The sequence below is a fragment of the Manacus candei genome, unplaced genomic scaffold (genome assembly GCF_025592945.1).
Source record: "Manacus candei isolate 608988 ecotype Guabito, Panama unplaced genomic scaffold, ASM2559294v1 h1tg000069l, whole genome shotgun sequence".
NCBI lineage: Eukaryota > Metazoa > Chordata > Aves > Passeriformes > Pipridae > Manacus > Manacus candei.
In genome coordinates this window covers 3,424,835-4,527,533 of record NW_026138117.1, presented here as the reverse complement: position 1 = coordinate 4,527,533, position 1,102,699 = coordinate 3,424,835, and the positions used below count along the sequence as shown (strand labels likewise).

Sequence of the window (1,102,699 nt, the reverse complement as noted above, 5' to 3'; positions counted from 1 at the left end):
AGACAAATGACAAATAAATCTAGTGGCTCATGTTAGTTGCAGGAGTCACACCAGCTGTGTCTGCTGGCTGGGGCAGGTGGGCATGGGAGCATGAGGACAGATGTGAGGATATCCTTCTTTGAGTAACACACTTCTGTAACCAATTTTGTCAGAAATTTCTGCAGAGAGGAATGGTCCTCTGGGGATCAGCATTATTTTTCATTTTGTGGCTTGCAGTTTCCTGAGGGAGGGAGGGGTAATGCATACTTATCAACCAGCAGCACAGCCTCCAAATCAGGGAAAGGCAGAGAGATGCCGCAATGAAATGGAGTTCAGATGCATCCTACTGGTGCTGCTCCAAGCACTGGAGTAGAATGGCTTAGGGTCTTCAGGATCTCTTCACCTAGAAAACCAGACTCCTTGTTTTTCTGCATGTGTATTACAAGAGAAAAGCCAATTTGCTGATTTGAACTTGCTCTAGTCTTGTCTGGTTTGAAGAAAAAAAAATTCCATTGCCAGGGTTTTCATGGAAGCACTTAGCCAGGCATACAACATACCTGAGGGCTTGACTTTCCCAGCTTATTCAAAAAAGTGTTTGTTGGTTTCCTGTAAGCGGTTAATGCACAGAGTGGGGAGGAAGAAGGCATGAGTTGAAAAATTAGTTACCAAACATTGAATAGACTTAATGTCTGGAAGGGCTGGAATTGCTGCTGGGTGCCCAGAAAGCCCTAAAGCTTGCTGCCTTGCAATCTTGTGGCTGAGGATTTACAGCTTTTCTGAGAAATAAAACTTCTGCAGCATGAGCTGTACGTATGCACTCAATTGCCACGGAGCGTGCTGTACGTGTGCATGTCAGTCTGGCCAGCTAAAGCTCAAGGTTGTGGAAATAATTCCTTCTCATATGGGAAAGAGATGATCCACTTATCCTCTGGCTGACAGTGGTCTTTGTGCCAGTGCGCCGCTTGACTCACACAAGACCTTTCGTTCACTTGCAGCAGGATGGGAATACATCTCATGGCAAAATCCAGTTTCGGTGGGACTGTGCTGGTTAATAGAAGTAAGGAACTATGGCGTGTCTGTACCTGGTAAAAAGGCTCTGGTCTGAAATCAGGCTGATGGAGCTTGTTCAGATTTGAGAGCTGTTCAAGAAAATGAAGCTCAAACTCAAACCCAGGAGCAAGGGATCTGCTATTTTTTCTCTAGAAGTCCCAGTGAAACGGAAGATAATAAGGCGTTGTAGTGCCACAACTGAATTATGAACAGCTGGGAGAAGTCTGAATGCAGAGGCAGCATCTTTGTCTCTACCTTTACTGAGAAAAAAGGCTATTATTAATTCTTATTACATTTTATGTTTTATGTTACTATTGCACTGTAGTACTATAGTACTTTTTTGGCATATATCCCTATGGAACATATCCCTATGGATCTGTACAAATATTTTAAGTCCTGGCAGGTTTTACAGAGACCTTCTACCTCTTCCAGAAGCTCTTGATGAGCAGCAGGAAAGGTGTAGTGAACCATTGCCTCTCTCCTTAGAAGAGACAGCCTGACCCCCTCTCCACTGACTTCAGCAGGAGATGGGTTAGGCCTGGAGTTCATCATCACTCTCAGGATTCCATCATTTTCAAAATTCTTTGCTAATTGCTCTCCCTTCTTGCTCACATCTTTGCAGTTACACTACTCACCACCAAACACTTGGTCTTTCAAATTCTTCTCAGCTTGCTTTGATTCTGTGCAACATTCTGCTCTTGCACCTGCCTTAAGCTTATGATGCCATTATTACTCATAACACTTGCTAGTAGAAATACGGAGAATTTAAATGTGGAAGTTAAGTAAATAACAAAAGAAATATAAAAAAAAATGTTCAAACTCAGGGGTATGTGGATCTATCCACACATATTCAGCTCTACCACATATGATTTCCAAAGCAGTAAGCAACTATCAATATCAAGACAATGTGGAAGTCTGAATTTATTTGCTGTTATGAGATTCATCTCTTCATTGTGTCTTTCAACCTTTTTTATACTGCAGCAGTCCGTAGGCACTAGATGTCAATGATGCCCTAGGAATGTTCTGCCATATGCTCATCCCTGTGCAAACAGATACGAAATTCCTGGTAACAATAAAAAACCCACTACTAAGTTAAATCATGCATTTAAAAAAAAAAAATTACCTTGCTGTTTTAAGCTCTTAGTTTGAGCACAGTCATACAGTTAAAAAAAAAGTTCGGAAAACTTTTTTACTTTGAGCTAGATTATTTCCTTGCTGTCTTGTCAATGAAAATGGGCTACTTCATGGACTGCTCTCCTCTTTTGTGGCTGTCAACTCTTCACCCTGATATTGATGCAAATATGGTTCTGATTTCTTTGTTACTGCCCTGGGAGACCATCAAATAAAAACAAAACCCTTGAAAACAATTTCACTAATGCTAAATCAGATGAGGTTTTCTGTTGCTTTTGCAAAGTCAGAGCTTTGGCTGTAAGAACTTGGAAGGTGCATTTGACTTCTGTCACTAGGACAGGCTGTACACAGATGCAGCTGCTAGCAGACGCTGTGATATTCTACTTACACAGAGCATTGCAGGAGGGAAGGAAGCAGAGGAAGAGAAAGGGTTAAAAAGGTAAATATTGGCTCAAAGAAAGGAGAGATAAAGGAGAAAGTAGAAGAACTGTAAATGAGCCAAAGAGGATGGAGAAGAATTCTTCAGCAACTGTAATTAGGTTAGATTTGAGAAGTAATTGCAGTGTTCCAGCATCAGCAGATACTGTAGGCAATATTTGCCCTCAGCTCTGTTTGCACAGAAGGAGAGTTGTTTCACCCTGCAGGGCCTGATCTTGATGTGGGGGCACTGACTGCACACAGACATGAGCCCATTGAGGCAGCTGATGTCCTCCCTTTACATGCCACTGGAATCGGCCAGAAGGTTTGCAGGGAATGGAAGTGGTGGGTGTGCAGACAAATACACCGTAGCGTGCGTGGATGCAAACACACAACTTAAATGCAAGAATATGTATTTAATGGAGCTGATGGTGCAAATTGTGTTAGCAATTTAAGACTGAGTAAAAGGTGTTTAATCACCAGGGTCAGCTGATGCTGCCACATCTGCAGCCACAGGTTGGAGCAGTAACAGGGATGCAGGAACTGCATTGCCCTCTGGTTCCTTTAAGGTGTACTTCTCCTGCGTAAAACCAGATTATATAGGCTTTCTGCAGTGAAAATAGATTTCACCTTTAAGCCTTCTGCAGACGTTTTACATTAGCAGTTCATGCACCATCAGAAAATCAATTACCACTGGTATTACATGCAGATGAACAGTGCAGAGTAATGGAGAATTCATTTTACACAATGCTTTTAATAAAATGCTAAATAGAGCAAAATATTTCCCAAAGAGCTATTCATAGGCTCTGTATGGGAAGTATGTCTCCAAGGGGAAGTTTGCACCTTTGTGATTTGGGTGAAGAGTGAGTCTCAGCCTTCTTAATGCTAACAATGGTCAGGCATATATTTCTACCAGGCTGGATTGAAGATGACAGCAGTCCATCATCTATAGTGCAATGGCTGTCACTTCACATGGAAAAACACTTTTTCTTTTAAAAGAGAGTTTCACAGGCTGTGTTGTTGTAGTGCCAGTTGTGCAAGACCCTAAAATAACTGAATTACTCCTTCATTCTTGACACTCTTATCATCTTTTCCTGTTCTTGTTGCCAACACAGTTTGCTGATTAGATTTGCATGTATTTCAGTAAATCATTTACTTCAGTACCTCTTTACAAACAGACATATCTGCAATGACAGTTCCATTGCTACCTGAGTTTGGGGATGTATCTGGGGCAAAGGAAGGGACTCAGGTGGTTTTATTAGGAAGCAGTTAAGAGTTTAAGAACAGAAATGCAGGGCCAGACCAAAGTATGCTGCCTCTAACTGTGGCCAGAAGGAGAAGTCTGAGGAAGTGAATAGCACAGGCATGCACCTCCCTGGAGTGCTTTCTCAGCTGTCAATAGCTTATGCTCAGCAGCTCCCTGTATGGCCATGTAACCACCATAGGCAACATCTTCCTGCGGGGAACCCCACAGCTTAACTATACACTTTATGAAGAGCCATCTGGTTTTGCTCATTTTGAATCTGCAGGCATTACTTGGTACCTTTTCATTTTTGAATCGGAAGAGAAGGAGAACGATCAGTTTTTCTCTGCCCTCTTTGTGCTATTTGTGATTTTATAGATATGTGCCATATTCCCTCTCAGTCATCACTTTTCCAAGTTGAAGAAATCTAGTACGGAAACTGCTCCATGGTTTTGATCATCCCTGTGGCTCTTCTCTGAATGTTTTCCACTATATTTCCTTTAAGATGAGGACCAGGACTGCATGCAATATTTAACAGGCAATTCAAGTGCACACACACTAAATCTGTATAGGTGCATGATGGTGTTCTCGATTTCTTTCCCTAATAATAGATAATATGTACAGTGGCTCTTGTGTCTTTAAGACCTTCTGAGATGCATAGTACAGTTCAGTTACATGAGCTCAAGAACAGTTCTTTCCATTTACCTTTTTTGTTTTAATAATCCTGCTGAATCCAACCCCTAATAATAGAAATTTTTCTTAATTTATCTACAGAGTTATCTCTATTGAAAGAAAAGAATGGATAGAAAATTATTGCTAAAAAGAAAATGTATTCTTATTCACTGTAACTTCCAAGATCTCTGGAGGGGCTATATTTAAGTTACGTACACAAAACCCAGCCATGCTTGGGGGCAGGAGGTTGATCAACCAGAGAAAACTTGAACTGCAAAAGGTTATGTTTCAAAATGTTCTAAACTTGTGAAAATAAAAGTATAACAGGATAGAATTGAATAATACAAAGAAACCTTCTTGACAGTTTCCCTACAATAGAATGTACTCCCTTCTTTTAAATAGTTTTGTTAGAGGTAAAACCAATGAAACCATGAAAACAACTGAAATAGATGAATCCTTCTACCACTTGCTATTGCAATCTATTACTTGCAGGAAGGAAGCCTGTTTATTTAAAAATATCCTTCTTGCCCTTAAAGATGTAGTCAGATGTTTACCTTACTTGAAAGCTGTTGTAAATATCATAATTACCCAGTTCCTTTTTCATTTCACAATTCTTGCTAGGTATATTACTATAAGTCTTAAAATTTAATCTACTCTGTGCTGGTACTACTAAGTCAAGCACTATAGAAAACCAACAGTGATGACCCAAGTTTCAGTCCAATGTTTTCTCCTTCCAGGGTAACCGGTACCTATTTTCCTCTTGGTTCCACCAAGCAAACCCCCAAAACCACCAAAGCCCCCAGCTGATGCCCACCCTCAGGTTCTCCACTTTCTCCTGCAGCACTGCCCTGTACCTCCTGCTGTATCTCCTGGGATTAGTCTGACAACCTCAAGCCAAGTGCCAGTGGGTACAAATATTGAACCCATGAATTAAAATTCCTTTTCAAAGTTGTGCCTAAGTATCTCCAGCTCTTTATAAGAGTGAGTGAAATGGTCTGAGAGCTTCATTTCAATTAAAATAAGCTCTGCTCTAGGTCTTCTTGCAACAATCAACAGTAGCATTCAGCTTTCAAAAGCTGATGTTAATGCAGTATTGGCAGGAGTGTGCTGGCCTGTTCCCTACTTCTGAGAAGAGCAAACAGCTCTGGTCTGCATCACACAAACAGAGCTTCATATTTTCAAAACCTTTGATCTGCAAATTTCCTACCCTTACCACTCTAGCTTGGTTTATATACTTGGAAGTCTTCCATAGAGATTCAGACATTTCTTTGGGGCATGATGAGCTTTTGACTTTCGCCTTTCTTTGATTATTTTTTTTTAGAAAGATAGAGAGCAAAGATCTTTTCTGTGAGCACGCCTGCCCCAGGCAGCCACTATTCACAGTGGAAGCTGAGTAACAGTTTGCTATTCAAACAGAAATCTGAGTGTGTTGTACAATTCCAGCAATATGAGACTGACATGGAAAGATGGCATGGAGCCATTTATTTCTGCCGGGCAAAGAAGACTTTTGGAAAGGCAGGTAGAGAGAAGGGTATTGACAGTATATTGGCGAGGTGTGAAGTGAGGGTGAAGAGGACATTGGCAAATGTGAGGGCATTGAGAAAAGAAGAGGACAAGAAGCTGGGATGAGTTGCACAGAGGTCTGGTGGGAGGTATGGACTAAGACTTGCAGGTGTGACCTGGTGATGCGAGCACTTTGCTGAGACCGTAGAGACTTTAGTGTAAGTCTGAAGTTGAGTGAGCTGCCCTATTGCCTCTGGAAAGTCACTTCACCTTCCCACATCTCAGATTCTCCCCCCATCTCTTCCTGATCATTAGATCAGCATCAACAAAAAATTGTCAAGAGAAGGGGAACAGAAATATAAATTGTGCTGTAACTTAAACAGTTGTGGTTTAGGGGAAAGGAATGAGGCAACATTAGCTCCCTTCAGAAGATCGATATTGTTATGTTCTCAGCTCTAAATGCAGAGATATGATGCTGGGGGTGAGGTACAGAACATGCAGCATACAGCCAGCACGACAAAGTCGTTGCCAGGTAGAGATAAACGTAGCACAGCCAAATTACGTAAGGCCTATCTCTCTTGGTCTTTGACTGCTAAAGAAGGATGTGGCGTTCAGAAACCCCTCCTGTGTGATAGGGCAGAGCACAATGAGCTAAACTGATCCTTTAATAGTACTCAAGGAGAAACATGTGCTAGTGCTGCTTTATTTTTTGTTTTAATAATCAAAATCAGCTAGGCTATGTCCTCGTGGATGTACTCAAGTTTGTTTTCAGTTCTCATGTATGTGATGATACGCCTTATCATGCGCTGGTGGATTAGTTTGTTTACACAAGCTTGACTGCAGAGGCTGAGTGTTGTACGAACAGTTGAATAGCACAGTGAGGAAGCACTGATGTCTGAGCCTTGAATCCTGACTGCATTCTCCATTCAAATGGTACCGCTAGCACTCCAGTCCTGGCTGATGCACCCGTGCCCCCTCAGAGACAGATGTCAATGCCAGGACTCAAGTTTTAATCAGCATTAGAGACTTTCAGACAATGACTCCAAAACATCTGGAAATTGCAAGCTGTTTGTGTAGACAAAGCCATAGTGTATGAGAAAGAGAGTCAGTATCCAGGATTTAAAAAATCTTAAGCGAGAAAAAAAGACTTATGTGCAATCTCAGGAGCTCACTTGGTTGTCAGCTACTAGTCAGGCTTCCTAATGCCAAGGTACGGTCCCTCTCTGTACCAAGAAGGGCTAGTTTAACCTGAGCTCCTAGCTGATGTTACAAAGGAAATACAATGAACTGTATACATCTTAAAGCACCGAGCTCTCCTGAAGCAATCAGCAGTCATTCCTTCCACAGAAGGAAGAGCCGTGGACTGGTGTGGGGGGACCTGAGACTCCTAAAAATACCAAATCCATCCAGCATAGACTAATTATTATAAGTCTATGGGTTTTAATTGAAATTATGAATGAGAGCATCTCCCCATTCAATTAATCGAAATTTAGATGTCTACATGTCAGTTGGGTGTCTAAACTTCTGCTCTAGGCACTGGAGATCTGAAGACTGTAGCCAGTGGAGCCATGGGTAGTTCAGTTAAGCAAATGATGGAGTTTAACTTCTCCAGGGGTAGTTCAGTTAAGTAAATGATGGAGTTTAACTTCTAACAACATGAATTCCTTATTGACTTAACTTCCATTGACTCTAATGGAACCTTAGACATTTAGCTCACATAGAGATATCTGTATTGCATTCAACTAAATTTAGGCATCACTATCAAGCAGCTAAATCCTTCTCTGTAAGGCTTATTAGGTTAGACTCATCTGGGCAGCTGAGTGGCCTTCAGTTCTACATGCATTACTTCAGTGCAGAACTTCTTGTATTTATCAAGACTGAACATGTCACCTGAAGTGACAGGTCTGAAAACAGAATAAATTGTTTCAGAATATGTTTTATATAGATGAAATGTATTTGAACTTTCATATTCCTGAGAATTAAAATTAAATGTCTGAAAAAACACCTGAATGCACCATTCAAAACCAACTATCTTTAAATAGGAGGGCTGATTGCCACTAACACCTACCATAGAGGCTGAACTAGACCAGAGTAAAGATTCATCCAACTTCACACACAGTTTTCAATGCAGACAATCAGAAGACAGTCCAAAAAAGAGCGATCCCCTCCCTTCTCTGCCATCACAACTTCAGCAATCAGCAACCACTTAGACACTTTATACAGTGGAGAATGCATCCAGACAACTTTTTGTAGTGTCCCTGTTGGCTCTCTCCTCCACAAAGTCATTCAAACCCTTTTGAAATCTGCTCCTGTCTTGGAACTCCTCAACATGCACTTCTTCAGAACAAAAATTCAGGACCTACTGTCGTGGCAGTAAGCTCCACAATTTAAATATGCTTTGTGTGAAATTGGCATTCCATTGGTTTTCTTCGGGTATGTTTCTCAGATATGTTTCTTCAGATATGTTTCTCAGTGCCCTGTTGTTCTTACATCAGGTGAAATAACGAATTGCCTTTCCCCACTCACCTTTTCCATCACTTTTCAGATTTTACAGATGTCTATTGTGATCAGCCTCTGCCAGAACAAATGTTGTTTATAATAGCTGCAAATGTTTGAAGAGACACCAGTTTGTATGATAATCAGTTCTAGGAACCTAAACAAGAGCTTACTGTAGAAAGACACCCCTAATGAATATAAAATATCTAGGGAAACAAAAAATCACCTTCAGAGATCTAATACTGGATTTTTCCCCAACAAAGTCCTTTGATTTGATCAGACATTTTTAGTACATGAGTTGTTGGTTCCTGTGAAACAAGACAGAAGTTGACTGGAGTCTGTTTCTCCATTTGTTTTAGTTCTCACAAGAGATCCAAGCTGAATACATTAACTGGTGGTATCTTTAGTTTTCATTTCTAAGGACAAAGAAATGATAAATATTTGTAAATGCCTATTGCAAACCACTAGTTTAGGTAAAGCTCTTATGTAATTTACATTAACTTAAAGCCCTAACAAGTTTCGGTCACCACAGCATATCATGCTGTAACACCAAATTTTAATACAGCAATAATAAAATGCAGAATCCTAATTGCCATTAACTTGCAATTCTAGAGGTTGTACATGTTCAGGTGCTGAGGAAGGTCTACTTATTTAGGTCATTTTGGTAAGTAAATGTGCTATTCATTGATAAAATAAGGATAAGATAGACTATTTCCATTGTTTTATTATTCACACATTACTTAAACTGGGGAAATAAACCAGACAAATTTCAGGTGAATTTTACAGTAAATACTTTTAATGCATTTAATAGATCTACTGAGCAGTACTTACAAGAGATAATTTCAATAGTTAACAGGAATATAGACTGAAAAATTGAGTGCATATTACTGAGAGGAAGATTGGAAAACTGATAGATGAGCATGAGAAATTAGTACCAATAAACACAGCTGAAATTACAGACAACTCAATCTCCTGTAGAACACAGATTCTTCATCATCTCTGAATTAAAGCTCTGGATCTCACATTCTGGGTGCTGGCATAAAAGATCTGTTTATCCCACATGGCTTCTGGCTCTGTGAATATGTGGTATGTTATATGATAAATTTTGAGTGGGATGGGGAAATGAACCATTTTAAAGAAATTAGGTTACTGAAGCACCTGCCTTTCTTACAGTTTTTCAAAGCATAGCCTGGTCTGGAAAAAACTCCTGGTTCAACATTTCACATATACAGTCAAATTAAAATGCTTAATTGTGCAGAGTATTAGTCAGTACTGATCTCCTGAGGAAATAGGAACTTTATGAATGATGTCTGCCTCCCACTGTAAGGAGTAAAATTATACTGTTTAAAGAATATATATGTTAAGCACCTAAGGCTGTTTAGAGAAGTCTGAGATCCCATAGTAAGTTATTATGGTATTGTGAAAAAGAGTTTTATGAAGCAAGTTATTTAGTTTAGAAGATAAGAAGAAGAAATTGTGAAATAAAATTGGGCAAAATAATTTTTTATTTGGTGATAAGCAATTTGCTAATTAAGAAGAGAAAAGTGATTGTGTTGAGCTATGCTGGTGAAAAAAACCCTGGGAATAAGAGTATAACTGTCTTTTGGAGGGAAAAAAATTAAAGCACATTTTCAGGGGTACCATGTGCATCTCAAAAGCATGCTGATGAATGTCAGCCCATGAACAACACCAAACCATGTGAAGTGGGCTGCCAAGGAAGATACTGTGAACAAACCCATGGTCTGCAAACACAGAAATACAGGTTTTGATTAACATGTGAGGACTTTGGGCTCAAGCAGATAATCTAAGCATGCTCCTGTACACTGCTTTGTGGGCAGAGAGACTCTGCCTGCTCTCGGGACTGCAGCCAACAGGCATCTCTAGTCAGAAAGGCAGGGAGCTACTCTTGTAGAACCCTGAGACAAGGTGTGGGTGCCCCCCTCCTTTCCCCAGTGGTGGGGGCTCTGGTGTTCCTAGTGTCAGAGGGACAGAGGAGCACGAGTACTTTATCCAGACCTGGCTTGTCACAGCTCCGGCTCCTCCTGGGTGACAGTCTAGTGCACAGGTACCTGCTCAGCAAATAACCTGCTTTTGAGCTACAACAGGACCAAGAGAGAAAGCAGTAAATGCAGGTTTCAGAATCATGCTAGTCTTTAGTTTTGGTCTATCTTTTGTTCATAGACCTGCTAGCCTGCAGTCCTGATAGTGCTTATTGAACACTGCAGGTCTGATTTCTTTCCTGGGCCCATCCTTGAGCAGAACACCACTGATGGCAGCACTGTTGATATTTTCAGAGACAGAGATGCATGTGCCTGTTCTAAAACCTTGGGACAATCCAAACTTGGCCATTTGGAAATGTTGGGGATTTTTTTATCAGGAGAAAGAGAGAAAGAGGTTTTCACTGGTTTGGTTTGAATGTCCAAGTGACACTACTGGAGACAAGATGGCATCTCAAGAGAAAAGAAATCATAAAATCCACATTTATAATCCCACTTCAAGCCTACTCTAAGCATTGTCCAGGTAATGTCTGTATCAATAGGGGTCAAGCAAGACAATTGTGCAAACACACCTGTGCCCTCTATCACTTCCTGCTTTCACCTGTAAGTCTGGAAAAGTGAAAAAACACCAATTAAAAAAACCCTACTTGTGTAAACATCGTGTGTAAATATTTTATCAGTTTGTTTTGTTTTACTTGTGGAGCATGATTAGAAGAAGCAAGGGCAGTTGAAGAAGGAGGGAGGGAGAGGGGGAATGTACCTGCAGTTTTCAAAAGAAGTATCAAGAACTTTTCCATAAGGCAGTCTTGAGCAATAAGTACCTTGGCAAATCTGTAATGTGATTTTCCAAGTGGTGTGCAAAATGTCATCCAAGTTTAAATCTGCAATATTGCTTTAATCTTCAAAAATGAAATAATAATGTTTGTCTTTACTATGTTGGATTCAATCTCACACTCCTTTCCAGACTAAGTTCCTACTGATTTTAGCAATCTGGGTCCAGTAATGCACATTAGACTTATCAATTTATTTACAGCTCAGATCTGTCATTGCCATTAGGTATCTAGGATACACATTTCATGCACATACAGCACATAGAGAACATGCACTTGTAGACATACTTTCATTGGATATGATAATGTAAGGATCATTATCCTACCTAAAGAAATGCATTTGAATTGCATACGTCTAAAGCTACCCTCTAAACACCAGATAAATACCTTCCAAAAATAGCATCGCTCATTTTTCACAGCAGGTGTCATTCATCAGGTATGAGGCTGCATCTAAACGTGTTAGTAATAACAATTCAGTTTGGTATGTGACTCCAGCTCATTACCAGCAGCCTCAGGCACTGAAGGCTAGTGAAGTCACTAAAGCACCACAGAAATACTTAATCCTATAGCAAATATTTAATCCTATGACATGAATATTACACAAATATTGATCCTGTAATTTAAAAAGACTCAGAAGAACCTGGCTTTTCTCCTTCATTGCTCTGACCTGTCTCGCAGTTTGCTTGCCTCCATGGTACTGTTTGCAGAGCTGGACCAGCTGCCCACCATACCTAATCTGAAAGGGGGCAGTGTGCACAGCAAAGCGGGAGCCGAGGGAGCAGATCCTGCCCCTCCATAGGCAGAACCGATGGCTCTAGAAGCTGTGACTGCAGCTCTGCCTGTGAAGAAAGAATATTGCAGGTGTAGGACAGCCCAGTCCCTCACACCACTCCTGTCCCTCCTGTGGGATCTGCTCCCAGGTGGCAGCACCAAAGTGATTTTTTTGAGAGTGGGGACGATGGTCTATCACTGCCCGTCATGCTGCATTGCCATGAAGCCCACGGTGGTGTTGTGGTTGCTGGCACCCCTAGAGCATGGTGCTTGGTGTCCCCCAATTGCCATGCGACCATACTGGCAGAGGATCCCTGCCAAAAGCCTTTTTTTGGCATCCCCTCCCCCTACACAGGCACTGCCATCACAACTAGCAGAACTGCCAGTGAGAAATGCCACTGTGTGAAGGCTAATTAGGAGTCTGCAGGGAATCTTGTTGCATGTTTCTGCTTAATTTGTGATATTCACACTAGGCCTGACAGAAAGCCACTGAGGGGACAGGAGCATTTCCAGTGACTTTAAATGGGCTGCTTGCCCTGGGACACCGATAATGGCAGCCCGGTTTGCACAGGCAGTGAAAAGGCTCTCCTCAGGCCCCACCAGACACCAGAGCCTGTTGACCTTAATTAAATTTCATGGCACACTTGGCTCAGTCCTGCAGTAATTGCTCAGCCTTTACTTATATGCCTTGGCTAAATGGGAATGCCCTCCCAAGCAGCAGTTCACAGGGAGAGCAAAGTACGATGAGACCCTTCTGCAGTATCCTGTGCCTTTTTTCAGTGCGATGTGTTTATTACTACTCACTATTGTTACAGAAATGTTTCCAAACCCTGGTCACATCCCGAGTGTTTGTGGTGCTGCACAACACAAACAGCAGGAGCCGGTATCCCAGGACCTTGCCACCCAGACACTTTCTGGTTTTAGTTTGGAACCTCAGCTACAGAAACACAAAGCAAACTGAGGTCTCCTCAGGTGACAAACCTGGGACATCAACAGTCACCTGGAGGTGGCACATGAGGAAAGGGTCCAACCCTGTCCTAGTCTTTGCCTCCCCCGGGATGAAGGACAGCTTTGCTGCTTGCCCATGCCGAGGGGATGGGAGGGTGTCCTTTGCACAAAAAGTCACAAAACAAATGGTGGAATTACTGTCCCTAATGTGTCCTATCACCTGACCTCTCCAGTGGGAGGTGTGCAGGAGAGGGCCAGGGCTGGATCCCTGTCTGGCAGGCGGAAAGGGACACTTGCTGAGACTATGCAGTGATCCCAAAGAAGCCTATGGCCACACTCATCCTTACAGACCACAAACCTAGAGAAGAAACTTCCTCAGTAACTCATTCCTCCCCTAGGGTCCTGGAAATAAAAGTAAGATCACACCAGCTCTCCTGACATTCCTTTTTTTGATTCTTCTGGAAACAGAGATAAATTCCCCAACTACCCTTGGGGAGACAGAAAAGGAGTGCTCAGGCTTTAATCATCTCCTTGAGGGGGAAAAAGGTAGAGAATGGGCAAAAAAGTGTGTGCAATGCTGAAGACACAAGGAGGATGAGAAGAGGGAGAGACTATGGTGAGGAAAGAACAAGGAGAGGTGAAGAGTGGAAGGGATGGAAAGCAGAGAACAAAAGGGAGAAGCCCTGAGCATTTGAAAAAGCAGGTAAATGAGGGAGCTGAGATGGGAAAGTGAAGAGGAGCACTAACTTAAGAGAGACATATAACAAAGGGAAGAAAAAGAAAATCTTAGCAATGTATTAAATAGGAAAGAAATAGGGAACAAGGTGCTAAAGAAAGCCACAATCAGAAAGAGAAGACTTCCTTGCTGAGAAGGAGAGGTGAGAGTAGGCTGATTCTAAGGGGGGAAAGTACTAAAGTCTGAAGAAATATATTACAGGCTTGACACACAAAAGCAGAGACATAAACTGTAATAGAGAGCAAAAGAAAATAAAGGGGAAAAAGAAAGCAGGTGGAACAAAAGGCAACAGGGCATGTAACATAGTTTTAAAATATTACTAAATGTAGAAGTTGGATTTAAAAAAAATTATTGCTGAGCTCATTTCTCTCATTAGAACTGTAGAGTATGAAATGAAACACATGTACAGTCTGGTATTGCTGTTCAAATCTGCTTTTAATGGGTACAGATAATAAAGCTGGTGACCATTTGAGAGCAAATGCCATTACAAATGATGACCTGTAATCCACTGTAAACTCTTACTCTCTGCTTACACAAACAGACCTGGGTGCTTGAAATAATAAGAGACTTTTATTTTCTTTCTTTTCATGTGGAGGCCATTAGTCTTCTGGCCAAATTTCACTTCTCAAATGACAAGTGGTTAAAATGCTGGGCTGCAGGGTCTGTCTAAAAAGAAAATAGTTTTATTTCATATCTCCACTATTAGGAGATATAGTAATCTATTCTGTTTACTACAACTGTATAGAATGTGGGGGATTACTGAACAATTTGGCAGAGGGTAGTTTCTTTTTCAAGTGATAAGGTGGCGTGGAAGAGCTGCTTTTTCCCAGCACAGCTTCCAGACAGCTTCCTGGAAGGCTCCTTGCTCATCCATTTCATACACAGCACCGTGCTGTGCAGGGGAGTGAACAAGCCAAGCACTTCAGGCTACCCAATGTTGTCTTATCTGGCATGATCTGAGCACCATGCGTGCAGAAGGTGTGACTCACACACATGCGCGCAAACACGCATGTACACACATTTACAAGACATGGGCAAGGGCACGTGATGGCGAAAGTCCTGGTGAGCAGAGATTGCAGAATCTTTGTTCCTGTGGGGGAGAGAGTTCCCAACCCCAAAAGGAGAAGACAAAGCCCTGGTCTAAGCAGTGTCCTGCTCTGCCCTGCAGAAAATGTCCTCGAAAAACTGGGATGTCCTTGCTGAGCGCTGGGCTGGGCTGTGGGGCTGGAGGTCAGCTGCACAACTCAGCTCTTTAAACTTGTGCTAATGCAAAGAAAATGTAGTGAAAAATGTAGAATGCCTTTATGCAGGTTGTGTGGGTTTTAATCACTCCTCCCAAGCTCACCAAACTGCTGCAGCTCCTTATGCAGTAACCAAATGTATGATCACATTGCTTGGCAACATTGTCCTTCCAGAATCAACACTTTCACAGTTGCCTCAGCCTCTTTCCTACCCTCCTTCTCCCATTCAAAAACATCACCTACAATCTGCTTCCCTCTCATCAGAACAAAAGGCATACAACCTCTGTGGCCTTTGCCACGTGACCTGCAGAGCAGGTCCCAATTAAAAGTCTAATTTTAATGTTGTTTTAATCATCAATGCACTTGTGAGATGATGACAGGAGACAAGGATGGACAAAAGACATAGAAATCCACAAGGAAAACTAATGATGAATCATCGTTTGAAGGGTGAGTCATGCCTGAGTGCATGCATATGTCAAGCATGAGACTGGCGTAGCTTCATTTGATTAACCCAAATCTGCTTTGTTTAAGTCTTCTCTTGCAGCTCTGCTTTTAAGGAAACAGTAACACAAAGCAGTTGTTTGTACAGTGATCTTATTGCCTACCTATGGGAACATTCTGGCGAATCCCAGTATGGAAGTCAGGTCTGGAAGAGACTTCTAGTCTCACTTCTAATCCCAAAACAAGGCCAGTTCCCCTCTAATCCCTTTTTAATAGAGGTTTGTATAGTCTGCTCTTTAAATTCGCTGGAGGTGGAGATTCAGACCATCCCCATCTACCATTGTAGACTCAGACCTCCCACAGCCATCGTTGGATTTTACCATGAGAGTAGCAGCTATCATTCAACAGGGGCAATTTCAGGACCACACACAAAGGTGTGAAAGCAACCATTATGCTTTCACTGGCCGCAAGCTCTCCGTGGTGCCTCTCACCACCGACGGGCTGCACAACAAGCAGGGTGTGCTTCTGCACGCAGGACCGTGCCAGCTGCCTGACCACTGGTGCTGATGTGAGGGATGGGGCAGCATCTCAGGCTTAGGTGAGTGTGGAGGGGTGGAGAAGCTGAGCTCCAGGCTATCATCTGCCGTGTAGCATCTCCGGCTGCAGTTTGACAAACACATTCACCTCACACGGGTCGCAAGTGATGCTCAGCGAGGCAACGGTGGGGCTGCAGCTGCTGCTGGCCCGGCTGCCCAGCGTCCCCAGAGACTGGCTGTCCCCTGCAGGCACGGTTCTGCTCCACGCCGCTTGGTGAGGCTGATCTGCTGTTAGCAGGGACACCTCGTTGTGGACATCAGAGGTGAGCTGAGCACTCTGCTGTGCCCCTGCTTTTGTGTGACACCACAGCAGCACAGTTGCATTTACTCTTGCACTGCTGCCCCATTCAACTGGCTGCTGGACTGCTGGCATTGCCAAAGCTATGCCAGCATTTTTCTCCAGTGCTACCAAAAAAAATCACTCAAACCCTATTATACTTGTATCTATGTGTTTCCTGGGGAGTAGGAGAGAAGATCTGCTTCATGACAGCAGAAACTGTGTAGCAGCCTTCCATGGTAGGCATGCAGAGTTTTCTACCAAATAGAATATACTCATTTATTATATAGAAAAGCATATGTATATTAACAGTTAAGGAACCTGGGTCTTTTTCTGCACTGATGCAAAAGGATTTGGGGTTTGTAACTCATTTAGAAAGGAATCCAATACTGATAAATACACCACATTTTGCTTGGCAGTCAGGTGGTCTGGAGAATTCCTGATTTCTAGTCCAGTGCTGAGCTGTACAAACATAGAGATAATACCATGTAACTCTTGCAAGCATTTAGCCATTGGCAAACAGCTGCCTAGCAATCTCTTTATGAGATTTATTTCTCTCTCATGGTTTTGTCAAGGAAACAGTAGTTGTTGATAACATTCAGAAACACAGAGGTGCTCTTTAATACTCAGGACAGTGAACAAGCAAAAATCCGCTGTAGAAAATAAGCTCGTGTGAATATTTGACTTTTTTCCTCATTTTACAGATTATATGTACCCAGTATTTATAATTCAGGGGATATTTATTTGCAAATAAGATCAGCTTCAGTATCCCTAGAGGTATAGGCTTTGTGCTTCTCTGATCCCTAACCCTAACCCTCGTGGCAGCTTGGGGCTGTGTCTGAAGTCCCCAGCACCATGAATGGCCCAGATTAGAAATTATGTGGACATAGCAATGTTTGGCATAGTGCTGTGCTCCCTTTGGCATGCCTTTTCCAGCCCCAGTGCCCTAGAGCTGTAGGCCGTGTGGTCCTCTAAACCCTAACGCTAACCCTAACCCTCGTGGCAGCTTGGGTTCTGAGTCTGAGGTGCTCAGCCCAATGAGTGGCCCAGATAAGAATGGTTTGGAGGCAGCAGTGGTGGTGCAGTGCCACATTTTCTTCGGGAGGATTTTTCCAACCCCCATGGAAAACCTTTTGCTTTATTTCATGCAAACATCTCTATTTTAACAGGCATTTCACATAGCATTCATACTGTGGGTTGCAGCAACATCACTCATCTTCCTGCAGGCAAAACTCTGGTTTGTTTTGACAGTCATTCCTGATACTTTTTCCCTGTTGCAAAAAAAAGGCAACTTACCCAAGATGGGACTTGGGACAGCCATGGGAAGGTAAGAAAACTGAAACACACATAGCAGGCCCAATATTGGTGAAGCATTTGTGCTTTTCCTCTTTCCAAGCAGAGCTGGATCATCACTCCACAAAGGGTGGAGCTGGGCAGCCAGTGCCAATGTCTCCCTAAAACTGAAACACATCAGTTTTTCCTCAAAATGAAAGTGTTGCCTACAGTTCTGAGCCTGTGGGAAAACCACTCCTGGCAGTTGCAGTATGCTGCAGCTCTGGTGCTTGCTGATTCCTTTTGGAAGGGAAAAAGGGCAGACTGGGAAAATAACACTTGAAAATTTATTCCAACACATTGGAGAAAGCTCCATCTCGCCTCACCTGCACAATTCCAGCAGATTCACCCTGCAAGAGGCAGCTGGAGGGCAGGTACCAGGCAAGATCTATGCTGCAGTATAATATTTTGCCTTAATTTTGGCTCACTGCAACAAAAGCACCCCTATGAAACCATCCCTACAGGCTCTGCAGGCAGCACACGGCTTAACGCCATATTAAATTGCCTCTTTCATTCTGTGCAGCACAGCAGTGTCGGCAGAAAGAAGAAAACATAAAAGCACATCACACGAGTCAAGGCAGATTCTGTACTGCAAACTTGCCCTCTCCATTAGGTTAGTTGTATAAGAGCTGATTGGTTCCTCTAGGGGGAAAGATGGGATTTGGCACTACAGTGCTCAAGGGCTTTCTCAATAAGGGAAAAAACTATTATGGCCAACTCTTGTATCAGGGCTAGTACTGAGCTTGCCTTAAAATTAGGAAACTGCATTTTGGGGTTTTGCTTCTTTGCTGCTTATATTTCCCTCTGTAGGGATGCTGCTGCATTTGGGAATTTTCACATACTTATGTTTGTGGTGTGAACCAACCGGTCAAATCCAATTTCTGCTCAAATTTATAGCAAGCTTTTCGCTCCATCAAAAATAACCCAGATTTAATACCAAGAACATTATAGTCCCTCAAATGCATACTTTTTCCTCTGAGTCACAAGCAAAGAGCAGTCTTTAGGCACATCCTAAGGACACTACTGTAGATCATCAAACAGCCCCAAACCTGACAGAATGGTGTCAGTTCAGCTGAGGGAACAGCCTGCTCTTACTAAGCTCACAGCAGGGAAAGGAAGGGATTGTGGCAGGTCACTGTTTTTGCACCTAGGCAAGGACTTCTGGAGCGCTTTGAAGTTTGGTTGAATTCCCTCCATACTTCTGATTCCTGAGTTAATTTACCCAAACAGGCACCGCTGAACAGAGCTGGAATCGTGCGGGATTGCAGACCTGCCCCTGCTCTGTGCACTGCCAGCCAGAGCAAACAAGGAGAGGAGGAAGGAGGAATTACCCTGGTGATCCCTTCTGTGATTCCCCAGCAGCTGCAGTCCTCAGCTGACCCCGGCGGGGAGAGACTGTGAGAGTTACACTGGATTACAGATCCCAGCTGCTCTTAACCCAGGGGCAGCCACAACTGATTTGACCAACGGTGCAGCAGGAACTGCCTGCATGCATGGCTTCATTGCACCCACGCAGTTATTTATACAGTCTTCATGAGTTCCCTTTGCCTTTCTTTTATCGCTGCAAATCCTCACTATGTTGTTGTGTGGCAGTAATATCCTTGCCACTTATTTTGAGACAGTTTGATTCTAACGCTTTTAAATTCAAGGGGGTGGCCAGTCCTGGGACACTCCACTGCTCATCAGAGCAAGGAATTTGGATCCTAATGGGCGTTGATGGTTCTTTCCTCTTTTCCTTCTTTAGAAGGTCCTTCCACATCTTTTGGTACTCACTGGTACAAAATGAGAGGATGCAATCCACATATCTGGTCACCAAGTAGTTCCCAGTGGGGGAGAAACTGTCTCAAGGAGCAGAACTGCACTGAAGTAAATTACCTGATGGTATGTGGGACTTCATACTATTTTCTTTTTGGATCTGCCTGAGAATTTCACACCTCTTGGGCACAATGCATCTTAACTTCATCCGGGGGAAAATTGATGCACTTCTCCTTGCCCATTTTCAAATATTTATCTTTTATATTTTGTCTTCAAGGAAAAAATATTTATACCACCTACATCACTTCTGTCCTGATAGCTTGTTGTTCTGTATATAATTGTTTTATTATATAGGAGCACACATAGCTGACTGGATCACCTACCTCTGTAATTTTTACCCCTCACAGCCCCCATCACTGCTGCCAAGCATGCCCAGAGCTGTCCTATGTGAGCATAGTAGCACTGGGAAGATCCAAAATCAAGACATCCCCTCTGCCTCCTCCCCTATGCCTATCCTAAAGTAGCCCTGGTTGTGTATTCTATGCAGTGGGAAAAGTTCATAGACTGTATCTGACACTCACATTCATTTTTATTTTTGCAGCATAAGGATGTTCAGTGATCAAGACAGCAGAATTCCTAACCTACATTGGTTTTTCTGCCTCAACAGAAGGTCTTGGGCTGCCTCTGGTGGAAGACTCAAACCCAAACTCCACAGGCTGGGGGGAACAAGAGAAGAGATTGTTGTTTGACACTATTGCTTTATTCCAGAGATTTACATAATATGTAAAAAATTAACAAGTGAAGTGTTTTGTATTTCTTCAAGGGCTGCTATTATCATCCTACTTGTCTTCTTTGGGTGTTGCCTCTGTCTCACACTCATCACCACACCACAGGGTTGCTGGAAGGAACAGGAGAGGTCAAGTTTTCAATGAGTTTTCCTTTTTTCCTTTTTTTTACCCCTTTTTTCTCCTTTCTCCTTTCTCCTCTCTTCCCCTCCCCTCCCCTTCCCTCCCCTCCTCTCCATTTGAAAGGCCTAAACCATACAATGTCCAGCTGTTCAGGGCAGCATTTAAGCACATGCTTGTTTTTAGGCCTCAGTTGTGAACAGACATGAGCAAAGTTATGGGGTTTTGCTGAGTCACAGCCTAAATTATCCAGCATACACTTTTCTCCTTCGCTCATATAAGTCATTCTAACACTTATTGACAGATCAAACTCTGCATATGATAAGTGAGTTTATGTTGCTAAAAATGCAACCTTAGAAGTCACTGAGACTGTCTTTAATCCACCAGACTATGGGCCAGGTCCATGCTCTGGCTGTGGGAAGCAAGGAGTGCTGAGGGAGGAACACTGCAAATCTATCATGACCTGCCAGCAAGCAGAGGACAGGCTGGCTCTGTGCAAAGCACTCTTTCCAAGTGTCATAAAGTCACGGTGCTTATTAGGTCAGAAACCTCAAGCTGGTGGAAACAATTTCTGCCAGTGAACACTAGAGCAATCTGACGTGCAAACATCCCTGTGTTATCTGCAGTGGGTAGGAAAAAACAAGCCATTTTCTCTCCAAAGGCAGTAAAGGTCCTGCGGTCCTAGCTCCTTACACAACCCTAAGAACAGACCACAGTTTCACAAATTTGTGAATTAAGTTACCTGATGTCAGGAACAGGAACTCCTACATAATACCCTCATTAATACCCACAGGACAGCAATGAGTCTGCTATTCCAATACTCTCTGTTAAATAAAGTCAGTCCCTGCTTTGGTTAATACACTGGATATTTGAAACTTATTATTCTTAGTCTATGTTTGTGTGTTAGAGGAGTAGTAGCCAACTCCAGATGATGGGACAGATGGAATTTTACAGTGCATAAAAAAATTGGGTTCTCGATAATAAGTCATATGTTACACTTGCACATTCTTCTACACAATTAAGATATTTCCTTTAACAATTAGCAAAAATGGAAGAGAATTGGCACCACAGCATTTTGACATAGCTGTAATAAAACTGCAGAGCTGAAGCTACAGAACTTGCATATTCTTCCCACAGGACTCTACCCAGAAAAACAGATTTAAGGAAGCATGGTATGCTCATCGGGATATGCTGCAGCAGAAATTGCTCATCTTTCTGGGTCAGAAAGGACTCCTTCAATAGAGCAGGCCACTCTAACTCTCCAGTGCTCATGACTGCTCTTGCTCTGTGCAATGGGCTCTGAGACCACTGAGATGACTCAACTTCAAAATGCAAGTCTCTTCAAAGATGTACAATGGGAAAAGGAGAGCAAAAGTTTTCAGTGACAGTAACTCCCTCCATCTTCACCACCTTTTAGCAGCCACCATTGGACATCAACTTCGCCTCATAGCCTTCTAGTCACTCCCTCTCCCAAATCGTTAGGCAGAGAGTGCGGGGTAGGAGAGATGAGGCTGTCAGTTCCCAGGGAGCAGGACTCACCGCCTCCAGCACCCAGGACTGTGATGTGTGACTTTGTTGAATTTCTAGATAATAACTACAACTCCTAACGAAGACTACCTAAAGATTCCAGAAAAGACATTGAAGGTGGGTTTTCAGCATCATCCAATGTAGGTCTGGCAGCCACTGCGCTAGCCCTTAAGCCGAACCACACTTGCTCTGTAAATCTGCAGCTTCTCTTTTCAAGGAAGTTGTTTCCTTGGTGATCACCATGACCCTGAGATTCCACTTGTGTTTGCAACAGGAAAACGAAAAAAGAAATAAGCTAATACAGAGATTAAGGTTTGCTAACATGGTTTTCATCTCCTTACTAACAGCAGTGGTTATCCAGAAAGGAAAGCTTTTGTCTGCCTCTCTTCTGATCAAAGATCAGTTCCCTCTGATGGCACTAGGTTAGGTCATTTCCTCCCTATTATATTTGCATAAACTGACAGATAGCAAGTGTTGTCAGGCACATCCCAGAATCAGTGGGTAGGGAATCATCCCCACCGCTACATCCACTGGTCTGAGCTGTAAAGGGGACAGTTAATGAAGTAGATGGCTGGGAAGGAAAACCAGGGGACCATGGAGAGAAAACAGTTTCTTGAGTACCCACAGTTCCTTTCCTGAGACACCCCATGCAATGGCTCCATCCTGTACCAGCCTTTTTTATGTATTTATTTCTTTTCCTTAAGAACCTTGTGGTTCATCAGCCCTAAGTAAGTGCAATGCTCTTGTGTTTGAAAATAGTATTTGCTAATAAACCATGCTAAGGCAAGGAATGTGGCAGCTCTTACAATGTACTCTTCCATAGGGCTGAATACTGAGTTTCAGGTAACAAGATGCTTGGTCTCACACAGTCTCAACAGACTGCAGTGGGAAAGCATGAAATATTTTGGAAAAAAATATCTGCAATTTCTCTTGCATTTTTTCCCTTCAGAATTGGCTGAAAAGGATCCTCTCTCAGGAGTCTCTTCGTTTTAGAAACATTTTTTTTACTACAAACAAGTATTTTAATTGTGATAATTGAGAGGTGAGGATAGAGCTCTTGTTCACCTGCTATGGGTTACCAGGGGTGGGTTATTTGGTTTTTTTCACCTTATCAAGCAGTTTTGTGAGTAATTCTAGTGAATAGCTGGTTTCCCGTGGCTTTGATTGACTGCCTTATCTAACTGAATCATACTCAGACTTACTGTCATCTCTGAATATGTCTGTTTTGGTGATAAAATGCAAGTGACTATATTTATTTGTAGAAAAAGTAGGTCAGGGTAAAAATTTTTAGGTGGACACTAGAAGCTGAGACACTGGGAAAACTTGTTTGTTTCTTTTTTAAACATTATCGATCTTTTTTAACACTTCTAAATATTCTGTTCAACTGTAAGCATTTTTAATTTACATTTGCACTATCATTATGAGCTTACTATTTATTTTCACCTATGTCTTGCAGAACCATGAACACCTGAGGAAGAATGAGAACTAAAAATGGGTCCTGAACTTAATGACTACTTCTGTTGGGAGTGTATGAAATCTCTACCGTATTGCTAGTTCATATGTAAAAATGACAGGGGGTCAGGCTGATGGTAAACTGAACCTGAGAAATACAAACATCCCCATAATAGACCACTATGGAATACCCACCATAGCAAAACTCTCTTTAACTCCACAGCATGGGTGTTTATCTTAGATGGTAAACTTCAAGGGTTTCTGTTCCTTGTATAGGAACACTTCCCATTTCACTGCAGACATTCCCATTATCTATATGTGCTTTAAATCCCTTTTGAAATATACTTGTCTATATTTGCTGCCCTTTTTGAATCATGCTAGATTCCCAGTGCCTGCAGCAATCTGTGGTACTGGGCTTGTTGAGTTAATGATGAATTAAGCAGGGTGTCTCCCCTTTTACAGGTGGACCCTCCCTGAATTCTTCTGGCCCGACAGCCCTATCTCCCTGGCAGCACCTCTCTAAGTTTATGACAAAGTCATGGGGCAGTTGAACTTTAACAGCATCCTCTGCCTTGCAAACAAGTTGTTAAGAAGTCATAAACCAGCAGGTAGATAACCCTTCTAGGAGAGCAAATGAAACATAAATTACAGTTTGGTCCCAAGTCCCTTCTTCTGTACCAAACCAAAGAGTATGAAACAAGAAAAAAATCAACTCTTGAAACTGTTTACATCACAGGTCTTTGCAGCTTTCAGCAAGTTCTGAAGGAAAACAGCATGTCCTTACACCAGAACCATCCCTCCCAGAGAAATGCCAGGGATGCCTCCTCTGCCATCTGACCTCAGTTGTCATTTGACCATGCTACAAAGGCAAACTGACACTGGTAGACTCCAGAGAGCAGATTGTCTGATCTCTTTGATCTGATTTCTTCACAAGGAACAAGTTGTCCCAAAAAGTGTGACTTTAAAGAAGCCCAGCAATCTCTGTTCTGTTGGCAGCCTGGTGACTGATTTCCTCCAGGTTTATTGCTGCTGCTATAGATGTTCTCCTGGAAAATTAAAAAAGTTTTATAGAATAATAGAATCATCACAGAATCATTTAGGTTGGAAAAGACCTCTGAGATAGCCAAGTCCAACTTTTGACTGATCACCAGCTTGTCAACTAGACCATGGCACTAAGTCCTACGTCCTGTCATTTCTTGAACATTTCCAGGGATGGTGACTCCACCATCTCCCTAGGCAGCCCATTCAAATGTTTAACAACTCATTCTGTGAAGAACTTCCTCCTGATCTCCAGCCTGAACTTCCCCTGGCACAGCTTGGGTTTAGGTCCTCTTGTTCTGTTGCTGGTTGCCTGGGAGAAGGGGCCAACCTCCATCTGGCGACAACCTCCTTTCAGGTGGTTGTAGAGAGGAATAAGGTCTACCCTGAGCCTCCTTTTCTCCAGATTAAACAACCCCAGGTCCCTCAGCTGCTCCTCATAAGACATGTTTTCTAGACTCCTCACCAGCCCCATTGCCCTTCTCTGGACATGCTCCAGCACCTTGATGTCCTTCTTGCAGTGAGGGGCGCAAAACTGGACACAGTACTTGAGATCTGGCCTCACCAGTACCAAATACAAGGGGACAGTCACTGCCCTAGTCCTGCTGACACACTATTCCTGATACAGGCCAGAATGCCATTGGCCTTCTTGGCCACCTGGGCACACTGCTGGCTCGTGTTCAGCTGCTGTCGACCAGCACCTCCAAGTCCTTTTCCATTGAGCAGCTTTCCAGCCACTCTCCTCCAGTCTCTAGCACTGCATGAGGTTATTGTGACCCAAGTGCAGGACCTGCCACTTGGCCTTGTTGAACCTCATGCTATTGGTCTTAGCCCATTTATGTAGCCTGTCCCGATCCCTCTGCAGAGCCTTCCTGCCCTCCAAAAGATGATCATAGATTGGTTTCGGCTGGAAAGGATCTTAATGACCATAATTTCCCCCCTGCTTCCCCCTGCCATGGGCAGGGATGCCACCCACTAGACCAGTTTCTGGGCAGTTTTCCTGCCTTCTGTAGGCTGATTGCTGAAGAAGTGAGATTTGATTGTTTTGGTGTTTGGAGACCAAAAAGACAGTGATCTCATGAGAATAGCTGACACCAGGTGTTATATTTCTCTGTATTAGTTGTTATAATTCTGTTCTCCCCACTTAGTGAGAAACAAGTCACCTGCATCCAGTAGATCTTTTTAGTTAATTCGTGTTGAATGCCTGAGTTCTTCAACTAGCCAATGCTAGTTTGGAAGTTGGTACTTGGAGACGGATATATAACATCTTGTCAAACGCATCACGTCTCTTAGTTTGCAGCATCTGCAGCATTTTGTATTGTAGTAAATGGGCCACCCCATAAATAAAGTTGTAGTGGATGGAAAAGGAATAAAGATGCATGAGTTTTGCTGTAGTATTGGGGGATTATCAACAGAGCAGTAAAGAGGGAAAATATTAATTTATCTTGTACTTCCCTGACACTGACTCACACATGCATATGCACACAGGAAAATCATCTCTGTGACCCCTGCTTGACAATGATAATATGGTAGTAATTGACTTTTCACTATTTTGTGGTTATGAGAACAAAAATGGACGTACTTCAAGACGCAAGGTTATCATCAATTATAGATCCATCAGAAATTCTTTCAGGTATTTTCTCCCTTAATCCAGCTCTGGAACCTAATTCTCTTCGTAACTAACAATTGGGGTCCATATTGAAAAAAAAGCTCATAGAGTAGGCAAATTGATGTGAAATGATTGTGTATCATTCACACCAAGTTCCTTGGAACCTACTATTTCCGTTTTTCATAAAATAGACTTCAAACAAAATTACTTCTTGGCAACAGTGATCCAAGAGGTCTGCAAGTCTGCATAGCAAGCAATCTTGACAGCTTGATTATTTGTTATAAGAACAGCTCTGAAACATTTAATCTATAGACCGTGTTGTGATTTCAGCAGAGAAATTTCATCTTCAATATTCCTGAGGACTGAGAGGCGGGCAACTGCAAGTCACTTGTTAACATCCACACTTGGGTTTAATCCTTGTTAGCGGAGTATAATAAATGCAGAAAGGTTCATTTTTCCCCTCACATGGGAAATGCCATTCAAGGGTGTATTTTTTAGTCTGCTTAGAAGCATGCAAAAATAATGTTCATTAACGATAAGGGAGATACAGATGCTGTGTGAGAAAAGGATATAGCGATGATCATTGATTCTGGCAGAAGACTTCAGGAGCTCTCTTTGAAGTCTGACAACAGGAATCTGTGCCCAGATTTGCCAGGCTTTAATCTGTGACAATTAAATTAGGGGATAATGAAAAAGATGGTACTGTCTTCATTCTTGGTTGAATTAATGATTTCTAAGTTGTGGGGAATGCTACCTCTCTGGCTGGTTGTTGTAGAACTTCTGTTTCATCAAACTCTGATTGTAAGCCTGGATTTAAAGCCCTGGGAGAACTTAAAATTCTTTCCTGTAACTCCACTGTTATTTCTGCAGATCACCTAGTACATACTTTGTAAATGCTACAGGGATGTATATTAATGTAACTAATCCAAGGATGGATGGAAGAGATGCAAGCACCAGTCATACTTGAACAGGGAAGAGGACTTTTCAGTTCAGGAGATGAAGCCAGACATGGAGTGGGCAGCTTTCAGTGGTGGGAGGATGTTGGTGGCATTATGTCACCTCTCTTCATCCCTGCACTGCCTTTCTCCTTCCTCTATCACATTGCCACATGCTGAGCATTGCTCTGCCTAAAGCTACCATGGTCAGCGCCTGCACATCTACTGCACTACATTTACTTACACATCTACTGCCTGCACTTCTCCTGTGGCTGAACCAGGCTCATGTGACCTGTTACAAAACCGTGTTATTTTCTGGCTTAAAAATGACATAGTTTAAAAATTCCCCAGAACAGGTCAAAATTTTCCTGCTGGAGAGCTCTTCAAATAAAATTTACAACACTCATATTTAAGAATCATGCAGTTTAATAAAAAGAAATTTATATTTTCTTCAGCCACAGCTGGATAGCATATTGCCAGAGGTACACAAATAATAGCAATTTGGATTTTATTAATATTTGTCCTCAATTTTTACTTAGAACATTTCATCATATCCCAAGGCCTCACCTATGCCCCTCAAGCAATATTTATTTATCATTAAAGTCAGCATTTAGAATGTATGGTGTGACAGTTAATATTTTTGTCAATGGTACAGTAAAGAATATATTGCATTATTTCTTAAGTTGACCAAGCAATTTCTGTCTAAAACAAAATGTGATCCTTGAAATTTCTGGAGAGAAGGTGGATTTTCCAGCGGTCAGGAATTTTGTTTCCAAAAAGTCCATTGTACTTCATCTACAAGAAAAAATCTGCTTATTTTTCATATTTTTTTTCCTTGTATGAAAGAAACCAAACATGTTCTTTCCTGAATATGGAATGACAAGGTATGTAAACATGGAAAAGAAAGACTTGCATTACCTCAAGATGAATTGCTACCGGGGCAGGGAGACACATATCATTGCAGCTTTTTAATCTCCACATTTGGAAATGCATTAAACTTTATTAAGCTTCTGACATATTTTATATATTTCACTCCAATTGTACCCTGTCTAGGCAGGATACATCTGTTGTAACTCAGGCATCTGAAACTCAAACATCTAAGTTTGTCTTAAGTCACCCAAACTCCCTTTACAGTCAAAGGACAGAGGCAAGCAGCTGCAGAGGGCACTTCATCTCCTCCTCTCATTGGGGTCTAATGTGAGGTCACACAAACTGCCCCAGTGGAGTGACAGTGTCTCAGCAATGATTATAAAAATAAGCTCTGCGTGACTAGCTCCATCTTAGATCTTTCAGACATCCCAAGTTGAGTGTGATGACTGTGATGTCCCCTCAATACCGCTGATGGCAGAATACTCACACCCATTTACAAAGCAGAAGGTTTCAGGCTGGATCCTGTAAAAAAGATGAAATATATGACATGTACCAGATGTGTAAGAGTGACTTCTCTTGCCAAATTTATTGTATGATATTTGCCTGGATCTCTGTAAGACTTCAAAAGGACTAATGGATGCCAAACTTTTTGAGGATCGATTAGTTTCAGAAATGCAGAGGGGGTGCTGCAGATTGAGAAGAAAGCAAAGCAAAATTGCTCTGTTCACTGTGTTAATTAGTTAAGGCTATCTGGCAAGGTAGACTGCCTGCCTTTATATTTCCGTTCCAGTTTGAACAAGAAGCCAGGACAAAAATGAGGCAGGGATTTAGCCTGAAAAAGCAGTTGTCATGGTGTAGGTAGGCATTTCAGCTACACACATTTGTGTAGCATAACAGTTCTGAATTTGTTGGATTTTGCATTGTAGCTGAAGTTGTACATGGTATGTTATAGTATTTTCACTGATATGTGCTTTGTGCCCTAAAAGAAAATGAGAACTACTGTCCTTGGCAACATGAAAGATAAATGTTTGCAACATTTTCCCCACCCAATTTAATAGAACTATTCAATTATTTAACAAGTTATTCTATTTTCAGTCCTATTGTATTTTCCTGGTTTAGACCTGCCTGCCAGCCTTTGTATTTCTGGTTGTTTCTTGTCTGCTTGATAGCATGAGACAGCCACCTGAATTCCACCTCGAGAAAAGCCTTTGCTGTTCTCTTCTCAGTTGAGAGACTTTGTGTATTCTTGTCACCCTTCCACAGCACTGTCACTCCCTAGTGAGAGAATCAAACCCCACATCACACCATACTCATCACAGCCTAACACGGAGAAACCTGTCAGTGCCCCAACAAGATTAACTACTGTTTGTGTCTGATCTCAGGCAAGAGCCTGGAGTGAGCTGTATGCAGCTACCTGATCTGGAGGCTTGTGTCATGTGCTCCTGTACAGTGCTACAGGCTATAAGGGTCAGAGAAATGCCAAGTGGCCAACTGGGGAGGGGAGTCTGCTGAAGCAAAGTTGTTCGCTGACTAGATAAATGGAGGAGGTGATTCTCATCCAACACAGAGGCATTTACATATCTAAGGGGAAAAGGCTTGTTATTTTACTTTAGAGACTGGCCAAAATGTCTTCTGGTAAAGGAAGAAATAGTGTGAGCTGCATGATGACAGATGGAACCAGTCTGGACCCCTTGAAGAGCTCAAAGTGAAGCCTGAACACAAGTTAATATGATTATGGAAGAGAGGTGAGCTGATTGTGAAGGAGAGGTGTTTTGAGGGGAGAACAGGGAAGATAGGCACTTGGAGCTGCTCTCTGGTGGGGTTCCCCTAGAGAAGCTGTGCACCCCTAGTGAGATCCCTTGGGGGCTTCCCAGAAGATACATCTGACAGTGCCGAGCACAATGCCTGGAGCCCTGACTGAAATTGCCAGGTTTGGTAACTCAAGGATGTCTGCCCAATACAGCCTCAGAATTTCCTATTTAATTTCATCCTTTGCCTATTCTATATACATTTGTAACTGTGTTGCCTGTTTTGGATGCTATGAATAAATGACTGTATTTGCCTTTTATTTTAACCTGGTTTGGATTAAGTGTGATTTCAGGTAATAGGATAACAACAAGTCATTCTTTCCTCAAAGATATAGTGAATCTGCAAATGAGGGCCTGGTTTGGATGACAGGTCACTCCTGCTATCTTTTTCTCTACCATCTCAAATGATGAGTGTCCGTGTGGGGTATCGGTTCATACTGCGGCGACGAACCATGTTGTAATCAATATGATGTCCCAGGATGGAATTTCAGTCTTCTTCTTTTGACTCTTTTATAAACTTAGGAAATTAAAAGCACACAACTAGTCATGCTGTGCAGAAAGAATATTAGTAAGGTTCTGCATCGAGGAACCAAAAGATAGTATCAAAGACATAGTCAGCTCTGTACATACACATAACACTGATCAAAGATAAGATCCTTCCAAATCTCTCCCTTGCCTCAAGATGTCTCCAGTATATGTTATTGGTTTATCACTGTTAGAGGCCTTTCAGGACCTCTTCATACCACTTAATAAGTCATGCAAAACACAACCCCATTTTATCGTTGATTCTGAGACAGTTACCTACAAACACCAAACCCTCAGTGGATGTAAAACCTCATACTCACCATGGAGGTCAACGGAGCAGAAACAGTGTGTAAACTTATCACAGGAATAGTAGGACAATTCAGGTTGGAAGGGACTTCAGGAGGTCTCCAGCCTCCAGTCCAACCTCCTGCTCAAAGCAGGGTCAACTCTGAGGTTAGACCAGGCTGGTTGTGGATTTTTTTCAAAAAACTTCAAACAGGGAGAAAGCAGAGCCTTTTGGAGCAACCAGGTCCACTGCTTGGCTGTCAAAAACAGCCTTATGAGCAAAAACTTCTGTTTATATCCAATACAAACTCTTTTTTGAACTTATGCCTGTTGCTGGTCCACTTGGCCTTCATTTGAATTACAACAATGCTATGCAGTGCTACAGGCTTGGGGCAGAGTGGCTGGAAAGCTGCTCAGTGGAAAAGATCTTGGGGGTGCTGGTCAAGAGCCAGCAGAACATGAGTCAGCAGTGTGCCCAGGCAGCCAAGAAGGCCAATGGCATCCTGGCTTGTATCATGAATAGTGTGGCAAACAGGACCAGGGCAGTGATAATCCCCCTGTACTCTGCACTGGTGAGGCCTCACCTGAAATCCTGCGTTCAATTTTGAGCCCCTCACTTCAAGAAGGACATTGAGGTTCTGGAATGTGTCCAGAGAGGGCAACAAAGCTTGTGAAGGGTCTGGAGCATAAGTCATATGAGGGGCAGCTGAGAGAGCTGGGTTTGTTTAGCCATAGAAAAGGAGGCTCAGGGGGGACTGTATTGCTCTCTACAACTACCTGAAAGGAGGCTGTAGTGAGGTGGGGATTGGTCTCTTCTCCCAAGTAACAAGCATCAGGATAAGAGGAAATGGCCTGGGGAAGTTTAGATTGGATATGAGAAAAAAATTCTTCATTGCAAAGGGTTGTCAAGCACTGGAACAGACTGCCCAGGGAAGTGGTTGAGTCACCATGCCTGGAGGTATTTAAAAGATGTTTGCAGGCACAGTTTAGTAGTGGACTTGTCAGTGGTGTGTTAATTGTTGGACTTGATGATTTTAAGGGTCTTTTCCAACCTAAACAATTCTATGGTTCTGTGATTGTTTCTCATCCTCCTGCCTTGTGACACTGTGAAGTGCTCAGTTCTGTCTTTTTGGTGGCCCCTCCTAGATGCTGGCAGGCTGTTAGGTTCCTTTGAGGCTGTCTCTCCTGAAGATTGAGCAAGTCCGAATCTCTCCTGCTCCTCCTGCTCCACATACTGATGCTCCACATACTGATTGCATCTCCCTCTGCTTTGTCCCCAAAAGGTGAGCAGAACCACCTCGTCCTTCCCTGGATGTGTAGAGCTCAGCCCACCACACATCCCACTAGTGTCAGGAGTTTTTGAGAGGTGGATCTTGTATCCACTGAGTGAATCTGGTTCCTACATTTAAACTTATAATTCTGTACAGGTCTTAGAAGCTCTGGGTTTTTTTATGATAACACTGCCTTCATTTGTGAGTGAGATAGGCTGGACTGTGCTCTCTGTCATTCTCAGCTAAGTGCACTGTGCTGTGGTGTCATTTTTCAAACAAAGCCAAAAGCCTTACTCTATCTGGGTGATTTTGATTTCTTACTTCACTCACTCCTATCTCCCTCCTCCCTGCAACAAGATGAAAACATCAATATCTGTTTTGGGCTCCCAAAGTATGACATAATGTCAATGGAATTTGTTTTTAATCTGGTTGACTAACAGTTATCTGACAATTCAAGTAGTATTTCTCCGCATCCATCTGTCAAACTCCAGCAAATTTACAGGTGGAGACAGTGTCAGATTTAGCAGCCAGGCAACTCCATTAACACCCTGGGATTGCAACTTAGGCTCCCTGCGATACGATTTTCCCCGTGCCTGTCCTGTGCTGCCCTTTTCATTTTTTATTTATGTAAAATTATAACTCTTCTGTTTGAAAGTCATCTTTTTTATTTCTGAGGCTGTTTCCTACAGTGACTCAGGTCATGCGAACTATTATTAGGACCATGTTTATTTATAATGGGTGGTTTAGCATTAAGCAACGAGTTGTGACAGGCTGTGCATTTCTGGAGGACAATGGCAGGCTCAGGGTGCCTGCGCAGGCACGATGCTGAAGGCGCAGGGCTCCTGCCGCCCCAGCCGGCCTCCAGACACACTCAGCCGCCAGCGGCTCCCTGCCATTACGAAATGAAACATTAAGAGCGAAACGAGGACACGCTGGAGCCAGCGCCACTGCTGGGGGACTTGGGCAGTGGGCAATCGATGGCCCCCTCAGCTGTGCTGTCACTGCCCTGCTGAGTGCCCTGGTGAAGGGCAGCTCACAGGTGGGACTCATGAGACTCAGAACAATGTACAGACTCAGGAGTCCACTGCCCAAGTGTTTTCCAGGTATCCCTCTTTTCACACCCTGTGTGCCTTCCCTGACACCACTGATTTATTGCTCTCTCTTCACAGAGTGCAAAGCAAAAGGTAAGCAGATGATAATTCACCACTCAACTGCCACATGATGGGGCAGCCTATGCAACCCACCTCGGCTCCCCTTGGAAGAAGATGCTGCGTCTTTTTTGCCCTCTTTCCTGTGGTCCTGTGCTGGACCAGTTGAGTAACTCCATGCAGAAATGTATCAGGTTCAGGCACATCATTTCCCCATCTCCCCATCCACAAACCTGAACGGCCACTTGCAGCTGGCATGGAAAGGTAGCTGGTTTAGCACAATGAACCCCGCTCCTGGAGGCCCAAGCAGACACACACTGTTGAATGTCTCCTTAGGAAAGACTGGACCCCCATAGCGCTGGTGGGGGTAGGATGCAGGTGTCAGGGCCTTGCCCGACAGCTGGTTCCTTGCCAAAGGCAGGCCCACATGGCATGCATGCAGCTGTGGAGGTTTCCAGCTTTCCTCTTAGCTGACTCCAGTATGTCCTTTATTTCCCCATGAATGTGAGCAGTGGCAAGGAGTGTGGTACTGGGGACTGGTGAGGGGATAATCTCCATTTTCTTTCCTTCCTCTAGTGAATCTCCACCTGCAGTTTTCTTTTTACCTATCAGTTTGTGTTTGTTTGACTTCAGTTCCCATTTTTTTGAGGAGATGGTAAACCTACTTGAATCATCTGGCAAACCCAAGATGACATCTATGCTTCTGCATCTATCCCTCTAAGTGAGAAGCTGTGACCATGGCTGTCAGGAGACCCATGTCCAAATCAGCTACCATGGAGCTAAATCCATCAGCTCTTATTCAGTTCTTAGCTTGGCAAAACCCCAATGAAGATAAGGAGAATTTTAACTGATTGAGGATGTCAGGTTCCAATAATGAGCATGGTTGTGGCTCCTGAAATGCGTTTTCATGAATTTGCTCAAGAGTATGTTGCAGAGGTGTTTCTGACATTTGGCAACATTAATATTTAAGCCTTCCTGTGTTATTTTTGCTAAAGGAATTAAAAATTAGCATGTCATGATCATAATAGAGCAGCTGAAAATAAAGAACCAGATTGTGCCCTCAATCCACATGCCCAATTCCCATGGATGCCACTGGAAATTGTGTGCACAAGCCTCTGAGGGCAGAATTTGGCCTAGCTCACCTCTTCCTGCAATGCGCATGCTGTGTTTGCTGCTGCTAACAGTATTTCTGTGCAACAGGAGAGGAGTGTGTGCCTAAATTGTTTAGCACCCGGATAACCTGCGGTATTTTTCCTTCCTTTTTTATTATAATTGAAACTAGAATTCTTCCAATGGCTAGAGCAGATGTCTTTGCAGACAAGTCCTGCACACCTCTGTTAGCAGGAGGGGAGTGAATTGCTTACAAGGCATGTTTCTGGGAAACCAGCATATTGGAGTCTGTACCAACAGGCTCGATCTGGCAGGATTGACAGAGGAGTCACTGGGACTGTCTTGGAGCAAGGAGATGGGCTTGATGACCGCTTGTAACTCATTGCAAGTGGGTGTGTAATAAATCATTTCATCTTTTCTGCCCTTGATCTGGGACCTGGTGGAGTTGGCATGTGTTAATGTCCTAATGAAGGATGCTTTCCTCAGCCAAGGTTTTTAGCTGTAATGTTTGGGGTTTTTTTCATAGTCTACAAGAATTCAGAAGAATGGCTAGTTACACCATATTTATAATGACTATTTTTAAATAAAAAAGTCTCTGATAGAAGAATTACTCAAAAATAGGGATGAGGATGGTTCATTGAAAAATAGTTGACATTTTACTTTCCTCCTCCAAAATATTCAGAAGTAAGCCAGTCCTAAAAACAGTTGAATTCATCAGCAACAGAGTGCTCTCATGCAGCACACTCTAAAAAAGGTGTCAACAGTTACAAGACTATATATACTATACATAGGCTTTAAAAGTGAGCAGACATTTCGAGACACTATACTGTGATATAGCAAACTGCATAAATACAAGTTCTCATTGTTCAAGTATGGGATCTAACTCAAACCTTAATGAGGTCTGAATGACTGCTTTCCCATTGACTTGGTTCATGTCTGTCCTGCTCCAGATGCTTGGAAGCGCAGATCACTGCTGTGAACTGCACAGAGTTGTGCTGGTCCACGATCTTACTCCCTTGGTTGCCTTCAGTAAGAGAAACCAAATACTTTCCTAATAACATTTACCCATGAAAGTAGAGGCTTTATTGTAGTTGCCAAAGGGATCCTATGCTATTACAACTAGAAGGAGGGTCCTTATGAGACGAAATGGTCTGTCACAAATCTTGCTTTGAATGTGGTCCACCGGCTGAAAATGTTTGGAAGGAGTCTTCCATGTGCTGGATATTCATAACTGATTAGTTTTCCCTATACTTCCACTTGGAGACAGTGGATTTTCAGAAGACTGGACGTGCAGAATATAGCTCTTCCCAAATGAAGAACATGCAAACTTCAGTCCCTATCCCAATAAGACTACAGCCCATCACTAGGCACTTCTGAAAGTTTAGGATTTCAGGCACACAAAAACACTTCGGAAAAAAAAATTCCAAATTTCTTGCACCACAGTTAAGTCATGCAATCAGTGAAAGATAAGAAAACACTGACAGCAGATTTACACATCTGCTGGCATAACAAGAAAGAAGAATTAATATTGGAAGTAGTGAAAAGAAAACCATTACACAGGATTCTGTACACTATATTTTAGGAATCAGAGTTGGAATCTGAGTTGGTAAGAGGCTTTCAGAGCTCTGGGACAGCATTTCTGGCATTATTGTTAAACATTCTGTATGAAATAGTTATGGCAGACTGGGGAAGAGTGGGTCAGGGGTTGCAAATCTTGCTGTCAGTACTAAGGCCTTGCTCCTGTTCCCAGTGAAGGGAAGGGGACATCTCCTGAGGCACACTGGAGAAAATACGAGTTGACACTTTAAAAATTAAGCCTCCTGAAACTGCTGTGTCGATTATTATCCCAGAGACAGCTTAAGTTATTTGCCTACAGTCACACAGTGAATTGGGGTTGAGCCAGGAATAGAAGATAGGACTCCCAGCTTCTGTTCTTGTTCTTTTACCAACTAGGCACATCCCTGGATGTACAGTGTAATCCATATGGGGACGAAAATCCAAAATCAAAAATTTATCTCCCCTCCTAACACAGCTGTAGACAGCTCTGCAGCACAGACACAGAGGCAAATCTTAACTCCCTGGTTAAGCAGTGTAACCCACTGATTACAAAGGAATTGGTCACCTGATGCATTTTGTCTTCACAATACCAAATAGCTCAAATCCCTACAACATCAATGCCCATTGGGAGAAGAGGAGACTGCTTGGTAGCCAGAATTAAGCATCTGAGATTACTGCTTTGAGCAATTTTAGCTAAACCTATTATATAAAATTCAAGTTGTATGTTACTAATGCTTCACTCATTAATGTGCAAAGGCAAATAACTTTGCTGGAGCTCTCAGTATCACCTGGCTATGGAGGGAGGAGAGATTAAATACAGAACAGACCATACTTGTAAGAAGATTAATACATACAACAGGGATAGTAGCAGGCTTCTGCTGGGTCTAATCTGGCATCTGACCGGGACAGAGAGAGAGAAGGAAACTCTAAGCCAGTTAAAGTACTGGATTATTGATGACAGAGCTGATAGGGGAGCTGGAAAGAGCAGGTAGTAGGGATGAAATGCAGGGCAGAGCACATAGCACATAGCAAAAAGGAGGTAGAAAATACTGTATTTTACAGTGACAGTTTAACAAATACAAAAGAATATTTAGTGAGTAAGATAAAAGAGATATGAGTTTTCCAAGACTACGGAATTGGGGTGAACAAGGAGAGAAGAAACCAAATATATCCTAGTTTCCTCTCTAAATTTGCATCTTAAACACCACGGAAAAAAAATCACACCAAACTACTGTCTAGGGATCTGAACATGGGTAAATAAATGATTTGAGAAGACTCACAGGGTAAAAAGGCTTCCAAGACCTCCTTGACTTGCTTTACACAGGTAAACACCGGATGGAGAATAACATTACAAATCACTTATAACTACAGAAAGTCTGTCTAGGACTTCCACGTAGGTAATGTCAGCTTGGGTAACAGGCAGCTGAAGTGGGCTAGGGTGGCACAGGCCCTCTGCAGCACAGCTGGCTAATCAGAATAACACTGGACAGGTACCTTTTAATGACTGATAATTTGAAAGAAAATGACTTTGTAAAGTTCTGGACCAATGTTTAAGCTGGGAGTAGCTTACCTTTTTTTGTTTGCTTGACTGTTTCTGAAGGAGGGTACTTCAAGCACCTAGCAGGGTATGGAGAAGATTATTCTAGGAAGTATTGAAAAACACCTGAAAGACAACACTGTCATTGGTCACAGCCAGCACAGCTTCATGGGAGGATAGTCCTGCTTATCAAACCTGATTTCCTTCTATGATCAAGGGAAGCCAGTAATGTAATCTTTTTGGATATCAGTAAAGCTGTCAATACTGTCTCTCACAGGATCCTTCTGGACAAAATGTCCATCACACAGCTGGATAAACACATCATGTGGTGGATGAGCAATTGGCTCACAGGTCGAGCACAGGGGATAATAGTGAATGGGGTGACATCAGACTGGTGACCTGTCACTAGTGGGGTTCCACAGGGCTCCATCTTGGGCCCTGTGCTCTTTGACATCTTCATAAATGGTTTGAATGCAGGACTGGAAGGGATACTAAGTAAGTTTGCAGATGACAAAAAACTGGGAGGCCCTGCAGAGAGACCTCGACAAATTAGAGGACTGGGCAATCACCAATCATGTGAAGTTTAACAAAGATAAACTCTGGATTCTGCACCGGGATGGGGCAACCCCAGATGTTTGTACAGACTGGGGAATGAGAGGCTGGAGAGCAGTGCTGTGGAAAGAGACCTGGGGGTCCTGGTGGACAGCAAGTTGAATATGAGTCAGCAGTGCCCTGGCAGCCAGGAGGGCCGACCATGTCCTGGGGGGCATCAAGCAAAACATCGCCAGCTGGCCAAGGGAGGTGTGGCCTCACCTCGAGTACTGTGAGGAGTCTTGGGCATCACGATATAAGAAAGATATAAAAATGTCAGAGAGTGTCCAGAGGAGGACTATGAAAATGGTGAAGGGTCTAGAGGAAAAGACTTATGAGGAGCAGCTCAGATCACTTGGTCTGTTCAGCCAGGAGAAGAGGAGACTGGGGGGAGACCTCATTGCAGTCTACAACTTCATCTTGAGAGGAAGAAGAGGGGCAGACCTGTGACAGGACCCACTAGTCTCTGTGGTGACCAGTGACAGGACCCAACAGAATGGCTGAAGTTGTGTCAGGGGAGGTTTAGGTTGGATATTAGAAAAAGGTTCTTCACCCAGAGGGTAGTTGGACACTGGAACAGGCTCCCCAGAGAAGTAGTCACAGCACCAAGCCTGACAGAGTTCAAAAAGCATTTGGACAATTCTCTTAGGCACATGGTGTGACTCTTGGGAATGATCCTGTGCAGGGCTGAGACTTGATGATCCTTGTGGGTCCCTTCCAACTCAGCATATTCTGTGATTCTGAGCAGGTGACAGCTTTGAGGGGAGAAGAGGGATCCAGTTGCCTCCAGCAGCAAGGAATTTGGGAGAGCAGAATGGTAAATTCACAGTTTGGAAGCATTTATTAGGGCTTTCCTATTACACATGACAGACTGGGAAGAGTTATTAAGAAACTCTTCTAATGTGCTTATAGGAATTAAAATCTGACTGTTTCTGTCCTGGGATAGAGTTTGTTGAAGTCGGCACTACCACTGCTTCTTAGCTTCTTGTCCATCTCCTAGATCCTGGCCAGTTCTGCCTCAGCTGGCGTATCTGCTCCAGGTTGCTGCTATTTTAGTTAGGTTTTTCTCATCTTTTGGGGTATGAATAGGGCAACTTGCCTGTAGTAATGTGTTAAGAAATCATGCTATAGTCTGGGTCATGATGATGTTACAGTAAAATTACAGACTGTCTAGAAGAAAATGAGCAATCTCAGCTGTGAATATTGCAGAATGCATTATCTCACAGAATTATTTATTTTAATATTACATGTTTAAAATTCTGTGGGACTTCCTGAGCTGTATATAGGTGCTAATTTAAATCAGAAAGGAAAAATATATATAGAGAGTTATATTTGGGCACAGAATTTTCAAAATGAGATAAGATTTTGATATGTTTAGTTTTGTTGAAACAGTAGATACTACTAATAGTTGTTACATCAAACTAATTTAAAGAAACTAAAATCTAAATGTCTTGGAAACCTAATTTCCATTTCTGTGATGGCTTTGTCAATGTACAACCTGTTACTGATTTTCTTACAGAAATGTATTGGTTATGTAGGTACTACAGTTTCAAAGCAACTCAATTTCTTTTATCTTAAATCAATTTCTAATCAACTTAACCAAGCAGGCTGAAGTGTTTAAGTGTTTATCGAACATCCACATTTCTACTCATTTGGCTGCACTGATTCAAATTGACACCTTTAGTTAAAAAAAAGGTATGTGTGGGTAAGTGCCCGCAGTGAGTGCAGGGAGGTGGGTCTGGGGTAGTGTGTGCCAATAGCTAAGGGAGCCAGGGACTGAGTGGAACTCTGGATCCTCAGTCACAGGCACTGCTTGATTGCTCGCTTGTTCCGTGGCCTGATGCTGAGCTGTCACAACTTGGTCAATGCTGAGTTTGGATGGCATTTTGTATGTACCAGGGAGGTCAGTTTACACCTCAGACTGTAACTGTGCCCACACGTCCTTGGGGAACTTTGAAATAGCAAAGATAATGTCATCCCAGTTACCATATGCTTTCAGTCTGCCCAGGCAATGATTGTATAATAATCCCTAACAGAAAACTGAAGACGAGATTTCAAGTGGCTGCCAGAAAACAGTTTTTCACTTGGAATGGCAACTCTGAATAAGGAAGCATCTGGCACATTTGCTCAGACAAAGAAAATTAGGTCACTCAGAAAAATATTTGATGCTCTTCCTGAGGAACATAATACAAAAAAATGCATCTGTCTAGAATAGCTGCGTTCTCCTCTTCAGCTCTGTTTCTCATATTTTGATGTGTTGTATTGTTTTGAGTAACTGCACTATATTTAGTATCTATTAAATAGTAGAATAAAGATTATATAACCAATCGTTTTCCCTCTACTAGTAATAGGAGTTTAAGACCAAAGAGGGTTTTGTTGGCCATGGGTTTTAAAAAAAATTCAAGACATGGACAAGTGCTTTTATGCAATTGACTGCTGGATGTTTTCTATGAGTTTTGTTTTTTTTTTTAAATCACATTGAATGAAAAAGTAAATGATCTTTTGTTTAATATTTTTCTTCTCTAGGTTTTAAGCAGAACCCATTTTTTATCATTCCTCGACAGTCAGTGGAGTGAGACCACCAAAAAGGTCTCAAAGATGGAGGAGTACACTGCTAAATGACCACTGTCAGGGGGAGAGGGGAGAAGAGGATTGCAGGGAGGGTCACAGCAGGAGCTGAGCTTTGCAGGAGGAACAGAGTTAAGGGTATGACCCTTTGTAAGGTGAGGACTTATATTTCTACTGACTATTCTTTCCTAGCAGTCACATGCCCTCTCTATCCCAGAGAGGGACATTTTAATCCTAGAAATGCCTTCTTTGAGGTGTTCAAAATGATTGGGGAAATAAATAAAAAACCACACCAATATTAAGAATGTTGAGGTGCTTTGATTACTTCACAGAAGGAAAAAGCCAGAAGCTGAAAAGTCCAAGCAATCGCATTCATAACATGAAAGTATCAGTGGGAGAAGGGCTTGGCCTATTGCTTCATCCTGGGGCCTGGGTTATCTCTTGCACCAGCTGGCAGTTCAGGAGAATGGCCCAAGCATTTCAGACAGCTGGCTACAAGTGAGGTGGTGCTGAATCTAACACTATTAGTCAGCAGCTGGGTGGCATTGCTTGTCACCAATATGAGCTGGTTTCTGCTCTGGGAGATGAGGGGAAAGCAGGAGTCCACAAGACAAGCCCTGGCTAGCTTGAAAATCAGCCTCTTGTGTGGCTTGCAGTCTAATTGCTCATGGAATAAACACGTGTCTCCAGCAATCTTGCTCCATTTAGTTAATTTCCAAGAATCTATCCCCAAAGGAACTTTAATAGGGAAAAGTCTGGTTAATTAATCTAGATTTTTCCAGCTTCCTAAAACCAGGAATAGAAGCAGTGGTAACAGAGTTTTCAGACCCTACAAACTCAGATTTAAACTCTGATTTAATACATATTGACATCTCTGTTCCTGCATTAATCCTTCCAGATGGTAAATGAATCAGCTTGTGGTATTTTCATTTGATTGTAAAGATGTCAGGTAACCAAAAAGAACTTCCAAGCTGCCATCTTGGCCTAATTCATGGTAGTGTGGTACTGTGACTGATTTAGTCATAAAAATTTATGATTCTTCAAATACTGTCTAAAGAACTGACGTATTTATATGATATGCATAAAATGTGGTCTTGATTTTCAAAATATTTTATACATAGACTTGAATGTGTCCTCACTCTCTGGCATACTTAGTCTTACAAATTTTGTCAGCAGATGAAAGAAAGTTTAATAAGGTAAAAAGCTTGCCCTAGGTCAAGTGGCACACTACTTCAAACATGGAATTAGGCTTCAGGAGCTTTCTGCCACTTAATCATAAACTTAGTTCATTGGTCCTGCCTCTCTCCAGATTCTCTCATTCATCCTTTAGTTATTACAAGGGCTTAACTGCCCTCATGAATCATAAATGCAAAAGTTTTGAGAGGCTTATTTGCTTCAACAGCCTCAGAATGGAGTTTTAGCCTGAAAAGATGCTTTTGAGGGTATACAAAAGCAAAGCCTCTAGTGTAAAAGGTGGCTGAATAAATGGGATGGTCTCAGCTTCCCAGCACCCATCCCGTCTTCCCAGCCAGGAGGAGTTGCTTCACCACATACTTCTTTTTTTCCTTACTTCAGGCTAACCACTGCCTTTCAAATTCAGATAAGTTATTTCACTTTCTCCTTCTCATTGTAAAATCATATAAGTGGGTCAACACTTACTTGCTTTAGTCTGTTCTGAGGTCAGGTTCAGTCCACGTCGGAAAGGGTTTGCCAGGGTGGGTTTTTTAAAGTACAGACATTTGGTACAAACTGTTGAGAAAAACACATTTTTACCCCTGGGAGCTGTAGATTGAGCAGGAGTTGGCTCAACTGGCTCATGAGTTGAACTAGTGACCATGATATACTCATGGAGTATATCAGGCTGGTTACTGGTCACTAGTGGGATTCTGCAGGGCTCCATCCTTGGCCTATTCTCTTCAACATCTTCACAAACGACTTGGATGCAAAACTCAAAGGGATACTAAGTAAGTTTGCCTATGATACTAAATTGGGAGGACCTGTTGACACCCTTGAAGGCAGAGAGGTCCTGCAGAGAGACCTTGACAAATTAGAGGACTGGGCAATCACCAAACATGTGAAGTTTAACAAAGACAAATGCTGGATTCTGCACCAGGATGAGGCAACCCCAGATGTTTGTACAGACTGGGGAATGAGAGGCTGGAGAGCAGTGCTGTGGAAAGAGACCTGGGGGTCCTGGTGGACAGCAAGTTGAATATGAGTCAGCAGTGCCCTGGCAGCCAGGAGGGCCAACCGTGTCCTGGGGGGCATCAGGCAAAGCATCACCAGCCGGTTGAGGGAGGGAGTTTTCCCTCTCTGCTCTGCACTGGTGTGGCCTCACCTTGAATATTGTGGCAGTTTTGGGCACCACAATATAGGAAAGATATAAAAATGTTAGAGAGTGTCCAGAGGAGGGCTATGAAAATGGTGAAGGGTCTAGAGGAGAAGCCTTATGAAGAGCAGCTCAGATCACTTTGTTCAACCTCTGAGGGGAGACCTCATTGCAGTCTACAACTTCATCGTGAGGGGAAGTGGAGGGGCAGGCACTGATCTCTTTTCTGTGATGACCAGTGGCAGAACCAGAGGGAACATCATGAAGCTGTGTCGGGAGATTTAGGCTGGATATTAGGAGAAGGTTCTTCACCCAGAGGGGAGTTGGACACTGGAACAGGCTCCCCAGAGAAGTAGTCACAGCACCAAGCCTGACAGAGTTCAAGAACTGTTTGGATAACACTCTTGGGCACATGGTGTGATATTTGGGGTTGTCCTGCAGGACCAGAAGCTGGACTTGATGATCCTTGTGGGTCCCTTTCAACTCAGGATTTTCTATGATTCTATGATTTTTATTGATATTTATATTTTATTTATCTTCATATTTTATCACAAGGATGTCCCTAAACAGGAATTTATACTCACAGCCATTACTGTTGCAAGCTTTGGACAGAATCCTCTCATTTTGCAGCAACTCCAAGAGAATACATCACCAAAAGAAAATGCATTTTATTCCTTATTCAGTGTTGCATAGAAATGTTTAACTTCTTTCCTCTATTGACCAGAAACCGGCCAAAAAAACAAGTTCAGGGAGCAGATGTCAGCTAATCCTGAAGTCTGTGCTAAGAACACAATGGCAACTCAGAGAGTTCAACAGAATCTAAATGTCTTGCTTCCTTGGTACAAGATTATGCTCTGAGCAGATAAGCCCCAGCATTTTAACTTGGGAGCAAAAAAGGGTTAAATAACATTTCTGCAGCCAGCCAGCCAGCAAACGGAGTTCCTTAGCACAGTGTAATCTTGCTCTGGGGGTTTTCTCAGGCATGTGTTTCCCATCAGGTGTTGTTACACTGCTGTGTACATAGGGCTTATCTCCAAGCAAAGGTGGTAATGCTCAGCCATTGACACCCCACGACTTATTGAAGTTGTAAAATGGATGAGGAAGGATTAGTTGAGCCATTTGATTCATAGCAGATACTTATTAAATAAGTTTAAGGATATGACATCACTATTTGTCATGAGTGTTCTTGTTGTGGTAGGGTGTGTACCTGGCAGGAGGGGAGAGGAGCTGTCATCATGTAGATAAGCCAGAGAACTCTAAATCATTAGCAATGAATAACTCGCTGCGCAGAAAAAAATAACAGACAATGTCAGGCAGCGTAATAGTGCTAGCTCAGTTACATCTTTTTTTGTGTCTCTGATGAAAAGGTTTTAACCCTGATTATACCCTACCTTAACCATGAGATTTCCTTTCTGTAGGGATATTCAGCTCCAGGCAAGATAGAAGGATGTTCCCAAATCCAGTAACTGGGTCAAATCTAATTATCATAGATAATTTGCACATTTCATTTATGGTAAAGGGAAATGTGTCTCAAGGTAGGTGGATCCAGTTCCGTTTGTCAAAGGCAGACTAAAATAGTTTCTAAACAGAAAGAAGACCCAATTACTGAAATGGGAAGATAGTATTAAAATCTTCATTCCAAACCAATTTCAGCAATAAAATTAATCAAAGCTGTAGCAGATAGTAAGCCTCCCTGAATTTCCAGTGTCCAAAACCTGGAGTTCCCCTCTTCTCTGAAATACTGAAAAGTCTACATGCCTCATAAATGAAGAAAAAATGGGAATTTCCTCATTTTTTGTGCAGGACAATAATACAGGATGTTCTCTTACAAATTTATCCATCTATCCCACTTAGATGTAGCTTTCAGTTAGGACAAGATTAAAACATTGACAATGAGTAATTTTTACACATAATCTGGTATATTACAAATAATCAAAGCATTTCAATATGTTCTGTTTTGACTTAAAAGTCTAAATAGTACTGAAATTGAACTTCCTGTATCATTGCCAAGCATTGAGGGAAAAATAAATCAGTTATCATCTCTAAACAGATTTGAAAAACTATTGCAACCCTAGAGAACATTATTGGTTTTGTGAAATCAGCATTTCCGTTTGGAATATCGTTGTGCTATATTTTAGAAGTTCTTTGTATGACCTGAAGTTGGAGGTGGGATGACTATTCATCAATGACTCTTCAGCAGCTTTCTCTACATTGCCTTAAGTGCAGCCCAGCCAGATGTGAAAATACTATAGAAACTTTCAGTGAAGAAAATCGACTAAAAGAGTGGGTTTGTTACAGTAGGAAGTTTATTTTGTTACAGAATCAGTTTCTTTATGTAGTTTTCCTATAGTACGTGTTTGTTCCCGCTCTGTCTCATTTTTTCTGTCTGCTCAGGTAAATAATAAATTGAAAACCTGTCATAAAAATGTACACAGCTGTAATGACTGGAAAATTTATAACATTTTTAGCACTCAATATGATCAAATAGCTTTACAGAAGATATCCTGTGCTCTTGAATAAGCAAATTCCAACATATATTCATAAATATTCCAGAATTTACTATGTTGTATATTCTGTATTTCTGAAAAACAACGTGGATCTGGCATATTAGATGCAGAATTTGTTTAGGCACAAAGTGTGTAAGTATTTGGGCGCAGGTGCTTGGTGAGAGCTGGCTCGATCAATATGTCTATAGGTTTTCCTCTGGGTCATTTTTTCACTGTAAGGTATTTGTTACCTAATATACAGCTGTGATGGATGTGTTCAAAAGGCAAGTGCAGTAATTCATAATAGAGGCTTTTTGAAAAGAAATGAAAAAGGAAAAAGAGGGATGGAGAGAGAAAGGAAGGTGAGGCAAGGCAAAGCGAGGCAATGCAGGAGAGATAAACATTACATATTGTTCTATAAGTGATGTATAGAACTGCTGAAAAATCAAAGAAATTGAAGTAAAAACTCCTTATAGTTTTTGGTTTTGCTTTGTTGTTGTTTTTACAAAGAAGGGTAGCTCTGGAAGTGTATTTCTTCTCTTTTACCTAAAAGCCCAAGGATGTTCAGATGTTCTACTTCAGCTTCAGTACAATTTTAATACCTCAGGCTAATTTCTACCTCCTGACTTTTTTCTTATTCAGAAACACGGGGAAAGGCATCTGGGCATGCTGTCATGCCAGAAGTCTCAGAAGGTATCAGCTCTTTCATTAATTACTTCTTTGCTCTCCCTCTGCTTTATGTTAAAAACAGTCTAGTTGAGCATGTAGAAGTCGCATTGGCTTCAGTGAAAATGCACGTATGGGACCCTTTAAACTGTCAGGTTACATCACATAAACTGAGGGGATCATATTCAAACAATTGTAAAACTATTTTCTTGCCCGAAAGAGCACACCATGATGCCATTTAGCTGGAACCTGAAGCTATGGGTATCCTGCTGTGGTATCATGTGCAGCGAGCACATGTGATTGTTCTCCTGAGGCATTTGTTACATGCATCTTGTTAACCCCAGTTCAATCAAAATAACTGCCTTCACTGCTGCTTGACCTATTTTAGCATACTTTAGCCCCAAATGCGGGACATTTCAGTTGCAGTAAGTTATTCTGCTGGCATTAATATCATGGGAACTTAAAATGGAATCATATGAGTTTGAAAATATCATTCTTACTAACTCAACAGTTTGGTTTCAGTAATTTATGCATCTTTCAGAACTGACCTAATACTTAAATGTACATGAAAGAGCAAGCAGTAATCAATCCCAGACTTAAAAAATTCTTCTCCTTGTGACAAATGAGGCTTTTTCCAGGCTTCAGAAAATGGAGTATATTTAAGAGTTTTCTAAGCCTTGTTAATAGTTGGACTTGTAAAAGTGCTAAAAATGCAATAAGGATTTACTGCCATTTCTGCAACAGCAGAAACAGAGCTAGATTTATTTAAGAGTTGAGCGCTAATGGCGAGATCCAAGCCACTTCCTTGCCATCTGTGTTGGGACTGAGGCACTATTACAGCACCTGCTCAGAAAGCCCCCAGATCCTAGCGGCCATCTCCTGGCTGGCCCGGGACCTCTGTGGATACTTTGTGCCCACTACTGTGACCTGGCTCTGTTGCTATAGATAGGATACTAGCTGGCACCCAAGGGGTCCCACTAGTACCTGAGCCCACTGCACATGCACAGAGTCCAGCATGAAGAGCTGTAGCAGGGACACCATCTGCATAAACATCCAGAGATAGTACCAGGTAAAAAGTCTTCCCCAGGAAAAAGGCTTGAATCCACTAAACTCCAGCTACACAAGCTTACCAGGCTGAAGAGGAAACAGAGCAAACAAGCAGGAAAATGCTCTGCTGGGTGACTCTTGCATAAGGGTTGCTGTATTAAAAGGAGGGTAGAAAGAAGGTCCCAGACTCACTTCCAAGATTATTTCTGATTTTTCCTGGTAACTGTTGCATGACAAAAGCATGAAGGGTGGAAAGAACAAGCACCTCCCAGCTGAGAGCCATAAGCAATTGCACTTCCCCAGCTCCTAGAAGATGCATAATGATGGAGAGCAGCTGTGCCTGCAAAGCCCAGCCCTGGATACCTGTTTAACTCACCCCACCAGCTTCTCAGGCAGGAAAAGGCATAAAGTCCCAGGTTTCTCATGAGCACAAGCTCACCACTGTACTGCTCAGAGGCACATGACAATACCAGGGCTTGTCAGTGCCTTTCAGGTAGAAGAACTTTCAAGAACTATGTGGTCCGGGTTCTGCAAGGCCACAGGGGCTGGTTATCAGTCAAGAATCAGGCCCACAGGCTATAGAGTAGGGGTCTTTGAATCATCACTAGTGTCTCAGCAACCCTGCCCTTAACAAAGAAAATTTCCAGAGAGCCCTTCCTCCCCATTCACTCTCCCCACTGACAGAATCAAGTGCCTCATTACCAAACTGGGCAATTTGGTATCTGTCAAATGGTAACCGGGCCTCTCCTGGGGCCAGACAGCTTTTGCTGAGACATCACAAAATATCAACCAGACAGTTAAAGTAAAGCATCTACATCATGCACTAAAATCTGGTTGAGGAAAGCGCTATTTAACTAGTAAAAGTGCTGTGTGTTTAAAGTTAGACACATGCTTATAGATGTTGCTGAAATGGGGTCAGAGAATACAGCTCTCAGTCCTTGCTTCAGGAATTGTTGTACAGTAAGCTATCGTGACCTAAATATTGTGGCCTCTGCTGATGCTTCATGTGAGAAGGCAAGATCCATTTTAGAAATTTTAAGGGTGACATATTCAGTGGTGGGGAGAGACAGGAGATGGAGTTAGCCAATACTGAGACTACTGCTTCCTTCCCTTGGGCTTAAATTAGCATGACATAATTTAAATTTCAGGCTTGCAGCCTTTTTGCAAGGGGTGTCAATTCCAGATTTTCACCTGCAGTCTCCTGTGTGAGCTGTTTGACTGACAGAAATGCCTATAACTCAGATTTTCAGGTGCAGCAGAGGACTCATGGCCCCAAATGTGCACCCTCGGAAGTGAAGGTCCAGCCCAGCCCAGGTTCAGAGGAGGTAGAAGGAGTCAGAGCAGTGCCCAGCAAACCCCACACAGTAGAAGGGCTCTGCAGGAACTCTGTATGAAGTAGAACTTGACTTCACTTGTCAGCCTGCTCTGTGTGACTCATTGAAGGTGCTGAACAGACTAACGAGTAGGAGGAGGAAACGGGGTTTGGGGGGGAGGGAGAGGAAGAAAGGGAGACAGGCAGTCAAATGAAACTAGGAATATGGATTTATGACAAAAAAAAAATAAAGGAGGCTGTTTTTTAAGAAAGTTGCACTATGCCTTGCACTCGTCCTTTTCCAGCTCTAATGTGAGTGGCATAGAATCCAACATCTCTGAGATTTAAGAAAAAAAAGATATGAACAGCTTAAGCGAGATGATAACACTTTTAACTTGATACTTATGATGAAACTCCAGGGATTCGATTTATTCAGCTGTCCCTTATTGCTCATCCCAAGCATAACAGAAGACATGTTAGAATTGCAACCTTTATTTAGGGTTCGTTGGCATGATTTCATTTTTTACTGGCCTTCTGGGAGTTACTTTTCATATTCAGGCAGTGACCACCGCTAAGAGGAAAAGGGAAAACATTTTTTTTTTGTTAGCTCCTAATACAGGGTGGTTATTAAGAAGATGGGAATTTGAGCTTGCTGGGATGTGTGCTGGAGTGACCCCTGACCTTGGATGGGAGATACAACAGTGCTGGTGACTGTTAGAGCACTGTTAGAACTGTGGGGCAGAAGTGAATCCTTTGGATACTTCTTCTTTGAAGATACTGCAAAAGAGCAAGTAATATTTAACACCAAAACAGATTTTTTACTGGCACTGAAGAGAGGCTATTTCCCTCAGGGAACTGTGATTAGCACAGGGACACATGGTGTCTCTAGAGGCCAAAAGTCATGTTTATTTCTTTTCCTGGAGAGACAGACTCCCTGTATCCTGCCCTGGCTATGTTCCCCTCATCCTTTTTCCACTCCATCCTACTTTCAGTCTCGCCTGAATCTCCTGGGAGCTGCTTCTCATCAGAGCTGCTGAGTTTGCCAAACTCTGCATTGGTGGTATGATGTACATAAAGAAAGATTTCTTTGAGATAATTGCCTTCACTTGAGGACTAATTTGAGATTTATATCCTGGTTTCCATAAATAAAGGGCCACAGAATCTATGGTCTGAACACTGTACCCCTGGCCACCCAAAGCCCCCAGACGAACTTGGGGGGTGGAGGACTGCTGTCTCCAGTGAGACTCCCGCAAGGCAGTCAGTAAGTATTGCGAAGTGGCTTTTCTATCCAAAGAAGGGCTGACATGAAGGTACATCAAAGAAAACAATGAATGCCTCCTGCTCTGACCTACATATTTCATTCTGAGAGACTCAACTACATCTGCTAGAACACTTGGAACAACTGTTATCTTTTAGAAATGAAAAATCATTTCTTCGGGGAATAGCATGGTGTGGGGCGGAGGGGACCCTGTACTGGCTTGTTAGGGCGCAGTGCATTTAAACTCTGCTGTATTGATTGTAGTTTATGATTGAATGTAATCATTACTGTGTCTATATTTTTCTGTTTCAATGAAACCATCAGGCAGTGAGTCATGCTGTGCATGTAACCCGGAGGAAAGTGCAAAGAGGCTGCTGAGGAGTAGCAGTACAAAAATACCATTGGCATCTTTTCCCTTTGAGAGCAGGGCTCTGGACAATTTCCACAGTCTATTGCTGTTTTTCTTTTACATGCATTCTCTGCTAAAATGTGTAATAGAATTGAGGACACAGTTGTGAGTAAAGAGTCTTCTCGCACATGCTGTTCCATAATTAAAGAACAGCTATAATAGAAATTCTACTTTTTTTTTTTTTTGCATTAACGAGCTCAAATTCTTATAGGCATTAAAAGGGCATATGCTTCTCTTCTAATTTAGAGATTAAAAAATCTCACAGCAGATCAAGAGAAAGGCTGCAGTTTGAACTCTTTAGTGAAAGAAGATGTACTGTCGTTAGCAACGAAACAATTTTAATTAGCCCAGTCCTGGATTTGTGGCAACACATGCCAAATGGATAGTAGTTTGAAAGAATGGGAGATACTATCCTCTTGGTTTCTCAAGAGGGTTCAACTCCATAAGAAATTAACACCCTTCAAAATATTTTAATTTGCAGATTTTAATTACCTGGATTTTATATAATCTTCTCATTGTCGATTTTGTTCTGGTTTGGGTTTTTTCCACTTAGGATACTAAAATTCAGTTTGGAAAATCTCTCCTCCTCCCTTGAACTGAACTTCTTTCAGTGCCATTTGTGGATGAAGCATATTTTTATTAAGCTAAAGAGAAGAAAGTCATCCTAATTAGCAATGCCTCATTGCATTAGAAATCAAGGTCTAGGGCTATCAACCTGTGGAGACACAGTGGGAAGACATGATTGCAGTTTGATTCAGCTGTACAAGGCACTGAGTAAAGATTATGCACTCAGATGTGCCCCCTGTCTCAGAGTGCAAATGAATAACACCAGCCTAAATGCACTGAGGAGGGTCATAGCAGTGTGTGAGCCATGGCAGCAGAGCCTTTGTTTTGTGGTTTGAAATGTCAGCTCTGTTGTGTTAAAAAACACAAGGATTTCTAAGGGAGTGTCCCACAAACCTCATCTCTGGGACACGACACATGCCAAAACCACCCCAGCATCTGCATGCTGCAGCACAGTGGCTTGCCCTCTGCCCCAGCAGAGCCTGGAAGGATTTTAAAGAGAAATGCTAATTGCAACACAGGGTAGCTGAATGCTGGAGCTGGCTAACATTTAAGTCCCAATTTCTCATCCCCCTGCTTGCCAACTTATATCTGACATGGTTAGTGGCAAGCAGCTCTAGAGCTACTGTAATGGTGCCCAGCAGTGCTGTTTCTGGGTCTCCTACCCCACAGCTTCCCAGCTGACCGCGTGTGTTAAAATCATAGAAACACAGAATGGTTTGGTTTGGAAGGAAACTTATAGACATCTAGTTACAAATCCCCTGCCATGGGCAGGGACACCTTCCACTAGACCAAGTTGCTCTAAGCCCCATCCAACCTGACCTTCAACACTTCCAGGGATGGGGAGTCCACAGCTTCTCTGGGTAATCTGTTACAGTGTCTCACCACCTTCACAGTAAAGAATTTTCTCCTGCTATCCAATCTAAACCTGCCCTCTTTCAGTTTAAAGGTGTTCCCCCTCGTCCTGTCACTATGTGCCCTTGTAAAAAGTCCCTCTCCAGCTTTCTTGCAGGCCCCTTTACATACTGGAAGGCCCGATAAGGTTTCCCCAGAGCCTTCTTTTCTGCAGGCTGAACAACCCCAACTCTCACAGCCTTTTCTTCATAGGAGAGGTGCTCCAGCCTTCTGATCATATTTGTGACCCTTCTCTGGGCTCACTTCAACAGATACATCTCCTTCATATGTTGGGGACCCCAGAGCTGTGAAACAGAGGATGAAATTAGTGCATGCATTCACATGCACACACACTTCTCACACTTCCCCTCCACAATGCCCTGCTAAATCCCACTCTTGATGGCAGGAGAGGAGGCACCACTAGTGAGTACCTGTCTGCTGAGATGGCTGGCATGCAGGGCCCTGTGAGCCAGCATGTCTGCTGTGTAGCTCTGCGTGCTGGCCCTGGCCACTGCCACCCCTCCTGTGCCTCCAGCCCACCCCACCACGCTGCCTGGCACCCAGCACAGTGCTGCAAGGGGGGGCTGCGCAACAGGCTGTAGGGAATGCTTGAGGGGTGGGAGTCAATGCTCAGGCATCCCATGCTTTGACTTTGTGGTGAAGTCAGGTTTAATTTCTTCTGTTTCAAAGAAAAGAGAAAAGAAGCTCTAGTCCTAGAGGCATCCTCAGGAGCAGCAGGCACTCAGGAGCCCACACAGGTTGACACAGCTTCTTTCAATATTTAATTTTTCTTGAGGTGTGATGAGTTTTTCTGTCTCTTGGGAGACTATTTTTTGTGTCCTTTTTTTTTTTCCCTGAGGGGCACTTTAGTCTTCTGGCTGCAAAGTCCATTTTTAGTATCCTGTCACATATTAGTGTGTACTCTGAGGTGGTCTTGTCAGTTGGAGACTAAATGGACTCGGTGAGTCTAGCAGTGGTTGCACTGCCGGTGTTTTGCATGCTTTGCTTTGATGGAGGTCTTCATGTTATTGAGAAGGATATACTCAGACAACCTCAGCAGGGTAGGTTTGAGTTTTCACCCTCTTTCTTTTAGCAGGGCAGTGTAAGGTGACATTTTGGCACATGGTGTGTGGTTAAATCAGGTCATGTGAATTGGAAATAGAGGTAAATATGAAGAAGATTTTTTTTAAAATCACTAAATGAGAAAAAGATCCTTCGAAAGAAGGATATCTTTCTTAATGTCTGAGAAAAAACACAGCCAGTCACTGATAGCTGAGCAAAAGATGTTGATCCCATGGCTTTGCAGAAAAATTGGTTGTTTTTTCGATAGCAACAACTTGCCAGGTTGTTGAATCCTATGTTGCATGGAAACAGCATAGAACAGAAATACAAAGGCAGAAATCCGAGAAGTTGCCAGAAAATGAGTGGAGAATTCTTTTTTTTCTTGCTTTATGCTGGGGCAAAAGTACATTTTACATCAGCCAAATGTGCCACTGATCCCAGGGGTGACCGAGGCATCCTCCCACTGCCACCAGCTTCCTCCCTGTCCACGCTGGCAGTTAGAAACCTTGTTCTTTTGCCAGTAAACAGAGCGCATTTGAGTTACTTGTCATTGTGATGGCAGAAACCCCAGAATGTCAGCATAAAAATAATATTTTTTCTCTGTAGAGTTGTATTTTACAGAGATTTTTGAAACTTACTGGGAAAATACTTCCACCTTTAAGGAACGAATGGTAATGGTAGTCTGCATACTTACACAGACAGCTGTTATCTATTTCATTAGTCAGTGCTTGGATCTCAATATCAAAATCTGAAATTCATCAACATTGGCAACACCCTACAGCATCTTCACAAGAAATAAATACTTCTGACCATAAGCATTCTGAAGCAACTTTGATATTGGCATTAAATTCCTGCTCAGAATTACTTCTTTGGAGCAGATTTCACTAAACTCTTTCCTTTGTTAAATGGCAATGTATCATATCTAAACAGAGGGATTTGATTCTAGGTAACAATAACAAGATTTTTCTTCATGAAAAAAAACCAGAAAACCACTTTGGCCCACTCTGTGCTTCCTGCAGATGGGTTAGATGTTAGGAAATAATTTCTAGCATCTTCTCTTTGATTTTTTATTTTGTGTACCCTTTCCTGGAAAAGGCAGCATACTATGGTAGTCTTAAAGCCTTTTCAAAATACAGGAAAATGCTCCTTTTATCCCCCCTGAAGTTACATGCTAAATTGTAATGAGGAGCTATTTCATTTTCCAGTCATCTGTCTCAGGGAAATAAACGTTAAAAAATCAGAAGTAATTCATAATCTCCAGACAACATTTTTATTTTTAATGTGAGGCAAAATATTTTCCTTCTATGATATTGCCACACAGCCCTCCCAAAGAGCACTTGGTGAGTAACTCTGGTATTATACTAAAGCCTAACACTCAGGAAATCTGAACTGAAAAGGAAAATATTCTGGAAAGTATTCATGGGCCCCAGAATGATAACTTTTCTATTAGAATATCAAAATACATCCAAAGCTGGGATTTTCCAGCTATGCACCATCCATGTGTGTCTGCATTTGTGTGCACACACATATGTAGCCTTTTGGTCCCCCTTTAATCAGCTGAATTTCTTGATGGGTAAGTGGATAATGACTGCTCCTATCAACAGGTGCTTTGATAAATATGCTACAGAGATATTTCAGTAGAGTAACTTACCTGCAGAGGCTAATTTTCAAACACCTCACCCAAACTGTGTATTTTTGCAAGTCTACTCAGCATCCTCAGCTATAAGAGTGGTTGAAAACTGTCCCAGCTGCATGAGCAAATCACTAATGAAGCTGGGAGCACGTCCTTCTAAAAATACTTTCCTAAGTCAAAACAGAGTAAATGGATCTTGCACTATTGTGTACCAGCACATTAAGAATCACAGTAGTGATCTGCTGAGCTCCCCCTTCCCACTGTTGGAAGTTCTCTGTGCAGAGAGGAGTCAATGGCCCCTCTTTCAGCTCTTCTCTGTGACTGCAGCCCAGTGTCAGATATTGCTACCCTACAGCTGGCCACCACTTCCAGCCCCTCTTGTGTGTCCCTGGGATATCAACTCTCTGAGTAGATGCCTTTTTTCCTTATATCAGTGACATAACACTTTCTGCATGACTTTCATTTTAAATGTTCCTCAGTGTTCCTCTAAAATGCATATTCATTTTTCTTACCTCTTGAAAGGAAGGCTTGGCCCCTCTTCTTTATCACTTAGAAAGATTAAATTAGCTTCTCCACTGATAGTAGACAAGATATACTTCATATTCCAGAGGCAATCTGACTACAGGACCTGAGCTGAACAAGAGTAATTCAATCGACTTCACTGAAGCTGCACTAATTTACACCAACTATAAATTAATCTTTTCTTGTGAAATATGTCTAGGAGTGACCTTGCAGTATCCAACTCACTGAAGTAATTCTGGGCAGTATCTTGCCCTCAAAATAATGCAGGAATTGAGGAACTCTTTTTTAGGAAATTGGTCAAAACTTTGCATTTTCACCTTCACAGAATAAGTCAAAGGGCAGCACTGTAATGAAGATGAGGGCAGAATTAGCCCAAATATCTTATATAATCCACATACTAACTACACTTACTTATGATGCTCCTAAGATACAGATGAAGAAAACACAGTATTTTTCAAAGTATTTTTCTTTCTTCTCCTTGCTTGTTCCCGTCTTTTCAAAGTAATTTTTTTATTCTCTTCAGATTTGGTTTGTTTCTGCACAAAAGGCTGCACTGTACACTTTATTAATATGAAGTACCACAGGTGGCTACATGAAGACTGTGAGGCTGTAAGAGAGATCTTTGCAACTTTTTCTTAAGCCGTTCATGTTTTACTTATTTGTGAGGGTCACAGCTCTTCAGAGGAGAGCCAGTGTGACTGCAGGGAGACCATCACGCCCTAGGACCAGCATGCTGTCCTAGCTGGGCAAGGGAAGGCAAAAATGAGCACAGGCAGTTTGCTGTAGGGGACACTCGATTTCACCCAAGGAGCTGGGCCTCAGGCCAACCAACCCTGGCCATGCCACGTGTCCTGCAACCTGACTCAATATGATCTGGGAGGTCTTTCCCAGTCTTCTATGGTTCCATTCTATGATTCTATGACTTACTATCCCTTCTCTGATGAAAAGTTAAACCAACATTCCATCTGCCCCTTCTACCTGGCAAATGCAATCAGAGCTCTTTACTTAAATAACTGAATACATTTGCCTTAAACTATCCCTAGCACCTTTTTAATCAGGAAAAGAAAGCACTTACAGCAATTAAAACAAAAGTCAGTGTATAAAAATCTGCTTATAAATTAGCTTCTCTGTGCTGTCAATTATTTTAAAAACATTTCTGACTGCCTAAATTAATTTCAATTTGAATTCAAGACACACTTTGCCACCGAGTGAAATTCAGGGTATCATTTTATTCTCACTACTACTGAGCTTTACAGTCATAGCTTCTCTCCTTATTTTTTTCTGCTTCTCTTGAGTCATCACTAATGAAAGTTCTAAATATAGGTATGACTAACAAAGCAAACTTTAGAAACTGTATGTAAACTACTGCAAGAAAAACAGATTAGAGAGTTATGCTCACCAGAAATTCAAACAACTGTTGCCAACCACTACATGCAAGTAATGATTACTGCATTTTTCTCATTAGAAAGGCAGCTGTCATATAGCTTACGGTTTGGACAGAAAGAAATAAGTTAGCATATTGCTTAAGAGATGTCTGCTAAATCCTTACTCTATTTTGCCAAAAACACGCTAGAATATAAAATCCTTCATTCTGCAAAATAATAAATGTCATGTTTCCATTTCCCAGTGTCTTGTCAGATTGTTTAAAATAATCAGGATCAAATAAGACTGGCACGATGAGCTCAGGACCTCAAACTTCGGAGCAGTGGTTTTGACACTGCCAAAGACAACTGACAAACTGAGCAAAGACTGAAGGCTTGGTACCATTGCTGAACCCATCACAAGGATACAGTTTTTATCTTTTAATCAAAATTTTTAACAAGAAGCTACCAACCTGAGAACTCCACCATCAGACAGCAACACTGAAAGACTGTGGCAGACATAGGGTCAAGACCCAAAGTAATTAGCTTGAAAATCCAAGTAGAGGCATCTGAATCAGATAGGCAACCAAGCATCCCTTTAGATACTCTGTGCTAGAGGACAGAGATAAACCATCAATTGATCAACCACCAGTTGATGTTAAATAACAACAACGACAACAGCAACAATAATAATGGTGATAATAATGCAAAAGGAAGTTCACCACTGAGCTCCTTTTCCCCAGTCATTCTTTGCCACTAATTCCCCCATGTTCAGTTCCATTTTTCCCAGTATCTGACAGCACAGTTTAACCGAGTGTTTGCAAAAACTGGTACATTTAAATATGAGTTACCTATGGTGAAGGCCATTCCTGCACAATTGCAATACATTGCTGGACAGAAAGAATCAAGGCTGATTATTTCTAGCATGTAGGGTAATTAAGTATTCCGTGTTATTAGATGCAATTTATTACCACCAAATTGTTTGAAGAAGTAAAAACTAATGCGAGGATAACTTGACCAACATCTAACCAGTGCTAATGCTGGATTTAGTGAATTCAGTGATGCTGAATTTAAGAGAGTTCTACCATCTTGTGTGGACTTCCACCGGAGACTTCTCCTCTGTCCTATCTTATTCTCACCATATTCAGCACTGAATTATCTGAGCCCATAAGGTTAGCTTTGAAGAAATCTGTCAGTTTGAGATGAGATACTCATTGGGATTTTCAAAAGAGCTTATGTGTTTTTTTTACCTTGGTGTTTATAAAACTGCCACGTTGATGAGAATGATTCCCCAAGTTTTGCTTTACCATATGGTCCATGTGCTGTTAGGAGGCCATCTACTGTGTTTCCTTGTTAGTCATTCAACTACATATTGCGTCCATCTGCAACTCTCATATGTAGTTTCACTGTAATTGCCCTTTTCATAGTGCATTTCATTCTGCTTTGTGCTGGCTTGTGATAATGTTCTTTCCAAAACATGCTTCAGCATAGATTTTTTTAAAAGGTGCAATAGTGCCATGCTGAATAGCACAGTTGATGAAGATGGAGAATGCACCTCTAATGTAAGGGAAAAGGGTATGGGTGTTCATTTTGGAGAAGAGAGACATTATTTTCCTTGCTCTCCTCATCCCAAATCCAAATTCAGCAAAGCATTTCAGCTATTCCAGAGATGCAAAGGGTCTCCCAGCTGGGTTTGCACTACTTTTTCTTTCCTGCCACTTTGCCACACTTCAGAAGGTCTTATCCCAACTCAGTGCCTCCTGATGAATCTTTAAGAAAATATTCCTCAGCTTCTACTTTATGATGTCTTTAAGACCTCTGGAAGCAGCCATAAGAGTGACATTCATGAGAGGATGGAGCTGTGAACAGATCCTGTAGCCAGATAACTCTGTGCTGTGATCACACCACAGGCTCCAACCTGGGCAGGAGCCGCCAGTGTGGAGGTCATACACTGCACTCTGGTGTCAGCAGAGTGAGCAGGAGGCACCTTCCCCTCTGCCAGTGTTCGACAAATCCTCCAGCGCAGCACTGGCTTTCGTGATAATTTGATGCTGACACAATTTGTATTCCCTTAAAGACCTCATTACACATATTGCTCATTTAACCTTTAAAAAAGATGGAAGAAAGTGTGCCAATGGATTCAGGATGATAAATATCTAAATTAAGTAAATTTAATTAAAAACTGTTGTAAATGTCATCTAATCTGTGGATGCTGTGACAATTATGGTTGCAGCTTTGAACCAGTTTCAAAATGTGTGAGGATCTCCTTACACAATTTTCTACAGAATGATTTTTTTCTTCTTGGTTTCAGGAGATCAGTCAAATTGACTTATAGTTATTGCTCAGTAAAAATATTGAACTCAAAACTTGGAGAACTTTCTTGCATCTTGTTGCTGCCAGGTGATGCTGGCTGGAACAGTGCTTTCTTTCTAAAGCTATTAAGTGCTATTTTGCCAGATAAAAGATGGGGGAGGAAAGAAAGATATGTGCTAAGTTTCATCCAGGGAATCCTACTTTTCAGTACAAATGAAATAAAAAGATCAATGCATTTTTTTTCAGCTTCTATTTTGGCCGCATTGTGCTGTTTGGGTGAAAACACCATCAGCCCCTCTGTTACTTCAGTGTACACCAGTGATAGCTACTCAGTGGGGAGCACAGTTTGATGAATTTAGCAAAATCTTGTTGGCCGACCTTTCCATGCTGGAGACATGATTTCATTTCTGTTGTCTGAAAATGAACACCAACAAGACAAGTTATTTCCATGTCCCAGCTGGAATATCATAGTGCTAATGTGTTTCCAAGTATTTCTTTATCTGTGCAATGCTATAACTTTCAGGTCTATCTAAGAACAATAACTTTTCTTTCCTTTCTGCTTCATGTACCAGCAAAAAGTCAGTTTATTTTGCTCATTTTTTTTCCCCCAGTCACTTAGTATGCTGCAAATATCAAACAAAAAAAAAAGCGCTTCTTGGAACAGCAAGGTAGTAAAGCTCCCAGAGATGTATTTACAAACCAGTGCTAAGGCACATGCAGAAACTGGTTCAAGAACTAGTTCAGAAGTAGTATCCACAATGTGTAGGGTCCCAGACAGACAAACTGAGTGAAGCACTAGCAATCCAAGTTCAGTCATTATTTTACTCCAGTCCCTGTCCAATATTGCTGCCAAATTAATTCTCCTGGTTTAATCATTCCTCTGATGTCATTAACCCTCAGGTTTAAAAGCCTGGGAGTTTTTAAGGTTTTGTTGTTCATAGAGGTAAAAGAGATCATTCAACGGATCACTCATCCAGATCACTCATGCACCTGGCAAAACCACATCAGCTGAGCTGAACTGGTGTACCTCAGGGGTGACCAGCAGCCGGGAAAGGAGCAACGAGCAACTACAGCAGGGCAGAACAGGTAACCCACACCAACAATAGGAACAGCTTGCTGGACTGTGCTTTTAAACTCAGTGTCTTCTGTAGAGGTGTCAAACCCAACCACCACTGGTCTGTTTCCCTATATCTACATAGATGTAAGGCAGGCATCTCTTAGAATATCCCAAGAAGCAATAAGTGTCTGGGTGCCCTTGGTGCTTTTGCTAATATTCCCCTGCAATTGCACCCTTCAGCACAGTGGCTTATGAATCCCAAAGAAATTCAAAAAAGATGTAAAATGTTCAGATAATTCAAAATATTCAAATCACTGTTCACCAGGTCAGAGGTCAATCTCTACCACAGCTGGAAAAGTACTTTCATCTCATTTAATAATTCATCTTTTGAAGAGTTTTGAAACCTTTCTTTGATGCCAGAGAACAGATTTATCTCTATGGAACATTTATGGTTTTATTCCTTATTTTTCAGATAGTACAAGGCAAGGTACCAATTCTTCCCAGTGAATTCAGTGACACATGTACAACTGAAGCTACGGAACAAATTCTATATAAGGTGAAATACACCTAATATGTGAATGGATGTGTAAGAATATGTGTTTTGGGTTAATTGTGTTTTGGGAAAAAGAGAGGGAGCAAGGACAACGTTTCCCTTTTGAAGTCCAGCTCCCAAGTCTTTATGAGTATGCTTATTTTACAGAGAATTCCTTTCTGCCTTTTTTTCCTGGTACCTCCTATGCAGGGATGAGCAATTTTTTTTCCAGAGTAAGTTAAGGGTTACTATAGCAGGTACAATATATAAAAAGATAGACAAGGTAGATTGATTTCTATTTGCAACATATTTTTCAACTTCGCATACAGCTTACTCTTGAGACCTTAAATCTTTATTTCATACCCTACTACCTTTCACATCCCCCAACTAAAAATAGCCTTTGCTTAGAAAAAAATCCTGCTAGCACTTCCAGATCTAGCTGGTATACACATCCCAGCCAACTTCAGGTCCTCTGCCAACACAGCCCTCCTCTGTCTGGTGCTGCATGGGGGCAAGAGGGGAGAGAACGAGGAGACATCAGCCAGGAAGCAAAATCTGCCCCATGCCTGCTGGCATCTCCGCATGCTCCCGGTTAGGCATGGAGGAAACCCCAGCGCTGTGAGTACAACTCAGTTCCTTCTTCAAAATCTGATTCCATGGAAGAGTCCCATAGAAACTTATGGGCCAGTTTATGAAAATAAGCTCTAGCCATGTTAGTAACAGCTTTTAACACCAAACTGTAAGGAGGTCAACTCAAATTTGAATGTGTATAGCCCCAGCTCTTACTGTCTGAATTTCCATAGAGACTATCTTGCATTCAACAGAGCAGAACATTCAGAAAAATCACCATTCTTTAACATTAATTTGCACACATTTACTTGCAATGTCTTCTCCCTCTTTGGAAAAAAAAAAAAGAAGGAAACAAAGACAACTATTTTTCCCTCTCCACACTCACACAGTGTCACTGAGCTGATTCCTTTGCATGCACAGCCAGCAACAGAAATGGCAGGTGATCTGCACAGTCTCCTGCTTGCAAGATGCATATCATATTGCAACCTTATAGCCCATGTGCTTTTCCACTGAGCTGGACACCCAACGTTGTCACTCCTAAAATATTTGTGAATGCTACAGGATTTTCTAGGGAAAGATTTCTTGAGGCAAGATTTAGTCAAATTTAATCCAAGTCACTCGGTGCAGCTCCATTTGTTAAGAACAGCTCCTGTGGTTGTGAAGAGCCCGTCACTGTGTTTTGCCTCACAATGTTGCAGAACACAATAACAACAACATTAAACTCAATACCCTTAAGGGGCAGTTGCAGTCAAGGGTCACATTTCCTTCATTCCAATTAACCTACTTGTCATATTGGATGGTAGATGCACTCTGCAAACTGCCCTCAAGTGTTTCTCATGCTCTTTTGGTAATAGAAAGTGGGGAGAAATAAAATAGTTCATGCTTTACTGTTTGACTTGTCCTTGGTATTTTATCTTATCAGGAAACTCACAAGAAATGAATACTATTGTAAAGATTTTCAAGGGTCTGAAAGCACAAACAGGCTTCTGACTTGTGCCAGTATGGCCGGAACAGCGGTGCTGACGACACCAGTTCTGGAGACAAGAGGGACCAGAGCCTTTGATTCCGCTCCAGATTTTGTTCAACCCATCTGCTCCCATGCCAAATAAGAGAGCTGTGGTGGGTTGATCGTGGCTAGATGCCAGGTACTCATCAAGGCCATTCTATATCTCCCCCTCCTCAGCTGGATGCAGGAGAGAAAATATAATGAGAGGCTTGGGAGTCAATAAGGACAGGGATTAATTACTGTCATGGGCAAAGCTTGGGGAAAAATTAATTATATTTATTACTAAGTAAATAAGAATAGGATAATGAGAAATAAAACCAAACCTTAAAAACACCTTCTCCCCACCCTCCCATCTTTCCAGGCTTAACTTTTGTCTGAAATTGTCTGCCTCCATCCTGTCAGTGGTGCAGTGGAACAGAGGATGATGGTTACAGTTAGTTCATCACACATTGTCTCTGATGCTCCTTTCTCCTCAGGGGGTGGAGTCCTCACACTCTTCCCCTGCTCCAACATGGGGTGTCTCCCACAGGAGACAGTCCTCCATGAACTTCTGCAAAAAAAGTCCTTCACACAGGATGCAGTTCTTCACAAACTGCTTCAGTGTGGGTCCTTTCCACAGGGTGCAGTCCTTCAGGAACAGCCTGTTCCAGGTGGGTCACAAGTCACATAATCATCAAGATTGCAAGAAGACTTCAAGATCATCTAGTTCAACTGTCAATCTAGCAACATCCTAATCACCCCTAAACCATATCCCCCAGTGCCACATACAGACACCTCTTGAACACTTCCAGAAACAGTGATTTCACCACCTCCCCAGATAATTTATTCCAATGCCTAACACTCTTTCTGTGAGAAGTTTTTTCCTAATTTCTAACCTGAACCTCCCTTGGCTCATCTTAGGGCCATTTCCTCTTGTCCTTTCACCTGAGACATGGGAGAAGAAGCCAATCCCCACCTGGCTACAACCTCCTCTCATGTAGTTGTAGAGAGAAATAAGGTGGCCCCAGAGCCTCCTTTTCTCCAGATTAAACAATCCCAGATCCCTCAGCTACTCCTCATAAGACATGTTTTCTAGACTCCTCACCAGCCCCATTGCTCTTCTCTGGACATACTCCAGCACCTTGATGTCCTTCTTGCAGTGAGGGGTGCAAAACTGGACACAGTACTTGAGATCTGGCCTCACCAGATCCGAGTACAGGGGGACAGTCACTGCCCTAGTCCTGCTGACACACTATTCCTGATACAGGCCAGAATGCCATTGGCCTTCTTGGCCACCTGAGCACACTACTGCCTCCTTTCAGCCAGTTGTCAACCAACACCCTGGACCGGGGCAAAGTGTTCCTTCGAGGTTCTCCAGGATTGTTTCTAAATGGGCAGGAGAGGCAATATACAAATTTTTATGGAGCACATCTGGAAGTATGGGGAACACTGTTCTAGAGTGCATTTGCAGCTACCCTGTTTCTTCCAGGTTTGCATTCAATTTCCAAATCCTACATTTGTGCTGGAAAAAAATATTATCTACATTCTGGACCTGGTTTTGGTTGGTAACTGGTAAAGACCGGTACCTGTTTTCAGCTAATGTGTCTCATAAATACAGGCAGACGTTGTTTTCTACCCCTATTCCTGCTTCCTAAATTGAATGTATTGCTTTTGGGGAAGAGTTCTAATCACTTGTCAGAGGCACCTCATTTACCACTTTATTTTACATGCATTGTGAAGCACCCCTGAACTATGCAAGAGCCCTGTCAAGTCAGCAGAGAGTTAGGTGTTTGTGGAGACAGCTTTGCTCTCACTGATACCTCAGAGCACCTGAAAAAAGTTTTCCCCCTGGAGTTAAAAAAAATGGTAACTCCTGAAGGGGTGGTGTCCCTTGGGGTTCAGCCAATGAGCACTCCTGCAAAATATAAACATATCACACCAGACCGGAAAAGAAAGGTGTTGTAGTTGTTGTTGGAGGAGAGTGGTCATGTTGTAGAACCACGAGGAGAAGGGGCAGGAGCCCCTCTGGGGGGCCATGGCCCCCCAGCCCCTGGCTGGGGTTACAGAAACTCAGAAACAGTGTTAAACTGGACTGAGAAGCTGGGAGTTTTTCTCCACTGAGAGTGGGTAGCAGGAGATACTGAAAAGTGGCGGCAGAGCAGCAGTGGACAGAGAACAGTGGCAGAGAGCCAGAAGGAGATAAGGAGCAGCAGAAACAAGCACGCAACTAAGCAGAGAGACAGAGATCTCTAATGGAGAGAGAGAGAGAGAGAACTAAGCTCTACAGAGACAGAATTTTGGGGTAAGAACTGAAACAAACCCCCCAAACCCCTCTGAGACCTCCTAGAGAGGAGGAGGAGATGGACTCCTATTTGAGAAGAGTCTTGGAGTACAGCAGCACCGGAGAGAGAGGAGCTAAGAAGCTCAAGATGTCCTGGAGCTGGACTGGGACGGCCAGACGGAATGTGGAGGGGGTGACCTTGGGACCCCCCACTGCTGCTGCCAAGCCTGGCAGCAGCTGAGACAGAGAACAGGAGCTCTGATAGAACAGTTGAGGCAAAGACTTTTCAACTGAAAGCTGCCCGAGACGTTCTGACTTAAGGGAGCTTGAATCCCCTGAGGAAGGGACCTTCATGGGGGTCTTACACCCCATGATATGATGTGGTGAAGCGAGTTCTGTACCTGCTACGCAGCCCACAGAAGAGAGAGAGACCTTTGATTGGAGTCGAAGAGCCGAGAGGGGTAGAGGAGACCGCCCGTGTGTTTATTGGAAAGAGATCCAGATACAACAGTCCAGCTACAGCTGCTGCATGGAAGAAGAGAGGCTGCTGCCCTGAGAGTGGAAAGGATCTTTCCTTTTCCCTTTTGGACTTTTATTGTAGGGAGAAGAGATTGATCCATTGTAAATACTGATTTATCATAGGAGAGATAGTTAAGATTATGTATATGATGTATTGTAATATTTATTTGTACAGTGACTGTAATTTAATTCCCTTTCCCCCCATACTGAATCTTGTGTTGTGTCTGGAAAACCCATTCCACACTGAGTTGAGATGTGGGAGGGGGACGTGGACTTGGGAATTGGATTTTAGGGGTCTCAAACTACCACAGCACCCAGTGCTGCCATTGGCACCTTTGGTATCTTGAGTCATTTTTAACAGCATGCTCTAGGTTCATTTGACATCTTTATGAAGATTACTGATTTAAGCGAGTAAATTACAAATAAATTTCAGTTCTCCAGTTTACGGTTTCAAGGTATGTTTGTGTTTCATCCTCATCTGGTTACAACAAGCATTGCAACAGGAACAGCAAGTGTATGTGAGTTCCCCATATGTCTTGCTGTGTTGATTTCTCTCCTGCTCATTTTTATGTGGGGATTGGCACTTTTAACATTTCCATACTACAGTTTTATTGTTAACTTTCCCTGCTTGAGTTAATTGAAAGCAATAAAGCACCTGAAATGCCTCTGAGACTTCCACTGTCAATAGTGAGAGGAATTTTTCTCACATCTTCGTTTTCCTTGGAACACTTGGTTTGCAGATACAGAAAAAAATTCAGCTGGAACTTCACTTGTTTTTTTCCCCTCTATTTCCAGATGGTTTTGAGCTCAGGTGAAGATTTTACCTTCTCCAGTAATCCATAAAAAGCAAAAATATCTCAACAAAATGTGAGATGCTGGGATGCCTCTCTGAAATTGATCTCTGTGCTGCAGCAAGGAGATGCACTGATATTTCCAGACAGAAGGGACATAGTTTTTCAGAGCTGTGAAACATACTCTTCTCCTTGCTGGTGGTGTAAGTAGTGGGAGCTCTTCAGGCCTGGATGACAGGAGCCTGCCATGCTTTTTCTTTTTGCTTTTGCCCAAGCTGCAGTTGGACTCCCTTCCTTGCTCTCTGCCAGCATTCCTCTTTCACCACATCCTTGACCATCATCTGTTGTTCTATGCTCTGGGTATGCTTGATCTTAAATCATAAGGTCCAGAAAATTGTGGTTTGTCTTGGCTGTAGTCCAAGCCCAGGAGGACCCCTGGTGGTCTAGTGGTTAGGATGCGGCGCTCTCACCGCCGCGGCCCAGGTTCGATTCCCAGTCAGGGAACTCCCCCGGGCAGATGGAGCTCGTCAGCCCTGTAAGGCCATCCCTCTAAGAGAAGGTCACTCTAAACAAACCTACGTCCTGAGGACCTCGCTGCCACCGTCCAAGCTCGCTCGGCCCCGGCAGATGAACCTCAGGATTAAAGGGTGGGCTCAGTTCAGCGCACACTGTGTCTCACCTAAAAAATCCACTGCGCAGGCTCGAAGGGTAATGACCTTTCCTAATCTTCGTTCGCAAAGACTGGCCATGAGATGAGTTCTGAGAGTGAGTCCAAGCCTGAAATATCTTTTTACAGAGTAAATTAGCAGCTAATAAGCAAAAGGATAAGGGGAACCTCCCCATCTTCAACCTAAAGATGGCTGATGAGACCTGCTAAGCAGTGCAGAGCACTAGGCAGCCATGAGGATAGGAGCCTGCTGGGACACCCATCTGCGTGCTTCGCCTTCCTGGCTGGCTTGCAGATGACTCGGTGTTGTACTGGGGCAACAGCAGCAGTCTGCTCTCTGCAGCCACCTTCTTCCATCCCTTGGTGGGATGTGGGCAGAATGACTGCTCTACACTGTCTTCCCCCTCCTCATGATGTGAGGCAGAGGGCTGCCACCCGGAGCCATCCTCTAATGAATGGTCAGCTGGCTGAAAAGACTGCGCACCTTTTCCTTGGAACAAAAAAGATGTTCAGCAATCCTGCAAGGTCACCAGGGAAAGCAAGGAGCTCTGTTTTGTCATAGAATCATAGAATCACAGAATGGTTTGTGTTGCAAGGGAACTTAAAGACCACCTAGTTACAACCTCCTTGCCACAGGCAGGGACACCTTCAACCAGAACAGGTTGCTCAAGGCCTCATCCAGTATGGCCTTGTCACCAACTCCTTTTCCTTCTGGGGCTTCACCTGGAGCTCTGGGGCTCAGCTTGCCTTGAGTGTGAGAGCCACACAAAGGTACCATTATTTAGCAAAGCACTTATGCACAAAGAGCTGTACACATGCTGGATTTTCCAAATACTGCACTGAAGTGTGGTCTAATAACCATTGAGCCTGACAGGGCTCCTTAGGTAGGTAATTTCCAAAAAAGGGTCAGAGCAAAGATCTGAGCTGGAAACACTTTACCCTCAAAGAACTGGAATTTCAAAAGACTGAATTACTGTACAATAATAGCAAACATCTTCCTCTTAGGCAGAAATCTGGGAGCAATCGGGATGGATCTGCCATGCCAGTTGTTTCTGCTAAGCACAGTGGTGTTGCTGTCTGCTTGTAAGCAGGATGAGGGAAAAGGCAGAACAAAGGTTCACACTAAGTGAGGATCCTACCAGTCGGATGTCAGCTTGCTGTTCAGCCACAGCCCACCACCACAGGGAAGATCCTCACAGTGGGGGCCCCAGCCAGGGATGAGTAGTTTCCTTATCTGGCTTGTTTCTTGAACCCGTAAAGTTTATCCTGACCCTTGATACTTGGCTCTGCTTCCTAAGGAAGTGTTAAGTTGCCTGGGTTTGTATGAGCACAGAATCCCAACAACTCTTTCATTACAGGGATCTAATCAAGAAGGCAAAGTGACACCCATACCGATAATTGATTTTTATCATCACTTCCCCAATTTTTTATCCCTGGCAAAACTGTTTTGAGCATCTAGTTATTCTCTGACAGAGAGAGTGATAATAGGAGGGGTTTTTTTTAAGTGCAGTGCTATTCAAGATCAGAAGACTTCACATCATAAAATATCATTAAGTGTGAATTCAAGGTTGGGAAAGATGAGGCCTTTACAAGACTAATGCAATTAATTCTGCTCATTAACTACAGCCTCAAAATACGTACATACAGGCTGATCTCACTTCTGCTGTGGAAAGTTAGGTCTGAAAAATGATTCTTTTCCAATGGATTTCTCAGTGATAAGGTAGCATGGAAATCTCCCTCCCTGTATTACATACCAATGAACACAGAGTCATTGCAGGAGGAACTCTATATGCTCTAAATCTTTCAGTGTTCAGTAACTTCTTGTCAAAGTAAGAAGCTTAAAGAAATTAAGGTCCAATACTAAATAATTTCAGTAATTGAAATGTGTTAGATTGAAAGTGGGTTTCTAGGCTGTTTTTGCTTTTTTTTTAATGTAATCCTTCTCAGTCTGCAATCCGTCTCAGTACTTGAATTCTGGAAAGCCTTAGTCCTTTACAGTTTACCAGAACTAATTCCAAATTCAGTTCTTCTTGCTTTCTTTTCACAGAGGAATTCGCACAGTGGGACATTTTCAATATAACAGAACTTTGATGCAAAAAACCAATTTATTTTTCCAGCAGCTCTCAGTATTCCCTTTGCTATAGCTGAAGGTATAGCAATAGCATCCTCATAATCAGCCTCTTCTTTCTATTTGGTCCTACAAGAAAGCCTATGCTTGTGTTTGCCTGCAATCATTAAATGAACATGTTTGTGTGCATGTGAGAGAAAGAAGAGGAGAGAGAAGAAATAAGCATCTGTCCTACCTGCCCTACCCTATCTGCTGGGCCCTGGGGAGCTTTCCTCTTCTCCTTTCCGCTTTGGGTACATTCACATGGCTTTCCCTCTCCCATGATTACTTGAATTGTATTTCCACACTCTGGGAGGAAAGTGGACACTTGGGGCAGGGACTTTGTCCTATAACCCAAAAAGCATAATGTCACCACCGTAAACTAGCCATTCTGCAAGAAGTCAAAGCAATGAAGCCTGATCTCCTATGAACATGAGGGGAAGGGTGAGAGGGAAGGGAGGGAAGAACAGATCAAGATCTTAGTTCTGCCCTGCAAGGGAAAGGAAGAAACGGGTGGGTTTAGAAAAACGGACTCACAGAAAGATTTCAGAGCAAACTTAGATTACTAGCTAAAGCTAACGATCACCAGAAACTTAATTCAGTGCAGTATATTTGGTTCTGTCCCTTGCTTGCACCAAAAATGTTGCCCTCAGTTTAATTTTTTTCATTGTGTGAATGCATCTCTTCAATGCTTATTTCATAGATTTTATTTCCATCTTATGGCCTTAATGTCTATTAGAAATATAGCCTTGAGGCAAACTTTCTCACAGTAGTGCCTTACTTTGTTGTATGCTGCGGTACACGTAGTTGGCTCTGACAGCATTAGTTCTGCACTGGTACACTGTCAAACTGCCTGCAAGAAGTATTGTGAAAAAAACAAACCATCTGCTAAGAGAAAATAACATCCTGATTTGGGTTTTTATGTGACAATTCAACTCCATTTTAATGTCCTCTTTTCCCACATCTGAGTTTTGAAATCAAAATCCTACTGCAGCAGTTGCATTTGAGCTGACTTTGCCAATCTGAGTCCAACTGATAACTGCTAACCATGCCTTTCAGGCTCCCTGTCTCTCAACCCTTCTCTGAACTGCTCAAAACTCAAGCATCTGACCGGTTTCTTGGGTCATTCTTTAGTCAAAACTCCCTGAGATAATACATTTTGGTTGGACTCAATAATCTTAGAGGTCTTTTCCAACCTAAATCGTTCTATGATTTCATCCTGAGGATAAAAACTCAGACAAATGTGGAAGTTTGTCGAGATCCAAAGGCTCTTTTAATAAACCTAAACCAAATACTCATATTTAGTAATGACACTAAGAATCAAGGAATTTTACAATGAAAGGTACACACTGCTTATACTCTATGGATAACTTAAACAACTTTAACAGTCTCAAATTCGTGTCTGATTTAGCCTTTACCCAAAGTATTGGAGGCTCAATGGATCAGGCATAGAAGTATTTCAGCCTGGGACACTGGGAGTGTATCTCTGAAGGCAGACAGGATACTCCTTTTCTATGACGTGGAAAACACCAAGTGGTCTGCAGAGATTTTTTAAGTGCAAAAATAAATGCAGAAGTTTTACCTGCTAGGGAAAATAGCATAAAGAGGTGATACCCTGCTTGTACTCCATGGCTCTCAGGTGTTTGGGGCTGGTTTATAGGTCCTCCAAAGGTAAGGAGTGCTCACGGGACGCTACCATCTCCAAAGAGACAGACCACTCAAACACTCACGTTTGCATGAGACCTAAGTATTCTTATTATCTTCAGTCCCTCTTTTCAATTTAACAAGCAGTGAAGAGACATGATGTTACCATGACCATTCCAGAGTGGCTTACAAGCAGCAGGCAGCTGTATATATGAACAAGTCTCAGCATCTTGGCTGTGGGGTCAGGATTGGTGTGAGCAAAGGAATATCCTTGCTACCTTTTCTCTCTTCTTCCTGGAAAGTGCATATTTATACAGCAGGGGTAATGGGAAATACTTTGAATTTCTCATGTATTCTTTTCTCTGGTCGCTGTAATGTTGCTCATTATTTCTTCTCACTTGACTGGAATTCTGCAGTTGGCAGAAATGTAATGAGAAATTTACTCTTGTGAGGGCATTAGGTAAGAAAAAAGATAGTTTTCAAAAGGATCTCATAGATGAGATCCTGAAACCATGTTTGCATAGCTTTTAATGTTTTGCCACATTGTTTATCCTTAGTGAAGTGTAAAACTGAAGCACATCAGTGTTGCCTAGGAATCAGTATGAGGCAGCTAAGACAATTTGTTAGTATTCACTTCTTCCCTTACAGCGCTTGTGCGTATTTGTCTATGGAAAACTACAGTGAACTTTTCAAAACAGTACATTTATTTAACTGTACTGACACCATGTTTTTCTTTGGAAAGAAGGAAATGTGTTTCAGACTCAAATAAAGACTGTCATCCATGTCCCTGCTTTTACTATAGTTCATTGTTCATGCTGTGGTACTAAAAAATCCTTATATTTTTAAAGTTAATATGAAACACAAGAAAAATCATGTGTCTCTGTAATGCTCTCTCTCTTCTCTTTACCTTAACAAAATACTATTTAACATGCCTCATATCTGAAGTATTTTTAGAGACATAACCAAGACTGTCAGCTGAAAACTGCTGTTATGGTTTGTGGTTGGTTCATTTTCTTGGCTAAACTCAGGTATGGCTTTGGTGTTGCAGCTAGAATTACAACTGAACACAGAAAAACCCTATTAAGTTCTTTTAAGAATAAAATAAATCTGAAATAAATAAATATTGCAATATTGTTTGAATTTGATGTTCCTCTTATTGAGTCTCTGTTGGCATAAATGCATCTCTACTTTGGTCTGGTTTCAGTCTAGTGGTTTACTTGGGTCAAATACTGATGAAAAGCTCTGGGCTAAAAATCCCAGACTCACAAGGATCAGATTCTGGCCCCACTAACAGCAGTGGGAATTTTGTAATTTAGCCTCACAGAATCCAACTTTTGTGCAGCTTTGCAAAACAGCATCCAGTAAATAACTATGCTTTCTTTCCACATGGTATCTTGCTTCCTTTCCATCTTCCTCTCTATTAATTAATCTGAAAATCTTGAACCCTCTTCAGAAACCCTTCCTGACAAAGGCCCTTGGTTACTCCCTCTCAGCAAGAGCTCTGCACCCAGATGAATCACAGAAACATGCTTGCTATGATCAGGAGACTAACCCACAAGTTTTTGCACTGACTCAATAAATTAATTTTCATCAAACTGTAAAGTTTAAATAGTGACCAAGGTGGGAAAGTGTTTGTGGCTCATCATGCACCTTTTGAACTTTTTGCCAGAGTTTACAGGCAATCTCAGCTTGCTGGGACTTGTCCCTGCAACAGCATGTCCTTCTGAGAGCATCCTGGCAGGCATCACGGATGGTGCTGGCTTTTGGAACAGCTGCAGCTGGAAGGTGCACTGAGGGATGTTTACACCAGGTACCTTTGGGTGTTAAACTCAGCTGCTTGAGACAGGTGCTCCCTAGGCTCTCTGCATGCCAAGACACAGAAATTGCACCTATGGTAAAAAGTATTGTGGAGCCACAGAGTAAAGCAGTCAGTGCTGAGGCCCACTTCTCCAAATTTAACATATTTTATTTCAAACTCGGCCTGGTCAGTCCTACATGCCAAGCATGTGTACTCCTGTGGCTGTAGCACTTTGAGTGCCTTCCTGGAGTGCCTCCCCCAGTTTGGTTTCCTTCGGAAGCCAAGAGTTGCTCGGCCATGAAAACTAGTGTTGTAAGTGGGGACAATTGGGATAGTTCCTCCTAAAGTGCACTCCTAATCTGAACTGAAATACCACTGTAGCTCATCAAGAGGCTCTGCCAAAAGATGACTCACAACATCTGCTCTGAGCTGCTCTCTGGAAGTACACTGGCTAAAGAGGAACGTAAGGGAAACTATGCCTAAATGTCACCGGCCCGAGCTGACATGAGCTGTCCTTCCTTTCTTCCTTTCCTTCCCTACCCTGCCATCCCCCACATCACTTAGATCATTCTTCCATTTCAGCTTTTTGTAAATGAAGAAACAGTTTTAGTTATTGGTTTGAAAGGCTTCTCCTGTTATCCATTGTCTATATTTTGTGGTGTGTATATCTGGTATCCAGCTTTTCCCAGTTACAGCAATACACTGTAATTAGGATGTACAGTAAAAGTTTGGGAATTAAGTTAAATAAAGCTCACTTTTAGCTCTTGATTTTTCTGGCAAAGTTACGATGGAAAATCAAAGTTTCCATTTCCTAATTTAGAAAAAAGGACGATCAAGTAAATGTTCAGAAAAAGTGTGTCTGAATTATTTTTGTTTTTTTCTTATGGAAAAATTAGAGAAGGAGTTGGGTATTTGGGACACAAATACTGATTCATTGTGTACTGTCCTCATTTTCCCCATGAAAAGTGCAGTTGTAAAGAAAAGCTCTAGTGGGCTCACATGCTAATTTTTCTCATTGCCTCTTTAACTTACACAGATTTTTCAAATATTGACTAGGCTTTGAACTTGACCTACTTAAGGCGCTGGATATGGTTTTCACTTAAACAAACGCCCCTTCAGATCATGTCAGTATTATAAAGGGGCCTTGCAGCTACTGTGAACGTTGAGAATATCAGCATCTTAATACTCCCTTATACTACTAGACATATTGTGAGGGAAGTCAGCTGTTCTTCTCTTGTTCTTCTCTCTGAAAGCCATGGCTTTCAGTTTTCTTCAGGACTGGTTTATACTAACTGGTATGAAATTGAATTTGTTCCCAAGTCTGACCTGCTGATCACCTGTATGTTGAATCCCCCAGAACAACCTTCATCTTGAGCTGTGCCTGAAGCAAGAAACTTTTTCTCGAGGCAGTGTTGGAGGCTGAGGAGGTCACAACTCCCCTCTGTGTCCTCTCCTCGCCTGCAGCAGCAAACTTGCAACTCATCTTCCTTCTGCAGCTCCTCTCTCCTCTCAGCTGCCTGTCATTTGGCCTGCTCTATTTACTCTTCATTGTTCAGGGAGGCATTTTGTGCTTTTCATGCAATATCCTCAGGTTTCTGATTATGCTCCATGGGCAAAGAAGCAAAATACAATTCAAAGTTTGCCTGGTTTGAAAGCTCAAAGATGTCTGCTGACAGAAAGAAAGAAAAATGATACATTGTTGTGGCTTGAGTGGATTTTTGAAATGGAGACTTGCATGCATTTTTGATATATAAAGTCCTTTTCCTTCTATACAGTTTCACAAGGAATACCCCTGCTGTCAAGAGTATTCTCAGCTCACCTGAGAAGAACAAAATAAATTATCTTTGCAATAACAAAGGTTCAGTCACCCAAGAAGAAAAAACCATATCTTTTCCACTTCTGCAAAATCAGAGTACTCCAGACTAAAAAGAAAAGGAGAATTTTAATATCAATAACTATAAAAAAGAAATATTTTACCTTCTTTATCTAACCAAGACTACTGCAATGAAACTAAACATCATCTAGGATGTTGGAGTACAAATAGAACAGGGAGAGTGAGAAGGGGCAGAGCTTTATCCTTCATAAGTGGGAGGGGTGGCTTATGGGCTGGGGGTTTGCAAAGGAAGGTAAACCCAGGGACCCAAAGAGGGCTGAAGAAGCAGGACCTGTGCATTGGCCCCATGGCAAAGGAAAGAGGGAGGTGGCTGTCACATAGCTCTGGCTCTCAGTTGGAGAGTGGTGACCGGTAAAGGAGGGCTACAGAAGAGAAGATGGGCAAATTTAGATGGGGAGTGGGCCATGCCAATGAGTGACTGGCCAGTAAAAGACAGAACAGCTTTGCAAGTGAGGATGGAGCTTTGTGCCCTTATCTGTTGTGTCTCCCTAATCCATCCCGCACCTGCTCAATCCCAGTCCTCGCTCCCTCCAGGTCTCTCTCCAACCCGAAAGGCTGCAGGATGCAGAGTCTCACGGGTGCCCTGCTGCCCCCGAGACAGCCAAGCGGGGACCGGTTCCTGCGCTGCTGTGCCAGAGGGTGCCACGATGCTCACAGGGATGCCTGTGTGCTGCACGGCCCCCTGGGGCACTGACAGCACCACTGCCGCGCTGTCACAGCACGACCACCGGCCCCACGCCGCGACAGCTGCCTGGTGCAGAGAGCCTTCACCCATCAGCTGAGTGTTGCTTAAGTCTTAAACTTATGTGTGCTGTAACCAGATTCTTTTATTCAGCCTGACGAAAAATATTCTGTTTGATGTTTTCACAGACAGCATCTTAAGGCGTTACTTCAGCGCTGCCCTTTCCGAAGTCATTATTACTCATTAGGTATATTGTGCAGAAAGCAAAGTAGGTCACGGATGAAAAGCCCCATCTTAGCGAGAGGCATCGGTATTGCACAAAGCTATTTTCAACTTTCATGAGATAAAAAATGTTTTCTGTAGGATGAAAGCTGTCACTGCCAACTTACAAATGAATGCCAAGTATGTAAAAACTTTCATTTTGGATTCCCAGGCTTTCATATGTTAAATGCATTGTTTTAGAAATTCATTTCAAAGATAATTCCTGCTGTATAACACACATTTGCTGGCTCACCAGTAGGGTGTGTGCTGAGGACAGGTACTCAGCTGATGTAACACTGTAACTCCATCAAGACAGGACCATTCCACCCCATGGGGATCTGTCCTCAAGAGTTCCTAAATGGGGAGCAATAGGGGAGGGGGTCCAGGTGGATACCTGAAGGAAGGATGACAACCTGGAGCTTGGGTACTGGAAAAATCCCTCATAGCCCTACATATTTTTGCATGGCACTGAAAGAGTGAATTGGCATCTGCAGTCTGAGATGACCTCTAAAATCAAGATGACAACTTCAATAGCAGGACCTCATTGCACGTCATTCTTTCATCATCATTGTTTTGCTTCGTAACCCATTAGTTAAAACAAAGATTTAATTTTTTTTGACTACTCCTCTGCCTTTTATTTTCATAACACTTGGAGATTTCAAATAAATACTTACACTTTCTGCAATGATCCTTAATCTCTTTAAATTGTTTGGCATCCCTCTTCTGGCCCTCAGTTTAACAAAACACCCAGCGAATTCTTTTTTTTAATCCAGTTTCCACAAGGACTTACACATGGGATTTGAGTAGAAATTAAACTGCACTTTTAGTGTGTTTCTTCATCAATAGAACATGTCTGAAGCACCTGCAAATCTTAGAGAGATAATTAATAAAATTATACTTTCAAGATATTACTGTATAAAATAAGTTGACATATATGGTGAGAGAAATGTTGCTAAATTTGTTTTTTTGGTGTAATCACCTTGCTGTACTGATGAAAGTCTATTACTCTTTTTATTAAAAATGTGGATATTATAGTTGAAATTAAATCCAATTTTTCTCTTTAAAGCAATAATTGCTTAAAAATAAAATGTAAAATATGACAACATAAGGGAAAGTCTAAGTTCATTATCATATGTTAGAATAATATAAATTACAGTAAAAGTAACAAACTATATGATTGCAGTCATGGTTTTGAAGAAAGACATCCTACAACTAGGGGAAGACATTTGGTAAAGTCTTGGAAGTGGGGTCTGGTACTGTGACAAATATTTTTTAAATCAGAGATAATTTCTACTGTAAGTACAAATGGAACATTTTCTGATTTACATTTTTTTTCAAGTAGCTCTGGTCAAGAACTAGATCATTTAAATTGAAAGCCACGTACTCACTTAAAACCCCAAAAAACCCCCTAGTGAGTAAAAACTAATGTGAAAGGATGAAAGTACTAGTTCTAAGATAAGCAAAAGGTAGGTGAACATAAATAATCAATTTAATTAGACAAAGAGAAATGTTACCTCCTCTGTTTATTAAAACTCTTTAGTTGATCAAAGTGCTACAGCACATTCACTTTGTCCCACACATAAAGAACAGCTAAGTTAGCTTTACTGAGAGGATTCAAACAATAACAAAGCATTGATTTCATGTATTTTAATTAATTCCATTTTCATTTAAATTGAAGTAAGAAGGAGGCATCATCTAATAAATGAGAGAAGCTTTGTCTGGCATTTCAAAATTAAGTACCTCACAAATAAAGGGTCTGAATAAATATTTGTAAACCACAGCTACACAGATAATTTGATGTGGATTTTGTTTACTTTCTAGTTGTGCAAAAAGAAATATAAATGCACATCAATTATTTAGTACAGGCCTACGTGTGGGGAAATATTCTAGAAATATAAATTTAAAACAAGCAGCAAACAAGGATTAGCCATTTTCTGTTAATGAGTGAAATCATAATTAGAAACAATTGTTTAAATGATTTGGATTCAAATCAGTATCTACAACCTGTAGGTATCTATGAGTCTATTATGCACTATTCCAGACACATAAAAGCAATTACCTGCTAATCAATTGAGCAGCGAGGACCAAGCATGGAACCAGGAGGCTTGGCCTCCATTCCTCCTCCTACTGTAGACCTACTGTCTGCGCCAGGTGAATTATTTGACCCTCCAAAGGACCACAAGTTGTCCTGGCCAGAACAAGATATTCAGGTCCATGATCTTAGTAGGCACCCAGATCCACCTTGGTATTAAGTAGGGATGTGCTACAGTGCTTTAATGTACACGGTGACCTCTGTTGCTGCACGCACCATTTGGTTGATTATCTTGTCATTTCAGAAAAGTTTAATCTAAATCAGGCAGGACAATATATAGGATGTGCCTGGCTTGTAGTTCTTTTTTTTTTTTAAGATGCCATATCTGCATTCAGGTTCTTGAGTTGCCCAGAAAAGATATAATGCCAGTCAAAAGGAAAGTTGAAGAAGTGCAAGGAAATTATTGTATGGATGATAAATAATAAATCTTAGCTCCAAATTTCTATGCTTGCTTACATGTATTTTTTTAATGCCTCTAATCACCAAAGGCCTTTTGTTTGTCAGATGTTTCTGAGAACTAATGTATCATGAAGGATTTCCAAGGATTTTCAAGGTGCAGCAGATTTCTTAACCATTGACTCTAAATTTCCTCAAATGGACTTTTCAAGGTGAGAGGAAACACAAAACTCTGATGCAAAAAACAGTAATAAAAAAAAAGGTAAGAGAGATGAAAAAACTAGGTGCCATACTAAAACAGTACAAAACAAGAAATTCAAGAAATTCTAATAAAGCTAATAATGTGAAAAAAACCCACGAACCAAAACCAGCCATGCTTAATTCTTTGATCAGAAGAGAAAAATGTGTAAAAAAACCCAGATTTGTTTGACAGCAAAAAACCCACAGCTCTATACCAAGTAAGGTAAACTAAGCAAGAGGAAACAGATTCAGAAAGCCTGAAAGCAAAGGCTTCCACTGGTGGGTCTCCATTGGGGTGGCCTGGAAAAGGCAGATGGTAGAAAAGGAACCAGACAAGCAGCAGACAGGGATGCAGGGTGTGCAGAGGGGTTGTCTGCAGGGTACTGAGGAGCTCGGGATGGCATCCTCCCTCCACGCCCAAGGGAACAGGGCTTGTTTTCCCTCCCCACCACATGTTCCCCACCATGTATAAGAGGAAAGCTGCAAAGCAGTCAAAGATGCAAGGCTACAGGTGGAAATTGCCAGTGTTTCATCTATAAAGTCTTCTTGGAAAATGAAATGTCAAAAATACTCCAGGCTTTTAGGGGGATATAGGAAGATGAAAACCATTTTAAGGGTTAAGTGACTTGGTCAGTAATAGAAATAAGACTGCGAGGAGTTCTGAAAATTATTTGCAGTGTACTCAGGCACACAGAAATTGTAATATATGTTGCTCTTTGAGTGTGAAAACCCCACCATCTTTGTAATGTGATTTGTGAGGTCTGCACACAATATGAGGGGATGAATGTATTTCAGTCTGAGATGTCCTCAGATCTGCATTTTAGCTTGCAGTGCTTGAACTGCAATGCCTGTTTAGAGAAAATGATATGCAGGGAGTGTATCGAATGGACGACTGTGCTAAACCTCTTCCTTTTCAGCAGGTTGGGGTTTATTTCCTGTCAGGTTTGCATTAATGACCCACTGACCTACTTTTCTGATCCACCTGGCAGAACTCTGCATCCCTGAAACCTGAGACTTTGTCTGCTTCGCAGATTTGTTTTGGTTAGGTTCTTTGACAGAAACCATTAGGAGAGTGACACTGCAGATAAAAATGAAATGTGCTCTGCTCTTTAGTATTGCAAGTGTATTTTTATTTAATTGTGTAAGTGTTATCCATCATGATAGAATTGTCTGTTCCTTTTTTTTTTTATGGCTCTGTGTTTTATAAGGTTTTCTTCTCCCTCCCTCATATTACAAAGAAAAATGAGCTGTGTATGTTTATCCGATGATTTCTAGCCATTGCTGCTTCTTCACCTGCTGTAGAGCAGGAGTAAAGGGAAAAGGCAGGCATAATGGATCAGTGAGGAAAAGACATCTTCTGCCTGTCTTAAATCATCTACTTTATAGAGAAGCTTAAATTGCTAAAATAAAAAAAGCTCCTTGGCAGCTCAACAACTGCATATAAAACAAATCATATTTTTCCATGAATCGTAAATGTCACCATCTCAGATAACATTTATGCTTTCATAGAAATAGGAACTTAATTTTCCCCAGTCATATTATTAACTTACTTTGGTGAATCAGATCACCTACATTAAAACAGAAGCAGCCGGTGACTCAGAACAATGATACGTTTAAAGATCAAGCACAGCATTTGCAAGTATGAAGCTGCACGCAGATGGAACTGCTTCTTTGAACCACCAGATAAAGACTGATCTGTTAAAATCTTTCTAAAAATGGGCACCAAATGCTTGTTGTCAGACGTGACTGACAGTGCTTGTCCGAAGCCGAAATGAAGCTGGGTTTGCCTATTCATTCAGTGGGTGCACAGTGACAGCACAGAAGAGAAGGAGAGCTGCAATGGGCTGTGATGTGACAAGTTGATTGCCGTTGCTTTACTGTCCTTTTATAAATTCTTCTAGTTAGAAAAAATCCCAAACAAATACCACTGTTATTGCAATACATCATTTAACATGGCAGCCTTTCTGGTTTGCTCCCTCTCCCTCTGGCCTGGTGCTTGTATGGCCCGTCAAGACCCTACCTACGCAAACCTGTCATGACCATATAGAAAGCCAACCTTGCCCTTGTAAACGCCAGCATCTTTATTGCAGTTTGTCAGAAGGAGAGTTAAGATGGGGGGAAAAGGAAAGACTAGCCCAAGGCTGCACAGAAAAATGTGCAGATTCAGTGCAGTGCCATGACCACAACCCTCTCATGCCCTCTTCTCCATGCGTGTGCACTTCATTTGTTTAAGAGCTGGGAGATATTGACTAGAATATGTCCGCGGTGTTTGTAGGCAGAAGCAGTCTTGCTTTCCCTGTGCTCTAGAGTAGCCACATGTTTGGTGCAGCTCCAAGGATGCTCAGAGCCCTCTCAGGACTTGCTTGCCCTCTCCTGTAGACATATCCCTAGCAGGAATATACCTCATGGGGCAAAGACTGGCCTTACAATACTCAGTGAACTCATTTCCCATATCACGAGCTCAAACAATTAATGGTACTTATCTCAGTCCTGGCAAGTAAGGGGCTGATAGTTGCATGTAAGATAGATACTACTTGATTATAATTTAATTTCTGCTTGACTCATCTCCACTTTAGAGTAAAGAAATGATGATGGTGACATTGTGAATCTTTTTCATGCAATTATATATTTACTTTAAAGCAAAAGAGCTCAGAGAGTGACACAGATACTTTGAAAATATGAGCTGCAAGCCTAACTCACATAAAAATATATGTGTGAATGATGATAGCAAATTCTGCATGCCAGCAAAAGACTGGGTGATGGTAGTATTTCATAATTATACCTAAATAAAAGGTTCTCTGTTAGTTTAGGGGTTGTGGCATCTAATCTGCACTTTCATGAATTAGTGGTTTTCATCACATGACGGAAACATTTTGATACATTAATGAAAGCAATGGAAAACATATCTCACTGTCAGATCCCAAGCTGAAAAAAAAAGTGATTATATTTTCTCACCATGTATATTCTAACCATTCCAACTACATGCATATTCCATTTCATCCTAGCATCCCTTACTCATGAAAGCAAAATGAATCACAGGGTAGACTGTACAGCTATTTGATTCAGTCCCTGCAGATTGCACTGATTTTTGCAAAACAATAAACATTATTTCACCAGTATGTTTTGCTCGAAAGATGTTTATATTGCACTTATTAGACTTTGGAGCTGTTGAGTTAGGAGTTATCTTTTAAGTCAAGTCTGTAGTGGTTTGTTTTTTTGTTTCTACTTTTAGAGGCTGTCTTGACATGTGACTGATTAACTCTTTTTTTAGGATGCTAACTTTGAATAAAACAATATTACAGACATCCCTGAATTCAGCCATGGCTCTTCCAGAAACCCCAAAGACCCTAGAGTGCCCAAAACTGACCTCAGAAACTTGGAGACACAAATGATGGCCTGATGGTCCTATTTATTTATTTAACTGTGCAGCATTAGAACACTGTGACCCAAGAAGCAGTCATCAAAGAAAGACATGGAATTGTTGAGTGCTTGTGAGTTGACCCCGTTTGAGTCTTTATCTCTATTCAAGTGCTCTATGGTTTAAAAAAAATAAATTCAGTCTAATACAAATTTCAGTCATCTGAGATTCTTTTCAGCAATTTCTACTAGTTCCGTCCACCTCAGTCTTCATTGTTTGCCTTGGGGTCAGTAATGGGTTATTTTTCAGCCTAAGTCTGTGTTGAGTGCCCTAGAGAGACTGTTGCTCTGAGAGTGGAGAGGATCTCTTCCTTCTTCCCTCCTGGACTTTTATTTGGAGGGAGAAGAGATTCGATCCATTGGAAATATTGCTTTATCATAGAAAAGACGGTTATGATTGTATATGATGTATTGTAATATTTATTTGTACAGTCATTGAAATATATTTCCCTTTCCCCCATATTGAGTCTCATGTGTTGTCTGGAAAACCCATCTCACACTGGGTCAAGATGTGGGAGGGGGGCTTGGACTCGAGAATTGGATTTTTGGGGCTCTCAAACCATTACAGTTGAGCTAAATCCTCAAATACACACTGGCATACACACATTCATGATGTTCCTTCATAAAAAATAGAAAAGTACTTGAAAAGTAACAAATTTAATGTTCTTTGAGCAACAGAAAATGATATTTGGAAAGAAATGAATATTTAGTTTCTCCATCCTGCACTCCTCTGAGGGGCTTAGTGCCCTCCTTTCACACTCCTCAAGTGGAAATGGGAGGATTCATGGAATATCCTGACTTGGAAGGGACCCACAAGGATCATCAAAGTCCAGCTCCTTGTCCTGCACAGGACAAACCCAAGCATCACACCATGTACATGAGAGTGTTGTCCAAATGCTTCTTGAACTCTGTCAGGCTTGGTGCGGTGACCACTTCTCTGGGGAGCCTGTTCCAGGGCCCAACCATCCTCTGGGTGAAGAACCTTTTTCTAATATCCAACCAAAACCTCCCCTGACACAACTTCAGCCATTCCCTCAGGTTCTGTCACTGGTCACCACACAGAAGAGTGCCTGCCCCTCTTCTTTCCCTCATGAAGAAGTTGTAGACTGCAATGAGGTCTCCCCCCAGTCTCCTCTTCTCCAGGCTGAACAGACCAAGTGACCTGAGCTGCTCCTCCTAAGGCTTTCCCTCCAGACCCTTCACCATCTTCATAGCCCTCCTTTGGATTCTCTCTAATAGCTTCATATCTTTCTTATATTGTGGCATCCAAAACTGCACACAATATTCAAGGTGAGGCTGCCCCAGTGCAGAGCAGAGCAGGGCAATCACCTCCCTCGACCAGCTGGTGATGCTTTGCCTGATGGCCCCCAGGACATGGTTGGCTCTCCTGGCTGCCAGGGCACTGCTGACTCCTATTCAACTTGCCACTGACCAGGACTCTCAGGTCCTTTCCACCGCACTGCTTTCCAGCAGCTCATTTCCCACTCTGTACGAACATCCAGGAATACCCTGTCCCAGGTACAGAATCTGGCACTTGTCTTTGTTAAACTTCACATGATTGGTGATTGTCCAGCCCTCTAATTTATCAAGGTCTCTCTGCAGGACCTTCTGCCTTCGAGGGTGTCAACAGCTCCTCCCAATTTAGTATCATAGGTAAACTTACTTGGTATGCCTTTAATTCCTGAGTCCAAATCGTTTATGGAGATGTTGAAGAGCACAGGACCCAAGATGGAGCCCTGTGGAACCCCACTAGTGACCAGTCACCAGCCTGATGTTACCCCATTTACTATAACCCTTTGTGCTGTCACGTCGCAGCCTGGCTTGGCATTTTGCAAAAGCAAGCCCCTGGGCCTCTCTCCTCCATGCCTTTTCTTTCACATCTTCACCCAAAGGGCTATTTATAATTTTTGTCACTTTCATTTCCAGTATGTCACTATAGATTATGAAATGTAAGCCACCGTCCGCCCATTTAATGGAGCACATCACTGTGGATAATCGCCCTGGAATGTAAATCAGTTTACTGTTACCTGGTTACTGCTGGTACATGCACAAAATGGAGAGGATATGGCTCTAGTAGGTTGCAGATTTAATGTGTGGTGGTGAGTATCTATCAAACTCTCCTCATTTTAATAGCTGTGCTCAGAACAACACAAAGGTGTGATGCATTCATCTTCATGCAAGGGAATATGTCCATCTGTATTTAGAACATCATGATGACGAGATGCATTCCCACAAGTAGGCTTTAAATGGAAGTTGTCTATCACATACATTTTTCTTCCAGAGAAGCAGATCGTGGTCTTTCCTGGAGACCGCAGAGCAGAAGGCCTGCAGAGCAGGAGAGTGCATCACGCCAGCTCGGAGGAAGCTCGGCCTGGGTCACACACCTCCTTTCCTAGCATGGGGGTCCAGATCCACCATTCTGAAGGAGCTTGTGGCAAACACCTCAGGAAGCATGGTGTAGACCCTCTTATCCCTGCATATCACGTCTAAATTGGAGGAGAACACTGCAGAAAGGAGCGAGATCCAAACCGAGCCCCAGCAGCAGCTATGAGGTGAGGGGCAGCTATGACGTGAGCCCCAGCAGCAGCTATGAGGTGAGGGGCTGAGGAGAGCATGAGGATGCAGCCTGGAGCAAGGGTGCTACATGCTCTGGTCAGAGCAAACCCAGGTGCTCTCATGGGACAACTGCTGTATAGGGGTGCTAAACCAAGCTGTTCAGGGAATCCCACTGGCAATTGGCCATGTGGCACATGGAACACATGGAGCTAAATCCATCTGTGCTCAGGAAGCAATGCAAGATCAGCATTGTGTTTGGTGCTGCTCACTGTCTAACAATGCTGGTGCCACTGTAGGTTTAAGCTGGTTGTCACTGATGGATCCAACATCCTTTAAATCAGGATCCTTTTTCTCTTACAGGCAGAGTTTCTCCCATACAGTTTGAGAAAAGCTCTGCCCTTGTATTGGAGGCATTACAACAATGATGCAGGTGTGCCTTGCTTCTGATCACACAAAGTGCTTAACGAAGACACAGAGATACAAGCATTCAGTTTCCGCAGTAAAGGCTTGTGAAAAGGCACACATATGCACACGCATATATGCACACACAAGGTCACAGAGACACTGGCACAAAAAGATACTGAACCTGTTAATGGACATGTCAAAAACATAACCCTTTGTATTCAAAAAAGCTGGTGGTGTTTTAATGGCACTATTCAATACACTTACACTGCTATCCATGTAGAGACGTGTTTGCTGACAGAAACAAGGGCATTTCCAAGCAATAAATGGACTACATGTTGTTTGTTGCATGATTTAGCACAGAACTGTACAAGTCTTACATGAGTGACCAGCACCACCTGATGTGACCAACTTGTGTCTGAGTGCACAGTGAAAACATGAGGCTGACCCCTAACTGAGTGACCAAAACTCTTTCTGATTCTTACAAGGTGTCACTTCTTCACCAGGTTGTTTATTCAACATGCCAAAGCTGTAAGACTGTCACTTCATATTGTGTTGCATTCCCAGATATGGTCCTCAGAGCCTGCCTGGGGGAGAAATCCCCATTGCTAAGGAAGTCCCAGGGAGAGGGTGAGGAGAAGAGACAGAACAAGGTTGTGAATGTAAATAGTTTTCCTTCATTTTTTGGGGGAGAATTCAAAGGCTGTCTCACAATGAAACTCAATCTGTCCTGATCTCTGCATAGCAGTGTCCTGGACTGCTGATTTAATTAATGGGCATTAGACAGATTGAGGGATGGGTGGTCTAACCAGTACCTAATCAGATCTTCGATTATTTGCCAACATTTAAAAAATATGAAGTCCTATGTTCATAATGTATAATTACTTTTTATTATGAGCCTTTCTTTCATGTCATTGATCAATGATTGATTAGTGGAACTTTACCTTCAAGTGGGAAAATATTTTGCTTTACCCCACTCCCCTAAGTTTTCAAATTTCCCCTTTCTCTGCCAACAAAACCACTCTGCAATAGTTCTGATATCACTGCCAACATGAAAGAATTCAGATACACTTTTCTGAATTATACTTAACAACTCGTTCGAGTAGCCTCTTGAGCCCACATAGGTATCTTTTACCTTATCTATTGGCACAGACATTTTTCCTACAATTGTACATAAAGTTTGTGCATATTCCAATCAGGTTGCCTTCCTCGAAATGCATAAAGTTAAAAGAAGAAACATTCTTGACAGCTTATTGTGTAAATCCTTCTGACACAGTTTCTACATTTGTGTAGGAGATGAGAACTGATCAGTGTGAAGTAGGTCAAGAACTCCCAAGAGACACAGTGACTGCCTTTGATTTTTCTACCTTGAAGTTCAAAGAGCATGAGTAAGTTCACTGAAAGAGGAAGAAATGAGTTATTTAAAGAATTAAGAATTCCACTTTACATGTAGTGTCTGGAGAACTTAAGAAAGAGCAGGTCATGAACAAGGTGGTGCATGCATGCACATGCACATGCCTGGATGTACTTTCCAAATATTGTTTTGAGACAACACTACCATTAATTGATGGTAAATTCTTCCTAGCATTGAAAACTGCTCTTTTAATAATGAGTTCAATGAGAATTTTTTGCTATATGGTACACCTATACACTATGTTTCATTATCAACCTGAGTAGAGCAACTTCTTCAAACAATTTACTTGAGCTGAGAATCACATGGACTAAAATTCAGAAAAGACAGCAGCTACCCTCTCTTTGTGTGAACTGAAGGTAAGTAGACTTTCAGCATGGAAACTATATGTTTATATAGAAGCTGTATCCAATAAGCCACTTGGCTTTAGGATAAGGCATTGGTATCCAGTCCTCTTGTTTGCAGTACCAACATTGCCTACATGGTTATGGTGTAGAGCAATAGAAATGTTAAAGAGAGTGGTGATACAGACTGGTAAGGATTTACAGGACTGGGACTTAGATCATCTGTGAGAGGACTATATCCATCAAGAAGAGTGACATTTTTCACTCTTCTTCTCTTCAAGGGACAGACTAATTGGGAGACTCACAGGGCATCGGTCTCAACTGCCACATAAGCGTTGCCTCATGTACATGTGCCAAATCAGGTAATGAGGAAAGAGCTGCACTACTTCAAGGCCCTCCTGACCATGTTGTGGCTGTCTGTGATCCTGGTGAACTGGCATTTAGAAGAGACAAATCAGAGGAAGGTTAATGTGACAGATGGAGACAAATGTTGAGAAACGATGGAGATCTTATCCCAGAAACACTAGTGTGGTCAATTTAAAAGCTGTTACTTGGATAAATTCCCCTTTCAAGCAGTGAAAGATGTTCTGATTAAAGCTGTGTAGGTGGCTAAATTCTGTTCTGTATGGCTGTATCACTATTAGAGATATTCTCTTTGTTCCATACCACAGAGAGATAGCAAAAAAACCCTGTCTGCTGAACCAGAGGTAACGTGAGTAAAAATTGAGAGTAAATAGTTCCAATTTACCTTGGCTTCACTTTATATAATTTTGTTAAACACTGTGTATTACTGCCATATGAAAAGTGAGTTTTTCATACTCCACGCCACTGGAAAGGTGTGCTACAACATTACAATATGCTCCTTCTCATGCATGTTTTCACTGGCCCACTCAGAAAATAGTTATAGGAGATGGTCTGTCCTTTCCTGTAGCTCAAAGTGGTGGTGTCTGTCTTTCAGTGAGTCCTGGCCCTGCCTCAGGGAATCTCTCTTGTCCTCCCACTCTGTGTTGTGAGCATACATCCCCCATCAGGCGTCCTTGCTGTGTGTTGGGGTTGCTTTGCTTCCAGAAAACCTCACCTTTGAGCCATATTGGGACCTACTGGAGTACCCAGCTCTCCCTGAGCCAGCACAGGGCAGGTGGGTTTTCCCTGGTGACCTGAGAGCACAAACCTGTCTCATGGCACCAGTGGCCCTAGCATTAACAGGCACCACTGTCAAACATACATAGACAAAGCTGTTTACAAACATAAAAGCAGAGAACATCGGGAGGGTATTTGAAGAGGGATTTAAGCCATGCAATTGTTGAACAGTGATAGGAATCAAGAGCAATGTTGCAGTAACTGTGATTATCAGAGATAGTCGTAAGTAATCATTAATAGTGAAGTGATATTTCTTTCTTGACTGGCTGATGCAGTTGAGAAAAAAAAAAAAAAAGCCCAGATGAGCCCCTGGGAGCAGGAGCCCTTCTGGTTGCCAGGTTCTATTTCAGACCTTGATCACAGCCCAACAGCTAGTCTACTGTTTTCTAACTGGATCAGTGGATGTAAGAAAAGATATTACTTCTGCTAACAACCCTCATCCGGCTAAAGTGGAGAAATCAAATTTGCAGTTCTGGGATAGGCTGTTTGTGAATAGCTCTGATTTTTTTTCCTGCTGGGAAGTGACCTCATCCAACATGAAGTACATTGCTGTAGCTTGCTAACCTGTAAGTCTAATTGGTATTCTGTAAAAGTCCTCACAATGCCATTTAGTTAAAGCAAATGTCAGAAAACATGAACTCCTGTCTTCTTTGTGAAAATTCCTCCAAAGGAAATTGCAAGAACCGAAACTGCACAAATGCTACCTCTCAGCATAGGCTGCACATCCAAGCACTTAATCTGGACTTTTGAAAACAGGGCTGTGCAATACAAGCTTCAAGATGTTTACTTTCCTAAGTTTCTTTCTGGCCAAGAAGAATGACTTAATTCACAGGGTGGTCCAAGCTTTGTTTTGTGTTCCTAGAGCCCAGATGCCCATTTGGAGACTAATCTCATGAGCCATGTGGACACAGCACCTCCCCAAGCTGAGGGTTTGGCTGCACTTAAGCACGGTAGAAAGCATTAGGAACTGCTGGACTTCATCCAGGGTGCTAACAGCTGCTCCCCATCACCTTCCATCCCACCACACAGTCACAGTAGAAGCACAGCTAAACCAGATGGAATCAGCCCACGGGCTGGATTTGGCCTCCGGTTGGAACTGTCTGACTTCATAGCTTGGAGCTAATTAAGCTAATGATTGATTATTAGGTGGCACTTCTTTTCTAGAATGATGTTAATATCATCTGTGAAAATTGTGGCAGTTTTACTCCGATGGCTGCTGGGTACCTTACCTAACTTTGGATTCCTGTAAGTTAGGCATTGAAGCCTGAAGTGGTCACTCAAAGCTCCCTATATAGATGACACAGGGAAATGGGTATCTCCGGAAGGTGAGTAGTCTGACCTCCCTTCACTAGGTCTTCTGTTTTTCCCAACAATTACAAAGGGAGTAAAAGTCTGGCTGGCTCAGACTTGAACACTTTTACCTTTAGATACCTAACTCAAGGCAGATGAATCTCCCACTCAGGAAGGCAGATTAACAAATCAATTATAAACTTTCACTAGCCCCTTTCTCCAAAAACTAGCCCCTAAGAAAGCTAATAAATAAGTAGGATCCTCATTCAAAAAAAAAATCCCTCTGCCCTATATGTGCAAAAATAAAGATTGCAGTCTCTGGAGTACGGTGATTTTCTGGCCCGTTTCTGGGGCAGCCTATTTTCCTGTACTCAAGAGCCTTCCGTTTATAAGAAAGGGTAGCAAGCCTCCACTGGATTTTCCTTTTCCATCCCCTTTAAATAAGGAAAGCAGCACCTTCAGTGAGCATAGGGATCCCTATGGCCCACATCTCCCTCGGTTGTCCATCGCTTGCCGAGCATTTCTGCTGTGCACCCCAGCTGAGAAGCCTGCTCCTCCCAAGGCTTGTCATAGGGCCTCCAAAATCCAGCCCTGCCTCCCTCACCTGGGAGCTTCTTTCCAGAAATTTCAATGGAAAAACTGGAGAGAAACCTCACTCACCTCAGTACTTCTATTTCTCCCTCCTTGACAAGAGAGCTTTCAGATGGTGGACAGGTATTGAATTTCTGTATGCCTGAGCCATACGTGGTGCGAAGCAAGGTTAATAGATTTTTACGGCCAGAGGGAGTATTCTGATCACCTCATCCGACCTCCAGCATCACACAGGCCAGAGGCAGGAGCTGTAATTACAGCAAGTTTCCAGCAGAAATGAAAGAACACAGTCCGGACCTAATTGTCCTGCCAATCACATGATCCCGCGAGTCCCCACATTCTTTGACCCTCAGTAATTTCGCTGAGGAGAGTTTATAATCACAACGTGTCTCAACATGCAGCTCGTGTCTTGTGCAAGACTGATGTCTGTGGCTTCAGAAGAAGAAGAGAAGAAATCCACATGTAGCTTCCTGTGAGCGGAGTTTTTCGTTTGCTTTTTATTTTTTCTGCACAGAAGGCTAAAAAAGCAAAAGGTAGGTGTAGCTTTCTGCTTCCCTGACAGCTCCTTGCAGCTGTGCTACGCTCTCTCCGCTGGAGCGAGGCTGAAAGGTAGCGTCTCAACTCCTGTCTATCTGCAGGGCAATTAACAGTGGCTGTTGGCCCCTTGACCTCTTGTCTGATGATACATCTTCAAAAGCATTTCTATGCAGTTCCAGGCCACAAATACCCTCTAAGACAAATTCATAAGACCTACTTTTAAAAGTATCTAGAGGGTGAGGAAACAGTTACCAGGCAGACTTATTGCTGGGTATTTTTCTTTTCAGATACATGAATAAAATGGCAGTCTGGTTTAAGGAAACTTGGACCAGAGAGTGTTTAGACACGACTGCAATTATTCCATGGAGCTGGCCTCATGTAAGCTTCTGCATTAATGAGGGATCATCTCTATTTGCATCAGTTTGCCAGCAGCACGATCAGCAAGCAATTAAATTCTAACAAGCACAAGGCTTGCAAGAAGACTCTCCCTGCACACAAACAAAGGTTGCTTGGGCTTGAAACTAACGAAACAGGGGGATGTAACTCTCCTTTTCTAACCCAGCCAGCCTCTAATAGATATGGATTTTTTCCAGTTAATACAGTGGCGTGTCCTTATCAATTGCTATGTCATCAAGTCCTATGGAATGTGTAAATTCTCCCTCTGCTGGAGTGTAATCCTATTTGGCAGAGCATTACGAGGGCTGTACCAAGGGTGATTGAGAGGTCGCAGCAGAGAAGCAAGAGGGAACACTTGCCAGCATGTTTTCAGCTGCAGGGGCCAACTTGGCAATCTTTTTAACATCTCTTCCCATTTCCATCCTCTTACATTCCAGTTCAGTGTTCAGCCACCATCTAGAGCAGGTGTAACTCTCCTTTTTGGATTGCCCTGATAATACTCTCAGAACCACCTTTGGCAGTGCCAGGCTCCCTGAAGAAGGCAGTGGGCAAATCTGCCTTCCTCACTTGGAAGATCTGGAAAGAGGTGAGCTTTCCAGAGAGCAATACTGTTCCAAGTGCCTCTGGGTAAGTCAGTGGCTCAGAGCTGCCAAGTGAAGTCCAGTACTGAAACCTACAAACATCTCCTCTTTACATTCTGTTGTTTTTGTACTACTTTCTAATGTCCTAATACTGATATGCTTTGTAGATCTTAGGAGACTATGATATTTAAAGTTTATAAGATGTAGAAAAGCATTAATAAAAACTTTATTACTTTCTTTTTCAACTTGCCATTTTACCAGTAGCTGAATTTCCAGGTGATTAGTTTCCTCTAAAATGTCATAATAATGCCTTTAACTCCCAAGGTCATCTGTTCCTTTCCTTTGCCCAAGAGGAACAGATGCTTAATTCCGTTTCGAAGACTCCCGATGGGGTCTGTACCATGTCTCTTCAGATGATCCTGTCCAGTACTTCATTTTCCATCCTTTTAGAAAGCTTTTTCATAATGCCTAACTTAAGTTATTCTTGCTGCAATATGAACCCATTATTTCTTTTGCTTTTCACAAGGGAGAAGAAATTTTTCCTCTTCTCTCAGCAGCAGTCTTTTGCATATTTGAGGAATATTGTCATTCTCCCTTCCCTCATTCTTAATCTTCTTTCCTTTAAGAAAAGCAATCCAAATGGTGTAATTCTTTCTGGTAGGTCGTGATTTCAAGCTCTCTGATCCTTCCTGCAGCTCACTTCTGGATTCACTCCAGCTGGTCTGTATCTCTCTGGGATGTAGTGCCCAATGCTACACGAAGTACTCCAGCTGAGACATTATCTCTGCTGAATAAAACAGACAAGATGGTGTATGAGTTTTCCGTGCTACATTTAGTAATTTCCAGAGAATCTACTTTTCTACAAAGAGCAATAGACTATCCCTTTGATCCTGATCCAAGTAGACTTTCTTACTAAAGAAACTGGGAGAGAGAGAAATTAATGGAAATCAAAACTTACTTTGAATGTGTCTAAGAAAAGAATACATTCTTAATCCTGTGCATGGTGCACCAGATACTCTTCCATAAACAGATATTCACTGAAATGTACTGGCAGAACAAGTTCAGGAAGTTAAAATAAGAAGGTTTAGCTGCTAGTGGGGAATGAGATCTTGTCTTTGCCCAGTAATCTTGTGTAGACAGCAATCCTTAGTCTCAGTTTTCATGGCTCCCAAAGTTACCACTGTTTTAGAGAACCCTGGAATATAGCACACAGTATCAAACGAAGCAGTGCAACCAAGGTAGCTGTTACTTTTTTTTGAAAATACTAGCTTAGGATCTAGTTTTTCTTCACCTAAGCTTGTGTGCTTTTAATGATTCTCATCAACAGTAAGAGTCAGTACATCCAAAGCTCAAACAGTGCTACTTAAATATGGATGAGGTTTTACCAGAGACCCTTGGATAGCAGCATGGGAAGGTGTTTCATCTGGGGGGTAGTAAAGATGACGTTCACACCACTTGCCAAGTGCCTCAGGGTCCTCACATAAAGCCTACATACCACCATCCTCCTTCCCTGCAGAGGCAAAACTGCCATGGCATCACTGTTGCTCAGCCCTGCTCATACAGGCAGAGCTGCTGAGCCTCCAGGTGGTGAGCGGCCGAAACCCGCATCTGCCCCGCCATCCCCTTCCCTGCAGCCTGGGGGGCTGGTACCCAAAGCCAGATGCAGCTTTTCTGCCAGCAGCCTCCAGACGTGGTCAGCCTGGAGACCCATGTGTCCCTCTGCAGTGTGTGAATGTCACATTTTAGCAGAGATTATTAGTAGGCTTTGTCTGACTGACAAGCACTTGTGTTTTGCCTTGAATCTTCGAAGGCAGCAGGCAAGGGGGCAAAGAGCACTAATAGAATTCTTCAGTGTCATTTTAATAGGATCACTGCTTTGTGCTAGCTATTTTTTCTTCTCTTTATCTTTTTCTGTCCTCTGCTAGCCTCTGTGTTAATGCCCTCTGGTGATACTGAATTCTTTCCAAGTTTCTAAAAAAAAAAATCCCACCAGCATTAATTATTGTTCCGGGAGGATATCTTCCCTTAAAGATGGAAGGTTTTTCTGAAGCCACGTGTCTAGATTGTCTTCCCTTGGGACAGAAAGAACAGTTAGCAACTCAGTATTTCCTAAAGGAAACTCACAGATCGTGTAGATAATACAAATGACCCAGTTGCCCTGGGAAGGGAAGAACTGTCTTGTGTGTGGCATGTTCCATATGCTATCCATCCACCTTCCTCAGTTAATGAGGCTCAGACTTCTTCATGCTGGTCAAGATAAATATAAAACTCCCTAACCCTGAAATCACCATAGTGAGGTTGCCATGGTAAAAAAAAGGTTCAGTCCATCACAGATTATGCTAAAACCTGATACAAAGAGAGACACTGGCATTGCATTGAAAAACATGCCTGTGATCTTCTCCAAATTACCATGATCTAGGTACAGTTTAGATTTTTTAAAAAATTCTGTTCTGTTCATTTTTCTAACAAGATACATTGGGATTCCGCCTTATGGGAAGATGTTCTGGGAACAGGGCTGGGATATTGGAGCTTCCTAAACATCTACTTCAAGTATTGATGCTGAGCCATGACAGAAGCAGAAATCCTTCTCCATATCTCTTGTATTAATGTTTTGTGACACGATCTGCAAAAAAAAAGGATATCTCATCCAAAATCAAGATCCCAACTCCACATTACAGTTCTACTGTTGATAACCAGGCAGCTTAATTACCTTCCAGAGTGATTATGCAGCTGGGTTATTTAAGGTTTGAAAAGCTCTATGGAGGTTCTAATAACAGAATGTCAGTCATGTACAGGAATAGAGATGTATTGGGTGCTCTGTCCATGGGCACAGGCAGTAGGTTTATATGGGCACTGCATGTATATGAACCCAGAAATTTCTTGGCCCACTGTGCACACACATGCCTTTCATGTGTCCTTGGAGACTCCTTCCGCTCCATGTGAACAGCATATTTTGTGGATTGTGCCTGCAGATTAGAAAACTAATCTTAGAAACCTAAACTGCAGAATCCCACCTGGGCAGGGCTCTGAAAGAGAGGGCAAACTGGCCAGTCCATCTCAAGGAACTTCACTTATTGCTCGGTAATTCTTTTTTGTTCTCTTCTGAATGACTATCCCCATTCCAAGCAATAAAAAAACAACCAAGACACAGAATCCTGAAATCTCACAGAACAACACTACAGCTTTGCAAGGCGCACCATTAGATGCTAAAATTTGAAAGACCACATATCCTCCTTGACTATAAGGAGAGATATCCATTCCTGTCACTCTCATTACTAATGGATACTATGGTTACTATTGGATGCTCTGTGCTCCAGCAGTTCAAGGTTGGTTCTCTTTGGCCACTTCTTAGTGTGTCCATCCAGAATCCAGTTATGACTTGCAAACTGTCCAGGTTTTATTACTTCCCTCATCATCATACTTGATGAGGGGTTAGTGGCCAGGAAAAATGGGGGTCAGCCTGGGAATTTTCTTCTTTTGCAAACAAAGTTTCAAAGCAATACTGTTATGCACAAACATGTCTTCGGGAAGAACAGAGGAAGGTGAACCCATGAAGATAAGCTGGATCACCACCTGTAGCAGAGTTGGGACAAGAGCCCTATAAGAAGGATCACATTAGGATTAAAATCCCTCCCAGTCTGCTCATGAGTGATAGACACTGAAAAGGTCCTCAAATGATTATGCGCTACTGTTCGTGCAGGTGAGGGATGCTTGACTCTCAGTTACTGAGTGACACACAGAACGGTGCCTTGATGTGCCCTCACCAAATCTAGAAACTAGTTTTTGCTAATGGAGATGGCAGGTTTTGCTGCTCTCCTGAAAAGGCCTCTCCAGTGCCTCTGCACAGTTTCTCAAGGGAGCAGAGCTGCAGCAGGATACGCAGTGGTGGCAGCTGTGTGGCAACATCCTTGCATATGGCTCAGCTACAAGGAGACTGAGTGAGTGCTGCTGCTCTGCAGTGCCTACCTAGGGGACAGATGTCTGCAAGGACTGGGAAGAGGTTCTCATGCCTCTTTCCAAGCTGTCTTTCCACCAGGGTGGCAGCCACACACCCAGAGTGGTACCTGCAATGCAATGTAATGCCAAGGTAGAGACTTGATCAGCTCAAGGCTGATCAGAAAACTGAAGATCTGTGAAGCAATTCTCACATATTTGCATAATCAATTTGGATTGCAATTTATCAGTATTGTTTCAAACCAAAACAGTATCCAATACAAACTTTGTTGTTGTTGTTGTTGTTTTTAAGTTTCTGGGTCTTTTTTAACACCTCTGACAGATATTAGCCCTCGGATTCTTCAGTCAAGACAGTTTTCTCAGTCTAGAGGTGTCCACTCCTGGTCCATGGTGCTCTCTACTCTCTAAGTCAGGTAGGTCCTAATGTGTAACCCATGAAGCTCACCCAGTGAAAGTCATTTATTTATGCCGACGTTTCTCCAGAGAGATGTAGACAATCCTAGAGAAAGACATGGAAATGATTTTGCTTCAGACAGGAACAGAACATGAAACTGGCACACTTCAGTCCTGCGAAGACTTTCACGTATCTCATGCACTAAGATGGGACTGCCTTGCTACGGACAGGCTAAGCCTATTCCTCAGTCTTTTGGATTTGGATCCAAGTTGTCTCTGGAGACTGATGTAGATGTAATGTTTTCATGGACAAGATGTCTGGAGCTGTGGTGATGGGTGAATCAGATATGTGTACAGTCCACTATTGTGACTAACATGGTGCAGATTTATTCTTCACAAAGAACAGTCTTGCAAAGTTAATACTAGAGACACCATGTTTATGTGCAATAATAGTCAGATGAGAATGCAGAAAAAACAAGCTGTTGTCTGGTGCATTCAATGAAGCTGTTAGAAACCTGTTGGACAGGTTTACACGTACGTGCAGTAAGACTCATTTGAACATAGAGATGGCGTGCACATCTCACTCTGTGTATTCACAGAGACTTCAATCCCACACACAGAAGAATTGAACATCTCAAGTGCTGCCATTGATATTTCACTGAGGCCAGCACTATGTCTAAAAGTACACAGACTGTAGCAAGCAAGGAAGGAAAGGCCCTTTTCATGGAGAACATTGCCATCTTGTGCTCAATTGCATTTACTTTCTGCCCGGCTTGTGAGAGATGAGAGATAATACTACAGAAGTTGTCTCTCTTGAGAACTCCGTGATGCCTGAAGCAGAATTCAAGCCCTTGAATGAAGAAGTCTCCCCAAATAGCATCAGCTTGTTCCAGTCCTCAAGCAATGATAACAAAATCTGAACTGCTTTCTGAGTAGCATTTTCCCTTTTTGTCTTGCAAAGCACTTAATTAACTCTATTTAATGAAGAAAGCCAGCTGTATCACAATGAAATCAATAAAATAGTGGAAAATCAGAGCTGAAAAAGTATTACAAAAGGGTTTTTACTTAAGTGGAATAGCAGCATTTACTCACAGACTATCTGCAAGTGCTGGCAGCCATGCAGACTCACGGTAAGTATAGCAACAGTAGCGACCTACTGTGCAGGAAAATCTGATATAGATGGACAAATAGACAAACCTATGACTACTGTAGTGTAGCATTTACCCTCACATAGTGCTTCATAGCTCACTGCAGATGTAAATTACAAAAAATCTTGAAACACCAATATATGGTCAGTAAACACAAACATGAATTCTTCTGGTGAGGAATATGAGACCCAGAGAAGTCATGTTGTTTATGTTAGGAAGAGCTGCCACAGCTGTAAAGGGAGAAGCTGATCCCATTTCCATTCCTCATCCATGACCATGTCCTTTCTAAAACACAGAGCAATGTATATCACAGTAGCCTGGAGTCCTCCTGCAGGGGAGGCACCCCATCCCCCAGGACATACAGACCATTCTCAAGATTTCCACACTATGCTGCCTCCATCCATACTGTTTTGGTCATCACCTGCATGTGGGGAGCTCTGTTCCAGGTTAACTTTTTGTCTTGCTGCCAGCAAAGCTGGAGGGTGAGACACTGATTCCAAGCACTTCCTGGATCCTGATGGGCCTGAGCACCCATCCTGTGTAACCCCATCAGCTGCTCGCTCTCAGTCAGGATCCCATCCTCATTTTGTTTTGCATATGCTTCCCCTTTGATGGGGTAATGCAGTGAAATCTACCAGCACTTACAGGGAAAAGGCATCTCCTGTGTCACCGCACAAAGGTTCCCCATTCCAAGGGGTCCTTTGCACCAGGGGAAAACTGCTTGGCCTTTTGAGGGGAATTCTATGGAGGGAAGCTGAGACTACAGAAAAGTCTCACTTTCCCTCTGCCCACTTTTCAAGCAATGTAATGCCTGTATCCAGCTGAGTGCCTCAATCTCCAGGGCATCTGCATTTCAGAACTTGGTGCATGAGGCACAACCCAGGGGATACAGCAGGACCTGGTTTGTTGGATAACTCCTTAAGGAAATCCCATGTGCTCCACATGACTTGGAGCAACAGTTATAGTTGGTGCAGATTTGATGGAAGCATGCCAATATTTTAGCTGGGAAGATATCCACATGCTTCCTGGTTATCCTACCACCAGGACAGGAGAACAGGTGTTTGTGTGTTTTACAGAGGTGCAACCATTTTCCCACCAGGAGTAGATTGAGGTTGTAAAAGCCTGAAGTGTCAGCAATTAGTCAGCAAAAAGAAAAAGAGATATTTTATCTCTCTTTCTGCCTTTTCTATATCTGCATTCAACATGGGACTGCTACTGATAAGCCAGTGATGGAATTGTTATTGAGCTATTTTTAAAATTGCCCTGATAACTCTTTTATAATACAACACAAATGCACAGGGCAGTAGCTAACTTTGAAAATGACAGCAAATAGTACTGTTAAATTGAAAGTGCCGTTTGATACATTAATGTAAAGACAAAGCTCATCCTATCCCCTGGGCTGGATCTGTAACATATGCCAGATGACACAATGCCACTAGCGTTTAATGTGTCTTATAAAACTGGATATAAACAGCTCCTTTCACCTGAAAGATTCATAGCTTTTTCTGAGCTAACGCTAAAGACAGCTTATTAGTATGCAAATAATACAGCAGTATCTTTTCCTGACTTGAATTGCACATGATATTTTTTTTTACCAATCAACTTTACTTATTGAAAACCTGCCTGATTACTGCTCTTAGCGGAGCTTACTCGCAGTCTACCCCCCAACATTTCTCTATGGATCAGAGCATCCATGTTTACCTGACGTTTTTCTTCCAATACACAGAAGTCAGGGATGAAGTTTTCATGGGTCTGCATCAAAATTCTCCTCTTGGTCTGTGATTTAATGCTGTCATCCACTCAGTGCACAGTCTCCAGCTAAACACAAGAAGTCCATTCTTTGAAAAGAACAGTCCTTCTCACAGTGCATCCCAACACCAAATATCCCTGAATCTTCATCTTAATGCAAGCTCTCAAATTTTACTTTTTACTTTTACTTCCTCACCTTTACCCTTCTTCTCTAGCAATGGTCAGGCTTCTCTTTTAAGCCTCTCATCTGAGCTCCTTTTATCCTGCCTGTGCCTCTTGCCCTTCATCTCTTCCACTGTCTCAAGGGCTCTCCCTCTCCCTTTCTTCTCAGAGGGAGTAAGAAGACAAGAAACTTCTTTAAGCACTTCTTCCAGGATCACCCCTTTGATTTGGACTTAGTTCACCCCACAGGGTCTGGTTCACATCTCACTTCTCAGCACTATTAAGCTTGCTAGATAGACATAATCAGAGGGAATGCACCTCAACGGAAGAAGTTTGGGGATGTTAACCAGACAGGAAACCCAACTCCACATTTTGCATATTGCTACATCCCACCAAACTTTTCACCCTTTTACCACCAGCACTTTCTTATTAAAGAATATAGTCAATGCCTTAATGCTGTGGCAGAGATCAATCTTTGCAAGTGTCTGTTTTTAGGCTTCTCTGCCATGGAGGCAGCCCTCACAATTTTTCTTCTAATCACCTGGAGCCAGGAACAACTAAACCACAGGAAGTGATAGTTTGGAAGATCCAGGACATCCTTACTTTCAGCTTTACATAACAGAAATAATCTGCATATGAACAGATAATTAATGAAGTTTCCCAACACATTAGTACAGCCTGTACTAATTCAGAAGGATAAACTACAACCAGGCAAAAAGAGTTCAATAGCTGGCTCTGCTGCCCTCCTTGTAAATGAAATATCCCATCGATATTGAGGGGAGTGGGATCAGGATGACGTGCAATAACAGAGGTCATTGCCATTGTGGGGGTAGGCAAAGGCTGTCTGAAGAACCAAGACTTGCTTTTGCTAGTACATGACGTAACTTTTGCCTTTACAAGAAGCATCTTTTGTAGGAGGCGTGTTTTAGGGATGCTGGGTGAGGCACCCTGGGAGATGTAGTCCCAAATGTACTCCAATAGACAGGGGCAGTGAGATACCCTCGGTGATTGGTTAAGGGAGTCACGCGTTGCTTTGAAGTGCACATAAAAGGTGGTGTTTGCTTTCAATAAACGGATTTAGTGGTTGGAACATCAACCAGCTGGGTGTATGTGGGTTTATTATTTATTATATTAATAAAGCCATAATCTTTGAGTTTGAATTGTTCAGTATACTGGAATACAACTTCTTATAGTAGACATATTGAACCAGATGCTTACAAATATGCATCATTACATTCATCTCATTAACTGTCCATTAATACCTGTTACATTTTTATCATACCTCAGTTTCATCAGTCAGCTCAGTAAATTAAAATTAATTTCATGAAGTCATGAAAAATTTGGCATAGTGTCAAGAGACGAAATTTTTAACACAGTATATGAAAACAAGTCAGATCGTTCATCAGTCTCCCACACAAGCCTGGAGAGTCGTTGGCTGCTTGGATTTTCATTTTTTAATGGTTCTGCCTTCCACAGGAGGGAACCAAGCCTTTCCCTGCATCACAAGAACCATCTACAATTAGACAGACCTAAGAAGTTCAATACTTCTTTTTAGTTCTGTGAAGAGCTAAGTACATCAAGAAAATACTTTATACCTTCTATGATCCTTTGACAACTGAATTAGCTAAATGGGATTGAAATGAGGAGAGATTTATAATGGGCTGTAATGAAAAATGGGTTCAACTGCCTTCCAAACAATTGACAGGGAATATATTAGTTTTAGCAATGAAGGGGTTTAAAAGAACAGAGAAGGGAAAGCATTCCCCTTTGATCTCAGTGAGAGCAAAATTTCTTTAGACATAATATGCTGAAAAAGGTTCATATAATGATGGGAGAAATCGGAGGCAGCAATCCTGTAAACAGTGCTGAGGATTGTACGAGTTACTGTCCTGTGTACTGCTGTGAGAGCATCCTGACTTGTCCCACACTGCAGCGGTGCTAGCAGATGGTCAGAGGGGGAAAAGTAGCCTTTGCAAAACAAGAGCAAAGCCTTTGCAAAAGCCCTTTGCAAAACAAGAGCTCGTCCAAACTAAGTTACTGAGGTTTCTATTAGAAGTCTCATTTCTCATTGCTACACAGCCTGTGAAGAAGGCAACTTCCCTAGATTTCCAGAGGATGACAAATGATTGTGAACTTGAGTTTATAATACAAGAATAAAAAGTACACCTTAACTTTCATGAGAATTGCTGTAAGTCAAAGCTACTTTCTTCATGAACTCTATAAAGACAAATATTGATGTTCAGATGTCATGCTGTTATGGCTTAGCATCGTGTGCCTATCCTGTACACTGATCCAGCAGAGTTGGAAGCACACACCCAGCTTTCTCATCTAAGTTAAATTATTCCTGGCACTGAGGCCAGCCAAATACTTACCTGAGCACATTTGGGAAGGGAGGTGATAGGACAGCTTCAAAGAGGAGGCAGGAGAGGCTGAACTGGGTCCTGGGAAAGAAGGACCAGGCCAAAACAGGTACAGGATAGCACAGGTATTCAAAGAACAGTCCCTCATTTCACCTCATGCAGTCACAGTCCTGTGGACACTTCTGCCTACCTAGAGGTCCCTGACTGTGACTGGATTAAGTACCTGGAGAAATGTCAGCTTAACCATGGCCTTACCCTGCTTGCACAACACCTGGCTCTCCGTCTGCATGTGTAATTGATGCGAAACACTAGCCTCCATGTTTGACAGGGTTCTGTGAGTGCATATTGTGACTGCAAGCAGATTGGGAGTGGGAAAAAATCAGAGTGGTGACTTATCCAGATCTGGGCAACCTGCCATGAACTAATGACTCCTCACATAATTTGGGTAAGCAGTAGACTTCAGACCCTGAAGAAAATTCTTTTTATTACTAATTGTGCACTTACATTTCACACAAAACTCTCCAGAGTGACTGTCCACTAATGGCAAATCATCTGCCCCCGTCTGTAGCCCAGGGCTACTTTTCCCCCTCCGACCATCTGCTAGCACCGCTGCAGTGTGGGACAAGTCAGGATGCTCTCACAGCAGTACACAGGACAGTAACTCGTACAATCCTCAGCACTGTTTACAGGATTTCTGCCTCTGATTTCTCCCATGATAGCTAACAGAAAGGCCCTTCTCACATGGATAAGAAGTGAGCATTGATCTGACCACAAACTGTTGACAAGCTGCAAAAATATTGATAGTGTATTTAGCAACAGTGCCCCAAGCCTTGGCAAATGAGAGTTCACGCTCTCCAGTTATTTTCACTCATTATATTGTCCCATTCTGCAATGTATATTAATTGGTTGTTTTGGTTTGCTATTTAGCAGACAGCTTCCTTTCAAGCTAAAGCTCATTCCCCTTAACTATGTGTTTCCATAGCTTCTGCTCTGCCAAAAGGTTAAACAGACCTCATTATCCATTTCCTGCAGAGACCTAATTTCTACAAAAGGCCTTGAGCAGGGCAATATGATTGGCAGGAAAAAGAATAAGGTTACATGAAACTGTTTTCACACTTAGCCAAATACTAAGAAGCATAGACACCATTTGAAATTATGCTCCATATGGGTCTCGTCAGCTGGGCAGGACATTCAGCTCCTCTGGTTTGTGATGATTCTTGCATTTGCCCCTTCCAGCATGGCATCCTCCAACATGTCAACAGATTAAGCAGTTTAGGATAAAAGACAGTATCAAGTCAAACTGTATCCATTTCTCCTGAATTGCTGTACCATGTACAGACTATTAAATGGCAAGGCAGCCCCTGCTGTAGCCCTGACAGCAAGGAGCAGGCTAGAAGAGAAAGCCATCTCCCCCTCTCTTACCTAATCTCCCAGGCAGGCCTGGTCCACTTCTTGTGGAGGAAACACATAACCACTGCCTGGGGGCAAAACAGCAAGCAGGAAGCTTTTGAAGACAACTTGCAGAGTTTCTGGAGTAGAGGGCTTAAGCAACCTAGAATGGGTTTGAGTTACATACTCCAAACTGGGAGCCACAGACTGCAAGCTGGTAGGGCCTGGTCACAAAATGCACTCTATCCTTTGGCTTTCTCTATTGCTTAGCTCTAGCAGATCTATGGTTAGTATCCTAAGGATAGATGCCTGTCTCCAAAATACCAGTTCTCCTGATTGAGCAAGCTTTGGATCAAGCTCTGGCCAACAGACTTCTCTGTCTGCAGTTATTCTAGCTCAAGGTCCTGCTGCCTGTGCAAGATGCAAAGAACAGAAAACTGCCCTGGAACCAATCAAGCATTAGGACAATTCAAGGAGTCTTCATGCCTAGATATTTCCAAAATGCCCCAGGACAGAGCCTTCATCAGCCCCATCCAAATGCAGCAGTCACCCTACTTTGAGCTTCTTTCCTACTGAGGTCCATGAAGCATCAGTGATTTAGGAGACAGTGAAAGGGCAGCTGTAATATTATTCCTACCTCCACAGAAGTTCTGAAATGGAAGATAATAAAAGAGGGAATAATAGAAGTAGGAAAAAAGTATCCAAAGCATTGCCTACTTTTTAATTAGATTTCAAATTGAAGTTGCCACAGCAATGATACAAGATGAATTGCAGATTCCATCTCCCCTTCTGAGAAGGTTGGACAAACTTTAAACTGAGTTAACAAGAGTAGGGCAGCTGTGCCTGCATCACCAACCCAGATGGCTCAACTGCAAAAGATCTGGAGGGAGAGACTGAGGATGTAACATCCTCTCTACACACACCAGAAGGTCTTATTTCAGTTTAGCTTTAGGCTAGCTCTTTGGACCAACTTTCCCTTCAGGGGCTGCTCCTCAAGTTTCCTTCAAAAGGAACACAATCCATGTGCTCAGAGGTCACTCCAAAGCACAGTTAAATGAGAACAAGCTAAAGATAAGCAAAATATGCAGTGTAGGCTTCTATGGGGAGGAAGAGTTGTCACCTTCCTACATTGTACAAAGTTGTAGGTGAGTACAGTAAAGCATCAAGTCTGACAGCATTTGGGATAGCCCACTGTCATGAGAAGTGTGTTGCTATGTAATAATATTCAGGAGTTAGCAGCTTGTATTCTGCTGCATTTGGCTCACTTGCACAATGTTACTATTTCAGCTATTTCGAAAAAAAAAAAAAAATACGAAAAAGGAAAGAGGTAAGTGACATCACCATTCAGATCTCAGAGAGGAAGCTCTTTCCATTAGGATTTTACAACTTCACCTTAAGTTTAAGGAACTTCAATTTGTTACTTGGACTACACACTGATTTGTCTCAGGAGACAGGGTTCAGGAAGTGTGCTTCAAACTCCCTATGAACTAATACAAAACTAAAACGATAGATAAATATCTCTGCTTATTGAGTGTTGCATTCTGTACTATCCACCCACAGAATCCATCAGCAATATAACAAGATGACCTTGGGGCAGGCTTGTTAGCAAAAGCTCTTGGAGCTTGTTAGCCCAAGTGTAGGCAAATTGAAAGTGTAGGTGGACATTAAATCCAACTCAAAATAATCAAGCAGCTCCAAATATCAGCAGATCTATAATTAAGGTGGTATTTCAGTTTATTCTCCTCTAAGGTCTCAATTATTATTACTGTACCTAGAAGATGGAAGGGTTTCATAAAGAAAGACACGAGTTCTTCAATCATAATCTTCCCTCCCATCTGGCAATGACACCTCTGTAGTAACACATGGTAGTTCTGAGGTTGCGGAAGAAGTCAGCCAACAGATGACTCGTCCACACTTGAGCACCACCATCTCGAATTTTCTTTTGCAGTTATCAGGTAAAATGCTGCAGGAAGTTCAGTCCTTGTGAAAGGTAAAATACTACTGCTAAATGAAAGGGGACTCAGCACACCCCAGGAGATGCTGGCCATCACCAAGACGCTGGCCTCTCTTAAGATGTCTGGAGTCCCAGCTCATAGCTTTGTGTTGTCCCTCCTGCCAGCACCTCTGCAAAGGACCACACACCACTTTCAGTAGCACCCACATCACGGGTCACCTCCCCTACCTTTCCATGAAGTCCAGGTTATCAGAGGTCTATGCACCACAAGCTAAGAGACAGTCCATCAAAGTGCTATAACCAGTTACTTAAGATCAGCTACTTAGATTTCACTTCCACAATTTAAGCTTGTCAAAAACAGTGTACTTAAGGCCACTTCATATTTCAGATTTTTAAATAAGTCAGACATCTACTAAGAAAATAATAACAAGAGACTTCTGTTTCAACTCATGTCTGTATTTCAAAACTTGAGTAATATTTACTCAGGCTTCATAATACAAAATGTCTTTCAGCATCTTAAGTGAAGCTGCAATAAATTTTTTTTAGAAAACAAAAGCTTTTTTAGTTTCTAAAAGTTTCTAGATAAATGACTGTCTTGAAATACTGCCCTTCTTGGGCTCAGCAAGGCCTTGATGATCGTCTCCAGTGCTCGAGGTGGGAACACTGCCTGCAAGTGTACTGCATCAATCATGATACAGTCACAGGATTTAGTCATCCTCTGAGTCACTCTCTCCCCTGGCTGGGACACATGCCCTGATTGAAGACATGAGCTGGTCTTGGATCTGCTTCCTGGGGTTCTCCTCGAGGTCTGTCTTGATGGCACCCGACTCTGAAATCTTCCACTCCAATTCTGTGCAGTGCAAAACAAGACAGTAATGAATGCAGGGGAGCTAACTGGAAAAAGCCCACTCTTCATTCCCCAGCTGACTTATCACCCTACCATCACCACCACCAAACCAGGGCCCTGCTCTATTCCTCCCCTTCTTCCCAGCTCCTGCCACCCACACCTGCTCCAGCCGAGCCCTCCTTCCACAGTCCCTAGTGCTGGCACAGGTCTGAGGGTACTACTCTGGAGCCCACCAGTGGCATCCCCAGTGCCACTCTGCTCCCTTTAACCAGCAGTGCAAAAGAGGTGATAGATACACAGCAGCAGCTTTAGAGGCAACTATCCCAGCAAAAGTGAATTCTACCTTCTAATCACAAAAGACATGTTTGCACATCTACTGCCAGTGAAGGAATACTGCTCATACATTACAGCTTTTTCCATCCTATACTGAGTTCATCACAATCAGAAGAGGCTGGGAATAAATTTAGTGAGGGGCAAAAAAAATGTGGAAATTCAATTACACGTGTGAATTATAGGTATTTTTCAGGGATGTATCCTGCAAACAGAATTCACCCCTTTGCCTCTACATCACACACTGATTATTAGTTCCTTAATAAGATAGTAAAGAGAGACTTCACCATCAGAAGTAGGCCCAAACTGGACTGGATTGCTTCCCAGAAGTGGCAGAAAGTCAATATAACACATTCAGTCAAAACCTTTCTCCTACTCCTGCTAACAACCCTATCATCAAATCTTATTTCCTTCAGATATTGCAGAATAATGAATACAACCTCACACTTTCCTTAATCTCCAGTGGAAGTTACCTGGGCTCAGGGGAGAAGGAAGAAAGAAATAAAATAAAGTGCAGAATTTCAGTGTGTAGCTTTCTGTGATGACTGAATTAAGCTGGCTCAATCAGGAACAACATGCCATTGTCTTAAAAATGAAACAAGAAGCCCTACAATGCAATAGGCAAGCACCAGTTAGCAAGTGCAGATTATCATGTCACTGCAGGCAAGGCCAGTTCATGTACAACAGCCCCAAAGAACATCTGTGGGTACTGTTTACCCTTTAATATATTCAGCAAAATTTATTTCACCCAACACAGGGCATGAATACTTGCACACATGCAAGATAAATATCTATATGCTGGCTTATCAGCAACTCATTAGTTTTATAAGATAGCCTTAATCACATGTGGTTGAGCCATAAGGGTGAAAACCAAAATCTAATATGATTTTTAGTACCTCCCTTCTCCTCCTAAGCCTCACTTCTCTCATTCCCAGCAAAGCAGTTTTGCTTTTCCTTTGGAAGACTGGAGATGCAGACACTCACCATCCCTTGTCAGGTTCATGCCACCAAACACTAAGGGCCCAATGAACTGAGCTTTTATGTCTCCCTCCAGGTAGACAAATATTGTAGGCAGGTTCTTATCGGGGTAATTGGGAATGCAGGTGGTAGAGATAGCCTTGATGAATTTCACATCTCTGAACTTTTTTGCAAGCCCGCTCATATGTTGATTTATTAAGGCACAGAGTGGAATTCTGTAAAGAACAGCAACAAACACACATAAGGAAAAAATAAAAAGACAAATTAAACAGTAAACTGCTCCAGAAGAAAGGTCAGAAATATCAGCATGATGAGTAGCATTCCTGGAAAGATAAATATACCAGAAGCAACTTCTGAATACTTTTGTTGTCTGGTATTCCAGCATTCAAAGGAGGTCAGCATCACTGTAGATTTTGGTGGGTTGTGGTTTTTTGTTTTACTATATTAGTACTGCAACTCTCCCGTCTATCATACAGAGAAAATTGTTTATGATTTAAGCTATTTAGAAATCACATGAGCAAGGGTAAAATAAAAAGAAAAGGAGCTCCTGGAAGAAATTAATCAAGTGACCTGTGAATCAGTTAGAGACAATGAACAACAGCAAGTATTTATAATCCTTTCCAGGAAGCTCTAGCAACTTAACAGGCCTTTTTTACAAGTTTTTTCATCATGATAGCAGGACTAAAAACCTTGTTCACTCCATTTTTATGCCACTAGAAACCAGGCTAAATACACATAGTGATCCTTCTCATTCACAGCCCCTTGCACTTCATCTAAAATAATTTCCAAAGCTTGGGGATTTCAGTGGCAGTAGCTACCTCTATAGCAGCTGGTTGGTCCACATCATGCTGTCTTATATAGATGTATAAAAAAGCTCTATAATGATGTTACCATGAAGTGGATAAGTTAAGCAGCCTTGAGTCAACAGTACTGAAATTACTGATTTTTTTTTTATTATTCCTTAGAACATCAGAATCAGTTCCTTAATTCCACAGTAACTATACATGTGTCTTAAAGTATATTCAGCTACTGACAGTAAAAGTTTTAATGGTTAAAAACAAATTCTTACCCTTGTTTGTAGAGGTGCAGGACTACCCATATATCTTTTCCAGCTTTTGTAACCTCTTGAACATAATCTTTTCCTGAAATCTCCAAAACTTCCCCAAATTTATTCTTCATTTGAGCTGCTTTCATTTCTGCTAACCTTTGCTGCCTGAACAGCAAGGAATGGAAAAGACATCTTGTGAATAGATGGATTTTTTGATAGAACAACACTTGAAGGAGCTGGTTTGAAACCTAGACTTCAGAGGCACATTACCAACTTCTTCAAATCCCAGAGCAACAAAAGCAAAATGACATAGTAGACCTTCTTGTATTTGCACCGTAACTTAAAACCACCAACATAAAAGAAGTACAACTAAGTTTCATGAAACACTTTTTTCCCCTCATTTCTGGCCTCACCAGAATTTCTTCTGCAGATAATACACTACCCAAATAAATGGCAAAAACCATGACAGAGTTTAAGAGATAGAAGGAAACCAACACTGTAATTCAAATCTGCAGTACCTTAATCTCATTCACACAAAAATTAGGAAATCTTGGAAGTGATTTTCAAAGCTTTCAGAATCCCCAGCCATGCACTCAGCAGGTGCACATTATCTCTGCAAAACTAGGTTGTAGATAAAGGACAGTGAATTCAAATGCTGTTATCCTATTAAAGACACTTAGAAGCTCTACAAGAGACCAGAAACTCAGCCCCCTTTTTCCATCATCAGGCCTAAAAACATCCTTTATCTCTTCAACAATATCTCAAAGCATATAAAAGAAAGACCCTCCAATTATCATTAAAGCCAAATTCTGCTTGCTGCTCTGACCTGTACATTTCAATAGCTTTCTCATCTTCCTCATTAAATTCATCTTCATTCTCTTCTAGCTCTTCCAGAGTCATGTCCTCATAAGTTTTCACTAGAATAGAAGAAATATCAAATCACCAAAACCTCATTCCAGGATTAATACTCATCAATCAGCTCTTATCAGTCCAACAGAATTTATTTACTTTATTTATTTTAAGGATAGATTAATTGGAAATATGAGGTATCATAGAACGGTTTGGATTGGAAGGGACTTAAAGATCATCTAGTTCCAACACCTCCGCCATGGGCAGGGACACCTTTCACTAGACCAGGTTGCTCAAACCCTCATCCAAGCTGGCCTTGAACACTTCCAGGGATGGGGCATCCACAGCTTCTCTGGGCAACCTGTTCTGGTGTCTCACCACTCTCATAGTAAAGAATTTCTTCTTAATATCTATTCTAAACCTACTCTCCTTCATCTTACGGTCATTCCCCCTTGTCCTATCACTGTATGCCCTTGTACAATAGGAGCTACCCTTGGGAGCTAGAGTTCAATGATCCACGTGGGTCTCTTCTAACATAGGATATTCTATGGTTCTATTCTGCAATTCTAAAAAGTCCCTCTCCAGCTCTCTTGTCAGTCGCCTTTGGGCACTAGAAGGTGTCATAAGTTCTCCCTGAAGCCTTCTCTTCTCCAGTCTGAACAGCCCCAACTCTCTCAGCCTGTTGTCGTTATTGCTACTGGATTTTTAGAAAATGTTACACACTTTAGACATACGGATGGAAAGACAATGATGTAAAGGCCTCTGAGCTGAAGCCTACCTAGACTAGCACACAAGTACCTGCATGAGCTTTCAAGTTTGGCAGCTGCAGCAAAGATGTACCACCCCCCCCATCTGTTGTTCACTGGCCTGAACAATGGAGGAAGCATAGAACAGGAAACATCATGAGATAGTTTTACTTGCACATTCACCTGGCAGACTACCTGTGCACTGTTCTTATTTCAGCTTTCAAACATTGACTTTTATAAAAACACAGAGTCGACATCAAGTACAAAGCTTTCCTGTGCTAGAAGAACCCATGTTTTCAGGAATGTATTTGTTTGATACCATTAACAGATGATCACCCCAGATGAATGAAGCTGTAGTAACCCTACAGACTTGGAGAATGACACATAGCTAACAGCCATTTCTTTGTACAAGCTTCCCCCACGAGCCATTCCAAGGCTTGTCCTACTGCTGCTGGTGCCTGAGTTGGCTGGTCACTCACCTAGAGACTTCTGAAGGATGGCAAACTGCTCTTCTTCCTTTGCACGCTCCTGTTCCTCCACATTTTCCTTTGGAGGAAGGATACCTTTCTTGCGCAGGATGTCATTCCACTCTGTGTCTTTATTTGGGTCCTAGAACAGAACAACAAATGAATGCCATCTGTTCAAGGAGAACTTCGTCACTTTCAGAACTTAACACAGGCAGGCTCTTCGAGAGACACAACACGTTGCAAAACTGATAACTGAATGGATGGTACCAGAAAGTTACAGTGCACATCCTCCTGATGCTGAGGCTTTTTTGCAGCCCCAGACCAGTCACCTGAAGAGTGACTTTATTTTATTCCATTCTGCTCACAGCACATAGAGGAGGTCCTGGAAGGGTAGCAAAGCTTGAAGCATTGTAACCATTGTTCCATCTCTCACAAACTGAAATGAAAGGGGAGGAAATCAGCTGAGTGACAGAGAAGTACGCTGGCCAGAAGGTTCACTTAGCCTCAGCAGAGTAGGGCACCAAATCAACGGTCATTGCACTGGGAAGCACTAGTGACAAGATACACAGGGACCAGACCTAATTCTCAGTATATGGGAAGTCTCCTTGGTATATTCAAGTCAGTGTGACTACCTAAGTGCTTCGAGAGAAGCAAGCACAGTCTCTGCCGGCCAAGTCCATTGCTAGGGAATCAGATCTAAATCTATGGCCATGCTACTCCTGAAAATTAAAGAAAGACTCCACTGTGAAATAGCTGAAATAATCCTGCAAAACAAGGCCAATATGCACCTGAGTATTGTTGAGCTGCTCAACAGAAGATTCTCCAAGGTAGCCAGCAATTTAATTTTTTTTTAAATATATGAAATCTCAGTGATAAGCATCCACAGGCTGATTGTGGTTCCTTACTGTCTTGGCCTAACCACTTTGAAAACTGAACACACCTACTGCTTTGCTGTGACTTGTATGGGTATAGTTTACAATAGATCTGTTCGCAACTATATAGCCACATCTCTGCTCAGACCAAACCCCAGTACTTATGGACTACAGGCCGTGGGGAAGAGGAGAGGGGTAAGGGGGGAAAAAAAATAAAAGGAAGAAAACAAAGTAGCGCAAAAAAACCCAAAACACCAGACTTTTTTTTTTTTCTCCTGTCTCTGACCGTGATCAGTTTTCCCTCACCACGGCATTTCACTGCATCTACTATCGTTCACCAACATACCGATGCACTGTCTGAAACGCGCCCCCGCTCACTACAGTAGCGAATTAGATACCGCACTAGCAAAAAACAACAAATCACCACGAAACCAGGCATGGAGCTTCCGAGCAAGACCGCCCCATGACCGCCGCCTCCGCCCCTAGAAAGGGGACGAAACCGAGGTGCCCCACCCCGAGACACTCGGTCGGAGAGGGCGGCCCGTGGCTGCTGGCGAGGCCCGAGGCCATTGCGCGGCCCCAGCCCTTCGCCGGGCCGGGCTCCCCCCGCAGCACCGGCCGCACCCGGGCCTGCGGGGGCACCCCGGCTGCTCACCTGCATCCTGCCGGCGGGGCCGGGCCCGGTGAGGGGCAGCGGGGCCAAGGCCGGGCAGGGCCGGTCCCGGCGTGCGCGGCGCTGCCGGAGGAGGCGGCGCTCCCCGGCGGGGCGGGCTCAGGGCTGCTGCCGCTTCCCGGACCGCCTAATAAGGCTGGTCCCGGCGGTGTGGGGCTGGGTGGGGTCATTGGGGATTTAAAAGCATCGCAGAGTGGTTTGGGTTGGAAGGGATCTTAAAGATCATAAATTCCCCTGCCCTGGGCAGGGACACTTTCCACTAGAACAGGTTGCTCGTAGCCCCATCCAACCTGGCCTTGAACACTTTCAGGGATGGGGCATCCCCAACTTCTTTGAGCAACCTGTTCCAGCGTCTCACCACCCTCACAGCAAAGAATTTCTTCCTGACATCTAAACTAAAGCTCTCCTAGTTTAAAACAGTTCCCTGCCGTTGTATCACTATCAGCCCGTGTAAACATCTCTCTCCCTCTTTTTTATAAGTTCCCTTTGAGCACAGAAAAGTCCAGGTCCTGATCCTATTTGGGATCACACCTCATTTCCCGTGAGTGGAGCCCTGGCATGCTCACTGTGAAGAGCAGCTGTATTTAAAAACTCCCCCGGCTGCCCCCCCTCCCCCTGTGCAGGACCTCGATGCTCCCTGTCCCTCTGCAGGCACAAAGGAGTGGGTGCCTCATGAGGCATCCCGCGGCTGTTGGGTTCCAGTCCCTCTGGCAGCCATGGTGGGAACCCCCTTGTTCCCGGACTTGTGAGCAGCCATCCCCACGTGCCACTCCACAGAGTGCTGTGCTGCCATTCAGAAGGACCTTGACAGGCTGGAGGGATGGGCAGAGAGGAGCCTTCTGAAATACAGCAAAAGCAAGTGCTGGGTCCTGCACCTGGGGAGGAATAAGCCCATGCACAGACTGGAAGCCGACCTGCTGTAAAGCAGCTCTGTGGAAAAGGACCTGGGGATCCTTGGGGACAAAAGCTGTCCATGAGCCAGCAGTGTGCGCTTGGGGCCAAGAAGGCCAGTGGGATCCTGGGGTGCATTAGGAAGAGCATTGCCAGCAGGTTGAGGGGGGTGATTCTGCCTCTCTACGCAGCCCTGTGAGGCCACATCTGGAGTGCCGTGTCCAGTTCTGGGCTCCTCAGGACAAGAGAGACATGGAGCTCCTGGAGCAGGCCCAGGAGGGCTACAAAGATGATGAGGGAACTGGAGCATTTCTCATAAGAGGAAAGACTGAGCTGGGCTTGTTCAGCCTTGAGAAGAGATGACTGAGAGGGGACCTCATCAATGTCTCTTAGTATCTGAAGGGAGGGTGTCAAGAGGATGCAGCCAGGCTCTTCTCAGTGGTGCCAAGCAATAGGATGAGAGGCAACGAGCAGAAACTGGAACATGGAAGTTCCACCTGAACATGAGAGAGAACTTTACTGTGCAGGTGACTGTGCACTGTAACAAGTTGTCCAGAGAGGTTCTGGAGTCTCCTTCACTGGAGATATTCCAGAACTGTCTGGATGCAATCCTGTGCAATGTGCTCTAGGACAACCCTGCTTGAGCAGGGAGGTTGGACCAGCTGATCCACTGTGGTCCCTTCCAACCTTACCCATTCTGTGATTCTTCTCTTTCCACTTCATTGAGCCTCTTTTTATCTGTTTGCTTTTCTTACCTGGTTTATTTTTCCATTGACTTTTCTCTTATTTTTCTTTCCCTGGTCTGTTAAAAAATAAAATAAAATAAAATAAAACAAAATAAAATAAAATATGCAATCAAGCCTATATTATCTATTCTTAAAAGGCATAATTAGAAGTACTTCAAATATTGTTAGGATTGGGTCATAGCTTATTAGCATTACAAGGAATTTGTCTCTAGATAGTTACTTTTATTTTGAGTCCATATAAAGTATCACTCAGAAAACACTGAGGAGTGCACTGAGTGTGGTGACCCCAATCCACTTGGAATCAACACCCCATTCCACACAAATGGACACTTCTGCCCTTTCAAAGAATTGAGCAGACCTTTTGAGCTTCTCAAAAACATGCAGAAGAGGAGAGGAGGGAAGAGACCTGCTCCCACCTCCCTCCCCCTCCTTTTATGCTCTAGCCCAATGGACAGCATGCTCACCCAGAAAGGGAGAGCCCAGCTCTGAGTTCTTGGAAAAGAACTTCACATAATCTGCCAGCAGACACACTCTAAGAGTGTGTTTGCTCTGGACATGTGGAGAAACGAGTCTGACAAAGGCCTGAAATGAAAATTCAGAAGCCCCACTGCAGCACTCTATAACATCACAGGCATCCCATTAACATCCAGATATCCTGAAGTCTGCTGGTGCATTTACCCATGCTAAGTCTGGGTTACTGAAGGGAAGGCACAGCCAACTTTTATGTCTCTGAATTAGAAGAAATAATTGTGGTTTGAGAGGATATCAGTCCTTATAGTGAGTATTTGGATGCTCAGAGGGTGCCCCTTACTGCTTGTTTAGTGCCCTGAGGTGGTGGGAAACTCAACCTCACTCAACTTGGACTAAATGCTCATCCTTGTGGGAAAAGTACATGAGTGCAGCACATGCAGCCACAAATACAGATGCTGTGAAGTTCTTGCCCACAGTTAGTACCTGGCACGCAGAACTGAAGTTTTGCTTCTGAAATGCCAGTTTTGCTGGCCAAATGTTTTGCCAGAGCTGGGCTTTCAGGAGTACCTGCTGGTTTAAATAGTTATCTTCTGTGACTAAAACACTGTTCACACCCATGGCTCTTGTTTTTTGCTGGTTGTAACCTATTTTGAATGCCAGAAAACAAACACCAAAAGAGCACGAGCAAAAAGTGAGCACTCATTTTTTAAAAGGTGCAAATATTCCTTTGCATTAGGTGAGATTTTTGCCCAGGTGAAATGAGAGGAACTAGCCAAGCACCCTTGGCACCAGGACTTCCCTGTTCCCACAGTAAACCCTGAGCCCCATTTGGGACAGTGAGTTACTGGGAGAGGGGGCAGAAGCCTAAATCTTAGGAGCAGCCACATCCAATCACTTGGTGGGGCTCAGACACAATGCGAACCAAGCATAACTATGGCCAGGACACACATAAAGCAATACATGGTTTCCTTCTTCCACCCAACTAAAAATACATTGTATTTATAAAGCACATTTTCCCTATGTACTCTCTTTATCAAGCTTCAGCAGGAAGGAGAGGACTGTTTTTACACATGGTGTACAGACAGAAATACTCCAGCCAGAATGGGTGAGAGCTGGAAGTGTCACAGTGAGACTGAAACACAGCTGTGGCTTGGCCCTTGGAAAAAACCTGCCGCCTTCCTCCTCACTCCAGAGAATTTGCTTCTGAGCAGCTGTAATGTATTTCTTCCTTTTCTCCCAAATCAGGGAGTAGGCGAAGAAAGATGAAGCACATGTGCAAATGATTCAATCATTATCCAGGTGACCCACTGATGAGGAGAAAAAGTTGTTCATATAAAAGGTTTTGTTCTGGGGGCAGAGGGAGTGATCTTATGTGACGTGTTTGTGGTTGAGTGCAGGCCGCAGCAAGGCACAGACTAGGCCAGAATAAGAATTTTTGAAGGTAATAGGGTATGCTTTTCATTCATAATGCACTGTGAAATATTGGGGGTTCTTGTGGACTTCCTGCTACTTTGTAAGTTAGTTGCTTTTATAGCACACTATGTCTGTACCGTGAGTAATCCAAGTAGGAAAATTGTCTGGTAATAGGCCTAAGGAGTTGTGGCTTGGTTTGCCAGAGCTGCTTAGGGGTTGGCTTTTGGTTTGTGTTTTTTCCCTTCCACTCAAAGTTTCTTCTGATTTTTCTGAAATATTTAAACTTTGCTATAAAAACTACCCAAAAAAAAATCCCACATAATAATCTATGATGTTCTTGTGTATTGCAAACAGCTGTGGTGGAAGCTAACTGCCCTATTTACTCAGACTAGACATGTTATTTAAATGAGTATTTTTGCCCCTCCTGTTGTAAGAGTTTCATTCATGGGCTGAATTTCACTTGTCTTGAGGATGCAGCTGGTAATTTCTATTCTTCAGTCTGCATTGTGCTGCCCAAGTCAACTTGTCCTCTTCCTGGTTCAGAACACCTCCAGCAGTACTCTCATAGATGTCGGAGAATACCACTTGAGGACTTAATTTAGTACTCTGTATGAAAATATCTTTGAGTGTTTGGGGTATAAGATGCTGAGGGCTGCAGGAATTTTTCAATTGTTAGATTTAAAATGAAAGGAAGATGTAACTTGATAGTAGCAGAAGTTAGCATACAGATTACTTTTGGAAGAAGAGGCAGACTTGGCCTGAAGTTAGTTTTGAGGTAACTGTTTAAAAAAAATCTTACTGAAGAAGACACTTTGTGCCTCAATTGCAAATACATTCTAAGTAGCAGGGTAAAGCCTCTCTTCTTTTGAGCTCTTCATATCTACTTCAATAAGCCTTTCTTGACAGGTTTGGCAATGAGGTCTTTCCTGTAAAAGGGTAGTAGTAATTATAATTTTAGCTCTGCCATTGATGAACTGTTGTGTGCTCTTTCCTCAAGAAAAGAATGAGCTTTCTTCTTGATGTGGAAGAAGAGAAAGGTAACTGACCTTCTGTTGTCTCCTCTTGCTATCCATTAGCTGTAGCCCAGGAACCCGAGTATTTTGAAGACCTCTTCACTCATCAGCATGTCTGGACGGGGAAAGAAAAAAGCAGTGGCTGACAAACCTGGAACTGCATCAAGGAGAAGCAAATCAGTGAAGGCAGGTCTGCTGTTTCCTGTGGGTCGTGTCCATAGACTCCTCCGAGTAGGGAATTACACTAAAAGGATTAGTTCTGGCGCTGCCATCTACCTGACTGCAGTAATTGAGTACTTGACAGCAGAGGTCCTGGAGGCTGCAGGGGTTGCTGCACGTGACAACAAGAAAACAAGGATCATGCCCAGGCACATTATGGTGGCTGTGAGAACTGATAATGAGCTGGACAAGCTCTGTGCCCAGGTGACCATTGCTCAAGGCGGGGTCCTGTCAAACATCCTTCCCCAGCTCCTTTCCAAGAAAACTGGCAGAAATGCTGCTCCTTCTCAGGAATGAGATGGTAGCCAGTGACACTTGCTTTTCTTGGTCTCGTTTGTGCACTTATGGATGTTGGGACTCAGTAGCACTAATTTGTATGCTTTTGCTTCTTCATCAAGTATTTTTCCTGCTAATATGAAGACATTTTTAAAGCTTGTGATAAAGTTTCTAGAATGCAACACTGGTCTTCTTTTCTCTTTTCTCAGGGATGGAGGAACAGAAAAGATTAAAAAAAAAAAAGCCTAGCATAGCACCCAAATAACTTTTTAACTTTTTTTTCACAAAGTAAAATACATGCTTAATTTTGAAAATGTTACAGGTAACAGTTGTGAAGCAAGCAGGGGAGTCAAGACACACACTGCTGTTTGTGTGAACTTTTCTTCCATCACAGATTCATAGTGGAATTAGTTCAGTGCCTCAGAGGTTGTTTAACTCTGGTTTAGAAGTTAGTAACCCTCTGTTTTAAAGCCTTATTGCTCATAAAACTATAGTGAACATCTGACTCTTTTTAGACTGCTCCATCATGACACTAAGTCTCTATTATGGCAAAGGATACAGAAACTGGTGAAGCCATGTCTTCTCTCAACACAGATTACAAATTCAGTTTTTGTCCATAGTACAAATGAGTATGAAAGTTATCAAGAACTTAAGAAGGGGTGTACTTCCCTTTACCCCTCCTCCCCCCCAAATCCATCTTTTTTCCTCTATAAATCCATATACTTTTTTAAATTTCACAGTATATTCTGAGTTGGAAGGGACCACAAGGATCATCAAGTCCAACTCTTAAGTGAATGGTCCATATAGGAATAGTCGTTTTTGCAGCTTTTTAGAAAAGTAAAATGACTTTTCCCTATCTAGGAGCATTTAACTTACTTTGAGAGTATTAATAGCTACAGTTCCTCTCAAAGGAAATTTACTCTAGTGTCTGCTTCATGGCATGTTCCTCCTCAGAGCATATGCATTGCCTCTTTCCTCTGTACCAGGATGCTCTGTGCTAGGGCAACCAGAGGAGGAAAGGGTAAAGTAGAAGCTGTTGTTGGGAGAAATAGTTCTCAAGGGGTGTGAAACTGAAACATGACAGTGGAGATGAAAATACTGTAAAAATAGAATGAGAGATATAGACCATGAAGGCAAGATCAGCATAATTATCAGCAAGAAGTGAATATAAAATTTATGGTGTGAGGTATCATTTCACAATAGAATAAAGCAAAGAGTTATTCCCTTTGTGGCAGGAATTACTGAGTGATATTCTTTCATTTATGCTATAAAGTTTGTCAAGCAAGAGGAATGTCAGGATACTTTCTGGCCATTCTTACTGTGCATTTATACCTGATGTCACACTGACACAACAGAATCACTGATATTTTCTAGACATGTTCTTCCTTCCACAGCACTTTTTAAAAGTGAATGCAACTCACTTGGCATCAAATGTTTTGCTGCTGAAGAGGAAACGGAGTTAGGGCACTTGACTGCTGCCTTATAACACATCAGCAGAGAAAGTATAGATACCAAGATACGTGGGGATTGAACAATGAGAAAAGTTTGGGGGGTTATTTTTTACTTTTTTTTTTTTTTGGTGTTGCCAGTCTGAAAGGGAAAAATGCAGAACTCGATTTTGAACCAGTTTTACAAAACGTACACTGAGGAGTACTTAAACATTTACTGGAGTAGGACTGATTGCACTGATAAATAATGATGCATTAAGGTAAGCAGAAAACAAGTATTATTTGACCATAAATTCTCTTAGTTGATTATAAGATAAACCCTGTGAACAAATATTACTAATCTATTATGGTAATTAATGTCATTATTTATTCTAAACATAGGGATTGGGAACAAAATCAGACAAATATCGAGATCATCAGCATTTGACTTCCTTGGAAAGTTGGGGCTGTATCCAGGTTGACTAATAGGTACTCTGGGTGATTTTGAAGTATTTGTGAACAGAAATGCACAGCAAAACTTTGAGACTAAGTAACCATACCCTTTTTTCACAAAGGAGGAAGGTAGAAGGGTGCCATCTTAGTAGGGTATATGCTTAGCTTCATACCCACATGTAAGCCCCTGTTCAATAAAGCACTTGATAAGTATGGAAATCATACCCTTAGGTGACTCACTGAAATGTAAGGGTACTGTTACATATGAAGAGAGCCATAACTTGAGCTCAGAAATCCTATTTCCCATTTTACACATTCCCTACTCAGCTGCCTTACTCCCTTTAGTTTTTGGCCTTTCTCCTAAGAAAACAGTATTTATATCAAGACACCATTTTCTTGCTTATCCACCTGTCCTCATCTATTAACTTCATATCTGCAGTTCTAGGCAGATGTGAAGGAGAGCTGAAACCACAAGTTGATTCCTACCAGTAACATGGAAATAGGTAGCTCTGTAAAAGAAAGAGCTCTAACATATGCCCTGACTGAAATAAATGCAAAGCATGAAATTATACTAATGAAACTGCAACAAAAACTGTCTTTCATTTAATACAAAATACTCCTTAAAGTACAATCTAACAGAAATAATTTTTCTTGTCCTGTTGACCACCAAAGTGCTCATTTACTTTTAAAACAAGATATTAATTGCATGGTACTTCTGCACATGACTAGTTCTCTTATATCTCATGCTACAGGTTTCAACTTAGTCACCTGTAGCTGAGGCTGGCATGTAACTTAGTGCAAATTAAAGCAAAAAAAATTTCAAAACATAGGTCCTCTGGCACCTCTCTTGTTACTGATACTGCAAAACACGTTTATCTTGAGGTAGCATTACTTTCCTGACTCAGTTATGGCATGGCATAACTGTCTGTCAAGGAAAATAGATGTTTTCAATAACACCCATTAGAAAATGCGCGTACATGCTGCTCCACAATTCAATGAAGCTGTGGGCAGATGGAAGCATGGAGGTGGAATGATGCCTGGAAGAGCTCTTGTTCTTTTACCTGTCTAGAGGACTGGGCGCTGTTGACAGATGTCTCAGTTGGGCAGAGTGCTTGTAGTTCACTTTGAGCTGAAATCTGTGTGTTTATAAGCTTGTTATCTTCTGTCACCTTCACTTTCTTTGTAAGGAGAGAAAACATCCCAAGTTATGGCCTCAGAGAGTCTTGTCATAGTGAGTGCAAGGGATGCTGAACTCATCCATCACCCGAGCTGGGAGCGGGTCAAGCCCAGTGCACAGTGCAGTGGGGTAGGACTGGGAGTGCCTCTGCTTTGACCATCCCAAATTTGATCTTGGTGTTTCCCTCTGCTGACTGGTCCCAGTATTGCAATTCCTAAACACCCTTGTTCTCTTGGAAGTGCGTGCTCTATTGCAAGTCACAAAGTAGTGAATTTGAGTTATATTTGAGATTATACACAGGCTGTGGAACTATGCAGACTATACAGAGCTGTGAAAATGAGGGAAAAGATGTGGTATGAGACTACCAAGTTATAATCAAAGGCTGGTTTTGGTGTTTGTTCATGTAGCAGAGTCTCTGGTGTAGTCCCTGGAGAGGTCATGCTGCCCTGCAGGGTGGGTGGCTGCAGCATGTCAATTCACTCCGGGATCCTGAGAGGAAATATGACTTTCGTGCTACACTGAATGAGGCTGCTGGATTTTGCTTCTTTTACAGTGGGTCACACATGATTGCCTGTCTGTGCTCTGAGGTCCGCTCATGTGCATTCTGTATTTTTGCCTTTTCTGTTGGAAGTTTTAGTCCATGTTTAGGTATTTTTATGGTTGATATTTGGAGACCTATATCCAGAAACCTGTATTTATGTGTATGCATCTCCCCCATGCAGTAATCCAGCAGGTACTATCTGAACTGCTGTGTAGAAACCCCTGGGTGCCGAAGCTTTGTGGTAAAGATATGCAAATTATTTTTCTTTCAAGTTTGCTCTACGTTCACATTCAGACTTCCTGTATTGATCTTGCAGCAGGTTGCAGGCTAATAGATAGATGGTATTTGGTGTACAAGGTTCTTTGCCCCAAAGAAATTTCAAAATTTAGGTGGTGAATCATAACCAGCTGTAAGATCAGTCATATTTTTGTTTATACACTGTGGGAAAAGTAGATTCAGAAATGACTGGAGAAGGAGACTTAGCAGCTCCTTCTAGTTGTTCAGTGCAGAAATCTGTCAGAGTGATAGTTGTATAGATTAAGACAGTTTATGCAGTCCAGCCCAGTCAAAGATATGTTTTTACTCTGTTTAATGAGGTAGAAGGGTGGTAATTGCAATGTGTGAGTTGTCTGGAACAGGTAAGTAAGATAAGTCTTTGGAGGGATCTCCACACAAGCATTCAGTAGATATTTTGGGATCATGGCTCGACTCTAAGATTCCAGCAAATAAACAAACATTTCATTCCTATGTTTAGAATAATTAGCATATCCATCTTGTAGCTGGACTTCATTTGACAGCCTAACATGCATTAGAGAAACTCAAATGGGATGCTGGCAGCTTTTGGCCAACCTGTCAGGCAGTTACATATCTTCTGCACAACTGGCTATGGTTTTTAATCTCCAGTGGGTTTTTCAATTTCTGCAGCTACTTCTGTCACATTACCTGCTGAGAGTTGTGGAGACAAGCAGTCAGCTGATGTGGTTTTAGTTCCTAGACAGAGTTGCCTGTCATGCATACATGGCAGTTACCTCACTGGCCGTTGGTCAGCCCTCATTGCCAATTATTTGAATCCTCTCAATGTGTTTTTAAAGGACTTCAGTTTGTGTGCAGCCTGAGTTCACAGATCACAAATGATCTTTTCCATTGATTCTGTAATCCATGTACTTCCTTTTCCATGCTGGGATTTTTTCTCTTGTTTTACACAAGCATTTCAGAAGCAAAGACACTAAGCTTCCCAGGACAGCTTCTAGGTCACTTCTCACAGCTGTTAGTGTGACAGGTGTTATCATAAATTGAAAGTATGTAAAGTGTAAGGGCTGGGGTCTTCAAGGTTGAAACTTCCACTTCTCCAGAAGCAGCTAGAGCAATTTCTATCTGAAGTATGCTAGACATTAGGAAAAAATTTCTTCATCAAAAGGGTTGTCACGTATGGGAGCAGGCTGCCCAAGCGAGTGGTTGAGTCACCATCCCAGGAGGTATTTATAAGACATGTAGATGTGGCACTTTGGGATGTGATTTAGTGGTGAACATGGTGGTGCTAGATTAACAGTTGGACTTGATGATCTTCAAGACCTTTTCCAACCCAAATGATTCGATTATTCTGTGCTCAACAATACAATGGTACTAATCTTTCATCAAATGAAACACAGGAATAAACACTGCACCATGATATAACACTGAAGAGAGAAAATGCTGCTTGCAGCTATTTCAGAGCTGGGACTTTTGTAACTTAGAGTTCAAGTGAGGTGTCAGTTCCCCAGGAAAATTTTTATGACCAAGAAAAGATAACTCTGCCTATCAGTCAGCACTTCATTCTCCCAATTGTCAGATTTAATATGAACCTGTTTTCATTTTAAGCTCACCTCTCCCAGCAGTATCCATCCATGGGCATGGATGGCTGTTGCTGGGAGTGGTGAGCTTAAAATGAAGCATTTTATCATTCCCCTCCTCACACTTTCCTTCTTGCAAAGCAACCTCCCTTTATTCAGTGCCAGCTTTCCTTGACCTCTGCCTTTCCTCTCTGCTGTTGGTTTCTCTCTTTCTTCTCCTGTATTGCACTGTACATGAAGTCTTACCTATAGTCAGCAGTGCAGCACCTCCCATGTGATAGTTCCTACAGCTTCTTATTCATTCCACTTTGTATTTCTGTGCTCTCCTCAATATTATGATATTTGACTGTCTACAGTTACCCATCCCCTTTGCTGCAAAGCTGCAACTGGTTTTTCTTCAGTATGTGTAATAACTTCCTTTCAAACTCAGTGAGCTGTACGTATTTTTTTCCATATCAGTCTTTCCCAACACCATTCTGAATGCTGACTTTGTCCTCCAGCGCTTGCCATCCCTCCCAGCTTGCCATCACCTGAAGATTTAGTAAGTGAGTCTTCCCTGTGGGAGCTGAGAAGGGAGTGAGGCTGTCCAAGGCAGAAGGTCATGAAAGGACCAGACAAAGTGACATAAAACACCAAGAAGGCTTTCCTCTTGTTCTTCGTGCTCTGGCTCTTTGGTGAGTGGCATGTCGTGAGGCCGGGCAGCACTCGCTCCCCCACAGGTGACTGCATTTCCAGGTCCCTTGCTGTGCACTCTGCTGAGCAATGCCTTGCTGAGCCCAGATCCACCAGGCCAGGCTTTTAAGGTCCTGGGCCAGCATGAAGTGATTTTCAAGTCAAGTTAGGCAGCATGAAGGTGTGCACTCCTGAACATGCCTGCCTTCCTAGGAGCCGACAGAGCTGTAAACACATGCTCCAAGCTGCAGCAACTGGTTTCAAGAGTTGATTGTTAGAAAAAAAAATTCCCCTGTGCAACTGGAATGTGTTGCCTCTCAGTGTAATTGAGTGTCTCTCCTTGGTGCTTTTTATTACCAGAGAATGGATAAGCACCCAATTTACTCTTCTAAACTCACTCATTACTTTGTATACCTTGTCATGTCACTCTTGATTTGTCTCTTCTCTGGCTGACAATGGGAACTGAGCTTTCACCTCTTTTTTTTTTGCAGAAATATTTCTGTGCTTCTAATGGTGTCACCTGTGTCTGCACTCCTCAATTTCTGCTGTGGGTTTTGCAGTGGGATGCCCATAAAGAGTTTCAGGCCAGGGATGACCTTTACATTTCAATATTTTTAATCTCTCCCGTTTCACACGTGACATTTGTATTGCTCCAGGGAGCAAAGATTTGCACAGAGCATTGAACAAAAGCTCTTCTGTGCTTTTTACAGAGGAGTCACAGTTACTACAGGAATATGACTGAGGAACATAAGATAGGTTCTCACCCACAAATTGCCACCCATTATTATCAGTCTTATTAACCAGTTTTAAAGCCCCAGTAGATGTTATTCCTGAAACCTCTTGTGGGTGGAGAAAGCTACTGCTGATTGTGAGAGCACAGCATGAGTTGCCTATGGTACAGTACTGCTGTCATTTAACTTCAGTTGTCTTGATCACTTCCCCCAGCGGGATAGGGGAGAGAATTCAAAGGGTAAAAATGAGAAAAGTCATGGGCTGAGATAAAGACAGTTCAATAGGTAAAGCAAAGCAGAACATGGAATTCATTCATTTCTTCACATCAGCAGTGATGGCCATCTCCAGGAAAGCTGGGCTCCATCACTCCTAACTGTGACTTGGGAAGACAAACACCATCTGAACATGTGTGTGTGTGTGTGTGTGTCCCTTTCTCCTTCCCCCAACGTCTATTGCAGAGCACAACACCACATGGTCTGGGATATCCCTTTGGCAGTTGGGATCGGCTTTCCCAGCTGTGTCGCCTCCCAAGTCCTTGTGCATCCCCAGCCTCATGGCTGGTGGGGTGGGAAACAGGTCTTGAGGTTGTGCAAGCACTGCTAGGCAATAGCTAAAACATCCCTCTGTTATCAACAGTGCTTTGGTCACAGATCCAAAACATAGCACCATAAAAACTGCTATGAAGAAAACTCTATCCCAGACAAAACCAATACAAATATTTATGCAGAACTGTGCAAAATTTTATACTCTTCAGCTTTGGCCTCTGAGATGAAATAAGCTAGGAATGCCATTGCTGTGCTTTTGTATCATTATCTCATATGTATTTGCATTACCACAGTGCACCTCCACCACTTATATTTGGCTTAGTTGTTTCTTCCAGAGGGATACCCTAGCTGGCTCCAAATACCTGAGAAGCCAGAGGAGCAAGCATCCCTTTGCTAGTCTTTCCAAGGGCTAATAATTTCCAACAGGAATTGACAACACACTGAACAACAGCAATAGGGTGCTATGAAAGCACAAATAGGCCTTAACTGACGAGCCTCTCTGGGAACCCCACCCCACCAGCACCCTCTGCCCAGGTGGAGGCACAGGAGGTATAACACAGCCAGGTCTTGACCCTGTTAGAGGCATAAAATTGTACTCATGTCACAGAATAACTGAAGCTGGCAGGGACCTCAGGAGGTCTCTAGTCTGATCCCAAGCAGAAATTCAGACCAGGTTTCGTCTACTCTGGTCTTGAAAATCTTCAAGGACTGGAGACTGCACAACCTTTCTGGACAACTGTTTGCACTGCCTGGACACTTCGACCTCTCTTGCTTCAACTTATGCTCGTTGCTACTTGTCCTCCCGCTCCACTCTGTGAGCAGCCCAGCTGTCTCCTTGATGACCCTCATAGGCATTGGAAAGTCTATTAGACACCCCTGAAGGCATCCCTCCTGCAGGCTGAACCTCACCCCTCCTCAGGGGAAAGGGATACAGTCCTCATCACCTTGGAGGCCCTCCATGAGCTCCCTCCAGTTTGTCCATGCCCTTCCTGTATTGTGGGGCCCAAAACTGAACAATCCACCCTAGATGTGGCCTAACAATTGCCAAGTAACTCATCACTTCCCTCTACCTACCAGCCAAACTTGTGTTAATACAGCCCAAATTGGGAACCCATCCAGTTAAAAACCCCCCAAAATCCCCCACAAAACAACAAAATACAGGTTTCTCAGGGTTTGTTTTTAAAGACAAAGGTGTCTCCCAATCCAGTTCACGTGTGGCTGTGCCAGTGTAATTGAGAGGGTATTATGCCATGGTACTATGACTGAGTAGCCAAAGAGGAGATATAAGGATAACAAAGGGCTTGAGGAAGCCAATGCTGTGTTCAGGAATTGCAGCCTTGTTCGTATCCCCAGATTCTGGCTTTTACTATGCTCTTTTCTTCCTAAGGAAGTAACTGCTTAGTACTTGAAGTTTTGTGCCCATAAATGTCTCCACCTACCAAAACACTCTATGCAGTGCAAGCACAATTGGCTACACCACAGGTTTAAATGTATGATTTCAGAGAAAAAGGGCAGATGTTCAGAATATCTCTCCAAAGTGCCTCATTTGTGCTTTATGACAGGCAATAAGGCAAGGCTGAAAAAAAATACATCATTTGATCAAATAATGTCTGTGTGTAGCAGCAGTACTTATTCCCCTTCTTTTAAAGTGCATTGGATTCATCAATCATCACACTCAAGTCCTTAGTTATTCAAAATAAGAAATAAATCATTAAAATGTCCATTATGATTTTAATACCGTGTTGTTCAGGATGCATACTCTGAAATTCTGGGGAAATACATTATCTAGTCAAAAGGACAAGCTTATAGTATATGACCCTATTAAAGAAGATGTTATAAAATGCACTGTTGGTTTTGAAAATTGTCAATATTGAGATGACTGCTTTCCTTTGATTACAGCTGGCACCAGGCAATGCTACACTATAGCCCAATGAAGTCTAGGACAGGCTTCAGTAAGAAAGGGACAACAAGAATTAATGATTGCAAATTTATTACATGGAACAGCAAATTCAACTGAGTCACATAATAGACAACCAGTGCAATGGGAAGTCTCCTTTCTTTACGTAAACCAAGTCATCAAGCTGGTAAATCAACTCATGAACTTCATATTCCATGGTATTCTGAAACAAATTAAAACAATGTCATGTTTTATGTTGAGATGAATATGACTTAGTTTCACTTCTGTACATCTAGTTAAGTGCCCAAATCTGTTATTTGTACTCAAACATTAATCCTCCCTCCTCACACAGTTGTTCTCTTTTCCATGTCCTAACTCTGCTGACCTTTTAGAGTATGGAAGCATGGAATGCATCTTGCAACCAGGTTGGCTCAGGGGGCTGAGCTATGGATAAAATTTACTGCTGTATGTTAGGCTAGGGCATGAGTATAGAGTAGTGGCTTCTACACCAACATGCTACTGAGCTATGAAACATTTCCCACACACATATGGACCTAACAACAAGAACAGCTGCACCAGCTCAAACCAGAGATCCATGGAGTTCCTCATGTTCCTTTCATCTATGAGAAGCAACAGATTGCCCAGGGCAGTGCCTAAGACCAGAGCAAGCAAGTAGCAATGTTGCTCTACAACACTCTCTTAAATCTTTGGTTCCTTTCTTTCCAAAATAGTTTCATCCTGAATATACAGCAAGGGTATTCTTTAATTGTGGGGGGTTTTTCAAGGTTTTATCATAAAAAACCAAACAAACACATCCCCCCAAAAAACAACAACAACAAACTCCCCCCCAAAAAAAAAAGAAAACCCAACCAAACCCCTTTCAGTCAACAGCTGGAAATAATTCTTAGATTGCAAACAAAAATGGCGATCTTTTATTGTGAGATAAAGTATTGGAAGAAAAGAGACTGAAGAAGGGACCATGGGTATATTGACTATATTGTCCATTTCCCAGTAAAGCTCACTTAGACCTTAAGTAGATGCTTTCAAAGATGGATATGTAAGTGCTAGGTGATATTATTAGATCTCATTTTCTTCCTCCCTTACATCCCCACCCCTGCTCTTCATAGAGAATGTTTACCCTCAAAAAGGTCCTAATTATGATGTGAGGACTACCACCTGCATGTACAGATTCAGTGTTAGGGAGATCTCATGTAGGATTAGGTGACTGAAGGTGGCTTTGAACAAAAAAAGTCTAGCTTTTGTGTTACAAAAGTCTAGCTTTTGTGTTACACCCTCTGTCTTTAAACTTTACAGTTTCTGTACCATTTCTATCATTTTGCAGAGTATGAAAATTCCTTCTTACTCAACCTTAAAGAGACAAGAAAACAATCCCTTTGTCAAGAGCGTACACTCTAAGGCCCTGAGCCTTAAAAATCACATTTCTGTCAAGACATCTCCTAGTGACCATATGAAACATTCACATGTGTATCTAGGTTTGTACTAGGTTTGTAATGCTTCTCAGTAACTCCTTCTGTCATGAGGATCATCATTATTGAAAAAATCAGAACAAATTCTTGTCACTTTTGAATGTCCACTTACCACTGCCTTTGATAGTTCTTCCATTTCGAGGCTGAAAAATATATTAATTAGATGACTGTGCAGAAGTACTTGATACCAGATTTATAAGCACACCAAAATAAATCACCATCATGCAGACAGCGTACTGTATAAGAAGACTGCAGTAAGATTTCCTATATCAAATATCAGGGGATCCGTGCAGGGTGGGTTGTATGTTTGAATTTGAGAAATATTCATTCAGCCTCTGTCCAAACAGCTAAAATTCTGGCTTTAATTATTCTCATTCAGGGTTTTGGTCTCAATCCCTTGGGGAATTGCACATGCCTAAGAAAGAATATACAAATACCAGCACAGAGAGAACCTGGCTGGACACACTTGAAGTAAGCTAAAATGCAAATGACAGTTAATTGGGACTCTGGTTACCTGATATGACCTACCTGATAATACTTTTAATTTTTTAAAATATGTTGAAAATATTCCTAGAAGTTAGTTTTTTGTTAATCAGAGTGTGTCCAAACCAGCTCATTTGGCATTAGACCATGTCATAGCTCAGCAAGCCAATGGGTGAAAGGCATGAGAGAAATTATGATAATTTTGCTTTGGCTTTTCACTCTGTTATGCAGTGTGACATCACTTACTGGCTGGACCTTTCAGGCCAAGTGGGCAGTCAGCTCAGGCACATTTTATCTAACGCATTTACCATCAGTGCACCTTGACAGTCTTGGAGATACAAGCCACATGGGTGATTTGGCTCAAGATAAAACACTTGCAGCAGCATATCTTCAAACAAAAAAATGTGTGTAATCCATTACTACTCAAGTTCTCATTATCTTGGTTTTTTTTAGTCAAATCAGAGCTTTTTAAGCAAATGGCTCCCTCAGCTTTCAAGCAAGGGATATTTGGCCTCTACTCAAAACAACTGCAGCAAGAATTGGTGAAGGGAAACAGCTTTCCTGTTATATGGACATATATCGTCTGTGATTCAGAATCTTTAGAAGGTAAGAGATTCAGATACCCTGAAAAGGAAAAAAGGCCGTCCCAGAGTCCCATGACTGTCCTGTAAAATAAAACATAATAACAAAGTACTTTAAACTCAGTTCAATAGATCTGTTGACAAATTTTGGTACCATTCTATCAGAATATTGATAATTCATGCCTTTTTCAGCAGTATGCAAACAAGATGTTGATAGTCCCCAATGCCCATTCATCTGGAATGCTGATTAAAAATTAATGCCCAAAGGGCATTGTCAAGAACTTATCCATTCTGTCTAGTGTAAATATACTAAATTACCAAAATTAAAGATTCACAGGGTTTAGAAAAGGTATAAAAGAAATCTTTACACATAGGGTAGGTATAAGCAGGGTCTGCACAGATCACTTCCCAACCACTGAAAAAAACCCCCAAGCTGACTTTAAAAAAGCAGCAAAAGAAACAAGGAAAAGGACGTACTTCCCTGCCCACTGCTACTTGCTTGTCTTCACATTTACATACCTTCTTTGTAAACTTTGCAGAAGCAATCTGTGATTCCTGCAAGCAGATAGTGTAAGTTAATCAACATGCCAGCTTTTCTTTGGTTTGGTACAGACCCTCTATTACTGATGAGGCTGGTGCACTCCACATGAGAAGAGAGATAACTTTACACTTATCACAGATATTGGAACAGCAGCAAATGGATCTTTCTAAAGATTGATTTCAAGCCTTGCCTTAATCAATGTTACTGCATTCATTACCATCACTCAATATGCTTCCCTCGCTGTACAGCAAAGCGCAGCCATGCTCTGGTAGGGGAAGCAGAGCTCACCCTGGAGCAAATGCAGCAGCTCTACTCCTCAGGCTTGAATTGTACTGATAGCTCTTACCTTGTTAAAATGTGGCTGCTCCTCACCTTTCAGACTGCCCTTGGTTTTAACCCAAGAATGATTGCTGGTTTTAAGCCTTCCTCTAAAATCTTTATTCTTCAGAAAATTGCTCATTTTTCTACTCAGCCTTACATCAAGGAATAGAAACTTTGCCCATGACTTTATGTGAGCAGACTAAGCTCCTCATCTAACACAGCCCTGAACTTGCAGCCTTGTTTGGGAGCCATCCTGCCCATGACATGGCTGCCAGGCTGCATGCTCACAGCCAGCCAGGAATGGGATGGCTTTGTGTGCCATAGGAACAGTTGGGTTTAGTTACTTGGGGTGGGCTTGAAAAACAAGCACATAAAATGAGCAAGGACATGAAGTCAGGGGGTGAAAACAGGAAAACATGCAGATGGGAAACTGGAGAGGAAGAATTTTAAAAGACAAAATATACGAGCAAGAAGGAGGGAATCACATTTCACAGAATCACAGAATATGCTGAGTTGGAAGGGACCCACAAGGATCATTGAGTCACGGTATGAGAAGAGGATTTCTTTGGTTCAAGCCTCAAGACAATTTATAGAGCAACTGACATCAACTTACAGAGCTATAAAACACTACGGAAGAAAAAAGTGTTTGCTCAATCAAGGTGCTTTAAGGATGCAAAGAAGAGAGTACATCAAAGAGACAGTGTGAATGCTACCGTTGTTCTGATATGATTATTACATACCAAGCAAAGATAGACACTGACTCATGACTTAGCCTGCAGTGTCAACTATCCTAGCTAATTTATAACAGTGAGAGGTTACTATGTGGAAGAAACATGGTAAAAACTGAGCTTCTAAACAGTGTCTTGGTTTGACTTTAGGCAAATGTTCAGTGAGGTGATTGTGATGTAGCTAGGTTTAGATAGCTCTTTTTGCTTTCTTTGTAAGTGTCATTAGACATTGATGTTAAATAGTCTTAGTTCTCACAAAATGTTTTAAGTTCCCCAGGTGGAGTTCAAGTCCCAAATTGCCATTGACTTTGCCTTTCATAGTGCTTAGGCCTCATTCCTTCTCTTGAAACACCACCTACATTCTGTACATAATCTATAACTCTGACTAATTTTTTTTAAATTCCCATAAATACAGTATGATGGTGAAAGTTGAAGTTCAGCTGAAATCAGTAGGATTTCATAACTGTTTCATTGGGTGCACTACATATAGACTCATGTTTGAGTCTTACATAGACACAAGATTCCTTGTGGGCTAAGAAAGTACAACTTCATGTAATAGATTTGATCAGCTGGGTAAAACTTTACATAGTTCTTTTTCCATATTTCACATTTATATTCAATCTTCCACTTTAATTAGACCACACCTAAAAATCATATTGCAGATATATAGCTGATATTAGTCATATTTTTGAAAGGATATTTTATAAGATTCAGCTCCCAATCTTGAGGGCACATAACAGAGGGTGAATTTTTTGAAAGGTAAAAAGGACTCTGTTCAAAGTTACTAGATGATTCTGTATGTTCCCTCATTAGCTAAGCTGTGGAAGCATAGGAGTCAATATCAAACTCAAAAACATTTATTAGACATTTATGACTGAAATATTAGAATTTTTTATACAATCAAGTTCAATATGATAGAGTTTTATGGTTGCTTTAGGAAAGTATGCTTGGAATTATAATAAGCTAAAGACACTGGCAAGAAGAGATACTGAAACGTATGTCAAAATACTTTCTATTTTTGTCTTGAACAATCTACTCCCATTTTGAGACAACAGAGAACTCAAACTCCACAAGTAAATTGGCCTTTTTAACATACCCAGGGGCTGAGTGAATTTTATGGAAAAAGTTCTTAATAGAGTGGTGATAATAAAAAAGTGATATAAAGCAGAGAGGACATTGAGCTGGGACCTAATATGACTGCACCAGCAAAAAAGCTATACTCAATAACTCCTCAATTTAATCTTTTTAATCTGAGTCAGAAACACAAAAAACCCCTCAAGCTCAAATAGACTATTAAAATTGGTAAAGCAAATCATATACCTCCATGTTCAGCATGATTTAAGTTATGCAATTGATCAAATTTTATGTACATTTGTAGCATAGTTAACCCTGTATTATTAAAAAGTGAGAGTCAGGTTTAAATACTGACTGGCTGTAAGAGAATGTTTTGGTTCTTGAGCTCTGAATTGGTGAAACCCAGCAATTTCATATATAGTTTAATGTAGTTCAGAATTACATACAAACTACTAACAAGAAGAAATAATCTTTTATATACTCTCCTACATCTCTTAAAACATTTATTTGGAGAGAAAAGTCAAAAAGTCAGGTTTGGAGGGCTTGCTTTTTAATTTTAAGGAGCGGGTGCTTTGAAACAAAAGTAATTACAGCCTACCTCATTTTTATGCATGCTGTTGAATATGGAATAACAGAGATCCAAAACAGAGCTGGAGATCTGAAAAAAACCCAAACAGTACTTTAATACATTTACTGGAAGGATGTGGTGTACAAGTTTTCACAGAATCACAGAATCTGCCAAGTTGGAAGGGACCCACAAGGATCATCAAGTCCAACTCCTGGCCCTGCACAGGACACCTCAAGAATCACATCACGTGCCTGAGAGAATTGCCCAAATGCTTCTTGAACTCTGTCAGGCTTGGTGCTGTGACCACTTCTCTGGGAAGCCTGTTTCAGTACCCAACTACCCTCTGGGTGAAGAACCTTTTTCTAATAACCAACCTAAACCTCCCCTGACACAACTTCAGGCTATTCCCTCAGGCTCTGTCACTGGCCACCACAGAGAAGAGATCACTGTCTACCCTCCTTCTTCCCCTCACGAGGAAACTGTAGACTGCAACGAGGTCTCCCCTCACTCTCCTCTTCTCCAGGCTTGATTCTAATCCCAGCACAATTTAGATTCACTAAAACCATTCAGAGCAGGGAAAGATCTACTGATGCTATTATGACCTGAAAAACTATTTTGTATGAGGAGAATACACACAATACTACTATTGTCAATACAGTTTTGTGCTATAAAGAGACCTAAATCAACCTCTTACATTTAAAATACATTTTTCTATGCTAATTCTTCTAGGAATAGCTTTGGGGTTTGGCATTTTTAATCTATGCTTATTTTCATCTACAAGCATTTCAGCAGATCAATTCTATAATCTTTAACTGTATACTGAAATACACTGTCCCATACTCATTGCTACAGGACAGTGGTTTGCTTATGTATGCAATCACATTAGATGAGAAATAACTACAGCTCCAAAGGAAGTGAAGACACCTGAACAATGGACTCTGGGAACTGTTTTCCTCAGGTTTTGGTTTAAAAAACTGAAATATTTCAGAAAGAAAAAAACAGCACAAAATGTTTAAAATTTCCAGATACTTCCTGATCCTGCAAATATTTTTCTCTCCTCTTTGAAAATGACCCTTGGGCTCGATATCAAATGCAGTGGGGCTGAGCTTTCAGATACTGATTTTTTTTTTCAAAGTGTTTGCAGAGACTAGAGACACTAGAGCAGAAATGAGCTGTGAAAATTTCTTCTCACTCCCCTCTCCTCTGAGAACCCCAGAGAAAACCCATCAACCCACCAAGCACCCAGGGGACCAGACAGGACCTATAACTCCTGCAGCACTGTCTGGCGCTTCTTGCTTCAGTGTTAGGTACTACTGGGATGGCAAGAAAAAAACTTTTTTTTTTCTTTCTCTAGGTCTGTATTAGCTCCACAGGGAGGAGAGCACATACACCAGCAAACTCGCCCTGCTCTCCAGAGCCACTGGCTCTCTGGCAGAGGCTCTGCCACCAGCAGACATCAGTGCTCTGCGTTATAGAGGACAATTACTATGTCTGGAAGAGAGATCAAACACATTACCAGAGTCAATTTACCTGGGGTTCATTGGACATTTCCATCCACTGACTGAAACACAGTGCCAGTTGCTTTAAAAAGTAAAGATTAGACATTAGCAGTGTGTCTATCATACCTTATGATCTGTGTTTTCACTGGGGGAGTCGGGACTGGCTGGTTATTAGCTTTCCCGGCTTTTGGTTACCCAGGTATCCTATTCTGCACCCTGATGCACATCACACCCCTGCCCACACCTGTCCCACCTACCTCTGCGGGCAGCAAAGGGCGCCAGCCTCCCTCCTCCCTCAGGGATTTCATAAGGTATTCCCAGTCCGTTTCCCATTTCCTTCCTCATTTCCCTGCCACGGGCGAGTCTCGTTTCCCACCTCTCCCGGTCAGCCCGTCCCGGGTTGGACCGTCTCTGTCCCACCTGTCCACCGCGCATCGCTGTCAGACGGCAGCGACAGACGTACCTGTTTTTGGGGCAGCTCCACACCGTCCCAGTAGCGCGAGAAAGGCTGCGGGAACCCTGCAGGGACACGGCAGCGTTAGGATGCCGCGGAGCCCAGCCCCGACGGCGCCCCTAAAGGGGAGACGACCCTTTCAATGTTTCGGGGTTCTGCCGTGTTCCCCTCTCCGCCCCCGCCTCCCGGTGCCGGGACGTACCTGAGCCCCGCGGGAGGGCGCAGAGGCAGCAGGCAGCCAGGAGCAAGGGCAGGGCGGGCGGTGGCGAGGGCATGGCCGGGCGGGGACAGACGGACGGACGGGCGGACGGGCTGCCTTTATGGAGCCGCGCCGAGCCCCATACGGAGCCGCCGAGCCAATGGGCGCCGGGGCGGTCCCAAGCACCGCTGCCACTGTCGCTCCCTCTGCCGGACACGGCGCTGTCACCCCCTGCCGCCCCTCTGGACCGGCCCGCCCGCGAAAGGTCCAGCATTAGACAACCCCTCCTCTGCCCTCTGGAACTCCCCGTCAGAGCTGCTTTTCTGGAAGAGGTGACACAGAGGAAGGAGGGAGGGAAGAAAAGAAGACGCTATGCGTGGTCAAGCGACGGAGCTGCTGGGATTTTCATTTTAAGCAAAAAATTCGGTTTTGTAGTAGGGCTTGCTGAGTGTTTAAAAAGTATTTCTCCTCGTGACAGTTTGGAAAATAACGTTTTCATTCTAATTAGAAGGGATGTGAACTTTCATATTGAACAAGTCCTGGCCAATCTTACTACGTTTACCTTCGCGTGAAATAAGGAAAGCCATCCACCTCTTAATTAATTTCATAGTGGATGTGGTTGTAGACAAGACATAGATCTGCTCACAACAGAAAGTGATTCTCTGTTCTTCCCGATTTAATCCTTGGGTTCGACTATGGAAAACTTCCTGGTTTTCTCTGGGAGAGTTCTCAGGGTAACGCTTTCTAAACAGGTCACAGTCTGAGAAGGCGGAGTCCTCCCAGACACTATTTTCATAGACTTTGGATGTGCTAAAACAAATACATAGTCAGTTTTCCAGCTTCTAACATACTGAAATTTGATGATCTTTAAGGTCCTTTCCAAGACCCTAATCATTCTATGATTCTCTGTGCTAGAGATGCTTGGGAGGCAATGGCTCCAATGTAGGATGTAAGACATAAAAAGCTGCAGAAGGTATTATTGTCACAGCAGCCCACCTCATCTCATAATGTCCCTCAATGGCTGTGCTGCACACTAAAAGGATGACGGCAGGACTGTTCCGGGTGGGAACATTTCAGAGCAGTCAGAGAGGAGATGCACCTGCTTTCTCACAAAGAAAAGGGGAGCCAGACTTCATGTGACTTCGTCAGCTGCACAGCTGTGTGTCCTGAGCACATAAAGAGGTGTAGGAGGAGCTGAGTGACCCCAGCATCATTAGTTCACCCTTTGTTCCTTCTCGTGGGAGAGACAGAGGTCTTCGCCTCATCACAGCCCTCTGGGGGCAATAATCTGAGCGAGAAGCTCTCAGGAGAGATCAGATATTCCTATAGCAGACACTCAGCTGTCAGCTTTTCACTGTTTTAACTGGAAATGGGAGTTTCAAGACAGGATAGTATTAGAAAAGACTATTCCCTCTGACTGTATAATTTTTATCCTCTGTGGGAGCTAAGCAGATTGCAGCGAGTTTTGTGATGATGGTTTCTCACAGCAAATCTTCCCAGGCTTTCAGTAACAAGGAGATGCAGGGTTCCAAGAAGCCCATAGCTCTATTCTGCAATGACCCTGCTTTCTGTCCGAGCCCATGAAATCCTAGAGTGAAAGGAGGATGGCAATTTACTTTTCACGGCAGCAAGAAGCAGGTTCGTGTTTGGTGTAATTTCAATTTGTAATTGCAATTTGGTGTAGTCACCGAAATGTGAAAGCAGAGCTGAGTGTGAGCTGAATGCATCAGAGGTAGACAGTGAGAGAATATACTCTGAAGGACTGTACATTTTCATATTAACTGTCTTCTTTCTGTCTTTTGACACTTTAACCAAACTGGAAATTATTGTTCACCAACAGTGTTTCTCTTGCCATGCTTATCACAGATTTTGCATCCAATTCACTCCCATGTGGCAGAAATGCAGTATCTTAGAGTCATTATAGATTCACTGTTTACTACTATTTTTTTAGTATTAGCATATGAGATACCAATACTTTTAAATTCTAAATATTTCCTACCTTTTTCTAGAGAATACTATGAAATTATTATCAGATTAAGATTGCCACTGATTATTCACTGTAGTGGGATGTGATTCTCTGGTTTCCCTGTCTGGTAAGAAAGGCACAGTCTGTTGCTTTCTTTCTCAGACAACTCATTACCTGCTTAAATTCCCACTTCTTTCCCACACAGCCAGTTATATAGTAGCCCCTTTCAAAGTATTTAAACATATCTGAGTTCAGTAGTGGGATTTTTTTTGTAATAGCATAGGGAAAGAGGTGTGTGATCATGTCGGGTGGGTAAAATCTACCTCTCCCTGACATAAAATACTGGATGCTACCTGAACCTTTCCTTCTTCATTCTCATGCACAATAAACAATCTGCTGCTTTAATTCACCCTTTCCCAGGGAGTACCCTATGTGTACTCTGTGTCTTCCTTCAGCAAATTTTGCCTATATGTTGGTGCAGTGAAGCCTGTGGATTTGCATCACATGAGGCTTATGCTAAGATGAGATAAAAATTAACTCAGTCAAGTTCCATTAAAAAAACCCAGTACAACCTATCACCAAACTGAAAATAGTATTTTATCACAGTCTGTGTGGTATGAGAGAAGAATGGGAAAAGTGTTTAAAAACAAAATTTCAAATAGATGAGCATGTCGTATTATGAACACATTCAGCTTCCTTAAATCAGAACTTTCTCTGCTGCTGTACATTTCATTTCAAAGGTGTTAGCTAAGGTGCAGCTCTCCCAATGGATATATCAACACCAAGCCACATTAATGAGCCATACTTTTACTGCACAGATAAAATTTCTGCTTTAAGGTCCTGGGCTCCCCACGTAAAGAGAGAGAAATAGGGTGAGTTTCAGTGCCCACAGTGATTCACAAATGACTTAAAAATTAAGCTTTAGTGGGGGGTCAATGAGGGTTTTTTATGGTAAGGAGGCTTGGCATATATTTAGCAGCAGCAATATTATGACACCCATAATTTTAGTATAAAACATGCTGTGATTGATAAATTAATAACAAGAAAATTTGGCATCAGTGGACAAAAAGGGTGAAGGGCTCTCTTCCTTTTTGTAAATGATCTCTGCAATGAAATCAGCAGTTATCACAGACAGCAAGGACAGAGCCTGTAAAATGGCATCCCAGCTAGCTCCTTCTGCTTTCTCGTGCATCTCCCCCTCTGCAGCTCAGCAGTGCTTGGTACAAAGCCTTATTCTGCTCTGAGGGCTTTTTATACCTCATCCATGACCTGTTTCGAAAGATGAGGAAAGCTGAAGAAACCAGAGGGTGTTTATTAGGCAAACCTGCCACAAAGCCTGCAGAGATCTCCCACTACTCATCTTCTATTAAACATGACAGTGCCTACTTATGCTGAATACAAGGTCGAGTTTAGTGTGTTGTACTTTAAAGATATAAAGCCACAGTCTTAAAGTTGAGTACGCCAACAAATAGATATTTGAAGGGGATCAGTAAAAGCGTGTCTCATAGAGTAGGAGTTCAAAGACAAGAAGTTAACCAAGGGCATCAAAATGGAGAATGGATGCTAATGGGGAAGTTAGGAAACTACAGCAGGAATCTCAACATTTGTACTCTTTTGGATAGTTTCTTGGCTAATTTCTTGGAGAAACATGATTTTATGTCTGCAACATTGAGACAGAGAAGTGTAAAATCCTTTGAAATGAAGCAATTTGCACCTACCAGGTTGTGCTGTATGGAATTAGTACTGTGGCAATGGGCTGTATTGGGCTACACTGAGCTGAAAGTTCAGTATAATTAGTACGTGTCAAGGCATTTGAAAAGATCTTCAACCTAGAACTCTGACATGGCTTAATTTTATTCAGTGTTGCTCCAGCTGGACAAGGAAGCAGTATGTTCTTCTGCTTAGGCAACTCATGAGATAACTCAATCAATACCTGCGGCTGAGTGTTCATCAAGGATTTGTCTAGAATGATGTCACAACAAAGTACATGCTAACTGCTCTGGTGTTGGGTTTGTTTGTTTTTTTTCCAAACAAGGGAAAGCCCACTAGTTAAATGATGTAAAATACAAAAGGACAGAATGTCTAGAGGGAGATGGTAAGTGGGTGGATGGATGGCAGCCTCCTTCTTTTCTGGTGATACAACTTAAAATAGACAGTGTTGCTGTGGAAACATGCCTAAATGGTGCAATGCTTCCAAATGCAGGGTTGGGGTGTCCCTTTTGCTAAAAAAAGAAATAGTGATTCTCAGAGACTCTTGTGAGCTGAGCCTGAAGATGAACAGAGGACCTAGTGCCCTGTAACAAGAACTGACAGCCTAAGAAAAGGAAAGGTTTGGCTCTGAATGGTCAAAAAAGATTGTATGGAATAAGAATTTATGATGTTAGATGGCAAGGGGAGGAATGCTTAATACAGTTGATCTGGAATACCCACAATATTTATAAAGGAACTGAGAAAAGAGTCCTGTCAGTAGGATCTCTGCTACAAGATGGTATCCTGAACCACCAAAAAAATCTGCTTTTTGAGATAATATTTAGTTCACGTTTGAAAAACACATTTTGCCTTGGCTTGCTCATTTTTTATTTCATTTCATCATTTTGAGCTCAGTTGTAGATTTTGCAATTTAGAGCAACATCACCTGAAAAAACACATCATGATACTTTCTTGAACGCTACAGTGATGGATACAGAGCATTAAACATTAAACAACAATTACTTTGTTTGAAGTATAAAGCTGGCACCTTCAGTACTGCCATTTATCAAATACCTATTGCAATAGCAACAGTGACATTCATTTAACTGTGTACTTTGTAACTGAGTATATTATAATACTCTTCAGAGATTGTCTATGAACACAGATTTCATCTTGTTAATCTTCTTTCATTTAAGTTGAATACATAGCAAGAAGATGTCATACTCCCTCTTTTTAGATGAAGAAACTCCTGGAGATAAGCCATAATGCTTCTCATGGTTGAGCTATCATGGGCAGGGCTGACATAAGGTCTGATGAATGGCTGATGGTCACACAGTTCCAAAACATCAAGTGCTCTTCCAGTGAGCTGAATAAATGGAGAAGCTGGTTGCTAACCATCAGTTATACTTTGGGGGATGTCAAAGCTTCACATTACATGTTGAAATAATATTATACTCTCAAGCCTTTTCCTTGTAGTAAGGCTGAAAGCTGTGTCAATAAAACTTTCTATTTACCCAGCCCCTCATATTTTCAGGGCTCTTCTTGGTGGTGGTTGCCAAAGCTGGTTAAAATACACTAATTTTAGAAATAGGAATTTTCAAATAGACAATCTCCCATGTGTTCTCATCTTAGTGAGAACAAGATTTTATTGTTGCAGCCTCAGACTGACTGTGGACTAATATCTTGGGAAACATTAAGCTGAAGGAAATAAAATTTACCAGAGATAATCAAGGCAAAGCTAGGTCTTGTGGGCCTGATGCCTTTTTTCAAGGGCAAGAAACTTCAACATAAGTTTCAGTGACTGAAGAATTCTGTTGACCTCAGTATTGCAACTCCAAAGGCCATGTTCTTCTAAACAATCCAACTTCTCTCTCTTAATTCTTCCTCCTATCCCTATTTTTGTCTACATGTTGACTGGGGAACTTCCTTCTCCCTTTTTGTTTTTTTTAGTATTGTGTCATGCAAACATGTATGGTGAATTACAAGACATATGGTAACATCATTAACTCTCATTCAGAAAGGCAGCAAAATAACCCCCTAAAAACACAAGGCATTTTCACTTTGTGTTTCTCTTTTTATTTTTAAATAAAGAATCAAGGAAACTATGGACTAAGCTCCAGATTCTGTAAAATGATAGACCCTTAATTTCCACTGAAAACAGTCAGACATAAATAGCTCCAAAATTATTCTTGGTTGAGGAGCATGCTCCCAGAGGACCATAGTCTGGAGCATGGCACAGAGGCTGCACCGTGGAGGAGGACATGTGCCCTCTCTGGGGAGTGACTCCCTGATGCCAGAGCACAGTCTGCCTTTGCACTGCCTTGGCCAGGAGGACATGCCAAGAGCTATGAAGTCCCAGCCCTCTCTGACTTACCTTCCTCAGTTTGGATTGTAGAGCAATGCCTGTCATTTTAGGATAACCCTTCTAGACTTGCATCTCCTAGTAGCTGTAGCACAAACATTTTTTTCTTGCCTTCACGAGAGTGGTACTGTTCCTAGTTAATTACGGAGCTACTGGTATATGGGAAACAAATGTTCAAATTTCTCCTGATAGATACCACAACTGCCATCTCCTAAGAGCCAGCTCCAACCAGCAAGTTATAAATTATTTTAAGCACTCAATATCCCTATGAAAGCTGTTCCACTTAATGTGAAATACTCTGATGCTACATGCATTCATTAGCAAATGGGACGCAGGTTCTGTACCTGCCTCCACCTCTTTTTTTTTATCCTTACACTCCCATGACCCAAGTCACCCCTCAGCTTTCTTCAGGTGTTTCTGCTTACCCCAAAACTGGTCAGTTTTCTAAGGCGGTGATAATCAAACAGAAGACAACAGCTCTCCCAACTCTTGATAATGTAGCACCACTGGTATCAGGTCAGTCAGGAGTTGCGTCTTACCATGTTGTCCTCATGTGTTTTTTCAACATTTGAGAATGTGATCTCAAACACTGGCAAAGAAAAGTATTGGCTTAGAGTAGCACTGCTGTCTCCACCCAATACTCTATTTTGAGAAACAATGACAAAAAAAACCCCCTTAAAAACCTGGTTTGCTTCTTTATCTGTGCCCAGAGCAGTTCTGGTACTCTCTGTCTGTGCAATGCCAATCTTGCAACTCCTGTTGAGGCACAGAACAGTGCATGAGTACATGCAGCTTGCCCTCATTGGAGTCTAAGTCACAGATGCAACAGTGAGCACTGTACCTGCAGTATCACAGCAACTTTGTCACCTGGAAATTGTACCTTGGTGAATGCAGCAGGTGAACTTAAGACTCAGCTGCTTGCCAGTTTGACTCTGCCAGCTATAGAGAGAAATGAAAATTGGTAAATCCAGCTGTCTGATTCAGGCCATGGGGAAAGGAGAGGGTTAAAAGAGGGTAGCAGGTTACTTTGAAGTATAGTAACTTGTTTTGAACACTAATTGCCTAAGTCAATTTTCTTAATTTCTCTACTTTGGAAAACACCCATAACTGGGACTTAAAACTCTATTGTTATTTCTGATTTTTATTTAAAGAATTGACTTACCTCGATACATTGACATGATAATTTGCTTTTTGGCTGCACTCATTTTGTGACCTATATAATTAATTTTGAATCATTGAGTTCAATTTTAATTGACATTGATTTGATAATTAAATGTAGTTCTTAGCTCCTCTAGCCCAGTCCTAGCAGCACGTTTGGTTCATTGCTATTAACAAACCCTGCAAAGCTGTTTTTGCTTTTCAAACTATCAGCTCAGAGATAGTGTCTGAAGAATGCAAGACAAATTAGATGGTTCAGCCAATGACCTACTTAACCTCAGTCTATACTTTTTGTGTCCTTCTCAAAGGGCAACAAATGGTGTAATCATATGAAAAGATTTAACAATTCCAAGGCACTTATCATGGGGTAAAATTTGTTTCTACCCTGAAATAAGAAGTGAACTTAGTCTTCAACTGAACACATCTAATTTTCTGCTTATGGATCTAATCTTGCCCCTACTGCAGCCAGTATGATTTTACTACAGATATCAGCCCTAAGGCCCCCCACTCTCTCCACACACCTCAGTCATTTCTATGCACCAGCTCTGTTTGACGTGCACTTTATAGGTCATTGCTAGTTGAAATTGCTTTATATAAAAAATAATCCAGGAAATACATACTACTTTATGTATTATATTTAGGCCATACTAGAAAATCCTACATCTGTATGAGGCTGTATATTCTTGCATTCCTTGGCCTGATTTTTTTTTATTTCTGATGTGTTTCTTAGTGACTATAGAGGCCACAAGGTATTCTATATGTTCTAATTTGTATCAACCAGAGCCACATTTAAATAAGCTCCCTTATGTTCCAGAAAAATAATCTGCTGGTGACTATCACATCTTAATAAATGTATTACATACCAAAGGTGCCATGTCTGACCAGCTGCAAGCAAGACACTTGTACACAAGAGATCTCCTTTAGTGGTCAGTTATGCCTCAGAAATACAGTCATGAAGCAGATTGATGAATTCACTAATAATGGCACTGCACTAGGAAAAGCATGTCTTCCTGCTGATTTAAATAAGATTTGTTCTTCCTGAGTACTTGATGCAGAACCAAGTGACTTGTCTTAAGGTCAGCTCTTAAGGAAACAAAGCATGACTAAAAGGGCTACCGAGACTAATCCTAGTAATTGGCATGGGATTAAAACCTGAAATAACACCAAAGGGTGAAAAATAAACATAGTGTAAGTTGAACAGTATTGGCAAGCCTAGGCTTCTGCTGAATAGGATAAGCTTGGAAGGTCAAGGAAAATGAGGATTCTTTCAGTGTGATTAGGCTGGAGTGTTCAAATGTAAACTGCAGTATGATTACTTATCTTGTCCACGACAGGGGCTCATTTAAACATTTTTGCTATGCTTAAATGCTATTTGGAATTAACTCATATCAAGAGCAGTCAAGACAGCCTGCCACTGACAGATAACTTCTTATAATGCTTGAATGTGTTCCTGCAGCTCAGATGTCCACTACCACCTCAGTCCTCCCTGACTGGCCAAGTTGCAAATGTTAATCTCTTGCAAGTAAGACTCTTCCAGGAGAAACGTCAAACCTGGAATGAAGATATACAAGACATATTTTATTAGGACATACAAATCTTTTTCTAATGGCATAAACACTGAATATGTTATTAAGAAGAATTTTTTAGGTTTAGGCCCATGTTCTTAAAGAAAAAATGGATGCATCACTTCCATTGGCTACAGAGGCATATCTCTCAAGAAGTCACTCTAGAATGTCCCAGAGAGGGGAAGGGTGACTTTTCACCAACTCAACTATCCTTTGCATTGCTCTGACAATGTAAAAGTTCTCTAGTATTAAAAAGAACTCACACTCAACTGTTGATTTTGCTGCCTATTTAAAGTACTAAACCTAACAGTTTAACATTATTAGTAGCAAGAATCCTGTTGGCCTGAACTAGCAACTGCATAATCCAACAGTACAGTTGCCTATGCAACACATTCTTCAACTTCATCAGATACTTTCAGGCCCAATTACTGACAACAAAGCTTATTAACTGTGCTTAGTTTGGAAAATTGGTTTCTTTTGTACTGGATTAATTATTACACATGTCAGTAACAACATACTTGAAAGGTTAAAATTCTTGAGCTGAGCCTGATAATCTGGCAGGAATTAGTTCCACAGCTGGAGACAGCTTATTAATAAATCTGCATGACTGTGGTTGTAGTCATCGCTTTGAAGCCTGAAGAAAGGAGCAACTTTCTAGCCTGTTCAAGACTCAAACTGGTGACAGCCACAGATCTCCAATATGCTTTGCCAACAAAGTAACTGTCACTTATCACAATTTCTACTTCACAGGTAGAGGAAGGGAGGCACAAGAATGTGGTGTCCCAAGATGCTGTTACAAACAAACATAGAGTCAGGTAGAGAATTGGTTTTCTGATTACTGGCTTTTGGCCATTGGTTCCCAGTGAAAGCTGTGCTTTTGCTGCCTCACTGAGGGCTAGCAGCCGTCAACATAGCTCTGAACACATGGCCGCTAAGACATCTGCATTAGCCTGTTCTGCTCCATAGGTTGGCCGTGGCATCCATACCAACGACATCATCCTTGGACTTGGTTGGGCTTTAGCACAGTGCAGCATGGTAGTCAGGTCTGAAAATGCATGGATCAGAGGCTCTAAATCCTCCTCTAAAAGGGAAGAGTGTGCACTGTAAGACTGCAAAATGTGCCCAAGAGGACTTGTTTAAATAGTTGTTAAAAAGAGACTCATCACCAGCACTTGGTTTTGATGGGATTTGTGGGTATCAGAGTCCTGCAGGTGAGCATCTCTCCGGTCCAGTGATCAGAGTGCTGTGTGCAACAACTCTGTGTGCACTACTACATCGTGTCTTTGGGGGGAAAGGAGCACAGGCAGGGCTTTGGGCTGTACAGCAGGGCTCAGACACCTGCCTTCATACTACTGCTGTTCTTCCCACGTTTTACGGCACCTTTCCTCTCCTCCTGGAGCCTAAACACGCCTTGCGTCTGCCATACCAGGATGAGGGGTATTAAAGGTCTTTTCCAATAAAGATGATTCTGTGATTCTGTCATTTTCAGTTTTGTTGTTGTTGTTGTTGTTGTGGGGGGGGTTGTGTGGTTTTTGTTTTTGTTTTTAAACACGAGCGTTAGGGACCTATTAAAGGTTTTTTGAACAGTAAATAAAAAACCAAACCAAACCAAGCACACGTATACACGTGTATTTACGCGAGTCAGGCTCGCACGCCCCGCTCCCGCCAGGCCGGGACGAGGCGGGGACGGGAGGGCAAGGGAGGGAAGGGCAGAGCCGCCCAGCCCGTCCTCCATCCCTCCCCCTCCCGCCTCTGGGCGGCCGGGTGCGGCGCTGCGTCTTCTCGCAGCCGAGCCGAGCCGCGCCGTTCCTGTGGCGGCCTTCATCTTCCTCCCCTGCCCGGCGGCAGGGCTGGGGCCTGCCCGCGGCCTCGGGAGGAAATGAAGGCGGTGGTGGCAGGGCCGGGCGGCGGCAGCAGGGGCTGAGCGGACCCGGGGAGGCGCCGCCGCCGCCCGCAGCCGGGCGGGGGGGATGTGTCGGCAGCCGGGGCCGCCCGAGCGGGCCGGCCGTGCCGCCGAGTGAGGCGGGACCCCGGCGCTGCGGGGAGCGGCGCTGGAGGGCCGGTAAGCCGGGGAGGCAGGGGCCCGGGCGGGGGAGGCCTGGCGGCCGGCAGTCCCTGGGAGATGCTCCTCCGGCACCCCGGATCGGGCGAGGAAGGCGGCGGGCGCTGCGGGCATGGCTTATCCATCCCTACGGGGGGTGAGAAGAAGCCCGCCTTGCTTCCTCCTCCGGAACGGGAAAAGTTCACGCCTCTTCAGCCCAGGTCCTTGCGCCCGGAGCCGGGGCTGGGGGTGGGCATTGCCTCGTTTCGTCCCCTGCCTGTAAGATCACGGCCGTGTCCCGGCTTCCTGGCGGGGACCCCCTTGTGTTTACGGAATGAGTGGAGCCCCCAGGAAGCCCCGACGCTGGGGAAAGAGGAGCTGCTGCCGTTCCCGGCTGTGAAGAGCGTGGGGTGCCCGCTGAAGTGGGAGGTGGTGTCTGTCAGACAGGGCACGGCGTGCTGGGGTGGAGGAGGGTCCCGTTCCCGAGCCTGCCCCGGGCCGAGGTGGGTCGGGCAGCGGTGCAGGCGCTGCTGCTCCCGTAGTTGGTTCCCATCCCGCTGACAGGTGGCCTGTGCGTGCGCAGGGAGAGCTCCCCTCCAGCAGGAGCTGGAAGAGCAGAGCCACGGGCCTGTTCGTGCCGTCGGGAGGAGAAAAACCTTAGGAAATTACCAGTTTCCAGAAAGGCCTGGTATAATGTAACATTGTTTAGTTGCACCACACAACTTGCCAAAGGAGCCTGTGTGACAGATTTTGATCCAAGATTTTTTTAAAGTGTAATAAATTGACCAGATCTCTCACCTCTAAGATAACACATAGGAGACATTGATGAAAATGGATTAGTTATCCCAGCCAGCTGTTGTTTGGCCTTTATTTGAAATGACATCATTAATCACGTGCAGATGGGCAAAGAGTTGGGAGTTTGGGACTACTGGCATGCTGCTGCCAGTCATGATTCCCCCAGGCACTGTCCTGCCAAGGAGCCCCAGTCCAAGCAGCACAAGCTGCAGAGCAGAGACCGTGCACCGAGTTTTAATGTTAATTGTTCTACACTTTATCCCATCATTCCCATGAAGACAGCAGTCTTTGGCAAAGTACGAGTGTTTATTTGAGGTAGCAGGTTACTCGTGAGCCGTGGGTCAAGCCTGCAACTCTGTGCCTTGATCTTTGGTTCTTGTTTGTGTTTGCGGTCCCATTTTTTTCTCTTGCAAAACTGGCATCTGGCTAACCTGAGGGTTATGTGACAGTTTGTGCTAAGTAGCCCTGAGAGGGAAGGACAGAGGAATGGATGGAGAGAGGAGTTTTGGGGATCTTGTGCTCCTAAAAAGTGTAGAATTGTAATAAGCGGGAGAAGGAGTAACTGGAAAACTCACTGTGTATTTCATTGTGAGCAAATGGACTACACCTTCAAGATATTTTTTGCTTCTTCTACTTGTAAAGAAAAAAATGTTTTAGACAACAAGAAGTAACAGACACTTTTGGAAGCAGAAGGAAACTATTATAGAGAAAAAACAGTAGCTTGTACATGTATTCACTAGAAAATAAGTAACAGGAGAGGTGACAGAAATACAGTAATATCAGAATAAAGCAGGAAGTGCAATTACCGTATGTGAAAACAATAAAAATATTAAAGAAGGTAGAGAAAGGGAGACGTAAACACATTATTTAAAAAAAAAATACTGATCATTGCATTTAAGTGAGTGTAATGGTTGAGGTACTCCTATATATAATTTTGAATAGTCCTGCTTCTTGAGATCGGTGATAAGCTGCTGATACAGATGTAGTGTAGGATGCTGGAAGTGAGTAACAGTGCCAGCCATTGTAGTTACATTATGAGAGATCCTCTGACAAGACTATTACTTTGATAAGTATGGTTGCAGAGTTGCTGTGTGCATAAAAAAAAAGCAGACAAAGCTGCTTTACATTTTCCTCTAAGCATGAACATATTGAAGGGTAATAGTGGTGGTGGTTATGGATGTGATGCAATTCTACTCCCTTTCTGCTCTCTGAGTCCGGAGATGCTTCTGGGTGATTTTGGCTGAAATGTTCTATCCCTACAGCACAGGACCTGGCAGCACAGTCCTGTGTATGCTAATTGCTTTTCCCATGTCATTTAACGCAATTTCTTAGAAATCCAATACATAAATTACATAAGGGGATATAGATCAATAGGCCTTACTGAATGGTATGCATCCATCACCATTATAAAAGTGGGCAGACTAGCAGGGATGCTATGAATGTTGGAGGCTGTTTCTACCCTTCTTAATGCAGAACAAATATACTGAGTTGGATAGAAAGGGCTGGCCCAGACCTTTCATTATATGTCTGAAAAGCCCATAGCTGATGGTTAGAAAGAAATTTCCTCCTGCAGAGTGTCCTCTTAAAGCTTCTGTCAGTCTGCTGCCTTGAACTGAGGTTCCGTTGTTTTTTGAGCGTTGAATGGTTCTCATGGCTTAGCAGAGCTACCTAAAAAGCAAAAATGTCATTACTACATTTTTGTGTCTTGATATCTGATCTAAATTTCCCTCATCTGTGAGAGTTAGAAAATTTTTCAAATGATCATTACGTCTGAAAGATAAATATCAGTGCTTAAAGTGGGAGATGGTGGATGTCATGGCAGACTGAAAAATGAGGACCTTTGAGACCTAGTGGTTGTCAGCATGAATCTTAGGGCAAGTTTTGTACAAGTGCAATGGTAGATAGAGAATAACTTTTGAACTACTTAGCTGGAAACAGGTCAGTCCTCTGGAATTCATGCACGCTCAACTGGCAGTTGGGGAATTGCATCAGAAAACAGGCGATGACAAACGTTGTCTTCATGGAAGTCACAGCACCTGTAATTGTCCAAAAGACAGTTGATGCATCTTTTTAAGACAGTTGATGCATCTTTTTACCTAAGTGTGGTGCTTATAGGAGAATGAAACCATAAAAGAGGAGGAAAAAAAGGATCTTTCAAAAACCAAGCTGAGAAAATAAAATTAGGCCTGAACACTGCCATCCTTGCTAAAAATTATGATTTTTTTAATTTGTGATATTCTGTTCTTTTCCTCTTCTTACCCATTTTGCATACATCCTTCTGGTCCTAAATCTGTTTTGATCTGCTTGTCTGCCTGCACAGGCTTTCAGCATACCCTGAAGACATTTCACTTCTGTCTGCTACAGTGAGAACCCTTCCTGGAAACATTTGCATTGCTGGAAGGCAAAAGCTAGTTGGAAAAGTGATTGGCACCTGTAGCAGTAGTACTGATGTTGCAGATGGACATGCTGAAACAACGTCAAAACCAGGCTTACTTCTGTTATTGAAGCTTTGTGGGAACAAAGAAGGTGGAATACTGGTATATGACTGAAAAACTCAATATAAATTTCCTTAGAAGTATTAATCAGCACATTTTTAGCATCTTAAATGGGAATGAGGGCATATGGCTTATTCCCTGGTAATTCACTCAAATGGCTGTATAGAAATTGTGATCACAAACCATGCAGATGTGACTCTCTTTGAAATTGCATGTGGCTACTTTAGGAGTGAGTTTGATCCTATTGATAGTTGCATGCGTGATTTTTGATTTTTGTTCTTCCTGAGGCTACAAACACAAATCTCACAGGATTGTTGTGAGGATGTCATTGTATGAGATTTTTTGTATTAGATCCCCTTTGGTTAAGTGTTTTGATGTTGTGTTGCATGTGTCCTCAAAAAGAAGCATTCACTTACATTTTAACTTTCCAGCACCTGAGTTCAGGCCCTCAGGTGTCTGTCTCTCCAGCAACAATAGAGACAATGGTGCTGTATTTTTGCAGGATAAATATTCAAACCTGAGAAGTCTCAGATTTTGGTATGTAAGTGATGATGTTTGTTGTTAGGTTTTTGTTGTGGGTTGTTGGAGTTTTTTTGCAGTGGAGCTTTCACAGATACTCGGTGGCAGCCCCTGTGTGTATTGCCCATCAGAAGCTGGAAATTCAGTGAAAGATGTAGCTTAAAATTATACATTTCTCTTAATGGCTGGGGACTTTTTTTGTCATGGGTTTCCTTATATTTAATCTTAACTTCTAATAATAAAAAAATAATTTATTAGGGTTACAGTTTGAAAAATCAGGATAGAAGTGCTTGGAGCAGTACAGCAGACTTTAAAGCTGCGAGGCAGGGTAGACGCTGCATTCATAATAGTGTGCAGTATCCTCATCTTCACTCTGCTTGGATTCTGTCAGTTCCTGTGGGTGGTTTCTTTGCACATTAAATCTGCAGTCTCAATTGTTTGAGTAACTCTTCCTGCTGTCCTGGGGAAGTCCTGTCTGTGAGGCTTACCTTCAGGGATGCAGCTACAGGTAGGAGGCACTGCTGCAAGGAAACCCTTTTTATTATTTGCGTGGATGGTGCTTAGTGTTATATGTCTGAGGTGACTTGGGATAACCAAGTATGGTGTTAATGTTACATCTAGCACTGAGAGCGCAGCTTTCTTCATTCTCCCTGCCTTTCCTACAATGACCTGTCTTGCTTACTTAAATTGAAAAATAAACTATGCTGTAAAAAAATCAGGGGTTTTGCTGATCTGTCTCCCCAGAGAGATTGACAGTGCTATTGCCAGCACAGGGAGGGAGCTGGGAATGTGTATGTAGGGGTGAAGGAGGAGCGAAGCCTCCCTTTGATAGCAGCTGGTGGTCACATTGCCTCAGCCTTAACACTAGTTGAAAACCCAGCTGAATAGGCAAAAAGTAAAAAGTGAAATCTACTGCTATGTTTTATGACACACATGCACATTAGAGTTTTTGCATTTTGGTTATGGAAAGTATTTTTCTAAACTGGGACAAAATAATTAATGTGTCAATCTTTCCTCTTTCAAACAGGAAGCATCAACTTTATATGGCTCATGCCTGACAACATGCACCACCAGTGGCTGCTGCTAGCTGCATGCTTTTGGGTGATATTCATGTTCATGGTTGCTAGCAAGTTTATCACGTTGACTTTTAAAGACCCAGATGGTAAGTTCAACTTTGATGTGAAACAGAAAATTGAGTAGTGTTTCACACAAATACTCTTTTCTGTGAAAAGTAGCTCTTAGCATGTTTACCACTTTTCAGTAGGACTGAGAACAGAACATCTAAGTTTCTAGAAGTGACACAGCTGATATTCAATTCCTGCTTTTCTTGGTATAATTCTGGAAAACTACCATCATGTCTTTTCTTTGGTGTTTAAGAACAGAAGGGATCATGTTTGCAAGTACTGTCTTTTAGGTCAGCTTTTTCAAGTACATTTAGTTTCAGTAGCACGATCTACTGGGGTAGATGTTGTGCAAAACAAGAGAGCACAATCACCTGCTTAAACTCAAAGGAGACTCACAAGGTATTGAAGAGTTCATTTCACGTGATATTAGTTTCTGTCCTTTGGTGGCTGCTTGTCTTGTGACTGAGGTATTATGTAAAACTTGTGGAAAGTTTTATTTCCTTTGCAGTGCAGTCTGTGTAGCCACCTCTGCCCTGCTTCTTGCATTCAGTGTTATCCTCTGCTGTTTGACTTGCAAACAGCTTATGGGCTTTTGCTTAGCTTAAGTAGCCCAGATGTTATTAAGCTGATGAGGAATTTAAGCCATTTGATGACACCACACAGCATAGTTTTCAGTCTGCTAAGCAGCTGCTGTTACAAAGTCATCCTACAGAGAGTTTTGGGTGAAGGTGATGATATGACAGCCTTAAGAGATTTGTGTTTCTGCATCTTCCTAAGATATGTGAAAAAATGTGTAATTTTTGAAGCGCTGACCTCACTGGTGCCATGTTTCAGTAACTTGATAACATATTATGTAACTGGATAAATATATCAGGTGTACCTTTATAAACAGCATGCCTCTATTTGGAGATGTGTTCAGAAAGTCTTACAGAGGAGAACTGTAGGCTAACTTAGCTTTCCTTGGACCCAGCTGTTTTTGAGCCCTAGCACATCTGCAAATCAGCTGGCCTTATGTTATGTAGTTGTATCTTCCAGTATTTCATTCTATACCAAGTCTTGTTTCACAGTTCACTTATTCGTTGAGTGGTCCTTTCCTCCAGAATTTGTCAAGAAGATTAAAATGTATTTTTTAAAAAATAAATTATTAGATTATACCCTCTGCATTTACTTGCTTTTTATTACCTTGGCTTGCCCATTTTTCTTTTTTTTTCTCTATACTGAATCTTCCTCTCTTTTTGAATAGTTCTCTAGCAGAAAATGTATAAACTCTCAAGCTTGCCCTGCAAAGGCACGAGTGTGGTTAAGTGTATGTATGTATTGGAGATACCAGTGCTTGTACAGGGATGTACTCTGAATATACCAACAGAATTTTGGAGGAAGTCCAAACAGGATGGCAAATCCTGGAGAAACTCTTCCAGGCTTAATAAACTATGGCTTGTCAGAAATTTTCCTTATTTGGATGTATTTTTTTAGCAGATAGAATAAAACTGGCAGATGATCAAGGAATCAGTGTTCTTTTGCTTAAGCCTTTTACCGATGTCTTGGGTAGCATGAGCAATAGGAACTTCTTAATGAGAAAGAGGAATGTTCTGTCTGTCGCTAGTAGCATCTGCAGGCATGCTTTTACACAGTGATAATGAAAAATACCTGACCTGCTCTTCCACTGAATCAAATTATTTTACAAAAGAATACCATGAAGTAAGTCTGCACACAACAGTAATTACAGTATCTGATTGGCTGCATGCTTACATTGCTTTCAATTCTAACTTGTTTCTCCATTTGTGCCCTTTGTTAAAATCCAGTGTAGGCAGAGTAGAGTACTCCCTTAAGTAGAGAACACAGGGAGTACACGTATTTTCTCAACCATAAAACAGTAAGCCCCCGTGGATGCAGACGAAGAAACATTATTCATTGAAGAAGATGTATGAAGGGAAAAGTAGTCCAATGTGGATGTACATAAATTTTCAGGGAGAAATAATTTATTGCTTTGTAATAAGAGAAATCTGCTTGAAATTATTTTTGATCTTTCTGCACTGTGTAGACTAAAGCTACGGCCTTGTGTTATTTTTCAGTTTTTCTGTACCATACCGTATGCAAAAGATGAAAAGGGTTCTTGCCTTACATGCTTTAATTTGGTCTCAAAATATTAGCTACCCTAAAATCACTAAAAGAGAACAAGAGTATCAGCTAAGTTTGTTATTAAGGGTACTGTCTAAGGAAGGCCATCATTCCAGTAATAAGGGAAGAGGGAATCTTTATTGCTAGTTAGAGTTATTTACTTAGAGCACCACAGAAATAAAAGGTGGTCCTTAATGACACTTTTCTTCTGATAAGTTTAGGAGTTTACAGCAGAAGAAACCTATCTACTAATAATAAGGGAGAGAGAAACCTTATAGATTAAGTTTTTTATTTGGACATGCTCTGGGAAGTTTATTGAAAAATAGAAAGCTACACACAAGTCCATATAATTGTACCAAATTGTCTGTCAACTGCGACATTTGAATTCAAGATTTCCATGTCTCTGCACAATTTGTTTAAAAAAAAAACAAACAAGAAAAAGATCCCAAGTAAAAGATAATGGGCATGTTTGGTAAAACTCAGCTGAAATTGCATCCAAAATTCCTGCAGTGTGCATCCTTTAAAATATTCATAGTCTGTCTTGTGTGTTGTCCAATACCTTTCCATGTAGAAACAAATCCTAATGTTTTGTAAGCTTAATACAGAAAGTAATGTTCATTTGTGTTAGTGGTAAAGCAGAAGTAGTTGCCTTCCCCTCACCTTCTGTAATGCTCTTATCTGTCTTCCTTCTTTAGGCTACGGTGTCAGGCAAGAGTCATTGATACTGACAGCTGTGACAAAAGTGGAGGAGGTACATGTGCCAGAGGAAAAACATTGGCCTGAAGAATTCCAGGTGCATACTGTTGAGATAAGGGTTACATGTATTAAAGAGAAGGTGAAAATAAGAGATTAAGTAAGGACTTCCTGTTGTTAAAATGAATTGCTAGACATGAATTATTTTCAGACTGTTCTATTTAGATAGAGCCGACACAATTCATTTTAACTTCACAAAGCTAGTTTGTTTCGGTAACCTGCTGGTTTGTTTCATCTGAATGATTCAACTTACCGTCTTTCCATTTCTAGGAGAAAATTGTTACAGTACTCCTTTATCAAGTCAGGAGAGTAATTTTTGTTAATTTTTTGTCATTTTTTTTTAATATAATGGCCCAGTTTTGGATTACTTGTATTCTGCCTTGCCATAACCATTAGGTTTGTGGTTGTTGAGGACAAGCCTTTATCTTGTCTATTCTCTTAGTCCTCTGCCAAAACTCTCTGTTTTCTTTTTGTCAGTCTCTATTTCTTTTTCATGTTTTATGCTCTTCGTGCTTTCCATTTCAGCATTTTTCCAAAGTAGATTGTGAACACAATAGTAATCAATACAAGTTGATCCTTTAGATGCATAGTTCTGTGCCTTCAGCAATAAAGTAGTACTTGCTAATTGACAAGGAAACTCTGAAAATCCCTTATGCAAATGTAAATTTGAGACCAGTTGCACAGTGGGCAAAATCCAACTTTTTTTGCATTAGTACCTTAATGACATAAGTCATCCTATGTTTAAAGTATTTTTGTGATGCAGCATAGGAGGTAGGTTAGCTATATAAATGTGGCACTTTTTGTTTTCATATGTAAAACCCATGAAATTTAGGTTTGGAAAAAACACTTTGTTCAGTGGAAGGCTGGCAGATCTGTGTAGTCAATTTTAATATCTTCCTTTACTTGTATGGAAGAAGATAATAAGGTTCCTGGATCTAAAACTATTCCCTCTTGAATTCCTGGCAGCATGAAATGTAGAAAAACAGCATTAATTCTAGTTGCATGCAAAAGGAATTGTTTTGAAAGATAAACAGTCTGACAAACTGTTCAGATTACAATCTTGGAGAAGAGTGACAAACAAAAAAAGTAGAATGAGATTATTTTTTCCTTAAGGAGTATTGGGACAAAAAGCAAAATCATTTCTTTTCCATCTATAGCTTGGACACTGCCTAAAATTATAGAATCACAGAATGGTTTGGGTTGGAAGGGACCTTTGAAGACCATATAGTCCCAACACCCCTGCCATGGGCAGGGACACCTTTCACTAGACCAGGCTGCTCAAAGCCCCATCCAGCCTGGCCTTGAACACTTCCACGGATGAGGCATCCACAGGTTCTCTGAGCAACCTGTTCCAATGCTTCCCCCTTGTAGGAAAAAATTTCTAAATGTCTAATCTAAACCTATCTTCTTTTAGTTGTAAACCATTATCCCTTGTCCTGTCACTAAAGGTCTGGAAAAAAGTATCTCTTTATCTTTCTTATAAACCCTTTGTAAGCATTGAAAGGCTGCAGTGAGGTTTCCCTGGAGCCGCCTTTTCTCCAGGCTGAACAACCCCAGTTCTCACAGCCTGTCTTCACAGGAGAGGTGCTCTGTCCCTCTGACCATCTTCATGGCCTTCCTCTGGGCCTTTTCTAACAGGTGTATGTCTTTCCTGTGTTCCGGCCCCAGGGCTGGATGCAGTACTCCAGGTGGCAGTAGAGTAGAGCAGAGGGAGAGAATCATCTCCTTTGACCTGATGGCCACACTGCTTTTTTATGTGGTTTGGGATGCGTTTGGCTTTCCAGGTTGCAAGTATGCAGTGCCAGCACGTATCCAATTTTTCGTTCATCAGTATCCCCAAGTCCTTCTCAACAAGGATGCCCTCAATCAGTTCATCCTCTAGTCTGTATTGATATTGGGGATTGCCAACTATGTAAATCAGTTAGTGGAAGGGTGAAAATTTGTCAGTAGAAATTTAAAATTTCCCATCACCTCTTAATCAGAGAATCTTCTTTTTCCTCTCTCCCCATTAATTGTGCAGCAAGAGGTGGTTGTGGTTCCTGTCTTAGTCTCAGAAAAATGAGACATATGAAACAGTTCATCTTTGGGGAGAGATATCCTGCCTACTTATTTTATTTGCCACAGTAAGCACTGATGCTCATTGTCCACTTAATTTTATTTCAACTTGGATAAATGGAAACACTGAATGCCTACAGGTGCTAGAAAACAACACAGAACTTTTATCCTAAATTCTTTTCCAGACACATGGGTCACAGAATCACAGAATATTCTGAGTTGGAAGGGACCCACAAGGTTCACCAAGTCCAACTCTTAGCCCTGCACAGGACATCCCCAAGAATCACACCATGGGTCAGCCCCAACTCCTCAGAGTTTAAAGCATAATTTATGTTGAAATTCCTGTCCCCAACTCCTCAGAAGCTTTCCTTGGGGCTGTTGAAGCTTTGTTGGAGTTCCAGTATTTGGTCAAGGCATGTTTTATGCACACAGATAAGACCCTCCTGCTCTGCAGCAGACTTAAATTATTGTATGGAAAAGCTCTTACTACTGTATCCTACTACCTAATGAGTTAAGATATGAACCAACAAGTACAGAACCAACAGCAGGAGAGGAAGAACTGTGGGCTCCTTTAGTTAATACATAGCACTGTTTTAATTGTGAATCTGGGGGTCATTAGGGTGCGCTACTTGGGGCTTTTTAGAATTTGATCTGAAAACTAAATTCTTTCGCTTTTGTTTTTTCTTTCCCTTCTGCATTTCATAAAGCCAACTGGAAAAGCTTTTTCTGGAAATCTGATCCGCCAGCCCCTGGTTCATATGGAAAGACTTGAGCTTCTCAGGAACATCTGCAGAGACACTGCATTGAGAGATCTTTCTCACACTGCAGTTTCCAAATTCGTCTTGGACCGAATATTTGTGTGTGACAAGCACAAGATCCTGTTTTGTCAGACGCCAAAAGTGGGCAACACTCAGTGGAAAAAAGTCTTGATTGTTTTAAATGGTATCTACTCTGCTGTGGGTGTGTGGGTTTCTTTGAGGAGGAGGAAGAGAGAACAGAATTGGTCTAATTGGAGCAACATAAAAATGGATTCTTTCTGCATTTCTGTACGCTGATACTCAATTTCAGCCTTTCATTCATCACAGTTGCTTCTAGTCCTTTCAAAACATCCCTTTAAAATAAGATAGACCTGTTCTTTCTGTGAAAATAAATATTGCTATTACTTGGCTCAAAAGGGATTTGAGTCATGATGGAGTACCCACATGCATGTGGTAGGCAGGTTTCTTATCTTTGAAGGGGTGGCACTAATTTATAAAATTTGAAAGTATTACAAGGTGTCATAATTCCTAATTAACAATAATAAGAAATTTCTACTAAAGGCCACTGGCTTTAATTAGAGTTTTTTAGCCATGAGGAAAGCTACTTAAAACTTGGCAGCTGCCGTTAGTCTGTACGGCTGAAATCTTGTGTATGTTCTATCAGTGAACCATTGTAAGAATTATGAAGATTCTGAGGTGCTTAAGGCAACAGTTTGGTCAACAAAGGTATGTTATAAAAGACTGTAAAAAAAGGAGTAAAGGGACTAGTGTGTTTGAAAAATTATCTACAAGGTGAACACTGCCTGTCTACATGTAGCCTACCATCCTCTTCTAGTAGCCTGGTATGCCAATAAAAATAACACATTTCCTCAGGGTTTTGTGCTGTACCACTATCTGTATATGTAAACTTAACATGATCATATTTAACACACCCTTGTTTGACATGAGACCATCTTGCCTGTCTGTGGACCAGGGCAGTGAATTTACTACAGATATTTGCGTCAGTTGATGTCCTCCTGTTGTTTTGCAGGTGGCATAATTTTCCAAGATCTAGGCAAAACCTGAACATTGTAAACCCAGCTTTCTTGTTAGAAGCGCCCTGCAAACAGCCAGCTCTGCACTTGAGTTTTTGTTTTCTGTACCTTATGTGAACTAGTTTGTGCACCCAGAGAGAAGGAAACAGTCACAAATTGGCAAATGAACTGTGTCCCTCAGCAAGACCTTTGTAGCAAGGAGTATGTGTTTAAAAACTTCAATATTAGTTTCATCTTTGATATAGGGATGGGAGGTAAAACTTGAGCAGAAATATGCCTATATCTATGTGCATGCATATGTCATAATACCTATGAAAGCCACACACAAAGAAAGTACTAAATATGGAATTATGTGGGTGCATTAGAAGTACCTACTCTTACCAGCATGTCGGAGATAACATGCGAAGAATGCCTCAGGAGGGGCAGGGATGTATTGGCTACACCGAGTGGAGGATAACTCATGTCTTAACAGCAGGGAACTTTTCACCTTGGGTTTCCTAGTTCAGTCACGTCAGATAATGATAGAAAATTGTTTCTATATAAACACTTGTCTCTTCTGCCTTAAGCTGCCAGTGTACCAGTATCTGCTGATGAAGGCTACTGGTGCAGTTGACCCAACTTTCTCCTCTTTGGGTGGTTTCAGCAGGCAGGACTGATACTTGAGGGGGAGTAATTTACATCCAAATACATAAGTAGTTATTTGGAGGTTCAGGATGGGGAAATGCAGATGTGGTCTTGGATCTTGATGTCACATACCCTAAAGAATTTTAACAGGTTCTAGCTTTGCAGTCAGAATCTCTCATAATTTAACAACTTTACACATAATAACTGTAAATGGTAAGAATACAGAAAAGAGAAAGACATAAATGTATCAACCAAAGGCACACACGCTTGCTTTTACTCACTGTTTCTTCCCTTGAAAGAATAACTTGCTCTCTGATTTGGTTTGTCTAGGGGCATTTTCTTCCATAGAAGAGATCCCAGAAAATATTGTACATGATCATGAGAAGAACGGCCTTCCACGTTTGTCCTCTTTCAGTGACTCTGAAATTAAAAAACGGTAAGTGGTGGCTTCCAATGGGTGTGGGCAGAGTTTGGAGTCAGTGGTGGTACGAGCAGTCAGGGGTACAACTGAAGTCTCCATCTGGAATTGAGGACAGCAGGATTTCTGCTCCACCAGTTGTATTATAGCAGTATTCCATTATCCTCACAGATGTTGCTGTGTCTACTTTTCTCCTGGCTTTCAAAGAGAACACCAGTGTAATTTGTGATACAGATAGGTGAGCCAACCAACTCCCTCTGCATATAGGGTTTCCATAGTTCAAAGCATTCGTAATTGTTAGATAGTTGGCTTTCAGAAGGGAAGGTTTAGTTGGAAGGTCCATCCTGATGCCTTGGATGATAAGGATGGATGATGCCTTGGATGATTACTGCTTACAGGCAAGATTGTCACTGCAGGCAGACTTACCGGGATTGAACTAATTAGATTTGAAACGTTAGTACTTCTTAGCCTGAGAGTATTGTCTGTTCAGCTGAACCACTTTGTCTTCCTGTTTGGATGCTTCTAGTTAATTTCAGAGCCGAAAAAATACTCTGCAGTAGAACCTTCTACATTACTTTGGCTAGATTTTTAACTCTCTCTGCTCTCATCTCTACTAGAGCCTATGCCATATATAATCCCTGTGAGGGGTGGCAACATGGAGAGAACAGGACATAAGATGGCAGTGAACACTTGTAAATATGTGCTTACAGGGGGTTTGTGTGTATTAAGCCATTTTGAAGAGTCAGCCAGTAGAGCTCAGTGCAAGGTTTGTTGCATGCAGTGGCACAAATGCATTTATCACAGCAGTACCTGTGGAATTGGAGTCACTTGTGTTGATACTGTGCAAGAGAAGATATTGACACTAAGTTCTTGAGAACGTGGATGTGTTCTCCCTCCCTGTGAATAGCCCTGTTCATCTGCAGGATGAGCCATAGTTAGGATATTTAAAGTTGAATGCCATTATGATTTGGGTTGTTGCATTCAGCTTATGACAGAAGCTGTGCTGGAGATGCATAACATGGGATTGGTTGGGAATTCTGAATTTATCAGAGAATTTAAGTGTACAGAGAGGAGATGGTGTGGATTTGTTGATCTAGTTTGCTAACCTCTAGCCCTGCCTGGCTAGGAGTAAGTCAGGAGAACCTGAAGACTGATTTAAGTGCTTGTAGAGGCTGAAAAGAGTCCATCCACTTATTTCAGTGAGGGCTGGGCTCTCAATCTCCTTTTTTGGCTATTTACTGAGATAAACTTTGTTTTCAATTTATTTTAATCTCTGACTACAGAATATTACATATTACAGTATCACAATAATAATGTGAAATTCTGTTGAAAACTGTAGTCTCATGTTTCAGTGATGTTGTCAGCCATTACTGAAAGCATGACAAAACAGTAAATAAAATGGTAGATTTTTTTTTTTACTTAAGCAGCAATTTCTCTTATTGCCTGCCAGTGAAAAATGCAGCCCTCTGTATGCATTTAGCTGCACCAAGGGACTTTTCCCCTTGTCTTTATGTATTTTGCTTTTTGAGCTTAATCACATGGCATTAAAAATACCTTTGATTTGTAGCTTTCAGCATCTTTTATCTCCTGTTTATGTTCTGAGATAAGCTAATCTCCTCCAGTTGAATAAAATGTGAAAACTAGGATAAACTATTTCCTCTTTGTACCGTATACAAAAACTGCTAGTAAGAAGACACAAATTGTATTTCTAGTCCTATTAATTATAATATTGCTAGACTATCCCAGTAGTGTAGGATTCACATTGCCATATGTGTGGTCAGTTTATGTATGTTTTGTAAGTATATGCTAAAAAGAATTTAAACACTTAGCTAAACACGTTCCTTAACTATTTAATTTCTTTTTTTTCTTCCTCTGTTTAGACTGAATTTATACTTCAAGTTTTTTATTGTTAGAGATCCATTTGAAAGACTTATTTCTGCATTTAAAGACAAGTTTGTGCACAATCCTCGGTTTGAACCTTGGTACCGGCATGAAATTGCTCCCGGCATCATTCGTAAGTACAGAAAGAACCGCACAGAGACCAAAGGGCTGCAGTTTGAGGATTTTGTGCGCTACCTCGGTGATCCCAATCACCGATGGTTGGATGTTCAGTTTGGTGACCACATCATTCATTGGGTAACATATGTGGAACTTTGCGCTCCCTGTGAAATCACATACAGCGTGATTGGACACCATGAAACCCTGGAGGACGATGCTCCGTATATCTTGAAAGCAGCCGGCATAGACCACCTGGTATCATACCCCACCATTCCACCAGGCATAACAGTGTACAACAGAACAAAAGTAGAGCGGTATTTTTCAGGAATTAGCAAGAGAGACATAAGACGCCTCTATGCACGATTTGAAGGTGATTTTAAACTCTTTGGTTATCGGGAGCCAGATTTCTTGCTGAACTGACACCTGGGATAAGCTTTGAAGAAGTGTCTGGTGGATTCATCTAAACCTGCGTGAATACCAGCTGCAATGTTGACAGAGAATGACCATTTGTTTTCTAGCTTTTTGATGTTGCTCCATTTTTCAGTGAAATATTTGTCATATGAACAAGTGGGGGCTTACAGTTGTTGTTTACCGACCATGTTTTCAGTATATGACATTGCAATATGTTAGGAATGGTGTCTCTGTTATCTGAAATACAGAATTTCACTTGGCCCTTCTCCCCTCCAGGAAAAAAAGAGGGAGAATAAATGGGCTGTGATCTTGCTCTCCTTCTCCCAGACAGAATGCCATTTTTGAAATGTTGTGAAGTATTTATAAAGATGGCAGTTTCGCTGTAGGTTAACTCTGACATGTGGGTAAACGTGATGATTCATACTCATGAGGAAGTAGTGTAGTCTCCCATGAGCTTTGTAAATGAGAGGCCAGTATAGGACTAAAAATTGACAAAATTGTCTAGGTTCTGTCATGTGGCTGCTATAACTGTAATGCTGATCTAATCCCACTCTTGTTTGTCAAAAAATGAACCTAATTAGACAGACGCTTTAGCGGTGTTAAAAATGGGACTGGTTCCAGACCCCAGTTGTCTCCGTATTTTTGTCAAGTGTTTACTGTACTTACTACTGATCTATTGAGCCTCATAATTCTGCTTTTGATTTTTGAGATATTATTTAATTCCTGGCTGTGTAAGTTATCTGAGAACACCAGATGCAAATGGAACATAGAGGAAATATGAAACTGCAAGGGAAACTTCAAGGAAAAATAAAGTATCCACTGTATTTGTGGGAGCACATATAGTAATCACGAGATGCTCTCACACAATATAACTTGTTTTTATTTCTAACAGTTAAGATTAATAAAGAAGTCACAAAAGCAAGATGTCATATTAAAGAGCTGCTAGAGTTACTTGGATTAACCATCTACCTTTTTCTTATATCCAAACTTGCTCAATGTTCAGTACCTCAGACAATAGAAAGTTTATCCCTCTCTGAAAATCCATCTCCCTACTGCTAAGGGAGAAAAGAAGACAGGATGAATCATTGATTTTTTTTCAGTGATTCACTGCCATGATGTCCCAACTCAAAAATGCCCAACATCTCTGTTACCAGTGGAGTGGGTTGGGTACTTGCCAGGAGTTTGAATGTCACTTAAATTTGTGTACCCATTTTATGTGTTAAAAAAAAAACCAGAACTGAGTGGATGCAGCAATCATATTTGCCTGTGCTTGCATTGTGTCTCATAAAGAGCAGATTCTTGTTTGAATTCACCAGCAAGAAAAATTGGTGTGCTGCCCCCTCATCCTGCAGGCCATGAGAGAGAGAGAGACCACGTATCTGAAATACAGGAATTGCTCTGTCACAGTGAGCATGTGAACTGTATTTTTGAAATCATAGTCCCAATAGAGTTATTTGCAGATCAGCATAATGTTGGTGGCTAGAAATGCTAATGATGGCCAGTGCTATGGAATCTGCTTTTATATCCAGCCACAGTATGTCTTTGATAGCTTCCTGTATTAACACAAGGAAACATCTTGCACTTGTGTAAAAGGAAAGCTGTGCCAAGCTGACATGTGCTGCTACCCACAAAAAGGAAGCCCTTTTGGAGCTGGAAATGATTTAAGAAAGATCTCAAAAGACAAATTGAAATAAGGGAGAATCATTAACTGGGCATCATCAGCATGAGAATAGTCCAGGGTGGCAAAGCTGGCAAGTAGGATATTTTTCAGGAGGATTTAAAAAAAAAAAAAAAGGCAACAATTACAGTGCCCTAACTTGTTAGTTCTTAACCAATGATAAAAAAGATGTTAACATCTCCAGGTTTTTCTGTGGTTTTCTTAATATGGGAACTTAGCAAAATGCACTGTTAAACGCATTTTGGAGCTAATGACCTGACTGATTACCTCGCTGCCAATTTAAAATGTAACAGTAAATAATGTATAGTAAATTCAGGCCTTAAAGTTTAATTCTAATAAAGATAAAATAGACTTGTTTTCCTTTGAAAGCGTAAGCTACTGATCACACAGAATGCCAGTGTATGTTTTTATTTTTCTTGGTAAATTACTTAATGTATTGATTGCTTAAAAATTGCCAGGTGGAAAGTGCTACGTAAATATTAAGTAATAATATTTTTTACTAATAGCTTTCTCTGCATTGAGTTCTCTTGGACATCTATGAAGAGAGCTATGGACTGACCTAGGCAGAGGTGTGTACTGCTCTCCCTTCTCTGTGTTCCCACACTTTTCAGGCTGTAATGCTTGTTATCGTTTCTTCAGTTCAAATGCAGAGTTTCTCCTTTCAATGATACCTTCCTGAGCTATGTTTTCTTTCTAGAAGTGTGGAGCTTTTTTCCTTACATGGCTGAAGTAACAACGGCACAATTTTGGTGTGACTCTTAAGGAAACTTGGATACCACGAAGGTCCTTGCCAAGGTATGGTAGAGTTCTCCTTAAGTCGTTCCAGTGCAGGTAGGGTGGTCAGAGCACACTGTGCTGGGGAAGAGGCTCTTGCCATGATAGTTATGATGAATTAGGTCCTTGTGGTTTGTTTTAGCTTGACTATACTCTACACAAGGCTTTTACAAATGTAGTCTCAGTGGCATGCATGAATGTCTTTTGCCTGTTCAGATGCCATTCGCATACCGCTTTCAGATGATATTTATGTCATACTGTTTGAACTGCTGTCCCAGATCGTTCCTTCTCTTTTTTTATTGTTACTGCTTCAGAAAACAAATTCATATCCTGACTTTGTGCATCTCTGTCTCTTTGTTGTCTCTCCTGAGCAGCTTTTGAATCCTTTGGCCCATTTTAACCACATTTTACACAGGAAAGTGGAAGGATAGTGAGTTGCAGCAATATTCTTGAAAATTCTTTGTACATTACAGAATCCATGCTATATGTTAGCTCTAGGTAAAATATAGACAGGAAAGAGTTTTACTGTGTCTGCTCGTATGGAGCTCCTTGTTTCTAATGGACTCCCTTCGCTAGTGCTCAGTTTGGCCTCTTATATCAGCTAACAAAGACAAACATTAAATTAAAATGTATTCCATAGGTCTGTTATCTTGACATTCCTAATAAAATTGAACTGATTGGGGTTTTTTTTGGTATCTTGGTGGTGGGGGTTTGTCTTCCTTGTGAAAATGGATCCAGAGTTCACTTGCTTGTGAAACAACTTTATGGCAATGCCTGTCCCCTTTTCTTTTAACTTCAGCACACAGTGCATTACCACTGGTGTGCTTTCTGGTTGCATGCCATGAAGATGTTTTTCTGTAGTTAAAAATATATATGCATTTTTTAAGTTTGGCAACTGTTCTGCCGAACAAGTAGTAATTCAAAAATGTCCTGAAAATACATATTTCTCACCAAAAAAATGTTATTTTCTGATTCATGCGCAGCTGCTGCCCTCTTTGTACTGGGGTAGTGGCTACCTGCTGCTCCATGTGTCTCCATTCTAAGATCAAGGAAGCCATCAGACAGCTCTGGATTTTCTGCAACATTACTTTTTCCTTGAGGTCTTCATAACTTTGTTGGTTGGGAAAGCCGCCTTTGATCTTATCTGTGCTCCAGAAAGTTTGCTGAGAAAAAGAGTGATTGTATAGGGATTGCTTAAGCTTATTTTCTCAGATGAAAAGGGATGTCTTGTCAGTACATCTGCCTGTATCTGATATCTCTTAATTGACAGAGAGAGTGTGAATGATCTTTCTGCTTAATGGCCCTGTAGTGATTTACGCTAAGCCCCCATCCTATTATTACGGAAACGTGAAGGGATCTGGAAGGAGGTGTAAATTCAATGTGTGCTTATTTTAAACATGAAGGTGTAAAGGAAACTTGACATGGGAGTTGGTTCCTGAATATTTAGCGCGTCCAATTACTTGTTATGTGTCATCTGCAGAGGCTGATGTGGATTCTTTGTGGCCTGTGCTTGAGAAGATTTATGGAAGGTAGAAACAGGCTTGTGGGTGGTGGAAAATTCCCTTTCAGCCCAAGTTAGCTGTGCATGTTCCTGGGCTGCTGCCTTGGGGAAGGTTTTAGAAGGAAATGATCCTATTAGCAGCAAAGCCTGCAGTGCTTGGGCTGGTGAGTGGAGTGCCTCCCTCCTGGAGGAGGAGTGAGTTGGGCTCCCGCTAATGTGTGCAGCAGCCAGCTTTGGTGCGGCCTTGTATAAATCTCTATTTTTGTGCTTGTAATGCAATTGTGTGCAGCTGAGCTGTCAGCTTGGTTTCCTGTGTGTAGCAGTAGCCTGAGGTGCCTCGTCTCATCACCACCAGAGCAGCTTTGATAGGCCTGCAGCCTGTTTTGCTGTGCAGCAGGAGACGTTTCCCTTATGAAGTGAGCAGCATTAAGCCTGCAGCCATGCAGCTGGTGGCAGCTGGCTGGTGAAAGCACAAAATGGTGCTGTTTGGGGCTTCCTGCTGTAAAATCATCATTTTCCCTTTTAATCCAGGCAGGAGTGAAAGGGAAAGAAAGATGTGTGTTTGCTTTGAGTCATAAAAAAGAGCCATGCTGATAGAAATTCCAGACTGGAAAACCCAGGCAAGGCCATGATGTCTGGGAGAGCAATGCTGACAAAAGCCATGGGCAATTGTTTCAAAGCCCCCAGAAATGCTGGACTCCATGCTGAAGGAAGGTTGCTGAAGCTTTATGGGAGGTGTCAGAGGAGAAAGTGTGCTCCCCCATATGATATGTGTGCATGCCAGAGGAGCAGATGCTGATGGAACAGCATGCACATGGCAGGCTGAAAGCATGAAGCATCTGCTATGGGTGTCTGTTTGAAATCACAGAAAGGATTAAAAAAAGAGGGTGGGAAGGAAGTAAGGAAAAAATATTCCTGAAGGTTGCACCCATGGAAATACAGTACCCACTACTAACTGCCAGAAACACCCTGCCCTGAATGTGTACAAATAATTTCTGAGCAGTTTGAGGGACAAATGCAAATCTGCAAATGGGAGAGTAAACATGGATCACAGGGCACATGCTCTGGAAAGTGATTTAATACTGAGAACCTGGCCAAGACTCCCAATTGTGCCTAAGTAAATGGATCTCATCTAGGAAAAATGTATAGCTATGCTGGAAGCATACAAAGAGAGAAGAAAAAGCTCTTGTGGGACAACTGGCTCTCTCAACAACTAAGTGTTATGCACCTGCTGTGATTTAAGACATAGGAACATTTTGTCTTGTACATCTTTTTTTTTTTTCCTCTTGTCTACAGCCTTTCTGTTTTATTCAGTTTTGTTTCCCAGAGAGGTCTTTGGATGATAGCACAGTATGACATGTCATTTTTCTCTTGTCAGAAGGGCGGAAGAGGCTGTAGGAAATACAAAATGTCCTCCATAATTTTGAGGAACACAAAGAGAAAATTGAGGGAGTTATCAATCATGAATGACCTGTGGTGACTGTGGAACATCAAGATTGTATGACCTACTTCTTAGATGTTTCATGAGTTGGGAAGGAGTTCACTTATGGAAAAATTATCACTGTTCTGTTCTGTATTTGGAATCTTTGTTCTTATGTTTTGAATAGGTCCCATTAAGGTTTTACAGCAAGTAAAATTTGAAGTCTGCCATCACAAATCTTTGCTTTGGATCCACTTATTTTGGTCTCATTCTACTTTAAGCATTTTGTAGAGTAAGAGTTGACTCTGCACTTACTCTTGATTTCTTACTGTCCTTTGCAATGCTGTAGCATTTGTACTTGTGAAAAGAAAGAAGGCTCAGCAAATACTCTGGAGAGAACAGGATTCCAAAGTGGACTTTTATTTGTATGCTGCTTTCGTCTGCCAGCATCTGCTTTCCTTTCATTATCTTTTCAGTTTAGCTCTTTGCTGTAAAACCCATTGGGGTATATATCTGTGGTTAAGATTACAGATTTAGAAATGCATGAGAGGAAAGGGATTAGGAACAGAGTTGCAGCAAGAAAGAAGTAGCATGAGTAAGGGGCTTCCACACTCCCTTTCACAGGTTGTTTTTTTTCACATACCTTTTGCTCCATCTTGTTTGACTGCTTTTAGGACCTGGGTTCTTGGCCTTATGGTCAAGTGTAGTGGATAGCGTAGGTGGGTTTCCCATTGGTGTCTTAGTGGCACACATGCACAGACTTGCTTTTCTCTGGTAGAAGCCGGATAGGTTCTCACAGGTGACACCTTTGTCCCATCAAATGTTACAGCACTGCATAGCAAAGATGGAGCAAAGGTGTTGTTTCCTCACTTTCTGAGCAGTACTAGTGTGTTGTTTTACTTCTCTTGACTACTAGACAGCATAAACATAATTTTGCTTTTTTGGAAGATGACCAGTGATAACAGCAGTATTTTAATCAGGTTTTAATTTCAGCACACTGTTTAAATACATCTATCTCTATGTGACAGCAAGGTACTGCAGTAAATTGCAATTGGTTTTTGTGGGTTTAGAGTTGACTTAGTAGATCACTGGAAATGCCATTCTGATGGAAAACAACTTCATTGCATTGCTACTATCTCCATGTAAGGGTCTGTCATATGATTGCTTGCCAGTCACAAAAAAATTACTTCATTAGATAGTGATATTTTTTTATTGTAATCCTCTTACTTGTGGATTTGAGTTTTTAAGATAGAGCCTGGTAGATTTGTCTTGTGCAGTCTTCTCCTGTTCTAAAGTAATGTTGGCAGAGATTTCATACCTCTGTTATTTTGGGGCCTCTTTCTTCAGCTTCTAGTTGGAGCTGTTTCAGGTTTAAACACTTTGCATTGGAAAGTATGTAACTGGACTATAGGTACACCAGAAGGGCAGTGTGAAGGCTTTCATGAAGAACTACAAGCCACATGTTACACTACAGTGTAACATGGCTGTGAGAAAGCTACAACTCAATTCTGCATGCATCCAGATAAATAATTCCAGTAGTGGCCAGTAAATATGAATAAGGTGACTAAGGCTGTGGGATGGCCTTGCCTTGACCTCATTTCCAGTTCTCATCAGGTGTGACCAGGGGGAATTAGCAGAGATGCAGAGCTGCTGGCATTTGAGCAGAACAACCAGAAACTATTCAGCCTAAGAAAGGAGAGGGGGTATAATTCCTGTCTAAATCTGTACTGGGACAAATGAAGCAGTGGGAGAAGCTCACATCCAGAGAAGGAGGGGAGCCAGAAGACAATGCAGTCACAGACAAACCAGTCTGAGTTGGCCAGGAGCCAGCTGAAGCTGGAAAATGGGAGGAGATTTCCTATCCTGAGGCTCTGTGTTGTCATTTTGGTGTATACAAAGGAAGCAAAATAATAACAGGCTGCTGCGCCACTGTGTTCAAGCAGCAGAGGCCTTGACTTCATAGAATCATAGGATCATTTAGGTTGGAAAAGACCTCTAAGGTCATGTCCAGCCATTAACCTAACACTGCCAGGTCATTACTAAACCATGCCCATGAGTGCCACATCTACATGGCTTTTAAATACCTGCAGGGATGGTAACTCCAGTACTCCCCTGGGCAGTCTGTTCCCATGCTTGACAACCCTTTCAGTGAAGAATTTTTTTCCTAGTATTCATTTTAAACGTCCCCTGGCACAAATTGAGGCCACTTCCTCTTGTCCTGTCACTTGTTACTTGGGAGAAGAGACCAATACCTCACTACAGCCTCCTTTCATGTAGTTGCAGAGTGAGGCCCAGTGATCTGTGGCTGTGAGAGGACAGCAAAGCAGGGTTGGTGTGTGTGCTGGGTGATCCAGCTGAGAGGAAGAGGATCAGCAGAGGCAAGTAGGGCCAATCTTACACAGCCATGTACATTCAGTTCAGTCTTGTATGCCAAGGGATGGGTTATATATCTGGAGATATATATATATGAAGAGATGTTGCCATCTCCTGCCTCATCATCTTTAGCTCTTGTCCATCACATTTGGAAATGATGAAAGAAATGTCAAATTTTGAAAGGACCCAGGAGCACAGAGTCAATTCCCTGACTTTGTTTTTAGTGAAAAGTTTATGGTTTTTGTGGAAAGCTTCCCCCTGTCCGTGTCTGAGCTGATGTCTGACACAAACCGAAGTGACTTGGTAGGAAACAAGACAGAAGGTAAAGAGTCTCATGGAGTAACTTCTTCATTTTTGGGATCCCTGGTCTCTCTCCCTTCCTAATCCAAGGGAGAGGCTGGACAGTGTGCTAAAACTAGACTTCTGCTCCAAGTCCAGATATGCTATCTCTAACTGGCCAGACTGACTTGAACATAGCACAGTACAGGCAGATGTCATGGCTTGGAAGGACCTCTACAAGGCATCACTGCTGTAGGCTTTTCTGATCCCACTCAAACAGGTATCCCCTCCAGAAAATGAATCATGAAGCTTCAATCCACCTCCTCTTTCCCGTCCCTGAAGGGGAGAATAAGGAGCACTTTCTGCAGAGTGGAACTGCCATCATCAGACATGAAGAAGCTGTCGCTGGAGGGACAGCATATTAAATAAGTTTTATTGATGACTGAATCCTGTAAACAAAACTTGTGCTATAAGGGTAAGAGTACTGAAGGTATTTGTAACATGTTTAGAAAAGGTGAAAAGTTCCTGTAGGAGACAGAGCAGGACTACAATATTTATGGCTTTATTATCAGCAGATACCCTTAAAAGAGAATTGTAACCTCTGGGTTCAGTCATGCAGAGTGAACTTAGCATGTAGGCTGCCAGTGCTTAGAGCTAACACAGGGTACACCAAATATTGTCAGGAGCTTAATTTGATGCATTGTTTTAGTTTTTCCCTGACACACAAACCATCAGAGGTGTATGTGTTTGCCATCGGTGCAGCAACCTAATGCTCCAGACCGCAAATGGTACTTTCATTTGCCATCTGAAACTTCTGAGATGTAGTTGAGGGCTTTCTTTGTAAAGTTTTATTCTGAAACATACTGAGTCTGCTAGGCACTTTACTTGAGCTAAAGGAACAGAAAGATTTAGTGTAGTCTGCTCTACCTGAGAGAGAGTCAGGGAACCTGGACTTCTGTGCAGTTACTTGAGTTTTGCTTTGTTTAACACCTGTTACTTAAGGTAAAACAAATCAGGCCTGAAATTCCACAGAGTGGGAGGTGGACGAGAAGTAAGGGATTGACTGTGCAGGAAGACTTGCACTAAGAACCTGTGAATGACGCTGAAGCTGATTGGATTTGCTTTGCTTTTTCTGTTGTGGATTTTTTTGGGGGGGGGAGGTTGTTTTATTTTTTATTTGTCTGCTTGTTTATTTGGTGGTGGTGGTTTATGTGGTTTGTTTGTTTGTTTGTTTGTTTGGCCTATGTCTAGAAATTTACATTCAGGAAGTGATGAGTTTATTTATTATTTTCCACAGAATTCATGTCTCATTCATTGTACTGGAGAAATGGAGCTCTTGGCTTGAGCAGGTCTTGAAGGCAATTAAAATGCCTGTGGTTCTGCTTTGTTACCTCTCTCAGAAAATAGAAGGTGGATACTAAGAGAGGGGAGAACTGCATGAAGAAAAATTATGATCTTACAATCTGCCAGCAGTTGCTGCAAAAGTTTTGCATGATGCTTATTATGTCACCAAACCCTGACTCTCACTAATCATGTCACTGGTTACAGGTTCCTTATTCGTTAACTGCAAACCTTCAGATATGACATGTATGAGCCCTGTTTGTTTGCAGCTGCAACTGAAGTCAGACAAGGATGGAGTCTGAATAAGATACTTAGGTTTAGGTACGTCAGCTGACACTCCAAAATGGGTGGTTTTTCTTTCTTAGGGCCTTCTGTGCAGTAGATAACAGGCATTTTGGAAAAATAATTACTGGCTGGAAAAAGAAAAGATGGGGAGTTTCTCAGTCCTGCTCTGGGCAGTGTCATATAAACATGCCCTGAAAGGACAAAACTAAGCAGAGGAAAGCTGCTCAGCCATGAAGGAGGAGAAACAAGCATAATGCATAGCTGTAAGGTGAAAGGGAGCCAGGACTAGCAGGCACATTTCCCTGGAGCCCAGAGTTGCTGGTATTAATGTTGGCTATGAAATCACAGACTATCCAGAGCTATCTATCCACAGACTATCTATCACTTTGTGATAGAAGTTACAGTGTGGGTCAGGAGCATTCCTGTGAAATAAAGCTCTGACTGGCCATTCCTTTGATGCTGTGGTTCAAATGTCTTGTTCCTGGGGCACAAGAAGTGGGCTCCTCAGATGCATGTAAGCATCTAACATACCATGCTGAACAGAAACCCCTTGAGTATGGATGTAGTAACCTCAGCACCCTTGGCTCTGCAGATCAGCTCCTAGGATCTCTCTTAGTAAATTCACACCTGTTCAGGCCACTCTAACTTCAGTGCTACTGATCTTTTGACCTTAGCTTTGCACCCTTCATACTCAGGTTTTGGGGAAAAGGGGGTTGGTATGAATAAGGATGTATACCAGTGGGCATGGGCTCAGGGTACTTCTTAAGGGCCAGTCACACTAGTTTGCTCTGGTGGTGAATATGTGAAAGGCATGCACCAGAACCACAGTACAGAATCTGGGATATAGCATAGATAAGGAGACTGACCACTTCAGGAAAGCTTGGGAGAGAAAAATAACAGGACTGAAATCCAACAGGGTGGGAGATGGAGGAGAAGCAAGGGACTGACTGTGCAAGAAGACTGGCATTAAGAACCTATGAAGGATGCCAGGGCTGCCATTCATCTCAATCTGAATTCCAGGAGGAATTTGCTCTGTGAGTCTCTTATGGTACGTGCATTAATGCACTCCACAAGTCTTCATACACTGCATGAGTTTTCCTCACAAATACTTGGGGCTAGAGGGTGGTGTGAGTATAAGACTGCTGCTGATCATCAGTGGAAAATCATGGAGATCTCTGATGATGGGGAAAAAGACTAATACTAGTGAATTAGGATCTAGGGAGCAGCAGGGTGAGCAGCCTCTCTCCGTCCGTTGGGTGGCAAGAATCACACAGCACATGCCCTGGGAATCCATTTTCAGACTCATGAAGTACCGGGTGGCCAGTCAGGACCAGTCAGCATGGCTTCACCACATGCATGTCACTCCTGGTCAGCCTGGATGTGCAGGAACAGCTGGCTCTGGAAACATGGGGACAGCAGTGGGTATCATTTATCTTGTCTCTAAAATGTCTTTTGATGTGGTGTCCCACAGGACTCTCCTAATGAAATACAGGGTGGGTGAGGGAGCGGGAAGATGGATTAGAAGTTGTCCAGATTGCCAGACTCAAAGGTAATAATCAATGACTCAATGTCCAGGTGGCAAAGCATAGTAAAAAGAGTGTCCTAAGGTCAATGCAAAGGGTCAGTATTATTTCATATGTTCATCATTGATCTCGGATGACGAGCCAGAGCATACCTTCAGCCGTTTTTGAGGATGGCATTAAATTGTGTGCTGGGCAGGAGAAGGCTATGCTGGATGGTAGAGCAGCAGTGGAAAACCTGAGGGCTGGGCTGGTGGAAACCTCTTGAAACTCACTAAGAAGTGCAGAGTTCAGCACCTGGGTTAGAACAATCCAGGCATCAGTACAGGCTGGAGACCAACCTGCCGGGGAGCACACTGTATATAAACTTACCCCGCCATCCCTTTTATACACTGTATCTTCCTCAGCTGTGCAGACTGTGTTCTTAAACTACCAAACAGGTAGCAATGGTGGGTCAGTGCTGGAGCATGTGCCCAGGACAGCTGAGAAATTGCCATCCTTGGAGGTGAAACTCAGTTGTACACAGCAACCTTCTCCAGTGAGTGCCTTCATCTAACTCTGTGTTTTTCCCTGTGTTGAACAGGGTTTGTAGCAGATGATCTCCAGAGATCCTTCACAATCCACATTGTTCTGTTACTGTGGTCTAGGGAGGCAGCAAGCATAGTTCTCCTCAACTTACTGCTTACCTTTACCTTTCTGTCCTTTTTCTCTTGAAAACAGAAGTTATATGGAGGATGAGCCCATGGAACATGTAGTTCCATGAAGTGACCTGTGCAGAAGGTGAAATGCTTGCCAAGTGCCGGTCACTGTAAGTGGGCTAGAAAGGAACATTTAGTGATCCTATCTGCTGCTAGCTTTTTTTCTCCATCTGATTACTCTCTCCAACCTCTCGGCATGCAAGCAAGGCTCTTTGTAGAATTCCTTGCATTCAAAACCCCCTTTTTGAGACACAAAGAAAGCAACATTTGCTTGGCTGTACTCTTGACCTTCTTACCTTGTTTTCCACCACCACCTTCGTACCCAGGCAATGTGATCTCCTGCTCACACGTTCTTTTCCAAGTAACATAGACTGGGTGTGGTATGCTGAGCAGAACACAAACAGCAATTTCACTTGTCAGGGAGTTCCTTTGGCCTGACAGCTCATGCTGTTGACTCACTGGGAGGTTTTTAACCTGGAGTGCTACTGCTATGGGACGCAGTTTTACTGGAGGACAGTGCCTCTGGAACACCTGAATGGCACTGTGCGTGTGCTGTGCTGTGCCTTTCAAAGAAACACAGTAAGTGCTTGATGGCTGCTACTCATTGCCTTGATTGACACCCACATAGAAACTGGAATGTTCAGTGTATGGTAGGAAGGGAAGCCACTGTTAGTAATCCTTTTACAGTTGCAGAAGCCATAAGGTATTTGTGTGAAGGTAATGAAATGTGCATGGAGAAAATCCTTGTAAATCGGTAATGATTAGCTTACATCACTATTGCTTATTTGGCCTATCGTGGGGGTTTTTGGTCATTTTATGGGTTGGGATGAGGGCCAGGGTCAGACTTTGGAAACAAAGAGAGTATTTTTAGTTAATTAAGAAAAATTATGCTTGAGTTCTAAATTAAATCAGAATACCCTTAAGCTGCCCTGCTGCGAATGCTTTTACACAGATCTCCTGGCAGCGAGTCAAGCATTGTCACCACTCCTCCACTCCTGTGCCTAGTATTTGTTATTTAGGCATGTACTTCGGGATTTCTGGTGAAGACAGGGCATTATTAATGCTGCTGTGCAAGCTCTGAGTGAAACTTCACCCAAACATGGGCAAACAACTCCAAGAGAGACTTGTGAACCAGAATGACCACAGAGAAGCTAGGGAAAAGTTGTGTTAGGGATCTCTGTCCTGGACTGATTCACAGGTTGTACAGAGACTCTGTAGTCATCTTTTCTGACTTTCTACATCACACAGCCATTAAACTGTACTCCTGAATTGACTCTGTTTTGACCACAGGTGCACATTTAGGAAAGGGGAGGAGAAAGGAACCTGACCTGAATTTACAAAGGTTCATTACCAGAGAAGTCATCACAGCTCTTGGTAAAAGGTCTTAGTTTTAATTACCTTGACAGGTACTTACCTTCCATTATCATCACAGTTAAATATTTATTATTCATTTGCACTCTAAACTTTCTTCAAGCTTCATCTGATCAAATGTGGGATGCTTCAGTTCACTACAGCCAGGAGATTAGATGTGATGTCTGTTCTGGCATAGATGCTGGTGGAGGATCCTGCACCTTACCACAACAATCATCAGAGGTGGGAAGAACTGGGACTGACTTGTAGCAGTGGGGTTTATGTCCTAGTACTCTCATGTACATCACCACTCTAGTAATCCTCATGGAATAAGGCTCTGTTCTTGGCATGCACTGAAGAAACATTCAGCTTTTCAACTTCTTTGACCTTGTATGTCAGTCCCATGATATGTGGGCTGAAGAGAAATGGAAAGGGATAAATTAAAAGAAAAAAAATCGCATTGTTTTGTTTCTCAATCCCTGTTTCCAGAAATTTGTTTTAAAAATCAAATCAAGCTGACCTAGCAGGGAATTCAAGAGAGAAGCATTAGGATGTCTTTTATTCCTTCGTGGTGTAAATCTAAACCCCTGGCATGATATCCAGAAGACATTTAATTTTGCAGCTATGTAACAGCAGTCTGTATCTTTCTGCAAATCACTTGCATCTATTCACACTTAATGACACTGTTGTTTGCTCTCTTTGACCTGACAAACCAGAGACATGAGGATTAAGTTTCCAGACACCGTGAGTCTTTTTTCCTAGTGACCAATTTGAATTTCAGGTGGAAGTGAGCTAGTTGACCGCCTAGTTAGATATGGCACACCTTTCTAGCCTTGAATATAGTTGTAAGTCATCAGTGACACCTGCCTGTATTACTTTACCTGGTTAGCTGACACTGACTCTGTGGTCCATGAAATCTGCTGCCTTTATTAAAGGATTGGGTTTGCTGCCCCACCTAGAAAAATAAAGACATTGAAAGACACCATCTAAATAATGTTTACAGAGGATTTGAGCCAAGCAGTCTGGGGAGAAGAGACTGCTATAACAAATCAGAGTAGTGTGTAGTCTGCTGATTACTAGTTTAATAAAACCAGAAAGTAGGTGTGTGTATGTATGCAGGGAGGATTAAGACTACATATTGTGCATGGTTTGCTTGAGAGTAGGCTGGAAAAGGATTTATTCATGTGATAATCAGTAAATGAATGGTCAGCTTTAGCAGTCAGCTATGGATATTCCATAATAGGACTTTATAAGAATGACCATTTAAAATGCACCTCCCTATAGCCCTTAGAAGTAAGTACCATGTATTTCCATGACTGAGAGACTACAAATTTTTTACTTATGTTGTTGCATGAATAGAAGAATGAGCTTTATGTATGAGCTTCACACACATTTGAAAGCCGTATCTGGTTCTGCATGACCCTGCTAGCTGTTCAGACTACATTTCACTGGAAACCTTAACAGCTTTAAGAGATCTCATTCTAAATATCTTAATGGAAGACACTCTTGTGTTTTTACTTATTTTAGTCACTGCTGCATTCATTAAAAAGTATATTTGAATCAAAATGGCTACAAACGTCCTACACTTATTTTTGTACTTTCCATGTAAAAAAGGTTTTTGCCTGTATGCTAGCTAACACACTGCAAATGCAATTAATCACAGAAGTATTTTTCCCTTCTTGTCTTAACTTCTTTCCAAATAATTAGTTTTAACTGGGGCAATGGTGATTATTACACAGGCATTCACTTCCCAGTGTTCTTCTTTTGTTCCCGAACAGGGTGATTCACAAAATAGCCACTTGTTCATGGTGGAGTCAATACCTACATTTTGCTTTTTCAGTTCTTTTGATAGGGTTGCATTCAGATATTTCATTAAAGGGGCTGATCTAATCCTTTGAAGTTTTACTATTGGCTTCCTTAAATCTGGATTAGTTTTAAAACTAATAATTCTTAGCTGGATAACACCCAATGAATCTGGATGGTGAATAAAGCAGCATAAAGGATTATCTTTGTTGTGACTGTGCCAATCTACATGCACATAACCTTATTTTTGGCTGTGAACTCCCTTATGTGATCTTGTTTTTCTTCAGTAATTAATGCATGAGTCCAGTGGACATAGGTTAAAAAAATAATCAATCAAACAAAGCAAGGATTTTATCTTTTCTTTTTCTACTTCTGTTCTTCCGTCTTTCTGGTCCTGTGGCTGAATCCAGTGTTTTTTGCTTAAAAGGCTCTCCAACTTGGAATCTTGCTAATTTCTTCAAAGCTAAAAGACATTTGAGAAGACATCCCAGGTGCCTGAAGGAGCCTGTTGTGTTTCATCTCCCCATGGCACTGCTGCTATAGAAGCTTAAAAGTGCTTGCCATCTTCAGCCTCTCCTTCCCCAGAGACTGCAGCCTCTCACCTCTTGCCTTCTTTTACCCTTTACCTTGTTCTTCCTCTCAGCTTCTTACCAGCCTATGTGGTAAACATCACTTTTTGCAGCTGTAAACGTCACACAACGCTGCCCTTCCTGCCTACCTGCCCCTTCACCTCCAAATGCTATCAATGTGCTACTCTAATTCTACTATAGGTCATCCCAGTCTGGTTTTTTTTGTCCTACCCAATGTGTTTTGCAGTTACATCCTGTCCTCCATGGATGTCCTCCAGTGTTCTGGCTGTTGTCTCCTGATTCCCTTTCTTTCATGTCCTAAGGCAGAAGGATGCTGTCCCTTGGAGCTTTTCTCTTCAATGCCCCTCTGAGTGATGTCAGCCCAAACACAGCTTCGGCTATTAGCTTCTTTCTCCCCACAGCTAAAATAAGTCATGATGCATGCTCATTACAGCCCTTGGTGGGTACCTAGCCTTGGCTAACCTGTTTGATCAGAACCATCTGTATCATTGTATTTCTTGTTACTCAGACCTGCAATCTTGGTTTCCTACAGTTTGGCCCTAATGTTCTGGTTTTGTCTAAATATTTTTATTCCTGTCTGCACTGTGTTTTCCAAACAAGATATCCTGTCTCTTCACACTCTTGTACCATTTTCCTGGTCTCAGTCATACTGTTCCCACAACTGAGTTGGCCTATTTTCTGATGGTAGCCATTTACTAATCAGTTGTTCAAACCTTCTTCCCTCCCTGTTCGTTACTCTCTTATTCCTTCTTCAGGTCATCTTATTGTCTCACTGCTGTGTGAGCAGAAATCCCCTCAGACTCTTCTGTAGCTTTGTTCAGCCCTGCTTGCCTGGCTTTTTGGCTTCTGAGGTAATGGCCGCTCCCTTGCTGAAGGATAACGTGGCTGCGGTGCTGCTGCCCTCCCCAATGCCTGGCAAAGGAGGCAGGTGGTCCTGCCTGTGTCCTGATGGCTGAGTTTGGGGACATGTGTGCAACCAAACCTACTGGCTTGGTGACACCATCCTAAAGCTGTCATCCGTGCTGATCCCCGCCATGTAACCTCACTCTTCTTCATGGCTCAGCATCCTCCTCGTACTGCAGGAGAGTCTCAGCACATGGGTTTTCATTTCTTGGAGTAGCAAACATCCAGTTTGCCTTCTTGGCCTAGGTGCTTGGAGCCAGCTCCTTCTCTAAGTCACCCAGTGACCATCCAGTGATCTTCTCTGAGCCCATGTTTCCACAGCCCAGCCCACTCAGTAGAAATGTTGGAGGTTCTGACTTGGAAATAGCGATGCCCTGATTTGGGCAGCTGATGAAATTCACCCCCTCAGCTGCACCCTGTAGAACAGGATGGCTGACCTTTCCACTGTAGCAGCCTGCTCTGCTGTGGTGACCCAAAATCAGTGTTTAATCAAAATATGAAAAAACACTATACTCTTCTTTCAATAATTGGCTCTGTCAAAAAAAAAAAAAAAAAGACACTTTTGTTTAGAAGGTGGAAACTTGCCTTGTCCTGTTTGGGCTTGGCTGGAAAAGATCAGCAGACGTATTTTTATTTTGCTGTGTTCTCTCCAGATTTTATTGTCCAACCTGCCTATGCATTTTGTAGGCTGCTCGACTTCTAGGGCCAGGGATGTCATCAGGAGGTTTCTGGTGCTTGAGCTGATGATAGCAATGAGGCTCAAGGTGATGGGTGGTCTGTAAGGGACCCACGCTAAACACCTTACCAGGAATCACTGATAGCTGCAGCAGAGACTCCCAGAGTGTATTCCTTGAGCAGGGTCATGAAGACAGCAATCAGCAGTTTACAGGGGGGACAAGACATGGCAGTGCTCTCTACCTGTAAGAATGTGATCTCTCTTCTGCCCTAACACTGTCAGCTCTTTGCAATGTTTTTCCCATTTGACCCACATTTAATTTTGTTAGCATAATGTCTGGGAGTTTTTTTGAAAATGTGTCATAGGCTGACTCACAGTAAAGAATTGATTGAAACAGGACAAGAAAATTTCAGGCAAAACAGTATTTCATGTGTGCATCTAACTGATGTTATTTGCCTTTCTCATGCTAGATTGCCACCAACCAAGAGTTTTAAATTTGGGAAAGAAGTTCATGCCTGAGGTCCAGCTTTCCCTTTGGTGAATCCCAGGCAGCACTCCTGAAATGAAAGCCCTCACACCTCTATCAATAAGGGTAGTACCTGGGCCACAGCCCATAAGGCATGAGAAGCTGTGACCAAAGATAAGATGCTCGAACACAACACCAGGATGTCCTTCTCCAGGCTTCTAGAAAATTTGTTCCCAAACACATTCTCAGGGAAGACTTGCTGGTGGTGTCACACCAACACTGCAAAACTATAGGGGAACCCCTTATGAATTGGATCAAGGTGCTGCATTTCAATGGATCCTTTTTCCACTGGTAACACTAGCCAGAAAACAGGATGAAAAAAATGCCATGTAAAAAGAGAGATGTAAGATTAATGATGTTTCAAAAGTCAAGCATAACATGAAGGAGATAAAACATCTGAGAAGAAAATGGTGGCCTAGCAGGACTGGGAGAGATCATACCTTGAGAAAAGCTCCCCATCCATATTTCCAAGGCAGGCCATCTCCCTGAAAAATATTTGTGCACGGCTCCAGAAATGGGAGAGGTCCTCAGATGCCAACAGATGTCTGCTGTACCCATGGAGATGCCACCTGCTATGCCACCATCCAGCTGGATGACCACCCATGTGGGTGGCTGGCACCAGAAGGGATTTGTGATGTCATGAACTGCAGCATGCTATCCTGCTTTTTAAAATGAGCTCATTACCAGATGCCAGGAGAGTCCCTTGCCAGAGTGTGTGCCATCTCACTGAACTCCAGGACACCCTGGTGTGACATGAGCATGGGCAACAGCGCTTTCCACCCATGCAGGGTAAATGCTTGGGCTGTTAGCTTTCAGCCTGGGCCAGGTGCTGCTGCACTTAAGCATGTACAGGAGTCCAGAGTAGTGCAAGTGCTGCTTTCCTAAGCCACAGTTTAAACAGGGATTGCATAGAGGTGTAACTTCCCCCAGTTTCACCATGGATTTGCTTGCAGAACCCCCTCCCACTCAGTGGGCAAACTGACCCTGTATAACCAGAGGTGGATGGAGATCAGCACTCAACCTGAGGGCATCCTCCTTCAGCTCTGTGCCCGACAACAGCCCTGGTGGCACCAGCAACAGAAAGAAACACAAGTCTTGATATTTATTCATGGAAAATATTTGTGTATTATTCCAAAAAACCCAGGCTGATGTTTACTGAATGAGACTGAAAAATTCCCTGATTCTATGCTAGGAAGTAGCACAGCCACTGGGACTGGGCTGTCCTTTAGTTTGTTTTACTTAAGAATGAACAATACCACCTCATTACATTACAGTGTATAATGTGAACTAATACATAAATTACAAAAGCTAATACATTGTCATTCTATAAAGACTGATTGTTATCATAGTTAGGGAAGGGGATTTTCTCTGCAGTGCTTATCTCAGAAGCTATTGGAAAGGAATATGGTAGTACACTTTAATTGGCTCCTTTTGCATCATAGGATGTGTTAATGATTTGTTGGACAATTATTAAGCTGTTTAATCTTCCTGTCAGCCCATGAAGGGTGTAGTTATGAATAACACCTTTTGTACACAATATACATACCCATCTCCCTCTTTGGAATGTTGCAAAAAACCATGAGAATCTCCAGAAATAATCCTAGCTCCTGCAATTCACAGCAGCTGGATTAACATATTATATTTCTTCGGGGCCGGGGGGGGGGGGGGGGAATATCTTTGTTATGTTTAACATTGGTAGATTTTAAGTAGCACCTTTGCAACTTTTTCATCATTGGCACTATCCTGCAACTTTCTTATAAAATACTTCTGAAAAAAAAGGCTTTCTTGAAAAAAAAATACATTTTTGCATTTTCAGTTGGGGCAAATTCATTAAACTGGCAAAGACTTTAGTAGTAAAAACTGGAAAGTAAAAGCTTCTTTTAAAAGCTGGAAAGCTTGTAATAAATGAGTCAGTGATTAAGGAAAGAGAAAAGGTTGAGTGCTGGCTGGAAGGACTGCATTTGGCACTCTGCTGTGAGTTTCCTCTCTGCTGAAGTGTGAGGCATTTAGATCATGCATTGGGTGGTGGTGGTGGTGTCTGTATTTTGCATAGCTCTTGTTTGCAGAGTGCTCTAGCTGAGGCCCAAACTCAGGCTGAAGTCTCAGCACCTCCGTCCAGTTGCTGCTCAGCTGAAGGAAGAGGTACTTCTGAAATAATCTGCGCATCTGAAGAATCATATTCTGAAATTTCATCCCCTAAATCCAGTGCCCCAAGTTAGTGGCCACTCCGGACTTACCTCAACTTCCCAGCTGCTGAAGGGCAAACTATTATTCCTTTTGACTCATGCTCTTGCTGCAAATATAAATATGTGCATATTTGGGAATATTCCAGTGCTGTACCCTGAATTTTATAGGAAAGCACACAAGGAAATCTGTAATTGTGCTACCACAGCAAAGTATGACTAATACAAATCAAAAGGTGCAAGGGGACTGCACAGTGACCGGAGAGAACATTACAATTTGGATGCCCGTTAATTATCTTCTTTCCTGTGGTTAAACCACAACAGACATGCATCCTGCAGAGAAAATAGTATGTCATTAATTAAAATCGTATCAGGTTAATGCATGAAGGCTATATTAAATAAGCATATACAGCCTTAATTATTATGTACCCTAATTTTTGTGTCTTTGACTTTACAATTTCTGTAACATTTTAGCACGGTACCTGTATGTGACCCTGTAGACTGATTATATCCTAATTAACTCATCTTGAAACAATAAAAGACAGATTTCCTCAAAAAAAATCATCAAAACAAAATGGAGTTTAATACTTCAAACTACCTTGGATTAGAAAAGTGTTAGAGAAATTAAAAATGCCCTCCAAATATGTAAATGCTGTCATTTCAAAGTTGCTTCATCTTCTCCTTTCCCCTTCAAGCTTCAAGTAAATTCTACCCTGGGGAAAACCCTGTGGAAGCTGGGCCTCAGGAAGAAGTTGAAAATTAGGCTATGAACTTAAAGGAAACCTCATGGCAACTTTGAACTGTGTAACAGTGACTCAGTGGAGTAAGTACCTATAATTCTCCCTTTGGAAAGCAGACGGACTTCTACACGTTGCTTGAGAGAGCGTGATGAGGCCACTCCTAAGGGGAAGTGTACTATTAACAGGAAAATAGTACTGATAACGGGGAGCACCTCTTAACAGCCTTCTACACAGGAGCTAATTTTGGGTAACAGGTTTGCGTGGGGTTTTTTTAAGTTGATGAAGCCAGCAGAAGTTTTGCCATGGTTTTGGTGAGAACCAAGAGAAGGTCCTTTATCTCCTGTGGTAGACAACATTTCAGTCCTATGCAGTAGCTACAGCTTTTCTTCTAATAAAAGTTATAAACCAACTTTGGTGTTTCTTTTGGTGTCAGCTTTCAGGTCCTTTATGGCCAATTCATTCTGTTTTGTGGCTGTTGCAATTTTTTGCTTGTAGTTTATCCAGCAAGAAGCCATAAACCACATGACCATGTCATGGAGTACCCGTTCCACTGGAATTTCTTAGCAGGAGTCTCCGATGTCACATTCAGTGGGGTAGTCATAATACTGATAATTTCAGTGAGAAGCATGAGCTTCTTATTAATAGATTTTTAGATTATTAATAATTTTACTTTAGTTTCTTTAACCCTGGTTCTTGCTGTTTCTTAATCCTTCCATCTTTCCTGAAAATTATTAATACTTTGGGGTGGCTCAAGTGGTGAGTCCACGTTTTCATCATCCCTCCAAGATCTGCAGCTCAGTGAATTCTTATCGATTTTGCAAAAGGCAATTGTATTAAAGTGGCTTTGTCGCTCAGATAGGGAAACAACAAAGTGCAGACAGATGTACAAATGAACCATGCTCTGGAGCAAGAAAACTTGTGAAAGAACACGGGCCCCAAAATAGACATTGAGGAGAAGAGTGACGCAGGTGCGTTCAGACGCAGGTGGCAAGCAATTCTGCACATGGGAAGCAGGGAAAAGATGGCACACTGAGTCGGTTTGAACAGCAGTGAGGTAATTTTGTTCCTTGCAAATAGATGTCTTGGGAAAAAATAGATGCTGTGTGCCAAGAGGCTATTGATCACGTTGCTAAATAAAGTAGTAGCCTCGCTTCACAGTAGGTTCTTCTAGAAGCACCTGCTAAGCACTGATGAGGAAAGGACTTCAGCCATTCCAGCATGCCAGCACAGCATGAGCTGACACAAGCACAGCAGCAAATGGAGGGGCTGACAGGCAGTGTTCAATACCACCATCTGAGCCGTTGCCTCCCGAGTCACCCATCAGAAGGGACAGCTAGAGCTGAAGGACCATCATGCAGCAATCCCAAGACACATGGGGAAAAGCAGCACACCAGGACGGACTTCCTTGCTGTCTCGTGCAGGAAAGCAAGGAGGGCTGCTGGGGAGTTCCCAGCCAAAGAGCCTAATGGCCAGGTGAGTGGCATGGGAGCAATCAGCAAAAATGCCATTGCTCCTTGACAGGGTTATAGGAACCAGAAAATAACGCTGTAGGGTGGCTTAAGCAGTGAGTCCACATTTTCATCATCTGTCCAAGATGCCATGACTTGTCCTTGATACCTCAGAGTAGAACTGGCTGCACCGTTTCTGTCCTCTAACCTATGAATCATGTCCCCAGGTGACTTTGGTGAAATGGCAATGGGATTCCATCCTAATTCCAAGTGAACATGTCAAGAAAGAGAATGATGAAATAGTGACAGGCTGCTGAGGTCACCTTCTGGATAGAAACCGTGAGCCAAAGAGGACAGTACAAGTGTTAGAGCAGTGAGCATTGCTCAAAGAATCAACTGCTAGAAACACAAACAGTGAAAAATGGCTAAGTCACGCAGCAACTTACCACAAACATATCACCATTCCGGAAAACAATACTTCTACAGACATCATCCACCTGCTTCTTTATTGATCTGAACATCCCTGGAATCAGTCTTGCTAGAGTTTATAATCTATTATGCCAGATAAGGGGAGGGTTTCACAGAGGTATCGGAGGGGTTAGGATGGCTGGCGTGACTTTGGTAGTCCGGGGGTATCCTTTAGCCATCATGGATGGCTTTGAGGATCTGAGAAACAAAGGTCCTGCTCCTTGCCGTGAGCTGGGTCCTTTGGTCATGCTTATTTCACCGTGAATACTGATGCTTAGTTATGCCTGACTGTGCAGTATATAACATAAACTACATATATCTAAAGAAAGATAATGTCATACTATTTAGAAAATCAGTACACTTTCATAGAATATGTATATTAACTATTTGGTACAATAGTTAATGAGTGAGATTTTCCTGATGTGGGCTAAGAGGCCAACATTTGGGGGCTGGAGGCCTAGCAGGAGAGAGGCTAAGCCGAAAATACCCTCCACTGTCTAGCTGCAGTCTAAAAAGCAGCTGGATGTGGGTACCTTCCAGTTGGACTGACAGGCTCTCCGCTTCTTCAAGCGGTTTGTTTACAGCTGTGTCTAAAATAAACGTTGCCTTTTTTTTTTTTTTTTTTTTTTTACTCCTGTTATTCCTGCGGAGCGAGTTGGATTCCTTTCTGACTCACGCATGATTAACTAACTTCCAGCTGCATTATCTTTATTGTTGTTGCCGATGCACAAGCCAGCGCTCAGCATGACTCGCGGATCCCAAGCTGCGCTGGCGAGGCTGCCACTTACAGAAAAGGATTTTTCCTGAGAGTTGTGGGGTTTGGGAATTTGTTTTTTCTCATTTATTTATTTATTTGACAGCACCTGCTTGCTTTCTCGGGGACTGGGGAAATAAAAACAAACAGCAGCCGGTAGACGTGTCCCGACCCACCCCGTGAGGTGCTGCTGGCCGAGAGGCCGCGCCCGGCGGGCGGGCAGCGCCGAGGGGGTCCCGGCACACGGTGGGAGGGCAGGGTCCGGCAGTGCCTGCGAGGAAGCAGTTAATGCCGGGCACCAGGAAAGGGGAAGGAAGAGGCTGAGCTCAGCAGGGGCCGCACAGCGGAAGCCCCCCCGGCCCCGCTCCCTCAGGGCCGCAGCTGCCGCCGGACCGGGCGCACGTGCGGGCGCGGCGGCGCGCGGGCACGTGCGGGGCGGGCACGTGCGGCAGCAGCAGCCGCCGGAGGGAGCGGAGAAGGGAGGGAAGCGGCGCTCCCGCCGCCCCGGGGCAGGGCGCCCGGGCTGCCGGATGGGGGCGGTTTTACCCGGCCCTTCGCCCCTTACATAAGTCGGGAGCGAGTCCGCCCCCCATCCCTTCTGCTGTTCCCCCTTCCCCCTCCCGGAGCCGCCCCCCTGCTGCAGCGATGTGACACGCCCCCTCCCCATCCCTTCCTCCCTCCCTCCCTTCCGTCGCCGTCCCCTCCCAGGAAGGAGCCGGAGTCGGCAGCGCCGCGGGCCCAGCATGGAGTAGGGCGGCCCGGGGCTGGCGGCGCCGCGCGGGCATGGAACTGGGCCCGGGGCCCTGCGCGCTGCCCCCCGCCGCCGGGGCCAGGGCGGCGGCGGGGGGACCCTGCGCCGAGATGCTGCAGGTGGCGGAGGAGGCCTTCCGCGGCGGCAACTTCGAGCTGGCGGCCGAGATCTACGGCTCGGAGCTGGCGGGGCTGCCGCAGCCCGAGCGGGGCCTGTGCCTCCGCCGCGCCGATGCTCTGGCCAGGGCCGGCCGCATGGCCGAGGCGCTGGACGCCTACGGCGCGGCGGCGCGGCTGGCGCGGTTGCGGCCCGAGGAGCTGCGGGAGCTGGCGGAGAGCGTCGCCCTCAGCATCCGCGACAAGGAGCTGCGCCTGCCGCCCTGGGGGAGCGACGCGGCCGGCGGCGGGGCAGAGAGCGAGGGTCTGGGCGACCCGGCGTGCTGCCGCCCGCCTGAGCTGTTCGCCTGCCCGCTGTGCCGGCAGCTGCTGTGCGAGCCGGTGACCCTGCACTGCGGGCACACCCACTGCCGCCGCTGCGCCGAGCCCGGTGACTGCGGCCGCTGCCACCGCCCGCGCCGCTCCGCCGAGCCGACCCCCGCCGCCGCCGCGCCGCCGCCGCCGTCTGCCGCCGCCCGCCCGCGGGTCAACGTGGTGCTGGGCAACCTGCTGCACAAGTGGTTCGGCGCCGAGAGCCGGGCGCGGCGCCTCCGCGCCGAGGGCGACGCGCTGCGGGAGCGCCAGGAGCTGCCGGCCGCCCTGGAGAAGTACAACCAGGCCCTGGACATGGGTGAGTGGCTCCGGCGGGGAGGAGGAGGGGGCGAGGCAGGGGCAGCGCTGACCTCGGCCCCCGCAGCCGCGCGGGGAGGGGGTTTGCGGTGAATGGTGGGAGAAGGCACCCGGGGGGGGGCGTGGAGGTTACGAGCAGGAATCCTGCCAGCGGGTCTCCTCTCGCCCGCCCCCTCCCAGTGAATGGCTATTTTTGTTCCACTGGTATTTTTGTCCTTGCTCTCAAGGTGCCTGGTGTTTAGCTGCTCGTAGCTGATGACTCATTATGCAGTATTTCTAGAAAACCCGCTTTTCTATTTATGGGGAAGCCATCATTAAGTGCAGGATACGCAGTAGTGGTCATGTTGAGCCCTACCGCGGCTTCATGGAAGAAATGAGTGTGTGGATCGGATTCATTCACCTACGTGCAGCTGCAGCTTCAGCAAGATATAGTCTTTGAAAACACCTAATGAGGTATCAGTAGGCGTAAAGGCTCAGAAAATTTCCTTTATCTTACACTGCGCAAAATACTTAAGATAAACCTGCGTTTTGCCTCGAGGAGATAGTCCGCCCATGTTTTGAGCGTAGCCTCTTTGTTGGCACGAAGGATTTCTGCGTGCAGTGTTCTCTGAGGAGCTTGGCTTCAAATAAAAATGGCACTGTCTGCCTTCCTCCTCTGCCAAACCGATGGCAGCCTTAGTTTATGAAAAGTAGGTTGTTTTCAGGCTCTGCGCCGAGTAGTAGGTGGATCTGTTCGCTCGGTTGTAGCCGTGTAGTAGTGGCTGTGTGCGTGCGCGCGCCCGGCTTGTTTGCCCTGCGAGCGCAGGGGGTGGTACAACACCGGGAATGTCTGGAGCGCCTGGAGAGGGGCGTGGAGCTGGGGAGAGCCGGTATCTCGACAAATTCCCGGGATCCGCCACTCCTCTGGTCTGAGCGTGATGGATGTCCGATTTAATCGAGGAGGAAGGGAGCAGAAAGCCTCCATCATGTTAACAGAGACGAAATCCTGCGGGTAAATATCTTCGAAAGAGATGTGTAAAAAAAAAATGTGCTTCCCCTGTGAATGAGCTCCTTCCCTGCATTGAGTAAAATTGCTTTCCTTGTTCCTAGTTGTTACATAAATGGCTCTGGTTTGTTTTTTTTTTCTTAATTTATTTTGTCGTGTAGAGAAACACGCTGTTTTGTTAGTCGTTGACTCTTTTTTTTTTTTGCGACGGTTGCATGATAGGCATTGAAGAAATGAGTTTGAGATTGGATAATATGGCATACTATCACTCACAGCTGATTCTGGCTGCAGAAACCATTACTTCTGCTGTTTCTTCCACTGCTGCAACTAGATGTGCAAGTTTTCAGTCCTAGCCGAGTGTCCCTGTAAAACTGTTACGCGGTTTAGCTGAAGTAATAATCTATTAAAGTAGGGCAGGACGGAGAGTCCAAGAAGGAAGGTGAAGCAGAGGGAGGGGAGAGGCTTTATGTAGGTCACTGGTGGTTACAGTGAGTTTTCAGTAGTGGAGCCTCCTAATATTTTGGGTTCAGGGTCCTACTGCAGGGGAAAGTAGCATCTCATCAATTAAATTAGTGTTTGAGGTGGTTTTTAAAGAACTAGTTCTCACTGTTGCCTGTGCTTTTTGCTGTGTCTGCATGGGGGTGAAAGGAGAGGGAAGACTGTAGTGTGCTGCTGGTGCTCTCACACAGCGTGTCCTTCCCCTTCCTGTCCCATAGCACAGTCTCCAGCTATGGCTGCTATGCATCAGGGTCTCAAGATAACTCCTTTGCAGTGTCCTTATTTCTGTCTTCTGTGATTTCACACCATGCTAGGAATCTGTTCAGAAAGTCCTCACTCTGTCAGTGGCACTAAAATTGCTTAATAAGACTTTTTAAAAATAAAATAATAGTAGGTATCTTGCTAGCTTTTGAAATCCAAAACTCACAGGCTTACATGTTGTAATTCCCGGTAGTGGATCCAAATTCCTGCTGCTGAAGGGCAGCCCGCCTGCCAGCCCTTCACCTTTTTTGATGTTTTGTGTGTGCCTATGCCATTTCTCACAGGCTAAACTGCTGTATGAGCCTCATGTTCTGAAATTCTTCCCACATATTCATCAGGTACTGATTTTTGGCGTGCTGGAGTTGCCTTCTTGTTTTCTAGTCAAATATCAGGGTAAATAAGAAGGAAAAAAAAAGAAACACATGCCTTTTTGGTAGTTGTGTTAGCATATGGGCGACTTAAAATGCACACAACAACCCGAAGAAACACACCATTCCTGAGAGCATTGTCCCAACGCTTCTTTAACTCTGTTAGGCTTGGGGCCGTGACCGCTTCCTTGGGGAGCCTGTTCTAGTGCCTGACCACCCTTTGGGTGAAGAACCTTTTCCTAATATCCAGCCTAAACCTCTGACACAAATTCAGGCCATTCTTTGGATCCTGTCACTGGTCACTGCAGAGATCAGTGCCTGCCCCGCTGCTTCCCCCATGAGGAAACTGTAGACCATGATGAGGTTTCCCCTGTCAGAGACTGAAATGCTTGATGACTTATGCATTCTAGGAGACTTTTGCAGGCTTTTGACTTGCATTTTGGATGGACAGTTGGGCCCATCCCTCCAAGTTTTCAGGCTTTTGACTTGCATTATACCTCTGATTTGCAATCCGGCCCCTCCCTCCCTCCAGTGTTGAAGGTGTGAAGCCCTGAAAAGGCGAGAGCCGAGCTTGCAGGCTTTTGGCTGTTGCATTGTACCTCTGATGGCCCATAGGAGCCCATCCCTCCCCTCTGCCAGTCAGGAAAAGGGTGGAAAGCAGGCCAGACACAGTAACTCTTGCACAGGGCCCAGGGAGAGGTTGGAGGTTCGAGGCATGGCCCGTGACACTGACCATGGATATAATAACTGATAACTTCTTGGAGTGTGGGGGCTTCCCTCCTTCAGCCCCAGCAGATCAAGGCCACCACTTCAACTGACGGACATGGAAGCTGCAACTACTAAGTTTCATCTCTGGACCCCGTGGGTGGTGACTATATACATCTGTCCACTCTCAGCTTTTCTTTCCCTTACTCTTATCCTGCCTTTCTCTCCCCTATGCATTTTCTCTCCCCCCCCCAAAGGTTATCTCTATGTCACATTGTTATATGACAGCACCTAAAATTCTAGCATACCTGTTGATGCAAAGTTGTCCCCTGTTGTTATATGACAACACAGAAATGCTAGCATGCCTGTTGATACAGAATTGTTAAAATAAACCTTACCAGTGTATGTTTTCAGACACCGATTATTCAGTGTCGTTTCACTCTAATCCACCCCAAGGGAATTATTGATAAAAACCTGGGTTATCCCCCTCCCTTTTTCTGGGGCGGGTGGTAACATCCCTTCAGTCTCATCTTCTCCAGACTGAACAGACTTCTAATGTGTGAGAAAATAACTACTTTTTAAAACCTCCAAATGTTCATGTACTACTATTGAGTGTCAAGGGCCTGGGTGTCCTTAAAATTTCATTTTAGAGACTGAAGGCACATGAACACATTGATTATACAATTGTGGTATAAAGTTAGGTAAAACTCCAGGTTTCTTGGCAGGACACACAGTTCAATTTTTTACTGGTGTTTTTTTGTGGAGTACTTTCTTGCTCCATCTGCAACAACTGGCTTTGCGTGATGCAATATTAAAGCAAGTTTTCCAGTTACCTATGACTTCTTTCATTCTGATTGTGATCTTCTCTCTTCTGGTTTGCATTTTAGTTCTTGCTATGACTGTGACCTCCTGTCTTCCAATTTACATTTTAGTTCTCAGGGTGCTTCAGTTCTAAATACAAAAGACTCCTGTTATGTACGCTTATTTCTGGTGTGATCTGGAATATCTGCTAGTTTCAGGTCTGGGAAGAGGTCTTTGTCCTTCAAGTTGTCAACTTCTTCTGATTCAGCTAGTTACTGTTACAAAAGCATACTCTTAACAAGTATGTTCCTCTTTTGTCCTTTACTACTGGACCTCCACCATCACTGTTGCTCCCGTGTTCTCTTGATAGTCTGCTATGGTTTCAGGTGTGGTTGTGTGTGGTTTTTTGTTCTTAAGAAAATCAGCTTTGCTATTTGATCCTTTTAGTCCTGGTGAATTGCCCACAGCTTGGTGATCTATGCTTTATATGTTTTATACAAAGTTGCTGGCTTTTCTTTTGCTGCTATAGATGTTGGAATAGATCGCTCATTATTGAAAGGCATCTAATTACGACAGCTTCAAAGCAAACACATGTCAGGTTGCTTGAAAAGAAACATTTGTTTCCAGCTGGATCACTTTTTGTGCCAAGCTTTATGCTGTTCAGCCATCATAATATCAAATATTGTCCAAATGTTGTTCTCCTGGCTGTTACCCCAGCTTTCTGAATTTCATTTGTGTGGGGATCAGAGGTGGGCTTCCTCTCTGAGATCCCTTCTCTTTTAACTTGTCTTTTGATTATATGAACTATTAAGTCAGTTAAACTGAAATATATTACATATGTGTGCAGGATTAGTTTATTTGGGTTTGGTGTTTTGGATTTTGCATTTGTTTTTGTTTTGTTTGGATTTGGAACCTTTTTGTGCAGTAAGTGCTTTCTGCACGCTCTTTTCTCTCACCTGCTGCTCTCTGATGGAGATGCTCTCTGAAGGGCATGTGCCTGCGAGGAGTACAGTTGTTTCTGTGTATCCAGGCGTACAGATCCTTTAAGCTGTGTGCCTGAAACTAAACAAAGTTAGATTTAAGATAAGTTAATGTATTTTGAGGATGTCCTTTTGGTAATGTGTTTTAGTTCTGTTTTTGTTTCTACAAAGCAGTTCCCAGTTACAGAGGTGGTAGCAGGTGGCTATTGCTTCATAGGGAGTTTGAGAATAGAGTTTTTCCCAAGTACAGAGCTCTAAAGGAGACCAAGCTCTCCTCAGGATGAGGGTGCACTTGTAAGCCAACACAAATGCAGAGTGTCAGAGGGTTGGGATGGTAGTGGCTCATGTCTTCAGCCAGCATTTCTCTGTGCCCTTCTTTGCACTGAGAAAGCCTGTTAGCATCCTGCGCCTTTCCTGTAAATAAGCCTGAGGATGTTTGCTCAGAGATACAAAGCCCAGTGGTGTAGTCCTGTGGCTCCTGTTGCTGCTGCTGTTTTGTAGCAGTGCTGGTTCCTGGGTTGTGTCTGCAGTTGCCAGTCTTGGGTGGTCTCTCAAGCCTGAATTAGAGCTGCAGCTCTGCTGGAAAGGGCTGTGTCCCTGCTGTGCCCACTTGACCCTAATCCCAAACAAGCTTCTTTTGGTGGAAGGGATGACAGTGCCCTGGTGCCTGTGGTGTGATGAAGTAGCTGCTTGTTTGCCTGCTCTGTGCTGTGCAGTTGTGGTGGCTCCCAACAGGGTGGCACACATTGTATCTGGACAGTGGTGTTTCAGGACACCTCGTTTCTGCATGAGACATGTTGGGTCCAGTATGTAATTACCTGCTGCTGCAAAGTTTATCAAGCCTGAGAAGTTCGATGTTTCCAGAGAGCTGTGAGAGCTCAGCAAACCCTCAAAGTGATTGTGTTTACTTTCTGATGTGATGGGCTCTTTCTGAGCAGAAATAGATTTGTCCCGGGAGGGGGGATAGCCAATGCATGCAGCTGCTCAAATTGCTCAGCATTTTAATTCCACCCCCGGCCAAGGGTTTCAGAATGAGCATGTAGGAAATAAAGCTCAGCTGTATCAGAGTTTTAAAACACAGCAAAGAATAGATATATATGTGGAGGTCTTTTCTTCTTAAGTCCTTTACATGGATCTCTGTTTCCAGATGATAAAGAATGGTGCAGGAAAGGCCAAGGAGAGAAGGCAAGTTTGTACCAGACCCATAGTGTCAGAGGTAGCACACTGCAGGGCAAGCAAGGGAGATGCTTCTGCCTGGGCACTGGAGGTGCTCCATCTCTAGTCTCCTGGGATGGAGAGCTGCACACTGAGCTCTAGCCCACGAGGTGGTGGTTAGGGCATTTCTAGAAACAAAATATAGGAGCTTTCCTGAGCTTTGGTGGAAAGAGGAGAATCTGCCTTTCTTGGCCAGACCTTGGAGAAACCTCTCCCTTTTAATCCCAGTGCATGTTCACCATAAATTGATCTGATCCAAAAGAATGCTTAATGTGGCAAGACAGCACTAATTTATTTTGTGATCAAGCAATAATGGAAATTTATCTGATGCCTTCCAAATTCTCCCTGTGTAAGAATTGAATGAAGGGGGCGGGGCAGGCCAAGAGACAGTAGAAAATAGATATAAAGGGAGCTACAGACCTCCAGTGATTCAGGTGCAACGACTGTAGATTGTCCTGCTATGTAAATGCCAGGTTGTGGGGTTGCACTGCTTCCTGAAGAGCGTGGATAGGAAAACTTCCAGCCATGCATTGTTAGAGTTGCACTGAGTGCTTACAGCCATGAGTAAAATAGGTATGGGCGAGCATTTTGCCATGCCTCAAAAATTACTTGCTCAGGCGTTTTTCTTCCAAACCTGCTTCTGAGTTGTTTCAGGTAACGGGTGAAAGGATGATAAGAATTTCTTGGTGGGCTGGTGGAACAGCCTCCTGGTGACTTCCTACTGCAACCCTGAGTGGTGATAGATTTCTGTGTTAGTCATGGGTCAAGATCAGAAGAAGCAAAGAAGAGTCTGTAAAGGGAAGCTGCTGAACTCTAATCTTTAGAGAGTTGTGCTTAAATTTTTACGGAGGTGACTGATGCCATTTTATTAATTCTGCTGTTTTCAAAGGTCTTGCACTCGTTAATGGTGCACTTGCACACCAAAGTTGCGTTGTTCAAAGAAAACTGCTAGAGAGCTTCCACATGCACCTATATTTGAATTATGTGTGTTTAGTGCACTTTAGAGGTCTGTTATTTTGTATACCATTTCTAGAAGGTTGCTAATAAAAGATAAGGTCATCTTCTTATGTGGCAGAAAAGAGGTTGATCAAATTTTCCTTTCTCACAGGGTCTTGGGTATACTTTCCAGTTTGCAGTAGTAAAGAAGTAAGTCTTTGATACTGTACCAGCCATTTAACAAAAACCACAAAAAAGCCATGGTAGACAGCTGTCATGACTCCTGCAACAGCAAATGGTTCAATCATTTTAATAATTTATCAGAAGAATATTTAATTTTGTAGCTCCTAAAGGAAGGTGACTTTAGGAGAAGAATGAGAGGTAGTGTTTCTGAAATTACCTGCTACAAAAAACAGTAGATGCTTGCTGCTTAGAGGATTTGTGCTAAAAAAGGAACTTTCCTATCCCTCTGTAAAATCATGTCTTGGAATCCACTTAAAGTGTATCTCCAAAACTCCTTAGTTCTGTTTTACATGGACAGAAAAATGTGTAAAAGTAGGAGTTTGACTGTTGCAGTAATCCTAGTGGTACTATTTTTATACTTAAAATATTTTGCAGAGTTCTGTCCCGTAGTTGCCCCTCCTCTTTTACTGAAATAGTGCTTGAAAAATAGTAGTAAATACTTCATATATGACACAACTGGAAATGTGTCAAGTCCTTTGGAGCAGAAGCTCATGTTACTCTTGGTTTGTATAGAGCTTGTGGTTGACTGCTCAGATCCTGTAGTTGTATCTCTGGAAGGTTTCGGCTGCTTCCAGGGGATCTGCTGAAGACAGGCACTACAGGGCTGCAAGACCACATCCAAGGTGGTCAGGAGGCTTATACATCACTGGCAAAGGGAAGGAGGCATCATGCTGTATTATAGACAGTCTTTGTGTTGTTTTATTTTTGTTTTTTTTTTTTTTTTTAAAGTGATTACATTGCTCATGTAACTCACTGTATCTTAAGCGGTATATAACTGTATTTTCCCTTCTCCCTTCATATATGTAACCCAGATGTAACTTCCTATTAATAATTGAACTATTTCAGCAATCGTAGAGAGTGAACTATACATACATATCAGAAAGTCTGAGGAATTTTTGAAGTCTCTTCAAACAGCATACTCTTTTTTTTTTTCTCTTTGATGAAGCATAACAGAATGTCTTTTGTTTTTGATAGAAGACATTTATAGAACTGATTTGTGCTTCCTTCTCTCAAAATTAGTAGGGTATTGCGGTACTCTCTCTTTTCCACAAGTGTATTACATGATCAGCTCTATATGAGGACAGAAGCAGTAAGGTAGTCACTGAGAAACAAGAAGGCCCTTTTTGCAAAAGTCAGAAATTCTGAAACAAGCTTTAACTGGAAAAAGCAAAGGTTATAAAGACCTGAAAAGTAACTAGTAGATATGGTTGCTTATGTACTAATTGTGTCAAAGAAAGCAAGTAGGTTGTCACTGTTAAAATAATTTTTTCATAGAATATCTGCCTGTAAATTGATCTTGTTAAACTGTGATCATGGGAGACATACTTGGCTGGTCCTGCCTGTCTCGAAGCACAGTGTGTCTTTGGAGTCTCCTTGCAATCACAGGTTCACGTGCATCTAGCATAGTTCCCTGTTTCTGTGGGAGGGTCAGGAATTTTCTTTGGGTGCTTTGGAGATCCGGCAAGGGGGTTGACCTCATGAGGTGTTTTGTTTTGGTTTTGAATCTTGCTCGTTATATCATACTTCAGTCCGTAGGAATCTTGATTGGGACAGTTTCTGTACCTGCTGTTTGAGATAATAGTTCCATTCTGACTGAGGCTTTGGTTGGAAACCTTTCCCAGCCTTGAACTAAATGCTGAGTGAACTAGTAAGCATCGAAAATGAGTCACATTTGTGTCATCATCATCCTGGCTAGGCTTCACGAACGAAGATTTAGAAGGCTCTCTCCATGTTTGTTACAAGCACGGTGGTGGCTTATGAGGCCAATACGAGATAGACATGTCCGATTGCAAAAGGCACAGCAGAAAGACTCCTTAGGTGGTATATTCAGCAAGACACGATTCTTTCTGCGTTGTCTTTTCTCCTTGAGAGTGATCCTGCATGTGTTCTCAAAAGCATCAGCAGCGTTGTAGGTGGTGTGTCTCCAGGCCTCTCAATTTGAGGCCAGAGTAGACCAGTTATGGTGATCAATATGGCCAAGGCTGAGATGTTGTTTCAGGGAGTCCTTGTATCTTTTCTTCGGGGCTCCTCTCTTGCGGCAACTGGTGGCAAGTTCACCATAAAGCAAGACACATTTGTGTACTTACTGTTTTTATTATGCCAGTGCCAAGTGGCCACAGATGGACTTGGGGTACATCATGCGAAGCTGTGCCCAAATGTCCAAAGGGTTGAGTGGGAACTGGAAATACAAGGAGGGGGTGTTGTTTCATGCTGTCTTATCTGAAAAGAGTAGCATGCATCTAGCAGAGTGTTGAAACATTAGAACTTGGATAGGAGGGGCAATGATCTAATGCATTACATTTAGCTGTATGCTGAGACATTCTTGAATTCAGGACTTCTACTGCTGCTACTGCAATTCATCTTTTAATTGCTCTGGGAAGAAGGTTATCATTGGCTTTGCAGAAATGCAGACTAAACTGTAGGTTAATGTAGGTCTGGCATGCTACTGCCTCATGAGGCTAGAGGTACAGCACAAAATCAAGGCCACAAAGCTAGTTGCATTGTCTCTGTAGCAGCTCTTCTTCTAGGTAGCATATAATTTCCATTACGGTGTTTCTGCCAAGTAATGATGGGAATAGTTGATTAGCTGTGCTTAGTGGTAATGACCAGTCCAGCTTTCAATAATGTAGCTGAGGACTTACTGAGCCTGAAATAAAACTGCTGGGAATCTACAGCATTTTGTTCAGCACACAGAAAGATCTGTGTTCTTCAGCCTGGGCTTTTGAACAGCAAAATACAGAGGTCAGGAGAGAAGTTAGTTCAATCTTAAAATTATATCTTCCTAAAAATAATCTAGCTCATCTATTGCCAGTGCCTTTTTTTTGAGTCAGAGTAATAATACAAGGGAGTTACTTTGTCTCCTGTGCCCCAGACCACCGAGCACATGGATAAGTGTACTGCAGGGCAAAGCAGCAAGTGGGTTGATGTCCTCTATCTTTGGGTGGGAGGGCAAGAGGAGAGCATTGCAATTTCAGTTCTGCTAATTAAGTGGTGACTGCAGTTTGTCCACTCCAGTTGAAAAAGGTCTTCTCTCCTCTTTCATTTTGGAGTGCTCTGTGCTTAGGTTGGGTGCAGAGGTGAAATCCCAGTCAGGCATAGACCAGCTCTGTAGCTGCATAGTGCAGATGAGTTATACTGGGGCTTTCTAGTGATGTCTGAATCAGCTTTCCCATGGAGGTAACAGGAGAGAAAACTTTGGCTCAAGGAGGCTTTTTTAAATTCATAATGGGCACTTCTGAAGGAAGAAAGACATGAAGAATTCTTCATATCTGCATGAAGGTAAAAGAAGTTAAAATATTTTGAAGTAGAGCTTGATGGGATATACATTGCCTCCTCTGATAGAGTCTGTTTTATTACACTGGTTGTGGGCAGTGTGAGTGTGGATGAGGAGGGAGGCCTTTGCATGCACAAACCAGCTGCTGCCTAGTGTCAGAGTCTCCAAGAAGAGAATGGTGGGGCTCTGTGCTCCGTGTCCTCATCACAGCCTATTTCAGGAGCTCCTAAGGTCATACACTGCTGTCTGCCAGTGTTGGTCACCCGGCGGAAATGGGTTTTATATTTGCTTGCAGAGTACTGTCTGCAAGTGCCTGCTTCATAATTGCAGTGGAAAGATGCTTGGTTGCAGAAGTGGACTCAGAGAGGAAAAGGTGTCTTTTATTGCATCCTCTGTGGACTAAAAGCTCTTGCACATTTCCTCTGTGATCTTTGGTTACTTCACTTCCTGAAGACTGACAGTGATGTAAATGCAAGGAGGAAAAGCCATGATATTCAGAAAATACATAGGTTTTTTTAAATGCAGTTGCTAATTCAATTAAGGTAGATTGATTATTGAGAAAACAGGCCTGCTGATTGCAAGTATGTGGTCATCTTCATTGTCCCCCTTAATCAGGTTTGGGAAGCTGATCCTGGTTTTCGTCTTCGCTGTGAAATAAAGTTTTATTTGATTGTCTTTACTGCTTCTGTTAATTCTATCAAATGTGGCCCTTTCTCTGTGCCACCCTCACCCTCTACCAAACAACCATGTGCATCCAGTTTTTGTGCATGGACTTGTCATGCTTCCATAAAGTTTTGGGGAGAAAAACTAGTTTCTGTTCAGTTAATTACTAAACCTTGCTAATTTCTCATTGAAATGAAAATATATGTTTCCTATTATTTTCCGAGCTTATGAAAAGGCTTTCAATACTGAATTGTTCAGAACTGAATGCATAACATAACAGAGCAAACCAGATTTCTTTATCTCTCTAGGGCAGAAGTTTCTTCAAAATGTGGGAAAAATTTCCCCTGAAGTACCGTGCAGATTTACTCTTATAAGCAAGACTGAAAGGTGTTTGTGATGACACTGTTTCAGTTCTGCTCATGCCTTCAGGAAATACGCTTAGGATTGAAATAGGTTTGAACAAGATGTGATTTTCTAAGAAGAAATGTCAGATAAGGAGGATTAGGGAGTTCTAGTAACTGTAAGCTTGTTCTTTCTCTGCTGAGTTCGTGGAAGAAATCTCAGTGGTAGTTTATTACAATAAAACTTCTATTATCATCTCTGATCAGTTGGGCAAAATTCTCTTAATTACTCTAATTCCCTTCCTGGCCCAAGGAGATTTTGGAGAACCATGTTCTCCTGCCAGCCTCTCGAACTCAACAGCATAATTTTTTTAAAAACTTGAATGCTTGGGCATATCTGTAAAAGTAATTTTGAGTGTTAGCTTCTGCATAAGTAAAAGCACCATGTAACAAATGTCTGCAGATGAGCACAAAGGTGGTGTGAGTGGAAAGTTAACCATTTTGGAGAAATCCAAGCTGACAACCACACTTTGGGCAGGCAATATTTGGCAGTCCAAAGGAAATTTCAAGAGGCAAAGACCCACTCAGCTCCCTCGGCTCTGGGCCCTACATGGGCCAGTTTTGTGTGGTGCAGTGGGATTATGCTGAGAGGCTGAGAGGGAGGGAGGGAGAAGCGTGGGAAGGCTCCCAGGACCTGTGGCTGGGAGGAAGTCTCTGTGTCCCAGCTGCCCGGAGCCACAGATCCTGGGAGCCTCAGCAGTGCATCCCTGATTCTGACAAGGACATAAATTTTGCTCTGCAGCTGCAGACTCCCAGAAGGAGTTTGATTCAGGAAATGCCATCTGTTGGTATTTTGGAAACAGTAACATTTTCTACGCTTTTCTTTTTTAATTTGGCCTGAAATAATAAATTGTTTCATTAAAAAAAAAAAATCTTATTCCTCCCTCCTTTACCTCCAGAAGAAAGAGTGGGTACATTATTTTAAAACAAACTTGGCTATTGTGCAATTTTTTTATTTGTGTTTATTTATTGTGTGGTTTTTTTGTTTGTTTGTTTTAACCAAATAAACTTGACAGTTGTTATAGTGTAGAATCATAGAATGTTATGGGTTGGAAGGGACCTTAAAGATCATTCAGTCCCAATGCCCCCCTGCCATGGGCTGGGATACCTCCCATTAGACCAGGTTGCTCAAGGCATTTTCCAACCTGGCCTTGAATACTGGCATAGTTGTATACTGGCATCTAGCAGTGTTCACAAACTCTGTATGTCCTCAAGCCCTCTCCGTCCACCTTCTGTGACTAATTATAATCACCTCAATCCTTGCTGTGGTGTACACTTCCACATGTACCCTAAGTTGGAGTCAGCCAGCTGATGCCACACTTCCACTGACAAAGAACATGAGGTTTCAGTCCATCTAGCATTGCCCTGACCAGTTGTGGACCTCCCAGAGATCTTCCCAGGACAGTCTTGCTGACAGCAGGAGGCTGGGAATGAGGGATGCCTGGACTGGGTGCAGAGCTGGCAAGATTTCAGGCTGCACTGCCCGCTCTGGGAGTGGGGGAGCCTGAATGGAGGTGGCTGGGCAGCGCTCCAGCTGTGGCATCTTGTCTAGATGCTTCATTTTAGAAGACCTATTGTGCTATAGTCTCATAAATACTGCTCTCTTTAGCGATGCTGTTTGGTTTGTTGGGGTTTTTTATCCTTTCTCTCAGTTAACTAAACATTCCTTGCCAGTTACCGATTACTCATTAAGATAGGCCACACCTTACACTTTCTGAATGAGTCTTCAGTGAACAAGAGGCACAAGCTCTGAATACACACATAGCTTTTCTGGTTTGCCTCGGTGTGGTTCTCTTTTTTCTTTTTCAGTAGCTTGTTTCCTTTCATACTGTGAGACCCTTTGAACTTTGCTTCTGGAGGACCTGCAGCCTTTGCTACACTGTTGTGCTGTGTGCTGGCATTTTTTTGCTTAGAAGTCTTGCAGCAGAGACAAGATCCTGAAAAAGAGCTGATGAAGCTGTTCTCTCTCTGGGTCTGCTGAATGTATGAACTGTGTTGAATAGTGTGCAGGGAAGCATCAGCGTGCTCAAAACGTGTGGTAGTAAACAGAAGCAGGAAGCTGATTTGCCTTGCCCCTTAATCTCACACTATTTCCTTTCCCTATGGTGCCAGAAAATGCCCCACCCAGGGCCCTGTCTGCCTGCTGAGGTGCCTACCTCTGCTTACTGCCCCTATCCCCCTCAACATACTCTTCACACGTACCATACAGCAGATGCAGCGATGGAAATACAGACTATGCATTCTTACTTTATGCTGTTCAAATGTAGCTAAGTTAAAGAATTTCCTATTTGAGCATCTGCTAAAAGAAACAAAAAACTTGCTTCTGAAGATCTTTGGTTAATTACTTTCAATTGCATTCAACTTGTAGTCTTTAAGAATTGTGATCTAGAAATGTGGATCACTGCAGTGAAATAGAAAATGAAATAAAATATTAGATATTTAGCTATGAAGGTGTGACTTTGCAAAATGTAAAATTGCTTAAAAGTCTCTGACCAAACTGTGGGCAATTGAGATAAAAAGCATGGAGAATAGGGAAGGCTTTTTAGCACGTAGAGAGGGGTGTATAACCTGAAACTGTTTGAAGTGATAAAACTTTATGTAACTACTCTATAATGGTAAGAATAGGAGGTAAAACTAAGTGTCTATTTAGATAAGACAAACTGCAAAGGAGTGTATGTGTATAACCTGTAACTGTTTGAAGTGATAAAACTTTATGTAACTACTCCATAATGGTAAGAATAGGCGGTAAAACTAGATGTCTATTTAGATAAGACAGACTGCAAAAAGAGTGTGTGTAAAGATAATTTTGAACTTGCTACTTTCAAACTGTATAAAAGGCTATGTTATTTCTTGGCTCACCGGAGTGCACTGGGGAGAACACCTGCCCCTTTGCATTCCCCGGCCGTAATAAAAGTGCTTTTCAGATTGGCAGAGGTTTCTTTGAATCAGCAGAAGCTTGCAAGTGTAATAGTTGAAAAAACCCTAGCAAACCAAGACAAAACCAATCAGACAAAAAAACCACACAGAACTCCAGTTTAAGCTAGCTTTTGCAGACCTCCTTATTTTAAGTGTTTTCTCTAGCTGTCACCATCTGAGACCAGTGGAGCAGCATCACCCCTGATATGTCATTCTGCCGTTAGTATATCTGGTGTCAGTCCATGCTACAGGCAAAAAAGGCAGCAGCACTCCTTGCTGTTACTTTCCTTCTCGTCCCTTGTCCCGGCACTCATATTTGTGTGGCTGTGCAGTGAACTAGCTGAGGGGAAACTGATCCTCTTAAACCTTTTTATTTATTTGTTTTTATTGAATTAGCATTCGGTCAATTGATTCTTTGCTCTGGTTCTCAGCGCAACCATGCAAGCCTGGTTTGCTGCACCAGCACAAGGGAGGGGAGGAGGTGGGAGAGGGATGTGATATTGGGCCATCCATCCTGGTAGGTGCTTGAACTTAGTGAGTGGTGACACCTGCAGCAGTTGCGCTTACTCTCTGTCCATGCACACGTGTGCATGTGCCCAGGCTTTGTATTGGCAATGTGGTCTTATTGAGCACGTGTTTAGGATGCTCTGGCTGAAGTGAGATGCAAATGGTGAAGCAAAGCAGGCTGGAGAGAACAGGAAAGGTACGGAGACAGAAACCCTGCGTGAGGATGTGCAAAAGGTGACATTTGATGGAAAAATCTTGAGAGCTAGCTTGGAGGTGAAGTTTAAAATTTGTAAAAATGCGATACCATCTCTCAGCACCTTGGAGCCTTTGTAAAGTTTATTACTAGTTCTGACAGTTTTAACCAGCTCACATTTTGGTAAGAGTTACTGTACTTAGCTGCCAGCAGCCAGCTTCCAGCCCTCTGGAGGCCTTTCCCAGCACATGAAGGTCAAGAGTGACCAGGAATAAATTTGATTTTCTAAGATGAGGTAACTGTTTTAGTGGACAAAAGCAGAGCGTTGTTTGGGACTTAGCGTGTGTTTTGCAAGGCTGCTACTGCAGCCTCCTGCAATGTCCTTCTTGCCAAGCTGGGGAGGTAGTGGCAGGGAGGTGGAGGATCGACTGGACCATCAGAGGCATGAGGTGCTGTCTCGTGTCTTCAGAGCTGCTGGACGACCAGTGGCATTGCTCAGGTGTTGGTAATGGGGTTGACGAAGCTCAGCACCTTATTAACAACCTCCATCAGCAGCCAAGAGTGCGTTGTCAGCTAGTTTGTCCATGACACCAAGCTGAGGGAGGTTGATGTGCTGGAGGGCAGGGCTGCCATTCAGACCAACAACCTTGGGCATGGGCTGATCAGCCTTGCCTATTGCAAATGCAGGTGAACGTGGGACAGAATAACCCTGTGCAACAGGATGGGCTGGGCTAGACAGCAGATCTGCAGAAAAGAGCTGGAGGTCCTGGTGGACCAACTGAATGCGGATTAACAAGTTTTTTTCTGTGATTCTATGAAATTTTATGCTGGAGGAAGATTTCCAGCTTAAAATGTGTTCTGGAGGCCTGAGAAAAGAACAAAATAATAATGCTTGAGAAGTTCATAATCCATGCAAGCTGAATGATTCATGAATTTGTGGATACAGAAGCAAGGTGTGTGATCATGAAAGGTTTGCCTGCCCCGAGGAAGGCAAGTGGATATGAAGTGTGAAGGCTGCATGCATTTTTCTTAATGAATGGCTTCCAGGAACATTTTAGCTGAAGTCTTGCATTTGTGATTTCTTTCAAGTCCTTCGCTGATGATTTCTCACTGAGGGGAGAAACACTTGAAGAGTGTTTGGGAGAAACACTTTTTGCTTTCTGAAATGTCCTGTAAGCAAGGTGAGGGAAAGAGCAGGTGGCATCCTGTATGTGAATATGAAAGCTGTATTGCTAGATAAAACACAGAGGTTGCTTCCAGGCTGAGAGGAATATATTTTGAGAAGGAAAGAATGAAGGAATTGACCTTTCTTTCCTTTACAGGAGAGTATAAATGTAATGGTGGTGCAGTAATGCTTTTTAAGTTACTGTGGCTGGATATAAGGTTACTGTATTTAGCATGTCCTAGTGCTTCTTTTAATGAAGTTCCGTGCAATCATTTTTGTTTTCCAGCTCCTTGCAAGTGTTCACTAATAGCACAGCGGGCAGAACTCTGTACGTTGATGAAAAACTACCAGCAAGCTCTTCACGACGCAGATGTCCTCTGCCGAAACAAACCCCACTGGCCTGCGGTACGGTGTTTGCATGCTGTAAAGAACGAAATGAAAACTCCTTTTTCTTGGGCTTTTCTCTCTGCTGGGGACAGCGTGGCTGCTGAGGGTGTTGTCGGAAAAACACTGTGGCATTAAGAGGGCTGAAAATGTCTACCAAGAGCCAGTTCTTCATAGGACAAGTCTGGAAGGTCCTTAGCATCTCTGCAGCTGGTGGTATTTTGGTAGTGGGCAGGCAGCAATGTGGTTTTGTTTGCGCTGGCGCCTGTTATCTGTTACAGATAGTGCTGCAACTTGGAAGCAGAATTGGGTCTATAAGGCACCAGCAGCCCAGGATGGCCCTGCAGGTCCCTCTGGGATGATGTTCCAAGGCAGTGGATGGTCTTGACAGGCTGTTGGCCAATGTGTCTTTCCGAGGAGTACCTCAGACTGTATTTCAGGATTGTTTTTTCCCCCTTCTTTAATCCTAAGATTTCATATCTGTGATTTCCACCTCTGTCATGGTGACTCATAGAGGGGTTGGGATTTTTTTCATAATGAAAGGAAGCGCTACAAAGAGCACTGGTTTGTGGGCAGTCTGAAGCAAGCATCAGAAATGCCCATCATTACCATTGGTTGCCTGAGGCTAGACTAGATGTCCAGCAACTCACCCCACTTAGGATTACACCTTCAGTCAGTCCCTCTCCCTTCAGCAGCAAAACTGCAGCACAAGTTAGACCAAATAAAGCCTCTGGGTGCTCTCTGGAAAGAGTGTGACATGGGGGATTGGGGAGGGCAGACCTTGGCTTCCTGTGGAGACTAAGGAGGAGTTGCATAAACGCCTTGGCTGCCTGCCTCAGCAAAGGGGGCTGCAGCTAGTGCTCATTTCCAGCCAAGGATGACGCGGGGCAAGCAGAGAGGTGCTTTCAGAAGCACTGAGTCTCTGAAGGCTGTGTGTCTTGTCACCCATTAAAATCTTTAATGTTGGAAGGCAGTTCATAATCTTACCCCACATCCAGTTTGCCTTTCTGTCTAGGATAATTTCTCATGAAGTCAGGAATCCCATCTTGGGTGGCGTTGGCTGTGCTTCTGTGCTGGGGCAGAAAGATGAATTACACATGTTCAAATGTTTTCTTGAAGTGTCTTCTCTGTTTGCCTGAATCTGTGGAAATGTGATGTGTGTCAGTCGTAGGCAGATAAAGGTTGTATTAATCCCATCTCTGAAGAATGTTAATTAAAAATGAAATTTGTCATCACGGCATAACTAGCGGTGTCTCACACGTACTTCACTTATGCTTTTGTGTTTGTGAGGACATCCATGTAAGTTGTGCTGATCCAGAATCTGTGTTCTCCAGGAGTCCTGGGCATCTGCTTTGTTTTGTATCTTGCAAAATCTCATCCAGTGACAGAGATTAGCTCAGACATTTGCTGTGTAGTTACAAAAACCCCAAAAAACAACAAACCAAAACCAAACAATAAAAGTAATTCTAGGAGTAGCTCCTGGGATGCAAGCATTCACCTACCAGTACCTTTGGCTTATTGACAGTTGAAATTTAAAGACTTGCCAAGTTACTGTGAAGCTCTTTGGTATGCTGTAGTCACTGCAGCATAGATAAGTTGGTTTCTTTTCAGTTGCTATGAAAACCAGGTCCATAGACTCTCTGAGGCAGGGAGGAGTTTTCAGTTGCAGGACTGTGTGAAAATAAGAAAGGGAAGGTGGCAGCAGTAGTCTCTGAAGTATAAGGGACCTCTGGTCCCTGGGCCTAACTCCCAGTGTTGGATCTTTAGGTACTTTGTGTGTAGACAGCCCAGGTCAGTCCTCCCTTGCAGGTTGAATAAGGACAGTGCTCTTACGGCTCCAAAGGATGAGACCAAAAAAGCTTGTTGGCTCCCCAGTGCAGGAAAGTAATGCTGACAGAGATGGCAGGCGTGTTAAGACCTCTCTTAAGGTTTTACAGGGGCTGTGCAAGCATCAAGGTAAGAAGGTCAGGGTCAGGTCTCACAGTACCTCTCTTACTGCATTGAGGAAAAGAAAAATTCTGTCACCTGGAGAGGCTGGTGTGTACTGAGGCTTCTTGTTCAGGTCAACAAATGATATTGTGCTAATTAATCTGGCCTAGGAAGTGCCTGTTACTTCCTTTTGGTACGAGCCTCTTACCCAACAGTGTAAAGGTAAAGATCTTAACAGGTCTCCGCTTGGAGGGCAGTATTGAAAGAATGAGGGAGTTAACCACTCAGGAAGATTATGCGGTACTGGATCTTTTGGCATTAGAATGAAGGACAGAAAAGTGTATCTGCTTATCTAGCCAGTCCCTTAGATGAGTAAAGCTGTACTTTCAGTAGATGTTCATGTGGGTCAGAGGTGGACTTCCAGAGCACACTTCTATCTAATAAGTGAGAGGCAAATGTTTAAATGCACACTTTGTTTTCATTGTGAAGGAAGTAATTTCCGTAGTCAGATTTGAACTGCAGTTTGATGCCCACAGGGAAATTCAGAGGTGAGACATTCTTCTCTTGTTATTAGTAGTGAGTAAAGTGGGACTTGTTCCCAAGCTGGCTACCATGCCTGTTGGCGTGTCCTCTCCCAGGACATGGGAGAGGTAGGATGGGCTAAAAAGTTTAGATTAAGCATTAGTAAATTGCCCTAAATTCATAATGTTGTGGTCTTCTGTAGCCAAATAAAATATGTGAAAAATCACCTCTGTCCTGGTAAGACACCCAGGAGGAGTGAGTGTCCTGAACTCCCTCAGCTGCCACCTCCAGCCTTCCTCATATCACTGCCTTTTCCATGCAGCTGAATTACTGTTAAGTTTGCCTTGTATGTGAAACTGTTCTCTGGTGTATCCAAGCCCAGTGGGATGTGTAGTAGGCTTTGTCTTTGGGGAGACAAATATACTTTCTCATTTTCAGGTCTCCTCTGAGGAAAAGAGCAATGCCTTTGGCAGGGGATGATGCAGCAGTGGGTTCCTGGGGAATCTTTTTTCAGCAGAAGGGACTGAATTTCCTTCAATCATGTGCGTTTTTGTTACCCAAAAAGCATCTTGTTCTTACCTGCAGAATGATGTGAACTTTCAAGTTTGTTTCTGGTGTCTTGCTGCTAGTTCAGAAATGATCTCTAGATTTGTACATTTCCTTTGTGTGAACAGGGCCATTATGTGAAAGCAAAAGCTCTTTCTGGATTGGAAAGGACTGAGGAAGCATTGAAGGAGTTTCTTTATTGTGTTGCCTTAAATCCTGAATGGAGCTCAATGAAGAAAGAAGCCCAAAAGGTATAAAAAATATTTACTGGCTACTTGGCCATCATGCTTCTTTTACTCCTACAGCCAAGTAAAATTCATGTTATTTCAAGTGACAGTAAACAGCCAAATGATAATTTGATTCAGTAGATTCCCTAGTGAATCTTTCTAGCATTATGCTATGTGAAACACCCCTCCGGTTTAGTTTGATTCTTCAGCTAGAGGAATTGTATGTTTGTGAATTACACCACAAATCTGTAGGTTTGGCTGCTGTAATTTGTAAATTATGCTTGTAGTGTGTCAGCCAAATTTGAGTAGGTTGGTACGCAAGCACCTGGATTGCACAGGCTTTTGAGGCTCCTACTTTTAGTACCATCAGAAAATCACTTTTATGTGGGGAGTGGCAGAGAGTTGAGAAGGGGAAGCTTTGTGCTACCCTTCCTGGAAAAATCCTGTGGTATTTGTAGCAGTTTGTCCCTTATGAGAAGTTAGACACACTTAGTGCTAACCAACCACCATCAGGTATTCTGTGAAAGTCGATACAGGCAGCTTTTTGTAAAAATGCAGTGAGGATTTGGTAAACTTGGTGGGGACTGGTGAGAGGGGTAACTGGCTCTACACAGCTTTTAGCTAGGGGTTAAATCTGCTTGAGGATAGAGAACATGGATGCAGGGCATGAGGAACGTTTAAACACATCTTTGTTAACCAGCTGGGAGAACATGGTCTGAATACTTCTGAAGGCAGGGTCTGAGGGTCAGAATAGACATAGGTAGGGTCAGAAGAAGGATGCAACAGCCTGTTTGCTGCCCCGGATGCTCCTGGAGAGCAGAAGCCTTTGGAGAATGAGGTGGGCACCTGAAGGGCACCTTGGAATGTGACTGTGGTTGTGGTGGGGACTGCCATTCAGGTTTCCCATGGGCATTGGGGAATGCAGGGTGTCCTGGTTGTTGCAAGCTTCTTGGCATCTAGAAACTGTGAAGTTTTTGCATCTGTGTTCATACAAACATAAATATCTATGTTGTAATTATTACTTTTTCTTTTTTTTTCTCTTAATTGACTAGATAATGTGTGAGATGTTTTTCCCAGCCTTTGAAAATGTGCATGATAGTCTAACAGCACCTTTCTCTAGTCGAACATCCCATACAAGATTGAAACCTGCATTTCTGAGTAGCATAAATACACAGTCAGCTGTGGAAGATAACTCTGTTGCTGGGTCCTCAAAGGTAAAACAAAAAGTTTTCAACATAAAAATACCAAAAGTAACTCAAGGATCTGTCTGATCTGTGTGACGTTGTCTTTGTCTGCACTCATGTAGGCATTTACTTTCATGGTAAGCCTGTTTTCTCCATTGCTGTTGTATCTCTTATTGGGATGTTCTTTCTCAGAAGAATAAGAGAATGAAACTTTTTCTTCAGAAAGCAATGTGATACCTTCATGTGGGGGTCAGTTGTATTTTTGGGCAAGTTTTTTCCACTAAGGATTTTAGTATAACAGGAACATAATTTCTAGAGACAAGAGCTGTAGGGAGAGAAATGGCCCTATTTCATGCAACTGGAGAGTGATCTATTGTTGATAAAACTAAAAGAAAAAAGCAAAGCAAAATTGTCTCATGCTGTATATAACTGTTCTTAATTGTTTTAGGATACTGTGTTCAGGTTAACAAAAACCCCGTCCCAAGAATCTGATGTATTCAGAAGCACTGATTCTCCTGTTTCCCATCATGTTCTGGATCTCTATTTTGAAGACAACAAGAAGTCTTTGGGAGCTATTCTCTCCAGTTTACCTGGGGTTGGCTTAAAAAGAAAGCTGTCCAGTGATATGAGGGATTTACAGAGTTTGGATGTCCCCAATAAGATTCCTAAAAAAGGTTTGTGTTGTGGCTTAGAAAGGCAATTTCTCTTGCACATACTGAAAAACTATAAACTTTTTTACTCCTCCCTTTATATAGGTGTCAATGAAATATTCCCTATTGGAATTGGAATGATATTTTGTTCTCTGTGTCTGTGTAACAGCCTATTTACCTTATTTCAGAGCAGTTTCAGTTCATTGAATGAAAATTGTATTTTTCTTTCTCAAATGGGCCATTTCCAACGTGTAGCCCACTCACAGTTTAGTCTTTGTGTTGCTAGTGCCGTTTCCATTTTCTAGGTCTCAGCTATAGCTGAACTTCATTGTCTGTCTTTATGATTGAAAGATGCAGTAAGCCTGGAAACTGATCTTTAACTGGCATCAGAAACGGTCACATGCAACTTTACATGAAATTTTCCAAGCAAACAAAGAAGCCTTTTAAAGGATAATAAGCCCACCCAGTTTTCTGTTACTTGATAACTGTGCTTACAATTGATATGCTACTCAAGCTTCTAACAAAGACCTCCAGAGTGGTTTTAGTACTCAGGGCTAAAAATACTGAAGGCAGTATTTCACAGTAGTGGAATGATTGGTTAAAAGAAACTTTAAAAATGCTTCTGTACTAGTTTGCATTTTTTCCCTTAAAGAAAAGAAAAACAACCCGCACCTTGATTAGTTTGACTTCTGTCTTGAAATATTAAGTCTTTGAGTGCTGCTGTCTGTCCGCCACCACTACAAATGATCAGTATATAGCCATTTTCTGATCATGGTGCTGTGAAGGGAAAACCGTGTACTTGCTTGTGAACTGCAGACTCAGTAAATAGATTGTGAAACCTGACCCACCTGTATCTTCCCAGCAAAGGCCAGAGATTGCCTTTTACCCATAACCACTAATTTCTTGTCTGTGCTAGGTCCCAGTGCCATGTTACTTTTTGCAGAATTAATACAGTTAGTTCTTGCTATTACTAAATGCTAACAGGTGAGATGTAGGTTAAAGATAGTGCTGTTTTTCTTTGTAGGCCACACACCATCTACCCTGTCTGTGCTTGAGGTAAATCAGATGCTGAGCATAAGCTATCATTTAACAAAATCTCCTAGTGGTTTAACTTAACATAAAAAGCTGAGCTTTTTGGGTTTTTTTTAATGGTCAAAAATTTGTTTAACAGAACAGAGAGTGAAGGCACCATTCATGGTTCTGTTGCAACTGTCACTGAGCAACAAAGATATGAATTGTAAAAGAAGTTGCAGAAATTGCCTATGTAAATGTCATCCAAAGCTGGAGCTGAGAGCTTCAGAACTTAAATAATGCTGATGTAAAGTTTAAAGCTCATACCCTAACACCACAGGGCTATAAAGCACCCCCAAAACATCAATCTGGGCAGAATTTTTTAAGTGAAGTGTTTGCCTCTGTGTGTGCAGATTGCTGAGCTAGTAGAATCAGTATTAGCTAATGCAACTCGAGTAGTCCTTTAAGCTGTCTGAAATGTGGGATTTGCACAGCAGCCCAGTCTAGAAGTATGTAATCTTTTTATACTTGTAAGAAAAAATAACCCTGCTGAGAAATCTGTGATAAACACTGATGAAATATGTTGACTGGATGTATTCAAATTAAATTCTGGACTTAATGTACTTTAAAACATCTGCCCTGGCTGATGTGTAGGTGGTGATAGTAGTAGGAAAGCAATAGCAGAGTATTTTAAAAACTAGACTAAAAAAACCACACAACACAATCATTTTTAGAGAAGCACATAATGGGTGTTCAGCTCTAAATAATGGGTGTTCTATTCTCTGACTGTAGATGTCATCCTCTGTTCTCCAAAAGATCTTCTGTCAAAAAAACTAAATCTCAGATGGGAAATATGTTTGTTTGGAATAAAACTTAAAAAGTAAAAGACATAAATCAGATTTTTTTCTTTATGAAAAAACAGCCTAAGCCTCATCTGAAAATGTAACAATACTTAAATATTTACTCTAATAATTTTCTAAACTACTTAGATGCAGATGTTTTACCTGAAAACACCACCGACACTTCAAGTGAGATACCAACAACTCTGGTGGATGCATCAGACTTTGAGTGTTCCCTCTGCATGAGGTATGACTGTGCTGACCTGGAATTAATATTAGAAAGCCTTTCTAGCTTCTGAAAAAAGTTTTCATGGTGTCAGAAGAGAAACCTGTGAGAGAATATCTAACTCATTACTCTGTTCCTTTTTGCTGAAACTTACATCTGGTGAATCTTTACAGATTCAGTTTTCTCCATTATGCATGGTGTTCTCCATTGTTTACCACTTCTAAAAATGGAAATCTTTTATATCCTTAGATAAAATTGTCACCCATACTTTATACAAAAGCAGGAAAGAAAGAGAGGGCTAGGAGTAATCACTCCTTTCACTCTTTGGGAATCTGCATTGTTTTTGTTGGCAGCTTAGCTTCTCTGTTCCATGTTTTCATGTTAAGGTTGTTCTACGAACCTGTTACCACACCCTGTGGACACACCTTTTGCCTCAAATGCCTTGAGCGTTGCCTTGACCATAATCCACTTTGCCCACTCTGCAAAGAAAAGCTGTCAGAAGTAAGTATGTCCTTGACCCAATTAACAAAACTGCACAAAGTTGTGTTCGTAACAAATGTGGATAGAGCCTTCCTAAATCTTCGTTCGCGAAGCCTAGCCATGACAAAGTTGAGTTCTTCTGAAAACATCTGTGTGGGGATCTTTTGTGCTCTACTTGTGAGCCTCAGCAGCAGGTCAAGGGAGATGATTCTACCCCTCTACTCCACTCTGGTGACACCCCAGCTGGAAGTACTGTGTCAAGATCTGGGGTCCTCAGCACAGGAAGGACATGGAGCTGTTGGGGTAGGGCTGGAGGAGGGCCATGAACATGATCTGAAGGTGGAGCATGAGGACAGGCTGAGCATTGAGGTTGTTCAGCCTGGTGAAGAGGAGGCTCCAGGGAGACCTGACTGCAGCCTTTCAGTACTTCAAGGGGGCTTATAAGAAATATGGGGACAGGCTTTTTAGTGGGGCCTGTTGCCGGTCGTAGTTTTAAACTAAAGGAGGGTCAATTTAGACTAGATATGAGGCAGAAATTTTTTACCTTGAAGGGTGGTAAAACAATGAAATAGATTGCTTGGAGAGGTGGCAGATACTCCATCCCTGGAAACATTCAAGGTCAGGCTGGATGGGGCTCCAAGCAACCTGATCTAGTTGAAGTTGTCCCTGCTCACTGCAGGGGGGGTTTGAACTACTGACCTTTAAAGATCTCTTCCAAGCCAAACTATTCTATGATTCTGTGAAACCAGAACAAAACAGTATTACCAACAGCATCAAGCTGTGCACAGACCTCATTTTCTCCAAGATATATTTGGTATTTCTTGGAAGACAAGGGGTTTTGCTGGTTCTTAAAGAAATAGAGGCTTCCAGTATCATGTCAGGCTCATGCCTGGGGAGTGCTAACCATAGTCCTGTTCATACCACATCTCCAGACTGTATATCTGCCTGTGGTGAATGAGGAATGGTCACTCCTTGGTGAACACTTCTGCTCCTGCAGACATATTTCTTAGAGTATTTCTTGCCAGTAACTTGACATCTCTAGGTGAAAAAAATATATGTATCTTCTGCAAAAGTGAGGAAGGACTGCCTTTTTTTCCTGGTAGTACAACTTCTGCCAAAAAAAGGGTATGGGGGGGTTACAGGTAAAAGGACAGTGGAGTGAACCACATATCCTGAAGTGGAAGTTTCAGTGCCTAAGGCTGAAAAGGATGAGAAATCAGTATGGTCCTAACTAATGTGTTCTTTGGCCTTAGGAAAGGATGGCTTGGGAGGAAGAGATGTTACCTGTCTTCTTGTTATCAGACTTAAGAGTTGACTCTTCCTTGCAGTTTCTGGCAAGCAGAACTTACAAGAAGACCGTCCTTACAGAAGAACTGATAGTCCGTTACCTGCCGGAGGAGTTATCTGAAAGAAAGAAAGTTTATGAGGAAGAAATGAAGGAATTGTCAAAGTAGGCTCTCTTTATACTACTGACAGCTGTTATAAAACTGTATTTTTCAATCTAAATTACTGAAGAAGCTTAATTTGCTTATGAAAATTCGTAAAAGGAATGAATTCGTAAACAAACCTGCCAGATGTTTTGTATTTTTGACATATTTATTGCAGATAAACAAGTAACATATCCATGGATGTTGGAGAGGCGCAACAATATTCTTAAAATAAAGATAATTGCCTTTTCCTCTGAAACAATATAATAGCTTTAAAAATTATAATAGGGTTTTTCTGGGAGTAGAATTCAAATTATGAATGGATAAGGTCAGGAAAAGTTCAAGGATCTAGTTTTTGTCAGTGACTTGTGAATCTTATGCCATGTATAAACTGAAAGAGTCTGAAATATATTTGTCTTGTAAAAATGACAAACCTTTAACAGACATACATTTATTTATGAAGAATGAGTTTAAGGAAACCACTGGAATCAGTCTTGTATTGAGGGTTCATGCTGAATATAGCAGTAGCCAGAAAACAAAGTGAATTTTTTTAAACAATTATCTTGCAGTTTGAATAAAGATGTTCCCATCTTCGTATGTACCATGGCCTTTCCTACCATCCCTTGTCCGCTACATGTCTTTGAACCTCGTTATCGCCTAATGATAAGAAGATGCATGGAAACTGGTACCAAGCAGTTTGGCATGTGCTTAGCTGATGAATTAAAAGGGTAAGGAGATGAGCTAAGAATGTCCTGTTGTTGCAGAGGCTGTTGTGATGATAAGGAAATACTACAGCACAGTATACTTGTCTCCCCAAACCACTGTGGTTCCTTCCAGTCTTATGTGAACCAGTACTAAAGTTGCTTACTTCTTAGTTCTGTACTTTAAACATTCCTTTTGACACAAAGATGTAATTTTACTGCTCCCCTGTTGGATGGATAGCAAGAATGCAACTCATCCTGCTACTGCAGGCTCCAAAAATAGCACTTAATTGGCTGTGTGGTTGCAAAGCTTGCTGGCCTGTTTGTTCCAGTGAAAGCTGTCTGTCTGTATAAGGTTCCTCCTCTGTCTGCTCAGTTTAAAAAAACAAAACAAAACAAAAATAAGGTAAAAAATCCAGACCTCCCATAGGTTTCCTGCATGAGTGGTATCATTTTAATGAGACAAAGTATACCTTTGGCTGAGAAGTCTGTTTTGCTGCTGAATGTTGAATTTTGACGTTTGTCTTTACCTCTGTGTTGCAATGTCTAAGCTATCTGCAGTGAGCGAGTGAGTTACATTGTCTTTCTATATGATTTTACCTTTAATTCACTTTTGTGAATTCTGACATTGATGTGTTTCCAGCTTCCAATGCAGAGACTGACTAGATGACAGTTAAAGGTCCCTTACAACACAAAACTATTCTATGATCCTATGAAAACCTTCAAGTTTTACGTACTTTACAGATAATAGGCTTTTGGGTGAAGGTGATAAGACTATGCTCATTGCAGAAATACAAGGTGGTCTTGAGAGGTCTGCCTTATGAGATGTGATAGTTACTGACTTCAGAAGATACGTTGGCATGATGCAGGCTGTAGAATGGATGACAGGCATGGGAATTCTTAAGAACACGTTAAACAGGCATCCTCAGGAGCAGCATTTTTATAGTGATCATCATTGGAGGTGAGAGGAGGGCAGTCATACTGAGGCTTGGCAGCCTTGCTTTGTCCACTTCATGTTTTCTTGGGGAGGATTTTTTATTTTTCTCCCCGACTGGACAGTAAGGTGGCTGTAGGAATACAGGAGATGCTACAGCTTCCAGTCAGCTGTGGCTGTGCTGCAATGCCATTTGGCATGTTGTCAGTGCTGCACTCTGGAGTTAAGGTTCCAACAGCAGCTGATGCTCCACAGTTCCTTTCAGGTCTGTTACCAATTTCGTGGAAGCAAATACTTGTAAGAGTGAGGGCAGAATGACCCTAGGACATTAGTGAAACTCTCCTTATATCCATGAAGGCTTCTGGAAGAGCCAAACTTACTTGGAGTCAGGTATAATACAGAGGGCCAAGGGCTTACAATCCCCAAAACACAATAATTGGTTTGTTAGAAAACATTATGAAGGATATTTTAAAATGCAATCAGTGTGATTAGGTTTCTGTGTGTGGTCTGTTTTAAGTTACTAAAATAATTAAACTTTTTGAGCATGATAATTTAAATCAAACACTGAAGCAAAGAAAGCCTGTAGCTGTAGACACCTAGCAGGCTGTTGCAGCTTCTTACACAAGTCAAGAAGTTCTTTTGTTTATTCAAAATTGCGAAATCAACTTGGGAATACAAGTGGGGAAACTTGTTTTGCCTCATCTACTAAGACATGGATACGTAATTCCCTTGAAAAACACAGTGACAAAACACGTTCAGTTCATTACCTTCCTCTGTTTTATTTCTCCATTTTAAGTTAAAGCTGGGAGAAGAATATAAACTTTTAATGTGTCAGTACATTTTATACCCGTCTCCAGGTGCTTTCTTGACCTCTTTGTTTAAGGTCACTTTCCAACCAAAAGTAACTTCTCAAAGAACAACAAAAAAAGAAAAAAATCATCACTTCTGTATTATTTTCTAAATCCAGTATGAATGTCACTAAAATCCTTAATTAAAAACAATTGTCATGTAGCTGTTTAAATAGTGTTTAGTGTAATGCTACTGTAATAAACTAATAAACTCACTTTTTTTTAAAATCAATCCTACTGGTAAAGCACCAAGGCTTAGCTGTTTGCAGCTGTACTCTTCTTGCTTGTCCTGATTTTTTTCCTGTGGAGTGGCTGGAAGAGAACAGTTGTCCGCAGTGGTGAGCTTCCCCTCTGCCCCTCACAAACCCACAATTTCTGGTAAAGCAGAAACAGAAGTAATTTCTTCATCACTCCATTGTAAGAAATGACCAAGCCCTGGTAAAACAAGTGTTTCCCTGATAAAGAATTTATCACACCCTGCAGGGATTTGGTATCTTGAGATGAGACTAGATACATGCAGTACTTTCTCCTGCCTAGCAGTAGGCTGAGGTGTAGAGCTGCAAATGTATTGTGGTGAAGAGTCATTGTACAATCACCCTCTCTAGTGAAATCACTACAGCACAAAGGTAGAGTAGGTAATCTTGATAAAGTAAAAATTTTTTGCATGCTTGTTTCCAGGGTGTGATTAAAACCTGTGCCCACTTTAAATATAATGGATACAAATGTGCTTTTGTAAAGAGTATTTTGGGTTTGTTCTGATTTTTTTTTTTTTTTTTAAGGAAACAGATGCAACAAAAATCTTGCTATATAGAAGCCTTTTTCTTCTAAAGCCTGCAATCCTCTGCTTACACGTTGGAGTAGGGGGATAGCCCTCACATTTTTCCTCAGTTTCTGGGCTTCCTTGTGGTATCTTTACCCATCTTGTTTTCTTTGCAAACCAGGTGAATTTGCCACCAGCAGCTGGCAACTCCCAGAATGAAATATGCTTTATTTAGTATCCTGTCCCTTTCCAACCATCCCATGCCACAAACATGCCCTGAAAATACTGCTGTCCAGGTCCTCTGAGGGAAGGCAGAAAGGGTGGGGGTTGTGTGGCTTATGGGAATAAGCAGAAATGTATTGTCACCAAAGCAGGATCCTCTTTCAAATAAGAAGTGCTCAATTAGGCCCAGTATTTGTCCTGATGTCTGTAAACACGTGTTGATGACTTCCACTTTTATGCCCTTCTGTCATTTCAGATTTGCAGATCATGGCTGTATATTAGAGATCAGGGACGTAAAGTTTTTTCCTGATGGACGCTCAGTTGTTGATACAGTTGGTGTCCGTCGTTTTAGGGTCTTAAGCCATGGCCAACGAGATGGATATAACACAGCAAACATCGAGTATCTTGAAGATAAAAAGGTGATCTATGGTGCAAAGTTATTCATACCCATGTATTGCTGGATTCACTTAAATAGCCTTTCCTTGTTGCATTTCAAGCTAGCTGTGCATTATTTTTAAACCAGTATCATTACAAATACACTAAAGCTCTATTTTAAAAACCGTGGAACAAACTTTGTCTCTTCTTTCCCTTTCTTCCTTTCTGCCCTTATAATTATCTCTGCTTAAAGTGTTACACTCCCTTCATGGATCTCAGAGTAGCTTCTGAGATGCTAAGGTCTGTCATGAATGTGTAGGTGAGGTCGGAGTAACATTTTAAAACTGGTACAGAATTTAAAGTCTTCTAAAAACACATGCTCCTGTTGGTAGAGAACTGACTGTTCTCTTGCACTGAACAGACAATTGGCACACTTCCTATGTCTTCCAGACTCTCATTTACAGAACTGGTCCTCAAGTAAATGTGAGGGTCCGCTCTTAGAATGAGTTCTGAGTGACATGTAGTTAACTGTGCCATGTACAAACCTCTGTCAGAGCTGACTGAGAGCAGAGAAACCCAGAGAGGGGAGTAGCTTTTAAAAACAGGTCCTCTTAGAAAACCTGCATCAAGTGAGATGCTTATGATGGATGTTGGCCAAAGGGTGAATTTTTGGCCATGCTTAATAGCTTCCTGGATCATCTTCAGACCATGTTTGTAAAACCCTGGTAGCTCTTAACATCGAGTTTAGTAGTAATCTCATGCCAATTGATGGAGTTGGTTGGGTCATACAGCTCTTTAGCTCACTCTCATAGTTGAAGTGAAAGTCTGTAAAGTCTTAGTAGGGCTTTTCTAACCTGTGCAGAATGATGCAGTTGTTTGTCAGGGCATGAAGGGTAGATCTCATGGAGGTGTCTCTGCCTGTGAAAGGCTGGAGTAGGTGGTCTTCTCAGAGTGAGGGCTCTGCTGTGTTTAAATCCCCAGTGAAGAGTGGTGGAACACAGGTATCAAGGCAGTGTTTGTAGATGGCGCCAGAGACCCACCTCTTCCTAATCAGTGAGATTTACCTTGTCTCGAGTGAGAGACTGGTGTCTGTGTTCAGCACCTTACATTCATGTTATATCAGATGGTGAGAAATCTCAGTCCAAAGATGCCTGTTGTATCTGCTCTTAGGTACCTACCTTAAGATGAGATTAATTGCCCTCTAGAGCTGTTTCTCCTGAACTGTGAAAGGCATCCACAGCAGCTACATCAGATGTGCATCTGAGTAGCATAGCTGAAATCACACCATTGATATGTACATGTTAAAGGGGAAAGAAACCCAAACAACCCCCCCAAAAAAACCAAACCAAACCAAACAAAAAACAAACCACAAAAATCAAAACTCAAAAAGCCCCCACAAATCACCATTTGGTAGTGGGTTTTGCCTATGCTTTTTTTCCCCCCTTAATAGCTAATAGTTAGGCTGTGCAACTAAAACACTCTTTGCTTCAATGAGGGTGTGTTTCTTCATGGCTGTTTCTGGTATTGGGAAAGCATCCACTTTCCCTGTTTCCTGCCTGCTCCAGTGTCTGTCCTCCTCCTTCTCCTTGGCTGTCCTACCATGGCCTTAACACTTCTATGGAATACTGCTGGTCTCTTAAGGGCCATAGATCTCCCCATCTCTGTGCTCGGTGGCAGTAGTGCTTGTTTTGTCTTGCCAGACAATATACCACTGTTAAGGGTTGTTCTGTGACAGGGACTTGAGGCTGTGGGTTTGAGATGATTAATATGATGTCCTAGGATTAGAGAGCAGAATCTTCTGTTGTGCCAGTATTTAGGAATGGATATTAGCAGGGCAGTTACTGCTCCAAGAAATGTCACTTCAGAACACCTAGGGGAGGGTAAAAAACCTCCAGCATCACAGGTTTGAAATCTGAGACTTAGGCACAGTTGGTTTAGATAAGGGCATTTGAACAGCTGTAGTCACTGCATTATTTTGCTTCGTTTGCTTCTGGAGAAGCATATGGGCTCCACGGTATCAAACCTGTTTTTGTTCCATCTCCCTTCTTTTAACAATAAGGTTGAAGGACCAGAATATGAAGAACTTGTCCGTCTTCATGATTCAGTTTATGATCAAGCTGTTGCCTGGTTTACTTCTCTTAAAGACAATATGAAAGTGCAAATTCTCAATCATTTTGGGTCCATGCCAGGAAAAGAACCAGAGCCACAGGTAATAGAACCTTCCTACTTAAACAGCCTTATTCTATACCAAATTTTTACAGTAAACTGTTTTCTGACAGATTTTTGCTGTGGTTTTGTACATTCTAAATCTTATTGGCATGAAGCATGGAAAACAGTGTATCTATGTAACTTGATAGCTGAAGGAATAAGTTCTTAGTGGTATATGTAGACAAAGAGAACATCTGCAATTAAGTGTTTAATTGTTGCTTGAACTGTTTGTGTTAACTTTTTTAGCAAATACAAGGTGAGAAGGAAGGCGATGTTCTTAATACATAATTGGTGAATACATCTTTCTGTTCTTTTGCAGAGCAACCCCAGTGGTCCTGCCTGGTACTGGTGGCTCTTGGCAGTGCTGCCTCTGGAAAACAGAGCTCAGCTGGCTATATTGGCTATGACCTCCCTTAAAGATCGTCTTATTGCCATCAGACGCGTATTGATATTTGTGACTCGCAAAAGACCCAGATAACATGGACTTCAGTTGAGTGGGCACTGAAAAAGCATCTCATGATAGGTCGTTCTAGGGGAGGGCAAAGGGGAGGGGTTGTTTTTGTATTTTTCAAAGATTCCTTCAAAAAAAAGCAGCCCTTTCTGACTATGTCCTGCATCCATCGATTGCATCAGTTTGTTATCTTGGGTATTCACCAAACCTTGCACACTCTCCTGTTATCCTGATGAAAACTGAGCCTCTACAAAGCTGTGCTACATTTAGAGTGTAGCTGATGGATGTGGATAATTGCTTCAAAGTACTGCGATAGAGTTGATGTTTCTAGCCTGCAAGAGAGTTAAGTACTAGAGTTGCACCATTGGCCTGCATGTGATTTGGATTTTCACTTGGTAGGAAAAGGAAACTGAACAATGGATTGAAGAGGTGTTTCCTAGACTTGTAGTGAGCAGAAGAGGAGTTGTTGCTACCCAGCAGAAGTATGCATGAAGACTATAACTGACACTACTGTCTGTCAGTGAATCGGAAGGCACTCTGTCATAAACCCACATCTCGCTTTCTCTCTCTCTCTCTCTCTCTTTCTCTCTTCAGCAAATAGTAGTCTGAGGAAAAAAACAAGTTAAGCATTTGTGGTCAAGGCATCTGAGGATGTTTGGATGAAAGAATAATAGCTACTGAATAAGTACACTATTAAGTAGCCTTAGGTAATCCCTCCTTTGTGATTTATGTGTTGTAGCAGAATGAGTATGTACAAAATGTTTGGAAAGGTGTACTTTGGTTTCTTTGAAAAGAAAAACCAAAGTAATCCTAGCTGGTCTTACCGCTAAATTCAAATCAAGCCGCTCCCTAAAGTATGATAAACACTGCTGTGAAATAATGATTTCACCCCAAGTAGGAGGGAGGCATGCTGCAGTTTACTCTGAGCACCTGCTCTGCGAGTGGGACCAGCGAGGATGAAAGATGGGGAGGTTTCCATCTCCCTCCTTCCTGCAGTGTCGTGCCAACCTCCCGTTACATTGAGGTGATCTCTACTGAACGCGTTTCAAACCGAAAGTATTGTAGTTTAGTACCAGTTGCTGTATGTGATGGGAATCAGTCCACAGTAACACCGTGAAAGGAGTCACAAACCGAACCTATAAAGGCAAGTCTCAATGCAAGCTTAAGTCAGGTGTTAACCTTCATTTGTCTCTTTGATTATTTTTTATGTATTATTTTGTTATTATCTAATTTTGATAGCTATTAAATTGATCGCTTGTCAGTCAAATGATCAATATTAGCTCAACTGCCAATGAAATAACTCAGTGTTACCAATTCAGTTGGCACAGTTTCCTATATAACTAGAACTGATACTACCAACAGGGAAAAAAAATTGACTTGAATCTCCATGTGCTGCAAGCATAGCAAGACCAATGTAAAGACTTGTTCATGTGCAGAAGTCTGGTAAGAAGAAATGGCTGCTTACCTACATGGTCAAAGTGCCTGGTTTCTTTTTTAGTTCTTTTGTCCTTATTTGTCAATGAAGAGGTATTTAAACTTTTTTTTTTTCCACTTTGCACATGAATTCTGGACTGCATTAAAATGCCGTGATTGAGATATATTACCTGCTCTCTTTGGGTATTGTAGTTATAACCTGTGTGGTCTGGGAAACAAAAATTGAGAGTTTTTTTCCTTTCAGCAAATGGCTACCACAAATGGTTTCTGTAACATACCCTGAATGTACTGTAACTGCCTCTACCTTGAACACGCCTTTTCTATTTAAGTAGTTTGTAAGTATATTCTCTGAATTGTGAAGTGCATAATGTACAACCAATGATGTCATAACCTCTACAGTAGCCTTCTGCAAGTTCTGCTACCACCACCAAAATACTCAAAATTCAAGTTAAATGCATTTCCTCCAGAATCTGAAGATGAGGAAGAGGAATTCACTGAAGTGTAAAGGACTGGTTACATACATGGGGGAGGAAATGTCAGAAGTCAGTAGGTCTTCAGCCCACTGTCAGCTGAGCTACTGAAAGGTGATTTCACAAACTAATTCTCGGACCAGAAGATGGACTGTATTTGATCTTGCAATCCTTTCTGTTCAGCTTCCTGTTCTTCCCATTCCTTTCCATGCTGTGTATTTCTTCGAGACTCACTCATCTTGCTTGTTTGTGTGTCTGCCTAGTTTTGAGTATTACTAGCTTAGCTGAAAGAGGACGCCAATTGTATTTGTATATTGCTGGTCCCGATCTTATATGTGCTTAATTTTACAGATAGGAGTGCATTTAAGAAAAAAAAATATCAAGGTGCTAGTTAGTGTCTTCTTGGCTTTGCCTCAGTAAACGTTAATGTTAATATTCTTCTTTGCAAAAGTGATTTGTTCAAGATACCTACTTTTGAGGTACTTCTGAGAGAAAACCCTATGGAAAAAGAGAGGTTGTTTACTGATGTTCTGTAATGTGTAAAGACATTCTACATAGGAAGTGACATTACTGTGTTCATGAAGGCCTGCATAGTTAATGGAGTGATTGATATTGAAAAGAAAGCAGAACTTTCTTTTCCCTGTAGAGGGATTTTTTTTTAGTCAAGGTTTAAAGCGGTTTGTGAATATTTCAGTGACTGATGTTTTGGATAAATGATAATAACAAGGGAATTGTCTGTGTATGGATGCAAATAATCATATTAGCAGCCCAAAGCTGACTTTTCCTCCAAAACATTGAATGCTGATCAAATAGCAAAGCTTTAATAAATAAAAGAAATCACCACTGCCCTGTGGTACTTGCTTTCTAAGGGAAAGTACCAGTTTCATTTTTACCAAATCACCTCTGCCATATAATATCTACAGCATCCAGTAGTACCTCACAGGAAAAGCTAGCTATCTTATTGCTCTCTAGAGGAGATGTCCATGTTACAGCCAGTCTATGCTTAGGTGTAACTTGTCGCCAAGGTACATGTGAAGGCATTGGAGCTGAGCTCCTGGAAGAGATAGACAGGATTCGTTGCCTTTCTAGCTCATTACACTTTTCTTGCTTGCTATCCAAGCAAGGATGCTGGGATATATGATGAGTCTTTTCACTGTGGTGAATGTGGCCCTTCTTTATACATCGTAAAGAGGCCAAAAAGAAAAAAAAAATCCCTCTACCTCTACACCTGTTGTTCACCTGTAAAATTTCAAGCTACAAAATGATATATATATTTTAACCTTTTTTGTCTTTCAGAAGCATACTAATTGTTTGCCACTGAGGCCTTTTATCTACTGTATTTTAATATGTTCATTTGATAGTCATCAAGATCTCTTTGTACTTCTAACCTGTAGAACTTGTCATGTTTCTTACTGCTCTTTTTTCCCTGTTCTCCAGTCCACTTTTAAATTGATAAATAGAAAGCTGTACACTCTCTATTCCTGTTACATTTTACACAGTGGAACTGGTATTTTGGTAGCGCCTTAATTTTGCAGTTGTGAAATGATTGTATCAACTCTTATCTGGGGCTTCTGACCAGATGTAAACGAGTATGTTTAATGTAGATAAACTTGAAACCATTTTTTACTGTTTTAAAGCTAGAAATTAAATGGAGTGTGTACATATGTATAAATATAAATTATTAATCTGCACCTTTTTGTATCTAGTAAATACAGGAGAAGTTCATGTTCTAACCACATTTGGCACTTTTTGTTGCATAAACAAAGCCAAAACTTTTTTTAAAGATTGCAATGTTCATTTCATGTATATTTGCAATATTCATGGGAAATGTATTTAATTTATGTGATATTTGGAATAAACCAGGTTGAATTTATAAGTGTGTGAGTTCGTGGAGAAAGCTTTATCACTGGAGAATTAAGAGCTAGAGCTGTCGTAAATATGGTCTGAGCAGAAACAAGCCACTGATGTGCTGCTGTCAGAAGGGGGATGATAGTTTGATTTCCCTTGTGGGAGCCCAAGGGCTGAGCATTGGCCTCATGAGGTTTTAAGAAGCAAATGGCATCTGAGAAGCAGTGGTTGGATGTTGGGGCTCATAAGTTGCATGGCAATGGTTTTAGCCCCCACGAGAAAAGTGGGGGAGGCTGTAGAGATGGTGGCACAACGGGGTTTGCTGGGGACCCGGGGCAGCCTGTGGCACTGGGTGTGAATGTTAGGGGTGGATTTGAAGGGGAGGTGGAGGTCCCCAAAATACAGGGTGAGGGGGAAGAGGAAGAGGCCCTTGGAGTAGGTAGGATGGAGGAGACGAACCTTTAGCTTCCTCAGAAGTGAGTTGTGACAAAGATGGGGTAGGATCATGAAGTGGGCTTTTCCTTTTGTAGCTTCTTGGTTATTTTTTAGCCCTAAGCATGACCTGACTGGCCCCATAGAATAAATGCAAAAAAAATATGTGGTTACAATGAAGAACAAAATGCTTTTTTGTCTAAGCCCAGTGAATTAAAATGCCTTCAGGGTGTTGCAGGGTAGAGGCAATGTTTCAGACTGAGACACTGGCCATGGCTGGCACCACTGTAGGGGGTGGTGGGACACTGGTCACACTGCAGCAGCAGCAAAGCTTTGATGATCCTTGTGGGTTCCTTCCAACTCAGGCTGTTCTATTCTAAAATGGAGTTGTGTGAGGGCAAAGTTGAGCCAGATTGTGCAGGGAATATCCCATCTCTCAGTTACGTCTTGCTACCAGCAAGCTGCTGAGCAAAACCATTGTGAAGGTATTTTTTGTAAATACTAGCCTTTTTTTTTCTTTCGGAGTTGGATTGATTTTGGCCTTTGTGCCTGTATTCACTGAATGTCTGAGCAAACAAACATCAGTTACAGGACTGCTCTTTTGCTTTGAAGTGTGTGTAAATGCTGCTTGAGCTGCTTTGGTACACTGGACAACAGCATTTTTGAAACATCGTTCACCAAAGGAAGGAGGTGGGGAAAGATGACTGATCAAGGTTTCCTTTTTATAACCCAGATCCTTGTGCACCCTGAGACTTGAGAACAAAAGTAAATAAAGTAACTGCATGAAGTTAATAAATAGTTTTTTTCCTCAACCTGCATGTCCTGTGTTAGTAGATGTTGAGCTGTGGAAAGACAGCATCTCAGTGCCTACTTCCCTGAGTAATGCTGTTCTTAGAGTGTGGAGACCCTCGTGGTCTGTTGTGCTATATGTATCGCTCTGCTTCATCAAACCAGGAACCAAAATAATGCTGCTTAATTCTGTCCAGCAGCACTTGCTGGAAGCTGTTGGCTATTGAATCATAGAATAAGAAAGATGAGTAATCTGGAGCAAAAAATCTGATACTATCAAGTGAGGTGCAAAAAAGTGAATCCATGCCAGCACTTTCCTTAGTTCCTGTAATAAATGTGCATACTGCACTTGCAGCTAAAGGACAAGCATGTTTTCAGTCGCATTTACGTTACTTGGTAGGAACAAGTTGTTTTTAAATTGAGATGAATATCACTTGCTGACAACTTTTATAGCTCTGTTCTGCCATATGTGGGGTTCTGCCTTGTCTGCTAAATTTGGGACTTCCTGCATACATGGAAGAAATGTCTTTACTTGTAAATGTTGCTTACGTTTTTTCTCATAAACATCTGCTGCTCTTTTTGTGCAACAGCCACATTGGAGCCCTGCTCCTGGGAGGACCTGGGTTTTCTGCACAGAAACTGGTGCTGGGGTCAGGCCGGTTAACCTCACCACAGATGAAGTTAGAGAAACAACTCTGGTCCCTTTTCTCCTACACAGGATGCTCCAGAGGCAGAGCTGAAACTTCTCAAGTTACAGTCTTGTGTCTGTGCAAACCTGAGAATGGCATCTTTAGGATGGTATATGGAAAGTGGCCGCAGCCCCTTCAGCCCATCAACCTATTCATGTTCACCACAGCATTAAATCCTTCCACCCTCACTTCAGCTCATGAAGCCCACAGGAGACACACTGCTCATCATCCTAGGTATTTCTTCTGATTCCCAGCCCCTTCTCATCACAAGATCTTGTTCTTCCCTTACTGATCCACTGGTTTTCTTTTCAAGTGAGAAAAGAGAGAAAAGGTAAATAAACCGAACACCCAGGAAGGTTTTGCTGACTGGTGGCTGCAGTTGCCAGTTCTTTGGCCAAAGCTGCAGTAAGAGAGCAGGTTCAGGCAGCAGGACTCATGTCAGAGCAGATCTAACAGGGAAAGAAAGATACTTTTAAAGTAAAAGAGGGAGGAATATGTAATATGGTGTCCTTCATCATAAGAGGAGAGATATCCAACTTTGAGCTCAGCTCTGCCCTGGAGCAAGTACCTTCCGTTTTCTGCTGGTGGCTGAGGCACCTCACAGTGCTGGCTCGTTGCCCTTGTTGGCTAACAGAAAATGGACTTGCTGTTGCTAAGGAGTCAGTGTCAGAAAAATGCCTAAATGCTCCATGCCAGCTTTATTTTCTCTTAGCTGAAATTACTTGGCTTGGGCAGAAGGAGAAAGATCATCTGTTGCTGGAATGGAAGTCTACTTAGCAAGGACCCCAGGACCACAATGAGATTTCCCCTTTCTCTCTGTTTTGTAGTGTTCAGATGAGATCTATTGCCATGAGGTTGTATGGAGATCTGAACCTGGCACCAACACGTCTTTCAGCAGTTCCAGTTAAACCAGCAGTCTTGAGTCTCTTTTTACAGAGAACAGGTTCTATATCAAGAAGTATAACAAGGCTATTAAAGTAAATTTGGTTTCTGCCTCTCAAGTACGTGTCACCAGAGCCTAAGCTGCATCACGGGCTTTGCTGAAGGTTGACTTCATTCCTGACACCCTCAGGTAGCTGCCTGGAGCCCCGCCCATACTTTCAGAAAACATGCTGTAGCATCTGGAAAGGATACTGTTCTCTACAGGCACATCAACAGGTGCTTCTTCACATGGAGTACTCTCAGAGCAACTTTGTTTTAAGTAAACCTGTGAGGTCTTACGTGGATGTAAGACCCAAAGGATGTACACCCTAAAATTTCATTGCCAGTGGAAACTGTGGTTCAAATAGAGGTATTCAAAGAGAACAGAAGATACTTACCCTGAACCAGAAATCAATGAGTATGTGTGCCGTGTGCGTTTCCATCCCAGCCTCCTTCCCTTCCTCTTGATTTTTTCATTCCTTGATCTCTGCTGGAACTGGAGTGCAGGGGAGCATGTGTGGGGAACACCCAAAGCTCAAGCGCTGTGCTCTGTGGTGGGACCAGAGCAATTCCAGATGAATGGCTAATATTGAAGTATCCAGTCTCATTTGCTTAAGGTGCACCATTCCCAAAAACCTTTGGAAGATAGAGTAAGTTTTTATTCTTTTGTTAACTGTTGTTATGAATCAGTTCTCTGTCGCCTTTGCCCCCACACCAGATGTACTTACAAATGTTAATTTGAGTCTTCTATATGTCCTGGAAAGCTTTTTCTTTTCCAAATTTGTATACAGAATTTGAGGGAGGCTCTGACTTTGAGCAAGTAATGTGATATAATCATGGCATCTTTTTCCTTCTTTAATCCTGCAATATTGTGACCTCAGTAGCACAGTGTACCAACACATTCCTCAAATTAATTGTACACAAAGATCTTACAATTTCCCCTCATTTTTGTTTTTGTATTGTTTTATCCAATCTCAGAACTACTATTATTTCTGGTATGCTTTCTGCTGCTGGAGAGGCCCAAATTGATCGCACTTTTCTAAATAAAGGAATTGTAAAAAAAGTGTGCCTCCCACTCTTCACGCTCTTGAATGTTTTGTTTGCTGCATAGACAGTTACAGGGTTGTGTTCAGAACAGTGTGTCTGAATTGCAGGCTTCTTGTTTCACAGAGGTGCCTCTTTACCAGATGGTCCTTTCAAGCAAGTAATTTTCATGTTTACTTAGCAGCAATTGACTCTGCATAAGTGTCAGCTTTGGCCAGATCCTTTCAAATATTGTCAATATGTGCTAATTATACAGTGCAAAGGCTTCTTCATTTTATCTTTATGAGTAATAACAGGTAATTCCTCTTGGAGAATGTGTACTAAAACATTGGTAAGAGTTCATGTTCTTCCAGTTGTAAGACAGCCTGGGTGTACATCTTTTTTTTTAGCAGTGATATCTGTTCCCCTTTAGACAGACAGCTGCTGATTGCAGTCTACCTTTTGCTCAGCACTCTGTTCCTTTTGTGTGTAGTGCTGGAAAATCTCTTGGCATGGAGGAGTTAAATATTTCTGTGCTCTTGTTTGAGTCATATGTCCCCCAATGGGGAGTGGGTTTGCTTGCAGACACGTATTGGTTTGGAGCTGGTCCTGGAACAGGAGTGCACGGCTCACGTCCGACATGCACCCGCCTGGGCAGAAACCAGGCAACAGCCACTGCAAATCAAAACACATCGGGGGGATGGGGGGGGGGCAAAGCACAAGACTCAGGAAAGGATTAGCCAGTGATGTTATTCTTTGCCTGCATTCATTCAAGGTGGAAGAAGGAACACAGGGAAACCAGACGTTTTTGGCTCTGCCTCTGTTCATAAGCTGTGTGTGAGACTGTTCTCTGACACAGGCGCTCTTGGCACAGAGCAGCTGTGTGTGTCCACAGTGTTAAATCCTCTTTCCCATCCAAAATGTGCAACTTCACACAAACAACCTGTTGGGAATGGGTCCTGCATTGTGCAAATTTAAGGAGGTGAGGAGAAAGGGGGTGTAACATTATCTGGCAGGAGCCTAAAGCTTTCCTCAGCTCTTCTTAATTTGCTTGTATAGGCATAGCCTTGAGGATTGTTTTTCTAGGTAATGAGAAGTTTCGCAATGAGGGGCCCTGGTTGTGTGGGGGGTGAGCACAGCTGGGGGTGGGACTGCGAGAGGAGCAGTTTGGCTCCAGCTGGCTTTGGATAGGACACTGGTGGCTATCATAGGGAACCCTAGCAGGCATCTCCTAGAGAAGCACATATGCAGGGCTTTACAGTGTTTTGGCTTGATCTCCCTAAGTGGAATATAAGGTCTTGGTCTGCTAGATGTGTGTGAAGGGGAAGGAGTAGAGGACTGGAGAAGTGGTGATAAATTTTGGAAGAAATCACAGAAAAGTGTCCTAAGGGGATTGCCTCTGTCATGTTTCCCACTGAATGAGGACAGCATACAATCCCAGGCTCTTGCATACAGGGCTGATGACGACCAAAGGGCCTGGAGTACACTGCACCATAAAGGAGCATAAGGCCACCAGTCTGGACTGGAATAAAAGCCTGTCTGACACAGTGCTCTGTTTTCAGCAGTAGCCAAAACCCAGAGGAGTACAGGGTAATACTAATACTTCATCTCTCAGCCTCCAGAATGAAGAGACTTCCTAAGCCAGATACGATGTCTGTGTTTCAGAGCCCTCAGTAGATCTCAGTTCTGTATTTTTATGAACACCTTTTTGAACCCACACCTTTGTTTGGTGCGGATGTCCATGGGGTGTCTGGAGGGTGTGTAAAGGACTGCTTTTCATTTTGGACTAGGATCTTACCAGCTTCTCCCTTGCTCTTGTATTGGAAGATACAACAGGCACCAACAGGAGGCACCAGGAGCTGAACAAGAAAAGGGATTCTTCCTCTAAGCCACAATCTCTCTTTGTGTTTTCCAGTTTTGTTGCACTTCTAGGGCTGGCATAGACCTTTGTCAGACCAGAGAGTCCAGGGTTGGCCTCTCACTCAGACCCTTTCTGTAATTCCTCATGATCAGCCTTCACCTGTATAACCTTAAATGACTGAGCATTATCGAGAGAAAAGAGGCGTCTCCACACAAGGTCTGTGGTGGGTTCATGGAGGCCCAAGTGAGCAAGCAGCCAGGCAACCCCAAAGGCAGCTGGATCGATGGTCTTTGCCAGAATGAGTTAGAGATGTTTGTACTGGCAGCAGAGTTTGCATGATGTGATAGAAAAATATTTTTAGCCTTTTTTTGGTTTTTTGTTTTTTTTTTTTTTTTTCTATTCAACAGGTAATTTTGCCATTTCCTCTGCCCACAGCTTTAGAAAGCCAAACAGCAATGCAGAACACATGGTAGATAGAAATCAGCCTGCAGCATTCACAGGAAGTAGATGTTTCTGCTGTCTGTGAGGGAAGTGGCCACAAAATACAGATGCTAATCAGACTAAAACCATGCATCTCAAATGCTTCAATTCGCCATTGAAAGGTCACCTCTGAGCTTTATAAGCATCAGCTCACAGCAGACCATGCTAGAGTTATGAGTTAGGCACTGTGGGAATACTTGGCTGTTACCTCATACTTGGGAGAGTCAGAGATGCTCTCAGCATCTGCATTCTGCACAGGCCAGCTTTGTTCTGGTCCAGAGCTGGGCCCGTCCTGCCTGCTGGCTTCTTCTTCAGCCCTTCCTTCCTCTGGATCCCACATTTCTGTCACCAGTTGCAGCTTGATGTGTTTCTTCCCCTCTCTCCCAGCCTATCCAAAGCATGTCAACGAGAGAGCTATTCACAAGACAAGGAAAAGAGAACTGATTCTGGAGACTTTCTGGTGTGGCTTGACTGCTGTAAGTAGTGCTGATTCTGCTATGAGCTGGATGCGGTACCAGCTGGGGACGAGGGCTGGCAGGAGAGACCTGTGTGATCACACTGTGCCAGAGGGACCGTGAGTCTTGCAGCTGAGGCTGCTTCCCATTTTCTTCCTCAAGTACAGCCATGCCTTTGAGAATAAGAGGGAAACCTCAGCAGAACAAGGTCTAGTCAAAGTATTCTTCATTAGTTTTACTAACTTGATCTCCTTCTATGACAAAGTGATCCTCTTAGTGGTGATGCAAAGGCTGTGGACTCTTGTAAAGCCTTTGACACTGTTTCCCAGAGCATTCTCCTGGACTAATTAGCTGCTCGTGGCTTGGATGGGCATACTCCACTGGGTAAAAACTGGCTGGATGGCTGAGGCCAGGGAATGGTGTTACATCCAGTTAGTTGCCAGTCACTAGTGGGGTTCCCCATGGCTCAGTTTTGGGGCCAGTCCTGTCTAATATCTTTATCAATGATCTGGACAGGAGGATTGAGTGCATCCTCAGTCAGTTCAAAGACAACACCAAGTTGTGTGGGAGTGTTGACCTACTGGAGGGCAGAAAGGCTCTTCTGCGCAGAAGGATCTGGACAGGCTGGATCAATGGGCCAAGACCAATTGTATGAGGTTTAACAAGTCCAAGTGCCGGCTCCTGTACTTGGGTCACAATAACCCCATGCAGAGCTGCAGGCTGGGGGCAAAGTGGCTGCAAAGCTGCCCAGTGGAAAAGGACCTGGGGGGTGCTGGTTGACAGCAGTTGAACACAAACCAGCGGTGTGCCCAGGTGGCCAAGAACAACAATGGCATCCTGGCTTGGATCAGAAATAGTGTGGCCAGTAGGACCAGGGCAGTGATCATCCTCTTGTACTCGGTACTGGTGAGGCTGCACCTCAAATCCTGTGTTCAGTTTTGGGCCCCTCACTACAAGAAAGACATGAAGGTGCTGGAGCATGTCCAGAGAAGGGCAGTGGAGCTGGAACAAAGTCTTATGAGGAGCAGCTGAGGGAACTGGGGTTGTTAAGCCTGGAGAAAAGGAGGCTCAGGAGGAGACCTTCTCGTGCTCCACAACCACCTGAAAGAAGACTGTGGCAAGGTGGTGGTTCGTCTCTTCTCACAAGTAATAAGCAAGAGGACAAGAAAAAACAGCCTCAGTTTACACCAAGGGAGATTTATACGGGGTATTAGGAAAAATTTTTTCACCAAAAGGATTGTCAGGCATTGGAATAGGCTGCCCAGGGAAGTGATAGAGATATTTAAAAGACGTGCAGATGTGGCAGTTAAGGACCTGTTTTAGTGGTGGACTTGACAGTGCTGGGATAATGGTTGGATGTGTTGACCTAAAGGGTCTTTTCAGCCTAAATGATGCTATTAGTCTATGATTTATAAAAATGTTTTCCTTCTGAAATCTTCCAAATCTAGCAAACCCTTGACAAGTTTCCCTGCTCTTCTTTCCCTACGCCTTTTCTGTCTCTCTTTCTCTTTCCTGTACTGTGATACAAAGGAACTTGAGGGTAAGGAGAGGAGCAGGAGGAGTCTGAAAAAAAGCCAGAACTTGGGTGGTTTTGCTAAGCCATCTCATTGCTATCCCAGCCTGAGTCACTGCACTCCTCACTCACTCCAGCCCCTCCTGAACAACACAGGCAGTCGCAGAGCTGTGTGTAGCTGTTGTTATGGTGTGCTGGTTTTGGCTTGGGTAGAGTTAATTTTCTTCATAGTAGCTAGTGTGGGGCTGTATTTTGGATTTGTGCAGGAAACAGTGTTGATAACACTGGGATGCTTTAGCAACTGCTGAGCAGTTGTCAGGCAAAATCAAGGCCTGTTCTGCCCCTCACCCCACGAGACCCACAGGCAGGCTGGGAGTGCACAAGGACTAGGGAGAGGACGCAGCCAGGACAGCTGACCCCAATTGACCACAGGGATATCCCAATACCATATGGTATCATGCTCAGCATATAAAGCTGGAGGAAGAAGGAGAATGAGGGGACATTCAGAGTGATGGCTTTGTCTTCCCAAGTCAGCATTACACATGCTGGAACCTGGCTTTTCTAGAAGTGACTGAACACCTGCCTGTTCATGGGAAGGGGTGAAAAAAATTCCTTCTTTTGCTTTGCTGGCATGCATGGCTTTGGCTTTACCTATTAAACTATCTTTATCTGAACCCACAAGTTTTCTCACTTTTACCCCTGCAATTCTCACCTCCATCCCACTGGGGAGAGGGCAGTGAGAGGCTGTGTGGTGCTTAGTTGTCAGCTGGGATTGAACCATGACATACAGCCAGCACATGAAGCCTTTACGTTGGTTACCACTGGTTACCCAGTTCCCCTCATTGCATAACAACTAACAGGAACACCAGGTGACTTGTCACCCTCTCTTCTCTCACCTCTGCTTAGCTCTTGCCTTTTGCAAAAAGGCACAGGCAAAAAGGCAGCTACCTGTTCTGCACCAAGACAGTCCAAGGGCTTCACCCTGACCCTACCCTGCCACCCTCCCAGATGCCTGGGAGAAGGGCCCCACAGTGATCCTCCACACTGTGCTGTGTCCCACTGACTTCTGTTCCTGTCCGTAACTTTATGCCTTTGAGGGCTGTACATATGCAAGTATTTTTCCTAGGCACATTTGTGCAGACAGTTATTGCCTGTATGTTCTGCGTTCCTCTGGGAGTTTTAGTATAATATTTGTACTTTGGGAAAATTCATCCCTTCTCCTTGGAGCCATGAGTCCCCTGTGGATTCCCAAAAGAAGCTTAGAAAGAGCCCTGTGAACCTGACTGCATCAACACGTCCTGCTTAGCAGCCAACAGAGAAACTCAGATCCCTATTGCTTCTGGAAAGAGACACTGAGGCTCCTTTTAATGCTTCATTTCTCTTGCTAGAATTTTAGATAGGAAACCCTGCCTGGGAGTAAGGCTGTGCTTCTGCTTTCAGCCACCCAATGCCAGATGACTGAAACCAGCTTCTCCCTACAGCTCCTGAGAGGTAAATACATTATTCTGCTCCTGCAAACTGCTGGGACTGAACCATAACAACCACTGACAGAGACAGTGTTATGTTGCAATCACTAGTTATTATTGTGGTTAAAATATACCCAGAGCATGTAAAACATGAAATAGTCCTTCCCATCTTTCTAGAGGGCTCCAAATGTTCCTGCCAGCAGTGACAACAGTGGGACTTCATAAGGCCTCACAGCTGGAGGGACAGCTCTTCCCACCACAAAATTTTAAGTTGCTTGGTGATTTCAGCAAGATTTCTCAGTGACAGAGAAGTCTCAGTTCTTGTAACTTTGATGAAAATTGTTGACCAAGCAGAGGAGAGAGACATTAATTCCAATTACTGTTCCTGCTAAGGAAAAATCTGTATTTTTAGAGGCTATTGATCAAGAAGGAGAAATAAATATTGAGAAAATGAGGCTGGGATGGTTCTGATAGCCCTGGAAACTACTTGTTTTAGTATTAAATCTTCTGTGTTGTCTTTTGCCCTCAGAGCATGATTAATCCCTACAGTACACTGCAAGGGTCTGGATGTTGCTCTGACCCACTGTGACCACCACAGTATTCATCACTGCTTCTATCTTTGTAGGCTCCCAGGCAGGAACCTGGAGATCCTGCCATTGTATCCCTCCTGCCCCCTCACCTGGACTATCACAATTTCCCCCTTACCCTTTTGCTGAACTGTGGGACACAGTGATGCTCCTCTGATAAATGAGTGTTGGTTGCCTGGGGGCGCAGTACCCTGATGCTGGTCCTACACTGGTGGAGCAGTTTAGCCCAGGAATCACAGGGATGCTCTGCCCCAGTCTCTTCTCTCAAGGAGAACTTCATGTCTCAGACATTGGCCAGGAGAACAATTACATTATTGTAAATGACCATGCATCACTTGGAAGAAAGGTAATTAAACATCTGAAGGCCAGAGACTTGGTTTAATGACAAGAAGACTCAACCAAAAGCTGGGGAGGCAGTGATACTGCCTACATGAAATGGTGATCACCTGGCTGCTGCTGTTTCTGAAACTTGAGAGAGAGGTTTTGAGACCTGTGGAAATTTTGAAATCATATTGAGTGATGAATGTTAAGAAGTAATTACAGAAAAAGAAAAACAAACAAAATGAACAGTGTATTTTTTCCCTTCCTCCCCCATGTGAAATGGTAATGGAATATGGTTTCCTATTGTAATGTAATGCTTTAAGTACTTTGTGTCCCAGTTTCACAATGCTCAGTACGATGTGTACAAAAAATAATATGAGTATGTTGTGGTTAGGCTGTTTATCAGCTATCTGCTTTACTGAATATATATTTATATATATATGGTATTTTCACTGTGAATTAACTGTATAAGTAAAGAAAAAGAAAAATTCATTACCAGTCAGTTAAACTTCACAGGATCCTGAAAAAAGCTACAGAGGACAGTCAATGTCAGGAAGATAAATTTATGCTTTTTTTTCCCTTTTCTTTTTAGAGTATGACTTTTTTTTTTTGCCAGGGTGTGGGGGGGAAATTGTTATTTGTGTTAATTAGTGGTGCCTGGATAAAGGAAGCAACTACAGTGGCACTTTGTAAAACTTGCTATGTATTTTCTGCTGTAAGTCCTCTGAATATGAGATGATTGTGTACAATTGGCATCATTCACTGCTAATAACTGCGATTGACAGCATGTGCCAAAAGTCCACTAGCAAATCCTGGTTCACATTTCAAATGACTGCTTGTTTCAGCCAAGTGCATGCTCCTTTTAGTTGCTGTTCATGAAACAGATTGCTTTTTTACATCAATATAAATTTTTGCTTATGTCTATCCAATGATATATATGGAAGGTGTGTCCATTCTTCCGTTTGCTACGTATCATTCTGTTTGTGGTCCCTTCAGGCTACTCACACGATGGTGGGACTTTGATCCTTCCCCTACTGCAAACACTGACTGGTCAAAGCAAAGGCTGCAAAAGCCTGTAGACTCAGTGGTTGTTGTATGATCTGCATATTTTCCCTTCCATGCCCTCCAGCCCAACTGGAACTGTGCAGAGTAACCATAACTTTCATCAGCCCTCCTTTTGCTGGCAGGAATAGGATAGCTTCCTCCTCTTCCCTGATGGTCAGAGTAACCCATCCCTGCTTTAGATCCTCTTTTGAATTCCTTTGACTTCAGGTAACCTGATGCCTAGAAATGCACACTATATTATATTCCAATATTTCCCCACCTGGATAGGACATACCTCCCTCAAGACTGAATCTTCTTAATGGATTCCAGTGCCACTGATGGATCATCATAAGCTCACTCTTTCTTTCTCTCCTTTCATCATTTCCAAGTTTGTGTTCCTATCTTCCAAATAACTTTTCAATCTTCCAAATAACTTTTCATTGCTACTTCCAAAAGATATTTTGCATGACTGAATTTCATTTCCATTCAGTTCAGTCCCGTGGGTCTTCATACACATTATTCTTGTCCTCTCTGTGCTGATGTCTTTCAGCTTTTTAAAACACTTCTATAGTTATGTAAACCTCAGGAGTTATTAAACAGGAGGGGCTTCTCCCAAGACTGGTCCTTAGGAAAAAACACTAGGTATTTTTTCCCATCTCCAGCCACATAATTACTTTTCAACCTGATAGATGGAACACCTCTCCTATGAGGAAAGGCTGAGAGAATTGGGTTTGTTCAGCCTAAAAAAGAGAAGGCTTTGGGGTGACCTAATTGCAGCCTTCCAGTACCTGAAGGGAGCCTACAAGAAAGATGGAGAAGGACTTTTTACAAGAGTGGCAAAGAGAGTGCATTTAGGTTAGACACTAACCTAGAAGAAATTCTTTACTGTGAGGGTGGTGAGACACTGGAACAAGTTGCCCAGTGAAGCTGTGGATCCCCATCGCTGGAAGTGTTCAAGGCCAGGCTGGATGGGGCTTTGAGCAACCTGGTCTAGTGGAAGGTGTCCCTGCCCATAGCGGGGGTGTTGGAATTAGATGATCTTTAAGCTGTCTTTCAACACAAACCATTTTGTAATTCAATGAAAGAGATGTTGATATCCTGTGTTTATTCATCCCGTTTTTCTGCAAAAACCTGTGAGTCACTTAAGTAAAGTGTAAATGAGACTCAGCTGCTTTGGTATAAACCTCAGGCTCTTGAGTTAAAACATTGATGAATGCTAATTGCAGACCAAGTGTCTGTCTATGACTTTGAGAAGCCATAGCATGGCTAAACCCATGTCTAAAGTGGAAACCAAAAAGAGACGTATGGTACAGAATACCCTGTGACAGTAGTCTGAATATATCTTTTGTGTCCAAAGTCACAAGACAAATTTTTTAGCCCAGGTGCAGTTATTACTGACTCATTAGAAGCCAATTTAATGGTCAGTGGCATTTTTAATTAAGGAAAAACAAGCAAGCAATCTGTTTGTTTTGCTCAAACAGATGCAACAGCTTTAATTGGAAATACCGAAATCTGTTTGTGACTTCTGGATGCAGTATCATGCTTAATTAATAAACCTGAAGACCATCCATTTCTTTTTTAAAACAACTCTCTTTTTCTTCAATATATGTACTATTTTCCTCTGTAATTTAAAGATTTGGTACACTGAAATTAGTGTAGTCTAGTCATAAACTTGGACAAGGGAGAAATTGTTTATTCTTTTATTGACAGTAACAAATTTATTAGAAATGCCCCAAAAAAACAGGTCCAAAACTACCACCAGGTTAAAATAACTTGAATTAGAAAAGGTTTTAGAAATATCCACAAGAGGTCACTGTTATCATTAACAATAGCTAAACAGAACTTGGGAGCTGAGCATCCTTTGTCCCGTAGAGAAAACATAAGGTCGTTCAGAATAAATGTTCCCTACATAATATCTCTCTCATCTATCTTACAAAAGAAAACCCCTGAGATAACAGTTTTTCATTCCTAAATTAGTTATAAGAATCCTAGATTTTAAAGATGCTAAGACTATTCAACATTTTCCCTGTCAAAGAATGACCTTTGCAAATCAAGATGTTTTAATTAGAAGGTTTTCTGGGGATGTGTGCATGGTTTGGTTCATGGTTTCCCAGGGTACTACAGCAAAAAATATAAATAAATAAGCCTCAAAATTTTGTCTTTCTTAGGTTGGTAGAGGATTGCAAACTCCCTGTGTTATAGGTTCCTTTCCTAGCTGGGGCCTTTTCTTATCTTAAAAGACACAGAGACTGGGGAAAATGACAGTAGAAGTAAAAGCATCCATTACAATATCAGATCCATACATTTCCTTACGGAGAGGTTATATGAAATGGTAACTTGATATCCTGACAGTAAAATTTGATGGTTAAGAAAAGGGAAAATTTTGAACTGGGACCTTTGGAATACCAAATTTTCAACACCGTAGAAATAAAGGGGCTGCCTGTAAATTCTACCATGACAAGCACAAGGGGAGAGTAGGATCCATGTTATTTGAACATTCTTTTTTCAACAAAATTGCTTTCTGTTACCTTGAAATAATCATTGAAAAGCACCATATTTGAATGATTAAGATGCACACAAGGGTGCCTTTCCTTTCTACATCCTCATATGAAATGGAAAAGGAAAGTAGGGAGGTCACCATAATGTGCTGTAGACAGTAATTCATAGCAGCAGCGTGCCTGCTCAGTGTGATTGCTCCAAAATATTCTGCTGTCAAATGGAGGCAGTCATTCCTCACAGAAACAGCAGTCCGCTTCCTCACAGGGAAACAGAATGGAAAGGGCAGAGGGATATTACTTTAGGACAGATGCAGATCAAATGAAGCAGTGCTTTGACTAGGGCCTTCTGCCCAAATGACAGTGTAACTGCTGTGTTAATGGAAACCCTGGAGGTGGAATGAATATGGGCCCTTCTCCGAGCAGGCATCGCTGGACCAGAGTAATTCTATACTGTGACTGAGGTGCAGACAACAAGAGACAAAAATAGACTTTGATTTTTTTCAGCATCAATTTTGTGCCAGCGGCAAGTGCTTAGGTAAAATCTTCCACTCTGCTCCTTATTGCTCCTTAACCTCTGGGTAAGTTGGTCAAAGAGCATTTCTAGTCAACACCTCTCCTGACCTTCTCCACTTGAGCAAATTTCCTATAATAACTACCACAGAATACATCATCTCCCAGTAGTTGCTTGGGAGTAGTTCTAACTAGGGCATGCTAGTTGAAGAAAAGCCACTGTATTTCCAGAGGTCAGTGATTATTCATGAGAAATAATCTTTTTCAGGAAAGCAAAGCCACCTGATGAGCTATTCTGGAACAGCAATTGGAGCATGTTTGTTTTGGAACAGTTATTCTGGTCTAAAAAGGCTGGAGGATTACCAGATAACCTAATGTACAGACACACACACACACACACATCCACCCCACCTGGCTGGGAGTCTACAGTTGTGCACCTATCTAGGCAATTATGTGGAAAAATTACATGCCCAGACACTGAGAAGTTTTAGTGGTGTGTGGCCCTTCTCGATCACAGAAGATGTCCTCTGTATGCAGGGGAGGTGTTGGCCAAGTGTCGTAGTTGTTTGTGTCATAGAATCATAGAATTGTTAAGGTTGGAAAATGTCTTTAAGATCATCAAGTCAAACCATTACCCTTACACTGCCTTATTCACTACTAAACCATGTCCCTGAGTGCCACATCCACATGTTTTTTGAACTCTTCCGGGGAGGGTGATTCCACCACTTCCCTAGACAGCCTGTTCCAATGCCTGGAAACCCTTTTTGTTAAGAAATTTTTCCTACTATCCAATATAAACCTTGTCTGGTGCAACTTGAGGCCATTTCCTCTTGTCCTGTCACTTGTTACTTGGGAGAGAGGCCGACCCCCACCTTGCCACAATATACTTTCAGGTAGTTGTAGAGATCAATAAGGTTCCCCTGAGCCTCCTTTTCTCCAGACTAAAGAACCCCAACTCCCTCAGCTGTTCCTCATAAGACTTCTGCTCCAGACCCTTCACCAGATCCACTGCCCTTCTCTGGACATGCCTCCAGCACCTCCATGTCATTCTTGTAGTAAGGGACACAAAACTGGACACAGGACTCGAAGTGTGGCCTCACCAGTGCTGAGTACAGAGGGACGATCACTGCCCTGATCCCGCTGGCCGCACTATTGCTGATACAAGCCAGGATGCCATTGGCCTTCTTGGGCCCCTGGGCACACTGCCGGCTCATGTTCAACTGCTGTCTGCCAGCACTCACAGGTTCTTCACTGCTGGGCATTTTCCAACCACTCTGTCCCCAGCCTGTAGCACTTGCATGGAGTTGTTTTAATCCAAGTGCAGGACCTGGCAATATAAGGTTTGGACCACCTCATGGCTAGAACTGGATCCTCCCAACCTGGGATACAACGCAGTCATGAAAGAGGGAAACGAGGGAATAGGTCGTTAACAGGCAATGCATTAAATAGACCAAAATAATTCTCAGACAAGCCCTTTTCACATAACTGTGTCAAATTGTTCAGGGAAAATTATTTGCATTAATGTCATATCTCAATGCATGATGCTTTGGCCCTTGGCTGTAAAATGTAAGGTTGCCTTTGAGATTGAAATGGACAACTTCAATTTCTCCTTAAGTATCTTAAAATCTTTAAATCTCCCTTTTGACAAAGAGCATTAATATATCTGAATTTTTCATTTCATTAAGACACTTTTACAAACTGTGTCTACCACTATAATTACTTAACAGTGGCTTGAAGTACGGCTTGTTTGTGAGCTTGCTCGTGAACAATTTTTGATGGAAAGCACAGCAGCATCTGAGCCCAGGCATCAGAAGGGTAAATCCTGTGAGTGAGAGCAAAGCAGGGATGGCAGCATAGCACAGAGCTGGAAATCCTTTTGTGGTGGTTTTCCTGTGGGAAGTGAAGAAATGTTCTCTTGACACACAATTAAGTGAAAGGCAAATGCTAAAACCGGTGCTTTGAAAAATGAATATAAACCTTTCTAGGCCATCTGTTTCCTAAATCTGGGAAGCAATCCAGTCTGGAAGCGTGTTCCCAAACACCTTTCATAATCAGCAAGGGGTTTCTCCCACCTGAAGCTGAAATTTTTCCCAGGACTAGATGCCCAGTAGTGTTCCTGAGCTAATCATATTACCTTAGATAATAACTAAAGGACAGGAACTTGAGTGATTTTTTTTTTTCCTGATTCAGTTATAGTTATTACAAGGAAGGGAAAGCTGTGGGATGCACTCAGATATAGCTTGTCATTGAAATCCACATCTGCGACACAGTTTGATTCACAGTCGCTGAATATTAGAAAGGCAACATTCATGATAGTGATCAATATATGTGCTGCATTTAATGATGGCAGTTCAGGTAATTAGGAAGGACGCCTAGAATGAAGCTGGGATCTGAAACCTGCAGGTTTCCCTTCAGAGAAAGGCATAAAGGAATAAAGCAGGGGGAAATAGCACATTTGGCTTTCAAGCCCTGTGGAAAGATCCTCTTTGCCAGTGGCAGAGGCTCTATTAATCGGAAGAGGAAAAGGATGCTGCCTTTGAACCTCTTTGCTTTCTTACCCCGTAGAGCTTTGGATCATATCAAATGAGGGACATTGATGAGGATGCATGTGCACACACAACAACAGCAGGTAAGGGCATTGTAGCCACCAGAAAGAAAGGTTTCTTCAATTCAGCTCTTGTAATCCTGGGCAGGGCTTTATTTAGATGTTTCTAATTACCACAGTATGTTTAAATAGATACCCAGAGAAATCAGCAGGGAGCAACAGTTTTCCTCACCGCCTGGCAGGGCTGATGATGACAAGGGTCATGTAATGGCTTAATATGATGCCACTTAATATCCTACTTAAGCAATGTAATTATGGGGTTTATTTGATAGAGCAAGAAGGTTTATCTCCTGCAAAAGGCATGAATAAGACTGCCAGATGCAGGTGCTGCTGTGTTACAAGACTCATTTTTTATATTATATAGTTTTTACAGCCTTGTCCACTTGGGTGATTTTCATTTTCTAAATCCAATGCAGTCTGTCTCTTCAGTCTGTCTCAGTGGTGCCCCTGCATAAATAAGCCACTTTCCTGTAGTAGTTGGCAGCTCTCATTACAAATATTTTCTGCCAGCTGCTCTTGGAAGATTTCTTTATTTTAGCTCTTCACCACAAAATGGAGATCTCAGACACTCATCCCATGTTTTAACATAGTATGCCTCAAAGGAAGTGACTCAGTCTTTGTATACAGTCTTGGTTGACAGCAAAGTTTTCATGTAGAAACATAAAAAAGAGATTTATGTAACTAATATAACACTGAAAACAAACAAGCCCTCCAACCAAGTTCAAAGCAGCAGGTTAACACGTACTTTCTAAATAAATATGGTGCTTTCAAGCTCGCCCAGACCTCACGATCTAAATCTTAAGATGCTCAAAAGAACTAGGGAAGAGAGGAGGGAGACTGCGCTAAAATTTTAGAGCCATTGGGGATTTTCTGTAAGAATTTGCAAATACTGAGCTCTTGCCACATCTTCTGAAGGACTGTAAAAGGAGGGAAGGGTTCCTGTCATTGAAGGCAAGGGCAGCAGCCTCTGGGGAAGTGTACCTCCATCAGTGTAACACCGGTTCCTTCAAAAAATACTGAAACAAATAATCTGACACCTGGAAGGGAGCAGGGAAGGAGTAGCTGCCAACGTGGACTTGTCAAGCTAGTCTTATTTCTTTATGTGACAGGGTGACAGATCTCGCTGACAGAAGCAAACGCATGTCTGGTCACGACATCTCCCGCAGAGCGCTCACAGGCAAGTGGAGCAAGTGTGTGGTCTAGACAGATCTGCTGCGTAGTGGGCACAAAACAGTCTGGAAAAATACTACTCAGAGAGTAATGGTGATTAACTCATTATCAAAATGGAAGTTTTGATCAAGAAGGCTCTGCGGGAGGCTGCTGTGGCCCTGTGATTGCTCAGTGTCTTCAGCAGTGCAGCCAACGGTGACGATGATGGACTCGAGAATGAGCCTGTTGCATTTACAGACAGCAGCAAGGAGTGAGCACCCTCTGTGGTGCTGGGAGCAGGCTTCAAAAGGCTTGATGTGTGTAAGACATGGCCACCTAAAAAATGAAAAAGAAAAAAAAAATGCAATTTAACAGGGAAATGTTTAAAGTACTAATGGCAAATGCCAGAGAGGGATCAGCTCTGCAAATAAATAAATCTGAGATACTGAACAGGAGTCTACTGTGTCATGCTGTAATGAGAAAAATAAACTTCATATTACTACACATATGTAAGAACATGTAAAGCAACACTTTAGTTCTGTTCATCCCCGATGTGGTCTCAGCTGGAAGGTTATGGGGTACTGCACTTGAAGAAAGGTGAAACCTATCTGGAGACAACTCAGAAGAGACCACTGGAAAAGGCAGAGCCAAGAAAGCAGGATCCATTAGCCAAGTCTGAAAGACATCAGTGCAGTTTAGCCTTAGGAGAGACAGCTAATCTGCCCTTCATGCCTATTAGTGAGGAGACAACTAGGAGTGGACCAATGTTTCAGCAAAAATGGTGAGGTTAGATATAACACAAGCCCTCCCTTGCTGAGTCAGGGGCTATTGGGAGAGATTGTCAGGCCTCATTACTGGTGGCTGAAGGAAATCTTAGGCATGTAGCAGCCCCACACAGCAGACCCAAAGTAGGTGACCCTGCAAGGAGGGCAGCCAGTTCTGCTGGTGGGCAGCCACCCACCAGCTGCCAGCACCCATGCACAGGTTTAAAGACATCCGCATTTTCACTGAGACTGGCGGTCAGGACAGCCACCCTTCTTCAAGCTCTTAAACACCACTTGCTTCCCCTGCTAAGTGATGAGGAAAATAATGGAAAATGCTATCGAAAGGGATAAAGTTGTACTTGGCACTTAGGAAGTATATGCAAGCAGTGACCTTGCTGTGCTGCCTGTCTTGCATGTGTCTGCACATGCATGCTTCTACCTTGAGGTCTGTATGACAATAATCTGTGTTTGGGTCAGCACCTCTCTTCAAGTTTCTGTAAGATTTATCTGTATGTTGCTCTAATAGCACAGTTACAAGGTTGTTTTTCACAAGAAAGTGCCATTTAAAGTATTGAGTCTTTGGGAGAAACCAAGTAGTGGGCTGTGTGGAGTCCCACAGTTTGAAACTCTCAAAGATACGCAGGTATCATGAGCTGAGGTGCAGGGCACTAACATCTAACCTTTCTTAAAATAGGTAGTCTCCTGCTTTGCTCCCTTTCCTCCATCTAGTCAGAGGGCATGGCACATTCACCAGACATCTTATGCTTTAAAAGAAAATGAAAAGAAATGGAAATGAAAACGAAAATGGAAAGCAATGAAAAGAGCCTGCTACCGGTCTCACCTCAAGAAGAAACAGCTTTCTGTCCCTGGGGAGCACACAGGTTTCTGATGACAAACTCAGGGGAAGGACATCCCACACTGCCTGCCAGCTTTTGAAAGCCATATCATGCCCTCCCAGCTGGCACGACCAAGGAACTGGCTCTCTTCATGTCCGCAGGGAATTAAGGCTGGCTGAAGGAACACTGAAAATCTGAAGTGATTCAGACAAGCATGACTCAGCCACCCTGTCACAGTAAGTTTATAATGCTGAGGAAGAAATTTACTCTCGAACATATTTTAATTGACACACCAGATAATATACACTGAAAGAATATCTTTCAAAATAAAAGATGACAGACTTTCAACATCTGGTCTAATTCCCTGCAACTATACTAGCAGATGTAAACTGTTATGCATTCTATTAGCAAATATCCTTCCTTTATTTCCTTTTTCTAAGTATATGAATGTACTTGTATATATTTTTTATTACAGCTATAATAATCTATCTTAATTTTATGTATTCATGCTTGAATTCTGGATTTAAGCAAAAACTGCTCATGGTGCTCAAAATTCTGCTCATCAAAATGGATAGGAGTTTTGCTAATTACTTATGTGGGGCTAGGATTTTGCTCAATGAGATTACGCATGTCTCAGGAGTTTCCAGAAGCTATATAAACTGTGAGACTGAAGCCCAAGTTGTGTTTATAGGCACCATAACTGCACCAGAAAAATTCCAGGGTTTTTTGCTGTTGTTGTTGTTCAGCTTATTTGCATTTTTTTTCTGGAGCTGATTGAATGAGGACTGCTTGTGAGCCCTTATTTTGGCTGTCTCATGGTGATCAGAGAATGACAGAGTGGAAGAGCTGTGCCAGCTTCTCTCACTGCACCCTGTCCCATGAGCCTTCAGACAGGTTTTGATCCAACAGGGGCTCCAAAGGTGGGGGCTCTCAGGCCAGGGAAGTAAAACCTGCCAAGCTGCTGGTTCAGCTGATTTTTGTTTGTTTTTATTTTTATTTTTTCCTGCCTGCAGCAGTTCTGCACAAAAAATTTCCCAGGTTTGGCTGCCCTTGGACCTGCCAGCTCTCTGCTGCTGTGAACAACCCCTAACCCCTGTCCACCTCAAAGGATGACTTAGCAGAGACCTACCATTTCTGGCTCATTTTCACATGGGGTAGCTCACCTGGTAAATGCAGGGGGTAGTAATTTCAGCAAAGCAGTAATGACAAGTTCTTGGGGCTGGTGACCTTTGGCACTGGAGCAGAAGCAGCCAGGATAGGATGTGCCTCATCCTGTGCCCCACTGCCCACTACAGCCAGTGTTAAAATCCCTGCTTTTACTGACCGCACAGGATTGGTTTGGTAGGGCATTGCTCAAAGCATCTAGCACAGCACCTTCATAGACAAAGTGTGTTAATGGAATGGGAGGGGGAAGCCAGCCTCCAAAACAGCACAGGCTGTCAACAGATGCATCGCAGTCCTCATTCATCCAACATCAGCCTCTCCAAATATCTGAGTTAAAAAGTAAGCTTTGAAGCCAGCCTGGGAGGTAAAAATTGAAGGAGATGAGAAATTTGCATCTTTTTGTGCATTCAGTCAAAACTGCTCCTGCAAAACCACATAAAAGCCCCTAACCATTATGGATTTGTATATGCAGATTTGGTTCTTCAGCTGTTTTATGGTAAGACACAGAAACCTGTCAACTGAAGCGCTGTCGCTATGTTCCATTACCATGTATTTATTTATATGACTATCAGAAACCAAACACTTAAATAAATCATTGTTAGGGAAGTGGACTACCTAAATAATGTGTGGCCCATTCACCCATAAAACACTAATTATCACAGCAGCACCTCTCCAATGAATCACTGGTAATGAGATACTGTTATGGAAAGTATCAATTTTCAGTGCAACTCATTCTCACTGTACATGGTCAAGTAATTGTACTGAAGTGCCTAGCGAATAAAACTTTTCCATGAAAATGCATGTCCTCTGAGTAAAATAATTTTCCAAGAGGGCTCAGTGTTTGTTTGTTTGTTTTTTTTTTACATTTATATTATGAGCAAATAACACCTGGACCTCTGTGTTGCTTGTTGCTGTTTGGAAACCTGGATAGGTCTTTACTTACAATACGAGGAACTCTGTCAAAACCTGTCATCTTCAGGTATGAGGTCACATTTGTACATCTGTGCTTCCTGCCAGAAGGAAAGAAGATTCACAAGGCCTTTAAAAGCAAATCACAGAATCACAGAATTACAGAATGGGTCAGGTTGGAAGGTGCCACAATGGGTCAGCTGGTCCAACCTCCCTGCTCGAACAGGGTCATCCTAGAGCACATTGCACAGAATTGCACAGAATTTCATCCAGACGGTTCTTGAATATCCCTGGTGAGGGAGACTCCACAACCTCTCTGGGCAACCTGTTCCAGTGCACAGTCACCTGCACAGTAAAGCAGTTCTTCCTCCATGGTGTGGATATGCAAATGAAAATATCCTTAATTTGATTTTCTGTCCTCTTCTTGGTAGCATCCAGAGGCAATGTATCTTTGTCATGAAGCAGATTCATAGGATTTCCATGAGGACCATATTTCCTTATGCTGAGGGGAGGAAGAGGTAGTTTTATACTGGTGCAAAATGGGTCAGGTTCGTGGTGATTCATGGAAAAAAAGTCACTGAAGATACCTATCTTGGATATTCCACATGAGTCAAGAGTCCCTCTTCTGAAGCAGCTGCTGTCTACATCTCTGCCCTGACAGCCCACAACGTTACAGAGAATCAGGTCATTGCCACAGCTCATTGCAGCCTTCAGATTTGTTTTAATGAGAGACAGTGCCTCTTGCTGCAAAATGTCTAGAACAGCTAGAAAGAAATCTTCACAGCAACGTGCCTCCCTATCCTCCTTTGGAAGGAAAGCAAACAAAAGGGGAAGTCACGTCTGTACAGGGCTCAGGAGGTGGCAGCCCCAGGCATTGACAAGTTCTTAAAGCAGGAGCATTGGCAATATATCAGGTAACCTCCACTGAGGCTGGCAGAGCTTTCCAGGCCATGGAAGCAGGCAAAGGGAAAAGGCAGTGCTCGTGTTAAGATAGGGAGTTTTTTACACTATGTGAAGCCCTGGCGTCAGGATGCACAGAGCTGGGCAAAGATACTGTTCTGCCAACCAGTTCCAGAAATTGGCTTTCTCCTATGTACATTAATGAGACAAAGCAGGTCTAGGGTGATATTCATGGTTAGTACTTACCATGGGGGCTCTGTAAAAGAGAAGATACTACAGTTTTTCTCATTCTTGTTGTATGTGCAGACTGAAGGCCTGTTGTAAAAACTATTAAACAATGAGCATGTGGCATCAGTCAATAGAGACAATGAAATATTTTCCCCTGTCTGCTGCAGTTGCAGTACTTGGTTTCATTTTGAATGTATTCTTGCAGGGATATGGATATGGGCTTCTCCTGCATCCTATAAGGACCACGGCTGTATGTTCACATTTCAGTTCTGCATGTCTCATGTATATGGACAGATTTCTCTGAAAAATCAATTTTCAGGGTTGATCACTGTGGGCTCTGTCACTAGATGACAATTTTGGTCACTTTTTGCATTTCCATGCCCATAGGAGGCCTGTACATAGCCATGGACTACTTTAATCTGTCAATATCTACATGAAGTAGGTTATTCTGGAGGTTTGCTCTTGTGATGGAGCCCCATCTACCTGTGATGTGGTTCAGAACAAGATAGCAGGGCATTTACATTCTTCTTCTCTTTCCTTAAGCTGCTGTCTCTTCCTGATTCTCTTGTGTGAACACTAGTTTTCCTGGCTTAATCAAATATCCTAGCTCAGGTCTTCACTGCTAAACATCTTTTTCCTTTCTTCTCCGACACATGACTGTGCCAAGGTGTATCATAAGAGGATAGGTATTTAGTAGGTTTCCTGGTGGAATGGACACTTAGTGGGCATGCTGCCTGCTTCATGCTCAAACAGTATAGGCTTGTGAGTAGGATTTTATGGGGTTTGATTTACTAGAGATTCATTTATCATGAGTTTAAGCAGATGGCATGAGGCTGGAGTGGTGGGTGCTTGTCCTCCACACAGGGCTCCTTGGCCGAAGGCAAGGCAGACTCACAGCTCTCACCCATGCCCTTCATGGGTGCTGCCCTTATTGGCTGCTTAATTGCTCCTCCCACAATCCAATGTGTAATTCAAAACCAGCAGCTCTGCTTTTGGCAGGACAGCAGCCTCCTCTGATCCATGAAATACTTCTGGCTGTTGATGTCGCACATCAGGTTTCTCCCTGCAGAAAGCTCAAGGCAGCAGTGGATGTGTGCTTTGTGGGTTGCCTTTTTTTTAACCTTCATTTCTCATGTAACAGCCCCTTGTCAAGCTTGGATTTGGTCCAGGGAACGAGACTTACCCCTACATTCTTAAAAAACATCGTATATCTTTTTTTTGACTTATACACCCAAGTGAGCCATAAACAGAGAGTAACTGCCATAAGCAAGAACAAAGGGGTTTGCTAAGCAGTGATAAATAATAAATTGCCCAGGAAAAATGCATCCCCTACCTTGGGTTTTATTTTGCTTTGGCTTAGCACAATTTCCACAAAATTTTGGCAATCACGCTGCCATTATCTTTTCATGACGGAGGCCCTAGGAACTTGTCCAGCCCACAGCGAGAGCCCTTTATGTACCTACTAATGTGCTGGTTCACAGACAGACAGAGGGAGGATGCTGATCTGAATAGCAATCAGATGCCAGCATACACCGCTTCTCTATGAGAGCCATGGACATTAATAATGTCTCTGGGGAGTGGCTGCAGCTGTAATAAAGAAAAGATATCTGCAGTGTTTGCACAGCTCTCTTCATTCATCCTGATATGTAGTGAAGTGTGATAATAAGGACTTTACAAAATCTGTCAGTCTTGGGGGGATATTCATCATGGGGAGAAAAAGATGGAAGAAACATTTGCTTCTGCTAAACATAGTTGAAACACAGAGATATTCTTAAAAGTGACCCTCTGTTTTTTTATGCTTTTTGTGGGATTTTTTTGGGGTTGGTTGTTTTTTGTACATGAAAAAAGGGTTACAACATGGTCATTTCTGAATATAAGCTAAGGGGTTTTGATTTAGAGCTCTGACTCTGAAAAACTGTCACATCACAAGACTGCATGCACACTTTAATTCTCCATCCACAATAACACTTGTGATTAAAGCAAGTTCATAAAAAATAATTGCTTTTCCTCTGAAAGCCCAGATACAACAAAGGATAAGTTACACGATAAAAAACCAAAACTGGCTATCTGATAGTTTGACAATACTATAGACCAGCTTCTGCAAGTGCAGTGTGTCCCAGATCAGGCCCTTTGTGCTTCCTGCAAGACATCAGGAGCTAAGCATCAGCCAGCATACACAGGTGAAGCATGGTGGACTTGCACTGGTGCATAACCTCCTAGGGCTTCAGGAGCTGCTCACCTTCACAGAGCAAAGCAATGCCTCAGGTGCCTTCCTGAGAGCCACAGGGGATGAACTGGGATATGGTCACCAGTGTTTCCCGCCCTGGAAAGCACAGGCAGATGCCCACAGGTCAGGTCACAGCCAGGCTTCATGTCTCAGCGTTAAATCACACCCCATCAGGGCTAAGCAAACGGAAGGAGAGACTCAAGGCACAGCGAGGCTGACTTTGCTTTATGTTTACAATCTAGCATTTTTCTTTGGTGGCTTTTGGGCACCTAACTTTTCATTTTTAATGTTGCAGCAGCATACACTCATCACCTTGCTCCAAAGTGAGGGAGACATACCAAGACAGAAGCAATGTGCCAGCTCAGTGACTCACATTTTTGACTTGCACAGCAGGTCTGTCTGAGCCTTAGCAAAGAGGAGATACATCTCTTCAGTGGCAACCAAAGGAGGCAGAGATGACAGGGTACCTCAGGGTGCTTGGAGCACTGGAGGGTCTCTTTACAGCACAGTTTAAGGTACCGAAACATTGGTTTTGGTGCAAAATCACCAGTTTCCACCACCAGCATCACTGACCACCACTAAGACCCTGGGGCATTTCCATGGTCTTTAGCCCAGGAGAGGTTTTGGTGACAGTAAATGTAAGATGGGAAAGCACTTGTGGATGACAGAAGTGCCATTGTAATTAAATGCTAGAAAACTTATATGAATACAAATGTAAACAAGCACAGTGTCAAAAATTTGGAAATTTAATGTCTCATAGCAGTGTTGCCAGGTCTTTTTACTAGTTTCTGGCTAATTGAGACTTTAAAAAAAAATCTCAGTTGCTGGAGTCTTTTGATTGTGGAAGAATCTCATCTTTCACTTCAAATACCAGTTGGACTGCCAGTCCTTTTGGCTGAGTATAAATATCCTGAAATTATGGCTTAGGGATTCAGAAACTAAAAGACAAATAAAAGAAGTTCTGTATTTATTAATTTTAAAATTCTTTTGACTCTTAATTCAAATGATACTTTCAAGGCCTGCATTGCAGTTTCATGAAAACTTCAATTTTAGCTCATCTGAGCATCTTCCGCATGCTCAGTGTAAGATTTTTCTCCACATAGCAAGTGTATGACAGGCATAAAGGTAGGAGTAATCCCATATGCGCATATTAATACCTCCCTACATTTTCTGAAGATACCAGGAATGTGGATGTCAAAAAAGAAAGTCCCTAAGTATAAAAATGTCAGTGGCTTCTTGTACAGGTTGGTTGTTCGGTGGTGGATTTTTTTTTACTTCATGACAAGCTAAGATGTAGGGCTGGGCACGTCCTCATCGTTAGTCCCCAAGATGCCTTTGTGTAGCCTTAGGGATAGTCTGGGGCAAGGAGAGCCACACAAAACCAGTTTGGAACGAAAACTGATGCTCTCACAAAACTGTGAGTGGCTCTGCTGGCCAACGCTTCCGTCCGGATGGCAGCAGCACTCCACCACAAGTGCTTTTCTTCACTGTCAACGAGCAATTCAGAGAACAACATGATCCCTCATCTGCTGGCTCATGTTTTGAGTTGGTTCCAACTCCCAATTATCCAGGCTTGGCTTAATTCAGAAAGTATGTCTGAACTGCTTCACCAACAGCAGTAACAGCAGCTGGGCAGCCATGCTGGAAGAGTGCTGTCAGTCAATAGCATGGCTGTGTGGTGAGGCCCTTCTCCCACATCCCTGTCATACACATCACCTTCCTCTCCACCACAAGGAGGGATTTCAGAATATGCACAGCAAGGTTTGAGAGGGCACAGGGGAAAGGACATCTAAGCCATGGCAAAGGGAGCTCTCAATGGGGCATCACAGGCAGCGATCATTAATGAAAAGTGGGATGCAAACCCATCCATTGTTGTTTCACATTTCCCAGCCTTGGAGACAGTAACTGCTCTAATTGCAAGAAAGGGTTTGCAGAAGAAAGGGTTTGCAGGATGTGTGGCAGAATGGTTGGTGTTTGCTTACACTTATTTTTCTCAGCAGGTGAAGGGGGACATGCAAAGTTTCGGAGTCCCTGTGGTTCTACTTAAATCCAAACAGATCACAGTGTCTTACTCCGACTAAACATACCTGTGCAGGCCAGGCAGTCACCTTTGTGCTTTCCCAGCAGAGCAGGCATCTGTCAATCCTCCAATATGTGCTTCAGACCTGGCTTATATACGTCTAAGAGATTAATTAATCTCTGAGCAGCAACTGGAAAATGTAAAGTGCTACATAAAAGATAAGTATTACTATTACTAAATCTGTATTCTATGAGTGCAACTTGACATAAGGTGGCAGGTTTTATCTTACTCATTGCTACTATCTGAAAGACGCCCATTGACAGCAAATTTCTGGAGCATAATTTATTCCATAGGCATAGTGGGGTAAGTAGTGAATGTGAGAAACTTACGTGGCATGCACCACGGGAAACGCTTTGCCGACAGAATATGCGATGGGTTTTTTTTCACACATTGCTCCACTACCTGTGACTCAGAGGCCCAAATGAGGGGCATCAGATGGGTACGCCATGCTCCCTTGGGAAATTTGGACTAATAAATCAATTGTGGCATATGGTAGCAGAGTCTCCAGCAAGACGTGGAGGGTGGGGGTTTGCGGGAGTGTGGCAGACTGTAATGGCAGAGGTGTGACTGGAAAACAGTGACATTATTAAGGCTGTCACCGAGGGGGTGTGGGAGAGGATGAGAGGAGATGGGTGAGCAACAGTGCTGACAGCGTGGATGGAGGGTTGCAGTGCTTAGCCTTCTCCAGTTGGGCATTTCTTGCAGTGTTCATCGGCTGTGTGGAAGTAACAAGAGGGGTCAGGAAGACATGCTGGAAAGTAACACAACTGGTAAATACATATATGAACTAATATTTACATCTTGCACACTTGTGGAAAGCCTAGTGCTATATGGAGCTGATTCTGACTATTCCCTTTGGCCCGTATGGTAACATAAATATTTAATATTAATGATAGTAATAGTAAAGAGCTTTGAAAATGGAGAACTCTGTAGGCAGTTATTTTTATTAATAGGAGTATGGACTATTTGTGACTTACTGACTGCCAAATACTTTCAATTGATTTGAGTTTATGAAGCCAACCTGAACACATGATGAAGGCTCACAGCTTAGTGTCTCAATTTATTTGCATTTGGTCTTCTTTAAAGAAAAATACATGTTAGTGTTGCTGGCTTCTCTTTTGCTTTTTTCAACATTTTGTGCCTCTTGACATCTTTTTGCAAAATAATGAAGGAACCAGTCCAAGCGCTCGGGCACAGAGAAACTGCTCACATGAGGATGATCTCTGACTTTGGCCTGACTTTTTCAGTCCCTGTGGCTACAGCCTAACAGCGTGCACATTTGACTAAAGTAATGTGTGCTGGAGGATGTAAATCTACCTGGTTAGTGGTTTAAACCTCACTTTCTCAGTAAGTCAGGTGATACAAGGCTCTGCTTAGGACCAAGATCCCTCTCATAACAGATGCAGTCTTCTGTTTCAGCCTTCAGCCTAGCATTCCTGCTTGTCACCCCCGTTCCTCATCTTCCAGGGTTTCCCAAAGCTGTAGAGAAAGTACCTCACTTTTAAAGGGTTTAAGTTAATAAATGACAAATATAGCCACTTGCAGGTAATGTGTCATAGCTTAAGGAAAAGAGAAAGATCATGAACAAACCTCAGATAAAAAATATGTGGTTTCCTTGAAAAACCTCAAATGCATTGGGAGAAATTTTTCTTCTTGTGCCAAGTAAGGGTTCTGGACAAGTTCCCAAGCATGACTTTCTTGTGGATCTCCTGCAAAGTCCCCAAACCGGCCCTTAAAAAATTTAGCTAGCCTCTGAATTTGCAAGAGAAAGAAAATTAAAGTAACTGTAAGGGGAAGGGTAAAGAAAAAGCCTCTGAGATTTGTTTTTTAATTTCTTGTTCAAAACTACCAAGGATGTGAGGAAATCTTTACACAAAAGCAATGAGAGGGGACAGAGATAGTACCAAATGGAGGCAAATGCAGGAGAAGCGTGAGGAAGAAGCAAATCTGTGCTGCCAGCATCAAAGTGGCATGCTACTTCTCACCACATTCCACATTTTTTCCCCTCATATTAACTTATTTGGATATCATCCTAGTTTTCAGCAGCAATCCCACACAGAATTTGCTTGGCAGACAAAGCTGGTTATACCAGGGAAAACTGGAAAGAAATTTTCTGCAATTCTAAGTTAACTGATGCACCAAAAAGCATGGTGAAAATGGTGACCTGGAGCCACTCTGGGGCCTTCAGTGAAGAGCACAGAAAAGATGCTAGTTTAACCTCGTGAAGGTCAAAAGCAAGATAGGACCTTAAGAAGATCCTAATCAATTACCTCATTATGCAAGATTTTGGACACGATCATGAAGTTCATGCCAGGGTTTAATACAAAGCTCACTGACTGCATTCAGTTTTATGTGAAATTTGTTCTATAAATCTCTCATTCCCTTAGGAGGTGTGGCTCCAAGCTTCTCAGGCACTGAGGTGGACTCTTATCCTCAGGTGGAGCTACACTTGGCCAGGACACTTCTTTAACAGAAGGAGATGGGGTAACACAAGCTGGAAAGCAAGGGTGAAAGCCTGAATGAGGGCTTGTTAGTCTTGTTCTTGCCAGTGAGATGGCATGGAGAAATTGGGCAACTTCTTTTGTTGGATGCCTGTTTTCAACTCTATTGGCAAAATTCCAGTTTTGGCCCCTTTTCCCTCCAATCCACAATGTGTCTCCTTGTCCAGCACTTGGAGCAGGAGAGGTGGTGGGCTGTGGGAGCTCACAGCAGGTTTCCTGTCCTCGGCAGCTTCCTACCCTGTGCCCATACCTGCAGCTGCCAATTGCAAGTTCCCATGATGTGGCAGGAGGGAAATGCAAGCAGCTGCCTGCAATAAGCCTGCAAGCAGCTTACATGTTTCACAGCCCTGCATATTGCATCTCTTCAGATGCTGCTCAGGCGTGCACACAAAGGAGAGATTTTTTAGCTGTCCCAGCATCCCAGAAGATCTTTGGATTGTGGGGATTTTTTATTATTATTTTGGAAAGTTGTTTTTCCACTCCTTATTTCATTGTTTTATAGCCAGGCTCTGTGAGTACATCACTAGCTCTCCATTTGCAATGGACTGTTGGTGCTGCAGAGTTATTCGACTGGGTATCAAACTGTGCAATATAAAATTATTGAGTAGTCTTGTTATTGAAATAACTCTTGGGTGTCTGTTACATTCCAATATTGGACCTCTTCCATTTATTTCCGTATAGTCCTGCATTTGGAAGCAATTTGTGTCTTGGAACAGCAACCTGAAATTATTGGCTAACCTTGTGTATAACGTAATGAGTGCTAGAACATTTATAAGCTTAGCTAGTTTGTCAGGAGAATATCAGCTTCCGCTCCTCACCCTATTACCAAAGGTGTTCTGGCTGACCCTACAGTTGCCCCAGAGTTTTAGTCATCTAAAGGTTTTGGCTTCAAAATCAATACAAGTTTCAATGATGTTTGTATATCTTCAGCCACAGTAGAAAGCAGTGGTCTCTGCATCCATCTGATCCTGGAGGCAATGTTGTCTAATAGCTGAGAGAGCAGACGGGAGTTGGGCTGGCTTGGGCACGCTCTGCTGAAATGGATTTTGAGACCTGGAACAAAGCATTTAGGTTTTGGGCTTTTTTTGTGGTCTATAAAATGGTCAAAGTGGATGTTAAGAGGATGGAGGAAGGAAGCAGTGAGAAAAATTTCTTCTTGAAAAGCTTCATTAGTTTGCAGAAAACTATATAAGGCATAGTTGCACACACGGCAAATAGATGCTGCTATAATAGACTCTTGAAAGAGGATCTGCCTAGGGGCAGAGTTTTGCACCATAGTTGGAGACCTTCCTGATGGCAGATGAGAGAGGCAGGATCAGTTGTAATCCATGCAGTACAGACGTGTACAAATTCTTATTAGAAAGTTAGGTAAACCACACCATGGGCTCAAATACCCATTGAGGACCATGTAGCTAAAGGATTCAAGCATGAAATCTTGCTTTAGTTGAGCTGCTTCCAGTGATTTAGTGTGTATATGTTATTTGGACACCACTTATGAAAAAAACCCAAGCAACCAAACCCCCCAAAAAAACCCATGAAAAATATGATAATTGGTTCACTTCTCTACAATGGTCTACTCAAACTAAACAGATGTGCCTGATTTTCCAGAGAAATCTCCATTCCTTGTTTTCGCAGGTACTTTGAACATACAGCCAAACCACTTGATGCAGAAAAGGAAATGCTATTAGAGAAACAGATTGGACATTGTTTCATTACAATTCTCTAAACATATAGTAGACATTGACCTACAAATACAATAGCTATTGCCTCAATAACATTTTTCAGTAGCGTAGATAAACACTGCAGGTGAATAGTTGGCTTCCACGTTGGGTTCTGTTTCGTTTCCTGGACAGATGATGGCATTGCAGCCCTGCTGTATTCTGCAAACCCAGTCAAGGTACTCCCAGAGTGAGATCTTGATTTGATTGTGCTGTGCACGCTTTAGCAGCTTAAGATTTTGCCTTTTGCTTTTCGTGTCTTCAGTGAAACAGATGAGTGCTATAATAGCAGTACTTTCTAAAAGGAAGACATGAAATTCTTACATTTATGATAAAAAAGTGTTACCAACCTCATTGTAATTCAGACTTGAACTGTTCACCCTGTGCACGTCCAGAAACTCATTCTCTAATACTAGATGCAATGATCTCTGGAGGGAAGTTTTCCATCTGTTTCCTTATGATGTTAAGCTGTTAGTGCTGTTCATTATTTATTACATCTACTGGAATATGTTAAGCTATGATTTTCTTCTTGTCTAGTATTAAGAATTTGACTTGGTTAGTGTAAAAAAACCCCTAGGATTTGCATATTGCACATTGATATTTAGCGTATTTGGGGTGGGGGGAGACAGAGGGCTGTAATTGCTCCCAAGCTGCTTTTGTGCTAGCAGATAATTTATATTTAATTCAGCAATACAGAGCAAAATTAACCACTTAAAATGGAGATAAATATAGATGTGCTATATATAGGTGGAATCTGCCACCCATACTCAGATTAAAGAGCATTATCTCTGCTTGACTTCAGTAGGACTACTGCAGGGTAAGATGCCTCCCATTATGAGCAAGGTAGGCAGAATCGGGCCCATCATAAATACATATGAGTATATATTTCACCTATATGAATGAATGTGAGAGAGTGGGATATATAAAATATGAGTATGCAGTTACCAATGTGCATATTAAGCAAAAGCAGGAATATGGTCTATTCTCTGTATTTTCACATCTAGTATAGGAAAGTGTGGTGAACTTTGGTTATTACGTTGTTCTATGCAGAATGAATGACTAATTCTCTCTTTGGGGTGAGGAATGGTTCACCTTGATTTGTTGTTTCTTCACAGAAATTATTACCTTTTTCTGCAGATAGAATTCTTGTTGAGTTTATCCTATTTTGTCACTGGTTCCATTTAATACTAACAACAGTTTAGATGCCCCAACATAGCTGGGAGGGATAGTGTTTGTGTTATTATTTGTATCAGAAACAGCTCTTTATATCCAGCATCTACCTCACAGAAATATCTTTGAAGATGTACAGAAATAAGATCAGTATCTTATTACACTGTAATTAAAGTATCAGTTCAGGCTGTGAAACATTATCTAGATCAACCACCGAGGTTACTCTTAACAATACTGATTCCTTTGGAATAAATATATGTGTTTCCAAACTGCATAATGGGAAGTTTCTGCATATCATTCTCACATATAGTGTCTTTTGATGTGATGGAGAATTGTAGATGAACTGAAATGTTCACTTTCCTGTCATGTAGCTGGTTCTTTATCATAATATAGACATTATTAAGATAAAATCTGTCTTTCCATATTGTAGTATTATAAAACTCAGAATTAGAAATGCTTTATCATTTCTGAAGAACAAAGACTATGACTACTTTAAGCAATATCAAAGTCAGACTACCTTTATCGAGGGGAACATGAAGGAAAGCACCAATATTTGCCAAAGCATAAGCTAATTCTTGTCAGACTTAACACGGGATGTTTGCAATTACTAGGCAAAATAATCACCAAATGATAAAACAAATAAGCTTTCCTAGTGCTTTTTTAGCACTTTTACTGGGTGGTAGCAGAAAACACCTACCTGGGAACAAGATTGCTTGACTGTACCTCTGCTCTTTCGACTCCCAAGTCAGATGCTTATGTGGAGTAAATCAACACTGCTTTGGCAAGCCAGTGGAGCTACGTTGACCAACACCTTCTAAGGTATATGTATAAGATACTGGGTTGATAAATATAAAGGTACTATTAAGGTGCTCTGAGCACCAGAAAAATTCTTGGTTTTGCACCCACTGAAGATCACCTCTATAATACTGAACCCATTGGAGCCACTTTGGAGAGAAAGTTTAAAGCAGTCATTGACAGATTGCAATTCTCACAGCAACATGATCCAGTGGTATTTTGAAAAGGACATGAAAAAGTGTGATTAATCACCATACAGGCACAAGACTCTCCTGTAGTCCTCAAAACCTATTGTCTGTGCCGAGGATCTGGAGATCATCTTTGTAACGTCTCTGTACAAAGACCAACTCCTCTCCCTGCTCTTCAGATGGTTTTAAATGGAGGTTGTGGTACTAAATGAACATTACTGGTATTCCTCCTTGTATATGTTATGACTTACTTCACTGCATTCTGCAAGAAGCACATTTAGTCTACCAACTCAGTTAGATTGTAGAGGTGAAGTCGTCTTCTTCAGGCATCCTTCCACCACAGTTATTTTTTCTCTAAGCTGGACATGTTTTTTAGTCCAGTCTAGGTATTACCAAACCCTTTCAGAGTTGTCAGACCACTGATAGGTGCTCTGGGGCTGTGTTTCTCCATGTTCCCATATGACTATATCAATGGATAGTCATATATGATTATCTGGCTAGTGTTCAGGGGTGGTTCAGACATCTCCAGGTCAGGCATTCCTAGTATCCAGGCACTCGGGCAGCAGCAGTGTCCCTATCATTTCAATCATGGCCAGTTTGTGTATCCCTTAAAATTAACCCTTTGTATCAAAGTGAATTAGGTTCTAGTTTAAATGTCTTCAGGGGTTGTTTTCTTTTTCACTATATTTTGATAACGAGTTAAACAGACAAATTAAAGTGTCCAAAATTATTAGAATAACACAGATTATGCAGTATGGTTTGTAAGGTGTTCTTGCATCACAGTACATCTGTTGAATCTCACTGAGTTTACCTGAAAACCTTTTAGAACATTTGATGTCAGGAAATGACATATAAAAGTATGAAGGCTGCTTCCCTGTTGCTAATAAGGATTTACAGCATAACCTATGGCAATTGCTGCATGTTGCCCTGTATTAAACTGGACATGAAGCAATGTGAACTAATTAAATTAAATGATTTTGATATGGATTTGGAAGGATTCTTAACTATCAATATAGATTTTTATTCTTTTTTTTACAGTCAGCTCTTCAGCATTTTAAGTTCATCCAAAACATTAGTTCCAAGAATCATGGACTCTTGTAAAATCCCACATGACAGTCAAAGAAAAAGAGAGAAAGAGAGAGAACAGGAGAAAGAATTCTAGCACTTACTGTTTCAGGAGTAAGTTGAATATATAATTAAGATAGTTCCAAACCAAGTAGGTAGAGTCCTTAATGGAATCAAATAAAAATATAAGATTTTTAACCCTTACTGTTTGCAATGCTGCATGATATACCATTAAGGTATTATATCATTAGGGGACATACCACTGGGGATCAGGTCCAGCACACATGGGTTTAGGAAAGGAAGGTCCTGCTTGACCAATCTGATCTTCTTTCTTATGACAAGGTGACCTGCCTAGCAGATAAGTGAAAGGCTGTGGATGCTGTCTGCCTGGACTTCAGTAAAGCCTTTGATACTGTTCTCCTGGAGAAGCTGGCAGCCCATGGCTTGGACAAGTGCACTCTTCACTATGTTAAAAACTATCTCCATGGCCAGGCCTGGAGAGTGGTGGTGAGTGGAGCTACATCCAGTTGGCATCTGGTCACTACTGGGCTCAGTACTGGGGACAGTCCTGTTTAATATCTTGATAATTTGGATGGGGGAATCAAGTGCACCCTCAGTAAGGTCACAGATGACAGTAAACTGGGTGGGATTGTTGATCTGCTGGAGAGTAGGAAGGCTCTGCAGAGGGATCTGGACAGATTGGATCGATGTGCTGAGGCCAGTTTTATGAGGTTCAAAAAGGCAAAGTGCCAGGTCCTGCACTTGGGTCACAACAACCCCAATGCAGCGCTACAGGCTGGGGGCAGAGAGGCTGAAAAGCTGCCCAGTGGAAAAGGACTTGGAGGTGCTGGTTGATAGCAGCTGAACATGAGCCAGCAGTGTGCCCAGGTGGCCAAGAAGGCCAATGGCATCATGACCTGTATCAGCAATAGTGTGGCCAGCAGGGCCAGGGCAGTGATTGTCCCTCTGTACTCTGTAGTGGTGAAGACACATCTCGAAACCTGTGTCTAGTTCTGGGCTCCTCAATTCAAGATGGACATTGAGGTGCTTGAGCAAGTCCAAAGAGGGGCTATGGAGCTGGTGAGGTGTCTGAAGAGTAAGTCCTGTGAGGAGCAGCTGAGGGAGCTGAGGTTGTTGAGCACAGAGAAAAGGAAGCTCAGGGGGTACCTTATTGCTCTTTATAACCTCCTTTCAGAAGGTTGTAGCCAGCTGGGGGTCAGCCTCTTCTCCCAGGCAAGCAGCAACAGGACAAGAGGAACCTCCCTAAAGCTGTGCCAGGGGAGGTTCAGGTTGGACATCCAGAAGAAATTTTTCACTGAAAGGGTAGTTAAGCATTGGAATGGGCTGCCCACTGAGGTGGTGGAGTCACCATCCCTGGAAGTGTTCAAGAAACAACTGGACATGGCACTTAGTGCTATGGTTTAGTTGGCATAGTGCTGTTTGGTCAAATGTTGGACTCAATGATCTTGGAGGTCTCGTCCAACCTTAATGATTCTGTGATTACTTCAGAGAACCAAGCACTTACTGGCAGCAGCTTAGATGATCTAAAAGCAAAGATGATCAGCTCCCTGCAAAGGTACAGCTACCATCTGCTGTTAATTAAAGATTCAGCCATGGCCCCCCCTTGTAGACACTGAGAGTGCCCTGCCTTTCTCATCCTGAATATGTGATGAGTTCTGACCATGTTACAAAGGGGTGGGGGAGGAGGATGGGCTAGCAGAGAGGGGATAGCCAAGAGTGTGGCAGTAAGAGCAGCTACGTGAGATTGAGTGCTTCACCCATATACAGGCCAGGGAGGCTGAAGGAATTAGACAGAAGTTACCCTATTGAATGCTCACTTCCCATTTCTTTAAAAAGACATCTGGGAAGACACAGAAATGAAAAGCCTGAAAATTGAAATCCCCAAATCACCCTTTTCTCCTGTTGTCTTCTTAGGCAGAAAACATGGCAGAGCAGAAACCCCAGCTCTGCTCATGCAAAAAGTTTTGATAACTCACATAATTATGTGAGAAACCTGAATGAGAGACTATTTCAGAGCTTCTCAGGAAGGTACACTGTAAGGACTAATAGTGCTGGAATTGTCAACTATATACTTGTGCATATATAAAAAGGTTTATTTATTTATCTTGTTAAATATGCTTTTAGCAGGGGGATTGCTAACAGTAACACTCTGAAACCACAACTAACATGGCACTTACACTCTAAACCCTTATTTTTGGTTACTTATAACTTTCTCAGAAAAGTAGCTTTTGCATTGATTTATCATGCTCCACTTGGGACCAAACACCATCATTTTGCCAATGAAAGGGAAATTTTATTAACATCCATCCAATTACTTAGCCAGTTTGGAGTTGTCTGACTGAGAAAAAGCCTTTTTCACTTTTAAAACCAGCACATAAATTCTGAGGGCTGAGATAACTCCAGACTTGTTTGGTTTAAAAGAAAAAATCCAACAAACTGAAACCAATTTCACCTGACTTGAATGGAGTCTTCATCTGTCCCCTTTCTGAAAAAGAAATTACAAACTTAAAAATAACAAAATAGCAACATGTGTGTTTGTGCTCATGCATGTGTGTGTGCATATGTGAGTGAATGTATGGACCAATTTAAAAAACAAACTGGTACAGGTAACATCTTCAACACGAGTCCCAGGTATCGAAAGGGTCAAAACACATGCCAGTCTTTAATCTTATCCTCCAAATTGCCCACTGACAGAAAGTGCTTAAGTCTGTGCTAAACTGGAGACTGGATTCCCAGTAACTTGAAAGAAAGGAGATATTAATTATGGAGGTTGACAAATCTCCTTAGCTTTTTGACTGTTACCTGCACAGCAGTTGATAAAATGTTCAAGCTAATGGTATAAAGAAGTTAAATAATGATATTGCAGACTTACAGGTTTATCCTGGGATTAATAAATTGCAGGAGTCCACAGTTGTGTTTGAAGGGATAGCAACTGGATCCTTGAAAACAGATGGCCTTCCTTATCTAAGTAGTCTTGATCTTGTCTAATCATGTAAAAGCTAAGCGAGTTTGGGTCTGAAAGATCCACTAGAGAATATCTGGTGCTCTAGGCTGTTACTTTCCTATAGCAGGAATTGCTGCTCATAATGTGATATGAAATTTTATGATAATTTTGTGAAAATAAATAAATAAATGCAAAAATTATAGCTTGATTTTATGTGGGTGGTTTTTTTTTTTTTTTGTATAATTCCTGGTAGCATATTGCTAGAAATTTGCTGTGTTCTATGGATGATAGGAATTTAATACAAGCTTCCTTTGCCTTAGTACATGATGCTTTGTTCAAATGGGAAAACATTACCAGCCTGTTGCTGTGACCTGCAGCATGAATTTTGAGAAAGATTGTTTGTGAACTGGAGAAAATAAAAAAATTCTTGAAAATCCCAGATCCCCAGTATTTACAGTAGTTGTTTCATAAGTGGCATTTTTGTCTGCCCCTTTTTGTTTGTTTGTTTGGTTGGTTGGTTGGTTTTTAATTGTATTGGATGTGATTTTCTTGTAGATTTTCTTAAAAACTTGAGCTGTTAACACACTACATGACCTCAGCACACTACAGCATGACCATTCAATCCCAATCATTTAACATCTATGCATACAATTGATATGATGTAGTATGGTATGGCCCCAGGAGGATGGAAGGTTCTGCACAGCCCATTTCGTTCATGCCAAGTGAGTCATGAGGACGTCAGGTTCCCACTCGGGTTCCCAAACCACTCTGTGGAAGGCAGGCTGCTGCCAGACAAAATCACATGCACTCGTCATTAGGAACTCAGTAATTCAGATTTTGAGGAGCAAATTCCCATCTGATATTTTTTTTTGTGGGAAAGCAGCAGGTACTGAGGCAATGCTACTTGATTTTCTAAAAGCTGGGATCACTAAAGATTTTGCCTTTGGCTTTGGTGAGAGCAGCATGAAGCCCTGGGGCAACTGGGGAGTATTTATAGGTGACCACTGAAGCTGGAGGCTGCTGAATGCTGCCTCACTCACACGGCAAACACTGGTATTCAAGACTAATCAGATTAATTAGTCTGTCAGAATGGAAGGATCTGGTTTATAGCCACTTGACTATTTGTTATGGGACTTTTTCTCTGAGCACTGTTAACCAAATACAAATGCTTTAAAACTGCACTATTCATGAATCAAGTGAATATGGAAAGAGTAATTGTTACTTCCTTAAATGCAACAATTCAAAATGCCTTATATAAGCATTTAGGATTAGAAAAATGCTGTTCTTTTCTGGTAATTTATTTTATATTGTACTGTATGGCAGTCAGTATGGTAAAGCCCTATATCAATTATAGCATTTCATCACACAGTAGCACAAAACATAACGTTGTATAATAGTCTGCTTGCTCAAGAATAGGCAACTCTACCTCAGACAGTAAAACCCCCCTTAGAAATCCACAGTTAAATTACATCAACATCTCATACTATTGCAATCAAAAAAAGCATTTTTTAAAAAATCCAATTGAGCAAAATTAATTACTTCTACATAATCCAGGTTTCAAAAACAGAAATTTTCTCAATCAAGGTAAAATTTCATAAATTATTATTTTATGCATGTCATAGAATTTCTGATGACAAAACGAAACCATTATAGTAGTTTCATCCTAATCTCTTTAAAAAGACAGGCTTACAAGCAAGGATAATATACAAGTATTTATATAAATGCAGTTCCAGATCTCCTAAATACACAAGTGTTTATAGGTGCTCATGCACAACACACAACTATGTGTGTGTGTAATTGCTTCTCCACTGACTGCAGAGTCGCTTGTAACACATTTGCTCCACAATGTCAGTTCAGAAGTTTTCTAAGAATTGTGACTCTCTGCTGATGGTGATAGCATTATTCTAGCTAGTAATCACTTACAAAACCTCATACTTGACTTGCATGTACCTTTATTTTTGTAAATATTTTTCTTGCTATAACCAAAGTAGTTTTTGCAAAACATAAATATTCTTAAAAATCATTAGATCCTGTTGTTGCCTGATGTAATGTGGATCAATTTTGTAATTTTGATATGATGAGATAAAGGGGCAAATAATAAACCAGTAAAAACCCTGAAATACTCTCCACTAAAGAATGTCTTGAAACTATAGCTCACTTAGGTTTCTGTTACAGAAATACTTCCACAAATTTTACACTACTAGATAAGAAAAGTGAATAATGAAAGCTACACATTTAATAGAGTGGAAAATTCATGAGTGGAATATCAAAAATATATCTCAAAAATAAAACCTTTAGTGATTTCCTGAATTTTTGTCTTTATGGCAATAATCAGTAATATGGACCACATAAAGTTATGACTAGGTACTAAATTTTCATCTGCTTACACAGCCAATTTATAAATGTTCATGTCTGTTCTATGTATAAAATATGACAACAGTCTTTGCAGGAGCCACAGAGAAAAAGCAAATCACAGAGTATGCCAAGTTGGAAGGGACTCACAAGGATCATCGAGTTCAGCTCCTGGCCCTGCATAAATCGTAGCTGTGTGTTTTGCCTCAAAGCAGAAAGGCAGGTGACCCTGTTGCTTCTGCGAAGAGCTGTGACTGTGACACTTTGCATTTCTACAGTGCTTTCCACATCACAATTTCAAGGGAAAAAAAAAGTGCTGCTTAATATATCCTCCCCTTGGGTGCTAAGTCTTGTTGTCCCTATCTATTTAGTGGAAATTTTTGAGGGCTCATTGGAAAGTTTAAACTTTGTTTTCTGGGAACCCAGCTGAAGCTGGACAAGCCCCTGTGTTCTGAGGCATAGTCTTGCAACTCCATCCCTTTCCACCCATGGGAAATGGCAAGTTCAGCACTTCTAAAATTCAGTTTTAGAAGACAGAACTAAGAAGAATTCCAACTCTAGTCAATTACTAGAAACAATAAGTAGTGAAAACAAATACAGTGAACCCTCTTTTTTTAATATTAATTTTTGAGGCCTTCTATCCAGTGCAATGTTAGTTCACTTTGGAGATTGGTGGAAAAGGATTTCAGAAAGTATCCCATTTACTGATCTATAAACCTTTCTGTGAGACTAGAATGAGTCCAGCTCACTAAGCCAGGAGTGTCAAGTCTTGCCAGGAAGATGAAGATGATGAGGAGGATGAAGAAGAGAGAGAAATGAGTAGCCTGAGGGAGCAGGTAAGTTTATTAGCCTGAGCCCATCTACCCAGAGGCTGCTACAAGCACTGTGTGGTACAGCATCAACAACTGTATTTGCTGCTTCCCCAAAGGCAGACCTTGATGTACTCGTTTGTGTATTGGTGAAGTAAGCAAATATTAAAATTGACACACTGTAAGAGGGTTTTCTCAACTGTACTGAATAAAAGGAAAAAAGAAACCCTGACGGTTTGTCAGATTAAATAAACCACTAGGATAAAGGGAGCAAAGTGATAAAGACTTAGATCCAAGCTACAGAAGCAAACATGAAAGCATTTTTTTTTTAAAGTGAATGGGGTGTTGGGTCAGCCAGTCAGTGTGTCTGAACTATGATTTTGAATGAATGTGAGATCTTACAAAAACAGCTTCCCTGATGGAAAAATGGAGGGAAAAGCAGTTGCACTTTCGAGGGCAGAACAACTTTGAATGGCAATACCAATATTGATAATATTCATTTGATCATAGTTCAATAGGGGGGCTTTTATTTTTAAAAAATCATTGATGCAAAAGAGTATAATAAATGTTTTGCAAATCAGATCTGTAGCTAAATAAGACTATTCCAAACCATAGGTAGCATTGGAAAAACATGCCTGAATTTGAATAATCAGCCTACCAAACAGAATCATGCTATTGTTTACTTACTTTAGAAGGGGAATCATATCTACATCTATCAGTCTGTCCATTCATCTAATTTTTAAATATATATATGTATGCACCATTTTTAAATAAAAATATATATTATCTTCCTCAGTTGATGGCTTTCAATTTCAACTGGAAACACTTAAAACATTTCCTGTATCTTTGGAAGTTATTTACCAAAGAGTAGGAAAGTGTAGCACAGAACAGTTATGTTTTCATAGTCTCTTTTTGTGCCTTGCTACCACATAGATGAATTATTTTCCAACACTTTCACAAGAATTGTAACTGTCAAGATTATACTTCCAGGAAAGTCTGTGAAAAAATTGATTTAATGGGAGGAAGTAAGCCCAATTTAAAAAAAAACAAAACCAAACAACCAGACCAAAACAACAAACCCAAACTACCAAATCCTGATTATTTCAGAACCTTGCAAAACTTGTAAGATTTTTTGTTTGTTTGTTTGAGATGTAAATTTGACCTGATGACTCCCTTCTCTGGCTAATTATCACTGGCATTACCATTCTGCTTTAAGATTATAATTGGTTCAACTTGCACAATGAACCCTTTTTTTTAAATTTTTGACTTCATAAGAAACCCTCAGTATTTAGCATTGTTTTTCTTTGCTAAAGAGAAAAATACATTTGGGAATGTGTTCTAGTGAACCATTTAAGTGGGTTCACACCTTAAAATACTTGAAGAGCCCCATGGGCTTCTCCTGTCTAGGTTATATTCATCACTGTGCTATTTAAATGCTAAACAAATTTATTCCATAACCTTGCTTTCCCTTTCCATCTTTCCTACTCACCTTCTCCTTCCCCTCACATATAGAATCATGTAGGTTGGAAAAGATACTTAAGATCATTGAGTACAACTGTTTATACTACTGTGTATGTTCACAGACTGCAAAACAATCTAAAAGCCAATGCAACATTCAACATGCTCATAGAAGGTTTTTCTGGAGCCACAGCTTGGTTTGCTAGGCCTTCCTGTGCTTTACTGGAGGCAAGCTCAACCCAGTAAAGCATTTTGTTTGGAAAGCAGCTGAATTCGTATGGTAACCTTAGTGGTGACACTGCAGGTGTAGGGTTGATGGCATATCATGCAAGGAAACCTCATAGGGAGAGTTGCTACCTTTAAGTGCACCTCTCAATATGGTTGGGAAAAGTGGTCAAGTTTCCAGTCTCTCTCAGGATCTCCGAGAACTTTGTCCACCTTTTCCAGTGAGAGCCCATGTTCAACAGAGGGAATCCCCTTTCTCTGTGAGCCTTGCATTTGTTAGGTTTTGGATTGTTCTGGTACCCCTGAGTCAATTGTGCCAATCTGGACCAGCCATTGAGATCTAGGCCTGCGAGTGTCCCCCATGCTGTGCTCATGCAACAAGGCAATACAGTGAGCTGAGGTTAAGGTGGGCTGATGCTGAGACATGAGAGCCCACTCCATGCACAGTTCTGCTCATGTAACTCAAGGAAGCAACAATAATGAAGGAGATCTGACCTGTAATGTATCTTTAAAGGTGTCGAGGCACCTTTATATGATGTTGTTTTCACAGTGTTCCCTGGAGTTATTATTGGTTCCACCTACACTAATTCATTCTCACGGAGCCTGACTCAGAAAAGAACTAGTCCATGTTTCATCTGATGCTATCCTAAAAATTAACAAAAACGAGTGAAAAATAGCTGAAGAGGTTATTTTCTAATGTCTACTTTAAATTTGAAAAGGATATGTCTCTGCTTTTTTCTTTTAACTCTCTCTGGTATTTTGTCAGGTAAGTCTTAAGACTGTCCATTAAAAAAAAAAGTATAATACTGCAGTATCTGGGCACAAAATTTGCGGAGTGGAACAACCACATCCAGCGGTCTTTACTTGGTCTTGATACAAAGGTCCTTGTTAAAGTGTCAGTAGTATGATTTTAAAAGAACCAACTGAGGGACTGGGTCAAGTTAAGGTATTTTGGCATCCACAAAATAGAACATTACTCTAAAAGCTCAAAAAAGGCTGTTGAAGCCTGACAACCAGCAAGATTTTGTGTAGGTGTGTTTGTGAAAGAGAGAAGCATGCAAGAAAGTGCCCAAGGAAGACTTGCTTGCCTGGAACTGGAAGCAGATTTAAAACTGTTTGACAGACTCGGCAGGATCTCAGTAGTCTTAATAAGCTCGGAAAAATACTTGCCTTACTTACCAAGCCAAATTGACCTCTATTAATTTCTGGTTCCTTCTTGGGTCTGCATATAAGATCTGAGTCTTTCCCCCTCACTTCCCTGTTAGGATGAACACATGCTTTGCTACACTGAAACTTCTCAGCAGTGACTATAGCACAGTTCTTCTATCTGGCTGCATAGAGCGGTCACAACCTTGTTGCCTATCCACAATGACTAAAGATAGATTATGTCTGCTGCAGGAAAACCAAATCAGGATCAAAGCAGTTTATAGATTTGTTAACAGCACCTAATTAACCAGCAATTAGTGAACAATACTTTTGGGATCTATACCAGCACAGATAAACCACAGCACTAGTCACTCACACATATGACATAGCATTTACATGACTTCAAGCACACCAGCAGCACCTTTGAAACCAAATCTATTGCTGCATCAAGGACACAAAGAACTGCTTTTCCACATTATTTGCTTTTAGCTCATATAGATGAATTAATTTCTCGAAGAGTTTTGACTATGTGGTAACTCTATCCAGTATTATGAAGGTATACGGAAATGCTTAGAAGAGGAACCCTTTGAGTTGAATCCAGACACGGTAACAAACTTTTTATTTCCATGATCAGCTCTCCCTCAGAGAGGAGTAGAGTCCTGGCCCATAATTCCTCTGCCCAGTTTCAGCCCATTCAAAATGTAGAGTGAGAAGCCAGCATGAGCAAGGGTTGCTCTATCAGAGAAGTTGGTACAGAAACTTCTTTTACTGTTTTTACTTTTCATTGCAAGAGCAGCCTTTCAAAGGTACTGACCTGTATAACTCCAAGTCCAAACCACTGGCAGATGCTGAGGTTTTTTTGGGAGGGTGATTGGGAAGGGCATTTTTGTAGCATTGGAGGTAAGATTGCTCTAGAAGTGAATGACTTCTGCAAAGCAAAGGGTCAAGGGGTGCAAGTAATAAGGGGAAATTTTGATTGCATTTTCTTTCAACTTTTTCCTGACAATCCCACAGGGAATTGAATGACACATTTTCATTTCTTTCTGTATTGGTGTAAAACCTCTTTACTCTTCCTTTTCACAGTCACTTTCTTCTAGTGATGATGAATATTGTACAAACAGTGCAAGCATAATAAATTGGTTCTTAATTTCCTTCTAGCTGATCCTGGATTCAGCTGGTGGCTATAAGTGAAGTAAATGTGCTAGAAAAATAAATGGTAGGTTTTGAAAATACAGATCTGATTGTCATAGCCATATAGTCATTATGAGTGTTAATCACCAGAAGTGAATTCCAGTGTATACTTAACTGCACACCTGTCTGACATCTGGAAAATTGAACTAATCCATTTCCTGAAAGGAACTCCAACTTGGAAATCACATTTGCGTTTGGCACTGTTATGCCTACTATTGTTACAAATAGCCCTAAAGAAGATTAGAATGGAAGGAAATAGAGGCAATCTCCGTTGTTTTGCAGGCTGTGTATTTTGTGGGGTTGACAGCACTGGGAGGGAGTTATTTGCCTTGTTTTATCAGCACATAGCTCACACACAGCACCAAGAGGGCTCCTGCACCACTTGCCCAAGGCTCTGTAAGTGAAGAGTTACACAGCACAGCTTTTGGAAAGGCAAAGCCAGAGGAGGATGGTCATCAGGGGTGGGCAGAGGGAGCAACTTGGGATGGAAGAGTGAACCCCACCATTTGGTGTGTTTTTCCATCCCTTTAAGCTGCCCTGGTGAAAGCAGAGCGAACAGGGGAAGACTTCATGCTGTGCCTTTCAAAAGTGTTGAAAACTCCTTTGGAAGATATTCCAGATTAAAATAGCCAGTTTGTTAGTGGTACACTTTCAAAATCTTCAAAACTGTCAGGTGAGTTTGTCTCTTGAGCAAAAACGAGAGAGCTACATCTCATGCATCACCTACAGCTTCTCAGGACTCCTTAAGCCCACCAGCAGCCACATACAGGTTTTGCTGGCAAAGTGTAAAGGCAGTGCCCAAGACTCAACATGCTAGACATTAAACAAGCACATTTATATTAATGTAAGTTTGTCTTACATCAGCTACTTTTTAGTTTTTATAACTGCTAATTCTTCTACCTGTAAATCAAATAGTATACCTTCTATCGCTGGGAGTAACAGTTATTATACTGCAATGTTGTATTTTCTTTCTTAGAAAAATCTAGGGTGTCTTACGGGTCAATGTATTTCTTCCATAGGTCTTGGTTGTTTTGTCATAATAGCAGTACCTAAAAAAAATTACGTTACAGAAACTAAATCAGACAACTGATTTTAATTTTGGATTATTTAGTCCTCTCATAATGTGTGATTGAAAGTTTATGAGATGCTCAGTGTGGTTTATAAAACCCTGTCAAGCGCTTGTAACTTTGGCAAAGAAAGACTTCTTAATACACAGTTTTTAATGTGAAATTACCATATTTTCTGTTAGCGGGAGAGGTCTTTTTCAGCAGCTAAAATTAACTGTTGAAAAACGTTGGAAATGTGCATGGTAATGAGTTCATTCCTGTCAAAATGAAATCATTAATATTAATTTTTACCCTCCTCTGAGTGACTCCTACACCATTTTTCAAGTTAGGAGAGAAGTTAGCAAATTTGCAAGACTATTTCCTGCAATAAAGGGGTAGTAGGTCTCCCCCCACCATCAAAAGACTATTTTAATGTCTTGGCTTCTCCTTTGAAAACTTCTTACCGCAGTGTTTAACTTTTCCTCTGCTTATATACAGACGAAACCATTTAAATGACTGTAAGCCTGTTGACTTCTAAAACACATAGATGTACAGACCTTGAGATTGCCATAAGATGGTCTTCCAAAAGGTCTGGGTTTGGGGTTTTTTTAGCAGCTAAGTAGAGCATTGCATCTCAGTTCAGACTGTTCCCAAAGGACCTGTTCTCACTGAAGTAAATGGAAAAATTCCCATTGATTTCAGCATGGCTGGATCAAGTCCAAAGTTCAGACATTTACAAGAGGTCTCTGAGTGCAGTAAAAAATTGGAGGATTCAGAGGCTCTTGGTTCACTGGAAGATTTCAGTAGGTATTTAATCTATGCTGATTTTATTAAACTTAAGCATAAAACTAAATACAAGCATGAATTTAAATGTCTTTGTTTAAAAGTTCTATTTATTTTTTTAAAATCACACCCCATACTGAAGCCGTGCTTACCAAGCAAGCAGGTGACATGGAGTCTCAGTGACAATAGCTTATAACAATAAATAGGTTTCATTTCTGTGTTAAAATTACAATTTTAACTCCACAGCGCATCATAAAACTTTTAAAAGATAGCATTAACAGCAATACTTTTCAATTTAAAAATGTCCTCATATTTTTAAGTGGATGCACCTTGTTGGCTTTTATTTTAATTTTGGGGGAAGGGAAAATGATCAACTTTTATCCTCGTTTAATGCCAACTAAATATTCCTTAGCTACTGAAGTGACTTAATGACATGAGTATGTGGTCTTATCAAAGTCCCATTATTGTTCTGACAGTATCTCATTTGTATGCAAATCCACTTGCCTGCAACTTATTCTTTGGCAAACGGTGCTAGCAAGCCAGCGAGCATCGTTTTAATTATGTGCATGTCTGTGCGTAGTATATTTGTTACTGCACAGGAACATTATGCTGCTGTAACAACTACGGTACCTTCTATCATGCTTACGAATGGTGCTGCAGACCATCCTGCAATTTTTATTGTGACTGATAGACATGCTCTGTCAGTCTCTGTCACCCAAGGGTAATTGCAATACATAAGGCATCCATTTAAATAAAATATTCATGGGACACTTTTTTGGTGATTTCCCATCTTTTTCATAATGATGCCCATTGGATATCTGTTCAATTGGTGCCTTACTTCACAGATTCTTGACCATTAAGAAAAATTAATCCTGTTAGACACAAACCAACACAGAGACGCCTGTGCACCTGCATGGTAGAGGACAGCTTCCACTTAGTACATGTAGGCATCTGTCAGAGGACAACTACTATCAGTAGATGTACAGTGGGGGAGCGGATTGGGGTGTATATGTGTACCTGATAGGGGGTATCTACCCAAAAATAAGGGGAAGACAGGGCTGGAAGAGCTGTCTAGGTCATTAGCTGCAGTGCTCTGCAATTGCATAAATCCCTGTATATGTTTATGTACATCCCTGTGCACGAGAATCATAAAATCTGCACACCTGCAAAGTAACCTGCATTTAGAGAAACACTTTCTGTCTGCTAGGAAAGAGAGGCTCTAGTCTAACCAGACGAAAAAAACTTCTGCATTTACTAATAAACCTGACAAACTGATTTATGGATGTTTTTCTTGCTGTGATTTGTTGACAGATTGTTCTTTATGCAAAAATTACCAAGGTTTAAATCTGTATCATATGGCCTCTAATTCAACTGACAATATGTTACCAATTAAATTCCGCTTAAGCTATCATCAACTAGCAAACCATAGACTGTATTAAAGTGAATGACAGTCAGATAGTCAGTAAAATTATTTGTGCCATGATTCTGAAGGCTGACCTATAAAGGAGGGACATTAAATAACTGTGAAAGATAGAAAGAGATTTTTTTTCTGTTTAGTGAAAATGAAACTGCTGATGGTTTTGCATTTAATGCATCTTCTTTTGGAGAAAAAGAGATGGGTTTCCTGCCCTTGGTATTCCATACTGTTGTCTCATGAAGAAGGAGAGGCACAGCAGGGTCGGTGGTTAGTGGGAGGAGTATTAATGAAATTTTACCACTTGCCCTTTCATTTGATCTTAAATTACTCTTTGGTTCAATTCTGGCCCTTACTCTTCAGTATTTTTGTTTTCACTTGTAGGGAGAGGATGCATTTTCTGTCAGGAAAAGAGTGGATCCCATGGTGGATCCCTTTAGAAACAAAGGTGTTTCTAAATGAGTTTCATTTCCTCGAGTACATTTCTTTTTCACTAAGGTGAAAAAAGGGCTCAGCACACAGAATGACACTGAATGTCATAAAGAAGAATACAGGTCCTCCCTCCCAATACTGATCTTGGCAGCACATGGAGTTGTGTAGGGCATTGATACCTTCCTTTGCAAATTCACATAGGCAACCTTACCTGGAAAAGACACATTTTGAATGTTGCTGTGAGATAAAAACTGCTACACATCAAGGTCTTTTAAGAGCTAAAGAAAAAAAGTGCTTTTCTGAGCAGCCATTAGCTGGGTTTGTTCCAGGAGAGGTGATAACTTCCTCAGAGTCAGAGCTCTGCTGTGTGAAGTGGGCCGAGGTTGGCTTAGGAGGTGGAGGTGGCTGATTTGCTTTCTTGGCTTAAACACAGTAGTGCCAAAGCCCAGGGTTTAAACACTGTGGTGGAAGCTTGTCTGTAAACGCTACATTGGACAGAGCTTCCTGCTGTCAGTATTATCTGCCTCTTCATCTCAGCTTTAATGTTGCATTTGTGTATTAAGTGTATGTGTGCTCCAGAGAATGGGTAGTAATCTTTGTTTAGAAAACAGAGCCTACCACTATTAACCCTAGTGAATTGAAAATTTACTCCTTTTCCCACTATATCATCATCGCAGTCATTATTTACTTAAGAGCTTTTTAATGTTTTGCTGTCTGTACTGATGACTGCAGTGTCCTAGGCAGGGACTAGGTTTTGGGATTTCATCGTGAGGTGTCTCTAATGAATGCCAGAGCTTCCCTTCCTTTCTGTATGTTGCAATACAATAACAGGAGACAAAAAAATCCACTGAGAAGCAACTAAAATCATAACACTTTCAAAAATACAAACATCCCTCTTACCGAAGATTACAATGTAAATCAGGTATCTATTATTTCTGTGTCAGTATAATAATTTTAAAAGAATTTGCACATGATAAGAGGCATTCTCTAAGGAAGACAAATTAGGCATAATAAAACAGTTAGAAGAGAACATAAATAAGGAGGCATTTGGGGCAAATCCTCTTCTTTCTCTGCAGTCATGCAAATAAACGATTTAGAGAATATATGTCCCTGCTTACAACATGATAGCCAGTCCCAGAGGCTGTTAGACATCCCATCAAGTCCCTTGTCCCAGCTGTCCTCCGCAGAACAGAGGGAGGGGAGCAGCAAAGTCTTTTGTCCTTGCCTTACCTCATGACATCGTGGCCACAAATGTAAGGATTCACACTGCCATCTCACACCTCTCTGTCACGGGACAGCACGCAGTCCTTGCTCTACAGGTAGCTGGGACAGAAAGACCCAGGGCAAAACAGGCTGCCCCTGTAGTCAGAACACTAATATAAAGGTTATGCATAAAACTAGATCTACGTAACTGTAATGTCTATATGCATTTCTGTGAGGTCTTCATCAGCTCCTGTCTGTACAAGAAATGCAGGAATATTCTGGTGTAGCTTAGTTGAACTACTTAGCGTGCTCCTGCATGAACTAAGAGTCCCTGTGCTACTCAATATTAACTCCTTCATTTTATCAGTATTGTCAGGATGTAATGTTTTTCCTGGTTTTTTAATCTTAGCTGGGAATCTCCATGTCATGCTGGAGAAAAAGGCAATCCTGCAACAGCAGGTGAAGCTCTTGCCGACAGCTCTGCTATGGTACATTTGTCAGTGTTTTCTGCTGCTCTGCTGTCTCGTTCGGATTTATTCCAGCTTATTTTATAGCTTGCCCTGCAGACCATGTGGGAATGCAGATCACTTCTGCTGAAAAAGGTAGTCATGAGGGATGTCACACCAGGAACAAGGATAGCTTTCTCTTCTCCATTTGCTCTTTGAGAAGCTGACACTGTAGATGCCTCGTGAGCCTTAGGCCTCTGAAGCCTTACTCTATAGGGTCTGGCAGACTGTGTGTTGCCTCTAGTTTTCTGTATCTGAACTGCTGGATGTGCAGGAGTAAGATCCAGAATCCTACTGCTCATATTCCCTCCTGCCCTCTGATTTCCCCTCCCACAGACAAGCTCTGCCTCAGAGCATGATGTTCATTTACAGGCGAGGGAAGAGGAACAGTTACCTCACCTCCGTGCAGACAGTGTTTTATTGTAAGTAAGAGAGCAAGATGGAGAAGTCATAGATCACTTCTTCCAAAGACCTGAGTGGTCACTCGGGCATCATGTACAGATGACATAAGTCATGGTAGTCTTTGTTGTAAATCAGCAGACTCTGGCCTCAGGATTAGCCATAATGGTTCCTCTGCTGACCTCTGTCTCAGCAGAGCATGGGCCAGGTATAGCCCTCCACTCTGGCTCTGGAGAGGAACGGAGAGTGTCTTTTGGACTGCTGCTGCAGTGGGATATATAAAGATCCCAATGGGAACCCCTCTCCTTGTCTGTTGCATTCCATGCAAGGGCTCTGCTTGTTGTTGCAGAGATTGTCGTGGTTCTCCCTACTGCAGGTCACCAAGTAGATGGAAGAGCATGGTTTTTGATAAGCCAGGTTGATAGGGGTCAGTATTACAATTTAATTTGAATACTTGGGGATATAAGTCTGCCACCACTCACTGTGATTATACAGTAGTGATATAAACAAGCAAAACTTCATTAATATCTCACTGTCTTCCATAGCAACTTTTTTTCCCTCCTTGCTTGATTTTTCAGATGAAAATACATTTGTTCAGAGGCTCACTGATAGTGAATGCACATATTAGACATTATGAACTGCATGCTGCATAGTACTTTGTAAGATTTCCCTTCCAACTCTACCAGCAAACAACAGAGATAACAGCTGCCTCCCAAATTTCCATACTCTGATTCCTTCTGGGCCTGGTCCAACTTGTACTCAAGCTAGTTCAGAAATTCTCACTCATTTTCATGGACTTTAGACTAGTCCCTTTTCAGAGAAAAAAGGTAATTTATACCAGAAATGGATAATTACTTAATGGTATCTAAGCTGCATGTGCACACAGGAAGGATACAGGGAAAATAGAATCTGCACTGTCTAAACTGGTGGCACCATCTAGTCCCCAGTCAGTGTGTTTGATACATTTCCTAATTTATACAGTGATTTAACATTACAGCAAGTCCAGCTCATTGAAGCAAATTTATATGCAGGAGCACTATTTTAATCTTAGACTTAAAATAATTTTAATTAATGATAGCTTCCTTTTCCAGTCTGTCAACATACCTCCACCTCTTGGCTTTTTAAGAAATAAAATAAATATAGAAATAAAAATATTAAAATATTACTAGGCAACCAGAACAAAGAAAACATCAGAATCCTCAACTCTAGAGATGTGAAAAATAGCCTAGACTTTTCAACTCTGCTGTACCTTCTCAACACAACCATACCTGGTTCCATCTTATTTAAGACTTGCTAATTTGACTAAATTAGGAAAGGAAATAATGAAAATACTATAACAGACCATCTCATCCTTTATTCTTTCAGTCTCTAAGGTGTGAGATTTCTTTCTCAGCCTGCAACTCCTAACAAATATCACCTCATGACTTTGCCTGCGGTGTTTATCCTGCTGCTACTATAATTTTGCTTCCTCTTTGCAGGAGACAGCTGCTCTACATGAGTAGCTCTTCTGCAGCATGGTAAGACATTATCAAAAAGCTTCTTGCTGATGCTAATGGAGCTGGTCTAGCTGCTGACACAGAACATATGGCGTTACTGGATTTCAGTTCCAAAATGCTGACCCTCTCTTTCAGGAGGAAGGAGCATGGTTATCTGGAGGATGTGGCTCAGCCACCTCCTCACTGTAGGAGAGTGAGAGATGTATGGGCTATTTCACCCTCCTTGACTTGGAAGGGAAAGTTAGCATGCCTAAACTTCCCTCATCCAATTTAAAGAAAGCAAACCAAAAAAGTTGTGTTCAGAAACCACCATGCTGATTCCAACAGGGTTAAAGTTTCTCCAGCAGTGTGCCTTTTGGAGGTTTGGATTTTTTTACTATTACTTGGATAAAAAATGAATAAAGATAAGACATGCATTTTTCTTTTTCTATCAGTGTACTTCTTTAATGGTTAAACACAAAAAGGGGCTACTAGAAGCATCCTGAATTACAGCTTAAATGAGTTTAAAATTCCAGTTGCTTATAGTTTAAAAAAAAAAGCCTTAAACCAAATGGTCTCAGTGGGGTGATGCATGGGCAAAATGTAAAATGACACATAATGAAATAAAGTAATTTTATTTGCAAACCTATTTGAAAGGCTGGTACAGAACGTAATGATCAAGCAGAAGCAGTCTGGCATTTCTCTTGGTGTACTTTTGCAGAATTATGTGACCCAAGAAAGAAAACATTAAGATGTTCTGATTTTACCCTATAGGACAGAGAAATACACTTTGGTTAATGCTTACCATAATTCTATCTACTTGGCTCAGACAGTTATATTTTTATGAATCTTACGTTACTTTCTGTCACCCTCTAGGCAACAATATAGAGTTATTACAGTATAAAGGAAAATGCTTCCTGTTGAGCTTATACTTGAACAAGTCTTAACCAAGTGGAAGCTCTTAATAAAAGGGTAAATATACTAAGGAATAAACAGGTAGAGTGAATAAAAAAGGAATATGGGCTTTATGGAGGCTCAGGTTGATGGCATAGAAACACAGAAACACAGAAAACTCCAAGGTAAAGCTGACATGTAAGCTACATCAGAAATCTGAGGGGGTTAGGATTTTGTTAAGTGAATTTAGTGCTCATTAAGGGATTTGTGGTGTCAGCATTATAAAGCAAAGTCCTCTCTCGCCCTCAGAATTGGAACAGCACAGTGCAGCAATATTAATTCCACGGCCGTTCCCTTCTTGGCCTCGCCAATAAAATTATTACCCAGGGACCCAATTGTTCGGCACTGCTCAGTGAGTGCCTCCTCATGAGGAATTGAGCTGAAATCACCGGCTCTTTTAATGTGGCACACAGATTGTAACACACTGTGCCATGCCAGGCTTGAAACACAGACGGCTTTCACCTTTAGTTTAAAGGAAAATATTGTGAATTACTCTTGTTACTTGCTATAGGTGTCTCCCTGAAATATCCACAGAAACTGTTTCCTTCTGCTTTACATCTCTCATCATTTTCCCCTTTGTTCTCAGTCTAGTTATTTTGACTAGAAGTTTATTTTGCAGAAATAGAGATCTCCAAGTACTAACCAGATTTAGGAAAAAATATCAGTGTGTAAGTTTTCAAATCAGTTATGTGGAGCACAGAAAACAGTGTGGTGTGGAAAACACTGATGAGATTGAAAAAGCTATGCTTGGTCTCTCTGTTTGTGCATCTTTCTCTCTTAGCTGAAAGTCAGCTCAATATAGTTTTCATTCTACTGAAAACTCTTTATAATGAGCATACACATTTATTGCAACCCCTTTTTCGCTATGGCCCCACATGGCATTTTAAGCCCAAATATAAAGCTTTCCTCAGCATTACCTTATCCTTTCATTCAGACATCATTCAAAGCTACAGTTGACTTTCTAAATTACATCATATGTAAGTAGATTTATTTTTCCTTTTCTGCAGATACAGTTTAATTTCCTTTTCCAATTTGCATGGGTGCACACTCATAAATTTTAAATATATTTAACCTCTTCTTGAAAAATCCTTTGAATTTCTCTAAGGTCCATGACCTTTAACTTTGATATACAACCTTTTCTACATTAAAACCCACTAAGACATCCAGAAATAATGCTTTAAACACCTTACTGCCTTTTGAAAAGGTCCTCTTTTTCCCTCATGAAACAAAACATTCTCCTGCATGGTGGTCCTGGTAGCCTAGAAATGAGGGCTTCAGCTGAGAGACATTTTCTGGGGCTTTGCTGATCACACAGTTCATCAAGTTTCAAATTAGTGAGGGAAGGTTGGACGGGCCATCCTGGATCCAAACAGCAATCCTGCAAGCCCAGGAACTGACCAGCGCCTGCAGCTGTTAGAGGAAGGCAGAGAACACATTTCAACAAGACAATGATAGGTTAACTTGCACCCATGGCAAGTCCTTTGTCAGCTTCTGAGATGTTTCCAGTGATGAAAGGATCCCACCCTAAACTGTGGAGTTTTCTTTTAAGTGCCTGCTATTTCTGTACAGTCCTCTTGTCACCCAGGCAGATCGTTACCACTCTCATCTCCTGTTCCTCACCATCAGATGCCCCTTTCTAGGAGTAACTCCCCTGAGAAGTCCACATCCACACCTGCCAGATGACCATGCTGAACTATTTCCTTGAATCTAATAAACCTTTGCCATGAAAGGCAAGAAGCAGGAAGCAAAGGACCTGTATCCTGAGCTGAGCACCTTTGCTTAGGTTTGGAGAAGAGTAGGTAGCAACCTCCAAGCCCAGTTTGAATGATTTGTCTGGGACAGCAAGCGGGGACAGCCCGTTTCAGATCCTGGAGAAGATGACCGGGGGACCACAGCTGGCCAGAATGGGATTGGCATGCTGGCTCTAATTCCATTCCCACCTCATGCCCCACAGCAGGTCCTGGCTGCTGGTAACTAATCCCAGCTCACAGCAGCACTCGAGACCCCCAGAAAGCACACAGGTGATTGTTCAGCAAGGATCACCTACCTCCTACTTGTTTTGGTCTGTAAATGTAATTATCCCAAATTATCTATCTATCTATCTATCTATCTATCTATCTATCTATCTATCTATCTAACTATCTTAATGTAATCTTTCCTCAGTGCTAATTTCTCAGCGCTGGCATTACTCAGGGTTTGTCTGTGAGCTGCAGGCAGTAGCTTGAGATGGGGAACACGCACAATGTCTGGCACGATGTGGAGGCAGGCAGGGATTGTGCTGTGCACCACTGCCTTTGTCTCCAGCTTGCCTCTGCCTGTTCAACGAAGGCTGCCAGGCAGCAACCTTGGTCACGCGGAGGTTTTCTTCAGGGACCTACTGCTCCAAGACATGCTCTGAAACGATGCAATCTTAAACTGGTGCAGTCACTGAGAATTGTAATTATGGCATTTATTAAAGCTGTTTACAAGGTGGGAATGTCAGACAAAAGGAAGTACGTAGTTATCGCTTAACAGAATCTGACATCTCTCACAAATTCAGAAATTTTTGGAGGAAAGATGAGGGACATGTTAATAACCTTTCTCTTTCAGGTCCAAGGGGCATTGTGTGCTGCTGGCAGTGGTGACCAGCTTGAGCCTCCATCCACTGATCCTTTGGCCACTTTGTGTGATGGCCCCTGACATCTGTTGGGGGGTGACTGGCAGGCATGTGTAATAGGGAGCTGTCACTGGGGACTCCCTCTTCGCTGCCCCACATGCCTGACCCCAACCTGAAGACCCCTCAATGGGCTCTGCTTTGGAGGATGGTGTGTACCTGTCGTGCTCATTGCCAGCAGGTCGTGCCCTCCCCATCGCCGAGAAAGCCACCATCCAGCAAAAGGGCTTTGTTCAACCCAGACCCCAGGGAAAACCCACTCATAGCATTGGGTTCAGTCCTTTTGTTTCCAGGTTAAAAACTTGACCTTCCCCTCCCCTGAGTCTGAAACAGCCTTCACAGCACTTCCCTTCAGCAATTACATTTTCTTTTTAAATCTTTCTTTGGGGCTCAGGTGACAAAAAGACTTGCATAATATAAATAGGTCTCAAAACCTTTTGTGTGGGTAAAAAACTAGAGGAAAGAGAAAAACAACAGAAAAAAAAAATCTCTGTCTTTCTAATTGGCATAATTCCTTCAGCCCTGGCTTATAATTCAAGATGGATCAATTCTGCAGCTGACAAGATAGATGATGTCATCAGTACTCGGAAGCAGCAATTTATATTTCTTTGTTTGGGGACACAGCCATCCACCTACCTCCACAGGGGTCCTATGTGTGAATCAAGAGCAATATGTGGCCAGTAGACTAAGACTTGACTTAGACTTCCAGCCATGCAACTTATTAAAATAATAAATATTTCCATTATCCAGAGAATCCGTTATAGTTCTCTGGTTTAGCTATTGTTAACTAATAATTTGGATTAATTACCAAGTTAAATTATTAAAAATTAAATCCATATATTTTGCTTCTTTAAAAGAGCGATAGCTTGCAACCATTTGTGTATTATGCATGTTAAGTGGGAGAGTGATGAAATATGTTGCGTTAACTTAACTTTGACAGCATCTGTATCCATGCCATATTACACTCTGATCTTATCAAATCTCAGAAGCTACAGTGTATAAATAGAATGTGATGATATTTGCAGGAGAGAAATCACTCACAATATTTTTGGCATCTTCTGTAGTGACTAGAGAAGAGCCACCTAACGAATACAGCATATAATAATCCAATAAAGGGCTGTATAAGAGCGTAGAATCAAGGAGTACTTACACCTGCTGAGTCAGAGTTAAGGTTAGGCATACGTTAGCAATCAGACATAAACACAACTTTCATCCTAAGGAATTTCAAAGCAGATTGCAAGCTTAAATAAATAGGGAAACTGAATTCAGAGCTCATTTCACTCTCTGCTGAAGCAAAACCAGCCACAGTGCTGGAACTTAGCACTGACTTATTGAAATATTATCAGCTTAAAGACATACAGATACAGGAGGAAAGTAAAGCTATTTGGAGAGTAAAAAATTGTTCACAAAAGTACATCTTATAATGTTAAGAGTACTAAACTGTGGACTGTGCAACTGCTCAAACTGCAAGTTACTGAGCTCAGTATGAGAAAAACAGTGAAACTGGATAGGCTGTGATATACAGGTGGCTACAGTAAATAATCCAGTGGGTTTGCCTTGTTGTAAACTACTACGTTATGAAAAACTACTACATTTAAGACTCTTTACAATTAAGCCTATAAGTATATAATTATAGTGGAACGCTCTATTTGAATTTAAATAGCAAACCTATTATAAACTATAGTCATTAGACTACTTTAGAGATTCCCGGACAAACAAAACACATTCTAAAGCACTGAGACACTGACTCTGCAAAACCAGCACTAGTTTAGGATTCTTTGCCCCTGTGGAGCAGGTGCCCATCTGAAGTAGGTACTACTCAGAATGGTAAAGAAATGCTGAAGCAGCAAGACTAAATAATGCTTCTTGGCTTCTTCATCCCTTGGAAGAGATTTGTGTCAAGGCATTGTGTAAACACGGACTGAGGAACCACATATGTCCTGTGCCAGCCTATACAAGAGCTCAGAGCAGTTAATGGAGCTGCCATGGGAGGACTGCCTTGCAATGAGAGCTAGAAGTGCATTGCACACCAAGAAATGTGTGACTAGGCTTAGTAGCCCTCTCCTCGAGCAATGCAGCAGTCTGGCCTCTGAAGGAATTGCTGATGGATTAGAATGTTCAGACAAGAGCAGGCATGGATTTACTGGAGAGACATGGTGAGAGGTAACAGCCCTCGCTTTGTCCCTGAAACTGCAAGATGCACTGTCTAATCCTGGACCACACTCTGTGTGCATGGCTGTGAGGCTGCCCCAGCAACTGCTGAAATTCATAGGCAAAAAAAAAAGGTAATGCCTATGTCCCACCATGAATGCATTGGTGTGTCACAAGTGGGGTAAGATGTAGAAAATCACATTTTTGAGATTCACTGTACTGATGCTAAAGTATTTCCTACACTGGTCACCTCTAGAACTCCTCTCCTCTTCTTTGAAAGCATTCAGTTAAGGTCTTACGAATTCTCTGGCAATTAATTTCTTGGGTACACGTTTTAAAGGTAGGTCATACCAAAGAGATACTATGGTGATATTTTGCATAGAGGATGTTGACAAAGAATATAGTATTTCTCACCTCCCCCTTATTTTATGTTGCATTAAAATTATCTTAACTCTTCCTCAGGCTATGTTGCTATGCCACACTTACGACAGAGAGTCTGAGAAGTGGAAGATACCAACTTTTAAGACAATGTTCAGCTTTACTGATACATGCAATCTTTATGTAAGGTATTTGAATTACACATTGTTCCTAGGCCTTCAGCTCTTCTTACAAAGTCTGCTTGACTGGGCACAGTTGCTTGCTTATTCTTAATGAAAAGTTGTTAACAGAGGAAAGAGCACAATGAGGGGGCAAGTAATGTCTACATGAATCATTAAAAATATATGTACAACAAGCAGGATTAGATAGCACACGGAATACTTTTCTTTATATATAACCCCATGCTTTCATAAAGAGGCAGGATTCACTCCCTACAGGAGCTGAAAATATGTTGACAAGTCACACAGCAAGGGATGACAGGGGAGAGCTGGTAACTGTAGGGAAGCTGTGGGTTGCAACAGGCAGTGTGGAAGGAGTTCCTTCAGGCACAATCCTGAAGTCCTTTTAAACAGTCTGCATTATTTTATTGTATATTAGTGTTCTGATCATGGAATGCATTGGAGATAGACGGGACATTTTTAAGTAAGACAGTAGCAGGTGAGGTTACTGTTCTGTGGCTGGCAAGCGGAAAGCATTTGAGTGAACGAGACCATGGAGTACAGAGAATGCTTCAGCCACAGGAACCAACCACAGTGTTATGCTGAGGAGTCAGCAGAGGAGCACAGCAAAGTCCCGAGCCTGCCCAGTCAGGAAGCAAAATTAGAGGGAGAAGGTTAAAGGTCGCGCATACATGGAATTTCCAAAATGCCACCAGGGCCAGAGGAAAAAAGGGGAAACATCCAGCACCTGGCAGCTAACCAAAGCAGTCGAGATTTTCAATTGATATTAATTTCAATGCAATTAGTCTTGATGTTCTCTGCTCCGCATGAGAAGAGAATCATGGCCATGATGGGGAAGAAAAGAAAACCACAATAATAATATACATGCAAGAAATGTAAAAGAAAAATAATAATTTTTTGTGTTAAAACATATTAAAAACATAAAACATACTGCCTATGTCGCTATCATTATGTATTTCTGTTTGAAATTTAATTCACTCAGTGCTATTCATGCTGTTTGTTTACTTTTTCTATTGATCTCAGTTTGGATGATGAATTTAGACTACAGAATTTTGCTTCCAAGTTTCCACGTGTTTGTGAGCTACCACTTGTGAGCATTGCAGTCCACCTTGTGCTTTACAGAATGACCTTTGATCTGCTCCAGTGCTGATGTAAAGGGAGTCTACCTCTAGCAATTTAGTCCATAAAGACAGCCTAAGCCTGCCCCGCAATACGTACTATTTCAGGGGTGATTTAAGCACTTCTGCAAATCATTGTGCAAGCTGAGTCCCAGGGAAAGAATCTGTGCCATGCTACAATATGGGTTGCACAACTTCCCTTAAAATAAGAACAGTGAGGCAGCACAGGCTGTGTCTTGAAAAGGTCAGAATAAATATGCTACCCTTCGCTCCTTCACACATAACTAATATATTTATTGAGAATGTTATCTGCTTTGCAAGCTCATCCTTTCAGCCATGGTAAGCTTTACTTCAGCAGACAGAAAAATCTGTTTTCAGATGGGTTTACATGTCCATTTAGTATTGGACCAAGCCTGGCATCTGAATTGGCCTGAGTTTTTCTCATTTTCATCTTCATTTGCTCTGGTTAGACGGGGAGTGCCTCAAGCCTTCTCAAATGGAACATGTCCTTCTGCCTCCCCCGGATAAGGTGAGGAGACAAACCTGGCAGGAGCCGGCTCCTGTGTGTCAATCCAGGGCAAAGATGTGCCACATCCAGAGGGGTCGGGGGACTTCTGGCAGTAGGAGGCAGCACCACCTTGGCTGTGCAAGGGAACGGAAGCAGCTCTGGAGTGGCTCGGGACTTTCAGATGATTTGCCGAAAGCTGCGTGCAAACTGTAGGGGTTTTCAAACCTTTCCCTTGCAGCGTGCCTACGCTGCAGCCAAAGCTGGGCTGCAGCCCATGCAGGATTACCAACCCTAAATTAAATCGAACTAACTCAGAAACAAATGACATAGTCACAAAATCAGACGAGAAGCCTGCGTAAATACTTGAGCCTGAACAAGTATTTTCTTGTTCTGGGCTGCCAGGGTGCCACGCACATCGGGGTGTCCCTAGCCAGCTGCCAGCTGGATTGGGTTGGTCTCCAGGAGCAGGGATCTCCCAGTGTGGGATTGCTCTGCAGATATTCGCGTTGGCGCTGTTGCATGAATAGCCCCCTCTTTTCATCACAGATTTTGCACATTTCTTCTCCCCGTCTGCGATGACATGGCACTTCTCTGGCAGCTACTCACTGCTCAGCTGAAAAGCTCAACATTCTGGAAAGTATTTAATGTGCGTTAACCTCTCCTAATGTGATTCAGCAACTACAAATAAGGAGCGCCTGCCTCCCTTGGCCAGCCAGATATCACAGCCAGTGCCTCACGCAGGCTGGATGGACAGCGTGAGGCGTCTGACTCGCTTTGGGTGGCAAACGCTGATGATTGGTACTTGTATTTTTAACTAGAGATCACTCATTTTTAAAGGTTTCATGCAATCCAGGGACCTTTAATGAGCTACGCAGCTCTAGGTGGACCTGCGTGGAGATGGAGACTTGCACAGATGCAGTTTATTACACATCTAATGAGGAATTGTTGTATAAAGGCCTTGAGCCACCGCAACTGTGGAGAGTGCTGGGGGGTTGGGGGCACCGTGGGGGGCCGGTTCCAGCGCAGGGGGGCCACGGCCGCATCCCACAATAAATATCACAGTTTCTTCCTAGTGTTTCTCTGCCGAACGTCCTGGTGCACACCACGCATGAGGTGCTCGTCAGTCGGGGTGCTGTGGCCCACCCGAGGGCAACCGGCTAGAAGGAGGACGAGGAAGACGGGGAAAACCCCTAAAACCCCTACCCCAAACGCAACTCCGGCGAGCCAAACCCTACACTGGGGGTGCAAGTTCTCGCAAACTCCCGGTGCCCGGCGGGCTGTGCCGCCCCCCTCCCCACCCCCGCGCCGAGCGGGCGCTGCGCGGGTGCTGCGCGGGCGCAGCGTGCGCGGGGCGGGCGCCGCCTCGGCCGCGCTCCCGGCGCGCGGGTGGGAGGGAGGAGGCGCGGGGGAGCGGGGCGGGAGCGCAGCGCGGCGGCGGCGGCCGAGCCGAGCCCAGCCGAGTCGAGCCCAGCCGCGCCGCTCGCACAAGAGCTGTGGCACCGTGTGCTCGCTTTTGGGGGGAGCGTGTTTGCTTTCCTTTTAGGGGGAAGCGGCCGTGGGGGTCCGTCCCTGCCCGCGCGTGTGCGGAGAGGGGCCGCCGGCAGCGCCGGGGGTGCTCCGCGCCCTCGCCCTGCCCGCGGTGCAGTTACGATGCGCCCCGGACGCCGTGTGGTTGCAGCGCGCCGGCGCTAACATCGCTCACCATGGACAGCTTCGACTTAGCTCTCCTTCAGGAGTGGGACCTGGACTCTCTATGGTGAGTGGTGCCCCTGCTTTCCCCAGGCGCGGGGACAGAGGGGCTGCGGGAGATGTGCGGTTTCTAAAGGGTTGTGATAACTGGGGGATGTGCAATAATTTGGAATGGGTGTCCACTTTCTTAGAGAGGTGGAATAAATGTGGGGTGCGGTAATAGTGGGTGTGTGATAAGGGGAGTACACTGGCTCGAGGGTGCAATAACTGGGGCAGCGGGTGCATTAGCAGAGGGTGCAGTACCCCGGGAGGTGTCTCTCCTGCCACTTGCTCTCCCAGCATTGCTGGCCCGGCAGGAGCAGAGGGAAGGGTACCCCGATCCCCTGGCTGCCAGAGTGGATCCAGGAGGTGAGTGCGGTGTTTGGCTGAGGGCGGAGGTCTCCTGCACTCCGGCCCCTCTGCCGCCTCCCCCCCCCCCAATAGTACCTTGTGCTCACCCGCCTCTGGTACCCCGGTTTGCACTCCCGTAGCTCATCACCCATTCTTCCTGCACACCCCTTTAAAACCATCCCCTCCTCGCCCCCTACTCCCTGCAACTCCCTCCCGGACTGTCTTTATTGCGCCCCCCCCATTGCATGCCCTTGACCTCCCCCTGCTCACCCCCGTCCCAGCGGCGGGTGCGGGGCTGCCAGGGAGGAGGGGAAACAATTTCTAGAAATGTCATTAGCGGCTGGAGGTGGGAAGCGCTGCCCTCCCCCCCGCACCACCTCCCCAAGCTGCTGCCTCTGCCAAGTCCTGGAGTTTGCTGCGGGAAGCACGCTGCCCCCGGGCGGCCGCCGCTCCACGCCGCCGGCTTGGCCCTGGGGCGGCGGGCTCCCGTCGGATCCGTGTGGGGTCCGCGGGGTGGGGCGGACGCGCTCCGCTCACCGCCGGAGCCACCCGGTGTGCGGGGAGGAGCCCCCGGGCCGCGCCGGGACCCCCGGGGCGATGCCGCGATGGGAGCCCGCGGTGATACGCGATGCCGGCGAAGCCCCCGGTGGGACGCAGGTGGGATGCAGCGCGGCCCCGCCGCTCCCCCCGCGCCGTGGGCAGGCGGTGTGTGCCTGGCGCGGCCGGGAGGGGTGCGCTCCGCCGGGGCAGCGCCCGCAGTGCGCGCTCGGCCGGCCGAGTCGGGAGTGCGGGGTGGTGAGGTTACTTTTGCCTGACATGTTACCGGTGTGCGTTTTATTTTAAGCCTTGATACATAATCTATAGGTTCTGTCAGTAGGGTGCGCGTTCGACAGCGCCGGCTTACGTCCCCGGTGGCAGGTGTAGCGAAATAAGCCGGACCAGCGTGTCCCGTTAGTTGAGCCGCTTCTTACAAAAGGACCTCAGGATGACGAGAACAGCTTGCGCTGCATAATATGGGTGCTTATAAATGCATACATTGATAATATCGAGCCTAATAAAACTTTTATATTGCTGTGGGAACTTTAAAGAGTACATATAATACAAAATTAGTTACTACCCCATACAAGTTTTTAGTTATAGTATTTCTACCGATGACACAAGATTATATCCTCGTTTCAATTATAAATACTAATATGCAGTTTATATCCAAACAATAACATTTATCTCTGGCCTGATTTTAAGTTTACAGTCTGTAGGCATGGTTTTATGATTAAATTACACGGTTTTTTCTACTAAACGAGAACGGGAGAAATAATACTTTTACACATTTGAATGCTTTTTCTTTTCTTCTTGAATGAAGACAAACTTTGGGGAAATTTCCTTTTTCCAGAAAAAGTGAGCTGTCCATTAGGCTATTCCACAAGCTGGCTATTTGAGTTAATAATGAATTTGAAAAACTAATGATGTAACTCTGGGACATTAGGGCTTTAGGCTGGCAAATGCTCCTTCTCATAACATTTTTAGCATGCTTTTTGACTGTTGTGGAGCCACATTCAAATGACTTTGGTTGCCATGAAGCTCCCGTACAGGTCCAAAAGGCATGAACTGTTTTCAAGCTAAATTATCTGCTTAAAAATACCTGTATTTGACTTACAGGTGATCTTGTGGTTTCATAGCTCTTATTGTTTTTCCTTCTATAGTTTTTGCACTTTAGAAGTTGAGTTCATCAGAAGGGCTTCAGAAAGTACGTGAAAAGCCATTATGTAGTGGCAGGCCTACGTTCATTGCTAAACTTTCACCCTTTTGTAGGGGTTGAACCCCACAATTGCCCAGAACAGTGCCTAGTGAGGGGGGAGCAGGGGGTTTGCAGGTATTTGCTGTTTTGTGTCTGAGTCCTTTTGGGGCACTAGGTTATGCTGAGTGGCTTTAGCTTGGAGTATTTGAGATCATGGGCTGGAAGTTCATTGTGAAGCAGCTGTTTTGGCAAATGGTTCAAAACAGTCAGTTTTGAAAAGTTGTACAAGCAGTAATAAATAAAAACTTACTTTTGCTTAGTGAGGCCTTCCAAAGTCTGTTGTGAAGGCCATCAGTGCCTCGGGGCCCTCGGTCAGTCTCCCATTGCAGGTGAGGTGCCTGTTGCACGCTGCCCTCCTGCTGTCCTGCCCGCTCACCACTGGGCAGGTTATGGATGTTCTCCAGAAACCTGGTTTGAATTCGGTACTACACTAAGGAAAACAATGCTGTTATGATAATGTTAAGCTCTGAAGGCTTGTGAGGATGCCTTCAAAGTTGTGCAGTTGTTGCCAATAAGGGAAATAAAATATACTACATAGATAGAAAGTACTTCATGGCAAAGAGCAACACTTAGAGACTTAATTTTCTCTGCAGCAAGAATGAATGTTGTCCTCTTTTCTTTTGAATGTAGCCATAATGGCAATTTGCGCACTTAATTTATGACTGAAAATCCACTTTTTGCAGTACTTGGTGAACATTTTGCTGAAAAGTACGGTAATTAAATATTAATGTGCTGTTCCAAAGTGCTTTCTTTGATTTGAGATATTCTTGGAAAATCAGAAGGGGTTTCCAAATGAACAGCAGCATGCTAATCAATTCTCATTGATTGTTACTATTATACTATTAATGATTTTTTTCTCTAATTAATACATGCTATGTCTTTTATTTTGCTATAACATAGAAAATGTAATATGTCACGTAATGGCTATAAGACAGCATTTAACTAGTAAACTGCAATGAGAGAATATTATAATCTGTTTTTTACTAAACAGTAGTTTTTCAAGGTTGTGTTGATGCCAATAACACTTCTGCTTCCCAGAAAACAACCATAATTCGAATAGTGAAAGCTGAGCACAAACTCAAATAGAAGTTTTAAGAAAACATGCCAATATGTGGCATAAACAAAAATTGTGCCCATTGGCAAGCTTTTTCTGGAACACTTTGGGGTGATCAGCCCAACTTAATTCAAGGTGTTGTTACTCCTGACTAACACAGTTATCCTGAACACAGGGCACTAATGACTTCAAACCACAGCCCCATCTCCTGTTTTTCTTTCTCCATGCATTTGTTTGTGCGCTGCATGGGTAGTTTTACTTGTCCAGACTCAAGGATGTGGATTCTCCAGTGCCTTACAGCTTTGCATTTGTTTACACTGGACAAAAAGAGATGGAAAATCTCAGACATGTTTTATATGCCTCTTTTGCAGTAGAAGACATACTATACATGAGTGCCAGGACTAGTTCTGCATTACAGGCATTTGTGTTATTTGCCTTATGTAACAGATCTAGACCAAAATTCAGCCAGTTCCTTAACTCTGTGCTCAGGCACAGCGATAGCCCCGGTGAAGACCTGTTAGTAAAGGCCCTCCTCGCATGCTGATGAAATAACACATGTAGGCGGAGTTGTTCCCCATTCATTAAAAGCAATTAGCAGATATATTAAAGCACTTACTGTGTTGTACCAAACAAGAAAATAATCTTGAATGTAAGATATTTGTTAGCCACAAATGAAACCGTGTCTGTTTAAGTAAAAGAAGCCAAGTATGTAATTGGTTTATTTGATACTTATCTGATACTTCTGTGAGTTTTGAGTTAGCATCAGTTTTGTAGGGGTTGGATAGTCATGTAAAAAATGTGTAGCTGTATAGCTTCCAAGCTGAGATCAATATCAAATGCCACAGTATAAGATGGCCCAGTGTGTTTTACAGACCACATATTGAATTATTAGTTCATTTGCTATCTTTGGGTCTGTTCCTGCTCCATTTGAAGTCAATGAGAGTTTTGTTTGGAAGTTGCTATTAACAAAAACTGGTCAGACATCCAGCAGTCTTATAAATGAACCTTTTGTAACTTCTTGATCCCAGGTTGTCTAGCTTTTAGTCACTACACTTTGTGTAAGGCAAGATTTTTTTTTCCGTATGTTGCACAGTGTTTACTAGAGACAGTTTTAGAAAACTACTTCCACATATGCTTCTTCAGTCAAAGTAGAAGATCAAGATGTTTATTTTCAGATAGCTCCTTACTGTTACTTTGGGGGAAAACAGTCACTCCAGCCATTCTCTCAGTATGGGACAGGCTGGACCAGCTTAACGTTTTTACAGACAATACTCAGCAATAAGACCTCCCTCTCACAAAAAAAAAAAAAGCATTAAGTTAGTGTTTTCTTTTATCTCCCATCTCCTTTACACATCTACTTCAGCCTGTGTCTTGGACTTTGCCTCTTATTTCTTTCTCTTTAGCTCTTGGACTCTTTCAAACAATAATGCTTGAAATAATCTTTGTCCCCTTCTTATTTCTCTCTATGGTGTTTCCCTTTTTGCCTTCCTCCCAGTCTCACCTCACAGTTACCACCTTCCCTTCATTGAGATCCTATCTAAAAATTTGTTCTTTCTGTGATGATTATAAGTTGTGAACAAACAATAACACAAATGATAACTATAGATTGTTCCCTTCTCCTGCTTTCACAGCATGTTCTCTCTTCCTGATGCCTGTTTTTTAGGCTGGAAGCCTTTTGGGTCAGGAACTGCTTTTATCGTTTAAGTTTCTTTTTCTTACAGCACTGAACATATTGTATGTGCTAAAACATTATAAATAATAAGAGGAGCAAGCTTTTCATGGTCATAATACTTTATAAACATCAGCTGAATAATAATATTTTAAAAACACATCTGCTGTGATGTGTGAATGCCCATTTGCTGTGTGTAATGTACCATGTCCTCCTCTCTTGCTTTAAGTCTCTACTGAATCCAGAGGCTTTGTCACTGTATATCAGATGGGAATCTGACCCATCATCCCCGATTCACAGTACTCAGTTACCTTTTTTTTTTAAAGAATAATTAGTTTTCTAAACTTCTGCTTCGTTTTTGTTTAATAAGTAAAATTCTGATATGCCAATAGGACAGTGGATGTGTTTTCATCTCTTTCCCTGAGGACTGTTTGAGCACCCATGCCCAATTGTGTGATGTTAGAGATGAACAGTCCTTTGGGCTTTCATTTTGACACTCAGACCTGTAGATTTGTGCTCCTCTGGGGATGCATTCATCAGAAGTTGAGGCAAAAACCTTACTGGGTTATTGGGGAAGGATTCAGAAGAGGGCATGAGATGCATACAGCATTTCCCATTTTATGTGAATATTTTGAGGAAAATACCAGGTTTCTTAAAACTAGTGGAAGTTTTAAGCCAAAAAATACTAGCTGTGGGAACATCTTGTCATCTGTATATTAGTAATGACATCATACTCAACTCCACAACACTCTCATTGAAGACAGCAACTGTTTAATTGCAAGGTTTTTAACCTTATATAACAGATTAATCCATTTGCGTCATATTTATGACTAGGAAACAACAAAGCATGGATAAAAAGAGAGATACTTTACAGTCTGGTCATAACATTTTTAACAATAGGAGTAATAAATTAAAATCTGTAGAAATGAAGAAAAACTGATACCACATACAGCTGGAAATCAGGGAGGTTAAATTCTCTCTGAGATGATGTCACATCTGACGGACTGATCAGGTTGTAACTGTGAAGTGGCCTTGTCACGAAAAGATGTTTCAAAAGGCTATTTTCTAGGAAACTCATGGGGTGGTTAGCATTAAGGCTAATTCCAGGGAAAACCCCCAAGTTCTTTGTGAAAAACTGAAAGTAGAAAAAGGGAAAGCTTTTTTGGTTTTGAACAGAACTAGCTCTTCGTAAACCCTGCCCTGCTGGGGAGTGGGAATTACTGTTTCAGTGCTGCTGCTGCAAGCTGGATTTGCTTGCTGACTGCTCCCAGGGAGCCCGCTGGTCCCCATGCCAGCCAAATCCACTCTGTTCACATCATTACCAATAGGGCTACTCACTAGTCTTCTATCTCTTAAAATCAGTATTAAGACATTGGTTGTACTTGCTGGTGCTGCCTAAGGCCCCAGGAGAGCAAAAATAGACATTTGTAGTTGAATACTCAGGTATCTATATAGTTTCTGAATAATTTGTGGGTAACTACAGATCTATACTTAAAGAGCGAATGAACTGTAGTGACAGTTAAATGAACGTGATGACAATTATTAATATTCTGTACTAAACATCTTCTGTATAATTTCAAAAATAAAGATGCATAACCTGTGTTCCTCTCTTACAGCTTGATATCTCAACTTTCCTAGTACCTTAAGCAAGCAAAAAGTAGTGTTAGTGACTTAAGATGACTGTGTTCTATCCTCTTAGGAAGATTTAAACCTGCATGCATGTACCAAGGACTTGGATATGGATGTACCTTGGGAAATATGACAGTAGGAATGCAATTTAAACTTATCCTTGGAGATCCTTTGTGTATTTTTGAAAAAATAAATTAGTTCCAATGCAGCAGTGGTGGTCTCAGCAGTCAGGAAACACTTAAAATTATGCAGAAGGGACTAGAAATCTTTGCTAAGAAACTTTTTGTTACTGTGTTTTGTTTCTCAATAAAGATGATCCACAACTGTAAGTACTTAAAACTAAAAATAAGAGGGTTATATCTGACAAAACTGCACAACTTCTTAATGTAACCCAGTCTTTCTGTGTGGTTGTTTTCACATGTTTTAGACCAAAGAAAGAGTGGTTTGTGGCTTAGCCTGGTTTGACTACATGGCAGGAGTGGGCAAATAGAGGATAAAGGTGGCATCTTCTTATGCTGAGTATGTTTTGATTGCTTTGAGCTGTGATCGCTTCTTGTTGCATGTTGAAATCTGTTAAGAAGAAACTCATGTCCTCCCTAGCTCATGCATTGCCATGATGATGCAGTCTAGGTGACAGGTATTACGATGACCTATGGCGGTAAGAAAAATGCAAATATGACAGTGAGATGGATCAGGAGGAAAAAACATTGGTGAAGTATGCATTTGCATGGTTCAGATTCAAAAGTCATCCCAGCAGTGGTCTCTCCAACTACCTATCTGCCTGTTTCTGTCCTTGCCTTCTTTGTTTTGGTCACTGTGAAGGTTTTGGGGAGCCTGTTCTGATGTACAGGTGCTGGCAGATGTCCTTAAACCTCCTTTGGGGGACGGTTAGCTTTTTTTCTGATGATGCTAAATCGTGTCTACCTCCTAGTGATGCACCAAGACTAAATTGATTCTTTCTATCATTGACTGTTTGTGATTGACCAGGAGGGTTTGTCTTTCAGGTCTGTCAATTTTAGGAGGGAATAATGTAATTTTAATGTTTTTGTGCTCCTTTGTCTTACAACAGCAAGTGCAGTAGGTGGTTGAACCTCAGTCCAGCAAAAATGAACAGTTTGTTGACAGAGATACTCTGGAGAAGATAATTATATTGATATGCATCCAAAAGAAGACACTATTTTACGTTTTTTGTTTCTGACATAGGCAGGCAGGGGACCTGTCATGTCATCAACTGTTTTAAAGGACAAAGTAACAATAAAAGCTATGCGTGCATTTCTTCATCTGTGTTTGGTAAGGAGAGGATAACATTTTCTCAGGATGATGACCTTGGGTTAACAAAATGTAACCAGTTTAAAGAGTAAATCAGTATCACAATGTTTTTTGTTTGCAGTTAGGCCTGAAGACTGTCAGGAATTTCTTAATACAAAAGGTGTTTGTGTGCTAGTCCATTTATGCAGGCTCCCTGCAAGAAAACCACTACGATCCCAACTGATCTGAAACAGTATAACCTCTTTGCCTTCTATGTCTGGTTTTGCCAGCGAGTTTGCAGCTAGCTTGTGGAGTTTTGCCCCTTTCACCCTGTATTGTAGAATCATAGAATGGTTTGGGTTGGAAGGGACCTTAAAGATCATCTAGTTCTAGTTCCTCTGCCATGGGCAGGGACACCTTCCACTAGACCAGGCTGCTCAAAGCCTCATCCAACAGGCCTTGCAGGGAAGGGGCATCCACAGCTTCTCAGGGCAACCTGTTCCAGTGCCTCACCACTCTCACAGTAAAGAATTTCTTCCTAATACCTAATCTAAACCCATCCTCTTTCAGTTTAAAGCCACTACCCCTTGTCCTGTCACTCCATACTCTTGTAAGAAGTCCCTCTCCAACTTGCTTGTTGCCCCCTTTTAGGTACTAGAAGGTGCTAATATGTCCCCCTGGAACCTTCTCACAAATTCTTATGTTTCCTTTTCCTAAGAAGGAGTGAATCCCTTCAAAACCCACTCATGCTCTAACATAAAAGGGGCAAGGGTTTGGGGTTTGTTTGTTTGTTTGTTTTTTGGTCACTGCCACTGGCTGTGAAAATCTATTCCAAACCCATAGCATTGATAGGAAAAATGTACATGTTACCAATATATGTGGCTTAATTGCAACTGGACTTGTCTATCTCGTATTGGCCTTTTTAGCCACCAGGGTGCTTGTAGCACATGTGGGTAGAGCTCTTCCCAAATCTTTGTTCGTGAAGCCTAGCCATGATTATGTGGCTTAATGTATCCCTGGCTATTTAGTACAGATGACTTTGCAACATCTGAGGTGAAATGGCATTGAGATAACCCCAACAAAGGAAAGCACAGCTAAATGCTTTTGCTGCTAGAGCTGCACTGGCTTTTGTAGATCCAAGCAAACTACCTCCTTATGACACTCTTCAAGGCTTTGCACTGTATAAGAACTTGCCAACTTGGGTGTGTGGCTGCACGAGCATGATTACATACCAAGTGGTATAAATGCAACACTTTTTTTTATTGTTGTTCTTAGAAGGGTATAAGTAGGAGTATCTTGAACTAATTACAGCTGATGTAAAGCACATTTAAGGAAACCCATTAGGAGAGAATTAGAACTAGAGCAGATTAGCTATTCTTTAATGGCCTTGACTGTAGATCTTTTGATGCCTTGGTAGCTTTTCTAACACTCATTGCTCATCTGTCTTGACTAAATGACTGAGAAGCTTCTTTCAAGTCACAATCTGGTTGTAATGTGAAAAAGATCACTGTTTTCAGCTGAAAAAATGATTATCTGGAAAGGTAAACTCTACAGAGTTCTGTACTGTATTTGTTGTTGAGATTTAAAGCATTTTGCTGCTCAGTGTGTCAGTATAATAGAATGAGCAATCCCTAATATGCTTCCTTGGAGTTATTAATTATTTACTTTCTTGAAATACAGATCATAGACTATTTTACATGACCTCCCTTCTTATAGACTTTCTTGTCTCTCTCTTTATTTTTGTGTGCTTTGCAAATGCCTGTAAATTCATTTTCACTGAAAGGGGAAATAAGTAATTTAGATGATTGCAGCTGTTTCATAATTAATTAATTTCAATTTAAAACAATCAAATAGTGCCCATCCATTGTTCTGTGTGCTTTTCTGAGGCATTAAGATTCACAATATCAAAATAAGTTCCAGATGGAAGTGCATACTTTATAATCAGAGAAAAAATTTGTGGTTTTGTCAGAAACCTGAAGAGTCCTGCCCTGACTAAAATAGAAAGTATTATGCTTAAGCCCATTTTTCAAGTTTTGAGTCATTGCTTTAGGAGTTACTTAAAAGTACCGATTTGAAACATTTATAGGGTACTAACTTATAAACAGAACTATAGAGTGAGAGAAACAGTGATGTAGGACTATTTATTAATTTGTTTCCTCAAATACTCCTGGCATCTGTTAAAATGTAACAAGGCTTAGCGCACTTTCCCATTTTTGGCACTATTCTGTGATATAAAGAAATATTTGCAATAATAAATCATCTCTTTGCTAATAATCAATAAATAATGCATTTGCCTGATAAAAAGTGTTGGTAAAATGAAATAAAAATATTGAGCAGAAGGAAAAATGGTTGAAATGGTGCACTGAGAAAGTCCATATGTTCCTATACTTTAATAAATACTAGGGTTAGCAGAAGAACTTTTAATGTGGCAGTTTGCAATAAGAATAAAAAGTCTTTTTTGAACGTGAAAGATTCTTATGTAAGAGTTTTACATTATGTAAATGTTAGTGTTATTGGCAATAGCCCATTATAAAGGAACACTTTATATTCAAAAAAGCATTTGCAAATAATGGGATAGATGTGGCAGTCTCCAGTCCTGACTTGGACAACTTTCTCTTTGAAGTCAATGGAAGTTTTGCCTGAATAAAAGTGGAAGGAATTAGCCCATTCATTATTATCTGAATTACATCAAGAGCTGACTGCTAAACAATAAAATCATGATTCATAACGTAACGGCTTCACTTAATTCTTTTGTAGTCTTAATATATCTCATTATATGGTACTTCTTTCCTCTCTGTGCAGTATTCAAATTAATAACAACCACCTTTACATAACTGATGGTTCGACATGTTTTGCTGTCTTAGCAAGATCAAAGGATTTTATATACCCTTTTTGGATAGATATCAAGAATGGGGTGATCAATCTCTTCTGTAACCATTAAGCACAGTGTAAATATCTCAGGGTACCCAATTAGACACAAGTGGTTTGCCAGATGCTGAGAGCATCACCAGTTGTCAGGAGGTTCCCAAATATGTGGGACAGTCCAGAATTTATTAGGGATTAGTGTTGGTTCGAGTTGTCACTCCACTGATTTGTGGTCATTCAGCTGTGCCCTGCCATAAGCAGCCTGCATGATATGTGGAGATAAGGTTTAAGTGACAGATTCTTTGTCTTCCCCTCCCCATCCCTGCTGGCACGTTTGGGTGGGAAGGAGGTAGGGATGGATGGACACTTGTGCTCCAGTTCCTTGCCTGTGACAAGAGAGGAATGTGGGACATAGTGAGTGAGATAGCAAAATTAGAAGAGCATAAGAGAAGCAGACTGAAGAGAACAGCCCAAGAAAAGGGACCCCCAAAAGGCTTTATTATGAAGCTGGAGTTAACCCCTCACCGAGAAGCCATCTGCAGCCTTCAGGCTTTAAGAATTCTTTTTATCTAGAGATGTAATTGAAACAAGATGTGTAACAGCTGCAAGATGTCAGGTTTGTCAAAGTAACTAGAAAAATGAGTTCTAGGACACACACACACACAGAGCAAAGTAACATATAGCTGAAAAAAAAGAAAAGTAATAAATTGTTATATGGGTTAAAAGGAGGAAGAAAAATAGTCAATTAATGAAAGTTGCAGTTAATTCTGGAGCATTGATGCTTTGAAAATAAATTACAATGAAGATTTCCCAGAAGAGTCAACATCCTAACTCTTTACCCCAATAGAAATAATAATGAAACTCCTCATGTTCCCATCATAACTGTATTTCATTGATGGGTTGGAATGGCTAGTGCTCTGCACTGACTCCGTAATAGAGTGGCAGCTGTGTTATTTTACCCTACTGCCTGTTGCTGTTGTTATTCAGGTGCATTACCATTGCACTTTGCATCTACATAAGGACCCAGATTTGCTGTACTAAGAGATGTGGAGACTTGGGACACACAGCCAGTCGCGGGACCAAAAACTTTGCAGACAGTGACAGGCAAAGGAGAATTATGGATAAAGGCAAAACTGGTCAGCAAAAAAAGACTGGAGTATTTTAATAATCCAAATAGACAGTGGTTACAGCAAGCCACGAGCCTGACACTGCTTCCAAGTGCATGAGTGTAAGCATAATGGGAAAGCCAAGAACTTTCTTTTTAAGAACCTCAGAAGGATCAATGAAGTGATTTTGAGCGTGTTTATGAGGACTCCTCCCAAGTATGAGTGACAGCACAGGCATACCCTGAAGGGGTTAGCTGGAAACTTGGAGAGTGAATTGCCTTAATGGGTCAAGAGAAGACTGGCGTCAGCCTTTTTGTAATAATTTCTGGTACTGATGTTTCATAATGATGAGGATAGGCCACAAATGTCCTTCATGCTGAGGAAAGTGGGAACCAGTGAAGAACTGTGAAGAAAAGGGCCTCATTGTCAAAGCACCCTGCCTGGGATATGCTGCTTGCTGCGGCACCTCAGCTGGAGCTGGCTCTCATCTGTGAAATCCAGTTGTGCAAACGGAAGCATGTATAGCAGCAGAAAAATACCCTTAGCCAAAGAATTCAGTAGATAGGTAAGGTAAGTCTCAGTAACACATGCTGATAACTATTTGGTATTCTTTAAGGCTCTCAGCACCTCATCAGACTACATGTGGCACCAACGGGAACTAATTAAATATACCTATTACAGTACTACTATGGAATACTACTCCAGTTCTGCTGCTTTGGATCAGAGTGAGTCTTGGAGCCCACACCTGAATGCCAGTCAAATATACCTAATTCCCACTTTCAGAAATTACTTGGAAATGTACCTCTTATTGAAAGTCTTAAAGAAAATGGAATTCTGATTTTTTTAACAAATACGTAACTCAGGTATTTTCCTTTGCTCAATGCACATTCACATGCAAAAACAGCTAATAAAATTACAGTTTTGCTTATACTGTACTTTGGTTGGCGGCAGAAAAGTCATCTATTAAAGCTGAAGTCATCATAACATTAGGCACTAATGTATCTGCTGGTTGGTAGAGAAGCAGGCTGGCTCTGTTGAAATGCTGCTAGTTCGCCCTCATCCGCTCACAGTTGTCTCTGGAGGATTGGAAAGTATAAACAAGTTTTCTAACAATACATGCTAAGAGTATGCTAAAGTAGCTGCATTTACTTTATCCCAGAAGTCTGTCTCTGTCTGCAGACAAGTACAGAACCAAAGTGAATCCAGAAGTTTGAATATGGTTCCCATATTTCCTCCAAGGAAGTCTCAGGAGAAAAGGTGATTGTGTGCGCTCACAGATGTCCTGTGTATGTGCAGTAAATCCAGCATTTTCTGAATATGCTGCTGGCCTTGCTGCACCTGGTAATAAACCCTGGCAATAAATCAGGTGATCTGCACATGCATAATAATTCTGATGCACCTGAATGCCGGCATACAGGATGGACATGCTGTGCACAAACTGGCAGTTTTCCAGGTCTTCTGGATGTCAGGCTTCCACCGTGACTGGCTTGCCTGGGAGTCCTGGCAAAACTGCTGACATTCTCTTTTCATATCAGCATTTCTAGGGCATATCCAGGGGGAGCGGGACACATAGGGTACTAAAGCTTAAGCATCATTTTTTAGTGTGCCTGTACTCATTCAAGCAGTGATACTACCCTGAAAGTATAAACAACCCAACACCCATAAAGGTGCTCTTTCTGTTAACTTAGGCATTTTTTGCAAATTATACCTCTATTTCCTCACAAGTTCAAATCTGTTCTCCAGTTTCGTTACATGAAGATTTTGTGTGTGTCAGGTGAATGCTCTTACCACTTCAGGGCATCAGCATACTGAGTACCCTGTCAAGTGTCCATCAAAACATTTGATTTTGAAGGAGAGCTTTAGCTTAAGAGCTGTCAATGTGTGAGAACCTTCCTGAGGGCTGTGGAGGTCAGAATATCTCAAGCAGGGAGAGATTGGAGCCTGGTAGTCCCATGGTGCGATTGCATTTTGTTCTGCCGCCTCTGAGGATGGTCAGAAATAGTGAACTCCAGGCTACAGCAGAGGTACTAAAATGGGCCAGGGGTTACTCCCTGCCCTGTAGGCCCACTGACTTGGCACCAAATATCTTTCCGTGCTGGAAAATCATAGAATTATAGAATCATAGAAAGGTTTGGATTGGAATTGACCGTAAAGATCATTTTGTTCCAACACACCTACCAGGGCAGGGATATTATTCACTAGGTCAGGTTGCTCAGGGCCCCATCCAATGTGGCCTTGAACACTTGTAGGGATGGGGCATCCACAGCTTCTCTGGGCATCCTGTTCCAGTGCTTCACAACCCTTTGATTAAAGAATTTCTTCATAACATCTAATCCAAACCTACCTTCTTTCAGTTTAAAACCATTGCCCCTTGTTCTGTCACTGTCTGCCCATATGAAAAGTCCTTCTCCCTCCTTTTTATAAGCTCCTTGAAGGTACTGGAAGGCCTCAGTGAGGTCTCCCTGGAGCCTTCTCTTCTCCAACAACCCCAGCTCTCTCAGCCTGTTTTCATAGGAGAGGTGCTCCATCCCTCTGATTATCTTCATGGCCTTCCTCTGGGCCCTCTCTAAGAGGTCCACATCTTTTGTGTGTTGAGAATTCCAGAGTGGATGCAGTGCTCCAGGTGGGGTCTCATGAGGGCAGAGTAGAGGCAGAGTATCACTTCCCTTGACCTGCTGGCCACTCCTCTTTTGATGCAGCGTGGGATGTGTTTGGGCCTTCTGGGCTGAGGGCACACACTATTGACTCATGTCTGACTTTTCATCCAGCAGAACCCCCAAGTCCTTGCCCGCAGGGCTGCTCTCAATGACTTCTTCTCCTAGTCTGTACTCATATCTGGGATTGCCCTGACCCAGATGCAGCACCTTGCATTTGGACTTATTGAACTTCATGAGGTTCTCTTGGGCCCACTTCTCAAGCTTTTCCAGGCCCCTCTTCATGGCATCCCGTCTTTCTGTTGTGTCAGCTGCACTGCTCAGCTTGTGTCATGTGCAAATTTGCTGACAGCGCACTCGATCTTACTTGACAGTGTCTTTGATGAAGATACTGAAGAGCATGGGTCCCAAGGCCGAGCCCTGAGGGACACCACTCACCCACCTCCACCTACCTCCACCTGCACATGGAGCCGTTGACCATAAGTCTCTGGCTATGTACATCCAACCAATTCCTTATCCACTGAATAGTCCATCCATGAAATCCATGTCTCTCCAATTTGGAGATAAGGATGTTATGTGGGACCATATCAAAGGCTTTACAGAAGTCTAGATAGATGACATCTCTCGGTCTTTCCATGTCGACCATTGCTGTAACTCCCTCATAGAAGGCTACCAGATTGGTCAGGTGTGGTTTGCCCTTAATAAACAATGTCAACTAAGTTTTACATTAGTAAGGTAAAACAAGGTAGCCATATGCAACTTGTGTATTATAAATGCTTCCTTGCCACTTGGTTATTGGAAACGCCAAGCATGTACACAAGGGTTTGATTTTATTTTGGTCCAAGTGGAAGCAGGAACAAACCTCATTGAGAAATGGAGGAAGAGAATCACAACAGAGACCGGAGTGGTGCTTCTTTATCGCCACCTCTGTATTCATTTGAGGGGGAAAGGACCTCAGTGCTGTAAGAGTAGGTGACTGATTTTGTAAAAACGAAATATCTCCTCCTTTACTTTCTCTTGAACCGCCTTTGCCATCATGATATGGGCTGCACAGAAATGAAGCAGGGGACTTTACTGGACTGTAAATCAACTGCACTTGTGTTTAAATAAGGACTATATTCAGAGCAAAGATGCTAGCTTGACTTAAATAAACCAGAAAGAACGTCAAATGATACTAGATACTATTGAGTTACAGTCTTGTGTCTCCTTAGGACTTTCTTACAGTGGTTTTCTGTGCCAATTAAGGACACTGCCTTTAAGCTAATTAGCAATTCTGAGAAAGTTGGAGGGAATTCATGTTTTTCTTCATCTGGGCGACATGCTTATCAAGTCAGCTACCTACAGTCTGATACAGCAGGCTGCCAAAAGACTTGTCACAATTTATGAAAAGGGTTTGTGGTGGAGAGAGAAAGTATAATGAAAACCACATCCACCAATTAAACACCTACATTTCCTTTTAGAGTCCAAACAATGGGCATCTTTCCTTTTGCAAAAGAGGTTTCTCAAATCAAAGCAACTCATAGAAGAAATATAAATTAGGAAGGAAGTTGTGAGTAGATCTTTAATGAGTCTCTGGCACAATGACATAGTAAGGCGTGACACATTCATGAATATGATATAGCAAAGATTTAGGTTTCAGCAATCAAGCAAAAGTAATGCAACCAAATATGGGATGTGTTCAGGTCAAGGTTTTGGTACCTGTAGTATCAGTCTTTTCCTGATAGGAAAAGAGTACACGTCATGCTTTTCTTAGTGTGTGATACATAGTTTTAACACTCAAAAAGTAGTATCAGTTATATTTTTACTCAAGTGAACAGAAACTGACCTTCTCATAATGATAAAAAGAGGATCTTTGAAAATAACTGTGGACTTTTTAAGCAGAGGATGAAGTAGAGCCTGGATATGACATGTTCAGTGGCATTGCAGGTAGAGACATAACAAAAGGAACTTGGAGAGCTATTTTCTCTGAAGAAAATCTCTGTTATAAAAAAAACATTACAAGGACACAGAAGAGCAGAGCAGAGAAAGGGTGTCAAAATTAATTTGCATAATTTTACTGACAAGACATCATACAGTTCATATGGACTGGATGCATTGAAAGGCATTACAAAAATACAGTGGGTAATGATAAAAACAAATTATATTATTATTTTTATCAGTGGGTTTGTATTTACCTCAAGTAATGGTCTGTGATACTTGGCACCAGTTGCTCTGAACATTGTGTCAGTGGGTCTGTAAGCAGTTCAGCTGTGTTCACAGAGAAAAACATCTGAGTTGATCAGCTTTGTCCATAGTTGTGTTTTTTCAGATGGAAAGAGTAACTATTTTGGGCTCAGCGTCATGTGAGTACAGCTATGCTGCTTCTAAACCAGAGCCTATAGGGCTGCATGGTGCTATATGTGAAAGTCCTGCTCTGGTTTCTGTTAACTTGGGGATCTCTGCCTGCCTGGGCTGTGTACCTATGCCCAAAGTTTCCCAGAGGATGTAAGCCACCCCTTTTTTGTGGGCATGGGCCACAAAAGGAGAGAGGTGAGCCAGGCTTATTTGTGAGACTGTGTTTCCTAAAGAGGATACAAAGTCAGTAGATTGCACATTGTACAGTACTTCATAGAGTGATGCATCTTAACCTGAAGTCTGTAATTTAAGGTGTGTGATTACTGGGAAATGCAGTCAGTTTAAGCAAGAGACATTGCTTGTGGGGAGTACAAACCAAGGGAGCACAGAAGAATCTTAGGTCTTCAGTAAAAAGAAAAAGCAAGCAGTTCTGGAAGATCAAAGTACATCAAGAAATCCACAAAGTATGCTTGTTAGCAGGCTGGAGACATACCTAGGTGGGAAGCTGAATGCAGTGCTAGCATACTATGGCCTGTCTCTCCAAACCACTAAAAATCACTTTCATTATATGTGTCATTTAATATGCTTAACAACTGACACATCAGCCAGAAATTCCTCTGTTATTTGGAGACTGGATTTTGATTTTGTTCATTGAACCAAGCAGTGTAAGTTTATGCCAGGAGATTAATTTAGCTAGTGGTGTGCCACCAAAGCAGATCCTTACTTCAGTTTTACCTCTTTACGGAAGGTTCAACATAGTGGTTTATGTGCATATGTAGGGAAAATTAACATAGCAAACCACATGATCGAGAAACCCCACATGACCCAAACAGGCACCCAAGATGATGATGTTTTCTGGCAGAAACACATTTAGACTTAGATCCAGCTTTGCTACTACATGTGTCTAGAAGCAATTTGGGGATTAGCAGACTTACTAGCCTAATACATAAGAGTCTGGAAAAGTCCAAGATATGCTATGGCCACACACTGTCTGTGCTGCTTGCATGTCACACATTGGATAGCTTTGGGATGATACTACCCAGGGAAGTCAGGACTCCCCTTTTCCAGCTGAATGTTTCGACCGCTTTAGTCTTGGTCCCATGATCTCTCCATTCCCAGATCCATACTGGGTGGGTCAAGCTTCAGGGAGGGTGGTGAAGGAGGCTACAGAAGTAGCCTTTGACCTAAAGTCGAGCATGTTCCTTCAGACTGAATCTGTGGATGCGAACCCCATGCTGGGGAGATACTTGGATCTGGGCTTCCCATTTTTTATACTGGTGTTTTAACCGTTGGAATGTTGGCAAAACAGTGTGCTTGGCTGCGTCCTTTGGTTTTCTTCTCAAAGAGAGGTGTGCCCCTCTTGCCTGACCTAAAAACCCAAGAGGCCACTCATGCTGTGAGTCCTGCTTTCACAGTGAAGTCTAATCACAGCAAAAACAGTAAGTTCTCTCTGACATTTTCCTTTGACCAGTGTAGGGTTTAGCTCCCAATGTAGCCTCTGGATGTTGAGAAGCTGTCTGTTTTGGTGCCAGCTTCTCCTCAGTTTCCCTATGGGAAGCTTTGGCACCCCGTGCGGCACGGTGACATTCTCTTTGGGAGCTGGGTACCTAACTCTGCACCCAGCTGTGCAGCTCATCCCTGTACCCAAGTCTTTTAGAAGAAGGTTTAGATCTTAATGTCATTGCATTTATTAAGTTTATTGTTACCCCACCAGATTAACTGAAGCCAGCTGCTTCTCTCTAGCAAGGGCTGGTAAATGTTATTTCAGAGGAGACAGGAACATTTGTCCTATCTCTTAGTTTTTCAGTGAAAGCATGTTTGCCTGGAAAATATACCCAGTTTTTTTTGTTAATGCCAAGATGGTCTAAAAAGACTGAAGATAACTCTCATCTAATCTAATCTATTTAGAGTATTTCTGGAGAGCCCATTACTGGTGTCTGAGTGACAAATGAAGGTCTGGATTGCACCTGCCAGGTATGTGCCTGGAGAACAGGCATGTGCAGTACATAAGGGTAAAGGCATGCGTGTCCTCATGCTCTCATGCAGGAGCTATCCGCTATCCAGCATTTTCTGGTGAGACCTATAATAATTCCCAATAGACAGCAGGTCAGATTTCTGAAAGAATATCAGTAACTATGGGCTTGCCTATATGTGACCAAGTAAAATACTAGAGTATGTAAACTGAGTAGCCTGCTGTAGAGTCTGCAGGGTGCTGGCATTGATATGTGGAAAATTACACACATATGCGCAGTTATTTAACTGAATTTGCTTGTACAGATTTAAAATACAGCTAATGTAATACTGGGCATTTATTCTAAGAGTGAGAAGTACCACTGTAGGGTAGAGCAGTCAAAATTAACAGCTTCTATCCAAATTTTGAAGATAGCCTATATCCGTAATTGGCAACTTCTCTGATACTCCTCAACCTGGTGCAGGCACAAGCATGGTGCACAGATTTTGGCATTAGCAGATAATTTCTTTCCAGAAGGAAGATGGGACAAATAAGCATCCTGTTCTGTTCCTGTCAGCAGGAACATTTCTATCTGTTCCTCCTGCAGATGCTCATTCCTTAGGGCCACTCACACCAAACAACACCAAGCAAACAGTACAGGATTTCACACCTAAGGCTTCATCTGTGCCTTTGCAACCACTTCTAGGCTGTCCCAGTGAAGTCTCTGTCTGATCCAGCATGCTACTTCCTCTCTCTGTCTTTTACATGAGCTACATTGACCATGAAGAACTAGGACCAAGTCTAGGACTAGGTTGTGCTGGTGAGGTGCAGCCATAGGGGAAAGGGGGATACGGTGTACAGGAATGTGACAGTGGGAAATGAGGCCTGGCCACCTCATAACTGGCTCTGAGAGGCTGGCAACCTGCCCTCCTTAAGGGAGATGCTGACAACTCCTCAGAGCAATTGAGCTCAGCTCCTCTCCTGCTACCCCTGACCATGCAGGAATGGCATGGTTACAGAAAGGGGTTTATTCAGGGGAATGAGAAAATAAAAAAGGCTCCCCACACCCTTCAGTTTACTGTCAAGCATCACTCGTCTGACAACCAGAGAAAATGGGGGAGTGAAGGGGACTTCAGATTTCACACCTCATCTCTGTTCTGCTCGGGCTCAAGAGGGGGAAGAGAGGATGGCTGCCTGCAGAAGGTTAGTTGCCCCTCATGTCCCTCAGCTATTTGTTTCCAGCAAACACAAGAATTTCATGAGGATGACAGGAACTCAGTGGAGAATCTTGCCCATTGATGCTGTGCTGCAGTGGGCCCCTTGCCTCCCACCCACAATATTCAGTATTTTCTCATCAGTGAGAAGTAGGTAGGGAGCTGGGCAGCAGCAGAGCTTTGTGCTGTCAGAGGGCTTCTTAGTGCAGCAATCTTTTTTTGCTGGTTGTGTCTCGTCTCTCTGAGTGCGAAGAAAAATAGGGAATCTGCCTGTTAGCATGTGTCCTACCTAGACCCCAGCCTGCATTCAGGGACGTGGGTTATTTCTGGAACCGGGTACACTGCAACATGTATACATTAGCAAAATCAAGTCCTTATGCTGTTCAGGAAAATTTGGCTCTGAACTGAATAGCTAAAAAAGCTATCTGTCTGAGCTGCTTAGAATACTGTACAGCTTTTACCAGCTGAATAAAACCAATAGCATTTTTATGAACAGAAAGCTTTTGACAACAGTCTTTGAATTATGCGTGGCAAGAACTGTTCTCTTCATTTTTAACTTCTAACCCATGATGTATAGCGTAGTCCTCATTTGAGGATAAGAGGTTAGTATCTTATTGACTTGGCTTTAAATTGCATTTCACTGTATTAAAGAGCATCTGTTTTGGTTTGGTTTGGTTTGGGTTTTTTTTTGTACAGAGCAAGGTATACTGTAATGCAGGAAGTATTTGAGTTTCATGTAGCTGTAAGGCTAGACTTTGGAAAACAGTCAGCCTCAAAGCTAAGATGGTATTTAGTAAAAACATCCCAGAAAATTATGACTTTACAATTACCTTATTGGTAGTTTGATTTTAATGTAGTTTTGCTGATAGCTACCTTTGTGCTTAAGGATTGTAAATTAATTAGACATACTGCTTCATCTACTCAGGAGGCAGGAGAAGAGCTGAGCTAATAGCTATGGGAGTGCTGTACCAATTTGAGATTGAGGCTAAAATGATATGATGGAGGGAGAGGTTAGTCCTCTCCCAAGGTTGTCACTCCTGGTCACATTTTAATGTGAATTTATTGGACTGAAAGAGGTTAAAGAGGTAATTCTGCACAAGAAGAGAGAAATTTCTAACATAAAATGGAACTCATCAATAGTCCTGGTGTCTGTGGGGAGTTGTCAGATTCCATAATATTAACCATGTAATTAACAGGATATATAAAGTGATGTGCTTTAAAATAATTTGTATTTCAGATGCCTTTCAATGTGCTAATAATACCTCTCTTTTTTCCTCCAGTTTCTTGGAATCACTGTATTCCTTTTTTTTTCCTTTCCTCTGTATAAAAACCCTTTGCATCTATCAGAGAGTTCTAACTAGTGCTCATTCCCAAGGGTGACTTAATGGACAAAGTATGGATAAATCCACATGACACATCCACTTTACAATATGGCACAGCTGGCATTCTCTGCTCAAGTTCAGCTCACAAATAAACCTGTAGGGAAACTGCATCGATGCAGAGTGCAGGGCAGTGCATATTGCCTCACTCTGTCCTGGAAATGACCTCTCATACAGGTGGTGGTGATGCACCTTTTGCATCACCCTTTTAGACGAGTCGGGGTGCTGGGGATCATTTGTGGAGTACTTTGCAAGAGGATGAATGCTCATTGGTGGTGTTTTTGTTGCTCTTCAAAACCTCATTTTTCTGTCTTTAATGATTGAGCTTTGAATACTTGTAGGGTCTGACTGACAGTTGCTAGAACTCAGTTATTATTATTATTATTATTCATCTAGATAGGAAAAAAAAGCAGCTTCCCTGAACAGTGGAATTGCCAAAACTACACCATACTTGTAACCCAGGAGCCCCACTGCATAAACTGTTTAACAGAGATGGCATCTTCCCTCATGCTCCTCTTCGGTGACCCAGATCTGGGATAGTTTCAGAGCTGTGCTTGAACTCAACAGGGCTTGTGTGCTGATGGACAGCTGACTGCCATCAGCTGGCACGGATAAGGACCAAGTTATTAGCACTGCGTAAACAGCTGCTCATTTTCAGTAGGACTTTTTTGAAACTTCTGTCAGATTTGGTTGAAACCGATTAGCAGGTTCAAAGTAACAGCCATGAAGAGAGAGTAGATGGCAAGGAGACACCACAGTCTGAAACTTTGCTTCCAAAGGAAGCCCTGCTGACCATGCAGTATATATCAATCTGTGAAACAAACATGGGTTAACAAGAAATTGAAAAAAAGAGATATGTATTTCTTGTTTCAAAACTGTATTTAATTGATAGACGGGAAAAAAGTAAGATTGAATATCTGGTGTAGAGCCCCAAACACATGCTTGCAAGAGATTTCCTGCTGGAGTAAATGAGTCTTTCAGAAGAGGTGAGGGGAGTGGCAGCTGGAGGAGTCCGTGAAGGGCAGTTGCTGTGCCTGTGCTGGACCTGGTGCAGCATCTTGCACCAGAAGAATCCTGATACCTCGTATTTACAGCTAAAATGATAAAAAACTACAAAAAGTTGAAGGGAAAAGGAAGGTGGAGCTTGGACCTCAGTCTGAGGCAGGCCACCTTTCCCAACACATATTCAGCAGCATGATGAGAACCAAGCCAAAGTCTATATCCACAAACCCTGCATGTGTAAATGTAACATCCTGGGTTTACAGGCTGACTTGGTTGCTGAAGAGTCTAATGATTACCTTTTGCTGTGACTGAAGATGAAAATGCTTGGTCTAGTTGCAGGACATGGGCCTAAACCTATACCCAAGTATGAACATATGTGTCTGCACAGGATAGCTGAATGGTGTCAAGCAGGTTTTCTCTGCTGTAATAAGTAGCATATGGGAAAAAATTCCATTTCCATTATCATACTAGAAACATTTTTCTCTTATATCTGTAATACTTATAACTGATCAACATAATGTAATGTCATTCTAGGCATATTCTAGTTACTGCATGTATTTCTATCAAATATTGTCAAAGAGCAATATTTTGTAGTAATATTTACAGCTTATCAGAAATTGAAGCATTTTCTTCTCCTATGCCCTTACCATGCTATTGTGAAAATTCACTTATACAACCACTTCCAGCAACTGAACAATAAAATATTTCCAGTCACCCTACAAGTTCATTTTATAGTAATTTAAAACTGCCCGTTACAACCAATAACTTTGGTGCTGAAAACCACTACAGCAGTTATAAAGTCCTGGCGTATAACTTCTTATGGAAAGCAGTGGTTTTATCACAGCCATGAACACGCAAGTGACCTGAGGCATAAAATTACTGCTCAAAAAAAAAAGATCTTATCTCTGGAAAATGCTCAGATATCTACTTGCGACAATTACAACAATGATAATTTCGCATCTGTTAGGCAGACAGTTTTAATCTGTAAAAGGTTAAGTATTTGACAGTTACTTGTTCTTACATACAGATTAGCTGCTTGAAGGTTTAACCTTTAGATGTACTTAAACAACTACTGTTTAAAATTTATTGTGTAAAACCACCCAAATAAAAATGGTCTCATCACTTGGAACTCAGGAATATGGAAGATTCAGGAGGTTTTCCCCTCCCTTCTTACCAAATTGCTCAGCTGGCTTTGCTTCTTGCTTTGTGCCTGAAAATATTTACAAGCAATGCTGCTTTATTCAGCAGACACTGGTTCATAATTAGAGGATAAAAGGAGGATTCTGTGATTAAAAGTGTGGAATCGGTTATTTTGACTCAGTAAAGGAATCTGGTGAAGAACATGATTATTCCTGCACATTGAATTGTCCTGAAAAACTGGGTAGGGGAAGAAGGAAAGAGAGGATGAATCTTCACTTGGCCTTTGCACTTCCCTGGGAGTAGAGTCAGGGGAATTATTTATTTAGTAGCAGACAGATCTCCAGATTTCTGTAGGCTTTTATTAATATTTCCTAAGTATCGTAAAACCTGGGTTATTTTAAACCTCTCACATGGAGATGAATTAAATTTAAAGATAAATTTAAAATTATCATATGGAACTCAGATTTTGTTTTCATTTACACAGCTACAGTGTGTCAGTGGGAAGGGCTTTCTCATTTACAGAACCAAAGCTACCCAGTCCTCACTTTTTCCTTGAATAGTTATATCAGACTATCTCTGTCTTCCTTTCATGCTTCTCACAGTCATAAACTTCTTATTTTCATCAGAATTTGGGTCCCTATGTGGGACATTGCAGTGACAGTTTTTATGGAAAAGAACTACCTTGCCAAACAAGGTTTGCAACATTGGGCATAAATATATAATCGTATCAGTCACATAAGTGCTCTCTATCTGTGATTTTGGGGGGATATGGAAGAAGGAGACTAGGCCTTCTTGTGGAGAGTGCATCACTTTCCTCTTTTTTCCCCACATGATGTGGTGGTGTCTCGGAGTGCAGGGAAGGTGGATTACCTCTGCGGTTGGTGTGTGCAAAGGCTCACACTTCCTGCAGGGAGGGCAGTTCCTGTATGTGTTGGGTAAGTGTCTCATATAGGAAGCCGTTATGGTGGATACGCAGCTCATGGAGTGGAAGGAAGCCCCAGCACACACACTGGGCAGCAGCTGTGTTGCTCTACAGACCTGCTCCTCTCCTCTCGTCCTACTTACGCTCTCCTGTAGACCTTATTTTGGTTATCAGTACTTGTGGAGACTGGTCCTTGCCTGTGGAAAACCGCCAAAGGAACTGAGGAAGCTTTTTTTTTTTTTGCAGTGGCATTAACTATTGTGTTTTTATGCCCCACTTACCTTGCATCATTGTAAATGTGACTGCAGTAGGTCTGCCAGCCCCATAATACTGTGGACCATTTCAAACCCATTAAAGTCTAATGGATATCTAGTGACTTCAAGTGTGCTGTGTGCCAATTAGAGTATTTAAACTGTGCAATAAAAAGGAGTTAATAAAATCACCTTAGAACTTGAAAATATGATTGAAGGTAATGTACTGTTTTTTCTTCAGATGTTTGAACAATAAGATTGTTTTTAAAACAAAAGTGATCTGTCATTTTTTAAAGGCCAAGGAACATACAGAAATATGTCTTCTTTCCCTATTTTCTTAATATATTTTGCTGTATATTTAACAGCCTAGAGTTTTTTTTCCCTCACATTATAATGAACTCTTTCAAAACTGATAGCTGGTGGATTCATGTGCTTAAGCATAGGTTTTATTCCATATATAGAGCAAGAACTTCACTGAAGATACAGAATGCCACTGGCATGAATATTTGATAGTTGCACTTTTAAAGTTTTTCATCCTTCTTTCTCTCTCTGGGATTACCAAACCCATCTGTTTGGCCTCTAAATCTGTATACAGGTATCTAAATTAAAAAAAAACCCACAGCCACCTCTTAGGTGCAATTTCAGAATTTTATGATGAAAATGGAGAATGCTCACCTTATTTGTGAACTGCAAAGTAAGTAGAACAGTTGATTTTTTTTTTCTTTTGGGTCTCTGGTGACATGCAGTATATTATATTTCAGTTCAATGTAAGAGTTGCACTTTGTGGGGAGCTACAGGCCAGACACAGTGGTGTAAATTCGTAGAGCTCCATTGACTTCCAAGGAATTAGACCAGTTGGCTGATGGTTAGTTATGACTGTGGCCTACATCTTCATCAGAAATTATGAAATTCATACATTAGCTGTAGTTGTCAGGTGTGGAAGCTATTATTTAGGTTAATCGAATTAATTAAAATAAATATTTATGTTTAAAGCAAAACAGTTTATGTTCTAATAAGATAACAGACACATTTTACACATCCTTTTCTTTGCTGGATTTTCTTCCCTGCAGATAATGATCTTTCAATCTCTGTTCCATAAATATGCATGTCATGTTCAGGTTTCTATTTAATGCATGTGTGAGTAAGTACTGCTGAATTTGATTAACTTCATTAATGATAAATAATGAAGAACGCTATTTTAACTATTTTAGGACAAACACCTGGATAATGTTACTTGCTTGAGTAACCTTCTTCATCCTAATGGGATTGCACACAAGGGTAAAGTTACTCAGATATGTATGTATAGGTTCAATCTTTTATTATGTAGCAACCTTTAGAGCTTTTACTATCTGGCAAGCAATCATTTATATCCTTTTTAAAAAATATTTATGGCTTCCTTGACTAATTGCTTCTTACATGACTTAGAGCCTTTTGCATTGGTATCATTTGTTAAAATATATCCAGAAGCAGGCAGAGCAGAATCATTTTTCAACTTTTTAGTGTCATTTTTATAGACAAATAACACTTGTAAATGATGGATAATAGCCAGCAGAATGCTGTGTTGTATAAAATGAACATGAATTATATTTACTGGGAGATAGAAGGTTAACTTGGCTTTGAACTAATTGAGGAACCTCATGGTAAATGCAAAGTGGTGTGTGCACATTATAAACAAGACTTGAACTGGCTAAAAGGAGGATTTAGGTTAATTCAGTATTTAATTTATTTTTTTGCACACTACCTGGTGTTTTCTTTAGAAAATAAATCTCAAAAGCCCTATTGAATCCTAATGAGCTTGTGGAAGGTCCAGAAGGAGAGACAGAGGCAGCATGTTTAGTAAGATGGGATATTAATGTGTCAGAGTCTTGGGGATGGATCTTGTGCTCCTTCAAGTCCAGTGCAGGCTTGGTCACTTCCATTTGCAGTTTTGACTGGAACATTTGTTTCTTGTCTCGTAAAATACTGCTTACTTGGCCAGTATTTGAAAAAGTCATTACATTTTTTTGTGTTCTGCAGTTCATAGTTTACACTTGTGCTGTATTTTATGGCAGAAATCAAAATAACTGCCTTTTCTTTACCCAGGAAATATATGCAGTTGCATATTACAAATGTATGCAACTGAATAATTTTTAAAGGAGAGTACTTGACAGATGCCAGTTAGCATCAAGGGATACAAATGCTCAGTGCCAAGCGATGGCAGGATATACAAATCAATCTGGTACCAATTTTTTTTCTGCATAAACAGCACAAGACTGTGACCTAAATGGACCCTATGCACAGGAGGAATTCCAGTGATTTAAATGGAATTTTTCAGGTATTTTAAATGTGTGTGCTTATGTCCTCACAAAATGGGGGCTACGTGATGTAAAATCAGTTTGAGATTTCAGGTTCTGTAGAGAGCTGTGTAAATGTTCTTTCACTCACTGTAAAATTCCAGATAATAGGATCACTTACAGAGGCTGGATCCAATTTGTCAGTGCTGCCTTACACTTTTGGGGGACATTGCTGCAGAACAGATGTAGTCAACCTTTGGTCTGTCCACTGATTAGATACTCTTCATCTCCTTGGGGGTTTTTGCACCTTGCAACTTGCAGGCTGTTTGCTTACCTCATTTCATTGGCTTCTTTGGGTATGAGAATTGAGAAAGCTGTAGACCATCTAAACAGTTATGGTGGTCTACAGCTGGTGTCTGTCTCAGGGGTAGGCAGCATCTCCTCCCTGATACGATCAAACCTGCCTCCAGCATAGCCTAAACAAAAGCATTGTTCTTGCTTGTCAGCCGTGTGCCAGCTCCTATAATGGGCTGAGCTTTCTTGCACTGGGACACAGGTAGGGCCCACAATGGCACAGGTTCAGCCCATCGTGTGATCGGGGTCAGCCGTGTGCCTACTCTGCGTGGTGGGAGAGAAGCCACGCAGAGTCCTCCTGTGCCCACCCTGGCTGCAGGGCAGGCACCACTTCTGTAAACTCAGTCATCACAAGCCTTTCCTTAAGGGCTCCAAGTGCTCTCTGAAGCTCAGCTCACAGTGGGAGTTTGGGATGACCTTTTTAATGCATGTTCCCAGAGATTTTTCCAGTACTTTAGTAGGGCTAGTTTGCCCTTGTGGGTCATTGTAAATACTTAACATTGTATTTACTCATCCTGTCTTTAATTTTTGCAATGGTTTCAATTTAACTTTTAAATAAATATTTAGGGTGGGGATAGAAATTAAAGAGTTGAGCTCTTGCCAGCATCCCTTTTTTTGTCCTTTTTCAAAGGCACTCATGAGACTCAGATGTAAAACTCTGGATAATATCCTTCCAGTTATGGCATCTGGCTTCTTGGCAGCCTTTTTGAGAAGTTGGCAGGCTTGGTGTTGCCTTTAAATCCAAAACTAGCTCTCGTAATTTTTTTAAGATGCTTTTTCCTTCTACTCATCATTTTTTGCTTGCTTCACCTTTTGATTCAGATGAATTCTTGCTTTATTAATCATTTGAGTCTACCGTGCTTGCCCAGTTTTCCATAGTAGCCAGAATCTTATGGTAAAAGGAGATTTGTTAATGGTTTTAAGATGCGTACATATATCTGTTTTAAAGTGACCTCCATCTGTGTGCAAGAATCTGGTTTTGTTTTGTTTTTTTCTTCTGAATAAATCAGGAATAAAAGTAATCTTAACTCCAGTGGACTGAGTAGCCTGAATGTTACGTTTCAGTAGCTTCTTTATCACTATGGGTCTATGTTTTTAAAGTGTTAGCTCTTTGGAAGGTAATGTAATAGCTTTAGCAAAAAAAAAGTTTGGGTAGGGAGTATTTGAATACAGCTACTTTTCAGATATTCCACTCCCCCCATTTTTCTTTTCCTTGCGATTTCTTTTGGTATTCCGGATCCTTGTGGACCCCGAGTATATCTTTCAGTCTATTGTAATTTCCAGTTTTCTGTATTTTTTCCCCCATGTTGTACATAATGTGCAGCTGTGTATGTGTGAATAGGTGTCTGTGTGTGAGCATGTGTATGAAGCAGCATTGCCTCAAGGTAGCTAGCAAGCCTGCAGAGGGGAGTGTGCTTGTGCACACACACACTGCAGTGTAGTTCCTGTGCATTGCAAATAGTCAGGAAATTGGTTTCTTTGTTTTATTTTGTATTACCTTGCTGCTTCATGATTCTCCAAGCGGTTCTGGGGGAGGTGAATCCTCCATAGTGCAGTTTCACTGCGGTACTGGGGAGAGAAGGGCATTAAGTCTGTGATACTTCCTTTCCTGCCTAGGGAGAAATATTCCCATGCTGAGGTCAGTACTAATTGAAGCCTTTTGCACGACAGCTGCAGGAGTGGGCACCAGGAAGGCTGCCCGGGCAGCAGCCTTGCCTTTTAGATAGTGTCAGATCACAGGTATGGCTTAATGGAATTATTGCTTATCCATCAAAATAGTGTTATTTTCTACTAGGAGTAATAAGGAACATATGACTTGTGTCATGTATTGTCTTTCTGTTTGCACTGGTGGGTTTCCACTGGATGCAATATCTTTGGATCATCCCCTTATTCTTTTGGAAAAGACAGTCATGTCTCAATCTTTGTTTTAGGAGTAAGAGGAGGAGGACAAGAAGAGTATAAATGCAGTGGTCCATCCCCAGCTGGTTCCCAGCTGCACCAGCAAGGCAGAGTGCCCCCCTGGCTGGCTGGGCAGAGCTGAGGCTAGTGTGCTGCTTCATACTCAGTGAGCTTATTACCTGGTGGATGTGGGCTAAAAGTAATCAAAAAGCTCTGATCTTGGCCAACATTGCGAGCATTGAAGAAAATATTAGGCTTTTCTATGGTTTTTTTTTTGTGTCAAAACATGCTGTGGTGGAGCAAAAAGAATTAGACCAAGGTCAATATTTGGTCGGAAAAGCAGTATCAATGCTTTCAGTCAATTTTTGCAGATAAGAAAACCCCTTTTGGAGGTTGGGGAAATCATATTGAACAAACCCCAAAAGAGCCAGCCCATGGTTACAAGAAAGTAAAATATTAGAGGGTATCAGCGGGAAAATATTAGAGTGAATCAATGTATTTGGGCACTGGAACAGGCTCCCCAGAGAAGTGGTCACAGCATCAAGCCTGACAGAGTGCAAGAAGTGTTTGGACAATACTCTTGGGCACATAGTGTGACTCTTGGGGATGGTCCTGCACAGGCCCAGGAGTTGGACTTGATGATCTTTGTGGGTCCCTTCCAGCTCAGCATATTCTGTGCTTCTCCTATAAACTCAAATTTTTCTGAAGTCTGGTTAATTTAGCAACTACAGACCCCTTTTTAAAGGGCACGTACTTGCTTTGCATGTATATATTCTACCACTTTAGAACTCAGATACATTACAACTTACCATACAACTAGGTGTATTTCTGACTTCAACAAAATAACATAATCAGCATAATTTCAGTTTTAATTACTCATGCCTCTTCCCTGCTGTGTCAGAGGGAGTAGCCTATCTGTAGAAGCAGCAATAACATACCGTGGTCAGCTTTTCCTGACCGTGTCCCAGCAAGGGTAACTAGGTCCATTTCATCAGTTTCTTCTTTGGAAAAAAACCCAGCATTTATAGTAATCCAAATTTTCTGGAAGTGGAGGTAATTAAAACCATGACACTTGAGAAAAGGCCAGAAATTGCTTGTGTATGGGCTTGATTATGTTACAAAACACTGATTTCTTCATTTTAATTATTGACTTTATAATAAAGGTACCATTCAGAAATTTTGACTAATTGCATTTGTTTTAAATTCCCATTTCTTTTAATTAGTTATGACTCAGACTAGATTTGTTTTCTTACACTTCATTATTAAAGATAGTTAGCTATTAGAAATTGTCAGTGCACTTCAGATAGCCTCCCCTTCCCTGTGCCCCATATGTAAATAAAAGAGAAAATGCTATTAGTGTAAGGTCAGAGATGGGGTCCATTAAGTCAGCCTTTGCTACCAGTGACCACCTGGGGTAGATAAAGGTGACACCAGAACGTAGAAGGCACTAAATACTTGAAGTCAGCCTGTGTACATTAAAGTGTGTTAAACCTCTACGTGAACACTCTTGGTCTGTCCTCAAAGTGATCTTACATCAGTGCAGTTGATCCCTTTTCCTTTTGGAGGAAGGATAAGCTGCCATAATATATGTTCATCTGACTGGGAACTGGCTTCACTCCCTCAATTAGTTTGCGTTGACTTTCCTGAGAACCCCTGTGAAGATGAATCTTCAATTGCGGCACTATTTCTCTCCTCTTAACCTACAAAATAATTGCCTCAGCTGAGATATATCTCTGTTAGTTTTTTAAAATGCTGACTTTTTAATAGCAGCTTTTTCTGCGTTACATGAGGCTTTCTATTTATACACTGTTTTCTCTGTTTCAGTGGATTAGGAGAAGATGGGTCTGTGATCTTTGGCTACAGAAGATACAGGCTTAATTCTTATTAGATGTTTAGATTTCATCATTCTTGTTATGCATCATATGTTAAAGAGAAATTTAACTAGGAACAAATTCTCTTTGTGATGGAAGGTATAAAATGAAGCCCAAACAGTCCAAAGCATGATGATCTAAATTCATGTATTTGATCATTATAGGCAGCATTTGATATTCACAGCTGTTGCACATCATTCCACAGGCAACCATTGCCCCTATTTGGGAAGCTATAGCCCTGTCATAGCCACTTTGACAGCATCAGCTCATCAACTGCACCCGTTTGAGTGCCGTACAGATGCTCTGCCCATGTTGTGACAGTGAGATAGTGTAAATGTGTTAACCTTGATGGCTGAATGAAGCAGAGCACCTTGTGACATAGAACTCATTGAGGGTTCCCCCCGACTTGTACAATTTTATTTTCAGTTTTAGTTTTCAGAGCACTGAATTTTGTTTTAAATACTGAAATAATGTTATTTGAAAGCAACAGTATGTCATACTAGGAGCAGCAACTATCAGTTAGAAACATAACTCTTTTTTTAATCCTCACTTCAGATTTAAAACATAATGCTAGGAATGAGCTTCAAGGAAGTAATTCGTAAAGAATTTTTATGACTCTCCTCCTTTTTAATCTGTGCAAGTGGATAGATAATGCAACTTTCACTGGAAAAGCTCAGAGTCCTATTTGTAAGGGATAAAGACATAAACTTTTTATTCCCAAGAAGTTTAAATTGCACTTGATTTGCAAATTTATTGAGCACTGTGTAATACATAAGACTAACGCTAGATATCAGCGGATGAGTATCAGTAGTAGTTTCACACTGTGCGGATAACTGAATGAGCTGAGTACTTATCTTCTGGTGATTCCAAGCTTACGAATGCTAAAGACAGTTCTCCATGTCACTGGTTTAAGACCTTTGATTAAAACAGTTGTGCTTGTTGTTTAAATAAAATGTCATTCTGGTAATCTGCAATTATTGAATACACATTAGCAAAAATGGGAGAAAGCAGTGAGGTCACTAGAAAGTGATACCCAGTCACCATATGTATTTATTAGTGTCACATATGAAATTTATGAGGCAAAGTAGTGCCGAATGAATTTGCTGTCTTTCTAAGCAGTACTCATTTGAGGAATTGCCTAAGATAAATGGGTTTGGCTAATTGAATCATATGCTTTCATAGTGTGCTACATATAAAACTAGACTAGGAAATAAATATAATTAAAGTAAACATGCCCTTCTAATTAGTAATTGTTTCTGCTATTTTAAGCAAATTTCAGTGGCACAAAGTAGCTGTTCCAGTGTAAACCTAATAATGGAGGCTGTAATAACAGGTGTAAATTAATACAATGGAGAACATCTACAGTGTAACATTCTGAATTAAAAATGACATTAACAAGTCTGATTTTTAAAAAGCTCTATAGTTAACATTTATTCAACTCCTGACAAATTAGTTCAATACAAATACTAGATGATTTTATTTATAGTTTGTGACATTTTTTCATGCTTTATTTTTGTTAAGCAGTAAATGGAGCAAGTGTGGTTCATTTTTTCTAAGAACATGTCATATAAGGGCACTGTCAAAGGAAAGGCAAAGAAAAAGAGAGAGCAAAGATATTTACCCAAAGGCATTTTTTTGTAAGTGATGTGCAGGAATTGTTTGAATACTTAACGACATCACCCCAGTAAGTGTTCAGAAATAAAACATTTCAAATGGTCCAAGTTTGGAGAAATCCAACTACAAACAGAAAAATATCTATTGAGCAATAAAATACTTTAATTCCCCCAAGTGCATCTTCAAAAAAAATGTAACATACTGCTAAGTGCTTAGCATTCGTTTGTCTCTACAACTAAATATGGCCAACAGGATTTTCTTTTTATGATGGACATAATAGAATGCCATGTAGGTAAGAAAAAAGTATCCGGATAAGTTAAAAAAAAAAGGCTTTACCATAATTTGTGACAGAAGATGCCATAATTTTCACATTACAGAAAATACTTAATCAGATCCCAAAATCGAGTATAATATATCTGCACCATACAGACTATTTGTTTTCTTCTTTTTTTGATTTTTTTTCCAAAGCTCATAAGAGTAAAAAACATGTTCTGGTGAGGGTAAGGGGGAGTTATAATTTTTTTCAGCTTGCCTATCAACAAGGGATGCTAACAGTTGTGACATTTGGTCACTAAGTGATCTTGCTCACCCCTTGCCTTTCCTGTTGTTATAAAAGAGGATTCAGATCCCTTGTGCCCCACAAGAGTTTGAAGGATCAAAAGTAAACTTCTGATAGCAAACATAAGCTGCCACGAGTAGGACCTTCTGGAATTTTTAGTGTCAGAGATCGTTTTAAGTTCTTGGCCACCAGTGCAAGATATTTTAGAAAATCATGGGTTTTGCCTGTCTCCTTTTGTCTGCCTTGCATGTCTCTAGCAGCTAAGCATGGTTGATTTGGAGGTGCTGGAAAAGATGTTCCTGCTCTCACATCTTGCAGATCAGTTTCTGAATTCAGTGACTGAAGAAAGGAAAATATCTCTGTCCTTTAACCCCTATATTAAAAAAAAATATATCGTAAATTATTCCAAATAAAAATTATTCCAGTACTGGGCTGCATAGAACCTTCCTTCCACCCCTCAGCTCTAAGTCAGGAGAAGAGCACCTAGGCCAGCCTAACAGGTGAGAATATAACCTTTATGGCACACATGGGTCCCTTAAGGTTGTGGAGCAGCTGCACTGTTCCTCCCAGTGAAGTGTCTTGATTGTTGCAAAGAACAAGTCCTGCTTTGATTAAGTGCTAACAGGCAGGTATGTATGAAGGAGGATATATATAATAATGTGAGGAGGCACTGTTGCTCATCAGGAAGGAAGATTTTCCATTCTTGTTTATTTTGTGTATTGAACCTGTCTGAGAAGGAACAAACTTAGCAGTAACTGTCTGCTGCTGGGGATAGGGTTGGGGGAGGACTGATCAACCTGTTCTGAGATAAAGAAGCCATGATGGAGGCTGTGGAGTCGATAGCCAGCTTCTTGCAGCCCTCCTTTTTAAGTTAGATAGCATTTCTGAAATCATATCTAAATCACCTCTTCTGCAAATTAAGTCGCATGACCTAGCAGACAGAGAACACAATTCATCACTGTCTGCTCTGCAACAAGTTTTTATAGGTGGGAAGATCATTATCATGTGTCTCCCAGTCTTCTCTTTTCTAAACCAGACAAACTCAATTTGTCCCTTTTCGTACCTCACTCTTTTATCCATCTGTTTCCTCTTTTCTGGGGTACACCTCCTCTTTCCTACAGCAGAGGTCCCCAGGCCAGTGTGTGTGCATTTTCTTGGTCCCCAGCTGCGGGTCATTTGGGGATGAATCATAGAATCACAGGATGGGTCAGATTGGTCATTTGGTCCAACCTCCCTGCTCAGAGTTATCCTAGAGCACATGGCACAGGAAGTTTGTTTTCTTAGCTTTAAATAATATTATCTTCGGCTTGATACTTATGTCTGCCCAACTAATAATTTCCTTTTAATTTAGTGGAACACATCAGGAACAGCACAATGTTGTCTAGAATTACTGAAAAATTTCAGAACTCTTTGACAAACTTTTGTCATTGAGTTACTGAGATAATGTTTTGGTTCAAAGCAAAATAGAACATGGGTATTACAATTATTTCACAGCTTTCCAAGAAACAGTCCCAAATTTAAAACTGAACAAATTCACTGAGCTTATTTTCTTTCAGTTGTATTAAAAAAATAAAAAAGGGTATTATTATTGAAGTTTTTTGCTTTCCATAATCAAGAAGGAAGTAATTCTCTGCCATTCCCTTTGTCACTGAGAAGCTGTATCAACATTGCTGCTTAGGAAATTCTAAGGAAGGCTAAATGTAGTAGCAGTTTTCTGCTTAACATGGCATGCTAGCAACTAAATATTCTCTTGCTAATAACAGCTTCTATTAATTTTTTGCACTGGGATATTGCAGTTACCAAGTGTGAATTTTACCATGCTTTGTTTGGGTTCAAGTAAAAACCAAGTTCACCGGTGATGTCTAGTTTTATGCTCTCTCACCCTCATTTTTTCTCACAGTGGGCCCATCCAGCAGGGTTAGGAGGGGACAGCAAGCAGCTCTTTCACCTTTCTGTTCAGTGCTACACCAGGTTCCTGCAAGAAAGTAACACTGGTGGAGTAATGCCACTGTTCACTTGTGTTACAACCCACTGCAGGAACATCACCTCTCTGACATGCAGAGATGTGCTGGCTTTTGGTGGGGAAAAAAATGTGTTATTGTACATCTCCCAAACCCATGCTTTTAGAATAATACATAGAATTTAGATACTGTCTCATGCTTTTACAACAATATATAGAATTTAGATACCTCTTAACACTTTCGAAATGAAACACTGAATAATTTTACACCTTACACTATAAAGGTAAATAATATCCTTATAATTTATTGTGATACAAATATACATTTATGAACTCAGGCTCCAAATAAGTTTACAGTAAAAGTTAAAATTTCTCTCTTTCTTGCTTTTGTTGTTTTCACTAAAGCTAGCATTTGCTAAGAAAAAGTAGTCAGGATGAGGCAGCTGTTAGAGAGAAGAGGGAATGATGTATCCAACTTCATCAGGTCACTCACTTCCCTGCTTTGGACTGGAACCAGGCTGATCCCCCCCCAAGAGACAGCATCTGCCTCTCTGGCACCATCCCTGCATGGACATGGAGCGGTTTCTGTATCTACTGCAACTATTCAAGCTTCTGAGAGGCTTTTTTTGTCATTTTTATGTCATTTCCTTCAGATTTGGAAGTATTTAAAGGCATTTTAACCTACTTGAAAGTGAGGCACTTGAACAGTTGCCCTGTATCTGCAAGTTAAAACACAGAAGTTTATTTTGCACTTACGTTACCTTTAGAGTTTTGTATTCCTGACATGTTACATTTTGGTTTGGGTTTGTGGTCTGGCCATGTCACCATCACTCTTCTTGAGCAGAAACACAGTGTCAAGGGAGGCACAAACTGAAAACTGTGTTTGAAATGTTGTGGAGTTTTTTTCTATAATGAAGATAAAATACCTCACTTCCCATTGTGTGTCACTTAAGGGGGGAAGCGCATGGATGCTTCTCTGTGGAGCTCTGAAGGTGCACATGAGTTATGATACAGTTGTCTTTGTGGGCAAATGAATTGGGACTAGCATGTGTTAGAAGCTTATGTGCATTACACCAGTCACAGGGTATGAAAGTTTTAACTTTTTCATTATCTTAACATGTACACATTTTTATTCATATATGGACATAAATTCCCGGCCCCGGCAGCGATACCCGCTATAGCAGAAGGAATTCTACCTGAAAGCCAATGTGGTTTCAGAGCCAACAGGAGTACCACAGACATGGTGTTTGTTCTCAGACAATTTCAAGAGAAGTGTAGGGAACAGGACAAAGATCTCTATGTAACCTTTGTTGACCTCACCAAGGTTTTCGATACTGTGAGCAGAAAAGGTCTATGGCAGATTTTTGTCCCCCCAAGTTCCTTAAAATGATCATCTCACTCCATGAGGATCAACACGGCCAAGTCAGATATGGCAATGCACTTTCTGAGCCCTTTCTAATAACTAATGGTGTGAAACAAGGCCGCGTTCTCGCACCAACCCTATTCACAATCTTTTTCAGCATGATGCTCCAAAGGGCCACGGCAGACCTCGATGATCAGGACGGTATCTACATTCGATACCGTACTGATGGAAGCCTATTCAACCTAAGACGACTGAAGGCCCACACCAAGACCTTAAACCCTCTTGTCTGGGAGCTGCTTTATGCTGATGACGCCGCCCTTGTTGCCCACACAGAAGCAGCTCTGCAGTGTTTAACATCCTGCTTTGCAAACGCTGCTGAGCTCTTTGGGCTGGAAGTCAGATTAAAGAAGACAGAAGTTCTCTATCAACCGGCACCTCAGGAAGTTTTCCATCATCCCCATATCACCATTGGCCAATCAGAGCTCAAATCAGTCCAGCAGTTTAATTACCTAGGTAGCCTCATCTCCTCGGATGGTAAGATTGATGGAGAGATAGACAACAGGTTAGCGAAGGCATATAGTGCTTTCAGAAAGCTTCATAAAAGAGTTTGGCGAAACAAACACCTGAAGAAAAGTACAAAGATCAGTGTTTACAGAGCCATAGTGCTGTCTACTCTCATATGGATCTGAATCATGGGTCATCTACCACCACCACCTGCGACTCCTAAAACGCTTCCATCAATGCTGTCTCCGTACAATCCTAAACATCCACTGGTCAGATTATGTGACCAATACACTTGTTCTAGAACAAGCAGCAGTCACAAGTATTGAGGCCATGTTAATGCAAACACAGCTGCGCTGGGCAGGGCACGTCTCCAGGATGAAGGACCACCGCATCCCTAAGATCCTGCTTTATGGTGAACTTGCCACCGGCTGCCGCATGAGAGGAGCCCCGAAGAGAAGATTCAAGGACTCCCTGAAACAACATCTCAGCCTTGGCCATATTGATCTTCATCACTGGTCTACTGTGGCCTCCAATCAGGAGGTCTGGAGACACACCATCTATAACACTGCTGATGTTTTTGAGAAAGCACGCAGGATCACTCTTGAGGAGAAAAGACAACGCAGAAAGAACCGTGCCCTGCAGAATATACCATCTAAGGAGTCTTTCTGCTGTGCCTTTGGCAACCGGACGTGCCTGTCTCGTATTGGCCTCTTTAGCCACCAGCGTGCTTGTGACAAACATGGGTAGAGCCCTCCCCAAATCTTCGTTTGCGAAGCCTAGCCATGATGGACGTAAATTATTCTCTTATGCATGGTATACTGGTTTTGACTAACTTCCTAATCTTGGTTGCTTATCCCTTGGGGCTAAATGTCAAGATATGACAGAGCTGCAACACAGCAAGCAGGATATAATGAATGAGATACTAAAACTCATATGGTTTGTGTGCTGTACACTCTTCTTGTGCAGGTTCCGAGGATATGTAGTGGTACTGTTGTCTGGTCAAGCGTAGACCTCAGTTTACATTCTTCATTTTCACAATAAAGAACTGGGAAGGAATTTGCATTTTGCCTAGTTTAAATGTATACAGTGACTTTTAGAGAAGTTAATTAGCTTTATGGTACAGTGCAATATGTTTGGCTACTACAAGTTTCTTGTGAAAGGAGAGTGAAACATCCTGTATATAAGCAGTTTTTTCATTGTTTGTACCTTACAGTTATAAAAAGCCACAACTGTCTTAGATTCTTGAACCCAGATTTCATACATTGATCCTTTTAGTTCTGTGAAAGCAAGCTGCCTACATAGGTACTAGACAGATAGATTTAGAATTAAGTTTTTTATATTTATATTTATATGTAAATTTGTAAATATATATCTCTCATTCCATTTTCTATTGAAATGTTTTCAACTGAGCCAAATGAAGATGGAATTTCATAATTCCCCATAATTAGATTTTATGCTTACAGATTGATACAAGCAAGTTATTGCTAAAAACAGTCACAGTTTCTTCTCATAGTGAGCTGCATTTGTGTGTTCATGTGAACAAAAGTACAGATTTTAGCAAATTTATTATTTGGGCATTTACAGAGGTTGATTTTTTTTTTATCTCTATGATTGACATAGGGTTTAACTTCTTTGGTTGCTTTATCTGCATGTGCAATTATTGACGTCATCCAAATTTATTTTTATCATGTGGACATGCTAACATAGATCTGTTTAAAACTCGGTTCAACCTTATGGGTATGTAGTGATGGTTTCTCTGCCATATATAAAATGGTATAATAAGGTCTCCATCTATCTATAAAATCTGAAGGAAAGATAAATTAAAACAAGGCATCTCAAAACATATCAATTCTATTTTTACAGAAAGCAAACTCAGTGACTGTCTGCTGAAGATCCCAAGAAGTGATTTTCTGTGAATACATAAAATCTGATGACTTATGCACTGACTTGTTAATAACTTTTTTTCACAATGGGGCTGTTGCGTAGTTTCCATAATGCTGTAAATCATGATTAAACACATAAAAAAGATTGTTGCTGAAGATCCATTTTAAGCCAAGTGAAACATAATGCAATATAAAATTTACATCATTTTCTTGATTAACCTTGATGAACCTTCAGTCATTATCCATTATGGTAAGAGTAAATTGGAAATGTTGCTTTGTTAATAAAACATGTATAGACATTTTCATGAGTCATAGATTTGATGGTTATTAACAGCTGACACATTCATAATGAAATACTGTGCTTTGGCTTTCCATGAAAGTACAATACTATGTAAGGCTGCACTTCTGTGTCCTGTACTTCAGGACTGTATTTTGGTACTCTTTGGACATCAGATAATTTTGAATATTGATTTAAAATCAGAACATAATACAATCAAGAGTTTTCACAGCTTGAACATTTCGGTGCTGAATCTCTGTGTATCTTTCACTTGTGTGTTTCATAGGGATTCTTAGCAGCACCAAAATAATTTAACAACTTAAAACTACTCATCTTTGTCATCCATGGAAGCCTGTGAAGTTTTGTTCCTTTTGCCTCTATGCCAGGAATGTTTTCTAATACACACTGCTGTTGCCTGTGTAGTGGCCAAGTGCTCTTAGAGCTGGCCTTAATGATTTAAACTAGGTTTGAAGGGAGAAGGGCATAAAACCAGGCTCAGTAGAGGTGAGCCTAAGGGTGGCATGCCAGTGTTGGGGGTGAAATCAATAGCCCAGCTGAAGCGCATCTATACCAATGCATGAAGTGTAAGTAGCAAACAGGAGGAGCGGGAAGCCATTGTGCAGCAGGGAAACTATGATGTAGTTGCCAGTGTGGAAATGATATGGGATGACTCGCATGACTGGAGTGCTGCCATGGATGGTTCTAGGCTCTTCAGGGGGGATAGGCAAGGAAGGAGAGGTGGTGGGGTGGCTTCGTACAGTAAGGAGTGTTTTGACTCTACAGAGCTCAAGAATAGCGATGATAAGGTTGAATGCCTATGGATGAGAGTCAGGGAGAAGGTTAACAAGGCAGACATCCTGATAAGAGTCTGTTACAGACCACCAATGAGGATGAAGAGACAGATGAAAGCTTCTATAAAAGGCTGGCTAATGTTTCACGATTGCTAGCTCTTGTTTTTGTGAGAGACTTTAATGTGCTGGATGTCTGCTGGAAACTGAACATAGTGGAGAGGAGGCAGTCTAGGAGGTTCCTGGAGTGTGTGGAAGGTAAATTCCCAACACAGTTGATAAGTTAGTCTACCAGGGGTGGTGCCCCTCTGTTTATGAACTGCTGACTTGCTGTTCATGAACAGAGAAGGGCTGCTGGGAGGTGCGCTGGTCAGAAGCCATCTTGGGCATAGTGGCCATAAAATTATAGAGTTTTCAGTTCTTGGTGAAGTAAGGAAGGGAGTCAGCAGAGACTGGTGGTGAATAGAACTACATCCAGTTGGCAGCTGATCATTTATGGTGTTCCCTCAGGCTCAGTTCTGAGGCCAGTTCTGTTTAATATCTTCTTCAATGATCTGGAAGAGGGGATTGAGTGCACTCTCAGTTCACAGATGACACTAAGCTGCATGGGAGTGCTGATCTGTTAAAGAGCAGGAATGCTCTGCAGAGGCATCTGGACAGGCTGGCCAAGTCCAGTTGCATGGGATTCAGTAAGGTGAAGTGGTGGGTCCTGAACTTAGGTCACAACAACCCTACACAGTGCTACAGGCTGGGGACAGAGTGGCTGGAATACGGCCCAGCAGTAAAGGACCTGGTGGTGCTGGTTGACAGCCCCTGAACATGAGCCAGCAGTGTGCCCAGGTGGCCAAGAAGGCCAATGGCATCGTGACCTGTATCAGCAATAGCATGGCCAGGAGGATTAGGGAAGTGATTGTTCCTCAGTACTCTGCACTGGTGAGGCCACACCTCGAATGCCCCTCCCTACAAGAAAGACATGGAGGTGCTGTAGCATGTTCAGAAAAGGGCAACAGAGCTAATAAAGGGTCTGGACTACAAGTCCTTTGAAGCAGTGAGCTGGGGTTATTTAATGTGGAGAAGGGGAGGCTGGAGGGTGACCTTATCACTTACCTCTACAATTTCCCGAAGGGAGGTTGTAGCTAGGTTGAGGTCAGCCTCTTCTCCCAGGCAACCAGCGACAGGACAAGAGGAACCTCCCTCAAGCTGTGCCAGGGGAGGTTCAGGTTAGACATCAGATTGCACCAGAGTGAATTGCATGGTAACATTTTTCTACCAGTTGCAAGCTTTCAATTTGTGTGTGCCATGTGACGTATACCTCGGTGTATTTACCAGTCCTGCAATTAGCTGTGGGTGGATGGACCACTGTACAGAGCCCCCTGGAAAGAATAGGCTACTTATTGCTTGAAAAAAAAATGGGTACAAGGAGGCATTTCTTTTCTGAAAAAGGCCTTTTTTTAAAGAAAAATATCATAAAGGCAAAACATATTTTTTCACAATTTTTAGGAGACTTTTTAATTCATTTAGATTTTGCTAGGTTTCAGGAAACTTTTTAAATTTTTATTAGGTGTTGTTAGGTTAAATTTTTTTAAAGTTTTAATTTTTTTATTAGTGAAACTAGCACTGAAAATCTTTATTGACTGAAAACTAGTTTTCAGCAAACACATCAATAGGAAGCTCAACAAACATTTTAAATAAAGTATTAAACACTTACTGCAAAATGTCAAATAGATTTTTAAAAGGCCAGAATTTTTTCATTACACTTTAAAAGTTCAGAACATCCCTAGAAATCACACAGTGATAGGAGTAAATTCAGTTTATTGCACCACTCAGTCTGACCAAGACTGTATGAATAATTTGCATATGTGTGCACATCCTCTACCGAGATGGGGCAATAAAAAAAATGCTATAATTTTTTACTAATTATGACTGTAAAGAGCCTAAAAAAGTATTATCAAGGAAGAAAACCACACAGGCTTGTCAGATGGTAACTGGAACGGTTTCCCATGCATAAAGATGCAGTGAAAAGCAAAAGTCATTCTGGAGGTACACAGACAAGTGGGGAGTTGTGTCTGACATCTCATGCAGGGAAGGAATGTAAGAAGAAACTGCATCAGATATAGACATCACCAAGTTAGGTAAAGCCTTGTGTAGTAGCCCAGGGAATTCAGCATTGTTAGGTTAGACAGAAAAAAAAGGTTTCTCATTGATTCCCTCAACTGAGAGAAGCCCTGAGGAGAAGGACTTGGGGGTGTTGGTTGATGAGAAGCTCAGCATGGCCTGACAATGTGCACTTGCAGCCCAGAAAGCCAGCTGTGTCCTGGGCTGCATCAAAAGCAGTGTGACCACCAGGTCAAGGGAGGTGATTCTGCCCCTCTCTATTCCACTCTGGTGAGATCCCATCTGAAGTACCGCATCCAGTTCTGGGGTCCTCAGGACAGGAAGGATGTGGACCTGTTGGATTGAGTCCAGAGGAGGGCCATGAAGATGATCATAGGGCTGGAACCCTATGAAGACAGGATGAGAGTGTTACATCCTCTCCTATGAAGACAGGATGAGAGTGTTACATTTGTTCAGCCTGGAAAAGAGGACACTCCAGGGACACCTTACAGCACCTTCCAGTACCTAAAGGGGACTGACGAGGGCTGGGGAGAGACTTTGTACAAGGGCATGTAGTGACAGGACAAGGGGGAATGGCTTCAGACTGAAAAGAGAGTGGGTTTAGATTAGATATAAGGAAGAAATTCTTTGTTATGAGGGTGACAAGAGAGTGGAACAGGTTACTCAGGGAAGCTTGAATGCCCCATCTCTGGAATTGTGCGAGGCCAGATTGGATGAGGCTTGGAGCAACCTGGTCTAGTGGAAGGTCTCCCTGCCCATGGTAGGGGAGCTGGAACTAGATGATCTTTAAGGTCCCTTCCAGTCCAAACCATTCTGTGATTCTGTTGTATTTTTTAGTTACGACATAAAAGTAACATTAACAAAAATAAAAGGGCTTCATTGTGGTCTGTCAGGTTTGTGCTCTTCAGTCTTGATTTCGTTTTTATCTCCACCTGGAAAATAGAGATGAGGATACAAAAGGAAAACTTTGTCATATCTCCAGTATCTGTTTCTTGGCAGCCAAAATCTCCACATAATTTCTAGAGATTTTAAATATAATTTTGGATTCTGAAGAAAAAGAAGCAGTCATTCCAGGTGTAAGATGATTAACAGCGGTGAATTTTACACTTGTGAATATACTTTCGAAGAGTGTATTGTTAGAGCAGTACAACATTAAAAGTAATAGTAATGTTTTGTTTCTAGTAACAGTGTTGTTACTAGATCTTCATCCATCTTAGGCATTTTTGCTAGCAGTTTTGGTGTTAGACAATAGTAAGGTGTTGAATATAGGATTACATATTAATACTGAATGGCATATGTTTGGATATCTGTGTATCCTGTAGGTATGGACTGGTAGATTTTTATCATGTGATAAAGTTATTTTTCCTGAAAGTAAAAATAAATTAGGATTATGTCTCAATTTCTCTCATTGGGCAAAACTTCACAGAGGGAAGAAAATGTGCATGTTTTATCTGTAGCAGGGCTGAAAGAGGTGCTCTTAATAGTGTTGAACTAGACTGGATCTTTTTTTTAAATGTTCCTCTGTTATGATGCTCTGGGTCAACAACGTAGATCCCAGTCTCAATTGCAGCCCCGGGTTTTCTCAGTATTTCAATATATATTTAAAATTCAGTCAGGTTGCATGCAAAGCACTCATACATTTTTTGAATGTCCAGTGTGAGTGCCTATAAGTTAATAACTGCACCCACAATCAGCCTTTCCTTGGTTCCTTCCAGTTGCCCAGTGTTAGCCCTCAGAAGACCTGACTCAAACGCTACAGTGCTGATTTTGCAGATATGATATGTATATATTCATTCATTTGGTGGATGTAATATATCTGCCCCTGAAAATATAGCTCCCCGTTTTGGACATGGAATTTCTAGGCAGATAATTAAAGCAATCTCACACCTTCCAGCCTGCACCTGCCACCGTGCAAGCAGCCGCCCCAGCTCAGCTCCCCCTGATCGTATTCATGTTTGGTCGGTAGTGTTTCATGGCTAATACAAATCATAAACAGGCTGTAAAAGCTGAAGCATCAATGAATCCTAGCTTTAAAATTGCTGGAAGGTAAAGTTTTAAAACTGATACTGCAAAGTGAAAAATGAAATTTAACCAGGCATTTTGGTGAAGGAAAAATAATTTATTGGATGTAAGATGAAAAGCTGTGAGAGTAAACATCAATCTCATCTTAGACACATGTCATTGATTGATGTTTGCTCTGTGCTGCTGCCTGGAGGTAAACTCTTTGAAATAGCAAAATAGGTACTTTATCTGTCTGTGGATTGGAGCACAGTTTGTTAAGTTACTGCTTTTTTGAGACCCTGCTACATCTTTATGTTCAATCAAAGTGAAAACAGTAAATCAGAGTAATTGCTTTATCCCATGGCATTCCTGTTTGTAAATGGGAAAAAATACTGTAAAAATCATCAAATTAACTTCTGCTGTTTAAGCTAGATAAAAAGTCTGAAAAGTCTAGTTGAAACTTAGGAAGGTATTTCATTGATTATGCCACTTGACAAAGGCAGCCCCTTTGTCATAATTTAAATAATAGTTCAAATATGATTAGGAAAAACATTTAATGCTCAAAAATGTAAAGTTGCCATCTCTCAAAGCTCCCCTACCCCATTATCAATGAATTTCCAAACAGGTATCAGTTATACTTAGCTGGAAATGGAACCGGTACCAAGAAATTGGCCAGCAAAAACCCTGGACATGAACAGTGAAAGAGAAAACAGGCATTAAATGTTTTAACACTTTCATGTTAAGCACAGCAATTCAGCCAACAATATAACCCTGTTGTAATTAAATCATCAGAGTTAAGACTATTTTCTAAAAATGCTGGGGACTGTTGCCTTTACAGGGTGTCAGGCTGGTTAGTTGTTTCGAGTTTTAAAATATGGCAGAGATACAGGAATGATAGTATATTTAAATTCAGAATCCACTTTCCATTCTGAATTGAGTTTTGAAATCACTGTCCTGAATCAGGGCTGGACTGCTTTTTTATTGTATTGTGTAAGGTTTTCCTTTGACTTTCTCTATTTAGCTACTTTGGCATAAATGTAGTAATTCAGAGGAGAATTAGACTATTAAATATTTAAGAAAATGTCCTCACTTCAGCCTGAAATTTAGTATATTGACTTGTGTGCCAGATTAAAATTTGTGGAAAAATGTTCAGAATAATAGTGGACCATTTTAAAATTTATTTTCTTGATATATTGCCTGTTTTCCATGGCTTTGAAGCAGTTCCAACTTTGTTCATAATTCAAAAATGACTGTGTGCTAAAGTTTAATTTCAAAGATGTATGTGTCCTTGCAGAAAACTTGTTCACAGGTCTGGTTTGTTCTTGAAGTGCACATATCTTTTAGTCACTTATGGTATGAGTTGTGTTTCTGGGATGGATTTTTGTTTATTTGTTTGGAACAAGATCAGCACTGTACGCTCCCAGGGGATATTCAGGGACTGCACCTGGCAGGTTGGGGATGATGTTGTTCCCATGACACTGGGAGTGAGTGTTGTAGTCTCGTGGCATTTTGATGGAGCCTTTAAATGTGATTACAGAAGAAGAAGGGTCAGTTTAGGAACAAATGAGGAGGTTGATAAAATCCGGTAGAGAGGCTCAGCCCTGGGAACCATGTCTTTGCTAGCAAAGACCTGCCAGGAGCCCGCAGGAACTGTGGGTTTGCCAGTTTAAGAAATAGTTGAATGGTGAAGCATCAACTCTGCTTTTGTAATTAGAATAAAACTTTCAGAACCTGAAGTCTAGACATACTAAGTGCCATGGGTAGCTGCTGGGGTGAAGGACATCAGTCTCCTGGGTAAACATTAACTGCAAATAAACAAGCTACACCAGCTAAATTTGTATCACAATATTTGGGGGGGGGGGTGGGGTTGAAGGAAGGTGAGTGTGTATGTGGGTATAGCAAAACCCTCACAATTCAGAAATAATGAACTAAATCTTTGGACTGGAAAATTATATTGGAAGGTCTGGAAAGGCAAAGGCGAGATTTCATGTTGCTGTAAATGATAAGTTCAGAAACTGCAGCCAGGTCTGCATATACATGTGGTAACACCATCCTCTGTCATGCTGGTAGGGCTGCCTGGGTCACAGCCCCCCACAGCCAGAAAATAAACTGATGCCAGGCAAGGGGAGTACCAGCAATCTCAGTTTCAATTTACCTACCCATGTCTTTAACAGCCTCAAAGATGCCAGCTGTTATAAGGATAGTGATCTTGTAACAAAATAACACTACCCTTCCTGAATCTCTCCTTAGTGATGCAGCAATTTTGTGGTTTCTGAAAAGGTCAGGCAGCATCGTTAATACACACCATACGCCTGCAAAGGCGTGTAATTCCTCAGTGAAGGTGCAGTGCTTTCATTTGTGGGAAAGGACGTCTCCCTCTGAATGCAAATTTGGGCATTCCCTAAAACAGGACAGTAGGATACATTGGTGCACTGTCTCCACCCAGTTCATTATGGAGATTAGACCTTTTTATTTGAGCTGCTCCAAGAAGTGATGTCTGAGGGAGGTAAATAGAGTCAGAAATAGTGTGCTTTAAAAAAAAAATAGAAAGGAAAGAAAGAAAGAAAAGGAGATTTTTCAACATTTAAAACTTTAGACTTTTTATATGATTACTTTCAGCCTAGCCTGAGGCAACATAACTCTTTGGACTTTGTAGGAGATTAAATCCAGCTGCAGGTTTTTCAGGTAAAATTATTGCTCTGCTCCTAGGCTTGTCCCCTGAGCCATCTCTATTTCTAATTAAGGACTAAAGGAAATGGTTCCTTCTGATGTCAGGAGTAGCGTGAAGAAGGCTGTGAGTGTTTCTGTGGGGCGACTTATGTCACTACCACTCTCCCATCAGGCACCAGCATGCCTAGGCTCTTCTCTTCAGGCTGCTCACCTTGCACACAGCCAAAGAGTGGGTAGTCATCAAGGTGATCTTCCAAAAGGCATCACAACAGATCAAAACTTATTGGACATACGTACTCTGAGAAGTTTGGAAATCCATGGAATTCTGATTTATCAAATATCTGAGAGTGAAATTACTCAAAGTATCCTGGAAAAATCAGAGAAGGTACGACAACTGTGACCATGTGGTGGTGATGGTGTGCTGAAAGTGCTTTGAGACTGAGACATTGGTATTTAGACCAAATTAATTGGTAAATCCAGTGTGTGCCTTGGCAGATCTTAGGGTTGAGATAAATCAAAAAAAGCAGTGTGCCAAGTCTGAGATAGTTTAATTTCTATCATACAACCTTTATTCATATATAACTTTTGCAAGTATTTGACTTGTTTCCTGTGCTTTGGTTTGTGTCCTCTAAGCATGAATTTGAAACAGATGCAGCATTTTAAAACTAATGGTATACCATATAAAAACTATTTAAATTCACCCTTTTGGAATTTGACCTGTATGAAACAAATATAAATGACAGTGACTTCTGAGAGATGAGTATTTGCATGTTCTTTAGTTTCCAAGTCTTACAAAACTGCTTCAACATTTTGACCCATACTAGAAAAAATTCTTCATCAGTAAGCTGATGTATAAGCATGGATATTACACATATATATGTAGATATCACTCACATATGTGCATATCCCCCCATGAAGAAAAAATCATGAGATTTTCACAAGCTTGTTCTTCATGTCTGAGCTGTGGAAATGACATGCTGTAAACGATTAACAAGTAGATGTACCTTTGGGATTGTTTTAAATTGCAAATTAAAAAAAATAGAGACGAAAACTATTAAAAAGAACTGTTTTCCATTAACTGAAGTGTTTGCAATAAAGACAATTATAGCAGTTGGCAGTATTCTCCTTGAACCAAAACAAATAAATACATTTGGTGACATACGTTCAAGGAAATGTGATTTCTACAATGTTCATGCAAATAAGGAACAGCCTCACAAATGCTAGACATTTTGCCATCTGGTATTACCAAAGGAACACAACTCTCAACTTGTAGCTCTTCCTAACTTACTGCTTATAGATGGCATGTTAGGCATTGTCACACAGTTCTGCCATTTGCATAATCATTCTGAATTATTGCAGGTTGTGCATTGCATTGCCAGCAGTGAGCTCATTTGAGAAGGGGGTTCAGAGACCTGGTGACTTGTACGTCTTCATCAAGTATGTCTCCATCCAATAAAGGGATAAAAATGTCCTTCCATTTCAGGAGTATCACACCAGTGCATTTTTAAATTTGTATGAGACCTAGTGAAGAATGCTGCACTTGCTTACTTCTTAGAAACTGGGTAGAGACCAGTATTATATTTAATCTCAGGGAAACTGCCGATTCTCTATTTAATTGCAAGCTAAAGTCCAAATGCAAAGCATCTCAAAGAGCGAAGAGATTCCAGATGGGGTCATGTAGCTGAGGATGAAGTTATAACCCGATCACTGCAACTCCAGAAAAACCCAACCTAACAACAGCTATTCATTGTGGCAGAAAGTCTGCTTTAGACACAGAGGCGGTTGCTAACTGACTTAGCTGATGGGAGTATACTCAGTGGCATGATGTAGTAACTGAAGATCTTTGCTCCCATAGCAGTCAATGACAACTACTCTGCCTCTGGCCTTGGCAGCATGTGTAGCAGATGATCTCGTGCACAGGGGCCCAATGGGGAGGCCTTCACTATCCCCTTCTTCCTGGAGGAAGGCATTTTCCAAAATTCCACCCCTGCAATTACTGCCTCATACACTGCTTTCCAAGGAGAATGTGTTGGCCCGAATAACATGTATTGCTCATGAAAAATATGGTATAAAGCCCAAAAAAACCTCAACCACCTGTAAGTGGAATAAACAGATATGTATTTGGATGCTGTCTCCAACCTGCTATCCTGAAACCCTGTGCTTTACAATAAGCCCCTGTGTCTGAGAGCCCTGCTCGGAGCCTGGCATCTGCCCCCAGACCCATCAGAAGGGTACTGTGCAGTCCAGTTCGAGTTAGCAGCATTAACAAGCAAACACAAGATTTTGTGTTCCTTTGGTGACTGCTAAGGCATTGTTTTTAAATGCTAATAGTGCCTAACATATCCTATGTATTTTCAGCTCCCTCAAGTCTTGAATTAGAATCAGATCACTGTTGGCCTTTTGGCTGCCTTGCCTTAGGCATACTAGGTAGCATCATGTGGGTAGCCAATGCAACATATGTTTTACTAACTGGGAAGTTGGTTAGTAAGACGATGTTTTTCTTATTAACACGTTGTGCACTTACATGACATTAATACATATTCCTACTTTACAGATTTACAGTGCCAGAAGAAAAGCATTAGCTGAGCTAAGCAAAACAGGCAATCAGCATACTTGGCACATTGTCCTGAAATAACACATAAACTTTCTTAGACACGTTGGTTTTCTCTGTGAAGAGAATAAAACATAACAGACTGAAATGTGTAAACCTGTGTGGCTTCTCTGGTTTATGTTGTCATGCATTAAACTAGAAATCGGGGGGGGGGGGAGGTGAAAGAAAAAAATTATTCTGGATGTCTGTATTGGAGCCAAAGTAGTTAATTTCTAAAAATTAATTCTTTTGTGTAATGCAGTGATTTTATTCTCTCTCCAGCTACACTCTACCAGCCATACATGCACTGTCATGCCAGTATTCATTTATTCATGTTCTGAAGTTGTGGTAGTGTCAAATCCATCAGAGAGAGGAATTGTTTTAGTAGTAGTTTCACGACTTGGCTGATTAACAGAGATCAGAAGAAGCAACCTAACTGTGGAAACCACTACAGCATATAGTTTTAACAGCTCTTTAGGGAGCTAGTTAATGAAAGAATCACTACAGAAACACATCCATGTGAAAAAAGGAGCATGCAACACTCAGAGGATATGTCATAAGTGGAAATATGTTCATAATTTTTATTTACTCATAGCTGTAATTACCCTCTGCCTTAAGAGTACTTTCAGTCTTTGTCAAAGTTGCTTAGATATTTCCTTTATCACATTTCAAGCAGAGAAGTTCTGTATAGACTAGATCCTGCCCTGTGATTTCTTTTTTATATTTCTGTAAGAATTTAATTATCTATTCTCTGCAAAGAAAGCACTAGCATTCCCAGAGACCTGAGCCTCCCCAGCCTACTTGAACTGGCATTCATCCGATTCATGTTGGTGCTTATTTTTGCCATCTGTCTGCAAAAGTTTTTAACTTTTAAGTGCACACTGGTTTATATGTTGCCGTCTAATTTTTAACTCTTAAAAAACTATTTCTCCTTTTTTTTGTTGCAGTGTCTATGAGCCAGATAGAAATGTGCTGCGAAGGAAAGAATGGGAAAGGAGAAATCAGGAGGCCCAGCAGGAGGATGGCACATTTAACACAAGCTATTCCCTCTTCAGTGAACCATACAAGGTAGATGCTTCCCAGCTGTGTGACTCTTTTTTAATTTATTTATTCCACAGTTTAAAAATGCAGTCTGCAGAAGGCATTGTCCAGGTGTCAGTACCCTCCCCACCAAATTCCCAGAGAATATGCATGATTCATTGAGAATCGGATTTTATGTGTGTGTGTGTGTATATATATATATATATATATATATATATATATGCATATGTATAGAACTTCTTATAGTATTCAGCAACAAGAGTAAAATAAACTAGAATTACCCTAACAATATTTGAGATGGAATTAAAGCTAGGAGGTGAAGGTGACGGTGCCCTGTTTCTGCAACACTCAGAAGAAAACAATTGTGTAAGAATAGTGGGTGAAGGTCAAGCAGTACAGTAAGCATTATGCCGTGGCCAGGGTTAATGTAGTGAAATATGTTGCTGTTCGCTTCTTTTTTTTTCTATAAGCATTACCAAGAAAATTTATCTACTATATGTGTTTTGCCCTCACCAAAGGCAGAAGTAGCTTAGGAGTCTCAGCTCCCTGTTTTGCTTCTCGTGGTAACATTAGTTTGATGAGGCACAACTGTCTTTTCTCACTCTGTGTTAGAAGGGTCAAGCAGGATCTTCTGCACTTTTCAGAAGGCTGAAAACAGAGCCCTTGTGAACAGGACCAGAGAGCAGTATCCCACAGAGGCTGCTTCTCTTCCCCAGTCAAACCAATGACTTTGACAGCATGCATCAAAGCATCATCATGTATTGTCTGGTGTGCCTTTCCAGTAGTGTCCAAGTTACTGTTACAACCACCACATTGTGAAGTCTTTCCCTCCATGCAGCATCACTTGTCCTTGATGCTTTGGGTGCTTTAGTTCCTCTTTCCACGAGACCTATTTGGGACCTGGCACTTGGCTTCTGCACTTGACTTCCATGCTTCTATTTTTCTGCTCGTGCTTCAGGGTCAGCTTTTAGCTTGCTCTTCTTCCAGATTGTTTTTTGTATTTAGTCCCTAATAAAAAAGAAAAATCTGCCACTTTCAAACCATGTCCCTTGATGGAACACAGCTCTGTCTGCCTTGAAGCTGACACCCAGCTGCCCAAATTTCAGATTCATTACAAAGACATTTAGAAACCATGGCAAATGTCTTGAACTCCTCAAGGATCTACTTGAAAAAGTCTACTGTTAGACCAGTCAAGGGCTAATCCATGGAAGAGAGCCTGAAAAGCATAAGTCAGCTGTGACTAGGTATTTCTTGAGGGCTCTGTTTCAGTGAAGACCTAATGATTTTCCACTTGGTAGGTCCAGTTGAATAGACCACTCACAAAAAGGACTGGGCCTTTTGCTGGGTCCTCGCTACTGTTTTGTCTGTGGTGCCTCAGGTTGGTAATACTGAAGCTCAAATTACTTATAAAAGTGGTACATTTGGAATATTTTGTGCACTTTGATTATTACCTCTGGGCTAGTGTACTGACTATCACGACACAGGCGTGATATGTCAGGGACACACCAAGAGTTTCTGAGTTACGATGTCTGAAGGCACCTCTATGCAACCACAGTTTAATTCTGTCAACTCTAATAGGAATGATTGAAAAATCATTACCAACTCTAGAAGCAGAGAGGATACTGAGTGGATATCCTACAGGGTGATCAGAATAATGGCTCCATCCTTGCTTCTTATCTTTAAACACTATGTCCCTCTTTTGGACAATCATGTAAAGAAGGTGCTGCAGAAATACATCCTACAGCTAACTTTGTCCAGGAAACATGACGAAAGGCAAAGCCCAGGACAGCAGTATAACTCACAGCTCTGTTGGTGTGACAGCCACAGTTGCTTGGGGCGACCAGTCATTCTGGTAATATTAGACATCAAAACTTCATCAGTGACGTTCTCCGAATGCAATGTATACACTGGCAGTGGACAATTGGGCTGTCTGAACTCATCCAAGCATTTGTGAACTTTCAGTGTGGGGGACAGAGCTGTGCCTTGGGCATTTTGATCTTATTGTGGAGAGAGGCTAACTGCAAAAGAGGAAACCTTTCTGCAAAAGCAAAACTGAAACCCATTCTTAGTGCATTTAAAGATGTTCAGCTTTTGGGTGTTTCCAAAGGAGAATGAAATTATAGCAGACATTCACTGCAAGCTCTGATCAAATTCAGTATTCCTCTGCACAGCTTGAAAAACATGAGTTAAAGCCAAAGGATATGCCATTCAGAAGGCCATATCTGAAAATCAAAGGCAGACTGGAAATCTCTTAAATCTTATGTCCTCTCTCACCTTGACATGTATCACTACTACTGTAACATCGAATTTTCTCAAAAATCCTGACTCTTTGGGTTGCCCCTTATCCTGTTCAAAGTATCCATAGCAACCCTTTATGAAGGATTACAGGAAATCCAGTATCATTTACTTAAAATCTCTTTTAGAGGGGGATGTGAAAAATAGAAAATTAGTTCTGGATATTTTCTGGACAGAATATCTTGCCCCATTAACCATGTAAGTATTTTTAATGAGGAAAAAAATTCTGATGGCCTTCTGGGCAGCCATCAAGTTTATTTTTAGAAGTGCTGGATGTTGCCATCTTCAAATGCATGGATTCATCTTGCATTGCAGAAGAATATCAGAGCACTCTAAGTTAGACATGTTTGGACAAAATGCTTTTCCTAGTTACTCATTTTGTGACCATCTTTTCCTTATGTGAATGCTTAAATAAGGCCATCAACGTTTCAGAGCAAATAGTAGGACAAACTAAAGCTCGTAGCAGGTTACCTCAGATCCCATCATGTTCCCAAGAGGATTTAGGTGAATTCTTCTTTGTGAGATCAGCTCCAAACAAAATCTCACCTCACATTATTCCCAGTGTGTCCTGAAGGAATAAACAGCACAGACCAGTTGTCAACACATGCTGTGATACCAGTTTGCTGCAATTATTCTTGTGGTTATCTGAGATCTCTCAATACAAGATGTCTATGTGTGACCTTCACATCACATCCATATAAAAGGCAACCTGATGACTTTTCTGAGCTAGTGATAGTCTACAGATAATCTGCAATGAGGCTTTTATTTCCTTCCCATCCAAATAGCAGCCATTAGAAAAAAAAACCCCTTCTTTTAGGGAAATTGGATTTTTCAGGGGCAAAACTTGCACACAAATTCTTTTATGCTCATGGAGCTAGCAGCATCGGGCTGGAGAACTGCCCTCATGAGCTACGCATGCTGTAGGAGACTTGTGGGTGCCAGGGGCCCCATCCCATTTGGTGGTCCTTGTTGCCATGCTCTGGCAGGGAAACAAACCTCATACACACACTGACTGAATCAGACTGAGTGCAGGCCCAAGGACAGATCTCCCTCCATAGAGGGAAGCTGGAAAAATGTTTCTCTACAAGGAATCTGCACAGTGTGGAGAATCCACAGGAAACATAGAAGAGACCCCCTGGGAAAAAGGAAAATTCCCTGTGTCTTCTGGAAAACAATTCTGCTGGCCAAGGAGATGCCCAAATGTAGAAGTTATTTTATTGACTCCAGGAGACATTATCTCCAACCTTCTTTCTTTTCAGATGTATGTGATGCTTCCTACTTTTGAAGCCCCATTAATAGTTTCCTCTTCTTTAGGATATTGATGTGATTCCTGTGAAGTAAGGAACACCCTTTTTTAAATCACTTGCTGTCTGTGAATTAATGCTTCATAGTTCTCTCCATAGTAGGTTGTTGTCTTTATGATAGTAACAGCTGTATGTGCAGAGGGAAGATCAGGCTGTAGTGGTTGAGCCATCTTATTCCAAGTTTGAAAAGCAAAGTTTTGGATGCAACACTTTTGAGTTTTTCCCTTCCCACTCTCCTTCAATATATATTTTTGATACATATTCAGGTCTATTAGCACAGTAACAAATATATATCAGAAAGCTAGCTGGGATATATTTTACATAGTTACAAGGTAGTGTCCTTGAACTTTGAGGGCAAAAGTTTCAAGCAAAACAGGACTGCTTCTACTGTTTGACTTAAGAATACTTCCACTGTAGTCCTCTGAAAATTTGCATTTGGCAATCACAACACTCATTTACGGGGTGTTTTTGCTTGGGTTTATCTTTCCTACTAGGAGACCTTAAAAAAGCATTGTTCCAAACTGGGTGTTAGCCTTACATACCTTCCCTTACATATTCCAGTTTTCTAGAGTAACTGATGTGGTCGCTACATCTTTCGTATTTTTTAACATAACTTTAGGGGGATCTTCTCCAGTCCCTTTTTCTCCCTTCTTTCTCCTTCTTTTTGTTTTCCTCTAAAACAGAGAGTCTCAAGATGAAAGCTTGGCCTTCTGAAACCACTAGGAGTTTTCCCATTCAGACTCTATGTCTAGAAGAGAGAAAGGAGAATTGCACTACCTCATTACTGTCTTCCTCTGAAAATGTAAAGTAAAGGACATCACACGCCTGAATCTTGGCAGGGTTCAGAAAAATCCCTACTGCATAAATGCTAATGATACACTCTTTTCCTTACAGTGGCTTTTTAAAGCAGGAGTCTTCAATCTTTTCCAGTATGTTTTATTTACTTGTTTTATTTCTTTGTGAAGCTTCTGCCTTTTCAGTCAGGAAGTAAATGGGTTATTTTTAAGACAATAATTAATCTTAAAGGGTAGGAAGAGTGTCTGTGTTCCCTTTGCTACTCACAGCAAACACTGAGCAATGTGAAAAACTTGGTGGGCGTTCTGTTTACTTCTTCTTTAAAAGAAGAGAGTGCCCTGGAATGAGCATCCTGTCAGAGCATTTTCAAAGAAGGGACATAATCATCTGTACTTTTCTCATTTCCCACAAACTGTTTTCAAGTCACCTTATAGCAGTTGGCTGGCTTAGATTGATGAATTTGTTCAGTGCTTGCATGGGACATTGTGTGGCTTCCCAGATGGTTATGAAAACTTAGGCAGGCAGAGAAGGAAATTGGGAATGCAGTGTTTTCATTCATGGCTGAAGGAGAGCTTGCGTTGAGCTATAGGAAAAGTTTTATCATGGTCAGATTTAATCCAAACCATTCTGTGTAGTTGCAATAATAAATTTTCCAGTTTCCAGGTAATATACTTTAAGTACGGCATGATATCAGTGATAGATTTCTTTTTTTATATACTCTAAGGCCCTTTATAGCTTTTCCAGTTCAGGGTAGATTTAAGATGTTGACAAGTGTCTTCAGAGACAATAAGGATTTTCGATTTCATCCCTCAACGCTACTGCTGAATAAGGCAGTGCTACTTCAGTAAGGATTTCAGCAGAATCATGCAGGGAACTTTGTTTTCTTACATTGACTGTTGCAGAACACTCAATTTTTGTTTTGCAGACTAACAAGGGGGATGAGCTTTCCAATCGCATCCAGAATACGTTGGGCAACTATGATGAAATGAAAGACTTGTTAACTGACCGATCAAACCAGAGCCATCTCGTTGGGGTTCCAAAACCTGGGGTTCCTCAGACGTCTCTCCCCAAGCCTGATGACCATTTTATTGCAGACTCAAGACTGCCACCTCCTCCTCCCATTTCGAGCACTACTTCTTCCAAACCATCATCCCTAGCTGCCCAGCAGAGCAAAAGTACCACGATGGGCTGGCAGAAGACTGGGCGTAATGCCGCTTCAGATGGCCAGCAGAGAGTGAGCAAACATGGACACCGGTCGCTGGAGTCACACAAGGGTGACTTCAAGTTGGCGAACCAAAAATCCAATCTGGAGAAACTAAAACGCTATGCATCGAGTCCCACCTCCTCTTCCTCCACTTCCTCCTCCTCCTCCTCCTCCTCCTCCTCCTCTTCCTCCTCCTCCAATACTGCCCAGCAAAGCTCACTGAGGGCCACGTTAGGAGATAACATCAGTAGAGTGCAGCAGCCAGCAAAGCTCAGTTGTAGCTCAGAAGGAGGAACTCAAGCACAAGAGAGGCCAGCAAAGCATGGTGGTGGGCACTGCGTCCAAAACTTCCCACCCTCTCTTGCTTCAAAGCCCAGTCTCGGTCAGCAGAAACCAACAGCTTATGTAAGGCCAATGGATGGTCAAGACCAGGCTCCTGATGAGTCTCCAAAGCTGAAGTTACCAGCAGAGACGACCAAATCATATAGGGGAGTGCCTTCCAACAAACCTGATTCGGCCAGGCCCAAGTCAAAGATAGCCAAGTTCAACATTCCTAAGCAAGAAGAAGTAAGTGTTTTTATACTTCTTATGACATACCCCTGTAGATGGATGGATGATGCCTTATTGCACCTGTTTCTTTTACACATTTTTAACATATTAGTTTGCATGTTGAAATTTTTTGGTAAAATTGACATAGTAAATTGCAAGTAGAAGTCTCACAGTAATTTAAATATATCTCAACAGTGTCATCAGGATCTTGCTGTCATCAGGACCATAACACTTCTACAAAGGCACATTTTCTAGTAGTATATGTTATTTCACTGATTTTTTTCTGAGTGTCCACATATGAAATCTGGATTTTCTTTTTCTAGACAGGTATATTGCTTCTTACTGTTCATTGACTTATTTCTCTGTGGCAAAGATGAAATGAAGTGCATGTGATTAGGAGTAGTTCTGCTACCCTTGATGTCAAAGTAGTTTCACAATCTAAAAAAATTACTTATATAATATGAAATTTGTGAAAAACATTATGAAATTTGTGGAGTAGATGAGAATACAGCAAGGAAACTCTCCTTTTAGTTCATAGTTTATGTTTCATTCCAATCTGTGAGAAGACTGAGGTTTGCTTCTTAAGGAATTGCCATCTGTAGAAACCCGGTGTAGTGGGTTGACCCATGCTACAAGTATGAGAAAGTGTCTGAAGAAGCTTCTAGACAACATTTCTGTTACCAGCAGTAAATATGAAAGATTTCTGCTTTACATTCATTTATTTTACATTCATTTTATGCCAGTAGGACATTTTGCTTTATCACTTTGACTGTGATTTTCTGTTTGGTCTTTTTGGATGGGGAGGAAATGATCGATTTTGGCAGAATAAAGGGTGATTTTTTTTTTTCCAGGGGTGTATTCAGAGGCCTGTATGCCATTTCAAAGATGGTCTCATCATCCTCTTATGCAAATTGGTAGCACTCCCATGACTTTAAAAATTCATAGTATTTATAGGACTAAAAGACTATTTGACTGAATCTCTGTGACTTTCTCAGAGAAGACACAGTGATTGTTTACTCTTACTTGACAGCTATGGTGTGTCTTGATATGTTTTTAGTCTTGAAATTTTGTTTCTGGCATTGTTAAATGAGAGGGAAATCTAATTTTTGAAAGAGTTCTCTGGCCTCTTAATGCCCATTTTTCAGAAATGGAGTTGACTATTGTATTCCCCCTTCGGTTTGGTTTGGGAGAGAAATCTCTCTGGAAGCAATTACTTCTGTGGTTTTTCTATAAGTGAAAATTCCATCAGTTCCAAACAGCACATAGGTGATATGTTGTTCCGGAAAAAGGGGTTGTTTAGCCTCTTAAGCCAGATTTCATACACAAATTTACATTCACAAACTGCTGTAATTGTGCAGATAGATCAGGTAATTGCAGATACTAATATCCATTTAGCTATTATTGCATCTTTCAGGCTTGTGTTTCTATGTGCAAGTGGGAAATATTGTTAGAATTAAGGATGCCTGTGGCAAATATCTGGCTCTTTTGCATTTTCCCCCTTTACATGTATGCAATGCTCTAAGGACTAGTTTGGAAAGTAGTTTTGATAGGCAATCATTTTTTTGTCTGAAATTCAGGATTTACCATTTGCATTCAAATTCACCTACCTCAGGAAAGAAAGATTTCATTTGTTGTATGTAATCCATGCTGATGCATAACAGTAAGTTTATACTGCAGTTTCTAGACATGTAGACATATTTGAGATAGCTTTAAACTTGTTTAGATACTGATGGCAATGTAGATTATGGTAGGAGAGAGTGGACTGCAGAGTAACCACTAAAGTATCGCCAACTTCTCACAGATTTTATATGATGCAGTATTAATAAAACAGTATTTGATAACATAAAATAAACATTTAACAGAATTTGAAGGAGGTGGACAAAAGCCATTGTATAGTAGGTTAAAAATAAATATTATGAAAAATTATGGACAAATTACTAAGAAGACAAATAGTAGGTACTATAGGTGTTGGGGTTTGAAACTGGAGCTAATGAAAGACAATATTTAGATCTGCAAGATCAATGCAAGACAATGTCAAGAGAGCTGAGAGTCCTGGTGATAAAACTGGCCAGCTTTTTTCCTTTACCCTGATGTTTACTTTGTTCTACCTTTTTCAATCCCAAGTGGCATAAGTTGAAATTGGTAACCCACTGGTATTGCTACAGGGAGAAATGTTCACAGAATATCACAGAATATGCCGGGTTGGAGGGGACCCAAAAGGATCATCGAGTCCAACTCTTAGCCCTGCACAGAACCATCCCCAAGAATCACACCATGTGCCCGAGAGTATCATCCAAACACTTCTTGAACTCTAGTGCTGTGACCACTTCCCTGGGGAGCCTGTTCCAGCAGACACCCTCTTTCTAATATCCAACCAAAACCTTCCCTGACACAACTTCAGGCCATTCCCCTTGGGTCCTGTCACCGGCCACCACAGAGAAGAGATCAGTGTCTGCCCCCTCTCTTCCCCTCACAAGAAAGTTGTAGACTGCAATGAGGTCTCCCCTCAGTCTCCTCTTCTCCAGGATGAACAGACCAAGTGACTTCAGCTGCTCCTCATACGGCTTCCCCTCAAGACCCTTCACCATCTTCACTGCCCTCCTTCGGACACTCTCTAATAGATTAATGTCTTTCTTATATTGTGGCACCTAAAACTGCCACAATATTCAAGATGAGGCTGCACCAGTGCAGAGCAGAGCAGGGCAATCACTTCCCTCAACCAGCTTTGCCTGATGCTCCCCAGGACATGACTGACCCTCCTGGCTGCTGGGGCACTGCTGACTCATACATTGACCAAAACTGAAAGTTTTTTCAGTTGGTGTTGCTTTATCCATCATCCTCTTAAATTTCTGCTTTTAAACTCATAAATTTTCTTCAAATGTTCACCATCCTCTATTAGGGAGAGAAGTTTTAAGCTGCTTTCAGCACAAAAGCTGTCATGATCCTGTGAATATTTGCAGGCAAGATGAGGCTTCTGTTTTTCAGGGTGAGGCTAAGGGTGTTGACCAGGAAAGACCTTGTATCCGTAGTGGCTGTGGAAAGAGTAGCAATGCCATATAGGATGATCATGAGGGAAAGCAGGCTGACAAGTAGGCTGCAGCAGCGCCTGGAAGCTACATGGAGACAGAAATGAGAGTGGCAGAAAGCTGCCTAAGATCAGCCAGGAGAATATAGGAAGAAGGACAGGGGCAGGGAGCTTGGGGGTAGGGTATCTGGAATGCCGATGGTGAAATGAAGCTTTTTGTCTGCTAAAATAAAGAGTGAGTGGCTGCAATGGGCTAGGTAGGGCAGTTAGTGTGCTCTAGGGGTTAGTGTAGGCAGCACTGTGAGGTGTTTCTGGCTCCTGGTCACCTTGTTGTCCACCAGAACCCCCAGGTCCTTTGCTGAAGAGTTCATGTCCAGCCAGTCAGCCCCTGGCCTGTACTGGTGCTGGGGTTATTCCTCCCCTATTCAGGAACTTATGTTTTCCCTTGTTGAACTTCTTGAAGTTGATGTCAACCCATTTCTTCAGCCTGCCAGTGTCCCTCTGGAAGGCAGCACAACCTTCACCAGAAGGTCCTGTCAGTCACTCTTCCCAGTTTTGTACCATCTCCAGGCATGCTGAGGGTACACTCTGCTCCATCATACATGCCATTACTGAAGGCGTTAAACGGTATCGGCCCTGGTATTGGCTGTGGGGATTGGGCTCCAGGGGTTTGCACTACTGATCACCACCCTCTGGGCCACTTTTATAATAAAGCCTTTGCTTTCTGTCTGCGTGTCTAATTTTGTCATTACACAGTTTTTTTTTACTTTCAGCTCTTAAAATGTGTTCATAGTGATACCATGGTCCAAAGCCTATGGTTTTCAACTTAGCCTAGAAAAGTTCTGCAGCTGCCTAACTGAACTGAAAACTAAGCTGCAGAAGGCTGTAAGAAGAAAAGTTGCAAAGAGGGGAAGCAGATTAAAAAGAGGAAAAATTGGAGGGGGCAAGGGGCAGGGGAGAAGCTATTGAGCCTGATCAAGTAGAGAAGTGAATGGAAAGAAATGACCATTTCCCCAACTCTTGCAGAGTAGGGGCACATGAAGTGATGAGCACTTCTGTGTGATGTTTCAGTTTTAATTTGAACATCGTGTGACTTTGGGCAATTTCAAGATCCACAGAGAAAATGAGGGAATAAGAATATATTGTTGCAAATCTTCTGGTTTACAAATCCACTTACTAATGCATCCAAGTTGAGTCCTCTGTTTCCGTGCACGTATGTTTAGCTTATAGTACTTTCCAGAATCTGTCAGTATATCTAATACTCCCTCTATACTCTGCTTTTGTAAGAACCCACCTGGGGTACTTTTGTAAGTACCCCAGTCCAGCTCTGGGGCCCCCAACATAAGGATGTGAACCTGTTGGAGCAAGTCCAGAGAAGCGACACAGACATGATCACAGGGCTGGAACACCTCTCATATGAAGATGGGCTGAGAGAGTTGAGACTGTTCAACCTGGAGAAGAGAAGGATCTGGGGACTCCTTTTAGCATCTTCCAGTGCCTAAAGGGGTAACCCACAAGACAACTGGAGAGACTTTGTACAAGGGCATGTAGTGATAGGACAAGGGGTAATGACTTTAAGATGAAAGAGGGTGGGATTAGATTAGATATAAGAAAGTAATTCTTCACTGTGAGAGTGGCGAGGCACTTGAACAGGTCGCCCAGAGAAACTGTGGATGCCCCATCCCTGGAATTGTTCAAAGTCAGGTTGGATGGGGCTTTGAGCAGCCTGGTCTAGTGGAAGGAGTCCCTACCCATGGCAAGGGGCATGATTCTAGATGATCTTTAAGGTCCCTTCCAAACCAAACCATTCTATGATTCTGTGATACCTGTGCACTTTCATTTGTGTTTACCAGTTTGAAGGAACCTTCAATGGAAAAATAAATACATAATGAAACCAAGTTAAGCCTCCCTGTAAGAACTGGAGAATAAGAAGTATCATACAAAGTGTGTGTGTCTTCAGCAGGATACAAACTCCTCTTCTGTATATCCCATGAGGTTTTCAGAGAAACAGGGCACAGAGTTGGCTGCAGTACAGTTATTATTCACTGGCAATAAAATCAGTTGAATACAAATTATAGACCATTACTTTTCAATACATGAAAAAGGTTGATTTTTAATGCAGTTCGATACCTCATATAATATTCTTAATCAGTTTTGGAAAGCCTTCAATACCTTGACACAGGCTGAAGCTTATAAATTTTTTTAATTGTTGTAATGAGAATAATTTGGATAGACGTGTGTAGAAAGGTAGCAGTTACTCATTTGGGAATTTAATCTTTAGGACCAAGGTACATCAGTGTTAATTAGAATCCATACCCAACCTCCTGGTCCTTCCAAAATTATGATACTGCTCGGTAGAAATGATAGCTCATCATCTCAAGTACTGCTATTTCACATTTTAAACTACTTATAAATTGCATTGCTTAGGTACCCACTGTATTGGATAAAAGGGAAGAGAAATTTGATACGAGGGTATAGAGGAAAAAAGGCAGAGAAATCAAGTGCCTCTTTTTTCTAAAATGTTCTTGAGTGAAACAGTAAGAAAAACCTAGAATGGTAAATCATGTTCTTTATATTTGAGTTCTGTTTTCAAATTTCATTTTAGAGGCTGCATGCTGCTTTTTTATTACATTGAAGAAGCCTTACCTATTGTCCTTTACTTACTTCTCTTAAGGGTTATAGAACAAGGAAATAGAGGTTGTATTCAGGAATGACTATCAGTCTAATGGTAAAAAAGAAAGATTTGGTTTTGTTAAATTTGGGAGCACATTTATGTGAAATGTAGATAAGGTCATCGTGAGGACGTGTTCTTATTTCACTTCACGGAGTACTTACACAACTTCTTCTGCAGCAGAAATGCACAATAGATTAAATGTTGAGTTTGTTTTTTTCTTTTCATTTTTACCCTGATCTTACTCAGGCAAATTCCTATTTGCCTGGATAAGATACTCTCTGCAGTCATTCTCCTTCAAGGGGCTATATATAGCTATCAGTATCTGGCACACGCGCTAGCAAGTGTCCTTTAAATCTGCAATCTTTTTTTTTCCTCTCAGCTCTGTCCCCACATATTAATGGAAAGCAAAGACACCCTACAACTTTTTCCTCCATCTGAAAAAGGTCTTCAACATTTGGCCTTAATGTTGGTAATTTTTTCAAAATCAGTCTCTTTTAAGAAGAGCTTTGGTGCATAGCACATATAATAAGCAGTTCCATTCCAGTTTAAAATTTAAAGTGGAAGTTCATGTGTGAAAAAAACAAGTGCTGCTATATCTTACTTGCTAACAGAAGGTCCAGAGTAAACTAAAGAGGGAAGATACTCATTATCAGTGCATGCTTCCTCTGGAATTACCACATACCTGGATCTATGGGTCAGTAGAGGTGCAACAGTGTCTCAGGAGGAAGGAAAAGGGTTTAGAGGAGAACTAAGTGCTTTTCCTCAGAGGCCCAATGCCACATCCCTCTGGCTCCAACAGGTCCTGTTGAACTGTTGCAGGAATAAGAGCTGAATCCAGGTTTTTCTTTTCTACTTCCCAGGCTGTTCATTTCGGTCCCAGAAAGGCAGAAATGAAAATAAAAGTAATTGAAGATGCTTTTAGACCAAAAGGGAGGGAGAGATTGAATGCATTAGCAAAACGGTCCAGACTTCTTCCGGCAGCGTTTCAGGATGTGCCCAAAGAGGCTGGAGACATAAGCTCAGAATTAAGTGTGTTGATACTCCTCTACCATTTATCGACTTCGTTGAAGAACTTGCAGTGCTTGAGAAGCCAGTTAGCAATCACAGCACTCGAGTACTTGTAAGTATGAGCCAGTTGTAGATGTTTTCTTTCCCAGATGTTCATGGGAACGAGTTAGCAAGCTGCGTTTACAAGAAGACACAGATCAATTCATCCCTGTAATGGTAGCACTGACCTTCCCCACAAATAAAGGATGTTTTTCCATGTTAAACAGGAAGAACTGCATAACAAGAGCAGTGTGGTGCAAAGATCCCTGCTAGTTGTGAGTTATTCAGGACCTTCGAGTGTGTCTGTGGGAGGGCTGTGCATTACTGCCTGTTTTTATGTAGGAGAATTCAACAGAGTAGAACTGCAAAGAAAGAGTGTATTAAATAGAGTAGTGTTGGAAACGCTCTTAACGAACACAGTGGAGACCACAATGTGAAGGAATGTTTTTTTGGTATAGTTTTCAAGTTGTGACTCAAGCCTTTGCCTTTCTCGCATTCTGCAGTCACTGAGGCACACAACAACTCTGTGTGCAGGCAGCTCCAGTGAACACAGTGGGCCTAATCTCTCTGGTTATTCTTCCATGGCAGCTCTTGTAGAGGGAAAATCCTGTTTAGATGCCTTTACTTTTAGAGCTCCATACTGTTTCTACCCTCAGTGAAACAAGTTTCTCTTTTGAATTAATTGTCAGTATATTTTTTTCTTGGAAAACACTAGCTAAACTTATCCATAGGTTTTTCAAAATAAAGAATTTAATAGAATCATAGCCTCTAAACTTTTCTGTATGGACTGATTATGGTGAATCTCTTGTTCCTATTTGTTTTTCATTGGTAGGATGACTATGATCAAAGAAAAATATCTTGAAATAGAATGTAAACTTACGATTGTCAAGAGAATTCCTTAATCTTTGCACCTGCTGTTTTGCAAGTTTTCTCTGAGGTTGCTGCTTTCTAATTACGGAAAAAAATATTTCAATTCAGTTCATTGGGATCTTTCATAAGTCGGATACTCCCTTTGATAAAACTGACCTTTCCATCTTTTCAAAAGTTGAAAAGCAACCACTTTTGGGGCAAGGATAGCTTGATTGATGTATGAATATGATTCATTGTGAGAAATGTTTATTCATCATGCCTTTTTGTTTTAACCCCCCAGAGTGGATAGTTTGGTTTATGAATCAGCTCTGGAGCTGATACAAGAGTGAATGCATAAAAATGTCCACAACCATGTATAATTGCTTTTTTAGTTCCTTGTAGTAAGCACTAAAGTTATTGATGAAGGAAATAAGATTTCTGGAATTAAAAAAACCAGATTTTAATGGTACATTTTGTCTGATTTTTTTTTAATCCGTTGTAGTCCTTATGATGATAACTGCATGTAATAAAAATCCTCCCAACCAGAAGCAAAGCAGTCTAACAGACATCGTTTGTGAAATGTGCCTGAGAAGATACTGTTATCACTTTTCCACCTTTGCCCTCATTAGCATGGATTGCTCCCAGGCCTGTAAGGGTATTCAGCAGTTGGAGAAAGCAGTCCTTTCTGGACACGGCTGCAGGAGCTGCATGCTGCGGCATGGTACTGCAGCCAACACGAGAAGCTGTCCTCAGTGGAAGGTTGCAGCTGAGCATCTTCTCCCCATCTGCTTCATGGCTCCTTGAACAGAAGAGCACTTAGAAAGGGTTAGGGTACAGAGAGAGAGACAGGGTGGCCTTGCTGTGGACTTCAGATTACTGGAGAAATACTTAGATGCACTCTGTTTCCCAGACCTCACACTGCACAGCACTGGAGCATTGTATCAGTGCGCAGTCAGGTGTGGAGTCCAAGCCCTTGTTGCTCCTGCAGGGCAGTTATATTAATGCCAACTCACATTCTCCTTTCCACTAATTATAGCAAGGTAGGGCATTTCTGTCTACTCTTTGTCTTCACAGAAATCTGCGAGGTAGTTTAGAATATTTTTAAAAAAAAGCAACAATGAAAATTATTTAACTGCTTTGTTCTGTAGTTTCCCAGTCTTCATGAATCAGAATGACATGAAAGTGTCACCACTGAACATACTCACTCGGGTCAGGTGTGACTGATGAGCAAGAGAACCAAAGGAAAATAAAGCGAGCTTCACAGATCACTGTTAAATTCCAGCTAAATAAATAATGTATATGTGCCACTTGATGTATAAGGTCAAAGAGGTCAGATCTCCAGTAATTGTTGTAAATGCATCCAGCCAGGCCAGAAGCAGTTAAAATCTTTATTTTTGGTCACATATTCACTTAACAGTAAATGAAGACAAATATACCCTTAAATATCTGCATGTAACATACTTTATTCACACTATGTGTCGTAAAGTTGTCATTTCTGTAGCACTTCTGAATCTATCTGAAGATCTATCCCTGTGGTATCACAAAATAGCTTCCTAGAAAAGTAATTAACAGAAGGCTTTTTTTTTTTTTTAAGTTCAGAAAAGATAAATAACGTAGGCGTCTGATTTCCTGTCACTCTTGGTTAACTTTATATGAAAATGGATAGCTTCCAAATTAAAGCAGGCACCGGACTGTCTGGAGAAAAATGCATCTGTAAAGAAATGTGTACATTACATATTCATTTAGTTCCAAATCTCTTTAATTGTATTTTATATATAACAGTCGCATGTTCTGAAATATGGTACCTTTTTTACTTCATGTGTCAAAACCAGCATGCCAGAAAGGCTGAGGTTGTTTCTTACACAATTTAGGTTAAGCATTTCCTTTCCCAAATTCACTCATACATGTCCACTTTCCTCCTTCCCCACCAGCATGTTTCTCTGAGCGGTGGAGGCTCAGTATGAAGTGGCTTTACACCATGTTTTATTAAGAAGATAAATACACAAAAATCATTCAAGCCAGTGAGCAGCACGGTCAGGAGTACTGAGAACCAGCATTTTCCCCCCAAACCAAAAATTGCTATTTGTATTCCTCTGCATTTACTGCAAGTGGCTGTAGGCTAAGCTTGTATAGCTAGAAAGAAAGGAAAATCAAGAGTATTTCTTTTTAACTCTTATGGCTAACAGATGTTTAAGGAGAGATGGGATGGAAGACACTCTCTTTGCAACTATTTTGAAATGAGATGTTGTGGGTGATTTTTTTTCTTGCACATGCTAGACATTATTAGTATTCAAATACCAGCAGCATAATGCTAATCTAATTTTGCATTTATTTAAAGCTAGTTGCACAACTGCGGTCAGATACAGAGGCAGGTACAACTTTATGTGACTGCTGCAGCTTTGAGACCTGAAGTAGAAAAGGGGAAGACAGCTGTGAGATTATTGATTAAAAATGCAATCAAAGCCAGTATTAATATAACATATATAAAATGGCCATGATTTGGCAGTTCTGCAATATTTTCCAAGAGGCCTTTTCCAATTTTAATTACAATCCTAGGGACATCTGATAAAAGAAAACATATTATCAGAGACATCCGATACAGTAAAACATATTAGCTGGGTAATTTCTGATTTCATGGAAGTAGTAGTCCAGAACAGAAGTATGCTGTCTAGAAAAAAGGCATGGGATGGGGGACCAAGTGCAATGTGACAGTTGGAAAAAATACCATTAGCAGAAAATGAATAGTCTTCCTTGGACCAAATTGTCAATGTTTAGCCTGCAGGAAAAGTTAAAAATACATAGATAGAGAGGACATAACAATGAACTGAGCTCCATAACTGTGGAGGAGTCTGAGAACAAAACTATGTGGGAGTCAGAAGAGGAAAGAATGAAATTATTCATTTGGGAAACCCACCAAAAAGGAGTTAGTCACGGTCTAAATGTTTGTCCTCATAGGACGACCAAGTGCAATGTGAGACAGTTTGAAAAATACCATGAGTAGCAGTCGTAATTTATGGTAAAGTCTGCATGAAAGATCTTTCAGTAGCTTAGAGATGGCTAAGCAGGAACCAAAACTTTATTGTTTTTCTGTAGTGTGTTTGTTCCCATGAGGAAGCCTTAGGAAACACCCATCCTTCCCATGCTGTTCCTGCTCCCAAGTAGGAATGGCCCTACATGCAGAGTACATCCCTGAAAAAAGAATCAAACTGCATGACAGTGGTTGTTTCTAAAGAAGCTTATCCTCTCCCATAAGAAGAAAAATTTAGACAGTGGGCATCACCACCTTCACATATGTGAATCACTGTCTCAGGAGGAAAGCGCATTACCCTTCTTTTCCCCCATAAGCAGTATCACAATAGGCACAAATCTGGGCTTGTGTGTAGATGTAGCTTCAGTGGGAGGTGGAAGGGGTGAAACGTCACACTCACACAGGGTGTGCTAAAAGTCTGTGAACAGCCTCTACACAGAACTGACATTTTCTGAAACACAGCAAGTCCTTCCTCTCTCCCCCCCTACCTCCCCAAAGGGATTAGTGCTCCTGATAACACCCAGTTGCATTCTCATCAATAAATAAAAATTATTTTTATTTTCTACTACTGTAATTTATTGCATTCAGGAATTTCAAAGCTCTTCATAAGCATTAATGACATCTGTGAAAAGAATATTTTAAATCTGGTTACAGAGGGATTAGCTGGAGTGAAGGTGGATGGGGTCACTTTCTATGATGGTGCTGCTGGCAGAACAGGCCAACTTCTTTTGGCCCCATTTGCTGATATAGGTTGAGGGATCAGATGGAAAATAATGTGGTAGGCTGGGGTAGAGGACGGAATGACACACCCGGATTGTACGCCTTATTCCATCCCCAGACCAAGGCTGGACAAACCTGTGGCTGGCCACAGGCCCAGAGCAAGAACAACCGGGGTGAATTGATGTCAAAGCAGAGTGCAAAACTGCAGAGACCGAACCCCCAGTTCTTTGTTTTGATGTTTGTGCTACAACTTGCCACATTGCAGAGTGGCTCATGAAACTCTGCCATAGCTTTGTGCTGGAAATGGAAGTTAACACAGAAGCATAAGTAAAGGCTTCTTACTAAATTCTGAATTAATGTTTCTCGTTGTATTTCTTCCTATCATTTAGGTCGCTTTCAGACAGGGACAGTTTCTGAGTGGTTATGTCACTTACGTTTTACCACTTGCATCTGAGTTATTCACTGCACATCCTCCACTAGAAATTAATAGGGGTTTTGCCATTGCATTAAGTGGTAGCAAGACCAGGGTTTGACAGGGAGGAATATTGTTTTTCTACATTGTACGAACTTCCTTTGGTCAAGACGATATTGCTTGAGGGAAGATGGTCTTTTTTCTTCAGTCTTCCTTTGTTTTGTTCCAGAAGTGCAGCTGTCATGCTTGTGGTTGTTTTTTGTAATCATTATTACTTTGAAGAAAGTTAACAATAGTAATACAGAAAAACAATTGGTGCCAGCAGTTGGCATTTGAATTCAGAAACACTATGCTGCATTAATCTATTAAATTCAGGACATATCTTTAGAGCATCAGAGGAGCTTCTTGACCAGTCTGAGGTGTTTGAGTAATTTTTTTCTCTCTTGTAATTAAAGTTTCTAGCTCCCTGTTCAGAATCAGTTTCTTCACCAACTGTTCAGTGAATAAATCTATGTGAGTGATTTCCTGACAGTCGTACATTAGGAATTATGGCATATCTCTGCTCATAACTTACAGAACTATCTCAATACAGAGAAGAGACCATAAAACATGCCAAATGGGGATTTCTCAGATATGCTAATTGCTGCTATATAAAGAGCACGGGATGAAGAGCTGACACAGAGGAAGTTCAACTAGAAAGTACCTGCCACAAATCTTTGAAGGTCCACAGAGAAGCAAATCCTTCTGCTGCCACTTCCTGGCAGAGCTCTGCTGAGCGAAGCCTTTGTAGCTGAGTGAGCTTGGGCAGGGAGGGCTGGTGGCTCCCTGCAGGTTCTATGGCCAGACAAGATCTGGGACAGACGTCTTGACTCTGGGAGCTGCTGCCATCATCTAGGGGCCTGTGGAGTTGGCAAAGTACCAGTATAATAAGCAGTCCCCACCTTCTCTTGCCTTCTCAGGTGTGGTGCCCAGGCAGGGTTCTCATCTGTTCTTAAATAGACCCAAATGCAGGCCTCATTAATTTCTCTCGAAATGGACTGGATTGCATTTGGCACTCCCATTTTCTTGTCTATGAGCTTGGCTCTCAAAATAAAGCTGCTGTTTTCTTTAGACTGAATGTTTGTGTATTCAGAGCAAGGCTGACTAATGGACATCCACCGCCTCTTCCGTGAAGGTTAGATTTGCCATTCAGTGACAGAAAGATGGTGTCCATGTAAATCATCCTCTCCTTTTTTGCAAAATTTGTACTAAATTGACATTCATGCCAAACTTAGCAAATTAACTCCATATCTCTAGAGTACCATGAAAGAATTTACAGAGCAGAGTGGGAGATACAGTTTAGCAAATTTGCTGTAAGCAGGTGTGAGTTACACTCTTGTAGCTTTTTTAAATGATACGTTTTATGCACTGACTACAGATAGGTATTTTTGCACTCAGTGGAGTGAGGCTGGATCACTGAACTCATTTTAAGTAGGCCATTAAGCATCTCTGTTTAATACTGATTTTTAGCCATTGCACTTGAACTCTTTGCCCGCAGGCTGACCTGGCAGACAGAAATCAAAATAGCTGTGCCCCAGCAGCTAACAGCAGCTCTGCTACATCTGCTGATACACCTGTACACTTTTTTTTTTTGCAAACAAGTTTTTTGTACTATTTATGAAATACACATCTTACTAAAGGTAATAATTAATGTGGAAAGATGAAACCAAATAATTATTATTCCATAATTTCAATATAGAACACTTTTTAAAAATAAGTCAGCTAGACGAATCAAACAGCATAGAAATGGAATGTCCCTTTTCAGGCCCTGTGGGAAATTCAGCTAATGAACTGAACAATATCAGTTTCTAGACAGGCAAGAAAGTCTGCTTAATTTAAAGAAATAAATTCAACTATTTGCCTCCTTATTTAAAATCATAGTTTTGGGAATGATCACATAATATGAAAAAAGTAACTTCAGTATGGTCTGTGTGTTTTTAACCACCAAGCAAAATACAATTAACTTTAAAATGGTAAATTGTAATGCTTACAAAAAAAATTTTCTCCCTTCTGGGTGTGACTATCATTTGAATGTGGTGATGTCACCCTGTGAGCCATTAAAGCATTATCAATGAGCAGGCTGTGCTTTTTCTAATGATTACTGTGGGGTTGAAAAAGACTCTGCAATGTTCCTGCAGTTTGTTCATCATTTTTGTTTGATAATTGTCCTAAAAATCAATGACAGCTACTGAGTACAGAAATTTGATTTAACCAAGTATAAATATAGGCAGCAATTTAGACTGTTCTTACTCAATAGGAAAATGTCTTTGGATAATAAGTGGATTCCTATCTAAATTCATGAGTTCTTTTATGACATTTTGGGTTAAGCCTGAAATAGATTAATCTTTTTCTGATAAAGTTGCATAAGCTGTGATTTCTCTGGTGACCACATTTAATTGGATATTAAATAAAGTGCTTATCTCTACACCAACAGGTTTTACAGGCTGGATTTCACAGATTAAATAACAAGTAGTAGGCACACACAAAATTTTTTTGATTAAACCGTGATATGCTCAGATTAAAAATTAGACTGTCTTGATTAAGGTAGGCTTTTGAGGTGCATTATTGCAACTGAGGGTTAAATGCACAGAATAGAGGGAAACTGCAGGATGGTGCAAAGAGGCATGAGGACAGGTCAGGTCTGTGTATTCTTCCTTTCCTGCTTATTCTTCAGCAAATGTACAGTGGTGTGATTTTTTTTGTTGGGTTTAACAAGAAGCTTGAATTCCTGATAATGTTTTTGAAAAGCTTGAGGTCGGGATTCATTATGCAAGGTGCTGTACAAGCGCACAGCGAGAGGTATCCTGTGATAGAGCCTATCAGCCCTGGAAAGGCAGAGGAAAGGTTAACAGAAGCCTGGAAAGTAAATTAACCTATCGCACCTGAAGAAAGGAGATAGGGACAATGCTGAGAGAAGTACCCAGATGGAAAAACATAGATGGTGTCTGGGAGGAGGAAGTCTTAATAGGGTGAGCAAAGACCACACTAGGGAGGAAGAGTGAGGTAAGAAGGAGGGGATGGAGAAGGTGAAGCTGAAAGCACAGCCTGGCTGTTACAGGAGGCATTTGTCTGGTACTCTACTTGCTGGAGAAGGCAGACTGGCAAAAGGGCTCCAAAGGGGCGAGAGGTAGTTAGGACTCGCTGCATTTCCTTTAATGATAATGGAGGACACTCTTTGGAGCTGAAAGGACACTTCTGTCTGAGAAAAGGACAGGACATTGAAGGAATTTGTCTGAATGGCTCTGGTACATTGGTGAGATCCGTTGAAAGGAATAGAGCAGCTGTGCAGAGTAAGACAGGAGGGGCACCACCAGTGTGAGCCGGAGGCCTTACAGGAGGAGAAAATAAATGAAGACATTTGGGTTGAGTAAGCTGTGCTAAACCAAATGATGTGGAGCTCACACTAATTACCATTTTCTCCCCACTGCTATGACATACTGTGAATGTGAGAACAAACTGATGCCTTCCTATGTAATCAAGCCTGCTTTTGACTTTCTGTGCATGGAGCTGGCAGCCCTCTGATAGCATTTAGTTGGTTTTGTCCTCATATATGGGATGAGAGAATTGCAGTAGCACTATGCAGCCAGCTCAGGAGCTTGGACAACCCTTTCCTGGTGGATTTTTTTTTACTTTGGAAAGATCAACCAGGAAGAGCTTTGGTGTGAGTTTATCTTTTTTTTCCCCCTAAATAAAATTGACCCATTGCACAGAGCATGCAGTTGTTCCCAAGCTAATGTCAGACTTGGAAATTGTAGTTGCTTGCTGAACACAGCTTACAGCAAGTCGGCAAAGGCTGGCAATGCTACAGGTGCCGTGCATTGTTGGCCAGGCTCTGGTGACTCCCGGCTGCTGGCATCATTTGGCTGAGATTCAAGGCACAAGGCGTTAAACAATCCCAAGTGTGTTACTGAAAGACAAAAATGGAAAGTAGTTCCACCGAGTAATGGGGACATGCATAATGGCCTCATGCTATATTCCAGTCTGGGGTCACTGGGCCTGTCTTTTTACCTGGTAGAAATAGCTGGTGTCCCGATGATAAAGATGTTGACAATTATCTTCTCTATCCTCCAAAGACCACACAAAGCTAAGCCTTTTCTTTTTACTTTTGCCTAATTTTCTTTTATTTGTCTTGTCATGATTTTGACATTGGCATGAGACTATTTTCCAGAGGAATTTTTTTTGTCTTCTTAGCATTTGGTAATGCAAAACATTTTGTTAAGATTTTTTTCTCTGAAGCCACATTTTTTGTTAAGACTTTTTAGGATGGTGTTCTCTTTCCTACCTCTCACAGAAGTCAGCTAGTACATTAGCAGCCATTATTTCTCCCTAGGCTTCAGAAAAATGGTAAATTACTTAAATTTTTCTCTGGCTTTTTTTATTTCCAGTAAAAAAATAAAACAACATTTCCAAAAAAATGAAACACCAGGAAAGGGATGGCAAGCTTCAGAGCTTGTGTTGCTTTTGGAAACCAAGAGTTGGGTCAGAGGCTACATCAGTCCACAGCCACATAAACGGGTTTCTGTGGAAAGGAGGGCTGTACAGGGCTGTCCGGTGGCAGCCACAACCTGCCCTTGGAGATGAGTCAGGCTGCTTCTCAGTGTCCAGCTGGGAATTCCCAGGGATGTCTGCAACCTCTGCTGTTAACAAGCAGGTGGCACGTTCCCTGTGCAGTCAAGGCTGTGGTAAACTGTTACGTGATAGCTTGGAGACTTTTCTTAGCAGAGCTGTATCTGTTTTTAAACCTTGTGCAAACCCATGAATACGTGAGTTAGCGCATAGCGTACCCTTAGACGTGTGGTTTGCAGGGGGGCTGCTTGTCTGTAGGCCTCCTTTCTTCCCTAATAGACCTGGGGAATTGTTCAAGGGGAAGCAGATTTCTTTAAACGTCTCTGCTCTGTTAGGGTGTCAGTGCTAAGATTGAAAAGATGGTATCTAGATCACCTCAAAGTGTAGGTATGTTTCATTTCTAGGTAACGGGGACCACGGCCTCTGTAGGTATAAATTGATCTCATGCCACCAACACTGGGCATTTACCTCTTTACTTGCTGGTCTCTTACCAGACACAAGTAAGTTCCCAGGGTCCACACACCCTAACAGTAGTTTAATCTCTACTTTAACAGAGGGTCTTTGTAAAATTCACGTATGCAAATAGAGTGTTTCTAAATTGCCAACACAACAGCAGAAGCTTAAGTGCAATTTTTATTCCAATAAAGACATGATGAAATTATGCCTAATGGTCTGCAGACTGCACTTTTATATGCACTTGCAATGCTCCCATTGACTTCAACTGCTGTTGTCAAGGTATTTCAGTACTACTGAGCTAAGGATCATTACCCTGTGCTATTACAATACATTAAACTAATGCTATCATTTTTCTATTATAACAACAATACCTGGCGACTAAAGGCTACCTCCGACCCAATAACTGGCAATCAAATATTTGTTTCGGATTTCAAAATGCATATAAATTATGAGACCTGACAAAAATGTCCAGATTAGACTAACCCATACCTCCACCTCGGTCTTTAATTATTTGCATGTCAACAAAACAAACTTGGCACTGATAAACAGTTTAGACATACTAACATTTTTAAGAACTTGAGGATTTTAGTTTATAAGTAAGTTGTGAACTAAGCTTTCATTGACTTCCATGCAAACAGCGTTGGAATAATAGATCTATACTGTACATATCCCAAATCCCTGAGTTTGTGTCCTTCAAAAACAAAGTAATTCCCTGACTACTGTTGATGAAGCATGCATCAGGGAATAGTTATACGAGTGTCTTGGAGCTGTGCTCAGTTGTCTGACTTCTGCTATTAAAACCAATCCACTATTTTGGGTGAATCCTGTTTGCTCTAATGTAACGAAAAACACTGTACTTAAGTGCTGCAAGGAGAAAGCTTTGCAGAGATTACTGGTTCCTAAGAAATTAATAATTTTAAATCCATAAAGGAAAGGAAATTCACTGATTATATAGCCTTTGCTACACTTTCTGATTGCTTGCTACTTCTTCTATCTTTTTTACTACCTAAAAAAGAAAAGGAGCTGGAAAAGGGTTGAACATTTGACTGATATTACCTTTATGATAAAGTGAACCACAGACTAGGAGGGGGAAAAAAAAGAAACCAAGACCCTGAGTTCCCTTGGAAACCTCTGCAAACTCATCTTAAAAATGTACACACAACATCTGCCAGACAAACAGGAATGAGGACGCGATAACCAAAACAGAATCCAGATGTGCACAAAAACGGGCTTCTTGCTGTTATTCCTGTGTCGCTTCACTGCAAATTTACAGCTAAGAGATACGCAAAAACATAGTTGATTCACATAGTAGGTCTTTTTGATATTGTTTTCTCCCCAAAATCCAGGAGTTACTTGTTTATTGTTACATGTTGTTCGCTGTTAAGTTGGGAAAAACCCTTAATTTTTCCTTTTTAAGAACCAGTTTTCAAGAGCTACTCTTCAAGATGAAAACATTGTTATGAAAGAACAAATACTAAAGTTATGTACAGATCTGGAAAATTGTGTTTTTAAGACATCAGGCCAACAAGTTTCATTGCAAAGGTATTTCATGGTTCAGACTCAGGACTTATTCTAATATGCCTAAGAATTTTGCTTACGGAACACATTCAGCCTTGATTGCAGAAGTCCTAATTTGGCCTCCTTTTTCTGTGCACACAAAGTTGCAGATGCAGAATCAGCTGTTTGTGCACGTGGGCATCAAGTTTGATGCCCACTTACTTTAAGGGTACATAAGATTATCAGCATGTAAGATTCAGTGTTGGCATCATAGATGCTTCCAAGTGGCGCCTCTCATGTCCCTTGCTAATGGACAGGTAAATCAAGAAAGAAAAGGATTGGTTCCTCCTGCAAGAGGAAAGAGTTGCAGTACTGGTTAGGTTCAGGAGACCTGGGTTCGGTTTCTGGTAGTGTTACCTCCTCCTCAGGGGTATCTCCCACACTCTGTGAAGAGCATGGGAAGAGCTCTCTGTACGGAAAGAACAGCAATAGAAAGCACTCCTGTGCTATCTGGGGGGTGCACAAATTGCCTCATCAGTGTTGCCACACTGGGTGAGTGTGGTAACACAGCTGGAAGATTAAAGGGAATTTCTTGTATTGTCTGGAGGCCCTTCCTGCAAAACACAAACAAGATGTACATGGTAAAAAAGCGTACATATCAGCACCACTCTGCTCTCCTGGCTGTGTAGCCCCTTCGTTATTAATGGAGATTTCATTTGAATTCTTTGCTTGCTGTTTTGCTGTTAAAATCTTGACATTTACCATTTGCAGCTAGTTATATACTTCTGTGAAATAGCACTGATGATGCAGTGGCATTAATTATTTGCCTTATAAAGGTGTCCATTCTCCAGAAACTGGTTCTCAAGCAATAACCTCCTTTTGTAAGCATGTGAAGATGCCCACGCAGATATCTGCAGGAACTCTTTACAAGTCCCAACCCCTCCATGTAAAGGTGTGTATCTCTAAAACGTGCAGATTTTAAATCCCAGTGCCTGTAATACAGAGCAAATCAGCTTCTGAAATGAGTACCAGAGGAAGAGGACTGAGGACACGGAGGTTTGAGTACCTACAGTAAGAGCTGTATTCAGGCTTCTTTGATCAGTCTGTCTGAAAAATAACTGTGCTCCAACTTAATCATCTAATTCTGCACAGTACTTAAAATAAACAAATTAATTCTACAGAGGGATTTAAATTGAACAAATGTATTCACTAAGGAAAGCATAGTTGCATGACTGAATGGCTTAAAATACTTCTAAGGCGAAACTGTTCTTCGAGTTACCAGCAGATCTGCAGATTTGCTCTTTAAACAGTCTATGGACCTTGATAATCACATTCTTTCCTTAATTATCACAGATTTACAGACAGGAAACAATTTAAAAAAAATGTTATGACAGTTTGCGTAAAACCAGCTAGGTTATTTAGCTATGAAATAGCCATAGCTAAGAAAGATCTATTTTTGGAGTGAGGACAAGAGAAGCTAGAGTGTCATTCTGTTGTTAAGAGGCTCTCGAGATACTGCATGAAACTTCTAATGGACATGCTGAAGTTGTGGGGGTTCGGTCACTGTTGCATTAATAATAACACTCTGCTTTCACAGGGCATGATGCTATACCCTTTTTAGTTTGAAAGGGTTGCATTTCTTCTCTACTAGATGATGCTAGGTGACCTTTGAAAATATGTGGATAAATGAAAGGGCAATAAATTTTGTGCATGTCATGATTAAGAGAAGTAATTCTCATATTTCCCCTTTTTATCTTCCTTTTAAGGCATGCCACTTGCAAATAGAAGTGCCTGAGGATGGTTCAGAAAGCAATTCAAGATTGTATCTTCTTGGACATGATAGGAAGTTTTGGTATTGGATTGCATGACTGAAATGTGGACTTAATAGGTATTATGTTGCATTATATTTCATATACCGATTGAATGGGTTTGATGAGCAAAGACAGAGGATTAGCATGCAAACCACCCCCATTGTTTCATATTAAAAAGTGAATATTTAAGAGCTGAAAAAGCAAATTTGTTTCAGCTACATGGCACACATTTTTTGGTATGCAAATGTGCCACATCTGTGTATTTGTTTTGCTGCAGATACAACCAGCAAGAGTTTAGTGATGAAATCTGTTCTTAATTATGATAGCAGCTGTTGGAGCAGTAGCCATTTTTTTCCTCCTGATGTGAACTTGCCTGATTTACTCATTTTTGTCTGCATTTGTCAGGGCTGCCAGTGCAGAGAGAGAACTCTTTGTGAGGGGTTGCAATTTGTTTTCTGTGTGAGAGCCAGTGAAAATTGACTAAATCTGCACAGCAGGGTAGTTTTATCTTTTCTTTTCCTGCATTGCAAGCTGTTGTACCTCTGCTCCAGCACAAGAGTCCTATAAAAGTACCAAATAAATGAGGGAGCTGTTAAGTGTTCCAGCAAGTATCTTAAGCAGCAGTTTGTGTAAACGAACTATGCCTTAATGAAGAAGGAAAAAGAAGTCTGACATCATAGCTGTGGGACAGATGGCATTAATATAATGAATTGATAAACACTTTGGAAGCTTATTTTTCCTTTCTCAATTATTTCATTTCCATATATGAGCCCAGTACATAACTGAAGTTTGTAAATTCCAGACAGTTTAATACTCTATTTCCTCAATATTTTGGTAGTAGCAAGGAAGAGAAAGAGTGTGAAGATTATAAAAGGATGATAAAAAGCCTCCTTTTTGAGTACACAGTCTCTTACAGTAATTTGTTAACGAGGCAATGCTGTTGCAAATCAACAGAGAAAACGACCAAGAATGCTTCATAGCATAATGAAAAATTGGCTAAAAATTGCAGTTGAAATGAAAACAGAATAAAGAGAAGACATAAGTTATTGATACTAAAACTTCTGTGCTAAAAGCCTGCTGAATGCAACATTTATTGTCTCCCTACAATCACAGACTAATAGTCTGTTTCACACTGGATTGTTTCCACACCAATATTTTATGCCTTGTTTTTCTTCTGATCTAGGCAACACTAAATTTAAACAGATTTCAGCCCTGCTCCTCTTTTGGTTAACTTTTTGATGCCTTATCTGGCATGACTGAAACCAGTGAAAATAGCCCCAGAATACAGTGAGAGCTGGAATAGGTCTTGAAAGAATGTGCAAAATTTGCCATTCTTTATTGAGAGAAGCAATTTTTTTCTGTTTCCACAAACAGAAAGAGTTCAACGGATTGTACAGCTCTTCTCTTAAGATAAGGATTCTCCGTTTATTTTCTACAATTCAACTTTTCCTCTTTCACTTTTAACCTTGGAGTCTTGCATATAGCTAAAAGAAACACAAGATCATGAGAAAATGAGACAATGCAGGTAAACTATACCTTACTTACAAACAAAGGTTATCTCAAAGTTAAGCTCTCTGAAGTAGTACATCTGTAAGTATAGATTGTTTCTCAGTAGAAGAATATGCTTCTATGTCATGGAGATGGTCATAATAAGAATTGATGGTCAGAATAAGAACATGGGCATGGATACCACGGGAGAATCATCAGAAATCTTGTCCACAAGTAGTTGTTTACTTAAAAAAAAAAAAAAAAAAGGCAGAAAGAGGATTATGCAGTCGATTCCAGCAAGGAACTGGAATGGTATGCATGTGTAGTAGGTAGGCAGGAAGACACAGTGCTTTATATAGTGATGGGCAAAGCATACCGTAGGGCTCACCAGCGGTACCACTGCCTGTCTGCTGCCAGTGCAGCCACCTTCATGGTGGATGACAGCAGCGCATCCTCACTGGAATAAATATCTTCTCTTAGAATTTACAGACTCCTAGTTTACTATTTTTCTGAGCTTTCCAAGATGCCTGGTCATGGCCAGTTTTATCCTTTTGAGCCGTATATATTGTTCCCATTAGCCTGTATGTTAGAATGCAACTATGAATCTCTGTGGTTTCCCATATTTTTCTTTGAGCATGACTTTCTTTAGAAAGGTATTTCGTCTCCTGTCAGGAAACCCAGGTGCTGTTGTTGATGGAATATAAAAAGGAGGTTTGGGACTTTTGTCTATATCACATGCATGTTTTCATGAGAAGTATAGTTGGGAGGAAAGCAAGAGTCATAATGAAGTTACTGGAGAAGTGAGGAAGGTCTCAATTTTCCACTAAAGTGGAAATTTAAAATTTGTCTTCTCTGACTTTTTGTTTTAACCATTTCATGTCTTCTGTGTGGTTCTGCCATTAGATGTCTGTAATACAGATGTGGTCATGTGAACTAGTGACTCACGGCTCCAGTTGCACTCAGTTGCAATAAATAGACTGCTTTTAGATGCAATTAGTCTGACCTTCCCAAATGTCCATTTAGAATAAGAGAAATCCTTGAAAGCATGTAAACCTCTCCATCAACCAACAAGGGAATGTAGAGCAGTTAGCTTACATGTACATGTCTGGTAAGTCAAATAAATGCCTCGTTTTCTCTGTCTGTTTTCTACTGCTGCTGTGCCAAGCATATTGCATACCTAAATAACTACTGTAGTTTTGAACAGTAGTCACTGAGCCTGTAGCTGTGAATTGCATATTATTCACTTAGTGGATTTTTTTCCTCTCAAAAAAGTACCATTTACAAGAGGTTATAGGTTTTAGCAAGGTGTCTTCGCACTTTACTATCATGGTTACAGTAATAAATATACAGAAATGTTGCTCTGTAGCATTATGTCACTGAAATTTGCTGACACAGTAAATGCAAAATTGAGTACAGTGAATTATGGCTTATGACTTCAGCATATGTTACAGAGGGTACTTTAGTAGAAGAGGTGCATATGATACTAATTACACTGTGAAATCACACTATAATAATACTTCAAGTAATCACACTTCAGAGTGACAAAATTTTCTTAAAAGGCATCTTGTTGGGGATGCTGTCTGTTCCGATTCTTATGCCTTTTCCTTATTACATAAAAAACATTTACTTTTGTGTTGGCAAATATTTTCAAATATATTCTATATAAAAACAGAAGTCTGATACTGCATTTGGATCAATGCATAGCGTCTCAAAGCACTTGAGGCTGCAAAATCTTCAAACCTTTTCTCTGCCTCAATGAGAAGACCACATCTCCTCTATTTTCACATCATGTCATCTAGAAGGAGCAAAGATGTATTATAAATGTCACTTCCTGCTGTCTCGTAACTTACAGTCTGTTAGCCAGTATAAGAGAAGAAGATGCCCTATACTCAACACCTCAAAGTCTGCATGGTTGAGAAGTGTGTTCTGCGAGGAATTTGGAGAAGAAACCATACCCAGTCCTTGCTGATCTGAGTAGCAGCTTGGCAGCAGTTACCCCGGGCTGGGAATGAAAAAGTGGGATGTTTGATGCACTTCCACTTCTCCACCCTAACTCCTCATGTTCCCACAATTAAGACGCATTTGAGGATAAAGTATACAACCCTGCCTCCCTGATGGAGATGCACACAGAAACACCCTAGTACTCACCTCCAACATCCTGCTCCATCGTCTTACGATGTCGGTTATCTTCTAGTCATCGTTGCCACTGCAGGATGTTTGTAGGGATTTATTTTTCCTTGCATAACATGAATTGTTTCCTCCCAGATGATTTGCACAACTACATGACTTCTGGAGCTAAAGTTCAAAAAATAACAGATCATAGAAAAGTGCGTAATGCATAAAATCTATATCAGTGTAGGTTAAAAATTCAAAATACCAGGTTTGTTCTCAGTACTACTAGGTTTGCTCTCAGTCCTTTCTAGAAAAAGCACAATATCTTTATTGTGTAGGTAAAGACAAAAGGAGAAGTCCTGACTCCATTGTCCTGGCTCTCATAAATTTCTCATGAGCTTCGAGGTTTTTAAAAGAAATGTTTGGTATATTATTATATGCCAGCTAGGTTAATTTTCTGTTTGTGAATAGTAGATTCTTCAAGGCAGTTGGTGCAGAGATGAACAGAACTAACTGCTTTAACTGGGGAAAATAAAAAAAAATAGAAATGTTAAAAGAGTTAATTCCAAAATTTCAAACTATCATTTCAAATGATATCAAAACATTTGGTTTCAAATAAAATAAATTGTTTTGAGGAAGGTAGTACTATTAATTTAGTATTCCTTGTTTCCTTTTTGAAGAAAAAAAACCAAACCCAAAAATATTCAGCTCAAATGAGAACAGTTTTTCTTACAATTTTCACTTCAGCTACCAACCCAGAAAATCCATTATTTTCACATTTTTAATTCATGGTAAAGTCTTAGGAGCTATTTTGCCCTGTCACTTGATGGGCATATTGCAGGAAATACCTTAAATATTTATGAATGTATCAAACTCTATGACACAAGTAGATTGACTATCAGATTTGTTTTCTGAAGTAAACTTTACAGATGTATGATCTCTGTATGATGAAGAAAGTCTTGCTTAAACTGATGCCAGAAACATTTCATTATAAAACACATGGTTTAAAATAGAAGTGGGGGGAACCCAGAAGGTATTTTTTGTCCTTCTGTCTTGGGTCGCTGCAGACTGAGCTATACTAAATGTTTAATTCATAGCCAAGAAATATGTGATTTTTAGTAGGTTTTCCTGCTGGAGTACAGCTCTCTGTGACTTAATTGGAAATTTAATTTAATTTAAATTGAAAAGTTTTTTCATTTGTGAAGTATTCCCATCAGAAATCTAGGATATCTTGCAGAATTAAACTGTATCATTGTTAAACCCTAATTGACTATTTCCCATCTATGTGCTTTCATAGTCATAAGTCTCTGTTTGAATTTTGCATTGTGTGTATTTGATGACACGTTCCTTTCTTTAATGCATCCATTTTTCCTAAAGAAAAAGTGACAATGAAAATAAATAATTAACATTGAAGTTGGAAAGTGATTAATTTATTGAACATTTGCTGAGAAAGCATTGAGGTAAACCCACAATATATTTTTGGATGTGTTTTGGATCAAGGTCAAGCTAAAACAAAAGGCCTCAACTTTGCCGTGAGGGAACTCACTGGTACCTTTCCAGGAGCATCAGTATTTGCCATACATGGAGTGAACAGTAATTGCCATTTTCTTTAATACAGAGGGAAGGGCTGCAGAAGTCATTGTGTTTGGAGTCCTCCATCTAAATCAGAGTGACTTCCTTCTCCTTCCAAGGTGGAGTGTTGCTTCTTGCAGCCAGTAGTCCCAAATGCCACATCAGGCAGAGGAAACCTAATGCTATAGTTGTGGAAGACAAGACAGGTACAGGCTACTCGAGGGAAGTGTATGCCTTTGGTCCCACTTCAGTAAATCCTATGCTAAGCTTTAGGGGTAAACCAATGTTTAATTGTCATTTTAAAAACTTGTATTTCAGTCAGCAGAGGCCTTTGGAATATTTTTTAGTAAATCAAGTCACAGCATTTTGGCTGCACAAATTGCATCCATCAATTCACTTTGCGTGTTGTTAAGAGGGTGATGGAAGGGAAGAACAGTACAAACTAGCAGGGAAGATTAAAACAAACCAAAAAAAAGCTAACTGCTACATTACTGACTGGCCACAGTCCGACTCAGATGGTTATTTCTGTCCTCACTGGTGGCTGGGCTGCAGACACAGGGAATGCACTACTGACTGTGTCAGTGTCCTGGTGTTAGTTCTGAACCAACTCCTGTAGCAGCGCTGGAAAAGCTGGAGAGAGCTGGCTTCCCTCATGGGGGTTTGTATTTCCTTTTCCATGAGGTTGGAGAAAAGAGTGTGTAGAGTGGTGGACCCACATCAATACTGGCAGCACTTGCTGCTGCACAATATTAACATTTGAAGGCTGGGGCCATTTTTTCAAAAAGTGGAAAACTAAATAATCATCTGTAGGCATTGACCTGATGTTCTTCTGTCGATTCATCATGCACCCAGTGGCCACCGCTGATGTGAAATGAAACTTTCTGAGGTTTTTGCAAGGAGCAGGGTTGCTGCTTTTTGTGTTGATTTGGCAGCTCTCGCTGTTGTTTTAGTTACTCTTAAGGTGAAGACAGTTTCTGTGGGCACAGACTGAGACTTTCTTTTCTGCGCTGTAGAAGCATGGCCCAAGGAGTGCCACAGCTGAAGTGGGGAGGAGCTCAGGAGGATGATGGGTGGCCAACCTGGAAACCAAAAACCATCAGACCCTGCATACTTGAAGGTTTAATTTTGAAATTCCTGACTCAGACATTATTTTCCTAAGCATGATGTGCTGAAAAAAAACCCAAAAGGTGAGAAGTAGGAGGATCAATATGAACTATGTATGGCCTTATTTTTATTTATTATAAAGTCCCTTTATCTGCTTTTTATCTCCATTATAAAGGAGCCCTAAAATTAGTGTAGAAATTGCAATTTAAAATCCACTGCATTCATTGTAAAGAGATTCCCTGTCAGGATGAAGAAAGAGAGACATGGTTTAGTGATAATGAGAATCAGGCCCATTATTCCCAAGAAATTAATTTTTCTTGAGTGAGAGAAGGGGAACTTCTAGGTCATTTCAGTAGTTGTTTTATTCTGTAAATAATAAACAAAGGAGACTCTGTACCACTGGCAAATTTGATCTATAATGCCTCATGCACAAATCAGATTGCTCAAATGAACCTTGATGACTGTAGAGAAGTGTAAGAGAGACTGACAGGCAGTATTAAGTTTGCAGAAAATAAGTCTTTGCTCTGCAATTGATTGACTTGTTCATCAAAGAAACTGTAGAACTGAGAGCTGAGAAATGTATTTTACTGGTGGGTTTGCAGATACATACCCCATACTTCAGGAAGTTTCTTTTACTGTGTGTATTAGACAATATTTTTATGTGGATATGCATACACTTTGGGAAATACTGTACTTTGTTCTTCAGTGTGATCTCTAAACCGCTTTCCCTGTAGTTTCCTCGAGTCAGGAGCGTGTAACTGTCACCAATAAAAGTGCTCACCATGTTTACCAGTGTTTCAAGGGCTTTCTCCCCATTCAGAAAACAGCAGTAAACTATATTTGCTCAATTTTCTTCATGGCTTGAAATTGGCTTAAGGGATTTAACTGAAACAAGTTATCAGAAAATACCGAATGTTAAGCATACTAGCCCAAATGGTAAATATTTTGAAACGCTGTGAGCTGACAAAAGAAAGAAATTAATATAGAGACAATTTTGAATTAGATGCAAGTAGATAACCCTTATGGAATCTGGTGATAAAAATTCCTTACATACTGAGGTAAATGAATTTTTACTTTACCTATTGTATGTATGCTAGCACCTGTTATAAAATATAAACTTCCTATACAGTAACCTAATCCAATGCTATTTATAACACTAATCTAACATATTTCCGTTATCATGCTCGTCTTGCTTTGGAAATAATGGCATGTAGATCCAAAAAACCCGGGTTCACCTTTCTGAGTTGTCTAATCTTTGCTTGCTTTTAATTCCATAAGGAGTGTTAATACAATTGACTAGTGAACATAGAAAGGAGAACTTGTGTTAATGGTTTGTAGATCAGTCTCTTGATCTCCCAGGAGGATTTTATCTTCTAGCTACAGTAATATCATGAGGTATATGACTGGGTTTTGTTTTAATTAATGTTTTAGACTTCTCATCCCAGAGAGTTTGGATGGAGATGGTGTGATCATATTGCACCACTGTGTCAGGAGTGTTGAATAACACACTTATTTCTCAGCTTGGAAAGACTTCATAATGAGTTCACAGGTGTTAAATTAGAATTATTTTAATCTATTATATAAAGTCAGGCACCGATTAATTTCTCAGTACTGGTTAGGGCAAACTGAAGAATAATCAGTTAACAATTTTAAGCTCCTGTACTAAATTGCTTCTTTATCCCAATGCACTGCAGCCCTATATCTAACAGGTTTTGGATTTTTGTTTCCAAAGAAGATTGGACTTATAGAAAGGAAAACAATTGGTATATGAAACAATAACTTTGACTAACTGTATCTCTATCTTTAATACATAAACATCCTTTTATCCCAAATCACTGCTAAGGTTAAATTCCTTTTGGAATAATATTTAAATGTAATACAGAAATGGTGACTTCTGGAATTAATGAATGTTTCTGGTGGTTTAGATGTCTCTTGTGTTCTGATTACAGGACTTAATGCAAGGCTCTTATTAAGAAAATGTCTCATTAATACACTACTTCTAGAAGGGAAGAATTCTCAGCAGACATTCACTCCCATTCAGCAGATCACAACACAAGGTCCTTGCCACAGATATTTAAAAATGAAATGGAACCAAGCAATCTAATTAAAATAATATCTGTAGAAGCTCTACGTGCCACCAAAGACCCATACATGGAGTAATAATTTTCTGTAAATGGTTTCATAAATAGAAAACAAAAGAAACATCTAGTTTCAAAGAAAAGCAAAAAAGAAAATGTCCAAAGGAGGAAACAAAATGTTTATTTGTAATTAATAACACATAAATTCAGCCCCATCAAAACTTCCTTTAAATTAAACCAGAGAGAAGAAGATTGAGGGAGTGTCTGTTTTTGCAATATATATTGCCTTGGGTAATGTTTTCCAAAAATGTTGAATGCTACAAAATTATCAAAGGCTATCTAGCAACCTTGACAAGATCAAAACCCATGAATACACATATAAACAAGGACTAAAAAAAGAGAAGTGGATAAAATCCACCCTTCCCTTAACAGAGTTGTGAGAAGGTTTTTTAAACATCATTTTAGACCTGTTTAATCCCTCTGCAAGAGTATGTGAAACTTGTGCTGGATTCAGGCAAGGGTAAAATCATCTCGTCTGAATTAGCAGTATTAGCAGCACTTCAGCAGAGATGGAGGACATGATCCTTTCAGAGTTTGTTTTAAGAAAGCTTACACTCAGTGAATAAGTAGCTTCTGTTATTAGGGCATCTATAAAAATCCCTTCTTTATCTATGTTTGCATTCAGTTAATACTAATGTAGAGATAAGCAGCAAAACAGTGGAAAGGGCTTACTTTTGAGAGTTGCTCTTGTAGCTGATGACAAGAGATGATAGAAGTTCTGTCAGGGATGAGCGTGGGTGCAGGATGCTGAGAAGAGCAAGTTTAACTTCAGTGAGCAATCACTATATGGAATCTGAAGGTCAAAGGAACTTGAGAACATTCAAAAAATATATAAGGTATGTCAAAAAACTTGAGGGGGTTGCTAACGGTTCATCTTTCAGTCATTTTTTAGGCAGACATAGAATTGATGTGATTTTTTTTCACAGCGTGTGTAAGAGTGTATTTTGGTAATGGTATTAAGACCAGGTATGACACTCATAACCACTTGTGAATAATGGTGAAGGTGTACTGATATGTTGCAACAAAGTGGTTGCAGGTGGTTTATTGACTCTTTATGTGGCAGCACTTGTTCTGTTCATTGCATTTGATGTGATCAGCTTGGCCTTTTAAGGGGTGGTATCTAAAAGTCCACTAAGTAGAAAAAGATATGGAAATCTCAAATCATTCCTCAAGAGCACAACAGAAATCCCCATCTCAAATCAGACTCTGTGTACCTTATTAAAGTACCAAAAGGGTATCTGGTTGAAGAGAGGACTAGGTGAAACCAGAAGTTTCTAGTTAGCAGTAAGTTTTGACATTTTAAAAATTTGTTGTGCTTTTATTCAGAATCCTTGACAATGTAGATATTGCATTGGCATATCCTGGCTTCTCCAACTAAGAAACAGGCAGCTCCCAAAGTCCCTGGCTCATCTGGAGGCCCAGTAGTGATTGCTCCCAGCTCATCTGCCCAGTAGCATCATTCCACATCCTGGAGAGCTTTTGGGGAACCATGTGATCTAGTAAGAAACCAGACCAGCTTCAAGCGGGCCCAGGGACCCCCACTTGGGAGATGTGTGTCTAAGGTTCACAGTGTTTTTCAAGAGCAATGTACCACTGTGAGACAGACTGCAGCACTCTGAAAACAGGAGTTTCTCTCTTCAGATAGCCCCTGAGCTGTAGCTGAAGCTTGAAATGTACATTATTAATTCAAGTTGCCTTGTTCCAGCTGGTATGTATAAAACTGGCTCCATAGTTATTATCAAATATGGATGTTCTTCTAACAGCTTCCTCTTAAGTGAACTAATGTAATCTGAAACATACTTATGTCTGTGTCAGATACCTGTGGTTGAAAGAGATAATTTCACTGAAAGTCCTAATGCATGTAATTTCAAGTAGTGTTTTACAAAAATGTTGCATTTTATAGATGAGCCAAAGATTCATCAATACCATTCAGACCATCTGTTTCATTTCCTGATCACCTTTTCCACAGTATAGTGTGGTTTCTGTCCTGTTCCTTTCCTTCACTTCCTTTCTTCATGAAATGGAGACAATCCCTATGTATCAGACATTTTCTCAGCTTACAAAGGCAAGTGTTTTGAAGGATCATTATCTGTAAAATTCAGTGCCAGAAAAGGCAAAAGTGTGTTTTGCATATATCCAGCATATGTTATACACATTTATTATTTAAAGTAAACCTGTAAAAGAATAATGTAAATACATGGTAAGAATTTTAAAAGGTTCAGCACTGGCCTCAATTCCCACTGAATCAAATGTGAGCAAAGGGAGATTGAATTCAGCAAGAGTGCTCTTGAAAATCTCACCCATGGTTGTTTGTTGTTTTTTTTTTAGAAAAAGGCTGGATTGGAAATGGGAAAACAGCAAGCATGTTCTGGTCTCTGTCAAATGATGTTTGTTGTCACTGAGAGCAGAGAAAGTAGCAGAAATGGAGTATATTTAGAGGATGCCAACACTATACCTTCCTCCCCATCAGGACTTTGATAAATAGCATGTGTTCTGCTGTGTTTCTCTCACAGGGCATCCAGAAGCAGTAGAATGACATACACACGCTGATTTTGTTTACGTGACAAGTCTTCTGGTTGGAAAAACTTATGAATGAAATGCCACATGTACAGCAGTGCAGGAGATCTCATTTCTCTTCGGGCTGGAAAATGTGTTTTGTGCTGAAGTCACGTAACTGTGTGTGTGTGTGTGTGCATGCACGCACATGCAAACAGCCAACTTCTGCTTGGGATGGCTGTGCCCACCTGGGAGCTGTGCTGAGACAGTGCAGCTCAGGCCTTTGCCAGGGCTGCCTGCTAACACCTCTTGCAACAAGGCAGTGGGGACTCGCATCCCTGGCCTTCCACCCCGTTTCTGCAGGGGGGGTGATCTCACTTTGCTGCTGCCCTCCCCCAGCAGCACCCATTCCCTGCCAGAGCAAACTCTTTGGCCTTGCCAGATACCACCTGCTCTAGATAGTATAAGGGAGTTGGTACAGTCTCTCTGTGCTTACACAGGTGAAAGGATATACCCACTTTTGGTTTTGGATTCCTGTTCCTTTGTGTCATGCTACAGTTAGTTGATTGTGACCCCTGAGCTGCCTGCAGCTCCAGAGCAGTTTGCATTGTGGCTCCCAGGTGGGAGTACATCCTGTGACAGCCCAAGGCAGTGCAGGCAAGGGAGGAGTAGGGGTAACCCAAAAGGAGTTACCTTCACAGCCAGGTATAGGGCAGAGGGCTTATTCACACCGGTCCTATCTGCCTGGGGGCTAGGCTTTCCCAACAGCTTAGTGGAGTGGGTGGTATGTGCCTAGTGGGTCAGTGGAGTGTTTTGTAGGTGTCCCAGAGAGGCAGGGAGGTTGATAGCACCGTCACAGCTTAATAAGCATAGCTCCTACATTTCATTTAGCAAGGCTCCAGCTCCAGCTTTGGCACATGGTATCTTAAAAGCACTACCTGAATGTTCTGTCATGTCATCTCACCACATTGCAGACCAAATCTTTCTGGCTAAAGGATGTGGTTTCTTTTGCAAATGCTTGTCCTTCATTGGCAAGCATGCCTAGCAGTTCACACTTCCTCCTGATTACTGTGCCAGGGACTCTTTTTCACACAGATCCTGTCCATGATTATCTCATTTCTCATGCCATCTCCTCAACTACCCACAAACAGTTCATTTCAGAGGCTCAGTCCTTGCCTGGCAGCTTTCTCAAAGGTCCACATCTCTGTTGCATAGAGCAGGATGGAGAGCATGCATACAGAACCGTTTGATTTTTACATCTCAGGAGAGACCCTTGTCTCTTCACATAGGCTTTATGTTTCTCTGGGGCAATGGTCCCAGCACTGTCCTTCTCACAGTCCCCTTGGAGCAGTGTCCTTGTCCTCCCTGATGATGCTTCTGAATTAGACAAAGCTATCTGCATTTTCTGTTTTGCAGCCTTCTGTTTTAGTGTCTTCACTATCTGGTATTTTTCTGTTGAAAAGGTCTGTGCCATGTTGTATGCATCTGAATGTGGTAAAATTCTCCAGGCTTAGCCCTGTTATCTTTTGATACCTGTGCAATCATTAGCAGGCACATGTGCAGATGTACATTTTTCTTTGTTTTATTTCTATTTAATAGAAATTGCATCAGGTGCAATGGTAGATGTGTGAATTTTTGTACTGGGAATGATCACAAAGTGTTGACTACAGAAGTTTTGGAGGCTGACCCTGTAAACCATATCAGTAATAATTGAGAGGATGTGCACGTGCTATCTGCCTCACAGAAGCTTAAATTCATGCAATCAAATTATTTACTTGTGGCAAAGGTGGAGGGAGAAAAGTAGAAACTCTAGGCATTTTCTTCCTATAGTGTATGTTCTCTAGGAGGTAGAGAAGATGAGAAAGGCAGCAGTTTTTGTGTTTCAGGAGCTTCAGCTGTCCCTCAACATTGGCTTCATGTTGTCCAGGATCAGCAGTACCAGCTCATTTTCTGATCAATCCATATCTAAGAGGCCCCTCCTGGGCAGCAAGCTTGAGGCACCAATTGGTGGATGCACAGTACCACCATATATCCCACCTGTGCTCTTCTCTCCACACTACTGGAAAGAGTTTATGCCCATGGTAAAAAGATGAGTGTTTTTGTTACTTTCTCCTTGGAAATGCTTCAGTCCCTAACTTCCCCTTCAGGCCCTAACTTGCAGCTCTGTGTGCTTGGCCTCACTGCAGCCATTCAGATTAGATCCAGGTAGCTCCACCCCCCTCCTCCTTTGCTACACAAGTTGTCTCCATTACCCACACCAAGCATTTCTCTTCTATCCAGCCTTGACATCCCGCCCCACGTGGCCCTGCCCATCTGTGGAGGCCAAATGCAAATGTAGAAATGACCTGCAGTAACTGTGATCTCCAGAGCCCACCATGAAATACTTGGGATAGGGAACGGAGATCACCTCTTGTAGCAAAGGAGGAGGAGCTGAGCTATTGAGCTTTAAACTGGCCAACAGTAATGAAAGAAGCACACTTAGACTTGTTTGTTGTAATGGCATCATCTGATGTGAGGAGAGGAGATGGCTGGCTGTGGCTCTGTACCGTGACTGAAATTATTTTTTGGGGAGTTTTTTCAAGTGCGTGCTTATACTACAGGGAGATTGGATAGATGAATTCCAGTGATCCCTTTGAGCTGTAAGCATTCTGTGGTTTTGTATTACCTGGTACCTCACCTCTTGTTGTCTTCCTGACTTCAGTGTTTAGGAGTCTTAAATCCAGACAGCATCTACTTTTGTTTGGAAAATGCCTGGTATATTGGAAATGCTCTTGAATTTAACAAATGAAGGCAATGGTGATGGCAGTGTAATGTAGACAACTTGGGAAGCAAAATTAGTGATTCCCCCAAAGTACATCTGGGTCAAATTTGGCTCTTCTTACTTCCATACAAGACAAGGGAGTGAAATCTGCTTGGATTAGTGGGAAGTCAGAAATCTGATTTTTCTGGGCTCAGATGTAGATTGGAAGGGAAAGCAAGAGAACTCTGCTCCTGATTATGCTGCAAATCAAATTAACTTTACATGTTTGCTGCGTCTTTCAAGTTTAGTGTTCTCTGAATTACTGCCTTCATATTTACACTGTTAAAAGCCTAATGCATTAGTAAGCAGCAATCACCACAGCTTTGCTCCGCATTAGGGAAAAAAAAACATACTCTCTTTACCAAGGAGGACTGTCAGGGATTACTGCATGTGCGCATTGTGACAAACCAAACAGCCTTCAGGGTGCTTATCTCTGCTGCTGCTCACTCCATGTTTTATCCGTTAAATGAGCCTGATGATGGTATTTTTTCTTGACATCACTTTTAGCACACTGGCAAAATTTAACATGCAGTATCTTTGCTCAGTATAAGCAGTAATGTAATATAAATTAGTTTTGAAGAAATAATTTTTTTGTTAATCATGGATTTAAAAAGCTTCCTTGGTTCATGTTGTGTGTTTTGAAGAGAAATACTTCAAAATACGTCGTATGCTGTTTTCAGGGCCTCATAGAATCCTCAGTGATCTCCCGAATCTGCGCATAATTGAGTTTTTTCAGCTAGACTGATCCACCACTTGTTCTGGATGTCACGGAGTTTCTGTTGGAGCTTGCTGCATGCAAGACGAAAGGCTGTTTTTCTTGTGTGACAGGATGGCAGTGCAAGGTGTGCTTGGTGGGTGCTTCTCTTCTTCCTCAACAATTCCTGGATCTCTTGATTGTTTTCATCAAACCAGTCCTTCTTCTTCTTGAAGGAGAACCCTAAGGATTCTTCAGAGGATTGCAGGACGCTGTTTTTAATATGGTGCCAAATTGTTTCAGGAGAGGAATCTGCAGAATCTGTGGAATGGTTTTCGAGCCTAGTTTGAAGGTTTGCCTGGAATTTGTCTCTCACTGTGGCTGATTGGAGATTGTTAACTTGGAGTCTTCTCCTTGGGATACTGCCCCTTTTAGGTTTGAATTTAAGATTGAAGTTGAGTTTGCAGTGCACAAGCGCTTGTAACAAATGTGGATAGAGCCTTCCTAAATCTTCGTTCGCGAAGCCTAGCCATGATGATGATGACTTCAAAATACTTCAATACTTGGGTTAGGCAGGTTTAAATTTGGTAAGATTAAGACAGATATGCAGGACTTTCCCCACATTATAGGGTTTTTATTATTGCCCTGTTCTTGTGGGAAGTGTATACATTTTAAACGTATTTCAGTAATACAGTTAGGTTAATCACATAGAGAAAACCGTTAATATAACACTACCGTGATATATAGGTATTTTTAAAGGGTCATTCCAAAAGAAGAGGAATTGTTTGAGGAAATGGGTTTATTGTAAATGTATTGGGATTACACTCAATAATGGAGTTGATTCCCTGGGAAAAAGCTTTTCCCTTCTTCTCTGTTGTATGTCAGTCCTTATTTGCATTTTTAAAACATTTTCATTGCACTCTGTGGAGTTTCCTCACTTCTTCTTTTAAGAATTTAACATAGCTGAAAGTGATATTTGTCTCCAGTTGCTCTGGGAAAAGAATAACAACTGCTACTGAGAAGACAGAGAATTTCTGATTGTTGGGTTTTTCCACACCACTAATTACAAAATTGCGTATTGCCTGGCATGATAGTCTTTGAGCTGTGGCTTCAATTGGTTGTGGCAGGATGAGGAGGGCATACACGCCCGGCCTGCCAGATGGGATTTGTATTAGCAGGAAAATTCTGGTTTTGACAGGGCTATCATAGTGTCCCGCTGCTCATCTTCTTTGGTATTGTACGGACTGCTCTATTCTTCAAAGACTAGTTCATTTCTTGTGCTTCTGATGTAGAATACACATCAGACACAGTGAGAATTTCCTAGATCCTGAGGTGGATTTCCCCTGAAAATGATTTAGCTTGCTGCCTTTATCTTCAATAAATCTTGGCAGCCAGACAGCACAATCCATTGCCACTCACATCTTGCTTTGTGTGAAAGTTACCCTTAACCTAATGGGAGCCATTTGATCCTTTTAAAACTGCAGGCTGTGTTTGGTGAGGTCCTGCTTTTCAAATACTGTGCTGCAGCTTCAAACAATTGTTTTGCCCTTGTCACCATCCATTGTTCTTTTCTTCCTCAGCATACTTAATCTCCTATATCTAAATCCAGGCTTACATGTAAATAAAACCAGGAAAATTCTCTTCACTCTGTTGTGTATGATAATGTTTAATAAAAACAAAAGTTATGTGGTAGATAAACACTTAGGAATGATACAGGTGCACATTTAATCTGAGAATCATTTGTTGTATGAAAAAAAGCTGCAATACCTTCCTGACCACAGCATTCTATGAAAAACAGACCTTTATTAAAAAATTATCTGCATCCTAGAGGAGAAACAAAACAAATGTTGAAAAAAAAAATTGTTCTATTTTGTGGTGGTTTTATGCATGTGGATGTTATTAATGACGAGGTGGTGCTCATAAGTAGGGCTGGTTTTGTTGGTGCACTTTTGTAGGCTAGGGGGAGTGCTCTCATGACTCCTGCTAGTGTCCATCCCTCAGAGATATTAACCACCCTTAAATTTTTGATGTAATAAAAATACCTTAGAGTCAGAGCCCTGTACTCTGGGGACCAGAGTGGGCCTGTTGTATCACCCAGAGCTTATCTCTCCTCTCCATCCACAGGTCCATCAGTTCACATCCACTGAGGGCAAAATGGGCTCCCATGTAGGTATCCCTGAAGTCATTTGAAGTGTAAGACAGCCAGGTCTCCTCAAGGGGTGTTCAAATATGACACAGGCATGATCTATGGTACCCAGGCTGGTCTGGAACAAAAGTCACAAGTTCCCCACTAGACACCAGTAGTGGTCAACCAGATCCAGCACTAATTCCTGATCCAGGAATTGCAGCTACCACCACATCATTTTTAAGGTAGAAGCGTAATATATTCAGGAGGAGTGTTCTGCTTTGAAACTAGGTGAACCATGTGAACTCAAGTAATCTAACATTAATTTTTTCATTCTGGGTTTCAGATTTTTCAGAATCATTTTGCTTTACCACTCTGTCTTCTCTCCATCAACAAAGAAAGCACTTCAGTTCCTGCAACTTCATAATTCACAACCTTGATTTGTTTTTAATATAGGATTTGGGGATACAGATGTTAAAAATTGTTTTCAAAATTAAGAATTAAAGACTCTGTTTGAATTAAACTCTATCATTCCAGGTTGAAGTAATTGAGAATTGGCTCCATAGGCCAGTTTGTAATTGTTCTTGTCTTTGATTAGTTGGCAGAAGATGTTTAAAAAACCAAGTCCATATCCAGTAGGAATGAAAGCTAGCAAAAAAATTACTTTAAAAACATTTTTTAGTGAAAAATCACAGAGTTTTGCATAACATTATATTTTTTCTTCAGAATTCTTTGATTCATTCTTTCTTTTTGGGCTGAAACAGCCAAAGCCTGAAAAACACTTTAGGTGTTATATATGAATAGCCTGAATCTTTTAGCAGAAGCTATGCAAGCAGTTTGAGTAGCAACACTGAGACAATAAAGCTTGCTTGGAATTTTGTATCATTAATCAGGGTTCTTTATATAGAAATGTTGCTTGAATTGGCACAGTCCCACACGTTGATGGGAAAGAACTGCAGAATGAAGAAGTTCTTTTATTTAAAAGCAAAAAATAACCGTGCAGAAGCATGACTAGCAATATTATACTAAAAATAGTTGCTTTCTTTGACTTTTTAGCTGATTAATTGGTTATGTAAGAGGAATATTTGTAGCATAGGAGCAGCCCAACCTGCTGCATACCCAGAAAGCATAGCATGACATGCAAAATTTGGGGAAAATAGCTGAAATAAAAAAGACTTGTCTTTACCTTCTTGTCATTCTAATGATATTATATTATAATATATAGGGTATACTATTTCATTTGATAATTTGATGTGATCTATCACTGAGGCCAAGAGACACAACTGAAACCAAGATCCTTTTAGCCCCTTCAGTTGGTTTTTGGGGTGGCAGATTTTCTTTGAATGAATGAATGAATGAATGAATGAATTTTTTAAAAGAAGAACTGGTTGGTAGATTTAAGTTTGATTGGTGGATTGTAGTAAATTGAACATAGCAATGTTAGTGTCTCACAGTAATGACAATTTCTCAAATGGCAGTGTCATTCCTTCACAATTTCAAGTGACCTTACCTTGCTACTTTTACTATTTTTCTTGTAGAACAGGTGAAGGTGCCATATGCCAAATATGCTTCATGCCATGGCATCTCCACCAACTCACAGTGATACATTACATCTGCCTTAAAAACTTGACTCCATTTTGTAGTTTATGTAAGAATGCCAAGGTTTTCTCAAAACAACTGAAGTCACTAATTTACCAATCTGTTGCCAACACACTAGGAGCAGAGAAGGAGTGGAGCCTAAGAAATATGTGAAATGTATGTTTTCCTCTTTCTAAGATTTTCAGCACTTCCAATTTCCTTGATTAAGGATGGGCTCAAGAAAGTGAACTTTTGTGCTCTGAATTTTGTCTGTTTCTGTTCCAACTCTTTTGTTGTATGTATACTAGAAGAAAACTTTCCAAGTTAATAGAATATATGAGATTAAATGAGAGAGGTGAGATTAACAGCCAAATAACAAGTTTTGGCTGCAGCCAAAGTAAAGGAGGAAAGAAGGCAACACAGTGAATAAGGACAGATGCACAGAAGTGCTGTCTGCAGTGTGTTGTTGTCACTTATTTTTTCAAAAACAGACAAATGCAATCTTCATCATTGTCATTGCCCCTTCTGTTATGCCCTGCCATTGGCAGTGCCACTAACTCAAGAAGAGCGAGTTCCATGTAAATACTCAATTTATATTTTCTTGAAAGCAACCTAAGAAAACAAGCTGTTCACAATGGAATGAAAAACCTATCCTGGCCCTTAAAAGTTAAAATAAAACAGCATAAAGCTGTTTTTCAGGTGCGTCTGCATTAGTGCCCTATTTTGCATCAGGAGTTGCATCTGAGGTCAATCTCTTGGTCATCCTTACTTAGCAGATTCTGGTTCATCTTGTAGAGCAGTGTCAGAGTGTGCAAACTAGGTTCACTTCAAATGAAAGCAGCCCAAAAATTTTTTTTAGAAGCACATCTAATGCACTCCAGACACTAATGGGCACTCTAAGGAGTAGACTAAATGCTAGTCTAAAGTCAGACACACAGGAATTCAAGTAGGGGGGCCCTCGACCCAAACTGGTTTGGTCTACTGCTCCACTTCGTCCCCACTTGTCGATGAAATATTCTTCTTTACAGAGGTTCTCATTCACTTACTGTGACCTTTGTTCAAGCAGTCTGTGTCTCTCCCCCAGTTCTACCTGCTCTGAGGCTAGTTCTTTCCTTCACTGTTAAAAATCAGCAAAGCATAAGGAAGTGAGTGAAGTGATACAGCCTCATGCCAGCTGAAGATCTCAATACTCCTGCTTTCACCTGCCAGTTCTGTCTCTCTCATGCTCAAAAGATTGTTAGAAAGAAAAGCTGATGGAAGGAGGATGTCTTTGTTGGGACACACAGAAGCATTTTTGTGATAGATCCATCCAGTTTTACTTCAAATCTAGCTCAAGCAGCAGTGCACCTTTGGTTTTATTTTTAAATGGTAATGTTTGCTCCTTATTAATAACAAGACTGCCTTATAGTAGACAATTTTGGACCAAATATGTCCGGTGCTCACATATTTAAACAGTCACAAAAGAATTTTAACAGTTGCCTATAAATTTAATTGCTTCATAGCAATTATTATACAGAATAGTATATGTTTTTTATTACCCTTAGGTCCCTTTTTAATAGGAGTGCTGTGCTTTGTACAAGTCAATTATTTTTGATAGTTACAGTAATTAATGTTTAATTATATTTTATTAGTCTCATTTTGTTCAACTATCTTGGAACCACTCCAAGCATTTCTAAATGCTATACTTTGTGTGTGCACGTGTGCACACATCTGCATACTCTTCTTATGTTGATATGTGCAACCTTTGAGAGCATTATTCTCACAGAGGGGGAAATATGAGACTCATCTCAAAAGACTATAGAAACACATGTGCTGTCCTCTTTCCCATGGCTATCAATGATATCCCTCATGTTCATCTCACAACTGCAAGACAATTTCCCAATTTTCCCCTACACAGATATATTTCTGATATCTCCTGGTAGATGTTTCTCATGACTTTAGAACTGTATTTTCAATGGCTTTCAGTTTGCACATGTATGAGTGACTTTTTTCCTCTTTAATTATTTATTTTCACCTTTTTCTCTTTGTTAGCTTTCTGCCTTCTTCCTCTTTTGTTTCTGTTTTCCCTAGGAATTACTTTTGTTACTCTTTATTTCTGATCCCTCTTCCTTTCTTTTTCTTTCTTTTTCTGTAATGCTTCTCCCTTTTCTGTCTTTCTTCCCCACTCCAAAGGGACTAGAAAACTTCTGTCTTCCTCTGAAATCTCTCTCCTAACTCTCACATTCCACTTGGTGTATACCCTGTCTCAGAAGTTTAACAGCTCTAGCATTTTATATTTTGGTTCACTTTTTCTGTTTGGGGTGGTGATTCTCTCCTCCTCTCTCTCTTTCTCCTCAGTTTTGTCTCTGTGTCATCTCTCCCCTCTTTCCTGAATACACAAGTTGTGTTTACTTTGTTCTTTCAAAATGCATACTCTTTATTTTCTGGATTTTCATTGAATCTTTATGCACTTCATATGTTTGTCATTTCCTGTGGAATGAGGATAGCACCGCAAAACTGATAATAATTTACTGGATTTTTTTTTTAATTCTCGAAAGAGGATACCACTACTTGAATTGCAGTAATTGACCAAGCATGATTTCCCAGCCAGTTCAGGAGCTTGTGACCTTATGGATGAATCTCAAGTCCTGGAGAAGGCTCCATGTTAGGGAAAATCTGTTGGCTACACACACATTGCTATCTTCTGTCTTTCTTGTTTGATTTTTTCTAGTTTCTAATTTGACCTTTTTCCATCAATGAAGCAGCTGTGACCAATTTTGTTCTGAGTACCATTTATGTTATGGGAGTATCCAAAGGCCTTAGCAGTCTTGGAGCTTCATAACCTGGGTGTCATACATTACTAGAAAAAACGTTCCTTCATCTGGAGGATCTGCTGCTTAAATGGCTGCAATGAGAGTTTTGCTGTGTGCTGTTTTCAAAGCTAACCTTTCTAGCATATTTGCACATACCACACTGCAGTAAAAGGCAGCTGTGCACAACTTCTGGAGGCTGTGATTCCATTGCCAGGTGTTTTCTGTTCCCTTCAGTGATGATGGAGTTCAACATAGTGAATTTTGCCCATAAATCAGGGATCAGAGTCACCAGTGAAGTGTGGGAAGGAACCTGAGTCATCTCACTCATTAATTCCTTTTCATTCATATAACCATGGTAAACTAGTGTTGACATGTCAAATTTTGGGGATAGCTATTTTGCATGTTGAAGGACAGCCAGTGTTTCCTAGCTGTCCTGGCCTGCTGCCTGTTCCTGTGTCCTTTCACTTTGCTGTGAACACTTCAGTGCAGTGTGTAAACTTGGACAGAAACTCAACACACCAGTAATGGAAGATGCTGCTGAGTAGTTAGCTATTGAATATAATCTTCTATAATGTCATGGGGCATCAGTTATGAAGAACATACTGCGTGTAATAGGAATAATGGTATATTGACCACATATTAAAGAACATGTTAGAACTGCTGAAGGAAAAGCTACTTTACACGGTGTATTAGATAGAGCAATGGAAACTGAAGAAAATTATCTCTTCTGAGAGATTAGGAAAAGAAAAAACAAAAAATATTTCCAGCACTATAAAAAGCATTGACAAATGCCACAAAAAAGCAGGGTTCTGAAAAACAGATCGCATCTCAGAAAGACATCCAGGAGATGTCTTGTATGGACTACATGACTCATTGAAGTGCTTCTAGAAGTGGACAGAGTGGTCCTGGTGTCCTACAGATACTAAGGCAGGATGATGGTACAGGTTTACTTCGAGACTTCTTAAAGATTTCTGTGATGGAGAGATCCTTGCCTCCCTCCAGGCAGAATGCTTTTGCTAATACACATTATCAGATCAGACCAGATATTTGCCCAATATATAAAAGTTCAGTTTCTGCCCAAATAAATCAGAGTGGGGCCTTTGGTGAGTACTTAACTATTTGTCTATGGCAGAGCCTTAACGTTTACCACTGTGCCCTAAGGAACCTGTCCAAAACCATTTAATCGAATGCAATACATTCCTATTAAAGCCTTGAACAAATCAGCATTTTCCATTGCTTATCATCAGAAGTTTACCAGCCAGCTCTAATTGTCAAATCTAATTGCCGAATGCCAATAAGCATTTGTAGGGGGACCCTTAATCCTTTACCTGAACAAGACTGTGGAAGGCACTAACAGCTTTGGCAAAGGCACTGCCGGTCCTTTCTACAAAACCAGCCCTGTTGACAGCCTGTTCAGAGATGTTCACCACCACATAAGGATGTGCAATGAAGTACTCAAGGGGGTTCTTCAGTCACATAACACTGTCCAGGAATTTTTCAGCCAACTGAAGTGGCCCCTTTCCTCACTTCACTGCGGTAATGCTCATGGGCGTGACATTAAACAAACTCTTACCAGGCATCTGATTAAATGGGGTCTGAGCACTGTATCCCTCAGTGTTCTAATGCAGAATGTGGATTCTTCCGTGGCTAACTCATATCAAGCCAGCAATGGCTGTTTTGTAATGAGAATACGAGACCCAATAATAGCTCCCCAGTTATTATCTCTATGCCAAGATGTGTAACTGTGAAAGGTATTATAAATAGAAGACTGGAGAGTGCACTCCAAAACCCTCTAACTCGTAGATGGGAAGCAGCTTTACAGCTTGAGCAGATTTACTACTTTCCCTAAAGAAATCCCTGTCTTCCAGAACTGAGAAAGACAAATCGCTGGAGAATGCCCAGATGTGATTGTGTGCAGCCGCTTTTGCTCCTGTCAGCTCCAGTCCCATGCATCTGCTTCCAGGCTTGGACTCAAGCAGCATCAATCAGATGAGTTGAAACGGCACACAAAGAAACACCCATTCTAAAAAAAAAATGTGGGAATTTTGTAACTGGTGTTTCTCAGCAGAAGACTTTAAAAAAAGACTGAAAACATTGATGTTTCTGGTGTGGTTGGTACTAATCTAAGTAGGCAAAGGCAAATTCAAAGAGATTAGAAGAGACAGCACTTAAAAACAGGGAAATGCCAAGCACTGTGCAAACTATTTCTTAATCTTAGTAATAAATGTAGACCGTAAAATATTAACAAAGATAATGACTAGCAGATTAGAATTTATTATGCAAGACTTCATTCACCATAACCAAGGGGGATTCATTAGAAATAGATTACAATGTACAGCAATAATAACAGACAATTATTGAACATAATAAATCTATGTAAAGAGAGGGATGAGTTAATGTCTGTCTTTTCCATTAGAGGAAGAAAAAATTCATCTGATCATGTAAACTCAAGTTACTCTCTTCTTGCTGTCCTCAGAATTTTCTAGCAAGAACAGGCCCATGTGACAGAAGAGAGCCATGAATAAGCAGAAGTGGATTCAAGGAGATGTTGCAGAAAGAGGCATAAGCTCAAAATGCCCCACTCCTTTTTACTTTTCAATTTTTTTTTTCCATAGTAAAGTGTAACCTTACATAACAACCAAAAATTGGGCAAGGATTGGGCAAGGATTGGGCAAGGATAAAATAAATGACTGGTAAATAGTACATTAATATTGCTATCACAACCAACATATGCTATTTGTTAGTATTCTGTATTTTTCTTTCTTACTCAGTTCAGTTAGATGGTAAGAAAGAGGATGTGTGGGGTTTTTAAAACAACCTTAATTAATATTCACAGTACATCATGGCATTATATTTCTAATATTCAACTTTTGATGTTATTCTAAGTGTTTTATTAAAAAATTTATTCCAGTGGGAACTTATTTTATAGTGCTTCTAATTCAACATTGTCAAATGTTGTTATCTGTGGCAAGCTTTCTATGATTCCACCTGCGGGAAACATTTGCCTTGCAAATTTTCCAGATAGTAAACAGTTTTTTTCTAGGTTCTGTCATCTTTTTTTCTGATTTTCCTCCTACCTTTTGGTCCTATACCATTCAGCACAAGAGCTAGTCTTGGAATGATCCAGTGATCATGTTAGGCCATTTTTCTTAACCCTAACAGACAGCTTTTTGTGGATGTTTGCCAGCTGACTGTGTTGGGATCAAACATGCTGGACTTATTCGAGAAGCTTCATGGATCTTAGAATGAGTCGTACTTTACATCCAACTTATGGGTTACAAACAAGTGGACACTGTCTGTGCCTTCTGCTGTTAAGGGAAGACCTTGTTTCACTGGCTGGTGACATTGTTCTTGTTATTTCTGTTGTTACTGACAATAATTTGATAATAAATATCTTGTCAATAGTTACTTATTTAGACAAATATCCTTCGTTCTCCCTTTTCACTAAATAGGTATGTTCTCAAAGATAATTTTTTTTTTAGAAGTTAAATGCTTTCATTTTAATGAAGCAGTCCAGAGCATCTGGCAGATACTCACTGTTCCTCAGAATGACAGACCTTAAGTTGGATGGAGCATTTGTAAATTTAAGATTAAAAAAATCATGACTTTGAAAACAGGGCTCTTGATGCTATCCTGTGAATTTTAGCCCTAAATCTAAATTTCTGATCTCTGTTGAAAAATACGAGTAAAAACTGAGAAAGCTAATAAATCATTCTCTGATGTGAACTGAGCTCCATTATAAATAGAAATTTGTTGCTTATAATGTACAGCTCTTGGCTCTCATTAAACCCTTGTAAAAGTGATGCACTGTACTTGAAAACCATAGACTGGAAAATAAATACATTCAAGCTGCATTGCTGGGCCAGTGCTCTGTATCCCAGCGGTAAACTTAGCCTATTAATGGCTAATGCTTTAAAGAAACACAAAAGCCCTAAGGCTACACTTGTATTGCATTGTAGCTGCATAGTAGCTGCAAATACTAAAGCCTTTGAACTTGTGAAGTAGCGCTGTCCTTGATCATCTGTATCTGAATCTAGACCAACTTTTGACACGGTTTGGCTAATTGCTTCTGCCTGAAAATGTCTGGTATCTTTTATAAAGCAGCTTTATTCTCTATTTAATTGCCCAAATAAAAGAGTTGTTTAACAGGACAAGCAGCAGTGTTAGGCATTGGATGCTGGGGACCTGATTTTGCATAGATGTCCATGCTCATCTGCTTCATTGAAGTGACTTCAGGAACCCCCACAGAAGTCCCTGCACTCTCCTTCCCCATCTTTGCCATGAGCAAAGACCCTCAGCACTGGACATGTCTTTCTGTCTTTCTCTCTCCTTCCCTTGCCTTCTTCCACCCTTCCAATGCAGTCTTTGTCCAGGGTCCCTTGTGACAGGGGACAAGATCTCTCACTGAGATGAGAAAAGAGTATTTGCAGCTATGGAGATCACAAGAGTGTCCTTCTCTTTCTTCCCAGCCTTGTCCCTCCCCTGATAACAGAGCACTGGGCTCTGGGGGCTTTACCAGGGTACTGAGTGTCCCCAGCAGCCCCATGCAAGGAAAGAAGACAAAATCCTCTCCTGGCCTCTCTCTTTTTGCTGAGTCCAATGGACACAGAGACACTAGAGGAGCTTTTACTTCCATCCTGATGAAGCACACAGTGTCAGTGGATACCATACTGCTTCTTGACTGGCTCTGTGGGCCCAAGAGCATCCATCAGTACTCCTGGCTCAGGTCTGGGCTGGAGGGATCAAGTGTTTCAGTCTTCCAGCTAGCTGACACATATTATGCAGCATTCAGAGGACCAACACACAGAACACAGTGCAGGTGGGTTCCAACATTTTATCCATAACTGCATTGAAATCCTAACAAACAGGAGTGTATGGAATGTGGCAGTCCCTCACTTCCAAAGCTTCCTCACAGGGGCTACACTTGCCACCTTGCATGTCATGAGTGGCAGTAAGGCTCCTGTGAATTAGAACTACATCAACATGGAAACTTGAGTTGCGTCACTGTGAAAAGAAATCGATTTAGTGAAGTGAGTCACCCTGGAGTGGCTGGCAGCTGATTGAAGGCCACAGAATGCTTCTTGGGAAAGTAATTGCTCAAGCACTTGCTTTTCCCAATCTCTTTTGTGAGGAAGGAGGGAAAAAACAGTGTTCTGTTCATTTTTTAGACTCCAGGAAGGTTGTCAGTCAATCTGACCTTTATCAATTTTGAAGACAAGAAAGCAGTCAGCAAGAGTTGCTCTCCCACCATGTTTGGGCAGACAGCAGGCATAGGGTTCTGGAAAACCCCAGACTTCTTGTTCTGAGTGTGGAAGCTGTTGGGCTTGGCCTGGGTTTTTCACTGCCTGGTTTTGGTCTTGTCATTGACTGCTCTATTTACATCTGGTTTGTGGGACGAAATTAGTGGTGCTATTGCACTGTGCATGCAAACCACTGTAATGCCTTTATTTAATTTTGGTACTCTATTTATCTCAGGATTTACAAATCTGCAGTGTAATTTGTTCACGGCTAAGGTTACACTTACTCAAAGTGAGAGCTGAGAAGCAGGAGTTGCAGATTGCTGTCAGAAGACATAGACCAGTATTTTCAATATTCTTTGTACAAAGCCCTTTTTTTTACTCATCCAGTGCTACATGGGAGAGTGATCATAAGGGATATGAGGGAATACAGTGGAAATTCAACTTGAAAAAGTTACCTATCACTAACTAAGGAGACGCAGTTACATCATTTCACCACTTTGTTCTAGGTTCTTTTCCAAGATTTAGTTATTTAGATTATGTCATTTTATTCAGACATGTACAGCAGCAGCGTGTGGAAGATTCCTTTGGCCATGATGTCTGCAGTCTCAAGATGAAGAATTGGACAGTAAAAGTAATCCACAAATTTAAGTTAATTTAAATCTATTGATTAGTTTTAAGATTAAATAATAAATATTTATAATTATTAAAAAAGTATAAGTAGAATCCCCAGAGGACTGAGCTTATATCCTGTATGAGTGACATGCAGATTTGCCTTTAAAGCAGGGAGTGTGGGGGGACATGTAGCTATTTTTTAATTATAAATTAATAAGAAGAAGCAAGGTAAGCCGGAAAATATAGATAACACCACATGGTTCTTCTTTTTTCCAGATTTGTTTGAACTGATTAGGGAGGAGAGTGAAACCTATTTTGCAACTCAGAAAATGTGAACAAATTGCTTTTGAGATCTATAAAATTAAATTTCAGTGATTCCCTCTTACATTCAAACACTAGCATCAGGCTTGAGAATGAACATAATTATAAGAATTAATAAAATTAGTTAGGAGACACACCATCATACTGAAGATTATCACTGAGCATAAATATCCTCAGCTGATATAAATTGGTATGGCTCCATTGACGTCAAAGGCTCTGCAGCAATCTGCACAGGCTGGGGAAGCAGTCTTCTGTGGCTAAGAGTGTTTTCACCCAGTCCAGATCTGCTGCTTTAAGAATTTTAGAAAGAACAGAAAAATGCCTCATAGTCTTGTGACAATTGCTTGTTGCTGTTGGAGAAAATATTGTACTCTATGTGCCTCAGCACAGGCTGCTGGAACAGAAAGACACCTTCATTTGTGAGAATTATATCTGAGTACTGTGGACATTATTCAGTTTTACTGGGCTGTATTTACTTTAACTGGGTTTATTTATTTTCTTTCTGTACAAGAATTTACTGCATACACATAACACTTTCTCTCTTCTCTATGATTGGATTTGCTTTATCAACTTATCTCACTCCAATTTGTTTTGGTTATAACCGAGCTGTTACTTTTTACGTATAAACACTGAAATGTAGGAATTGCCATTCTGGGCAAGACCAGCTGTCCCTCCAGTCCAGCATCCTGCCTCTGGACTCAAGGCAAGGCACTGAAGTTCAAAATAACCTCAAAATAAGCCAGGGGGGAGCACTGCCTCCCCAGTCTTGAGGTTTCTAGTTGCTTTATTCACTGAAATGTGAGGCTTTACACTTCTCATTAAGAAAACTCTGTTTGCCAACTAAGGTAACAGAACGTGTTCTCGTTACCTATATAAAGATCCTGTCTATCTTTAATCCTGCTATGCTCCAGGCTTTTCTCATTAGTTTGTGACAGTGAATGCCACAGTTTCATTATGTTTCACCTAGAAAAAGTTAAATCTGTCTTCAGTGTCATCAACTGTTCCCTTATGTTGGTATTGTAGGAAAAGTCAAATGGCAGTATCCGATTGACTTTTGCTGCAATAATCTGTGACCCATTCTTCTCTCAGCTAAGCCATTCAAGTCTTTTCCATCTGTCTTCATCTGGAAGTCCACACATGCCTTTTATTATTTTTACCAGTTATTTCAACTCTTCACTCTGTTCTCGTTTGGTCCCTGTCCTAACTGTAGGGCAGTTGTGCTCCTCAAGGCACTGCCAGTCCTGATTTGCCACTTATCAGAGGGATTTCTGGAGCATATTGTGGCCTCCCTACTCCCTACGTACCTAGTTTTCCACTAGAAATCAAAACACTAGTGGTGCTTAAAAATGTAAGCAAAGGATGTTACACAACTGGGCATTAGCAGGTCTTCTTCAGTCAAGACACAACTGTTGGGACCTCAGAGTTGGCAAGTTCTCACACAACCCAGAGTTGGACAGCATGAACTAAACACCGCATTTCAAGGAAGGGTGAGTCACTAGTTTCAAGCAAGGCAGCCTCATCTCTTCTGGTTGGGGGGATTGAAGGTATGAGAGATGAAGGATCTCACAAGATGTGACCTTTTACCTGTACCTTGTGAGATGTGTCCTCCTACCTGAAACTGAGGAAAACTGGTTGTAGATTTGTGCTCTAATTTTGTTGTCTTCCCAGCATGGTGACTTTGTCTTAGGTATATTTAGCAGAGTACAGTACTCGTCTTCAGCAGTACAGAGAAGAGAGTGAATAAGCTAATGATACGACACATTTCATATGACACATATGACCTAGATGTAAAAAAAAAAAAATTACCGTTATGATGAGATCAGTTTTAAAGCAGAACAGAAGATGAAAAGTTCAAAACTGTAAGATTGCCTAGGCAACATAAAACCATAAAATGACTTGCAGCAACTGGGGGGAAGAAAACCCCAACAAATCACCATGCAAAATAAAAGATAAGTTCACAGCACTGTTATAACCCTTTAGCCCATGCAGTATTTATGCATATTGATTTTACTTGTAACCATGCAAAAGAGAATAAATTTAAGTATTTCCTTCTTTTTGATAAAAATAAGAAAAATAATGTTTTCATATTGCCTTAAATTTATAAACCACTTCTCATCATGAAGGAACCCTGACTGACAGGGGAATTGAAATGTGATATCATCCTTCAGAATGCTGTACTTCATACTTCCGGTAGCATTTGTCATTTATTTGAGACAAAAGCATCTTAAAGCTCTGTCTTTTCTACATTCAGTATAGGTTTAATGCTTTTGGAGCTCAACAGACAAAAATACCCGGTTGAAGCAGATTACTCTTCTAGTCTCGGGTAACTAAACTGAAGCCTAGAGATAACCTCTTTGCCTGAGCTAATGGCATCTATTGGTGTGTCTTGGTGGAAAGGCCTCTCTCTTTTTCAGAGGACAACACAGGTTACACAACAGAGGTTACACAACAGAGGTTTTGCTGTATTCCTAGCAGAGCTGTTTGAAATTACAGTTCACTTATGCACCTTGTCTAAGAGTGTCCTCTGCCATCTCTGACAGGTAGCCATCTTCCCCTGAAGATAATGCTGACCACAGTATTGAAAAGGAGAATGTTCTTGAGTGCCAGTTAGGGTGCCAGAGGAGGGCCTGCACACCCACACCTGCAGCATAGTCATCACTGGTGAAGTAATTTATGAGAGTATGGCTAATGTCACTTGACAGGTGCAAAGGACCCTTCCTTTAGCAGTGGCAATGGCTGCTGAATCATTAGGTCTTTGTTAGGGATGTAGGTCTTCTTGCACAAGAAATGGTCCCATGCTGTATTTTGAACAAGTGTAGTTTTTCAGAAGTTCATTTTCTGACTGCCATAGGCCCTGAAATCTAGTGATATTTAGCAGTGTTTCAGCAAAAAGGATGCTTTTGAGAGCATCTCTTTTTTATTCTGTTTTCACTTCATTTTTCAATACTGTTAGCTCACTCCTCTAAGTTACCAACCTGTGCTCTATGAGCATCTCAAGTTTTGTTTTAAGCAGTATTAATACAGACAGGCTGTCAGCAGCCTCATTGTGTAAATACTCCATTGGTTCCCTGAGGGGGCTGTCCTGCTTTGAGCTACTTAGCACTTGGTCTACTGTTTGGTGGCTGTAAGGAGGCTGGTGTCCCTGAGGAATAAGGTTAAACAAAACCCCATAGCTTGTCTTGTCTTCGTTTTCCCCCTCCTGCCCTAATGAATGCAGAGTACTTTTGTTGATGGCTTGGAAATGGATCCCTTTCATAAAAAAGCAGCAAATTTCTATCACTGACAGCCATAAGGCTGAGTTTGACTGGGAGAAGAGGGCTGCAGAGAGAGTTATTGTGGATAGTGGACCTTAGTTTGCATGTCAGAAGTATACAGCGTCAGCAGGCTTCAACCGTATCGTGCCTTCTCAGCATCTCCCTCAGCCTAATGGTGAAGCAGAAGCAGCTGTCAAGATTGCCAAGAGAATATATTGAAAAGGCAAACTGAAGAGATAAACACATGCAGACCGTGCTGCTGGACTGGAGCAGCACACCACAGTAGGTACGAGCAGCCTAGTGCTACATTTCATGTCACACTGTTGTGCAAGCTCTCTGTTGCCTGCAGCAAATAAAATCTCAAAGCCATAATAGTGGAGAAAGTGACAGGATGAATTAAACAACTGCAACAGCAAGGCAGTAATGCTCATTGGGTACCAGAAGGGACATCCAGTAAGGCTACAGCTAGCATCTGATGACAAAAAAAGATGGTTAGGACCTCTCTGCAGCATTATAGTCATAAAGTAGCATCCATGTGGTGTTATATGGGAAGCCCTAGTGAGCCATCATTCTCCTGGGATAGTTCAGATGAATCTTTCCATATGAGTGCTGTAAAAAAGAAATCAAGTATTGACTCTGAGATCATGACATGCCTATATGTGGTCCTCGGGAACTACATCAGTGACCACCAGTATGTTCCTTACACGCATTAGAAAGAACAGAGATGAGTAAAACTCTGATTTCCACTCCTAGGTAGTAAAATTTGTCAGAGAGTTCTATGTCCACATCTAATTAAAAATAGATTCATTCTATGTCACTTCAAAAATCATGTAACTGGATGCATAAACATATGTATATATACATGAATGTAAATGCATGTTTCTCATATGTGCATGACTAGACACATAGAGTGGTTTGGATTGGAAGGGACCTTAAAGATCATCAAGTCTAACCTCCCCTTGTCGTGGACAGGGACACCTTCTGCTAGACTAGGTTGCTCAAAGCCCCATCCAGCCTGGCCTTGAACTCTTCCAGGGATGAGGCATCCACAGCTTCTCTGGGCAACCTGTTACAGTGTCTCGCCACCTCATAGTGTCTCACTCTCACAGGAAAAAATATCTCCCTTATATCCAATAAAACCTACTGTCTTTCAGTTGAAAACCATTACCCCATGTTCTGTCACTACAGGACCTGGTAAAAAGTCCTTCTCCATCTTTCCTAAGGTCTCCCTTAGGAAAGATCTGCACAAGGTCTCCCTGAGCCTCCTCTTTTCCAGGCTGAACAACCCCAACTCTCTCAGCCTGTCTTCATAGGAGAGATGCTCCAGCCCTCTGATCATTTTTGCGTCCTTCCTCTGGACTCAATCCAGCAGGTCCATGTCCTTCTTGTACTGGGAACCCCAGAGCTGGACACGGTTCTCCAGGTGGAGTCTCACCAGGGCAGAGCAGCAGGGGAGAATCACCTCCCTCAGCCTGCTGGCTGTGTGCTTTTGGTGAAGCTCAGGATACAGTTGGCTTTCGGGACCCTAAGTGCACATTGCCAACCCCTATCTAAATTTTCATCTTTCCATATTCCAAAGTCCTTTTCCTTAGGGCTGCTCTCAATGCATATGTGCTTGTATATACATAGGATACCTCAGGAAAAGTAAGAAAAGGTTTTGGAGTCTCTCTCTTCTTTTGATCCTCTCCTATAATCTGTTCATTAATTGTTTGTTGCAAGGGAAATCAGAAATTGGAATTCTTCTCATCCAGACGACTGCCATGACCATCAAGCCATATGATTATTTTCTTGTCATTAAATACTAGCTTTGTCATACTGTATGTCTTGCTATAAGAAGTTTGCTGAGTAAGCACCTACCTTTACACTGGGACACTGTGTGATGACAAAAAGTTTTCATCACCTAAGAAAGTGGATATAACATTTTTGAGGACATAGTTAATATTAGTATCTCTGTTTCAGTCTGTTCAGTCTATCTCTTGAAGTTTTGTTCAGTCCCAAACTCAAATGTTCCCCTTCTACCATACCCATATCAATTCACAGAGCTGAATTTGGGATTTGACAACAGTCAGGTAGATGATCTTTCTGAAATTCCTAAAACAAAGAGAAAGAAAAAGCAGAAGCAAACAAAAGTCCTGCATTCAGGGAACTACACTGGAAGTGTTTCACTACCAGACACTTTCTCTGGGAGAGGTCAAGCATCACTGACAGTGCTGGGATCTAGTCAGAAGTGAGCACAGAAATATCAAATCCAGGGAGGTTTATGTTGAGATGGCATCAACCTCCAGGAAGGCATGCTTTTCCTGGAGACAAGAGTGTCCTGCACATGTGGGTGCCTACAAGCATGGTCTCAGGCATTTTTGAATATGTATAGCAACTTAAAATTATTTTTTGATTGTCAGAGGAACCAGTGTTAACTCCTGCTGGTGATAAGCAGACCTCTCTGCAGTGTCTCAGTTTCTTCCCTCCTCCAACTCCTGTACAATTTGTAGTGCTCCTGGGCTACTTTTAGACAGTTGTTGTAGTGAATTGGAGGGAATCAGTTCAGGAAATAACCATTAACTTATCTGTTTTGCTTAAAATTCAGAAGGTTCAGATCCACTATCATCACGATCAGCAGCAGTAGGAAAGAAAGAAAGGGGGCACAGGGCCTTGAGTAAGTTATATGTGCTTTGCTTTAGTTCTTTAGACAAATAAAAATATATTAAAAACTGTTTAAACATTAGCTGAAATTGAAAATACGGGTTTTTTCATCAGAATGAAAAACTAGGGGAATTGTGTCTACTGGAACAAAGCATCCTATTCCAACCCAAAGGTAAAATGCTGCTGTAGAACACGCTTGTGCTGAGAAAGCAAAGGCACTGACAAATTATTTTGTTGATAAAATGAGGTGAGGAAGAGATAGCACAGGTACTTTTACCTAAAAGCATTTGAAAGGCTGTGTGACTGCAAAACTGTAGGATACTTCAGAGAGGACTGAAAAGGGTTTTCCACCCTTCCTTTTGGTACTGTTCTACTTTCTCATTGCAGACTGATCTCTGGAGAATGGGCATCCTGTGCCCCAAATGAACTCCCCGTAAAGCAAGGGAGTTACTTACTTGTTCCCTCTCTTTTTGAGTATTGAGTGTTCAGTGGAAAAAATGGAACAGCTTTACTGGGAGGAAATTGCATATGTCCCATCTTCACACTGCGGCATGGGAATTTGGGCTTGCTGCTGTTTGGACCAGGATGGATCTAAATGCAGCTCTCCAGTCTTCCCGGTGAGCATCTAGTCAGCACGCAACATGCACAGCAGGACCAGGCTCACTCAGTTCTGTGAGAGATACTCAATTTTTGCACCCTACTTAAACATGCAGTGAACCAGAGAGAGAAAAAGTATGATGACCCAGGCTCAAACCCCTGCTTGCAATCAGTCAAGTTAGTGAGTGTATTTGAGCCTGGTTCTCATACATAATGTGTGCTAAAAGTGGGGCTGATGGTAAACAGATTGCTAGCAATGTAAATGTATACCTGATTTTCTTTTCACCTTAAACAATTTAATAAGTTTATCAGCAGTTCTGTGAAGGCCAGGGTTGAATTTTTAGTTAAGTCAAACATTTCTACCCTAAAATTTTCAATCCCTTGTCTCGAGAATGTGACCCAGGCCTCCTAGGACTTCACAGATAAATTACTGAATTTCCATGCAGAAACAGCATGAAGTAAGGCCTTGGGCAGTATGATCCATGCATGATGTTCCTGTCAGTAAGCTGCAGAAAGCAAGTCCAGGTTTTTATTCTTAGAGAGCAAAATTGTACTTTTTCAGGTGATGAAATATATTAAACCTTCATTTCTATGGCTCTTTGCCAACCTCCAGATTAAAACAAAGCAATAGTTCGAAGGTTCTGTCCAGCGCTGTGACTTGGACCTGTGGTCTCATAGGCAGGCCATAAAACTGATCAGGAATTTCAGCCACTGCAGTAAGGATTTTGCAATGTCATGGGGAAATAATTATCTAAATCTAGTATTGTATTCATTCCAGTACTAGGAGTAGGATTTTGCTATATTCAGTCTGGAGCTGGAGTGATGACACTATTTTAGGGTGGCCACATAATGTTATTTTTTAATTCCCAGTAGTCATTAAATTGTATTTTAGAGAGAGTTATCTTTCATTCCTGTCTTTAAATATTTTATGTAGTTATTTCAGAGTTTTAAGGGTCAACAGTTGAGTGTCAGCCCTCAAAATTATTCACAGGTCAGTGTGTATTCATCAGAGTTTTAGCTGAAAAATACATCAATGAGCATACTGCAAATGTACCTAGAGACCACTTACCATGACCAGGAGAGTCACCAGTGATCACCGGAGCAGAAATTAGAAAGGAATCACACCAACAGCAAGGCCAACATAGCAAACATTTTTAGAAGAGAGTTTAATGCATCTTTTGCCCATTTCAAAGTGATGCACTACTGTAGATCCCTCTTACAGTCAAGTAACCATGCTATTTTAAAACACTGTGACATCTAAGATTTGAATGCAATTCAGAATCTCTGTGTGATGCCAAAGACAGTAAATGAGTGACTTCAGTGTTGTCATTAAAAGATTTTGAGGAAAGGCTACCCAGGCCATGCAGTTGTTCTCAGGAGTTAGATTCACTGCTACCTATCTGTTTGGGCAGGAGGTGAAACTGAAAAATTTGAATTGGAAATCTGATCCTCTAAATACTGTTCATTCTACTAGTAAATACTGGCTTCTCCCACACCAGTAAACTGATTTGAAAAATATAATTTAAAACTAAGAATTAAATTGTGAGTTTCTCAGCTGAAGACTCCACTAATACAGGCAAGTGTTGTGTTGTTTCATACATTCATTTTCATTCTGATCTTTTTAAGATTATTCCTCAAATACTTTAAATATGCAAACATTTGGGAAGACAAAGGGTTTTTCTTAATGATAAATTAAGGTCTGTCTCAAATTGAAACACTGTATTTTTTCTTAGAAATACTGAGTTCTTAATCTGTGAAAATAGGAAAAAATCTTCTCGATGGAAGCATTAACTAAATGCTTGGAGCATAATCTCCTCTGCTAAAAATGGAGGTACTTGAGCATTTATGATTGTTCCTCTCCAAGAAATCTTAGTATCTGCTGTCCCACACTGTGCAGCCCTCTTGTAGACATGGTCACCTCTAGTGTTGGCAAGGTGCTCCAGCATTTCTCTGCAGAGTATTCTGATAACTCTGTCAATTGTGGGGTAGTGTCTAGCCAACTGTGAACCAGTTTGACATCACCAACTTTTATTTAGTTATATTAAGAATCACAGAATTACAGAATCACAGAATGGTTTGGGTTGGAAGGGTCTTTAAAGGCAATCTAGTTCAAACCCCCTGGCATGAGCTGGGACACCTTCCCCTAGACCAGGTTGCTCAAAGCCCCATCCAGCTTTGCTTCATTGTATATTAAAAATATATGCCTGTGTCTATAAGCTATGTATGGTTTTCATTTGAAAATGTGGAAATTGTGAAAATTTACATCAAAATAAATCCAGGCAGTCCACTACTGGTTTCATAAATACCTGAACTCTTGTCAAGCCATCAGTGTCCTGTTGGTGAGCTCACTTGACCAAGGGTGAGCACATACCTCTATGTGCTCAAAAAGTTAACAGATTTTAAATGGTCAAATTGTAAACAAAGAATGCTCTATGTGGTAAATGCAAAGTAGAAGAAATTTTTTAAAATAATAGGAGAGAAGTACCAGATAGAACAAACAGTAAATTATTTATTCCCTTTGGACAACTAAACTACTCTGAAAGAGAAAAGCTTTTATAAGAATTGATTGTGTACTAGCACATTATGACTGGAGCAATACCACACCATACTAGTTCTTCAGAGTTTTTATTTCTGTAATATTTTTATGTAATAGCCAAAACAATAAATAAACCCCAGAAATTTCTTTGTACTCTTTGTGTAGTGGGATAATGCAGCACCCTTGTCAGGCAAGAAACTACAGTCTGTCATTTATTCTTATTATTGGCTAATATAGTATCTGATGTGGGGATGTTAGTTCATGAGAAACCTAGACAGGAAATAACATGAAAGGCTGTTAATCCCTATTAAGAAGGATAACAGTGTCAGGAGAAATACGAGGATGCTGTTCCATTACAGGTGTTAGATGATGGGGAATGCACCATACCAAGAAGCTTGACTAACGTCCTTTCTATCTGTGGGTTTCCATGAGAGTGCATTTATGACCCTTTGCACAACATTTGTCTTCATGAACATAACCTTTTGAAGGTTTTCCTACTTAGCTCCTCTCTCTCCCCCTTTCTAACACCTGGCCTGGGTCACAATGCATCTGGTCCTTGCCACCATAGGCAGATGGAGGACATGAGAGATCTGTGTTTGCACACATCCAGTGCAAACACCGTGAGGATTACAGCCTCCAGCTGTAGGGAGAGGACAAAGACTGCATGGAAAAGCAGGTTGTGACCTTCTGCTTGGTTTTGTCACGGTCTCTGATTGCTCAGAAAGAGCACCTGCGTTTGGGACCGGTAGTTTAAATATCACGGTTTGCTCATTAATTGCTGTGCGAGCACTAACCCTAAATCAAAATCTATAAAATGACAGCCATAAACTTTGGGATACAGATTTTACTGCTGACCTCTTGGTGATATCGTGGCCAATTAAAATTGTTAAGGTGTGCTCACTGTGCTCCATGGAGTCTGAAGTTCAGATCTGTCTCCAACACATAACTTGCAAATGCTACTACCTTGAATACTATATATGTGTAGAAGACTGAAAATGTCTAACATCAGTATAATTAAGGAAAATAGTTAAAATAGGGGTCTTGAATGCATAGCAATATATCACTATGAGCACTTTTTTCAGAGAGTACTGTTAGAGATCAATCAAATTGATATTTTCAGTCTGTCCCATTTTAGATTCGTTCTGGTATCGTATATATCTAAAAAGCTGACCTCCTAATGGATTTTGATTGTTGTATATTTCTGTAGACAGCTTAGTTTCTAACAGTTTAAAACTTCAGTCTGTTTTAAACTTGCCTCGCTGGACAGTGCTTGAAAAAATTACAGACTCTAAATTGTCAGAACAAAAAAGTTATTTATTGTATTTTTCACAGGATCATTTAGATAACTGTAAATCTGAAAACCCGCTGAGGCAACTAGTAATGTATTTTGGTGTGGCAAGACAGGGTGTGACTCTTTGCTAATAATTTGTACGATTCCAAATTATAAACTGACATTTATGAACTGTATTTGGCATAAAACATTAAATTTTAGCTAAAGGTAGAACTACTTATCTTTATGTCTGCTGGCAAATAGTTTTCCACAGGTCATAGTGGTTCCCACCCTGAAAATTTAATAATGCCATGTTGTTAGGTTAAGTATTAACTTTATGGCAAGTTAAATTTTATAGACCGATCACTTCCACTAATTAAAATTTACTTGTCTATAATAAGGAGAACACAACATTTTTTATACATTACACTTTACATTTCTAATAACTGTTACTTTATAGTGTGTTTTGTCAATGTAGTAGCAATACATTACATTTAGATGGCACAATGCATGGAGAGGCCTGTGTCTGGGAGTAGGGTCCAGAAGCCTTACCAAAGCTGGCCATATGGAAATCTTACAAAGAGGGCTGTATTTTTGGGTTGTTCTTCTCCTCAAGGCTTGTGCCTCTAACTCTGAGCTGCAGATAGATGCACCTGGTTACTCCAAATTCACTTGCTTGATCCACTACCGACCCTGGTGAGGTCCTCCAAAGAAAAGCTGCCAAAGATGATCCCTTTTACCATCTTTCCCCTTCACTCACTCCCTCTTCAGTAACAGGTCAGAAGTGAGAGCACTCACTTGGAAAAGAGAAAGCCCATTTTCCAGTCTCTCCTTAGTCTGTCGGGTTTTCAAGTCCATGTTGTCTGTCTGTTAGATGCTCTTAGCCTCTGCCAGCTTCGCTCCTTCCCTAAGGGCAGATGGCTCTGTTTCTGTCCCCACTGGGTGTTTTTAATCTGCAATAGTAGCTCTTCAGACTGCTGGCACCATGTTCCCTAACCTTAGCAAGGCATCCTTGCTGTGGAGGCACTGGTTAAAAGGAAGCACCATTCTCCTGAAGGTCATGTGTTTTGTGGTACCAGCCCTACAATTTGTTACATGGTGAGACCAGCAGATAGGTGAGAGCAGGCTTGGAAGCCCATTACAGGACTTTGCTTTGGGGTATGGTGTGTGCCTGAGACACTTCAGTGCAATCCTGGTACCCACAGTAGGTGATGTCAAAATCCTGTTACAGACCAAGTCAGCATTTTCTGAGCTGGGGAACATCCCTTTTCCTCAAGGCAAGGAGGATGGAAATACTTACGAAGGTGGTGGGAGGAAGGGCAGAGCACAGCAGCCCAATTTTGATCATCTTGGCACATCCAGTGGTGAAAAGGGTGCAGTGTGTGTAGGGACTGGGAACTTCAAAGTGCAAAAAGTTACCTCTGAAGATCCCAGGCTCCCATGTAGTAGAGAGTCTGAGGTGCCTGGGTTTAAGTGCTAGACTTTGTGGGTTGTTGATTGTTTGGATTCTCTCTGGTTTTGGTATGGGGGCCTTTTTGGATCGTTTAGTTGCATCAGCTGCATTTGTATATTCTAATTTGTCTAGTTACTGTGCTTTGTTTTGGTCTATTACACTTTGTTAAGTTATGCATTTTTATGGTTTTTTTTTGGTACTGCTATTAGGCTTAATGATATGCTCAAAAAATCCTCATAATGGGACTTAAACTTAAAAATATTTTTTTTCTGGTTTGTGTACTTCACAGTAATGAGTCTGTTTGTATCTAATATAGTCCAGTAAAGGTAAGAAAGAAAATAAAATCACAGCAGTTGGTATGTGTTACTTTACAGAGGAAAAAATCCAAACCGACCTAAACTGTTGCAAATTTATTTACCTGAGTAAAATAAAGGCACAATTAGTGCCCAAAACATCTGACATAAGGGCTATAAAATTGGCTTTATCAAGGGCACATGAAGGAGGATGAAATTTTGCATTTAATCTGAGCCTCCACAGATCCTTCAGAAGTGGCTGGTTTTTAATAGAAAATTAATTAGCCATGATACAGGGAGAAACAAGAAGGACTGGAAACAGCTGCAAAGAATTAGGATTGTGCCATGTAGCCCGCAATGTAATTATTCACGCATTTCAGTCAGGTGGGAGGGAGCATATTCAGGGAGATGTAGGCAGGGCAGAGGTTACAAAGTGCAGAGTAGGCAGGGGAAAAGTGCTTGTACCAGAGATGTTGTGGCCATGCGTGGAGCTGATGGCAGGAGGGATTGTGCAGCTGGCAGGCAAGGACCCAGTTCTCTTGGTAAAGAGCTTGCTGTCCACCCCACTAGCTACTGATTCACTTCTGGGTCTCATTGCACATTATATGATGGACTGCAGGAAGACCAGATGTCCAAGTTGTGGATTGTACTGACACGGAATGAATGTATGAATATGCATACCTGTGATAAGGGAGGCCTACATCAAGTCCTTGCATTCCAGTTGCCAAATCACAAATACTATTAAAATCCATATCTGTTCCATTTGCTTGGATCACTGTTGACCATCTGAGCCTGTGTGTCTCCTATACAAGTGTCCATTTCAAGGCCCCTCGGAAATAATGTGCCTCAGGCTGCCAGACCCTATTTACTGAAGCCTAGGTGATATAAGAAGGAAAGATGGCAAATGGCATCTGTGTCGAATAAGGCCCATGTTGAAGTTCCAGGGCATTTCCTCCAGTCTCTCAACCCTCCTTGGTCTGGGTGGGGTATGCACCAATGGGCAATATACCACCCAGGACCACTTGTCCCATACGGTTCAGAAGGACAGTTATACTTTTGAAGGGGAGGCATAGGAGGTTAATGGGTGTGGTGGGTTCACCTTGGCTGAATGCCAGGTGCTCACCCAGCCGCTCTATCCCTCCCCTTCCCAGCCGGACGGGAGAGAGTAAGGTGGGAAAAGAAAACAACACAAATCGTGGGTTGCGATAAGGCAGTTTATATTTATGCAAAAAAAGAAAGCAAAAGCAGCATGCACACGCACCAAGCAGAAGTCAGCAGTTAATCTCTACTTCCCATAAGCAGCGATGGGCAGCCACTTCTCTGAGAAGCAGAGCTCCAGCACACGTACGGTTGTCAGCAGGTACCATCACAGACAATGAGTGCCTCCAGTCCTGCTCCTTACCTCAGCTTTTATATCTGGGTTGACGTCATATGGTATGGAATATCCCCTTGGTCAGTGTGGGTCAGCTGGCCTACTTGTGTCCCCTCCCAGGATCTCGCCCTCGATTGTGCTACGCTCAGCAGTAGCCAAAGCGTGGGTATGTTATCAACACTCCTCTAGGTACCACTGCAGAGCTACTATGGGGAAATAAATTCCAGCTCAGCCAGACCCACCACAATGGACCTGGACATATTTGTGCTATTTCATTTGTTTGGCAAAAGTTGATACAGATAATCTGTCTGAAGTGCACATCTCACGATGGAATAGAGTCTTTTATGTCCATAATGCATGACTATTATATTACAATAACAGGACAGGGAAATAACAGGGAAATAACAAATGGGAAGAAGATAAGAGATTAGTATAGTCTTTAAAAAATGTCTATTATTATTCAAAACTTTATAACTGTCATTGCTGAAGACAAACTGTATTATAAAAACACAGTGTAATACAACCTGAATTATGGAATCATAGCTTCTAGAGGCATAAATACCATCGTTTTGGCATTTCTGCTATGGTGTCAGTACATAGATCTGCTTGTTCCATAGAATGTGGAAAAGCTACATCAAAATTTCCTGACAACTTCTGATTCAGCAATTTTTATAATAAGTAAAGATTAGACTTATGCCTGAAAGACTGTTTTGGGGGCTTTGAAATACAAAAAACCGAAGGTGAAAACAGAGCACAGAAGAGAAAAGAAGAGGAGAAGGCAGTAAAAGAGAACAGAGACCTTACAAAGATGAAGGAGCACCTACTGGATGCTACATCTGGTTGGTATCCAGTCACTAGTGGGGTTCCCCGTGGCTCAGTTTTGGAGCCAGTTGTTTAATCTCATTATTAATGATCTGGATGAGGGGATAGAGTGCACTCTCAGAAAGTTCATGCACAACACTAAGTTGTGTGGGAGTGTTGATCTGCTGGAGGGCAGGAAGGCTCTGCAGAGGGATCTGAACAGGCTGGATTGGTGGGCTGAGGCCAGTTCTATGGGATTCAACAAGGTCGAGTGCCAGGTCCTACACTTCAGTCACAACAACTCCAGTTCAGCACTACAGGCCTGGGAAGAGTGGCTGGAAAGCTGCCCAGTGGAAAAGGACCTGGGGGTGCTGGTTGACAGCCGGGTGAACACGAGCCAGCAGAGTTCCCAGGTGGCCAAGAAGGCCAGTGGCATCCTGGCTCGTATCCAAAATAGTATGGCCAGGAGGACCAGGGCAATGACTGTACTCGACACTGCTAAGGCCACACCATGAATTCTGTGTCCAGTTCTGGGCCCCTCACTTCAAGAAAGACATTGAGGTGCTGGAACATGTCCAGAGAAGGGTAATGGAACTGGTAAAGAGTCTAGAGAGTAAGTCTTTTGAAGACCAGCTAAGGGAGCTGGGGTTGTTTAGCCTGGAGAAAAGAAGCCTGGGAGGGGACCTTATTGCTTTCTACAACTGCCTGGAAGGTTAGGTGGGGATTGGCCTCATCTCTCACGTAACAAATGACAGAATTAGGGGAAATGGCCTCAAGTTCCACCAAGGGAGGTCTAGATTGGGTGTTAAGGAAAAAATTTGGAAGGGTTGTCAAGCATTGGAACAGGCTACCCAGGGAAGTGGTTGAGTCACCATCCCTGGTGGTATTTAAAAGACATGCAGATATGACACTTGGGGACATGCTTTAGAGATGGACTTGGCAGTGCTAGGTTAACAGTTGGACTCGATGATCTTAGAGGTCTTTAGGTCCAGCCTAAATGATTCTATTATTCTGTGAATACTAGAGTGAATAAAACCTGAGGCCAGCAAACACGGTGAAGGTATGATTATTATCCCATTAACTCCAACTGACTTGCACATACTTGGAAAAGGTGTTCAGCCAACCTGGTAATGAATAGTTCATGAGCTGCCAGTCTTCCTCTTCATGGAGAGGAGAACTGGGTGTGCTTTGATCAGCTTAAATACCTGAGCAAAATACTATCACTTCAGTGGCATCTACTCAACTGATGTAAATTATTTGGATTATTTAAATTAATCAGTAAAGTTCATTTCCTATCTCCTCTGCCCATCTTCTAAACAGATCAGAACACATAGAGGAGAGGCAGGGTTCCTCAGGTCCACAGCAGCATAGGGTATTGAATGCTGGCACCTGCAAATATGCATCTAGAAAGCTGTGGATTTACAAGTGGGACCTGAAGACCCAATGCCAGGTCAGGAATTTGCATGGCTGGTGAGAGGGAAAGCTTGCAGCTTGCAAAGAGTTTGGATGTACATGCTCCAGAAAAGACAGATAAACAGACTGTGATATTCAGATCTTTTGAGCCTTGTTTTACATAGATATGATTTGCACTTCTTGGCCAAAGTGAACTTCTGCTTAGGCTTCTGTAGCCTCTTCCCTCTGCGTTCAAAGCTAAGGATCCCAGTAAGCTCCCATTTTCCACCAAGGTCTTAAGAAATACACTTAAAACTGGTATTTTAATACTGTTTTGTGTACTTGCAGCCATTTTTTTAACTACAGGAATTCATAATATTTATTTAACATGTGATGCCTTGCGATGTCATACTGATTTGGTGGGGTTTGGATTAACAGTGGCCAGTAAATAGGTAAGCCAGCTTGTCCTACATGGTGCTGGGGATTGATTTTTTAACTTTTTGAAGTTACTTCCTAAATCTTTCCACACAAAGAACCATCTCATTCCTCCTTTTCCACTGTGGTTTGTAAAGATGGGATTCAACTGATCAGATTTCACTGAGCTAATTGTCTAGACTCTCCTCGCTGTCACAGGAGAGATACAGGGTCTCATCGGTCTCAGTTCGCTTAAAGCAGACAACTATAACAAACCAGATGAGTGACATGTTCTCAATGCACGTTTCCCTCTGGTGATTCATGTGAATCAAGATGATGTGAGTGTGGATGTTTCAATGTAAGTGAGTCTTTACCACCTGCAAGTGACATTCTGCCGGAATAAGATAATTCCCCTTTAGCAAGGATTGCTGGTATAGGGGACTGCAGCCCTTACTCAACAAAGCAGGCTTTAGATGATTCATTTCCTGCTGTATTTCTTATATACGCTTTGTCTCCAGAAGAAGTATGCATTTCAGAATAATTTTTACATGATGGACTTCTTTTGGACTGGTTTGGGTTTTGAGGAGGGAAGTGTTTTGCTTGTCCTCTTATTCTTCTCTTGAAATATTTAACTGTGGTTTGTTCAACCAGAGTTTGTTGTATGTCTGTTGTCTCGTGTGGAAAGCACTGTAATCCTTGAAGTCACGGCACTGAATTTCATTGCTTTTTAAAGACGCTTTAGGAGATTCCTAGAATCAACTTGGGACCAGGAGGAAATAGTGCTCTGAATATTTACGTTTTAACACAAGATGTCATTCAGTGGAGTAACATCTGCCACTTAATGTGCTGGTTTTTCCAGGAAACTGAATCAGTAACAGTTAAGTTTTATCTTGAATTTGTGCTGATACTGTGATTCCTTGGATGGGAAGGGGAGAGTTTATCTGAATAGCCAGGAGGAATGAAGAGCTCTTCAGGTTCTGGAGGTACTACAAAGAAGTTAAGCAACCTTTACATTGCTGCAAGCTAAAAGAAAACCGGTCCCAGCCATATCAAAGAAAGAAAGAGCCAAAATAAGTCCTACCTCTGGGTGGCCAGTTGAGTGGATCTGAGAACAGACTTCATCCTTGCTAAATAACTTGGACACTTGCCATGACTTTTGCAATCTGTGTATACAAGAGCAAAATTCTGCCTTGTACTGTTCTGCTGGTAACTAAGGCCAGATCCTTGATGTCCTACTTTTTATTATTTGGTCAAACAATATGTATTATTCAGCAGGCTTCCCAATTAATTGATTTTCTGCTATTTGGGATATAAGAATTCAAACCCATAACATAAATGGTGTTCGTAGTGGTAACACAGACCAATGATGCTTGTAGGGAAGATTGGGGGATTTTTGTTTTTTAAGTGATACAGCTGTGTTCATCTGTTCCTTAGAAGTGCATTTAAATTGGGTTAACCATATGTTCATCTAGGTTTTCTAATACATAATGGCAGGAGTGAAACCTCCCGAAGAACAATTCCCTTGTGCTTCCAAACATGATGTTAACCAGGTCTGCTTTAATATTCTTTCACTGCATAAAGCAAATGTATAAAATAAACTCATTTATCAAATGAAAAGAATACAAACACTGAAATACAATTACTTCTCTGATGGCAGTTGAACAGGTGCTATATTGTAACATAAGACAGAATACCAAACATATTCATTATGATTATTGCTCACCATTACAATAAAGGTAACTTTTTTTAGGATCTGATCCTTCAAGCATTTGTACACCTGCCTGACTTTGCGGATGACTTCAAATAAAGTGGTCCCAGGGGCATGTTTTTAGGATTGAGAATTTAATGCCTGGACTCTTAAATAATACATCACTTAAAGTGTAAGAAAGTGGATTAGTTAATTATTTAGTTTGTTTATTACTGTCTAAAACAGTTGCCAGCAAATAGAACAGATACATAAGAAGAGTCATGACCTGTAGAGATTTTTAAATATAGAGCAAACCAGAAAACGTTATGTTGCCATTTGCATAGATTCCTAGAAATAACAGAGAAACTCAGATTGCAAATCGGAAACTGTGAATGAATTCAGCAGATTTGTCAAACAACATGATTTAAAAATAACTGATGGGTATAGCATATGTCAAAACAACCTAGGCAAGGCAGCTTCACTGTCCTTGCTCCTTCTTCCGTGGGAGTCACCAGAGATATGCTGTCTGCCTTGCTGAGGAGGGAGGTTGACCTCCCATTGCTGGGAGAGGTCAGTATCCCTGGAGCCTGCCTGTGCCCTTACCTCACTCTACCATCCTTCAGCCACCATTCCAGGGCACATCTGCAGAGCTGTGACCAGCAGCGGCTCTTTTCTCCCCCTGCAAATAGAATTTCTATCCTCTTTTGAGTCAGTTGCCTTCCCTGTCCTGTGTGTTTTGGCTCAAACATGCTGCTGCTTCAAAGCTTTGCAACAACAAGGTTTTGACAATCTGTTGGTGTTAAGCCAGGTTTATATCAAAGCACAGCAGTGAAGTAATATCGCATATAGTGCCTGTGGGACTGATTTTTCCTTTCAGAGGTGTGGTTGATCTACCACCTTCCTCAAACATACGTATGATCTTCACAGAACAATGTTACAGAAGGGGAAGAGTTTTATTGTTGTCCAGTTCGTGAGCCAAAACAGCATCCAAGCCAGAGGAAACATACGCTGTGTCATGTATTAACCAGTGGGCAGTAAAAAAAAAGGGGAAAGAAAGTCATACTGAAATATATTTATACTAAATATATACTTTAATATCTGAAAAATATTTGTATATCATACATGAATATTGTTGCTGGAACATGGGAAATGTTATATTTCCACTGTTTTTTTCTGGTTACTGTTGGAAAATAAATGGTTCACTGGAGCAAATAAATCACCACTTCGCAGCTGTTACTGGCAGGACAGACAGTAAAACACACATATGCCGTGCACAATATTTCTGTCTCCTTTTGTATGAGTGTAAATGAAATAAAATACTAGTAGGCGCTTCTGACCAGCATTGAGCTGCTCTTTGTTAGTCTCCAAACAAGGTGAATACATAAAGATTGGTTGTAGTTGGTTTTCTTTAGCACCCAGCCCTGGTTGATACAGCAGGTTGAAGTTATATACATGAGAATGGTTTTCTTGAAGCATGTTTCACCAAGAAGGATCTTGATGAGTGGACCCTAAAGCCAGTTGGTCTTCATTACTGACAAGTAGAGCATCATCTTCCCATTCTGAATTCTCAGTCTGAATTCATGTGTCATGTGGTAGTCATCTCTGCTCTGCAAGGGAAGGTTGCCTGTACACCACTGAAGTTTGCCACGTGGTAGCCAAAAGCAGTAGCTGCTTTCATTGGCTTTCATTAAGGTTCTGTCAGTGTTAAAGCCTACAAAATGTTAGGATTTTTAGCCTCACTTATAAAAGATGGAAGTAAAACCTAGAGTTGCCTGGTGAACAACACCAAGGATCTTCTCCTTTGGCTCTTAGGTGGTCATGGAAAGAGCTGTGTGGGTGTGTGGAGCCCTGATGTCATCAGAAGAAACTTGAAGGTCAGCTCTCATTGCCCTCACCTGTCCATGGCATGCATACATAAGATTGTAGGATACATAAGGGCTACCTTACTTTGGCCAGTACTTCCAGACAGCAAGCTGGAAGGGCCCAGGAGGGCCACAGGGGCTATCTTGCAAGACTGAGGTACAGTGGTACTTATCGGATCCCAGTTGAAATGCCAAATCAGATTTTGTTTCATGGAGATCAAAAAGCACAGCTCTGAACTGTGCCAGTGTATTTCTTTCAATAGAAGTTTACATGCTAAACCAAAAGGAAACCTGCTTGTTTATTAAGTTGTCAGCTTTTGTTAGCTCTCCTTTTCTTCATGCCCTTCAGTTTCTTTCCATTAACCACTTAACACAATATTTTTAACCTTTTATTTAGCTAGCTGTGCTTTTGTAGTCCTTCAGACTTTAAAAAGCCTCTGTGTCTAACCTCTTTCTTTCATAAGAAAGCACCTCTACCACTTGCAGTAGACTTGTTTGGCCATACATAGTAAAGTTTTCCTGAAGTTGCCTTTCATTGTTTCTTCCTCTCCCCATCTCCACTCTAAATGCGGTACCTTAGATATGGAGCCCTTCTCAGAATACTTGCTCTTCTGGGAGAGTGGGGCACTGCCTTGCAAGTTTTAGTATGCTAAAACTGAGGTGAAATCACAGAATCAGTTAGGTTGGAAAAGACTTCTGAGATTATCGAGTCCAACCTATGACTGAACACCACCATTCTCAACTAGACCATGGCACTGAGTGCCATGTCCCATCTTTCCTTAAACACCGCCAGGGATGGTGACTCCACGACCTCCCTGGGCAGTCCATTCCAACAGCTAATTACCCTGTGAAGAAATTCTTCCTAATGTTCAACCTAAACTTCACCTAGCTCAGTTTAAGAAACGTTGATTGTTCTGAGTGACCTTGTGCTTTTCCACTGGCAAAAGGGTGATAGTCTCTTCAAGTACTCTTCCCTGGGTTTCTTAGGAGGCTGCTGAGAAGTCATTAACCTAGTTTTTAAGAAAAAAAGACTCAGAGAGATTTGTTCCAGTCTTGTCAATGATGTTTTCATTGAACCCCATGCAACCATTTAAAACTGCTGAAAGTTTAAAACCATATGTGTGTCCCTGTTTTTTTGTTTGGGTGGTTTGGGGTTTTTTTTTTGTTTGGTTGGTTTTTTGGTTTGGTTTGTGTTGGTTTTGGTTTGGTTGGTTGGTTGGTTGGTTTGGGGTTTTTTTAATTTTTATTTTATTTTATTTTGATGACCATGGGAAAGGCAACTTCACTTGTTGAACAACTACCTACTGGTCTCTCATTCTGGTGAATTTGGGATGTCTTTCTTATCACTGATACGTTGTGTAGGGTTCATTTCTCTTCACTTGGAATTTTTAAAATTTGCATGTCCTAGACTAGCTTAGACTCTTTATATAGTCAAAAGACCAAAGCAGGTGCCCACAAAGGCTGATTCATCTGGTCTTTCTTATACAGAGACCTTGGAAGAGGAACTGCTTGTAGAAAGTATTTGATTCTTCACAGGGACTGTGAGCAGAGCAAAGCTATGAGCTGAGGTGTCTAGTTTCTAAATACTTCAATTCAGATGTATAACACCCACCTATTGCCTAGGTATCATATAAAAAAGGGTTATACACCTTCTCTGTCATTTTATCTTGATGCCATTGCATTTTTTCTGTTTATTTACATATATAGGCTTACAAAAGTAGACTCAGTCTCTCCCAGTGACAGCAGTTTCTTATGTCTTACACAAATCTCATTTTTGTCTTAATATTCTCTCAGTACCTTAAATGCACATCATAATAACATCATAGCAGGCTCTGCATGACTTTTGCACTGAAATCTTTATAATATCGTTGTGACTTTTTGAAGTAGCTATTATCCTGCTTGCAATTACAACTGCATAAACTCACTTCAGAACATTCTCATTTTTGTGGGTGTATGTGGTTTTTCTCCCCCTGGAGTTGATGATGGATGGTTCTAGGGCAGACTTCCTGGTGCTGACCAGGAAGAGAGCCAATAGAAGTTTTAGTAACACCTCTGTGATAACATATTTAAGAAAAAGTTTTGTTGTGCAGAAGAAAATTCCAGCGAGGGGAGAGCTGACCGTAGCTCCTGGGCGGCCCTGCACCTCTCCCGCCGCCAGCCTGAGCCCCTAGCCCAGAGCAGGCAGCTGCAGCCCCTGCGAAGGGGCCGGGGCTGAAGCACGGAGTGCAGCCCCACAGCACCGCCTGGGCCCGCCCTGGCCACGGGCTAGGCCAAGGTGGCAGAGCGGCCCTGCCGGCAGGCATTCCCCCCCTCCCATCCAGACTGAGCCAGGACAGGCCAGGGCGGCCCTACTGCGGTGCAGCCACGCCCATCCTGGAGTGGGTGGATGCATGAAGAAGGCTGCCCTCCATGGAATGCCCAGGGTGGAGCGGAGTCCTTCAGGAGACTTACGGCCTGTGGAAAGTCCACGCCGGAGCAGGTTATTCCCGGGGAGAGACTCATGGCCCTGTGGGGAACTCACATTGGTACAGCTCACCCTTCGTGAAGGACTGCATCCTATGAAAACCTATCAGGGTGTAAAGACGCCCTGCACCCCATGGAGGAATGACCTCTGGGACGGTACATATGGAAGACCTGCAGCCCGGAGGGGTGGAGCCACGCTGGAGAGGTTCATCAAGGACTGTTTCCCATGGGAGGGACTCCACGGAACAGGGGAAGGACTCACAGCTTTAGCACCCCCGTAGCCTGTGGTGAAGGCTGTGGTGGAGCAGGCTGTCCCCCTGCAGCCCATGGAAGGGTGACCCATAGGACAGCAGACTTGGAAGACCCGTTGCCCTCTGGGTGGACTCCTCTCCCTGCACTGATGCAGGGGGAGGAGGGAGAACATGGAAGGAAGGAGGGGTGGTTGGAAAGTGTGTTTAAGACTGTTTTATTTCTCACTCTTTAGCTCTTATCCTGTTAGTAATAAATGTTAGTATTATCCCCATGTTGAGTCTGTCTTGCCTGTGTAACCCCTCCCATCCCTTAGCGATTTTCGTAGGTGCCTAAATTCCGGCCAGGGTCAAACCACGACACTCATTACTTGCCAACATGAATATGTGAGCTGTTACCAATTTTTAAATTTTTTTTTAAATAGCAGAATGCATCAGTACAAGTGTGGTTCAGATTCATTGCAAATACAAAAATAAAGGCTCTTCTCCCTTTCCTTTTCTTATCATGTGAGAATTTCCTATCTTGTGGAGTATTCTACTCTACATACAGTAATACTCATCCTAATTCACCAAACCACATTAAGAATCATAAACTAGGCAGTGTGCATCAACAGTGAAATGTCATATTTTGTCCTCATTGTTAGTACTCAAAGTAGCATAAATATAATCCTGATTTTTCAGCTCAGTGCTGGCAGAGTAGATATTTTCCCATTGTTCTCAAAATCTTTGTATGGATAGTATTTCTTCACAATAACATTTATTTATCAAAGTTTATGCCACTTTGACTTTCTATAAAATAACAGCAAAGATAAATGAATCGATTGACCCCAAGAGCAGTTTATTTATCCCTTTAGTCACACTTCAGTGGCAAAATCAATACTCTTCTGAAATATCTGATATTACAGTGGTTCCAGTAAATACTGACATTCCTGAGCTATGTGAAAGGGGAACAAAAATTTATTATCAACTTAGATTTTTAGTACCTTTATTGATTTTTCTGGGGATGCTTGAATTTTTATTTATCTGTCGCTAAGTAAGTGACCTTTGTTTCAAAAAAACCCTCAAAAGCAAAACCAAAAGGCCTTAAGTTTAAACCTTAAGAAAAGTAGAAAGAGAAAAACCACACATCTAACACTGTCAGTGACAAGGATCTTGGCAGAGAAGTGTGTCTGGTTTTAAATGATGCATAGCACATCACTGTGTGTTCTTTTTCATACCATCTCTGCATTTGAAAGAGCATAACATGTAATTTCTTTTATACTGATATTGTTGACATCCACTTCGTGCAACAGCTAAGATGTTTCCGAAGCATGCAATGCTACCAATTATTTTGATACAAGGGTGGAAGAGATGAGTGACCTGAAAGAAAATAAAATAGTGCACAACAGGTTATATATTTAATCCAACAAACAGATCTAATTCCTGCAGTCTTAACAAATATTATGCACACATACGGGAGAAAATTTTCTCTCTCTTATCTCTGAAAGCTTTGAACATATAAAAACTGTCTGAGAAAGGTAAGATTCGAGGGAGTTACTGAGGGCAATGTGGAGTTTCCAGTTTGGGGGATCTCACTGAAACAATGCTTGGACAGAGTACAGCAGAGAACAGCTCATTTTTTTCAGTTGTGCTAAACTGACAGGAGCTCACTGTATCAAAATTTGGAAGACAGGTATTACTAAACCAATCTAATGTTTGGGACAGAGATGGTCAGGAAAGCCTAAATTCCGCAGTTGCCGAGTAGTGCAGGTTTGCCCTAGGTCTATACCAGCCTTGCCATACTATGTGCTCTGAGTTGTGGCATAGTTGTCCCAGGATTTGTCAAAGATGGTCTTACAGACATTATGTATCTTAGAATATTTCATGAGACTCTGCTATCCCTTCTGAGCAGAGAAGGAGGCTAAGTGGTCAACTCAAGGTATAAATCAGCTTTCCTACTGTTTCGTGTCCTGGCCATGTGCTGAACATCACCTATGTTACTTGGCTGTGCAGAAAAAAATTCGAAATGCATATAGAGGCGGTGCTTGCATCTGCAAGTTTATATTCCTTATCTTGGAAGAAGAATGACCTTTCCAGTAGCAGAATATTTGAGACCTGAATAAAATTTTAGAAACTGGCAAAAAACAAACCATAGTTTGAATTTTGAAAAGTTACTATCTTGCCAGTTCCTTTTCTTCCTGGGATAAATGTGCTCATTTTTGAACAACCTTAATGTTATTGATGCCACATTTAGATTTCAATCTTGAACACTCTTCACCAAACTTCACCAAAATAATATTTGATCGTGAGTGCTTTAACTTGGTCGTCACTCCTTCAGCTGTCACTTTGTTCAATCCTTATCTCAAACAAGTCTGTTCTAATTTCCGTTGGCATCGTTCACACAGAAACACAATCTGCCACCAGCAAGAACTAATGATATATGTCTGTGGTTCCTTGATGGAAGTGTACTTCTCTCCAACACTCCTGTTAAGAGCAAAAAAAGAAAAGGTTCAGTGGCCCTGTACCTCTTTAGGAGGTAGACCAAAAGGTGTGAAAACCCATCACAAGCTCTGGCCATCAGTTGGTAGATACCACAGTGAGTCTCAGTAAAGCATAGGTCTAACCCTAATATTAAAAAAACCCAACATTTTCTATGGTTTTTTTCATTCTTTTCTAGTTACATCCCTTGATAATCATCAAATCATCCAGAGAGAATTATCTCTTTGTACATTTCCTCCTCTATAAGACCTGCGAAAAGATTTACTTTCCCCCGAGAAAAAGAATTCCATAGCTTCATTACATCTGTGTAAACCAGAAAATCACTTTTCTTCAAAAGACAGTATAATTAAAATACATTTTCAGAATTTTTATGAAAACCAGAAAGTTTTAAGTAAAATTTCTGACCCAGATGAGAACTAAAATACCAGTATGGTTTTAAAGTTAGTCATTGCATAAACTTCATGTAGACTGCAGGTTAATCACGACCATAATTTTTTTGCATAACAGGAATATATAATATTGGAAGCAAAAAAACCCCAAAACACAAACCAATTTCAAGCTGTATAGCTAGAATAGAACTGCCTTATGGAAGAAAGATCTGGGAGCAGATAACTTTCCAGAAGTTTCAGAAACATTGGGAAAGTCATTGTAATGTCCTGGAGCTATAAGCAGGAGAGTACATGAGGCTAACCTTCAAGTATTGTTATGTTGAGTCTAATATTGAGACAAAACTTGCCAGAGGACAAAAGAAGGAAAATAGACTAAAAAATGTTCAAAATGGCTGTTACGTGATGGAGCTTTACTCTCCAAATGTTGCAATACTCTTTCCCAGAGACCTTTCCTGGTGTTCTGCTCCTCCAAAGCACTGATAAGTTCTGACCTATTTTTCTGTCTTATATCCCTAATGTCATAGTTATAAATCTGCTGAAAATCAAGTATATTTTGAAATTTTTAAATTAAGTATCACCAGAAGGTATTGCATATCTAGAATAAATTTTCTGACAGGAACATTTCTCACATTTTTTCTTAAGTCTTGTTTCTGAGAGTTCATGCCTTTAGACTATTGATCACTTAATACCCCAAAATGATAGAAAAACCTGTTTACCAATAGATCCAAAATTGGCTGAAATTTTAAAACATGAGACTATTTATAAATGAATGGATTTCTCCACTTGCATTTAAAATCAGGATGTCTGACCAAGAAGAATCGCATCATAATTAGTAAGACTATTCAGTTTTACTTCAAAATAGCCCTGGACACAAAATTATTTTGGTGCTGGCTGCATGAAGAATGTTCCCCCTGCGGTTTAGCATGTCAGGTGTTGAAAGGTTGTATTGGACCAAATGGTTTTGTACATGTTCTCTGGTAAGTATAGGAAATAAAAGGATGTTAACAGGCGTGGGGCAGGAGACTTAGAAGTCTCGGCATGCTTTTCATTTCTACTCTGTTCCCTCTGTGGCAAGTGCCAGCATATGTGTTTGAAGCACCAGCAAAGGTTCTTGCCATATGCTGGACCATTTCAGTGGTTTTGCCTGTATGTGTTTGCATGTGCATTAATATGCATATATGCATACATGTGCGAATGACATAAGGTCGGTGTGCGGTGCCAGATACTGAAAGCAGTCAGTGTGGAGGAGGGGGAGAATCATAACTTTGACTGCTTTGAACTCAAATTAAATGTGAAAATGAGTAGTTACTTGAAATGGATTTGTCAAAATAGCCAAAGGGAGTTTGGACGTTGTCACTCATACTTGAATGGCTTATGGACAACTGGGCTCCTTGAAAATCCCAAATCTAAAGGATATATTTTAGAGCTAGCAACAAGACTCAGTGCCACTGACATAATTCTGAGAAACTGGCATCGTGAACCTTCAATCTGATTAGTTACACAGGTACTTGTGAAATTGCTTTACACCAAAGCCTTAAAAAAATGTACAGGATGTATTCCAATGCTCAGAGAAATTATCACTGTAAGAAATACACGTTGCCAACAGGAAAAAACAAGTCAATATGCCCCTGCCTTTGTATCTAGCCAATCTGCCTATCCAAGTATTTTCTGTAAATTTAAAATAAATTTAAAAAGGTTTAAGGGAATGCAGTTGTATCATCATTTTTAAGGCAGCCAAATTAATTCTTTCGTGCAGTGCTTGAACCTAATGGAGATTGACTGTCCTGTTTTCCTATTGTAATGATGTGTACCGAGTTGAAAATGAAGATGTTGGAGGATAAAAAATAGTGCTGTGACTGCTATTGATTAGCTGTCTTGTTTGCTTCATTGTTCAGGCTCCATTGGCCTCTTGGGCAGAAGGACACCCAAGAATAACATCCCTGACATTTTCCTGAAAAGATGCATGCCTTAAAAGTGACAGATTTACTTTAAAAATGCAGTTTTGATGTATAAATGTGGTAGTTTTACCTGAAAGGATTCTGATGAATTAAAGCAGACAAAGAGAAAGATTTCTGAAACATACCTCAGGTCAGCCTTGTATTGAGAATAGATTTAATAGCAAGTGTCTTACATGATGATGACATTCCTAGTGTTTCTGCATTTCTGTATATGTGGGAATGAGCAAGAAAAGCTGAGTTTATCTTCAAAGACAGAGCGATTAGGTTAGTCTGACTAATGTGCTCAACTTTCATTAAAGGCTTTGAGTGGTCATGAATTCCAGAAGACTTGACTGTGTGCACTGAAGAAGAAAAGAGGCCCTTGAACTAGCACATAATTTTATCAAAAATACTGCCTGTATTTTTAAAAGCCCTGGTATAGATTGTTTTTCACAGCCTTCGGGCAATAGGAATTTAATACCATTTTGTTTATTTCCTTGCCTGTTTTCCATGCAAAATATTTAGTACAAGAGTCATATAATTAAATTTGTAAAAACAATTACTCTTAATTGCATACATACAAATTGAATACACATGAATGTGTATACTCAAATATGGCTCTTGCTTATATAGAAAACAATAATTTACCTACCTCTCTGTCAAGGTATTTAAAGGAGTCAAGTACACCAAGTGATTTCATGCATCACCTTTTAATGAAATACATGAACGTATGAGCATTATTGTAGGACTTGGTCACAGCCGTAGTTAGAAATGCCTCTGCTTTTATTGGTGTTACATTAAAAAGGGACAGATTCTGCCACATGTACTGTCATGTCTAGAAGAAAATAAATTTGCTCAAAAACTGACCTGCTGCTCAACAGAGGTGGAGATATCAGAGACTCAGTTTGCTAATGGTTCTGTGGCAAAACTATACTTTTTAGTAGTTAGCAAAAACCTGCCCAATCTGTCAGGCAGTAAGTGGAAATCAGCCAGAAAAAACAAAGAGGTTTCTGATGTGCTTCAGCAGGAGATGTTGCAGCACAGATCTGACTCTTCCCTGCCTCTCATCCTGTACCCCTGAGAGGAAGCCCAGGCACTGCTTCTCTGTGATCCATGCTTTGTAATGATCCTTCCTTCACAGAGCATGTCCAGCTTGGCCAGTTTCTTGGCTTGGTGTTTCTCTTCTCCTGGCTCATGACAAGGTCTCATTCTGCTCTTGCAAACCCCCCTCACAAAGACCACCTTCCACTTGTCTACCAGATTAAATTTACTTTTCTCCTTTTCCCCCTCAAAGCCACTGAGAAGCCCGTTCTTGTACTCTTCTTCAGCCTTGTCCCCAATGAGCTGAATGTTCTGCTCCAGCAGGGACACTGTGTCTCCTGCACGTCTCTCCGGCACCATGGACAATGGAGCATCTCTGCTGAAACAACCCACAAGATCACCCCTCTTTCCCTATTCAGGATCTCTAGGGAATTCATCTACCCTGCAGCATCCACTGGAGATATTTATTTATTAAAAGTAAACTATAGAAGATTGACAAATCCAGGCCAATCCCCAGTCCATTCAGTTCACTGGTATGTTTTATTCCTCTCCATGCATGATGTTCCCTGTGTCTATTTTAATGGCAAAGTGTTTTGGGGACAGAACCTACTTCTTGCCTTCTGCTTACTTACTTCTCTGGTTTGAACAAAGTTACTTGAACATGAAGCTCTCAGAATTAAAGTAGTAGCTCAGTTTTGGCAATGGTAATCTTAATAACAATCTTAATTTCCTTCCCATGCATTGTGATTTGATGTTTCTTTATATGGTCATGAACTATTTCTCAAATAATGCAGCATATATTTTTGGCTGAACTAAGATCTATTAAATACGTATTTGCAATATCTTACAAGCATGACCATGCACATATGTGTTCATACAATCACTTGACTTACAGAAAGTCTTCGATAAAGTGTAGATACACTGAAAATGGCATGTATAGACAGAAAGCATACTAAAATTATTTCAAGGAATATCAGACATTATCACTGAATTAACTACATGCATCTTATTTGAAGCAGAATCCCTGTTTTTAATTCTGTGAGCACTCATTTCAAAAAATGCAAGCATAGGGTGGAAAAATGAGGAGAGTGCAGTGTCAAATCTAGTACGGAAAAACAGGTCTGATATATTCAATGTCCATTTACATCCTTCAGCACTCTCAAAATCTCTTTCTTCTTCAGCATTCACATTTTACCCATTCTTGACGGGTTTTGCTTCTAACTCCTTTGTGCTCTACAAAGATATTAGGAGGTGGTTTGTTACTTCCGGTATAGCAAAAGCTGCCAAACTGCACTATATAAAGGATTTTTTTCTTTTCACTCCTTCTCTTTTCTGCCCAATGCCCTCTGTAGTAGTCATTTTTGGAGTCTGTGCAATCTAGAAAACTGTCAAGTGAATGGAGGAGTCGTAGCTAATACTGCCAGCATCAGACTTACAAATAGGTCCCATGTAGCCAGCAGCAGCAAATGAAACTGGCCAAGGAACAGGATGCATGTGCTCAGGGGAGACGAGAACATTTTCCCCAGATGAGCTTAATTCTTGTACTTCCTTCGTGTTTTGATGTATTTCATTTCCATCATTGTTGTCAACATTGTTGTCATTGTCAGCAAAATGAATCCTGCATAACAGGACCATACCTGGGTCCCAAATGACGGCATCTGTTTTGGGGTTTTAAATTGCTGCAGGTGCCAAGGAAGAGCAGAGGTTGTAAATTCTGTACAGCACTGATGGCTAACCTTCAGGTAGCCTCTCCATCCACTACAGGAAGCACTTAGGCTTCAGTGATGCTGAAGAAAGCCAGGATCTCTGGGAGAAGGCTCAGTGGTAGATCAGTTCCATTAACTTTTCCTTTGTTGCTATTTCTGTTAGATTTTAAAAATCAAATGAACACTGATTAAAAAACAACCAACCAACCACCACCAACAACAAAAAACCCAAACAAAATAACCCACTCAAAATCCAAAAAGAAACAAACAATATCTGCAACACCCAGTTCCTTTCTAATTATGCCATTAAAATTGTGGTATTGTGGATGATCTTTAAAATAGTGAATCTGCAGTATTCTTTTAATACCATAATGAAATGCACTGTTTTCTGGTTGTCAGAGAGTCAGAATAAAGAGTTTTCATTTTTATTTTCTCTTTTCTGGCTTCTTGGGTGTCCTGATGTCTAACAGGAAGATTTTTATGGAATCTCTGTTCCTTTTTGCTTTAGTTTTGGACAGCTGACTGGAAAGACTCTGACTGGAAATTTGCAGCAGTATATAGGATCCAAGGATCTGTATTTTGACTGTAGTGTAAAAAACTTAGGTAATAAGAGGTACTAAACACATCAGTGTTCATTAAAAGGATGGTTAGTAAAAATACAGGTAGATGTGTTGTATGTGCACAAGGATGTGAAAGTCAGGCTTTTCATCTAGTAGCTTGTCTGGGTTTGAAGATTAGTTGAGCAAAGTATAAACTCAGATAGCTTCTGCATCATGCAACTCTTTCCTACAAGCTGAGTATATTTGAAGTATCTTCATATATATTTTCAGCTTCAGTAACTTATTCTGCGTGCATAGTCTTTACTTAATTTGTAAATTACTGTCTTCATTTATAAACTACTATACTGTATGCATTTATTTTAATCAATCACTGTAGTTGTGCCAGTCTGATTTCTGAATCAGCACTCAAAGACAGATGATAGATGGTCTATTAGGTTCTCTCAGCTAGGGTTCATGATGCTTAATTTTCTTAAGTGACAATATTTCATACCGTAATCCTGATGGTTTTTTATTCTTCTTTCTGCTTAGTGGAGTTTAACCTAATTACATGTATGGTCTTTTTAACAGTTGCAGTATGGAGCCTTCACTGAACTTTCATAAATCACCATTTTAAGTTTTTTAGAAGACCCCCTTCAAAAGGTCACCTGTCATCAAAGATATTGTAGCTAAAAGTTGTAACACTTAACCCTGTCTCTAAGCTCTCTTAACTCAATTACACCAATGCATCACTCATCTCTCCCTGGGTTTGCAATAAAAGGAGTATTGGTCTAGCACCACTTTTTGGATCCCTGGCAGCAAGACACCATACGTGTACTTACCTCTTTCACAGCTGGATGGTTTTATTGTAACCCCTGGTGTCTCGCTCCAACGTTTCGACCTCATAAAAGCATAATGTCACTGAATGCTGAGATTTTACGTAATTTATTCTGAAGATTGTGGCTTTTAAATCTTCCATATGCAGTTTAATACCGTATTCTTGTCATCAGGCAACCTTTGCTCTCTCTACTAATATTTTTATCTTCATTTTGTACACACAGAAACATATATACACCCAAAATAAGTTGAAGATGATTTACAGAAGCATTAGGAAGGGAAAGAGAAGGAAACAAGACAACTGAAGAGTAATCATACCAAAACCAGACATGCTTTTGCTATGTTTTTTTTCATTCCTGTTATATTTTTGTTTGGATTGGCTCCAGAGAAGCGCTGTTCCTCATTGCTCTTGTTGTTGAGTGTGTGCTCATGCATAAATTCAGGTCAAGTATGAAACCTCTTTTCTGCATTCCAGGTGAGAATGTGTAATGTCCTTATCAACAGATAACAAGAAATCTGAACTAATTCAGCTCATGACCCTGGATCCTTTTATTTTTTCTGCCATTACCAAAAATACGGTGTTTGCTTAATCATTAATGTATTCAGTCCTGTAAATTAGAGCTGCTTGAAATTTCTACTAATCCTTTTCCACTGAGGGTTTCCCTGTACTAAGTGACGCTGAATAAAACAAAAACCACATGCATGCACAGGTTTCTGAGATTTTCCAGATCAAATATAATTTAAGGGGCACAACATTTTTAAATGAAGTGTTGTGGTTTTGTTTTCTTTTTTTTTTTTTTAATTACTGTACCAAAAGTAGCAATGAATAAACAGTGTTTACTGAAAATATGCTTTGCTTGAACTTGGCCATTATAGTATACAAGGGCTGAGGGGTTATTTTGCAATGAAAGAATGAACCAATATGTAAGGACAAAAGTAGAGAAAAGGTTTAACACACAGCACAAAGATGTTTTTGAATGAATCAGTCCTTGCTATTTAATTTACATTTTGAGGGCTCATTAGGATGATGAATGACAGTGCTTGAGAATAAAACATACTTCCTGAACAAAAGAAAATCTCTGTAGCCTAATAACATTTTATGCCAGCACTTACATTTGTCAGAAGTGGATGCTATTTATCCCTATGATTATTTAAAAATCATTTTTATTGTCCTTTGTGCTGTGTCCTCTTCAGGGAATTTTAATTCAGAGTTTGACACCTACTTATTAACTTCCATGAAGTATGGAGTACAAAGGCTTATACTATATAAAGGATTCTAACCAGCCATGTTTATATTGCCTGCAGCTGTATACAAATTAGCTGAGTTTGGATTCATTTCTCTTAGAAGTGGAAAAAAATTTGAGTTGTGTAACCTTTACCACCTCTGTAAAGTAACTGTGGGTTGAGTATGGCTGACCTGGGCATACTGGGAGACAGCAGTAAGTCAAAAGAGCAAAGAGGGGAAATGTATGGGATTAATGCCATGAGTTAGGAATCTGTATGAGTTGAGAACATTCTATTTCATGTCTTCTCCTTTCTCCTCTGGAAGGATGAGAGTGAAATAGGAATACTAATGTTTCAGACTTCAAGCCCATCCTCTCCTTAATCAGTAAATAATTACTTGCTGTCTTGCCTTCTTCAGTGCTTATACGTGTCTATACTCTAGAGTCAGAGGTATGCAAATTCCAGAAAACAGACTATCTGAAAAAATGTCAAAATATTTTGGTAAATTACACACTATTATAATAATTGTATTTTTATGGTTTGTCTCAGGAGACAAACATTAGATTTTAGAACCTTATCGAGCAGAAACCATCATTTCACTTACCTTCTCTCTTCCACCCTTCCTGTTGTAGATATGCTCAGCAGCAGTGCTATCCAACCTTAAGGGTGAAACAAATCAAAGATTTTATTTGCCTTGCTGGGGGGAGTTTACTAGTTGCTCAGTTAACTTTTTGCGAGAACATGTAAAAGATGACGTACAGATTTGTTTGTTCATTATGATAGGAGATGGGAATGTTTGATCTTATTTTCTTTCTGCTTTCCAAAACCATCCTTCATACCCTGCAAGAAGTCCAACTGACAGTAAAGCATTTCCTTACATCTAATTCTGCAGTTTCATACTGATTCTTCCATGTGCGAGGTGGAAGATGAGATCCCAATTTTAGCTATATTTTTGATTTCTGAAGAAATTGCTTGTCAGCCACCAATATATTTAGCAGATTTTTGCTATTTCATGTTATATGGGCAAATAAATTACAGGAACATTTCATAACACCGTGACCTGACTATGTCCTCGCAATGGATGGGCAGACAGAAACTTTTGGCTACTTCTTGTCCCAAGGTGTGGTAGAGGTATTTCTGGGCATCAGCTGTTTGGAGAGCTCCTAAGGAGTTCTTATAAACCTCCTCTCTGTAGCACCATGTGGTTGGGTCCAGCTGCTGTGAGTGAAAGCCCTGGGAATACAGCTACAGGGTGGACCATGCCCTGACTCCTGTCTTGTGAAGGACTGAGCCTGAGAAATCAGCTTGATGTCTGCAAGCTTGGTTTGGAAAAGCTGGGATCTTGTGGACAGGCCTGTTTGGTTTCAGAATACCCATTGTATGTTTTTAAGGCAGGGGTTTGTTAGAACTTCCCTTTTTTAGTTGGTACTGTAATTTTCAGGGGGAATTACATTCTACCTACCTAAAAAGATTCCAGCCCTTTAGGCTGCACAATGTACTCTTTGTTATCTTTCCTAAAAACATATAGTGTTGCCCATATAGAACTGTAGCCATATTCTGTATCTCAAGTTAGAAATACCACTGTATATCTAGATTGTGAAGTGCTATGCAAGCCTTCATGGTAATGTGCATGCATGAAAAATGCAGATTATTTCAGACTATTTTCAGTCAAGACATCTAATTAACATCTTTGTTGGTGACATGGACAGTGGGATTGAGTGTACCCTCATCAAGTTTGCTGACAACACCAAGCTGTGTGCTGACATGCTGGAGGGATGGGATGCCGTCCAAAAGGACCTTGACAGGTCTGAAAGATAGGCCTGTGCAAACCTCATGAAGTTCAACAAGGTCAAGTGCAAGGTCCTGCACCTGAGTCAGGGCAATCCCAAGCACAAATACAGACTGAGAGATGAATGGATTGAAAGCAGCCCTGAGGAGAAGGACTCGAGGGTGTTGGTTGACGAGAAGTTCGACATGACCTGGCAATGTGTGCTCACAGCCCACAAAGCCAACTGTGTCCTGGGCCGCATCAAAAGCAGTGTGACCAGCAGGTTGAGGGAGGTGATTCTCCCTTTCTACTCTGATTTCATGAGATGCCACCTGGAGTACTGGATCCAGCTCTGGGGTCCTCAGCAGAAAAGGACATGGACCTGTTAGAGCAAGTCCAGAGGAGGACCACGAAGATCATCAGAGGGCTGCCTGTGATTCTGTGATTTAATATTTTCCATCTGATCAAATAGCAGGATATGCCACTTTCAAAAGTCACGTCTTTTATGTTGGTGGCTTTGATCGAGCTCTGGACCCTCATACACAATGTTTGACTTTGGGTATATTCACATGGCAATCTCTGCTGTGGTTATTGCTTGTACAGCCTGAGAGGTCTGTTGCACAGGTGGGCACAGATGAAGAGCTTCTGCTTCTGCTGTATAGATCCATCAGCTGTTTATGCAAATTGCCAAAATCAGAGCTAGTTTATTTTAATATGCCAGACAGTAAACTATAGCAATTCAGCAGCTGCTATGCAAGCAGGAACTTCCGAGAGAGTATCAGTACAGAGAGATAAGAATGGAAATGTAAGCTTGGCTTCTGTCTCATTTTTGCTGGGTTTTTTCTTCTTTAGCTTAGAGGTATGGATATTCTGGGTGGCAAATGAACCAATATCACACTTTTTAAAAGGCAGTGGTTTGATTTTGCGATTATTTCCAGGAATGAGTAATCCCATTTTATCTTGAGTTTATATATAGGTGCTGTCAACAAAGTATCTTGGGCACTGAGTGAGAGGTGACTGTTACCCTGCCAAGCCTGAGACCTGCCTAGATGAACTGTGCAAATGGACTGCTGTGTCTATACAGTCCCCATGGATAAAGTGTTACAGGCATTCAGCCCATACGTGTTGACTGATTTGCCGACTGCAGGTATTTAAAATCCTGTTGTGTTTGTAGTATAAGCATATATAAAATTTAAATTAGGTAGGGACTGCTCTTTAGTGGGGATTTTTCCACCAGCCTTCTGGCAGAGGCAACAGTGACCAGCCAGTTTCTGAGTGCCAGGGCTGTGCATTCCTTGCCACAGAAACAGTTAAGAGTCTTTGCGTGCAACCCATGTTAGAGTATCTTGTTTCATAGTTGTATTTCTCTGTCAAAAAAAGAATCATGAAAAAGTGAGTGTTTTGCCAAGAACATTTCATTCTTTTCCTCACAAAATACCTGTTGCTGCAAATAGTGCAGAGCAATCCATGTTCTGGAATACTTCCTTATCCTCTACCTGCCCTAAAATTTTAACTGGACCACTAGTGACTTGAAGTGGCATCTGCACATAAAATATGCATGAAATGCTACTGGAAGTATGGCTGGGGAAAGGGAGCCAGAAAGCTAAAGGAAGCCTGTAGAATATGCATAGCCTTTTGGATCTTCGTTTTTTTCTGGTGTTATTGCCTGGTGTCTCTACATGGCAATATGGGCACACAATTAAAAATCAGAGCCCAAGAATAGCTTTGCATCTCTCTCCTCTCCAGGAACAACCAGGACTTGAAACTCCAAACCCTTCATCAAATAGTTAATTCTCAGGAGAATGAGCCACTCATCATTCTCTTCATAAACAAACAAATAAATAAAAGATACAAGGATCTGATCTGTTTAAAACGCACTCTCTGAAAAAAGAGTGCAAACTAAACATAGTAATCTGATGATTACAAATTATTCAGTCCTATAAACAAAGCATGACAATTGATGACAATGTGGTATCATATATCATAAATGCAGAGCATCTTCTCTCATCCAAAACAAATAATTTGGAGTATTTCAAACCCATAACAAATATATTTAATGCAATTCACTGTAAAATAATGTGTGTTTCTCTGTTTCTAATGCTGTATACAAAAGCCAGCCAAAAGCTTTTTGTGTTTTATGCATTATATTCATTTATGCTGCCAATTCTACTTACTATTCTAGTATTCTCATTTGAAAAATCAAAATTTAATGTATTTCAAGGAATGCTTGATGCATGCTTGCCTTCAAATTATAGGAGATGGTTTATAAAGTAAATTATGAGACCTTAATATAATTCCCGAGTTTCAGATAGATTTTTATCTCGCTAATTAAAGTATTGATCTCAACACTTATATTCTATTGGTAGGTTGTTATGTGAGACAAATCAGCTGCCATTGTTACCAATGCTGAAAATCTCCCTGAGTAACCCATGATAGGTTTATTACATAGGATGCTTTGATCCTCAGGACTCAACTAAGATATTCAAAGTTCTTATAAAAGTGTCTTAGAGTCTGCAATACAAATTCAGATGTCTGCTGTCAAACGACTCCTATTCAGCAAACCCCTGTGAGCCACCTTTGAAAGTAAAACAGCAAGATGACACCGTTCATAACTTGGCTTTTGGAGAGGTCTTTGTGCTCCCCTGCCTTTTGGTACCTGACAACTTGTTCCAGGTCCTATCAGAGTTGCATAACAGAATTTCTAAAAAGCCACACAGAAGGGTTTAATGTGTTGAGAACAAATAACTTTTTTGATATCCACTGCCAGATCAAAGAGACTGAGAGTAGTGGGCCCAGGACTGCATTACCTTCGGTTACACAAGGGAACAAAAGAATAAAATAAAACAGGGAAAGGCAGCAGAGAACAATAAAAAGGGAAAATACTAACAAGTTTAAAGGATTCAACACCCTGAAACATGAATAAAAGCCACAGAAATAAATTCATCAAGATCACATAACAAAAGGGAAGCATGTGGCTTCTCAGCTCAAAGGCTTTCCAACTGCAATCTTGTTTCCTATATATGTTGTTATAATTCAGGGTGCCACAAGACCTGCCATTTTCAACAGGGACAAAGAACTGGCTCTGCTGCTTAAAAATGCAGATTTGTTGTACTTGACCTAGATGGAAATGTCTGTGAGCAGTATTAGGGATTTTCTCTCCATGTAGCTTCCATTTAAAATGAAATGGGGGTACATTGAACATTTCTTCCTCCAGAGATAAAATAACCTGGGTTTAAGTGAAGGATCACCTCACAGGTTCAAAAAAATAAATATGGAAGTCCAAGAGGCTTTTTGAAGCTTTCCAGTGAATATTTTGGAAATAACCCAAACCAAAGCAAAGGGCAACATAACCTTTCTGAGAAAACTCACAAACCCCTCTCATACATTGTAGTACTAGTTTTAGTCTGTAACCTAGAAAAAATTAAACTCCAGTATCACTGTCCATTTCTTCCTTTTATTTTTCCTGACTGTATTGTATGTTGCATGTGCACAACTCCTGGTACATACAGGATTTAAAATAACTTTTTGGCACTAAGGCTGTTGGGAGAGCAGTTCTGTGTAGGCACCAACCAAAGCTTTGCAGTCCATAAACCAGTTATGCCCCTATGGCAGTGCACTGTTATAGAATGACTTGTGGCTCATTTTCTGCATTAAAAAAAAAATTGTTAATGTAACAGTAGAAAGTGGTTACAGCCCCCCAGTATCATGGCCAGTAGTTGTTCTCTGTACAGTTTTGTATTTCTGGGTTTTATAAGTGATGCTCCATTAACCATTACCTGTGTGGGAGAGCTCAATGCCAAGAGATGGGAAATGTGTACTCTACTGGAAGGACAAGTAAAGTCTTTCAAAGACACAAAATCTGGAAAAGCTGAAGCCAGTTTTTCTTTATATTTTCTTTCTGTATTTCACTGTTACTTGTAACAGTGAACAGGCAAAAAGAAAATCAGAAAACTTTGCGATGTTCAGATGCAATATCCTCTTTAAAAGGGGATAATTTGAGAATATATGGAAAGAAAAGTGAAATCCAAAAAAGAAAGAACTAAGACCATTTTAAGCCAACCTTTTGTCCTCCAAGCCAAAGAACGAATGTGGCTTCCATCAAAAAATGTTAACTAGTAGCGTACAACTACTTGGGAGCTACCTACAACCCTTCCCCAAACCTGGGACATCCTTTATTATCCTGCTCCTGGTCTTTGTGATTGCCCAAAGAGTAGAGTTCTGTCATGGAGCCCAGAGGAAAGCAGGGACAAGTGATGGGAAGCTGAAACTCCTTGGGGCAGATGGTTTTATGGTGTCAAAGTATCCTCACCTCTGGAGGTAAGGCAGCATAGCAGTCTGCTATGGTGCCTGGCTTCTGCTTAACTCCCAACAGAGAGGACTGATATGGACCTGAAGTGAATCAATGGTAAAAAAAAAATCGATGAGATGTGGAGGAAAGACAGGACAGGAAAAATAAAGAAGGTATTTCTCTATTCTGCAACTTTATAGATTTGCTGAATTTATTGATTCCCACATTAAGGCTACTGTTGATAAGATTTGACACTTGTTTGGTTAGTTTGGGCATTTTCAGGAAACAAAAGTTTTTTTGTATGATGTATATGTACATGCATGCATACATATGCATACCTTGGTGTATATGTATGTATACTGTGATGTATACACAGTGTCATGTACATTCTTAACTGGAAAGAACTTACATGCCTGAGCTCTAAGACATTCAGCACTGACATTTGAAATTTTTTGTGTCCCATTAACTGCAATACCTTCAGAGAGTACTGTTTTCAGTAGCTTTGCAGTGAGTGTGTTTCCATCAGTCTGTCAGTGACTACAGTATAGCTGGATTTTTCTTTTGACTTTCAGGAATGCTGAAAGCACAATAAAACTTTGCAGAGATTTTCAGTGCAGCTTGTAGAATTGTGCTATTTATCATCTTCCATGTGGATTTTAAGAGAATCTACCTGAGCTGGCCAGAGGCATCAATGGATTGATTTAAAGATGAAGATGCATACAATTGTTTATCTTCATTGATAATGCTTTGGGTTTTCAATAGCAAATTATATTCCTCTTGGACAAATAGTTGTCCAAGCCGTGATTGCCATTCTTAGCAATGAGACTGAGCTATCATTGTCAAAGCCATATGATGCTCTCTTCCTTACACATAAGAGACTCTTTTTTTCTAACTCCTAATTCTGGTCCATATGTTCAATGAAGCAATTAAATTCTGTGCAAATCAGGGAAAGCAGTGCAGTGTAAGTGTCTTAGGCCAAAATTAATTCACTTTTAAGTCATGATCCAGAAAAGAAAGGAAATATGCATGACCTATGCCTAGGCAAGGTAGAAAAAAGGTTGAGCTCTGAATTTGCAAATAGGTTATTTAATTCCACTGGCTTTATCACCAGATACTCTCTGCTCTGCCTGTACTTCAGACCTGCTCTGTCAAGGGTTCTTGATGCTTGTTGCCCTTATGAAAGCAGTTATAGTGAAAGACTGAGGTTTATTTTGCTGGGGAGGAGACACTGTCAAAGCCAAAACTGTCAGATGCTGGTGACATCCTTAGACTAGCAAAAGGCTTTAGCAGAAAGCCAAATGTTGCTCTGGTCTCCAGATCATGGGGTTTTTTACCATGTAAGTTTAGATCATGTGTCAGTCTCTAAAATTCAGAAGGTCACTTTCAGCAATAGGGATTAATGAGAGTTTGTTTCTCCCCAGGAAGTTATTTCGTCTCTGTGTAGCAGCCTGTTATGAGAAATAATCCAGTGTTAACTTCTGGAGACACAGGCTGCTGCTCAGTGTTTTGGGCTCTTGGCTGCCACTTGAAGTTCCTGTAATCCTCTTTTAGCCCTCTGTGAAAGCTTTTGGCCCTCATCTTTGAGGGAGGTATGGGGTAGAGTAGTGTCTTTGTTACCAATCATGACAGAAAGCACCCCTGTGTCCTTTGTCCTGTCCTCAGCTTTGTTAACAGGATCATCACCCAGATTTTTAGTAGCATTTCAGTGTTAATATCTTTCCTTTAGACTGTATAGAGATGGTTTTTTGTGTGATTATGTTTCATTAATATTGAATTCCTTGTGCCAGGTTCCATTTCTTTTTCCCTCCACCACTGCCCAAAGGGTAGATTTTTTTTTCCCCCATGAGCTGTTTCTAAATCCATGTAAATACGCTTTAAGGAACACCTGGTAGATGTTACTCTTTCCATCAAAACTCATGTACAGGAGCTTTCTTCCATTGGGGGCCTTTCATGGGAGAGATTTCTGCAGAGTTGTGTACTATAAAACATTCTGTCTGTAAGAGGTTTAACCCTTTCTGCACAATGGTTTGTAATCACATACCCTTTAACTCAGTGGGAATGAATACCAATTATCATTTATAAACAGTTCCTCTCATTATGTGCCTATTTATGGCATCTTTTATAGCTTGCTAATTACAAGCACACAAAACAGAAATGTTTGTAGTTAAATAATGTAAACAGGGATGTAATTGATTTTCATGCTGAATAGTTTTTATTGATTTATTGTTAATTAACACTTTTAAAGGATCTCTTGGCAAAATAATCCATTTAATTTATTGAGTATTATACTAGCTGATGCTAAATTCACATTAACATTCACAAAAATATTAACAGTTCCATAATACTTGTTTTTCCAACTGTTGCTGCTATGTTATATATCCTCCCCAAACAAACACAGACAATAATTAAATGCAATCGATTGCTCTCAGTCCAGGTCCTAGCGAACAAATGTCCACATCACTAAAAACACAGCATTCCAGTTGACACTAATTGGCCATCTGTGCAGCAAGGAGGACGGGCATCTAATGGGGAGAAAAGTTGATATCTCTTGGTCCTAGGGCAGGGTCCTTGGGTGGGCTGTTGGAGGACTGCATGGGTGAGGGGAACCTGTATCTCCACTAAAGGGCTTTTCTTGCTGCAAAACCAGAAGACTCTGGTGTCTATAATGGAAAGTTTCCAACAAACAGACCACTGTGTCAAGCAGCGGTTACTCAATACAGTTACAGAGCATGCATACGGTGCTGGCTTTTTCTAATTTTGGGGTGGGAAGAAGGGGTTGTGGAGTCCATTCAGGGGGTCGTTGACAGCATTTTCAGGTCTGTCAGTTACCTTCAGCTCTCGTTGACTTTACTGGAAGCACAGGTCACTTACTTAGCACATCCCAGGATGAAGTATGTGGCAAGAAGTAAAAGTGCAAGTTGCAATCTTCATTATTACCAACCCATTATATTTTTCACATGGGTAGTAAGAGAGTGTAATCACATCAGACCCTGTTTTTTAATTAGCGAAGAAAAACATTAATGTGCTGTGACATGGTATTGATTTGATAAAATCAATCTTTCCCAATAACAATAAAACCTTTATATTTTATTAATAGAACAATGCAGTTCTTCTCCATTACCCCTCCCTTTTATTGTTCTGGGTCACAGTGTAATTCTGGCATGTTTGGAATTTTATTTTTATTAATATAATGTAAAAGCCTGTAAAATCACTCCACTCTTGTGCCAGTAGGTTTCATTTGAGGCTCCCAATCATTTGTTACTAGATGAAATGTTACAGGTACAGCTCCAGTCGTTGATTGTTCAGTGGCCCTTAGCGGTGGAGAGGGTGGAGAGGGTTAAGAAGGGTTCTTGGCCTTTAATTATCTTGATTTTTTTGTTGTGTGGGCACTGAGACTTGGACTCAGACCATCTCATCAGAGATGACCTCTCAACACATGACTTGACCCAGCTCTTCTTAATCCCCTCCAAACTGGGCTGTAGGTGTCTAAGCTCTAGTGAAGCTCCCAGCAGCCATCCAGACAGCGGCCCTTCAGTATCACTTCACGTTGTGGCCCTGGGTTTCCTACACTTAGTTCAGGTCAGGTGCTACATGGCCAGGAGGTACCTCAAGGTCTGGGACAGGCCATGGATATGCATTGGTGGAGTTACACTCTTAACATAATTTCCCTACTATTTTAAAAAAACTACAATATGGTGAATGCCTTTACTTTCACATCCACGGTAAATCCATCTTCAATTAGACACCAACCTGAACATCAGGTCTACATAAAGGGCCAACACAGCCTAAGGCTTGTGGTACTCTGGATTATGGCTTTATGATCTCCTCTCCTTTATGAACTTCCTTCTGGAGGGTCTTGCTCTCCAAAAGCTGCTGTCCTGCTGTGGCTGTGGGGGAGACAAACGTGCTCTTGTCTAATTAGCTTCTCTTTTCTAGTGTGCGTGGCAAATCTCTTGGATCATTTGGCATTTCTCTCTATCTACAGATAATTTTGGATTCATTGTCTTTGATTAGTCAGAACATCTTCTTGTTCCTAGTACAGGACGGGCATCATGGTATTCCAGTTACAGTGAGGCTCCCAGTTAATACAACCAGATACTTTCATTAAAACAAAGCTAGATGACATTCATAACTTGCTCTTTATTAATTTTTTTCCTGAAATAAAATCTTTGTTAAACTTACTCCTCTTCCCTTTTGAACCAAGAACAGTGTTGGCAAGATCCCTTGGTAGAAAAAATAATCCCCATAATAAATATGAAGGCTTCATTTTGAAAGAGATGGGTTTATTAAAGGTAACAGTTTATTAACATTCACTGCAAATTAGATGGATTTAATAACTTTAATTAGTGCAACACTTTCTGACACAGACCTTGAGGAGAATTCAGCTGTTCTTTCTCATCTCCCTCCTGCACTTCTCTGTGTCTCAAGTGTCAGTAGTTCCTCATAGTAAAAGTGAAACAGGTCCTACTTGCAGCAATGCAAAGTGCAGAAGAAAACTACTATATCAACAGACCATGGCCACTGGCCCTACAATTAGTAGTAAGACAAAGCACAAGTGCAAAGTAAAGCTTTCAAATATCAGGAACAACAGAAAATCAAGCTTCCTGAGCTCTCGCTTCATGTCTCTTTCCTTGGTGTAACCCTGCAAAATGGAGCCCTGCTTACCTGCATCCTCAGGGAGAGATGAGGAGTCTTCTGCATTTAAGGCACAAGCATTGCAAATGCCAGCTGGTGAAATGAGGATGACTACAGTATGCTATGGCTCACTGAAGTCCAGCCCTCTTAAAGTAGATGGAAACATTGCTGGTAGTTCTTACATCACCCATCAAGATGGAAATGCCATTCTTGTTAGGGGGGGTGGTGGGAAAGGATAAATGCCATTTTTAATTCTGTTCTGGTCAGAGGTTTTTCCTGTTCCATCGTTTTCCTATGAGATGTTCCAGGTTATCAAAATTGAAAATGTCTGCATCTATGTTGATTTTAACCAAACCCATTTTCATTCTATTTTTAAGAAAATCTTTTCTTAAAGTGAAAAATCACCAAATTTGGAAAGAAACATTTTTATATTTTGGTTTAATATCTTCTTGATTTAGGCCATATCTTATTCTGTGACTTCAAATTATATTTGTATTTCTTAAAATTTACCATTGAAGTATTTTGATCTGATCAAACTTTGATTTCTCAACTGAATTGAAGAATACTTCTTAAAATTTTGTTTTTAAGGGAATGATGTGACATAATGGCATTTTGAATAGGGACACAGCCAATGGAATAAAATTTACATGGAGGTGCCTGCCCCTCCACCCCCCAATTCAGAATGAAAACACATTGCAAAAAGTGTGCATTTTGTGAGGGACAGAAAGGTAAGATTTTAACCCGGTTGAGATCTGTTCTTTTAACCAGCTTCAATTTAAGCCTTAACCTTTCCTGGGGTTCAAAGCCCTGCCTTTTCAGGACTTTGTGCTGAACCTGTGCGAGTTCAGCGCTACCACTTCATAAAGAACATTTTGGAGGATGTAGCACATGTAAGGAAATCAACAAGTTAAGCTCTGAATGTCTTAAAAACTCTTCCTGGACATCTGCAAATGACGCCTCCCAAAAAATTCCTTTATACAGCCTGGTTGTATTTCTACAGAATCTCCTCAAGTCACATCTCTGATCTCACGCATGAAACCTAAATTCTAACATTTTATTCCACAACTTGAAGGTGTTACGGTCTCTTTAGAGAAATAATCAAAGGGAAACTTTGGTGAGCGTAATGGTTTTCCACAACCCAACAGGCAGAAGCTGCACATATGAATAAGTAGAAAGATAAGGAGTTTATTTATCTTCCTCCTACTGGAAATTCCTTTCTAACCAAATGCATTGTATAGAAAGTGTTATATATACATATGTGCATGTGTTTGTGTGTCTTGCCTGGCAAAGAAGCATTTCTAATATGCTTTCAGATCCAGGTCCATCAGTATGGGCTTTTTTCCCCCTTTTTTTCCCTATTTAGTATCACCATGGATTTAGGTTATTGGCTGCCAGCGTTCACTGCATGAAACTTCCCTTTAGGCTCTGGGGGAAATTCTGCAGCCCTGCAGGAGCAATGCTGTGCCATGCCTGTGCAGCAGGGCCAAGAGCTGCCCTTGGGGCAGAGGTGGCCCCCAAGGTGCCACGTGTGCTGGCCGCTGTCATGCCGATGGTTGCCGATGATGTTCAAGCACCGACACAACCAGCCTGGCTCCCACTGTGAGTGGAAGAGGATGAGTATGTACCTCAGGCTTCTGGAGATTATAATCATGCCTAATTGATACTGGAGACAAAAATCCAATAACTTCTGGATACTTTGTAAAAACACCTAGTACAGTCCAAATAATGAAAGCACCAAAAGCTTGCATCATAAAAATCTCTTAGGCTAAAATGGAAATAGATACTTGCAGAAGATTTTTCTTTCTTTCCCTAACACAAAGATTTGAAAGGAGGGAAAAGTATCACAAGATAGGCAATTCCTTTCAGAGAGGTTTCTTTATATATCTCCATGTGAAAGCTCTTGGTAAGGGAAGAAAAAGTAGTACTCTGAAATAAAATTTGTACAGAGGTAGCTTTTTTTGAAATGACATCCTGTTTCCCAAGAATTTGATGTAGCCTTTAGTCAGCCTTGTTTCTTACAGTTCTCTGTGCTTTGCATGGTAATTAGCTGCTCAGTTATCAGCAGTGCGATGCTCCTGGCTATTTCTTCAGCAACCACTGCTGTCATCCTCAGCAGCAGCTCCTCACATCTAGCCTGCACGCCAGCCACCTATGTGTGCAGATGTTTGGTGTCTCAGGCCATACTGACTGAGGGACAGAGGTAATGGGCACAGCATCATCAGAGGGGGAAGAGACTGGAGCCCACTTCCCCTGACAGCTCCCCAAGACTTGCCACTATTTCGCTGATGGTCCACTGGAGGTTCAGTGAGGCAAGTTTGTTATGACAGATTGCAAAACACAAAGGGAAACAAATGAGACAGGTTCATCAGTGTCAGAATAAATACAGGGGAGCAGCTGCTTAGCTTAGTTGGCAACAGCAGCCTCAAAATCTTTATCTTGTTTTGATTTTACATTTCTTTAAAGTAACTAAAACATTTATTGTACAAGTGTGCTGTGGCTGTTGAGGGGGTGGATGGGACTGCCTTGCACAGCCTGCCAGCACTGCCAACATAAGCCTCACGTCACACAGCCAGCACTGACGCAATAGACTTCGGATCAGGCAAGCTCACTGAAGCAAATAGCACGTCAAGTGCTCTGTGGTGCTTGTTCCCTGCAGTTATTACAATCTCTTCTTTTAATTCAGATTTCAAGAAACATTTTCCAGCTTTTGTTTAATTTTCTTAATTAAACTATGACCACAAAGTTTAATTCAGGTTGCCAGATTCCCGGGCAGTGTGTATTCCTCTGTAATGTGAGTAGAGATGTAGTGGGGAAGAGCTTTTAAAGTGAGAATGGGGAGTTTTTTCCATGCCAACATCTACAGACCCTTTTCAGACATACCTTAGGTCCCACAATAATATTCTGCATTGTGCTATATGATATCATGACAAAAAAACCTCAACAATGGCCCCAGGCCATGTCAAATTGAAGTTGCTTGATGTGTGTAGAGCATGGTCTCTTAACTGCCTTGACCTTTTTCTAGAAAGTTTGATATCAACAGTAAATTTAGGATCCTAACAAGTGTTCAAAGCAAAAATAAATTTAAAAATTTATATTTGGCACTCAAAAGATGAAGAACTAAGAGGAAAATGTAGAAGTTTAGGGGTTTTTTTCAGTCGTGCGTATCTTGTCTTTGATTTTGTGTTTCCAGCTCATTGTTCATCTTTTGAAAGGCTGTGTGATGATATTGAGGGAGAGATGTGAAAAGTTTTTTACTTCCTGCCCAGAGAGATGATAGGCTAGGAAGACTAGCTAAAGTTTTAGTTCTGTGGTGATAGAAAGCAAAATTTCTTGCTGATGAGTATTCGAAGACTTATTTAATTACACTTCTAGGAGAGTTACTTAATTTTGTAACAGAAGCTTGTTTCTTAACTTAGTCTGAAATAGCGTGTTGCCAAATTTACCTTCAGTAGTTTTATCCTCACACAGAAATAGAGGTCATTATTTTATTGTATGTTCAATGCATTGTGTACAGCATAAGATGGTAAGTCATCTAATCCTTCCTTCTGTAAGATGGCAATGGACTTGAATAGAGAACTTAACGTTGTTGTTAGTGGAATAACAAATTAATAGAAGGGGATTTGGGGACAGAAAGAGAAAAAAGAGAAGAGAGAAATAGCAATTATCTAGTATGAATGTTTAAATTATTAAATATCCAAAGATCTTTGTGTTTCTGTCCATCTTGTTAGGTTCACTGGCAACATGAACACTGTTCACCTGCTCCAGTAGCAGGAAGGTTGCACGCGGTGCTATGCAGCTCCTCGGGGACAGGACTGAGGTCTGAACTGGGCTATCTGCTCAGGCTGCAGCTTCTCTTCTGCATTTGACTTTTTGCATGCTTAGTTCCTTTGCCTTTGAAATCAGCAATGTAATTCGTGGTGAACTGTAAAGCTGATGGACTTGTGTTGCACAAAAAAGAGTTAATGCGATTCATTTGTTTAACAGTCAAGGGCCATATTCAGCAAAGATTTAGCAGGAGTGAAAAGACAACAAAGTACTTAGGACTTTCTATGAATCAGTGTGAAATAAAAGCCACAAAAAATTTAAAACCAGAAACTGTTTCCATGCATATGCATGGCTGCCGTTCTCCTGCCCTTGGTTACAGCTGGTGGGCTGCAAGTGGCTGCTGATCCAGACCTCCTCAGTCGCTCAGCTTGGGCTGGGGAGTGGTGGTGAAGGTGTCTAGGAGCAGGATTTGCACAAACTGACTAGTGGGATCATTTGGCGTCAGTAGGCACAGAGGTATTCATTTTTGAAAGTCCCTGATGATTTTTTTGAGTGCATAAATACACATGTCATAGAGAAGTCTGATTTCCAGATGAGAAGAGTTCGGCAGTTTGGAAAATCAGATTGCATTGATATATCTCCAGGTGGACACCTGAAAATTAAGAACATGTTTTTTGAAAATGAGAGAAGACCAAGCTCACCTCTCTGCTCGTTTTTTGGGGACAGTAATTAATCAGGTTGGGTTTTTTTTCTGTCCCCTCCTCCCACATGGGAAGACCTCGAGCCCCAGTCCCCTGCCTCCTGAGTTAGTTCTGTTCTGCAAAAGGAAGAAAACCTTTCTTTGGGGAATTGTCAGGGAGTTAAGGTGGTGAAGTAAATCCCCAGAAAACTTGCTGGATGCAGCAGCCACATGTGTCTTCTGGAGAGCTGCAGGAGACAGGCATCCCCTCAGCATAAGTATCACATCCAAGGTATGCCCTCTCTTCCCAGTTGTGTTGGGTAGCGCAAGCAAACTGGGCAGAGGGCAGGCAGGAGAGCGGGGAGGGCATAATTATTGGAGGCTGGTATCTCACACTTCCTTGTCCTTGCTGGCAAAAGTTTGGGTCCTAACAAACAACTAAGCTGAGCATGTAGGTGAGGCGCTGGTTGGCTGTTTCCTGTGGGAGGATAGCTGCTCTGCCAAATCTCTCAGTTCCTTTCTCCAGAGTGGCTCTGGAGTGAGACAAATTTGGGAGAGCTGAATTCGTCTGCACCCTCAGACCCACAATGTACAGGTGGGTTTAAGGTTGGCATTTTGAGAAATGGTAGTTCCTCAGGACAACTGTGCTCAAGCTCAGTGTTGCTGCCTGTGCTGTAATCTCTGCAGGTGTCCCCTCAACAACATAGGTGCATACATGGTCAGATTTCACATAGGCAGTGTCACTGCAGAGTCTTTCCTTCACAAAGGATGTGGAGAGATGTTATTTATTTGATATAAATAAATGCTCATATATATAATACTCATGCAATAGAGCCAAAACAACAGGAATCGCACCCAAAAATGGTGTAAACAAAATCCTATGAATTTATAAAATATGTTGCAATCATATGTAGACTGCAAATATTGCATCTTCCTGTTGTGCTGATGGGGAATAATTTGAGAATTTTAAACAGTGCAACTTCTCAGATGCTGGAAGGACTTGCCCTCATTTTGAAACTCCAGTAGAGGGTGAAATATATTTCATGTGACAACCATGTCCTCAGACCTATTTGTTATTTCTTTTAAAAATATAAACAAACTGTTTTCTCATTTTGTTTACAGGACAGTGGAACAGGAGATAACAGCTGCATTGAAGAAATATTACGGGTAGGAATCCTTAAAAACCACATTTTTCTAGTTCCATTTTGTTTACTCTGAAAAACCAAGAGAATAACAAGAATATTGCAGTTACTGCTGTTAAAATATTGCTCTTTTAGATTGTAATCTTTCTAAGAAAAAAGTAGGCAAAATTATTTTCTCATGAAAAATCTGTGAGAACAACATTTCAAAGCCTGTAGATTTCACTGCTACTTTATGCCAGTACAACTGACCTTCACACATGGAGAAGCAGATAATGGGATAAATTATAAACTGAAATGTACAATGATGTTTCAGGTTTACAAACCATGCAAAGTGCATGTTTCCATTAATCATGACTGTCAAAAATCTTAATTTTGAAGGGAGGTCTAGGAAGGTCATTTTCCACCTGGATTTAATTATGTAATGTCATTATGTTCATTATGTCCATTATATAATGACAGTGTGCAAAATCCATACTTATTTCCATATTTCATTATTATTTCTTTTATCTTAGTAATTTCTAGTTTATTTTCATGGAGTAAATTAACATACATGCAGACATGTCTTGGCTTGAATCAACTTTGATAGTGATTATTTTCTGTGGCAGACAAATTTCCAGACAGTGAAACTTTTCCATATATTTTAACTCATGGGGTTTTCGGTTCTTTTTCAAAAATGATAATTCAGTAATTCATAATGCTTATAAATCTGATCTAATAGTGATTGAAACACAAGGGAAGGTAGATGGAATGATAAAACCTCCCTATTACTGTCTGCGCTTCTACCTCTTGGATATCAACTACCCAATATTTCTGACAATTTATAAACTACAGGGCTATAAATATTTGGTTTAGAGATTAGTAGTGGATTACGCCCGTTGTTTCTAAAGGCATTTCTCCATTCTCCCTCAGTATCTTAAATGCAGCTTTTAATTCTTAAGCTGGACAAAGAGTTTATTGACAGTTGATGATGATATATTGCTTATGGCTCCACTGGCAGAGTTTTTGCTTAGCTAACATTTACAAAATAGGCTTTTGTAAGACTGAAACGTATATTCCACAAGCCTTAGCCACAGTCCTGCTTGTTTGTCACAAATTAGTAGCATGAATTCATGATTTGATGAGGCTCAGGCACCCCTTTTTTATGCAAGGCTTTTAAAATTAAAAGTCAGAGAAGCTGACTTTAGGTTCTGCAATTTGTGTCATGCAATTAGGAAAAACGTAGAAGAGACACAATTGCTTCCACACAGAGAAAGATGGATATGTAAGAGACCCCAGCTGAGAAGAAAAATGCACTGTATGACTAGAGATGGTAAGGTGTATCTCCAAACCTGTGAACACAGCTGCTACTCTCTCTTTTTTTCCCTTTGGCATGTTCCTCAAGAAATATTTTTATCAAGCTTGATGATGGGCAGCCTCTCCAATCTGCTCATCCTCCGGGTCTGCAACCTGGATATCGCTTACTATTCTGAAATTCCTTCATGTCTCTATGTCTAAGATTAAACATAAATCTTGTAGGCTGTTACTCTCTATATAGCATTTCTACCAGAATCTCTATATTCATAAGGGTGTAAGTCTCAGGTCCAAAATTCTCATTACACACTTTGATTGCTGCAGCATCCTTCCCTTGTTTTTGACAAATGCAATGTTACCCACCTCGACTCGTGCTGCTGCGCAGATCATTTTCCTAGCTTGACATCTTGCCCAAAAACATTTGTCTTTACATCTCACCAATGTCATCTCCTTCTCTATCACATCAAGTACAGCTATTTGTCTCTGGTTTTGAGGACTCAAGTCTACCAGTCCATGCTAACATGTTAGATCCCACTTTCGCTTACCCAGTGATACGAGCCCCTGTCAAAATGTTGCTAAGTTTTACATCAGTGAGTTTCTCCCATGCTTCCCCTGAGATCTGGGAAGAGCCTTGAAGACTTTCCCAATAAGTTCCATACCTATCTTCCAGTCCTTTCTTAAGGGCCTCCTTTTTCCCAAGCATGGTGGAAAACCAGTGGTGAGGTCAGGGCAGTACCACTGTTTCTCATGCCTGCACATTTCTGCTCCACTTGTACTTTCCCTTGTAGTACTCTGTCAGATCGGATGTATCTATCTGCTCTCTTTTGTACTGAAAAGTGGATTTTCTGTGTCAGGAAACTGCTGTGTAGTACAAAAGCACTGCCTAGGTAGTCTCACAACACACATCCAGATCAGCAGTGGTGGTTGTCACTGCTAATTGGTGAAAACAGCAACAGTAATAACAAGTCTTTGCTATTCACTTTGTAAATTACTGGCATCCAGATTTTTCCAGCCCTCCCCATGCCCTCTTTTTGTCCCAAACAGATCCATGAAGTTGTAACACAGATTTTCTGCTTTTCTGAAACAGACTGTTTATAAGGAATGCCATTTCTATGTTTTTTGTTGGAGATGCTATTACATAGTAAAGGCAAAGTTTAGCTTCTTTTCAGACAGAATATAGGAAGAATACATACAGGTGCCCAAAGGCAGACAGGCAAAAGCCACAGGAGCTTCAATACCTGTGTTCCCCTAATAAAAGATAGCTGGTGTGCTGAAATGTATTTATTATAGGAAGAACCAGTCCTACTGTATGGAGCATCAGCAAAAGGAAGAAGATGCTTAAAATTCATCTTTTTAAGGAACATTGCACCCTGTTTTAGCTGCCTCTTGCACAACACAAAGCAGAAAACATCCTCTCTTTCTAGGTAGTGTGTTCCTTGGACAAGTCAGGATGTGGCTTTTCCAAGGAACAGATACTTCCATGGCATGTCCATGTTTCCTCAGTCAAGACCAAGGGCAGTAGAAAGTGTACTCCAGATCTGCTCCGTCTGCTTCTCTGCATTCCCTTCTGCCCAGCAGGTGGGGAAAGGCAAGTGCTGGTTTGTGCACAGATCTTGTCACCCTCTGTTTTCGGAACATCACCATGGCCGGAGCTAACATCTGAACCTGGGCTGCAAAATCAGTTTAGTCAGGGTTTAAAATCACCAAATCTTATTTTGCACTAACTGAAACAAGAATTTATAGTCTTTTTGCTGTCTGGTGCAACGCAGGGTGCCACAACTTAAGTCTAGCCTTTTTTTGATGTTGTTTTACCAAATGTATCAAAGCTCTGTAGACTTTGTAAACTGACAGATCCTTCTGCACAAAACTGCAACTTCCAGAGAAAGCCCCCAAGAACTGAGATGCAGAACTGCTTCCAGTCCTTAAGGAGGTTCACACAGTCACACTGTCAAGATTGGAGCTGTTGTGAAGTCTCCTGCTGAGTTTATAATCACTGCAGGAATCCTGAACCTCATCTAACCCCATGCACTAATTTATATCAACTTCTTCAAAGTGCAGTGACTTCTCTGTATAACTGCAGGCACACACATTGAGGATAGAGAAACTTCCAAGAGAGCCTTCAGCGTAAATAACTCTACTAAGACCAAGTTACAGATGTTATGTCAAAACATGAGATAGAAGCCTCATTATTTGCTAGTAGATGGAAAAGGCAATTCCTTGTAAGCTTTTGCATTGTTTGAAGAAGACATGATAGAAAACTTTGAAGTGGAAAATAAAAGTTAAGACTACACAAATATCCTTGATGCTACTGTGCGTGGAGCAGTTCCTGTGTGAGTTCCTGAGACATGGTCAAAGCCAACCTATTCACTTCCTTGCTAAAACACAGACTTGCTAAGCAAGATTAGTTCAGTTCTGGGGTCCCCAGCAGAGAAAGGACATCTGCCTGTTGGAGAAGGTCCAGAGGCGTGCCACCAAGATGATTAGAGGAATGGAGCACCTCTCCTATGAGGAAGGGCTGAAAGAATTGGGGTTGTTCAGTCTGGAAAAAAGACAGCTTAGGGATGGTCTAATTGCAGCCTTCCAGTGCCTGAAGGGAGCTTATAAGAAAGATGGAGAGGGATTTTTTACAAGAGCATGTAGTGACAGGACAAAGGGGAATGGATTCAAACTGAAAATGGATTTAGATTAGGTTTAGATTAGATATTAGAAAAAAATTCTTTACTCTGAGGGCGATGAGGCCTGGAACAGGTTGCCCAGAGAAGCTGTGGATGCCCCATTTCTGAAAGTGTTTGAGGCCAGGCTGGATGGAGTTCTGAGCAACCCAGTCAAGTGGAAGGTGTCCCTGCCCATGGCAGGGGGGGTTGGAACTAGAAGGTCTTTTGAGGTTGCTTCCAACCCAAACCATTCTGTGATTCTATGATAGCAATTTTAACTTATTTCTATTTGAATATATTAGTGTGTGGAACCATGTATTTTGTTACAATTGGTGGAGTTTGGAGTAAACATTTGTTTTGCTGTAGTACCTTCAAAAAACGGGAGCAACAAGAGTCCTGGCTCTCTACTAAGTTAACTGTTGCAACCAATATTGGATGCATTCTGAGTATATTTTGCTATGGATTTAAGGAGTAAGGGAGTGTGTCGAGTGCAGGCAGCTCTTGATTTGTAAGGTAAGTGGTTAGAGATTGATCTGGCTATTCTTACAGTCTTAACTGTGATTTTCTACAGTTGCAGTAGCTTTGTTGAAAGGAAACCCACAGGTGAGCTGGGCTTTTAATTATTGAAGATGTTCTTTGTGAGTTCCCTGGATTTTTTGTGTTGACATGACAGGTGTCATTGAACTGGTGAGAGACCAACATACTTTGAGTGTTTAGCCTGCAAACAGTGTTCATCTGCAGGATGAGGAGGCAGTAGGAAGCTGATGGAGCAACAGGAATGCAGAGAAAGGACTGGAGAGAAACCAAGCTCAGCAGTTAACACAGAAGAAGCCACCTCCTTTGAAATGGCATGGAGCAGTAGGCAGACAGGATGGGGTGTGGGGTGGAGAACAGATAAGTTTCTTTCAAGGAAGATGGAAAAAGCAGTTGGGGAGGCAGTGAAAGGACAGGAACTCTAACTGTGAACATCTGTCCCAGTGAAGGACAACTCTCTGTGGTGCCATGAACCTCCTGTCCAAGGATGAACACCCTTTTGCAAATTACCTTGCAAATGTCACTCCTCATGGCCACAGGACATCCACTTAATGAAAACATGACACTTTAGGTGTGATGGATCTGATGAATGATTTGCTTGAATCTCTCTACCCTGTGAGTCTAATCAGAGTATGTAAAGTACTGTACTTCTTATTTGAGCAACATAAAAAAAAAAATGAATAAAACCAGAATCTCATTCTGTATTTTTTCCCTTCCCCACTTGGAATCCCTTGGCTCATTACCAGTCTTGCTAATTCTTTAGCAGAAGGCATTAAGGATCAACCTATCAAATATTCAGGGCCTTTTTTCAAAGATGAACAGCCGTATGTGCTGTTAGATCAGCTGCACTCCATCAGCTGACTGAATTAAAACAAGAGCAGAGGTAAATTATAAACTGTCTGCACAAGACATGTCCCATGAAAACATGAAATCCTACGAAACACACTGTCACTGTGAATAAGCATCACAGTCAGTGGAGCACGTGTCAATACTTAGAGGAGAGAAAAATCAGTTTCTTAGAGGTAAGTTGTTAGTTCAACAACTGTGAACTGCTGCCTTGTAAACATTAATGACTGTAAGATCCCACTGGCTATAGTTAAGCTCCTGGTGGAGTTGGACATGTGAAGAATTACAGAACACAAATACGGTAATCAGCAGTATATTTCTAAACACTACTCTTGCTTTCCAAAGCAAAGGGAAAACCCTACACATGGAATGAGACCCACTTTGCTGCTCAGTGCTGGTTCAATAACTACCTCTGCACTAGCAAAGCATTTCATTGCAGTCTCACTGCTGGAAAGAAATTGCTGGGCTACTCTGGAAAGGAGAGGAGGAGGCAGCACCTTCATGGAGAATTTCAGATTGGCTGTTGTGATGGAACTGGGTGGGAAACTCCTGGAAAAGTTGCAGGAGGAACACACCAACTTCAGGCAAAATAGAGATGGGGGGTGAGACAGAAGGTGTGGAAACTTAGAAGCAGCCCCAGTTTGCTGACACTTGATTAGTCTCATTGAATACAGAAGTACTCCAAAGTGTCAGAATCGTATTAAAAATGTATCAGATGCATAAAATATAACTTTTTTTTTTCATTGCAGTCTTTCAGAACTTTCACAGCACAGCTTTGCTTTTAGTATCCTAAATTTCAAGCAATTAAAGCATTATTTTGGCTCATGTATACTGTTAATTGCATTTCTTCAATATTATTCTTCTTGTCTTTCTTACTCAAATAAATGAAAAATCATACATACCCAAAAGTGTTTGAAAAATCTTATTATTTTACCCAAAGCATTAAATCCCAGAAACATTAAGACATAGTTTGAGCCATTTAATACCTCCAGTATTCAGCTATTAATATTGCCCTTCTTACCACACCATACATCCAGCTCATTTGTACAGTATCTTTTCTATTGCAGTCACTATACCTATGTCAGCTTTCCTCCAGCCAGCCTGGGTACAGCTAGTGGTGTGGATGGCAGCACCACAAAGCTTCAGCAAGCTCTGTCTGGAGCTTCTCCAGCTTCTCAGTGAGAATTAGCATTCCATGCAGTACCTTATGCTGCTAGAGCAAAATTAGCAGCAGTACCAGAGCTAAAGATATTTTGTCTTTGTCCATGTAAGCTGCAGTGACTAGAGGGGACCCATACCTTTGTACACCACCACCCCCTTGACTCCTCCCACCATGACAGCTTTCAGGATATGCCAACTGTATGTGGTGCCTTGGACTATCTCTGTGTGTCTGCTGCAGCCAGGGTCTCTCTGTTACCTCTTTCTCCATCCAAAAGTCTGGGGGGAGGTTGCTTACTTTTCACAGATTTTGACCCTTTTGGGGCTTTCTCAAATCATCATAGTCCCTCTTTTAATGATCTGTTACTTACTATCAGCTCATCTGAACAGTAACTGGTCCTGGCTTGGGCACCATTAATGGCACATCTTTTTTATTTCCCACATTGTGATTTTCAACTGTCAATAAACCTTCAGAGCCAACATGTTAAGCCCAGACATGTAAACATAGCTTCCCTGGCCCTTAACATATAGAGTCTGAAGTACAGAACACCATGTAAAATGGCACTAAAATACTCTACTAACAGTGGTGATGTCAACCAACCATAAATCAGTTGTACATCAGCTGCCCCCTAAATTGTCATAGTTGGATTTTTGCTGCTGTCACTGTTTTTGTTGAAAATATTGTCTCAAAGGAGTCTGAGATTTGAAATATGCTGTATATTTAAAAGTTGAACATAACAAATCTTGGTATCAATGAAAAAATACCACCTTGAAAAGGCAAAAACTATAAATAGTTTAGTGGAAATAGGAAATCAGGCTAGAAAATCTTACATGGGACTAAGACTTACAACTAATGGCACTCAAAAGTAATGTCTTTCAGTCTTCCAAGTTCTAATGCAGGACATGGAGGCACATTCTGTGGCATTAGCTACCAGTATGCTGGCACTGACATTTTCAAATACAGCAAAATCTGATGTGTTTTGAATTGAATAGGGTGGTACAGAGGAAAGAGACCCGTATTCTTTTTAGAACTCAAGTAGCTGATGTGCAAAGGCTTTGTGTTAGGGAAAGGCAGGTCAGTATAAAAGACCCGATGAAACACTGTAGTGCTAATGGGGTGGAATTAATTTTCAAAATTGCTGTTTTGTAGTGAATGTATACACTCTGTTATTTGACAAAGCAAGAGAGAATCCGGAATGAATTACCCAGCCTCTCTGTTATGCAAAAAAAAAAATACAGTAAAATACTTAATAATTTTTCCCTCCATTTAGAGTGTTTTACAAAGCTGTAAAAAAGGCACAATCACCGTCTTGTTCCAATACAGAGAAGTGATTCCTTGTTATTAATGGCAAAGGGCCAAAGACATCCTCATTTTGTATATCCCTGCTACTGATCTTCTGAGGCCCACAGAATTAATACCATAATAATACCAGAAAGGATCTGTGATACCAGTCCTGATGAAAGAGGAATAAAATTTGGGCAATAGCAAGTATCTGCACTACTGTGAGCCTGAAATTTGATGCCTTCAGTTGCCACCTTCAGAGAACAATCTACATTCTGCCCCCTTGATAAAATTCACTCAAAAAGAATTGAAGTTACAAAGGAAGCGTAACTTGAGATGACAGCAGCATCCTCCAGTATACCCTATGGTGACAGTGCTTTCCTCCTTCATTAAATAGGCACTAAGGAACCAAACCGATCAGAGAATAGAAGTAGATGCTGCTACATGATGCATTTTCCACCCAAGTTAATGTTCCCATTTTCTTTGCCATGTTTCCAGGGATAGGTGTAGAGGAGGGACAGACCTGCTGCCATCCCCACTGTAAATCGTGTCTCTGAAAACCTGCATTAGATGAAGATGTGTGTTTCAGTGGCCGACATTACAGATGTACTTCATCCATGCACCTTTTCCTGTCTCCTACACAAATATTTTCAATAGACATTCTCTTATATCTAGGAAATTCCTCTCTGGTGCCCGACTTTCCACAACTGGAGATGATCAGTGGGGACTCTTCCACCACTGTCACATTTTCATCTGACCCAGGATGTATGAGCTCCCAGTTTATGTCTGAGAGAGGCAGCTTTCCTCATCTGGGGGCTGAGACAAATACTCTTTTGTTAATCTTATTTAATCATCTGTAGGAGCAACACATGAGTTAGCTTTGCTTGGCAGAAAGACTTTAAGGAAATTGTGGGAGAAAAGAAGAGTCTAATAAAAGGAAATTAAACTGCTTTCAAGAATAATCCACTGCAATGTCTGTACTAATAAGTAAAATGGACTAATAACTGTTCTCTTAGCCTGAGGCCAATTGATGTTGCATGGCTCATGCCCAAAGAGCTAAACTCTCTTACAGCCACTCATGATGCAGGGTAGCTTCACCCATGCTGCCTGTTGGGAGAGACCTTGAGCATGCAGAGATTTTCTCTGGAAGAGCTGACCCCAGTCAAAACCATGCTAGTGTCAGTGATTTAATGGTACACACAGTTGTGGGCCATCACTGTTAGGAGAGATGCAGTCTAATTTTCTAAACAGCATACTAGGCTTCCTCTGGCTCTGTGAGAAAACTCAAAGACTTTGGAGAATACAGTACAAGCCACACTGCAAAAAAAGGTGATTGAAAATCTCTAACATTTTTAATTCTGACATCTTTTTGCTATTGTAGTTCACTGCTCTTGGGAGATATTGGGTTGAGTTTTTTCTTTGAAAATGTGAAAGGTAAAATTTGTTTTTGAAGGAAATTCAAGAACGTACACAGCCATTTTTCTGCAGTGCTGTTAATAGGATACTTTAGAGAGACTGGCTGAATACTGATCAAGTTTTCACCAACCAAAATGCCATAGTATCTGTCCTTCGTGGTTAGTGCTAAATGCCATTTACCGTGTATGGTACATTGTGTCATTCTTAGAGTTATTTTGGATTTAGTAGTTTAGGAAGTAAAATGCTATCAGGTGTGATGCAAAAGTGAGGTACTTGGAAAAGATGGAGTTATTTTATGCACAAATTATTAATGTTGCCTTAAATTATGGAATTCTGAGTCAACCATCCAAACAGTACACTGTACAGATTATGATGAAGATGGTGATAAACCAGCACATTTCTGACAATTTCTGAAAATCTAATTTTTGCCAACAGAATTAATTTAATTAAATATATATATATAATTCCAAGAATATTGACTGTCCTTAAAGCCACACTATGTATAAGGGCTTACACGCAAACTTCAGTTAAAAACCATGCAATTTTATATAGGAATTGCAAGCCTGTCACTTTACCCTCGGAGGGGGAATAAGTTATTCAGAGTAATGACAACAGCTTAGTGGGAGAGAAGGTGGGCTTCATGCAGTAAAAAAGTTTCTCTCCCGCTGCGTGGGTTTTCCACGGGATTCTTTTCATTAATATTATCAAGTTATTTGTTATTTACTCATGAATGCTGAATAAATACCAAGTAAATTCAAGACATTATTAATTTTTCTGGTATTGCATGTACGCATATGTAATGGATCATTATAGCGCTGCATTTTCAACATACTCTAGTGTAAATGAGAAAAGCCCAATTAAAAAAACTGTAGACCCTGATCCAACCTTTGTTGACTTCAGATCCTGGTGTTGAATTGAGCACCAAAAGAGAAAATTATGCCTATTGAATTGAGTAAACATTTTCTTCATTTGTCTGGGTGGCTCTTTTCTGTCACTGAAAACTATTTTTTGCTAAAAATGCCAACTCTTAAAAACTTAATGAAAAGCTGGAACAATTTAGCATGGACAAAAGGAGGGTAATTTTCCTTAGACGTTTCGTTTAATATGAACTGAATCCTAAAAGGCCTATTCTCCTTGTGGTTTGTCAGAATAATTCTCATTATAGTCAATAGGTACCAGGTATATATGCATCAACAGCAGAACAGACTGCTAAATAATATAGTTGCTGTCACAGCAGCTGGTTCTCTCTCGTGTTCATCAGATGGGGAAGCTTGAAGCTGCAATAACCTCATAGTATAAGAAGGTGATGCTTGAAGAAATTTTTTTTCTGGGAACAGGGGCATGAGCTCAGTTTTTCATTTCAGGCACTTCAGACTTTTTCCAAGCAGATGGACAGTCTTCATCCTGTTATCCGTGGGCCCACACAGGGATGAGGGGAGTGCAGGCTTTCCTTCGTCTAAGCAGGTGACCCAGATTTCCTGTATGCATCACATTGTCCAGGCTCTGTGACCACTGCAGGTTCTTCAGTCTTTCTAGAAAAATAGGTGGCTGGGCTTTTCTCTGTTAGCTGTAGAAGCAGCGTGTATCTCTAGACAAAGCAATAAAAGAGCCGCACGCTTTTCCTCATCTAAATTTCCCCATCGTTTTTGCTGTCACTCTGCAGCTCCCTTGCATTTGAAGATGACATTTCCACCCTGTCTTCCAGGCTCAGCCTGGCTTACTCTCTCCCTCCCCTCCCTGGCAGCAGCGTCTTTCATCCTCCCTGGTGTCTCCCTTCGCAGAGAGCTGCCCCCAGGCTCTCTTCTCCTAAACAAGCTGCCTTTGTCTCTGGGCCCTGGGAGTCTCACAGGAATCACTTAGGCTCTGTGATTTTTTTTAAGACCCAGGATTAGTATCTGCTGTCTTTTTTCTCTTGTGTGGGATTTTCCACTATCCAAAACCTAGACCCCTCTGGAGAGGCGGGGAAAAAACCATGGCTCCTTAACCTTTGGTTTTCCTTGGGTAAGATCTATTCAGGTGCTGATAATCTTTAGCTATCAACCTTTTCATGGGCAGACATCAACTTTTTTTCCTTGCCTTCTTAGCGCATGGAGTGTAAAGCATTACACAGTAAAAAACAGCCATAAGGAATTCATAAATTATACATAGGCAGATTCCCCAAATCATCAAACATTCCCTTCTGTTAAAGATGTTCCTTATCAGTTATTTTTTCTGTGGTGTATGTACCTTTCCGTATCTTGTCATCTATGCTTTCATGAATTTTTTCTTTCTTGTGTTTGGTTTGATTTGGTTTGGTATTTTGTTATTTCAGTGAGTTCTGATTTAAAACAAACCAAACCAACAGGAGTCTGTTTTTTTACCCCAGACTCTGTCCTTCTTTGCCAGCAGAAACCACACAGCTTGGATGGACAGGTGGAGGGATTTTTCAGCACACAGACCTAGGGTCTTTGGTTTCTGTGTCCTTTCTCACACACTTTACTTGGTAAAAGATAATTCAAAAGTCATGCCAGCTAAATACTGTGAGTACCAGCAAGCTCAACACATGCAGAAATGGGCTGATCCATGATTACATCTTGTTCTGTCTGTTCAAATGTCTGTATTTTGGCTAAGAGCCATTGTATTGGTAGGCAGACTACACCCTGAGAATCATGCAGGATTTGTGGCCAGCAAGATATACCTAGTTATGGTGTTACCATAATTGTATGATCCATTGCAATGTTTCCTAAATTTTTTTTCACGAAAGATACCACTCTTACTAAATTTTTAAGGCCACGTCTCACTCTACACGTGAGTTTTCCTGAAGCAATGATAAATCAAGTATTACAAGTGAAAACTTAGGTGCCTTTAAAATACAAAACAAGGATTTTGAAGCATTGTTGGTTTGGCAACTGCATTTTTACAAAGCTCATATCCCAAAATAAAAGCACTTTAAGAATCCTGTAACTTAAAGTGTGTTAAAGTATATGGAAATGGAGCGTTCTGTGAGACAAAGATAAGGCGAATCAAGTGCTGAAGCCAGCAGAAGTAAGAGGGAAAATGTAGCTGATCATACACCAACCATCCCAGCCATTCTTCTCCAGCTCACGTCCACTCATTTCTCCACTGCTCTGTTGCCGTTTCTGAATCCGGTCTCAGTCCAGCCAAACCCTGCACTATTTTTCTGATGTGCAACAAGTCAGCCTCCTACTGTGAATCACCTTTGTACTGCTGCCTACTTCGTTTGCTGACTCCTGTGAGGGCCTTGAAGGAGCAGGCACCCAGCCCCAAGTTCAGTGTCAGAGACGCTCAATTTGAGCACCCCTTGCAAAACAGACACAGCACTGACAGCTAAATGCTTTGCATTAGTTCTGAGCAGGAGGAATGCAAGAACCTCTAGGCAGATCTAAAATGTGAAACATGTTGTATAGATCTGCAAAATGAGATAGTTTGTGTAAGAATGCACTGTTGGTCCATCTGACTCCATCTAAACTGGTGGTGGCCAAGAGGTACTTTTGATCTCACATCTGGTTGTGTCCTATCTGCACAGGAAGACAACAGACCTACATAAATCAGCCCACACAGCTTTTCTGCACCCTAGTTTCAGCCCCAAATTCCCTGGGTGCATGGGTTGAAGGGAGTCCCAGTGTAGCTCAGCTGGTTCATGGATCTGGGTAGTGAGAGAATAAGGAGCATTGGGAGCAATGTACAGCTCTGCAGGTGAATTCAGGCTAAACCAGAACGAAATCATTACATTCATGAACTATCCAATGTTTATGTCATTTATCTGTCATTAAGATGTGAGAAAGCCTATAAAATGCACAACTGCACTTCTCTGAAAAATTACAGTGTTTCTTCTGTTTGGAATAATGACTGTAAATTCCTTGCTATTATGGAGACTATTTAAGGTCACACCTACCAAAATGTATTTAAAGAAAGTTCAGACCTTTTGTGTCTGACATATTCTGATTATCTGTCTGGAGGCAAGGCTCCTCATTTTGATATGTAATGAATAAAATGCACAAGTGGAAGGAATCAAGATAATGAATTTGCAGGATAATTTTACTAATTATCTTGTTGCTGATCATAGAACCAAGGCTCTGCAAGTCAGTCCTACCACAGCTATTAATATGCAGTGCCTAAAGCTGTTCTTACAACATTTATTATGCATCTCTCTGGTTCTACACAAGCTGATAGTTTACTAATAGATTTGTGAAAGCGAGATTGCTAACATGTTCATTGTTCTAAGCATGACATGTAAAATTATACATATTTACCAAAGTCTAGAGTAAATGAGAGCATTAAAAATAAGGTATTTTTTACTGCGTGAATGTCACTCGGTGAGTTGAGATGGAATTTATCTCACCTTTATTTCACCTATCTGAAGATAGGTATCTAATTTACATCAGTAATTCAATCTGTCTAGCCACAGGAGAGAGGATGGGACAAATTATTTTTTGAAGATACCTCTCTCCTCACTGACTACAGAGGGATCCCAGTCTCTTTGCCAAAATCAACAGTTAATTTTTTTGTTACCAAAGCTAAGAGGGGTAAAGGTTTGGGAAATGATGAATAGGAAACTTTTCAACAAGGAAAAAAGCCGGAAACAAGTAATAGTATCGTGAGGTTATAAGTGACCCACCAACTGTTTGGTTGGCAATGCTTAAAAGATAGTTGGAGGACATAAACATAGAATCCACAATGATCATCTGCCTTTGGTAACAGATCAGGAATATGAAAAAGTATCTGTCAAAGTGAGCCATGGAAATCCAAATCACAGCAATGAGGGAGACAAGCTCAGGAGCCATAATGTGATGCACAGTGTGACTTAAGGAATAGGAACAGGTGAATGAGGGTGAAAAATTGTTAAGTTAAAAATATATGTAAGACAAAAGCAAGCACAATATTGGAGAAGTGACCAGCTGGAGGAAGCAGGTGGATCCTGTCATTTACCTATCTCTTCTGCATCCCAGAGGACCAGGATCTCAGTTTTCTCACTCCCCAGAGCAGTGAAGAGTTGTCTCCCTACCTGTGTTATCAACCACAAATCTCTTAAACTGGTCATGTGACCTTCACTGCTTTGCCCTCCCTTATGCAAAAGTTTAGATATTGCCCTTTATTTCTCCCATGTAAAAAAGTCTGGTGTTTATTACATTACGGTGCAAAAGGGAATCAAAAGAGAAAATCTGTAGGCATTAGAAATGCAGAATTCCATAGAGTGACCCCATGGAAAGGGAGTGCTCTGGGGAAGTGGCTCAGCAGATCCTGACCCTGTAACCTCAATTCTGCGTCATCGTGGCTGTGCACCTTGTCTCTGACTTGCTCAATGTTTGTTTAAGCAGACTTAGATCTCCAGCCCATGGTCCTTGGTCCTGCCCATGTGATGGATAGCATTGTGATGGGTATACAATTTTTGCTTAGAAAAAAATACAAATCCTCCCAAAAAACCTATTGAGACTACTCCTGCAGCAAGCTAAGATCCCATAAAGTTTTTGATAACTAAATCCATTTGCTGTTTTATCTCTTGCCTCAAATCATTTCCCTCTGATATTAGACAAAACTACAGCACAATAAAAAACAATAATGGTCTGGCACTTGGCTTAATAGAAGAGTCTTTTGAACTGCTATAACAACACAGAAAAGAGGTCACCCATTTCAGCATGGATCTTAAAGTTAGCTGGAAATATTTGTAATATTAACAGACGAATCAAAACTGCTTCTCTGCCAGCCATGCCACAAATAAGGATTCTGCAAGTAAGGACTTCATAAGCTCCAGAGGACTCTGCTTTAATAAGTAAGTCATCTAAAAGCACTGTTGCAGAACAACAATAGGGTATAGAATAATCCAGACCAGAAATGATCTGGCTGCAGAGAGACATTGGAAGGCAACAGGTTCTCTCTAGACAACTGGATAAAAACCAAGACAAGTCTGAAAAATGAGTATCAACTGCCTTTGTAGTTTCTGTTTCATGGTTACTTGGGTTTTTCTCTCCCATAAAAGTTGATCAGAAACATTAAAAGTAGAAATTGAGTGCTATTTGCAGGTTTTGGTTTTGTTGTTGTATGAAATGGAGAGCGTACTGTGCTATAAATAAAAACTTGTAAGCAAATTAAAACCTGCCTAACTGGAGATTAAGATGATCTGAAGTCACTGACTCAGATCATAAACAGTACCGCCAGTAGCTGAAACTATTAATCACTGTGGGACGAAATAAAAGAGGAAATTTGTTAAAAAATAAGCAGGGGCAGGATGCTAACTCCAGGAGCACGCTGTTTGGCTCGTTAATAATGTATAACAAAGTGTGTGCCAGATCAAGAGCAAATCACATGCAGCTGGCAGAAAATGAAATGGTATTAGGCAAAGTATTTGTCTAGCTATGAGGCTATTTAAGAAACTGCTATCTATTAATGTGATGTTGATTAAAGCTTTTCAAATTAAGCTTTTCAAATTAATTTTTGCTCATGGAAACCCCATCAATAAAACATGGTATATGCCATTTATATATATTCATGCACACATATGGGGATATCCATATGTATGCATTATATATTATAAATACTGCAAATATTTAGTCACAACTTTGAAAAATTACCAGGCATTATCAGCAGCTAATTTAATCATCTTTGCATTCTTATTGTAATTGTCACTGTGTGTATGTACTGAATAATTGTTATTTGACTGTGTTATGATGCTATTTCTGATGCGACAGAATTTGACGAAAATCTATGGCAGAGGGAAAAGATGAGTGCTGATGTCACATTCCTGTTCCTCACATGTTACATTGTTGGCTTTTAAAATCTAGAAGGGACACACCTGTCTGCTGAGCTTCTTCAGCTTTGAATGGGTAGGCTCAGCAGCCAGGAAGCTGAGGAGCACTGCTTACACAGGCAGGTGCTTTTCCATCAGCATTCAGTTTTTAAGACAGTGATATACCCATCAGTGGCTGAGGCTAGGCTTGTGCAGAAGTCCAGAAACATGTGCTTCTGCATCTGGGTTCAGCATGGACCTGTTTTTAATCCAGCGAAAGTATAAGGCCTGGCCTGAAACACTGAGGCTATCCCTCTCCAGCCCCGTGGTCTAACACTTAGGCTGGAAATGAGACCCTTCACTGTGCCTCTTGGGCTGCTGCCTAGGGCTTTGCTGCTTCACCAGAGGTCCAGCTTCAACAGGAGGGAGTGGGCAGTGTTTACCCCCAAAACTCAGTGTGGCCTAAAAGTCTCCTGAGAAGCAGGAGCCACCTGAGGCCAGTGATAGCTTGCAGAGTCCCCACTCTTGAGGTTGATCCGAGTAGCAGAGTGTCAACCAGCCCCTCTGGCACTAAATATTTGAAAGGCAGCGTTGGTCTGTGCTGTTACACAGTGAGCGACGCCACATCGCCTCAGACCGCCCCGTTCTTGTCACTGTGCAGCAGAAACCGTCGGCTGACGTGAGCGGCACGTGTGGGGAAAAACAGAGCTCCCGCAGTCTGGCAGCCCTGCGCCCTTCAGCAATTACCATCAACACTTCGATTCTATCACCGCTTACTAAAAACATGGCACAGTTACCGAAATAAGTGAGCACTTAAGGGAAACCCAGACCTTTTATGTCTGCCACTTATTTCCTGATTATCTTCCTGGAGGTCAGACCCTTCGTTTTGACACTTAATGAATAAAATGCCCACGTTGCAGGAAATGGGATAATGAATTGTGAAAAGACATAATCAGCAATGACTAAATAATTAAGGGAATTGAAATGTAGAGTCATGTGGGAATGTATTAATAATAACATGATTTTTCCATATGCTAAAAAATTCTGCCTGTTTTAGAAAAGCAGTCATCACACATGCTCTGTGGCAAAAAAAAAAAAATTAACGTAGATTAATAGGAACTGTAATTAGACGTTCTGCTTTTAAACAGCTGAATAAAAGATGAAATCATATAGAAAGTATATTTAGGTACAAGCCAGAAAGTAAACTGATTATTATTCATAGTGCTGTTAATAGGAGCTGTAATTTATGCATCTAGTGGGAATCATGTTAGGCAATTAGGAAAGGGAGTCACACTTGACTTCCCTTTATGCATTTACATATTTATATATTTTTCTATATCTTGCCAATGTCTCCATCTTTCCAGTTACCTTTAATCTGCATAACTGCCTAGAATAAGACCTTTTACAGTGAAATTCTCTGTTGCAGCTCAAAAGTTGGCCTTCACTTAGATTAAAGGAAACCACACAAGCTTCTCTTTGATCACGTTTGTCTCCTGACACTGGACTTTTGCAGGTCCCCAGTACTAGATGAAGAATGGGACTTTATAATTTTTCTCAACACTTCACCTTCAAAGGCTTGCAGCAGAAATTATCCTGGCAGCGGGTCAGAATTGTGCCTGCTTGTGCTCTCCTCTCTCTGTGTTACTCTCTCCCTGCTTACCCAGAACCTGGGCTCAATTGTTTGGTCTCTGTTATTTGCACCTAACAAATCCTGGGATCCTATAGTTCACCACACTCCCAGCACTGAAATCCCTACGATTTGGATTTTGGTTCTGGTTGGCATTGATGAGTTTGTGGAATATATGATCCATTACATATATCTAATACTTTCAAAAGTTCAATGAAAGAATGATTTATGGGGGTTTTGTGCAATAACGTGGTTATTGTTTTCATTTGAAAATGTCCTAGTGTCTAATCACATGTTAATGCAGACTCGCAGCCCTCCCAGAAAATGTGGGTCAGCTGGAGAGGATCACATCGCCAGATATGTTTGAACAGATGGGTGGGCTGAGGTATAGAGAGCTGTTGCAGTTTGCTCAAGGTAAAAAAGCAAGTCAGTGGCAGAGCAAAGATTAAAATTCAAGGCATTAGATCATCAAAGGATTAAGTGCTGTATTCATCTGCTTCATTTCCAGACATATGTAACATGTATCCCAGCTAATCTGTAGGTTTGGAAATATTCCAGGGTTTGGAAATATTCAGCACATAACTTTCAAAAAAGGAGAGGCAGGGAGACTCAACAAGGACTGGGAAGGGATGTCAAGGGAGGAGTGGAGCAGTGGACCTTTTTCCCCAGGAGCTATGCTGCTACTGGGTTGCAGGGCTGTTTCACAGCTAGCCTGTCCCCATGAATACTCAGGAACAACGCAAGGTGATAACCTGAGACAAGTGCCCGCTCACAGCAGATAAACAAAGTCTCTCTTTTCCTCTCTGTGTAATGCTGAACTGGGCAAAACTGCCCCATAAGCCAGATGCCAGCTACTCCCAGACATGTCTGAGATGACTTCTCAACAAGCCTTGTAACACATTACCAGACCTAAACTTTGAGTTATTTATCTGATTTTGCTTGCCATGTTTTGCTAAGGCTGTTCTTCTTACCGCTTTGTTGAGTGTCATGCCTCAGAGGGAAAGTGAGAATGTCCCCAAGACACAGGGTACATCCCCTCTCCCTCTGTCCCTCCACAAGCCCTCCTAGAGATGAGGACCCAATGTCTTGGCACGGTCCTCTGGCTGCAGGGCTTGCGTTTTGGCTGTGGACCATTTTTAGTAATTGGGCTGGCGAGTGCTGCCTCTGCTTCTGCTTGGGGCTGGAGCTGCCGGTGCCAGCTGCTCTCCCTGCATCCCGAGCTGCAGATGGCCCCACCAGCACCTAGCACCTCACCCTCTGACAGTCCCCTCATTCCCCCTTTCCTGTCGAATCATCTTCACAGTACTACTTTTAGCGTCCATTATTGAGTAATGACCTGCTCTTCGGCACACCCTGCCACCCTCCTCGCCTCTCCCATTCCAGAGCTTGGAAGCAGGAGGTACTCTGTGAACAATATTGTGTCAAGCTACAAGTCATAGGAAAAAAAAAAAGCAATAAGTGCGTTCCCATGCATTCCAATAATGCTATTTTTTTTATCAGGCAGCAGGTGATTTTAATTCACCCCCCATAAGTGCATCTCCCTCTCCCGGACCTTGCATGAGTCTGGCTCACTGCATTTGTTCTCTGTCAGAGTGTGATATCTTGGGATGGATTCTACAGGCTTAAAATAGAAATGTTCCTACTTGCTGCTGATGATGTATCATTGGGTAATGATTAAATAAATTCAGTGTTTTACTGCATTAACAAAAACACATGATTGTTTAACAGAGTGTATTACAGAAGATGGAGGCTTTAATGGTCTCTATGGATTTTTAGTTTGTAAGAGTACATTATGAAGCTGTCTTGGTAGGGTGCTGTTTTCATATGTGAAAGAAGTTACTGGCATTATACATCATTTTTATATCTTGTTGCTAGGCAACATATCATAGTGCAGTTATTGCAAAGGTGTCTGCTTCCTCGTTAAAAATCTTCATGTTGCTCCTTAATTCTGCAAAATTAGCTCTGTTATTGATCCTATTCTGCTTCCTTAGATCTCTCTTGATTGAGGTTTCATCTGTTAAGTTTTGGAGAAATATAATAGATCTTTTATTAACTGAATTTGGGGCTGAAGCATGTTCATTAGTGCTAATCTTTAGTTTCCCCCTTCATCGCAATTTGTTTTTATGCAGGGAGCCATGTGTTTCCATTCACTTGAGATTCAAAATCAGAGAAGTAATTTGAGTGGTGGTGTATTTAAGATATGGCCTATGACAGCTAGGCTTAAAAAACCAGCAACAACAAAATGCAGGGGCTACCTAGGATGCTCTGGGAAACTTACAAAATTCACTTTCAAACTCATTTCTTCCTCTCTTCAACATAATCTGCAGTTCCTGCTTCAGTGTGGTGCTGTTGCAAACTCTACTATATTAGCGTTTCCAAATCTGGGGACAGTTCTGCCTCAGCTTGGGTCAGGCTGTGCAAAATTTGACGCTTTACGGGACCGAGCTGACTTCATCACCTCACTTCATTCTCAGCTGGAAAAGGCAAATCTATTTCAGAAAAATGCAGTTGGTAATAACAGGCAGTATCACTCGCAAATATCTTCTGCACAACAAAATAACATTTTTTTTCCTGAGTGCCAGCATTTATTCCCTTCATTACCACTCCTCCCAAGCTTCTTTGATTTGGAGAGCTGTCTGCCAGGGCCGTTATGTGCTCCCCAGGCAGAGAGGTGGCTCTGGCACGTGTATCCCCAGATGCCTTCGCAGGCTCACATGAATCCACAGCACGTGGAGGGGCTGCCAACACCAGGCAAGGGGGAACCAGGGGCTCCCACAGACCTCTGCATGCGGCAAATGGCTCTTTATTGTCCTTATCCCTCATACCTTTGTTACTAGTGTATTATAATTCCTTTCATTAACTGGATTTAATGCACTGGCAGTCAGTATTGCTACTGTTCATTTTGGGGCAAATAGTACTATTATAGTATCAGGTTTTAATTAAGCTGTTTTGGATAAAAGCTGGCATGCTAAAAGCCTTTATAAATGCTGTTCCTTGGTACACACCCACATAACAACAACCAGTAAGTCAATGGGATTTTGTCTAACATCTCCCTTGGAAGATATAATTTGGCATGTGGTATCAGGGCAGTTATTTCTAAAGGCATGTGCTCCAGAGGGAAGGAATGAAAGAAACTTGAAAGAAGTTAATTCTCTTTTTTTTTTTTAGCTGTAGAATAGTTAGAAACAGACATAAGAATTTGTTGTGCTCTAAAGCCCCTTTTCTAAGGAAAATGTGCAAATAATTAATTTCACAATTCTGTGAAATTTTAATAGATGAAATTGCAAATGGAAGAAAAGAAATTGCCAAGGCCAAAATGTCTAACTCCCAATCAGTCAATGTACTTTCCTAAAAAATATCTGCAAATGATTTTGACAACATTTTAAAGCTGATAGTTGCCTGTTCACTCTGGAACAACTGCCTACCCATGGATTTCGCCCCAGGAACACACTGGGCTATTCCTGAACAATCACATGGCTCCATTTGCACTCTTTCTGCTTCCCTGTAATTTGCAAGAGAAGGTGTAGGGTGGCCTCACACTACTCTTCCATTGCTTCTAACAACACAATTTGCGTTAATATTTGGGACCCTGAATCATACAACATCTTTAGCTCTGTTCCTCCAACACAATTAGTGAAAACAGCATTGTTTTCCCAGTAACAATTCCACTGCTCTGCACCACTGGCTGACCCTAATAAAAGTGAGCGATAAATATCCAACCTTACTAGCTTGGTCTAATTCCTTTCCTCCCCCATCTCTGATCAATTTGAAGAGATTGTTAAAATGGATGCAACTCACTGTAGTTGCAGAGGTGTTGCCAGTGTCCAGAGGAACCTTCCATCCATTTCAGAGAAGAAAGGAGTTTGGGGAATCAGCGTCATTTTTATTATCTGTTTATACACAAAGTCATATTTTTTTTGAACAGTTTTACCAATTGGTCTCTTGTTAGCTCCTTTGGTTCATATGGAAACAACTGCAAAGGTGATTGCATCCCCTCATGGCCTGCAAACTCAGTTATCAGTTAGAATCAGGTTAACTGGATGATTGTTTCATTCATGGGAAATTTCTGACATAGGTAGCTGAGTTGGTTCAGTTAATGACCTCGTTTTTCTCTGTGCAGAAGAATGAGAATTCTCTCTTAACCCACAGTCAGATTAAAGAATTAACCAAGACAGTGCCACAGGAAAACACAAGCACACCTGTGAGCACTGAAAAAGCTGTTACTTCTCACCTGACAACTCCAGAACAAAATGGAAGGCACTCCAGAACAAAAGAAAAGGTGAGGCTCCAACTCACACACCACATTATGCCCCATACCTATGTTGTTTATTATTTCACTGGTTTATAAAAAATTCATCTGTGGTTTCCAACAGCAGTGTAGACCCATTGCTTCCCATTTCTCTAGAAAGGCTATCCTTGCTGATCAGCAGGCCAGACGTGCAGCAGGATTGACTCATCTTCCAGCTACCACAGTATCTCCCCTCATGCTCATGTGCAAGTGATCAGCTCAAGAGGTGAAGTGACAGCCTCCCTCTGGAACTCACTGGCAGGTATGAAACTGCACGCTGCCTGTTCAGGTGATGACAGGCAACCTAGTCCTGAGCTGTTACAGCCATGAGACACTTTATCTGGGTCCTGGGGAGCAAGCAGACACACATCTTTCAAGACGATGCATATTTCTAGCTGCCACCAGCTGGCATGATCTATAAAATGCCCTACCCAATCAACTCAGCTTTTCAGGGCTCTGCGGGGATTTGTGGATTAAAAAATAGCTATGACTTGTAAGAGATATGTTACCAACATCAGCACCCTATAGCATTCGTTCTTCTGAAAGCTTTCAATAAAGACCAGATACAATAAGTGCAACACTGGAAATGTTGTGTTTAGATCATGTCACAGCCTGTAGATAGTTTTAGAGACTTCTGTAGATCTCACATCCATCTCCAGCTCCATCAGTTTAGGCTTCTACTTGTTTTCTTCCCCAGAATCTCAGTTCACTCATAGCATAGGATGAGAAGGGGATGAGAAGTCATTTAACTCATAGATGGGGATGAGAAGTCATTTAACATGTGTGGGATTGACACATTTAGGTGATCCTCTAAAACTGCTCAGGTGTCCAGTCTGAAAGCATTAGAAGCAAATTTATTCCTATGCAGACCTGTCCATGTAAATTTTTTACTGTATGACTAGTTCCCATGAATATCCTCCAGAACGAGACCACTCCTCTCTGTTTGCTGAGGTACTCATACCTGCTTCCTAATGCTTTGTTTGCTTCAAGTCCCAAGTTCCAGGTGGCAAATCAGAGTGCTGATCAAGTTGTCTCCCTGTTGTTCTTTGCGTAAGATTTCTCCTCCCACATCTGTATTTAAAACACAGCTTGTTTGTTACCAAGGAGGGGTCTTTGTTGGCAGGCACTTGGAGGAGAGAAGCAGCTTCCTTGACGCTATCTGTGGTTTTTCACAAAGAGTTTTCTACACAGACTCAATGACCCATGTTCCCTCAATGCTGACTTGGAGCCCAGTGCTCTGACATACCTCGCTGGTGAGGTACCAAGTGGCAAATGCCCTCCCCATCACAACCTTACTGCTGGTGCTCCTGAAAAGGTCTGGATGGAGCTGGTGCACCTGGGGCCACTTCAGGTCTAGACACTGTAGAGGAAGCTGGTGTCTCCTGCACCAGAAGCTTGCCCCTGCAGCAAAATCTGTGGAAGCCCCTCCTCAAGAACCACAGTTAATGTCAGGTAAGTTACCTTTTTTCCCCCTCAATCTGTAATTAGACATCCCAATTATGCAGTTTAATCTAATTAAAGTAATGATGCAATTATACAATAATTGATACATAATCGGCATGCAAAAACCTGTGTAAGTATTATTTAACCAACAGAGCAAATTCTAGATAAACCTTTTCAGTCTCTTAATAGTATATCATTTTAGCAGCCAGCTTGAGGAAGGGATTTTGCTTACTCAAGCATTTTTAAAGCCTTACTGCCACTAGTGAAATGACTTTTTCTTACTATTTATGGGCATTCAGCTTCCATTGACTTCAACGCGAGTTGTCTGTGATCACCCACAGACAGAAGTAAAGCTTAGAGCCTCTGAAAGACCCACCACAAGTATCTCATCCAAAGATGGCAAAGTGCTACAAAGTCATTTCAGGAATGCTTAATACTGGAATACATGCTGGTAGAGATGATAAAAAAATGAAATAAATCTCATTTTCGATTGCAAGAGAAAACAGCTCTGTGGTACCTGTACTATCACTTTCTCAGCAAACCTTACCACTTAGGATATTTTTTTTAAATTTGCTCCCTCGTTATCCAAAGTAAACGTGCAAAATATGCATATTACTATGCACCACACACAAATGTATAAACTAAGCCTTAGCTGTGTATCCACCCAAGGTCTCATGCACCAAAATGAGAGTATGAATGTGGATTCAGGAGTCCTGGCTCTAATGGCACAAATATTGGTTCATTTTTCTTAAATAAATAAACTGAGAAGCATATGTTTCATTGTATGAGTATGTTAGCTCTATCTGTAATTGCCAAAGACTCATGTTCTGAAATGACATCAGAGACCTGGGGGCTTATCTGATAAGAAATGGGATTTCTTCTCATCCTTGGATATTTCCTTTAGCCTACTCCCCGTCCCCTTTCTGTTGTGCAGTGAACTGTGTACCCTGTATGGCTTTTCCTCATCAGTGATATGGCTGAATGTCTGCAATATTTTACCCTTGTTTTGGAAAGCACTGTGGAATCAAATACATCCACATGTATTTAACACTCTGTATGTAACCCAGCACTTCTGGATGTGTGAGGAAATGAGAATGACCTGTCCCTTTCTTGGTTGCATAACTCATACTTTAAACTAGATGCATTATTTTGAGAGATGTTATATAGTGAGTTTGTTCAAAATGTCCCAGTATCTGCGTCAGTAGAACTATTCACAAATAGGGAAATTTCAGAAGAAAATGTGAATGTTTCCTCATAAGCAGTCACTTGGAATTTTTTTGATGTTGTTTTTGCACGATTTGCTGCTAAGGATCTTGTCTTAAGTGTTATTACTCATGTGTGTGGAAGTACAATTTTGATTTGAACCATATTGTCTTTAATGCCAAAATTGCTTTAAAAACTTGTAAAATTTGGTTTCAATTCAAATTTGATGGTTTTACTGTCATCTTTTAATTGTCAGTATTCATATTGCTAGTATAAGTGTACGATACTTTTCATGACAGACACTGAAAATATGTTAAAAAGCGCCTTTGACTGAACAGTTGTTCATTCATGGTGATATAAATTGGGTTCTACATATGGAACCACTGATAACCTGCACATATGTTTCCAAGCTTGAGAAGAACTCACAGGTGCTTAGTGACCCTCTGGTCACTGGTAATGGTAATAGAGAGAGCATTTTTTTCTTCCAGCATTTTTCTTCCTCCCACTTGGTGGTTTCAGACTGAATGTAAGGGCACAGATTTGGCTGGGCAGTCTATAAAGGAAGTTTCTGGTTCATATTGAGCCCTAGTTCTTTGACCTGAAGGATTAATTTGTTTCAAAGACAGAAAAAAAAAAGCTATTCCCATGCCTTTGTTGAAAGAAATTCTCTTGTTAATGGACTAGAGAACATCAGTAGGTCCATTAGAAAAAACTTCCCAGGGAAGTGCTTGAGTCACCATTCCTGGAGTTATTTAAAAGACATGTAGATATGGCACTTAGGGACATGGCTTAGTGGTGGACTTGGCAGTGCTGGATTAACAGTTGGACTGGATGATGATCTCAGAGGTCTTTTCCAACCTAAACAATTCTATGATTCAGTAACAGACACCTGGAGATGGGAAAAAAGCAAGGTGAATGAAGCTAAAAGCTATGAAAAAAACCAGCAGGCATGCTACTGCACAAATCCCCCCCAAACTCTAACCTATTTATATTCCATGGATAAAAATCTAATATCCACTTATTTCACAGCTCTGCTTACATTCATTGCTAACAGAAGTCTCTGTAGTGTAGATCACAGGTAGAATCATGGTGCTAATTTTTCACCAGTCTTTGTTGTTTTAGCAGGAATTCACACATATTTGTCGTAGGAACTTGAGCTGAATTTGCCAACAGTTTGGTGATTCTGATGGGCCAGGAGCTTCTGTCTTTGGTCAAGATACAATAACAGCCAAAATACAGCTGATCTCGTATTGCTGAGCATGATTTAAAGGCAAATCTTTGAAAGAAGTATAACTACCCGAATTACTACTCTTTTATATGTTTTTAAATGAGAATGTAAAGGCCAAGGGCATTTTTTCCTATTTAATACTATTAAATTCATCATTAAATCTCTTGCTGAACACTGGATTTAATGGTGCCCTCAAGTGCTGATGCTGATGCTTGACTGTGTTAATATTGTTGTATATACAGATACAATAAATAATACTTAGCTAAGGTAGTGTTAGCAACCTTATTAGGTATATCAGTACAAATAGCTGCACTAATGAGATTAAGCATCACAAACTAACGGCAGTGCAAATCTAGGCACTGAGGCTAAAATATGGACGGAGATTCAACACACTGACCTATCAATAAAACCAAACAGACTCTACTAAAAGCTTTACTGCTAGTTGGCATTAAAGGATTAATTTGAAAGTACAGTTTTTATCTTTTCTCATCACACTTTATAATATGCTCTGTCTTAAAACTTCTGTCTGTCTGGTACACAGGTATTATGAGTGTTTCTATTTGCAGAAGAGTTGGCAAACGCCCGAGCAGGCCAGTCTGCTTTGTCTTGGTGTAATGCGAGTTCCCTTTGGTTGATGTAATTCATCAGTGGGAGTGGACCGGTTTTGTGCTGGTTTTTTGTATCAGTTTTTATGTCTGGTATTCTAAACACAGAGTTTCATTAGTTGAGTTACGTCTAGATCACTGTTTCTTCTCTCCACATATACCCTTTGGATGCAGAGTTGCCTTTCCCATGCAGATTATTTTAATCCACCTTAATTCCAGGATCCCCAAATGTTCCTGATTACAGTAGTCTTTTACCAGTGTAGTAATCTCCAACAGTCTCCATTTAATTCTGAGGGCCTTACCTATTTATGTTTTTATTGCCGGTAGGGAAAAAAGCTTCATGTTGTAGTCTTTCTTCTGATGGGCTTCTTTGTGTGCTAAAGCTTTGAAAGATATATCCACTGCTTTGTTTTACTAAGAAACTCTTTCAAAGTGAAAAAAACCTGACCTAAAGGACTAACTCTAATAAACAGTGGTGAAAACCTTGCTTGGGTCATCATCATGGCTAGGCTTCGCGAAGGAAGATTTGGGAAAGGCTCTATCCACATTTGTTACAAGCACGCTGGTGGATAATAAGGCCAATACGAGATAGACATGTCTGGTTGCAAAAGGCGCAGCAGAAAGACTCCTCAGGTGGTATATTCTGCAAGGCATGGTTCTTTCTGTGCTGTCTTTTCTCCTCAAGAGTGATCCTGCAGGCGTTCTCAAAGGAAGCAGCAGTGTTATAGATGGTGTGTCTCCAGACCTCCTGATTTGAGGCCAGAGTAGACCAGTTATGTTGATCAATATGACCGGACACCCAGGGGCCGCCCCAGGGCTGGGTGCCCGCGGTGCACACCGAGGGGGGCCACGTGCCATGGTGCACACCGGGCTTGCTTGGGTAGAAAAGTCACTGAAGGCTTAAGTGGGTGTTAATTGCTACATAGACGCTATCTGAACCTTCTCATTTCAATGCATTGCAATTTGATGTTTCTCATGAAGAGAAATCAAAATAAATTAGTGTTTGCTGCCACAAAACAACCTTTTGTGACTTTTAATATTTTAAATTTCCAATGCTAAGACAGTTACTTTTGATTCCCTGCACTCTAAAAATAGGTAACATAATTAAACAGTAATAATGGTATGTCTTCTTCCCTTTTTCTTAATGTATTACTGTAATTTTTCCACATTATTTCTATGAGGTTAAAAAAAAAAGAAAACACATACATCCTCATTTTTTAAACATTAGCAGAAACATGTTAATTTTATTGTAAAGTGGATAAGTAAATCGTGTAGTTAAGAGCAAAAAATAAACAAGCGTTTGTAACCATCTTACTTTCTTGCATACCTCTGTCACGATGCAGCCTATAATTTTATAATCACCTACTGTTTGCTGGCAAACGTATGGAGGAATTTTTAGAGAGTTGTAAAAACTTTCGTTAGTATCTTTTTTCATATCATTCTAGCTGTAAAACCAAACTGTCTTTTTACGGAGAGTCTGGTGTAACATTGACAGAGGATACCTAGAAATGGTGAGGCAGCAAGATATGTTATTCCATGTATGCTTTCTGTGCATACTGGGGCTTCAGCAGTTCAGGTTTAGTTGTTTCATAACCAGTGTACTTACAAAGTGTTTAAAAGATCTATTTATTTTACTTTCCATTTACTTAATTTGATTTTAAGCAATTTAGATAAATCTAAATATATTTGGGTTTAGTTAAAGTGGTTTAAAATCATTGGGTTTTTTTTAAATAGATGCAAATTTCTTATGCAGACAATGCCAACAATAATGAATAAGATACTAGTGTTACTCTGCTTTTTAATGAAATAAATTGTATAATGGATGAAACTAGAACATGCTTTCAGAGTAGAGTTAAGGCTTTAGTGTATATTTTCATACCCTGTTCTGTTTTTCCCAAGTGGAGTCACAGATTGGCATTGTGCCATTTGTGCCAAAACAGGGATTTTCTGACTCAAGATTCTTTCAACCTTAGTTCCAGTTTTATGTGTTTCAACTCATAATATTATTATGGTACTTACAGAGATTACAAGGGTACCTGGGATGCCTAATTCAGGTTTGCAGGCTACCTTGCAATTGAAATGAGTATAATAAGCACTAAATACTATTTCAGGGCTTAAAGCAGACAGAGCTTGAGACAATGATGGCTTTGAAGAACCGACTTAATATAATCACTAGTCAAGTGTGAATTGAACAGCTACAGTATGGTCTCCTTCACTGCTCCATGACTGTTTTTGCAGCTAGAGAGAAGCACAACTTGAAATGAGTTTTAACGAGAAATGCCAGATTGCCTAGGGACATCTGAGGCAAACAAATGGGCTCTGCCTGCCTCCGACAGCATTGCAAAGGCCACCCCTTGTGTTGCAGGGAGAAATAAGTGCAGTTTCGTGCTCCTGGCACAGGCTTCTGAGAACATGATGGTGAACAGAGGCATAAAGCCCTCGCAAGGACTCCCAGAGACACCATGCTGCTCGCTTTCTACACAGCAACAAGGGACTGGCCTCCAGCCCTCTCCCCACTCTTCCAGAGGATGCTCCAGATCTTAGGTCCAGTGATGTGCCCCATGCTAAAGCTTGTCTTTCTGCTGACCATAGCAAGAGTGTTGGGCAGATACCTCCATTGTGTTGACCCCTTTGTTAAATCCCCAAGGTTAATTGCGGTGCATCTGGAGCCTGTACAATCAAAAGTAGCAGGGGACAACTACAGGCCATAGATTACTCATAAGGAAAGAAGAAACTTTTGTTTCTGTGTTTTCTAGGTGTGAATCTGAATGGTGTATTTTATCATCCAGACTGACTAGCATTCTGAACTGTGTGACAAGCCAGATAACTGCAGCCCCTCTCCCCTGTCTTGAGCCCATTATCTTGTATTTGGCTGAAGCATATCATTCAGAAAATCATCCTTTCACTATCTTACAACTTGAAGAGATGAAGACAGGCATTTCCATAGCACTGCGTCCTAGGAGTAAGCCACCAGCTCATGAGAAGTTTTTCTTTATTCCTAACTTCACTTTGCCTTTTTGTTCTTCTCTCCACTGGCTCATGATACTAGAAGTAAGTATGTTGTATCACTAATGAAGTTAGTGATTTTCATCTTTTTCTATTATTGTGAACTGACAACAGTTTCCACTGAGACCTATTTGGAAATTTTGTATACATTAACTCTATTAAGCATGAACAACCTTGATTTTTTCAGTCATCTCTTGAGAATCCTGAAAGCATCCTCTTGAGTTGAGTAGAGGTTCTGCCTTTATCCTGGGAGACTTGACAGTTAGCTACAAATCAGTTTTCTAGAAGTCTTGTTAGAGAAAGTTTTCCCCCCATGAAGACACTTATGCAAATCAAGCATAGTAGCTCTTAGTCTAACAGAGATGATCTCTGTAAACATCTGTGATCTCTTTTTGTTCCTTTTCTTCACCTTCTCAGAATTTCCAGCATTTTTGAAGAAATGTTTTCAAAGAAAGAGGCTATTCCAGCATTGGCTTCACCAGTTTTACTGTGCTACTTACTTATCCATTTTCAAATGCACCCTGATGGATTGAGCTCCTTGGACAAGAGTATGAGATGTTGGGAGATCGTTTTCAGTTTCTTGTCCTCTGACAGTCCCTAACACCTTTCTGGATCCAGTGTCCCAGTCTAACAGGTATATATCGTATTCTTCCTTTCCAGACATGAATGTGTTCAATTCTGTACACTTCTGTACTATTAGCTTGAACTGCTGTCTGTTGGCTTCAACCATCACTTTGTGCCACTGTGCTGCTTCTAGAATACAAGCCATCAAGATTTAACATCTTCCTGTCAATTCAGATCTAGGAGGCACACGCAACCTTGAGAACAGATGGTTGAATTCACGTACAGTGAAGCACACAGTGCTAAACTGATTTCTTAATCTCATTCAGAATAAATGACTTGCATATGAATAGATTCCCCACGTTGTCAGAGCATCATAAACAAAATTGTTTGCTAATTGCAGTCAGCCACATCCATGCAAGGTTGTCCAGGAAGGATTTACAGACTGCTTTGCCTTGCAGAACCTCTCTGGTTTATGACAGGGAAAAGGGAAGAGTCCCTGCCTTGATGCTCAGCTCTGCAGCCTGAGGTCCAAGCCTGGTGTAATTTTCACCTGTAAATTGAGTACATTTAATCTAATTGCATTAAGAAGCCACAAGTGCAAAACCTCTTGGAGCTGTACTTTATAGAGCCACATTTGACAGCATTTTAACCTGTAATACTTTAATTCTGACTTTTTTTTCCTATGGTCTTTTCTTACCCTCTCTACCATCTTTTCACACTGACCAAGTTTGTTGTAGTAGTAGAGAACAGAAGCTTCCTTGCTTCTTGTTACAGTTGGCAGCCTTCACAGGTATGTTAGCCAAAAGACATTCTGGTAGCATCTTAAATTTTAACCCCAAGCACAAGGTATTTACTTCACGTAATGTCTGCCCATAACTTATGTACAGAGCACACAGGCATCACTCTGTTACCTCTAAGTTCATGAAGCTTAACATAATCAGTTGGCTGAGCAAGCTGAGCTAAAAATACCAATTCATACCCACTGGTGAACCTCCACTGTGGATGCACAAAAGAGCTCTTTGTATGAGCCGTCAGGTTCCCAGAAACCAAGAAAGTCTTTATGGCACCCCCAGTCCTCTTAAAAGCGCTTCAGGAGTATGAAAGACTGGAACTAAGAAAGAAATCACAGAATCACAGAATATGCTGAGTTGAAAGGGAGCCATCAGGATCATCAAGTCCAACTCCTGGCCCTGCACAGGACCATCCCCAACAGTCACACCATGTGCCCAAGAGTATTGTCCAAATGCTTCTTGAAGTCCTGTCAGGCTTGGTGCTGTGACCAAACCAAAGACCTGCTATTTCAGCTTCTATCCAGGGTGTGATCCAGGACTACTGATGTACCTAGCAGAAAGCTTCCAGCCTCCCACAAAATAAGAAACTTAAAAAATTTGTCTGGTTTCAAAAAATAATAGATTTTTTTCGCCCACAAAACTTGCTTCAATGACCTCCATGCATTTAGCGGTGTATTTTTGCCTGGATTAAAGGGATGTTTATATTAGAACATTGCATGCATTTGTGGAAAAGATATTTCAGTATTGATAAATATTTACCGTGATGGTATTCTTGTCTTCTCCAAACCACGGATGTTTTCCTTAGTAAATGTGTCTGTTCTTCAGCTTTGGGCACTTTTTTCTGTGCTCTTTTGTCCATATTAATACAATCATCCATCAAAACCAGAATAAGACTATTACCAATGTCCTGGTCTTTTTTTTTTCAACAGTCTTTGTTTTAACTTCTGAAATGTTTTCAGAGAAACCCTGAGGCCACTACCATTGCTTTGTTAGCAGAATTAAATGCTTGTTACAGTCCCTGAAAATGTCGGCTGTGTGTACTTTTTCATTATTATCTGAAATCATGCAGAGATCTGGACCTTGAAGTATCCTAGGTCTTTTCCTTTCCTCTTTCTTCTCCCCGCACTCCCAAGAGGCAGCTATTCATCTTCATTAGCCACTTCTGTTAGCTTGCTGCCAACTGAGACTAGAAAACTAGCTGCATCAGTCTTGCATGGCAATTCAGGAATTAGAATCCATAGTCCTTGGGTGCAGGAGGTTAATGCACTAATAAAGATTGTACCTTGATTAACCACATCATCTCAGCTTGCCTGGGCAAGGCTGGTTTTCAGGCAGTTTGTTGTATCATATGGTTCAATGCATTCATCTAAAAACATAGCTTCTTAGCAAAGAACAGATATTCGTTGTTGTGACTAAAGGAGAAATTTTGTCTTTTTTTTTTTTTTTTTGCATTTAAGTGAAGACTAAAAGATTTTAAGGAAGTCCTCTAGATGTTGTTATATGGTTTACCTGTAAAGGGACACCTTCTTCCTTTCCTAGTAAGAGATAATTTTTTTGTCCTTAGCTCTGATATGAGACAGAAAGGTATAGGTTATACACTAATTAACACTTGCTCTTAAAATCAAACCACATTTCTTTTGGGTATCTATAGCTTTTTCTAGACTCGCAGGCTCATTTAGTCCCCCCAAAAATGAATAAAAATTTGCAAAACTCTGTGGTAGAGAATTTTAAGTGTACAATGAAGGACCTAAATAAGTCAGTTTGATAAGTAAGCAGTTGTAGCCTTCTTTTACATTTGTCTGTCCTAGATTGCTGAACCTTGACTAAGTGTTGCAGGTTATTTGCAGGATGGTTCCACTAAAGCAGAGATAACATATTCCAAACAGAAACTTACTCCACTGACATTTCTGATTTCTTAGTGAATTGATCCACAGCTCACATTGCAAATGTTCATGATTTGGAATCCTTTAGTTCTGTAGATACAAAATACCTGGAGATTTAATGCTGAATACATTCTTTAATGCTGCAGTCTGCAAAATCTCTTACCTTCTCCCTTTCCATGGGCCTCATTTCTCTTTTTTCTTTCTTTCTTCCCAGCTCACAGGCATGTGAGTGCACGCACACACATGCACACACACTCACACACAGAATCCTGTTTCTATCAAGCAGTTTCTGCTGATGACCATCTGTGCAGGTCTAAAGAACCAAGCACAGCACAAGTGACACAATCACAAGCTGTACAATTACCTTTATTTCTTTGTTTAGAACAAAAAACAAAGCATTGACAAGCACTGTCCCCTGGATTGTCATATATTTTTGGATGTTATACCAATGAAGCCTGTTGAAAGGAATTCATATTACAGAAAGCAACAGGGCGTTGGAAGAGTCTTGGGATGGTGCCAAAGAGGAAATGTGGTAGAATGTGTTTGCAGTAGATTGCTATGAAAAGAGTGACTCCTTGAAATCATTTTAGCAGGAGTAGGGCAAACCAATGAACTGCCGACTGAGGTTCAGTGCTGAACTGGTACCCAGCTCAGTGTCCTTGCTGCGATTTCAGCACTTTGACAGGGATCTCATGATCATTCCCTTATTTCCTCCTTCAGTTAGCGAGTGGGTAAAACCACATATGTCTCTTATCTCAAGTTTAGAAAGCATTTTGCATCATACATGACATAAATATTAACTATAAATTAAAACCTGCCCAAATAAATGGACAGAAAGGAAGTAAAACAAGAAACAATGGAAGCTGGAAAATGGCAAGTTGTTTTGTTGGGTGGTGGTGGTTCTCAATAACATGCTTTCAAAAAGATAATGACAAAAAAAAAGTTGCTCAAATGGAAAGTGGAAAATTGTTAATTGCTCAAGAGAAACTACAGGGCTTATGAGGAAGAAGAAGAGTTCTGAGTATAGATAAGTGACATAGAGAAATGAGGAAACGGCTTTATCTTTCCATTTTATAGGTGTATATTTGAGGTTTGGGTTAGAAAAGTTACAGCAAAAGCAGATACTACAGAAACCAATTTTTAAAAAAGAAAATTGGCTTTTCACATGATAGGAACCTTACCGTAGTGAAATGCTGTCAACTTCAACACAGTTTCCAAGTTTCAATGCCAGACTCTTTGCTTTGGGTGTTTGACACTAAAATTATAGCCATGTTGTCAGCTAGTGGCAATGTAGCTTCACTGAACCAAAAGGGATATTTGCCAACTGACAGCAGTTAAAAAGTCTCCTGTGTTAAAAAAAAAAAAAAAGGGAAAGACAAGAGAGTAACTGGATTAGAGGTTCTCAAACTGTGTCCTGTGATCACTTGCTAAAGGGTCTTGGAAAGCTCTGCATTAGCTTTGCGTTGCCTTGACTTCCAACTGAATAAACATATCTAATGCTTCCCCTAAAATCTGCGTTTCAGTGTAGGTAACTACAAAGACAGATCCTCTCCAGTCACCCTGAGCTAACCAGCAGAATATTTGCAAAGGAAAATTGTGTCTCATGAATCTCCTATAATTCTGTGACATGTCAGTAAAGCAGTGGATGAAGTTGAGTCAGCTTAAATAATTTTCAAAAGGTATTTGACAGGGTCCTTTATAAGATGCTACAAATATTTCTTAAATCATCATGTGTGGAGATACAAAATATTGTTAATCAAAAATTGGCTAGGTGAGCACAAGCAGAGAGGAGGATTAAACAGTCAATTTTTGTAATGACCCGGTGATCATTTCTGGTTTTGGCAGTGAATGAACACCAAGTTTATACATATGGCTAGACTTTAAATCTAGATGATACCCATCTCCCTACTTGTTATTAATCAAAATTTTTTTTAATCAGTTCAACCATTCCTGATATCATGTGCCACACAGCAAGATTGATGGCACTAGATAAATAGCATTGCCTTAAGTCTAGAGTGAATACTATTATTTACCTCTGCATGGTACTTTTCCTGAAAAATTACTTACAAGCTAGGGTTAAAAGCCCCAAACAAAACACTGCCAAGCAGTCATTAATCCACAAGAAATGTCTGGTTACTTAATTGTTACTGCGGAAACTGAATTTGGAGCAAGGATACACAATACTATAGATTGCTTTATTTGAAGGTTTTCCCTGCAGTAAGAAGAAAAGCCAAGTTGGCACATTGAGTAAGATTAACTAGGCTTGGACCTTTATAGCTTGTAAAAGTGGACATTTATGTATGACTGCTGAAAACTGATTTACTGCAAGCAGAGACGAGTAGAGTTGCAGAATTGTAGAGTTACAGCGTGAGTGTGAATGAGATGTGCCATCACCACCACTACCAAGATGTCTGTGCAAAACAACATCACTGCAACCCTCACAAGGAGAAATGTGTGTTAAAAAACAAAGAGGGTGCCTCAGAGCTGCCCCTCGGACTTGTGCATCTGGCTGCAGGAGGAGGGCAGTCACTGTTGTCTCAAACAAGCTGTCCTGCAGTTGGGCACACATGCTCGTTCACATGTATTTTTAAGCAGTCTAGTCAGGGCATCCTTCTTTGATCCAAAAGTCTTTGTTTTTCCCACTTCTGGACCCCAAATGTCAGTACCTTCTTTAGTTAACATTGTTCAGGACTTTAAGCTTAATATAATCAATTTTAAAGAAGGATCTAAATTGGTTTTAAATTAGACCATTATCTTGTAGTGGCTAGAACATTTTCTGATGCCAGGTGTTTCTGACTTATTTTTTTGTTTAATTTGCTTTTTTTATCTTTCTAATTTCAAAAATCTTTTGTGTCAATCAATGTTCTAACACCAAGTTGAAGCTTCTGAGGATCTTAAGTACATTTAAATTTTCGTCAGTCAATTCAAAACAGTTTTCAGTCCAGTGGGTGCTTTATGCCAGTACTGCCAAACCCAAACTCCAAAGACAGGCAAGTTACCTAAGCAGAGAAGAGAAACTGTGCATGAAAGTTAATTTTAACATTAAAAGTTGAGTCCTTTCTGTTTAGTTAATTAAATAGTTGCCATTTGGGCTTGCATTTTCAAACATTTAACACAGTGTACTGAAAAAATTGATCTTGATTTCATCATATGTCACCACTAGTGTTTTTAATCTGTCTCAAATATCTTCAGATTGAACCTAAGATCCCAAGATTTGGCACACAGCAACATATTCTGGGGTTGTTTCTGTTTGACCTTGCAAGGTGTTGACACTTGCTGGATACTTAAATCCTTTCTCCTGATTTTTGAGATTCTGTTCTTGGCAGCCAGAAGAAGACTGTGCACATAGTTTAATGTTTCTCTTTTTAAAAAATATTTTACTTCATTTAAATCTTACCACTCCTCAGTGGTGACAACCTATAGTTTGGGATATTTTTCATGGTAGTTTTCTGATTATTTTTTCCTAATTCAATTTAATTTTCTAGTTGTCTGAATTTTAAAGTGTAGTGATAAATATACCATATGATCACAATTCAATATATTATTCTAGTAAATTTCCATCCAGCTATTCATGATAATGGCAATTACTAACCCTGACAGATATCAGTGGTCTTACTAAATCTTTGTGTCAGAAAGGGTTACATCAAATTTAAATTATGTAGAAAGCATTATTATATACCACAACTCAAACTAAAAAAGGAGAAGAGAAGCTAGCTAGAAAAAAAAAAAAGAAGACGACCATTAAGGCTATTTTTCATTGAAGTGTGGATGAGAAATAATCTTGGGGAAAAGAAGAAATGAAAGATTTTGACATGTCAAAAAAAGGTCACCCTTATTTTTAATCAGCCCTCTGGTCCTTTCCCTGGATGAAGGCATCATTGTCAGACTCAGGCAGGCAAGGTGGGAGGAAGGAACTCTGCTGCCGTAACAGATTGGTTTCTGCGTGGCATATAGCAGACTTCTCAGAAGATGTTTCCCTGAAGGTGACAGTGGGGGTCACCAGTCATATAACCTGGAAGAACTGCTTCTTGAGCAAATGGAAATCATAAGTACTGAGTAGAATATTTCACAAGTAGGATAACTTTAGGTCAAAGCTACCAGATGTTCCCAGTCTGTCTGCTCCCATTCTTCAATTGACAGAGATCACGTGAAGCATTGCCCTTCAGAAGAAAGGGACACATAGTCATTCCTATGCATTCTATTGGGCTCAGCACCTGAACTTGTAGGGAAAAACCCTTCTTTTTTGGGAACAGGATTTACCGGTGGAAACACCTTTAGTCTATATACGCAACATTACATTTTCTACAAAGTAAGCAAATGGTCCCGTAAAGAAAAAGCAGAGAAAAGCAGGTGTGAAAATTATGCTTTTTTTAGTCACAGATTTAGGGTTAAATATCCACATTGCAAATCTCCTTTTTGTCAATTTATTGTCATAAACCTTTACCATTGGAAAAATTCTTGATATGTAATTCCTTAATATTTTGCAAACAATAGCACGTGTGCCAGGTATTTGTAGCAAGCAACAATCTGATTGCCTATGATTTTTGTTGCCTGAGTTTTAAGAAGTTACTGTATATTAAAAATTACTATATCCTGTTATTGCTGGCACTTATCAGATAAGGAAGTCATAAGATGAATGATCTGCCTCAAAGAACTGAAAAGCAAAGCAATTCTGATACAGAAACTGCAAACCAGATGATGCTCTGATTAGAGGCACGCACATAGATTGCAGACGTATAATAAATCATGTAACTTTTTAGCCTCAAATAAAATAAAAGAATGCAGTTTTTATTAGGAAATAAACTGTTTATCAAGAATGCTTTAAAGGTGACATTTATTACTAATAAACCATGTTGAAAGGCCTGATCCTTTTATTGGCAGAACAGTCAGAGACTTTCCACTATGTAAAAAATGCCACAGCTCAGTCCATGCTGGGTCAGGAAGCAGTTCCATCAGCGCTAATGAAGGATGGGCAAGAGACTCACATGCACTTTTTTCCACACAAGAACATTTTCTCTTTAAAAAAGAATGAGTCACAGAAATATAACTCCAGTATTATTTTGGGACTGATTGTGGATCTCTGCATGACTCCTTGGAATATCACTGAGAAACAATTCCACAGTCAGCTAAGGGTAGCATAACCCAGTAAAGCATCTGCCAAGCAAACTCTTGATAGTGTCAGCAAGCCCCCTGCTTAGGCAGGATGTTATTTGCTCTTGAGCTCTTCAAATGTATGGGCCAGATCTTCAGGGTTGTCACGCTTGGCACTACTTCTCATATTCTATTAAGTTACTGTGTACCAAATATTATGGCTGTTAGTGCTGAACATGTCAAAAAAACACGTCCATCCCTTAACATCCTGCACTAGAGAGGAATATGAAACCTCTCTCTTAACGAACTTCTTGTCTGAAGTGTTTAATTTACCCCTCCCCAAAAGCGGCCTTGCTTTGGAGACCAACTCATTCATGCTTGAATGATAACCGTATTGAACATGTGTCTACCTGCTGCCTGAAGCTATGTCAAGGATGATCGCATACAAGTCAGGTCAAGCTGACCTATCTCTTAGGTGTTAAAAAATGTCCCTCAAGACAACACAGGGAGGAGACGAAGATGGAGTCCAGCACACCTAGTTTAGGGCTTGCCACATATCTGTCCTGAAATACAGGATGTCCACAAATACATTGTAGTTAGGAACTTATTCAACTCCTTCACAATGATAAAGGCAATTTTAGGAATTGAGTTTTGAGCAAGTGCTAAGCATTTATTATTCTGACCTTGTCTATGAAATCTATTTTGTGGTGAGCACATAGTGTGTACCCCATTACTTGGTCATGAACTGAAATTTCTATTCCCATGCTTCATGTTAGTCTTACTAGCCAGAATACATTGTGTGATTAAAATGTGTTTGCAGATTGTCCGAAAAATCAAACTTCTTGCACTTGAGATGCATTATCTATTTGGGAAAATGAAACGGTGCTTAATCACTACTCTCAAGAGTGTGTAAAAATCATTGTAGCTCATGTAGTGTCTAGATTATGTGAAAACTGGGCATTTCGTAGAAGCTGCAACGACTTAAATATTGCACTACCCAGGCACTCTTGCTACTGATATGCTATCATTGTCTCCTGTTCCACTGACTTTCTAAACACAGTTTGCTGAATTATACTGTTTTTCAGGAGATGACCCATTCATGGCCTCCACCACTGTCAGCTATTCACACACCAGGAAAGGCAGAGCAAAGCAAGTTTCCCTTCTCAAATAAGGTAAGATGTACCACATCATGTAGAACCATTCCTCCTGCACCTCACAATATGTCCTACACAAGCCCTGACTGAGTGTGTGAGGTCTCTAGGCTGAGGTTGATGCTGTGCTGATGATCTTCTCCGTATGTGTGTGCCACTATTCCCTGCATTTTCTCTGCTTACAGCCTCAGGAAGGCTATACAGTCTTGTTTGCATCTCTCTTGGCAGCAGAACTGATGCTGACGTGTGGGTCACAGATTCCTCACCGCAAGCAAAACCACAGGTGTCTCGGATGGGATGTCCAGATGTGGTGCTTTCTGTGGGCACCTGCTGAAACTCCTGCCTCAGGGCACATACAGCTGTGGAGAGTCAGGAAGCTCCCCCTTGCACCCATTGCTCCTGCATCATTTGGCTTCACTAGCTGAAATTTTTGTTGAAGCCTTTGAGGTCTGAGGTGACCTTTACACTGGCCTCTGTAGTTGGGGACTGAGGATTGGGCATACATCTCCTGCCACCAACCCGACTTCAATGGGCAGCTTTACTAGAGAGGCAGGCAGCCCAGTGCCATGATGCCCAGAGGGGCCATGGAAGCATTTACCAGGGAAGTATTTGATTCCCTCAAGGGACCAAAGCCACTGGTCCTGCTGATGGTCCCCTAAAACTAGCTCCACTATTGTTATGTATCCCAGGGAAGATACAGTGTGGCATGATAAAGCTCATCAGCATGAGCTTGGGGAAACCACATTATTTATACATGGTAAGTCAGGAAGGAATGAAATCGGCTATCCCGTGCAAGAGCCAATAAATTTCACGTTGTATCACCATATACTGTTTAGATGTCACAAGCATATTTCATGAAGTGTTCAAGCTTGAAAGATGATATTGATGCTGTTTATAGTCTTTCTCCTGTTAATGCAAGCTCCTTTGGCAACTTTTAAGTCCATTCTGCAAAATTTAGTCCAGGAATAATTGTAACCAGAAAGCCAAGAAAACTTCATTTGCCTACAGTAAAACAGCTTTTCTGTGGATGAGTGTGTCACAATTTTGAAGTATCAGGGGTGTAACCCAAAATATGTCTGCCATTTTATGGAAGAAAAAGAAGGAAATAACTCACAATTTTCTCATTGAAGGCAGACAGATGACTAAAGATGGTAGGCGGGCTAGAGGCTTGTTAGGTTAGGGCAAGTCCAGTAGGAGATAGATGGATTAGCAGCTTACAAGCAGGTGAAGTGCCAGATAGGGGTGACAAAGTGAAGCAGTGCTTGCAGCTCTGCAGTTTCTGACACAATTACCACCACACTATGTGCTTGCATGGCATGTATACAGATGTGCATAGGCAAGGTGCATACACGTACCTGTATGTGTGTGGCCATCGTGAATGCACTTCCTCACAACTAAATGTATTGTGATAAATATAGGAATAGGAGAACCACAGATGAGAGAGCAAACGTATGTGAATAATGCTTGATAATTGACTTTCTCATATTCTGTCTGCCAGTTCATCCATTTCTCTGGGAAATTTTCTATATTGTCGAGCCATTTCAGAGATCTACCATTCATTTTTAAAGATCATTTTTAAGGTGTTTTCTCTTATCAAAGTAGAATTTCTTTTTTTTTTTTTTTAAGCTTAGGATGGACAAGATTTCATTTAGCAGTATATAAACATACTTTTGTACATATAATAACATCAGAACTGTATTGTGGTCTGAGTGGTCTGCATGGTCAGAAATTAGTGTGCTTTGTGTGAGATGGGGAAGAAGTACCTTAAAAAACTCATCACAGTCCTGGAACAATCTTGTATTACTGACCATAGATTATGTTAATTTTAGACACCATTTCTATTTTAAAATAATTAAAAGTTAGTCTGTGGCTTAGTCTGAATCTGCAGTCATGGATTTTAGAAGGCATCTACTTTTCAGGCTCCAAAATGCAAAGAATGGTTTCCTAATTTTTCAAACGTGTTTTTTAAACCTTCATAAGCTAGCTGTTGCTTTTCACAAAGTGTGGTGTAAAATCATTATTGGACTTTGTAGGAGATGTCTCCGTAGCTCTTAAGAAGCTCTCCTGTAAGTAAACTACATAGCTGTCCCAGCTTTTTAAAGCTTGAGGACTACACCAAACTGTTGTGGATCGCACATTATTCAGATGAATGGGCCTGTCAGTTAAGTAGTGACCAAGGCCAACAAAGAGACTGCAAGGCTAAATTTGGGGCACATGCTTTATCTCTTAGTTCCAAGCCATGCATGGTAACATGAATTCCTTTTCAGTCTTAATGTCAGTATTGAGAGATCAATTCATTTGCAATGACTCTTCCAGCAAGAGAAGCAAGTAGACTGCAATCCCTTTTAACAGAAGACAGTTTCCAAGCATAAAGATACTCATCATTTTGGGAATGGGAAGAAAAGAAGCTTGTAGGACTCATACCCTGTTGGAAGGGTGCAAATCATAATTACTTTTCTGTCCATAAGAACTGAGTGTCAGCATCATTAGTTCGCATACCTGCCACACTGCTTTTAACCTGCAACTCAAGTAATTAGCGATCTGACAGCTTGACACTTTAAATTTATTAATTAGGCTATTAAAGTTGCAAAGGCCACAGCAACTGTAGCTAGACTGGTTTTGAAATCAGTCTAGTAATAAAAGCTAAATAACCGAGATTTATATATCACAAATATAACAGAATTGCACATTTGAAACTGCACGTGTGGATGTATCCATCATTATAACTATATGCTGATTTGATGGAGGGTATGTATGTGCATATGCTGCACTTCTATATGAAATCAGACCTCATTAACGAGGTGCGATCTGGGCGATCTGCATTGATTCACATTCTGGAAGGAGAGTCTGGGTCAGGTTTGACACATGTGGCAGCGCCCAATAGTCTTCCAAGTACAGCGCTGCTGGAAGAATACCATTAGGGAACTGCCCTTTATGTAATGGAGGGCATAAAGTTACTTCTCATCCTTAATTTTGAATTTTCTTTCTTTCTGGAATTAATTTGTACTCTTGAATTTACTAGGAATGGGCAATGACAGTCTCTTTATTTCTTGTTTTCCAAAGCTTATGGAAAATTGAATCAGTGTGTGATGTGATGGGCTGTGTGTGCTTTCCTTTCTCCTATCTCTGCCACACTTTGTTATGCACAAATGATCAGGCATTTCATGATTGTAATTTTATTAAAAGCATCTTAATAAATAAACTTTAAATGAATAATTAAATTTGTAAATAAGAGCTCACTTGATGCTTGTGCAAATGAGCTTTCATCTTCAGGTATTAGTTCTCTTGTGCAGGAAAAAGTGCTTTTAATTCTGCTACCTGCTTTGCTCTCTTTCTTTATTTTTACTGTGATTTCATGTCTTGAAAGTTTGATCAGGTGTTTGATTTCTGGTTGTGTATATGTGATATTATGGGATCATCATTTTGTTATTTGAGAATTAATTTACCCACTCCAGGTGAACTGGTGTCTTGTCACAAAGCTATTGGGTGATTATTCTTAGCAGAAGCTAAGTTATCATAGTGATGTTGTTCTTTACATGCTCAATTAATTTACTTTTTCCTTTCTTGTTGATTTAAACAAACTGGAGGAAATACACTGGACAATAATCTTCAGAAATGAAGACTTCAGCTTTTTTTTAGTTACATAAAGCCATACTTTTTTTGTACCTCAGTGGGAGCATTCTGTATTTGTCTATGAGATATTTGTATTAGCCTTTATCATTAAGACTAATTTGTTGAGAATCAACAAATTTTAAAGAATTGGTTAAAAGGAAATGTGAAAATGTGTACAGTTTACATGTTTGGCTGATATTAAATTTTAGACTATGCATAGCCAATGGCAGAGTTAAGATACTGTACTAGGCAATTAAACAGGAGGTTAATGAAAACATAAAAGAGTAAGCAAGATCCTTGTTTAGAAGTTGCAAACACTTTTACAAATATGAGGGTGAACATGCTCTAATAGTCTATGTTTATTGGGAGTGTGACAGGCTACAAGAATAGCATTTAAATTCAAGTGTACATACCATTATATCACCGCTGCAAACTAATCTTGACTTTTTAAGATTACATTCAGAAAAAAACAGCTTTAATTTCTCTTCATCAGAAACATTCACAAAAAACTGACTCAATTTGTCAAAAGTGCACAGTTTCACATTACTGAGAAATTATTCTCGGCATGTGAAACATGGTACAGATTTTCTCATATTGCAGTAGAAGGTAGAAATTCTTAGGGCTTGCCCAGAAATTTGACGTCTCGCATTACAGGTATGTAAGATGGAAGTGAGTTGCTGATGTGTATTGTAGTATTAAAATTACAGATCAAAGTCATGCAGTCTGGAGAGCCTTGACTCCAGAGCAAATCGTGCAGATCGAGGGGTTTTGATCAGCTGAGCCTTCAAGACCTCAGATCCTGCAGTCCACCCAATGTCTGTTTAGAGAGGCCAAGAAGCTCTTGGGACCCGAGCCCCTGAGGTGTGCTCCTGAGGGACTCAGCAGCATAATCTCAGCTGGGCCAAGTCAGAGCATCCTTGAGCTTTCTGGAGACTTGCAGTTCCTTTCTTGATGATCTGTGTGTTTGGCTCATCACTCGGCCTCTGAGGACCAGGGATCTGGTCTAGAGCCCATTTCCTCAGCAAAAATGACCACGTGTTGCTGTGGGTGCCTGGCTTCTCTGAGTAGTCTTAGCTGCAGTTGTAACTGCAGCATGTATAGAAGGTGTCATTCCTCTGTGTGTCTGGGTTATTCAGAAGCAGAGTTATATACAGGATACCTTCCCTGCTGTCATCCATAGCATTCTTCTTTCCCTTAATTTAAATATCTTTTTGTTATAGTTTATATTTGTATTCCCTTCTATTTATAGGCTTCTTTTATGTTTTTGTGAATGCAAACAAATTCTGTGAGTAAAACGCAGTGAGTGAACATTTCATGAGGAAACAATGGTCTGATTTATTGCACCATATTCACAGATATTGCTGTTGTCATACAAGGTTGACCTTGTAATCTCAGGGACACAGAACTAGTCTGTATTTCCATTGTCTGATGCTGTCAATGTCAACATGAGAAAAAGAAAGACCAGCTGTGCTACCACCTCAGGAATCCAATGGTCCATGAAACAATATTGGTCTTCCCTTTGTCTTCTCATCTAAACTTGTAGAAGATAATAGACAAGTTTTGGCTGATCAATAAATGAATAGTGAGCAGGAGGGTCGTAATTGCTATACAAGGAATTGCACCATTAAAAGGTTGTTGTGAAATAAGTTTACAAGCCTTAGAATTAATGGATTTTCCAAGAAATATCTGATTTATTCTTGTAATTGAAAACTACTTTGAAACCAAATGAACAATCATCAATGCTGTTTGTGTTGTTAAGGTAATGTCCAAGCAAGTATTGCAGCTAAAAATTGCTGTAAAATAACACACCTTACCTTTTTTCTGTTATTATTGTAGGAGTCACAACAGGGATCTACAGGACACAGCAATACAAGTAAGTACCAACTCATTTTCTAGCTAAATTGCGGGGGGTGACAATGACTATGAAAAAGAAGCAACTGATGAGCAAGAGACTAGTAGCAGACTGGGACAGTGCAGAGCCTCAGCAGGCAGTACTCAGCTATGTGGCAGAATGTGGAGAACCAAACTGAAGAGTGACCATCAAAATGTCAGATCTTTTGGTGGCCTGGGAAGAATAAAAAGTATTAATTTTGTTATGGCCGTTTCATTACCTAAATGAGAAAGACTGGAAGGGCAAAAGAGTGTCTTTTTTTGGAAAGCCAGAAAAGAGCTGACCTAATTGCAGGTCCGGATCCAGACTGCAAGAAAATTCTGCGAGAAGACTTGTTATCATTTATCTTTCATAGGCAATGGTGTATTTTGTGGCCACTGCACAGTAATAAGCTACATAAATCCTTGCAAACTAACACTAGATAATGTTTTGAAGACCGTATGGCCATGGGTCTTTTTGGCTGGCACTGTGGGTAGGGAAGCAATATTTGCTTGTTTAGCTTCTGGTCAGGGCTTTCCGGTGGACTCCAGTTTACAAATCATGGTGCAGATCAGCAGCATTTTAATTACATTTAGTTACGGTAACAAACTTAGCAGCTGTATTGAAAGGGAAGATTGAATTGTTCTGCAAAACAAAATATTAATCCTCTCCCCTGACACCTCTGACAGTTGTTGATGTTGTCTTGCATATTAAAAATACATGATCCTATCCTGCTCTCCACATAAAATGACTGCAACCAGAGGAATTATTTTGCTAGCTTCCTGACCTGTCAGCCAACACAGAGCCCTGTTTGCAAATTGCAGGGCTGTGACTGAAGACGAAAAGTGCCCTGAGCTGGTAGCTAGGGCCCTGAGCTGGTAGCTAGGGCTTTGAAAGGGTCTAGTCACTCACTGTGTGAGGGAAAAGACATCCAGAGAGACAAGGCTGGGAGATGTAGGCTTTTATAACAGTGTGGCTCTTCACTGGGGAAAGGTCAGCATGTGGAAGGCAATGTTGTGAAGAAACATGCAGTGGTGTCACTTAATTGCTGGCGTTGGTTTGATATCAGTTCAAGTACCAGCACTAAGGAAGTAATAAAAGGCAAAGGGGATGAGGTTCTGTCAGAAAATAATGAATACAGTAATGAGAGAAGGAAGCACAAAAGAGCCATAACAGAGAGGGCTACGCAAACACAGGCAGAGGCACAAGCATGACAAACACACCAGCTGAGCTGAGGGCTTTGCAATAACATCAGAGGCCACAATACTTGGCCAGCTTTGGTCATAGTTGAATATTTCCTTCTTTCAGCAATTGAATAAAATAGGTTTTTCTGCAGATTTAATGAAACTCACTTTCCTGTAGATTATGCAATTGATCCCACATCCTTAAAAGTTTCCTCTACTCTTTACTCCAGCAGTCTCTGACTCCACTTCACTTCCAATTCCCCCATCTGCCTTCCCACACCATAGTACCTCCAGTTGCTTATCTCCTCATTCATCCTGTTTAGCAAAATCAGCATATATTTGCAGCTGTGCAGAAGCCAGACTTGGTACTGACTGGCTGATGGCAACTAAACCAAAGAACAGCTGAACCAATGCAGAAGTGTTTTATTCATTGGTACCAAAAGTTTAGGTCACTGTTGGACACCCAGACACTTTTCGTAGCATCACAAAGAGAGTTTGACTACTCTGAGACTGTATTCATAAGAATTCCTGTTGAGGTGCTGGAATAAGACATCAAATAAACACATTAGAATGAGATATAGATTTTACCAGTCCTGTGTGTCAAACCCAAAGGAAATTTGGGGAAAAAATTATTCAGATACATGGTAGGTTTACCCGGACCAGGTGTCCACCAAAGCTGCTCTATCATTCTCCTCCTCACTTGGACACAGGAGAGAAAGGACAACAAAAGGCTCATGGGTAGAGGTAAGGGCAGGGACAGATCTCTCACCAATTACCATCATGGGCAAAACGGACTCAACTCAAGGAAATTAATTTAACTGATTACCAGTGAAATCAGAGTAAGACAAATGAGAAATAAATCTTAAAAGCACCTTCTTCCTGGGCTCAACTTCACTCCCAGATTCTCTGCCTCCTCCCCACCACCAGTGTAAAGGGAACGGAGAATGGGGGCTGCAATCAGTTCATCATACCTTGTCTCTGACACTCCTTGCTCCTCACCCTCTTCCCCTGCTCCAGCATGAGGTCTCTCCCATGGGAGATGATCCTTCACAAACTCCTCCAACACAAGTCCTTCCCACAGGCTTCAGTTCTTCATGAACTGCTCCAGTGTGGGTCCCTTTCACAAGGTGCAGTCTCTCAGGAACAGACTGCTCCACTGTGGGCCCCCTGTGGGGGCACAGGTCCTGCCAGTAAACCTGCTCCAGCATGGGCTCCTCTCTCCATGGGTCCACAGGTCCTTCTAGAGGCCTACACTGCTCTCTCCATGGGTCCACAGGTCCTTCCAGGAGCCTACTCCTGTCCCATGCTGTCACAGCCTCCTTTGGACACCCACCTGCTTCAGCATGGAGTCCCCTGTTGGTTGCAGGTGGATCTCTGCTCTACCATGAACCTCCGTGGACTGCAGGGGCACAGACTGCCTCACCATGGTCTTCACCACGGGCTGTAGGGGAACCTGTGCTGCAGCACCTGGAGCACCTCCTCCCCCTCTTTCTTCACTGACCTCAGTGTCTGCAGAGCTGTTTCTTCCCATAATCTTACTTCTGTCTCTGGCTGCAGTTGCTTTTGTGCAGCATCTTTCCACCTGCTTACATCTGTTATCCCAGAGGTGCTACCACCATCGCTGATGGGCTTGGCCTTGGCCAGCAGCAGGTCTGTGTTGGAGCTGATTGGCACTGTCTCCATCAGACACAGGGGAAGCTTCTGGCAGCTTCTTACAGTAGCCTCCCCTGTATCCAGCCCCCCCATTACCAAAACCTTGCCACACAAACCCAGTACAGGATGTGAGGAAATACTAGCAAATTACTCTGTGGAAAAGAAATCTAATGATCTATGTACTGAATTATCCAAATGCACATCTTCAGAGTCCGAATTAGCTGTTATTTCCCATTGCACCGTGTCTTCTTTGGAGTGGCTCTTGAGCCTGTCATTTGCAATGGTTTTACTGCAGCTGCCAACATTGTCTTTCTCATGGATAACATTAGCATTTCTGTTACCCTTCCCCCACAAGGAAATCAAAGCATTAAAAATCCGATAATGACTGAAGTTATACAACTCCATCACAATAAATATTATTTATCCCTGTTACCCAGAAAGGGAAACGTGTCCTGGTTAGGTTGAGTGATTCACAAAATTCCAACTCAGAGGAGAAAGGCCACCTACTTTTCTGGCCACCTACTATTCAGCAGGGAAATCCTACAGAAGTTCATTTGAAATTTATTTTGAAATTCGAGAAATCTGGACACATATCTTCTGCTTGTATCTAAAAATGTTAGGAAAGAAGTTGTGTGAGATGAGGTAGAAACTAGCAAAGAACTCCCAGCTCTGTGGGTAAGGATCTGTGGACTGATGATTTCCACTGTGTGTTTTCTGGAGGCACGTGTGCACATACACCCACCAACACACAGACACGCCTGTTTCAGGAGACCTACACAGCACTTAGCACCTGAAATAAGGTGTGCTAACAGTAGTCCCATAGCCAGGTGGGGAGCATGTTCTTTGTTAATTCCAAAAAGACTAAGAAAAACAAAGGATGACACTAATTGGCCCAAAAGAAGAAGCCAGAAGAATCTAGAGAAGATTCAGCAATTTGGCAAATGCCAGTCTCCCACAATGGTACCTGCATGCATTTGGCAGGTTACATAAAAATGAAGAGTAAATCTTAGTCTGGCCAAGACTATAAAAAACCGAAGTTGTTGTGACAGGTAATTCTCTTTTACATATGCTTGTCCAAAACCAAAAACTGTACCATGCCTGTGACATTCAACTATACTTAAGCTATATACATTTTTAAAATTTCTAAGATTCAATCAAGTGAGAATAAAATAAAGCATTAATGGCCAGATTTTCTACTCTGATAGGCTGGACTGATGAGTTTTTACCATCTGTACAGGCTTCATCCTTGCCCTCCACACAGAAGTATGTTGAGTGACAATTAGCATAAAAACAGCTACAAATGCTTAGTGTAGGTAATTCGTTAATATCCAGTTTGGCTAAATCACAGAGATTCCATTTCCTCTTTCCTCACAGTACATATACTGTTTTCCTTGTTGCTGCATTAACATATATTGCTGAAAGTAGAACTAATGTGAACTCTGCTGGCAGAGCACTCAGGAATCCATATTCCCTCTCACACTCAAACAAACCAGGGTTCATGGTAATAATTCATGACTTAGAAAAAGCCCAAGTTACAAATAGAAAATCTTTGAATATATGCCAACTGTTACTGTTGGTTTCTTGTTCCAAATTACCATAATGCAGATGAGCTCCAGTGCTCCAGGCACCCTAAGGCTGACAAACACATACTGTAGCAACAGCCTTCTAGCCAACGAGTTTATCATTTGGATATACTTTCTGAGGTCTCTGCTAAAAGTGAAGAGCAACCTAGAGATTATGAAGTGGATGTATTCTGTCCTATGTGGATGCCCCGCTCATGCCTAAATTTTGGGTGCCTTTAGCTGTCCTCTTACAGAAAGTGCTTAGCTTTTCTAGAGGCCCACAGAGGCATCAGTGAGTTTGAAGTCATCCAGGGCTTTCCCCATCCTGTTTAATAACGTTTAGGCACCTCGGTTGGGTAGACACAAACCCTTCCAGAGTGGGGAGGACAAGATCTAAAAGTGTTTGCAATACTCAGAACCTCCTCTACAAGACACCTACTTCCAGAAGGTCACTGTCTAGGTTAAGTCCTTCAGCTTCTTTCTGTACAGCAATGGAAGAACATTGGTAGCAAAATCCTGCCTCTTCTGAAGGCAATAGCAAGTTTTCCAGAGGTGCCCCTTACAGTCATTGCTCTATGAAAGCTGAAGGTGAGGACTTTATCAGCAGCAAATGGATGATGCATAATGCCCACATGCATGGACTTGGTCGACCAGGACTTGATGCAAAACCCACTCAATTCAATGAGCAGAAAATTAGGCAACACCACTACAGCCTGGCCAAAATAAGCATTTCTCATATTTTTTTTCAGAAGGCACGGGTGGATTTTGGTTTAACAAAGCTCATTAAAAGGTAATGGAGAAAAACACATCCATCAGTAAACCAGTCACATTCAACCTCTGTGACTCCTTGTCTGCTAGGCAACATAAACTTATGTATAGACAGCCATTAGCATCCAGTGACACACGAGGAGCAGCAGCTGCACAATCGCTAGGTCCAGAATTCAAGGTGATTCAAGTGGAGTGCCATAACCTGTACATCCATGGTAGAGCTAAACAGAAATCTTACACTGAAGTGCAGCTTTCTTGGGTTACTCAGAGAACATTAAATACAAAAAACAACATCAGCCTTCCTGTGTTTTGATAGGGGGTGAGGGGTAGAAAGGAGGGCAAAGGATTTGACCTGACTTAGCAGAAGCAGTACCACCTCATGAGCCAGCAGTCTGCCTCCCCCTGTCTGTGCTATGTAACTAAGTTGTGTTGGGCAGATACATTATTTTGGACTCAGTATGGGGGTTGTAACAAGCCAACATGTCAGGACCCATGTGAGTCATAAGGAAATGTGAAGAAGCATCCCTTGGGCCTCTGAAAGTTCTTAAGCATTTGGATACCTGACCTCTCTGACGCTGAGTGCCTTTGCCAAAATGTACAACATAGCAAAGAGGGCTTCCCCAGCCCCTGATTTACAATTGCGAAAGAACACATCCTTAATCTGTCAAAAAGAATGTGAACCAAAATATCCATTGGCAGAATTGTGCCCTAATCACTGCCTTACTATCTCTTGCTGATGCTGTTTTGCTTTGTATGAAATAGTTATTGTTCCTGGAGCAGGGTTTTGGAGCAAGGGCATGTTGTATGGAGTACACTCTGAGTAGCAGAACTGTAGGGCCCTAGAGAAATCCTTTCCTTTGCTCTAGGGTCTGCTGTCCCTGGTAAATGCTGTGTCCTCTAAGCAGCCTCTCTTGTGGAGTTTCTCTGCCTGACATTTAGAGAGTATATGTATCAGGGACAAGAAAAGCCAAGTCAGGATTGACCCCCTACTTGCACATGCTCCAGCAGTGCCCCTGCAGCCCTGTGGTTGCCTCCACAGCCGTTTGTGTGTGTGTGGTCAGTGTTAGCAATGAATAAAGCATTGACATGTCACATCTGAGCAGTTTCCATATTGACCCATTTCTGATGTCATTTTCTTCTTCTTTTTTAAAGGGAAAAGTGATGTAGAGCCAAAGAGCCCAGAGAAAAGTGCAACCCATACATCGTAAGTCACATTTGCGTTTAAAATTAGAGAAGACAGCTGTGTTTTTATCAGATTTGTGGGCAAAATAAAATTTGTTTGTTTTCATTAAGATGATCGCTTTCACTGATGCTTTTCTTAAACTGGCTTTTTAGATAATGACTAAACATTAATTATTCCTATAACTTTTGCATGCTAGTAAGTCAGAGATCTTTGCAATTGAAATGGTTCCATATCACACTGAATAGATATGAGATTATTTTTGTGGGTGTGCGAGGCTGGCCTTTACAACCTTACTTCAGCATTACCTTAATGCTGCTGGAGTTTGTCACACTTGCTAAAAAACATTATGTCACATATACCTTTGATGTACTGATGTAATTTTAAAAGACTGCAGTCTGCAGCTTCACCTCCGAATTACTTGAAATCCAATTACAGTTATCTCTGGTCTCTCACGATTTTGTTGATGTTTTTGAATTAACAAAAGAAGTCGAGAAATAGATGGGAACAGGCACTTGCAATATATCAGTGTTCCCCCTCACTCTAGTGCAACAATAGAAGCTTTTACCATTTTTAACTCTAGTATACAAAAGATTAAATTGTTTTGCCAACATAAACCAGTCTATGAAACAGATAGGCTGCAAGTTAAAAAAAAAAAAGCATCAGTCTCCCAAACTGAGCGAGATAAGTGAATTCTTTTAATAACTACCAGGCAGGAGCACTATGAATTTCTGCAAAACCATTCACCTTTTTAATCCCATTTGAGGGAGGGAAGTTCTTGTAACAGTCAGTCATGTGAATTTTAGAATGTGTCTAGTCCATAATTTATGTATTCTGATTCCTGTTATTTAAATTCAGAACATTATATCATGTAAATCTCATAAGGTGTCACCATTTGTTACATGGCCAAAAGTATTCACAGAAGGAGGTACAATAACAGTGATTTATTGTGAGATGTTTTGATTTCTGCTGCAAATACGCATTAAAAAATCTTCTGGAAATGAATCTAGAAAAAGATTTGACACAGTGTAAGAAATGGCTTGTCCTGCAGATTGTGTTGTGGAATGCAATTATAGTATGCAAGCATATTTAGCCAAACTTATTAAATGAATTAAGCATTAGCAGCCTTATGCCTTCTGATAGTATGATTGCTGGGAACGGTTAAAGAATTATTCCAATAATTATCATTTTTTAAAATAATATTGCAGTAAGAACCAAAAGAAGAAGGGTTTTAATGCCATCTGGAGGTATTTTGGAGAAATGAACATATTTATTTTTGCTCATATTTAGCAATATGTAAAACGTAAGCTGTCCTCCAAAGTGTTTTTCTCTAGTTAGACAGTATTTTATTGATGAGGAATGTTCCTTTTCCTTTCTGCTCTTTCATCAGACCCTGTATGATCTCTGAACCCACAATAGTGGTATCTCTGAATCCAAAATGTGAGTTCAGAGATACACCTCAGTATGGTTACAAATTTGGTTTGAGACTACATACTGTGTCATATGGTGGGCTGCGTTAGATTGAACAGACTTCAAAATCTGGTCTAGTGTGAAAGGTTCCTTGCCTAATAAGAGATCTTAGTACAACCTTCTGAAACTGTGCTGTCTACCAGATACAGTATATTTATAATGCTTATCTTTAAATTGTTACTATATTCTAAGGCTATTCTACAGCATACATTGGTTCCCAGAACAACTTTTAGAGGTAGAAACAACTGGTTACTGTTGATAAATGACTGCATTCAAGAAGCAGAGGAGCCTCTAGTTAAAGAAAATCTGCAGAAAAGGAGGCAGAAGAAAAAAGAGGAGATGAAAGGAAGGGAACCAGCAAGTGCTGTGCCAAAAGAGGAGGAAGAAAATGAGAGGGGGGATACAGCTAAGAAGTAGAAAAAAGAATTGCAAACATCACGTTTTCAGAAAGAGATACAAAAGTGAGAACAGTAGAAGAGAAAACCAGAGATCAAACACTGAAAACAAGAAAGAAGGGAGAGTGATACAAGTAAAAGCTATTAACAAACTAAAGTGTATGTGTTAGTCAGTAGAGGACTGGGTCCATAAGCATTATAGTGAAGGAATGCAACTCGTGTTGATATGTAGGCACACACCGATGCCTCAGTTCTCTTTATGCTACCCTGCTCTTGGCCTTCCACAAGTTTCTTCTCTTTTCCGTCTTCTTCTAGGACAGGCTTTTATCCCTGGTATCTCAGGCAGTCATGGATACAGACTTTCTCTGCTCTTTTGGTGGTGTAGCAATTCGCACCTGTGTACACAATGCACAGGCAGAAGGACCTACAGTGCAGGCACACACGTGGATGTGTGAGTGTATGTGCTCGGTTTGTCCACAGTATGGGATGTACTCTTCCCTTGCACACATGAAGAAGGCAATGCCGTTGTGCAGCTGGATGAGAGGTCCAGCAGTGCCCAGCTAGGAGCTGCAGGGGTGTGCAAGGAGGCATGAATGCTGCCAGGGGTCCCTGTGAGCAGAAAAGCCTGCATCTTCTTGTGAAGTGTCACTCCCCTGAGTGTAGAAGGAGTCCAGTTGGCACCTCTTGGCAGGGGTGCTAAAAAGGAACAACATTGATATAGGAGAGATGGCACGTTCTGGCCTGACCAGGAAAATCTGTGAATTCATTTCACTGTGAATCAGTGTTTCCCTGTGAAAATGGAACAAACAGCAACAAAAAAATCCCGCAAAGTAAGTCATGTTTGCCTAGAGGAAAATAACAGAGAAGATGGGGAGGAGTAAATTAATGTTTCTTTCTTGAAAATGTCTTTTTTATTTTCCTCAGGCATGTTACAAGCCACACACTCAAGCCAAGTTTATATGACTCAATGGCAGTTAATTCATCCCTGGTGTAGATATACTACCTCCATCCAAACATTATTTATGCAGCTTCAAAGGACAGGTTGATTACCCTCCTGAATCAGGCAGTGAGGCATTTGTGCACCAAGCATGTACATGATGTCTCCGCTTCAAGACATTCCTCATGCCTTGTCCACTGGTCTCCAGGTCCTCAAAACCAAATGTAAGTCTGAGACCTGCAGCACTAGGGCCAAAGGTGCTAACATGTAACCTCCCCAAGTATAGAAACCTAGAGAGCAGGACATGGGGTGGTCTGTTCAGAGGGGTTTGGGTACAGTAATCATACAGAATGGCATCATGCATAGGGGTTTTTTTCCTATATGCATTAACTCCCTGGACAGACATGGTATGATACAGCTCTCCACTGATAATAATATTAAACATTAAAAAACTAGTATGCATTAGATGATGCACATTAATTGATGCAGCATCCTAATGAGGCAGCTAAATAAGGGCAGTTATTACAATGCTAAGGATAACTGAGATGGATTTAGGAGAATGAAACTAATGAGAAAGCAGGAAGGAAATCTGAGCAGAGCTGTGTTGTTTTGCACGATATTCCTATGGCCTTCACCACTTTGGTGTGCACAATAATCACCTGAGCTGGCACTGAAGAATTGCAATAGAAGATACCAAGGTGTAAAGCTGTCTGGAGTCTTCCCCAGTTGATTCATGTTCCTTGTAATTGTCATGTTCCTTGTAATTGAGTGCTTTTAAAGCTATGAGAATTGTGGATTTGAAGGGATTTTGTTGTTGTTGTACTCAATATATATATAGCTCTTTAAGGGTCATACGGTTACAGCTTCAATGAGCATTTCTAAACTTTTAGGATTGCTCAGAAATATCCAGCAATGTTTTGTTCTTTTGGTTTTATGACAAGAGGGTCAATTTTCAAGGGTCAGAGAACTTCCACAGTTTTTGTTAAAAACACCTAGTTTTTGTTAAAATCCTTCTTCCCCCTGGTTTTGCCAGTTGTAGTCTGGAGGGCTACAGACTGTATTAAAGAGTGGGGAATGAATAAAGAAAGAGAGCTCTTTGGTTCTTTAATATTTGAATTTATAGAATTTTAGTCTTTCTTTGGCAGAAACTGTGTCCTCTCAGTAAGCTTTGGATTGTTGCAACTAAAACTTTTAATTTTATAAAACTTGCGTGCAAAGCAAAGTGATTCCAACCAGTACACATGTTTCCAAGGACCTTGCAGTGCCACAGAAACTCCTCCATGAGTGAGGGGTCTAGGATCTTCCATCCTCCCACTTGCAAAATATGACAATAATTAAAAAATGGCAAGCATACACAAAGCACTCAGCATGATTCCTGCTCTTGGAATGACTTTCGATGTCTGTTGATATGTTCTTCAGTACCTTTGTGTTTGTAAATGATTTCCGGTTCAGACTACCCAAGGTTAATCATGCCTGACTGTGATTCACTGTTTATGCATTTACCTCGACATTTCTAGTGCACTTACTTAATGATATCAGGGCTAGCAACTAGATACCTCAGTGCTGTCTCTTTATTAACCCTCCAACAATTGTTTTCATGCTGAGCTGCTCCAGATTTTTCCCTCCCTTTTTACAAGAGAATTAACCAAGATTGAGGGACACTTTTATAATTTATGGCAGTTATGCAGGTTTTATCCTTTGCTAATATTCTCTGAGAACCACAATGACCACACTGTGTGTGTGTTGGCTTGTTTGCTTTTGCCTGGCAGAAATAGATGTTGACTCTGTTCCTTTCCTGCACTGGTCCCCAGCATCACTTGCAGAATGGTTTGCTCAGGAGGATCTTCATTAACTACTAAATTCAGCAGCTTCCAAGCTGCCCATTTGCAGACATTAGTGCTACAATTTCTTGCCTATCCAACACCTGCTCATTGTTCTCACCACCCTGATTCTTCTTCAGGAAGGAAATAGAAAGTGGCTGTTGTTGTTGCTTGATGTGACACATCTGTAGTGGTATAAGCTGTCACCTGTGGGTTCTTTCTTCCTCCCTTCTGTGTTGCCCCTTGTATCTTCAGAGTGACTCATGGATAAACAGCCAAAAACTCCTGCTGGTTTCCCCTTCTGCAGGTGGGAAGACTGAGGCAGAGGGGTTACAAAGTGCCTGCAGAGAACAGAGAGAACCAGTCCCAAATGCAGGCAGTGAGCTTGAGTGAGTGTCATCAGTGCTCTGTTCTGCTCTTAGCCCCCAGGGAGCTTGGCCTGTCACGTCTAACTGATGTGTGATCTTGACCTTATGTCTCTCAGGCAACAGCTTAGCTCAGTTGATTAGGGCATAGTGATAATAACACCAAGGTTGTGGGTTTGATCCCTGTATGGGCCATTCCCTTAAGATTTGGGTCTGGTGATCCTTCTGGGTCCCTTCCAATTCAGAATATTGTGTGATATGACCTTGGGAGTCTTACTGTGATATGAACTGCAGCCTGGTGGAACACTGGAAAGAAGAGTAGCTTTAATCCTCCCTCACTTCACTGAAAGGCCCACTGCAAGTTATTTTAAGTTAACCTTGGCTTTCCCCCATCTAAAATAATTAGACCACCATGAAGACTGTCTTACTAATATTTGTACAAGGTGTTGAAAAATTTAATGTTCTGTAAAAAAGGCTGAGGATTACTCACCCAAAACAGTAAAGGAAATGAGTAGTAGTTTAAGTTTTCAAAGACAAACCTGGGTAGTAAGTGGTAAATGTCCTGAGGAGTGTAGGGAGAAAGCTGTAGCAGAAGATGCTGCCCCTCCCATGTGCCTGCAGACCTGGTGTGCAGGGGCAACTCCTGACCCATCACCTCTCCACCCGGAGTTTCAGTCTTGGGAGAGGGGTCATACAATTTAAATTAGAAGGATCTGGCTTTTGTCTTGCTGAACTAGAGGGAGGGATAGATGGCAAATAGGGAAGGGACAAAGCATTCAAGCTGCAGAGGAGAAAACCCTTCCATTGGGTAAATCTTCAATATCCTTCTCTTTGTTTGCCAAAAGGACCCTGATGGTTCAAGTCAATTGAACCAGAAAATAGCTAGCAGATGGGTTTAGAGGACAATGGAGAGGGTGAAATCCATGCTAGTGAGGAAGTCAGTTCCCAAAAAAAGGGGTTCCCAAACTTTCATGGGATGTAATCCACTTTTTAGCTCTCAGATTAAGATACTGGGGCAACTTCCCAGTCTTCCACAGCTCAGATTGTGGACATTTTAGGTGACAAGAACATCTCCAGAAGATACATCAACCAATGATTTGGTGAAACCTCTTTTAGTAACTCCACAGGCTTTATCGGGGGCTGTCATGGAGTATATCAACCCTCTCATGAGCCACAGATGATGCTGCTCTGCTGAGAAGCACAACTTCCAGGAGATGGTAACCAACATGAAATGGTGTATTTTATGTTAATTTTTGAAATTTGTTGTTTCTGAAAACATCAGTGTGTCAATAGCTTTGAACGTACATCTGTGATGTTTCTGAGAGAAGTTGTGCAGTCCATGATTTCAAAAAAAAAAAAAGGAAAAAAACTCCTTAGAATGATGAATGAAGGCAGTGTTTTTCAGAGCAATGGAGGTCTTGAAAACTGTAGAAGTGAAAGTCTGGTGTTTATCCATCAACTAAGTTGCTGGCAGAAGAAGAAGGCTGGCTTCATTGCACTATTCCACCTGTTTACTTGAGCCTTGGCTTGCTGAGCTAACCCCTAACACTGCCAGACTGTCACTCTGCTCAACCAGTCCAGCGAAAACAGCTAAAATTTTAAAACACTCTCCTCAGCTTTCAAAGTCCCATGAAAAAGTTCCTTTTTCTGCCCTGTCCCCTAAAGAATTACCTTCGGTCCATGTATTGGGTGTTTCTCTGCATATTAAATATATAGACTGTTAAAAAAAAATATAATTCCACCATAACTTCCCACTCCCAGAAACAAAATTATTTCACCTGTTGGGTGCATCAGAGCCACTGTGGTATTGTCAAAATACTGATGTGAACCTTTCCTGCCAATTCCTAACTTTTTCTGAGCACAGATTATTTTTTGAGTTTACAGTGTACAATGCTGCTGATAGTTCACAGAAAACCCTATTGTAAGTTGATACCAAGATGTCTATTTTCTTCAAATGCTATAAAGACATTTTCTTGGAAGACATTTGCTCACACAGATCTTTACTGAATCTGTCTTTAAAGCTTACAAAGTTAAGGAGGAAGAATAAATTCGTATTATTGGTCTTTTCTTTTTTGCCATGTAAAAAATATAGACACATAGCAGTCAAAGATGATACAAGTAAAAAAAAAATATCTCTAAATAGCGCCTAAAGTCATATAAAAATATCTTAAAAACATGATCTCCCTGAAAGCAGATGAGATGGAGCTGATTTGTTTGGTTTAGAAAGAAAACACCTGGAAGCCCAATCTGACCTTAATTGCAGCTGTGGTTTTCCTGGGACAAAATTTAGCTTCTGTTGATTTCGAGTCAGACCAAAAAAAGCATTATCTGAGATGTCAACAGAAATGGGGATAGATGAATGCTAAATAAAAGTGCTGCTGAGTCTTGTTTGACTTAGATGGGGTGAGATAGGGCTTTCACTGTCCTGTTTTTAAATTCTATCCCTCTCTTTTACCAGATATAGCCAATAGCTTGAGTTAACCACCCTTATTGCTCTATTCAGAGTTTTTTTTACCAAGTACCCTTGATACAGGCGCACCTTCACCTTTACTATCTGCCTGTACTCTGCACACTGTAGGGAAAAATAATTAGCCATGGGAAGCTGTCCTCGTTTTGATGCCACCCTTGGCTCAAAGCTGAAGAGGGAAGTGGTTTTATACAAGAGAAACCTTCACTCTGAAACAGCAGCTTTTGTCCCATTGGAAAACTTACTATATTGATGGGCATTATTTCTAATTTTATACCAAGTCAAAAAATGCTTCCGTATCACCAGTGTTCATTTAATGTCATTTAGAATAAAGCTGAGTAATTTAACTGGCTAAAATATCATCAGGATTGAGGAAATGTTTTCCTGTATTGCACCAAAAGCATATTATTTTTCTCTTAGGCACTGTTTTCCTTGGACTTTGTCATTTGTAAGGGACTAATTAGGAATTTCATATTTATTATATATTTGCTTAGAATACAGTGGTTAAAGAGAGGTTGCCAGGAAAATGGGGATATGCGAATACCTGGGAAGAAGGCTGTTTCACTGGAAATGCCTTCAGGAAGGCAGACACCATCGACCCCGCTCTGTATTTTTTCTCAGAAGAAAATGATAAATGGAAGCTCAGCGTCTCACACATTGAGTTTGTGGTGTGCCTGGTGGTGTTTTTTGCTGGGCTAAAATTCCTGGTTGCCAGGGTAACACATTTTGGAAATCTCTACCCTGGGCGAAAGCGGCTGCAACTTGAAACCTGCCAGGGCTGATGCTTGGCGGGGGCACCACCACTGCTGGATGCGGGGGGCTGCTGGCTTCCCCCAGGGGTTTTGGGGAGGGAAACAAAGCAAAATGGGTCCAAAAGAAGAGAAAAGCAATTGGGAGCATTTGATACTTCCAGGGTGTCGTAACCTGATTTTTTTCTCCACACTATGTCCCGTCAGCCTCGTCCCAGGGCTGAACCGCTGGGTGATGGGAAGAGGAGAGGAGTGTGTGTGCCTGGAGGGTGGGGAGAGGAGGACGGCGAGAGGGGGAGAAAGAGAGATATAGGGTTCTGGCCACCTGCCAAGAAAAATAACTAATATTTTGCAAAAGAGAAATCCTAAGACTGAGGTCATAGTATGGAAAAAGTCTGTTTCACAGACTCTTGAGCCTGCATACAAGCCAAGTTTTTTTAGGGTTATTTTTTGGGGGGGGGATTTGTTTTGTTTTGGCTCTTAGTTTTTTGAGGGGTTTTTTTGGTTTTTTGTTTTTTTTTTAATGCAGGCATCCTATTAACATTTGAACATTAAAGCTTGTCCAGGAATGGAAAGATTTGGGAATTTGAAGTGCCTTAGTTTTCTACTTTGATGATGCACAGATCATTTTTTTTTAATAACAAGAAAATGAGATTTTGAATGAGAAGCTCCCTCACTTTGATGTTAACTTATTTTATGACTACGAAGACCAAATTAAGGGAAACTAAACAAATGCCTGTTTCTCCCAAAGAGTGACCAAAAAAAAGAGACTTTTCAGACTTGGTGGACAACTTTTTATTTGCCATGCAAAATACAAAAAGATACTGAAACCTGAAATGATGATAAATTTTCCTATGTGGAAAAGCCCTACTCTTCAGCCATGAATAACTATGATTTTTTTTAACCTTTATAGTGGCAGGCTGGCAGTTTCATGACGAATTACTTTTCATACCTAACTAAACAAATTATTGAAGTTCTTCTGCCTTAATCTCTGGATTTGGATTAAAAGTCAGTGTGTGGATATTTTTTAACTGGGGAAAAAATAACTCTTTGGATTTGTTAGGATGTTATTGCAAGCAAGTTTTCTGGTCTTTGATTTGCTAAGCTACAACTGGAGTCTGTCTTCCTCGGGGTAAGAATATTTCCACATTATTATTTCACCTGTGGTATTTTAAAAGGGAGCATATTATATTTCAGCATGTATCTTGGCTTTTTGCATTCTGTTCTTTGTTTAGCATGCAGACAAGCTTCATCTCCCCAAAGAGATGTGGAATATATTTATCTGCAATTTAGAATTGATGATAGATTTGACAAGCAAGCAGGGTGACACACTGAAGCTATCAAAGCTGGAGATGAATCAGGACAAGGGTTTGGATTAGGTATATTGTTCCTGAGATTCAAAAGGGTTATATTTATTGATCATTGCAAAAGCAGGGCAACTCTGCCATTGACTTACAAAGATAAAAGCTAAGTTTTTCCAAAGAAAAAAAAACAACCGCATGGTTTGATTGGCCCACAGACCTTTTATGGCAAAGTAGTGCAATTACAGCTGGCATCTCTGCATGCTGATTTTTATTAGTTTTGTAAGATATTTTGTCAGGATTCATTTGTGCTGATTCCACCTTTCATGACATAAACTGTAAGCAATTGTCAGCAGAAAGAAGGCATCTCTCCACATATTTCTTCGGAGATACACTCCAGAAGGTGTGATAGATCAGGCATACTAAATTAAAATAGAACTGATCTGTTACCTGATAAACATGTGGACTTACTGTGTATTTAATTGCATTAGAATTTAGTACAGTTATGGGTACAAATCCTATACATTCACATCAGCTTTCCTACTATCAAAGCAAAGACAAATCAGCAAAAATAATCTCTTAAAAGTATTTAGTAGCATGATAAAGACAAAGGATAAGCAAATTACCCTTTTGTACCTGTTTTGATGGCCAATTTTTGTGGCATTTATAATGCAGGGGTAGAGGGGGCCTTCTGGTCTGAAGTCCCTTGGGGAGATGAGGCAGGCAACCCAGATGCATGACCCGTCTTGATGTAGTTCAGATGGAGGCGAAATACAGCAGAGAGAGAGGAGAAGGTCTGGGGCTGAGAACCCCAGAACATCACAGAACGTAAACTCAAAAATAATTTGTCATGACTCTGGTCTATACTGGTTTTAACTGTTGGACTTAAGAAAAAATTAATGTTCCTGCTCACATAAAATCTACATATGTTCCCAGTAACTTATACAAAAAATGTAATATGAGACACAAACTCTAATACTTGCAATCACTGTAACAGCAGTTTCTGTTGACTTCTGTGGAAGGAAAAGGATAAAGTCTTTTGCCACAAACTGTTAAAAAATCCTGGGTCTTCCTCTGTCACAGAGCAAGGTTTTGATCTCATAAATAATTATAGACAAGCATGATGCCTTCCAGCAGGACTTCTTTCAGCATTATTGTTTGAAAGACCAAGAATTCCCGTAGGTGCCTAAATTGGTGCTTATGCTGTGCTGTCCATCTCTAGTTCAGTTAAAAAACATTTCCCCAAGAGCAGCATGCTTTACTGTGAGCAGTCTCAGTAAAGCAGGATGACTTGCGTGTGTTGAAAAAGTGACTGCACATGAAAGACCGAGGGGAAAAAAAAGAAGAACCTGTGTTTGTCAGGGTGGAGGTCTGCTTCTTCTCCACATCCCTCACACTGAGCATCGCATCCTGCAGCGCAGTAATCCCAGCACAGCTCCAGTGAGTGAGCAGTCCAGCACCGAGGCCAGGAGAGGAACAGTCAGCTCAGGAGGGATGTCCTTTCCTCCCCTGGAGATGTTTACTCTTTCAGGCTTTGTATTCAAGAGAAAGAAACCTCTCCCTGAGCCTTTTCCGTGGGTTTCATTACTGTCTAAGAGTGGCTGGCTGATGCCACTGTTAAGCCCTGCAGCACCCACAGCAGCCTCCTGTGACCAATGCTGAGTAGGCAGAAGTCAGGACCAAATTTCCAGCTCTCAAGCCTGGGAAACAGTGGAATAAAGAGAGAAAAGGGAAGATCAGTGGTATAGTAAAAGAAGACTTGTCAGCCAGAATTTTAGGAGCTCCATTACTCTATGTAATACATAAGACCAAATAAATACAAAGACATATATAATACATGAACAATGAGAGATGGGCATGAAGCTGGATGCTAAAAGTTAAGTTTGTAGAAGGACCTATAATATCGATATTATTCCCAAATTGCATATATTTCCTTCAGACAACAGTAGGTGGACAACTTAATAACCATCATCTCCAGACATTGTGGAAAGATTATAAAAAGCAACAGCCCTCCTTTTAAAATTATTTTGATTTATTTTTATCTAACAGAAATGGCCAAGTGTATCTTTAGCATGATCCCATTTGGCTCAATGACATTGCAGAGCTATGAATTCACTATAAGAACAACTCTTTCTGCGTGCTGAAGAACATAAAAGCCTTGGTGCCTAGCTGGAAAGCAAATACCTCTTGCTCAAGCCGCTTATGTTTTCCTACTTGAGAGAAATTAAAATCCCATCTTATTTCTTTGCATGCACTTGTCATCCACTCAGAGTTTTATCCAAATAAATCTCTGGTTCTTTTCAAAGAATATCTTCTATATAAGTTGTATTAGCTTTAAAGACTCACCAAGAACAGCGCAGTCCAGGCTGACACACTTCCATAAATCTTATTCTACAATTCTGCAGCTCAGTTAATTAAATATTTGATGTCCCAAGAAGCTGCTGCCTCCCAGACACAAGGAGAGGAAGCCACCACACCCCCTTCCTATCTTTGGCCACCAGATACAGTGATGTTCAGAGACTTTCCACCCATGTTATACAACTCTTCCCCTCTCCCCAGCCCACAGCACTGATGAAATTAAATAGCACAAAAAATTAACCCCACTGTTGTTGTAATGCAACTCGGTAATGTGTGGCCATTTCCTGCTACAGGAGAATATGTGTTTGCTGCTTTGGTAGTGGGTGTTTTGTGGATGGGGCAGAGGGGATCCCAGTAGCACAAACCTGGAGAGCACTTCTGCAGCCTCACATCCCTGCCCACTCTCCAGGTATCCTTGGGCACCTTTGATCCAATGCTCAGGATGATCTCTGATTTGTCTTTCCCTGTCTTGTTACCTGCTATCCATCCCATGCCATTCACCACTCCTGATTTTCTTTCCTTCCTTCCCTCTCTGCTGTTCTCCTACCATCCCAGCCCTGGTTTTGTAAAGATTCATCACCTGCAGTCTCATTTCTTACTGCCTTTCTATTCTGCTGGCCCTTCCCTTTCCACTTTTTCCTCACAAAACATGTCTTCATGTTTTCTGAGAAACAGAAGAGAAATAAAGTGATATATGTAACAAGGGATACACAAATACACCCACAGTAGCTCAGGTTTCTGGATTAGTGCATGTCACCATTTCTCTCCTTTCTTCTTTCTCCTTTGATTTCTCCATCATATCATCTTTGCTTCACAGTAAAGAATAACTTATAACTCTTTTGTCAGGTGCCCAGGTGTTGCCTCAGTCTTCCTTTCAAGGACATAGTTTTCCATTCCTTCTCTTTTAAGAAATACACAAGAAAAACAAATTAAAATAAGAGAGAGAGATTAATATGGAGAAAAGTTTTACTTAGCTACAAAATGTTTTCCGTTTATAACTTTGGGTATGATTGACAGATAGGTTTATTTAATCAAATTGCCTTTTCTGAGAGTGTATTATTTAATGAGGGAGTCATTTTTTTGATTGCATAGGAAATGTGAAAGCATCTGAGAATTTCTGATGTGCTATTTACTCATCCATTATGTTGGGAATCAGTGTAATTTCAATGTCAGCAGTGGAATTAATAATCATAACTGTTATCTGTCACAGAATGATCTATTTGGGGATTTTCTCAGCAAACCGGTATATATCCCCCACCCTTTCACCACAGAAGGAAGTTTTAAAAAATAAATCAAACTTGAACATGTTTTTGTTTTAATTATCCCTTCCGGGCTGATGGTAAAGGCACATATTTTCAGGCTTTAATTCAGCATTGAGTCACTGATATGAAATCCTTTAGTAGCGTAAATTACCCCTACTTTCTTTTCCCCACTTATTTCACTCAGACTTTCTCAAACACTTCCATCAAGGACGTCTACCCACTGAAGTGCACCCTCCCTTCCTGAAAAAAAAAACAACAAAAAACCAAAAAGCAACAACAACAAAAACCATAGAAATTACAGTCTATCTTCCAGAGATAATGCAAAATGCCTTTTTGGCAGTAGTGTTAATTTGGACTGACTTTGTTCCATTTTTGGTGTGGTACTTCACTGTTGGGCAAACAGGCTTCCCATGTGAGAGCAGGGGAGTGCCTGAGCAGAGGAGTGGACAGATGTGAGGGAGGCAGGCAGAACCCAAATCTGTTTTACTCTCTTTAGGTTATGTGCAGCCTCACATAAGTAAATAACTGATAAATTAATAAAAGCTTTCAATTGATACATTGAATAAGTACCAAGTAAGGGCAGTAGCTGTTAACTGAATTTCTTTTTAAATAAAACACGTAAGAGAAATTTTTAAATTCATCATTGTTCCTTAAAGTGTTTTAGTGCCTCATTAATTCTTGATTAGCCTGGTTGTTAAAAGGCCGTTATTATGTGGTAATAAGGTGTAGGAAATTACATCTAGGACAATAGTAATGTCACACAGACCTGCTACAGTTAGCACCTCATCAGGTGCTCACACCAAGTGCCAGGGGTTCCCTGCCTGGTGGTGGAGTTCATAGTGGTTGTCTACAATGATGGGCTGTTCGCTGAGATGAGGTGAGTCCTCTGGTGCAGAGAAGTAGAGAAATATGACAAAATAACCCTCTAAGCAGCCTCCTGCCTTTCAAGGGCTCGCTGGTCTTGCCTTTGGCAGAGTAGGACAACTGCTGTAAAACAGTGGAATAAAATTACTTTGCAATTATATTCATTTAAGTAATTTCAAATATGCCTGAAGCTAGCACAGGTGAAAGTCCGCTCTTTGCCTGTGATTTGTTACATAGAGTAAGAGGAGATTTGGTGCCAGTCCAACACAATGTCCCCAAACTAATGACCTCTTCAGGTCATTAGTATTTCTTTTGAACATACAATCCCCCGCAAAGCCTGCTACTCACATTGGTAACGCTAATCATTATTACCCTTTTACAAATAGTAAAATGAGCCCTAGGGGCTATTTTTGTTGTGATTTGATGCAACATTAATCAGCATTCTAAAGAAAAGACATATTTCCATGTCCCAAGCTGCATATATTTATTTTTCAGTGTGTATTTTTTTTTCCCTTAAATCTCTTTGAGGTTGATGCTCTGATGCTCACAGTATACAGCTTCCATTCATTACCTATACAGGGAGCTAATGTTATACAGTAGCATCACCATCTGAAGAGCCCCAAAGATGCTAATAATTAAAGCCACAGAGTGAATTCTCATTAATGTACTTTCCTCCTCGGTTTCAGTCTTCACACAGTGGATGAAGCACAGTCCTCGGAGGAGGGAGAGCAGCTCAGGGCCAGTGTGGCCACTGTCACTCTCTCTGCCAGCGCACAGGAGTGATGGATGCCTCGAGGAGTGTGCCAGTGCCTGCTCCCTGACATCTTCTTGATGTCGGGTGTTGGAGGGTGTTCACACCTTGCGAGCAGTGTTGGAGCAAAGCTGTGAGAGAGGCTCATGTTGTGCCTGAACTCGCAAAATTGGGCTGTGGTCTGGGTTTCAGTCCCAAATATCCATGTTTGTTGTTAAATAGCTACTCACTCCTTTGTGCTTTCACACAGGTCTTCAACATTCTCAAGCCCCCAGTGTGGTTCTTGGGCAATGTGTGACAGTGTCCCTCACTCCAGCCCTGAGTACCATCCCAGAACTCCTCAGGGACTGGCCCTGAACTGCAAGCAGCTGGAGGAGGGAACATCTTGTGTCCCCATTTAACCTTTTGTCCACCTCAGAGTTGGGGCTGTGGGACAAAGTCTCCACACTGGGTATTTCAGCTGCTTCAAAAGCCAAAGTAGCCCCAGGACCTGTGCAAGGGTGGCTGCTGCAAGCTAAGGGCAGCAGTCCCTCTCATTCCCAAGCCCCAGACCCTAGAGCACCCCAGAGGACATGGCCATCCTTCCAAGCTAATTTTCACCTACGCCTTCTCGCTGTGACAAAGGACACCGCTGAGTATGGCATTTGGCTTTGGCTAATTTTGGGTGGGCTTTCCTGCCTGCTTAGTAGCAGAGCCACACACCAGTGCTGAGCCAAGGACAGACCCGGTCCCCCCACAGAATGTCGTGCTGGCAGCAGACCCCCTGCAGCTTACAGGCAGTCAGGGACCATCATCCCAGCTGTGGTTGACATCCCATGCACAGCACCAGTGGTCGCAGGCCGAGGTGCAGAAGGCAGGTATCTGCTGCTCCTTCATGGATCTGCTGAAATGTATTTTTAGTATTTCATGATAATAATTAGCAGTGAATTGTCCTGGCTTTTACAAGATGGAGGGAAAATACCACCAAAACCCAAGTATTTAAAGAGAACTTTTGATTGCAGTTTCAGGTCTCAAAAAAACTAGTGGAAGGAGCAGTTACAGCCCAAACTGAAGACTATTAGGAGTTAATAACTACATGAGAGTAACAGTAAAGAACGTCAAGAGTTAACAGTCCCAGCGTGATAAAAGTTTATTTAATCCTACTCTAAACAGTCAATATAACAAATCCCTGTTAAGAATGAATGATCTCTCACATGTAGCTTAAAATGATCAAATTTTGATTTAAAATACCAAAATAGGTCAATTTTGTTTTGTATTTGCAACATTTTACAGATGAATAAATGCATTCTTTGCATAAAACCCACTTGCCCCATTTCAGGTAGGAATGTGTGTTTGCCAGAGGATTACAGACTCTTGAGTGTTGACATATTCTTCTCCAGTAACTACTGTGCTCCTCTGATGGAAGAGATATTGTTGTATGGAGAAGGGGACTGTTTTGGCACATCTTCATCTTCCCACCTTGTCTTTGGCTTTCTTTCACTTTTTTCTTTCCTCCTAGTGCAGGTTTCAAAAGTGAAGCGGAGACTGAACTGCATAAGATGTTGGGTCGTGGGTACTTCTGAGGCAGTGCCTATGTCTTCTCATCAGGATCTGGAGTTTCCTTCCCAGTTCTGAATCTGATTGAACAGAGTGACTTTGTTAAAAAACAGTGAATATCTTTGCCTTGGTTTCATCTCTCTGATTGAATGAGAATTATCATGGGTTGGCTTACTTTTGGCATCATAGGGTTTTGGGAAATGTAGCTGCACAGAGCTCTCTAACTAGAAAACAGTGTAGTAGAATGCAACCCAACAATAAATTGGTAGCTGTTTTAATGTTTCATACTAGTTAATGATCCTGGTAATAAAGAGGGTAAGTCCTCATGCTTCAGTGTTCAGCTAGGAGGAAGAGTGGGAAAAAGTATCGATAAGAAAATTCAGGCAGACCTCTTTTTTTACTCCCTATTCTTCCCTGGCACTCCTTTCAATTGCAAATATACTTGAAACATGAGATATTTATTAAAAGATGTAATGAGGGCTGTTTGCTGCTGCATCTTTGGAACAGGAAAAACCTTTCTGCAGTACACTGAAAAATACACAATGATTTCTTTAGACTAATAAACTCTCTGCTGGAGATAGTCTACACATTTATAGTACTTCTGAGAAGTTATTTAAATATTTCAAAGGTCTTTATTGTCAGTCTCCTACATTTTACCTATTTTATTTTGTATTTTTATCAGCCTTCTCTGCTGTTGTCAGCACTAAAAATATTTAAGTGCCTGATATAACATGTACATCTGAAGTTTTTTCTCTTATCTGTAAAAACCATCTTCCTTGAACATAATAGAGTGGGATAAATTAATTGCTGATGAAACCAGTTTCACTGTAGTGACACCGATGATGAAACTAACCCAATACATTTAGCTCAGGCGATCCACTTTTGACCATTAACAGTGGTTAAAACTACTGAATTGAATTCTTTAGAAGTTGTCATCTCTTGTATATATGACTTTTTAAATATATATTTCATAAGATAGACATAATATTACCCACAGCTCTGTCAGTGTTAACTCCTGCATATTTTATTTCTACACCCAAAAGTACTTCTGAAATAATGATTGTTTTGATTGAACTCAATCTGAGATCAAATAATAACAAGTTAAGCCTATAACTTCGTTTTGAGAGGAAGAGGAGGGGCAGACACTGATCTCTTCTCTGTGGAACCTGAGGGAATGGCCTGAAGTTGTGTCAGGGGAGGTTTAGGTTGGATATTAGAAAAAGATTCCTCACCCAGGGGGTGGTTGGACATTTGAACAGGGTCCCCAGGGAAGTGGTCACATCACCAAGCCTGACAGAGTTCAAGAAGTGTTTGGATGATACTCTCAGGCACATGGTGTGACTCTTGGGGATGGATCTGTGCAGGGCTAAGGGTTGGACTTGATGATCCTTGTGGGTCCCTTCCAGTGCAGCATGTTCTGTGATTCTGTGGTACTTAAAGCCATTTTTTTCAAAGGTGGAGGCCATAGGTAGATCCACTAAAAATCCAGCAACACAAATCCTTCCATTTCAGTCATTTAACAGTCTGGTTCATACCAACACTTGCTCACAATGCTGCTATCGATGTTTGCTTCTATTGATGGCAGTCTGATAGCTCATGACAGAAAAAAAAATTTCACTGAAAGCTTCAATTAACTGCCAATGAGTGGGAAAAAATAAAAGAAGCCAGTAAGTTATGTGGATCCATCTGAAACTCAAAACAAGGCTAGGTTCAGGACTTAGCAAACTGAATAAAATTAACTTCTGAATCAGCATGGGTAATTGATATTTTGTTTGATACAATAAAATCATGTGGGTTAACTGAAAATAAAAATACTTGTGTTTATTTTTACAGCAAAATTAAAAAAAATACATTCAGGACTAATCATTTAATTTAGGTTACCTCACTCTAGGGTGCTTGGGCAGCCTTGTTACAGTACTAGATACAAGCATATTTCAAAGTATAGTTCTTAAAAGAAGAAAATGAAAGTGTAGCATTTCAGAAATGTTGAAATTAATCATTTTACATAGAATTCAAACTTCTTTAGTTATTTAGGGGAAAGCATTGCTCAAATCTAGCAATTGCCAAGCATTTTGGCTGGTCCTCACACTGTTCTTGAAGGCTAAACCATTTGTTAGAAAATTCTCCTCAGCTCTAAATCCCTCACACAAGATTCTTGAGTCTTGTCCATGCTCGAGCCTTCATGAAAAATTATTGTTGACATTTTTCTCAAAATGATTCAACATTTCTAAAGATTTAGGATGGCAGTAAGCATTGTCAAACATCATTTAGACTTCCAAATGATTATTTTTTACAAGATGGTTGTGGTAGTTAGCAGCTGGGTGGTAGAATTTGTCAATCAGAATACAATTGTGTTTAATTCGTTTTTATACACTACTCCCATTAGTTAAAAAAGGATGTTTCTTTGCAAGTGACATTACAGCCCTGACATATGATTTTTGCATATGACTTTTTCTCAGAAACTGCCAGCATGGTACTGTCAGCATGCCAAGCTGGTGCCCAGAAGAAAATTTAATAGCAGTGATAAAATGAAAGGAGAAAATAGAAGCCCTTCTTGCAAACAAGGGTTTGTAATAGATATTCTGACACAATACGAATGATGAGGCATGGAAAATTCATAAAGTTGTGTGGAAGTGCAACGCACACTCTGTGCATAGAAGACTGACCTATAACTCATAAGATAGGGTGTGTCGAGTGAGTTATGAGAGTTGTTCCCTGGTGTATATTTAAAAAGAGACATTAGAAAGGAGATATAGTGTGGTTTACTGTTTGAGAGCTATCTTCATAATTTTTTCCGAAGATTGTTTTTAAAGAAAAAATCCTTTTTTTTTTTTAATACATATATATTAAAGTCCAGATGGTGTATTTCTGCACAGCACATGCAGTATCTGAGTGCTGGGAGTAAAGCTCTTCTCTCCAAAGGAACAGCCCTCAGCTGACTATTTCTACTCTTGCAATGTCCAAAGGAGATTATTGCTAAGGAAGAGGAATTTCCCATTTTGAATCCTAGAAGGGGTTATCTTGAAGTGAAACAAGCACTGAACTGCTCAGTGCCATCAGACCCCAGGGCAGCTGAGAGTCTGTGACTGAAAGCCCACGGGCCTCCCCACACACCACCCCACGCACACACCTCGACCGGAGCTGCACGGTACAATTTGAATTACTGGGATCCTACATGAGTAACCATCCCTCAGTGCACCTCCATGAGAAGCAAAGGAATTATCTGACCACTGCAGATTGCACACATTTTCTTCCCCCAGCGGTGAAGTTCATGGCCACGAGCTCGCCCCAGGTGCCAGTGCCTACCTCTAGCTCCCCTGTCCGTGCAGAGCCTATGCCCCATGTCCTGGCCCTGCCTTAGCAGCCTCTTCCCTCCCTCCCTCAGCCTATTGTCAGGCAAACCTGAAAACTCCCATATTTTGGTGGGACTGCTATCACTTTGGAGATATCTGCCTTGTTGGGGTTATCTTTTCCCCTTTCAGCATCCTGCAATACATCAAAAGCAGAGAGGAGTAAAGAGAATACTATCACTAATGCACCATCTCCTATTAAGTTTGTTAGCGTGCTAAGCTTAATAAAGCTGTTGAAAACACCATGGCCATGGATGTAGCCCCTTCAGGAGCAGCGGTACCCGATGTTCTGAGCTGAGCCTGCAGCCTGCAGGTGTCCATAACGAGCAGCAATCCATTTGCCCCATGGGGCAGAATACTTCCTGGCGTTCGGCCGAGAGCTTTGCTTGCCTTTTGTAGTCTGCCTCATAAGGAAAAATATGCGTTTTTCCCTATGTCTAGCTTGGCTGAAAATGAAAGGCACTGAAAAACCTGCTCATGGGAGAGGTTTAAGCCCATTTCTGCAGAAATTTGAGGACTGGAAACTTCGGCAAAAATCACAACAGCCCCTACATACTTAATGTGCAGAACTCTCTACAGCTCACTCCTCAGCATCAGGCGATGGCACATCACCCTGGCCATATATGAGCTTTTAGGTCTTTCTATCCCTTGTTTCTTTTTTTTTTCCCCTCTCTTGCCACATGCTGAATTAGTTATTTGACAATATATTCTGACATTGTATTATTTCAACAATAGTGGAATGCAATGGTGTGTAATTAGGAGCCAGAATATAATAGTGGTACGAAGATGATTTTGGCAATGAGATTTTTTTTAATTAAAATTTCATTACTTGAAAAGCATTGTGCTATTGCCCTTTCCAGTGTGTGAACAACAGTGTCCATGAGAGAAAGGGATGACCGCCAGGGATGGATAGCACAGTTTTAAGTCTCTTGAACTCCAGTTGGGGATTCTTCCGAGGCACTGCTCTTCCATACCATGAGAACCTATAGGGGCACAATACATTTTAAAGCCTCTGTAGTGTTGATTTTATAGTGAAACTTCTTCCACTTTTGAGGGGGTGGGATTGTTTAGGGAGGTGTCTCTGAAGCATCTGGAGTTGCAAGAAGTCTATAGCACTATGGACCTGCCAGTTTTCTATAGATTATCCTCATAGCCCTATCATTACATGAAATGGTATGCTTTCTTTCACAGTAACCAACTGGATTCTTGTCTGTTTGTTTGCTTGTTTTGATTATTTTTTCTCCATCTAGTCAAATAAACCTCTAAATTCAGTGTGTACGCTATGGAACCTCGTCCAAAACTATACTGTCTCCTTCCTGACAGGGCTGACAGAGAGTATAATCACTTGTATTGTCCAGAGTACTGTTTACATAAAGGAGCAATAAATACCTGTTGAAATTTTTACTGGAGGCCTCCCAGATGGATAGTTCATTTATTATTACAGACAGGGTTTCATTTACTTAGTTATTAAAAAAAGCAGGCCGCTACAGCCCATTTATAACTATATTAAAACTAAATGAAGCTATAAGTATTGCAGACAGGACTGAGTAAAATATATATAGTGACTTTCCAGGAAATGGCTAGGAAAAGTATTTGAAAGGAAATGCTGAAAACTTTGGGGGTCTCGGTGTGTCTTTCACAGATGTGCTTCTACTGGCTGGAGTTGGAGAGAGAATGGAGGAGGTATAGTTCCCATATGTTCCTGTGCCATGTATATATTCTGCAATAGCCTCTCTGTGTCAGCCAGTCAGCCATGTGCCTTTGGGAGGAACCGAATTAGCCTGTTCCTCCCTTCCTCTAGCCTTTCTTGATATTAAAAGCTCCAGCTCAGGGTATCAAATAATCTTCTTCTTCATCCCAGAGCCAGAATATCAACTGAATATCAACTCCTGTTACAAGAGGGGACGAAGCTGCTCCCTCAGCACCAACCTGTAAAACAAGGCAGGGTGGATCAGGTAGATTCCAGAGGTCTTAGTTTGGAAGGTATCACCTTCAGCTGTAAAATTACAGCCAGCTGTAAAATTGAAGTGAAGGTTGTGGATGGTCTTTGTGGCACTTTTCTAGCACTGAGGACATTTCATCAGACATTCTCACCCCTGCTTTGAGTAAAGATAAATTAGTCACTGGATGGGAAGCACATGGTTGCCTGTGAACCAGATCATGCTTTTATTATGTCCAAGTTAGAAAAATAAGGGACAGTACCAACAAGGAAAGGCTGGTGTCCCAAAGCATAAAAAATTGTTGACCAGAAATTAATGGGGTAGAAAAAGAAACAAGGAGGTTTGGAATTTTTTAAGCAGAGTTTGTTAAGTTAGCAAGAGGCTGCATTTCCACAATCAAAGGAAAAAACAGTTTTGCTGAAAACTAGTTCATCTTCAGTGGCCGAGTAAAAGTAGTAATTAGAAATGAAAAAGCAATGGACATGAAATTTAAAATATATGTAGCATGAATACATGTACATGAAACATAACAATCAGTCTAAAAAAGAAAATATAAAATACTGAAGATGGATAAAAAGAGTGGATGATACTAGAGGAAAGTTCAAGGAAAATGAGAATATGGGTTTTGTTAAGATATATAAAGAACAACAACAATAAAGAAATTCTAGCAATATCCCCTTATTAGCTGGAAATATTAAAGCTGTAACAATAGTAGAGTCAGTAAACTTTTTTTACATGAGAAAAAACAGGTTTGCTTTTGCTTGCTAGACAGACAGGAAGCTGAACAGTGTCTAGAGACAATAAGTTATTTAAAATCAGTTATCCTAATAGAAGTATCTGTAAGCCTCAGATCTTATGCTGCCACAAAGATGTGAAGACCACTGGCTAGCAAAATCTAGGGTCATTTTGATGTACCTTGAAATGTGGGGTAAATCCCAGGAGGCAGTTAATGCTGTGTCATATGCCAAAAGACTAAGGAAGAAAGTTTTAAGTTTTAAGGACAGGTCACCTGGCCCCTGTTACAGCACACAAAGTTTCAGGGGAGCCCAAACAGGCTTCCTTTAATACCATTAAGAAACTGAAACATAAGAGCAAAATTATTTGTGTTCAGTATTTTACTTTCAAGGAAAGAAATACAACTCCTTATCAACCAAAGCTCATTTCATTCTGTGAGGAGCTGGCAACTAGGTCCTATATTCACAGACTATGGAACTTTTTGGAGGATGACGTAGAAAGAAACAGTGGGCATAGCGCAGGTTATCAAATAATCTGGTAATTTAATAATTCAGCCTCACTTAAACAAAGGAGGCTTGAAAGAAACCAACACAAAGTTGTATATTACAGAACAAGGAATGTCACCCTGAATCTGTTTTTAAGTGGAAACTGTACCCTGTGAAGCTGCAACTCTGAAAATGCTTGTAAGATGGAAGTGAACAGAGAACTGGAAGTGAGTGCCAGCCGGATGCCATGGCACAGGGATACATCGTGAGGCTCTGGTAGGCAAGGCAGGACCCAGAGGACCACACAGGGATGTGGACCTGCTGCTTTCCCCATTGCTTTGATGATACAAGACACTTTTCATTTCAATGCAGGAAAGTTTGAGAACCACTAGACTAAATGATCTTACTTCCCTTGCCCCACCAGCAAAATAGGGATAAAAACCACTGTGGCCTCAGGTATGAACGTTGGTAAATGTGTTGTACAGATGACTGAGTTCATCTGCAGGGGAGCACAAGAATACAAATGTGTGTTCTGGAGGCATCCTCATGATGATTCCAGCATGAGGACAGATGCTTGTAGTGCTGGGGATTAGGCAGTGAGAAACCATTTGTAAGGAAATAATCACTGAGTACAAAATCAGATGCTGCACCTTCAGTCAGGAGACTTGGCAGTGGCAGTTCTGTCTCAGACACATTAAATTCCCCGAGATTTCTACCACAATGGCTGACACATAGGCAGAAGTGCAGTTCATGCACTCTTCTTTCATTTTGCATTTGAAATTAATATTTTGTGGATGGCAGCATCAGCTATTGTGCAAAAATTGGAGGGAGAGCATTAGTAAATAACTGCTAATTACACCCTGTAGAGCCTTGGGGGAGCAGGGGTAGGGAGGCAAGAAATGGATTAGAAAATTACGAGCAGCCCATTCAAAACTTTTATTCCCCAAATGTGTTTCCTCCTGTCACACAGAGCATGATTAGCATGAAACTTTGGTAAGCCCTCAGAGTGATTGGACTACTTAGGCGTGAGCTGCCCGTGTGTTGCTCATCACTCTTCCCTCTTTCTGAGGTATTCATGCATTTTTAGGTGGCTCCCTTGCTCAGGGAGTTTCCCTGCTTTTCTGCATTTCTCTCATTTTTAGGGAGGTACTCAGGGTCCTTCTGCCCAAACATTCTTCTCAGAAAGTGCTGTGGTCTGTGAGGCACTTTCTCACCACCATGATGAGGAGTTAGAAAAATCAGGGTATGATTCAATTGCATTTGTTCACTCTTTCTTTAGAGGGGGGGAAACATCACCGGGGCAAACACAGTCATTCACTGGGGCAGCTGCTGGAGAAGAAACCTTATTTCAACTTCTGCTCATAGGAGAGAGAGATGGCTGTATCCCTTGGAGAGGACTGCCTTGCATTTCTGATGAGACCATCAGTGTAATGGGAATTTAGCAGAGCATTTAGCCAGTTTAAATGGTTTTGGAGAGTGGTGTAGACTAGCCTAGATGGATTCAAGCCAAGGACAGAAAACTTTTCCTTCAGAGTATCTATTTTTTATTTGAATTGCTAATTCTATTTCTATAGACTGAGTCCGTTTTTCAGGCGTTTAAATTCTGTGCTCTGGAATTAAATCTCACATTGATATATAGGCTTCATTCCAGCATTAAGTACATTAATATTTCACCAGCCTGATTTTACTAGCTTTCTCTCTCTGTTTTTAATTAGATTTGACGATATTCTATATAATCGTGTTTTCCTACATGTTTCTATGGAACAGAACTTGCACAAACTGTTTGTTGGGGAATTTTTACAACTTAAACAGCGTATATTTCAAGTGAATTTTAGATGTTTCAAGCAGTGCTTTCAGAGGTCTTACAAGCCTGCCAAAAGCTCTATCACAGCATTTATAAAATATCCTCTTGATCTAGCTGTTTACCTCAATCCACAACCTTTTGACTTTCTTATAAAATACAAATAAATACTACACTTTTCAGATAATATAAATGCATGAGCTTTTTCAAGTTGAAACATTGGCATCAATTATAGCACTAGAGTGAAAAATAATTTCAGCAATCAGAATCTAATTAATTAAAAATTACTACTGTATAAAACCAGCCACTCCTATATTTAGGATTAGTAAACAAAGCTATTTGAAATATCTGTAGGTAAGTAGTGAATATAACTGGCCATCTGTTATGTGCAGTAACCAAGGTAATAGTAAGAACATTCATTTCCCTTTTCTTCTCTCTCTTTTGTTTTTAAGAAAAGAAACATGTTCATCTGTTTCTTGTGAATTCTCTGTACTTCTCACCAGGCATATTTTTCCTTGCATTTCTCTTTTAGAAAGCAGTGTAACACAGACAGAAACTGAAGGTACATTTGTCCTGTTGGAGCTTAAGTCGTATTACATACATGAGCACTCATAGGTAAAACAATCCCAGTAACATAAGGAGCAGCATATTCCCACCTGGTATTCTCTTTCGTTTTGCTGGGGACAAGAGCTAAAGGTTTTGCACGGTGCTGTGCCTCCAGGAAGGTTTTCTACAACGTGAAGGAATACTTTTCTTCTCCTATATCAGCACATCAGTTGTGACATAAAACATCTGGGGCCAGTCTGAAAGCCTTTTAGCATACTGCTACTTAGAATAGTATCTATTTTCTTTCTGGGTTTCTGGTAATATCGAAACTAATGTCCAGTTCTTGAAAGGTCACTATGCATTTATGGGAAAGAAAGAAAATAAAATGCCAATATAGTGCACTGAAAAATAAGATAATTTTCCAAAAGCATTCAGAATGAAACATCGTGGTAGCGTAAACTTGAAGGAGCACGTAGTTATTTTATTTTGGTATTTCATCACAAGTCTTTTCTTAGTAAGGTTCCTCTTCAGCTAAAATCAAAGTATTTTTCCATTACTGAAGTTCCTTTCCTACATAATGAGTAGAAATCACAGAAGTCCATAATAAACATGTTATTCTGACTGAGATGCTGCCTAGAATTAAAATGGAACAATATACTTGATCAGATTAACACATTAATGAGATTTTTCACAAATTGCAAAGATGGTGACTTCTGAGTTTATTTAAATGACAATTGCAACATATATATATTTGTGCCCCAGGCTTACAAACCTTTGGCATATTCTCTCCTAAAGCACTAGTATTAATGATTTAATTACTACCAATATTTTTCCTTTCCCATCTTGATTTTTTTTGTTGTTGTTCTAATTATCAAAATTATCATAAAGAAAGACCGTATCTTGTATAGTAGCTTAGACCACCAGAGGGGCATGAAGAGAGTTTTGTCCCTCATTTGTATAATCTCTCTTGAGGTGCCAAAAGGGAATCTCTCTAACAATAAAACCACAGAGGCAGTTCTTGAGAGTTTTATGCCTCAATAAGTAATTTGCAGGGAGGAAGGAAAGAATGCATTAGGCCAAGGAATGTGAAATTTATCAAAGGTTAAAGTGAAATACAAGGTGTGGTGCCTACTGCTTGTTTCATGTGCACCAGCAGACATGAAGGATAATTCCCGACTTGAGGCATGTCTTCACCCTGGAAGAAAATGGATATCTTGTTAAGTAGGGCTATGCTAGAAGGGTCTCAGACTGGCTCCAGATGTGACAAGGGATTCCCAACTGGTTGTTGAAGACCACCTCCCCCAGACACTGCACCAGCGACATCTCCTTCCTCAGCAGCTCCTTCTTCTCAAAAGGAGAATCTTCCAGCTCTTTCAGAAACCTTTGACCTAGGCCCTGGCTCCAACCTCGTACTTCAAACTTGTTACTCCGATGTTGACTCCCAGAGGAGAAATTATCTTTCTTCCTGCTATCCCCTGGACTCTCGCAGGAGCTGAAGATAATGTTTGCCTGGGACTTGACCTTCCAGCAACAACAAATCAGGAAAAAAGACAGACAAACAAAACAGTGAAGCTACAAGTCTTAACTACTCCATTTGAGCAAGGCTATTCCCAGGCAGCCTGCAATGACCTCTCATCCCATATACTTTTGACCAGGAGCAACTCCTGGCCCTTTGGCGTGCTGGGATTAGCAGGAGTCTCACAGGGTCCCTCTGCAGTGCCCCACGTGGCCGTCTTGCCACTGAGCCAATGCAGTGAGCAGCTCCCAGATAAAACAGGTCAGGCTTTCTAATAAGCTATGCAGGAGATTTGGACACACAGTCACACTGAAATTGCAAGATGTTGGGTATCGGTGCCCTCTAGATGACTTTCTATTTTCCACTTCATGTAAGTAACTCCACATACCCCCCTTCTTTTCCCCTGTAAATGAGTGGCCCATCACCTCAGGCTGCAACCACTTGGTTACTGGAGACAGAAACCAGCTGGCTTGCTGAAGCATTTCTCAATATCCCAAACTCATCCTAATTTCCTTTTATTACGCCTCTACCTGTCACATTCTCTGTGGAGAAAGGAAGAAATGCATTAACTAGAGTGCAGTGAGCACTCCCTCCTCAGCCTTCTACCCCTCGCTACCTCCACGACCTCACAGAGATTTCTCTAAAAATGTGTAATTAGGTTCTGCAAACTGACTTCCTGACTGTATGCACTCTTTTCAAGTGCAGAAGCCCTAAGTGGTGGTGTGTGTTTTTCAGAGCTGCTTTGAGTACCACTTCATTTTTCTAGCTTTTGTTTATGAAGTTATATTTACTTACAGTGTCCAAGTACATCAAAGCCAGGTCCATTTGAAAAAATCTGAAAGCTCATAGATGATGTCACTTACTGGCCTGGATTTTGTGTATTCTGAAAAAGGTGTTATAGAAAATAGCTATAAATAGTCTGTGTTGAAAAGGCTGTGTTTGCACATGAGCTTGTATATGTTTGTCCATCCTTGTACTAGTTTGCCAGAATACATAAAAAAATACTGTCCTGAGCAAGGGTTGATTTAAACATGATCTAAAGTGCTCTGGTAACACAGGGTGTACCAAAGCTCATTTGGTGCTGAATCTGTGCCAAAGAGCTTTTCAGATAAATTACAAATTAATGCAATACCTCTTGTCAGCTTAAAGTATTCTTATTCTCTACTGTTCTCCCTCTCTTCAAGTGGGGTCTCCTGGTCCAGTTGTGGGCTTTTTCTTTTAACCATCATCATTTTCACAAGCTGTTAAGGAGAAACATTCCTCAAAAGCATCCATACTCAAAAGTGATCTAGCCTACTTAAGACTCTTACTGCAAACTGGAATCCCTATAACACAAATGCGCCCTCCTCACCCCAGGTATGCTTCAGCCTGGGCTGTGAGAGCTGCTCTGGTGTCTGAAGAGTGTCCCTCTCCAGGACAACTTCAGCATTACCTGCCAGGTGACAGTGTGTCCTGCTCTGGCTGTAGCTTTGTAGATGAAGGCTGAGGGCCTCCCTGACAGTGAAAGCAGTCTGGGAAGCCGTGAAGACTTTCAGGCAGAGAGGTTATACCTGCTCAGCTCCTGCCTTTACATGGTAGACCCCAACACTGGCAAGCTGTCTTAACCTGATACATCCTTGTGACAAATACATGGATCAGGCTGACCAGGTCCCACTCTGGGGTAAAAAAGCAAGCAAGCATTCTATGATGACCTGCTTTTTCCTATCCCTGGTGTTAGGAGCTTGTTTGTACGCTGATGGTAGTTCCAACAGGGGCCATGAGCCCCAGGCAGGCAGTGCTTTTCTTGGAGAGCAGTGCTTCTGAAATGAGAAACAGACAGGGAAAATAAAGACGGACTAAAACATACAAGCAAGGAGAGTTCAGTGGGCCAGCGCCATGGTTTCTTGTTCCTTTTGTGTGGATGGTACCTGACTGCATACCTTAGTGCACACTTCCACACAACCCAAAGGCTTCGAAGATCATCCTAGTTGCTTCTAATCACAGGGTCGCAAAAGACTTTTTTAAATGTTAATACAAAAATCCAGGACACTAATAAATACATACAACTATCCAGAACATTTCATTATACGCTTTTGATTTGCCCACCTCCATTTAGGAGAAGAACAAAATTGCTAAATCTAAAATACTGTTCTTAACTACCACATTCATGCACTCAAACTGGCATGATTTAAGTCCAGCCAGCAAAGAAGTACAGTTGAGCGAAGAGCAGACAGTGACACCCTGGCTGTTCTGCTTTTCACACAGTAAGCACACCTCTTTCTGGTTAAATCACTATCAGTGCAGATTTCGTCACCCAGTGCCCAATATCAGATCTGAGCTTTCTGTTTTCAAGCTCTGTTTTCTCAGGGATGGGAGATCCCTGAGATCTAACTAAAAAGATGAGCAATTATAAGGTTGTTTGAATCCCTGTAAGTGTTGGAGCCAAAACCAGTGTGGATCTTGCAGTGCTTACAGGAAACTTTGCCTCTCTGACATAGTTTAGTTCCTGGGAGCCATATCCTTTGTCATCATACCTATCCTGTTTGCCCACTTCTCAGCAGGGCTTGTTAGCTGGGTCAGTGGCTGTATTGATATGGCCATCAGAGTTTTTGCTGACTTGGGAGATGGCAGAGAGAACTTTTTCCTAACAGCAGACATACTTCCAGATAAAACATAGCAAGTCCTGCTGTGAGATTGTCAAGTCCCTCTAACTCAGTGGGTGTCCTATATATTTGAGGTGTCTGCATTGCAATAAGATTTTGCTGAATTCAGTATGTTGACTTTACAGAAGAAAAATCTTGGCACAAGCAGAAGGAAATGGGGGGGGGTGGGGAAGCAAGATGAGATGAACTAGCAGGAGTTTCTGCTCTGACCCCCAGTCCTGTTCTTATACACCTACGTTCCCTGAAAGGTGTCGTGGGGAAATAGGGAAGCAGCTGTGACAGCAGCAACAAGCAGAGACTTTATGTACAGCAAGGAGCTGAGGAGAGGGTGGTTCGTCTCAGCACTCTTTCAAGACACAGCACACCATGTTGCCCATGTAAGAATCATGCTTTTCAGGCACACTCTTGGAAGATCTAGGCACAAGTACAATGAGGTGGTTTGAAATTACTACATATGTCTTCTTGAGATATTTACACTCCGGGGACCACCCACGTCACAGGATGTGTTTGAATTGCTCCCCAAGCTTTCTTCTGGAGTCGAGATGAAATTACAGATTCTTTTTTCGCAGAATGCAAGAAAAATTAGCAACTTTCTGAATTATTACTATTATTACAGAGGTATTTTTCAAAAATAGGTCCCATTATTGAAGACCTTTTAAGCACTGGGGGAAGTCTTTGCACCTCTTCAACTCCTTTAAATGCTGGTTAACCTTAGCTTGTAAAAAAAAATGCATGGAGGGAAAAACAGATTCTTCTTCTTTGTGAACCAGTTTAAGCAAGTTGAGGAAAGGATATGGGAAGAGAGGATGAAATCCCCATTAGAAAAGATGCATTATTTTCTATGTTTACATGACAGTGAAATCCTTGTGGATACTCTCGTGCGGAGACAATATATTTTAGTTTTAATTGTTTCAGTCAATGTCAGTTTTGCATCAAACATGCAATAAAGTAAAAGTGGCCTTTGGGAAACATCACTGAACCTTATTTTCTGCTGCAGTACTGCCAGTGTAAACATCTACTTCTGTTTTGTAAACTCAAAGCCAAATGGAGAAAAATTTTCCTTGCAGAAAGATTACTGACCTGTCAGCATCAAAAATATTATTTTTAGCATATAAAAACTGCTTGTCAGTGTTTGTAATAGCAAGAATCTTTGCAAAGTCCATTATTACTCTAGTAAACATTTTCCTTTAGGCAGCAATAGTAGGAAATTTATTAAGAAGTTAGCTGATAGCAACTGGATAAGAAAAAAATACAGTGTCACAGTTACAGAGTTATTGGGATAAAATATATTTCCTTTCTATTTAAATTATTAAATGTTTACAGTAGCTCTGAGAAAACATCAGATCTAAAGCATTTTGGTAAGTTACAATTTATTCTACTGCTTACTTTCCAGAATGCTAGAAGATGACCTCAAGTTAAGCAGTGATGAAGAAGAGAATGACCAGGTAAGAACCAGACAACTAGCATGTCACTTGTAGCATGTTTCATGTCGAGTCTGAGCTACTGCAAATATTTTGCTAATGCTTTTTCAAAACATACATAGAGGTTATCAAAATACATGGCAGTACTGTAACTGGAGTAACAGATGTTGCTTCTCGGAGCCAGGCTCCATGTGCTAACTGCAGGATTGGTAGGGAACAGTCTGCACTGCTCTTGATTTATTACCTTCATGTGACCCAGAAGGTTTTTGTATCAGCTTCCTTCTGATTTGAATTTGTTTTGTTTTAAAGATCAGCCAAGGAGGGGAGAAACTGGAATTCTGGATTAAGGGTTCAAGCCAAACTTTTGCAATCATGAGATGGCCTCAGGGATTAGCTGCTGGGTTGCTTATCTTTTACCTGCCTCTGGCATCCCCCCAGCCCTGGTCTCTTCTCTGAGTATTTTTGGTTCTGTCTCTGCATGGTCCGTGCTTGCTAAGAAAGCTGAAGGGAACTGAGAAAAAGCCTTGGCTGTGCATTTGGTTCACTCCGTAACACAGTAACTAGGGCAATTGCCTGTGTTTAAAGACCCCAGACTACCTGACTGGCAGCAGATACATCATCTGAACTTTTCTATGTGTCAGGAGAGCTGGGTTTTGTTGGGAGGTGTCTCCCAGTTTTTCCTTAAATTATTGCTGTGTTTTGTCTAAATAATTAAGAACTCAGTAGAATAAGGCTGAATCTTGACTTTCCCATGACCAGCTGAGTGCCTTTATGCCAAGCAGTGCTATGCCATGCTCTCTCTTTCTCAGTATACTGGCATGGGTGATTTGGTTGGGGATGAGAGGCCAAGAGCCACTTTGGTTCCTTCTTGCCCTAAAATGCATGTCCTGTGCCTTCACCACACAAGAGCAGTACTGCCCCTGGTTGCATCTCACAGATGGATCCAGACTTGGATATAACATGGTTTTCTGTCCTGGTTTTGACTGAGATGGAGTTTGTTTTCTTCCTAGTAGCTGGTACAGTGTGACTTGGATTCAGTATGAGAATAATGTTGATAACTCACTGATGTCTCAGTTGTTGCTGAGCAGTGCTTACCCTAAGTCAAGGACTTTTCGTTGTCTCATTCTCTCCCAGTGAGCAGGTGCACAAAAGGCTGGAGAGCTGGTGAGAGATCATGGCCAGGACAGCTGACCTGAACTGGCCAAAGGGATTTCCCTTTGGAAAGGGAAACATCATGTTCAGTACATGAACTGGAGGGAGTTGGCTGGGAGGCACCAATCGCTGATTGGGAATGGGCTGGGCATTGGTCACTGGATGCTGGGTAATAGTACTGTGCATCTCTTGTCCTTTCGTGGGGTTTATTTCTTCTGGTTTTGTTGTCTCCCTTTTTATTGCAATTATTACTGTAATATTATAACTCTATTTTATTTCAACTGTTTTTATATCAACTCAGGAGCTTTATAATTTTTTCTGCCTCTCCTCCCCATCCCACTGGGGTGGGGGGAGTGAGCAACTGGCTGCATGGTACTTCGTTGCTGGCTGGAGTTAAATCAGGCCAGTTTCAAATATGATTATTTCAGTCATGGGTAGAGTTATCTAGACTTGAAATTCAGGATCTTAGACAAATAATTCTAGGTATGTAGGCATGAAGCTCTTCCAGGGTTTTCTTTAACTCTTGTTATTAGATGTCTCTATTTTACAATATATTCCAAACAACAGGTAAAACAAAACTTTTTAATATTTATACTAAACCATTTTTTCATCTATTTTGAGCAAGACTTCTTGGTGTTAAGAAGATTCAGCATGTAGATTTGATTATTTACATATTTATACCATTTCTTTTTGTTTAACGTATTTCATCCTGAAACACTTCACATTTAATTACTCTTCCTGCTTGTCTAGATAGTTTAAAATACAGCTCATAGACAGCATAGGGCAAAGTAAAGTGAGGGACGGAAGGGATGTCTGAAGAATAACAATAGCACACCAATGTGCCGTGGTGCTTCCAGCAAGGGGCTGAGTGGGAGGGGAGGGGCGAGCGGGTGGCCAGGAGAGATGGTTTGTCCTTCAGGCAGGGAGATGGGATCCTGAGTAATGGATGTCAGAGTGGAACAAGCTGGCAGAGCCAGAGAGATTAAATTCTAGTTTGCTTCATAGCAAGCAGAAAAGGACATGTGAAAATGTTTATTGTGCATAAAGAACATTAGTAGGTTTAGGCAAAGAAGGGATTGTGGAAAAATAGTGCTATTCAGGCATGCGCACATGGTGCCTTTGGTTTAGCACTATGACTTATAATTTTTAACATCTTCCATGTGCTTGGATTGCTCAGTGTTATGTGTGCTACGCAGGGTCTCCCCTCGGAAACCAGGGCTTTAAGTTGCAGCTGATAAAGCCTGGGTGTTTCACCTCAGTGCTCAAACAAGCTCCACAGAGCCAAGACAGAGCTTGCCACCCATGCAGCAAAAAACAGGGCTGAGATCCCATTACTCACTTCTAATCATCACAGGCCTTAGCATGAGCAGCCTTCGGAGATTACTTAGTTATTTGGTCCCCTTTCCTAGTCACATTTTTTTTCTGACTTGACCCTACAGACAAAGATCTTCCAGAGGCACAGGCTGGCTCCTGCTCTATGAAATGCTTTGCAGAACTTCAGCTGAGACTTGCAGGTTTGCTTAAAGAACAGTCCTAAATAAATATGCCTGGTGGATAAACAAAACACTACGTTTTCATCCACCTAGCAGGAAATAGACCCAAAAAAGAATAACACAGACCCTCTCTGCCATCAAACGCTCAGATGGGAACATGGATCTGTGTTTAAATGTCAGTAGGAGAACTTGTTTCCTTTTACTTCCTAACTCAGAGGCTCTTTAGTCTCCTATCTCCTGAGCTTGGGAACAGTAAAGAAAGAAACCAAAGATAAATTGATAGGAACAGCACATGAGGCATTCCCAGATATTCCTCATGTAATTCGTTAACCTTTGAGCAGTCAGACTCATTCAATTAGTCCAGTTTCTCAAAGAGCTGAAGGTGAGCTGTACAAAAACTGGGAAGCTTTTCATTTCGCTGATTTATAAATGGAGAAGTTTAGGGGAAAGACTTTGAAAGCTTTGGAGGAGATTTTGCATTTACATCTGAAATTGCCAAGCAGCAAACAGGAAGTTTCTGAAGCAATGCAAAGGTGCTTCTGTGCTCCCAGGGCTGGCATTTGAAGGGCTGTGACTGACCCAAGGAATGTGAGCCATGGATGAGGGAGGCCAAATGCAAGACAGAGACATGATTAAGTGCTTCAAGACTGCAGTGGGCAAAGCATTCCCAGCCCTTCCCTCTGTACCAGCAATTAAGGTAGTAAGATTCACAGACCCAGGAAAAGAAAAAGAGGCTTGGTTTGAGCTGAGTATGTGTGCACCCACAGTAATTATATTATCCACACATATTAGTCTCTTAATTTTAATTACATAAATGTATTTTTCCTCTTTAATGAGCATAGTTTATCCATTTAATCTGATCATTTCAATTTTACAGGCAGTGATCATAGGATCTAATATGCAGAGAGAAAATTTCCTGTTGGCATATTTTACACCACACAGATTGAAGAAAATACACTTTTTAATCCTCAATCAATATCTGAAGAGCATGCAATTAACAGATACCAAGGTAGTTAACATAAATCTGCAAGTTAAAGAGCCAATTCATTTTGATTTATAACACATAGAGTAATAATTTCATCATCATCTCTCCCAGAAAGCATCTGAAGCTTTGTAGCATGAAGGTGTCAAAATTGTACTTAAGATTGTTCAGAGTGCTGAATTGTAGTGGTTATTGCCTTTTGGTTCTTTGAAGTGTGGCATAGCACATGAAACAGTCCCCATTATAATATACCCTGCTCTTCTCCATAGAGGTCACTGGATAACTTATATCAGTCTTGGGTGAAATATTGAAAGGAGATTGTCAATTGTAATATGAACTATTCTCTTTTTCCCCCCCACTTGTCCTTTTACAGCATGAACATTTTGTAGTAGAAAGTAGTTCTTTTAAGGGGAAAAAGATCCCTGGCATCATCTGTGCAATTCATGTCACTCAATAGCCAAATAAATTAACTGACTGGTACGCATACATGGAATAATAATCTAACATATTTTTGCAACCCAAGTCTGTTTCCTTGTATGCATTTTTTTCTGTGCAGGATCAGGTTGGTTACTGCTGAAGTTTTGTGGCTGTGAAAATTTATTACCCACAGAGTCAATCTGCATTCTGGCTGCCAAGTCTGAATAAATAGAGTCATTGTGCTTGTGTGGAATATGTAACCAAAGTTCATCGAGTCAGCTTGACTTTCACATCCCATGGGATTCATAAAAGCCAACACCCTGGTATGTGCTCTTGATTCCTGCCAAAATTTTGTAAAATTGTATAAACAGAAGTTGAAGAAGCAATCATAACACACTCCCAGGAACATGGCTCTGCACTCCAGCCCTGGCTGATCTCAAAAGGGAAGACACAACTTTAATACTCTTTTTTTTTTTTTCAAAGAAAAAAGAGCAGTATGACTATGCTCCTGTGTGAGCAGGTAGATGTGGGAGCTAAAAATGCCCCCCCACAGAGTGCACAGGGAGGCAGCAATCAATCCTCTCAGGTTCCTTGATTTTGCTCATGTGCCCTGCACTGAAGGAAGAGAGCAGGCAGCATTTGCCTGCAAGCAGCTGCCCTCCTCAAAAGGGACAGGTACAGACTGGCCCTGTGGGGTCTGAGTGGTGTGAGCAAAACCAGCCCCTCCACAGGCAAGCCAAGGCAAACAGAAAGCCATGTGATTTCACAGGAGACCTCGGGGGAAGAGCAGCCTCAAGAAAGTTCACAGCTTCAGGACAGTAACATAAAAGTCTTGTCAGTTTGGTCTGGCTGGCCACCCAAAGCCCCACAGGGTGATGGCAGCCCACCCAGCCTGGTGCCCTCATGAGGATCCTGGGGTTGCCTCCCATGGCAGCCTAGGGACAGTGAGGGTGGGTTGCTGGACCTGGGAGACCTGTCCATGCTTCATTATCACCCTGGCCATGGTTGAGCCATGAAAACTGATGTTGAGTTTACACCCACAGCTCCCCATTTCTTTTCCTACATTTCTTTTCCATCGCGTATGCCCTGAGGGTTACCGAGGCTCATCACTGGAAATGCATCTTTCCGGTAGGACTGTCTGCAGCACAGACATTTCAGACAAGCCAAATCTGTCCTGTCATTGCAACAGGACAAAGGTCCATCTATGTGGTCAGTGGCAATTGGTGTGGCCATGTGCCTACATAAGTAGCATTAGGAAATTATTAATTTTTTTAAATCATAAAATCTTGTTTCATTTCCTTAGTGGTACTCAGAAACAAGTGAGTAAGAATGTATGTTAAGACAATCTGTTTAATATGTAGAACTTTTCCCTCTCAATTCTGGATATGGACTGATAATCAACAGTAAGATGAAAATTATCCTGAAATGAACAGTCATGCATCTACCTTCTTCCAGAAGGAATAATTCTTAGTAGAGACTTTAGAAGCAGTACTTCTACCTATGAAATGTGATATTCCAGCTAATGTGAAGGCATCTGTAATGAATTCTGAAACAAATTGAAAAAGAAGCAAAGCTTTCTTTTTTAAGACCTCTGTTAGGACAGCACTTTCTGAAGACAAAGATCAGCTCAGCAGAGCATCAAGGAAGGTATGTCTAGAGAGAAGAGTTATATGGAAAAATTGTAACACACCACTGCATAACCCTGTTCATCATTAGAACTACTGTTAGATAGTGCTAATTGCATTCACATATGCCATGTCCAAATATTTTAACCACATTAAGTCATTTTATTGTTGTACTCCCTTTTATTCCCTTCTTCATCAGTGCAATACTTGATGCTTGATCAGAAGGGAAAATGAGTGAAAAAAGGAGATGAGAACATTCAGTCCTGGAAAAAAAAAAGAAAAAGCACAGAGCCTGCATCATTTCTGGAAATGATTTTTCCCTCAAAAAATGCTCTGATAAACTTTGAGGAAAAAAATCTTTGTGGTGAGAAGTTTCTCACACCACTGAGCACAGAACACTTATTTCATGGGTACATAAGAATCTGACTGCAACCAAAACTGCACAAATCAAAGATAAGCAAAAGTGGAAAAATTAAGTTTTGGGTAAAAGAATAGCCAACACTTCAGGTTGTTTTTTACTTAATCCAAATGTTCTGTTCAGCCCCCTGTCACTATAACGTGAGTGTGTTTTTAAACTGGAGGAACAGCCACTGTAACAGCCTTACTTAAGTAAGTCTATTATTTCCTATGTATTAAAGAAGCAATCCTTTTGGTATCCAACTTCGCTAGAATCCAGAGTAAGATTTAAGCCAGCTGAGCCAAATTCTTTTTTGTGGTTTGCCAGCTCTTATTTTAAAATCTCTGTGACATCTAAATTTGCACTTCCACAAGGCATGACAAGAAGACCAAGATTGCCTCACTGAAACTGTCAGATGAAACAAAATAAGAGCTCAGTCTTGTCCTGCCAAACTTGGCTCACATCACTGACTGTCTTACAAAGTCAGATTCAATGTCTGGCAGGCAGGATCAAGCTCTAAATTTGAATGCCACCACCATGAATGACAGTGAAAAAGGTTAGAGATCAACTTGGTTCTTGGACGTGCCCAAAATTTGGGAACATTTGAACACAGCACACTGATCTCCATGCTCCTCAATAGCAAACCTCTAAAAATAGACAGGAAAATAAAGTACACTAAGCTAAGTTTTAGTAGATCTCCAAAGCTTGCCCTTTTCCACTGGTATCCCCTTTTCCCAAGACTAACAGTTTCTCTCTGTATCTACCATAACATCCTTAACCTCATCTTCTTGAAGTCTTTGGTTAGAACTTTTCCCCCTTGTGAACTGGAATTGCTGTTCGAGCATCTGTTTTGACTGGGATGGGAACATATCCCAGTGCAATCAATTCAGAATTGTTGGCTAACTTGAGGCGTAACAAAGGATTCGATCCCACATATCCAGGCTGTCTTTCCCTTGTCCCCATCTCTCGTGAGCCCTCCAGCCCACGCGCCACTCAAACGTGGCCGCAGAGCGTCTGTTTGCCTTCAGGCAGATTCATTCCAGTGTGCCTTTAAGAGAACGGTTAAATAACCAGCAGTCACAAATAATTTAGAGCACAAATAAGTGCCATTTGTAATACTGCAGCTATTAAAAAGTGTAAGAGGAGAACGCACCCTGTTTTGTATCTCTCTCACACGTGGGCACATGCTCATGAATGCACACAAACACAGATTCCCAGCCTCTCTAGGAGCTGCCTGTTGCTTCCTGCAAGGCAGAAGGTCAGGCTCACTTCACTCCCCTTGGCCTTTCATCTCAGACTGGGGTAGTGTCAGCATGAGAAGCTGTGTGGAGGAGATGTGGCGCACAGAGATGGATGGCAACAGACACAGAGAAAGAGGCATCTGAGAGCATGTCAGAAAACAAAATGAACACAAAAGGAGAAAGGGATTAAGGGAATAAAAAAGAAATTAATGAAGAAAAGAAACTGCAGGGGAAAAGGACATTATAAAGAAAGTAGCAGCTATATTAGAACATGATGAGAAATAAGTAAAAAGACGCAGCAGTCAATCCATCAAAACTAGCATTTAAGAAAAAGAGGCTAAGGAACCATTGCCACAATTTCTCCTGCACCTAGGATGAAATCTGTCTCCTCTGAGGTCATTGAGAGTTTAGCCACTCATTTCAATCAACCTAGGATGTTACCCCGTTTTCTTTTTTATTTCCTAGCACAATCCAAGCAGATACTTGGGTAGTAGCAAATGCATCTTAGGTGGTTGACATAGCACATCCCTGGGAAGAGTTACCACTATTTGGGGAATTTAGGCTTGTATTTCACCTATTTTCACATATATGGACTTTTGTGGGGAAAAAAAAACCTGCTTTAATTTCTGAGCTTTCAGACTTCCCAATAAATCTTGTAAAGCCTGTGGCACAACACTGGCAACTTTTGTCTGTGATATCCTAAATGCTAGCACCACTTCAACCAAGTTACTTTTTCCTGGATAAGGAGACTACTTCTGTGAAGACAGAGGAGGTGTTCCATTGCTTTGTTTGCAATGACTGAGACCTTCCTCCAGTGGCATTGGAAATTAACCATTTTATTAATGTAAAATACCAAGGATTTTTCTTCTGCTCATCTCCACTGAAAAAGATTAAAGTTAACTCATCTGCACTGAAACCCTGCATGGTTGTTGTGGTCAGACTGCAGGAAAAATCTGAACAGATGCAGGACAGAAGACTCAGCATTTACAGATCTGAAAAATTCTCTGTATGGTTAATACCCATGCTGATTATACATCAATTTGGAGATCCAAATCACTTAACAAGAATTAACTGCTTAATGCAATGCCCCTGAGAGGTATTTAGGTAGAGCTAAGCAAGAATTATTGTCTCTGTAGAACTGACAAGGGAGACTGAGACTGAGATGTGGCTTGTTTGAAGCCACATGGCAAGTCAGCTGCAAAATCAGGATTAGTGCTTGGGTCTCTCACTCCCAGGTGCCATGTTCAAGTCACTAGACTGTGTTGCCACTGAAGATTAATAGGGATTAATGAGCAAAGTAGAAGAGAAAGAACAATGTATGCCAAAAATATAATAATAAAACTCCAGGGTGAAAAATGGGTACTGAGGTGTTGAAAGGCCCAGAGAAATCATGAAATCCAGAACGAGTTTTACAGTTTTTTAAAAGATGTGGCTCTGATGATAACCAACTCCAAAATGGGAAGGAAGGGAGACCCTTTTAAATCTTACAGCCTGTAAATCTTATGAAAATATGAACCAGACAGTGAAAATCACATTCATACATTTATATTGCAGATTTACAGAGAAACACTCAAGCCGCAGTTTACATGTGATTGTAAATCCCCCAGAAATCCACACTGGAAGACAATCCTCAAACAAAACCCCTAGGAACAGTGAGTAGTACAGAATAATGCAGTGAGAGAGGGCATGTTAGGAATCACTTATGATAAATTGCCTGAGCTGAGCTCCTCAGGCAACTTCTTGTGGCCACAAGATAGTCATGAGCATTTAAACAGGGCAAGTCTGTAGGTGCAAGAGGTTTTCATTAACCTGTTTTCAGCCCTGATGAGAGAGAGCATCATTGCAACGCTGTGCAGCTCTGCACTCTTCAAGGAGAACACCAAAAACTGGACAGGGTTTCAAGATGAGGGAGAATGGTGCTTAACATGTTCAGAAAACATGCCTTGGAGTGAAAGATACCCACACAATGAGCTGAGCTTGTCTGAAGCGGGGCCAGTGGCTGACTTGATCACAGTCTATAAACACCTACCCAGGGAGAGGAGCTATGAGGCTGGAAGGCCACTCTGTCTCAGAGGCAATGGTCTAACTTTAGCACAAGAAGATGTTTATAAACAGAGTTAAACTAACCTCACATCTTAACACAGAAGGTGAAAAACTGTGCGTGTGGTTGGACTGAGGTGGGTTCACTATAAGAGGATTATCCAGAAGTTTTGCTCTGGGTCCACAACAGCATCCAGATCTGAAGCAGACAAAAAGCTCTGGAGAATCCTATAGCCCGAGTTACAGCATGCAATGAGGTTGTGCCCTTCACAAAATTTTCTTCCCAGCTTTGCCAGCTTAGGAATAAACTGCACTTAAGCTAAAACAAACAAAACCTTAGGAAATTAAAACAGAATCAACATGGAAGACATATGAAGAGTGAGACGTGAAAGAAGACAGATATAAAAGCATTCTTTCTGGTCTGGTTCCCAAATGGCAGTATATAGTAATGACATCTTCCCTTAATCTTGGCTTGGAAAAAGCGTGTCTACAGCTCACCAACTGTGGTCCAAGACAGGGTGACATCCAAAACTCTGGGTGGTTGATAATATGACTTAGAGCATAAATGGTTCACTGCACAGTTCCAGAGCAGCACCTACCACCCAAGGAAGAAAACAAAATCCTCCAGAAGCAATGCTATTTACTCATGAACAGGCAGCACGTATTGCTACACTGTCACCAAAGAAATGGTTCGAATTCTCACCATGTGTACCCCTGTGCCATCTCACTGAAGTCTCTGGTATAGCTCGTGTAACTCCATACAATCGCTGTAGCAGAGCTGTCCCACGATAACAGCAGTTAATCCACAGAACAGGCAAAATGGAAAGCAAAATCTCTGAATCTGCCAACAGTGAATTTATTGGCTTTTATTTGCCAAAGCTGCCATGGGTGAAGTATAGGAAAATGCATCCACAGTCAGCCTGCAGTGCCTCCAAGACAGTCTTCCAAGCCCAGCAGAACATACTTCAATAGTTCTCTCATTTGTTTCTTATCCCAAAATGCTTGTGAGCCCAGCAGTTTATGAAACAATCCTTTTATAACAAATAAATAAAAAAAAAAAAAGAGGGGTTTCTGGGGACCACTCTTAACACTTCTGTATCTCCATCTCAATAGCTGTATTCAACCCGTTCTGCTCACTGCTTAGTCCCAATTACAATAAAAGTATTCAATTTCCTCTCTGATTTCCCTTCAACAACAGATTGCAACTTGTGACACTTTAAGCTAATTTTGGTAGCTCATTTAACACACACTGAAACCTGAATATGTTCCCAAGCTCTGGCTCATTACAATAAGGGATGGAGAAAGGAGATGAAACCTCTGGATATCGAGAACCTGACCATGATTACTGCCGGCTGAAAACTTGGTTTGTCCTAGCAGTCTTGGAGTACAGCTAGAATCTTTAGTGAATGATTAATGGACTATAGGCAGATCAATGAAAGTCTGCCCTAAATGTATTTGAACCAACTTGGGTGAGAGTCAGAGAAGTCTAACCAGCCAGTATCCTGTAATTTGCAACTTGATGTAGTGAAACAGCATAATTCATCTCATTTACTGTGGCTGGTTTCTCTAACCTGAGTGGTTATTTTTTTCCCTTCCCTGCTTCCTACTCAGCATTAAAGTTATTATGTGGTAAGTTGGCCTCCAACATCCATTTTCATATTGAGGAGAACCTTCCTCCATTGGTAACCCCTCTGAGTCCAAGAACTGAAAATTCAGGTTTATATTCATTGCTGGTGAATACACTCAGCCACTTATCAAGAGAATATTAAGCTTCCCATAAAGCACTTTACAGTGATAAGTCTTGGAGATATTTAAATTCTGTCACCAATATTGAACTTCAACATTATTTCTTATCCCTGATTTCTGTAACCAGTACAGTCACTTACTTCCAGGAATAACAAAGACTGTAGAACATATTCTCATCTTTCTTGCTGGATGATGAGTTGGCCTCAGTAAAGTTGTTAATGATGTAAAATAAAATGCAAATTAAATAGCACAATCAAAATCTAGCTATTAAAAAAATAGGCAGGCAGTATATGATACTAAGTACCATCCTTTTGCTTACATTGTTAGATAGATAATACCAACATATTATAAATATAATAAATCACAAAGAGCTGTTTCTGTAGTCATGAGTTTCTCAAACTATGGGTCATTACCTCCATGGGGATTCAGGAATGAATTTGAATGGGGTCACAAAAAAACGGTTAGCAAGAAGTGAGGGCACATATTTCCCCCTAAGTTGAGCAGCCTAGTCTTGTGGCAGGGGAACAGGAGAGCAGACTGTAATTAGTGGCTGCAAGTATTTATACTTGCTAGGGAACTGCTAACTACCTTTAATTACAACAGCTCACTTTCTCCAGGAGAGGGAAGCAATATAGGCTAGAATTAAAATTGCTGGATAGTTGCTAACTGCCTTTCATTGCAGGCAATAGATCTGTTTCTCCAGGGAGGAAGAATAAACTTGTGACTGGATCTTATTCCCCCATCATTTAGAAATGGGGCCATTACCAACTCAGGGAGTCACACAAATATGCAATCAAACATGGTTGTATTTTGACTGTAAGAAAGAAATCAATAGTCTCATTTAGAGAATGTGTGACCACCAGGCAAAGACTGAGGCACCCCATGCAATCTGCATTGCATCTTGGTGAAGAAGGATATTTATTAAAGGACTTAAAATGAGAGGGTAATTGAAAAAGTAGAATGATCTCACTGAAAAGCATTTGTGCACTTCTCTCTGCTGCCCTGCCTGTCATCTGAACTCACTTTCTTGCCCAGAAGGGAATCATCTTTTCAAAGCTGTCAGCAACTGGATGCACCAAGCTGGAAACTGAAGATTGGCACTTGAGGCTGCAGTCCCACACCATGTGTCCTGGCTCAATTAGCACAATAAAAGTCTTCTCCTCTTCCCTCTTGAGGGCAGCTTTCCTCAAGCCTGGAAGAGAAAGTATCCAGCACTTCTCCCTCTCAAAATTAGGGATTTTAGGGAAATAGAACAGTGATATGAACCCTACATCCCATGTTAGGGGTTTTTAGTGTCATCAAAGTCCATTTTTGCTTTCCTGAGGTCTCTGCAATGTCCATGAAGCCTGTGGCTGCAGGGCACACTTCAGTGCCTTCTGGCTACCACAGACACCATGTGCCTTGCTCCAGGAGTGCTCTGCAGCTCCAGACAGGAGTGGAATTGATGTCAGGTGAAAGCAACCCTGCTGATGGACATGACCATACATCAGCAGCAAAGGTCTCTGCTGCACTACCCCCATGATCCCATTCCTATTCTCACACTGCACCCTGTGATGTGACATCCTCTCCCTGGGGAAGCAGCTCAGAAAAGTGATGCAGATTAAAAATAATAAGGGGGAAATGAAGGGGGGGGCGTAAATTAGGAAAACTGTTCTTTTTTGGCTGAATCAGTTTTCCAACCTATTGTATTGTACAACCACATGAGCACCTGTGGTGACCTGAGCCAAGAGTGGGAAACATGGTAAGCGGCTTAAACAGCACTGCCACGTAGTGGCTGCATGTGAGGGAAAGACTAGCCCTAGCTGCTGGTGGAAGAGGAGAAGGAGAGGTGACCTGAATGAATGGTGTCTGCACAACTTGGCCATGGAAAAGGGCTCTGATAGTGCAAGGAGGCTCCTGAGTTTTGCAGGCAAAAGTGTAACATAGCACAAGCCTCAGCATCAAAGCTGCGCAACTTGAAACTCCAAATGCACATAGCTTCCTGCTAGTGAGGGTGATTAGGTGTGGGAGGAGGGGAACCTGTGTTGACCCAGGGTGTTAAAGAAGAGGTTAAGCCGTAAGTCATTCTGAAATCTAAGATCTGGGTCTCTCCTGTGCTTGTGTGCAAGACGTGAGATGAAATTGTCCTAATGAGGCCTTTTGGGGAGGAGATAGGAAGAATGATGCCACCCCATTGGACTGGAGAGTGGCAGCTCTCTATTTAAAGACTGTCCCGTACTCAGTGGCTGGATGGCATGGATGGTGGTGTATCTAAAGAGCATGCAAATAGTATGACCTACTGGAAACAGTGAAAAATACCAGACTCACCATATTATTTTCCTAACACTGAAAACAGTGTGTTCATGGCACACTCCTGCTGAGGTGGTAGGACTTTCCAAGCCCTTCCCACAGGTTCTCTGCCCACTGCAGAAGGTCAACACTAAGGAAAAACCCTCCTGCAAGCCATTCCACTCTGTCTTCTGACAATTTGATATGTGGCACATGGCAAACTACATCACCCCAGGGAACCCAGGAGGCACAAGTTATTCCAGAAACTTCACAGAGCAGAAATACTGATTCAAAAATCAACTGGAAACTCTTCCCACTCCTGTCAGATCTTCAGGGATCCGTTCTGAGGATCTTTTCACACCTTTTTTGTGAAATGCAACATAACTGCAACCACAAATCAGGTTCTATCAAGTTTTCCTTTGCAACCTGTCAGAAACATTTTGACAATCCAGAAGGGTTACCTCCATGCTCTCTAGTGCTGAGCAGGATGCCTGTAAGCCATCTACCTCTTTTGGGAATAAGGATGCAGCCCCCAGCCTGGAAAGCCAAGAAGAACAGTTTCAAAACGTATTTACTAGTAACTGCAATGAGAAAATCGATGTTTAATTCCCTGCCCCTTGAGTCTCCATAAGTCATTCTTAGCTCTGTGTACCTTCTGTGCCATGTGAGGCACAGCCTGGACAGGTACAGCTGGGAAGAGGACACTCTGGACAGCTCCAAGTAGAATGAAGGCTTTAAGGCGGATTTTCAAAATGTTATGGATTTCATCTTTGCTTAGCAGCTGGTTACTGTGCCAAAGCCATGAATCACATCACTTGAAGTGATTGAAGGAGGGGAAAGAATAATAATAATAAAGTGGCAAACTAGCTCAGGGATAGGCTTGGGAGTCCTATTAAACTTGAGAGGCTACAATTTCTATTCCCAGACCTTCTGGTTAACACAAGAAAAAGCATCATGCTTCCCCACCCCATCGAAAGAGTTGTACTAGGCAAAAACTGAAGAGCAAACCAGCAACAGGTCAATCCTGTACTGTGTAGGCAAACGCTGCCAGCAGATTAACATGGCAGCACTCAGGAGAAGTCTGCAGCAGCTCTGGCAAGCTTTGCAAAATTTATAATTCATCGCAAATGGAACAAAATATGTGATGTTTGTTTCTGTGGAAGAATGGGAGGAGACTAATGGTAAAGGAGAGGGAGTGGGAGTGCGGAAGCGGGGAGAGGGGAAAGCAGAGAACCAAGCCCTGGCGAGTTTTCAGGGACCCGCAGAAAAAATTGTGTAAATGAGTAGTTCAGACCTCAAATACCATGCAGTGCTTTGACAATCTTCTGGGTTTTGGCATTTTAAACAAAGTGTTCTTACATTTACTAGACTGGAATGCCATTTGACTATAGACTCTCTGCTACTTTGCTTGTACTTTAACATTTTGGACACATGACAAAAATGTGTGTAATGCATTTTTTAAAGTGTTGATTGTGCTCGTAATTTTCAAGTCAGAATATAAAATAAACATCTCTGCCCTTTCTTCCAGCAGGCAGCACAGAGATCTGCTCTCCGCGTTCTATCTGACAGGTACATTTTGTCATTTTTATGAACTATAAATTGCTTTATGAAACGTTGAGCCCTATTTATTGTGGCATATAACTCATAATCGGATTTTGTCCCCAAAGTATCTGTGAACTGGGATGTTAAACATTTTGCATGCTTGGATTTGTCATGCATGTGTAGAGTTTATTACTGCAAAAAATCACGGTCTTGTTGTATTTCATACAGAGTATGCAGAATGCCTTGTTGTGATACCAAACAAGAGATAAGAAACTTACTGGAGAAGGCATGAATGATGCAGTAAATTCTGAGCTTTAGAGTTTGCTGAGATATATCTGAGCTCATTTTTCAGCAATAAGTACTTCATTTATTCCGAGATGTTCTCTTTTGACTTTTTCCAAATCCTTTCTCTGGGAATTACACTTCTTTTGATGAGATCCTCTATATGGTTTATGCACAAAAACAATGCCCTTTTTTAGCCCTTAAGTTTTAAGGGATTGGTATTTTGGAGGAATTTAATTAATTTTTTCACTTCTTCTGGAACCGCAGCAGTGCTCCAGGCAGATAAGCAGGGGATCTAATCCTTAGACAGTGTTCAGGTTTTACTCAGCTCTTTTTCAAGCAAAAATCCATTAACTTCAGTGGGAAACTTGTCCAAGTGAGGAATTCAGGATTTGGGCCATAGTAAATGTTATAGTTGGGCTGTAGGTCTGCACAGGTATTTACCTTAAATGACTTTTATGAAAGAGGATTGATTGAAACATAAGGTAGCTTTCTAAGACGGTCCTGATTTCTTTTCCAGTTTTGGGAAATGGGGGAGGGAAGGGGGAGGAGAGACTGTACATTTTAGTGCCTGTGAAAAAGAACTAGCAGATTTACATTTTTCCACAAATGAGGTACTGTGTCATGCAGGCTGACACAGAGTAAATTTCCCCATGCCTTGTTGGCAGCCCCCTCTGCTCCGTCTGGCCCCCAGCCCCCCGCCTCCCTGGGAATAAGCGGTAATTGACTCTGGAAGCCAGCTCAGGCCAGGATTTCTCCAGAGCAGAGCCTGTCACTTAGGCTGAATTATATGTTGTGCATGGATGAATAACATTTCTCTCTGCTCAGAGGCTAAGACCGCCAAAATTATCGACTTTCCCTTCCCAAATTTACAAACACAGTTTTGTTTAGAATTTTTTGCCCCCCCTTTAAGGAAAAAAAAATTCCCCAGTGAAATGTATGGGATGCTGGTGAAATTGCTGGCACGGTTGTAGGGCACAGAAGTATTTGCTGTAACTGGAATGAATGTGAAACAAAGAGGAGTTGGAGTCAGCATTATGCCCCTCTCCCTGGAGGTGTGCAAACTCACCCCTAAGGCAAAGCAGATTTTGCTTTTGGTGGGGACAATACCATGACCAAAGGAAACACGGGGATTTTTTTCTCAGTATCCTTCCCCTGAGCTGAATGAGGAACATTTCTACAGAACTGCCCCTGGAGGTAACTAACAAGCCCCAAACCCTGCAGCTCACTTTCTGTCTCCCCTAGGAAGAAAAGTGGTGGTGATGGACAGATGGTCCCTACCTCATGGAAGGTGGTGAGGGAGCTGGACACAGACTGCCCTCATCCACAGGGCAAAAAGGCTTCAGTGTTAACCATCACACCTCAGTATTTATCATCAGATAAATGTCCTGTCTGCCCCTAGAAGCATGCCCAGGGACTACAGCTTTCTCACGTGCTCTGCCAGCATTCGGTGCTGGGGCACCCTTCTGCCCCGGCTTCTGGAGGGGGTGCCGGGAAGGCTGGGGTGCATCCTGGAGGTTGCCTCGCTGCCACCCCTAACCTCACTGCAGCAAGCAAAAGCAAGGGCAGGGGGCCAAAATCCCACACTGTGACAGCAGCTTCTATCTCTTTTTGGCTAAAGGGAAGATGTCTGTGATACCACTGCTCATTAGTTGTGTCCTAGTAGCAACTGAGAGCTCCCAGTCACACAGCAACACTTCCAGTACCAAGGGAGATGGCAGCTTATATAAAGCTTTCAGTAATTTTGCCCACTATTTAAAAAAAAAAAATACTCTCCAGCAGTTCCTGTTGCAGTTCCTGCTTTCAGTTTCTATTAACAAGCTAACAGCTAAACTAAAAGAGGAGAAAAAAAAAAAAACAAACAAAAAGAGAGAGTTTTTAAACTTGTAGCCATTGATTTCTGTAGTGTATCACACTCAGTCTTGTTTTCAGAATGACACAGTAACCCCCAGCAGATTTATGTGCAAACACAAAGATTAGTGACCCAGAAGCTTGACTGAAACAGCTTTTCTGTTTCCAGAAGACAGGTTGCTCTGCACATGCACCGACTATTTTGTGAGAAAAGATGCACTGGCCCCATTAGCTTTTCGTTTCTCATGAAAAGCCTTCGGCGTTTATACAGCGCAGCTTGGTTTTAATTTTATTGTACTCTCCAGGAAAGTGGTCTAACTCTACAGATTACTCAGTTTCTGGGACAGAGAAGAGCAAGATCTTAACTCATATACCTTAATGGTATAGTGCTGGCATATTTTCAGTTGTCTGACTCTCATACCCACTGCCTGAATGGCTTTCAAATGAATAAAAATGTCTGTAACTAAAATATTCAGTGTGTTCTGTTGTTATTTAACAGTAAGCACTGTGGTTAAGCCAGGTCTTAAACTTGCTTAATCCCGCTGAGCTAAATAGATTTTATTATTGACTCCCATGGTTCCAGAACTCTGACCTTAAGGCTGAAGTTAAAAGTTAAGTTTTTTGTAGCCTGTTCCACTAACCCAGAACCACTTGCTTGCTGGATATATTTGCAGTGGAGAATGTCCAGCTGTAAATTACAGCTGTTTGCAATCATACCCAAACATAACACTCATTATTATTCTTTTGTTCTTTTTAGGCTGAAAAGCCCACCATGAGGGAGACCGCACAGTACTTAATCCACACATTAAATTTACTCACAGCTCATATTCATGTGCAAGATAAGATTTTCCATGAAGTAAAGATTTACAATGGTCCTAGGGCATTTTTATTCCTCTGGCTGCTTTTATTTCTCTGTGCTGGAGTGTAGGCCAAATGGTTCTGCGGAAGACTTTGAATGCTTAGAGGAAAGTGTTGTACCACCACTGAATTTACAAGGCAAAGATAGGTCCTCCACTGCACTGCTTGGGTGGTGCTTGGGTGGTACTTGGAGATGTGCTTACTTCCCAGGTGCAGTCTGTTCTCCTTTCTGTGTACTTACACTGGAGGATGCAGGCAGACCCCGCTAGCTCTGCCCATATGGGTCTCAGTGCAGGCATGTAAGGTATGAACCCGCTCATCCCAGCAGCCATATGGCTGTGCTGACAGGCCTGCCCTTCCCAGCTGATAAGCCCTGTAAAGAGCCCAACTTGCTAGCTTACACTCAGCACCTGGTTCATATATACATGTCGTCCAGACCTCAGCTCTCAAGTACCAGCTATGAAAGCTTTTAGATTTACTTGTGCTGTTGACAGAAGGCGGCATCTCAGAACATCCATTTGGCAATGTAGACAAGCCCTGTTCATGATGGCTGGTGAACTATGCAGCCTGTCTGAGTTTCGGTCTAGGCAGAAAGGATAGTGCTTTGCATTTCCATGTAACCAGGCCTCATCTGTCCATGTCTGATCACGGTTAGGACACCAAAATGCAGGCCGTGCCAGCCATGAGCTGGTTTACCCTAATGAGACTGGCCACTAGCACTCAAGACCCTGAAGAGCTAAAAATTTGCCCCCTTGTCTACTGCAGAGGTGAAGGGTTTGGGGAGCTGTGAAGCAGGGGAGGCTCACATCTGTGGGGGGAGACACATTTGCAAGAAGAGGTGCTGCTGCATCGCCTCTTATGGGTGAGTGCATCCATTTAGCACTCAGCTGCAAGGAAAATAGAAAAGGTTGACCTGGGACAATCCAGTCCCTTCCCCTGATATTGTAAGCAGCCACAGGCTTGGTGATTAGTCCAGTGGGATGTGTAGCATGGTTCTTCTCTAGACAAAGCCACATTGAGATACACTGTTTGGGTGAGGAGGCCTGGGGAGGGACAGCCTGTAAAGTATTAAGGCAACAAAAAGAGGCAATTTAGACTTTTAATAGATCACTTAAGGCAGGGAAGGCAGCTGTCCAAGCAGCCTTAAAACTTTTGGCAGACGGTGCCAAAGTTTTCTTGTTCTCAAGTATCTGCTTGAGCTGCGATTATGCGAAGCAGTTAAACTTGTGATACCCTAAAGTAAGTAAATAGTGCAGTGGCAGCTAGCAAAAAGACTCATGTACTTCATGTCACTCACATACCTAATGTTTGTGTTGGACTGGTGTTTTTGATAACATAGCCTTTTACATCGTGAGAGTTCTCCACATGAGAAGCTATGTGGTCGGCTTATCAGCGACTCAGCTAGCTGGCTGGCCAGAAAGGCTTCGTGTGACAGGTCTGTGCAACCAGTGACAGTCGAGGGGAAGCCTTGGCTTGGGATAGCTGATCTGTGTCCCAGCAGACAATGACAGAACTAAGATCACGGGCTGCACAGGAGTCAAAAAGCTTGGCTGGAGAAGAGCATATGTGCACAGTGCTCACTGCCACAGAAGTAGACATGCAGCTCTCGCAGCATTAGCACATTGCTTAAGCTTTCTGGATTATCTTTGAGAGGAAAAAAGAATACCTGTGACAGGGACTATGTGGATTTATCAATTATGCCTTACGTGAGGCATGTTGGAAATGCTGGTGTCTCACAGTTGCAGCCCTCTCACACAGTATAGGGTAGCAAAGGGTGGCTGCTACTTGGAATGGTCTAGAATTTCTCAGTCGTGATAGTTACAGAACTTGAAGGTGGAAGAGTAGTGACACATATTGTATACAGGATACTATTTCCAGTATTGGAGAATGTGGTGAATTAGTGAAAAGGGGTTTTAGAAGAAAAGGCTGTGTAGATGGCTTGGAGTGAAAAGGAATAGGTATCTCTGTAAAACTGGGACTCCATTTCCTTTTATTTAATTTGTAAGCAAGACCTGTAGCACTCGCCTATTAGCTGTTGGATGTTTTCCCATACCTTGGCTGTTGTTGGTGTTTATTTAGAATTATTCTACCATAGCAGATGTGATTTGGATGTATTGCTGCACGAGCAGGTGAAGCAGGGCTGTCCCAGGGAACTGTAGCAATTTTAAGCCCTACTAAATACTGAAATTCCTTTGAGGTTTAAAGAAAGAAAAAGAAAATATGTATTTTTTATTCAAGAAAGTGATGGTATTTTGCTATCATGACAGCCAAACATCTCCCAACTCCCTATGGGCAACCTCGTGCATTCTCAATGGGTGCCCAAAGATATCTGGGGGGAGACGAACAGTTCTAGTTTCCAGAAACATTTATATTTTGAAAAATATCTATCTGCTAAAAGAAAGGTCTGACTAGTAATTTCTCATGTTGTTTTTTTTTTTTCTTCCTTGGTCTTTTAAGAATCAGTGTGTGAATAATTACAGAATGAATGTGAAAGGGAAAAGAGGCAAGGTGTAGGTCTGTGGTCTTTCATATATTAGTAAGGAGAAAACAGGTCCCATTGCTGGCTGGCAGCATGAAGAATATGCAAAGTGCTATTGGGAAGAAGAGTGTATATGTGTGCAGAATATGAAGTGCCTCAGCATATGATTAACCTCTCTGGGTATGTAGTAAATAGTAGATAACTGTGATCAAAAAAGTATTCATGTGATTTATCAAACTGAGCAACTGTGCATTTTGCAGGGAAGCAAGAGGTCAATCCTGAAATCTAGGGCAAGTAGAGCAATAGGAAATTGCAGGGACTAAGAAGTTAATCATACTGTTGGACTGCTTCCATCTGGTTTTGAAAGACGGAGTCAGTACAGTGCTAGCGAGGATGCTTCACAGCAACAGACCAGGAATTAATTTTTTCTGCAAATCTTCAGCTATCATTTGTGGTAACACAGGCTTATAAAAATGTAATTTAATTTCTTGGGAATAAATCACATAGGACAAGAGTGTTTTTTTAATGTGTGTATCTGAGGCAAAAAAATAAAAAGTGTGAGAGTAGGAGAAACAGTAACAATCCATGAGAAAACAAACATTAACAATATGAAACCTGGAAGGCATATGTGGCCATCCAGTTAAATTATGCAGGTAGTTGTCTTAGAAAAATCAGTTTGCAGTTGGGAAACTTCTACATTTTTATGACCCTGGGGGGCATAATCTTGTCTAACCTATCTGTCCATCTCCATAAGTGTGGATCAAAGAGCACTGACTTAAAGTATTATGGAATTGACACTCTGAACACCACTCCCATATATCATCAGTACATAGCTATGGGCAGTGAGTTTGTTAATGAATTCTGTTTTCCTTATTATTGATATGACTTATGATATTTCGATGAGATTTGAACATTTTTCTCCCTTTGGGCAATGAAAGTCCCCCTAGGCAATGAACGTGTTGTAAAACAAAAGGGATTTTAACCTTGATAGTAATTCTGGTAGCCAAGACTTGCTTTATTGGAAGAAGTAAGAGGACAGTTAGTTGATAACATTATGCCTTTCTTACTTCAGCAGTGGGATAAGAGAACAGAGAATCCTATACTATTGTGCTATTTTTAGTGCTATGCTGAAAAAAGTGAAATCTTATAAATACATTTGTATCTATTTCCTGGCAGTCTGATGAAAGAGAGCTCAGGTTTACACAGCACCAAGAGCTGGAAACCAGCGGCCACACTGTTCACACAAATAACCACACTTTCATTACCATCTTGTTTTAAGAAAAGCTGAAAATTCATAGCAATCAGCAACACCTCAGCCTGGTCCAGTTACATGACACTAGCTTGAGACTTTTGACCCCTGTATGTTTGTGAATCATGTCCTAGCTGTAGTTTGGGGAGTCTCCAGAGCAGGTGCAGCAATGCAAAGGAGAAATTTCAGTTCCCTTTCAGTGAGGCAGCAGTCCATGCAGCAGATGGAAGGAGATCCCTCATTCAAGCTTTAATGATTCAGTATTCAGCCAGGCACAACAGGGTTTTCTGGCATCAACTCCGTGGATGATGACGTGCTTGCTCCAGTTGGTTTTTCCTGCCTTCCTGCAAAGGTAGCTTAGAAATCTCAGCTGAACTTCAAGGTTTGCCTTTGTCACTGGTATGGCTATCTGCCTTCTGCCCTCTGTATTTTTTAATTTTAGGTTCAATAGCATTTTCTCCATGCTCTTCGTTCTGTTCTGACTCTGGCAACAGTGGAGGCAAAAAGGAGATGGGAGACCTGGTTTGCTTGGGTGAGACCAGTCATGTTCTGCAGGAAGCCAGTCCCACAAAAGAGATGTGCTTGCATCCAGGGTGGGCAAGGGGTGACTCAGTCTTGATGAGGCCCCAGTGGGGACAACACACAGTCTATACCTTGGCTGGCCCTTTGCTCTCTGAGGGGTGGAGGATCCTACACGGATGCAGAACTGTGTCCAGTTTCTTTGCAGGAAAAAAAAGTAAGATGAGTTGTAACAAAGAAAGAGGTGCCCTGTGATTTCACTATGGGGAATAGTTGTGGCTGGGGAATAGTTGTGGCTGAATCAGGCCTGAAATGCTCCTGCAAGGAATCACATTGTTTTGATCTGAGATACTTTTCTCCCCTGTGCAGTCACATCCAGATATCTCCTCCTTTTTTCATGACTGTCTTGATTTTGATGTATGTTGAAGGAAAACTTTTATATTTTCCTCTCCACTTGGTTAGGAGTTGGATTTTTTCTGTCATTGAGGAATGGTTCACAGTGTTCTAGGTTTGTTGCATTTCAGTTAAAGAAAATGTGTGATCTGTGAACAGCCTGGGTTTCCTTCCAGAGAAAAACTGGAACATTTGTGAAATTAGATGGAGCACTTAGGATGGAAGAGCTTTTTCCCACTTAGCTATTCCACATACATTGGCGTGAAGGTACACCAGCAATCCAGTAGGGTCCTATAGCTCAGTGTGATCCGTAAAATCTCATACCAATGCTTTATCAGCTGAATATCATAGCTGAAAGGTTTCAGGCATGTTTGGTAGTATCTCTGCAGAAGTTCTCGGCTATGAAAGCCTTGGGAAAGACTCAGATCCAGAACTTTATGAGAAAATTATCAGATTCATGTAGTTGAAGATATCCCTGTTCACTGCAAGGAGGTTGGACTAGACAACCTTTAAAGGGTCCTTACAACACAAACTGTTCTATGATTCTATGAAAACCTTCCTTCTTGCTTGCTTGCTTACTTTCTGCACAGTGCATTGAAATTCAGATACTGAAGCAAGGCCACTTTTGGAGAATTTCTATGCCCTGCAGCGCTGCCGAAGTAGGGACTTGACCCCACATTTCTGATATACCCAGAAGTGAAACTGAAATCTTTGGGAGTTGTTGGTGAGCAAGGAATGCTATACCTAGCTGTTGGGCTTGAGCTGGTTAAGGAGGAATACTTTTTCCGTGCATGTGAAAAGTCTTTTTATGCAGACATCAGGAGAAGGAGGTATGTTTATACACTTTTCAGCCAATGCTGACAGATTGGCTTTGCATGCAAACCTTTCCATTTACCCATGTAGTTTGTGGCAGCAGGGAGCATTTTTTCATGGTAAATGTGAAAAGTAAACAGAAAAATTACAAGTTTCTGGTTTAGTGTGATTGAGATATGTTTTATTCTGCATGAAATGACAGCTTAAATCATATAATTGTTTTTAACATTTTGAGTCCCATGATAGTTCTCTTAGTGGCTCTGATTGGCACACACTGGCGAAGATCTTTACTTTACACTGACTGTACACTTTGGAGTCTGTTTTAAACTTCAGTGACCAGATTTTCACCGGTACAACGTGAAATCGGCTTTACTGATTTTGGTGGGGTTATCCCAATTTTCACCTGCTGAGGATGCCAATTTTCACCTGACCCCACTGAGGTGCCTGGAGCCCTCCCTGGAACCCCTGTACCCTACCAGTGTCCCCAAGCTGCCCCCAGTCTCAGGACTACACAGCAGGAGCCAAGCCCCTCTGCTTGCAGTGTCATTCTTGAAGCCCAGCAGAGGGTACCTCAGGACCCTGGAAATACTTCCATCTTTTAAAATTCACATCACTACCTATTTGTGTTTCCAAAGGTTGCACAAGTTAATTACTTTAAAGGAATACACCCAGTGTGTGGTTTAGACATGAGGATTTGGTTAAGGTTCCACTTCAGCTCAGGCTGACTATTTACCAGCTCCCCTAACAACCTCGCTGGCAACCTGATGAGTAGGGCTGCAGGGAAAGTATTCAGGCTCCCAAACCATTGGAGCTTTTTTGATGTAAACTGAGACCCAAAAATCTCAAATGGCTCATTTTCCAAAGTTACAAGTTTTTTTTTCTCACTCAGCATTTCCAGGAGGTCTGTCTGGTGACCTTTTCTTTACAAATTATCAGAACAAACACTTTCTGCTTTGTTTTTCATTATTATTGCTTGTTTTTGAGGTTCTGTTTCATGGGAAAATTCAGAATTGCAGAGCTGTGTTCCAAACTGGAATGGCGTGAAATTTCAAAATCCTTCTCAAAATGGAAGGCCTTCCTTCTCTCAAGGATTCTATTTATAGTAGGCTGCCCTTTTTGCAGTCAGAGAGGGGCCAGATCATATTATGACTGTGTGCTCTAATGTGTTTTTAACTTAGAAGTAAAATTAGGCCTGGGTTAAAACTAGGCGTAAAGAAACTAAGTTCAGACATTACATTTTTATAACCTGAAAATTATATCATTTTGAAAGGCAGAAATAGAAATTACTTAAATTAAATTAAGTATTTTTCCATGGGTTGATTTAAACATGACACATGCTATCTTAAATATAGTCTGCAATCTTCTGTCATTTCGGCAAAAAAGAAAGTTATTTATTTTAAAGGTAAGTATTTTATATCTAATGAAATTTACTTTGCATAGGAGTGTATCTTCTGTGTTAGATTGCTATCAAGATTTTAAAGGGTTTTTTCATTCTTGACTCAGGCACAAAACTTTTTCATGCTGAGGCACTGCCTCTCACACACACATTCACACAGAAGAGAATAGGCCCTTCTCTGTGGAAATCTAGCAGCCAAATAATTCACAAATAGCTCTCACTTATTATTTACTGGCATAATCAAGCATAACTGCTCTAAATGAACAATTTGTCAAATAAAAAAAAAAACAAAACAGGAGCAGGGTTAAAGAATCCCATGATTCTGATTTACACAACAGATAAAAATCCCCCCAGAAAAGTCATAGAGACCTGCCAAGTAAATTTCTTGCTTTGCAATGATCCTTTAAGACACTTTAATATGCTTTTGCGAGGATCTGCTCTGGCCCTGGCGCCAGGCATACCCGGGGAGGTCTGTGTTGTTTCATACCCAGGAAGGTGATGCCTGTTGGCGGGGAAGGCAGTGGCGAGAGGGCAGCTAGACCCTGGGTCCTAGCAGCCCTATGAGACTTTGCTTGCCATTCCCATTTTCCTTTCCTTCTGGCTGCATGTCATGGAGCCTTGCTGTTTTGCTTGCTCAGTCTTGCCCTTTCTCCATTCTTCAAAACCACCCTGATCCCACTGAGGTACCTGGAGCCCTCCCTGGAACCCCCGTACCCTACCAGTGTCTCCGAGCTGCCCCCAGTCTCTGGGCTACACAGCAGGAGCCAAGCCCCTCTGCTTGCAGTGTCATTCTTGAAGTCCAGCAGAGGGTACCCAAGCATCACCCACATATGGACCCCATCATTTAAGGGGGACAACAGAAAAACAGCTGTACTGGGGGACCAGCCCACTGCCTTGTTTTGGAGCCCCACGGACACCAGTGTCCACCTTTTGCTGAGACATGGTGGGACACAGCCCAGCTGGGCAGCAGCTGGGGGCCAGCACTGCCCCCTCCCAGCCAGGGCTGCCCCTTGGCTGCCAGCCCCACAGTGGGATGGCCACACCATCAGCCAGGCATGGGGGTTCTGTCCGTGCCATTCAGCTCACTGCGATAACCATCACTCTTCCTTGATTATAGTGCCCTCCAGTACTGATTTCCTGAAGCCACTTCTTTTAAGATCATGATGTGCCTTGTTCTAAAACTTAATAAGCTTGACACTGACCATGTGGACTTAGAGTTGGTTTGTAAATATTTGTATCCTCTGTATTATTCCTTTGATAGGAGACACTAGGACAATATTTCCCACATTAAAAGGCTCTTAGGGAGGGTTTAGGAACTCTGGACAGGCAAAAATAGCTGCCTGAAGGAAGAGGAAAAACCCTGGAGAATTACCAGACTCTTTTTTTTAAATTTTGAGACAAATGGACTTTTCAAACTTTGCCCTGAAAAGAGATCTGGTCATGACCTACTATAAATCTCATATGGCCATTTAAAACCTTACAGTGCTCTGGTTAAACAGCATTGCACCAGACAAAACCTCCAGGGCATGGGGACATTGCTGCAGTTTTTCCCTTTCAAGCTTGTATATTGTCCCCATAACATATTGCCAATGTTCACAGGACCAAATGAGACTGTGGCCTTTCTTTAATGTACTCAGAGCTCTTGTGTAGAGAGCCTGTGAGGTCAACAGGAAAACATAGAATGAAATCTCGGCTGAGTGTCGGTCTTTCCCAGGCTTCCTGGCAATTTCCAACTTCTTACCCTATTGTTTTCACTTAATAAGATAGAGCTTGTCCTGTGCTCAGTTAAAAAAAAAAAAAAAAATTAGAAAAACCCCCACTAGTGAAAGAGCTAAGGCTCAGAAAATGAGCAGTTTTGCAAAAGCCTGGCAGATTCCCAGTCTGCTGAACCTAATAACAAGCACACTCATTTTTCCAGTTTGAAACTTTTTGGTGCGAACACCCTTCATGCAAACATCTCCCAGGACTTGTGGGAAGAGCTACAGTGTAAAGAAAAATAAGAGTGCTGGTCTTCCAACATGAAAGCTGTAACCTACATTTTTGAAATAAGGATGTTGAAAGGTGGAGCTCTGAGAAGAATCTAATTTTTGGCTCCTCCAGCTGTCAAATCATCCTCAGCTTTCCTCCTCCTCTTCCTGCTGAAGGGACTCACAGCACAGCACCTCTCTCCAGTAAAGCTGAAGAGGAAAGCAAAAACTACAGAGTTGTTTGTGCAGACCCAGAGAACAATCTGAGAAGACAGCAAAACCTAAACACTCCTCTGAGATTATCACTCTCTAACTGATAGAGATGTACTGTGACTTCTGGTTCAGCTTCTCTTTTTATACCATTGTCTGTATTAGCATATTATCTGCTTGTCAGGTGCCACCAAATTTTAACCTCAGACTGCTGATGTTCTATTAGTATTGTGTAAAAATATATGTATTTCCTAAATTATTATAAGGGATTTAATCTTGATGAAAAGCACCAAGTCAGCACCTGATTATCCAGGAGTTTTTCCCTTGTGTTGCATGCAAGCACATCTGCCCCTCTCCTGGAGCCTTGAATTATCCCCATGCATATTCTTTATGTGTGCAGACAAAGGGCACTGTTGAAACAGATGATTGCCTCAGCATTCAATATAGTTAGCTAATCTGAGCCAACACCACATTATTTTCTAAGAAATGTATTTTATTATTCTATTTGGTCAAAATGCAGCATTAACCATTTAACAAAAGCCATGACAGATTTCTGTCATTGTCCACTTTATATTGCTGTCCTCTGCCTGCGTTAGGTCTTACAGGTTGATTAGAATAGGTAATTACCACAGACTTGCCCTACCCAAAGTATTAGGGTTGTTTTTATGACCAAAATTCTGGTATCACTATGGAACAGCAGTAAATTGTGTATCTGGTTTGAATTGTTCGTATGTCAGTCATTTACCCTATGAGCCTTTTAAATATATTACAGCAAACTATGAAAAAACACTCTCTGATTAAATGAAAGAATATATGGCAAATTAATTCCTGCTGCCCTATATGGAGAAGGCATGCTACAGTGTCACAACACCCTCCTTGGCTGCTTTGGAGTTGAGCTCCACAGAGATAACATGCATCAGTGTTCATCTGTTTACCTGGGAGGTTAGCCGGAGAGCACTGGTGACTGCAAACTCCGTAACTGCATTGACCCACCAGTCACTCCTCTGGTTAATCAAGAGCTGCAAGGATGAAGAAGAGGTGAAATGTGGGTAGTCTGGCCAGTGTAAAAAGGGACATCATGGAGGAAAGGTAAAATCTGGAAGGAGAAAAGATGAGCCTCAGTTAAGCTAAGAAATTCTACACTACTTTTTATTAAGGCCATACCATGCCTGAAAGAATAGATTTTCTGATACTGTTTTCAAATTGTCATAGGCTGCAGTTTAATTGAGTCAAAGCTTAGCTTCTGTGAATGTTTGGGATGTTCAAATGCACTTTCTACACCTGTGCTGAAAAAATAATTACCCCCAAAAGTCACACTTTTTTGTTTGTTTGTTTGTTGGTTGGGGGGTTTTTTGTTAGAAGTGATGGGGTTTTTTTTTTAGAAGTGACACCAAGCTCACATGGCAACTATTTCTAAAATTAACAACATATGTTTCCAAAGCGGAGATGTACACAGGCTTTGCTTCTTTAGGAAGTGATTGCCTTGGGTTTTTCTTGCACCTGGTAGAGAGCTTGTTAAAGGTAGTATTGCAACCTTGAGATTATTTTAGTTTAATTGCTTACTGAGACAGCATTTTCGTACCTTTATTTTAATCTTGATATGGCCTTGTTGGGGATAGAATTATTTATTTGGTTGCAGGGACACATGCATTGGAATTATCTTATTTAAGTTACATACATCTTTAGTTGACATGACTCATGTTACTATCAGATTGAATAAGCCAGCCCTGTATACTAAATATAAGCAAACAAATGTAAAACACATTAGCAGAACCACAACAAGCTAATTAACGGTGGACAACACAGTTGTCAAATCAAGGTCACGATCAAGACCTGAACCAATGAATCAGAGCTTTGAGTTTTCAAACAAACATATTCAATGCAGAAGGTAATCAGCTTTACATTGGAAGCTTGACATGAGATGGAACTACATCCAGTTGGTTTTGCATCAGGAAAAACTGAAGAGAAGCCAGTTCATGTTTCAACCAAGCTCCTCACAAACATTCAAGTCAACATAAGGCATTGAGTAAGGCAATCGAAGACTGTAATCTTCAGTCCTTGCCAGTGGGGCATGGAGGACTGGTGCTGTTATGGTTCAGCCAGGGGGAGTATACCCATCAGAGTGAACTTGATAGTGATGCACAGTTTAGCACTTCCTTCTCATGTCACATACTTATCATGTATGATAATTCTTCTGCTCTTAGAGGTCACTCTGAAAATCAGATGCTGTTGCAACTTTTAAATTATTGATGCAACATTTATGAAAATACTTCTTGAATAATTACTAGGTAAGAACTACAAATAACTTTTGGAATAATTCACTGGTAGTAAATGACAGATTTAAGAATCTGCATTTGTTGCTAGGATTGCAAGCAACACCTTCTTCCTTTTTTCCTCTTTTGCCCAAACACCCATGCATTCAAACACTTGTGAAATAAAGAGTGATCCTTCCCTTAAAGGAAGTGTTCAGACTTGTCCTTTCTCCCTAAGGATTTTTATTTCTCATGGTTGCTGAGCTCAAAACTGGCATCTCCTGCTTGGTGATCCCAAGAGGTGGCAATGGTTCTCATAGCTCCATCCTTTTTCCTGCTTATTTCATAGGATAGATGGAGCCTTGTTTCCTGGATGTGGTCAGTACAGGCAGGTGTGCAGTTTGTAAATTGCTGCTGAATATACCCATGGCCTTGCAAGTGGGAACTACAGGTGAGGTGTGACATACCAACCTCCTGCACACTGCATGTCCCTGTGACTAATGTCAACCTTTTCCTTCAGGGAAAGCACTTAAAACCCACACTCAGCAGGCACCACCTCCTCAGGACAAGCTAATAACCTTGTCAGCGTGTAGTATCTCCATGCCTTTTCAAATAATAGTGACTTCTTTACCCTAAGTTAGGAAGCTAATATGAATCAGTTCACAGCTTGCCCTGATGACTTTTACTCTAAGACCACAGCTAACCTTTGTGCTTTTTATCGGATGGATTAAACAGAGTTTTCCCAGTTCTACTTCTGAACCAATACATCTGAGACAATGTATCTCACAGCCCCTATTACTGTGCCACACTGGTAAAATCCTGCCATCCTGTAAAATCAGTGATGGCAACATGAATAATTAGTTGCTCTATTTGTACAACATCAGGCTTATACTTATTTTCTAGTTGTCTATACTGCTTTTCTTTGTATCTAGTCTGGCCCTGGAGAGTACAGAGCAAGTCTGTGAAGTTTTAGTCCATGAGATCATCCTAGTAATTTGTTACTGCAGGCAGTCTCTGTCTAACTTTAATTCTCCATGTTAAATAATTGTGATATTGTTTCTTTAAAACCCTTGACAACAAAAATCAAAACAACCATAAATATTCCACAGACATATGGAATTGTTTTGAGAAAGTAAATTGCTGAGACTCCTTAAAAATGAGAATCTACCAAGGAAACCCCAGCAGTGTCTTTGACAGTCTGCTCTAAAACTTTTCACTTGCTTTGATGTTGTTTGTAATTTATGCTCCTCAGAGGCTCTTAGATGAAGGAAATCATCTATTTTAATAATGTGAAGCCTTCTTCTGGCTACCCGAGATGGGAATTCCTGCTCTGTTTCCTGTGCCTCTCTGACAGGGCCAAAAGGGGAAGGAGGGCTTAAAAATTGCATAGCTGTTAGTGATCAGAGCCGTGGCATCACCTACCATTTTGAAAGGTCTGCCCAAACATTACTTATCTCTCACTGATGAGGTAACATGTTTAGGAAAGCTGTCTTTTTAAGATCACTCTCCACAGTGATGTTATTTCACTATATTAGTGATTCATAAGGATAGGTTATGTGGTGAAAATTATAGTAAAAAAGCAATTATTTAAATAATCCCTTTAATTCAAAATTATTTTAATTACTAGTGATAGCTGTCCTTTTTTTTTTTCTCATTTCTAAGTCTCTTATGATTCAAAAATTGCCGCTAGGCTATCACCTCTCATAATTGCCATTCTCTGAGCTGAGTGAACAAAGAAAAAATTAAACTGGAGTGTGTCAGGCAAGCAGAATGGGAAATATATGTTCCTGCAGGAAAGCTACTCTCCTCCTAATTACCCTGCAATTGCCAGGTTCAAAATGTAATTTATGAACAGCATAGATAGAATGGCCACATTAGTCCATTATTTCATGATGATCTTTTCTACTCTTGATTTCAGAAAGGAGGGATTTTGCAGCTGTTGGTGCATTGGCATTGTCAGCAGCTGCTCTGGGCAGCGATGCTAGACAACTGCACTTGAGAGGTACTCCCAAAAAAATGTAAAGCAGTCTCCTAACAACACAGTTTTATTGAAGAAAGGAGGTGCTGTAAAGTACAGTTAAATAAATAAAGCATAACCTGATGGGCTGCCTCAGACACTGCTGATCGCATTCAGAAACAGATCCAGAAATGCTGGAAGAGAAGGCCTGTGACTGCTGCTGCTGCACGTTCCACCTGCTGTAAAATATACCAAATGCAGCAAATGAACCTAATAACACCCCCTGAGTCCATTTTACTCTGACAGGCATAGAGTAGACTGCAAAAGGATAGAGTAGTGGGCAAAACTGCCAACATGAGATATGCAGCTGACACATTTTAGCTGTAGTGTTGGTGCCCAAGGCCAAGTCTACACTTCATTCAAGCTGGGGCAGTGACTTACGTAGTCATCTGAGTGAACTTTAAACACAAAACAGCAGGATGCTCATGACCAGGTGGAGCTCAGGAATCATTCAGTGCCCACGTTATCACATTATCACATTATCACATTAGCTAGCACCATAGTTTGTGGTACTTGAGCTAGTCCTACATGGTCACAGGATGACTGAGGCTGGAAGGCATCTCTGGGGTCATCTAGTCCAACCCCCTCTCAGAGCAGGATTAGCTAAAGCAATTGCTCAGGGCCATGTCTAGTTGGGTCTTGAATATCTCCTAGGATGGAGACTTTGCAGGCTCTCTGAGCAACCTGTTCAACTGTTTGACAATTCTCACAGCAAAAAAAAATTTTTGTTATATTTAAATGGAACTTCCTGTATTTCAATTTGTGCCCTTTGCTTCTTGTCCTGTCACTGGGCAAGACCGAGAAGATCCTGGCTCTGTCGTCTTTACTTCCTCCTGTCAGGTATTTATCCCTCCTGGTCATCTCAGCCTCTCATCTTGTGAAAGATGTTCCAATCCCTTAATCATCTTCATGGCACTTTGCTGGTCTTGCTCCATGCCTCTGAACTGGGGAGCCCAGACCTGGATCCAGGGAGAGGCAAGGGGAAAGCAAAAAAGTGAAAGGAAAGGCCAAGTGCAAAGGCAAAGGGAAAAACTATCTTGGTGATTCCGAATGTGGCATGCAAACCTCTGAGTCAACTGACTGAGAGTTCAGTGGCTTCCAGCTCTACACAAAGGCCATCAATATTTTTCCTTGTTGCAATCCAAGTCCATAAAGAAGCTTGCCCCTTCCCTGAGAAAGCGTTAGGTCATATTGCTCAGGAGTGTCACTCCCAAGTATTCCATTTCAGTTCCCTGCATAGAATGTTGAACAGAGCACTCTTAGGAATGGGAGATGCCTGCCCTGATTCATTCTTCCGAAGTCTTGTTTTTACTTTGCCCCCGAGGAATTGGTCATTTTTAATGACTTTTATGATTAATAAAACTGTCTGAAGGCCTGCTGGGGTCTTCAAGCTAGTTATCAACAAAGTCATCTAGCTCTTTCCCCTAGTGGCTAAGCTGATGGCAAAGACCCAACACTTGATCTTTCTCCCCAAGCTGAAGCTTGCCTAGCAGCATTTAGAGTCATGTTGGGGTGGTAAAAAAAAAAATCTCCGAGTTACTTTCTTGCTGCACTGACAATGGAAAATTGTACTGTCCTGGAATTCTGTCTCTCATCTTCCCTGCAAAGTTCTTGTGCAGACTCTCCCACTTTCCCCCAACTGTTTCCCAACTGCAGGCAGGTGCTGTGATACACTTTAAAGAAGCACTGAATGTATATCCTCAGCTGGGCACTGAATTCCCAGCAGCACCACGTGTTGACTCCTACACCTTTAACAGTCTTGTGCTGAATCACATTGCTAAAGGTACATTCATTACCACTTCACACAGCACATCCCAGACCATGTAATACCTCAAGCAGGCAGAGGCATGTTTAAGATACTGCAGTAAGACCGGAGTGCCAGAAAGGGATTATTACCCTGGGAGCACAGAGAGAAAGAAGACAGCAACAGCTTGTTGTGCAACTGGGAGGGAGAAGCAGCACCAATGAGCAATATTTCTCCCTGTCCCTGCACCCTCTCCCCACTATCATGTGTGTATTTCCTTTCTGCCCTACTGGGAGAGGCAAGGAGAGCAAAAGATGCACTTAAGAATAGGCAAAGGTACCTAGGCATGCCTTAGTGATACTGTAAATTCATAGGAAACCTAAAAAGATGCATGGTGGTTAATGAACAGCAAAACAAGTGAGATATGAATTGAAAAGTATATTGGAAGATATATTTTTAACTACATCAGGACACAGCATGGTGTAAGACTAATTTTTTTTTATTAAAACATCATACAGTTCTAGTGTTTTTTGTAGTAGTTGGTAGCATATTTCACAGACATAAACAATTGATAACATCCTGCAGGAAGGTGCAGCTGGGGAGCCACTGAGTCCAGACACTTTGGTACCACATTCTAGATTAATACAGCAAATTAAATTATATTTACTTTGAAATTTATTTCTGCCTCCTTTCAGCATCTGTGTGTGCATGAACAAACCTCAAGTTTGCTTTCCATGGATGACATCATAAAAAAAAGATGCAATTCACATTCGATTTTTCCTTTGAATTGTAAAGGGCGATTTTTATAACTGTTCTTAGCAGCTATATATTCGTGCATATCATATTTATTCATAGTTTTTCACAGGCCACATTATATCTGAGGAAGGCACAGCAAAGGTTACTAATACGCATGGCTGTCTGCTTCAAAGTCCTTCATCAAGTATCTGCACACTGTGTTTGCTGGGTTACAGTCAGGTCCTGGTATTCTCACTAGCAGACCATTTGTGCTCTTCAGGAGCACTTCTGGGTACTCTTATTCAAGCTGTAAAGTACAATACTACTAAACCAGAATAAGGGGTCAAGAATATGAGCCTGGTCAGAATGGGAGTTTTTTCCTCCCGTGGCTCAAACCCCTGAAAACCTAAGGCTGCACCACAGGCAAATACTCAACAGCTGAAAATTAATTTTAAACATCCTTTATTACCAGTTAAGATGTCAATAATATGTAAACAGCATATCCTGGACAACTTTTTCTAAAAACATATTAAAATAGTTTGGGATGTCGCCAGAAAACAGGCTGTGCTTACATCAGAAGGGAGAACAGAAGAACCTTTTACAAGTCTTCAAATAATCTCAAACTAATTAGCTTTTAACATCCTCTCTGCTACAATTCTGGACTTTATTAGCTGTTCTGCTTGCCTTTCCTGAGTCTGCCTAATGTCTTCTAAAGAACAACTATGCATTTTTTCCAGGCATTTGTCATTTCTTGAAACATATAAAAGAGAGCACTTGGATTCAACTAACAGACCATCTAAATGCTGCTCTGCATAGGGAGTGATATATACTGACGAGGAGGAAAAGTCAAATTTTCTTTATATGGTTCTTTATGGTGAGCAAACCTACTTAAAATAAGCTCCTTCGCAAGGCAGCATATTGATTAGAGCTGACGGGCCAAAAAGACCTTTGGGAGACAACAGAATGTGGCTTGAGTCAAAGAGTAACACTAAAGCTGGCAGCAGCAACATTAAGAGTCAGTAAAACCTGAGAGAGTTTGTCTCATGCTGAAATTTATTGCACCCATTTAGACAGTCATTATGGTAGTTAGTAATTTTATCTGCACAAGTTCATCTGTATTTGGACTCTCAGAGCTTAGTGAGAGGTCTTGCAAGGCAGAACCCTACCCAGGGCTCTGCTGACTGAGGTAAAAGACTGCTGTGCTGAAGCGAGGTGTGACTGTGTCTGAAGACTACAGAAGGCTATTCATTTCAATGCCCAGCCACAACATGAGTTATGTTAACAGTAATTCTGAAATAAGGAGATGGTAGGCCAGTGCAAATGAAGATTTTCTAGTCTGCACTGCTGTGGTTTTCTTCTGTGACTTGATGAAGCTGTCACTCTCAAGAAAAAATTGCTATTCTCCTGGATAGAAGTACATTTATCCTTCATGTTTTAGGACATAAATGAGACCAAAAAAGCAACATCCAGACTAATTTCTGGAGAAGTGGTGTCAAATTCCCCCGATGAGACATTTTGAAAATGATGGGTTAATGCCACTCTACAGAATATTTTGCATTGTTCCTATGCCTAGTTTCTGAAACTACCGTGGCCGATGTTCCATATCTTCACTAATTTGTTGCAATGCTTAATTACCTTTATCTTTGTAACATCTCTCTCAGCAGGTTGAAGCCTATCCTACCAAAGACCAAGCTGCTGGAATCACCTTCAAAATGTTAGTGGAGGATCGATTCCTGAGACAGGTGGTATTGATATCATTAAATCTGACAAGGGATCAGCTTTTGATAGTGCTTTAATGAAGCAGTGGAGTACTGAGTTTAGAGTGGATGTAGGTCTTCATATTGGCTACCACTCCCAGTCCTTAGGACAAATGGAGAGATGTGACTGAACCCTGAAAGAAAAATGAGGAGGAGGAATCTGAACTAAACCTCCTTTGCTTCCCATACAGATCAGAATGCACAAGGTGTTGGGCATATCAAGCACACAGTTTAAGCAATTCTTAGGATCTTAGATTCCTTCTAGTACATCAAGAGAGGTAGGAATCTCCAGAGGGCGCTTTTGAGTGCTGAAATTAGGCAGTAGTTAGGTCCCCTTATAAGTTAAGGGCATACAAACTGTATGCCTACTAACTCACTATCCTGTACCTCACCAGCCAGCTATATCAAGATCTGACCGAGGGTCCAGTTCCCCCTTGGCTTAATTCTGTTGCATTCTTCTTCAGTCTTTTTAAGCCCTACACAATAGGCAGAGTCCTGACTGTATGAGTCACATGACTTATTTATCTACAAAGTGAGAAAACTGGCTTGGTTGAGATCTTCAGGTGACCACCCAGCTCAGCTTAAAACACACTTTAGTCATTATCACTCTTTACACTTTGTTTTCATTTGCCCCTCCGTAAATTAGAGCCTTTCTTCCCATTTTCATCTATTTCAGGTGTAACTTCCTAATTTTTTATTTTGCTAAAGCACAAGGATGTCTCCTTCTGTTGTCATATGTGACATCAAAATTTTCTGAAACAGATCCCTGTGGAGCTCTTCCTCTCTCTTGAATGGCCATTGATCCAGTAGTCTTTCTGCCAGTGGTAGGATTCAGCACTCTGAGCGACCAAAGATCCTGTGCATCCCTGCAACCAAGAAAAACTTGTGCAGAACCTCATAACATCTTTACTTTCACATACATTAGCCCACTCTAATAAGACCCTCTTACAGCTGAGCCTTGAGCTCCTATTCTGTATCTGACTTATCAGGCAAACCAGTGAAATGCAGGCGTGTTTTTAACTCGTAATGGCAAGTGGAATAGAGCTCATGTCTAGTGATACATTCTTCTGTGAGCCTCAGTAAACTCATCTCCTCTGGGCAAATCAACTCATGTTCCATTTGTAATTGTATGCAGCAACACCTGATGCAGCAAGGAAAGGACCTTCTTCAAATGAGGAGGAGGGTAGGAGAGACAGGTGGAAAAGAGGAAAGATTGGAAAGTAGAAGTGTCCAGAACGCACTTGCTTGTTACAAACCATCAATGAGTGCCAGAAAAACATTCAAAGCTTTATATTATTGGATATGGAAAAAAGACGCCTGACCACAATCTCAGCCACTAGTACTATATATCTACAAGTGCTCAAAGGATTCCTTTTTCCTTCTTGCAAAGTCTGTCTAGGTTTCTTGCACCTTCTCTGGGCCTTTTGTTCTGATGTGAGGGCTAAATTCCTAGAGCAGAAGACAAAAAGGTATGTCTTCCAAGAGAATCCTTTCAATAATGTTGCTTCTGGAGTATGGGTGTCACTCTTAGCCACCATGAAGGAGACCCTTCACACATTGAGGGCATTAAAGGTCCAAAAAAGTGTGTCTTCTACATTCCCTTTCAGATGTTTGATTCAAAGACACTGTCAGATTTCCACCAAGCAGCACAAACTGGCCTCACCCAGTCAACAGGGGGATCTCTCTTTTTCATTAGAAAGTTCCTAACATGGCCAAACTTAATGAAGAAAAGAAAAATTAAAGTTCTGGGGTACCTATGAAATAAAACACGCAAAAGCCATTTGCCCTTGGTCTCAGGTGGAAATCAAAAGCAGCGTTATATGAATCTTCTCAACAACTTTATCCACTTACAATTTATTTCTGCCCTACCCTCCCTCCCCCTCAAAAAAAGTCTCCATAGAGATTGCTTCCTGATTTCACACATGAAGCAGAAGGGTGGCTGTTCACGGACTATTCTCAAAGCTGTTCATCATTCTTCAGGCCATTGGTCCACAACCATGTTCTAAGGACAATATAGGACACATAGTCTATGCCTGTCATTTTTTTCTTTTTAAGTCACTGTACTTTGAGCCATTAAGAGACTAATTAAATGACCAAGGCTAAAAAGACTCTATCACTCCTCTTTTACTAAAGAGTTAGCTTTCCTGGACTAGGGGTTCTCTCTGCTCATATTCAGCTGATGCAAGGTCAACGACAAACACACCGAGGAAGTCAGAGTTGCTTTATTTTTCTTGTGAGCAGGTCAAATAAAACACTGCTGATGTTCCATTTATCTGGTGCGACAAGCAAACACTTGGCAGCAGTGGAAAGCAGACACTGGAATCTGGCACCAGGCTCCTAGCACAGCTGTCAGCCTGCTGACTAATCACTTCATCCCCACGTTAATGCTGCTCCAGGTCTACTGGACTCTTTCATCTCAGATACCCTGGCACATGCTCCTCCTGATAGAGTGATTTATCCAGAGATGTCACTACTAATTGTTATGTAGCATTTTATTTTAGGAGGGGTTTCTTTAGCCAAGGTGTTTTTGGTGGTTTTCTCCTTCCTACTGTATTCCTTCAAGGTAGGAGCTGTGATTCTCCTTCTTCCACTATCAACCAGACCTTAAGTAGATGCCCCATGCCAGACTGAATTTTTTGGAGGCTTTTTTTTATGTGTGTGTGCATGCGCTTCATAACTTGTTTTTCTAAACAGCCTTTCCTATCAATTTGTTTTTCTTTGGTGACTATTCTGACAATTAAGCTGCAATTGCACAGTGACCACCTGACTCTCTTCAGAGAGACCTGACTTACCTTCAGTTTCCATTGTCAGATGATACTTGTAGTCTTGTCAGCACAAACTATTTAAGCAACTTCCAAGGACAGTGTTAAAATATAAGTAGAGTCTATGAACTCTGTTCTTGGCAGCTGTGCTTTATTAGCTGTGCTGTGCAAAGGTGGTGCTGCTAAGGTAATGCAGTGCTTTCACAGAAGCATTATATATTGTGACAAGCCAAACAACCTCCAGACTCTCACTCATCCTGACTCCCATTTCATACCTCATCCATTACAGGAATGAGGTATGAAAACATTTCTCTGTTTCCTAAAGATATTAAAAGACTCCTGGGAAATCATTTACCTGGAGAAAGGGAAGCGTTCAGCCTCATTTTTTTTGCATTCAGGCCCAAACAGCAGACCGTGGCAGGGCTACTGTCTTTTCTTGTTAGTGAATGATAGGTAATTTTTGCAATTGGTAACTGTGAAGAACTCACACAGTTAATTGGTTTCATGCTCATGGTTAGCAAAGGTACGAAAGATAAATTTGTGTTACTTTCATACTGACTTCAGAACAAAGATATCCAAGCGTCTTTTAAAGAGTAACAAAGGACATCTAACACACTGAACACAGGCAATTTCGGTCATACCCAAAAGTATGACTGAGATGGCAGCTGGAGCCCTGTAAGGTTCCATTGATTTGGTCATTCAGACTTGACATGGCAGACCTAAAACTAGAGCAGAGGCTCCTTACCATAGAAGCATAGAATCATGGAAGGGCTTGGGTTGGAAGGGACTTCAAAGATCAGGGAAGTTGGAACGGAATGACCTTTAAGGTGCCTTCCAACCCAAGCCTTTCTATGATTATACTCACCTTTAAATGTTAAGTACAGAACCAGCCTTCATACTGGTATTTTAAACCATGCAGGTATCTGGCTGTTCTCTGTGCATTTTCTAGAGTTTGTGGTATCATTTCCCTTTTCTCAGCATGATTTTGTCCTGAAACAAATGGATGAGGTCCACATTTATTCTGTAGGCTATCCTTATGGTGCTATTTCTTGGCATTCTACAGTTGCCTCAGAAAATATCCCCATATGCTCTGTTACAATATTGAGATGGCCTGATCTGCAAGTCCAGATAGATTCCCATGGTAAGCATGTTTCAGATGTCTTTGCTGGAAGAGAATTTGAAAAATACACAGGGGCAGCAGCAAGAAGTGGGCATTTCCGTTGACTCTGTGATTCATTCACAATTATTGATACAGGAATCCCTACTGTGTGCAGGGGAGACATGCAATATCTTCAGTGCCAGGCAGCAGAGATAATTATACAGATCTTGGCACGATGTTCTCAGTCAGTGGTTTGAGGAAGCACCATGTGGAATTTGCTTCTTGCAACAAAGGGATAAAGAGTTTTCTGTAAAAGACGTTTGATGGGTTTTAGGTTGGCTCCAAGGGAAGAAGGGAAGGTGCTTCAGATACTTTAATCTGCAATAAAAATAGTGGCTCTGCCAACAGAGCTCCTTTAAATCATTAAACATGTTTTCATCACTGAATTTGAAATATCATTTCAGAGTCTTTGTCAGTTTTACTGTCGGATTTAAATCAGTGTAGCCTAATTGAAAGCAATGGAGCTATGACAGTTTATACCAGCCAAGGGATTGGTGTCTGTTTCAGAGTATTGTTTTCCCACAATTGGCCTTGATCTTTCAGACAGTGATAGATTTTCTGGGTATTCTAAATACTGTAAGTATTCATAGGATTTCATGGTATTTCTTAGGATTTTCTCAAATGTTTGTGACATGTACAAATTCGGATCACCTTCTGCATGCCTACCTCTCAGTGTTGACAGTGTGATCCCTAACAGTGTCATTTGTTTATTCAAGTCAGCTCTTCTCACTAATTGTTGCATTCCTCTCTCCTATGGGGAGTCAGAGCCACTTGATAGTTGCACAGTGCTTGATGGATAGTACCACAGGGTGAAATTTAGAAGAAAAATAGTTTAGATGATCAGAGCTATGCAGATGACACTGGATAAGTAGTGTCCCATTTCCAGACACAAAAAGAAATATAGCTTACAATATCAGTGAGCCTTCTAATAAGAAAGCTCTGGATATAGTTCTTGCAAAGTGAAATTACACAGACCAACTGGACTCTAGAATATAAAGCATTTTCCCCCCGCTTGGTACTGGTGAGGCCGCACTTCGAGTACTATGTTTGGTTTTGGGCACCTCACTACAAGAAGGATATTGCAGTGCTGGAGCATGTCCAGAGAAGGGCAACAAAGCTGGTGACAGGTCTGGAGCACAAGTCCTATGACGAGTAGCTGAGGGAGCTGGAGTTGTTTACTCTGAAGGCTCAGGGTAGATCTTATTGCTCTTTACAACTACCTGAAAGCAGGTTGTGGTGAGGTGGGCATCAGCCTCTTCTTCCACGCAACTAGCGACAGACAGGACAAGAGAAAATGTCTTCAAGTTGTGCCAAGGGAGGTTCAGGTTGCATATTAGGAAAAATTCTTCACTAAAAAAGTGGTAAAGGGAAGTCATGGTGTCACCATCCCTGGAAGCATTCAGAAAATTAGTAGATGTGGCACTTCGTGACACAGTTTAGTGGACGTGGTGGTATTTGGTCAAAGGTTGGACTTGATGATATTGGACGTCTTTTCCAAACTTACTGACTCTATGATTCTTTGAGCGTTTACATAGCCTTTGTTGCAGCTGGAAAAGTATTTCAGAGGCTTACTTTGATATGTTTCCTTGGCTGAGTCATTTTTCCAAGGCCTGATTCTCTCTTGCTTTGCATTCTTGATAATCATTCACACCTGTGGAAAGTAGGTATAAAGTGCCTTCATATTGTAACACATATTGTTACCAAATACTTGCAGTTTGGTAAAGAACTGCATCAATTTTACTTGTAGCTTTACCCATGCTGTATGTCTGTGAGACAGTAGGAATGTAGCCTGTGTAATCCTATGTGGTTGCGAGCTGTGCTGGCGATGGCACATGCCTTCAGTAGGGTCACCCATGCCAGACAGGTCAAAAACGTAGGGTCAGATACAATACATCCTTGGGCAGGATGAGCTCGTTAGCCTTCTGGCAGTCATCCTAGGAGAAGGACAACTCTTATCCCAAACCCAGGCAGATGGAGCTCGCGTAGCCCCGTAAGGCCATCCATCTAAGAGAAGGTCACTCTAATCAAACCTACATCCTGAGGACCTCGCTGCCACCATCCAAGCTCACTCGGCCCTGGCAGATGAACCTTAGGATTAAAGGGTGGGTTCAGTTCTGCGCATACTACATCTCACCTAAAAAATCCACTGCACAGGCTCAAAGGCTTTACCCACAAAGTTTCCTTTGAGAATGCACACAGGATCACTCTCGAGGAGAAAAGACAATGCAGAAAGAATCATGTCTTGCAGAATATACCATCTAAGGAGTCTTTCTGCTGTGCCTTTTGCAATCGGACATGTCTGTCTCGTATTGGCCTTATTAGCCACCAGCGTGTTTGTAACAAACGTGGATAGAGCCTCCCAAATCTTCGTTCGCGAAGCCTAGCCATGATGATGATGATGTCTGTGAGACTGAATTCCTGCAATACAGCATATGCCTAGCTGCCTGGGAGCTTCCTGTGGCCAGTGCTGAACACCATGATTTATTACAATGGAAAGTAGTGCGGCTGTAAGCAGCAGCTTAATATAAAGCATAGAGCAGGACTCGAATCCAGGGTGATTAACCTAAAGAGGTATCCTGAGGGTCACCAAAGCAATCTGATTTGGGAATCTGTCTCCACTAACTGAACAGCAAACACTTGCACCTTCCTGCATAAATGTTTAAACCGCCTTGGTGCCATTCAAAGGCTGGCCATGATCATGCAGCCTGATGGGGCTAATAACAGGTCCCATCATAAATAACCTCTCAGGTTTCTCCAGGGATTGAGATGGCTCCACCTCTCAACTTGGATCACAAGTTAGTTAGAGTGGGAAAGAAGTATTAATCTCCCCAAATCACTCTGTTTCTGAACCTATGCACATATGAGAAAAATTGAGGCTATGAGGTATCTTGCAGTTTTTCCGAGAAGGGTCAGTTGACCACTAGACGGTGCAGGAAAACAAGCTGTTGGAGACTTACACGGCATTTAGTTGCCCAGGTTCCATGTAGCCAGGATGATGGGAGATATCTGATCAGAAACTTCAGGTGGTGTGCTGGTTAATAAGTGATATCATTACTGAACTTTTGGCAGCTTTACAAGGTATTTCTGAACTTCTGGCAGCTTTACAAGGTATTTACTCTCTCCCTTAAGTCAGAGAGTGCATGTTCTGATCAAGAGTTTAAAAGAAAAGTGGTTCTTACCCAAATCGTTGTTTAATTCCGTAAAATAAAAATACAATTTCTATGATGTGGTAATTAATTCTGGGGCATAAGCCAGTAGCAAAATATGTACGAATGTTATGTGCCACAGTCATTAAAATGTAAATTGGTTGACTGCATGATCTTGCTTACATCCTTTAGAAAGAGCAGTCCAAAATGGAAGTCACCAATTAGAAAAAAGGTTGTTTTTTAATAAAAATGCATGAAGAAAGATATAACTGATTTTACCCTGGTCACTAAGTATAATGAGGATCCTTCTAAGAATACGCTATATTTAAAAATGGAAAAGGTAGAAGGGGGGCAGGAGACTTAAGCAGTATCAGAATGGGAAAATATTATAATGCTTAATTTTTGTAGTATATTGGCTACCATTAGAGCAGCAAACATAGATTTCCAGATGTTTGTGAAGAGTCCAACAGTTATATTTTATATCTATGGCTGTAGTAACAATTTCTATTCAGCAGCCTAGAAAAACATTTCATGTCACAGCAGGAAAGAAATATTACCATGGGTCTTTCCACCCCTTATCTCCTATATAGGAATTCTGAATACTTCAGTCAACGCCAAATAAAAATGATGGTTTAAAAATTAAAAGCACAGTCACCAGGGGCAGGGCATAAATGTGCAGATGTTTTGTGATGCTGAAGAACTTTTTAGGCAAATGCCATTGTGGAGAGGACTGGAAATCCATCAGAGTTGGACACTGTCAAAAGCATTCCCTAAGCTACACTGTCAGAAAAGGCAGTTACCTTTTCATATTCTCTTAAGGGGAAAAAAAAAAAAAGAAAAAAATTCAAACCCACAAATCCTATTCATAATGGCTTTTATACAGCTCTTAATATTTTATTAGCAAGGGATTGACTTGTTAATACAAGTGAGCAGCTTATATGTAGAGTTTACTGGGCAACCTGTACAAGTGGAAAGCTACATTGTCCCAAAGCTATGTACAAAATACCAGTTTTCCTTCTGCAGGAAGGAAAAATTTTTTAACAAGCTTATCACCTGTTTCTGTTTCAGTCACCTCTCTGCCTTAATGATGTTATACAAATGGCTGCCCAAAAATCTTGTCTTTACCATGGCTACATGGGTAGACAAAAGATGTCATGAATAACAACAAGTTTTTAAAGTCTTTAACCTTTAATGCCTGTGCATGAAGATAGACCTCTTGCCTCCCCAGAGCTGGCAGGCACTTCTGCAACCAGGAGTAGCACGGAGCCATCCTGATGGAGCATGAGCTTTTACAATTGCCCATCTCTGTACCATCAAGTAGTTCTGAGGATGGAAATAAAGCTCAAAAATAAAAATGGATGTCAGCTCCTCCCTTTCCTGTTTATTTGATTTACTTTTAATTAGCAAGGTGAGATCACAGGTGAGATTTTCTGTACTGCCTGGCCCTGCTGTGCTTTAAAGGGTGCAGAAGGCTCCCCAACAGTGGCATGATTCCCCAAGCAACCAGAAACTGCTGGAGCAAGAAAGCCATGGGCAGCTGTGCCACTTCCTAGCAAAAGGCAAGGGGATGCTGCAAGTAAAAGCAATGTTGTGGGAGTGTTGGCTTGTGCAAGACAGGTGGTCCAGAGGGGAAAATTTGGCATATGTTAGGGGAGGCAGGAAGAGGGCCAGAAAGTGTGCAGCTGTGGGGAATCATGGAGTTGAAGCTGCATCTCTGATGGCCTGGCCTCTTTTCAAAGCCCCAGAAACTGCCTGTCATATTTGGCTTGTGTCAGGTTTCAGTTTTCCGTAATGAAAAGCACTATTAGCAGGTAAAGACAATTCATTAGGTGCAACATAGCAGAACTGTAATTAATTATTAGATATTATTTCTCACAGAATGCATCTCCAAGATCACATTGAATTAGCCACAATATTGGACTGATGGAGCATAAACAAGGGTAATGATAAACACCAGTGAATGGATTTGGGAAGAAATGGTTATTAGGGTACTGGCGTCTTTCATGTGGGGTTTATTTAACGATCTCATTAATGAGCTGGAAAAGGAAGTGAATAACCATTTAATTAAGTTTGTATTTGATACTAAATTAGAAGTTGCTGCAGACACCTCCGAGGGCAGAGAAATAAATCAAAAGGAGCTAGAAGCTTGTGCGGTAAAGAAGAAAATGAGATCTGGTATGAAGGAAAAAAGCAAGCTAATCTCCCTGGAAGCAAATAATCTAAAATGTAGCTATCAGTGGAGGAATTCTGGAGAAAGCAATGTTGAAAGAGAGGTAGGGGTGTTAATGGACTATACATTCCATCACAGCTTGGATATATGTTTACAGAAGCAACGTATCAAGGAGCAGGAAGGTAATAGCCGTTCATTGTGGGGCTCTAGTGAGAACCCATCTATAATGCTGCACTCTGTTTTGGGCACCCTGTTATCAGAGAGATATAGATGAATTGGAATGAGTTCAGAAAAGAGCTGTAAAAATGATCCCATATCCCTGGAGATAATGACTTATGAAGAAAGATCAGAAGACGTAAATGTGTAAAGCCTTGTCTGAAAGATGACTGAAGCAGGGCAGAAAAACAGTCTGCAAAAATGTGAAAGCAAAAAGGGAGGAGGATAATTTATCATAGTAACTATTAGTAATAGGATGAAATAATAACTAACAACAATAAATTTTAAAAGGGCAACTTCAGGTTGAATGTAGAAGAAATTTCTGACAGTGGAATTTGAATTGGTTTGCAGAGAAGTTTCCCAAGGGTGAAAGTAAAAGCTGCATTCAAGTAATTTAAAATCAAATTGGACAACTCACTAGAAAATGCACCCTGCTGTAGGGAAAAATCATCCATTGCCTGGGGAATAAGCTGGATGACTTAATAAGATATTTCACACTCAGGTCTTTATGACTGTGATATTTTTAATATGCATGGTCAACTATTTCAGGAAAACATACATTTCTTCTGCTGCCAAGCCTGAAAATACAAACACTTGCATGCAAACATAACTTCTGAGAAGCACTGCACTGGTGACATGCAAAAACGCAACCCTGAGCTCTTCAAGTTTTTGTAAGCTGAGAGTCTCAGATTTTGAGTTGTCAATATCAAGATGGTATATACAGGTATATGGGTAGGTGAAGAAGTGTGCAAAACAGAAGATGGGGGTTGGAGGCTCCAGTGAAGATGTATAATTATGGTTATTTTTATGGTTATTGCTATTACTACTTATGACTGGTAGTGTGGGGTTCAACTCAGTTGAACTGTTCATCTTTTTGATCTCCTGCTTCCACCTCTGTGCTGAGTGTTCATTAGACAGTGTAAAATTGCTTTCTGTACTCTGTTTTTTCAAACATTCGGTATTTTTAATATATCTTAAAATGTCTAGACAAGCTAAAGCGAAAACTTGACCCTCTCTCAGGTGAAGAAGAAATGGCAAAAGCTATGTATTTAAATGGATATGAGAGTAATCCCATATTCCCCCCCCCCAATTATAGCAATGTAATGTTGAACTCACTTCACCATTCATTAGCAGCAGAGAGAAGCTCACAGGCATTCAGAGAGGTATGCTCCCTAAAACACCATGGTTTTTACATGTGGGTTTTTTTATGTTCCTGTTTTCTTTTCTTCCCTCCCCCCTTCCCAATGGGCTGTGTGTGGGGCTGGCAGCCTGGTGGTGCCACAGCCCAATGCCCGAGCCTCGGGACTCTCCAGCAAGGGGTCAAGCAGCAGCAGCTCCAGTGAATCCGAGACCAGCTCAGAGTCTGACTCAGAGAGTGAAAGCAGCTCCAGCGAGAGTGACGGCAGCAAGCCCTCGCATTACTCCAGCCCGGAGGTAAGGGCTTCTGCTCTTTATGATTTAGGGTGCACTCCATTATTACACCCACTCAGACCTTTTCCCAGCCAAGCCAACACAAGGAGCCTGTGGGGAGATATACCAAAAAATGGAAGAGAAGGGCCCAGGGATCCTCCTCCTGGCATGCTGTGAGATGCAAGTGGCCAGGGATCCTGGGGCAGATTAAAGGATATAAAACAAAAATGAAGAAAGAAATAAGCCTGTGATGTTTTTCTTAAATTGGAGATGAGTGGACCACCTTGCAAAGCTCACAGCTTGCTTGAAGTTTTATGCAGTTCTGCCTCCATAGCAATGACTTGCTCAGTGTTTAAATCCTGATGTGGGCTCCTGGCACTGCAAGGGAACTAAAGGCTTCGCCACGCAGGAAGCTGTTATAAAATCAGTTTGCGGGTGGATTTTTAAAGCAAAACAGTTTTCACTCACACACTTCCCTTGCCTCACTCTATAAGTGAATTATTCTCTCCTACTGCTGCCTTTGTGTGATTTATTTTAATCCACCTCCAAAATGGACTAAACTTAATTACTCATGGTGCAAAACATTGAGCCCAAACTTGTCATCTGGAAAGCTAGTACTGAAAATTTCCACATGTAGACAAGTCCTAGCCAAACTACAATTAAGCTGCCAGTACTGACACCACCTGCTTTCACCTCTACAGAAGGATCAACAGACAAAACAAAGCTACTTTCTCTGCTCTGCTTTTCTACCAGGATTGACATTTCTACATATTTTCATAAATACACACCTTTAGAATTAAACCATGGACTCCACAGCCACATCACACACATTAATGTATGTAAAAATATTCAAAAATTTAGTGGCAAGATTGTAAATACACGTGAAATACAGTCAATGAATTTTCCTACTCCACATAAAGCATCCAATCACCAGACTCCTCCCCCCAAAACTATACCTCACCTATTCTCTCACCCAAAAAAAATGACACTGAAAAAACAGCAAACCTTTCCTCATCTTTTCCTTGGTTATTTGGAGCCAATCAGGCAAAATGCAGCACTCACAGAAACATCCTTAATATAGTTTTCTCAGGTTCTGTTGCTTTTGTTCCTTATTTAGCACTTATCTTCCTGTCTGTCTTTCCTTCACAGTATTTTCAGATCCATTTCCAGTTAATTTTCCTCTCATTTTGTCCCTTTCTTACATGTCTCTCTCTTCCTTCCAGTCTTTCTTACCTGTTGCCCTCCCTGCGGTACCCCATGTCTTACTTCCCATTCTGAGCTTTCTCATCTGACCTGTTAAGACCTTGTTTTCTCTCTGCCTAATTCCCCACTGGAATTAGTGCAGAGATCTCATGCTCGGTCTCTCCTCTCCCTGGGGGATCTCGAAAGGTGGAATAAAAGGGGCAAAGAGAAGAAAGAGAAGGAAACATTGTGAGAGGAAGGAAATATGAGGTGAAAGGAGGAGAAGCATTGTACCCAGGAACGGAAGAGTGGTTACTAGCTAGGCAGTTACCCATGCTGCTTGGACTCGAGAGCAGCAATTCCTCTGGGAATGCGTGAAGTTAATTAACTGAGGCAGGTCATGGATTTCATAAAGTCAAGCAGAGGATTGAGTCATGGAAACATGGAGGAAGTGCCTCCTCTTAAGCATTTTATACATATCCTCTCGAGATCTGTGGAACTACTTTTGTACAGAGCCTGAGTTGTCAGTGATCATTGTCACGAAACAGCTGCACCACTCCAACAGATTGCTTGTCTCTTTGCATTATGTTTGTGCGGTTTGTCTTCTAGGACATGCTGTATGAAACATGCATATACAAAAATGTAAATTACCCAAAAATGTGAAGGCTACAGTGATTTTCATAGGGCATTTTCATCCCTTGATGGGATATGGGAGATGGCACACATGGATAGGGTCAGGGTGTCCCAGGGAAGTAGGATACCTGTGTTTTCCCCAAGGGCAAATGCTTTCCCAGGCCTATCGTATGACTGATGGCACCAATTCAAATGTGCTTACACGATGTCTCTGACTGGAAGTCATTTCAGCTTTGCATAAATGCTTTAACTTACATTTATGCACCCAGTGAAGACATCTTTCTAAAGTACATGCCAGTTTCTTAACCAGTAAATGGAAAGAGACAGGTCCTTGGAAGCTCTTTGAAGGGAGGTCCTGTCCACTTAAGTAGCGGACTCAATTCCAGAACTAGTCTTAAAATGAACTTAATCTATTGGATAAGACAAAAAAAGTAAATACATCTTTGCTTTTGATTTAGCATTAACTGGTAAATTCAGGTACAATGAACTCGAGTGCTCCAGCACAGTGCTCCATATTTCCAGATTGGGAGGAACTCAATCTGGAAATCTGCAAACCGTTATGAAGCCTTCATTCTTTTATTTTCTCTCGTAATCTGAAATATTACATGCATATACTCAAAGATTTTTATTTCTAGGACAGTGTATTTTCTGCATATGAGGTTATATAACAATTCAATTGCTGTTTCATTTCTTCTGTAATTTTTTCCTCACCTCATTTTGAGATCTTGAAGTTGTCCTCAGGTGTCTAAATGCAGTAGCCTAGAGTGTAAAAGCAGCTTATTGTAAAGCATACATATAAAGTAGATTAGATGAATTGCACCCTAAAAGTGTCTGTTTCTTTCCATTGACTATTTAGAGCCTGTAGTGACTAGCTCAGCTGTCTACACTTTATGTGTGCAGTAAACTAAGAATAATGTCTGAGCTAGAACAGGAGACAACATTCAGACTAATTTCAGTGATGTGGACAAATAAGGTGCCTCAGACATTATTGTGAGTAGTTACACGTTTGTGGACTGCCAAACCTAAAATTATGAACAAGGGACTGAGACTTCTATCTCCTGTTTCTTTGCTGAAGTAATCAATTCTTTGAATGACCTTAATTAACGTCATAAATGAGGAATCTGGAAAACAATGACGTCTTGTCCTTGCAATTATTTCAGATGGTAGAAAAAACTTTGGTTTTAAATCTATAGAAAGAGCTACATTTCTAAAACTAAGAATTTGGGGGTTTCATTCTTTGTTCCATTGAATTATCCTGCAGACCTTTAGTAAAGCTGGCTTTGGTTATACAACTGTGAATTCCCACTATGGGAATGACAAGAGGGGAAAATGGGCAGGAAGGAAGCAGAGAAGCCATCACATGGGACAAAGGGTATCAGTGGAGACTCAACAGTAACAGGTCCAGAAGACAAAGATGCCCTTTTCTGAGCCCACCAGCCCCACTCAGCAGACTGCAGTGTCCTTTACAGACTGCTGTTGTGACTAGTTCACAACCAATAAAGTTTCTTCCTCCTTTTTGAGGATTCACATATACGAAAGAAAAGGGGATTTTACCACTAGACCAATTGTAGACACTATCTCTACCCTTGCAAATAGGATTCATGGGCTTTAGCTGTCCTGTGGACTATTTTTGAGTAAGACTACAAACTACTCTCTCTCTTCCCTCCAGAGAAAACTCTTTGTGGCAAGAACCACCACATAGAGTATAAGTGTGCTGTGCCTAACATATGGGAATCCCCAGTTCTAACTTGTTAAAGCACTATCAACAGTGTTAACAGTGTCAATAAAGTAGTAATAATAAGAAGAATCACCATCATCTTCATCATCATCATCATCATCGCCGTCCATGCCTTAAATATAACGAGAAAGCACCAGATTTGTAAGGGGATTGCCCTGAATAAAGTATTTGATAGCAGGGCAGCCCAAGTAAGTTACCATAAGGTTAAATTTGTGTGTGGATTTACGATAGGCAGAGTAGACTGCAGGGATGGCAAATAGCTCAGTCCTACCCAGAGTGGGCTAAGTCCATGCACATAGGCTATCTAATATCTGAGTGAAAGCGGTGTCATGCTTCAAGTTTACCATGTTAGCCACACCTTAGATGCCTCACAACCGTAGAGTGACCCCATTACACTGACATTGTTTAACAGCCCTTTACCGTAGGAACTGTTTCTGGATAGTGTTTTGACAAAAGTTTCTTTTTGGATGTATGCCACTCGTACCTCTGGTTGCACTTGCAGCCTTGAAGAGATCTGAGATATGTAGATAACGCCGTGTGGGAGTCATCCCACCTAAATTTGCACACTTCTGCTGTAGATACCTACATCTGCTCATCACCTCAGCCTCCCCTTACAGTCTGTGGCGAAGAAAAGACGTTTTTGGGGCCCAGCTGATCTGGTCTATTTCAGATGTCTATTTCAAGATGGAATTTTTCACACCCTACAAGAGCAGTCCACTGACTGGAGAAGGAACTTGTTGACTAGCTCAGATATAGGTGTCTGTATTGTACAGATGAATCCACCCACGTTTAAGGAAATGTATCACATCCTTCTGTTTCTCCATGAAGCCTGGCACATGTGTATGTCTGTGGTGCATTGATCCCCAAAACTATCTGTGTCCTGTTAAGTTTCCTGGCTTGGGTTTTCATGCCAAGCCTATATTTAATTGCAAGTCAGCTGATCACAGAGTGTTGTTCCTATTACTGGGCACCACAGGCTTTACTCCAATTTAAATCTGGCCAGCTCTCTAAAAGGCCCTGGGGGCAGCCCAATACCATGACACAAAAACCAAAGGGCAGAGAACATTCTGGTATCAGAATACTCTGGTCATATATATTCATTTCCATCCTTACGTGCTGCTGAAAAATTTCCAGTTCAAGCAAACCAACTTTTCTTCCATAAAATGGTATGTAACATACTAAGAGGGATGATGTGGAGTGGAGAATTAGAGATTTTCTTTTTCTCCCACAGATTATTACAATTAGGCATGTAAAATGGACTGGCAAAAACTTTCAAGGGAATGTTCCCAACCCCTTTTTTTACCAGGCCTGATATTCATTCTTGGCTGTCATGATTTTGTTCCCTCACAAGGTACTTTCTTTTTTTACTTGATTTCAAAGTACAGTCAATTTTCAGGTAGAACAATCGATTGAATAAATTATTTCCAAAAATGAATTGGCATCACTCATATATACTGACAATCTCAAATATTCCAAAACTGTATCGGGCCTAAAATTAGTATGAAAAGTTTTAAAATTATGATTTTTTAAATTTGGATTCTTTTTAATTTACCCGATAGGCTGCAGGCATTTTACTTTTGGCAGATGCATCTTAAGGGATTTTTTTAGCAGACAGATCTTAAGGATTTTTTTAGCAGACAGATCTTAAGGATTTTTTCCAGCAGCCACAAGGATTTAAATTTTTATTTAAATAAACCCCAAAAGTGCACCTGAAACTCCTGACAAAATCAGTAAAGCTGGCAACACTGTTGATCCTTTTTATTGGACTTCATAGCTGGCTAATAGGTTGGTGGGACTATAGTTATTCTGCCTAAATAGCAGACATACCACTCTAGGAAAGTATTGCACTGTCAAGTTATAGCAGTGTAGCACTTAATCACTGTTTTCTGCTGGTTTACTGTGACCCCTTGAAATCCATATTTGGTGAACCACTGTTTTCGAGAATTACAAGGTACATAAAGAAGCAGAATGGGATGTAACATAAAAACTGGAATTGTTTTGAACTTTCAAGCAACACTCACTCTGACCTATACTATGGGCAGAGGTATATTTTTCCCCATGTGCTTCTGGTGTATGTCCTTTTTCTTAAATACACCTGAACAGTAGAAAGACTTCCATGTATATAGAACCTTTTATTATATATCTAGTAAATTCAGTATGTGCACAATGAATGGCACCAAACAAATCTATCTGTATTTTCAACAACAATAAAAAAAAAAGTGTTGTTCACTTTAGATAAAGAGTTAAGAGTTGTAAAAATACAGCTTCATCCAAGAGAAATATTGACCATCCGTTTTCAAGATTTACACCTCAGGAAAGAAATTCCTCATGTAAGATATTAGGGAGTGTGCTTTAAAAGAAATAAACTTTAGGCAATCCAGCAAACTTCCCATAGGTTTTGGCTAGCTCACTAATAAGTAAGCTAGACACTTTTGCTAGAAGGAATATTCTTATCATATGAATTTCGATGTCTAATTTTTTTGCTTATTTTAGGAGCCTTTGCTCCATGTAGAGTGAATACAACCCTCAGTGGGTGATTCTGGAGGCGCCCTTGGCTGTGCAGGAAACCTGTGTTGCCCTCAGGCATCTACTTTAAAAAAGAAGTAAGAGACTCTTTTAAGTTAGATACTGTGGATATTCTCTCTTGAGCAAACTTTCTTACAGAGCACTGGTGGTTTTTATATTTGACTCATGACACACTTTTTGATTATTCATATGCAGTAGCCTAGTGAATCAAATTTTGGTTGCAGTTGAGGAAATTAGGAGACTTTTCACTTTCACTTCTGTGAGGTTAGGTTATGGCTGGCCATCTACTCCATCATTTATTTCTTTTTGGGGTTTTTTTTCCTTTCCTCTTCATTTTATTACGTTCAAATTACTGATTGCAAGAAGCACTAGAAAACACTCGCATATTGTTCTGAAATAACATCATCTGAGCTGTGGTTACATTTGAAATCATGATTATCCCACTTCTTCCCTGTCCAAACACCATTATGTTTTAGATGCTCTCTTATAACATGATGGTGTTGTGACAGAAATGAAGAGAAAAACTAACAGCCGCACAATACTCCCAAAATGAGAACTTGACAGCACCACCACACAACAAATGTTTGTGGGATCTCAGAGGATTATAACATCAATACCAGGCAGATTACATAAATCGCCTGGTTAGCCCTCCAACTCCCCACCAAATGCTTCTTAAAATACTTTCTGTATTTACTGTGATGGCACAGGACACAGAATACATATCCCTAGCTTTCCTACTAGCTATCTTCCCTTGTACCCTGCCTTGTTTTCATCCCTTCCTATCGCCATTACATTTTTTTCTATTTGGAAACTTAGAAGTGTTTCCCAGTAAAGCCAATGCCACTGCGCTGTGTGAATCACCCTGGGAAATGATGAATCACAGAAGCCATCCTCTTTTCCAATGCCATTCTGAAACCAAAACCATCTCCACTTGCAAGGCATGCCCCACGAGCTCTGTCCTGCCGCACAGGGCCAGTGCCCAGGGGTTGCTGTAGACTGGGGGTGGCTCTTGGTCCAGAGGAAAATCTCGGTGGTACTAGGAGGGACACGGCGTTTCTGCGCCCCTGAGGGATCCCCGGGGTGGGGGCAGCAGGGTGTCGGCACTAAGCTCGTGTCCATCTGTTTGGCTTTCAGCCCGAGCCGCCGTCGTCCAACAAGTGGCAGCTGGACAAGTGGCTGAATAAAGTTACCACGCACAAAGCACCCATCCTAACCCACCAAGATGGCCCAGCGCTGGAAGCCCATCCCTACTACGGCCGCGTGAAAGTCGAGCGGCAGGAAAGCGAGAAGGCCTCGGCGGAGGGCCCGGCCGAGCACCGCAGCGGGGAGAGCCGCACCGCCACCGCCGCCGGGGACGGGCCGCGGCCCAGGACCGCCAGCAAAGCGCCCGGCAGCAAGGGCAGCCGGCAGAAGTCACCCCTCGCTGCCGACGGCGCGCCCCCGAGGCGGGCAGCGGGCAAGAAGGCGCCGCGGCGAGCCGAGAGGACCTCCGCCGGAGACGGTCCCCACTGCCCCGGCGCAGAGGAGCCCCCCCGGAGCCACAGCTTCCCTGAAGGCACTGCTGGGGAGGCGCCGAGAGCCCGGCCCGGCGGCACCGGCAGCGGCGGGGGCTGCAGAGCGGGGCATCGCCGGGAGCCCCGCTCAGCTGCAGCTGGTGAGAAGCGTCGGGCCCGAGGGCCGAGCAAAACGGCGCCCAAATCCAAGGAGTTCATCGAGACCGAGTCTTCATCCTCTTCATCCTCCTCTGACTCCGGCTCTGAGTCGGAGCGGGAGGAGCGCCCGCTGCCCAAGGCGCCAGCGGCAGCCGGGCCCGAGCCGCGGGCCAAGGACGCGGGGACCGGCACCGCCAGCAAACCCCACGGCGGCTGCAGTGCCTTTGGCTCAATTAATGCCAGGACTAGTACTGAAATAGCAAAGGAGCTGGAGGAACAGTTTTACACCCTGGTTCCTTTCGGTAGGAATGAGCTCCTGTCTCCTCTGAAAGACAGTGATGAGGTAAAGTCGCTGTGGGTCAACATTGACTTAGCTCTTTTGTCCAGGATTCCAGAGCGTTTGCCCGAAGAACCGCTGGCCATGAGCGCCGAAGCAAACCAGGCGGCCAGCCTCCCGCAGGGTAGTAGTGCTGAACCCCCCGCAGAGAAGGGTTTACCGAAATCTAGAAGGAAACGCAAGGTGAGCTTCTGGGGGACCGATTAGAAGGGGTAGGGGAGCCTCCAGCAAGTGGGAGGCAGGCATCACTTGTGCCCACATCCAGTGCTCGATGGCAGTGTCTTCTCCAGGACAGCATTTCAGAGCTGGGATTTGTCCCTGCTCTCCACGTAGGGACTGGCCAAACCCCAGGGGAGTTGCCACCCCAGGAGGTGATGAAACTGCTGATCACGAGGGATCACAGCCCCTTGGAGACAGAATTCACTGCTGGCACATGCCTTTGCGTGCTTAGCGAAAGCACTGCATTTTTAGTAGGATAGTTTTCTCTCATGAGGCTTCTCTCAAAAAACTGAGCATTTGGAAGTGATGCTCAGGTCAGCAAAGGGACAGCTATCTACTGTCTTGTCATGGTCTGCGTGGCATCACTGCGTGTGCAGTAAAAGAAGAGGCAGCATCTTTTTTCCCCTTAGACTGTCAGCAAGAGGCAAACCCTTCAGCCCCAGCAGGGAGCCCTGGCTTTGGGGGAGTGCACTCATGGAAACCTGGTACCAGCCCGATTCTGGAACCTGCCTCCCTCACGCCCTGTTGGCCCATTTTTCCGTCAGGGCTCTGTAGAAGTGGGACCATAGTCCATTAGTTGCCCCCTCCCCAGCAGCACTGTCACAGCAGCCAGGTGGGCACAGCCCTCTGATCACATCCACCCCTCCACCCAATCTCTCCCACACACTTTCTGGTGCTAAGGAGAAAACCCCCTTCGCTTCATGGCCACAGCTGCCCACCAAGCAGGCTTTCTGGTCTGTTTGTACTGATCTGACCCCAAAAGTGACTCCAAACTGGAATCGCCATCTGCTCAATTTCCGGACAGTTTTGCTGTGCAGTCATCTGTTGCCCTCTGAGCTACTGTACATGTGCAGATGGATCTGTGTATTTTTGAGGACCATTTATCTAAATCAGTCTTCCCTATTGTTTAATCTTACTTCGTTTTTGGGTTGGTTTTTTTTTAGTATCTGAAAGGTAGCAGCCCTGTTTCAAGTGGCGAAGTGGTGGAAACAATTCAAGTTTTATACAGTTCTCATTTGTTTACACACTGGCTCTTTAGATTTTATTTTCTTAAGACATGGCCCAATCATCTCTGATCCATGTTAGTATATACTCAAAGAAATTATCATTGTAACAAAATGACAGAAAACACCAGCCCCTGACTTGTTGAAATATTTTTGGATCTGTAGTAAATCCAAAACCTACAAAATTATTACTTTTCTCTTCAATCAGTGTGAGAATGAGGAAGAGTGCAGAGACATCAAGAAAACTCACTTAGAACAAGAGAGTTCTTCACGATTAGTTGCCTCTGCCCACAGCATCACAACAGCAAATCACTGCAATATGAATGAAAATAGGTAAGCCTTTCCCTTCTTATTTATCACTCAATCATACAAACTGTTGCAGTTTAATGCTGTGTGTTACTTTTTACTTAATTGGGCTTTATTTTTTAATTATTATATTTTATGTTGAAAAATTACCCACTACGGTCTCCATTCTTCTGGTTTAATGAACAAGTTAGTAGCTCCTGACATATTCATGTACTTGCATTTTTGTCCTGTTGCACAAAGAAGTTGTGAGCTCAAGTGTGAGACTCATGGAATGAGTAATTATAACTAGAGCAGTGTGATTGTCTGAGACATAGTCATAAACGCTGTATTGTAGGTACCAGTTCACATATACAACCATCTTATAGCCCTTACCTTATAGTGCTGCAAGTTTCAAGCTTAAAGTTTGACTGTATGCATAGAATTATGTATCAGCTCTGTGGAAAACCTTGAAAAAATATCCATAACAATGTGTGCAATACTCCTTTCCAGAATATATTTGAGACCCACTGTTTTTGAGATTACCAGCATTCCATTCTGTGTAATTAGTAAGTGCTCTAGGACAAGGAACTTAGACTTTTAAAAAGGTGAAATTTTAAAAGGATGTAGGGCATGAAAAAAAAGATGAATATTTAGCACTTGCTGGCATGGTTTATGCACACAGACCCCTGTCAATGTCAGAGCAATCACTCTTGAGTTTCTCTGGAGGCTTCCAGAAGTCAAACTTAGACATGTGTCTTCTCAGAGTTCAGCTGCATGCTGCTTGGTAGATGCTGGTCATCAGTATTTTTTTTTAAATCGTTTTTCTGGTAGTATCAGGGTATCTCTTGGGCTGAAACTGCTATAAAATAAGAAAATATTTGTATTTTTTATAGTAGGCTTTTCTATTGTACATATCATTGATGAGCTTGAGCAACTCTTGTCATTAATACTGAAAAAAATCATGGCAAAAACTAATATAAATAGTGGTTATTCAAAAATATGCATTCAATTTCCTTGTCCTGACATGTCACATACATTTCATATAGTGAAAACAATACACAGAACAGTTTGCTTTATTGTGGGTGACAGTATGCAGACATGCCATTCCTCTTACCACAGTGTCACATTTTACATTGTATTCATTTTCAGAGAGTAGCATGGCTGTCATAGCTTGGCTGTCATAGCTTGCTGTGTCACAGGGTTAATTCTGTGCTTGCAGGAAGCAGGGCAATAATATGTGTTTTTCTTAACATTATAGTCAGTACTTCTGGTAGCAACAGTATATTAAAGAAACAAAGAATGTTTGAAATGTATGTTTGCCTCCTAATTGTTTCCTGATTTGTTCTGCTTCCAAGATGTTTCTGTGGTTTGTGCTAGTGTAGGACATGATATCAAATGCTAATATTCCCACAGCTGAGGAAGGGCTACCGAGGCTGTAGCTAAACGAGCAGTGCAGATATCAGGACCTCCTGGTACTCTTGCAACAGCAAGCTGTTCATGTCACATCCCCTCTCCAGTTACACCACCAGAGATGCCTCTGAGGATCTCCTGTAAATACACTCAGGAAACTTGTTTAGAACCAGAACTCTCTTTTCCTTTTCTGTTTCCTTTTCCTTTTTCCTTTTCCTTTTTATTTTCTCTTTTTTCCTTTTCCTTTTTTCTTTTTCTTTATTTTTTCCTTTTTTTATTTTCCTTTATCTTTTATCTTATTTTCTTTTTCTTTGTCTTTTTTCCTTTTCCTTTTTTCTTTTTCTATCTCTTTTTCCTCTTTTCCTTTTTCCATTTTCTTTTTCTTTTTTTCCTTCATTTTGTTTTTTTGGGGGTTTTTTTTGCCCAATTATTATTATTCATCTCCCAGTACAGTCGCCCAGACAGTTTTGGCAGCACAGCTGAGGGCTGGTAGCAAAGGGAGGAGCAAAACCACCTATAGACATGAGCATTTTGTACTGTGAAACTAGAGTCTGAGGTGCAGACTAAGTAAGGTCCTGTTTGACAAGAAAGGCTGCAGGGTCAGGCAGAGATACCCCAAATATCTTGCACCTATATGAGATGCCACAGTCTGTCCATTTCCAGCAGATGACAGCTCTGAGACTGTCCTTTGCTGCAGGTTGCATGGCTTCTCAGTATAAGAAAATGTGCTGCTGCACTTTGACTGCTCACAGTAATTTTAGGTGGGCCCTACTCAATGTGCCAAAGGCCATGTGGAAGGGGAGCAGTTGAAACTACAAATTTCAGCAATTGCTCACAAGCTCTGGGCCAAGCTTTTGAGGCTTGGGTACACTTCTAAAGAGCTGTGGCTTCTCTTGGATGCTTCAGGCCCACACTTTGACAGTGATGTGTAAACACGGTTAGCCAAGCCCTGGGTTTACGTTTGAAGAGAGGAAAAGAAATTACGGTATCAGCCTGCACATTCAACATAGCACTAAAGATCTTATTTTTCTTAGAGGGAGAAGAAGGGCACAGTTGTCTATCTTACACACCCAGAGTTTTGCTTTTGTAAACAGCATCAGTCATTAAAGCAAAACAGTTGACATAGTGTTTTGAAGTACTACGTGCTGTGAAACAGTAAAGGTTCTGAATTACAATTCATGGCTTCTTTTACAGCTAGTTTTTAAAGACTTGCCAGATAAATGGACAAATGTTTGATAAGAGCACATTTAATTAGCTCTGTTCCCTGAAATTATGTGCAGAGATGAAGTATAGTTCTTACTGTATTCTTTTTTGCAATTCCATTAAGTGTATATTGTCTGATACAGTAACTATAAAGAAGTGAGAATTGTCCATAAAAAGTAATAGTCTGAATAAAGGGGAATGTGACAAGGAAAGGTATAGTGTTAAAATAGTCTCTCTGACCTTAATTGCAGTTTTAGTCTTAATGTCAACTGTCTCCTTAAAAAACTTCCAATTTTTGTGTGTTGCTTTAAGATTTTCAGCTAAATATTTTCTTCAAGTTAGTGCATCTGAAGTTTATTTCTGGGCATATTTTTATGGTCTGTCTGACTTCTCTTCATACAAAGCTTCTCTTGAACAAATGGAAGCTGAAAATACTGTCTGTGTTAGAGCTTTCTGCTTTAGAAGACAGAGCAGCTCACATTTCTCTGTGTCTACTGTTTGCATATGCTTCCTTTTGTCTGCACTAACAGCCTATCTTTCTTTATCTTCAAAATCTGTATTAGATTAGTATAAACAGTGCTACCAAAGGCTGAGCAGTGAGCACAAAAACAAGCCAGTCATCTTTAAACACATTTCCTGTTTTAGTTCACATATGGTTTTATTGCCATGGCTTATAAATTGTCACCTGTAACGGTGAAATAGGGCTCCATAACCTGAACTTACACTTCAGAGCCTAATCTTCGTCTCCAGCTATCCCTTAAGAAATGGTGAGCAAGTGGCCATTTATCTCTGTATTTTTTTTTCAAGTACTGTGATACGGACTTTATATTAACTCCAGAATTACAATTTGCCTTGAAGGGAAAGAGAAGAAACATGATACAAATTTGTAAATGAACTCTTGGTCCCAACACTGTACGCTTGTTTCCAGATACCAATAGACTTTATCCTGCCAGCAGGTTTTAAATTCAAAGTTTTGGTAATATATAAAACATTTACTTTTCTCAAAGCCAGCTTTGTGACACTCCATTACTGTAATTTCCATTTCCAGCTTGGCAATACCAATAAATAAAAATGAGAAAATGCTTCGGTCACCCGTCTCTCCCCTCTCTGATGCATCAAAACACAAATACTCCAACGATGATTTAACTTCCTCCAGCAGACCTAATGGCAGCAGTCTATTACCTTCCATCTCCTCCAGCAAAAAGCAAAAGGGTGAAATCCAGTCGCAGCCACATCCCGGAGACTTCAATGTAAGTGTATGCTGTTGTTCACAATATATAGCCTAGCAGTATATTTTTCATTTTGCATTGCAGTCTACAATAGTTTTGCAAAACATTATGCAAAAAAAAAAAATTGTAATAATGAATGTTATTTTGTAAGTTCATCTTTTCTGGCTTGGAGCTTAGCAAGGCACAGAAGAAAGGAAAGAGGGCAGGCTGTAAAATGGGCAAATAACAAAGGCTACATAAGCAAAAAGTAAAAGCTAATGGCCCAAAACGAATAGCTGTCGGCCTCCAGAGCATTGCTTGGACATGATGCAAGGCCCTACATTCGTGGTGCATAAGGCCCCTACTGTATAAGGGCTGCCACTGCCTTAACCATGAATGTGCCTGCAGACAAGTTCTCCTACCTGTCTTAGAAAAAACTTTCTCAGATCCTACTTACACCAGTGAACAGCTTAGCACCAGCCTCACAACTCAGCTCCATCAGAGCCCAGGTATTCATATCCTTATCAGAGAGTCTTGCTCACACTAAATGTGCCCAGAGCAGTGTTGCAGATAAGGGTGTATTACTACACTGCATGGTGGCCACTCCTTCAGAGCACAGAGAGGGAGGAGTAGATGGCTGCCCCCTTTTATGCATGAGTTCTGTGATTAGGATGCTGGAATAAAGAGCCTGTTAGCTCTTTTGATTCAGGGAATTCCCATCTCTCTCTCTCTCTCTCTCTCTCTCTCTCTCTCTCTCTCTCTCTCTCTCTCTCTCTCTCTCTCTCTCTCTCATCTCTCTCTTATTTCTCAAAATCATACCATACCCTCAGGCCTACAGGACACTGACGGTAGAAGATCAAGGGCATAATATTGTCACATCCTCCCCATGACACTGTTCTGCTTTATGTGAAATTCCTAGAAAAATCAATTTGGATACTATCATCTTGATGCCCACTGCTGAAACATCTAGTCAAGCTGTTAGGGCGCTCTTCTGCCCATGCTCCTCTCCTTGCTACAAAAGCTGTTCATATATTTTATCCTATATCTATTTGCAGTATTTGTTATTTGATATAAAAGAGGCTTCAAAAGCCTAAGTATTAGTGCCTGAGCAACTTTTAAGTAAACAGTCTACCTGAGTTGTAGCAGTGATCTCTTCCAGCCACTTTTGTTGTAGTGATAAATGGCCCCACAATATCTGTTAAGTATATATGCATATACTTAAATATATATATTTTTTTTTTAGAGTGGAGGAGGAAGTAGTAAATATAATATTAATTTTGAACACTTTTTCAAAAAAAAGTTATAAATTGTGTGTTTCAAGAATATCTCACAGATGCTTTTGGTAAATTAAAATAAACTAATACATAAAATATTCCAATAAAAAGGCCTTTAACATATAGTTATTAATTTATTTTTCATTCATTAAATGCAAAGGTTTAAACATTTTAACTTCTGAAATATAAATTTAGATGTTTATAACCCATTCAGAATTACAATGATATGATCCTTCACTTGGTATCTTGAAAATAATTTAAATTCCTTTACAGGCAAATGTGTTGGAAATCGAAAGTAAAGGGCGATTGCTTTATGATCCACACCCTTATCAAATGCATTTCACTGAGATTTTCTGCATAGCCTAGCAATGCACCATTTGGTCAACATTTAACTACCTTTGCAATAAAATTCTTATGTATCTGGTTATTCATCTGAGCCTGCTGAACTGATCTGGATGTGCCATATAGAAGATGAGAGCTCATGAACTATAAATGTTAAAGTTACCTTTGTTTTATCCCATCTTCTCATCTGGCACCTAACTGGCAGATCCTTCAAATTCCTGTCAAAGACTGCAAGCCAGGCTTGCCTACAATGGGCTTTTATCCATTTGAGCTTTTTTCCCATTTCCCCGGTGCCTTTTTGTCTGTCACCTGACAAAGAACAGTGATTTTTGGCAAAAAACAACCTGGGGCCCTCTGTTTTGCACTGTACCAGTGTGTAGTAGCCCAACATAGCGGGTCACTTGGTAGAACAAAGGGCTCAGGAGGCCACATCAAGGACAGGGCTGCAGCTGAGGGAATGCATGAGACCCTGCCAAAAGACATGTTCTTCCACTGCAGCACAGAGAAGTGGTCTTTCAAGGTGATCAGGAGCCCAGAGCACAAAGAAACCTGGACCTTGGGCTACAAATTCATACCACACAAGTACATCAGCAGGGCAGCATGAAACGAGTCGAACATGTAAGTTCTCGCTCTCCTGAGGCAAGGGACAATGCTAGTTTGGAAGCTGAAAGCTAGAGATATAACTTGATCTTCTAAATTACTACAACAGATCTATTCTTTAATAATTTCACTTACTGTGTTTCAGAGTGTTTTGATAGTTAGTAATAGTTCAGGTCAGTTTCTTCTCTTTATCATATTGAAATTCAAGCCCTTTACAAAGTGCTCTGACCAATATCTGTGAATTCGTGGCTGTTAGTGATAGGACACTAGTACATACTTCCTGCTCAAATAGTAGGAAAACTAACTTCTAATTTACAACACAGTGCAAAGACACTCTGGTTTTCTTGTTATTTGTAACTTTTTTAAGTTAGTAGCCAATTCCTCAATGTCTTACCTGCTGTTTGTTGTCTAGAAAGCAATTCACATCAATTCAGAAAATGTTCTTCTCTGCAATAAGCCACAGTCCCAAACACAGCCTTGGTCACCTCTGTCCAGCACACCCAGGGACTGCAGAAGGACAAAGCTTATCTTTGATGATATGTAAGTACAAATGGCTTTAAAATTAAAACAATATCATTTTTTGCATTTAAAAAGAGAAAAATACAATTTGTCCAACAGGAACTGAGACGTGGCCAAAATTCTAGTAAGACTTATTGTACACTGAGAAATGAATGAAACATACTATATAAACTCCTTAGTTTTTCATTATAAATTGAGCCTCTAACCATAGAATAGTAGAATTCATAGAATCACAGAGTCATAGAATGCTTTGGATTTGAAAGGACCTTAAAGACCGTTTAGTGCCAACCCCTTCACCACGAATAGAGGATGTCACCCAGTTTTGACCAGGTTTCTCAAAGCCCCATTCAACCTGACCTTGAACAGTGCCAGGGATGGGGCATCTGCAGCTTCTCTGGGCAACCAGCTCTGGTACTTCGCCACCCTCACAGAAAAAATTTCTTCCTGACATCTAACCTAAACTTGCCCTTTTTCAGTTTAAAGTCATTCCCCCTTGTCCTTTAACTACAAGCTCTTGTCAAAAGTCCCTCATCATCAGGGAGCACTGAGGACTGGGTGTTCCCAAAGGATAGGGCACCAAGAGCCAAGATGCAAAATGCAGCTGGCAGGGGTCCAAGTCCCACAACACCTAAGCCGGGTGAGCAGGGCAAGCCCAAAGGTGGAGTCAGGTTCAACCAAGCGCTAGGATCCTCAGGCACTTCCATGGTGATGAGTCAAGTCCAAGGTCAGGCCAGGAAGTCAGGTCAGAATCAGGTCCAACAGACACAGCCTGGGGACTGCCAGGCATGCATAGTGACAAGGCAGGTCCGAGGTCCAGTCAGGAAGGCAAACCCCAGGGCAGGGTCCAGGCCAATGGAGGACATGGCCAGGCACAAGCACTGCTGTAAAGGGGCACGCTTGCAGTGAATTGGACAGGGAGTGAAGGCCCAGACCTGAGCTTAAATGGATTTCATTAGCCCATGGACAGAGGGGGAGGCCCCACATGAGGTGGGTCAGGGCCATTAAGACTTTATTAGTATCCTTGTGGCACTGGTATTAATTATGCACACATCAGACTATTAATGTATCATAACTATAGCAAGGCAGGGTGAGAGGGGCACCTTCTTGTGCACCCTTTGGAGCAAGGAGAGAGGACATAAGGAACCTTGCATCTCTGAGCCTTGACAGCTGCTGCTACTTCTGCTCAGCTAGAGGTATCACAAGGGCAGGGTGAGCATGAAGCAGCAGTGGTAAGCATGAGTACCTGGAGGGGTACCTGACCCTCCTCACCTCCATTGCATCCTTCACACATCCCTGGCTACTTCTCTGAAAATATTTTAAGCTTGTAATTGTCTTTCTTTTATTTTTGGTAAATTAAAATTGCCAATTTGTTTCCCAAGGTCATTTAGGACATAGTATTATTTAGATAAGGTAAAATGGGGAAACTGAAGGTTGAAATCCTAGTATCTAGAAAATCCACATTCTTTTTGACTGATAATGTTCTGGCCTGAAAATACTGATATTTTTTCTGGCTATTGTAGAAGAGGTTCTGTTCAAGGCATGCCTCAAACTGCCTGGAGCTCTAAGCTGCATGACCTTGACATAGTTTTCATACTCACAGACTTTCACCCACAACATCTCTAACTCCTTTATACCAAAAGAAATCTTGGGATAACAGCCTTGTTTTCTCAGGAACTGCTTTCTGCCAGAATTGTTTTTTTTTAAATATTGACAATTATTATTGTTGTTGTTGTTCAAACTGTAATGTTTGTTCACACTGTCTGGTCTCAAGGACAACTAGAGAGGCAGCAGCCTCTCATAAAGAGAAACCAGGTTTCCTACTATAAGGTACAAATAATTCCTGTGGACTTCAAAAGGATGTAACTGGCTTGCATGTCAAGAAAAGAAGGCTTAATTTCTGTGTATATTCATGGCAGTCATAAGCAGATGTAAATTGAATAAATGTAATCAGTTTTTCTGCCTCTTTTGGAAAAAACTCTCCCCTGTGTATATATATCCTTGTTATTCCTCTTACTCCACCTCCCTCCATGTTTTTAACTCTTCCAGTATGTTTATTTAACAGTGTTTAGAAGTACTACCTAACTCTTCATATCTCTTAAAATACTTTATCATCTGTAATTTACTTGCAACTGCTTAATTTTTCTGCAGTTTAAATATGTACATACAAGGCAGAAAGGTGTCAGAGTCAAAAGTCAATAGGATGTGCTCATCTCTTTGGATTAGAAAGAAACACAGTCAGAAACAGCTACAACAGAACTATTGTATCTTCATCTGCTTTTCCCTCAAGATGCTGACAAAAAACAGGGGGACTGATTTGTTTCACTTTCTCCCTAGGATACTGTCATAGGAGATCTGCTTTGGTCAGCATCTCTGTCATCTGAGAGGCTTTTATCACTTGCTTTCTCCATTAGTGATAGAAATGATTTCTCTGGCAGGCATCTCCAATAAAACTGTTTCAACTTTTCAGACAGATACAATTAAACATTGTTGTATAGTGCCTTCCATGTAAAATATCCCCAAGCAACTTGTAGACACTTAAAGATAAAAAAAAAAAGCCAAATAAGATAAAACACAGAATCAAATATATCTTAATTTGTCCTTAAAACCCAGAAACAGTTAAATGCCTGTTGTGCTAACTAGAGGAAGGACATTGTCAAGTACTACATCTGTCATCCACAACCTGTATCTGGCATATGCCATCAGAATACTAGCTGTACTAGATCTTGATTCTGAAATTACTGTGCAGAGAAGTCACTGAAATGTAGCACATTAGACTGGCTGTAAATGTTAAATGCCAACAAATTTGACTCACATATTAGAAGGATCAAATTAAACATGGCAGCCAGTGTCTTTCAAATTCATATAGTACCACAGCAGAGGAAATGCAGTACAGTAGGTCTAAATTATGTAGTAATCCTAATGGCAGCATTTGTCCAAAATGATGCCTATGAAGTATTTCATCTCATAATCCATGAAGTTCTGAATTACTGTAATCCAGCCATGGCTTTAAAGTCTTAATTTTAATCCGACTCTGAAGTTTTTAAGAGACTAAATCCCTTATATTTGATTTAAAACAACAACTATTTTTTTAACCAATCAGTGTGTCTTTCCTTTATTCTCAATTTATTTTCTCCAGATCATTGACAACAGCTGTCACTAGCAACAAATTGGAACACAAGTAGGTCAATAAAAAGTGTATCTTGCTTGGCAGAGTACTGTATACACATACACTGCAGTAGAACAGTAAATATAGCTAACAGTCTTCAAAAGACAGGCAAAATTCTACTTTACCTAGTTTGCCTTTTTTTACTGATAGATCTAGATATGCTTAGAGGTACCCAGCATGCCTTATATGTTAAGTGACATCTATGCTGTTTTCAGTGGTAATTCTTAACAAGATTTCCTGGATTTTTGGCCATTTTTGACCCCATGAAGAGAACATTTTCAAGGCTACATAGTAATGCTTCAAGCCAAATTGATTCCTGCTGTAATTTCACTGAATGATAGAATTCCCAATAACTGCATTTAGGAACTATGTCTGTTGTCCTTGAAGGGATAAGCACAGACATGCTGTGGGTGCCCAAGGGCACAGTCCCACACCTTCCTCAAAATACTGCATATATGGTATAAAAAAGAGCAGAGCATACCCAGCTTCACAGTTTTCCTTATGTCTAAATCAGAACATGCTCCTCAGGATTATTTTATTGCATTATGGGTATTCTTTCAAACTTGGAGTATGGATTTTCTTCACTTATATTTATTTTTCTTTTTTTCTGGCCTTAGAGGAGTGAGATAATACATCTTCTACAGCTTTTTTTTTTCAATTCATGTTTTGTTGAATGTCTGTTCCACCTTTATGGATTTCAGTGCTACACACATCCACCAGCTTTACATTGTCCAAGGGACATATCCTGTGGTGAGATAGAATTCCTATGTTTGTTTGTCAAACAGTCAACCATATACCCAGAAAATATTCATTCTGTAAAGGTGTTATGCATAGAGCTCATGAAGAGTTCAAAAAACAACTTCTTGGCACATCTCTTTGTTTTGGCTTGAAACCCCAAGTGTCTCATTTTCAAAAGTCTCCTCTTCCTTGTTCTTCCTCAGAGTGGAAAGGAGAAGGTGCTCTGTTGTATGGGTTCTGATTCCCATACAACATCTGGAAGTGATTTCACTTTGCATTGCTCAAAATGCCCCAGGGACTCCTGAAATATTTAGAGAAACTTTTCTAGTGCTGAACACATCCTGAGGAGCACAGTTAAGGAACAGAGCTTGGCTCCTCTTTCTTCTCATCAGCAATCTAAAAAATCACTGGTCAGATAGACCAATGTCTACTACACTAAATTCCTTAAAATTCATATACTTACTTTGGACTGCTCTGAGTTTCTTGGCTTTGAGGGATTTCAAGACTTCATCTGACTATTCCAGTCTCCCTCTTATTCTTACTTGTGGCACTGAATTTTCTCATGTGTACCCTGCCTATGATAAAATAACATTAGATGTGTCAGACACTGCCTCCCATGCCGGTGTCTCCCATGCCAGACACTGCCTCCCATGATTAGATAATTAAGCTACCTGTTCTCTGCAAGACCACCTACCCCCTTTCTTTATAGGGACACTTGGTTTGGTGGGAAACAGATGCTTAATCAGCTCTGGCAGGAGATTCTCACAGGGTATAGAATTTATAGCCACTATTCCCTGTCATTAAAGGAAAACCAGACCTGTGGACCTCATTTGAACTTAAATGCTACATCCATGCCCCTCCTCCGTTCCTGTGGGCAAGTGGTTCAGCACGGCTTATCTTTGTATGATTAAACTGTCTGCACTCCCCAAAACAAAGAACATTCACTGCCTCCTGAGAACAGTCCCTGGCCTGTGCTGTCCCCCAGCTGTGCTCAGGCATTGTCTGGAACTGAGCTCAAAACTATGCCATGGAGAGTGAGTATCAGCAATTACACAGCATGGATGATCAAATGATAAAGCTGGTATCCTTGCCCTGCTTATTTCACTTGCACAGGCATAGCCAAGGAATGTTTTTACTGACAGACTCAGATCTGAAAATTTTGTCACTCAGGAAGGAGGATTTGTTTGCATTAATTGATTTTGATGTAGCTTTTTCTTACTCTACAGATAGACTAGAAAATATCTTCAGTCCACAATGATTCATAATAGCGAGCAAGACAAGGGTCTTCTAATCAGGTTCAACAAACTCTCCTCCAGGTCCCAGCAGCAGAGCTGAATCTCATGGATGGGAAAAGACAGTCTCTCCTACGAGTCTTTCCGAGTCTTTCCTCACCTCTACAGCTGGTGAGCAATGAGCAGATGCCTACAGCAGATGATGAGCACCCTCCAAACCCTGCAGCTCTTGGAGTAGTCTAGGTCTCATGCTGAATATGTGGAAGTCTCAGCTACCTTCCATGGTGTTTGCCGTTCTACCACATCTCTGGTACTTGACAGAGCTTGTTTTCCTGAGGTTTGATTTCTCCTCTGCTATCTAGAAGTCCATCCCAGTGTAACTGGGGCTTTGACTACTTGTGCTAGCTCACAGGGAGGTGTGAGTTTTCATCACCCTCAATTCCAGGATTCACAGATGTGCTGTGTACGAGATATTCTAATGCCTCTATTTGAGGCTTAATTCCCAAGTCAGCTTTGCTGTGCCCGTGGCAGTGGAAAATGTATTTACATACATTTGAAGAATGTGTTTCAAGTCCATTTTTCACAATATAATTACCCAAAAGTTTCCATTTTGCACTAGAAGGTTCACTGTAATGGCCCTAGGGTGCAAAGGCTGTGATCCCCCAGGGAAGCCTGGGAGCTTTCCTGGTCATTCCTTCAACATGTAACGTATATTTTCATCTGCCAATGATAACAAACCACACAGGTAAATGATCATAACCTCTTTAATCTAGAGAATCACAGGTAGACTATTCAAAATCATTTTTAGCCTGGGAATACCCTGTTTTCAGAACAAACAATGAGTCATGGAGCTGGAGAGGGGCTATGATAACCTAACACCCATGAGGAATATGAATTCCCAAAATCCCTATCAGTTGTTTACATGATTATGTGCCTCATTATGATTTCTTTCAAGTCCTGTGACTACCAAAGTTTCTTAGGCAGCCTTGACAAGACAGGATCCTTGGATAAAGTCTTTGTTTCAGGATCGCCTGCTTCTTTCAGTGTAGATATCCCATTCATGTCACCCAGCAGTTTCACCCAGACCTTGTCTTCTCCCTCAACAGAGCTAGGTACATCAAAGCTGGCTGCCAGGTAGTCCCTCTCCCAGAAAAGTCTTTCTGCCTTTGGTTTTCAGCTGCTTCTTAAGAATTTAAGGCGTCATTCCATGGGATTTTAAAACAAAACAGATCTGGACTGCTGTAGTCCTGCCCTCTCTCCCTAGGTCTGATTATAAAAGCTTTCACTCCATCTTCAACTGAAATTAGTTTATTTCACTGTATCTATTTAACATACATTGAAAGAGACAAAAGTCCCTATTGTGAATACTTCTTTCTTTCCTTTCTTTTCGCTTGTACACTTTGCCCTTGCGTGTTTTAGTTTAGATATTGATTTCGCATGGATATCTATAAGTCATGAATCTGGATCATACCCAGGAATTTGTAGTAGATTTTGACTCTTTCTCTTGTATTTCACTACATTAAGATGGTTAGTCTGGGGGATTTTGCATTTTTGCAAAATAGGAGTCCCCACTTATTTTATCCTTCTGCATTTCATTTAAGTTAGATGCGAGGCTTTCATTTTGTCTGATATTTTTTGCAACAGTAACTCCCTCTGTAGGTATCTGTACTATTCATCTATTCATCTAATCTGAGCTATTGACCTTGTTATACTAAACCCAACAAGATGTTGTGTAATTGTGTGATTGAGTAAATTTTTCTTACATTTGGCCTGACTCCAATCAGATCCTTTGTGCCTGTCTTTCTGAAATGCCTATAGTACTATCATTTAAATGGCTCAGAAATACTCCCCTGTCCCTCTCCACTTGGCATGCTCCTCTGGTGAACCTCCAGACCTGCTGGGTCTGCCAGAGTAAGCATGAGACTCCTGTAGTTGGGTACCCACTTCGTGCAGCGTCACGGGCTCTGTGTGTGTGCCGTGCCTCAGACGCAGCACTGCTATGTCCCATAAAACAGCATTTATTTGAAGTTGTAGAATGCACAGGAGGCCGTGATACATCAGGGGAGAACACTATTTTGTATAGCAATACCCACTCAGCTCTGTTGTTTACCCCAAAGAAGAACACCCTTATCTGTGACCCAACATGCCAGACAAACTCCTGACACATGTCCTGGTGTGAAACAGCAAACAGGCAAGGCTGTGTACCCCTGCCTTTCACTTTACATGGTTTTCTTCCTCTTATAGGATTTTCTTCTCCTCCTGGACTGAAAGCTTAGGGCATACTGCCACAGCTTCAAAAATGGACATAGGCTTACCCTGGCTATGCCAGTTTCTTCTGATTTGCCCTAGCTCTGACCAAATTTTAAAGTCACTCATTTTGCTGTTCTGCTTCTTTCCAGCACACCCATTTTTTCAGTGTTTAGACTCCTAAAGTTGTGAAACTGGTCCTATATTTAGAATTATGATTTAAACTGTTTTTATTACATGCAATTGTTGTACACTGAGGAAGCACTAGTTGGGTTTTTTATAACACTTCAGCAGTATTATCTCTGAAGGGTATTAAAATGTGCACTTGGCTACATTTATGATGTTTAATTGAACTTTTATTAGTTTTTTTAATGTATCCTCATAAAGCACCGTACGACAGTAAGAAATAACGTACAAGTGGTGGATTATGTAAATGAAGCAGAAAATGCTATAGTTTAGTATTTAGTTCATATAAAATATAAAAATTAGATGAAAAATGTGGGTTTGAATGCAGTTATAATTAAAATTGTATATTGGAGTCTAACCTACACCATACTCTGTAAATACCACTGGTTGCTCTGAGTTCCAAGGAGATTATTTTGCAGTAGATACTGATAAATTACTGTACAAAGTAAGGCTTTTATTGATTCACTTTGTTTGATTCTTTCCCCTTTATTTTACTGCATGAGTTTACATTTTTGCAATTATCTGCTAAACTGGAGTAAATTAAATTCAGAGAAGACAGCAAAAGACAAAGGGGGCAGAGATGCACTGTAATGGCATGGAGCTAAATAGGATGAGAGAAACATATATACACACAAAAGCATTTCACCTGGGTAATGGTAACACCACTCTTAGGAGCTCAACAGCCCAGAAATTCTGAAAGGCTGCTTCTGGGAGGGGAGTAATTACGATGCCCACAGCCATCTCACCTCATGCTGGGATCCCGCACACATAACAAGCAATGGAAATGCTGTCTTTCCCGCTGGTTTTCGACAGGCTCCCAGAGAAAGTGGTGCCAAGGCAAGTGAGAGAAATTCTGGACAGTAGCGGATTGTTTGATAAATTTCATCCTGGATTCAGCCCCAGCCATGCTACTGAGGCTGCCCTTGTCAAAGTCATAAATGGTTTGAATGCCGCTGCTGAAAAGGAAGCCTGGCCTTGTTTGTACTATCAGATCTAGCCGTGGGGGGGTTATTCTGTAAAAGGCTGGATTCTGTTGCAGTGCCTAGGTGACTGGCTAGTGTTGACTGAGAATGCGTTGAAATGGTTCCAGCGGTACTTGATTGCTTTCCCCAATCAACGTAGTAGGGTAAATTCTCCTCGAGAGCAGCCAGTTTCACATAATGACACTTGATCCCAGCGAGAATTCACCAGCGGCCTGACTTAGTTGGCGCTGATGCTTTACGCTCTTTCTCTTGCCTTTCAGAGAGATATATGAGATGCATTAGAGCAGTGTATTAGAACTCCTTTTTGGCTTTATTGAAGAGGACTATATTTCTAAAAGTACCAACAATCAGATATTCAGAAACAAAAGACTTTCTTGTGCAGTCAAGATTATTAATAGAGATAAAACACTTGTTTCTACCTGTTAATTTGAAGTCAGACTTCTTTTTAATATTTTTTTTTTTTTAAAGAGGTCTGAATTATCTTTGTAAGTCTGGAGTGACAGTGCTGATCTCAATAGATTCATACACTTGTAAATAACTTACAAGAAGAGTCTGACTCAATTGTCTGAAAACCAGAAATCACTGAATAACTTTCCTTGGGACTTCAGTTTACATTCATGACCAGTAAGCCTAACAAAGAGATTCCAGTGCTGCTTCTGCTCTTCACAGCCACTCCAGTTCAACCAATATCCTAGTACCATTTTAACCCTGTAGAAATTTTTCTATTCTCTCTCTTCTCAGGCTGTAGCAAGGCTGTCATCTGCAGGGGCTTTGCAAAGTTGAGACCAAAGACCTGAAAAGAGTTTTAGCCACAGACCTTTCTGAGTGTCTTCAGTGGGAAAACAGATTTGCTTCTCCTCCAAATGCCTCTTGTTAACAACACACAGGATCTGAAATAAGCATCCAGTGAGATTGCCTGCAAATTTTCCAGTCTGAGATTATCACCAATGTAACTAAATAAACCAAGCTGCAGAGGAAATTTGGATGAACCTTCATGTTTGTAACAGAGATGGGTTCTTGGTCACCAGGTCACTATAACTTCAGAGTCTGTAAAATCAGAATAAGATTAACAATTTTTTTGTGAACTTCATAGATACAAAATGTGCAGTATGCAAAAGAGCTATCCTGAATAATTAATTTATGCATCAGTTTTCTCATGTGTCTTCATATGTCCATGAGCTGAGGCAACCTCTTATCTTCAAGAAGCCCATAGAAGAGGGGTTTTTTTCTACTTTTTCTACTTCATGGCATAATAATTTAAACTATTTTGTTACTAAAATGATATAAGAAATTTATACAGTGTATAAAACCATGCATTGAATCTATAGGACATTTCAGCTTCCCATTTTCACCCAACGTGCACATTAGTTATCTGAATATAAAGGTTATTAAGATGTAGTGATAAACTGAAAAATGGTATTTCATAGATTGAATTAAGATACCAGAATTTGACTTGGCATGTTTATTAACACTATTGAACAAGTTCTGTTTAAAAAGCTAATGATAATCTATTCATTTTATCCCAATGCATCCTAATTTCTGTTAGGCATCCCCTGATTTCTAAATCAGTTGTGTATTTTTCCCATGGAAATACCTAAACATTCACATGGAGAATATATATGCTTTGTTTTAACATGGCATTTTAGTAGCTTCTCTTTTTTATATGAGACTTCACAAACAACAATTGGACTTAGTACAAACTGATGACTTCAGTTTTTCGTTACACTTAACCCAGCCCTCAGCAGGGCCCTCAAAGCAGGCTTCTCGGTTCAGTAATGTTCATATTCGTGCTAATACCCCCATTGCTAATCATAACGTGGGAGAATAAAACCTGCTGCAAGTTGAAAATCATTTTACAATTAACTTATAAGTAAGCCAACCATAATTACATTGTGTTATCTCACATTGTTTTTACAGCCTCTTGCCATGCTTCAAAGAAGGAAATTAGACATACAGTGCTGGGTGATATTTAGGACAGAATGTTGCAAAGGATGTATTTTAATGACCTGAGTTTGAAAGGCTCATGTAAAGGTTCATCACTTTGAACATTTCAGATAGATGAGACCACTGGTTTGTTCTCTGCCTTGCTTTGCTTTTTTGTACTTCATAGTAAATCATCTTACCTAGGTCATTGCACAAGACAAAGAGAGACAGAACATTTTTTTAAGAATTCCTTTTGTGTTTCTGAAAACATAGCTATTTTTCTGTATCTAACTAACACTGTTTCAATGTGTAATATTTCATAATTGACCAAGACCAAATTCAGATGGTTCTTTATTATTAAGATAATATTAGCATCTTGTTGCACACAGGAAGTATTTGCAGCTGTAGTAGGTTATGAGATCCTGGGACACAAACCTGTCTTTAGTCCCCTTGCTGACCTACTAGGTAGAGTAAGCTGAGGTGAAATTTCACTCTGCAGAGAATAATATTTTACAGAAAGTTGGAACAAAGGAACTGTTTTTCATATCAACCAGTGTTTTAGGACAGAAATCATTTTAAAGTAGGCAGACTTTGAATTTCATTTCCGTTTAGTCATATTTAGCCTTTCTTCTCTTCAAAATAAGGTTGACTAACCTTCTCTGATACAATTAAATGTCCTTAAAACAGTATGCACATCAGTAGAAAGAAACAGACAAAGTAAACACACTGCCAAATAGCCTTGTGTTCTTAAGGAAGTTATATGGCTGTGCTCTTCTGTCAGTAGGCTCCTCTGTGCCCCCATTGATCTCAGTTATGAATCTGAGCATGTTCTTACTGCTATCAGCAAGAAAGTTTTACTCATTCATTCCTCTGACTTCACTTTTTAGATCTGCATCTTCTCTGGCTGACACAAAACATGTTGTTAAACACACGTGCAGAGAAATCCCAATTTCAAGAAAAAAAAGTAGTTACAAATGTGGACTGGTTTGGACTGGGATAGAGTTAATTTTCTTTGTAATATCTCCTATAGTGCTCTATATTGGATCCATAACCAAAACAGTGTTGATAATACAGAGATGCTTTAGTACTGTTGAGCAGCACTAACACAACCTCAGGGCATTTTCTGCCTCTCACCCCACCCCACCAAGCAGGCTGGGGGTGCACAAAGAGTTGGAAGGGGACACAGCGGGGAGAGCTGACCCCAGCTGACTGCACCATATGGTGTCATGCTCAGCCAGAAAGAGCTGGGGGAAGAAGGAGAAAGAGGGGATGTTCAGAGTGCTGGCATTTATCTGCCCAAGTCACTGTCAAGCACATTGAAGCCCTGCTTTCCATGAGATGGCCTTTGTCTCAGTGCACAAGTTTTCTTACTTTTACTCTTCTACACTTTTACTCTTTTGATTCTCTTCCCCATCCCACTGGAGGGAAGTGAGTGATAAGCTGTGTGGAGCTGAGCTGCCCATTGTAGTTAATGTACAACAGATGAATGGTAAAAACATCAGAACTCAGACTACTCAGGAATATCTCATTTTCTTTAGATAAGGACAAAGGGATGACACTCTAACCAATACTGAGAAAACTATTTTGCAAGGCAAAACTTCCCTCTCTGAGAGAGAGGAAGATGTGGCATTAACCACAGTATAAGCTGAGAAGAACCAGGACATGTTTTAGCTGAGTAGAGAAAGAAGAAGGTCACCTCCCACGTATATGAGACTGGAAGAATCTGCAGGGTCAGGAAATGTGAAGACTTTTATGAGAGGCAACAACTACAGATGCAATGTTACAGTCTGAAATGACTTGGCAAATGGCTGTTCATAGTGACTGAGAAAGGTGCCATAGGGAGAGCTTGTAGGAGGAGATGAAAAAATTTGCTTCAGCCACAAGGAGCTCACTGAGGTGGTGACAAGGAGATATCAGTTTGTTTTGAGTTTGAATGGGAGTGGATAAATCTGGATCACAGATGGACTTGTGAATTTAAGGACAGAGCAAAAAGTTGAATTTGTGCCCTGCAGGTTAGGTAGATTAAGGAAGGGATGGAATTTCCAAGATCTGTTTGAGGAGAAATCAGTGGAGAAATTGGCACTAGGAACACCAATGGAATTGCAGCAGGCAGCCCAGCACTGAGTCGGAGATGAACTCCAGGCAGCAAAAGTAAACAGCACTCTCAGCACGCTTACAGATAAGAGGGAGAAGAGTGAGATGGTAGCTGTGGAGGCAAGCAGGTTCAATGTGTGTTTTCAAAGTGGAGAGATTAAACACACACTTGTTTTGAGAGGAGGGTGAAGCCAAGGCAAATAACAATGTACAGAGAGGAATAGAAAAAGAGGTAAGCAGGCACCAGGGAGAAGAAAAGACAGAATATCTTGTTCCGCTTAATGCTTACATCCGTTTCGCAGATCTGAACTGCACTAATTTGGGAAGCAGTTTATATAATCCATAAAAATGCATTTTATTAGCTTTTTTTTTTACTTTGAATCACTGACTTCTAAAGAATGAGAACAGCCATAAATGCTATTGTCTCCACAGGCAGCAATTTGAAAATAGAAGATCCATGGTTACACAATAAGTGTATTTTCTTCATAAAAAATATTTGCAAATCAGGTTTAAAATAAGGGGGAAATAGCTTTAAAATATTCTGCACTTCAGAAAATAATAAAATGTCTTCTTATTTTCCCCTGATAGGCCACGCAATGCAGATTACTTTATGCAGGAAGCTAAACGGAAGAAGCATAAAGCAGATGCAATGGTGAGAACATTTTCTTTCCAGTTACATTGCTGCAAATTATTTTTGTGATGCACTTTCTTCATCAGCACAGTATTGCTGGGGTAATTATAAAATCTATTATAAGGATGGCTAGGCTTGTTAAATTAAGAAATGTTTATATAATCAAATGTTCATAGCCCAATAAACTATGACTTAACAAATAATGACTTACTGAGATAAAGGCCTGGATAAATAAAACTTTCTGTTTATCCCTTTGCTTTAATTAGTAACTATAGTAATGGAGGCTGTGTAAGGGATCCACATGCCTATCTTCTCAGTTTAAGTAGCTGACTAGGTCCTATAATTGCATCCCCAAATCTGATCTGGTGGCTGAGGTATTTGTACTTTTTTTTAAAGAGTTTTGGCTTTTCAGTGCCAGAAGAACCTTGGTTTCATGGCAGATGTTTCTGGACATAATCAGAAGCACACAAGGAATCTGTGCAACCCTAGAGGAACACCTAGCACACAAAGTATTGTTGCAACAAACAGATTCTTGGCCCTGGCTTTGACCTGTCTAAAAATGTAGCCAGTAAGAAATAGGGGAATGTGAGGTTATATGGAGCACTAAACTTGTCTTTCCAGACAAATGGGTGCAAGAAAGTATACAGGGCTCCAGGAGAGCTCTGCTTAGCTATCCTTCAGCTTTCTCCAAGGTTGTGTTCTCCAGCACCATGGATAAGCCAGCATCATGAGGTCTCTGAGATGGCAGTATATGGAGTGGAACCCTGCATTAGTGTGGCTGTCTTGCAGGTGGGAGTAGCTGCATTCCTGCCTTGCTCTGTCAGTCAAACACTGCTGTCAGAGCATCAGGAAAGAAGAAAGGTGACTCAGAACCTCTGTTTCTTCACCTCTTTTTTTCTCAGCTGTGCAGAATGTAAAAAGGCCACGGAAGCAGAAGCAGGCCCTTAATTTAGGACACTAACACCGCATTTTACACTCTGCCTGAGTTTATTAGCACAAATTTCCATGGTTTATTCAGTTCCATATTACTTTAAAGTGAGTCTTAAATCAGAAAATATTGTGGAGAAGTACAAATGGTGCAATTTAGTGTGTTGCTTTAAACAGAATGGAAAAGATCACTTGATATGCAAAGGAAATTCTTAGCCTGGAGAGAAATGTTTTTATGGTAGAATCCCAGAAAAAGGAGTTGCAAGCATTATTCTCTGCTCTCTGCCAGAAGTTTCCTGCATGAAAGTCACCTAGACACAGTTTGAATAGCTTCCTATCAGTATTAGGTGGTTGAAATATCCTCCACATTCAGCTTCCCTATACAGTGGACCAGCACCTTACTTACACCTTGTGAATTGCCCTTTGCAGGAACTTCCTTTCCCTCTCTGGCTGTGTAGGCATCCCGAAGGAAATGGCATATTGCCAAAGTGCCTTTAGGCACTTTGAATCACCTTGCTGGGCTCAACACCACCTGCTTTGGCACTGCATTACTTAACATAGGCACTTAGAGCGAGCAGCCCTGAAAATCTCTCTAAGTCTCTCTGCTCCTCAGTCCCCCATCTGTGAAATTGGGATAATAGCACTTCCACCTCCACTGGAGCATCAGGGAGAGAAATACAATAAAAAGTTTGTGAAGTTCTCTGGTATGATCGCAATGGGAGTCATATAAGAACCTAAAATAGATTGAAGCCAGTGTGCCATTCCAAAGTTACTCTTTAAAATCTTTATCCGTTGGAAAAGAATAAGGTCCATTAACCTTTCACTGTGTGCATCAGATTTCAGCCAAATACATCCAGTCCATTAATGGGCTTTATGTACCGCAGGAGTTGTGACTGAAGGAGAAAGAAGTCAGGACAGAGAGGTATTAGTATGATTCTCCTTTCACATCAAAAATGAAATTCTGAGAGCGGATAAGTGGTATGTAAGTGTACACATATGAACATCATGTGTATATTTGCATATACACTGTCACTGAGGACATATATATGCACATATATGCCTATAAGCACAAAAATATACACACAGAGTCAAAGAAGTACCAAAAATAGGAGAGGAAATGGGACAAGGAAGGAGGATCTCAGAAGATGCTGAGGGAGCAGCATATCCTCCTGAAAGAGGAGGATATAGAAAGCAAATTCCTGACAAGTGGAGAGCAGTGCTGAAAATGGTAGGGATAAAGAAGACAGGGTAACAGAGATGAGACTTTGTATATGAGTTAGTAGTCAAAGTATTTAGTTCTCTTCTCTTAGTTCAGGGTTTCATTTACCTTTCTTTGTTGGGTGATAAAAAATTACATCTGCAAAGATGTGTGAAACACTTTTTAATGAAAGCTTGAACAAAAGGCCTGATGAGTTTGTGGAATTTCCAGCACTGGAAGAGCTTTAACAAACACTTGTCAGGAATGTCCTAGGCAGACCTGATCCTTCTTTGGACACAAAAGTGTTGAACAAATAATATCTCAGAGCTTTTTTCAGCTCTGCTTTCTGTATCTTCTGCATGATTTTCACTCATACACAGAGTTTGATGGGGTTTAGCTTTCTCCCAGAAAAAAAAATGTGAATCTGAAGATATACCAACTGGTGTCAAGTTTACAATTTATGTTGAGAAAATCCTATGAAATGTAAGCACATCTTGATGATTACACTATTTCTCTGTGTCCTTATTTTTTCCCTCTAGGTGGAGAAGTTTGGAAAGGCACTGAATTACGCAGAAGCAGCACTATCATTTATTGAGTGTGGAAATGCAATGGAACAAGGCCCAATGGAATCTAAATCCCCTTATACCATGTATTCAGAAACAGTTGAACTCATCAGGTAGGAAAGGGAGGAGATGGTCTCAGGGGTTGATGATCTCTGTGCAAACATGCTCATCTGCATTATCACATAGTTTCCTACATACAGGAGAAGGGGAGAAGTGAAATCCTCATAAGTGCCTGGTCAGTGCATATGTAATGTGTATGTATTATCTGTGATTTCTTTAGAAATTAAATCAGGAAACTTTAAAGAATAAAAAAAAAATTTAAAAAAATGGACCAAAAAAACCGGCACCCAAATACTTTTATATTACTTGAGCTGCAAATTACTTCAAGAGTGTCATGATGTAAGTCCCAAGCTACTGAATAGAGAAAAATAGTAATCCATAATAACAAAACACTCTCACAGAATGGTAGTTTGAAAAATCTTGCAATGTGTTTAAGATTGCTGTTTAAAGGTTACCTGAAAGAAGATGTCAACAGGGATAGAAAAATGGACACTCAAAGTCCACTTGGTGTGTATGCTCCTAATGTAGCCAGTGGAGTCTCAAAAGCAGCTCAGCTCACCCTAAAGCCACCCCTACTTTTAGTCACCTTCATGGCTCTCCAAACAGTACGGTGTAGAATTCTGTCCCATCCACAGTCCCTATGAAGAAAATATGTCTCTAAAGTCCTTTTCTCCATTACAGTTGGTACTGACCATTAACATTATTGGCAGTGCTGGTAGAGAAAACAAAGATCAAAATCATCCCAGCAGCTGAGGGACTCTCTGAAAGAGTGACACACTAGCGGAGAAAGTTGCACTGCCAGTGACCACGGCATCATTCCTCAGGACAGTCAACCGTGCAGCTCTCATCAGGATTAAGTTCATAGGAAGCAACATATTTGCATTTTTAATAATATTCATAATGGATCGAAGCTTCTAAAACAAATGCATTATTTTGGACTTAGTGCTGATGCAAAAATTTTCCCGCATGTTAATAATTCCACTGGCATTTTATTCCACTTAGGGTTGTCTTCTGATGCATTTCAGTGGATTGAGGCCAGCTTTCTAACTAGGAGGTTATTGAACAAAATCAAATAGGTTTTTTTCTGTAAAAGAATAGTACACTCCATCTCTGCAATTCTTCCCTTCCTTTTTTTTCCCCATGTCTGCAATTCTTCTCTTTTTTTTTTTCAAAAGGCAGAAAGCTCTTTCTTGTCTTTCTTGTCTGCCCTGTCTTTTCTCATGGTAGTAAATATATGATCCTAACTCTGGAAATGAATTTTGCTTGCAGATCCATAGCTTTCAATAATATGTGTAGCTGTGGTTGTGTTGTGGTGTGAATTGCTGTTGATCTCACTTTCTGCAGCTCAGAAAAATAAGTGGTTTGCTAGGTATGCCTGTAGAAACAAAATGTTCATGCTGAATTTTGGCACAGATATCAAGATTAAAGTCTGAAAGCAAAGGTAAGAAAAAAATCACAAGCAGCTAATTATGGGAAACAGGTATTTTTCTGGAAGTGAGCCCAGAAGCGCTCTGTGTTGTCCTAACCTTGTCTGTTGTTCAGGTATTCAGCTGGAAGCTGAGATTTCCAGAAACCAATTTGTGATTGCATAGCACATACACTCTTGAAACAGCAGTGCTACCTCTGTGGATGTTTAATATTTATAGAATCTGAATGTAATGTCATATGAGCAAAAATAGCTCTGAGCCACATGTTCCCCCTATGCTGCGCTCTGCTTGGAGGAACAAATCGGGGTAGACACGCTCAGAACTGGCAGGGTGAGGTCAGCACCAGCTTCCAGGCAGGCTGTCTGCCTTGAAATGCTCTGAAAACCTTTCTGCATGAACTCTGTGTAACTGGGTCTCTGCAGCAGCAGAGGTTATTTTGGTAAGACGGTGTCACCTCACCAGGTACTCCCCTCTGGACTGATGGATGTTCAAGGGAGTTACTGCTGTTCAAAGTGTGCAGGGAGGCATGCTAATGGCAAAATAGCTCTGAAGCACAACCAGAAGAAACATATGTATGTCTGGTAACTTAAGCAAATATGTATAAGGGGCAGACCAAATTACATTGGCCAGCTTAGCTCTCTAATCAGTAATATAAAGCTGTCTCAGTTAACTCACATTGGCTTTTTTCCTTTTGCTTAAGGTATGCAGTGAGACTAAAAACCCACTCAGGCCCCAATGCCACGCCAGAAGACAAACAGCTGGCAGCGTTATGGTTAGTAGATCAAGCTTTCCTCAAAAGGTTTCTTTTCTGCAGTAAGCCAGTTCTTGAAAATCAGATGCTGGACGCAGCCAGATAGAATGATGTTCTCTGTTGAAATTAAGAGAATACTTTCTGCTCTGGAAAGGTCCAGCCCTTGTATCACTGTACCAGGTCTGCATTCTGTCTCTGTATATAAGCAATTCATACTTATTTATTGACTGTGACAGGTTGGCTATGGTATGTCAGTGTAATTAATTTTTAAATGCCTGATGGTTTGTTGTTTTTATGAGTGATGTACTTTTTTACCAATAGCTCACTAAGTTCTTTTATGGCTGCCATTTTAGGCTCAATAATCATAAATTATATTTATATTATATGAAGGGCAATATGGTGATGGGGATAATTAAGCCTCTTAGATTATCTACTAAATTGAGTTTTCTAGATATATATGTAAGCACCTTAGATTCTATAGGATGCTTGCTGATTGCTAGTAAAGTAGTAGAATGTTATTAAAATCAAATTTTAATTTAATATCTATGTAGTTAATACATAAAATACCTATTACATGGTTAGTGAGTCTCAGTAAGTGGACATTTACAATCAGCAAGTGTGTTTTTAACATCTATTAACCATCTGTTAAAAATCCAAATGAAATGCATCTTTAGCTTCCATAAATAAGGAGCCCTAATTAATCATTTGTATAAAAAGGAGCAAAATATTCAGAGTTACTATTTTTTTTAATGCCCTTTATCTGTCACTGGTTTGCTGTGTCATCGGCAGGCGCACAGAATGCATTAATGGCAATTGCTTTAAAAACGCTTAGGTGGGAGAATGACTAAAGAATGGTTAAAAAAGAATATTTAAAGCCGTATTAGGAAGGCTTGCTGAGAACTGCTGGAGCGCTTCGGTGTGTGAGGAACCACATCCAAATTCAGGGAGCTGCTGCATCTGTTTCAGCAGCAGAAAGGTCAGCGCGAGGGAAAGCAGACGGAGCCTTCTCTGGGCGATGAATGGCAATCTTAACTCACCGTCTGCCAGCCAGCAGATGAGCTGACACCATTTGCATATGTGCTGTACCTGTGAAGGTGACAGAGGGAGAGTGATGGTGGAGGCTGCGAGGCCGCCGCATCCCCGGCTGCTCCCGGCGCCCGCCGGGCAGGCTGCCAGCCCGCCCCGCTCCCGGCCCCGCTTCTCCTGGGGAGACACTGTCCTCCAGCGGCCACAGCCGGGATTTCACCGCCGGCTCTCAGGACAGGAGACTGGCAGGCTGAGCAACCCTGGCTGGCACTGTTTTTTTCAGGAGCAATTTGCTAATTAAGGGGTTCGCTGAGGTTTGGGCAGCTCCTGGGCTCGGGGAGGTGGGGAGAGGTCTGCACTTCCAAACTCAAGGCACCCTCTGCTGCTCTGGGTTGGCTCCAGGACTAAATACTGTTTTTTAAAACAAGGCCTCTGCTGCCAAAGGAAAAGCAAAACACACTAGGTTTTTGCTTTGAAAGTGGTGTTACTGTGGGGCATTCCCACACTTGCCAATCCATTGGGATTTCTGTTTAGGGGTCACCCTTTACCTTCTGCTCTCCCTTATATTCTAGTTACCGCTGCCTGGCTCTTCTGTACTGGAGGATGTTCCGACTCAAGAGAGACCACGCGGTCAAGTATTCAAAAGCGCTTATTGAGTATTTCAAGGTGCATTACTTATGGCATGGGTTTAGATCAATGTATCATTACAGGGGATGGAGCATTGTACTAAAACAGTAGCTGTGCTGGGCTGAGTTTTTTCCCCTGTGAAGTCAGTGGAGTTTTACCATAGACTCCCATGGCAACACCTGATCTCTAGTCAGGTCTGTTTTCTTCACAAGGGCCCCTCTCTGAAAAATACATACTGTGTCCCTTTACAAAGGATGATAAATGTGTTGTACTAACAAACAGGTACTTTCAGATTATTCTTGGTCAGTTGTCCTGCTCTGTTATGAATAGGTTTTGCAGATTTTGCTCTGAGAATCTCCTCCAGGATAACACCTCCCACTAGACAACCTGTGAGTTGAAGACTTTGATTTAGATCAGTCCTCAGATGCAGGGCTTCCACTTAGCAGGATCGATAGGTACGACAGTGCAGTGGGACCATCTTCTTACCCAAGCAACTGTCAAACAGCCCACGCTGTCTTCAGTGGGAGTTGTACAGAAGCATCAGAGGGCAAAAAGACCACCTGCCATGTACTTGACACAGCACTGTTGGCTTCTCCTTCCTACTTTGCTTCCCCTGCTTCTGGTTTTCACTCTCTGCCAAGTCCAAACACTGGTTATTTTGAAAAATACCAGAAGTCCCTCAAAGTATTTTACTAGATTTTGACAGGCAACCTTTTCCTGGAAAGCACATCAAGAGCAAAACCTTCCAAGTGGAGCTCACCTAGCAGTCAATCCATCCAGTGTTTGATGTACAAACACAAAAATAAGCCTTTATCATCCTGATTTTTAAAAAAAGTATGAACATACAAGTACTTTAAGACAAACTGCTTTGGGGGACCTGGACAGTCTTTGAACCCAGGGCTCATCTAGTGGGTTTTTTTGCAGATTTGAGGAATCTTGAAATGAAAAACATCCATCCTTTGACATTTTGTAAATAAAAAAATTCAAATACAAGCACGAACGCTCATGACCAGATTCTGAACATGTGAAGACAGTGAACGGAATTGACAGATCCGTTATTGTCAAATAGAAATTGAAGTCAATGTAATTGCTTAAAAAATCTTGCAAGATATATAACTCAACACTTTATGTTTCTCTAACAATGACTTGATTTCAGGGGAAAGAAATATGTACCTATTACAGTACTTTATTTTTCTTTACCAGTTCAGAGAATAGCTGCATTAAGAAAAGGATGGTCAGGCTCTCAACCATGTAAAATGTCTCCTACTAGCAGACAGAAACTGTTTCACAGAAAACATAAAATGGACTTACACTCTGCTGTAGTCAAGAAGAGCTTGTTTTTTTTTCAGAGCTCCTGCTGATATAATGATAGCATAGTTTCACATTAGAAAGTATTCTCACCTTCGAAAGTAAAAATGGAAAAAAAATCCATTTGCTATAATTTTCAGTGGAAAACAAGCCAATTCTCTACTCCTTTCATATTTGGTATCTTAAGAGCTTTCAAAACCAAGTTACACGAAATGCTGACTGCATTAAGAACTTCCACATATATTATCAATCAAAGAAAGATTTTAAACCTTGTCACACATGTTTGCAGGGAAAATTAGACACACTTTTCCTTTAGAAAATAAAAAATTATTATTTAAATCTCCTTTTAAGTCTTTTATTTCCATTCTAAAAAAAACTAATGCGGCAGAGAATTAAAAAGAAGGCACAGATATTCAGGGGGCAGGCACATTTGAAAGTGTAAAGAAACCAGGAAGATGGTTAGCAGTAGGCAAAGTGGGTTAAGAGATGGTCCCTTACAACATTACACTGTTTCGAATCCTTACCCCCACCTTTCTGGTGCAGAACTGAGATAAAGCTGGACAATATACCTAAAACATGAGGAAAAAAGATGTAGGGGAAGTTGTACAGTAAGGCGGGGTTGGTTACATGTACAGTGGAAGTATCCTTGACTCTACTTTGATTTCTATATTTTCCTGCCTCCAACTCTGCAAGTATACTCAGTTTCCATTACACTAGAAAGATGAAGGCCAGTAGCTCTGCGACAGATCAGAAAAGAAAGGGGGGGAAATTAAACTATTCTGCAGGAAGAACAAATGCCAAGGATTCTCACGTTGGTTCTATTTAGGATGGTAAATGAAAACTTTTCCTTTTCTTTTCACACATTAGCCCTTCCTGCCAAAAAAAAACCCAAAACCCCAAAATCTAACTTGTCATATCATTTACCTGGGACGTAGAAGACCAGTGTCAAAATGCAGGAAGAATGCCAGGGCACATATGGTACTGGTGTGATCACTGCTAAAATACAGCCAATGTTGGGGTGCCCATGAAAGATATGAGAACCCAAGAGGCAATTCAGAGGACGCATCAAAAGCGAGACAACAAACATATTCGAAGAGAGGCTCAGGAGATATGTCCAGCTTAGTGCAGAACAGATTAAGAGGATATAATCATTGTGCATATGGAAGTGGAACTGATAATATCAAATGACATGCAGTTTTGCTGGCATTGGACCAACAAAATCCAAAAGCCAGCACTGAAGTTAGGAAAATTCAGCCTTAAAACTGAGAAACAGTGTCTGTTTTTCTAACTGTGAGGCCTGCAAAACACTAAAACAGGACACAGGACAACAAGGAAGATAAATAGTGTCTTAGGATTTCAACATCACTAGCTATCCCTTTTAAAAAGAATAAAATACAGTTCAAAAGTAATTTAGCTTCTTGTAAAAGCTCCATGATTGGTGGAAAACAGAACTTGCAGAGTACATGCCCTGGGGGATTACTCCTGGCTTGAAATCCATGAACGTCTGATTACCATTTTTCCTTCCTAAGCCATGAGAGACCAAGAGTTTTTATACTTCTGTTACTGCTTGTAACTCCTGCAGTTTACAACACCTGCATCCTTGCATTTAAAACAATATCCATAAACAGATCTCAAGCTGCAGGACTTTGCTTGTTCTCCCATGGATGTCAAGAAGGGAAGGTTGTTCTCCGGCACACAATTACCTGCATATACAGTTTCAGGGGAGAATGCAAGGAGGTCACTTTCCTCTAAAGAATCAAAGCCTGGCCATTGCTGAATATGAGGCTGTGGATGGGATGGACTAGCAAAGCTTGGTTTCTTAGACTTCTGGTTTTTACATCCTTCTGTCTCACAGGCCCAGGATTAAATCAGTCACTGCACTTGAGAGAGGGGAGGAGTTTTTCCACAGGTCAAGTGGGCAGGAACCTGCCAGTAAATTCCCCTCAGCTCTTACAGGTTAAATACTAGAATCATTTTATGTATCCAGTTTCCATTACTGCTGATACCTAGATTTATCCTGCTCTGTATATGCAGTGCTTGTACAAAGTGGTCTCTCCGCAAGCAATGAAATTCTTTAGTCTAAGGAAGTATACCAGATAGAGTCTTAATGACTCCAGGTATACACTAAATGTATCTAATGTCCCCTTCTGGGGAGTTCTGGAGGGGAATCCTTCAGCTAGGAAAACCACCAGTCTACACAGGCAGTCTCTCTGACCCTGTGAATGCTGCTGTGTTCAGACCAAGGGAAACAGCTCAAGAGGAGCAATTGTGAGGGAGATTCTTGAGCCTCGTGGTTAGAACAGCTACCTAAGCTGAGAGAGCCCCAATTCACATCTCTGTGGTCAGCCAAGCCGAGCAGACTTGCAGTCTTGAAGGTCCTAGAGGAATGACATTTGTCAGTGGGGGCAGGAGAGTAGGAGGAAAGCTTTCTGATTTTTTCCATCACAAGAAATTCCAGCCTAAACTTCACAGAGCCCTGACATCACTTTTCTGAATTCCCAGGATTTCTGTGGAAAGGTTCCATTTCAGCTAATGTGTTTTCCTAATCAGCCCCTATCCCAGGATGTTTAATAGACTATGATTCAAGTCTGTTCTGCAGCAGTGCTTCATCACAACACCAAAAAAAGGCTGACTGGATTTATTGCATCATGAGATGCAATTATCTCATTTTCTTTACATTTCTGTATTTTTACACTCTTTACTGTTTTCATTTTGTAGTCTTATATAAATTATATGCATTGTGAGTTACTCTTTCCTTTCCAGAATTCATCAAAATCTGCACAGAACCCGTCTCCTTGGGGTGCCAGTGGAAAGTAAGTTGCACAGAAACTCACATCAGATTGGCAGTCAGAAACCGTATTTTCTTACCTGCAGTATAGTCTGATACTCTGGTGATTTTAATCCCAACACCTTTTAAATAAGTGTATTAACATCTGTTTCTAGGAGCACAGGAACTCCATCACCTATGTCCCCCAGCCCATCTCCAGTCAGCTCTGTAGGATCCCAGGGGAGCACAGGGGCCCCCTCCCCATCTCCTATCATCAGCATTCCTCAGCGCATTCATCAGATGGCCGCCAACCACGTCAGCATCACCAACAGCATCCTCCACAGCTATGACTACTGGGAGATGGCTGACAACTTGGCCAAGGAAAACAGAGGTGAGCAAGGCAAGGCAGTGGGCTATTTTAGAAGACTGTTACATGATTTGGATCAGGAAAATAACTATTTTGATAGGAAACCTGTCTGCAAAGTAGGGATGCAGGGGTGTTTTTCTCCTTTGGTCTGTTCATAGTCTGTTCCAAAACAGCCCAAAAAGGCAATTTCGATTGCTATCTCACTTAGAAGAATCTAATTTTTTCCTTTATTTGGGTGGCCAGGACTCGTGACAGACCAGTTGCAGACATAGCTGTGGGGGGCATTCACTGCCATCTGTGTCACTCTGGAGAGAAAGAGCTTCTTGCCCCCAAAGTCGCAGACGTGGATGAGATGTGTTTAGCCAGACCACGTCAAAAAGCAGGAGAAGAATTTCTTTCTGCAGAAGGAATGAACAGCCCCTAGCCCTCCCTCCATCCAAAGTGTACACAAATGGCAGTGAGGTGCTTCACTCCCTCTTCAGTGCAAACTTCTCTTCTTCTGAAATGGTTTCCATGAGCACGTGCCTCAGCATCTGACTTGATGGTAAATTATTCCCTGGTTTTCAGGATAATTTATGTATTTAAGGCAGGGACAAGGGCAGAATTCAAGTCAAAACAGGACACCTAAGTGTAGGTGTGTACATGTGAGTTGGGGGGCTCATCTCCCATTGCAATTGATGGAGCTTTGTTCAATACAAACAGCAGAGTTCAGAGTGTTGTTCAGTTCACCCTGAAAGGGAGACAGAGATACAATCCATGTGGCTAACCACAGCCACCCAATGCCATTTGAGGTGTCCATACCTGCACTGCCACTCTGTCTCCTGTACATCCTATGTTAGATCTCCAGTCCAGGCTGTGCATATCAACTGCCTGAGAGTATTGCATTGTCCCTATCCATGGCATGGGGGTTTGAACTGGGTGATCTTAAAGGTCCTTTCCAACCCAAACCATTCTGTTATTCTAATGCCTAGTGTCTAGTTAGCCAAATTACTCCTTAGGCTGAGTTTACCATGTTGTACAGGCCTCTGTTTCTCTGTCATGGTAGCTTAAATATCTAGCATATCACATATGTATCATTAGACACTTGTGTGTAGACTTTTTGATTTAGTTGTCCCTAATCTCAGAATAAATCTTGCCCAGCATCTGTTTGCTTTATCAAGACTCAATGGAAATTATTGAAAAGCAAAGCTGAAGAACTGTTTTGTTCTTTAAAAAGAAAATTGTTGTGCATCAGCCTGTAACATCATGAACCACAGCGCTTTAAAATTAATCTCACCAGTGCTAAACTTTCATTCCCATGAAATGTTCAGCTTGACTCAATTTGCAAGAGAATAAAATCTATTAAAGGGTGACAAGTAGCAAATAAAGGTTCACTCTTCTGATGCTGAATCTTTTTTTTTCCTGCAGATTTTTTTAATGATTTGGATGCATTGATGGGACCTATCACCTTGCACAGCAGTATGGAGCATTTAGTTCAGTACACTCAGCAAGGACTTCACTGGGTGCGGAATAGTGCTCACTTGTCATAATGACTGCTTGCCATTCACATGGACAGTATACCTTTCATGGATAACTCAGTTATTCTGGACACTGTGCTACAGAAATAGTCAGCCACAGCATTGATCCAAACAAAGGTGAATATTTCTTCAATACTGAGCAAAATTTTTCTGACTGTAGACATGTATGTGTGCAGCAGTACAAAATACAGTGATGTCTCTTCAGAATGAATTGTTTGTTCTACATCACTCTCAAAACATTTTCATACACTAGAAATACTATAAAGAACTGATCTTGATGCACAAAACATACCCTTTCTATTCTTGTACTAAAAAACTCAAAAACCAAAATCTCATGGGTTGATTGAGCCAAGTGCAATAAGCACAGATCCCTATTCAGGAAAGCTCAGAACAGATTCTTAACTTTAAGCTGGTACTGAAATCCTGATGACTTCAGCAGAGCTTAAGCACATACACAAGGGCTCTCCTGAACTGGAATGAATGAGGGCAAATTATAGACATGGAGAACTTTTACTGTGAGCATGGGCACGTCACAGAAGTTTCAGTATTAATGTGCCATCTCCCTGTTACTTCTCCACTGGAGCACAGAGAGGACTTGTGTAGCCCCATTAAGTCAGACAAAGATGGCATTCCTTCATGTGCAATAAGTTTCAACAAATTGCATGCGTTTCTTTATCTCCTGTCTTTTTAAGTAACTTTATCTCTTGTTCAGTTCCTCACCAACAGTACAACCCACGGTACCAAGCAAAAGGCCTGAAAACAGATATGCTGATAGCAAGAACTTAAAAGAGACAGTGGAAAATTGCATTTTGTTACTGACAGTAAATAGATAATGAAAAAATATGGCAAACAGCAATCCACTTAGGAAAGAAAATGTGTTAATTTCAGCTGCACACACACAGAGACAGATATTTATAACAGTTGTTGGCTTTCCATGGGAAGGCTCCATCCTGCAGATTTTGACTTTCATATCTTTTTCATCTAGCAGAAGCTTGCAGCATTTTCTTCCAAGCTGTATGGGAGCATTACATGCAATTTCCTTTATCTGGGAAGCTGAGTTTGCTGCTCATCAGGCTAAGAACTGTTTCCTATCATAATCCTCTCACTCTCCATGCATAATCCTCAACTAGGCTTTAACGCTTCTTGATTTATGGGATGTTTTCAGTTCTTGTTGACAGGCTGTGTTTTTCATGCCAGAAGAATTAATCCCACAATAATTGGAGTTTAATTTGGGTCAGCTGAGGTCAAGGCCAGTTCATATCAACTGTGTTTGCATTCAGTGCATTTTTGTTCATTTTAAGTGATTTTCGCATATTTAGGGATGTTTTTCTGTATTGGAAATATAATTTTTTTGCAATCAGATTTGCAGCCTTTACTCAAATCATCAGCTCCAGTGACTTCCAATGGACTGTTCTTGTCTGAGTCACTAGTTAGACCCTTTCATTATTGTTTTCTGATCTCATTTACATACATATTAAGGAAATTTGAGTACAAAAGACACTTTCAATAGAAGATACAGGTAGAAGTAGCTACTGATATAAATGGTTGATTAAATGGTCCTTACTGCCTTTTTTTTCTTCCCTCATTTTTGAAGAGCTGCATTCTGAAGAAAGGTACCAAACAATGCAGCATGATTTCTCAGTAAAATGTCTTTGGTAGCACAGGTTGTATGTAAAGATGGGCTGGTGAGCACCCTGAGCCCCACATAGCTGTGATTTTGGCAAGGCTCCTTAGCATAACTCCAGCTATTGCTCAGGCTCAGAGCCTTCACTGTGTTCTTTGGAGCACCTCAGCAGGGTAGCTACTACCAAGGAGCTGCTCAGCCCCAAGACATCCTGGGACGATATTTATGTGCCCATCAGTGCTCAGATACTTCCCCCACAAGAGAAGTCCTGAGCTCAGCTGTGGTCACCTCTTAGCATGGACTTGAGTGTTAGAGGGTGGCTGGCTCTAAGAGTGAACACATACATGCCTTTAAATGACAAAATACACAACCTCTGAATCCTCCTGTCACTCTTAACCTTGGCTGTTACCCATCCCAGAAGGAACACAGTTTGTTTCGTCACAAGTATCGTGGAGAACTTGATCGGTGCCTTTCTGTTTATCACTTGCCTATTCTCCAGCTGTGGAAGTCTGTCAGGATATACTAGACTAGTAGCAACAGATTCTGTCAGCTGCTTCAATACCATATGAAGGTACTGTGGAATTTCTCCTCAGATCAGGAAAGTGAAATTCCAGTTAGATTAGCTTTTGTTTTCTTTGACGGTGCCTATGATGTTTATCTTCAGATAAGTTTGGGGTTTTGGGAGCCCTTTCTGCTATTTAATGTTGAGAAATTTTAGAAGTGACATATATTACTTGCCTTAAATGGAGTTTAGTTTTCTTGCACATGTGGCATTTGAGTTTCAAATATGGAACTTTGAAGCATGTTTATTTTACTAAGATCGGGATATTTTTATTAATCATGATGAACTCTTTATATGTATATAATATGTCAAGAAACTTCAAAGAAATGCAAGAACTAATGCTGTTCTGTTGTAACATTTCCAAGTATTAAGGATTCTTGCAGATGATTGTTCTTTCCTGTATGTTGTTCTCATATTGAATTATTTTGGCTGAATACTCATTGTTTCCATGGAAAAACACACTGGTTTTTAGTGTTTGTGCAGGCATCATCTGTGTTGTCTGATGAGAATGCTGAGCCTTAATTTCTAGTGGTTCAACAGGATTAATGGATTAGAGGGTTTGGCTTTCTCTCCATAGGGTTTCTTGCAGCTATACTATTTTGGTGAGGTTATTTAGAATACTCTTCTGTTCAGGCTATTTGCCTGAGGGTTGTGGCTGATTAGATGACTGAATGTGGCACAGTGACAACAAACACTTCATTTGATCTTCTTAGGGCCTGGTCTGAAAAAGTGCATGTGACTTTCAGGTCTGGTCCAGTTAAGCATATGCTCCACCTTAAGAACCTGAATAATATTAGGCTCTTCACACTGAGACACTCAGTGTGTTCTGGATAGGACCAGAGGAGACTGTCTTTCTTTGAGGCTCCATGAAAAACAAAGACTCATTTTAGTCTGTTGTGAAAGTCCGGGAATATGCAGGCTTCTTTGTGCCATAGCAATGTCCAGGTTCATTTTGAGAAAGTAAGAAGTCATTCCGTACAAATCCAGAAGAATCACAGAATCACAGAATATGCCGACTTGGAAGGGACCCATAAGGATCATCGAGTCCAACTCTTGGCCCGGCACAGGACATCCCAAGAATCACAGCATGTGTCTGAGAGTATTGTCCAAACGCTTCTTGAACTCTGTCAGGCTTGGTGCTGTAACCACTTCCCCGGGGAGCCTGTTCCAGTGCCCAACCACCCTCTGGGTGAAAAACCTTTCCCTGATAAGTAACCTAAACCTCCCCTGACTCAGCTTCATGCCGTTTCCTGGAGTCCTGTCACTGGTCACAAGAATGAAGAGATCGATACCTGCGCCTCAAAGTCCTTTCATGAGGATGTTGAAGACCACAATGAGGTCTCCCCTCAGTCTCTGCTTTTCCAGATCATGCCTGGAAGGAGAAATTTGCTTACAGAGGCTTCTGAAGCAGTAAGGGTTGGTAAAGAAATGGGATGGATTCAAAGGAATTAGGTATTGCAGGTGGATATGACAAATGCAGAACAGCCTATAGGATCTTCACAGAGAGCAAGATCATACAGACTCCTTGGCCTTAATCCTTTACAGTATTCCATCGTGGCATGAGTGACAGGTAAGAACAAAGCATATGCCGAGGTTCAATTGTGGCCAAAAGTCAGACATGTCCTCCCAGTCACACGACAGGATACCCAAAACTCTTGTTTGCCTATTTCTTTTGTCCAAATACCATGGGACTCCAAAGGAAGAGATTATAGTGAACAGAGGACCATAGGTAAAGGAGATTAAGAAGATCAAGCCCTAAGTGTAGATACACATATGTATATACTGTAAATCTAAATAGTCATAAAAGTCACTCGGCATGAAGGATATGACTAGTGCCTACCATTGATCATCAAGTACTCATCACTGAGCAGCCATATCACCTCAGAAGTGCAGTAGCTGTTGTCAAAATAATTTGTGTAGCTAATTAATTTATACAAAATGCACCTTTGGGACTGTGCCATAGTATCTCTTTTGTAATACAATTGTTCAACCATTTTTCATGGCTACTGATTCAAATCTACATCACTGAAATGTCAGGATATCTTTTCTTCCCTAGATGAGAACATATACTTAGACCTGGCTAATCTGTACTTAGTTTATCTACCCAAGAGACTTTAGCAGTCACCAGCCTTAATGCATGTTCAGTATATACTATTCATTGACTTAGTAGTAGTTTTTAATCCAAATGAAATTGGAATTTGCAAAATGACTTGGATTAATGGCATCTGCCTAAGAGATCCTGCAGATGTGACATTAAATGATTCATGATTTTAGGCAGGAAAGGTTGAATTTTATGTAAATAACAGTGGATGAATTCCTTGATCTTTTTACTAGACGATTTTTTAAAATTAAAAGATTGTCAAAGCAATATGTTTTTTTAACTCTCCTAAATTTTCTGGTGGGTCATGGGTTCATAGTAAAAGCTATATTAAGAACATCTCCTTCTGCAATATGCCTTGCCTTTACATAATCCTCTTAATGCTTAACATGTCAGAAAGAAATGTTTCTTTTTCAGAGCGATAGCAACATTTCCCTCCCCCATTCAGGGAGAATCCTCAAACTGAAGAATAAAATCTCCTGGCACAGTAGAAATACAAACAATGCTTGAAGAATATGGAGTTGTTAATGTAACAACCGAAGTTTGGCTGGTGCAGATCTAACATGCCTCTCATTTTGGTATATTTTTGTTAGCATACACATATTTGAACTCATTGTGTTTGAAACTAAGGAATTAGTCCGATTTTCATGTCTTAAAAAGGCCTGGTTGGTCTGACAAGTATCATGATTATAATTTTTACGTTAGCTTATGTACTGTGCACCAAGGGCTGGGAAGGCATGTAACCACAGAAAATTTGTCAGAATGCTTTCAGAATAGCATTTGGATGATCTGTCTCAAAAAATACAGAACAACGTCTCTCAGCCAATATTGTTAGCATGAAAATTTGACTACTTTGATGTGTCTCATATAGCTGCTGTTTGCCCTCAGTAAGGCCAAGACTCCATTTCCAGCATCACTGGTCGCCGTGCTGTAAATTGCTCCTAAGGTTAATTAACAAACTGGGAAAGTCACTTTAGGCCCTGTTTGTGCTAACCTGACTAAAGCTACATAGAGGAAAACCACTAAGATTTAGAGAATCCAGGGCTCTCTTGTTCTTTCAAAAGACTACAGTTTTCCTCAGTGAGACAGGTGGCATCCAGTTGGGGCTACTTCTTCAGTTGGGGCTATTTCTCTCCCTCCATTTGCTGTCTGGCTCTGTTGCTCTTGGTAGCCCACAAGTATGCCTGCACTTTCAAGGGTGTTTGATAATTTGGCAGTCCAAGCTACCTTTTAAATGAGGTGCTGGAGCACAGAGCAAGTAACTCACAGGTTGCATAAAGGGCCTTGCTTTTGCCCCCCAAACCAGCAGCAAATACAGGAAGGCTCACTTGCTTTTTCAGTCTGTGAGCTTGAATCTCACACATCGTAGCTTGAAGCCCAGCCTCATCGCTGCTGCCCTTGAAGGATTCCAAAGGGTCCAAGGGAAATAACAGAATTAGGGGAAAAAAGGGGGATTTCCTCTGTCCCAAGGCACTTGTTCCTTTTTTGGGAGTGAATATAGTGAACAACATGGATGATAAGGCACTCAGGTCTCATGTTTCTCATTTGTACTAACACAGGGATACTTAACACTTATCTGCCTCATAGGGCTTTATGAAAATTAATTAATGTTTGCAAATCACTTTGTATCCTCAGAAGGAAAGTGCTGTAGAAGAGCTATGGAAAAAACTGCTAAGTACACTGGATGAATTTTGCCCCTGAGTCCAGAGCTACAAGACCCTCAAAATCCTTAAATACCATGTAAGCTCTTGATGTAAGCACCAGAGAGAATAAAACTTTTGCTTAGTGCTGAGGGGAGTCACAGCCTAGGTGAAATTGCCATTCCCATAGTATCTATAACTATGATCCTGGTAGAGAGCAAGAATTACAAGCATACATAAGGGGACAAACAGCATGGGTTTGCCAAGTGCTGCATGGCCATTGAAGAATTTCACATCTTTTTATGGCTTTCAGCCACTTTGTATTTCTGCGGAAGAAATTTGTACAAAGTGTGTTTCTCATAACAGCTTCAGAAGTGTTCAAATATTTGTTATTCCAAATCCAGCTTCAAATAACTTCAAATCAATGGAAATTTTCTCTTAGAACGGTGCACTACAGAGAGAACTAGTTGCTTAACAAAACATTAAAAAAAAGTCTCTCATAAGAAAATATGTGTCTGATGCACATTGCAAGTAACTGAACTGGGAAGTCAGAGATGCACTGGGAGCATAATATGGTAGTTACCCTCCCAAATCACACCATTGTTAGCCAGCATTCCCAAGTCAAGCTCTCAGCTCTTTTCTGACACATTACACGTAGAAGTCATCAATAAAGCACTTCACCAAGGATTGAACACCAGTCAAATCAACAAAATGTTTCTATTGTGGTTCATGTTATTCAGTCAATACTAACAAGTCCTTCCTTAGCACTACATACCTTTGCTCCTCCACTTGGCATTCTTAGATATGGAATTCTCACCCTATCAACAGACATCAAAGGAAACACTTCCTGCAGGAACTAGCTAGACATAGGTGATATTTACCAAAGGACAAGCCCTTCTTATTCTTTTTCTCACTTCCATTTTGGAATATATTTCTATTGAAAAAGGGTATTTTCATTTGCAGTTTAGATTTATCATAGAATCATAGATGGGTTTGGGTTGAAAGGTACCTGGTTCCAACCACCCTGCCATGGACAGGGACACCGTCCACTGGACCAGGTTGTTCAAAGCTCCATCCAACCTGGCCTTCAACACTTCCCATATATGTGGCATCCACAAATTCTCTGGGGAACCTGTTCCAGTGCCTCACCATCCTCATTGTAAAAATTTCTTCCTTAGATCTAATCTAACTCTAACCTCTTTCAGTTGAACACTGTTGCCCCTTGTCCTGTCACTACAGGCTCTGGTAAAAAATCTTTCTGCACCTTTCTTATAAACTCCCTTTTTGTATGAAAAGATCACAGTAAGATCTCCCCAGAATCTGCTCTTCTCCAGGCTGAACAACCCCAGCTCTCTCAGCCTGTCTTTGTAGGAGAAGTGCTCCAGCCCTCTGACCATCTTCATGGCCTCCTCTGGACCTGCTCCAACAGGTCCATGTCTTTCCTGTACTGAGGATGCAGATCTGGACTCAGTACTCCAGGTAGGGGTCTCATGACAGCAGAGTAGAGGGGGAGAGTCACTTCCCTCAACCTGCTGGTCATGCTTTTTTGGCTTTGTGGGCTGCAAGTGCACATTGCTGTCTCCTGTCCAGCCTCTCATCCACTAGCATCCACCAGTACTTCTCAGCAGGGCTGCTCTCAATCAGGACATCCTCAATCTGTATTGATATTGGGACTTGGACTAACACAGATGTGGGACCTTCTACTTGGCCTTGTTGGACTTCATAAGGGTCACATGGGTCCTTTCCTCAAGTCTAGGTCCCTCTGGATGTCAAGGTCCCTTTGGGGACCGTCCTGCAGTTCTAGACATTTTCTTCCTCAACTCCATCTCCCAACCTGGGCTTGTGACATGCAGGACAAGGTAGAGTTGAAATTAGTCACAGGGAAAAGGTGAAAGTCAGTGCAGAGCTACTCCAAGCAGCTCAGGACTTTTCTGCTTTCTTCTCATTCCCACCCTACCTGTGGGAGTGGCACCCACCTCATCCCATTATTCCTAGCAAGAGAATTCAGTTCCCTCTTGAGGAAGAGACAGTGGGTGCTGATGACTTCATGCACAATTTCTGACAGCTCTTCTCCTCTGCATGGAAAGGCAGCAGATGGGAGAGAGCATTAATCTGGGGAATGTGTTGGTGACTCAAATACCTTGTGTGAAACAGAAGTGCAGCTGGAGCGGTTCCAGCAGCATCTCCAGGCCCAACACCTTGGCCTGACACTGTGTCACTGATCTGCTTCAGTAAGCATTGCCACTTTATGGCCCTGCAGTAGAATGAGCAGGAGCTGGTGGTCTCACACCTGTGCAATGACCTTCTTTATGCTCTTAAGGACACAACGGCCTTGTTAAATAGGAAGAGGGTGAAATGGGAGAGGAAAAAAGGTCCTGATATAAACACAGAAGTTGGGATTCGCCTCGTCTTGTACGGAAGGTCTGAAATAAGCACAATGAATCACACCCTAGAAATGCTTGTTTCTGTCCACTGGCTACAAAGGGAATTTAGGTGATGAGTTCAGATATAGAGGTGCCATAAATCCTACCCCAGGTTTACAGTCATACCTGTTGCTGACAAGAGTGCATGATGAAATTGGTAAATATCGTAGGATGCGCTGAGGCAGGATGGGGCTGAGATCATGTTGGGAGAGAGCAGATATGCAGGAAAATAAGTATGGAGTAAATACAGTTCCTTCTGAGCTATTTCAAGCACACATTTTAGACTTGGACCATCTCTTGACTACTCTGTAACTCACTGGGCCTAAATCCAAAGTAGTTCCTTGAGAACTGATTGAGCATCTTTCTTCTACTAAGATTACTGAAATATCAAGGAAATATATTTTACATTTTACTAAACACTTGCAGACACTTTTCCCAGATGCTGCCTGGAAGTAGAGCTGGCTTCCTTTAAAGAAGGAGAAACAGTTTCTCTGTAGGTGATGAAAGAGATGAGATTGGCTGGGAGCCCACATGAGGCCAATATTACTCTTTTTTATGGAAATTCAGCGTCATTTTTCAATTCACTATGTGAAAATGACAATTTTATCCATGATGAACAGCCTATAGGCTACACAGGAACACCTAAAGCTTGTGGTCTGCCTGCAGACCAGCAGTCCTCCACCAGCTCCTAGTGTTGGCTTCCCTTGGTGTCAGTGGAGGCAGAAAGAGCAGTGGTACGTTGAGAGCTTCAGAGCAGCCAGGTCAGGGTGTGCTTGCAGTACCATTGGTAGGCTGTCTCTTTCCATGGATGGCAACAGAAGGGGCAGGAACCAAAGCAGAGGAGCCAAAGCAGAGAAGCCAGGTAGTGTGAGAACTGCCCAAGGCTAATCCCTGGTCCTCCTGTGCAGGGACAGTGCCCCATGCTGACCATGGCAAATGGAGACAATAACAGGTATAACAAATCATGGCTGCACACACACTTACTGCCTTTAGCAACTCCCTGCCTTCGTAGGCATGTTATTTACGGAAACCTGGACTGCAGTGGTGCCTGCTGACCAGTGCCATGTTGCAGTAGTCCTACAGAGTCCTACAGAGACTCTCTTCCATGGAGCTGCCACAATGCAGAAGCCAAAACCAAACAATGCTGAGGGTGGGTGAGGGAAACAAATAGGTGGAGAAGACAGTACAGGGTCAGCAAAATAACAGGATGCTTAAATTTGTCATTACTTCTCCGGCCAGTTGCAACAGTCACAGAGCCCCCTGCCAATTTCCCATGCTGCACGTAGCACCAGTGGCTGAAGAGGCAGCGTGGCAATCCCAGTGTGGGATCCAGCCACTGACCATCCTCCTGACAGGCGCACTGGCAGTGCAGACAGTGCCTGGGGAGATGTTGGTGCATTGCAACTCTTCCCTATCTCCCCTTTTCACACAGTGAACTCCTGTGTGACTGTCCCTGGCCAGATGAGGTACACAGAGACCAGTTTATGACTAGAATTACTTTTGTAACGAACCACAGAGATTCATTTCCATATTTCATTTACAGCAACAAACGCCAGCAGGTTTTTTGTAAAAGTATTTGAGTTGGGATGGCTTTGTTTGCAGGTCATAAAATATCACTCATGTTTCTCTCTGAGGATGTGCTACCTGAGACCTCCCCCACTCTGCTACAGCAGTTTTTCTCTTTCTGCTGACCATAATCCCACAATAGGTCCCCATAGAGCAGGCAATATTGTTTACACAGGTTAATAAACAGAGTATTCTGTACAGTAATTTATGCTGTAAAGTATGTACATATATCACGGTAGCAGTCACAAATGCTTTAAACTGCCTTATTTATTAGATCGGTTAGCATTTCCCCCCTTGCTCCAGAATACTTTAAATTATTTTTATCTTTTGCATTAGGTATTTTTTTAGTTGCTGCAGTTTGACCCAATTATTGTCAAAAAAAAAGTCTTTACGGTAAATAAATACCTAAAATTTAAGTAGAAATAGCATATTCACTGTCCATCCAACTAATAAAGCTCTGATTATGATTACAAATAAATGTGGTATACTCTTATGTGTGTAACATAGTATATGCCAGAAATCATATTCCACTTGTGATCAATACAAACAAGAGCTTTAGTAACTTTCACCTATTTCATTCTTCCATTGTGAGACAAAAACATAATAAACTACTTAATGTAAAATGTTCCCCGTGAGAGCCCTGGTCTTATTCCTCCCTCAGGCAAAACTCACATTGACTTCAGTGGGAGCTTTACCTAAGTAAAAGTACAACATAGGGACATTACAAAAATAAATATATCACATATAAACAGTACTTGTGCTTTGTAGTCATTCCTTTCCTCTTTAGTAAGAAACATAAGGTAGATGCTACAACTGTAATGCTCCTCTCACTCATTCCCTTTTGCTGTACAAGTAAAAAATTGAGATTCAGAACCAATTGTATTTGTTCCATTCACTCAAGCAAAATACAAATCTTTCAGGGATCAGTTCCAAGTCAAACTAGAAGATACAAAAAAAAATTTCATTTGTTTGTTTTCATGTTAAATTATGTTACACAATTAAACAGATTAATGCATACAAAGGCAATGAAATTATTAATGACTTGTTTTACCGTTTGGAGATTTTGCTATGTCCACAGTTCATATAAAACTCATGTAGCACAGTTTCTGGGATGGTGAAAAATCCTACTGTAATGTAACAGAATGAGCCTTAAGGATTTGTAAGAATAAGCACTTTTATATTAAAAAGCAAATATTAATTCATCAGTAATATTACTTTTTTAATGTGACAATAAACCATGAATTCAACATCCTCCTGTCTCAATTATGCCTCATCTGTCTCTTTCTTAAACCTTTTTCTGAGGGAAATAATTGCCTGGTTTTCTGTTGCAGCTTTTGGTTCCTATTGCAGTCGCCTTTGCTCCTGCTTAAATCACCTACCTTTATCCACACTTCCTTCATGGGTGAGCTCATTTGCAACCTTTCTACAAGGAAGGAGGAAAGGCTCAGTCACCAAAGCAGATCTCATTAGCAGGGTACCAGATTTAACTGGGGTGTCTGGCAGAACCAAAGATGTGGAAAGAGGCCACTCTCTGGGGAAAGGAGAGCAGAGTCACTATTACATTCAAATGAGGTACAGGATGAGCACATCACCAATCCAAACTTTTCTTTATGCAGATGTAGGAGACAAGCCCCTGTACCTAAAGGCCACTGACATTTCTAAGTAGTGCCAAGACAGCCACAATCTCAGCAGTTGCAGAGCAGCAGTTCACAATGTATAGGCCACCATTATGATAAATCCATGAGAAATGCAAGTACCAACTCACTCTCCAGCCTGCCTTCCCCTATCCTCACACACACATGCACATTGTTCACCAACTATTTCCCAATTCCTATAGCTTCCTCCCACATAGGATTGCCATCTCTTAGAAGTACTTATTCCATACTTACACCAAAACTTGAATGCTGCTGTTTTAACATGACCATTTTAGCATCTTGTGGATCTTTTCTACTTGATCAATACCTGGGGAGTCGGTGCTGAACATTTTCCCTCTTCTTACTGGGGAAGGCCTGTTTTCCCAAGCAGCATCTGACAGCTGGGGCAGGTACTGCCTGAACATCTCAGGTGCAGGCCAGAAGAAATTACCTTCCCAAACAATGTTCCGCACTTTCATGACTCACCACCATGCACAAACCTGTGCCTTTAATGGACTGTGACCATCACATGTTCAAGCACACAAATGGAGAGATTTTGCTACTGAGGGTGGGGAATGTATTTCAGGAACAAGTTCAGCCTTATGACATGCTGTGATTCATGATGGGCTGACACATGGCATCGCTGCCCCAAATCACTGCCAGGCTACTTCCGTTAGGACAGGAGAACAGGCAAAGAACAGTCTCCCCAGGCACTGCCATCATGCAAGGATGGAGAGGCTGAGGAGCAGGCATGCAGTGGCTGAGGAGCTGACATACCTCACACCAGGAATGCAATTGCCCATAGTTGTGTTTTACAAGACCACTGAGGTTCAGAGTGAGTCCACTGCTATCTCCCACACCAGTGCTGGTTCAGTCCTACACACCATACACAGCTCCATTAACTTCTGCTAGTTAATGGAGCTCCTTGCTTTAGCACTGCCTCTCTCCCTGAACACCTCAGGAGTTTGATGGCAATCCTGCAAAATATTCATGCAGAATTTTACTTCCTGACTTGTTCCTCTTAAACTTCCTCTTCTCAGTGTAATTCAAGGTCAGGAAGAAAATCAGGCACCACTGAGCTAAAGACCTGGAGGGCCCATTATGATGATCTAGTCTTACTTTCCAGGAAAACACAAGCCATAACATTTCATCAAGGGATTCCTTTATGAAAGGCTAATAACTTGATGAAGAGAAGCCTAACCTTTTATTAAGGCACCCAATCTTGATTTAAAGACACAGAGCAATGAAGAATTTACCACAGCTCTTTGACTGCTATTTGCTAAAAATTCTGCCCCAGGGCTTCACTTTGAATGGTATCAAGCCAACTGCAAAGTCAAACAGAAAAAAAAACTCAAAATCTGAAGATGGAATATGTGTACTGAAAGAAAGGGGAAAAAATAGAGGGAAACTTTGCATTTTAGGGGAGTTTCTGCTCCTAATTTGAGGAAAGTATGCATAGGCCGTAGTATTTGCTATTCTGAAACAGAATAGGCTGTGATCTTGTTCACTAGACATGCAAGCCCTCAAGACAAAACACAAAAGGAAACATTGGAACAAGTCCTGCTGAAATGCAGACCCTGTTGTTGTCCTTCACTTCATTTGTGTCAAGCTCACATTCATAATAATGTGATTCTTACATTTTCTTTGATTTAAGAATAGGAACCACCAGCATGTCTGGATGTTCCTTAAGGTTAAAGCCAGGCTACCCAACTGCCTGGATAGAGATTATTAGCTTGAAATCTGTCCTATGAAGAATTACTGATCAGTAGAGATGTACTGTTACAGTGTCTCCCAAGACCATTTATGCAACTTCTGACAGTGTGAATTTGTACTGATTTGATATTCTGTAGTCATTTTTCAAAAACCAGTATTACAAATCAGCTATAAGAAGCTAAGGTTACATATGTTGAGAACTGTGACTTGAGAGTACAGTATATATGCCTATACCCAGTTTAAAATAATGGGGAACAGAGTCCTATAGATACGGATCTTTCTTTTTCCTTTTTTTTCCTGCTCCCCAGAAAAAAATTTCTTAGTCCCACAGTGCTATGGACAGTTTATGATTTACAAATCCCTCCAGGTAAAGCAGAGAGAATGGACACTAAGCACAATGAGTATATCTGTTTTGTAAAGCCACTGGGGAAAAGGTACCCATCTTTGACAGATTTCCTTGAGAGATATCCCCAGCCCTTTCACTGTTGCCCTCTCAAGGGGGAGCTTGCTAAGAGCAAGCTTTTGCAGCTATGCTAGTTAAGCATTTAGGCATTGTAATAAGATACATCATTTCAGATGCCTGGTCCCAAATGTTGTGTCAGGCCCCAGGTCACCCTATGTACTATGTGGAGGGATCTGTATGCCTTGAATGAACCTTCACTTGAGGGAAGAGCTCCTGGATCCAGGCACTAGTCCCTACACAGAGCAATAATTTCCAGTCCCTTCTAAATCACCAAGCGCCTGATACAGGGCCCCAAACAAGACTTCCACCCTGCCAGATTAGGCAAAGTACACTCCTACAAGTATTCTTCAGGGTACGGAGCAAATCCTTTAGGAAACAGGGGAGCCAGAAGGCAATACTTTCATGATTTTTGGTTTTCTGTCTATTTGCTTGTTTTTTTTCAGGTCAATATAGTGGGTTACCTGTCACAGCCTGAAAGTAAGCCTTTCTTAAACTAAATAGGCCCTCTCTCAGGAAGAGACCCTACTCCAAGCTGAACACTGTGGCCACATACTTAATACTGGTGTTTGAAAAATGACTAAAGAAAATCAAACTCCCAAAACAGGCTCCACAGTCCCAACATCAGCCACAGCACACCCTCTGGTAAGGGTCTGGGGCCTGTTCCACCACAGCATGTGTGCTCCATCTTTATGCTGCTTTTGCACATCTCATACTAGCAGCAATCAGAAAAAAAATCACTAGTCTTAATGGTCCTTTGGCGTGATCAATAGAGTAGTTCTTACTAGCATCCTAAGCTAACTGGTGAACTGGGAAAAAAAAAAAAAAGAGGAAGCTAAGAGTGATAAAAGTTGTTTAAACTTCAAGGACACAAAACCATAAACAAGGTGTCATCTGCTTCCACAAGTTACTGCAACCTGGCCAATCTGGACTCAGTGGATTATTTTTATAGCTCTCTTCATGATGCTGAATGGAAGTTTAATAAAAAGGTTTAGATGGAGCAGACAATTTGTTCTTGCTTCATCAGAACATAAATTTTGACTATACAGGGCTTAAGTATCTAGGCTTAGGTCCTGTAACTAGCTCGAGCTAATAGTTTCTAATCAAATCAAATCAAATCCTCTGCTGTGTATGAAGTTGTTTGAGTTAAAACACGGCAAGAGTAGAGGATTTAAGCTTAAACACAGTGAATGAGGTGTACACAAAAATTTATTTTGTATTGTCTTGCTGCTTTAGGTCAGTCTCACAAAACTCATCATCATCATCCAGACAAAGCCACAAGAAGAGGATAAAGCTATATGGTCTGTCTCCAAGCATAAGATAGGGTAAATTGATATCCACTTCACATGCTTTCATAAAGCTCCTGTGAAAGCATGAATAGGTGCTTTGAGAAGATGGAAGGTAGTTGGAACCCTGAAAGCAATCCAAAATTTTCTTTTGATTATACCTTTATCAGGCATGCTTTCTGAAAATTTTACACCAAAGAAACAGAAGTGACCCAACTGGGTTTGCTTCTTCAGCTCAGCTATTCTATTCACCTTTCCATTCGCCTTACAAGTGCCAATTTAAAACAGTCAGACACAACTGGCTCATAATGAAGAGATGATATTCAGATTACATTGCATTTATTAAAGTGTTATTAAAGTAAGAAAAAGATTCCACTAAATGGTGTCTTCCCAATTTTAAGTAGTGTTGGAAATTGTCCACCATTCTAGTTGCCCTCTCTAAAATAAACTGGACAGATCCTAATACCATTGCAGCTCCTTTTCATATAAGAATAGAGAAACAAAATCTTCGTGGATTTCAGCACAATGTATCCTTCTCAATGGCACTTCCCCAGATAATATTCTTCAGATACCTCCTGAACAACATTCAGTCAACTTCCAATTCACTCACAGCTGTGATAATTTATTAATTTCCAATATTACATACTAATAGGAAAGACATATTTATCTAGCCAACACAGCAAAATAGCACTTTGGTATGAAGTAGGTTCAAAAAACAAGTAACACTTGAAAGTCATTCCTTTTTCTGCTTAAAGAATGTTTGGAGTTTTAGTTGTAGAAGTCAGGACTTTGCAAACAGACCTCCCATACAAAAAATACAGCCCACAAGAGCTGCATGGGAGAGACACCTTCAGCTCCAGAACTCTAAGAAAGCTTTCTGCACTGAGTCATAATAGGATGGAAAGTGGGATAATCTATTTAACTGTTTTAGTGCCTGGCTCCCCTGACAGCCCTGGAGGTCACCGTCTAATGTCACATGAATTATCTACGACTTTCCAAGGAGCAATCCCCATGAGCAAGGAAGTATAGCCAGAAAATGAGGGCCTCAACACCAGAGCATTTAGTACATACAGGCAAACACATATATGGTGAAGTAGGTGTGGTTCTTTTGACACAGAAGACACAATTTGGCTTTGATTGTGCTATGACTCCATGTATCAAGCTGTGTTGATGGGGTTGGAAGGGGTACACCTCCTGCTAAATATCAAGGGGAGCTCCACCTTCAACATGCTGTTCGTGCTTTCAGATCTAGGCACATCTTACAGACATACCACACAGGAATTCCAGATGAATCTGCCTTACTACCCTTCACTGCATCTTGGAGGTATTACCAGAAAACTAGACTTTTAGGATGGTCTTGCAGATCAGCATAGAAAAGCTCTTACATGGAGACAGCATGGACAGTGTGGGCAATGCATGTCAAAACTACTAATACATGAAAAGGAAGCCATGAAGAGCTTAAGGATGGCATAAAAGCAGACAGATAGCAAAAAGAAGCAATGAAAAGGCCTCTTTCAGTTAAGGGTAAGACCCTTCTTCTTAATGTGGTAGAAAAAAAGATTTAGGAAGGTGAGATAAGGTCAGGTTACCGGATAATGCAGACTTCCTGGGTAGCGAGATTTCTGCCAAATGAAATGAAACAGCATGAATGTTAGAGATGCCAGAGAGGAGCTGGTTACAGTAATTAAGGTCTGAGGTGATGAGCTCAGCACCAACTGTCTAAAAAACAGTACAGACAACTCAACTAAGACATCTGCTCAGGGTACAGCTGCAACCCAAACAGCTAACTAGATGTTCAGCTACTCAGTGAATGAGACAGTGAATAATGCAGAAAATATTCTCCTTTATAACAGTCAGTGCTGAATTCTCCTCTGGCATACTGTTCATATGCCCCTTCCCAAGCTTTAAAAGATCTTGCAGAAACAAGTGGAGGTCAGAGAGTAAGAATGAGAATGAGCAAATTGGGGGGTGGGAGGGATAAAGGCAGAGGCAGAGACTATCACTGGAAGAGACTGAAAGGAATGAGATTTGTTTATCTCAGAAAGGAGGCACATAAGAAGGCACACAGCGAGATAAAATAACAAATACTTTAGAGAAGAAGTATCTGACACTTCTCTCTACCTTGCCACATAACAGATGAATAAAGGAACATTCAATGAAATGAAGACCTCATGTATTCAAAGCTGATCAAATGAAATTCTCTTTCACAAAATGTGTAATTGGACAGTGGAAGATATCACCACAGGAAGCACTAAGGTCAAGAACAGTGCAGGATTCAAAGAAGGATTGGATGGCTATATGGATCACAGGAATATCCAGTCAGAACAATTATGCTAAACTTCGGAAAAAGTAAAAAGACAGGCTTTTAGAATTTAAGCCAGCACCTGACTATGGGAGAATTAAAATTAGGTTTCTGTAAGGGTAGATTATCCTACATCTTTCTCTGAGGTCCTTCTATCTCCTTTGCAAGCAGTTTCACTTTAAGGCCAGATCATCAGTCTACACGAACTACACAATTTCTATTTTCCCACTTCCACATAAACTTCAGAGGCACTGAAAACCTTTGTCTAGCTGCAACAATGTCAGCAAATTCAAACCTGCATTTTTCCACTAGTGAGTCATGGCACCACCTGTAGTTAATCAGCACAAGGTGTTATCATCTCAATTTTCTTTATCATAGGGTGGCTACAACTGTGGAGCTGCAGCCTTGTAGACATGGAGTGACAGCATTCGCTACCTTCCTCACTTCATCCCAAAATCAAGCTCAGTCTTGCCTGCTCCTTTTCCCTGCCTTGCATTCCCTTTTACAGAAAAGGCAAAGCTTGATCAGGACTTAATCCAGTAGTAAGCTCTCTGTTAGGAGGCTTGTGCATATGAACCTCCTATATCCTGACAATATACCCCAAATAGAAGGAATATACTGTCTTCTCTGGCCACGGCGCTAAATGAAAGGAGCCTCAGCTTCCTGTCAAGGCCCATGTAGTTAATCCATATGCTCTAAACCATATCTACCAGCTTCAGGACCTCAGGGCTAAGGAGGAGATTTGGGCTCCATCCAGCTCAGCTCAGCTGCAGTGGTAGCATTTCTGTATCTGCACCACAGCACATGTCAGTAAACTTACTCCAAGTGCCTCTCTAATGCCTGCACAACCACACACAATTTTTCTAGGCATTGGTAGTTTTCTAGGTAGGCACTGGTGCCTGAAACCTGTTTAATTGCAATTTTAGTGCTTACATCCTCTTTTGCACATACACATGCTTCCAGTTTTTCCTTCCTTCCCTAGCCTGGTAAACTACCTGCTGACCTCAAATTCAGCCTATTGCCTATTTTAGAGACCCCACCTGGTGTTCCAACTTTTCATAACCATCAGCCCAACAAATTTCTCTGTCTTAATTAGACCTGAATCTAGCCCTGCAAGAAGGCAGGGCAACATTTAACTTCCCCCTCCCCTTTTCTCCTCTTTGAATGTGGTTTGGGAGAACCCACATTCATTATGACTTGTGTATAAAGGCAGGTAAATAGATACAGTTTTGGAATCTGCTCAAACGGAATCCAAATTAAAACAGACCCTAAATCCCTGGGGAGGGATTCTTCCCTTAAATAATTTTCCTATTTTTATCTGGACTTTTACTGTCCTCCTGCTTATTCCACAGGACAGTTCCACGTACTTTAATTGTGAATCATTCACTTGACTGAGCTATGTGTTCCTGAAGCTGTATTCCACTTCAGCTAGCTCAATGCAGTCAGAAGGTAGCTGTCCTGTTTTTTGTGCAGCAGTTTGTGAAGTTTCTGCTCTCTGCTCAGTACCACTTCCTTAATTTTTATAATCTTGCATTACTATGAGTATTGTCTGGTAACTGTACTGATCATTACTGTAATTTTTAAATCTCTATAAGGTCTCTTTGACACCTCAGAATGAGCCTCTTAACTTTGCCTCAGAACTGAAATCATTGAAACCATTAGAGTTTAGTTGCTTTATAATGCACCTTTCTCCAAACATAACCTGCCTGAGACAGTGACCCATGTTCCATGCAGTAGTCTGGAGGGGCCTAATAACCATCTTCCAGAGGACTGTACTGCCTCTTTCATGGTGCATTATAGCTCACTGTTCCATCGATCTAGTGTCTTGTTTGCCTTTTTTATTGCAGCTGTGCACTGAAGTGACAGTGTCTCTGTGTCTTTTATCCACAGTAACCCCTTTCTCAGTCTGATCAGTGTGCTGGATATAACACCCTTTCCCTACATTTGCTCTTTGTTCCCGGACTAATTACTTTTCATTTTCTACACCAAGCAGCATTTACCATCTGCTGGCTCATCAACTAAATGATCCAAATTCCTTTTGAATCCGCTTGCACTGTTCCTTATCGCTTCTCTGTGCTTCCAGTTTTACCATCCAACCAGTGGAGATTTCACATACACAGTGCTCGTCTGAGGCACAGGAGCAGAGACATGGGAATCCACAGGATCTTCTCACACCTAGGGCAGAGCATGCCGCCTGGATTTGCCACTTGCTGCATTCATATATGAAAGAAGGGTTAGCTTTGGCAAAAATTAGGTTGAGGCTGCTCGAGATAAAGGATGGCTTCAAGGCCCAGGCCCCATGCTGGAGGACAGTGTGAGGCAAGTGTCTTACAATGGGGATCCAAGACCAAGGTGGGCTTGCTGCAGCTTTTAGAGACCCCACCTGGTGTGCCTACACCAAGATACAACACATATTTCACTACCCACCTCACAGCTCCCACAATGAGTCCTGGAAGAAGAGGCACATGCCACATCTCCTCCTCACACCATGTCCTGTTTGTCTGTGTTTGTGTGTTTCTACATATGTGTGCACATGGAGAAAGCAGAAAAAGAAAGAGGAACATGGAAACAAAATGAGATTTCACCCATATAGAAACCAGCACCACTGTATCCCTACAGGCAAAATTATCAACTTCCTCTCAGCCCAAGAGTGCAATTTCTGAGAATCCAGCACAAAAAAGGCTTTGAGGTGACCTAAACACAGCCTTCTGGTACCCGAAAGGAGAATACAAAAAGATGGAGAGAGACTATTTAAAGGGCAGGTAGTGACAGAACAAGTGGGAATGGCTTCAAATTTAGATATTAGGAAGATATTAGGAATATCAGATATTATCAGATATGAGGAAGAAATTTTTTAGTGTGGTAGTGGTGAGGCATTGGAACAGGTTGTCCAGAGAAGTTGTAGATGCCCCATCCCTGGAAATGTTTAAGGTCAGGCTGGATGGAGCTCTGAGAAACCTGGTCTAGTGGAAGATGTCCCTGCCTACAACCAGAGGTTGGCACTAGATGATCTTAAAGGTCCCTTCCATCACAGGCCATTCTATGATTCTATGAACTTATTCTGAAACCTCTCAGGAAATGTCCCAGGCATGGAAGGTCAGATGTGTGTGTAAGAAGCAGGGGTCAGCTAGGGACAGACACTCTTTTCCCAGCTCTGAGCACCAGAATAGTGCAGGCTAAGCACTGATGCTTTTAAAGCAGCATTTATGGGCAAGCCTTACGCTGTGCTGAAATATGAGCCACATGGCGTTCTCTTGGAAACTCTTTTCTCTCTTAGCATTAGCAAGCCCGACTTGTTGGTCTATTGCCTTTGCCTTGTTTTGTTTGTCATTTAAGGAAAAAAATGTCTTGGATTACCTGGTGTGAGCAATCTTTTGGATGATCTTTTCTGGTCTTCCCTTGAAAGCATTGCACACACTTTTGAGGTATTATCAGCTGCCTATCCAAGATACACTCAGGTAAGAGAAGAACTAGACAACTTGTGCATTGCTTGCAATTTTTTTAATAATTTACTTATGTGGAAAATGACCACAGAGTAGTTAATTCAGAAAGTGTAACATTTTGAAGCTGTTTTAGGGTCCACATGTAAAATGATCTATTTTTTCTTTAAAGTTCATTGATTTTCTGAACGCCAAGTTCAGAAAGACCAAGCTTGGTTTCAAACAACATTTGCTGCTGCCATTTATAGTGTTTTTATATGGTGATTTTAGTTAGGAGTGCAAAACATAGATAAATCCTTAATAAACTACAAATGTCAGAGGAAATAATTTGTGCTATGCCTTTCTCAGGCAGGAAACCAGCACACCCAGCCAAAATAACTTGCCCTTGGCTGTGGTTGGAGATAAAACTTTTTACCTCAAACTTTTCACACACTTAAAATCAGATGGAGTTCTAAATGCTCAGCATTTCTGAAAAAAAAAATTTACCTCTAATTGGACATGGAAAAAATTAGCATTCACTCCATACTACACTCATATCCTCTGTTCAGCTAGGACAGAGTAGTAGGAAGAGAGTTTTGCTAATTCATGGCATTCTTTATTAATATGTAAGTCAGAAGAATTCATCACAGGCATGAGTGGAAAGATTTTTCATACTCTTCCTTTTAGTCTCATGTCTCTAATAAAAGAATGAATCTCCAAGCCAAATTTCACTTAGTTTCATGTCTGAAGAGGTAGCATTCCAGGAGAGCAGTAACAACCAATATCCAGCATTTTTAAACAGTAAAACTCCTGAAATCTGTTTTAGACCTGTTTCTGTTCATCACAGCTGTATGATTTGTGCAGCACGCAGCCTCATAGAACTGCCTGGAATTCAGGAGTGTGACTGCAGCATGCATCTGTAATATTATATAATTCACTGGAACTTATGAAAATCTTCTCTATCATAACATTTAGACCCTCAGTCTTGCTTTCCCTTCTGGCAAATTTTCATCCAATGAACTTAAGACAGGAATTTGCAAAAAGGGAAGGATTCCAATGTTCCCACAATGAAAGTATGATTTGTTCTATCTCATCATCTGAAGCAATTGAAATTCTCTCCAAGAGAATTGCAGAGGCCTCTGTCTACATTAAAACAAACAAACAAAAATCAAAACCACAAAAAAAACCCCAAACCTGTATTGACTAGTCTCTGGCTCACAAACATCCTCCAGATTTTTTCCTATATCTAGTCTCAGCAGAAGCTTTTTTTTTTCCTACTACTTTCTACTACTAAATTGGTTGTAACATTCATGCCATTTCATCCTGATGGCATGCTGTCCTCTTTTTCTCATGTTACTATCCACTTTCTACTTGTTTATCCCTTCTTTAAGTGTTGTGGCAATTCTGACTCTCTCTGGGACTCCACACTGGCTGAGAGCCAGAGCAGGCCAGACCCATCCAAGAGGCTGTTTTCTCAAGAGCTGTCAGTGTGTTTCCCAGTAGCCCAGAATAGCCAAAGGATAAAGTGTAAGAAGACCACGATGCATGGCAAAAAAGTGAGAAGAATATGCAAGACTGATTTTTGCAAGTAAGATTTATCATAGTTAATATCAGAGCATGGACCTTTACGTATGAGCTAGTCACCCTAGGGTCTCTGTACAGTCAGTGGAAACAGGTGCATTCAAGGCTAACTCAACCTTGGGTAGCTAAATTAGGAGAAATTAATTCAATCCTTCATTCCTGGTTCCAGTTGCATCTTCTGTATTTGCATTCACTAAATCCACCACATCCACTTCACTGATGTCAATGGCATTTTTCAATACTCGCATTCTTCAAGATACCGCGAGACATAACATGCAAAGCTATGTCAGAGTGCAGCTCTGTCTTCCAAAGTATTTCAGGATCCTTCCTGCCCGTTAACTGCAAGTTGCAACAGAATCTGTAACTTTTTTCCAGATATGGTACTCACTGTTATTCAGGTACCTCAAGCCCTGAGAGACAGAAAAAATACACTGACTAATTTCCACCATGGAGAAGCTGAGTTCTGCTATGGCTTTACAGAGAAAGAGGCCCAGCAATAATGCCTGGCCCTCTGTGCAGAGAGAAAAGAATATGTAAGTCTGTTTGAATGCTGCCAGTGGCATCTGTTAAATCCCTGATCACAGTGGCAATAAAGAAAACCCCTGACAGCACTCAACGGAAGTCAAATGATTCTGAGAAGAAAGAAGACACTGACTCCAAGTAGAAAAAGGGAAAAGAACTGGAGGTAACTGACCTTGTAAGAGAAAAATCTTTCCCCTTCCTTAACACAAATATCTGGAGTTTACAGCAGAAAAATATTCCAGAGAGTAAGAACTCTCCTCTTGTGCAACTTGCAAACAGCTGAACAAGGGCCTGCAAAGTCCTGCAGTCAGCAGGGAGTCTGTCTGCTGTGGAGAAGAGAACCACATTTCTGAATATGAAGAAACTGGGAGTTAGGTGAGAGACACAGCTTGAGGGTTCTTTATATTATCATGATCCAATACACCTGCTTAGGGTTTTGTTGTTGGTTTGAGTTTTTTTCCAGTTGCCTAATGGTAACTTTGTTGTTTTGAATAGACTGTCCTGTGTTGTAGCAAGCACTCGCTTTAGGTAAAACTCTGAGAGAACGTCTGTGTCCAACAACGCTCACAACTCAGCTGGGAATGATGAAGAAACTGTAAGAATCACAGCAAATGAGATCAAGGACTCAATTTCAACTTCTCTTTGAAGCAGAGATTCAAAACTTATTATCAGTGAGTATTAGCCTATGAAGACTATGAAAATAAAAGGTCAGTGGAATAAAGGCACACATTGTATCTATATATGGATAGTATATTATTTAACAATATCTTTGAGTACAGAGCCACAGTTTCAGATACATTATAAATGGTGCTGCAGATGGCAATCCACTCATGTATATTTGCTCTTCACAAAACCAATTTTGCATGGAGGGAACTGCTGAAATGGAGATACCAGAGCAGTATTGGGATGATGTAGAAATCTTTGCAGATGTGCAATTTTCATCTAAAATAAATTCCACTGCAGTGTCCTAGACTGCTTCAGCATGAAATTAGCCAAAATAAAAGTTATTTTTATATGTTCCTCCCAGTTCCAAGGGCAGATGCAGCCCTGCTGTATGACTGGGGGAGGATTCTTCACCATTCAGCTGCGTCCACAGAATCTGCACCAGTTAGAGAGTTTTACACCCACCAATAGTAATGAGCAAGAGGAAAAGAAGACTGAGGAATCTTTAGACTCTTCAGTAAATTCACACTTTGTACAAAATAGGCCTGATGCATTGCTCCATTTTGGACACTATTGCACCTCTCCAGAATGACTACTGGGGGTAAAGTAAGTTGGCAAAATAAAGCCACAGGAACAGGCTTCACATGCCAGCATTTTTTACTCTTCCTAGTGGAGCAGTTTGAACACACAGGAGAAGTATCTGTTGGTGACAACTTTCCTTTCAAACACTGGTCCTGTGGACTGCAGCAGGAACACAACAACCATATTGCTCCATCATTAGCAAAATGCCTGAAGCTAACTGGTGGCTCTGATTCTTTCCAACAGCCTTTCCTTTGTCTGTCTGTTTTTCATAATTGCTTTTCTTCCCACCATTTTTTACCTGGGTCTTTATTCTTGCCTTGAGAATGCCTTCTGTGCAAAGAGCCCTACAGCCATTTCCTCTAAAGCCTGGCCCAAATGCAGACTGCTGCTCTCTGCAAGTTTTGATTTTATGTTATTTTATCCTTTCAGAACTGTTTTTAACAACATGCTGAGAAAAAGAAAAGATTGATTGCAAGTGTAGATTATCCTGCAGAAGTTGGGTTTTCTTGTTTGGTTGAGGTTTTTTTCTGTGATGTTTAAAAATCATGTGAGAAAGACACAGATTTCTATCCCTGTCTAGAAATCCTTAGATTCTTTCACTATCGAAAGAGCAAGAGCAGCTCTGCTTAGCAGAACTAATTAATCATAATTTTAATAAAACATATATTGCACCTAAAAATATCTGAGTGCATTATGTTTTAGGAGCTAATGAAAACTAGTATCATAATTAAAAAGTAGGTGTAGGTAAAGATATATAACACATTGATGCTAAAACCAAACACTGCAGATGAGATTTAACAATAGCAGTTTCACTGGTTACCATGAAACAATGGTGCCTGGTCAGGAAACCACTGCAATAATCCTGCAGCTTTTACATGTCAATATTTAGGGCATCACTACAGCAGCCTGTGTTGGTACAGCATTGCAGGAGTTGCGAAATGTGTCTCTGTCGTTCGTAATTACCTCTACCCTGCGAGAGATACGCGAAACTGCAGACGAGCACGTTTCCTTTCCCTCTGGCTCTCCGACCGACACCTCCCGGACGGGGGCACGGCGGGGGTGTCACCAGGGCTCTCTAAGAGGGAGAAGGGGGGCGGGCGGGGCGGGATGTGCCCGCAATGCAGCACCGCCTCGCCGGGAGACGCCAGCGGAGCCGCTGCCTCCCCGTGCGGCGCTGCTGCCGGGAGGCGGGGGCAGCCACGCATCCGTCCTGCTGCACGGCGGCACGGCGGGACAGGGCTGTCCTGGGCCGACCCCCACCCCGGGACAGGGCTGGCCCGTGTCGATCCCCGGATATGCGGGTGGCTGCTGCAGGAGGTGCGTGTGTACACACGTGTTTGCGCGTAAAACAGCACCACAGCGGCGGCCGCAGCCTGAGCGACTCGCAAGCAGGAGCATTGGGTGTGCTCGGGAATAAATTATGCACATCTGTGCTGAACAGCCTTCCGTGGCTTGGGCGGAGAAAATACCTGAATTACAGGGCTGAACCTGTTGCTATGAAAGGGTCCAGGGAGCCCAGTCAACACTTTGCTGTGAATTCAGTGCCCTCTGACCTCATCCCTGTGCTGCCCGAATAAAAAACACCTCTGCGTTTACTGCTGAAAACCTGAGTTGAGGAGTCTCCCGCCCAGCATGAATTTCGCACAGATGACGCTTCCAAGAGCTCCTCAAGCAGGAAAACTGCAGAGTGAGAAGTAAGGACCTACCTACCACAGAACGAGGGAAAGGTCCATTGTAGCCATTCTCAATGGGTTATTTGCTTGTCAAGGGACTGTTGTCACGGAGTAAGGGCTACAGAATCTGCTGGCAGGTGACTGCTATGGAAAATATTGAGCAGCAACTGGTTGCTTCACCTTATGGAGCCTCTTTGTTTGGAAATGGGATGAGGGTGGCGAGATGCCTTCTACTAGATGATCAGCTGGCTCTAGTAGAGCCAAGCAGTTGAAGTACACTACCTGTGCACTAGCAAAATGGCAAACAATGGAATAGCCAGAGCTAAGTTTTCTCCTTTCTCTGTGGAATACCAGAAGCTTGGCTCTCTGTTGACCCTCATGTTTGTGTGTACTATGACAGCCCAACATCACTCTGACACATGAGACTAGAAAGAATACACAGAAATATCAGTATGGGGAGAGATCTGGTGGTGGCTTTACATACCTTTTCTCACAATAAGAGACCCAGAGCTGTTCTATATTTATGACAGCAGCCCTCAGAGGCCACAGCAGCCTCAGAGGCCACAGTCACTGCTCAGTCACGCCTCCCATATTAGGCTGCAAGTAGCATGACACTGAGCCTCTCATATTTCACCTGGAAATGCCTTCGTTTTGAAGCTACTGAAATTACATCAGACGTACTTTTTGTAAGTTGGAGCAGATTTCGACTCAGAAAGTGAGATTTATAGGTAAAGGTTGCTCAACAATAACACCTCACCGAGATGGCCCAGCTAAGAACACAGTCCCACAGAACATACAGTGCCTCTCTCCCCAGCCTCAAACTGGATTCCAAACTCAGTGAAGACAGCAAGAATTCTTCTACTGAAGTCAGCACACTTTGAGCCAAGCTTCACTCTGTAAATATTTACCAGTGAACAAGCATGTGACCCTGTTCCCAATCTGGCTACTATAACCTAAGATGTTTCTCTGTCAGTTCAGGCGCAGATGCATTACAGCGTGAGGCTGTTACAAGACAGAGAAAATAATTTACTATTGTTAATATTTGGCCCTTTTCCTAAACTTCCCTATTTATGCTCTTTTTGACATTAATTCCTTTTTCTGTTTCTTCTTAATCTAATAATGGCCTATTTTAAGTAACTATGTATTCTTTGCTGAAAGTATAATATGGCTACTTCAAGGTTTTTCACTGGTAACTCTTACCCCAGCTTTATTTCACAAAACAAAACAGCTATCCCCATATGCCTCTCTAAATAATTGTTGGTTCCTCTTATAATTTGCTTATATGTCAGTTTCTATTTAAAAATAAAATATAATCATTGACTAACAATTTTAAAGCTGTTCTTGCTAACTTAAATTAATCCCTATTCCACTTGTCTTTCTGCCTTTCTGCTCCACAACTGCCCCCTAGAGAAATAGCTCTGTAAGGAAAAAATAATGCACACATCCAGTCACACAATAATTTAACAGTTTGCTCCAGACTGGCAAGAACTGGGATTAGTAGAGACGTTTCTCAGAAAAAGTGGAAAATGCTGGCCCAGTGAAACAGATATATTTCTTTTCTGAAGAAAGTGTTTTTCAGAACTTTTTTTTTTTTTTGAGGGGATGGGGTAATATAATTGCTGAGGAAATTAGTCTGAAAGTGGCCAGCCACAATGTCTCCAAAATTTGGCAGGTTAAAGCTGGTCAAAACGCTAGTTAGTGCTTCCCTCTAGCAGGAAACACCCACATTTTGAAGAGGAGTTTCATTGAAATACTGAGTGAAAGCCAAATATTTGAAGGTGCTAGGAGGTTTCCTATAAGTATTTCTCCAAGTGAAATGAAGAAACGACACCCTGGCTAAAATAGCTGATGGTCAACTGACCTATGCAGACCCAAACTCGACTTTTTCTTATCCTACATGGATACCTTGGGCAGTATGTAACTAGCCATGGGTAAAAGTCTGAACATGCATAAAGGTCTTGATTTTATCACACAGTGTAGAGCACAAAAATACTTGAAATTGTAACATTTTTCACAGAATAGGACAACTATTGCTTTGCTCTGGCAATGCAGGGAGAGAAAATAAGGTTCCACGTAAGCCCTTGTCTTACAGTGACAGACATGTACCACTTCATCCCTGGAACTGGGCCCATGTGGGTCGACTGATGTGGTTCTAGGAAAATGGAATTTTGTCTAGTATCAGTGATGGCTCCTAGCAGATCTGTGTGAACACAGTTGTAGGACTGGAGCTATTTGCTTTTTATAAAACAAATTGCATATAACAGAATTAGAACAAGTAACTCAGTAATAACTTTTATCTAAGCAGCACAATTAATAAGGCTGGTTTTCCTAAGGATTTCCATCTTATTTCTCCTGCCACTATTACACTTCCTTTCCTATACAAGGATGTCCACATACCCTATGTCTTCCCCCACAGCTGGCCTTCCCTTCTTCTCAGCCTACCCATGGACACATTTCAAAGTACCCCAAGTGTTCTCCCAGGAGCTACGACTGGGGAAGAACTGGAGAAGTGCCCACACATGCTGTGACCAGCCTGGCATTGGAATATGTCGGCTGTCAATAGAAAGCTCAGCGGGTAAGTTACCTTGAGCTCTCATGCAACATCACTGCCACTCTTTCTAATGAAACTTGTAAAGCTTCATAATGGTGAGTCTGAGATCCCTTCATCAGACTGGGTTGAAATGGACACTGGATTTTAAAGTTACCAGGCAAGAACAGGTAGCACCCTGACACTTCTCTTAATCACTGATGTTGCCCCGGGCTCAGTACTGGGGCCAGTCCTGTTTGAAATCTTTATCAATGATCTGGATGAGGGGATCAAGTGCACCCTCAGTCAGTTCACAGATGACTCGAAGCTAGGTGGGACGTTGATCTGCTGGAGGGCAGGAAGGCTCTGCAGAGGGCAGGACAGGCTGGATCCATGGGCCAAGGCCAATTGTCTGATCTTCAACAAGGCTGAGTGCCAGGTCCTACACCTGGGTTACAACAAGCCAATCCAGTGCTACAGGCTGGGGGAAGTGAGGCTGAAAAGTGGCCCAGTGGAAAAGGACCTGAGGGTGCTGGTCGACAGCCACTGAACATGAGCAGCAGTGTGCTCAAATGGCCAAGAAGGCCAGTGGCATCCTGGCCTGTATCAGCAACAGCATGGCCAGCAGGACCAGGGCAGTGATTGTCCCTCTGTACTTGGCACTGGTGAGGCCACACTTCAAGTACTGTGTCCAGTTTTGTGTTCCTCACTATAAGAAAGACACTGAGGTGCTGGAGTGTGTCCAGAGAAGGTCAACAGAGCTGGTGAAGGGTCTGGAGCACAAGTCTTATGAGGAGCAGCTGAGGGAGCTGGGGTTGTTTACTCTGGAGAAAAGAGGCTCGGGGGTGACCTTATCGCTCTGTACAACCACATGAAAGGAGGTTGTAGCCAGGTAGGTGTCAGTCTCTTCTTCCAGGCAACCAGTGACAGGACAAGAGGACATAGCCTCAAGCTGTGCCACAGGAGGTTCAGGTTGGTCATCAGGAGGAATTTCTTCATGGAAAGGGTTGTTGAACATTGGAATGATCTGCCCAGGAAGGTGGTGAAGTCACTGTCTCTGAAAGTGTTCAAGAAACAACTGGACATGGCACTCAGTGCTTTAGTTGACAAGGTGGTTATTGGTCAAAGGTTGGAATCAATGATCTTGGAGGTCTTGTCCAACCTAACTGATTCTGTGTTTCTGTAAATAAAAATGCATAACCACACGCGAGGAGCCAGTGGGTGTTAGGCCCATGTCCAGCAAGTGAGAGGAACAAGCAGGCCCTTTTCCTGCGGAAGGAATCCGTTCAAGAGTGAGGCTGCGGAGACCTGAACCTGGCTCAGACCCACTTCAGCCACCAGGACCCAGCCGGGGCAGGGGCAGGGCAGGGCCGGGCCGTGACCCCCCTCCCTCCATCTCCTACCGGTGTCCAGGCCGGAGAGGGACGCAGGCACCACCACAACACAACTCGGGCCTTCCTCGCCCGCCTCTTCCCTGAGCAGGGACCCCCGTACGCGGGAGGTGCGGGCTGTGCGGGGCACACCGACCCCCGCGCTCCGCTCCCGTCCCGTCCCGCTGCCCATCGCCCGCCTGCGCTTGCGGCGCGCTCGTCGGGCCGCCAGGGGGCGCCGCCACCCCGCAGCCCACTCGGGCGCGCGGGGAGAGGCGCGAGAGCTGCTCGCGCCGCGCCCCGCCCATCCCCGCCGTCACGTGCCCCGCGGTGCTCGCGCCCCCCCCAGCCCCGCTCCGTGCGCTGACGCCCCGCCAGGGGGCGCCCTGGCCCAGCGGCCCTGCCCGCCTGGCGCGCGCCGTTTGTTGACCGCGCGGCGGCGACGGGTTGGTGGCGCGAGACTCTCCCGTGACGCGCTCGCGGGAAGGGGCGGGGGGGGAGGGAGGAGGAGGGGCCGTGCCGGGGACACCGTGCGGGGGGGACAGGGAAGCAGGCAGGGAGAGCGGGGGGAGAGGGCGGCTGGCGCTGGGAAGGAGGAGGAAGAGGAAGAAGGCGGGCGGGAGGCGGCGGTTGCGTGCGTCCGTCCGTCCGTGCCGGAGGGGGAGCCGCGATGTGAAGCACACACGGCCCGGCAGGGCAGGAGGCGGCGGCGGCGCCCCCGGGAATGTGCGTCTGGGACGCGGCGAAAGGTGAGCGGCGGCGGCGGGGCTACCGGAGCGGGCGCGTTCCTCCTCACGGCGCGGTGGGGGGGGGCGTGCGGGGGGCGGCTCGGGGACGGGGAGCAGGAAGGGGAGGAGGGAGGGAGGGGGAGCCGGAGAGGCAGGCGCGAGGCCCGCAGCCGCTGCCCTGTCTCAGCCCCTCCCTGGGCCCGCGGCCTGGGCCTTCCCTGTTCTTTTCCCGGCGCGGGAACGAGGGGCGGGAAGGGAAGGGGGGCCTGCGCGCGGCGTTATGTAACCGGCGCGTGGGGGCCTCGGTTGCCCGCGCGCGCGCGCGGGAGGGCGGGGGGGACGCGGGGACGGACCCCTGGGCGCGCGCCTGGGCGCGCCCCCGCCCGCCCCGCGAGACACCGCGGGTGCGCGCCAGGTGTGCGCGTGTCCGGGTCACCCGCCCCTCCCCGCACCTGTGCGTGTGTCTGTCTGACTGTGTGCGTGTCTGTCTGTCTGTATCTGTCACATGGGGCCTGCGCCGCAGACACAACACGGGTCCCCCCCGGCAGAGCCGGGGCGAGCGAGGCTGTGTCACAGCGTTCTGCCAGCGCCGAGGGGTCACTGCAGGGAAATAGGCTGGAGGGGAGGAGAGCGAAAGCCCGAGCCCTGGCGCGGCCGTGCCCTCTTGAACGCTCCCCGCGATGTAGCAGCGTGTATCTTGCCTGCGGTTTCCCGTCCTGTTTGTGACAAGTTGTATTTGCTGAGCAATAGTGCTGGGTATAACCGGTGTGCTGAAGGGAAGAGGGAGGACCTGTACTTGATGAGTAAGCCCGTGCTTACAAACACCGAGAGACAGATGCGTTCGCTGATGCTTCTTTCACCCCTTCCCCGTATGATTGTGGTGCATTTTGCTATACAGTTACCACCGACTTGACCTGTGATACTGAGCAAGAAGCTCCTGATGGGAAATGCGTGGTAATGTCATGTTAACCTTAAGAAGGGGGAGGAAGATAGTATCACAAGCACGTTTATTGGGGTTTTTTTTTGGTAGAAAACCTGTGTGTTGTATCCCATTATTTCTGATGCTTTAAAATTAATGTTACAGTCTTTAGAATCACAGGGCTGTGAATGTTCTGCTCGTGTTAATGATTGTCTTAATGAAAGGATGAGTTGATGTTTGTTGTGCATCTTGATCTGAAATCCAGGTCCAGCCTCAAATTTGATATTGTAGTCTAAAGAAGGATTTACAATCTACAGAGGATTGTAATTTTACGATCTAAATTCATTATTCATTTAGATGCAATCGTTGCTCTCATAGAACTGGTTTAAACAGTTGCCTAATTACTGTTAGTTGCAAGAGCTTACAGTTAAAATTTATTCCTGGAATAGTCCTGTTTTACTAAGCTTTATGATATTTAACACAGAAATACGAATCTCTGACAAATTCTTTGCCATCTTACCTCAAGCATGTGGGTATTACCCATTCCCACCATATTGGTCTTTCAGTCAGTCCATTTCTTCCAATGCATAATGTACCAAATCCCTGTTAGTAAATAATCCCAAGATAGCACACTGCTGGAGGTCACTGGTAGGACAGTGTTAGTAGAGGCACAGTGCAAGCACCTACCTTGTGACTCACTGATGTTTAGGAAAGGTTGTTCTAAAAGCAAAGCTCTAATAAGAAAAATACATTAGAATATTTCCAGCCTCAGTAGTAAACTGTATATTTTCCTTTGTGTAGTATACGTGTCTTAAGTCATTCAGTAGTGGGCCCTTCAAACCAGTCCATCTTTTTGGATACTACATACATACTCTTACTTACAGTCTGTTCTGATGCAGTGATAGTGTGTTGTAACGGGTGCCAGTTTTGATTATTCGTTTCCAATCCCTTGACCCACATGACTTCTTGAAAGAAGTTTCGTTGCAAATTTTCAATATTTCTCCCATCCCTTTCAGTCACTTGAGAGATTTTAAAAAATAAGAATGAAATCTGCTTTTAAGTAGCAAAAAATTATTAAGAAAAAAATTATTGTGATTACACAGACCTTTTTTTTTAATAAATCAGTTGTTCAGGACAAGCAGGGAAAAATAACTTGCCTGACCCTGCTGTGTGCTTTCTCTCTGTAATTTGTTAGCTATTGTTTATTTCATGAAGAATGATTTTCTTTTATTCAACATTTTTCTGGGTTAATCAAAGGGCCATATTAATATCACTGAGATCTCTGTCAGCTCTTAGCAGCACGTTTGCCTGGTATAGATATAAATAGGGACCTAAATATCCAAATGTTGAAACCCTTCCTCAAGAATACAATGTAGATTAATTTGGTGATAGTGCCGTGTGTTTACCGAAGCATAGCAAAATGAGGAAAAACTGGAAACAAATAGAAATGGGAGTGGCTGTAGAGTTGCAAAAAAAGTTGAAAGTAAGAGCAAATCTAAGTGGATGCAAAAAGTCACAAGGAATTCTCAGATGTGTCATATTATACTTACGGAAGTGTGTTTTTTTTAAGAGAGATACTTGTAGGGCTTTACCCTAAGAACAGCTTTTTGCTCTGTTGGGGAAACCAGACAGCATTTGAATTGGAGATGCAAACGTTTTTGGGGAAGAGAGCCTCCGTGTCTGAGATCTCCTCACTTCCATATTTCATGTGGAGTAGCTGGTGATTCTTTACTCTTATGAGTAAAGAACTCAGAAATCAGAATTAGGAAACCCTTTTCTTTCTTAGTCTTGAGCAGAAGAGAGGTGAGTGTGCGAAACAGCTTTAAATTCTGGGATGTAATGATATCTTCCATTTCTGTGGCCTTTATTTCAAAACTGACTGAAGAACTGCTGCTACTGTAGTTAAGGATTCTGTCTGTGACCATGAATTTCTTCAAGGAGACACTTTTAGTTTGGTATACCCACAGCAAGGATTGTATCTTCTGTATTCTTTGCTTTACACGCCTGGGCAGATGGTGGTCCCTGAATTTCAGTGTTAGGTTTTGGGGAAAGCAGTATTTTATTAATTATTTTTTGTGGTCAGGAGACATGGGGACAGACTCCTTTCCTGTCTCCAAGTTTCGGGTCTCCCAGTTGGTATTCTCTCTGTTTAATAGTTCGTTTGCTTGTGTAGGTAAAGCTTTGCCATATTGTGGTTAACTCTTCTGTTGGTTTTGCTTTCTATTCCCCAATACCTGTAAATACTTTAACCAGATCCCCAACCAGGGAGGTCTTGGTTGTAACCTCCTTATTTGGTTTGCCTTGATTCATGCACATCTCTTCAGCTTCTTGTTTTATGAAAAATTCTGAAAAAGAGAAAGCTGATTTTGCTTAGAAGACGCTGCTCAGGTACCTTGCAAAGTCATTCTTGCAAATGCAGCTGGATTGGTTTGAATACCAAAAGGCAACGAAGCAGTGCTGAAGGCACACAGAGTAGGGTCAAGAACTACTCTCAGGTTTTTCTGTATTGAATTAAAGATTGGCAGTCTTCTCGCAAGGTGAGGTGGGTGGTGTGTTTTGGCAGGATCCTGGAGACTGTTGCTAGTATTTTTGTCAGCTTCTAGTTGTCAGAGAATATCCAAAGTAAAATAAGATTCTGTCCACCATGTTCATGACTTCATCTTTTTGAGCTGACTCAGATCAGCTGTTAGTTCAGGGCACGATGAGTCAGCTTCTTGGACAAGTGTTTGCACTCCACTTACATCAGTTTGGAAACCTAGAAGCTGTTGCTTTTTGAAGGAATTCATGAAATTGCTGATAATTCTTACAAATAGCAAAGCCCCTGACCCTGTGGCATGTAAGGTAAATGATTAGTGCAGTTTTCCAAGTAGAGTGAATGTATTTTACCATTCTGTGCTATTGAATGCAACTCCCATTTGAAGTAAAGAACTAAAATAATGATCTGTATTGAAAAGATACTCTTCCTGGTTTCTGAATCTGCCTGTTGTTTTCAGGAAACATTAGAGCACTAGTCTCTAATAGTGCCTTTTCAGCCACTATTTGCTCTGTTTTCCTGCTGAAATTACGTGATTTGGTAATCGGTTCCGATAATCTTCTTTATAGAACAATATGGGGGGAGAGGTAGGGAAAATGACTTTTCACTGTAATTTCTGGCTGATTTGAAATTTTAAGTATTGCCCCTCCATAATGATTGCTGTAACTTCTGTGTTGATTTTTAACCCAAGTTCTGCAAATGTTGTTTTGGCTTGGGATAAGCTGTTTGTGCTTTGTGACCATTTTGTATCAATCTGTCTCCACTAAGTAGTAGTGTAATATTGTTGTTTTGATGTCAGAGGTACTTAAAATACCAACTTAAAACCATTTTAGGCCAAGAGTACAATTCAGATTTGAGTTTAATTTAAGGATCCTAAAGAATTAAAGCATTTTTATTTTGTCCCAAGAACTTAAAACTGTATTTTTCCTGGAAAACACAGAACCAGTGTGCTCTGTCTTTTTATCTTTCTCTGTATTTAGGAGGAAACTTGGAAATATATTGGATCAGATCAGAAGTTTACCTCAGTAATAATAAACAAACATACTGGGATACTTTCCCTTTATATGCTGTAGTTTGTTACCTAGTTTCTGTAGTTTGTTACCTCAAAAAAAGTATGATGTCTTTTTATTCCATTTATCTGTTCAACTAATATAGACTTTTAGCATCCTTGGTATCCAGTGTCAGAGAATCTACAAATAAACTAGGCAATAGATGAAAAAATATTTCCGTTTCTTTTGGTTTCTCCAGTTACTAGTTTCATCTGATTCTTCCTAATCTTGTTCTGAGTTGATGAAAACTAACAAAAAGACATGGAAAACTCAAGTAAAAACTCAAAACTTCAAGGTTAAGCATAGAAGCCGTATGTTGTGAAGATTTTACTTCAAAAAAGATTTTGCAGCTTTTAGAGGTTCAAAGACAATTTCAGAAAAACACTTGGGAACTTGACTATGCAATGTCAGTTAAAATTAAGTAATGTCATTCAAAAGCTGCTATGAACAGAAAATCTGTCTGTTTAAATACTGAATCTTTAGTCATCAGTGCTTTTGCTGGTAAAGTTATTGAGTTCTTAGAGGCTTCCTGCCTGTGTATGAGTAGAGAGATGGTCCTCCTTAGTATCTGACATCATCTGACATTTGCAAAGTGAACACCTTATCTCTCTTTTTCCCTGAAAAGCCTGGGCTGTGTCAGTGCCTGCTCAGTGATAGCATTGGGGTGACCGTAAAGCACAACTACCTTGGGCATGTCTCCTAAAAAAACCCAGCTTCATCAATGAATGGCCTGGGTTGGAAGGGACCTTAAAGATCATCTAGTTCCAGGCCCCCAGCTATGGACAGGGACACCTTCCACTAGACCAGGTTGCTTGGAGCTCCATCCAGCCTGGCCTTCAACACATCCAGGGATGGGGCATCCACATCTTCTCTGGGCAGCCTGTTCCAGTGCCTCACCACTCTCACAGTAAAGAGTTTCTTCCTAATATCTGATCTAAATCTGTTCTTTGTCAGTTTGAAGCCACTCCCCCTTGTCCTGTCACTACCTGCCCTTGTAAATAGCTTCTCTCCTTCTTTCTTGTACTTTCCCAGGTAATGAAAGGCTGCAATAAGGCCACCCCTAAGCCTTCTCTTTTCCAGGCTGAACAAACCCTGGAAAAGGTTGTCTTCATGGGAGAGGTGCTCCATCCCTCTAATCATCTTGGTGGCCCTCCTCTGGACTTGATCCAACAAGCCTGTGGACCCCAGAGCTGGATGCAGTGCCCAGGTGGGGTCTCACCAGAGTGTAGTAGAGAGGCAGAATCACCTCCCTTGACCTGCTGGCCATGGTGCTTTTGATGCAGCCCAGGATATGATTGGCTTTCTGGAATGCAAGTGTGCTCTGCTGGCTCATGTCCAGCCTCTCATCCACCAGCACCCCCAAGTCTTTCAGGGCTGCTCTTGATCTGCTCATCCCCCAGCCTGTATTGCCCCAATCCAGGTGCAGCACCTTGCACTTGGTCTTGTTATACCTCGGGTGCCTTCTCATTGCGTTAGTCAGCGCCCTGGCCCACAGCGTGGGTTTGTTTCTCTGCCCTTCACTGTTGCCAAAGTGGTTAATGTGGGCAGTGAGCAATCAAACTGGTCAGCAGCAAAGGTCAGTGTATTCTGTGTATGGACACGTACATGTGTGTGCACACACAGGTATACACGCACATGTGTACAACCAAACAAATACGTAAAATTGATCAAAAATATCTAGTCTCTTCTGAAGGATTTCATCAGTCTGCTGGGCTGAAGTCTGGGGAAGTTAAAGGTAGTATATGTGTCATGGTTTGAGATAGCCCCAAAATCCAATCCCCTAGCTCCATTCCCCCTCCCACATCTCAACCTAATGTGAGATGGGTTTTTCCAGACAAAACACACCAGACTCAAAGTGGGGAAAAGGGAATATATTACAATGACTGTACAAATAAATACCACATCACATTATACACACGATCACAACTATCTCTACCATGACATATAGTATTTACAGTGGATCAGATCTCTTCTCCCCTCCAAATAAAAGTCCAGGAGGGAAAGAAGGACAGATCCCTTCCAGTCCTTAAGCAGCAGCATCTTCTGAGGCAGCAGTCTGTCTGTCTTCTCCACATGCAGCAGCTGATAGCTGGATTTCTGTCAGCACTCACGAGGGAGGTATTCAAGCCTCTCTCGGCCCCATCGCCTCCAACCGAGGGGTCTTCCGTGGGCTTCGTAACCCCAGACAAGGTCGTATCACCACGTCATATCACGAAGACACAGGGGGGTCTTCGTGACGGTCTGGTATCTCCAGGAGACTCAGCTCCTTGCAGGGCCTCTGTGCCCTGTCTCTCAGGCTGCCACCGTGGCAGCAGTGCAAGGGGGGGGAGCCAAGGTCAACTCCCCCTGCATTCCATCTGGCCGTCCCGGTCCAGTTCCAGGACACTCTGAGCTTCTCAGCTCCTCTCTCTCTCTGGTGCTGCATGTCTAAAACTCTTCTCCTTAGTAGGAGTCCATCTCCCTCTTTTCTCAGAGGGATCTCAAAGGAGTTTGGGGGGCTGGTACAGTCTTACCCCCAGAACTCTGTCTCTCAGGCTGCTGGTTCTCTTTCTCCCAGTTCTGTCTTCAAGGAGTCTTCTCTGCGGTGCTGCATGTTTCTGTTGCTTCTTGGTCTTATCTCTGGCTCTCTGCCACCGTTTCTCAGGTTCAGTGCCTGCTGCTGCTCTGCGCCCATGGAGAAAAAACATCTCCCGGCTTACTACAGGCACCTAGCCCAGCTTTATGCTGTTCCAGGTCCCCGCAGCCCCCAGCCAGGGGCTGGGAGGGCCCAGAGGGCCCAAGGGGCTCAGAGCCCCTTCCTCGTGGCTCTACAACATGGCCACCTCTCCTGCAACAACCCTAACTACAACTCAAACTACAACTCATCTCTTCCGGTGAGCTTGTGATATGTTTACATTTCTGCAGGAGCGCCCATTGGGCAGAACTTCAAAACTTCCAGGGGTTTCCACCCCTTGGGGTCTACCACTTAATTTAGCCTCTGGGGGAAAACAAGATTCAAACCACGACAATATGTCAGAGGTTTTCAAAAGCACAGTTCCTCTGAATTTGATGTTAATAAATTCAGAATGTTCACAGATTCCTTCCTTTGATCACCTCATGAAAATTTTCAAGTTGTTTATTTTTTAATAGTTTTACCAACACTTACCCACATTTCCTGACTTAAGTTTTTCTTTAGGTTTACAAGGATGCTTCCTTCAGTTGTTTCTAGGAAATCTTAGAAAGTCCTAAATCATTCAGCAGCAGCAGCAACTCTTCTTTTTGTTAGGGAGGAGGGATCATGGTTTAAATATGCTACCTGCTGACTTCTTGACCTGCACCTCAGCATGGGCTACTTGAGTAAGACAGGATTTGTAGGACTGGATTATTAGACTGGGTGCACAAACTAAAAACCTTCTGAACAAGTTCTGTTGGTTTATTAGGTAGAAAATGAAGATCCCAGTCTTCCTTGAGAACAGTTCTCTGTTCTCAAATACTATAGACAGCTAAACATAGGGACTTGAAGGAAAACTCCCAATGTATAAACTCCTCTCATTTATTGTTTCAGATACTCAAGTCCAAGAGAGAATTTCCTTTTGGTGATTTACAATCCATTTGCTATTTTGCTATTGAGAGTCCTAATTCCATGAGCTATGCTTCTTGTTCTGATTTTCCTTAATGGATTTTATTCTGGTTTCTAGGCATTTAGAAGCTGGCATAAAGACAGTGAATGTGCAAAGTGCTCTTTGAGTTTGAAGCCCCAAAAGCAAGCACAGAAAAGAAATTATGAAGCCAATCAAAGTTTGCTGAAACTTACCAGTGTATTGTGACAGTAAGAGCAGATGTGTCAAAGAGGTGCTATTTGAACTAAAAAGTGAATTGAGCTACATGGTTGCATATAGCAATGAAAATTTGTGACGAAAAGCCAGTCATCACTGAGGAACTCTGAAGGGGCTGAGGAGGTCATGACTTTACTGAGAAATACAGAAATGTTGAAACTGAAGGCCAGAGTTTTCAGTAAGCAGAAGAAAAATTTAACCAAGTTAAACCACTACTTGTGACAACCTCTAAATGGACTGGAGCTGCTACCGAGTGTTATTCCTAGAGGGGAATGAAACATTGACAGTTGGTCTCAAATTGAATCTGTCTTGCTGTTTTTCAAAGAACTAGCCATCTCAAATGCCATGTATAAAAGCAAAAAGGATATCTTGAAAAGAGATTGCTCAGAGCTGGTGCAGACTGTGCAGTGATACTGGTTTCTGGACCATCTGCTCATGCTTCCTCAGTCTGGGACAACTAAAACAATCATGTGCCCTGGATTTCCAAATAAGTTGTGAAAAGATATAAACTCTTCTGTTTTGTACCACTCTCATATAGATGGTTACCTGCTGTACAACTGCTTTATGTCATTGTGACATTTAGCTAGCAAAAGAAATTGATATTTCTTAGTTGTTACTTGTGTGTAAAGTATTTAGTCCATGATTGTAAACCAGACTGATTGGAAATAAAGACCATTTTGAGTTGCAAAAATAGTCAGTTTGGAAACGGGATTAGTTTAGGAAAGAGTTCCTGCATCTCTTTCTAGGGGAGTGCTTGAAATGAAGGTCAGAGTATCATTTCTTTGCTGTCAAGCTCAAATTAAAGTGCACACAGAACACAGTTTTAGAATAGTCATCTGCACAGGAGGAGTTGGTTCTGAGGGACTTGGGGTTTTCCCACGCTTTGTGTGAGTTGTATGATATTTCACCTTTCTAGCAAATGCTATGGATGTTCACATCTTAGAAAAATGCTACATCTAAATTTCTTGTGCTAATTGTTTTGTGTCTAATATTTGATTTGCCTAAGATTTTAAAATTTGTTCTTTCCTAATTTATACTCTTAGGTTTACTCACAGAAGATGGGGGTGGTGTTGGGTGTTTTTGACAACAGCTATTGTTGCGTGTCCTTCAGCTAATTTCTTTTATCTTGCTTTAAAATATCATCAAAGATTGAACTTCAGAATAGAACTTGCTGGTTGACCCTGTAACATAAGGTGCTTGTAGTTGGGAGTACTTATCATATGGGCATACGTGGCCTAAGATGGGGAGCTGTTTGATTGTAATGTTCTTTAAAACCCTTATCCTAATGGAAAAGGTGAGGTAGCTTACCCCTTGGTTTGTTGGGGGAAAAGAAAATGAGCAACTCTGGTCAGTTCATTGTGACTCTGTATCTACATTTGCCCTGCAGTTAGTTATAACCATGACCCTGAAAGTTGGTTTCTATTAGCTATTTCTTAATGGCTAATATTAGGATCCCATCCGTTTCTCTTTTCTGACCTGTCTGCTTTGGCTTTGTCTGATACTTTTGTAAGTCAGTTCATCTTGCTGAACTTGCAGGAAACTAACTAACCAGTAATTTTATGTCATACTTCTGGGTTTTTTAGTGAGCTGAATTGCATGTGGCACCGATGTGAACATAGGGGTCATGTGAACTTGGAAGCAGTGTAGAGGTTGGGATGAAGGCATATAAAGCCTGTTAGGCCAACAAAGGTTGAAGAGCAGAACCGTCCCTTTTGGTAACAGTCAGCCATCAGGTTGACTCAACCATCTTAAGAAACTTCACCCTAAGAGTTTATTTCCCACTTAGAATAAAATTCAGTTGCTTTGCAGTGTAGTGTTAGCTCTGAATTTTCTAAAATCACAGGCATTTAAGCATATAGTATCTTTAAAAAAGCTTTTGAACTTTTTTTGTGTGAGTTCATCTGCTGGATTCTGAACTTTTCAATGTGGTAGAAAACAGTTTTATACCCTGTAGCAGCAGTTCTTTTCCAGAAGACTCAGCCAAGAATGGGACTCTCTTGTGCTGAGAAATGTGTAAACATGTAGGTTAGTTCTTTCCTCAAAGAGCTTGCAGACTAGTGCCAAGTAGAGTGGTGAGTTTGATGTGGGAGCTGGAATGTAGATGTAAGAAACTCAAACAAGCCACAAAATACCCACTTGATGGAAACAACTTTTAAACCCTGCTGAGCTGGGATGGGTTGAATCTACAGTTCAAGCAAAAGATTCTGATACTCATCATCTGTGGCATGAGACACCCATATTTCTGTTAGTAACACCTTCAAGAATAAGACTTGTGGGGTGTGAATATGTTAATTAAATCAAGTTTTTTTGCATTAGGGGACAGTGACAGCATGTCTACTCTGGTCAGAAGTACAGAGTAGCTGTTACAACGTGTTATACTTTCATGCAGCTTTCAGTTACCTAAAATTAGATTATCTGAATGAAACATTACTTGTGCCATGTATTTAGACACAACTTTGGGAGGGTTGTTTGTTGAGTCACACTGCAGCCTTGTTTTGTCTTTGGAAATAATTCATATACTTTCTTGTAGTGCAGAGCTATGAAGTGTATATTCTGCCAGGTTCAAATTGGCTACTTGAAGAGGCAGCGAAAATACCTCTGCACTATATATACTTGGCAAAGAGACTGCTGAAGAGTATGGCAGAAACAACTCAAGTTTGGGCAGGACTAATACTGATCTAGGATTAAAAAGCCCATGAGGATCCATGTTCACTTCTAACAGGGTCATTGAGATCTGCATTCTGTATTCCCAACCATTTTTCCCCACAGCACCTGTGGTTTTAGTCTGGGTTAGTCCCTTATCCATGTTATCCCAGCTGCCCAGGATAATGGAAAGCCACTGTCTTACAATCACACCAACCTGAAGTTAGAGTATTTTAAAGAAATAACTTTCCTGCATGAGACTGTATGGGCTACAGATGAGATTAAAACAAATACTAACGTCAACATTCACATCTGTGTTCCTTGCTCTGTAACTCTTCTATTCATGCAGACATGTTTAGAGAATGCATAAAATGTACACTTAATATTTCATTCCATTACTTGATCTGCTGGCTTTGATTAACAGTCTTTATTAAAAGGATTAAGTGATTGTGGATTGGGAAGTATAATGCTAGGCCTGTGAAGCAGCATGCAAAGGGATGTTACATACTTTTGGCTATATTGAGTATTTCTAGCCTCTACTGATGTACAAAGCATCAAAGCTCTTCTTTTTTAACTCCTGTCTTGAAAAGGATTTTCCAATAAAAATTTGAATTTTAATTAACCCTATTTGGTAGAATGATAAGATTTTGCCACTTGTAAGTGGTCTAGAAAGAGGTACAGGACCAAATTATGCTAATTTTGAATGCAGGAGTTCTTAACTTGACCTTTTTTTTTTTTTCTTGAAAGGTTGTTTCTCTTGCACTGAAAACCTGAAATCTATTCCTAGAAATATTTTTGTCTTTCTAGGCTTTTGTGGAGTTTCAGAATTTGTTGGGATTTTTTTTTCATTGCTGAAGATTTCTTTGTGTTCAGAGGTCCAGAATATGAGCATTTAAAAAGCTTTTCTCTGGGCAGAGGGTTGCTGTATACCTTGTCTTTCAGGCTCTAGAAATAACGTAAAAACTAGTAACTGGTGGTTCACTTTCACTGAGTCTCTATACATTTGTGCTCTTCAATTTGTGAAAACAGAGAAAACTGTTCTGAAACAAGTTAGATACTATAAGAAAGAGCTACAAGGAAAATGAATTCTTGTCTGAAATTTGCCTGCTCGTGATGGGTGTTTGAAGTCCCATCTTGATTTCCAGTCACCCACACACTCTCAACCCCCTACTTCAAGGGTTCTTTACAAAGCATTTCTCTTACTTATCCCTTCATCATGATTCCTGTAGAGGGAGTATCATATCTTCCTTACATTTTTTATTTCATGACACAGTGAGCATATTTAAAATCTTGCTTAAATTTTCCTTTGATTGAATGTATTCTGTGCAAGATATCTCTCATGCTCATTTGTTCCTTAGATTTCAGCAAGGCAGCTGTAGAGGTTACCTTCATTTTCAAGGAAAAATTCGCACTGTAAGTGCAAGTCTTTAGCAATGAGGTGTCTTTGTAGTCTCTAGAAACCTTGACTCATCATTCAGTTCCTGGAACTACAAAGGGAGAAATTAGTTTCCCAGGTTTTCATATCAGCATTAAGAAAATAAACCATGACCCTCAAGACTTGAGCCAGAGGCATCTAGTAATCACTGAAGCACCGTATTCCTAACTTGTATGTTTGGAATTTAAGTGGACTGGCTTAAGTGGACTAAATCAAAAATCGCATCTGCCAAGGAAATGGTATATCATTATCAGATGTTTTAAGTAGGCATTACAGCCTAGTTTCTCTAGTTTTTCAGGCTCTAGGAAGACGACTTCTGAGCAGTTGATTTGTCATGTTTTTGGCACGCTGACCTAAAGTAGCTTTGTTTGTCCCATTTCTGATTTTAACCAAACTAGGCACATACCCATGATTCTTACTTGGATTGGCCTTCACTAGTTGTGTTGTTCAGCTCTAATGGCTTTTAGACTAGAGATATTTCTTCCTCTGTGTCCTCAATAAAAATTAAACGTGTTTCAAGATTTCAGAAAAGCTTGCCCTTATGAAGGCAGTTCTTCAGTTTATCAGGCATTAGTTAGTTCAGTTTAATTTAAGCAGGAGGTTGCCTGTTTAGGGGTCAGAGTTAACTACCTATCAAATCCTATCTTCTTGGTGATTGGAGTTGTGATTCAGAGTGTGCATTTCATACAGTCTTTGGCCTTTTTCAGAGTAAGAGTTTATTTTTGTATGAGGTCTTTTTGATAGACATAGAATCATAGAACAGCCCAGATTGGAAGTGACCTCAAAAGACTAATCCAACTTTTCATGAGTAAGGAAGCCTAGATGAGATTATCTAACACCCTGTCCAATTGCAACTTGAAAATCTCCAGTGATGAGGATTCTACCATGTCCCTGTGTTCCAGTGATTGATTGTTCTCACTCCAAAAAATATTTTTCTTATGTCAAGAAGAAACCTGGTGCAGCTTGTATCCATTGCCTCTCATCCTCTCCGTGTGGCTCCTTATGAAGACAGAGCCTCTCTCCTTTTTGTAGCCACTTTGTCATCCTTTATTAAGAGAGAGAAAGGGTAGTTAGTAGTATAAATTGTGGTGTCTCTTATGAGCTCGTACACTGATATCTGTAGTATCTAAAAACAGATGACATCTTCGTTAATGGATGGGGTTTTTTTGAACTTGCACTTTTCTTCAAGAATTTCTTAGCCAGAAGTGATAGATGTCAAAGTTGACTTCAGCTGTGGAAAAATACAAATTTTCAATAGGAAAGAAATCATCAAGCCATTTCTAGTATATACTGTCCTCTACAGGAAAAAAGTCAATTTTGTATTTTATGTGGTCATCTAGCTCATCTCCTCTCATTTTTCTCAGTGCTTCCTAAGAGTTCTGTGGTATCTATTACATATAATCGAAACCACTAATTTCAGAAGGCCCAATGTCTTGGAAATAGGTCTGTGAGTAAGAAAGGCAGGTACCTAGAGAGAAAATACAGTAATCTGAGGAGGGATTACTTTGTTGTGGTTGTTGGTGTAGAGTTCATCTCCTTGACATGTGATTAATCTTCATAATTATATACATGTGTGTCGATTATGTATCAAGCTATAGCAACTATAAGAATAGAACCACGTGCATCACAGTCTTCTTGTGTTTGCAGAGGTCCCGAAACATAAAACAGAATCTTGTCTTTTCAAGATAGTTGTACTTGCTTTGACTATAATCTGTGGTTACCAAAGCGAGAGATTTAATAGCAGGCCTCTTACAGGTCACTCTGTAATAGTGACCTGTTATTACATCATTAATCAATATTTTAAAATCAGTGTTACAGCAGCTATAGTAAATGTGAGTCACTTGGATGCAGGGAACAGTTGGCCACAGTCCAAAATTTTCTATCCAAGAGTTCTGTTCCAGCCAACTAATAGCTTATCTGGGGACACTGCTGTGTTCCGCTCGTGGTCCAGGGATAAGTGTCTTGCATAAAGGAAAATTGCAGTTTGGCTGGTTGTGTTTATTTATTTATTATTAAGCAATACAAACAAACAAAAAGCCCCGAAGAATCACATCACAAACCTAACTATAGATCTTCCTAGGTCATTTAAACAGCTGGCTTTTTGTTGACTGTAAGATAGCCTTTGGTGTTTTTGCTTTTGTGTGTTGTATTGCATTGGAGCAGCAAGTCTTAGGACATTTTATAAGCAGCTGTAAATCCATTGGTGGAATTAATCCAGTCTGTAATACCAGGAGGAGTTTGCCTGCATCACACCATGTATATGGTATCAAATAGGAAATAAAAGAATGTTTATGACTTGGGCAATGTTTTGCATGAATGTTAGCAGTTGTGTTTAAGAACCTTTTATTACTCCTTTTTTTTATGGAAGATGTGTGGTGAACAGGAAGAATCTAATTATTTGTATTGAAAACTGAACATTGTAAGGAGTTTTTTGTGTTGAGGGAGAATACAATAAAATGTACATGTGTGGTTTTTGATACATAGAAGGAACTACAGTATGCATTGCTACAAAACTGAGGAACTAGTTTTTATGCACTTTTGCATTTCTAGATTGTCTGTGAAACTCAGATACTTCAGTGAACCCCTTTGAAAAAAATGTAATATTTTTGATTATCTGTAAATGACCTGAAATGCTGAACATTTAATTGATCAAGCATTGTTCTTCCTATGCAGAAGCTTCAGGATGAGGCGGGGTGGATGGCGGAAACGGGCTGCCGAAGGCGATGGATGGGGAATATGGGTATGTTCAAAACAAAGTGTGGATGGGGAATATGGGTATGTTCAAAGCAAAGTGTCTTTTTTTTTAAAGAGGTAAATGGCACTGTGGTTAAAAGGCTTTTACAATTTTTTTATGTGCTAAAGGGATGCCGTAAATGAAATGCTTTTGCTTTGCTTGAAAATGCATAATTAAGTCCAAAAGAAATTTTTGAGTTACGAAGTTTTGAAGTCTTTGTTCACAATAATCCACTAAATTGCATTATTAATAAGTGCAGACCCTTGAATAGCTTTAAATCTCCATTTAAAAAATACACTAAGTAATTTTAAAACTATTTATAGTTGTCTCCACCACATTCTGTAGTTGGACAGACAATAACTGAGGCACCTAATTTACATAAATTACTACTGTCTCATGTATATTTAAGAACTGAAAATACACGGAACTACATTGTTTCTCTAGGCAATGAGCCCCAATTTAGCATCCAAACTTGCATTATCTCCTTATTTCTTCTTTCTTGTTATTTCATAAGAATTTTTAATATAGATAGAATCTTTTTCTATAGGAAAAAGATAAAAGAAGTATGAAATAAATCCTACCATGTTGGTGAGAAGATGCAGTTATCTAGATAAGAGTTTATGGTGGAGGATTTGCTGCGTTTCATTTGGAAAATGAATGTCTTGCGAGTCAACCAAATTCAATATGAAGGAATATATGTAAACATTAAGAAATAAGTCTAGCCTCATGGGTTGTGTTTTAACTTAAAAACTAGGGTGGGTACATGTCGGCAAAGGTTAAGAAATTGGAGGATCAGTTCCGGTCAGATTCAGTCATACAGCAGCAGAGGGATGGAAATGCATCAAGTATCTTCAGTGGAGTCGCCATCTACGTCAATGGCTTGACAGGTGAACTTTCTTTTTTTTTTGAGGATCTGTTTTGTGTTGTTCTAATGTTTATCATCCTAATAGGAGTGAAGAACTGTAAAATACATAAGTTTGCACCTAAGCAAATATGCCACAATTACTGTATATGTTTTGTATATTCCTTTGTTTTTCATTATTAAGGTTTTCAATATAAAATTACATTCTGAATATAAATATTGCTTTACTAAATCATTTACATGAGAGATGACTACTAGAAATAGGAGTAGATTTTTCCATGATCTTATTATTTGAAATAAAACCTTTTAACTTCCTCCATATTCCTACATATATTAAATTTTTAATTTTCCAAAATATTGATGGTTGGGTTGTATGCCTTAAATCTACTTTTGGGTGGGTACATCAGGGTTTTCCTTCTCAGAGTGGCATAGTGCTTGGGACAGAGAACCCACTAATAGTGGAAGGAGGAACAAGAGAAGAGGTAAGACATATATGCATTATCTGTGATGGACTGGTAGGGCATGTTAGCTGGAATAAGGTTTTTAATCTACCCTACTTAAGTTCATGCTTCTCCTGGGTTCTGTAAAGCAGCTTAATAACCTTTTTGAAACTCCCCAGAAGCCTTTTTCAAGGATCTATGCCAGGAATGCTGTGACTGTTATGTAACTGATGTGTACAGCTTCTATGATATGGATTAATGCTGGTTTAAGCACAGGGCTCAAACAGACTGAAATAGGTTAAGGTGGATATGTTAAACTACTAATACATCTGACTCTGTTATTTAGTACAGGCAGTTTCTTTGGTGAAAATATGGCATTTGTGTATTCTTCAAGGTAGTAGTGCCTAAATAGAGCTCTACAAGACATTTGTCCAAAAGGCTGGAGTAGGAAAGATAACACTTGGAGAAAATGTGTGCTACTTTTACTTATAAGTTAGAGGTATAATGAAATGTTAGACATATTTTGAGAATTGACAGTATACCACTGGAAAGAATTGTAACTGTACCCTTTAAAAAAATTTTCTTCCTACCTGTACTGATCGATTTTTTTTTTAGTGCCTTATGCTAGATTCACTATTCAAGCATTGTTTGTACTGACTCAAACCTTTTGGGGCCAGTGTGACACCACTGCAAACACTTTCAAAGCTAAAACTTCTTGCCTTCCACCCGCCCCCCCCAACCTCTGCTTGCAGAAGAAGTACCCTTTTTAACACTGTTCAGGAGATAAGAAGAGTTGTTAGTTTTTAAGACATTCACTGTTCCCAAAAACAATTCATGAATAACCTGGTGAGGAAAGAGTGAGTTAACTGCTTCAGTAAAGCAGAAATTTTATAGTAAAATTTGCTAAACCCTTTTTATAGTATTTACTTTCTATTACTTCTGAATATAAACTAGTTTCTCATACTCTGGTGAAAAGATATGTGAGTCAATCTAATTTGGTGTTATGTAGATGTTATGTTATGATTAAATTTACTTATTTTTTTCCTACCCTCCACCATAACGTATTGTGGGAAGGTCCAGGACAATCCTCTATAGCAAGTAGAATGTTTACATTTTGAATCAGTCTTTTAAAAAACACAGTTTTCTACATTTCTTAAAAAATGGTTTTCTGATTTGTTCTTTGAAGAACTTGTAAGGTTTTTCAGGAGAAAAACAGTGGTTTTCACTCTTTCTGATTGTGGCATCATATTTATGGATTAAAGTTGATTTTCTTATTGTATTTGCTGACACAAAACAGGAATATTTCTGGGTTTAATTTTATAGATCCCTCAGCTGATGAATTAAGACGGCTAATGATGTTACATGGAGGCCAATACCATGTGTACTATTCCAGATCAAAAACAACTCACATCATTGCCACCAATCTTCCAAATGCCAAAATAAAAGAACTGAAAGGAGAAAAAGTAGTTCGGCCAGAGTGGATCATGGAAAGGTGAGTTTAAGTCTGTTGCATTTGGAGATTTCTCCTTTAGGGCGGGGAAAAAAATCTGAAAAAAAAAACATTACAGAAAATTGCCTTTTGAGATTATGGGTTAGTTTAAAATTAATCTGTCTTTGTAGCAACTGTAAAAGTATCACTGTTACATTGAAGATTTGCTTCTTGGGGATTGTTCCGTGAGAAACTTCACTAAGAACAGTCAAAAAGTCTCAAGCGTATCAGGAAACTGAACATTATCCTCGTGATTCTATTTAGTATCCAACCAGCTGACCAGCTGTCATCTCAGAGTTAAATAAGTATTAGGTGATTGGTTTTTAACTTCTTGCTTTGTGCATTGCATAAGCTTCATTTGATCTGTAAATAAAGGATGTCAATTGAAAAGCATTTTCATAAAATTGTAACTAATGCATGTAAACATTTATAATGTTGTGGCTTTGTAACAAAACAAAATAAAAAATAATACCCCACATTTTATTTACAAAGAACTTATGTTCTTTGGTTCCTCCGCTGGAATATATAGGATCAATTAAAGTTGTCCTTAGATCCTTGAAAAATGGTAGCCAAGCTCAGAGCAGTTAATCTGGTTTGTATCTGTCTGCTTCCATCTGAGGAACCTATGGGAAATAGAACGGGCAGGAATATGTTCTGGAAATTATTCTGTCAGTGTCACGCTATTCTTGAGTAGCCTCTTTCCTAGATGACCAGCAGAAACACGCAAGGAACTGTTCTGCATATGTTCTTGGCAAATCTTATTTACAGTTCCTGTTTTCAGTTTGCTCATTTTTAGTCCTTTGGATTCAATTGTTTCATATCATGTATCTTTAAGGTAATTTTTTTAAACTTCAGTCAGAAATTACAAGTTTTTGTTTCAAAGAGATTTTAGATGGATTTTTAAACAGTTTTAGGGCCTCACCCCTGAGTTTAAGGACTTGAAAAATTGATTGTAGTTGTGGTTTTATTGGAAAGATTTGGCTGTTGTCATTGGTGTCATTAGAGCTTGTTATGATTTTAACCAAGTTGGAAAAATCAGTTTGTATACATTCCGTAGAGACTTGCTAGAACTTAATATATGAAATCTAAAATTTTCTTTAATGATGTCTTGTGTTCAGTTCTGCATCACTTGGTTCTGGAAGGCGGTGCTTCCAGAGTAAGTCAGAAGAACAGAGTATAAACAGATAAAGGGTGTTGGGCACAAGGAAACAAGGAATTCACTGTCTCAGTAGAACAGGGTTCATATCAGAATCTGGAATAGAAGCTAATTTCACAATCACCACCTCTCTTTTCTTTTTTGTCTTCAAGAATGTTCAAGAATGCTCAGTAGTTAAAAACTACATCTCTGTATATGGCACACGAAATTATGTTCCCCTTTAGATCAGTTGGTGGAAATCTGTGTTGTAGGTATAGAGGTTCCAAGTTTCATAGAATGGTTTGGGTTGGAAGGGACCTTAAACATCATCTAGTGCCAACCCCCCTGCCATGGGCAGGGACACCTTCCACTAGACCAGAAGTGTCTTACTCAGAGCTCCATTCAGCCTGGCCTTGAGCACTTCCAGGGATGGGGCATTCACAGCTTCTCTGGGCAACCTGTTTGTGTCTCACCATCCTCACAGTGAAGAATTTCTTTCTAATACCTAATCGAAACCTACCCTCTTTCAGTTTAAAGCCATTCCCCCTTGTCCTGTCACTATATGCCCTTGTAAAAAGCCCCTCTCTAGCTCTCTTGTAAGCAATATGGTGAGTTTGGGCTTTTTTAGTTTGGTTAAGAATCAACCCTAAAATGTTATTGTCACAAATTGCTGGTAAAAGCAGTGTCATTAGATATTCAGTCTTGTCATCCAAGGTTGCAAAATGAAAAGTTTTGTTTGTCTGTGGAGCTTTGATTTTTTTCTTATGTGCACAGATTATGATTTAGTCCTTAATTACATAATCACATATTATCTTTTTTCACTATGGTACCTGCCACATTCTCTGAACAGAAAAGACTGAGTTCAGGTTGCAAACTGCTAATACAGTGACTTGGGTTTTGCTTCTTGACTCTGTAACCCTGTTCCTTACTTACTGCATGTGACTCGAATTCTTTGCTTATAATGGAATGAATTATTCCTGTCTTTTACTGGTGCTTATCACTATAGCATATGTGTGCTTTCCAAAGATTAATGAACTTACCACAACACTTTATTACAATGGCTTTTGTTTTCATTTTTTATTTGAGAACCACCAAGACATTAATGTAAAACACCAAAAATGTTAATAATTTGGAATACACTGTGGGAACTATTTAAGATAAGATTATTCAGAATTGCTTATCCAAGCATGGTAAGGCATATGTTGAAGTTTATTGCTGCATTAAAAGCTTTGCTTATTATGAACTGTGGTCTGAAGTCAGACTCTAACAAACCTGATGTTAAATGCAAGTAGCTCTAGAATTTTGGTTTAATTAGCATCATATTTTGATTTTCAAATTGAGTGAATATTTTTTGTAAAGAACTGTGTTAATCTAACAAAAATGTGAAGAAAATAGTTTAAAATAATTTAAAAAAATATTAGTCTGGTATGACACTTGAATAAATAAAAGCTATCAGTCTTAGAAAAGTACAGCTTTTGGAAGAGATGCCACTTTACTTTGGCACAGTAATTTTTGTGGGGAAATAGTAAACTGAAGGGGAAGGAAATGGCTTTTATAGCTATATCAGAAGCAAAAGGAGCAAACCTGCTCTTGAATAGTGGGGCAACCTCATGACAAATGATATGGAATAAGCAGAGGTATTCAATACTGCCTTTTCTTCAGTGTTTAGTGGAAAGGTCTATTTTCACACCTTGAAGGCCTGTATGTCTTGTGGCAGAGTTTGGAGAAGAGAAATACTACCAAAGGTATGCGAAGCATAAATTACGGTTCACTTAAGGAAACACTCTACTGTACTAGATAAAATGCACCCAAGGGAGCTGAAGAAGTTGACTGATACCAGTGGTATACCACTCTGGCATTTTTGAAAATTCGTGGCAATCAGATGAGGTTTTCCAGAAGACCAGATAAAAGGCAAATGTCACACTGTCTTCAGAAAGCAAAGGAGGCTTACAGGGAATCTAGGGAAGTTCAGTGTGATCAACTTCATCACAGCCACTGAAGAATGGAAGATACCTTTCTGAAAGCTCTGTCTAGGGTAGCAAGTCATGCCCGACCACCCAGGTTGTCTTCTGTGGGTGAGGTGACCGAACAATGGGAGAGCAGTAGATTTGCTTTGACTACACTAGGGCTTTTGGCACAATTCCCTCTTGCATTATTTAAGACAAATTGGGGAGATAACCAGTTGGATAGTGGGCTGCTAGCTGAGTGATGAACTGGCTTGACTGCCTCACAGTAGTGGTCAACAGTTCAGAATCAAATTAGCAAATGCTTACAAGGGGCATTTCTGAAGGGTTGGTACCGAGGGCAGATGCAGTTTAATGTCTTCATTAAAACATGGACATTGGTGATGCAGTGAAAAGTACCTTTAGCAAGTTTGTGCATGACTTGGAAGAGAACAGTTGGTTATACTGGAGAGCAGGGCTGCCCTTCAGAGAGTATCAACAAACTGGAGGAATGGGATGGCAGAAACTTGATGAAATTCAACAAAGTAAAATACGGAATCCTGAACATGAGACAGAATTTATTTCATGCAACCAGACAAGCTAGGGACTCGCTTACACCCTTGTAGGGAAGGACTTGAGAATCCAGGGGGACTACAAGGTGACCACGGAGCAGCAGTTGTGCCCCTGTGGAGATAGACACTAACAGCATATGGGGTTGCATTAGCAAGACTGTTGCCAGCAGGTCGAGGGAAGTGATTCTTCCAGTCTGTTCAACACTTCTGAAGTTACATCTGGAGTTCTGTGTCTGATTTTACGCTTCACAGTAGGAGAAAGATATTCACAAGCTGCAGTGAATTCAGAGGAGTACCACTAATATGAATAGAGACCTGAAAAATGATACATATCGAGAGGCTGAGGAAGCTGGTTCTGTTATGCTTGGAGAGAAGATTAGGAGGAGATCTAATTGTTGTCTTTTGTTACCTGTATGGAGGTTATGGAGAGCATGGAGCCAGATCTTCAAGATGCACAGCAAAAGGATAAGAGGCAATAGTCACAAGTTGCAGTGAAGAAAATTTTGACTGAATATGAGGAGAAGATTTTTCACAGTAACAGAGAGTAAGCAGTGGAACAGGTGCCTAGAGAGGTTGTGGAATTTCTACCCTTGGAGATACTCAGCATTTGGGTGGACTCAGCCCTGACCAACCTGATCTGACTTTAAAGAAAACCCTACTTTGATCACTGTTTGGACTAGAGACCCCCAGAAGTCCTTTTCAGCCTAATTTTTTCAGTGATTATGAGTTCTGTGATCCAGAGAATGTGAAACGAGGAAAGATACTGAATGACGCATCTAAAATAGGATTCCTATTGCTGTATCTTAATTACAGTTTGGTAAAAAACAACTGTGGATTCATCTAGTAATGCAGCTATTCCAGAAGCTAAAATCTTGAAGTCATGAACCAGTTCTTAAATAAATGTGGGCTTTTTAATCATCTTGAAATTGCAGCAATTATTTTGAAATATTACGTGATAGGAGAAAATGTCTAATCAGGCATTGTAAAAGCTTAGTTGCTGCATCACTACTTTCTGTACAGGAAAGCTTTTGAACTCTACCTGTGTATTTTTAACTCTGTTTGGCAATGTTAAATGTAAATTATATTCCTTTATGAATGCTATATATGTATGTATCAAACAATATTTAATTGGTATGTTTTTGAGACTGTTCTTACTATCCTATTTCCAAAGAAACCTTACCAAGTCTCTTTGTATATGCGTAACTAGTTTTAATTTGTCTAATTGGGAAATGTGATCTCCCACTATATTCTTCTCTAATTGCAGCAAGAAAGCTCCCAAGGGCTTTTGTTCTACTCCCCTGGCAGTAGTACAGATCTGAGCTAGTTAAAAAGCACATCTCCAAGAGAAAGCATTCAGGTATTGAAGAACAGAAGAACAGTATCTGCCACTGAGCTAAATTCTCTTAAAACGTTTGAATCCAGTTGTATCTTCAAAACTAAATACTACTATTAATCTGCTTTGATATGGGAGAGGTTCCTCTGCTCTAAGAAGCTTCAGCATCTCTGACCCAGTGTTCAGTGTGAAGAGTTGTATACAAAGAAGTGAAGTGTAGGCTGGGAAGGCTGTTATCTCTACTGCCAGCAACAATACTATTGTGTATTTTTGAGATGATGTCCCTTCTAAGTGTGACTTCCCTAAGAAATTTAGCAGTTACTTAAATATAATTGCAGTTTCAGTGGAAGAAGAAAAAGAAGAGGGAGATACATTGCAACACAACTGGAATGATTGCTGTAGATATTTATGGAAAGTGTGTTTAGAAATTATTCTTCTGTCTAGCTTGTCACAAGAAGGGGTTATTAGCCCTGTGGAATGAAAAAAGTAGTTCTTTTTATATAGTGAACCCCATCCTATCTGACTTCCTTCAAATTCTACCCAAATTTGGTTAGAACATGTGCATTTGCGTTGTTCCAAGGTAAAGAGCTCAATCAGCATTGTTCAGGTGGAATAACCTGGACCACTCATCATGGCTTTTTTGACTGTTTATTTTGGGGTTTAAATTAAATATGTAAGGTTTTTGTGTGCTTTGTATGTGTCAGTTGGAAAGAGAAATGGATGTAGACAAGAGAACAACATTACTGTGCAAATATCTTTTGTAGTACCAGTCACCACATCACAAATTACTTTTCAGTTCAATCCAGTTAGAGGTGGGAAAGGGGTTGTGGAAGGAACTGCAAGTATGGCTGAACAGCAAAAGGTAGTGACCAAAGTAATAGTTTGTTGCACATGAGGGTTTTGGTTTTTTTTTTAGCATAGAAGGTTGGGTTTTTTAAAAAATTTCTTAGACAGTAACCTGTTCCTTTTTTTTTTTTGTTTCAGCATTAAAGCTGGACGTCTCCTCTCGCACATTCCCTATCAGCTTTACACCAAGCAGTCAAGTGTTCAAAAAGGTCTCAACTTTAACAGCATATGCAAACCTGAAGATGCCATGCCAGGTCCAAGCAATATAGCTAAAGATCTCAACAGGGTGTAAGTGTTTTAGATCCTGCAATGCAGATGCTCATCATTCACCCATGATGGGTTTGCATTTATAACTATATAGCATTTTAAAGTTCATTTCAGCTTTATGAGGGAAGCTCTGAGGCACTGAAATTTAAAAGTAAGGTATAGCTATATAAATAGTTGAGGGCAGAACTACAGTTACCTTGACTTCAAGCCTTGTCTCTAGTCTTTGGACCACAGTTTGCGTGATAATATCACCTAGGTGTCCTAGGATATAATATATCTGTATGGAGGCAACAGGCATACATTAAAGGATTATGTCTAGTGACACTGAAAAGTAGGTTTTTATTTCAAAAGTAAAAAGCTGGTATCATTTGACTACTTTTGCTAAAGGTGCCTAGGAACGATTATAAATGTACGCTAGTTGTTAAGCTCTTTCTTTAGTGTCCTTAAAAAAAAATAAGTCACAGCATACATTACGTATGCTAACAGCAAGGTTTAAGTCACGCTTGAGAGAGAAGATGGATTAAAAAATGAAATTACAATATAAAAAAAAGTGTCCTAAAGGCCTAAGACCTTGAGAAAGAAACTAGAACAGAAAGCACCAGTGAAACTTTTTAACTGGCAGAGGAGTTGGAATTTGGAAAGAAACATTCCGCTTGAACTCTTCTCTGGATTTCTTTTTCTTTTTGTAAGAAGGTTCCTACATCTTTTTCAGAAGTACATGTTTGTTCTTTAGAGGCAAGAATCATAACATTATAGAATGTTTTAGGTTGGAAAAGATACCTGGATGTCATCTGGTTCAACGCTACTGCTCAAACTGGGCCAAGGATACTGTACAAGATACTGTATTTTCTGATTTGTACTGAGTTCTTCCACAGTCAGCTGATTTATTTAAAATCCAGTTATGCATAATGCTGAGGAGACTCTAATACATGAGTGGGATTTGTTTACATTTAGGAAAAATAAAATCAGTCCCACAAAATAAATATCCTAAGCAGTATTTCATACCAGTATTTTAAACCATGAGTGGTACAATCACCATCACCTCTTATTATTGCATTGTTAAAGCTTTTTTCTATGAGAAGAATATTGATTTTTGAAATTATCAATTTAGTCTGAAAAACATGAGTTTAAAATCCTGCCCTATCCACTGATGCTGAGTATATGCCACTGAATATACTATTTTCAACCATGCAACTCCTCAAAAATAATATGTTTAATATTATTTATGTTTCTGATAATCTTAACCAAATTGTTGTCACAAGTAATTTGCTTTCAGGTTTAATTGCCATACAAGATAGCTAACTATTTCCCACCTCTTTTTGTGTATTTAAATTGCTAGCTTTGGGAGTTGGGAGTGATAGTTGGGTTTGTTGGTTTTTTTCAGCAGATCAAGAGTTTGTACAACTCTTGAAAGCTTTGGTTTTAATACCCAGAGTTAATTTTTTGAGTGAAAGCTTTGTCTTTACACTGTCAGAGTAAATGTAAATTTTCAGTGCACTTGTGGCAGAATACTTTGGTTTATATGCTTAAAAGTTGAAAAGTAGTTTGTTTTTTATCAAAAGCTAAGAACATATTTGATTTTTAGAGCTTGAACAGATTTTTTTCATTGAGGAAAAAAAAATAAAAAATGCCTTAGTCTTAGGTGGTATCTCTGTACGAGTCATTCACTTAAGAGCTGGACTCAGTGATCCTTGTAGATACCTTCTAACTGAGAATATTCTGTGATTCTGTGAAAATAATTCTCTAAAAAACAGTTTTTTGTGTATACCTGTCTTCTTGTTTGTTTTTAACTAGATAAGGAAAATCACAGGTTTTGATAAAAATATAACTCCTTCTGATGGTTTGCATATTCGTGCAGCATTCATGCTGTGCGTGGTAGTACAGTTCTGTTAACAAATAAATAATTATTGCAGTCCAGTTGGAGACCTCTTGCCAAATTAGAGGCCTTGGCAGCAGCTTTTCTAGTGTGAGCATGGTCACTCTCATGTAAACTCCTGGTAGTGCTGTTAGTAATAGATGTAATCTGCAAAATCTTTGGTATGGCTATACAATATTTTGTGCCATTGAGAGGATGTTGCTCAGAGTTTGAGATAGTTGTCTTGGGAATGTAAAAACCACTTAAGTATATACTGCTAACGATTAGGAATATAAATACTTAGCACTTGAAATGACTTGTAAATGTGCCTTTATTTATAAAAGATACAGTATTTAATCATTGTATCTGTTTCAGAAATCATATTAAAAAGTGCGAAATGGAAAATGAGATCACACCCAATGGAATAAGTAGCTGGAATGAAGAAGAGGAAGAAGAAAGTGACGATTTTGGATTTACAGAACTGGAGGAGATTCTTCCCATACGGAAACAAAATGGGATTCAGTCTCATAAAGACAGCACTGCCATTTTTAACGGACACACACACACTTCTACCAGTGCCTTAAAGACACAGGATTGCTTGGTGCCCTCCGGCAACGGTGTTGCAAGCAGGTTCTCTCCAGGCCCTGTGCAGGAGGAGGGGAAGACTGAAAAAGGCATGGTTGACTTTAGAGACTGCACAATGCAGCAGTTGCAGCAAAGCAACAAAAATACAGACTTTTCGTGGAGTCCACACAGGACTATGAGTAACTCATCCTCATCTTCATTTTTGCACAGTAATACTAAAATAAATGGTGCTCACCACTCCACTGTTCAGGGGCCTTCAAGCACAAAAAGCACTTCTGTACCTGCTCCTAGCAAGGCAGCTTCCTTACCTGTGTCCAAACCTTCAGATTGTAGTTTTATTTCTGATTTTTATTCACGTTCAAGACTGCATCATATATCAACGTGGAAGTGTGAATTGACAGAGTTTGTCAACAACCTGCAGAGAAAAAACAGCGGTGTCTTTCCAGGAAGGGAAAAATTAAAAAAATGGAAAGCAGGCAGGTCTGCACTTAAAACTGACACAGGTAGATACTTGTTTAAGGAGGTTTATGTTGAGAAGATGCCTTGTATCTTTGTACATTAAATGTCTAAATGAGACTACATAGGTTAGTATTCAATATTCATATTACAGTCAGACTATCTGGAAAAACTTGCTGACTTGGATGCAGTGAAAACTAACTGATCCAACTGCTTTCGGCTTTGTTTGGGTTTTTTTAACTTAAAATGTGACTTAATGTGATACTCTGGTCTATATTGAATTCCTTCTCATAGAAATACTATTCCTGCCGTTACCAAGATATGTGGATTGATCAAGGGGAAAAATATTAATATAAATCTATCTATATCTAAACATACACGAGTCTGTAGTTGCTGTGTGAAAATCTGTAGGGAAAAAACAGAAGAAAAAATATTATTGTTCAGCATGAAAATTTAAAAGATGAGTAACATTTGGAAGTGAGTTAAAATTAAAAATTTTTTGATAGTAAGTTTTATATAGCTCTGTGTCTGCTTAAATGGGTAGTGGTGTCATATGAGACTTCTGAACCTGCCTTGAAGAGAAATGTTTTATGTTATTGCATCAAGGGCCAAAGTGAAAAAACTTGTGTAATTCATGAGAGGCAAAGTGTTACAAACATAGATAAAGTATTTTGCATCTTTAGAATCCCTTGTTTACAGTCTTACTCAATTAAAAGGTTAGCTGTCTACCATTAAAGAGATTCCAACTCTTGTACTGTAAAAATATTTGCTTGTAATCGTACGAATATATACTTGATGGTAAATTGCCACATCTAAAAGAATTTTTAGATAATAAATTAACTGATTCTGTGTTTGTGCTGACACCCCAGTTCTCAAGCATGTTACCTTATAAACTACCTAGATACATATTTTTAATCAAAAATATGGTATTAGGTAATATATTTTTATTTTCTCTTTGATTTGGCCTAGATGATTCAAATAGTTAATACCTGTATTTCAGTTGACAAGTAGCAGCTTCTTAACCTGATTACTTGATTTGTAAATACACCCATTATCAGATAGTCCTTATTTTTCAAGAAATGAGTTGAAATTGTAAATTACTTAAAACAGGAAAACATTTTTCTGATTACTCAGTAATTAACTCACATGTTAAGCAGAACAGTCACTTGATGTATTGAAGTCTTTTTCACTGTTGCACTTTATGCATTGTTCAGATTAAGATTTTTTTGTTAGATATTGCCTTCTCTAATAAGTCAGCAACATAGACATGCAGACTTGCAACTTCTAGGAAATATTTGTAGTGCTTCAGGTGTGTAAGGTTTTCAATCTGGAGGTATCTTGCTCATCTTTGCTGAATGTTTGTGTGAGTATAGATACAACACCAAATGCATGGGAGGTTTTAAACTTATTTTGGTGTGTTTCATGAAGAATAACAGTAGCTCTTAGTGCAACTAAACTTCATCTTTTCAAAAATTCTTTTGATTGATGAACAAAAAGGAGTAAAATTCTCTGTTCCAGATTCAGTGTTAACATGGCAAAATTAAGATCCAGTGCCCACAACATATGTTAACCTCCTTGGATTGGGGAAACTTGTTAGGTAGAAGGTGTTAATTATGACAAAATAAAATAGAAAGTCTTAAGTTTAATGCATTGTTTAGGTTGTTTGTGAACTGTTTATGTTTACCTTTCGCAGAGTAAATACCTTCTTGGTGAGAGGAAACAAAAACACTTATGATTTAGAGGTGGTAAAAACTTGTAATAGTCCTTGATGACTACTGTGAGTAGTAACAAAGTGTATAAATTAGGGTTCAAGCTTTCTATTGGTATATCTTCATACTAGGTAATGTGTCTGTTGCGAGCTCAGCCAAGCCACAGAGCTGTATAATGCACGTGGATATGGATTGCTTCTTTGTGTCTGTGGCTATCCGAAATAGACCAGATCTCAAAGGTCAGTACTTAATTCTGTGTGTTACAGTTTACTCAGTTGAGCCTTTAAAAAACCAAACTTGTACTCTTACAAAATTAGCTTTGCATATTAATAATTTTTCTTACGTCTTCGATAGTCAGACTATGCTACTTTCATATCTGCTTATTGTTTCTGTCCTGTTTACTTTCTCACAATCCAAAAGCCTAGTGGAGGGAGAATTGGAATTCTCCTTCCTATCTCCTTTCAGTATCTAAAGTAAGAAGAGAGAAGTAAAATCTGTAGTAACTATTCTCTGTGATATTGCACGTATCTTATTGAGTCTTATATTTACCATATTAGAAATCAGAGATCAAATTTGAGTTGTACCAAAAATGGGGTTTGGTCACTCTCTGTTTAAAAAAAAAAAGTCCTAACAATTTTCCTGAAGTGGTTTAGGAAGCTTTGTTTAACTAGGAAAGTGGAAAGGTAAAGGCTGAGAATTAATTGTCTCTTTGCCTGAGGCATATTTTTCAAGGAAAATTTGCTTTTCCTTCCCTTTCCTATCTTACGTGTGAAGTGTTATAAGACCTGAAGCTGAACAATTCAGAAGGCGTTTAGAAGCCTGAATTGTTTAGAAGCTTGATCCTAATGATCATCCTTAGGACACAGGAGAGTTAGTGGAGCACCTTAGCAAGTTTGTGTGGGTTTGTTTATTACAAATGTACCATTCAGAAATGGAGATCCTAGTTGTTCAGTGCAAACACTGAATTTCAGTGATGCACAAGTCTGAAGACTTGGTGCAGTGATGACCATCTCACACCCAGCTATCATAGACCTTGGGAAAAAGAGTAAGCTGTACATATGATTCCTCTGCTCTCTTCTGTCCAAAGGCAGGAAAAAGATACTCCTGCTACATTTGGAACTTTAAAACCTTATTTCCTGCCAAGTTTCAAATTCCATTACTGGAATATGAAGAACGTAGGACTTTTCTGCAAATACTTTTTCTGTTCCACAGAAGTCTGCCAGAACTTTCAGTGCGTAAATTAGCTTCCATTAAAAACACCATGGAGGTGTTGATACTACAGAAAAGTCAAAAGTTTTCTAAAGATTTGATTTTGTACAGTTAAACAAGTGGAACAGAGTGTTTTGGTATTCTTCTGGTTTACTTAGCTAATAAACATGTTGAAGTTTTTAAAATCAGTACGATGTTTGCTGTGTCTAACTAATGAATCATTAGGTCGTTGGTGAAGTTTCACAGCTTCCATTTATACTTGTTACTAGAGGCAAACTCTTACGACTGTATTTTCACTCCTGGAAAACTTTTCTTTTTTACACGTGACTGCAATTAAGACATCAGATTCATTGTTACAATTCCAAGTCACTTTCATACCTGTTTCTTCTTTAATGCTCTAGGAGCATATAAGCTTGAAAGAAACTATAAAAAATAAATTAAAAGGCTTTATGATCTTATCCTACTTGTGCTGTTATTAAAATGTAAGCTATTATAGATGTTGACTTTTAAGTATGTGCATTTTTTTCCATAGGAAAGCCAGTAGCTGTCACTAGCAACAGAGGTGCAGGAAAAGCACCACTGCGCCCTGGTGCAAACCCCCAGCTTGAACAGCAATATTACCAGAATAAGCTATTGAATGGCAAAGCAGGTACAGATAAGTCTGTCTGTCTGTATGTTTTTAACTGCTGTTATAAGAGACTTTTTCCTTAAAAACTATTAATAAAGTGCACCATGGATACATTTGTTTCTTTCATGTGGGGGATTTCAGAAAAGAAATATCTTTGGACAGCGTGGTGCACTGTGGTCTCAGGAATAGCACAGCGCCATGACTTCTTGTTAGTTAGCTTTGCTCAGTATGGGTAAATTATTTTAGGATAATTTTAGGTTTTACTCACTTCCATTGAGGTTAAGATGAATGTTAAGTAGTTATTTAAAATAAGAAATAAATACAGATTGTCCAGGATCACTTTTTTTCTCAGAAAGTTAGTTATAGAGAAGAATGTACGAAATAAATTTTAAAAGTCTACTACAGTTTTTTTACTGTGAAATTAGAAACAACAGCATATGGACAGTGAGAAATTGATTGAAGTTGGCTTTTGAGTTGCATATGTAGAATATCTGTGTACAATGAGTTAATTTGGGTGGTCCTTAGAGCATTTTAGGTTTTTGGAAAGTCTGTGCAACTTCTGTGAGTTCTGTTTGTTCGGTACTTTGTTTCCTGAAAACCAGGGCATCTGCTGTAGTTTGAGAATTCCGTACTTGCCTGCAGTAATTTAGAAATTTGTTACTTTTTGTGTCCTCAAGTAGTAATGTACTAATGTAAACAAACCATAGTTTTATTAACAAGTTTTATTATTATACTACCTGAACTGTATTTAGTATGAGAAAGTATATTGCTAAACATTGGCAACTTCAGTGGCCAACAACATTCTGTTTAATCATCTTGAAGCTTAGTTTTTAACACGAGGTTGGTAGAAGTGTGTATACAAGGGGCAGCTGCTATTTAATTTCAGTTAAGATTTGGATGCTGAGTTTCTCCTTTGTATATGCAGTTTTTACCAACCTTGTGGTAACAAATATTGTTGTTATAAAGTTTACACCTCAGTAAGTTATTTTGGTGATACAGGAGGGGGGAAAAGGCAGGTTGTTCTTCCATGGTTGTTCATGAAACATTAGTATTTTGGAAATTTCCAGTTTTGATTTGGGGTTTTTTTAAGACATTTGGAAGCAACATATTACTGGAAGTGATGCCATTTGCTTTGTGTTTTTGCTGTAGTTTAACAACACTTCAAAACTGAGGTAGAATACATGTGTGTGGAACCCACTGACCTTTAAGTTTTTAAGGACTTTTCGGTATGCACCAGGCAGAAATAGCTGTGGTTTTTATAGGGTTGGATTTTCTGTAGTATAGCTTGTGTATGAAGTATTCATTGGTGGTTCAGTTTTATACAGTGACTACCTAACTTTTATTAGGATCTTACACTGGATAAGGGTGTGACTTAATACAATCAAGTATTGTATTAAGTTTGGAGAGTGAGGTGGTGAAATTACAGAAGTTTAGCTGATATTAGGATGTTCTTTGTGATTCACAAATTCAATAGTATCTCTTCTACTGTATGTGTTGCTTAAGGTTACACAGATTTCAACCTCACTGTGTAACAAGCTCAGTTTCTTACTGTGGCAGCTTTTTCTGAATATCCACACATTCATTTCTTTAACTTCAGCATCCAGTCTCACTGGCTTGCACACAGGCAGGCAGCTAGCTCTTTCTTTCTTGATACTTAGGCTGATTGTGCGGCCTGTTGTTTTGGTGAAAGGATTTTTTCCTAGCACTCTTTTTATAGTCTCTATTTCATTAGCTGCAGTCCATAATATTTTTTAGTCTCTTTATTAATTTTTATCTCCATGTGCAATGGTTTTATCAACAGAAAAACCCCAACCTGTTGTTTCTGCTTGCGTTCTCATAAGTACATGGCTTGTCTTCCTTTTGGGGCAAAGAAATTACAGTTAGTTGTGGTCTTAGATGAAAAGGTGGAATTGCTGATTAGGCTTCTCAAACACCACAGACACTTCACAGCATATGTTTAATTGTGCCATGCCAGAGGGATACACGGTCCAGTAGGCACATGTATTACATGGAAAAATGCTTTTTCTAAAATATCAAAAATACAAATGCTAAATTAGACCATTAAACATACACAATGGGAACATGTTATAAAATGAAATGAAAAGGTAGTTGGGAGCAACTTAGAACATGAGCACATTTTTACATCCATGCTTCAACATGGAACCCACTGGTTTTTGGTGCTTCATATTTTCCAGGTATTCTCTGATTTTGCCTTCTCCAGGTCTTGCTTATTTGAAAAAAGGTTCTAAATTAAAAACCAAGTAAAAAGGCAGAAACAAAGCACCTCACCCCCTCAAAAAATACACAACCAAAAGAAACCAAACAAAAAACCCCAAATCCTTATGAATCACTTTTGACCAAATACTGAATTCTGCTGCTTCAGCTACTTTTTTTTTTTTTTGATTTGTAAATTACTTCTTTAGTGATACTGATACTTCGGCTTTGATCTACGTTGCAACACAAATATCTAGTGCCAATAGAATCTTGACTCTTTTATGAAGTACTTTCTTTTTCTTGTATTAATTCATCCAAAAATGCATAACTTTTAAATTTAAAAACTTGCTGTCATTCTCACCCTAAGTCACCAAACTGAAGACAGGCTTTCGGGGTAGTAGAAGTTACTTCTCTACTTATGTGCCATCTTTAACATTCATGTTCTAAAGAAAAAAAGATTAACATATGTTGATCAGGATTCATAGTTTGGGGTCTCTTTTCCATGGCCAGGATGCCCAAGATGTGAATGTTTTCTAGGCTTCCTTTCCCTCAACCCTAGTATCTCCCTTTTCATTCTAAAGAGCAGCAGATTTAAACCATCATATTAGTCACAGATTTATTCTCAGCGATTTCTTTTTCACAGACTTGGGTCCTGGCCTCTGATTTCTCCATCCGTTGCTCCACATTCACCATGTGCCTGTCTAGTTTCCCAGCTTTTGATGAGAGGTTCTCTACCTTGCCTTCTATTGAGGACAATGTGTTCTGCATTGCCCTGAATTTCACATGAAGTGACTCCATCAGCTCATGGGGGGATCTGCTCTGCTGCGATGTGGAAAAAGTCGACGAACCCAGTGAAGATAGACAAGATGACAGCAACATCTCAGGCCAGGGCACAGGAAGGCATGGACTAAAGAAGTTGTTCTTGTCATTCTTATCTTTATTTGGGGCATAATTTTGCTCTAATTTTCAGTTGCAGACATCTTAGGTAACTTGTTGAGCTCATCATACATTAAAATATTTAAGACATAAAAAGGTGCAGAAATTTAGCAGAAATTCTGAATAAAAGCAGTTTTCCACGTGAATCAGGCTCTACCCCAGCTATCTCCACTCACTCATTACACCACTTTCTCTGGTTTAATAGCTACTCATATGTGCACGTAGCACCATGTTTCCTTTCAGTCAGCTTGTCAGTGTGTGAGTTGTTAGTCCTGTGGAATACAGTTAGGCATGGTGGCACTCTGAAGAAAAGTCCCCATTTACTATATTACAAGGGTGTGTGGTATTAAATGGACTACAGTAATGAAAAAGAACTGCATAGTGGATTTCATTTTAAATAAATAGAAGTATTTTTTTCTGTATGATACCTTGTTGTTTTGATTCTAATGGGAGTTTGGGAGAGCATAATAGTCTTTGCATCTATTAATTTTTTTCAAACCGATCTGTATTTAGAGTATAACAAGTATATCGAGGTTTACGTACTGTGAAAACCCAGGTAGAAATAAATGGAAAATCCTTTACTTGTTCCCATTATTCAGTGTCATGGAATTCTGTCTAGTACCTAGTATGTAGTGGGCCTGGAGATTCTTTAAAATTTGGATAAGAACAGGCAGTAAAACTTTACAGAATTAGGGTCAGTGTGTCTCATTTTAAGTCTGGGGTTGCAGTATTTATAATTGTGTCATTTCGATCTGAGATAAATTTATGGTGATATTTGAAAGAAGTTGATATATCCTAATGAGAGAATTATTAGTAAGTAAAAGCAGAAGTTCTTTTAATTAATATCCCCATAAGAGTGTTAAAGGAAATATAAGTTTCTAGCCAGTGTTTTTGCATTTAACCTAGTTAGCATTCTGGTTATTTCACTTCTTAAAAATCACTTTTGGTATTTAGACTGTTGGAAAAATAATTTTAAGTATGATAAAAAGTGGATTTTTATTTTGTGTGCAATTTCAGTGTTCTGGTGATAGGTGTGCTTTTTGTAAAAAGGAACATAACTAAGTGTCTTCTTGTTTAGCCAAGCAGTTGGTAAATTTTTTAGTGTCTTGTATTTGTTTACAGGTTATGGTTGTAGCAGTTAGTCACAGGTGTTTGATTATTTTTATAGTCACTAAAGCTAATCATTCTTACTTTACAGTATGGTGTATGTAGTCACCAACAAGCTGGAATTTTGTATTGATATTCTTTTTAGTAGTATGTACAGACCTATCCGCAGAGAGACATTACAGGGGAAGGGGGTCTTGTTTTTTTTCTGGTCCATGATATGAATCAATATAGAATTGAGAACCTCTTCATAAATAGATAACAGTATAGAAATTGTATAAAATGCATAATTTTTGTTTTATTTACATTCATTCTGTTGAATTCTTGGGAAAAATAACCTAAAGATAAATTTTATTTTCCCAGCAGAAATTAAAGTACCTGATAAATTGGACTCATCAGTCTGGGAGCATCCGGATTCCGCACATTTAAATGGAGCTGACTTCGATCTCACTGTTCTGTCCATGGCTGAAATAGCTTCCTGTAGTTATGAAGCCAGGTAGGTAAAAGTTACTCAGTAGTTTGCATAAGATGTCCAAAAATAGCAGTTGTTAGTTTCTTTAAATTTATCTAGAGAGGAAGTTTTATGTGTTTGACATTGTAGTTACATAGGTTGTTAGAATTTAACAGAAGGTCTTCCCTATGGATGATGCTTCTTTTTAGATGCTACTCAATAGCTCTCAACCTACATGTTACTTGAAATAAAGCCCATTAAAGAAAACCTTATGCTGTTGATTTCATAATGTTATCTTCATGTCTTTATATCGAAATTGCATTATTTTATAGAATTAATGACACATATGGAAGGTTTTACTTAAAATAAGACAGAAAGTGTGACTACTAAACTTAAAAGCATTCCTTGCAGAGACTATGCTGAGCATGTCCAATAACATAACTTATAAATCTTTAGAGTATGAAACAACTTTTATAAATATAAGCACAGTGTTAGAAATACAGTCTTTTTCTCTGATGGAAATAATACTCCAGAAATTATTTCTTCATTGGAACCTTTCTTGAGCTTGCTAGGATAGGCAGGCTTCTATTTGTATCTCAGAAAGTTAAAGTTTATTTATTAACAGGAGCCTAATTATGTAAGCTTGCACCTTGGAATATAAGATCCAGCTATCTTAGTCACTATAGTATGTGTTTGGTTTTAATTTGAGGCAGAAGATAGCAAGGAGTGCTTTTTGGAGTCTTTGTCCTCAGCATTTGCCTTAAGGCAGGTTGTTCATGCTCCATGGCTGAATATTACACAGCTGATTCAAATACTCTGTTTGCAGTTATTTTATTACCTATTAAATTGCTAGCAGTTAGACTGAGTTCCATTTCCCATCTTTTGGGGAAAAGACAAATAATTAATTTGAAAATACTCCCTATTAATTTGTGGAAAAGTTTTCACTGTGTTTACTTGAGGTTTTTTTATTATTTAATTTCAGACAAGTTGGCATAAAGAATGGAATGTTTTTTGGCCAAGCAAAAAAGCTGTGTCCAAATCTTCAAGCGGTTTCGTATGACTTTGATGCATACAAAGAAGTTGCGCGGACAGTATATGAAATATTAGCAAGGTAACTTGCTGTTTGTTTATGTGATCTTTCATGGTAGGATTATCAAGCGTATTTTCTTTGCCATTGCTGAATGCTGTTGTTCAGTTTATATTTTCATCTCCATGTTACTCTTCAGCTTCAGTAAACCTATTCCTATTTGAGGTCTTCCTTTGTAGTAGTTTTTATTTTGAGCACCATACTTCTGAGCGTTCTTTTATCTTTATGTCAAATCCTGTAAACAATCAACATCTGACTTCCAAAAGAGTTAAATTTTTTACTGATTACACCACGAGAAGCAGATCCCCTGCTTTGTTGTGAGATCCTTTAAAGAGGTGTTTTTTGAGTAACTTAAGAACGGGTTCTTGGAGTAACATCTATTAGAAACTATTTTCTGGTTTAAAATGCACTTGAACCAAAACTAAAAATTTGTTATTGTCAATGAAAAATAAATATTCAACTCCTCTAGCTGTTCCTTTAAACTCATGATGCATGTCGAAATTAGTCCTACATTAATAATATTACTGTAATTTACTGTTTTAGCGTTTTTAATGTCTAAGTAATGTGTGATACAAAATAAGCAGGGAAATGCCACCACAAAGGGAAGACTTTATTTGCTACATATTTGTTTTAACAGATGGTGAGCTGTTGCTGGTGTTTCACCTCCTTTACTTTGTGTTGATAGCTATACTCATAACATCGAAGCAGTCAGTTGTGATGAAGCACTAGTAGATATCACTGAAATCCTTACAGAGACCAGATTGACTCCTGATGAATTTGCAAATGCTATCCGCACTGAAATCAGAGACCAAACTAAATGCACAGCTTCTGTTGGGATGGGTAAGTAACTTCATTTCTGTTTACAAGCAGTGACTTGCTTTTGTTAATGTATCAAAGCTGTATAAGTTTGCTAGAACTCTTAAGTGTTTTTGGAAGATGTTGCCATTTACATTAAATTAGTGTGAATAGAAATGCAAGAAGATCTTCATAAGTGGAAAGTTTTAGGCAAAAATGTATAAGATTGCTATCATGTCTCCTTTGTTATCTAAACAGTATGCTAAAATTCCATCTGTATGATATTCTTGCATTTATTTTTATGAAATGCGACTGTATTTTTCCAGCAAATAGAAAAATGAGCACAGATTGTGCTCCTAATGGACATAGCAGCAAGAGTTCATAAGGTGACGTGATTTCACATAATTATTAGAAGGTACTGAAAGCAAGGATCTGTGTGATTTGTAGTAGGTATTGTATATGAAATCACACATCTGAAAAGACTTCCGTGATTTGTTTTCACTTGGCTCCTTCCTTTCTCTTTTGTTTTTCTAATTTGTCCCTAATTAATACTAGAATTGAGTATCTGTAAATACCTGTACTGAGTACATGTAAGTGTATGAAATCCACTTGTGGAAAGTCATGACTGTAAGCAGAATTCTTCCTTTACTGACTTTGCAATTGCAGCTACCACTATAGTTTCACTGCTGAATAACACATACTGCTAGCTCATACTTTGAAAGTAGACACTGCAAATATATAGATGAATATATTTCATTGAATTCTTTGTTAAAGTTAGAGAATTTGACTATACTTTCTGCTTTTTTTCTTGAGTATTGGACTGCAGCATTCTACTAGAAAATCAACAGAAGTTACCACAGATGTGGTTTATTTTGTTTTTACAGGTTCCAATATTCTGCTGGCCAGAATGGCAACTCGTAAAGCAAAACCAGATGGACATTATCACTTAAAACCTGAAGAAGTGGATGATTTTATCAGAGGACAACTTGTTACCAGCCTTCCAGGTACTCCTGACTTTTAGAGGACATTTTGCCTCCTGATATTAAACCAGTTTCAACTACAAATCTGCTTTCTGGATCAAACAAGTTTAGATGCTATTGCACATTTATGATCCAAAATGTTATAAACAGTAAAGATGTACAGAATACAACTGTATGAACACAGGCTTTTTTGTGTATTTTTATTGTTCCAGGAACATAAAGTTGTAACATAAAGCGTTTCCTGACCTGTAGCTCTGTGTTGTTACTCAGTACACATATGCAGTGTAATGGGACACAGGAATGGTGCACAAAGTGCTGAGTAAGCACTCATTTATACTTTTTTAGTGATCAGCTGATCTCAGCCTGCATGTATACACACATATATTTAGTATTAAATGTTCAAAGTAGTATTTTTACCTATTTAGGAAAAAAAGAAAGAAGGGCAGTAAAAAATAGGCAGCAGTAGACAATGAAATGAAAGAGTGGTAGGAACAACATCTATAGACAGATGCAGGTTTACCAGAAATTCTCTTCATGTAACCCTTTCCATGGCCTAACACAATTTACAGCACAGTATCATTTCTTCTCTTTGGCATAACTTACAGAAGGTATTTCTTCTTCAGAATGATACTTATATAGTACTGGGCTTTGGAATGTTTTAAAGCTTTCAGAATTCACTTGTATGTTCATAGTAAAAACTTTTTAGTGTTTGTGTCAATAATGCCACCTAGACAGAGAAACAGATTATCAAAGATAGAATCTGATTACCTGAGATTTCTAATTTTTGCTGACTTTGGTAACGTGAACACATAGGACTAATATTTTCTGGAAGTAACAGGCCACCTCTCCAAAACCCAGAAATGCACTTCAGTTTATCACACTTACATATGTGCTGTTGCCATGGATACCTACAATTTCCAGTGCTTGGTAATTCAAAGCACAAGTAATACAGGTATGCTATCACTTCTACTTGAAATAGTATTTTTCTACCCAGGAAGCAGTGGAACAGTGGTCAAAATATTTGTTGGCTTTCTTTTAGATTAAATCAGTTGTACATGATGGAAAACATATTACATGTTGGACACTCTCTTTGGACTGAGTGTTGTGAGGATTCAGAGCTATATAACCTGTAACAGGTAGTACCTTGTCAAGACAGTTTGCAAGTAGGAGTTGTTCACATTTTACCCAGAAATAAAGAGACTTGCTGCAGTATGACATCCAAAACTAAAATATGATACAGATTAAAGAAATAAATAGGAAGACAGCAAAAGTTTCCATTCAAACCATGTTTTACGGAGCAGAATTTATTTTATATGGTATATATTTATTTGTTAATCTGACACAACCTAGTGTAGATTTAAAAAGAAAAATTTTATTTTTTCAAAACTTAACTAGCTCTGAATTGCATAGGGTTAACAGAACTAACTGCTTTGTTGTCAGGAGTTGGCAGGACAATGGAATCTAAGCTGGCTTCTTTGGGAATTAAAACCTGTGGAGATCTGCAGTGTGCTTCGATGTCAAAACTACAAAAAGAATTTGGTCCAAAAACAGGGCAAATGCTCTACAGATTTTGTCGTGGTTTGGATGATCGACCTGTTCGTACAGAAAAAGAAAGAAAATCTGTTTCAGCAGAAATCAACTATGGAATAAGGTTTACACAGGTAAATTCTAAATTGCTTCTTTTCTGCAGTGACTTCTTTCAGCTGTAGAAGAGTCTTCTCATATTCTGATTATTTTCACTTACACTTTGATCTGTTAGAGCACCATCTTAGCCACGAAATAGAAATGAGGAAAATGAAGAAGTAGGAGACCAAACGATAAAATGGGAGGAGAGACTGCAAAAGTATTGGACTGAAAAGAAGCTTGCACAAAATTAGCTGGCTATTCTGCATTCGTTATACAAGTCTGGTACAGAAAAAGAGAACTGCAGTAGGTTTGTCAGCACCTAGCATTCTCTTTCATTTAAATGCTGATTATTTGAAGATGCCAGTGGCTGAAACAATCACCACCTGCTCCAGTACAGCATTTTTATTAGACTTCTTACAAATATTGTCGGGGTGGGGGGAGTGTTGTTGACAAAATTGTGTTTAAAAAGTAACTCAGCTTTTTGTTGAGAACTTGAGTATTTATAGGAATTATAGAAAAAAGTCAACAGGTTTGGAGAGACTTCATGATGTTGTGTAGTCCAACCTTTTGCTCAAAGCAAGGGAAGCTATGAAATCGGAGCAGTTGCTCAGGACTTTATCCAGTCTGGCGTCGGAAATCTCTGAGAATGAAGACTGAACAACTTCCCTGAGCAACATGTTCCACTGCTTGACTTTCCTCGTGGAGAAAAAGATTTTCCTTATAAGCCCTACACTCTTCATCTTCTAGGTTTGTGCTGAAAGTTAGACTTGGAATTCTGTGTTGGGGTTTCTAAATACAATTTTTAAAAACTTATTTCCGAAAGGACTTACTGTACATATATTTCAGCATTAGGATAGGAATCTACCATCTCACCTAACTTCAGCAACCTACAATGTAAACAAAACACTTGAAGTTAAATAAGACCATTGCCAGTGAATCAGCTTGCTCTCTTCAATTTACACAGTCTAACCCTGTATTAACCCTTAATGATTTACCTTTAATATTTGAAAACTATTAATTACCTAAACCTGTTGTTTTTTCTCTTCAGCCTAAGGAAGCAGAAGCTTTCCTTCTCAGCCTCTCTGAAGAAATCCAACGTAGGCTTGAAGCTGCTGGTATGAAGGGTAAACGATTGACACTTAAAATTATGGTCAGAAAGGCTGGAGCACCAGTGGAGCCTGCAAAATATGGAGGTCATGGAATCTGTGATAATATTGCCAGGTAACTACTAGGCATGAACACACTTCTGCAGGATTTTGAGCACCAAAATTTAGAGGAAGAAAGGACAGAAATTTCAAAGTTCTTGATACCTCTGTCTGTGTATCAAACTTGCAGTGAAATAAGTAGTAGTACCAAAAGTCCTTTTTGTTTGGGTTGTGCATATGTGGTGTTTTGATCATCAGTAATACATATGTACATATATATTGTTGGTGTACCTTTCCACAGATATTGAGTATAGTATTGAGCTGGAGGTTTTCTTGTAGTTGCTTGTAGAAGACATATTTACATCCTACACTACAGCACACACACAACAGTATTTTTATTTCTTACAGTGACCAGCCAAGTTGAAAGGTTCTGCTGCTGCATACTGCTTTCTCTCCCTGAACTGTGTGACGTTGGGTACTTTCCCCAGAGAGGCTTTCTGCTCTTCCTTGATAGGTTGTTGGTCACATGCTGGTTGTGACAGTTGGAGTCAGTTCTCAGAGAAAATTGCGCTTTGTACTTGTCAAGAAGGATGTCTGACAGTTTGGTAGTTGTCCAACTCTAGACATGGGTACTGGGACAGTATTTGCAGAATGATTTGCTGCAGAAGACTGAGAGGCCACTTAGGATTCTGAAGATTGGAGCTGGCATCAGACACCTTGAACTGCAGTCATCTGTCTTAGTACAAACCAGTTTGTTAGTGTTGAATCTTGTCTTTCTTCTTGTTTTACCAGTAAGTCTGCAGAGAAGTTTTTGGTCCTAGAAAAGACAAGACTCAAAGTGGAGCTTAGGAAGTTGAATCTCAAAATCTCAAGGTCAAGGACTGTGCCCCTTATTTCAGCTGTTCAAGCAGGCAACCTGTTCATGTCTCTTGACCTCCACACTTAGATCTTTTCACATAGTTGTAGGTTCCTTATCAGAAGTGCCTTTGTTTTTCCTGTGGATCCTTATCCATGTAATAAAGTCTCTCCTACTTTGTCTCCCCGTAGCACTGTTGATCTCGTTGAGATGCTCCCTGTAATGGCTGCCCACCTGTGGGGATATGGGATAACCCAGTTATTCTGCCTGGGTAGTCAGTTGATAGGTTACTGTCAAAGGAGTAGGAGCTTCAGCTTCCACAAGCAGTGCTGTTACTCTTACCCATTTTTTATTTCTGATTGATCTTTGTTTTTTATTGATAAACTGGATGATGTTATGGTTATGCTATTTGATGGTATAGGTATTGTATTCCTGTCTTTGTTAGAGCATTTCTGTTCAGTCCAGTGAAAAGCTTTTTAGCAACAGCAGAGTAAACGAGAGGTTGGTTCCAAGCAAATGGATTACAATCTCAGAGTGGTGTTCCCTCAAGTGTCTGGGTTTTCTCTTTGGTTTAAAATTTGCTTTGTAGCTATAGCTCATGACCCGTTTCTTGCTCCTTCACCTCACAGGTGAATGAGTTGCTATGTTTTCTTACCCTACAGGTCAAGATTCCCTAGAATAATAGTCATAGTACTACAAAGGATTCAGACTTGCAGACACACTTAAAGTGAAAAAAAAAATCAGCTTCTGAGACATTAATGGTATTTTTACTGCATCTTTGAAATCAAGTCCTGATAGTACAACATAGACCTTTTTAAAATATTCTTCTGGAATGTTGTGTGCCTTTAGATTCACACTGATATTGATCCCCTTTTTCTTAAAAATATTATCATCTAAGGCTTAGGGAGATCTTCATCTTGCTCACATTAGGAAGCATTTTCCTTTTCATATTGGCAGAACTAGACCTTTCTGGAGATTACTTGCTTTTCATTGTGGTTTCTAACAGATTAAAAAATAGAGTAACACCATCAGAACGGCACCCTGTCAAAACACTTCCTTATATCCATAAAGCTCACCCCATCAGAGTTAAAACTGCATGGGTTACCTCAGTGAGAAGTTTTACGTCACTCACATGTATTTGATTAGTCACTTGAAATTCTGTCCTTACCTGTCTCAAATGTTAGGCCATTAGAGAATCCAGAACAACCAAGCGCTGCTGCTGCCCTGCTAAGCTCTCAGGTGGCAATTTGTAAAACTCAACAACTAGGTCATTTTGAGACACTTAACGTACCATTAATCTGAGTTCTTTATTGTTTGTAATCCACATGCACGTGCCTTTATCTGCATCTCCCTCTGAGTTCCTTCTGAAACTCTTGCTGTAGATGTTTGAAGATTGACAACTGAAATAATACTGAACAAACTCAAGCTTGAGTGAAGGATAGAAATTCATGAGTGCATTTCTGTATGAAAGGTTTTTTTCTGGCTTCACTAGGTAGCATGTATATAAATATATACTTTATTTGACAATTTAATGTGTGGACTGCACACTGAGAATGTTCAATTAGTAAGTAACTTGCTTTTTTTTCTGTAGACCATATGCTTACTTTTAATTACTGTCAGAAAGGAACCTCAGAACAAAAAAACAGTGTTCAGTTTCTGTATGCCAAGATATTATGATCTGTCTATCTTGGAGGTCCTCTCTGGAATAAGTACAGAATTGTTCTTGTCTTTAAGATTGTGAAACAGTTTCTTTTTTAACCATGTTTGTTTATTCTTTTTAGGACTGTGACTCTAGACCATGCAACAGACAGTGCAAAAGTAATTGGGAAAGAAACTCTAAATATGTTTCACACAATGAAACTGAACATTTCAGATATGCGAGGGGTGAGTTAATGGGAAAACTGAAATTTATTCTCTTTATGAGCCTTCTTTGTTGTCTGTCATAAATTTTCAGTTCCCCAGGGTAGATGATAACCAAACTTAAGCAGAAGTGTAGATAATACAAAGCTTATGTAGGCTACACAATCATGCTATGTTTGCTATATTTACCTTTGAAAAACATGGTTAAAAAGCCATAGACGTAAAAAAAAAAAAAATTTACTGTGGTATGAATTGATCCACAACTTGAAACAGCCTCCTAAGGTAGCAAAGTTAGACTGTATCTTCTGCAGTTCTATTAGCACATGTAAATTTTGTTTTGCCATAGAATTTTCTGTAAACTTTTGCAGAGCTTTTAGTTAAGTAACTAATATAAATACTGCTTGTAATGCCAATCAGAGATAGAGATTAGAGGAGATTTTGTTCTAGACTGCAGGTCTTAGAGCAAGAAAAGTTACCAGCCTGTAGTTTGGCCTTTGTTTGCAGGTGATTTGCTGGTTCTTTTAATTCATAATTTATTTTAGAACAGTCTTGCTCATCTCAGTGGGTTTGTCATAGCAATGTGAACACATGATAAGACTGTTTTGGCATCAGCTATTTGTTAAAATGGAGCACAGAGTATTTATTGGTCATCTGTATATAGAAGTAGGGTTTTGACTCACAGTGTTGCCTTACGAAGTCAGCCCACTGGCTTGGAGGTGAGGAAATATTTATTTTCCTGTCCCTGTCTTTTTCTAGTTTCTTGTCTGTCTCCTTTGCTGTCTTTGCTGACTTCTTATGTCATTCTATTTCACCTGATTTCTTTAGCCCTTGTTTTAAGAGGATTCTAATTTAGAGTTACTGTCCCCTGGATGTTGGACATGTTGTTCTGCAAAACAATGTACTACTTCTGACCAGGTGGCCCTGTTGAGTACTGGAGGGGCCATTCAGTTCTAGATTATAAAAAAAAGTTCAGAACCATTCAGGATCCCTTAGTGGTTGTCCTTTCAGCTGACTTCAGACACCCCCAATGTATATGTCTGTGCAGGAGCTAGTCCCCTTAAGCTTTATACATGAGGTGAGCCATGCTTCAGTGTCTTTTTTCTGTCTTTCTAGAAAAGATTCTGAGCTGATACCATTAGTTGTTTGTGCCCACACTCGGGCAGATAAATGCATTCAGTTGTGCAATGGACTTCACATAACACTTGAACTCAGGCTCTTGTCCTAAAAGGCAGAAAAAAACCCAAGGCAAAGCTGTTCAACACATCAAATACAATATTCCAAAGGCTTTGTTTAAGTTCTAGAACTCAAACCTTGAAATATTCCAAAGCAAAAACAAAAAGCACAAAGAAAAACTTTTTACAGTGATGAGGTCATTTCCCATTATTGCAACTAAGAAACTGTTAATAAAAAAATTACTGCTGTGTAATTATAGAAGAAGATCTGGTAGAAATATACACTAGCTCCTTTGTGCTTTCTGAGTCCTATATACAATTTTTTCTAAGTACCCAGTTTTTTTCTTAAAAATTATGGAGGATTTGCAATAAGCTCACACAGTGTACCAGTGCATTCTTAGTTGGACCCTGTTTTTGACCCCCTATTCATTTGGTATTTAGAAGTTACATGAAAAATTAGGTTGTCTTGAAAAACACTACTTCCACCAAGGTACTTTAATCCATTGAGACTTTCTGAAAACCATGTCTAGAAGTGAAGCAATATTATTTTTTTCATTTATAGACTTAAGTGATGGATATAATATACATTGTCCTTGGGGAAAACATTGCTTTCTTGTGTGGGTAGCCAGATTTAATACTAATCACTTCCTGGTCACTAATTCTATATCTCTTAGTGTGTAAGAAATTTCATAATAAACACATTGTTTCATGATCCTGTTGACAGCACTTTGTCTATATCAGAGAAGATGGTATTATCATTTTAATTTCTTAGTTGTTGGATTGTGCTGGATGATCCTGGGATTTGTTTGGGTTGTTTTTAGTGGCCGTTTGTGTGTATTTCAGCATACTTTTATTTGTCCTCTCCCCCACACACAGCAAGCAGCCAATTCCAAAGAAGGCAGTGCTATTGTGATAGAATTACAGATTTTTTTATTCACTTTATTTTTTTTATTTTAAGCTTCTTCAAATGAGTGTATTTATGTTTTGGATTTAGGTTGGAATTCAGGTACAACAGTTAGTTCCCATCAGTAAAACCACTTCGGCTCACTCAGCAGTACAATCTGGACATTTACCTGGTGGATCACATTCAGTTATTGATCTTTTTCATGTTCAGAAAGCAAAAAAACACTCAGAAGAAGAACATAAGGAAGGTCAGTAAGCTTTGTACTTGGCGTGTGTGATAATGATCAGTTCTGAAGGATCCCAACATAGATTATCCTTTGGAATACTTATTCAGTATTTTACCAGTATAAATTATTTAACATAAACTTTCTGAGAGTGGATTACGCTGCTGCAAATGAAAATGCTACTAATAAATATTTGTATAAGGTTATTCCAAACTTTTTTTAATTAATTGTAACAAAGGATACTTTGAAATAGGAAGTGTTATAATTATGCTATATATTGTGTAAACTCTTTAGCAAGTAACACTGGAAACTAACTTCACTGTGTCTTGAATCTTCAGAGTATTTTTAACTATTAGATGATCATTCGGTATTTTGTTTTCATATGTACAGTATTTGTGGCTGCTATGGACCTCGAAATATCTTCTAATTCAAGAACCTGCACTTTTCTTCCATCTCGTGGTACCCATCTCACACCTGGTCTCAATTCTAATGCCAACAACACCGAGTCTGCTGTCAAATGGAATGGCATGCATTCTCCCATCAGCGTAAAATCCAGGCTTAATTTGAGTATTGAAGTTCCATCTGCTTCCCAGGTAAAACCTGAGAATATTAATCATCTGCAGTGTATTTTAATAACTTGGGATTGTCTATGTTACTTGGATAGACTGAAAAGGAGCTCTTTTTAAATAAAAAGAGTTCTAGTATAGTATGATGCACAGTAAGTAACTGTTATTGATGCAAAACTACTTTGCCTTAATAAAATAAATAATGTTGAAGTTAAGATGCACATTTAACATTTGTACAGGATATACTGTTTATATGAGAGGAAGACAATCTTTATTTAAGTAAAATATTTCTAAGGGTTTGGGGGATTTTTTTTTGGTACATTTTAGCAAATGGAGAGCCTTTTATTTCCACATGTTATTCAAGTAGACATCTGTTAGAAGGGTCTACTGTGAGCCAGCTGCACTGAATTTTATAGGTATTTTAGGTATAAGCAGATTTACTTGCTCTTCTGTAAAAGTCTGTCATTTTAATTTCTGTAATTTAAATCTGTGAAAGCATTTGTTGATGTTCTTATAACAGCTTTTCCACATATTTATACATTTTTGAGAAGCAAATTACGCTTTCGGCAGAAAACTTGTTGCTATAATGCAATAACCAAACCAGCTCAGGATCTAAAAGTAATTTGACTGAACAATGTGAAGCTCTGTACACTCAGACTGCTACAGAGGGAATATGTATAAACAAGTGCAAAGTGCACTGACTGTGTAGTAGAGGTCCTAAAACCTTGGTGGCCTTATGGCACGATGTGCTCATCTTTCCTTTTGCTTTTAACCATACTATAATACAGAATATAATACAAAATTTGGTACAGGGAAGGAGTGATGAAGGTTAGTGCCACCCTGCTTTTTGTGTACTGTGTGCTAGGAAAGCAACAGCAAGGTATTTTACACCCAGGATTCCCAGAAAATATTTGTAGAGTTTTATATATGTAGCAAATTTGGAACGAGTGAACACAAACAGAACGTAGAAGAGTAACTGAAGTGATTAACAATGCCACAGTTTTCATCAAAATCTCTCAGTTAGCATAAGGCAAGTAGATTTTCCTAGGTATTTGTGGTTCTTCTCTGTAAATCCAGAATCTGGTCTTAAGTTCCAAATCTTCTTCCTAAAGGCAAAATGTAAAGTGTTCTAGCACTGCTATGGAGTCTTATTCAGCAGAACTTACAGGCAAACACTGGTGTTTATCTACATGTTTTTACTCAAATATTACTTGTGAGAAAAATTATGCTGTACATCTGCTTGTCAGTTGTGTTCATAGTCACTGGTGCTGCTGTCGTTGTATACAGCAACTTCTGGACACTGAGGGATCTTCTCAGTTGTTTAGAGTCAATAATTGATACTAAGTAAAAGCTTATTTCATTATCAAAATCTCTGACAAGAGTCTGACTATGCAAACATACATAATACCATTAAAGTAAATCAGTAACATGTACCCTAGAACTGTATAAAGAAAGAGATTAATTGCTTTGTACCAAACACCACTTCAGTATTCATATCAGCATGGTGCCTGTATAATTTGAACTCAGAATTTGGGTTTCCTTATCTCTAGGTAACTGTGGAGGAAACGCTGTCTGTGATTTGTGATGAGAAGACTGAACGTTGTGAAAAGATAAAACTGAGCATTCATATTTACTGAGCTGCTTAGTCTTAAATGATATTTTGCTGCTGCGGAGTGTAATTGTCAGGTTCCTAATTGTGTTTGCATACACTGGTTAAAATGTAAGGGATTTTGGAAAAATTCAGGAACTGTATAACTAATTTTTTCACTAAAATAATTTTGTTATGTATTCCTTGGAAAACTCTAAAAGCTTTTCTACATTTGTAGATAGATAAGTCTGTGCTAGAAGCTCTGCCGCCTGATCTCCGAGAACAAGTAGAGCAAATATGCACCATTCAACAAGGAGAGAGTTATGGAGATAGCAAAAAAGAGCCAATAAATGGATGTAGCACTGCACTTCTGTCACAACCAGTTGGAACAGTGCTTTTACAAATACCAGAGCTCCAAGAACCAAATACCAGTATGGGAATCAATGTCATAGCTTTGCCAGCTCTCTCACAGGTACGATGTTTGCATTGTGTCAGTAAACAACAACTTCTCATCTATAAGGAAGTTAACAGGCTTTCTTGAAACAGCATTAACTAGAACCTGTAACATCCCAAAATTGTTTATGGTCCTTTAATTAAAAGTCTGCCAAATGTTACCTTATCTGTCACAAACATGGTATGACAATATTTATTAAAGATTTATAGTCATCAGTACGCCTTTGGGTTTGCTGTTGTTTAGTGTAAAGCCTCGTCATTTATGGCTTGCTTTGCAATGAGCCTTTTTTTCTGCATTGCAGCTGAGTTGCACTGCACCATAGGTCTGAAGCAGTCCTAAATCTGCTTAGCTAGTCACAGGAGACTCACTCTGTTTAGGTGTATGTTCTGATGAGGTAAAGCCAACCTCTACTAGTTTCTTCTGCAGATGTGGTTGTTTGTATCACATTCCTGGGAGAAGGGCAGTCATGGCTAAAGATCATGCTTATCTCCATAGTTTTTAAATGGACTCATATATAGCATGTCCAGGATGAGAGAAGTGCAAAGTTGTTTGTCAAAACAGGGACCTGATGGGGCAGCAGGTAACAGTAATGATGCTTCTAATGTTATTCCACCCTTCAATCCAAGATGGTGCTGAACAAATGTAGTGTAAAAATTAAAAAAAATCTTTTAAAAAATGAAAGATTGGGTTACCCAGAGATACAATATCTTGCATATGCATAATTTAGAACAGAGCAGTATTTTTATTTTTGTTTGTTGTGTCATTGCTGTTCTCAAATGAAGTGATATCACCTAATCACATTTATGGAGAGATATTTGTTGTTGTTTCTAAGGCAATAATGGTGCTTAGCTGACAAAGAATCCAGAGAAAATCACTAAATAATTAATGCATTAATTGCTATTAATTGCTATTAAGAAGATGTGTAGTCTGTTCTATAACTAAAAGTTCCTCACCTTGATTCAAGTTCATTGGTTCAGAAACAGTTGTGTCAGTTTTTATTCCTGAACTGCAAAGTTTGGTTTTCCCTTTGGGTTAGTGTGTAAATATATCTGAGTTTTCCATACCCCAGCTGTTTTAAATTAGGTAGTTACATCTATTTCTAAACAGAAGTTTGTCTTGGATTTGTGTGTTAAATTATACTGTGCTTTAAAGTACACCCCTCCACACTTGTCATACCACTCAGTACAGTTTTTTGGGGTAAATTGTAACTGCATATGGCTTTCTATAGAAATTCCTTTTAGTTTGTGCTTGTGCTTTATCTGTCTGTTAATTAGGTAGTCAGAAATTGATTGTTGGTTTTTTGTAACAGCTTTACTTTTTGAAGTTTTCTTAGAAACATTAATTTATACACTCAAATACACTGGCTTTTCTGTCTCTATCTCCCAGTGCATTTTGTGATTCTGATCCAAGAATGCAGCTTAGCAGAGCAGCCTTTTTGTTTGAAGATATAGTTCAAGAAGAATTGGCTACTTCCTATTTATTTGCCAGGGATATCCATACTATCTATTTTAGAGTGTTTTATGCTTGTACTTCAGATTTTCCTTATTGACAAAAAGAGGAGTAAGATTTACAATTTTCATTTTCTGAGTTAGGTACAAGTTTACTACCTAGAATAGTATGGTCTAATAGCTTCCCTTAGCTGTGGTGAAAAAAAAATGCTACACCCAGTTCATTAATATGGGAGGATTTTTTTTCTGTGTTAAAATCAAACATGAACTTAATTCAAAAATACCATCTTACTCTAAATATAGTTTGACACATATTTTTCTGTTAAAGTCTTTGTGGGAGTGTATATTCTGTGATTGCACACAAACATTTAGAATTACTTTCTGGCAAATGATGCAGTAAAATAAGTAGTATTAGGTTTCAGGTATAGAAATATAGCCAGCCACTCCAAATGGAGTACTTTAGCTACATCAACTCAGCAGATGTAAATTACGCCCTGCCATCTTTTTATAGCTTAATTAGGTTTGTTTTTCAACCTTTCATTCCTTTTGTGTGAACTGTGTTTTTATCACCAGGTGCAAAGTTAATGGCTGATAGTAATTTATTCATTAAAAAATGTGTGGGAAATGTCTCTTGTTGGGTAAGGTTCTCCTGTAAAAGGAATCCAGATAGGTTGTATTTGTTTCCATCAGTTGCTGGAGTAATCTTAAAATTTAGAACAGCTGTATTTCTCTGTAGCAGCTGACTTCTGTAGAAGCATAGGATGCAAAAAATAAAGATTACAGATGCTTAGAAATGAATGAGATTTGTAGTAGTGACATTAATTAGTGGTGGCAGATTTTCATCTCATCCTCACGTTGTCTTAACGTGGTATAGATTCTTCCTAAGGAAATTTATATAAGCACATCAAAAATACTGGTAGCTGTATGCTGAGGTAATACATGAATTTATAAAACAAGGCTCTCCATAATCTGAATATCATACAGGTATGTGAAAGCTATGTTAGGACATTCTGTCTGTACAGTAAATTATCTGAAAGTCCAATTATTATTAGTATAGAACTCATATGAACTTGACTGGTGGCTCTTCTAAGTGAATTTTTACATGTCACACTCTGAGAGGGCAGTGATAGGGGGAATACAAGTGCATCCAGTTCCCTGTAGTGAATTATTTCTGCATGAATTGGTAAGTGATGTACACAAAAAACAGTGCCAATTCAGACCAAATTCTTGAGTCTCGAATGCTTAAACAGTGAACACTAACCTTTTTAGAACAGCTTTATTAAATAAAATTAATATTTAAAAAAACAACTTACACCTCTGGATGTAATAGGCTGCATTCCACTACAGTGCTTTGTTCTGCGCAATGTGTGTGCACAATGTTCTGCACAAGATCAGAATTGTTCCCATTTCCTTCTTTAATTAGCACGTATTTTGTGTGGTGAAAGATTTGTGTTGGCACATGGAGTTCTAAAAATGGGAAAGAAAGGTTGTGCTGCATTGATGAATTTTAACTTGTGCTATAGGAGCACGTTCATGTTTATGATCTATATAATTTAGACATCATGTATGTCAATAGCATACTGTACCTTCCTGTCATAGCATACATATTTTGGTTTTTAAAAAATCAAATCTCTATTGAAAATAGGAGGAAAATTTTAATTCATGTGCATATGTACATGTAAGGAATACAGTATCTCAGATAATGATAGAAATTGTATTGTGCCCTTAGAATAGTAATTGTAGTTTTGGCTAATTTTTTGTTGTTTGTGCACATCTCTGAATTTTACTAGTGAAATGAAGGGCACTCTCCACTGGCAGATTTAATTCTCTAAATGATAGGTTTGGGTTTTTTAAATTAGATTTTTCTGATTATGAGCTGAAAACACTGTCCAATAACAATGGGAAACTCCAAGACTAGCCTGTCACTAATTTCCTCCTTTAGACACGCAGTGATGAAAGATAACTGATAATACAATAAATTTTGTTTTGTCCATATGAGTGTGTCTGGCAATTGGCAACAAACTATTTCCTGCCTAGAATTCAAGTCCCTGGGACAATTGCAAGGGACTGTGGTTTTATTAGTCAAACAAGGGATAGACAACTGTAGGAGAAAGAAATTAAACCTTCTTTGTGCTAGTTAAAGACATAGCTGGACTTGGCTTTTTCTGTCCTTAAAGAAGTGAGACTATTTCCAAGAATATTTTGAATTGTGTAGCAGCTTCCAGGAAACAGAAGTATCAAAAGAAGAGGAGGAACAAAAGTCTCATTGTCACAGTGTTTGTGTTTTGAAATTTGAATGTTCTTTGAGTTAGGCTTAAACATGCTGTAATACAGTATCCGTAGGTAAGATGGTTAGAGTATTAGAGGCCCATAAGAGTAATTTTATGAAATAATTAAAGTAGAGTAATATTAGATGGAAAAAATGGTTGCTTTTACAAAGTAAAACATACAAAGAAAGTGTACAACGTGTTTTACAGTGTTTCAGTTATATCTCGTTTACTTTTCCTTGGCATAAAATGTAAATACCTTTCTCATGTGAGTGACCTAGAGAGAAGCAAACAGTGCTACTCACTATTAAAATAATCAAATGAATCTTTTGTTCCTGTTCAGGTGGACCCCGAGGTTTTTGCTGCACTACCTGCTGAATTGCAAGCAGAGCTGAAAGATGCCTATGATCAAAGGCAAAAGCAATCTGAGCAGCAACCTGCTAACACTTTTGGTGAGAATATACAGTTGTACGGCAGTCTTGTGTGGGAGTTGGTTACTATTCAAACAGTTACACAACCCTAAAAAATAAACTGGAAAATAGAACTAAAGAAAGCTTCTGTGAAGATGCTGTGTTCAATTGAATTTCTGTATTTATTTTTGACAGACTGTCAGTTACAACCAGCTGTGGTCTCAGTTTGCAAACAGATGCCCAGCTTTACTGAAATGGGTAATTAATTCAATTCATGGGGACCGTGGCACTACTTAGCTACAGCCATATGTTTGCAGAATAGAATCTAAACTTGATATGTCTTGTGATTTAAAGTATTGCATCTTCAGTACCTACGTTAGTTAAACTGTGTTCAGAGAGCGTTCTCATGGTTCTCTGGAACCGAAAACACTGGTATGGGTTTTGGACAGTGAGAGACAGGCTACATCACACCATGTGTCTGATAGTCAGGTTTACTCTGAGCTGATCATCCAGGTCTCCTTTTTCTAATCAGGAGAAAGAAATAAGATTAATGCCCTGTGAACTTGCTTTCTCATAAAATAGGTTGAAATGTCATTGGGTTCATTGCCAGTTAAATACTGCATTATTATAATAACACCTTGATTTCATAGCCAGTGAACTAGTACAGATATGTGAGTATGATGGAATGAGAGCAGTTTCCTTCATGAACTCTCATAAAAGCACTGGGGAGGGAGCTCTGCACTGCTGGCTTTGCTGATAACCACTGGTGGGACAGTGCTCTGGGTGAGGTGAGGCAATTTGTCCAATAGGCTTCAGATTTCAACAGCTGCTTATATTGAAGTACTGCAGTGCTCCATATTGAAAGGCTTACAAATAGCTGAGTATCCTCTGAGTACAGTAATGTCTAGCAGTGCTTTTCAAATACTTAAAACATTGCCAGGATTTGGAATGGCATGTGAATGTTAAGGTTGCTTTATCTAAGTTGTTTTCTCCCAAGTGATCCTTAGATTTTTGTGGAAAATACAGAGTTCCCCTTTCAATGGAAAAGTGTTAAATTTTAAATGTGTCAACCACTGACTATTCCTGTGTTTTTCAGTGTCAAAAAATCCTTTCTTAAACCTGAAGCATACAACTGTGAAAAATAAGAAAAAAATACGGAAAAAAAATCCAGTCAGTCCTGTAAAAAAGATTCAGAGTCCTCTGAAAAACAAACACGTTGGTAGCCCTGCAAAAAACATGCCAGCTACATCTGGAAGCCCACAGAAGCTAATAGATGGTTTCTTGAAACAAGAAGGAACTGCTGCTCAGGTACTTTCCGCACTAACAGTGAAGCTGTGTGTGCTTCTTTAGACTTAGTTCATGTTCACAAATGCAGCTGGTGTCCTTTACTGGATTCCTTACTAGACAATTATCTGTGTATATATACATGGTTTTACCATATTTGTCAGAGCATTATCAACTTTTATGTTTGGAACAGCCAGAAGCAGTTCCATCAACTTCAGATTCTTCAGGCCCCTCAGCTCTGCAGCCTCACCAGCAGCCAGGTTCATTTAGGCCTCAAGCACCAAACCTTGCTGGAGCTGTGGAATTCAATGATGTGAAGGCGTTGCTGAAGGAATGGATCACAACTATTTCAGGTACGGGGTGTCATGCTAGTGGTAATCTTGCATACAACACAAGGAAAACTACTTTTAGTAGACTTGTACTTTCTTCCTTTTTTTTCCCGGTAATCTTGAAATCTTATTGCCTTGGAAGTCCTGGAGGAACTCGATTCTTTCTATCAGTTGTTACTCTGTGGTCTTGCCAGCTCCTGTGTCTTGCTTAACATCATGAAAATTTGCATGCTCCCTCTTTAACCCATGTGTCTTATGCCTTGATATTACTTGTGTTGGAGGTTTTCCTTTTTTTTCACGTGTATTACAACCACTGGGATGAAACCTCTTGAAAGGAAATTCCTCTTCTATGAAAATGTAATTTTAGAGGCAAAGGAATGCAGGGTTGTTTTTTTCTCAAAATAAATGCTGGAAAGAACTCTAGGAAAAAAGGGAAGTGCCAAAGTGTAACACTGTTGCTACATTGTGATTTGAATTTTAACATTATGTGAAACAAATAACTCCTTTATATCTTGGGAAATCTGACCTTCGTACCCTGGACATTATAATTCTAAAAGTTTCAAAACAACCACTCCATTCTAAATCCCAGTCTCTTTTCCCTTTGGTTAGTGCTAGCTTGGCTGTCAGTTGTTCAGACTGAAGAAAAAGATGTCTACAAGACAGATATTTCAGGACCTTGCAGTCCTGTGATGTGCACAACTTCTGATGTTGGGGGGTCATGTGGGAATACAGCAATTGTTAGGTTGGCCCCTGAGGCCCTGACAGTGCAGAATTTCTTTCTGTCGTATTCCCGTTATTCTATGATTATATTTTGAGTATACTTAGACAAAAGATCTCATTTTTTTTAATGATTTTGTATTACAGATCCTATGGAAGAAGACATTCTACAGGTTGTGAAGTATTGTACTGATCTAATAGAAGAAAAAGATTTGGAAAAGTTAGATCTGGTTGTTAAATACATGAAAAGGTAACTTCATTGCTAGTACTTGTGACATTTTAGACTGTTTTTTTAATATTTATACACTAGATGCTTCACTGTGAGGCCCATTGGACATTCCACTGATGAGTGTAAATATTTTAAGCTTAAATTTTATTTAAAAACTGGGGTAGCACTTAGTAGTATTTCTTAGAGTCACAGAGTGGTTTGAGTTGGAAGGGGCCTTAGAGATTATCTAGTTCCAACCACCTGCCATCGACAAGGACGCCTTCCACTAAACCAGGTTGTTCAAAGCCCCATCCAGTCTGGCCTTCAACACTTCAAGGGATGGGGCATCCATAACTTCTCTCTGGGCAAGTCTTTTGTTTCTAGACAAAGGATGTAGTTTTCATCAGCATTGTCCCTTTTTTTCATCCTGTTTTCATTAATTTTTCATGGCACCTTAGACCTGACTTCATTCTCTTTCTGTATCCAGATCCTGTCTCACCTCCAACTTATTGAATTGATTCCTGTTACGTAGTTATTATGCTGTTATTACTCTTCCCATGAGTCAGGAGGCCCAAATTGTGTTTATGACTTGCTTACTAACTGGTGCTTAACTGTGGAGCTCAGCTTTCTGTGTTTTAGATCTGAAAAATATGTATTTCACAGAATAATCAATACCTAAAAGACTACAGCAGTGTAGAAACTTCACCAGGCTTTTGTATTACGGGGAAGTCTTTAGGCCCTAGAAAATGCAAAACACACAGTGCAATGAGCTGTTTTATGAATGTTGTATAGTAAATTCTTTATAAAACTCTTCAGAAAGCATCATGTCCCATTCCTGGTCCCTGTATATGGGCTCTGTACCGATGGCAGTGTGTCTCTGCAAGGCCCTGTAATAAGTGTAGGAGAAGGAATCAGGAGCTGGATGATGTGCACTTGTCCATATGATACCAAGGTTACGTCCTCTAAAGCTCTAAATGTAGGAACCTCTGCTCTCCTGCAATGTAGTGATCTAGAAGGAGATTTTGAGAGTGCACAGCTACTTTGTTTTCCTTGGGCATTTCCTTAATGTGCTTCTAGTGGCAGCTGAGTCATAGAGGTAACTCTTAGCTCTCCATGGGCCTCCATGATTTGGTTCTGTTCTTAGCAGTAAACACTGTGTTAGTGCCCCCAAAACCTGTTATTTAATTGTGTCCATCGCTCTTGGCATTTGTTGGAAAAAGAGAGATAGCATTTCTGTCTTGGAATGAGGAAGGAAAGATGAGGGTCCAGAAGCCTGTAATTTCTGATCTCCAGTATGAAGTTGTGGAAGGTCACCCAATCACAGGCTCACAGCACTGCCACATGTGAGTGTTTACAACCTGCTGTGACACTGCCCACACCAGAAATTTCACCAATGGGTGGCAGAGGAGTCTGTGGCATTATGTAAGACTTGGTGTATTTAAATAGGGAGGGCTTTACCAGAATTGAATGAAAATGCCATTCGTGGTGAACTGCTATGACCTTGTGAAGACCAAAGCTGATTGTAAAAAAGACTGGTTCTGTAATGGTAATTTTCACTCTCTTCTTCCTTCAGGTTAATGCAGTCATCTGTGGAATCAGTTTGGAATATGGCATTTGACTTCATTCTTGACAATGTTCAGGTAGTTTTACAACAAACTTATGGAAGCACATTAAAAGTTATCTGAACTTGTAGTAAAGAGCTTGATGAGAGCCTGGAGCTCTCTGCTAGCTGTGCCATAAGTGCTTGTGAGGTATTTGCAAAGTGCATGATAGTAATGCCCTGAGTTTTTATAATTTCAAATTTCTTTTTAAACAAGAAAGTGTTTTGTACATTTCTTTTCAGAAAGTGCCAAATTTGTCAGTATTGCATGTAAATAATTGTGTTAAAATTCTTTTATTGTAGTATAGAATCTATTTACAAAATGTTTGTTTATAAAGTTTTATGGATTTTTACAGTGAAGTGTTTACAGTTGTTTAATAAAGAACTGTATGTATATTTTTGTACTGATTCTATTTTGTGATGCTTCAGTTTGAATATAGTGAATTCCTTTTATTGAAGCTGCAGCTTTGATTAATTTCACAAAGTTCTGCACAGAGGTACTGCCTTGACATGTGGAGGAGGCTGCTGTACGTGCACCTGGCCACGTTTTGTTTCTTCTACACTGACTTTATTACAGATTTTAAGCTGAGGGAAGAATATTAGTTCATTTTCAGTTTCATCCTTCAAAGACTCAAAGCAGAGTGGCCCAGCCACTCCCAAAGCACACAGTGTCTGCTGAAGCCTCTGGACACATGTGCTTCTGTGGGAGAACAAGGCGCCCAAAAGCAGCACTGCGAAGGAGCGAGGGAATAGCTGACCTGGAGCATTGTTTAAGCTGCATCTGTCCCCTGCCTTGCTCCTGCTCAAGACGGAGTCACTTATAGAACACCGCAGTTCTTCCCAGCCAGTGTTTCTTTTCTGCAGCATTGCAAAATAGGTTGTAGTGAGTAGCAGAAGTGAAATAAATTGCCCCAGCTCTTGTGTCCCTGGTAGGGGATGTGTTTGCATCTCTGCAGGTTGTGTTTTGGGCAGGTCTGCTTTTGCCAGATGTGCACCAACCTCGTACAGTTGTATTTGGCCCAACAGCAAGGCTGCTCAGGTGCCCAGAAAGAGTGAAGACCACTTGAAGAAAACCTGGGTGGTAGGAAAAATCTCTTCATTTTCTGAAGAAATGACAGAGCTGTGGAGAAGTATCCAACATAGTCCTCAAGGTGTGGGGGACCACCTGGGTGTAGAATTGAGAGCTGGAATGCAAACTGGAGCAGGAGCAGGATTTGCACCACTGGCTTAGTTGGAAGCATCTCCCCTAGCACAGGGCAGGAGCTGCTGCACTCAGATTAGCTGCAGTTGACAGTGCATCTGGAGCAGAGGCCACTGCAGTCACATCACTGGCTGCAGCACAGGTTACAGGAGTGACAGCAGCTTTTAGCTTCAGGTTGTGCATGTGGCTTCCCTGGTAACATGGGGAGAGGTACCAACCTGGCAGCCTTTTACAGCCAAGTGATGGATGAGGGAAGAGCAGAATGTCATTTCCCTTGACTTCAGTAAGGCTTTTTGTAAGATCTCCTGTAACATCCTCAGGGACAAGCTGATGAAGTACAGGCAGGAGAGAGAGTGAGAAGTGGATTGAAAACTGCCTGGGCAGGCAGGCCCCGGAATGGTGGTCAGGGCACAAAGTCTATTAGAGGCCAGGCCCAAGTGGTGCCCACAGTCAGCACTAGGTCAGTCTTATTCATCATCTTTGTCAGTGACCTGGATGGTGGGGCAGGGCACCCTCAGCACGTTTGCTGATGACACAAGGTGGGCCGACATGACAGAGCAGGGGGTGCTGCTTCTGGAGACCAACAGGCTGCTGGAACCCTGTGAAGTTCAGCAAAGAGAAGTGCCAGGTTCTGCTCCCAGGGAGGAGCCACCCCCAGCACTGGGGGCCAGGTGCTGGAGAACAGCTCAGCATGTAAGGCCCTGGGGTTATCTGGGATGGCAAGAGTCCCTTGCACCAAAGGCAGCTGAGAGCCTCCGAGGATGCAGGGGAAACAACATCTCCAGGAAGCCAAGGGAAGATTGTTCCACTCTGCTCAGCACTGGCACGACACACCTGCAGTGCTGTGTCCAGTGCTGCTTCCTCAGTACAAGAGACCTGGACATACAAAGCAATCCCAACACAGGCCACAAAGGTGCCTAAGGGAGTGGAGCTTCTTCCATAATACCAGGAGAGGCTGAGAGCTGGGACTGTTCAGCCTTGGGAAGGCTGGGGGGATCTGATCCATGTATATAAACACTTGCATCGATTTGCAGATACATGTCTACATTATCTAAATCAAGTTATCTAAGTTTCCATTAGTTTCTAGTTTAGGTCTTTCCGAGTCCCATCTTTAAAAGACAGTTACGTAATGCTAAGTCAGGATAGTTGTAGTTATACTTTCTTTCTTTGTGATCCCTGTTCCAAGCCCTTAAATACAACAAGTCATCTGCTTCCTTAAGTCTTTTAGTGAAGGTATTTTACATATTTTATTAAGTTCCCCAGCAGGAAGCCACCAAAGCAGCACAGTCTTTTTCCCTGAGTTTTTACCTGTGGGAACAACACCCTTCCACCTTTGAGGAAACAATCAGGAATACATCGAGACCACAGTGTTTGACATCTATGTTTTTAAGAACTTTATTAGTGTAGTTTTCATGATTGCATAGTTTGCAAATGTTAACAATTAAATAAATGCAGTCTTCTCCCTCTGATAATTCTGTTCACCCAGCGACGGGAATTTGCACCACACACCAACCATATTGAAAACAACCTTTTCAATGGCAAGTTTGAAGTCTAACAAAAAAAAAAATTCTGGTAAATTAAATTCCATTTGCAAAGGAGGTGAGTTATTAAATGTTCCTTTGTAATGGAGTCCACACAATCCCAATTATAACATTCAGATTTTTCCAACAAAAAAAAGTAATCTAAGTGACAGAAGAAATCTGATCAAACTGCTTGTTGCAAGTTAAACTCTTGTGAACATCTTAAATGCTAAAAATCTCGGCTGTGTGAAAGATCCTTCTTGATTTTGTTTCAGTTTGTGCTTTTGAAGAGCGCTGGTTTTGCTCCTGTCACCATGAGCTGTAAGATACCCACAGACAGCCTGCATAAGAATACATCAAGCTGTCATCCAGCAGGACGGTAGAGGGGAAGGTAAGGTAGGAAAATGCTGGGATTCCAGGCTGACTCCTGGTCATGACAAACATCATCCAGTTCGGAGCTGGTTCAGTCCCACGGTGTCAGATGCCCCAGCAGCTCTGATGCAGCATCCCAAGGCGCAGCTCCCTGGCAGGCAGCTGTTCACAGGTACTGACACCGTCTGAGCAGCAGCTGGAGAAGAGATGCCAGCCCTGAACTCCTCCGGGAGTTGTGCCGTGCCAAACACCTGGAACGCTGACATCAGCACCCTGCACACGCTGCAGGGGGAAGTGCAGCCAGAGGAAGAGACGCCTTTGCTGGAATGCGCCTCCACCATTTTGCCAAGCAGAGAGAGGCAAGAGGGCCCCTCCTGGCCTTTCCACATCTGCCACAGCCCATGGAGTGAAACTGTGATTACTGAAGCAAACTGTAAAACAAATGGGCTACACTCTGTCCATCTCCTTTATTTGTGGCTCTGCATTATAATGATTACAGGTTGACTTCCATGAACTGTACAAGCAGTAAAAGGTGGGCAGCTATGCTTTACAACATTGTTTCACACAAAGCAAATACAGAGATATCCAACTGCCTAATTTTCTATTTAAAAAAATTTCTATAGGCACAAAGCAGAATGTTGGAAAAGAAAGTCAAGGGAAGAGGTATGCATAAATAAAGAAGTACTTCTTACATCAAAAATGTCCCGAGAATCACAAAGTCTGCAGAAGCTTGGTTAATCAAATACTGCAGTACTGCTCTCATCAGTAGAAAAGTGAAAGAGCTTTAGTTCTGTAATAAAAATTCAATTTATTTTATTTTGGAGAGAGGGAGGGACAAAGGGTGGAAGGAAGGTGTGAGAGAAGGAAGGGCAAACTTTAAAACAGCAGCCAGTATTAGGAAGGGCAGTAGGAGAGGTGAACAGGCACATTGGAACCATGGGAACATGTAAATTGACCACTGTCAAACCAGTGTAAATTTCTTGGTTTCTCATGGAAAACATTTTACCCACATATTTTCCTCCCAAACATATATCCAACACTGTCTTTAATATACGACTTTGTTGGTAACTTTTTTAGAACAGGAAGAGTGCATTTATTCCTGCCTCCCCGTTGCTGTAAAAAGTTATCTAGATGATTTCAAACACTTTCTTCAGTTCTACTATAAGCTGCCAGTCAGACTTCTGCATCTCATCCCTGAACCAGTCCTTCAGAGCATCGATGGACTGACGACTGATCTGTAACACACAAGACAATCTCATCAGAAACGCACATATGCAAGTGTATTAAAGGCAGTTTTAGTACATTGGAAACAATCTGAAGAAAGGGCATCAGTCTGCACAGCAGGCCAGCTCGTTCTGATCCCAGGTTTGCCACTGATCAGCTGTATGACCATCCCATTCATTTCCCTTCATTTCTCTTCTCATCACATCCCTTATGTGGTCTGTCTCTGCAGATGGACAGACAACTGGACCCTTATGCAGTAAGGCAAGAACTGGAGAGGTCTCCTGCTTCTACCAGGGCCCACAGGACCAGCACCCCCTCCCTGTCCCTATCCCAGGCCCTACTCACCCCTCATCTGTGGGCACATGCCCCCAGCATGTGTGTGGCAGAGGGTGTCTTAAAACATGGTGACTAAAGCAGTTGGGAGTGGGGAGAGCTGTGGCTTTGCATCCAACAGCAAAAGACTGAGCAAGTGATCATCTCCTCATCCAAGTCCAGTGTTCCAGAATTAGGGCAGCTATTTATTGCACGATTCCCAACACCAGTTGTGATGCTCTGGGGGACTGCTGAGCACCAGCTACGGACAATGGTTTGTGAACAGCGAGTGTAGCATTTTACCCTCTTGGGTGCTGGGAGCTACAAGGTATTTCAGCTGCAGCCCATCACTCCTTCCGGCCTCTCCAGGGACACCACCACAGACCTCAAACTAAGGCTACAGGGAACTCGGCTGAACCATGCCACACACATACTGCGTTCCAAGTGTCTGTCAGTCTCCAAGAGGAAGCTCCTTGCATGTTTTTTAGGCTTCATGCAACAGTTCCACTTCAAGCAAGCTGCCACTGTCCTAAGCCCTCTCCAAAAACAGAGATTGCTCTTACCTTACTGACGAGGATATCTGTTGCTTCAAAATGTCGTCCATACATTTTAGGTGATTCCCCAGGAATAGGTTCTATTTTCACACACACTTCTTGGCCTTTCTTTGCAACATCCACTGGTTTATGGTTTATTTCAATGCTTGTAACTATTCCAATTTCAACGAACTGTAATGCAATGAAGCAGCTGTAAGACACATCCACAAACCCCCTGTGCACAAATCCCTTCCCTAAACTCCCGTTCATACACACAGACTTGCTGCAGGAAGCACAGCACTGGTGGAGCTGCCGCCTCAGCGTGGGCAAAGCAAAACATGGCACAGCAAGTGCTTCGTACCGAAAGGGCAGCAACATCAACCACCCATAGCTCATCTGGGATATCAACTGGTTATCTCAAGGTGTGGGAGTTGTCATTCCTGGTAGCTAAGTAGGGGGGAAGTCAACTGTGCTCGTTACTCGAGCACAGCACTGGCAGTGGGGAAGGAGGACGGCTCTCAGGCAGGTACCTTCCAGCCACACTTCCTGTGTCCAGCTGCAGGGCTCAACTCTGCTGGCAGAGAGCAATTAGGTCCTTGATCCCCAGAGGAGAGATCTGATCTTCAAGTCTGAACCTCATCTCCTACCAGAAATCTGCACACTGGGGAAAGGCGCGCAAACATTCCACGGTGCCTCATCTCAGGAATTACCAGGTGGATCAAACATCCCCTGGGAAGAGGTGCTTACTTACATTTTTGCTGGGTACACACATGGGAGTCCCCTGCTTCACCTGGCCGGCCTCCACAACAACACCCATCACTATTGGGTCACGAGAGTTGAAAATGAACTGAGGGAGGATTTTCAACTTGCATGGAAACACTGCTATATGCCTGGAAGATGACAAGAAAAGGCACTTGGAAGGAGAGACTGGAACAGTGTATGTAGCATTAACAGCTCTGCCTTCTCCCACAATTCTTGGGCATTTATTCTGAGAGTGTCACTTGGGGAAAAAAATCAAGCAGGAAAAAAAAAAATCTCTTTTCCAAACTTGCTAATTCCAGTCAATAGCTGATCTTCAAGAACTACAGGGAACAATAATCAAGCATGGCTGGCATGGATTTTACTTTAACAGGCTTGGGCGCTCAACTTAGACCACGACTGAAGGAGTAGGAATTTTACAGTATAATAACAACTGCAGAAGAGCACAGGAATAGAAATACTGCTGCCTTAACCCATCACAAGGACTCAAAAAATTTCAAGATTTTTGTTTGTAAAGTGAACAAATACATTTAAATGCTGAATTATACCAACTCAAATTGGGATCAATATGAAATGAAATACATTTTAATTTATTTTGACTGTCTTAGTTTACTGAGGATCACCCAATGACACACGATTCCAAAAATTTATTTTGGGTCCCTATAAATCCTTAAATGATTGCATATTCATGTTACTGCAGTCAGAATGAAGCCCTCTACACTGGAATTGCATAAATATAAAACAATAGAATCCAAATCCCTTCAGTTTTATTTTCTTAGTCTGCAAGGCTAACCCATCTGTCAGCCAAGTATAGAAAGCAAACCTTAATAAAAACACTCCATGTTACATAACAGTTCCAGCTGAATCTTGTACCTGCTGCACAGCTTTCACAGCTCTCACCCTACTATGCCTAACCCAAATGTAAACAGTTAGTCTGGAGCGCTGAATTCTTGAAAATTTATAGTTCTACCCTCCCCTTCCTTCCCATCACTAAGTAATAACAAGGAAACAAGAGGTAAAATGCAGTTTCATGTATACTAAAATAAGCAACACACTTACTTGGGAAGCATCCAGAATATGATTGCTCATACTTACTTGAATTCCTCTTGTTTCTGTTTTTTGTAGTCTTGCCTATACTTTGTGAAGGCATCAAATAAATGATAAATTATTTCAGCACTAAAGATACGCACTCCTAAACTGTCAGCCATTTCCTGTGCATCACGTTCGATCCTCACGTCGAATGCCAGAATGACGGCATACCTGTGGGGAAGAGTGAGTCCAGCAGGTTACCAGACAGAGCACAGAACCAGAGCTAAGGAGGGCACTGGGCCTTCCTGCAGCACCACCGCACATTTATCAACAGTAAAGCAAAGTTACTTACTGTGGGTCATGCTCCAACATAACTGATGCCTTCATAACATCTTTTTTATGGACAGGACCTATATTAATTCCTGAATACTGTTGAAGAAAGCCACATAAATCCAGTCACTAAACTTGCCAAGTCAAAAGGAAACAGTGACTAAAACACAGAACCAACAACATCAGATACAGCACAGAAGTACTTACTGGCACTTCTGACGTTTTAAGAAATTCAAGTAATGCCTCTAAAGAGCCTAAAGTAGAAGCCTGGACATAAACACCTTTCTCTTCTAATTTGATTGCATTCAGTGTTTGCTTCAGTTCATGTATTAGTTCATCCTTTAGAAGAAAAAAAAAAATAAAAGAGAGAAAAAGGAAATTTTAGTTCTCTTGCTATTTATGCCTCAGGATACAAAATCTTCCTGTTCATGAGCTGGTGAAAGTATGTAACAGCCATACTGATAGGTCCCAACTCAGACTTGCAGTGTAAGTCATACAGAGCCCTGTGAAACACTGATTGTTTCTGGCATTAGAAAAGCCTGAGCTGAACTAGACCTGAGGATTTTGCAAGAAGGTGATCATATAAAACAGAGCAAACGCCCATCTTGGGAGTCTGCAGAATGCACATCGCTCTCCCCTGTCTGCTGGCAGGGCTGAGCAAACACTCCGTGTGTGCTGATGCCTGTGGCTGCCTGAGGATCAATAGGAAAAGCTGACTCCTAAAGCCATGAGCTGGAAAGGACCCTGAACTCTCTTTAGGCCTGGGTACAAAACACGATGCAAGAGCAGCAAGGCCATTTTGCTGCTTTCAGAGGAGTCAAAAATCACATTTTTCAGAGCCCATGCCTTTTAAACCCAAGCACTTCCATCTCTTCCTCTGGCAGATAAATGGGTGTTGCCATTTACTTGAGGCCACCACGGATCTACTTCTAGCAGTACACTTTATATACATTCTTGGATGTACCCAGCAACTAGGTCTGTGTTTGGACATCCAAAAAGTTTAACGTCCCTTTAGAGGCACAAATAAGTAGACAGAAGACTAAAGTAAAACTACGGTTAAAAGTAAAAGAAACCTTGTGTGTTAGTAATTTCAAAATAATTTTCTGCCTTTGGAGAACAGTAGCATCTCACCACAATTTTGGTTTTAGGATAGCTACATCCTCTCCACAACTTTTTAAGTCAGAAAAGAAATTACGTGAGTCTTAAATCAGCTTTGCAATTATGACAGTTTAAAGAACTCTACTAGCAGATACGTACCTAATATAATGTAATTGAATATATGCATAAATTACTACAAATACAAAATCAGTAATTAACAGTCAAACTATGCCATGATACTTGTTTTCACATCTCATTCTACCAGCAGAGGCACCCCAGCAAAATATCAGGGAAAAAGCTAATGGTCAAGACACTAAAGACATCTCATCACTAAAGCTTCATATGGGCACAAGGCTACAGCACGTTACAGCAGTTTTTAAAGGAACCAAAAAAGCCAGTTACTTGTGTACTGAGCTCTCAACATTTGAATGAGTTTCATCACCAGAGAACTCAAGTTACCCTCAGTGTGTTGTACTTCAGCATTAGCCACCTCACCTTGAGGACTGGGACTTCATCCTCTTTATAAGCTACAAGCAGTGGCAAACCAGCCAACGTTTTTTCCAAATCTTTCCCAAGAATCTTCACACCTTGAGCAGCAACAACCTCTTTGTGCTTCTCATATTGGTTCTGAAAAAGAGATTATACACACTAGCAAAGAGTTCAAGTCAATGGAGCACAGCAACACAACGCAGTGCTGAGCAGCTGAAGAAACTGCAACCCACAAGCACAGCCGAGAGCATGACACTGAAGTCCAGCACCTGCCATCTTTCATCAGTGACTGTCTCTGCTTTGCATTTGCATGTTCCTGTCTGCACGCTCCTCTCTCTTCAGATACTCCTGCACCACTGCTAAGAGGGGCAGGGCACAGGGAAATCCTCTAAAAACAGAGAACGGGGCCAAAGATAAACACAGGCTAGAAAAGTGCAGGCAGCAATAGGCAGCTACTCGCTAATAAACCCATAGCAAAGTGAGGGGAAGATGCCAACACCTCAACAAAAGCACTAAAGCTCAGCTGATACACAGCCCAAGTTCTTGTGCAGGAAGAGCTGTCTCGCTCTCCCACTGAAGGCCTGTTGTCCAGCATAGTTCCACGCTCAGTTTCCCAGGTGCTCCTCCCCATCCAGGGGAACCTTGAAGATCTCTCCACACTCAGGGCATGGCCCCAAGGCACGACAAAAACAGTTATTTCTGAAGATCTTTAAATCGATGGTGGAAGTATTTTCTGGTTTGTTTCTTCATTTCTTTTGTTTACATGTCCAATCCTTTTCTTATAACTGCAAGGCAGCTTCCTTCCTCAGGAAGCACTTTGTTCCTGCAAGCCTCTATTCTTTAGCCCTCCACCCCAAAATGTGGGTCTCATTTCAAGGATGACAATTCTGCACTAACAAGCTGTATCAAAATGCATTCTCACTGTCTGCTTCAAAAAAACCCAACAGCTACCCTGGATCTACTTGCCCAGCTCTAGTTCCCAAATCCAGTGTTCATCACAATGCTGATACCCTGTGCTCCATCTCCCACCAAAGGACAGAAAATCATCTGAAGATGTTGTTGATGGGAACCTGTTACGTTACGTTGCTATTCAGTCCCCCAAAAAACCCTGGAGTCCCTAGGAGTTTCACACACCAGTTTATCTTCTGCTTTCAAATAAAAGGAAGCAAATGGGTGGAAACGCTTTCAATTCATTCCTCATGGTAGAAGAACATTCACCAGCTTCCAACCAAGCAGAGAACAAAACCTAAGCATAAACATCCATTTCCCTTTTGTCCCTCTGTAGCCATTACCAAGGTATTACTGTAAAGCTGCGCTCCAGAGCAGGAAGCCTTAGATTTGCCAAGGCAACTGTCCCAGCCCACAGCCGATAAGCCGGCCAAGCGGAAAGAAGGGCTTGTCTTTCTACTTAAAGCAGGTCAAGAGGATCTTGCTTGGATTCCACCTCAGCACCAATACTGCATCCTTCAGCACCTCTGAGGCAACAACAATCTCCCAGCAGAAGGAGAACACCAACATCAACCCAGGGCCCCGCAATTATCAGTATTACTCACAAGAGTATCTACCTTTGCAGGATGGAACTAGATTAAACACCAAGGACTACAGCAGTCTGCAGGGACACTAGTTTTACACCTCTGAACCAAACCTTTAAGGCCTATCCTATTACATTCACCTAGGTTATCTGTATGGAGTTTTTTTGCCTTAAACAAAATCTGTCCAGATACTTTTAAGCAGGAAAAATCAGAGCAGCTCTTTTAATCATGTTTGAATTGTATGCATGAATCTTAATATATTTATCAATTTAATTATGGCCTTTTGTTTCTGTGTCACCTCCTTATTTCAGTGTCTCTCCTCAGGCTATTAAGACTAAGGCAGCAAAACTTCCAACAACTCTTAAAAATGCCAAGAGGCTACAGATTCTGCAGAAGTCCTGGTCACTGCCACTCACCAACCAACCCCAGAAACTCACTTGTTCGCTTCTCTCAAACCTAAGTGTATATTATTTTTGTTACTAAAAAAAGCATTTTCACTATTGATGTAACTTGAACTCAGAAGTCACTGTACCAGTACACTCCAGTTTCCATTTAAGATGGGTATCTCCCTCTCACATGCAGCCACATGCTCAAATCCCTTATTAAAGCATGCACATCCTAATCCTCACTGCAAGATAATTCCTTGATCCTTTTCTTTGCCACTATCGTAACAACACACACACCCCAATAGGTACATACAAGTACATTCACAGAAAAACACCAGATGTGTGCTGTCTTTCCCTTTAAGCCACCTTTAGATACTGCTAATATAGCTGAACTCTACTACATTCTCATTTTTCATAAAGCTTGATTTATTTTTTCCTGGTTTTAAATGCCAGTACACTAAAACCAGCTGCCATACCTTAACTCGTAGCTCCTTCATAGGAGGAGGTAGCAGAAGACCTCTAATCTGAGTCACTATAGGACCTTCTACTCCAGGAACAATAATGGTGTCTCCTTCTTTCAGGCGTCCATTAATCAGAATAACATCTATGGTAGTGCCCATGCCTGGCAGAGCTTTAACCTGAATGAAAGGGGAAAAAAGTTACTCCCTATTTAAGGACTTCAAACATACAATTTTTTACCAGAAAGAAAGAGGCAGGGAAGGGAGAAATTTCTGTATGAATTTCAAGGAAGAGCTGCTGAATTACCTCCATGACTTGAGCTCTCAGCTCCTGACACTCAGCCAGCCTCTTAGTCAGCATAGTTTGCGTGAGCTCCACAAGAAGAGCTATCAGGCTTCCCATGCCATCCCCTGTGTGAGCAGAGGTAGGTACAAGAGAAACAAAAGTGCGGGGATCCTTATTCTCATAAAACAAGGCAGCGTTCAAGCCCTGGAATCAGGATTAACAGTTACACAGGGAAAAACATATATGTACCAGTATTAACAGAAACATTCAACCCCAGTCAAGTACCACTGCATTTTTTAAAGGCCAATGTAAAAAACCAACACTGTTACTGACAGTATGCTATGGAACATGAATCCTCAATCCACACTTGGAAGCAGTGTGGGATAACTCTACAAAGCTAATTAGCCCATCTAGCTTCTACACAGCACTGTATGTCATCAACAAAAGAAGTTCCGAGAACTGATGTGATTCATACCCTGCCAGCATCCAAGGGAAAAAGAGGCAGATGAGATTCTCTTGGGCTATTCCCAAAAAGAAAAAGAACAGGGACATAAAACTTCATCTGCTATTCATGACTCCATTGACCATGCACAGCAATTAGCTACTTTTCTCCAAACTAACACTTTTAAGGATGAAGCAGTTAAAACGGATTAATGTAACAACAGTGGAGTTTGTTTTATGAGAGGTAAACACCAATGTGTCAGAGGAGATGCAACAGTTTTCTTTTCATATTCTAAGTTGTTTTGTGGAAGAGGGGAAAAAACAAAACAAAATAAAAAACATGCACAACACACAAACCACACCACCCACCCACCCCACTTACTATCACTTTTGTTAAGCAAAGAACCTTGAATATTCCAACCTACCTGTTTTGCAAATTCTACTATGATAGCTTTTGCACGTTCTTCGAATTCATCTTTCGTATTTTTCTTCTGCTTCTTTAAGGTGACAGCTACATCTGTGTCTGGACTTTTTTTCCAGTCATATAACCTATCAATCTTGAAAATACAGCAGTAGGTCATCTTATGCAGCTTACTAAAGGGCATCTTTATGCTTATGCCACATTATCGGTGAGAAATACTTTACCAACCAACTTAGCCAGCCATCTATCTGCTCCAGTAATCAAATTAAATCTTTTTTATTTGCTTTAGCTGCTATATTTAGCTCTGTTTGTGTATTTACCCAAAGTCAGACATCATTTTAGAATAGCAATACTACTTCAGGTTTTAAAAATTCAAGCTATAATAATCTAGGTTCATATGGAAAAGGTTTATATGCATTAATTACATCAAGTTTTATCTTAAACATTCAGAAGAAAGAGAGCCATGTATAGCTTCACAAAACACCCAAAACAACTCCAAAATTAAGAGGTGTTGGGTTTTTTCACCCAAAAAAGAGACTGTACTAGTTTTACATAGAACTTTTAAAACTTATTATTGAATTTGGACCATTTCCTGTGTTGCTACAGAAAAGGGACCACAGTGAGTTGTTCAAAAGACATGACTGTGTACTTAAGAAACACTCCCCTAAATAAGTTTCCAAAGCAGGACCGACTTACTCCAAGAAACTATTACATTTGTACAAAATCAAAATTACATCTTAAGAAAACAGATTATAACCTAGTCAAATAAATACAATTATAACTTGAAATGCAAGAACTTTCAGCTATTTAATCTCAGGTTCACTGTAGGCCTGTGACAGCGGTGAAACGTATTTGGGTCTTCATGTCTAACTGAGACTGAGCTCTCTACTATTCTGCCCTAAGGCCTTAACACCTCTCCATCCAGTAAGTTGTTTGGGTTCTTTTAAAAAAGTAGCTGTTTTCAGCAATGAGATAATGGCCTCCTTAACCACCTTCAATCTTAATACTCCTTTCATTGTTTGAAGTATACTGCAATTTTTACACTGCACATGAATAGTTCTGACGGTTCTCTGTCAGCATGTCAGATGGCTTCCAAAGTCATTGGACACGAGTAATTTCCACATATATAATTCATCTATATGTTCATATGAATTATATGTAATTCATCAAGTCATCACAAACAGGCAGCATAATTTCTCATGCACAGGATTTCTAAAAACAGGGCTGAAAGTAACTAGCTACTTTACCATTTAATATTGCAAAGCCCAAAACACTTTGCACCAGTGATCAATATTACTGCTCCAAGGGCTTAAAGTCAGCTTGTCTTCAAGTCAAACTAACAAGTAGCAGTGGCTAAAATGAAGTGTGACTTTTCAACTTGAAGCTTGTGTGTGAATTTTATCAGAAAATGTACAAAAATCCATATAAGGGAAAAGAAAAAAAACACAACTAAAGTACAACTTCCAGAAGTGTGAATCATATACAGAAGTTACATAAGGTAAACAAAATTCATCAGTAAGGATTCCAAGAAGAACTGACTGTTCTGCAAAGCTCCTGTAAAGCCGTTGTGGTATCAAGGACACAAAAATTACAAACACAGGATCCTAGAACCACCACTTCAGACTTGACACAAAAAATTCCAGTTCAAGGAAGAAAACAGACAATTGTCAAATGCCAGATACACTTTTAGTATAGAGAAAGTGTATATACACTATTAGAATAAAAAAGCTATCCTACCTTGTTGAGCGCTACTATAAAGGGGCATTTCTTTGATTTCAACAGATTTAGTGATTCAATTGTCTGTGGCTCCAAACCATGCATGATGTCAACTACAAGTATAGCAATATCACAAAGTGAGCTTCCTCTATTTCTTAGATTGCTGTGGCAAAAGCAGGAAAAAAAATCAGTAATGTAGCAACAGAATTTTAATAAAAACACCAAGTACAATGTCAAACTTCCACTGACAAACAAAAAGCTAAAGCTGATCAAGTAGTTATTTCCCCTCAAAAATGGAAACTATATAAAAAAAGTGTTCAAATGACACTTTGCAAATTTAATAGAATTTATTAAGGTATGTGTAAGCAAAAATAAGAAACTATTATTCTCCCAATAGTTCTCATATTATTATATATTTTTATCATGTAAGACATGTTCTGATCATTTCCTGAGCGAGAATTAGGACAGTTAAAGTGAAATACAGGAGTGCAAAATCTGAACAAGACCTTTTTTTTTTACAATGCTACATAAGCACTACGTATACAATGTTATATTTTTTAAACAATATAAACAGACTATCACATCTTTGGTGCCAAACAAAACCTGGCTAGAAGATGGAAGAACTGTAAGTGGTAAGATGCCAAGGTACTGATCTGGACATTACCAAGTGTCCCACAACATGGCATTTCAGTGCTTGCAGAAGTTTATACTTAACTCTTAATCTTTCTGTTTGGAGATTTCGTCCCAGTGAGCTCAGTTATGCATGCCACGTTTTAACCTTAAAGCTGATTCAGTGGCTTGCCTGCATGCCACTGGTGTTCCCAGACAGTATCTGATGTCTGCTAAGACTCAGATGATTTGTGCAATTAGTAACTCCCGGTCTTACCAACTCAGTTACCTTAACATTGACACTATGAACCGGAGATTAGGACAGAAGTTTTAATTTTTCATAGCAGAGTACTTAGGTCACCTGAAATCCTCACCTTTCCTTCTCCAGCTAGCTTCCTGCTTCTGTCTTTCCTCTCAGTACACTAACTATTTATTTACATGCTTTTTCAGATATTCATGGCTCAACTGGCACGAAGACAGAAAATTAATCAGCTATAAAAGGCCAGCAATTAACCAGATATAAAAAGCACCTGCAAATGAAGCAAATCCACTTATTCCTTCTCTTTATAGTTTGGTTTTGTTCGGCTTTTTTTCAAGTGAGGACTAACACAATGAATTAGGCAAAAACCTCGCACTTTGTTAAAAATATGTTTTAGTTGTCACTTCTGATAAGTACAACATTGTGAGAAAACGTTACCTGAAAGACTCATGTCCTGGAGTGTCAATTATCAGCATGCCTGGAATTTTTATGTTCTCTCTGTCAAACTAACATTTCAAAATATTAGTTCTCTTATAGAGATTGCACAAGAATTAAAACAAACAAAATAAGAGCTGGCAACAGTACTGATAGCCTGCACTTCAAAAATCCAGACACATATATTAAGAAAGGCCAGCACTCTTCATAAACCAAATCAGCCAAAGTTCATTTCAATATTAAAGTAGCACATTCCCCTAGGTATCAAGTGGCCATAAGCTAAAACCTGTAAGACAAGGCAGCCTACAGGGTAGTGAGATTTATCATCCTTGTCTTGATTATTTTCTCCTCTCCCCTCACTTTACATATTTAATACACTGAAAAAATCTTGGAAAAAGCCATCACTACTAAGGCTTTTCAGTCAGCTGCTGCCACAAGCAAAATAGGATATAGTACCAAAACAAGCAATACAGAACAGTTGCTATTTCTGTAACACAAAAATGAATCACCCAGGTACTGGCCCAATTCCAGCACATACAGCAAATGGTAAGTTTAACAGAAAATATACTCAGTAGATTTCAAAAAGTCTCAATTTACAATCAAAATAATGACAAATAAGCAGTCTATGGACATATATGCACTGTCCAGAACAGAGTAACCAGTATTTGCATATTTTTCTGCAGAAAGGACAATGCATTAATTGAAACCAAATGTATCAACTAAAATGAAAAATGATACAGCCTCCTCTTTGGTGGGGGAAGGATAAGAATTTAAAAAATAAAAAAAAAAAATTAGAGATGGGGGATAAGGACATCTGTCCATGTCAGGAAATCTCACACGACCTTAATTAGTTTACATTTCATATTTAAGAAACAGTTGTTGAAGTGCTGCAACTTACATTTTTCACCATCTTGGTTTGCTCATTAATAGCTTCAAGGGGAACATTAGTTGCACCAATCTGCTGAGTGATACCACCAGCCTCACTGTCCTGCACGTGAGTGTGGCGAAGCTAAAGACAAAAAATAGACCAGAAATACTTACATGTAAGAGACTGAAGTTCTCTGAGCACATTTTAATTATTTCTGTCTTCAACCAAAAAAAACACATGCATAAACACGACACACAGCAGTGCCTTCACACTCCACACCTTACCTTATCTAAAATTTTGGTCTTGCCCGTGTCTACGTGCCCCAGGACACAGATAACTGGCGCTCTGAGCTTTTCAGTGTTCATATTTTTGCTGTTTTCAGCTCGGCGCTTCTATATAAAAGACACAAAAATTGGTAAGCATAAACCAGAAGCCACACCTCACCTCTTGACTTGATTACATACATACAAACACGTTGCTAACTGCAGGACTTACATTTTCAAGGCAATTCAAGGTCTGCCATCCCTCTTTTGGCAAATCAAAAATTTTCAACTAACAGATAAGTTCTTGTTTGGTTGGTTTTGGTTACAGTCTAGCAGTCTAAGTTATTATATCCACTAACATGTAGCTTTGTTGATGGTGCATTCTGAAGAAGTATCTCGGGTGAAGAAACCAAGAACATCAGCAGCCACAAAAGTGTTGAACAGTTTAAACACACCTTTTAAAACTTGGAAATATCTACTTGTAATGATAGAAGCCTCTTTCTCCAGGAGGGAGAGAGGTGGAGAGGAACAACACTGAAGTTGTCATTTTTGTGGTCAAGTTGCCTAAAAGCAAATACTTCATCTTCAGATGAAACCAGGTGTTTTTTTCTTAATTAACACAATTTCTGAACCTGCCTAAACATTAGTCCTGACATGGCCATCATTTTGACAAATTTGACAAAAAGGCTTTTCAATTAACTGAAAATTAAGTTGTTTCTTATACAACACAAGAGTCCGACTGTATCTCAATACCTCAATTCTCCGTTTAGCTTTGTCATAAGCACGCTCTTCCTTAGTGCGGTCATCGTCAGAGTCGTACTCAGAATCAGAGCTGATTTCCTTGCTGGTCTTTTTTTCCATAGATTGTTTTCCAATAGCTTGGGAGTCTGCCTCTCTCTCATCTGAAGTCTTTTCATCCTCATCTTCACTGCCTTCACTGTCTTCAGATTCTTCACTCTCTTCTTCCTCTTCCTCCTCCTCATCTTCTTCCTCCTCTTCCTCATCCACTTCATTTTGTTCTTTGACTTCAATGTGAACAGGTTTGCTCTCTGTCAAAAAAAAATTGAAGTAAAAATTCTCTATTAAATTCATAGCTGTGGGGGAGATGGTAACAAGAAGTAAAAAGAGAGACTACTCCAGAAGAGTGAGGACAGAGTAGGTACTACACTAAGTGCTTGTCAAGATAATTTTTCAACTTGCAGTGTAAAAGTGTTTCATGTTTAGAGCTGCTGACTTGTGTTTAGAATTCAGGCAAGCAGAGCGAGTTTGGGCTGGGGGAAAGAATGATATCAGCACATTTATACTTGACTTTACTTGCAGATACTCAGACAAAATGACATCCTTTAAAGCTGTATGCACTTCATAAAGGAATGAATGCACCAACACCTTTAAAAAGAAAGCCAAAATACTCCAAATTCATTCCTATATGGGTTCTGCATGCTACTGATCAGGAACACACATTTAAGCAGACGTAACAATTAGAACAAATGATCTCTCCTACACCTATAAAAGAATCTCATCTTAACATTTTCTTAGACTGTTCAGAGAAGATTAATATTTTTCAGGGGAATTCTTCAGTAAACAAAGAAAAAGAACTATCAAAAAGTAATTTTCTTTCTTTGAAAGCGTCCCATCTACAATTAGTTCAGAAACCATAAGAGGCAAGCTAACACTTGGAACACACAAGGAACACTTTAAAGCCATGCATTCTCCTCCTTACAGTGCTGTTAGGAGGCTCACTGCTCTTAGAGATTATGTTTCCTTACTATGCTAAAAGTCCATCAGCTTAGTAATACACTAAATCTAATTCCCAGGAAAGCTCTTCTTCTGGATCCCATTGGCAGAGCCTTCAAATCCAAGCAGCAAGAAGTGCTATGTCCTCCCAGGACAGTGGCACCAGACTAAAACAGTCTGAGCAGCCCTCAGAACTCAAACCAGGACAGTCCAGCACCACAGGAACACACTTGTGTTGGAATGAAATCCATACTGCTGTACATATCTGCATATAAAGTATCACACTTGAAAGCACAGGTGTCAGAAGTACAGGCCTGAGCAAATAAAAGTACTTGATGAATAAACAGTCTTCGAGCATAGGAACCAATGAAGACACGTTATGGAAGCACTAGGAGCAGTAACTGACTCCTGCTCAGGATGGCTCACAGCAATACACATTTCTCCAACCGGAAGAAAATATCTGAGAAGTTATTCCTGACTCTTGTGCAGCTCTTAGTTCTCCATAAAAATTGCTGTTGAGTGCAGACAGAATATGGCTTTTGGCATATATACACAGGAATATGGATGTTCTGGTAATTCTTTCCTTTTTTCCCCCTCATCTGCCTCTGAAAGAAGCATATCACAGAATCACAGAACAGTTTGGGTTGGAAAGGATCTTAAAGACCATCTTCTTCCAACCCCACTTCCATGGGCAGGGACACTAGACCAGGTTGCTCAGAGTTCCATCCAGCCCACCCTTGAGCACTTCTACAGATGGAGCACCCACAGCTTTTCTGGGCAACCCATTCCAGTGTCTCACCACCCTCACAGTAAAGAATTTATTCCTAATATGTAAACTAAACCTATTCTCAGTTTGAATCCATTCCCCCTTGTCCTGTCACTACATACTCTTGTAAATAGTCTCTCTCCATCTTTCTTGTAGGCTCCCTTCAGGTACTAAAGGCCACAATTAGGTCACCCTAAAGCCTTCTCTTTTCCAGGCTGAACAATCCCAATTCTCTCAGTCTTTCCTTGTAGGAGAGAACTTACTATATTGCATGCCCACTAACCTTCACACCGTTCTGTCCCTCACTTCCTTTAGAAGTTGTCTCAAAGGTACATCTCCTAGATGTTGCTAGATTTGTGTAGTGAAACTCCTATGGCTTTGGAACAATTACTAGAGAAGTACAACACCAGGTAAAAGTTTCCCTGAACTCCCAGATGTGTTTTAAGCACATATTAAGAGAAGAGGATTTTCAGTCCCATAAGAAAAGAACAAAAAATTCCAACTGATTTATTTTAGGTGGTAACTCTACACCCATGAATATTTCCAAAGGGTCGTCTCAAGCAGTATTTGTGCAGCTTCTGAAAGCTCTGCCTTTGAGAAGAGGGTCTTATATCTATTTATAATCACTTACCTCACAATTTATCTACTGAAGTGGAGGAAAAATCTAAATAAAATAGTTTTGTACAGAAACAAGAAACTCAGCCCAAAGAAACCTCTTAGCCGGAAAATGCACACATTTAGTATTTACATGCCCACCTTTCTCTCCATCTTCATCACTAACCATAGCTTCCCAGTCATCCAAGCCTGCATCTTCAGTTTCATCCTCTTCCTCCTTTTCTTCGGAAACTAAGAAATCCAACGTTAAAGGAAAAGAAACAGTCAGTCCAGCAACATACAACGTTTTTAGATGCCCCTTCTTCTGACATACTGACACATGCAACTTCCAAGTTACTTGTTATCATAATTCTATCAAATATCTCCACATTCCATAAGGACTCTCCACAGTTCTCTCCACAAATATTGTATAGTCCTAGCAGCTTTGCCTAGCAAAACATTTTTGTGGAAGACACAGCAAATCTACTCATCTAGTTCCTGTCTGCATATCGTGCCAGTGCCTGCCACAAAAACCTCTACCACAACCACGATCCCTGAAAGGGGCTGCCCACTTAACAGTCAGCCATGTGTAAGAAAGTGAAAGAGAAACACAAATACAAGTTGGGTTGCAGTATAATTTTAACTAGTGGGAAAATACAAATTGTCTATAAAAAGGACTCCAGGTGCCTCAATATAATTATACCATGGATTTCAGAAGCACTTAATTTATTAATTCAACAGGAATTCAGTCAGATACATGAAGAGACTGCAGCTCTTAATAAAAGACAAGTGGAAAAATGCAAACTTGCAACCCTCTCCAAAACAGGCATTATACAATATATATTTGTTGCAGCTCATGTTGAGTTATGAAATTTCAACTCTCTGAAATGAAGAGTAGGTTCCACACTGCTAGAATATTAACTAGGAACTAACATTCTGCCAGTGAGACCTTTTCTTAAGGCAATGGAATGGCAATCATGAGATAAGCCAGAATTAGAGCACACATTCAGCTTTGTTTTCAAAACCTGCATTTTGTCAGTATTTGTCTAACTTAAGAATAAGGGTAAAAATTGAAACAGTCTCCTTGCTGAGGAAGAAGTCTAGTACAAAACAAGTACTGTGCATAGGCAGAAATGAAGGTAACAATCACTTGCTAGGCTGGTAACTCGTTTCCACAAGCTCACCCATATCCACCGTATTCAGCACTCGTGAAAGCAAAACATCTGGCATAAAGAATACAATCACTGCGAATATTGCACTATCAACACCAGAAGCAGCATATTTCCTCCCTATCTCCACCTAACTGCTGACAAATGGCCTTGTAAAAAGCAAATGAATAGTCAGGGAAGTGAATCATAAGGCATGAATGTGCTTATTTGAGCTACTTGCCTAAGCAAATTTAACACTGGAGCTCACCCAGAATAAGTAAGGGACCTTTACACTTTCATTTTGAAGCTTCACACCTCTTTGTTCCATAAAATTCCATCAGTTCCTCCCTTAAGAAAAAATAAAAAAAGGCAACTACCTCAAGAAAGAATGGTCCCTCAGCCCCATCCAATGAGGTACGACAACTTTCATGCAGCAGTGACACACAGGCTGAAGTGTTTGAAGCTTATTAGCATGTACTACCAACCTGGCTCTACTGGAAGAGGAGTGTCTTCTTTCACTAGTGTTTCCAGTTCTACAGCATCTTCAGCTGGGGAAGTTACCTCCACGCTTTCTGAAATTGCAAGACAGGAAATTGGTTGCTACATTCTTCCAAAGTGCAAACCAACTGAGACATACAGCTCCACGCCAGCTTATTTGGAAAACATTTGGCTTTCTAAGCAGTTGAACAGATTTATGAGATAGGTCAGTTATTGGCTAAGAGGATTACTATTGCTTTTGACCTTAAAAGCCTCCTCATTTTCTTTAAAAGACAAGAGAAAATGAAGTAATACTAATGAACTAGCCATACTTTCTCTTCTGTTTCATTAAAAATAAAAAGTCACCAACACAATTCAGATAAGCACCATTTCAACTCTTTACACATACTGCTTAATTGCTAAGTAGTCACATAACTCATGTCAAATTAAAAAAAAAAAGCTAAAGAAGAAGTAAATCTGAATTCTTTAAATTAAGGATTAGTCTTGAAAAGAGCCACAGTAATACCCCCAGAGGAAAGCCATGAACCACAAAAGTAAAAAACTGACACATTCAACCTACTCTAACTAGTGCAATAAATCGTAAGGTTTCAAAAATGCAAGCTCTTTGAACTACTCTGAATGACTTGCACCCAGGAACTGAAATTTGTTTTTATATACAAGAAAACAAGTGAACAAACTGTCTCCACCACAAAGAACAGAACTAAAATGAGGATCAATCCCCTTTCATCCTGGGACATCAACTTAGACTTAATTCTAAGTCATTATTACTTACACTACTTTGTATTTGACCTACATATGCACATAAAGTATTTGTGTGCATGTGTACAATGTCACATTTGTACAAGGCCTTTACATCCTGTACATCTCCAACATTTAGAAAATCTTAAGACAATACCCAGGTTAGGGAAAAAAATAACAGTCAAGTAGACTGTAAAACAAAGGATTAAGTGAGCAGCCTTCAAAATAACTTTAGGATCCTAAGGCATCAGCACTTGGATGTGAGGGTAGAGGTGTCAAAAGAACCTCAGAGGCACCCTGATGTGCAATTAGTTTAGCATTAACTGATTTCTTACATAAAAGCTTCCAGAAATATGATTAATTTATTAAGAATCCATGCAAACCACACCTTCTTTATTTTCTGGCTGCTGCTGCTTCTTTCTCTTTTTGTCTTCATATATTGGCCTCTTCTTTGGCACAGAGTCTTTGGATGGCACTTCAACACCTGCAAAAAGAAAAATCCAGGTAACTAATAAACAAACTTTGGTTTAAATAAGAACATGTTTTCCAAAGTTGGAAGATGGAGGAAGGAAGAGTGGAAAGTAGGATCGATCATATTTTATCTTCTTTAAAAGTCTGGATTCAAAAGCTGCAAAACTCAATCGAAGTATCATTCATCAGATACTACTGAATGCTCTCCAAAAGAAGTTGGATAACTGGGGGAAGGGGATGACGAACAAAAAATAAGCAATAAATCCAATCGGATTTGAAGATTGCAGGATTGAAGTTATCACAGACCTGCACAGGATTTCATGAACACGTATCTCAGTCTAACAATTTAAAGCATTCTATGTGAAAACTCATTTAAAACTTATTTGCCAATGGTCCTAGTTTCAGACAATTTGGAGTAGTTCAGAGGCACAACTCTTCTTAAATGCTTAAGGTTGTTCACCAGATAGTATTTTCCCTTTTGTTCCATGTTGGGGGGGGTCTTTGTTTGGGATTTTTTTTTATTTAACATTGATTGTTTCAGGCATTAAAATAACACCAGGATCAATTCACCAGCTTCATCTCTGCCTCAGCAGAAAGCAAGTGCTGTAATGTATGAAGGGGTTAAATCAAAGACAGAAGTTTGCTGCAAAGACAAATTAATAATTTAATTACTGCTGCGCCTTCTGAAACACTCAAGATTCCTTCAGGTACTGTGTGATTTACACTGTAAATTTGACAAAAATCCAATTGTAGGGGCATATAAACAGAAAGATTCTAATAAACTACAGCAACGACCAAGGGAAAATGGTCTTTGTGTATATTTAAGAGCCCCAAATACTTTACTAGCTACAGAGATTCCTACATTTATACATCCACCCACCAGTAAACTGTCAGATAGTGTTCTCTACAAAGATACACAGCACTCATGAATGAGTTTCCTTTTTCAGTCGCAAACCAGTCACCAAGAACAAATCAGAACATTTTACTTACAATATATTGGGTACAATTCAGTTCATTGCAATGGGAACAGATTATATTTCACATAAAAACAGGAAAGCTCCTACATACCCCTGCAAATCCAAGAGGATAACATCATCCCCATGGACTAGCTAACTTGAGGCAAAACAATGCCCTTGCCTAATTAAGCCTGTGAATTAATTCAACAAGATCCAGATCACCGGTCTTACAAGATCTGCAGCATAGCCCATCTGCTTTTCCTGGCCTTTGGACTAAGCCTCTTCTTTAAGTGCTTTTTCCTAAGTTTCACAACTAACATCTTTAATCTGCAAGTAGAATGCATTAAAAAGTTGGATATTTAAAGTGTAAGATGAAAATACAGACATTTAAACCTACTTTAAAAAAAAGGGGGGGACAGGGAAGGAAGACAGACACTGCATTCCTTGACAACAGAGTAGCTTTACATGGAATCACTAAGTACTTGCCCTCCTAACTTCAAAGAGAAACACACAAACAGAGCAGTAACAGGTATGAAGGTTCAGTGGGTTTTTCGGGGTTCTTTTAATTATTATTATTTTAAACTTTACTGCTTACCCTGAGCTTGGAGTAGTTTAAGAGTAGCCTCTGCTCTGGCTCTGGCTTCTCGTTGAGCTTTTGTTAAAAGCTTTCCCTCCTTCTTCAAACGCTCCTTCCTCTCTTTTTCCTTCTGTTTCTTTCTTTCTTTCCTCTCTTGCTCTAATCGTTCCTAGAAAAAGATAAAGAAACATGCAGAAATTTTAGAGCACGCTTCGCACAAAAGCTGGCCAACAGTATATTCTGTTCATGACAAACATATTAAGGACCAATTCATGGAATTGCAGAATATGCTGAGTTGGAAGGGATCCACAAGGATCATCAAGTCCAACCCTTAGCCCTGCACAGGGCCATCCCCAGCAGTCACACCACATACTTGAGAGTATCATTCACCAACTGCACCAGCAAGCATACTAATTACGATTACATTCTCCCTTATTTTATCCTTGGAGTGACATATACGGTACCTCCTCTTTCCGCTTTGCTTCCAGTTCCTCCAGTCGTCTGATGCGTTCTTCCTCCTCTCGTTTTGCCCTTTCCTCTTCCTCTTTCATTTTAGCCAGGGCCTCTTGCATAGCTTTAACAGTGGCTTTACTGGGACCCTTTTTCTTCTCTTTCTCTTTTTCTTCTTTCTCACCTTTCTTTTTTTTCTTGTCTTTTTTCTTTTTGTCCCCCTCATTGTCATCAGCTACAGAAAGAAGAGGCATACATTCAAAAACCCCAGAAATTTCAAAGATACTCTAAATACAATTAATGTTTGAAATATGATAAATAACACCAAATGAGGAACATTTTCACTGGCTTCTACATAAACACTTCATAACACAAACAACAAAACTGTCTCTTAAGTTCCAAAGTCAGGGCCTGAAGCTTTAAAGTAACAGAATAACTGGGAAGTGAAAAAGTACTCTTGCAATACAGAACCATAATCATATATTGTAATAAGAATTCTCTATCTGGCTTTTATTTTCTCATGTATCTGAACAAACTACAGGCCAGAAAACACAGCCACATATGAGCCAACACAGAGAGGCAGACAAGGCTACCAAATGTCTAGTATGCACAATTCAAAATAAACCAACAAACTCTCCTCACTGCCTGCCGCCTCTTTGGCCTTATAAAAGCCATAGTGTTTGAATTACAGGTTTAGGAACTGTGTTACAAACCCTCTGTTCCTGCAGGAGTCTCTCCTTTTTCCCCAGGGCCAGAGACTGCTGTGTTTTCAGGAGAGGCCTTCTCTTCAGATTTTTTTAGAGATTCTTTTGGCTTTGCTGGTTCTTTACCACCTTCTAATTCTTCCTTCTCTTTCTGCTTCCTGAGTTTGGCTTTTTCTTCTTCGCGTTTTTTCCTTTCACGTTCTTTTTTTTCTGCCTTCTTCTGGGCCACCGTTTTTACTTTGAATGAAGGTTCTTCTTCATCATCCCCACTTTCAGCAGCAGGAGCAGACTTTTGCTTTTGGTTTTTCTTTTGTCCTTTTCTAGATTGGGAGACATCATCCGATTCATCACCACTCTCACCTGTAGACACTCCACCCCCACGCTCTTTGCTTTTCTTAGTATTAGATTCATCTTCTTCTGACAAATCTTGTTTTTTATTTGACTTCTGAGTTTTCCCTTTGCCCTTCTTAAGCCGTGTCTCATGATCATCATCATCACTGCCAGAAAGCATGTCTTGTTTTGCTTTCTGAGTTTTCTTAGATTTTTTATCTTTATCTTCCACTTCCTCACTGTCATAGTCATTTTCCAGATTGGCTTTTTTACTCTTTCCTTTCCTTTTTTTATCTTGTTTTGATAAGCTTTCTTCATTGTCATTTTCAACCTGGTAATTAAACAATTCAATAATCAGCCATGAAAAATTACTTGCCATCATGAGCTAAGAAGCAGCATTGAGATATAAGAAGAAAAGCCTCTAATACTGAAGACAAAGTTTGAAAGCAATAACTATTCCTTCTGAGTGTACCATACCTCAGCCCCAATTAAAATTTCTTCTGATTGGCTTTGAATAATTATTAGCATGAAGACATGGCTTCTGGTAAAATCTTCCACAATTGACTTTACTATGAAAATATGATCAAGTATAATTAAAAAAACATGTTAGCTGCATGTTTCACATAGGATCTCCAACTACACTGTATCACTACAACTTCTCTGGGACAGAGGTGTCTCATATTTTAATAATTTTCTGTTAAAAAGCCCACCTCCCTCTCAGTGTTCACCTTTCCTGTAGAAGGCTGTTCCCTGTCAACTTTCCCTCCTTGCGCCTCTATTGACAGTTCCTCCAGCTCCTTCAGGATATCATCTTCACTAAAATAAGAAAGAAGTTAGGGTACTTAAGTAACTGAGGTTTTGGATAATGGAATAAAATCAGACAGATAGGAAAAAACCCCAAACTTACTCAAAATCCTGTTTCTTCTTCTCTTTTTTCTTTTTGCCTTTGGATTTCTGAGGCTCTTGATCCTTTGCAGCTCCTGCACCTTCTATCTCGGCAGCAAGGGCATCAATATCAATATCATCTTTTGCACTAAAATGGGGAAGGAAAGCAGCATTTTCAAGACTTCAAACGTTAAGTTTACATAAGTAGAAGCCATCTGCATAAAACAAAAGCTTCAAAATGCAAAATCATTCACAAAACATAAGCAATGCAAGGGAAACCCCCCCCATATTTAACTATTATGCACTGTTACCCTTCATTCATGTCCTCCCCATGAAGGAAGGTGGAACAGTAAAACACATTCAGTTCTTGCAACACTGACTTTAAAAGTTTAGCTGTGAGATTTGATATAACTTCCTGAAAGAATGTAACTAGACTATTTGACTTTGTTCCTTCAAAAGATAAGTTTTTTAGCCCTTCAAATCACAGTCTGTGTCACTGACAGAAAAGCAGCCACCACACTGAAAGTGTAAAAACGAAGCATAAATAGAAGAAATTTTGCAATTTATAAGCAGGAAAATCTGCTAAGAGGTACTTATCCGCTCCCTTAAACACCCTTTAGCAAACAAGTGGAAGTTCTTTACAGCTTCCACCTTACAATAAGTTGCCTGTGCTTTGCCATCAGACTGAAAATTTTATTTTTATCTTTTAAGAAAATAAGCCACACAGAGGAACAGAGTTCAGGCCCAAGCCAGACTCTAAAGCAGCCCATAAAAAATACCAATGCAGTTCATTTTCACCACTTGCCTTAGTATTACCTCTCTCAAGCCTAAAGAAAGCTGAAAGTTTTTGTCCAGATGTTTTACCACCTAAACATGCTCAAAATACAATTGTAAGAAAGGAGACTTACTTATTTCCCTGCTTCACACTTAGAAGTTCAGTTCTCAGACTGAAACTGGTCTATAAAGTAGCAAATATTAGGACACTACTTTTATCACAACCTGCAGTTTCAAGAACCATTTAATCAATAAGCTGTTAATATCTCATTTAACTCTTTCTTAGACACGTGGGCAGAAAACACAATTTCACTTAATCACTACCACCCACTTAGGACAAATCAGTCAAGGGCTGACCCACCAAGTACCAGAAACTATAACCAGAAAATAAGGGAAATTAATTTATTCCAAATTCAGGGTTTTCAAGATATCAGCAAATTCTAAACTACTAGAGCACTTCGGCCTCACCAGTTTATAAACCCAGGAGTTGAATCTTAATAAAGAAAATCAAGTATTTAATTATTCATTTACAGATCCTGAAATTCAGTAAGTCTAAGTTATATTTCTCTTCACAAAAGGAAAGGGCTGAATCATTTTACAGTTGTAAAATTTTACAATTTACAACTTTAAATTCACATTTACAAGTGAATGCTGACATTCACAAACCCAACTTATGCCAAGTATTGGGAATATGCAAGTCACCAAACACTGTTTATGAGACAATAGCACAACTAAGCAACAATGCACTTCATGTTTTAAAGGCCAAGATTGATTACTTGTATTTTTTAAGATCTTAAATTTTCTTCTATGTAGACTGAACAAATAAAAAGCAGTACAACAAAGCACCTCGTGGTACAGCACCTGCATCACCAGAGATACTTACTTTTAGTCAAGAGAGGAAAATATAAACCTTAAATATACCTAGAAACACTTCCTACGTGCTGACATGATTAGTAGTACATTCGTCAAAAGAAATGGTTCTCTCGAATAGTTAATGAAAGATTTCTAAAGCAATCCTCACCTCCTCAAGAGAAAATAAACTTTTTGGCCATTTCCCCCTTAAGCTCACTTGATGTTTCAGCATTGAGGAGCTGGTTTTTTAAGCAGTTTAACTGGCTGTACACCAGGGGTAACAGCTGAAATAAAAATGTCATTCATCTCTACACCTAGAATTAAAGCCCTAATCTCAGGCTAACTATACTACACCTAGGCCTACACAAGGGCCCTCACACTTGTTTTTTGCATTAATTGCAGAATATCAAGTTTATTAAGCACATTTGCTCACCTCCTTCTGCTCTAGGAGTTAACGGAGGAGACTGAGTCAAATCCAAGCCTGAAACAGTCTAAAGAGACCAAAACACATGCTCTACTACAACTCCAAGGCCGTACTGCTCCCATTACTACAGGATCTTAACCATGTGGTTGTACAGATACCAAAGCACCAGTCCTTTAACAGCTTATATTTCACACAGATATTCTCAAGGCTGACTTTTCACATTACAACTTAGCAGAAAGTTATGTCCAAACATAAAACACAAGGGTTTTTTGCTACAAGCAAAGAAGATGCCTGTGTTCTGTTATGCTTTCCAGCACACAGGCTTTAAGGGGGTGAGGGTTTATTTGCTGTTAAATCAACTCACTTCAACTGAACCTTGAGGAAGAAAACTTCTTTGGGGGAAAAAAAAAGTCTCAAATCAAACACTGAAGAAACTAATTCACAGACATTAAGCTCTAACGCTCACCAGCAAGAACAGTTTAGGAATAATAATAAAGACTGTCCAGCTGTCACAATAGTGGCATCAATATAGTATAAAAGCCTTTCCAAATTTGGCTTCTACTGCTTAGTTTCTGAAAAATAACCTATACTTTCCACTACGCTTCCATTTACTAAGAAGTGACACAGCAAGCTTCCTCAATGAAGTAAAATTAAGGCTGCATGCACTTATATATACAGCCATATATACAGCTATAATTCTTAAGAATTGACAAGCAAAAATATCACTGGAAAGCTAAAGGAATTCAAACACTGGCTTCCATTACCACAAGTTTATTCCCATACTGACCTTGAATTTCCTTACCTTTTAAAACTCTAATAATAGTCCACTAGGATTTCATAATAAAAGAAAGTCAAATAGAAGATTGAGAAGGTGCTCTCCCTCATCCTGGGAGATTCTTATAAGGAAACCACTACAGTTGGATCCACACCAGGAAAGCTTCTTTCCTATTGGCATTGTTAGATACACCCAGGAACTTCTACCAGTAAACTTTTTTTAAGTAGTCCCCAAACACGTTTCAAAAACGCGAACGCTCTTGCAAGAACCTCTTCCTTGAGATCTCCAAAAGGTCTCCACTCAGCCTTTACAAGGGTTCAACCCTAAGAGGGCCTGATACAGGAACCTGAAAGGACCAGAATATACTCAAATAGTTTTCAATTTTGACCTCAAAATGCTTTTGCATGAAGACTTTGTAAACAGATTTCACAGCCTCACTACCTTAGACCATCAAGCTCATAATGCTTTACACCAAAAAAATAACCCCATGCTTCCCTGACATAAGAGGCTCAAGGGGGTCTAGAAAGTGAAAAAATGAAAACAGTGCTACTTCACTGCTGAGAAGGGGTTACTTCCCTGATTTTCCTTTGTCTTTGTTTCACAAGTGAAGCCTAAGCTACCTCTCTTATTCATATCTTTTGATTCCAGCCTCTGTTTTTGCTGCCAGATATAAAAAGAGCTCTGATACTGCTAATACAGCACTTCAATGCATTAAATTACACTAGGAGTAAGGTGTGTGTACTTCACTCAATCCAAAACAAGCAATTTTCAAAACAAATGGCTGCAGACATTACTCCATGGAGGTTTGTGCCTAATATAAGGCAAAACTCTGCAGTGGAAAAAGACACAGCAGTCAGATTAATTAAAGGAGAGAGCAGTAATCAATAACAAGTACACAGAGATCACTACATTTCAGATACCAAACAAACCCATTTTTCTTTGGAATTACATTACTAATCAAAAAGAAAAAGTGCTTTACATTTCCCCTACACAATTTCACTGCCTTTTGCCATTTAAGCAGGATTACAGCAATATAGGACTTAACAGTATTCCAAAGCATTTTTAAAACAGCACATTTACATACTTTACACTGAAAAAATACTTACCTTAATGCCCTAGAAATGACATTAAGAAATCAACTGCTGCCCAAAAGGGTTCCAGTATAAGTTGTCTGCATAAACTAATGGAAACTGATATTACATGAGGAAAGCCTCATTACATGAGGAAAGGATAGAATCCTGAATATTAACTCGGTTACTAATTAAATGCTGTGCTAACACACCATTCTGTACCTAACCAGGATCATCCAGACCATCCCAGATAAGTTTTGGAGATTTTTAAGACAGGTATGACTGACAGAGGAAATTCAGTAACATCTCTCATGCAAACAAACCATCAAATCAGGCCAGTAACAGAGTGATACCCAAAACACAATCTAAGCTGCTCACATTACATGTTAAACAAAATGAGCAACAAATAAAGCTACAATCCCAAATCCTGCCTATAAGACAAAGTATGATTTTTTTTTTCAGTGGGAAGATGAAAACAGGAAAACAGAGCTGTCACCTACCGCTGCTCAGTCAGATGTACAAAGACAGCCAGTAGCTCTCCTACTTACAAGATCCCACACAGCTGCAAGCTATTGACTCAGAAAGGTGGAAAAAAATTTCGTGACTGATAGATGCACATTCTGTAGGAGAAAACCAACGCTGCTGTGTTTCTCTTGCTAGTACACCAAGGAAACAACATTTAAGACTAGAAACAATAACAAAAACAACAAACAAACCCCTCAGCTATTAAATCATGTTTTTAAAACATGAGAAACAAGCACAGTTTTGGACCAAGTTTATTTTTCTGATGCAATGGCCTGCAACAGCCAGAACCTAGAAAATCCCTGTGGAAGCCATATGGAGGCCAGAGTTGACCCTAACACAAGCTTTAATTTACAGATGCTCAAACTTACATTAATCCTAATTTCCATATTCTAGGGTTTGCTTTAGTCTTTTACAGGCATGCTGTACCATTTTGTTTAAAAACAAACTCACTTAGTGAAGTTCAGTTTCTAACACTTGTTCACAATTAGCAAGATGTATTTTTAAAGTTTGAAGTTTCACCTTTTCTTTCCCAGTTTATTACAGGTGCTCAGCAGTGCACTGCTCACCAGAGCAGAAGCTGTCATGCTTCAAGTCAAGACTTAAACTTACAATTCTGAAATAAGATAAAAACTATCAACGCTTCTTAACAAAGTACATCAGAACAGTTACAAGTAAACTATAACTATCACTTCACTTTTTCATGGAAGGTTAAAAAAATTACTCCAAGTACTGGCATAGTTTATATACTCATTATTAAGGGATTTCCACAGTGTGAAGCTTCCATACAAAGGACAGATACTGCATGCAATATAGGCTCTGTAACAGAAAAATCTAGGCATGGAAATCTGAAAGACTTCCTGGGCATTGCCAAGGCAAACAAAGCCAAATGCAGGAAGACAGGACTACAGCTATTGAAATAAGAGCTAATAGGCTTTTATAATTTTTCTTTGCTGAGTGAACTTCTGCAGCTAAAATGTGTTACTGCTCTTCCTTAACAAATAAGCTCCTCCAGCTTTCCATGCCAGATCTAGTGAAGGAAAGGCAACTGACACCAACAGCATTTCACAGATATTCTTTAATAACAGACAAGCTCATGACATTAGCAAGACCACCAGCAAATGTGCATGCTTTCCTCAAGTGCTTTTTTAAGAACACACACAATTAGGACTTTCAGTACACTTATGACCATACCTACATTATATATCCCAAAATTACAGGGAAAAACTTCATTATAAACAGCTACACAAGACAGAGATGGCATCCTGACTAGGCAGCAGTGAGATAAAGAGCAAAGGAAACTACTAATCCATTCATGAGCTGAAAGAGTGGAACAACAGGATTATACAAAGGAGCTGAGTTGCCCTCATTCATAGCAATTTGACTCTACTGAAATTAGGTAAATGAAACTGCAGAAATTAAGTGGAAGAATTCAGCTTAAAAAGAGACAAACCCTTAACTACTGGAAATCCAACTTCCAGCTTTAAAAAGAAAGTCAACAGGATAACACTCTCCTGCTGAAACTAAAATTAAAGAGTACTCACAGACTCACAGATTACAAGCACTTTTTGATCCATTGCACTGACCAAGACAAACATGATTACTAACGCTTGCCTTCATCTTAAAGCTAACATGCTAAGACAAATTATGCTAAAAGTCTTTTACATAAGATCTGTTTTAGGCTGTCTCTGTAAAGGTGAAACTGAAAGGTAAGAAAGCACCATATGATAAAAGACTGACCTAAAAAACCCCACTCAAACATTAATGACCATGGGGCAGAAGAGTCAGCAAGTCAATACAGCGAGAAAGTTGCATCACTGCTGTGAGCTCCCTGCCCACATTCCTGCATAATCAGAAGACTCATTTTTGCTGAGGCAACTTTGGAGATATTTCATCATTTACATGACACCAGCTCTTCTAACCACCTTCTAAGGAACATCATTGTCATTAGGTCATTTTCTTTTGCTTAAAAAAAAAAAAAAAAGCCCTTGACCTTTAAAAAGACTGAAAAGAAGCTGAATCATCTGTTTCCATGTGTTTAGTTTTGTAGTAGTTTTAGACCAATTAAAACTAATATTTTTAGAGAGATCTTTACCATTACTTCCCTAGAGCACCTTGCCCATCCTCCATATATGTGGGTAATAAGCCAAGTAACAAGGATTCATTTCTAAATACAAGGTTATCCAAAAACAGCAAGTTACCAATGCTGAATGGCTTATTTGTAGGTGTTTTTACCTGTAGGCATTAAGACTGTTTGAAAGACAGAATGCCAATATAAGTTCCTCTAGAGAAGCTGGTTCCACTTTGGAAGTTATCATTTAATTGTTCAAAACCCCGCACAACCTTTAAGTGGGTTATGACACTAAAAATGCAAGCATCTGCTGGCTCAGCAGGGCTATTCAAAACATGAAAACAAAGCCCTGTCCGCCTTCTAGTTTGACCTATCAAAGTACATGAACACCACAAACTTCTCCTTTTAGAGTAGAAGCAGCCACATGGTTTTTCCCCCCACTGAAAACATTTAAATTACATATGCTGAGACAGTTTGAAATTCAGGAAAGAATGAGCTGCACTCCTTCCTCAGCCCAAAAAGTGAAGCAATGTCCATGCGAGCATTAGCTATACAACCCACCACTGCTATTGTCGGTGCCTAAAGAATAAAAACAAAAATCACAGCCCCACAAATAGGACACCCTCCTCTTGCATTTTTCTTGAGCTATGGGCAGGTAAGGGGAGAAGTGACTTCATTCCCCATTCCCAGCCACTCTTGTCCCTCTCATCAGCTCAGGCGGGCAATCCTGTGGCCACAAATCCTTGCAGAAAACACTTTTTTGGTGGCAGATCAAATCACACACCTGAGCTGTACTGTGGGCACATAAGCACTAAATCCACTGCACTGGAAGCAGTTACAGCTGGTGGGGGGGGACAGTGAGAGTAGCACCAAAAGGCTTGAAAGGTCTGACAGCTCAACTCAATTGAGTTTGACATGAAACTACACCTTTGTGATTTTTCAAAGATGAAGGAAGCTGGTGAAGCTACCTAATTACATGAGACAGCAAATAAGTAAAATCTGATTAAAAGGGTAATTGCTTTTCATTCAGGCTCCCAAGGCAATGATTCAATTTTTAATATTAAAGAGCCATGCCTTCTCTTTCAAGTTTGGCTGGGGAAAAAGAGTGGTATAACTATCAGCTAATCAAAACCTTCTGAAAAAAGACAGAAAACCTAACCTTCAACCCAAACAGGTTCTAGAAAAACAGAACGTTTCCTTTATTCGACTCAGATTAAAAAAAAAAACAAAACCACACCACAGCCTAAAATTCCCATTTAAACAAAGATATAACAATACTTCAAGATAAAAAGCTTTTGTTGTGGCTAGTAGCTGGCAACACGGATCTCTGGAAGAAAGCGGCTCTTCAAGGTTCAATTTATGTGTTTACATCTCAAGAGAATAAGATGCCTAAAAGCATGGAATATGAAACACTAAGTAAAAAACTAGCATTCGGTCTTCCTTGACCTAGTTCTTTTGGGTTTTGTCTGTTTAGGAAAAGTGCAGAGACGATAGAAACTACCTCCAAGTTCAGAGTTTCACAGCTACACATGTCACTGTATAAAAATCAAAATACATCACAAAAATACCATTTAAAACAACTTCACAAAATACACTTTAGATTGTCTATAATCCTGAAGAGCAAAGGATGCCCATCTACATTAACTGTAATTAAAACCAACACTTCATCTTGCAGTGTGTATTTAAAGAAACATATTTCAGTCTTAAGACTTAAAATTTCAGAACTATTGTAAAAAAAAAAAAAAAAACCAACACCAAACTGACATACAGAAAGAATAAGTCATCCATGCTGCAAACACCAGGACCATCAAAACACTTCTGTAAGGTACTAACTGCTTTCAGGCCAGAACATCCACCAGTTTGTGCTGCACTTTTTCTGCCAAGCTTAATGACTGAATTATGTGCATACATAATTTGTGTGCAGAAAAATTATCTCCTCTACCAGTCCTAAGAGACTATTTTTGTGGACGAGTCAGAAGGAGGAGGAAAACGAGTATTATGCAAGCACTACAAGTTACTAAATTGGAGACTTTGTCCAGAACTGTAACCTTCACTCCTATGCAGCTTTTAAGGGATGAACAGCACAAAACAAATGTAGAGCAACGCACATGAGCCCAGAGTCAGGAAAATATGGCAGCACTAATCCAATTAAAACCAGGAAAGGTACGTAGAGCTTGTCTGGCTTGATGTTATGAGTGCCAACAAGAACACCAAAAGCTTAACTTACCATAAACCTCTATTATAAGCAAGGCTTTCCAGAGGTCTTCAGAGAAATGAAAGAACAGATTCTGCAATTCCTGCTGGTTTGTGATGTACTATTTTCACACTTTTCAGAAACATAGTTATACATAAGATTTAGATGCCTTCATGGAGGTAATAGATAAAGAGTATCAATATTTTGACAAGAAAAGCTGCTTCTTACAATCTCCTTAGTGTAGTGCTTTTTGGTTTATCTTGCCTTTATCACAAATATTTAAAGATCCTTATAGTCTTTTTACAATGATGCTTTGCTTTAAAAAAATCCAACTGATATAAAGATAGTTTTCTTATATATATATGAAATTCCAGTGTTAAAAACTAAATTTGAGAGGAATAAATATATATTTGCATAGAACAGACCAATAAATTTCTGCAATGGAGGAGTTATTTTGCATTATTTTATTACATCTTCCAGATGAGATTGGCAAAACAGGAATCTCAAGGGTTTATAGCTGTTCTTGCCAGAGCTACAGAAAGCTTTGCATGAGGAAATACTTTTGAGAAGCAGATAGAGACACTTATTGTAAATTTTCTGGTGTACAGAATGTTTCCAAACTACAGGTGTTTGTACACTTTCAAGCCTTCAGAGAGCTTTCCTACAGGACATTAAGAAGATTTTACTTAACACACTAATAAAAAAAGGAGCCAAAGAGAACGACTAGTAGACAATACCAGTGATTTAATTTGTAGACCAGAAAGCAATACATCAGCAAGAGCACTGTAAGTCTTATTTTAGCAGCAGTGTTCACTCTTGGCTGCAGAATCACAGCTGGCACCCGGAACTTCTAAAGCAATAAGCATGAATGATCAGACTGGTATGCCAAGGCAACAGGTCACTTTATTAAAACACAGAAGAACAAACATACCTAAATACTACCTACTGGAACCTAAGGAAAACCACTCAGAGAAGAGGAATATGACTTAAAGCTGGGAGAAGAGGAAAAACACATCAAAATCTAACACCATCAAGGGGAAAGATCCATATTCTAGGTTGGCAATAATCTGTAACATAGAGCACGTAGCACACTTACTAGGAAATCTACAACAGCAGTTTGAGGCTTGGATTCAAAGCACAGTTCGGTAGTTTACAACAGCCTTTCTTCCCACACATTTAAAAAAAAAATCCTAACTAAATTCCAAAGCCAGCAGAATAGAACCTTGACACACCTTCTGCCACTACAACTCTATCAAAGAGCCAAAGCACAACACCACTTCCAGAACGAGCTAGACTACACATCAGAACACCTGCTCTTCAATTAGGAAAGCCTGAAAACTCAGATACATCATGTTTTCGTTGAAATATTTGCTAAGAAGTTTCATCTGAAAATGAGTGATCGACACAAAAATGCCAAAGAGGATACAATTAAAGCAACTTCCCAATGTCTTACAAGCTATTTGTGACCCGACACCCTCCACCTTTACGAAGCACTTAACACACCACACCGTGACCATGTATCTGACCGTTCTAGATAAACATGTTCTTTATTGGCAGACGCACAGCAATCAAGCAGTCAATAAAAGAGTTCCAGCAGAGCATAACAGAGGTGCTGATAAGAGTAGGAACCAATTTGTAGTGTTCAGGCAGCAATCTGTATTCATAACAGCCAAGTCCTGCATTCCTATTCTTTTCCTGCTCACCACAGCTACCATCTCACTCAGGATCTTGTCATAGGAACAGGGTATAAGTACACAGGGACAAAATTCATCTGCACCCTCATTTCCCAGCACACTTCCCAGACATATAACAATACTCATTGGTATGACCTCCACTGTACTCAGCAGAAACAAGTGAGGAGGAAACTCCACTACAGAAGTCAAAGCTATGGGAGTGATGGGAGAAAAGCAAAGTAAACATGACTTGTACCTTTCATAACTTGTCTCACTGTGTCAGAAGATGAGCAGAAAATCTCCTTCCTGCCACCACATCAATTCTCAAATCAATATTCACAAAACACAAACATACCACCTGCATCTTCCCTCCTGCTTCCTCTGCATTGCGAGTTGTGCCTGTGAGCTGCCACATGCTTTGGGAGCTGCAATCAAAAGGGATGTAAGGGATTGTACCTGTAACATAATTGTTGGGGAAGGAGAGAGGAGAAGGAGGATGACACAAATAACACTGCATAGCACAAAACTGAAGATGTGGCAAGCAAATCCAACTGGGAGCCTTTGATTATGCAAAGCTGTTCCTCGCTCACTCTACTGGAAACAGAAGGGAGACCGATCAGGAATGCTGGAAGTCCAAACTGAAGCTACAGATGCAAATACGTGATGCAGTCTCTCCCTCAGGGAACTTGACATTCACAGGGATGTCAGCTAGAACCAACACCACCAGACAACAGAAGTTACCTCTGCAGGTAACACCTATTCCAAAACATCACTAGATTTCCAAGGCTTACTTTGGCTGAACGTCTCTTGACCTGTCTGCAACTGTTCCTTGATTTAGCTGTGACAGCAATTTCTCTACTTGACCAGGTGCCTGTGTCTAATTTGTTCCACTTCTGTTTGCCCAAGCATGCTGCAACCATAGTTTCATACAGACACCACTGAGGAGCAGGCACTGCACAGAATGAGATATTCACAACTCTACAACAATGATGTAGTGTAGAGAAATACAGGCCTGGTATGGGAGCAGTGGCCTTGAAAAGCGAAGAGACAGGACGCAGTGGAGTGCAGGCCTGGATTAACAGAGATGTCTTCTAGAGACTCGGCACAGGACACCCCACAACTTGACAGAGGCTGGCTAAAGAAAATGCAGAGCTGGACAAAACTGGTTTTAAGGGTAACAAACAGGAAAGGAACAGCATTTAACACTCAGTGCCTCTCATACATTTGGATTTAATGTGGAGCTAACCAACGGAGTTTGCTCACCATGGAGCTTCATGGAGTAACCAGTGAAGAGCAAAGTCACATTAGCAAGCATATAAAAATGATGTCAAGTGGATCCTTGAGTGAGCAAGATGAAACAGCCAACACGAGCCACCATATGCTCCTTGTGAAGGACACCTGATGTGACAGCTCCCCATAACAGCTCCTCTCCACCACCAGAATGAAAACACCGACCTTAGGACTCAGCAGCAGTGAGGGTAACTGCAACTACATTATTGCTCTTTCTTTTTTGTAACATTTAGATCCGAATTAAGAACACCTAATGGCTCAAAAAGTTAAGGGAAAAAAGTTGTAGTTTATAGCCTATACACATTTTAAGACATCAGTTTTTATTTAACTACTTGTCAGTATTAAAAGTTAAAAACACTCTTCAAACTTACAGTATCTTTGTATTAGTTACTTTACAGTGACAAGTAAAAACACGTTCTCTCCTGCTTGTGTATATACACACAACGCCACTCAGTCAGCATTCCATATGGTTAATACAGCTGCCTCTATAGGAAACTCTCACACACAAAAAAAGTTCACAGATGCGGCAGTGTCCACGACGATACAGACATAACCACAGAGGCGATCCTCCTACCATCCAACCACTAGAATATCCAACATCTGCATTTATTAAACACGCAGATATCTCTGTCACAGCATGAAGCACGTAGATATCACTGTCTCAGCACGATCTATTGCACTAACGCCCGATAAGAGAGAAAAAATAATTAATAAACCAACACCTGAGGCACCGCAATTGCACTAAGCGGCTATTTTTCGGCTGGCAATCGAGCCGCCTGCCCCTCACGGACAAACACACGCACGGCCGGGCCGAGCCAGGCCTGACGCGCCCCGCCTGCGACGAGGCCGCGAGCCCCGGCCGGGCCCGACGCCTGACTCAGCGCCGTGTGGGCCGTGTCACGCCGCCGCGGGCGGCCCGGGGCAGGGGTCCCGGTGGCGGGACGAGCGGGGGGCAATCCCCGTACCCCTCACCTCTCCTCGCTCCGGTTCTTCTGCTTCTTGCCCATGGCGGCGACACCGGCGCGCGACCCCTCAGCGCAGCCCGCGCACCGCCCCGCGCATATGGCACCGCCGCGCGCTGCGCACGCGCTCGCCCCGCCCCGCCCCCGCCCCGCCACGCTGTGAGGCCTCCGGGCGCTGGCGCCCCCCGGCGGCCGGAGGGGGAACGGGCGGCGACCGAGAGGCTCCTGGAACCGGCCCCGATCCCGTCGGTCTGGCCCTCGGGCAGCCCCCGGGAGAACGTCTAAGGGACGCCCCGAATCTGTAGTTTCCCTCCTGCCTCCCCAGTGGGCCTAAGACTTGCTGGCAGGATTGTGGCCCATTTAGCCCCGAAACCTGACTGAACAGTCAAATTTAACATGTTTGGAAAGGTTTTACCGGTAGGCAAATAGAAAGGCTAGGTCTAAGTGTGGGAACGGAAAGGCTAAGGGGGAAGTTTTTAGGGAACAGAGCAGCAGGACAGTGACCAGGCAGTAGCTCAGGTGTGGGACATGCCCAGGACACCTCACTGCTCCTCTGGGCACACAAGGAGTTTTCCCCCAGCCCTTCGTGGGCTCTGCTGGTCCATCATCCCCAGCACTCCCCCACGTTGGAAGTGAAGTGTAACCAAAACTCCACCATCTGACTCTGAGGTGACTGGCCCTTACAGGGGGGGCCAAGGAGGCAGCACTGGGTTTGTGGCAGTGACCAAACTCAGCTCCAGGGATGGAAGATGTTCCATGGCAGGGAAATTGGCTGCCGGGCAGCACTAAAAGGATGGTAATTCATTCCCCCCTTTGCCAAACTTTCTCAGTGTACAAAACTTTCCCTCCCACTTCCCTCCAAGGAGCCTTGGGAGCAGACACGCTGCTGGGCTGTCTCACAGGAGAGTCCAGGTCCTGCTGCTGTGGGGCAGGAGGCAGCTGACATCCACAGACACACAGCATGGAAGCAAGGCAGCAAACAGCGTATTGAGGCAGAGGGGCTCTCTGCTGCACCCCCACCTCCTCCTGACAAGAGTAAAGCAAGGTGGAGTAGGAATAACAACACTCACAGGGAGCACAGCCATCACTCTATGTATTTAATAGGCTTTGAGAGCTGCACGTGTTCTGTCGTCATCACTCCATCACAGTAATTCCTCTGACGGACAGAGCAGATCTCTTCACCTTGCAACCCGAGGATTGCTTCACTCCCTAAAACCCTAACTTTCTTATTTCTCTCTGCCTTTGAACAGCTGTAGCTCCCTATCAACCTCTCCCACCCAGGCTCCCAGCAGACTTCAGATAAGGATGAGTTTATCTTCCCGCCGCACCTTGCCTGTCAGCCCACTTCGGTACTGGGGAGTCAGATTTCAAAGAAAGACGACAGCAGAACACTTGAGTTGTTTTTTTTGAAGATACGCTTTAATATCCCATTATTTAAATCAGAGGACCTTCCAGCGCACTTACAAGAGGAAGCAGAGACGACGAGCCCCTGCTGCTGCAGCACATCCCACCTTCTCGCCGGGGCGGCCCCGCTCCTGCAGCGTGACTCACCTCCCGCCCTCGCTCCGGGGGCCCGGCCCCGGGGCTCCCGGCCGACACACCCCCGCGGGGCTGCGGCCCCGGCAACACACGCACAACCCCGAGGAGGAATCCCCAAAATACCGGCGGCAGCGGCGGCGCACGATCCCAGCTCCCACTTCCCGCTACAGCCGCCAGAGCCTCCGGAGCGCCTGGAACGGGAAGGGTGGGGCTTGGAAGGGCGGTGCCACGCCCCCGCCGCCCGCGGCCGAGCCCCGCCCGTGGCAGCGCGGGAGGGCCGTGGGAACGCGCGGCGCCCGGTCCGGCACAGCCCCGCCGGTGAGGGGAGGGCGGGGGGCGGGGCCTCCTCGGGGCGGGGCTGCGGCGGCGCGGCAGGAGGGGGGGCCGCCCGGGGCGCAGGTGCGGCGCACACACGCACCCGGCACGCGCGCGGGGCGCACGCGCACGTCAGGCGTCCGCGGCCAATCAGCGCGTCGGGAGGAGTTCCGCGGGCGCGGGCGGGGCCGCCCGTAGGGACGCGCGGTCGCCGGCCCGGCCAATCGGCGCGCCGGGGAGTCAGCTCCGCGCGCGCCCCGCCCCGCGCTGTCTCTCGCGATACCGCGGTCGGGGCGCGGCCGGTGGAGGGTGAGCGGCGGTGCCGGGGCCGTGTGGGGGCCGTGGCCACGGGCGGCAGTGCCGAGCCCGGCGGGGCGAGCGGTGCAGTGTCCCGGGAGAGCTCGTCCGGAGCTGGGTGGGTGCGTTGTCTGTAGCGTTGTCTGTAGCGCCCCTGCGGAGGGGGGCGCTTGGCGCCTGCGCGGTGCCCCCGCCGTGTGCCACCCCCTCGGCCGGGCCCCCTGCGCCCCTTCCCGGCCCAGCTGCAGAACCGCGGCCCCGGCAGTGGTGCCGAACCCTCAGGCTGCGTAGGAGAATCCTGTTGGCACCCGGCATTCCCCTGGGGCGCCGGGAGCCCTCGGGCTGTCGTAGATCCTGGCTGGGATTGGTCTTCCTTTTTCTTCCTGTTTGTTGGGAGGACGAGTCTCTGCCTCAGCTGAACAGGGTTCCCTCCCTCTCCTGGAGACCTGCTGGCCTCTGATCTGCGCTGGCAAGGTTCCTGTTCCCTCTGGAAGTACAAGAGAAGGGGTTAGGGAACAGAGAGATTTGTGGTTAGCAGCTTTGGGAAGAGGGGGGGGAAGGCGAGGTGCTGCGAGTCGGGGAGCGTGGCAGTGACACGAGTGGATGTGGCGGCAGGCTGGGCGCTGCTGCTGCAGTACACTTGGAGTGCTGCCCTCGTGTTGGTACTTTGCCTGTCGCTACTTAAAGTGCTTTTCTTGCTTCTGTGTGCAACGTGCTTGCACAGCCAGTGGCACTGGCAGCTCAGCTGCTTTGAAATACAGCCAGGAGTACCCTGGAACCCAAACTCAGCACATCAGAACCATGGCCTGCGGGTTAAGAACCTGAGTAGGGTGACGGTGTGCTGTCCCCTTTTCAGACTGTCAGTCACTACACTGGCAGTTTTCTGCAGTGTCAGTTTATTGGTGAGAACAATCGATTGTGTTGTCACAGCTCATCATGCACCTCAGTTAGTATTTTGTACCTTTTGATGTGTTTGAGCCGGGAGAAAATAATTTTGGCTGTCTTTCTTCACACAGCAATAGGTAGTGGCTTTTAAATCCTGTTGCTGGCTACCATAGGGGGGTGTTTGCCATAGCAGTTTTCTGGGACTAATTAAAGCAGTGTATTGGCCTAAAGCATTTGCTGTTAAGCACCTCATCTTTCTTCTAGATGAGGAGTGTTAACACAGATATGTTAACATGCCTGAGATGCTTAAAGTAATTGCTTTAAACTACTGCCAGAAACTTGTATACTGAGCATTGCTTAGATTTGTTCTGAGACATCTTATACCTCCTATAACAGCAGCTTGGAGCTTTCCAACTGCATCTTCTTGTTTCAGAATATTTATTAAAGGTAGGTGCATCTGGCTCACTGCTTTGGAACTGGTGATTTTTTCTTCTTTATATTAACAAGTGGTTTCATTTTCCTCTGCACTTTAAATATGTGGCTTTGGGGCTGAGAGAACAGGACTTGACTTGTATCTTTGTTACCATTTGTGTTCCTTGTGAAAGTATTCTCCAAAGGGGGTTGCAGTATAGAAAAGAACTATCTACTCCTATCTTCAAACAGCACAGTATTTTGTTTCTCTAGGGTGTGAACTGCAAGAGAGATCAGGCTTTTAATTGTTTGCATAACTGTTAATTCCTTGTGTCACTATTTCCACAGCTCTGAAGAGATCACTGCCCAGCTAAAGATGGCTGCCGATACCCCTGTTGACATACTTCAAAAAGTTCTGGAGAATGAAATCCTTCAGTCTACCAAGGTTGTGGAAGAACATCTGGATGCTGAAATACAGAAGCTGGACCAAATGGATGAAGATGAACTGGAACGCCTTAAACAGAGGAGGCTTGAGGCACTAAAAAAGACTCAGCAGCAGAAACAAGTAATTCCTGTAGTACAGGCTCTTGATGTGTTACATGTAACAGACTTTTGGGAAATCCTAGGGAAATTGTGTATGTGAATTAAGTGCTTTGGGATTGTTTTGCTGGTTTGGGGTTTTTTTTATTCTTCATCACCTTTTCATACTTATTAATTTTAAATTATCTAGGAAAGCAAGTGCCTGTCCATGTGTGCATGCTTTGTGTTTTTTAACAGGAGGAGAGAAGCACCTCTGTGATTGTTTACAATACAGATAGGATAAAGATTCTCCTACAGAGATTTGAGTGTGTCCATTTTCACTGAACTTTACTATGTGGTAGCATAAGCCTTGTAGGCAACCTATTCATAATCCTTTAGGATCCTTCTTTTCTTTCTTCAGAAGCTTCCTTCTGAAGCTTCTGGATTGTTACTTGTGGCATGTAGGTGATGCATGCTGTTCTCTTAAGGTATTTTGTAGAAGGATGATACCGGGTTTTTCCTTGTCCCTAGGGTGGAATCGTTTGTCGCACTCCTTCTAACCCAGTGGAATGTTGTCTTTGTATGACCATTCATGTCTTCTTACAGGAAAGAAATTCTCCCTTGGTCCTTGATACCTCATGTCAAATTGTGGTCTTTGTGCTCCCTCAAAAGTCTCTTTGAACAATAGTTCTCACCAAAATTTTGGTAACATATGGTGTGAGACCTGAATTGTAAACAGGGAAGCCATAGGTTTCTTAGCTTACTCCACCTAAGCAAACCCAACTAAAGAAATAGATTTTGATGGGGGAAAGGTGATTGGGTTGAGAGGAGATGCTCTGCCTCTGATGGAATCCTTAAAAGCTAATGCCAGGCTTTGAAACGGGAATGCAGTAAAATGGCATGGCATGGTTGGGATGCTGGAGGACAGGCAGCATTAGCAGCTTAGATTCTCTAAATGCAGAAGTAGAGAAAGTGGCACACTGTTTTTGCTTGTTTTCAGAAGTTCAGTTTATGTTTGATTCTAGTGTTTTCCTTTTTCAGAAGTCATAACACTTGGATGTGAACATGTGATAGATCTCAGGCAAAAACATTTTCATGTTGTTTGGTCTTAAGTCACTGTTCTCATACATTTTCAAATGCAAATGTGAAGTAGGATACTGCTCAGTAACAGGAGTGTGCTGCCACAGTATTCCAGAATAAAATTGTGCAGAGGGGAATTAATGCATACTCACATACTCATTGTCATTTGCATCATGGTGACTTTTTCATATGCTCATACTTCTATGAATTTTTAATGTATACAATATTCAGGAAACTCTTTGTTCTATCCTAATTTATCTTACAGGATATCTTTGGTTTGCTCAGAAGCCTTTTTTTTTTAGTCTTAACTCTGCTAAGACAAAACTGGAAGATCAAGAACAGTGATTTATCAAAAATTTTTTCCCTCATTGGAAACTAAAGTGTTTTGTCAAATTTTGTCATACTGTGCTACTTCTAATCATTTAGCTTAGTTTGTACTTGTTTTAATACACTGCAATTAACTTCTAGTAATGTAGAAGCTGGATTTTTCCTTAAGTGTGTCTGTTGAAAATCTGGAAGATTAGCTTTTTGTAAACTGTATTTACACACTTAATCAGGCAGTTTTTGAAGTTACATATAAATTTTATCTCGTGAGATTCTGTTTCTCCATACATTTTATGATTAGTGGTGCATATGTGTTTTCTGAATGGTTTTCTGTGAGCCTGGTTCCTGTTAACATCCCTTCAGTGTATTTTTGATAGATAAACATCGTCTATTGCAGATGAGCTAGTAGGCTTTTTTCATAGAGGAAAAACTTAAAAGAAATCTGTTTAATACATGTAGTGGCTTGATTAAGTTTTAGAGAAGAGTTCTGAAATGTACAAAAACATTTCAGAGAGAGTAGCCCAAGCTGTCAACTGGCGCTTTTCAAATGCTGAGAATTTTTGTTACGGTATTCTTTGAACTAGTCTTGTCTTAGTGGGAGGCTGCATTGCAGACATTTATGCAGCTCTGTACAAGATTTGTATTTTCAAATAAGCAAGGGTGGCCTTACTGCTCAACCACATATCTGCTGTTGAAAAAGAGGCAAGCCCAAGCCTAGGCCTAGTGGTATTTACATATTTTGAAAATGTAACTGAAGCACAGGATATAATTTGTTTCTCTTTGACTGTATGAAATGGTTTTTCACTTCAGGCCCCCTCTTTAATTTTTCTGAAATCTGTAGAGCTTGCACACCAGATGCAGGACTAACAAACTCTATGCTAATTATTTCCTTTTATGTTTTCCAAAAGGAATGGCTTTCAAAAGGACACGGAGAATACAGAGAAATCCCCAGTGAGAGAGACTTTTTCCAAGAAGTCAAAGAAAGTAAAAATGTTGTTTGCCATTTCTACAGAGATACAACATTCAGGTATAGTAAATAAGCCATGCTGAAGAAACCTTTTGTGTAGAGGTGTCTACAAAAACAGATGTATTCTTTTATTCTTTCAAATCCCACAAATAAGCAGGCATTTTTAGAAGTATTCAAATTCTTTCATTACAAATCTCACTTCTCAAGACATTTGATTTTTTTAAAATGTATTTTTTCCATTAGAGTTATTCCGAACGTGATTTGACAACAATTAATACTCTGTTATATAATTGATTAAAACATAAATGTACAACCTTTTTTACAATATTTGAGAGACTGCTGTGTTTCATTATTGATTTAGTTTGAGGCAGCCAATCTGTGAATGTAGTGACCGTAGCAGAGCAGCATTTCAGAAATATGGCTTTGGTTATTCCAGATAGAAATATTCTTGGCAGGTCTGGCAAACAAAAATAAAAGTATAACCAAAATCTCGTCTATGCATCTTGAGAATTTAACCTTTTACTTTGAAAGGATCTCTGGATACAAATTGCAGCTGCTTTCCCTTTGTGACTGTGCCTTTGTGATTATGGCACTTCTTTAGGGTATGAGACACCTAGCTCTGAGAATATGTCCTGACTCAAAATAGGAACTGAAAATGAGATCTCCCACTTCCTTGGAAGAATTTCAGAAGTTCTGGGTTATAGGCTGTTCCTCACTGGGTCTCTTTCAATGTGTTCTGTTAAAATGCAGTTGGAAAGTAGAGTAGTTTGTTGAAGGAGGAGCCAGTTGTCCTGGTTTTGGTTTGTTGGGGGTTTTTTTTCCCCCAAAGGTGTTATGTTCTCTCTAGCTTACAGAATATAAACTGAAACAGCCTCAATGTGAGAAACTGAAAGAAGTCAAGGCTGGATTATGCAGTGAGGTATCTGTGTCCCACATATAAGTTCAGTGTTTAAGTTTCAGAAATACACGAGGTGGTTCTATTTGGCTAGCTTTTACTCAAAGAAATTGAAAGCTGTCACTGCAAATAAAGTAGCTTAGAAACAGGTTTGGGTTGTTTGGTTCTTACGTCTTGAACCAGCAAAGTCTGGTAGACTCAGACAGGAGAATGAACTTTAGAGGAAGTGCTTTGTAAAATGTGTTGTGCTGACAACCAGCTTGAAGCCCATGTCTCTGGTTAACCAACCACCATACCAAGTTGCTTTCATCTTTGCTTCCTCCAGCTCTTTGTTCTGTTCAGCTCTCCTCTTTAGTTGAAGGACAATCACATCGGCATTTTTGCAGCTAAGCCAAATTTCTTAGAGAAGATGATCCAGAGAGTTGAGGTTGCAGGTGACGAGTCCACAAATCTCTGCTATCTGACAAGTATTTTGAGCAGTTCTGGCACTGTCCCTCAGCTGAGAAACAATTAGTAAAGAATTGTATACTTACTCCTATTCCATGGCAACAGAAAAGTGAAATACTTTGCCTGTAGCCCTGCTGTAGCAGTCTGTGCAAATCACTTTTTTTTTTCCCCTTACAGTGAATTACTGCATCTCAGCTGTGAAGGTAGTGACTGCAAAAATCCAAAATGCTGTAACATGTTGAAAGTACTTCTCTGAAGAAACCTTGCATAGCGAAATTTTTCCAGCTGACAGGGAGCAAAGCTAGAGCAGGAACAATAGAAATCAGAAAGAAATGAAAGAAATGAAAGAGAGGCTTGCAAGTGTATGTGGAATAATTAGGAAGAAATTAGAGAAGTGAATGGTGTAATTGTGCACTAAAGGTGCTCCAGGCTGTTCCTCTATTAGTCATTGAATCCAGCTACGTCTAAAACACAGTTTCTGTTGAAACTAAATTCTTAATTAGAAAAGTCATGTCTGAGGTAGTAACATGACAGAACTAGCTCTTTACTGCTCCTTTTAAACTTTCTCTAAAATACATGTTATTCACTGTATTCATTCTAACACTTTACATATTTTGGGTAATTTTTTCTACAGGTGCCAAATAATGGACAAGCATTTGACTGTATTGGCAAAAAAGCACATTGAGACAAAATTCTTGAAACTAAATGCTGAAAAATCTCCTTTCCTGTGCGAGAGACTGCGCATCAAAGTAATTCCCACTCTAGCACTAATAAAAGATGGAAAAACGCAAGACTACGTTGTGGGCTTTACTGATCTCGGCAACACTGATGACTTCACTACAGAAACCTTAGAATGGAGATTAGGCTGTGCAGACATAATTAATTACAGGTAATTAATCGGTTTGTGGTTGTTTTATTTTCAGATAAAGTGCAAGGAGAACATACTTGCAGACAGGAAAATCTGTGAAAGTTTTTAACTTTGATATGAGAGTTTAATCTGAATGCTCTGGCAAGGGAAGGAAGAGAATCTCTTTGGCAAAGTATTGAGCCCTTGTAGTAAGTGTTATGTTGTCCTTTTTGTATAGTAATAAAAATAAACCCAGTTCTTCCAATGAGGTGTATGGAGTAGCTGTGCTGCTTTGATGTGGCCTCAAAGTTGTGCATCTCATATAATCCTGTCTAAATCAGCTCTAGATGCTTCTTGTCGCAGCTACAACGCAGTAAAATCTACCTCAGAGACAACTCAGGAAGTCCTCTTTAGTCCATATCACACACATGGATATGTTTGTTTTCCAATGAACAGTACAGAAAAGGAAAATAAATTGAAGAAGTGTAAATAAATTATTTGAGTACCAGTACAATATAATCATAATAGATACTACATTAAAGGCTACAGGACAGAAGGCAGTAGTAGATATGTCACCACAATAGCCTAACTTCACAGGAGAATTATTTACCAAGACTTTTTGCTTTGCTTTGCAGTGTGGCTCAAATGTCATCTTTATTTTTTTAGGTTAATTTTGGTCTTTTGTTTTTAATGTCTTTGGCACTGTTCTATTTGGCTTAATAGCTGTTGAACTTCAGGTGAAGTGACTGAAATTAAAATTTGTAACTCAGAACAAGTGGTAATTCCCAGTTCAGTAACAAGCAAATCTGCAGAGGAGTCAAAGGCAGCTTGGATGTATATTCTAGACAGCAACAGCCTTTTATGGGAAAAATCTTTCACAGGATTTATACCAAACAGTATTGAATTTGCTAAATATGAATACATTGTCTTATGGCATAAATTTGCTTCCTACTTGACCTTACTAGTACTGTGTATTTGGTTTTGACTCCTTGTGCTGTGGGGGAGTTGCTTCATTTTTCGTTCATTTTGCCAGACCCTGGCTTTGCAAAGTGAGCCATGTTTCCACACTGCTCTGAAAATAATGTCCTGCTCTCTGGAGTCCCTGAAAAGGGCATAGTCTTCCTCAGAGCCTAGAAATAGTTATTTGCCTTCAACCTGTGGGATAGCAGATGGTGAAAGGATAAACTGTATTTAGGGGAAAAACTGTTCAGGTCAGATTTTTATGCTGGCAACATCACGGTGGTGCTTAAAGTGGCTTTAGGGAGTCAGCATTGTGGTCTCTTACGATTTTTTTCTGGAGAAACAGGTCATTAGAGATGCTGCTTATTGGCTGTATGAATATGTCTTTAATCAACTTGTCTTACCCTTTTCCCCTAGTGGAAACTTGATGGACCCACCTTTTCAAAGTCAAAAGAAGTATGGAACAAGCTTTACAAAGCTGGATAAGAAGACCATCAGAGGAAAGATATATGATTCAGATTCTGATGATGACTAGAAGAGCTACTAAATATATTTGTAAATCATCTTTTGTTTATGCGTGGTACATTTCTAAGAATGTTTTTTATAAAGCTTACTGCTTTTCATTACATCTGCACATAATTCTCATTTTTCTATACAGTTTTATACAACTGAGTCATAGCGGAAAAAAGCTTAAATATTTTTTTTTCCTCTTTTGGAAGTCATTTGTAATTCAAAAATCTTAGTCCTTCTAACTAAATGACATGGCAAATGATGAATTTTGTTTTTAGTAAGTGTAAGCTTATGAAATGTTTTGAAGTAACTTAGAAACAGCTGTATGAAGTCAGACCAAAGTTCCCTCTGGCCCAGCATCCAGTTTCAGTGGCTAAAAGCAGATGCACAAGGAAGAGTGAAAACAGGGTGAGCAGATAGCAATGCTTCCCCACAATCTGTGAAGCAATCTGTGGCTTGGGGAACTCTGTATCTGAGAGCATTTGCTGGTTAAAATAATGGAAGAAAAATGTCTTTAAAACCTCATCCAAGTATCCACATCATGTGGCAAGGAGGCCACAGTTTAACTGTGTTGAGTGAGGAACGAATTCTGTTGGTTTTGTTAAATCTGACAGCTACAGGAGTTTTTTTCTGTTTTTTCTTTATTAAAAGAGGTAACAGACACTTTAAAAAATTATTTTTCTCCATCAGTTCCTCTTCCAGTTGTCTTTTTAAGTTTATTCTTTTATTATCAGTAAAGCCCCACAAAATGATTAGTAAAGAAATTGTGCATTTTAACAAATGATTCTTTATCTTATGGTGCCATATCATGACATTAAATAAATTAACTGCATTGTGCTATAAATTGTAAAAACAGTCATAACTTCTGTGAATTCTGAAACAGATGGCCAAGAGAAATGCCTTTGTACCATCTATGTCATGACACTGCATGTCAGAGCTGATACAGCAGGTAATAGCACATAGCGACAAGCTTATTGAAAACTGCCTTGTTGATGGGTTTGTATAATTCTGTGGTTGTGAATGTTTGGATTTTATAGGAGATGCTTTGTACAAGAGAGTAGAATAGAGAAAAGTATTTGGGAGAAACCTTGATGGTTAAGTTTAGATATAGCACCGCATACTGTGTACTGTTCTTCAGTAATGGACAGAATTTTCAAGGGAGATCTTCCTTGGACACAATGTAAAATTTCTGGCTAGGTGAAGAGTTGATGAGTTTTCTTTTTGTTTTCAAAAAAAAAATTTGCTTTGTGCTGAAGGACCCTTTTTGAGGTGGTATTTGAATCCATTTGGCCCAAAAAGCAGTGAAGTGGGTCTAGTCAATTTGCTGCCTTGTAGTGGAGAACACTTGTGATTGGGCCAGCCCAGCAATATATCTCTTTAAGTTTAAAAAATTATATTTTATTTCTGTTCATGTACATTGAAATAAAATTATTTTAATTCTAATGTTGACTACTGCATCCTTTCAAAGAAGGAAATTTAGGTACTGTGGGTTAATTTTCTTTTAATAAAGTCCATCAGAAAGTTTTATGAGCTCTTTCCAGATTTCTAGCAAACTACTTACAGTTCTGTCTTAACAGTATGAGATCTCTATGAGAAGGCAATCAGCTTAAGATGTACACAGCTGCCTCTTCATCCAGGAGAAGCATAAAGTAGACCTCCTTTGAGTTGATATCCTTTTTAATGCACAAACTCTCCAAATGCATTAGAAAGTGCTCCTTTTTCTTTTTTTCTTTATCCAGTTGCATGAAATTCAGGAAACCGATGTTCCAACAGTATCTTTACAAGTGTCTTAGCAGGACTCATCTCTGAGTCTAATTATGTTGAACAGGCTGTGGAAATACAAAATCATGTCTAATGCAGTTGCATGCTGTGTGGAAACACGTGGGCTTGTCAGGATTCCAGCATGGTGCGCTGTTGGAGGTTACTCAGTTCCACGTGTGAATAGCCTCGTTACAAACTCAATGCAAATCCTACTCGGAGTCTGTGGTTTCATGTCACTTTAAGCTGATGGGTTTTTTTCCTAGGTTAATCTTCCTTCATCCTTCCTGGGAGATCTTTTTCATCTCGTTTGTAACATGACCACACATACTCCAGTGCTGATACAAGGAGTTTGCAGGAATGTGTGGTTTGAGTAGAATCATAGAATGATGGTCTGGCCTGAGTTGGAAGAGACTTTAAAAATCATCTAGTTCCAATCCCCTTGCATTGGACAGGGACACTCTTGCCATGGGTATAGACGGAAATTGAGACTGTTTGTAATAATAAGTTTAACTTCATTTTGAAGTAGCAGTCTCCTAGATCTGTTCCTTCAGTTCTTTCATGTCTGCTTTCTGCATTTTCTGTCTTGAATGAACGTTAAAACCGTTACTGAACAGTCCTCTTGGTGACATCTCCATTTTGCATATTACTTTGAGATGAACAATCCCAACCCAAAAATTTTATTTTTGCAGAAACCTATAAGTTCTTTAAGAAGTGGGAAATCTGTCCAGGTTGAGTAGTGAGGAACAAATTATTCTTGTGTTGTAGAGTTCAGTGATTTTGCAGTGCCCATTAATTTAATGAATTGTCTGTGATAATAAAACCTGGGACAGCAAGCTAGAAGTGTCACAATACAGAGAACACCAGCTGAAACAAATGTCAGCTGTTCAGACTTGAAAAGCAGAAAGATTAACTTTATTAACAGCGATCTAGTGGCCATATGGCTAATAAATGAGATGATGATGATGATACTCAATATCCAGAAAGGACACAGGTTGCACATGGTTAATTGCTTGTGGCAGATAGATTGGACATGACTGACTACGGTTCCTGAGCCCAGGCTAGTCACAAAATGGTACCTGGTCTGGCATGTGTTGTCCATGAAAGGGTGTTAGACAGCGAAGAGATCAGAAATGTTCACGTCTAGCTTGGGAGTGATGGGGCTTATGCCCAAACTCAGCATGTCACTATTTAGTAATGATTAGTGCTTTAGTCTGTGCCAGGTGCTTGCATGAAGTGATTGTTGAAGAAATGCATGAAGGCAGTAATAACCAAACAGGATCTGGGTTGTTCAGCTCTTAATGCTGGATTATTTGGACTTCACTGGACATTCCTTGATCACTGATTGATCTTGTGTTTCCCTTGTGCTGGTCTGCTCAAGAAATCTACCCAGAAATTAAGTGCTGAGTTGAGCTTTGGGATTTGGAAAGAATGAAGAAGTCTAGTCCCAGAAAGAGAGAGGACAAGAAACAAATTCTGGAGAAGGCGACAACGGCACAGCTGCTCTCAGACCTCGTTAGTAGGCTGGATTGCCTGCAAGTGTCATAGGGAGTCATAATGTCATAAGTGTCATTGGGGGAGGCCAACTCAAAAGATGAATTGATGCCTTCTAGTCCTCTGTTCCAAGTAACCCCCATTGTGCTATTTACCATCTAGAAATTCTAAAATGAAAACTTTTCTATGGAATTTTCTGTAGAAAATTTAGGCTTTGAACAGTACAGTTTCTAAAATAAGCCCTTTGTCTTCCATTTAAGAGCAAAGCTGGTGTCTTCAACTCAGTGTGAGGAATGTTGTCATTTCATCTCCCGCATGCACACACAAACAAGCACAAGCTGATGCAGAAATAAGATGGCTTTTGTACTCATTGCATATACAATAGCTGTGTATTTCAGTTTTTGAAAGGAAAATTCTTTCAGTAGTGGGTTGATCTGTCTGTCTGTTTAGAACAGCTCTATACAACTGTTTGAGAGTGAGAGTTACACTCTGGAGTTGAAGAAAAGCCTCTCTAGGAATTGGAAGTAGAAAGTACTTGATGTTACAGTAGAATATTTTAGAATGTTCTGAGGGGAATGTTGCCCCTGAGCCCCCCTTAAAGGATAAATAGAGATAGGTTCCACCACATTTGCCAAAAAAAGGTCTACTCTGAACTTTTGTTGTTGGATCACGCTTTGGAGCCTTCAGCAGTAAGTCTGTCCAATATGATTGTGGTGATCTGAGACAGTGCAGTCTGGCAGGTGCTCCTTGTTACCTGTCCCCCTGCAAAGCGCTGTTCTATATCCTATGCTACAAAAGGGAACTTATGCTCATACCTTCTTCATCAATTTAAAGGTAACACATCAAACTGGCTAAAGTAGTACCTGAGACCCCAGAGCTTCACCCAAAAAAACTCTTGTTCAAACTTGGTGAATTAACTTTAAATGCACATACACTGAGAGATATTTGATGCTTGTTGATGGAAAGGAAGTAGTTAAGAAAACATGCTTTTAGAAATCCTATGAGGTGCATGTTGTAAGGCTACATTTTTTTGGATCAGTTATTATAGCCATGGTTTAAGCTGCCTAAGATAAACCACAACTGATCCAGTAGCCACATAGCTCAGTGTTGAATCTGTGTAATATGCTTTGTGTTTTTGAGCACCACCTGTTCAAGTGTCACCTGCCCGATGGTACGATTTCAACATTTAACTCCTATAAAAAAGGGTTAAAAATTAACTTACCTGCATCACAAACCACACAATCTCCAGTAATGATTGGCTTTTCCCAAGATGACATTGTATGAAAATCAGGTGATTGTAATACACTAAACAACATTAATTGCCTTCCTGATCTACTTCCTCCTTGCTAATTATTCCTTTTGTTAGTGTGCTGCCCTAGAAAAAAGCCTGAAATTGTTTCCTGTTTGGTTTCTAAAACGTTGAGAGTCCTCAACGCTTTGCATCATTAATTCCAGGCACACAGAAATGCTCTTAATAGTTATAGAATCATAGAATGGTTTGTGTTGGAAACATCACCTCGTTCAAACCCCCCTGCCATGGGCAGGGGCACCTTCCACTAGACCAGGTTACTCAAAGCTCCATCCAGCCTGGCCTTGAACACTTCCAGGGCAACCAACTTCTCTGGGCAACCAAAATCCAAACCTACCCTCTTTCAGTAGTACCCCTTATCCTATCACTACATGCCCTTGTACAAAGTCCCCCCCCCAGCTCTCTTGTTGGCCTCCTTTAGGTACTGGAAGGTGCTGTAAGGTCTCCCCAGAGCCTTCTCTTCTCCAGGCTGAACAGTCCCAACTCTCTCAGCCTGTCTTCATATGAGAGGTGCTCCAGCCCTCTGATCAACTTAGTGGCTCTTCTCTGGACTTGCTTTAGCAGGTCCACATCCTTCTTACGTTGGAGGTCCGGAGCTAGATGCAGTATTCCAGGTGGGATCTCATGAGACCTTAGTGGAGGGGGAGAATCACCTCCCTCGACCTGCTGTTCACAGTCCCTTTGATGCAGCCCAGGACACAGTTGGCTTTCTGAGCTGTAAGTGCACATTGCTGGCTCTTGTTGAGCTTCCTGTCAACCAACACTCCCAAGTCCTTCTCCTCGGGGCTGCTCTTAATCCATTCATCCCCCAGCCTGCATTTGTGCTTGGGCCCTCAGCACCTGTTCATTTCTGAACATAGTGAAAACTGAGAGCCTTCTGTCTTACAAGTTTGAAGACCTTTGCTATTTAAAAGATATGTAGATATGGCACTTAGGGACATGGTTTAGGGGTGGAATCGGCAGTGCTGGGTTAATGGTTGGGCTAGATGATCTTTTCCAACCTAAATGATTCTATGATTACTTCCAGGTATACTAGATATAGAAAAGAAAAACTATTGAAATTTAATTATTAAACTGGGTGTGTCTCTTTAAAAGTTGGGGAGTACAGCTCTGGAGGGATTGTCTGAGATGATGCTACAGATGCATTTTTAACTGGTCAGTTAGTGGTAGGCATCCGATGTGCGTCAGAAGTGATGGGCAGCTTCCCTATAAAGCAGTTACAAAGTCTGTGAATACCTGATGTTACCTATAATTACACACAAGACAAAAGGAACAGCCTGAGAAATGCATCTGCCTGTCAATGTTATGAAACCAGTTGAACTCACAAGAGACTATAATTAATGTGGTATTGTTCCAGGTAATTTTAGATAGTATTCTTACCACCCAGTGACATGTGATGCTGTAACCTGCAACATGAAGGAGAATAACATGTACAATATATAATGCTATTTTAAAAAATGTTGGTCCATTTTGATCACATCTCCATTAAGTGGAATGAAAAAACTTCACCTGGCATGAGGGTAAAAAAAAAGTCAAAATCTGCGAGTAGGAAAGAACTGATGGTATTGAACTTTGATGTGCTTTAGATCTCAGGTATGCTCCCTTCTAGTTTATGTAAAACAAGTGGAAAATGCTATTTTGTCAGGTGACATTTTTTTGTCCACTCTGTTCTGTCTTTAACTCAACGTAACAGTGTCAGTGACAGACCATGGAGAAACCATGTCTGTGGTCACTGACTGCAGCTTATTGCCAGAATGCCCCTGTGAATACGAGGAGGCTTTCCTGCTTCTTGAATTTAAGATGCAGATACCATTTGATAAGTGAACTCCTCCTCTTTCTCTGACTTTCCATCTCCTCCCTCCCTCAGTCACGCGCTGTGCTGACCAAAATCCAGGACAAAGAGAATATGTATTGGTACTGTACTGTTGATGTAATTTTCTGAATTAAATCTATCATAAAAATGAAAAATTGTGACATACTAGTGACAGATGCAGCCTACTCTCGTTAAGTGGTTCACCTGAATTCAATGCTCTGGGTTTACAGCCCCACAGCAGAAGATGGTGTTTTCTAACATCATGCAACTCTCATTACATGGTGGTGCCTTGGACAAATGCACTGTTCTGCTTCATTCAATGTATGTGAGCATGACTGTGTTTCCATAAAGGCTACCTACTTTTGGCTTTTACTCTATAAGGCAGTCGGCAAATTTTGTGAAGATAAAGAGGTTTTTAGCGAGAAAAAGTCCACTTCATAGTGCTACTGAGAAAATATCCTCTTATTTGGATGGATTTACACTGGAAATCATGTGAATACAAGGAATCTGTCGCAGGGACCTAAAAGCCTACAGCAGCACAGATAAAAATAATTGCACTTAAAACATAGCATCTACTCAGTAAGTATATAAAGAGCAATGCAAAGCAGAGGAGGCATTAAGAATTCATGTGACTACTGTGAAATGTAGAAAACATGTGGCTACATAGTTAATAAATGAAAGAGAAAAATACATAGCAAAAACAAACAGTATTTAAATTCAAAACTTTATCTTAAGGACTGTCAGCAAGTGACCAACACATTAGGAAAGAAATCTTACCTAAGATCAGAGGCTACTTCTCAAAAAAAGGTCTCAAGTCATCAGCATGAAAACAGGTTCAGTGACAGAGGAACACTAGTTTATTGTCACTAACATGATGCTGTTTTTATAAAATGTAACTGGATGTTAATACTAAATTACTATAATCTAATATAAATTGCCTTGTTCTGTAGAATTGCCTTGTTGCCATCAAGCTGTGCACTATGAACTTTCCCCAGATCATTTCTTCTGTCCTTCTTCCCTTCCAGCATTTCTTCAGTCACTATTTCCTTTTGAAAAGATTAAAGCCACACTGTACATGTGATGTTTCTATTTTCTACCTGTTAAACCTCTACTATTTGAAATGTTAAACCCCAGTAAAAGGACTAAGTGATAGTCTAGTCTGAGATACCACAAAGATATCAGGTTCATACATGAAAAATGGTTGCCTAGCCTTGTTGTAATCTTGGGAAGATGTCATTATGAGTTCTATACTTAAGACTCACCTTAACTCATATTCCAACCCTCCTGGAACAAGAAGGTTAGGTTCACCAGTGAAGGTTCCCTCTTTCATACTATCTCAGGATTTAAGTCTATGATACTTGTGTTTATTGATTTTTGAGGTGACACAACCCACTTGATCATCTCCTGTGCTTTACAGACTAATAGCCATCACTTGATTTTGAACCCAGTAATCAGTATCTGACCAAAACAGTGTTTCCTACCTGCCACATCTCAAGCCCAGAGGAGCAATGGGAATAGATGGATTTGTGATTTATTAAATAATGAGCAGAAAGGTACTGGAAAAAAATTTTGCCTTCCTACCCTCCACACATGCTGGGCAGTCTTGGGAAGAGAAAAATATGGCAAAGTGGACAGGATTGAAGGGCACTGGCCTCCCAGACCATCCTTCCTTCTCAAAATGACTCAGATGTTTTAGATATGTGAAAAGTCTTTTGGCCACAAGGTTCAAGTCTTTCAGAGATCCTCTGTGTGTCCCCTCTAGCTTCAGTTGCTGAGAGACCAGTTTCCTTCTTCCTAATTTCAACTGCAGCATCCTGCCTCCCTAAATCTGAAAGTCAAATCCTGCCTCTGTCCTCAAAGTATTCAAGTTCCCTTTCCGAATTAAATTTGCCATAATCAATGAAGCAGTGAGATGCTCTTCTTCAATTACCCTTTTAAAAATTCATACAAAAGTAGAATTCTTAATTAAAAGCTTGCCAATCTGAAATCATTGAGGAAATGAGACAAAAAAAATCCTTCCAGAAATGTGCCCAGACTAACTCAGACACAAAGCAAGGAGAGCACTAGATAGGGATCCGATTTTTGCCTAGCCTCTGCAACTGATTCACTGCAATACTTTCTGCAAGTCATTTATTGTGCAGCAATGTGCTTATTGATGGAGGAAAACCAGTATTTATTTCCTTTCACAGAGTTGTCCTGAGTCTGACTAACAACTACTTGTGCAAATCTTTGGATGAAAGAAATCGTAAGAGTTCTAAGCTCTTAATATATATTACTTATTGCACTTTAAAATAGTCATCACACTAGGTAGGAATTAACATTCCAAATCCCATAGGGTGGATACCTCTTCCTACACGTATATATAAAAGTCATCAAGTGACCTGCCTCAGAGGAAGGCCAACTGAAGACAGGTGAGTCTGAATTCACTCTTAGAACATTTATTTAGAGCCAGAAGCCTTTACTTTGTTTTGATTTAGCCTTTTGTTTTGATTTACCATTTTATCAATATTGTGATTACTATGCTGTATCTAACTCAGGCCTGTGAGGTTTTTGTGATGGGAGGGGAAAAAAATGGCTGGTAACTTAAAAATTTATAATCTGGCAATTTCCTACATGTGGAAAGAGCTACAGCCCGTAGCTTTTGATGCAGACCCATATGGCTGTGCCATTGAATTTATAGGTATTGGGTCAAGCTATATTGATCTGGGCTTGTAAATACTCTCTGTTAGTGCTAGAGGTCAAACTGAGTTCCTGCATGTACCCAGCTCCATCTGTGAACATTTTTCCTGAATAGGCTCACTCACTCATTGGAGCCTCTCCAATGACACTGGTGGACTATCCGTGTTTCTCCATTCATGCAGTCTGGTTTGCAGTAGAAATGCAGTCTAGAGAAAAGGTCACACATTATTAAAATTGATAATGTATTTTCAAGTGTTAACAGCATTAGTGATGACTGCCTACAAGACTCGTGGTGTGTTTTTTATTTGAAATCTTCTTGGGGAAAAAAGTATTTGTAAGCCATAAAAGCTCCTCTGTTTAAATGTGTTAACCAGCAAGCCAAATACAGTCAATGCTTTTTGCATTTGATAGCTATTATCTGATGACATTTTGGAATTTTTTTAATAAGCACAACAGATGCATTTATTAGCAAAGTGATTATCTGCTGTTATTGCACAGAGAAGTATTATTTCACTAAATAAATCTTGGAGTTGCCTTGCATGCTCTTAGCAGAGAATTAAGGGTCATATTGCTTGATTTTTGAAAGCAAGTTTTTCCAAAAGCCAAGCAAAAATCCTTTTTGAACAGAGAAGCAATGGATGTGTGCACTTTGTAGCACATTAGACTTCGAACACCTATAAAATTAAAGCAAAGATGGCATACCTTGTCATTGTAAAGACATGCTACGGGTGTTCAGGAGGGGCCATGTGAGCAAGCAATGAGAACTGACAGGGACTAAAAAAGGTCCCTGCTGGCCCAGGCTGCCAACAGGGACCTCCCTGATCCCAAGCTCCCCAAGGGGAGAGCGTGCTGCAGAGGAGGTGCCTCTGCTCCCCAACCCCTCTTCAGCAAATGCCATCCCTGTCTGGTGCCTCAGGGCAGGAGCTTTTGGCACCCCAACTTTGCTACAGTGCTGTTGAAGATCAGCAGTGATTTCTTCATGTTTTGCAAACTGCTGTGTTTCCAGGTCTCCTGGGACAGCTGAGGAGAGCCATCGCCATGATCCCCGCACTGCTCTTGCTGGGCCTTTCAGCCCTTGTCGGTGAGATGGGTTTGGGTTGCTGTCAAAATCACAGTGGGAATTGTTTGCAGAAGGACCACGGAGAGGAGGTGTGCAGACAGGCTTGAGGTTCCCTTTCTGCATGGCCCTGTAAAACCCTGTGTGGCTAAAGGTCCTCAGCTGCTGTATGAGGCCGCTTGCTGCCCACACGTCTTTTAAACCAGCATATCTGGAGTATGGGACTGAAACCAAAAGGGAGTCACAGACACAGCTCCTCTTGATTTTTCCAGCTAACCTTATCCAGTCTCTCTACCTGCTCAGAAATGGTCTCACAAATGTGGCAAGCTGTTTGATGGAGGCTATTTGTTCCTCGGTTACTAAGGAAATGGGGTAATTTTCAGAGACTGAGGCAAGCATTCTCCTGAATTAATTCCTCACCAGGTTATGGAGGGACACAGGAGACACTTCCAGCCAGGGTGCTCAGGTACCTCCAGCCATCATCTGAGGGATCCTGGACACTGGGCGCATTGAATGGGAAGAGCCCTCTGAAATAAATGCAGGGACTGTGGTTCTTCATTCCCACACCAGCCTTTAGACCTAACAGGGCAGGCACATATTCATCTAAATCTTCATTAGATCCACTTGCTTCAACATATTCAGTTAGAAAAGAACAAATTTCTGTTCTCTACTTTCTTTGATAGCATTACTGATGGAGAGCAGTGGCAACTGTACAAGCAGGGCCAACACAAGGGGATTGTGGATTGCAGGTCTGGGTGACTCCCTCATGCTCAACTTGTATGCACTTTCAGCACTTGTACAATACTGCTCTGAGATCTTATGTGTTCAAACACCTCCGTTTAATATTTCAGCTCCATCCATGAGTTACAGTTGCTATGGTGATATAAGTGCCCTTCCAGCCCCCACGGTGTCCTGTACAGCTGTAAGAGCCCCAGACTGTGGTAGGTATCATTCATTGCTTGACTTGTCGACCTGTTTCTACCTGACAGAGAGATGCTTTACTTACTGTTATTGCCAAATTAAATGTGGTGCAGCTATTCAATTAGTCAAAAGGGAGAAGGCAACACTTCCTCTCCCAAAATGGCAGGTGCTGTGAAGCCTCCAGATCTGGTGGGAAGTGGAAGCACAAACCCCAGGTCCTGTAGTCAGGATCTTCAGCCTCAGAGTAAAGGGAAATAGTACCACCCCTTTTCAGTTAAAACAGCTTCTTCATCAGCCAGGACTTTGGCATCAGCATCCTCACAAAACCCCAGGCCCCGTATGCTGGAAGGTGAAGATGCACAGATCCAGGTTCTGAGTGCTGGCATGTTGGCTGAGCTGGCCAGTGGTGACCTGTCAGAGACACATTTTACAGGGCAAAAGTCCCAAGTGTGTAGCCATCCTACTTCTGGATGACTAGTGTTTGGTAACTCCTTCACATTTCTCTCTTTCTTTCCTCATGTTATTTCCCCGTGCATTGCACATCTGACTGTGTCAGGTTAATACTGCTCATATCTCCAGGAATTTGGCCACATACTTTAGATGTAGGCTCTTTCAGGGCAGACACCTTGACTGTCAGTGTCCAAGCATGGATCTGAACACACCTGCTTGCTTCCAAACTGTTCCAAAATTGCTTTAAAAACCCCTTCTTTCTATAGACAGAATATATAACAGTTACTCCAGTTTGTCTGGTCAGTAGTAATGTGTATCTATTTTTGCAAATCCCTTTTGAAATTTCACTCTTCTGACTCCAGAGCCACATTTACAGTGGAACTGCAGAAGAACAGGACCACGAACATGTGGTTCCACTTCTTGAGAACCCTCCCTCTTCCCCTTGGGTACTGGCACAGCAGCTTCCTAGCCATGGTCAGAGCCAATAGGGCTGTGCTTTTTCCTCAAGCTCCACTGCCCAGTTCAGTGTAGATGCAATTCCTTCAGAATTTGAGTTACTTCTCTGATACATCTGCTCAAGGGGAAAGGGAGGGTTTTGGACAGGGATGTGTTTAAGTCTGCCTTTTCCTACGCTGCAGGATATGCCATGGTACGGAGGACTGCTGAGGCAGACCTCGTGCGCCTGAGGAAATACGAGGTCCCGATTAGACGAGTAGCCAGAAACCTGTGCTTGGACCCAGCTCTCATTGGTGCCATCATGTCACAGGAGAGCCGTGTTGGCCTGCTCCTGAACAACGGCTGGGACCAGGGACGGCAGAAGTACGGCTTGATGCAGGTACATCAGGATGATAAGTACGAGTAACAGCACGGTAATTTAATGCATACCCCAGGTCCTTACCTTAGCAAATGACTGTTCTGTATTCAAAACAGCACTAAAATCAAAGGTTGTTCTTAAGTGTCTGGAATAAGGTCACTTCAATGAGTTGCAGCCTGGGGGGCCAATGAAGAGGAAGAAGCTACAGCAGGGCTTGCATTCAGAGGGAAACCCATTTTCTTGCTTGTCTTTTCTAGATCAGCAGGCAGCTACAGCAGCCTTATGCAGTGTGGGATAGTGAAGAACACATAAATCAGTGCTCAAATATTCTAGTTCTTTCAATCAATGAAGTACGGACAAGACATCCTACCTGGACCTGGGATCGGCAGCTGAGAGGTACACAATGGGCTGTATACCTGAAAGGGATACACTGAGAGTATTGTGCACTCATTGGTGTCACTTTTAAAGGAAAAAGAGCATCAGTCTGGCAGATTTTACAGCATGTCTTACAATAAAAACCCCAACCAAACCCAGTTTTCTAATTTAAAAGAGGCAATTCCAAACTGGCAGATCAGCAATGTGAAATAGCTGTCAGGCAGATAAATAAGGTAGAAAATAACCAAACACAAGCCACTGGGGAAACTGAGGCAGAAATTGAGGCACCACAACACAATGAGCTTATCGTGGCAGGCTGTTGTGTCCAGGAATCTTGGGATCCAGGTGTCCTTATAGTCCATGTTGGTTCCTTATAGTCTTCATGGTGGTTCATTCACTCTATGCTATAATTTACTCTCCCATCCTTGCTCTGATACTGCCTTTTTAGATTACATACTTTCTGGAAACAGTATGCCATTTTCAACTGTTGCTACAGTGAAGGAACCCATGATTCTCTCCAAATGCAAAGATTTTACAAAATCAGTCACTTTTCAACAACAGTGCACAGTTAGCACTTTGCCAAGCAGTTGTGTATGTTTGATGAGACGCATGCCCCTTTCAGCTAGAAATTTTTACTCTTAAAACTCTATTTCTTACTTACAAGCCCAAAACAACTCCTTCCTAACTCTTTCCAGGGGGAATCTGCACCTACCATGCGAGAATGGGCAATCTCCAGGTCTACGAGGAAGACCCATGCAGCAGAGACAACAACTATGTCAACAGCGTGATTAGGCGAGCCCAGTACTTCAAGAGAAATGGGTTCTAGCTCATAAACCCGCCCCACCACTGAGCCTCTCCTCTGCACAGACTAGCAGTGATCACAGTACCCAGAGCAGGTCTTCTGGCAGGACCGATGCTGGGAGCATTGCCAACAGCACCTTGCTCGCTCCAGCAAATCCCAGCTCCCCACTCACCAGTGGGCGAGCTCAGCACTGCCTTCCAGGGAACCCACAGGGATGAGATACCACAAGCTTGGGGTCTTTGAGAAGCAGATGGGGACAGACCAGCAGTGTTTAAATTTTGAGTGAGGAATGTGACTCTTCCTGTTTGGAGCTGAACCCAAGGCTGTTCATGCATCCCCCAGACGCAAGCACACAAGCAGCTCTCCCTGGACATCAGCTGTGCTCTTCCCATCACCTCCATCCATCTCCTTCCCTCTCCATGGCCAATGCAGGAGATGAAGTCCCTGAGTTAAAATTTTCCCTCCCCTTGATGCTGCTGGCTACGGGGCAACGAAGAGACCACCGAGCCTTTGGTCTCTGCAGTAGCTGAGTATTCCTGTGGCCAGCCTTGAGGGGGACAATGCTACACATGATTTGGTTAGCCTATCAAGCCTTGGAGTCCATGGCCATGGTGGGGCTGGGGACCTCTTAAGGGTGAAAAGCAGCCTCACATAGGGGAAATCCTCTATATAGAAAGTACTGCAAGCGCCACAGCAGGCATGCAAAACACCTTTCCATTAGAGACCAGCCCTCAGTGGAGTCAGCCCCGTACGTACCCACCCAAGAGCTGTATCACAGCAACAGTGTTGGTAAAAACCCCCACACCCTTTCCTGCTTTATCTTTGGCTCCCTTGTGTTGGGTTTCCTCCAAATTTAAAAGCATTTCAGCATCCATCCCTCTGCCAGGTATCCCAGCTTCTAATAGGAGTGAATTAGCTCTGGGCTTATAAGGTCTGTTTGAAAGTGGTCTTCTATGTGGATGGGTCTCTGGGTGCCAATTTATGTTTAATTAGAATAATAATTAGAATAATACTGAGAATAATGATAAGAATAAGAGAGAAAATAAAGATAAATGTTAAATTCCAGTGTTGTTTTTTTCAATTTCATGGGGCTCAGTGGGTAGCAACCTACAACTTGAGTAAATAACCCGGTTTGGTACTCTTGGAATGGGTCTAAAACTTAGTTTGAGAACAAGGAGAGGAATATGGTGCTGAAGACTGGATAGGTGAGAAGAGCTGGGCCTGAGCCCGGCCACTGACCCAAACCTGTGAACAAGAGAATAAGGATGTTCACATTTAGCCTTTTGAATTTCCATTTTGGAGGTATCAGAGCACCTTTCTGCCAGCTGTCACCTTTGCTGATGTAGAAGTGATGTGCCTGGCAGTCCCTGCCTGGCAGCACAGGGATATGCTGTGTGTGTGCCTGGGCTGCCAGGCAGGGTCAAGACAGGAAGCATGAGAGCTGGTTTGGAGACAGCTTTTGCCAGCAGAACAATTTTAATGCTGTGCCCCTTGTCTTGCCGGTCACTCATCTGCTTTCTGTCACAGCAAGGACTCTCTATCATTAACATATTGACAAGCAAACTCATTTTATCACCTCTGGAGATCAGAAGGAACTCTAGGATGTCTCAAATATTACTATATTTTTTTTTAAGACTACAGTAAACAGTTCAGTGTTGAGCAACCACAGGCATTGAACTATATATTACTTAGTCTTTAGTGAATTTTGCACTATATTAATATAATTTTACTAAAATTGTTACTTTGTAATAGAATGTATGAAGCCTCTCATGTGGTTTGATCCCCTCTACTTGACATAGCTTAGGTAAAATTCATAGGATGAAGCCTTTGGTGCATTATGTTATATAAACCTCTGTGTTATATAAAACTCTTACATAAAGCCTATGACTGCATTTTTGGTAGATCAGTATAAACTTCAAATGGGGCAGGAAATCTCATTGCTACCTATGTGTACAAAGTTGGGGTTTGAGTTCGGAGAGTGAACCAGAGTGGAGCTTCTTTTGGTTGCCTTCATGCTTGGTTCCCTTCAATCACTGCCAGGAAGCTCCTTGTCACCACTGCTGGTGCTGCCATCCCTGCAGACCTGTGAGCTCCTCAGGTCTCCAATTTACACGAGTGTTACCCATGAAGCTGCTGCTTCAAGTTATCGTAGCAACATCCAAGGGCCTGCAGACTTGCCTGCTGACTTGTGCAGCATCACCACAAAGGATCATTTATTTTTTAAGTCCATTTAAAATTCCCAGTTATGGGAATTCCATATTTTGTTGCAAATATTGTTTTAGGGTATCAGCACCTCGCAGGGAATACAGAAAACCTCTGCAGAAAATGAGTTGAAACTTGATAAATTCGTAGGAAGGAGTAAATAATTAGGAAAGTTTAACACTGGCATGCTGCCTTAAGATTTGAGTAAAAGCTTTCCTGATAAACAGTGAGTTCAGATTGCTGTTCCCTGTCATCTTTTTCTAGTCACCCGTGTCCATGTTGCTGGGAGTTACTCTTCTGCCTGGTGTAGACAAGGCAGCTGCAGTTGTGCTCTTGGTCACCCTTTTGACCCACAGCCCACTGAGAAGAAAAACCAACAGACATCTTGCAAAGCAAATGATCTAATACCAAGTAACATATCAGACAAAAGCAAAAGCTCAGGTAAGGAAAGAGAAAAGACAAAATAGAGGGGAAAGAAAGCTCCAGGGAATCACATACCAGGACATCTGTCTACAACACTGAGGAAGATGTTAAAGGATTGAATGGTTGCTTCAAGAGATCCTGGGGGACAACAAAGCAGCAAGACTTAGGAGGGTTCTGGCAGCCTGACTTGGTAGGGAAAAACCACCTCAGACCAACCAAAGTCTTTATCTAACTGGGGAAGTGGCCGAAAGAGAAGCCATGGTTGTGCTGCATCACAAGCTCAATAAGGCTTTCAGCAGAAATTTGAAGTGCCCTCATATGTGGAGGGCCTTAAGTACAAAAAGCACTGTTTATCAGCAGCTTCTGACCAAACTGGTGAGACATTTCAAGTGGAGCCACACAGGTCTGTTCTACACCAGCTTGTCTCAATTTTTGGTTGTAAAATTAATGGAGTATATGAGCTATCAAACCCATGGGCTACACTGAGCGGCAACGTCAGCTCTTCCACTGATAGTTAGAAACTATGAAAAACAGTTAGGAACCAAAGTACTGAAATCAATCAAACAGAGGTGCAACACACTTGAGGAGGTGTAATGGGCAGGCGACAACCCCAAGGAAAGGGCTGAGGGTTCTAGTGGGAAAAAAAGAAGTTGATGCCAGTGGAGGAGGGGAAAAGAAATAAAAAGAGGGAAAATCCCACTTGGGGGGTTATCTTTATCATAGCACTGTGTATGAAGCACCTGGGGTAACTCTTGTCTCAGATGTTCTGCTGTCAGCATCAGTGATGCTTGGCAAATGTTTGAGTTTGTTGCACCAACAAAAATATCCTCAGGACAATCACAACTCAGATGGAAAGTACAGCCTGTAAGAAATAAGGAATTAGATTTTTTTTCCAGAAAAGAGAAAAAGCACACAGAGTATGATTTTCTAATATGTAAAACAAATTAAGAGCAATCATCTACATACTCCCCTTCCTCTTGAGGGTAAGGCAAGTAGCAGTGAGTTTGGCAGCAGATTTGTGTTGGATACTTCGAAAAACTTTCAAGATAATGAAGCAACACAACATTCCCTGGGTATTTTAAAGAACAGCCAAGACCAACATGTAAAAGTAACCGTGCATCATAAAGAATCACAGAATGGTTTGAATTGTAAGGGACCTTAAAGACCATCTCGTTCCAACTCCTCTGCCATGGGCAGGGACACCTTCCACCAGAGCAGAGCTCAGAGCTCCATTCAGCCTGGCCTTGAGCACTCCCACAGATGGGGCATCCACAACAACTCTGGGCAACCTGTTCCCAGTGCCTCACTACCCTTACAGTAAAGAATTTCTTCCTAATATCTAATTTAAACCTATTCTCTTTATCGCCATGCTGCTGTAGAGAGGGGAAATGCAATAGGTAGTGTTTAAGGACCTTTCCAGGCTAACATCGCTGCATCAGAATCAGCAGTCAGCAAATCAAAAAAAAATTACAGACAGGAAAGAAAAACCTTCTCTGTTAGGGTCCTGTGTTTTGTTTTCACAACTGATGTCAGTACTGGCAAATGTATTTAAATGTGTTTCCTACAATAAAGAGCAAATGTGAGGTAGCAAGCTTTCTCTCTCATCAACTTGTTAAGCTGCAGGTGGTGTGGGCTGATGCCTCCATGGCTCAGGTAGGGTTATGTCTGGAGTCTGGGGCTGCAATGATTGTCTTTCATAGACACCAAGCAGAGGGACCAATTAAACAACCTGTTTCAGCAGTAACTGAAGCAGCAGGAAACCACTATCAAAACCAAGTCCCCGTGGGCCAGAGCCCTAAGCCACATGGTAGAACAGATTGCTCTGATGACTGACTGTGAACGCTGGAGTTGGATCAGTTTGAGCCACGTGTCCATGTCTCTCTCCCCGCGATATGCAGATAACAAAGGGAAATGTCAGCACAGCACTGCACTGCTGAAGAACTGCATTTGCTCTGCTTCATTACTCATTGAAAAAGTGGGCTGGGATTTCCTGGCCAGCAACCTGTTCACAGGACAGGGCTTCTCTAGTGCCTTGGGCACCCTGAGCACAGCACCCCAAAATATTAGGCTCATCTTATGTGACTTTCTTCCTAATAAAAAAAGTCTCATGTTTTATCCAGGCCAGAAAAGGCAACACCAGCCCCCCTTTAAACCAGAAGTGTCAGATGTCTATAGGACATGCCGTGTGGGTAATACTGGTGACTGGGCACCCCAAAGTCTGTCTCCAGCAGCAACAGGAGAACTTGGTTGCTTTCTACAGTCCATTTTCCTCCTCTGCCCTCAGCATTCCCAGCTGTTTAACACAGGTGGTGGGAGACATGTCCACCCTTTGTATGGCACTGCTGTCCATGAATCCATCCAGTTGCTTTGGGAATGTGCTGGTGCCACTGGCCTCCACAGCTTCCTGGGCGGCAAAGACACATCTAGATTCCTTGATAATGCCAGTTTGAATCTTCATAAATTCCTTTTTGAAGACCCAGCTATACTTCACCCACTGGCCTTTATCTATACAGTTGCTGACATGATCCCAGAACACCATCAGGAACCAAGGTAGGTTTGCTCCTTATGGGAGCTGGGCTGACTGTCTCTCAGCTGACTAGGTTTATTCACCACCCCATTCATCTTTAATACACTCTCCTATATTTCTCAGGATGGGCACCAGCCTGTGATCCCAAGGATGCCTGTGGAGCCAGTGCTGCAGTTGGGAGTAACTGTTTCTAATGCTTGCCTCAATTTATTTACTTGTCTTCCTTGAAACCAAATACACCCATATTGGATGCACATGACCTGCTTTTTCCCATTTCAATGTTAAAAGTGATCACTTTGTAGGATTGTAACCTCAGAGCAGCTTCCCACTAACACCCCTCAAACGAAGCCATTGTGCCACTCTCTAGTGTTTGTTCCTGTGGGTTCCTGAACCAGCTTTTCCTGGAAGCAGGAATCTATTGCAACCAAAAATTCCACTTCTGCATCTCATCCTGACAAGGCACTGATCCAGCCCATACACAGGCTCCCACATGTACCACCATCCTATATTTACTACTTCTCTGGCCCTACTGACACACTTACTGAATTCAAAAAAGATTGACAGTACAGTCCTACTACAGCATTTTTATTAATAGCAACTGGAATTTCCACTCCCATTTTCAGGATGCTTCTCTTTTCCTGTAATATTTTTATACTGTGACACTTTTATCCTTCACATACAGCATCACTCATCCATCTCTGCATCCTACTCTGTAATTCCAGAGGCTGGCAATGTAGTATCCTGTTGGTTTTCTAGCCCCCAATCTCTGAAATGCCCGCTATCTTGGTGTTACCTGGCGCCAAGAATTTGCATTCTCCTGGTTTGATTTTGAAATCATGTAGGAAGAATTTTAAGTTTGCCCTCACTTCATTGCTTAATATTGCATATGCCAAAACCTTGACACAGTATCCTGTCTATTTTGTCTGCCTCATTTATTGGGATCGTGCTGTTTATTTCCCTCCTGTTTTTTTTCAGAGGTAAACTGAATGTCAGCCATGTCCACCTTGTAGATCACATCAATTCAAATTGGGTAGTCCTCTGCATTTGTCAGCTTTTCCCTGTTTCTAATGGAAATGCTGCTCTAGAAGCTCTTCAATCTCCAGTGACACAGGTTGCCTATGTTACAGCTCAGGTGCAGCCTACCTTTCTAGGCTGTTTCTCTCATCCATGAAGTTTTGCCAGTTCCTCACGTCTCAATCATCTACAAGCCCCTGCATTTCCCTCTGAAGCCATCATGCAGCCTTGGGACAAGGGACCAGCTCCCAGTACTCAGAGCATCCTGCCTTCCTGACATGGGCTGGGTAACCTCCCAGAGCTTAAATTGGCTTAATTGCTTTGGGAAGCTTATGTCAGCCTAGTTTCTCCCCTGAAAGTATAGCTAGGATCACTCATTTCTTACCCATGCCTTATTAAGCTAATTAGCAATAAGGAGAAATGTTCAAAAGCATGAAAAAACCCACACAGAGAGGACATGGCTAACCTGACCCTACTGCTGCAGCCCTCAGCCTTCCACAAACACCCCAAGAACTGGAAAAGTATCTTGTTGCAAGGCAGGCAAGGAGAAATTTAACTCATTTCTATCCTTTAAATCAGGTTTTATTTTATGAATTCCCTACCTATTCAGGCACCCCTCAGTTGATTCAGATCAAGCAACTGATGAAGTTCAGGAGAGGTTTGGATATGTGCATGGTTACAGAAATCAGGAGTTCCTGTCATAACAATAGAAATCCAGGAAGCATATTTTTTGTACCTTTTCCTTAGAAATAGGGACAATCTCTAACAAGACATGTCTGCATGCCCGAGTCACAAGGGCCATATAGAGGACCAGATTATCCCACAGATGTCTGCCCTGAAGCATTTGATTGACAGAGGCAGTCCTTCCCTCCTGCCAGACACAGAAGAGTAAAGAGGAGCTGATACCAGATCTGATCCAGTGCCCTGCAACCTGGCTTCTGGGTAAATCAGAATGGTCTCTCCCTTGCGACTCCTGTGACCAGTGAACACCTCCTTACTGATAGTGCATGGACACTGATACTGAATAGACCATCATGGCTCTTGCTGTATATTCTATAGGTAGGTGGCCTACACTTACCACATACACAGAATATTTCAGTAGCAGGACTGTCAGATTGCTCTATATGGAGGCTGAAGAGCTAGCTGAGCATAAAGAAAGTCTTGGGGGATTCAGGTAAAACTGCCCAGGTGTGGCAAAGTAGGTTGGTATACAGAATATGGGCAGGGAATAAAGGCATTTTAATTTTAACATTACAGAACATTACTGATTTTATTTTTTCTGAACTAAACATTGGAGTTTGAGGAAGTTTGGAGGAAGTTACCAAGATGCTGTAAAAGACATGTTTGAAACAGCAGCAGAAGTGTGAGTGTCTCATGAAGTCACAAGTCTTTCATGAACAGCTGAAGGTTGGTTTGTGCTGGAGCAGGAGAGCTGCCATTGGGGCCTCCTATGCAAAGAGATGTGACTCCTTTTGTCACTTTGCCTACGCAACCAAGAGAAATACCCCATCAGCTTGGAAAGAATTTCTTTGTGTTTATTCGGCAAGCAGTGAGATATATTTATATCTTCATGTGTGCTAGTGATGGATAATTAATTTTCAAGCTGTTTTGCATGGTCAGGAAGAACCGCCCCATGTACTCAATGTTTGTGCTGCCAGACTGTGCTGCCCTCCTGGGTAAGCCTGGCATGCCTTGCTGCCTTGTGCCAAGTAGTGCAGCCTTCCCCAATAGTCCAAATAGAGGTTTATTGAGGAAAACACTTCCCATGACATGTGACACTTCTTGTATGCATATATGATTAAGCAAAAAATTCTGGAAACACGGGAGATCTACCAACCTGCCTCAATTACTATGATGTAGAAGAAGCAAACTAGTACATCCTCTATGTTTCTCCCCTAGCAATAAGGAGACCATTTGGAGATTACTGTTTGGTGAATCATCTTCAGTGGTATTTTGAATTTTCAGATTTTTTAATGTCACTTCATTTGAGCCATATCTCTTCTATTTTCCTTTCTGCCAGGTGTACTTCCCTCTGTTTCCACCTTTTTTACACTCACTCACAATCACGAACATGAAGAGCCCCACACATGGGCTGCTGTGACTTTTTGCAGTTGGTTCTCTATGGGAGGTACCAACCGTACAGGAAAACCTTACAGAATTGAATCTCTCAGTGCAATGATACGGGACGAATCCCCCAGCTTAAAATGTGAAAGAGCTGCTAAAAGAGTGAAACAGCATTTCACACTCACAAATCTACCGTGGGGGAGAAGCAGGTCAGGATGGATTCTGCTGTGGGGAGTTCTGCCACCCAGTGGCTTTTTTCCTTACTGCTGCACAGCTACAGTGGCTTTGAAATCCACACTGCTGCTAATTTAGGGTTGTTGACCTTTGTTGTCTCTGTACAAGAGGGGATAACAACAGAAACCTGGCACAGTCTCTGCATATCCGAATTCTCAGCAGTTGCAGCTCTGGTCATGTTATTGTTCCTGGATCTTTGCCTGTGAAAACTTCATTCCATCCAAAAGTGGAGGTTCACATTTTCTCATTGTCAGCAAGTTATTGCTTCCAAGAACTGAAGGGGAGCAGTCGTTTTCAGACAAGGCTCCTCCTAGTTCCAAGCTGTTAGCAGTGGGGCCTTAAATTAAATTAAAAGGTATTTCATTTTTTTAAATAATAATTATGTTTGTGCTGTAAAAGCAGAAACCCTGTTGTGTTTGGGAGGATACACAAGCAGCTGTTAGGAGTTTCTGTTTCTTGTATGACCAGCGAGTATGGGAAGAGTGCACTGAGCCAACTGCTCCAGAACTCCACCAGCAGATAAAAAGCCCATTTGTCTCCTGGAAGTGCAGTAAGAAGTTGGGCAGACATCTTGCAGCAAACATGTCAGGTCTGTCTGTGATATTTGTCTAATATTCTTGTAAATAATTCACTGTACCAAACTGTTTTCCATTAACTGCTGGGATCGGGTTAGCATTGCTCCTCTCAGTTGCTGTTTGTATGTCTTCCCTCCTGCAGTGGCATGTTTTGACAACAGATAAATGCAGATAAATTGCAAGACAAACAATCTGCAAGTCAGATAAATTGTTATGATGTAAATGAAGGATGTTTGTCTTCGATTTTCTTGTTTATGATAGCTATGGAAAAGCAAGCTGGAGCCAGTCAGTAGTGTAGGATTTCTCTTGACTCTCACTGATTTTATTTTTTTTATTTTATTTTGGAGTAGAAAAACCGCATTTTTGAGGTGCCTTTCTCCACTGGCCATGTGGGCAGCCCAAGTCACAAGCTTAGACTAGACATCTAAGTTTTAGGTAAGCTAAAATTAGGGGAGATGAATTGTGCACAAAGCCCCAGTTCACCTCACAAGCTCCACAGTGGTTTTAGGCTGGCATGACCGAGAGGTAATCCTCCCCAGAGCCGACAAGATGTACCATGACCACACCTGCCAGCACAAACGCCTGCACGAGTATCTGAGTGATGCCACGGCTTTCAGTCATGGATCTGAAAGCATTTTAGCAGCATGAGCCATGCACTGCGCTGGCCTGACATCTGGTTGTAAATACCGCTCTTAGGCTGTTCAGAGAGCTATGGGAATTTTCTGAATGTTGACACAACTGGAGCTTTGGAGCCAACCGTGAAAACAGAAGGTCTGAGCTGTGTAGGTAGGCACTAATTCAGCTGTTCATCTCCCTTTACACTCACACAAAAGCTCATGCCTATTATGGATCTCTGTCAGTCATTGCCATGCAAGCAGATTTTCCCACAACCAACACAAATCCCACTTGAGCACATAAATTTACGTTGAGAATAGCGTTGCCTTTGAGATGATATTTAAGATCATCACAGAGAAAATGAAGGTCTGCTTGGTGCATCCAACCCTGCCATCAAATCTGCTTTTCTACCTTCCTTAAGAGGATTTCCCTCACGACCCGAGCTTCTGAACATTTTTCCATTATAGTCCTAAATTAAAAGGCCCTAGATCTGGGACTATTCCACCCAAAGGTTTAGATTTAAAAGAATCACCTTTTAGTTTGCATGCTAGAGAACTGCCCTCTATATTTGAATAAAATGTCTTTTATATTATCTGTGTATTGATTTCCAGGGCACTTACCCTTCAGCAAAATTAGTCCATTGTATCATTGTTTCTCTCTAAATAGAGTCAGAAGGATTAAAAATGTCAGCACAGTCATAATGACTTATAAAAACTGGGTTTGGATTTTAAAAATGATGGGCAATGTCATGCATGTCATGTTGTAGGATTTCATGCCTCAAGAGAAGACTGCAGAAAAAGGTTTGAGGAACATGGAGAAATACCATGCCAAAAGTTGTGATTGATTGCTGGTATTATTTTTCAAGAGTCATATGCTGGGGCAGTGCTGAAGGACAGCTGGGGTGACCCTAGAAATACATTTGGTATAGTGCAGTTATAGTCAACCTTCTTGAAAACACAAATCTCATCCTTCATCTGAAGCAGAGTTAGAAGAGCAGCAGGGGCCCTGTTGAAAGGCAACCCACTAAGCCTTTTCAGCCAACTCTGTGGCCACACTAAAGCCAACGCTGACCACATTGTCAGCTGCCAGAACCTGGGAAGGACCCCAGTGAGTGTCAGGGCATGAGCAGACTGCTTTTGCACTGTGATTGCTTCCCAGCACTCCCTTGGGAATGAACAGATTATCTGTTCCTATTTTATATCTAGGTAATAAGTCTTGTTTCAAAAAGCACTTTTTTTAGCTGAGCATGGAGGCCTGCAGGCTGCAGCTACACATCATCAGATTAATTACACTTTATGCACCACAGGGGCCTGGCTAGTGGGGGATCTTGCTTCATTATTCATGCCTACATTTGTGCCTCACTTTTTTGCCAAGTTGTATCCTTATCCGTAAAATCCCTAAACATTTGTCATACACATTGGGATCTGCTTTTGTAACAGCTCCAGCCCCCTCAGACTTGTTCTTTACTATCCCATACAAGAGGATAAGGGGAGGAGAAGAAGGAGGACTGGGGCAGAGATCCAGGGGAGATTCTTAGAGGAAACAGATTTTCCCACCCTTGATGCAGCTGGGGAGGAGAGGAGCAGGCACCTCGCACCTGGAAATGCTGAAGCAGCAGTCATGCTGTTTTCTGCACAGTCACCTTTACAACAGCAGCTGTGTTGGTTTTTTAAGGCTCTGAAAGACAAGGAAGTGAGGCAGGAATTCCTCTTCAGTGCCCCAACAGTCTGCCCTTCACACATCTGCTGGCTTTACCTGCACCTTGGACTGCACTTGCTTCCTCTTTATACAGTCACAAAAGAGGTAAATCATGAGATTAAGAATCAAAATGAATACAAGCAACCTGTAAGCAATGAAGATCTCTGGATAAATAGTGGGATAAATAAGTAGTGGGGTTGGGGTTTCTGGTATGCTGATACTGCTGTCTCACTTTCAGGCTGATAAACAGTACTGTAAGATTGACAAGTCATGGGACACTGAACAGTACTTACCATGAGACACAGAGACTTTATGCAGATTTATAAATTCAGAAAAAATTCCCAGCTTAGACAAAGGAACAGGACCTCAAAGGTAGAGTTTTGTCAGCTTTGAAACACTTCACACATGTAAAGCCAAGCACGATAATGCTGTAAAACCAATCACTGAAGAAAACTAAACACATCCCAGTCCCTCTGTTTGCGTTACCACCCATCTACAAATCAACCTATCCTGGTTGCCTATCCTGGCAACTCTGAAGGAGGAACCCACTAATTTTGAAAATGTCTGGTTCTCTCCAGAGGAAACATAGTTATATTCTTAAACACTGATTACCCTGAAGCAGTCCCTATAGTTGGGTCCCTTTAGTCCAACTACAGTAGTAACACATCTGAGGTTATTAATGTGGGTAGGCATGAAGGAATATGCACACAAGAAAACAGTCATAAAACTGAAGACATTAGCAAAATACAGCAAGGGGACAACGATCTCCAAGTCTGGATGTAAATGAGGAAATTATGATTTCTTCACAAAGTTAAAACACAAAAGGAATACCTCTGTGACAAAAAGAGCTGGAAATGTTAATACTATGGCCACAATCCTGGTGAAAAGGGAGGATAAACTAAAGCAGTGCAGTTCAGTTGTGATTTTTGTTTGTTTGCTTATTTACTAATGAAGTAGCACCTCTGTTTATGTGTTTCTTTCACTCTCATTTCAGGTGGGATAATGCAGAAGCTAACAATATCCAGAACTACAACAAACTGAATACTGGCACAACACACAACTATGTCAATAATGTGGATGCAGGAGCCAATTTTTATAAGAGAATTGGATATTGAGATCTCTGAATAATGATTAGAGTCACTGATTCATACTTTGCTTCTAATTAAAAACAACCTGGATTTCTCCCTCAGAAATAGTAAGAATGGGGGGGAGCAATGAAGCCAGAAACAAGTACAAGATTCCAACGGGGTGTTTTTTTTCAGCTAAGGCTAAAAAAGTAACTTAAAACATAACACTGCTAATAATCCAAACTGTGACCTATCTCTTGCCATTTTTTAGCTTACTTCAGGAGAATATTCAGAGTTTTCACCTGTGCCTGCAGTTTCTTAAGGAGCAGATTATTGTTGCACAAAAGTTATAACACTGCTTAACAAGATTTTATCTGCCTTGCATCTTATCTGCCCATACCTCTGTCTAACAGCAGTACAAAACAGCAGTGCAGGCCCTTCAGAGAGCTGTCCCTGCCCTGAGGTCTTCAAGACTCAGAGGTTTTCAAGACCCACCTGGATAAACTACTGAGTAACCTTGTCTGACCTCAGCACAGGCCCTGTATTGAGCAGGAGGTTGGACTAGAGACCTATGACGTACCTGCCAACCCGAATTTTGTGATCATCTTATGTCAGTCTGTTTGTTCCCTGCACAAAAAGTCTGTTTGTTCCCTGCTTCATAAAGATCTACACAGAGCACTGACAAAGCTTCATTAATGAAAGGATGTGGACATACACTGTGTTTGTGCACCCTGTTGGTTCAGGTTTTAGACTTGAGAAAATCTTTAGAGGATGTGTGCTTATACAGAGAAGGTTTGGGATAGTAGATTGACTGTATGACACTTGTGACCTTGGAAGAAATACCATTTCAGAAACACCCAAACAGAACATTTTGAGGAAATACAATTTTCTTTTTCATTAAAACTGTCAGGTTGTCAATTAAAGACATCTGAAAGCATCTCTTGTACCTAAATCTTTCTCAGAAATAACAGGTACTATCTATGTTCCCTTCTCTGTACTTGGGAAGCAGTTATTAGCTCTGCTTTAACTTAGGTAGTTTATCACACACTTTTGAAGCCCTGCACGGCACCAAGCAAGCCTGTTTATTAACACATTCCCTCTGGAATACCCTGCAGTACTTTTGTGGGCTGTAGCATCAGTACTGTGCAACGAACAAAAGATCCACGTCCATATCCGTATCCATATCCACATCTGTATCCCTACACACGCCGTGTGGGACGGAACTGGAAGCGCGTCCTCTGCCAGAGGCTCACCAGCCTGCAGTGCCCTGGACCCGAACCCGAACCTGCTTGGTAAGGCTGAGCCATCCTGGCTCTGGTGCTCTGGAACTCCAATCCTGGCACAGGTCTTATTTGCTATCCACCAGCAACAAGATCCATTTGATCCAAGATCATCTTCTGGGCCCTAGTACTTGTGCCATCTCTTTCAAGCATGCCCTGCACATTGGGTGCACTACACACGCCCTTCAAAAGGGTTCAAATTCCAGCTTGTACTAAGCACCTCCCTGTGGGAACGTGATCAACACCTTGCAGAGACTGCAGTTCTAACATACTGCAGCACAAGATGCTGTGCAGATGCTGGAAGGAAGGAGGAAGGGAGGGAGGGAAGAAAAGCATCATTCATTTATCTGCTTCACTTCTTCCATGCTATTATATTTCAGCTGAAATTTTAATTTCTGCCTTCAGCCTGCCTGTAGGGGCCATTACACTCTTCAATGCCACTGTAGCCTATCCTTTTCCTTCTGTGCACAGTGCTTCCAGCTTTTATCTCCCTGTACTGATATGTCTGTCTACTCCTTCGAACTCCTACTGGTGTTTACCCTTCTCTGCAAGCAGGAGGAAAGGATAAACACTCATTTTCAGCGACTGTATCCCTCTGATCTTCTCACAACATACAGTCATTAAGATTAACTCCTTTTCAGTGTGTCTAGTGTGGAGAGGCTCACAGTGCGTTAAACCACAGAATTTAGGCTCGCTGGAATGAAAACTACTTTTATCATTTGATACAGCAGCAGTAAATAAAATTACGCACAGAGTAGTCTTTTATAAGCTTGCAGCCCGTAATTCCTAACTCGTGTCAGAGTCATGCTTCAGGGGCTCCAGACTTCTAAAGTTTGCAATTTTAGAACAGGAAAAGCATCAACGTTCACATAAACTGCAGCTCTTAGGCTATTATTGTACACTTAGGATCAGGGAATATATATGAAGTGAGATAGCATGTTTCCTGGAAGACAAATTATACAACGTACCAAGATATGAATAACTCCTGTTACGTCCAAATGGAGAGTTTATGTACTTTTTAAGTTACAGGAGAAGCCAGATGAGAGATTCTTTGCTAAGGAACAAGCCTGAGATCTGGATAACCAAGTAATCCAAATGCCTGACACTCTCCGTGGATAGCCAGTCGATTCTCCTGTGACTACTAAGCAGAGGGCTTTTCAATTCCAGTTCTGTCCTTTATGCAGTGAAAGTGAAGTCCTGCATCATCACTGTAAACCTTTACTGTTAGCTGGGAAACATCCTCGACATCATTAGCTACCTCTATTCTACTCACTTCTCTGCTTATCTGACTTTATAAATCAAGTTCTCTTACAGCTAGCCATAAACTGCAGCAATCTAGTCACAAAATTAAAACACAGACAGCCTATAATTAATTTAATATTTTAGGCAACTATTAACAACATTGAATTTCCTATCTGTACACGTACAATTCTTTAAGTGTCACCTCTGCCATTCATACCAGACAGGGTTAAGAATTTTCTTACATTTCATACACAAACTCTTAACTCAGAATTGAAAGTATTTATTTTATAGAATCTAAATCCAACCAGCACACCTTACGACTTAATTTCTTTCTGCTCCACAGGTTTCAGACGCCGTTTAATGACAAGCTCTCCGTTGTGTGTAAGAAAGGTGCCGGGTATTTCCTCTTCTGTTGGCAACCCATAGGGCAGTTTCAGTGGCTTTATTCTACAGGCAAAAGAGTTTGCTTAGTGAAGTCCTGTGACTAGAAGAGAGTTACACTAAATGTTCCAAATAAGCAAATAAATAAACAAATAATCAACAAACCTTATCAGATGTTTAATAACTTTCAGTCTGGAATTCACAGAAGGGATATTTTTGTGCAGTCTTGGCTGATGCGCCTACATAAAGGATAAAACAGGTTTTACAAATGTGTTGTCAAATCCCAAATCTCTGTTCACTGAACTTTTCACACTATCAGTAAAAATATAAACCACAATTGCAAAGATTTAGAGAACCATCATGCATCACAAACATAAATGTGAAATCAAAACTGGATCAAAATTGATTCCAGTAAAATGAAAATTTCAGCTTTATTCCCATTCCATTATCAATACATTTTTCTTCCAGCTGTTAAAAACACTATAAATGTAAATACAGGAATTTAGGAGCAAAACTGCTTGTTTCAGTTACATATTAAATGGATCAAGCACACATTTTATTCTCTGTAATATAACACTGACTAGATGAATCTTTGCACAATGTGCAGCTAGCCTGAAAAGCCTGGATAAACACATCTTTGACACAAACTCTTAGTCTTGGCCTTCAAAGCCTTTTCATTGATAAACGAGTCTTATTTGCCTTCCTGCAATATCTAAATAACATGACCCACAGAGAAAACTGAATTCAAAGTATTTACAAATCTATTTCTATTATTTTAGCAGAATTCTCAGGGTGAAGTTCTCCTCAGGCATGCAGCACAATACCATAGAGGGATATTTTGAAAGCGCATTTGCCATGAACATTTCCCTCAGCTGCTATAAATGTAATTATGTTTTGTGACTGCAAAGTTGAGGTCCTTAAAAAACCAACCAGCTTAATGCTCCATTTCTGATGTATACAACAAGTACAAAGAACAACAATCATACTTTATCCAGCCCAAGGTCACGTACTATCTTCTTTTCCCAATATGGGCGACCAATGACACTTTTTATTCTGGTAATAACATGGATTTTGTGGGGCTGCTCAGGGTCACCTCCATACTTCTCATGATCTCCAGGCCGTGGCTGAAATACCTAAAATGAAAAGTTCACAAAACCAGAAGTTTTTTTCCTAAATATCTGATAATTATTATTATAGTCAGCTACTCTCTAAAACATACTTCAACCTTGGTAAATATTCTTACATGTTTTTCTTTTCAGGCAGTCAAAGTACCAACAAAGTGAAACAAAATTTTATAACATAAAGTCAAATATATCTTTATAATGGTTTGCTGATAGTGACTCACAGAAACACATGGACAACACTGGACCAGCACAACACCTAATTCACGTGCATCTCCTCAGGGAGCCTGTGCTCAGCCTCTGCATGGCACATTTTTCCACAGGTTTAAAAATGCTTTTAAGGAAAAGTATGAACTGACACAAGATGGTATCTTGCAAAAATGTAAATGTAAAAATGTAAAGTGCAAGTCAAACTTCCCATCACTTTGGTTTAATTCTTTACTGGACAAAATATTTCAGTTGGAAGGGACTTATCAACAATCATCTAGTCCATCTCCTGATCACTTCAGGGTGGACCAAAAGTTAAAACATTATTAAGGCATTGTCCAAATGCCTCTTAAACACTGACAGGCTTGGGCAGCTGAACACCTCTCTAGAAAACCTGTTCCAGTCTTTGACCACCCTCTCAGTAAAGAAATGCTTCCTGATGTCCAGCCTGAACCTGGCAGCTCTAAGCCATTCCCATGCACACTGTCACTGGATCTCAAGGAGAACAGCTCAGCACCTCCCTCTCTGCTTCCCATCCTCAGGAAGCTGCAGAGAGCAGTGAAGTCACCTCTGAGCCTCCTTTTCTCTGAACCAGACAAAGCCAGAGTCCTCAGCTTCTCCTCTCAGGACATGCCTTCCAGCCCTGTCACCAGCTTTGTTGCCCTCCTCTGGATGCATTCAAAGACCTTCATGTCCTTCTTAAATTGGGGGGCTCACACAAACTGCACACAGCACTGGAGGTGAGGCTGCACCAATGCTGAATACAGCGGGACAATCACCACCTTTGACTGTCTGGCTGTGCTGTGTTTGATGCCCTCCAGGATGGGGTTTACCCCCCTGGCTGCCCGTGTTCCATGCTGACTCCTGTTGAGCTGTTGCCCACCAGCTTCTCCAGATCCCTTTTTTCAGGACTGCTCTCCAGCCGCTCCTGTCTCCATTTATACCTGTGCCCGGTATCACTTGGTACCAAGTGCAGTATCTGGCATTTATTCTTGCTAAATTTCACGCCACTGATGATTGTCCAATGTTCCAATCTGTCTAGATCTCTCTACAAACTTGCTAATTGTGCAATCAACTCCTGCATCCAGATCATTGATAAATATTTTGAACAGACTTGGCCCTAGAACTGAAGCCTGAGAAACATCGCTGTTGCCCTGTCACCAGTCAGATGCAACCCCATTCACTGCAACCCTCTGGGCTCTGCCCTTCAGCCAGTTCTTCACCCAGAGCACTGTGAACTCGCTCATCCCAGAGAGTCTCTGGAAATCTGTCATACCGCAGCAAACACAAAATTTAGCAGGCTAACACCCGCTTTTTTCAGTTTCTCAATTACTGAAGCACATACCGAGTCTGGAATTCTGGACCTGGTAAAGAGACAGCGAGCCCAGGTTGGGGACGCCATCCCCTCCATCCTCTTTCCCAGCAGCTGCAAAGAGAGGAGGGCACAACTCGTCTGCACTTTCCTTACAGCTCTGAATACTCGCAAACAGACGACACAGCCACAAGCCCCATTCCCCGCGCAGATCCCTACACAGATTCCAATGTTCCTGGCGGCTGCGAGTCCCAGCTCAGATCCCCACCTGGATCCCCACCTTCTCAGTGGCTGCGTGCCCCAGCTCTAGCCCGGATCCTGCCCCAGATCCCCCCCAACTCCCCCCTGGATCCCGCCCCAGATCCCCCCCTGGATCCCGCCCCAGATCCCCCCCAGGATCCCGCCCCAGATTTCCCCATCCTCACCCTCCCGGCTCCTGCGAGCCCCAGGCCCGCCCGGCCCGCCCCGGCGGCCATTTCGGTGCGCACCCCTCTCTCGGCCGGACACCAGCGCCGCGGCACTTGAGTTCCGAGCGGGCGGAAGGACAAGGGTGCGACACCGCCCCTCTCCATCCTCCCCCTCAGCTCCCTGCCCTTTCCCGGTAGTCGTCCCGGTCCTGGTCCATGTCGCGGTCGGGGGGCGATGGCACCGCCGCGCTGGAGCGGGCCGGGGCAGAGACGGTGAAGCGGGCGGTGGAGCTGGACGTGGCATCCCGGTTCCAGGAGTCGCTGGTGTGTTACCAGGAGGGCATCGATCTCCTGCTGCAGGTGGTGAAAGGTACCGGGCGAGGGGGCTCCCCGGCCTCAGGGTCGGGGGCGGTTCCAGGAACACCCGAGCTGTGTCGGGCGCAGAGGGCCGTCGACACACGGGGAAGAAGAGAGGGACAGCTGGCGGTGTCTCCCCAGGAGAGCGGGGCCAGGAAGTGCTGGGGAGAGTTTTTTAATGGCCCCTGTGCTTTTATGGGTTACAGCCACGAAGGATGAGGCAAAAAAGCACCGCTACCGGCAGAAGATCTCCGAGTACATGACCAGAGCCGAAGACATTAAAAAACACATCGAGAAAGAGAAACAAGGTGTGTATAAAAATCTGAACGGAGAGTGCCAAGAGGATGGAGCCAGGCTCTTCTCAGTGGTGCCCAGCAATAGGACATGAGGCAATGGGCAGAAACCAATGCCCAGGAAGTTCCACCTGAATATGAGGAAGAACTTCTTTATTGTGTGAGTGACCAAGCACTGGAACAGGCTGTTCAGAGGGGTTGTGGAGTCTCTCTCGCTGGAGATAGTCAAGAACTGTCTGGACACAGTCCTGGACCATGTGCTCTGGGATGACCCTGCTTGAGCAGGGAAGCTGGACCAGATGACCCACTGCGGTCCCTTCCAACCCGACCCATTCTGTGATTCTGTGAGCTGTGATGTCCCCGTTCGCTTTTAAGTATCTGTTCTTATGCAAATGTTTGATGGGTGAGGTGTTTTAACATAGAAATTATGTCCTGACCGTTACTTAAACAGAGACCTGCTTTCTTTTCAGATGGCAAATACCATAAGCAAATCAGGATAGAGGAAAACGCAACGGGTTTTGGCTACGAAAAGCTTTTCCATGAGTACCTTACTGAGGTTGTTTCTGAGGTTTGGGTGGAGGACCCGTACATTAGGCACGTTCACCAGGCAAGTAGATACTTGGTGCAACTAATACAGATGTAGCTACTAGAGACATTCCAAGTTACTAAATTAAATAAAACTTTTACAGTTGTATAACTTTCTACGATTCTGTGAGATGCTAATTAAGGGGCCATGCAAAGTGAAAACAATCCATCTCCTCACTTCCTATGATGAGGTAAGTGTCTAGATTTTGGTTTCTACTGATGTGGCAGGTGATGCCACATGCAAAAAAAAAATAAAAATATAGACTTGTTCTTACTTACCAGAACTTGTTAGACTCAGTCTCTGATGATTTCAGCAGAAAACTCAGACTTAAGAGAAAAATAAAAATGTGATAGTTGAACATAAATAATTTTGTAAGTTCAGAGTTTTCTGATAACTCTAACAAATTCTTGGTAAGGAGAGTCTTAAATCGAAAAGATGTTTCTGTGAAAGTTTTGTTGTGGAAAATGTCATCAAAAGCAAAGCATCTATCGAGATATTGGGTTTTTTGCTCTTCCAACAGCTGTATTTAGTTGTCATTTTAGAGGCTTTAACGAGCTGTAATCTCTCAAACTAGCACTGCATTTATTTAAACTATTACTGCACTTATTTTTAATAGTAATTCATATCTCGTTGCAAAGGGCTGAGAGTAAGCTCCTCCTCCACATCCCTTAGCAAATGTACCTGTAATCTGTCTGCTCTTTATCCTGTCTTTGAAACTGCAAATCTACTTTGATTGTAAAAGTTTTTGTTGGTGAGTTTAGGAAGAGGTGACCAGAAGTGAATATATATTAAAATAACAAACAATCCAAACCCCACCACATTATTTTTATTTTTTACAGGGTAGTGGGAGGAGTCAGCAGATGAGTGGCTTGGAAGAAATACAACAGTCATTAAGGAATTATGGAGTAACACTGAATATTGAATTTTCGTCTTCAATACATGATCGAGAAATCAGGTGCGGGATATAAAAAATGAGCAAATTCCAGTTATTGGAAGTCAAACTATTTAACCCTAACTTTTGAGACAACTATTAATTACAGCTGTGGTTAACAAAGTAGAAGGCAGTGGTCCTCACTGGTTAAAATCAGCCTCCATAGTTTCATGTTGTCTAATTGTGAACATAATATCAGCTGTCTCTTTATGCTGTGTCTTCTGTGGTTGACACAGGTATCGGTGACACTAGGAAATAATTGTGATTGAAACAAGAAACTTGTGCATCATGTGGATGTAACTATTTTTTTTTTCAACATACTCATAGTGTTCAAATTTGTGAATTTTTACAACAGATTCAACAATGGATGGATGATTAAGATTGGAAGGGGTCTTGATTATTTTAAGAAACCACAGGTAAAAATGCTTTGACCTCTTTAATTAACTTAGAACGAGCTCTTCTACAGTATTTGCTCACCATGTCAATTCTATTAATTTCTGCAGGGTCGTTTCAGCATCGGATACTGTGACTTTGACTTGCGACCTTGTCATGAAACAACAGTGGATGTCTTTCACACTAAACACACAAAGAAAATGTAATCAGATATGACTGCTTTTAATAAGTGTTTTCATAAGCATAAAAATGTAAGAGTGGAAGATGTTGCTTGAGTCCAGCTGTCCACCCTCAGAAGCAACTTTTTCAAGTACTTAGTGCAGCATAGCTTTTATAATCTATAGGTTTAAGAATACTTGAGGCTTTTCAGTCTGAGAAAACAACTGTAAATTCCTTCACTGTACTTCTTCTGTGATCTTAATTAATACAATCCATGTCTAAATTTTATCTTGATTTTGTAACAGACCCTCAATATTGTCTTTCAAAGGCCTCTTTACTGTCATTTCTATTTTTACTACTGATTTTGTCTTGAGCCAATTTTGGGGTTTATATCTGTAATTGACCACCTCAGAAACATTGGAAGCTGGGCTGCCACATGTCCTCTTTTATAAGCAGTCTTATTTACTTCCTTTAATTCTTGTATTCTAGTCATGACTACTATTCTAGTGGGTTTTAGTAAATCTCATAATACCTTATTTCACAGACTTTACTAGTAACCCCAAATTTAACATTCCATTTTCCAAGCCTCTTGCCTACAAGAGTTTTAGTGTTCAGTATACAGTCATTTTAGGGTTGTCTTACATGTCTCTGCATGATGGATTTTGGACTAGGAAGGCTGCAAACAGCTGTATTCTCTTCCCTGTCACTCCTATATGTTCTTTTATTCCATGATGTATGGTCATATACCTGATTTCCATCCTTTGCATTAGGTGTGGAAAGGATGTATGATCTTCTCCCAGTCTTATTCTCTGACTTTAAAGTCCAATGACTGGCTACTCATGCCAGTCTCAACTGCATTTTTCCCTACTACTATGGTAGTCCCCTAAAAAAACCAAAATTTATTTTAAGTTCTTCCAAAAGTTGGATACCCTGAATAGCTCAGTTCGTCAGAGCATGGTGTTAATAACACATTGTGGGTTCAATCCCTGTACAGGCCATTCACTTAAGAGCTGGATTTGATGATCCTTGTGGGTCATAGTATTCTGTGATTCTAAGGAATATGCTATTTGGAGTAAAGACAAAGGCTTTCCTTGTCATTCCTTCATCCTTTGGAAACCAGAAGGTATTACCTGAGCTGCTGCTTCTTTTTCTTCTTAAACAAGAGTTCTTTCTTAGCAAGAATTCACCAAAGTCATGTATTCTGACATGAAAAACAGGCAGTGGCCTCTTTTGCAGGTCCCATCAAAATCTTTTTAGCCTCAGGACTGATAGGTGCCTTATGCTTTCTGCTCCTGTAATACAGTAGGCCTCTGTATTCTAGTAGCATGTTTATAGGTGTATTCTATTATACTGTTCTTTCCTTAATGTGCTTTATTATTTTATTTTCTATCATCTAATGCTGCTATTCTTTCCCTCTTGCCTATAACAACAAATCTATTCCACAGAAATCAAGAAGAAATGGAGCTGGTCTTTACCTTATTTTCTGGGTCACAATTTGCCAGTGATTTGCCTTCTTTATCCTTTCTCATAGTAATGTCTCAGCTTTGGAGTGTTACATCAGCAAAATGAGTAATATATGTGCCACAAAGCTGTGTGCTACTAGTTGTTCCCCCAGACATTCCATAGAAGCTCCTGGTCTTGCTGCTGTGATACTAGTTTTCTAGTCACTGTTGTGAATTTTATTCACTTGTGTATAATATATGCCTATTTTTAATGGGAATAAAAAATATTTTTTATTATTTGTAGTTTTAGTCATCTGTTTGACTTCTTCGCTGCCTAGAGTAATTCAAGGAAGCTGGGTAATGCCTCATGGATCCAGCTGTGTTTGGGAGAAGGCTCACTGTAAATACAGTAAGCTGCCCAAATGGGAAGCTTTGTGTCTTTTAACCCAGTTCAGCAATTTTAAACATACAGAGGCAAAATAAGGAGCTTTTTCTTCTAATTCAACTATAATTCACTAGCTAAGACTACAGCTTTCCTTGCAGATCCCATGGATATGCAGTATCTGTACACATGTACAAGTAAGCCTTTAGTGACGTACCACTTGGTGCTGCACTGCAATTTTTACTTATAAGCCCTTTATCGCTGAACAGTTCCTTGTGCTGTCAGTAGGAACACCATGTGTGAAGAGCAGTGGGCATCAAGGAATGGAAAAAACCCAACAAACTACCAGAGAAATCTGAGAGTACAGTTCTGCAATAAGACTCCAAGCCATATTCTTCTGTATTGCTGCTCACACTGATGCAGTCAGATCATCACCTGGATTGTGCAGCCAGAACTGTCCCCCCCGGCATCATCTGTGGAGATGAACTTAAGCCACTTTCCCTGCTGGGCTTGGCCGAGTGTCACTCAGCCCTAGCACCAGTCCCAGCTGATGGCTGGATTCACCCCCATTGACTGCACTCCTTAACTAAAGGTAGGTCACTTCTGCCCTGTAATTTCCTCCTCATGAGAGCTGATCAACCAGTCATCTTTTAAAGGTGTCAGTGGGGAAGTAACATAGTAACACCTTATAGGCCTTTGCAGGCATCACTTCTTAACTATTTGCAGCTGTCTCATCTGGGCAGCATTATTTAATTAACTGCTGCTGTTCTGACCTGATCAAAATTGCATTCCAGTTATTCCGTGACAGAATGCGCTGCTATGACTTGGATTCCCATGTTCTGCATGGCCTGGCAGGACTGCAGACTGATCCCTGCTGAAACCCCCCTGGTACCACTCAGAAAGGTAAGGGACAGTTTGAAATCCTTACTGGAGCTTCAGCTGAGGGTTTTCTGTATGGACAACAAGGACACTGGAAATCAGTCTGTCCTTACAGACCTACTTGTAAGTCTTCTAAGTCTTTGTCCAATAGTTATGCTAACTTTTCATCCAACTTTCCCTTCATGCCACAGGCTCAGAAATGTGATTAGGCCAGGCCCAAGAACATAAACATCATTGCTCCTTTACTTTCTTGAGGCCAGACTGATCCTTATTTATCTTGACCTATTAATAGCAAGATTGTTTGTTGCCTAATTGATACTGGCATTTCTCAATCCACTTTATATCCACCTCTGTTTTTCCTGCAGTTTCCTTATATACAGAAGTAGTAAATGGTATTGGTACTTCAGGGCAACACATAAGTCATCTAGTAAGAAGCTCTTTGTAACTGTCTGTCTCATTTCTGGATACCATGGTTTCATTTAAAGTCCTACCAGCCTGGTTAACCTTCTGGGAAAAGACTTAGGTAAATTGAGTTGTGCTTATATATTGTGCTGAATGGAATTTACCTTGATGTGCTCACACCTTGACAGGGTGAATTTATGGCTTTTTTGCTTGATGAACCTCCCACTTCAAATTTAACTAACTCTACTATTCAAGAGCAGTTTGGTGAAGAAAGAGTTGTGTAATATAAAGGTACATAAACTCTGTGACTGCCTCATTTGGAGACTTCAGATCAATGGAGTCTGTCACTGCTGCACTGGGTTCTCTCCTAAAACTGTAGTAATAAAGTGCTTCTGTTCTGACCTAATCAAAATTGCATTTTGCTTATTCACAACAACAGTGAAATATATCTTGAGCCTTTCTCTCATAATTTTACTTTATATTGAACTATTATTTAACATTAAAATTGTCATTTTCAGTTCACTATTGTCTCTTACTAGAAAATTTTCTCCTAGGTTGTAACATAAGGCAACCTGTTTCTCCCAGATCTGTACTTGCAACTGTATCTCCTAAAGTTTAGCTTAGATACCAGTTCCCAAGGCAGCAGGGACTCCCAGCTTCCTGCCAGGCAGTGTAGGAACAAAGGAGGCACAGCTCTCCTGCCCTCATCACACAACCCCCCACACTGAATTTCCTAATCCTTTGCCTCCTCTTGCACATGCATGGACAAAAAAGCCCTAATCCAGGGTGGAACTGTCAAAGTGATTCATTACACAGCAGTGAGTTCAGCATACATATCATGCTTGTACAGTGGAGGCACAGCGGCACCAGCATTCTGCAAGAAAGGACTTTCAACCAGGGGACATCCGTCTCCACACAGTTCAGGGGCTGAGACACAGCCTTTGGACTACAATCCCCAAGGAACAGGGTGCAGGCTGGGGCATCCAGTGCAGCAGCAAAGCACCAGTTTTCACCTACCCCATCCCATCTCTGCCAGCCATTTGTACCTCCTCTCCTACAGGGCCAATTTGGGATGCCCGCACCATTTCTGATTTAAGCAGCAATGATTTCTTGTCAGCAGTGGCTTACATCCTACAGTTTGGGAACATCGGGTGCAGGCAGTGTGAAATTTAATTGTAATATTAAACAAAAGCACAAGACTGAACAGTTTGACTAGTAAGAGGAAAAATTCAGCTTTAATTTTGTTTTTAATACATTAAATAAAAAAGCAGCAGAAGTTTAACTTACATTTTCAAAATGCAAGTCACATTAGCATTATCATATTCTCACATAGTAGATTCCACCTGCTGTGCAACTCATCGTCTTGTGGACACACTCTTAGCAATGTTGTCACTAGTGTTGTAGTTTCATTTGGGCAAAACTTACTGCCAGTAAGGCTCTTGACCAGTTTGCTGTACAGTGCTGGTGGCAGCCACTGCTCCGGCAGATCGATGTTACAGACTTCAATCCTTCCATGCTTTACATCCATATTTACTTTAATGTCAAGAACAGAATCTTTATAGGCCATGTTAAGACAAGTGCTAATGCTGAACTTTGGTGTCTTTCCGTACACCCACTCCCAGGTTTGTAGTTCTTTAGTTTTATTATTAATTCCAGGAAGCAGAGTCTCATCAGCTGGGTTTATTAAGGTGATATGATGATCTATTTGGTGTTGTGTAGCATATTCCTTAGCAATGGCATCCAGGAGCATCTCAGAAGTTAAACTAGGATCCTCTTCGAAGAGATTTTTCACCGAGGCAGGCACACTAGGAGTGGCATTGCTCTTTAACCCTTTATAAGGACTTTTTAGCACAGAAGATAAAACAAACTTATCTGCATTACAGAGTAAAGTACAGTGGTGATAAGCACTTGTCCCTCCCAGCTTTGCAGCAGTACCTGAGATTTTGTAGTGCCTATCTAGCAAGATGTCATATCTGTCAGTGACATGTATGTCTAACTGGGGGCGCAAGGCTTTCAGTGCCTTAACAACCAGTTTCAGGTTTTCCATTCGCTCGTATTTTTTTCTGGTTGTGAAGAAAGTCAAATTGACATTACCGAGGTCATGGTAAACTGTCCCTCCTCCACTTCTTCTCCTGGCTAGTTTTATATTTTTTTGCCTCAACAGCCTGAGGTTGCATTCCTGCCAGGGATTCTGATGTCTCCCTATTACCACAGCAGGGGAATTTCTCCAAAGGAAAAGGACCTGTCGCTTCTCTAAATCCATGTGGTCGTGGATCCAGTCTTCCACAGCTAGATTTTGGTAAACGTCATTAGAAACAGACTGGATAATGAGGGCTCCACTAGCTGTGCTCCTGAAGCCAGCTTTTGGAGTCCTGAGGACGCAGGACAGCCGAAAGCAGTTCTTTAACGATGGCTGGAATACCATGTTTTTAATAATTGGACAGTGGATGGAAGGAATATCCACTCTGCTAAAGCTGGATGCGGCAGAAATGAAATGCTAGAGGCAGGCATGACGCAGTCATGCTCTTCCCACGGCAGCATGCCAGTTCCAAGGCATGGTACTCCTCCGGGTGATCCCGCTCAAGCCCTGTCGGGAGCTTCCCGAAAACATCCGGGGGTGTCAGAGTAGCTGCTCCTCGCAGTCCCTGGTGCCTAAAAGACCAAAGGAAGAGACGGAATGTGTATTTTCCCCTCACTCAACAGAGCCTTCCTAATGCGGTTTTACTTCGCGTAGTCTAGCTTTGTTAGGGTTTTTTTGGCTTTTTTCCCCCCGGGGTTCCTGGCGCGGTGTCCCCTCGGCCCCGGCGGCTGCTCCGAGCCGCCGCGCCCCTCGCCCGCCGCCGCCCCCGCGTCCCGCCGGCCACCCCTGCGCTACTCACGGCGGGAGCGCAGCCCCTGCTCCCGCGGGCTCCTTGGAGCCGGCGGCGTCCTTGGAGCCGGTGGCCTCCGGAGCGCCTTCCGCTTCCCGGGTGAGAGGTGCTGGGGGCGGGCGCTGCCCCGCCGTGGAGCTGGAGAAGGGATGGGGGCGGAGAGCAGTGAGCGGGATCGTGCCGCTCGGGGATTGCTGATGTCCTGCCTGTCGCAGCGCAGCCATGGCACTGTGCAGCGGGAGGGAGCTGGGAAAAAGCGGGAATGATCGGGTCACAGAATCACTGAATGGGAAAGGTTGGAAGGGACCACACTGGGTCACCTGGACCAACCTCCCTGCTCAAGGCAGGGTCATCCTAGAGCACGTGGCACAGGATTGTGCCCAGACGGGTCTGAATATCTGAGCGAGGGAGACTCCACAACCTCTCCGGGCAATCTGTTTCAGTGCACAGTCACCCATACAGTAAAGAAATTCTTCCCCATATTCAGGCGGAATTTTCTGTGCATCAGTTTCTGCCTGTTGCCTCTTGTCCTATTGCTGGGCACCACTGAGAAGAGCCTGGCTCCATCCTCTTGGCACCCTCCCTTCAGATACTTACAGGCATTGTCAGTAATACTTACAGGGTCATGCCAACAAGAGGCCAATGCACAACGGATAAAATGGATGATTCTTCTTGCCAGGCCCAGCTGCACAATTTCTCTCCACAGGTTGTTGTGGATGCTAGCAGCTTTCACGGGTTCACAAGGAGGCTGAAGGAGTTAATACAAATGTACAGAGGCTTGTGACATAGGCAGAAACTCTCCGTGGGATTTAGGAAGATATGGAAACTAAATGTTGATAGTGTAATTCATTAACAAGCTGGAAGTGATCAAAAACTAAGTAACTGTAGATGTATTTCACGCAGCAAATTGTCTCCAGATTTGCATTGGTTTAAGCCATTCTTAAAGTCTACCAGACCTTAACTGTCAAGAGCTCTTGTCTGTACTTAAGCATACACTGTGGGACAATGTTCAATGCTAGCTGAACTTTTTTAGCTGCAGTAGTATCCCTATGGGCAAATATGTGTTGTATATCTCTTTCTGGTGTATGTGTATTTATAAAGGATACATTGCATGCTTTTGTCTTCCTCTCTGCCTTAATATAGGAGTACCAAGACATGAAGGAACTGTAGAGAGAAAAGTTTATACAGTGGGTTGTGAGAATTCACATAGGCTATCCCTCTTGAACAGGTAGTTAGGGCTAAGTAATTTTTCTTTTTTCTAGTTTTAGGAATAGATGACTTTCAAAGAAATGCCAAATTGATATTCAGGTGAAACAGTGAGATTACTTGAGGAAGCAGTTTGGCTTTGGGTGTGTAACTGGGTGCTCCTGTATTTGCTTTTCCAGTAAAGAAAACTGTTTATGATGTGGCCTGAATTGCCTTAACCTTCTAGTTGAACTAACAGTATCATAACAACTATATTCCCTGAAAGGTGAAGGAGAAAATAAGGTGGATAAGGATGAAAGACTTCCAAGATTAAAGACATAAGTTTGGGGTTATTTCCTACTGAAGTACTGATTAATTAAGAGCATGACAGTCCTTACCAAACACTTAAAAGGGCTGTGTGGGTGTAGTAGGGCAAATAAAAAGTAAGAAACCATCACCACATGTGTGCTGGTGGTGATTAGTGGGAGAAACAGACTCTAAAAGAATCTTGATGTAATGTGTGTCCCAGCACTTGGAACATTGTATTGTCATATTAAAAAAAAAAGTTGTGAATTATTTTAAGTGATTTGCAATAGACATAACTTCTTGCTAAATTAGACTGGTGATAACTTTTCACTGGGGTGAGCTATTCAGTAATGCACAGGGCAAAAGGCATGTGTACTTCTGAATATTGGAAAATCAACTTTGGAAGTAGTTGGCAAAATGCAGAAGTGAACCCGTGCACTGTGACACTGGTCCGAAGTAGGGAAATGCATCTTGTGAGACTTGTGATGTTACAAAAAACCAAACAAAATGTGGGACCATTTGTTTCCATTTTGGCAATTGATTCTTGGAAATTTGCAATGTGTCATTTTGCCACAGGGTGACACTAAAAACCTACTTTGAGCTGTTACACTACGTGTTTTTCTAGTTAAAAAATGTTTCCATAGTTAGAAGCACAATGTGCTAAAAAAAAGTAAAGTGTGCAGAATACTAGGTGGAAGTGTAAAAACATCAAGGGTCTGTTTCTGATATGCTGAAGGGTACAATACACATGAACAATAAATGCCTTTCCTGAAAAGTGGCTATTGTGGAAGACAAACCCAGCAAGATAATTGTAAATATTCTGACAATAAGCAAAAAATATGAATTTCGAAATGCACACCATGATTTATTTATTTATTTCTTCTGGATTGGACTTTTAAATACATTTTTTATGTCTCAACTACTAGTGTATAAATCACATCTGCAAAATACAGCAATTGTTATTTTTGCTTTTGAAAACAATCCTGTGTATTAATTTCATTTCTTCTTTGATCAAGAATGTGTTGTTTGGTATACAAAAAGCACAGTAACTGCTGTGCACAACATTAACCCACATAAACATATAAGAGAGAACTCACCATATGTCTCTTAGAGGATACCTTAGACATACCAGAGCAAAACTAATTAAAAATGTCTAATTTCACACCTAAAATGAACTTTCATAAAGAATAATTTTTTATTCTTCATAATAAAATTCTTATTATTCTTCATAATTAAAGTTATGAAAACCTGAAATGCTCTTTTTGCATCTCTTTTGGAGATAAACATGATAATGCAGAGTCTCTGATGGTCTCCACCATACCAAAATCCAAAAGAAAGACTTACAATAAATCCAGAATGCGGTGAGGAAAAGAAAGAGACTTGTTTCTCTTGCTCTTTTTCTGGAAGTTAAAATCTTCCAATTTCTTCTCTTTGGGTGGGGATTGTATTTCTGAGGTGTTACTCACACCTAATATCTGAAAAGGTGAGCTCTATTCGTGAGTGCTTTATAGTGGTTGCTTGCCAAAAACCCCCATCATTCACCTGACACTGTCTGCAGAATATAAAACCTGTTCTAGTGGCTAACAGGGAAGAGAGTGAGTTTCATTGGATTTCTCAGCTTGACTTTGGGACGACCTAAAGCAACCTCTTTCAAAGACTCTTTATATCCACGCCCGACAGAAGCAGGCAGTAGGAGTCAGAGGACTCACATGGTCCCCTTACCCTTTTCACATCACTTTCTTCAAAGGTACCAATCTTCCTGTCCCTGTCTGTGCTATTCCAAGAAGAGATATGCAGCTAGAGGTACTGTAAATAAGAACTGCTATCTTGGACATAAGAAGATGTAAGAGGTAGTCTCTCTCATATGATTTTGTTGACGGAATAAAGAAAAGCACAATTAGCCTTGTAATACCATGACATTTTAACTTTACAATGTCTGCAAACCAGTTAATATGTCAATCCTGGCATTAAAAATCAGGAATGAGTTCAGACTGGTGTTTTATCATATGTGTGAAGCTAATGCTTGACACTGTCAAGAAACAAGTGTGATGTTAAGGGTGATATTTATTCTGGAAGATACAACTGGCACATAATTTTACAAATACATATGCAGATTAGATGGGTTTTGGATAGAAGATAAGATTTAACTAAAAGAAGGCTATTTTCACAAGATTAAATCAGTCTTATCTAACACTTGTTTTGTTCTTGTCAAGCCAGAGAGATTGTATTGCAGTTGCTGGAGTTTTCATCTGTAAACGTGTCTCCTTGGATATTAGTTTCTGAAAGAGATGAACCTAATTAGAGCAGAGGTGTTCAGCTGAGCTGCCTGAGCTCACAGTCAGTCCCAGTTGATCAGCTGTGGCAGTTTCAGAATACCCATCTCTCTCCTGGGGCTGGATTAACGAGACTTGGCTGCTTGGCTTTGTCTCTGAAGTCTTCTGACCTGTAAGCATTGCTTGTGCTGCCTTTCCCTGCCTTCCTCTGAGGCTTTCACATTAATCACGGATGAGGCCTATGCCACATGTGTGCAGATGGGAGGTTTGTGTTAAAGGTGCTCTAAAACCGAAGAATTCCACTCAAACCAACAATGGGAGGTGGTATTGCCCAAGAATGCCAATTTATTATGCCCACCCACCTCCCTGTTTCCATCTCCAAATAGCCATTAAGAATTGAAGTATTATTTGAGGAAGTCATCTTTTTATCTGTCAAGGTGTGGAGAAAATGTTGTGTCACTTAAGGAGAAGCTTAGCTCAACTCCCTCCCCCAACGAAAAAGCCATTCAAAAAGGTATAGCAGCAACTGCTCACTCAGTATTTGTTTGTACTTAAAACCAAAAAGAAATATGAACACCTTTTCTTGACTTTAGTAATGTTTATTGAGGAACTGTGCTCTAAGTCATAAACTTGATACTGAAAGTTGAATTTTCATAGATAAGAGTTATTCAAAAACCTCCCAAGATGAAACCAAGTAGAGAAATAATTAAAATTTCTTTAAAGGGAGTGTTTATAAATATTTATATAAGAATTAATGGGGAAAATGCTTTTACTGATAACTTTGTACAAGATTTTACAATGCATTTTTTTTTTAATAATTTTTAGGATTTTTTCTAACCTCTGATTTTGTTTTGCCTCTAGAATTTCAGTCAGATACACCTGTGGGGAAAACGAGGATTATGATAATCTTTGAAAGCAAGATTTAAGAGCATAAAAGTGCAGAGACTGCATGCCTGCTGCACACAGCTGTTTAGGTAAGCTGTTATGCTGGTACTGTACCAGAAGTTGGTATGTTCATCACAGCTGCTTGGCTTCTGTCCCATAGAACCCCCGGCTCAAGGAAAACACAGAGTTATGGATGGGTCAGAAGGAACCTTAAGGGCCATTTAGTTCCAACCCCTGGCCATGGGCAGGGACACCTTCCACTAGATCAGGTTGCTCAGAGCTCCATCCAACCTGGTCTTGAACAGTTCCAGGGATGGGGAGTCCACAGCCTCTCTGGGGAACCTGTTCCAGTGTTTCACCACCCTCACAGTCAAGAATTTCTTTCTAATATCTAATCTAAACCTGCTCTCCTTCAGTTTTAGGTCATTCCCCCTTGTCCTATCACTACATGCACTTGTGAAAAGTCCCTCCCCATTTCTCTTGTTGGCCACCTTTAGGTACTGGAAGGTGCTGTAAGGTCTCCCCAGATTCTTCTCTTCTCCAGGCTGAACAACCCCAACTCTCTCAGCCTGACTTCATAGGAGAGGTGCTCCATCCCTGTGATCATCTTCGTGGCCCTCCTTGGGGCTTGTTCCAACAGGTCAGTGTCTTTCTTGAGTTGGGGGTCTCAGAGCTGGATGCAGTGCTCCAGGTGGGGTCTCATGAGGGTAGAGTGGAGGGGGAGCATCACCTCCTTCAAACTGCTGGTCACGCTGCTTTTGATGCAGCCCAGGATGTGGTTGGCTTTCTGGTCTGACAGCACACATTGCGGGGTCAGGTTTAGCTTCCCATCCTCAAACGCCCCCAAATCCCCCAAGTCCTTCTCCCCAGGGCTGCTCTTGATCCTTTCTTCACTCAGTCTGTGTCCATATCACCAATGAAGATGTTCAACATCACCAGTCCCAACACCGATCACTGAAGAACACCACTGGTCTCCACTTGGATGCTGAGTGACAACACTTTGAGTCCAGCCATCCAACCCATTCCTTATCCACCAAATGGTCCATCTGTCAAATCCACATCTCTCCAGATTAGAGACAGGGATGTTGTGTGGGACAGTGTCAAATGCTTTGCACAAGTCTGGCTAGATGACATCAGTTGCGCTTCCCTCATCCACCACTGCTGTAACCCCTATGTAGAAGGCCACCAAATTTGTCAGGCACGATTTGTCCTTAGGGAAGGACATGTTGGCTGTCACCAGTCACTTCCTTGTTTTCCATGTGCTTTAGCATAGTTTCCAGGAGGATCTGCTCCATGATCTTGCCAAGGTACCGAAGTGAGACTGTCTGGCCTGCAGTTCCCTGGGTCTTCCTTGTTTCCCTTTTTAAAAATGGGGAATTTATGCTTTCTTTTTTCCATTCAGTGGGAACTTCACCAGATTGCTGCAACTTCTCAAATATGACAGATAGTGGCTTAGCCACTTCATCCACCAGTTCCCTCAAGAATGTGTCAGCCCTGGGTCCATATAACCCTTACATTCTCAATACTGTGAGAATGTAAGGGTTATATGGACAACTTTTCTTTCAGGGGGCAGAGTTGGAATCAGGATTTCTAACAGCCCTTCACAACCATCCAGACCAGCCAGGGCTTTCACTCAGATATCATTTGTTCTTTTGTTTCCCAAATTAAAAAAAAGAAAAGAATTTCCAAATCTAAATAGTACATGATGAAGCTTGGAAAATCACAATCCATTTTGCATTAAATAGTTAAAATAATCAGCTAGTTGAATAAAAAGAGATATAAATAATATTGCTCAATTTTTTTCTTCCATTTATACTGAGGAGTGGTGAGAGGTTTATTTTAATTCTGTATTTCTTTTCCAGGAAAAAATAATTTCAGATTTCAAGATTCTGATTTCTGAGTTGGAGCATTACACAAAGTAAGAAATGTCAACATTATTATCAAATTGTGATTAATTTATAGCATTAAATAAAAAAATGAATCATAGGATGTACTAATGTAGAAATTTCTTTTACTCAAATTAATATCAAAATGTTACAGCTTTCTTTCCTGACTTGAAAACTTAACCACTGGAAAAGCTGTCATTTGTATTTGATTGGGCAGTAGTGTCATACCTGAAGAATTTTTTATTTGCTGCATAGGACATCTGCTGAAGTGCTCTCCATCTGTGAGGAGGATATCACCAGTTTGCATCAACAGCTATAAGAAACCAACAAAGAACTCACACAGACCAACAAGAACAGAGTATCATTAGCTCAGGAGAATGACAGGTTACAGGAGCATCTCTCTAATATTAAGCAAGAAATTCAGGTATGTTTGTACCAAGAACCCTTGACTAAAAAGAAAAAATGATGCCTTTTTCAAGTAGCACAGGAAATTGGTGGGTCCTCATTTGAAGTAAATCTGCAAACTAGCTTTAAGATTGTGTTTCAAACTCTGATTTTTCCTTTATTTCTCAGCTCACTTGTATGAAGAGAACCAGCTATTCTTATGTAATGGTTTAGATATTTATCTTGAGGAACAGCTAATTAATGTTTTTTTCCGATCCTAAAGTAAAAACAATGTGCCAGCTGTAACTATCACTTGTATGGAAAAGTACTGTAAAGGAAGCAGTGAGTGTTCCTTATACTGTGCTGTGACCGCTCTAGAGTACTTAAAAGCTTGTTACTTTCACCTGCTAATAATGTAACACATTACACATTTTAACAAGGTTCTAAATGTCATTAATAGCATTTTATTGATGTATGTTTCCTTAAAAGTGGCTTTTGGATAAAAGATAATGGAAATAGTTGGTTGTAATACAACCTTACATTGTCTACTGTGTTAATTATCTCTGTGCAGTTCCTAGTGGAAGCAATTAAAATATTTAAAGTGCCATCTCATGCACACATAATACTCCTGCACCAACATTTTCCAAGCAGCTAGAAATTAAGCTCAATACCTGTAGTAGTTCGTCCCTATGTAATGTTCTTGTTTTCTTCTTTTTCTTCAGCTTCTTGCCTTCATTTAGGTTTTCTGATACTTGATCTTTCTTCTCTGCACTTAGTCTACTGCTCACCTGGTTTTCTCTTCCTCTAGAAGTGCTATTTAGTTTGAAAGGAGCAAATTAACTGCACCTGATCCTAAGTATATAAAAGCTTTAAGTCATTAAGGTTCCCTTTTAAGTGAAGAAAATTCCTCCAGGAGATTCATCCCATTCCAGTTTTTAAAGTAATTAATATTACCTGCCTCTCTCCCTTCACTGAAGAGGCAGTGTAGCTAATGACTTTAGATTGGTGCCTAATTCTTTGCTGCAAAAATTAGGTGAGACAACTTGCCTTCTAAATAACTTCTCTCAAACATCCTACCTGTTTCACTTTGGTGCCCTCCCTGAGTATCCAAGAAAAGGCAAGGTTTGAAGCAGCTTTAACCACCAAAGATTCTCCAGGGAATCACTGTGCTTCACCTTCTCTCAGAAGCACAGTTGATACTGATGATGCCTCCTGTTGCTCCTAGCTGCTTTTGAAAACTTCATGGTTTTCTTTGCAATGGCTGGATGCTTGTAGAAAAAGTTAGAAACAAAAATCTGTCTTACACAATCAAGTGCTTTTAAAAGGCTTGCCTCTATAATGTGTATTGGCTCCTCTAGATTATTCCATTAATTGAGGTGTTACTCCATGTATTTAAAGTAGCATTCTCGTTTCTACATCTGAGCTTAACTGGAAAAGTTGACAGATTTTCAGAGCACCTTTCTCAGCACCTCACAGCCCTTCTGCAACAGGAACAGGAGTTTCTTCATGTCCTTCTACACACCACATCACCCCCACGCACACACTTGCCCCCAGTTCTTGTAGATGAATGTTTTCCTAGTAATTTTATATGAAAGAAAAAGTTTCTGAACAGTGCAGTTCAAGACAGCCTTTCTGCATTTTTTAATTCGTTCTGTTCTCTTTCTCAAGCAATAGTTGCCAGAAATTCTCTGTGTGTCCTTCTAATACTTCTGGCTTTGTTTTTCCTGATTAGGAGATAAGCACTTAATTAATTAAGATATAAGCAATTAATAAATAATTAGACCACTTAATTAAAATTTTTATCTGTCTTCTCTTTAAAATGTGGGCTTTTAAAAGACTAGAATGTTTAAAAAAAGGGAGCTATCTGAGCTCTGCTTCTTAAATTGTTTTATGACAATTTGGCTGCTAAATAAACCATCTGTATTTTTCTTCTTAAATGCTTCATTTCTTTATAGACATTTTTCTTCTTAGGAAGATTTAGCATTATTTGTAAGTCAAAGAAACAAATTACTTTTGACAAGTGAAAAATTTGGTGTATAGAAGTACAAATAATTTAGATTTTATATAGCCTTTTAAAAAACAGTTAATAAAGCCATGGACCTTAGGTACACACTATTTTTCTGTGTTTTTTTGTAAAGGTATAAGCAGTATGCTCTAACCTCATGAAAAGAAACTTTCTTCATAGGTACTACATAAAAAACTAGCAAAGTACCAAAACAAGCTTGATTATATGAAGTTGAAGGCCCAGGATTCAAACACAGATACTGTCAGGCTGAAGAATGTACTGAAGTCTAAGATGAGTATATAAATTAAAACTGTTAGTAAAAGCTGTTGTTTTTTAACTAAAAATAAAATTTTAATGATATCTCCATGGAAAAATTTGCTTCCTAGCCAAAACTTATTTGCATTCTATTAATTTGGTTTTATTAGCTTGGACACATTTTCATGGCTATTTTTGCAGTACACAATCAATGCAATATATTTCATTGTGCTTCTATATATATACACTCACATGTCTGTGTGTTTATTAAATTTATAAATTTAGACAGTGAGTAATACAGAGGCTTTGAACTCTGGGATTAAAGTAAAAAAAATTATTATTGTGCTACATTGCTATACCTTGTATTTCTAACATTAACCTAGACATTTTTAACAGATGTCTTTTGTTCATAAAATGTAGTCTTCTTGAACAAAACTCTGGTTCTTAAAAAGTGTCTCAATGTTTTGGCCAAGAGGCTAAATTTTCAGTGGAAATAGAATATCCAATACCATACCTGTAGATCTATAGCTATCCCTATTTTGTGGAGCTTACTGTAAATTATTAAATAAACAAGCTTTATGTGTTAGGAGAGAGAAAACTGTGAGCTCTTGGAGAATTACCACAAGGCCTGTGAACAAAGAGAAAGTTGGGAAGCAAAATGCCATCAAGCAGAAGCAGGCTTTTCCTCTGTTAGACTGGCTCTGATCAGGTTGAAAGAGAAAATAGAGTCCCTTGGAATACAGATGGAGCAAGTGAGTTGAAACCTTTCTTTCCATAGTTCAGCCTTGAAATGGTCTGGTAGTATTTTTAAGTTGTGTTTAATGCAAATTCTTATGTTTTAGAGAGATTTGCTGCCATGAACTGTATGGATTTTAACTTTATATAATAATATGATTAGATCTTCACTAGTCACACTTGGGAAAAGAGATCTTGGAAAATAATAGCAAATTTCAAGGAAAACAAAAAGTAAAATGCTCTTATATTTGGAATCACTGAAGGCATAAAGTCACACACAATTCCACAGCATACCTGAAATGTATCTAGTGCTTTGTCACCTATTTTGTTCCTGTCCCTTCTCTTCTTGCTTCCAGCTTTTCAACCTTCTTTTAGGTGTCCCAAAGAGCCTCTTCCCACTTGAAAAGAAGAACTGAAGAACTTACAGAAATTCCCAGCATGGCTTTGGAAATACTCTGCAAACATATACACGTGGTTTGGGGTTTTCCCAGTTTTAGTTACAGGTCACCTGTCCTTCATAAATATCATATAAGCTACCGAGGGCTACTTAAGCACATTAGATACTCAAGAGAACCAAACTGTTGCTGTCAGAAAGTGGATGAGAATGTAACAATAACAGAAGAGCAACACCACAGGAAGATTGTGTGGCAGATTTTGACTTTTCTTTTAAAAAATAATAAAAAAGGCACATGGTCCTAGTTTGTCCAGAAAGCCTCAAACCAGAAGATATTTCATCCTTCTAATTCCACCCCATACACCTGCTATTAAATACAGGAGTAAACAGGCCTCTTCATGAAAACTGTGTCAACAAATTGGATCAGAATTCCAGATGTCATATTCAGTTTCATAGCAGCTACTTGCAAGGCACACATACAAAGCACAGAGGTTTTTGTTCAAAAATCTTAATGTGTTCAGCAGTTCTCTGTGTTCCTTGTGCTTTCCTTAGGTAAGACAGAGCTAGAGTTAATGTGATATGTTCCTCATACAATCATCTCTTGGGATGTAATTTTTAATAAAGTCTTCAAGAAAATCACAGTGCTTTACCTTTCACTTTGCTCTACTAATCTCCCAGATCCATTCTGCCACCCACTGAAAATTAAGAAGTTAAAAGTGACTGACCAGGAATACAAGTATCACTAGGCAAAGTACAGGCATTTTTCAAAGAGGAAAATCCTAGGTTGAGTTAATTTTAAGCTCATGAAATTCTTAATGCTTTTAGTCAACTTGTGGACTCCTCTTTAATGTGACTTTGTCATCTCATAGTCATGCCTCAGTTTACAGGTGACAGCAGTATAAATATGACTGACAGAATCTCAGCATTTACAGATCATCTACATTCAAAACCACATTTTATTGCTAACATAAGAGGATCTCATTTGAAAATGAAATGCGACCCATGGCAGAATTTTCAACCTTTTTAGCTCTGCAGAAGGAGTAGAATTCTAGGAGTAGAGTTTAAAATGTCAGTAGCTAATTTTGCTGTCAGTAGCAAGAACTCTTCTAGTTTTTACATACAGGAGTTATTTAAAGAAATAACTTTATGGTTTATTCTAGAATAAATTACTGCTGCCTCTTGAAATTCACACAGAGATATTTTGTAGGATTTTTGTAAATTTTTTTGCAGTAGCATTTTGATTATCTGATATTGCTTTACTGTAGCATTTGCCAACAGAAGCAGCATACAAGTCTCATATTTCTGTGTTAAGCAAGTCTCTTCTGAAAATGGATAGAGAGCTTCAAAATATACATTGGGAGAGTCCCTATACTTGCAAATCTCACATCTATACAAAAACTTTGCATTAAATTAGATGGAGTCAACTATTAAATTAGCATTTAACTTCCACAGCAGAAAAAGTAGAAAGGGTATGTGAAATATATTAGAAAAACAAGTTTATGTTAACTTATGTTATACTTAAGGGATCTACATATACTTTGGTATATGATCGATTTTTCAATTTTTTAATGTTTAATTTGGCATTTCTTAGGGGTTTAGTCCTCAAAGTTTATGTGCTGTATACTCTTTGAAAAGGACACTGCTTTGCAAGGCTTGACTATGAATACTCAAAAGTCAGGGCTTAAAATTACTGGTTGTTTTCATGAAAGATATCTTGCATTTTACATCTAGTCAATAAGTGAGCAGAATAGCTGGAGTTGTTTATTAGCAGTGAAACTTGACATGGACTTTAAAATGACTGACTGTTTTATGAAGTATTAATATCTTTAATATTTTCTTAATTTCCCTTGAAATTTTTGTTGACCTTGATTTTTACAAAAACTACAAAATTAATATTTGATAGATAAATTTTTAAAACCTAAGCTTGGATAAACTTTGAAAAATTGTTCATAGATACCTAGATTATTTAGATATTTTCAGTACGATTCTGTCACTGACCTGTCCATCCTCTGCTCCAGCTGAGATAATTTCTTGTTCTTTACAGGCTTCCAGCATTCTCTTTAAACCTTTATGCCTTTTGCATCCATCATGGGTAAAGCTGCTGTTAGACAGTTGGTTATGTGTTCTAGCCACATGAGTGTGATGTCTTTTGTATGCTTGTGGAATCCTCTGTGATTGTTTTGATAGGGAAGAGTTCCAGCATATGACATTTATCTGAAACTTTTATGAGATCTAATATGATTAAGCCTCCCTGGATCCTTTTGTGAGATTGTCTGTGGAGGGGATTGCTGGGACTGTGGAGAACAGCAACAGTTTTGGGAAAGAAAAATGCAGAAATGCAGTTGGAGAGCTGGAGAAAAGTCTGCAGTTGGGGAATTTTCATGAATTTTTCCATATCTTTCAACCAGTAATCTTTCATCAGCCATGTGTAACCTTCAGATAGGGCTCTTATTTTACATAGTATTCCAGTGCAGAATCTGTATTACTAGATTGCAGCATATGTATATCCAGAAGCGGAAACTAAACCTGAAGTTTTCAGTGTTCTTTTGTTCTGAAATACAAATGTAGAATATCAAAACTGTTTCTCTGCAAAGGAACTAGATTTTTGAGTGACAGTTCATAGAAAATGGGATCTTTCAGAATGAAGAAACCTTTCAGTTCAGTTTGGTAAGAGAAAAAAATTGAGCTTTGCTTTGGTAATTGAAAAGTGCTTTTTTCTTTTTTTTTTCTTTCCCCCCTCCCTGTTGGCCTATGATCTGAGTTCTCCCAGTATCTTCCTTCTTTGAACACAAAAATTATTATCCTCTGAAAATTCTGAGGAACGTGCTGGAGAGGTGGGTGTTTGTTAAGATGTCGCAGTTCACAGATTTCCCGTGACCTTTGGCTGAGCATTATTGTGTGTAATGTAAACTAGGCTTGCGTAAAATACAGATAAAAGTGTTTGCAGCACCCCAAACAGACTCAGTTAGACAGACTAAAATGCATACATGCAAAGACGAAGGGAAAATAGCAACTAGCTTACTTATGCTATTTTTTTGTATGTAGCTATGTCTCGGCTATGTCCATCTTTCCCTTGGCAGAGAAATATACTGTATTTTATGGGTATTCTTTTATAGATTTCCCCAAGATATGTAGATACTTAATATCTTGGTTTGTATTTTATTCATTTTCCTTCCCCCCTCAGTTTTCTCTTGATGCTTCTTTAAGCAAATTACGTGCCTTCTCACTCTGCTGATGATGCTGATTGTGGTTTGTTTTATCAGGTGTTATTTCCTGCATGCAAATAGTTAATCAATAGTTTCTTGCCTCAACGAAATGTGAAACTTACCTCCTGTTCTTTAATGATTCTGTCTACAGAATCCATTGATACATATATTTCATAGCATTTTGTCATTTCTATCAAGTACACTTATATTCAGATATATACATTGAATGAATTTATAAATCCGACAGGATTTTAACTAGGAAAATATAGCACTAATCATCCATCTGGGAGTGAAAGCAAATTTTGTCATTGATCCCAGACTTCCTTTTTTATATTTATCTTTTTATTTTTTGTAAAGGTTACCCTGATAAAATGCCATTAAGCTTAATAGACACACATCTGAAACTTAAAATCTTTGTTTAGCTGCAGAGTAAGTGTGAGTCATCCCATTCTGAAACAGAGCTGCTGAGAAAACAAGTGGGAAATGAAAGAGCATCTATGAAAAACCTGGAATCTTTGCTTGTGTCCAATTGTGAGAAAGAATTTCAGTCACAGATAGCAAAGCAAGAGAAAGACTCTGAAATTCAGTTTCTCAAGGAACAGCTTGCTATAAAGAAAAATCATCTGTGAGTAAATGACTAGGATAGTATTGCAGATGTTCTCATTCTTTACAAGGGTATATAAAAAGAGATGGTTTTATATCTACCTGCATTTTCAAATGGCCAATGTACCTGGCTACCTTAATAGCAGAAGATACCAAAAACCTGCTTTTGATTCCTCAGCTATACTCTAATAGACTTTCCTGCATAGCATTATATTTTGCTCAAAAAAAATGTTCTTAATCTCAATTGCACGATATAGCTGCCCTTTTAATTTTGGATAATTGTATTTGGCTTGGAGGATTACAGTTGCTATCTAATTAAAGTGTACGGACTTCACAGTGCTGTGCAGTCGAGATTTTACTCACCTCAGAAATAGAGCAGCTGAGCTTGAGGCAGAACTGGATATCACCAAAAGACAGCTGGAGAGTGAATGCTTTGAAAGGCAAGTATATGTTTTTGTATTGTGATTCCTGCAGCTAATTGGGGTGAAATGCAATATAGTACTAAGACTTAGACTAATTAGTCAGATAAATGGCAAAGTTTGTGTTTGCTTTGCTGTATGTCTCCTTTGTGCTTGGAAACTATTCATGTCTCTAAATTTAGTCTGTTTAGCTGTTATACGTGCTGTCTAAATTAGTTGTATAGGTTCCCTGTATAGCCAACAGAATGAGACAGTGAGATCAACTACCCTCTGGAATAGCCTGAATTAGGATGGGATGGGTGATTTTCTTGAAGATGCTCATCTGTCTTCACTCATATGGATGCCTGTCTAGATCTATAGTGAAAGTCAAGGTGACTAGTCGTTTATACAAGAGCTTTATAGACTACTAGTTCTCTATACCCTCTGAAATGATTTTAGCCTGTACCAACCCCCATTCTCCCAGGTACTCCTTGAGGTGCTAGGGGTGGTCCCAAACGGCAATATGGCCAAATATTTTATATTAAATTTTTTAAGAAGATAGTCTAACAACATGTAGAAACTGTTTCATATGATTTGGCCACAGCACCAGAGAATGGTCCCTGTCCTGCTTCATGACTTAGTTTATCTACATAGTCTTTGTGTCTTAAATAGGTTTCTTATCTGTTAAACACAGAACTTCTCTATTTTATGGATGTATTGAGGATAAAATATTACAATGTCAGGTTTTATTTTGGGGTATGTAAATAGAGGGCTAAAAGAAGCAGAGTGATGTGATTATAGCACGGGTTTGAGAATCAGGTGTCTCAACTGTGGTAAATTACTTTGTTGATATTCTGTTCTCTCATAGGTAAGGACAAGGGTTTCAGAGGGGGCATCTTTATACCTGAAGTTAGGTCCTTTAAAGATGAATTTCTTAAATTTCTCAGTTTCAGTTTCAAATTGGATTCTCATTTACCCTGAACCAAGGGCAAAAACTACAAAATTTTTGTGTTAGATGTGGAAGTCAGTTTAAAAGGTGGCATAATTTGTGCTTCCCCAGCTGCATAGAATGAGCCAGACTGTATGCTAATAGAGGAGAACCTTTGTTTTAAAAGAACCTCCCTACTTCCCCTGTGTGAATGCATCCATCTCATGGTGTATGGGTATTCCCTGATAGGGACTGCAAGTGTTTCTTCTTGAAGTGTTCACTTGGCAGAAAGTTGCAATAGGCTCCACACTTAATCTCTTCTCCTAGTCAAGGATAATTCGTTACTCACATGGTTGCTTACAGTTGCAATATAATCACTTAGTTTACAGTTAGTTAGAAAAACAAATATTAGACTGAGCCTATGCTGAAACAAAGATCACCATTTTTCATTCTTGAAGAGAATTTATCTTCTACTTCTGGAGAATTACAAACATAATTATCTGAATTGCCTTGGAAAAAACAAATCTACGTTCCATTAAGCTGTCTGTAAGTCAGCTGCAAAAGCAGTGTGCAGAAATCTTACACAGCAAAGACTGAAATGTTCTCATCTGGGGCTGACATTAGATTTAGCCCTCTTTAAAAGACCAGAACTTTTTTCTTCTTTGGCCTTTTAAAAAAATCATAACAGTGGACCTTCAATGCCCTTGCAAAGATTACAAGAATTCTATTTCTTTTCTGTTTTCTCTCAGAAGGTCATGCAAGAAAAGGTATCTCTGTCTCTTGCTTACAGGAAAGGGAATTAAAAATCCAAGCTGGCTTCTATTTTTCTGGTACTGGCAAATGAAAACCAGAAAATTGGCCATATAGGAAAAATATTATTAAAGTCGGTATCATGATAGTATATAATGGAAGCAACAGAGGCGAGTACTGACTGGGGTTTTGTTGTTAGTTTAAAGAAGTGGGTATATGACATCCTTATTATAACATTGACTTAGCTAGTCACAGAATCACAGACTATGCCAAGTTGGAAGGGATTCGCAAGGATCATCGACTTCAACCCTTAGTCCTGCACAGGACCATCCCCAAGAGTCACACCATGTGCCCAAGCATATCATCCAAACACTTCTTGAACTCTGTCAGGCTTGGTACTGTGACTACTTCCCTGGGGAGCCTGTTCCAGTGCCCAACACCCCTCTGGGTGAAGAACCTTTTCCTAATATCCAACCTAAACCTCCTCTGCCACAATTTCAGGCCATTCCCTCGGGTCCTGTCACTGGTCACCACAGAGAAGGGATCAGTGTCTGCCTCTCCCCCTCATGAGAAAGTTGTAGGCTGCAATGAGGTCTCCCCTCAGTTTCCTCTTCTCCAGGCTGAACAGACCAAGTCACCTCAGCTGCTCCTCATACGGCTTCCCCTTGTATTGATTTACTGCCTTGATGCAGAATGAAATAATGCCTGAAGTTAAGAGGTGGAAGTGTCAACACTGTCAGCAACCAATGAGCACCAACACAGTGATACCAGGAGGCTTAATCCATCTGCCTAGTTTTTTCTTCACCAGTCAGGAAAAGCACCTTCCCATCCCTCCCATCTTACTGACTGCAGAAGCAGTTTGGACTCCTGTGCAAACAACAGGTTTGATTTATTGTTTTGTCCTGGCTGTGGTGACCAAGCACAGAGACTGACTGTCAGGTCAGGTACCCCTGGACAGCCTCAGGTGTATGACCTGTGGAACTTTTTATCCCTTTCTGTTTCTTGACCATCATTTTTGCTGCCTTTGTACCTCCCTTTCCCCGTTGGTCAGTTTGGCTTCTACATTCATACCCAGTGTTACCTGGGAGAAGTGCAAGCAGCTGTACTCTGACTTCCTACAATTTTCAGCACCTTCTTTACCATTACAGATAGTGCAACATGAGCATAGCAAAGTCCTTAAAAGCAACAATGCTAGTAAGGCTCCCAGTCAATGCAGATAAATCTGGTTCCATAGACTTTACAGTGTATGTGATACCTCACCAGGTTGTGGGATGGTGGTAGGTGGCTGGAAGATTCCTAGTGGCTCACTGGGCTCCACTTGCTAGAGCAAGCCCTTTTATTGCCTGGAGATTCAGCTCCATGAGCTGGTGCTGGATCTGATCGTTCCCCTGCAGGTTTTGGTGACCCGCTTCAGTGGTCTACTCGACGGTAGCTGTGTGGAAATGGCTAAGCCACACTGGAACTCAGGGGTTGTTGTAGCCACCCTATCTATTAGTTTCCCAATCCAACACAGACTAGATTCTCCTTATGTAAACAACTGACAGCCTGAAATGAGGATCTCACATGAGCATGTACCTCCAAAACTTTCCAGTGCATTATCCAATCCCACATACTTCCTTCCCATACACCCAGATACAGGAGTTATGGACTGATCCACTATCCAGGCCCCATGCCTAGCAGGCAAAATGACTACACTACCATTTTGCAACTTTCCTACTGGGGAGTCCAGCATCTCTTAAATATCCATCTGTTTCAGGCACTTCAGACTCTAGTCCACTGGCCTTGCCAACTCAAACACAAGAATACCGCAAACAGCACTGTTCTTACTTTTGAATAACCTTAAATCTAAGCTCTGCATCCCTGGAAATTTTTGCAGATTTTAGAGTTTAACCTGCAGCAACCATGGCTAACTTCTGTCTTTCAAAGAAAATTAAGACAATGGATATGTCGAATTAAGTCTGAGTAAGAGAGTAATAGAGTCACTAATCTGTCTTTCAGAGAAGTATATGATGAAAACCACATTTCCTTTTAATATAAAATAAAATTTAAAAGCTGACAATCTTAAATTGAAAAAAAAAAAGCTTATAGTGACATTTTAATGTTTTTTTGAAGAGTGCTTTGTCATAGTAAAATACTGTGTTGTTAGGGAACTTCAGAAGCTTCAATGCCAGAATTGTACAAATTTGTATCAGTTAAGCTCTACATTAGAACATCATCACCTGAACATTCCCATCCTCTATCTCCTCATTAGTCTCTGGACTGGCCCCTGGAAGGGAAGGTGGTTCCACAATATTTAAGTTCCAAACACTGGGGATGGAAATAAAAATAAAAGCATAAACTCTGATATTTCTTATTGAAATATTGACTGAATTCCATGGAATTACATTTATGCAAGAAAAGTTACAAGAAGATTCAGGACCATAATCTTTTGATGATATTCCTTTTCTTTTGTTTTATTGAATTGTATCGAAAGTATATAGTAAACAGCAATTACTTGCACCAGGATGCTGTAGTCAAAAATTCTTAAAACAATTTTTAACAATTAGTGGAATGGAGTTTCCACAATATGGAGCTACTCCCCTGACAGTTTCTGTCTCAGCTTAGTTTCATATTTGGTAGCTGCATGCCTGTTGCATCATGCTTTTTTGGTAGATTTATGGCAGCATGCATTAAAAAAATATTGCCAGTTGAGGAGGAAAAAAGGTCTCAAATCACTACTTGCAGGAAATAATTTCTGCTTTTGAGATGATAATGTACTTCCAAGTCTAATTTGTTAACTAAGATCATTACCTTTGGCATTTGATTGCTATCAAAGGCTCTGCTAAGTTCTAATAATAGGTCCTAACAATATGAGACAAGTTTCCTTTGGGTCAGTGAGCTGGTTCTGGTGCCCTTAGTAAAAAAACACAGCTAAGCAAGACAGTGATTTTGTAGCTATTGCCAGACCTTGATAGCAAGTACAGGGAGTCTTCGTTCCTCTGATAAAACTGTGTCTACTCCTCCTTAGTCTGAGTACAGTGTAGCTGTAAGAAGCATTATTTGGAACAGTTGCATTTTCTTTTAATTACCATAACACTTCCTACTTGTGATACTTATAAAGAAAAGAGGGTGCAATCCATGTAGTCACCACACCAATACTAACAATTAAGGTTCTTTTTGTATTTGCATCACTCCCTTTTCAGGGTGATAGAATTCCATTCTAATTAGTAAACTTCTGGCTAAATACCAAATGAAGACTAATCTTCTACAAAATAGATTAGGAATTCAACTCACATCTTGTTTGGTTTTGTTTGGGGTTTTTTTGTTTTGTTTTGCAGGGGATTTTTGCTTGGTGTTTTGTTGTTTTGTTTTGACTTGTTATTTTTGTCCTAGCTGGCCTTACATGGCATGATCTGCTTTTGCACATTCCTAGGATACAATAAGTTTAAGTAAGGACTAAAAATTAAATAAGTGAGCTAGGTATAAATACTTCGTTTGCTTAAAATCTTTAGATGGTTTAAGCTAATTCTTTCTCAATTAAATCCATGGAAATGAACTCAATTTTTCTTCTGCTTGATTGTTTTGAGAGCTCAAGATATATAACCAATGCTATTCATAACTTTTTTCCTCATCCAGCTCTTTGTTATACTTTTTTTGGTCTAAGTGGGAAGGACTAGGGTTGTTTCAGACTTGGAGAATCCTAGAATCACAAAATGGTTTTGGTTGGGAGAGACATTAAAGACCATCTAGCTCCAACACACCTTCCATGGGCAGGGACACCTTCCCCTTGACCAGGTTGCTCGATGCCCCGTGCACCCTGGTCTTGAACACTGCTTAGTTACTTGTTTATGCTAAATGGTTTGGGATTGTTTTCATTAAAAAAAAACATGCAATAAAAACTGAAACACTGGCAGTCAGTGTTATATTTCAAAAGCTTAAGTGGAAAGAATTTATTAGGTTTGTGTAGTGTAGTGATACAGTGATGAATCAAATAGCCTGTTTCATGAGGCTCTCCTGAGATAGAGCAGAGATCTGAATCTGTAACTGTCTGCTTTGTATAAGTGATTTACATTTGATTTGCCTATATCTGGCTGAGTCCTCTAATGTCCACGGTACTAAAGTTCTTGATAAATCTTATGTCTAGAACTTAGAGTCTGTATCAAGAAAAAGATGGAATAGTATAAATGCCTGAGATATTTATGAATGATGACATAATTTCCCTCCCAGTTAATCTTTCTGTAGAAAGATTTGGAAAATTCATTGAGATCAGAAAGAAAGAAAAATCAATTTAAGATATTTCCTGAAAATAAAAGCAAGAATGTTAGTGCAGATATTTGGGTATAATCATCAGCAGAATTACAGAATTAAGACTTTTAAAATAGATATATGGGGAATTGATGAAACATGATCTAGGTGTAAGTTCCTATGGTATTTAAAGCAGAACACTACTAGAAATAGTCTTCCAGGAGGGGAAATTTCATTTTTCAATTGCTTGATGACAAGTTACCAGGGAAAAGATATTGTAGAAACAAGTACGACAAACTGGAGAGGCTTCTTCCATAGCTAATGTGTGACTCTGCAGTACATGAAGTATAATGAGATAGCAGTGCTGGAATCACCACTAATGCACTTCCTCATCTCCAGGGTTTTCGTGCAATTTCAGCAGACAGACTGTGATGGGAGATGAAGCAGACAGTCACCTTTTTATTCTTTCATTGAGAATGTGATATCAGAAGTAAATTGGACAGTAACTTTTTTATTCTTCTATCTTTCTCTCTGTTGTGTGAAACTCCTTGTTCCAGTAAAGTGAAAAGGATGTGCCTTGCAGTTTGTCTTGCAAACCTGGTGGGAAAGACATTTTCTGTCTGATTTTCTTAAGTGATAGGAGTCCAAAGCTTGTCTTTCACATCAAAGAGCGCTATCACACTTCTGTACAATAAAATCTAATCCGTCAAATGATCTGGGCTGACTGTTATGGGAAGCCTGCTCAAAGTGCTTCCAGAATCCAACCTTAAAATTTTGCACACGGAAACATCAGAATGTATTTCTGTATTCAGTGAACATGAAACAAATTAAATTTATTTTCTTTTTCTTTCTAGAGATTCTAGTTTCAAGGACTTAGACTGTTATATCCACAATGGCTTGTGAAGGTTCTGCACAACATCTGGAGAGTTAAAGTTTAATGCTGATTTAATTACAATTTTTCCCTCTTGAATGCTAAATTTCATCAAATCTATTTCACAAATGCTTGCACAGGTTTTTTAACACTCAACATTGTTCCGTGGGAAGAAATCAGTCTAGACAGCTCCTTCTCCCACCCCTCTCCCAGCTCTTCTATTATTGTGTGAGGTGGCCCATCTCAGTAAACAGAAATAAACAAGTTCCATTGACTTTACCTTTAGGAAAGTAAAACACTTGTGTGTTTTGATTTTAAAAACATGCATGATTTTAAAAGGTTTTGAAAAAGTCACCTGAAAAATAAGAAAAGAAAATGACAGTATGAAACTTTATTGGGGGAAAAAAGTCTATATTAAGGTGTTATGATTTTGATGTATTTTTGCTGAACTATATGAATCTTATGCTTGTGAGAATGCTGTGCCATCTCAAGATAGGAAGAATGTAGTGGGGTTTTTTCCTCTTCAAACCTAACTTATTAATTTAGATAAATAAGATACTAATGCCAGAGGATGCCACGTTTTTTGATATTCATCTGTAAAGATATATGGGATTTTGTATGTTTCCATACATACTAGAGGTATGTTTGACTTGTAAGAATTTTATTAAAACTGCACAAAGTTTCTACTTAGAGTTCTTTAGTATGAGTGAGTCTGTTTGGTGGTAGTTATTACCACTTAAACTTGCTCAGAATTTCTGCAGTATATGTCATAGCATTTGTCTATGTTCTATATTTTCACACTTTAAATGCAAGAGAATATGTAAACTTCTCTCCTATAAATCATCTGGGAAATCTATGTGCTGTATTTGAAATAGAGCAGATAAAATGACATTAACCATTGCCATATTATGCAGTTATTAAAAGGCATATTGTACACTTTTCCTAGATAAGAGAAGATAATCAGCTCATCATCCCAGGAGATGAGAAAGTGATTTGTTGTTTTGAAATCATATTGCCATATTGATTATTTTTTAGAAGGTGATCATAAAAAAGTTTGAGAAATGTGATCTTAGTCTATAAAACTAATACCCATATCTGGAAGATGAGAAGCAGATATTAGATATACTTAGAACAGATAAAAATGAGTTCTTTTGGGGAGTGCAGATGCCAATGTCCTAAGATGTCATTCCTTAGTTGCAATAATGATGCTTTTCCATGTAAGATAATAAGGAAGTCAATAAAGAGGTACTCACCTACAAAGTAAAAGCAGAAGATTCTTAAGCAATTTGGACTTTAAAATTCTTTCTTACACAAAGAGAAATAAAGGAACATGAGATTGTAAATACCAACATGTAATAAGCTTGCTTTTTGTCAAGTACCCAGGTAAAGTAATAGCCTTTTTTATTAGGGTTAGCCTTTCCTTAAAAAAATGTTATGGAAATGAAAGCCTTAATTTTCTGCAGGCAAATTGCAAAGGGATCATCATGTCATGGATGGACCCAAAGGAACTTTTGTCAACGATGACAAGATATAGACTTCAAGTGACTTCTGACAGCAATTAATTGCTGCAAAAGTTTTGATGTTCAAGAAAAAAAACTCATTTAAGTGAGTATATTCAGAGAGTAGGATGATTGTAGTGGCAATCCGCCTACATCTGACCTAGGTCAGAAACTGAAAGAAAGAACAAATGAAAGAATTAATTGAATTTACTGAAGTTTGCAAATAATACCTTTTCGTTTGGCAAAAAACCTTGCTTGTTGGCAATGTCTGTAGTAATAGCTAGCCCAGGAGGACTGCAACAATGTTTCTTGGTGGGGAATTTCTTGGTGGGGAAATGTACTGCTCCAAAATCTTCAGACTATGACTGACTATGAAAATTTGTCCTTAGGTATGGATAGATGATAAGCTCGGAATCTTTACAGTTCTTTACGTTGGGTTGCAAACTCTCTAATCCATAACGTCTTAATTTTTTCAATACCCAGTAATTACTATTGTTTATGCCCAACCTGAGATGTGCTACACACTTTGTGGTAGTATCTATTTCCTCATAATGTGGGTTACTTGTGGTAGGGTGATTTTCTTGTCATTGCTTAGTTACAATACTTTGATTGGAAACAAGCATACAAAAGGAATCTGTTTATCATTTGTTTATACTTGTGGCACTTATTTGCAAATGTGAACAATGCTATACCTGATTTTTATATATATATTTAAATTGCCTTCTACCACAACATTTTTACACAGGCAAACCTGAAAATACAATTTGGCTTTATATGAAATAAGAGTGTTTTAAACTCAGCTATACTGTTATGATCTACAATTATTTGTTTTGCGTAACAAAGAACCCATAGAATTTTTAAAAGTATTCATGCTCTTCTGCAGCAATATTTCTCTAATTTCTAGCCACTGGTTATGGAGTTGTTTCCAAATAAGTTTGCTTACCTGTGGCAATGGAAACTGTCACCACTACTCAGTAGAAGGTATTTCACTTGAGCCTAACTAGTTTACAGGGTTTGTAGAAGAAATAATTCAGTGCTCTGGTATCCTCCCTCTTTAGTATCTTTTTTCTTCATACTAGAAGAAGCAGGAGCTACTAGGCATACAGAATAGTATCCCCACTACAGTACAGTCCCACCAAAGAGGAAGAATTCATGGTGTGTTGCTGGGTAGAAATATTTCCCTGCTTCTTGTAAAATCTATGCAAGCAACCTTTCGGGAGCATTTGGAGCCTTGTATCTATGTGATTTATCCTGCTTTTTCCACTCAAAGAAAACCAGATTTAGAATGAATCATAGATTCATAGAATGGATTGGGTTGGAAGGGACCTTAAAGACCATTTTGTTCCAACCTCACTATCATGGGCACGGAGACCTTTCTCTAGACCAGGTTGCTCAAAGCTCCATCCAACCTGGACTTAAACACTTCCAGGGATGGGGCATTCACAACTTCTCTGGTCAATCTGTTCCAGTGCCAACATCCTCTGAATAGAAAATATTTTCCTAACACCTAGTCTAAACCTGCCCTCCTCCAGTTTAAAAGCATTGCCCTTTGTCATGTCACTGTCTGCCTCTCTAAAAAGTCCCTCTCCCTCCTTTTGAGGTACTGGAAGGCCGCAATTAGGTCACCCTGAAGCCTTCTCTTTTCCAGGCAGAGCAATTCCAATTCTCTCAGCCCTTCCTCACAGGAGGGGTTTTAGCGAGAGGTTTTAGCAAGTGGTTTTAGTCTTTGACCAGAAAAACTTTGGTTTCTCAAGATGTTCCTGCAATTTTCCTCAGGGCCTGAGGTCCAGGGACTCAGCATCAAATCCACCAGAGGGTCACTACATGCCTTGGGCTGTTGCTGTGCTCCTGAGCTGGGCTGGGCTCCTGGGACAGAGGGAACTCATGGCAAGCAGGCAGCGCTGCAGAGAGACAGTTCTGCCCATGAGCAGCTCCTCCATGGTGTGGGGTATTCTTTGGTAATACTACAGCTGAGTTTTTTATTCTATCACCTCATTTCTTCTCAGAGCAACTTAATCCCATTGGTGTCAGTGTAGACAGTGGAGTATTAGCCACATGTCTATCAGCATCAAAGATACTTTTGCAGTTCTGTTACTCAGTTGCTTTTGTATATTCATTTAATTTTTGATACTAGCAGATCTTAAATTATACAATGGAATGCATAAAAGTTAGTATATATGGAATATTTAACTAGTTACTTTGCATTAGTTTCTCCTTCCACATTGAAGTGATTTTGGTATGAATAGCCTTGCAACAAGGAATACAAATTGATTTACTGATATAGATGGGACGGTCTGTAAAGAAGTGTGATCTTTTAATGAAAGAAGCAAAAGAGAGTTTTTAATGTATCTTGCTCTCTTAATGATCTTTCCTCTGATCCACTGAACCTTCATGCTAATTCCCAGCAGAGGGAGTATGTGAAATGAAGATGAATGAATCATACATAGCTTTGTGGTATTAACATGCACAGTTATCTGAACACATGGAAAGATTATTTCAGTTAGTTTTACGTTTTGGACACTTTCCAGACAGAAGGAAAAGAGCTTAATTAGACTGATAAAATTTTCATGTGACTCCACTTGGATTGACTATATCAAAACATATAACCTTATTTCATGACGCGGATCAGATTTTTTATTAATAAACTTTGAAAAAACAAAATTGCTTATAATTAAAACATTATATTTGAAGACATGGCCTAAAATGATATTTCCATCCAATGGACTTTTTTTTACCTCTCTAAAATATTGCAATTAGATTTTTCTCTAGGCCGCCCCACATTTGATTTTTATTAAAATCCACAAAGCAGCTTAGTAATTTATTTCAGCAGATGCAAAAGTCTAAGGTTAGTTTTAAGTTTCCTAGTTTATGCTTCTCTTCTGCATTGTATTTTCAGTGTTTTTATTTCCTGAGGTGGGAGAAGAACAAACATTTTTTATCTTGAATGCAGCCTACACCCAAGCAATTATATAGAGTACACAAAGCAGAAAATGTTGTCAGAGCTGCAGTGCAACCGAGCAGGTGAACAATGTGCTTCTCAGATTTGCTTTACACAAGGGTATGTCTTTCCTGCACATAGTAATATTTTATAAAATCACTTTTGCCAGTATAGCATGAACATTTTTAAAACAATGCTACTTGGCAGAAATAAAACCTATAATTGAATTTCTTTTTTGACCCAGTGGCTGCTCTAGAAGTAACGTAGAAATGATTTTTCATTTTAAGACTGAGTTAGTGTGCACCAGCTTTCCATTTTCATTTCTGCTTCCCTTACCACTGCCCTAAGAAACAAACAACCTCCACATAATTTTTCATTCTAACACTTCTACCTTGGACTACAAGGCAATGTAGTGCGGTGGTCATTCCTTTTCCAGGCAACACCTCTATTTTCTATCCAGAACTGTTGTCCTCAGACTCACTGGCTCATATTGAAATCAGAACTCACAAGTTTGAGAGCATTTTATTGAAATAGATAGATGCCAAAGTGGGAAACTACTCGAGGTTATTTTTGTCAGTTCTTCCAGCCAGTTTGTCCATCCATCCTTTCTCACCTCTTGCATGGAAGCTAAGCTTCAAATACACCATTTGAAGATCCAAATGCACGACTATTCACAGCTGCAAGCAACTTCAGCTGGAGCCTTTCACTCTGATACCCCTACAAACATCCTGACTGTAGCTACACGCTGCAATTACCCCGCCACCTCCAACAGTCTTTAACTCGCTCCAGCAAAAACCTGGAGATGGCTCGTCGCTACCTTCAGCCACTACGGGTGGGCCAAGTGGAAAGGAAAGCCGAGGCGGAAAACGGTGAAATCGGCCCTTCACAGCGCCCGTTCCGCTCATTCTCCTCACTCCCGTACGTCTGTGACCCGGCGCGGTCAGTGTTTTGCCCAGGCGGAAAACACCTGGGCGCCGCACCCCGCCCGCCCCCGGGGCAGCGCGGCCGGCCCGCCTCGCCTTTGGCCCCGCGGCCGCGGGCGGGCCCTGCGCCCCAGGTGGCGGCGGGCGGGCGGGAGGAGCGGGGCAGGGCCGCGGGCAGGTGGCGGCAGGTCCGCGGCTCGGATGGGCCGGTGCCGCCCGATCCTCCCGCTCCCCGTGGCCTCCCGGGCGCTGCCGGCCGCGGGCACCGCTCCCCTGCGGGCCGCCCCTGCCGCCAGGGCCGCGCCGCCTCGCCCCTCGCGCGGGCTCCAGGTGAGTGAGGGCAGCGGGGAGACCCGCCGGGAAGCGACTCCTCTGGCCGAGCCGCGGCCGTCGGGGGCGGGGGCTCTGCTTCCCCGTGTGTCCTCCGGAGCTTGTGTTCCTGAGAGCAGGCGAAGGGAAACGCTTAATCTGAAGCAAAAAAAGGCGTTTAATTTAGAGGCGAAAGGTACGTAGTGGGACATGGACACGGGTTTCTATGTGCACAGGTGGTTCCTTCGCCACCGACGTTTCCAGGTTTGTCAAAGGTGTGAATTAGATTGAGGTGAACAGGCCTGTGCTCCCACCATCCCAACTTCTTTCGGGAAGGCTGAGCTCAGCTGGCGGGGATGTTTTCTGACCCTCTCCCATTCCTGTCTTGCAAAATGCTGACTGACCCTCCGGCCCGAAGTTTGCCTTAAATGTTGTGACTTCTTCGTCCTCTTTAATGTATTTTTGGTTATGGGATCTGAAATACCGCAAATCAATTTCTTTCATTATTACATTAGCTTCTGTTGACAAACTTTGCTGTCAATAGTGTATTTAGTCCATTGAATTTTAATTGACACTGATGGATCTTAAGTCAGTGCGTGGGAATCTCTTCAAAAATTTTTAAGAGTGCAGTGAAATTTTAATTGTGGAAACATCACCCTGCCAGTTTTGCCATACAGTTAACTGAAAAATATCCCATAGATTTAATATCAATAAAATACTATTTATTTGCTTATTTTCACACTAGTTAAAAAACTACATTTTTTCTATAGCGAGTTTTTTCTATAGCTAGTTTGTTTTAAATTGCATAAAATCCTGCATGTCTTGCGCTTTATATGTGTATAAATACCAAAGCAATGTAAGTATCAACTAGAAGCATGTAGTAAACTATACAGTCCATCTCTTTGTCTGAAAGCAAATTGTTATTCCAGCTGGACACACACAAGATCTTCTACAAGTTTTTCCTATTCTCCTCTTTTTTCCATTATAAATCTTATGTACCATAATTAGCTCCCATAAATCTTTCTTCATTTGACGTCGTGTTCTCCACTCGGTGCTGTACATTCTCCTGTATTTGTCATCATTAAAAAGTTCATTTGCTTTATCACTCACAGATCATTAGCTTCCAAAAATAGCAACCATGCATCAAAGCCTGTTTGATACTAATACAACACTGTACATCATTTTTGCATCCGAGTAATTTCTCATTCCTTGTATCACCGGGCCAGTAAACACTGGGGCAACAGTCCTCTTCCATGCAACATGATATGGATTGTTTCTATGTAAATTTTAAGTGGAACTGAGCTCATCAGCAGTTTCTACAGGGCAAAGATTAGATTACAGGAGGAAAAAAATATAACTTTATTACTGGCACTCGCCTTGTAGTTCTTTAATCATTGAAAGAAGGCGGTTTCATGGTAGGAGTTGGCTTACCATTAAAGGGAAGGGAGCAGATGCATTTTGCTTTATCCAGTGATGAAGTAGGAACTGTCTGTGGTTGTTTATAGTGATGGGTAATTGGTTTGTCTGTGTACAGACGTCAGAGTTTATAGACAGTAGAAGCTCATGTTTCTTTGCTTTTGCAGTGACCTTGTGAACTTTAATTCTACTGTGATTTTAATTAAAAATGTTTTCTTTAGCATAAAGTCTCCTTGTAGATATATATAGTCTGACTCTTCTCTTGAAAAAAATCCATAAAACTGTTTAGTAGTGGGTGCAGCAGTGCTGCTTCTAAGGTAGTGCGTGGGAATATGAGTGCCTGCTGCCTGCAGCTCAGCTGAGCTCCCCAGAGAAAAGGGCTCTGCTCACATGTGGCTTGTAGTGGTACGGACAGCCTCTGCTATCCCTTCGTGCAGGGCATTCACAGCTGTACATTACTTGGCTGGCAGATTCAATATTTACAGTTATGATAAAAGAGGAGCAAAGAGGAGGAAAGAGCAAGCTCCTTAATAGCAAGGACTGGCACTGAACTGTTACTGAGCAACTGAAAATATGATTAAATTATGGAAATGTCTCAGGCAAATATTTATTGCAGTAGCAAAGCTGCGTTTCAGATTCAGCAGGGCTAAAGTGAAATCATCTTTGTCTAACAACACGGAGACAAATTCTCCCTGTTTTGTGTGAGGATTTAATAAATGGCCATTGACTCGCAGCGCATCCAGCTGTTCCACTCTTGGTTTCAGATCTGTGTTCTGTTAGCACAACCACTCTCTGACTGGAGCATTATAACCAATCCACATTGTAGATGGGAACCTGCAGAACACTCGCTGTGCAAAAAGTGAAGGTGTCTTCCAAGTCTTTTGCTACTGTTGTCACAGATCTCTTGTCTAGTGCCCTGCACAGCTGGAGTGCATCAGTTGTCTTGCCCTCTGAGGTCTTGCTTCGTAACAGCAAGGCCTGGCTTTGGCTCATTAAACGTAGTATATATACAGCAATGCACAGTTCATTTATCTTTTTGTTCAGATGCCTAGAAGTCCCTTTTTGAAACTGTAGGTGCTGAGGAACTGAATGTGTCTGGTTTGTTTGAGACCAAAATACTGAAAGACATCTGCTTGAACATGGAAATCTTTGTTGGAAGGCAGTAGAACCAAGGTTGTATGTGCCAGGATTGTAACACACTCAGAAAAAGCTTCTTCATTTCCCAGCTTTGCATACTTTGAGAGTTAACGATCACAGGAAAGATGGAAATTCAGTCATAAAATGTAATGTCTTCAAGGTATTAAATATACAGTCTTCTCTTACTAGGAGATTTATGGCTCTATATTATTAAAGAGAGAAGAAAGACTATGCAAAAACGGCCAGGGCAGGAGACCATTTAGTTTACCCATTTTATTACAGTGAAACATCCATTCATGGACAACACTGTCACTTAAGGAAGATGGCTTTATCTGTACTGAAGCATTTCTGTGGATTGCTACTCATCCCAAAGTCAACAGAACTCCTTCAGAATTGTATTTCTCCATCATTCAGCTTTGGCTTGGTAAAGTTGGGTCTTCTGAGTTTATGTTTTTGAACTGGCAAATACTGGCACAAATTCCTCCTCTGTGCCTTCTCAGTGTGGTACTGCAGCCTCTCTCACTCCATCGTTACACATGAAGAGGGCTAAGCTAAGACAGTCTCATAAAATCTGTGTCATGAAAGATCTTGATACACTATCAAATTTGATTACTTTTTGGAGGTGGATATGGGTAGAACATTGCAATATGAGGCAAAGGGGTCTTTGACCACTCTGAAATACATTTGAAATGGAAAGTTTTACAGTTAAACATAAAAGTAAATAATGCAATCAGTACAGTAATTCTACAATACTTCATTTTTTGGTGTCTATAAAGAGTGAACGTCATGGGTTGTAAAATTCTGAGTGTAAAATGCCTACATCTGTTTGAGTTATAACAGGGTGAAACTAAAAATCTTGGCAGCTCAAAGCCAAGCAACTGGGTCTACTGGCACGTGGGAAAACACAGACAGCAGTCTAGTTTGGGAGAATAGTGTAAATATATTAGTAGATGTTTCTGTGAAAACAATCAGCAGTGATGTTTCTATTGAAGCTCAGACTTAAATAATCATTGTCTTGATTTCAAGGGTAACGTTTTACTTTGTTCATACCTCTTGCAAGTCCCATTACTCCTGATACCTGTACCCTGTATAGCCTCAGAGGGAGCCAACAGAATTCCTCTTGGCAGTAGTACTTTATCCAGTAGTTGTAGGAATTTAACTAACAGAAAGTTGTCTTGGAGCCCTTTAAACAGCAGATGGTGTATCTGCTTTAGTACAGCATGTTTGAAACATGCCCTGGGAGCAAATTTCACTGTACTCATTGGTGATGCCTTAAATTATGATGAATTTTGAAATAATTCAAAAGGAAGATTAAATCAATGACTCAGAGAGATAAGCATCAAAACAGGTATAAAAGATACAGTGGGATTTTATAGCAGTTTGACACCATTGACTCTTTGTGACCTTGAATGAGTCTAGTTAAGTGTAATTACTGGAGTATTGATTTAGGGCAAAGTTTTTTAGCCTGTTAGTCGATGTTCAAAGAGAATGAGATAAAATAGGACGGTGATTTCTTTGTATTTCTTCTAGTACATTTTGTTTCTCAGAATTCTTGGGCCCATGGTTCTCCATGCTCCCAGCATCTTCAGAGCAGACTTCATCAGTCAGCTCCAGGAGTATGGAAAACCCACATGTGCATAAGCTGGGACATACGTTCAATGGTGTCCTCTACCATCTGTTTTTCTGATGAAGTTTGTTGCTAAGCTAAGGCAGAACTAGCTTTGAAAGGAATCCTTCAAGGAAAGTATCTTGACTGTACTGCAATACAGCTTTTTGTTTTATGGATACACTTAGGGGTTTAGGTATGATGGCTGAGTTTACAGGCAAGACACACTCTTGACAGTGTTATAAAAAATGCTTCAGCTCACACTGCTAAGCTACAGTCTCCATAAACAGTTTGTTTGTTCTATGGATAAAAGTACACAACAGCTCTGCTTTTGCTTTTTTTTTTTAAACAGCAAAGGAATTTATTTTTTTAAAAAGTCAACTTATTTTTAATGACATTGTTTAATATTGCATCCCTGAAAAGCTAAAAACTCAGCATACTTTGTTTTGTTTTGTTGGTTTTTTTTTTTTAGCACATAAAAATTCTGGGCAGGGGAGACAGGTTCCAGTTTTATTCCTTTGTATCTGAAAGTGGCGAGATGGGAAGATTACAGTTTCTTGTTCTCCATGTCATTCTTCTTTTATCAGATCAGCTTTGGCAACTCTGCAATTTAGAGAAAAATAGAATAACAGAGGAACCACTTAATCTTCTAACTCATTGTCTATAAAATGCTATCAGCTAACTGTATTTTAGAATTGTGGGGTTTATTTGATTCTAAACTTGAGTAGATTTCTTTCCTTCTTAAAATGGAAAATATTCTAGAACTGAACAAAGAAGCTGTAAATACAATATAACGTTGAACTTAAAGGATTCGGGGCACTGTATGCCATCACAATTAGTAATTTGTGAAACCTTACAGTTGCAGCATTTTCTCCTTAATACTGGAATCGGTCTCACAGAGCTTTGTGCAAGGCATTAGGGGGTGGGGCAGATTCAGGGGCTGCACGGTATCAGCTGACCATGGAAATATGCAAGAGTTTCCATAAGTACTTGGACAAATCACAGGTTAAGGAGGGACAGACACTCGTCTGTCTGTCCTTCTAACTAATTCCATTCCTGGAAATAAGAATGGAAGAAATTAATTTCTGTAGCTACAGGCCTTCTGAGTTGATATAGTGTTTAATGCATCGCCATTGAGTTGACAGTTCCATAGCTAGGAATGCTGAGCAAAACATCCATAGGGCTTAGGTCTTGACTTTTAAGACTAAAAAACAGAGAGATTATGAATTTACATCACTTTGTGTGTTGCTCTGCAATGAAAGACATATATGTCTGGCCTATTTGAGATCTGTTTTTAATTTAATGATAGGTTAGCATAAAAAAACTATTGTACAGAAAAACATTGGAAGAGGAAGAGAATTAATGTCACTGGTACTAATCAGTGTACAGAAGTAGAACATAAATGAAGTATATATAGAAGTATCTGGTGAGAGTTCTCCAGTAGGCCTCATAGAAACTTCAGATTTGATTTCCATCCCTGTCTTCTGCAGTGTAGGCTGGCTGTGTAGTGTGTTCAGGCATGCTCTCTGTTGTTTGGAAGTAACCATTCATGCTAGTTTGCTAGATATTCACCTTGGAGTTGCCTGTTCTCAGACCTGCTGACAGCAGAGTCTTCATCAGAGAACATCAGGGCAGGCAAACATCTGAAGATCTTTAGGTGGGGCTGGAAATCACAGAGGAAAGATGATGAAAGCTTGTTGCCCAAACCTTTTATTTGACATTTCTCTTGGTGAGTGGGGTGATGTTGAACTCTTTAGCAAAGGAAAAACAGTGCCATTTTTAGAAATTTAAAAATCAAAACTGTGCAGAGGTAGTGGGGTGTTCAGAAAGACTACAGGTATCATAGTAAAATAGAGTTTACTTGATGTCTGTAGCCAGAGATCAGCCCTTAGTTCCTTCAACAGTGTGTCATGAACAAATATACAAGACAGTGAATCAGAAAGAGCAGTTAAGAAACCTGGAGTTGATTGTCAATTAAGCAAATAGTTCAAATAGGTCAATCAGTCTCTTAGACCTTTGTGTTCTCAGTTTTGTAAACATGAATGAATATGCAGACTTGCAGAGATCCTCCTCCATGTCTTGCTTGGTGCATTCAAGCTACCAGTGGTGGCTGGATTTTGCTATACTGGCACATAATGCAAGCATGAAAAAGAAAATGCTATTCCCATCAGTTCTGTTCTCCCCGAATTTTAAAAAGGAATATTTGAAGAAAGACAAGTTAGTGTATTTCAGTGAAGTGTCCTGAATTTTCCTAAGTGTCTAGTGTCTTTGGGACACTGAAGGCAGATGTACTCTAAAGACTGATTTTTTTCAGTGAGAGGAATGCTAAACAGTTTGTGAAAATCGAGGCTATTTCAGGTATTTTAGATCTGGCTTCCAAACATGAGTACATGGAAGTTAACTCTGAAAAAGACATATTTTGTTAAAATAAGGAGGATAACATTTTTTACTGTTGTCCCTCTTACTTGCCTTTAAGGTTTATAGGAACAGTTAATGTGGAGCATTATCTCGTGTCACTGTGTACTGTAATTTTCTCCTAGTATGCTAATTGCTTTGTAGCAGAAATTAGAATTATGGTTTTTTCCTAACAGCACAGGAAGAACTGTCAGACCCATTTGGCAGGGCACAGATACACTTTCTTTCTTATCCTGATGCCTTCCCCCAAAATCACTCAGTCCAAAATTATCGAAGTGAAGTCATATTGGTTTCTTGTTCCTCGGCAGCCACTTGTTAAGATACTGTACAGTTTACTGCTCTCAAATATCCACTTAGAATATGTACTTATCTCAAAAGTGAATCGATTCAAAATAATAGGAGTTGTGGTAGACAGTATATATGGTTTTTATTTAATCTTGTAGCTTAGCCTTTTTCACATCTGTGTGAGATGAATATATGGTCCAGACTGTAAAGCCAGTTTATCTGATTGCTGCTGAACGGACAGATGAAGACTGCTATGTTTCTTTACCAATTTAGTTTTTTAGAGTGATGTGATATCTGTACATTGGTGTTTTAAATTGATTTTGCAGATTACAGAGTTCTGGATAACGTGCATCACTGAAAGGATGCTGGGGAAGAAAAGTAAAGTGTCACTATGAAAATTATTTGTTCCTTCTAGTGACTTAAGGTTCCCTTTTTTTAATTACTTCCACAAAACCCCTTTGGCCAAATGCCAAACCAGTGTGAATTAAACTACTTAACTATTTCTGCCTGTCTTGTGTCTCATACTACCAGGCAGTGTTGAAATTTACCTCAGCAGCTTCCACAGGACTTCCATTTTAGTGCTCAGAGGTAGACTTGAAGTGAGATTGCAAAGCTGAAATATGCAGAGGATATTTTTTATTTACCCAGGAGAAGGAGGAAAAGACTTGCAGTATTACTTCTGTATTTCTTTCTTTCATAAGCCAGTGAAATGGATTAGAGACGTGTTTGGGTGCCAAGGGATAAAAGAGGCATCTCAATACAGATGCTTTTAGCATCTTCAGGGATATAATTCCGCTCAACTGAAATAGGATTGAGGCACCTAACCTAAAAATCCTACTGTGCATTTTATTGGGTAAGGATTGCTATTCATTGCAAGAAGTGATAGCTCCCATCTCTATCTTTAAGCATTTAATGGCTGTGAAAACTTGACTCTCTGTAACTAAAGAGTGGATGCTTGGAGTGAGTACTTCTGAACTCTGAGCACTGGGTGTGCCATGTCTGTAGCACAGCTCTGTCTGGGTAGTAGCTGTATGTGTGTTATTTTCACCCTTTTTCTTTATTCACATACCTTGATTTCAAGGAAAGGAAATTTAGTCCTGTGAGCAGAGAAGGCAGCTGTCATGCACCTTGGACATGCCTCAGATCTGAACAGTTTGGGTAGCTGGACAGGGAAGATGCCTCTCAGCTACTGAACAATGTGGGGAACTTTCCTGGATCAGATTGTCACTGGTCACCTGTCTTCTTGCGTTGTTGGAACAGCCCTGGACACGGTCCTGGTTGGATAGGCTGGTAATGTTTTCAACAAGCAGAGTGGATGTAGTCAGCCCCTTTGGAAGATCATGAGAGTTTAGCAGTCTGGTTTCGAGCACTGTCTCCAGCGCCACAGGGCAGTCCCAAGAGTGTTTTATTTGCAGGTGCAGCCTGAGGTATTGCTGCAGAGGCTCCCAGATATGGCCTAGGCTGTATCAATCACATCAAGCAAAGTGATTTTGTCCTTGCTGTGCGAGATGTCAGCAGGTCAGCATGTAGGTATATGGAGGAGGAGGGGAAGTTGCCTCTTCGGTTTTGATGATTTTTTTTTTTTTTTCAAAGCACAGTTCTATCTTCTGTGCCAGTCTGTGGTGTATTTTTGTAGTATGATATGAATGATTTGTGTTTGATCCCACAGCTAGAGAGAGCACTTCCAGTCTGTAGGGCAAAGGAGGTCATTTATACGTTGCTGTGAAAGGCTGTGGGAGCAAATGCTGAGCTTCTCACAGTCACAGCTGACACTTCTATTAACACTTCTGAGCTAGAGGTGAGGTCAGTGGGCAGCAGGGTGCTGATAAGGGTAGGAGTTCACTGGAATAAATGAGTATTCACCCAGCTAACACTTATTACTGTCATTTTTCTGCATAAGATTATAGCCCCTCACTCAAAGATGATCTAGAGACAATGCTGTTCCAACAGCTGCTGTAAGCAGAAGAAATTCTGTGTATAATCGGGCTCTGTACACTGATGACTGATCACACGAATCTGATAAATTCTTATGACAGGATCTGTGGCTTTGAGGTCCATTGTAGAAGCCAGATTGTGCCTTATTTGCTGCTAAGGCTTAATAGAATTGCCCATTGATTTCTCTGCAGCCAGGTCCCCCAAGGGATTTATTCAGTCAGGGATTAAAATTGTTCCACGGTTGTCTGATTTGTTTAAAGCTCGTGCATTTCTCTTAATTGGAGACAGTGACCTCAAAAATAGCCGAAACCTTCCATTATCCTTATGTGGAAGAAAAATATGTACCAAAAAAATCATATTTTAACTAATGAAGGATCTTACATCTCTTCTTTTGTACCTTCCTACTTCTGCTTGCTTGAGTCAAAAATGAGTTGAAATATCTGTCTGATGAATTTGTTTGGAGTGGAAGGAAGCCAAGAATTATTTTAACAAATGTTTTAGCTTGACACTGAGTATGGAGACTTAGTTTGGCAAGCTGGAAAAGTGAATAACTAGGCAGTTTTTGTGAGGCTTATATAGGGTGTGGGTCATCTTGAATGTCAGTTCCAATCTGTGTTACATATTTGTAAAGGAGCATATATGGTGAATGAATTGACACATTCTCCTCATAAGTTGCATGTTTCTCTGGAACAGCTGATTAGTTTTGAGAAGTGGTGGCACATCCTGCAGTCAGCTGAGAAACCTAAGGGACTTCAGGAAATCTCCTTCTCTCTGCTGGACAGAATTTCTCAGGTACATTCTTCCCCTGTATACGTGTCAAAGGAGCGGTGTTTTGGGTGCTGAGATGGAGTGAAGGTAATGTGTCTGGTAAGCTGGAATGCAAATACAGCAAGGAGCATTACTGGTGTGTGAAAGATGGATGGAGTTCAGCACAGGAGAAGGGGGCCTTCTAGCCCAGCTCAAGTGAGTGTGGGTTCCCAGTGGTTTGCATGGTGCATAGCTGTTGTCCCGTCTCTGGCCTCGTGGCTGTAGAACAGGCTCACTACTGTATTTTGATGAGTTTGCCTTTATTAATTCTTGCCACAGCTGTGAAAGAAATCAACAAAACCCACCTGAAAGTCATTCTGCTGCTGCTACTTCTTCCACTTTTGCACAAGCAGTTGAGAACACAAAGTGTGTGAATAAAACTGTAAGTGGGCAAGACAGAACAAGGAACTGCTGCAAGGTCAGAATTGGGCTTGTGTCCCTGGATTTGCTTGAGATCTGAGGCTGTAAAAACTTAGGTCAAAACCAGGCAATTTTTAATAACTTTTAGCTAATGTTGATCTACTGATGAAGCCAGATCCAATCCTGATAATTGAAAAACCAAAGCAAACCTTGATTCCATGGATGAAGTAGAATGCAACGAAGAGGAGGGAGGCTTCTCTGAGCATCACTTACTACTTTGTTCTGCCACATGAAGTAATGCTGTCATTAGGCCTTTTCAGGGAATTTTTTTCTACAACTATTCTCCCTTTCTCTCATACTTTCTGCTGACTTTACTACTGTTTTTTCAGCAGAGTTTCTCCTTCCTTGCTTTCTTCTTTCCTGCAGAGACATCTCTTCCATGCAAATACCTGCATTTGTGATAGTAATCTTAAGGGAAGTCTCTTCTGACCCACAACATCAGTTGCTTCTTTGGTCTTGCCATGCATCTACAGATGATGGTTCTGTCGCTCTCATTACGTTCATGGATAAGGAAGCTCTGTTGCATTTTACACTTGCTTTGAATTGTAGCCATTGCTTCAGTAATGCTTTGCTCAGTCACAACAATGGGTTATTAGCTTGAAATTTAACAGTGGAAGAAGATAGGAGAAAAAGAAAGACATTTCTTTCCTAGAAACAAGTTGAAATCCTGGGTTTGTAATAATATAGTACCACATATCTGATATTCCAGGATCCCCAGGTGGGCTTCAACTCTTGAACAAGCCAAGTTCAGTTTTATGGGACTGAAGGTTAGTCCATTTTGGAGATATCTGAACCAGGTAAATGGTCTGGCTTCTCTGACATTTGCAGTGAGTCCACAGTATAGGGAAGGATAATGGTAGCTGGCCTATTGTTTTGACAAAATTATGCTCTTTAAGCTGGTTACCATCTCTGGTGTAACTTGACACTGTTAGCACAAGCATATGAGGGTTTCTGTTTGGACTGATGGAGTGCTTTAAGGAAGGGCTGTTTACTCTAAAGAGGTTGTTTCCACAACCTTTGTCATGGTGAGAGGATTTTTTTTAGTAAAAGCTAGTCCTGTGAATCTGATGCAAAATGACTCTGTGAGCAGAGAACACTAAATTGTCAAGAGATTTTTAGTCAGTTTTCTTGAAACTTCGCAGAAATATCCTCTGCAACTCTTGCAGTGAGCCTGTGTCAGCAAGTTCCTTATTCAAAGTAAAATACTGGCAATTAGACTGTGACCTTTAAGTTGAACTCTGTAATTTTTACACACTTGCTTCAACAGTCTGGTTTAGTAACCAGCTTAGCTGCTTTGCAGTCTTATTCTGAACAAAATCACAAGCTGTAGCTTAATCACAGTATAAAAGAGGACCGTGTGTGCAAATAGGTACAGCTCAGTATGAACCTTCTGTTGGGTTCATGGGGACTTTGGATCTGTGGTTGGTGGTGGTGGGAATGTCCAGCAAGGGCTTCCTGACTCCATCTCCACAAAATGAATTTGCGAATTCTGATGAAAAGTATTTTATTGTTTTTTAAAACCATGTCTGCTCCTACAGCACTACATTTTGTCTGCTGTATCTCCACAATATAAAGCCTCATTTCTGCCTAGCTTTTCTATCAGACTAGCTGTTATTTTAATGGCCTCTGTTTCCGAAGCCTAGGGCAAAATAAAAGTGACCAATCTAGTTTTCATCATAACATTTATAAGTGGTTACACCATTTTTTTTCTCCATTCATTTTCCAAGATGGAATGTGGTTGGAATTTACAGTAGCACTGAGCATCATCCTAACTCTATTTACTTTACTATTAGATTTGGACTAAAACTGAGAGCTCTTATAAGCTCAGCCCAAGAGTCTGCTGTGGTGTCATTAAAACTTTATATTCCACAGCAGCCTGTAGTGATCTGGATACAATATCTATTTTAATAGCTAAGGGTGAGGAAGGAAAAGCCATTTGCTAGTGGAGGTAAGAGAGCTACTGCAACAGGAACATGCAAGGGGTCTACTTATATGAGAAGGTTCATAATCAAAATTATGTTGAAATTTTACCTAATCTTTCTGATGTTTTTTATTAAACTCTCAGCCACTTTGCTTAGGAACAGCAGATTGAAGTGCTTACACCTGGCAGTTGACAGTTTTTAAACATATTAATTAATTCCATTGCATGTATAATGCGTGATATTGTGCTGCGTGTTAAACCAGAACGCCCTGACAACTTTGTGCAGACTGCTTGAAAAGAGCTTTATTTACTTTGCTGAGTCAAACCCCAAGCTTGAGCGTGTCAGAACCAAGGTTCATTGTGCAACCATAACCTACCTCTTGTTTGTGGGGTGGACACTCCAATTACACCATCACAAGCTATTAATCCTTTTGTCCCCCCACTCAAAAGACCTAAAAGTTACACCACCCACCAAAGTTACAAGCAACTGAATGTAATGAAGGAAATTAATACAAGTATCACTGTTATCTCATCTCTAATAAAATATCACTGACTTACAGTGAAAGCCTGAAGGGAAGTTAATCAGGAAATCAAGACATTGTGTACTGCATAAATTAATACTATTTCATGTAGCTGTAAAAGTGAGGATGTAAATTGTTTATATGCAACTGTCAATTCTAAGACTTTCAAGACCAACTTAAATAGAGGAAAAATTGCTTTCTCCTAGGCATACATGACATTGGAAAAAAATAAAAGGTATTTAAGCCCCATTTTGTTAAAGGCACTGTAGAATTTAAGAGTTTATTTGAGATTAGGAAAGTAGTTTGCTCTGCTATATAATTATCAAATCATACAATAGTTAGTAAAAAGACCACTCCCAACTTATTTTAGAACAAACTATTAAAAAACATACCTTGTAGCATGGAAACAAAAGATGGATTTAAAAAGAAGAAGGAGCTTTTCTGCTCCTGTTTGGATGTTCAGATGAGTTTTTGGGTATGTTAAGGTTTTATTGCCTTGGTTTACTTTCTGTTGTCCTTTCTTTTTGAAGTCACTTTTTCTTGCCTATTGTGAAGACCAGGAAGAACCTGGACCAGGAAGGAGCAAGAGAAATGGACCATGAGCAGAGAGCTTCAGACTCATAAATGGATAAACTGGAATTTTTGTTGGAGGCAGGAGGATAAAAAAAGGAGATTATTAAAAATAACTGTATTTGCAACAATTTTTCATCCCTTTGCTTCAGAGGTTACATATAGCAGTAGGGCAGATGGTGCCTATTTCTTTTGTTCTCTTTGACCCCCTGCCTGGCAGCTCAGCATGCAGGTACCCAGAATCCAGTCCACATGGGCTCAGTCAGTGCCGGCTGCAGCACCTCCCTCTTGCCCAAATGATGGCTGTAAGGAAGTGGACAGAGATGTGAGTGTAGTTTGGAGTGGGAGCTCAAGGAGTTGCCCTTTGAACCATGAGTGATGGAATAGGCACACATGTGAGGACACTGGTATCCCTGTGTGTTGCATGGAAATCCCAGTAACTTAATTGGTTCTGCAATCGGTCATTCTTTCTCTGGACATTGTCCTTCAGTAGTAATGGAATTTTTATGAGTAGTTACAAGACAGTAAAAGTTGTTAAACCTGGCCTAGAGTGGATGCAATTGTGTCATCATAAATGTATTCAGAACATATATATATAAAGAGAAATGAGCAATACTGGTACTTAGCAATGCTAGGTTAGTGGTTGGACTCAATGACCTTTAGAATCTTTTCCAACCTAAACGATTCCGATTCATGCCTAAATACTGTATACTGAGAGCTGCATAGCAGGCCACTGTTTCTTTCTTTAGCTTGCACACCCCAACTCACCAGTGTATGTCTTGGGTACTGTTCTGTATTGTCTACTATAGAGGGTTGTTTGTAGTGTAGCTGGGTGTGTTTGCATCAACTTCAGCCTAGGTGGAACAACAGCTGTGAACATGCAGAGACATGGACCACAGTGCAAGCTAGACAAGTGCTCTGAGGGCTGAAGGTGCCATATTGTTCTTTTTTCTCATTGCTCTTGTAATCCAGGGATGAACATGGCCCCAGCCTAAATAATCTTGCTAGATAGTGTGAAAGCTATTTAGCCTTAAGGCAAAGGGGAAAAGAATAAAGCTCCTTTGTTACCCCACTCACAACTTCTTTTCCAGGAGATCCTCTCTTTGTTACCATGGATATGCAGACTGGTGGTACAATCTTCTGCTCCTTTATTCATACACCTACTAACATCTGTACCAGTGCAGCTTTCAAATATAAACCTGGCTTGTGCTGGATCTGGCTAAATCTGGTGCTGTTTTACACATTTCTGTGACACACTGGTTTTGGCTGGTGGTTCTGCCTTCTTGAGCAGATGTAACATTTCATAACTTAACACTGAATTTTTATCCTTCCATTCATGGTGGTGACAACCAGCAATCTCATTGTGAACTAGCAACGTGAAGCAGCTAAAGCAGCTTGGGAATTTCAGGAAGTGTTTCTCAGCACCACTCCCTTGAACACTGGGTGGTGTATGAAGTATCAGGTTACACGAAGACCTGGAGCAGGCAGGTTGGTGCTGTACAGTTCAGCAGTGAAGGAATTTGTGTTTACATCTTGTTCTTCAATGGCACTTGAGTCTAATTGAGCTTGATTTGACACTAACTGGGTAATTAAGGAACCCTTCTTTTGGCTTCAACGGGCATTGGATCAGAGCTGCTAAGACCAAGAACACTGAAGTGCTGGGTTTTCTCTATTAGATTCATAACAGGTTGGAAGCTCTGGAAAACTAGGACCAGCTCTGTAGTGTCAGCATTTATCTAAACATTAAGAGATTGAGACCCTGCAGACCTCACACTGTTCCCACTTACGTCACCATGGGATGCAAAGTTGAGAGCAGGCAGGCTATTTGGATGTCAGCTGAGCCACCAAAATCACAGGAGAAACATAAAAAGGCAAGTGTATATGCAAATTTAAGCATACGGAGAAGCATTGAACCAGGAATTCTCAAGCTTTTATTCACTTACACTGTTAGTCTTTTGTGGCATTCAGATATTAAATGAAATACATATTTTTTCATGAAAGGAATGGGTTTTTCTCTCTTTAAAATACCTTTAAGAGAAAGCAACGATAATAATGAGAGGATTAGAAAATGTGTTTATTGAGTGTTGCTGTGGCTGCGATTTGTCCAGAGCCATGCAAGATCTTCTCAAGTATGAATAGGATGAAGCTTTTTACTGCTCCTATTATTTAATTGTATTCTTGCAGCATTCAAAGGACTCAGCCAGCACAAGGAGCTATTGTGCTTTGAACTGTGCAAACACTCAAGAGACAGACTCGTCTCTAAAACATTCTGAGTTTAATGTAACAGGACGGGTAAAACACGCACATTTAGGCAACTCAGTAATACCTTGCTGTTAAGCATTTAGGTGGGGTCATAACAAGACTTTTTGGCACCTTTCCTTTCCTCCTCTTTCTGTGCTACCTCTGTCCTCTTCCTCACACCCTTCCCAGCCAGCTGCTGTTGCAGTTTTGTAAACCCTTGTTCTGACCTTCCCCCTGTAGTGCTGCCCAGGCTGTGTACCCTGCAGAGCACAGGCGTGGTGCCCATATTCACACCAATTATTTCACAGGAGTCCTCATAAATTTTCACTGGAGAGAGGAAGACAGTTGCTGAGGACTCTGGAAAAGGATGCAAAGGCTCTAAGTCAAGCTTTTTTCCACAAAGTATTTGTTTCTTTTGGAAGTGCACATGCCATTAGCTGCTATACGGTTTGATGTCTTCTCTTTGTACAAAGCCACACCCAGCTGCCTGGGCTGCAAATCCTGCTTCCAAGAAATAGCCACAACACAGACCACTTCCTGTTATCAAGACAACGTGGTTCAGTTCCTCTCGGTACCTGTCTCTCACTTTGACTTTGTTCCCTCTTAAAAACTTTGCTCCTGCGATAACAGCTTGCAAAGGTACAAGGAGAAAATTCCTGTTGGTGGAGCAAGGCCTTACCCAGACCTGCCATACTATTTTGGATGCCAAGTTGACAGCAAGAATGAATCAATGCTATGAGATTGAGAAGTGTATTGTTTAGCTGTTTGGACCAGCAGATGGCAAATGTAGAGGGAAGAAATCAATCTAAGAGCCAATCCAGGGAACAGACATTAAATAAAGGCATCTGGCAAACATAGGAGGGGAAAGAAGAAGGGGAGAGCAAGTTCTGCTTTAAATATCTGCTCACACTCATGCCAAGGGAGAGCAGACTTTGACCCTCTAGGGAGTGTACTGTATAGTGTCAAAACCTGTGGCAGTGTTGAGGACTTATAAGAAGGACCCTAAACTGTCAAGTACAGAGAACCCAAGCAGCAGCATTCCTGCCTGTGTGAAATCCTGGTGATCCTCTATGTAAAACAGTGAATACAGGACTGCTTGATTTCCCCATGGTGGGATTGAGAAGACCATATCTAGGAACCTGGTTTGTAAATAAAGCCTAGAAAGAAAAGCAGGGAGTAAGGAAAGAGGGTGATCTAATGTAAGTTGTGGATGCCCCATCCCTGGAAGTATTCAAGGCCAGGTTGGATGGGGCTTGCAGCAGCTGGGTCTAGTGGAAGGTGTCCCTGCCCATGGCAAGGTGGTTGGAAATAGATGATCTTTAATGTCCCTTCCAACCCAAGTCATTCTAGGATATCACAAATTTGGAGAGACATTAATAAATCTATTTTTATGCCAATGTCATGGCAGTTTGTAACTTTGCTCTACTACTTTAATTCCTGGAGAAGAAAGATATATGTGGTTTTACACTCAGGCTTTTAAGTAAAGTTTCAAAAGAGAAGCATAATCCATTGAAAAGGGAAGTGGTATCTTACATAAGTTTGGAAACTTGCTCTCAGGGAATGTGATTTCAGAGCCCAGAAATCTAGCAGATGTTATTACTATTTCTGTTTCACAGGTCAGTGCTTTTGGTTTTTGTGCTCTGAGAAATGCCTACAACTGCAAGCCTGTCTTTTGCGTTATAAGAACAAGTCAATTCTGTATGTTATTCTTAATTTATACATGTGATTTTTTTTTTCTGGTGAAATGAGGATACTGTGGGACATCTAAAAAATTTAAATTCTCTAGAAACCAACAGTCTTGTTGGCAGACTGTGTCATCTTCTTATTTCCATGAAGAGCAAGAATGGATAATTTTACAGTGAATTTTGTTCTTGCTATCGAGGCTGGTGGCATTAAACACGACAAATAATCCAACCCCTCAGACTTAACCACAATAAAAGAAAAAATATCAGTATTGCAACCTAATTTTTTAATGCCTCTGATGATAATAAGGTTCATATCAATGGTGTAGTAGCTGTATTACTTGCATTAACTGTTGGTTTCAGATGCTTAGGTGGAAAAAAGTTGCTAACTCTCAGTGAACAAAATTTTCAAGTATCTACTTCCTTTCCACCTCGTCTGTGTTGCTGCTGATTAGTTACTGTATCTGAGAAAGTTGTCTTTAGTTTCCCTCAGCATCCAATAGCCAAACCAAAAAAAGGCAGTATTTCTGTCCCTCTGCTCAGATGAATAATTCATTGCCCTTCATTTTCTGTGTAAAGTGAATTTGAACGGTTTCTTTTGTAAAGATGATTTACAAGAGGTCATGGATGCACAGAAATTAATTTGCTGCCTTCAGGCATGACATAATCTTTTTACTGAGAGAGAAGTAACAGTTTATTTCTGTTAAAGTTTGGTTAAAGAATTTACTATATCTAGTGTTAGAGGGATGGTATTCTTTAATTGAAGTCGAAGTTTGGCAGATTTTCAGTGCTGTTCTGCTGCTGTTCTCCTCAGCTCAGTTGAACAATGGGTTGGAGAGATGCTGGCAGTGTTGCTTGGTTACAATTCATCAGCGTGAATCAGTGCTTCACGCAGCTCCTTCTGTGGCTGAACAACCGGGAGACTTCTCGGCACTGTGTTCCTGATGTGTGTGGAGATGTGACCGGATTATATAAGATCTCAGTTACTGAGATACTACACTTCTGCAGTGAGATTTGTACAGGAGCGTTTGACTTCCAGTGGTTGAAGTCAGGCAATTTAGAATTCTCCCTTTTGCATGACTTAACAAAAATAGAGCTGAATAAAGCAAATTTTTAAAAATGTGTTTTGTTGCAAGGTGTGTTTGACAGGTTTGGTACTCTGGCATCCTTCATATTCATCAGGAAGATTAAATCCTTTATTAAGTATCTTCCCCTGGAATAGACACACTTTGCTGAAACTTGCCTGCGGGCAAAGGGAAACATGTAAGGGGCACTGCCAGCTTCCTCTTACTCATTGCATTTGACCAGATCTTAAGCTGGCATCATATGAAACCAATGGAGTTATGCCAGTTTAGACAACAGGAAGATGTAACAGGTTATTTTTAACACCATGGAATGGATTTTCTGTACCCCACCCTGATCCATTTTACTACTTACCCATTTTTACTGATCAAGACATGATCAGAGGAAATGTTCAGAGAGTGGAAAGGTGCCCAGTTTGGGCTCTCCCTGGAATTGGCATTTCCAACAGCTGTCACCATCTACATCCTTTTTTTAACTTTTATATAAAACTGCTTTATTGTGTTGCAGTTCTCATTGTTTAATTGTCTATCACTCTGATCCATGTACTATTTGTACTCGCTTTTCTGCACAGAAGTTTAAATCAATGGCCCTACAGTAGCTTTGCCAAGAGTGTCAATGACAAATCACTGACTAAGCCATTTGCTCATCTGTGGCCAGGAGATCACTGGATTCTGGCACCTACCTGAAGCATCTCCCATGGCTCTCTTTCTGGTCTTCACAATTGCCCTTCAGTCTGTGTTCAGAAAAATCTGAAGTATTTTTCTCATCTTCCTTCTCCCCTTTCACATCTAAGTTCTTGTCCCTTAGAGGTTTTCTGTCTTCCTCTCTCTTGGGCTCAGCAATTCTCCATTTCTTCTCAAATCTACCATACTTGAGTCTTTTAATTTCTTTTTGTCTCTATTAAGGACCTTGTTATTAAAAGCTTATATTGGCTGCACCTTTCATTTTGCCAAGCTTCCTCTGTTTTCTCCAATTTTTGCTATTTAGTGTCAGCTTGTTGCATTGCTGTACATTAGGGCCATTTGGAAGAATTTGTAGGAAAAGATGCACTAAAGTACCAAAAAGCAGAATCTATAGTAAAAAAATTAATCTAGTGCTATCTAAAATACAAATATTTCTATGAGCAGATTCTCTGCATTGTTTTGCCTTCTGGTGATGATATCTGTAAGATGGCCTTTCGTCAGAAAATTGTTTCAGGATATCTGGACTACTTAAAAATCAGTTGCACTGCACAGAGCTGTGATGTCCAGTTTGCGCTCAGTGTTGTTACATGATCAGCTTTTCTTTAGCAGCAGGTGAGTATATATTTAACATCTTAAAATTTCAGTTTGTTTCCTCCCAATGTCTCTTGGTTATCTATATGTTTTTGGTTTTTTTTTTTTATTGTGACTCTATTTAAAGCCTGAATTAATTCAGCTTTGCTGAATTCAGGTCATGACATCCGTAACTATTTTGTCTGACAATTTAAGTGCTTTTGGGATAGGACTTAACACTGAGCTCCTCCTGTTTCTGCAATAAAATGAGAGAAGGGAAATGAACAAAAGAACTATAATTTTCCTATTAACGTGATGGGTTTTGGCACTTGTTCAGAAAGGTACTTGGAGCACGTTAATACTCATCTGCTTTTGGACAGTTATAATTGCTGCAGGGATAGACTGATTCCCTGGGTAAATATGGACATTTATGGGGGAGGGAGAGATTTCAAGCATAGCTAAGAGACTGCTTTCTGACCAGGAGCCTGTGCTGAACACACTGAACCTGGCTATATCAAAGGACAGTCTTTTTTGGGGCCACACTACGTGCATTAGGAGTAAGCATTAGATGTGCCATTGTATAGCTGAGCTGGGCTGGCATTCTGCAAAGACACTTGTGTGCATTTCCTTTCCATTAAAGCATTGCTTTGTTTCTACCAGATAAAAGGTTGCTGTGGAGTAATTCCCTTTTAAGGTCATAGCTGCACTTCTCAAGACATGACAGGCCAGTCTTCCTATGCCTGAGACCCCTCTTTAAAAGAGCTTTTGCCCATGTGGTTGCTGCGTGGCAGGTATACCCACTGCAAATCTCTCCTGCAGAGAGTGTGCCCTACAAAGGTGATAGGGGAGCTACTACCCTGGCTGAGCTGCACGTCCTCATAGATATTCCTGTTTGGGACTGGCAGAACCTACTTGAGCAAGGAGGGAGCTGCCCACACACGAGAATGTGCCCAGATGCGAAGCAGCCAGCTGGAGTGAAAAGATTTGTTTCTGCACCGATACCCCTCAGCCCTCCCAGCCTCACAGGCCCCTCCAGCCTGTGGGAGCCATGCCACACGTGGTGGTCACAGCATTGCTTTCATTTACCAAGATGTTCCTTGGAGTCAGTAGAAAGCAAACAGGCATTTTTTCCAGATAATTGGGTCTTCAACATTTGTATTATGCTGCATATGAGGAGGCATTATTTCCTTACACTCACTATACAGGTTGACTAGGGTCAGGTATACCCCATTCAAGGGACCTAGAGAAACATCAGGTCTAGCTCAGCCCTTACTTTTCTTCTTTTTGAAAATACATCCTGAGGAGTTTGCAAGGTGAATAGAGTAATTAATACAGTGCCATGGCAGTAACTCAAAATATTTACACGGACAGAAAATGCAGAGTTCTTCTGTCATCACTAACTTCCTGATTTGCTTCTCTTCAGTTTTCTATGTTATGGTTCATAGCATACATGTCTGAGATAACCTGTATTTTTTTACTTTCATATGCTTAATATTCTGTCGTTGCATTTGTTAACGTTGAGGCTGTGCACATGATGGGTGGCTTCTTCCACTTTATCTAATGTCCAGATTTGAAATAGAAGAATATCATTTTAATGTTAAAAACATTCTAGTTTCATTGGCACAAGGAGCAAAAAATTCACCCTCCGTTTTTGCATGTGTTCCTATTTTCAGAACAGGTGCCTTTTTGTCATAAAAATAGCTCAGCTGCTGTCCCTTTGTCCTGCGGGATGTTACGCCATGGCCTTTGCAAAGCCAGGAGGAACTTTTTGGCATGGCCCTCCCTTTCCAGGAGGGACCCAGCTAAGCTTCCTGAGCAACATCAGCCTCCACTAAGAATTCAGGTCAGGATCTCCCTGCTTGTTACCTAGCAACTGGGGGATACTGGTGCTTTCTCCTCTGACCGACTCCTTCCGCGTTAGATACAGGGATCACTTGGTGAAAGGATCAGGGCAGTGCTAATAACTCGTGCTTTGGGAAGGCAGATAGTAGCCCTGTGCTGGATAACTGATGAGACATAGGGTGCACTATCGAAGTCAAACCAAATCAAGACTTTCAGAATTCTCTGGGGAAATTTGAAAGTACCTCTGCTGGGTTTGCTACCACTTAAATGTTTGGCAAGGTGACAGATCCCTTTTGAAACACCAGTAGCCTTTTGTGGTACATTGAATCTGGCAAACAGGAACCTACACAGGTAAGCAGCTGAAGGAAGTTTATGTCTGAAGTGTTTTAAAAGTTGTTTTCTGACAGATGAAATGTGTTTCTTGGTTACACAGGTGCACAGCATTCATTTCTGGGAGTATTGACCAGCCTTTGTACTTATTAAAGTTTCATCGGAGGGTAAGTAAAAAAGTTAAGTGAAAAGATGAACTGTCTTCTCTAGTTCCTTGTGGTGGGTGTTTATAAATTGTTGAAAACAACCTTTACACTTCTCTAGTTAATTTATTGTAGAACTGGCTAATGAAAAATCTTTTAGTGATCAAGAGTTATTGGTTGCTGTGCTCTCGCTGCAACTCACTCCTTGTACCACGTTTACAAAATGGAACACAGCAAGTTCCTCTAACTATGTATTGTTTGCAGAGGCCGACAGTCATTGCCTCTGGCTGGTAACACAGTGGGATTTGTTACTGCTTTTTGTTTTCCTCTGATAGATTACAAGTAGAAGCCTTTTGTCAAATGTAAAAATTAAAGTGATATGCCATTCTAAGAAAAACACTTAAAAAAAAAATTGTCTTCCTTGTGCCGTATCTTCTCTACTCACAGATAGCAGAGATGGTGGGAATTAAACCAGGGTATATTCGTATCTAGTGCTGGCACAGGGCTGGCATAATAGTTTTGTGAAGGACCACTCCTCAAAGAAAATACAGTTTTCATACTTTGAAAAACATGGAAATTAATCTCTCCAGGTGCATACAAGCTATTTAACTTGCCTTTTTCAGAAGTTTATAAGCAGTATGTTCCAGCTCTTCAGCAATATGATTTGGTACAGCTCCAGTTAACTGGAGCAAAGGCCTGCCAAGTGACATCCACCAAAGATCTGGCTGCACATCTCTAGGACATGTACACTGCAAGCATGCTTACAAGTTTTTTGCACAGGAGTTTGTAGTGGTGGATTCTGAATAGGGACATAAAAGATCAGATTATTTTTAAGCAATATATTTTAATTATCTCTAATATGAAGCTGTTTAATTTGAGTACTGACTTGAAGGCATTCAGAAGCTGATTTCTTCAGAGGGACTAAGTGCAGTTTCAATTGATATTTTCCACATTTAGTATTCAGAAAAACAATTCCAAGAGTCTCACATTGCATACCTGATACAGCAGCTGCTTTTCAAAGTGCGCCAGTCCAATCTGGGTTTTGTCTCTATCATACATATGGGAGATACTTATGGGAGAGCTCATACATTCATTCCTAGGACTTACAAGGTATGTGTCTACTTAAGACGAGAGAAAAAAATATGTATCAGGGCAGTATCTTCATGCAGTTCAGGATGTTCTTTATTACAAAAAGCTCTCCCAAGTGTGTAACTTCATACTACTGTGTGGTTAGGTGATGTAGGACAGAGAAGGAAAAATATCTGTTTGAGGAGGTGCTTCACATTTCATTTAATTGTTCCAGTCTCAAGGTCAACAGCTTTCAGGAGACAGTTAACAGCAGAAACCTCTTTAGGAGCTTTGATCTAGCTGTTTTAGTAAAACAGCACCTTCATAGGATAGGTGGGACACAAGAGATTAAGTCACCCAGCAGTTCCTGATCTTTCCTCTTTTCACAAAGCCTGATAGTGTCCTCTTAATAATGCTTTTCTGACAGAGCTGGGAGCTCTGTTAGGCATATCATTCCCTACCTCTTGCTGTGACTCACAAATATTTTTAAAAATATTAAAAGGAAGGAGGCCCCTAAGCAAAGAAGTTCAGAATTTCCTCAAGCCTGAGCTAGTGCATTTGCCAACTGCATGGGAAAGGCTAAATATTTTCATGTTATACCTACATCAGAGACACTCTGCAGATACACAGATGGCTGGGCCCTTGCAAATCCAGCCAAAGGAGCGTATGCCGGCACTTCGGGATTTGAAAAGGAGCTGGAATGGGTCCTGTAGTCTAGTATTGGCAGCCAGCATCAGCATCTGGGTGCTTGGACATAGAAAAGAGCCAAGTCTGGGGAGGTTATTGGAACATTGTCCTTACATTGAACAGCATTTCTTGATAATAAATAGCTCAAACATGTCCTTGGACTCTGCAGTAGAGAGCAGACTAGAGGAAGCAGGTAAATGCTTTCCTCTGTGTTTGTCTGCCAACATATGCAAGCTTAACTAGGAGCTAGGGAGCTTAAATCCAAGAGTGACTTTTGTGTCATCTAGCTATTGAGGCTGCCTGGGATCCAGTGTCCAGTTCTGGACATCTGACTGCCAGAAGAGATGAGCTCAGAGTAGGATGGGTGCAAAGATGGATAAGTAAGATGGCCAGGGTAATAGAGAGCTTATCTCCGTGAGGAAATTAAGGTGCCATGGCTTGTTTGGCTTTGCAGATCAAGGCTGAAAGGGGAGATGGCCATCTTCTCTAAATACCTGAGGCAGAACAGAAAAGCTGTTTCAAAGAAAGTATTGCATTGACACAAAAATAAACAGGTATAGACTGGTCATTTAGTCTGGGAATTTCTAACACATAAGAGTTACAAAGTTCTTGAATAGCATTTGAATTTGAATTATTTTCAAAATCAGACTTTAATCAGCCTGTGAAGGGATTATATGGAGTGTTTGCCAGCAACAACGGAGGATTCAATGCTCTGTTCCCAAATTTTATCCTGAAACACCTATACGAAGCTCAAAGATATAAATGCACCAAAATATGCTGCTCCTCAGGAGAGTTTACCATATGAGAGAACTGAAAAAGTCCAGGCCATGCATGGAGTCCCTGCACTAGGAAGGGGCTGATAAGTGATAGTGATAGATCTTGCAAAAACACAGAGGTAAAGAGCCTTTGTGGGCAAAATAATTCATCACTGCCTTTGGACCTGCCCAAGGGATCAGAAAAGGCCAAGAAATGCTGGGACACTTCAAAGGTGTTGTGAGATTGGTCACTTTGGACATGAGTTTTAATTTGTTGCTGTAACTAGCTCTGTGCACACAGGTTTTTCACCTGCCTCCCTGGGAAAGCAAGCAAAGCATAGCAGTTTTGAAGCAGGGAGTTCCCTCCCCAAGAGTGATGGGATGACCCTGGAGGTCCGTGCCATGCCTGAGAGACAAGGTTGCTCCTAAATGAAACCTCTTCACTGGTTTTACTCTGCATCATCTGCCTTGGTAGGAATCAAGGCAGACCCACAGGAGGTGGGAGGAAAGCCCACGCGAGCAGCTTTTGTTTGCATAGCTTTGCTTTCTGAGCTTTGATTAGGAATAGTGCTCTGCTACCCTCTCTCCCAGTGGTGTCCCTTTCACTCCCCATGGGGAGATTATGTGCTTCTCTGTTCCACTTCCTACGTCTGGGCTCCTTCTAGTGTTTGAATGCCAATGTCATTTAATCTGTGAATGCTGCAGTACGTTTTGTTGTGCTCATTTAAATCAGGCATTGTACAGGCACAAGTAAAGGTGATGGCAGATGAGTGCTCTTTATGTCATGCTGGATTTCTGCTGCACTCTTGCACTATATCTGCCAAATTACAGGCAGGACATTTTTGAATTAATGACAAATATTTCCCAACAGTAGTTAGTTAAGTGCCTGCACATGTTAAATTAACCATAATAATCTTGTCATAGTCATGAATTAATAACCTGCATCTCATCAGGCTTTTGAGAATTGAAGTAAAACATTTGTGGTGTATTCAAAGAAGGGAGCCTGGGGACAAGTGTGATAAGTCTTCAAATGGCTCTACATTCCCATCGCCACCATTCTACCCCCTGTGCCAGTAAGCCCCAAAGGCTATACAGGAACCTGAAAATCACGTTTAGAAGGGGCAGAAAGGAAGAGATGCCCTCTGCACAGGGGTGTCTCTTGGAGTAAAGTGATTTAGACTTATTAATTCCTGAAGTGTCTTCCTCTTTCCATTGCCTAGAGGGAGATGCAGCCAGGGACAAATGTGCTCATGAGCGCTTTCTGCCAGAGATCTTAAACCAGTGAGGGGTTTTACAAGGAAAATGCTGCTCAGGTCAGAGGAGGATAGGGAGAACTTCTGTCCCAGTGGCAGAAATGAGAAGACGACTGAGGGTGAGTGTCGATGTGGGAGAAGGGAGACATTTCTCCCAGTGTATTCCCCACCAGTGGTCTATGGAACCCCTTCCTGGGGAGACCCAGGGAGCATGATCGAGTTCCCTTTGCCTCCTACATTTCACTACATCACAGGGTGCCATGGGGAGCTGGGCCCTAGACCAGAGAGGGCACCTCAGTCTGTGCCATTGGCTTCAGCAAAGCTCAGCCTGGAGCTGAGCACTGCTTCTGCATGGCAGACTGTCTGGTCCCTACTCTGAGACATGCTGCTTGAAGAACATTAGGAAAAGCATTTAATCTCTCTTATGTGGACAGATTTCGAGAGTTGGACTTACTTAGTCTAGAGAAGAGAAGAGTGAGAGGGGATCTCATAAATGCATATAAATATCTCAAAGGTGGGTGTCAAGATGATGGTGCCAGACTCTTTTTGGTGGTGCCCAGCAACAGGACAAGGAGCAGTGGCCATAAACTAAAACACAAGAAGTTTCACCTCAATATGAGGAAGAACTTCTTTACGTTTGAGGGTGGCAGAGCACTGGAACAGGCTGCCCATGGAGGTCGTTGAGTCTCCCTCTCTGGAGACTTTCAAAACCCACCCACCTGGACATGTTCCTGCGTCACCTGCTCTAGGTGACCCTGCCTTGCTGGGGGGGTTGGACCAGAGGTCCCTTCCAACCCTAATAATTCTGTGATTCCATGAAATGCTTTCTATTTCCCAGTCCAGGGGAATGAGTGGGCTCGTGCAGGTGGTGTAGGGTGCACTGGAGACTTGGCTCTAGATTTCTGTTGAGGTGGCAGTAAAAACTATTAAGCTGCATTCAGGGTTTTGACTTCCAAAAGTCTGTAACTCTGAAGTGGCAGCTGGAGGTTATACATGCAGAATGACTTGCCAGAGGTTATATTTGCTGAGATTATTGCTGCAGGGAAGGAGCAAAGGAGAAAACAAGAATCTGAGCAAGTGGCAGTTATTTCCATTTGCTTATATCCTTGCTTTGCAGCACAGATTGTGGTTTGGAGCACAGACCTGCAAGTATATGAGGAGACAAAAGCTACAAAGTATTTTCTGTCTTTCAAACACATGACAACAAATATGTCCTGAGTGGATAGTAAGAATTAAAAGTTTGGAAGTACATGTTGTGAGGGAGTAAATGACAAAAAGTTAGGGTACTTACATTTGTGAAATCCTGTTTTTCTTGTAGAATGTGGAGGAAGGTTCCAAACAATGATGAAAGGACTCAGCCATGACGTTTATTGTGGTGTGGGCAGAAAGCAACCTTCCAGTCTTTCCATGTAGGAAATTATTTGGGTTATGAAGACTGTCCAAATTAACTGCACTCCTACCTGAAATCCCTGAGGTAGTCATATATTACTGCGACCTTGTGTTAAAAATCTCATGCTCTTTTTTCTGGAAGCGATCTGAGTTTTACTCAGAGGGAAGAAAGATAAAGGAGCCCCTGGCTCCTCTGTCTCCCATCAGGGCTCAAGAAAATGATTATCAGTTGAAAGCTGAGAGGGCCTGAGTTAGGAAGAGTCAAAAGAGACTAAAGAAGGTCTTTTCCAAATAAGACCCTGCCACATGTACTGCCTCAGAGCAAGGCTTGTACAACAGTCAGACAAGAGGCTGTTCAGCTTTGCATTTGACCTGTGGGGTTTAATGCAACAGGAATGTGGAATGTGTTTACAAGGTAGCAGTTATTGCTGAAATATGTGAGCACTGTTGCCCGGGGAAATTTCAGAGGATTGAGATTGTGCTGACAGTGGCTGTACCTCTTGGACAGACCGTGTGGATGTAGGGGAGGAAGCTGGCCTCAGAGTCTGCAGAGTACAGAGGGAGTGCAGGGGATGATGCTCCCCTTCCCCACCATGTCCTGCTGCCATCCCGTGGCTTCAGATGGATCTTACTCCATCCTTGCCGCTCCTTCGTGCTAAGATGACCCAGGAGGGTGAACCAGTCCTTGGGCTGAAGACATGGCTTCTTGTTATCCCTGCATCCGAGGTGACTCCAGGTTAGCACACGACTGCAGCTGGTTCAGCAGAGTGGTGTGGGCTGATATGAGGTAAAGCTGAGGACTGAGGGCCCCTGATGGCACCTTTCACGAGCAGCTCCTGGAAATCAACCTGCTTATGTTCTGGCTAGTCTCAGCTGGCTGGCTGGTGTATCTCTGCCTGGAAGGGCTCTGGCTTCTCTTAGAAACATTTATTTAATTCTCTTTGCATTCCCTACTTTCTTTCTTTCCCCCCCCCCCCCCCCTTCTACTTTAAATATACAGTATTAAAACTATTCTGCACATGGTTCATAGATGATCACAATAATTATTTCATCCTTCCCGCACAGGAATTCCCGAGGAAGCTGGTAAAGCCCAGTTTAGTCTCTTTATTTCGTTCACTTTCCTTTTTAATTTTGCCCAAAGCAGACTCTAATTTTAATCACACTAACAGCAAAATATTTGGAAGTAGGCCTGGGATATAACTATATTCTGTGTTCAAATGAACACGACATTTTAAAAGATTTGTCATTAACTTTCAAAGAAACTTAATAAAACTGTTAAAATGACACTGTTGACTACACCACTCATTATATACCTGCGAAAGTTGGGCCAAGTTCAGCTCTAGATGTTAGCAACTGAATTCCTTGTCTGGTTAACTTGGCCCACCGAGTTGCCTTCAGAACAGCAGATAAAGCTGAACAGGGATGTCATTCCGGGTACTGCTAAACACTTTCTGCATCTTAAACTCCCATTAACCTCTGCACTGTACAAGAACACACTTACATTAGGCTAATTAATGGGGCAGCAGGTGTCAGCGAGCCATTGCTCAGAGCTTGCTGTGGTTGCAGGGGAATCTTTCTCTTTCTTTACCACAAAGTAAGTGCGTGTGTGTACAGAGGTGTACAGACAATTAATTGTATTCATGGTTCAAAAAAGCAAGGAAGGATCAATGAAAGCCCTGTTATATTTCCTTGAATTTAAAAGCACTGAGACCTTTATAACAATGTTGGTATTCCTACTCATTCTGAATACCAAAAGACCTGGTATAATTATTTTTGTGAAATAGCTTCAGGAACGTTCCCAATGCTGAATTCAACAGTAATTGCAATTGCGACGTGTAGAATCAAATGTAATTTTGTTCTAACTAAAGCAAGACATTTTACTTTATTTTTATTGCTTTCCTAGGAGAGGCACAGTGAATTTTTAATACGCCACTGACCCTTGACTCTGAGTGACGTTAGCCTGCTATTGTACAAAAACTATGAACTTCTTCAGAACATTATTAACCAAAGTACTCTATGTGAACACTCTGTATTATTTAAGTTAAAAATACAGATTGTGCTTCTGTCAGTAAAGATGGCTGGTACAAACCTAAAACTCCGGTAGTATGTTGAGCTGTTTGTGCTCCTAAATATAGCCGAGGATCTCTGGTAGGGAGCTAGCTGGGGGAGGTCTTGTGTCTTTGTGTGAAACAGCTATGCCTTTATTATCCCTGCATGCTGAGGAAGAAGTAGAGCCAATGTGACTTTTTTTACTTTAACAGATCTTAATAACAGTGCTTTCCATGTGGGTAGAATAGATCTCCTGGCCCCTTTATTAAATCACAAAAAATAAAGAACTGAAAGCAAGAAGGAAAGGGTTACTGCATAGGAATAAGACATTTCACATGAGTTTGCTTTATTATTTGCCAATGCAAAACTCCATCCCCCGCCCCCCTTCCTGTAATTCTTCTGTATGGTTGTTTGCTTTGCTTTGTTTTTGGTTTGTTGGTTTTTTTCGTTTGTTTAAAGAAAGCATGCAAGTCAAGGTAAGCCTTTTCCCATTAATGAAATACGACCTTTGTCAAGGTGTATACCCTCAAGTTACCGAGCACTATCAGGGAAGAAAAGTTCCCTTCACCCTTCTGGGGGGAATGGTCTATTCCCTGTTCTGTACAGGACATCAGACTGGGCAATCCTAGGTGTGCCTTCTGACCTCTTATGTTTGTGCTTTCTGTAGCAATGCACTGTTTTAAAAACAAAAAGCTCCCTATTCAAAAGCTGCTTGGGAGGAAAGTTTATTTTATGGAGTGTTTCTCACTTCTCCCAGAAATGCTGGAGAAAGGAAGGACTGTTAATTCTTGAAGAAAAAAACAGGTAGGAATGCAAGGTTTCCCTCCCATCCTTTGGAAATGCATTTTTCTTGTAATAGAGAAAGGAATGCGCTGTTGGCAGGGGTGTGGCAGAAGGGCTGGTGAGGATCCAGCAAGAGAATCTGCACAGCCTTTGGAATAACAGAGGCAGATGCACCAGAGAGGAGTTTGGGGTGGTAAGACAAAGGAAAACACACATTGCCCAAGAGCAGTGAAAGAAGCAGGTGAAAACAACTGAATACCCAGAAAGCCCATTGAAAGGCTTGGGAAGATGCACCTTCTGCATCTTCCGTTTTTCCTGTTGTAGCCTCTAAAGCCTCACATGGTGTTCATGGCAGGCCTTGCCCTGTTTGCACAAAGGCTCAGATGTTTGCCATGCAGCAAACTTTATCCTATCTTCCTTTTAGGAGGTATTGTATTACTTGACATCCTGTGATCTCTTCTCTCAGTGATCACAGGGATATCCAGCACCACCTTATATTTACACCATATGCAGCAGGGATTTGAGTGATAGATGCGAGTACTGCAAAGGCAAGGGCTGGTGCAAAAAGTCAGTAGTGTGTCAGTAGTTACTCATAACTGGTCCATGTGCCACAGCTTCCTACTCCTCCACCTCCACTAATGTTTGGGGTGGAGGAGTAGCAAACTGTGGCACAAGGAACAGGACTGGAAGAGATTATGTGCTGGTGCAGCTAACTTTTGTTAGCCATTTCTGAAAGAAAGGGCAAATCAATCACAGCTAGCTCTATTAATTTTGACAGTGACTGGGAACAGGATTGGAGGATCCCTAAATGGCAGAGTTTTAAAAGAGAACATTGACTCTGTGTTCAGGCTGGGTGCTCTCACTTGGATGCTGGCCTAGGACCTGTGCAGCCACAGAGAGGATGCTGGCAGCAAAGCTATGTGCAGCCAGCCTTGCTCTGAGCATGAGGAGTGGCTCTCCCCACACCAGTGTGGTTGTGCAATATGCAAATTTTCTTTTAACATGAGAGCATGCTACATGGGTAGCATTAGCTGGAGAAAAATGTTAGTCACAAGCAAAGAAACAAAACCTTTTATTTGCCAATAATGCAGATAAGAAAAGATTGGGAAAGTGTACCAGCTTCAGTGTGAGACAGATAAAGATGGATAGCAAACTGTCAATCATTTAGACAGCAAATCATTTGTGAAAATACTATATTCTGAAGATGATGTCCCCATGGACATCAGTTGGCATAAACAAGTAGGTGCTAACAGCATCTGCACTAAATTATTAAAACAAGCAGAGAACACATGAAGTCAGAGACTTTGGGAAGTAGTAGTTTTTGCTTGCTAATTCACAACATTTGAACAAAATGGAACGAAGTGATTGTCTGCCCAACTTTGAAAACAAAAGTCAAAGTCATATACAAAAAGTGAAAGGGTGTTTTTTTTCTTGGTTTGACATGAAGTTTATTTTTGATAGTTTATATAGATTTTGTAGTGAAAACCAATGCAGTTTTCTCAGAAAATGTCTTCTTTAGTTAAATTATTTTTAATAATCCAAAAAGGATGGGGACAAAGCTAGAATATGTACAGATCCTGTATAGGTGCTGACATATGGTAGAAAGGCAGGGTGACCCTTCAGTCACAGTGCTGGGAGTCTGGATATAACTCTTAGGATGGCTGTGTGTGTGTAAGCATGCACTTCGGTGCATTTGTTCACTTGATTTAAAAATTGGAGGCAGAATAAAAAATGAAAAGTGAAACTCCTTTGACATAAAGAAAGGCTTGGAACAGGAAGATGTATGGCTTTGGAAATGGGGTTGAAGTTGTTATCAAATTCTCCTGTCCTTTTTGTGAGCTTTTTGGATGTGTTTCTACAAACTTAATTGGATTCCCAGAGACTTGCCTCTCACTCATGTGGACACTCCTAATACTTGGACTCATATATGCTCTGCTAGCTCAGGGATAGCACTTCACTATGCTTCCTAGACCTTCTGTTGCTGGAGCAGGGGTAGAGAGGAGAGGTTTATGTTTATCTTAGTAACATAAGCTCAAGATGATGGATGACTTTTGGAAAGGATTTTATAATTGGGCACACTGTGAGAGATTTAGTTTTGTCTAGGCCTCAAGCATTATCACTTGGGAGCACTGAAGGTTGTTTGGGAGCTTGAAAGGAGGGGTTGATGCTGGGATCTCTGTTAATAGGAGAAAGTGTCAAGGCTATGTAATATCAGTTGGAATTTATGAGAAAAGGCCAGGTCTTCCTCTCATGTGAAATAATTTCTGTAAATTCAGATTTTTTTAACTCCTTGTGTTTCTTTGTCAACTAGAAAAGGAATATTCTTATACAACAAAGAAATGAAAGGTGTAAATCATTTGGTTAAACTGATTTTTTTGAATACACACTCCTGAGTGTACTGGCACTTGGGAGGGATAGAAAGGGGAATAAAAACCCATCGTGCTGCTATATTCCATCTTTATTCTCTGCGGTAACATAGTCTCAGCTGTATTTCTTGTGTCACAGCTTACCTAGAAAGGACCTGAGAAGGATGAAGGAAAGTGGAAAAAGTCTCTGCTGGGAGAAGCCCAATATAGCAAAAAATACTGTTATAAATGGGTAATATTTAGCAATTTATCGTCAGACATTTTTAGCTTATAAAAACTCATAATAAATTGATAAACCAGGTACCTCTGGTATTCCATTGTGAAAAAATTCACACATATAATGTGGGGAGGGGAAAAAAAGAAGAAAGGGGTGCAACTGCCAGCGGTGTGGTAAATCTTGCCCTTCCTAACATGGGAGAAGTGATGCAGGCTGCTTCTTTAGGATGCAAATCCTGCTGAGTCTTCAGATCAGAGGATGATTTAATTAAGTGATGGACTTCAGTAAATCCTTGGGGAAACTGGAAATGAGAAAGCTCGGCAGTCCTGCTGTGCAGCCAAGCCTCTAGATCCAAGCATAAGTGCACAGTGAATACCCCCCATCCCAGTGGGTGCTGATTCAAAGCTGCTGGATTTTTGTCAGTTATTTCGTTGCACAGCTGTTAAATTTGTAGACCATCATAGATTTTAAACAAAGCTTTGAGGAAGAAAAAATTTAGCTCCAGAGCAAAAAATCAAATCTCCTTTTACATCAGGGAATTAAGAAAGTGAGAAGCAGTTATAGTCATACCAAGGGTAAATTCTGGACTTTGGGGGTTTTTTTGTTTCTCCTCCTAAGTATCGCATTTTAATCAAATCTTTCCTGTGATGAATGTATTAATACTGGAGGGTTTGTTATAGACGTTGAGCAAAAAGCTTGAAAGATTGAAAACCTGCCTAAAGATATTGTTAAAATACATTAAACTGAAGGAAAAAAGGGAAGATATAGATAGAACAGTTCTTTGAGTTTATATATTTGGGAAAGAAAATAGAGTTATCTCCTGATGGTGGGTATTGAACAGGTGAAAACCAATGTTCCTCTGCAGTGTTCAACAAAGGAAGCATTTAAAAGGAAAACCAGCTTTCCCCCATGTTAATAAAAATGTTATCATAAATTTTAAGGTAGAAATGCATATGATTGTCTACAGCTAGGTTTGGTGAGATGCTAAGCCAGGCAGCGCCTGCTTGCAGAGCATCATAGAAGGATCTCTGGCAGCTGCTGGATGCTCAGTGGGGGCCAGTATCTCTTTCCACTGTGTTGGGATATTGCTCCTATGGAAACCTCCCTTGGCAAAACTCTCAAGCAAGTGGTTGTCTCAGCTTCAGTATTTGCTTAAAACCAAAGTTTGCTAAAAATGGATTTGTTGACTTCCGAGGATTTTTCTGAAAACCTGACCACCAGCACACTACTGCCCAAGTGCTTTGCAAGTTCTTCCAGTCCCCTCTGCTGCCTGCTGATTCCCCCTGCCACCATCCTCAGGTTAAGGAAGCATCTGTGATGCAAACGAATTTCCCCTTGGTAATAGGAGCCACAAAACTCCTCCCTCACCCTTGGTACAGGGCAGGTGGCCACGCCTCACTGTCCTGGTTATAGTGTGTGTTTGCACAACATAATGACTGCTGCCAGGGCTGCTGCCTCCTTCTCCTCCGTGTCAGCCACCATCAGCCTGGGAGAGTCACACCCAACCGCAGGTTTGAGCTGGAAACTTGCCTTTTCAGCTGAAAACCAAATCCTTACAATTGCATGCTGAGTTGAGGGGTAGTTTTTATAAAAGCCTTACAGTCATACCACTGCAAAACCAGTATTGCTTACCTGACCCAAATGTCTGAGACCATAATTTAAAATAACCAGTTCCTTGCTGGGGATATCAGCCTCTAGGTTCCTGTGCAGGAGGCAAAGGCCACTGGTACTTGCTCCCTATGTCACCTCCTGCACTCTTGGTGCCACTGACCTGCACCCTGAGCTGCTTTCTGCTTCACTCCAGAGTTATCTTACCTGGACAGCCTTCCTCCCTGCACGCAGCCTGGGTCTCTTTGGCAGCTCTCCCATAGCAAAGCAGACAAATCATGCCCCAGGTGACACTGAGCTGTTGAGGGATGACTCTAGCAGTGCTGGTGGGATCTGGTGTTATGGAAATTACACAGGCCAGCCACCATAACTGGTTTTGACTAGTTTTCCACTGAACCAATAAGCTGAGAGACTCCTCTATAAAAGTACATTTTATTAATAGTGCTACAGCCTGAGCTGGGCATCTCCCAAGAAGGTCCTTAAACAAAGAAATCCCTGGATGACCTGCTAAAGCAGTATATGGACAAACAGTATCTTTCAAACAATCTTCATGTGTCTTGCTTGGCAAGTGATGAATCAGTTACGTATTGTACAAGTCTAGAACCTCAGGTAGTATATTATCTTTCTAATTTTCTCTTTATCACGCTGGCATGTGATCCTTAAAATAGTTTCAGTTGTCAGAGGCAGCTTGGTCCACAAATACACTTGCTGCTGTATTTTATTACAGTAAATAATAATATATTATTAAAATTCTGGAGAGTCATTCCTCAACAAAACCTGTTACAGTCTTTCTCAGTAGTTGCTAAGTGTTCCTCTGGCCTCTGTCTACATTCCTGTAATTCAGCTGAATTTACTCGTCTCCTCACAAGCTCTAATCACATTTATCAGATCTCTAAACACTGTTTGGCAATTACTTCTGATTATTACAAGCCTGACCAGCATCAACCTGAGGCCAGAAATCTGACCAGCCTCTGGCAGTAGGGTCAACTTCATGTTTTTTTCAAATGTCTCATCTTGCTCATGTAGATGGAACAACTCCCTCAGCAACAGGCCAGCATTGGCCCAGGATGGATCATATCCAGAACAATTAATATAAAGTAATGATGCATATCAGCCTTAACCTAGGCATGTGATTTCCACACATAACCAAATCCCCAGGACTCCAGGGGTGATGGGTGTGTACATATGTAACATTTGAGGTGTGGGAGGAACGTTTCACACAAAATACATGCACCCCACCACCACTGGCTCCATTGTGATAGGATTAAGGGTAACATTAGACACCACAGGGTAAAGCCCAGCAGAAGCATTGAGGACAGCAGAAGTAACTGGTGAGGAACCTGCAAGCAATACAGAGGTAGAAGTGTAGGGTGGTGCTGAGACTGGCTCTGCAGGCATCTTGGTTAAATTACAATTGCTGCAGCTAAGGTTCTTCCTCAAGGCTTTCATATTCATTTGCTACCATCTTCTTCATGGTGGTCATATGCCCAATTATCCCATACATACCAATAATCCATTTGCTGCAGTTTTTCATTTTCCAAAATTTCCTGTAGCATAGCCACCTTTTTAAATTCAAAACATCCTTAATGGGGCCATACCCCCGCTCTTCTAAGTGCTGGCCAGTCTTCCTTATGCAATGTTATTGCTGATTTTTTTGATAGACCTGCAGTGACATCTATTTTCCTTCATTTTTCTGGTACTTTGGCTGAGGGCATCCCTTTCTCTGTCCTGGGTGTGTTCCCCATAACTGTATGTAAAATCCATGCACCTTATGAGGATAAGACCTGCCACATGCTTCTCCTAGCATGCTTCCAAGGTGGGACTCAAACCCACCTGGACCCAGAACACCTAGAATTTAGTAGCAGAATTTTAACACTCACTGATTGGTGCCTCCTATCCCATAAGTTCCCAGGTGAAGTCACTCAGAGGATCTGATGGCTGTTGCCTAGAGTCCCACTGCATTGCCAGACTTACAAAAACTATACATGCCAGCCATCATAGTAGGGTTTTACTCTATGTTTCTGCTGAATTGATAAGCTGAGAGGTAGATTTCTCTATAAAAGTAATTTTTTATTAATGCAACTGTAGCTTGAGCTGGGTGCCTCCAAAGGGGGAACCTCAAACCAAGAAACCCCTGGGCAATTATACCCTTGCAGTCTAAATTCCTCACCCTTCATGCAGCAGTTCAGATCAGTAGTAATATTAGGGTCTGGGGTCTTCCTGTTCTGCTTTGTGTCCTTTCACTGCCTCTAGGCGAGACATTTCTTATCTCTAAAGCTGCAGTTTCTGTTCATGAAAGTAGCTTCTGTATCTTCTGTCTTGACCTGGCTCTGCGGCCTTCTTTTACTTGACTAGATAAAGTTCAACATGTCTAGGTGAAAATTCACAGCTTGCGGCCTAAGGCTTCAGCAAATTTAGCTCCTGATGCTCAGCAAGTTATGCTAAACAAGTTCTATATGAGCAGTTTACCAAATTGCCCAAGGTGGGCCAAGCACCTCACTTCTTCTCACAAGCCGACGCTCCAGCTCTGCGCCTTTGCAAGAGACATGCTCAAAAGCACAGTGTCGACAGGCTGCCTTCCTTGAGTCTTGGGTATTTCTTGGGAAGACACAGTAATTCTTAAAAAAAAGTTAGAAAACAGCAAAAACGTGGCAGACCTGAGGAATTGCTGCATGAGGACAGAAGGGTGAGGATCTTGCTTCAAGACACGTGGCTGGCAACGGGAGAGCTCATAAGGGTTCAATGTCCTTCTGTTTCTTTTAAGTGGGGAGATGTGTGCTGCACCCCTGGCCACATATCAATGTCCCTGAATGTTTGGGGCACCCAGTGGAAACATTCTTTGTGACCTCAATGTCACAAATCAGTCACACAAATTTTCTCACACATTATGGTGGAGCTAACTTTTTTTTTTAATTGGTTTTATTCTCTAGAAATTTGGCTGCCAAGGTTTGGGATGTGATAGGACAGCAACACAATTCTGGTTTGTCAGAAACGTAATATACTATCTGATTGAATTTTGCCAGAGGGAACTGGTTCATACTTGCCTGCATGTTTCAAACTAACATTTTCATTGTGTGGGTATTTATCCCCCAGTGGTTTTGCTACTGAGCACTAGAGAAGTATGGTATATGAACATTTGGATAAAAAAAACCCAAATACCCTCACCTGAGTGCAGCTGGATGCAGTGGGGCTCTGCCAGTGGGCCACAGATGGGGACGTGAGTTATGTTGTCCGTATAGAGACTGACTGTAGGATCCCAGTTCTGGATGCATGTAGCTTATAGATGCTTATAGATGCTTACAGATGCTACAGGGCATGCATATGACAGCTGAAGCTTTAAAGATACTGATTTACACTCTACCATTGCTACTGCAATGTGACAACATGAATCTGAGACACCCTGTTGAATAATTGACAGGATATACTGCAGCCCACAATACGTGTCTATCTTTCACCTCCCAGTGGGCATTTACTTTAAAAATAAAGGTATCCTAGAATCATAGAATGGTTTGTGTTGGAATGGACCATAAAAATCATCTAGTTCCAACCCCCCTCCCATGGGCAGGACACCTTCCACTAGACGAGGTTGCTCAAAGCCCCATCCAGCCTGGCATTGAACACTTCCAGGGATGGGGCATCCACAACTTCTCTGGGCAACCTGTTCCAGTGCCACACCACTAGAGTCGGTTCCTTACTAATTCTCCTTACATTTCCAACCAAAAATTGTTCGTGTTTGTGTTTAATTCTGATTTGTTTTCCCAACGGGTGGTGGCAGGGGGTGTTGTACAACCAGGGTGTGGGTCCGGCTGTCATAGAAGCCCTGGAGCCTCTGGGCAGCAGAGGGGCCTTTGCTGTGGCTGCCATGCAGGCATTTGTCACAACCCAGCTCAAGTGGCTGCTGACGGTTCAGGTGATGTGTTGTGTTTTAGATTTGAGTAATAAATGTTTCATTCCCATTTCACTAACTCTTTGAATTTACGAACCTTGTTACTTAAGTCTCCTGGTGCTTCAGGGGATCAAAACAACCACAGTGTATTCACCCTCCTATCCAGCTTGCAGCATGAGCATCTGTCACCACAACAGCCCAAAGAGTGACTCTGCAGCATTTAACTCACTACCCAGTCAATGGCATCTGTGACTTTATTCTGCCCTGACCATGAAATTATGACTCTTCAGATGAAGAAAACACAAACAGACTACTGCTCTGGAAATGCAGTTTAAATTACAGATAAACTGTCTTCAGGCTTGGGACATGTACGATTTTGGAAATATTTTTTAATTTAGGAACCTTAATAAGCAAAGTGATATTTTACTTCCAAAAACCAAAGAGGAGAGAAGAAAATAAGAAAATTAATTGTTTTGTTTTACTTGTATTTTTCTGTTGTCTGTACGAAGTATTTGGAAGAGTCGTTACCTTTTCACAAGTTGCTTAAAAAAGAAGGAAAACTACAATCTGTAGAATGCTTCAAATTGGTTGTAAATAAAGGAGGAATACATGGGGTTCTTCACTATTGTTACTTGTACACTTAAGCATATGCTGTAACTATCATTTTGTCTGTGGTCCTGAATAGGCTCAGAAAGGGAGAATCAAAGAAGCCCACCTCCTCTGATGCATATTTTTAGAAGCATTCCAGAATTCTCCAGTTTTCAGACCGGAGGGGCTAGTTGGTCAGCTGAACTGTCATGTACTATTGTCTGCTGAAAGTGGAAATAGTTTGTGGAATTTATTATACCTTAGCCTAATAAGTATCACATGGGATACTTTTACATTTTATGTATATTTATTTATATACACACATATATTTAGGCATGTATGTAGACATATGTAAACTTACACATCCTATTTTATATTTTTATATTTTAGTAGCTTGTCTGTATGTATGTACACACATATATAGTGAAGTACTGTTATTTTGTTGATATGGCTAACACTTTTTTCCACCTCCTTTAGTGATCGTAGCATGAGTTCCTCGAGGATAATGGACCCTAAGATGCGAGAGGCTGAAGGAGATGGAGAGGACAATTCAGGTAGAATTGCGCCCTTTCCCAGTGAATGAAAAGTGCTATGATTTCTTGAGCTTCAAGGCTTTAGCTCTAACAGAGAAGTGAATCTGTTTGTTTAGAGAATACGTTCTGCCTTTCTCTTCTCCTGTTTCCAAGAGCTGTTATATTTTTTTTACCTTTTCAGTGGCTTGAAATAAGATTTTTGTAGCATCTTGTGATGAAGCTAACTTTTTTATCCAGCAAGATCCGCGAGTAAGTGAAATGGTGACAGGGATGCCTCACAGGGCTGTCATGCCAACTTAAACGGGACAAGCACAAGTTGTTGGAATGTCCCATGCAAAACACTGATTTAATTTTAAATAGTTTCCTTCACAGAGCTTGCAACTGATCCTAATTCAGGTCTTTCCTCACTGAGCAGACTAGAATTGCTTTTCAAGGTTATTGCTTGATTTTTAGTTGTGATCCACTGAGTCTTGTAATTAGCATTCAAAATATTCTGGGATGTATTATAAAACCAACACTTTAAAAGCATTTGCCTCCCGACAGTGCACATTCACCTATGTATGCCTTTTCTACATTTAAATTGGTTTTGGTAGCACTGCCCTTATCATCACTGTTTAGCTTGCTGAACAAAGGCAGTGAGTTTCGAAGTTGTAATTTCTTTTCTGTATCCCAGGCTGTTAAGACCAAATTTTTCCTTCACAGTTTAATTACCTGAAGAAGCAAGTAGAAACTCTATTAGGAATGATTCTACACCATCAGTTATTTTTTATGTCTCATAAACATTGCAATCTATTCTTCAAGATAATAGTAATTTCATGCTAACAGTATAGTCTTGAAAGACATTAATGCAAGAGTGGACTGTATTGCATTTTCCAGGAAATTATAAAGGAATTATCATTGTTCCAAAATTTGCATACGCTGCTAGTTGCTTCTTATTTATGTTTCTTCACTTAGGAAAGAAAAAATCAAAGTTCAAATCTTTCAAAAAGTTTTTTGGTAAAAAGAAAAGGAAAGAGACACCATCTTCTGCAAGGAGCAATCTGAAGTTGTGTCAGTCAGCAAGTGATGTTGCGGCCTCTCACGACATGCGCATTAATTATGACTCTGAAGATGAACTTGAGTAAGTCTTTGGACTCTCCCTGGTAAACAAATATAAAACTGCTACAATGTTTGTAGATTTAAGACACCCCAAAATTGCCTTCTCTTGTTCAGCATGGTGAATTTTCAAGCAGTTCCTTTTTCTAGGAAAGTGCAAATTAAAATGGCTGATGCAAGACAAATCAGAAGGTAATTGGATAGAGTGCAGCAAGAAATATTAATTAAAAAAGCTTTCCTTTAATCATAAACAAGGCTTTGGTTGTCATTTCAAAAGAATGTCATTCCCATCTTGAAAAATTAATTAGATACTCAACTTATATCCTACCAGGATTGCCTTATGCCCCTAAAATATAACTCCTAAGGATTTTTAAAGAAATTCAGTTGCCTAACCATTTATGCCAGGTTTTTGAAAGCAAGGAAGGAGTAAGGGGATGACTGCAAATGAAGTCAGCAGGAACCAGAGGCTCTGAAGATTTTATTTCCCCTGTTTACATGGGATTCATTTGACCAAAGGACAAATATCTGTGTCTGAGTTATAGATCCGTAGATTCATAGATTAGTTTGAGTTGAAAGGGACTTTAGTGATCATCTAGTTTCAACCCCTCTGCCATGGACAGGGATTGTTAATCACCAGCATTTTGTAGTTATCAGAGAGAAGTCAGCATTACTAAGAAAGCTTGTATCATCCTTGTGCATGAAATAGGCTCTAAGGAGTGCCTGTATCTCCCCACTGAATGTAAACAGGAGCCAGGGCCGACCAGCTCTGATGTAAATACCTGTGGTGTAATGTCTGAAGTTAGACCAGATGAATCCCAACCTGTGTATCTATCTGCCTCTGAAAGTCCTGTCTTCGTTCTGGCATTGCCAAAAATGTTACCCACTATGAAAGGTAATCACGAGGAACCCCAAGGAACCCAGTCTAAAGTTCAAATGTGTTCCTGGATGGAGAGAGGGACTGAAGAGTCCCTTGGCTGCCTAAAAAGCATGTCCTTGCATTGGTGGATGTTTTGCCCTTCAGAATAAGCCTCCTGGTCCTCAAGCAAGAGATGCTGCTGTGTTCAGGGATGGGAAAGAAAAACCATCCTGTCCATTTAAAACATTATACGATGTGGCCACCAGGCAGCGCCAAACAACCAAAAGAAATTATTAACAATTAATTTTTTTTTAAAGTTTGTTTTGGGGTTTCTTTGGGATTTTTTGTTTTGCTTTTCTGGCATTGGCAACAGTCATGTTAGTCCATCTTGAAGCCCCAGGAGTTCTGGGCTGTCAGCACCGGGTGGTCTATAGTGTTGTTGTTTGACAACATATTAACAAGACACGGATGATGAGATTTTCTTTCTCTTGTGAACGACTTAACGAAGTCATGTCTAAGTGGGTACAATCTTTGGCTGTTCTGGCCGTGTTGCTGTGCCCTAAATTGAAGGGTTGTTACATTATTGTTTCTTAATATTTGTTTAGACAGACAAAGACCAGGAAATTCTTTGAAAGGAAGGAAATTAATTTGAACACTCATAATGTGAGGAGACATCCAGGGTACCTCCTTTGTGCATCTGGGAGGTATGCATCTGATAGAAGGAGAAAATGAGGATAGCATGCTGGGATAAATGTGCACTGCTTATCTGGGTGCTGTCACAGTCCTTGTAAAATGTTGAATTGGGCAGCCACTGCAGCCCTGACTGGCACCTACTTTGCAAATTGCTATAGATCTGTCTGACCTTGGATGCATTGCAGAGATCACCTTTTCATTTAGATAAAATGTTCTTCTAATATCTCTAATGCATTAAGCAGAAGTAGGAAGCTTTCCTTCCTTCTGCAGCAAGAATACAGATGAACTTTTTCCTGCCATTGTTTTATCAAACATATTTATAGCAGCCACTATGAGAAAAATGTTACTTTTTGCCATGTTTGTTTATGTTTGTCTTGAATGTCCCTATGATGGTATCTAAGATCCAAAAATACACAGATTTTTTGGTTTTTTGTTGGTTTTTTTTTTTTTTAAGAATACCTGCTCAATTAACTTGACAGTTACATGAACCCAAACAGTTTTGTATTCTGCACTCTCATAAGAGAAAATCCCAGGGGTCTTGATATAAAGCACGGCAGCACCTTGTAAGGATCTTGTAAGGATTTATGCAAATGATTCTCTGTGAGAACTACATCGCCTGAAGTATTTTTGCTAATTATTTGTACAGCAGAGAAGCATTAAACACTGTACCACATTTAGGTAGTAAGAGATACTTATTCTTCCTGTGGTAATGATCAGTCATTTGCAAGACACGTTCTGATGTTAGTGAGAAGTTAGTCCAGTTCTAGTACAGGCTCATTTGTGTGAACTCCTTCGGTTTGCACGTGGTCTTGCCCGCGGCACTGTCACACCACCCAGCTGCTGGATTCCAGCCAAGGGGCAGTAGCTTTTTCCATAAGATATAACTCATTTAACCTTGATTCAGTTTGTTAATGTGACAGATAACAGCATTTGCAAATTCTTGTTTGATTTTTTAAAGGTGTTACTTAGATTAGCCTGAATGAGTGTATTGTATTCATGGAGAAGTCTGGAATCTTGTTTGTGATGTGCACACCTGTCTCCCACTCCACATTCAACAGACTACCTGAGTTAAAAGAAGTGGCAAAAAAGTCTATATGTTTTCACTAATTTGTTCTATTATTCTAGGGCACATAAAGGCATTATGGGAAGCAGAGCTTTGTCACATGATAGCATTTTCATCCTTGAGACTGGGCAAGAGCCTGCAAGGCCAGTAAGAGTGTTTTCTCAAGAAAACATTTCTGACCGGATTAGAGCTTTACAGGTAATTTACACAACATCATTTTTTCAAATGGAAGAGGTGGAATGTCTTCACAGACTTGATTTTTTGGGGCTAATATTTGTAGATGAACATTTGATTAGTAAGTAATATCTGTCTACAGTTTACTTGAATGTTACATTTGTTAATTTGACAGCCTTATCATATCTTTTACTTAAATGATAGCTGAAAATCGGATAAGTTGTTTGGCTCCCTAAGAGAACATCTAAAATCAGATGTCCTGTGCTCTGGATTATTCAATTGTGAAGTTAAAATAATGGTAACTCATTAACCTGAGCTAAAAGATGTTCTGGGGAAACCTCCATCATATCTATCTATACTATCCATCATACTATGCTAATGTATTTTATGCCACACTGAAGCTGAAACTCCAGCCTACCATGAAATTGGGACCTCCACCTCCATTTGGACTTCATGCAAAGCGAACAGAGGATGCTGGGACCAGTTCTGAAGATGATGGATTACCCAGAAGCCCTCCAGAAATGTCTTTGCTCCATGAGAGCCTAAACTCAGGCACAAGAACAAGAGTGAGTGGTTCCAGTGTTGACAAAAATCAGTGTTCAATGACCTGTTTTACCTATGTGTGGAAGGCAAAATAAGTTATTTTGTTTGCTGTATATGTCCTTATTTTATCACTGAACAATTCAGAAATACCTTACTCAAAATGCTTACTTAGAAAACAGCTACTTAGAATCTCTGTTCCTGTTAAAATATAAATATCACACCAGAAAATGCAGAACTAGGAAGAAGAGGATGTGTTTGTGTGTATGCATGGGAATGCTGTGGTTTTTATAGAGACTACAGAGAGCTGCCAGGCATAAAAAAAAAGGCTGAAAAATCTGTATTCCCCCTTGAGTATGTTGATAAGAGAGCTCTCTAATGTTTTTCTAGGGTGTCATTGGAAAAAGAAACAAAATAATTTGAAGCTGTTTTTTTTTAATGATAATTTTGTTACACATTATTTCATTCTTTATCTGCGTGTCTTACACTTTATGTTTGCAGTGTCCTTGCTAATCTTTAAGACTATAGAGAAAAACAACGTGCATTGTCAGTACCCTTGTGCACTTTGTGTAGATTGTTTCTGTGATTATATCCACCTTGTTTGTCATCTTTTACTGAATCTCTTCCTCATTCCATCCCACAGTTCTTTGACTCTCACAAGCACCTTAGCTCTTTGAGTTTAGCTGGAACAGGCAGTGAAGAAGAAGAACAGGTAACTTCTGCCAATGTATTAAGGGACAAGCAATTACCCACAGTAGTTTTTTAAAGGAATTTAAGACATAAATATTATTTTGTTGCCTGTCTGCTGCAAAAAAACCAACTTCGTATGTATGTAATTGCATATCTGTCTGTTTACTGTGCTTTTTTAATGCCTGTCCATCTAAGATAAAAGCTATGATTATTTATCAACATAATTCTGATGCCACGTAATCTCCTGTTGATAATAGTTAGGGTGTCTAGAATAGCTCATATCCTTTAGCAAACTTTACAGATATGATTTAATCTCTGAGCCGCAGACACTGAAACAGTATCCCCCTTTTTTAAAGATGGGAAGTTACAGTAAAGGCTGCATGAGTTAGATGCATAGGGTAAGGGAGAAAGCTTATTGAAGAGATGTGAACCAACTCTTGGTCATCTGAAATCTGCCCAGACCATGCTTTAAGCACAGAATTACCTTGCACTAATACAGAAAGTGTTTGCCTGATGTTAGTGGCTGACATTACTGCTTAGGAGTCTGAGGCTCAGCCTTCAGCAGGATTCTGGCTGTGAATTTTGCTGCAGAGATGTTTTCAGGGCTTGAGTATAGGCAGATGGATGACTTTCTTCAATCATCAGCCAGCTGTTCTGGCTGATTAAAGGGCTGTTTTGAAAAGCTCTGAAGAGTCCCTTTTAGCTGTCCACAGCTGGAGTCATGGTGGAAACAACACAGGGGGTAGAGGGAAGAGCGTTTTCTAGAAACAGGAGGAGGGGTGAAGGGGAATTGCAGAAATAAATAGAGAAGCTAGTCCTGAGCTGACCATTTCTTGGTAATTATGCAAAATGCATTTCAAGGCCAGCTGCAGCAGGGCTCAGCAAAGATTGCTGGCCATACGTTTTAGATTCCACATCAATCTGTTTAAAAAAACCTGTTTATATGCAGTGAAATTTTAATATTTTTCAAAGAAAATCAACAAAACTCATGAAGAAGGTATTTCTTGAAAACTGATTTGGGCTCACTGTAATTTTGTACAGTCCAGATGCATGTTTGTTAAAGGAGGATTTACGTCTCCCGGTTGTTCCATTAACATCACTTTCTGACTCACTTGCTGACTCCTGAGGCATGGTAGTGACTACACAGTTGCTTAGCTTTTTCCATATGCCCCATCGTTTAGCTCAGAGCTCTCTTCATCCCAGTCCAGTTGCAGAGTGCAGCCAGAATGTAGCTCCATCTGAAGGCTTTCCTCCCAAACCACAGGAGCGGCATTTCGGAGAGACTAGCCCTCCTTCTAAAAGTCAGAGGAGATTAGTTTCCAGGGCCGAGGAATTTTGCACAATGCAGCCCTGAGGTTTTGGACAGCAGTGACACCTTGCTGTATCTTCGAAGGTTTCCTGAATCCAAGAAAGGAAAAAGGAATCGTGAGTGTCCTGTCTAGGCTTTGGGGTTGGGGCTTCCTCATGGCCTCCCACCTTGTACCACCCACCACGACCAGCTGACAGACGGACAACTGAGCCATGTGCACATGAGATTTGGAGAAAGGAGTCTGCCAGCTGTTTCCTTCTTCAGCAGGCTTTGCCAGAGCCAGACTTTGTGGGACAGCAACTTCTGCAGCCGGCTCAGAGCTGGCATTCACTCAATCTGCTTTAATTTAAGTAAGAAACCAGATTTCGGATTTTCCAGCGTAATGGCCAACACTGAGCACTGCCAATGAGAAGACATGCAAAGTTCTCAAGGAAAAGCAGGAGCCAGAAGAAAGGCAGGCAAATAATGACGTGCCTTAAAAGAGAACATGTGCTGCATCTTTATCATGGAGCTGAAATGTCAATGTATTCACTGTTAGGTGCTAACGTATAATGCAGCCACGTATCGTTTGTTGTACATTAGTCATGTTTGAGTACTAGACTGCAGATACTGTAGAGTGAAAATTAATGAGAGCATCCATTATTCAGAATGGCTGTGCTACTTTTTTTTCTTAAATAGAAAGTATGATCAGAAGCTGTGGATCCAGCCTCTGCTAAAATCAATGGGAGTTTTCCCCTGGCCATTGAGGAATCTGTAGCAGGCCCTCACTACACTACAGAGTGTCTTTTGGCTACAGTGCATAGTGCAGAATTCTACTTGCAGGAAACGCTGATGCTTTTTCTCTCCCAAAATAAAACAAACACTAACCTGCTCTCCCCATCTCCAATCCAGCCCCCTTAGTAAAATACCACTTCCAGAGAAAAAAGTAAGAAGAAAAGAAGAAGAATGCATGACAAAGCAGGAAAGCTCCTTGAATGAAATGAATTAGAATTTTAAGCCTACAAAGGAAGTGCTATCACAGTTGTCAGAGATCATGTTAATGCTGTGACAGATAGTTTGGAAATAACATTTTGCCTATTTGCAAAACTGAATCTGAGAGAAAAGAGGAACTCTTTTCAGAGTAATTTTTCATAAATTTTCCAGTCTCATTTTTGCATCATCCCTGGGACTAGGGTAGTTTTTGATGGAGCTCAAAGGTAAGCTGGATTCCAGCTTCATGAAAGTACGACACCTCTTTCAGCACTCAGGAGCTGTTTCTGGATGGGTTATTTGCCTCAAGTAGGAATTGTCCATCACTTCCTTCCCCAGAGTAGTCTACAAATGAAATTTTACATTTCAGATAAACTGCCTAGTTATTTTGCAGATAATATACATGAAGTTCCCAAATCTTCGTTCGCAAAGCCTACCATGGTACATGAGGTGAAAACACAAACTGACTTAAGTGTCAGTGCCACTAATGTTCGATTCTTTTGTCTTTAGGAGGGTGTTGTAGAGTTTGAAGGGACATGATGACATACAGGAAGCTAAAGTTGCTCAGCACAGCACAACTGTGTGTAGGAGCCTCGACAGAGATGCTGGAGGACACACCCAGAAAGGAAAATGGCCCTTTAGGTTCTGTAACAGAGTACTCTTCATAAATCTGTCTTCTAAAACATGCTGGCCATGTATTTGTGTGCTTTAAATCTTTCAGTTAAATATGACTTGCTCCTTCCCACTGGATAGTACATCATGATATTCAAACAGCTAAAAATGCAGAATTGCTAACAGTACATCACGTGCAACATTAGGAAATGCAATGTATTTTAAAGAGAATCAAAAAGAAAAAGAGGCACAGTTAAAATACTAATAAACATGGGCATGTATTTGTAGAATTTTTATTTTCATGTCTTTGTTTCTTTGCTTGATTCTCTGTTTGGGGATTTTTTTTTTCAGGTTACATTGCATCCTTCTAGAGTTTGTGCTACAGATGGTCAGCTGTTCACTAGGCATGGAAGTGGATCTCTGCAGACATCTGACAGTACCGTCTCACCTACAGCCAATTTTGACACTCCACCTGAACTTTCCACTTTCTTGGATAATTCTGCTGCTAAACATAAGCTTTTAATAAAACCCCGGAACCAGAGATCCAGTAAAATGAGAAGATTTTCTCAGGTACTTGTGAAAATAATCAGTGTCACCTTTGACACAAACCCAGAAGGTTCTTACTGGACTTTGTATTTCAAACTCTGATATGATAAAATCATATTGTGGCATGGATGTTTCATTGGGTTTTAATAGCTGTTATCTAATGAGGCTGCATATCGGGAGTAGACATTAGGAACAGATTAACTATTATGAGTTTACCCGTTAACTCTTGATGCAGCACTTTGTGTAACAATTTCTTCTTAAATTTACTGTGCAATACAGTTTAGTATCCTATTTGTGGTGCAGAAGCTGGTCTGACCTATTAATTGGAGCCAAATTCTGTACATAAAGACTGTCCTAAATTCAGACATCTTCCCACCCCAAAACTTGTAAATCCTTTACGTGCATTATAGAGAATTAAAATAAGTTTTCACAGGAAAAAAACAAAGCAACCAAACAAACAAAAAAAAAAAGAACCAAACCAAACAAAAACAAACAAAAAACAAAGCACAATGGAAAGCAAAGTGTATACTATTAAAAATACATTAAAAACTGTATAGTTTTAAAAAAAATTGTTTTTTAAACCATGCTTTTAAACACCATTTATCTTATTCTTTGTCATATCTTATGAAGGGCATAGCTTAGTTTTTATTCTTTCTCCCTTCTCTTTTATCACTGAAGTTTGCAGCTCTTATTACAATATTTGCTTTATTGCTCATTGGGCTTTCCACTTTTTAAAAACAGTAAACCCATTAATTTAGTTTGCTTATTACCAGAAATATTATTCCCTCTGTCTCAAAATATGACTTGGCTGATATTCTGTATTTCCCAAAATCTGTGAGTGTCCTTTCAGCTCAGTAAAGCATTGCTGTGAGCAACAGAACGATAAGGCCCATTATTTAGAAAAGCACGTAAAGCAATAATTCACTGGTCAAACCTCCTCTTCCATTCTAACAGTTACTAAAATACAATTGCTTTGTCCAGACTGCCTATAAACTGCCAGATGACCGAGCCCTCCTGGTTTTCCATGGAGAGCGTTCACATGTTTTGATAATACAATTTTTAATATTTTCTTGCCCAACTCTATCTGTGCACCTTGCTTCTGGCTAACTGATGTCTTCTGCTTTTATGCTCCTATGTATATGGATTGTGAATGCAGGTGGCATTTCAACTCTTTTTGCAATTACATTTAAAAAAAAAAAGAAGTTGGAAGAACCCTAAAATATCTTCAAAGTGCAGGTTTTGTGTTCTTAGAATTAGGGCCTACATCCAAAGTATATATTTACCCAACAAACTGCAGTGAACCAGTGAGCTAATACAGGCACCATATGAAAAAAGCATATTCAGCAGCTTAATACTGTGCTTTCAAATAATCCAGCATATTTAGCCAGTACTCACCTGAAATTTAATCACAAGACCTCACAGGTAACTACATATGAATTTATAAACTTTTCTCAAACAGTATAACTGTTGGGAAAAAAAAAAGCAGACTTTTACACAAAGGAAGCAAGGTTGTAATGCCGTATGGCAGTGGGATTAGACACAAGATTGCCATATGGGGCAGATACTCAGCTGGCATGGATGAGTTTGTTAGGCTTTTGCTCTTCCTTCTGTATACTCTTCCCTCTTCAGAGTCATGCTTTAGAAGGAATGGGTTGTTTCATTTTTAATGCTAGTATGGAGTAGCAAAATACAAAGGGACTTTCAAGTGCTACTTTTTGCCTAAGAGCAACACAACACAGGCAGTATGCTCTAGGGAATCAATTGCTAAGGACAGTCCAATGGGCATTGTTTTGATGAACTTCCCATCTACAAAGGCATGAAAGCACTAGTTGTGCAGAAGGAAGTGTCAGTCATTGCTTTTATATTGGTTAAATGCATTATTGCAGGATGTGCTTAAGTAAAAAAGCATACAGTCTGTAGGTTAAGAAAACTGCAAGCTCAGCGTCAGAGGCAAGTATTGCCTTCCTCTCTAAGATCTCGATTGTAAATGTAATGATGAATAAGAAAAAAAGTGAAGCTGTACATGGTGATGGGGCTTTCTGAATTTCTTTCTTGCAGAGGACCCAGTCTGAATCTCTGACTGATTTGAGCTGTACCCCAGAAGAAGAAGAAGAGGATGATGCTGTATTCAAACCCAGCAATCAAGAACTGCCATGGACCGCAGCTGCAACGCAGGATGCTGTTTCCTGGCCAAAGCCCAGAATGCCTGAGGACCTCCCCCCTGCTTTGAGACCAGTGATGACTCAGCCTGCTTCTGAGCCTGCTGCTGTACAGGGAGCCCTGCTTCCAGATAATAAGCCACAGGACTGCCAACTAGTGCTGGAAACAACACGTGAAGAGTCTGAGTCCTCATTGCTGATAGAAAACAAAGAGCCCGCAACTTCTTCCTACTCCAGTCCAGACAGAAAAGTAAAAAGGCAAGAAGATTCCTCAGAAACACTGGTTCTCTTGTCTGGGGATGTGAGTGATATGTCAATCAATATTTTAAATAGAGAAAATAAGGAGCATCCTACTGTGTTTCCAGTAAATAAAATACCATCCAAAGAAAATATTCCAACTAGTAAGAATAGTGTTGTATTATTGGGAAGGTCAGATGAAAATATACAGAAGGATGATCAGGTACCTGTGGAAATGTCCTGTAGTGAAGAGGCAAAGAAAGAGTTTACTCTATTGTCAGAGTCCAGCAAGGAGTTTTTTGTGGGTTCTTCCCAACCCACAGACTCGTTCCATGTTTCACATCCTGCTTCCTCAGTGTGGATGGGATCATCTACTTCCTGCTCTCTAGAGAAAATAAAGACTGCACAAGAGGCAGCTGCTTCTGGTAAGAACAGTCAGTCACTGGTCCACAAAGAGGAACTACTGGGGAACAAAGCTGAAAAAGTAGACAGTGAACTCAATGCCTTCAGAAAGTTTTCTGTTTCCTCTGCACGAGAGAGACCAAGAACCAGAAGCCTACACTTCCCAGAAAGATCAGAGTTGGAAAGCCCATTAAATACTGGATTCTTCCTGTCCAAAGAAAAGGTCTCCTCAAGAAATGAGAAGTGGAAAGAAGACTTCCAGAAGGGATCAGAGCTGGACGAGGAAAAAAGGAGCAACAAAAAGCAGACCTCGCTGGCAGAGTCTGACTCTGAGAACACAGAACCTACAGAGATTTTGGCTGGTTATGTTTCTCTGGCTGTTGATGCAGTGCTGATGCCAAGCAATTCTTCGGTGGTATCCCAGAATCAGCCAAGCTGTAAAGATAAAAGTCCTTTTCAAGTGAAACTTAGATCCACCTCACTGTCCTTGAAACATAAAGACAACTCATCACCAGAATCAAAAGAGATTAAAAGATACAGTGCAGAATTTAATTTAGAAAATGAGGGATTGACTTCCTTTCTAAAAGGTGATAAGGCAGAGATCAAAAAACCAGCCAATACAAATACTGGTGATTCTTTAAATGAAAAGATCAAACCCAAAGCAAAGTCCTCTGAACAACTTAGCAGCAAACCTCCACTGCCTAAAAAGCCAGCATTGCAAAACATAACCATCCCAAACACTACTGCAAACAAGGAGAAGCAGGACAAATCTATGCATTCTCCCAAATCCAGAAGTGAAGACAAAGACTTGGAGAAACAGTCAAATTCTGGTAAAGTGCCTGGTAAGACTCCTAGAATTTTCTAAAATTACCTTCACTTGCAAAGAGTGACCTTATCCTGAGAGAGTGAGAGGCAGCACTGTTGTGTCAGTCACGACACTAATGAGCACCAGCTGATGGCTCTGCCTTCAGTGGTGTTACTCCATGATTCTCCCTTGCTGAAAAGATTATCAGAAAGACAGCAGGCGAGAAACAGCAGACAGAATAAGATGGTTTTGCCTCTGATTTTTGCATTTCAGGGCATTGTTTAAGGGATGTTCAAAGTGACACTCAAAAAATAAAGTGCATTAGCAAGTACTGGGAAATGGAAATACCAGACCACTAACTGTCCCCATTTAGAGCTGCTGCATGGCAGTTCAAAAGCCAGGAGCACATATTATGTGTAGTGCCCTGTGTGGGATGAGTGACTCAGACCTCTAGACCTTCTTTTCACCATAGCATTGAGACAGAAATGCAATGAGGCCCATCTTTGCCTTCCATGATCAACACACCATTTACTTATTGCCTCCTGCGAGCTTTGCTTATTCATTTATCCACCTTTATCATTAGTCATTGCTTGTTTAAAACAAAAATTAACAACCCTGCAGCTTCCTGGAGTTTAAAGCCAGGAGAGACCATAAGTTTGTGTCTGCTGCAGATTTTTAAATTTCACCCTGTTGTCTCTATTATATAATTGGATTAGCATTTAAAAAAAAATCAGTCTTCTGGAGACTGATATGCTGTGGGCTGCAGGCAGGGAACAGAAGACTGGAAGTGGCACTAGTGTCTGAGGTCTTTGCAATGACAGTAAACAAGTTCGGTGAAGCACGCTCAAGCAATTCTAGCAGGAGACCCCTGCTCTTCATTTCAGAGAACAGCCAAGAGAGGAAAAAATAAATCCTTAGGTCTTCTGATATATGGGAGAAAATTATTCCCTGCCCTGGACGTGTCTGGTCATGGGTTTGATGTTAAGAATGTGAGGAGAAGATGCTGGACAAGCAAATGACAAGGTTTCTCTGTGCCATTGCAGAGCTCCCCTACTCTGGTTGCTCTTCTCTGTTTGGGGTCAGTCTCTGAGCTTTGGAGTGGGGAAGCACCAAGCAGCAGAAGACCTCAGGGCACAAGAGGCCACTTGTCCTATAGGGTGACAGAAGTCTCTTCCTGGCCTCAGAGACTGCTGCTGCCCTGAGTGGCATCTGATTCCAGCTGTCGTCTGCCTCAGCATCGCAGATATTTTTGCAAGACTCTGGCCATGTTTAGAGATTCCTGCTCTCCCAGCAGTCATAAAGGGGGGGATTCGTTGGCATCCACAGCTGTAAGAGTCCCTACAGCCATTTAACCAGAGCCTCCCCACATCCTGCAGGCAAGGCAAGAGATACACATATATGTGTGTGTAATACATATGTATATAATCTCAGTGCTCCCTTTAAAAGCATTTTCCCCTCTCTGCTGCCCTGACTAGTAGATTATTTGCAGTGATGCCCACATCTCTGATGGATTGAGATTTTGGGGACGGTCGTACTGGGAACCAATGAGGAGGAGACCTAGCACAGGTTGGTCTGGCAGGGGATTGAGAAAAGCAGTGGGAGCACCAGTGCTCCTGCACAGAGCCCTTTATCTCTTCCCTCTTGCTGAGTCCCAGGGTGCCTCCTGATGGAGTGGGGCAGGAGACAATTAGTGCTGAGGGAAGGGAGAAGGGAAAGAAATGAAGCTGGGGAGACATATCTCCTCCAGGCTTCTCCTGTGGCTCCTCAGCCCTAGGGTGAAGGAGACTCCTGCTCCCAGGCTCAGGACTGCCCTCTGCAAAATAGGATCTGTGGGCAAGAGTCATGCCCTAGTCTCCCTGATAGGGGTGCATGCACCTGGAATCTGAAACAGGGTTAAGAAGCCCTGTTTTGAACATGTACTGAGAGTATTACACCAAATCTGTATGACCTGGGGTTGTTTAACATGATGGTTCAGATTGGTCTGTGATGGTAACTAGTTTTTTTTCTTATATACTGCCCCACTGATCTTATTGTATCAACTGAAGCAGAGCTGCTACAGGTTTCCTCCTATCTCCAGCTTTGAGTTGCTTGGTAATAGGTTCTGATGTAAGGGCATGCCAGGACTCAGAGTTTAATTCTAAATACAAAGCAGTTTGCTCCAAACTGACTCGAGGTCCTTCCTATCCCATGGCAGAACTTTCTCTTTAGACATCTGACCAAGCACTACCTTCTACCCACCCAGCCCTCTCCTAGTCCTTGAGTTCATCAGCCCTTTCACAGAGCTGTGGTCACCATCAGGAGACATTTTATGCTGTCTTTCCACATTGTGTTAGGAATTCCCTGTGCTGAACAAGAAGACAAGCTGTGAAATGGTGATGTAAGAGGGTGCAGTTCCCTTCTCATGTATACTCATCTCGAAAAAGTTTGCTGTGTCATGGGGTCAGCAGGAGCAATTTGGTAACACTGCAGGTGAAAGCAACACTCCTGCTCCATGGAGTTTTCTGAGGAAATAGTTGGGGATTGTTTGGCCTCTGTTGGGCTACAAGGTGGCCCTTTAATGGATGTGTGAATATTCTGTGATTAGTCACCCCAGGAGGAGTAATTTTTAAGTTTCTAGAGCTAAAGGCACGAGTCCTTGCAAGATTTAAAAGGTTAAACTGTGTTGTTTGTAGTTGACAGACTTTGCTATAAATCCTGTAAAGGGCAGAAACAATTACCATATGCTAACAGGTTATTACAAGAGCAAAACCATAAGCAATACCTATGTGAATGTGCATATTAGGATATATAAAAATCAGCCACTGAGGAGCTGTAGTGGGAGACATGCTCTAAACAGAGAAAAGGAGGAGGAAGGACATCAGGGAAGGACAATGGATGTAACAGTGAATGAAATTGGTGTGCATTGTCTGGTAAATAGAGGCTCTGAAATTACAAGAAAAATGTTTCTATCTACATCAAAAAGACATTGCTTTAATGCTGTCCTGGCTACAGCTAAAAACAAAGCTGTCTTTTTCTTTTCCTTTCTATTTTTTTCTTTTTTTCCAAAAGAATTTGCTTTCTCAGTTGTGTCAGTCTGTTTTGCAACGTGGCTGTATTCCAGCCATGAGATACACTTTGATGCAAACAGTAGTTTCTTGTGTAAAAAGGACTCTCCTGGCATCTGTGGTATAGATCCAATCAAAAGTCTAATACCTCACAGAGCAGCTTAGAGAAGAAGGAAGTGACAGAAATACTTAGCCAAATCTTTTAGAATAGCTTTGAAATTAAGGAATCAGGTCTGTGTACTGAAACAAATGCATGTAGTGCTTTAATAAACAAAGGGAAATATGTAGGCCAGGATATACTACATGCTATATGCATTTGTAAAGCCCGTCTTTAAATAACTGGTGTTTTATAAATGAGTAAAGATAAAACAGTGTGGAATTAAATATGCATGCATAAGCAGTGTTATAAAACAATGATACTTGCATACAGAGGGTGTTATCTCCCTGTGTAAAGTTGTTTGGATTAGTTTTGAGCATGTTTGCTTTTAAAACACTCAGGGAATCACAAGCTAGCTTTGCTTGTTTTTAATAGTTTGACTTTCAAAAGGCTCTAATATTCTGCCTCTGACCTTTCCCCTGCACAGATATACAGCAAGACTAACCACTCTTTGCAGTACTTGCAGATATAGAATGTTCTTTTCCAGGTATGAGATTTAAATGTTATAAAGAGCCTCTGCTATATTATCTTTGTGTACAGAGGCTTTTAGATTTAAAGAAAATGGGTACATATCTGAGGCCATCTCTAAAAAAGACAATCTCAGGGTAATGTTTGAATATGTCTTTGCTGTGGTTATCCATGTAAGCAACACACACACAGAGATACATTTGAATACAGAGTATATCTGTCTGTCAGTAGACAGGAATAGGTATGTATTTCTCTTTCACGTTCTCTGTGTGTGTGTATAAACTGATGCACAATAACTAGTCAGTCACAGATCTCCTTTTGCACATAAAGATTAATGTTTTATCTTCATCTTCTTCACACAACCAATCTGACACATATTGCATGATAATATCTAACTATCAATGAGAAGTGCACACATTCATTTCCACAATATTTAAGCAAAAGAAATTTTGTAAGACCAGAACTTTAGTCTGAGGAAAAAAAAAAAAGTAAGTTGTTTCAATAAGATACTGAGGGAAATAGATGCCTGCATTAAATGGGGTTGCAGCAGGGGAATTTCCCCCTTTAGAAGACTACTGAGGCAGCCAGCCCTGCTGCTGTCAGACCAGTGGAGGGGAGCTCGGGGGATTCTGATGTGCAGGAGGGAACTGAAGTGGTGAAGAATGCAAACAGAGCAGCTGGTTTTGTGACTGTTCATGTGTGTTTGGTGGCTGTGGGAAAGATGTGAAGGGAAGCTTCAGCAGCCTCTGGGCACGGTTTCCAGTGGCAGCAGAAGACCTTAGTAGTCTACACTAATTTCTGGTTTTAATATTTGGTGACATTATGCACAGAGTGGCTTGACAAGTTCTGACCTGGTATCTTTCCGTTGTTGGTAACTTAACCCAAGGGGAGGAGGGGGCTTTTCTCTTTCAAAATAGCCTGAGGCCAAGCCAGCTCCAAGGAAACCAGGGAAAGATGCAATCATGAGGTTAAAACAGTGAGTGAATGAGAGAAAAATTGCTGCCAGCTATGTCCTTTATTAGCTTATGAAGTTATTAAGTAACAAGTTGAATAGCACATTGTTTAAAATAACGTTGTAATAAAAACTGAAGAATATGATTCAGATTGTAGTTTTACTCAGAAAATCTCCCAAATGTAACGCAGACACAGGAGGCTCGGCCCTGCTTTGCCAGAGGAGAAGTGAAACACTGTGGTCTGTTGAACTTGCACAGCTTCCGAGAGAGGATGCCACTGCTTGCATTTTGTACTGTGTTATCTCCCTAAAAGTGGCATTGATCAGCTGGGTGCTTCTGTGCTTGTTGCTGAGCATGTGACATGCAGCAGAAACAGGAACTAAAATTGTCCTTTTGAGTACTTTTAGTTCCACTCTGGCTACACAATTCCTTAAACACTGTGTTTTGCCACGTGGTGAATCATAAAAGCACAGGGGCTATCCCATGACTGGATGAGATAAGACTAAAAGAGCTTGTTCAAGGTGATCAGGCTGTTATGAATGGAGGAGGATGTGCAAGCAGCACTTCTCTTGAGAACAGTCATTTCCTGAGAAAGCTTTTTGTCTCTTGGTGTCTCTTAGGGTACCAAGAGCTTCATACGACAGTCTCAGGTCACCTTAAACTGCCAACTCGTGCTATCAACTGCCATGCTATCTCCTGGATTACTTCACCACCTTTCATCCTTCTGGCTGGAACAATGGTGCATGTATACTGCCAAGAAACCTCATCTAGTTGGAGGTGGGAGGATGTAAAGCACCTCTGGGCAATGGGAAAGATAATAAATAGTGAATATGCCTCTTCTACCACTTACAGTAATTCTGGCTGACAGACGAGGTAGCAAATCCTGCGTGGGTTGCATGTGATGATTTTTTGCTGAAGATAAGGCATTTCCTCTGCTTTGCCTGCCTTTCTGGCTTTCTGCAGCAAAGAATCTCACAAGAACAAGGGCAGAACCTAATTGCTCAAAGATACAAGAAAGCCTTTCCCAGATGCAGATCAGCTCTTGATCCTCTATAGGTGATACTACTCTGCTGTCCTAAGTCAGGCCCATACAGATACATATAAAATCTTTTAGATTATGTTAAAGAGCTTTTGTTCCCTTTTGTCACAGGGGCATTCTGATACCATCTCTTATGGGATGATACTTGCCCCTAATTTGGCTGCTTTCTGATTGGCAAGACTAGGATGTCTGGCGTCTTATCAGAGAGATTTGTCTAAAGACTGAAGGTGCTTGATGCCTTCGTTAGAGTATCTGCCTTATGAAAAACATTGTTGTAATATCAGCCTCCAGACATATCGCTGCAGGACTAGGAACCCTGTTGTGCCAGGCAGTGCACATTGAAATAACAGCAAGATGAATCCTAAATTCATGAGGATGACAGAGAAATGGAAGCACAGGTAGCAATAAGACCATTACATGTAGAACAGTAAATAGAACCTGGACATAGCAGTCATTTTGTCGGTATTGATTGTGTGGTAGAAGCAGAGGAGGGAGAATGTTGATGTTTACAGAAAACTCCTGTGGTGTGACAGAGAAAATGGGACAAAACACAAAGGGGGATTTGCAGTAACAATGACTAAGTTGTACATCACTAGCAGCATCAAGGGAGAAACCAGGTTCCCAGTATCATTGAAAAGTTGATGAGTGGATTGAAAAGGGCTTGCAGGGTAAAGACGTTGGAGTTTTTGAGGACCAAGACATTACAAATGGCGAAGGAAGGTGAAAAGATGGTCAAATAGTTTGTGTGTGGTGGTGTGTACAGCCAGAGAGCTCTTCTCAGCTCCAAGGAACGCTAGACATCACCTTCAGTAGTGGCACTGACCTGCATACCGTGTAGTGCTTTGGGAACTGATGGAGCTTAGCACCTGGTTTTCCTGGTCCTGCCCAAATTGCTCACCACCTTAAAAGGTGCAGGTGAGTTTAAGGGCAGGGCCTGCAAGCAAAGGAGGGAATGTGATGGCAGATGCAGTAACAGATATCACATCAATTCAACTCTGTGGGTGAACTTATGAAGAAGTTTGTCTTAGGATACTCAGAGAAGATGGGCTAGCAGTCCTTAAGCTGCTAGTGGTTATCTTGGAGAACTGTGGAAGTTAAGGGGCACTGACTGATGCGTACAAGAAACCATTTCAAGAAACCATGAAGTGGCATAGGCCTTCCACTTCAGCTGATGCTAACACCATTTCATCTCAAGTGTCAGTTTTGAGCAGTGTATTTGCAGAAGATTTGAACCAAATTAGGACAATTCCTATAAAAGCAAGAGCGATCTAGAGAATATTTTTAATCAACATAGTTAAAAAAATAGGGAAAACATTGTGTTAGTCTTCAAATGTATAACAGGCTGCCGCAAGGAGTCTATGAGTAATCTGCTCGTGTCCATAGTGTGTAGGAGAAGTAGTTAAGGATTTAAATTGCAACAAGGAAGATTTAACTTACTGTATAGGCAAAAAAAAAATAGTAGAAAAAAAAGAGCCATGCTATAGGATAGGTTGCCTAGGGAGACTGAGACCTGTCCTGTCTTTGCAGAGTTAGATAGATAAATATTTGTGAGGAAACAGTTTATGTGTTATTGATCTTTCAGCTGATCTTGCCTTGCAGCTGAAGGATAGACTACACGACATCTTGAGATCTCTCCCAGCCTCATTCTCTACTATCCTGTAAAATGAGACAGAAATGAAGCAAGGAGAGCCATTGAAAGGCAGAAAAAGCTGGCAATGGGAAAAAGATTATGGGAGGAGCAGCTGTTGTCATGTAAAGAGTTAGGTGGGATGCAGAGAATTGGAGTAACATGCTGTGCAAAACGGAGGGATGTCAGGCTTGGTGCTGTGACCACTTCCCTGGGGAGCCTGTTCCAGTGCCCAACCCCCCTCTCGGTGAAGAACCTTTTCCTAAAATCCAACCTAAACCTCCCCTGACACAATTTCAGGCCATTCCCTTGGGTCCAGTCACTGGTCATCACAGAGAAGAGATCAGTGCCTGCCCCTTCCTCTTCCCCTCAGAGAAAGTTGTAGACTGCAATGAGGTCTTCCCTCAGTCTCCTCTTCTCCAGAAGAGCAGGAGCTGAGGGCAGCCGCAGTGGGGAAGAAGTTGCCTTTGCAACACCACAGTCCACCTGTGTCCAGCGCTGAATCAGCATCTGCTAGTCTCTAAGAGGTTATGGAAGAGGGAAGAGAAGGAGAGACCTTGGGAAATGGGTAGATTAGTGAAGTTTGATTCATGTTTCAGCATCTCCCTCACATGAGGGCAGTGACCCTGCGATTCCAGCTGAACAAAGATGCAAAGTGCTTTTCACCAGTAGAATGATAACTTAAACAAGCAAGCACAGGAAAAGTGCTCTCTGGAGACCAAACTAAACAGAATTCCTGTTTATCTAGGCTGTTTTCACGTCCTTGGACCAATCAGAGTATTGAGCAAGTGTGAGTTGAAGCTGATTACAACTCTTTTTCCTATAACCATGTACATAAATAATTTGTCAACAGAGAAAAGTGTGCCTTCCCCTGTGGCTACTGGAGACTCTGGAAGAGATCCTGGCATTCCAGCAGAACCAGCCTGGATTTCCATTGCAAGGCAAAAGCAGAGGGGCATGCAGCAGGAGAAGGACAGAGAAAAGCTTGTGGCTCCAGATATGAAGTCAGATACAGAGAAAAAGAATAAAGAAAAGGAACAAACAGAGGTACTTATAGTAAAAATTTGTGATGCTTTTGTATCACCTTCCTATAGTATTCTTTGAATCTACTGCTATATTAGCAGTCATGCCGTAATGATTACAGATACTCAATGAGTATAACCGTAAGTAACAAAGACAGTGCTCTCAGAAATATGTTACAGATTCAGAGTTCTCTGATTTTTCAGATATGTAATTGTGTATTTCCAGGAAATCCTGGAACTATGTGAAGTGTGTAACATTTCTTGGCATACCTACCAGATCTGACGTGTATTGGATGCTAAAATATTGCAAATGAGGTGCTAAACTGTAGTCTCTGATCCTTCTCAAAGCAGAGGAAATATGTTCTCTTTAACTATCCTTCTAAGCACAGCATTTCATTGAACCTCCTCCTGACTGATTTAACACTGAATGAAGAGCTCGTTCCCAGAAGCTCCTAGGTAACAATTTTTAGAGCCTTGAGAATTGAAATAGGATGAAAATAACTTTTGTATTTGTGGAGAGTGCCAAGATATAAATTCTGGTTCCCTGTATATGGATAATTCAGAAGCACATGTGGTGCCATGGAATATGGGCTGACACTGCTTTTTCAAAGGTCCCATGCAAAAGAGGGTGATACCTGTAGGAAGCAATCTTCCCAGATGACAGAGCTGTGCCAGCAGAAGTGCTTGGCATGAATCCAGAACACTAATAAGGCTTGCCTAGTACTGGACTATCTCACGGAGCAGCAGCATGTAAGTGCTGCCTGTTTTGCACCCTGCACAAGAAGAACCCTGCACTGATACAGGAACATGTGTGTCCTATACCAGTATAGCATTCCCAGTGCAAATGGCCTACTTTCTTGCTTCACATTTCTTGCTTCACTGTTAGAAACCCAAGCAGCTGTCTCATATCCCAGAATAAGAGATTTCTAGATGATGAAAAATAGCAATGGTTAGATTAACAAGAAATAATACCTAATAAGATGTCTAGGCAAGCTTATGAACTGCAGTAATGCCTAACATGGTCACAGCACTTAGACAAGGGCTTAAATGAACCCAAAATACAGTTTCTATGTCAGAACTAGAAACTCTAGATTTTATCTGGCAATGATTTCTAAATTCATGCTGTGCATTTTATTTCTCTATAGCAGCTAACAGAGAAACATGCCAAGATGCTCCTGACTGCAGCATATGAGGCTTGGTGCCACTGTGCTACTCCCACTTTCTCTTTCTCCCACATGGCACCAGGCACTATCATTTCAGGATAGTTTTTGATACTGGCAAGAAAATCTATGGGAGGATGTGTTTGATTTCTTTTTTGTGAAAAATCCATTTACCATCAACTGTCCCAAAATACAGTGCCCTTACCCACAAAATCTGGGAGGTGGAAGGGAAACATGAGAGAACGAGAGTGTTTCCAAATCCTATATATGCTAGCAGAGATGTGTAAAGGACTTGAAATACATTTTGCATTGAAGACTATAATTACTTACTCATAGATACCATTATGAATAAGAGATACAGATGGATAGTTTTAATTTGTAAAGTTGAGTATCATGGACGTTTATGTGAAACCACTGGAACGTTCTGAACAGGTATCAGCCCAAGGGAGAGGACTGGGACCGATGTGTGTTGAAATGTGGCCAGCACCACATCCACTCCATTAGCTTGTGTTCTTCCAAACTGGACTCATTCTCCCTGCATTACTTAGATTTTATCCCTCTCTGTGCCTAGGGGTCAGCGAAGCAACAACGGAGCAAAACATCCTACTTGGCAGCTAAAAGCGCTTCTGAGGAGCAGAGGAAAGACACAAAGTCTGAAGAGAAGGAGCCTCTGCTGAGAACCAATTCACTTTCACATTATGTCCCTGGTAGGAAACAAAATGCTTAAAATGTCAGCTGTTATCTCACAGCCTTGTCAGAAAAGTGTGCTTGAGTGTGCTGCAAAAGGAGTAGGAGCTAGATCCTAATCTCCTCCTCAGCCCTACATCAGCCAGATGAAAACTCAGAGAGTTTTCTCAGCTCTAACATCTGGGGTTTTATTGGGTGGCATATTCTTTTGACCAGTTTGATTACAAACAAAAGAGTAACAAGGAGTAGCCAAAACTCGAGTAAGGTGAATTGAGAATGCTGGGCCATTTTACTGGATGAGGACCCAAAGGCACCATCCCACTGTAAAATGTAAGCAAAAATATTTTCAATAGCATTCAATTTTAATGTGACTTCCTCAGCGAGCTGAAATGATGTGATAACAAACTGTCTGACCATTAGTCCTCCTACAATAACTTTGTACATCTCTTTGGTAAATTAAAATTTGAAAGAAGGCAGAAAGGTATAAAATTCCTGTGAGTTGGATGCTGGGTAAAGAAGGAATTTGCAAGTGAATGCTTTTGCTAATGAAAAGACTCTCTATTCTTTGGCCTGGGCGTTAACACAGGGCCCAGCAAGGAATCCAGGTCATCATGTTGTGTTTTGGTAACTTTAGGGATCAAAAGATATTAGTGATAAGAAAAACACTGTATTACTTAGAGTACAAAATGGTAATTTCCTCAATAACTTATTGCAGAAGAAGCTTCCATGTGAAATGTAAAGATATTCTACCATAGGGCAATGCATAGAAAGTATTTAGTAAAAGAGCTCGGGTGTTTAGCTGCACAGCAAGCAAGTGTAAAATGCCCATGTGTTTTATTCACAGTAGCTCCATCACCTGCACTGGTGGATAAGGAGGAAATAGGCCACTTGAAGAAAGCTAGCAATGCTGCTCCAGATGAGCCATCGTGGATGGAACTGGCCAAAAAGAAATCTCAAGCTTGGAGTGATATGCCGCAGATTATAAAATAGAATGATGCAAACAAATAGCATCTTTCATAATTAAGTCAACTACTTAACTGAACTTCTACATACCAGCTAATCACAGTGAAGAATCTCTTGATAAGGAAGAAGGATTTTATTATACAACTGTGGAGAAAGTGTGCAATAGGTGCAGTCAAAAAGTTTACCTTCAACTTTTTAGCAATCGGGATTGCAATGGCAATGGATTACTTCGGTTATGCTAAGGACGTACTTATACTTTGGAAAATAAAACTTTTGCCTTACGTATTTCCTGCATTTTCTGCTTTTAATTATGTTTGCATCAAAACAGGATCTTTGTTAAACTTTGCTGAACTTCTGTTGTGGCGGGAAAATTCCATTTCTTATGGGTTTCTCTGTTTACATTTACAAATTGTGCACTAACAGCCCGATTCTGTGGATGTGTTTCACCGGAATCGCCTGACACACTTCCTACCAAAGCTGTTAGGCCCATGGTGGTATTCACCAATAGCTGCTAGCGAGTGCTCCATTAAAACGTGTTGCCTGAGCGGTGTGTTTGCCTGGCTGAGCCGATGGTGCAGTTTCTGGGGTTGGGTTACATTTCAGGAGGCACAAATACCCACATTTATGCGTGACCACGAATAAAAATTCCTCGTCTCCTTCTCTGAGCAACCTTGGTTGCACAATGTTTGCAAGCAAGTGAGCAGTAAGGAAACTGAACTGCAGTTGGAAGCTCAGCAGTGCATTCACAGTTGCTTTCCTACATGAATTTATCTGGTTGTAACTGGCTTTCCTTTTTGTGAAAGCTTTGTAATCAGTTAGGAGGATGGTATTAGTAGCAATGGACAATATGAATTTAATTAAGAACTGAAAATCCTTGAACTAAAGTCCAAACTGAAATGCTTGGAAAAACTGTGAATTTCATCATAGTGTCAGCTTCACATAACATCCCCTACATAATCTTAATTCTTCTCAATAAAAATCAGTAACATACAGATAGAACGTCTGTACTTGACTACCTTTATATAACATTCTCATGCTCATTGACCTGAATCTCCCCCACCAGTTTGGGACTCCCACCCATGAAGTCTCTTAGGCTCTTCACTTCCACTTGTCTAACGAGATTGACAATATAAATAATTTGTTGCCGATTGACCAAAGTCACTCTGAACATATTTTAAGACCTCCCTGTGAGTTAAATAAGCAAAGGACAAACCCTGTGATGCCCCACTGCTAAGGCAAGCATTTCATGGGTGAATACTCCTGTATTAGTACTGTACTCCCTGGCTTTATGTTTGTATCAGTAATTTTGTTCTTCTTGTCACATTAATGTTCTTTTTGGAAAAATGTGGGCAGACTTTAGGAAATATAGGATTTGCAATTTCAAAACCTTGTCTTCTCCTCAGAGATGGGGAGGAAAACCCAAGCCTCTTGGTAATGACAACAACATTTTGTAATGAATAAAGAAACAGAGAGTTGAGCATGTGAATATCCAGCACACTGCTAAAGGTTTTCAGTCAGGTTGTCTTTCATCATTGAAAATACCAGAAGGGAAAACAAATTTTCTGTTTGTCAAGGCCTTTGGACACAGACAGTCAGCCTGCATCACTGCCGAAATCCGCCTGCACGGCTGCTGGAGGCCTGATGGGGCATCTGCACAGACCTGCTCCAGCCCATCACAGCAGCTGTCAGTGGTCCCCACCCAAACAGGTTTCTGCCAGCTGTCCCAGGGTTTTCTCCTTCCTGCAGATCACAGAAAGCAGTGTGGGATACCCACTGAAATCAGAAGCCGCAAGACAGCTCTCTGTTAAACAGATCCACACCAGAAATAGTAATTTAATTACAAATAGGAAGTTAATTACAGGACGTGCAACCTTGGGCTCAACTATCTGAAGTTTGGTTCTGCAAAAACTTCCACACTGCTCCCCCACGAGCAAGCATCCTTTATTTCAAGTGACTTTTGGATTTTTTTTGTGGTATTCAAATCATACTCTAGGACCTACAGTGGAAAAAGGCACATTTTTCAGATACAATAAAAACCATCTTTAACTCCCTGTCCTTCCAAAACACCCTTTCTGTAATAAATAACTAATTAGCATAAAGTATAATTTTAAGATATGGTGTTACCTTTTGTAGCAATCTTGAAAAAAACCAAATAGTTTCTGTATTAAAGGAATATACTATATTAAAAAAGACCAAATTTGTATTCTCTAGTTATTGTCACCCCATGAAAAGAGCACATTGTTTCCAGGAAATGTAGTTAAAGGTACGGTCTGTCTCCTTACAATTCCCTCCCTGTTTAAAACAGTTAAAACTGTGTTGAATCACAACTGAATTCCTGGAGCACAACCTGTGCAGTGTATGGGGAAGAGTACAAATCTCTTGGACTGTCTCCTATTTTCATAGACAGATGCTCAGCAATAATGTAGGTGAAAGGCAGAGGTATCGTGGTAAGCCCTGCACTATGTCAAGGGGAACAAGTCCCGTGTCCAACTCCCTTGCAGACATGTCAAGGAGAGGAGGTGAATGGACGACCAGCTCTTCATGGAGCACAGCCCTGTGCCACACCTGCCCTACACCTCCTGTGCCATTTGGGATCTAGATTTGAGAGCATGCTGAGGCAGGAACCATCGGCTGGACAGTTTTGCCATTGACTGTGATGAGGTCCAAGTATTGCTGCCTTAGGGTTTCTCACTTCCATGTTTTCAGTGCCAAGTGGGTGAGAATGACTGCTGTGAGTGGTGACAGCCAGCATTGTGGATTCCTTCAAGCTCATGACCATCATCCGACCTTCAGGGGAACGGACTGCAGCCCCACAGGCTGCTCAGGCCTACCGGAAACAAACTCAGGATCTTGACCAATTCTGCCATAATTACAGACCAGTTCAAGTGTCTCAAAATGTGCTTCAGAGGAGCAGTAACATGATGTGCTTCTTTTCACACAATGCAGAGTTACATTGGAACAGATTGCCACAGGAGGTTGTAGACACCATAGGTTTAATTGACTTCAGAATGCAGATAGGCAAACAAGTGGAAGACAAAACCCATCAAATGCTGCTCAACACAAAAAGTGGGGCCTTGGCTTGGGATATTGTGTCTTTGGCAGGCAATGTCACTGGTCTTCTTCATGTTCTCTTAGCACTGCCAATGTGCCTTGCCTTTGTGCAAGCAAAGACACTTGCCTACTTAAACCTCTGATATGATGGCCAGGTGAATTTTTATTTCTCACGGCGTTGGTTTGTACCCAGATTTCTAAGTGAAAGGGTCATGCAGGTAGGACTCGCTCTAGGTGTCTTGTCAACAGGTAGACAGGAAATAGTTTTAGAGCCCATGTATTCTTCTTTGGTCAAATGGCTCATTTGTGAAAATGGAAAGATGGAAACACAAATGTAGTTCTCTCCTCTGTATGAACAGTGATTTTTGTTTCACATTCAGTACCACCAGAAAAGCCTTTCAGATCTGATCAGCTTTCCTGAGGACGTCACTGTACTTTTCCAGTGGCGAAGCAATATAACTGACTCAGCTGGTCCATTTTGCTCATGCAGCTGCGATATATACCGTTGGAATATGACATCTAATGAAAATAAAATGTAAAAATTCACCCTTTGTTCATGACTCATGCACATAAACTAACAGAGCTGGAATTACAGTCAAAGAACAACAAAATGGACTTGAAAAATAGAAGTTTCCTCTCCCAGAAGTGCTGCATGAGACATCTTTGGCTTTCTGTTTAACAAGCAAGGTGTCTTCCCAGGGGTGAAGGGCCTCACACAATGCAAATGAAATTGTCTATCAGCCATCTTTCAGTGCAAACCCTCTAAATTTCATGACTTATGCAGTTTACTTGTTGGATTATCCTAACCAGCTACCTCCTAATGTTTAGTAATTTTAAATGAAAAATTGATACTAAATAATTTTTAATAGACAGCGATATGCAATAATTTTTTAAGGCCAAATATCCCCCTGGCCTTTACTTTGATATGGTGTTTTGCACTTCGGTGCCTTTGACAGTAAAAATGTTTACTAAATCTGTTGCATTTTTTCAAAATGAATTTTGTTGCCTGTGAAAATATCCAGCAGCAGCATAAGAAGCAGCTTGCTGTAATTTTGCAATGCCATTAATTCCCTCTTAGTCTCGAGGAGCACAATAAACTTGCCAAAATGTTTGCTTGGTATACATGATGAGCACTTTGCTGTGGGTAACAAAAGTTTAATTACAGGATTTTGTGTTTGTGTTTAGAAGATAATTTTGTACTGTTACAGAGTCAAAAAAAAAAAAAATCCATTTGTGAACACTGGGTAGTGCTGCTCATCATTAAAAACCCTAGGGGGAAATGTAGCCCTGTGTGATCCTGCACAATGTGGCTACATGGGATTAACTCTTGTAGGAGAAGGCATTTCAGTTCCAAGTGGGCACAGGTCTCAGGCTCACATTCAGTGTTTGCCAAGATGCTCAGTAAGTGACAGGAATCATGGAGGTTTTATACTGTGGGATCATTTATTGTCTGACTTCACAAAATAATATCACATAAAGATTTTTTATGGACTATTAGTCCCAAATAATTCCCAGCATCATGTTACACTTTGAAGCTGGGGACTGATGGTACACGTATTCACAGACTATTCACATCTTCTTCCTTTGCAGTATCCTGCAGCACCTTTGCTGCAGATTCCAACTCTCTATTTACACTGGCTGTATTCCCAGAAGAAAACCACTCTAGCTCACCTATGGCAGCTTAAATGGAGATCGTTCAGGGCAATGTTGAACTATTTCCCTCTCCAGGATACCAAATCACTCTCTGATCCCAAACAGTTCTTAAAACTGTTAGGAATGCAACTAAGAGAATGTAAGATATTACTGAAGCAAAGTGATAGAGAGTAATTTTTCTTCCTTCCATCTCACACACCTTCACATTGAGTACTTTTATTGTTGATTTCTTTTTGCTTTGTGTGTTTACTTATACAAATAAGTATGAAATGGTATATGTTTTAGGTTCATAATTCTACTGATGTCTATTCAAGGATGCTGAGCCAGATATTGTGGTATCTTAACTAATGGTTGCAAGTAGTTCCCTTTTTTCCCCAAATATGGTTTGATTTCTCAAGTTTAGAATTGACACATAAATTACTACCCTGCCTTTGAGAGTCAGCTCTTCCTGAGAAACTTCTAATTAAAAAGAAGGAAAAAAGAAAGAATTCTCTGTTCACTGTCCACTAAAAAAGGGCACTTTGCACCAATGAGTCCTGCAATGATTATCAGTGCATGCCTTCCACACTGTCACTTGTCACCCGTGCTGGCAGCTCTGAGATGACAAAGCAAACGGGTCACTCATGCTGCTCTTGGGCCAGGCCACGGAAAACTATGGTGCCTTCAGTGATGCTGAGAAGGCAGAAAAACCCAGCAAGCCCCTCCTCTTGCAAACCACCATCTGTGCTGCCCTCCCCAACCAGCAGTTGGTACCAGACCATGTTGAGATGAGGCAACAGTAGTTACATATCTCTGGGCTCCAACTCCAGTCACAGGACTGTTTGTGCAAGTGGCAGCCCAAGCTGCTGTAAAGATTTCAACACTGTATCAGAAACTGGAAGTCGCTGAACTGCAGAGCCGAGTTTGTCCCAAAGTCATGCTCTGGTGATCATGTCTCACAAAGAAACCTGATTTTCATATTATTTTTATTCCCACTGCCCCAAATTTAACAAGACTACCAGTAAACCCCTGCAAACCATTGCCTACAATGAAGAACCAAGGAGAATGGTCTGGAAAACGCAGAGAAAAACAAGTGGAGTTATGACAAGAGAAGAATTCAGTTAATAACCCTTCAGGAAAATAAAAGCCACCTTTCTCAGCAGAAATAACACAGACTCCTATTTAATAAGCTGTTGGCTCGTCCTCACTGCACTCAGCACCGGAGATAATTTTGATGGGCAGGTTGCCTGCAGACAAGGCAGCAGAATAAGGTCCTGAGCCTGTCCAGGCAAAACAGACATCATCTTCCCCATCCAGCCACTCCTTTAGACAAGACTCGCTTTCTTTTAACTCCTTTGCCTCTTCCTACAGCAGTCACCTCAAGTGCACAGAAGGGATTGCTTTTTGCCTAATGAAGCCTGTAGTTTGGTTCATGCCTTCATTTTGAACCAGAGAAGACTCCCAAGTAAGAGGAGTAGTGTCATGAGTCACTTCCTGTGCCCCAACCTTGTAGCACTGCAAAGCTTGCTCATATGCTCCTTCAGACCCCTGGGTGGTTCAATGGTGCAGTAAATCCAGCTCCAGCGCTCACAGGACATGCTCACGACACCGGATGTGCTGCCCCTGCTTTTATGCAGCACAGCACTGTGGTGGGCACAGCCTGAGTATGGCAGTGTTACAGTCTCACAAGGAAACGGAAGCAATGCAAAGAAAAGAAGTTGAAGCTAGAGATAATGGAAGGAACCTTTCCACCCCAACAGGGAATTCTTTGCTGCTTCCTCCTCTGTGATTCTCTGTTTTCCAGGTGTGCTGAAGCAGCCTGCAGAGAGCCACCTGCCACCCAGGGGTGCCTGTATTTCCCCACCATCAGAGCCAGCTACTGAACTCGGTTGGTCAGTGGAGTGCAGAGCATGAGCAGCCCAGGGCAGTGGGTTGCAAGGCACTTCTGATGGTGGATGGTGCTGTCAGCTGCTCTCCAGAGAGACACTGAGCCTCTGAATTGCCTTTTCAAGCCACAGTTTCCCCAGTTAATATGAGGGTATAATTTATCTTACCTTGTGATCATGGACAAGAGATTGGAGAGGCAGATTTTACTGTGACCTACTTCCCTAAAGCAGGATGGGAAGGAGGGTTTTGCTTTGGCTTAGCAAAAACACAGCGTTGGCTGTCAGAGCCTGTTTATGTGGGCTTAGGTTTTCATGCGGGGAAAGCAGAGGGTGGTTATTTAAGCTGGTAGACTTATGCTGTTTTCCCCATTTGCTTTACTCCGTTGCTCAAACACCTCCCCAAACCCATCTACCAAAGTAAGCCATCCCCTCTCCAGCTCCTGTGTGACATGACCCTGGCACAGAGCCACAGAACAGTAACACTCAGACTGAGTCTTGGAAGTTACACCAAGGATATCGGAGGAGAAGAGTTGGTTTCCTCAGCAGCTTTTACATAATTGATGGAAAAAAAGAGATTCTCTTAACTATATGCATGTCTCAGAAATTGGCTTGAGTAATTTGGAATTCTTGTTAGCAAGTAACAGACAAGTTTCAGAGAGGGCAGAGGGATATGAGGCTAATTTCTTGCATAACATTATTGAAATACAACTGAAGTATAAAGTCAAATTTAAAAGAGATAATAAAAACCTCCATCTTGTCTAAATAAAATGAAATAACCCTTTAATTTTATGCTTCTCTGACATGCAAGCTCATAATTTCAAATTACTAAAATATTTGATTTTAGACGTGAATGCTTGTTCCCAGGACATGAGACGTAAGACATACTTCCTCCTAATTTAGTGGGCAATTGCTGCTTTAATTAAGAAGCAATTTCAGGTCCTGAATTCTGCCTTCCCTTCAAACAACCCAGTACAATTTGGAGCTTTTATACTTGGGTACAGAAACTGTTTTGGTCAAACTGGAGTCCAATGTCTGTCTCTTCCTCTGCAGCCTGTGAGTTTTACTTGCTTGAAAGAACTTCTTGGTCTTGAGTGGTGCTGGGACACCAGCCCTGACACATTCAGCAACTTCAGCCCTGACTCTGACAATTTATTTTAGGGGAATTTTTCTATTTACACACCAAAACAACTGAAGTCAGAGCCAGCCCTTCTTCCCTATCAGCAAGCAATGGTGCAGAAATGCTGCAGAAGGAACCCCTTTCCTATGCCATCAAGGCAGATGTTTTTATTATGCACCTCTGGCTACTTTACTAGATCCTGTTTTGCTTTATTCAGCCTGTTAAGTACTGCCTAGAGGAACTCCATGAAGAAGCACCTCTGCTCCCGGGTCCCACGTTAGGGGTGCAAACATGGGCCTGTCACCTGGGGCATGGCCCTGACACCTTCCAATGGGCAGCATGTTGGAGCAGGAGCCTGCAGACGCCTTCTTCAGGCTGAGGCACCATGCATGGCCCTCCAGCTGACCCCAAATTTTACCTTTTATAGTTACAAGGCTCACTTCAGCTGACTCAATATAATTGAGTCAGTATTCTCAAAATGTTATATATTGATTAATGAGTGAATGAAGCCATTGAATTCTGGCTTCCTGACCCCTCCAAGGTACAGCTGCTGAACTGTTACGCTTTTAATTGTCTTCTGCTTTGTTGCACAAAGAAGTTCATGCTGGTGTTTGCCATGCTTGGGGACTTATTTTGGAGTGGCATATTTTGATTACTCTAGCAAGATGCAGTTATTTGCTTTTTTCTGACTAATACATTTTATGAATCTTCCCTGCTATTAATAAACATAGTGGTGTTTATTTATTGAGACATTTCACAAAAATGCTTTTGAGAGGAAGACAAATTTTATGTTTTGACTAAATAATTAAACATTATGCAAATGTTTGCAACCCCAGCATTCTGGTTACACAAAACAATACTTAGATGATGGCCTTGTTTGCACACTGGGTTAGTATTGTTGGGCTGTAATTAGCAGAAGATACAGTATTAAAAATGTAAACAGGTTCTAATGAAACAAGATGGACACAATGGTAAGCACAGCCTGAGGGCCAGGCTGCAGCTACACTCTGCACAAAGGTGGTGAGATGTGTTCCTTCCAAGAACCACATACCATCCCAGTTGTGCTCCCTGGGGAACAAGGCCAGCTCTGGGCTCATACTCTTGCACCTGGCAACCTCACCTAAATTCAGAGGGAAGAGGAGACACATCCTGCAGCATGGGAGAGACAGGGAGGAAAGCCATGGCTTTCCACACAAGTCCACTTCACTTAAGCCCGTTGTAATACTCTTTGGTTTGTCCTTGCATTTTTCCCCCTTCAGCTCTGGTGGTCAGGGACAACACTCAGCCCTTGATGGTTTCAAGGTTCAATTATCCATAAACAGGAGTCGTCCTTGGAACATGTCAGTACACATGTGCCTAGCTCTGTAGCCTGTAATCACCTTAAAAACCAAATGATTCTGCATATGTCAACCTTGTCATTTGTTACAGCTCTGTTTCTCTCAGGATGGGAATAACAGCAGTATTATGCATGACATGCAATATGCTACTGATACAGCTGTTGCAGTTATCAAACTCTTCATCACCCGCACGGTACAAGCCTCAGAAAGGGTTTATCAACTGCTAAGTGTGCTCCATCTGCCAGCAGTACTTAATGGCTTTGATTGGAGTCTGCCCCTGACCCCTATCCCATTCACTCTCATTACCTGCACGTTTGGTGGGTGGAATTAGCATTTGCCCACGTGGCTGCACAGCACGTGGGATCACTCTAAGAGCTATCATAATGAAAAGTACTTTTTGGGAATAAAATACAATGTCAACACATTGTTCTTAAACTGCTGTTTTCCCATTGTTTGCCAGGAGAGTAATCTGGAGGCAATTTATAGGAGGCTGAACACCTAGTCTGCATGTGGAGATGGGAATCTAAAGCTTCTTTTGAATTGGTGAAGAAAGAAATACACTGCTTCATTATAAAATGTATGTCCTCAATGTCCTTCCTGGGGGAGGGAGCTGTCTGATAGTCCCAAGGCTCTTATGTTATTACTATGATTTTTGTTGCCTGTTGAAGCTGCAGCAGTGCAGCTTGTTGCTACTTTCATGCTATTCCAGCTGTACAGTTAGGGCTCCTGTTTAAGGTTCATTTCTCCTTTTCCTAAAGCCACGGTCTAAAAAGTCCTAAGACCTGGAAAATTGCACTCATTATCTCTAAATGCTGTGAAGACTGGTCCTGTCCTATCTGTTTTCCTTGCCACATATCCTCCACTACTGCTTGGATAACTACAGGTTTGCTTTTTGGGGAGGAGATGGGATTGTAAATTGGCAGAAAGATAACGCTCAAATGAAAGAAACATCACTAAAGCCTTTAAGGCCAGCGAGAATGACTTAATACAGCCTGGATCCCTGCTGTGATAGGGCAAAGCATGAGATCTTTTCATTACAGCAGAGCAAGAGCTCTGCTAGTTTAAATAGAGAGTGGCTTTGATAGTTATTTTCAGTTCTGCAGTTCACAGGCTCACAGGGATTGTTTTAACACTTGCTGTGTCTTGGAGGGATACAAGTTAATGATACGTACCATAGGTAAGTTGAGCAAGGGGGTTTAAAGATATAATTCACTTACTCATTTTCCCTCTCCACTACCTCAAATCAGCAGCTGAAAGAATCACTTTGGCATACACCTTGGGTTCAAATAACAGCTCTCATCCTCCCTGGACTGGATTTGAGTCTGCTGGTCCATGGTCCTGCTGTGGTATGGAATGATATGCACAGTGAATATGCTGTTCAGGGTGAAATTTAGACTAGGTAAGTTGATGAGCAGACATGATTAGAAGGATACATGCTGCAGGATCATGCTTCATCAAGGTGCTCATGAATCTGTTTCTTCTTCCCTTCATGTGGACCAAGTTCATCCTAGTGCTCCCCCTCTATAAAGAAAGAGATCAGGTCAGTGCAAGAAAGCACAGGAAGCTTTCCTCTTGCTCCTCCATCTGCAGAGCTCTTGTCATAATGTGGCTTTTTTCAGGCTTTTGACCCCCATCAGAAACAGAGCATAAAGTGAAGGGATGTGGCAGCAAATGCTCTATTGCAGTTTGGTCTGCAAAAGATGCCCACATCTGCCCTTCAGTCAGCAGTGGAAGGAAGAGACACCCACTGATCAGACATCTGCTGGGTGACAGGGTAAGAATAGGAGGGAGCTACATGCCCCAGAGTTATATTTTAGCCAATAGTCTGGTATCTGGTTCTGACTCCTTAATATCTGGTTCTAACAAAGTGGATTGAACCACGTCCTGCACAACCTCATCTTCCTGTGGGAAGGAGGATTGGTGACGAAGAGGCAGGCTGGGTTAGACAAGAGGAGAGGTGAGACAAAGGCAGTGATGCAAAGACTAATGTGCAACCAGCCCACTCTTTGGCAGGGAGCATGTGCCAGAAGTCTGGAGTTTAAAGTTGTAGTTTGTGTGTCTTGGCAGTCATAAGGTTAGATCTGCATTGGTTTTGCAGATTTTAGCTCAGGTTTTACAAATCTCCATATCTTTGGAAAATATACTAGAGTCTTAAATGTCCATCAATCAGGTATTTGAGCATTTGCAGTGGGTGGAGCTAGAAAATCCTTATAGTTCATAACAATTCTGCATAAAGTAATTAAGAGTTATACAGGAGCCACAATCTCTCTCAAAACTTCTACTGGTGAGGCAATGTGCTGGATTTTGACAGACCCTTCTAAAATACCTTATTTTAGCCTGTGCAAGTTACCTTCGATTCTTTCCCTGTGCTGTCTGAACCTATATTTAGTTTTGCTAGGAAACAGTGAAAGAGACCTTCAGAAGAAGAAGACCTTCAGAAACCTACCCTTGCTGAGGACCTAGTTCAGACTTCCCTTTAACTGCAGATTCCCAGCCGCCAGTGGACCATCCACCAAGTTACCCCAAGATAAGTTAAAGGAGACATCTTCACAGTGTGTTTTGCTCACAGTGATGATGTCCAAAGTGTGAAGTCTAGTTATCAGAATTTCCCAGAAAATTTTTCTTTTAATTGTAGAAGAGAGGTACCATGAAGTAGGCAAGTGGAAAATGAGCTGGCAATCAAAATCCTTAATTCTTAATGTGATTTCCTTTTGCTTGGACGATCTCTTCAGTACTAACTGTATCTGACTGCTCTTTACCCAGCCACTGGACGTCAGCTACCATCAGCAATATTGGCACAGTATGAAATTCACAGTTACCAGGTTCATGTTTATGTAATAGTACAAATGCATTTAAAAGCCTCTGCCTTCAGAAGGAGATGAATAAATGTAAATGTTCATCACCTCTGAGCTTATGGCAGAGGCATTTGCAGCTCAACAGAATCTCCACAGAGAATAAAATGACAGTGATGTGAGGGTGAGGGTAAAGAAACATGGACTTGATGATCTTAAAGGTCTTTTTCCACCTGACCGATTCTATGATTCTATGAGTTTGGAGTTCAAGCTCTGTTCCTACTTCCCCAAAAGACTTCTTGGATAGATTACTTGCTCTCTCTCCCACCTCTTGTTAAAGTGGAACAAAAATTTACCTATTAGTAAAGCATGGTACCATCACACCTGACGTCTTACTGAGACACAGCTGTGTGTGGAAAAGCAGCAGCATAACATATATCAGAAGATAATTTCATAATGTAGGCACAGAAAAGACTGAATACAGATTACCTAAATGCAGCATTTTTTGGCTACTAAGAATTCGTATCTACAATCATATTTTAATGAAATTTTCAATGTCCCTTTCCTTGTTGAGTATTAGCACTACAGCAGGTGCTGCATAAGTCACACATTAATACACAAACTCCACATCTCGCAGTTTTGTGTGTAAAATAAGTTTACAACAGTACAAACCAGAAACTGTATTTTGCAAACTAGCTCAGCCACTGAACCATTAATTTGGTTCAGCTTACGTATGTAAAACTGTGATGAAATCTGAATTTGCATGAGTATGAAATCTCTGTGAGATCGGAAAACATTCTGTATTGTCATGCACACACCATTTTACCTACTCATAGGGAGAGGATAGGAAAACTCCCTTCCCTTCCCTTCCCTTCCCTTCCCTTCCCTTCCCTTCCCTTCCCTTCCCTTCCCTTCCCTTCCCTTCCCTTCCCTTCCCTTCCCTTCCCTTCCCTTCCCTTCCCTTCCCTTCCCTTCCCTTCCCTTCCCTTCCCTTCCCTTCCCTTCCCTTCCCTTCCCTTCCCTTCCCTTCCCTTCCCTTCCCTTCCCTTCCCTTCCCTTCCCTTCCCTTCCCTTCCCTTCCCTTCTTTTTTTTTTTTTTTTTTTTTTAAATCCAGCAAGCAAAGCTGGAACACTAAAGATTTAAGCTTCCCATATTTTTAAAACACTTCACCCCCCAGGTCTCCTCCATTATGGGTTGTTATAGTGTTTGCACCTTAACACAACTTTGGAAGTTTGGGAGTGCTTAGTCTTCTCTCATTTCAGACTGATGCTCCAGTTGAACAGCAGTGGCTGTTCAGGATGGATGAATAACTTGGTAGGAAGAAAGAATTCATAAATTTGCCTGCATTAAATATTGTTCAGGCCTAAAAGGAGGCTGCCACCCTCACTAGAAGTAAGCAACATTTTAGTGTGCCAGCCAAATAGCCCCAACTCCTTTCCATTGGCAGCTGCAGCATTTTCCTTCACTGTGCACTTTGTCCATGCATCAAGCAGTGGAATATGCCAAGAGGCATTTGATTATTGCTGTAGTAGGTCAGATGGGGGCAATGTTGATTTTTTTTCTATCTTGAACTTTGCCTTGTTTCTCAAGAAACTAACTTAAGGGGAAGATGTCAGAGAAACAATCACATTACACTTACTCTATTGTTTGGGGAAATTAATAGTTAATTGGATACTGTCAAGCTGCAGTCGGTAAACCCTCCTAATGCAAACATTCAATCAGTGAAAGGACAAAAAGTATGAAGGCTCAGATAGTTCTTGTGAAATAACTGTCATTATACTCATCTTGTAACCCAGTCTTTTCTTCAGCAGACTAAGCTCTCCCAACAAAAGAACTTTTATGTGAAAATTTCTCTGCCAGGATTTTTTTCCAGCACAGAAATGCAAAAATTCATATCCCTAAGCAACACTAATCTATTAGATGCAAACAATAGTGCCTTTAATATTTTTAGCTTGTTGGGATTTCTACAGAAAATTCTGCTATAGATGCGTCTGTGTGCATGAGGATGTGCATGCTCTAAATTTTGTTTGAAAGTTATTGTGCTGAATATGTTTTTCAATAAAAAATCCACTCCATTCCACTTCTTTGTAAAAGGGAGGATTGAGGCACACATTTGCATAATGAATTCTTATCACTCAATGAAAAAAAATCACAGAACAGCCTGAGTATCAAGACCTTGCAAACTTTTCCTGAGCTTCTTTTCTGCGCTCTGCCTGAGTTGCCACCAGCCCCTCTTTGTGATCTTTGAGAAAGACAACAAAATCACTGAGGGGCTACTGTGCAGGCACCCGAATGTGTAAAGATACTGTAATGTGTTGAAGCATTGGTAAGAAAAAATGAAAGCATACGGAGACTTGTTAAATGTCACTCTTCAGACAGAATAACTAGTAAGATTTTTCCACAGTTTCTAAAGTTCTAGTGGGGAACTATCCCACTATATCTAGCATAAGAGCCTTAATAGAGAGTAAATATCCACGGTTTCCCAGAGAAGTTGTGGATGCCTCATCTGTGCAGGTGTTCAAGGCAGGCTGGATGGAACTCTGAGCAATCTGGTCTAGTGAAAGGTGTCCCTGTCCATGGCAGGCGGATTGGAACTAAATGGTCTCTAAGGTTCCTCCCAACTCAAACCATTCTATGATTCTATAATTCTATGGAGAGTGAAAATGTGTACTATGGGCTTTATCTGAATTAGGTGGAAGACCAGAAGAAAAGGGGAAACAATTAAATCTGTCAGAAGGATTGAACACTGCCAACCAGTTAGCACCACGTGACAAGAGCACAGCTCCTGTGAGGTAGATTGAATCCTACCCTGTGCTGAGGGTGCCATTTGATTTTAATGGAAGTTTTCAGACCCTAAAAGATGCATGGAATTCCAGGAACACATGAAAGGAACCACTGAAGATAGGGGATTACTTACAGAACAGAAATATCACAACCCTAAATAATCAACCCATAGAGCAAAGCTGCCCCGACTTTCTCACTGGTTGCACTTAAGGAACCTCTGGAGGAAAATGAGTTCACTCTCACGCCTCCAAAGCTGTACCTGTGTAACCACTTCGTGGGCGGCCCATAAACCACTGCCACGAGAACGCCCTCCCCAGAAGGGGACAAAGCACAGAGGATTCATTTACTGGCGTGAAGCAACAAGCTGGTCTTTATTTCAAACAGCTCTAGGAGGTGTTTATTAGCACGGTGTGAACTCAAAGGTGAAATTCACGACTATGACTTCTTGTCACTAGTGAGCAAGCGGGTCATACGGGGCACCGAGACGCGTCATTCGTGTGGCACTGACGGGCAGAGGGAGAAACCCTCACACAGCAGGCCAGGGGTCGGCCCTCAGGAGAGACAAGTTCAGGATGCACCTCCTGCAGCTGACCACAAGGAACGAGCGCCCAAGTGCTGGCGCCGCCAAGCCTTTCCTGGGGCTCTCCCGAAATCATACACCCCCAAAAGCACAACCTAAAAAGGGGACACGCTGCGGAAAGCGCCGCGCCGTGAACACACCCCCACCCGGTTCCCGCCGCAGCTGCTAAAGGGGCTTGCGAGACAGTGCCATTTATAGCCGCGGCCGAGGAGAGCGACAGGCCGCCCAGCCAATGAGCGGCGCCATCCGCGGCGGCGCCCATTGGCTGCCCGCGGTGCCGGCGGGTGGGCGGTGCCGGCTCCGCGCGCTCCATGGCGCCCGGGGCGGGGGGCGGTCGCCGGGTCCGGGCGCGCCGCTGACGCGGGGGGCGGGCGGGGAAGGGAGCGAGAGCCCCGGCAGAGTCTGCACAGCCCCCGCGACCCGCGGGTCCGCCGCGCCGGAGCGCCGCGCACAGGTGAGCTCGGCAGCGGCGGTCAGCGCGTCCCGCTCCGCTTGCGCGCCCTGCGCCGCCGCGGACCGCCGGCTCGGCTCCGCAGGGTCCAGAGACGGGCGTCTCTCCGCATCCTCCGGAGCGGGAGTGCGGCGGAGGCGCTTCCCCTCGCCGCGGGTCTCTGCGGTGTCGCAGGCGGGAGGCTGGGGGCCGTCCTGGTCCGCCATCTGCCCGCCCGCACCCCTCTGCGCTCCCGTGCACCTGCGTGGCGGTGCGGGCAGCGCCGGCCGCTCCTCCCCGGGACTTGCTGCCGCCTCCTGCCTTCGCCCTCTGCCCGGGGGTGCCCGCGGGGGTCTGGGGCAGAGCGGCGTTGCGCCCCCTTCCTCTCCGGCTGGGGCGCCCGGGGGAGACCCCTCTTTCAGCCCTTTCTCCTGCTCCTCCCCTCTCGCCGGGATCCCGAGGGCGTTCGGCGGAGTTTGCAGTTTCCTGCGCCTCTTCCTTCCCTCCGCAGCCCCGCCGCGATGCCCCGGGCGCCGCGCAGCTCCCCGGACCGGCGCTCTCCGTCTCTCTCTCCCCTTCGTCCCCGTCTCTCTCGCCCTCTGCCGCCCGGCAGAGCTGCCGGCGCCCGATGCCCATCTCCCCCCGCTCATTTTTCGCTTCCCGGACGAGATGGACACGACCGGGGCGGTAAGACACCGAGGGAGGTCCCGACTAACTCGGGACGGTTTCCACGGAGGCAGCCGATTCCCCCCCTTTCCCGGGTTTAGGGGCTGCGGGATGGCGGGCGGCGGCTCCAGGCTGCGCGCCGTGGGGTGTGCTGGGGCTTGTCAGTGGAAATAAGGTGGAAAAGCCCCCATTGAGCAAATCTCCGCCACCTTTTCCTTCTTGCTGTCTTTTACTCGCGTGCCGCTCTCCTCTGCCTTCAAGAACAACCCTTTCAATGCAAGGCTGCTGCCGTGGTAGGTGCTCTCGCGCCCTCCCGGCAGGATGGGGTCTGGCTCATCCTCTCGGAAGTCTGGCACTGTTCATGCTATGATCCCGCACCATCCAGCCCTTCAGCAGCTGTGTGAAGAGCCTTTGCAGGCTCATTGAAGTGCATCAGTTTTTATGGTTTGCGGTTGGGAATACGCTTTGTATGTGTTTTGGGAGTGTCTGGATACGTACAGAAACTTGTTCTTTTATTTAAGACGTGATTCAGTAGGGTGCTGCTCAGCATCCAAGAGGTGCCGGAACCTTCAGCACCCATGGCCTTCAGCATCCAGCCGGGTCATTCCCTTCGTTCTGCAGTGGGAAAGGTTCAGATTATAACGATGCTGGCAAATTTCATAGGCTTCATCTGTCTAGTTATGCCCTATCATACCGTCATCTCAGACTGGATGACCCCTCAGTTAAATTTGTTTAGATTGTGTTGCAAATTATTAAAGAAACCTAAAGTGACCAGCTGGGAGTTAAATAATTTATGTGCATCTACACATGTATTTCTGCTGGTTTAGCTATATGCATTTTTAAAAGCTGGGATGTGTCTGGTTCATGCATGGCCTTGATGTATGCAGTTTGATATAGTGAGATGCTTGAATAACCATCTAAGTACTGCTGAGCTCCTGGTGCCTGTGCTAAGAGGAGTGGTTGCAGCACCCAAAGAGAAGGATGAAAGCAGAACCAACCAACTCAAACCCATGATAATTATTGATTTGACACGATTTTGTGCACGTTGACTGACAGTTGAATCACGTTGCTACTGTTCTTTTTACTTTTTGGTTTTCTGATTTTTTTCTGACTGTATTTTTTGTGGATTCCAGTAGCACAGTGAGAGGCCCTGATCGCAACATCTCGATTTTGTTGCAGCAAATGTAAAAATGATGCTCACATTTTTGGCAAGGCATATGGTTCACTTTCCTTGCGTTATCAGTTGATATTTCTGCTCGCCTGATTACCCTCTCTCTTTGCATATTGGACCAGCTGTCAGTTGCCCCCACTGGGATAATCCATCTAACTTGCAGCCTGGTCCTTTGTGCACACCTGAGCTGCTCCAGAGACATCTGACAGATGCTAAAATAATGGGAAAAGTAGATTACAGTTTAGGCATCCTTGCTTCAGAGACACTTTAGAGTTAAATTGTTGGTGCCATTGATCTTGTGGGTGTCCTAGTTGCTTATTCTCGTAGTCTGGGAATCACCTGAACTTCCTAAATTCATGTAGACAGTCCTTATAAAAACCTTGGGATTTGGGATCTTTGCCTCTCCTTGCTATTAAAGTTTATCCAGACTTTTAACTTCTCACTGGATTACTATTACCTACCCTTCTGGCTTTTATTATGTCCATCTCCTTTTCAAAGTGCTGGTACTGATGATATTTCCTCGCATGCTGTGCTCTCTGTGTTAGTTTTCTACAGGTGTCTTAGTTGTCTTTATCCCTCATAGGTGTCTTAGTTGTCTTTATCTCTCATTGAGTTGAATTCAAGTTTCTGTTATCCTAAGACCTTTCACAACTCTTTCTGTTCCTGCTCATTATTTTATTTCTTACTGAATTTTACCATCCACTGTGTCTGCTTCCCATGTACTTGCATTTGTTTCTTTCCTCATAGGTACTATGCACTTTCAGAGTTAATGTTTAAAGCCACAAACCTATCTGTGCATAAAGTTTCTCAAAAGAAATTATGCTAATAACATTGTAGGTGAGGTAATTGTGGTCCAAAGGTAAACACTTTCTGGAACGTGGATGTTGTGACCAAGATTTGAACACAGGAGCATGTAGTTCTGCCACTTTGTTGTTCTCTTCTGTTCTTTTTTTAGCCATGCCTGTTGGTTATGTCTTGTTTTGCGAGCTCTTTGGTAATGTGTGCTGTGATACAAGCTTGGGAAGAGTAGTTCAGATTTGACTGGAATCTCTTGATACCGTAATAATAAAAAGTATTTTTCACTCTGTTGTTCTAAATGCAACAAGGCAAGAAAATGACAGAGATTGCTTCCAAGGAAAATTCAGAGCAAATTATTTATTGCTGAGTAACATACTTGTATCAGGTATAGTTTATAGTGGGGAAAAAAAAACTGGCAGTGCCTTGAAAGAACGTTGACTGCTAATGTTTGAACTACTGTAAGAGATGATTTAATGCTTTGGAAACAAGTCTCTCCCCCTCTTTTTCTTTTTCTTTTTTTTTAGTTGGTTAATTTATTGCCCTATATTCTCTTTGTCTTGTTTAGTTAGGACAGGATGATTAGATGTTGGCTGTGTTTGATCAGTGGAGGATTTTCTAATCTCGCAATATGGAGCCTTCCTCAAGGATAAAACTGACCTGTTGGTAACTTATATTTTATCCTTGTGCCTGTGTGGTGGAGATAGAGGAGGGATATGGTCATATGGCTTTTTATGGGGCTTTTGGGTTGTTGCCAGTTGGTATAGATTGAGCAGTCAGTGCATATGTGACTGTAGTCTGTGCTTTAGCTGCAGCTGAGATAGGAAAAAAATGGTTGTGGATGGATCAAATACTCTTGCACTGAGCGGAGAAAGATGAGCGATGTGAGTTTGTAAATCTGGTCTCTCATTTTGCTGTGCATGGTTCTGCTGCTGCAGTTACATGAGGCCCTCACTGATTTCAGAGGGGTTTTGTTCAAGTAAGGACTTAAGAGTGGAGCCTTGAGTTGCTGCTTCCTGAAAGCAGCTTTTGTATCAGTTCATTACCTGCTGGGTGACTCGTGACCTTGCTTCAGTTTATATTAAAATTGTAATGTTGGTGATGTGTATGTTTGTCCTTTAATGACTGAATTTATGTGAAATACAGCTCCCCCAGACACAGGCGGCCTTAGAAAAGGGACACATTCCTCTAACAAGTTCTGTTCTCTGAGCCGAGAGCGAGGTGCACATAAGACACAGCAATGAACGTGTATTTTGGTTCTTGGGGGGCACTTGGAAATATTTTTTGGCATAATCTCTTAAATTTCATTTCCTTTAAACAGGACTGGAAGAATAAAGAGAAGTTTGATTGATGAGAACTGTAAGAAAGCATGCAACAGTTTGGAATGGATTGATTTATGATACATCTGATATGTGAGAGCTACATATTGTGTCGCTATTGTCCAGCTGCTCCTGGTGGACTTCAGCTAACTTCATTGCAGCCCAACAGATAGATCCTCATCACTAATAGAACATAAACAAGTGTGATGCTGAAATGAGATGAGGCTCCGAAATGGAACTGTGGCCACCGTGTTAGTTTTCATCACTACTTTCCTCAGTTTGTCCTGGTATACTGCATGGCAAAATGGGAAAGGTAAGTAAAAAGCTCCAAAACCAAATTAACCTTCACAGGGCTGCATGGCTGTGTGCTGCTGCTGTATGATAGCTATCTATAAATTGCTTGTTGACTAGCTCTGCTACAGAAGGTACTGCCTTGATGAGGAATAAACACCTGCTAGTAGGTCCAGGAAAATTAACTTGGAGTGATCCTGATCTAAAAAGAAAAAAAAATGTACCTGAAGAAAAACAAATGCTGCTGTTGGAGGAACTGGTTGGTCAAGACTGAATAGTTGTGGTTTAGGTTTTTTTTCCTGGTTTATGGTTGTTGGAAAACCATATGTTTGGTTTTGATTCATGGTTTTATTTATTTACCCATGTAACATATGGCCAATGGACCCGACTAGAGAATGTTATTTTTGGTGCTGCTTTCTGTCTTCCCTGATGATTTAGTGATGGCAGTGGCAAACTGCCAATCAACACCATTGAAAGACTTTTCTCACTGTCTTTGAATGAAATTTAAGATACTTTCTATCAGAGTTTCATGTAAGAAATGAGCAAATTTACCAAGTAATGGGTAATGCATCTATTATAACCACATAAACAATTTTCTAAAATAATTAAGTAACTATTGTCTGTAGTAGACTTTCACCTTTTTATATATCTTTGATCTTACTGCACTCCATGTGAACCCTGAAAAATTCATTTTTCCTGAGGGTTGGGACTCTTTACTGAAAGTAGGGTAATTTGGTTTTATTCTTCAGTAAAGCAAATAAACTTGTTCAGCAATGTTTTCTAGAAGAAGAAAGGATTGTTCTTTTATTTTATAAACATCTGAACTCTTGAAAAATAGTAGACTACATTCTTCAAAGACCAAGTAATTTAAAAACTAATTTTGTCTTCAGTGATTGTTTGTTCTTATTATTCTGCTGAGAATATTATCTTCAGTTGAGCCTCAGGTCCAGGAAGAGGAAGCTGAGGCTTTCCATGGATACTGTCTGTTGTAGCATAGCCAACTCGTAGCCCTTATTTAAGTATAAAAGAAGCGGATGAGTTCTGTGTCACATTGAATATTTTTTTCCCACTGGGCATTTGTGGGAGAAGCAGATGCCTTGTGGTGTGATTCTGCTGTAGCAGTTGGTTGGTAGGCCACCCTTCTGAATGCAAGCAGCAGGAAAAAATGTCAGCTTCTCAAGGTTGTGGTAATATATAGATCTTTTAATTGGACAGCAGAAGTGTAGATGTGCCAAAGACAGACAACAAGAGAGTATCTGAATAGCACTGTAAGTAGTATTTTCTTCATTTTGACTAATAGCAAATTCAGTAGTTATATTTTTATTAATTTCTTGCTGAAGAATCTCATAAGAATTTTACTTTCACTTCAACAAAGATAGATATCTATGAAATTCTTTGTCATGGTGTTTTTTCTTTCTTACATAATACATGATTTACGTGTCTTGGTCTCTTCTGTCAAAGTGTTACACAAGGAAAAGTCTCTGTTAAAAGAAATTAACAAAAATCTACTATTTGGGGCTTTTGTTAGTCAGACTGTTCTTTTTTATACCTTTTTTTCCATCTGAATGCTCAGAATCAATACTTCCTTAGTTGGTATAAAATTTCTGCATTTATCATCTTCAGATCTTACTGTTGAGCATTAGGATGGTAATTTGTTAAATAAAAATCAGTGTAATGATATATCAGTAATGTGTTAATTAATCATAAATCATACTTACAAAACTAAAGTCTAAATCACCTGTGCTTAAGGTGTTGCTTCAAGAGAAGTTTATACATAGAACGTTATTTTTTAAATTTTGCGTAGGTTATCCAAAATCAAAACAGATTGGAGTTAATTTAGTACCATGTTTTCATTCAGTGCACCAATGGAAAAGATTCAGAAACTGATGATAAATATTTGCCAAGGTTTTTTGTCCAACTTGATGTAATTTTATGTTTATTTAGTAAGCCTTGTGGGATGGTATTTTAATTGATAATGTTTTCATTCCAAATTTTTTGAGTGGCTCAGTTTGAAGAAAACAGTGCTTGCTGTTCCCATTCACTGAAGGGCTGTTGGGCGTCGCATACTTTGATTATCATATTTTGTTATTCATTACATTTATATTGCATTTAGATTCCTGTATGTTTAAATCTTCAGATAGCAAAGTAAATCTACAGTAGGAAAGAAAATACTGTTTACACTTTTTGAAAGAAAAAGCAACCCCCCTCAAATTGCTCAGTGATAACTGAAACAAATTTTGTTTTTTAAAGCAGAAGCATAGTGCTTCTTTCCAACAACCCTAATCCAGTCTTCAGGTGATTCATTTTAATTTAGAAACTAAGATCTTGGATAATTATCACCTAACATGCAGAATCATTTGTAGAATACCAATTAAGACTGGGATTATATGATATTTTTGTAGATCATATCTTCCCCTAGTAAATATAACTAGTTTTAGTCTATACAGAATAGGATTTAGACACTTCAAAGTGATACAGACTTTGGTACTGCTTTAAAGTGCAAAAATTTGTCTCTGCAGAACAATGCTTTGCAAGCTTCAAGGATATGCTGAAAAATTGTCAGGAGCTGACGGAAATACTCTGTCTGAAGTGCCATCGCTGGAAACAGCATGGCTCTAGCTTACCCTGTGGTCTGATTATGTAAATAACATTTCACAAGGCAGACACAATGGCCAATTATATGTTTTGCTTTTAAAGGTAACTGTATTTGAAGAAGGTTGACTGAAATATCTGTGGTCCTTTGAGAGAGTCTTCAAAATTAGCCCAAGATCTCTGTCACTTTCTGGACCTCATGCAGTGTATAGTAGCACTGGAGTTGCAAGGAAGCAGTACAAGCCCTGAATACACATGGGAAAGACCTCTCGTGAGGGATTCTTGAACAACAGTTGTAAGGCCTCTTTCTAGGGTTAAAAATGTGCTATGGCTAGCGTAAGTTAAGTAGATGTTGGAAATCAAAATTACAAAATGCTGATTACTGTGGTGCACAGAAGGACCACTTTTAAGGGATCTGTAATCACTTCACATTCACAGTTAGTTCAGTGTAAGATGTCCTTGAATTCCTCCTAAGACTGAGCTCTTATGCAAGGAATAACTTTACGCTTAATACCATCTCTTTTGACTGAATCGTGCTTTCTGGGACTACTGACCTGCTCAGGGTCACAGGTCTTCACCATCTCCTCTCTGTTCTAGAAAAGTGTGGTGTATTTTATCCTAAAGGCACTGCTTTTAAGAAGATCTAACCATTACAGATCAGTGCTGTGTACCTATTACACCAGTCACAAAAATGACATCAAAGCTGTGTAGAGAGTGTAGTCTTGATGCTTTTTAATGTGACTGTTGGTTTGAGTACATAATGTTCCGGGAAGAGCACTATGCTCCATGATGCTCAAGAACCTCCTCTTCTTACATCAACAAACTTCCTAATCCTAATTCATTGTGGAAATTGAGAAGGAAAGTAAATAATTTCACTGAATTAGGGCAAGCACAGTAGGATTTAATTCAAGTATTTTTTCATTTAAAATATGCACGTTTTGTTCTTGGCCAAAGACGGTTGTTGGCAGTGTCTTACATGACTTTTAGAAGGCATTTGGCTACTTGAAGTGTGAGAACAAGTGTGGAATATATATTGTGAAAATCTGGTGCAGTTTAGCCCTTCAGGATTGGCTGAACTATGTCATTTTTGTAGCACTCTGAAAACAGTGGTGTATTTCATCATTCTCCTTTAAAGATGAAGAATTAGTTGGAAAAGCTTCTGGTTTTCAGTTCATCCAAGAGTGTTGCCGTAACTGTAGAATTTTCTCACTGTGTGAGGATGGCTTATTTTGGTATGCTGATAAAAATTCACATGTGAAGACCTCTGAGAGAACTTGTGAGATATTTAGCTCGCTTCCTAATTTGCTAAATATTCACTCATACTTAAGTAATAAAGGTTGGAGCTACTGTTTCCTTTTAAGCATGATGTCTTCTCTCATTTGGAGAGAAAATAGCCTGGAATTTATAATAAAACTGTTTTCTTCTCTCTCCTCTGGCTGTTTTCATAAAATTAAAATTACCATGTTGTTTCTCAGCCACAATAATCAGAAGTGTTCAAAAACATCTAAACTTAGCAACAAGGATAAGAAAACCTAACCGAGAGGAACCTGACAAAAAGCCTCAGCCAATGGTGGAAAATTTTGGCATAAGAACCCAAAATATTTATTCCCAGAGGAAGAAGAGTCCTACAGAAAGAACCATAGAGGAAACAAGACAAGGAAGACAGAATCTCTCTTCCTTCCCCTTCCCCCACCTCTTTCTCTCTCTGTTTTTCCCCCCTTGGCAGTGGTTATGCAATATTCTCTTGTAAAAAAAAAAAAAAGGTGAGAAATCTGAGAGATGCATGTTAGTATTTTGCAACCATAACCCACCTTAGTTTATACTTTGATCCCAAGAGAAGCTGTTATTCAAGTGAATGCTGCTACAGCCTTCTGGCTGCATGTTCTGATTTTCAGAGTTATGTGCTGATTTCTCACTGATGTGAGTTAAGACAAACCAATCAAAAATTTCAATGGACTACAAACTGGGAAGGGTGAAGGCAGGGGAAGGGGAGGGATGGGCTGGTATGCTAAAGTAGAAAGTGTTATAACAATTTATGCCAGTTTGGAGAAGAGAGGTTTCTTTCATTTCTGTTAAATAGAAGGGAAATGTTGGGGTTTTTTTGGAAAGTCTGTTGCAGATCTTACAGGAGCTGAAATTAAAGGAAATAAAAGGGTTTTTTTCTTTTTAACACCAACACATGAATGTTACTCTGGTCCTTATCTAAAATACACTTCAAACTTGTTTTCAACAACAGATTGGTCTATAACTTATAAAAAGGAATTGAATTTCGTTAAACCTGGAATGTAGGTTTGGAATGGTTACTGAGAGTCCTGTGGAGGTAGCGAACACCCTGTCCCAGTTGAATCAAGCAGAAGAGGTATATATATTGCTGCTTAGGTGGGCAGTGTTTAGGTCTGAAGTATCTTTTTGTTTGTCTTACGCCTGTTGCACCAGAACTCCTCTGGCACCAGTGATTTTGGAGAGCTGCAGTGAAAAGGATTGCTACCAAAGGGGCTTTTACAGCAATGCCTTCTTCCTTGATTTTTTTTTTTAGTAACCTGCTATCCAGGTTAGCCAAATAGTTTATGGGATTATAAAACTTGGTTGCTCTCAGAGCATTTAACATCATCTGGCTCAGCCAGCATCTTGAGGTGCTGCTCTGATTACAACCCAGTTGTTAGAGTTGGAGAAAAGCTGTACTTTTGCTCAGTGTGACTTCTCCTAATACTTCTTTATACTGAGTCTTCTATGCTTGCATGACTCCCCTAAAATCCTGGTTGCTACTCACATCCACAGACGATCATGTGATTAATTTAGCCAAGCCAGGAAAGACAGTTACATCTGACAGAGCTGCTCATATCCTACTGTAAGAGATATATTTTACAAATGTACAATGGATTGTAAGCCAGTAACTGTGTTCCTAGAGTAGTTAAAATAGATATATGGTCATATTTTAATAGTGAGCAAGAGGGACTTTGCAGTAATCTGTTGTATTTTTGGTGGTGGTTGATATTTTCCTTAGTGAATTTTCCTTAGTGGTGAGAGGGAGATAATTCTTATTGGATTTCAAACAGCACCATGATGAGAGGAGCAGCAAAGGTAGACAAAGAGGTTCAAGTTTAAAATAAATTATGCAAATTGGAGACCTAGTCAGGAAGGGGGGGTGAATAGAAGGTTGAAGGTAGGGGAAAATGCTGCAGTCAAAACATGGGGCACAGTAAAGAAGAAGAAAATCAAATGTATACATAAAGAGTGGGGAAGAAATTTGATGTTAGCATGATAGTTAGGAATGAAAGTTTACTGTAAATCCCATGGTAAGTGTACTTATCATGTTATTGCAGAAAACAGAAGAAATTGTACAAAAAAGGGGTGTAAGGAAATAAGTATAAAGTCTACTGCTCCAGCAAGGCACAGGAAGTCTTCTTTCTGCCCAACGAAGCAACAAGTGATCAAAGATTCAGAAAGCCTATCCTGTAAGGTGTGAGAAGAGAGAGAGAGATATAATTCTGAAATACTCTAAAAGTTCTTGCCAAGAAGGTCTTGCCAAAGGAAATAAAAAAGGACATCATCTATTGTTTGTGGCCATAGTGACTAACAGGATATAAGGGACTGAAATTGAAAGGGAGAACAAGGTTAGGTAGTGGAAACAGTTTTTGTAACGGCGAGTATAGTTACATACTGGAGTAGATTATTGGCGAGGTGTCAGTGGTGAAGAATTCCCATGTAGGCATTTTCAAAAATAAGTTAAACTGGCAATGACAAGTAAAAGACACTGATACCATAATTGGTACCAAAGACTGGGGCTAGCACAAAAAGAGTGAATTACACTGGTCTTTAAAATCAATATGATGCTTCCAAAATAAGTCTTAGCTAGGAAAGACCTATGGCTGGCAAAAATACTCTAACTTGGAACTAGTGATCATGCTGAAATTAGTTTTGAGTGGGGGGCTGGACTACATGACCCCCAGAAGTTCCTTATAACCTAAATTAATGTAGTTATTCTTGACCTTTGCCGGGCTTATCTCTTCTAGTGCCAAAAGCAACATGACAGTGTATTTCATTGCTTAATAATATTGATGTTTGCATGAGATATTTGAGAGTTCCCTGCTATTATAATAAAACTTGATCCCTTAAAATACATAAAATACATGCTTGTATTTTAGCAGAATCCTTTATCTGTTTATTGTTAATCTCTTATTGTTATTAACAGTAAACAGCCAATTCTATAGCTAGGAACCATGAACATACCGTGTCAGAAAAATCTCAAAAAGATTTTTATTTTCTAGTATGATTTTGTATTTTTTTTCTTTTATTTTTCTTCACTCACACAGTTTGGAGTAGTATCTTATTCAGTAACCTTATTCCTGCTGTGTAATTATGACTTTATTTGCTACCTGAATAACAAAAAAGCCTTTTTCATTATTGATACAATTTTTAGGATTAGAGTCCTGTAAGTTGCTTCTTTTTAAGATGAGACACTGGTAAGTCTATAATTTAGTTTTGTTTATAACGCTCTATGTTTTGTGTTCTGAACATGGCAGAAAGTGAAGAGAAAGCAGTTTCCTTGCTCACAGTGCAAGACTTTATTCCAGCTAGTCTGTACCTAAAAAGCAATTACTCTACAGTATTGTAGAGCTGTGCTTCCAGCTGCTTTTCTGGTTTTCTCCTCAGCTTTCATGCAGCTTTCTGTCTATTCCTGCGGATGCTTCCCACAGATGTGCCACCCATCTATCTGACTGTAAACAACAGAAACCCTCTTCCTGCTTGTGACAGTATATAATTTTTCTGTGTAATGCTCAAAAAGAATTTAAAAGTTTCCTATGCTTATGAAACACAAATATTGCTGTTGTAGCCTGCAGACACATCATGGTCTTGCATGTCAATGCCATGAACATTTTAAGTTTCCTCAGACAGTTCGGAGATGGGCTGAACTAAATCTTTTTTCCATTACAAATTACTAGTGAAGTACTTGTGCCAATAAACAGCCCTCATACTCAGTTGCACAACCCCTAGACAAACTGTAGAGGTACCATTAGAGAGAGATTTGAATAAAACAAATGTGATGGGATTACATTTGATTTACAAGGTTGTTGTTAATTTGCAGCAATATGTGAGCATGATGAAGCTTTGATCCTGAGTTTCTTGCAAGGAGGACAAGTTAGAAAGAATATGTTCTCAGAAACAGAGCTTGTTCAAGACAGTTGTCAAGGCACAACAAGGCACAAAGAAACAAGAAGCATCAGCAACCTCAACCCACTAATGTGTGGAAATAATAACCAGACTTCAACAATGGCTTGAATTTTGTGCCCAAGCTAATAAAAATTTCTAAAAGTTTCAGCACTTAAAATAGTGTCAGGCTGTAGCACTCTTCTTACCAGTTATCTTTTGCTAGATGAATTTTCTTCTAATGTATGAAAATGTTAAATGTTTGGCTGTGAATCAGCCATTACTAATCTCTATTTTATTTAGGAAACTGGCTTTCCTTGCTGTAGTTTGTGGCTTGTATGTGTACATTTGTTTCTGAGAGGAAGGATAGGAGTAGTTTGAAGTAAGAGCATCTTAATTTGTATGCACAGAAACTCACTGACTTATTGACAATTCTGTAGTAGAAACAAATCACGTTAAAGTGTTTGGAAGCTTTCAGGTTGTCAGAACTGGTTGCTTTTCCTGTGTGCTACTGTGTTCTCCTTTCCTGTGTACTTTGTTTCCTTGGCCACATTGGACTGTAACTTACTTATACAGAGAATATCCAGCTTCTTAACCCTCAAAATCTGAGCCCCGAACGTTCAAGAGTATGTGAGCATATTAATTTGATGATTTTTGAAGAAGGTTTGGGATACACACACCTGTTTTTTTTTCTGGACATGACTTCTTTTTCTTTGTGGAAATCTTGCCTGGGCAGAAATCCTTCTGATGTAGAGCCTGCAGCCCCGGATGGGTGGATGCTGCTACACAGGCATCCTGTTGTTGACCAAATTACTGCATTACCAGGAATTCCAATTGTGTACGCACAGATTGTTTAAGTGTGCACAGTAAATGACACCTTTGGGAAATTTTCTGTAGGTGTGTATTTGTGATAAGTAGTTGCTGAGAGATTGTACAGTAGTCTATGTGCTTTTGGGATGTCTGAGAGGGGTCAGTCACTCAGTTACTGCACAATTGGTTGGCATATTTGCTCTAAGTCACATTCTGGAGGATGTGTAGAGGTGAGTGTGGAAGTGTCAGGGTTAAATATTTTTGCTTTGCACAAAGACTGTTTGCACTCTCTTGATCAGAGAGGCTCTAGACAGAAATAGGGGAGACCTTTCTGAAATTCACATGTTGACAATGATAAACCAGTGGCTTGGATAATGAATGTAGGATGGCTGTGGTTAAATTCTTTCAAAGTTGAAAGGTCACTGCAGCTTCTTTTGCATTAAAACATGCGACTGTATACTCTCTTTCCTTCTGTTACTCCTTCATAATACTTTTTTAGTCTGTCCTTCTGGCTTTGTTCAAATGTACCATGGAATACAAATTAACCTTTATTAGCACTTGCAATTTGTGGAGTACAAATTAACATTGTATTCCTCTGAGTTTGGAGGAAACAGACTGTTAGGACGAGAGCCTCTGCTTGGTCCCACGAAGGTGTACCCTTCCCACCCCACAGTTTTGGCTCTCACTAGGCACACAAAGATACCAGAGTGCCAGGTGAGAGAGCTGGTTTATTTAAAACTCAAGACATAAGTTATATGTCTTAGTTTTGGATTGTTCATGATACTGCTGGTTTAATCCTCCTTCAGAGTGTAGAACAAACTGCTTGTGATTGTGTTTGTGGGTGTATTTTTGTACTTGGTCCTTTTTTAAATAAGTGGAGAATAGCCCTCTGGGCCTCGCAAGAATCTGTGCTTCAGCTTTTTTCTTTTATCTTTATCTGGTGTTGAGCGTGTTACTGTTTGTTCATGTTGCTGTGATTGTTAAATCTGCCATAGAAGAAAAAGGCATTCATGACTACTTTACTGTGTTTTTATTGAAACATTATAGATGCATTTTTCAAATGGAAATTAAATGCAGGAGACTGGTATATTAAAAGGGATGTTGCCATTTGTGGTATTTAGGTGGAACTGTGGAGTTGGTGGCTGATGCAGTTGACTCTACCCTTCATTCTCAAAACATTCATCATCATGGCTGGGCTTCGCAAACGAAGATTTGGGAAGGACTCTACCCACATTTGCTACAAAGCGCACTGGTGGCTAAAAAGGCCAATACGAGATGGACAAGTCTGGTTGCAAAAGGCACAGCAGAAAGACTCCTTAGGTGGTATCAACAAGACATGATTCTTTCTTGCATTGTCTTTTCGATGGTGATCCTGCGTTTGTTCTCAAAGGCATCAGCAGCGTTATAGATGGTGTGTCTCCAGACCACCCAGTTGGAGGCCAGAGTAGACCAGTTATGTTGATCAATATGGCCAAGGCTGAGATGTTGTTTCAGGGAGCCCTTGTATCTTCTCTTTGGGGCTACTCTCTTGCGGCAGCCAGTGGCAAGTTCACCATAGAGCAGGATCTTAGGGAGGCGGTGGTCCTTCATCCTTGAGACGTGCCCTGCCCCAGCACAGCTGTGTTCTCAGTAACATGGCCTCAATAATTAAACTGCTGGACTGATTTGAGCTCTGATTGGCCAATGGTGATATGGGGATGATGGAAGACTTCCTGAGGTCCGGTTGATAGAGAACTTCTGTCTTCTTTAAGCTGACTTCCAGCCCAAAGAGCTCAGCAGCGTCTGCAAAGCAGGACATTAAAAGCTGCAGAACTGCTTCTGTGTGGGCGACAAGGGCGGCGTCATCAACATAAAGCAGCTCCCGGACAAGATGGTTTAAGGTCTTGGTGTGAGCCTTCAGTCACCTTAGGTTGAAAAGGCTTCCATCAGTACGGTATCAAATGTAGAATGAAGAGTAGTGTAATGGAAAAATAATTGAAAATATGTAATTAACACAGTGATTTGGGAAATTTAAATGAAAGTATTAATTTTCTGCACTGAGTATTTGTAGACACTGTTCTTGTCACCAAAATTTTTAAAATGTTACCTTCTTTTACCTTTGACACATTCCAATGACCTTAGTCAAGTCTAACTAGAAGCTGATATTGTCTTGTCTAATCTCATGAAAACATGTTAGTTGCTGTTTCTGGACACTTCTTTTCTTGTTTATGAGTTCTTTTGCCATAATTGAAATTCTGATCTGTTAGAGTTTATTATTTGTTCCAGCATTTGCATATGACAAACATGTCATATTGTCTGGTTCTCCTCCCTTGATCTTTTTTTAACACTAGTCACTATAGGAGGCATTGACTGGCTCTGGTTGCAGCTGTATAGCTTATGTTGTGTTTTGTTAGCAACACAGTTGACTGGTGCAACAAGAGCTGGACAAGGGAAAAAAGTAAGGTGATTTCAGATCAGTTAGTCATTTTGATTTTCTTATGTGTTGTATGTCATGAATACAAGGAATAATATGAGTAACCTTTGACTAAAATTTCATCTCCTGTATTTTAAAGTACAGCTTTAACTGTATAACAGCTCTAACTATAGCTGATATGGAGGCATCAGATAAGTAGAAGATAAAAAGTGTAGAATGCAGGTTCAGTTAATCACAGAATCACAGAACGGTTTGGGTTGGAAGGGACCTTAAAGACCATCTAGTTCCAACCCCCTACCATGGACAGGGGACACCTTCCACTAGACCAGGTTGCTCAAGGTCCCATCCAGCCTGGCCTTGAACATTTCCCAGGATGGGGCATCCACAGTTTCTCCAAGCAACCTGTTCCCAGTGCCTTACCACCTTCACAGTAAAGAATTTCTAACTTACATCTAATCTAAACCCACCTTTTCTCAGTTTGAAGCCATTCCCCCTTACCCTGTCTCTATGTGCACTTGTAGGAACTCCCTCCTCAGCTCTCTTCTCAGCCCCCTTTGGGTACTACTAGAATGTGCTATAACGTCTCCCTTCCAGACTGAACAATCCCAGCTCTCTCAGCTTGTCTTCATAGGAGAGGTCTCCAGCCCTGTGATCATCTTTGTGGCCTCCTCTGGACTTGCTCCATCAGGTCCATGTACTGCTTATACTGTGGCCCCAGAGCTGGATGCAGCACTCTAGGTGGGGTCTCCTGAGAGGAGAGGAAGAGAATCACCTTCCTTGACCTACTGGTCATGCTGCTTTTGATGCAGCCCAGGACCCAGTTGGCTTTGGGAACTGCAAGTGTGCATTGCTGGGTTCTGTTGAGCTTCTTGTCAACCAGCACCTGCAAACCCTTTTCCCCAGGACTGCTCTCAGTCCACCCAGCCTCTATTTGTGCTTGGAATTGCCCCGACCCTGGTGCAGGACCTTGCACTTGGCCTTGTTGAACTTCATGCGGTTCACCCAGGCCCACCTCTCAAGCCTGTCCAGGTCCCTCTGGATGGCATCTCTTCCCTCCAGCATGTTGACCACACCACACAGCCTGGTGTCATTGGCAGACTTGCTCAGAGTGCACTCATTTCACTGACCACATCACCGACAAAAATGTTAAAAAGTGCTGGTCCCAGTACTGACCCCTGAGGAACACCATTTGTCGCTGGTCTCAGCTTGGACATCGAGCTGTTGGCTGCAACTCTGAGTGCAACCATTTAGCCAGTTCCTTATCCACAGAGTGGTCCATCTGTCAAATCCATGTCTCTGCAGTTTGGAGATAAGGATGTTGTGCAGGACAGTGTCAAATGTTTTGCACAAGTCTGGCTATTTGCAAGATGTGAGTGACAGGATTAGAGGTAGCTTGAACGATTACCGAATTGGTAATTTTATAGGAATTTCTTTTCTCCTTCAAATCCTTTTTCCAGTTTTAACTTACCAAGTCAGTAACAAGGAGGATCAAAGACCTCACTTTCATGAATTCTGTTACAGCAGAGTAACAGAATTTATGTGTTAGTAAATGGAATTAGAAGTTCAGTAGGTTATAAAAAGGTGGTATGCAGAGAAATATTTTTCTTAAAAAAAAAACACCCAAAAAACCCACAACCTACCACAAAAGAACTCCCCAGGAATTTGAAACCACTGGATAGCATGAATATTTTAATATCTTAATATAGGTTAATGTGCTTGTTTGTAGAAAGCAGCTGAAAGTGTTGACTGATATCTGAGGAGAAACATAATGTCACAGATGACTTGTAGTTAAACTGGCTGTAAGGGGTTGAATTACCTAAAAGGTAATTGCCTTTGTTTACATTGTCAGCAAATCTGTAAGTATTTCAGGTGAAGGGGTTGTTTCTTGTTCTCTTTTAACAGATGTGAAAGAACTGTGTTTTACCAAGATTAGCTTTTGTAATTATTTTAAAGTTGAAATTATGATACCCTACAGAGATGCTGATTATAAAGCCACATGTTGGTAGGATCAGCATAAGTGGTTATGGCTTCTTTGATTTATCTTGTCAGAAATTAGTGTAATTAATTATTATGTGGGTTTTAGAAGATATTCTTGTTTATTGGTAGCAATAAAGTGTATATATATACACATATTTAAACTAAATGATGGAAGCAAATGTAAATGGATGCAAAATGTATGCTTAATAGACACGTTTCTGCAGAAATGTAGAATGGATTGTTTTATTTTAATGTGTTAAACAATGCAATGGAAATACTTTCTTTTAGCCAATATGCTTTTAGTCTTTCAGTGTTGTCAAGAACACAGGCTAGATACTGACCTGTCCTGTATCTTAAAGGTGTGCTTTAGTGCTATGATTGTAATGTTTCCTTAAACTGGAGCTTTGTGCTTGCTTGAGCAGTATAGAATTATAGTCTTGCTTTTTGACTGGCGGTGAGTTTGAAAAAAATAACCATGACATAATGATCTTTGTAGAAGCTGTCCCCATAAACTGTGTTCCTGTTTTTGAGGTAATACTGTGATGTTGAAGGTTTCCTAATTTCTTTTGCACTGTTGTACACTTTAAGTCCTTCTGCAAGACGTGTAAGCAATGTCTAAGTGGGAGGTTTTAGTAACAGTTATTTGAAGGTAATTTTTTTTCATTGTAAAGTGTTAATACCCAGATTATGTGAATTCAATGCTTTGTATACTTAGCTGAGCTTTTCTTTTATTAATTTCTGAAATTGAACTCTTTGTACAATTAATGTCTACAACAGAAGTTGCAGTAATTTTTGTTGTACCGCTTTGCTTTTTGGAAATAGAATCTATGAAGCTTTTATTTATTCCTCAGTGTTTCTATTCAGGGCTAGAGATGTGTTAAATACTGATTGCTTATTGTGGGACTGATTTAGGTTATGATTTCAGTGACCTTTTTATATCACTTTCCCTTTAAAGAAGAAATGCCAACAGAGGTGACAGTGCTTCTCAGCACTGGGAATAAAATAAAAATCAAATAGCTGGAACCTAAAAAGCCCTGAGGTTTATATTTATCTATAGTCCTGGGCAGTGTTGTTTACTAGGCAAAGAAGTGTGAATTCTAGCCAAGTTAACAGTCAGATCAGGACAAATAATTTGCAAATGTGAGATTTCTTTGTTTGTTTGTTTGTTTTTCCCCATCACTGTAGCTTGCTGTTCTCTGTTTTAAAGGAGGACCTTCAGCTCAAGTGCTGCCAATACTCTTCTCAAACAAATCATGTGTTTAATTATCCTTATTGTCTGAGGCCAGTGTGCAGACAGAACACCATATGCTTCTGTTGACTTGACCTCCTTAGTCATGGGTGTCTGGATTTTCTGATATATTATTCTTTTTATTCCTTTTATCCAGAGGAATGTTCAGACCCCCTGTCAGCCCTCAGCATTGGAGATTTGAGAGTGGTATGATAATGGGTTTTATGACCATGTAGGAAATTTTCTAAGTTGTGATCTTTCTATATTGAAAAATTTGTATCTGGATGCAAAGGTGTGTAATTGCATCTGGAAACATTCAGACTGTTCCTGGTTGCTCTGTCCAGCTATGAAAATACCCCTTAAGTAAATCAGTCATCAGTTGTCACCATTCTAGTTTGGCTTCTTCGACTATTTGATTGCTTAGGATTGTTTTTCCTCTAGGAAAACGTTTTATTCTGGGACTTTTTAGAAAAAAAATTAAACAAACCAATCTGACTGATGTATCACTTGATGCTTCTATTTTGATTGGTAAGCTGCATAATTTTTAGTGTATTTATGTTAAAGATAGAAAAAATGGGAGGGGAAGTGGATTTCAAAGTCTGATATGCTTTGTACTCCCATTTTTCTGCTTTCTTTGTATATGTGAAGTCTCTGAGAAGGCAGAGAGTTCTACTTTTTCAAGGGAATATTTACAGGTAAAGTGATTCTGACATTTACAGTTCAAAATAGAAAGGTTTTACCAGTTGATATTACAAAGGATCATATTCAGATTGCTTTAAAAATTTTAGAGAAAACAACTTCAGCTCCTGCTGGAAAGGAATGTTTAAACAAAAGTGTCTAGACTGGATTGGATCAGACCCTGAAAGTTTCAAAGCAAGTGCTTCAGACTTGGGCTAGTGATTAGTTGGAGAGAAAAAACCCCATTATTTTGCTTATAGAGATCCTTGAAGCACAAAATGTGAAAAAATTGCAATGAGAAATTAAGTAATCAAAATTGAGTTATTTTTTAAAGACAGGAAATCCTGCAAAACCTTCACTCAAAAACAAGCTGTTCTTCACAATGAGAGCTCTTGAATAAGCACTCTTTAAAATACTTCTGATCCTAATAAGTACATTACTATGTGGAAAACAAGGGCAATAAACAGTAGCTCTACTGGGTTGTTTTGGTAGATTGAAATACTGAATTGGTAAAATGACCCTTCAGTTTGAGTAACAAGATTAGGGATAAAAGCATGACTTGTCCACTTGCATCTTGATTTTGTTTGTTTCCTGATGCAAAAAAATGTTTTGTTATGATTAGTAGGATGTATTTTTTTGTATGTGAATCATCTACCTTAATTTCTGTCTTTAATTTCACAGAGTATTATAAAACAATTGCATATTCTCTAATGCCTTCAAAATAATAAAATAGCTTTATGAATGGGCATAGCTACAAACTCTGTAACTAAAAAAGCCCATAGGATCAAGTGTTCAAAGAGTACTGATAAAATTTGACCTTGAGCAGTTTTCTTAAGAGCTTTTATTTATAGCATGTCTGTTGTTAGCATTTACAGTGTACTGCTTTATTCCATATTTGCATGGTTGATTGCTTTTCTGCTTCAGATTTTGTAACTCATCATAACTTGTTTATAAAAGGTTTTAATTTCACTTTAAGACCGGGGGAGCTAATAAGCTTATGTTGAGTAGTCATCCGTGGTAATATATTGTAACATTTCAAGGACACCATATATCAGCTTTTGACCAGTTCTGAGAGGAAATCAGAATCTGACTTGTAAGAGGGAGGAAATTTTGTTAGCACTTTCTTTACTCTTCACTGTTCAAAATTTCTGGTTATGAATATGATTTGTGCGTACGTACAGGTTTTGACACGTGATTATTATCTCAGCTTGCTACAATGTTTTACTGTTTTTATAAGTCTAAATGTCACAGGAGGAGTCTGGAACATCTTTAATATCTCTCTTGTGTGGACATAGCTTTTTCTCTATGCTTGTGTGATTGGTTTGACAGTTCCTCTGCTCGCCTCTTCTCAGCTGGACATATGAGAATGCGGTGCTTGATTTGTGCCTTATGAATATCCTCTGAGCTCTGGAGTCACTTCCAAAGGGCAGTGGGAGCAATGCTTACATTTTCTTAGTAAATACCACTATGTATTGTCTGTGCATCTTTATGTGGATGCTGGATGATTGTACCGTGCAGTAGGAGCAGAATTTTGTATCACACCATTAGGTACTTATAGTTCATTTTGCAAAACCCATGCAAAAGAGGAAATCTAGCCTTTGTCAAAAAAGGTGTCAGTTATAAGATGAAGTTGAGAATTACTTAAGTGCTTAGTAAGAATTTCTTTTTATTTGCTGGAGGAATTCAGATTTTTTTTTTTTGATAGACTAAATTATTTCCAGTGCTATCACATATTAGTGTAGCAGGATTTTGATTTAAAAGGATACCTGTTTGTGAAGGTGACTCTTTGATCAGGTGATACTACAAATGTGATAGCTTGGAAGGTACTTGGATACTATGGACCAAACATGGTCTAAAAAATACATCTTGAGTATGTCTTTGAAGTGTGGGTATTGTCATGACTTACTGGATACTGGTGTCCTTGATATTACAACTTCATGGATCACATAAAGCATCTGAATGGATTTTATGGGAAGTGCAGAACTAATTTTTTTACCTTATGTAGCTCAAACAAAGAAATGTTCCTGTAAAAGCTGTGCCAGATTGAATTGGCTGGCATGCTGACAAATCCCTAATTCACTGAAGAGTAACCTCCTCTTTCTATACCCACTGACTCCATATAAAATCCAGTGTGGAAGCACTCTGTCCATTAAGACCTCTATTTTTTATCAACATGTAAACTGATCAACATCCTTGATGCAAGTGTAATGAATTAATACATAAAGCTTGTTAGTGTCTCTGATCCATGATGGTAACTACTGTAGGGTTTTTATAATGGGAGCAAATGAGTTGTGGCATGACTAATCACAGAAATACCTGAATTAGATTCAGACATTTATTTAATGGCATTTTAATAACTCTTCAACAGAGTATGCAGAAAAATGAGACATTTGCTGTGGAACCTTCAACTTGTGAAAACTGAAAGGGTTGTCATTAGAGGGGGCCATAAAACTTAATTGTTATATTGGTGAATTTAGAACTATTGCCAGTCAGACACTGTTGATTTGAATAATGATGTAAGTATTCCCCTCTTGTATAGAGGAGATATCTTGTTGCATCAAGTATCTGTTCCTTCTCTATGTCTTTTACTCATGGAATATTTGTGTGCAATGCTTTGTTGACAGCTAAAGTCTTTGTGTGTCAGATGCAGTCAATTCTTCCTGTTGTTATTTAATGAAAAAAGGGGGTGAGGTTTCAATGGTTCAGTTGGGTAAGGGCAGGAAATATAAATCAGGCTGACAATTAATTGGTAAAGGTAAGCTCTCTGCTTGTCTTGCTGTCTTTTATGAGTGCCAAGTCTATGGCTGGCTACCTTTTTGTCTTGTGACAGGTCCATCACTTTGGGTATTTAGCTGATTTGTGCTTTGAACGAAAGCTCCACTGCCTGCTCTTGATATGGGAAGGTCATAAAGCTTTTTCTGATCTTCTTGTCTGATGCATCTGCCTTTGGAGTCAACCAGCCATACTAACATAGAGCTCTTGAGTAAATTATAGCTTGCCTATTTATTTATTTATCTATTTATGTGAATACAACCACCTTAGTTCAATATGTTCAATTTCCAGTTGTGAAAATAGCCTGTGACTTAATGTGTTTGTGAACCTGCTTGATTGATAAGATAAATAACAACTTGCAAAGCTTTCATACTGCTTTTTGTGTTGTAGGTGGTGCTGCTTTTAGCAGACGGTAAAAGGCTTTCCCTGAGGAAGAATAGCAATACTGAGAGTCACTGAAACATTCTTGGGGCTTGTAAGGGTCTTCATGCAATCCTTTTCTACCACACCCCTCCACCCCAAAACAAACCTAAATGGGTGTGTATATTATACAGCAGACAGAGATTCTTTTTTTTTTTCATGTAGGGAGTGGCAGGGTCTTTACTGGATTCACAGGGTATCATAGTGTGGCTGTTGTAGGCTACATGGAGTCAGACATTTTGCAGAGGTTGCCAGGAATGCCAACTTCCCTTTTATATGGTTTTTATCCCTTTTTCTTTGTCCACTGTTTAGCTCATTTCTTGAGAGAGACGTCTCTATAGGGTCAGAATACATCTCTGATTACGTGGTATCTGTACCTTCTTTCCCTAGTGCAATGTAACAAAGAAGTTCGGTGATTCTATAAATGTCTGCACTCAATTTAGAAGTGCACTCAAGGTAGTTTCTTCATGTAGTTTTCATGTTAGGAAAGAAAGGACTGTTTCAGTTTGAAGGGAACTGCAACAGTCATCTAGTCCAGCTGCCTGACCACTTCAGGGCTGACCAAATGCTAAAGAATGTTCATAAGGTCATTGTCCAAATGCCTCCTAAACACTGACAGGCTTGAGGCATAAACAATTTTCCTTTTGCTAAAAAAGTAGCATGAACAAAAAACTAAGCTGTGGATGATTTTTATTGACACTGAAACTAAATAGCCTTAGAATCGTTTGGTTGTATTTCCAGGGTATTTTTTTTCTGTTTTCTTGTTCCGTGGATGTTTCATTTGGAATTAGAATACAGCAAGTATTCTGCCACTGCCAGTAATGTACCTGCAGTTCAGTCTTCTATTTCTATTTCAGTTGAGCTGAGATAACCTGCAAAATGCTTTTCTAAATTCAAACTACAGCATATTTTCTTGTTCCTTTACTTTGATATCCTTTTTTTATGCCGAGGAAAAAACGTGGGTTGAAGTATAAAAACAGATTAGACAAGAAGTACAAAAGCCTGAACTAAGAAATTAGATGTATGCTAAGATGTATTCAGAAGCTCCACGCTGAGCTTACGAAGTAAGCCATTTGGTTTAAAACTTTGCTTGTGAGTTGTCTAACTTTGGAGAAAAAACGTCAAATTATGTAGTCAAGATTGTCTGTGGCTAAGTGGAGAGTGGACTGAGTTTACAGCTTAGGCAAATGATGTCTTTTTGGAATGACTTTTTTTTTACCTGTTGTTTAATAGGAGAACTGTAAATAACACAGAGACGGAAGAGTAGACTGAGAGCTGAGATTTCATCTCTGGTCAAAAACTTGCAGACCTCCATAGTTTGATTTGAATTTTTACTTTTCAAGATAGTGCATCAACTTTCAAGTGAGCTTGTCTACATTCTAGGTTCTCCATATTTATGAGAACATCTTGCAACAAGGGGAAAAAGTTGATAAAATACTGATTGAGTTGACACAGTGTTAACTTTCCAAGAAGTGAGCAACATCAGGCCAGCTAAAATATTTAGGTTTTAACTTCTGCAGTTTTGCTGAACCAGCTAGAGTTTAAGAGAAAAATGATGAAGAATTAGTGCTTTCAGTTCTCAAGTAATTTCTTAACAAGATATTTTCATTTGAAGTATGAGGGCTGGTCATTTTTATTTGATCTTTTTGCCTTCCAGACCAAAGTGTGGAAAAACATCACCTTCTCATCTCAATGTAAAATAGTATATTATTCTTAAATAAAAGTACGCCTGTATGCTGAAACTCTTGGATGCCAAATGTGTGATATTGGCTACAGCTGCTGTTCGAGGGCCAATAGCTTACTGTCTGAATTCCTTCTTCTGTTTTTTTAAATTACTCTAGATTTCAGCATAAGAAAAGTGATTCATAATATTGTAGAAAAAGAAACTTTTTTCATCGTGGTGACCACTGATCTCTGTTTCCTCTGTGGTTTTAGGCTCTTTTTACTGTAACAGCAATGAAAAAAAGTGTTTGCATACTTTTTGACAAGAAATCAATTTCTTCAGGTTTTAGAGAAACATGTGAACAATAAAACACTAAATGGCCAAATGTATTTTGAAAATATCAGCTACTCTATTGACTACTTTTTGTATATACAATGCTTACAAGTCAATTTGTCATAGAATGGAATATCTCAGTTGAAAAGGACTTACCAACAATCATTTAGTCCAACTGCCTGACCACTTCAGAGTTGACCAAAACCTGAAGCATATTATTAAGGGCATTGTCAGATGCCTCCTAAATACTCTAGAAAGGCTCTCCAGAAAGCCTGTTCCAGGGTTTGACCACCCTCTCAGTGCAGAAATGCTTCCTAATGTCCAGTCTGAACCTGCCCTGGCACATCTCTTGAGTCGTTCCCATGTGTTCTGTCACTGGATCTCAGGAAGAAGATGGAGGCTAAAAATATGGAAGATGGAGGCTTCTTTGTCTTCAACCCTATTAGTCAGGTGACTGTAATAAAAAAGTATTGGTCCAATGTTTTCTTTAGGCCTCCTTTTGCTATTAATGTACTCAGCAAAGTCCTTCTTGTTGTCAGATACAGCACTGGACAGTTTTAACTCTATTTGAACTTTGGCCTTTCATCATACATACACATTTCAGAAAGACTACCTTGAATTTCTGGAGAAGCGTCTCCAGTAAAAATAGGTTATTAAATTGGTTGGCTCATTTCCAAGTCCTCAGGAATCAGGAACTCTAGAAAAGTACCCCTTAAGGCATCAGGATTTTATAAATATTCTGATTTTTCAAAGTCTGGGACAGGTGGTGACCACTGGTGGTGATACTGTAAGAGTCTAAGAAGTATTTTCTCCTTTAAAAGTGCCTTTCGGTATGAGATAAAATTTGATGTTGCTGTTGTTGTGGGGTTTTTTTGTTTGTTTGTAAGTGATAAGTATCTGAGCAGTTGACCTTTGAAATTCTGAAAGTATGCTAAAGATATGACTGTTAGAAATTTAAATTTTGTTTAATAGTACAGGCAGTCATATTATAAAACAAGTACCAAAAAGCCAAATTACATATCAGTCTCCAAAACCATGAAAAGTGCTAGGTCTGGTAGTATTAGAGGTGTGTTTTAGGAAAAAGTTCTTTCAAGGAACAATTTTTTACTTCATTTTGCATAAATAACTAGAAAAATACTCATAGGATAGTGGACTTAAAATCTTATTGTATTTGTAATGTTAGCATTTTCTGGTTTTACTTGACTGAATAGTATTGTGACCTACTTAAAAAAAACATCAGTCATACATTTTTGAAGGATAGGTGTCAGGACTTTATGCATCTTTTTCGAGTAACCTCTTGAACCCAGATACATCTGCTGGTTGAAGCAACCATGAGAAGTTGGCTACTTGTTGTCTGGTATTTGTTACAGTAATCAATGCTTTTGAGATCTCAAGTACCATGAATGTAATACCAGTACAGTTCACTGGAAGCATCAGGACTGAACTACTTTGTTAGTTATCATTGGCAAGTAAGGATGTCCTGCATGCCAGAAACTCCAGAAAATTTTCCTAGTTTTCTCAATGCTGCAGACTAAAGCACCAATTCCTGTTTCAAATAGCAGTCTGGATTCAGTCAGCTGTGTGCAGTGTGCCTAGCACTGGTGTTGTGGGCCAGCATCTGTGTTCTGGGTTTGTTGGCACAAAAGCAATAACCCTTTGGGTTTAATGAAAAAAGGAAAATAAGGCTTGCAAGGGAAATGTTTTTAAGAGGTAGTGAACCATGCTTTTATTTTTCTGTCTTCGAAACAGGACTTTTTAGTTAATTATATTTTCTAAACATAATCAGAACAGTACATCCCAGCTACAAAAAAAGGAAAAAAGAAATGTAAATTGAAAGAACTTGAGGAAAAGCAGCCTTATTTACTAGGGAAAATTGACTCTAATTCCTTTTTTACCCCATGTGTTACTGTAATGTAGCAACAGGGAGAGATTCAAATTGCTTGCTGAAGTTTTGCTTCCCTACCGTTGCAATACTAAAAGACTAGGAATGGATAGGTAAATAACAAAAAAGATATGTCTGTGGACATCAGCTGAGTGGTTGGAATGTTGATTATGAGGTATAAAATCACTGAAGATACTCCATATCTTCAGATTGGCTGAAGGAGAGTGATAGTGATGATGGAGAGCAGGAGATTCGAGGAGATTATCGATAGGAAGAAGGAAGGATGAAAAATCTAGACACACTTACTTTGCTGGTGGAAAGGGTATAGGGAACATATCAGCAAATCAGTTTTGCTGTTTCCCTCTTCCTTTAGGCCCCCTTTCAAAGAATACCTGTATGTGCCAACATTAGCAGAATTTTGATAAACAGTTTTGTTCTTCAATTCTCAGGCATTGACCATATCATTAGGTTAAAACTTGGGTTTGAAACTGATATGTCTGAAATACTGTCAAGGTCTACTCATTCTTACAACATATTCAGAGGGGTCTTTTGAGAGGTGTAACCTGTGCTTTTGTAAGGGACCACTCCCATTTGCCTTCTTAAAAGAAAGGGTTTGTGGGTGTCTGTTCCAAGAAGGGGTTCATGATTGACTTGTGGTGCTGAGTAATCGGGACTCAAAGGTTACCCCTGTCTATGGCTGTGATGAGGGGTATACCCCCCTCAGTGCCTACTTTGCATCCGTGTCTGGTACAGCTCTTCCCTCTGTATGCTGTGTAAATGCCCAGCTCCTCAGGTGGGATTGTTCTGGGCTGAGCCCTTCCTGGTTGGATTTCAGGTGCTGCATAGCTGAGCTGTGTTAGACCCTCATTGAATCTGTCGGTAGGTGTTTGTTTCCAAAAATAACGAGGATCATCTTTTTTCTCTCTAGAAAAGTTGATTGCATATCAGCGGGAATTTCATGCTTTGAAGGAACGTCTCCGTATAGCTGAGCATCGCACTCTGCAGCGCTCTTCGGAGCTGAACGCTATCTTGGAGCAGTTCAGGCGTGCAGTAGCAGAAACAAATGGGAGTAAGAATGCAATGAATAATTTTTCAGGTACATACTGTGTATTTTAATAACTCAGCAATGCCAATATCTCTTCTTGTTACTATAGCATAAGAAATTGCTACCAAGAAAGCCAAATGAAACTGTTCAGCAGTGTGATTAAAGAATGTCTGATATGTTATATCTGGTGTTTTATGTTTTTTCCAATTTCTGTTCTTAATGATTCACCCACCCTTCATTCTTATTACTTTAGGGACTGAATACTTACTTCACACCTAGCTCCCAAAGCTGGAACTTTTGGTTACTTGGTTACTTATTTAACATATTGTATATATTTTAACAATAGTTTACATGAGTTTTTAAAGAGAGTTTGAGGGGAAAGGTGAGAAACAGAAGAAATGGATGAACTTGAAACAATTCAAGTAGGTTTAAAAGTCAACTGGAAGACGTAAAAAGATACAGACTAAGATATTATGATTTGTAAGAAAACAGCCTTTTTAATAAATAGTGATTAAATGGTAAACTGGTAAAGTCTTCTGGAAGTTTTTAATCATTTTGGAGACAGATACTCAAGTTTAGAGAGCTGTGTATGGCAGTATTAGAGAATGACCTTACACTACTCACCAGATTATTGGAATTAACTTTTAAAATCACACTGTTACTGCTTTAGTCACTCTGATTTTTCTAGATGGAAAATGAATAACAAATAAAGTTTCTGGCAAGAGGCCTGATTTGGAAAATGCAGAAATTTCACTGTACTTCCCTAATGAGGAATTTAAAACCAAAGAGTTTTGCAAGTCAAAAACCAGTTTTCTACTTGCATTTGTTCTATAGGCTACTATTTTCTATAGAATTTTTTTTTTTGGTGGGGGAGTGGTGCTGATACTAATGATGAATTGCTGTCCTATACTAATGACCTGTCCATCCTGATCCCAGTAGTCCCCTGGATCTCTAGGAATTTTATGTTTAAGGGGTACATTTAACTTAGGCTGTAAATGTTGTCCTCCTATTCTGTGTGCATACTTTTGCTGTTAAAGTGAACAACCATGGAGGAAGTCAAGTAATTTTGATTCTAGATTTAGGATTAAGTTATTACCGCATTTTTTTCTAGAAATTACTTAGCTTGTTTATAGGCAATATAGTGATATGAAGTTTTTCTCTTCTGATACTGATTCACATTTTTTACATTCTACCATGTCTGGATCCCAACTGGGCTGGACCTCCTTTTTCCCCTGGACCATGGTGGGAAGTAAGCTGAAGTTGAATTCCTGAGCTTTTGTGCTCCGAGCATAATATTAAATAGATTTGTATTAAGTTTAATATACTTAAGTATAAATAATATTATATAGCATTTTTTGTCTTTGAAGCTGGAGGAGTTCTGGATTGTTTTATGTAGATCTTTATCGATTCATACACAGAGCTGTCATACTTTGACAGAATTTATTCCAGTTTTTGCAGCTGAAGCTAAAAGAAACGTTGGCAGGAAAAGTAAAATATACCTGTATTGGAATCTATTAAAATAAGCATCTCTACTTATGGCATGTATTTACAAGCTGCTTTTCAAGATTTGAAGAGTTAGGAATTTAGTTTCACACAAAATAAATGCCAGAAAAATCCCGAAACATACCAAACCAAAATCCATAACAAAACTCTTCTATCTTTGTAGAAGCTGCACTCAGGATCTGAGAGGAATTACATTTACGGCATTACTTTTCTCACATCTTCACAATTTTATCTTAGAAACCTTAAGTATAGTTTTTTACTTAACTTGATATTATAAAGCCCATAAGTTTTCAAAGATCCATATGCTATCATATATGTCATTTGAAATGAGTTGTTTTCACACTTGATGCAAGAAAATCAAAATGCACAGCAGGGGAATTTAAAAACTGTTGTTTGCAACTTTGAGAGCCACCTGGACATCCTGAGAGGCAGTTACTCCAGAAAGAGCAAGAATTATTTTAAGTACTCTAATGGATAAATTAAATTCGCATTAGCATTTTTTTTTTAAGTAGGAATACTCAAAATCTCAGTTGTATATTTAATGCTATTTTTATTTTGAATCTGTTTGTGCAGTGTATTCCAATATGTATTTGTAGCTTTGAAAAGTTATTTGCAGTGGCATCGCTGCATGGGGATGAGCTCTGTAAGTGCGAGTAAAAAATAATCTAGATAAATAAGCCACCCATTTTGATTCATTTTAAAAAACCCTCAACCACAATCCTATGAAACCCCCAAAGAAGCAGAGCATCCTTTACTTCTGTAAATTCACTTTACTGCTGTAAATCTTACGTATCTGTAGCAAGGTTATGGGTAGGTGCAAAAGAGTCTCGGCCATTGTGCATTAAAAAATCAAAATAAGAAAATACTTCCTTTGTACACAAGATATAATGACTCAGAAAAGTGTATAATGTGTTCTGGCTCTCAGTTAGGACCAATATTGGAATTTTATAGTGTTTACCATTGCTTAAGGCTTCATATTGTTTTCTGCATTACTGATTTCCTGTATGTTTGCAGATGAGACGCTGAAATTGTTGAAAGAGCTAACAAGTAGAAAATCTCTTCAAGTGCCAAATATCTATTACCATTTGCCTCATTTGTTGAAAAATGAAGGAAGCCTTCAACCCTCAGTGCAGGTTGGCCTTGGAAGGACAGGAGGTATGCTGATAACAATGGTTATTTCATATTTTATATCTGGAGGACTTTCTAGTTTTAGAAATATAATTTACTGCATTACTTGGTAGATCAAGGACATCTCATTTAACTTGTGTGATATTGATATCCTTTGAATTCACACTGAATTCAAGATGAAAGGAGCTTGGTTTCAGCTTTGCTGTTTTCTGCATAACCTCGGTCACACCCCCACACCCTGTTAAAGTACATGTTAAGAAGCATTTAATTTGGATGAATTTTTTGTAAGTAAAAGGAAACAAAGTTTGAACATTACAGATTGTGAACAGCTAATGGATACGTCCCTTTGGCTTTTCAGATTTCTGGGGCAACCATACGTGGATATCGTTATTTTAGTGTTGACATTTCTGTTGTTCTGAACAGTGTATTTCAATGTATAAATTTAGAGTTGAAAAAACTAGGATAATCAGATATAATTGCATCAATAAAATCTGGGCAGTCATTGGAGGAGGACAAAAAATCAGTGTTGTGCTGCAATACTGTTGATCTCCTTTTTTTTTTTTCCCTCCCATTCCTCACAAATTCTGAGCTTTGGCCATTAGGATAGCCACATGGGATCCCCACTCTTGAGCATATAGCCAAACCAGGCTGATTATACCTCAAAGTGTGTGTGTGTCTCTAAGCTTGAAGGCTGCACCAATAAATCCTCGTTTCTCTCTGTTCTACCTGACTTGAAAGAAGACTTCTGTTATTGTCCACTAGATCCTTCTTTTTTTTTTTTTTCCTTCCCCTCCTTGTTTTTGAAACAAGCAGTAGTTACTCTTGGCCTGTATTTTTTTCATTACTTCAGTAAGTTTGATTGTTCCTTATTTTAACAGAAGGCATGCCTGCATTACAAATGTGTGGGCTTGAGCCATTGGTTTATTTTTCTGACTATAACCACCTTTTATTTTGATGTTATTCAGGGAGGACAAGTCTAATATCCCTTTATTGTTTTAAGTGAAGCCTGTATTATATCCCACTGGGAATATATGACAGAAATTTAGAATTACAAAATAGAAATTGGAATCAGGTTTATTTATTTAATTAAACAGTGGGAGGAAATTCAGTGTTTTAAATTATTTTCCCATCTTTTCCCTTTCCTGGTCACTGTGATTATTTGAGTGTTTGTTTTAAAAATTCAGAGCTTGTTAATGTGCAGTTGCTAGGCAAAGCAGGCTCTATATGGAAGGATAAACAACATTATTAATAGTTGTTTAATACATTTATGATGTGGTAAATCATTTCACATAGGGCTCAGAATACTGGTACTGTCTTCATGAAGTCTGCTTTATCCTTTTACTGCATTCCTGCTGTTATCTGCTGTTTTCCCATTAGGTAACCAGCCCTGTGTTCAGGGTAGGGTGCAGAAGAAAGAGTATATGAAAAAGTTAAGGAACACGGGAGTCAAATGGCCTGCTGAAAGATGGTGTTAATAGCATTGTAGCTGGGGCTGTATTGCTTTGCATTTGAGGTGCTTTTGTCAGAGACAAGAAATTTCGTTGAGGATTTCTGTGCAATTCTGATGCCCTGGACTTGTTTTTCTAGAAGAACCAAAACTAGGTGCAAGGAAAGTAATAGAGTTTTTCAGCAGTGTTTTTTTTTTTAAAAAAAAGATGACTTCTGAGAAGTTGTGAAGAATGGTTATGTCAATTTGAAAATAAAACTTAAGTTAGGAAGTTGAATCACTCTCTAAGAGTTGGTGCACCTTATCTGATTATTACAGTGGTTGTTGATTGTTCCCTATTGTGTTGAGTTTTGTGTGACAATGTTTGGGGTGGGGTGGGGGGGCTACTGGGGTGGCTTCTGTGTGAGGATGCCAGCAGTTTGCCAATAGCCAGACCAGCGCCACTGGAATAACAGATTTAAGAGGGGGGAAAAAACTGCACAAGGGCAATTGGAGCTGGAGGGAGGAGTGAAGGAGTATGAGAGAGAGAACTGCAAACACCAAGGTCAGTGCAGGAGGAGGAGGAGGTAGTGCCATGGATGCTGGAGCAGAAATTCCCCTGCAGCCTGTGGTGAAGACAGTGGTGAGGCAGGTTGTCCCCCTGCAGTCCATGGAGGTTCCTGGTGGAGCAGAGATCCATCAGCAGCCTGTGGAGGACCTCACTAGGGCAGGTGGATGCCCAAAGGAGACTGTGGCCCCGTGGGAAGCCCACAGTGGAGCAGGCTCCTGGCAGGACCTGTGGCCCTATGGAGAAAGGAGCCCACACTGGAGCAGGTTTGCTGGCAGGACTTATGACCCCAGAGGGGACCCACACTGAATCAGTGTGATCCTGAAGGACTGCACCATGTGGAAAGGACCCACAGTAGAGCAGTTCATGAAGAACTACGTCCATGGGAAGAAGTCATATTGAAGAAGTTCATGGAGGACCATCTCCCATGGGAGGGACCCCATGCTGGAACACAGGAAGAGTGTGAGGAGTCCTCCCCTCGAGGAGAGAGAAGTGGCAGAGAGCATGAGTAATGAACTGACTGCAGCCACCATTTTCTGACCTCTCTGCTGCTGGTTGGGAAGAGGTGGAGAAATCGGGTGTGAAGTTGAGCCCAGGAAAAAGGGAGGAGTAAAGGGGAAGGTGTTTTAAGATTTATTTTTATTTCTCATTACCCTAGGCAGATTTGATTGGTAATAAATTAAATTAATTTCCTTGAGTCTGTTTTGCCTGTGACAGTAATTGGTGAGTGACCTCTCCCTGCCCTTATTTCCACCCACAAGCCTTTTGTTATTTTTCTCTTCCCTGTCCAGCTGAGGAGGAGAGTGATAGAGTGGCTTTGGTGGATACCCGATGTCCAGTCAGGATCAGCCCACCACACTTGTGCAATAATCTGGCATGTCCAGGATTACTTTTTTGTTTACTGTGTTTGTTCTGAGCATTGGTGGTGATTATGTTAATCATGCTCCTGATGATGGGTGGTATAGTTTTAAACTATTTTTAATTACTGTGCTCTGGACCTTTTAATTAAGTAATGCTTTATTGCAAGATTTTTGTTTTCCATCTTGTGTATGAAGTCACTGAAAGTACATTTCTGGTTTCTTTTGATTTCAGTTTCCATTGTAATGGGAATACCTACAGTGAAAAGAAAAGTCAAGTCTTACCTTACAGAAACGCTCCACTCCCTTATTGATAAGCTGTCCCCTGAAGAAAAACTGGATTGTGTCATGGTTGTCTTTATAGGAGAGGTAATCACTTAAATATTCTTACACAATTTCTAACCTGTCTTTAATTACAAGTAACACTCCTTTCAGGAACTGATGTGGATCTTCTTCAAGATGTAGACAGATGTCTGTCTTCTTCCAGGAAAAGGAATAGGTGTCAATCTTGAGTTTCTGAGAAACAATCCTGAAGAGCCCAGCTTTGTCTATTTATTAAGGGAATAGTGGACATGGTTTAGTGGATTGGTTATTTTGCAATTCTTCTTATGCTTATACATAGTGACAAAGATGTGCTAATTACCTTATTCCTTCAACATCAAAATAATGACTAAGGAACTCTGGTGTCCTAGGGGAGGATTTTCTTCATGCTACTGCTTAGTCCTTTGTCAAATGAGTGCTCCCGTTTGAGATGTTAGGCATGGATTGTTACTGATTTTATTTTCTGGACAATGTGAATGTTTGAAGTCCAGACCTTTTTAATGGATTAATTCAGTGTTCAGTTGGACTGTTTGTTCAGTTTGGCTCTGATTTAGTGGAAATCAAATTTAGGAAATTGGTAGAGTGCTTTCAGAAATAATTCAGTTGGCTGGCAATTGCGTGTCCCTATTTTGTTCTATGTGCTTTTCTTAGAAATGTGATTTGGACAGTGGGAAATGTGTATATATGTTTGACCTTCATCCAACGATGCAGTGCTCTACTGAAACAGTCATTTATGAGTGCCACAGATGAAAATTCAAATCCTCAATTATAACTGAAAATGGTTTTAATTCTGTGAGCCAATGTCCATTCAGGGGTCAATCAGTGGAAACACAAATAGAACTACAAGTATTAAAATGCCTATTATCATCATATTTTTAAAACTTTCCTTGAAAAGTTTCTAAACCTTTTACTTGTATCTGAGAACTGTTTCTTAGTGTTTTCTAATTTAAATTGCTCTTTTTCTTGATAGTCAGTCAAAAACTATCGGTTGAGAGTATCAAGGAAACAATTCATTCTGAATTACTGGAATGCTGTGTTTTTCTTCACATTAGTTGGAGAAATTTTATTGCCTTTTAGTGTGCTTTGTTTTCAAGGTGTAAAACAGAAGTTTCGTTTGTTTTGCTTAAGGAGGTCTGAGCTCTGAAGACTGTTATCACTGGATTCTCTGTCTTCTGCAAGACTTGGAATAGGAGTGAAGTGTCCTCAGCTGCACAATCTCTGTTTGCCTTAGACAAGCCATATTGCTGTACCCAAGTTTATCATAGCTAAATAACAGTCTTCCTTTGAGGTGATGTGAAATTCTGTTTCATGTTGGGAATGATTCTACAGAAGTGACTGCAAAGGAATGGAACATTTTAACATGGGAGCTGTTGTTTCTGTGCCCATGGAGAATTGTGTGGTTTGCTCTGGAGTAGGATACGGTTACCCTCTCTGTCTTATCTCTGTATCCACCTTTTTGAGAGCAGTATTACCTGCTTACTCACATACCTGCTTTGGGCACTGCATGCCATGAATGTCTGGGAAAATCTGAAAGACCAAAGTTTAAATTCTTGTTCTGTTATAACCATTCTCTAGATTTGCATTTCTCATTCTTTACTCCATCCAATTTTGTATCTTCCCTGCCTTACTATTTCTTTGACCATATTTTATATTTTCTTAAGTTCTTATAGTTTGTTTTGTAATTGCTACAGGGAGCTCTCTGAATGATTAATATGGTACATTAAATACTTCATCCTGAACTATGCTGTGTTTTTTCTGATTGATGCTATATATTTCAGCTTCCTTCTGCAAGATGAAAAGTGTAGGTTTATTAAGCATTTTCTCTGGCTATTTGAAGGAAGGCCTACTCTTCTGGTAGACTTCTGTTTCTCCTTAAACAGAAGGAAAGGCTTTATCTTTTAAATAGCTTTGTCTGTGGGGTATCTTAGCCAAAAATTCCTGAGACTATTGCTGTCATTATTATGTGCAACAATGAAGGCTTATTTAAAAATACATTAGAACTTTGACCAACTCTTGTACTAAAAATAATGTCAAAAGTTTCTGAAAAAAGGTATGGCCTCTGCTCAAACATATGTGCAGTTTAAATACAGCAAGAAATGGTCATAGTGTTAGGTTATGTAATTTTGCTAATAGGCTTAAAATTACTATCCGTGTCTTGTCTATAGCTCATACCAACAACAAATAAAGCACAAGACTTTAGAAATATGTTTTTATGAGAAAATTATATGAAAAATAGTATTTTAAAGGGATTTTAGTATTTTTCTTGCTATCTTTATTTGAGAAATCAAATTGACAGTGTTTAGAAAGCATTGCTAGAAGCCATAGTCACGGACGGTAATCTTTCTGTGCCAAGCACCCTAAAATACTCTTCTAATACTGCTAATTTTTTAGTAGTTCAATCTCACTAATTTCTTGTAATTTCATTTTTTACTAGAAAACAAATTAGAAGGCTAATGGCCTTCTGCAAACAGCATCAACAGTGTAAACAGATCAGCTAGTAAATATAGATGCATTATGGTTGCTAAATAAAGAGATCTGCATATTCATTTACTGTATGGATATTTCTCAGTAATATAATTATACACAGTAAATTTCCATACTGGAAGTTCAAGGAATTCTAAAATGTCTCAGCTGATCTGATATTTAATCACCAATTTAAATCATTAGCAGAATTGCTTGACAGTAAACTGTACAATTGTCCTTGTAACTGACATATATGTCTGTATTCTCCAATTTGTGAAAATAACTTTATTGCATAATAATTTGCAGGTATTCATTAGGATGACTAATAAATAGGCATGATTCATTATACCCCTATACCTCAAAATCTTTTTATTCCCCCTCACAATGTAGCTTGTTCATAAGCTCATCAGATGACTTGAAAACAAACGATTCACATCTCATAAACCTGCTCTGTATGAGAATTTGCTTTCAGACTCTAGGTTTAAAAAGCTATGAAATCCAGATGAAAATTGTTTTTTAACCTATTTATATAAAACCTATTTTTATTTAATAGGTTTGTAGTGAACATGGTAAACATGGTTTTGAAGTACTTAACATGATCATAACAGAACAACAGGCATGTATATACAGGCACTACTGAATATGAGAGAAATTAAAATCCTTTTCTGGTATCTAAGCAGTTTATTTTTTTTTTTCTGTGGGGACATTTCATTTACAGTGAAGAAAAGGCATCTTAGACTTATTCTAAATATATCACATATTATTGTCAGTCCACTTCATTAATCAGAGATTGCACTTAGCACAGTCTTTTGTACAAACAGTAATCAGTGTGTGCTGGAAAGACTATAACCCCTTGATTTGACCAAAAATGTCAGAAGGACAAATAATTGGATGACACTACAGGTATGCAAAAGCATTTTGCTATTTCTGTACACTGCTGATTACAACTGACTAGGTAATAATTACCCAACCATTTGTTCTTAGAGCACTAGACCACGTATTACACTTTCTTGCATATTGCCTATTTAAATCTTACTCTGTTGTGTCATGTATATACAGTTCACTTAAACTAGAAAACTTGTATATCTTGATTATCTTTTGCTGTCACCGTGTCATCTCTTTATGTAAACAGTGGCTGCTAAATTATGTTGATCTTCAATAGTGTTTTCTCTGTGCTCCTTTTGTGGAGAATCTTTATTTCTTTGGAAGAGTTTCTGTGCTGGTTGGGTCAGTGTGACACAAGCACCCAGCAAGGTACCATCCTGTGTGCTGGTATGAGCAAAGCCTCAGCAGATTAAGCACTGGGTGTACATACTGGGTCAAACCTTGCTGAACCTGTTTTGTAGGTATTAACATTGCAGTGCAGCATGTAAAACTACTCCACAAAATGAACAAGCCTGTATTTTCACTTCTTCTTGCTCTGGGCATGAATTATAGTTCTCTTTGATAAGCAGCTCTCTTGGTAGAAAACAAAAGAGTATTTTGTCTGTGCTGCTCTCAACCCAGATGTTTTAGCATCATCCCAGCTATACAGATGTTTCATGCTTTCTGCTAATTGTTGAAAACTTGTGAGCTGCCCCTTCCTGGAGTTGCCCTGGAGAGTGTGTTCCTAGTCCTCAAAGGATCTGACTGTGCATCTTGATTTGGAAAAAGACTGGTAGATCTTGCCATATACATACATATGTATGTATGTATGTAATATATATATTTAAAAAAGTAAAAGACAAAGCTGTTGTGCCAGAAGGTACCATTATCCTCATGAAATAATAAAGGCCTACACAGATGGTAGCTTTTTTTTGGACATTTCATTCAAAACTGATCAGGATGAACACACCTTCTAGATACACTGCCAGCTCTTGTATCTGAAAAGGTAGTTTGACCTGTCAGTGGGAATTTGAGGTATTTAAGCTGTTATTGCTGTCCCTGTTTCTTTGACACCTTATCTTTGGTACCCAGAGAGTGTGGACTGCTGATATTGGTGACCGACTTCGAATTTTATGCTTTCCATGTCAGTGACTAGCAAAGTTTTTACGAGGAGTTAAACCAGTGATGATAAAATCTTTCTTCGATCTAAGAAAAGATCCTTGACATGATTTGAAAGCTTTAATGTACTCGAGACAAATTTAGTATCTCAGCACAAAGATAAAATTCAGGATTGTGCTCTTTTCTCAAGCCCTAGACTTGAATGACTGAAATGCTTCTCTAAGATACTTTCTGAGAAGCACCTGTGCCACAGTAACTACTTGATGCTTCTGGTAGGGAAATTATTAGTAGCCAGAGTTGTATGTGATCTCTCTGGGGACATCTAGGGTATTTGTGAGATGGGAAGTATCAAGTAATAATCTTATTTCAGAAGCATTGTAGCAGGTGACTTCATATCTGTATGACTGACTGGATTGACATGTTGAGTTTTGGACAACACTGTCAAATTTTTCTATGGGGGTCTGCCTTGACCTAAAAATAATGAGGACAAATTCCTTTTGTCCTCCAAATAAAGATCACATATTGTTGAAGGGTACTTTTACCTGTCTTCTGGAAAACAAACCTTTGCAAAAATTTACGGGCTCCCTCAAGGACAAGAAAAAGTTTTCCATGTTGCAAGGCTGTATATGCTGCTTTCTTTCAGACTCCACAAACCAGGCTTCATCTGCAATATGCACAGAACTAGTAGGATGCTGTATGACACTATCATAACATGCATCTGAATGTCCTGTTTTGAATTGCCTTTTGATGTTTTTTGCTCTTCTGGCCTTCTTAAGAGCTAAACTTGTTCTCTGATGTGGTGTTGTGTTTTACAGCACAATCCACAGCCCTCATGATCAAGGAGCTGACATGCAGGGCACAAGGGCAGGGAGAAACCAGAGTATATTTGTATTCCTGCTATTGCTGCCAAAGGCTTTTGCACTGTGAAACCCTGTCCTGGACTGAATTGGGTTAATCACAGAAATTACTAGAGAGAGAAAGATATTTCTTGCCTATGTGGTAGAGTGGGGGCTTTCAATAAGGGAGGGATGAAGTCGTTAGCTCATGTAGGACATGGGCTACATTTTGCTTATGTAATATTAGATGGCTATGTTATGACAGTATTCTCATTCCTGTTTTTTGCTTTGCATCTTGTTCTCATGTTCCCTGTATTTAACTTGAACTCACTGCTTCAGATTTGAAAGCAGGCACTGTATTCCTGAAAATAATTTTTTTCCAGCTGCTGTTGACCTCTAAAAGATATTATTACCTTTTTCCACAGGCTTATTTATATCCCTATGCTACTGCAACCACTGGAAGCCACTGCTGCACTTCTATTCCTAAGGGCTTTTTTTTCACTGAATAAGTATCCCAAAATAGGTGCAAATGCCACTTTAGTGGCTGTTTTTTCCTATGTAAGTTTTAGTGCCTTGTATATGGGTAAATACATTCATATGTACTTTCACTATTTCAAAGGCAAATATGCATTTTCTTTGCCTTTTCTGAAGGCTGTAATTTTGCATTGTTTGTTATTATTTGAAATACATGGTAAAATTAACCCGCCCCTGTTCTACAGGGATGATGAAAGATCAAATAAAATTGTAGTAATTAGTAAGCAGTGAAATGACCACACAATGGTTGTTTCCCGGGGATTTTTTTTCCTTTTTTTGAAAGGTGGTCTTGAATAAGTTAAGATTTACTTCTGGTAGATTTCATTTAAGAATTAAGATGTGGATAATCTAACAGCCTAGATAAACTACCAAGATGGTGAAAGGCCTCAGGGGAAAGATTTAGGAGAAGCTGCTGAGGTCACTTGGTTTGTTAAACTTACAAGAGAAGACTGAGGGGTGACATCACATTCCACAACTTCCTTGAGGGGGCAGCAGAGGGGGAGGTGCTGGTCTCTTCTCTCTGGTGACCAGTGACAGGACACATGGAAATGGTATAAAGCTGCATTAGGGGAAGTTCAGACTGGACATTAAGAAAATTTTCTTCACTGGGAGAGTGGTCAGTCATGGGAACAGACTTCCCATGGAAGCGGTCATGGCACTGTCAGAGTTGAAAAGGTGTCTGGACTATGCCCTTAGTCATATTGTTTAGTTTTAGGTAGTCCTGTAAGTGGCATTGGTCCTGACGATCCTTGTGGGTCCTTTCTAACTTGAGATGTTCTATGATTGCACCTTTTTTTTTTTCTATGCATCTGCCACTTAGGTCAGTAAATAAATCTTTGGACTTAAGTGCCACAGGTTTCCCTATGTTTTGAGAAACAGTCCACCCTTTGTCATTCTTCAAGGTATGAAGTAAGGATTTAACAATATGAAAGAGTTTATTCTTAAAACTAGAAATCTTGCATTTGTGTGACACTTGGCTATCTGTTAATTAGAACTTTCTAACCCCTTGTTTTGACTGCTAGCTAATATATTCTGCTGCTTTGCTGTGCACACACTCATAAAAATCAATTAAAAAGATTGGAAAGTTCACTGCTGCTCTGTTCTTTCTGTGTTTGTTATGAATAACAATGTTTGTTCAGATAAATGCAGGAATAATTGCAAACTTGAAGCACAGCCTCACTTGCACTAGAGAAAAGTACTTTAGAGAATTCTATTCAGTATTTTACAGAAGCTGACGAAATTTTAAAACTTATTTCACTGACAGTCTGAAACTTTAGTGCATTCCACAACAGATTCTGAGGCTTTTTTTTGAGAGGTTCATCAAAGCGTCAAAATATGCATTTCTTATCAAAATTGCTGGTATGAGGAGTCAAGCCTTAGATATAGCCATGTTCACAAGCTTATGAAACTCCACAGATCTCTTAAACTAAAATCTTCTTTTCTTGTTGAAAGTTTAGATGGGCTCAAGGGGATGCTAATGAGATATCTTGAAGATGAGTCTACTGAGGAATATTAAATACATAAAATCACATCTGTCTCAGGAAGTAACCTGAAGGTAATTGCAGTGTGGATGATAGCAGAAGCAGGTGTTGCGTATGCTTGTCCTGTTCTTACTCTTTGCTGTGTATCTATTCATGGCTGCCTCTGCTGGAAGCAAGGTGCTGATGTGGATCAATCTTTGTTCTTTATGAACAGTTAAAGGAAGATGTTTCACTCCAAGTGTTATTGCATTCTCTTGGAGATCAGTATGCCTTGGAAGAAAGAACAGGCCAAAAGATTTGAACTGCTGATACTGAAATGACCACCCATACTTATTTCATTATGAAATTCCCAGAGATTCACTCACCAGGACAAATGTGTTTGTAATGCTTCATGTGATTCATAGATTCTTTTGGCTGGCAGTGTTAACTCTTTGGCTGGGGACTAACACAATTTTGCTTTAATTTAATTTAATTGCTTTAAAGGGATTTGTTCTTAAAATGTTCATTTATGCTTCTTTTTCATGGGTCTGAAACTCCTAGAGATTATTTAATCTTCAACCTTAAGAGTTTTACTAAGAAAAAATTACAGTTTTGATAGTGCCTTCAGATTTGGTAGTTAAAAACATTCATAACTGTAATCGTAAGTGTTGCGCTGCTATGGATGGGATCACCAGTGACATTTCCTTTCAATAGTTAAAAGCAGCACTGATACCATGAAACAGATTTTAAGTTCATCATATGTGTTATAAAGTTGGCCTAGTATATACCAGGTGATATTCACTGGAAGCCTAAAGAACAGTTACACATTGTCTTTCAAAGGTGTCTTTTTATTAATTTGGATTTGTCTTGTCCTGTTTAAGCTCCTTGAAGACAAGCAGTCTTGTGTCCTGCAGGTTGATAAAGAGGACCTTATGTCTTATTTTGTCAAGGCAGTAAACACTTTCTTCCTCGAAAAGGGGAAGTAGATTTTGGTCAATAATACGTTTTTTTCTGTTACTTTTAAGTTACTAATTGAATTTATTGATACTGCTTGAAAGATCCTTAGATTTAATCTAGCTATTCCAGATTTCCTTCCATTGCTACCCTGCAAAGTCTTCTATCTACCTAACTCCTGCCTTGTGTATAGTCACAGATTGATCAAGTTTATTGCATATTTTCATTCTTATTTTATGATGTTGTGTGAATTAATTTTGAAGTGCCGTTTTCCTGGGACGTGTCTACAGCAAAAGGGTGTTGGCAAAGGTTCTATTTAGTGTTAGACTGGGCAAAGTTCTGATGTGGAAGGAGGACAGTCGACCTGCTGTCCTGAGGGGAAGAGTTTTGTGCTGAAGTCCTGGTTCTGAATCTCAGATGCTGCTGGTAGATATAAATACAACTGTTTATTTAGAAATGATGGCAGAATACCAAGTTTTTAATGCATTTGACCATGTGAAAAATAGCATCAACTCTTCTATTCTGCACGTTCTTGTTCGTTTTAAAAGTGGCATCTCCTTTTGTACTACAGTGGTGCAGTGATTGTTGATTCAGAAGGAAAGGTTACCTAGTAAACCAGCAGTTGTATTTGCTGTGTCTTGTGTTCAGAGCAGCTGAACAAGACCAGACCTTCTTAACTTCGTGTGACAGCAACCCAGATTGCAGTATGAGATTGGAAGACTACAAGCTTCATCTTTTTAATGTGACCCTATTGTGATTGCAGCTCTGACTGGGAAACTGCCAAGCTTTTGTGTGAAGGACACAGACAAATAGTGGAAATTAGGAAAAAACCCTCCTATTCCAGACTTTTTTTTGTCCTGACTGTGATGCTTTCTGTATAAGTGTGTAAGGTTTTAAAAGTAGTAGCAAGGCTTTATGGTAGTCTAGAAAACAGGTCAAAGCTATGTTCACTCTAAGGACACTTCCACTAATGCACAGGCTTGTGATCAAATATATGATTCCAGTTGGGATGAAGTTAGGCATTTATTTTAATCTTTGGAATACTGTATAGAAACTAGCTGTGTTTCTACTGAGTGTATGTAGGTAGATATATTTATATATAAATCCTGTATTTTTCCGTGCAATTACAGTATGGACTGTTTTACAAATATTGGAGTTATTAATACTGGACCGGTGGCATGCCAAATGAAAATGCAAATTTTTACCTTTTTTGTATGATGACTGAACTGCAATTTCTGTATTTCTAGTCTTTAAAAGGTTTTGAAAAGAGAGAAAAAGAAATGCTTCAGTTAAATATGGATATACTAAAATTGTTTTTAGGTAGTCAGTAGGTCACTGATTTGCAAGTGTTGTACAAACGAGAAAAAGTTATGTCTTTACCTCCATTCTATTAATTAAATGTGCGTGAACAATTCATATATGTATTTTAAACACTTAGTGATTATCAATGTCCATATGGACTTGTGAGTCTTCTTGTATGGAATTCACTGCAAGATGAGTTTTAAGTTGTGAATACCTTATCTGCTGGTCAGAACTTCTGTCCAGCACTAGACATAGCACTTATGAAGAAAATACATATGAAAAAATTATGACAAATGTTTTTTATTCACATATTCTTTGATATTTAGAACCTGCTTTTGAAAGAAACCCACTGTTGTTGTTGTCCTTTTTGAAAAGTGTGCGTCATTGGCATTATGTTGGATTTCGTAAAACTAATCTTTAAAAATAAAAAATGGTGATTTTTAAGCTCAAGGGGTAAGCACCTTTATCGAACAAGATTAACAATTCTATAGAAATGCTTGAAAGGGATTTATTCTCTGTGTATAATCCTTTAATGATACTCTGCAATACAAATTCATCAGAAAAAGTATGAACTGGTTTTTGTTTCTAGCATTTCAAAGACAGCTCTTTCTCCAGAATCCTCATGAGCCACCAGAATCTGGGTTGATTTATAGACTAAATTTTCTTTTCAAAAACATTAATAGTACATCAGATCATTAATAAGTGTAACAAAAGTCAGGGTTTTCAGTCACATGAATTATGAACTCTTTTCCTGGAATGCATGTGTACAGCCAGGTTGAATACAGAAACACTCAGTGATGATTTCATCATAAAGTGCATGAGAGGTAGCAAGAAAATACCAACAATTGTCTGTTAAGTGCAAATATGAGGTAAATATTATTCCCCTTTCTTTACAAAAATAAAAACTTCTTCTCATATTAGATATGACTTAGTTACATTTGTGATGTGTTCTTGCATTGCTCCAATAGTTTACACACTGAAAGGGATTTTCAAGGACAACTACCTGCAGTGTTTACACTTCGCCCTTTTGAAATGTACCTCCGGAACTGTTAAGTGTTCTATTCAATTTTTATGTTTGTTTTTTTTTCCAGACTGATCTCGATTATGTTAACAGTGTTGTTGCAAGCTTGGAAAAAGAGTAAGTTGTAGTTTTATGGGGGGGTTCTTAGCTTATTGGTGGGTTTGCTTTTTGATTTTTCTTTAATCAGGTTGTGATAAGTAATTAATAAAAAAACCTTTAGAAATAAGAGATTATGCCTTTTTGTTTCTTGGGTTTTGGACTTTTGAACAAAAAAGTAATAGATGACAAAGTAAGAGACAGTGATTCAGTCAGTTAAATTGTAGAACAGTAAGTAGTATTAAATTATTTGGTGCAGCATAAACAGATTTATGTTTATGTTATGTTTATTTTGTTTTAACATTAATGGAAATTTGCAACACTGTGTTAAGGCCTTGTATTCCATATGTTTAAAGAGATCTGTAGAAAAAAAATCACTAGGTAGTGAACAAAGAAAGGCAAAAGAAATACTTAGGATGTAGTTTGATTCTGCTTGGTGAGAGGTGATAGTGCTCTGAAGGAGATGCCGAGGAAAACAGTAATTTTTTATATACTGCTTCTGTTTTACATACCTTGTTTGAATAAGTCGTTTTTGTAACCAGACACAATAACTGTACCAACAGAAAGCGAGAAGGATGTCTGCAGAACTCATAATCTCTCATGTGACTTTAGAATGTTTCTATTGACAGATTTTCTACAGAGATCAATTCTGGCTTGGTGGAAGTAATAGCCCCTCCTGCATCTTACTATCCTGACTTGACAAACTTGAAAGAGACATTTGGAGACTCAAAAGAGAGAGTAAGGTAAGTTTATTCCTCCAGATCTTTTCCCATCTCCTCCCACACCCACACTTTCATTGTTTATAAAATGGCAAGTGGGATGTGAATTCTTGAAATGTTTTCTTACTGTAATTCTTGCAAGTGTGGGGATGCTAAAAGTGCTCTGTGAATCCATCTCATTCCAGCTGGTTGTGTTGTTTTGTGCTTGATCAGAGCCTATGCTTGGATGTATTAATTTCATGTTAAATTTTGGGAGGAGAACTGAGATTTGATGTATTTTTATTCCTCTATGAAGACTCTTCTGTTTACTGTTTTTCTTCCTGAAATACTTCCAGTAAAACCCAGTAGTTCCTGCTAAGTTGCCAATTAAAATGCACATGTGTTTTTAGTGAAATGCCAGGTAGCTTTCACAAAATCAGATTCAAATTGAACCAGTTTTATGTCTGTATTAAAGCATAAGGTGAAAGCTTTGTTCCTTTTTTCAGGCAGAGGATTTCCTGAGGGAACAATGCCAAAAGCAGCTGTCCTAACATTTCACTAATATGCCTCATTCTTCATAGTGAGATTTACTTTATATTGCCAGTGTGTATTGAAAACCTTTTTTCAGAAACCTTAAGCTTTTGATTTAATTTCAGATGGAGAACAAAACAAAACTTGGATTATTGTTTTCTTATGATGTATGCCCAGAAAAAGGGAGTTTATTACATTCAGGTAAATTTCTTTTCTTTATTTTGAGACAAGTTTTAAAATGAGTTTCCAGAAATTACGCTCTTGGACACTACAGACCTACGCAGAACAAAGATAACTTGATCCCATAGTTTAAGGAGGGCATTAAGTATGGTGGTTATGGTGTATGAGGAAGTAATTTGAGGACATTGTCTCACTGTCTCTGAAGGAAAAAGTAATTTGTCCTATGTGACTTAAGATGCTTAGCAAAAAAAGTGAAGGAATCCAAACAGATTAACTACTCTTTTTTCCTTGTCCCCCAAATGAATTATTGTTGAGTTGCCTAGGCAAAAAAATACCAGCATAAATTTTAGTGGAAATCAAGCAAAAATCCATTTTTTACTTTCTTTTGAAGGCAAGTGCAGTGTCACTTTAATATGACTGAGTATAGACACATTTTCTTTTTTCTTTTTTAAAGAGGTTTCCAAGAACAGAGTTAAGCAGTTCTTCTTTAATTTGGCTCTGAATTGTTCCTATCATGTGTTTCTGCTTTGAAGTAGAAGTCTTACCTACAGGTATTGTGGATTTAGCAGCTACTCTAATGATCTTTATTTAGATTTTGTGACTGTGTCCTTAGGGTGTAAAGTCCCACACATCTCGTCTAGTTTTCATAAAGCTATGCTGACTCCTCTCTCAGAGCTCTTGGAGTCTCAGCTGTCTTGGAAGCTGTGCAGCCAACAACATGAGACAGTCTTGTTTGATACTGAATATTAATGCCAGCACATGGGGGAGAGCATGAATGCACTGGGAGAAAGGACAGGAAAAGCAGGGTCCTTAATGCCTGCACTTACGAATTAAAGGGATTGTAGCACCCCATGTTGGCAGTTCTGCTGCTTGGACTAGGTGGTTAGTTTAGACTATGCACCTGTGCTTTTCTTGGACAGTTAAACCCAGGTGAAATGAATCCAGTTTCTGTAGACAGTGTCTCGGCTTCTTGTCTCAGAGGAGAAACTCTTTCAGTGCTGTTAGGTTTGTGAGGAAAGAGAGTCATGTTTGTGTACAAGTAATACAGATATTCTGCTTGTTCTCCTGAAGATGTCACTTAGACTGACATTATTTCATGGATAATTTTCTCTGAAGAAAGAAGGTGGAAAAGCAATGTTCTCAGCTAAGAAGTTGAGATATGTTTGTGGATTCTTACTGCAGAAGGATTCTGTATTGGTTCTCCACAAAGAGACAGACTGATCCCTACAACAGTTATTCCAGTCTAGGATTAGACATATATGGCTCTGTGTTAACAATATATGATAAATCAGTATTTCCTAACTGTACTTTTTCCTATGGCTTTGATGAGGCTTTTTTTTTTTTTATTTATGTTGATATCACTGCTACCTTCCTCTAGCTTGAAGATGACATCGTTGTCAAGCAGAATTATTTCAGCACAATAAAAAATTTTGCACTTCAGCTTGCTTCTGAAGATTGGATGATTCTAGAATTTTCTCAGCTGGGTTTCATTGGTAAGAAAATGTTCACTTTTATGTAGTTTGAAATAACACATTCATCCTCAGACTGTAAATGAATAGTGATCTGACTTCAAAGCTATCTTCTTTGTACTGAAAATAGACCAAGAGGTAGAAATTCATTGATTTTTTTTTTTAGGATCTCTGGTTTAACTTATAGTTGTTGGTTTGACCCCTCATTTGTTTTGTATACTTTTGTATGACTGAGGCAAATTCAAACTGTTGGAAAAGAGGACATTTTTATAATGAAAAGTTAATGAATTTATAAAAATACAGTCAAACTGCAAGGCATGACTTATTTTGAATTTAACTACTGTTAAAACAAAAATGTCATTAAAACACAACTGACTGAAGTAAAGAAAAAACATAGAACTAACTCCTCCTAAAATAACTTCGTTGATGTTAGTGCCAAAATTTCCAAGAATCAGCAGGCGTCAGTTGGTCTTTGTTGCAAAGCCTGCTCTATCTCCATCTTTTTAACTCATTGGGGAGAAGTTATGACAGTCTGCTTCTTCCTAGATGTGGCTGGAGTCTGTCTGTCATTTGCAATGAGCAACAGGGACAGAAGTTATGCAGGATCTCAGGTGGTTGTGGATTGACTGCCAGGGTGCTGTAGAAATTACGTTATGGTTCTTCACTCTTACACTAACATGTTTTATAGAGAGATAATAGACTTGAAAGCAATGAAAGAGAAGTTTTGAAGGGGTTTTACAAATAAAAAGGTTATTTCTTTACTGCAGTGATGTATCATGATCTGTTTAAAAGCAATAAGCTGGGAGATACAAGAAATTCTTGTTCTCTCTTTACTTTGGATCTACTTTCCAGAGAATAGTTTCATTTTTAGGTCAGTGACCGATAATGGTCATACTGAGAACTGAGAATGCTGGCACTATGTGAATAAATACTGTCCTCTTTCCAGCTCAGCACCAGGTGTGCAATAGTTCCCTGACTTTCAGGGTCTCAGGGGCTCCTGGAGTAGAAAGGAAAAGAGTAGTTATCTCTTATACATACTATTTTGGGGTAAAGAATGGTACTTTGTACACTTGCCTTCCAGTCAAACCTACAGAAACAATGGAGAGGAGGAGAGGAAATGGGCAGAGTAAAGTCTCCTCATATACCTGACCACCACATAACTAATCTGCTTTGTTGCCTTGGGCTACGATCAGAGATGCACTGTTGCTGAATAAATTATGGGACTGGTTTTGTTGCCTGAGAGGTGGGAGAAATAGGAAATGAAACTGCCTAGTATGAAAAATTTAAATAATTTGGGCCTTTGCCCTAAATAGATTTGTCTCTTGGGTTGGGGAGCCCCATGCAACATTCTGTTTGTGTCAGCAAAGACTGGTTGAGTACTGGCATCTGATTAGACTTTGTTTCTACTTTTGAACAGCTAAACCCTAACCCCAACTAAACCCACAATTTGAATTTTAGCTCCAGTCCTAATTGCACTTCAAAGGAAAATTCTGTTCCTGAGCTGTAGAAGTAATTTACAGTTACTCTACATTTGCTTGATTTGGTAGTAGAGCGCAGTCACAAATTGCCATTTGGTAAGACTAACATATCAAAATGTGCATAAAACAAACAGTTTAGGACATGCACTGTCTACCCCATGCAGTTGTATTTCAGATCACTTAACTTGCTTAATATCTGTGTATTTCACACCCCTCTCTGTTCTCAGTGCTGCAGTAGGGCACAGTGTCTAAGCCAGAAAGAGCAGGTAGATAGTTCTTAATACTGAGACTTGGCTTAATCAAAAACACAACTGTTTAAAAATATCTTGTTTTCTATACAGTTTATATACTTGTGGTCAGTGTGGGCTCTGAAAACGGCTGTAGTTAAATTTAGTTGTTAGCTCCTGCTGCTTGCATCCCTGTTCTTTTTTCCTTGTATCATATTTGTTTGCCTCTTTTTAATTAGATGATATCAGTAGAATTTCAGATGCATTTAGCTATGGCTACACATCTTAATGTTGCTTTTCTACCTAGAAAATTAAATTAGATTTTTTTTCTTCTCCCAATTTAGCTACTTATCCTGCTTTTAAGTTTTGAGAGAAGAATTAATATTCATCAAAACAACTAAAACTTTTGGCTTTGAGACACATTAGTGTGCTGTAACCATGTATTGCATGGAAATTTTATGCAAGTAATGTAGATTTGCCTCATCTCTGATTTCCCTTTATGGATCTTGATGCAGACTTGATACTATAGTTATTTGGTAATGCACATAGCTATGGGGAAGAGCAAAATTAGTTTGGGGATGAGTTTTATGCATAAATGTCTAAGAGAGAAATTAGAGCACCAAATTTATAGAATTGCCTGGGTTGGGAGGGACCTTAAAGATCACCTAGTTCCAACCCATCTGCTGTGAGCAGGGACACCTTTCACTAGACCAAGTTGCTCAGAGCTCCATCCAGCTTGGCCTTGAACACTTGCAGGGATGGGGCATCCCCAACTTCTCTGGGCAACTGTTACCTAAATGTGACTGATTTTGAAATAATCTCTAAAAAAGAGAAGTGTGGCTGATTCACTGTAAGCTATTGGAAACCTTGATCAGCTTGCAAGTTTGCTAGGTAAAACTTTTTTTGTCATGATGTATTTCTGACCTGAAAATTTAATTTATGCAAGTGCTACATGAGAAAGTGGCAAATGTAGCTATTTAGGCTGACAGCAGGATTATAGAATTCTGTCACCTCTGCCACGGAGCAGATGTTGCTTCCTTTGGTTTTTTTTAATAGTGAGAGCATAGTCTTAAGTGCTGTCAAGTATCTAATAAATAATTTGTGAGATGTATGATGTTTCCCTAAGAAGCTCTGTGGAAGAATATGCATCTTTTGCTCCTCTGGATTCTGGTTTGCACTGCGGTCCCTGTGACAGAATGTAGGAAAGTCCTACTAGCTTTTTATGAGAAATATTGATTTATCTTCCAACTGCTTGAGAGCTGAAGTGTTTTCCAGAGGAACTGCAACACTCTGCACTGTTTCTATGCCAGCTGTCACAAACAGTTAATGGAATGGTCTGAAATCAGCCTTTACATTGTCTTACATAGTTCCTCTGAGTTCTTACTGTGCCCTGATGTTTTAAGGCCTGTTGTTCTGAGTATTTTAAGTTGTTCTGATTACAATTTTGCTCAAGCTGTGCACATAGTTGAAGTTTGGGGAAGAGTAGATCAAGTCAAACATTTGAGCTTTAAATAACTTCAAAGAAGTTCTGGTTTTAATGCCAGTAATTTGCATATCATTAACAGGGAAAGCATCGAAAACATCAACTATAGTTAGAATATGTGCTTGTGGGTATAAATTATTGTTGGTGTAGACTCAGTGCATTTAATTATTTTTATGCAGAAGAATGAAAATGAATGATTTAGATGTTTGAAGTTCAGAGAATTGTAGCAAACAAAGTGCTTTATTTCAAGTATGTCTTGTACTTATCAAGAATACTGAGAGGGCCAGAATAGTTCACTAAGGATGGCATTTAAGTGGACTGAAAAATGCATAGAAGTCTTGGCAGGGCTCAATAAATAGAAGAAAGTAGTCCACAATTATTTTTATCAATAAATTACATGGAGAATGTCTTCTACATTTTGCATATCTCTAGGGGTTTATGGAGCAAGATTTTGCCTTTGAGTCTTAATTCCTTTGGATTTTGAAGTTTCTTTCCAATGGTAGGTTGTATGCATCCAGAATCTGCAATCTATGACATTTTGTCAGCAGAGTCTCCTGCATTTCTGTATGTTCCCATGTACTGTACCAGTGCACGAACACACAGCAGGATGAGCCGTTGCTTCGGTTGTTGTCTTTGGTTTGAGACAGTGCATGTTGACTGCAGTTTTTTGCTTAGGTCTCTTTGGCTTGATGATCTTTGACTACCTATTGGGGGTGGCCAGTGAGCATTCTGTAGCCTAGATTTGGATGGCATCTCAATGGTTCTGTGGCTTACATGCTGCTGCCATGGGAGCCTGCAAGACTGAAGCACCTTGGCAAAGGCTGCTGCTTGTTCTTGGGGTATGGCTATGCCCTAGGGAAGCCAAGCTGCTGCTGCTGCTGCTCTTGCTTAGAAGAGACTAAGGAAGGGCTTGGCTTATTTGGATTCAGAGGGGTTTGGGTGTTGGATCTGTGGAGTAGGAGATACTGGGCTACTTTCTATCACAGAGGCTAGCTGTGGACTGTCAGGGTTCCAGAGTTTTGAAGACTTGTTTTGCCAGAGACTTCACTGAAGAGCTCTGTTTTTAAGCTGCTGTAGGAAGTGTGTTCTGGAGAAAAAAGGGGAAAAATGGATCTATGGCAGAGCTACTGTGATGGTGGTATCTTGAGACAGAAATGATGGATGAGGAATGCAGTGTTACACCGAAGGATAAGGGACCGTGGCAAAGCTGTGCCAAGCTGTGTGGAAGGTGGTGACAGCATTTCAGAAAGTAATGTGTGGATATCTGTCCTTGGTTACTGAAGGGAGACAATGGCATGTCTTGGGGGCAGGGTGTTGCCTGTTCATCTTCGCTCCAGTGATCATTAGAAATTAATGTGAGGTGGCTTTGTCTCCACTGTTGAACACTTCCATGGTGCTGGGCAGTGTAATGCAGAGAGGCCACTGAAGATGCTAGTGCAGGTACAGTGAGCTGATGCTTACTGGTTTATTCTGACTAATTGTAGTTGGATGTATCAGAGTGGCTTGGGCTTTTTTGGATTTTTTTGCGTGGGGGGGGGTTTTGTTGTTGTTTGGTGGTGGTTTTTTTTGTTTGGGTTTTTTTTTTATGATTTTGGGGTTTTTTTCCTGGTGTGTCCTATGATGTCACCATGGCAGCTCAATTATTCCTGAAGTCCTGGGTGGTTGACTGCATGGTGGACAGTAGTGTGCTGACCTAGAGAAAGGTGCCTCCGGGCCTAGACTAGTTTGCCCTATGGAAGTAAATAATTTGTTGATACTCTGTTTCTATTTTAGATAAAATTAGGATAACTTAAATTAGGGGAAAGAGTAAATTCCTACTCTTCAGTTTTGTTCTCAGTTTATTTAATTGTAGGTAAGGATCCTGTACCTTAACACTCAGTTTTAAGCTACATGGTCTGTGAATGATGACAACTAAAGACTGTAATCCTTGTGCTCTTCAGAAGATGAGCTAGTCAAAGGAAAAAATGTCAGTCTGACTCTTTTGCTCTGTCCTTGGGACAAAGAAGAAAAGGATTCTAGAGCAGCCTGACTGTGTATAGATCCTGGAAGAGGATAAACTGTCTCTTCAGTCTGCTTGCATTGAGATTGGAGCAATACTGTGGGGATGTTTCTGTCTTCTGAGTTGCAGGGTATTGTGCATCTCTCTGACACCTCATGGGAAGGTCTGCTTCCTATGGAAGCAGATGTGACTGACAGACTGCCTCAGCAGGTGCCATCTAGAAATGATGGTTTCAGTCCCATAAACATCACAAAAGCATCTGATTAGGCCCATTTTTCAGCTGTTGTTTGATTAGGGTTTATCACATTTTTCTGCCCTATGCCATTGAAAGCAGTAGGCAGAGATGAATCACCAGGAAAATTGGGAGCCTGTTTAGTTGGATGTGTGACAAGCTGAAAGCTGTTATTCTGCATGAGTATTTTGCACAACATTGTACAAATCATATGATTGTTTCCTACCCATTTTTAAATATTTACTTCCACAAATAATGTTTTTAACAATATGACAACATAATGTGTAAATAGTAACAATATACTAATAAAAATCATAACATCTTTCTTAGGTCTTTTAAGAATAAAGCCTTGCAATTTTCCCTAGTTTTTAGTAGAAGTTGTCCCTTGTGTAGTGGGAGCTTCAAATTTTAGTTACAGTGTATTTTCAAGTGGAGATACCTATTTGAGAACCTCATTGCAGCAACCACTTACAAGTGATGTCAATGTTTTGGCTTTATAAACAGCCAAATTAAAGGTTTCTGTAAGCGACAATTTTGATTTAACAGTGTCAGGTCATTTATTGTTTTACCACATTTACTTTTCCACCCCACTGTGTCACTTAATGAATCATCATTCCAACATATGAAATAATTGGCACTTTTGTCAGATGCTTCCTCCATATTTGTTGAACTGCATCATGTAGCCTCGCTCAGACCCCTCCAAACTCATCTCAGAATTCCATAATAAGTATTCTTTCATTGGCTATGTTCTTAACCAATTTCACACAAGTCATAAAGAAATGAGATCGCATCAGACTTATTTTCTGGAAAGGGCAAGGCTCTTTAGATGATCTTCTAAGTATCTGTTCCCTTTTTAAGAAGATGAAGGATCTTGCAATTCAAGATCCTGGCATTCTCTAAGCAAATCCCTGTAAGGGTCTGATACCTGGTAGTGTCGGAACACACACAATGGGACTGCTGCAAATTTACTTTCCCTTAAAAATGTGGTTGTTGCTAATACATGTAAGCTAACAACCCAGCATTCTATATCTACTCTGATATTTTGTATAATGTGCCAGGATAAGTCACCTGTTCCGGTAGAGAAATGTTCCATCCCTGTTACAACAGAGATTTGAACTCCCAGCTCCTTGTGCTGTCTTATGTTAGCCTTCTATGAATTACAGATTTCAGTGAGGCCTAAAAGAAAGAGAAGTAACTGAATGTCTGGCTCTGAATGATAGTCATGTACAGTCACAGTGAAAATGTATGTTCCTAATCACTAAAGCCTAGATAACTTTTTAATTTTTGTGTAGTTCTGGTTCAGGATGATACTTCAGGTATATCCCCTCTTCTGTTCGTGTAAATGCGAACATCCTCCTTAATGCCTTGGTAAGATAGACTGCTTGCACCATTTCTTCACTTCCACTCAGCCACCTACTCAAGTAGAGTGCTACACTGCTGACAGCTCTTAAGCTTCATATAAAATGTTCCCTATTTGCTTGTCATTCAGACTAGCCTATATGGCTCCTTAGTGGCCTTTCCAGGTAATTTTGTCCTCTTGTAGATGAGAACAGAATCCCATTTTCTGATGAGTGTGGGAAGTGGTTTGGGTACCTGAGGGGGGAGTCTGTTCTTAATGTCTACTCCATCTGTTTTTTCTAAGAATAGGAGAAACTTTTAGAACCTCTACCACTTGTGGAACTTGTTATTTAGAAAGCCTATGGAGGCCTCCTCACAAGTGGAAAAAAACCCCAAAACATTTCTCATACCTGAGTACTGTTGTACAGGACTCTAAAATGTGGAGAGACAGAAGATGTGCACAGGAGAAGAGCTTCTGTTGGACTCTGATCCATTGATGCCCACATGCCCCAAGAACCCATCCCTGTTTAATCCAGCACTGCCCACATCTCAGCACCATCTGCAGAACTGAATCACTTCAGCCGGTGTCTTCCCAAGAGATTTATTGATACGCAATGTCTTTCTTGCCTTCTCCATTGTAGCCTAGCAAAGTAGAGGCAGACTTCATCTGCAAACCTAGCAATGTTTTCTGAATCTGACTTTAAATCTGGAACTGCCTTTGGAGTTTTAGCTGGCACGCATTCATGGAATCGTTTTGGTTGAACAGACCTCTGAGATCATCAAGTCCAACCGTTAACCCAGCACTACCAAATTCACCAATTAACCATGTCCCCAAGTGCCACATCTACACATCTTTTAAATACCTCCAGGGATGGTGACTTAAGCAACTTAAGGCCCCTGGCAACCTGTTTCAATGCTTGAGTGCAGTCCCTGGTACAAGCACTCGTCAGTCTGTTTTGCTCCTGGGTGTCTTCATACAAGGTACCTTTTTTTAACACTTTTTTTTAACACAATAGCCCAGTGTGTTGGCCACCTTTCTCTTCAGACATCTGTACTGGCAGAGAAGTGTATTCCACAACCACATATGTGGTTGTTCATGTTGATAGTAAATAGCCTTTCTTCATCAACAGTGAGTTTCCTTCTTTTGCAAAGGCCTCCTTTAAGCCTCACAGTTTACAGGGTTCCCAAGAATCCTTTAGCATAGTGCCACCCAGAATGGCACTGTGCTATGACCCAGAAGTCCTGCTGATCGCCTGTGCACTTCCGAAAAAAACTCTGGTTGCTGTGGGCTGTCTCTCTTCTATTGTGTTGTCTCTGGATATGTTCTATAGTTTCCTTCTTTCCCTTGGATTTCCTGCACAGAAGGATCTGAAGTTAGTGGTAGGTGTTCCGTCTCTGCTTTTTGTACCTACAAAAACTGAGATTGTGTGACTGGGCAGAGAACACTTGCAACAGCTCCTCATCTCAGATGCTTGAAGCTTACACATGACATGGGGAATAGTAGATGCCAATCCATAAATCTTCTTTCTCTTTTTTTTGCAAACTGACAATTTCTGTTCTTAAGGAAACTGTGTTGTAGAATACCTTGAATATTTTGATAGCACCAAGATCTATTACAAGTTCTTATTCTAATAGTTGTTTTGTTTAGTTGACAGTTTAATAACATTGAGATTTCAGGTTGTTCATTGCTAGCATTTCTTGTCTTGGCACAAATTTATCATCTGATTTCAAAAGACAATGTTATCTCTAATCTAAAGTAACTCTAGTTATTCTTAATGTCACCACAGGTAAAATGTTCCAGTCTCCAGATATCACTCTTATTGTAGAGTTCATATTTATGTTTTATAAGGAGAAACCTATTGATTGGCTCCTGGACCATATCCTCTGGGTGAAAGTGTGTAACCCTGAGAAAGATGCTGTAAGTTTGTTTTTATTATAAAACTTTTAAAATGTTTTTGTGATGGTGAATGAGTTGGTTTTTGTGAGCTGGAAACTAGCATAGCGTGTGTTACCATTACTGCATGTTCTGGGAGTCTTTCTTCCTGCCAAGATTTTTATCTCAAAAAGAACAGTTCTCAGAGGCTTATAACTGTTATTGCTTCAGATTTTGGACATGAGTGAAATAGGATGAAAAGCAAAAGTTTAGTTAATTTCTGTGTGTAACAGTGCTAAAATAAACTCATGTGTAACCACTGCTGAGGCTCTGCAGAATGTCACTGCTTGAATAGCAGTCTTCGAGAAGGTTCCAAATGGGGAATAAACTTTGGATTTTGGTCCTTCATTTCTCAAGTAGCACTCTTGCTGAAAGACTGAATAAACAAGTTCTGTGCAAGAACCTTGAACAGTGTTATATTTACACATCAGTCTTGGTAGATTTCTGGAATGAAAACAAGAACAACTGGATAAATAGGCCTAGGTTCTTACCTTGTGTTGGTTTTTACTAATGTGATTCTTTTTTTTATTCCACCCTTCCCTTTTTCCCACACTGTTTCAGAAACATTGTGATCGACAGAAATCTAATCTACGGATACGCTTCAGGCCTTCTCTTTTCCAGCATGTTGGCCTCCACTCTTCTCTAGCAGGAAAGATCCAGAAACTCACAGTTAGTAGCCAATATTTCCCTTCCTTTCCACAGCAGGCCAATTAAATTAAAAACTTTGTGATGGTTGAGAAAACAGGCGTTTTCTTGTTGTCTTGCATTTCCAAGCACAGTGTATATTGCTCCAGTTGGAATTCAATCTGATATTAACCGGTTACTATTGAGTATAAGAAGTGCTAGTCTCAGCTAATGTGGATTTTTGTTGGAGATATTTTTTCTCATTTTTTTACTTTATGGCATGCTCATCTTACTAATCTGTACAAGATCTGGTGCACCCAAAATGAGTAATGCATTCGTTTTCCATTTTAGGCAAATGTTTAAGTGTAGCCACTTTGGAAAAGAACATAATAAACAAGGTTATCTGACCAGCATGATGTTTGTCTGTCTTTCAATTAGGATAAAGACTTCCTGAAACCATTACTGCATAAAATCCACGTGAATCCACCTGCAGAGGTTTCGACATCTTTGAAAGTCTACCAGGGGCATACACTAGAAAAAACCTACGTAGGGGAAGATTTTTTCTGGGCTGTCACACCAGTTGCTGGAGATTATATTCTTTTTAAATTTGACAAGCCAGTCAATGTAGAAAGGTTAGTAATTATTTGCCTTTGGTCTCATATATAAAGTTGCTTGTGCCAAGAATGTTTGAGGATAGAATTTGGGACTGTCATTATAACCTAAAGTGAAATGACATAGGACATTTGGAGTTCAGCTGAAACTATGATCATTACTGTCTTCCCTCCAAATCTTTTACTACAGTAAGTTTTGTCTTGCTTTTTAATTTTTTTGTTCATTTAATCTGGAGCTTTTTTGATAAATGCAGTGCAAAACCAGCTCTTCTCTGACACTTCATAAGAGAATTTAAAAGAAGCCAATTTGGTTCTGCTTGTATTTGGTTGGTCTGCTTCTAATTACAGTGCAATTGTACAGCATGGTATGTGGTACAGTATGTTGTGCCCTGCGGCTTCAGATCTGAAATCGTGCTGGAGCATATGACGATGTCCCCAGACCTGAAAGCTGGGAGCTCTGGAGGGTCATGTTTTTTAGATGTAGCTTTAGGGCTTGAAAAAAGTCACCATGCTAAGACTCCAAGTTGACCTATTTAAAAAACATTAAAATTGAACAAAAAAAAAGGGGGGGTGTGCCTTCAAAATACAAATATCTGTGATTTGTTAGAGGACTAAAAGTGACTTCTTTTTAGCTATTAGTTAGATTAATTAAGGATAATAGAGTTTGCACTGTAGAGATTAGTCATCCTTTAGTTTTATTGAGACTGATCTGCTGCTTTGCTGCTACTGTCTTGCCAACATGGTAGTCCAAGACTTATAAATGGTTTATTTAATGTCTATTTAGGTGTTGCTATGTTAGTGGATTCCTTTTCTCCTTACTTCACATAACTTAATGTGTTCTTTTTAGGCCAATGCCTATAAGCCTGTAGAAAAAGTTTCTTTGAATGAATTTAACTGGGTATTAAGGAGCCCTTTTTGCAGTCCTGAACTGAATACAGTTAGTCAACTTCTGTGCCTTGGTACATTATCAAAGGCTAAGTCTTCACCTTGGCTTAGTGCAACAGTGAGGATCAGTAGTTTCCTTGTTACTATGTTGTTCCAAACTAGTCTGACCTGTGAAACTCAAATTTGTTGTTTGAGATGTCAATTACTCTTTCAGTTGATTTCTATACTTTAAAAGACTTCCCCAGTTAGCTTTCCAAGATGCTTGTGTTAAGGAATATGACTGCCATACCTCCTTGGATTACAGGCAAAATATTTTTTTTAATCCTATGCCAAGAGTTTAAAAAACACTTTGTTTTGATTTCTTTTTGATCACATTTTCCTTTTTAAAGTTACGAAGTAAATGTTGTCCATTTTGTTGTGTTTGTGTGGTGTTTATTTAAAAAAGAATCTATGTTCTGAATAGGGTAAGTGTAAGCAGCAAATTTTCATCTTGAGTGGATTAGGATGAGCCAAATGCTCAATGGCAATTTTGGAAAGCATTGCTAGCAAGTGTCATAGGTCAGCACTGTTATAAAAAATGACATGCACAGGTCTGAAGAGAAAAATTTTTGATACATATTGCTTGAATGGTGGAGGGAGCTGGGGGAATGAGTAAGTACTACTTATCCATGCAAAAGGTGGGAAAATAGTGTTTATTGTTGTGCCCTGGAAAATTGTAGCTAGGCCTAAGGTAGTTAAAATCTACATGCTGTGTTAAGAACAGTCTTAGCAGTAGAGGATTATATCTTTTTTTTTTATGCTATTATTTTGATTTATTGAAGAAATGCATTTTAGTTTTAGAAGAAGGGAAGTATCTTGCGTTCTGTTGCTTCCTCAAAGCAAATCCACCAATTAGAATGGTGCTACCTGTTCAGACTTAAGTTTAAGGTTATTTGAGCTATCATTGCAAGCCATTTCAAAGTTTATTATGAGTTTTAACTTCTGTTGCCACAGTGTCCTCAAAAATACAGTATTTTGCCTTTCTGAAGTTAGTGACTGATTAGAGCTACAGATGTTTTAATTTCAAATTGTCGGGGGCTTGTTTTTGTTTGTCTACATAATTTGAACAACAGCAGCAGCAGATTTTTGCAGGTGAAGGTCTAATGGAGCAATGGTATTTCCTGATATTTCAAGGATGCTTGCTGAGGCAGTCAGAAATAAAACTGTGACTTGCAGGTTGAAACACAGAAAAGGGAAAATGGACCAAACATTACAAGACTTACCTGGTAGGGAAACACATCTGATAGTAGGAATTAAGAGTAGAAAATACACCTTTTATAGCCATCCTGTGTCTGTGAAAGGATGCCACAAGTTGTTTGGGTTTTTTTAAGTAATAGAAAAGCTCTTGGAATTTAAAAAAAATTTTGTCTGCCAAGTCAGTTTGAGGTATAACTGCTTAGTAACTCCCATAACAAATTCTTGATGAAGAAGTTTTTTAATGGAAATATTGACCACAGCTCTGACTGAATGAATGGCAGGTCTGTTACACTGTGACAGAACACTGACTTGTTCCTGTAGTTTATTTTTCCATGCCAAGTGTTTTGCTGAACTGAATTTGAGTTTTCTGCAGTTCAGTAATTAGCTTTCATTAAGTCTTTAAATATTTATGTTTAAGATCTGAGAATAATGTCAGGAATAACACTGGCAAGGATCTCTTAATAGCTTAAAATGAGAACTGAGCTCACTTCACTGAGCAGAAAGCAACATGTATGGCTATTTTATTCAAGACCCAGTTGGCAGATCCCTGCTGAATACTGAACAGTCAAATAGGTGGTTGTTGTTCTAAACCACACCTGGAGAATGTGTAAATTGAAATCTTCTAACAGTTATTTTAGTAACAAGCTCTTGCACTGAACCTTTTTAGTTTTTTTCCAAGCAAAAGATCTCCAGTCACAACACCAATGTCCCTTAATACTATGTTAGGGTCTCACTCTGGTTTTTGCAGTAAGAAAATACATACATTTCTTGCAGTAGCATATCCTTGAGAATGAAAGTAGATTGAAGGACTTTCTTCTTAAAAGCAAATTGCACAGCAGTGTTGAAGTATGGTTTGGTTTTGGTTTGAGTTTTATGTTTTGAGGTTTTTTTTTTTAAATAAATTGATAAATGCTCAAAATAGCCTACATTGTAAAGATAAGAAATACTGAATTTCTGTCCCTCCAGGTTGTTATATAATTATTGAAATCCACCTTGCTCTTTTGGTATGTACACTGCTGTTCCAAACACAGATTTAATTATTAAAACTGAGAGTTAAATTTAAGAGTTTCTTTATGAACCAGCCAAAACACATCTGAGAAAGATGTTCCTTTGCAGCACTTAAGTGATAGTGGTGTCCATCATCATCACAGCCATTTCTTTTTTAAGTGCCTAAATTTCAGAGTCCTCCTTATGGATGTGATTGACACAAATCAGATATGGTGTTCAAAGAACATGTGCACTAATTACTTGGAGGAAGCCCTTGGAAGTGCATAACCTGTGACTATTATAATTAGATTATGTTTACACTTGTCTGCAATAGAAAATTAGAATGGATATTTTTAAAAAGAGCTTCAGGTTTGCTTCAGTATAAATGGGTTTCAAATGCTGATCTGTATTTTATAAAATAAACTGCAGGAAAGGACGAGTATGTATTTTATATTGTGGAAAGAAAAAAACCAGCAAAAAACAAAACTCGGCCTCACCTCACTAGTATATATATCTAAGTTTGCTTTATATTTTTAAAATATGAGGCTCATCATTTCTTGTATATAACTGCTTCACAGAATCACTAAATCATCAAGGTTGGAAGAGGCCTTCAAGATCATCTTGTTCAACCGTCAACCCAGCAGCACCATAATCACCCTAAACCATATTCCCAAGTGCCACATACAGACAGCTCTTAAACACTTCTAGAGATGGTGACTCCATCACCTCCCTTGGCAACTTATTGCAATGCCTAACCACTCTTCTGATGAAAAAATTTTTCTGATACCTAATCTGAATCTCCTCTGTCTCAGTTTAAGGCCATTTCCCCTGGTCCTCTCACTGCAGGCACAGTAGAAGGGAACAGCACTCCTCCTTTCAGGTAGAGAGTAACAAGGTACCCCCTGAGCCTCCTCTTCTCCAGACTAAACAACCCCAGCTCCCTCAGCTACTCCTCAAGAAACTTATGCTCTAGACTTTTCTGCAACACTGCTTGGTAGTGTTACTTGGAATATTTTCAGAAGGATTAGCAGTTTCCTTTTTTGAGGGGAGGGGAAATCTGTTTTTTGTTTGTGGTGGTGTGGTTTTTTTCATTTCCCCCCCCTGCCCCCCAGCACTGCTTTTATCTCTACAGTTGCCCCATAGTTGTCCTCTTAGCAACTTACTGGGTAGTCATCCTAATGTCACATTGATTATTAATAAAATGATTTTATAAGGTAAAACTTGCTGACTGGAGTTCAGTTTTAAAGTGAAATCTTAATACTTTGACAAATCAGTTTGTAGATTACGTTTACTACCCTGCGCTCTGTTATTGGCATAGATACTGAATGTGCAGTATTTGAGACTAATAATCTAATTTTCTGTATTGTTGACCCTAGAATCCCAGGGAACACGTGATGTTAACCTCACATGTATTTCCTGTGGCATCTTCTCACAACACGGAATTATCATGCAAGTCATGTTAGTCATGCAAGAAATATATATTTGACTAAGCTAGAAAATTAATGTATTGAGTGTGAACAGGGTCTTGTTGAGCTTCTGGTAATTAAACATATACATTATTTTGTCTGCTTTGAAATTATTGTGACAGTGATGAAAAATAATGTTACTTCATAAAAAGTAACAGATGCTTTCCTGGTATTTTGTAAAGGAAAATAAATGCAGCTTTTAAAACAGGTTCTCTAGCAGTGAAAAATAAAAGGAACTTTTTTATTTAAGTACAGCAAAGTTATAAATACATGCAGTCAGCCATGTATGCATCTAAAATGTAAGTATCCGTCCTATGGGATGCAAGTCCTGTGGGTAGAGCAATACTGGATGAAATGCATTACAAAGGAAAACAGACTTTCTAACAGCTCTACAAAACTGTAAGTGGAACTTTCTCATCATTTGCTTTTGCAGTAACAACCACTCAAGGCCTAGGGAACTGCAAAATTGTTTTGGTTTTAGATTAGTACAACAGTGACTTGACTGATGTATAAGTTGTTCTTTGTTCATAATCACTGTTCATTGTAGAAGCTCCCCTTCAGTGTCATGCATTAAACCTTTCATGGGCAGTTCTAGCTCAAGAACCACATATAGGTGCACACACACAGAGCGTATGATTTAGAAATAATCTTTGTTCTGATTCTAAAGATACGTGTTATTAAAATTTAACACCATCTTCATTTTATTAAGCTTTTAATGGTAGTGTCAGTTGATAGGCAATATTTCAAAATCTCTTTGTTTTATAAAATGTTTTGGTGTTTGTCGGTATATTTCAAGTGGGATAATACTTTTAGTGTACATAAAAGAGAATTTGAGGACTTGAGTTTCTGTGTTTACATAAGCTCCTGTACTAATGAGTTGAACATCCTCAAATGGATGCACTGACAGCAGGGATTTGGCAGGCAGGCTCCCAGCCACTGATGCTGTTTGCTCCAGGCATGGAACTCTGCCCATAACAGTGAGGCAAGGACTTCATATGAGACGGGGAAAAAAACTCAAAGTGTGGATCAGAGACAGAAGAAAAGAGCTGCCTAAGCCAAGGACATGCTGCTTCCTCCTTAATGGCAATAATATTCAAGATTTGTGTGTTTGGCAGTGTTTCTGGATTTACAGTTCTTAGTCAGAAATCTTGGAGGCTTAATGCTATTGCCTAAATGTTAGATGTCTAATGCCACTTGAGATACTCTAAAATACTTCACCTGATTTCCAGAAGTACTTGAATCTCTGAGATGTCATAATTGCATCTTTCCAGCCTGTGATGAGGTCATATACCCAAGTGCAATCTCAAATGGTGGCAAATGCCTATGTTTAAGAAAACTGACTGGATTGTGCTTCCCCAGCTAAGCTGGGGGCATAAAAAACGTTTATGTGCATACACCCACATATATACACACACATACTAAAACCAAAACCCCAACAAAACCTTTCTACATTTGATTGGATTAAAAATTCAGTAGAAATAACCTTGTAAAAGAACATAATGACCTTTTAACTGATGTGGTGGATAAATGAGTAAATTCATAAAGGATAAGAACAGAGATTTCCAGACAGACAACAGCCCCTCCCCTAAAAAAACAACCAACCACCCACCCCCACCAAAAAATCCAAACAAACAGAACCCATTCACAAAATACCAAAAAAACCCAAACCACCTCCAAAATTAAAAATTTAAGACTCTTTCTTGTTATTCTTGATGTGTGCATACTCCAGAGAGACAGTGCAGCATAAGAAAGCGGATGTCCTGGTCCTCACTGGGAAACAGAAGGCACAAGTAGTCTGGGGAATGAGATTTTCCTAAATGCCTTCTTTACCAACTGCACAGCTGAATAGGGTTAGGAAATGGTATGGTAAAAGATTGAGTTTGAGCGTTGTATGAGAAAATTAATTTCTTAGATATGTGCTGGGTAAAAAAGACTAAGACCGCTATCCAAAATCCTCCAATCACCTCTTCAGTCAAGCTATTTTGTGGTCTGTTGACAAACATGAGAAAGTTCTCTCCTTTTGGTGTGTTAGTTCTTTGCACAGAAGTTAATGGGGTGGGGTTTTTTGGTGGTGCTTTTTTTTTTGACAGGGGAAAATTTTTGTTTGTTTCATTGAAGGTTTTTTTTCTGAACTGGGAATTATAACATGATAGGAAAGCTCCTACTTCATTGCTTACCTAGGTGAGTACTGGGCAGGTGTATATATATAGACCTGAGGAATTAGGCTTTTTTTTGAAGTATAAGCAATTTTTTCAAAAGACTGTAAGATGCATAAAGAATAGGAGAATAAATTGAACTTGAGAGAAGGAAAAGAAATTATTCATTTTCTGTTCGTATTTTGAATGAGGAAATAGTTTTCAGTGACAGTAGAATAACGTTTCCTGATTAGGATTCTGGGAAGGTGACACAAAGGAGCTAGATTAGTTTTCTTTTACCACCTTTGCATCCAGTGATCAAAAATACTGGATAGGATTGGTGAATAATGACCCTTGCAGTGGATGATGGCATCTGTAGAGAGCCAAAAATTTGCTGACTGAATGTTGCTTTTATAGAAATTCATATTGTGCAGAATTAAAAACTGCTGTGCTGCATGTTGCTATGGATAATTTGCTCAAACATGGAAGGAAACATTTCCTCTCTGCCTTCCCACCTATTTTCCTTTCTGAAAATGGGATATACTAAAATACATCATTTTGCTAAAAAGAGACATAAGGAGGATATGTGACGGAGAGGATTTGATTCCTGATGTTTACAGAGCATAAAGACCTGCCTTATTAAATAGATTCTTTGAATATTTGTGTTTAGCATCAAGTGAGATAACCTGTTTCCTTCAACCCAAATATAATGTCAGTGGATGTGAATTGTGCTGTTCAAAGAATTTTTGTATATTATTTCCTGTGATAAAGCTGCCGTAATTTACAGGTAAAATTATTCTGTGTATTCTGTTCTAATTTTTAATTAGAACACTTTCTATATGTTAAGAAATAGTTGGTGCTTGTATTTGTTTAGATAAAATATAAAGGACAGATTTTTTTTTTATGCTTAAAAGACATCAAATTAGGGAATAAAGAGAATAATAGTGTTTTCGGCCTAAATATACTTGGATGTGAGAGAAAGAAAAGAGAGACATCCCTTCATAAGCAAAACAGGGGAAGGATAGAGGGGAGTGTGTAGCTGGGATTTTTTTTTTCTTTGAAAGCACAGGTGATGACAAAGCTTAGCCATTCAAAGAAGAATATTAAAGCTAGCAGTGCAGATTAGTAATATTTATATTAATTTATACACTGCTTCTGGGGGATATTACAAGAGGTGAGAATCCTTCCATGTGCTTACTACTGGGGGAGTTCTGAATCTGAGTGTAGGCTTTTAAAGTACCCTAGCATAGAATGACAGAATATGCTGAGTTGGAAGGGACCCATCAGGATCATCGAGTCCAACTCCTGGCCTTGCACGAGACACCCCAAGAGTCACACCATGTGCCTGAGATGTTGTTCAAATGCTTCTTGAACTCTGTCAGGCTCGGTGCTGTGACCACTTCCCCAAGGAGCCTGCTTCAGTATTCAACCATCCTCTAGGTGAAAAACCTTTCCCTGATAAGTAACCTAAACTTTTGTCAGTGTATTAATGATAATCATGCTTCTGCCCTTCCCTCCCTTTGTGTGTTTGGATGTGTATGAATATTTGTTTCAGCTTATTGGTTGGGGTTTTTTTTCCCCCCCTCTATTCAGTGTGATTTATATGTTTATCTAGTTCCATGGCAACAAGTGAAACCCTCAGCTTGGGTAAATACTCAAGTTATTGAATATGAAAACTGAAAGTTTTCTTTGTAGCTTTGGCTTTGCTCCATTTTGTTTGTTAGTTGGAGTATTTTTTGTTTGTTTTAAACCTTCAGTGCTCTTGAAATTTTGTGTAATTTTTATGCTACATGAGATATTGATGTTTAGCATCCTCTTACTCTCATACTCCATTGAGGTCATGAGCAGAATGTATGTAAGTTAGTTCATACATTTAATAATGCATAATGCAGAGAGGAGGTTTGTCTCTGTGCTTGAATATCTAGAGTAGCTAGTCATTATCTTTGACCTGCAACTCTAAAAAGACACTGCCAGAGGAAAAGGTTCTCTAAGATTCAGGTACATTGGTACTACAATTTACTAGTAGTAAGTTAGAGTTGCTTTTCTCTGATGACTTTCATAAAAAATGTTCAATTGTGCCTATCTTTGTATTTTTTTTTTTTTGTCATTAAAGAAGCAGTGAAGTAATATTCCATAAGGTCACAGTAGGGTTGTTTTTTTTTTAACTTTAAGTGAATTTGTGTTTGTTTGGGATTACTATATTTAGAGATCTATGGCTTTCAGAATTTTAATTTGAAGGAATGGTTCACAAGGTGTTATGTTTAAGCAGCAGATAGAAAAGAAAATCTTAATGATTCCACCCTAAGAAAAATGGCGATTAATTTGGAAGGAAAAAACCCATGTTTTCACTGTTTACATGGACTGTCATGTATAAATCCCAGGACAGGTATCAGAGTAATTTAGCAGGTGAAAGTAAAGCTACTTCCAAGTCTTTCAGTATCCCTATTGAGAAATACCTGTCACAATCTGAAAACCTTAGAATCATAGAATCATGTAGCTTGGAAAAGACCTTTAAGATCATTCAGTCAAACTGTAAACCAGTGTTTGTCTTGAAAGAAAAGGACTGGGCCAGACATCTTATTAGTGGATGGAGGATTAAACAAAAGGAAAAAAAGCCAACCTTGTAATCCTATGACCATCAGCTGAATTACTCTACATTAGGGATTTAATGAAGACCCTAAATGTGCTGTGAATATCTCTGTGGTTTTTAGAAAAGTCTGTTTTATTTAAGAGGTGTCAGATAAATAAATCAGCTCACTAGTTAGGGGACAAATGTCTTCCCCCCACCTGGGAGGGGGAACTCCATAATGCTGTCTTGTCCAGTTAAATATCTGGCATGTCAGCAAATTTGTAAAAGTTGGCTTGGCATATATAGAGTGCAAAACCAAAAGGTTTGAGGAGGTGAGGACAGGTTCCTTAAAAGCCAATTCAAGGATTTTGGGATGGCAAATTTAACTGACATTTGTTTCAAAATGGGTTTTACTCTCTCAACCCATTTCCAGCAAATCTCCACTGCAAAATCTCCCATCAGGAAAGCAAGTTTCACAAAAGCATAGCTCACAACACTTATTTTAGAAGTTGTAGAATATCTGTTTGTTTGTAAATTAAATTTTATTTCAATATAAATTTTCTAATTTGTAAATTTTATTTCTAAACAAAATGTCATAGATATGAATTGACTATGTATGTGTATTTATACTTCTGTTTTCAATCTGTGTAACTTTTTATGTTTAAGTAGGTGTTATCTGTCAAGTGTTGAAGCAAGACTCAGATATAAAAATATCCCTTCCTTCCTAAACATAATTTAAAATGTGACATATGCATGTGTTGCATTTGTGTGTGCCTATGGATAGTTATAGAAAACACAATAAAGAAGCAGGTTTGATTACAGGGAAGTCTGGAAATCAGGTTTGATTAATTACCACTGTAAATTGTTCTGGCATTGTGCCAACCTGTGAGTGCCTTGGTTTAACTGAGTGACTACTGCTGAGGGGAGGAAACTGTGCTTGGGTCTCAAAGTTGATAGCACAGTAGGAGAAATGGTTGGCTGTTGTTGTATGCTCGCAGGGTTGTTTTGAAAAACAAACCAACCCCAAATAAATAACACTCCTTCCCCCAGCCCCCCCCCCCAAACAAACAAAAACCCCTTACAGCTGCTCCTTCCCCCCAAATGTCCCATCCAAACATCCCAAGTCACTTACTGTTCAGTGAGAACACAGTGATCACAGAGAGTTTCTTTGTCCTCTCAGAAATGAGTGCTAAGGAAAAGCAGCGTGTCCGTGGTTTGGGTGGAGCATTTGCTAGGAACACCTGAGATAGGAAGTGTTTGATCACTTGCATTTTAAAATAAGTCTCCTTAAAATTTTCAGTGTTTTCAAGAGAAAAAGTGCCCAGTCTTGCTTAGGATATATGACAGACTAAGGAATGGCAAATTATATCTACTGTGTCAGAAGAGAGCAGAATATACTTTTAGTTTTCCGGTCAGCTTTGTCAAGAGTTTTCTTTGGCTTGCTATTGAGATGTGCAATGAAGGCATCTTCCTAGAAAGGATGATTCTTTGGGGTTTTTTGGATATCATTAATGTTTAGCAAAAGTTACAAGATTTTTCTCAAAAGAGCTGTGGATGTTTTATGTAGCTTGCATACTTAAGAATTGACTGATCTTTACATTAAACTGCAGTGGGGAAATTAGTTTTTTTGAAGCACATACAGTTCTGAAGCTTACTCAGTCCAGTTCTGTTTTGCAGTTCAGCTGTGCAGTTCTGCTGAAACCAGTGCAATAGAAATCAGTGTGGCTTTCTTGTATCACAATGGGTGCTTTTCCTTCTTTTCTGAGCATTGATAAAAGAAATGTTCTATGTGTGTCTGTATTTTCTTCAAGTACTTATATGATTTTCGGGTCACAGACATTTCTAAGTCAGGATCAGAAAGCTCTGTTTTTTTCTACTTGTCTTGTAGTTATGCAGTATGGATTAATGGCAGGTATTTACCTGATTTCAGACATACTGGATAAAGACAAACTGGAATTTACATCTTCAACTATGCCTTAATAAATTGCAAATTGAGCTAATGTTTGTAATTGTAATCAACTGATAATTTCTGAATTAATTTTGTCTCTGGCTGGTGACATGTTTAATGTTGAAAATGGTTCTCACCCTTAGTTCTGATTGAAGAAGATTTGAAATGTGTTGATAGATTTTTACATATTCATTTAAACGTAATAAAATAAAATGGGCTTGTTAAAAGTGGCATCTGAGTAGGTGTAGTATCTAGGTAGTTTTTGACAGTAATCTGAATAAACTTTCTGGTCCACTAGAAAAAAGGGTGAGTGATGAACAATTTTTCAAGCATTGATACCACCTAGTGGTGAAAAATATTGTTACTTTTTTATGTAATATGTATGCAGAATAATATGAAGTTTGAGTTATATATAAAGAAAGGGGAACTAAACAGTCTGTTTTGCAACATTATCTATACATACAGGACTGCAAAGCTGTTTTGAGAATGGGCAGCTAGACTATGAAAACTTGCACTTCACTGATTGATGCTGATAGGGATGTTTAGGGATAGGTTTAGATACAGTTTTAAACATATTTACTCTGCACCATTAAAAAAATCATTAAATGCACAACTGAATGAGGGTTATGGGGACTTTGTACAGGTGTAAAAAAAAAAAAAGGTCCTTTTAACATAGGTGTTTGTTTGTTTGTTTAAATAAATCTGTCTTTGGACTAGAACTTTGAATTCAGGTAACATTGAGGGTGTGGATATGGGTTGGGAATTCCTGGCACAATCATCAAAGAGATTTTGCAATGAACCAGGGTGGAGAGTTGGACTTGGGAAGCCCTGGCCTGGCAAAATATTGACTTATCTAAGTTCCCAGAACTGGTTCAGAATGGATCTGCAGCATTCATCCTGTGGGTACAAGGAGAAGATGACGTGTGAAGGGGACAGGCTGAAGGAAGGCAGGGCTCCTGCTTCTGTAGGTGGTACCAGTGTGTGCCAGGCAATATTGACTACAGCAATGGGTGCTTTGTATAATGCAATCTGTCAAGATCAGATTATGGAAACTCCCTTTCTCAGTAAAATGCTCTCCAATTACTCTTTAAAAAAATGAAAAATTTTAGCCCTTTCAATTACAGTAGTATGTGAAACTGTCTTATCCCCATCTGACGTAGGTGCAGTTATAAAGTTATGTTTATCCTTGTAACACCTGCAATGTGAAGATTACCATGTAAAATAGTAACAAAGCTAATTCTGACTGATGTATGTAGGCTGTTTTATTTTCCCCCTTTCGTGTATAGGTACTTGTTTCACAGTGGCAATCCCGAGCATCCAGGAGACATACTTCTAAACACGACTGTAGAAGTTTTGCCTTTCCAGGTATGAATGTATTGATTTTTGTCTTCTTCATTACAGGATAAAAGCAAAATCTCTTAACTTCATTGACTTTTTTAAAAGAGTAAGGGAGACATAAATACTTGTTTTGAGTGTATGATCTTTTTGCTCTGATGCTCTCACAGTTCTTTTAATTGGATCTGTTCACAGAAGACTATGGTAACTATTCAGGTGTTCATTCAGAGTGCAGTCTGCTACAAGTGCTGTTGATAATTTGGTGGTGAACAAAGTCATTTTTGTCCAGTTCACTGCTACTATTTAGAGCATAAAACCCCCCAGTCTTCCCTCTCCCATGTATTTTGAAAAATGGGAAACCTAACTCAATCTGCTTTTTGATGTAGTAAAAAAGTCTTAATTCAGGAATTGACACACATCCAGACCTTGCTATATACTGAAATATATAGGTTCTTAAACGGAATGTGTACCTTTCTTCTGGTTATTGATTTTTTTTCCCCATAAATCAGTCAGAGTTTTGTCACAGGAGAGCACTTCTTTACCTAAAGTATATTCTTGTTTGACACCAGATGGTATGGGTTCTTTTTCTTCAACCAGATATTACAGCTAACCACTTATATCACAGAAGTCTGTGAGAGGATTAAGATATTACTTTGGACAAGTTTATTTTATTTAGTACTAAAATGGCAAAGTTTTTCTATCTTCTCCCATTTACCTGGTGTAGGAATCTTGACATCTATGCCTAAATTGCCATATTCTGAATCTTTGTTTTTTAACTTACTTTTTATTTATTTTTTAAAATTAAATAATTATGGAGGAGTTCATGTATCCATTTTTGCAGTCTGTCTTCCTTGGAGCGAGCAAAAATAGGAAATTATGACCACCCCCACCGCTAAAAAGAAATTTGTTAGTTTGATTCTAATTATACAACATGACATGTGGGATATTATATCATAAGATCTGTGGGTTTTGTTTCTCAAGACCTGGAAATACATTTAACTACAAAAACAGCAGCAGCCCTCACTTCATCTAAGCCCAAGATAAAACACGAATATACAAGGTAATGAGCAAAAATGTGCATCAAGCATCTCTTTTTTGGCTATACTTGGCTGTGAAATGTTCCTCAAACTGGAGCATCCCTTAAGGAAGTAATGCTACTGAGCTTCTATTGCTATTGATGCAATATGTGGAAAAGATAAACAGAAAATTTTCTATCTGGCCTGTTCCTAAGCCATTGGTGTCAAAAAAAATGTTGCCAGTATGAGGACAGCAACTCCTGAGGGACCTGTTTCTCCACGATGGACTTCAGTAGAGCTAGAAGCCCGTTCAGGTATTTCAACCCTGGTTCTCCGTAAGCAGAATTCAGAAAAACAAAAAACCCTTAGAAACCAGAATGCCCCCAGACTGTATTTGTCTGGAACTCAAGCAACAAATTAAAAAAAAAGCCCCAAACCAACCCATAACAAAAAACTGCCCAAAACTCCCAAACAATAACAGCAACAACAACAAAAGAAAACCAAAACACCCACTCCCCCAAATAAAAAAAAAACCAACGAGACCCACAAAAAAATCCCCACCACTTCTTCAGCATCTTCCCTGCAAAGTAGGAATTAAAAAAAAAGAAGCTGATGGATTTAATCTCCTGTTTTGTCAAGCATTTTTTATTCATTCCTAGGAAATTCTTATAGTGAGTCTTTCAGTATTGGATCATGTGATTATGGTTGTAATTTTCAAGCTGTTTTTCAAGCTCTATTTTACAACTTAATTTTTGGTGCTTATTAAGAAAAACTTACTGATCCCCATCCCTTTTCAGTGAGGCAGTGATAATTGCAATAATTCTCTCACTGGTCTGATGGCTTTTCATCTCACCCAAAGTCTTAGATCAAAAAGCAAGCTGTAAGTTTCACTTGTCCTGAGAGAAATCTACTCTTGTTCAACCATAGGAAAAGAAGGCAAGATCCTGTCTTTGCTTTTGTTCTACCATATATGCCAGTATCTGCTAAGTATTGTGTTCGTGTGGCAGTTACCATGTGAGTTACATAGGGCACTTAAAGTACACACGTTTGTCTTTCCCTGGTGAAGTCATATGTCAAATGATCTCTTTCATGCTTTGTTATTCTAGAATGAAGAACTGGTATTAAGCAAAGAAACCAAAGACAAACGCTTAGAGGATGGTTACTTCAGGATAGGTATGTCACAGTAGAAAGAAATCTGTATTGTTACTACTACAACGGTCAAGACATTTTCATTAAAACCAAAACAAACCTAAACCTGATTCTTGATCACTCATTTTTGGGTACATGACCTTGTAGGCTTTACTTAATATTGTTTTCACTATTTCTTTTCTGAGACCGATGTACTAAACAAAGATCTGTTGTGACTCTCTTAGTTGAAGTGCAGCTACATTCAACTTTTCTGCCAGGATTAATCACCTAGATTATAGTAGAGGCATTTCCAGGTTGTATAAGATCACCTCTTCTGCTCTGTGACTGCACAAGTGCCTTGGTGTGAGCTGTGTGCTTGGCCTGGATATGAATTCACTCTATAGAAAATCAGCTGTATCATCATAGGATGAGATTGGCATTTCCACAGCCAAGTGGATTTTGGGGAAGGTGCCTGGATACATGTCAAGAAAGAGAAGTTTTACTCATGGATTGTATTTGTTGCTGGACATAGGTTGGGCAGCCCTGTTATAATGAAAGCATGTTTTTTGTCTCAATAAATTACTGTAAATACACCGCCAGCATATTTGGTATTTTAAGATAAAATACAGTTTTTCCTTAGAGATCAAATTGTTGTGTATATGAGTGTAAAATCTAACTTGGCTTTTAAAGTGGATTCTTACTCATCCTAATATAATTGAAGATGCTTTAAATAGGAACATTTTGCATGAATGATATACCTTGTCTTTACTCCTTCTTGAAAACACATAAGGCAAAGACTTTATGTTTAGTTCCATGATATTAAATGAATACCTGTGCCAAAATCTTCACAGAGTTTGAGGTGCTAATGCCTTTGGGCAGTTTCAAAGCTTTTATTCTTACATGTAATCCTGTTCAGATCAGTGTGCTCTGATGATACACTTCATATTGTTTGCTGCTGCAAAGCTTAATCTGATGTCAAAATTGCTCGCTGTCTTTTTTGTTTCAGGAATGATACCAGTCAGTAGGTTTCACCTGTGAACTGTGATGCTACAGAAACACTTTTCTGGACACAAATTTTTTACTTCATTTTGTTGAACAGGACTTAATCGAGGATATACTTTTGCTTCTTTTGCAGGGAAGTTTGAAAACGGTGTAGCTGAAGGAACAGTTGACCCCAGCCTAAACCCTATTTCATCATTCCGGCTTTCAGTAATACAAAATTCAGCCGTCTGGGCAATTCTGAATGAGGTAAGAGGTGGTATAACATTTAAAAATATAACCAGCAAATGTGAGATTTCTTTATTCTGTCAGTGTTTTGAAGCTCAAACTTTTGGCTAACACTGAAAATAGCTACCTCTTAGAAATGTAATACACTAAATGGTGACTTATTTTTTCTGATTCTCTATTTCAGATTCATATTAAAAAGATTACAAACTGATCGTGGAATTCTGCTTTAGAGGAAAAAGGATCCTTGAAAACTTTTCCTATAAAATCTGACATCCTTAGCAAATCACAAATTGAAAATACTGAGCATGCACCTTAATTCCAAATTTTATTCTTTTCCACTTGAACTCTACCTCTTGTGAAACCTACTGTAGATGAGAAGATTGTATTTACCCCTTCTTATCTGATCCATCCAGAAACTGATGCTCCACACTGATAACGTTCGTCTGAGGCCCAAGTTGTCCTCCACTTTAATGTGACTTTACCATCTTATGGTTACAAAACCCTGCTATGCTTAAACTGTACTATTTTGATAGTATAGTAATATAGAGAAGTTGTACATATTGTTACATTCCTTGAAGAAGAAGAAAAAAATATAATTATTGTTAAATATGTTTTATGAAGGGGGTACTTTCGGAGTTCCATTTATTTTCTATAACAAGAACCCTCTTTTATAGACTGTCAGGGATATATATTAAAAATGTTAGGGATATTTAATTTATTAAAATAATTTGAAAAGTACATATTTTTATGCAGTAAAATTTTAAATTGATATAGTTTTTTTATGAATTCTCTAGTTTAAGTTATCTTTCTACATTTTTCTTTGGAGATGCAAACATAAATTAATACCATATTTCAAATTTACTGCCATGTTTAAAAAAAACTAAATTAAGTTTCTAAATTACATAGTTTTGTACACAGAATCTGAATGATGTGCAGAGGCATAAACAGAGCCTCTGAAGAGCATTATTCTTTGGGGCTATGAAATTCCACTATGTACAGTTTGTAGCCACATAAAAAGCATGCTAAAATGTCTTGTTTCATATTATGTACTAAATCGGCAGTGATTTTAGATCGAATCCATTGCATTTTAGAAGAATTTTTTTTTTATTCCAAACAGTTATTTCTAAAAATCTTTGTAAACATTTCCTAGCCTGAACAAATTCATTTTCTGTCCTGAAAAAAATAATTCTCCAGCTTTGTTTTGGAGTGATAGAGGTTACTTTACATCAAAAGAACAAATAATACATAGATACATTTGATCTATGGAGGTCTCCTTTTAAAAAGTTCTGTTAATATAGTGTTCATTTTGGATACATTACAGTTTATTTTTATTTTCTTCAGTTGTTCAAAAACAACGTTTTAGTTTTGACTTCTTTATTGATGAGTGTAGTAACTCACATGAACTTTTTACTAGGAACTAAATTTGGCCTCAAGTTAGTACCCTGCCTTTTCGTTTCAAGGGAAACAACAGTGATCTTAAATGAATCATAAACTCAGTCAGGAACAAAACATGGTTTGGATTACATCCAGAGGGGAATTGTTGCAGTACTAATGCTGCTGGTGCTGCTCTTAATAGTCTTTCTGCTTAGGTGCTTATATGTAAGACACAGGCATGGGAAGATTTCAGTTAGTCAGAAATGATCAGGAAAAAGAGAGGCGAGAATTCCTTCCTTTAATAGGAAAGAAGTGCCTGACTGACACTGGAGGGAGGCATCTACCTTGCCTGGGGATTCTCAGCTGGGCTATGAACAAGCCTCCTGGAACCGACATCTCAAAAGCTGGAGAGTTTTCCCTGTGGGGAAAAAACCCCACTCTGCTATTCCCAACATAGAATCATAGAATTGTTTAAGTTGGAAAAGACCTTTAAGATCTTTGTGGTCAGGGTACAGATGCACAAAACCTGTTGCAGGGTCCCTGATCCAGAGTGGGGATCTTGAATCTGTACCTCCAGCATTATTTGGCTAATAGATTTGGCCTCTCTTTTATGACACGTTTATAAGGAGCAGGAGCCTAAACCTGACTCTTCAGCACTGCAAACCATCACCACTGGGGTATAGAGTCAATCTGTCTTTTCTTCTGCCTTGTTGGAAAGTGGTGTCATAGCTTTGACAGTTTAGCAATATTCAAGTTGAAGAGCTTAACTGTTTCTACAGACTGTTGTCATTTTGGTTTAGCTGTGTTGTCTGGGGACACAGGGAAGACAAGATTTGTACACAGAGGCAAGACCTTCTGTTTAGACTGACTGGTGTAAGTTCAAGTTAGAAAGCTACCAGGCAGGCCTTGTTTACTTTTTCTGATCACATCAGGTGGTCTAAATAAAATGTTACTTGGAAAGCTCGCGTTGCCCATAGAGACTGTGGGCATAAGCTAAGTACTGGCCACATAAATGGAGTTTATTCTTGGATTTTGGAACCTGGGTGACTAGGCTCTGATCCCGGGTGACTCTAGCCTGTTGTGGTGCTACAGCCCCGTTTGTCACCTGTATAATGCCATGCCATCAAATTATTGACATGCAATGGCTTTTTATCACACATTACCTAGCAAAGGTCTGAGAAAGTATTGAGGCGTTCTTCTCATCTGTGTTGGTGGATGAATGATGCAAGTTATTTACACTAGAGTTATTTATTACAATTCAGACTGCAGAAATATGTTAGATATTGAAGTTTCTTAATATAATTAGTTTTGCTGACAGTGACCTTTTCCATTTTTCCATAATTTCAGAAGGTTACTGGTACCACTTGTTGGAGAAATCTGTGTGCTTCTTCTAAAAGCATTACTATTCCTGAGGTTTCACAGTAGTTAAGATGATTCATTGCTAATATACTTAAATACATGGATCCCTACCACACTGATTGCAGAACTCTGGTTAACAGTAGTTTTCAAAAATGTTGAGAAGAGATTTATCCAAGACAACATATTACTGCTTGGTAAAATGGGGATGGTTTCCTAAAGACTAGTGTATCTTTACTATATCATACTACCAGGAGTTGAAAACTTGGGCTACTTTAATAGTTCCAATGTTCCTGAGTTTATATGCTCTCTAAATAAAAGTGCCACATTAAGACAAATTACATTTCATGGATTCAGGTAAATTCAGAGATGGTGTAATCAGGTAGTTCTGCAAATTTGTTTGGAAATTTTGCTGAAAAATATAAAAAGCAAGGAGGATATTTTCTATCTAATTATTTCCACAAACAGCTATTTTGGGCTTTCTACCTTTCAAATTCCAATCCCCAAGTCAGGCTTCACCCCAAGTGGTGAAGTAAGTGCTTAGGCAGTTTGGCTCACCAGCCTTTAGCTCAGGCACTGTTTGTGATGGATATACTCCAGTGGGGCCAGTGTCTCTTGCATTTGTCCGTCCTAAGGGACAGCATTGCCATAAGAGATCTTAAACAGTATCTTAAACCTGTTAAATTATTTGGGGGAGTTTTTCCCTACATGTATTTAATTTCAGGTTATTTTTGTTGTTGCCTTAAAAATCCCCTCTAGGCCTCTGAATCTTAGCTATACAGTAATGGAAAGTGTTTCAAAATAAATTGCATTATCCTATGATCCTGCTAGCTCCTTCTGATGCTGTTAAAGCTTCAGAAAAGTGAACTTTTGTGAAACCAAAGGCATTGCCAGAATTATCCGGGCAGATTATTCTTAACTTCTTGTACTGGATGCCAGACAGACTCGCCAATACGAGCACTGGCTTTTGTGAGCTGATTAGGATTGCTTGGGACCAAGGAAATACAAGGCTTGCAGTATAATGTTGCTTTGCTCTTTCAGTGGGTAGTCCTAATGAAAACTTTGTAAATAATATGAACAGGATGTGATCCCAAAGTAGCACTTTTTATTTTCTTAATGAGTGTTTCTAAAGCACTGTAGAAGGCTTTGAGCTTTTGCAGGCATCTCAAACAGGTATTTGCATTGATGGAAAAAAATTTCTGTAGATATATTTGTTTTTTCTCTACTTAAAGATGGCTTAGAAAAATTCAAAGATAAACATATGATTCATGGACCAAGAAAAGACTGGACTCTTCTGTCTTGCTGCTACTACAGCTAGACACTGTTTCAAAAGCAGTTTTTAAATACCTTGAGTCAGTTTAGGCAAAGCAATTTGTACTTTGCCCCTGTGATACACAATTCCTTGAATGGGCTGGAGTGTGATTAGTCTTTGGAAAAATTGAACAACTGTGTAACAGTTTCCTTTTTTTTTTTTCAAATATATTTTAATTTCACTCATCTCTGTATTTTGTTGGAAATACTTGCTCCACATGAAGTATTGTAGTAATTTGTAGTTTGCCTCCAACTTTGAAAGTACTGTTTTAGTCTTGTGGGGAAAAAGAAGAATGAAATCTTTTCAAACCTTGCTCTCCTGAAATACATTAACCCAAGGTTCTATATTTGTTCTTACTAGAAAGGATGTATTCTGAAAAGTAACTGTAGTTAGAAAGGGTTAAAAAAAAAAACCTTGTATTTTTAAATCATCTTTACAATCACCAGCATAATGCTGAAACATTAAACAACTGGTGTTTTCAGGCTAACATTGATTGCTGACTTAAAACACACACCCTATGGAGACCTGGTGAATTGGTCCTTGAGAGTGTCACTTTTCTGACCCGCAGGGTCTCTGAAGGGTTTTGCTAATTTCTGCTGTAAACAATGAGCTGCCAGAAGTTAAAGTAGCTTAATTTTGAGAATGATGAAGCCTTCTTTAAAGAGGGTGAACTTTGATATCTCTAAAGGGAAGGTACACAGGCCCCGAGTCCTTCAATGGTATCTAAAGGGCACTAAATATGAATTTTTACTCTTGAACTGAAGTGGGTGATCACTGGTGCTAGGATTCCTGTTAGGAAAAAGGTGTACAGTTAGGCTGCAGCTGCCTGCAGGACGGGAGTTTGTGCTGTTTGCCAGGGAGGGAGCAGGTCCTGACTGGAATCCTTCGCCTTCCGTGGATCAGCAGTTCAGTGCTTTCCTTGTTAAAAGGAGAACTTTGCTCAGCATTGCTGAGAGGGAAACACACTTCTCTTCAAGCCTTAACAGTGGCTGAGACACACAGTACTGTAAGATGCACTGCCAGCATATTTGGTATTTTGAGATAAAATATAGTTTTTCCTTAGAGATCAAATTCTAGTATTGAAATATTAAGTCTTACTGTAACCAGTTTACTCTTGTGTTGTTTTGGAAACTGAATCCTAGTGAACACCATGTTGGAAAGCTGTCATCTTCACTCTCCATAAGGTATTGTTTGTGATGGTCAGTTTATACTCCTGCCTTGTGGACTTTACAGCTGCAGGCATTGCCACGAGCCCACCCTTGTAGCCAAACTAATTTGTACTTTTTTTCCATGTTCATTGACCTGCCAATCAAAATGGTGGATGTAATAATACCCACTGGACTGCTAGAGATTGGGTTTAAAAACTTGCTGCTATTTTTGGAAACCTGATATGGGTCATGTTAATTGTGCCTTTCATCACTGTTTCTTCTGTGTGCCAGAGCTGTCTATGTATATTTGAAGTAGTCACTAAAATAAATCTGTTCTCAAGTTCTTTCATGCAAGGAGAGGACAGATCTCTATCTAGAGACAGTTGTTGCTTTACCATCGCAACACTCTTAAGATCTATACTTTCACACAGTCCCAAGGCAAGGTATTCCAATACTGCTCTTCAATAAAACTGCTTTTTGGTGTCACTTAAACCCCTTATAATGTAGAGCTTATACCAGTATGTGCAAAATACCTGCAGTAAGAGTTATGCTACATAGACTTGTTGCAGTTAAATTTAAGCTACAGAGATGTACAAGTAACTTGTTTTTAGGAATGTACTGAGAAAGTATTTGAACAAAATTGCTAACATGTTTACTGTTGTAAATATTTTAATAAAAAAGGACACTTCAAACTTTTTTACACAATTATCTACAATAAAGAGAAATTTACAACCATTTACAAAATGTTCTAAATTTTTTTTTACTGTCAAAAACGGCTAACGTAAAAAGAAAATAAACATTAGATACATGAAGTCCTGGGTTTATTTCACTCTGTATTTATAGAAGGAGCAAAGCATCTTGGTGAAGTTCCATCCACATGCTAGTGAGATCAAATAGAGCATGATGAGAAGTGCAAAGGGATACAAAAGAATAGCTGTGTTCTTCAAAAAGGGCAATGCTGAAACAGAAGCAACAATGAAGCAAGTATAAAGAAGTGCTCTTTAAAAAAGGTGCTTCATGTGGAGTGGCCTTGGGGCAAGACAGCAAGAAAAAATAGTTCTGCTCTACTGTTGTCCTCGGGCATCTCTGCCCTACTAGTCCTACTGTTACTACATAATGCTTTTTGAAACTGCTTTACCAAAAACTGTGGCCTTAGACTCATTAAAGAATTTTTATCTAATGCAAACATCTTGAAGTGGATTTACAGAGGAACAAGGAAATGAAGTTGTGGTTCTACAGGTCTAACAAAAGAAGGGAAGTTGGTAAAGTGGAGAATACAAATTCTCTGGTTAAGATGTACACTCAGCTGAAAATCCGGATGGGTAAATTTCTATCAAACTTCTTTTACCACAAAGAAAGAATTACTTCAACACCCAGCTGAGCCTCTGCTTTACAAATTAATAGACTAAGATCAAATTAATAGACTGAAAACATGCTCTTGTTTTTAGTCAAATGAATACAAAAGAAATTGATGTCACTCACCACTGTATCCCAGGAATGTCACATAGATATAATAGCCGATGGCAATCAACCATAATGTATTCCCAACAAAATACCCAATGACAGAGTCAGATATGATGACATCTGCAAGAGATAACTGCTCTCAGCTGTTTTGATAGCGCACCATTTTGAAGCAGAGAGCTCAAAGTATTCTACTTACAGTTGATGAAGAACAGCTGGATAAAATGCAAAATTACTAGAAGTGGGTAGAAAGCATTCAGATGCACATCAAAGGCATACCCCCATTCCACATCATAGTCTCTGTTCTGCTGCTTCACCAAATACTTATTAGAAATGAACCTACATAAAGAGATATTTGAGACTATTGTTAATGTGAATCTATAAAGCTGACAATCAAAACATAGGTTTGACATAGTAAGTCATATGCAATTCCAATTCTCCACCCAAAAGTGTCTGCTATCTGGGAGAAAAAACATGCAAGAATCATGCAGACCAGACCATTGTTAAAATGTTTTTGTTAAAACTATGATTACATCCCCCTGCATGCGACAGTGTGGTGGGGGGAAATGGTTTTCCCCCCTGCAGTTATAAAATGGTAAAACCCCAGGGGGTGGTGACCCTTGAAGTTTTGAGGTTTTACCCAACGAGTGCTTCTGCAAAATATAAACATATCACAAGCAGAACGGAAGAGAAGGTAGTTGTAGTTTTGGGGTGGAAGAAGTAGCCATGTTGTAAAGCCACGAGGAGAAGCAGCAGCAGCCCCACTGGGGGCTGGGCCCCCCAGCCCCAGCTGGGGGGGCTGCAGGGACTTGGAGCAGTGTTAAACTGAGCTAAGTGCCTGTAGCTAGGAAGCTGAAGGAGTTTTCTCCACCGTGAGTGGGCAGACGGAGCAGCGGCAGAGGCAGCAGCGGACAGAGGACAGTGGTAAAGAGCCAACAGATAAGAACTGAAGAAGCAGCAAACAGCATGCAGCCCAGGCAAACACAGAGTTGTCTGAGAGAGCCGAGAGAGAGAGAGCAGGACTAAGCTAAGAACTGGATTTTGGGGTTCTCAAACCATGACAGACAGCCAGCTGGAACACTGTATTACACTGCCGGTAATACAGAAACAAAATGCTTCTTTAAAGAAACCAGCACCACAATCTTATCAATGCAGCCACAAGCTGCGACTTCTCTCTGTACACACAGGGAGGAAACTTCAGTAAAGGGCCCATACAGGATCAGCACACATCACACGAGATGGCTTATTTCATCTAGTCAGAACTGGTGCACTGCAAAGACAGGAGGAGAGCTGGATAGTGCTCATAACATGAGTCTATTCTTACTGAAAAGCAAATGGAATGTGCACTGCCTGGTGTTAGAGGCTACAGAATAAGCCTTAGGACTGTGCTTCAGCTTAAGTTCTGCTGACATAACAAAATTTATCACATTTAGAAGAGGAACAAGAAGTCAATACATGCTCAGAAATGAGTTAAGGGACCAGAGTTTTCATGAAAGCTTCCTCTGACATACTCTTTGTGCCAAGGGTGGGGTCAGAAGGAGGCAGAGGCTGGGGGTGAGGTGAGATGAGGCAAGGCAAGAAGGGGTTTAGACTCTTTAAGAATGGGGGGAGTTTTTGGAAAAAAGGATGAGCCTGCACTGGAAGAAGGGACTTGAACTAAACTGGAGCCAGATGACTAGTACTGAGGCCTGCAGGAAGCCAATTAAAAGATAGAGGAAAATCAGCAGATGCTGAAGCCTTCCTGGTTCAGAAGACTGCACCCTGAGGCACAAATTGCTAGAGAATGGCAGGCTGGGAGCAGAGAGCTTTACTATAAGCTCTTCCCCAAGCAATTTATGGGTTGCTGTCCCAGACACAAGCATAGGTCAGATGGACTTTTCATCTATCAGCTACAGTTCTTGTACATGCCTCTTCCTGAAGTTTGCAGGAGTTCCTGAGGCCACTGTTTGAAAGGAATTTATCCCTTTTCCAATCAGCATCAGTTTAAGATGTCAGCTCCATCACTAAGAACTCTTCTAAATGCTTTTACTTTCTTAAGTTCTTGGTAAAATAAAAATACTTTCTTTGGTGCCCTCCCTTTGCCACAGCACAGAAACAGCAGCTTCCCATTGTTTCATGGCTCCCTCATTGCTGCAGGACACATCCACGGTGCTGAGGCCTGGATTGTAAGCTGACCTGCTCCTGCCTCTCCACTTCTGCAAGTCCCTGGACACTAGAGGATAAAACCAGCAGTGAATAGCACCAAAGCAGCGAAGCTGCCACATGTGAGACAGAACAGATGTGGCTTGTCGTGGCACTTGCTAAAATCTTCAGCAAGGAGCGTGGGCTTAAAGAGAATCATCCTCAGTCTTACATTGCTTATTTTTTTCATTCATTATTCTGATTGAACAGTTTGGGTTTTTTTGAACACATTTTTTATTTGGCATTACTGCTGACTATTAACCAGCTCAAGAAGAAAGAAAAGAAGCTGGAATGTTTACCGTAATACACACTTCCTGATTTTTTTTTAATCTTTTGCAAGAAATAGTGAAGAAAAAGATGTGTTCTTTTTTATTGCAACATTTTGAAACAATTACTACCACAGCACAAAACTTATAGGCAATACTTGCTTAATAAGTTTACCCTAAACAAAGAACCAAGTGTCTTGCAAACAGCAGAGGACTCTCCACGTCTGAATAGCAACACTGAACTCAGTTTCAGAAGTCACTACTTACCACATCAGAGTTGCAATCAGGAGGCCAACACCAACACAGTCTATGAATACAACCCAAAGTAGCAGCTTTATTGTTTCAAAAAACCCCATGTCCAGCACAAATCCAAATCCTACAGTAGACACTGAAAGCAGAAAAAGATTATTAAAGTCAGCTGTAGAAAAGAAAGCATGAGATCTTAAACTGATGGGGTTTCTTTGAATATACTGTTATGAAATCTCCACTTTCCTTTTTTTTTTTTCCCCCCAAGATTTTTAGTCCAACAGCTCATTTTTTTCCACCAAAACCTAGATATAATGTAATTTATTCAAAATATAATCCCTCTCACAGATTGAACACTTGTCTGTACTTAGGCTTAATTGTATTTCTCCACTCAAACTATTTTTTAAAAAATTCACACAATGCTAAGATAGAACATTGTTTTAGAAAAGCTCCTTGTGAACCCAGACCACGTGCGTGGTGATATATAGTTTTATTTCAAAGTTATATGAAATATTTTTGCTATTACAAATAGCAATATGCTGTTTAACAGAAGACAACTGGGATAATACTTACTGAATTTGCAGTTCAGTCACTTAGATGAGCTGCTTTGTTTATAGCTTAATTCTGCAATATACAGAATCTCACTCGGGCCTTTATGGTAAAAACAGTATTTTATCCATAACGTTCAGGTAAACCAAATATTCAGTGTTTTTTAAGTAAAGCACTACTGTGTGGTCCGGGGTTTTATCGCTGTCTGTAAAGTTACAGGGAACTGCATAGCTTGAAATGCAACAGAAAATGAGTTGCAACAGAGTGCAATTCAAGACTAAACAGTTTTAGTTATGCCTATTCCATTTTCTAATTCCTATCTTAACTTCCAAAAGGTTAGGCCCTTTTCCTCTATATTCTACTTTGACTAAAGGATGATACATATGGACTGGTCTCTTTTTTGCGTGTTATTGGAAGGGAAATGAACATTTATCCCCAAACTTTCCCTCCCTCTCCCTTACGCTGTCTGTTGTCCTGCACTCACCGCAGAGCCAGATACTAAGCAGTACTAGGAAAGCAGGATCATCTCTCGCCCATTGGTCCTTTGTCTGTTTTCTGTAGTGAAAGTTCCTGTAAACCCTCTGTGGTGAAGTGAACAAATAAAGCATCTGCCAAAGCGCAAACTCAAAGTCCATCTGTCGGAAGTGGAAGAGCCTCCGCAGGTACTTGTAGCGTTTCGCTCCGGCCGTGTGCCTTGCAGCATCCCTGGGGCTCAGCGCACCATTGCCCTGGCTCCGAGAACTAACCAAGGTGGTTGGCAGCATCTTGCTAAAGAAAGAATTTCAAAAGATGTGTTTGGTTTTGCATACAGTGACGGCTACAAATAAAATCACGTGATGCAGGCCGTGCCTGCAATGCTGAAGCGACAAAAACTGAGCACAAGTATAAACAATGACAATTGTTGGAGCAAGTCCAGAGGGGGCCACTAAGTGACAAAGGGCTGGAGCATCTCCCCTATGAAGACAGGCTGAGAAAGCTGGGGCTCTTCAGCCTAGAGAAGAGAAGATTGTGTGGAGACCTCATAGCAACCTTCCAGTATCTGAAGGGGGGAAAACAGAGAAGCTAGAGAGGAACTCTTCATCAGGAACTGTAGCGATAGGACAAGGAGTAATGGGTACAAACTGAAAGAGAGGGAATTTAGGTTATATATTACGAAGAAATTCTTTACTCTGAGGGTGGTGAGGCACTGGAACAGGCTGCCAAGGGAGGTTGTGGATGCCCCAACCCTGGCGGCGTTCAAGGCCAGGAGGGATGGAGCTCTGAGCAACCCGGTCTAGTGGAAGGTGTCCCTGCCCATGGCGGGGGGGTTGGCACTAGATGATCTTTAAGGTCCCTTCCAACCCGTAACACCGCACGTTTCCAAGATTTAGGGGCGGCCCGGCCGGCGCTGCTGACGAACACCCGCCCCCCCTCAGCGGGACCCGCGCTCCGCTCCGGGCCGGGAGGCGCCGAACGTCCCTGAGCTCCGCTGTGTGCCGGGGGAGAGGGGGGAGCTCACCTGCTGCCCCGGCCCGCGCCGCGACCCCGCCCGGCACCGGCACCGCCACCACCGCCTCCCGCAGCCTTCCGGCACGTCCGCGGCGCAGGCGCCCGGGATCCTCCCCGGCACCGCCCCGGCCTTTCCTGCCCCCGCCGGAAGCGGCCGCAGCGCCCGGGATGCCGGAGGCCGCCGGAGGTGTCGCCAGGGCGGGCGGCAGCGGGAGCGGCGCGTAGGGCTGGGCTCGCCGCCATGCCCAAGTACTACGAGGACAAGGAGGAGGACGAGCGCGCCTGCAGCGGCGTGCGGGAGGACCTGCGGCAGTGCCTGCTGGAGAGCCCCTGCGTGCTGCAGGTGAGCGCTGCCGCCTGCAGGCCGCCCCTGTCCGGCCTGCTCGCTCCTGTGTGCAGCACCTCAGAGAATTACAGCTCCAGGGGAAAGCACGGGTCATCGTAGCGAGGGGAAATCCCCAGTGAACCTTGTATGAAGTTGGAACGAGGTGACCTGCAAGGTCCCCTTCCAACCCAAACCTCTCTATGATTCTAGGAAGTATTTTGGTGTTTCTTTGACGAGCTGCACAAATCAAGGTTTTAATCCTTTATTTTTCATCTACTAGGAAAACAAAAGCCCTAAACAATGCTTGAGGGAAGGACACTGTAGGAGTTTGCAAGTGACATTCTTTGCATGCAAAAGATCAATGGTAAGTGTGGCGTGTCTGGTGACAGTGGCCTGGATGCTTTCTGCCCTTTTCCCACTTTTTTGAAGAGCATTTTAATTCAGTAAAGCTGGTGTCATTAAGCAGAACAGCTCCTGCCTTTGAATCTAATTTAAAATATAGATGTTCATATGTAGAAAAACTCTGATTGTTCTCATGAAGAAAAAGTAAGAGTATGAAAAACTGGAAAAATGTGTTTATATTGAATTAGGCTTAGAATGTCACAGGTAGTGAGGTAGGTATTTTTACTATTGTTTTTAGTAAAGTTTTGGTTTAAAAAAATTCTACATCAGGTAATTGTAAGATAAAATACTGGCAAGACATTTTTTGTCTGCAAGGTCATCCAAAGAGAATCTTTATAGAGAACACTGAAATGAAATTAAATGAGACTTTCACTGTTGAATCAGGATCTTGCATTGAATTCACATTGAGTCATTAATTTTCTCAGAGTACTTGAATTCATGATATCTAACAGTTTGGGTTTTTTATATAGCGAACTATCCCATATGATACTGACAAAAATGTCACTAGATAAAATTTCCTGTATTTTGATAGGAGTTCTATGTCCAGAAATGTCTTGCCTGTGTTTCCATGATATTTAAAAAATAGTTAAAATATTATAAGGATGGTATCAAAACATGAGTTGTGTAGGGCTGATTTTTATTTTTAGCTGATGTGGTACATAATGAAAAGTGCACAGCTGAAATGGTACCTAAAATTTTTCTTCCATTCTGTAGTAGTCATTCCAGCTTTTTGTACCTCTCCTATATGAACTGTATTAATCCATACAGTCACAAATTATTATTTCTGCAGACAGGAAAAATGCTGTGTATTAAATGTTTGAAATACCTATATGATGCTGCAGTAGCAACATATACAGGTGATGTGCCTGTATTTTTATCTGGATTGTTAAGGCAGCCTAATGAAACTTAAATTGCAATCTAAATGTATCCAGTCATGTGGGAAGAAGCCTGGCTCTTAGATGATTCTATTTAATTGTCCCAAATTCTAAGGCTGGTGAGTGATGTTTTTCTTGTCCTGTTAATTTTGAGAATTTCAATAATTAATAATTGTGCCCTGCCAAATTTTTTATTTGTTACAATAGTGAGGATTAAAGAGTGTCCAAAACCAAGTTAGACACTAGATGCAAATTTAATTTAGAATATTCTAAAATGATTAGGGATTTTGTCTAAATACTGTTTTCTTTGTGAGGAAATAGAATGTCTTATCAGTAGAGTAAACTTCAGTAAACTTTAGACATTTAAGTAGGGACAGGTTTTAAAGTGGAAGCTGCTAGGTTATTGGATAAGCTATGTCATCATGTAGTCGAGCTCTTTACAAATTTTACTGCAGTTTTGAATCGTGGAAGAGGGTTAGTTAATGGAGATAAAAGAAACCTCCTCAATCTAATATCTGAATACAACTGAGTTGCAATCTGTCACTGCCATCTTCAAGACTGACTATCTAAATTCATAAGAATTCTCCCAAGATCAAAGTATATTTTTCTGCTGCACTGAGAAAGAAATTGCAATTTAGCTTCTGTAAGTACTGCAGTGTACCTTTTATTTTAGCTTTACTGTCATCTTTAACCTTCCATTAAATCTTTTTTTGTAACTGCCAAGAATAAACTTGTACATTTTAGAAGCTGAATATTATTTCAGTTTTTACTGATTTATTTCTATTTTTTCCACAAACTTCTTGTATTTAAGTTATCCCTCTCCTCATGGACATTTGCAGTGACTCCCACTTCAACCAAATCTGAATTTCCCTCCTTCAGATTATCAGTTACATTTGGAAAAACTGATTTAAGCAGACTTACACTACCTTGTTTTTGTGTGTTCTTTGACATCCTACTATGCTACTCTTGTCATCTGTGTTGTTCCACTGTTTATTTCAGAATGCACAGGATGCTTATCACATAATTTTAATTTTGTGTGAGATTTAAGATAATATAATGTCTCTTTCATCAGAACCGCCCTATGGCTTGTTGGCTATATCACTGGTTTTCTTTACAGTGCCTTCTGCTTTATTCTGACCTTTGTTCTGATGTTACTAAGTGCCAAGGTAGCACAAGCACTCTAAAATATTTCTTTTGCAAAATACCGGCTTTTAATATATTGACTTCAATTTTCAGTTGGATACCAGGGCAAGATTCAGAGGAAGGAAGGGATACTGAAGTCTTCATCAAGAGACCTAGCCATGGGAATTCAGGGTTCATCAGCACTTTACAAAAAACAGAGACTAAAGTAAGAAGATTGTACCTGCTATATCCTTTCATGCAGTGTTTTCGTGGAAGGTACCTGCTCCTGAGTATTCTGATAGATTGACCTGGATGTGCATTTAAATGTTAAAAAGAAGATAAGCCTAAAGTTGCAAGTTCTGGCCAAAATGGGTACTTGTCATGTACTTGAAATAAAATATGTGAAATCCAGAGTAAGCTGCAGAATTTATCATTCTGTTTTGAAATGAAGTTGTCTTCTGTGACCTTACTGTGAATTCCGGTCATGTTTTGCTATTACAATAATAGAAGGTATGGAAGTGGGAGTTCACTTGATGTGTTGAGGAAGAGTTTTCTTAGCAGACTGGTATCCCAGAGGATACCTCAGGATAGAACTGTTTTCAGAGATGAGGAGTTGACCAAGGTTGTAAAATGTGTGTGCAAGTTGCTTCCTCTCCAGTAGGTTTGCTGCCCAGTAAACCTGCACTAATAGATGGGAGTGGTGATGTTTTTCATTCCCACACTGGTAAGAAAGTAGGATTTGTGGGGGTAACAGTGCTTAAACTGTGACAGTGGTCAATATTAACTGGTTCTGATTAAGAACTTTTTTCCCAAAGGAATATTTTTTTTCTTCTTTCAGTATCTCCGTGTCATTCCCTGCCTTTTAGAAGCCTTTAAGAAATAAATAGTAGTGTAACTCTTACAAGTGGCAACTCGAATAACTTCAGACAAGGTGATCAGAAACAAGATTGGGAGACAGTGAGAGAGGAGAGTCATAGTAACTTCTTGGCTGAAGCTTATAGCCAAGTGTCTGATTTACATTTAGTCTGAACAGATGCATGCAGCACTTAACTGTTTGTAAAAGTGATGACTTCAGTGAATGAGTGCATGTTGATTATTTAATTGTCTTAAGCAACTGTTCTGTGATCAAAGACTGTTTATATTCCTTGTATGTGTAAGACTTTATTTTTGCAGTTATAAATCAACATTGATTTCACATTTTCTTGTTCTGTTGATTATATGGGAGCTAGTTCATTTGTTCAAGTGCTGTAAACATCCTTTGTTTTCCACCGCCTAGTTACCATATCATCTCTTTACATACACAAAAATTATAAAATGATGTCTATAAGAGTGTTCTTAACTTAGCACTCTCATTTCAAAGTATTACTCACAAGCCTTCTCAAAGGGAGCAAAAATAAATAAAAAGCCACATGGCAGGTATTTAAATGTCAGTTAGAGAGAAGAGTCGGAATAGTATGTGGTTTTGGTAATCATGGACTCTTCCATGATCTGCTCTGCTGCAGCGGCCTGTAGGCTTGATGGTTCAGGTGATCTGTGTTCCTTTCTCGGCCATAATCACCAAGCCTCACCTCATGGTGCTGCAGGAACCACTTTTGGAAAGGAGCAGACAGATAACAGTCATAGAGAGACAGCTAGTTATTTTTAGTAATTGGCTTGAATCCAGTGGAGATCGAGTGTTAAATTCAGTGTTTGCTATTGGACATTTAAGGATTTAATAATTATCAGAATATTTGTATTATTCGATCCACTAGAATGTTACTGTAAAAACTTCCTAGTGGTTCACTAACTACCTAGGACAGTATAAAAATACCTATAATATGTATCAAAATAAAAAAACTTCCTAGTGGTTCCCTAACTACCTAGGACAGTATAAAAATACCTATAATATGTATCAAAATAAAAAAACTTCCTAGTGGTTCACTAACTACCTAGGACAGTATAAAAATACCTATAATATGTATCAAAATAAAAAAACTTCCTAGTGGTTCACTAACTACCTAGGACAGTATAAAAATACCTATAATATGTATCAAAATAAAAAAACTTCCTAGTGGTTCACTAACTACCTAGGACAGTATAAAAATACCTATAATATGTATCAAAATACTGATTTGCTCAAGAGACTATCACTGTTCAATTCCAGTGTTGGGTAAAATCATATTCTGTTTAAAAATGACTACCTATATAATTGTCTTGGGACTTTGACCACGGTTCTACTTGAGAGATATTAATGTTTTTTGTACGAAAAATAATAATTTGTTTTATTAATGGAAAGCTGTAGGTACTATAGATTTGATTCTAGCTTTTTTCCTAATGCAGTAAATGTTTTTATTTAAATATATTAATATTTTTGTCTCATGCCTTGTGGTACACTACTGGGTTTTACTAAAAAAAGTGCATATTTCTATGCTGTGGTAGATTTTGCAAGATGGAACATGGAATATGTCTGAATCCGTGAAATTGGATTGCTAAGGTCAAATAGTTGACATGGCTCCAAAAGGCTCATACTGGGTTTAGATTTAGAAATATATGTGGTGCTAATAATTCGTATTGAATAAATACAGGACACAGTTTGCAAAGAACTTTCCCTGCTGCTCTCCTTCCTCCCATTCATTTTACCCAGTGGCAGAGTCAGAGAGTGCTGAATGCTGTCAGGACTGACACTGCAGGCTGCGGCTCCGTCAGTGTTAGGACCTGTCTGTGTCATTACATCTGGTTTCATCAATTAACGTGTTCTCTCTATGGTCTAATCCTGCAAACACATTTGTATTTAAATGGCTGTAAACACATATTGCAGAACTGCAGAAATATGCCATAGTCATTTACTCTGAAAATTCTTTAGGTCATTAACTCTGTTCTTCCAAGTTAGTATGAAGTGATAAGCATATGAGTCTGTGTGTTTATATTGCTTATTAAAGACCTTCATTATTCACTGGGTGGAATAAGAAATTGGTTGTGTATTCTCTCTTCACTTTTAAGTTTCTGGAGAGTAGCAGGTTGGGTGAGATGCTTTTTTTCAAAGCAGACTTTTAAAATAATACTATTTTTTTCAGTGGAAGCCTGGAACAAACTAAATTGACACCTTCTGCTCATAAGAAGAACATTAAATTGAAATCATCTAAAAATGCAGCCATAGAATGTAGGTGGTAAGCAGTATCTCTTGTTTAAGCCTGTGGTTGGAAAACTTAGAAATACAGAACCATAGCAGCTTTGTTGACATGATGTATTTCACAAGTACTCATGCTGCCCCAGCACTTGATACGTGGTCATTGCAGAGGGACCTGGACAGGCTGGAGAGTTGGGCTGATTCCAATGGGATGAGGTTCAACAAGACCAAGTGCCGGGTCCTGCACTTTGGCCACAGCAACCCCCTGCAGCACTACAGGCTGGGGACAGAATGGCTGGAGAGTGGCCAGGCAGAAAGGGACCTGGGAGTTTGGATTGACAGGAAGCTGAATGTGAGCCAGAAGTGTGCCCAGGTGGCCAAGAAGGCCAATGGCATCCTGATCTGGATCAGGAACAGTGTGGCCAACAGGACCAGGGAAGTGATTCTTCCCCTGTACTCAGCGCTGGTGAGGCCTCACCTGGAGTGCTGTGTCCAGTTCTGGGCCCCTCAGTTCAGGAAGGATACTGAGGTGCTGGAGCGGGTCCAGAGAAGAGCAACAAGGCTGGTGAAGGGACTCAAGCACAAGTCCTATGAGGAGAGGCTGAGGGAGCTGGGATTGTTCAGCCTGGAGAAGAAGAGGCTCAGGGGAGACCTCATCACTCTCTACAACTCCCTGAAAGGAGGTTGTAGCCAGGTGGGGGTTGGTCTCTTCTCCCAGGCAACTATCAGTAAGACAAGAGGGCATGGTCTTAAGCTCTGCCAGAGGAGGTTTAGGTTAGATATTAGAAAGAAATTCTTTACAGAGAGGGTAATCAGCCAGTGGAATGGGCTGCCCAGGGAAGTGGTGGATTCTCCGTCCCTGGAGGTTTTTAAGATGAGACTGGATGTGGCACTTAGTGCCATGGTCTAGTAACCACAGCGGTGTTGGATCAGGGGTTGGACTTGATAATCTCAGAGGTCCCTTCCAACCTGGCTGATTCCATGATTCTATGATTTGGAATATTTGTCTTTATTCTAAATATGTGTCTTGTTGTCTACAGCTGAAGAGCACAACAGTTTAATTCCAGTCTTAAACTGTAGTTGATACAATAGTAACCAGAAACCTTAAGATCATTTCTTATTTTTCTTTTCCGAATGTGCATGCTGAATTTTCTGTCTCTGGCATTGTTTTGTTGGAAATATCTTCAGAAAATCATTAACCAGCTATTTCTGTAAGTGGAACACCCCCCAGTGACTTGGTTGACAGTCTGTAGGAAGAAAATTTTGTAAACATAAAGAGCAGCTTCTTGAAGTGGACTAGCTTTATTTTCAGGACTTACAGTAGGTTCATTAATAATGTCCTTAAACATTGAAAGAGGAAGAAACAATAAGGTAAGCATTTTAATAGCTACCTAATTATGTCAGTAGCAGGTGATATATTTCAAGTAGATAAACATTGAAATTATATTTTTGTGTCGAGCTGAGGTTTGTTTGCCCTGGTGGAAGCTTTCATGTGCCACCTTCTTTCTTGGCCTTTAGGTTCTAATGGGCTGCAGTGAAATGGAAGGGAATAATTCCACTAAAGATTTTTAGTAACGGAGGAAATGATACTTGTGAATCTCTGTGACTTAAAACAAGCTATCCCAAATTTGCAATATTACTACTAGTACTTTAAAAGGAGCTATGGAAAAATAGCAAATATAGAAATTGGCTTGTAATTCATAAATTCTAATGATAAACTGTGCTGCTGTAAAATTGTGCTGCCCTTCATTATCATGAAGAATATAAACTTCTTAGTCATCTTATGACAGAAATTCTTTATATTTTTTTGCTGGTGGAACAGAGAGGTCTAATATTTGTTAGCTATTGCTTGTCGTAGGCTTTTGATTCTGTCTCAGCCATACCTCTTTAATGGGCATAGCAGAATAGTTTCTGGAAATCTGTGTGGGAAGAAATCTTTTACAAGTTGCAGATCATTGACAAACTAAGGAAGATGAGGGTGAATAGTGTGCTGAGGGTGAATTGATGTGTAAAATTGTGCATTGTTCAATATAAAGGCAGAAATTACATAAAGCACTTTATCAGCTGAGACTGATTCAGATTCCTTCCTGCTTTATGTTAGTGGTTAGAGTTTGACACCTTTCATCTAATCTGACCTTTTGTGAAGGTTTTTATGCCAGAGAAAGGCATTGGCTCTTGAAAAGGGCATCAAATCTAATTATGTTTTCTTTCTATACTATATTTCAATAGCTAGTAATCCCTGTGTTGAAGTACATGTCTGTCTTGTGACTAGAATTTGACTTCAGGTTTCACTTAGGGGAAAAGAAGAGGGGATGGCTCTACAAAAGAGGTCAGTATCTTATATTTTCCTGCTGGAAAGCATTTGAATGCTTTTAATATTTCTCAGTGAAATGCATGGATTGACTTCCTAAAATCTTGTGTTATGCCTGTCTTCCTTAGTCCCTTCACAGATTTGTAATCTTCTTTTAAGAAGAAGATAAAACCCTTTTAGAGTTTTTTTCATTGGTCTACATGCAGGTAAAATCCCTGCTTTCTTTGGATTTTGCTTCCAAGGTGGATATCACATTTGTCAAAGTGTTAAGTTGGGATCTCGTGTTTCAGTTCCTCATCCATTATGACCCTAATGCCTTTTTCAGGGTCAGTGGCTTTTTCCCAGTGTGTGGCTTGTTTTCCCAAAGTACAGCTTTGTGTTCTTTTCCTGGATGTATAGCCTGAGATTTGGCTATTTAAAAATTATAGTAATTTTGAACAGTATGCTTTATCAGCTGTTCCAGAACTCTTATGTGATGGTCCAGTTCTTTTGTTCACCACAGTGTCAGCTGTTGGGTTGTCCACAAATATAATCAGCAATGAGTTTATATGTGCTTACACATCTTTGAAGAAAATGTGAAATAGTCTTAAACCTGGTAATGGTCCCAGAGCAATTCTCTAAGCACCTCTACTCAAATACAGTTCTTCTGTGACAATTAGTTTGTGAGATTTGTTACTTACAGATTTCTTTAATTAAGAAAACAAAATCTTACCAAAAAATTAGGTAAATGAAAAACCTCTTGAGCCTATTCATTCCTGCCCTGCTGGTTTTTCTTGTATTTTGCCCTGGGTAATTCAGACTGCTCTGCCTACATGGTGGTTTTACATGTGGTTCTTCAATGCTGCTGTGGCGTAAGTGCCCTTTTGGTCCCTTGGGTTTTAGTGCTGTTTTGATTTCCTAATGCTAAGTGAACAGTAGTAAACATCATTCTTCCAGAATCGTTGGTGGGTCCTTGAGTTGTCCAAACCTGCTGTTATAAAAGGTTGTAATTTGGTTGATGATGATTAAAAATGTCATCAGCTGCAAATAAACTAAAATGTTTTTTACTTCTTAATGCTGTGAAGCACTCTATTTAAATTGAAGGATACTAGTGATAATGTCTACTTGCTTTCTAACCTGTTCTTGACAAGTATATTTGATATTTTTATGAGAGGATGGCTTTAAGTTTGCATGGTATGCAGAAGAGCTCTTATTTTCTGTCTCTTTTTTGTTAAAAATCACGGCAGGGTTCACGAGCTTTGTGCTAAACTATGACCAAAGATAAATATTAACAGTAATATATGCTTGACTAGGCATTGAAAACACCTCTTCTCTGTAAGATCTGTGTGATTTTGAAGCCGGAAGTGCTTGCACGGAATTCCACCAATGATATGTGTAAAGAAAAATGAAAAATTTAAGCTACATCTCCTGGCTTCTCCATCCAAATTCAGACGGTATTGAGGACTTGAGCTGGCACTTCCAGCACGAGGGAACTGCAAAAGGGAAATTAAAATTCTTACACTGGAGTGGTGTTGGGACTGACTCAGCTGGTGCTTGGCAGCGGTCCTCTGCAGGTCATGCACAGTTGGCTGGAGTCATCCAGACAAGTGTGTCTGTGTGTGTCTCAGTAATACCTCACTTTAGCATGGTTCCTGCAAGCAGGAGCCCCTTGCATACCTCTTGGCTTTTGTGCACTGTATAAAAATAATAAAATGAGCCAGAGCTGGATTGTGACCTCTTCCTACCTTCTTTCAAATTACACTGAACACTGCTTGAACACGTTAAACCCTTCATTGATAGCAGCGTGCTACAGAAATTGGTTAAAAAATGGAGCCCAGGCTCTAGAGACACAGCAGTTTCAACAAATGGCAGTTGGCTGAGACAGCCATCAAGAAACTTCAAGTGTGGACAGTAAGTAAGTATGGATGGAGGAAAGCTGCTGACATGTATGAGAAATACTGTGGCCAGCAGGACTAGGGAAGTGATTCTTCCTGTATACTCAGCACTGGTCTGGCCATTCCTTGAGTGCTGTGTCCAGTTCCGGGCCTTTCAATTCAGGAAAGACATTGAGGTGCTGGAGTGGGTCTGGAGAAGGGCAGTCAAGCTGGTGAAAGGTCTGGAGCATAAGTTCTGTGAGGAGTGGCTGAGGGATCTGGGATTGTTTAGCCTGGAGAAGTCAGGAGTGACCTTATTGCTCAGGGGTGACCTTATTTGTTTTTCTATGACTACCTGAAAGGAGGTTGTAGCCAGGTGGGGGTCAGCCTCTTCCTCCAGGCAACCAGCAACAGGACGAGAGGACATAGTCTTAAGCTGTGCCAAGGGAGCTTTAGGTTGGACATTAGCAAGAATTTCTTCACAGAATGTGTGACTAGATATTGGGATTGGGTGTCCAGGGAGGTAGTGGAGGTGTTTATGGAAAGACTGGATGTGGCACTCAGTGCCATGGTCTAATTGACATGGTGATGTTCAGTCATAGGTTGATGATCTTACAGGTCTTTTCCAACCTAATTAATTCTGTGATTTTTTTACTAGAAAAGAAAAACAAATCTGGATTATTGGCTCAAATAATCTGGCTCAAACATCATAGCTGTGATATGGGTATTTTGCAGCCCCGTGACATTTCCGTTCTCAAAATCCCCATTTCAGATGAAGATACAAGAGAATCCTAATTTCTCCGGTTTTGGATGATTCGGAGCCGGAGCTGGCCGGGGCGGCCGGAGGGGGCACCCTGAGGCGGTGCAGTTCCAGCGCCGGCGGGCGGCGATGCCGCCTCGCCGCGGCCGCAGGGGGCCGGGCCAGCGCCGGGGCGGGGCCGCCGCTCCCGGCGCCGTCAGAGCGGGCGGGCGCCGGAGCCGCTGGGGGCGCGGGGCCGGCGGCTGCCGCGGGGCGGTGCCCGGCGAGCGGCGGCTGCGGAGGTGAGCGATGGGCGCGGGCCGGGGAGCGGGGGTCGGAGGAAGAAGGTGCGAGACCGAGCGCCGGGTGCGGCGGGGCTTGTACGGCTGCGGCGGAGGCGCCTCTGTGCCGGGCGCGCCCCGTCGAGCCCCCATCTTGGGGAGGCCCTGCCCGCCGGGGCTCGGGCACGGCGCTGTCACCTGCGGCGGTACCGGCGCGGTCGGTGCGCGCTCGGCGCTCGCTGCGGCTCGTCCTGGGCCGGGCTGGGCTGCGGCGGGTGCGGGTAAACAGCGTGTGTGGATGGTACTGCGCGTAAACAGCCGCCTCGGGGAGAGAGAGGGGAGTGAGACATCCAGTGCAAGGATGATATTTAACCTCCCTTAATTTATTCCAGACCGGCTTTCATGGTTCCTTTCCCATGTGGAGAAGCCTTAAAAGGAAGCAGATTGTTTAGTTTGGTGCATATTTCAGATTTTTGCCTATTTATTAAGCTGGAATATGGTTGTGAAATATGGTAGAAATGCCTTTGCAGTACTGATGCACCATCATCCGTCTCATGTGGCTTTGACAGAGCAGCGTTAAGAATGAACTCGAAGCTTTATCCCAGTGGCATACATTCGCCCCATACCACGAGTAAAGTCACTATATGCTGGTCAAAGCCTAGCATGGACTGCGAAGTTGGTAGAGGGGCTTTTGCTGGACAGGCCTGCATGGTGTCGATAGAAGCTCTCCATCGGTAGGCCGATATCATTCTTTCTGCAGAAGCCTCTGATGTTGAATTTGTCTAAGCTGGCAGCAGAGAGTCAGCTGGGAAGGTTTAGCCAGGTTGCTTTTTAAGGACAGAAGCAGAGACGCATCTGTTCCTCTGCCCTCAAACTCTAAAGCAAGAACCAGGTTGTGCTGGAAACAAGATAATTTGTTTCCCCTTGCAGAACCACCATTTGCTAAAGCTTTTTTCAAAGGCTCTTAATTAAAAAACTTCCTAAGTTTCCTTTTCCTGCTGCTGAAGAGTAATTCAGTAGGCTACCTTGCTTCTAGGAAGTCAGAGAATGCAGAATCTTGCCAATTTTTTCACAAGTCTCTCTGACTCTCCATGCAAATGTTAGGTGGGAGCAAATGGTGAGGAGAGCATACATATTTTGGGCAAAAAGTTCACATTCAGTGTTCTTAAATTTAGAAGGTCTGGCACTTTCCAAACTTCGAGGTGGATGTGACCTCTTTCACTCAATGCTCTCTGCTGCAGTACCAAGTTGTTAGCAAATCATTATTTCAGGGCTGTTTTCAAATATCTGTATCTAGGCTATGTGCATTTTTCTAGATACATGACAAATTTGCACATGATTTAATTTATTTTTAATGAGCTAATTTTAACATAATCTATAGTGGGTGGTAGCTTGCAGGGACCCATGGAGAAACAAAGAATCCTGCCAAAGTGTGGCAAAAGAACCATGTAATCTTCAGAGAGTGTTTGGCTCCGTTATTGAAGACAGTGATCACATCTCTGCAGAGACTTATTTACATCTGTCTCGCTGTCTGCTGAGACAGAAGGCTGTACCCCTTCTCAGGTAGTAGAGTTTTCAGTCTTGAGATCTCATATATATTGGAGGTTGATTATCATCAGCCATCTTTTAGACCTGTTCAAGTTCAGTCTGGTTGCGCAGATGCTGTATTAAATGGAAATTCTCCCTGTGAAGCATAATGACTGCTAGAAGAAATGGCTGCTCTGTTTCCCATATGTTCTGGTTCCTCAGTCTTTGTATTATTGTACTAGAATTAGGAAGGAAAATGAGAAGGTCAAGGATCCCCTTTTGGTTCTTGTTTACTTCTTGAGATTTAATTCAGGCTCCTGGCATGTGCTCTGCCATGGCAAATTTTAATTCCATAATTGCTGGTGCATAAGATGCACCATTAGAATATAAAAGTACCTCTTGGGCACCCTTTGTAGATGACTTCATTGGAAAAACTTACCCATTTCTTGCTTGGCTGTGGAGAGCAATTGCTTTGCTTAGAGAAGAAACCTCTACCTGTTGCCTGAAGAGAGACAGGAGATCAAATAAGGCAGGCAGCATAGCCCAGAGTGTTGTCTTACAGGCTCTTTGCTTCTGCTTGTCACTTCCCTTCCTGTTTCTTTTCTGACAAACTGAATTTCCTCTCCATTGTTGGATTATCTACCTAAATCTCAAACAGACATCCTTTGCAGAAACGTTATTGGAAAATGTTGTTGACCTTAGAAGAAGAAAGCCTTAGGGTGTATTTACTTCATCCACATCTGTTGCACAGATAGGCATAGCCTCAAATGTGTTTAAATCACACCTATTGCTGCTTTGCCTAATATGATAAGCTCTTTACTACTGATGAAGTTGATTCTTCTGGCTTTCAGATAGAAGGAGGAATTTCCCTTTCCTGCTTCACAGCCACTTCCCGCTGCCCTCGTTCCTTTGCTTCCCACATTCTGTTCTCTGTAGTGCTTTGCTTACTGTAAGGGAAGCATTGCCACAGACTGGCAGCATGAGGTAAAACCAAACAACTGAGGCAGAGCAGATTGAGAATAAAGAGCTGACCAAGTGGAGTAAGGAAAATGACAGGGACATTTGTAAATTAAGGATGTGACTGAGACAAGGGGGGTGTGTCTGCATGGGGGAGTGGTGGGGTCATAGCTGGCCTTCGTGGTTTGTGTGGTACATGGTAAGGGAGGTGTACAGGAGATAATGGAAGGCAACCCTCCCCAGGCTTCCCTGACAGTTACTGCTGTATTTTCCCTGTTTTGGAAACTGGGGTAAATGATGTTGCATCAGCCGACACAGGTAGACATTGTGCTTCTGTTCTTGTCAGCCCATTGCTCCAGCCACTTTTCTGGCTCTTGCAGAGGAAAGGCAGGTGCCAATACTGCAGATATACGTTAGCACTTCTCGAAAACAGCATTTGAAACTTGCAGTAAAATTTATTCACTCAGCAAGAAGGCTATTTCTGGACGATTATACTTCCACTGAATGTGAGATTCTTGAATTTATGATATTATTACCAAATATGCTATAAACAGTAAATTTGGAAATTCAAGTACTGAGGTATGTCCTAACTTAGCTAAAACTATCTTGATGAAATATAAGAGGGTAATGTAGTTTTCCCCCTAATCTCCAGGCAAGTTGAGATCTTGATCTTAGGTGGAGGAGACTTTCTGTGCAGTTTGTAGTACACGACGAAGGATTTGTCTGCAACAGAGGTTTGTGAATGTGCGTCTGTATTCACTAAAAGTACTTATTACATGCAGCACCGAGATATCGCCAAAACCTTGTATGAAACCAGCAGAATATGTTCAAAAAGCCATTGACATTCCTCAGCTGCTATGTGTAGACCAGGCCCACTCATGAAAGTATAAGCCCTTTGATATTCTTGTATATCTCACGAATGCCTGCATCTTGTTTGTGCATCTGCTGCTGTGGCATGCTGACAGAGAAGCCTGTTGTGTGAGATGTGATGCTCTCTAAATACAGCTGTGTTCTTCCAGTTTGTTGCATACAGAATGGATTTTGTGAGGGAGATAACTGAGCGAGGTGAAAGGGAGTAGCATGGGAGGAGCGTGAATATAGAGGGGGGAAGTGAAGGGAAAAGAACAGAATTAAGACAGTATGGGAAATAGGAGAGATGGTGATAGAAAAAAGCATCTAGTGTACTTATCATCAATGTTTCATAGCATTTGCCAGTGGAGCACTTCAGAGTTGTAGTTGCTGAAAAAAACCTGGAGGCATTCCAAACCTGTAGCTCCAGCTGGGTTGTGCTTAGGGAGGATGCAAAAGCAGGGGCTAGGCTTTGGAACTGGGCTTCCCTGACCAGATGTATTCTGAACCTGAGCCTGTGGGAAGCGAGTGAGGCTGTGCCACTCTGGATGAGAACTGCAGACAGAGGCTGCTGCTAACTCCAGTTGCTAGATGCTTAAAGAAGTTGAGGTCATCTGCTCTCACAAGCACGGTTATTTCAGTCTTGCTTAAGAAAATAATATGTTTTACTCTCCATCTAAACTTTTAGAAGAATAATCATTCTTTCTGCCATATGACTAATTATAGGAGGGGTATATGTATTGATGTTGCAAATCCTTGGAAATAGCACACCTCAATTCCTTGGGGCTGTTTATAGCTCAGGTACCCTTACTGCAGTGTCGCAAACTGTACAGAATTTTGCAACTAAAATCAGTGCCGGCAAATGCCTCTGCACATGCTCAGTTCCCTCCTTTTATACAAGGCTAAGCTGTCTAGATTAATTCTGTGCTTGAAAAACTGCTTTACCCTGTTGTATCACTGAGTTTTCTGTAACTTCCTTCCAGCAAAATGAAATGTGAATAGAAAGAGTTTGATGCCTGGAATTTCTCTGTGCCATGAGTAGAACAAATCTCTAAGGTGGAAATTATGGCCAACAGTGGAGGCACAGAAGATACGAGATTTGCTGAGAGTTTGTTCTTCCGCTGACTTTCTGTTATTAAATCTGTTGTGTTGGGAAAGATGCAGTGTAGGGTTTACTGCTAAGGGTAAGCATTGGACCTTTCTATAATTCTGGTTTGTGTCTGCTTCAGGTCTTGACCCTTGACGGTCTGAAGCTTGGATTCTGACTTCAGAAGAATTTTTCAAGAATTGTCCAGTCTTTAAGAGTTATAATAAAACTTCAGAATTAAATAGCTTTTTATAAGGCATCTTGAAAATACTTGCCTGCTTGGAATCTTCCCTGGCATTTTTCCAGCTCTTTTTCTACATTTTCTCTGTGATGACCAGTGTTAAGGGTATAGTTTTTTGTAGTTTTCTAAGCCTTTAATTTTTCATAGTGCTCTTTCAAAAAACAACTTGTGGGGTTTTTTTCAGTGTTGCTCAGAATAAAGTGGGTATTGATAGACCCTCTAAAGATGTTTATTTTTTATTTTTAATTTTCCCCCTTACTCAACTGCATTTTATCTTGCCACCAGTAATTCTTTTGATACTGTAGCTACTTTTTACATTCACTAGGCTGGAAATTACTGCCTCCCACAGCATGGCAGGTGGAACAAAATGTGTCCCTACGCTTCAACAACTTTAGTGCGAAGTTCAGCAGCTTAATTTAAACTGTTGGTTTGACATTTCTGAAGAGCGTTCACTTGATCTGGTCCATTGACTTTGCTTGAGAGGCTGTAAACTTGAACAGCAGACTGGTGATATCTTCAGTCACCAGAGCTACTAGCCAAGCTCTTTGGGCCATTTTTCTGTTATATTTTTACCATAAAGCAATAAATATTAGTGCATTGTTAATTCTGATAACAGTTAAGAAAATATCAAAATTTATTGAACATTACAGCATTTGTTTTTAAAAAAGGTGTTCTGGTATTGTCTTGTGGAAGACACTACGTATAAAAATTAAAATCTGGGATAAGTCTTCCTGTCCAAGTCCAGAATTCTGTAGAGCATTTCTTGGGTGCTTTGTGAGTATGGACATTATCTGCACAAGAGAATTATATCACAGATATCTTATCCCTTCCAGATTTGATAGGTCGCCTTTTAAAGTTCAAAATTGTACAGTATCACACAGATATAGCAATAATTAGTATGAGACCAGTAGATAATAATATCAGTAGAAAAATCATGTATATACATCCGTGTTTAAAAGTTGGTGTCACAACTGGAAGCTGGAAGGTTTTGTCCTGTGACACTTAACTCCCTGTGGCTCTGTTGTTCAGTCCCATACTTCTAGAAACATGGATGAAGATGGCCCTTGAGGTTTTCCAGTGATCGTAACTTTTGCTCCCAAAGAGTGGGTGGGTTGTTCATCATCATTTCTGGGATTGAGGGAAGTGTTTGACACTACTGGTTCCATGCTGAACGGAAAGCAATGCTGCTCCATACAAACAAGACAGTTATAGGCATGAGTACAGCATTTTAAACAACAAATGACCTACACTGCGGTCAAAATAGCTGTGTTAAAAGAGCCCTCCATGTAACCACAGTTTGGCCTCATGGATTTCAATTATGCTAGATCTTCAGTTAGATGATCTACTTTTCTCTGTTGTATTTAATGCACAGGAGGGGCCTAATCTGGGGATGAACTGGTCAGTAAAGAACATCAGTGAGTGTAACAGCTTTATTTGTTGCAGAAATTGGAAGTTGTAGAGTGATCAAAACAAGGGATTAAAGAAAGAAGAGGACATAGTGTTTTTTTAATTGAGAACTGCATCCTTCCACAGGCCAGGGACACTACCCTACCACTCCCTAGAGTTTTTGTGTGGTGCAAGGCAAGTCTTTGAAAATTTTCCTTTTGCTGTTGGTCAGTACAATATTTCTCAGGTTTTGGGTGCCTAATTTAAGATCTGGTTTCAGTTTTACAGAACTGGTAAATCCTCCCAGCTATTTCTGCATATATTATGTAAAAGACTGTATACTTCCAAAGTTCAGTCATGGGTATCTTGAGTCAGACACCCAAGCTAGTTGGTACTTTATTCTTTCTGCAGAAGCCAGCTGGTTCTCCCTTGAAGTCTGTGTCCAGTTTCTCTCCCATTCCCAAAGCTGGTTCCCAGCCTCCTTGCATCAGTTTAGGCTGCTCCCCTTGGTTTTCCTCTTTCTGCTACTTGTCCCATCTCTTTGGTCTGCCCTTACTTGGCAGTTCCCCAGCTCTTTACTGCAATGATCCCAACTAGCCAAGTTATTTCTGACCTTATCTCTACCCCCAGACCTCAGTCCTGGTCTTCTGACAACTTTGCCAGTATTGGCAGAGTTCAAATCTCTTACTTCTGTTCTTTTGGTTTGGCCATTTTCCCCCATCTTTTTAAGTTCAGTATTCCTTTCTGATTCCTGAAGGCTTGTTGTAGAGATACAGGCTCTGTTGACCCAGTTCAATGTTCAGTCAAACTGATTGATTATTATAGGGAACTGTCTTCTGAACCCCTTGGGGTGCCTGTAGGGCAGTGCACGTGCAGTTAGTTGTGGCAATCAAGAGTACTTACTCTTTTGCCATCTTTGGAGATTTTAGTTGTGAGTCAACCTCTACTAGATCTGTGTTTATGGTGACTTTTTAAAGGATTGTAATAGACAGGAAGGACTGACAGTTGGGATTTGTTTTTTGAATTTATGCAAAATGTTTTTTCTTTAGACCTTAGTTTTGGTAATAGCTGAACTGTTTTAGCTGATGATTATTCTTTAAAAATCAGTCTGAGGCAAACACTCAGCGTGGAAAAATTGCTGGGCACACAATTTGGGGAAATGTAAGCAAATGAAAACAGTAGTCTTTTAAGACATGGTGTTGAGCAGGCATAGTTACAGGTAGAGATGCTACTGGTCCCACCTTCTGATTGCTCCTCTCTTGCTGAGGATTAGAAAGTGCTTCACAAACTGTTCATTCCCTTCATGTGAGCCTGTGTATCTCATCTACTGTTCAGTGACATGTTTGGCATGGAGTAGCATATGAGGTTTAAATAATGTGGGACCATTATTTAGTGGTAGCATTTAAATGACTTGGCCATTAGAAAATAGGGGAAACCTTGTGTAGCAAGGAACTGCTTTCAATGTAAACAGAGACTTTCCTTTTCTTCCCCTTTTGATAAGAATAGTGGAAGTTGAAGTGTGTCTTTGCCTTGATGTATAGCAAAACTCTCTTCCCAGGCCATGTACCTTTTCTCAGACAAGAGAAGCATTTGTCGAGCAATAACCCAAAATATATGGGTGCTGCCATCTAAGTTGTCAGCATTAATTAGGGTTTTTTTATTCAAGTAATAGACAGACTTCATCTTACAAAGTTTATAAGACTCGAGAAAACTGCATATGCTTTGATTGAATCTTTTCTACAGTGTGTTTCTTTTTGGCAAGATTACCCAAGAATAAGTGTTCTCTTTTCCTGTTAGTTTGACCCAGTCTATATTTTAGTGAAATTACCCTCTCCAAGAAATATCAGTAAGAACTATATTTCTGGTAGAAGTACTAGTGGCTATGGTAGCAGTGCTGGAGACACAGTCATCCAACATGAGCTGTGGGTTTACTGCTTCACTTGAGCTACAGATGGCTATGGAACGAGCCTTGTTAATTCCGCATCAGGTTCTCATGTAGCTTTCTGTCTTTTTATGTGATTTCCACATCATGGTTTCTGAAATGTTCTGTACTTAATATATTAATTGCAGGTTACAGTTCTGTGTTCCCAAGAGGCTTTCAAGCTGGAAGCAAGCAATCTTTTATGACCAGAAGGTTACATACTGTATAAAAAGAGAGCATGGCAAAATGGAGTTGGTCAAGAAATCTGTGAGAAAGCTCCTATAGTGTGTGAATTTGCAATGAGAGTTTTGGATGTGTACACACTATTCAATTTTGAGAACATTTCAAACTAAATCTCATTAGGATATTGAATGAACATGTCTGCATAAAATATTTTGCAGTTCTCTTGTATAACATAGGTGGCCCAGTTACAGCAGATCAGTAGGTGTCCAGATGCTGTCAGATACTGGGATCTTCAGGACCCTGCAGGCTTGGATGTGAACAATTGTATTAAAATCTCGTAAGTAAAATGAGCATACTGCTAGAACTGGACTGGTGAGATGCAAATAAAGCCATTAGAAGTCATCACAGGGCCACTGGTGCCTCTTGGTACATGTGTTGTGCTACTTTTCAGTGAGTGCATAATGCCTGTTACTTCTCAGCAGGATAATACTGCCCTGGGAGAAGAGATGCTGGTAGAGTGCATGTAGGGTTCTACTCTGCTGTGTAGAAGCAACTCAGCAATTAGACTAGCTGCTAAGCCCAGACAGACTTTGAGAGCTGCTCTAAAAACACTGCTTTTTAGTCCTTCTAGAAAGCAGGTATGTGGGCAAACAATAAGTGGGGAACAAATTGTGAGGATCAGTGCTTTTCTAGTGACATTTCCCCTCTCAGGAAGAGCAGTGAAAACTTCTGGTGGTGTTTTCTTACGTAAATGTCATGTCTCACATAGACCAGGAATAGGAATAGAAATTCTTTATTTCTATGATTTTGTTATGTTGCCTCCTTGTTCTGTTTCCCTCCTTCCACACTATGTCTGACAGGTAGGGGCTGGAATGTCTCTATGCAGTGTTACAGTAGTTCTTCTGCAAGGGTGCTCCCGAGAGCTTTCAGTCCGAGGGTGGAAATTTGTTTTGCTCTAAGTGCACCTTTTTACCCCTTCCATTTCCTACTTCTTACTCTTTTGCATTTGGGACAGGCACTTGGTGAGCTTCATGGGTGAGGTTGATAGGAAGGGAAGGAAAACAGTTCTTTGAAACTAGTTGTGAGAATCCAGTAAAAGGTTATTTTGGGAGAGGCCATAGTGGTCATGTGTCAAGTAAAATAATCATGAGGCCTAACTTTTACATGCAGCAATTAAAAATGGTATCAGGGAATGTATGTGGCAGTAGTATTATCAACCTTGGGCATTTGGAAGTTGCAGGAAGCCTTTAGAATTGTGAGGGTCGTTGAAATAATCCTAGCCATAGACTTCATATTTGTCTCCAACTTTGGGAGCTTTTAGGTAGCTCCCAATCTAGATGGTCCCCACTCAATAATATTGAGTAAAATAGCATGTTGTGTGGTCACCTAATATTCTGCTCTTACTGAAAAGCCTTGTATCTTAAATTTTTTTTGTGCCTGTGAATGGTGCTGCCCTCTTTACAAGTTGGCTTGTCAGACACATTTACAAGCTTTATTCTGATACTGATAAGGTGAAAGGTTTTGTCTTTCTTATGTGTAATACCTGCTTCAAGGACCAGAGACTTTTGGGAAAAGACTGAGTATTGCAAGACAGATAAAATAATCAGAAGCACCAGTGAATCCTGAGGGAATAATTGTTGGAAGTTCTACAAAATCTCCGTGTTTCTAGGTTTCTCTGAGACCGTTCACAGTGGTTATGAGGGTAGGCAAAATCCACTTTTATATGGGCTTCTAAATATGTCTGGATTTGTTTAATTGTATATTGTCCATTGTCTTAGGGATTCATGGTGCAAAATTATGCACAGGATGACAGTTTGATGCTGACATCAGTATCTGTATGTATTGCATCCACCTGGAACTTTTAGCAAGTGAAGACTTAGTGAAATGCAAACAAGTCCATTTTGTGGTATTTCTGCTGCAGACCAATATCAGGAGCTATACAGTTTCTGAAATAAAGGTTTTGAGATGAGTGTTTCATGGGAAGCATTTATTTTCAGTCTGTTCCCATATTATGACCCTTTCTGGCAAGGTGAGTGCCCTCCCAGAAGCATTCTGAGGCTCTGAAGCACAGTCTACCCTGGTAATTTCCATCAGACCTGCTGCTGAGATTTATGAGACAGAGCTTGTGAACAGTTGGTCTGATTTAAATTGTGAGATCTAAGGATTGGAGGAGGCAAGAAGTGGTAAAAATCCATCTATATTCTTTTGCTCTTTTTTTTTTTGTTTATTGTTTATTATCTAGGTTGGAGAGTCCACGAAGACTCATGCTTCTAAGGGAGGGTAATGTTATTTGTCTCTGGAAGGAGGAGAGCTTCAGTTTACCTAAAATATTGCAAGAGCTTGGGTAATAAAAAAGAAAATGTAAGTGTTAGTTCCATAAATAGAAGGAAAGGAGGATTTTTTTTTGCTGACCCCTTTTTCCTCATTGCTGCAGTTACGCTTGCAGATTAGGATTGAAGTAGAATTTAGACCATTTGAAACAGTGAAGCCATAAAGGTGGCAAGAGATACACCTGACCAGAAAGGGCACTTGCAGAGCACAATTTGAGAGGCATCGGCTGCCTGTGAAAGTTTGACAGGATTACAAAAAGCCACATGTATGAGTTCTAGACAAAAAGCCTTTAAAAGACCTTGACAATAGTTTATGGATAAGGTAGGGAAAATATAATTTATTTGTCATTTTTATGTTGTAGTTGGTGGGAAGGAGATAATGGAATATACTCATGACAGCATTAACTTAGAGAACTGTAAGTAACAGGATTTGAAAAAGCAAAAAAAGCACCAAAACAACCCTCCAAAAAGGAAAAAAAAAAAAAGGGAAGGGGAACTATGAACTTGGAGGGGACTTTGGTACTACTAAATTAACAGAATTAGCAGTCAGAAAGTGAAAGCGCCCAAAAGTTTACAAGTTGGGACATTTGCATTTCTCAGAAAGAAAATGAAAGGAGAAGCAACTCCCTGCACAATGAATTTTCAAAATACTGAACTAATGCTTGAAAGGAATACCTTCAAGGCACTGTGTGAATTAGAAGGTCCAGTAAAGAGGCTGTGTAGCATTTTTAAGTGGTAAGAATTTGCTCTACTTTCAGAATCAGCCTCTTGAAACATAAAAGGAAGAAAGAAAACCTAGACATGAAGCATGAGGTTCCCATGTTGACTACTATAGATACCTAAATCAAAGAAAACCATTAATTGTAGCTGGTGCGAATAGAAATATTTCACTTTGCATCTTTATCCTAAAATGCTCTCAACTGCTTTGATTTTAGTGACAGTGATTACCAATATAAAAACTTGTTTAATGATTACCCTGTGGATAGGGTAATAGCCAATGTAATTAATATGCAAATGTAATTAATTTCCAGAGAGGAAGAAAGATGACTTAAAAATAAAACCATTGTTGTTCCATTGACTTAAGTCTCGAACAAACCATTGTCACCGAGGAAAAGGCTCGTTATCATATTGTTGGTAAATCTGCATTTGCGATCTCATTTTTCCTGTTTCCCTCATCTGCAAGATACATATCAGTTTCTTCTCACTTGGTCCAAATAAACAGCTTTTTACTTCTGACAGGATGGTCAGGATATTTTTCAAGGTGAGGCTCTTGTGGCTGTTGTGTGTTGAAGCTGGAACTTTGATGCATTACTGAAATGTTGGCTTGTCCTTTGTCAGGTAGTTCTGAGTACCATGGCATACGAGATGTAAAGGGTTTTTTTGCTTCCTACTGAACCAAAATTAAGTAACATCTCATGAGTCAAAAACAGCTCTATCCTCCTCCAAGCTAGGTAGCATGAGAGGTGGTTCTAGTCAGAGGAGCATCCTCTCTGGGGAGCTACTTCCTGACCTTCCCAAATTATAAGCCTTCCCCAGCTGTCAAATGGAAGTCAGCCTCCCTCCCCATTCCATCACCTCCCTATTTGCTTTTGAACACCTCTTGCACCCTTTTACAAGTCGAATGGGTGTGTGTAGAGGAAGGGTTGAGTTAATAGTGTTTAAATGCATTGTGCTGGTGGGTAACTGTAGAGAAAAGATTTTTTGTTTGTTTGCTTTATTTAGTGGAGATACTTTGTAACAGAGTCTTGCCTTTGTCTCAGATTACTGTTTGCAGACAGGAGTGAAATGATATAATGATACAGGATATATTTGTGTTTTCCTGTTGTGGTACATGTGGTTGGAAATAATCTGGGCGTAGACCTGGTTCTCTCCTAAATGACTTGTTGCACAGGGCTGACAGCAGGCACTTTGAGTAAGGTCTTGGGAAGGTAGAAAAGGAAAATAAAACTACGTCTTGCCTATTTATGGTTGGATGGTTTTGTTGCTGTTTTTTTACATCATTTTGAGCATTCATTTAGTGACGATTTCTGGGAAAAAGGCGACTGCCCCTGTATGTGTACGTAGCATGTGCTTATATTTACCGGAATACCAGCAGGGTTGATAACCCTTCCTTTTTTCTGGCAGCCCAGCTAAAGCCATTTTCCATGTTGCCTTTCAGGCACATGTCCTGCTCTTTTCCCTCTCATTTTTACACAAAAAAACTCTGCCATATGCTGTTCAGATCTGATATTCTGGCTCAGTCTGCTTCAAATGCTCAAAAAAGCCCTTTCCCAGAGGCCTCCTCTTCTTTTACATTCACACTTGAAAGTGATATTTTGGTACTGATGAGTGTGTATGACACTGCAATTATAAGATACTGAATTCTGCTACAGCACTCAGTATTTGGTGCCAGCAGGGGTGGAAATGACAGCAAAGTTTAGGCTCAAGAGAGGTGTTCCTGGCAGTAATGACCAGTGTGGAAATCCTTGAAATGACACACGCAATGAGTAAAGTTGGTAGATGAGTAGGAGGGGAGCAGTCTCCTTTCTGGAGAACAGGAGGGGCATGAAGCTGGAGCAGGAGGTCCAGCGTGATGTCCCCATGAAGATGATTTTTACTGGAAAATGGTGGTGGATGATGAGAGGGACATGCAATACATTGGAAGGCTTTGGAAATATGACAGTGTCGTTTGTTTGCACTGTCAGGCTGACTGGCCTATTTTTCCTCTGGAGAGGATTTGCTTACAACTGTATGAAAATCTCCAAACGAAGGCACAGCCCCACATAGCAGCAGTAGTCCCAACCTGTTGGAGCTGGAGTTTCTGTCTTCCATCTGCTTGAATCTGAAGTCTGTTGCTGACAGTAGTTTGACCTCCAGGCTTTATACTGTATTTCCATATTCAGAGGACTAGATGTTGGCTTTCAGATGGAAGTGGAGACAAGTTCTCTTGCAGATAGTCACAGAAAATCTGCTGCCATCTGCACCTTCGCTTTGCTGATACCACAGCTTTTAATATCGTGCTCTTAATTAACTTTGTACCCTGCTTCCATTTCTTGGTTCCCGAAGAATGCTTGAAGCAATGTGGGTTTGCTCCTGTCATTGGAGCACTGATTTCAGACAAAGTTGAAAGGAAAGAGGAGGTGTGGGGAAAAAACATTGTTGCAAATTGATAACACATTTAAGGAATTATTGTTTTAAGGTGTGCTGTATCAAAATCGGTTGTCTATATTTTTATAGAAGTCTTGTTTTTAATTTGTTGTTAATGTAAAAATGCTTTGGTTTTATAAAATGTGTATGCAACACTTGAGATGGCATTGTACAGTGTCTATTTTTAATGCTGGAGTTTTTTCCTCTGTAGAACAGGGTATTTGCTTAATCATACTCTCTTGGATCTTATCTTCTTTTCCCACCCAGCTTTTTCACCCACAGTTCAAACGGCTGACTGAATAGATGTTCTTTGGATGCATCAGCATGAAATTCTGCAGATGACCACCTGTCTTAATACATGCAAAGCTGTGATCACAGTTTTCTAAACAGTGCCGGAGATGCTGAATTATGTTTGCAATATTGCCAAATCTCTTTAATCAGTCTTGACTGAAAAAAAAGATGGCATAAATCCCAAATTACTAATGTGCTTCAGTGAGTCATTAGCAGTGGTTATCTAGATCTGATTGTAAAAGATAGTTTTTACAAACACAAATGGGCCAGAACAGGGCAAAAGGGGAACTGCTATGGTGTAGCTTAGGTAGAGTCATTTTTAGGTTCTTGGACATGTAGGAGAAGAAACTTCTTGTGTAATTTGCTCAACATAGCGCTTAGTAACTGGGATCCGAAATGCCGTGCTCTCTAAGGAAAACAATGTATAACTTGGTTTGGGTGCTGTTTTTCCTGTTGTTGCATCAGCCTTTTGAGTTGTGGGACTGGAGCCAAGAGTAGAAATGTGACTTATCCCAACATCCTGGTGAGGTGGTAATTGCACAACTCTATGGTCCCACTGGCACCAGCTGAACGAGACAACCTACATGGCGGGGTGCCATCGATTGCATGGGCACATACATTTTAGGCATAGGAATCAGTACTGGGCACCTTCATCTTCCCTGTCCTTCCTTTGCTGAGAATAGGAGGGGAAGGATAAGGGCTGTTTGTGCATTGAGGCACTGCAGGATACTGCCTACTCTGAGTGAGAGCCCCTCTTTGCCCCTCACAGCATGAGCAGGTAACCAGGACAGTGTTGGGCCATAGCCACAGGGCACAGCAGAACTTTTTGATACTAAAGCAAAATAAAAATGCTCATCTGCAAGGACTTTCAGACCTGCAGTGTTATCTCCATAATGAGTATCTGGGGGATGTTGTTTCTAGACTGGCTATTACCTGTGTAAGAAAACTTGACCATTGCAAAAGGCTTTTGTGCCAGCTCTGATTCAATCCATGTCTCCCCTTGTGAGCCCCAAGGTGTTTTTTTTTGATTGAGGATTTGAGCTGCTAAGAAATTTTGTTTTGACAGCTCAGAGGAATTAAGTCTTAAAACAAATAGCATGTAAGCCTTGAGCAATAGCAGCATATTTTCCTTCACAGTGCAGGTCTTGAACTGGAAGGCCTGTTTTTAATGAAAAAGACACCTACAGAGAAAAAAGACCTATTTGTTTATATCACCTTGGTTTCATACAAACATTAGAAAGATCATTTTCAAAGCTCCTGTCCAGAAATATTTCATAACTGTACAGGATTAACTGAGCAAAGTTATTAAACTTTTTTATTTATTCAGAATAAGACCTCTGTTTGAAGAACATGAAGCACGTGTCTTCTACTTGGACTGAATGCTTCTGCTTTTAAAGCAGTCATTTCTGCTCACTAAAAAAGAAACAGGAAAATGAAATGTACAGTATTTAATCCTACTTGAAAACACTGGCATGAAAAAAATTCTCAACATTTTCTTTTTGGACATGTGCTCAAGTTGTAAGAGAAAGGATAGAATAATAATATAATAATTTTGCTTCTAATGGCAATGATGCATCACTTATTTTTCACATTGTGTTTTGTTTGGAAATTTTAATAGTGATAATTTTTGTGAATGCAGACGTATATTTTCTAGGATATTTGTTTAATGGTTCACTCTTTTGATAACTGACTTGTTAGAAACAGAAATTTACGTTTTTATTCAAAGGCTTCAAGATCAATACCAATGAAGTGTCAGTATTTCATTGAATCAAAGTTTCAGTGATACCTGTGTTATTATACACTTTCCAAATTCTTTAGCAGTTGTATGCTTCAGATTTTGGATAAAAATGTTTTCTCAGCTAAAATGACAGCAAAGCTTGAAATTTACCTGGTGATATGGGTTTTATCAATTCTATTTTCTAACATTCCTACAAGAAATGAAAGTTCAATAGCATTTTGCCTGTTTTACTTTGATAAAAATCATCTATTTAGTAAATGCTAAAATCACTAATTGTTAAGTCAAAGTATAATATCTTGGACAGTAGAAATACTTTCCAGTGTGCCTGTAACAAATGTGGATAGAGCCTTCCCAAATCTTCGTTCGTGAAGCCTAGCCATGAGAAATACTTGGAGATCTCAAGATGGAAATCTTTCTGGAGCTTTCTTCACAAAGTAGATGTAGAAAGCTTTATATTTTTTATTTTCACTACTCAAATTTATAATTATAAGGCAAACAAATGAACAGTTGATATGGCGGGATGCTTATTTGTATTTTGTGAAGAAAATATTTGGGTGAAGAGCTTTCTTTTCATTATTTAAGTTACCATTTTCACAGATGTTTTTAGAAATTTCCTGAATCCTTGTTTTTCTGGTAGCAATTTCAGATTTTCTTTATAGTTAGTGAAAATTAAAATATTAAAGAAAAACATTAAGTTTCTGGAGTCTCTATAAAAATACGTTTTATTGAGATAAATTTGACTTCAGGGTGTTTTCTTGATGAAGAAAAAGCAAATCATTTCAGACCAAGCACAGGGCAACAGCATCTATAAGCTAGTCAAATTCCTTTTACTTCTGAGTGAGTGTAGATTAAAAAGAAGGGTAAAATTGTGATATCTATTAATTAGACATGACGATAATGTCTGTTGTGTGCAGTGATGGTTTCTACATAAACACTCATGCTATACTCTGACTTTGGGAAAGTTCAGTATTTCTGTGGGTTTTTATTTTGGTGTTCTCTAGAACTCTGGATTTTGTTTCAGATGCTAAATTTGTTCAGATCATTCTCTCCTTTTCCCCAGACAATCCTAAATGTAATTAAATGTATTGCACTGTATGATTTTTTTTTCTTTCTTTCAACCATCGTGCCTTTTTAAGTAAAGAAAACAAATCGCACAAAACTAACTTCGTATTTTTGGATTCCCATATCTATTTGTGGCTACTTGCATAATGGGGGAAAAAATGCAACACGACTCATAGGAGGGTGACATAAAAGGCTATATGTGGCTTTTGACTGGCAAGAGTTCCTTTTAGAATATCCCAAGAAACAGTACAAGCAGAAACTTCATCAGTAGTTCTTCGGGTTTTGGGGTGGGTTTGTGTTTTGATACAAGTCACCATCTGTATTAGACTCTTCAGTCTTTGCCTTCATTTACTCTCTGGTTCTGTCCAAGACGATCGCTGATAGCAGTGAGTGGCCATGGGTGGACGGAACCCAGTCTGGGACCCTGTGCGATGGGAGAGGAGACTTGTCAACCTCATGAAAAAAAGCTCTGTGGTACTGGGCTGAGTCTTCGGCGTTTCCCTTGGCTCTGGCTCTTAATATACACAGCACAAGTGTATGAACTTGTGCTGTGAGTGGACTATGGGTTTCCTAAGTTGTTAAGTGTAGTAGTTTAGTCTAGGCCTTCCTAGGTGACCAGTTTGTAACCAGGGAAGTGCCCATATTACCTGTTTTTCCCTACGATTTTTACGTAAGCCAGTGGTATAAGAAGAAAGGAGGAGAGGCCTTCAGTCTCTTTCCTTCAGCGGCTTTGGAGGTGCAGGTTCCCTGCTGTTGAGTCTGTCGTGTTGGGGAGCGAGGCCTGGTAAGGCCTTGCCGACCTTGGGAGGCGGAGGTTGCCGGCGGTCGTTCCAGCACGACTTTCTGTTGTCCCAGGGAGAGTAGTAAGATAGTCTTTTGCTAATTCTTTTAGTTGCTAGATCTTGGGCTATTGATCGTGTATATTTTATTTTGGTTTTTGTTCCTTTATTTTTTTCCTTCCCCCTTTCCTTTCCCTTTTCTCTTGGAGTTGTGCATGGTATTTCAACTGTACATAGCTGTATATGTCATAAATACATTTATTTTCATATAAGTTTGGCTAGTTTGGATTTTTCATAGTTTTTTTCCTTAGCACTGAGCTGGGTGTATTTTGGTGTTGGGTCTGGGACTTGGTGGGGAGCCAAGTAAAACTTAGACATTAAGCCAAGTGATTTGTTAGTCATAGATCATCATAGATGTGTTTAGAAGGGAAGTTTGGTTTTACAGAGCGATATAATAAAGTGTACGGCAGTTGCTGATTGTTACGGTGTGATCAACCATGATGTTCCTTTAGAAAAAAGCGTGTGTTCTTTCCCATGCCATGTTAATGTAGGCTTTAAGACAGAATTTTCTTAATGCATGAGAAATTAATATCAGTGCTTTCTTATCACTCAAAGAAAATGAAATACAAAAAAGGAAACAACTTGTGATTATTATGATAATTTATTTGCTGGACAGAATTGTTGCTACCCTTGAAATTGGCTTTTAATTTCAGTGAAATGGAAAAAAAATTGGTAGCTGTCTCTTATACAGTGGGTTATTCAGGAGCTCTCCAAAACCAATGAAAAAGCTAATCAAAGTGTTAAGTTTTTTTTTTTTATTTTGACCTCTTGCCTGCTTTCCTTTTTGAACTCAACCTAATAATGACAGATTTTCTTAAGGTTAAGTTCTTGGAACCTACATTTGTTATTTTTTTGACTATGGACACAGAGAGATCAGATAAATGAGACATCAGTAGATGGATTTCTGCTCAGAAATAGGTGTTTGTCTGCACATCTGTGGGTGAGAAATGTTTGCAAATATGCAAACTTCTTTATGCATGTAAGTTACATATACACACAGACTCCTAAATTTGGCTTTATGGCTGTACAGGGTGTGTATTCCGGTAAGTAGGGACAACAAAATAGAAACTTTTGTAGGTAACAGAATATAGGATGAAGATATGTAATATTTTCTGAGGGCTTTTTTTTCCTTTAAAGTTCTGTTCTGTTGCAGGAGCATAAGTAGGTTGTAGTGTGTGAATGGAGTTCATGATGCTAAGTAACAGAGAATGAAGACTACACAAACCCATCCTTTCTTTGCTTATGATACCTGCCAAGTCTCCAGCTGAGGGAGTCTTTCTTCTTGGCTCTTCTTGGTGTCATTAAAAACTGTGAAAGCCAGACACTAAATTGGTCAGAACAGACCCTTTACATTTTGGCTATCGTCCTCTCTTTATGGTCTGACTTGTCTCTTCCTCTGACATCAGTGGGTGTTTGATCAAACCTTTACTTCTGTGGAAATCGTAGAGACTGGAGGTAAATCATATAATTATAGAATGAAAAAAAACTTGACATTTTTGTAGCAGGAGAAAATGTAAGTAATGCAGAAGGAAGGAGTGCTGTTACTTAAAACAGTCTCGTAATTTTGTCTTGGTAGCAATTGTTGCATTTGTTGCAAGTTCATTAACTGACTTTCTACTATGGTTTGTAGGGCTTGTGGTTACAGACAGTTAAACCTGAAAGTCTCATGCTAGCACTTGCTGAAGTTTGAAGTGAAGGCAGATGTCATCTATTGTAGAGGAAACAGCCAATTTCTTGCATTAAGCTTGTAGCCTTACATTTCTGTCTCTAAAACCACATAATCTGTTGAAAATACACAGTGAACATCTGACCCTTGTAGTGTGCATTTAGACCTCTGCAGTTGTTAATGATGAAAAAACGTAGTACTTGTTCATACCCGGTTTTGCTGGTTTTTTAAGTACAGTATTTTGTTGCAGGGTTTGCATTTTATCTGAATGATTTTACTGTGTAATAACTGCTCCTGAAAAGGTAGAACTTCAAAGTGAAACAGACTGAGAAGGAAGGAAATAGTTTGTAATTAATCAGGCAACAGAGAGAGAACATATCATTCCCAGTTGTAAAAAAATCTGTGTGTTTCTCTCTTACAATGTTTATAAATGAAAAACAGTCTTCTAGTGGAACACTGAAAGTGTCCTTCTATCCTGGAATCTAAACCTCAAGAAGTTAGAAATAGGACAAGCTAACATGAGGAAAGATAACAAACAATATACAGAAAACAGAAATACTACCAGAACTTGTAGCCCTTTAGTTTTAGGTGAAAAATGTAATTTCTTTCAAACAAATGGCATCATGTTCTGGTTCATCAGCAAAGTCTGAGAGGTTTAGCTCTTGCAGGTGAGAGTTGAAGTGACCGCATGTTGCTTCTCTGAGGAATAGAAAAGCCTGGCTTTAGCTTTGGTGTCTCCTTTCTACTTGCAGACCTTTGGAACTGAGAAATTATTAATGTAATTAAATGTAGTTTAAGCAAAGCTAAGAGGTTTTTTGGTAACTGTTGAAAATGAGCTGAAACAGGATGTGCTTGTTTGCATCAGTGGTACTGTTTTTGTAAATGTTTTGTAAGTGCACTTGCCTGGGCTCCAGCCCAGTTGTCTGCACCACTCTGAGAGACATGAGCCTGCTGTTGGAAGTAGGATGGGAGTGAAGGGCTGACTCAGATTGGGTTTTTTTCTGCAGGTTTTACTGAAACAACCAACACCAGTCTGGCTTGAACCAACTTGCTTGGGCCTCTACAGGTAGGCACATTACAAGGTCTTGTAGCAAAGAGGTGAAAAATTATGGGACCTATTAGTAGCATGAGTTCTTTCTGCTGAAGGGTTATGGGGATAACAGGTGTGAGCCAGAGGCAGAATGAGGTCTAAAATACCAACAGATTTCATTTTGGACTTGGGAATTAATACCTGAAGGCTACCGATTTAGTCAGAGGAACCTGAGGTCTCTACAAAGTTAAATACTTTTGTTTTCTTAATGCTTCTAATTTGTATCACTAGAATACTTAAAGTGGTTTTGCTGTATTAAACATTAAACAAGGAAACAGTTGCTAAGACGTTGTGTTTACAGTTTTTGAGTAGAGGTTCTCTGTGGGAGAATGCAAAGACTCCAGAATTCATAGTCTTTGCTTTCTCCCACAGTTCTCCAGTTTTGCTGTCACTTTTGCTTATACCTGTCAAAAAACTCCAGAAATGTGGATCGCAGATGTGTCGGGCTTTGCTGATGTCTCCTTATGATGTGTCTTGTGTCTCCACAGATTTTCTGACCTTTTTTTTTTTTTTATTTATTGCCAACTGGATTATTTCAGTTTTACACAGAAGTGAAGCAATTCAGAGTTATTTATAGTTACTGATCAGTGCTTCCTAGCCGTTTTCTCAAGGGGACAGCTTTGTGCAAGACACCTGACACACTCACGATTGATAACTGTGTTGGCTTTCTGCTCCTCCTGTGCTCAGGGGCACAAAACTCACGCCTTGGGAAACTGAGTTATTTCTGTTTGTCACCCAGTCCTACGTATTGAAAACAGCTTTAAGTCGAGCACTGATGTCTTTCCTGTGGATGAATTCACAAGAGTGAATTTTACTGACATTGGTGAAGTTACTTGCAGAATAAAGGAGTTATCTGACTTGAGTCAGTGTTTTAAATAACTTCTATTAAAGAAATTACCTATAACCATAGGGAAAACCACTTTGTCCTTGAGCGTTTTTCAAAAACAAATTGAAAGGAGTTACTAGAGGGACAAGGGGAAGTGGCTTTTCTGCTTGGCTTGTGGATGTATGATTGTAGAGGCAGAGGGCAGGTGTAATTAAGTAGAGAGCACCCTGCAATGTAGCAATGGACAGAAGATGACTTTGCCTTTTTAGAGGGAAGTCTCACATTGGTGCTGTTCTTCTAAGAGAAAAGCACTGTCCTTATGGAGGTAACCAGCTCACTTTTTTTGTGTGTTTTGTGGCAACATGCATCCTTCTTTCTGCTACTTGAACCTGGTCTAAATATTTCAGCAGTGTTCCAGCCCAAGCAACTGGAATTGTGTGCAGCTGCCTTGCTGCCAGTGGTCAAAACTCACTATTCAAGCTGGGTATAAACATTGATGAGGTTTCAAATAATCCTAAGGGGGAGGTCCTCCTAGTTGCATTCCAGCACTTGAACTTCTGTGGTTCAGGTCTTCAAAGTTCTCTCTGCTAAATCACGAAAGAGCAGAGATTTGCAATGATGATTACTTAGTTTTAGAAATCAGATCTGAGACTTTGCCTCGTCTTGCAATGTTAGCAATTGGGCATTTGAGGAAAACATTCAGTATCACACAGTTTATAATTCCTGACATGCTATGTAGGTCCACAGGTGCTTTAAAACTTCTGACCCTGCATCAGCCTTGGGACAACACAATGACAGAGGGTGTATCTTGTCCATGTAATGCTTGTCCCAGAAGTTTCATCCTGAGGTGTTTTTCTGCCTTAATTTTCTTTACAAACATGCCTTTCCTTGGTTTGATCTTCAGTCTCTCAGTGCAGCATTGAGCCACATGTAGATGAGTATGTGCAGTAAGATGGGCAGGTCTCTACTTCTGTATTGTCTTCTTAATGTATTTGCTGAACTTATTCTAAAGAGATTCAAGCTTTGTAGACTATGTAGCTTCATGTTCTAAGTGACATTTCTTCAAGAAATATATTAAAGGATTTCTTGTAAATACGAGAGTTACTTCTTCGGCACAAATTTTACATTGCTTAAAAGAATGCCAGGAGGAAAACATTCCTGCTTTTACTTTTAAAAATTACACTTGTCTATATTTTTCAAGTAGATAATTAGCTTTGGATGATTTTGTGGCAGCACTGTTTTAATCATCTGAAGGGTGACAAAGCACATAGACTTGGCAAAATAGAGCAGAATTACTAAAAAGAAAAGCTGATTGATTTTGTGCATTCACCTGTAACGAAAGGTAAGTGCTTGATTGTGGTGCATGTGTGCATAAGTGGGGCATTGCTTTTAATTAGCCCCAAGTGTACAAGTCTCACTCTTTAGCACCCACATGACAGGCTGTATGGTGCAAAAATAGGTTATATTTTGTTTGTTCACACAGGCAACAGGATGAAGATTTTCCAGGAGATGGAATGTTCTTTGAATCTTTAACTGTATAGTCTCTGTCTGAAATAAAACATACCAGTTTAATTACTTACCCAAAAAATTATTTTGTCTTTTTTTTTTTTCTTATTAGGTTTGTTAGCTCTCAGGCTTTGACAGATCACAGAATCACAGAATTGTTAGGGTTGGAAGGGACCTCTGGAGATCATCTAGTCCAACCTCCCTGCCTAAGGCTGAGGGACAGAGAAAAAGAGAAACAGTAATTTCCTGAATTTTCTCATTTTTGTGCGTGCAGATGACAGTAGGAGCACTCTGGGACTTGGTAGCACTTTAGAGGTTAGCTTGGAGACATCCTGTTCTGTACCAGCTACTCTCAGGATGCTATTCAGTGGCTCATGTCTTGCTGGGATTACCACCATACCGTAGTACTGCCCCCTATTTATCAGTCTTTTCCACGCCTTCCTCCAGTGTTCTTTGTACTTTGAGAAAATCTATGAGTAGGTGGTTTTGGAGGAAAAAGGAGGATGAGCAGCACCCAAAGCTTCCAAGATGTAAAGAAGCAACTCTGTTAGTTATCCTTTCTTCCTGTATTTGTCATCCATCTCCTCAAGAAGACCCTGTACTTGGTAGCTCCTCCTTAAAGTACAAAAACCAGTGTGTGGACTTGAAGAGGACAATAAAAGGCAACTGCTTCAGGGAGCTGTTACAAATTTCAGGGTGATGATAATAGAGTATCACAGAAGGATTAAACTTTGCAGTACCAATTTTTTCTTTTCCTGTGGATGTGTAGCTTCTGCAGTATTAGAGGCCAAACCTGCCATGGTACCTTTCCAGGTCTGCAGCCTGTGCAGTAGAATATCCTGTGGAGGCTCTGCACAGCAGTTCTTCTGGAATTACTGATGTTTTTCTTCTTATTGGCTTTTTTATCAGTGCCACACAATTCTAAAAAATGGTGCTAGAGCCAGTCAGCAATGCAACACTTGGAGAAAGCTGTACTGACAATAAAGGGGTATTTATGTCACAAAGCCAAAAGCCCAGGAGTTTCAGGGATGGGTAGTCCAAAACAGCGTCCTAGCTCAGCCTGTCATGTGTTTTGTGTAACTGAGCTACAGCATGCTCCGGGATCCTGGAGGATTTGCATAACTCCATATTGCAGCTTCAGGAACCAAACCTTTGAGCATTGCTTAACAGCAGGCCAGGAGTTCCTGATCTGTTGTCCAGGAAATGGTGGAAACTTGCATGGTATTGCTTTCCCTTTGTTTATTATTATTGCCCTTATTGCACTAGAGAGGCTAAGCTGACCTTAAATACTTCGTGTGAAGTAGCACTTGCTTTGACAAAAGAATTTGGTATCTGATGGTAGGTGTCTAGTCCCCTTGAACAAGGAAGCTTTGATTCGGGGAATGACTTTTGAAACCTCTGATAATAGAGTTCTCTTGGTTTAGTGTCTCAAATACGTTCCTGCCAGTGAGACTTAAAACTTTCAGGGAGTGATAGGTTCACATGGGAAAATGCTATTGGTCAAGATGTGATTAGGACCTTTGTCCAGAGTGAAACCTATGGAGATCTGCATGTCTCTTCAGACACCTGTGTCAGTGGAGGAGGCCTTACCGCTGTCAATGGGTGCAGTTAACTGCAGCAAAGTCTTGGGTACAGGCTTGAAACTCTTCTACCTAAATTCAAAATGGGACAGAGAGCTGAAAAAGGTGTTTGTATTTTTTTCCCCAGAGAGTTAGCAAATATTGTTTTTGTTACCAGATAATACTTCTGTGAAGCTTTCCTGATGATCTCTTCCCAAGTCCTTTTGTCTCCTCTCTCTTCCTTTAATGTCACAGCTTCCCCAGGCATCTCTGGTTTTCTTCTGAGCAGCCTGTCAATCAAGTAGCTAATTCTTGCAGCTTACAGGTGTGTACCTGTCTCTCCCTGAGTCACTCCTCTCCTAAATCCATCATCTCTTTGGATCTTTCACACAGTTAACTGTGAGGTTTTTCTTGCCCTGACACACTTTGCCCTAAGATGACTTGCTGTGCACTTTTGCCCTCTCTTTTCCATTTCCTGTTCTTTAAACTAGTTCACTCCATTAGCAAGCCACCACAGTGCTATTAACTTCTCTCCTTTCAATACCATATGCTAAGAACTGCTCTCAGGTTGGTATGTTAACTGGAACTCATATCCTGTTGATGGTAACATCGATCTTTGCCTTGCTGGGAGTCTTCATTCTCCAGCTCTGACATATCCTGTTTCTGTCTATCATCTTCTAAGAAATCTCATACCTCACAGACAAGTTCTTCCCATCTATGTTCTATTTTGAGCTCTGCTTTTACTGGATAGCTATTTAACTTTAGCACTTAGGCAACTGCAGCATTTCTGTATATCTTCTGCAGAATTTTTTATTTGTTGGTAGGCCTGATTGGGGCGTATTAGCACCAGCAGACTTCATCCTCTCTGAAGTTTTAGAGGAAAGCAATTGCCTTCAGAGAGGTGAGTCCTGACACCTAAGTCAACAACTTAGCTCCTGCTTAGCTTAGGAGCCCTGAATTGCAGTCAGCCTGTCTTCTTTTGCCGAGAAAGTAGAAAATACAGTGCATTTTCTGACTCTCCTGCACATTCTTGTTAATGTAGTCTATTCAGCCTCCACATTGTATAAAGGGTATATAAAGGGTAGTGCAGATTGTAGTAATTTTCAACCTATTAAAACGATCAGAGGCGTTATAGAATTTTAAGGCATGACTTTTTAGCTTCTATTCTTAAATATTCGTTTATTCCCGCTTAGCAGGCAGCATCTGTCAGAGGACTAAATAGATTTGTTTCTTTATTGCAATATTTTAAGTTCCTATTTTTTCTTCCCCCACCCTTAATGGGAAATTTTTCAGTGAAAAACTTAACTCTACATGTTTCATCTTTTCAGTACCTCAGTTACAGGGTTTTAGCCCACGGTGATGTGGAACGTTGGAGTAATAAATCTGAAAAGGCTTCTCTAAGGGCAAAATCCCCAAAAGATCACAAGTAAGATACCAAAAATACATTACTTTCCTGTGTGGAATTCTTTTATGTGGGTTAAAAATTATTATTTTCTTTTCATTCTCTTACGTAGCCACTAATTGCTAACAATGTCATGCAAAGTTTGTTACTATTTATAAAAAGGCTCAGGCAGGTCTCGATTATATTTTTTGAACCTGCAGTACATTATTTTTTGTGAGGAAGAATTGGAGGGAAAGAGCTAGTAGAAGAAATGTGCCCCATTTTTGTACAAAAAAGGCTTGTGCTGACTAGCTACTATAGTCTATAAAAATACATTGTAGTCTACAAAAATAAATGTTGAGCTTATTTATATGAAGCTGACAAAGCATCACTTTTTTTGAAATAGTGTTTGGCTGGTATTTGTGTGGTTTCAGCCTATTACATGAATTCCTAAAAAAGGCAGATTATTTAGAAACTCTGCCTAACAGGTGCTTCTTGAATCTTACCCTTTTTTAGAGCCACTGTAAAAAAGAAAAACACTTATACTTTTGAAATTGGTTTAATGTGAGGATAGCTTTTACTTGTCTTTAATTTTAAAGTGCCCAATTCTCCGTCTTACCTACAGCTGTAACACTGAATTACAGCCTGTGTATTTTAAGAGTCTTTCTGTAGTTCCTGGTGTGGATCACGTAGTTTCCATGCTCTGTAGCCTTTCTCTTTGCTCAGCTTGCTGTCTCTGTTCACTATTCATTTAATCAGCAAATATTAGTATAGGGTATTCTATTTCAGAAGGCCTTTCATGGAGGGTTATTAGAATTGTTTTTCCCTAGAGAATTTAACATAAAATTAATGCTATTTTGGATTATAGCAATCGCTGAAGTATTTTTATACTACCTGTCTTTATGACTCTTGATGACTTATGTTTGTATCGGTGGTTTTGCATTTATAGCCAAGTCTTTTCAGTAAGTCTTCTTTATCTCTAAAATGATTTCATGAATTTTTTAAATCCTCAACTTGCAAAAGAATATAGTTCAGAGTGCAGCTTTCTATGAATGTGACTGTCATTTATTGAATAGTTCTTTGAAGAGTTTTATATTGACTAGAATCAACCTCACAAGATTTGGATAGGAGATAAATGGATATCTTCCTTCCAAAACTAAGCATTATCCCAGAGTTACTTAATAATACCTTGAAAGAAAACTTGTCCAGTATTTAATGCACTAATTTAAGATTCAGTTCCCAAGACTTTCTGCATAATGTCAGGCAAGTAATGAATAAAATCATTACAGAGCGAGTGAGGTGGGACCTAGGAACTTGTGCTTCTAAGCCTCAGACTCAGTCTCCTTCATTCTTCCATTTGAAAGAAAACAAAACACAACCATCCAGACCCACTCCTCCCTGCCAAAAAAACCAAAGTGGATGAGCTGTGGGAAGGAAAACTTGCCTTCCTCTGTTTTAGGTTAAAAACTGTGAGGTGATCTGGAGAACAGTTAGTGAGGATAACATGGCCTGTTGTTTCCCTGATCTCTGGGTCCATGCTTTTTCTCTATCCTGACTCTGTCTCAGGTGCAAAATGTATGCCAACATACCTGTGCTTTTCTCCAACTAATCTCAGTGAGAAGGAAGCCTTGGGTCTCTGACCCAGATGAGACTGGAAAGGACAGCTGCAGCTCCCAGAGGTGTAGGGTGGCAGAACCTGTTGGCTGTGACCACTGTGAACCTCATCAGGCAGCTGCAGGAGTAGCCATCAGTTCCAAACAGCTGAAACACATCACAGACAGAACTAGAAGGTAGAAGTAGGGGAGAGCAGATTAGTATAAAATATATGTTTTATTGCCTTTATAATATAAAAGATGATGTCAATAAACTTAACAGCTGTGCACATCACTTCTGCATAGCCAGAATTGTATGGTGACTTACATGGATCTGTTCAGGGGCAGAATGAATGTATGCCATACATTTGATGGGAAACTGAGCAGATGAACATAGGATATAGATATGAAAAAAATACCTTTAAGTAGCACAGTTACCATTGTTTTTTATTTAATCATAATACCTTAATACTGATCATGCTTCTCATACAGACACATAAACATTGTTAGAGGTCAGTGAGACTCTAATGACTTAAACCTGGTAATCAAATGATGCAGTGTCTTCAATTATTATCTGCCCAGTCTAATTCCCTTAAAATTCAAAGACTCAAAGTCCTTTCCAAAAACACTGTATGATGCCAACATCTGTAATATTTGATCTCACTTTAGACACCAAGACATCCTAAGCAACAAGACCTTTTACCATACTAGAAAGTGAAAATAATCTAAAAATACATATAGCAATGTATCAGTACATACTTATGGATTATACAAAACCAGATGAAACTGATTGAAAAAAACCCAAACAACAAAGCAACTCATCACAGCACTGATATATCACCTGGTCCTCCAACAGATACAGGGAAAAAGATGTCATAACTGGTGGGTCTTTTTGGGGCAGTCTGTATTTTTATATACCTGCCAAAAAAAAAAATTATTTAGTTAATAAGGGGATTCTGAATTTTTTTTAATCATTATTATTTTCATTGTTTTACTGTCTCTGTAGGTTTGCTGCTTTGTAGTTGTTCTTAGAATAAGACATAGAGCCTTTGACATTAAGATTTTTTGAAATCTCCTTAGAAACACTGAAGTGCTACTCCTAGTGAGCTTTTTCTGTGACCTAATTTTAGGAAAAATCCCAAATGATCTGAAGTCAATTAAGTTCTGAATGTCAAAATTTAGATTAATCATGAAAGAAACATATCCATTATCAACACATTTAATAAGCTTTTCCACCTTGGACTCCCACTGGATACACAATTCAGCGTGTAGGGTACCTTAGTCTTTGAACGGTCCCATTGATTATTTGGTGTCATTAACCTGGGGAATAATTTGCAGCGCACCATAAATATAGAGAAACTTAAAAGTTGTGGGCTTGCTGATAACTCTTTCTGATTGGATTGTTATATAATGTATTTTGAAAGAAGAAATAAAGAATTTTGAGAGAAGAAAAATTGTTTAACCATGGCCTTTCTATTTATTAGCTCTTTTACTGATCAACATACATTTGGAGACCCTCTTAGCATTTTGTGAAGTGCTCTATTACACTGTACTAACAATGGGACTTTTTTTTTGCATTGCAAAGGCAAAGAATGCCAAAAATAGGAATAAGAGAATGAGGCCCTTAAATGTGTCTAGATAGGCAGTTTCTTTTCATAGCCTTACTGATAAGGAACATATTGGAAGATGATTTCCCTGCTGAAAATAGGGACTGGTTAACTTGCAAAAGGGTACAGATGAATTGAGAAGATAAGAACAAAGCATTAGAAATCTGTTGTGCAAACAGAAATCTCATATTACAGCTGCTCTTTCTTTGTGTAAATGGGGAGTAAATTTTATAAGAAATGCTGCAGAATAGTCATCCAAAGTGTTCAGCTTTGCATTCAGTTTTACTGGTTTTTAATTTGGTTTACCCAGTGCAGCAGATGGTACTGGGGAAACAATAAGTCTTTGCATCGACTTTCTCCAGCATTGACAATTGTTCTTTCTGAGGCATTGAAGAACCTACCAGTCATAGATCACCAGCATGAGATCTGCAAGTCCTGCATTGTGAAGACAACAGGAGAAATTTCAGTCTGAAAATGTATAGAGTGTATTGAATGAGCAAAATGAGTGGACGTAGAGAATACCCATCAGAGTATATGATTTTGTTACACAATGTGAGGATCTGTGGTAAGTCAGGCAGTAACATGCTTGCCTCAAAACGAGTTTATACCCAGGACTGGGTGTCTCTTTTGTTAGGATTCACAGGTCAATTTTCAATTGAAACAATTGTGTGAGTGCAGAAAATGGGGCATGCTGATTTATAACAGAGAGGTAGTTGTGCATTGTAGAGAAAAATAAAGATTGTTTGGATTCGGAAAACTTGTGTCTATATTGATAGAATAAATTTTCATTTTCTTGGAAGCCAGGGGAGACTAGGTGTTTTCTGACATGCTTTTAGTTATCCAAACTGAACTCTGTGGTGTATATATAAGATTGGAGATTACAGATAATTCTGCACTTGCACTGTATTGGGTGTTTTCAGGAAAAAGCCAAGCTCTGAATATAAGGGGAATGAGACCTTGCACATGGTAGTTGCAAATGGTGCATCTGATTATCAGGTTTAATGTGTCATTAGGGTCTTGCTGACCTTTTCTGTCAATGCAAAACATGGACAGATGTTAGCATTAAAAAGAGAGCAGAAGTGGATAGCTGTGAGCAGGCTGGCTGCCAAAAGATCAGCTGACTCTGTGCTGACATCAAGTGCAATCTGGAGAGTCCTTCTTACCCAAGCAAGCTTTCACATGCACCAAATGTAAAATGCAGGAGCCACAGCAGTGTCTGTAAAATAGTCTCATATGGTCAGTACATCTTTGTTGCTATGAGATACATTGTCCTTGTTTTGTTTTGGCTGATTTCTCTGATCTTAGTCTTTCAGAGTCTGTTGTTTCATCTGCTGAGAACAGAGCATGAAGAGGAACTGGGCATTTAGGTTGAGTTTTGCATTTTCACTGGATGTGCAGGAACTCCTTCCCTGTGAGATCTGCATGCAGTGTGTTACAGGAAGATTCTCATTTTGTAGTCTCTTCCCAGTGCTGGCTATGTAGCTTTAGGTTGTTAGAAATAGAAAATATATTTTACGTGGGTCATAGCTATAGTAGTAACTTGAGGAGGTGGTCTCAGTGAAGAGATGTACTTGTGTGATGGAAATGGTTTCCCACATCCTCTTAAAAGTTGCTTTGCTAACTGTTTTTTAGAGGGGTGCAGGATGCTATCAAGACATTGATGAATGATGTAGTGGTGGTAAAAAGTTAAACTGCTGCAGTGTGTCTTCTTATTTATCTTCAGAAACCTTCAGATAACTCTGAGGGGTAAGTGCATCCTCTTCCCTCCTCCCATACCTAATCACTAAAGCTCTGCTTTCATGTGTGGCTTCCTCTGTTCACTGTCTGTGCAGGATAAAGATTCTTGTTCTGATGCTTTTCCCAGTAGGAGTCTTAATTTTCCTGAGAAGCAAAGTGCTGTTGTCATAGCATATCAAAATACTCATGAAAGGTAATTAGCTGGAAGAAAGGAACCTACAACTGAGATGCACCGAGAGGGAAGTCTGATGGTCAGGTGAGCAAGACACTGAAATCTAGTTTCTGAATTTAGCTTTCCTGTGGACATGGGTCAAGTCAGTTAGCTATGTTTGTAAGATAATGCAAAAAATATTTATCTTCTCAACTTTTTGCCTATATGTATTTCCAAAATACATGCTCCTTCTGGAGTGGGTGTCTTCTACTCTGTGTGTGCTTCGTGCTCACCTCCATACATGGCTGTTCCCTGGTGAGTACTGTAATGCCCGTATCAACAGTAAACAGAATGTGAGTCTGTTCGGGAAATTAGCTCAGCTTTTTGTTTTGAAAATGTGTGTCAGTGCTCCTCAAAAATTAGTATCTGAAATCCCAGCTTTCCATAGGGCTCAGAAAAACAAGGCTACAAAACATTAGAATGCAGCAGACAATGTAGCTGTTGGAAAAATCACTGGAAGGCTAGGATGGTGAGGGCAGGAGGATACTGGCAGGGGTCCTCAGTCTGCTTCTGTTACTTGATTGCATTGGGAGCCAGCTCTGCCCTTGAAGAAAATGAATGCTTTTTTTTATTTTTTCCATTCCCTCCCCTCCCCAAGACATTGTAATCTAAGAAGAAAAAGGCTCAAGAATGAAAGTAGAGGTTGGTGTTCTCAGTAACAATAATCTGACTGGACTCTGAGCTTTCATGAGAAACCAGGTTAATAAGAAATCTGACAATCTGGAATAGGCTGTGGGAAACCATTTCCACCATTGCTGGCTTAATGATGACTTTTAAGAAAATTTCCAAACTAATTCCTGGAGACAGGAAGATGATGATGATGATGAGGAGGAAAAAGGTTCTCGAGTCTAGTACCATTTTCAATAGGTACTATAGAAAGGCCTTTCCTTTCTTATTTCCGAAAGGAGAAAAGGTAAAAACTATCTGTAGTCCTTAAGGAGTATATAATAGTCTACACTGCCTCTTAATGCAGAATCTCTTACAGCAGTGGTTAGTTTAGAAGGCTGTACTAAATTTCTGTTCAAGATTTCATCCCACATCTGTGTACCTTTACCTCTGTTGGGGTAAGAAGCTTCAGATTTTCCCACTTTTTAACTCAACAGTCCAAACCATTTCAACTGCAGGAGGTCCAGCGAAGATGATTGATCAAGTGAGGCAATAGGAAGCTGCTGCCTAGAGCAGCTAAATCACTTCTGATTTGTAGATGGGGTCATTTGCAGGTAAGGCACGTATGTGCATTATACACAGTGCGTGCTCACTTTTGGTGTGTTTTATCATTTTGAGGCCTTTAACAACTCTTTTCTTTGAGTCAGTTGTCATGCACATCTATGCTCTTAAATGGACAGCAGCACAAAATTGAATGTAGATATACAATTTCATGCCATCCATTTTAAACCAGACAAAACCCACAACCACACACCCCCAAAAGGAAAAAAACTCCGTCCTCCAAATCCCCAGATATTTGAAGTATGATCCAATTTTACCTTCAGTTTTATCTTCTCTGGCTGTGTAACAGAGGCCATTTGGACCATGGCCTTGCTGTTAGTTTTCCTGTTTAAAATCTCAGGGGTCTTGGTTTGGTTTTTTGTTGCTGCTGTTGTGTTTTTTGTGTTTTGTTTTTTTTTTTTTCTCTGACATGCTGTGGTTTTTAGCATTCTTCTGCCTATTCAGGCATTTAACGCACAAAAATAAAGCCTCAAAAACTTGACAGGAGCAAAGGTTACTGTCATTAGTAAATTGGGAAAAAGGGTGGGATTCAGTAGAAGATTTTCCAAATGATAGCATGCTAATATTTTTAGGGGAAAAGAGTTTAATTCAGTGTACCTTCACAGATACCAGATATTCTTTATCCCCCTTGTTTATGTTATCTCCGTTAGCATGCTTCAAGGATTGTTTTGCTCAACTTGATTCTTTCTCATGTCTTGATCCCTGCCAAGGCAGTGTTCTTGGCTGCTTTGAGATACATGAAGTAAACATTCACCAATAGCACGAAGTTTGTTCAGTGGTTTTAACAACCAGATTCAGTACTGAAGAGTGCTGTGCAGATACTTGTATTGGGCTGGCGTACCTTTCATTTGATTGGGCCTTGCCTAAGAAGGAATTCTTTAAAATGAAAAAAAAATCCAAAGAACCATGAAAGTCGTGCTTTGATATTAGCCTTTGCATGAGAAATCTCAACACAAATCTGTTTATCTGGGTGATAGCCAACTGGATATTTGCTAAGTATGAGGAAAGATGTTCTGCTGTAAATGCTTTGACATAAACCAAGTGCTTTTTTCCCAAACTGTCTGGGATGTTTATATGAATGACTGTTAATCAGGTCTGTGGATTTTAATGGCATTGTTCCTTGGGCCAGCAACTTCTTTTGACAATACTTGCTCAATTCATCCCACCATGATTTGTTTCCATGGGATTGACGTGGTGGCTCAGTAGTAGAGGGCTTCATCTGCCTTTGTGGAAGTCTAGATCTGTTCAACACTACAACTGCTGTGCCTTTCAGAAATCTGTGTGATCAGTGCAGCATAGCATGTCAACACTGTCCAGTATTCAGTGCCTAACTTTGGCTTCATGATGCCTGTTCTCAGTGTTTTGTGGTAGGGAGGCTGGCAGGCCTGTGAAATAGGTACTCAAAATGTTTCTTTGACTAGGTGATCAGTACCTAGTGACAGGGATAGCTGTGGGGGAGGCTACCAGAACTCAGCCCTGAACCCAAATGTGCTGCTCCTGTCTGTAATGGAGCTATTCTCTTCTCCTGTAGGCTCTTATCCCTGCTAAACTGGGGTCAGGTGCACAGGGTTTCTGCCCATGTGCATTCCAGAGTCCTTCCTACAGTTCTTTCATCTCACTGCATTTGAGACCAAATTTGCCCTCTCCGGAGTACTTGATGAAATCAGAGACACTTTGCTATAAAGTTGTCATGATACATGGATATTACCCAGACTGAATAATTTTGTTTTAGAATCTTTCCTGGGGTTTTTGAGTTCTTCTCTTAGTCTTGATGTGAGGTGTGAGCACATAAGTATCTTATAGTAGCACATCACCTCACATACCATGGTATCGACTTGGTTTGCAGAGCAAGATTTTGCATTAATGATAAATATATTTGTGGTGAAGAAAGAAACAGAATTGCTATTCTGGGGGAAAAAGACAAACCACAAAATCCAAACCAAACCTCCCCTCCCCCCATCCCTGATTATGTAGAGGATGAAATTAAACTTGCTGCTGAAAGAATAAGCTGGGGCAGTCTGCAGGCACACACAGATACACAGGCAGACAGCGAGTGTCTGCGCGACAGAAAGGGACCAAGAGGGAGCCTTGAAACTTAAACTCCTCCTGCAGCTTTGCATCTGCTCTGAGTCACTGGTATGACTCACACTGACAGTGTTCACGTTAGCTAGCGTTCAGATGGAGCAGCTCTGGCAACAGAAGAAGCAGGTTATATTATTGATTACCTGCTGCAGCAGACAGTTGCACCAAGATTTTTTTTTACGAGTGCAGATGACAGACAGGAGGCTATGCTGAGCACCGTTATTATTACTGTTGTTTTCATAAGGTAAGAATTCCAGTTTATTTACTAGAAAAATACATAAAAGGGAATTTGGAGCTCGTAAAGTCTGAATTTCTGCTGCTGTTATTCTCAGAGGATGCTGATCTTCGGAGCTGCGTTACTACAAAGCTTTGTCTCGACTGTTTGCTGTGCCATATGGAGAATCATATGGCTAATGGGCAGCGTGAGTCCTAGGAAACAAAATAACTATATTCTCATTCATTGATGTTATGTAAGGCATGGCAGCCATGTTAAGGACAGAAGACCTCTTTTGAAGAAACAGTGCTGCTAGATGGTAGGGCAAGGGAAACAATTAGTTTTTAAGCAGCTCTCTGTTCTTTGGAGAGCACTGCAGTTCTCTAGTTCTTGCTTAAAGCTGCATTTACTGACTTCCAAATTTCTGTGTCACTAGAATAAAAATCAGTGACATTACAAGTAGCAAAACAATTGTTTACCTTTAGAATCACGGTGTTGTTTTGCCTTCAGCAGTCAGGCTGAGACTGTGCATGTGATCCGTGCAGTGCCTGGATGTAAATAGTGTCTTCGAATACTGTAAATGATACATCCAGATATTGAGGTAGTTTTCATCTTGTGCCACTAAAAGCTCATGTATATATATACATATATATATACACACACACACGTGTGCCCTGTTCTTACAATTCGTTATATGCAAAAAGTGGGACATATTCTAGTTTTCTAGTTAGTGTTGACATGTGCAGAGTGGATAAAACATTTGTTTGTAGTGGTCTTAACTGCTATTTTATTCACTCTGATGCTGTAATTTTAATGTAGTTTTGACTGGTATTGCTTATTATTCTCGCGTAGAATTCACTGAGTCTCGAACCTTTGCTGTATTCCCCACAAGAAATTTTTATAAGTTAGGGATTCTGATTTTGAACTGCAATAGTGAATTTATCTTAATTTCTTCTTTCTTTCCTTTTTACTTCCCCCCCATTTATTTTGGGTTTGGAAGGCAGTGTCCTTTGAAAGTGCATGTTACAGTGAGGTTGGCAGCTGCTTTTAGTAATAAAGGAGCCTGTTATCTTGTGTGTTATTTTCAGAATGAGAGAATGAGGGTATTTTCAAAACCCAGTCATTTACTAGCTTACTTTCAGGTACTTGAAACTATCACTAATTTCTTTGTAGAATTTACATAAGAATGACCACTATTTTCTCATCTCAAAAAATTGGTGCTGTAGTAAGGGCATTTAAAAATGACAGCATGCTTTAGGTTCTTCTGTTTGTTAATTTATAGCATTTGCTGATGCATGGTGTTTTCATTGCTATGAATTAACTAGATTTGATGTTACTTTCTATTTTAAAATACATTAGGTTTCTTAATAAAATGTAAAGTAAGGTTTGTTAGTGCATTTGTGGTATCTTCATACTTCTTGTAACATCCAACTTGGAAAACTATAGTGTGAGAGAAGCTTTTCAAGCAAAGGCAGTCAGGGACACCCACTTCCCAGAGCAACATTTTGGTGACTAATTTTAATTATTTATGTTTCTGATATTAAATATTTCTCATGTTACAGCATTATAAATACAAGCTAGTTTTAACAATATTAGGCTTGATTTGGGGACTGTTCACTAACAAACTTCTGGTACATGACAGTCTTTCCTTCCCCTTCCAAATCCAAACAAGTAGAAATAAAACAGTCTTTGCAGTCTTAATTTTTGCACTGATTTGTATCTGAATTATTGTTTTCCAAGATTCTGTTGGAATCGTGTTTGCCTTCATAATTGCCTTTAAGCATATATGAATTTACAATACGAATTCTGTATTATGTCAAAAGAGAACAAATAATTTATTTTAATAAAACTCAATTATATTCAGTTAAGTTTATGTAATTTCTTTATTAATGCTTTGGGGGTGCAGTTAAATAATTAACAGTTAATGTTTTTTACAAGACATTTGAAAAACATACTTAACATCTAAAGACCAGGATGACAGCCCCTGAGTCAACACAACCCTGAAGACATCCTCTCCCTCGTACTTGTCCATAAACTCTTTGTGCAAGAGTTGCCTACCAGAGAGAACTCCCTCTGATTCATGTCGTTCTCATGCTGCCTACTGTGTCCCTCTGTCTGCCACTGGAATGCCATTAAGTGGAAAAGAACGTCACCTGAAAGAAGAACATCAGCTGAAAAAAAGAACAAAAAGTCCAATCTTGCAAGATAGCTAGACAGTTGGAGAGGTTCTGGGAAGAACTAAGGCAATTTTAGTAGTGATTGTTGTGATACTATATCAATAATTATATGCCTTCTTTGGGATATATTAACAAGTTACAACTGAAGACATAAATATCCAAGGTAGGAGTGATTTGTGCAGGGAAGTGATCGTATCTGTGTTAAGTGCAAAGAAACCAGATACGTCTGATCCTTCTGTGCTGGGACTTTGTAGTTAAGTATAGTAGGTGTTGTCGAAGCCTGCCATCTAGGCCCTCTGAAAGTTAGTTTTTGTTACCTTAAGTTGGCTTTGCATCAGACTGCAAAGGTAACAAATGCCAGAAGCTATGAGGATTATTTCACTGGTACTTTTGACAGGACTTGAACTGTGAGAGTTCATGATCTCCTTGGCCTTTCTTTTCTGTGAAGCCAAGCAGAAGATCCCAGCTTACTGTTCTTCACTCCCGTTCCTTGTCTACAGGACATGGCTGTTTTTCTCATCTCTGCATGTCTCTACGGAACCATGTTTTGTTATCTCTGCCCTTGCTAAAGCTTTTTTGAGCTTCCTGCCCCTTTTTGATTCTCACTGGTGTAACTTTTGATACTCCTCTGGTGTAACCTGTTTAATGATTCTCTCCCCTTGGTAGTTTTTCCATGTAGGCAAGCCTTAAATGATGCAAAGCTTATGAAATTCAGCTCTTCCCTTTTGTCCCTGTGCTGCTTGTGTCACAAACAACAGGGTGGGGTATTCAGCTGTCCTTTATTTGTTTTTTTTTTCCTCTGTAAAACCTGCTGCTTTTTTTTCTGTGGCTTATTTTGTGGCCATGCCCTAACCTTGTTATTCTGAGCCCTTCATCAGCCTTCCTGGCACCTGGGAAGCAATGCTGCTGGATTGACTCTGATCTCTTACATGTTCTGCTTTCTCAGTCCTTGAGCAGAAGTTTCAAAACAGACAGTGGCATCGTCCTTGGGCATGTTGTTCTACCTCTCCCTGCCGTGACAGGCGGAAATGACTCTGCAGGAAACACAGCTGCTGCTGTGGGTAGAAAGTGGAGAAATGAGGGGCATAGAGAAAATAAATAAAGCATTTCTACAAAATTCTTGAAGCTCTGAGACCTCCAATGAAGGGAAGCACTTACTCTCTTGTTTTACACAAAAGCGACATCAGCAATGATTTATAAGTAGCCTTGCTAAATGGCTGGTGAAGAACTTAGGGGAAATCCAATCTTGTAATAGAAATGAACTTGTATGAGTAATCTTTAATATGGGTGATTTTTTTTTTGTATTACAATTTAGCCTAATGATCAACCCAAACCATACCACTGCTGTATTAAATGCTCTGTTTTACACAGAGTAAAAGGTGGTCCATGCACTGAATAAGGATTTATATTCTTTTCCCACAAAAAAAAGGGTTGTGATATTTTCTGTAGTGATTTGCTATTTGACATTAGACTTCCTGAAAAAGGACACTGCAGTATATGAAAAAACAACAGTATATTAGTGTTTGTGTGGTACATCCTTGTCACAGAATAGAACAGAACAGCATTTCTGTTTTCAAAGTGGAATTTGAAGTGGAGGGAGGGAAAAAGTCTGTATGAGTTGATTCTTTTTTTTTTTTTGTTTCTTTTTTTTTGCATGTTAGAAATAAGCCCATGTAAACTGGAGTAATACTAGAATAAAATCCTTGGACGTGAACAGTATGAATAGCACTGCTCGCAATTCTGAACCATCTTCTTTGTTGGAGAATTCTTTTTATTTGCATAATTTTTAGAGATGACAATTTTTACATCAGTTATTTTGGGGATCTTGTAAATGTGTGTGTGTCTAGAGGGCATCCCTTTGGTCCCTTTTCCTGTTCTGTGAAGAACAGGAATCTTGTTTAGATTACATTTGTTGCCTGGTTTTACAGAGGACGGGGAAAGAACTGTTAAATCTTTGTTTCTACTGTGTCCTGAAAAGCTCCTCACTTAGTCCTGGAGCAGTTCAAGCAGGGGGACACAGAGAGGTGGTGAACGCATCCCATTTGCCCTGGAAGGCAACTGTTAGAGGGGCTCTCACCTCATTGCATTGCATGAGCTTTTGTATCCCACAGAAAAAGTCACAGTCTCAATTTTTATCTGTTGAAACCTTTGTGTATTAAGCATGTGCTAGTTTAAATAAAGAGTGAAGGGTACAGCCTATACTCTGAATATAGCAATGATGGTCCTTTCATTTGCCTTCAGGGTCTGAGTTTCCACTTGACCAGTCCTGCATGACTATAGTCTCCCTGCCCTACTCTGGAGTCAGAGCCAGTGTAAGGATCAGAATAGTTCATTTTGCTCTGGTTAAATGAGATTATAGGCAGGGTTATGTTATTTCTGTGCAGAATTCTCCTGGTATTTTATAGGGACACAAAAATCTAGGATTAGCTCAGTTTTCATCTCAGTTTGATGCTTTGCTTTTTAAAGCAGCAGAGTACCTCTGATTCTGCTGTATTGACTTAAATACATGGCAGTGAATTGGTAGGTTTGATGTCTCACATAACTGTGAATTGACCTTCTGTGTTCAGGTGAAACACAATTTAAAAGGAGCAGGTTCATGATCCTTAATTCAAATTTACTCTTTAGATAAATAGTTGCTAGTGCCAGATGGCAAAGCAGCAACAGGCAGAAGTGAATAACAGAGTATGTTAATTTCTGCAGGTTATTTGGGCAGCAAATCTGCTTTAAAAACAAAAAAAGAAGAAGACAGCATTTACAATATTTTGGATTGTACTAAAAAGCCAATAACTTCATCGGGTTTCCTGTGTGTGATGGGTGAATGTATTATAAGTCCCAGATTCATAAAATAGAAACTGCTATAAAAGATTTCTTCTGTCTCATTTCAGAAATAGACACTAATAGTCTGACTTCAAAGCAAAAGATTAATTTTTTTCCCTGGCATCGATGTTATTTCTGTCAAGCAGCTGCGAGAGTTTCTCCTGAGAACATATGGACCAGCATGGTAAAATATTGATTTGTTTCATGCACATAGAAGGACGTGAAATAAATAATACCATGCTGACAGTGTCTTCTGTTGTTTCAGGAAAGCTTTCAGGAAGAGCTCTTTTGAGCTCTGTATGATAGCATGGAGGATTTGTATGAAAAGGATTGTGTCACAAATATTCCTATCACTAAATAATGTGGCTGTAAATACATGACATAAAAATGCATGCAGCTAAGCTGGCTAGAGTGAGGTCTTTCTGTCATAAGCCCCTCGAATGTGGGTGTCTGGGAAAAGTTCATCAAATTGTTCTCTGTTCCTTAGCTAAGCGGATGACTTTCAATTTTGGTAAACAGGAGGTAGTGAGTAATAGGAAGAATGTGGCCTTTGTGGTTTTGCCTACATAAGAAAGATTTCTTATCGTTGTCCCATTGCTTTGTAGATTCTGATGAAAACATGGTATGAAAAACATTTATCCTTCTACAGGATAGTGATTTTATGCAGAAAAGTTGCGTGGAAAAGTGGCTACTCTTTTGCTGGTACATATGCAGTGAGGCAGACTTGCAAACTAGACCAGAAATGGACTTCGTAAAGAAAGACTAATGGTGAATTAGACAGGATTCTTGGCTGCTCTCCTATGAATTCTGCAGTTCAGCTCAGGAATAGAAGGGAACTGGGACAAGTTTGTTCTCAAATATATGAATTTCAAAGAAATTGCTTGTTGTCTTAAAAAGTAACTTGAGAGTGTTTATGTTTGCAGATTGGTCGTTTTTAGAATTTGAAAATTAGTGTAAGAATTTATACATTATGTAATTTGCTTTTTCCCAACACTAGGTATTGCCAGTTACTGAAGTTTTAGTTGTAAGTTTGTCTTGAAGTGATGTGGTGTCTTACAGAGGCTCCTGTGAGAAATCCTACAGGGCTTTGCCATCTTTACTGAATTTTTACAATCAGTTTATCTACAGCACTTTCACTAAAATACACGTTAACTAGAAATATCCACTTAAGGATGTAGGCAATGTTATAAATTTAAGTAAGAAGTGGGAGTTGAATTGAAGGGAGTTGTGTGGACAGCATTTAATCCATGCTTCGATGGTGGTCTCTGGATTGAAACCACCACTACCATTGCAGGAGGTGCTCAATAGGCTTATTTTGATGAGCTCCACAAAGCCATGGCTGGAGGGATCAGAGTGAAATACAGTCAGAATTGTCTCCCGTGGCACAACGTTAATTTATCACATTTAGTGCTATATGATGAAATTACATCCTTTATTGTTGCCTGCTTTTTACTGACATCTTTTGCGATTGAATACTCATGAGTATTACTGCCTTTTGAAGACACCATGTCATTTCGCTGCATGGGGATATGGAAAGGGATGAGCACCTTCAAGGTACAGAGAGCAGTGAGAGGGGGGAACCTGGTTGGGCACATGGAAGGATAAACTTCCATTTGCACAGGGAGAGGAAACAGCTGCTTTTGTGCTTGGAAGTGAGGGGAGCCTGCCAGCGTCTGTGTGTGTGTGAGCCGAGGAAGGGAGGGGCTTGGCTTCAACACCCATAGTGTCTCAGTTTTTACTTTGTTGTAAATGCTTTGACTTTTTTGTGAGGTGTGAGTATTTCTTAATAGCTCAAGAAGAACTAAATGTTCTTTCCTGTGCTCATTGTGGGATTTATATTTCAGATATGTAGACATCACAGCCTTTAATTTAATGGAAAGTCAAAACGTAACACGGGGCCACTGGTAAGATTTTATTGAGGGACAAAAAAATTTGACATGTGGAAGAATTGTCTCTTTAAAAAAACAGTGGTGTCTTTAAATAGCAATTTTACATAAAATTTAGAAGAAAGACAAATGGAGGCCAGATCTTACCAGTGAAGATCTGCTTAGATGGTGTTATATTTGTGATGAGGAGACAAGAACATGTCTCAAGAATTTGACTCAATTTGTGTGAAGATTTTGATACCCCTTGCTATTGTGAGCAAGACATCCAGGATAAATGGGAAGAACCGTTTCTTCCTAGCACAGTGCTGTATTGTCACCAGCAATATTTGCAGACATCTAAAAGGCTTCTTTGAAGGGATGTGTTAAATAGGCATTTGGGAGGGCTGTGGTAGCTGATGACGAATGTAATAGTTTGCAATATTTATTTTTTGAAAGTATGATATCTTTCTCAACTTCCTTACAACTTGCACTTCTCCCCCCCCGTTTCTTTGTGATTCATATTTCTAAGACTCAAGAAAACAGTGTCTTCACAGTAAATTTGTCACTATTTATATGCAAAAATTAATAACGCTACCTAGATTACCCCATATTGTGCTGCACGTTTCATGGCTGGAGTGCCCAATGTTGCCATTTACATCAGCTTTCAGGTTGCATTTAGGGGTTCATAAAATATGTCTGCATTACAAGGTCAGTGCAGTAAAGAAAACCCCTGCTAATGGCAATGACATCTCAACAATTTGTGTAAAACTGAACACCCTCAGAAAATTATCATCTGGTTACACTGCGTGAAGATAATTTTCAGCCATTGCTACTTGAATGTTTAATTTTACAATGGAATATTATCTAGCCTGAAAACATTGCCTCCCACGAGAAAAAAACCTGAAGGCAGGCATGTGGACATTTGGTAGCTAAGTAAAACGTCTCTTACTGTGACACTGATAAAACAAATGAAAGAAGGGAGTGAGAGTTTTAGATACTGGACATCATTAATTTACTCTAAACAGTATTAAAAACTATTCAAGTTGATGCACCATGGTCCTGGACTGTCATCTCATCTTTTCTGCATAAGCAGGTAGTAGGTAATTGGATTGATACTGCTTGTCATATCAAACCATGGCTTCTCTTTAGTATGTAAAATAGAATATGAAATACAGGATCCACTTGTTCAAACCAGTTTGACCTTGAGACTGTCTCTTTTAATCTTCTTTTCCTGTTTTCCCATTTCGTAGGACTGTGCTCTTTATCTGGACTGATTTGTGGAGGTGCGTATGTGATAGTGGTGAGGAACAGACCTCATGTTGAGGCGTGCTGTGGGTTCTGACTCTGTATTTGTTCAACCTGGGGAGGTATTGCTGTGTACTATGGTTTTCTTTCCATGAAAATCATGTGCAGAGCAAGGTAAATTGTACCTGCGTTTTCTGCCCAGCAAGAAGTTGTGACTCATTCAGGAACACATCCCAGCATTAGGAGTGTTAAAGCACTGATACGATCAGTGGTAGTTGCAGATGCGTGTTGTCTTTCTTCACAACCAGGAGCTGAAAATAGATAAAACTTTAATATTGTTTAAGTACAGGTTGCATACATAATGAAAACAAATCTGAAATAATTCTGGGGAAGTCAGATCAAGACAAGGCAAGTGTCCTCTTTTTGTGCAAGGCATATTTGGATGTAATGGTGATAGCATCTTGTGTAAGTCAGTACTGCAAAAAGAGTTGCCAAATTGATCATAATGATAATTTGCTGAGAATAAAGTGAGTTTGTGTTCTTTAAAATCCTGAAGATTGTTATTTCAAAATGGGGAATGAGGAAAAACTTCAGGAAATCATATATAGTTTTTGAAGAGTTTTATTTGCCACAAGGCAAAGGAGAAGATCAGACAGAGCACAGCAGGATACACATATATTCTGCTTTCTGTCTGCTTGTGACTTGTAGCAGGGGTCATAGCTATTTTGACCTAGAAAAAGAACATGCTTTCTGGGTTTATAGGCTGATTATTGGAAACATGAACCTTTAAAATACATTTACAGGAAATGTCTTCTAAGTTATGTTGGGCCTGACCACTTGCTTTGAATGAGCATTAGTTTGCAGCTCTATGGTCGTGTGGTTCATTCTCAGCTGCTTGTCTGCTGCAGAGGTTCTTGCTCCTCACATCTGAACAGTCCTTCCCCATCTTGGTTCTGTCTCTTTTTTTTTTTTTTTTTTGAAGAAGTTGAGGTCATACCAACATGCCAACTTGTGTCATTTTGGTGACAGACAGGAGGAGGGGAAAAGTTAGGACAAGCAATGGGAGACAATAGCTTAGATTGACTCAACTCTCATGGAAATAGCACATCTGTTGGAGTGTACTTGGATAAAAGCTGTCAAAGCTAGGCTCTGGTCAAAGTAACTCTGTTTTTCTGTGCTTAACTAGTAGACAAAATCAAACCTGGTGTCATGGGTTGCAGGTACACTTCAGAAATGTTACCACCACATTTAATTGCAATGGAAAAGGATTGATTGTTCCTTCCTTCTTGGAATGATTTAGCTGCTGTCCAGTGAGTCATAAAGAGGGAAGAGGGGAGGCTGGAGGAGAAAGTGAGGGATTTCCAGTGGGAGCATGTATACTCCCTGTTATGTTTGTTTTTTATAGCACTTTGATGTTCCTCCACAGAAAATAGTGTTACATGCTTCACTTTCTGCAGTATTTTGGAATAATGGTGTGGCAGATTTGATTGAGAACTGGTGTTCTCCTCAGTTTGTGTGGTAACCCTTGTTGCAAGTACAGACAATTGGGGAGGAAAAAAAATCTCACTGTATATCATTTCCTTACGGCGAAGGATCTGAGTGGCTTTTAAAATCTAGCAGTGAGCACTTAAGGTTTGAACTGCCATCACCAGTTGATTGCAGAACAATTTCTGTATGGTTCTAATTAAGCCAAAGCATGCTGCAGTCTTTAATAAAATCCTTTTTTTCCTGTCATGGTCTCTTAATGCAAAAGGCCAGAGGCAGGACACAGAAGATGGTGCTTTGGTGTGGTCTGCAGCAGTGAAGTACCAGACTCTGCTGTGTTTTTGCTGCTGTTACAGGACAGCGTAATGTTAAAACTCTACAACGTAAGGTGAGAAAGGGGCCCTTGAGTTGGTGCACAGTTAGAACTGTTCATATACAAGTGCTGTTGGAGTCTCTGGGCATCTCCTACCTGGGCAGGTACTACTGGTCTTCAGTTCAGTTGTTATGGCTAAAGCTAGCAGTTTGATGGTTCTTCATCAGGTACCAAAGTGCAACAGAATTGGAGTGCCATTAAAATATGTAGAAATGTAGTTGAAGAACCAAAGTTGCTTTTAGAATGGGGTGCAGAGCAGGAGGGCATCTGCAGGAGGGCAGAACTTGCAGAGATAATCAGTAGGGAGGTCTTGCCTGCTCTGCAGAAGTTGCAATATTTTTTAAAAAATCTTACTGATGGACTGCTTTTAAAAGACATCACTAATCTCAGTGCAAACATTCTGCAAAATGGGTGTGACTTCCTGAGGGTAGTGAGCAAGGTATGAATATAACTTGACAGCAGAGAAACTTGATGTCATTACTAGGTCACATTGTGCCTATTTTACAGATATGTGAACTGAGCCACAGAGTTGAAAGGGATTTGCCCGTGGCCATAGAACTAGTCATTTTTTGTCATAGTGTTGTAAATAGAGTTTTTAGATTCCTTTATTGTTTCCACCATGTTATTTTCTTAATTTTAAGTGAAATGAATAATAACTGACCAGATTTAAGTATTTATATTAGATGTCCTCAAGGTGAATGATTGTACAGTATGTTACAGGATTATAATGTAGCAGGTCCTTGATCTTGTGACTGTGGCTGGCAATGGCTTGCCTTGTGAGTAGCTTTCATGGTGTCTGGGAGCTTTCACAGTACGTGCCTTGCTTTTAGAATGGAAAAATAAAAAAATAACTATACTAAATAAACGCAGTCGAAATTATAAAGGATACCAAATTGGAACTTTGTGTTCCTGCACTGAATTTACCAAAATAATAATGATTTATTATAGCATATGAATTTTTTGCCGAAAATTTGCATATCACATTTAACCCTGAAAAGAGCTCCACATAATGTCAAGTGTCTCTGTCCTCGTTGAGGGACTCTTCAAAAGCCAGGGTAAGTAAAATGCTTTGTAACTTCTCATCTAAACTGACAGTCATATAAATGAACCTCAAGTTTGTTCTGCCTTCACCTTGGACAATGAAGAGAGCAAAACTTGAGCTGTTTTATAGGCCACTTCTATGAAGAGGTATAATTTTGTAAGAAATTTTAGATGGTTTGCTGCTGAGTTCAAGGAAACATAGGGCTGGATGGAGTTTCCTGAGTTATTGAGTCTAGTTTTAACAGTGACATAAATCTTCTATTTGTACTCAAATTAACTCTAGCATGCTGGAACATCAGAACCATGCTCGATTCAGCGGATAGTGGACATCCTGAGTGTCGCTCTGCCCTAATTGCCCATGAACTGTCACGTCTCAACATCGACATTGCTGCTCTCAGTGAAGTTTGCCTTCATGAGGAAGGCAGCCTCAGAGAACACGGTGCCAGTTACACACTCTTTTGGTCAGATAAGCCCACAACCGAAAAGCATCTCTCAGATGTCGGCTTCATGATAAAAAGCTCTATTGTTCCTAAACTCAAAAATCTGCTAACAGGTCATTCTGACCACATTATCTCCCTATGCCTTCCACTAAACAACAAGCAACACGTTGTCCTCTTTAGTATATATGCCCCAACTCTCCAAGCTGACCCTGCCGAAAAAGATAAATTTTACACCAACCTGTGCCACCTTACCCAGAAGGTTCCTGCAGATTATAAGATCATTATCCTTGGTGATTTCAATGCCAGAGTAGGAAGGAATTTTGAAAGGAAAGGAATATTAGGCAAGCATGGTGTTGGAAGCTGCAATGATAATGGTTGACTTCTGCTAGAATTCTGTGTGAAGCAACAGCTTGCCATCACTAATGCTATCTTTCAGCAGAAGAATAGTCTGAAGACAACATGGATACACCCCAGATCTAAGCATTGGCACCTCATCGATTATGTCTTGGTGTGACAGAGAGATGTCCGCGATGTCCTCCATACCCGTGTGATGCCCAGTGCAGAATGCCAAACAGACCATCGGCTTGTGCGCTGTAAACTTAACCTCAGTCTTAAATTCAAACCTAAAAGGGACAGTATCCCAAGGAGAAGACTCCAAGTTAACAATCTCCAATCAGCCACAGTGAGAAACAAATTCCAGGCCAATCTTCAAACCAGGCTCAATAACCATTCCACAAAATCTACAGATACCTCTCCTGTAACACTTTGACATCATATTAAAAGCAGCATCCTGCAATCCTCTGAAGAAACCTTAGGGTTCTCCTTCAAGAAGAACAAGGACTAGTTCCATGAAAACAATCAAGAGATCCAGGAATTGTTGAGGAAGAAGAGAAGCGCCCACCAAGCTCACTTTGCACTGCCATCCTGTCACGTAAGAAAAACAGCCTTTCGCCTTACATGCAGCAAGCTCCAACAGAAAGTCCGTGACATCCAGAACAAGTGGTGGATCAGTCTTGCTGAAAAAACACAACTGTACGCAGACACGGGTGATCACAGAGGATTCTGTGAAGCCCTGAAAACAGCATAGGGGCCTACATACCAGGTACAAAGCCCTCTACTCAGCGTTGATGGTCAAACGCTTCTGACAGACAAAACCTCCATTCTGAATCATTGGTCTGAACACTTTCAGACTCTCTTCAGTACTAGCCGTGTAGTCCAAGACTCAGCTATTCAGTCCATCACACAACAACGAGTGAAGTATGAATTGGATACTGCCCTCACTTTAGGAGAAACCCTCAAGGCCATACAGCAGGTGAAAATTGGCAAGGCAGCTGGGGTTGATGGAATTCTACCTGAAGTCTGAAAGCATGGGGGCCATGCACTCCATGCTAAATTTCACAAGTTTGTACTGCGCTGTTGGGAACTAGGTGAACTCCCATCAGACCTTCGTGATGCAGTCATCATCACTTTGTATAAGAAGAAAGGAGATAAATCAGACTGTTCAAATTACTGTGGTATTACTCTGCTCTCCATTGCTGGCAAAATCCTGGCAAGAATACTCTTGAACAGACTAATACCTGCTATAGCAGAAGGAACTCTACCTGAAAGTCAGTGTGGTTTCAGAGCCAACAGGAGTACCACAGACATGGTATTTGTTCTCAGACAACTGCAAGAGAAGTGTAGGGAATAGAACAAAGGTCTCTATGTAACCTTTGTGGACCTCACCAAGGCTTTTGATACTGTGAGCAGAAAAGGTCTATGGCAGATTTTGGAACGCTTAGATTGTCCCCCCAAGTTCCTTAAAATGATCATCTCACTCCATGAGGATCAACACGACCAAGTCAGATATGGCAATGCACTTTCTGAGCCCTTTCTAATAACTAATGGTGTGAAACAAGGCTGCGTTCTTGCTCCTGCCCTATTCACAGTCTTTTTCTGCATGATACTCCAAAGGGCCACGGCAGATCTCAATGATCAGGACGGTATCTACATTCGATACCGTACTGATGGAAGCCTTTTCAACCCAAGGCGACTGAAGGCCCACACCAAGACCTTAAACCATCTTGTCCGGGAGCTGCTTTATGCTGATGACGCCGCCCTTGTTGCCCACACAGAAGCAGCTCTGCAGCGTTTAACATCCTGCTTTGCAGACGCTGCTGAACTCTTTGGGCTGGAAGTCAGCTTAAAGAAGACAGAGGTCCTCCATCAACCTGCACCTCAGGAAGTCTTCCATCATCCCCATATCACCATTGGCCAATCAGAACTCAAATCATTCCAGCAGTTTAATTACCTTGGTAACCTCATCTCCTCGTATGGTAAGATTGATGGAGAGATAGACAACAGGTTAGCGAAGGCATATAGTGCCTTTGGAAAGCTTCATAAAACAGTTTGGAGAAATAAACACTTGAAGAAAAGTACCAAGATCAGTGTTTACAGAGCCATTGTGCTGTCTGCTCTCTTATATGGTTCCGAATCATGGGTCATCTACCACCACCACCTGCGTCTCCTAGAACGCTTCCATCAGCGCTACCTCTGTACAATCCTAAACATCCACTGGTCAGATTATGTGACTAATACGTCTGTTCTAGAGCAAGCAGCAGTCACAAGTATTGAGGCCATGTTGCTGAGAACACAGCTGCGTTGGGCAGGGCACGTCTCAAGGATGAAGGACCACCACCTCCCTAAGATCCTGCTTTATGGTGAACTTGCCACCGGCTGCCACATGAGAGGAGCCCCAAAGAAAAGATACAAGGACTCCCTGAAACAACATCTCAACCTTGGCCATATTGATCAACATAACTGGTCTACTCTGGCCTCCAGTCGGGAGGTCGGGAGACACACCATCTATAACACTGTTGACGCTTTTGAGAAAGCACGCAGGATCACTCTTGAGGAGAAAAGACAACGCAGAAAGAATCGTGCCTTGCAGAATATACCACCTAAGGAGTCTTTCTGCTGTGCCTTTTGCAACCGGACGTGCCTCTCTTGTATTGGCCTTTTTAGCCACCAGTGCGCTTGTAACAAACGTGGGTAGAGCCCTTCCCCAATCTTCATTCACGAAACCTAGCCATGATGATGATGAAATCTTCTATTATATGGAAAATAAGTTTTTCCTTGGCTAAACTAGCTTTCTTGGTTGCTATTATTCCAGTTAGGTTTGTTATTTTGTTAACACCCTGTTTATCTTAGTGCTTTTTACAGCTCTCTGGTGTTTAGCCCTTGTCATGTATCTCTGAAGAGCAAGTTGTAGCTCTCCTCAGCTTTCTCTTTGCTGAGCTTAACAATTTCTTGGAGAAACTACCTCTTTATTGTCCTCATAAGCCTTTCTCTACACGTTATGGACTGAGATGGATGGTGTTTAGCTTATTGTAGCCAGTGTTCCTAACTCAGTCTCATTGCTGCTTTTTGTAGTGAGAAGAGCACATTGGCTGGTACACCCTAATGCAGTATCTGCCCCTTTTGTGGCTGCCTTGCCTGGCGTGGAGATCTTCTTTCTTCGTGTTTTTTCTCAAATGATGAACTCGCAAATGGTAGAGGAAGTTCTTGTTAGTCTGTAGTGTGCTGTTTTGTATTAGTACTTTTTAACTTCTGTCTTGTACTTCAGTCCTGGTTCTTCTTTAGTATTGATTTTCCAGTTATTCACACAACAGTGTAACTGATGTTATTTACACGCAGCACTGTAAACTGAGGAATTGCATTTTAATTACTGCGTCATAAATCTGAACACTGCTTTATGTATAAATTTTCACTGAATTTAATGTTTTAAGGAGTGTTTTGCTTATGAATATCAGTGCATTTTTCTGTAAATTAAAGCTTTAGCTTTCTTAATCTTACTGTATGTATTTATATATTTGCCTCATCTACACATTTTACTAGAGAAACATCCTCTCTACATAGGAACCTGTTGCCTTGTCACAGTTTTGTGGTACCACAGTCAGATTTCTAACATGCTCTGTTGAAGCAAAATGGCAGATATTTCAGTTTGAAAATCATACTTGTTCTTACCCTGGAGAGCATACTAGCTAAAAAGTTTGTGTTTTAGCCTTAAGATAAAAAATTTGATCCATGGAGTTATTTGCTACCTCCCCGATAGAGAGTTAATGTTTTTATTCTGTAATTCTGAGTGTAAATAGAGAAGTGGAGGTGTGAAACTGAATGACCAATTTGTGTGGTGCGTCAGTTGTGCAGTTAAGTAATTACTTATAAATCATTGTTTTCTTTCTGTAATACTTTCGGAAGCATGAAATGTTACTACTGGTTCCAGCTTCATGACATTAGGAAAAAAAAGAACTAAAAACTGATATATCTGAGGTATGGTATGAGGTATGATATGTCTGGGATCTAGCCCAGACTGCATTAGAAGAAGCCTGTCTCTTTTTTACCTTCAAGTTAAAACACTGAGAAGGTGAGCTAGTGTATTCAACTGGTTGCTGTCTTGGACTGTCCTGTAGCCCAACCAATTACTCATCAGATTCATCCATACTTAGCTCTCCAGTTTGCTCCCACATCCTGATCTACCACATTTTTTTATACTATGTGTTACTTTACTTCTGGATTTACTTTTGTAGTGACTAAGTTGGTAGAGATAATTCATCCCATGGGCTGTTCCCCATGTGGACAGCACTGTGCCAGTTTTGTCTGTGTACCTCACCTTACTCTTCATCCCAACAGGTTTTGTACTTTCCAACACCCCAACTGCCTTCATGCCTTCTGCTCCTAATTCACCCCTAAAAAGCACTGTACTGTTGGGTTGCAGCATGGCTCTTGCATCATTTCAGAAAGTGTAAAACTGAAAATTTGGAGCGGTACCCTTCCAAAGTAATGATCATGTCTTAAGATCACCATGGGGGCTGAGAACAGACCATAGGTGAAATGTTAGGATAGTGGCAGCTGTTTTAGGCAGAACAGAAATTTCACTTTCAAATTTATTGTTATGTTCTCTTTCCTCAGAACTGATCCACAATTCAATTAACACTGCATTTTTTACCAGTTTCTAGTGGGTTTTATTACTTCGCCTCCCCAGAAATTTCCTATACTACTAGCCTGTTTATTTGGATCTATTCAGTCAGAAACAATTTGTCCTTTTTGTGTCTTTCAGACTTTATTGAAAAAAGAACTGGATACACATGCTGATTATCATCTGTGAAAGGTGGAGTAAGGTAATATAATTTTAGTGATTACTACTATAATGTGTGATCATCTGTTGACACTGAATGCAAGGGTTCAGAGATTCATCCTAACTTAGAGGCAGACAAATCTGAAAGATCTTCAGCCTCAGAAATATTAACATGCTGAAAAGATCCTATGTTCTGGTATTGGTGGCATGCTTTTGCCCTGTTTTGTACCGTGGGTAATTAATTATAATGGCCAGATGTTCTCTGTTCTTATTTGAGTGTGTTGTCCACAGAAGCTCAGGTAGGTTGATAGCTTGTGACAGTATGATATGTTTGTATTTGAACAAGTGATGTGTTTCTGGAAGTGTTAGAGGTTTAAAGTACAACCTATGCTGAAAGACCAGTATTTGTCACTTCTTTCTACGATAAGAACAAAACGGTCGTTCTTTAATTTTTCTCCTTAAACATCCTGGGGCAGCAGAGATGGAAGAAGTAAGCTCTGCCTTTATTGTCATTGCATATTGCTGTAGCATAGGGCAGTATCCTTCAGGGTGGGAACTGAACCGTGTTGGGCACTTCACAAACATTTGTCACGTATTTACTTCTCCACAGTGAAAGAACTTCTTTATGTCCTGTGGTGTGGCAGGGTGAGGAGGCTGATAGTTGCGTTACTAGGCCTTGAGAGGGGAATCTGTGTTCTGTTAGCAGAAGTGAGAAGACTCTTGCCTGCTTGTTTCCAAGCAAAGTTCTGTCACAGGACTCTTCTTGCTTCCTGTGTGTGGAGCATCTCTGTGTTGAGCTGACCAGCTGCCTCTGGTATTTCGTAGAGTAGGAGAAATTGGGGCACATGTGCTGGTGATCTGTGGGATATGTCCTGAACTGCAAGGCAGTATGAAGCAGACTCTAATAAAATGAGTCTTACGGTAGAGGCAGGAAGTTTTGCTGCTCTGGGGATAGGAGGCAGCAAGAGGTGAAACCAGATGCTCCTAGTCAATGTAACATGCACAACCATGTGCAGGACTTGAGGGTGAATCCTCAGTGCCCTAGTCTCTGATGTAGTACCCTCAGTGCCCTTTTACAGAGTTCAGGAAAGAATGAATGGTGCATTAGAGTCAGTGATGAATAGCAGTGACTTCTCAGAAATGTTGTTCCCCAGCTCCTGCTAAGGGAGATCAGATTCATTTGTAAGATCAAGCACACAGAGTCAGCAAATGCACTTTCTCCTGCAGCCGTGCTTTTCTTGTATCAGATGTGTATCTTAATGCAGACTGAGAATCAAGTACCGAGAAGTCTAGCGAGGTGTGCTGCCATGATTCTGCCTACATCTGAAATTAAAGCAAATAGCTGATACCACGAACTCTGTTATTTAATTGGGGCATAATGGAATAGAGTGCACAACAGGATGCTCTAGGAGCTTATATGTAATATTTTCCTTTCACCAGTGAAGAACAACTTGGCAATCAGGCATGCACTTACAGATCTTCATCCCAAGAAGGGAGGGATGAAGTTGCCAGCAGCAAATTAGCATTACCAGACCCTGTAGCTAGATTTATTGTGACTTAAAATGAATTGCAGTAATACTAGTCATTCATATCATCTTTCTTCTATTAATCATTGTCTACACTGGAAAAAATATGCCCAAGGCGCTCCTGCATCTCCATCCAGTTCAGTGCTACTTGTTGCTGAAGAAATTAAAAAAGAATTGTCATTCTGCCCCAAGACAACTATGACTTCTCCCCTGTGGGGTCTGTCTCCACACTTTCAAAGAAATCCATAACAATAGAGGAAAAAAAACAGCATTTGGAGCTCCCTACAGGGACAGAATACCATCCTAATTATGTGTTTCTCAAATATGGCCCTGACTGTGCAACCCACTCCATATTTTATCAGATCACACAACTTGTTTGAAGCTTTGTGTTAGAGTAGGTCTGGAGAGAAAATAGGAGAGAAAGAAAAGAGAATGCCGCCCACTTCTGTTTGCCTGCTTGCTTGGTATTTTGGTGCATATTTTCTTTCCACTGATTTAGATTTAGTGCTTTCTTCATTTAAAGTCAAACTCAGTGTTTCATATGTAAAACTCCACATAACTTTTTGATTGAGGCTCCTTTATGTGTGTATAAAACAGGTAACGGGACCCTTTCTAAGTAACAGTCAAGGCTTTCTCTTCAGTCAGTTCTCTGGGTGACATCTCTAGAAAACATGCCCTGCTAAAGTACAAACTGGTGTAGGTGATGAATGGACAAACTGCACAGGTGACTGACTAAAGAGAGGTGATTGTTAATAAAAGCATGTTGTGTTAAACGTGCAGTGATCCTGTTTCTTGGACCACAGTGTTCATCATTGTCTTGTTAGTTCTAGATTGATTCATGCACCATGCTGAATTGGTGTGTATAACTGCAGTAACTACATGTGCAGTTATTGCATAACGTGTGGCACTTGGCCTTTCTATAATGTTCTGTATTCCATTAAGGGATTTTCAGAGTGCTTATTCTGGTCCACGGAGTTGACTATGCTTTTAGCAGTGAAGACAGAGATGAAGGACTATGTGTGAATAATATGTTAAATGAAGGCATAATGAGATTGAATAGAGCCATAATGCAGGGAGAGGGACAGAGAGAAGGGTAAGAGGACATGATGATAGATGGCTGATTAGAACAACTATGGACGGCACAGAGTCAGGGAGAAGGTGGAGGCAGATCAAATGTTTTAAGTGTTTTGTCTCTTTTTTCAGATATTTAACCTACATTATATTCTATGCCAGCACAAAAACAAATTAAGGGTTTTCTGGAATTAAATGGTATTTTACATCAAGCCCTTTAAAGTGCATGGAACTTTATCCTGTCCAAGCTTGCATACAATTCAAAACCATAAAATTTTACTCCTGTGTTTGCCTTTTAATTTTAAAGTTGTTACAGTGTTTAAATTACAAAATCTCCAGCACCTAATTGTTAATAATCTCAGCATTATCCTTGGGAGATACATAGATGAACTACCACAGAATCATAATGAGGATTTCAGTAATAATTGTTTCACTAAAACATAGTGAGGGGATTAACACTTAATCCGAACTATCTAAACCAACCCTCAAAATTGGCTGCCTATCATGCAACTTTCATTCTTGGAAACTTTCCCACTTCCATTGGTGTTTTTCTTATAGCTAGGAAGGTAAGATATAAAGTGACCATATAGGTCCTCAAGTACAGACTTCCACACATCAAAAGGTCTGGACTGTGCAGTACAAACACTTGCAAACTGTCTGTATGGTCTCCAAGGCTGGTTGGACTACAATAGCTTGAAGCACTGTAATAAAAGACAAAAATCTACAGAGTATTATGCCTCAAACTGAGGCATTGCTGTCATGCTAGTCTCTGCAGAATAAATAGCAGAAAAGGCTCCTAGTTATTTTTAGCTTTAGTGCATGATTTTTCATAATTTTGTGGAGGGCAGGGAAAATTTTCAAATACATATCTTTAATCTGAAGTCTGACATCTCAGTAAAAGTCCTTTGTAGACACTGAGCACAACCCTTGGTGAAGTCAGGTGCAGTTGTCAGTGATTGGAGGTCTCCCAAAAGGTCAGGTCAGTCCTAAAGTCTACACCAGGAAAAATCTGAACTTTTTTGCTTGATTCTGTAGAACTGAAGCTTATAGTTACACATATTCTGGTACGCTGCCCCTAAGCTGAGTTACCTTGCTGAACCAGAATTTATTGAATTATAAACTATCCTGAGTAGGAAGGGACCCACAAGGACCATCAAGTCCAACTCCTGGCTCTGCATGGAACAACTCCCAGAATCACACTATGTGTCCCAGACTGTGTTGTCCAAATGCTTCTTGAACTCTGTCAGGCTTGGTGCTGTGACCACTTCCTTGGGGAGCCTGTTCCAGCCCGACCACCCTCTGGATGAGGAACCTTTTCCTAATATCCAGTCTAAACCTTCCTTGACACAGCTTCATGCCATTCCCTCGGGTCCTGCCACTGGCCACCAGAGACAAGAGGTCAGTGCCTGCCCTTCCATTTCCACTCTTCCTGTTGGTGCCCCATAAGTGTTAATTTAGGCGTAGCCCAAGTAGAAGATTTTAGCCTTGATATTCAGAAGGAGTCTTAACTGCTTGCCTGTTTTGAACATGGGCTTGCTTTTGAACATTGTAGCAGACAGCTACAAACCTGGTTCTAAAGCAGCAGGATGCACAACTCTCACTTTCTCGCTGTTTGAAGAATGAATTGCTGAGTAGGTCTTAAAACTCAGGCCCAGATTTGTCTGAAGGAGGCAACATATGCAAATATCACCTTTTAACAAGATGATTACTTTCAGCTCAAGGGATAAAAATGCAAATTTGGGTCAGAAAAAGAGCTTAAAATTGCAGACTAAGGCAATGTTTTGTGTGCTTCTAAGGGGTTTTTTTACACGTGTATGTCAAGCTGGTAGAGGTACCAAAGTGCTAAAACAAGAAGGGGAGGGGGAAAGAAAATAATGTTCTTACATCTTGTTGATCAGTTTTCTTGAAATGAGTAATGTATTTATTCTTTTAAAAGCCTTCAAATTTTATCAAGAAAGTCATACCTTTTCACAAAAACTTTTCCAGATGTAGCATGCTTGAGTGACCCAACTAATAGGAAAGTCTAAATGAACATATTTAATAGTTTATGAATATAAGAAATTGTACCGAATGATGGGAATTTAAAGTACTTTGCAACTCTTAGAGACTGGTGTAACAGAATCCCAGAAACATCTCAGATTTGCACTAGGATTTCCCATAGGATCATAAAGAGTGGAAAAGACCTCCAAGACCATCGAGTCCAACCCATATCAAGTTATACAAGGGCTCAATCTATATCTTGTGGTTTTTTAGGTCTCAGGAGCTTTCAGGAAGTCTTGGGTGTTTTACTCATCATTTCACATAGCTTTTTGTTTTCTGGGAAGAAGTATCCAGTTTTTGCATCTTTCATATTTTAAAATCAATCAGACTTTCTGGCTTGTCAGAGTGACCTTTTAAGTTACTCTATTGGGAGTTCCCAAATTGGAAATTTCTTAAAGGTACCTTTATTTTATGTGTAACTAAAATATAGATCCATTACTAAGATTTTTAGAGGATTTTTATTACTCGATACTGTTAGATATGTGGAAAATGTGATCTAGGGAACTTTAGGCTTTCTTGTGAATTTGACCCTTAGAATATTTTTTGTAGGAATGAATAATTAAAGACATGGGAGTTGAGTGGAGGGAGGATGAAACATGATCTAATTTGCTAAGATAGGTCATGTCAAACTGACCTAGTATCTTTTTTTAATAAGAAAGTAGGTTTTCTAGAAAAAGAAATGTGCTAGATCTGGTCTCTCTGGATTCTACTGAGCCATTTAACATAGTGCTGCATCAAAATTACTGTTCAAGGTGGAAGAAAATTAGGTTGGTATAAGAACTGTAAATGCACGCAAAGAACTGACCCAGGAGAGACAACAAGAGGTAGATATATGCAATGAATTATTCTTTGGGAGTTGACTTGTTTAGTTTTATTGAGGCTTTTTTGTTTTAGGGGTTTCTTTTCTGGAGTTGATATCATGTCATGCTGTATTCAGAGGAGACTATTGAAACTAGCTGGTGGGAGGAGGACATTAATTTCCAGTATGTCGTTTTAGATGGATGACTATACAATTAGTTGTACCATTAGGTAATACTAAAGGGATGGAATTCAACCCAGCAGAGTGTCAGGCCACACATTGTCATGAATTTACTTTCTGAGTTTAACCTTGGTGTCAAAATTAGCAGTCTAAGCTCTTATGTAATCACTGGAAAAGAGGCAGATTTTAATTAGGCACCCAGCTCCTGCTTTCTGTCTCGACTGTTAAAAGAGCCAGGGTACCTGACTCTGGCATCAGTGCTGAATGCCTGTAACTGAATGGTGCTTCCTCAGCTTTGGAAGTAATGCAACAACTTTTCTATTAATAGGGAGTTCAGCTATGGAAGACATTGAAGGAGAAAGGCCTATGTGAGGGTGAGTGGGTTCAAGTTTGTCTCTAGTCTGTCAGTTTGGCACCAGCATGAAAAAATGATGGATAGAGTCTAGGCAAGTGTCAAGAGAGGTATTTCTGGTTGAGGGATGGCATCTCAGCTGGGAGCTTCTGGGGTGGGACCTGGTCTGGAGTAATTGTGCACCACTTCCTCTGATACCCGAGAAACTTCACCTCAGTATGTAATAGTGTCAGAGAAAACCAAAAGAGGGTAGATTGACATTAGATATGAGAAAGAAATTTTTTACTGTGAGGATGGTGAGACACTGGAACAGGTTGCCCAGAGAAGTTGTGGATGCCCTATCCCTGAAAGTGTTCAAGGCCAGGTTGGGGGCTCTGAGCAACCTGGTCTAATGGAAGGTGTTCCCTGCCCATGGCAGGGGGATTGGAATGAGATGGTCTTTAAGGTCCCTTCCAACCCAAACCATTCTAGGTGATTCTAGGAGAAACTGCAGGGATAATCAAAGGACTGATGTTACAAGAGGAGTCTGGAACAGCTGTGTTGAATATGTCAGGAAGACTAGCAAAATGGGAAATGTAATTGCTGTAACTATGCTGCTCGAGTCATGGGGAGCTTTGAGATGTGGCTGCTATCGGGTAGGTGATAGCTAACAAGCAGGATGTCTGTAGCCCATCAGAGGACTAATGAAGGTTTATGTGTAACAGTGTGGTATTGTACGAAGATTATGATACCAAAATAGAAGTGTCCAGTTGTATGATTTAGAGATGATGTGAACTTAATATATGACACTTCTCAGTGACTGGAGTTTGTGTGTGCACCTAGCATGTGGATAAAATATTTAGCCAGCACAGAAATGCATAGTGATAATTGCATGATGTATAACAGTAGTCAATAGGAAAATGTTTGATGTACAGTTAAAGAGGAGCTTAAAGATTTATGAAGGGCAATGATTACTTGGATTTTGTGGACTTAGGGCTGTTTGGCAGCTTGTGTTTTTTAATCACTCCTGTAGAGTGTGATACTTGCTGTCTGCTGTATTGGCCTGGTGTTTCCCTGCGTTGCACAGGGAAATCTGTGTGATAAATCAGGCTTTGAGTGAATGTGTAGGGATGGACAAAGGTGCGTTAAGTTCAGCCTGTGACAAGATACATTTAGAAGCTGACTGCTAGACAGCCAACTCATGACCACTGAGAGAAAAGCTTGCTCTGAAGCAAAAAATTGTGGTTGTAGATCACTGATGTGCCTGTAGTGACAAATATTGGTGCAGCACTTGGAGTCAGTGACAGCCCTTGCCCCAGATACCTCCTTAGTTTGACAGACGCTGAAACTTGTAACTTTGTTAGTGAAGAGCTGCCCTTTGCCTGGGTACTGCTTTGTCCCAATACAAGGTTTGAAAAGGAGCCGAGTCCTTTGAGCAAGGGTGAGTAATGTGCTTTCTGATTTGTTGCAAATCCTGAGATGTTCTGAGTGGCTTTATCAACTATTAAGACGTTGATCAGGTTGATCTTTATCAGAAATCTTCTTATAATAGCAGGAGGCAAATGCCACAGCAAGAAACCTTTTTAATGTACTTCTGGCAGCACCGTTTAGTTCTCTAGTTATTTGTTTATTAATAAGTGCTTGGCCTGCGTTTCTGAGGTTTTTAAGTGCTGAGAAGAATAGCAGGAGAGAGTAGTATGTCTTTTCTCTCTTTTTTTTTTTTACTTCCTAACTAATTATTGTATAGTGGTACTAAGTTGTTATTGTTCTGTGGTGAAAAATTATGATCTCACAGTCCTTACTTGGAAAGTTGCCAAATAAAGAAAAAAACACTGTTTATGGACTAAATTGTAAACAGTTTGGCAGGGGGTTGTTCTGTTGGAAAGAGAGTGCTTTGAATGACAGTCCACGAGGAGGGATGACAAGGAGGGGAGGACTGAGAAGATAAGCGTGAAAATGTGTGAGGGCTTTTTCAGGTTTATTTTTTATTAGTCATGGTCAACTGCCTTAGATTTAGAATCTGTCCCACTTTAGGTATGGCGCTTTTTTCTGTTTGCTGGGTTTTATTTAGCTCCAGATCACGTTTTTCTGGCTAGTAAACTGGGGTTTTAATTTGAAAATCTGTCTAAGCCTGTTCCTGAGAGACTACACTTAGAGCATCTCAGTCCTGCATAGCTGTCATTTATAAGGATGCTCAGAAAAACTGGAAAAACATCACTTGAAGACATTTTTTGAGAAGATGATAAGGTCTTAGGGGCTTCCACCTCTAAATTTCAGGAAAAAGACATCTCACAGTCTTATTGGGGAAGAAAAGAAATAAAGGAATTTCCAGCAATCCTCTCCTTCCCCGATTCTTTGTGTGTGTTATAGGGTGGGGGTGAGGGGGGTGGTGGTGGATGAAGTCAGCACAATGTACTGTTGTAGATCATTACTAAACATGAGATGTTGGAATCCAAATTTAATCCTGTTTCATAGTCTCTTAAGATAGCTGTTTGAAAGTCAGAAAAAATTACCTTTTGAAGATTCCTATCCTTCCCTACTCAATTCTATATAGTTGCTTCCTTGGCTTAACTCCAGTAAAGTTCAGTGAAGTGAATCCCATCCAAGACTGTGCACCTTGCTTAACCTTTTCATAGCGTGATGTTTAGTCAAGGTAAATACTGTCCTCATGGTTTGTTCACACAGATTCTTAAACAGTATTAAAAAACTAAATATTTTTGCACAATAAAATAGGATCTGAGTGAACTGTATCTCGTGTGCAGTGCAAGAGAGAAGGTTGTTCCAACTTACTTGCATATTCTGTTGTGATAATTTTAATGGTATGTTTTCTGTTTGGATAGAATATATGCTATAAAAACTAAAGATAAATTAAGCCAAGGTGTTTTGGGGGGCTTGTAGGCAAGCATGACAGAGGTAACATCAATTTTTTCTTAAAATCTGTTTATGTTGATTTTACTTTGAAACAAGAATGTATCCATTGGGGAATATTTATGTTCAAGATTGTTCTGTCATTTCCATATTAAAAAAAACCCAACACTTAATGCAGTCTAAATTTTACCCCCAGAAATGTTTAGAACACAAAGATAGTCTGAAAGATGTATTGTGGCCCAGACCCTTATAAAAGCTTACTCTCTTTGAAAGCATTTTAAAAATAAGCTGTCTGCAATTGCACTTTATTGTTGACTTTTTGCCCATTTTAACATGAGCAAACAAAGAAAAGGAATAAAAAAGTGCTGCTCAGCTTTTAACACCAAGCTATTTTTAGTGGACTTTCGAACATTGATCCAATGCTTCTAAATGTAGGCATTTTCACTGTGGTTGTGCATGTTCACTTTGGAGAATTTCCTTTAGTCAAAATCTGCTGTGATTTGTGATAAGGTGATTTTTGGAGCTGTCCCAGGCAGCAGACAAATATTGTCAAACATTCAAAGTGGAGATGTAGAGAAAAACAGTTGTGTGGAGGAAACTCCAACTGTGTAAATCTACAGGTTTGGTACAGTGTCCCGGAGAGTGGGATCGATGGACTGAGGCCAGTGGTATGAGGTTCAAAAAGGCCAAGTGCTGGGTCCTGCTGGGTCATAACAACCCCAATGCAGCACTAGAGACTTGGGGAGGAGTGGCTGGAAAGCTGCCCAGTGGGAAAGGACCTGGGGTTGCTGGTCAATAGCAGCTGAACATGAGCCAGCAGTGTGCCCAGGTGGCCAAGAAGGCCAATGGCATCATGGATTGTATCAGCAATAGTGTGGCCAGCAGGGCCAGGGCAGTGATTGTCCCTCTGTACTCGGCACTGGTGAGGCTTCACCTCGAATCCTGTGTTCAGTTTTGGGCCCCTCACTACAAGAAAGACAGTGAGGTGCTGAAGCGCGTCCAGAGAAGGGCAGTGGAGCTGGTGAAGGGTCTGGAGCAGAAGTCTTATGAGGAGCAGCTGAGGGAGCTGGGGTTGTTTACTCTGGAGAAAAGGAGGCTTAGGGGGCACCTTATCGCTCTCTACAACTACCTGAAATGAGGTTGTAGTGAGGTGGGGGGTTGGCCTCTTCCCCCAGGCAACCAGCGACAGGACAAGAGGAAATGGCCTGAAGCTGTGCCGGGAGAGGTTCAGATTGGATGTTAGTAAAAATTTATTAACTGTAAGGATTGTCGATCACTGGAGGTATTTAACAGAGGTGTAGATGTGGCACCTGGGGATATGGTTTAGTGGTGGACTTGGCAGTGTTGGGTTAACAGTTGAACTTGATGATCTGAGTGGTCTTTTCCAACCTCTTATAATGATTCTATGGTTTTTCACTGCTTCATTAGGAATTTTCGTTCCAGAAACTTGTAAATCTCCATCTCTAGGTGTTTTTCTTGTTATTCACCTGGCACTCTTATGTTTGTTAATGTCATCCCATAAGGTGACCCAGACTCCGTTTAATAAATGTGACAGGACCCTTAGTCTTCAGTGAAGACTGTTAGCACTAGATGAACAAGACCAGATTTCAGAAGCTAAACCCTTAAGGCACCAGCTATGATTTATCTGGGTGGCGGGAGGGAAAGTGCAAACATGAGCTACCTTTGGTTTTCCTTTTTTAAAGGTATTCATTTTGTTCATTTTGTTTTGAGGTGCAGAGTAAAGATTTTTATTCTTCAGTCTAGAGAGAGGGAAAACTTTTTCCTAAAGAAAAACACTCCTGAAATATTTTTCAGGATTTATTTCCTAAGTAACTGGGACTCTCCATGTATTCTGTTTTGGGTTTTTAATGCATAAAAGCTAATACAGGAGTTAAGCCCAAGTTAATACAGAATTCTGTGATTCTACTATGAACAACTGGTAACCTTAAGGAAAGGAAAAAAGTTGACACCTTCCCTACAGAAATAAGGTAACAGCTTTATGAAGGAAAACTGGTAAAAAGCAAGTTGAAAATATGTCAAATTAGTGATTGAAATGTCATGGTAATAATCTGTTGATAATGAGAACACAGAAAAGTTGATAAAGAATCAGAGTTCGTTCTGTTTGGCTCAATACCATATTCTGCAGCAAAAACCTCCCTCTATCCACTGTTACTGGGAGAGAAATTTCTTGCTTTCTAATTGTGTATATATATAAATAGTTTAGTTTGGTTCTCTGACTTTTTTTTTAACATTTTAGCAGAAGAGCTATGAGTATTTTCACATGCCACCCTGGAAAGGTTTAAGCTTGGCACAGAATTGCAGTTATTTATCAATATATCAATATATTTTGAGGTTTCCATTGTTAGTGCAAAAAAAGTTATCACTGCTTTTATTTATTACTGTTTTGTAGTTCATAGACTGTAGAAATAAGAACTAGGTAAAAAGAAATTAGAGTAAGGGAATTTAAAATATTTTTAAACAATAAGGTAGTAGATAATATAAAATATTCTAGGTCAACTGATGCACTCTCAAACAGATGAGCTCTTAGCTAGTTTGCATATTTAAATGGCTATTGAAGATAAATTCTGGAAAAAAGTCTTTTGTAAACATTTCAGACACATGTGGCTCTTACCAATACCTTGAAAAGTAGCATTTAGTTTCAGAATTACAAACTGTAATATTTTCTGGTGTATTTCCCTGATATTTCTCCATGAATCAGCTTTGAAAACCATATACTATAAGAAGAAAAGCCTTTTCTCTTTTGGGTTCAAAGTATGACAAATCAGCATTGTTTTGTGTGGTGCCTGTTGGTGCATTATGTCCTCAAACAGTGGGTTATATGTGTTAACCCATTTGCTTTGATGGGCTAAGTAATAGTTGTAAAGTCAACCCTTCCACACAGGGTCTTTTATTTTTTTGGGAAGGAAAGTTGTGAGAGTGATGCTTTCAGATAATATTTGACATGGAAGGAGAAAAAAAGGAAAGAAGAAGTTCTTGAGGACTCATTTTTCAAGGGAGCAAAAGTCAGTTGGAGGGTCAGTGGTTATGGATACCCGTGGACAAGACAGATACCCAGAGCACTGACAGCGAGAGGTCTGAATTGATTATATTTTACCATATGCATTTGTTGATATTTATTCAGCTTTATGGAGAACTCCACTTGGTCGAGCTCCAGAGGGCTTGTCTGTAATGGAGAACTTGGATATCTTGCTATGCAGTGAAGGGCAGAGTCAAGTGCAGACAAAAAATATCTCATGATTTTTCTTCAGATCTTAAAGCAGCTTGTAACTTTCCCAGTTCCAGTCACCCAGTGCTGCTCTTGTGGGTCTTGTTTAAAAACTGCCCTTTTTTTCCTTTACCAGGAGCACCAGTAACTACCAATAAGTGCTTGACATTCATTACAAAACATTTTTCATTAAACTAGACAAAATCAGTACACTAATATGGAGCCTCACAGAAGGAAGGATCCCTTCTATGTCCAGCTACATCCATCACTACAGAGATGGCACTGACATATTGTAATTTTATGTTTTGGCTTTGGAGTCATATAGCACAAAAGGAATAAGATATCTTTTATCCTGACATCAGTTTCCATATTAGTGATCAAAAAGGAAAATCTGAACATGAGAGTCGAAAGGATTTTGGTTGTAAAAGTGCCTGGAAAACAGACACAGCAATTACTACATAGCCACTGCTTTCCCAGAACTGAGGAGAAATTCATAGTGTATTTTGCACTGTTGAATCCTGCAGTCTGAGTTGTAATCTTGGCAGGTTAAAGAGTCTTTTTATAATATGACAGAACATGTTAGGAAAACCATTTGGATGTGTTTGCAAATTCTGTTCTCACTTATGCAGGAGTGACCTGGGAGGTGTCACTGGGAATGAAAATAGAATGTGTTCTAACAGAAGTTATTTGGATGCTATGGTTGTCCACTCCCAGGCCATGTAATTTTGTCTGCAGTTGTAAAAGGCAGATAGACCTGCAGTTTCATTACATTTGCTTTTATGCCAGTTTAACTGCAAGCAAAATTGTCTACTTGTACAGTGGTGATATTTTGAAAATGGAAGTGTTAATAAATATGTTAACTTTTGCATCTTCTACCTGACTCTATAGTCTGGATCTCTGAAAACACTCATCCATGTGTAAGGTTGGAGTTTACAATACCAATCATGGAAATTAGCTAAACTGCTTGTGGGGCTCAGGTCACATAAAAACTTGTAAAGTGTAAAAGAAGTATAAAGAACAGTATTTTTGTGGCTTTTGCAGTTTTTATTGTGCACTGAGACTACATACCTGAGGTTCTCTAGCACTCAGATAATTTCATAGCCAAGATAAGGATGTGATTTGGTAGCTCATTTTGTGTGGAGTTCTCCGTAAAATCTAGGTCTGTTTTACTGCAGAGCCATCCCTCCTAAGATACTTAGCCACAGAGATGTTCAGAGTGGAAGAATTAACAAAGTGCTTGTTGAATGCATACTAATACCACTTTTTCTGCATCATGCTTTAGTAGCTGAGATTTTCATAGGGATTTGACGCTGCTTTTACTTCAGAATTAAAAGATCTGCTGGGCTTGGGTTGAGTGTTACTCTTCTGCATTTCAATCAGTGGTCCTTGGCTTCATTCCCCATAGGTAATGCCAGACTGATTTTTTTCCAACTCACTTTTATTTGGTTTAGCCAATGGCTTGTTTTGGGTTTTTGTAACTGTATACTTCATAAGGAACTATTTCCTCTGTAGAGTTTTAGTTACAGTTTGTTTTTATTGTCTTTGTTGAAAAAATATTGTTTTCTCTTTTTTTCTTTCTTAATTGCATAAAAAGGTTATTAATAGACTTTCCCTTTACAAACTGGAAAATACCGAGAAAGGCATTTGCTCACACTTTCCGAATACAAATTTGCTTCTGAATTGAGACCAAATATGGAAAAATTTAGAATGTTAGGTGAATATTTTGTGTAGTTCTGAGCAGATGGAAACAGCTGTTTAGTTCATAGAATGTTTAAGTTGGTGGGTTTAAATTGTCCATGAACTATGCAAATAAAGTTGGTGGGAAGTGATTGAGGAAAGCAATCTATGATCAGTAACTTTAAATTATACCAAAGGGTTCATCCCCTGGAATGGAAAATTTTCAAGGCGTTTTTGAATGAGAAAAGATTGAAAACTGTGGATAACAGAGTTTAATAATGTCCCATTTAATTTTGTCACAGTTCTAGCTTATTTCGCTTCTAACAGTTGTAAAGTTTAGTTTTATGACATTTGCTGTTTTAAAAAGCAGTTTAACAAAGCTGTATTACAGTGATGTCTGTGATTCACAACATGCAGACAATCATGTTTTCAGTGGAAGCAAATAGATTGTGCTTGTAACATGGACGTTATCCCAGTGATAATAAACTGTCCTGACAATGTTATGGCTAGCTCTCATTCTTACATCTTTGGTCTATAAAACCTCTGTAAATGAAGCTGTAGAGATGAGGTCTGCAGGACCTGAAAAGGCTGGAAACAGTAAAATTAGTGCTCCTAACTGTTGAAAAAAATTATCTCATACAACAGGACAACAGCATCTGCTGGTACATGTAAACAGTGAAGAATGGCACCAAATTCCACATCTGTGCCCTTACACTCAAAATCTTTTTTGTGTGCAAAGATGAAACACACATTACATCTAATAAGAAGTAGTTGTTGTTACTATAATTAAAGTCATTAAAGCCTAATCCAGGAATCATTTCTTGCAATCTCATAATTACTGGTAAAGAAATAATGCTTCTGTATAGGGGAAAGTCTCAATAAATAACAATGTGGTAAAATGCACTGAATACACAAAGGGTCTACCTCTTTATCATGCTGTAATGCTCACCCTTCTCCTCCTCCTCTGGATCATAAGGCAGTTTCGTTCTGCTAGTAGGGATGTAGAGGCGTTTCAGCAGTTGTCAGCATCCAAAAGACTTCAGATACTGAAGGATCTGAATATCTGGGGAATATTGTGTTCACGTTGATAGTTTCTTCTTCTTCGCTCTAGGATCCACTTGGGGTTGTTTTTATGCTTTCTGAAAAAGCTTTTAAACTTGGCTCTTCTTCAGTGGTCTGCAGCTCCATGTTACAGTCAAATTTACTATATGTGATGCCTTACATACATACTTGATCACCCTAAAACCAGTTTTGTCCAGCTTTGAGTCTGTAAGCTATAGCCACAGTATCTCCAAGTGCCAGCTCTGCACTCTGTCTCTTTTTTATCCCATGCTTCTACTCCATTGTATATCTCCATATCTGAAAGCCTCTGCTATGATACCAGGCCTGTATTTTTCTACACTACATCATGTTAAGAGTTGTAAAATGATAATGGCACCATGCAAAGATTAAAGTGAAAACAGATTAGCCACAGACATGCGTGCTATTGGAAAAGTTGTTGTCCCAGCTAAACTAAGTTTAATTTCTTGTTAAAACAGAGTTGCAAGCGCATCAACAAAAGTTCAAACAAAGCAAACCTAAAAAGCTTAAGTGCTCAGAGTTTGCAAGCCTCTCTACAGGGCTTGTGGCTGGTCACCAGTGATGGCAGTGTGGTATTACAGGGCTACAGGGTAACAGTGCTGCAAGGGCCAGCTGCGACTCTGGCGACACACTGTCTGTTGTGTTACTCCCAGACCTTAAATATGGAGGTCTGGGTGTGATGCCCAGCTCAGACAGTTCTCGGGATGCTTGTCATCTGAATCAGGTAGTGCAAACTTGGAGATGCCTCACAGAACACCAGTACTGCTCATTGTGCTGTTTGCCTCAGTCTCCAGCACTGCTTGCTCTCAGAGAGAACTCTAGGCTTGATTAAACTTTTGTTCTGACCCAGTCTGTAAATTCAGCTTTTGGTCCCACCCTTTTGCCAGTAGGTACTGCCTCTCTGGCAGAGACAATGGATGTAGGAACCTGTGCCCACACTGAGATACAGTTCAATATCTTAGTTTAACCTGTTGCTGAAAGTGGCTTTGATAAGATGATGGACTGCAAACCTGTGTGACTGAAATGCAGCTACCTGTTCTTATCCGAGTCAGAAGAGCAAGACAGGTAACTGTGGGCAGAAACATCATCTCTGCTGCCTTGCTGTGGAGGTTTGACTACTGAGGTAGGCAGCATGCTTATGAATTTCTGATAAGGTGTGGTGGGAGGCAAGAGGAATTAACAAAAGTTAGTGTCACTGTTGCTTGCCTTAGCATGCAAAAATTGAGAGTCAAATATATCAGTCATAAGAGTGAATTAGTCATGAACTTTAAGAAAGGAAATTATTTTGGGATGCATCCTTCACATTTTCAGGCTTTTCTGTATCCATGCAAAATTTGCTTTTAAAAAAGGTGAGGTTCAGATAAACTTGGCCTGTAGTAACACACCAGTTTTATGAGGATGTTAGTGCTTGGAGAATTGACAAAACTCTGACATTTAAGTTCATATTTTGAGCGCTGAGTGCTACAAGGAACTCAGCACTAAATATATGTCCTTTGTCTTTGTGTAGCATTTATAGCTTTTTTGTAATCATTGCTATCATCCCTGCTGCAGTTTTTATTTAAAAAAAAAATACTTTTGAAGCCCACTAAACTACGTCAGTTCTAAAGATTGATCAGTACTAGTTGATGAAAATAAACCAGTAGATTGTGGTTAGAATTACTTGAAAATCCATGGCCATACCCTATAAGAGTCTTATAAGAATTCTTTGAATTCTTGGAATTCTGGACTAAAATGTTTATTATTTATGATCTGTTACTAGATGAGAACGAAAGAAAAGAATGTTGTAGCAGAATGAAGTGTTGCATAAGACATACTGCAGCTATACAAGTACTTTTTACCGTCTCTGTCTGAACAGACTGCTTTAACCTGTAGTGTGTTGGAGTGAGGAGACATGAACCTTTTATATAAGTGCCTGCAACATTTTTAGTTTTCCATGGGTGTTCATGTTTGCTCATTTTACACATGAAACCAGTCAGAGCAGTAGAAATATACCTTTAGTTACTCTTACCAAACTTTATTCTATCTTTGTCTTTTCTGTCTCTGAGCTAACATAATATCCTCTATAAGACATTTATTTTCTATAATAACTCCTTTGTTCAATCACACCTCAACAAAGTGTTTCGATAAGGCTGACAGTCAAAACTGGGAAACCTCAGGGGAGTTTTCACAAATTTCAAATTCTTGAAATACGGTGTTCTAATAAAAAACTTCTGATCTTACAACAGATGTAATGATCACAGTGATTTGTAGTCAAATTTCTAGAAATGTCAGTGAGATTTGGTCTGATTTCCTCTTATGACTCTTCAAAGACGTGCAAGCAACTTATGGTGTGATTTTTTTTTTTGTAGGTCATGTTTACTTATTCCAGTTTTGTGTACCGATTTAGGGTTTTTAAATTCAGCAATCAAATATGGCCAGTTTCAATATATTCCAAATATTTCTCCAGTATGTTTTAAAATCATCAATGGTTGTCAATACATGTGATGGTTCCTACATGGTTGGGTCTCTGTAGCTCTGCTACAAGTTAATCACAGAATGGGTCAGGTTGGAAAGGACCACAGTGGGTCCTCTGGTCCAACCTCCCTGCTCAAGCAGGGCCATCCCAGCGCACATGACACAGAATTGCATCCAGATGGTTCTTGAATATCTCCAGTGAGGAAGACTCCACAACATCTCTGGGCAACCTGTTCCAGTGCACAGTCACACACAGAGTAAAGTTTTTCCTCTTACTCAGGTGGAACTTCCTGTGTGTCACTTTCTGCCCGTTGCCTCTCATCCTATTGCTTGGCACCACTGAGAAGAGCCTGGCTGCATCCTCTTGACACCCTCCCTTCAGATTCTTATAGACATTGATGAGGTCCCCTCTCAGTCGTCTCTTCTTGAGGCTGAACAGACCCAGCTCCCTCAGCCTTTCCTCATAGGATAGATGCTCCAGTCCCCTAATCACCTTCATAGCCCTCCTAGGCCTGCTCCAGGAGGGAGCATTACATGTCTCCCTCGTCCTGAGGAGCCCAGAACTGGACACACCACTCAGATGTGGCCTCACAGGGCTGAGTAGAGGGACAGGATCACCTCCCTCAACCTGCTGGCAATGCTCTTCCTGATGCACCCCAGGATACCATTGGCCTTCTTGACCCCAAGGGCACATTGCTTGCTCATGAACAGCTAGTTGTCCATGAGGATCCCCAGGTCCTTCTCCACAGAGCAGGTTTCCAGCAGGTCAGCCCCCAGCTTGTCCGGGTGCTGGGGGTTGTTCCCCTCGAGGTGTAGGACTCTGCACTGGCTTTTGTTGTATTTCAGGCAGTCCTCTGCCCCTCTCTCCAACCTGTCAAGGTCTTTCTGAAGGGTTGCACACCCTCTGGGCTATCAGCCTCTCCTCCCAGCTTTGTGTCATCAGTGAACTTGTTGAGGCAACCTCTGCCCCTTCATCCGAGTTAAACAATACTGAGCCCGCTATGGAACCTTGGGGGATACCACTAGTGACAGGCCTCCTGTAACTTGTCACAGAAAATATTTTGAGAAATTGGTCAGACACTGAAGCAGAACACTCCTTCCGTTGTATCTTACAGGGTGATCTTACTATTAACCCACAGAGTAGGACTGTCATTAAAAAAGATTTCTTTCACGGGGACAGCTGTCCCACCGAGGCGTTGAAACAGGAACAGTGGTGGGAGGCGTAGACTGTTGTTGGCCTGGTTGGAGTTACATGCCTATGCTTTCAAACTGCCAGCATCCCACCACTTGTTTACATGACTCCAGAAAGAAATGTAGGAAAGAACTGTGCAGTCAGGATCCTGGCCTGCAGCAACCCTCTCTCCCATTGATTTAGAAAGGTCAGGGTAGACAAACAAATAATTTTATGTTCCAGGAAGAAGAATTAAAAGCAGCACAAAGGAATCAGATATCTGGGGAAAAAAATTAATTCGTTTGAAAAGACATCCAGTATCATAGCCATTAGACATAGTCCAGGCATGCAATAATAATAATAATAAAAGATATATGGATCATAAAACATGCAAAAAACACAGTTCAGGAGTACAAAACAAATGTTGATGGAAAAATATGCACCAGCAGATTTGCATTAGTAGCATAAAACAACTCCAGTTTTGCTATGCTGCCTAAATCTTAGTAATAACCTTTGTGAAATACTACTCCCACACTAACATTTATTTTTAATTTTCTAAATACTTCACACTCTTTCAGTTCCTGAGTCAGTTGAATGTCTTATTGAAAACACATATGCTAGAGAAAGAATTTCTCATCTTCAGATGCTACTGTATATTTTTAATTGATATAAACATTTAAAAGAGTAAGAGTAGGAATTACAGCAAGTCAGAACAATGCCATATGAAAATAGAGAGTGCTTGGGAGATTTTTTTTGCGAGTGCATGTGACCTAACGGATCATTCTTCCATGTGGGAAAGTGTAGTGTCAGGAAAGTAAAGTTTCAGCTGTGACCCTGAGGTGCAGTCCTGTTGCAAGAGTGAAGGTCAGTGGTTTCAGGGCAGATTGTCAGATCCCATCACACATACAGAGGACAGTGCTAACAGTAGCACTGTAATTCCTGGATTGTTTTGACCAGAATACATTAGCCTTAATTGATGCTACTGTAAAGTGGATGAGTATTATTGGCAGATTAATCAGATAGTTCCCTAGACTTTTTGTTGTAATCCAAACTTGACCAAAACTTCGGATTACAGATCTAGTTTCAGTGCTTTTATCCCTCTGGGATGTCTGTGGTCCCCTCGCATTGCCTGTATGTTGGAGATTATTTTGCTGCCATCCATCTGTAATCAACAGTATGTATGAAATCTTTAATAAACATTGTGTGTCTGGTTCATCTTTATTTCAAGTCATAAGCTGTTGGGGTTTGGGTTTGGGGTTTTTTTGGTTTTTGTTTTTTCCTGCCTTTGTTCCCCTACCTCATCCTTTCCTGCAGCAGGAGTAGCTCCTTTAGAGCGGGGGTTAAGCTCTTTGTTTTTTCCAGTTAGAGCGGTGCTGTTTCTGCATTGTTAGCTTCATGGTTGTGATGAAAGACTGCCTTAGAAGAGTCAGGTGTTAGGAGAGTGTTCAAAAGGCCATAATTCAGAAATGTGTTTCCACTCCAAACTCCTCAACAGGAAATACAGGCTTTTCCATGTTTGTATAGGCAGTGCGAGAACCCCATGTTACCAGGAGAGAAGTCATCCCATGCATAGGAAACTTCACCACAATGTACCCAGCATGTTTCTTGTGAAGAGAGTAAAGGTTAGTTTGAGGTAAAGACTGTTTGTAAGCTGTTTCTGCTGGTAAAATGACGGAGGGGGCTGAGAGGGTTGCACTTCAAACTGCTCTATAGCAAGACTCATCATTTTCTAGGGCGTTGTGCCATGTTCAACTTGATTAAAAGCTGTTCTGCAAAGTGAAACAGAGCTGTGCTTTTTCCTTGTTGGTTAACAGACGTGTGTGCTACAAATGTTCACTTCCACCCCTGGGTGTGTGTATTTTTGTACTCATAGAAGTACTGAAGAAATAGAAATACTGTGATGACAAGTGAAATTAAAACGATATCTCATTAAGAAGAATGCTAATTGTGTTTCATTTGTGAATACAGACAAATAGTCTTAATTTGCACAAAGAATTAAGTGGCCTAAATTGCAGTTTTCTATAGAAAGTACGTAAATATATTATATTAAAGAGGTAAAATTAGGTTTTTAGATTAATTGAGTTTGCTAAAGTTCCTAGTGGGGAAGGACCAAGAAAAAATTCTGTGACTTATGTATTTATCTGTAAGTAAGTGGGATCTGTGGACGGGAAAGCAAAGAGAAAGAAACTTACTTTCTGATGCAGAAATGTCTTTTATCTAAGGATGGCTGAAAGGTTGCATTTGGGGATTTCCACACTGCACAAATACATTCATTGTATCTTGTGGTAGTTGATTTCAGTTTCTTGTGAAAGACTTTTCCCTGTTCTTGCTGAGGTTACCTACTTGCTCAGAATGCTCAGGTGGGCTTCAGAGAGTGACAAGATTCATTGTCCTTGATAATCAAGATTCTGGTGAGTGGGAGAGTGGGATGTTAAACCAGCTTGTGAAGGACACCTGGACTTAAGAAATAGACTGAGAGGGGAAGTGTGGCCTCTTTGTGGAGCTGACAAATTAGCACCTGCTGAGTATGTTTTTGGTGGGGAAGTAAGATCAGTGAGAGGCAAGGGTTCATACTGAATGCTGGCATCACTTGTTTTCTTTTGCCTTCCCATGGACATAGTAAGAGGGATGACCTAGATCACGGAGCGAGTGGACTGAAACTCTGTTACACTGTCAACCTATGGATCTACAGTAGACATAGTCTGTGTTACTGTCCCCACAAGTTTGGCTGGAAGGATCTGACTCGAGGTGTCACAGCCTTCATTTTTCCTGTTTTGATCTGTGAGAGATTCAGGACATTCACTCTCTCATTAAAGGAGAGAGAAGAGCAAAGTGCATGTCGGACTGTGAAAAAAACAGCTCTTAATCTTAGTTGGTCTCAGCAGGCTTTTGCTGGAAACTGCTGTCCTTTGAGCTGATATTTTGCTCTTGGGTTGCCTCTGTAGCCAGTAGTGATAGGGTTGATCCAGGCCCTCACCTCAGGTCCTTTCATGGTTGATGAAATCCTTGCATCTTCTTTGAAACAGCTGTTAGAGGTGGGTTGCTGGAATTACTGAAAAATTGAGTTTGAGCCAAGTTGGCAAATTTTGTTTCACTACCAAGGTTTTCTATCATTGGAGGTAATAAACAAATAATAAAAATTCCCTGTATGCTAGTTATACTAGAGATGGTGCTCTTACATGAAAGGCAACATAATCATAACTTACCATAGTCTGGCATTTCATCTTTTCCATTATTTTGTCCATATTGATTACTGTAAATAGGATGTTAGTTGAAAATCTGACCATGCTGCAAGTCCAAAATACTGTTTCAGGCAGTATTCGCTTTCACTTTTTTGTGTGTTGTTAAAACATTTTCAATCAGAGAAACTTTTTATTAAGATGTTATTTGAAGAATGCAATTGGCTGAAGGAGTCCTTGATGTTTCCAAATGGATTTTTCAGGAAGAGAAACCCTAATTTGAAAGGTTCAGGGAATACGCCTTACAGTCTGGAGGGTCAAGAGAGTTGTAAAAGTAATTACAGTTCAGCAAGTACCCCAAAACTACTTTTTCACTCCCTCTTGGAGATGATGGTAAATGTTTAGTAGGACTACATCCCCCTTTTTTCTTTCCTCTTTTTTTTTAAACATTAAAGAAACTGTCAGACTCTCCCTTTTTCTCTATTATTTTCTTCATGTCAATGTATCAATAACATTTAGCCTTCCGCTGCTGTTGCATTTTCTCCTTTGGCACACCAGTCAATAACAGGAGTATCCTCTTTCTCCTGCTTGTTGATGTGTGAATGGGAAAAAACCTGTTTCTTACAGTTTGATCTCACCTGACATGTTTGTTTCAAGGGGTAGTTTGGCAGAGGTTTTGGGGTTTTTTTCCAAAAAGATAACAGACCAAAGCATTTTGCTAAAACAATTGATGAGATAAGGAGAATATTAGCTTGTAGTTGTACAAGCTAATCATCCAGGGTTTATTCTAGGGCAGAGATAATCATAGTTTTTGCTCGAGATGTTGCAAGCAGTCAAGAGTGAGACCAAATGTCTCCAAGTTTCAAGCCTACAGGACACAAGGCCATGCAGCTGAGCAGGGTGGCATTTGCTTCCCACAGCCAGCTGACAGGATTGAGGGTAGCAGGGCGGAAGTGGCATCTGATGAAGAGCTCTTCTTCTGCTCATGTGTTTTTGTGCTAATAGAGCACCAAATAAACATTCACATAACAGAAGGGACCCTTGTTCAGAAGCCTTTTCTGAACTGTGGACGTGGCCATTATTGGTGTTGGAGGTCAACAACAGCTTCGGATGTTGCTCTTGAAAATTGAGCTTGCAGCAAAACTTCACGAAGTGCAAAGCTGCACGTAATTCCAACATCCACTGTCTGCAGTAATAGTAAGGGAAAGTCAAAACCTACATGTAGATGCATCGTGCCCATCTTCAGGATAGTTTGCCTGGACATGAATTACATCAGCCTTTGGGATTGTTGGCTGAAGGAGTGGCACCAGTTCATTACTATCCATTAAGGTACCATCTTGGGAAACTATCTGGTGTGTTAATACTGCCTTTAATTTGTTAGGAGTCCTATCTCCATTGATTTTTATCAAAAACAGGATTATAAAGTTGTAGTTGTTAAAAGGGTTGTAATTCAAGCAAGTGATCAGAGCAGCTGTTGCAGTGAGTAGAGGGAACTAACTCATCCCTGCCTGAGCAAGCACAACTGTGGGAGGGATCCAGTTTGCCCAGATGCAGCATCAGACCTAATCTAGTCATCTAAATTCTTTCTATAATTAGAGAAAGAGAGGTAGCTTCATGAGGTGACTCATCCCTCCTACCTTGGAAAATGATGACTCATTTGCTGGAAGTGCCTGTGTCTCACCATTGACTATATAGAGAACCTGGGCAATGAGCTGAGATCAGGTACCTGCCTCCTTTGTAGTTTAGGTGAAATAAAATCCTTTCTGTAAGTGGTAAGAGCTCATACTTAACCACTGCTTAAGTTCTTAAGCAGTGTGGGGTAATTGATAGGGCTGGCGATTAAATCAAGAAGCTCAGACTGGGCTTCCCCGTCTCTTCTGTTCTAGTATGGCATAGATGGGATGTCTTAAAAGACATATCCTGTTAATGTAAGTGTACTTGAATGAGGTGGTAGCACTAGTTAACCTTCAGTTAACCTGTAATAAATCTAAAAATAATTCATTTTTCCTGTTTGCTTGTTGCCAGCTGTTTATAGAAGCCTCCCTTACATGGTAATTTCACCCAATGGAGAAAGATCCCTACATCCTAATCTTTGGAACTTCTGTGTTTTGACACAGGATTTTTTCTCCTGACAGTGGCAATTACAACTCTTCCAAACAACAAAATTTTGAAAGTTTAACTGTAGAAAAGCAAGTATAGTAGGAAATGCTGTCTCATATTCAACGTATCATATACATTCATTTTTCTTAATAGCCCCAAGCTTTTCAGTAAACATGTTAACATATGTTACCATCAGCTATTCTACCCACTCACCAAATGCTGACCTGAAGTCAGTCCTTTTCAGCATAAGTTTATTTCTTTGTATTCCTACTCTAACTGGTTATTGCTATGACTAGTACTGGGTGAGGTCCAGTAGAGGATTACACTGTTTTTCTTTTTTCAGTAAACTTTATTGTGAGCGCTAGTAATCAGAAGTAAAATCTACAGTTAATCTGAGAACGATACCTGCCCCTTGGTTGTGATTTATGCAGTATAAAAGGATTGATAATTAATGCTGATTATTTTGTTGATTTTTTAGATGTGGATTTAACTGATGTCGATACACAAAATCCCTCCACACATGAGGAAAAGAGCTTTCCGTAAGTATGATCCGTGTAAGTAAATTGAAAATGTATGATTAGGTGAGAAATTAATATTGCAACTTAAATGAATAGTTAGAGAGCATTAGAAAATTACTAAGCTCAATAATATTTAAATAGAAATAGCTCAAAACAAATTAAATACTTGACTGTATTTTAACTGCTCAAGGATTGACCCTTTTTAAGGATGTCAGCAACTAAAGATTGTAGTTGAAAAAAACAGCAGGACTCTTTAACCTAACTGCTGTCTGACCTGTACCTAAGTGAAAATGTTAGTTACTCTCTAATAAGGTATATGTAGGTCTGGGGGGAAGAGGCTGTGGCATTCTATCTAAATCTCTGCAAGCACATCTTGTGGGTCTTTCTTCAGGCAGTTAGGTTTAATGGACTTACAGACTGTTAAACATCTCATTATATAAAGAACAAACCAAGGAAGACCCATTGCCGCAAGAAGGGTAAAAATTCAGAAGAATGGAAAGACTTGGAAACTGGCAAAGAATTTTGATGGAAGTTTTGTTTGACCGAAAATTCTATACTATTTGAGAAAGTCTGGTGATTCACTAGCCACTTAACCACTTAAACGTTGTTAAATAAGAGAAGCTTTTTTACTGTGCATGATCCAACCTCCGAATAACCAGGTTGGCCAGAGAGGTTCTTGTCCAAAACCAACTGGATGCAGTCCTGAGCAACTTCCTCTAGGTGACCCTGCTTTTGAGCAGGGGAGTTGGACTAGGTGTTGTCCAGAGTTTATCCAACCTCAACTGTTCTGTGATTCTATATGAAGTGGTAAACTGCATGCTTTAATTTTTGGCTGTCAGAAATTGTAACTATAATGCAGAGTGTTGTTTCATACATTGTTACTGAGTCTTAAAGCTTTTTGGGATGGGATGTTCAGAGCTCTCAATTTCTGCTTGTTTCACTCAAGAATTCATTTTTTTTCCTATTTGGAATTGACTTATGACAGTTCTCAGTGGCAGCAGATTGGCCTGGCTGGTAGACACAGCCCAAATTCCTTCCTTCCTAGAATGAGGTCATTTAAAATCTCATTCCTAGACTAACATAGATGTCTAGGGTTGTGTTCAATTCAGTTGTATTAAATGCTTAACTTGCATTTGAATTTTAGATGCCCAGTGAAGCAGTGCTAGTAAAGATGATGTTAGAGTTCCCTGTGGAGAAAGGGAAATTCTTTGGAAATCCTCCAGAGGGAGATGCTGACTAGTTAAATTCAGAGACTTAAGTTAGGCAGGTTAAATGTTCTTTTGGAGGTCATCAGATGGGTTTGAAGTGCCTTTTAAAAACACAAGTACAAGCTAGGTGCTTTATTTAATTAGAATGCATCTTGCTCATTGTTAGGTCCATCAACCTAAAAGATAAATATTCTTTCATTTTGCAGTATGGTTCAAATGCTTTGTAAAATGAATGAGGGGCTACTGTGAAGGTATTAGTAACTGTATTATTATCTTTCAGGTTTATCAGATTTTACTCCTCACTTCCTAAATTAATGGTGTTTGTCATAATACTGTGAAACAAATAAAAATGTTCCATGACTGCAGTGCTAACGTGGCTGATTGAAGGAACATTGAAATTTATCAACCAAGCCAAAAACACCACATTTAAAATCATAACCATTTTTTCTGTAGGTTGTGTGTTTCTTTTCTACTGTAATGTTTCACTTCATAGGCATTGTGAGGGAAGAACAACTGTCATGTATGTCTGTAGACCAAGAAAGTATAGGGTAAAGCACGGATGCTGCCATGTGCCACGTCAGCAAACATCCCCTTTTGCTTTTTCTTTCCACCACCATCCCAGAATTTCAACCTCTCTCTGGCCCACTAGGTTTTATTTACAGTTTTCATTATCCCTTTCTCATGGCAGTAGAGCCTAGAACAACACAGTGTGCTGACACTAACAACATTTCCTGCCCTTTTGTTCTGTGCTCTGCCAACCCATTGTCCCTTTGTCCTTATCCCTTGTCCTTCCTCTGCAGGCAGAGGCCCCATCTGACGAATTTACTTGTGCTCCCCAGGGATTATGAAAGCCAGGAAACTTCATTAAGAATGGTTTAATAACTTAGACAAAGGAGAAGAGCAGCTGGTCGTTAACAAGTCTCTCTCAAGCCCCATTCTCTAACAGAAGAGCCTTTCTTGCACGTGGCACAGTTTTCAACAATTTATTGTAAAATGTTACAGATGTACAGATGTACAGTTCATGCAAATGGAGTTACTGTGTATTGGATCTGCCTTGAGCATTTTATTTGAATGACCTGAGGCGATCTTATGGCAGTAGGTTTGCTGCTGTTGAAAAGAACAGTAGCTGATAGTGGCCTAAAATTTTAGTGTTTGTTTTTGCTCTCTCTGTTGCTTAGTGTGGTAATGTTAGAGGAATAGCAATTGGAGACAACCTGCTGCACTCTGCTACTCTGTGAGACGAACATCAGTAAAGCCAAGCAGCGAGAAAAGAAAGGCTCTTCATGAGAAAATGACAGCGAGAGAACACAGTCCCCGCCATGGTGCAAAATCCCGCACCGTGCAACGGGCCTCCACCATCGATGTCACCTCTGACATGCTTGGCCTGTCTCTAACAGGTGGGTACCTTCATGTCAGCTCTTCCTCTGTTGTTGCTCCTTTCAGGATCTACCTTGTACTAATGTTGGGGTTTTTCTTTTAATTGCTAGAAGATTCAAATGTGTTTGGTTGTGTGGAGGTAATGAGATAAAGGAATTATGCTAAGAAATTTTAAAATCTTGAACTTGCCATTTTAAAAATAGACAAAGCATTAAAATTGGAGAGGGGATTAAGAAGAGAAATTAAACTGGATTTTGTGCAGTTATGTTTATCAGTCAAAAATAACCAGTGGGGAGAAAATAACAAAATAATGTCAAGGTCTAGGAAGAGTCTTGGCAGCCTCCTTGTTTGACATTGTATAAAATTTTCAAGAGAGCTCAGGGAGCTGAGGCTTATCTCCCTCATCTTTTATGATTAGTAAATTAGGATTGTAACCCTCAGAGGCTTTCTTTCATTAGTGATAGAAACAGATACTTTCAGACCTCTTCCTAGTAACTACTACAGAGGAGATGTATCTGATTTAATAACTTGGAGTTAATAGTGGCTTTAATCCTGTTGTTTTCTGCTGATATTAAATGTTTAATATTCCCATATTGCATATAATCTTGCATAAATTTACATATTTTAATATGTTTTATAAACTGAGATCATTCCAGGTTTTCCAAGTAGTTTTTAGATACCAAGGTTTACAGAATAAATATTTTAGATACCATTCATGGGTCACTGGATTAAATTTTTTTTTCTATAAAATTTAATTTCTTTCTCTGTATGATTACAACTTCAGGAAAGAATTCACATGACAGTGATGTTTGGCTAATCTTGTGTTAATTTTTCTGCTTTACAGGAAACATTCAGGACCCAGATGAGCCGATTTTAGAGTTCAGTTTAGGTAGGCTTACTGATTTTTATGCTTGTTTTGCTGATGCATGCTGTTGAATGTGTGTGCCGGTTTTTAATTGTTGATTTTGAAGTGCCTTTCATATAGTGAGGTTTGCAACTTTACTGTGATTTTTATGGAGTTATGGTACAGTTTTTGTGCTGCCTGTACAGTATCTTTTGTTAAGCAACAAACAGTTTGATTTTGTGATGTTTTTAAAAGTCCGTAATTAAAACATCTGTCCTATAAAATTTTAAATGTTTACTATGTGAATGTTTACTTTGTTTATATGAAGATACAGTGAAACTGTCTCCACTGTCAGTGTATCAGCAGCTCAGGTCTTCAAGCAAACTGAAGATTTGCTGGAAACACCATTTTAGGACAGAATGTTTTCTAAGAATTACCAGCTATGACACATACCTTCTTTCCTGTAGTCTTTGCTGTCAAGTGTGAGATGCAGAAGTGACCTAAATTCTGAGATAGTTAAATTTGGACAAGAAACTTGTGCATTGATTTACCTTACTTGAAGAATAAGTGGAAAATATTTTTTTCATGAAAATTCAGTCCACATTTTCAACTGCAGCATGGTTTTCTTGGCTTAATAGTGGACTTATATTTGGAAGGTTATGCTCTTACAGCATGTTTGAAATGAAAAATTAGAAAATTTTCTCAGATGTGTGTAATTGTGTTGTGAATAATAATCTTAACAAGCACTCTGAGAGCTGAATAAGGTACTTTAAATATTTTCAAATAAATTGCAAATATCTAGAACTGCAAATCTATTTAGGTAAATTTCAGAATTAACTGCCTGCATGTAGCTGAAGCAGAGTTGGACTACACTTCTTGTACTAGTATCTAGCTAGATAGACTTTGTCTCTGAAGTGTAATGTAATTGGGTAGAGTCAGTCACCGAAATTTTTGGTAGTCGTTTCCTACTCACCATAATCCCTTCCCAGCAGTTAAACTCACAGTAACATTTCAGAGGAAATAAATTGCTGACATTTACAATTACGAGCTAGTTTTCCTCACAGTAGTGCTGCTTGATCAATGTTCAGGTGCTTCTGTCTGTTCTCCATGGGCAAATGCCATTTCGTAATGGGCTTAATGGAGCATGACTTCAAATCAAATGCAGCCACACTCCTGAGATTCCCAGAGGAAAACCTATGCATGGACATGGTTATAATGAGCTGTACCAGGAGGGTGGATGGGCAGGGGTTAGAAGAGAACAAGTTTAAGTTGCATCTCTAGAGCTTGGAGCCAGACTGATCAGATTGCACGTTTACTGTTTGAATGCACAACGGTGAGTGGTGGTAGAACGAATATTTAAACCCTTCATTGTTTCATTGCTCGGGGTATATAAAATGCTTTATGAATATATGGAGTCTTATGGCAATAAGATAAGGATCCTGAATCTAAACTTATTTGTCTGTTGCATACCTAAAGCTTGCAGTGAGCTGCTAACTCCATCGCTAGATCGAAAACCAAATAGTTTTGTAGCAGTGAGTGTAACTACACCTCCCCAGGCATTCTGGACGAAGCATGCACAGACAGAAATTATTGAGGTAAGTGGTGAGGTACTCCTGGATTAGATTTAAAATTGAAGCTAACCCAGGAAGCATTTCTTCCTAACAAATATCACCTTGCATTAATTTTTGGCTTTTTGTTTATGATTACAGGGAACAAGTAATCCTATCTTTCTAAGCAGCATTGCCTTTTTCCAAGACTCTCTTATCAATCAAATGACACAAATCAAACTCTCCGTGTACGATGTCAAAGATAGATCTCAGGGAACAGTAAGTTTTTTTTATTCTATTGCCTGCCCAGTCAGTGTGGAGCAAGGAAATGAGAGGCAAGGAGATAAAACTAGTAACTTTTGTGGAAGAAAGCAAAGGGATAGCAGCACTGACCATACAGAAAACAAGATGGGTAGGGAAAGGAGGAATAAATACTGTGAGATGGACTTGGCAAAATGGGGAGCATTGCCAGTTTTCTCAAATAAGGCTTGTCTGCAACAAGTTTGGGAACCTTGGATTTAAATTAAAAAGGTCCTGTTATTTCTTCTCTTATATTGTGGACATCTTTGGTGATCTAGATAATGGAAAGGATCTAGTAACCCTAACTGAGGCTTCTAGCCTGTGCCAAAATGCCATAATGAAACTATCTGTTTGAACAGAGCTACTAAATTCCAGAAATCACCCTGCCCTGATACTTTAGTGATTTTGTTCCAAGATTTGTTCCCTTACTGAAAAAAGTTTAAGTGACAGCGCTCCCATGTTACTGCTTGGTTCTGTGGGCAACTGAGACCATTTATTCTCAGACTTTTGTTCAGAATACTGTTTCAGGCCCCACCTGTCTGCTCTTTTGTGGCCTCCAGGGACAGCAGAGCTGTCTCTCTCTGTCCAGTGCTTCATGGGGAGGCTCTGGGGAAAATGAATACCTCCAGAGGAGGTAGTTTCATCAGGAGGAGCTGAGTTTGGATCAGGGAGGGACTGTGAAGTGTTCAACAAGTCAGTCTGAGCCCTGTTCAGTCACTGCTTTCAGTGTTGCTGTAATGCTGGGCCTAAGCTTGTATATATTAGAGTACCTCTGCTCATATCATATAGAAAGAAAAACGCTTAAAGTCCTCCAGTATAAAAAGGTTTTTTATTAATTACCAAATTTATGAAATTTTAAGGGTTTTTAATTAGTTATGTGTCAGCATATATAATCTTACTCTTTTTTCTTGGACTTTTGTGCCTAATAATTTTATTTTGGGCCCAAGTGCTGTGGACAAAGCCTTTGTTTATAGTGAAGGTAAATAATTACAGTTCTGGTACTCTTCTTCTTTCAGATGTATTTATTGGGTTCTGGGACGTTCACTGTAAAAGATCTTCTTCAGGAGAAGTATCACAGGTTGCACATAACACTAAGGTTTGTAATGTTCTTCTCCATTTAGGAATTAATTCTTAATTCTTGAAAGCATGCCTAAGATGTGATAAAAACCTTTTCTTTGGTTAGGCTTTTAGTTCCAGGCCACTATTACAGAAAAACTAGTTTATATTGCATAATAATTGAAACATGCAGAACAAGATCTTTCTAGTGTGGTGAGTAGTGGTAGATATTGGTTCTATTAGTTCTACAAGTCAAGAAAGTATTGTCAAGACCAACTTAATGTTTGTGCATTTCCTTCTATCACCTCAGTGTTTGAGTCCATGAAGAGTGGCAGAATATATTTTTTAACTGTACTGATGTATAAAGAGCCTCTGATGGGAAGAATGAAACCCATTGAAATAGTTCCCTTAATTGTTTGGAATACCTTGGCTTAGATAAAGCATAGAATAATAGAACCACACAATGGTTTGGGTTGGAAGGGACCTTAAAGACCATCTAGTTCCACTCCGCTGCCATGGGCAGGGACACCTTCCACTAGACCAGGTAGCTCAAAGCCTCATCCAGCCTGGCCTTGAGCATTTCCACAGATGGGGCATCCACAACTTCTCTGGGCAACCTGTTCCCAGTGTCTCAACATAGTGAAGAATTTCTTCCTAATTTCAAATCTAAATCTACCTTCTTTCAGTTTAAAGTGAAATCTAGGCTCTGTTTACTATTTCAACACCTACTTGTTGCTAAATTGCATATTTGTTGCTAAATAGTGTATTTATCAATATAATGCACTAAGAATAGGAGGAATCAGAGTACAGCATCATTGATTGATGTTTTTTTCTAGTTTAATTAATACAGGAAACTTTTGAGGAAAGAACATGACTCAAGGGGGAATGAAAAAGAGGATGTGAGTCTAATACCAATCCTTAAGGCAGTCATTCTAATCATAGGAATCAAACCACACTCTGGAAAGCCAGTATGGGACAAAGTTGAGGATTGGAGAAGAATTAGTAAGGCAAAGTAAAATTAAGAAAAGAGAGCTCTGATGTGTAAATGCACATTACAGTAGTTTGTGTTGAAAGTAGGACAGGCATCCCTGTCAGAGAAGGCAAGGGTAAGTAAACTGAAGGAGGAAAGCATAACCAAAAATGCAAAGGAAGACTGTTGGTTGTATTGGCATAAGCAGCACTAGAAACCATGACTGTGATAAACTTGAGGAAATTTCTTAGTCCAGACACCACTAACAAAATATGGGCAAAGCATTTTATGCTATGAGAAGAAATGGGTAAGGCTTTTGGCTTTTCCACAGTGTGTTATAAAGAAAACAAATTACATGATTTCACAATGGGAGTAGATGAGGGAAATGAGTCAGAAAAGACACCAAAAGTATGACATTGATGCTGGATAAAATAATTTATCATAGGTATAAAGGTGAGAGTGTTTTGAGGGAGATGAATGTGATTGCAAGAATTTCATGCTAGTGTGTTACACATGGTTCTTAAGTTGAAAATGGACTTTATTAAACTGTCTTGTTTTGATATCAAGTATATTCTGATTTTTTTTTACAATTGCCTAATTGTAAAATCTGAGCTCTTTCTGGTTTTACAGGAGCATTGAAACATGTGCATGGTTTTAGGTTGCCTTCAACTAGGAGTTCTGTACAGCATCCCTGAAGAATTAGAGGATTGTTCTCCTGTTGGAATAACCCATTATAAAATTGTGCTGAATGAAGCTGAAAAGCTTCCTATTTAAAATGTTCATTAAATTTGAAGATTAGTAGCCTTTTATAAGTGTTCCCTTGTTGATAAACAGGTCCACCTCCAAAAAAATCTCAACGCAGAGTGTTTGTTGCAGGTCGGCTGAAAGTGACCGTGTAGGTAACATCACAGTTATTGGATGGCAAATGGAGGAAAAATCTGACCAAAGGCCTCCAGTGACAAGATCACCTGATACAATTAATGGAAGGGTGAGTATGAGCATTGTGTCAAATACAGAAGAATGCAGCCTTATTGCCAGCATTGAAATAAGCCAGGTTGGCATCTGCTGTCAACTTTCCTGTCCATCTTATTATTTAGTAGTGGTTTACATTTTCAAAGTCCTGTAAAAAGCAGCCTAGGGATTTTGAAGCCATTTTGTGTTTTGCAGAACTCTTGGGGTGCTCATATTTTGGGTAAAGTCTTGAGGCAAATTTTCTTTTACAATGATTAAACTTTCACTTCAAGTGCTCATGTCTGTCATCAGAAGAGGCTCATGGTATTGTTACAGGTTACTTGATTGCTGGATGTATTTCTTTTTCTCATCCCCAAATATTTATTTGAGAGCAGATATTTGCAACACTCTCTCAGCCTAGACAAATGTTAATTCTGTAAACCTTGTGTTCTGAGTATCTTGGTGATAATTGCAGCGGTATCTATGTATTACAGTTACAGTGTGGATTAGTATCAGTTCATATCCATCCAGACCTGTAGGTACCACATACTGATGCAGTACCTTTAAGGACTCTGGAGCTGTGCTGAAAGAAAGTAGTTGAATGGCTGGGTGAAAATCTATGGCATTTTGAACTGTGCAGTAGAGATAAATAAAAACACTTAGGATTTATTATTTCAGCCAGCAGTATTTTTTGTCCACAGTAAACATATTTTGAATATTTATTTAAAGTACATGTTGTGTCAAATATTTCTTTGAAGCCTGTGTGATAGGGTTATCACTGCATATTGCCCAGGCACTGAGGTTTTATTCTTTACTATTTCTGTTTTGTTTTTTTTTGTTTAGACTGTTTTACCAGTTGATGAAAGTTTAACAGAATCTTTAGGAATCAGATCCAAATATGCTTCACTAAGGAAAGATGCACTACTGAAATCTGGTAAGCTGCTGTGGGCTATAACAAGTAAGCTTTAGGCATCAAAAAGCTCATCTTTCCCTGTCTGCCTGTGGCCCCAGGGCATTTCAGCAGATGTTTCATTTGAATAGGATCAGGTTACTGATTGAGCAGTCCTCTGAGAGTCATACAAGAATAAATTACTTTATCATTTGCACTATTTTTTATTGTAAAAACAATAGAAGCAAATGTTTGCCAGTAAGTTGACTGTAAGTGACCATTGGGGATGAGGAGAGAGACAGAGGAAAGGAAGTTGTTTTAAAAAAATATTCTTGCAGAAAGATTAGTTTTCCAGCAAATGATTGCATGAGAGGAAAATGCATGGTACATAGATGAAAAAGAAAATATTTTAAAAATTGAGTATGTATTTCATTTGTTTAATTTCCTTACCAGTGTTTTAAGTCATTTGGAGTGGAGGCTTTTCCTGCAAACACTAGGAGAGCGGTCACTGCAGAATGACCGTGCTTGGAAAAGCTAGACTGATGCCTGGATAAATCAGATCATTACAGCAGTGTGTTATAGCACAATGATGAACCAAAACCATTTACTTTAGAAAAGAAGTGACTTTGTACACTTTTAACTCAAACCCTATGCTTCAATAACACGATTTTAATTCTTTAGTGTTTGGTGGTGCCATTTGCCGAATGTATCGTTTCCCAACCACTGATGGAAATCACTTAAGAATCTTGGAGCAGATGGCTGAGAGCATCCTGTCGCTGCACATCCCTAGACAATTTGTGAAACTGCTTCTAGAAGAAGATGCAGCAAGGTGAGTTTGGAATGGTTAACGTGCAGCAATACAGCAGTGACGTACCTGTTACTGACTGAGGAAGGAATATATCTGTATTAATGCGCAGAGGCACTGAAGAAAAATTAGTAAAATCAGCATGTTGCTGACTGTACAGTGACAGTGAATAAAACTTCACATTTTTAGGCTTGAATGTATGGTAACATACAGAGGTGCTGATAGGAGAGTAAACACATAGTGAACACAGGATCATACTACAGTTGCTGCATTTAGAGGTTATATGTTCCTCTCACAAAAGTATTCAAAGGAATATACTATTCCATAGTTGTATGACTGTATTACAACCTGTGCATTAAAATATGTTGTCTTTATATATATATAATAATTTATATACTTCAGTACACTTTGGTTTTTTTAACATGGTTTATTTTTAATCTAAAGGAAAAAATGAAGTTGAATTAAAAATAAAACCTATCTCAATTTTTCATAGTTGGAGGGAAATCTGAATAGATGAGACAGCAAAATGAAAGTGTAATAACTCCAGCTGCTGAGGATTTTGAGAAAGGAACAGAGACAGCAGAGAAACTAGCTGACTAGAATGAGTAATTAGAATAGCAGACAGAGAAGAAAAATCCAAATCACTTTGAAGGAGAACAGAATAAAAGCAAGTAAAATGAAACATTGTAAGACAGTAATGACATTGTCTCATTTTAGGAGGTGGGAGGGAGAAGGAAATCTGATAAGCATTTTTTAGGTTTATTATCATTTTCTTCTTTTTGAAGCAATTAACTCTCTTCCAGGCAACATATTCATTTATGAGTTTTACTTCCCTACATTTGTAGGCTGTGCTTTGCAAATCTAATGGTTTGTGTATTCTTTATAAAGGCCAAGGAATGTTAAAGAATTTTAGCCGTAGTTTTGAGTATTGGGCTTTTATTTTGACTGTTACATCCACTCCTACAGACCTAACTAAACATGACCTTAATTAAAAGTAAAACTATGTAGTACTCTCATATTGTTATATTAAGACATTTTAGTTCTTTTACAGTATTTTGAAAGAAAATCATTGGTTAATCCATTCGTTTTAGGTATTTTCGTATTTTGTGAAAATGGTAAACTCTCACAGGAAGATGACAGAGACTTGTTGTAGTGCATGGGAAAAACTAATGCTTTTTTCTGCTGTTGAGTTTTGCTTTTTATTGACATGCACTTAGATTCTAGAGAATGAATGTATCTTGTTCAACTGTCCTGCTACAACCTTGCTGGAGCAGGCTAGGGATATGCCATTGCACATTTAGATATGGGTTATTTATTTTTATTTTATATCTTTGTTTCTCTACAGCTTTACTCACAATAGGTTTAAAGGACCTATTCATTATGAGGTACAACCTTAACAATATAAAGAGTTGGCAAGCTTATCCAGTAGGTGCCATCTGTGATGGATGTAGTTGAAGGAAGAAAAAGATATGGCTTTCTGTAAGACTGTAGACAGTGGAGTTTGTTTAGGCCTTAGCCATGAAATGTGAATGTTCAGAGGCTCTTGCTAAAGTCATACAGAGATCAGTGGGTGCCTGTTGTATACAGCTGTGGGTTAATAACAGCCCACATGATTGTTAGTACCATTTGGTGTGCCCTGAATTGTGTGGGTCAAAGGTAAGTACTGCTTTTGTGTAATTACCCAGAAAAACTTCCTTCTCTCTGCTCAATTGAGGTGGCCCTCAATGATTTGCACAAACACAGTTTGTATTCATAGGATCTCTCACATTTGGCTGAGCTCCGTTCTCTGTGCGGCAGCCCAGAGGAATGACGGACAGCTACACAAGCACAACTGCTTCTGTCTTAACATCCTGGTGACCTTTAAAATGTCTTGGATAATCAGAACTGCTGTCTCTTACTAAAACTCTTCTGGGCCAGAGCTCTTTGAAAGGAAACATCTAACTGGAGTGGGGAGTATTTTGTGTACCTCATTATTCATGGCATGCACATCTCCTACTGTCTTAGCTCTATAGGACAAACAAATAAACTTGAAACGTTAAGCCGTGAGTTTACTTCGGGAAGACATGGCCTCAAATGCATGACTAGTTTTGAGCAGAGACTTTGATGAGGGAGTTGTAATAGCATCTTATGCAGGAAGGAGTTTACAAGACAAAATTGAAAGTCTCTTTATCCAAGTCGCTAGTATATTTACGCTGTTGCCTATTGGCAAATCGATCTGATATTTTTCTTGGAAATTTGTTTCCTTTTGATAATATCCTAAATACTGTGAAATACTGTCCTAAATTATATGCAGACAATGAGTTAAAACAATAGAATTGTTGGATCCTTTTGACAGGTGATTGTTCTGCCCTTTCTGGGGTAATGTACTGTTGAATTGTGTCTGGTGTTGACTTGTTTACTTTTCACCTTCTTTCTTTATTCCAATTAATATCTTAATCCAAGAAGACAGTAATACAAACATGACATGAAATACACTGAGTATTTTCTCAGCAATGCTATTGGAGAACAGTATGTAATTCAGGATTGCCATGTATGACTGCAAACTTAGCAGTCAGGGTGCAAGGGTAAAGCCAGGGTGTTTCCTGCTCATATCAGGGGATATCCAGTCATCCATTATTCTGCGTGCAGGGAATCTTGAGTGCCAAAATCCTGAATCTCAGATGAAGGTTTTGTTGATTCATCTTTTGTCTCTCCAAACCCTTATTAATGCTTACGCTTCTTAGGCCTTCCCTGGTCTTGCATACTGTTGTGTAGATATGCAGCCAACGCAGATACTCCTTGTACCTAACATCAGATAGGTGTTAACATCCCACCTAACCTCTGTCAAAACTCTGATTTAGTTTAAGGGCCACCACAATTCAGTGGAGTGGTCTTAAAAGGTCCTCGTCCCAAGTCGCCTAACATGATGACAGTTCCCATCATTTGCAAATCCTCATGTAGTTTGAAAGTTCCTGGAGAAAAGTGGGAAGCTTTGCTTTTGACCAGCACCTGAGGCTCCTGGAGGTAACACAGTGTATTCTGCCTGTACCAATGTACTTTGGAGTAGAACTCAACCAATGTACTTTGGAACCAATGTACTTTGGAGTAGAACTCAACAGTGCTTCAGGTTGTATGTTTGGGAAGATTCCCACTCTGGTGTATAGGTTACATGACAGTAAATTTGGAGTGTGTCTGCTGAAGATGGTGCTACATTGATACAATGTGAAACTCATTCTCAGTCAAGTGGACTATGGACATAAACACCTCTCTCTCTCTTCCCTTTTTTTTTTTTTTTGTCTTTTCCCCTAGGGTTTGTGAACTAGAGGAATTAGGAGAACTGTCTCCGTGTTGGGAAAGCCTTCGCCGACAAATAGTTACTCAATACCAAACAATTATTTTAACTTATCAGGAAAATCTAACTGACCTGCACCAGTATAAAGGTGAATTTTTTTCATAATAACATGATTCTTCTCAACCAGGTTCGGTAGTGTTTCTCTGAAATTGGGAACCCAGAATTTTTTAGTCTGATGAGTAAAAAATGCTGTTATACCTCTTGTCTTTATTAACATTTATTGTGAGTTTGCTAGTTATCTGGGGATATTCGTCTGCTCCATTCTCTTATCTAACCCTTAGAGAACAAGCATGAACAGTAACAGAAAGAATTTAATTATTTTTTTTTTTAAATTTTCTCTGCTTTTCTTTCAGCACATAGCAAATAATGAATGAAGCTTCTTGATTGTTTTAGCATAGGCACAAGGAGAGGGTTTTTGTCCTTACTTTTCTCCTGCATTTCTCAGGTCCTTCATTTAAAGCCAGTAGCTTGAAAGCTGATAAAAAATTGGAATTTGTTCCTACGAATTTACATATACAGAGAATGAGAGTCCAGGATGATGGAGGATCAGGTATTTGTTTCTTTCTCTCTTTCTTCACCTTATCCTGTTACTTTTCTCTCAATTTTTTTTATTTCCATCCTCAACCATACAACCAAGTTTCTACAAAGTGCTGTACTAGCCTCAGAGTCCAAATATCTTTGCAAAAAAAGAGGCATAAGTATAAATATTGCTATTCTGCAGGTGGCAAAACTAGGTTCTGTGGTTAACTTTACCCTAGGTGGCACAAGTCAGTCTTTGTACTAGGATTGGGTTAAGATGCTGTGTCCCTTCCATGTTTAATTGTAGCAGAATAGCAAAGGTTCTGACTGTTGTGCTTTTTCTCTGGAACCATTATGTATGGTTATGCAAAATCGCACATGTGTTCACATTAAACTTGTTTCTTCATTAATAACCTAGGTTTTCCCTTCTTTTACCAGTAATTCCTGCTAACTGTGGGCACACAGATGTCCCATGTGTCCATGTGAGGGATTACAGTAGTGACAGGTTTTGTATAGAGACCAATGTTCAAGACTTCTTTATTACTGTGAGTGTTCTAGATTAAGAAACAAGGAGACCTGCGTTCACATATGGGTCTTTCACTTCAAAAAGTACTTGATGGATTTCCAGGGCCTCTAGAACAATTCAGTTTTCTTTGTCCTTCAAAACACTGGCACAAAGTTTTCCAGAAGTTATTTTCAGAGTAGTTTTTGAACTTCCACAATTGTTTGACCACATTAAAGGTGACAAACTTTCATTTGTAAGTCGTTTTTGTCCATCCCAGATCAGAACTACGACATAGTCACCATAGGAGCACCAGCAGCTCATTGTCAAGGCTTTAAATCGGGTGGTTTGCGGAAAAAACTGCATAAATTTGAAGAGGCAAAGAAACAGTAAGTAGAAATATTTATGTCACGTGTTATTGTGCCTTTTCCCTCTGTTCCATTCTCCGTGATTTGGAAAATCACTCCATTCTATGTTTTTCTTGAATTGCATTTAATAGTTCTACTATAAAATATGAAGATTTTTCAGTGGGTTTTTTTTTCCAAAGAAGAGGGAAAACACTTTCACCTTTATATTACTGTATTTATTTGTTTACTAATGGGCCCCTTCTAATAGTCTTTTTATGGAGTCTTTAGTTTTCCTGCATACTTGTTGATTCATTTAGTTTAGTTATTTTAGGTGTTGGGTTTGGGCTCTGCCTAATTGTGGATTAGAACATTTATCTGTAGAACCTCCTCAACTGCACTACATCATGCTTTCAACCCATTATTTTCAGTAGACTTTCACCTCTCTCATAATTTCAAGGTCATGTTCCTGAGCTCTCTTTGGTAGGAAACAGCTGTGTCTGATTGGTAAATTCCTTGTTGACAAAGTGGGTTTAGTTCTGGGGCTATTGCTTGAGGCTTTTCTGCTTTACCTAAAGGTTTATGCACAGATTACGCTTCTGAATCCGGCCTCTGCTCTACAAACAGGATACTTGACCTCCACAGTCCTGTCTTCAGGGACTAAGTGACCTCTCTGAAAGTATAGCCATATGTACTAGAGGAAGATGCAGGAACTTAAAAGGTTACATGCTGAAGGCAAAAACACACATGGTACCCACTCCATCTCTCAAAGAAGAGAGATTGCTGTATGGGTCTGCATTATTAGAGCAGCAGGACAAGGAGTCACTGTAGCCAGGGAAGGGAGACCTTGATCATGCCCTTCTAAAGAAAGGATTAGTATAATTTGGAGCTGACAGCAGGAGGGAGGGACATGGGAACCAGGCTCTGCGAACTGCAGAAATAATTTTGGCAATAGAGAAGTGAGTTAACACCATTCTGTGAACATCAGTCAGATATGTACTGATAAAAAGATTGATGCAAAAATATGCCTAATGTAATTATTCCAGGCTTACAGAGTGCGCGCTAGGATAGGAATGGAGGAAACTAAACCTGGAGACACTGGTATGCTAGGCTCACCCTTTCTGTTCTTTTGTTACCACTATTGCTTTCTGAAACAACCTTCTTCTGTCACCCTAGCCACTGAAGTGGTCCTTACTCTTGCAATACATAAGTTCCCACAGCTTTTTTGTTTCTTTTTTTTCCCCTTCGCTCAATAATTAAGCTGATTGGAGAGCTGAATTTCTATCCGGTACTTTTCCTCTAAGCTTTTCAGAACTATTCCTTCTGGGTCCATGAAAACTGCAGGTTCAACATTTGAAGAGTAACTTTCATTTTAAGTGCTTCCATGTTGTCATAAAAGCTAGTGTAGTAGAACTGAGATCCATCTCCTCAGTTTCATTGTTACATTCAACTCCTTCTCCTTTCATTGGCATAACTGTGCTTGGTGCATTCACAACATTTCCCCAAAACAACACATGGGCATCTGGCAATCTGTGTTTTTTTGCTTACAAGTTTAATCTTTATGTACCCACCTTGTTGAAAAAATGACTCGAATAAGTTATTTCCCCGAGTATACTTTGTTTTGTTTCTGCTTTCGGTATTTGCTAACAATCTGCTAATTTTATTTTGGTTTTTTGTTTTTGTAGCAGTTATGAGGAGTGTTGGTGAGTTTTCTGTTTCTGAGAGTTCTATAGAGAGGTTTTCTGTTGTTTGGGTTGTTTTATTTTTCTTTTCTTTGGCAAAGATCTGCTGTGTTTTAAAGTGTGCAGGGCTTTTTAATGTCATGCATCATGGCATCCCTAGTTGTGCTCTAAGTAATTGTAGCTGCTTTGTAGAACATGATGTGTGAATGAATTTCATTTCCTCTGCAATGTTTGTTTGTAATGAACAGCTAGCTTTCTGGCTCTCTCTGATCATAAGAAGTTAGAAAACTGAAAATCAGAACATAAGGATTTTATATGTTTTTCTTTTTTACTTCCAGTGAAAACTGCCTGGAATGAGAAACTTTCTACCAGAGGTGGAAGATAATTAAGATAACTCTATGTAATTTTTAAATCTCAATAATGATAGATTGGGCATGGTTTATATTTCTGTAATCCATGTCTTCATTTAAACATTTTTGCTTAACTTTTGTTTATCTTTCTTAACGTTGAGGTATTCAGTGCTATGAAAAGGAAACATTACTCGATGGTTCAACAATGCAGAAGTTCTGCTCTAAATTACTCATATTGAGGTTGAACCCCTAATTCACTGAGAATTTAAGTCTGTGTTACAGTTTGCTGATATAGCACAATGAAAGCTGTTCATTTGCAAAAACAATTGCAGGTTGGAAAGTAAGTATATGTGAACTTTACACCATGAATTTTTCTCCCAATCATCCCAGCAAATGTCTGTGATTAAAAATATAGTAACTTTAATCAAATCTTAATATGTTGCATGGCCTTTCCTGCCAAATATGTCTTTATGCATGTTAACCACACTGTTGTGGAAAGAAATTGCTCAGAGGAATTGTCACTAAAATCACCAGTCACTAGAGAGCACAAATCATGTACAGAGAAAGTCCTAAAAGCTGAGACTGAATTTGCTGTATTGCATAGCAGTTCTGGGGAGTGGTTGTTCTCTGCTTCACTCGGGTGGGTGACCAAAGCACAGACAAGGAAGCTCTTTCAAGAATCACTTCTGCATTACATCCTTTGGAAACAAATCCCTCATCTCTTTTTTTTGCAATGGAGCTCAGACAGATACTGGCATTAAGGTCCCCCTTGCCTTAATATCAGTTAAGGGACAAGAATTGGATTTGTGGCATGATTTTAAAGCATGCCCCTCGCAATCCTCCTGTCTTACCTCACAGATACGCTGCAGAAATTAATGGCATTGCTCTAAGGGTAGCAGAGGAATTCACACTTCTTGGAGGCCATGATCTGTGGTAACTGTGGCTAGAAAAGAAACACCTCTCCAGCTAGTCTCTCAGCATGGCCCTGTCCACTGAACAGTGGTGAGATTGGTGCAAACAGTAGGTTCTTCTGTGCTGTTACTATGCTGAAGCCATTCATGACTGGGGAAAAAAAATAAAATTAAGATAATATACAATTGGTGTCACCTCAGGCTTGATACCATGTTGTGAATGGGCATCGCACTTGTCACAGCTGGAGCTGATGTAAAGGATACCTTTCCTACTGGGAAGAAAAAAACCACCATATTGCTTGACAAAGGGAGTAGTGATCAGTTGGTTCTAAATAACTAAGAGCACAGCTTCAGCCTAAAGTAATTTTCTAAGCTAAAAGGCAGCTTTTGTGAATGGCTTTTCTCAGGTAGGCTTAGATCACCCTTTGGAAGTGCTAGTCTCTCTCCAGCAGTTACAGAACATCTGTCTTGGACTGGATAAGCAATTTCTATAGACATCTAAACGTAAAAGGACATAAACTATTCTCCACTGCCAAGTAAGCAGTCTTAGTGGAGCTGCAGTATCCCAATATAAAGATATGTTTTATTGGTGTAGTTTATTTCCCTTACTGTTTGAAAAAGGCTAAAACTTGGTCGTGCTTGATACTGTCACAGATGGGTTTACTATGGGGAGAGTTGTATCATGTCCCTAGTTTAGTATATTAAGTGTGTGCAAACAGAAACTACACCGAGGACAGTTTCCTTGGATTAGCCTGGAGATACATGTTGGTTTTTTACATATCATAAAGTTGCTTTTACTGGTGTAATTTGATGTAGGCCTGCAATGGAGGAAAGTATATATTGGATTTTTTTTTAATGCCACGGTGTTTGCATTATGAATCTCGTGGCAATTCTCTGAAGAAGTGAGAAGGAGTGCAGATTTTCTTTTCATAGTGCTATTAGCTGTGTGATAAAACAGGTTTGTAAACCTGGCCTTAGTGAAGTATCTGTGTAGTAAGGAGAGGGAGAAGGGGGCAAGCTGTCTCTGCAAACAGTGGTTCTGTGTCTGATGGCAAAATCTGTCACCCACATTCTCCTCAGCAAAACTGTCCTTCTGGTGTACAAGCTCTGCCCACAGCCCCTTGATATAAATGATTAGTAAATCTGCATCTGAATGCTTTCAGTAAAGGCAGAGAAGGCTCTAGGATCATGTTCCTGCTGTGCAATTGCCCACTCACCTTTCACTGTTGATCGCTAGCTTAGGTAAATTTTTGTTGTCTGCCATTAATTCCCCAGCATGCCACTGTAATGTGCGTACCTCTAGATCAATTCTCCCCCTAAAATCAGTCTTTCTTTTACAGCACTTCAACAAGTTCCCAGTCTATAATATACATCCCACAGGACATTGTTAGAGCAAAGGAAATTATTGCACAAATCAACACCCTGAAAACGCAAGTCAGTTACTATGCAGAAAGGCTGTCGAGAGCTGCCAAGGATAGATCAGCTAATGGCCTTGAAAGAACACTTGCTATCCTGGCAGACAAGGTAGGAGAATAATTCATTTCCCCACTGAAGCACAGTTTATTTTTTTTCCTGTCTTTAGTAGGATTTCTTAAAACATCTATTTTACCTTGTTCAGTAGTGTGTTGTAACATGTGCAGTCCTAAAGAAAAAAAACTAGATCAACCTTTAAAATTTCTTGCTTTTATTTAGGCTGTCTCCTATTTTCACACTCTTGCCTTCACCTCCTCTTGAGAGTGCAGTGGAGAGTGATGTCCTCTGATTCCCTCTATTCATTCATCATATTCCAGTAATGTGCATTCTTCACTTTCTTTTATATCCTTTTCTCCATAACCACCTTGGATGTTTTAATGCTCTGAGTCATCTGTCAAGCAGCAGCAACTGTGCAAAAGTTAGTGAAACAATTCTGTATTTTTCTGCTGGTGAAATAAGGAATAATGGTGACACAGCCTTTGCTTGAATTATAGAGGTGTAAACCAGTTATTTCTTGTTGTGTGCTAACAAAAACCAGACTGGACCCACAGCTGAACACAATCTTACAGGGAGAAAAAAAAACAAATGCAGTTTTACTGACCCCTTCTGTCCTTGAGGCAGATCTGAACGTTGTAAACAGCAGCAGTGGCCACTCAGCTTACTATAAATTGTCCCAGTGGAGGTGATATGCATATAACTTTGTAGAGTGCAAAAAATAACGTGACCTCATGTAAATGTATTATTTATTCACTCTGAGTATAACTGATCTGTGGATAATAACTGATCTACAGCTGGATAGTGTGTATATATAATGTAGTAAAGTCCTGTTTCCTTTTTTTTTTCTTATAGACGCACAGGCCACATAGTTTTCATATTCATATAATTTATAGAAATTCTTTAATACAACACCACTAAATAAGATGGGGAACAGGTTGCATTAATTAGTGGTTTTACCTTCAGCCCTCTTTTTAAGTGTTGTTATGATTCCAGATGAGATGATGGGGGTGAAGCTTGGTCTCTCTGGTGCGGCAACTCTTGTGTGGGGTGTAAAAATTATATAATCATAGAATATATTGACTTGGAAGGGACCCATCAGGATCATCTTGTCTAACTGCTGGCCCTGTGCAGGACACTCCAAGAGTCACACCATGTGCCCAAGAGTATTGTCCAAACACGTCTTGAACTCTGTCAGGCTTGGTGCTGTGACCACTTCCCTGGGGAGCCTGTTCCAGTGCCCAAACACTGGATGTGTGTCTGCACGTTGTTCTAAGCTTTTGTCAAATGGAGAGCAAAGTGCAAATAAAGGTGAACTGCACATTCCTTAGTGAAATTTTCAAAAATTACAAGGTTAACGTAGTAGTACAGACTCTGGAAATGTACCATTTGTGTTTTGGGATCCTATACTGTGTTTTAAGGACATTCTGTAAAATTTTTCTAAAGGTACCTTTTACAGAATACTTGTCCTTTTGTGCTTTCTGTGAAAAAATACAGTATAAATTGTGTATGGAATAATAAAAAGTTTTTGAAATGTGGAGGTTTTATTGCTTTTTAGACCCGGCAACTTGTCACAGTCTGTGACTGCAAGCTGTTGGCAAATTCAATACATGGACTGAATGCTGCAAGGCCAGACTATATAGCTTCAAAAGCATCTCCAACCTCTGGAGAAGGGGAACAAGTCATGCTGAGAAATGATCAAGATACACTTGTGGCCAGATGGACAGGAAGAAATAGCCGATCTTCTCTGCAGGTGGATTGGCATGAAGAGGAATGGGTATGTTCCCTTAGTGGAATGATGAATACTTTCTTCTTTTTACTTTCGTTTGCTATGTTCTTCTTTGACAAACTCTGTAGCTGCTCACCAGATATAGGATCAATATTTAGGAGATTGGTCAACTAGCGAAAAAATGACCTCTATCCTATGCTCAGTTACTCCTTGGTGTGGGAATACAGACAGACCTTAATAAATATTTCTGGGTCTCCTAAACAGTGGAAATTGTTACAGTGGGTGCATAGCTTCTTTGAGATCAGTTCCAAGGGAAAGTAAATAGCTTTTAAAGTAAAAAAACCTGACCATACTACAATTGGCTTTTGCACTTCTCCAAAATAAGATGTGTTTTGTCTGTTAGCTATACAAGTCAGCCTTCCTATTTGTATTCTCGTCTGTTTATAACTTGCAGTCTGTCACTGTTCTGGCTATTTTAAAACTGTTTGCACAAAGTATTCAAATGGTTTCCTTACCACCCTGCCAATCAAAATGAGAGTTGGACTGTGTAAATTCTGTCATTGTGAAATATAAACAGAAATTAATTAAATCTCACAAATAGTTAGGATTAATTAAAACAGTTACGAATATTGTGAAATACCAGTTTTTAAAAAAGATCCAATTCATTTTGGAAATGGTTCCTTGCTAGTTTCTATTATTTTGGCATACTTTGACTTACAGTCCAAGTCACAGTAATGAGATATGAATAAAGCTAATTCAGTTATTTAGGCAGTACTATAATACAGTAATTTTATCTGTTGTTCACTGAGTTATATAGAAAAAAAGATGTGTGATTGTATACAATTATTATGTCAAACACAAATTTCAAGAATAAACAATAGTGCCAATTGGAAACTGGAATAACATTGCAGGAAGAGGCACCTAAAATTGTTTGGCAAATTAACTTAGAAAATAGCTTTGCAATTTAGCACATAAGTCATGTCACTACATATTGTTGGCATGCTGGTATACATTACGTATCCATAATTTGTGCGTGCACATGTGTAACCATGATAGCCCAGAGGAGATTTTCAGAGGATTTGTGACTAGAATCATAAGAGGAAATATATTACCAAGGGATTTGTTACCCAATGTCTCTTTTCTTTTTAAATTGAGAAGGAAATGTTTTCTTTTAAGGAGAAAGTTTGGTTGAATGTCGACAAAAGTCTAGAGTGCATTATACAGAGAGTGGACAAACTTCTCCAGAAGGAGCGCTTGCAAAGTGACAGCTGTGAAGATGTTTTCCAGTGTGACGTCAGCAGTACTAGTAAGAAAGGTAATCGGGACACTCGTGCCTACTGGATAAATCCAGAAGATTTAAATGAGACCTCATCATCCTCACCACCTTCATCATCCTCACCACCATCTTCATCCACACCATCCTGTGCATGCCATTCCCTCAGAAAGACAAGTGCGTATGCCAGACACTGCTTGTCACTGCTGCTCTCTCACTGTGCGCTGGCATAATTCCTTAGCCTCCCTTACATCCCTCCATGTGTTTTTAGTTCAGTGGTGGTGTTAAGCAGTGATGTGAGGCAGAAAGGGCTCTTTGTGTACTGGGCGTGCTAAGCCCATTACTTATTTTGACATAAGTGGTCTCAGTGAAATCCTTGCCAAATCCATTGATGACTATGGCATTTGGTTTTCACTCTGGATGTTTTAAGGTGGTAAAACAGCTGTTTGGGTTAGCATATGTCAAACACCACCTCTAGCAGCTTTCCCGTTGGCTTCAGCTTCTTTGCAGCAATCAAAGCTTATTATAGTGAACCTCTTTAAAAGATAAATAGAACATGAGAGAAATACAGGCACTACTGCAAAAGCTATGGTCCCAGCTGGGCTGCCGAAGCATGGGAGGGAGCCAAGTAGTCCCATTAGGTTGAGTTGAATTTGGATGAACTTACTGGATTTCAAAGCAAGTTTTAACAAAAATTGTCAAGAGCTGTGTTGCTGAGGCACTCAATTATTTAGACTTCTTGTATCTGGAAGGTAGGAATTGGCAGTGCAAGCTCTCAGTGGAATAATCCAATCTAAATTTGAGCTAAAAGTGGGTGCTGGATTGAACCCAGCATAAGGTGGTGAGCATGTGAATGAAAAACGTCTTTATCAGTTTAGATTGACATTTCTGCAGCTGTGCATTAGATTTCATAATTATGTCACCTACTTATATATTTATTTGACTTATTCTCACATTCTTTACATGTGATCACTATGACTTGGGCACTTAATAGAGCAGATGGGCAAAGTAAAACTTTAGAAAGATTGATCTGTGTTTTCATTTCCTTTCTACTGTTCTGTCTTATCATTTGATGGCCCTTTGTCCCTTATGTGTGAATGTGACTTCATGTCCATCCCATTGTTAGTGTTGCAGTGCAAGACAGTACCTTAAGAAAAAGAAAGCAAAATAAATGTATTTTTGTGTAGCTTTGCACATGATACATACAGTTTAGTCTCTTAGAAGATGGTGTTTTTCTATTAGACTGACATTTTTGTGTATTATAACGGAATAGGAGAGTTGGTTCTTCTTTCAGAATATGTACTCAATCTTTGACTAAATTTCTTCTACCAGTTTGGTACCTATAAATGTTTTTATTTGCTAGCTAGTTTACATAAAATTTTATGTGTATGTACATGAAAGTTTAATCAGTAACCTTCAATGTTCATGTCAGTGATTAAAAGTTGTGGATTTTAAATTTGAATATTAAAAAGAATAGAAAAAATCTGTGATGAGTGATATCAGAAGCTTTTCCCAAGAGAATTTGATGCTGAAAACATCTTAGAACAATAATTTTCTTTCATTTTCAGTGGATATTTTAAATCTGCTCTGGATCTTGACACTTAGACTGTATGCATGTGGAATTGACTGCATGTACCTACCAAAGGTTTTGTTAGTGCAAAGAATTTCTTTAACCTTTCCCTGCTGTTCATGCAAAATAGGCAAAAAAAATCTTTCCATTTAATTGACAGAACCTGGGGCAGAAACATTAAATCAAGAAGTGTGCCCAGTTTTAAAGCTAAGGGACTTGCTGCCATTTCCCAGTGCTACCTAACTGTTAGGAATCTCTAAAGTCTGACTGTCAACCAATGTTGAGTGAATTTAACTTAAAAAATCCCGAAGAGGGAATCCTGTTTCTTAGGTATCTGGTGCAAACATTGTTCATAAGTCTTAATGAGCAATCTGAGTACTTGATCACATTCTCATCAGGTGTAGTTTCTAATTAATGCTCAGTATTTTTGATGGAGGAACAGGTTCAATACTATGAAAAAAAATTATCTTAGTAGATATCACTGGGAATTTTTCCGTTGAGTTACTCTCCTTGACTCCAAACCTAACCTGATAAATGGTTTTAAACTAAAGGAGGATTGATTTAGACTAGTTGTAAGAAACAAATTTTTTTTATGATGAGAGTGGCAAAACACTGGCTGAGGTTGCCCAGAGAGGTGGAAGATGCCCCATCCCTACAAACATTCAAAGTCAGATTGGATGAGGCTGTGAGCAGCCTGTGTAGTGGAAGATGGCCCTGCTTATTGCAGAGGGGTTGGACAGCTTGATCCTCCCACTGAAGGAGTGTGGAATACTCATAGACTTGGTTGTGTTAAATATTTCAGAAATTGTATAACAGAATATTGACTAAGGTAGCAAAGTACAGTTTCTTTATTACTCTTTCAGTGTGGGTTCCTTAATGTCATTTTCTGTTAAGTGCATTGAACTTACTGCTAGTCTTTTGCTCTTCTGTTTAGCAACCTTACTGCCAGCTTATTCTATAATTGCAGTAAACCAGTGGTTCTCAAATTGTACCCTGTGGATCACTGGGGATTGACAGGTACTGGCTTTCCTCCAAGTCCCCATCCAGGTGATCCTCTGATCAGAAACAATGGAGTGGAGGAGACAGCCCATGCCCTTGGTGCCTGCGGGCAACCAAGTATTTCTGCTGAGCTCCTCTTCACTCAATGGAAGTGTTTGAGAACCCTGGCGTTGAGCATTTGAGTTGCTTATATTTGACTGTGTTGCTGCTCCTTAATCATGCATGTTGCCCCTCCATTTCTGTGCAGATTGCAGCCCCACTCCGGAAGAATCTGGCCCAGGTATGTGCATTCATGGCTTCTGCTTCTTCTGAAAATTGCAGGGGTTTGTTCACAGTTAACTGAACAAGTGCCTTGCTGTTAAGAGTGACCATTCTGAAATGGTAATGCTCTGTAATGCCACGAGTTACCTCAGCTGCTGAGAAGTTATTATTTCCTAAGAGTACAGGGGGCATATGTTAACTTCTCATGTCCAGGTATGTGAGAGCACTTGTTCATGGCCTCTTTGGTTTTTCCAATTGACGTGTTTTAGCAAATGGATGTAGATGACAACGAACGGTTTGAGGCCTGTTCCAAATGTCATTGAAATCTGTGGAAGTCTGACATCTCAGACATTTCAGACATGCCCTTTCATATGTGCTGTTGAGCTGGCCTTTCTGAATGAGAACTTGAGCAGAACAAGGAGCAGCCAAAAAGGCTGATGGAAAATCTCTGTTGTGGGTACGCACCAAGCAGTGTTGGGCATTGCAAGTCAAATGTTTCAGAATACAAAATTTAGGTGTCTTGTCCCACTGTTAGCCTTCTTTCTTCTGTCCTTGTACTTCCATACACATTTACAAGGTCTGAATAATATACCTCTTCAATACCACTCTCTCCTGGACAGATTTCTGTAGTTTCTTCCATTTGAGAGTAGTTTAATCTGAGTTCACTTAAGGTTCAGTCTTTGAACAGTTACAGTGTGGGCTCCTGGGTTTAGTGTAACCAAAGGGAAATAAAGCCTCAGTGCAGTTACGATTTTTGTTTTCACAAAATATATTAAAGTTGTTTTCAGCTACCCACTGTTTTATTCTATCATTGAGAAAATATTTTTCATCAATAAAAGACTTCACAAGTTTTTAATTCTTGGAACATCACTTTAGTTTTTGCAAAATACGAATGTGGTCCATAAATATATGCTATTTTTTTACTTTTAGGATGAGTAATTAAAAGCAGTCAGGTCACTCCAACTTGGTACCCACATACACCCAAACCTGCATATTAAACTTAAGTGGCTGAAGCTGCAGTGTGTAATGAAACACTTAAGTGCCTGTTTAAGTGGGTTGCTGATTATACTTTACTGGATCAGGGATACGTAACTACTACTTACTTAATAAGTCTCCTTTTTTAGAGATCATGAGTCATTGCAGCCTTGACCTAGATCAAGGGCAGGTGTGGGTGGACAGTACTTTGATTTATGGATGCTAGGTTTTTTTAATATGAAAAGACTAAAAATATCTTTTCAAGTCTCTGGAGGACAGATGTTTTAATAATATTTTATTTCTCTGTAGAAGAGAGACCCTTAGGGGGCAAAAAGCAAAAACTTATATCTCTCTTCTTCCCTCCTTCCCTCACCCCCACCCCCTTGCCCCTTCCTTCGAAATGCCACATTTGAAAATGTACTCTAAGGTATGACTTTGGTCAGCAGCAATCATAAGAAAAATAGCAAAAACTTACAGGACCAAGTCTGACCCTTAGTTAACAGCCAGAATTCAGTTGCAGTTGTCTGAGTGGAGACTGCAGGATTTGTCTATTGCTGTGCAACATAAAATGTTTAAAGCAAATGACAGGCATCCTGATGTTTTGTGCAATGCCAGTTTTTAAATGGAGTAACTTACAACATGAGCTAGAAACCTCTGATTAAAAAGCAGGATTTGTGTCCCAGACATACCAACAGCTAGCTTGGACTAGGTCTCTGGCTGTTGTATATCTGTAACACCTTGTTGCATCTCCATTGCTTCAAGCCCTATGTCAAATCATCTTATCTATGCATCTGCTCAGTGGAGTCTATAATAGTTTTTAAAAGATCATCTCATACAACATAACAGCAGAGCCCAGAGTAGAGTTCATAATAGAATTAGAGCCTCGTGCTGTTCGAAGGTGCCATTGATTGATTTGATAGAAAATACACTTTTAGTAATAAAGTTCTGGTAGGAAAATTAATGAGGGGAAGACAGAAGAATAGGAGAATCCTGGTGAAAGCTTTTTTTGAAAAAAAAAAAAAAAAGAATTCTCTTTCACAATTATTTAAATACTGAGAGTGAAACGTTCCAATCTGATTTGAGCCTGGGAGTGCAATTATTTTTATTCCTGTCAACTACTATTCTGTCAACTACCATTGACTAAAAAATTAGAAGAACACAGGTGAAGTAGGTAGCAAAAAGCATTTAGAATTTTGCAGACTGACAAGGGTTTAGTTTTTTCATGGCTAAAATTTTAAACTAAGAGAATACACAGCACAGAGGATTTTTGCTGACTACCTTGGATGAGCCCCTGCATAGAATGTGACTGTTGGGACAAAAAAACATCTTAACAATTGCTTTATCTTCACCAGTGCACTTTGTGATTACCACAGGTAAACATATCTTTCAGATGAAGTGCTGCCAGACACACTACAGTTTTAAATCTGCTCTGAGTTAGTACCTACAAACATATATGTACATCCAGGCAATGAGATGATCATGATGATGCGCTGAGAGATATTTTCAGTTCTTTTTGTCATTCTCATTTGCTTACAGAAAAGCTCTAAAATGCAGTAAGAGAAACACTGTTAGTGTCATCTCTGTTTTGCTTTCTGAGTGATCACAGGGCCATGTTGTGACATCTGACTAATTTTGAGAGAAAATACTTTATAAAAAACAATTCCTTGCCTGTTCTTTTGATGTTTCCTGCTTTTTTATGGCAATGGAACAGAGCCAAACAAATTCCCCTATGTGTAGTTTATGAGGTTATCTATCTACCACATAGAACGAAAGCCAAAAGGATAGTTTTGTTAATCTTGTCAGTTATGTTTCTGTTAGCAGACTTCCAGAGTTCCCCTCTTTGGCTGGTTATCAAAGAAACATTGTTACTAACTCTTAGTCCTGCCTTTGAGTCAAAATCTCAAACAACTTCCTTTCAGGGGCTTGAAGTGTCTCATTCATGGAGGTTTTGATCTGTACTTTGCCCTGTTCCTACAGCCAGCTGGGCTGGGAGTTGTGTGTGTTCTGTTTGTGAGCTCCAGTGCTTTTTAAAAATAAAACACATTGTTCTTCCCCTTAAAAAGAGAAGTGTTCTGTTTCAACCTTACATTAAGGAAGGCAAAACCAAAGCACTGTTCTATTTTCTTTTTATATTGCAGAGAGAATGGATTTTGGTATGGCATCTGAATAATTTTTTTGTAAACTCATGGAAATATTTTTTTAAATTAGTGGTAAGGCAAAAGATGATAGAAGGATAGAAAAGAAACTGAGCATGTGGAATATTTTAAAGCAGAGCAATCTCTTAGGGAGAAGGAATGGCACAATATTTGGGGTACTAAAATAGGACTTGGGCAACCCAATTTCATTTCTGTTCTTTCTGTGTAGGACCTTGAACAGAATCCCTCTGGGTCTTATCATGTATTTCAGTGGAAGAAGAGCTCCAAAATACTTCCAAGGATCTGGATGACTCCTGTCTAAATCACTGTATTTAGTATTTCTTGTTAGCTCCCTCTAAGCCTTTAAAACTAATCCTGAGACAGAAAACACTTAAAAGAGTACCTACATGAATTTCTCACCTCTCTGTCTTATTATTCTTATGCTACAAATGGGAGATAAGCAGTCTTGCCTCACTGAGGTGCAGTAAGGATCAGTAAGGTGGTGAGGCAGTTGAATGATATTCCTATGAGTCCACAAAGGATTCAAAGGCAAGATATTTGGGAAAAATCTCATTGACAGAAATGGCTAAGCAGATGTTCACTATTTCTGTAATCCAGTGGACTCTATGCTGTCTGTATGCGCTGTGAAAGGGTGTGTTTGAACATGAACATGCAGTTATATACACTTCTGTATTCAGTTATTCATGTTTCTGTTATGATTTCCAAATCAACCATTGATCAAATCAGCCTGTTCTGTGGGCACAGATCTGGGAACTTTTACATGGTCTGGAAAGTCATAACAGCCTTACAGAGTAAAATTCTCCATATTTTCCTCATGCAATAACTACTCTGTAAGATTACTGAATTATTACCAAGCATGGAATAACCGTCCAGCCAAAATAAAATGAGCTCTAAATATGAATTATCAACAGCTTTGACTTGCAACAGGAAGTTTCTTCTCAATGTGTGTGTTTGTTTCAAATAAAAGTACTTCCAGTGCTGCTAATTTTTTTTTTCTTTTAAGCAGGTGAATGGAGTGAAGCTCTTTATCCTTTGCTGACCACACTCACCGATTGTGTAGCCATGATGAGTGACAAGGCAAAGAAAGCCATGGTCTTTTTATTAATGCAGGACAGTGCCCCGACAATAGGGCTCTGCCTGAGCCTTCAGTATCGCAGGGATGTTGTCTTCTGCCAAACTGTAAGCAAGCAAATATGCGTGATTTGATTGCACTTCCACATGCAGTGGGATTTATATGAAATTTGAAAGATTAATGTTTTCAGAACTTTTCAGATCTCTTCCTGGGTTTTGCAATGTGACCTCCCCTCACAAGTTGTGCTATCCTGTCCTTACTGGATAGCACTTATATTCATTTGACAGTATAATAACTTACATGTCCCCTTGGATGTGCATTCCTCATTTTTTAAAAACTTATTCCAGAACTAGTGAAATATAGTGCTGTCTACGGATATAACCTTTGCCTTTCAATGTCAGCAACTAAAAGCAGAAGTAAGATGTGAAAGAGGGGGGCAAAAAAGCCCATGAGCAGCAAGTGTAGTCCCTCAGCTACCTTTTGTTGTTTTCTGCATTGAGAAAGCAGATAGGACATATTGCATCTAAGGAGAGAAGTGCAGTTGCAGGGAGAGAAATGAGTTCTGATTCTTTTTCCTAGAAGTTCTGTTTTTGGAACTGCTGGCATCTCTTGTGTCAGGCACTGACTGGCGGGTGTCTGCATTAAAAAAACTTCCATATTCCTTTTGCCCACTTTCTTCCTTTGCTTCTGTAGTGCATCTACTTCCCTGTGAAATCAGTATCTCATTCATTTCAAACAGTTTATCTCTGGATGTCATTTGGCAGGGCTTTTGTCCCAAAATGTAATATCAAAAATGTTAAACAAGTGACAGGACAAGAAGAAATGGCCTCAAGTTGTATCAGGAGTGGTTTAGATTAGATGCTAGGAAAAATTTCTTTGTGGAAAGGGTTGTCAAGCACTGGATCAGTCTGCCCAGGAAAGTGGTGGAATCACCATCCCTGGTGAATATCTTGTAACACTAGAGTTTAAATCTGCATTTTTAAGCTTTCTCAAATGCCATTCTTAAAAAAACAATAATTTATTTATACTATGAAAATTTGTGACCTGGAACCAGGTGTGTCGATTTTCCATCTGAGACTAAAACAATTCACTCTTTTGTAATTTGTAAGTTGTAGGCCCTACCACAAGTGTCCTGAAAACAAATAGATGCAAGATATACAGCAGTGCCATTTTGAGAAAGCTTGTGAGATGGAAGCAGAGTGCCCTGAATCTGATTTTATGAATTTGTGGGGGTTTGTTGGTTGGTTGTCTCTCTTCAGCAGGGAAAAGAAGAGTGATGTTTAAGGGAAAAGAGCATCTGTCAGACAGATTTTATGGCACCTCTTATAAGTGATACTGGTTTTGTATGGGGCCGAAGTGCTTTTTTTGTCTTGAATCACTTCATTCTTGTCTGTTTTCTCTCTCACAGCTGACAGCTCTCATTTGCGGTTTCATTATCAAGCTGAGGAACTGCCTTCATGACGATGGATTTCTAAGACAACTCTACACCATTGGCTTGCTGGCACAGTTTGAGAGCCTGCTGAGCACTTATGGTAAAGGCACGGGGGCCAGTGGGTGTGATTATATGTTGAGTCAGCAAATTCTGCATTGAATTGGCTGTAGCAAAATAGGAATGTTTGGGACAATCCGCAGCTCAGCTACAAAATGATTTTGAAAACTGAAATGCAAAGCTAGATTATATCTGGGAGTAATTAATTAGCTAACAACTCTGAATTTCTTTGCACTTACTTGAATTACTTCTAAAAGATAAAGTGTACTTGTCTTATAATGTCAAAGGTTTAAGAAAGACTAAAACATGTCACAGTGGTATTTTTTTTCCAGAAAATAAATGGATTAAAGTTCTGGTGAACTGGGAGAAACTGTGCCCAAAATATACTTTTTGAATTTTCTTGACCTTCTGTAGTCTTACAGTATAAAGTGATGTTGAAGAGAGAATATAAAAAGGAAAAGCACTTCAAAGCATTTCACTCCTGTGTTTGAACAGCCATCTGGATGCCACTTAGGGAATGCTTTACCCGACAAATCCAGAATACCTTGTAGCCTTTCTGACACGAAGGGTGTCATGGCTCTGACAGTGCTGAGAAGTACTTAATAATATTATCTAAATTGGAAAATCAGCATGTAAGCTACTTGAAAAACAGTCATCTGGACTGTTGTAGATAACTGGTGTTTTCTAAACCTGCTGAGCCCACAAAGTCAGTCACGGCATTGTGTGTAGGTCAAGGGGGAGGCCTGGGCTGCATGACCTCTTCATCTGTGGAACTTCTTAATGGAGTGATGACCTACTGTCGTCATCAGATTGATAAAGGGAAGTTGTACAAGTTGTACATAACAAATAATGATTATGATTCACTTTTTACTCTTTGATTTAGGTGAGGAGCTGGCAATGCTGGAGGACATGAGTTTGGGAATCATGGACTTGAGGAATGTAACCTTTAAAGTAACTCAGGCTACATCAAATACATCTACTGACATGCTGCCAGTCATCACTGGGAATCGGTAAAAAAAAATATCAAATATACTTTACTCTGGATGAGATGGGGATATGCCAAAATTTAACTTTTTCTACCCAAGTTGTAGGACAGCTGCTATATTAATGAGCAAAGCAAAAGCAGCTTTTGTTAGGAAGTTAGCAAAACTAAATGTCCATGAGGATGTAGTATCAACATTACAGGTTGCTGCAGGTTTATTTTTGAACTAGACTAGATCTTCTGATTGGGAGCAAGCTGTAGCAGTTCCTTAAAATCAGTATTGATTGATAGTTGGTTTTTATTGTGTTATACACTTGTTATTTATTTATATATGAACATAGTAGTTGTATTATGTTCTAGATGTTATCCCTCTTTATGTAAATAACATGTTCTTGGAATGTAGCTTTCTGATCTTTGTGACTAATAGCTGTTTACTTCTTTTCAGTGATGGATTTAATGTGAGGATCCCTCTGCCAAGCGCCTTGTTCGATTTGTTGCCGCGAGAGATTCAAAGTGGCATGTTACTGAGGGTTCAGCCTGTTCTTTTCAATGTGGGAATCAATGAGCAGCAAACCTTAGCAGAGAAGTATGTATTTAGTCATGCAAGCTCAACCTTAATGGCAGTTTGGCAGTGGAACTGTGTTGCTCTGTAATTGCACTGTTGCATTACTAACAGTGATTCAGTTTCTCCAACACACAAAAAAGGGAATAACAAATGAAGCTGTCAGAGGCTGAATAAATGAAAGGAGGTCCTTCTTTATGTACCACGAAGCTGTGAAGCTTCTTACCTCATGGGTTTGAGATTAGTGCAGGTTTATGTGGTTCAGAAGTGAATTTACAGATGAGGAAATCTATCATGGGCTATTTAACACAGAGGTGCTGCTTGTGACTTTATAACTGTGAGTAAGAGATCATTCTGAGTATTGCTGTCTATTTGCTCTCTTGGTTTTTCACTGCCCTCTAGACTCCCTCTTCTGGTCACTGTCAAAAACCTGGATAATGGTCAAGATGGACCTTGATTTTAGCATATCCTTGTAGCGTTTATATAATGCAAAATTGCTTTTGTAAAGCTGAAAAATATGTAATTATATTTGCTATGGAAACTGCTCAGTTTTGGAAGAGCCACCAGAGCTTCCCGCTGTTATGACCATATCCTTTAAAGAATACATTGACAGAGCACTGCTGTAATGGAGAACTCCAGTGAAGTCAGGCACATGCATATTGTGACAGCAGCCTTGGTACTGGGGTGGAATATGCACTGTGATGGTGGGCAACTAGAAGAAGTCTAACAAAAACATTCCAGCAATTACTGTTGTCCTGTATTGCCTATAAAGGCGACTAGCACAGATGTCAGCAGTCTGTGTGCATATCTGTGTGTATATATATATAGTTAAATGAGATGAATCAAGGCATTGTTGACAATATTTATTACATTTTTCTTTCACCTTCCTTTCCTTTTTTTCACTCACACCCATATCTTTTCTTCTTCTGTAATACATTATTGCAATACTTCTCTGTTACACTCAACTCTGCCCTTGAATGGTTAGGAATTCATGGGATGAATCTTTAAACTTTTTCTGGGAGTCACATTGTCAAGTGCAGTTGTTTTGAAGAAGAGGAGAAACCTTTTACTTCGGGCTTAATTGTTCCTTTCTTCACCTTTTTAAGATTTGGAGACACCTCACTGCAAGAAATAATTAACATGGAAAGCTTAGTGCGTTTGAATTCATACTTTGAGCAGTTCAAGGAAGTTTTGCCTGATGATTGTAAGTATTTGGTAATTAATGACAAATTTGGTTGAACAGCACAATTCAGGCTGATTTTTTCATTTGTTTGCTTTATGTTAGTTGTTTAAATGTTGATCATACAGCAGCATTAGTAACCTCCAAGAAATGATGCAACTCTATTTCAATACTTTAGTACTAGGTAGAGCAGATTCAAGAGATTCAAAGGTCAGACTGATTAACTTCCCTTTTTAAATTTACTTTTACATCTCTTTCTAAGTGGCATTATGTACTGTATAATCATGCAGCCAGGCAGTTGAATTGCTGTGAGGGAAAGGCATAAAAGTGAGAGGTTATAGCAGCAGCACTCTTATGTGCAATTTTTGATGATGTTCTCTGCACTTATGATAACCTGCACAGGGAGAAACTACCAGTTTTGAGGAACTCAGTCCACTTGCCCTCTCCTTATCCTTTAGCGCTTTTCTATAATTGCTGCATCTGCAGCCAACAACAGAGAACCTGGAAGAGAAACAATTGCTACAAGCTTGCATTTTACTGCTTATGTAAGAAAATGTCTTGCTTGTTACTGTTTGGGGTTTTCTGGGGGGAAGGCAGTGGCATAAATGTTACTTAAATGTGACCACAAAATTGTGAAAATTAATCAATTCATTATTATTACTATCAAACCTCTTCTAAGCTAATTTCATGAGTTCTACAACTGCAGTTTTATTGCAGGAATAAAAATGCAATATCATGCAACAGGATAGTAAGAAATCTGTCTGTTAAGTACATTACTGTACTTTCAGTTACCCTGGATTTTTTTGATACAGCTGAGGGCAGAAGCTGTTTCCCTCCTTTCAGGCATTCATAATCCTGCATAATTAGTTCTTGGAAATTTTAGCTGCAAAACTTATTTTTTTATTATTATATAGTAGTCTAGCATCAGATTTTCTTGTAAGGTTCAAAAATTTTTCAATTTAAAGTGATTTTTGTACATAGCTCTGTCTAGTCTTCCATAATAATATTTCCCATTCTGTTCCTTTCCTTCTGAATTTTGCTTGCCTTTTTTTTTTAACTTCCTTCTCTTCCCTCATCCCCAAACCTCTTATGTTTGATCCAGTCAACTTTTATCTTTTGCCTTTTTTTTTCCCTGAAACTTGAGGTGATATTTACAATGTGCAAAGCAAAACAGACTTTTCCATGAACCCTTGTCAAGGGAGAATAACATTTTACATTTAACTGTAAACCAGGTGATTATGACAAGTGATGTAGTCTGTGGTAAGTAGAGACAAAAGAAAAACCACAAAGATCATTCTAGGGGACAAAAGGCCCAGTGAAGTATCTGCTGGCAGATTGTAGGAAGTGTTCCCTTCAAGAACAGTACACAGGAAAAGTTGATTCCTGATCCACTGTGCTTGTCTCTGTACTCTTAATTCTAAGCTATGCAGAATTAGTGCATTACTGTCTTAGCTTCCTTAGCTCCTTGTCCTTGTTCCATTTGTTCTCCTTGTCTTTAGAAAGACTTGGGGAGATGGTCTGTGCACTCTTTTTGTTTACAGGTATTACTTTCTTGGTAGGTGTAAAGTTCAAGCAGAGCCAAGCCAGGATAGGCACAATATTGCTAATCATAGAACAGAAATGTAGAATTGTTTAGGTTGGAGAAGATCTTTAAGATTGTCAAGTCCAACAGTTAACCCAGCACTGCCAAGTCCACCACTAAACCATATCCCCAATGGCCACATCTGTCTTTTAAATACCTCCAGGGATGCTGAACCAGCCACTTCGTTGGGCTGCCTGTTCCAGTGATTGACAACTCTTACAGTTAAGAAATTTTTACTAACATCCGATCTAAACCTCCCCTTGCACAGCCTGAGGCCGTTTCCTTTTGTCCTGTCACTAGTTACCTGGGAGAAGAGGCCAACCCCCAGCTCACTACAACCTCATTTCACATGGTTGTACAGAGTGGTAAGGTCACCCCTGAGCCTCCTTTTCTCCAGGCTAAACAACCCCAACTCCCTCAGCCAGTCCTCATAAGTCTTGTGTTCCAGACCCTTCACCAGCTCCATTGCCCTTCTCTAGACATGTTCCAGCACCTCAACATCTTTCTTGTAGTGAGGAGGCCAGAAATGGGCACAGGATATGAGGTGGAGCCTCACAAGTGCCAAGTACAGAGGGACAATCGCTGTCATCGTCCTGCTGACCACACTATTGCTGATCCAAGCCATGATGCCACTGGCCTTCTTGGCCACCTGGGTACTGCTGGCTCATGTTCAGCTGCTGTCAACCCAGGTCCTTTTCCAACAGGCCGCTTTCCAGACACTCTTCCTCTCTAGCGCTCCACTGGGGTTGTTGTGACCCAAGTGCAGGATGCAGCACTTGGTCTTTTTGAACCCCATACAGTTGGCTTCAGCCTGTTGGTCCAGTATATCCAGATCCCTCTACAGAGCCTTCCTGCCCTCCAGCAGATAAATATGCCTCCCAACTTGTCAGTCATCTGTGACTGAGGGTGCACTTTATGCCCTTGTCCAGATCACTGAAAGTGGTATTAAACAGGACTGTCTCCGATACTGAGCCCTGGGGAACCCCACAAGTGACCGACCACCAGCTGGATGTAACTTCATTCACCAACACTTTCTGGGCCTGGCCATCCAGCTGTTTTTTTACCCAGTGAACAGTGTGCCCCACCAAGCCATGAGCAACCAGTTAGTCCAGGAGAATGCTGTGGAAAACGGTGTCAGAGGCTTTACTAAAGTCCAGGCAAACGACATCCACAGCCTTCCCTCATCCACTCACCAGGTCACCTTGTCAATAGAAGATCAGGTTAGTCTTAACATATTGTTTGTTGTGAGAAGATAAGTAGTCCAAAAATAAAACTTTGTATGTTACCCATGTAGGGTTCTTTTTCTCACATAATCATTTCTCACAGTGAATGCCTCTTATTTGTTCAACCACAGCTTTACTTGGGTTCTCTATGGTTACCCCTTCAAAAAAAAACAAACAACAAAATAACAAAGACAATCTGTTTAATACTTGTAGTTGATTTTCTTGAGAGTCTTGCTACATTTGTAAGAGATCATGTGTAACACTTGAACATAGAAGACGAGGTACTCTGAAAAATTTCAACTGCTTTATTTCTGCTTAGTGAAATATTAATAAACAGATATGACAATGCAGTGTCCTGTCAGTGTTTCTTGTAACTGACAGCTGACCAGCTTGCAGATTTAAAATTGAAAATGTGAGCAGAATAGAAAATAGCTTCAGAGTTTCTGTCGAGACACACGTGATTCCTGTCACCTCTGTGACACACAAACCAATCTATACTATACAAATCTTGTTCCCTTTGTTCATTCTGTTATTATATTGCTATTAGATTCTAAGTCCCTGAGGTTTTAAATAACCTGAATTTATATTTCCAGTTGAGTTTAATTAAACTTGAATGTGTTTTTTGATGGTACTAAGTAATTAAGAACTCGATTAATTGTTGTAAGCTCTGTAAGTTTCAAGAAAACACAATTATTTTTGCAAAAGGCAAATAGGAACACTTATCTTTGTAAATGATCTGTTGAATACAGATAAATAAGTGGAATTGGGTTTGTTTGTTTTATAGGTCTACCTCGATCTCGTAGTCAGACGTGCCTGCCTGAACTGTTAAGATTTCTGGGACAAAATGTACATGCAAGGAAAAACAAGAATGTTGATATCCTTTGGCAAGCTGCTGAGGTATTTATTCATCTAAGCATCTCTGTATAGTTCAGCTGATTTTCTGTATGCATACATGTTTTCTCTTTTTTATTATTGGTATGTTTGTATTTCTTCATTTGCTTGTGTGTAGCTTGGAAAGCTGCCAGGTTAAACTTCCTCTAGAATGAAACATGGGGAGATAAAATATATTTTCCACATCAGAATTTCCCCTACAACTCATGCAATGAAGTTTCTGCTCTCTCAAAGATGACAAATTTTAACATCAAAGTCCTACACAGCATTTGTGTCTCTAAGGAGAAGTAGAGATATGTTCTCTGACAGAAAGTTATGTACATGGACAAAATGATGGATTGTATATCCTGTTTCTAGATATGCCGCAGACTAAATGGTGTTCGATTTACAAGCTGTAAAAGTGCCAAGGATAGGACTGCCATGTCGGTCACCCTGGAGCAGTGTTTGATCCTACAGCATGAACATGGAATGGCTCCACAGGTTTTTACCCAGGCTCTGGAGTGTATGAGGAGGTAAGAGTTTGACTGCATCACTTATTCCTGAATGAGGAACCATGCAAACTGCAGAGGAGTGGTGGTCTCTGTTTCTGTCAAAAGAAAAAACAAAGTAAACTAAAGTCAGAAAACTGCAGAACTGACTGCTAAAATTCACCCCTCCCTTGCATATGAGTTGTATATGCTAAAGCTGGTTCTTACCAGTGTTGTATCAGAGGGGCTTGACTTTTCAGTAGTAAAGGAGTTTTCAGAGAAGCATGTAAAAACGCGTTTTCAGTTAATGCTGAGCTTATAGAACAGGAAACTGGTGCTTCTTTGGAAGTTGTTTAATGATAAGGTTACCTGAACTGTCACAGCACTGGGTTTCTTAGTTCTAGATCAGGCAGATTACTCAGGGATGACCTGTCTTTTGTTCTTTGAAACACAGACACCTGCAGTTTGCACTGGTTTGCCACATGTATTCTTTAGCAGTGAAACACTGCTCACTGGGTGAAATGTATGAGTGTTTCACACTACAACAACCAAATTTCATCACGATGTGTCAGTGTGCTGTTGTCGTATCAATATAATGATGTTCTGTATTCTGAAGCAGCAGAGATGTTTGCAGAATTAAATACTGTACTTAAAGAAAAAAATAAAATCTGTTTACTGTTGTTCAATGCCTTGTTTCAAGCACTGCTGGAAAACTCCGTAAGTCACATACCCAAAGAAAGGATAAGAAATCTAGCTTTAGTCTTTATCAATGTAGTTCAACAATGCTGTTCAGTCCTGTTTTTCAACATTCACTCTTACCGAATGTACTGTACTGTGTGTCTTTTCACCAAATTCTCTAGAGTGTTCAATTCTCTTATCCTTTCTGTATGTTTTTGCTGTTTGACCCTTTCCTACTCTTCAGTTGCCTAGAAGAAAAATGTCACATACAATATAACACTTCCAGCCTCTTACACTAATAATTTGAGGGGTTATATCTACATCTAATTGGATGTCACTGGATTTCTTTATTTTCACTTTTTTGCTGCACTTTTTGCCACATTGTTACAGAGTTATTAAAGTATGTGAAAACTGCACTCAGAGACTAATTAAACCTTGATGCTAGAAACAAAATTTGAAACAATTTCATGAGGGAGAAATTATTAACTTAAAAAGGAACTAAGTAGCTCTCTAACATCTTTAAATTATGCAACTTGTCGATTTAGACATCTGAAGCAAAAATAGTTTTGTTTCTCAATTTTGTATTTAATAAGAATAATAACAACTAGGAAAAATACTGGGAATCTTGTTACTTTCTTCAAATTCATTACTGGGTCCGTGAAGTTCTTTTGATGCAGTCGTGGGCACAGTAGAGAGAGAGGTTAATAATAACATTGTTTTGGTCCTACCCATTTAATATAACACAGGATCAGATACAATATTGACCCAAGAAAAATACTGCTTTATGTTGACCTACTCAGGGATATTGAAAGAGGGCCAATTTAATCAAAACCTTTGGGTTGAGTGTTCTATCAACATCAGGGACTTGTTCTGGCAGGTGAAAGATGTGACTTTCTCTTCTGTTACATCTTTGACTAAGAGAGATTGTGCGGAACAAATACTGACTAGTCCTGAGGGAAAACCAAGATTAGACCATTCTTCAAGCTCATCACTCTTTCTTCCTCACATCTCATTGCTCTTTGGGATACATAGCTGTGTTTTTAAGATTACTTGTTAATTTTACTCAGGAACAATGGCACAGAATTAACAAAGTTTAATGAGACAGATTGTATTATGGAATAAATATGGAGGAGTCCAACTCCACCGAATCCCATTTCAGCCTGGACAGGTTGGCTGGCCTAGATGATATATATAGGACATGAAAGGGCAAATTACTTCCAGGGCATTCAGAAAACTTGGGTATTTTTCTTTTAGCTTGGCTCTTTTATTTGTGCAACTGTACTGGAAAAGGAAGGTTTGGTTCATTCTTGGAGACTTTTGAAGTTTCTGGGGTAGTTGGAAAGACAGGGAAGAGGTACTAATAAGTTGTGAGACTCAGAGAAAGTATTTAATCTCTACTGATAACTTCCCAGAGAAGAAAAGCATCCTTGCTCCATTCTTGAAAAAAATTAAGAAAGCATCTCTTCTTCCATGTGATGTTGATCTTCAGAGGTGTTAGTTCCCACTTGTCCTCAAGGACTTTCCTTCCTTCCTGGTCTTGTGATAGTTACATTCAGTGAGCATGGACATCAGGGAAAGAACGCAGAGTGCTCATTGTAGATTCTTGTAGAAATTCACAGATACAAGGTTGTGGTTTTTACCTCAGAAACAAATATCCTATTAGAATAAACTCACTTTTCTGTAAATAAGTTACAGCTTTTCCAGTCCTAAATGAAATATATGGTAACTCACAACCTACAAGTAGTAAAATCTTGATGATGTGTCTGGAAGTCCAAGGTACAGAGGAAGTGGCTACCTGGCCAGTAAAGGCAGATCAAGAGCCAAAGTCCAGATGGATCATGTAGCCTCTTCCAGCTGCAGCCAACACTCCCCATTAGACCTGTGAATCCCTGCTGTCCCTTCCCCTACCAGATTTCTGTCCTGTCAGAAATGCCAGTGGAGATGTTTGTGTGAGTATGCTCTAAGGCAGTTTCAGTCAAAATCAGTGTGTAGCAAAATCCTTTACATGTTTCAGGTAGCCTAGCTCATTTTCATTAAAACAATTAGGAAGTTGCAACACAAGCAGTTTAGCCATCAGAGGATAGCTGTCTTTGACAGGGACTCTTGAAAAGCAGCTGGAAATGGAGTGAGGGAAGTAATCTCTTCTAGCTGCCATGGTGCTGTCTAAAAGGAATTACATAATAAAGTCCTGAGAGTCATGTTTGGATATGACCACTCACTGCAATAAAACAGCCATGAAAAACTTGCTTGGATTTCTTCAGTTATTGATATGCTTTAAGAATAAAATTGTGTTGAGTTGACCTTGAGCACCTGCCAGATGCGCACCCAACTGCTCACTCACTACCTTACCTCAACAGGATAGGGGGAGAAAATATGTGAAAAAGCTCATAAAGACAGGGAGATCCCTTGCCAATTACTGGTACAGGCAAAACAGCTTATAGAAAATTGATTTTTTGCAAGTGGATTTGGGATGTTAAGAAACAAAGACAAAAATTAAAGAACCTTGCCTTCCACAACCCTTTTGTCCTAGGCCCAAGTACTCTGGTCCTCCATTCTCAGCTCCTCTGCCTCCTCCCCATGTTGAACAGTGCACAGAGGATGTGGAATGGGGGTTTGCATCAGTCCATAACAGCTCTTCTCTGCTGCTCCTTCCTCCTTGCACTCTTCCTCCACTCCAGCACGGGTCCTTTCCATGGGCTGCACTGTGGATAGTCGTCTCCATGGCTGCAGGGGAAACTCTGCTTCAGTTTGGTGCTCACAGGGATGTTTCTCACATCTTTTCCCATTGTCCTTCACTGCCATGCAGTGTTTTGCCTTTTCTTACACAGGCTTTCCCTGAGGCACCAGTGTGGCTCAGCTGTGCCTGCAGTGGGTCCACTGAAGCTGGGTGGAACCAGCAGTGCCCAGCATGGGGCAGCCATGAGAGGATTCCCATATGCAAGCTAAATTAGCAGGGAATTTGCTTTGTCTCTTTACCCTAGTCCTCTCCTAGAGGTAATCTGCTGATTAACATTTTATTTAAGACACTGCACAGTTTGGTACATTTGACATATCCAGAAGGTGACTTTTCACCCCTCGGGTAGAAGCATCTACATGGGCCAACAGTGACAAGGAAGCACTTTCCAGCTCTTGCCTCCATTCCCACCATATGTGTCTGTACATATGTCTTTGTGTAAAATTGAGTAGCTTGATACTAATTTTTAATGGTGGAGATGTAGCATGTGATTTTGATAATACCATCTTGTCATTTTGATCCTTCCTTCTTTTCCTTTCCCACTGTTTTACTTCTTATCTATACTCTAAAACACTACTTCCTTCAGGCTATTTTACTGAGCCTTTATCCACCACTTTCCAGTCAACATTAGCTTTCCACTGACTGATTCTTCTGATCACACACACACATCTTCCTCCCTATCACTACAAAAATAATTGGGATTTGTAGGCATGACAGATGCAGTCTGCCCTTGTCCACTGTAGGCACCAGGAAAACATATTTTGATCACTGATTTGGATCTGTTAATTCAGATCAGAAATACAGTTGGTTTCCTTTCCTGCCCACCTAACTCCATTTGACTTGAAGTGTCACCAGCTTCTGAATGCTATTTTTCTCTTTCACCACCTCCAGGGTCTATCTATTTTCTTCCAAGACATTGTCCATTGGTTACCTAACGTTGCTATGCAACCAGCAAGGTTATGGATCAGTTTTTATGGATGGAGAGAGTACGCTAGTTCTAACAGGATCAGGCTCACGGGTTGCACTTAGTTGTTGCTTTGCAAACTAAAGATAGAGTTGGACTGCACGAGGTATAAGAGTGATCCAGGATGAAAGGCCACACTACAAAGCCTCAGGTTACCTGAAGAGGTATTTGCCACTGTATCCTCCAGTGCTCAATGTAGGAAGTGGGGGCACAATAAGATGGGCTTTGCAGCATGTCTTGCCTTCATGTGCATATATTGAGGCACTTCAGAAACATGCATTTTGAGAAGTATATTGATACACCCTTGAATTCACGTCAAAGCAGAGAAACAAATGGGTGATTTGGGTTTTTTTGTTTACATGTTGAACAGGCAGTTAAGAGGTTAAACTAATGCACTGCCGCCCACATGGAAAGATGTTTGAAAGGGTCAAATACTACAATGGTTATTCATGTTCAGCTTGCTTTTCAGAGCTCCACTTCTTTGCAGCATGCCAAAGCATGGCAGAGCAGCATGGGGTATTATTGCTTGGTAATCTGAAAGAATGAACATGGAAAACCATTTATGTTCAACCTACATGTGTTTATTTTCACTAGACTACAATACTTCTTTCTTATTTTTCTCTTTTATTCTCTTTCCCTCTCCTTATTTCTACAATTGTACTGATACATATTTTTGAGACCTTTTCCCACTCTTTCTTTACTTCCATCTTCTGATTTTGTTGTGCGTTCTTCCATGTTTTTTCATTTTCTTGACCACCCTGTGTTGCCATCTCTTTTTATGCATTCATTTGCATGTCCGTCTTCCTTTCTGTTTTATTTTCCCTCTTCCCAACCTTCTTCCTTTTCACAGCATTGGAACACGGGAGATAGTCACGCAGAAGAACTTGAGTGGCTTGGTGCCCATCCGAGATTTCAGACTAGATCCCAGCCTCCTCTACTCTATTCCTTTACTAGCTCTCAGCCCCAATTTACTGATTGTGTGGCTGTTTCTGAGCATAGCGTACCTGGTGGCCAGATTACGTTGCAAGTGAAGATTAAGTTAAAAACAAAAACAAAAAAAGTGCTTGAATGTGTATTGCCACTTGGTACCTGCTGGACAAAGGAATGTGTCATAGCATTGTCTGCCAAGAATTATTATTATGCCTTACAATTTTACGTTTCTATTGTACTAAACTGTAAATATACATCAAATTATTTTATCAAAAAGAACTGTATTGAAACTTTAAATTATTGTTCTGCTTTCAGTGCTTGTAACATAGTCTGACATTGGCCTGTTACCTCGTTACTTTAGCCGGCCTGAAGATCTCTTACCAAATATAGTTTTATGTTACTTGTTTCATGTATTCCAGAGAAAGGAACTCTATCTGAAAAGAATTTGTATCTTTTTGTATATTTAAGGGGTATGCTAATCTTGCCTTTCATTTTTACAAGGTATGAAGAGGAAAAATAAAAACACGGGTGGGGTTTATAAGAAATTGTAAGAAATTTATTTAAACAAATTTCTACCTTCATTTCAAAGCATAATATCCAAATTACTGGACAGTTTGTAGAACCATAGTCTTGTTCCTTTCTCATGGTTAAGTATGTTCTAATAGACTAGTGTACCCACTCAAAAACCAACTTGCCGTGTGCTGCATGCAGAATTATTTCATTCAATTTGTAGATCTGCATTTTGCAATGTATTAAAGACATAAAGAGAATAACTTGTGGTTAGGAAGGGGATGTAATTGGCATTAGCCTGCTAATGATCCATTATCTGTTTCAGGTGCTCTGTTATAGAACTTATTCTGAAATAGAGTCATTATCATCCTAGAAGATAAAGATATTGGTCTTTAATATTTCAGGCAAGAAGAGGGAGGTATCAGTTAGCTCCTGTAGTAAGTGGGTTTGAGGTTTTCCATTGGGCTTTATTTTAATTACATTAGACTAAATATTACTGTTATTCCATTTTTAAGTGTTGGACAGCTTTAATAAATTATGATGCTGATAGTGACTTAGTGATAAACGACTGATGGTAAGTTAACACGTATTTAGGTGGTGAAACTAAAGCGACTTACCTAGTTTAGTGATGCAGATAAATTTGATCATCATTTATATATAACATCAAACTTGGGAAGGCCAGTTTAAACTGAAAGGTTTTGTTGGTTCAGTGCTCTGGCAGAGCTTGTCAATAGCAATAGCTGATTTAAAAAACTAACCTCATTTAATGTAGTTTGATAAATTCATAAAGGGATTTACTTCGCTTGGTGCCTGAGATGATTTTGGGCTTCTGAGGAGAACTAGTACTGTGATTTGTATTTTCTACTATTATTAACTTGCTCAAAAACTATAGGTAGCTATAGCTTTTATTATCAATTTTAATGGAATTTGAAAGCTGCTGGAAGAGGTATGCTTAAAAAAACCAAAAAAGCACAGTTAGAATAAAAATTAAAACTAAATCCTAACCTTGGATTTAATTATTCTAACTAAAAAAAAAAAAAGTGTGTGTTATATTTGTGTCTTCATGAAATCAGACTGTACAGTACACTATCTCCTGATATTTTCCTCACTATTCTTCCAATTTTGTTTTTAAAAGGAAAAAACAAACAAACAAAACAAAAACAAAACACCAGAAAGACATATCTGGGTTTTTATGTATATATATACATATATATATTTAAACATGTATCCTATTTATTTTTAGTTGCTATGAATTTAGGTACATCCTTACTGATGATAAGATTTAAAATCATGGTATGATAGTACTGGACATACCCATGTCCTCTGCTGATACCTGGTACCACTGTGTCTCCATAGTAATCATCTCTTCTTTCAGATTAACACTGGTTCATTTGCTATTGGGTGCCCTAGTCTACCTTTTTACAAAGCAAACAGTTGTGAGGTTGGACTGTGGCCTTGTTCTTGCAACGCGATGAGTGTCCTAGGCTCAGTCTAACAAGATGTGAAAGTAACTTTAGTAGAGTCACAGCTGAAAGGGACCCACAAGGGTCATTGAAGTCCAACTTTTGGCCCTGCACAGGACCATCCCCAAGACTCACACCATGTGCCTGGGAGCATTGCCCAAATGCTTCTTGAGCTCTGTCAGGCTTGAGCTCTGTCAGACTTGGGGCCATGACCCTGGGGAGCCTGGTCCAGTGTCTGACCACCCTCTGATAGTAGAGTGGCAGGCATGTCCACTGAACTCCCTGAAATTATTAATCTCTTCAAAGTATCATCACTGCTCATGACTATCACTTAGAATTGCAGTAAGACCACACCTAGATTCATCTAGGCTTTTTGAAAACAAATAGTTTTTTTCTTTTCTTCTTTAGTGGGGACACTTTTGGGTTTTTCCTTTTTGAGCTTGGTCTGTGCTTTCATTTGGGCATTGAGATTTAAGATGCTGTATTGCTTACTGCTTACAGCAGAAGAAAGATGGCACATGAAATGGTGTGTGTAAAATACATTTTTGTCACCATCTCTGTGCCATAGAGGGGCATGTGCAACAACCAGATGCAGTGCAATGCATTGTGAACAGAGTGATTCACTTTGGAGTTAAAATGCTCATCCAGCATCCCATATTTGCTAGTTAAACTTACTGCTTTTATTAGTGCTTTGAAGTATAACTTGTGCAATTTTTTGAGGAATCTGTTTAGCTGCAACAGCCATTGGGGGAGTTCTATAACACAAAAACCAATGCCAGGAAAACCATGTTCTATGTCTGTTCTATAAAAGGCAAGCACAGAATGTGCTCTGGAGACAAATTTCAAACTTACTTTTTCTTAAAGCAAAAAACTTACAGTATGTTATGAAGTTATAGATGTTACATAGAGAACACAGTTACAGCCAGTTTCATTGAGCAAAATTAGAAGAACAGTGAAGTCAGTGAGAGTACAAGAGTTTTCAAACTGAACCAGAATCCAAACCCTCCTTTTGAATCAGATGACCACAGCTTACCTGGTAGATGCTGCAGCCATCTCCAAGACAGGACTAAATGTGACATTTGCACCATAAGATGTTGTACTGTACACTTTGCCATGAAGGTCTAGTATTAATTGTTTAGGTTTCAGTCCTCAGTCAGGGAAAGACATTCTCCTGCAAGCCTAAATTGATTTATAATATATATTTAAAAGATAGTGCTTCCTCTTTGTATGTCTGTTTTTTGGATATAAGCAAAGGAACTCTGAATTAGAGTTACAAATGTAAAGAAGCCTTATAACCAGAGTAGTTTTCTATTGTAGCACAGAACCTCTTTGTAATATGGGGGCAGTTGCACCAAAACAGTGGGTGAAAATTAAATTCTGCACAGCTTTGTTTCATTGGGGTGATGACTGTCAACAGAGACAGTCTTTTTTTGCACCTAAGCAAAGCTGCTATTTCATGATTAAGATTTTTTTTTAGACTCTGTTGGTTTTCAATTCAATTTATGCATGCAGAGATAACTGGAAAGTCATTATTTTTGTATCGGCTCTAATCTTTTAAGTAAGTACTGATAATACTGACATACAGGGAACAATAAAATTACTTTAAAGGTCTTATAGAGAGATCAGCAGTTTTTCTTTTTCAGCTTAATGTATTAATAAATTAGCAGAACTGCTTTTAAGCAATTGCCTGGGATCCCTTGTGCAATGAAGCAGCATGTGAACTCCTCAGCAGTGTACCCTGAAATACATGAAACCATCACGAAAGAACTTTTTCAGTGGAAGTGCTGCTGCTTTCCAGAAATGCAAAACTAGCAATCAGACATAGCATGTGTCCATTCTGTGTGCTTCTTACCAGCATTGTATGATGAGTCATCATTTTTAATATTTGCAGTGGCAAATTAATTAAACGCTCATTAAATATAACCAACTTTTTTTTAATGCTATAAGATAACCAGTTCATTTCATCTAAGTCTTTTTTTTTTTTTCCTTTTTACTGCTGTCATTTTTTGTGCTTGTTTTTTTTCCCCAGTGAGGGTTGTCGCCGAGAAAATACAATGAAGAATGTTGGATGTCGCAAGTATGCATTTAATTCCCTGCAACTGAAGGCTTTCCCAAAGTATTACAGGCCTCCAGAAGGAACTTATGGAAAAGTTGAAACATAAACATACCATGTCCTTTAATTGCTGTTCCATTAAAAAACATGTGGATACACTCTAGACTAATACATGAGTTTGTCATCCAGAAGAGATGAATAACCTTTTTGTACGTTTTGCTAGGTTATACAGAGCATGTTACTTACAGAATTGGAATCTATAGTAACAATTATTCCAACACCTTAGCTTGAGAATAGTGTGATGACTCTCTGCCCGTTTAAATAGCCTTCAGTGTATGTCAGATGAGCAGATATTGTGATACTTAATAATTACCTATATGCAAATAGCTAGGTACCTCCTGGATGGGAAAGGACTCTAGGAACGGCATTTAGGCAGCTGTTTCACATAACATCTTTTTATACTGAGTTGACTTGAGATTGAGCTTTTCATAAACTTTTTAAAACTGAGAGTAAAACTCAGAAGTTGTAAATAAAAAGGGATTGGATCCTAGACAGTCTCGTAACTGTAGAATGTGTTGTTACAATCAAGAAATGGGAGTTTAACTTAAAAAAATCAGCACAATAAAAGCCAGGAGGCTAAATTGGTTTACTGTATATAGGATGCCATCTTCATATATGAAATTAACAATATGTAAAAGGCCAGACATATGAGGTCTGGCTTATAGTTCTGTTCAAATAAAACAAATTCCTGTTGTCTTCAACAGATAAGCCGTTGGGCACACAACTGATTTTAAAAAAATGTTTCAGAAATGTAATGATGCTTAACCAATTAATGCCAGCAGCAGTTCCCCCTGTCCCTCCCCGCTCTAAGGCAAGTGCAACAAGCACGTTGCTCATGTTGCACATGACATGTTTGATCTGTTCCATGGTGTTGTGTATTAATTAACACATTTTTACCCACGGCTTTTTATATCACTTCTGGATTGTAAGCATTAGTGTCTCGGGGCATCACATTGTTTTGATCAGTGTTTGATTTTTTTTCTGTATCAATTTTGTATGTCAATACAAGGAGCGCTCAAAGTGCCCAACGCATCCCTGCTACTCCATAACCAAAACTGGTTTCTGTTTACCTCTGCATTTTACCTGTTCAGAATCCTGGCAGGGGGAAGTGACTGATGTCAGGGTATTTCCGAGGAAGGCAGTGGTGCCCCATGTTGATAGAAAGGAGCTGCTCATGTGCTACTGCCTGTGCCTGAGAACTGCAGGTGGGTTCTAGCTTAGGACAAAGGTGATCAGTTTGGTAGCATTTGGTTAAAAATGTTCAACAGATCTCAGAAATAATTGCCTTCAAAGCTAAGATAGCATTTTAAAAAGGAGCTAAATGTTATTTTCCAAACTTTAACAGGATCAAATAATTTCTAGCTAACTTTGTTCAGCACACCGTGTCCTTTCCTTCTTGGTTTCTAAGGATCTGAATTTTAGAATAGAAAAAATCTGCCCATTTATTTTGTGAGAGTAGCAACAGCCAGGTAAGTATATGGCTGTTTCCTGATTTCTTTCTTCCTCTCACTGATGTTTGTCTGTGCTGTCACTGCTCTATCAATCAGCCATGTTCATTCTGCTCCCATGTAGGTTTGGGGGTTACAGGTCCAGCAGTTTTTGCATTTTGCTTTTTGCAGTTTAACACAAAGCAGCATGTCAGAGAGTTCTGCTGAACTAGGCTGTTATTATTATTTCAGACTCTCTAGGATAACAAAACACAGAATTCTGTGCAAAAGCAGTGTATTGTGGTACCTACTCCAGGTCTGAACAAATCATCTGCAGTAGAACAGTCCCTTGGAAATGCTACAAACTCTGTTCACCAGTTAATAAATGTTGATTTTGTTTTATTTTTTGCTAATAAGTAAACAAATATATCGTGAAAAACTTTTCAGTGGGATCTCCTTAGACACGTTACTCCATTAGTTCTGCTCAACTTTCAGCTCCTGGCCTGTTATTAAATGTTACATTTATTTTTGTATAAACTATACTCTTTATATCCCTTAGTTTTTATGAGTTGATAATTTTATTTTGTATATTTTAAGCATGGTTAATTTTGTTTTAAGTCCTGTATTGTTACACTAAAAATATTCCAATGTTCAGCTTCAGAAGAAAATAACAAGAGGTCTCTTGTAGCAGTTAGCAGCGCCACTCACTTAGACCGTGACCAACAATCATTAAATCTGCTCTAGAGCTTAGTGAGCCTTTATTTTGTACACCAATGTAATCAGAAAAAGTTGCTGAATTTCGTATGTGTGTGGTGGAACAGCTGTCCCAAGTACTGCATTGTTTTGTTTAAAATACTCTGATTTCAGTAAGCTTACCTGTAAAATGCTGTTGTCCAGCTCACGTGTTCTGTACAAGGCATGATCAGCACATGCACATCCACGGGCTCGTTTAAAGGGCGTCACAAACAGCAAGATCTCAAGCAGTTCATCAGAAAAAGAAAAACTGTGAAACTTGAAATCCACATAGGACGCTTCACAAGGGTGAAGTAAGCTTTTCTGTTGCACAGGAGAGGTGAATCTAAGGATTACTGTAAAATGAAATTCTGTCTAATGTTCTTTTTTTGAGTACATTTTTTAAATTATAAAACATACAAAGGTAAAAAAAGAAAACTGTTGCCAAGTATGTTCTGTGTATGTTCTGTGAAAGTACCTACAGCACAGTTGCCTTTTGTTTCATTTATACGTGTAAAATTACTGTATAATACGACACAGTTTTGTCCCAACACAACTGTATTTGCCAAGCTTTGTGCTTTGAAATATTTTTATTTATTTGGTTTTGGGCAGTATTAATATATCATAAACATATAGCTACTGTTTTATATATTCTAGTTCATCCAATCCATGTATGCTGTAAATGTGCTAGTCTTTAGGATGACAACCAATAAAGAACTGACAAGAATAACAAATGGTGTCTTACTTTTAATGGGTTTGTGGCAAATGAAAATAAACACTTTCAGGTTCCTTGACTTGATACTCTTTTGTCTGTTGCAGAATATATTAAGCCAAGTTGTGTGGGGAGACATTTTGCACAGATGTTCAAGTCAGGAAGTAGTTACTTACAGCTGCTATCAGTTTTCTGTAGTTAAGTCAGGCACCAGTTTGTCCCACATGCTACACATTCAGCAGCAACAGCTAAATAAAAAAGCAATATAAAGTATTTTTCTTTCT

The 1,102,699-nt window shown here is 40.7% G+C and overlaps 19 protein-coding genes and 3 long non-coding RNA genes across 70 annotated transcripts; 15 read left to right on the top strand and 7 right to left on the bottom strand.

The window, feature by feature from the left end:
* Window positions 1–73,723: 73,723 nt before the first annotated feature.
* LOC127479719 (uncharacterized) lies at window positions 73,724–80,076 on the top strand. Its single transcript, XR_007907661.1, has 3 exons — window positions 73,724–73,936; window positions 76,392–76,495; window positions 79,826–80,076. It is a non-coding gene; the product is annotated as an uncharacterized LOC127479719 (long non-coding RNA).
* Window positions 80,077–102,732: 22,656 nt separating this feature from the next.
* PDCL3 (phosducin like 3) lies at window positions 102,733–109,171 on the bottom strand. 2 transcript variants are annotated; one of them, XM_051807017.1, is made up of 6 exons: window positions 109,090–109,171; window positions 107,575–107,704; window positions 106,327–106,417; window positions 105,522–105,665; window positions 104,459–104,667; window positions 102,733–103,147 (listed from the first exon to the last, which is right to left on the bottom strand). In XM_051807017.1, the coding sequence occupies exons 1-6, from the start codon at window positions 109,093–109,095 to the stop codon at window positions 103,005–103,007; spliced, it is 723 nt and encodes a 240-aa protein (XP_051662977.1). In that variant the 5' UTR covers window positions 109,096–109,171; the 3' UTR covers window positions 102,733–103,004. The 2 variants fall into 2 exon arrangements, with proteins under 2 accessions (XP_051662977.1, XP_051662976.1); XM_051807016.1 differs by lacking the exon at window positions 109,090–109,171 and adding an exon at window positions 108,781–108,888.
* Window positions 109,172–123,594: 14,423 nt separating this feature from the next.
* Window positions 123,595–131,420, bottom strand: NMS (neuromedin S). The gene is made up of 9 exons (XM_051806845.1): window positions 131,348–131,420; window positions 131,155–131,210; window positions 130,723–130,773; window positions 129,223–129,282; window positions 126,480–126,515; window positions 126,003–126,044; window positions 125,009–125,039; window positions 123,795–123,853; window positions 123,595–123,632 (listed from the first exon to the last, which is right to left on the bottom strand). The coding sequence occupies exons 1-8, from the start codon at window positions 131,418–131,420 to the stop codon at window positions 123,798–123,800; spliced, it is 405 nt and encodes a 134-aa protein (XP_051662805.1). The 3' UTR covers window positions 123,595–123,632; window positions 123,795–123,797.
* A 10,389-nt stretch (window positions 131,421–141,809) lies between these two features.
* On the top strand, window positions 141,810–160,013 carry CHST10 (carbohydrate sulfotransferase 10). 5 transcript variants are annotated; one of them, XM_051807013.1, is made up of 7 exons: window positions 142,016–142,146; window positions 145,241–145,457; window positions 146,962–147,096; window positions 149,872–149,969; window positions 152,692–152,926; window positions 154,731–154,836; window positions 156,699–160,013. In XM_051807013.1, exons 3-7 carry the CDS (start codon window positions 146,985–146,987, stop codon window positions 157,234–157,236), a joined length of 1,089 nt encoding a protein of 362 aa, XP_051662973.1. In that variant the 5' UTR covers window positions 142,016–142,146; window positions 145,241–145,457; window positions 146,962–146,984; the 3' UTR covers window positions 157,237–160,013. The 5 variants fall into 5 exon arrangements, 4 of the variants coding, with proteins under 4 accessions (XP_051662975.1, XP_051662973.1, XP_051662974.1 ...); XM_051807014.1 differs by having other exon boundaries at window positions 142,065–142,146; window positions 145,285–145,457; XR_007907660.1 differs by lacking the exon at window positions 142,016–142,146 and having other exon boundaries at window positions 142,184–145,457; window positions 156,699–159,474; window positions 159,603–160,013.
* A 20,861-nt stretch (window positions 160,014–180,874) lies between these two features.
* LONRF2 (LON peptidase N-terminal domain and ring finger 2) lies at window positions 180,875–217,889 on the top strand. Of its 3 annotated transcripts, none has more exons than XM_051807010.1 (12): window positions 180,895–182,074; window positions 198,471–198,589; window positions 201,694–201,816; window positions 202,845–203,006; window positions 203,425–203,650; window positions 205,627–205,723; window positions 206,089–206,203; window positions 207,436–207,632; window positions 208,179–208,337; window positions 211,331–211,493; window positions 213,509–213,658; window positions 213,977–217,889. In XM_051807010.1, exons 1-12 carry the CDS (start codon window positions 181,321–181,323, stop codon window positions 214,133–214,135), a joined length of 2,424 nt encoding a protein of 807 aa, XP_051662970.1. In that variant the 5' UTR covers window positions 180,895–181,320; the 3' UTR covers window positions 214,136–217,889. The 3 variants fall into 3 exon arrangements, 2 of the variants coding, with proteins under 2 accessions (XP_051662970.1, XP_051662971.1); XM_051807011.1 differs by having other exon boundaries at window positions 180,904–182,074; window positions 207,511–207,632; XR_007907659.1 differs by lacking the exon at window positions 211,331–211,493 and having other exon boundaries at window positions 180,875–182,074; window positions 213,977–214,120.
* A 6,071-nt stretch (window positions 217,890–223,960) lies between these two features.
* LOC127479629 (uncharacterized) lies at window positions 223,961–238,217 on the top strand. Its single transcript, XR_007907623.1, has 4 exons — window positions 223,961–224,531; window positions 235,015–235,078; window positions 236,164–236,235; window positions 237,666–238,217. It is a non-coding gene; the product is annotated as an uncharacterized LOC127479629 (long non-coding RNA).
* Window positions 238,218–279,680: 41,463 nt separating this feature from the next.
* On the top strand, window positions 279,681–612,839 carry AFF3 (ALF transcription elongation factor 3). 3 transcript variants are annotated; one of them, XR_007907616.1, is made up of 22 exons: window positions 279,681–279,849; window positions 330,054–330,174; window positions 335,467–336,312; window positions 432,178–432,222; window positions 470,916–471,002; window positions 476,430–476,466; window positions 482,783–482,834; window positions 513,494–513,545; window positions 528,411–528,451; window positions 559,668–559,833; window positions 567,023–568,060; window positions 569,309–569,433; window positions 573,047–573,248; window positions 575,835–575,962; window positions 589,099–589,162; window positions 591,806–591,942; window positions 594,017–594,088; window positions 595,666–595,759; window positions 599,792–599,841; window positions 599,972–600,186; window positions 601,570–601,796; window positions 602,392–612,839. XR_007907616.1 is itself a non-coding variant. In XM_051806789.1 (21 exons), exons 1-21 carry the CDS (start codon window positions 279,797–279,799, stop codon window positions 601,689–601,691), a joined length of 3,744 nt encoding a protein of 1,247 aa, XP_051662749.1. In that variant the 5' UTR covers window positions 279,681–279,796; the 3' UTR covers window positions 601,692–612,839. The 3 variants fall into 3 exon arrangements, 2 of the variants coding, with proteins under 2 accessions (XP_051662749.1, XP_051662748.1); XM_051806789.1 differs by having other exon boundaries at window positions 528,414–528,451; window positions 601,570–612,839; XM_051806788.1 differs by having other exon boundaries at window positions 601,570–612,839.
* A 19,031-nt stretch (window positions 612,840–631,870) lies between these two features.
* REV1 (REV1 DNA directed polymerase) lies at window positions 631,871–703,983 on the top strand. Of its 5 annotated transcripts, none has more exons than XM_051806785.1 (24): window positions 631,871–632,073; window positions 647,120–647,186; window positions 647,935–648,067; window positions 649,806–649,974; window positions 655,939–656,088; window positions 658,298–659,010; window positions 660,804–660,911; window positions 662,414–662,530; window positions 667,130–667,259; window positions 668,197–668,325; window positions 668,987–669,141; window positions 669,981–670,100; window positions 671,517–671,737; window positions 672,751–672,923; window positions 675,485–675,587; window positions 677,730–677,886; window positions 678,253–678,455; window positions 680,255–680,488; window positions 684,529–684,637; window positions 685,692–685,903; window positions 686,073–686,232; window positions 687,073–687,175; window positions 688,707–688,773; window positions 703,900–703,983. In XM_051806785.1, the coding sequence occupies exons 2-24, from the start codon at window positions 647,130–647,132 to the stop codon at window positions 703,945–703,947; spliced, it is 3,771 nt and encodes a 1,256-aa protein (XP_051662745.1). In that variant the 5' UTR covers window positions 631,871–632,073; window positions 647,120–647,129; the 3' UTR covers window positions 703,948–703,983. The 5 variants fall into 5 exon arrangements, with proteins under 5 accessions (XP_051662745.1, XP_051662742.1, XP_051662746.1 ...); XM_051806782.1 differs by having other exon boundaries at window positions 667,127–667,259; XM_051806786.1 differs by lacking the exon at window positions 703,900–703,983 and having other exon boundaries at window positions 631,872–632,073; window positions 688,707–689,129.
* Window positions 691,305–727,871, bottom strand: EIF5B (eukaryotic translation initiation factor 5B). Its single transcript, XM_051806790.1, has 24 exons — window positions 727,743–727,871; window positions 715,148–715,273; window positions 714,969–715,056; window positions 713,920–714,571; window positions 713,221–713,441; window positions 712,775–712,925; window positions 711,141–711,236; window positions 710,002–710,088; window positions 708,531–708,620; window positions 706,028–706,323; window positions 705,296–705,403; window positions 705,042–705,152; window positions 704,147–704,214; window positions 702,862–703,003; window positions 701,129–701,260; window positions 700,284–700,466; window positions 699,995–700,156; window positions 697,607–697,738; window positions 696,221–696,352; window positions 696,036–696,112; window positions 695,750–695,914; window positions 694,647–694,785; window positions 693,926–694,087; window positions 691,305–693,061 (listed from the first exon to the last, which is right to left on the bottom strand). Exons 1-24 carry the CDS (start codon window positions 727,775–727,777, stop codon window positions 692,954–692,956), a joined length of 3,663 nt encoding a protein of 1,220 aa, XP_051662750.1. The 5' UTR covers window positions 727,778–727,871; the 3' UTR covers window positions 691,305–692,953.
* Window positions 727,872–729,792: 1,921 nt separating this feature from the next.
* On the top strand, window positions 729,793–739,171 carry TXNDC9 (thioredoxin domain containing 9). 4 transcript variants are annotated; one of them, XM_051806834.1, is made up of 5 exons: window positions 729,793–729,895; window positions 731,528–731,744; window positions 734,011–734,129; window positions 736,046–736,300; window positions 737,636–739,171. In XM_051806834.1, exons 2-5 carry the CDS (start codon window positions 731,556–731,558, stop codon window positions 737,751–737,753), a joined length of 681 nt encoding a protein of 226 aa, XP_051662794.1. In that variant the 5' UTR covers window positions 729,793–729,895; window positions 731,528–731,555; the 3' UTR covers window positions 737,754–739,171. The 4 variants fall into 4 exon arrangements, with proteins under 4 accessions (XP_051662794.1, XP_051662797.1, XP_051662796.1 ...); XM_051806837.1 differs by having other exon boundaries at window positions 729,838–730,001; XM_051806836.1 differs by lacking the exon at window positions 729,793–729,895 and adding an exon at window positions 729,897–730,005.
* A 6,771-nt stretch (window positions 739,172–745,942) lies between these two features.
* On the top strand, window positions 745,943–752,233 carry LOC127479616 (lysozyme g-like). 4 transcript variants are annotated; one of them, XM_051806831.1, is made up of 7 exons: window positions 745,943–746,347; window positions 746,438–746,513; window positions 747,788–747,862; window positions 748,690–748,779; window positions 749,848–750,044; window positions 750,281–750,419; window positions 751,094–752,233. In XM_051806831.1, exons 3-7 carry the CDS (start codon window positions 747,820–747,822, stop codon window positions 751,222–751,224), a joined length of 600 nt encoding a protein of 199 aa, XP_051662791.1. In that variant the 5' UTR covers window positions 745,943–746,347; window positions 746,438–746,513; window positions 747,788–747,819; the 3' UTR covers window positions 751,225–752,233. The 4 variants fall into 4 exon arrangements, with proteins under 4 accessions (XP_051662791.1, XP_051662790.1, XP_051662792.1 ...); XM_051806830.1 differs by having other exon boundaries at window positions 745,943–746,513; XM_051806832.1 differs by lacking the exons at window positions 745,943–746,347; window positions 746,438–746,513 and having other exon boundaries at window positions 747,604–747,862.
* Window positions 752,234–761,697: 9,464 nt separating this feature from the next.
* Window positions 761,698–763,684, top strand: LOC127479627 (lysozyme g-like; the record flags this gene model as incomplete). Its single annotated transcript, XM_051806844.1, has 2 exons — window positions 761,698–761,786; window positions 763,547–763,684. Coding segments are annotated over 2 exons (210 nt in total), but the record flags the coding sequence as incomplete, so codon positions are not given.
* A 2,721-nt stretch (window positions 763,685–766,405) lies between these two features.
* MRPL30 (mitochondrial ribosomal protein L30) lies at window positions 766,406–769,749 on the bottom strand. Its single transcript, XM_051806838.1, has 5 exons — window positions 769,588–769,749; window positions 769,196–769,276; window positions 767,509–767,655; window positions 766,688–766,761; window positions 766,406–766,588 (listed from the first exon to the last, which is right to left on the bottom strand). Exons 1-5 carry the CDS (start codon window positions 769,732–769,734, stop codon window positions 766,456–766,458), a joined length of 582 nt encoding a protein of 193 aa, XP_051662798.1. The 5' UTR covers window positions 769,735–769,749; the 3' UTR covers window positions 766,406–766,455.
* A 26-nt stretch (window positions 769,750–769,775) lies between these two features.
* MITD1 (microtubule interacting and trafficking domain containing 1) lies at window positions 769,776–782,954 on the top strand. 6 transcript variants are annotated; one of them, XR_007907617.1, is made up of 9 exons: window positions 769,786–769,939; window positions 770,133–770,234; window positions 770,690–770,826; window positions 770,909–770,995; window positions 771,645–771,760; window positions 772,092–772,152; window positions 772,240–772,331; window positions 774,398–774,704; window positions 774,907–775,023. XR_007907617.1 is itself a non-coding variant. In XM_051806823.1 (9 exons), exons 1-9 carry the CDS (start codon window positions 769,786–769,788, stop codon window positions 782,928–782,930), a joined length of 900 nt encoding a protein of 299 aa, XP_051662783.1. In that variant the 3' UTR covers window positions 782,931–782,954. The 6 variants fall into 6 exon arrangements, 5 of the variants coding, with proteins under 5 accessions (XP_051662786.1, XP_051662783.1, XP_051662782.1 ...); XM_051806823.1 differs by lacking the exon at window positions 774,398–774,704 and adding an exon at window positions 782,889–782,954 and having other exon boundaries at window positions 774,907–775,015; XM_051806826.1 differs by lacking the exon at window positions 774,398–774,704 and having other exon boundaries at window positions 769,776–769,893; window positions 774,907–776,486.
* On the bottom strand, window positions 776,601–778,379 carry LIPT1 (lipoyltransferase 1). The gene is made up of 2 exons (XM_051806821.1): window positions 778,273–778,379; window positions 776,601–778,045 (listed from the first exon to the last, which is right to left on the bottom strand). The coding sequence occupies exon 2, from the start codon at window positions 777,816–777,818 to the stop codon at window positions 776,697–776,699; it is 1,122 nt and encodes a 373-aa protein (XP_051662781.1). The 5' UTR covers window positions 777,819–778,045; window positions 778,273–778,379; the 3' UTR covers window positions 776,601–776,696.
* A 147-nt stretch (window positions 782,955–783,101) lies between the features above and the next one.
* On the top strand, window positions 783,102–794,303 carry TSGA10 (testis specific 10). Its single transcript, XM_051806843.1, is given in 13 exon segments — window positions 783,102–783,109; window positions 783,477–783,552; window positions 784,775–784,830; window positions 785,054–785,222; window positions 787,368–787,482; window positions 787,863–787,882; window positions 788,030–788,194; window positions 789,837–789,931; window positions 789,933–789,985; window positions 789,988–790,040; window positions 792,200–792,402; window positions 792,728–792,824; window positions 794,247–794,303. Coding segments are annotated over 13 exon segments (1,167 nt in total).
* A 10,705-nt stretch (window positions 794,304–805,008) lies between these two features.
* Window positions 805,009–867,562, top strand: CRACDL (CRACD like). Of its 5 annotated transcripts, XM_051806813.1 has the most exons (14): window positions 805,009–805,241; window positions 824,387–824,554; window positions 826,186–826,705; window positions 826,788–826,851; window positions 843,954–844,030; window positions 844,964–845,129; window positions 847,779–847,914; window positions 848,292–848,456; window positions 849,074–849,142; window positions 852,362–852,580; window positions 854,615–856,196; window positions 864,301–864,494; window positions 866,201–866,336; window positions 867,161–867,562. In XM_051806813.1, exons 5-14 carry the CDS (start codon window positions 843,964–843,966, stop codon window positions 867,304–867,306), a joined length of 2,880 nt encoding a protein of 959 aa, XP_051662773.1. In that variant the 5' UTR covers window positions 805,009–805,241; window positions 824,387–824,554; window positions 826,186–826,705; window positions 826,788–826,851; window positions 843,954–843,963; the 3' UTR covers window positions 867,307–867,562. The 5 variants fall into 5 exon arrangements, with proteins under 5 accessions (XP_051662773.1, XP_051662775.1, XP_051662772.1 ...); XM_051806815.1 differs by lacking the exon at window positions 826,186–826,705; XM_051806812.1 differs by having other exon boundaries at window positions 824,387–826,355.
* A 15,191-nt stretch (window positions 867,563–882,753) lies between these two features.
* MGAT4A (alpha-1,3-mannosyl-glycoprotein 4-beta-N-acetylglucosaminyltransferase A) lies at window positions 882,754–961,213 on the top strand. 4 transcript variants are annotated; one of them, XM_051806819.1, is made up of 16 exons: window positions 882,754–882,913; window positions 886,843–887,153; window positions 909,976–910,143; window positions 912,610–912,750; window positions 915,810–915,943; window positions 926,519–926,565; window positions 927,174–927,287; window positions 927,899–927,974; window positions 929,332–929,446; window positions 937,967–938,097; window positions 938,674–938,781; window positions 939,175–939,368; window positions 951,860–951,938; window positions 954,031–954,097; window positions 955,188–955,300; window positions 955,464–961,213. In XM_051806819.1, the coding sequence occupies exons 2-16, from the start codon at window positions 887,060–887,062 to the stop codon at window positions 955,488–955,490; spliced, it is 1,608 nt and encodes a 535-aa protein (XP_051662779.1). In that variant the 5' UTR covers window positions 882,754–882,913; window positions 886,843–887,059; the 3' UTR covers window positions 955,491–961,213. The 4 variants fall into 4 exon arrangements, with proteins under 4 accessions (XP_051662779.1, XP_051662777.1, XP_051662780.1 ...); XM_051806817.1 differs by having other exon boundaries at window positions 951,830–951,938; XM_051806818.1 differs by lacking the exon at window positions 882,754–882,913 and adding an exon at window positions 883,430–883,576 and having other exon boundaries at window positions 951,830–951,938.
* Window positions 961,121–966,903, bottom strand: UNC50 (unc-50 inner nuclear membrane RNA binding protein). Its single transcript, XM_051806828.1, has 6 exons — window positions 966,671–966,903; window positions 965,657–965,940; window positions 964,645–964,765; window positions 962,130–962,269; window positions 961,952–962,053; window positions 961,121–961,427 (listed from the first exon to the last, which is right to left on the bottom strand). The coding sequence occupies exons 1-6, from the start codon at window positions 966,901–966,903 to the stop codon at window positions 961,291–961,293; spliced, it is 1,017 nt and encodes a 338-aa protein (XP_051662788.1). The 3' UTR covers window positions 961,121–961,290.
* On the top strand, window positions 966,873–969,797 carry LOC127479619 (cytochrome c oxidase assembly factor 5). The gene is made up of 3 exons (XM_051806839.1): window positions 966,873–967,003; window positions 967,266–967,349; window positions 969,499–969,797. Exons 1-3 carry the CDS (start codon window positions 966,902–966,904, stop codon window positions 969,538–969,540), a joined length of 228 nt encoding a protein of 75 aa, XP_051662799.1. The 5' UTR covers window positions 966,873–966,901; the 3' UTR covers window positions 969,541–969,797.
* Window positions 969,798–971,117: 1,320 nt separating this feature from the next.
* Window positions 971,118–971,590, bottom strand: LOC127479624 (uncharacterized). The gene is made up of 3 exons (XR_007907622.1): window positions 971,458–971,590; window positions 971,264–971,381; window positions 971,118–971,194 (listed from the first exon to the last, which is right to left on the bottom strand). It is a non-coding gene; the product is annotated as an uncharacterized LOC127479624 (long non-coding RNA).
* A 6,025-nt stretch (window positions 971,591–977,615) lies between these two features.
* On the top strand, window positions 977,616–1,102,497 carry INPP4A (inositol polyphosphate-4-phosphatase type I A). Of its 18 annotated transcripts, XM_051806796.1 has the most exons (29): window positions 977,625–977,695; window positions 997,885–997,943; window positions 1,028,451–1,028,511; window positions 1,031,977–1,032,044; window positions 1,052,649–1,052,709; window positions 1,055,075–1,055,293; window positions 1,056,118–1,056,162; window positions 1,057,594–1,057,712; window positions 1,057,827–1,057,943; window positions 1,058,981–1,059,060; window positions 1,060,867–1,060,978; window positions 1,061,785–1,061,875; window positions 1,062,512–1,062,659; window positions 1,065,924–1,066,054; window positions 1,066,412–1,066,516; window positions 1,067,268–1,067,376; window positions 1,069,017–1,069,034; window positions 1,071,615–1,071,798; window positions 1,073,300–1,073,518; window positions 1,074,647–1,074,920; window positions 1,077,560–1,077,592; window positions 1,081,708–1,081,883; window positions 1,083,185–1,083,308; window positions 1,084,149–1,084,275; window positions 1,084,693–1,084,833; window positions 1,085,916–1,086,013; window positions 1,089,579–1,089,691; window positions 1,090,043–1,090,197; window positions 1,095,379–1,099,454. In XM_051806796.1, the coding sequence occupies exons 6-29, from the start codon at window positions 1,055,188–1,055,190 to the stop codon at window positions 1,095,557–1,095,559; spliced, it is 3,006 nt and encodes a 1,001-aa protein (XP_051662756.1). In that variant the 5' UTR covers window positions 977,625–977,695; window positions 997,885–997,943; window positions 1,028,451–1,028,511; window positions 1,031,977–1,032,044; window positions 1,052,649–1,052,709; window positions 1,055,075–1,055,187; the 3' UTR covers window positions 1,095,560–1,099,454. The 18 variants fall into 18 exon arrangements, with proteins under 18 accessions (XP_051662752.1, XP_051662756.1, XP_051662768.1 ...); XM_051806808.1 differs by lacking the exons at window positions 1,031,977–1,032,044; window positions 1,095,379–1,099,454 and adding an exon at window positions 1,099,461–1,102,497 and having other exon boundaries at window positions 1,074,647–1,074,785; window positions 1,081,711–1,081,883; XM_051806801.1 differs by lacking the exons at window positions 1,031,977–1,032,044; window positions 1,095,379–1,099,454 and adding an exon at window positions 1,099,461–1,102,497 and having other exon boundaries at window positions 1,081,711–1,081,883.
* Window positions 1,102,498–1,102,699: the final 202 nt, after the last annotated feature.

What these genes read in the sequence shown, in the direction of transcription:
- LOC127479616 (XM_051806829.1), top strand. Translation starts at nt 748,530, where the DNA reads ATGGAGAGCAGTGGCAACTGTACAAGCAGGGCCAACACAAGGGGATTG. An exon ending in TGTAAGAGCCCCAGACTGTG is followed by an intron (nt 748,780 to 749,847) that starts GTAGGTATCATT and finishes CCTACGCTGCAG; the next exon opens with GATATGCCATGGTACGGAGG. An exon ending in CTGGGATCGGCAGCTGAGAG is followed by an intron (nt 750,420 to 751,093) that starts GTACACAATGGG and finishes AACTCTTTCCAG; the next exon opens with GGGGAATCTGCACCTACCAT.
- MRPL30 (XM_051806838.1), bottom strand. Translation starts at nt 769,734, where the DNA reads ATGGAGAGGGGCGGTGTCGCACCCTTGTCCTTCCGCCCGCTCGGAACT. An exon ending in GGCTCGCAGGAGCCGGGAGG is followed by an intron (nt 769,277 to 769,587) that starts GTGAGGATGGGG and finishes CTCTCTTTGCAG; the next exon opens with CTGCTGGGAAAGAGGATGGA. An exon ending in GTTATTAAACATCTGATAAG is followed by an intron (nt 766,589 to 766,687) that starts GTTTGTTGATTA and finishes TTTTGCCTGTAG; the next exon opens with AATAAAGCCACTGAAACTGC.
- UNC50 (XM_051806828.1), bottom strand. Translation starts at nt 966,903, where the DNA reads ATGGCGGCGAGCCCAGCCCTACGCGCCGCTCCCGCTGCCGCCCGCCCT. An exon ending in GGCGCGGGCCGGGGCAGCAG is followed by an intron (nt 965,941 to 966,670) that starts GTGAGCTCCCCC and finishes TTCTTTCTTTAG; the next exon opens with CAAGATGCTGCCAACCACCT. An exon ending in GACATTCCTGGGATACAGTG is followed by an intron (nt 961,428 to 961,951) that starts GTGAGTGACATC and finishes CTTCTGTTTCAG; the next exon opens with CATTGCCCTTTTTGAAGAAC.
- PDCL3 (XM_051807016.1), bottom strand. Translation starts at nt 108,873, where the DNA reads ATGCCTGGTTTCGTGGTGATTTGTTGTTTTTTGCTAGTGCGGTATCTA. An exon ending in CATCCTTCAGAAGTCTCTAG is followed by an intron (nt 106,418 to 107,574) that starts GTGAGTGACCAG and finishes CTTCTATTCTAG; the next exon opens with TGAAAACTTATGAGGACATG. An exon ending in AAAGCTATTGAAATGTACAG is followed by an intron (nt 105,666 to 106,326) that starts GTCAGAGCAGCA and finishes CTTGCTGTTCAG; the next exon opens with GCAGCAAAGGTTAGCAGAAA.
- LOC127479619 (XM_051806839.1), top strand. Translation starts at nt 966,902, where the DNA reads ATGCCCAAGTACTACGAGGACAAGGAGGAGGACGAGCGCGCCTGCAGC. An exon ending in AGAGCCCCTGCGTGCTGCAG is followed by an intron (nt 967,004 to 967,265) that starts GTGAGCGCTGCC and finishes TTCATCTACTAG; the next exon opens with GAAAACAAAAGCCCTAAACA. An exon ending in TTGCATGCAAAAGATCAATG is followed by an intron (nt 967,350 to 969,498) that starts GTAAGTGTGGCG and finishes TTCAATTTTCAG; the next exon opens with TTGGATACCAGGGCAAGATT.
- INPP4A (XM_051806792.1), top strand. Translation starts at nt 1,055,188, where the DNA reads ATGACAGCGAGAGAACACAGTCCCCGCCATGGTGCAAAATCCCGCACC. An exon ending in GGAAGTTTTGCCTGATGATT is followed by an intron (nt 1,086,014 to 1,089,578) that starts GTAAGTATTTGG and finishes TTTGTTTTATAG; the next exon opens with GTCTACCTCGATCTCGTAGT. An exon ending in TCCTTTGGCAAGCTGCTGAG is followed by an intron (nt 1,089,692 to 1,090,042) that starts GTATTTATTCAT and finishes TCCTGTTTCTAG; the next exon opens with ATATGCCGCAGACTAAATGG.
- NMS (XM_051806845.1), bottom strand. Translation starts at nt 131,420, where the DNA reads ATGCCCTCGCCACCGCCCGCCCTGCCCTTGCTCCTGGCTGCCTGCTGC. An exon ending in CGCCCTCCCGCGGGGCTCAG is followed by an intron (nt 131,211 to 131,347) that starts GTACGTCCCGGC and finishes GTGTCCCTGCAG; the next exon opens with GGTTCCCGCAGCCTTTCTCG. An exon ending in GGCCTTTTTTCCTTTTCAGG is followed by an intron (nt 125,040 to 126,002) that starts GTATCTGAATCT and finishes TATATTTTTCAG; the next exon opens with CCTCGAAATGGAAGAACTAT.
- TXNDC9 (XM_051806834.1), top strand. Translation starts at nt 731,556, where the DNA reads ATGGCTGCCGATACCCCTGTTGACATACTTCAAAAAGTTCTGGAGAAT. An exon ending in AGACTCAGCAGCAGAAACAA is followed by an intron (nt 731,745 to 734,010) that starts GTAATTCCTGTA and finishes GTTTTCCAAAAG; the next exon opens with GAATGGCTTTCAAAAGGACA. An exon ending in GCAGACATAATTAATTACAG is followed by an intron (nt 736,301 to 737,635) that starts GTAATTAATCGG and finishes CTTTTCCCCTAG; the next exon opens with TGGAAACTTGATGGACCCAC.
- MGAT4A (XM_051806817.1), top strand. Translation starts at nt 887,060, where the DNA reads ATGAGGCTCCGAAATGGAACTGTGGCCACCGTGTTAGTTTTCATCACT. An exon ending in TGGCCTTGGAAGGACAGGAG is followed by an intron (nt 912,751 to 915,809) that starts GTATGCTGATAA and finishes TTTTGATTTCAG; the next exon opens with TTTCCATTGTAATGGGAATA. An exon ending in AGGGAGTTTATTACATTCAG is followed by an intron (nt 927,975 to 929,331) that starts GTAAATTTCTTT and finishes ACCTTCCTCTAG; the next exon opens with CTTGAAGATGACATCGTTGT.
- LIPT1 (XM_051806821.1), bottom strand. Translation starts at nt 777,818, where the DNA reads ATGGTATTCCAGCCATCGTTAAAGAACTGCTTTCGGCTGTCCTGCGTC.
- LONRF2 (XM_051807010.1), top strand. Translation starts at nt 181,321, where the DNA reads ATGGAACTGGGCCCGGGGCCCTGCGCGCTGCCCCCCGCCGCCGGGGCC. An exon ending in GCAAAGAAAAGCTGTCAGAA is followed by an intron (nt 206,204 to 207,435) that starts GTAAGTATGTCC and finishes CTTTGGCCTTAG; the next exon opens with GAAAGGATGGCTTGGGAGGA. An exon ending in AGTATCTTGAAGATAAAAAG is followed by an intron (nt 211,494 to 213,508) that starts GTGATCTATGGT and finishes TTTAACAATAAG; the next exon opens with GTTGAAGGACCAGAATATGA.
- MITD1 (XM_051806822.1), top strand. Translation starts at nt 769,786, where the DNA reads ATGTCGCGGTCGGGGGGCGATGGCACCGCCGCGCTGGAGCGGGCCGGG. An exon ending in ATACATGATCGAGAAATCAG is followed by an intron (nt 771,761 to 772,091) that starts GTGCGGGATATA and finishes TTTTTACAACAG; the next exon opens with ATTCAACAATGGATGGATGA. An exon ending in ATTATTTTAAGAAACCACAG is followed by an intron (nt 772,153 to 772,239) that starts GTAAAAATGCTT and finishes TAATTTCTGCAG; the next exon opens with GGTCGTTTCAGCATCGGATA.
- REV1 (XM_051806782.1), top strand. Translation starts at nt 647,130, where the DNA reads ATGAGGCGGGGTGGATGGCGGAAACGGGCTGCCGAAGGCGATGGATGG. An exon ending in CTACGTCAATGGCTTGACAG is followed by an intron (nt 648,068 to 649,805) that starts GTGAACTTTCTT and finishes TTAATTTTATAG; the next exon opens with ATCCCTCAGCTGATGAATTA. An exon ending in ATGGATCACAACTATTTCAG is followed by an intron (nt 686,233 to 687,072) that starts GTACGGGGTGTC and finishes TTTGTATTACAG; the next exon opens with ATCCTATGGAAGAAGACATT.
- EIF5B (XM_051806790.1), bottom strand. Translation starts at nt 727,777, where the DNA reads ATGGGCAAGAAGCAGAAGAACCGGAGCGAGGAGAG. An exon ending in AGACCAAAATTTTAGATAAG is followed by an intron (nt 705,153 to 705,295) that starts GTAAGGTGTGGA and finishes TTTTGTCTTTAG; the next exon opens with CTTCGCCACACTCACGTGCA. An exon ending in ATGAAGTCCCAGTCCTCAAG is followed by an intron (nt 696,353 to 697,606) that starts GTGAGGTGGCTA and finishes TTTCTTCTAAAG; the next exon opens with GATGAACTAATACATGAACT.
- CRACDL (XM_051806811.1), top strand. Translation starts at nt 843,964, where the DNA reads ATGAGTTCCTCGAGGATAATGGACCCTAAGATGCGAGAGGCTGAAGGA. An exon ending in ACCGGATTAGAGCTTTACAG is followed by an intron (nt 847,915 to 848,291) that starts GTAATTTACACA and finishes GCCACACTGAAG; the next exon opens with CTGAAACTCCAGCCTACCAT. An exon ending in AAGAAAAGGAACAAACAGAG is followed by an intron (nt 864,495 to 866,200) that starts GTACTTATAGTA and finishes CTCTGTGCCTAG; the next exon opens with GGGTCAGCGAAGCAACAACG.
- CHST10 (XM_051807015.1), top strand. Translation starts at nt 146,985, where the DNA reads ATGCCTGACAACATGCACCACCAGTGGCTGCTGCTAGCTGCATGCTTT. An exon ending in ATTGGCCTGAAGAATTCCAG is followed by an intron (nt 149,970 to 152,691) that starts GTGCATACTGTT and finishes CATTTCATAAAG; the next exon opens with CCAACTGGAAAAGCTTTTTC. An exon ending in AGTCTTGATTGTTTTAAATG is followed by an intron (nt 152,927 to 154,730) that starts GTATCTACTCTG and finishes TGGTTTGTCTAG; the next exon opens with GGGCATTTTCTTCCATAGAA.
- AFF3 (XM_051806788.1), top strand. Translation starts at nt 279,797, where the DNA reads ATGGACAGCTTCGACTTAGCTCTCCTTCAGGAGTGGGACCTGGACTCT. An exon ending in CTCCGCGTTCTATCTGACAG is followed by an intron (nt 528,452 to 559,667) that starts GTACATTTTGTC and finishes TGGGGCTGGCAG; the next exon opens with CCTGGTGGTGCCACAGCCCA. An exon ending in CCTTGGGGTGCCAGTGGAAA is followed by an intron (nt 599,842 to 599,971) that starts GTAAGTTGCACA and finishes ATCTGTTTCTAG; the next exon opens with GAGCACAGGAACTCCATCAC.